The 1072102-nt window shown below is 45.6% G+C and overlaps 1 protein-coding gene across 1 annotated transcript; it reads right to left on the bottom strand.

Annotated features, from left to right (window-relative positions):
- Positions 1–341926: 341926 nt before the first annotated feature.
- Positions 341927–969678, bottom strand: LOC138638117 (probable cation-transporting ATPase 13A4). The gene is made up of 30 exons (XM_069727139.1): positions 969596–969678; positions 884639–884809; positions 884365–884493; positions 766953–767023; positions 766381–766461; positions 765852–765921; positions 734734–734868; positions 734573–734645; positions 655470–655601; positions 654829–654999; positions 632957–633114; positions 629436–629624; positions 607127–607188; positions 606680–606827; positions 606101–606187; positions 580494–580650; positions 579829–579946; positions 554494–554618; positions 497717–497886; positions 496983–497105; positions 478828–478907; positions 477665–477707; positions 466075–466184; positions 463912–464008; positions 429239–429311; positions 428935–429109; positions 412706–412875; positions 366244–366332; positions 355672–355752; positions 341927–343719 (listed from the first exon to the last, which is right to left on the bottom strand). Exons 1-30 carry the CDS (start codon positions 969641–969643, stop codon positions 343474–343476), a joined length of 3582 nt encoding a protein of 1193 aa, XP_069583240.1. The 5' UTR covers positions 969644–969678; the 3' UTR covers positions 341927–343473.
- Between the last annotated feature and the right edge of the window lie 102424 nt (positions 969679–1072102).

Below are 1072102 nucleotides of genomic sequence, written 5' to 3' on the forward strand. Positions count from 1 at the left end.
AAATAAAAAATTATTTTCTCAAAAATGATCTTTTAGCCTGCAATTTTTTATTTTCCCAAGGGTATCAGGAGAAATTTGACCGCAAAATTTGTTGTCCAGTTTCTCCTGAGTACGCTGATACCCCATATGTGTGGGGGTAAACCAATGTTTGGGCACATGCCGGGGCTCGGAAGTGAAGTAGTGACGTTTTGAAATGCAGACTTTGATGGAATGCTCTGTGGGCGTCACGTTGCGTTTGCAGAGCCCCTGATGTGGCTCAACAGTAGAAACCCCCCACAAGTGACCCCATTTTGGAAACTAGACCCCAAAAGGAACTTATCTAGATGTGTGGTGAGCACTTTGAACCCCCAAGTACTTCACAGAAGTTTATAATGCAGAGCCGTGAAAATAATAAATACGTTTTCTTTCCTCAAAAATAATTATTTAGCCCAGAATTTTTTAATTTTCCCAAGGGTAACAGGAGAAATTTGACCCCAATATTTGTTGTCCAGTTTCTCCTGAGTACAGTGATACCCCATATGTGGGGGTAAACTACTGTTTGGGCACATGCCGGGGCTCGGAATTGAAGTAGTGACGTTTTGAAATGCAGACTTTGATGGAATGCTCTGCGGGCGTCACGTTGCGTTTGCAGAGCCCCTGATGTGGCTAAACAGTAGAAACCCCCCACAAGTGACCCCATTTTGGAAACTAGACCCCGAAAGGAACATATCTAGATGTGCGGTGAGCACTTTGAACCCCCAAGTGCTTCATAGAAGTATATAATGCAGAGCCGTGAAAATAATAAATACGTTTTCTTTCCTCAAAAATAATTATTTAGCCCAGAATTTTTTATTTTCCCAAGGGTTACAGGAGAAATTGGACCCCAAAAGTTGTTGTTCAGTTTCTCCTGAGTACGCTGATACCCCATGTGTGGAGGTAAACCACTGTTTGGGCACACGTCGGGGCTCAGAAGGGAAGTAGTGACGTTTGAAATGCAGACTTTGATGGAATGGTCTGCGGGCGTCACGTTGCGTTTGCAGAGCCCCTGGTGTGCCTAAACAGTAGAAACCCCCCACAAGTGACCCCATTTTAGAAACAAGACCCCCCAAGGAACTTATCTAGATATGTGGTGAGCACTTTGAACCACCAAGTGCTTCACAGACGTTTACAACGTAGAGCCGTGAAAATAATAAATCATTTTTCTTTCCTCAAAAATGATGTTTTAGCAAGCATTTTTTTTATTTTCACAAGGGTAACAGGAGAAATTGGACCCCAGTAATTGTTGCGCAGTTTATCCTGAGTATGCTGGTACCCCATATGTGGGGGTAAACCACTGTTTGGGCACACGTCAGGGCTCGGAATTGAGGGAGCACCATTTGACTTTTTGAATACGAGATTGGCTGGAATCAATGGTGGCGCCATGTTGCGTTTGGAGACTCCTGATGTGCCTAAACAGTGGTAACCCCTCAATTCTACCTCCAACACTAACCCCAACACACCCCTAACCCTAATCCCAACTGTAGCCATAACCCTAAACACAACCCTAACCCCAACACACCCCTAACCACAACCCTAACCCCAACACACCCCTAACCCTAACCACAACCCTAATTCCAACCCTAACCCTAACCACAACCCTAATTCCAACTGTAGCCATAACCCTAATCACAGCCCTAACCCCTAACCCTAATCCCAACTGTAGCCATAACCCTAATCACAACCGTAACCCTAACCCCAACATAACCCTAACTGTAGCCATAACCCTAATCACAGCCCTAACCCTAACCCCAACTCACCCCTAACCCTAATCCCAACTGTAGCCATAACCCTAATCACAACCCTAACCACAACACACCCCTAACCACAACCCTAATTCCAACCCTAACCCTAAGGTTATGTGCCCACGTTGCGGATTCGTGTGAGATTTTTCAGCATCATTTTTTAAAAATCCGCAGGTAAAAGGCACTGCGTTTTACCTGCGGATTTTCCGCGGATTGCCAGTGTTTTTTGTGCGGATTTCACCTGCGGATTCCTATTGAGGAACAGGTGTAAAACGCTGCGGAATCCGCACAAAGAATTGACATGCTGCGGAAAATACAACGCAGCGTTTCCGCGCGGTATTTTCCGCACCATGGGCACAGCGGATTTGGTTTTCCATAGGTTTACGTGGTACTGTACACCTGATGGAACACTGCTGCGAATCCGCAGCGGCCAATCCACTGCGGATCCGCAGCCAAATCCGCACCGTGTGCACATGGCCTAATTCTAAAGGTATGTGCACACGCCGCGGAAAACGCTGCGGATCCGCAGCAGTTTCCCATGAGTTTACAGTTCAATGTAAACCTATGGGAAACAAAAATCGCTGTACACACGCTGCGGAAAAACTGCACGGAAACGCAGCGGTTTACATTCCGCAGCATGTCACTTCTTTGTGCGGATTCCGCAGCGGTTTTACAACTGCTCAAATAGAAAATCGCAGTTGTAAAACCGCAGTGAAATGCGCAGAAAAAACGCGGTAAATCCGCCATAAATCCGCAGCGTTTTAGCACTGCGGATTTATGAAATCCGCAGCGGAAAAATCCACAGAGGACCAGAATACGTGTGCACATCCCGAACCCTAAGCCTACCCCTAACCCTACCCCTAGCCCTAACCCTACCCCTACCCCTAACCCTACCCCTAACCCTACCCCTAGCCCTAGCCCTAGCCCTAACCCTACCCCTAAACCTAGCCCTAACCCTACCCCTAACCCTAACCCTAGCCCTAACCCTAACCCTACCCCTAACCCTAACCCTATTCTAACATTAGTGGAAAAAAAAAATTCTTTATTTTTTTATTGTCCCTACTATTATTTTTTTTATTTTGATCACTGAGATAGATTATATCTCAGTGATCAAAATGCACTTTGGAACGAATCTGCTGGCCGGCAGATTCGGCGGGCGCACTGCGCATGCGCCCGCCATTTTGGAAGATGGCGGCGCCCGGGGAGAAGACGGACGGACCCCGGCAGGATCGGTAAGTATGATAGGGTGCGGGGGGAGCACGGGGGGGGGATCGGAGCATGGGGGGGAGAATCGGAGCGCGGGAGGGGTGGAACGGAGCACGGGGGTGGTAGAATGGAGCACGGGGGGGTGGAACGGAGCACGGGGGGGTGGAACGGAGCACGGAGGGGGGTGGATCGGAGTGCAGGGGGGGTGATCGGAGCACGGGGGGTGATTGAAGCACGGGGGAAGCGGACAAGAGCACGGGGGGAACGGAGCACAGGACAGAGGGGAGCCGGAGCAGTGTACCGGACAGATCGGTGGCTTGGGGGGGCGATCGGTGGGGTGGGGTAGTATTTCCAGCCATGGCCGATGATATTGCAGCATCGGCCATGGCTGGATTGTAATATTTCACCCGTTATAATAGGTGAAATATTACAAATCGCTCTGATTGGCAGTTTCACTTTCAACAGCCAATTAGAGCGATCGTAGCCACGAGGGGGTGAAGCCACCCCCCCTGGGCTAAACTACCACTCCCCCTGTCCCTGCAGATCGGATGAAATGGGAGTTAACCCTTTCACCCGATCTGCAGGGACGCGATCTTTCCATGACGCCACATAGGCGTCATGGGTCGGATTGGCACCGACTTTCATGACGCCTACGTGGCGTCAAAGGTCGGGAAGGGGTTAATGAGAGCCTCAAGATAGAAGCTCAGGAAATGCAACCAGGAGAACAGATTGGATTGGCAGACACCGTTTCTAGAACCCAACCAAACTTGTAGGCCTAATGCAATGTTATATTAACAACTACTTATCGAGAGCCTGAAGATTGAAGCTCAGGAAAGGCAACCTGGAGAACACCTTGGAGCTGCAGACACAGTTTGTAGACCCCAACCCAACTTGTGGCCCCAATGCAGTTTTAAAATTCCGACAGGCTGAAAACCTGACAATTGCAGCTCAGCTTTTTTAAGAGAAGGACAGCTGTATTGAGTGGCGCAGACAGACACTGCTAGTAGACCTTAAACCACAAAGTTGGCTCGCTGCAGGTTTAAAAAAGGTTACATGGGTACACGGGCTGCATTGGTGTGGTCAGCGGAGGACAATTGGAAGGATGGACCGTAGACAGACTTAGTAGGCCTAAAATAAAACAATAGGCTCAATGCAGGTTCAATTATGTTGCAGGGATGCACAGGCAGCATTGGTGTGGTCAGAGGAGGACAATTGGAAGGATGGACCGCAGACAGACTTAGTAAGCCTAAAATAAAAAAATAGGCTCAATGCAGGTTCAATTATGTTGCAGGGGTGCACAGGCAGCATTGGTGTGGTCAGCGGAGGACAATTGGAAGTAGTGTCTAACACATTTAGTACTCCAAGATAATAAATAGATGTTAATGTCTCGCAAATTCCCCCCCCAAAAAAGGGTGGCATACTTTGGTTTGGTACAAGGGTGGGCTCCTCTGCTGACTTTCAGACATTGGTATTTGGCGCAAAGTATTTACTGGTGTAAATGTAGGACAGGGCCCCTGAATATTTTAACTAGCATCATACATGTCAACAATTTGGTATTGTCAGTGCCACGCATAGACTAAACAGTGGTGGAGCAGTGAGAGATAATTTTGCAAGTGGTAGAGCACTGTTTGAGCTGGGGGGGACACTCTCTCGTGGCAGGCGGTACTGGCCCAGGGCCCCACATGTTACAACGGTGTGTCTGACGTTGGGTGCATGCCACCACCGCCAGAGACACTTCATTGTACTATGAGGGACCCAGTGCCAGTGCCATCGCCCAAAAGTGGGCACACCCACCTCTTCAGACAAATGGCACTCTCACGGGTGCTTGCGCCAAGTGGCGATCACAGCCCCATGGGGGAAGTCAGCCCATTTAGGGAGGTGTAAACATGTCGTATGCTGGACATACAGCAGCTGCAAATTAAGAGATTGGAACAGTGAGTAAGACCAGTCCAAAAGCAAGACCTTTTTACAGGAAAGCTAGGTGTCAGCCGGGAAAGGTGGGGCAAAATAATTAGAAATCCATGAGTGGTTCATTTTAATGAAGGTTAGATCATCAGCATTTTGGGTAACCAGACGAGTCCTTATTTCAGTCAGTATTGAACCAGCAGCACTGAATACTCTTTCTGATAGCACACTAGCTGCTGGGCAAGCAAGCTCCTGCAATGCATATTCTGCCAATTCAGGCCAGGTGTCTATTTTGGATGCCCAGTAATCAAATGGGAATGACTTGTGAAGTAGAACATTGATAAGGGAGGAAAAATAGTTAGTAACCATACTGGACAAATGTTGTCTCCTGTCACTTTGAATTGATGCTGTAGTACCTGTCCTGTCTGCGGTCACTCCACAACCTGCTCAGAAAACCCCTCTGTCCAACGCCACTTCTGATTTGTGCACCTCTAAGACCTCTGCCCTGTTGCCCCCTCCTGCTCGTGTGAGAACCATCACCGGTGCTGTGTGCTGGGAATGCCTGAATCAAACGGTCTACAAGAGTTGCTTGTTTGGGTGCCAATATTTGTTCAATGTTCTCATGTGGCTTGATATTTTGCAATTTCCCTTTATAGCGTGGATCCAGGAGGCAGGCCCACCAGTAATCATCATCGGTCATCATTTTTATAATGCGTGGGTCCCTTTTGAAGATACGCAAGGTATAATCCGCCATGTGGGCCAATGTTCCAGTTGTCAAATCACTGCTTGTGCTGGGTTGAGGAGCACTTTCGGGCAAATCAACGTCACTGTCTCCCTCAAAAACTCTGAACCTGGCCTTGCAACGCCAGCAGTTTCTATTGCCCCCTGAGAAGCTTCCTCATCCAAAAAATACTCATCCCCATCATCCTCCTCCTTTTCGCCCACCACCTCATCCAGTAGACTTCCCTGACCAGACAATGGCTGACTGTAATCAAGGCTTCCCTCCCTCGTCCTCAGCTGCAGATGCCTGCTCCTTTATGTGCGTCAAACTTTGCATCAGCAGACGCATTAGGGGGATGCTCATGCTTATTATGGCGTTGTCAGCACTAACTAGCCGTGTGCATAACTCAAAACACTGAAGGACTTGACACAGGTCTTGTAGCTTCGAACACTGCACACCTGACAACTCCATGTCTGCCATCCAACTGCCTGAACGTGTATGTGTATCCTCCCACAAATTCATAACAGCACGTCTCTGTTTGCACAGTCTCTGAAGCATGTGCAGTGTGGAGTTCCACCTTGTTGCAACGTTAATGATTAGGCAATGCTGGGGAAGGTTCAAAGATCGCTGATGGTTCTGCATACGGCTGGAGTGTACGGGCGAACGGCGGATGTGCGAGCAAAGTCTGCGCACCTTGAGGAGCAGGTCGGGTAACCCCGGATAACTTTTCAGGAAGCACTGCACCACCAGGCTTAAGGTGTGAGCAAGGCAAGGAATGTGTTTCAGTTGTGAAAGGGCTATGGCGGCCATAAAATTCCTTCCGTTATCACTCACTACTTTGCCTGCCTCAAGATGTACGGTGCCCAGCCATGAGTGAGTTTCTTTCTGCAAGAACTCGGACAGAACTTCCGCGGTGTCTGTTGTCGCCCAAACACTTCATTGCCAATGCAGCCTGCTGATGCTTGCCACTAGTTGTTTCATAATGGGGCACCTCGTGTGCAACAGTGGCAGCTGCGGATGGAATGGTCGTGCGACTGTGGTCTGTGGATGAGCTCTCGCTACTGCTGGAGGACAAGGAGGAGGAGGAGGGGGGGCGAATGCCTACAGCCAACTGTTTTCTAGACCATGGGCTAGGCAGAACTGTCCCAATATTGCTGTCCTCTGTGGACCCTGCATCCACCACATTAAACCAGTGTGCCGTGATGGAGACGTAACACCCCTGGCCATGCCTACTGGTCCATGCTGTTGTCAGGTGCACCTTTCTACTCACAGATTGCCTGAGTGCATGGACAACGCGGTCTTTTACATGATGTTGGAGGGCTGGGATGGCTTTTCTCAAAAAGAAGTGTCGACTGGGTAGCTCGTAGCATGGTGCAGCGTAGTCCATCAGGGCTTGGAAAGCTTCGCTTTCAACTAAGGGTACCGTCACACTATACGATTTACCTACGATCACGACCAGCGATATTACCTGGCCGTGATCGTAGGTAAATCGTAGTGTGGTCGCTGGGGAGCTGTCACACAGACAGCTCTCCAGCGACCAAGGATGCCGAGGTCCCTGGGTAACCAGGGTAAACATCGGGTAACTAAGCGCAGGACCGCGCTTAGTTACCCGATGTTTACCCTGGTTACAAGCGTTAAACTAAAAAAAAGCAAACAGCACATACTTACATCTGGTGTCCGTCACGTCCCTTGCCGTCTGCTTCCCGCACTCAGTGACTGCTGGCCGTAAAGTGAAAGTGAAAGCACAGCCGCTGTGCTCTGCTTTCACTTTACGGCCGGCAGTCACAGTGCGGGAAGCAGAGACGGCAAGGGACCTGACGGACACCAGAATGTAAGTATGTGCTGTTTATTTTTTTTTAGTTTAACGCTTGTAACCAGGGTAAACATCGGGTAACTAAGCGCGGTCCTGCGCTTAGTTACCCGATGTTTACCCTGGTTACAAGCGAACGCATCGCTGGATCGCATCGCTAGATCGCTAGATCGGTGTCACACACCGATCTAGCGATGACAGCGGGAGATCCAGCGATGAAAGAAAGTTCCATACGATCTGCTACGACGTACGATTCTCAGCAGGATCCCTGATCGCTGCTGCGTGTCAGACACAGCGATATCGTAACGATATCGCTGGAACGTCACGAATCGTACCGTCGTAGCGATCGAAATGTTATAGTGTGACGGTACCCTAACCGGTAGGGCATCATCTCTAACGAGATTAGTCTAGCAATGTGGGCATTCAAACCCTGTGTACGTGGATGCGAGGATGAGTACTTCCTTTTCCTAATGAGAGCCTCTTGTAGGGTGAGCTGGACTGGAGAGCTGCATATGGTGGAACTAGCGGGGGTGCCGGTGGACATGGCAGACAGAGAGGGTTGGTGATGCTATTCTTGCTGTTGCCCTACATACAGTGTTTCCTACCACGAACCTGGTGATTCCCTGACTGCTTTGGCCTTGCGACGAAACCTCCACATTTACTGCAGGTGGTGTAATAAACGGTGGGCTTACAGTGAGGGAAGGGATGTAGCGTTGCTGACTAGCTTCATTGTGAGAGGGTGCAACAACAATAAGGGACATTTGGTAGTTAGTCCAGGCTTGCAAGTGCATGGTAGTTAAATGTCTACGCATGCAACTTGTATTTAGATTTTTAACATTCTGACCTCTGCTGAAGGTCCTTGAGCATTTCTTACAGATGACTTTGCACTGATCATTTGGATCTTGGTTAAAAAAAATGCCAGACTGCAATCTTCCTACTATCAGATAACTTTTCAGGCATTGCACACTGAGCTACTTTAACCGGATGGCCACGCTGTCCTACAACTGTTTTTGGTTGTGCCACACGTTTTTGGCCAGATACGGGCTTGCCAGATGGAACCTGTTGCGATGTTGATGCCTGCTGTGGCTCCTCCTCCGCTTCAGAGCTACTGCCGGCTGCACCCTGTTCCCCCAATTGCTGCCAATCGGGGTCAACAACTGGGTCATCTATGACCTCCTCTTCTATGTCCTGTGCACCTTCCTCTGTGTCACCATGTAAGCCGGTGCTAGAGCGTTCGTGACAGGGCTCCATAGTCTCATCAGGGTCAGTTTCTGGATCAGTACACTGCGAGGGCAATGTTGTGATCTGAGTCAAAGGAACAGCATAATAATCTGGCTGTGGCTGTGCATCTGTGCACTCCATGTCCGATTCATCTTGTAATGGGCATGGCCCGTTAACAATTTCCCTTTCTAACCCAGGAACGGTATATGTAAAGAGCTCCATGGAGTAACCCGTTGTGTAGCCTGACGCATCCTTCTCTGTTGTTCTGGGTGAAGAACACAAAGAAGCGACTTGTCCCTGACCGGGACATCCACTGATGAGGCGCTGCTTTTACATTTTGCACTTTCCAAAGAGGAGGCGAAAGAGCTAGAGGCAGAGTCAGCAAGGAAAGCCAAAACTTGTTCCTGCTGCTCCGGCTTTAAAAGCGGTTTTCCTACTCCCAGAAAAGATAGCGTTCGAGGCCACCTGATGCTCCACCACCACTACCATCATGACCAGCTGGCAATGACCGCCCACAGCCACGACCTCTTCCACCAGACTTCCTCATTCTTTGAAAAATGTAACCAAACAAATGGTATTTGGTACTGTAAAACCAGTTAGAAGGTGTGCGCAAAATTGTGGTGAATTTAAATCTCCCTTTATAGGTGTGTGAGACTGCAGGGAAAATCAGGCCCACTGTATAACAGTACACAGCTTCAGTGGCAGACAGTGGCTGACAGATATGCCACTAACAGGACTGATGCAGATGCACACGCTGGCAATAAAAATCTCCCCCTTTTTTATATGGGAGACTAGTGAATAAATCATGCCCACTGTATTACAGTATATTTTCAGTGGCTGAAAATGACAGACATATACCACAGACAGGACTGGCACAGATGCAGATTTGCCAATATTTATCTCCCCTTTTTTATTTTTTCTGGGAGACTAGTGAATAAATCAGGCCGACTGTATTACAGTATATTCTCTGTGGCAGAAAATGACAGACAGATACCTGTTGTGAATTCTGTTGTCGGGCTCCCTCCTGTGGTCATGAATAATACTTCGGCTGGTTCTGTCCATGGACTTCCTCTGGTGGGTGTTTCTGAGTTTCCTTCCACAGGTGACGAGGTTAATTCGTTAGCTGCTGCTCTATTTAACTCCACTTAGATCTTTGCTCCATGCCACCTGTCAATGTTCCAGTATTGGTCTAGTTCACTCTTGGATCGTTCTTGTGACCTGTCTTCCCATCAGAAGCTAAGTTCCAGCTTGTATTTCTTTGGTTTGATATTTTTCTGTCCAGCTTGCTATTTAATTTGTTGTCTTGCTTGCTGGAAGCTCTGGGACGCAGAGGGAGCGCCTCCGCACCGTGAGTCGGTGCGGAGGGTCTTTTTGCGCCCTCTGCGTGGTCTTTTTGTAGGATTTTGTGCTGACCGCAAAGTAACCTTTCCTATCCTCGGTCTGTTCAGTAAGTCGGGCCTCACTTTGCTTAATCTATTTCATCTCTGTGTTTGTATTTTCATCTTTACTCACAGTCATTATATGTGGGGGGTTGCCTTTTCCTTTGGGGAATTTCTCTGAGGCAAGGTAGGCTTTATTTTTCTATCTTCAGGGTTAGCTAGTTTCTTAGGCTGTGCCGAGTTGCATAGGGAGCGTTAGGCGCAATTCACGGCAATTCCTAGTGTGTTTGATAGGATTAAGGATTGCGGTCAGCAGAGTTCCCACGTCCCAGAGCTTGTCCTTTATTATCAGTAACTATCAGGTCATTCCGTGTGTTCTTAACCACCAGGTCCATTATTGTTCTGACCACCAGGTCATAACAGTACAGGTGGCCCAAAGTACTAATGCATCTCAATAGAGGGATAAGAGAAGTTCTGAGACCATTTTTTTTTCTTTGCAGTGTGTTTTGTCTCAATTTTCCCCTTTACCTCTGGGTGGTTCAGGACACTGGTGTAAACATAGACATCCAAGGTCTTTCCTCTTGGATGGATAATCTCACTACAAGGATACAAAACATTCAAGATTTTGTGGTTCAGAATCCGATGTCAGAGCCTAGGATTCCTATTCCTGATTTGTTTTTTGGTGATAGATCTAAGTTCTTGAATTTGAAAAATAATTGTAAATTGTTTCTTGCCTTGAAACCTCGCTCCTCAGGTGACCCTGTTCAACAAGTAAAGATCATTATTTCTTTGTTACGTGGTGACCCTCAAGACTGGGCATTTTCCCTTGCGCCAGGAGATCCGGCATTGCGTGATGTTGATGCGTTTTTCCTGGCGCTTGGATTGCTTTATGACGAACCTAATTCAGTGGATCAGGCAGAGAAAATCTTGCTGGCTCTGTGTCAGGGTCAGGATGAAGCGGAGATATATTGTAAGAAGTTTAGAAAGTGGTCTGTGCTCACTCAGTGGAATGAATGTGCCCTGGCAGCAATCTTCAGAAAGGGTCTCTCTGAAGCCCTTAAGGATGTCATGGTGGGGTTTCCCAGGCCTGCTGGTCTGAATGAGTCTATGTCCTTGGCCATTCAGATCGATCGACGCTTGCATGAGCGTAAAGCTGTGCACCATTTGGCGGTACTATCTGAGCATGGGCCTGAGCCTATGCAATGTGATAGGACTTTGACCAGAGCTGAACGGCAAGAACACAGACGTAGGAATGGGCTATGTTTTTACTGTGGTGATTCCACTCATGCTATCTCCGATTGTCCTAAGCGCACTAAGCGGTTCACTAGGTCTGCCACCATTGGTACGGTACAGTCTAAATTTCTATTGTCTGTTACTCTGATTTGCTCTTTGTCATCCTATTTTTTATGGCATTTGTGGATTCAGGCGCTGCCCTGAATTTGATGGACTTGGAGTATGCTAGGCGCTGTGGTTTTTTCTTGGAGCCCTTGCAGTATCCTATTCCATTGAGAGGAATTGATGCTACGCCTTTGGCCAAGAATAAGCCTCAGTATTGGACCCAATTGACCATGTGCATGGCTCCTGCACATCAGGAGGATATCCGCTTTCTGGTGTTGCATAATCTGCATGATGTGGTCGTTTTGGGGTTGCCATGGCTACAGGTTCATAATCCAGTATTGGACTGGAAATCTATGTCTGTGTCCAGCTGGGGTTGCCAGGGGGTACATGGTGATGTTCCATTTTTGTCTATTTCGTCTTCCACTCCTTCTGAAGTTCCAGAGTTTTTGTCGGATTATCGGGATGTATTTGATGAGCCCAAAGCCAGTGCCCTACCTCCTCATAGGGATTGCGATTGTGCAATTAATTTGATTCCTGGTAGTAAGTTTCCTAAGGGCCGATTGTTCAATTTATCTGTGCCAGAACACGCCGCTATGCGGAGTTATATAAAGGAATCCTTGGAGAAAGGCCATATTCGCCTGTCGTCATCACCGTTAGGAGCAGGGTTCTTTTTTGTGGCCAAGAAGGATGGTTCTTTGAGACCTTGTATTGATTACCGCCTTCTTAATAAAATTACAGTCAAATTTCAGTATCCTTTGCCGTTGCTGTCTGATTTGTTTGCTCGTATTAAAGGGGCTAGTTGGTTCACCAAGATAGATCTTCGAGGGGCGCATAATCTTGTGCGTATTAAACAAGGCGATGAATGGAAACAGCATTTAATACGCCCGAGAGCCATTTTGAGTACCTGGTTATGCCATTCGGGCTTTCCAATGCTCCATCAGTATTTCAGTCCTTTATGCATGACATCTTCCGAGAGTACCTGGATAAATTCCTGATTGTGTATTTGGATGATATTTTGGTCTTTTCGGATGATTGGGAGTCTCATGTGAAGCAGGTGAGAATGGTGTTCCAGGTCCTTCAAGCGAATTCCTTGTTTGTGAAGGGGTCAAAGTGTCTCTTTGGAGTTCAGAAGGTTTCATTTTTGGGGTTCATTTTTTCCCCTTCTACTATCGAGATGGACCCTGTTAAAGTCCAGGCCATTTATGATTGGACTCAGCCGACATCTGTGAAGAGCCTGCAAAAGTTCCTGGGCTTTGCTAATTTTTATCGGCGCTTCATCGCTAATTTTTCTACTGTTGCTAAACCGTTGACTGATTTGACCAAGAAGGGTGCTGATGTGGTCAATTGGTCTTCTGCGGCTGTAGAGGCTTTTCAGGAGTTTTTCTTCTGCCCCTGTGTTGTGCCAGCCAGATGTTTCGCTTCCGTTTCAGGTTGAGGTTGATGCTTCTGAGATTGGAGCAGGGGCTGTTTTGTCGCAAAGAAGTTCTGATGGCTCAGTGATGAAGCCATGTGCTTTCTTTTATAGAAAGTTTTTGCCTGCTGACCGTAACTATGATGTTGGTAATCGTGAATATAGTTGGCCATGAAGTGGGCATTCGAGGAGTGGCGTCATTGGCTGGAAGGAGCCAAGCATCGCATGGTGGTCTTGACAGATCACAAGAATTTGACTTATCTTGAGTCTGCCAAACGGTTGAATCCGAGACAGGCTCGATGGTCATTATTTTTCTCCCGTTTTGATTTTGTGGTTTCGTACCTTCCGGGCTCTAAGAATGTGAAGGCTGATGCCCTGTCAAGGAGTTTTGTGCCTGACTCTCCGGGTGTTCCTGAGCCGGCGGGTATTCTCAAAGAGGGGGTAATTTTGTGTGCCATCTCCCCTGATTTGCGGCGGGTGCTGCAAAACTTTCAGGCTGATAGACCTGACCGTTGCCCAGCGGAGAAACTGTTTGTCCCTGATAGATGGACTAGTAGAGTTATCTCTGAGATTCATTGTTCTGTGTTGGCTGGGCATCCTGGAATCATTGGTACCAGAGATTTGGTGGCTAGATCCTTCTGGTGGCCATCTTTGTCGCGGGATGTGCGTTCTTTTGTGCAGTCCTGTGGGACTTGTGCTCGGGCTAAGCCCTGCTGTTCTTGTGCCAGTGGGTTGCTTTTGCCCTTGCCGGTCCCAAAGAGGCCCTGGACGCATATTTCTATGGATTTTATTTCGGATCTCCCCGTCTCTCAAAAGATGTCGGTCATTTGGGTGGTTTGTGATCGCTTTTCTAAGATGGTCCATTTGGTACCTTTGTCTAAATTGCCTTCCTCCTCTGATTTGGTGCCATTATTTTTCCAGCATGTGGTTCGTTTACATGTTATCCCGGAGAACATCGTTTCTGACAGAGGTTCCCAGTTTGTTTCAAGGTTTTGGCGATCCTTTTGTGCTAGGATGGGCATTGATTTGTCTTTTTCCTTGGCTTTCCATCCTCAGACAAATGGCCAAACCGAACGAACTAATCAAACTTTGGAAACATATCTGAGATGCTTTGTTTCTGCTGATCAGGATGCTTGGGTGTCCTTTTTGCCGTTGGCTGAGTTCGCCCTTAGTGATCGGGCCGGCTCGGCTACTTTGGTTTCGCCGTTTTTCTGCAATTCTGGTTTCCATCCTCGCTTCTCTTCAGGGCAGGTTGAGTCTTCAGACTGTCCTGGTGTAGATACTGTGGTGGATAGGTTGCAGCAGATTTGGACTCATGTGGTGGACAATTTGACATTGTCCCAGGAGAAGGCTCAACGTTTCGCTAACCGCCGGCGCTGTGTGGGTCCCCGACTTCGTGTTGGGGATTTGGTTTGGTTGTCGTCTCGTTATGTTCCTATGAAGGTTTCCTCTCCTAAGTTTAAGCCTCGTTTCATTGGTCCGTATAAGATTTCTGAGGTTATCAATCCTGTGTCATTTCGTTTGGCCCTTTCTGCTTCTTTTGCCATCCATAATGTGTTCCATAGGTCGGTATTGCGGAGATACGTGGCGCCTGTGGTTCCATCCGTTGATCCTCCTGCCCCGGTGTTAGTTGAGGGGGAGTTGGAGTATGTGGTGGAGAAGATTTTGGATTCTCGTGTTTCGAGACGGAAACTCCAGTACCTGGTCAAGTGGAAGGGTTATGGTCAGGAAGATAATTCCTGGGTTTTTGCCTCTGATGTTCATGCTGCCGATCTGGTTCGTGCCTTTCATTTAGCTCATCCTGGTCGGCCTGGGGGCTCTGGTGAGGGTTCGGTGACCCCTCCTCGGGGGGGTACTGTTGTGAATTCTGTTGTCGGGCTCCCTCCTGTGGTCATGAATGGTACTTCGGCTGGTTCTGTCCATGGACTTCCTCTGGTGGGTGTTTCTGAGTTTCCTTCCACAGGTGACGAGGTTAATTCGTTAGCTGCTGCTCTATTTAACTCCACTTAGATCTTTGCTCCATGCCACCTGTCAATGTTCCAGTATTGGTCTAGTTCACTCCTGGATCGTTCTTGTGACCTGTCTTCCCATAAGAAGCTAAGCTCCAGCTTGTATTTTTTTGGTTTGCTATTTTTCTGTCCAGCTTGCTATTTAATTTGTTGTCTTGCTTGCTGGAAGCTCTGGGATGCAGAGGGAGCGCCTCCGCACCGTGAGTCGGTGCGGAGGGTCTTTTGGCACCCTCTGCGTGGTCTTTTTGTAGGTTTTTGTGCTGACCGCAAAGTAACCTTTCCTATCCTCGGTCTGTTCAGTAAGTCGGGCTTCACTTTGCTTAATCTATTTCATCTCTGTGTTTGTATTTTCATCTTTACTCACAGTCATTATATGTGGGGGGCTGCCTTTTCCTTTGGGGAATTTCTCTGAGGCAAGGTAGGCTTTATTTTTCTATCTTCAGGGCTAGCTAGTTTCTTAGGCTGTGCTGAGTTGCATAGGGAGCGTTAGGCGCAATCCACGGCTATTTCTAGTGTGTTTGATAGGTTTAGGGATTGCGGTCAGCAGAGTTCCCACGTCCCAGAGCTCGTCCTTTATTATCAGTAACTATCAGGTCATTCCGTGTGCTCTTAACCACCAGGTCCATTATTGTCATGACCACCAGGTCATAACAGATACCACAGAGAGGACTGGCACAGATGCAGATTTGCCAATATTAATCTCCCCCTCTTTTTTTATATGGGAGACCAGTGAATAAATCAGGCCCACTGTATTACAGTATAGTTTGTGGCAGAAAGAGGCTTGAAGATATATATATATATATATATATATATATATATATATATATATATATATATATATATATAGGGACTGTACTACAACAATTAGTATCTCCCTACAGTAATCTCAGAAAAGTATGGCAGGCAGCAATAAAAAGGACTGCTGCACACAAAAGTGTGGACAAACAAACAAGATAGCTGTGCAGAAAGGAAGGAGCAACAGCATTTGTGCTTTGAAAAAAGCAGTTGGATTGCACAGCGGCGTACAAACAGCAATGCAGCTATCAGGGAGCCTTCTAGGGCAGCCCTATAAGCTACAGAGCTGATGAAGAAAAATCTAGCCTCCACTGCCCCTGCAAAGAAAAGGTGGTGTTGGATAGTGGAAATCGCTACAGCACAAGCGGTTTGGGGGTGAATGTACCCTGCCTAACGCTATCCCTGCTTCTGACGAAGCGGCACCAACCTCTCCCTATGCTCAGATCGGCAGCAGTAAGATGGCGGTCGGCGTGCACGCCCCTTTATAGCCCCTGTGATGCCGCAGAAAGCAAGCCTATCACTGCCATACCCTTCTCTAAGATGGTGGGGACCAGAACCTATATCATCATGCTGCCCACTCTCTGCGTCCACCCTCATTGGCTGAGAAATGGCGCTGAACGCGTTATATGAAATGCAACTTTGACGCGAAGGTCGCCGACCGTGTGGCCGACCCCACACAGGGATCGGGTCGGGTTTCATGAAACCCGACTTTGCCAAAAGTCGGCGACTTATGAAAATGACCGATCTGTTTAGCTCAACCCTATTCCAGAGTTATAACCTCATAAAAAGACACTGGTCAGAATTGTAAAAATCGGCCTGGTCATTAAGCTGTAAATTGGCTCTGTCACTCTGGCTCTGTTTAACCCCTTAGTTAAACATCATTTTGGGGGTTAGAAAGTTAGAAAATGTCAAAGTTAATCAACAATTTTTAATTTTTCCAACAGGATTCACAAAACCAATTTTCTTAAGGACCACATCCCATTTCAAGTGACTCGGAAGGACCTATGTAACAGAAAATACCCCAAAGTAACAACATTTTAAAAACTACATCACTCAACATGCTGAAAACCACATTCAAGAGTTTATAAACACTTTAGGTGCTTTGCAGGAATTAAAGCAATGTGGAAGGAAAAAATTATAATTGTATTTTTTCAAACAAAAATGTTGCTTAAGCTTCAAATTTGCATTTTCAAAAGGTTATCAGTAGTGTTAAGCGATACCTTCCGATATCCATAAGTATCGGCATCGGATTGTATCGGCCGATATTCAAAAAATATCGGATGTCGCTGATACCAATACCCGATACCAATGCAAGTCAATGGGACAAAAATATCGGAATTAAAATAAACCCTCTCTTTCCTTGTAGGTTAATTCTACATGAAGGAAAACAACTAAGAATAATGTAGGATGTATTGGGGGAGGTGGAGGAGACATTAAAGGCATAGAGGTTTAGCCCAATCAAATGGAATAGCAGGAATTAATTTTTTTTAGTCGTTCGTAGTTACAAAAATATTGACTGTTAAGATTTTTTATATTTTGTCAGATATTTATGTTTCACTACTTACATGCTGTTCGCCTTCTTTTTAGCTTCTCCCACACTTTCTTCTTCATCATCCTCCTGTAGTTGTTATCTATAAAAGTTTGAAGATTACACCTTCTGTTCGGCCTGTCACAAAAGATTTACAACAGGAGTTGTCCGCGTTCAGTTTGGCCTGCAGCAGGTTTTTTCTAGGGGCACCACGAGGAGGAATGGACTCACCCCCATACACTGCTTAGTCTTCTTCTGCTCATAATTTAGATAATATCTTTTGCTCTGATTTTTAGTCTTATTCTTAATGTTCTTCTGCTTTTTGTTCTGCAGCTTCTTGTTCTTATGCTTCTCGGTCTTCAGGGTCGTCATCTTTAGGGTCTTGAACTTGGAAATGTAGCAGAAGGTACAAGAGCAAAAGACCCTGCCGAGAACCAGATGACCGTACTGGAACCCAGATGGCTAGCCGAAGGTACAAGAGCCAATGGAACAACCGATGACCAGCTGAGGTTACTGGAAGCCGGTTACTAAGCAGGAGGTACCCGTGCCAGAAAGCACTACCAAATACCACCTGACGTTATTGGAACTCGGATACCCAGAAGGAGGCACCTAAGCCAAAGGCTCTGCCCGGAACCAGCTGACAGTACTGGAACCAGGGGGACCTATTCAAGCTTGTGTTCCTAAGAACCAGCTAATGATGCCTGAACTCAGATAGGCAGCAGAAGGTCCACAGGAAAAAAAATTGCTAGGCCACGAGCCACCATAGTTACCGAAAACCCACAATCCAACAGGGGGAGCTTGTCCTATTGGCACAACGGAACCAGCCTTCATTGCCAGTTCCCACAGCCCACATAGAAAGCACCTAAACTGCAGGCACCATAGAGTCGGCTAACCTGACCACACGACAGGATAATGTATTGGAGGCAAAGTGACCTTGACACTACCCGAAAACAGCTGGTGTGCTGGAACCGGGATGGGCAGAAGGGAGTACCCATGCCAAAGACACTTTTGAGCAGCAACTGGTGGTGTTGGAGCCCAGGGACAGCAGGAGGAGCAGAGTGTAGGCCGGAGCCTGCACTCGAGGCAGTTTAAAATCTGTTGTTGTGTCAGCGTGGCAGTCACAGGACACATTGCGGGATACACAGCTGGCGATCAGCTGACATTACTGAAACCGAATAACACGGCACCTAGTGTTGACTGTGCAGACAGCACTTCTGAGCAGCAACTGGCTGTGTTGGAGCCCAGGGACAGCAGGAGGAGCAGAGTGTAGGCCGAAGCCTGCACTCGAGGCAGTTTAATATCTGTTGTTGTTACATAGTTACATAGTTATTAAGGTTGAAGGAAGACTTTAAGTCCATCTAGTTCAACCCATAGCCCAACCTAACATGCCCTAACATATTAATCCAGAGGAAGGCAAAAAAAAACCATGTGGCAATGAGTAAGCTCCACATTGGGGAAAAAAAATTCCTTCCCGACTCCACATACAGCAATCAGACTAATTCCCTGGATCAACGCTCTATCAAGGAATCTATGTATATATCCTGTAACATTATACTTTTCCAGAAAGGTATCCAGTCCCCTTTTAAATTTAAGTAACGAATCACTCATTACAACATCATACGGCAGAGAGTTCCATAGTCTCACTGCTCTTACAGTAAAGAATCCGCATCTGTTATTATGCTTAAACCTTCATTCCTCCAGACGTAGAGGATGCTGTTGTGAATTCTGTTGTCAGGCTCCCTCCTGTGGTCATGAATGGTACTTCGGCTGGTTCTGTCCATGGACTTCCTCTGGTGGGTGTTTCTGAGTTTCCTTCCACAGGTGACGAGGTTAATTCGTTAGTGGGCTGCTCTATTTCACTCCACTTAGATCAATGCTCCTGGCCACCTGTCAATGTTCCAGTATTGGTCAAGTTCACTCCTGGATCGTTCTTGTGACCTGTCTTCCCTGCAGAAGCTAAGTTCCAGCTTGTATTTCTTTGATTTGCTATTTTTCTGTCCAGCTTGCTATTTTTTGTTGTCTTGCTTGCTGGAAGCTCTGGGGCGCAGAGGGAGCGCCTCCGCACCGTGAGTCGGTGCGGAGGGTCTTTTTTGCGCCCTCTGCGTAGTCTTTTTGAAGGTTTTTGTGCTGACCGCAAAGTAACCTTTCCTATCCTTGGTCTGTTCAGTTAGTCGGGCCTCACTTTGCTAAATCTATTTCATCTCTGTGTTTGTATTTTCATCTTACTCACAGTCATTATATGTGGGGGGGCTGCCTTTTCCTTTGGGAATTTCTCTGAGGCAAGGTAGGCTTTATTTTCCTATCTTCAGGGCTAGCTAGTTCCTTAGGCTGTGCCGAGTTGCATAGGGAGCGTTAGGCGCAATCCACGGCTATTTCTAGTGTGTTTGATAGGATTAAGGATTGCGGTTAGCAGAGTTCCCGCGTCCCAGAGCTCGTCCTTAATTATCAGTAACTATCAGGTCATTCCGTGTGCTCTTAACCACCAGGTCCATTATTGTCCTGACCACCAGTTCATAACAGGATGCCCCCTTGTCCCTGTCTCAGATCTATGATTAAAAAGATCATCAGAAAGGTCTTTGTACTGTCCCCTCATATATTTATTCATTGAAATAAGATCACCCCTTAGTCTTCGTTTTTCCAAACTAAATAGCCCCAAGTGTAATAACCTATCTTGGTATTGCAGACCCCCCAGTCCTCTAATAACCTTGGTCGCTCTTCTCTGCACCCGCTCTAGTTCAGCTATGTCTTTCTTATACACCGGAGACCAGAACTGTGCACAGTATTCTAAGTGTGGTCGAACTAGTGACTTGTATAGAGGTAAAATTATGTTCTCCTCATGAGCATCTATGCTTCTTTTAATGCATCCCATTATTTTATTTGCCTTTGTAGCAGCTGCCTGACACTGGCCACTGAATATGAGTTTGTCATCCACCCATACACCCAGGTCTTTTTCATTGATGGTTTTGCCCATAGTTTTAGAATTAAGCACATAATTATACATCTTATTACTTCTACCCAAGTGCATGACCTTACATGTATCCCCATTAAAGCTCATTTGCCATTTATCAGCCCAAGCTTCTAGTTTACATAAACCATCTTGTAATATAAAATTGTCCCCCCCTGTATTGATTACCCTGCAGAGTTTAGTGTCATCTGCAAATATTGAAATTCTACTCTGAATGCCCCCTACAAGGTCATTAATAAATATGTTAAAAAGAAGAGGGCCCAATACTGACTCCTGTGGTACCCCACTGCTAACCGCGACCCAGTCCGAGTGTGTTCCATTAATAACCACCCTTTGTTTCCTATCCCTGAGCCAGCTTTCAACCCACTCACACATATTTTCCCCTATCCCCATTATTCTCATTTTATGTATCAACCTTTTGTGTGGCACCGTATCAAAAGCTTTTGAAAAGTCCATATACACTACATCTACTGGGTTCCCTTTGTCCAGTCTGGAACTTACCTCTTCATAGAAGCTGATCAAATTAGTCTGACATAAACGGTCCCTAGTAAACCCATGCTGATACTGGGTCATGAGGTTATTCCTCTTCAGATACTCCAGTATAGCTTCCCTTAGAATGCCCTCCAGGATTTTACCCACAGTAGAGGTTAAGCTTACTGGCCTATAATTACCGAGTTCAGTTTTTGTCCCCTTTTTGAATATTGGCACCACATTTGCTATACGCCAGTTCTGTGGTACAGACCCTGTTATTAAGGACTCTTTAAAGATTAAAATAAAAATAATGGTCTATCAATGACTGTACTTAATTCCTGCAGTACTCGGGGGTATATCCCATCCGGGCCCGGAGATTTGTCAATTTTAGTGATTTTTAAACGCCGCCGTACTTCCTGCTGGGTTAAGCAGGTGACACTTAATGTGGAATTTTTTTTAATCACTGATCATATTGTCTGCCATGGTATTTTCTTTTGTAAATTCTGATAAAAAAAAGTCATTTAGCATATTGGCTTTTTTCTCATCCTCATCCACCATTTCACCCAGACTATTGTTAAGGGGGCCAACACTATCATTTTTTAGTTTCTTACTATTAATGTAGTTAAAGAATATTTGGGGATTATTTTTACTCTCTCTGGCAATGAGTCTCTCTGTCTCAATCTTAGCTGCATTGATTTGCTTTTTACAGAATTTATTTAATTTTCTGTATTTATTTAATGTCTCATCACTACCTACTACCTTTAATTCTCTAAATGCTTTCTTTTTGTCACTTATTGTGCACCTTACAGCTCTATTTAGCCATATTGGTTTCCTCCTATTTCTGGTATGTTTATTCCCATATGGTATATACTGTGCAAAGGTCCTATCCAGGATGCTAACAAACGTCTCCCATTTTCTTTGTGTATTTTTATGTCTCAGGATATCGTCCCAGTTAATTGCACCAAGATCATCTCTCATCCATTGGAAATTTGCCCTCCTGAAGTTTAGTGTCCGTGTAACCCCTCTACGACACATCTTATTAAAGGATACATGAAAACTTATTATTTTGTGATCACTATTCCCCAAGTTACCCCCAACCCTTATATTTGATATGCGGTCTGGCCTGTTGGTTAATATTAGGTCTAGCAGTGCCCCCCTTCTTGTTGGGTCCTGAACCATTTGTAAAAGGTAATTGTCTCTCATAGTTGTCAAACTGATTACCTTTGCTGGAACTGCAGGTTTCTTTTCCCCAATCTATTTCAGGGTAGTTGAAGTCCCCCATAATAATGACTTCTCCTTGAGTCGCAGCTTCATCTATTTGCTTTACGAGGATATTCTCCATTGCTTCCATTATTTTTGGAGATTTATAACAAACCCCTATCAGTAATTTATTATTTTTTCCCCCTCCCCTTAACTCCACCCACAGGCACTCTACATTTTCATTAAATTCACCTATATTATCACGCCGGATGGGTTTTAAGGACGATTTTACATACAGACACACCCATCCCCCTCGCTTATCTGTATGGTCATTTCTGAACAGAAAATAACCCTGCAAGTTAACAGCCCAGTCATGGCTCTCATCCAGCCATGTTTCTGATATCCCAACCATGTAATAATTATGCGCCAATAACATTAATTCTAATTTGTCCATTTTGTTGGCGAGGCTTCAAGCATTAGTATACATGCACTTGATGTTCCTCTCTGTACCTCTATTCTTTCTTAAATTATTAACTGTTCTAACCCCACCCCCCATGCCACCGCCAACTTCCTTATTTGTGCCCAGGTCTCTATCTGCACTATATTCCCTTCCTATAAATTGAATATCCTCCCCCCATCCCTAGTTTAAACACTCCTCCAACCTTCTAGCCATTTTCTCCCCCAGCACAGCTGCACCTTACCCATTGAGATGCAGCCTGTCCCTAGCGTAGAGCCTGTAGCCAACGCTGTTGTGTCAGCGTGGCGGTCGTAGGACACATTGTCGGATACACAGCTGGGGATCAACTGATGTTACTGAAACCCAATAACAAGGCAGCTAGTGTTGACTGTGCAGACAGCACTTGCAGGCAGCAACTGGTGGTGTTGGAGCCCAGGGACAGCAGGAGGAGCAGAGTGTAGGCCGAATCCGGCACTCAAGGCAGTTTAATATCTGTTGTAGTGTCAGCATGGCGGTCGCAGGACACATTGCCGGATACACAGCTGGGGATCAGCTGACGTTACGGAAACCCAATAACACGGCTGCTAGTGTTGACTGTGCAGACAGCACTTCCAGGCACCAACTGGCGGTGTTGGAGCCCAGGGACAGCAGGAGGAGCAGAGTGTAGGCCAAAGCCTGCACTAGAGGCAGTTTAATATCTGTTATGTCAGCGTGGCGGTGGCAGGACACGTTGCCGGATACACAGCAGGGGAACAGCTGACATTACTGAACCCCACTATCACATGAGCGAGTGGTTTTCTCTGTGCAGACAGCACTTCCGAGCACCAACTAGCAGTGTTGGAGCCCAGGATCAATCAGGGTGTACGTCGAGGCCAAATTGGAGCCAGTTTATCATCTGTTGTAGAGTCAGCATGGCGGTCGCAGGACACATTGCCGGATACACAGCAGGGAAGCAGCTGGTGTTACTGAACCCCACTGACACATGAGCAAGTGATTTTCTCTGTGCAGCCAGCACTTCCGGGCACCAACTGGCGGAATTGGAGCCCAGGGAATCCTGTAGGAGCAGAGTGTAGGCCAAGGCCTGCACTGGAGGCAGTTTAATGTCTGTTGTGCCAGCGTGGCGGTCGCAGGACACGTTGCAGGATACACAGCAGGGGAGCAGCTGACGTTACTGAACCCCAATAACACATGAGCGAGTGTTTTTCTCTGTGCAGCCAGCACTTCCAGGCACCAACTGGTGGTGTTGAAGCCCAGGGAATCAAAGAGGAGCAGAGTGTAGGCCGAGGCCTGCACTGGAGGCAGTTTAAGGTCTCTTGTTTTGTCAGCGTGGCGGTCGCAGGACACTTTGCCACACACACAGCAGGGGAACAGCTGACATTACTGAAACCCAAAAACAGAGGAGCAACTGTTGACTGTGCAGACAGCAGTTCTGGGCAACAACTGGCGGTGTTGAAGCCCAGGGAAAGCAAGAGGAGCAGACTTTAGTTATTGCCGCACACACAGCAGGGGAACAGCTGACGTTACTGAAACCCAATAACACTGGGTCATGTATTGACTGTGCAGATGGCACTTCTGAGCAGCAACTGGCGGTGTTGGAGCCCAGGGATTACAGTTCAGGTGGTAGAAGCATAAACACAACAGGAGACCTGGATACTGTTGCCAACCAATTATTTAATCTGGGAGAGGAGTGGCAAATTCCTGCGAGATCCAGGCCTTGTTCATTTTCAGAAAAGTAAGCCAGTCAACGTTATTGGAGGATAGTCGCATGCGACGGTCTGTTAGTACACCACCTGTGGCACTTAAGACATGTTCCGATAATACACTAGCAGCCGGGCAAGCCAGCACCTCCAATGCATACTGGCTAAGCTCTGGCCATGTATCCAGCTTAGAGACCCAAAACTTGAAGGGGGAAGAGCCGTCTGGGAGTACACTGAGAGGGCAAGCCATGTAGTCTGTCACCATCTGACGGAAACGCTGCCTCCTGCTGACTTGAGCGGTCTGTGATGGTGTAAACATTTGTGGTGGGCACACAAAACTTTGCCACTGTTAGGCCATACTGGTCTTGCCTTGTGTTGAGGCACTGCTTCTGCTCCCTCTTTGTGCAGAGCTTCCTCCACTTCCTCGACGCACAGAGCTGCTTTGTAAAGCACTAGCAGCACTGCTCTCTTGGACTGGAGAAGATGATGGACTGCATCAGTGTGTCTTGGTACTCCCACATTTTACGCTCCCAATTCAACGGTGTTATGAGGCTTTTAAAGTTGTCCCGGTAGCGAGGATCTAGGAGGGTGTACACCCAATAATCAGCTGTGTTGAGAATGTGGGCGATGCGGCGGTCGGTTCTCAGGCACTGCAGCATGAAATCATCCATGTGCTGCAGACTACCAACTGGCCAAGAAACGCTTTCCCCTGGTTGAGGCGTGACCTCTGCCTGCTCAGCATCACCCCACCCTTGCTCTGCAAACTGACTACTGGAGAATTGTGTAACTCCCTCCTCTGGTGAGATGTCTTCCTCCTCAAAAGACTCCTCCTCATCCTCCTTACAATGTGTCCCCTGCTTAGGCCTTTGTGAGGAACCACGTTGCGCCGACTGTTCAGAAGCAGATGGCATTTGTGACTCCTCATCCTCCACCTCTTCCACAACATCATTCCTTAGCGCTTGCAGTGTTCTTTCAAGCAGGCAGATAAGGGGGACAGTCATGCTGACTAGTGCATCATCTGCACTCGCCATCCGCGTGGAATCATCAAAGGCACGCAAAACCTGGCAGATGTCCTTCATAGTGGCCCACTCAGTGGTTGTGAAGTCTGAATAGTGCGCAGTGCGACTTCTTTGCGCCTGATGCAGCTGGTACTCCATTACTGCTGGCTGCTGCTCACACAATCGCTCCAATATATGTAATGTTGAATTCCACCTAGTGGGTTGGTCACATATGATGCGATGTTCCGGAAGGTGGAATCGGCGCTGCAGAGCTGCAATGCGCGATCTTGCCATGCTGGAACGCTGCAAGTGAGCACACTCTAGGCGGACCTTGTGCAGCAGTGCATCAAGATCCGGATAGTCCCTCAAAAAACTCTGCATGACCAAGTTGAGCACATGTGCCAAACAAGGGATGTGAGTGAGGTTGCCTAGGCCCAGAGCTGCCACCAGATTTCAGCCATTGTCACACACTACCATGCCTGGCTGGAGAATTTGCTGGCACAAACGACACGTCGCTCTCCTGCTTGATGGCATTCCAGAGCCCCTGCGCTGTGTGGCTTCGATTCCCCAAAGAAATTAATTTCAGTACGGCCTGTTGACGTTTGGCCACGACTGTTCTCATAACGGTCGTAACAGGTAAGTGTTCACGGGTCAAGGTGGAGGTAGACCGTGACGGCTCCTGCAGCGATGATTCTGAGGAATTGGAGTATGAGGAGGCAATGTGTACAGACTGGATTCCTGCTATCCTTGGAGTTGGCAGAACACGTACATCGCCACTCGCAAGATCTGTACCTGGCTCTACAACATTGACCCAATGGGCAGTGAGGGAAAGGTATCGTCCCTGTCCGTGGTGAGGTGGACCTTGCTACTGACAGCGTTTAGTAGCGCATGTTTAAGGTTTCCCTCCACATGCTTTTGCAGGGGAGGGACGGCTTGCCTGCTGAAATAAAAGCGGCTGGGCCCGTTGTATTGTGGGACTGCCAATGCCATCAAGTTACAGAAGGTGTCAGTCTCCACCAGCCTGAATGACAGCATTTCAAGGGACAGTAGTTTTGCAATGCCAGCATTCAGAGCCTGTGCTCGGGGGTGGTTTGTGAGAATGGCCACCTTTTCTCCCATGCCTGTGCTACCGATGGCTGTAGACTGGGCTGGGAGTGTGAGGATGGCTGGGAACATGGTGCTGTGGGTGGAATTTCCTTGGGTCTCTGGACAACAGTGCCAGATGTTCTTCCATGGCGATCCTGTGAGGAAGCCGAACTAGCTGTGTGTGAGCTGGAGGAAGAGACAACAACATGAGCTGAAGAGGTGGTAGGTGCCGCTGTAGGTTGGCCTAGGTCTTCAGTGTGTTTTTGTAACTCCACCGCGTGCTTGGTCTGCACATGTTTCCACATATTTGTGGTATTGAGGTTGCTGACACTTTTCCCTCTTTTGACTTTCTGATGACACCTTGCATTTGACTAAGCAAATGTCATCTGCAACTGTGTCAAAAAATGACCAGGCACTGCAATTCTTGGGAGTGCCCGTTTTGGCTTTGGAAGAGGCATGCTCCTAATGGGTGCCGAAATGGAGGCTACAGGCACCACAGTCTTCCCCCTCCCTCTCCCTCTTTGGGCCGTTTGGTGAACCTCTTCCCTCAGAGCTGCTCCCACCACCTTCCTGTACCTCACGCCATGATGGGTCAAGGACCACATCATCTACACTACCCTCTTCCACCAACTGCTTCTCCTGGGTAGTCTCGGGAGCACAGTACGCACCTGAGTCTCATCATCAGATGCGTACTGTGGTGTGCTGACCAGAGGCACTGGCCCACCCGCCTCTTCAGAATCAGAGAGACAAAGCTGTTGGGCATCACTGCATACTGCCTCTTCTTCCATTTCTCCAATGCTGCTTGTCTGGCCCCTCTTTCCAAGTCAAGAGATTCCGAGAACAGAAGTAGAGATGGCTCCTGTCTTGGGCTCTCTGACTGCCTGGGCAATTTGGCAGGTGGTGAAGAGACAGATGGGTGCTCTCCAGTGCTCTGTGCCTGAGAGGATGTGGCACTAATTGAAGTCGATGCATTAGCTGCAATCCATCCGACAACGGCTTCAATTTGTTCTTCCCGCAGCAGCGGGGTACGGCGATCTCCTCCAAAGGTGCGCATGAAGGACTGTTCCCTGCTGAAACTGGGTGATGATGATGAGTCACCGGTGCCCGCAGCAGGCACAGAATCCCCACGTCCTCTCCCTGCTCCACGCCCATGCCCACGCCCACGTGCCTTACTCCCTGCCTTCTTCATCTTGGTAGACTGATAAACATAGGTAGAAAAGTACTAAGGGCTTAGTGTGCTTATTCCTGAACAGCTCCTAACAGGTATAAGAAACACTCATTTTCAAAAGTGTGAACTAGACTTTTATATGAGCTAATGTGGCCTACACAACTGTAAAGTGGTGTGTTTGGTGAACTGTATTAATTTTATTTTTTTTGCAGAACAGACTACTGAGTGAGCTGCACTCACACACAGACCGTGCAAACAGCCGTGAACGGCGCTGGAAGGCCAAAAAAAGCTCCTCTATGTACTCCTATATAGTGTTTTTCCACAATCTAGCAGAATACGGATGGAAAGCCACTAATAGGATAAATTTGAACAAATGTGCAGCAGGCTGCACTAACTGAGAAGCGGACAATGGAACGGTATGAGGCAGTGACGCACCCTGAGCTGACTACAACTGGCTGTGGCGGTGGAACAGACTACAGAGTGAGCTGCACTCACACAGAGACCGTGCTGACCGCCGTGAATGGCACTGCAAGGCCAAAAAAAGCTCCTCTATGCAATCCTCTAGTGTTTTCCCACAATCTAGCTGTATACGGATGGGAAGCCACTAATAGGATAAATTTGAACAAATGTGCAGCTGGCTGCACCAATTGAAAATGGACAATGGAACGGCATGAGGCACTGATGCACCCTGAGTTGACTACAACCAGCGGTGCTGCAGACCAGGCTACAGAGTGAGCTGCTTTTACACAGACACCTTGCAGCCACCTGTGAACAGCGCTGCAAGGCAAAAACAAGGTTCTCACACAGCGGTTGATAAATTAGCCTGGGTAAAGCACAATGAAGCAAATCGCTATCTCTAAACTGGCCCTCAGTCAGAACACAGCGCCCTGTCCCTAACTGAATTCACAGCAGAGTGAACCCAAAATGGCGCGAGCGACTTTTATAGTGCATCATGACATCATTTCAGCAGCCAATCACAGCCATGCCAGTAGTTACATGCCTACTATGCAGAACAGGATGTGCCCACACTAATCATTCCTCATTGGCTGAATTCTGGCTGTTTGAATTATGGGAACTTCCGATTCTGGTATCTGATATACTGAAAGTATCGGAACTCGGTATCGGAATTCCGATACCGCAAATATCAGCCGATACCAGATACTTGCGGTATCGGAATGCTCAACACTAGTTATCAGCAGAAAACGGACAAAAACAATTTGTTGTACAATTTCTCTTGAGTGCACTGATACTCCATATACAGTATGGTGTAAAACAACTGTTTGGGTGCATGGCAGGGCTCAAGAACGGAAGGTGCACCATTTGAGTTTTGGAGCTCAAAATTAGTTACAATGGATAAATCACATTTGCAGAGCCACTAATGAACAGTGGAAACCCCCACAGATGCTCCATAGAATTTTAGAACGTTGTGTCGTGAAAGTAAAAACATATCTTTTTCCACAAGTGACGCAAGTCAGATGAATTCCCCGAGGGAAGCATTCCCTATGAAGAAGCAGAATAGGTACTCTGGACTTTGGTCTATGTTCAGCGGTGTCCTTCTATTCAGAAGAATTCGGGGAACTACTCATTTGTTATGGCCCAGGTATTGACCCCACTATACAAGATATGATATTACATAAGATTTCATAGCTGCATGGCAATAAATGGAATCTAGCACTGCCACACAAATACATTATCCTGCTCTTTGATGTTCAATACTGTAGTGTGGGAAATGGTGCCAGGCAAGTTTTTTTTCTTTTCTTTGTGAATCGCAAATCAAATTTGAACATGTTTATTATTCGAGTGAAACCGTAAAATTCAAGGAATTCTACATGAATTTTGTTATCCAAGGATCAATCTGCTCATCTCTACTTGGGATTTGTCTTCTTTTCCTTGTTTTCCTTTTCCTTTACCTGCCTTTCATTTTTTACAATAATCATAGGTCCATAAAAAAAATTTTTTTTTAATCATCGCAGGTGACTTTGTACTTTTCTGAATCATCTTTTTGTCCGGATTTAAAAAAATGTATATAGTTTTTCTGTAGCAAGTATAGTTTCCATGGAGCAGGATCATTATTATAAGGTATCGGAAATATACTGGTGACATTAAGAAAACAGTAATCTACATATCAGAGAAAAATGCTTCACCTTACAAAACAGTATTTATTGAACCAAAATAATATCACATGCAAAATAGAAACCAAAATATGAGCAGAAATTAAAAGTGCTTGACATTCTACTGAGGTTGATATGATTTTTTAGGGTTGTCCTTATATAACATCCAACAGTAATCTGCCATCATTGAGTCAATCCAAAAACCTGATTAGCGGTTTTCCATTACTTTAATGTTCTGGTGAAACCACTCGCTTTGTTCATCGCTTACATCCCCAAGATTTTGAGGGCAGAAATCTAAATGTGGATGCAAAAAGTGCATTTTCAGAGACATACGACATCCAAGACACTGGTATGCATTTAGCTGTTCCTCAACACCTTCAACATATTCTGGAGATTTTTTTAACTAAGAAGTTTTCCCAGATCTACTTGAAGCTTTTCCAAGATCTCCATTCCTTATCATTCAGAGTTCCTTCAAACACATCATCTCTCATTAGCTCTCTGATCTGAGGACCAACAAATACCTCTTCCTTCAGTTTTGCTGGTAAAATTGTGGAGAATTTCTGTGAAATGTACTATGCAAATTGCCTCTTCTGAGAAAAAGAGGACTTAAACTCTATAGCGCCACCTGTTGGAAGTAGCGATCCTACAAGTCACAATCAACTCTTTAACGAGTCGTGCAATATGACTTAGGAATTTGGCTTTTGTCCTAAGTCATATTGCATGACTCGTTAAAGAGTTGATTGTGACTTGTAGGATCGCTACTTCCAACAGGTGGCGCTGTAGAGTTTAAGTCCTCTTTTTCTCAGAAGAGGCAATTTGCATATTATATTTCCCAGTGGAGCATTGCACTCCTTACCTTGACAAGCCAGACATGGTATGTCACTCTCCACAAGGAGAAACGATATCCCTGTGAAATGTACTGGAACCCATGTGAATTTGTCTTTGCCATGGCTTTCAAAGTTTTTAATCAATCCCAACTTTATATGTAGTTGAGGAAGAAAGATTTTTTGTTGGGGCAACTAAAAGATTATACTGGACATTGTCTCTACCTGGAGCATAGATGTTTCTTTGTCCACAATCATGATGAACATAATGCTCTACTGTATTTCTACTGTCTCACAAGCACAAGAAGCAACAATATTTTGTGAAACCTCCTTACAATCCCATTAGCAGACCAATCACTTTCAGATATAAACAGATATCCATTGATGATGCTAATATTTATAGCATCCAAAACAACTGACAGATTTTCATAACTTTCCTTTAGATGACTTTAGATGATTGATTAATAGGGATTGATGGTTTCTTATTTCCATTGTGAAGCAACACTGCTTTCAAACTTCTCTGTGATGATTCAATAAACAATCGCCAATCTGCAACAAAATACTCTTGATTCAGATCTTCAAAGAAGCCATTCACATTGTTACAGTACCCAGTTGTTCTATTTACTGTGAAAAATTGCGTTAAAGTGTTACTTCTTTTTCAGTAATAACACACTTTGACATCATCATGAAGAAGATTCTTCTGTTTCAACCTAGATACAAGAAGTTCAGCTTTATCTTTTGACAATGAAATTCCTCTCATGAGATCATTTAATTCATGTTGAGTAAAGCTTTCTGGCTGCTCGGCTGCTCCATCAGGTACATACTCATCTTGACTTGAGGTCTTCATGTCTATGCCAGTAGCTTCAGCTCCATAGTCTTCATATTCTACTTCATTTTCGTCCAATCCAGACAACGGTGGTACAGGAAATGGCAAGGTAACATCATGTCGAACTGGCCTATTCACAGATTCAAGTTCAGGGTAATTAATTTTCTGTTTGTTCTTTGTAGAAAAGCCCTTCAGTTTGATTTTTGGGTTTTCTCCAAATTATGGGAACAGCAGATGTCATAGCCACTTTCCTCATATTCAACCAGTCATGAAGACCATTTAAACAACTTGAGCACATCACATGAGGGGCCCAGCTTTTGTCTTGATCATCAAGTGTACTCTTAAAGTACATCTGATACATCTTTTTAACATCATGAGTGATTGTACGTACTTGGACTTTTGGTGTAAAAGAACCACACACATAGCAGAATCTATTAGGATGATTGATATACTGGCATTTTTCTCCTTTACATCAGATCAAACAGTAGAGTAAGTTCAGGTCAATGGTGGTGACAAACTAAAAAAAAAATGTGATGAGCGGACCAACTATATGAAGATATTTCCCTAGAGATGACAGAGGCAGCTTGTATTTACAACTGATTTTACTGGAGGTAATCTGGTACATAACTTTGTACAGTTGTGAGGTAAATGGGTCAGCCTACTCCTTACAGGAGAACATTTGCAGACAGACAGTTTCTCAGTGTGATATTGGCTGCTCTCAGGTTCTCTCTCTGTGGAGACCCTCACTCAGTTACACCTCAGTGGCTGAGCTGTTTTCATCCCTATGAGGTGACTTGGCCTCCCAGAAATGCAATGAAAATTCTCTCACAATGGTGGCTGTCCACTGCCTTCCTTTCTATCTTCCTGTGGCGGGGCTCTGATCCCTGTAGAGGCCTGTCTCCTGTCAGAGTCTTACACACCAGTCCTTGCTGCCAACACCATCCTTTTTGGACTGACTCAAATCTTACCGCCTCATAACAGTTAGCTCTTCCCCATAACATGTGACTTTCTGAGAAGCAGTCATTGGTTGACTGCACTGTCAATACTCCTTCCCATAAAACTCACTAAAACCTTTACTGATGTTGTGCCTGTAAGAAAATTCGCAATTAATACAAGCAAAGAAATTGGAATAACATAGCAAAAACCCCCATGTTAGGGGTCGAGTTCCCACCTCTGCACAGGGGGAATCTCGGGCCATCTCCGCTGCGGTCTCCCATTCTTCTTCTGCCACAGTGGAGCCTGCTCAGCAGAGACATCGGTCTCAGCGTCTTGCTCAGTCTCACTGTGTGCAAAGGGTTACTGCTGCTTTTCCAGCTTCTGCCATTGAAGCCAGTGCTGGGCAGCGGTGAGCAGATGCTTTTGGGACTAAGTCCTGCTTTTCCCCTTCTGAGCATGCCCAGGGCAAGATCTCGTTTGAGATCTAGGGTCACATGCTCAGATACTGCAGCAATTCCCATTGGTCCTCCAGGAAGGTCCTGAAGGTGCTCAACTTCTGTGGCAGTTTCCCATTGGTCCGTGTTTGGAAGGTCTTGTAGTTGCTGCAGCTATATAAGGTGCACATGACCGCACGGCCACTTGTAAACGTGTGTGTGTTGATGTGCGAAAGTCGTTCATTAATTATCCCCTCCCTTGTGTATGACTGCTCGCGTAAGGTGGATGATTGCTGTCTAGCGTCCGACTTAGCCATCAGCACGTGACACACAATACAGCATCAGATTGCTGTCACCGCCAGTGCGGCGCCGTGCGTTTTCACAGCGCTTTCCTTACCCAAGCCTGGATGGTTAATGGCATCCGCCAGATCGGCACCGCATGCACTCCCGTGTAGGGTTGAGCGAAACGGATCGGACAATTTCAAAAGTCGCCGACTTTTGGCAAAGTCAGGTTTCATGAAACCTGACACGATGCTAGTGTGGGATCGGCCATGCGGTCGGCGATCTTCGCACCAAAGTCGGGTTTCGTATGACGCGATATATATATATATATATATAAATATATATATATATATATATACATACACATATACATACACACTTGAGCGCGATATAGCAGTAAAGCCGGTAATTCAATTGCCGCTTTTCATTTCACCTTCCTAAACCCGACATGATATGAGACATGGTTTACATACAGTAAACCATGTCATATTCCCATTTCTTTTGCATATTACACACTACTATTAGTAGTGTGTACGTGCAAAATTTGGGCGCTGTAGCTATTAAATTAATTGGTTAATGGCATCCGCCAGATCGGCACCGCATGCACTCCCGTGTAGGGTTGAGCGAAACGGATCGGACAATTTCAAAAGTCGCCGACTTTTGGCAAAGTCAGGTTTCATGAAACCTGACACGATGCTAGTGTGGGATCGGCCATGCGGTCGGCGATCTTCGCACCAAAGTCGGGTTTCGTATGACGCGATATATATATATATATATAAATATATATATATATATATATACATACACATATACATACACACTTGAGCGCGATATAGCAGTAAAGCCGGTAATTCAATTGCCGCTTTTCATTTCACCTTCCTAAACCCGACATGATATGAGACATGGTTTACATACAGTAAACCATGTCATATTCCCATTTCTTTTGCATATTACACACTACTATTAGTAGTGTGTATGTGCAAAATTTGGGCGCTGTAGCTATTAAATTTAAGGGTTAAATCACAGAAAAAATTGGCGTGGGCTCCCGCGTAATTTTCTCCGCCAGAATGGTAAAGCCAGTGACTGAGGGCAGATATTAATAGCCTAGAGAGGGTCCACGGTTATTGGCCCCCCCCTGGCTAAAAACATCTGCCCCCAGCCACCCCAGAAAAGGCACATCTGGAAGATGCGCCTATTCTGGCACTTGGCCACTCTCTTCCCACTCCCGTGTAGCAGTGAGATATGGGGGAATGAATGTCACCTTGCTATTGTAAGGTGAGATTAAGCCAGATTAATAATGAAGAAGCGTCAATTATGACACCTATCTATTATTAATCCAATAGTATGAAATGGTTAAAAAAACACACACACACAATATTGCAAAGTATTTTAATGAAATAAACACACAGGTTGTTGTAATATTTTATTCCACTCTCAATCCACCTGAAGACCCTCGATCTGTAACAAAGTAAAAACAATAAACCAACAATATCTCATACCTTCTGTAGATCTGTCCCACGATGTAAATCCATCTGAAGGGGTTAAAATATTTTACAGGCAGGAGCTCTGCCATAATGCAGCTGTGCTCGTGCCTGTAAAACCCCGGGGAATGAAGGTAATGTAGGACAATGACCTGTAGTTACCTTCAGTCGCGGTGATGCGCCCTCTGCTGGATGTCCTCACATGACCTCGAGGCTGGGAAAATATTCAGAAACGTTCCCACGCTCGAGGTCATATGAGGACATCCAGCAGAGGGCGCATCACCACGACTGAAGATAACTACAGGTCATTGACCTACTTTCCATTCATTCGCTGGGGTTTTACAGCCACGAGCACAGCTGCATTAGCAGAGCTCCTGGGTGTAAAATTATTTAACCCCTTCAGATGGATTTAGAGCGTGGGACGTGACAGATCATCGGAAGGTATGGGATATTGTTGTTTTTCTATTTTTCCTTTGTTACAGAGCGAGGGTCTTCAGGTGGATTAAGAGTCTAATAAAATATTACAACAACCTGTGTCTTTATTTCATTAAAAGACTTTGTAATAATGTGTGTGTGTGTGTGTGTGTGTGTGTGTGTGTGTGTGTGTGTGTGTGTGTGTGTGTTTTTTAACCATTTCATACAATTGGATTAATAATGGATAGGTGTCATAATTGACGCCTCTCCATTATTAATCTGGCTTAATGTCACCTTACAATAGCAAGGTGACATTAACCCTTCAGTACCCCATATCCCACCACTACACGGGAATGGGAAGAGATTGGCCAAGTGCCAGAATAGGCACATCTTCCAGATGTGCCTTTTCTGGGGTGGCTGGGGGCAGATGTTTTTAGCCAGGGGGGCCAATAACTGGCTTTACCACTCTGGCAGAGAAAATTGCGTGAGAGCCCACGCCAATTTTTTCCGCGATTTAACCCTTAAATTTAATAGCTACGGCGCCCAAATTGTGCACATACACACTACTAACATTAGTAGTGTGTAATATGCAAAAAAATGGGAATATGACATGGTTTACTGTATGTAAACCATGTCTCATATCATGTTGGGTTTAGGAAGAGGAAATGAAAATCCGGCAATTGAATTACCGGCTTTTCTGCTATATCGCGCTAAAGTAAATATAAATATATGGAGAGAGAGATTTCCCATTGAATTGCATTGGGTTTCGTGTTTCGGTCGATCCCCGACCCTTTGCGATAATCGGCCGATTTCACTCGACACGACTTGAGAAAGTTGGGTTTCGAAACCCAACTCGACCTTAAAAAAGTAAAAGTCGCTCAACCCTACTCCCGTGCATTTAAATTATTATTTTGGTTACGCTGATACCCCAGTTGCGATGTCTAGCGCAAGAGGTCTAGTTGTACTCTAATCCCGAGTCTAGGGGTAGAGGTCTGTGACTCCTTGCTTGCGCTCTTTGTGCAGTACCGCGACCCTGTGATGCAACAGGGTTCACTTTCTTCATACTGGGTGAAGTTAACCCGTGTGTGAATCCATATTGTACCGCCATATAGTCCATCATTACTTAGCAGCAGGTTCCATCTCTGCACAGTGGACCCCGGGCTGCGAACGCACCTTACTCTATCTTTCTAATTATTTGGTGCGTTCCGCTAGCCCTAACACCCCATTCACTGAAAATGCAGAAATAACGTAATAACCAAAATACTTATATCTCAGAAACTTTATGTGATACAGGAAAACTAAGCATATTTTTGGAATCAACACATCAAACTCCATAAATCAGACATATTACCTTTGCTGATTTTTTTTTTATGTTGACCAGTGTTGATATGAATTCTTTCTTATAGAATCTATACAGCTATACAGGTCCTTCTCAAAAAATTAGCATATAGTGTTAAATTTCATTATTTACCATAATGTAATGATTACAATTAAACTTTCATATATTATAGATTCATTATCCACCAACTGAAATTTGTCAGGTCTTTTATTGTTTTAATACTGATGATTTTGGCATACAACTCCTGATAACCCAAAAAACCTGTCTCAATAAATTAGCATATCAAGAAAAGGTTCTCTAAACGACCTATTACCCTAATCTTCTGAATCAACTAATTAACTCTAAACACATGCAAAAGATACCTGAGGCTTATATAAACTCCCTGCCTGGTTCATTACTCAAAACCCCCATCATGGGTAAGACTAGCGACCTGACAGATGTCAAGAAGGCCATCATTGACACCCTCAAGCAAGAGGGTAAGACCCAGAAAGAAATTTCTCAACAAATAGGCTGTTCCCAGAGTGCTGTATCAAGGCACCTCAATGGTAAGTCTGTTGGAAGGAAACAATGTGGCAGAAAACGCTGTACAACGAGAAGAGGAGACCGGACCCTGAGGATGATTGTGGAGAAGGACCGATTCCAGACCTTGGGGAACCTGAGGAAGCAGTGGACTGGGTCTGGTGTGGAAACATCCAGAGCCACCGTGCACAGGCGTGTGCAGGAAATGGGCTACAGGTGCCGCATTCCCCAGGTAAAGCCACTTTTGAACCATAAACAGCGGCAGAAGCGCCTGACCTGGGCTACAGAGAAGCAGCACTGGACTGTTGCTAAGTGGTCCCAAGTACTTTTTTCTGATGAAAGCAAATTTTGCATGTCATTCGGAAATCAAGGTGCCAGAGTCTGGAGGAAGACTGGGGAGAAGGAAATGCCAAAATGCCTGAAGTCCAGTGTCAAGTACCCACAGTCAGTGATGGTGTGGGGTGCCATGTCAGCTGCTGGTGTTGGTCCACTGTGTTTCATCAAGGACAGGGTCAATGCTTTATGGAGATGAAGATTTCATTTTTCAGCACGACCTGGCACCTGCTCACAGTGCCAAAACCACTGGTAAATGGTTTACTGACCATGGTATTACTGTGCTCAATTGGCCTGCCAACTCTCCTGACCTGAACCCCATAGAGAATCTGTGGGATATTGTGAAGAGAAAGTTGAGAGACGCAAGACCCAACACTCTGGATGAGCTTAAGGCCGCTATTGAAGCATCCTGGGCCTCCATAACATCTCAGCAGTGTCACAGGCTCATTGCCTCCATGCCACGCCGCATTGAAGCAGTCATTTCTGCCAAAGGATTCCCGACCAAGTATTGAGTGCATAACTGAACATTATTATTTGATGGTTTTTTGTTTGTTATTAAAAAACACTTTTATTTGATTGGATGGGTGAAATATGCTAATTTATTGAGACAGGTTTTTTGGGTTATCAGGAGTTGTATGCCAAAATCATCAGTATTAAAACAATAAAAGACCTGACAAATTTCAGTTGGTGGATAATGAATCTATAATATATGAAAGTTTAATTGTAATCATTACATTATGGTAAATAATGAAATTTAACACTATATGCTAATTTTTTGAGAAGAACCTGTATATATAAAGCTGAGTGTATGTATGTGTGTATGTATGTATCAAGCCACGCCCACTTCACATAGCCACGTCCATGTTAGAGCACACGGGCATAGACACATTTGCCTCAAAAGCAATCCTGCAAAACTCACTGGCTGCGACGTCCCAGCCACTGCGAGCTACAATCAGAGCTGCTGCCTTCAGAATATCAATGCACAGCAGGCACAGGTCACATCTAGCTCTGTCGTGTGTAGAATTGAGTTGCTCCTGTGAGACATGACATCAAGGGAAAGGGAGGAACCTCATGCATTACACCGCTGTGCTCATAACAGGAAGTTGCTGTGCACATGTGAGGTGAAAATGAGAGAAGTAAGGTGAAAATGAGAGGTGTGAGGTGAAAATAGTGGAGTGATCTGAAAATGACAGGTGTGAGGTCAAAATGACAGGTGTGAGGGGGAAAATGAGAGGTGTGAGTGGAAAAATGAGAAATGTGAGTGAGAAAATGAGAGGTGTGAGTGAGGAAATGAGAGGTGTGAGGTGAAAATGATAGGTGTGAGGGGAAAAGAGTAAAGGTACCGTTACACTAAGCGACTTACCAACGATCACGACCAGCGATACGACCTGGCCGTGATCGTTGGTAAGTCGTTGTGTGGTCACTGGGGAGCTGTCACACAGACAACTCTCTCCAGCGACCAACGATCAGGGGAACCACTTTGGCATCGTTGAAACTGTCTTCAACGATGCCGAAGTCCCCCTGCAGCAATCGGGTAACCAGGGTAAAAGTAAAAAAAAAAAAACACTACATACTACATACTCACATTCTAATGTCTGTCACGTCCCCCGCCGTCAGCTTCCCTGCACTTTGTGTCGGTGACGTCACTGCTGTGCTCTGCTTTATGGCCGGCGCTGACACAGTCAGTGCAGGGAAGCTGACGGCGGGGGACGTGACAGACATCAGAATGTGAGTATGTAGTTTTTTTTTTTTTAACTTTTACAATGGTAACCAGGGTAAATATTGGGTTACTAATCGCGGCCCTGCACTTAGTAACCCGATATTTACCCTGGTTACAAGTGAACACAATGCTGGATCGACATCACACATGCCGATCCAGCGATGACAGCGGGTGATCAGCAACCAAAAAAGGTCCTGATCATTCCCCAACGACCAACGATCTCCCAGCAGGGGCGCTGTCACATATAACGAGATCGTTAGTGGGATCGTTGCTACGTCACAAAAAGCTTGACGTTACAACGATATTATTAACGATATCGTTATGTGTGAAGGTACCTTAAAGTGATCGGAAAATGATAGGTGTGAGGGGGAAAATGAGAGGTGTGAGTGGGAAAATGAGAGGTGTGAGGTGAAAATGAGAGGTGGAGGAGAAAATGGTGTGAGTGGAAAATGAGAGCATTGAGTGGAAAATAGTGGAGTGATCGGAAAATGACAGGTGTGAGGTCAAAATGACAGGTGTGAGGGGGGGGAAATGAGAGGTGTGAGTGGGAAAATGAGAGTAGTGAGGGGAAAATGAGAGATGTGAGGAGGAAAATGAGAGAAGCGAGGTGCTGCTGCAGTGTGAGGCTGTGTAGAGAGAAGAGTGAAGCACTGCAGGTGGAGGCTGTTGTAGTGCTGCAGTATCCTCGCAGTGCAGTGACAAGGCAGTGACCCGACAATTGTTCAAAATAAAGTCTTGTTTAATGTACAGCGTACTCACAAACAGAAAGTAAAACGGATCTTCTGGATCACAGCTGGGAAAACAAAGACAGTCCACGACCAATTCCCGTGGGCGACTGCAACACCGTGTACGCTGGGGTGCCAGGCTTTTGGCTCGACTGGGCCCCATGTTTCCTCACACAGGAAATGGTCTGCAAAGCCTCCTGCTCGGTCTGTTTCCAAGACCAACACTGACACACCCAAACCCTTCCTGCAAGACTTTATCTCCAAGACTTTATCTCCTCTGGAATCTTTGGCCATGGGCCAGTTATAAGATCTGGTCTGGAGAAAAGATACCGGCACCACTACCTTCCTGCTGTCCATTTAAAAAATAAAAGCCTATACCGGCTTTTCCTGAACAATTCCTTGGCCACATAACCTGCACATGTTAATGCTTACTTTTATTCTGCCTTATGACTAATAGGTGTCCTGCTGTGACCACAAAGTACTCCAGCAGATCTAATGCATCCTGGAGGACACATAGCGATCATCACAATAACAAAAGTTGCTGCCTCACATACCCTCCACTGTTCAAACTTGTGGGGTTGAACATTTGTCACCTTACAGGGGGCCCATGACAGGGTATTAGCATTTCCCTGTGACTTCCCCGCCCAATGTTCCATGGTAAAATTTAAATTTTGCAAAGACAGGAACCAACGGGTGACAAGCGCATTTCTCTCCTTGGGATTCCTCATCAAGACCATGGGTGAATGATCTGTTACCAAGCAAAACAATCTATCGCGCAAATAACGTAGGGACTCCAAAGCCCACTTAATAGCCAGGCACTCCTTCTCCACTACGATATAGTTCTTCTTGGCCTGGGTGAGCTTCCTATTTAGGTAGGTGACCGGATGCTCCTCAACGTCTACCTCCTGAGACAGGACCGCTCCTAGGACCACATTTAGAAGCATCTGTCTGTACAATGAAATGTCTGTGAAAGTTGGGGCTAATGAGGACGGGCTGTCCACACAACACTGACTTCAAGGACCGGAATGATTCCTCCGCTTTAGAATTCCACTGGATCATAACTGACTTCTTACCCTTTAATAGGTCAGAGGTGCCTATTTCCCCGCAAAATTGGTTATAAACCGACGGTAGTTCCCAATGATGCCGAGAAATACCCTCACCTGTTTGGTACTCAAAATCTTGGGGCAGTTTTGGATAGCCTCGATCTTGTTTACTTGGGGTTTGATAAACCCGTAGCCAATCACTAAACCTAAGTACCGAGCTTCTGTGAGTCCTATCGTGCATTTGTTTTGGTTTGTTGTTAACCCTGCAATACTGAGAGACTCCAGCACTGCTTGTACCTGGGACAGTTGGGTCTCCCAGTTGGTACTGTAGATGACTATGTCATCCAAATACACCAACGTGTGTTTCCGATGAGGTTCTAACAGAATGTCAATCAGCCTCTGGAATGTGACCAGAGACCCATGTATCCCAAAAGGCAAGACAACAAACTTCACTTACATACTTCGCATACGCATCGATGCAGAGTGGGCTCCTGTTCCAATGTCTCCTTAGCTACATTGAGCAGTCCCCTCGGATGCCTGCCATATAACAGCTCAAACAAGGAAAAACCAGTGGACACCTGTGGTACCACACGGATGGCGAACATCAGATAGGGCAATAACATGCCCCAATCCCTCCCATCCTTGGCGACAACCTTTTTGAGCGTGGCTTTGAGGGTCTTATTAAACCTTTCCACCAACCCATTGGTTTGTGGGTGGTACATTCATGTACGTAGCTGTTTAATCTGGAGAAGCTTACATTGCTCCCTGGTCACCTTGGACATAAAAGAAGTCCCATGATCTGTAAGGATCTCCTTTGGTAGCCCAAGGTTTGGCCGAGGTGTAGCGGAGAGGTATCACCTCTGGGTACCGGATGACCAGAATATGTTGATGGTCATTGGCGGATTTGGCTATGGGGCCTACCAGATCCATGGCTATCCACTCAATTGGTACCTCTGTGATGGGCAGAGGCACCAATGAACTCCAAAAGTTCATGGTGGGTGAGGATAGTTGGCACTCTGGACACGTGCTACAGTACCTCTGTATCTCCTCGTAAACTCCAGGCTCAAAAAATGCCACAGAATGATCTTTTTGGCCCCCAAGTGCCCTCCTAGAATGTGGGTGTGAGTCATGTCAAGCACCGCCTGACAGTAAGATTGGGATACCACCAGCTGTTCCACCACCTTATCATAGACTTAATCCACCTGGTATAACCACTCCCGATGGATAGCCATGTGGGGAAAACTTGCACCTGTCTGCTGAGCTACCCCATTAATTTAAATCACCTTTTGCGTGCCTGGGCCAAGGTAAGATCCTGGAGCTGAGCTGTCTTGAACTTACCAGTGGACAATGCCAGTTCGGGGATCAGTGAGGTCTCCTCGACCTCTCCTGCCAATACCTCTAGGGGAAACCTATTGGTGTTTCACTCTGTCCCTATGTTGGTGAATCCTACGGCAGGTATCTCTGACTCAGGATCTTCAGGTTCTGCACCTGGAATAGCATTTAAATTGGGAAGGTTAGCCTGGGCCTCCCATAGGGACCAGAAAAGGGGAAGGCTCTTCCCAACTCGGCCCCATATGGGAGAGTTTTTACCATTCCCACTACATGTTTACCATCCCCACATGGTGTGGAAAAATTCACCTCCACGGTCAGGTGCTCTTGGAGCTCCCCATGTATGCACACCATCCCCACTTAAGTCCATTGCGATTTTCCCCAGCAGCAAGGGAACTATGATCCAGAATCACTAAGCTCCCCGTGTCCAAGAGAGACTCCGTCTGGTACCCGTTGACGAGTACCTTGCACAGTTGCGGCTCACTGCTGGCGGTACTGGTAGCGGCAGTGCAGACTGGTTGGGCGAATATACCCGCAGTCCATGGATTCAGCTGTCAGGGGGTAGTTGACAACCATATGTCTGGGCCCTTGGCACTGCCAACACAATAGCTGCACAACGAGGGAACCTTGGTGCCTATTTAGGGGATACGGGTCTACTGTCAATCTCCTTTTGGGTTAACCTCTCAGTACGAGTGATAGAAAAACGTGTGCACAGCAACCTAGCGGTGCCCGGGTAGGTTCCCTAACTGTAGTGATAAATAGAGCAAGACCCAGCACTCAACTTAGTGGTGGAAATTTTTTTTAGTAGATTTATTGATCCCAATATACAACAAAGACGTTTCGGTCCCGGTCTGGGACCTTCATCAGTAACGTATAAGGGAATGTGCTGTGATGAAGAATGGCTGTATAAGCCGGAAAGGAGAGTGAATGTTAAATGGAAAAGAAATTTTCCAATTGTGGGTGGGACATCATTGCGGTGGACGCCGCAGCAATTCTCTGGGACACAGGCTACGTCCCACCCACAATTGGAAAATTTATTTTCCATATAACATTCGCTCTCCTTTCCGGCTTACACAGCCATTCTTCACCACAGCACATTCCCTTATACGTTACTGATGAAGGTCCAGGACCGGGACAGAAAAGTCTTTGTTGTATATTGGGATCAATAAATCTACTAAAAAAAATTTCCACCGCTAAGTTGAGTGCCGGGTCTTGCTCTATTTAACCTCTCAGTACGGGCTTGGTCTGGTTTGCCCCAGTGGAGGGTTGTGGACTTTTCTCAGGCTCCTGAGCTGGCTGAGCCTTACTTAACAGCCAGAGCGGAGCAGTGTCCCGTATAAAGTCCTGAGTGGCAGTATACTGCTCTACCAGTCCTACCACCTTGTCCAGGGTGCCCAGGTCCCCTTGTCCCACTCAATGCTCTATGGCTACTGACAGAGCCCTCACCAGCCAGTTGACCACTGCCCTCTCTGCTATCTGAAGTTGGGTTAAAGTCTTAGGTTGGAGCCATTTTTTTACCAATAGCAATATGTCATATGCTTGCGACCTAGCGGGACGAGCCTCCGAAAAGGGCCACTGGTACACCCGCTGAGCCCGTACATAAGTATTAACCCACAGTCTGGCAAAGATTTCATCTCTCAGCTTCTCGTAATCCAGAGCATCACCCCAACTGAGGTCCAAGTATGCCTTTTGGGCATCTCCCATCAGAAAGGGAGCCACCACATCAGCCTACTGGGTCACCTGCAAGATCTCCCACTCTGCAATGCATTTGAAAATGGCGAGGCAGGCCTCCATGCCATCCTCAGGCACCATCTTCCTCAGTGCTAACCAAACTCTATACCGGGCCTCCGACCAGAACGTGGACGCTGGGATGGGTGCTTCTCATAGAGCCGCAATGTGCTGCATTAACAGGTTTTGTCTGCTGCAATTGGTTCTGTTCCTGCTGCAGTTGTTGCAGCTCCTGCTGCTTTAGTTGCGGCTCCTGCTGCAGTTGTTGCTGCTTTTGCTGCATTTGCTCTTGCTGCTGTCACTGCAACTGCAGCTGCTGCTGCTGCATGAGAGCCAACTGTTCAAGTATTTCCTCCATTTTGTCACCCGGCTTGAGCTATAGCATTGCAGGCTTGATTACTGACATGCAGCACGCTTTGGGGTATGCCTCAGTTCACACTGCTCCGCATTCTCCAACCATATGTAGTGCTGCTACATAAAAATAAAGTCTCGCTTAATTTACAGCATACTCACAAACAGAGTAAAATGGATCCTCCGGATCGCAGCCAGGAAAACAGACAGTCCATGACCAGTTGGAGTGGATGACTGCACCACCGTGTATGCTAGGGTGCCAGGCTTTTGGCTCCACTGGGCCTTGTGTTGCCTCTCACTGAAAGAGCTCTACAAAGCCTCCTGCTCGGTCTGCTTCCAAGACCAACACTGACACACCCAAACCATTCCTGCAAGGTTTTTTTTTATGTCCTCTGGATTCTGTTGCCATGGGCCAGTTATAAGATCTGGCCTGGAGGAAACAGAATGGCCCCACTACCTTCTTGCAGTCCATTTCAAAAATTAAAGCCCATATCATGTCTTCTTGAACAATTCCTTGGCCACATAACCTGACCAGGTTCATGCTTTCTTTTATTCTGCCTTATGACTCATAGGCGTCCTGCTGTGACCACAGCGGATCTAATACGCTTCTGAGCACATCCTGGGGGACACACAGCAACCCTCGCAAATAACACCAGTTGCTGACACACATTGTGTATAAGGCCACATTCACACTTTCAGTATTTGGTCAGTATTTTACCTCAGTATTTTTAAGCCAAAACCATGAGTGGGAAAAAAATACAGAAGTGGTGACGTGTTTCTAATATACTTTTCCTTTAAATGTTTTACGCCAAGTTTTAGAATGCAAATACTGAGGTAAAACTCCAAACTAAATAACGTGTGAACGAGATCTAAAGGAGAAAAGTATGATGCTGCAGAAGAAGAAGGCTGTGTGTACGATACGCTTTATTGCAATTATTGCATTTTCTCACTGGATCAAAGCTGTGCTGCAGAAAAATGCTGTGTATAATGGAGGAGCATGAGGTGCAGGAGGAACAAGGCCCCTTAACTGCTGCCGTTAAGAGTCGTATCGGCGGTCATTAAAGGGTTAATATTGTGTTAAAAGATTGCTTTAAGAAAATGCACAGGTTGTGTTCCATGTGCGTTGCTATGTTCAACAGCGACAATTTATTTTTCTTGTGCATGTTTCCTTGCTTGTCCTCGGAACATAGTGGGCTGTGTATATGTAGATTGAGACCATTGCTTGCCATTAGATGCTATTGTGCATGCGCCAGCATCATTTTGTTGAAGCAAAATTTTTCTTTTTTTGAAAAGGACAATATTAAAGGGACTCTGTCACCTGAATTTGGAGGGAACAATTTTCAGCCGTAGAGGCGGGGTTTTCGAGTGTTTGATTCACCCTTTCCTTACCCGCTGGCTGCATGCTGGCTGCAATATTGGATTGAAGTTCATTCTCTGTCCTCCATAGTACACGCCTGCACAAGGCAACAGAACCGGCCCGATACTGAGTACCCCACAGTCCTAGCGGGTGCTCCACAACACTTGCAGACATGAGAAAAAAAGTTGCTTCTTCAAGGGCCACTGAAACATCTCAACAGAGAGAAGCAAGACTTGCAGACAAAAGAACAAGAGCTGCTTCATCAAGGTCCACTAAAATGTCTCAGCAGAGAGAAGCAAGATTTGCAGACATGAGAACAAAAGCTGTTTCCTGAAGGGCCACTGAAAAATCTCAGCAGAGAGAAGCAAAACTTACAGACATGAGAATCGCAACTGCTTCCACCTGGACAGAGGAAAACGTTGGAAATTTGAAATACTTTGCCTTTTGTTACCACTCAGACATCAACTATCAGGATAATCCAATAGTTAACATAGGAAAAATGGATGTGGTCTGCATGTACTGCAATGCCCTGAAGTGGAAAGATGAACTACCAGGATTATGCTGTGCAAATGGCAAGGTAAAACTGCTTCCTCTCCTCTCACCACCAGATCCGCTGAAGTCTCTGATGACAGGCACCACTGCAATATCAAACCATTTCTTGGACAACATCAGGAAGTACAACTTCTGCATCCAAATGACATTTGGTGCAAAAAGAGAAGTTTTTTCAACTGGATTTATACCCACGTTCAAAGTTCAAGGACAGATTTACCACTCAATTGGCTCACTGCTTCCATTACAAGAAAAAGAACCTCAATTTCTTCAACTCTACTTTATGGGAAATGTAGAAGCAGAGGCTCAGCGGAGATGCTCTTTAATTCCAAACACTCGCCTTGATATTGTCACTAACTTGCAGCAGTTCCTTCACTTAAACAATCCATATGTTCAACTTTTCAAGACTGCACTTGAAAGCATGCCAAATGACGATTACAAGATTGTAATCAGAGCTAACAAAACACCACAAGGTGAACATCAGCGGCATTTTAATGCCCCCATATTTGATGTGGTAGTTATTGTGATGGTGGGTAATGAGCTTTACAGCTGTGACATTGTGCTTCAGAAAAAGAGCAATATTTTGCAATTTGTGACAGAAACTCATAGTAATTAGTGATGAGCAAGTGTATTAGTTGCTCGGGTTTTCCCAAGCATGCTCGGGTGATCTCCAAGCATTTGTTAGTGCTCAGAGATTTAGTTTTTGTCAAAGCAGCTGCATGGTTTATGGCTGCTAACCAGCCTGAGTACTGGTGGGTAGGGTTGAGCGACTTTTCTTTTTATAGGATCGGGTCGGGTTTCATGAAACCCGACTTTTTCAAAAGTCGGGTCGAGTGAAATCGGCCGATCCTATAGAAAAGTCGGGGTCAGTGTCGGACGAAACATGAAACCCAATGCAGTGCATTGGGTTTCCAATGGTTCCCAGAGTCTGAAGGAGAGGAAACTCTCCTTCAGGCCCTGGGATCCATATTTAAGTGTAAAATAAATAATCAAAATAAAAAATATTGATATACTTACCCTCGGACGCGCCCTGGTTCTCACCGGCAGCCTTCCTTCCTAACAATGAGCGCCTGAAGGACCTTCGATGACGTCGCGGCTTGTGATTGGTCGCGTGAGCGGTCACATGGGCGTCACGCGACCAATCACAAGCCGCGACATCATCTAAGGTCCTTCAGGCGCTGATTCTTAGGAAGGAAGGCTGCGGGTTAGAACCAGGGCGCATCCGTGGGTGAGTATATACCTATTAGGAATATACTCACCCTCGGACGTGCCCTCGGACGCTTCCTTCCTAAGAATTAGCTCCTGAAGGACCTTAGATGACGTTGCGGCTTGTGATTGGTCGCGTGACCGCCCATGTGACCACTCACGCGACCAATCACAAGCCGCGACGTCATCGAAAGCCCTTCAGGTGCTCATTTTTAGGAACGCAGGCTGCCGGTTAGAACCAGGGCGCGTCCGAGGGTAAGTATATCAATATTTTTTATTTTTATTCTTTACTTTACACTTAAATAAGGATTCCGATACCGATTCCCGATATCGCAAACATATCGGAACTCGGTATCGGAATTCCGATACCAGATCAGAAGATCGCCGACCTCATGGCCGACCCCACACAGGGGTCGGGTCGGGTTTCATGAAACCCGACTTTGCCAAAAGTCAGCGACTTCTGAATCTGGCCGACCCGTTTCGCTCAACCCTACTGGTGGGGGTTGCCTGGTTGCTAGGGAATCCCCACATGTATTCATGCTGTCTAGCAGCCGTAAATCATGCAGCTGCATTGACAAAAACTAAATCTCCGAGCACTAACAAATACTTGGAGATCACCCGAGCATGCTTGGGAAAACCCGAGCAATGAGTACACTCTCTCATTAAAAATTACTATGAGTTTCTGTCACTCATAGTAATCATTTAGTTAATTTGTGTTGAATATATGATATGAAATGTTTTCATGTGCATTATAATCATTCTAATTTGTTATAGCTAACCATAGTTATTTACTATGCCTGGGCAAAAGCTGGCCTCTTCAGCTAGTCTCTTTATAGCTTTTAAAAGCTAGAGCTGACCCATCAGAATTTTATTGTTTCTAAATGCCCTATTTTAGGTGTGCCCCATGTGCAGTATACTTTTTGTTGTATACAGTATACCATACTTGTTACCAATGTATTTTGCATTCTGACTATAAACTTAAGGTACCGTTACACTAAACGATTTACCAACGATCACGACCAGCGATACGACTTGGCCGTGATCGTTGGTAAGTCGTTATGTGGTCGCTGGGAAGCTGTCACACAGACAGCTCTCTCCAGCGACCAACGATCAGGGGGACAACTTCGGCATCGTTGAAACTGTCTTCAACGATGCCGAAGTCCCTGGGTAACCAGGGTAAATATCGGGTTACTAAGTGCAAGGCCGCGCTTAGTAACCCGATATTTACCCTGGTTACCATTATAAATGTAAAAAAAAAAAAAAACTACATACTCACATTCCGATGTCTGTCACATCCCCCACCGTCAGCTTCCCTGCACTGTGTAAGTGCCGGCCGTAAAGCAGAGCGGTGACATCACCGCTGTGCTCTGCTTTACGGCCGGCTCTGACACAGTGCAGGGAAGCTGACGCCAGGGGACGTGACAGACATCGGAATGTGAGTATGCAGTTTTTTGTTTTTTTACTTTTACAATGGTAACCAGGGTAAATATTGGGTTACTAAGCGCGGCCCTGCACTTAGTAACCCGATGTTTACCCTTGTTACAGGTGAACACATCGCTAGATCGGCAGCGGGGTGATCAGCGACCAAAAAAAGGTCCTGATCATTCCCCACGACCAACGATCTCCCAGCAGGGGCCTGATCGTTGGTCGCTGTCACACATAAAGATATTGTTAGCGGGATCGTTGCTACGTCACAAAAAGCGTGACGTTGCAACGATATCCTTAACGATATCGTTATGTGTGAAGGTACCTTAAAAGTACTGCAATTTGTCCCTGCTATCACTGTGACTATCTGACAGTAGCTGTCCCCAATGAATGTCCTGAAATGCAGCCTGGGAAAATTGGTCTATTTAAAATTAAGGGTTAATGCCAGTATGTTTTTTATAGTATAAAGCAAAATTAAATTACATTTTTTCACCAGCGCCAAGATTATTGTGAACGATGACATTTCTTACAAATCCTGAATTTTGTTTAAGTAACAAATATAATATATTTTCAAAGAGATTATTGTGTGATTTTCCTTATACAGCATGTTGGACTCATACAGTATATAGCAAATCTATACTTTGAACTGTCTTGGCAATCAGTAGTACACAAAGTATGACCGATAGCCATCTTTCTCTCCAATTCATTTTTCAAAAGCTCCGTGTTTAAATATTTTTTTTACAACAGCAACTCTTTATATTTCCATGCAAAATGTGTTACACCATTACTCTGGCATACAAATACAATGTGACACTGTTGGTATTGAGAAATTTGCATATAAAAATTGATAATGTGTCAGTGTTTATCAGTCCAGAAAATAATGTTAACCACTTGAACATTTATACTAATCAGTGAGTTAGGAATGCAAAATTTCCAGTTGAAAGAATTTAATGACAACAGCGATACAAAGTTTTAAAACACATTTGTTGCTATAAAGGGTCCATGTCAGAATGGCTGCGTAGGAATATGTGAACGTTTTCTTGCTTGACATTGATGTAATAACTTTTATGACCAAAAATTACAAAACTTTTGTAGGATGATAACTTTATTGGCTATCCTGAAAAATTATGTTTACAAAATTTTTGAACACAGAAAAAGAAAATGACATTAACCCCTTTCTGACATCGGACGTACTATCCCGTCCATGTGGGGTGGGCCCCTATGACCATGGACGGGATAGTACGTCCAGCGCGATCGGCGGCGCTCACGGGGGGAGCGCCGCCGATCGCGGCCGGGTGTCAGCTGTTTATCGCAGCTGACATCCGGCACTATGTGCCAGGAGCGGTCACGGACCGCCCCCGGCACATTAACCCCTGGCACACCGCGATCAAAGATGATCGCGATGTGCCAGCGGTGCAGGGAAGCATCGCGCAGGGAGGGGGCTCCCTGCGGGCTTCCCTGAGCCCCCCCCAGCAACGCGATGTGATCGCGTTGCTGCGAGGGTCTTACCTCCCTCCCTCCCTGCTCGAGCCCCGGATCCAAGATGGCCGCGGATCCGGGTCCTGCAGGGAGGGAGGTGGCTTCACAGAGCCTGCTCAGAGCAGGCACTGTGAAGGCTGCAGCGCTGCATGTCAGATCAGTGATCTGACAGAGTGCTGTGCAAACTGTCAGATCACTGATCTGTGATGTCCCCCCCTGGGACAAAGTAAAAAAGTAAAAAAAAAAATTTTCAAACGTGTAAAAAAAAATAAAAAAAAATATTCCAAAATAATGAAAAAAAATATATATATATTATTCCCATAAATACATTTCTTTATCTAAATAAAAAAAACAAAACAATAAAAGTACACATATTTAGTATCGCCGCGTCTGTAACGGCCCGACCTATAAAACTGGCCCACTAGTTAACCCCTTCAGTAAACACCGTAAGAAAAAAAAAAAAAAAAATGAGGCAAAAAACAACGCTTTATTATCATACCGCCGAACAAAAAGTGGAATAACACGCGATCAAAAAGACAAATATAAATAACCATGGTACCGCTGAAAACGTCATCTTGTCCCGCAAAAAACGAGCCCCCATAAAGCATCATCAGCAAAAAAATAAAAAAGTTATAGTCCTGAGAATAAAGCGATGCCAAAATAATTATTTTTTCTATAAAATAGTTTTTATCGTATAAAAGCGCCAAAACATAAAAAAATGATATAAATGAGGTGTTGCTGTAATCGTACTGACCCGAAGAATAAAACTGCTTTATCAATTTTACCAAACGCGGAACGGTATAAACGCCTCCCCCAAAAGAAATTCATGAATAGCTGGTTTTTGGTCATTCTGCCTCACAAAAATCGGAATAAAAAGCGATCAAAAAATGTCACGTGCCCGAAAATGTTACCAATAAAAACGTCAACTCGTCCCGCAAAAAACAAGACCTCACATGACTCTGTGGACCAAAATATAGAAAAATTATAGCTCTCAAAATGTGGTAATGCAAAAAATATTTTTTGCAATAAAAAGCGTCTTTCAGTGTGTGACGGCTGCCAATCATAAAAATCCGCTAAAAAACCCGCTATAAAAGTAAATCAAACCCCCCTTCATCACCCCCTTAGTTAGGGAAAAATTAAAAAAATGTATTTATTTCCATTTTCCCATTAGGGCTAGGGTTAGGGCTAGGGTTAGGGCTAGGGTTAGGGTTAGGGCTAGGGTTAGGGTTAGGGCTAGGGTTAGGGCTAGGGCTAGGGTTAGGGCTAGGGTTAGGATTAGGGTTAGGGCTAGGGTTAGGGCTAGGTTTAGGGCTAGGGTTAGGATTAGGGTTAGGGTTAGGGCTAGGGCTACAGTTTGGGTTGGGGCTAAAGTTACAGTTAGGGTTTAGATTACATTTACAGTTGGGAATAGGTTTGGGATTAGGGTAAGGGGTGTGTCTGGGTTAGAGGTGTGGTTAGGGTTACTGTTGGGATTAGGGTTAGGGGTGTGTTTGGATTAGGGTTTCAGTTATAATTGGGGGGTTTCCACTGTTTAGGCACATCAGGGGCTCTCCAAACGCGATATGGCGTCCGATCTCAATTCCAGCCAATTCTGCGTTGAAAAAGTAAAACAGTGCTTCTTCCCTTCCGAGCTCTCCCGTGTGCCCAAACAGGGGTTTACCCCAACATATGGGGTATCAGCGTACTCAGGACAAATAGGACAACAACTTTTGGGGTCCAATTTCTCCTGTTACCCTTGGGAAAATACAAAACTCGGGGCTAAAACATATTTTTTGTGGGAAAAAAAAAGATTTTTTATTTTCACGGCTCTGCGTTATAAACTGTAGTGAAACACTTGGGGGTTCAAAGTTCTCACAACACATCTAGATTAGTTCCCTGGGGGGTCTAGTTTCCAATATGGGGTCACTTGTGGGGGGTTTCTACTGTTTAGGTACATTAGGGGTTCTGCAAACGCAATGTGACGTCTGCAGACCATTCCATCTGTCTGCATTCCAAATGGCGCTCCTTTCCTTCCGAGCTCTGCCATGCGCTCAAACGGTGGTTTCCCCCAACATACGGGGTATCAGCGTACTCAGGACAAATTGGACAACAACTTTTGGGGTCGAATTTCTCCTCTTACCCTCGGGAAAATACAAAACTGGGGGCTAAAAAATAATTTTGGGGGGAAAGATTTTTTTTTTTAATTTTCACGGCTCTGCGTTACAAACTGTAGTGAAACACTTGGGGGTTCAAAGCTATCACAACACATCTAGATGAGTTCCTTAGGGGGTCTAGTTTCCAAAATGGTGTCACTTGTGGGAGGTTTCTACTGTTTAGGTACATTAGGGGCTCTGCAAATGCAATGTGACACCTGCAGACCATTCCATCTAAGTCCTCATTCCAAATGGAGCTCCTTCCCTTCCGAGCCCTCCCATGCGCCCAAACAGTGGTTCCCCCCCACATTTGGGGTATCAGCGCACTCAGGACAAATTGGACAACAAATTGTGGGGTCGAATTTCTCCTGTTACCCTCGGGAAAATACAAAACTGGGGGCTAAAAAATAATTTTTGTGGGAAAAAATTTTTGTTTTATTTTTACGGCTCTCCATTATAAACTTCTGTGAAGCCCTTGGTGGGTCAAAGCGCTCAGCACACATCTAGATAAGTTCCTAAGGGGGTCTACTTTCCAAAATGGTGTCATTTGTGGGGGGTTTCAATGTTTAGGCACATCAGTGGCTCTTCAAACGCAACATGGCGTCCCATCTCAATTCCTGTCAATTTTGCTTTGAAAAGTCAAACGGCGCTCCTTCCCTTCCGAGCTCTCCCATCCGCCCAAACAGTGGTTTACCCCCACATATGGGGTATCAGCGTACTCAGGACAAATTGTACAACAAATTTTGGGGTCCAATTTCTTCTCTTACCCTTGACAAAATAAAAAATTGGGGGCGAAAAGATAATTTTTGTGAAAAAATATGATTTTTTATTTTTACGGTTCTACATTATAAACTTCTGTGAAGCACTTGGTGGGTCAAAGTGCTCACCACACCTCTAGATAAGTTCCTTAGGGGGTCTACTTTCCAAAATGGTGTCACTTGTGGGGGGTTTCAATGTTTAGGCACATCAGTGGCTCTTCAAACGCAACATGGCGTCCCATCTCAATTCCAGTCAATTTTGCATTGAAAAGTCAAATGGCACTCCTTCGCTTCCGAGCTCTGCCATGCGCCCAAACAGTGGTTTACCCCCACATGTAGGGTATTGGCATACTCAGGACAAATTGTACAACAATGTTTGGGGTCCATTTTCTCCTGTTACCCTTGGTAAAATAAAACAAATTGGAGCTGAATTAAATTTTTTGTGAAAAAAAGTTAAATGTTCATTTTTATTTAAACATTCAAAAAATTCCTGTGAAGCACCAGAAGGGATAATAAACTTCTTGAATATGGTTTTGAGCACCTTGAGGGGTGTAGTTTTTAGAATGGTGTCACACTTGGGTATTTTCTATCATATAGACCCCTCAAGATGACTTCAAATGAGATGTGGTCCCTAAAATAAAATGGTGTTGTAGAAATGAGAAATTGCTGGTCAACTTTTAACCCTTATAACTCCCTAACAAAAAAAAATTTTGGTTCCAAAATTGTGTTGATGTAAAGTAGACATGTGGGAAATGTTACTTATTAAGTATTTTGTGTGACATATCTCTGTGATTTAATTGCATAAAAATTCAAAGTTGGAAAATTGCGAAATTTTCATAATTTTCGCCAAATTTCCGTTTTTTTCACAAATAAACGCAGGTACTATCAAAGATTTTTTACCATTGTCATGAAGTACAATATGTCACGAGAAAACAATGTCAGAATCACCAGGATCCATTGAAGCGTTCCAGAGTTATAACCTCATAAAGGGACAGTGGTCAGAATTGTAAAAATTGGCCCGTCATTAACGTGCAAACCACCCTTGGGGGTAAAGGGGTTAAAGCGAGAATTTTTGAGGTTTAGCTGGACTCCTAAAAATGCTTATTTTACTATCAGCGTGTCTAGGGGAAACATGGGTATTACATACCTGGTAATGTGTTTTTTCATGAGACATGACAGCACCACGAGAGAGGGGATCCGTCCATTAAGGACAGGAAACCTTCAAGATAAAAGGGGTGGCTCCTCTCTCCACATCAGTTTTACAGAGTACGAGAGGAACTCCGCTGGTTAGTGTACACATAAATAATACATCCTATACGGTTCTATTCACCGATACCCCAGGGAGTGTATAATACAAATAATGCACCCAACTAATGACGTGATCAAAAGGGTGGGAATATAATGGTGCCGTCAAGTCTCATGAAAAAACACATTACCAGGTATGTAATACCCGTGTTTTTCCATCATACATGATGGCACCACGAGAGAGTTACAGAGATTTGTATTCTCTTTTAGGGAGGGATCACTGCTTGTAACACTATTCTCCCAAATGTGAGATCAGAGGTAGCAGATAGGTCTAGCCTATAATGTTTAAAAAATGTAAACAGAGAGGAACAAGTGGCTGCCTTACACAGATTTGGTCGATGGTAGCATCTGCTCTGTCCGCCCATGATGTCGCCATGGCCCTCGTGGAGTGGGCTTTCAGACCATGTGGAACAACCCTGCCTGCACTACTATACGCTAGAATAATGGCCTCTCTCACCCATCTAGCTATAGTCTGTTTTGAGGCTTTAAGGCCCTTCCTTGACCCCTGGAACGAAACAAATAAAGCCCTCTGTTTCCTCCCGGATTTTGTACTCTCTAGATACTGTAGGATACATCTCCTAACGTCTAGGCAATGAAGTCTCTCCTCTTTCTTGTTACTAGGATTGGGACAGAAAGAGGGTAGGGTTATATCCTGAGCTCTATGGAATCTCGATACCACTTTGGGGAGATATGCCGGATCTAATTTTAATACAACCCTATCGTCCATAATTTGTGTGTAAGGGGGGTCAGCTGACAACGCGTGTAAATCCCCCACCCTATGGGCTGATGTAAGTGCCACTAACAAAGCTTTTTTTTAATGTTAGTACTTTATCTGAAGTTGTATTTAACGGCTCAAAGGGGCTTTCTGTCAAAGCTGTCAACACAAGATTTAGATCCCATGGTGGAGGAGTAGGGGATGGAACAGAGTCAGCTCTACTACAGGCTCGGATAAACCTCACCACCCACCTATTGCTTGCCAGGTCACAATTGAATTAAGGTACCGTCACACTAGACGAAATCGCTAGCGATCCGTGGCGTTGCAGCGTCCTCGCTAGCGATATCGTCCAGTGTGACAGGCAGCAGCGATCAGGCCCCTGCTGTGCTGTCGCTGGTCGGGGAAGAAAGTCCAGAACTTTGTTTCGTCGCTGGACTCCCCGTAGACATAGCTGAATCAGCGTGTGTGACACCGATTCAGCGATGTCTTCGCTGGTAACCAGGGTAAACATCGGGTTACTAAGCGCAGGGCCGCGCTTAATAACCCGATGTTTACCCTGGTTACCATCGTTAAAGTAAAAAGAAACAACAGCTACATACTTACCTACCGCTGTCTGTCCTCGGCGCTCTGCTTCTCTGGTCTGGCTGTGAGCACAGCGGCCGGAAAGCAGAGCGGTGACATCACCGCTCTGCTATCCGGCTGCCCGACGCTCACAGCCAGACCAGAGAAGCAGAGCGCCGAGGACAGACAGCGGTAGGTAAGTATGTAGCGGTTGTTTTTTTTACTTTAACGATGGTAACCAGGGTAAACATCGGGTTACTAAGCGCGGCCCTGCGCTTAGTAACCCGATGTTTACCCTGGTTACCGGGGACCTCGGGATCGTTGGTCGCTGGAGAGCTGTCTGTGTGACAGCTCTCCAGCGACCAAACAGCGACGCTGCAGCGATCCGGATCGTTGTCGGTATCGCTGCAGCGTCGCTTAGTGTGACGGTACCTTAAGGCTGCTAAGGCTGAAATGTACACCTCGAGGGTACTAACAGCTAAATCCAGATCAAAGCCCTTTTGCAGGAACTCCAGTATTGCCACTATCGGGACCTCCCCTTCCCATATTGGCCCTGAGCTGGACATGAATTTCTTCCATATTCTCCCATAGATCTTGGTCGTTACTGGTTTTCTGCTACTGAGCAAGGTGGATATTAAACCAGCTGAGAACCCTTCTTTCTCTAGTAACGACCGTTCAAATGCCAGGCTGTCAAATGTAGCCCGGAATTCTGAGGATGATTGAAGGGACCCTGCATTAGAAGGTCCTGGTCTTCCAGGAGAACCCATGGGTGCGTCACTGACATCACTCTCAGCCAGTAAAACCATGGTCTTTTCGGCCTGAAGGGGGCTATTACAACTACCCTGGCCTTGTCCTCCCTGATCTTCTTCAGAACTGCTGGGATTAGACATATCGGTGGGAAGGCGTACAGGAGACCTGACGTCCATTCTATGCTGAAGGCGTCTACTGCCAACGGCCTGTCTGCTGGGTTCAGGGAGCAGAAATTTTGAACTTTTTTGCTGGCCTTCGAGGCAAAGAGGTCTACACTGGGTCTTCCCCACATGTGTACTATCCGTTGAAAAATGGACTCTTTTAGGGACCATTCCCCTTGCCTCAAGTGGTTCCTGCTTAAAAAGTCTGCCTTTATGTTGTCCACACCTCGAATATGCAGGGCTGATAATGAAAGGAGATGTCTTTCGGCTAGAGCCATGAGTCTCTTGGTTATATGCATCAGTGACCGAGATCGGGTGCCTCCCTGTTGGTTCACGTATGCGACCGCTGTTCGGTTGTCCGATAGAACTCTCACATGATGCCCTGCCAAGTGTGGAAGTAACCTTTCTATCGCCTTTTCTATTGCTAGGAGCTCCCACTCGTTTGAGGATAGATTTCTCTCCTCCTGAGCCCAGGGGTCTTGGACCCATAGTGTGTCTGAGTGAGCTCCACATCCCCATGGACTGGCGTCCGTTGTGATCACTTTGGAGGCTGTATATGTCCAGAGAACTCCTCATTTGTTTGATTTTTTTTCTCTTTTTCTTCTGGGAGGCGACACTCCTGTGCCACGGAGTCAACTGTTATCCCCAGGAAATTCTGGATCATTGCTGGCTCTAGTTTTGATTTCTTGAGGTTTAGTTGCCATCCCAGTGTCTGTAGAGTGTCCATCACTATCCTGACCTGCTCCTGAGAGTGAGAAAAGTTCTTCCTCACTATCAGGAAGTCGTCCAAGTAGGGTATTATCAGAGGGTCTTTTTCTCTGAGATGTGCTGTGACCTCTGCAATCAGCTTTGTAAATACCCATGGGGCTGTTGCTATCCCAAAGGGCAGAGCCCTGTACTGATAGTGACGCAACTGGGACCCCATCTGAACGGCCACTCTGAGAAACTGACGATCTTGTTGTCTGATTGGGATGTGATAGTAAGCGTCCTTGAGGTCGAGGACGGACATGTAACACTGGAGATATAGAAGTTTCACCGCTGTTTTTATGGTTTCCATCTTGAATGATGGTATTACAAGAAATTTGTTGAGGCCTTTTAAATTTATTATTGTCCTCCAAGAATTGTCTGGTTTTTTTATGAGAAAAAGAGGGGAATAAAATCCTTCCCTCCTTTCCTCTATAGGAACTTCTTCCAAGACGTGCTTGTCTAGGAGTGATGTTACTTCCCCCTCCAGACTGACATGTTTCTCTTGAGAGGACTGTACCGGGGTCTGCATATATCTTCTTGGAGGCCAGTGGTGGAACTTTAGTTTTAGGCCTGATCCTACGATCTGTCAGATCCATACGCTGGATGAGATCCTCTCTCAGGCTGGAAGGAAGTGAGAGAGCCTCCCTCCCACCTGAGAAGGATCGTCACTGGGAGGGTTTTTCGGTGTCTCTTGGGGACTTGCCAAAATAGAAGCCCTTTCCTCCCCTGAGTCGCTTGTCCAGGTTGCTACTGTCTCGGTCTCTATACTGCTGCCTTCGGAATTTTTAGCCGCGACGAAAGGGCTGAAATGGCTGTTTTGGAAAGTTTTTCTTTTTAACACCGGCTTTCTCCAATACCTCGTCTAATGCCTGTCCGAAAAGGAAGTTCCCCTCACAAGGCAAAGAGCAAAGCTTCATCTTTGCCTGAGTATCTCCTGGCAAGCATTTAAGCCATACGGCACGACGTCCTGTGTTGGCTAAAGCTGCTGATTTTGCTGCCAGCCTAGCCGAGTCTGCTGATGCTTCAGCTAGAAACATAGCTTCTGCTCTCATGGTTGGTATTGCCTCCAGGATAGCGTCTCTGGGAACTTTCTGCCTTACCTGTTCCTCCAGATTGTCTATCCAGATTTTAAGGGATCTGGCTACACAAGTGGCCGCGATAGCTGGCCTTAGCGCTCCTGCTGAGGCTTCCCAAGCTGTCTTCAGGGAACTGTCCACCTTCCTATCCAGAGGTTCTTTTAGAGAACCTAGATCCTCGAATGGCAGGAAGGATTTCCTGGCAACTTTGAGACTGCCACCTCAATCTTTGGGGCTCTATCCCAAGATGAGGACGCCTCTTCCTCAAATGGATACCTTCTCTTTAGGGAAGTGGTTATTTGGGACCTTTTTTCTGGTTTTTGCCATTCCCTTTTAATCAGTTCTTGTATTTGTTCATTAATAGGGAATGACCTCCGTTTCCTCTTTTGCAGGCCACTGAACATAAGTTCTTGTGCTGTCTTCTTTGCCTTCTCCTCTACCAGCCCCATGGTAGAGCGAACAGCTTTAATAAGCTTATCCGTAGCCTCCGCTGGAAATACATCTTCCTCCTCTGAGCTACTATCTGAGCAGCGAGCTGTATCTGAGTCCCCCTCTGACTCCGAGGAATCTCTTTGGGATGCTACTGAGGGGCTGGATCTGTCCCTAGACCTGGCATCTGTGTCGGCTGTCTGTAATGCTTTTAAAGACCTAGAGAACTCTGATTGGATCAGTGATCTAAGACTCTCTGTAAAAGAGGGTGTTTCCTCTGCTACAGTCTTGTTAATGCAATCCTTACACAGAGTCTTATTCCAGGATGGTTTTAATGCTTTTTTTACATAAGGGACATTCCTTGTTTTTAACCTTTGATTTGCACTTCTTGGGGACCTCCTATACTCCACCCCCCCCAATGTATGTAAGAAAAAGAGGGGAGAGATGGAGATAAGAGAAAAGAACAGACATTAGCGTGCTGGACTTTCTCGAAGTTCACTCACCACTCGGACGCTTTCAAAGTACAGGTAGCGGATCCGGAGGCTGGCTGATTCTCTCTGTGTCTCCCAATGAGACTAGGGACCCCTCCTTGGCATGGCGATCCGACCATACACTGTTTGAGCGGCTTCTGCTGCTGCCATGGCGGCTCTGGCTCTTTTTGCTTGAGCAAGACCGCCTTTCCTGCATCCCTTGCTGTGGCATCATATGTTCTGGTGAAAGGCTCTCCATCATACACACCACCACGTAACAAGAGTAGTCACCTTCAACCTGGCCTGGTTTAGTGACACAGGGCAGCACTTCTGGTTTGTTTAAATAGATTCACTTCTCTTCCCCCCCCCATCATGGATGACCTGGTTGATCCTGCTATTATTGGTCGCTTCATTAATCAGGTGCATGTGCGCACCTGTCATGATTGATTACCTGGCTGATCGTGCCTGCACCACTTCCGGTGCATGTAAAGCAATCAATTACTTGGTTGATCCTGCGTCTGTCAGCTGTCAGCGCGACACCTGCGCTATTCACATAAGCCTAAGCGCGCACCCGGCAACCACTTCCAGTGCGCGCTTTTTAATCCACCATTCACCTGGTTGATCCTGCCTCTGCCAGAGTACTGCGCGCGCACCAGGCCCTACTTCCGGTGCGCGCTGCTGTATTGTGCTTCAGGCGCGCATCCGGCTACCACTTCGGGTGCGCACCGCCTTTTCCAGTCCCCCTACCCCTTGGCTCCTGCACAAGGGTTCCGTGTGCTGCCGCCGGCTTCCGCGCCTATGCGCGGTTTACCTCCAGGTGCGCACCCGGCCTTTGCTTGCGGTGCGCACCGAACAATCTGAACCCCCCCGCCCCTCTGCCCGCATTAAATGTTCCGCATGCCGTACCTCTCTTCCCGGATACCTGGTGCCGGCTGGAGGGAGGCTTCCGGGAGTGTCCACGTCACAGCGTCAGGCAGCGCAGTTACCTCTTCACTCACCACTCTCCGGACACTGCTTCAAACCGCTATGCCTTAGGTACCGTCAGGGAGGAGGGAGGAGGGGGAAGGGGGGAGACCTGCATTTAAGGCTCAACAGGGAGGACCCCAACCTCCGAGGAGCTTACCTAGCCCGTGTGCCTCACGGGCTGCATGGCCACCATTAGTCAACAGGGGGCACCATAAAAGTGACCCCCGTGGACAGCAGGATTTTTAAATCGACAGGGGGAGAGCGCCACCTGCGGTCCCCGTGGATAATTTTCACCCGGGCGTTCGCCTCGCGGGCTGTGGCCATGCTTCGCTCAGGGTGGCATGGTATACATGGCCCCCGAGGCGACTACGGGTACCTGGTGACGGGTGCAGCAGACCAGCGCCTGCCCAAATCCACCCGACCCAGGCCCCGGCATCCTCTGTCTTCATCAGAAGTCTTCCATCTTGAGGGTTTCCCGTCAAGAACAGGATGTGGAGAGAGGAGACGCCCCTTTTATCTTGAAGGCTTCCTGTTCTTGATGGGCGGATCCCCTCTCTCGTGGTGCCGTCATGTATGATGGAAAAAAAAATGTTCTCTTTATGGAGAGTGCCAAGCCAGCATAAAGAGCCTTCTAAGGCCGGCGTCACACTTGGCGTAAGACAATACGGTCCGTATATTACGGCCGTAATACACTGAAAAGTCCCCAAAAAAGTGGTCCGTAGCTCCTCCGTAGGCAGGGTGTGTCAGCGTATTTTGCGCATGGCATCCTCCGTATGTAATCCGTATGGCATCCGTACTGCGCGTTTTTCTTGCAGGCTTGCAAAACCAACACACGGCTGTACAAGGGATCCATGTTTGCATTAGCAAATCTCGTGGCTGCAAAATATTTTAACCCCTTCAGATGGATTTACATCGTTGGACATTACAGATCTTCGGAAGGTAAGGATATTGTTGGTTTATTATTTTGACTTTGTTACAGATCGAGGGTCTTCAGTGAGTGGATTGAGCGTAGAATAAATTATTACAACAACCTTTGTGATTTTTTCATTAAAATAATTTTTAATAATGTGTGTGTGTTTTTTTTTAACCCTTTACTACTATTGGATTAATAATGGATAGGTGTCATAATTGACGCCTCTCCATTATTAATTAGGCTTAATGTCACCTTACAATAGCAAGGTGGCATTAACCCTTCATTACCCCATATCCCACCGCTACACGGGAATGGGAAGAGAGTGGCCAAGTGCCAGAATAGGCGCATCTTCCAGATGTGCTTTTTCTGGGGTGGCTGGGGGCAGATGTTTTTAGCTAGGGAGGGGGCAAATAACCATGGACCCTCCCCAGGCTATTAATATCTGCCCTCAGTCACTGGCTTTGCTACTCTGGCGGAGAAAATTGTGCGGGAGCCCACGCCAATTTTTTCCGCCATTTAACCCTTTAATTTAATAGCTAGAACGGCCAAATTTTGCATATACACACTACTAACATTAGTAGTGTGGAATATGGAAAAAAAGGTGATATGAGATGGTTTACTATATGTAAACCAGGACTCATATCATGTCGGGTTTAGGAAGGAGATAGAAAAAGCCGGTAATTGAATTACTGGCTTTAAAGCTATCTAGCGCTGTATGAAGTAATAATATATATACATATGTGTCTCACTGACATATATATATATATATACCTATTCTATGTGTACACATTCATTCTACCTATTCTAATGTAAGCTGTCAGTGTGATTTTACTGTACACCGCACTGAATTACGGGCTTTTCTCTCTAACACCGCTGCATATTTCTCGCAAGTCACATTGCTGGTCCGTGTGTTATCCGTATTTTCGGGACTTCCATATACTTTCATTGGCGTTTTTTTTTGCGCAATACGCTGACAAACGCAGCATGCTGCAATTTTGTGCGCCCGTAGAACACCGTATATTACGGATCCGTAATATACGGCTGCTAGGACTAGACCCATTGAGAATCATTGTGCTGTATGTTATGCGAGTTTTACGGACGTAGTTTCTGCGCTCTTACGTCCGTAAAACTCGCAAGTGTGACGGCGGCCTAAGCCTCAGGGTATGTGCACACGTCAGGATTTCTTGCAGAAATTTTCCTGACAAAAAACGGACATTTCTGCCAGCAATCAGCATGCGTTTTTTTTTCGCGTTTTTGACGCGTTGTGCGTTTTTCCCAAATGCATAGAATAGCGGGAAAAACGCAGAAAATCCACAAAATTAATGAACATGCTGCTTTTTTTTTACCGCGATGCACAAAACATGCAGAATGCATTCTAAATGATAGGATGCATAATGTATGCATTTTTAATGAGTTTTGATAGCATTTTTATCACGAAAAAACATGAAAAAAACCTGAACGTGTGCACATAGCCTTAGGGCTGAGCCAGACTGCTGTATTTCTCCGGGGAGAATGGCATTGCACTGCACATACTGGCCCAGTACCTCTCCTGACCTGAGCAAGACAGCATGACAGATTACTAGGCAGTTGTCAAGCTCAGGTCAGGAGAGTCGACAGCCTGTACTTATTTTACAATGGGATTCTCACAGGAGGAATAAGACAGTGTCTCTGCCCTTAAAATGCTTCTCTGAGAATGCTGCCAGAGGGGCATTACATAGCCCACAAGTCTCCTCCTGATTGATACTCTCAATAAGGAAAAATGTTCCCTCTTGGCCCGATGTCAAAAAACTTTCACTTAGCCAGATCAGACCTTCTGTCTTGCACTGATGAAAAGCAAACACCATAAGCACATCTGCAAATAAAGTGTCTGGTTCAACTCTTTATCTTAATTCATTTGGCAAGGCTCCTCAAAGGGTCAATATTAAATTTTAGAATTTATACATGTAACAGATGGCATGAGAATTCAAGTCATGTTCTCTGAAGAGGCTCGTAGCACATTTTAGTATCAGGCAAAAGAACTATCAAAAAGGATTCTACAGCCATTTTAATAGATGATAATATAAGTACATCAAGTCATACTGTGAAATCTGCTGACAGATCAACTTTAAAAAGGAAAAGTTCTTTAGTTTCCCTATATTAAAAAAAAAAAAACCCAAAGAAAGTACTGATAGGATTATACAGAAAACCAAATATTAAATTTAATCTTGAGGGCATTACACAATAAAATTATCTTTGTTATACAACAGGCAGATTATTGTGGTGGCAGACATATCTCATATGTCACATTTATTTATCTGCTGCCAAAGAACAGTATGTCCTGTGTCTACATGTATTTTTCCATTGACACTGTGACACCATGTAGGAAGCGGAGGTTTTTAAGATTGCATAATGCAATTCATGCTTATTTATTATAAGGATTCATTACACGTGGGGTGCATAGATTTTGAACAAATACTTTTTAGAACAACAATAATAACTCTGATAATTTTCATTTCTATAGTGCCAACATATTCCACAGCACTTTACAATTCAGAGGGGACAGGTCCTTTAAACAAAAGTCAGTTGATCAGAGATAGGGGTCATCCGGACTGTTTTTTTTTTTGTATGTAAAAAATGATCCAAGTTTCATCTGTATTGTTACCAGATTTTCAACAGAGTTTGGTCAGTGCATCCATTTTTTAGCCAACAGAGTTTAGTCAGGGCATCATCAGTTTTTCTTGGATGCCAAAAAATGATGATTTCTTAACCTTCTCATATCAAACAGTCTGAAAAAACTGAACAACACACAAATGGCATCAAAGTGCAGTCTGATTTTTTTTCACAGACCCATAAACTTACATTGATGAGATTGATCAGAGGATTGGATCAAAATTAGACATATCTCCTTGATTTTGTGCTGACCACTTGGTCCCCGAAAATACACAGACATGTCAACAGCCCTATAGACTAAACTGGATATCAGTTCTAACCCTGAAAGCCATTGATAAGACTCATAAAAAAATATGACATCTAACTGAGTTCTGGGTAACTGAGTAAGTTATCAACGTAAATAAAAAAAGAAAAAAAAAACTTTAGTAATGTAAATGCACTATGCAACAATTTTTTTCCAAAGGTACTCATAAACGATTCTTGTTCAGCATACATGTAATGAAATTCAGTTTGACAGATCATTTTATGTAACAGTATTATTTTTTATATAGAATTGTGATGTCCTCATACACATGAAATGATCAGTCAGTTCTGTTGAAAAGAGTCTGTTTGTCCAACATTAGTTTCACACAATGTTTGAGCTTCCCTTGAGTTCTTCATGGAGGGCTTCTGCCGAAAACAAAGTAAAAATCAAAACAATAAAGACAGTTTTCATGTGGAATCCCAATTACACTGCATATAATGAGGCAAACAAAGCCTAAAGCCTGCAATTTTTGACAAGATAGCACAGCCTGTTTTCTGCCTTATTGTGTCCAGCAATTAAAATCATTGGAGAAAACTCTACTTGTCTCTTCCTATCAACCAAATGTACCATTCAGGTTATCCCCCAAGTACCCTCATTTATCTTCTCTTTGTTTGAGGCCCAATGCTATCAGACTCTACATCTCCTTCTCCATGCGAGTGACTGTTGTGTATTGTCCTCTGGGCCCCTTCCGTCAGTTCCTAAATCACATTGCCACCTGGCTTCAACATTTTCTCTCCTGTGACAGTTCCACCCTCATCATGGGAGACTTTAACATCCCCATTGCTTTCCCCCTCTCCCTATCTTACACTCACCTTTTATCTCTAACCTCCTCCTTCGGCCTTTCGCAGCTTACTAACTCTCCTACACATGAAGATGGAAACTCCCTGGACCAGGTCTTCTCCAGGCTTCACAGTGCATGATTTTACCAACTCCTTTCTCCCACTCTGACCACAACCTTCTTTCTTTCTCTGTCAAGAACTGTCTTTCCGCTCAGGACACCCCCACTTTCCACACTTATAGAAATATATGGGCCATTAACACCCAGCAACTTATGATGAATTTGCAGTCATCATTGACACAAAACCCACTCCCTCTCATGACCTGACTCTCCACTGAAACATTATAATGAAACACTGCCAAGTGCCCTGGATGAAGCTGCACCTCCTATACATAGAATAACTTGGCACAGATGACGACAACCCTGGCACTCTGCAAACACGTTTCCTACAGCGGTGTTCCTGGTGCTCCTAACATCTGTGGAGAAAATCCAATCTGCCTGAAGGTTTTATTCATTATAAATATAAATAATGGTATATCCGCGCTAGGAATAATCCCCTTTTGTTTATATAAGACAATAAGCCGAGATGCAGCCTTTCTTATTTTGATTGCCAATTAGTCCCACTTATATCTATGGTTTTACCTTATTAGACACAGTGGAGACCTTCGGTATTTTCTAGTTTATTTACCCTGTACCCACTAGGCTCCTTTCAGTGTGGATTTCGTCCAAATTTGGATACTATAAAATGGAAGTATAAAATATTCTTTAGTATTATGAAGGCGCACAGATCCTCCCAGAGAGATATATAAGATCTATATATAAAAAGAACGCATAAAACTGCATAAAAGAACCAGTATACTTTTACTGAAGGTACTATCCGAGACGGGATTACCTCCTATGATCCGGTTTTTTGCTCCTCTTTTTCGTCGCTTGGGAAAGTCCTCCTAATGTAGCCTGACATTCAAGTAGACTTACCAACTCCGGCGGGTGGTGAGCGCTGCTCCGGCTGGTAGCAGCGCTCCAACACAGCCTCTGTTTCTGCTTAGTAGCGTGGGGTGGCTGCGCGCTGTAAAAGTTAGCCGCTCAGTCTCCTGGCAATGCAGGACCTAGCGTGACATCACAGTCACGTGTTCGCACACGTGACTGGCTACGGATAGCGCGATGGACCAAAAACCGACGCGTTTCGGAATAAACGTATTCCTTCTTCTTCTCCCACGCTGCTAAGCAGAAACAGCGGCTGTGTTGGAGTGCTGCTACCGGCCGGAGCAGCGTTCACCACCCGCCGGAGTTGGTGAGTCTACCTGAATGTCAGGCTACATTAGGAGGACTTTCCCAAGCGACGAAAAAGAGGAGCAAAAAAACGGATCATAGGAGGTAATCCCGTCTCGGATAGTACCTTCAGTAAAAGTATACTGGTTTTTTTATGCAGTTTTATGCGTTCTTTTTATATATAGATCTTATATATCTCTCTGGGAGGATCTGTGCGCCTTCATAATACTAAAGAATATTTTATACTTCCATTTTATAGTATCCAAATTTGGACGAAATCCACACTGAAAGGAGCCTAGTGGGTACAGGGTAAATAAACTAGAAAATACCAAAGGTCTCCACTGTGTCTAATAAGGTAAAACCATAGATATAAGTGGGACTAATTGGCAATCAAAATAAGAAAGGCTGCATCTCGGCTTATTGTCTTATATAAACAAAAGGGGATTATTCCTAGCACGGATATACCATTATTTATATTACCTTTAGTATACGACACAGATAAGTGGTACTGTGACAATATCTGCTGCAAGGAAGTAGTTTAGCAAGCACCACTGATATTTTAAATACGAAACTTTATTCATTATAAGTTTATGCTTAAAACGTACAACAATTCTGCCCTTCACCTCTCCAAACAAGCCTAATTCAACACCCTCATCACCTAACTATCCAATAATCCTAAATGTCTCTGACACTTCATTCCCTACTCAACCTAAAGGTACCTTCACACTAAACAATATCGCTAGCAATCCGTGACGTTGCAGCGTCCTCGCTAGCGATATCGTTTAGTTTGACACGCAGCAGCGATCAGAATCCTGCTGTGATGTCGTTGGTTGGGGCTAGAGGGCCAGACCTTTCTTTGGTCGCTGGACTCCCGCTGACATCGCTGAATCGGCGTGTGTGACACCAATTCAGCGATGTCTTCGCTGGTAACCAGGGTAAACATTGAGTTACTAAGCGCAGGGCCGCGCTTAATAACCCGATGTTTACCCTGGTTACCATCCTAAAAGTAAAAAAAACAAACGCTACATACTTACCTACCGCTGTCTGTCCCCGGCGCTGTGCTTCTCTGCTCTGGCTGTGAGCACAGCGGCCGGAAAGCAGAGCGGTGACGTCACCGCTCTGCTTTCCGGCTGCCCGGCGCTCACAGCCAGAGCAGAGAAGCAAAGCGCCGGGGACAGACAGCGGTAGGTAAGTATGTAGCGTTTGTTTTTTTTACTTTTAGGATGGTAACCAGGGTAAACATCGGGTTACTAAGCGCGGCCCTGCGCTTAGTAACCCGATGTTTACCCTGGTTACCGGCATCGTTGGTCACTGGAGAGCGGTCTGTGTGACAGCTCTCCGGCGACCAAACAGCGACGCTGCAGCGATCCGGATCGTTGTCTGGATCGCTGCAGCGTCGTTTAGTGTGAAGGTACCTTAAGAGTGCAGGTACCAATCACGCATCTCTGCCCTGATGAACTGGACAATTATTTCAAAGAAAAAATTGACCATATCCAGCAGGAAATTTTCTCTCAATCCCCTCATACCATGCACTGTCCTCCCTCCCCCAGTGCATGTAGCGCACTCTCTGACTTTGAACCAGTCACAGAAGTGATCAGTAGGGTTGAGCGAAATGGATCGGTCATTTTCATAAGTCGCCGACTTTTGGCAAAGTCGGGTATCATGAAACCCGACCCGATCTCTGTGTGGGGTCGGCCATGCGGTACGCGACCTTCTCACCAAAGTCGCGTTTCATATGACGCGTTCAGCGCCATTTCTCAGCCAATGAAGGAGGACGCAGAGTGTGGGCAGCGTGATGACATGGTTCTCGGTCCCCACCATCTTAGAGAAGGGCATGGGAGTGAATGGCTTGCTTTCTGCGGCGTCACAGGGGCTATAAAGGGGCGTGCACGCCGACCGCCATCTTACTGCTGCTGATCTGAGCATAGGGAGAGGTTGCTGCCACTTCGTCAGAAGCAGGGATAGCGTTAGGCAGGGTACATTAACCCCTAAACCGCTTGTGCTGTTGCGATTTCCACTGTCCAACACCACCTTTTCTTTGCAGGGACAGTGGAGTTTTTTTTTTTTTTGGTGCATCAGCTCTGTAGCTTAGGCTGCCTTATAAGGCTCCCTGATAGCTATATTGCTGTGTGTACGCCGCTGTGCAAACCAACTGCTTTTTTCAAAGCACAAATCCAGTTGTTCCTTCCTTTCTGCACAGCTATCTTGCTTGTTTGTCCACACTTTTGTGTGCAGCAGTCCTTTTTATTGCTGCCTGCCATACTTTTCTGAGATTACTGTAGGGAGATAGTAATTGTAGTACAGTCCCTTTTTTTTTTTTGTTCTATCTCTTCAAGCCACTTTCTGCCCCTGAAACTGTGTAGTGTGAAACAGTGGGGCTGTATTTTTCAGCACTGTCCCACGCCTAAAAAGGGAGATTTATATTGCCAATCAGTGCATCTGTGCCAGTCCAGTCTGTTGTATCTGACAGTCATTTTCTGCCACAGAAACAATACTGTAAAACAGTGGGCCAGATTTATTCACTAGTCTTCCATATGAAAACAAAAAGGGGAGATTAATATTGGCAAATCTGTGCCAGTCCAGTCTGTGGTATCGGTCTGTCATTCTGTCTGCCACTGAAACACTACTGTAAAACTGTGGGCCAGATTGATTCATCAGTCTCCCATCCCCTCCAAAAAAGAAGGGGAGATTAATATTGGCAAATCTGTGCATCTGCGTCAGTCCTGTTAGTGGTATATCTGTCAGCCACTGTCTGCCACTGAAACTGCGTACTGTAAGACAGTGGGCCTGATTTTCCCTGCACTCTCACACACCTATAAAGGAAGATTTAAATTCACAACAATTTTGTGTCCACCTTGTAACAGGTTTTACAATACCAAATAACGTTTGTAAGTTTGGTTACATATTTCCAAAAATGAGGAAGTCTGGTGGAAGAGGTCGTGGCCGTGGGCGGTCATTGCCAGCTGGTAATAATGGTAGTGGAGCATCAGGTGGTCATGGGAAAAGCAGTATAGCACCTAAGTCTCGAGTTGTTCAGCCACCGTCATCGTCTGCCAACACAAGGCCTCAAACGCTCCCTTTTCTGGAAGTAGGAAAACCGCTTTTAAAGCCGGAGCAGCAGGAACAAGTTTTGGTTTTCCTTGCTGACTCTGCCTCTAGCTCTTTCGCCTCCTCTTCGGAAAGTGCAAAATGTAAAAGCAGTGCGTCGTCAGTGGATGTTCCCGGTCAGGGACAAGTCGCTTCCTTGCGTTCTTCACACAGAACAACAGAGAAGGATGCGTGAGGCGACACAAAGGGTTACTCCATGGAGCTCTTTACACATACCGTTCCTGGGTTAGAAAGGGAAATTGTTAACAGGTCATGCCTAGGGTTGAGCGACCTTGACCTTTTTAGAGTCGAGTCGTGTTTCACGAAACTCGACTATCTTAGAAGTCGAGTCGAGTGGAATCGGCAGATTATCGCGAAAAGTCGGGTATCGCCCGAAACACGAAACCCAATGCAAGTCAATGGGGGAGCATAGTCGGCAGTGAGTGGAGGCCAGGAAAACACCTACACTGCCCATTTTAATGGCAAAAACATCCATTCTTTTTACTGAAGCTTGTCAATCGTAATTTAGCTTATAATAATTGGAAGGCATTTGAAATTGGGGGTCATTTGGCTAAAGTTGTGGGGGGTAGGGCTGGTTCAAGTAATTAGTGGGCCCAGGAAATCTGGAACGCGTCACGGCAGTGGAGCAGGGAGAGGAAAGTATTTCAACTTTGCAAGTGCTGTGATCCTGAGCAAGCAGGGGGGGCCCACTCGTTGGCACTGGCACTGGCACAGGGCCCCTCAAAGTACAGCGGTGTGTTTGCACGGCGGGGGCGCCTCCCACCGGCAGCAACACTTTTGCGTACTATGAGAGGCCCTGTGCCAGTGACATCGCCAACTAGTATTCCTCCCCCCACCTGATGAAGGAACCTGCACTTTCATCTGCACCTTCCTCTTTGTCCCCGTGTAAGGTGGTATGGTATGCGGGAAGAGGAACCTGACTTTCAGCAGGGTCACAATCTTGCTGTGTAGCGTGCACGGGGAATTTAGCGTTATGGGTCAATGTACCAGCAGACTCATCTATCACTGGCTGGGCAATGGGCAGGATGAGGAGGAAACACAGATATAGGCCCAAAGAATAAAGTGGGCTAAATGCAGTTCAAAATTGGTAACACAGGACTAACCAGGGGGCATTGCAGTGGAGGACAACTGGAATGAGAGGCTGACACAGAGAGTAGGCCCAAATCAGTAAGTAGTCGAAATGCAGTTCAAAATTGGCAACCGTAGTAAACAGGCGGCACAGCTTTGTTCAGTGGAGGAGAACAGCAAGGAGTGGCAGACACCGATAGTAGGCCCCAACCTAACTAGTACGCCAAATGCAGTTGTTCCATTTAACCACAATTTAATGAGAGCCTGAACATAGAAGCTCAGGAAAGGCAACCTGGAGAACACCTTGTAGTGTAACACAACATCTCTCTACACCCCATACCCAATTTGTAGGCCTAATGCAGTGTAGTTTCCAACAACTACTAAACGAGAGCAGGAAGATCGAAGCAATGGCGAGGAAACCTGGGGAACACCTTGGAGTGGAACACACCATCTCTCTACACCCCATACCCAATTTGTAGGCCTAATGCACTGTAGTTTCCAACAACTACTAAACGAGAGCAGGAAGATCGAAGCAATGGAGAGGAAACCTGGGGAACACCTTGGAGTGTAACACACCATCTCTCTACACCCCATACCCAATTTTTAGGCCAAAATGCAGCGTAGTTTCCAACAACTACTAAACGAGAGCATTAAGATCGAAGCAATGGCGAGGAAACCTGGGGAACACCTTGGAGTGTAACACACCATCTCTCTACACCCCATACCCAATTTGTAGGCCTAATGCAGTGTAGTTTCCAACAACTACTAAACGAGAGCAGGAAGATCGCAGCAATGGCGAGGAAACCTGGGGAACACCTTGGAGTGGAACACACCGTCTCTCTACACCCCATACCCAATTTGTAGGCCTAATGCAGTGTAGTTTCCAACAACTACTAAACGAGAGTCGGAAGACCGAAGCAATGTGGATGAAGCCTGGGGAACACCTTGGAGTGTAACACACCATCTCTCTACACCCCATACCCAATTTGTAGGCCTAATGCACTGTAGTTTCCAACAACTACTAAACGAGAGCAGGAAGATCGAAGCAATGGAGAGGAAACCTGGGGAACACCTTGGAGTGTAACACACCATCTCTCTACACCCCATACCCAATTTGTAGGCCTAATGCAGTGTAGTTTCCAACAACTACTAAACGAGAGCAGGAAGATCGAAGCAATGGCGAGGAAACCTGGGGAACACCTTGGAGTGGAACACACCATCTCTCTACACCCCATACCCAATTTGTAGGCCTAATGCACTGTAGTTTCCAACAACTACTAAACGAGAGCATTAAGATCGAAGCAATGGCGAGGAAACCTGGGGAACACCTTGGAGTGGAACACACCATCTCTCTACACCCCATACCCAATTTGTAGGCCTAATGCAGTGTAGTTTCCAACAACTACTAAACGAGAGCAGGAAGATCGAAGCAATGGCGAGGAAACCTGGGGAACACCTTGGAGTGGAACACACCGTCTCTACACCCCATACCCAATTTGTAGGCCTAATGCACTGTAGTTTCCAACAACTACTAAACGAGAGCATTAAGATCGCAGCAATGGCGAGGAAACCTTGGGAACACCTTGGAGTGGAACACACCATCTCTACACCCCAGACCCAACTTGTAGGCCGAATGCAGTGTTGTTTTCAACAACTACTTAAGAAGAGCCTGAAGATCAAAGCTCAGAAAAGGCAACCCGGGGAGCACCTTGGAGCGGCAGACACTGGTAGTAGGCTGTAAACCCCAAATTTTGGTCAATGGAGTTTATGAAATGTTCCAGGGGTACACAGGCAGCATTGGTGTGGTAAGCGGAGGACAATTTATATTTGGGACTGCAGACAGACTTTGTAGGCTGTCCCCTGTGGACCATGCATCCACAACATTAACCCAGTGCGCCGTAATGGACATCTAACCTATCGTGGACATGCCTACTGGTCCAAGCATCTGTTGTCAGGTGCACCTTTCTACTATTAGATAGCCAGAGAGCATGGACAATGCAGATTTTTACATGATGCTGTAGTGCTGGGATGGCTTTTCTCGCAAAAGAAGTGACGACTGGGTAGCTCTTACCGTGGTACAGCGTAGTCCATCTGGGCTTTATAATTGTAAAATAGAGAATAAAAATGGGCTGTATGCACTTTAAAATAGGTTACAGGGGTACACGGGCGGCAGTGGTCTGGTCAGTGTAGTAGTAGTAGAAAGAAGGGACTGCAGACAGGCTTCGAAGGCCTAACATAACAAAATTGGGCTGTTGGCAATTTAAAATTGGTTCCAGGGGTACACGGGCAGCAGTACAATGGTCAGTGGAGGCCTAGTGGAAGGAGGGACCGCAGACAGGCTTCGAAGGCCTAACATAACAAAAATAGGGGTGCAGGCAATTTAACATTGGTTCCAGGGGTACACGGGCAGCAGTGGTCTTGTCAGTGTAGTAGTAGTAGAAAGAAGGGACTGCAGACAGGCTTCGAAGGGCTAACATAACAAAATTGGGCTGTTGGCAATTTAAAATTGGTTCCAGGGGTACACGGGCAGCAGTACAATGGTCAGTGGAGGCCTAGTGGAAGGAGGGACCGCAGACAGGCTTCGAAGGCCTAACATAACAAAAATGTCAATACAATGGTATTGTCAGTGCCAGGCATTGAAGGATGTCAGCGCATAGACTAAACATTGGTGGAGCTGTGAGAGATAATTTTGCAAGTGGTAGAGCACTGTTTGAGCTGGGGGGGGAAACTGTCTTGTGGCCGGCGGTACAGGCCCAGGGCCCCTCATATTACAATGGTGTGTCTGACGTTGGGTGCGCACCACCACCGCCAGAGACACTTTATTGTACTATGAGGGACCCAGTGGCAGTGCCGTCGACCAAAAGCGGGCACACCCACCTCTTCAGAAAAAAAACAGCACTCTAACGGGTGCTTGCGCCAAGTGGCGATACCACGGCCCCGTGTGGGGAGTTTGGCCATTTAGGGAGGTGTAAACATGCCGTATGCTGGACAATCAGGTGCAGCAAATTACGATATTGGAAAAGTCATTAATAATAGTCCACAGGCAAGACCTTTTCATAGGAAAGCTAGGTGTCAGCCAGGCAAAGTGGGGCAAAAGATTTCGAAATCCAGTTGTGGTTCATTTTAATGAAGGTTAGATCATCTACATTTTGGGTAGCCAGACGAGTCCTTTTTTCTGTTAGTATTGAACCTGCAGCACTGAATACTCTTTCTGATAGGACACTAGCTGCCAGGCAAGCAAGCTCCTGCAATGCATATTCTGCCAATTCTGGCCAGGTGTCTAATTTGGATGCCCAGTAATCAAATGGGAATGACGGTTGAGGGAGAACGTCGATAAGGGATGAAAAATAGTTTGTAACCATACTGGACAAATGTTGTCTCCTGTCACTTTGAATTGATGCTGCAGTACCTGTCCTGTCTGCGGTCATAGCAAAATCACTCCACAACCTGGTCAGAAAACCCCTCTGGCCAACGCCACTTCTGATTTCTGCCCCTCTAACTCCTCTGGTCTGCTGGCCCCTGCAGCTCGTGTGAGAACGATCACGGGCGCTGTGTGCAGGGAATGTCAGAAGCAAACGGTCAACAAGAGTTGATTGTTTGGTTGCTAATATTAGTTCCAAGTTCTCATGTGGCATTATATTTTGCAATTTGCCTTTATAGCGAGGATCAAGGAGGCAGGCCAACCAGTAATCGTCATCGTTCATCATTTTAGTAATGCGTGTGTCCCTTTTGAGGATACGTAAGGCATAATCCGCCATGTGGGCCAAAGTTCCAGTTCTCAAATCTGCGGTTGTGCTTGGTTGAGGGGCAGTTTCAGGCAAATCCACGTCACTTGTGTCCCTCAAAAAAACAGAACCCGGCCTTGCCGCGCCAACAATTTCCAGTGGCCCCGGAAAAGCTTCCTCATTAAAAATATAATCATCCCCATCATCCTCCTCGTCCTCCTCCTCCTCTTCGCCCGCTACCTCGTCCTGTACACTGCCCTGGCCAGACAATGGCTGACTGTCATCAAGGCTTTCCTCTTCCTCAGCTGCAGACGCCTGATCCTTTATGTGCGTCAAACTTTGCATCAGCAGACGCATTAGGGGGATGCTCATGCTTATTATGGCGTTGTCTGCACTAACCAGCCGTGTGCATTCCTCAAAACACTGAAGGACTTGACACATGTCTTGAATCTTCGACCACTGCACACCTGACAACTCCATGTCTGCCATCCTACTGCCTGCCCGTGTATGTGTATCCTCCCACAAAAACATAACAGCCCGCCTCTGTTCGCACAGTCTCTGAAGCATGTGCAGTTTTGAGTTCCACCTTGTTGCAACGTCTATGATTAGGCGATGCTGGGGAAGGTTCAAAGAACGCTGATAGGTCTGCATACGGCTGGAATGTACGGGCGAACGGCGGATATGTGAGCAAAGTCCACGCACTTTGAGGAGCAGGTCGGATAACCCCGGATAACTTTTCAGGAAGCACTGCACCACCAGGTTTAAGGTGTGAGCCAGGCAAGGAATGTGTTTCAGTTGGGAAAGGGAGATGGCAGCCATGAAATTCCTTCCGTTATCACTCACTACCTTGCCTGCCTCAAGATCTACAGTGCCCAGCCACGACTGCGTTTCTTTCTGCAAGAACTCGGACAGAACTTCCGCGGTGTGTCTGTTGTCGCCCAAACACTTCATAGCCAATACAGCCTGCTGACGTTTGCCAGTAGCTGCCCCATAATGGGAGACCTGGTGTGAAACAGTGGCAGCTGCGGATGGAGTGGTTGCGCGACTGCGGTCTGTGGACGAACTCTCGCTTCTGCAGGAGGACGAGGAGGAGGAGGGGGTGCGAACGGCTACAGCCAACTGTTTCCTAGACCGTTGGCTAGGCAGAACTGTCCCAAAATTGCTGTCCCCTGTGGACCCTGCATCCACAACATTCACCCAGTGTGCCGTGATAGACACGTAACGTCCCTGGCCATGCCTACTGGTCCATGCATCTGTTGTCAGGTGCACCTTTGTGCTCACAGATTGCCTGAGTACATGGACGATGCGCTCTTTAACATGCTGGTGGAGGGCTGGGATGGCTTTTCTGGAAAAAAATTGTCGACTGGGTAGCTCGTAGCGTGGTACAGCGTAGTCCATCAGGGCTTTGAAAGCTTCGCTTTCAACTAACCGGTAGGGCATCATCTCTAACGAGATTAGTCTAGCTATATGGGCGTTCAAACCCTGTGTACGCGGATGCGAGGCTAAGTACTTCCTTTTTCTAACCATAGTCTCATGTAGGGTGAGCTGGACTGGAGAGCTGGAGATCGTGGAACTAGCGGGGGTGCCGGTGGACATGGCAGACTGAGAGACGGTGGGAGATGGTATTGTTGCCGCTGGTGCCCTAGATGCAGTGTTTCCTACTACGAAACTGGTGATTCCCTGACCCTGACTGCTTTGGCCTGGCAAAGAAACCTGCACAGATACTTCAGGTGGTACGGAAAATGGTGGCCCTACACTGCCGGAAGGGATGTTGCGTTGATGACTAGCTTCATTGGCCGAGGGTGCTACAACCTTAAGGGACGTTTGGTAGTTAGTCCAAGCTTGCAAATGCATGGTGGTTAAATGTCTATGCATGCAACTTGTATTGAGACTTTTCAGATTCTGCCCTCTGCTTAAGGTAGTTGAACATTTTTGACAGATGACTTTGCGCTGATCAATTGGATGTTGTTTAAAAAAATGCCAGACTGCACTCTTTCTGGCATCGGATACCTTTTCAGGCATTGCAGACTGAGCTTTAACCGGATGGCCACGCTGTCCTCCAACAGGTTTTGGCTTTGCCACGCGTTTTGGGCAAGATACGGGCCCGGCAGATGGAACCTGTTGCGATGTTGATGCCTGCTGCGGCCCCTCCTCCTCCGCTTCAGAACTGCTGCCGCCTGCACCCTGTTCCCCCAATGGCTGCCAATCGGGGTCAAGAACTGGGTCATCTATTACCTCTTCTTGTAGCTCGTGTGCAACTTCGTCTGTGTCACCGTGTTGGTTGGTGGTATAGCGTTCGTGATGGGGCAACATAGTCTCATCAGGGTCTGATTCTTGATCATTACCCTGCGAGGGCAATGTTGTGGTCTGAGTCAAAGGACCAGCAAAGTAGTCTGGCTGTGGCTGTGCATCAGTGCACTCCATGTCAGATTCAACTTGTAATGGGCATGGACTGTTAACTGCTTCACTTTCTAAGCCAGGGACGGTATGTGTAAAGAGCTCCATGGAGTAACCCGTTGTGTCGCCTGCTGCATTCTTCTCTGTTGTTGTTTTTGCTGAAGAGGACAAAGAAGCGACTTGTCCCTGACCGTGAACATCCACTAACGACGCGCTGCTTTTACATTTACCAGTTTCACGAGAGGAGGCAAAAGAGCTAGAGGCTGAGTCAGCAAGATAAGCCAAAACTTGCTCTTGCTGCTCCGGCTTTAAAAGCGGTTTTCCTACTGCCAGAAAAGGGAGCGTTCGAGGCCTTGTGTAGCCAGACGACGAACCTGACTCCACAGCTCCAGACTTAGGTGCAATATTTTTTTTCCCACAACCACCTGATGCTCCACCACTACCACTACCCTCATTACCAGCTGACAATGAACGCCCCCGGCCACGACCTCTTCCACCAGACTTCCTCATTGTTTTAAAAACGTAACCAAACTAACGGTATTTGTTGCTGTCACACAACTTACACGGTGAGCTATAACATCAGTATGATTTAGCTACCCCTTTACAGGTGGGTGAGACCACAACGAAAATCAGGCACAATGTTACACACTCTGTTTTTGGTGGCATCAAATGAGAGAGATGCCACACACGCAGGACTGTCACTGAAGCACAAATGTAAATATTAATCTCCCACGGTTTTTTTTTTTTTTTTTTCAGGGAGACTTTAGAAACAAAATAAAATAAAATGATTTTTTCAGGAAGAATTTAGAAACCAAATAAAATAAAATGATTTCTTCAGGGAGAATTTAGAAAACAAATAAAACAAAAAATAGGCATTCTATGGCCCACTGAGTGAGAGATGACGCGCACAGGAGTCAGGAGTGGCACACAAGCCCAGAGGCCAATATTTTTCTCCCAATGATTGATGTAGTGATTTTTTCAGGTTGATTTTGGAACCCAAATCAAGCTACAAAAATAATAGGCTTTCTATGGACCACAATTGGAGAGAGAGAGAGAGAGAGATGGCACACCCAGGAGTAGTGTTGAGCATTCCGATACCGCAAGTATCGGGTATCGGCCGATATTTGCGGTATCGGAATTCCGATACCGAATTCCGATACTTCCCGCGTATCGGATACCGGAATCGGAAGTTCCCAGAATTCAAACTGAACGCAGCAGCCAATGAGGAATGATTGGAAGTGTGGGCACATCCTGTTTAGCATGGTGGGCATGTAAGTACTGGCAAGGCTGTGATTGGCTGCTGAAATGATGTCACTCTGCACTATAAAAAACGCTGCCGCCATTTTGCGCTCACTCTGCTGTGATTTCAGTTAGGGACAGGACGCTGTGTTCTAACTGAGGGCCAGTTGAGATAGCTAATTGCTTTATTTTCCTTTCCAAAGGCTAATTTAGCAAAACGCTGTGTGTTCTTCACTGTTCACCTTGCTCTTGCCTTGCAGCGCTGTTTTAACAGCGTTCTGCAAGGTCTCTGTGTGTGTGTGTGTGTGTGTGCAGCTCACTCTGTAGTCTGTGTGCAGCCATATACCCGGTTGTATTCAGCTCAGGGGGGGTTTACACTGCCTCACACAGTTGTTCTTTTTTGCTCTTAGTGCAGCCTGCTGCACATTTTTTCTCAAATTTCCTATTAGTGTTTTTCCACCCGTCTCCAGCTAAATTGTGGAAAAACACTACATAGGATAACCTAGAGTGTGTTTATTGGGCCTTGCAGCGCCGTTTACGGCTGTCTGCACGGTCTCTGTGTGAGCGCAGCTCGCCCTGTAGTCTGTGTGCAGCCATAGCCGGTTGGATTCAGCTCAGGGTGCGTTACTGCCTCATACCTTGAAAAAAAATTTCCTTTTTTTCAAATAGTGCAGCCTGTTTAAAATTTAAAAAAAAATTCCCTATTAGTGTCTTTCCACCCGTCTCCAGCTAAATAGTGGAAAAACACTAAATAGGATAACCTAGAGGAGGTTTTTTGGGCCTTGCAGCGCCGTTTACGGCTGTCTGCACGGTCTCCGTGTGATTTAAACTAGCTCTGTAGCCCGATCTGCAAAAAAAAAAAAAGTAAAGTTCACCAAACACAACTTAACACTTGTGTAGGCCACATTTGAAAAATAATAACGTTTAGTCCACACTTTACAACATTAGTGTTTCTTACACCTGTTAGGAGGAGCATTTCAGGAATAAGCACACTAAGGCCTTAGTACTTTTCTGCTTATCTTTATCTGTCAACCAAGATGAAGAGGGCAGGGAGTAAGGCACGTGGGCGTGGGCGCGGAGCAGGGAGAGGACGTGGTGATTCTGTGCCTGCTGCGGGCGCCGGTGACTTATCGTCACTCAGTTTCAGCAGGGAACAGTCCTTCATGCGCAGCTTTGTCGGAGAGCGCCGTGCACCGCTGCTGCGTGAAGACCAAATTGAAGCCGTTGTCGGGTGGATGGCAGCTAACGCCTCGGTATCGACTTCAGTTAGTGCCACATCCTCTCAGGCACAGACCACTGGAGAGCAGCCATCTGTCTCTTCATCACCTGCCAAATTGGCCAGGCAGTCAGAGAGCCCAGGACAGGAGCCGTCTCTACTTCTGTTCTCTGAATCTCTTGGCTTGGAAACAGGGGGCCAGCCAAGCAGCATTGGAGAAATGGAAGAAGAGGCAGTGATGCCCAACAGCTTTGTCTCTCTGACTCTGATGAGGCGGGTGGGCCAGTGCCTCCGGTGACCACAGCGCAGTACGCATCTGATGATGAAACTCAGGTGCCGCTTTCTGGTGCGTACTGTGCTGCCGAGACTACCCAGGAGGAGCAGTTGGTGGCAGAGGGTAGTGGAGATGATGAGGTCGTTGACCCATCGTGGCGTGAGGAACAGGAAGGTGGTGGGAGCAGCTCTGAGGAAGAGATTCCCCTTACGGGCCAAAGAGGGAGAGGGAGGGGGAAGACTGCGGAGCCTGTAGCCTCCACTTTGGCACCCGTTAGGAGCCTGTCTCTTTCCAAAGCCAAAAAGGGCGCTCCCAAGACTTGCAGTGCCTGGTCCTTTTTTGACACAGTTGCAGATGACATTTGTTTTGTCAAATGCAAGCTGTGTCATCATAAAGTAAAAAGAGGGAAAAATGTCAGCAACCTCAATACCACAAATATGTGGAAACATGTGCGGACCAGGCACGCGGTGGAGTTACAGAAACAGACTGAAGATGTAGGCCAACCAACAGCGGCAGCTACCACCTCTTCAGCTCGTGTTGCCTCTTCCTCCAGCTCACGCACAGCTGGTTTGGCTTCCTCCCAGGATCGCCATGGAAGAACCTCTGGCATTGTTGTCCAGAGACCTTGTGTAATTCCACCCACAGCACCACCTTCCCAGTCATCCTCACACTCCCAGTCTACTCTACAGCCATCGGTAGTACAGGCATGGGAGAAAAGGCGGGCATTCTCGGCCAACCACCCCCGAGCACAGGCTCTGAATGCAGGCATTGCCAAACTGTTGTCCCTGGAAATGCTCTCGTTCAGGCTGGTGGAGACTGACAGCTTCCGTGACTTGATGGCATTGGCAGTCCCACAGTACAAGGTGCCCAGCCGCTTTTACTTCAGCAGGCAAGCTGTCCCTGCCCTGCACAGGCATGTTGAGGGAAACATAAAACATGCGCTACTGAACGCCGTCAGTAGCAAGGTCCACCTCACCACCGATGCGTGGACCAGTCAGCATGGACAGGGGCGATACGTTTCCCTCACTGCCCATTGGGTTAATGTTGTTGAGCCAGGTACAGATCGTGCGAGTGGCGCAGGACGTGTCCTGCCCACTCCAAGGATTGCAGGAATCCAGTCTGTAAGCATTGACTCCTCCTCTTACACAAGTTCCTCAGAATCAACTCTGCAGGAGCCGTCACAGTCCACCTCCACATGGACCCGTGAACGTTTACCTATGACCGACATGAGCACAGCCGTGGCCAAACGTCAGCAGGCCGTCTTGAAACTTGTTTCATTGGGGAATCGAAGCCACACAGCGCAGGAGCTCTGGAATGCCATCAAGCAGGAGAGCGATGTGTGGTTACTGCCAGCGAATCTCCAGCCAGGCATGGTAGTGTGTGACAATGGCCGAAATCTGGTGGCAGCTTTGGCCCTTGGCAACCTCACTCACATCCCATGTCTGGCACATGTGCTCAATTTGGTTGTGCAGAGTTTTCTGAGGGACTATCCGGATCTTGATGCCCTGCTGCACAAGGTCCGCCTAGAGTGTGCTCACTTGCGGCGTTCCAGCTTGGCCAGATCCCGCATTGCTGCTCTGCAGCGCCGATTCCGCCTTCCGGAACACCGCATCATATGTGACCTCCCTACCCGGTGGAATTCCACGTTACATATGTTGGAACGGTTGTGTGAGCAGCAGCAAGCAGTTATGGAGTACCAGCTGCATCAGGCGCAAAGAAGTCGCAGTCAGCGCCGATCAGACTTCACAACCACAGAGTGGGCCACTATGAAAGACGTCTGCCAGGTTTTGCGTCCTTTTGATTATTCCACGCGGATGGCAAGTGCAGATGATGCACTAGTCACCATGACTGTCCCCCTTATCTGCCTGCTTCAGCAAACTTTGCAAGGGTTAAGGGATGATGTTGTGGAAGAGGTGGAGGATGAGGAGTCACCTTTTCCATCAGCTTCTGGAGAGTCAGCGCCACGTGGTTCCTCACAAAGGGGTGCACAGGGGCCAATTTGTGAGGAGGATGAGGAGGAGTCAATGGAGGAGGAAGAGCTCCGTCCAGAGGAGGGAGCGACACAATTGTCCAGTGGTCAGTGTGTACAGCGAGGGTGGGGTGATGACGAGCGGGCAGAGATCATGTCTCAAGCAGGGGACAGCGTTTCTGGGCCAGTTGGCACTCTGCAGCACATGGTGGATTTCATGCTGCAGTGCCTGAGAAACGACCGCCGCATCGACCACGTTCTCAACATGCCTGATTATTGGGTGTTCACCCTCCTTGATCCTCGCTACCGGGACAATGTCCAAAACCTCATCCCAGCATTGACCCGGGAGCGTAAATTGCGGGAGTACCACGACACACTGGTGAATTCCATCATCTTCTCCTGTCCAACTGAGAGGAGTGCTGCTAGTGCTTTACAAAGCAGCTCAGTGCGTCGAGGCAGTGGGGGAGGCTCTGCCCAAAGAGGGAGCAGAAGCAGTGCCTCTGCCCAAGGCAAGCCCAGTATGGCACAACTCTGGCACACTTTTGTGTGCCCGCCCCAAATGTCTACACCATCACCGGCGGCTCCAGTCAGCAGGAGGCAACGGTTCCGTCAGATGGTGACAGACTACATGGCTTGCCCTCTTACTGTACTCCCAGACGGCTCTTCCCCGTTCAAGTTTTGGGTCTCTAAGCTGGATACATGGCCAGAGCTAAGCCAGTATGCATTGGAGGTGCTGGCTTGCCCTGCGGCTAGTGTCTTATCGGAACGTGTCTTTAGTGCCGCAGGTGGTGTACTAACAGACCGTCGCATGCGACTGTCCTCCGATAACGTTGACCGGCTTACTTTCCTGAAAATGAACCAGGCCTGGATCTCGCAGGAATTTGCCACTCCTCTGCCTGATTAAGTAATTGGGTGTCATCCAGGTCTCCTGCTGTGTTCATCTTTCTACCACCTGAACTGCTATTCCTGGGCTCCAACACCGCCAGTTGCGGCTCAGAAGTGCAGGCTGCACAGTAAAAACATACGACCCAGTGTTATTGGGTTTCAGTAACGTCAGCTGATCCCCAGCTGTGTAGCTGGCAATGTGTCCTGCGACCGCCACGCTGGCACAACAACCTAAATGTAAGGGAACCTGTCCCCCCCCCCGTCGTTTGTTACTGAAAGAGCCATCTTGTGCAGCAGTAATGCTGCACAAGGAAAAGGTAGCTCTTTTGGTTTAGCTCCTTGCACACGCAGAACTTAACACTTATAAAATGTGTTCACTGATACCGTTATACCGTCCCGGAGCTGGGACTTTCCTTCGTAATGTGATGCAGCACAGCCGTCATTCCTACCCCCTTGGTGCCATGCGCTGCCTCCTCAGCGTTGTTTTAAGCTGTCACAGAGCCTGCGCTGTTCTGTTATCCCTTGGGCATGCCCTATTTGCGCTGCCTGTCTTCTGACATAATTTGGTGTCAGGCTGGCTGCGCCTGTGCGGCCGCGCTGCCCGAGATCCCGCCAAGGGGATAGGAATGACAGCTGTGCTGTGTCCCATTACGAAGGAAATTCGCACCTCCGGGATGGTTGAACGGTATAAGGGGACACATTTTTAGTGTTTAGTTCAGTGTTTGCAAGGAGCATAATTAAAAGAGCAACCTTTTCCTTTTGCATCCTTAGTGCTGCACAAGATGGCTCTTTCAGCTACAAACGTCTTGGGGGGGGGGGTTAAAGGTTCCCTTTCAACTTGCTCCAATCAGGCTTCGGCCTACACTCTGTTCCTCTGCTCCTCCTGCTGACCCTGGGCTCTAACACCGCCAGTTGGTGCCTGGAAGTGCTGTGTGCACAGTTAACAGTCGCTCCTCTGTTATTGGGGTTCAGTAACGTCAGCTGATCCCCAGCTGTGTGTGCGGCAATACCTCCAATCTGCTCCTCCTGCTGTCCCTGGGCTCTAACACCGCCAGTTGGTGCCTGGAAGTGCTGTCTGCACAGTCAACAGTCGCTCCTCTGTTATTGGGGTTCAGTAACGTCAGCTGATCCCCAGCTGTGTATCCGGCAACGTGTCATGCGACCGCCACGCTGGCACAACTAAAATGTAAGGGGACCTGTCCCCCCCCCAAGCGTTTGTTACTGAAAGAGCCACCATGTGCAGCACTAATACTGCACAAGGGAAAGGTCGCTCTTGAAATTATGCTCCTTGCAAACGCTGAACTACACACTCATGTAATGTGTCCCCTCACACCGTCCAACCGTCCCGGAGGTGGGACTTTCCTTTGTAATGTGACGCAGCACAGCCGTCATTGCTACCCCCTTGCCACCGTGCGCTGGCTCCTTAGCGTTGTTTGATTCCGTCATGGACCCTGCGCTGTTATGTTATCCCTTGGCCATGCACAGTTTGCGCTGCCCGTCCTCTGACATCATTTGTTGTCGTCCTGGCTGCGCCTGTGCGTCCACGCTTCTCGAAATCCCACCTCGCAGTGTCGTCTAATGTGATCCCACAGTGGGCCTGGTATCCATGGCCATGCGCAGTGCATATACTAGCCTCTCACTCCCCTTCTTCACGCTTCTTCAGACTAGGCGGCGTCAGCTGATCCCTAATAGCATGCCACGGCCGTGACGCCGCACAGTCTGAAGAAGCAGGAAGGAGGTGAGTGAGAGGCGATGATATGCACTGCGCATGCCCATGGATCCCTGGCCCGCAGTGGGACTACATTAGATGACACTGCAAGGTTGGATCTCGGGCAGCTTGGACGCACAGGCACTGCCAGCCTGACACCTACATGATGTCAGAAGACGGGCACCGCTAACTGTGCATGGCCAAGGGATAACATTACAGCGCGGGCTCCGTGACAGAACCAAACAACGTTGAGGAGGTGGCGCACGGCACCAAGGGGGTTGGAATGACGGCTTTGCTGTGTCACATTACAAAGGAAAGTCCCACTTCCGGGACGGTTTGACAGTGTGAGGGGACACATTATATGAGTGTGTACTTCAGCGTTTGCAAGGAGCATAATTTTCGGAGCCACCATTTTCCATGTGCAGTATTACTGCTGTACAAGATGGCTCTTTCAGCAACAAATATCTGGGGGGGGGGGGGGTTAAAGGTTCCCTTTCAACTTGCTCCACTGCAGGCTTCGGCCTACACTCTGCTCCTCTTTGATTCACTGGGTTTCAACACTGTCAGTTGCCACCTGGAAGTGTTGTCTACACAGAAAAAACACTAGGTGATGTGTCAGTGGGGTTCAGCACCGCCAGCTGTTCCCCTGCTGTGTAGTCGGCAACGTGTCCAGCACAAGCCACGCTGGCACAACAGAACAAAAGCTGCCACCAGTGCAGGCTTCGGCCTACACTCTGCTCCTCTCCTCCTCCTGCTGACCCTGGGCTTAAACACCGCTAGTTTTTGCCCGGAAGTGCTAGCTGCACAGAGAAAAACACCAGCCAATGTGTTAGTGGGGTTCAGCAACGCCAGCTGTTCCCCTGCTGTGTAGCCGGCAACGTGACCTGCAAACGCCACACAGGCACATGAACTGAAATTAAAGGGAACCTGGCCCCACCCCCCCAGGTGTTTCTATGTATAACAGCCACCTAGTACAGCAGTACTGCTGAATTTGTACAAGGTGGCTGATTTTTTTATCCTTGCCCACGTCGAATTAAACACGTAAAATATGTGTCTCATTACAGACCATTACAATGTCCCTGAGGTGTGACTTTCCTTTTTAATGACACGCACCACCCCCCTTGGTAGCGCTGCTCGTCTTCTGACATCATTGGTTGGCTGCCTGTGCCTGTGCGTCCGCCCTGCCCGACACAACCCCCCTCGTTTCATATATTTTGGCTGTGAGGGTGTGATTGATGGGCATGTGCAGTGCATATGTTCGCCTGTGTTCACTCATCTCCTTCCGCCTTCTTCAGACTGGGTGGCCTCATGACCGCGGCATGCGATAAGGGAACAGATGAGGCCGCCCAGTCTGAAGCAGGTGTAAGGACATGTGTGAGCGGCAAACATATTTACTGCACAAGGCCACGAATCCCAGCCACGCAGTGTGATTTTTTCCAAACACACTGTGGGTCTGGGATTCATGTCCACCGCTAACCGCATCGGCCAACATGAAATGAGGTCAGAAGACAGGAAGCGCTCACAGCGCATGGCCAAGAGATAACAAGAGCGCAGACTCCTGTACAGCAAATAACAACGCTCAGGAAGCTGCGCCCATGCACCAAGGTGTTATTTTCGACACCTGGGCTGCTTTTCTTTAAAAAGACAAGTCACGCCTCCACTACTGTTTTACAGTAGAATGGGCTAAATAGTGTACGTGTTTTATTCAGCGTGTGCAAGGAGAAAAATTAAGAGAGCAACCTTTTACTTGTGCAGCATTAATGCTGCACGAGGTGTGGCTCTTGTACCTTGCAACACCTGAGGGGGGTTAAAGGTTACCTTTGAAATTGGTTCAACTAGGCTTCGGCCTACACTCTGCTCCTCTCCTCCTCCTGCTGACCCTGGGCTCTAACACCGCCAGTTTTTGCCCGGACATGCGAGCTGCACAGAGAAAAACACCAGTCAATGTGTCAGTGGGGTTCAGCAACGCCAGCTGTTCCCCTGCTGTGTAGCCGGCAACGTGACCTGCAAACGCCACGCAGGCACATGAACTGAAATTAATGGGACCCTGCCACCCACCCCAAGGTGTTTCTATGTATAACAGCCACCTTGTACAGCAGTACTGCTGCATTTGTACAAGGTGGCTGACTTTGTCTACTTGCCCACAGTTAATTAAACACGTAAAAAATGTGTCTCGTTACAGACCATTACAATGTCCCTGAGGTGTGACTTTCCTTTTTAATGACACGCAGCACCCCCCTTGTTAGCGCTGCCCGTCTTCTGACATCTTTGGTTGGCTGGCTGCGGCTGTGCGTCCGCCCTGCCTGAAACCACGCTCCTCGTTGTCTTACTTATTTTGACTGCGAGGGTGTGATTGATGGGCACGAGCAGTGGATATCTTCGCCTGTCTTTACTCATCTCCTTCCGCCTTCTTCAGAATGTGCGGCCTCATGGCCGCGGCATGCGAGAAGGGATCAGATGAGGCCGCCCAGTCTGATGCAGGTGTAAGGACATGAGGGACAGGCGACAAAATTTACTGCGCAAGGTCACGAATCCCAGCTCTGCAGTGTGACTTTATTAAAAGACACTGCGGGTCTGGGTTTCATGGCCATCGCTAACCGCACCGGCCAACATCAAATGAGCTGAGAAGACAGGCATCGCTCACAGCGCATGGCCAAGGGATTACAAGAGCGCAGACTCCTGTACAGCAAATAACAACGCTCAGGAATCTGCGCCCAGCACCTAGGTGTAAATTTTGACACCTGTGCTGCATCTCCTTAAACAGACAAGTCACGCCTCCACTACTGTTTGACAGTATAATGGGCTAAATAGTGTACATGTTTTATTCAGCGTGTACAAGGAGCAAACTAAATAGAGCAACCTTTTACTTGTGCAGCATTAATGCTGCACAAGGTGTGGCTCTTGTACCTTGCAACACCTGTGGGGGGGTTAAAGGTTACCTTTGAAATTGGTTCAACTAGGCTTCGACCTACACTCTGCTCCTCTCCTCCTCCTGCTGACCCTGGGCTATAACACCGCCAGTTGTTGCCTGGAAGTGCTAGGTGCACAGAGAAAAACACCCGCCAATGTGTTAGTGGGGTTCAGCACCGCCAGCTGTTCCCCTGCTGTGTAGCCGGCAACGTGACCTGCAAACGCCACGCAGGCACAACAGAACAAAAGCTGCCACCAGTGCAGACTTCGGCCTACACTCTGCTCCTCTCCTCCTCCTGCTGACCCTGGGCTCGTAACACCGCCAGTTTTAGCCTGGAAGTGCTAGCTGCACAGAGAAAAACACCAGCCAATGTGTCAGTGAGGTTCAGCACCGCCAGCTGTTCCCCAGCTGTGTAGCCTGCAACGTGACCTGCAAACGCCATGCAGGCACATGAACTGAAATTGAAGGGAGCCTGCCCCCCACCCCCATGTGTTTCTATGTATAACAGCCACCTTGTTCAGCAGTACTGCTGCATTTGTACAAGGTGGCTGACTTTTTCTCCTTGCCCACGTGGAACTCAACACGTACAAAATGTGTCTCATTGAGACCATTCCACTGTCCCTGAGGTGTGACTTTCCTTTCTAATGATACGCAGCACCCCCCTTGGTAGCGCTTCCCGTCTTTTGACATCATGGTTAGCTGGCTGCGCCTGTGCATCCGCCCTGCGTGAAACAACGCCCCTCGTTGTCTTATTTATTTTGTCAGCGAGGGTGTGGTCTATGGGCACGAGCAGTGCATATGTTCGCCTGTCGTCACTCATCTCCTTCCGCCTTCTTCAGACTGTGCGGCCTCATGGCCGCGGCATGCGAAAAGGGATCAGCAGAGGCCGCCCAGTCTGAAGCAGGTGTAAGGACGTGTGTGAGCGGCCAAAATATTTACTGCTCAAGGCCACGAATCCCAGCACCGCAGTGTGACTTTATGAAAACGCACTGTGGGTCTGGGATTTATGGCCATCGTTAACCGCAGCGGCCAACATGAAATGAGGTCATAAGACGGGCAGCGCTAACAGGGCGTTGCCAAGGGATAACACAAGAGCGCAGACTCCTGCACAGCAAAAAACAACGCTCAGGAAGCTTCGCCAAGCAAAAAGGCGTTATTTGGGACACCTATGCTGCGTCTCCTTAAAAATACAAGTCACGCCTCAACTACAGTTTGACTGTAGAATTGGCTAAATTGTGTACGTGTTGCATTCAGCGTGTGCAAGTAGAAAAATTATAGAGCAACCTTTTACTTGTGCAGCATTAATGCTGCACAAGGTGTGCCTCTTGTACTTTGTAACACCTGAGGGGGGGTTAAAATTGGTTCAACTTTGAAATTGGTTCAACTAGGCTTCGGCCTACACTCTGCTCCTCTCCTCCTCCTGCTGCCCCTGGGCTATAACACCGCTAGTTTTTGCCCGGAAGTGCTAGCTGCACAGAGAAAAACACCAGCCAATGTGTTAGTGGGGTTCAGCACCGCCTGCTGTTCCCCCACTGTGTAGCCGGCAAAGTGTCCTGCAAACACAACGCAGACACAAAGCTGACTCCAGTGCAGGCTTCGGCCTACACTCTGCTTCCCCTGCTTACCCTTTGCTCCAACACCGCTAGTTGGGGCTGTAGGAAGACAATCTTTGATAGGCAACGCATCCGGGTTCCAGCACCGCCAGCTGGTTCTCGGCAGTGTTTTTGTCACAGGTACTCCCTCGTGCCAAACCTGGTTTCAGCACCGTCAGCTGTTTCCGGGTTGTGTCAAGCTCACTGAGACGCCTATGCTTGCCCCGTCGTGGTGCGGTCGGGTTAGCCAACTCCAGGGTGCCTCCAGTTTAGGAGCTTCCTATGTGGGCTGCGTGAACTGGTAGTCAAGGCTGGTTCTGTAGTGCCAGTAGGCCCAGCTCCCCCTGTAGGACTGTTGGGGTTCGGTAACTGCGGCTGCCTCGCAGCCTAGCTGTTCTCTCCTCTCCTGTGGGCCTTGGGGTCCACCACCTGGTTCCAGCACCGTCAGCTGGTTCCGGGCCGAGCCTTTGGCTTAGGTGTCTACTCCTGGGTATCCGAGTTCCGCCAACGTCAGGCGGTCCTTGGTAGTGCTTTTAAGCGCGGGCACCTACAGCTTAGTAACCGGGTTCCAGCACCGTCAGCTGGTCCTCGGTCATGCCATTGGCTCTTGCACACTGGGGCAACGCATCTGGGTTCCAGCACCGCCAGCTGGTTCTCGGCAGTGTTTTTGTCACAGGTACTCCCTCGTGCCAAACCTGGTTCCAGCACCGTCAGCTGTTTCCGGGTAGTGTCAAGCTCACTGAGACGCCTATGCTTGCCCCGTCGTGGTGCGGTCGGGTTAGCCAACTCCAGGGTGCCTCCAGTTTAGGAGCTTCCTATGTGGGCTGCGTGAACTGGTAGTCAAGGCTGGTTCTGTAGTGCCAGTAGGCCCAGCTCCCCCTGTAGGACTGTTGGGGTTCGGTAACTGCGGCTGCCTCACGGCCTAGCTGTTCTCTCCTCTCCTGTGGGCCTTGGGGTCCACCACCTGGTTCCAGCACCGTCAGCTGGTTCCGGGCCGAGCCTTTGGCTTAGGTGCCTCCTCCTGGGTATCCGAGTTCCGCCAACGTCAGGCGGTCCTTGGTAGTGCTTTTAAGCGCGGGCACCTACAGCTTAGTAACCGGGTTCCAGCACCGTCAGCTGGTCCTCGGTCGTGCCATTGGCTCTTGCACACTTGGGCAACGCATCTGGGTTCCAGCACCGCCAGCTGGTTCTCGGCAGTGTTTTTGTCACAGGTACTCCCTCGTGCCAAACCTGGTTCCAGCACCGTCAGCTGTTTCCGGGTAGTGTCAAGCTCACTGAGTCGCCTATGCTTGCCCTGTCGTGGTGCGGTCCGGTTAGCCAACTCCAGGGTGCCTCCAGTTTAGGAGCTTCCTATGTGGGCTGCGTGAACTGCTAGTCAAGGCTGGTTCTGCAGTGCCAGTAGGCCCAGCTCCCCCTGTAGGACTGTTGGGGTTCGGTAACTGCGGCTGCCTCGCTGCCTAGCTGTTCTCTCCTCTCCTGTGGGCCTTGGGGTCCACCACCTGGTTCCAGCACCGTCAGCTGGTTCCGGGCCGAGCCTTTGGCTTAGGTGCCTCCTCCTGGGTATCCGAGTTCCGCCAACGTCAGGCGGTCCTTGGTAGTGCTTTTAAGCGCGGGCACCTACAGCTTAGTAACCGGGTTCCAGCACCGTCAGCTGGTCCTCGGTCGTGCCATTCGCTCTTGCACACTGGGGCAACGCATCTGGGTTCCAGCACCGCCAGCTGGTTCTCGGCAGTGTTTTTGTCACAGGTACTCCCTCGTGCCAAACCTGGTTCCAGCACCGTCAGCTGTTTCCTGGTAGTGTCAAGCTCACTGAGACGCCTATGCTTGCCCCGTCGTGGTGCGGTCGGGTTAGCCAACTCCAGGGTGCCTCCAGTTTAGGAGCTTCCTATGTGGGCTGCGTGAACTGGTAGTCAAGGCTGGTTCTGTAGTGCCAGTAGGCCCAGCTCCCCCTGTAGGACTGTTGGGGTTCGGTAACTGCGGCTGCCTCGCGGCCTAGCTGTTCTCTCCTCTCCTTTGGGCCTTGGGGTCCACCACCTGGTTCCAGCACCGTCAGCTGGTTCCGGGCCGAGCCTTTGGCTTAGGTGGCTCCTCCTGGGTATCCGAGTTCCGCCAACGTCAGGCGGTCCTTGGTAGTGCTTTTAAGCGCGGGCACCTACAGCTTAGTAACCGGGTTCCAGCACCGTCAGCTGGTCCTCGGTCGTGCCATTGGCTCTTGCACACTGGGGCAACGCATCTGGGTTCCAGCACCGCCAGCTGGTTCTCGGCAGTGTTTTTGTCACAGGTACTCCCTCGTGCCAAACCTGGATCCAACACCGTCAGCTGTTTCCGGGTTGTGTCAAGCTCACTGAGACGCCTATGCTTGCCCCGTCGTGGTGCGGTCGGGTTAGCCAACTCCAGGGTGCCTCCAGTTTAGGAGCTTCCTATGTGGGCTGCGTGAACTGGTAGTCAAGGCTGGTTCTGTAGTGCCAGTAGGCCCAGCTCCCCCTGTAGGACTGTTGGGGTTTGGTAACTGCGGCTGCCTCGCAGCCTAGCTGTTCTCTCCTCTCCTGTGGGCCTTGGGGTCCACCACCTGGTTCCAGCACCGTCAGCTGGTTCCGGGCCGAGCCTTTGGCTTAGGTGCCTCCTCCTGGGTATCCGAGTTCCGCCAACGTCAGGCGGTCTTTGGTAGTGCTTTTAAGCGCGGGCACCTACAGCTTAGTAACCGGGTTCCAGCACCGTCAGCTGGTCCTCGGTCGTGCCATTGGCTCTTGCACACTGGGGCAACGCATCTGGGTTCCAGCACCGCCAGCTGGTTCTCGGCAGTGTTTTTGTCACAGGTACTCCCTCGTGCCAAACCTGGTTCCAGCACCGTCAGCTGTTTCCGGGTTGTGTCAAGCTCACTGAGACGCCTATGCTTGCCCCGTCGTGGTGCGGTCGGGTTAGCCAACTCCAGGGTGCCTCCAGTTTAGGAGCTTCCTATGTGGGCTTGCGTGAACTGGTAGTCAAGGCTGGTTCTGTAGTGCCAGTAGGCCCAGCTCCCCCTGTAGGACTGTTGGGGTTCGGTAACTGCGGCTGCCTCGCGGCCTAGCTGTTCTCTCCTCTCCTGTGGGCCTTGGGGTCCACCACCTGGTTCCAGCACTGTCAGCTGGTTCCGGGCCGAGCCTTTGGCTTAGGTGCCTCCTCCTGGGTATCCGAGTTCCGCCAACGTCAGGTGGTCCTTGGTAGTGCATTTAAGCGCGGGCACCTACAGCTTAGTAACCGGGTTCCAGCACCGTCAGCTGGTCCTCGGTCGTGCCATTGGCTCTTGCACACTGGGGCAACGCATCTGGGTTCCAGCACCGCCAGCTGGTTCTCGGCAGTGTTTTTGTCACAGGTACTCCCTCGTGCCAAACCTGGTTCCAGCACCGTCAGCTGTTTCCGGGTTGTGTCAAGCTCACTGAGACGCCTATGCTTGCCCCGTCGTGGTGCGGTCGGGTTAGCCAACTCCAGGGTGCCTCCAGTTTAGGAGCTTCCTATGTGGGCTGCGTGAACTGGTAGTCAAGGCTGGTTCTGTATTGCCAGTAGGCCCAGCTCCCCCTGTAGGACTGTTGGGGTTCGGTAACTGCGGCTGCCTCACGGCCTAGCTGTTCTCTCCTCTCCTGTGGGCCTTGGGGTCCACCACCTGGTTCCAGCACCGTCAGCTGGTTCCGGGCCGAGCCTTTGGCTTAGGTGCCTCCTCCTGGGTATCCGAGTTCCGCCAACGTCAGGCGGTCCTTGGTAGTGCTTTTAAGCGCGGGCACCTACAGCTTAGTAACCGGGTTCCAGCACCGTCAGCTGGTCCTCGGTCGTGCCATTGGCTCTTGCACACTTGGGCAACGCATCTGGGTTCCAGCACCGCCAGCTGGTTCTCGGCAGTGTTTTTGTCACAGGTACTCCCTCGTGCCAAACCTGGTTCCAGCACCGTCAGCTGTTTCCGGGTAGTGTCAAGCTCACTGAGTCGCCTATGCTTGCCCTGTCGTGGTGCGGTCCGGTTAGCCAACTCCAGGGTGCCTCCAGTTTAGGAGCTTCCTATGTGGGCTGCGTGAACTGCTAGTCAAGGCTGGTTCTGCAGTGCCAGTAGGCCCAGCTCCCCCTGTAGGACTGTTGGGGTTCGGTAACTGCGGCTGCCTCGCTGCCTAGCTGTTCTCTCCTCTCCTGTGGGCCTTGGGGTCCACCACCTGGTTCCAGCACCGTCAGCTGGTTCCGGGCCGAGCCTTTGGCTTAGGTGCCTCCTCCTGGGTATCCGAGTTCCGCCAACGTCAGGCGGTCCTTGGTAGTGCTTTTAAGCGCGGGCACCTACAGCTTAGTAACCGGGTTCCAGCACCGTCAGCTGGTCCTCGGTCGTGCCATTCGCTCTTGCACACTGGGGCAACGCATCTGGGTTCCAGCACCGCCAGCTGGTTCTCGGCAGTGTTTTTGTCACAGGTACTCCCTCGTGCCAAACCTGGTTCCAGCACCGTCAGCTGTTTCCTGGTAGTGTCAAGCTCACTGAGACGCCTATGCTTGCCCCGTCGTGGTGCGGTCGGGTTAGCCAACTCCAGGGTGCCTCCAGTTTAGGAGCTTCCTATGTGGGCTGCGTGAACTGGTAGTCAAGGCTGGTTCTGTAGTGCCAGTAGGCCCAGCTCCCCCTGTAGGACTGTTGGGGTTCGGTAACTGCGGCTGCCTCGCGGCCTAGCTGTTCTCTCCTCTCCTTTGGGCCTTGGGGTCCACCACCTGGTTCCAGCACCGTCAGCTGGTTCCGGGCCGAGCCTTTGGCTTAGGTGGCTCCTCCTGGGTATCCGAGTTCCGCCAACGTCAGGCGGTCCTTGGTAGAGCTTTTAAGCGCGGGCACCTACAGCTTAGTAACCGGGTTCCAGCACCGTCAGCTGGTCCTCGGTCGTGCCATTGGCTCTTGCACACTGGGGCAACGCATCTGGGTTCCAGCACCGCCAGCTGGTTCTCGGCAGTGTTTTTGTCACAGGTACTCCCTCGTGCCAAACCTGGTTCCAGCACCGTCAGCTGTTTCCGGGTTGTGTCAAGCTCACTGAGACGCCTATGCTTGCCCCGTCGTGGTGCGGTCGGGTTAGCCAACTCCAGGGTGCCTCCAGTTTAGGAGCTTCCTATGTAGGCTGCGTGAACTGCTAGTCAAGGCTGGTTCTGTAGTGCCAGTAGGCCCAGCTCCCCCTGTAGGACTGTTGGGGTTCGGTAACTGCGGCTGCCTCGCGGCCTAGCTGTTCTCTCCTCTCCTGTGGGCCTTGGGGTCCACCACCTGGTTCCAGCACCGTCAGCTGGTTCCGGGCCGAGCCTTTGGCTTAGGTGCCTCCTCCTGGGTATCCGAGTTCCGCCAACGTCAGGCGGTCCTTGGTAGTGCTTTTAAGCGCGGGCACCTACAGCTTAGTAACCGGGTTCCAGCACCGTCAGCTGGTCCTCGGTCGTGCCATTGGCTCTTGCACACTGGGGCAACGCATCTGGGTTCCAGCACCGCCAGCTGGTTCTCGGCAGTGTTTTTGTCACAGGTACTCCCTCGTGCCAAACCTGGTTCCAGCACCGTCAGCTGTTTCCGGGTTGTGTCAAGCTCACTGAGACGCCTATGCTTGCCCCGTCGTGGTGCGGTCGGGTTAGCCAACTCCAGGGTGCCTCCAGTTTAGGAGCTTCCTATGTGGGCTTGCGTGAACTGGTAGTCAAGGCTGGTTCTGTAGTGCCAGTAGGCCCAGCTCCCCCTGTAGGACTGTTGGGGTTCGGTAACTGCGGCTGCCTCGCGGCCTAGCTGTTCTCTCCTCTCCTGTGGGCCTTGGGGTCCACCACCTGGTTCCAGCACTGTCAGCTGGTTCCGGGCCGAGCCTTTGGCTTAGGTGCCTCCTCCTGGGTATCCGAGTTCCGCCAACGTCAGGTGGTCCTTGGTAGTGCATTTAAGCGCGGGCACCTACAGCTTAGTAACCGGGTTCCAGCACCGTCAGCTGGTCCTCGGTCGTGCCATTGGCTCTTGCACACTGGGGCAACGCATCTGGGTTCCAGCACCGCCAGCTGGTTCTCGGCAGTGTTTTTGTCACAGGTACTCCCTCGTGCCAAACCTGGTTCCAGCACCGACAGCTGTTTCCAGGTAGTGTCAAGCTCACTGAGACGCCTATGCTTGCCCCGTCGTGGTGCGGTCGGGTTAGCCAAGTCCAGGGTGCCTCCAGTTTAGGAGCTTCCTATGTGGGCTGCGTGAACTGGTAGTCAAGGCTGGTTCTGTAGTGCCTGTAGGCCCAGCTCCCCCTGTAGGACTGTTGGGGTTCGGTAACTGCGGCTGCCTCGCGGCCTTGCTGTTCTCTCCTCTCCTGTGGGCCTTGGGGTCCACCACCTGGTTCCAGCACCGTCAGCTGGTTCCGGGCCGAGCCTTTGGCTTAGGTGCCTCCTCCTGGGTATCCGAGTTCCGCCAACGTCAGGCGGTCCTTGGTAGTGCTTTTAAGCGCGGGCACCTGCAGCTTAGTAACCGGGTTCCAGCACCGTCAGCTGGTCCTCGGTCGTGCCATTGGCTCTTGCACACTGGGGCAACGCATCTGGGTTCCAGCACCGCCAGCTGGTTCTCGGCAGTGTTTTTGTCACAGGTACTCCCTCGTGCCAAACCTGGTTCCAGCACCGTCAGCTGTTTCCAGGTAGTGTCAAGCTCACTGAGACGCCTATGCTTGCCCCGTCGTGGTGCGGTCGGGTTAGCCAAGTCCAGGGTGCCTCCAGTTTAGGAGCTTCCTATGTGGGCTGTGTGAACTGCTAGTCAAGGCTGGTTCTGTAGTGCCTGTAGGCCCAGCTCCCCCTGTAGGACTGTTGGGGTTTGGTAACTGCGGCTGCCTCGCGGCCTAGCTGTTCTCTCCTCTCCTGTGGGCCTTGGGGTCCACCACCTGGTTCCAGCACCGTCAGCTGGTTCCGGGCCGAGCCTTTGGCTTAGGTGCCTCCTCCTGGGTATCCGAGTTCCGCCAACGTCAGGCAGTCCTTGGTAGTGCTTTTAAGCGCGGGCACCTACAGCTTAGTAACCGGGTTCCAGCACCGTCAGCTGGTCCTCGGTCGTGCCATTGGCTCTTGCACACTGGGGCAACGCATCTGGGTTCCAGCACCGCCAGCTGGTTCTCGGCAGTGTTTTTGTCACAGGTACTCCCTCGTGCCAAACCTGGTTCCAGCACCGTCAGCTGTTTCCGGGTTGTGTCAAGCTCACTGAGACGCCTATGCTTGCCCCGTCGTGGTGCGGTCGGGTTAGCCAAGTCCAGGGTGCCTCCAGTTTAGGAGCTTCCTATGTGGGCTGCGTGAACTGGTAGTCAAGGCTGGTTCTGTAGTGCCAGTAGGCCCAGCTCCCCCTGTAGGACTGTTGGGGTTCGGCAACTGCGGCTGCCTCGCGGCCTAGCTGTTCTCTCCTCTCCTGTGGGCCTTGGGGTCCACCACCTGGTTCCAGCACCGTCAGCTGGTTCCGGGCCGAGCCTTTGGCTTAGGTGCCTCCTCCTGGGTATCCGAGTTCCGCCAACGTCAGGCGGTCCTTGGTAGTGCTTTTAAGCGTGGGCACCTACAGCTTAGTAACCGGGTTCCAGCACCGTCAGCTGGTCCTCGGTCGTGCCATTGGCTCTTGCACACTGGGGCAACGCATCTGGGTTCCAGCACCGCCAGCTGGTTCTCGGCAGTGTTTTTGTCACAGGTACTCCCTCATGCCAAACCTGGTTTCAGCACCGTCAGCTGTTTCCGGGTTGTGTCAAGCTCACTGAGACGCCTATTCTTGCCCCGTCGTGGTGCGGTCGGGTTAGCCAACTCCAGGGTGCCTCCAGTTTAGGAGCTTCCTATGTGGGCTGCGTGAACTGGTAGTCAAGGCTGGTTCTGTAGTGCCAGTAGGCCCAGCTCCCCCTGTAGGACTGTTGGGGTTCGGTAACTGCGGCTACCTCGCGGCCTAGCTGTTCTCTCCTCTCCTGTGGGCCTTGGGGTCCACCACCTGGTTCCAGCACCGTCAGCTGGTTCCGGGCCGAGCCTTTGGCTTAGGTGCCTCCTCCTGGGTATCCGAGTTCCGCCAACGTCAGGCAGTCCTTGGTAGTGCTTTTAAGCGCGGGCACCTACAGCTTAGTAACCGGGTTCCAGCACCGTCAGCTGGTCCTCGGTCGTGCCATTGGCTCTTGCACACTGGGGCAACGCATCTGGGTTCCAGCACCGCCAGCTGGTTCTCGGAAGTGTTTTTGTCACAGGTACTCCCTCGTGCCAAACCTGGTTCCAGCACCGTCAGCTGTTTCCGGGTTGTGTCAAGCTCACTGAGACGCCTATGCTTGCCCCGTCGTGGTGCGGTCGGGTTAGCCAACTCCAGGGTGCCTCCAGTTTAGGAGCTTCCTATGTGGGCTGCGTGAACTGGTAGTCAAGGCTGGTTCTGTAGTGCCAGTAGGCCCAACTCCCCCTGTAGGACTGTTGGGGTTCGGTAACTGCGGCTGCCTCGCGGCCTAGCTGTTCTCTCCTCTCCTGTGGGCCTTGGGGTCCACCACCTGGTTCCAGCACCGTCAGCTGGTTCCGGGCCGAGCCTTTGGCTTAGGTGCCTCCTCCTGGGTATCCGAGTTCCGCCAACGTCAGGCGGTCCTTGGTAGTGCTTTTAAGCGCGGGCACCTACAGCTTAGTAACCGGGTTCCAGCACCGTCAGCTGGTCCTCAGTCGTGCCATTGGCTCTTGCACACTGGGGCAACGCATCTGGGTTCCAGCACCGTCAGCTGGTTCTCGGCAGTGTTTTTGTCACAGGTACTCCCTCGTGCCAAACCTGGTTCCAGCACCGTCAGCTGTTTCCGGGTAGTGTCAAGCTCACTGAGACGCCTATGCTTGCCCCGTCGTGGTGCGGTCGGGTTAGCCAACTCCAGGGTGCCTCCAGTTTAGGAGCTTCCTATGTGGGCTGCGTGAACTGCTAGTCAAGGCTGGTTCTGCAGTGCCAGTAGGCCCAGCTCCCCCTGTAGGACTGTTGGGGTTCGGTAACTGCGGCTGCCTCGCTGCCTAGCTGTTCTCTCCTCTCCTGTGGGCCTTGGGGTCCACCACCTGGTTCCAGCACCGTCAGCTGGTTCCGGGCAGACCCTTTGGCTTAGGTGCCTCCTTCTGGGTATCCAAGTTCCACCAACGCCAGGTGGTCCTTGGTAGTGCTTTCAGGCACGGGTACCTCCTGCTTAGTAACCGGGTTCCAGTAACGTCAGCTGGTCCTCGGTAGTTCCATTGGCTCTTGGATTTTCGGCTACCCATCCGGGTTCCAGTACCGTCAGCTGGTTCTCGGCAGTGTCTTTTGCTCTTGTACCTTCTGCTCCCCATCCTGGTTCCAGTACCGTCAGCTGGTTCCGGGCAGAGCCTTTGGCTTAGGTGCCTACTTCTGGGTATCCGAGTTCCGCCAACGTCAGGCGGTCCTTGGTAGTGCTTTTTAGCACGGGTACCTCCTGCTTAGTAACCAGGTTCCAGTAACGTCAGCTGGTCCTCGGTAGTTCCATAGGCTCTTGAACCTTCGGGTAGCCATCCGAGTTCCAGTTCCATCATCAGGTTCTTGGCATTTTCTCAGCCTTCTTGTACCTTCTGCTACATTTCCAAGTTGAAGACCCTAAAGTCGACGACCCGGAAGACCACCCCGATGACGACGATGACAACCCGGAAGACCACCCCGATGACGACGACGACGACGGCGGAGACGACGACGGCGGAGACGACGACGGCGGAGACGACGACACTGGAGATGACGACATGGAAGACCGAGAAGCAGAAGAACAAGAGGCTGCAGAACAAAGAGCAGAAGAACATTAAGCATAACACTTAATATCAGAGCAAAAGATATTATCTCAATTATATGCAGAAGAAGACTAAGCAGTGTATGGGGGTGAGTCCGTTCCTCCTCGTGGTGCCCCTGGATAAAGCCTGATGCTGCAGGCCAAACTGAACGCGGACAAATGTAACTTTTGTGACTGGCAGAACGGAAGGTGTAATCTTCCAACTTTTATAGATAACAACTACGGGAATGCCTGTCACAAATGAGAATATGATGAAGAAGTAGAATAGGAAGAATAATACAGTTGAATAAAATGAATATGTAGAATAGGAAGAATAATAATAGTTGAATAAAATGAATATGAAGAATGTAATAAAAAAAAAAAAAAAAAAAGGTAAAGGATGAAGAAGAAGATGAATAAGGTGAAGAAGAAGTTGATGTCAAAGATGCTGATGATGATGAAGATGAAAGTGTGGGAAAAGTAAAAAAAAAAGGGGAAGGTCGTGGAATAGTGAAACATCAATATCTGACAAAATAAAAAAAATATTTGCATAGTCAATATCTTTGTCACTCCGAACGTCTTTAAAAAAAAAAAAAAAAAAAACATGCTATTCTATTTGATTGGGCTAAACCTCTATGACTTTAATGTCTCCGCCACCTCCCCAAATACATCCTGCATTATTCTTAGTTGTTTTCCTTCATGTAGAATGAACCTACAAGGAAAGAAAGGGTTTATTTTAATTCCGATATTTTGGTCCCATTGACTTGCATTGGGATCGGGTATCGGTATCGGCGATATCCGATATTTTTTGAATATCGGCCGATCCTATCCGATACCGATACTTTTCGATATCGGAAGGTATCGCTCAACACTACCCAGGAGTCAAGACTGGCACACAAGCAGAAAGGGCAATATTAATCTCCCACTGATTTTTTATTTTTTTTTTCAGGGAGACTTTAGAAAAAAAAAATAATAGAATAAAATGATTTTTTCAGGAAGAATTTAGAAACCAAATAAAATAAAATGATTTTTTCAGGGAGAATTTAGAAAACAAATAAAACAAAAAATAGGCTTTCTATGGCCCACTGAGTGAGAGATGTCGCACACAGGAGTCAGGAGTGGCACACAAGCCCAGAGGCCAATATTTTTCTCCCAATGATTGATGTAGTGATTTTTTCAGGTAGATTTTGGAACCCAAATCAAGCAAAAAAAATAATAGGCTTTCTATGGCCCACAATTGGAGAGAGAGAGAGAGATGGCACACCCAGGAGTCAAGACTGGCACACAAGCAGAAAGGGCAATATTAATCTCCCACTGATTGATTTATTGATTTTTTCAGGTAGAATTTAGAACCCAAATAAAGCAAAAAAAAAAAAATAGGCTTTCTATGGCCCACTGAGTGAGTGATGATGCACAAAGGAGTCAGGAGTAGCACACAAGCCCTGAGGCCAATATTTTTCTCCCACTGATTGATGTAGTGATTTTTTCAGGTAGATTTTGGAACCCAAATCAAGCAAAAAAATAAATAGGCTTTCTATGGCCCACTGACTGAGAGATGGCACACACAGGAGTCAGGAGTGGCACACAAGCCCAGAGGCCAATATTTTTCTCCCACTGATTGATGTAGTGATTTTTTCAGGTAGATTTTAGAACCCAAATCAAGCAAAAAAAGAAATAGGCTTTCTATGGCCCACTGAGTGAGAGATGGCACAGACAGGGATGGCACTCTAGCAGAAATGCCAATCTTAATCTCCCACAAAAAAAAAAAAAAAAAAAGGAACTGTCCTTCAATTACTATCTCCCTGCAGTAATCTCAGCCAGGTATGGCAGGCAGCAATAAGGAGTGGACTGATGCACAAATTAAATAAAAAGTGTGGACAAACAAACAAGATAGCTGTGCAGAAAGGAAGGAACAAGAGGATTTGTGCTTTGAAAAAAGCAGTTGGTTTGCACAGCGGCGTACACACAGCAATGCAGCTATCAGGGAGCCTTCTAGGGCAGCCCAATGAGCTACAGCGCTGAGAAAAAAAAAAATGTAGCTTCCATTATCCCTGCACACCGAAGGTGGTGTTGGACAGTGCAAATCGCTACAGCACAAGCGGTTTGGTGGTTAATGGACCCTGCCTAACGCTATCCCTGCTTCTGACGAAGCGGCAGCAACCTCACCCTAAGCTCAGATCAGCAGCAGTAAGATGGCGGTCGGCGGGAACGCCCCTTTATAGCCCCTGTGACGCCGCAGACAGCAAGCCAATCACTGCAATGCTCTTCTCTAAGATGGTGGGGACCAGGACCTATGTCATCACGCTGCCCACACTCTGCGTTTACCTTCATTGGCTGAGAAATGGCGCTTTTCGCGTCATTGAAATGCGACTTTGGCGCGAAAGTCGCGTACCGCATGGCCGACCCCGCACAGGGGTCGGATCGGGTTTCATGAAACCCGACTTTGCTAAAAGTCGGCGACTTTTGAAAATCAACGACCCGTTTCGCTCAACCCTAGTCATGCTCATTACAAGATGAACTGGATATGGAGGAGTGAACAGATGCACAGCCACAGCCAGATTCTTATGCTGTTCCTTTGACTCAGATCACAACATTGCCCTCGCAGTGTACTGATCCAGAATCTGACCCAGATGAGACTATGGAGCCCCGTCACGAACGCTATAGCACCGGCTTACACAGTGCCACAGAGGAAGGTGCACAGGACATAGAATAGGAGGTCATAGATGACCCAGTTGTTGACCCCGATTGGCAGCCATTTGGGGAACAGGGTGCAGCCGGTAGTAGCTCTGAAGCTGAGGAGGAGGAGCCACAGCAGGCATCAACATCACAACAGGTTACATCTGGCAGGCCCATATCTGGCCAAAAACGTGTGGCTAAACCAAAACCAGTTGTAGGACAGCGTGGCCATCCAGTTAAAGCAGCTCAGTGTGCAATGCCTAAAAAGGTATCCAATAGTAGGAAGAGTGCAGTCTGGCATTTTTTTTAACCAACATCCAAATGATCAGTGCAAAGTCATCTGTAAGAAATGCTCAAGGACCTTCAGCAGAGGTCAGAATGTTAAAAGTCTACATACAAATTGCATGCATAGACATTTAAACACCATGCACTTGCAAGCCTGGACTACCAAACGTCCCTTAACATTGTTGCACCCTCTCACAATAAAGCTAGTCAGCAACGCTACATCCCTTCCCTCACTGTCAGCCCAACGTTTGCCACACCACCTGCAGCAAATGTGCAGGTTTTGTCACAAGGCCAAAGCAGTCAGGGAATCACCAGGTTCGTGGTAGGAAACACTGTATGTAGGGCACCAGCAAGAATACCATCTCCAACCCTCTCTCAGTCTGCCATGTCCACCGGCACCCCCGCTAGTTCCACCATCTGCAGCTCTCCAGTCCAGCTCACCCTACAAGAGACTCTTGTTAGGAAAAGGAAGTACTCATCCTCTCATCCGCGTACACAGGGTTTGAATGCACACATTGCTAAACTAATCTCGTTAGAGATGATGCCCTACCGGTTAGTTGAAAGCAAAGCTTTCAAAGCCCTGTTGGACTATGCTGTACCACGCTACGAGCTACCCAATCGACACTTCTTTTTGAGAAAAGCCATCCCAGCCCTCCACCAGTACGTAAAAGACCGCATTGTCCATGCTCTCAGGCAATCTGTGAGTAGAAAGGTGCACCTGACAACAGATGCATGGACCAGTAGGCATGGCCAGGGGCGTTACGTGTCCATCACTGCACACTGGGTTATTGTGGTGGATGCCGGGTCCACCGGTGACAGCAATATTGGGACAGTTCTGCCTAGCCCACGGTCTAGAAAACAGTTGGCTGTAGGCGTTGGCCCCCCTTCTCCTCGTCCTCCAGCAGAAGCGACGGCTCGCCAACAGACCGCAGTCGCACGACCACTCCATCCGCAGCTGCCACTGTTGCACACGAGGTGTCTCATTATGGAACAGCTAGTGGCAAGCGTCAGCAGGCTGTAAGGGCAATGAAGTGTTTGGGCGACAACAGACACACCGCGGAAGTTCTGTCCGAGTTCTTGCAGCAAGAAACTCCGTCATCTTTGCATCAGCAGACGCATTAGGGGGATGCTCATGCTTATTATGGCGTTGTCTGCACTAACCAGCCGTGTGCATTCCTCAAAACACTGAAGGACTTGACACATGTCTTGTATCTTCGACCACTGCACACCTGACAACTCCATGTCTGCCATCATACTGCCTGCCCGTGTATGTGTATCTTCCCACAAATACATAACAGCACGCCTCTGTTCGCACAGTCTCTGAAGCATGTGCAGTGTTGAGTTCCACCTTGTTTCAACGTCGATGATTAGGCGATGCTGGGGAAGGTTCAAAGACCGCTGATAGGTCTGCATACGGCTGGAGTGTACGGTCGAATGGCGGATATGCGAGCAAAGTCCGCGCACTTTGAGGAGCAGGTCGGATAACCCCGGATAACTTTTCAGGAAGCACTGCACCACCAGGTTTAAGGTGTGAGCCAGGCAAGGAATGTGTTTCAGTTGGGAAAGGGAGATGGCAGCCATGAAATTCCTTCTGTTATCACTCACTACCTTGCCTGCCTCAAGATCTACAGTCCCCAGCCACGACTGCGTTTCTTTTTGCAAGAACTCGGACAGAACTTCTGCGGTGTGTCTGTTGTCGCCCATACACTTCATAGCCAATACAGCCTGCTGACGCTTGGCAGTAGCTGCCCCATAATGGGACACCTGGTGTGCAACAGTGGCAGCTGCGGATGGAGTGGTTGTGCGACTGCGGTCTGTGGACGAGCTCTCGCTTCTGCAGGAGAGCGAGGAGGAGGAGGAGGGGGTGCGAACGGCTACAGCCAACTGTTTCCTAGACCGTGGGGTAGGCAGAACTGTCCCAAAATTGCTGTCCCCTGTGGACCCTGCATTCACCACATTCACCCAGTGTGCCGTGATGGACACATAACATCCCTGGCCATGCCTACTGGTCCATGCATCTGTTGTCAGGTGCACCTTTGTACTCACAGACTGCCTGAGTGCATGGCCGATGCGCTCTTTAACATGCTGGTGGAGGGCTGGGATGGCTTTTCTCGAAAAGAAGTGTTGACTGGGTAGCTCGTAGCGTGGTACAGCGTAGTCCATCAGGGTTTTGAAAGCTTCGCTTTCAACTAACCGGTAGGGCATCATCTCTAACGAGATTAGTCTAGCTATGTGGGCGTTCAAACCCTGTGTACGCGGATGCGAGGCTAAGTACTTCCTTTTTCTAACCAGAGTCTCATGTAGGGTGAGCTGGACTGGAGAGCTGGAGATCGTGGCACTAGCGGGGGTGCCGGTGGACATGGCAGACTGAGAGACGGTATTGTTGCCGCCGGTGCCCTAGATGCAGTGTTTCCTACTACGAAACTGGTGATTCCCTGACCCTGACTGCTTTGGCCTGGCAACGAAACCTGCACAGATACTGCAGGTGGTACGGAAAATGGTGGCCTTACAGTGACGGAAGGGATGTTGCGTTGCTGACTAGCTTCATTGGCTGAGGGTGCTACAACCTTAAGGGACATTTGGTAGTTAGTCCAGGCTTGCAAATGCATGGTGGTTAAATGTCTATGCATGCAACTTGTATTTAGACTTTTCAGATTCTGACCTGTGCTTAAGGTAGTTGAACATTTTTGACAGATGACTTTGCGCTGATCAATTGGATGTTGCTTCAAAAAATGCCATACTGCACTCTTTCTAGCATCGGATACCTTTTCAGGCATTGCAGACTGAGCTTTAACCGGATGGCCACGCTGTCCTCCAACAGGTTTTGGCTTTGCCACGCGTTTTGGGCCAGATACGGGCCCGGCAGATGGAACCTGTTGCGATGTTGATGCCTGCTGCGGCCCCTCCTCCGCTTCAGAACTACTGCCGCCTGCACCCTGTTCCCCCAATGGGTGCCAATCGGGGTCAACAACTGGGTCATCTATGACCTCCTCCTCTATCTCGTGTGCAACTTCGTCTGTGTCGCCGTGTAAATCGGTGGTATAGCGTTCGTGACGGGGCACCATAGTCTCATCAGGGTCTGATTCTGGATCAGTACACTGCGAAGGCAATGTTGTGGTCTGAGTCAAAGGAACAGCATAGTAATCTGGCTGTGGCTGTGCATCAGTGCACTCCATGTCCGATTCAACTTGTAATGGGCATGGCCTGTTAACTGTTTCACTTTCTAACCCAGGGACGGTATGTGTAAAGAGCTCCATGGAGTAACCCGTTGTGTCGCCTGACGCATCCTTCTCTGTTGTTGTTTTTGCTGAAGAGGACAAGGAAGCGACTTGTCCCTGTCCCTGACCGTGAACATCCACTAACGACGCGCTGCTTTTACATTTACCAGTTTCAGAAGAGGAGGCAAAAGAGCTAGAGGCTGAGTCAGCAAGGTAAGCCAAAACTTGCTCTTGCTGGTCCGGCTTTAAAAGCGGTTTTCCTACTCCCAGAAAAGGGAGCATTCGAGGCCTTGTGTAGCCAGACGACGAACCTGGCTCCACAGCTCGAGACTTCGGTACTATATTGTTTTTCCCACGACCACCTGATGCTCCACCACCACTACCATCATTACCAGCTGGCAATGAACGCCCACGGCCATGACCTCTTCCACCAGACTTCCTCATTGTTTTAAAAACGTAACCAAAGTAACGGTATTTGTTACTGTAAAACAACTTACAAGGTGAACTCTAACTTCTGTAGGATTTAGATATCCCTTTATAGGTGGGTGAGACTGCAAGGAAAATCAGGCACAATGTTACACACTCGGTTTTCTGTGGCACCAAATGAGAGAGATGCCACACACGCAGGACTGTCACTCAAGCACAAAGGCCAATATTAATCTCCCACTGTTTATTTTTTTTTTTCAGGGAGAATTTAAAAACCAAAAACAGACACTAGACTTTCTGTGGCCCACTATTTGAGAGAGATGGCACACAGGACTGGCACACAAGCACAAAGGCCAATATTAATCTCCCACTGCTTTTTTTGGTTAGGGAGAATTGCCAAGAAATCAGGGCCAGTATTACACACTAGGCTTTCTGTGCCCCAAAATTGGAGAGACATGGCACACACGACTGGCACTCAAGCACAAATGCCAAGATTAATCTCCCACTATTGATTTTTTTTCAGGGAGAATTAAAAAAAAAAAAAAAACAGGGACTGTCCTACAATTACTATATCCCTGCAGTAAACTCAGCCAGGTATGGCAGGCAGCAATAACAAGGAGTGGACTGCTGCACAAATTAAATCAAAAGTGTGGACAAACAAAAAAGATAGCTGTGCAGAAAGGAAGGAACAACAGGATTTGTGCTTTGAAAAAAGCAGTTGGTTTGCACAGCGGCGTACACACAGCAATGCAGCTATCAGTGAGCCTTCTAGGGCAGCCCAATGAGCTACAGCGCTGAGGAAAAAAAATGTAGCTTCCACTGTCCCTGCAAACAAAAGGTGGTGTTGGACAGTGGAAATCGCTAGAGCACAGGCGGTTTGGGGGTTAATGTACCCTGCCTAACGCTATCCCTGCTTCTGACGAAGCAGCAGTAACCTCTCCCTATGCTCAGATCAGCAGCAGTAAGATGGTGGTCGGCGGGAACGCCTCTTTATAGCCCCTGTGATGCCGCAGACAGCAAGCCAATCACTGCAATGCCCTTCTGTAAGATGGTGGGGACCAGGACCTATGTCATCACGCTGCCCACACTCTGCGTCCACCTTCATTGGCTGAGAAATAGCGCTTTTCGTGTCATTGAAACGCGACTTTGGCGCGAAAGTCGCGTACCGCATGGCCGACCCCACACAGGGATCGGGTCGGGTTTCATGAAACCCGACTGTGCCAAAAGTCGGCGACTTTTGAAAATGACCGATCCGTTTCGCTCAACCCTAGTCTCTACTCCATACTAATTCTCCTGGATCTCTCTGCAGCATTTGACACTGTGGATCATCAGCTCTTCCTCACGATGCTCTGCTCCATTGGCTTCAAGGACAATGTTCTCACACTGGGTTAACATAGTGGAAGCAGGGACCCAGTCGGACCTTGGGATGGAACACGTCCTCCTGACGCCAAGGATTGCAAGCCCTACATCAATCAGGGTTGCCCCCACAGTCTACATCTCCTGCACTTCCTCTTCTGCAGCCTTCATCTCTGAAATGAGCACATCAGTCACAAACTGGAAGCACTGCAGCACTGCCTCAGCCAAGCGCCAACAGGCTGCGCTGAAGCTAATCTGCTAAGGTGACAAACCGCACAATGCTGAAGAGTTGTGTACAGCTCTGAAAGAGCAGTCAAATTTGTGGTTGACACTACTGAACCTACAGCCAGGCATGGTTGTGTGTTACAATGGCCAGAACCTGGTGGTGGCTCTGAGGCAAGGTGAGCTCACACACGTACCATGCCTGGCTCATGTGCTTAACCTAGTCATTCAGTGGCTTCTCAAAAGCTACCTGGAGCTGCCGAATCTGCTTGTGAAAGTACACCGCCTGTGTGCTCATTTTAGAAAGTCAGCTACAGCTTCAGCTGCCCTTGCCATGCTTCAGCAGCGTTTGCAGCTTCCAGCTCACCAACTGGTGTGTCATGTCACCACACGTTGGAACTCTACACTACATATGTTGGAAAAAATTTGTGAGCAAAAGAGCGCAGTTGTTGACTACCAGCATCAGCAAGGCCGTTGTTATTCAGTTCAGACTCCACACATAAGACCTCAAGAGTGGACATGGATGTTAGACATTTGTACCATCCTACAAAACTTTGAGAACTCCATCAAGATGGTGAACGGCAATGATGCCATAATTAGCATCCCTATTCCACTTCTGTGCATTCTGAAAAGCTCTCTGCTCACAACGACAGTGGATGCATTGCAGGCAGAGCACGAGGACATGGAGCAAAGAACCGTACAGGGTGATTACACACAGCCCAGCCTCATGTCATCTCGATGTGGAATGGTAGATGAAGAAGGAATGAGAAGGAGGAGGAGGAGGAAGAACAGGAGCTACTTTCATGCGCTATAGTGGGTACTACAAGCACAACTGTCATATGATATGTTCAGCGTGGATGGCCTGAGGACAGGGAGGATAAGGACAGCATGGTAAGTCATCCTTTTGGTGAAGACACAAAAGTCTTGCCTGTTAGCAGTGTGGCACGCATGGCTGACTTTATGTTGCGCTGCCTTTCCCGTAACTCTCACATTATCAAAATTTTCAGTGACACTCATTACTGATTGGTGACACTTCGAGACTCATGCTACAAGGAGAACTTACAATCTCTTCTTCCAGAGGCAGACAGGTCTGCTAAAACGGTGCAGTACAAGAGGGCTCTTGTAATGGAATTAATAAAAAAATTCCCATCTGAGAATGCTGGAGGCAGACGTCACAGTTTGTTGGACAACCAAGGAGTACAGGCAAGAGAGACAACTCCAATCCAGCAGAGGCAGGGGAACACTGGCAAAGTTTTGTGAGAATTTTCTAAGACCCTCCCATCGCCCTGGCACAGAGGCAAGGGGTACTGTCACAAGGAGTGCAATGTTTTGGAAGATGCTGAGGGAGTTCCTTGCTGACCGTACCAACATCCTCTGTGATTCCTTTGTGCCTTTTAATTATTGGGTTTCCAAGCAAGAAATGTGGCATGAACTGGCTCTCTATGCCTTGGATGTCCTGGCCTGCCCTGCCACTAGTGTTTTATCAGAGTAGGTTTTTAGTGCCGCTGGTGGAATTATAACTGTTAAGCGCATTAGCTTGTCAACTGAAAATGCTGACAGGCTGACTCTTATAAAAATGAACAAGGACTGGATTGGGCCAGGCTTCTCTACACCACCGAATGATAAAAGTGAAACATAACGAATACAGTGACTTTTTTTGGGAAGTGTATTCCTATGTACCTCTTCACACCTACACATGGATATTCCCTTCCTGATTTTGTATACTTGATGCTATCCTCCTCGTCCTCATTCTCATCATCCACCACCACTAGAACATGAGGGTGAACTTATTCCGTGATGCAACAGTCACTCTATTTTTTGGCAAGCGTGTTTATGATGCCCGTAAATAATAGAAAAAAAATGTGTACCCCCCACTGGGAAATGTTCATTTGCTCATACTCTTAGTGTATGTGCATTCCAAATATAGAAGACCTGCTCCTTTAAATTGGGAATAGATTCTTAAGAGGACATCCTCCATGTCTCTTCAGACACCACCACTTGAACACCAGGGTGAACATATTGGCAGGCCTTGCATTCACTGCATAGGCAAATACTTTGGGAAGCCCACTTCCTAATATTGGGAATATTGTTTTCAGGAGGCCCACCTCTATGTCTTTTCCAAGAATTATTCGGGTGTCTCCTAATTTTTGGCAGGCCTTGCATTCACTGCATAGGTAAACCGTGTGGGAGCAACACATTAACCTTTGTCAGGCTGCATAATTTTACAACGTTAACAGGCTGCAGAGGTACAATTGTACCTTCATATACATTTTATTGAAATTTGGCCAATATATTCTGGACCAAAACTGCAGAGAGGTCACGACATTTCAAAAAAAAAGTTATTGCAATTTTGAAACAGAATAGTTACAATTGTACCTACTCAGCCGGACGAAGGTTAATAATGTGAAAAAGTTTTTTTGTGGCCATCCAGTACCATGGTTATAGGGGTTCATGTAACTTTGGGGCAGGCCATGGCTGGCATTCAATTCATAAGCAAACAGTATGGGAGACACACTTTCTTCTAATGGGAACAATTTTGTCATGTGGCCCTCAAGTACATCTTCCGAAAGGGCTATTGGGGTGTATGTAAATTTGGTGCATGGCAGGCCTTGCATTCAATGCATGAGGCTGGTTTCACATTTGCAGATGGAGGTGCTGCGGAGGGCTGCGCACGTCCTCTGTGAAGCTCCACCACCGCATCTCCTCTGGTCAGCTCCACCTACATCGGCATGCATACCATATCTTTACCATTAGGTATGTAGGCCATGCCAATGTATGCGGATGCCTCCGCATGCGTCGTGTTGATGGTGCAGCCACCTGTGCCGCGCTTTATTGGGGTGCATGTATCTGTGGTGCAGAACAGGCCTTGCATTCAATGCAACATTTTTTAAGGAGGCCTTCCTGCACGTCTCCTGAAAGGGGTATTGGAGTGCATCCTAATTTTTGGCAGCTCACTCACTGCATAGGCATTAACAGTATAGGAGACCCATTGTTTAATAATGGCCCTTTAAGAATATTAATGCCACCTGATGCCACTATAAAAATAGGCTCTGTGACTTTAACAGTCCCTCCTTCATAAATGAAACAAGATGTATCTAATGATGTGTCGCACACCACATGGTCAGCTAAGGTTATTAACCCCTTCCTGACCTTTGACGCCACGTAAGCGTCATGAAAGTCGGTGCCAATCCGACCTGTGACGCCTATGTGGCGTCATGGAAAGATCGCGTCCCTGCAGATCAGGTGAAAGGGTTAACTCCAATTTCACCCGATCTGCAGGGACAGGGGGAGAGGTACTTTAGCCCAGGGGGGTGGCTTCACCCCCCTGTGGATACGATCGCTCTGATTGGCTGTTGAAAGTGAAACTGCCAATCAGAGCGATTTGTAATATTTCACCTAAAAAACTGGTGAAATATTACAATGCAGCCATGGCCGATGCTGCAATATCATTGGCCATGGCTGGAAACACTGATGTGCCCCCCCCACCACAACCGATCTCCCCCCAGTCCCCCGTTCTGTGGTCCGCTCCCCTCAGTCACCCTGTTTGCTCCCCCGTCCTCCTGTCCACTCCCCCGTGCTCCTATGCCACCCCCTGTGCTCTGATGCCCCCCCCCCGTGCCCCGATCTCCCCCCCCTCATACTTACCGAGGCTCCCGGTGTCCGTCCGTCTTCTTCATGGCTGCCAACTTCCAAAATGGTGGGCGCATGCGCAGTGCGCCCGCCGAATCTTCCGGCAGATTTGTTCCATGTACATTTTGATCACTGTGATAAACCCATCACAGTGATCAAAAAAAAAAAAAAAAAAGTAAATGAACCCCCCCTTTATCACCCCTAAAGGAAGGAACAATAATAAAATAAAGAAAATATATATATTTTTTTTCCACTACAGTTAGAATTAGGGTTAGGGTTAGGGAATGTGCACACGTATTCTGGTCCTCTGCGGATTTTTACGCAGCGGTTTTTATAAATCCGCAGTGCAAAACCGCTGCGGAGTTATCGTGGATTTACCACGTTTTTTCTGCGGATTTCAGTGCGGTTTTCTATTGGAGCAGTTGTGAAACCGCTGCGGAATCCGCAGAAATAAGTGAAATGTGCGGAATGTAAACCGCTGCGTTTCCGCGCAGTTTTTTCCGCAGCACGTGTGCAGCGTTTTTTGTAAACTCATGGGAAACTGCTGTGGACCCGCAGTGGCAGAAACGCTGTGGATCTGCAGCGTTTTCCGCATCGTGTGCACATACCCTTGGAATTAGGCTATGTGCACACGGTGCGGATTTGGCTGCGGATCCGCAGCGCATTGGCCATTGCAGATTCGTAGTAGTTTTCCATCAGCTTTAGAGTTCCATGTAAAACTATGGAAAACCAAATCCGCTGTGCCCATGGTGTGGAAAATACCGAGCGGGAACGCTGTGTTGTATTTTCCGCAGCATGGCAATTCTTTGTGCGGATTCCGTAGCGTTTTACACCTGTTCCTCAATAGGAATCCGCAGGTGAAATCTGCACAAAAAACACTGGAAATCCATGGTAAATCCGCAGGTAAAACGCAGTGCCTTTTACCTGCGGATCTTTCAAAAATCGTGCGGAAAAATCTCACACGAATCCGCAACGTGGGCACATAGCCTTAGGGTTAGGGTTGGAATTAGGGCTAGGGTTGGAAATAGGGTTAAGATTAGGCTTGTGGTTAGGGTTATGGTTAGGGGTAGGGGTGTGTTGGGGTTAGGGTTGTGTTGGGGTTAGTGTTGGAGTTAGAATTGAGGGGTTACCACTGTTTAGGCACATCAGGGGTCTCCAAATGCAACATGGCACCACCATTGATTCCAGCCAATCTTGCGTTCAAAAAGTTAAATGGTGCTCCCTCCCTTCCGAGCCCCGACATGCACCCAAACAGTGGTTTACCCCCACATATGGGGTACCAGCATACTCGGGAAAAACTGGTCAACAACTATTGGGGTCCAATTTCTACTGCTACCCTTGTGAAAATAAAAAAAACTGCTTGCTAAAACATCATTTTTGAGGAAAGAAAAATAATTTTTTTAAGTTTCACGGCTCTGTGTTATAAACTGTGAAGCACTTGGGGGTTCAAAGTGCTCACCACATATCTAGATTAGTTCATTGGGTGGTCTAGTTTTAAAAACTGGGTCACTTGTGGGGGGTTTCTACTGTTTAGGCACATCAGTGGCTCTGCAAAAGTAACATGATGCCCACAGACCATTCCATCAAAGTCTGCATTCCAAAACATCACTACTTCCCTTCTGAGCCCGACGTGTTCCCAAACAGTGGTTCCCCCCCAACATATGGGGTATCATCGTACTCAGGACAAACTGGACAACAACTTTTGCGGTCCATTTTCTCCTGTTACTCTTGTGAAATAACTAATTTTTGAGGAAAAAAAAAAGATTTTTTTATTTTCATGGCTCTGCGTTATAAACTTCTGTGAAGCACTTGGGGGTTTAAAGTGGTCACCGCACATCTAGGTTAGTTCCATGGGAGGTCTAGTTTCCAAAATGGGGTCACATGTGGGGGAGCTCAAATGTTTTGGCATACAGGGGCTCTCCAAACGCGACATGGTGTCGGCTAACGATTGGTGCTAATTTTTCATTCAAAAGTCAAATGGCGCTCCTTCCATTCCGAGCCCTGCCGTGTGCACAAACAGTGGTTTGTGACCACATATGAGGTATCGGTGTACTCAGGAGAAATTGCCCAACACATTTTCGGATCCATCTTATCCTGTTGCCTATGTGGAAATGAACAAATTGAGGCTAAAAGAAATTTTTTGTGAAAAAAAAGTACTTTTTAATTTTTACAGATCAATTTGTGAAGCACCTGGGGGTTCAAAGTCCTCACTATGCATCTAGATAAGTTCCTTGGGGAGTCTAGTTTCCAAAATGGGGTCACTTGTGGGGGAGCTCCAATGTATAGGCACACAGGGGCTCTCCAAACACGACATGGTGTCCGCTAAAGATTGGAGCCAATTTTTCATTGAAAAAGTCAAATGGCGCTCCTTCCCTTCCGAGCCCTGTCGTGCGCCCAAACAGTAGTTCCCCCCCACATATGGGGTATCCGCGTACTCAGGACAAATTGTACAATAACTTTTGGGGTCCAGTTTCTCCTTTTACCATAGGGAAAATAAAAAAAATTGTTGCTAAAAGATCATTTTTGTGACTAAAAAGTTAAAGGGACTCTGTCACCTGAATTTGGCGGGACTGGTTTTGGGTCATATGGGCGGAGTTTTCAGGTGTTTGATTCACCCTTTCCTTACCCGCTGGCTGCATGCTGGCTGCAATATTGGATTGAAGTTCATTCTCTGTCCTCCATAGTACACGCCTGCGCAAAGCAATCTTGCCTTGTGCAGGCGTGTACTATGGAGGACAGAGAATGAACTTCAATCCAATATTGCGGCCAGCATGCAGCCAGCGGGTAAGGAAAGGGTGAATCAAACACCCGAAAACTCCGCCCATATGACCCAAAACCAGTCCCGCCAAATTCAGGTGACAGGTTCCCTTTAAATGTTCATTTTTTCCTTCCATGTTGCTTCTGCTGCTGTGAAGCACCTGAAGGGTTAATAGACTTCTTGAATGTGGTTTTGAGCACCTTGAGGGATGCAGTTTTTAGAATGGTGTCACTTTTGGGTATTTTCAGCCATATAGACCCCTCAAACTGACTTCAATCGTGAGGTGGTCCCTAAAAAAAATGGTTTTGTAAATTTTGCTGTAAAAATGAGAAATCGCTGGTCAAATTTTAACCCTTATAACTTCCTAGCAAAAAAAAAAAATTTTTCCAAAATTGCGCTGATGTAAAGTAGACATGTGGGTAATGTTATTTATTAACCATTTTGTGTCACAGAACTCTCTTGTTTAACAGAATAAAAATTCTAAATTTGAAAATTGCGAATTTTTCAAAGTTTTAGCCAAATTTCTTTTTTTTCACAAATAAACGCAAAAATGATCGACCTAAATTTACCACTAACTTGAAGCCCAATATGTCACGAAAAAAAACATTCTCAGAACCGCTAGAATTCATTGAAGCATTCCTGAGTTATTATCTCATAAAGCAGGGGTCCCCAACTCCAGGCCTCGAGGGCCGCCAACAGTGCAGGTTTTCAGGATTTCTTTAGTATTGCATCGGTGATAATTAGTGTTGAGCGATACCGTCCGATACTTGAAAGTATCGGTATCGGATAGTATCGGCCGATACCCGAAAAATATCGGATATCGCCGATACCGATATCCGATACCAATACAAGTCAATGGGACATCAAGTATCGGAAGGTATTCTCATGGTTCCCAGGGTCTGAAGGAGAGGAAACTCTCCTTCAGGCCCTGGGATCCATAGGGATGTGTAAAATAAAGAATTAAAATAAAAAATATTGATATGCTCACCTCTCCGGCGGCCCCTGGACTTCACACTGCTAACCGGGAGGCTTCTTTGTTTAAAAAGCGCGCCTTTCGGACCTGTGAATGACGTCCCGGCTTCTGATTGGTCGCGTGCCGCCCATGTGACCGGCACGCGACCAATCAGAGGCCGCGACGTCATTCGCAGGTCCTCAATTCCTAGAATTAGCAGTTTTGTGAATGAGAATGACGTCGCGGCTTCTGATTGGCCGCGTGCCGGTCACATGGGCGGCACGCGGCCAATCAGAAGCCGCGACGTCATTCTCATTCACAAAACTGCTAATTCTAGGAATTGAGGACCTGCGAATGACGTCGCGGCCTCTGATTGGTCGCGTGCCGGTCACATGGGCGGCACGCGACCAATCAGAAGCCGGGACGTCATTCACCGGTCCGAAAGGCGCGCTTTTTAAACAAAGAAGCCTCCCGGATAGCAGTGTGAAGTCCAGGGGCCGCCGGAGAGGTGAGCATATCAATATTTTTTATTTTAATTCTTTATTTTACACATCCCTATTGATTCGATACCCGATATCACAAAAATATCGGATCTCGGTATCGGAATTCCGATACCGCAAATATCGGCCGATACCCGATACTTGCGGTATCGGAATGCTCAACACTAGTGATAATGTGATCATCTGCACAGGTGATGATTCCAACCTCTGTGCAATACTAAGGAAATCCTGAAAACATGCACTGTTGGCGGCCCTCGAGGCCTGGAGTTGGGGACCACTGTCATAAAGGGACACTGGTCAGAATTGCAAAAAACGGCCAGGTCATTAAGGTCAAAATAGGCTGGGTCATGAAGGGGTTAAATGTTACAATGACATTTCCCAGTGAATGCATTTGAATTGGTTGAAAGCAATACTAAAGTTGAAAAACGCATAAAAAATGCTGCATGTGAACATAGCCCAAGTGGTGGAGGAACTTTTTTGTTTGAGTTTAATTATTTTACCCTGGAAAGGATGTACCTTAACATATTTCCCAGCAAAATCCATTTTGGTTTCGGGTTTTTATGTTTTTTGGTGCACCTGTAAAACTGGCGTGAAACTGAGAACATTGTTTACAGCTGTGACTTAGGAGTCAGAAATGCTTCCAGGGGCATTTGCCAGGATGTTCCCATGTCATTTGAGCAGTGTTTCCATAATTTTCTGATGTTTTTAGACCTTAAAGGACCCCCAGGGGAGATCGTGGTAAAAATGCCCGGGTTTCCCATAGACTTACATTGGCCTCGTTGTTCTGTCCGAGTACCCAAGTATTACAAATTGATCGACCCGAGCAACAAGCACCCTAGCATTTTAATGCACGCTCATCACTACTGACAACAACTTTGACCTTCACACCCTTTTGTTTAATTTCAGTTTCTTTATCAACAGTAAGCCTTCCTCTAGTTGCATCTGCACTAACATAAAACTGGTTTCTTTTCTTTTCCTTAACCTTTCCAAGCTTTTTTTTAAACCTTTACAAAAATACTAAGAACTTTTTTACACCAAATGTTATGTTCAACTAGTTTCCATGCGCTGATGTGGTATGTTTGTGTTATTTTATTGTTCCTGGACATGTTAACCCCTTAGTGACAGAGCCAATTTGGTACTTAATGACCAGGCCAATTTTTGCAATTCTGACCACTGTCACTTTATGAGGTTATAACTCTGGAACGCTTCAACGGATCCCGCTGATTCTGAGAATGTTTTTTCGTGACATATTGTACTTCATGTTAGTGGTAACATTTCTTCGATATTACTTGCGATTATTTATGAAAAAAACGGAAATATGGCGAAAATTTTTAAAACTTTGTATTTTTATGCCCTTAAATCAGAGAGATATGTCACGAAAAATAGTTAATAAATAACATTTGCCACATGTCTACTTTACATCAGCACAATTTTGGAAACAAAATTTTTTTTTGTTAGGGAGTTATAAGGGTTAAAAGTTGACCAGCAATTTCTCATTTTTACAACACCATTTTTTTTAGGGACCACATCACATTTGAAGTCATTTTGAGGGGTCTATATGATAGAAAATAACGAAGTGTGACACCATTCTAAAAACTACACCCCTCAAGGTTCTCAAAACCACATTCAAGAAGTTTATTAACCCTTTACGTGCTTCACAGGAACTGAAACAATGTGGAAGGAAAAAATGAACATTTAACTTCTTTTTGCAAACATCTTAATTCAGAACCATTTCTTTTATTTTCACAAGTGTAAAAACAGAAATGTAACCATAAATTTTGTTATGCAATTTCTCCTGAATACGCCAATACCCCATATGTGGGGGTAAACCACTGTTAGGGCGCACCGCAGAACTTAGAAGTGAAGGAGCGCCGTTTGACTTTTTCAATGCAGAATTTGCCTGGAATTGAGATCGGACGCCATGTCACGTTTAGAGAGCCCCTGATGTGCCTAAACAGTGGAAACTCCCCACAAGTGACACCATTTTGGAAACTAGACCCCTTAAGGAACTTATATAGATGTGTGGTGAGCACTTTGAACCCCCAAGTGCTTCACAGAAGTTTATAACGTAGAGCCGTGAAAATAAAAAATCGCTTTTGTTTACACAAAAATGATATTTTCGCCCACAAATTTTTATTTTCACAAGGGTAACAGGAGAAATTAGACAACTAAAGTTGTTGTGCAATTTCTCCTGAGTACGTCGATACCCAATATGTGGGGGTAAACCACTCTTTGGGCGCACCGCAGAGCTTGGAAGAGAAAGAGTGCCGTTTTACTTTTTCAATGTAGAATTGGCTGGAATTGAGATCGGACGCCATGTCGCATTTGGAGAGCCCCTGATGTGCCTAAACAGTAGAAATCCCCCACACGTGACCCCATTTTGGAAACTAGACCCCCCATGGAACTTATCTAGATGTGTGGTGAGAACCTTGAATGCCCAAGTGCTTCACAGAAGTTTATAATGCAGAGCCGTGAAAATAAAAAATATTTTTTTTTCCACAAAAAAGATTTTTTAGCCCCCAAGTTTTTATTTTCACAAGGATAACAAGAGAAATTGGACCCCAAAAGTTGTTGTCCAATTTGTCCTGAGTATGCTGGTACCCCATATGTGGGGGTAAACCACTGTTTGGGCTCACGGCAGAGCTCGGAAGGAAGGAGCGCCGTTTTGGAATGCAGACTTTGATAGAATGGTCTGCGGGTATTATGTTGCATTTGCAGAGCCCCTGATGTACCTAACCAGTAGAAACCCTCCACAAGTGACCCCATTTTGGAAACTAGACCCCCCAAGGAACTTATCTAGATGTGTGGTGAGAACTTTGAATGCCCAAGTGCTTCACAGAAGTTTAGAATGCAGAGTCGTGAAAATAAAAAATATTTTTTTTTCCACAAAAAAGATATTGTAGCCCCCAAGTTTTTATTTTCACAAGGGTAACAAGAGAAATTGGACCCTAGAAGTTGTTGTCCAATTTATCCCGAGTACGCTGATGCCCCATATGTGGGGGTAACCCACTGTTTAGGCGCACGGCAGAGCTCAGAAGGGAGGGAGCACCATTTGACTTTTTGAGCGCAAAATTGGCTGTCGTGTTTGGAGACCCCCTGATGTACCTAAACAGTGGAAACACCCCAATTCTAGCTCCAACCCTAACCCCAACACACCCCTAATCCTAATCCCAACCTGATCCATAATCCTAATCATTAACCCTAACCATAATCACAACCCTTACCCCAAAACAACCCTAATGTCAACCCTAACCATAACCCTAATCAAAACCCTAAATCCAACACACCCCTAATCCTAATCTCAACCCTAACCTCAAACCTAACCCTAATCCCAATACACCCCTAATCACAACCCTAACCTTAACCCTAATCCCAAGCGTAAACCTAATGCCAACCCTAACCCTAATACCAACCCTAATCCAAACCCTAACCCTAATCCCAGCTCTAACCCTAACTTTAGCCCCAACCCTAGCCCTAACTTTAGCCCCAACCCTAACCCTAGCCCTAAGGCTACTTTCACACTTGCGTCGTTTGGCATTCCGTCGCAATCCGTCGTTTTGGACAAGAAACGGATCCTGCAAATGTGCCCGCAGGATGCGTTTTTTGCCCATAGACTTATATTGCCGACGGATCGTGACGGATGGCCACACGTCGCGTCCGTCGTACACTGGATCAGTTGTGTTTTGGCGGAGAGTCGGCACAAAAAAACGTTCAATGAAACGTTTTTTTGTACGTCGCATCCGCCATTTCTGACCGCGCATGCGTGGCCGTAACTCCGCCCCCTCCTCCCCAGGACATAGATTGGGCAGCGGATGCGTTGAAAAACTACAGCTGCTGCCCACGTTGTGCACAATTTTCACAACGTGCGTCGGTATGTCGGGCCGACGCATTGCGACGGCCCCGTACCGACGTAAGTGTGAAAGAAGCCTAACCCTAAATTTAGCCCCAACCCTAACCCTAAATTTAGCCCCAACCCTAACCCTAAATTTAGCCCCAACCCTAGCCCTACCCCTAGCCCTACCCCTAACCCTACCCCTACCCCTAACCCTAACCCTACCCCTACCACTAACCCTACCCCTAACCCTAATTTTAGCCCCAACTGCTGTTCTCCTGCCGGCCGGCAGATGGAGACAGATGGCGGGCGCACTGGGCATGCGCTCGCCATTTTCTTCTGCCGGCGGCCAGGAGGAGCAGCAAGAGGATCCAGGGACCTAGGTGAGTATGCTAGGGTCCCCGAATCCCCCTATTTCTCTGTCCTCTGATGTGCGATCACATCAGAGGACAGAGAATTACACTTTACTTTTTTTTTTTTTTTTTTTTTTGCGGTCGCCGGTAAACAGTTAATTACCGGCGATCGCAAAACAGGGGTCGGTAATACCGACCCCGATCATGCTCTTTGGGGTCTCGGCTACCCCCGGCAGCCGAGACCCCAAAGATTCTCTCGGTGGCGGCCGGCGGGCGCACTGCGCATGCGCCCGCCATTTTGAAGATGGCGGCACCCACCGGGAGACACGAGGAGCATCGGGGGAGCTAGGTGAGTATTGGGGGGCCACCTGGGACCCCTTTTCTCTGTCCTCCGATGTGCGATCACATCGGAGGACAGAGAAATTAAAAAGAGATCGCGTTTTTTTCTTTTTTTTTTTTTTGCGATCGCCGGTAAACGGTTAATTACCGGCGATCGCAAATGCGGGGTGGGTTAAAAACCCCCCGAATCATGTTCTCTGGGGTCTCGGCTACCCCCGGCAGCCGAGACCCCGGAGAAAATCGGCCTCTGGGGGGCGCTATTGACTTTTTCCACAGCGCTGTTAATTAACGGCGCTGTGGTTTAAGTACCCTTAGCGGCCGCCGTTAAAAGGCGTATCGGCGGTCGCTAAGGGGTTAAAGTTATTTTGTTTTATTTTCTGTTCCTGAAATGAGAGCTAAATGTTTGCTAGAGCTAAAGAACTCTATATCCTAATCATATGACAATTAACCTATGAATTGTATTAGCTGTAGAGTGTGTATTTTTAGTTTTCTCACTTTAGCATATAACTAAGATTATGTAATGTTTATTTGCTTTATAGAGGCGTGATGTAAGTTTAAATGAGTAATAGATATTCTGTTTGTGTAGCTTTCTCATGCATATAGAACATGAAACAGTCAGAAAAAAAACATGATATATACAGACTCTTGATTTAAATAATATAATTTGTATTTATTTTTTTAGCAGCACTAATTTCACAGCCCTTTACCCTTTAGGGCAGTTCCACACGTCCAGATAATTCCGGTACTGGAAGAAAAAAAAAAAAAATTGGTACCGGAATTATCCGTGTCCATGTGCTCCGTGTAATATGTGCGCTCCCACGAACACTGACATGTCTCCGTGTTTGGCACACGGAGACATGGTCCGCAAAAAATCAATGACATCTGCACAGATGTATTGATTTTTATGTGTCTACGTGTGTCAGTGGCTCCGGTACGTGTGGAAACTGTCACCTCATGTACCGGAGCCACTGACGTGTGAAACCGGCCTTATACACATTACTATCACTGTCCCCATTGTGCCTCGCAATATAAAATTCACATCAGTATGTTTTTAGAATGTATGAGAAAATCAGAGCACTAGGAGGAAACCCACAAAAACACCTTGAGAACATAAAAACTCCTTGAAGATGTCCTTGGTGAAGCCGACACCACAACACTTAAGGCTACAGTGCTAGCCACTGAGCAACCATAAATGTTAAAATAAGAAAGAGAAAAATAATAAAAAAGGGTCTGCTGGATGAATCTCATTTTTTTTTCAGTCCTTTACATCTGTCATTCATCTCTTTAATGATTTAATAAAAGCAAAATGGATCCCATGTATATAATATAAAATGTGCCTTATGCTGTTTCCATTAAAATGAGTGTGCTGCCTGTGTAATGTACTGATATTTTGTGTTTTCTCAAACAGTTCTGCCTAGGATTTACTTACAAATCAGTATTTTTTATCAGTATTTGAGGGGAAGAGGTAGTGGGAGCTAGAAGATTATACACACACATTATTCTGCTAGTTCTCTTGAAGTAATAGGACAAAGTTCAGTGTGCACACTGTCAGGCTGGTTTCACACGTCAGTGCCTCCGGTACGTGTAGTGACAGTTTTCTCACGTACCGGAGACACTGACACATGTAGACACATTCAAATGAATGGGTCTATGCAGAGGTCAACATGTTTTGACAGACCAAAACATGCAGACATGTCCGTTTTTACCTGGACACATGGCTCGCCAAACGTCCAAAACATGTGCACATGGTGAAGAGCGTGCATTGTCCTCCGTGCGCACAGACGGCTGCCGGGAAGCAGCGCTACTGTAAGCCGCTGTTCCCCTGCATGTGGTGCTGAACCCAGCTTTCATCCATTCTCCCCAGCTGTGCCGGTGAGCATCGTGAGCAGGAGACAATGAATGAAAGAAAAAGAAAAAAAAATAATGATGTGGGGTCCGCCCTATATTTTACAACCAACCCGGCAAAACTCACAGCCCCACCAGCCTAAAAAGAGCAGCCCGCATCTGCCCAGAAAAGGCGCATCTGTTAGATGCGCAAATTCTGGAAGTTTGCCTGGTTCTTCCCACTTGCCCTCTAGCAGTGGCAAGTGGGGTAATGAGGGGTTAATGTCATCTTCCTATTGTTCATAAGACACCTATCCATCACTAATCTTAATTAAATGGTTAATAACACATCACACGTTAAGAAAAAATTATTTAATGAAATAAAACAATCTACACATATTTTCCATCTTTATTATTCTGCCATTCCAAGCGAAGCCCTCGGTCTCCTGGAAAAAATGTCAAAATAATAAACCAACAATATACCATACCAGTTCGGTGTACAGTCAGTCCCACACTATAATCTATATCTTGGGGAATTTATGATTTACAATCGGAAGTGCTGCTATTGCGACCGCTCCTGGCTGTAAATTACTGGTGAATTAACCCCTTCATGACCTTGGGATTTTTCATTTTTCCATGTTCGTTTTTCACTCCCCTCCTTCCCAGAGCCATAACTTTTTTATTTTTCCGTCAATTTGGCCACGTGAGGGCTTATTTTTTGTGGGACGAGTTGTACTTTTGAACGACATCATTGGTTTTAGCATGTCGTGTACTAGAAAACTGGTAAAAAAATTCCAAGTGCGGTGAAATTGCAAAAAAATTGCAGTCCCACACTTGTTTTTTGTTTGGCTTTTTTGCTAGGTTCATTAAATGCTAAAACTAACCTGACATTATGATTCTCCAGGTCAGAACAAGTTCATAGACACCTAACATAACTAGGTAATTTTTTACCAAAATGGTGAATAAAAATTCCAAACTTTGCTAAAAAAAAAATTTCGCCATTCTCCGATACTCGTAGCGTCTCCATTTTTTATGATCTGGGGTCGGTTGAGGACATATTTTTTGCGTGCCGAGATGACATTTTTAATGATAGCATTTTGGTGCAGATACGTTCTTTTGCATTTTAATGCAATGTCGCAGTGACCAAAAAAATCATAATTCTGGCATTTCGAATTTTTTTCTCGCTACGCCGTATAGCGATCAGGTTAATGCTTTTTTTAATTGATAGATCTGGCGATTCTGAACGCGGTGATACCAAATATGTGTAGATTTGATTTTTTTTTATTGATTTATTTTGATTGGGGCGAAAGGGGGGTGATTTAAACTTTTATATTTTTTTTATTTTTTTCACATTTTTTTTTACTTTTTTTTTTTAACTTTTGCCATGCTTCAATAGCCTCCATGGGATGCTAGAAGCAGGCACAGCAGGCACAGCATGATCGGCTCTGCTACATAGCAGCGATCTGCTGTTCGCTGCTATGTAGCAGAAAACCAGGTGTGCTGTGAGCGCCGACCACAGGGTGGCGCTCACAGCTACCGGCGATCAGTAACCATAGAGGTCTCAAGGACCTCTATGGTTACAATGTACAAGCATCGCCGACCTCCGATCATGTGACGGGGGTCGGCGATGCCGTCATTTCCAGCCGCCCGGCCGGATGCGGTAGTTAAATGCTGCTGTCTGCGTTTGACAGCGGCATTTAACTAGTTAATAAGTGCGGGCAATCGCGATTCTGCCCGCGCCTATTACGGGCACATGTCAGCTGTTCAAAACAGCTGAAATGTCCTGGCTTTGATGCGGGCTCACCGCCAGAGCCGCATCAAAGCAGGGCTTCTGACCTCGGACGTACTATCCCGTCCGAGGTCAGAAAGGGGTTAATGAAACGCTGGGAATGGAGCTTCAGTGACTAGCGATGCAGTTACCGAAGCTGCGCTCCCTAGCAGCCTGAACTAAAATGAACTCTTCAGTGTGGGAAAATGGCAGCTGATTTTACCATGCTGAAGAGTTCATTTTAGTTCAGGCTGCCAGGGAGCACAGCTTCGGTAACGGCACCACTAGTCACTGAATCTCCGCTCCCAGCGTTTCATTCATTCACCAGTAGTTTACAGCCAGGAGCAGTCATATTAGCAGTGCCCCCAATTGTAAACTGTAAATTCCCCTAGATATGGATTACTGCGTGGGACTGGCTGTATGCCTGACAAGTATGGTTTATTCTTGGTTTATTATTTTGACATTTTTTCCTAGGAGATCAAGGGCTTTGCTTGGAATGGCAGACTAATAAAGAGGGAAAAAAATTGTATATTGTTTTATTTCATTAAAATACTTTTTTCTTAAAGTGTGGTGTGTTTGATTAACCCTTTAACAACTATAGGATTAGTAATGAATAGGTGTCTTATTGACACCTCTCAATTACTAAGCCGGCTCAATGTCACCTTACAATAGGAAGGTGACATTAACCCCTCAGTACCCCACTTGCCACCAATAGAGGGCAAGTGGGAAGAACTAGACAAAGCTCCAGAATTGGCGCATCTGATAGATGCGCCTTTTCTGGGCAGCTGCAGGCTGGTTTTTTTTTTAGGCTGTGGGGCCCATATCCATGGCTCCTTACTAGAGTTGAGCGACCTTGACCTTTTTAGAGTCGAGCCGGGTTTCGCGAAACCCGACTATCTCAACAGTCGGGTCGAGTGAAATCGGCCGATTATGACGTAAAGTCGGGATCGACCGAAACACGAAACCCAATGCAGGTCAATGGGGCAGCATAGTCGGCAGTGAGTGGGGGCCAGGAAAATACCTAGAGTGCCCATTTTAATGTCAAAACCATCCATTCTTCTTAATGAAGCTTGTCAAGCGTAATTTACCTTATAATAATTGGAAGGCATTTGAAATTGGGGTTCATTTGGCTAAAGTTGTGGTGCGTAGGGCTGGTTCAAGTAATTAGTGGGCCCAGGAAATCTGGACCACGTCACGGCAGTGGAGCAGGGAGAGGTAAGTATTTCAACTTTGCAAGTGCTGTGAACCTGAGCAAGCAGGGGGGGCCCACTCGTTGGCATTGGCACTGGCACAGGGCCCCTCAAAGTACAGCGGTGTGTTAGCACGGCGGGGGCGCCTCCCACCGGCAGCAACACTTTTGCGTACTATGAGAGGCCCTGTGCCAGTGACGTCGCCAACTAGTATTCCTCCCCCCACCTGATGAAGGAACCTGCACTTTCATCTGCACCTTCCTCTTTGTCCCCGTGTAAGGTGGTATGGTATGCGGGAAGAGCAACCTGACTTTCAGCAGGGTCACAATGTTGTTGTGTAGCGTGCACGGGGAATGTTGCGTTATGGGTCAATGTACCAGCAGACTCATCTATCACTGGCTGGGCAATGGGCAGGATGAGGAGGAAACACAGATATAGGCCCAAAGAATAAAGTTGGCTAAATGCAGTTCAAAATTGGTAACACAGGAATAACCAGGGGGCATTGCAGTGGAGGACAACTGGAATGAGAGGCTGACACAGAGAGTAGGCCCAAATCAGTAAGTAGTCGAAATGCAGTTCAAAATTGGCAACCGTAGTAAACAGGCGGCACAGCTTTGTTCAGTGGAGGAGAACAGCAAGGAGTGGCAGACACCGATAGTAGGCCCCAACCCAACTAGTAGGCCAAATGCAGTCTAACATTAACAACTACTTAACGAGCGCCTGAAAACGGAATTTCAGGACAGGAAACCAGGAGAACAGCAAGGAGTGGCAGACACCAATAGTAGGCCCCAAACCAACTAGTACGCCAAATGCAGTTGTTCCGTTTAACCACAATTTAATGAGAGCCTGAAGATAGAAGTTCAGGAAAGGCAACCTGGAGAACACCTTGGAGTGGAACATACCATTTCTCTACACCCCATACCCAATTTGTAGGCCTAATGCAGCGTAGTTTCCAACAACTACTAAACGAGAGCCGGAAGATCGAAGCTCAGAAAAGGCAACCTGGAGAACACCTTGGAGTGGAACACACCATCTCTCTACACCCCATACCCAATTTGTAGGCCTAATGCAGCGTAGTTTCCAACAACTACTAAACGAGAGCCGGAAGATCGAAGCTCAGGAAAGGCAACCTGGGGAACACCTTGGAGTGGAACACACCATCTCTCTACAGTGGAACACACCATCTCTCTACACCCCATACCCAATTTGTAGGCCTAATGCAGCGTAGTTTCCAACAACTACTAAACGAGAGCCGGAAGATCGAAGCTCAGGAAAGGCAACCTGGGGAACACCTTGGAGTGGAACACACCATCTCTCTACACCCCATACCCAATTTTTAGGCCCAATGCAGCGTAGTTTCCAACAACTACTAAACGAGAGCATGATGATCGAAGCATTGGCGAGGAAACCTGGGGAACACCTTGGAGTGGAACGCACCATCTCTCTACACCCCATACCCAATTTGTAGGCCTAATGCAGCGTAGTTTCCAACAACTACTAAACGAGAGCCGGAAGATCGAAGCTCAGGAAAGGCAACCTGGAGAACACCTTGGAGTGGAACACACCATCTCTCTACACCCCATACCCAATTTGTAGGCCTAATGCAGCGTAGTTTCCAACAACTACTAAACGAGAGCCGGAAGATCGAAGCTCAGGAAAGGCAACCTGGAGAACACCTTGGAGTGGAACACACCATCTCTCTACACCCCATACCCAATTTGTAGGCCTAATGCAGCGTAGTTTCCAACAACTACTAAACGAGAGCATGATGATCGAAGCATTGGCGAGGAAACCTAGGGAACACCTTGGAATGGAACACACCATCTCTCTACAGTGGAACACACCATCTCTCTACACCCCATACCCAATTTGAAGGCCTAATGCAGCGTAGTTTCCAACAACTACTAAACGAGAGCCGGAAGATCGAAGCTCAGGAAAGGCAACCTGGAGAACACCTTGGAGTGGAACACACCATCTATCTACACCCCATACCCAATTTGTAGGCCCAATGCAGCGTAGTTTCCAACAACTACTAAACGAGAGCATGATGATCGAAGCATTGGCGAGGAAACCTGGGGAACACCTTGGAGTGGAACACACCATCTCTCTACACCCCATACCCAATTTGTAGGCCTAATGCAGCGTAGTTTCCAACAACTACTAAACGAGAGCCGGAAGATCGAAACTCAGGAAAGGCAACCTGGGGAACACCTTGGAGTGGAACACACCATCTCTCTACACCCCATACCCAATTTGTAGGCCCAATGCAGCGTAGTTTCCAACAACTACTAAACGAGAGCATGAAGATCAAAGCTCAGGAAAGGCAACCTGGGGAACACCTTGGAGTGTAACAAACCCTCTCTCTACACCACGGAAGGGCTGATTCTTAGGAAGGAAGGCTGTCGGAAAGAAGCAGGGCGCGTCCGAGGGTGATTATATTCTTATTAGGTATATACTCACCCTCGGACGCGCCCTGCTTCTTTATTTGTAATGAATGTTTATTTGCAATGTGGTTTTGACTTACTCTATTTTTTTGGTAAATAATGATTTTATTATTTTCATTGTTTTGCATCTTCTTGGCAATAATATAAAGAAGACGCGACAGGACAACACTCGGTGGATGCCATATCTGTGTTTAAAATTGAAAAAACCTTTCAGTTAACTACTTGCAGGAGAAAGTTATTGTAGCTGGTGGCCATTTTTAGTACTGTACCAGATTTTTGTTGTATGTGTTTGTTTTTAATGTTAAAATGTCTGCATTTGATATCTCTCCAGTATTTTCTTTTTTATAAGCAAAATACTTATTTTTATATTTTCTGATGTTGGTTCCAGGGGTACACGGGCAGCAGTGGTGTGGTCAGTGGAGGCCTAGTGGAAGGAGTGACCGCAGACAGGCATCGAAGGCCTAAAATAATAACACATGGCTGTAGGCAATTTTAAATTGGTTCCAGGGGTACACGGGCAGCAGTGGTGTGGTCAGTGGAGGCCTAGTGGAAGGAGTGACCGCAGACAGGCATCGAAGGTCTAAAATAATAACACACGGCTGTAGGCAATTTTAAATTGGTTACAGGGGTACACGGGCAGCAGTGGTGTGGTCAGTGGAGGCCTAGTGGAAGGAGTGACCGCAGACAGGCATCGAAGGCCTAAAATAATAACACACGGCTGTAGGCAATTTTAAATTGGTTCCAGGGGTACACGGGCAGCAGTGGTGTGGTCAGTGGAGGCCTAGTGGAAGGAGTGACCGCAGACAGGCATCGAAGGCCTAAAATAATAACACATGGCTGTAGGCAATTTTAAATTGGTTCCAGGGGTACACGGGCAGCAGTGGTGTGGTCAGTGGAGGCCTAGTGGAAGGAGTGACCGCAGACAGGCATCGAAGGCCTAAAATAATAACACATGGCTGTAGGCAATTTTAAATTGGTTCCAGGGGTACACGGGCAGCAGTGGTGTGGTCAGTGGAGGCCTAGTGGAAGGAGTGACCGCAGACAGGCATCGAAGGCCTAAAATAATAACACATGGCTGTAGGCAATTTTAAATTGGTTCCAGGGGTACACGGGCAGCAGTGGTGTGGTCAGTGGAGGCCTAGTGGAAGGAGTGACCGCAGACAGGCATCGAAGGCCTAAAATAATAACACATGGCTGTAGGCAATTTTAAATTGGTTCCAGGGGTACACGGGCAGCAGTGGTGTGGTCAGTGGAGGCCTAGTGGAAGGAGTGACCGCAGACAGGCATCGAAGGCCTAAAATAATAACACATGGCTGTAGGCAATTTTAAATTGGTTCCAGGGGTACACGGGCAGCAGTGGTGTGGTCAGTAGAGGCCTAGTGGAAGGAGTGACCGCAGACAGGCATCGAAGGCCTAAAATAATAACACATGGCTGTAGGCAATTTTAAATTGGTTACAGGGGTACACGGGCAGCAGTGGTGTGGTCAGTGGAGGCCTAGTGGAAGGAGTGACCGCAGACAGGCATCGAAGGCCTAAAATAATAACACATGGCTGTAGGCAATTTTAAATTGGTTCCAGGGGTACACGGGCAGCAGTGGTGTGGTCAGTGGAGGCCTAGTGGAAGGAGTGACCGCAGACAGGCATCGAAGGCCTAAAATAATAACACATGGCTGTAGGCAATTTTAAATTGGTTCCAGGGGTACACGGGCAGCAGTGGTGTGGTCAGTGGAGGCCTAGTGGAAGGAGTGACCGCAGACAGGCATCGAAGGCCTAAAATAATAACACATGGCTGTAGGCAATTTTAAATTGGTTCCAGGGGTACACGGGCAGCAGTGGTGTGGTCAGTGGAGGCCTAGTGGAAGGAGTGACCGCAGACAGGCATCGAAGGCCTAAAATAATAACACATGGCTGTAGGCAATTTTAAATTGGTTACAGGGGTACACGGGCAGCAGTGGTGTGGTCAGCGGAGGCCTAGTGGAAGGAGTGACCGCAGACAGGCATCGATGGCCTAAAATAATAACACATGGCTGTAGGCAATTTTAAATTGGTTACAGGGGTACACGGGCAGCAGTGGTGTGGTCAGTGGAGGCCTAGTGGAAGGAGTGACCGCAGACAGGCATTGAAGGCCTAAAATAATAACACATGGCTGTAGGCAATTTTAAATTGGTTCCAGGGGTACACGGGCAGCAGTGGTGTGGTCAGTGGAGGCCTAGTGGAAGGAGTGACCGCAGACAGGCATCGAAGGCCTAAAATAATAACACATGGCTGTAGGCAATTTTAAATTGGTTCCAGGGGTACACGGGCAGCAGTGGTGTGGTCAGTGGAGGCCTAGTGGAAGGAGTGACCGCAGGCAGGCATCGAAGGCCTAAAATAATAACACATGGCTGTAGGCAATTTTAAATTGGTTACAGGGGTACACGGGCAGCAGTGGTGTGGTCAGTGGAGGCCTAGTGGAAGGAGTGACCGCAGACAGGCATCGAAGGCCTAAAATAATAACACATGGCTGTAGGCAATTTTAAATTGGTTACAGGGGTACACGGGCAGCAGTGGTGTGGTCAGTGGAGGCCTAGTGGAAGGAGTGACCACAGACAGGCATCGAAGGCCTAACATAACAAAAATGTCAATACAATGGTATTGTCAGTGGCAGGCATTGAAGGATGTCAGCGCATAGACTAAACATTGGTGGAGCTGTGAGATAATTTTGCAAGTGGTAGAGCACTGTTTGAGCTGGGGGGGGAACTGTCTTGTGGCCGGCGGTACAGGCCCAGGGCCCCTCATATTACAACGGTGTGTCTGACGTTGGGTGCGCACCACCACCGCCAGAGACACTTTATTGTACTATGAGGGACCCAGTGGCAGTGCCGTCGACCAAAAGCGGGCACACCCACCTCTTCAGACAAACTGCACTCTCACGGGTGCTGTCGCCAAGTGTCGATACCACGGCCCCGTGTGGGGAGTTTGGCCATTTAGTGAGGTGTAAACATGTCGTATGCTGGACAATCAGGTGCAGAAATTTACGAGATTGGAAAAGGCATTCAGAATAGTCCACAGGCAAGACCTTGTCATAGGAAAGCTAGGTGTCAGCCGGGCAAGGTGGGGCAAAAGATTTCGAAATCCAGTTGTGGTTCATTTTAATGAAGGTTAGATCATCTACATTTTGGGTAGCCAGACGAGTCCTTTTTTCTGTTAGTATTGAACCTGCAGCACTGAATATTCTTTCTGATAGGACACTAGCTGCCGGGCAAGCAAGCTCCTGCAATGCATATTCTGCCAATTCTGGCCAGGTGTCTAATTTTGATGATCAGTAATCAAATGGGAATGACGGTTGAGGGAGAACATCGATAAGGGATGAAAAATAGTTTGTAACCATACTGGACAAATGTTGTCTCCTGTCACTTTGAATTGATGCTGCAGTACCTGTCCTGTCTGCGGTCATAGCAAAATCACTCCACAACCTGGTCAGAAAACCCCTCTGGCCAACGCCACTTCTGATTTCTGCCCCACTAACTCCTCTGGTCTGCTGGCCCTTGCAGCTCGTGTGAGAACGATCACGGGCGCTGTGTGCAGGGAATGCCAGAAGCAAACGGTCAACAAGAGTTGATTGTTTGGTTGCTAATATTAGTTCCAAGTTCTCATGTGGCATTATATTTTGCAATTTGCCTTTATAGCGAGGATCAAGGAGGCAGGCCAACCAGTAATCCTCATCATTCATCATTTTAGTTATGTGTGTGTCCCTTTTGAGGATACGTAAGGCATAATCCGCCATGTGGGCCAAAGTTCCAGTTCTCAAATCTGCGGTTGTGCTTGGTTGAGGGGCAGTTTCAGGCAAATCCACGTCACTTGTGTCCCTCCAAAAACCAGAACCCGGCCTTGCCGCGCCACCAATTTCCAGTGGCCCCGGAAAAGCTTCCTCATTAAAAATATAATCATCCCCATCATCCTCCTCGTCCTCCTCCTCCTCTTCGCCCGCTAACTCGTCCTGTACACTGCCCTGGCCAGACAATGGCTGACTGTCATCAAGGCTTTCCTCTTCCTCAGCTGCAGACGCCTGATCCTTTATGTGCGTCAAACTTTGCATCAGCAGACGCATTAGGGGGATGCTCATGCTTATTATGGCGTTGTCTGCACTAACCAGCCGTGTGCATTCCTCAAAACACTGAAGGACTTGACACATGTCTTGAATCTTCGACCACTGCACACCTGACAACTCCATGTCTGCCATCCTACTGCCTGCCCGTGTATGTGTATCCTCCCACAAAAACATAACAGCCCGCCTCTGTTCGCACAGTCTCTGAAGCATGTGCAGTGTTGAGTTCCACCTTGTTGCAACGTCTATGATTAGGCGATGCTGGGGGAAGGTTCAAAAAACGCTGATAGGTCTGCATACGGCTGGAGTGTACGGGCGAACGGCGGATATGTGAGCAAAGTCCACGCACTTTGAGGAGCAGGTCGGATAACCCCGGATAACTTTTCAGGAAGCACTGTACCACCAGGTTTAAGGTGTGAGCCAGGCAAGGAATGTGTTTCAGTTGGGAAAGGGAGATGGCAGCCATGAAATTCCTTCCGTTATCACTCACTACCTTGCCTGCCTCAAGATCTACAGTGCCCAGCCACGACTGCGTTTCTTTCTGCAAGAACTCGGACAGAACTTCCGCGGTGTGACTGTTGTCGCCCAAACACTTCATAGCCAATACAGCCTGCTGACGTTTGCCAGTAGCTGCCCCATAATGGGAGACCTGGTGTGCAACAGTGGCAGCTGCGGATGGAGTGGTTGTGCGACTGCGGTCTGTGGACGAGCTCTCGCTTCTGCAGGAGGACGAAGAGGAGGAGGAGGGGGTGCGAACGGCTACAGCCAATTGTTTCCTAGACCGTGGGCTAGGCAGAACTGTCCCAAACTTGCTGTCCCCTGTGGACCCTGCATCCACCACATTTACCCAGTGTGCCGTGATGGACACGTAACGTCCCTGGCCATGCCTACTGGTCCATGCATCTGTTGTCAGGTGCACCTTTGTGCTCACAGATTGCCTGAGTGCATGGACGATGCGCTCTTTAACATGCTGGTGGAGGGCTGGGATGGCTTTTCTGGAAAAAAAGTGTCGACTGGGTAGCTCGTAGCGTGGTACAGCGTAGTCCATCAGGGCTTTGAAAGCTTCGCTTTCAACTAACCGGTAGGGCATCATCTCTAACGAGATTAGTCTAGCTATGCGTGCGTTCAAACCCTGTGTACGCGGATGCGAGGCTAAGTACTTCCTTTTTCTAACCATAGTCTCATGTAGGGTGAGCTGGACTGGAGAGCTGGAGATCGTGGAACTAGCGGGGGTGCCGGTGGACATGGCAGACTGAGAGACGGTGGGAGATGGTATTGTTGCCGCCGGTGCCCTAGATGCAGTGTTTCCTACTACGAAACTGGTGATTCCCTGACCCTGACTGCTTTGGCCTGGCAAAGAAACCTGCACAGATACTGCAGGTGGTGCGGAAAATGGTGGCCACACACTGCCGGAAGGGATGTTGCGTTGCTGACTAGCTTCATTGGCCGAGGGTGCTACAACCTTAAGGGACGTTTGGTAGTTAGTCCAGGCTTGCAAATGCATGGTGGTTAAATGTCTATGCATGCAACTTGTATTGAGGCTTTTCAGATTCTGACCTCTGCTTAAGGTAGTTGAACATTTTTGACAGATGACTTTGCGCTGATCAATTGGATGTTGTTTAAAAAAATGCCAGACTGCACTCTTTCTAGCATCGGATACCTTTTCAGGCATTGCAGACTGAGCTTTAACCGGATGGCCACGCTGTCCTCCAACAGGTTTTGGCTTTGCCACGCGTTTTGGGCCAGATACGGGCCCGGCAGATGGAACCTGTTGCGATGTTGATGCCTGCTGCGGCCCCTCCTCCTCCGCTTCAGAACTGCTGCCGCCTGCACCCTGTTCCCCCAATGGCTGCCAATCGGGGTCAAGAACTGGGTCATCTATTACCTATTCTTGTAGCTCGTGTGCAACTTCGTCTGTGTCACCGTGTCGGTCGGTGGTATAGCGTTCGTGATGGGGCAACATAGTCTCATCAGGGTCTGATTCTTGATCATTACCCTGCGAGGGCAATGTTGTGGTCTGAGTCAAAGGACCAGCATAGTAGTCTGGCTGTGGCTGTGCATCAGTGCACTCCATGTCAGATTCAACTTGTAATGGGCATGGACTGTTAACTGCTTCACTTTCTAAGCCAGGGACGGTATGTGTAAAGAGCTCCATGGAGTAACCCGTTGTGTCGCCTGCTGCATTCTTCTCTGTTGTTGTTTTTGCTGAAGAGGACAAGGAAGCGACTTGTCCCTGACCGTGAACATCCACTAACGACGCGCTGCTTTGACATTTACCAGTTTCACGAGAGGAGGCAAAAGAGCTAGAGGCTGAGTCAGCAAGATAAGCCAAAACTTGCTCTTGCTGCTCCGGCTTTAAAAGCGGTTTTCCTACTCCCAGAAAAGGGAGCGTTCGAGGCCTTGTGTAGCCTGACGACGAACCTGGCTCCACAGCTCCAGACTTAGGTGCAATATTTTTTTTCCCACGACCAGCTGATGCTCCACCACTACCACTACCCTCATTACCAGCTGACAATGAACGCCCCCGGCCACGACCTCTTCCACCATACTTCCTCATTGTTTTAAAAACGTAAACAAACTAACGGTATTTGTTGCTGTCACACAAATTACACGGTGAGCTATAACTTCAGTATGATTTAGCTACCCCTTTACAGGTGAGTGAGACCACAACGAAAATCAGGCACAATGTTACACACTCTGTTGTTGGTGGCAACAAATGAGAGAGATGCCACACACGCAGGACTGTCACTGAAGCACAAATGTAAATATTAATCTCCCACTGATTTGTTTTTTTTGTTTTTTTCAGGGAGACTTTAGGGAAAAAAAATAATAGAATAAAATGATTTTTTCAGGAAGAATTTAGAAAACAAATAAAATAAAATGATTTTTTCAGGGAGAATTTAGAAAACAAATAAAACAAAAAAAGGCTTTCTATGGCCCACTGAGTGAGAGATGACGTACACAGGAGTCAGGAGTGGCACACAAGCCCAGAGGCCAATATTTATCTCCCACTGATTGATGTAGTGATTTTTTCAGGTAGACTTTGGAACCCAAATCAAGCTAAAAAAATAATAGGCTTTCTATGGCCCACAATTGGAGAGAGAGAGAGAGAGAGATGGCACACCCAGGAGTCAAGACTGGCACACAAGCAGAGAGGGCAATATTAATCTCCCACTGATTGATGTAGTGATTTTTTCAGGTAGATTTTGGAACCCAAATCAAGCTAAAAAAATAATAGGCTTTCTATGGCCCACAATTGGAGAGAGAGAGAGAGATGGCACACTCAGGAGTCAAGACTGGCACACAAGCAGAAAGGGCAATATTAATCTCCCACTGATTTGTTTTTTTTTTTTTTTTTCAGGGAGACTTTAGGAAAAAAAAAATAGAATAAAATGATTTTTTCAGGGAGAATTTAGAAAACAAATAAAACAAAAAAAGGCTTTCTATGGCCCACTGAGTGAGTGATGATGCACACAGGATTCAGGAGTGGCACACAAGCCCTGAGGCCAATATTTTTCTCCCACTGATTGATGTAGTGATTTTTTCAGGTACATTTTAGAACCCAAATCAAGCAAAAAAATCAATAGGCTTTCTATGGCCCACTATTTGTGAGAGAGATGGCACGCTCAGGACTGGCACACAAGCCCAGAGGCAAATATTAATCTCCCACTTTTTTTTTTTTTGTTCCAGGGAAAATTTATAAACCCAATAAAAAAAATAAATAAATAGGCTTTCTATGGCCCACTATCTGAGAGAGAGAGATGGCACGCTTAGGACTGGCACACAAGCCCAAAGGCCAATATTAATCTCCCACTGATTGATTTATTGATTTTTTCAGGTAGAATTTAGAACCCAAATAAAGCAAAAAAAAAAAAAAAATGGGCTTTCTATGGCCCACTGAGTGAGTGATGATGCACACAGGAGTCAGGAGTGGCACACAAGCCCTGAGGCCAATATTTTTCTCCCACTGATTGATGTAGTGATTTTTTCAGGTAGATTTTAGAACCAAAATCAAGCAAAAAAATAAATAGGCTTTCTATGGCCCACTGACTGAGAGATGGCACACACAGGAGTCAAGAGTGGCACACAAGCCCTGAGGCCAATATTTTTCTCCCACTGATTGATGTAGTGATTTTTTCAGGTAGATTTTATAAGCCAAATCAAGCAAAAAAATAAATAGGCTTTCTATGGCCCACTGAGTGAGAGATGACACAGACAGGGATGGCACTCTAGCAGAAATGTCAATCTTAATCTCCCACAAAAAAAAAAAAAAAAAAACAGGGAGTGTCCTTCAATTACTATCTCCCTGCAGTAATCTCAGCCAGGTATGGCAGGCAGCAATAAGGAGTGGACTGATGCACAAATTAAATAAAAAGTGTGTACAAACAAAAAAGATAGCTGTGCAGAAAGGAAGGAACAAGAGGATTTGTGCTTTGAAAAAAGCAGTTGGTTTGCACAGCGGCGTACACACAGCAATGCAGCTATCAGGGAGCCTTCTAGGGCAGCCCAATGAGCTACAGCGCTGAGGGGGAAAAAAAAAAAAAATGTAGCTTCCACTGTCCCTGCACACCGAAGGTGGTGTTGGGCAGTGGAAATCGCTACAGCACAAGCGGTTTGGTGGTTAATGGACCCTGCCTAACGCTATCCCTGCTTCTGACGAAGCGGCAGCAACCTCTCCCTAAGCTCAGATCAGCAGCAGTAACATGGCGGTCGGCGGGAACTCCCTTTTATAGCCCCTGTGACGCCGCAGACAGCAAGCCAATCACTGCAATGCCCTTCTCTAAGATGGTGGGGACCAGGACCTATGTCATCACGCTGCCCACACTCTGCGTTTACCTTCATTGGCTGAGAAATGTCGCTTTTCGCGTCATTGAAACGCGACTTTGGCGCGAAAGTCGCGTACCGCATGGCCGACCCCGCACAGGGGTCGGATCAGGTTTCATGAAACCCGACTTTGCCAAAAGTCGGCGACTTTTGAAAATGAACGACCCGTTTCGCTCAACCCTACTCCTTACCAGTCTGAGAATAGCAGCCTGCACCTGTGAGCTTTGCCGGGTTGGTTGTAAAATATAGGGGGTCCCTACATCATTTTTTTCTTTCATTCATTCTTCCCTGCTTGCCGGCCGAGCAGGGGAGAAGGGTTGACAGCCGGCTTCAGCACCACATGCAGGGGAACAGTGCTCACTGTAGCGCTGCTTCCCGGAGGCCATCTGTGCAGTCCTAAAGCAGCACATGGTTGCCACACAGATGAATCACAAGGACATGGATATCTCCGGTACCGTGTTTACCGGTACCAGAAATATCAGGACTAGTGTTGAGCGATACCTTCCAATATCCTGAAATATCGGATCAGATTGGATCAGACCAATACCCAAAAAATATCGGATATCGCCGATTCTGATACCGGAAACCAATGCAAGTCAATGGGACACAAATCTCAAAATGAAAATAAACCCTTTCTTTCCTTGCACATCCAGTTTGGGAGGGGGGGAAGAGTGTGGGCGGTGCATGGGCGGAGACTGTGTGTGTGTGTGTGTGTGCGGGCAGGGTCTGTACGGGACTCTCGGGGGTCTGTGTAGGCCTGCCAGGGGTCTGTGCGGGCCTCTCGGGGGTCTGTGCAGGCCCGCCAGGGGTCTGTATTGGCCTCTCGGGGGTCTGTGTGGGCCTGCCAGGGTCTGTACGGGCCTCTCGGGGGTCTTTGTGTCTGTGTGCAGACATTGTCCGATGGGACTACAAGTCCCTTCGGGCTATGCCTGCTACAATGAGAGTGATTGACACATTAGCCAATGATGGGACAGTAGTAGTCCCACCATCTGACTAATGTGTTGAAAGTAAAAAAAAACAAAACACAAACATACATACAACATACACACTACATACAGCATATATACTACAGACATACAACATACATACCACATACATACAACATACTACATACAATACATACAGTACATAATCACCATCACTTGTCACTTTGTTCCCCGAAGCCAGTGCCATCTATAAAAAAACTATTAAAACAAACAAACAATATACTTCCTGATCCGCAGAAGTCTACGAGTGTCCCACTACGATCTCCCACGGAGAACAGCAGCATCAGCTGATGCGACCGCTCTCTAGGGGCTCCAGGAATACAATGATGGGAGGAAGGTATCCTTCTGCACTGTATTCCTCCACCACAGTAAAAAAATAGTCCCTAGTTTCACTTTTTGCATTGCTGTGTGAGAAAGTTCCCACGCAGCTTTTGCCATAAAGTGAGACCAGTGAACTAAGGTAACCTCTCAGTGATACACTGCAAGAGCCATTGTCTCCTCTCAGTGTGTCACTGAAGGTCCTATAGAGCAGTGACATCACCACATCATCATATCACTGTTCTATAGGGATGATCGTTGTGGGACACTCATTATTAATTGGATTACAGCAGACAGGTAGTATACGGTTTATTATTTTACGTTTTTGCAGGCGCTGAAGTATGATAAGTATGGTTAAATTAAGAATATTAAAATACTTTTTTCTGGCTGTCTTTATTTTTTTTTTTAACTCTTTCACTACTGTATTATTAATAATGGATAGGCGTCTTTTTGACGCCTCTCCATTATTAACCCAGCTTAATGTCACATTACAATAGCAAGGTGACATTAACCCCTTATTACCCCATATCTCAATACTACACGGGAGTGGGAAGAGAGGGGCTAAGTGCCGAAATTGGCGCATCTTACAGATGCACCATTTCTGGGCTGGCTGTGGACTGGTATTTGTAGCCAGGGGGGCCAATATCCATGGCCCCCCTCTAGGCTATGAATATCAGCCCGCAGCTGTCTGCATAGCCTTTCTGGCTATAAAATATAGGGGGACCCCACGCCATTTTTTGGGGGGGTCCCCCTTTTTTAATAGGCAGTAAAGGCTACGCAGACAGCTGCGGGCTGATATTCATAGCCTTGGAGGGGCAATGGGTATTACCCCCTTTCCAGGCTACAAATATTGGCTCCCGGCCGTCGGCTTTCCCCCTCTGGCGCAGAAAATTGCGTCGTTTTTTTTTTTTCAGTTTTTGTCTTTATGTTCATTTATCAACATCGGCCTATCTATGGATATATCTATCTATAGATATAAATGTTTCTATCCATATATCTCTCTGGCTAATTTCACACATCAGGTTTTTGCCATCAGGCACAATCGGGTGAGTTTTGAAAAAAAAAAAACGATACGTTTTTTTTTTCTGCTATATCCGTTTTTTCTCATAGATTTGTATTAGTGCTGGATTGCGCCTGATGGCCACACGTTTCATCCGTTTTTTTTGCCGGATTCATCGCTGTGCATTTTTTTTGCCCGACAAAAAACGTTCCTCTGTAGGTGTTTTCCGTCCGGCGGAAACAGCTTTTTTGATGGATCCGGCAAAAAACGGATGAAGCGTGTGGCCATCAGGCGAAATCCAGCGCTAATACAACTCTATGAGAAAAAACGGATCCAGCAGAGAAAAGGCGGATCTTTTTTAAAACTCGCCGGATTGTGCCTGACTGCAAAAACCTGGTGTGTAAAATTAGCCAGATAGATATATCCATAGATAGGCCGATGTTGATAAATGAGCATAAAGAAAAAAAACTGGAAAAATATGACATGGGCTCCCGCTCAATTTTCTGTGCCAGAGGGGGAAAACTGACGGTCGGAGGCCAATATTTGTAGCCTGGGAAGGGGGTAATACCCAGGGCCCCTCCTAGGCTATGAATATCAGCCCGCAGCTCTATGCGTAGCCTTTGCTGGCAATTAAAAGAGGGGGACCCCCCCAAAAAAAAAATGACGTATGGTCCCCCTATATTTTATAGCCAGAAAGGCTACGCAGACAGCTGCGGAGCTGCAGGCTGATATTCATAGCCTAGAGAGGGGCCATGGATATTGTCCCCCCCGGCTACAAATACCAGTCCGCAGCCGCCCCAGAAATGGCGCATCTGTAAGATGAGCCAATTCCAGCACTTAGCCCTTCTCTTCCCACTCCCGTGTAGTGGTGGGATATGGGGTAATAAGGGGTTAATGTCACCTTGCTATTGTAAGGTGACATTAAGCCGGGTTAATAATGGAGAGGTGTCAATAAGACGCCTATCCATTTTTAATCCTACAGTAGCGAAAGGAAAAAAAAAAAAAAAAAAAAAGGACAGCCAGAAAAAAGTATTTTAATATTCTTAATGTAACTATACTTCAGCGCCTGCAAAAACGTAAAGTTAACCGTATGCTACCTGTCTGCCGTAGTCCAATTAATAATGAGTGTCCCACGACGATCTCCCCTATAGAACAGTGACATTGGGTGATGTCACTGCTCTATAGGACCTTCAGTGATATACTGACAGGAGACAATGGCTCCTGCAGTGCATCACTGAGAGGTTACCTTAATTCACTGGTCTCACTTTATGACAAAAGCTGCGTGGGAACTTTCTCACACAGCAATGCCAAAAGTGAGACTAGGACTATTTTTTTTACAGTGGCGGAGAAATACAGTGCGGAAAGATACCTTCCTCCCGTCATTGTTTTCCTGGAGCCTCTAGATAGCGGTCACATCAGCTTATGCTGCTGTTCTCCACAGGAGATAGTCGTGGGACACTCGTGGATTTCTGTGGATCAGGGAGTATATTGTTTGTTTGCTATTTTAATATTTTTTACAGATGACATTGGTTTCGGGGAACAAAGTGACAAGTGATAGTGAGTATGTACTCTAAGTTTAATGTACTGTTTGTCTATATGTATGTATGTATGTATGTATGTATGTATGTATGTATGCATTCAATATGTATGCAGTATGTATGTGTGTTGTATGTATATTGTATGTACAGTACAGACCAAAAGTTTGGACACACCTTCTCATTTAAAGATTTTTCTGTATTTTCATGACTATGAAAATTATAAATTCCCACTGAAGGCATCAAGACTATGAATTTACACATGCGGAATTATATACTTAACAAAAAAGTGTGAAACAACTGAAAATATGTCTTATATTCTAGGTTCTTCAAAGTAGCCACCATTTGCTTTGATGACTACTTTGCACACTCTTGGCATTCTCTTGATGAGTTTCAAGAGGTAGTCACCAGAAATGGTTTTCATTTCACAGGTGTGCCAAATCAGGTTTAATAAGTGGGATTTCTTGCCTTATAAATGGGGTTGGGACCATCAGTTGTGTTGTGCAGAAGTCTGGTGGATACACAGCTGATAAATTTATCCGAGTCACCAGCCTCAGAAATCGCAGATTAACAGCAGCTCAGATTAGAGACTAGGTCAATGCTACACAGAGTTCTAGCAGCAGACACATCTCTATAACAACTGTTAGAGGAGACTTTGTGCAGCAGGCCCTTATGATAAAATAGCTGATAGGAAACCACTGCTAAGGAAAGGCAACAAGCAGAAGAGACTTGTTTGGGCTAAAGAACACAAGGAATGGACATTAGACCAGTGGAAATCTGTGCTTTGGTCTGAGGAGTCCAAAGCTGAGAACTTTGGTTCCAACCACCGTGTTTTTGTGCGATGCAGAAAAGGTGAACGGATGGACTCTACATGCCTGGTTCCCATCGTGAAGCATGGAGGAGGTGTGATGGTGGGGGTGCATTGCTGGTGGTGACACTGTTGGGGATTTATTCAAAACTGAAGGCATACTGAACCAGCATGGCTACCACAGCATCTTGCAGCGGCATGCTATTGCATCCGGTTTGCTTTAGTTGGACCATCATTTATTTTTCAACAGGACAATGACCCCAAACACACCTCCAGCCTTTGTAAGGGCTATTAGTCCAAAAAGGAGAGTGATGGGTTGCTACGCCTGATGACCTGGCCTCTCAGTTACCAGACCTGAACCCAATCGAAATGGTTTGGGGTGAGCTGGACCGCAGAATGAAGGCAAAAGGGCCAACAAGTGCTAAGCATCTCTAGGAACTCCTTCAAGATTGTTGGAAAACTATTTCCAGTGACTACCTCTTGAAGCTCATCAAGAGAATGCCAAGAGTGTGCAAAGCAGTCATCAAAGCAAAAGGTGGCTACTTTGAAGAACCTAGAATATAAGACATATTTTCAGTTGTTTCACACTTTTTTGTTAAGTATATAATTCCACATGTGTTAATTCATAGTTTTGATGCCTTCAGTGTGAATTTACAATTTTCATAGTCATGAAAATGCAGAAAATTTTTTAAATGAGAAGGCGTGTCCAAACTTTTGGTCTGTACTGCATGTAGTATGAAACAACAATTTGGAAGCTCAGTTGAATTAACCCCTGAGTCCAATGAAGAGGACCATAGGATACCGATAAAAGCACTAGGATACCGTGCCGCACAAGAGGTTGGTACACAAAATGAGAATGCTTGGTCTGGGGGAAAATGTGTGTAAATGGGTTAGTAACTGGCTTAGTGATAGAAAGCAGAGGGTGGTTATAAATGGTATAGTCTCTAACTGGGTCACTGTGACCAGTGGGGTACCGCAGGGGTCGGTATTGGGACCTGTTCTCTTCAACATATTCATTAATGATCTGGTAGAAGGTTTACACAGTAAAATATCGATATTTGCAGATGATACAAAACTATGTAAAGCAGTTAATACAAGAGAAGATAGTATTCTGCTACAAATGGATCTGGATAAGTTGGAAACTTGGGCTGAAAGGTGGCAGATGAGGTTTAACAATGATCAATGTAAGGTTATACACATGGGAAGAAGGAATCAATATCACCATTACACACTGAACGGGAAACCACCCTAAGAAAGTATATATGTTGCCACAATACAGCAAATGTAGAGATCTACAACAGTTTTGATTAAGTAAATAATGTAAGGTTTGATGTATAGCCAGATCTGCCTAATGCACGCCATTGTACATATATTAATCTACTGTGCCCCTATGGGGAATGCATAGTATGATATTTATGCGTGCAAATGCAGGGATTACAAAGTACAAAGTACAAAGTACAAGTTCTCACCACCGTGACTCGTGGGTAGGTGAAAGCTACAACTCCTTTGGTATCGGGTGATTCGGCATTCCCTTGTCGCCCAGACGTGCGTTTCGCCCTTAGCTTCTTCCGGGGGGCATGAATTCATAGTTTTGATGCCTTCAGTGTGAATGTACAATTTTCTTAGTCATGAAAATGCAGAAAAATCTTTAAATGAGAAGGTGCGCCCAAATTTTTTGTCTGTACTGTATGTAGTATGTATGTTGCATGTATGTATGTAGTATATTGTATGTAAGTAGTATGTATGTGGTATGTATGTGGTATGTTGTATGTATGTATGATGTATGTATTATAAAGTATGTTGTATGTATGTACTATGTTTTATGTATGTATGTATGTATGTAGGTAATGTGTATGTAGTATGGTGTGTGTATGTGTGTATGTGTTTTTTTTTTTTACATTCAACACATTAGCCGGATGATGGGACTACTACTGTCCCATCATTGGCTAATGTGTCAATCACTGTCATTGTAGCAGGCATAGCCCAATGGGACTTGTAGTCCCATCGGATGATGTCCGCACACAAACACAAAGACCCCTGGCAGGCCCTTACAGACCCCCGGCAGGCCCGCACAGACCCCCCGTGAGGCCCGTACAGACCCCCGAGAGACCCATACAGACCCTGCCCGCACACACAGACATGCAGTCTCTGCCCACGCACTGCCCATACTCCATTATAGTGCTGCAGCGCCCCTGGGTCCAGGTCATTGCAATAATGTCATTCTTCCACTAGGGGGAGTGATGTTACGTCTGAAGGCAATAAAGAAGATCACTTAACTGGTGGTCTGGATAGGAGGTTAGGCAGAATGCAGAAGCGAGCTGGGTTTCACCCAGTTAGCTGCTATCTGAGTTCCACTCAGGTAGTGGGTCCCTGACAGGGGTGGGATCCTGTCAGAGGCCTTGGCAGAAGGCCACGGAGCTGTGTCGGCCTGACGTGCGGCAGCATCCTAAGAAAGAGACATTGAAAGAGAACTGTGTTGCAGAGAGTGAGAAAAAAAAGTTGTAGAAAAGGGAGAGGAGGCCAGGAGGAGTTTTGACCTGTAAAAGGCTGCCTCCTTTCTGAGGCGCGGGATCCGGTGGCCGGAAAATCGAGGGAGTCAACATCTTCAGGCCTTGCTCCGGGGACCGGCAAGACAGCTGATTCCATATTAGTTGCCCGACCTTTACCCAGGAGGCACGGTGGCAACTATGGGGGAACCGGGGCGTGCTAGAGTCCCTGTAGAAGGCCTCAAGCCACCAGTCATTCGGGTTGTTCCTATCCATCTGGGGGACAGAGAGAGAAAGACATAACATCTAGAACACCAACATCAGTTGTGAGGATCTTATGAGAAGCTCAGCAGTAAGGTACTACAACATCCAGGCGCTAGAGGAAGGCTACTGATTTCCACCTGAATAAGGGGACTCTGGATTTGCCTTCAGACCAGCCGGACTCTGCCTGCCCTGTGGGCTGGTGCTCTGGACTATGGATGCTGAAGCCTTCAGTAAAGGTAAAGAGACTGCAACCTTGTGTCCTCGTTCTTCAATGCACCTTACACCATCCGCCATCCACACTCTGGGAAGCCCTGAGGACATACTTCACCTGTGGGAAGGTATACCATCTAGCTGCCATAACATCACCCCAGTAGACCCCTAAGCAGCGTTGTTCACCCTGACCGAATACCACAGGTGGCGTCACGGATAGGGTTGAGCGACTTTTCCTTTTTTGGGGTCGAGTCGGGTTTTGCAAAACCCGACTATCTCAAAAGTCGAGTCGAGTGAAATTGCCTGATTTTCTCGAAAGTCGGGGATCGACCAAAACACGAAACCCAATGCAAGTCAATGGGGAAGCATAGTCGGCAGTGAGTGGGGGCCAGGAAAACAACTACAGTGCCCATTTTAATGGCAAAAACATCCATTCTTGTTACTGAAGCTTGCCAATCTTAATCTACCTTATAATAATAGTTAGGCATTGGAAATTGGGGGTCATTTGGCTAAAGTTGTGGGGGGTAGGGATGGTTCAAGTATTTAGTGGGCCCAGGAAATCTGGACCACGTCACGGCAGTGGAGCAGGGAGAGGTAAGTATTTCAACTTTGCAAGTGCTGTGATCCTGAGCAAGCAGGGGGGGCCCATTCATTGGCATTGGCACTGCCACAGGGCCCCTCAAAGTACAGCGGTGTGTTTGCACGGCGGGGGCGCCTCCCACCGGCAACGACACTTTTGCGTACAATGAGGGGCCCTGTGCCAGTGACATCGCCAATGAGTATCCCCCCCCCCACCTGATGAAGGAACCTGCACTTTCATCTGCACCTTCTTCTTTGTCCCCGTGCAAGGTGGTATGGTATGCGGGAAGGGGAACCTGACTTTCAGCAGGGTCACATTCTGGCTGTGTAGCGTGCACGGGGAATGTAGCATTCTGGGTCAATGTACCAGCAGACTCATCTATCACTAGCTGGGCAATTAGCAGGATGAGGAGGAAACACAGATATAGGCCCAAATAATAAAGTGGGTTAAATGCATTTCAAAATTGGTAACAGGACTAACTAGGGGGAATTGCTTTGTTCAGTGGAGTACAACTGTAATGAGAGGCTGACACAGTGAGTAGGTCCAAATCAGTAAGTAGGCTAAATGCAGTTCAAAATTGGTAACAGAAGTAAACAGGCGGCACTGCTTTGTTCAGTGGAGAACAGCAAGGAGCGGCAGACACTGTTAGTAGGGCCAACAAAAAAAGTAGGCCAAATGCAGTGTTATATTAAAAACAATTTAACGAGAGCCTGAAGATAGAAGCTAGGGAAAGGCAACCTGGAGAACACCTTGGAGCGGAAGACACCATTTGTAGAACCCAGACCCAACTTGTAGGCCTAATGCAGTGTTGTATCAACAACTACTTAACGAGAGCTTGAAGATAGAAGCTAGGGAGAGGCAACCTTGAGAATACCTTGGAGCGGCAGACACAGTCTCTAGAACCCAGACCCAACTTGTACTGTAGGACTAATGCAGTGTTGTTTCAACAACTACTTAACAAGAGCTTCAAGATAGAAGCTAGGGAAAGGCAACCTGGAGAACACCTTGGAGCGGAAGACACAGTATGTAGACCCCAACGAAACTTGTGGCCCCCAATGCAGTTTTAAAATTCCGACAGGCTGAAAACCAGACAATTGCAGCTTTTTTTTTTCAGAGGAGGACAGCTGCATTGAGTGACGCAGACAGACACTGCTAGTAGGCCTTACACCACAAAGTTGTCTTGCTGCAGGTTTTAAAAAGGTTACATGGGTACACGGGCAGCATTGGTGTGGTCAGCGGAGGACAATTGGTAGGAGGGACCACAGACAAAGTTAGTAGGCCTAAAATAATTAAATTAGGCTCAATGCAGCTTTGATTATGTGGTAGTGGTACACAGGCAGCATTGGTGTGGTCAGCGGAGGACAATTGGAAGGAGGGACCGCAGACAGACTTAGTAGACCTAAAATAAAAAAAATAGGCTCAATGCAGCTTCGATTATGTGGTAGGGGTACACAGGCAGCATTGGTGTGGTCAGCGGAGGACAATTGGAAGGAGTGTCTGACACAGTTAGTACTCCCAAAAAATAAATAGATGTTAATGTCTCGCAAAACAACAAAACAAAAAAAAAGGGTGGCATACTTAGGTACAGGGGTGGGCTCCTCTGCTGACTTTCAGATATAGTAATTTGGCGCAAAGTATTTACTGGTGTAAATATAGGACACGGCCCCTGACTATTTTAACTAGCATCATACATGTCAACAAATTGGTATTGTCAGTGCCAGGCATTGAAGGATTTCAGCGCATAAACTAAACATTGGTGGAGCTGTGAGAGATAATTTTGCAAGTGGTAGAGCACTGTTTGAGCTGAGGGGGGGAACCCTCTTGTGGCCGGTGGTACAGGCCCAGGGCCCCTCATGTTACAACGGTGTGTCTGACGTTGGGTGCGCGCCACCACCGCCAGAGACACTTCATTGTACTATGAGGGACCCAGTGGCAGTGCCGTCGACCAAAAGTGGGCACACCCACCTCTTCAGACAAACAGCACTCTCACGGGTGCTTGCACCAAGTGGCAAGACCACGGTCCCATGGGGGGAGTTAGCCCATTTAGGGAGGTGTAAACATGTTGTATGCTTGACAAATGGCAGCTGCAGATTAAGAGATTGGAACAGTCAGTAAGACCAGTCCACCAGCCGGGAAAGGTGGGGCAAAATAATTATAAATCTATGAGTGGTTCATTTTAATGAAGGTTAGATCATCAACATTTTGGATAGCCAGACGAGTCCTTTTTTCGGTCAATATTGAACCAGCAGCACTGAATACTCTTTCTGATAGCACACTAGCTGCTGGGCAAGCAAGCTCCTGCAATGCATATTCTGCCAATTCAGGCCAGGTGTCTATTTTGGATGCCCAGTAATCAAATGGGAATAACGGTTGAGGGAGAACATCGATAAGGGATGAAAAATAGTTAGTAACCATACTGGACAAATGTTGTCTCCTGTCACTTTGAATTGATGCTGCAGTACCTGTCCTGTCTGCGGTCATTGCAAAATCACTCCACAACCTGGTCAGAAAACCCCTCTCTCCAACGCCACTTCTGATTTGTACACCTCTAACACCTCTGCCCTGTTGTCCCCTGCAACTCGTGTGAGAACCATCACCGGCGCTGTGTGCTGGGAATGCCTGAATCAAACGGTCTACAAGAGATGCTTGTTTGGTTGCCAATATGGTTCTCATGTGGCATGATATTTTGCAATTTGCCTTTATAGCGAGGATCAAGGAGGCAGGCCAACCAGTAATCGTCATCGGTCATCATTTTTATAATGCGTGGGTCCCTTTTGAGGATACGCAAGGCATAATCCGCCATGTGGGCCAATGTTCCAGTTGTCAAATCTGCTCTTGTGGTGGGTTGAGGGGCAGTTTCTGGCAAATCAACGTCACTTGTCTCCCTCAAAAACCCTGAACCCGGCCTGCAACGCCACCAGTTTCTATTGCCTCCTGAGAAGCTTCCTTATCCAAAAAATACTCATCCCCATCATGCTCCTCCTCCTCTTCGCCCGCCACCTCGTACTGTAGACTTCCCTGACCAGACAATGGCTGACTCATCAAGGCTTCCCTCATCCTCGGCTGCAGACACCTGCTTCTTTATGTGCGTCAAACTTTGCATCAGCAGACGCATTAAGGGGATGCTCATGCTTATTATGGCGTTGTCTGCACTAACCAGCTGTGTGTATTCCTCAAAACACTGAAGGACTTGACACAGGTCTTATAGCTTCGACCACTGCACACCTGACAACACCATGTCTGCCATCCAACTGCCTGCCCGTTTATGTGTATCCTCCCACAAATACATAACAGCATGCCTCTGTTCGCACAGTCTCTGAAGCATGTGCAGTGTGGAGTTCCACCTTGTTGCAACGTCGGTGATTAGGCAATGCTGGGGAAGGTTCAAAGACCGCTGATGGTTCTGCGTACGGCTGGAGTGTACGGGTGAACGGTGGATATGCGAGCAAAGTCTGCACACCTTCAGGAGCAGGTCGGGTAACCCCAGATAACTTTTCAGGAAGCACTGCACCACCAGTTTTAAGGTGTGAGCCAGGCAAGGAATGTGTTTCAGTTGTGAAAGGGCTATGGCAGCCATAAAATTCCTTCCATTATCACTCACTACCTTGCCTGCCTCAAGATGTACAGTGCCCAGCCATGATGGAGTTTTTTTCTGCAAGAACTCGGACAGAACTTTCGCGGTGTGTCTGTTGTTGCCCAAACACTTCATTGCCAATACAGCCTGCTGACGATTGCCACTAGCTGTTCCATGATGGGACACCTCGTGTGCAACAGTGGCAGCTGCGGATGGAGTGGTCGTGCAACTGCGGTCTGTGGACGAGCTCTTGCTTCTGCAGGAGGATGAGGAGGAGGGGGGCGAACACCTATAGCCAACTGTTTCCTAGACCGTGGGCTAGGCAGAACTGTCCCAATATTGCTGTCCCCTGTGGACCCGGCATCCACCACATTAACCCAGTGTGCCGTGATGGAGACGTAACGTCCCTGGCCATGACTACTTGTCCATGCATCTGTTGTCAGGTGCACCTTTGTACTCACAGATTGCCTGAGAGCATGGACGATGCGGTCTGTTACATGCTGGTGGAGGGCTGGGATGGCTTTTCTTGAAAAGAAGTGTTGACTGGGTAGCTCGTAGCGTGGTACAGCGTAGTCCATCAGGACTTTGAAAGCTTCACTTTCAACTAACTGGTAGGGCATCATCTCTAACGAGATTAGTCTAGCAATGTGGGCATTCAAACCCTGTGTACGTGGATGCGAGGATGAGTACTTCCTTTTCCTAACGAGAGTCTCATGTAGGGTGAGCTGGACTGGAGAGCTGCAGATGGTGGAACTAGCGAGGGTGCCGGTGGACATAGCAGACTGAGAGAGGGTTGGAGATGGTATTCTTGCTGGTGCCCTACATAAAGTGTTTCCTACCATGATCCTGGTGATTCCCTGACTGCTTTGGCCTTGCGATGAAACCTCCACATTTACTGCAGGTGGTGCGGTAAACGGTGGGCTTACAGTGAGGGAAGGGATGTAGCGTTGCTGACTAGCTTCATTGTGAGAGGGTGCAACAACGTTAAGGGACTTTTGGTAGTTAGTCCAGGCTTGCAAGTGCATGGTCGTTAAATGTCTACGCATGCAACTTGTATTTAGATTTTTAACATTCTGACCTGTGCTGAAGGTCCTTGAACATTTTTTACAGATGACTTTGCGCTGATCATTTGGATCTTGTTTAAAAAAATGCCAGTCTGCACTCTTCCTACTCTCGGATACCTTTTCAGGCATTGTACACTGAGTTTCTTTAACCGGATGGCAACGCTGTCCCACAACTGGTTTTGGTTTTGCCACACGTTTTTGGCCAGATACAGGCCTGCTAGATGGAACCTGTTGCGATGTTGATGCCAGCTGTGGCTCCTCCTCCGCTTCAGAGCTACTGCCACCTGCACCCTGTTCCCCCAATGGCTGCCAATCGGGGTCAACAACTGGGTCATCTATGACCTCCTCTTCTATATCGTGTGCAACTTCCTCTGTGTCACCGTGTAAGCCGGTGCTATAGCGTTCGTGACGGGGCTCCATAGTCTCATCAGGGTCAGATTCTGGATCAGTACACTGCGAGGGCAATGTTGTGATCTGAGTCAAAGGAACAGCATAAGAATCTGGCTGTGGCAGTGCATCTGTGCACTCCATGTCCGATTCATCTTGTAATGGGCATGACCTGTTAACAATTTCCCTTTCTAACCCAGGAACGGTATGTTTAAAGAGCTCCATGGAGTAACCCGTTGTGTCGCCTGACGCATCCTTCTCTGTTGTTCTTGGTGAAGAAGACAAGGAAGCGACTTGTCCCTGACCGTGAACATCCACTGACGACGCGCTGCTTTTACATTTAGCAGTTTCCGAAGAGGAGGCGAAAGAGCTAGAGGCAGAGTCAGCAAGGAAAGCCAAATTTGTTCCTGCTGCTCTGGCTTTAAAAGCGGTTTTCCTACTCCCAGAAAAGGGTGCGTTCGAGGCCTTGTGTAGCCAGACGATGACGCTGGCTCAACAACTCAAAACTTAGGTGCTAAATTGATTTTCCCACGACCACCTGATGCTCCACCACCACTACCATCATTACCAGCTGGCAATGACCGCCCACGGCCACGACCTCTTCCACCAGACTTCCTCATTGTTTGAAAAACATAACCAAACAAACAAACGGTATTTGTTACTGTAAAACCAGTTACAAGGTGTACTCAAACTTGTAGTGAATTTATATCTCCCTTTATAGGTGGGTGAGACTGCAGGGAAAATCAGGCCCACTGTATAACAGTACACAGCTTAAGTGGCAGACAGATATGCCACTAACAGGACTGACGCAGATGCACACACTACCAATAAAAATCTCCCCCTTTTTATTTTTTCTGGGAGAATATTGAAGAAATCAGGCCCACTGTAATACAGTATATTTTCTGTGGCAGAAAATGAAAGACAGATGCCACACACAGGACTGGCACTAATGCAAACTTGCCAATTTTAATCTGCCCCTTTTTTTTTTCAGGGAGACTAGTGAATAAATCTGAGCCACTATATTAGAGTATAAATAAAAAAGTAGGAAAAGCGCAATAGCACTCACCAATCAGTGGCAATTCAAACGTCCTTTATTGGAACATATAGCAAATAATCTTCGCGGTTCAAGGGAGGGAGTGAGAGAGGGAGTGCGGCAGGCAAGACGACGACGGCCGTTTCGCGCTAATACCAAGCGCTTCCACGGGTCTGTGTCCAGGAGGAAGTGACGCCTAGATAAGCAGGTAAGAAACAACCGGCTCCTCCCGCGCCACCTCCCCCCGAAACACCCAAAGTGCACAGTACGTGTTAAATTGACAATACAAAACAATTAAAAACAACCACAGTTAGAGCACCTTATTACACACGGCAATATAGAATAAGAATGGTAACCAATTATACATGTCCAATCTATCCAAAATACTAATAGTGTCCTCTATTCAAAGATAAACTAAAGAATCCACACCTGAAATTATCTCACTCATCAGGAGAAAGAAGACAGAGAAAAAAATATAAGTGGCTAGCAAATACTTACTGACTTGACTTGTACAGCACATGAGAGAACAAGAAAGGGATCGATCTGGGATGACAATCAATACAAAGCAACAACTGTAATAATAGCAACGTTAGTATTTTATAAAAAACAGACATATCACCACGATCATTGAGCCCTGCTGCACCAGTGGCTCTTGTCCGTATGATCCATTTAGTTACTTGCCTCAGTAGGATTTTGTGTAGATCACCGCCCTGCGTTGGTAGGTTAACTCTTTCAAGGCCTGCCAACCTTAATACCTCTGGGTTACCCTGATGTTCTTCCCTTATGTGCTCAATTAATCTCGGGACACCTTTCCCTGTTGCAATAGATTTAAAGTGTTCACGGAAGCGTACATATAGGCAGCGAATCGTCTTACCAATGTAGTACCTCCTGCAAGGACAGAAGACTACATACACCACGTATTGCGTCTTACATGAAATGAAGTGCCGTACCTGATGCATAATGGGGCCAATGTGTACCGTAGGACCCTGCAGATGAAACAGACAAAACCGACAGTGACCGCAGAGGTAATTTCCCACTGGTGTGGTACGTTCCAACCATGTAGATCTCTCTTTCGTAATCCGATTATATACTAGCGAATCTCTGATACGTGCGTTACGTCTGTTAGAAACTAAAGAGCCCCCGATGGTCCTCCACATAAGATCTCGATCTCTCTCCAATACATGCCAGTGCCTGCGAATAGACGCTCTTATTTCTCTATCCAAAGGGCCGTATTGAAAACAAAAGGTAAATCGTTGTCCGGAGGCACCGGATCGCCTCTCCCCACTCACCGGTGGTGACATTTCAACCCGTTTTACGGCGGACCTCAATAGTTCCTCTGGGTAACCTCTATTCCGGAACCTCTCACAAAGCTCCTTGGATTGACGATCATAGCCTTCTTGTTTCTTGTGTGTTATTTACTCGCCGTATTCTCAGCAGTTGGCTATATGGCAGAGAACCCTTAGTGTGGTATGGGTGAAAACTATTGAAATAAAGGATAGAATTCACTGCAGTAGGCTTACGGAATAGGGAAGTATGTATGTTACCATCTCTCACCTCTACCATAACGTCTAGAAAGTCAAGCTGGAGACCCCCAAATCTGTGGGTGAAGGACATCCACATATTGTTATTACCATTAAGATAACTAACGAAAGAGTCAAATTCCGCTTCAGTGCCGTCCCATACCAAGAACAAATCATTGACATATCTTAAAAGAAGTTTGATATGTTTCAAAAAAATATTGTTAATAGTATAGATGAAATTTTCTTCAAAAACGGCCATGTACAGATTAGCAAAAGTACATGCAGCCGGGGTCCCCATGGCAGTCCCCGTGGTCTGTCTGTACCATGTGTCTAGGAAAGTGAAAGCGTTGTGGGTAAGGATAAAATCCAAACCTCCACACACAAAGTTGATATAAGCCTGGCTCTTATCTGTAGATTTCAAAATTCGTTCAATGGTATCAACACCCATTTTTTGGGGGATCTGAGTGTACAGGCTGACCACGTCAATAGACGCCAGGGAGAACCCCGGCTGCCATACAAAGTTCTGCACATGCCTGAGAAAAGAATTTGTGTCCTTGATATAGGACGGCACTGTAGAGAGTAGAGGGCGTAACAACCAGTCAATATATTGGGATAGGGGCTCAGTAAGAGACCCCACCCCCGACACAATAGGTCTGCCAGGAGGAGCAGTGGAGGATTTATGAACCTTAGGAAGGTAATACCAGTGAGGTTTTACTGGAAAGCTAGGAAGCAACCTTTCAGCCTTCCTTTGAGAAATAACACCAACCTCCACTGCCCTCCTGAGGAAAGTACACAACTCCCCCTTAAATTTCTGAGTGGGATCACTGTCACGAACAGGTAATTCAGAACCACAATGGACCTTGATGTTCAGAGCACACAAGGTGACCTGACATTTACCAAAAACATAGGACGAGCTCTGAGACGTGGAAACTCTGCTGACCGCAATCCCTAATCCTAACACACCACACTAGAGGTAGCCGTGGATTGCGCCTAATGCTCCCTATGCAACTCGGCACAGCCTGAGAAACTAACTAGCCCTGAAAATAGAAAAATAAGCCTACCTTGCCTCAAAGAAATTCCCCAAAGGAAAAGGCAGCCCCCCACATATAATGACTGTGAGAAAAGATGAAATACAAACACAGAGATGAAATAGATTTAGCAAAGTGAGGCCCGACTTACTGAATAGACCGAGGATAGGAAAGATAGCTTTGCGGTCAACACAAAAACCTACAAACAACCACGCAGAGGGGCAAAAAGACCCTCCGCACCGACTAACGGTACGGAGGTGCTCCCTCTGCGTCTCAGAGCTTCCAGCAAGCAAGAAAAACCAATATAGCAAGCTGGACAGAAAATATAGCAAACAAAAATAACACAAGCAGAACTTAGCTTATGCAGGATAGAGAGGCCACAGGAACGATCCAGGAGGAAGCAAGACCAATACTAGAACATTGACTGGAGGCCAGGATCAAAGCACCAGGTGGAGTTAAATAGAGCAGCACCTAACGACTTAACCTCATCACCTGAGGAAGGAAACTCAGAAGCCGCAGTACCACTCTCATCCACCAAAGGAAGCTTATAGACAGAACCAGCCGCAGTACCACTCACGACCACAGGAGGGAGCTTGGCCACAGAATTCACAACAGTACCCCCCCCTTGAGGAGGGGTCACCGAACCCTCACCAGAGCCCCCAGGCCGACCAGGATGAGCCACATGAAAGGCACGAACCAGATCGGCAGCATGGACATCAGAGGCAAAGACCCAGGAATTATCTTCCTGACCATAACCTTTCCACTTAACCAGATACTGGAGTTTCCGTCTCGAAACACGAGAATCCAAAATCTTCTCCACTATATACTCCAATTCCCCTTCAACCAAAACCGGAGCAGGAGGATCAATAGATGGAACCACAGGTGCCACGTATCTCCGCAACAATGACCTATGGAACACGTTATGGATGGAAAAAGAAGCCGGAAGAGTCAAACGAAAAGACACAGGATTAAGAACCTCAGAAATCCTATATGGACCAATGAAACGAGGCTTAAATTTAGGAGAGGAAACCTTCATAGGAATATAACGAGATGATAACCAAACCAAATCCCCAACACGAAGTCGGGGACCCACACAGCGCCTGCGGTTAGCGAAACGTTGAGCCTTCTCCTGGGACAAAGTCAGATTGTCCACTACATGAGTCCAAATCTGCTGCAACCTATCCACCACAGTATCCACACCAGGACAGTCCAAAGACTCAACCTGCCCTGAAGAGAAACGAGAGTGGAACCCAGAATTGCAGAAAAACGGCGAAACCAAAGTAGCCGAGCTGGCCCGATTATTAAGGGCGAACTCAGCCAAAGGCAAAAAGGACACCCAATCATCCTGATCAGCAGAAACAAAACATCTCAGATAGGTTTCCAAGGTCTGATTGGTTCGTTCAGTCTGGCCATTTGTCTGAGGATGGAAAGCCGAGGAAAAAGACAAATCAATGCCCATCCTAGCACAAAAGGCTCGCCAAAACCTCGAAACAAACTGGGAACCTCTGTCAGAAACGATGTTCTCTGGAATGCCATGTAAACGAACCACATGCTGAAAAAACAACGGCACCAAATCAGAGGAGGAAGGCAATTTAGACAAGGGCACAAATGGACCATCTTAGAGAAGCGATCACAAACCACCCAAATGACCGACATTCTTTGAGAGACGGGGAGATCCGAAATAAAATCCATAGAGATGTGTCCAAGGCCTCTTCGGGACCGGCAAGGGCAAAAGCAACCCACTGGCACGAGAACAGCAGGGCTTAGCCCGAGCACAAATCCCACAGGACTGCACAAAAGAATGCACATCCCGCGACAGAGACGGCCACCAAAAGTATCTAGCCACCAAATCTCTGGTACCAAAGATTCCAGGATGACCAGCCAACACCGAACAATGAACCTCAGAGATAACTTTATTCGTCCACCTATCAGGGACAAACAGTTTCTCCGCTGGGCAACGCTCAGGTCTATTAGCCTGAAATTTTTGCAGCACCCGCCGCAAATCAGGGGAGATGGCAGACAAAATTACCCCCTCTTTGAGAATACCCGCTGGCTCAGACAAACCCGGAGAATCGGGCACAAAAGTCCTAGACAGGGCATCCGCCTTCACATTTTTAGAGCCCGGAAGGTACGAAACCACAAAGTCAAAACGGGAGAAAAACAGCGACCAACGAGCCTGTCTAGGATTCAACCGTTTGGCAGACTCGAGATAAGTCAAGTTTTTGTGATCAGTCAAGACCACCACGCGATGCTTAGCTCCTTCAAGCCAATGACGCCACTCCTCGAATGTCCACTTCATGGCTAGCAACTCTCGATTGCCAACATCATAATTTCGCTCAGCAGGCGAAAATTTCCTGGAAAAGAAGGCGCATGGTTTCATCACCGAGCAATCAGAACTTCTCTGCGAAAAAACAGCCCCTGCTCCAATTTCGGAAGCATCAACCTCGACCTGGAACGGAAGCGAAACATCTGGTTGGCACAACGCAGGGGCAGAAGAAAAACGACGCTTCAACTCCTGAAAAGCTTCCACAGCAGCAGAAGACCAATTGACCACATCAGCACCCTTCTTGGTCAAATCGGTCAATGGTTTAGCAATGCTAGAAAAATTAGCGATGAAGCGACGATAAAAATTAGCAAAGCCCAGGAACTTCTGCAGACTCTTCAGAGATGTTGGCTGAGCCCAATCATAAATGGCCTGAACTTTAACAGGGTCCATCTCGATAGTAGAAGGAGAAAAAATGAACCCCAAAAATGAAATCTTCTGAACACCAAAGAGACACTTTGACCCCTTCACAAACAAAGAATTAGCACGCAGGACCTGGAACACCATTCTGACCTGCTTCACATGAGACTCCCAATCATCCGAGAAGACCAAAATATCATCCAAGTATACAATCAGGAATTTATCCAGGTACTCTCGGAAGATGTCATGCATAAAGGACTGAAACACTGATGGAGCATTAGAAAGTCCGAATGGCATAACCAGGTACTCAAAATGGCCTTCGGGCGTATTAAATGCTGTTTTCCATTCATCGCCCCGTTTGATACGCACAAGATTATAAGCACCACGAAGATCTATCTTGTTGAACCAACTAGCCCCCTTAATCCGAGCAAACAAATCAGACAATAGCGGCAAGGGGTAATGAAATTTGACCGTAATTTTATTTAGAAGGCGGTAATCAATACAAGGTCTCAGCGAACCATCCTTCTTGGCCACAAAAAAGAAACCCGCTCCCAATGGCAACGATGACGGGCGAATATGACCCTTCTCCAAAGACTCCTTCACGTAACTCCGTATAGCGGCATTCTCAGGTACAGATAAATTAAACAGTCGACCCTTAGGAAACTTACTACCAGGAATCAAATCGATAGCACAATCACAATCCCTATGCGGAGGTAGGGCATTGGACTTGGGCTCATCGAATACATCCCGGTAATCAGACAAGAACTCTGGGACCTCAGAAGGGGTGGATGATGAGATAGACAGAAATGGAACATCACCATGTACCCCCTGACAACCCCAGCTGGACACGGACATTGATTTCCCATCTAATACTGGGTTATGGACTTGTAGCCATGGCAACCCCAACACGACCACATCATGCAGATTATGCAACACCAGAAATTGAATATCCTCCTGGTGCGCAGGAGCCATGCACATGGTCAGCTGGGTCCAATACTGAGGCTTATTCTTGGCCAAAGGCGTAGCATCAATTCCTCTCAATGGAATAGGACACTGCAAGGGCTCCAAGACAAACCCACAGCGCCTAGCAAACTCCAAGTCCATCAAATTCAGGGCAGCGCCTGAATCCACAAATGCCATGACAGAATAGGAAGACAAAGAGCAGATCAAAGTAACGGACAAAAGAAATTTCGACTGCACCGTACCAATGGTGGCAGACCTTGCGAACCGCTTAGTGCGCTTAGGACAATCAGAGATAGCATGAGTGGAATCACCACAGTAGAAACACAGCCCATTCTGACGTCTGTGTTCTTGCCTTTCAGCTCTGGTCAAAGTCCTATCGCACTGCATAGGCTCAGGTTTATGCTCAGATAATACCGCCAAATGGTGCACAGATTTACGCTCGCGCAAGCGTCAACCGATCTGAATGGCCAAAGACATAGACTCATTCAGACCAGCAGGCATATGAAATCCCACCATGACATCCTTAAGGGCTTCAGAGAGACCCTTTCTGAAAATAGCTGCCAGCGCACATTCATTCCATTGAGTGAGCACGGACCACTTTCTAAACTTCTGACAATAAATCTCTTTCTCATCCTGACCCTGACACAGAGCCAGCAAATTTTTCTCTGCCTGATCCACTGAATTAGGTTCGTCGTACAGCAATCCGAGCGCCAGAAAAAACGCATCAATATTACACAATGCAGGATCTCCTGGCGCAAGGGAAAATGCCCAGTCTTGAGGGTCGCCACGTAATAAAGAAATAATGATTTTAACTTGTTGAACTGGGTCACCAGAGGAGCGGGGTTTCAAAGCCAGAAACAGTTTACAATTATTTTTAAAATTCAAAAACTTAGCTCTATCTCCAGAAAATAACTCAGGAATAGGAATTTTAGGTTCTAACATAAGATTCTAAACCACTAAATCTTGAATGTTCTGTACACTTATAGTGAGATTATCCATCAAAGAGGACAGACCCTGAATGTCCATGTCCACACCTGTGTTCTGAACCACCCTGATGTAAAGGGGAAAAGAAAGACAGAACACAGTGCAAAGAAAAAAAAATGGTCTCAGAACTTCTCTTTTCCCTCTATTGAGAAGCATTAGTACTTTGGGCCTCCAGTACTGTTATGAACAGGTAATTCAGAACCACAATGGACCTTGATGTTCAGAGCACACAAGGTGACCTGACATTTAACCAAAAACATAGGACGAGCTCTGAGACGTGGAAACTCTGCTGACCGCAATCCCTAATCCTAACACACCACACTAGAGGTAGCCGTGGATTGCGCCTAACGCTCCCTATGCAACTCGGCACAGCCTGAGAAACTAACTAGCCCTGAAGATAGAAAAATAAGCCTACCTTGCCTCAGAGAAATTCCCCAAAGGAAAAGGCAGCCCCCCACATATAATGACTGTGAGTAAAGATGAAATACAAACACAGAGATGAAATAGATTTAGCAAAGTGAGGCCCGACTTACTGAATAGACCGAGGATAGGAAAGATAGCTTTGCGGTCAACACAAAAACCTACAAACAACCACGCAGATGGGCAAAAAGACCCTCCGCACCGACTAACGGTACGGAGGTGCTCCCTCTGCGTCTCAGAGCTTCCAGCAAGCAAGAAAAACCAATATAGCAAGCTGGACAGAAAATATAGCAAACAAAAATAACACAAGCAGAACTTAGCTTATGCAGGATAGAGAGGCCACAGGAACGATCCAGGAGGAAGCAAGACCAATACTAGAACATTGACTGGAGGCCAGGATCAAAGCACCAGGTGGAGTTAAATAGAGCAGCACCTAACGACTTAACCTCATCACCTGAGGAAGGAAACTCAGAAGCCGCAGTACCACTCTCATCCACCAAAGGAAGCTTATAGACAGAACCAGCCGCAGTACCACTCACGACCACAGGAGGGAGCTTGGCCACAGAATTCACAACAGATCACCACTTAACCGAAGATAGGTTGTGGTGTCGGACAGTTGACGATGCGCTTCTGTCAGATAGGATTCCCTAGGCAACAAGACCGTCTTACCCCCCTTGTCAGCGGGGCGTATAATCACGTCAGTCCAAAGTCTTTCAAAGCTAGATTTTCGCTCTGTGTGAGATTAGGAATGGCCTGCTTATATACTAGCGCTTCTATGTCTTTTAAGACTAATGTTTCGAAGAGATCGATCATGTTGCCAGGGGAAACCGGGGGCATGAATGAGGAAGGGATACCGCCCATAAACGGAGGAATGGTACTGGGCTCAGAAATATCTACCTCATGTTCTACATTGGCCAGACTAAGCAAGCATGCAGCCTCATCATGTACAACTGCCAACGTGTCCTCTTGAGCACTAGCCATGAAACCTAATGGTCCAACCGCACATGGACATTCACCCTCTAACCTTGTACGTTCCACAGAATTAGATAGGAAATGCTTATAAAGATGTATTTTACGTGTGGCCCTAAATAAATCAATCTGAAAAGAAACAAAGTCAAAACCCTCAGGTATACAGTAGTTAAGTCCTTTGGACAAAACGGAAAGTTTAGTTGAGTCCAAGTCACGAGATGACAACCTATGTTCGGTTAAGTGGTGATCCCACTCAGAAATTTAAGGGGGAGTTGTGTACTTTCCTCAGGAGGGCAGTGGAGGTTGGTGTTATTTCTCAAAGGAAGGCTGAAAGGTTGCTTCCTAGCTTTCCAGTAAAACCTCACTGGTATTACCTTCCTAAGGTTCATAAATCCTCCACTGCTCCTCCTGGCAGACCTATTGTGTCGGGGGTGGGGTCTCTTACTGAGCCCCTATCCCAATATATTGACTGGTTGTTACGCCCTCTACTCTCTACAGTGCCGTCCTATATCAAGGACACAAATTCTTTTCTCAGGCATGTGCAGAACTTTGTATGGCAGCCGGGGTTCTCCCTGGCGTCTATTGACGTGGTCAGCCTGTACACTCAGATCCCCCAAAAAATGGGTGTTGATAACATTGAACGTATTTTGAAATCTACAGATAAGAGCCAGGCTTATATCAACTTTGTGTGTGGAGGTTTGGATTTTATCCTTACCCACAACGCTTTCACTTTCCTAGACAGACAGACAGACCACGGGGACTGCCATGGGGACCCCGGCTGCATGTACTTTTGCTAATCTGTACATGGCCGTTTTTGAAGAAAATTTCATCTATTCTATTAACAATATTTTTTTGAAACATATCAAACTTCTTTTAAGATATGTCGATGATTTGTTCTTGGTATGGGACGGCACTGAAGCGGAATTTGACTCTTTCGTTAGTTATCTTAATGGTAATAACAATATGGGGTTGTCCTTCACCCACAGATTTGGGGTCTCCAGCTTGACTTTCTAGACGTTATGGTAGAGGTGAGAGATGGAAACATACATACTTCCCTATTCCGTAAGCCTACTGCAGTGAATTCTATCCTTTATTTCCTCCTGTGGTTGTGAGTGGTACTGCGGCTGGTTCTGTCTATAAGCTTCCTTTGGTGGATGAGAGTGGTACTGCGGCTTCTGAGTTTCCTTCCTCAGGTGATGAGGTTAAGTCGTTAGGTGCTGCTCTATTTAACTCCACCTGGTGCTTTGATCCTGGCCTCCAGTCAATGTTCTAGTATTGGTCTTGCTTCCTCCTGGATCGTTCCTGTGGCCTCTCTATCCTGCATAAGCTAAGTTCTGCTTGTGTTATTTTTGTTTGCTATATTTTCTGTCCAGCTTGCTATATTGGTTTTTTCTTGCTTGCTGGAAGCTCTGAGACGCAGAGGGAGCACCTCCGTACCGTTAGTCGGTGCGGAGGGTCTTTTTGCCCCTCTGCGTGGTTGTTTGTAGGTTTTTGTGTTGACCGCAAAGCTATCTTTCCTATCCTCGGTCTATTCAGTAAGTCGGGCCTCACTTTGCTAAATCTATTTCATCTCTGTGTTTGTATTTCATCTTTACTCACAGTCATTATATGTGGGGGGCTGCCTTTTCCTTTGGGGAATTTCTCTGAGGCAAGGTAGGCTTATTTTTCTATCTTCAGGGCTAGTTAGTTTCTCAGGCTGTGCCGAGTTGCATAGGGAGCGTTAGGCGCAATCCACGGCTACCTCTAGTGTGGTGTGTTAGGATTAGGGATTGCGGTCAGCAGAGTTTCCACGTCTCAGAGCTTGTCCTATGTTTTTGGTAAATGTCAGGTCACCTTGTGTGCTCTGAACTTCAAGGTCCATTGTGGTTCTGAATTACCTGTTCATAACAAGAGGCGATCCGGTGCCTCCGGACAACGATTTACCTTTTGTTTTCAATACGGCCCTTTGGATAGAGAAAACGGTAATTAATCTTACCGATAATTGTATTTCCAGGAATCCATCCTGACAGCACCATGGAGGACGTCCTTCTTATCCGCAGTGGGACATGAAACACGAGAGTTTAAAAGGACCCTCCCCCTTCCACCCTTCAGTGATTTTCCAAAGTAACACATCTGGATGGATGCAAACAGAAAATTTATTTTGAACATAACAAGTTTAACACAAATGTTACTTCATATAAGTATAACACGTATTTGCATTAGGGAGGGAACTATCCGTGCTGTCAGGATGGATTCCTGGAAATACAATTATCGGTAAGAATAATTACCTTTTTCCAGGTCACCACCTGACAGCACCATGGAGAAGTACCAAAGGAGACTTCCTAGTTTTAGGGTGGGACTACCGCTTGAAGCACCTTCCTGCCAAAAGCTAACTGAGAAGAGACTACGTCTAATTTGTAGTGTTTCGAAAAGGTGCTAATATTAGACCATGATGCCGCTTTGCAAATCTGATCTACTGAGGCCCCCCCTTTTTCTGCCCAAGACGCAGCCATAGCCCTGGATGAATGAGCTTTAAGGCTATCTGGAGGATCTTTTCCCTGCGCCTGATAGGCCATGGTAATAGTGGATCTAATCCACCTGGCAATAGTGGATTTTGATGCTTTCTTTCCCCTATTAGGACCCCCGTACAGGACAAAGAGATTACTATCCTGTCTCCAGGCCCTAGACATGTCCAAGTATTTCAGCACCGTCTCCCTGACATCTAAGTTATGGAAGAAGGCTTCTTTTTGATTTCTAGGAAACTGGCAAAAAGACAGAAGAACAACCTCTTGGTTAATATTTGACACTGAAGCTACCTTGGGAAGAAAGCCTGGGTCAAGCCTCAAAACCAACCTATCATCAAATATCTGTAGATAAGGGTTCTGGATGGATAGGGCCTGAAGTTCCCCCAATCTTTTGGCTGATGTAATGGCCACTAAAAAAACTGCTTTTAGGGAAAGATTAGCAATATTCATCTCCTTCTCTATATCAAAGGGCTCTTTGCATAATACATTAAGGACTAAATTAAGGTCCCAGGGAGGGACAGTCTTCCTGATTAGGGGTTTCAGCCTCGAGACCGCTCTAGAAAACCGAGCGATCCAAGGGTGGGCAGCAAGGGAAGAGTCATAAAATACGCTGAGGGCTGCAATTCGAACCCTCAAAGTACTCGGTCTGAGCCCCTTCTTGAACCCCTGTTGTAGGAAATCAAGAATCCTGGGTATGTTAGGGTGATCAACATCGATTGTTGTGTCTCCACAAAAACTGAAGAATTTCTTCCAGGTTCTGAGGTATATTGCTGAAGTCACCGGCTTCCTACTTGCTTGTAGAATGGAAATCACTCCATCTGAAAGGCCTCTTGCCCTTAGGATCTGCCGTTCAGGATCCAAGCTGCTAACCGCAGCTTCTCTGGGTTCTGATGAAGGATCGGACCTTGAGAAAGTAAGTCCCTCCTGACTGGAAGATGGTAAGGACTGTCCACTGCCAGCTTCTTTAGAAGGGGGAACCAGCTCCTTCCGGCCCAGAAAGGGACCACCAGGATCACCCGAGCTCTGTCCTCGCAAATTTTTCTGAGTACCCTTGGTATTAATGCCAGAGGAGGAAAGGCGTATAGCAGACCCGAGCTCCACGACTGAGAGAGGGCATCTACCCCTGCTGGATTCTCCTGAGGATTTAGTGAGAAAAAGGTTCTTATCTTTGCATTCCTTCTGGTTGTGAATAGATCCACGGTCGGGGTTCCCCAGCGCCGACACAGGGTATCGAAAATTCTGCTGTTCAGTTCCCACTCTATGGGCGATAGTCTTTCTCTGCTCAGAAAATCCGCAACCTGGTTCTTTGAGCCTTCTAAGTGAACTGCTGAAATCGAAAGTACCGATCTTTCTGCCCATGGGAAGATCTGATCCACCAGGTGTTGTAGCTTCGGATGCCTCGGGCCCCCCTGATGGCGAAGGAAAGCTACCGCCGTCGTGTTGTCCGATAAGATCTTTAGATGTCTGTTCTTTAATAGGGTCCGGGCTGAACACAAAACCTTCCAAACCGCCTGTAGCTCTCTGTGGTTTGAGGAATTGTTGCTCTCTTCCGAATTCCATTGTCCCTGGTAGTATCTTCCGAGTACCTGGCCGCCCCAACCTTGTTGACTTGCGTCCATGGTTATCGTGACTGCTGGGGTCTGGATCCATAGGACCCTCACCTGAAGGTTCTCTGACACCATCCACCATCGTAGGGATTTCCTGACTCGATAGGATAGGGCAAACTGTCTGTCCAACGAAGACTGTCTTCTGTCCCATGTTTTTAGAACCGCCCTCTGTAATGGATGGGAATGGAATTGGCTCCAGCTGACGCATGGGATACAGGCTGTCATTAGGCCTAGGATTTTCATTGCATCTCTTATCGTTACCCGAGTTCTTGCAAACTGTCGCACCTTCTTTATCAGGTCTGACTGCCTTTTGTCCGGAAGAAAAGACTTCCTGATCTTCGAGTCTAGTATTACACCTAGAAACTGTCTCCTTGATCTTGGGGTTAAGTGTGATTTCTCCCAGTTCAACACCCAACCTAGTTTCTGCAGTGTGGAGATCACCAATCGAGAATCGATCTTGAGCTGCCTTACTGAGTCTGCCACTAACAGGAAATCGTCTAGATATGGTATTATAATGATATCTCGCTTCCTTAGGTATGATACGATCTCTATGATGAGTTTTGTAAAAACCCTTGGAGCCGATGCCAGACCGAATGGAAGGCAACGGAATTGATAGTGGAAGACTGAACCTTCCTTTTCTATTGCGAATCTTAGGTACTTTTGATGGTCTGAAAAAATTGGAACATGATAATACGCACGTTTTAGGTCCAAAGTGCACATTACCACGTCCTTCCCTAATAGGGAAATTGTGGAGCGAATGGACTCCATCTTGAATTTCTTGTACGACAGCCATCTGTTTAGCGGCTTGAGGTTTATAATGGTTCGGGATTCTCCTGACGGTTTTATTATAGAAAAGAGACCCGAGTAGTGACCTGTTCCCATTTGATGAGGAGGTACGGGAGATATTGCCTCCATCCGGAGGAGATCCTGAATGTCTGACCACATTGGTGAGACTGAAGAGAGACGGGCGTTGGAAATGAAATATCTTTCTGGGGGACGAGATCCGAACTCTATCCTGTACCCCTGAGATATAACCTGAAGGACCCACGGATTTGAAGTAATTTTCCTCCACTCCCCCAGGTAATCCAACAACCGACCCCCTATCCTGGTGGCGTCATTTCCTTCGGAACTCAGACCTAGGATTTGAGGGACCCGGGTCCCTATTCCGGTTCCTACTTTCTCCCCCTTTTTGATAACTCCATCTCCCCTGTTTACCTTTTCCCCTATAATCTGATCTCTGACTGTAATAGGGTCTACGAAAGGGCTGGAATTTTCTCTTTTTCTCTTCTGGAAACCCCTTCTTTTCATCAGAAGCCTTTTCCAGAATGTCATCTAATACGGGCCCAAACACTCGGCCCCCTGAAAAGGGAATGGAACATAATTTGTTCTTAGACGGGACATCTCCCGACCAGCTTTTTAACCATATGGTCCTACGGGCTGCATTAAATAGAGATTGCCCTCTAGCTGTGAACCTGACAGATTCCGCCGTTGCATCTGCAAGAAACCCCGTGGCTAGTTTAAGTAAAGGGATAGCATTGATGATAGTCTCCCTAGAAGTTTTGGCTGACAATTGGATCCTTTAAATCGTCAACCCATAGATGCATAGCTCTCGCCACAGATGTCGCCGCTATATTTGTGCGGATCACTGCGGCCAAACTTTCCCAAGCTTTCTTAAGGAGACCATCTGCCTTTCTGTCCATGGGCTCCTTTAAATTCGAGGAGTCCTCGAATGGTATGGCAGTTTTCTTAGACACCTTCGCTAGAGGGATATCAATTTTTGGTGCATCTTCCCAGTCTTTGACCTCCTCATGGTCAAAAGGAAGACGGAGCCTAAAGTCTATCGGGATCGATATCCTCTTCTCTGCCTCCTCCCACTCTTCCAAAATCATTGAGCTGCGGGAAGAGGTGAAGAAGGGGTCAGTAGCTGAAATCTCTGAGCAAAGCCGAGACTGAACTCGGACTCACCGAATGTGGGCATTAACCGGAAAGACCTTTGAAGTCTGCGAACGCAGCCCCCCGAACATCTCATCTTGGACGGAGAGAGAGGTCGAAGGCTCTTCAACCTGCATAGTTTGCCTGACTGCACCCCGCAGCTCATCGATATCGTTGGAAAACAATAGATACTTCTTCCCCTTATGAGGAGGGTCTCTACATACTTCCTCCTCTTCCTCCATATCAGATTCGGATGGACTGTCTTCAGATGACGAATCTGACTCTCTGTCTTTTCCTAGACCTGGGAGGATCCTGGATCTCAGACTGGATCGGCTGGGAGGCAGATAGGTTAGATATAGAAGCCTGCATTTCTTCCCTAACCATAGCTCTCATGCTTGTTATTAGAGAGGCCTGTTCCTCTCCTACAATACGAGTGGTGCAGGACTCTCAAAGAGGCTTCTGCCATGAGGCATTAAGCTTTGTGGCACATATTAGACATCTCTTAGTCCTGCCCGTCTTCTTATCCCCAGATGAAGGATGCCCCTGGAATAGACAAAGGGACCACTACTAGTACCTTTGATAGGGCTATAGGGAGCGCACATTTCAGTGGGGACTCACATGCGTCAGGGAATCCTGCTTCTCCGGGACCTACACGCTGACAGCAGGTATAGCACTTGGATCCATTACAGCTGCTGCGGTGCCTAGTGCACGCTATCTAGCCACACTTACCTTAAATCCTTTTTGCTTGTGTCCCAGCACTCCCACAGGAGTGACGAGGATGACCGCCCCCTTGCTGCCGCAGTGACCCGGAAGTGACGCGGCAGCGGTGAACCGGAAGTTCATTGCTCATTTACCACCGAGGAACACTTGGAGTGCAGCGTTCTCTATAGCGTTCTGCCTGTACCTGCCTCCCGCACCGGAACGTCTGCGAAGGGATCACCCTTGCAGAGACCACCTGCAGGTACGCTGGGGAAGTCATCTGAGGTCGAGAGCCCCCACCAGGGGGAAGCGACCTCCTCACCAGGAGCAGCGCTGCACTGGTGTAGCTGAGGGACCCGATTACTTGGGTGTCGGCGATACTGAGGTTATCCCGTGGGAAGGAAGAGGCTGAGCCCCCCCGATCCACACACTCTGTAGGGACAGCGATCTCTCGTCATTCCTATCCCCAGTGGGACAGGAAAAACACTGAAGGGTGGAAGGGGGAGGGTCCTTTTAAACTCTCGTGTTTCCTGTCCCACTGCAGATAAGAAGGACGTCCTCCATGGTGCTGTCAGGTGGTGACCTGGAAATAAGAGCGTCTATTCGCAGGCACTGGCATGTATTGGAGAGAGATCGAGATCTTATGTGGAGGACCATCGGGGGCTTTTTAGTTTCTAACAGACGTAGCGCACGTATCAGAGATTCGCTAGTACATAATCGGATTACGAAAGAGAGATCTACATGGTTGGAACGTACCACACCAGTGGGAAATTACCGCTGCGGTCACTGTCGGTTTTGTCAGTTTCATGTGCAGGGTCCTACGGTACACATTGGCCCCATTATGCATCAGGTACGGCACTTCATATCATGTAAGACGCAATACGTGGTGTATGTAGTCTTCTGTCCTTGCAGGAGGTACTACATTGGTAAGACGATTCGCTGCCTATATGTACGCTTCCGTGAACACTTTAAATCTATTGCAACAGGGAAAGGTGTCCCGAGATTAATCGAGCACATAAGGGAAGAACATCAGGGTAACCCAGAGGTATTAAGGTTTGCAGGCCTTGAAAGAGTTAACCTACCAACGCAGGGCGGTGATCTGCACAAAATCCTACTGAGGCCAGAAACTAAATGGATCATACGGACAAGAGCCAGGGGCGGACATACCATTGGTGCAACCTGTGTGGCTGCACAGGGGCCCAAGAGGTAAGGGGGCCCATTTCTCGCTCCAAAGCAAGTGCAATTTTGCATTTTTAGGAGTTCTCGGGCTGCAAAGGGCCCATATATTGTTCTTGCACAGGGGCCCTTTTCGGACTGTGTCCGCCAGTGACAAGAGCCACTGGTGCAGCAGGGCTCAATGATCGTGGTGATATGTCTGTTTTTTTATAAAATACTAACGTTGTTATTATTACAGTTGTTGCTTTGTATTGATTGTCATCCTAGATCGATCCCTTTCTTGTTCTCTCATGTGCTGTACAAGTCAAGTCAGTAAGTATTTGCTAGCCGCTTACATTTTTTTCTCTGTCTTCTTTCTCCTGATGAGTGAGATAATTTCAGGTGTGGATTCTTTAGTTTATCTTTGAATAGAGGACACTATTAGTATTCTGGATAGATTGGACATGTATAATTGGTTACCATTCTTATTCTATATTGCCGTGTGTAATAAGGTGCTCTAACTGGTTGTTTTTAATTGTTTTGTATTGTGTCAATTTAATACGCACTGCGCACTTTGGGTGTTTCGGGGGGGGGGGGTGGCGCGGGAGGAGCCGGTTGTTTCTTACCTGCTTATCTAGGCGTCACTTCCTCCTGGACACAGACCCATGGAAGCGCTTGGTATTAGTGCGAAACGGCCATCGTCGTCTTGCCTGCCGCACTCCCTCTCTCACTCCCTCCCTTGAACCGCGAAGATTATTTGCTATATGTTCCAATAAAGGACGTTTGAATTGCCACTGATTGGTGAGTGCTATTGCGTTTTTTCTACTTTTTTATTTATATGGACACTTTGTTTCACGCAAGCACCGCCTTTCATCTATTGTTGGGATACTCTCCACATCGAGTTATTTATCTCTGGAAAGTCGAGCTGTGCCGCTTACTTTTTTTCTTTTTTTTGGTCTGGACTATATTAGAGTATATTTTCTGTGGCAGAAAGTGACTTGAAGAGATATAACAAAACAAAAAAAAAAAAAAAGGGACTGTACTACAATTAGTATCTCCCTGCAGTAATCTCAGAAAAGTATGGCAGGCAGCAATAAAAAGGACTGCTGCACACAAAAGTGTGGACAAACAAACAAGATAGCTGTGTAGAAAGGAAGGAGCAACAGGATTTGTGCTTTGAAAAAAGCAGTTGGTTTGCACAGCAGCGTACAAACAGCAATGCAGATATCAGGGAGCCTTCTAGGGCAGCCCAATGAGCTACAGAGCTGAGGAACAAAAATCTAGCCTCCACTGTCCCTCCAAACAAAAGGTGGTGTTGGACAGTGGAAATAGCTACAGCACAAGCGGTTTGGGGGTTAATGTACCCTGCCTAACGCTATCCCTGCTTCTGACGAAGCGGCAGCAACCTCTCCCTATGCTCAGCTCGGCAGCAGTAAGATGGCGGTCGGCGTGCACGCCACTTTATAGCCCCTGTAACGCTGCAAAAAGCAAGCCAATCACTGCCATGCCCTTCTCTAAGATGGTGGGGACCAGGAACTATGTCATCACGCTGCCCACACTCTGCGTCCAAATTCATTGGCTGAGAAATGGTGCTGAACATGTCATAGAAACGCAACTTTATTGTGAAGGTCACCGACCGCGTGGCCGACCCCACACAGGGATCGGATTGGGTTTCATGAAACCCGACTTTGCCAAAAGTCGGCGACTTATGAAAATGACCGATCCGTTTCGCTCACCCCTAGTCACGAACATTATCCCTTTAAAGACCTTTCCCCTATTTACAACAGACATCCCTAGGGCCATGGACTGGGGTCAGCCACCGTGACATCCCCTTTGAGAACTGAAGGGCCTGGCGCCGAGTACCCCACTGCCATACAGGGCGCCCCAATGCATCATGACATCATTTGAGCAGCCAATCACAGCCATGCCATTAGTTAATATGGCTAACATGCCTAACAGGATGTGCCCACACTTCTTAGTATCCTCATTGGCTGAAGAGAATAAAACTGGCTCATTGAATTATGGGAACTTCTGATTCCGGTATTTCATATTGTAAAAGTATCAGAAATCCGTATCGGAACTCCAATACAGCGAATATCGTCCGATTCCCGATATTGCAGCATCGGAATGCTCAACACTAATCAGGACGTGTGAAACCGGCCTCAGGAAGTGAGGTGCTGGTGGAAAGGGCTCTTAAGCCTCTGGCACTAGAAGATCAAAATTCACCGCACACTCCTGAGTTCATGGTGAAAAAGTTCTTTTATTTTAATTCGTAAACAAAAGCAATATTCTAGGGAGCAGGTCAAATGGTGATACAAAAAGTGACTAATGCTTTATTGCAACGTTTTGACCTGTCACAAGTCTTAATCATTAAGTAGCTGTATTCTAAAGGTAGAGAAGCAAGATATCATAGTAATGAGAGAGGAGAATGATTTCCATGAAAGATCCACAAAGAGGATGCTGAATGGTGGATTTAGTAATGAATTCTGGTAAACCTGCTGGTCTGTTGGCCCTGAACAGCGGCACTCCTGCGCCTTGCTGCAGTGCTGGTGCCAGTACGGTCGTTGAATGTATTTGAACCTCATTGATTTCAATGGGATGCAAAACACTTTTTTTTTGTGAGGGGGGGGGGGGGGGGCAAAATGCTGCCTAAAAAATTCATATTAGGGGCATTCAAGTGGCATCAATTGACCCACAGTACAAATTTGATAATGGCACAGCAACAGTCAGCCATGGGCCAAGCATGAGGTATCAGCATCTGTACCAGCATTTACAGTTTTGAATTAAAGTTTAAATTAACCCCTTAATATCCAATGACGGACACAGTCCATTATTGGATGCCTCCCCCTGTTTAGTTCGGGTTCCGGCAATGAGCCCACACCTTTTCCAGCACATGATATGTGCCCGCAACAGTCGCGGGTGGAATCGTGATTCACCCGCAGCAGTTAACATGGTAAATGCCGCTGTCAAATGCTGACAGTGGCGTTTAACATGCATGCGCAGGAAGAACGTAATTATCTAATCCCATCGGAGCTCATGTCACATGACCGCGGGTTTCCGATGGGTTGGCATGACAACCTTGGGTCAGCAGTAGACCCCAGTTGTTGTGGTTGCTGGATCGCTATGAGCACCGCCTGGTGGTGAGCGCTTACTTCAAGTGCACATATCTGCTGCATAGAGCATGACTGCAGTCCTGCTCTATGTAGCAGAGGCGATCGGACAAATGCAGCTTCTAGTCTCCCATTGAGACTATTGAAGCAAGTAAAAAAAAATGTTTTTCAAAATATTAATATTAATTCAATCGGTGAACAGCGTAGTGAGAAAAAAAATCAAAACGCCAAAATTACTTTTTTTGGCTGCTGTAACATTGCAATAAAATGAACAAACAGGCGATAAAAAGATTGTATACACACCAAAATGGTATCATTAAAAAAATAATATTGGTGAGCAAAAAATAAGCCCTCATACAGCCCCAGATCCTGAAAAATGAAGACGCTACAGGTCTCGTAAAATGGCAATTTCTTTTTATAAACGTTGGAAATTTTTTTCCATCACTTAGATAAAAAAAACCTTTGACAGCCGCACAGTATTATTATTATTATTGTTTTATCATTTTTCATGTAAAAATAAATGCACAATAGAATCTAAAAACAAGAACAATAATCTTAACCCCTTAGCGACCGCCGATATGCCTTTTAACGACGGCCGCTAAGGGTACTTAAACCACAGCGCCGTTAATTAACGCAACGTGTGAAAGTAGCCTTAGGGCTAGGGTTAGGGTTGGGGCTAAAGTTAGGGTTAGAGTTGGGATTAGGGTTAGGGTTTGTATTAGGGTTGGTATTAGGGTTAGGGTTGGCATTAGGGTTACATTTGGGATTAGGGTTAGGTTTGGGATTAGGGTTAAGGTTAGGGTTGTGATTAGGGGTGTACTGGGATTAGGGTTAGGTTTGAGGTTAGGGTTGAGATTAGGATTAGGGGTGTGTTGGATTTAGGGTTTTGATTAGGGTTATGGTTAGGGTTGACATTAGGGTTGTTTTGGGGTAAGGGTTGTGATTATGGTTAGTTATTAGGATTATGGATTAGGTTGGGATTGGGGTTAGGGGTGTGTAGGGGTTAGGGTTGGAGCTAGAATTGGGGGGTTTCCACTGGATAAATTGGACAACAACTTCTGGGGTCCAATTTCTCTTGTTACCCTTGTGAAAATAAAAACTTGGGGGCTACAAAATCTTTTTTGTGGAAAAAAATATATATATTTTTTTTATGACTCTGCATTATAAACTTCTGTGAAGCACTTGGGCATTCAAAGTTCTCACCACACATCTATATAAGTTCCTTGGGGGGTCTAGTTTCCAAAACGGGGTCACTTGTGGGGGGTTACTACTGTTTAGGTACATCAGGGGCTCTGCAAACGCAACATAACGCCCACAGACCATTCTATCGAAGTCTGCATTCCAAAACGGCGCTCCTTCCCTTCCGAGCTCTGCGGTGCGCCCAAACAGTGGTTTACCCCCACATATGGCGAATCAGCATACTCGGGATAAATTGGACAACAACTTCTGGGGTCCAATTTCTCCTGTTGCCCTTGTGAAAATAAAAACTTGGGGGCTAAAAAAATCTTTTTTGTGGAAAAAAAAATATTTTTTATTTTCACGACTCTGCATTATAAACTTCTGTGAAGCAGTTGGGCATTCAAAGTTCTCACCACACATCTAGATAAGTTCCTTGGGGGGTCTAGTTTCCAAAATGGGGTCACTTGTGGGGGATTTCTACTGTTTAGGCACATCAGGGGCTCTCCAAACGCGAATTGGCGTCCGATCTCAGTTCCAGCCAATTCTACATTGAAAAAGTAAAACGGCACTCTTTCTCTTCCAAGCTCTGCGGTGCGCCCAAACAGTGGTTTACCCCCACATATTGGGTATCAACGTACTCAGGAGAAATTGCACAACAACTGTCGTGGTGTAATTTCTCCTGTTACCCTTGTGAAAATAAGAATTCGTGGGCGAAAAATCATTTTTGTGTAAACAAAAGCGATTTTTTATTTTCACGGCTCTACGTTATAAACTTCTGTGAAGTACTTGGGGGTTCAAAGTGCTCACCACATATCTAGATAAGTTCCTTAAGGGGTCTAGTTTCCAAAATGGTGTCACTTGTGGGGAGTTTCCACTGTTTAGGCACATCAGGGGCTCTCCAAACGTGACATGGCGTCCGATCTCAATTCCAGCCAATTCTGCATTGAAAAAGTCAAACGGCGCTCCTTCTCTTCTAAGTTCTGCGGTGCGCCCAAAAAGTGGTTTACCCCCACATATGGGGTATTGGCATATTCAGGAGAAATTGCATAACAAAATTTATGGTTACATTTCTGTTTTTACACTTGTGAAAATAAAAAAATGGTTCTGAATTAAGATGTTTGCAAAAAAAAGTTAAATGTTCATTTTTTCCTTCCACATTGTTTCAGTTCCTGTGAAGCACATAAAGGGTTAATAAACTTCTTGAATGTGGTTTTGAGAATATTGAGGGGTGTAGTTTTTAGAATGGTGTCACACTTCATTATTTTCTATCATATAGACCCCTCAAAATGACTTCAAATGTGATGTGGTCCCTAAAAAAAAATGGTGTTGTAAAAATGAGAAATTGCTGGTCAACTTTTAACCCTTATAACTCCCTAACAAAAAAAAAATTTGTTTCCAAAATTGTGCTGATGTAAAGTATACATGTGGGAAATGTTAGCCTTCCCACTGCCCCTGACGCGCGTTTCGTGTTCGTCGCTTTTTTAAAGGGAGAGTGATTACTCTCCCTTTGAAAAAACGACGAACGCGAAACGCGCATCAGGGGCAGTGGGAAGGCCACATCGATACAGACTGATGATGGGTGAGTATACAGCATGTTGTTAACATTGTGTACCTAGGATTATATCATTTCATATTACCTTATGGTACCTATTTTACTTTGGAGGGATTATCCCTCATGATAGGTACTCTAATATCCATGATCACTTGAAGTAATTTCTCTGATACTTACCCGAGTCTTATTCTTTATCGGTGTGGTTTACCATTAGTGTACTGGTTGGTTTTCCTCCTCCTTGCATGGTGGAATCATTACAGCCCATCATGCCGTTTTATATGTTTGTCATTGTTATTGCATTCATGTATTAATAAAATATTGGTATTTTTTTTCTATTTTTGTGTCGATACTCCTTCTTTTCGCTGGTGTGGTACATGTGGGAAATGTTATTTATTAACTATTTTTCGTGACATATCTCTCTGATTTAAGGGCATAAAAATACAAAGTTTGAAAATTGCAAAATTTTAAAAATTTTCGCCATATTTCCATTTTTTTCATAAATAATTGCAAGTAATATCGAAGAAATGTTACCACTATCATGAAGTACAATATGTCACGAAAAAACAATCTCAGAATCAGTGGGATCCGTTGAAGCGTTCCAGAGTTATAACCTCATAAAGTGAAAGTGGTCAGAATTGCAAAAATTGGCTCGGTCATTAAGTACCAAATTGGGTTAAACAATACAGGTCACTGACTGCTGCTGGAGTAGAGAGGACACTGCCCGTGAGGGCTCAGTTTACTAAAGATGGGTGAGGATAAAATAGCGCTATGGTAGAGTGGTATGGTGGAGCGATGGTTAGTGTAGGTTGCAGGCTTCTCGGAAGAGGCATTTCTTCAGATTTCTTTTGAAGGTTCCCAGGGAAGACAAGAATAAGATATGTTGAGTAGTGATGAGCGAATTTCTTCGAAAAACATTTGCCAAACATAAATTCGGCACGAATATAGCACATTCGGACTTATGATCTGAAACACGAGCATAATATTATAAAATTGGAAAAAATAAGAAACATTTAGTAAAAAGTGTGGGAAAATATTTGTGTTGCCACTAAAGTATTTTAAGTACTTTGGCTACTATAATGGGGGTATATGAGGAGGATGGGGCATGTGTTTGTCAGGGGGTTTGCAAAGCTCAGTGGAGCAGCTTGCTTGTAAACAGTATTTTTTTTTCCTTCTAACTTTGGCTAGCTGCAATGTGCACACAATCAGGGCAGCAGTATGATTATACCGTATATAGGGGGATATTAGTAGTGTGATTACACCGTATATAGGGGGATATTAGTAGTGTGATTACACCGTATATAGGGGGATATTAGTAGTGTGATAAGCCCTCATACAGCCCCAGATCCTGAAAAATGAAGACGCTACAGGTCTCGTAAAATGGCAATGTTTTTTTTTTTTTTTTTTTTATATAAACGTTGGAATTTTTCTTCATCACTTAGATAAAAAAAACTAGACATGTTTGGTGTCTATGAACTCGTAATGACCTGGAGAATCATAGTTTTAGCATTTAGTGAACCCAGTAAAACAGCTAGACAAAAAACCACTGTGGGATTGCACTTTTTTTGCAATTTCTCCGCACTTAGAATTTTTTTTCCCCATTTTGTATTACACTACATGGTAAAACCAATGGTGTAATTCAAAAGTACAACTCGTCCCACAAAAAACAAGTCCTGAAATGGCCATTTTGACCCAAAGATATGGCTCTGGGAAGAAGGGGAGCAAGAAATAAAAATGCAAAACCAAAAATACCCCTATCTGCTAAGGTGTTAAGACAAGGTGGGTGAGGGACCGGTGTAAGGGTACCGTAACACAGTGGCATTTTGATCGCTACGACGGCACGATCCGTGACGCTCCAGCATCGTAACAATATCGCTCAAGCGTCGTAGACTGCTGTCACACTTTGCAATGTACGACGCTGGAGCGATAATTTCATGACGTATGTGCGATGTAGAAGCCGTTGGTTACTATGCGCACATCGTATACAATATCGTGCACACCTTTGTTACACCATGCGATCATGCCGCCACAGCGGGACACTAGACGACGAAAGAAAGTTTCAAACGATCTGCTATGACGTACGATTCTCAGCGGGGTCCCTGATCGCAGGAGCGTGTCAGACACAGCGAGATCGCTGGAACGTCACGGATATATCGCTGGAACGTCACAAATCGTGCCGTTGTAGCGATCAAAATGCCACTGTGACGGTACCCTAAGTCTGCTGTGCTGGGAGCCCAGATACGTAAGGTAAAATGTTAATTTTCATCAGGCACACTCAGGTGGCACAAAAATCAGCTTGGTATACCACAAATGTTATAATAATTTATGGATAGTAACATAGGTAGTTGACTGAAAGTAATTGCAGGCCAGTTGGACTGGGAGTCCTACTGCTATAGGCAATACACATGAAGGTCACAACTCTGAGTACATATTGCAAAACAATGGGGAGACAAAGCACGCAATAGGGTCTTATCCACGTTACACAGAGGAGAATATACACCAAATTTGCTCACCTGGTTAGGATGAGATTAGAGCATATAGATAGCTGCTGCTGCAGATCCACAGGTCTTCACCGACAGGAGAAAATAATGTCTTCAAAGGGAGATTTGTAGTTAAAGTTCTGCGCTGCCGCTAAGATGAATTTCAGGAGAGTAAGGTTGATTCACAATGGTTTTATTCTACGCATTTCAGGTGTCTCATGCCCCCTTCATCAGGAAATACCACACAGAATATACAGGCATCACAGGTATAAATAGTTTTGCTAGGTTACAAAAAAAAAATGGGCGCCAACAGGTCAGATGACTCAGTGTCTAAGTTCAATGAATCACACAATTAACAATTCAAATGATTAGAGAGGTATATATAATGAAAAAATATATACAATGACTTCTTTTATATTGCTAGACAATAGTTCCAAATTTGCAGCATTTAGGAGGGAAAAAAAAAAGATCTCTACTTAAATGGACAAGAACCTGCAAGAAAAGGAGTTACTCCAGTTCAGAAGCAAATGCCTTACAGATGAACTACCGTGTGGAATCAACAAGCTGCTTTTTCTTATCAAAAATCCATTGGAATCTTTATATAGAATGTGGAATAAAATCATGGGAGAACTACACAGCCCCTACACCTCAGACTGAATTCCCATCGTCAAAATATAAAAAAAGGCTTACTCACTCATGGTCTGTCCAGACATTATGCCCTGGTTCATAATAAGGACTTTAAACTATTAAAAATCAGCCCTATTGATCATATACCTAAGCATGTACCTAATAGATCCATGAAATTAAATAGGAAAGAAGTATATTGGATCTACAAATTAGGTAGCCTAAAACCACCAGGCGTAAATGAAATAATTGAGGTTTTCATCTGAATAGTGCATTTTTTTCCCTCTCTATTTTTTATATATATATATATATATATATATATATATATATATATATATATATATATATATATATATATATATATATATATATATATATATATATATATATATATATATATATATTTAATGAAACTACCAAGGTTTTATCTGAATGCGCAGCCCTCCTCCCTATTTATGAATTTGATATTGATATCTCTATATTTATATTTTTATTTGGATAGTTATGATTGATTTTTTTAATCCTTTGTGCTTTGAGCCATTTAAGATTTATATATACATTTACATTTAGGATTATCTTGGACAATGGTGTATTTACTCTTGGGATTAAATCCTGGGAGATAGTGCTGACTGTGGTGGCTTCACAGGGTGTAATGACCCCTCCCAACAGGAGCACATAACTTGATCCTCCTTCACTCTGCTGCCAGGTGTCCCTTCTCATGGGGCTGTTCTTTGTGATCACTGAGTGCTCTGTATTCATTTATTCCCCTCCCTTGGCAATGCTATATTGTCTCTTGTTACAAATGATATCTATCATTGGTCCTTGGACAGGTGAATTGTTACTTTCACTTTGATTCTGCGCTAGCTTCGAGCGCTGGTTCGCTGCTTAAATTGTTACTCTTATGTATGTGACGCGCAATTTTAAACTCACTAATTATAATTTTCATAATTTTAGATTACTACAAACCACCACAAATTTAATCTTCATATATATATATTTATATTTTTTAATGTAAAATAATAAAACATGATTTTATTCCACATTCTATATAAAGATTCCAATGGATTTTTGATAGGAAAAAGCAGCTTGTTGATTCCACACGGTAGTTCATCTGTAAGGCCGGCCTCACACTAGCGAGTTTTACGGACGTAAGAGCGCAGAAACTACGTCCGTAAAACTCGCATAAAATACGGCACAATTATTCTCTATGCCCCTGCTCCTATCTGCCGTATTTTCCTGATCAGTATTATACGGCTTTCTACGGCCGTAGAAAATCGCAGCATGCTGCGTTTGTCACCGAATTGCGCAAATAAAATGTCAATGAAAGTCTATGGAAGCCAGAAAAATACGGATTACACACGGACCAGCAGTGTGACTTGCGAGGAATATGCAGCGGTGTTAGAGAGAAAAGCCGGTATTTCAGTGCGGTGTACAGTAAAATCACACTGACCGCTTACAGTAGAATAGGTAGAATAAATGTGTACACATAGAATAGGTATATATATATATATATATGTCATTGAGACACATATATATATTATTATTTCATCCAGCGCGATATAGCAGAAAGCCGGTAATTCAATTGCCGGCTTTTGCTTTCTCCTTCCTAAACCCGACACGATATGAGACCTGGTTTACATACAGTAAACCATCTCATATCCCCATTTTTTTGCATATTCCACACTACTAATGTCAGTAGTGTGTCTATGCAAAATTTGGCTGTTCTAGCTCGTAAATTAAATGGTTAAATGGCGGAAAAAATTGGCGTGGGCTCCCGCACAATTTTCTCCGCCAGAGTAGTAAAGCCAGTGACTGAGGGCAGATATTAATAGCCTGGAGAGGGTCCATGGTTATTGGCCCCCCCCTGGCTAAAAACATCTGCCCCCAGCCAGCCCAGAAAAGGCACATCTGGAAGATGCGCCTATTCTGGCACTTGGCCACTCTCTTCCCATTCCCGTGTAGCAGTGGGATATGGGGTAATGAAGGGTTAATGCCACCTTGCTATTGTAAAGTGACATTAAGCCAAATTAATAATGGAGAGGCGTCAATTCTGACACCTATCCATTATTAATCCAATACTAGTAAAGGGTTAAAAAAAAACACACACACATTATTAAAAATTAATTTAATGAAAAAATCACAAAGGTTGTTGTATTAATTTATTCTACTCTCAATCCACTCACTGAAGACCCTCGATCTGTAAATAAAAAAAAATAATAAACCAACAATATACATACCTTCCGAGGATCTGTCACGTCCAACGATGTAAATCCATCTGAAGGGGTTAAAATATTTTGCAGCCACGAGCTTTGCTAATGCAACGTTGCTCATGTCTGCAAAACCCCGGAGAATGTAGGTAAAGTAGGTCAATGACCTATATTTACCTGCATTTGCGTTGAGGCGCCCTCTGCTGGCTGTTCCTAGATCGTGGGAACTTTCCTAGAAAGCTCCCAGGCTCGAGTTCATAAGAGGCGCCCTCTGCTGGTTGTCCTCATATGAACTCGAGCCAGGGAGCTTTCATTAATTTGGCTTAATGTCACCTTACAATAGCAAGGTGGCATTAACCCTTCATTACCCCACATCCCACCGCTACACGGGAATGGGAAGAGAGTGGCCAAGTGCCAGTATAGGCGCATCTTCCAGATGTGCCTTTTATGGGGTGGCTGGGGGCAGATGTTTTTAGCCAGGGGGGGCCAATAACCATGGACCCTCTCCAGGCTATTAATATCTGCCCTCAGTCACTGGCTTTACTACTCTGGCGGAGAAAATTGTGCGGGAGCCCACACCAATTTTTTCCGCCATTTAACCCTTTAATTTACTAGCTAGAACAGCCAAATTTTGCATAGATACACTACTAACATTAGTAGTGTGGAATATGCAAAAAAAAAATGGGGATATGAGATGGTTTACTGTATGTAAACCAGGTCTGATATCAAGTCGGGTTCAGGAAGGAGAAAGCAAAAGCCAGTAATTGAATTACCGGCTTTCTGCTATATCGCGCTGGAGGAAATATTAATATATATACATATATGTGTCTACTGACATATATATATATATATATATATATATATATATATATATATATAGACAGTATATATGTTTTTTGTTTTTTTTTAACACATGGATCCCTTATATAGCCGTATGTCGGTTTTGCAAGCCTGCGATAAAAAACGCAGTACGGATAACATACGGATGACATATGGAGGATGCCATGCACAAAAAACGCTGAAACACCCTGCCTACGGAGGAGCTACGGACCACTATTTTGGGGACTTTTCAGCGTATTACGGCCGTAAAAAACGGACCGTATTTTCATACGCTGAGTGTGAAGCCGGCCTAAGGCATTCACTTCTGAACTGGAGTAACTCCTTGTCTTGCAGGTTCTTGTCCATTTAAGTAGAGATCGTTTTTTTCCCCTCCTAATTGCTGCAAATTTGGAACTATTGTCTAGCAATATAAAAGAAGTCATTGTATAAATTTTTTCATTATATATACCTCTCTAATCATTTGAATTGTTAATTGTGTGATTCATTGAACTTAGACACTGAGTCATCTGACCTGTTGGCGCCCATTTTTTTTTGTAACCTAGCAAAACTATTTATACTTGTGATTCCTGTATATTCTGTGTGGTATTTCCTGATGAAGTGGGCATGAGACCCCTGAAACGCGTTGAATAAAACCACTGTGAATCAACTATACTCTCCTGAAATTCATCTTAGCGGCAGCGCAGAACTTTAACTACAAATCTCCCTTTGAAGACATTATTTTCTCCTGTCGGTGAAGACCTGTGGATCTGCAGCAGCAGCTATCTATATGCTCTAATCTCATCCTAACCAGGTGAGCAAATTTGGTGTATATTCTCCTCTGTGTAACGTGGATAAGACCCTATTGCGTGCTTTGTCTCCCCATTGTTTTGCAATATGTACTCAGAGTTGTGACCTTCATGTGTATTGCCTATAGCAGTAGGGCTCCCAGTCCGACTGGCCTGCAATTACTTTCAGTCAACTACCTATGTTACTATCCATAAATTATTATAACATTTGTGGTATACCAAGCTGATATTTGTGCCACCTGAGTGTGCCTGATGAAAAATAACATTTTGCATGACGTATCTGGGCTCCCAGCACAGCAGACTTACACCGGTCCCTCACCCAACTTGTCTTAACACCTTAGCAGATAGGGGTATTTTTGGTTTTGCATTTTTATTTCTTGCTCCCCTTCTTCCCAAAATTATTGACATACAACACTAAAGTGACATCAATTTCCCAAAGTTGAAATATTATAATTGTGCAGTTTTCTCAAAACTTCAGTAACTAGACAATCTACTCGACTAACTTTCTTTGGCAGTGGCACAGTATTATCATTAATATTGTTTTATGATTTTTCATGTGAAAATAAATAAATACACAATAAAATCTAAAAACAGGAACAATAATCTTGAACAATACAGGTCACCGACTGCTGCTGGAGGAGAGAGGACACTGACCGTGAGGGCTCACAGTTTACTAAAGATGGGTGAGGATAAAATAGCACTATGGTAGAGTTGTATGGTGGAGCGATGGTTAGTGTAGGTTGCAGGCTTGTCGGAAGAGGCATTTCTTCAGATTTCTTTTGAAGGTTCCCAGGGAAGACAAGAATAAGATTTGTTGAGTAGTAATGAGCGAATTTGTTCGAAAAACATTTGCCAAACATAAATTCGGCACGAATATAGCACATTCGGACTTATGATCTGAAACACGAGCATAATTTTATAAAATTGGAAAAAATAAGAAACATTTAGTAAAAAGTGTGGGAAAATATTTGTGTTGCCACTAAAGTATTTTAAGTACTTTGGCTACTATAATGGGGGTATTTGATGAGGGTGGGGCATGTGTTTGATAAGGGTAGAGGGTTTGCAAAGCTCAGTGGAGCATTGCAGCTAGCCAATCAGGGCAGGAAACATCCACAATATCCTTACACAATGACTTGTGTCATTGGCTGCTGAAATCACATGTCCCTCTCCTTATAAAGAGTGGACATCTTGCTTTAGCGCCATTTTGACACTGTAACAGCACAGTAAGGCTACTCCTGATGCTGGCACTGTTAGCATCAAGATTTTAGTTAGCTAGGTAGGTGGTTGTTTATTAGTCAGATAATTTAACTAGCTAGTGTCCTGTGTGGCTGTGAAATCGACCTTCCACCATTTTTTTGTGACATTACTGAGGTGCACAGACAAAGACTGCAAGGCATATTTCATACAAGTGTGTTGTGCACTGTTGTGCTCCATGCACTAGTAGACCATTTTAAATCTTATTTTTTCACTTGCTAAATGTGAAATAGCATGGCATATCCCACGTTGTCATTTAGTGATGTGGTGACATTGTTCTGTGATTTGAGATGTTGTGCATTAAAAACATTTTTTTACCCTTCGCCACGACAGCACCCACAATGAGAGAGGGTCCCGCCCATAGGAATAGGAAACCTACAGAGATAAAAGGGCAGTCCCCCTCTCCTCCTCAGTTGGTTTCCTGCTCCTATCAGAAATCCCTGGATAACCTACATGTCGGAGGTGGTTGGAGCGCCTCCATAGTGCCTGACCCATGCACCCGCCTATGTGGTCTCCTTGTGAACAGCAGGGGCTGCGGCGTCAGTAGCAGTGTTGGGGGAGCCACTGTATCCAGCCTCCCCCTCGTCTGGTCATGTTCCCGGCAGGTTCCGGGTGCTATGCCCAGCCTATGGTGAGGAGGACGCAGGTGCGGCGCTTCTAGGGGCCGGCGGCAACAACGTCTCCCGGGTATGTGTGCTCTGTGTGGGTGAACTGGAAGTAGTGAGAGCACTTCCGATTCGTGGCCCGGCGCGCAGCAAACCACCGCCCTTTCAAATATGGAGCCGGGACACAGAGAGGATGTGCTCAGAATGTTGTCCCCGACGTGTGAAGAGCATCCACCAGCGGTGGAGCAGGTGAGCGCTGACAAGGACAGCAGTGCTAAAGCCTCAAAGTCCACAGCGAAAACTGCAAAGAGTGGTCGCTCTGCTAATGAGTCTGACACTCATGTTAGAAGAAGTAGAGAGTCAGATCTGTTATGATCCGGTGACCTTGGAGCAGCATGAAAACTTTCACTGGAGTAAGTGGTAACTATACTGACTGCAAATCCTGATCTTAACACCGCACTAGAAGTAGCCGTGGGGTGTACCTAACAAACCCTAGACACCTCGTCACAGCCGGAGTACTAAATACCCCTATAGATGGAAATAGGAATACTACCTTGCCTCAGAGCAGAACCCCAAAGGATAGGCAGCCCCCCACAAATATTGGCTGTGAGTAGGAGAGGGAAGACAAACACAGGCAGAAAAGAGGATTTAGCAAAAGAGGCCACTCTAGCTAAAATAGGAAAGGATAGGACAGCTAGGACAGCTTTTGAAAAAGCAACTGAGCGAAACGCGCGTCAGGGGTCGTGGGAAGGTCACACTAAATATCCCGACTCACTATGGGTAAGTCTACACTATTGTAGGTATGTGTCATATATGGGACAAATGTTTATCACTTTAGTATGGGGCCTCAATATCTGAGGGACAACTCCTAATTATAGGACTACGTATGTCCCAGATATCCCTACTTTCTGACACTTACCCAGGTCGGATTAAGGATGTGTACCTACCTCTAGTGTACTGGTTGGTTTTCCTCCCCTCCACATGGTGGAATTTAATTGGTTCTGTCATGTATGTTAAATGTTTGTCTGTTATTGTTTAAAATTTATGTTTAATAAAGTATTTATACATATTGGTTCAAATAATCATGCTATTCGGCCTGTCTATGGCTCCTCGGGTTTCCACAAAAGTTATGCTCGAGGTGATGGCTTATTTGCGTCATCAGGAGACTCTAATTGTGCCTTATCTAGATGACTTTTTAATAATTGGAAATTCAGCCTCTCAATGTAAAGAATGATTGACTAATACTATTTCATCGTTACAGGCTTTGGGTTGGATTGTGAATTTCAAAAAGTCCAGACTACATCCGGAAACCCGTCAGTCCTTCCTAGGACTAATTTTGGGCTCTGTAAGTCAAAAATGTCTCTTACCAGAATCCAAAAAATTAACCATAATTTCAAAAGTCACTATGGCAAGGGAAAATCCTCAAATGTCCCTTAGAGATGCCATGTCTCTTTTGGGCTCACTTTCCTCCTGCATTCCTGTGGTCCAATGGGCCCAATATCATACTAGAGCCTTACAACACCAGACACTTCATGCACAATCTCGTGCCATGGTCGTTTAAATAAGAAAGTTACCCTGTCTAAAGATGTACTTAATTCTCTTCGCTGGTGGTTAGATAAAGCTCATTTGTCCAGGGGAGTCTCATGGACAATAACACCCTCTAAATTAGTCACTACCGATGCAGGGCCAGAAGGGCGGGGGCCCATCTGGATAAATATATAGCTCAAGGTCGCTGGAGTTCGTCAGAGATCCAGCAGTCCTCCAACTGGAAAGAATTGATTGCGGTTTATTATGCCTTGAATTTTTTGCTTCCCCAGCTCCGAGGATCTCATATCAGAATCTTGTCAGACAACACAACAGTCGTCGCATATTTAAATCATCAAGGCGGAACGCGATGAGAATGTCTGATGTCTTCAGCAGCAAATATCTTCAACTTAGCAGAACTCAATTTTCTATCACTCACAGCTCTCCATATCAGAGGTGTAGAAAACTCAAAGGCCGACTTCCTAAGTCGCCACACGCTACGCCAGGGAGAATGGACCCTCAATCCTCAAATATTCAGGAGCATAGTGGACATGTGGGGTCTTCCGCAAATAGATTTGTTTGCAACCAGGAACAACAAACAGGTACAGGCATTCGCTTCCTTGAATGTAGCAGACCATCCAGACATAATAGACTCGCTCCAGTATCCGTGGGACTACGATCTGGCATATGCTTTCCCACCAATGATGCTAATCCCATTGGTCATCAAAAAGATAAGGGAGGAAAAAGCAAGAGTAATATTGATAGCACCATTTTGGCCAAAGAGGCCTTGGTTCTCCTGTCTTCGAGCGATGTCAGTTTGCGATCCCTGGATTCTGCCAATGACACCAGACCTACTGTCTCAGGGTCCATTCTACCATCCACAAGTAAAGGGCCTTCACCTTACGGCGTGGAACTTGAGAGGCAAGTACTAACATTAAGAGGGTTTTCTTAAGAGCTAATTGATACTTTACTGCTAAGTAGAAAAAAGTCTACAACTTTAATATACAGTCGAGTATGGAGAAAATTCCTTAATTTCTACATAAAACCCTTCTCTAATAAGGTGCCTATTAAAGCTATCCTAGAATTTCTACAAATAGGCCATGTGCTGGTCTTATCAGTCAATACCCCAAGAGTTCAGGTGTCTGCCTTAGGAGCCCTTTATAGTCCTAACATAGCTGGTGACAGGTAAATAGCAAGATTTATTAGAGCATGTGAAAGATGTACACTAGTGCATATTCCACGTTTACCACCCTGGGACTTGAATCTGGTTCTTGATGTGTTGACTGAACCTCCCTTTGAGCCCTTAAATTCTATTTCTCTAAAAAATATTACATATAAGGTAGCCTTATTGATAGCCTTGACCTCTGCCAGAAGAGTGGGGGATATCCAGGCTCTCTCTATAGACCCTCCTTTCTTAACCCCTTTCTGACCTCGGACGGGATAGTACGTCCGAGGTCAGATCCCCTGTTTTGATGCGGGCTCCGGCGGTGAGCCCACATCAAAGCCGGGACATGTCAGCTGTTTTGAACAGCTGACATGTGCCCGTAATAGGCACGAGCAGAATCGCGATCTGCCCGCGCCTATTAACTAGTTAAATGCCGCTGTCAAACGCAGACAGCGGCATTTAACTACCGCTTCCGGCCGGGCGGCCAGAAATGACGTCATCGCCGACCCCCGTCACATGCTCGGGGGTCGGCGATGCTTCAGAATTGTAACCATAGAGGTCCTTGAGACCTCTATGGTTACTGATCGCCAGCAGCTGTGAGCGCCACCCTGTGGTCGGCGCTCACAGCACACCTGATTTTCAGCTACATAGCAGCGAACAGCAGATCGCTGCTATGTAGCAGGGGCGATCGTGCTGTGCCTGCTTCTAGCCTCCCATGGAAGCTATTGAAGCATGGCAAAAGTAAAAAAAAAAAAAAATGTGAAAAAAATAAAAAAATATAAAAGTTTAAATCACCCCCCTTTCGCCCCAATTAAAATAAATAAAAAAAAATATCAAATCTACGCATATTTGGTATCGCGCGCTCAGAATCGCCCGATCTATCAACTAAAAAAAAACATTAACCTGATCGCTAAACAGCGTAGCGAGAAAAAAATTCTTAACGCCAGAATTACGTTTTTTTGGTCGCCGCGACATTGCATTAAAATGCAATAACGGGCGATCAAAAAAACGTATCTGCACCAAAATGCTATCATTAAAAACGTCATCTCGGCACGCAAAAAATAAGCCCTCAACTGACCCCAGACCATGAAAAATGGAGACGCTACGGGTATCGGAAAATGGCGCAAATTTTTTTTTTAGCAAAGATTGGAATTTTTTTTCACCGCTTAGGTAAAAAATAACCTAGTCATGTTATGTGTCTATGAACTCGTACTGACCTGGAGAATCACAATGGCAGGTCAGTTTTAGCATTTAGTGAACCTAGAAAAAAAGCCAAACAAAAAACAAGTGTGGGTATTGCACTTTTTTTGCAATTTCACCGCACTTGGAATTTTTTTCCCGTTTTCTAGTACACGACATGCTAAAACCAATGATGTCGTTCAAAAGTACAACTCATCTCGCAAAAAATAAGCCCTCACATGGCCAAATTGACGGGAAAATAAAAAAGTTATGGCTCTGGGAAGGAGAGGAGTGAAAAACGAACACTGAAAAATGAAAAATCCCAAGGTCTTGAAGGGGTTAATGACGTACCAGGACAGGGTAGTTCTCAAACCAGATCCATCATATCTCCCCAAAGTAGCAACAAACTACCATAGATCTCAGGAGATTTTTCTGCCTTCCTTTTATGACAATCCGTCAAATCCAGAGGAAGAGAAACTACATATTTTGGATGTGAAAAGAGCAATCTTAAATTATATAGAGAGAACCCAGTCCTGCAGACAGAATAGGGCTCTGTTTGTATCTTTCAGGGTCACCGAAAAGGCCACGGGGTCACAAAGGCTACTTTATCCCGTTGGATCAGAGACGCCATCCATCTTGCATACTTATCAAAAGGCAAAAATCCTCCAGAAGGAGTAAAAGCACATTCAGCTCGGGCTGTATCATCCTCTTGGGCGGAGAATAAAGACATCTCCATCAAGCTCATATGTAAGGCCGCAACCTGGTCGTCACCCTTGACTTTTTATAAACATTATAGGCTTGACCTATCTTCTTCATCTGACTTGGCATTCGGGAGAGCTGTCCTCAGCATGGTGATCCCACCCAGGTGAAGGTTCTCTGTAAATCTCTCATTGTGGGTGCTGTCGTGGCGAAGGGTAAAAAGTCAGATTACTTACCGGTAATGCCCTTTTAATGAGCCACGACAGCACCCTGTCACTTCCCACCCTAGTTAATCATGTATAGTTATATATACAGGCTATTTTCATGGGTGAATATAGATAACATACAAATGTACAAACAAATTGCAGATATATATACTAATTTAACAACGGCGGTTCCTCAACCTGTCACTTCCCACCCTAGTAGATATGTATAGTTATTAATACAAAATATTCTCATGGGTGAATATACATATGATAAAATGTACTAACAATTAAGGATATATACTAATTTAACAACAGCGGTTCCTCTTGTACTCTGAAAAACAACTGAGGAGGAGAGGGGACCGCCCTTTTATCTCTGTAGGTTTCCTGTTCCTATGGGCGGGTCAGTTGCTACCGTGATTCACCATGCCATATCTCATGTTATTTAGTGGTGGTGAAATTCCACTGTCTTCATAGCTCATGCACATTAAAAAAGATTTTTTGGCTTGAGAAAGGTCCAGACTTTCAGGACCGAAATGTTGCCAGATGGGCAATTAAATTGAATGTCAATTGACTCCACTATGGTGTGCTGCTTTCATTTTTTGGACATTAAAAAAGATATGTATATTTTTTTCTGTTTCCAAACATGATAACGTTCGCCATATCCCACGTTGTAACTTTGTGGTGGTGATATGAAGCTGTCTACAGACCCCATGCACACTAAAAAATTTATTTTTCTATTGATCAACGTGATACAGCCCGCCATGTCCCACGTTGTAATTTTGTGGCAGTGAAATAGACTTGTCTGCAGACCTCAAGCATGTTAAAAAATATATTTTTTACCCTTCGCCACGACAGCACCCACTTTGAGAGAGGGACCCGCCCATAGAAGACCTTACATATATTTATATGTTTTTTTGCACGTATATTTTTTGCAGGGTGCAGCTGGGCCCGAATTGTTCTGTACACTGTGGCCTCTGTTCGCACAGGATGCTTTTTAGCACTGGGCAGCCCGCCATAGGGCGTTATTAATAGGCTGTAGCCAGATGCTTTGTATTCCTTGTGTGAACACGCCACATACAGAGTATTTTATCTTAGTGCATTGGTGTATCACAGGGCCAAACCCTTATTGAAGGCTGGCTGTTTCATTAGGTATTGCACCTGTGCATTTGCTATTTTGTTTGGGTCCGCTGCACCCTGCTTGTGCATTTGTATTGAGGCCTGTTTAGACAGGTAAGCATCTTTGCCTGTTTTTGGTGTTTTTTTTTTATTAAAAAAGATATGTATATTTTTTTCTGTTTCAAAACATGATAACGTTCGCCATATCCCACGTTGTAACTTTGTGGTGGTGATATGAAGCTGTCTACAGATCCCATGCACACTAAAAAAAATTTTTTTCTATTGATCAACGTGATACAGCCCGCCATGTCCCACGTTGTAATTTTGTGGCAGTGAAATAGACTTGTCTGCAGACCTCAAGCATGTTAAAAAATATATTTTTTACCCTTCGCCACGACAGCACCCACTTTGAGAGAGGGACCCGCCCATAGGAACAGGAAACCTACAGAGACAAAAAGGCGGCCCCCTTCTCCTCCTCAGTGGTTTCCTGTTCCTATCGGAAATCCCTGGACTACCTACAGATGGAGGTGGTTGGAGCACCTCCGCTTTTTTTTTACCTGAGCCTATGCACCCGCCTGCGTGGTTCTCTCAGTGACAGCAGGGGCTGCGGCATCAGAAGCAGCGGCGGGGGAGCCACTGCATGCAGCCTCCCCCCTCATCTGGGCGCTGTCCGGCAGGTTCTGGGTGTTGAAGTCCGGCCTATGGAGGGAGCGTGTGTGTGTGGCGCCGGTTCCAGGTATGCTAGGAGCGGCGCCGGCCCTGAAGCACGGGTAAGTCTCCGCTGCTTCATTGAACCGGAAGTGGTTGGAGCACTTCCGGTTCGCGGTGGGCGGCACGCTGCTTGGGACCGCACGATTCAAATGGCTGGCCTGGACACAGAGCTGGTTGCTCAGTATGTCGTCCCCGGCCGATAGTGAGCTTCCACCAGCAGTGGAACGTGATAGCGCTGACAAAAGCAGCGCTAAGGGCTCAAAGTTATCAGCTAAACGGAGTGGTCATTCCATGGATGGATCTGACACTCACAGAAGCAAATCAAGGAGTACAGATTCAGTTCTACTCAGACCCCCCACAGCGTCTCCACCTCCTAAACTGGTATGATAATGATAATGATTAGTGTTGAGCGATACCGTCCGATACTTGAAAGTATCGGTATCGGATAGTATCGGCCGATACCCGAAAAATATCGGATATCGCCGATACTGATATCCGATACCAATACAAGTCAATGGGACATCAAGTATCGGAAGGTATCCTGATGGTTCCCAGGTTCTGAAGGAGAGGAAACTCTTCTTCAGGCCATGGGATCCATAGTGAGGTGTAAAATAAAGAATTAAAATAAAAAATATTGATATTCTCACCTCTCCGGCGGCCCCTGGACATCACGCTGGTAACCGGCCGGCTTCTTTGTTTAAAATGAGCGCCTTTAGGACCTGCGAATGACGTTGCGGCTTCTGATTGGTCGCGTGCCGCTCATGTGACCGCCACACGACCAATCAGAAGCCGCGACGTCATTCTCATTCACAAAACTGCTAATTCTAGGAATTGAGGACCTGCGAATGACGTCGCGGCTTCTGATTGGTCGCGTGCCGGTCACATGGGCGGCACGCGACCAATCAGAGGCCGCGACGTCATTCGCAGGTCCTTAATTCCTAGAATTAGGAGTTTAGTGAATGAGAATGACGTCGCGGCTTCTGATTGGTCGTGTGGCGGTCACATGGGCGGCACGCGACCAATCAGAAGCCGCGACGTCGTTCTCAGGTCCTAAAGGCGCTCATTTTAAACAAAGAAGCCGGCCGGTTACCAGCGTGATGTCCAGGGGCCGCCGGAGACGTGAATATATCAATATTTTTTATTTTAATTCTTTATTTTACACATCCCTATGGATCCGATACCGATACCCGATACCACAAAAGTATCGGATCTCGGTATCGGAATTCCGATACCGCAAGTATCAGCCGATACCCGATACTTGCGGTATCGGAATGCTCAACACTAATAATGATAGCTTCACTGGGTGAGTGTTATGCTCCTCTACCTATAAGCTGATCCCTTCCTTCTCTGACCTCTCCCTAGGCTAAGAAGACCAATAAATCCAAACATAAAGAGTGTGCTTTGTGTACGTAGCCCTTGCCTGACACATATCCTAAAAGGCTGTGTCAATCCTGTATAAGCCAGACCTTACAGGATGAGGCGGCTGTTATGGCCACAAATATTAGGGCCATAATACGGCAAGAAATACAGTCTCTGGGATCAGAGTCCTTAAAAAAGCATGGTAGTAAACACCTTTCTCTCGTCTCCAGCTCAGAATCTGGAGAGGGCCTAATTCGATCCTCCAACACCTCAGGATCATCTCCTAGTTCCTCTGAGGATGAAGATGGAGCATGTTTTCCGGTTGAAAGCATTGGCAACCTTATAAAATCCGTTAGGAACACTATTGGGTGCCCAGACACTAAAGGGGTCAAATCTGCACAAGATATTATGTTTGCTGGCCTGGGTCATAAAAAGAGGCGAGCTTTTCCAGTAGTTTCTGACATCAAGGAACTTGTAAAGAAAGAATGGGACAAACAGGGGAAGGGGTTTCTCCCATCCTCTTTTAAGAGACGTTACCCCTTCAGTGATGAGGACTTAGCAGTATGGTCCAAAGTCCCGAAAGTAGATGCAGCGGTGGCATCCACCTCGAAACAGTCATCTCTCCCTGTGGAAGATGCAGGGATCCTACTAGATCCCTTAAACCGCAAAACGGAAGCTCTTCTGAAAAGATCCTGGGAGACGAATACAGGAGCTTTTAAACCGGCCATATCAGGCACGTGCACAGCCAGGTCCCTATTAGTCTGGGTAGACCAGCTGGAGCAACAAGTGAAAGGCAGGATCACGAGAGATAAAATTCTCCAGACTTTACCACTGATTAAAAGTGCCGCAGCATTTTTAGCTGACGCTTCAACAGACTCTCTCCATTTGGCAGCGAGGTCAGCAGGTCTGGTCAATGCAGCTCGTCATGCCCTTTGGCTCAAAGGATGGAAGGGGGATGCACAATCAAAATCCAGATTATGTTCAATCCCATGCCAGGGTGAGTTCTTGTTTGGGAAGGTTCTTGATGATCTACTTAACAGAGCAGGAGAAAGAAGGAAGGGCTTTCCTAAACAGTTTCTTCCTTCTTATAGGAGAGCGTTTAGAAGATGGCCATTTAACAGGAGTAGGCCGTATGAGCCACAAAAAGACCACTGGGAAACAAAAGAAACCAAACCGAAAGGTGCCTTATATAATAACCCCAAAACATCTAGGCGGGGGAGATACCGTCAGTAGGGTTGAGCGAAACGGATCATTCATTTTTAAAAGTCGCCGACTTTTGGCAAAGTCGGGTTTCATGAAACCCGACCCGACCCCTGTGTGGGGTCGGCCATGCGGTACGCGACTTTCACGCCAAAGTCGCGTTTCAATGACGCGAAAAGCGCCATTTCTCAGCCAATGAAGGTGGACGCAGAGTGTGGGCAGCGTGATGACATAGGCCCTGGTCCCCACCATCTTAGAGAAGGGCATTGCAGTGATTGGCTTGCTGCCTGCGGCGTCACAGGGGCTATAAAGAGGCGTTCCCGCCGACCGCCATCTTACTGCTGCTGATCTGAGCCTAGGGAGAGGATGCTGCCGCTTCGTCAGAAGCAGGGATAGCGTTAGGCAGGGTCCACTAACCACTAGTGTTGAGCGATACCTTCCGATATCGGAAAGTATCGGTATCGGATAGGATCGGCCGATATTCAAAAAATATCGGATATCGCCAATACCGATACCCGATCCCAATGCAAGTCAATGGGACCAAAATATCGGAATTAAAATAAACCCTTTCTTGCCTTGTAGGTTCATTCTACATGAAGGAAAACAACTAAGAATAATGTAGGATGTATTGTGGGAGGTGGCAGAGACATTAAAGGCAATGAGGTTTAGCCCAATCAAATAGAATAGCATGTTTTTTTTGTTTTTTTAAGACGTTCGGAGTGAAAAAGATATTGAGTATGTAAATTTTTTTTTATTTTGTCAGATATTGATGTTTCACTATTCCACGCCCTTCCCCTTCTTTTTTTTTCTTTTTTTTTTTTACTTTTCCCACACTTTCATCTTCATCATCATCAGCATCTTTGACATCAACTTCTTCTTCACCTTATTCATCTTCTTCTTCATCTTCTACCTATTTTTTTTTTTTATTACATTCTTCATATTCATTTTATTCAACTATTATTATTCTTCCTATTCTACATATTCTTTTTATTCCACTGTTATTATTCTTCCTATTCTACTTCTTCATCATATTCTCATTTGTGACAGGCATTCCCGTAGTTGTTATCTATAAAAGTTGGAAGATTACACCTTCCGTTCTGCCAGTCACAAAAGTTACATTTGTCCGCGTTCAGTTTGGCCTGCAGCATCAGGCTTTATCCAGGGGCACCACGAGGAGGAACGGACTCACCCCCATACACTGCTTAGTCTTCTTCTGCATATAATTTAGATAATATCTTTTGCTCTGATATTAAGTCTTATGCTTAATGTTCTTCTGCTCTTTGTTCTGCAGCCTCTTGTTCTTCTGCTTCTCGGTCTTCCATGTCGTCGTCTCCAGGGTCGTCGTCTCCAGTGTCGTCATCTCCGCCGTCGTCGTCTCAGCCGTCGTCGTCTCCGCCGTCGTCGTCGTCGTCATCGGGGTGGTCTTCCGGGTCGTCGTCATCGGGGTGGTCTTCCGGGTCGTCGACTTTAGGGTCTTCAACTTGGAAATGTAGCAGAAGGTACAAGAAGGCTGAGAAAATGCCAAGAACCAGCTGATGGAACTGGAACTCGGATGGCTACCCGAAGGTTCAAGAGCCTATGGAACTACCGAGGACCAGCTGACGTTACTGGAACCCGGTTACTAAGCAGGAGGTACCCGTGCTAAAAAGCACTACCAAGGACCGCCTGACGTTGGCGGAACTCGGATACCCAGAAGGAGGCACCTAAGCCAAAGGCTCTGCCCGGAACCAGCTGACGGTACTGGAACCAGGATGGGGAGCAGAAGGTACAAGAGAAAAAGACACTGCCGAGAACCAGCTGACGGTACTGGAACCCGGATGGGTAGCCGAAGGTCCAAGAGCCAATGGAACTACCGAGGACCAGCTGACGTTACTGGAACCCGGTTACTAAGCAGGAGGTACCCGTGCCCGAAAGCACTACCAAGGACCACCTGACGTTGGTGGAACTTGGACACCCAGAAGGAGGCACCTAAGCCAAAGGCTCTGCCCGGAACCAGCTGACGGTACTGGAACCAGGATGGGGAGCAGAAGGTACAAGAGCAAAAGACACTGCCGAGAACCAGCTGACGGTGCTGGAACCAGGTGGTGGACCTGAAGGTCCACAGGAGAGGAGAGAACAGCTAGGCCGCGAGGCAGCCGCAGTTACCGAACCCCAACAGTCCTACAGGGGGAGCTGGGCCTACTGGCACTACAGAACCAGCCTTGACTACCAGTTCACGCAGCCCACATAGGAAGCTCCTAAACTGGAGGCACCCTGGAGTTGGCTAACCCGACCGCACCACGACGGGGCAAGCATAGGCGTCTCAGTGAGCTTGACACAACCCGGAAACAGCTGGCGGTGCTGAAACCAGGCTTGGCACGAGGGAGTACCTGTGTCAAGAACACTGCCGAGAACCAGCTGGCGGTGCTGGAACCCAGATGCGTTTCCCAAGTGTGCAAGAGCCAATGGCACGACCGAGGACCAGCTGACGGTGCTGGAACACGGTTACTAAGCTGTAGGTGCCCGCGCTTAAAAGCACTACCAAGGACCGCCTGATGTTGGCGGAACTCGGATACCCAGGAGGAGGCACCTAAGCCAAAGGCTCGGCCCGGAACCAGCTGACGGTGCTGGAACCAGGTGGTGGACCCGAAGGCCCACAGGAGAGGAGAGAACAGCTAGGCCGCGAGGCAGCCGCAGTTACCGAACCCCAACAGTCCTACAGGGGGAGCTGGGCCTACTGGCACTACAGAACCAGCCTTGACTACCAGTTCACGCAGCCCACATAGGAAGCTCCTAAACTGGAGGCACCCTGGAGTTGGCTAACCCGACTGCAACACGACGGGGCAAACATAGGCGTCTCAGCGAGTTTGACACACCCCGGAAACAGCTGACGGTGCTGAAACCAGGTTTGGCACGAGGGAGTACCTGTGACAAAAACACTGCCGAGAACCAGCTGGCGGTGCTGGAACCCAGATGCGTTGCCCCAGTGTGCAAGAGCCAATGGCACGACCGAGGACCAGCTGACGGTGCTGGAACCCGGTTACTAAGCTGTAGGTGCCCGCGCTTAAAAGCACTACCAAGGACCGCCTGACGTTGGCGGAACTCGGATACCCAGGAGGAGGCACCTAAGCCAAAGGCTCGGCTTGGAACCAGCTGACGGTGCTGGAACCAGGTGGTGGACCCCAAGGCCCACAGGAGAGGAGAGAACAGCTAGGCCGCGAGGCAGCCGCAGTTACCGAACCCCAACAGTCCTACAGGGGGAGCTGGGCCTACTGGCACTACAGAACCAGCCTTGACTACCAGTTCACGCAGCCCACATAGGAAGCTCCTAAACTGGAGGCACCCTGGAGTTGGCTAACCCGACCGCACCACGACGGGGCAAGCATAGGCGTCTCAGTGAGCTTGACACAACCCGGAAACAGCTGACGGTGCTGAAACCAGGCTTGGCACGAGGGAGTACCTGTGACAAGAACACTGCCGAGAACCAGCTGGCGGTGCTGGAACCCAGATGCGTTGCCCCAGTGTGCAAGAGCCAATGGCACGACCGAGGACCAGCTGGCGGTGCTGGAACCCGGTTACTAAGCTGTAGGTGCCCGCGCTTAAAAGCACTACCAAGGACCGCCTGACGTTGGCGGAACTCGGATACCCAGGAGGAGGCACCTAAGCCAAAGGCTCGGCCCGGAACCAGCTGACGGTGCTGGAACCAGGTGGTGGACCCCAAGGCCCACAGGAGAGGAGAGAACAGCTAGGCCGCGAGGCAGCCGCAGTTACCGAACCCCAACAGTCCTACAGGGGGAGCTGGGCCTACTGGCACTACAGAACCAGCCTTGACTACCAGTTCACGCAGCCCACATAGGAAGCTCCTAAACTGGAGGCACCCTGGAGTTGGCTAACCCGACCGCACCACGACGGGGCAAGCATAGGCGTCTCAGTGAGCTTGATACAACCCGGAAACAGCTGACGGTGCTGAAACCAGGCTTGGCACGAGGGAGTACCTGTGACAAGAACACTGCCGAGAACCAGCTGGCGGTGCTGGAACCCAGATGCGTTGCCTATTAAAGATTGTCTTCCTAGAGCCCCAACTAGCGGTGTTGGAGCTAAGGGTAAGCAGGGGGAGCAGAGTGTAGGCCGAAGCCTGCACTGGAGGCAGCTTTGTGTCTGCGTTGCGTTTGCAGGACACTTTGCCGGCTACACAGTGGGGGAACAGCTGGCGTTGCTGAACCCCACTAACACAATGGCGTGTGTTTTTCTCTGTGCAGCTAGCACTTGCGGTCAAAAACTAGCGATGTTAGAGCCCGTGTTGAAGCAGGAGGAGGAGTAGAGGAGCAGAGTGTAGGCCGAAGCCTATTTGAACCAATTTCAAAGGAAACCTTTAACCCCCCCCTCAGGTGTTACAAAGTACAAGAGACACACCTTGTGCAGTATTAATGCTGCACAAGTGAAAGGTTGCTCTATTAATTTGTCTACTTGCACACGCTGAATGAAAGACGTACACAATTTAGCCCATTCTACAGTCAAACTGTAGTGGATGCGTGACTTGGCTTTTTAAGGAGACGCAGCACAGGTGTCCCAAATAACGCCTTGGTGCTTGGCGCAGCTTTCTGAGCGTTGTTATTTGCTGTACAGGAGTCTGCGCTCTTGTGTTATCCCTTGGCAATGCCCTGTTAGAGCTGCCCGTCTTATGACCTCATTTCATGTTGGCCGGTGCGGTTAACGATGGCCATAAATCCCAGACCCACAGTGCCTTTTCATAAAGTCACACTGCGGTGCTGTGATTCGTGGCCTTGAGCAGTAAATATTTTGGCCGCTCACACACGTCCTTACACCTGCTTCAGACTGGCGGCCTCTGCTGATCCCTTCTCGCATGCCGCGGCCATGAGGCTGCACAGTCTGAAGAAGGCGGAAGGAGATGAGTTAAGACAGGTTTAGATATGCACTGCTCGTGCCCATCAATCACACCCTCGCAGTCAAAATAAGACAACGAGGAGCATTGTTTCAGGCAGGGCGGACGCACAGGCGCAACAAGCCAACCAATGATGTCAGAAGACGGGAAGCGCTACCAAGGGGGGTGCTGCGTATCATTAGAAAGGAAAGTCACACCTCAGGGACAGTGGAATGGTCTCAATGAGACACATTTTGTACGTTTTGAGTTCCACGTGTGCAAGGAGAAAAAGTCAGCCACCTTGTACAAATGCAGCAGTACTGCTGTACAAGGTGGCTGTTATACATAGAAACACCTGGGGGGGTGGGGGGCAGGCTCCCTTCAATTTCAGTTCATGTGCCTGCGTGGCGTTTGCAGGACACGTTGCCAGCTACACAGCAGGGGAACAGCTGGCGGTGCTGAACCCCACTAACACATTGGCTGGTGTTTTTCTCTGTGCAGCTAGCATGTCCGGGCAGAAACTGGCGTTGTTTGAGCCCAGGGTCAGCAGGAGGAGGAGAGGAGCAAAGTGTAGGCCGAAGCCTGCACTGGTGGCAGCTTTTGTTCTGTTGTGCCAGCGTGGCTTGTGCTGGACACGTTGCCGACTACACAGCAGGGGAACAGCTGGCGTTGCTGAACCCCACTAACACATTGACTGGTGTTTTTCTCTGTGCAGCTAGCAGTTCCGGGCAAAAACTAGCGGTGTTTGAGCCCAGGGTCAGCAGGAGGAGTAGAGGAGCAGAGTGTAGGCCGAAGCCTAGTTGAACCAATTTCAAAGGTTACCTTTAACCCCCCCCCTCAGGTGTTGCAAGGTACAAGAGCCACACCTTGAACAGCATTAATGATGCACAAGTCAAAGGTTGCTCTATTTAATTTTGCTCCTTGAACACGCTGAATAAAACACGTACACTATTTAGCCCATTATACTGTCAAACAGTAGTGGAGGCGTGACTACTAGTCTTTTTAAGGAGATGCAGCACAGGTGTCAAAATTTACACCTAGCTGCTGTGCGCAGATTCCTGAGTGTTGTTATTTGCTGTACAGGAGTCTGCGCTATTGGGATCCCTTGGCCATGCGCTGTGAGCGCTTCCTGTCTTCTGACCTCATTTAATGTCGGCCATTACGGTTAGCGATGGACATGAATCCCAGACCCACAGTGTGTTTTCAAAAAATCACACTGCGTGGCTGGGATTCGTGGCCTTGTTCAGTAAATATGTTCGCCGCTCACACATGTCCTTACACCTGCTTCAGACTGGGCGGCCTCAGCTGATCCCTTATCGCATGCCGCGGCCATGAGGCCGCACAGTCAGAAGAAGGCGGAAGGAGGGGAGTGAAGACAGGGGAACATATGCACTGCTCGTGCCCATCAATCACACCCTCGCAGTCAAAATATATGAGACAACGGGGGGCGTTGTGTCGGGCAGGGGGGACGCACAGGCACAGCCAGCCAACCAATGATGTCAGGAGACGGGCAGCGCTAACAATGGGGGTGCTGCGTGTCATTAAAAAGGAAAGTCACACCTCAGGGACATTGTAATGGTCTGTAATGAAACACATTTTGTACTTGTTGAGTTCCACGTGTGCAAGGAGAAAAAGTCAGCCACCTTGTACAAATGCAGCAGTACTGCTGTACAAGGTGGCTGTTATACATAGAAACACCTGGGGGGGTGGGGGGCAGGCTCCCTTCAATTTCAGTTCATGTGCCTGCGTGGCGTTTGCAGGACACGTTGCCAGCTACACAGCAGGGGAACAGCTGGTGGTGCTGAACCCCACTAACACATTGGCTGGTGTTTTTCTCTGTGCAGCTAGCATGTCCGGGCAGAAACTGGCGTTGTTTGAGCCCAGGGTCAGCAGGAGGAGGAGAGGAGCAAAGTGTAGGCCGAAGCCTGCACTGGTGTCAGCTTTTGTTCAGTTGTGCCAGCGTGGCTTGTGCTGGACACGATGCCGACTACACAGCAGGGGAACAGCTGGCGGTGCTGAACCCCACTAACACATTGACTGGTGTTTTTCTCTGTGCAGCTAGCATGTCCGGGTAGAAACTGGCGGTGTTTGAGCCCGGGGTCAGCAGGAGGAGGAGAGGAGCAGAGTGTAGGCCGAAGCCTGCACTGGTGGCAGCTTTTGGTCGGTTGTGCCAGCGTGGCTTGTGCTGGACACGATGCCAACTACACAGCAGCTGGCGGTGCTGAACTCCACGAACACATTGACTGGTGTTTTTCTCTGTGCAGCTAGCAGTTCCGGGCAGAAACTAGCGGTGTTTGAGCCCAGGGTCAGCAGGAGGAATAGAGGAGCAGAGTGTAGGCCGAAGCCTAGTTGAACCAATTTCAAAGGTTACCTTTAACCCCCCCCTCAGGTGTTGCAAGGTACAAGAGCCACACCTTGAACAGCATTAATGATGCACAAGTCAAAGGTTGCTCTATTTAATTTTGCTCCTTGCACACGCTGAATAAAACACGTACACTATTTAGCCCATTATACTGTCAAACAGTAGTGGAGGCGTGACTACTAGTCTTTTTAAGGAGATGCAGCACAGGTGTCAAAATTTACACCTAGCTGCTGTGCGCAGATTCCTGAGCGTTGTTATTTGCTGTACAGGAGTCTGCGCTATTGGGATCCCTTGGCCATGCGCTGTGAGCGCTTCCTGTCTTCTGACCTCATTTAATGTCGGCCGTTACGGTTAGCGATGGACATGAATCCCAGACCCACAGTATGTTTTCAAAAAATCACACTGCGTGGATGGGATTCGTGGCCTTGTTCAGTAAATATGTTTGACGCTCACACATGTCCTTACACCTGCTTCAGACTGGGCGGCCTCATCTGATCCCTTATCGCCTGCCGCGGCCATGAGGACACCCAGTCTGAAGAAGGCGGAAGGAGATGAGTGAACACAGGCAAACATATGCACTGCACATGCCCATCAATCACACCCTCGCTGTTCAAAAAAATAAGACACCGAGGGGCGTTGTTTCGAGCAGGGCAGTCGCACAGGCGCAGCCAGCTAACCAATGATGTCAAAAGACGGGCAGCGCTAACAAGGGTGGTGCTACGTATCATTAGAAAGGAAAGTCACACCTCAGGGACAGTGGAATGGTCTCAATGAGACACATTTTGTACGTGTTGAGTTCCACGTGGGCAAGGAGAAAAAGTCAGCCACCTTGTACAAATGCAGCAGTACTGCTGTACAAGGTGGCTGTTTTACATAGAAACACCTGGGGGTGGGGGGCAGGCTCCCTTCAATTTCAGTTCATGTGCCTGCGTGGCGTTTGCAGGTCACGTTGCAAGCTACACAGCAGGGGAACAGCTGGCGGTGCTGAACCCCACTGACACATTGACTGGTGTTTTTCTCTGTGCAGCTCGCATGTCCGGGCAAAAACTGGCGGTGTTAGAGCCCAGGGTCAGCAGGAGGAGGAGAGGAGCAATGTGTAGGCCGAAGCCTGCACTGGTGGCAGCTTTTGGTCAGTTGTGCCAGCGTGGCTTGTGCTGGACACGATGCCGGCTACACAGCGGGGGAACAGCTGGCGGTGCTGAACCCCACTAACACATTGGCTGGTGTTTTTCTCTGTGCAGCTAGCACTTCCGGGCAGAAACTGGCGGTGTTTGAGCCCAGGGTCAGCAGGAGGAGGAGAGGAGCAGAGTGTAGGCCGAAGCCTGCACTGGTGGCAGCTTTTGGTCAGTTGTGCCAGCGTGGCTTGTGCTGGACACGATGCCGACTACACAGCAGGGGAACAGCTGGCGGTGCTGAACCTCACTAACACATTGACTGGTGTTTTTCTCTGTGCAGCTAGCAGTTCCGGGCAAAAACTAGCGGTGTTTGAGCCCAGGGTCAGCAGGAGAGGAGCAGAGTGTAGGCCGAAGCCTAGTTGAACCAATTTCAAAGGTTACCTTTAACCCCCCTTAGGTGTTGCAAGGTACAAGAGCCACACCTTGTGCAGCATTAATGCTGCACAAGTAAAAGGTTGCTCTATTTGTTTTGCTCCTTGCACACGCTGACTAAAACACGTACACTATTTAGCCCATTATACTGTCAAACAGTTGTGGAGGCGTGACTTGTCTTTTTAAGGAGACGCAGCACAGGTGTCAAAATTTGCACCTAGGTACTGGGCGCAGATTCCTGAGCGTTGTTATTTGCTGTACAGGAGTCTGCGCTATTGTGATCCCTTGGCCATGCGCTGTGAGCGCTTCCTGTCTTCTGACCTCATTTCATTTCGGCCGTTGCGGTTAGCGATGGACATGAATCCCAGACCCACAGTGTGTTTTCAAAAAATCACACTGCGTGGCTGTGATTCGTGGCCTTGTGCAGTAAATAGGTTTGCCGCTTACACATGTCCTTACACCTGCTCCAGACTGGGCGGCCTCAGCTGATCCCTTATCGCCTACCACGGCCAGGGGGCCGCACAGTCTGAAGAAGGCGGAAGGAGATGAGTTAAGACAGGCGAACATATGCACTGCTCGTGCCCATAAACCACACCCTCGCTGACAAAATAAATATGACAACGAGGGGCGTTGTTTCTAGCAGGGCGGATGCACAGGCGCAGCCAGCTAACCATGATGACAAAAGACGGGAAACGCTACCAAGGGGGGTGCTGCGTATCATTAGAAAGGAAAGTCACACCTCAGGGACAGTGGAATGGTCTCAATGAGACACATTTTGTACGTGTTGAGTTCCACGTGGGCAAGGAGAAAAAGTCAGCCACCTTGTACAAATGCAGCAGTACTGCTATACTAGGTGGCTGTTATACATAGAAACACCTGGGGGGGTGGGGCCAGGTTCCCTTTAATTTCAGTTCATGTGCCTGCGTGGCGTTTGCAGGTCACGTTGCCGGCTACACAGCAGGGGAACAGCTGGCGTTGCTGAACCCCACTAACACATTGGCTGGTGTTTTTCTCTGTGCAGCTAGCACTTCCGGGCAAAAACTAGCGGTGTTTGAGCCCAGGGTCAGCAGGAGGAGGAGAGGAGCAGAGTGTAGGCCGAAGCCTGCACTGGTGGCAGCTTTTGTTCTGTTGTGCCAGCGTGGCTTGTGCTGGACACGTTGCCGACTACACAGCAGGGGAACAGCTGGCGGTGCTGAACCCCACTGACACATCACCTAGTGTTTTTTCTGTGTAGACAACACTTCCAGGTGGCAACTGACAGTGTTGAAACCCAGGGAAACAAAGAGGAGCAGAGTGTAGGCCGAAGCCTGCAGTGGAGCAAGTTGAAAGGGAACCTTTAACCCCCCCCCCCAGGCATTTGTTGCTGAAAGAGCCATCTTGTACAGCAGTAATACTGCACATGGAAAATGGTGGCTCCGAAAATTATGCTCCTTGCAAACGCTGAAGTACACACTCATATAATGTGTCCCCTCACACCGTCAAACCATCCCGGAAGTGGGACTTTCCTTTGTAATGTGACACAGCACAGCCGTCATTCCAACCCCCTTGGTGCCGGGCGCCACCTCCTCAACGTTGTTTGGTTCTGTCACGGAGCCCGCGCTGTAATGTTATCCCTTGGCCATGCACAGTTAGCGGTGCCCGTCTTCTGACATCATGTAGGTGTCAGGCTGGCAGTGCCTGTGCGTCCAAGCTGCCCGAGATCCAACCTTGCAGTGTCATCTAATGTAGTCCCACTGCGGGCCAGGGATCCATGGGCATGCGCAGTGCATATCATCGCCTCTCACTCACCTCCTTCCTGCTTCTTCAGACTGTGCGGCGTCACGGCCGTGGCATGCTATTAGGGATCAGCTGACGCCGCCTAGTCTGAAGAAGCGTGAAGAAGGGGAGTGAGAGGCTAGTATATGCACTGCGCATGGCCATGGATACCAGGCCCACTGTGGGATCACATTAGACGACACTGCGAGGTGTGATTTCGGGCAGCGTGGACGCACAGGCGCAGCCAGGACGACAACAAATGATGTCAGAGGACGGGCAGCGCAAACTGTGCATGGCCAAGGGATAACATAACAGCACAGGGTCCATGACGGAATCAAACAACGCTAAGGAGGCAGCGCACGGTGCCAAGGGGGTAGCAATGACGGCTGTGCTGCGTCACATTACAAAGGAAAGTCCCACCTCCGGGACGGTTGGACGGTGTGAGGGGACACATTACATGAGTGTGTAGTTCAGCGTTTGCAAGGAGCATAATTTCAAGAGCGACCTTTCCCTTGTGCAGTATTAGTGCTGCACATGGTGACTCTTTCAGTAACAAACGCCTAGGGGGGGGGGGGGACAGGTCCCCTTACATTTTAGTTGTGCCAGCGTGGCGGTCGCATGACACGTTGCCGGATACACAGCTGGGGATCAGCTGACGTTACTGAACCCCAATAACAGAGGAGCGACTGTTGACTGTGCACACAGCACTTCCAGGCACCAACTGGCGGTGTTAGAGCCCAGGGACAGCAGGAGGAGCAGATTGGAGGTATTGCCGCACACACAGCTGGGGATCAGCTGACGTTACTGAACCCCAATAACAGAGGAGCGACTGTTGACTGTGCACACAGCACTTCCAGGCACCAACTGGTGGTGTTAGAGCCCAGGGACAGCAGGAGGAGCAGATTGGAGGTATTGCCGCACACACAGCTGGGGATCAGCTGACGTTACTGAACCCCAATAACAGAGGAGCGACTGTTGACTGTGCACACAGCACTTCCAGGCACCAACTGGCGGTGTTAGAGCCCAGGGACAGCAGGAGAAGCAGAGGAACAGAGTGTAGGACGAAGCCTGATTGGAGCAAGTTGAAAGGAAACCTTTAACCCCCCCCCAAGACGTTTGTAGCTGAAAGAGCCATCTTGTGCAGCACTAAGGATGCAAAAGGAAAAGGTTGCTCTTTTAATTATGCTCCTTGCAAACACCGAAGTAAACACTAAAAATGTGTCCCTTTATACCGTTAAACCGTTCCGGAGGTGCGAATTTCCTTCGTAATGGGACACAGCACAGCTGTCATTCCTATCCCCTTGATGCCGTGCGCTGCCTCCTCAGCGTTGTTTTAAGCTGTCACGGAGCCTGCGCTGTTCTGTTAGCCCTTGGCCATGCCCAATTAGCGCTGCCTGTCTTCTGACATAATTTGGTGTCAGGCTGTCAGTGCCTGTGCGTCCACGCTGCTCCAGATCCCACCTCGCAGTCTCGTCTAACGTAATCCCACTGCGGGCCTTGGAACCATGGGCATGCACAGTGCATAACCTCGACTCTCACTCCCCTCCTTCCCTCTTCTTCAGACTGTGCGGTGTCACGGCCGTGGCATGCTAGGGATCAGCTGACGGCGCACAGTCTAAAGAAGGCAGAGGGAAATGAGCGAGAGCCCGAGGGGAAGATATGCACTGCGCATGCCCATGGATCCCAGGCCCGCAGTGTGACTCAATCAGAAGACACTGCGAGGCGGGATCTCGGGCAGCGCGGCCGCACAGGCGCAGCCAGCCTGACACCAAATTATGTCAGAAGACAGGCAGCGCAAATAGGGCATGCCCAAGGGATAACAGAACAGCGCAGGCTCCGTGACAGCTTAAAACAACGCTGAGGAGGCAGCGCATGGCACCAAGGGGGTAGGAATGACGGCTGTGCTGCGTCACATTACGAAGGAAAGTCCCAGCTCCGGGACGGTATAACGGTATCAGTGAACACATTTTATAAGTGTTAAGTTCTGCGTGTGCAAAGAGCTAAAAAAAAAGAGCTACCTTTTCCTTGTGCAGCATTACTGCTGCACAAGATGGCTCTTTCAGTAACAAACGACGGGGGGGGGGGGGGGGACAGGTTCCCTTACATTTAGGTTGTTGTGCCAGCGTGGCGGTCGCAGGACACATTGCCGGCTACACAGCTGGGGATCAGCTGACGTTACTGAAACCCAATAACACTGGGTCGTATGTTTTTACTGTGCAGCCTGCACTTCTGAGCCGCAACTGGCGGTGTTGGAGCCCAGGAATAGCAGTTCAGGTGGTAGGAAGATGAACACAGCAGGAGACCTGGATGACACCCAATTACTTAATCAGGCAGAGGAGTGGCAAATTCCTGCGAGATCCAGGCCTGGTTCATTTTCAGGAAAGTAAGCCGGTCAGCGTTATCGGAGGATAGTCGCATGCGACGGTCTGTTAGTACACCACCTGCGGCACTAAAGACACGTTCCGATAAGACACTAGCCGCAGGGCAAGCCAGCACCTCCAATGCATACTGGCTTAGCTCTGGCCATGTATCCAGCTTAGAGACCCAAAACTTGAACGGGGAAGAGCCGTCTGGGAGTACAGTAAGAGGGCAAGCCATGTAGTCGGTCACCATCTGACGGAACCGTTGCCTCCTGCTGACTGGAGCCGCCGGTGATGGTGTAGACATTTGGGGCGGGCACACAAAAGTGTGCCAGAGTTGTGCCATACTGGGCTTGCCTTGGGCAGAGGCACTGCTTCTGCTCCCTCTTTGGGCAGAGCCTCCCCCACTGCCTCGACGCACTGAGCTGCTTTGTAAAGCACTAGCAGCACTCCTCTCAGTTGGACAGGAGAAGATGATGGAATTCACCAGTGTGTCGTGGTACTCCCGCAATTTACGCTCCCGGGTCAACGCAGGGATGAGGTTTTGGACGTTGTCCCGGTAGCGAGGATCGAGGAGGGTGAACACCCAATAATCAGGCATGTTGAGAATGTGGTCGATGCGGCGGTCGTTTCTCAGGCACTGCAGCATGAAATCCACCATGTGCTGCAGAGTGCCAACTGGCCCAGAAACGCTGTCCCCTGCTTGAGACATGATCTCTGCCCGCTCGTCATCACCCCACCCTCGCTGTACACACTGACCACTGGACAATTGTGTCGCTCCCTCCTCTGGACGGAGCTCTTCCTCCTCCATTGACTCCTCCTCATCCTCCTCACAAATTGGCCCCTGCGTACCCCTTTGTGAGGAACCACGTGGCGCTGACTCTCCAGAAGCTGATGGAAAAGGTGACTCCTCATCCTCCACCTCTTCCACCACATCATCCCTTAACCCTTGCAAAGTTTGCTGAAGCAGGCAGATAAGGGGGACAGTCATGCTGACTAGTGCATCATCTGCACTTGCCATCCGCGTGGAATAATCAAAAGGACGCAAAACCTGGCAGACGTCCTTCATAGTGGCCCACTCTGTGGTTGTGAAGTCTGATCGGCGCTGACTGCGACTTCTTTGCGCCTGATGCAGCTGGTACTCCATAACTGCTTGCTGCTGCTCACACAACCGCTCCAACATATGTAACGTGGAATTCCACCGGGTAGGTAGGTCACATATGATGCGGTGTTCCGGAAGGCGGAATCGGCGCTGCAGAGCAGCAATGCGGGATCTGGCCAAGCTGGAACGCCGCAAGTGAGCACACTCTAGGCGGACCTTGTGCAGCAGGGCATCAAGATCCGGATAGTCCCTCAGAAAACTCTGCACAACCAAATTGAGCACATGTGCCAGACATGGGATGTGAGTGAGGTTGCCAAGGGCCAAAGCTGCCACCAGATTTCGGCCATTGACACACACTACCATGCCTGGCTGGAGATTCGCTGGCAGTAACCACACATCGCTCTCCTGCTTGATGGCATTCCAGAGCTCCTGCGCTGTGTGGCTTCGATGCCCCAATGAAACTAGTTTCAAGACGGCCTGCTGACGTTTGGCCACGGCTGTGCTCATGTCGGTCATAGGTAAACGTTCACGGGTCCATGTGGAGGTGGACTGTGACGGATCCTGCAGTGAGGAATCAGAGGAACTGGTGTAAGAGGAGGAGTCGATGCGTACAGACTGGATTCCTGCAATCCTTGGAGTGGGCAGGACACGTCCTGCGCCACTCGCACGATCTGTACCTGGCTCAACAACATTAACCCAATGGGCAGTGAGGGAAACATATCGCCCCTGTCCATGCTGACTGGTCCACGCATCGGTGGTGAGGTGGACCTTGCTACTGACGGCGTTCAGTAGCGCATGTTTTATGTTTGCCTCAACATGCCTGTGCAGGGCAGGGACAGCCTGCCTGCTGAAGTAAAAGCGGCTGGGCACCTTGTACTGTGGGACTGCCAATGCCATCAAGTCACGGAAGCTGTCAGTCTCCACCAGCCTGAACGAGAGCATTTCCAGGGACAACAGTTTGGCAATGCCTGCATTCAGAGCCTGTGCTCGGGGGTGGTTGGCCGAGAATGCCCGCCTTTTCTCCCATGCCTGGACTACCGATGGCTGTAGAGTAGACTGGGAGTGTGAGGATGACTGGGAAGGTGGTGCTGTGGGTGGAATTACACTAGGTCTCTGGACAACAGTGGAGGAAGAGGCAACACGAGATGAAGAGGTGGTAGCTGCCGCTGTTGGTTGGCCTACGTCTTCACTGTGTTTCTGTAACTCCACCGCGTGCCTGTTCCGCACATGTTTCCACATATTTGTGGTATTGAGGTTGCTGACACTTTTACCTCTTTTTACTTTCTGATGACACAGCTTGCATTTGACAAAACAAATGTCATCTGCAACTGTGTCAAAAAAGGACCAGGCACTGCAAGTCTTGGGAGCGCCCTTTTTGGCTTTGGAAAGAGACAGGCTCCTAACGGGTGCCAAAGTGGAGGCTACAGGCTCCGCAGTCTTCCCCCTCCTTCTCCCTCTTTGGCCCGTAAGGGGAAGCTCTTCCTCAGAGCTGCTCCCACCACCTTCCTGTTCCTCACGCCACGATGGGTCAAGGACCTCATCATCTCCACTACCCTCTGCCACCAACTGCTCCTCCTGGGTAGTCTCGGCAGCACAGTACACATCAGAAGGCGGCACCTGAGTTTCATCATCAGATGCGTACTGCGCTGTGGTCACCGGAGGCACTGGCCCACCTGCCTCTTCAGAGTCAGAGAGATAAAGCTTTTGGGCATCACTGCACACTGCCTCTTCTTCCATTTCTCCAATGCTGCTTGGCTGGCCCCCTGTTTCCAAGCCAAGAGATTCAGAGAACAGAAGTAGAGACGGCTCCTGTCCTGGGCTCTCTGACTGCCTGGCCAATTTGGCAGGTGGTGAAGAGACAGATGGCTGCTCTCCAGTGCTCTGTGCCTGAGAGGATGTGGCACTAACTGAAGTCGATGCCGAGGCGTTAGCTGCCATCCACCCGACAACGGCTTCAATTTGGTCTTCACGTAGCAGCGGTGCACGGCGCTCTCCGACAAAGCTGCGCATGAAGGACTGTTCCCTGCTGAAACTGAGTGACGACGAGTCACCGGCGCCCGCAGCAGGCACAGAATCACCACGTCCTCTCCCTGCTCCTCTCCCTGCTCCGCGCCCACGCCCACGTGCCTTACTCCCTGCCCTCTTCATCTTGGTTGACAGATAAAGATAAGCAGAAAAGTACTAAGGCCTTAGTGTGCTTATTCCTGAAATGCTCCTCCTAACAGGTGTAAGAAACACTAATGTTGTAAATTGTGGACTAAACTTTATTATTTTTCAAATGTGGCCTACACAAGTGTTAAGTTGTGTTTGGTGAACTTTACTTTTTTTTTGGTGCAGATCGGGCTACAGAGCTAGTTTAAATCACACGGAGACCGTGTAGACAGCCGTAAACGGCGCTGCAAGGCCAAAAAACCCTCCTCTCGGTTATCCTATATAGTGTTTTTCCACTATTTAGCTGGATACGAGTGGAAAGACACTAATAGGAATTTTTTTTTTCAAATTTTAAACTGGCTGCACTATTTGAAAAAAAGGAAATTGTTTTTCAAGGTATGAGGCAGTAACGCACCCTGAGCTGAATCCAACCGGCTATGGCTGCACACAGACTACAGGGCGAGCTGCGCTCACACGGAGACCGTGCAGACAGCCGTAAACGGCGCTGCAAGGCCAAAAAAACCTCCTCTAGGTTATCCTATATAGTGTTTTTCCACTATTTAGCTGGATACGAGTGGAAAGACACTAATAGGAATTTTTTTTTTCAAATTTTAAACAGGCTGCACTATTTGAAAAAAAGTAAAATTTTTCTCAAGGTATGAGCCAGTAACGAACCCTGAGCTGAATCCAACCGGCTATGGCTGCACACAGACTACAGGGCGAGCTGGGCTCACACGGAGACCGTGCAGACAGCCGTAAACGGCGCTGCAAGGCCCAAAAACCCCCCTCTAGGTTATCCTATGTAGTGTTTTTCCACAATAGAGCTGGAGACTGGTGGAAAAACACTAATAGGAAATTTGAGAAAAAATGTGCAGCAGGCTGCACTAAGAGCAAAAAAGGACAACTGTGTGAGGCAGTGTGAACCCCCCCTGAGCTGAATACAACCGGGTATATGGCTGCACACAGACTACAGAGTGAGCTGCACACACACACACACAGAGACCTTGCAGAACGCTGTTAAAACAGCGCTGCAAGGCAAGAGCAAGGTGAACAGTGAAGAACACACAGCGTTTTGCTAAATTAGCCTTTGGAAAGGAAAATAAAGCAATTAGCTAGCTCGACTGGCCCTCAGTTAGAACACAGCGTCCTGTCCCTAACTGAAATCACAGCAGAGTGAGCGCAAAATGGCGGCAGCGTTTTTTATAGTGCAGAGTGACATCATTTCAGCAGCCAATCCAAGCCTTGCCAGTACTTACATGCCCACCATGCTAAACAGGATGTGCCCACACTTCCAATCATTCCTCATTGGCTGCTGCGTTCAGTTTGAATTCTGGGAACTTCCGATTCCGGTATCCGATACGCGGGAAGTATCGGAATTCGGTATCGGAATTCCGATACCGCAAATATCGGCCGATACCCGATACTTGCGGTATCGGAATGCTCAACACTACTAACCACCAAACCGCTTGTGCTGTAGCGATTTCCACTGTCCAACACCACCTTTTGTTTGCAGGGACAGTGGAAGCTACATTTTTTTTTCCTCAGCGCTGTAGCTCATTGGGCTGCCCTAGAAGGCTCCCTGATAGCTGCATTGCTGTGTGTACGCCGCTGTGCAAACCAACTGCTTTTTTCAAAGCACAAATCCTGTTGTTCCTTCCTTTCTGCACAGCTATCTTGTTTGTTTGTCCACACTTTTTATTTAATTTGTGCATCAGTCCACTCCTTATTGCTGCCTGCCATACCTGGCAGAGATTACTGCAGGGAGATAGTAATTGTAGGACAGTCCCTGTTTTTTATTTTTATTTATTTATTTTCTCCCTAAAAAAATAAGTTGTGGGAGATTAAGATTGGCATTTCTGCTAGAGTGCCATCCCTGTGTGTGCCATCTCTCTCACATGGTGGGCCATAGAAAGCCTTTTTATTTTTCTGTTTTTTTTTGTGGGGTTTATAAACTCTCCCTGAAAAAAAAAAAACAGTGGGAGATTAATATTGGCCTTTGGGTTTGTGTGCCAGTCCTGAGTGTGCCTTCTCTCTCTCAAATAGTGGGCCATAAAAAGCCTATTAATTTTTTTTTTGTTTGTTTCTAAATTCTCCCTGAAAAAATAAAAAAAAATCAGTGGGAGATTAATATTGCCCTTTCTGCTTGTGTGCCACTCCTGACTCCTGGGTGTGCCATCTCTCTCTCTCAAATAGTGGGCCATAGAAAGCCTATTTTTTTTTTTTTATTGGGTTTCTAAATTCTCCCTGAAAAAATAAAAAAAAATCAGTGGGAGATTAATATTGCCCTTTCTGCTTGTGTGCCACTCCTGACTCCTGGGTGTGCCATCTCTCTCTCTCTCAAATAGTGGGCCATAGAAAGCCTATTTTTTTTTTATTATTTGGTTTCTAAATTCTCCCTGAAAAATCATTTTTTTTTATTTGGTTTCTAAATTCTTCCTGAAAAAATCATTTTTTTTAATTTTGTTTCTAAAGTCTCCCTGAAAAAATAAAAAAAAAAATCAGTGGGAGATTAATATTGCCCTTTCTGCTTGTGTGCCAGTCTTGACTCCTGGGTGTGCCATCTCTCTCTCTCAAATAGTGGGCCATAGAAAGCCTATTAATTTTTTTTTCTTTTTAGGTTTCTAAATTCTCCCTGAAAAAATAAAAAAAAAAACAGTGGGAGATTAAAATTGCCCTTTCTGCTTGTGTGCCACTCCTGACTCCTGGGTGTGCCATCTCTCTCTCTCAAATAGTGGGCCATAGAAAGCCTATTTTTTTGTTTTTTATTTGGTTTCTAAATTCTCCCTGAAAAAATCATTTTTTTTATTTGGTTTCTAAATTCTTCCTGAAAAAATCATTTTTTTTAATTTTGTTTCTAAAGTCTCCCTGAAAAAATAAAAAAAAAATCAGTGGGAGATTAATATTGCCCTTTCTGCTTGTGTGCCAGTCTTGACTCCTGGGTGTGCCATCTCTCTCTCTCAAATAGTGGGCCATAGAAAGCCTATTTTTTTTTTATTTGGTTTCTAAATTCTCCCTGAAAAAATCATTTTTTTTTATTTTGTTTCTAAATTCTCCCTGAAAAAATAAAAAAAAAAAGTGGGAGATCAATATTGACATTTCTGCTTGAGTGACAGTCCTGCGTGTGTGGCATCTCTCTCATTTGGTGCCACCGAAAACAGAGTGTGTAACATTGTGCCTGATTTTCCTTGCGGTCTCACCCACCTGTAAAGGGATATCTAAATCATACTGAAGTTATAGCTCACCGTGTAAGTTGTTTGACAGCAACAAATACCGTTAGTTTGGTTACGTTTTTAAAACAATGAGGAAGTCTGGTGGAAGAGGTCGTGGCCGTGGGCGTTCATTGTCAGCTGGTAATGATGGTAGTGGTAGTGGAGCATCAGGTGGTCGTGGGAAAAAAATATTGCACCTAAGTCTGGAGCTGTGGAGCCAGGTTCGTCGTCTGGCTACAGAAGGCCTCGAACGCTCCCTTTTCTGGGAGTAGGAAAACCGCTTTCAAACCCGGAGCAGCAAGAGCAAGTTTTGGCTTACCTTGCTGACTCAGCCTCTAGCTCTTTTTCCTCCTCTTTTGAAACTGGTAAATGTAAAAGCAGCGCGTCGTTAGTGGATGTTCACGGTCAGGGACAAGTCGCTTCCTTGTCCTCTTCAGCAAAAACAGCAACAGAGAAGGATGCAGCAGGCGACACAATGGGTTACTCCATGGAGCTCTTTACACATACCGTCCCTGGCTTAGAAAGTCAAGCAGTTAACAGGCCATGCCCATTACAAGTTGAATCTGACATGGAGTGCACTGATGCACAGCCACAGCCAGATTACTACGCTGTTCCTTTGACTCAGACCACAACATTGCCTTCGCAGTGTACTGATCCAGAATCAGACCCTGATGAGACTATGTTGCCCCGTCACGAACGCTCTACCACCGACTTACACGGTGACACAGACGAAGTTGCGCACGAGATAGAAGAGGAGGTCATAGATGACCCAGTTGTTGACCCCGATTGGCACCCATACAGGGGAACAGGGTGCAGGCGGCAGTAGTTCTGAAGCGGAGGAGGAGGGGCCGCAGCAGGCATCAACATCGCAACAGGTTCCATCTGCCGGGCCCGTATCTGGCCCAAAACGCGTGGCAAAGCCAAAACCTGTTGGAGGACAGCGTGGCCATCCGGTTAAAGCTCAGTCTGCAATGCCTGAAAAGGAATCCGAGGCTCGAAAGAGTGCAGTCTGGCACTTTTTTAAACAACATCCAATTGATCCGCACAAAGTTATCTGTCAAAAATGTTCAACTACCTTAAGCAGAGGTCAGAATCTGAAAAGTCTCAATACAAGTTGCATGCATAGACATTTAACCACCATGCATTTGCAAGCCTGGACTAACTACCAAATGTCCCTTAAGGTTGTAGCACCCTCGGCCAATGAAGCTAGTCACCAACGCTACATCCCTGCCGTCACTGTAAGGCCACCATTTTCCGCACCACCTGCAGTATCTGTGCAGGTTTCTTTGCCAGGCCAAAGCAGTCAGGGTCAGGGAATCACCCAGTTTCATAGTAGGAAACACTGCATCTAGGGCACAGGCGGAAACAATACCGTCTCCAAACGTCTCTCAGTCTGCCATGTCCACCGGCACAACCGCTAGTTCCACGATCTCCAGCTCTCCAGTCCAGCTCACCCTACATGAGACTCTGGTTAGAAAAAGGAAGTACTTATCCTCGCATCCGCGTACACAGGGTTTGAACGCCCACATAGCTAGACTAATCTCGTTAGAGATGATGCCCTACCGGTTAGTTGAAAGTGAAGCTTTCAAAGCTCTGATGGACTACGCTGTACCACGCTACGAGCTACCCAGTCGACAGTTCTTTTCGAGAAAAGCCATCCCAGCCCTCCACCAGCATGTTAAAGAGCGCATCGTCCATGCACTCAGGCAATCTGTGAGTACAAAGGTGCACCTGACAACAGATGCATGGACCAGTAGGCATGGCCAGGGACGTTACGTGTCCATCACGGCACACTGGGTGAATGTGGTGGATGCAGGGTCCACAGGGGACAGCAATTTCGGGAGACAGTTCTGCCTAGCCCACGGTCTAGGAAACAGTTGGCTGTAGGTGTTCGCACCCCCTCCTCCTCCTCTTCATCCTTCTGCAGAAGCGAGAGCTCGTCCACAGACTGCAGTCGCCAAACCACTCCATCCGCAGCTGGCACTGTTGCACACCAGTTGTCCCATTATAGGGCAGCTACTGGCAAGCGTCAGCAGGCTGTATTGGCTATGAAGTGTTTGGGCGACAACAGACACACCGCGGAAGTTCTGTTCGAGTTCTTGCAGAGAGAAACGCAGTCGTGGCTGGGCACAGTAGATCTTGAGGCAGGCAAGGTAGTGATTGATAACGGAAGGAATTTCATGGCTGCCATCTTCCTTTCCCAACTGAAACACATTCCTTGCCTGGCTCACACCTTAAACCTGGTGGTGCAGTGCTTCCTGAAAAGTTATCCGGGGTTATCCGGCCTGCTCCTCAAAGTGCGCGGACTTTGCTCACATATTCGCCGTTCGCCCGTACACTCCAGCCGTATGCAGACCTATCAGCGGTCTTTGAACCTTCCCCAGCATCGCCTAATCATAGACGTTGCAACAAGGTGGAACTCAACACTGCACATGCTTCAGAGACTGTGCGAACAGAGGCGGGCTGTTATGTTTTTGTGGGAGGATACACATACACGGGCAGGCAGTAGGATGGCAGACATGGAGTTGTCAGGTGTGCAGTGGTCGAAGATACAAGACATGTGTCAAGTCCTTCAGTGTTTTGAGGAATGCACACGGCTGGTTAGTGCAGACAACGCCATAATAAGCATGAGCATCCCCCTAATTCGTCTGCTGATGCAAAGTTTGACGCACATAAAGGATCAGGCATCTGCAGCCGAGGAAGAGGAAAGCCTTGAGACAGTCAGCCATTGTCTGGTCAGGGCAGTGTACAGGACGAGGTAGCGGGCGAACAGGAGGAGGAGAACGAGGAGGATGATGGGGATGAGTATTTTTTTAATGAGGACGCTTCTCCGGGGCCACTGGAAATTGGTGGCGTGGCAAGGCCGGGTTCTGGGTTTCTGAGGGACACAAGTGACGTAGATTTGCCTGAAACTGCTCCTCAACCAAGCACAACCGCAGATTTGACAACTGGAACTTTGGCACACATGGCGGATTATGCCTTACGTATCCTCAAAAGGGACACACGCATTACGAAAATGATGAACAATGTCGATTACTGGTTGGCCTGCCTCCTTGATCCTCGCTATAAAGGCAAATTGCAAAATATTATGCCACATGACAACTTGGACCAAATATTAGCAACCAAACAATCAACTCTTGTTGACCGTTTGCTTCAGGCATTCCCAGCACACAGCGCCCGTGATCGTTCTCACACGAGCAGCAGGGGGCAGCAGACTAGAAGTGTTAGAGGTGCAGAAATCCGAAGTGGCGTTGGACAGATGGGTTTTCTGACCAGGTTGTGGAGTGATTTTGCTATGACCGCAGACAGGACAGGTACTGCTGCATCAATTCAAAGTGACAGGAGACAACATTTGTCCAGTATGGTTACTAACTATTTTTCATCCCTTATCGATGTTCTACCTCAGCCGTCATTCCCATTTGATTACTGGGCATCCAAATTAGACACCTGGCCAGAATTGGCAGAATATGCATTGCAGGAGCTTGCTTGCCCGGCAGCTAGTGTCCTATCAGAAAGAGTATTCAGTGCTGCAGGTTCAATATTAACCGAAAAAAGGACTCGTCTGGCCACCCAAAATGTTGATGATCTAACCTTCATTAAATTGAACCACAACTGGATTTTCAAATTCTTTTGCCCCACCTTGCCCACCGACACCTAGCTTTCCTATGAAAAGGTATTGCCTGTGGACTACTCTGAATGACTTTACCAATCTCGTAATTTGCAGCAGCTGATTGTCCAGCATACGACATGTTTACACCTCCCTAAATGGCCAAACTCCCCACACGGGGCCGTAGTATCGCCACTTGGCGCAAGCACCCGTGAGAGTGCTGTTTGTCTGAAGAGGTGGGTGTGCCCGCTTTTGGTCTACGGCACTGCCACTGGGTCCCTCATAGTACAATAAAGTGTCTCTGGTGGTGTTGGTGCGCACCCAACGTCAGACACACTGTTGTAACATGAGGGGCCCTGGGCATGTACCGCCGGACACAAGAGAGTTCCCCCACCCCCAGCTCAAACATTGCTCTACCACTTGCACAATTATCTCCCACAGTTCCACCTATGTTTAGTCTATGCGCTGACATCCGTAAATTCCTGCCACTGACAATACCATTGTGTTGACATGTATGATGGTACTTAACATAGTCAGGGGCAGGGTCCTATATTTACCCAAGTAAATACTTTGTGCCAAATTACTAGGTCTGAAACTACGCAGAGGAGCCCACCCCTGTACCTAATGATTGCACCCTTTTGGTTTTTCTTTTTGTTGTAATGCGAGACATTAACATGTATTTATTTTTTGGGACTACTATCTGGCAGACACTCATTACAATCGGCCGCCGCTGACAACACCAATGGTGCCCAACACCAATGGTGCCCACTGCCTGTGTACCCCTGCAAGAGAATTAAAAGTGCCTACAGCCCAATTTGATTATGTTAGGCCTTCGAAGCCTGTCTGCGGTCCCTCCTTCCACTAGGCCTCCACTGACCTGTCTACTGCTGCCCGTGTTCCCCTGGAACCAATGTTAAAATGCCTACAGCCCAAATTTATTATGTTAGGCCTTCGAAGCCTGTCTGCGGTGACTCCTTCCACTAGGCCTCCACTGACCTGTCTACTGCTGCCTGTGTACCCCTGGAACCAATTCTAAAGTGCCTACAGCCATATTTTATTATGTTAGGCCTTCGAAGCCTGTCTGCGGTCCCTCCTTCCAATAGTTCTCCACTGACCAGACCAATGCTGGCCGTGTACCCCTGGAACCCAGCTGAAAGTGCATGGAGCCTCCTTTTTTTCTTTGTTTTATATTTAGAAAGCCCAGATGAACTACGCTGTACCACGGTTCAAGCTACCCAGTCGACATTTCTTTTGCGAGAAAAGCCATCCCAGCCCTCCACCGGCATGAAAAAGTCTGCATTGTCATAGCACTCAGGCAATCAAACAGTAGAAAGGTGCACCTGACAAGAGACGCATGGACCAGTAGGCATGTCCACAAAAAGTTACGTGTCCAATACGGCGCACTGGGTTAATGTGTTGGATGCATGGTCCACAGGGGACAGCCTACAAAGTCTGTCTGTAGTCCCTAATTCAAATTGTCCTCCGCTGACCACACCACTGCTGCACGTGTACCCCTGGAACCAATTTTAAAGTGCCTACAACCAAATTTTGTTATGTTAGGCCTACTACGCCTGTCTGCGGTCCCTCCTTCTAATACTCGTCCACTGACCACACCACTGCTGCCCGTGGACCCCTGGAACCTATTTTTAATTGCATAGAGCATCCTATTTTTAATAGTAGGTATACAAAGTCTGTCTGCGATCCACTATTGAAATTGTCCTCCACTGACCAGAGCAATGCTGCCTGTGTACCCCTGTAACCTTTTTTAAACTGCAGTGAGCCACATTTTTGGTTCAAGGCCTACTACCTGTGTCTGTCTGCACCACTCAATACAGCTGTCCTCCTTTGAAAAAAAGCAGAGCGTCAATAGTCTTGTTTTCAGCCTCTAGGAATTTGAAAACTGCATTGGGGCTACTACTTTGGTAGGGCCTACTAACGGTGTCTGCCTCTCCAAGGTGTGCCCCAGGTTTCCTCTCCATTGCTTCGATCTTCCGACTCTTGTTTAGTAGTTGTTGAAAACTACACTGCATTAGGCCTACAAATTGGGTATGGGGTGTAAAGAGACAGTGTGTTACACTCCAAGGTGTTCCCCAGGTTTCGTCCACATTGCTTCGATCTTCCGACTCTCGTTTAGTAGTTGTTGAAAACTACACTGCATTAGGCCTACAAATTGGGTATGGGGTGTAGAGACGGTGTGTTCCACTCCAAGGTGTTCCCCAGGTTTCCTCTCCATTGCTTCGATCTTCCGACTCTCGCTTAGTAGTTGTTGAAAACTACACTGCATTAGGCCTACAAATTGGGTATGGGGTGTAGAGAGACGGTGTGTTACACTCCAAGGTGTTCCCCAGGTTTCGTCCACATTGCTTCGATCTTCCGACTCTCGTTTAGTAGTTGTTGAAAACTACACTGCATTAGGCCTACAAATTGGGTATGGGGTGTAGAGAGACGGTGTGTTACACTCCACGGTGTTCCCCAGGTTTCGTCCACATTGCTTCGATCTTCCGACTCTCGTTTAGTAGTTGTTGAAAACTACACTGCATTAGGCCTACAAATTGGGTATGGGGTGTAGAGACGGTGTGTTCCACTCCAAGGTGTTCCCCAGGTTTCCTCTCCATTGCTTCGATCTTCCGACTCTCGTTTAGTAGTTGTTGAAAACTACACTGCATTAGGCCTACAAATTGGGTATGGGGTGTAGAGACGGTGTGTTACACTCCAAGGTGTTCCCCAGGTTTCCTCTCCATTGCTTCGATCTTCCGACTCTCGTTTAGTAGTTGTTGAAAACTACACTGCATTAGGCCTACAAATTGGGTATGGGGTGTAGAGAGACGGTGTGTTACACTCCAAGGTGTTCCCCAGGTTTCCTCTCCATTGCTTCGATCTTCCGACTCTCGTTTAGTAGTTGTTGAAAACTACACTGCATTAGGCCTACAAATTGGGTATGGGGTGTAGAGAGACGGTGTGTTACACTCCAAGGTGTTCCCCAGGTTTCCTCTCCATTGCTTCGATCTTCCGACTCTCGTTTAGTAGTTGTTGAAAACTACACTGCATTAGGCCTACAAATTGGGTATGGGGTGTAGAGACGGTGTGTTCCACTCCAAGGTGTTCCCCAGGTTTCTTCTCCATTGCTTCGATCTTCCGACTCTCGTTTAGTAGTTGTTGAAAACTACACTGCATTAGGCCTACAAATTGGGTATGGGGTGTAGAGACGGTGTCTTCCGCTCCAAGGTGTTCTCCAGGTTTCCTCTCCATTGCTTCAATCTTAAAGCTCTTGTTCAGTAGTTGTTGAAAACAACACTGCATTCGGCCTACAAGTTGGGTCTGGGTTGTAGAGACGGTGTCTTCCACTCCAAGGTGTTCTCCAGGTTTCCTCTCCATTGCTTCAATCTTCATGCTCGTCTTAAGTAGTTGTTGAAACAACACTACATTAGGCCTACAAGTTGGGTCTGGGTCGTAGAGACGGTGTCTGCCACTCCAAGGTGTTCTCCAGGTTGCCACATAATCGAAGCTGCATAGAGCCTATTTTGTAATTTTACGCCTACAAAGTCTTTCTGCCGTCCCTCCTTCCAATTGTCCTCCACTGAGCACAACAATGCAGAACGTGTACCCATGTAACCTTTTTTAAACCAGCGTCGAGCCAACTTTGTGGTTTAAGGCCTACTTGTAGTGTCTGGCTGTGCCACTCAATGCAGCTGTCCTCTTTACAAAAAATGACCTACAATTATCTGGTTTTCAGCCTATCGGAATTTTAAAACTGCAGTGGGCCTACTAGTTGGGTTGATCTGTGTCTGCCGCTACTTGCTGTTCTCCTACAGTGAACAAAGCTGTGCCGCCTGTTTACTACTCTTGCCAATTTTGAACTGCATTTAGACTACTTACAGATTTGGGCCTACTCTCTGTGTCAGCCTCTCATTCCAGTTGTCCTCCACTGAACAAAACAATGCCCCCTGGTTAGTCCTGTTACCAATTTTGAACTGCATTTAGCCAACTTTATTCTTTGGGCCTATATCTGTGTTTCCTCCTCATCCTGCCCATTGCCCAGCCAGTGATAGATGAGTCTGCTGGTACATTGACCCATAACGCAACATTCCCCGTGCACGCTACACTGCAAGATTGTGACCCTGCTGAAAGTCAGGTCCCCCTTCCCGCATACCATACCACCTTACACGGGGACAAAGAGGATGGTGCAGATGAAGGTGCAGGTTCCTTCATCAGGAGGGGGGAGGAATACTCGTTGCTGGCGACGTCACTGGCACAGGGCCCCTCATAGTACGCAAAAGTGTTGCTGCCGGTGGGAGGCGCCCCCGCCGTGCAAACACACCGCTGTACTTTGAGGGGCCCTGTGCCAGTGCCAATGCCAACGAGTGGGCCCCCCATGCTTCCTCAGGATCACAGCACTTGCAAAGTTGAAATACTTACCTCTCCCTGCTCCACTGCCATGACGTGGTCCAGATTTACTGGGCCCACTAATTACTTGAACCAGCCCTACCCCCCACAACTTTTAGCCAAATGACCCCCAATTTCAAATGCCTTCCAATTATTATAAGCTAAATTACGATTGACAAGCTTCTGTAACAAGAATGGATGTTTTTGCCATTAAAATGGGCAGTGTAGGTGTTTTCCTGGCCTCCACTCACTGCCGACTATGCTCCCCCATTGACTTGCATTGGGTTTCGTGTTTCGGTCGATCCCCGACTTTTCGCGATAATCGGCCGATTCCACTCGACTCGACTTTTAAGATAGTCGGGTTTCGCGAAACACGGCTCGACTCTAAAAAGGTCAAGGTCGCTCAACCCTAACCGTCAGTAATGAGATCCCAGTTGGTGGCAGACTGAAATTTTTTTATCATCAATGGAAAAATATAACCTCAAATCAATGGATCCCCCATCTAATAAAATCTGGACTAAGATTAGATTTCTTTAAATTACCACAAAATAACTTTGTAATAACATCACTGAAAGCGCCGGAACAACAAGAAGCGCTTCAGTTAGAAATTCTGAGCCTTTTGGCTAAGAATGTTCTCATCGAAGTACCAAGAAATCAGGAAGAGAGAGGATTTTATTCCCCTTTATTTCTGGTTTCGAAACCAGATGGTACTTTTTGTACTATAACACTGGTCAACAGCATTTTTGGTGCCAAAGATATTTCATCGAATTTAGGGTAACTTTGGGGTGCTGATTCTGAATATGCTATCAGTTTTGCCAGATTGGCTCAAGTTTTTGAGATTTTTGGTATCTTACTTATAGCACTTGTTGGTAAATGCGACGCATCATCTCATTAATTTCTTTGGATTAGTACTTGAACTGAGCAGTTCTCAATATAGTTTTGTGTTAGTGTTCTAAAAGTTTGTTCATAGCTTGATTTTTGCACTAACTTTATGTTGTTGTCTGTTTTCCAGTGAAAAGCATGAACTCATCAAGAAGAAGTTGTCTTAACGATCCAGACTCATTCTGTTACATTTGTGGTGAATACACACTGCCAAAACATAGAAGAAACATAACAGACTTCGTAAAAAAAGTGTATTTTGCCTATTTTGGGGTTATGCTTGGGGACCAAGACAAGTTTTGGGCACCACACATAGTGTGCAAAGCATGTATCGAATTATTACGAAAATGGAGCAAAGGACAAAGAAAAAGCTTCAAATTTGGTGTTCCAATGGTGTGGAGAGAGCAAAAAAATCATCATGATGACTGTTATTTCTGTGCAGTGCAAGTGCAAGGATTCAATAAGCATAAGAAACGAAAATGGGAGTATCCTAACATGGAATCTGCAAGAAGGCCTGTCCCTCATTGTGAAGATGTGCCTGTACCTGTGTTTACCATGTTACCTGACCTTCCCCCACCTGATGATGATGAAGTGTGTATTGGCAGTGTGTATTCACCACAAATGTAACAGAATGAGTCTGGATCGTTAAGACAACTTCTTCTTGATGAGTTCATGCTTTTCACTGGATAACAGACAACAACATAAAGTTAGTGCAAAAATCAAGCTATGAACAAACTTTTAGAACACTAATTAACACAAAACTATATTGAGAACTGCTCAGTTCAAGTACTAATCCAAAGAAATTAACCCCTTCCCGACCTTTGACGCATACGCTGCGTCATGAAAGTCGGTGCCATTCCGACCCATGACGCAGCATATGCGTCATGGAAAGATCGCGTCCCTGCAGGCCGGGTGAAAGGGTTAACTCCCATTTCACCCGATCTGCAGGGACAGGGGGAGTGGTAGTTTAGCCCAGGGGGGGTGGCTTCACCCCCTCGTGGCTACGATCGCTCTGATTGGCTGTTGAAAGTGAAACTGCCAATCAGAGCGATTTGTAATATTTCACCTAAAAAACTGGTGAAATATTACAATCCAGCCATGGCCGATGCTGCAATATCATCGGCCATGGCTGGAAACACTTATGTGCACCCACCCCACCCCTCCGATCGCCCCCCCAGCCCCCCGATCTGTGGTCCGCTCCCCTCTGTCCTGTGCTCCGCTCCCCCGTCCTCCTGTCCGCTTCCCCGTGCACCAATCACACCCCCTGTGCTGCAATCAAACCCCCCCGCACTCCGATCCCCCCCCGCACACAGCGACCCCCCCCCCCGTGCTCCGATCCACCCCCCCCGCACAGCGATCCCTCACCCCGTGCTCCAATCCTTCCCCGTGCTCCAATCCTCCCTCCCGTGTTCCGATCCACCCCCCCATGCTCCGATCCACCCCCCCCGTGCTCCGACGCCCCCCCCGTGCCCTGATCTCCCCCCCCTTATACTTACCTGGCCGCCCGAGGTCCGTCCGTCTTCTTTCCTGGGCGCCGCCATCTTCCAAAATGGCGGGCGCATGTGCAGTGCGCCCGCCGAATCTGCCGGCCGGCAGATTCGTTCCAGAGTGAATTTTGATCACTGAGATATATCCTATCTCAGTGATCAAAATAAAAAAAATAGTAAATGACCCCCCCCTTTGTCACCCCCATAGATAGGGACAATAAAAAAAATAAAGAATTTTTTTTTTTTTCACTAAGGTTGGGGTAAGAACTAGGGTTAGGGTTAGGGGTAGGGTTAGGGGTAGGGTTAGGGTTAGGGGTAGGGTTAGGGGTAGGGGTAGGGGTAGGGTTAGGGCTAGGGTTAGGGTTAGGGGTAGGGTTAGGGCTAGGGTTAGGGTTTCGGTATGTGCACACGTATTCTGGTCCTATGCGGATTTTTCCGCAGCAGATTTCAAAAATCCACAGTGCTAAACCGCTGCCGATTTATCGTGGATTTACCGCGGTTTTTCTGCGCATTTCACTGCGGTTTTACAACTGCGATTTTCTATTGGAGCAGTTCTAAAACCGCTGCGGAATCCGCAGAAAGAAGTGACATGCTGCGGAATGTAAACCGCTGCGTTTCCGTGCAGTTTTTCCGCAGCATGTGTACAGCGATTTTTGGTTCCCATAGGTTCACATTGAACTGTACACTCATGGGAAACTGCTGCGGATCCGCAGCGTTTTCCGCAGCGTGTGCACATACCTTTAGAATTAGGCTATGTGCACACGGTGCGGATTGGCCGCTGCGGATTCGCAGCAGTGTTCCATCGGGTTTACAGTACCATGTAAACATATGGAAAACCAAATCCGCTGTGCCCATGGTGCGGAAAATACCGCGCGGGAACGCTGCGTTGTATTTTCCGCAGCATGCCAATTCTTTGTGCGGATTCCGCAGCGTTTTACACCTGTTCCTCAATAGGAATCCGCAGGTGAAATCCGCACAAAAAACACTGGAAATCCACGGTAAATCCACAGGTAAAACGCAGTGCCTTTTACCCGCGGATTTTTCAAAAATGATGCTGAAAAATCTCATACGAATCCGCAACGTTGGCACATAGCCTTAGAGTTGGGTTGGAATTAGGGTTGTGGTTAGGGTTAGGGGTGTGTTGGGGTTAGGGTTGTGGTTAGGGGTGTGTTGGGGTTAGGGTTGTGATTAGGGTTACGGCTACAGTTGGGATAAGGGTTAGGGGTGTGTTGGAGGTAGAATTGAGGGGTTTCCACTGTTTAGGCACTTCAGGGGGTCTCCAAACGCAACATGGCGCCACCATTGATTCCAGCCAATCTTGTATTCAAAAATTCAAATGGTGCTCCCTCACTTCCGAGCCCTGACGTGTGCCCAAACAGTGGTTTACCCCCACATATGGGGTACCAGCATACTCAGGACAAACTGCGCAACAATTACTGGGGTCCAATTTCTCCTGTTACCCTTGAGAAAATAAAAAATTGCTTGCTAAAACATCATTTTTGAGGAAAGAAAAATGATTTTTTATTTTCACGGCTCTGCGTTGTAAACGTCTGTGAAGCACTTGGGGGTTCAAAGTGCTCACCACATATCTAGATAAGTTCCTTGGGGGGTCTAGTTTCCAAAATGGGGTCACTTGTGGGGGGTTTCTACTGTTTAGGCACACCAGGGGCTCTGCAAACGCAACGTGACGCCCGCAGACCATTCCATCAAAGTCTGCATTTCAAAAGTCACTACTTCCCTTCTGAGCCCCCACGTGTGCCCAAACAGTGGTTTACCCCCACACATGGGGCATCAGCGTACTCAGGAGAAACTGGACAACAACTTTTGTGGTCCAATTTCTCCTGTAACCCTTGGGAAAATAAAAAATTCTGGGCTAAAAAATTATTTTTGAGGAAAGAAAACGTATTTATTATTTTCACGGCTCTGCGTTATAAACTTCTGTAAAGCACTTGGGGGTTGAAAGTGCTCACCACACATCTAGATAAGTTCCTTTGGGGGTCTAGTTTCCAAAATGGGGTCACTTGTGGGGGGTTTCTACTGTTTAGGCACACCAGGGGCTCTGCAAACGCAATGTGACGCCCGCAGACCATTCCATCAAAGTCTGCATTTCAAAAGTCACTACTTCCCTTCTGAGCCCCCACGTGTGCCCAAACAGTGGTTTACCCCCACACATGGGGTATCAGCGTACTCAGGAGAAACTGGACAACAACTTTTGTGGTCCAATTTCTCCTGTAACCCTTGGGAAAATAAAAAATTCTGGGCTAAAAAATTATTTTTGAGGAAAGAAAACGTATTTATTATTTTCACTGCTCTGTGTTATGAACTTCTGTGAAGCACTTGGGGGTTCAAAGTGCTCACCTCACATCTAGATAAGTTCCTTTCGGGGTCTAGTTTCCAAAATGGGGTCACTTGTGGGGGGTTTCTACTGTTTAGCCACATCAGGGGCTCTGCAAACGCAACGTGACGCCCGCAGAGCATTCCATCAAAGTCTGCATTTCAAAAGTCACTACTTCCCTTCTGAGCCCCCACGTGTGCCCAAACAGTGGTTTACCCCCACACATGGGGTATCAGCGTACTCAGGAGAAACTGGACAACAACTTTTGGGGTCAAATTTCTCCTGTTACCCTTGGGAAAATAAAAAATTGCGGGCTAAAATTCATTTTTGAGAAAATAATTTTTTTTTTTTATTTTCATGGCTCTGCGTTATAAACTTCTGTGAAGCACTTGAGGGTTCAAAGTGCTCACTACACATCTAGATTAGTTCCTTTGGGGGTCTAGTTTCCAAAATGGGGTAATTTGTGGGGGATCTCCAATGTTTAGGCACACAGGGGCTCTCCAAACGCGACATGGTGTCCGCTAATGATTGGAGATAATTTTCCATTTAAAAAGCCAAATGGCGTGCCTTCCCTTCTGAGCCCTGCCGTGCGCCCAAACAGTGGTTTACCCCCACATATGGGGTATCTGCATACTCAGGACAAACTGGACAACAACATTTGTGGTCCAATTTCTCCTATTACCATTGGCAAAATAGGAAATTCCAGGCTAAAAAATCATTTTTGAGAAAAGAAAAATTATTTTTTATTTTCATGGCTCTGCATTATAAACTTCTGTGAAGCACCTGGGGGTTTAAAGTGCTCAGTATGCATCTAGATAAGTTCCTTGGGGGGTCTAGTTTCCAAAATGGGGTCACTTGTGGGGGAGCTCCATTGCATAGGCACACAGGGGCTCTCCAAATGCGACATGGTGTCCGCTAACAATTGGAGCTAATTTTCCATTCAAAAAGTTAAAAGGCGCGCCTTCCCTTCCGAGCCCTGCCGTGTGCCCAAACAGTGGTTTACCCCCACATATGAGGTATCGGCGTACTCGGGAGAAATTGCTCAACAAATTTTAGGATCCATTTTATCCTATTGCCCATGTGAAAATGAAAAAATTGAGGCGAAAATAAATTTTTTGTGAAAAAAAAGTACTTTTTCATTTTTACGGATCAATTTGTGAAGCACCTGAGGGTTTAAAGTGCTCACTAGGCATCTAGATAAGTTCCTTGGGGGGTCCAGTTTCCAAAATGGGGTCACTTGTGGGGGAGCTCCAATGTTTAAGCACACAGGGTCTCTCCAAACGCGACATGGTGTCCGCTATCGATGGAGATAATTTTTCATTCAAAAAGTCAAATGGCGCTCCTTCCCTTCCGAGCCTTACCATGTGCCCAAACAGTGGTTTACCCCCACATGTGAAGTATCGGTGTACTCAGGAGAAATTGCCAAACAAATTTTAGGATCCATTTTATCCTGTTGTCCACGTGAAAATGAAAAAATTGAGGCTAAAAGAATTTTTTTGTGAAAAAAAAGTACTTTTTCATTTTTACGGATCAATTTGTGAAGCACCTGGGGGTTTAAAGGGCTCACTATGCATCTAGATAAGTTCCTTGGGGCGTCTAGTTTCCAAAATGGGGTCACTTGTGGGGGAGCTCCAATTTTTAGGCACACGGGGGCTCTCCAAATGTGACATGGTGTCCGCTAAAGAGTGCAGCCAATTTTTCATTCAAAAAGTCAAATGGCGCTCCTTCCCTTCCAAGCCCTGCCGTGCGCCCAAACAGTGGTTTACCCCCACATATGAGGTATCAGCGTACTCAGGACAAATTGGACAACAACGTACGTGGTTCAGTTTCTCCTTTTACCATTGGGAAAATAAAAAAATTGTTGCTGAAAAATCATTTTTGTGACTAAAAAGTTAAATGTTCATTTTTTCCTTCCATGTTGCTTCTGCTGCTGTGAAGCACCTGAAGGGTTAATAAACTTCTTGAATGTGGTTTTGTGCACCTTGAGGGGTGCAGTTTTTAGAATGGTGTCACTTTTGGGTATTTTCAGCCATATAGACCCCTCAAACTGACTTCAAATGTGAGGTGGTCCCTAAAAAAAATGGTTTTGTAAATTTCGTTGTAAAAATGAGAAATCGCTGGTCAAATTTTAACCCTTATAACTTCCTAGCAAAAAAAAATTTTGTTTCCAAAATTGTGCTGATGTAAAGTAGACGTGTGGGAAATGTTATTTATTAACTATTTTGTGTCACATAACTCTCTGGTTTAACAGAATAAAAATTCAAAATGTGAAAATTGCGAAATTTTCAAAATTTTCGCCAAATTTCCGTTTTTATCACAAATAAACACAGAATTTATTGACCTAAATTTACCACTAACATGAAGCCCAATATGTCACGAAAAAACAACCTCAGAACCGCTAGGATCCATTGAAGCGTTCCTGAGTTATTACCTCATGAAGGGACACTGGTCAGAATTGCAAAAAACGGCAAGGTCTTTAAGGTCAAAATAGGCTGGGTCATGAAGGGGTTAATGAGATGATGCGTCGCATTTACCAACAAGTGCTATAAATAAGATACCAAAAATCTCAAAAACTTGAGCCAATCTGGCAAAACTGATAGCATATTCAGAATCAGCACCCCAAAAATACCCCAAATTCATTAAAATATTTTGGACACCAGAAAAATTTTTTTTTTTTGTTGACCTGTGTAATTAATCTAAAGAAACTAAATTCCTTTTTGTATGAGCACACCTTTAAGATGGAATCAATAAGGTCAACCATAAAACTTTTGTTTCCTAGGTGCTTTATGGCAGGTCTGGATTTGAAGGATGCGTACTATCATCTTCCAATTCATACAGAGCACCAACAATATCTCAGAGTGGCAGTAGACCTACAAGGCCGGATCCGTCACTTCCAATTTACGGCCATGCCATTCGGCCTTTCTATGGCTCCTCGCATTTTCACGAAAGTCATGCTAGAGGTGATGGCTTATCTACGTCATCAGGACACACTAATTGTGCCGTATTTAGATGATTTCCTAATAATTGGTACCGTATATACTTGAGTATAAGCCGACCCGAGTATAAGCCGACCCCCCTAATTTTGCCACAAAAAACTGGGAAAACTTATTGACTCGAGTATAAGCCTAGGGTGGAAAATGGAGCAGCTACCAGTTAATGTCAAAAATGAAAATAGATACCAATAAAAGTAAAATTAATTGAGACATCAGTAGGTTAAGTGTTTTTGAATATCCATATTGAATCAGGAGCCCCATATAATGCTCCATACAGTTCAATATTACCCCATAAATGCTCCATATAAAGCTGTGCCCCATAGCTGTGCCATATAGTGCTGTGCACCGTTCATTATTGCCCCATAGCTGTGCCATATAGTGCTCTGCACCGTTCATTATTGTCCCATAGCTGTGCCATATACTGCTCTGCACCGTTCATTATTGCCCCATAGCTGTGCCATATAGTGCTCTGCACCGTTCATTCTTGCCCCATAGCTGTGCCATATAGTGCTCTGCACCGTTCATTCTTGCCCCATAGCTGTGCCATATAGTGCTCTGCACCGTTCATTCTTGCCCCATAGCTGTGCCATATAGTGCTCTGCACCGTTCATTCTTGCCCCATAGCTGTGCCATATAGTGCTCTGCACCGTTCATTCTTGCCCCATAGCTGTGCCATATAGTGCTCTGCACCGTTCATTCTTGCCCCATAGCTGTGCCATATAGTGCTTGCACCATTCATTTTTGTCCCATAGCTGTGCCATATATTGCTCTGCATAGTTTATTATTGCCCCATAGCTGTGCCATATAGTGCTCTGCACTGTTCATTATTGCCCCATAGCTGTGCCATATAGTGTTCTGCACCGTTCATTCTTGCCCCATAGCTGTGCCATATAGTGCCCTGCACCGTTCATTATTGCCCCATAATTGTGCCATATAGTGCTCTGCACCGTTCTATTTTGCCCCATAGCTGTGCCATATAGTGCTCTGCACCGTTCATTATTGCCCCATAGCTGTGCCATATAGTGCTCTGCACCGTTCATTATTGCCCCATAGCTGTGCCATATAGTGCTCTGCACCGTTCATTATTGCCCCATTGATGTACCATGTAGTGCTCTGCACCGTTCATTATTACCCATTGATGTACCTTAGAAAGCTCTGCCATTGCTGCTGCTGCTGTTGCAATAAAAAAAAATGCCATACTCACCTCTCTTGCTTGCAGCTCCCGGCGTCTCGTCCCGACGTCTCTCCGCTCTGACTGATCAGGCAGAGTGCGCCGCGCACACTATATGCATCATCGTGCACTCTGACCTGCAGTCAGAGCGAAGAGACATCGGGAAGATGGAGCGACACCCGGCGTGTGGAACGGGGATAGGTGAATATGCGATACTTACCTGCCCCCGGTGTCCCGCTCCTTCTCCCGGCTGGTCTTCGGTGCTGCAGCCTCTTCCTCTGTCAGCGGTCACCATTACCACTGATTAGAGAAATTAATATGCGGCTCCACCCCTATGGGAGTGGAGTCCATATTCATTTTTCTAATGAGCGGTCCCACGTGACCGCTGAAGAGGGGAAGAGCTGCAGCACCCAAAGACCATGGGACGGCAGGGGGAGCGCCAGGAGCCCCGGAAGCAGGTAATTATGCCTCAGCACCCTCTCCCCCTCACCCGCCGACCCCACTGCCGACCGTGACTCGAGTATAAGCCGTGAGGGGCACTTTCAGCCCAAAAATTTGGGCTGAAAATCTCGGCTTATACTCGAGTATATACGGTAATTCAGCATCTCAATGTGAAAAACGCTTGTCTAATGCCATTTCATCATTACAGGCTTTAGGTTGGATTGTAAACTTCAAAAAATCCAGGCTACTTCCAGAAACTCTTCAGTCCTTCCTAGGACTAGTCTTGGACTCTGTAAGTCAAAGATGTCTCTTACCAGAATCCAAAAAGTTAACCATAATTTCAAAAGTTACTACGGCAAGATCTAGTCCTCATATGTCCCTCAGAGATGCCATGTCTCTCTTGGGTTCACTCTCCTCCTGCTTTCCTGCGCTTCAATGGGCCCAATACCATACTAAAGCCTTACAACACCAGATACTCCATGCTCAATCACATTGTCAGGGTCATCTAAATACAAAAATCACTTTATCCGAAGACGTGCTTCAATCACTTCTTTGGTGGTTAAATAAAGACCATTTGCCCAGAGGAGTCTCATGGACATTTAGGTCCTCTAAATTACTCACTACTGACGCAGGCCCAGACGGGTGGGGAGCCCATCTGGATCAAAGTATAGCCCAAGGTCGCTGGAATTCTTTAGAGATTCAGCAGTCTTCCAACTGGAAGGAACTAAATGCTGTATATTATGCTTTGAATTTTTTCCTTCCCCAGCTTCGAGGTTCTCTTGTCACGATCCAGTCGGACAACACAACTGTCGTCGCATATTTAACCCCTTCATGACCCAGCCTATTTTGACCTTAAAGACCTTGTCATTTTTTGCAATTCTGACCAGTGTCCCTTTATGAGGTAATAACTCGGGAACGCTTCAACGGATCCTAGCGATTCTGAGACTGTTTTCTCGTGACATATTGGGCTTCATGTTAGTGGTAAATTTAGGTCAATAAATTCTGTGTTTATTTGTGATAAAAACGGAAATTTGGCAAAAATTTTGAAAATTTTGCAATTTTCACATTTTGAATTTTTATTCTGTTAAACCAGAGAGTTATGTGACACAAAATAGTTAATAAATAACATTTCCCACACGTCTAATTTACATCAGCACAATTTTGGAAACAATTTTTTTTTTTGCTAGGAAGTTATAAGGGTTAAAATTTGACCAGCGATTTCTCATTTTTACAACGAAATTTACAAAACCATTTTTTTTAGGGACCACCTCACATTTGAAGTCAGCTTGAGGGGTCTATATGGCTGAAAATACCCAAAAGTGACACCATTCTAAAAACTGCACCCCTCAAGGTGCACAAAACCACATTCCAGAAGTTTATTAACCCTTCAGGTGCTTCACAGCAGCAGAAGCAACATGGAAGGAAAAAATGAACATTTAACTTTTTAGTCACAAAAATGATTTTTGAGCAACAATTTTTTTATTTTCCCAATTGTAAAAGGAGAAACTGAACCACGAAAGTTGTTGTCCAATTTGTCCTGAGTACGCTGATACCTCATATGTGGGGGTAAACCACTGTTTAGGTGCACGGCAGGGCTTGGAAGGGAAGGAGCGCCATTTGACTTTTTGAATGAAAAATTGGCTGCACTCTTTAGCGGACACCATGTCACATTTAGAGAGCCCCCGTGTGCCTAAAAATTGGAGCTCCCCCACAAGTGACCCCATTTTGGAAACTAGACGCCCCAAGGAACTTATCTAGATGCATAGTGAGCACTTTATACCCCCAGGTGCTTCACAAATTGATCCGTAAAAATGAAAAAGTACTTTTTTTTCACAAAAAAATTCTTTTAGCCTCAATTTTTTCATTTTCACATGGTCAACAGGAAAAAATGGATCCTAAAATTTGTTGGGCAATTTCTCCTGAGTACACCGATACCTCACATGTGGGAGTAAACCACTGTTTGGGCACATGGTAAGGCTCGGGAGGGAAGGAGCGCCATTTGACTTTTTGAATGAAACATTATCTCCATCGTTAGCGGACACCATGTCGCGTTTGGAGAGACCCTGTGTGCCTAAACATTGGAGCTCCCCCACATATGACCCCATTTTGGAAACTGGACCCCCCAAGGAACTTATCTAGATACATACTGAGCCCTTTAAACCCCCAGGTGCTTCACAGAAGTTTATAACGCAGAGCCATGAAAATAAAAAATAATTTTTCTTTCCTCAAAAATGATTTTTTAGCCTGGAATTTCCTATTTTGCTAACGGTAATAGGAGAAATTTGCACCACAAATTTTGTTGTCCAGTTTGTTCTGAGTACGCAGATACCCCATATGTGGGGGTAAACCACTGTTTGGGCGCACGGCAGGGCTCAGAAGGGAAGGCACGCCATTTGGCTTTTTAAATGGAAAATTAGTTCCAATCATTAGCGGACACCATGTCGCGTTTGGAGAGCCCCTGTGTGCCTAAACATTGGAGATCCCCCACAAATGACCCCATTTTGGAAACTAGACCGCCAAAGGAACTAATCTAGACGTGTGGTGAGCACTTTGAACCCTCAAGTGCTTCACAGAAGTTTATAACGCAGAGCCATGAAAATAAAAAAAAAGTTCTTTTCTCAAAAATGATTTTTTAGCCCAGAATTTTTACATTTTCCCAAGGGTAACAGGAGAAATTTGACCCCAATATTTGTTGTCCAGTTTCTCCTGAGTACGGTGATACCCCATATGTTGGGGTAAACTACTGTTTGGGCACATGCCGGGGCTCGGAAGTGAAGTAGTGATGTTTTGAAATTCAGACTTTGATGGAATGGTCTGCGGACATCACGTTGCGTTTGCAGAGCCCCTGATGTGGCTAAACAGTAGAAACCCCCACAAGTGACCCTATTTTGGAAACTAGAACCCGAAAGGAACTTATCTAGATATGTGGTGAGCACTTTCAACCCCCAAGTGCTTCACAGAAGTTTATAACGCAGAGCCGTGAAAATAATAAATACGTTTTCTTTCCTCAAAAATAATTTTTTAGCCCAGAATTTTTTATTTCCCCAAGGGTTACGGGAGAAATTGGACCCCAAAAGTTGTTGTCCAGTTTCTCCTGAGTACACTGATACCTGATGTGTGGGGATAAACCACTGTTTGGGCACACGTCGGGGCTCAGAAGGGAAGTAGGGCCTTTTGAAATGCAGACTTTGATGGAATGGTCTGCGGACATCACGTTGCGTTTGCAGAGCCCCTGGTGTGCCTAAACAGTAGAAACCCCCCACAAGTGACCCCATTTTGTAAACTAGACCCCCCCATGAACTTATCTAGATATGTGTTGAGCACTTTGAACCCCCAAATGCTTCACAGACGTTTACAACGCAGAGCCGTGAAAATAAAAAATCATTTTTCTTTCCTCAAAAATGATGTTTTAGCAAGCAATTTTTTATTTTCTCAAGGGTAACAGGAGAAATTGGACCCCAGTAATTGTTGCACAGTTTGTCCTGAGTATACCGGTACCCCATATGTGGGGGTAAACCACTGTTTGGGCACACATCGGGGCTCGAAGTGAGGGAGCACCATTTGACTTTTTGAATACAAGATTGGCTGGAATCAATGGTGGCGCCATGTTGCGTTTGGAGACCCCCTGATGTGCCTAAACAGTGGAAACCCCTCAATTCTAACTCCAACACACCCCTAACCCTTATCCCAACTGTAGCCGTAACCCTAATCACAACCCTAACCCCAACACACCCCTAACCACAACCCTAACCCCAACACACCCCTAACCCTAACCACAACCCTAATTCCAACCCTAACCCTAAGACAATGTGCCCACGTTGCGGATTCGTGTGAGATTTTTCAGCATCATTTTTGAAAAATCCGCGGGTATAAGGCACTGCGTTTTACCTGGGGATTTACCGCGGATTGCTAGTGTTTTTTGTGCGGATTTCACCTGCGGATTCCTATTGAGGAACAGGTGTAAAACGCTGCGGAATCCGCACAAAGAATTGACATGCTGCGGAAAATACAACGCAGCGTTTCCGCGTGGTATTTTCCGCACCATGGGCACAGCGGATTTGGTTTTCCATATGTTTACATGGTACTGTAAACCTGATGGAACACTGCTGCGGATCCGCAGCCAAATCCGCACCGTGTGCACATGGCCTAATTCTAAAGGTATGTGCACACGCTGCGGAAAACGCTGCGGATCCGCAGCAGTTTCCCATGAGTTTACAGTTCAATGTAAACCTATGGGAAACAAAAATCGCTGTACACATGTTGCAGAAAAACTGCACGGAAACGCAGGGGTTTACATTCCGCAGCATGTCACTTCTTTCTGCGGATTCCGCAGCGGTTTTACAACTGCTCCAATAGAAAATCGCAGTTGTAAAACCGCAGTGAAATGCTCAGAAAAACCGCGGTAAATCTGCGATAAATCCACAGCGGTTTAGCACTGCGGATTTATGAAATCCGCTGCGGAAAAATCCGCAGAGGACCAGAATATGTGTGCACATTCCTAACCCTAACCCTACCCCTAACCCTAACCCTAACCCTAGTTCTAACTCCAACCTTAGTGGGGAAAAAAAAAATCTTTATTTTATTATTGCCCCTACCTATGGGGGTGACAAAGGGGGGGGTCATTTACTGTTTTTTTTTTATTTTGATCACTGTGAGGTTTTATCACAGTGCTCAAAATTCACTCTGGAACGAATCTGCCGGCCGGCAGATTCGGCGGGCGCACTGCGCATGCGCCCGCCATTTTGGAAGATGGCGGCGCCCAGGAAAGAAGACGGACGGACCCCGGGAGGCTAGGTAAGTATAAGGGGGGGAGATCAGGGCATGGGGGGGGCGTCGGAGCACGGGGGGGTGGATCGGTGTGCGGGCGGGTGGATCGGTGTGCGGGGGGGTGGATCGGTGTGCGGGGGGGTGGATCGCAGTTCGGGGGGGTGGATCGGAGTGCAGGGGGGTGGGATTGGAGCACGGGGGGTGGGATTGGAGCACGGGGGGAGCGGACAGGAGGACGGGGGAGCGGAGCACAGGACGGAGGGGAGCGGACCACAGATCGGAGGGCTGGGGGGCGATCGGTGGGGTGGGGGCACATTAGTGTTTCCAGCCATGGCCGATGATATTGCAGCATCAGCCATGGCTGGATTGTAATATTTCACCAGTTTTTTAGGTGAAATATTACAAATCGCTCTGATTGGCAGTTTCACTTTCAACAGCCAATCAGAGTGATCGTAGCCACGGGGCTAAAGTACAACTCCTCCTGTCCCTGCACGCCGGGTGAAATTACAGTTAACCCTTTCACCCGGCCTGCAGGAACGCGATTCCGCCATGACGCATACGCTGCGTCATGGGTCGGAATGGCACCGACTTTCATGACGCAGCGTATGCGTCAAAGGTCGGGAAGGGGTTAAATCGGCAAGGCGGAACGCGATCGGGCAGTCTGATGTGTTCAGCGGCAGAAAAACTCAAAGGCTGACTTCCTAAGTCGCCATACGCTCCGCTAGGGATAATAGACTCTCAATCCTTGCATATTCAAATGCATAGTGAACATATGGGGTCTTCCACACATAGATTTGTTTGCAACCAGGAGCAACAGGCAGGTACCAATGTTTGCATCCCTGAATGTGGTAGATCGTCCAGATATAATAGACTCGCTCCAGTATCCATGGAATTACGATCTAGCCTATGCCTTCCCACCAATGATGCTAATTCCATTGGTGGTCAAGAAGATAAGAGAAGTAAAATCAAAGGTGATTCTGATAGCTCCATTTTGGCCAAAAAGGCCCTGGTTCTCCTGTCTTCGAGCGATGTCAGTTTGCGATCCATGGATTCTGCCAATGACACCAAACCTACTCTCTCAAGGTCCATTCTACCATCCACAAGTAAAGTGCCTCCATCTCACGGCGTGGAACTTGAGAGGCAGATACTGATTTTAAGAGGGTTCTCTCAAGAGCTAATCAACACATTACTGTTGAACAGGAAAAAATCTACAACTATAATATATAGCAGAGTATGGAGAAAATTCCTCGACTTTTATACAAAACCCTTTTCTAGCAAGGTTCCTATTAAAGCCATCCTTGAATTTTTACAAAGAGGCCATGAGTTGGGTTTATCAGTTAATACCTTGAGAGTTCAGGTGTCCACCTTGGGAGCCCTTTATAGTGCTAACATAGCTGGTAATAGATGGATAATAAGATTTGTTAGAGCATGTGAAAGGTGTACACCAGTACATGTCCCATGTTTACCGCCCTGGGTTTACCGCCCTTTTGAGCCCTTACATTCTATCCCTCTAAAAAATATCACATACAAGGTAGCTTTATTGATAGCCTTGACTTCTGCCAGAAGAGTGGGAGACATCCAAGCTCTTTCCATAGATCCTCCGTTCTTAATGACATATTAGGACAGGGTAGTTCTCAAACCCGATCCATCATATCTCCCTAAAGTAGCTACAAAATACCATAGATCCCAATAAATTTTTCTACCTTCCTTTTATGATAATCCAGCAAATTCAGAGGAAAAGAAGCTACATATGTTGGATGTAAAAAGAGCAGTCCTGAGCTACAGTCCTGCAGACAGAGTAGGGCTCTGTTTGTGTCTTTTCAGGGTCACTGAAAAGGCCATGGGGTCACAAAAGCTACCTTGTCCCGGTGGATCAGAGAGGCTATCTATCTGGCATACTTGTCAAAAGGCAAAGATCCTCCAGAGGGAGTAAAGGCGCATTCAGCTCAAGCCGTATCATCCTCGTGGGCGGAGAATAAAGACATCTCCATCAAGCTCATATGTAAGGCCGCAACCTGGTTGTCACCCTCAACTTTCTATAGACATTATAGACTTGATCTATCTTCTGCATCTGACTTGGCATTCGGGAGAGCCGTCCTTCGTACGGTGATCCCACCCAGGTGAAGGGACTCTGCAAATCTCTCAAAGTGGGTGCTGTTGTGGCGAAGGGTAAAAAGCCGGATTACTTACCGGTAATGCCCTTTTAATGAGTCACGACAGCACCCTGTCACTTCCCACCCTAGTAGATATGTATAGTTATTAATACAAAATATTCTCATGGGTGAATATACATATGATAAAATGTACTAACAATTAAGGATATATACTAATTTAACAACGGCGGTTCCTCTTGTACTCTGAAAAACAACTGAGGAGGAGAGGGGGGCCGGCCTTTTGTCTCTGTAGGTTTCCTGTTCCTATGGGTGGGTCCCTCTCTCAAAGTGGGTGCTGTTGTGGCTCATTAAAAGGGCATTACCGGTAAGTAATCCGGCTTATTCTGTTGGTAAACATGATACAGCCCACCGTAACCCACATTGTAATTTTGTGGCGGTGATATGAAGCTGTCCCATCTTGTCATTTAGCGTTGTTGAAATTGTTCTTTGTGCAGGCTTGTTGCACATTAAATATTTTATTTGATTTGCAAAAGTGATAGAGCAGCCGAGATCCGAGTTTGAAATTGTTTGAAACCTATCTTCTAGATTATACAGGCCTCATCTACACTAAAGACAATTTTTTTATCTGTTACTAATGTAATATAGTATTAGGTAATACAGGAATTAGGCTTGGTGTTCAAGGTGTGTGAGGGGAAGGTAGTAATGTTTGTGAAAGCACTAGTGAACCAACAACTTCATGTCCTATCCAAAGACAAGTAACAACTTCTATTACTGAATGTTGTAACTTTTTAGAGTGCTGCATTGTTCTCATGTAATTGTAGTCTGTGATATCTTTAGTGGGGCTTCAGTGCTTGCTGTTGCTGCAGATGTTGATGCTAATTTGTGGAAATGTGAACAGTCCTGCTTCGGTGTCCATCTGCTGGGTTGGCTGTAGTGAAAGACGTTTCAGTCCTTTTTATACTATTACTGCTGTGATGAAATTGATATCACTTTTGTGGTGTGTGCCACTAAAGGGGAACATATGAGTTATCTAGGTAGGAGATTGAATAGAGCCAGACAAAGACCAGATCAGGGGTGTCACCTTCTTTGTGTGTCTCAGAGGTTAAAAGTTGTGAGAGCCAAAGACAGATGGGTAGAGATAGAAGCTGGGATTCAGTTGGATAGGTTAGTTTATTGAGAACAGCCTGCGGCCTCCTCGGTTGATCGTTGCCCAATTGTGTAATTGTCTGGACAACAGGGGCCAGCTAAGAGCTCTTTGCTTCAAAGATCACAGTGGGCAGTTCTGCATGACCCCTGGCCTGTGATCTCTGTGATAATGGGATTAAATCCTTGACAAATTGGTTGGCCAATCCAATGTGTTGGCCACAAAAATGCAATCTTTCTGCCTAGTGGATACAGACTGTTTCTGAAAACTGATGGCCATCACAGTCCACCAGTACCAGATATCCAGTTACCATTACTTCTCTAAGAAAAATGTGCCTACACTACACCAGCTTGTAGACGACAAAATTGTGTGTTCCTTGAAATAATCAGTCTGACAGGGTGCATTTCAATACTGACACCAGGACGAGCAAGCATGGACAGGGGTATTACATCTTTCTGACTGGGCACTGAGTGACTCTGGTGGATGTAAGGGAAGGCGGGGAAGGGGCTATTGCAAAAGTCTTGGAATCTCCAAGGCTTGCAGGACACTTGAGGATGGAGAACTAAACTACTATACATTATAAGAAGGAGAACTAAATTATTAGACAACAGGGGTTGGAGAACAAAACTACTAAACCCCCACAGTTGGATAACTAAACCAGTACACACCAGAAGATGAAGAACTGAACTATTATACAACAGGGATTGGAGAAATAAAGTACTAAACACCTAAAGTTGGATAACTAAACCACTGTACTCCCGAAGATGTAGAACTAAACTACTAGACAACAGGGCTAGGAGAAATAAAGAAATAAACACCTAAAATTGAATAACAAAACCACTACATACCAGAAGAAGGAGAACTAAAGTACGAGACACCAGGGGTTGGAGAACTAAACTATTAAACACCTGGGTTTGGAGAACTAAACCACTACACTAAAGGATGGTGAACTAAAACACTAGACATGAAGGTGTCAATAGACAGCAAATCTTGGAATCCCCAAGGTTTACAGGACAAACTTCTGTATCTAACACTTCCTCCATTACTTTGGCTTCCTCGACCTTCTGTAGGGCCTCCACCTGTGCCATCAACGGCTCCCTTAATGAGGCATGCTTTCCAACAGTGCAGAGACAATCCCTTACCTTCGTACTGCATAGCCAGGGAAAACCGAAATCAGGTAATGTTTAAATTTATATGCCTTGGAGAACACAGTCGCACAGCTAAAGCATTGTGGACATCTAGACTGGCAAAGTTTGAGCACTGGTTGTCTACACTGAACCTGGAGTCAGTGAAGGCCGTGTGCAATAACAGTGCAATAACATAGTGGCAGACCTATGCTGATGCAACATCACATACGTGCCTTGAATGGCTCACGTCCTCAGCCTGGTAGTACAACAATTTCAATAAGACTACCCCAGCCTGAATGAGCTGTTGCAGAAAGCACAGCTGCTGTATGCTCATGTCCAGTATCTACACTACTCGTGTCATCGACTTACAGATGTGCTCAAAAGTTTACATGCCTCGGTTGAATTTTTGCTTTTTTGGCCTTTTTTCAGAGAACATGAATGATAACACGAAAACTTTTTCTCCACTCATGGTTAGTGGTTGGGTGAAGCCATTTATTGTCAAGCTGATGTGTTTTCTCTTTTTAAATCATAATGACAACCCAAAACATCCAAATGACTATGATCAAAAGTTTACATACCATAGTGATTTTGACCTTATAACATGCACAGAAGTTGACATAAATGGGTTTGACTGACTTCTAAAGGTAACATCTATACCTGTGACCTGTTTGCTTGTTACCAGTGTGTGTGCAAAAAAACTGAGTGAGTTTCTGGGATCCAGACAGACTCTTGCATCTTTCATCCAGCCACTGACGTTTCTGGATTATGAGTCATGAAGAAAGCAAAAGTATTGTCAACGGATCTACGGAAAAGGTAATTGAACTATATAAAACAGGAAAGGGATACAAAAAGATATCCAAGGAATTGAGAATGCAGCATTTGGGAAGCCAGCAGAGTTTTGATAGATCATCTGCCTTTTAATCGGTGGATCAGAGACCTCACGGCATGACACAGGGTCCGGGTCATTGCTATGGTAACCTGATGTCATCATGATGACATCCAGGTCACCAGAGCTAGGAAAGTTGCTGATCCTGTGCAGTGCATGATCAGCAACTTTCCCTGTCAGTGCAGAGCTGACAGTTTGCACATCATAGGGATGCTGCTGCATGCCCATGCTGTCCAAGAGATCAGCCTGAAAAAAGTGTTAGTGCCAAAGTGGGAAAAAGTAAAAAGTATTGCCGTGTCTGCAATGACCTGAGCTATAAAACTATCCAGCTAGTTAACCAATTTAGTAAACACCAAAAAATAAATAATAAACAAGGCTCAAAACAATGCTCTAGTACCGCTGAACAAAAAGTGTAATAAATCATGATCAAAAAGACGCATGCACAGTTGTGCTCCAAAGACTTTTGCATCTTTCATCCACACACTGACATTTCTGGATTGTGAGTCATGAGGAAGCAAAATAATTGACAACAGATCTATGAGAAAAGGTAGTTGAACTGTATAAAACAGGAAAGTGATACAAAAAGATATCCAAGGAATTAATCATGTCAGCCAGCAGCATTCAAACTGTGTTTAACAGATGGAAAAGCAGGGGCTCTGTAGCAACAAAACCATGGTCAGATAGACCAACACAATTTTTATCCATTACTGCCAGGAAAATTGTTTGGATGCAAAGAAAAACCCACAAATAACATCAGCTGAAATACAGGACTCCCTGAAAACTAGCAGTCTGGCTGTTTCAAGATGCACAATAAGGAGGCACTTGAAGAAAAATGGGCTACATGGTTGAGTCACCAGAGGAAAGCCATTGCTGTGCAAATGCCACAAAGTATCTCACCTACAATATGCAATACAGCACAGAGACAAGCCTCAAAACTTCTGGAACAAGGTAATTTTGAGTGATGAGGCCAAAATCTAACTTTTTGGCCACAACCATACATTTTACATTTGAAGAGAGGTCAACAAGGCCTATGATGAAAGAAACACCATTCCTACTGTAAGGTGGATCACTGATGTTTTGGGGATGTATGAGCTACAAAGACACAGGAAACTTGGTCAAAGTTGAAGGAAAGATGAATGCAGCACGATATCAGCAAATACTGAAGACAAATTTACAAGCATCAGCCAAGAAGCTACGCATGGGATCTACTTGGACGTTCCAACATGACAATGATCCAAAACACAAGGCCAAGTCGACCTGTCATTGGCTATAGCAGAATAAAGTGAAGGTTCTGGAGTGGCCATCTCAGACTCCTAACCTCAATATCATTGAGCAACTCTGGGAAGATCTCAAGCGCACAGTTCATACTAGACAGAATAGGAATTTACAGGAACTGGAGGCTTTCTGCCAAAAGAGTAAGCAGCTTTACCATTTGAGAAAATAAAGAATCTCATCCACAACTACCACAAAAGACTTCAAGCTGTCATTGATGTTAGAGGGGGCAATACATGGTATTAAGAAATGGGGTATGTAAAGTTTTGATGTGGGTCATTTGGATGTTTTGGGTTTTCATTGTGACTTAAAAAGAGAAAACACAGTAGTATAACAATAAATGGCTTCACCCAACCACTAACCATGAGTGGAGAAAAAGTTTTGGTGTTACCATGCATATTCTCTGAAAAAAGGCCAAGAAAGCAAAAATTTTGCCTAGGTATGTAAACTTTTGAGCACAACCAGTGTTCAGCGAAACGGATCGGACATTTCCAAAAGTCGCCAACTTTCGGCAAAGTCGGGTTTCGTGAAACCTGACCCGATCCTAGTGTGGGATTGGCCATGAGGTCGGCGATCTTCACGCCAAAGTCGCGTTTCGTATGACGCTTTCAGCGCCATTTCTCATCCAATGAAGGAGGACGCAGAGTGTGGGCATAGGTCTCGGTCCCCACCATCTTAGAGAAGAGCATTACCGTGATTGGCTTGCTTTCTGCGGCATCACAGGGACTAAAAAGGGGCGTGCACGCCGACCGCCATCTTACTTCTGCCGATCTTAGCATAGGGAGAGGTTACTGCAGCTTTATCAGAAGAAGGGATACAGTTAGGGAGGGAAGATTAACCCCGAAACTGCTTGTGCTGTAGCGATTTCCACTGTCCAACACCACCTTTTCTTTGCAGGGACAGTGGAGTTTTTTTTTGTGCATCAGCTCTGTAGCTTATTAGGCTTCCCTATAAGGCTTCCTGATAGCATTGCTGTTTGTACGCCGCTGTGCAAACCAACTGCTTTTTTAAAAGCAAAAATCCTGTTGCTCCTTTCTGCACAGTTCTCTTGTTTATTTGTCCACACTTTTGTGTTCAGCAGTCCTTTTTATTGCTGCCATACATGTCCTTTGATCATTGTAGGGAGATTGAAATCGTAGTAAAGCCCTTGTATTTTTTGATAAATCTGCCAGCCATATTCTGCCACTTACATGGTGTAGTGTAATACCTAGGCCCTATTTTTTGCTGCAGTCTCCCCCCCCAAAAAGGAGATTTGAATTGCCAACAAGTTTCTATATGTCAGTTCTGTTTGACGTGTATCTGCCAGCCACGTACTGCCACTTACATTGTGTAGTGTAATACACGGGGCCTGTTTTTTGCTGCAGTCTTCCCCCCAAACAAGGAGATTTAAATTGCCAACAAGTTTCTATACGTCAGTTCTGTTTGACGTATATCTGCCAGCCACATTCTGTGTTGTGAATTCCGCTCTTGGGCTCCCTCTGGTGGTTGTAAGTGGCACTTTTGTGAGTTCTGCTCTTGGGCTCCCTCTTGTGGTTTCTAGTGGTATGGCTGCTCCTTGGATTTAGCTGTCATCAGCTGCCTCCACTTATCGTCTCTTCTGTTCGGCTATTTAGGTCTGGCTCTTTCTTCAGCCAGTGCCACTTTTAAATGGTTCCTGGTTGGATTCACATCTCTTTGGAGTTCCCTGTTATCCTGACCAGTTCAGCAAAGCTAAGTTTTTGCTTGCTCTTTTCTGTCCATAGATTGTGGACTTATCCATTCTGTGCTTTCTTTGTTTGTCCAGCTTATCAGTGTGAATTAATTCTGTCTTGCTGGAAGCTCTGGGAGGCAGTTTTGCCCTCCACACCTTTATTCAGGTGTGGAGATTTTTTTTGTAAACTCTGCGTGGATTTTTGTAGTGTTTTATACTGACCGCACAGTATTCCATCCTGTCCTATCTATTTAGCTAGACTGGCCTCCTGTGCTCATCCTGGTTTCATTCTGTGTATGTCTTTTCCCTCTCCACTCACAGTCATTATTTGTGGGGGGCTAATCTATCCTTTGGGGATTTCTCTGAGGCAAGATAGCTTTCCTGCTTCTTTCTTTAGGGGTAGTTAGCTCTTAGGCTGTGACGAGATGCCTAGGGAGAGTTAGGAGCATTCCACGGCTACTTCTAGTGTTGTGTTGAGCTTAGGGACTGCGGTCAGTACAGTTACCACTTCCTTCAGAGCTCGTTCCATGTTGCTCCTAGACCACCGTATCATAACAGTACAAGTGGCCAAAAATGAATTAAATGCATCTCAAAAGAAGGAAAAGAAAGTTCTGAACCATTTTTTTTTCTGTGCTCTGGTTTGTCTTTTTTTTCCTCTTGATATCTGGGTGGATCAGGATATATGCTTTGGCATGGATGTTCAGGGTTTGTTTTCTCGTGTGGATCAACTTGCTGCAAGATGACAGAGTATGCAGGACTATGTTGTCCAGACTCCGGCTTTAGAGCCTAGAATTCCTACTCCTGAATTGTTTTTTGGGGACAGATCCAAGTTTTTGAACTTTAAAAATAACTGCAAATTGTTTTTTGCTTTGAAACTCTGTTCTTCTGGTGATCCCATTCAGCAAGTAAAAATCATCATATCCTTGCTGCGTGGTGACCCTCAAGACTGGGCTTTTTCTCTTGAAACAGGGGATCCGGCATTATTGAATGTAGATGCATTTTTTCAAGCGCTCGGATTATTGTATGACGAACCTAATTCTGTGGATCATGCAGAAAAAACCCTGTTGGCCTTGTGTCAAGGTCAGGAAGCGGCAGAGTTTTACTGCCAGAAATTTAGAAAATGGTCTGTGCTCACTAAATGGAATGAAGAGGCTCTGGCTGCTATTTTCAGAAAAGGTCTTTCTGAAACCTTTAAAAATGTTATGGTGGGCTTTCCTACGCCTGCCGGTTTGAGCGAATCTATGTCTCTAGCCATTCAGACTGATCGGCGTCTGCGCGAGCGCAAAGCTGTGCACCATATGGCAGTATCCTCTGAGCAAAGTCCTGAACCTATGCAATGTGATAGGATTTTGACTAGAATAGAACGGCAGGAATTCAGACGTCAGAATTAGCTGTGTTTTTACTGTGGTGATTCAGCTCATGTTATCTCTGATTGCCCTAAGCGTACTAAGAGAGTCGCTAGGTCTGTTACCATTAGTACTATACAGCCTAAATTTCTCTTATCTGTGACCCTGATTTGCTCATTGTCGTCCTTTTCTGTCATGGAATTTGTGGATTCAGGCGCTGCCCTGAACTTAATGGACTTAGAATTCACCAGGCGCTGTGGTTTTTCCTTGCAGCCTTTGCAGAGCCCTATTCCTTTGAGGGGTATTGATGCTACACCCTTGGCCAAGGATAAACCTCAGTACTGGACACAGATGACTATGTACATGGCTCCTGCACATCAGGAAGATTGCCGTTTTCTGGTGTTGCATAACCTGCATGATGTTGTTGTACTGGGATTTCCATGGTTACATGAACATAATCCGGTGCTGGATTGGAAAACTATGTTGGTGACTAGTTGGGGTTGTCGAGGAGTACAATTTCCTCTTCCCCCTCTTCTGAGGTCCCTGAGTTTTCGTCGGATTTCCAGGATGTATTTGATGAGCCCAAGTCCAGTTCCTTTCCTCCGCACAGGGACTGTGATTGTGCTATTAACTTAATTCCTGGTTGCAAGTTCCCTAAGGGACGACTTTTCAATCTGTCTGTGCCAGATCATGCCGCCATGCGGAGTTATGTTAAGGAGTCTTTGGAGAATGGGCATATTCGGCCCTCTTCGTCACCATTGGGAGCGGGTTTCTTTTTTGTTGCTAAGAAGGATGGCTCCTTGAGACCCTGTATTGATTATCGTCTTCTTAATAAGATCACGGTCAAATTCCAATACCCCTTGCCTTTGCTTACTGATTTGTTTGCTCAGATTAAGGGGGCTAGTTGGTTTACTAAAGGTACCGTCACACTTAGCGACGCTGCAGCGATACCGACAACGATCCGGATCGCTGCAGCGTCGCTGTTTGGTTGCTGGAGAGCTGTCACACAGACAGCTCTCCAGCGACCAACGATGCCGGTAACCAGGGTAAACATCGGGTAACTAAGCGCAGGGCCGCGCTTAATAACCTGATGTTTACCCTGGTTACCATCCTAAAAGTAAAAAAAAAAAACAGTACATACTTACCTACAGCCGTCTGTCCTCCAGCGCTGTGCTCTGCACTCCTCCTGTACTGTCTGTGTGAGCTCAGCGGCCGGAAAGCAGAGCGGTGACGTCACCGCTCTGCTTTCCGGCTGACCGACGCTCACAGCCAGTACAGGAGGAGTGCAGAGCACAGCGCTGGAGGACAGACGGCTGTAGGTAAGTATGTACTGTTTGTTTTTTTTTACTTTTAGGATGGTAACCAGGGTAAACATCGGGTTACTAAGTGCGGCCCTGCGCTTAGTTACCCGATGTTTACCCTGGTTACCAGCGAAGACATCGCTGAATCGGTGTCACACACGCCGATTCAGCGATGTCTGCGGGGAGTCCAGCGACCAAATAAAGTTCTGGACTTTCTTCCCCGACCAGCGACAGCACAGCAGGGGCCTGATCGCTGCTGCCTGTCACACTGGACGATATCGCTAGCGAGGACGCTGCAACGTCACGGATCGCTAGCGATATCATCTAGTGTGACGGTACCTTAAGATTGACCTCCGAGGGGCATATAATCTTGTTCGTATTAAACAGGGTGACGAATGGAAAACTGCATTTAATACGCCCGAAGGCCATTTTGAATACCTTGTGATGCCATTTGGGCTCTCTAATGCTCCATCTGTGTTCCAGTCTTTCATGCATGATATTTTCCGCAATTATCTTGATAAATTCATGGTCGTATATTTGGATGATATTTTGATTTTTTCCGATGATTGGGAGTCTCATGTGAAGCAGGTCAGGATGGTGTTCCAGATCCTTCGTGATAATGCTTTGTTTGTGAAGGGGTCTAAGTGCCTATTCGGAGTTCAGAAGGTCTCTTTTTTGGGTTTTATTTTTTCTCCCTCGTCTATAGATATGGATCCTGTTAAGGTCCAAGCTATTCATGACTGGACCCAACCCACATCTGTGAAGACTAGAGTCTTCAAAAATTTTTGGGCTTTGCTAATTTCTATCGCCGTTTCATTGCCAACTTTTCCAGTGTGGTTAAGCCCCTTACTGATTTGACGAAGAAAGGCGCTGATGTGACGAATTGGTCCTCTGAGGCTGTTGAGGCTTTTCAGGAGCTTAAACGCCGATTTACTTCTGCCCGTGTTGCGTCAGCTGGATGTTTCTCTTCCTTTTCAGGTTGAGGTCGACGCTTCTGAGATTGGGGCAGGGGCGTTTTTGTCTCAGAGGGAGTCTGATGGTTCTTTGATGAAACCGTGTGCTTTTTTTTCCAGAAAGTTTTCGCCTGCGGAATGCAATTATGATGTCGGCAATCGGGAGTTGTTGGCTATGAAGTGGGCGTTTGAGGAGTGGCGACATTGGCTTGATGGAGCTAAACACCGTGTTGTGGTCCTGACCGATCATAAGAATCTGATTTACCTAGAGTCGGCCAAGCGGCTGAATCCTAGACAGGCTCGATGGTCCCTGTTTTTCTCCCGTTTTGATTTTGTGGTCTCGTATCTTCCGGGATCTAAGAATGTTTAGGCTGATGCCCTCTCTAAGAGTTTTTCGCCTGATTCTCCTGGAGTCCCTGATCCGGTTGGCATTCTTAAGGAGGGGGTGATTCTTTCTGCTATCTCCCCTGATTTGCGGCGGGTGCTTCAGGAATTTCAGGCTGATAGGCCTGACCGCTGTCCAGTGGGAAAGCTGTTTGTTCCTGATAGATGGACAAGTAAGGTAATTTCTGAGGTTCATTGTTCAGTGTTGGCTGTTCATCCTGGGATTTTTGGTACCAGAGATTTGGTTGCTAGGTCCTTTTGGTGGCCTTCCTTGTCGCGCGATGTGCATGCTTTTGTGCAGTCCTGTGGGACTTGCGCCCGGGCCAAGCCTTGCTGTTCCCGCGCTAGTGGATTGCTTTTGCCTTTGCCGGTCCCTGAGAGGCCCTGGACGCATATTTCCATGGATTTTATTTCGGATCTTCCTGTTTCCCAGAAGATGTCTGTTATCTGGGTTGTTTGTGACCGATTCTCTAAAATGGTCCATCTGGTACCTTTGCCTAAGTTGCCTTCCTCCTCAGATCTGGTTCCATTATTTTTTCAGCATGTGGTTCATTTACATGGCATTCCGGAGAATATTGTGTCTGACAGAGGTTCTCAGTTTGTCTCTAGATTTTGGCGGGCCTTTTGTGCTAGGATGGGCATTGATTTATCTTTTTCTTCGGCGTTTCATCCTCAGACTAATGGCCAAACTGAGCGAACTGATTAGACCTTGGAGACCTATTTGAGATGCTTTGTGTCTGCTGATCAGGATGATTGGGTGTCTTTCTTGCTGTTGGCCGAGTTTGCCCTTAATAATCGGGCTAGTTCGGCTACTTTGGTTTCACCTTTTTTTTGTAATTTTGGTTTTCATCCTCGTTTTTCTTCTGGGCAGGTTGAGCCTTCTGATTGTCCTGGTGTTGATTCTGTGGTGGACAGGCTGCAGCAGATTTGGACTCATGTGGTGGACAATTTGACGTTGTCTCAGTAAAGGGGTCAACGTTTTGCTAACCGCCGTCGGTGTGTTGGTCCCCGGCTTCGTGTGGGAGAGTTGGTTTGGTTGTCTTCTCCTCATGTTCCTATGAAAGTTTCTTCTCCTAACTTTAAGGCTCGGTTTATTGGTCCTTATAAAATTTCTGAAATTATTAATCCGGTGTCTTTTCGTTTGGCTCTTCCAGTCTCTTTTGCCATTCATAATATTTTCCATAGATCTTTGTTGCGGAGATATGTGGTGCCCGTTGTTCCCTCGGTTGACCCTCCTGCCCCGATGTTGGTTGAGGGAGAGTTTGAATATGAGGTTGAGAAGATTTTGGATTCTCGTTTTTCGAGGCGGAGGCTTCAGTATCTTGTCAAGTGGAAGGGTTATGGCCAGGAGGATAATTCTTGGGTTGTTGCCTCCGATGTCCATGCCACCGATTTGGTTTGTGCTTTTCACTTGGCTCGTCCTGATCAGCCTGGGGGCTCTGGTGGGGGCTCTGGTTGTAAGTGGCACTTTTGTGAGTTCTGCTCTTGGGCTCCCTCTTGTGGTTTCTAGTGGTATGGCTGCTCCTTGGAGTTAGCTGTCATCAGCTGCCTCCACTTATCGTCTCTTCTGCTCGGCTATTTAGGTCTGGCTCTTTCTTCAGCCAGTGCCACTTTTAAATGGTTCCTGGTTGGATTCACATCTCTTTGGAGTTCCCTGTTATCCTGACCAGTTCAGCAAAGCTAAGTTTTTGCTTGCTCTTTTCTGTCCATAGATTGTGGACTTATCCATTCTGCGCTTTCTTTGTTTGTCCAGCTTATCAGTGTGAATTAATTCTGCCTTGCTGGAAGCTCTGGGAGGCAGTTTTGCCCTCCATACCTTTAGTCAGGTGTGGAGATTTTTTTTGTAAACTCTGCGTGGATTTTTGTAGTGTTTTATACTGACCGCACAGTATTCCATCCTGTCCTATCTATTTAGCTAGACTGGCCTCCTGTGCTCATCCTGGTTTCATTCTGTGTATGTCTTTTCCATCTCCACTCACAGTCATTATTTGTGGGGGGCTAATCTATCCTTTGGGGATTTCTCTGAGGCAAGATAGCTTTCCTGCTTCTTTCTTTAGGGGTAGTTAGTGTTATGACCTAGTGGTCAGGACAATAATGGACCTGGTGGATAAGAGCACACGGAATGACCTGATAGTTACTGATAATATAGGACGAGCTCTGGGACGTGGGAACTCTGCTGACCGCAATCCCTAATCCTATCAACCACACTAGAAATAGCCGTGTATTGCGCCTAACGCTCCCTATGCAACTCGGCACAGCCTAAGAAACTAGCTAGCCCTGAAGATAGAAAAATAAAGCCTACCTTGCCTCAGAGAAATTCCCCAAAGGAAAAGGCAGCCCCCCACATATAATGACTGTGAGTAAAGATGAAAATACAAACACAGAGATGAAATAGATTTAGCAAAGTGAGGCCCGACTTACTGAACAGACCGAGGATAGGAAAGGTTACTTTGCGGTCAGCACAAAAACCTACAAAAAGACCACGCAGAGGGCGCAAAAAGACCCTCCGCACCGACTCACGGTGAGGAGGCGCTCCCTCTGCGTCCCAGAGCTTCCAGCAAGCAAGAACAATTGAAATAGCAAGCTGGACAGAAAAATAGCAAACCAGAGAAAAACAAGCAGTCACTTAGCTTCTGCTGGGAAGACTGGCCACAAGAATGATCCAGGAGTCAACTAGACCAATACTGGAACATTGACAGGTGGCCTGGAGCAAAGATCTAAGTGGAGTTAAATAGAGCAGCCAGCTAACGAATTAACCTCGTCACCTGAGGAAGGAAACTCAGAAACACCCACAGCCACCAGAGAAAGTCCATGGACAGAACCAGCCGAAGTACCATTCATGACCACAGGAGGGAGCCCGACAACAGAACTCACAACAAGTTAACTCTTAGGCTGTGACGAGATGCCTAGGGAGAGTTAGGAGCATTCCACGGCTACTTCTAGTGTTGTGTTGAGCTTAGGGACTGCGGTCAGTACAGTTACCACTTCCTTCAGAGCTCGTTCCATGTTGCTCCTAGAGCACCGTATCATAACAGTTCTGCCACTTACATTGTGTAGTGTAATACACGGGGCCTGTTTTTTGCTGCAGTCTCCCCCCAAACAAGAAAATTTAAATTGCCACCAAGTTTCTATATGTCAGTTCTGTTTGTCGTACATCTGCCAGCCACGTTCTACCACTTACATTGTGTAGTGTAATACACTGGGCCTGAGATTTGTTGCAGTCTCCCCACAAAAAAGGGAGATTTAAATTGGCACTAAGTGGATCTACATCACAGTTCTGTTAGTTTGTCATACATCTTCAAGCCACATTCTACCACTTACATTGTGTAGTGTAATACACTACGCCTGAGTTTTGTTGCAGTCTCCCCCCCAAAAAAAGGGAGATTAAAATTCTCCACAAGTTTATCTACACCTTCTACCTTGTTTCACAGAACGATATAACGGTTGTTATTTTGGTTAGAGTTTTCCAAAAATGAGGAAGTCTGGTGGAAGAGGCCGTGGGTGCCACTTACATTGTGCAATACTAATAATAATTTTTATTTATATAGCGCCAACAAATTCCGCAGCACTTTACAATTAAGCGGGGACATGTACAGACAATAAAATTGTCTAGCTAGTGTAGTGTAATACACTACGCCTGAGTTTTGTTGCAGTCTCCCACCCAAAAAAGGGAGATTAAAATTCTCCACTAGTTTATATACACCTTCTACCTTGTTTCACAGAACCATCTCACGGTTGTTATTTTGGTTAGAGTTTTCCAAAAATGAGGAAGTCTGGTGGAAGAGGCCGTGGGTGGGCGCTGCCAGCTGGTACTGATGGTGGTGTTGGTGGTGGTGGAGCATCTGGTGGTAGTGGGAAAAGCAAAATAGCACCAAAAGCTCGAGGTGTTGAGCCAGCGTCATCATCTGGCTACACAAGGCCTCAAAGGCTCCCTTATCTGGGAGTAGGAAAAAAGCTTTTAATGCCGGAGCAGGAGGAAAAACTTTTGTCTTTCCTTGCTGACTCAGCCTCTAGCTCTTTCTCCTCCTCTTCAGAAGGTTCGAAATCGAAAAGCAGCGAGTCATCAGTGGATGCTCCCGGTCAGGAACAAGTCGCTTCCTTGTGTCCTTCACCCAAACCAAAAGTGAAGGTTGCAGCAGGCGAAACTACAGTTTACTCCATGGAGCTCTTTACACATACCATGCCTGGGTTAGAGAGGGAAATTGTTAAAAGCCCATTACAAGATGAATCGGACATGGAGTGCACAGATGCACAGCCACAGCTAGATTATTATGCTGTTCCATTGACTCACATCACTACATTGCCCTCGCAGTGTACTGAGCCAGAATCTGACCCTGATGAGACTATGGTGCCCCGTCACGAACGCTAGAGCACCTTACACGGTGACACAGAGGAAGGTGCACATTAAGTTGAAGAGGAGGTGATAGATGATCCAGTTGTTGACCCAGATTGGCAGCCATTGGAGAAGAGGGTGCCGCTGCCAGTAGCTCAGAAGCGGAGGAGGATGATCCGCAGCAGCCACCTACATCGCAACAGCTTTCATCTGGCAGGCCCGTATCTGGCTAAAAATGTTTGTCAAATCCAAAAACAGTTTTAGGACACCGTGGCCATCCGGTGAAAGTAGCACAGCGTGCAATGCCTTAAAAGGTAATCCATAGTAGGAAGAGTGCAGTGTGGGCATTTTTTAACCAAGATCCGAATGATCAGTGCAAAGTTATCTGTAAGAAGTGCTCAAAGACCTTTAGCAGAGGGAAGAATCTCCTAAATTTAAATACAACGTGCATGCGTAGACATTTAACCAACATGCACTTGCAAGCCTGGACTAACTACCTAACGTCCAGTACCGTTGGTGCACCTGCTCAGAATAAAGGTAGTCAGCAACGCTACATTGCTTCCCTCACAGTAAGCCCACCGGTTAGGACACCACCAGCAGCAAATGTGGAGGTATCGTCGCAAGGCGAAAGCAGTCAGGGAATCACAAGGTTCTTGGTAGGAAACACTGTAGGTAGGCCAACATCAAGAATACCATCACCAACCCTCTCTCAATCTGCCATGTCCACCACTCCCAGATCTAGTTCCACCATATGCAGCTCTCCAGTCCAGCTCACCCTACAAGTGACTCTCGCTAGGAAATGAAAGTACTCATCCTGTCATCCGCGTACACAGGGTTTGAACACCCACATTGCTAGTCTAATCTCGTTAGAGATGATGCCCTACCGTTTGGTTGAAAGCAAAGCTTTCAAAGTCCTGATGGCCTATGCAGTACCACGCTATGACCTACCCAGTTGACACTTTTTTGCGAGAAAAGACATCCTAGCCCTCCACCAGCATATCAAAGACCGCATTGTCCATGCACTGAGGCAATCAGTCAGTAGACAGGTGCACCTCACAACAGATGCATGGACCAGTAGGCATGGCCAGGAATGTTACGTGTCCATCACGGCACACTGGGTTAATGTGGTGGATGCAGGGTCTACAGGGGACAGCCATAGTGGGACAGTTCTGCCTAGCCCACGATCTAGGAAACAGTTGACTGTAGGCGTTCGACACCTCTCCTCCTCCTCCTCTAGAAGGGAAAGCTCGTCCACAGAGCGCAGTCGCACGACCACTCCATCTTCAGCTGCCAGTGTTGCATACGAGATGTCCCATTATGGAACAGCTAGTAGTAAGCGTCAGCAGGCTTTGCTACAAATGAAGTGTTGGGCGACAAGAGACACACCGCGGAAGTACTGGCCGAGTACTTGCAGCAAGTAACTCAGTCATGGCTGGGCAGTGTACATCTTGAGGCAGGCAAGGTAGTCAGTGATAACGGAAGGAATTTTATTGCTGCCATAGACCTTTCAGAACTGAAACACATTCCTTGCCTGGCTCACACCTTGAACCTGGTGGTGCAGTGCTTCCTGAAAAATTATCCGGAATTACCATCCCTGCTCCTGAAGGTGCGAAGCCTTTGCTCACACATCCGCCGGTCGCCCGTACACTCCAGCCGTATGCAGAACCATCAGCGATCGGTGAATCTTCCCCAGCACCGCATAATAATCGACGTTGCAACAAGGTAGAACTCCACACTACACATGCTTCAGAGGCTGTGCGAACAGAGGTGTGCTGTCATTTATTTGTGGGAGGATATACATACATGGGCAGGCAGTTGGATGGCAGACATGGAGTTGTCTGGTGTGCAGTGGTCGAAGCTCCAAGACCTCTGTCAAGTCCTTCAGTGTTTTGAGGAATGCACATGGCTGGTGAGTGCAGACGACGCCATCATAAGCATGAGCATCCCACTAATGCGTCTGCTGATGCAAAGTTTGATGCACATCAAGGAGCAGGCGTCTGCAGCCGAGCAGGGGGGAAGCCTTAATGACAGTCAGCCATTGTCTGGTCAGGGAACTGTTATGAACAGGTGATTCAGAACCACAATGGACCTAGTGGTTAAGAGCACACAAAGTGACCTGATAGATACCAACATAGGACGAGCTCTGAGACGTGGGAACTCTGCTGACCGCAATCCCTAATCCTATCATACCACACTAGAGGTAGCCGTGGATTGCGCCTAACGCTCCCTATGCAACTCGGCACAGCCTGAGAAACTAGCTAGCTGTGAAGATAGAAAAATAAGCCTACCTTGCCTCAGAGAAATTTCCCAAAGGAAAAGGCAGCCCCCCACATATAATGACTGTGAGTTAAGATGAAAATACAAACACAGAGATGAAATAGATTTTAGCAAAGTGAGGCCCGACTTACTGAATAGACTGAGGATAGGAAAGATAGCTTTGCGGTCAGCACAAAAACCTACAAACAACCACGCAGAGGGGGCAAAAAGACCCTCCGCACCGACTAACGGTACGGAGGTGCTCCCTCTGCGTCTCAGAGCTTCCAGCAAGCAAGAAAAACCAATATAGCAAGCTGGACAGAAAATATAGCAAACAAAAGTAACACAAGCAAAACTTAGATTATGCAGGGCAGACAGGCCACAAGAACGATCCAGGAGAGAGCAAGACCAATACTGGAACATTGATTGAGACGCAGAATTCACAACAGGGAACTCTCCTGGACGAGGTGGCGGATGAAGAGGAGGAGGATAATGGGAATGAATATTTATGGGAGGAGGATGCTTGTCAGGGGGCAATAGAATCTGGTGGCATTACAAGGTCAGGTACAGGGTTTTTGCGGGCCACAAGTGAAGTTGATTTGCAAGAAAGTGCTCCTCAATCCAGCACAAGCAGTGAATTGACACCTGGAACATTGGCTCACATGGCAGAGTATGCCTTGCGTATCCTAAAAAGGGACCCCCGCATTATCAAAATGATGACCGATGACGATTACTGGTTGGCCTGCCTCCTGGATCCACGATACAAAGGAAAATTACAAAATATTATGCCACATGAGAACCTGGAGCAAATATTGGCTACCAAACAAGCAACTCTCGTAGACCGTTTGCTTCAGGCAATCCCAGCACACAGAGGCGGTGATGGTTCTCACACGAGCCGTAGGGAGCAATACGGCAGAGGCATTGGACAGAGGAGTTTTATGACCAGGTTGTGGAGTGATTTCGCAATGACCGCAGACACGACAGGTACTGCTGCATCGATTCAAAGTGACAGGAGACAGCATTTGTCCAGTATGGTTACCAACTATTTTTCCTCCCTTATCGATATTCTCCCTCACAGTTCATTCCCCTTTGATTACTGGGCATCTAAAATAAACACCTGGCCTGAATTGGCAGAATATGCATTATAGGAGCTCGCTTGCCCAGCTGCTAGTGTGCTATCAGAAAGAGTCTTCAGTAGTGTTGAGCGATACCGTCCGATACTTGAAAGTATCGGTATCGGATAGTATCGGCCGATACCCGAAAAATATCGGATATCGCCGATACCAATATCCGATACCAATACAAGTCAATGGGACATCAATTATCGGAATGTATCCTGATGGTTCCCAGGGTCTGAAGGAGAGGAAACTCTCCTTCAGGCCCTGGGATCCATAGTGAGGTGTAAAATAAAGAATTAAAATAAAAAATATTGATATGCTCACCTCTCCGGCGGCCCCTGGACATCACACTGGTAAGCGGCCGGCTTCTTTGTTTAAAATGAGCGCCTTTAGGACCTGCGAATGACGTCGCGGCTTCTGATTGGTCGCGTGCCGCTCATGTGACCGCCACACGACCAATCAGAAGCCGCGACGTCATTCGCAGGTCCTTAATTCCTAGAATTAGGAGTTTAGTGAATGAGAATGACGTCGTGGCTTCTGATTGGTCGCGTGGTGGTCACATGGGCGGCACGCGACAAATCAGAAGCCGCAACGTCATTTTCAGGTCATAAAGGCGCTCATTTTAAAGAAAGAAGCCGGCCGGTTACCAGCGTGATGTCCAGGGGCCGCCGGAGAGGTGAATATATAAATATTTTTTATTTTAATTCTTTATTTTACACATCCCTATGGATCCGATACCGATACCTGATACCACAAAAGTATCGGATCTCGGTATCGGAATTCCGATACCGCAAGTATCGGCCGATACCCGATACTTGCGGTATCGGACTGCTCAACACTAGTCTTCAGTAGGGTTGAGCGACTTTTACTTTTAAAGGATCGGGTCGGGTTTCACGAAACCCGACTTTTTCAAAAGTCGGGTCGAGTGAAATCGGCCGATCCTATAAAAAAGTTGGGGTCGGGGTCGGCCGAAACTCGAAACCCAATGCAGTGCATTGGGTTTCCAATGGTTCCCAGGGTCTGAATGAGAGGAAACTCTCCTTCAGGCCCTGCGATCCATATTTAAGTGTATAATAAAGAATTCAAATAAAAAATATCGCTATACTCACCCTCGGACGCGCCCTGGTACTAACCGGGAACCTTCCTTCCTTCGAATCAGCGCTTGCAGGACCTTGCGGTGACGTCGCAGCTTGTTATTGGTCGCGCGACCGCCCATGTAACCGCTCGCGTGACCAATCACAAGCCGCGACGTCACCGCAAGGTCCTGCAAGCGCTGATTCGAAGGAAGGAAGGCTGCCGGAAAGAAGCAGGGCATGTCCGAGGGTGAGTATATTCCTATTAGGTATATACTCACCCTCGGACGCGCCCTGGTACGAACCGGGAACCTTCCTTCCTTCGAATCAGCGCTTGCAGGACCTTGCGGTGACGTCGCAGCTTGTGATTGGTCGCGCGACCGCCCATGTGACCGCTCACGCGACCAATCACAAGCCGCGACGTCACCGCAAGGTCCTGCAAGAGCTGATTCTTAGGAAGGAAGGCTGCCGGAAAGAAGCAGGGCGTGTCCGAGGGTGAGTATATTCCTATTAGGTATATACTCACCCTCGGACGCGCCCTGCTTCTTTCCGGCAGCCTTCCTTCCAAGAATCAGCGCTTGCAGGACCTTGCGGTGACGTCGCGGCTTGTGATTGGTCGCGCGAGCGGTCACATGGGGCGGTCGCGCGACCAATCACAAGCCGCAACGTCACCGCAAGGTCCTGCAAGCGCTGATTCGAAGGAAGGAAGGTTCCCGGTTCGTACCAGGGCGCGTCCGAGGGTGAGTATAGCGATATTTTTTATTTTAATTCTTTATTTTACACTTAAATATGGATTCCGATACCGATTTCCGATATTGCAAACATATCGGAACTCGGGATCGGAATTCCGATACCAGATTCAGAAGATCGCCGACTTCATGGCCGACCCCACACAGGGGTCGGGTCGGGTTTCATGAAACCCGACTTTGCCAAAACTCGGCGACTTCTGAAAATGGCCGACCCGTTTCGCTCAACCCTAGTCTTCAGTGCTGCTGGCTCAATACTGACCGAAAAAAGGACATGTCTGGCAATCCAAAATGTTGATGATCTAACCTTCATTAAAATGAACCAATCATGAATTTCTAATTATTTTGCCCCACCTTCCCCTGCTGACACGTAGCTTGCCTGAAAAATGTCTTGCTTTTGGCCTCCTCTTACTGACTGTTCCAATTCCTCCATTTTCGGCTGCTGAATGTCCACCATAGGCCATTTTTATACCTCCCTAAATGGGCTGACTCCCCCCACAGGGCCCTGGTCACCATTTTTCGCAAGCACAAGTGCGAGTGCCGTTTGCCTGGACAGGTGGGTGTGCCCACTCTTGGGCGACGGCACTGGCACAGGGTCCCTCATAGTACAATGAAGTGTCTCTGATGGTGTTGGTGCACAACCAACGTCAGACACACCGTCATAATATGAGGGGCCCTGTGCCAGTACCGCCGCCCACGAGAGAGTGTTCTCCCCAGCTCGAAAAGTGTTCTACCACTTGCAAAACTTACCTCTCCCTGCTCCACCACTGTGTAGTCTGTGCTGTTAAATCCTTCAATGGCACTGCCAATACAAATTTGTTGAAATGATAGATGATAGTAAAAATATACAGGGGCCCTGGCCTTCATTTAGACCAGTTAATACTTTGCGCCAACTACCACTGTCTGCTACTCAGCAGAGGAGCCCACCCTTGTACCTAGCTATGCCACCAGTTTATTTATGAACATTTTTTTGGCTGACATTTAGCCCACTTTATTATTTTGGCCTACTAACTGTGTCAGCCTTTTATTACAGTTGTCCTCCACTGAACAAAGCAATGCTGCCTGTGTACTCCTGTTACCAATTGTCAACTGCATTTAGCCTACTTTTTTATTTTAGGCCTACTCAGTCTGTCTGAGCCACTTATTACAGTTGTCCTCCACTGAGCAAAGCAATGCTGCCTGTGTACTCCTGTTACCAAGTGTGAACTGCATTTAGCCTACTTATTTATTTTAGGCCTACTCAGTCTGTCTGAGCCACTTATTACAGTTGTCCTCCACTGAACAAAGCAATGCTGCCTGTGTACTCCTGTTACTAATTTTGAACTGCATTTATCCTACTTACTTATTTGGGCCTAGTAACTGTGTCAGCCTCTCATTACAGTTGTCCTCTGCTGAACAAAGCTGTGCCGCCTGTGTACTCCTGTTACCAATTTTGAACTGCATTTAGCCTACTTACTTATTTGGGCCTAGTAACTGTGTCAGCCTCTCATTACAGTTGTCCTCCACTGAACAAAGCTATGCCGCCTATGAACTCCTGTTACCAATTTTGAACTGCATTTAGCCTACTTTTTTATTTTAGGCCTACTAAGTCTGTCTGCACCACTCATTACAGCTGTCCTCCACTGAACAAAGCAATGCCGCCTGTGTACTCCTGTTACCAATTTTGAACTGCATTTAGCCTACTTACTTATTTGGGCCTAGTAACTGTGTCAGCCTCTCATTACAGTTCTCCTCCACTGAACAAAGCTATGCCGCCTGTGTACTCCTTTTACCAATTTTGAACTGCATTTAGCCTACTTTTTTATTTTAGGCCTACTAAGTCTGTCTGCGTCACTCATTACAGCTGTCCTCCTTTGAACAAAGCTATGCCGCCTGTGTACTCCAGTTACCAATTTTAAACTGCATTTAGCCTACTTACTTATTTGGGCCTACTAACTGTGTCTGCCTCCCATTACAGTTGTCCTCCACTGAACAAAGCTGAGCCGCCAGTTTACTCCTGTTTCAAATATTAAACTGCATTTGGCCTACTTGTTTGGTTGGGCCTACTAACGGTGTCTGCCGCTCCTTGCTTCTCTCCTCCACTGAATAAAGCTGAGCCTCTATTTTCATCCTGTTTCAGATAATAAACTCATTTGGCCTACTTGTTTGGTTGGGCCTACTAACGGTGTCTGCTGCTCCTTGCTTTTCTCCTCCACTGAACAAAGCTGAGCCTCAATTTTTATCCTGTTTCGGATAATAAACTCATTTGGCCTACTTGTTTGGTTGGGCCCACTAACGGTGTCTGCTGCTCCTTGCGTTTCTCCTCCACTGAACAAAGCTGAGCCTCAATTTTCATCCTGTTTCAGATATTAAACTGCATTTGGCCTACTTGTTTGGTTGGGCCTACTAACGGTGTCTGCCGCTCCTTGCTTTTCTCCTCCACTGAACAAAGCTGAGCCTCAATTTTCATCCTGTTTCGGATATTAAACTGCATTTAGCCTACTTGTTTGGTTGGGCCTACTAACAATGTCTGCCGCTGCTTGTTGTTCTCCTCCACTGAACAACGCAGTGCCGCCTGTTTACTCCTGTTACCAATTTTGAACTGAATTTGGCCCACTATATTACTTGGACCTACTAACTGTGTCTGCCACTCATTACAGTTGTCCTCCACTGAACAAAGCAATGCCGCCTGTTTAGTCCTGTTACCACTTTTGAACTGCATTTTGCCTACTTTATTATTTGGGCCTACTAACTGTGTTTCCTTCTCATCCTGCCCATTGCCCAGCCACTGCTAGATGAGTCTGTTGGTATATTGACCCAGACCACTACATTCCCCTTGCACACTACACAGCCAGAATCTGACCCTGCTGAAAGTCAGGTTTCCCTTCCCGCAAACTATACCACCTTACACAGGGACAAAGAGGAAGGTGCAGATGAAAGTGCAGGTTCCTTCATCAGGTAGGGGGCATACTCATTGGCGACGTCACTGGCACAGGGCCCCTCATAGTACGCAAAAGTGTCTCTGCCGGTGCGAGGCGCCCCCGCCATCAAACATACCGCCGTACTTTGAGGGGCCCTGTGCCAGTGCCAATGCGAACAAGTGGGCCCCCCTGCTTGCTCAGGATCACAGCACTTGCAAAGTTTAAATACTTACCTCTCCCTGCTCCACCGCCATGACGTAGTCCGCGTTTCCTGGGCCCACAAATAAATTGAACCAGCCATACCCCCCCATAACTTTAGCCAAAAGACCCCCAATTTTCAATGACTAACTATTATTATAAGGTAAAGTAAGATTGACAAGCTTAAGTAACAAGAATTGATGTTTTTGGCATTAAAATGGGCACTGTAAGTGTTTTCCTGTCCTACACTCACTGCCGACTTTGATTCCCCTTTGACTTGCATTGGGTTTCGTGTTTCGGCCGATCCCCGACTTTTCACAATAATCAGCCGATTTCACCCTACCCGACTTTTGACTCGATCCTGAAAAAGTAAAAGTCGCTCAACTCTAAGCACAACTATACATCGCTACCGAGGTCTTTTGAGCTACCAGTTAACCGGTTAATATGTACTATGCTGACACGGTGGAATTCCACTACGCACATGTTGCAGTGACTGTTACAGCAGCAATGAACCCTAGGAAAGTATGCAAAGTCTAGCACAATGCAGTACGAATGTGTAACAAATTACACTTCTGGAGTGGGCACAGGTGAAGGACCTCTGCACCCTTTTGCACAGTTTCATAATGGCTACTAAGATGGCTCTTGCTGATGTTGCCCTTATCAGCATCACTATTCCGGTCATCTCCATGCTGTAGCATACTTTAAATAGTCTGCATGGAAGTGGCTGACACATGATCACCTTCTTGCTGCACTATCTGCGACATGATTGTTGTCCGTGTTGTTATCATTAGAAATAGTGCTGATTACTGGGCTGCCACTCTGTTAGTTCCATGATACAAGAACAAATTTTGCCAGATGCTTCACCCCCTTGAAAGAGATGTGCGCATGCTGAAGTATAGAAACACGCTTGTTGACAATCTTAAGAGGAATTTTTCCCAAGACATGTGAGGCACACAGTGTGCACCGCAGCTATAGACTTCCAACCCCTTTAATGTCAAGTCATCAATGCAAAAAACATTAGCAGCAGCAGCGTAAGTGGCAAAGGCAGCATGGTGTCTTAATGGTTAGCACTGTAGCCTTGCAGCACTGGGGTCTTGGGTTAAAACCCCACCAAGAACATCTGCAAGGAGTTTGTATGTTCTCTCTGTGTTTGTGTGGGTTCCCTCTGAGTACTCTGGATTTCTCCCATACTCCAAAGATATACTGATAGGAAACTTAGATTATGAGTCCCAATGGAGACAGTGACAAAAAATGTCTGTGACGCGCCGTTTAAATAATCGCACTACATAAGCGAGTAAAATAACTAAAAATTTAAATAAGCAATTTCTGTGAGTCTTTCACACATTTTTTTAGACCAGCCCATGCACCTGTAGAACAGAGTACAAGTCTGACATGGAATGAATGACTGGACAAGATGGTGTAGGACTATCTCGAGCGCAATGTCAACACCATCAGGGGGGAGTTGGACCCTTTGAATTTTGGTCTTCAAAAATGAAATAGTGGCATGAGCTTGCCTCTCTCGCTTTGGATATCTTACTATGGGTAAGTACCTTGCCTTAAAATGCATTTGCTATTAGTCAGCTGTTGTGACATTCACTGTGTGACTTTCATGCTGATTGTGGCATTTATTTAGTCTCATTTTAACTTACCATTATCAACTGCTGACATAGCAATCAATAGCTGCTTTCTTCTGTGGCAGTCATTTTGTTAAAATAATGTGCACTTTTTTATTGCCTTTAAGCTTTGTGCCCACTCTGTGTTCCATCCCATAGTATGAAATATAACTATGCATCTGTGCTATTGCACTTTGCTCATTATATCATATCACTGGTCACCTGAGAATTTTTGGTGCTTTGTCATCCTTACATATTCCTACATATTTTAAATATTCATCTATGTATATAATATTTGCATTTAATAAATAATTAATTTTTTGCCATAAAACTCTTTCTTCTTTACTGCATATAATTGATCTCATGCTATTGCAGTTTGGGACACCTTTGTCATGGCTTCTGTGCCTGCTGTTACTATTGCTGCTCATATTGCAAAACAATTTTATGTAACGTGGAGACTCCACTAGAGCCCCATTACACTATTTCTACTCTGAGGAAATTGATAATATCTGTAAAGCGCTGTGGAATTAATGGCCCTATATAAGTGAGTAAAATAAATAAATAAAATAAATTCATGCCACTTTAGTGGTGTCTGCCCCTAATTATTTAAAATATTTGGGCTCCAAGTTGTGTCTCCTTTATGTGTCTTGCCTGAATTTGGCAGACCTCTCAGACTACCAGGCCCACACCAGTCACTCATCCACCTGTTATAGGTCAATGTTTAATCTAGAAATGTGGCCTGCTGGCTCAACCACACAATTAGCACAAAGGATTTATATACCGAAATGTAGCCTGCTTTATAGACCACGCTATTGATTTTCTGGAAGGTCATTTTCACAGCCACACAGGATCCGTCCGGTTTCACACCTCAGTGGCTCCGGTACGTGAGGTGACAGTTTCCTCACATACCGGAGACACTGACTCATGTAGACACACTGAAAGCAATGTGTCACTGCACATGTCAGCGTGTTTTCACAGACCGTGTGTCCGTGTGCAAAACACGGAGACATGTCAGTGTTCGTGGGAGCGCACGGATTACACGGACCCATTAAAGTCAATGGGTCTGTGTAAAACACGTACTGCACATGGACGCTGTCTGTGTGCAGTCCGTGTGCTGTGCAGGAGACAGCGCTACTGTAAGCGCTGTCCCTCCCACGTGGTGCTGAAGCGGCCATTCATATCTTCTTTCCAGCAGCGTTCGCTGGAAAGAAGATATGAAAAATCCTTTTTTTTTGTCCTCGTGTTTAAAATAAAGATCCCTGTCGCCACCCACATCCCAACCCCTGTGCGCCCCCCGCTGTTACTAAAATACTCACCCAGCTCCCTCGCAGCGTCCTGTCCTTGCCGCACCTTCTCCTGTATGAGCGGTCACGTGGGGCCGCCGATTACAGTCATGAATATGCGGCTCCACCTCCCATAGGGGTGGAGCCGCATATTCATTACTGTAATAAGCGGACAGGGATCTTTATTTTAAACATGAGGACAAAAAAAAGGAATTTTTATATCTTCTTTCCAGCGAACGCTGCTGGAAAGAAGATATGAATGGCCGCTTCAGCACCAGATGCAGGGGACAGCGCTGTGGAGAAACGGGGTCAGTGGGTGCTCTCGTCCGCTGGCCCGGTTGTCTTTAGCAAGACTGCATGGACCACGGACGAGAGCACCCACTGACCCCGTTTCTCCACAACTGGTGGCAGACAGCGGGATGTGATATCCCTTCTACAGGAGAAAAGGAATGAATGGAAGACAACTACCAGAAGTTAAAGAGGACTACATTAAAAGATCTGGTGGAAGTCCGAGGGTTAATCGCCAGCAACAAAACAAAAGCGGATTTGATAGCAGCCATCATGGAACACGACAGTGCAGCGCTCCCCAATGTGAACGTGGAGGAGACTGAATTCCAGAGGGAGGTAAAGAACAGACTGGTGTTCTATGGCCCAAACCCTGCAGTAGAGATCATACGAGAGGTGATGGCTGATGTGCGTACTGATCTGAAGGAAGAGATGGCCGAGCGGACCAGGATAGAGCTAACCAAGATGGAGATGGCAGAGCGGACCAAAGTGGAGCTGGCCAAGATGGAGATGGCAGAGCGGAAAGAGGAGAGTCAGCGAGCAAGGGGAGCTCTGGCCTCCGCCAAGGTACCTTCAACAGTAATCCACAAAAAGATCCAGTATAATGCCTTCCGACAGTTGGGGGAGGAAGAGGAAGATATTGATGGCTTTCTGCAGGACTTTGAGCGGCAGTGTGCCCTTCATCAAGTGAAGCCGGAGGAACGGGTTCAGATTCTGGCCAGCAAGCTGACAGGCCAGGCAGCGGACGCCTATCGCACGGTACCTGATGAGGACTGTATGGACTATGAGCGGATCAAAGAAGTGATCTTGGCCCGGTATGCGTTGACACCAGAGGCATACCGCCAAAAGTTCAGTGGACTTATAAAACGAGTAACCGATATCCACGCTGAATGGGCCTGTAAATTATGGCGGTCACTGCTACAGTGGGTACAAGGGAGCCAAGCAACCACTAAGGAGGACGTCCTCCAGCTCTTCTTGTTAGAACGATTCTTTAATGGACTAAACCCCGAGACGCAAGAATGGCTTCGGGACAGGCGGCCAATGACTCTTGAGGAAGCCGCTCATCTGGCCGATGAACATCATGACGCCAGGAGGCCTCAGTTGTCCGGATCAAAGATGGTCACTAGGGGTCCGCCCATGGACCTGGAGGGCCCCAAACCACAGACGATTGTAGGGGGACCAGCTAGAAACCCGGTCTACCACAGTTCCCCTGGGGCGCGATGCCACACCTGCCGTCAGCTGGGCCACCTGCAAAGACAATGTCCCAACGGACTCAGCATACCCAGTGGCCAAAGGCGGGAACAGCTACCTTCTGCCGGGCCGCTGTACACTGCTACCAAGGCGAAGTTGACCCGGCATTGGGGGCTACAACTAACCAAGGGGTGGAAGACATGGAGGAAGTGCTGCATGAAGTAGACCCCGTGCAGGCAGCCCAGGCAGATAAGCGACAACAAATAATAAATATAGAAAATTAGGGAACATTATAAACTGTGTCATATGTAGTCCCTTACTTATTAAGGGACTACATGTGACACAGTTTATAATTTTCCCTGATTTTCTATATTTATTATTTGACATCCAGATAATCGTCAACAGCATCGACAGGTCGTGTGAGTTAATGGGAAACACATGCAGGAACTAAGAGATTCCGGAGCAACTTTGACCCTTGTGAAGCCTCATCTCGTCCGGGACCAAGAGAAGACGGACCGGACAGTGGCAGTCCATGTAGCAGGGGGAGCCATACATCAACTGCCCACTGCCAGGATTCACCTGAACTGGGGAGTTGGGGATGGCCTTGTTGAGGTCGGCTTGAAGGAGGATTTGCCTGCAGACGATTTGCTGGGAAATGACTTGGGGCCCATGTTGTCTGCCTTCTCGGTTGCCCCTCTGGCTGAGACATATCCTGTGACCACCCAGAGACAAGCTCGAGCTGCGGAGGCGGAATCACACTCAGAGGAGGCCCAGGTAAGACATCCCAGCCCTACACGTATTCTCATAGCCAGACACATTTCTTGGGCCACCCCAGATGAATTTAAGAGGGAGTTACCTGAGGATCCTTCATTGGAGGGATATCGTGGGAAGGCACAGGAGGGGAGAGGGGTACTAGAAGGGGAACATTTTATATGGAAGCAGGGACTCCTCTACCGGATCACAGAGCAGCACCACACAGGGACGAGCCCCACTATAAAACGACAGCTGGTAGTTCCCAAGAAGTATAGGCAGGAGTTACAATCTCTCATGACATACCCTTGGCCGGGCACTTCGGCGTCAGTCACACCAGGCATCGTCTGACACAAAACTTCTTTTGGCCGGGGGTAACCTATGACGTTCGTCAATACTGCCAGACCTGTGACAGTTGCCAGCGCATTGGCAAGAGGGGAGATCAATGCAAGGCCAAATTACACCCCCTCCCCATTGTGGAGGAACCATTTAGCCGAGTAGCAGTCGATCTGATAGGGCCGTTAGCCAAACCCAGTCCGTCAGTGAAAAGGTATATATTGACAGTGGTAGATTATGCCACACGGTATCCAGAGGCGGTTGCGTTACCTAACATACTGGCAGAGACGGTGGCGACTGCCTTGATCCAGGTTTTCTCACGGGTTGGATTTCCCCGGGAGATTATCTCAGACCAGGGTATCCAGTTTACAGTAGAGGTGACCAACCAACTGTGAAAGCTGTGCGGCGTAAAGTCCATTAGAAGTGCCCCGTACCACCCGCAAACCAATGGGTTGTGTGAACGCTTTAACGGGTTGTTAAAACAACACTTTGGGACTTTTATCAGGACCTACAGGGACTGGGAGAAATTCTTGCCTCACCTCCTGTTTGCCTATCGAGAGGTGCCCCAAGAATCCAAGGGGGTTCTCCCCATTCGAACTGGTGTACGGGAGACGGGTAAGGGGACCCCTAGACTTAGTGCTAGAACACTGGGAAAGGGAGGGCACCATAGAAGGGGTACCTATTGTACCCTATGTGCTGGAATTCCGGGTCCACCTACAGGAGCTGACCCAGGCTGTACGTGGAAACATGCAGGTGGCAAGGCGGCACCAGCGCATATGGTACGATCAGAGGGCCAGAGAGTGCACCTTGGAAATAGGGCAGAAGGTCCTGGTGTTAGAGCCCGCTAGGCAGAACAAGTTCCAAGCTGCATGGCAGGGGCCCTACCGGGTAGTGGGGAAAATAGCTGACACCACCTATAATGTCGCCAATTGTGACGACCTCAGGGTTATCCGCATGTTCCACGTGAATATGCTGAAGCCCTATCGGGAGCGCCCTGAAGAGGTAGTGGCCATCTGTGCACCTGAAGCAGAGGATTTAGCCGGACTTCCCTTGCCTGATGTCTTAGGGGAGAGGACTCAGTCTAAAACATGGGACCAGGTACACTGGGGTGAAGACTTAGGTCCCCGGGAGAGACAGCAGGCGGAGGAGTTGTTGAGGCAGCGACAGAGGATGTACACTCACCTGGCACAACACAAGGTTGAGACTCAAGATCAGACCCCCCTGAGACAACCCCCCTTCCACGTCCCTGAGTCTGTATGAAAAGGGATGCGACAAGAGATACAAGAGATGTTGCGTTTAGGGGTCATTGAAGAGTCAGATAGTCCCTGGGCATCCCCCGTAGTGTTAGTGCCCAAGAAGGATGGGACTACATGGTTTTGTGTAGACTATCGTAAGCTCAATGAGAAAACAGTGACGGATGCGTATCCCATGCCGCGTGTGGATAACTTGTTAGACCGGCTGGCAGAGACAAAGTATTTGACCACCATCGATCTATGCAAAGGCTACTGGCAGATTCCCCTTAGTCCTGATGCTATTCCTAAGTCGGCATTTGTCACCAATTTTGGCTTATTCCAGTTTTGAGTTATGCCATTCGGGATGAAGACTGCCCCGGCGACCTTCCAGAGGCTGGCTGACCGGCTTCTGGATGGTCTCCAGGACTATGCGTGTGCCTACCTGGATGACATCGCCATCTACAGCGCGACATGGGAAGAGCATCTAAATCACCTAGAGACAGTATTAGACAGGATCCACAAGGCCGGAATCACCCTGAACCCAAACAAGTGTCACATGGGCAAAGCAGAGGTTCAGTATTTAGGGCATTGGGTGGGAAGTGGGAAACAGAGACCAGAACCAGCCAAGATTGAGGCCATAGCCAAATGGCCCACCCCACGCACTAAAACCCAGGTCATGGCGTTTCTAGGGACAACGGGGTATTACAGGAAATTCGTTCCCAATTACAGCAGCGTAGCCAGGCCCCTCACTGATCTGACCTGTAAGAACCAACCCCGCCTGGTAACCTGGACCCCAGAGTGTGAGGAAGCCTTCCGCCAGCTAAAGGACGCCCTCACCAATACCCCTGTATTGGCCGCACCCGATCCAACTAAACGTTTCCTTGTCCACACAGACGCTTCTATGTTTGGATTGGGGGCAGTACTAAGCCAAGTCGGACCGGACGGCCAAGAACACCCGGTAGCTTACCCAAGTCGGAAACTACTGCCCCGTAAAGTGAGCTATGCGGCTATCGAGAAGGAGTGCCTGGCAATAGTATGGGCACTCAAAAAGTTACAACCATATTTGTATGGACAACAGTTTTCCCTCCTAATGGACCATAATCCCCTAGTCTGGCTTAATCGGGTCTCCGGAGACAACGCCAGATTACTGCGGGGGAGTTAGCCCTAAAACATCTGGACTTCACCATCCACTACAGACCCGGCAAACAAAATGGTAAGGCCGATTGACTAAGTTGACAAACGGAACTTGTACCAACCCCATAAACTTCGGTCATCCCCAAACCGATCCGTTAAGGATCAGACTGTGTATGCCGATCGCGTCGCTGAAAAGGGGAGCCGTGTTACCGAACCCCCAACACCAAGAATGTTATGCAATATATGTATGTATAATAGTTTCCATGTGAAATGCATCAGTCCACAGGCAGCGCACCTGGACAAGATATTCTCTTTCGGACCTTCCCCCACCTTTGTAATTCCCACAGTAAATATCGGCAGGCTCCGGCCCCCTGCGGCTATTGTAATGTATGTCTGGCCTGCTGTTTTCCTATTGGCCTGTCCTGTTTATCTGTGTTATATATTCTGTGTGCTGTAAATAAAGGGTGTTCTTAGACTGGAAATATGTGGAGAAGCAGTCAGCTTTTATATGCTCTCATGTAATCAAGAAATTCCTGCCAGCGTCCTTCATTCAGAATCTAGCAAAAGCAGAGTGGACCTCCTGAAACACGGGGTGGTACTGAAAGAGGTACCCCGTGTTTCAGGAGGTCCACTCTGCTTTTGCTAGATTCTGAATGAAGGACGCTGACAGGAATTTCTTGATTACATGAGAGCATATAAAAGCTGACTGCTTCTCCACTAGGGTTCAGCGAAATGGATCGTTCATTTTTATAGGTCGCCGACTTTTGGCAAAGTCGGGTTTCATGAAACCTGACCCGATCCCTGTGTGGGGTCGACCATGCGGTACGCGACTTTTGCGCCAAAGTCGCGTTTCAATGACGCGAAAAGCGCCATTTCTCAGCCAATGAAGGTGGACGCAGACTGTGGGCAGCTTGATGACATAGGTCTCAGTCCCCACCATCTTAGATAAGGGCATTGCAGTGATTGGCTTGCTGTCTGCGGCGTCACAGGGGCTATAAAGGGGCGCTCCCGCTGCCATCTTACTGCTGCTGATCTGAGCATAGGGAGAGGTTGCTGCCGCTTCGTCAGAAGCAGGGATAGCGTTAGGCAGGTTACATTAACCCCGAAACCGCTTGTGCTGTAGCGATTTCCACTGTCCAACACCACCTTTTGTTTGCAGGGACAGTGGAAGCAACATTTTTTTTTCCTCAACACTGTAGCTCATTGGGCTGCCCTAGAATGCTCCCTGATAGCTGCATTGCTGTGTGTACGCCGCTGTGCAAACCAACTGCTTTTTTCAAAGCACAAATCCTGTTTTTCCTTCCTTTCTGCACAGCTATCTTGTTTGTTTGTCCACACTGTTGATTTAATTTGTGCATCAGTCCACTCCTTGTTATTGCTGCCTGCCATACATTGCTGAGATTACTGCAGGGAGATAGTAATTGTAGGACAGTCCCTTTTTTTTTTTCGTTACATCTCTTCAAGCCACTTTCTGCCACAGAAAATATACTCTAATACAGTGGCCCACATTTATTCACTAGTCTCCCTGAATAAAAAAAAAGGGTGCAGATTAAAATTGGCAAATCTGCATCAGTGGCAGTCCTGTGTGTGGCATCTGTGTCTCATTTTCTAGCACAGAAAACATACAGTCTAACAGTGGGCCTGATTTCTTGCCAATTCTCCCAGAAATAAAAATAAAATAGTGGGAGAATAAGATTGGCATTTCTGCTTGAGTGCCAGTCCTGTGTGTGCCATCTCTCTCAAATTTTGGTGCACAGAAAGCCTAGTGTCTAATACTGTTTTTTTTTTTTTTTTTTTAATTCTCCCAGAAAAAAAAAAATAGTGGGAGATTAATATTGGCATTTGTGCTTGAATGCCAGTCGTGTGTGCCATCTCTCTCAAATTGTGGGGCACAGAAAGCATAGTGTCTATAATACTGTTTTTTTTTGTTTTTTAATTCTCCCTTAAAAAAAAAATAGTGGGAGATTAATATTGGCATTTGTGCTTGAGTGCCAGTCGTGTGTGCCATCTCTCTCAAATTTTGGGGCACAGAAAGCCTAGTGTCTATAATACTGATTTTTTTTTTTTTAATTCTCCCTTAAAAAAAAATAAATAGTGGGAGATTAATATTGGCATTTGTGCTTGAGTGCCAGTCGTGTGTGCCATCACTCTCAAATTTTGGGGCACAGAAAGCCTAGTGTCTAATACTGTTTTATTTATTTATTTTTTAAATTCTCCCTGAAAAAAAAATAAATAGTGGGAGATTAATATTGGTATTTGTGCTTGAGTGCCAGTTGTGTGTGCCATCTCTCTCAAATTTTGGGGCACAGAAAGCCTAGTGTCTAATACTGTTTTATTTATTTTTTTTTTTAATTCTCCCTGAAAAAAAAAATAGAGGGAGATTAATATTGGCATTTGTGCTTGAGTGACAGTCCTGTGTGTGTGGCATCTCTCTCATTTTGTGCCACAGAAAACCTAGTGTGTAACATTGTGCCTGATTTTCCTTGCAGTCTCACCCACCTATAAAGGGATATCTAAATCCTACAGAAGTTAGAGTTCACCTTGTAAGTTGTTTTACAGTAACAAATACCGTAACTTTGGTTACGTTTTGCAAACAATGAGGAAGTCTGGTGGAAGAGGTCATGGTCGTGGGCAGTCATTGCCAGCTGGTAATGATGGTAGTGGTGGTGGAGCATCAGGTGGTCGTGGGAAAAGCAATATAGCACCTAAGTCTCGAGTTGTGGAGCCAGGTTCGTCGTCTGGCTACACAAGGCCTCGAACGCTCCCTTTTCTGGGAGTAGGAAAACCGCTATTAAAGCCGGAGCAGCAAGAGCAAGTTTTGGCTTTCCTTGCTGACTCAGCCTCTAGCTCTTTTGCCTCCTCTTCTGAAACTGGTAAATGTAAAAGCAGCGCGTCGTTAGTGGATGTTCACGGTCAGGGACAAGTCGCTTCCTTGTCCTCTTCAGCAAAAACAACAACAGAGAAGGATGCGTCAGGCGACACAACGGGTTACTCCATGAAGCTCTTTACACATACCGTTCCTGGGTTAGAAAGTGAAACAGTTAACAGGCCATGCCCATTACAAGTTGAATCGGACATGGAGTGCACAGATGCACAGCCACGGCCAGATTACTATGCTGTTACCTTGACTCAGGCCACAACATTGCCCTCACAGTGTACTGATCCAGAATCAGTCCCTGATGAGACTATGGTGCCCCGTCACGAACGCTATACCACCGGCTTACACGGGGACACAGACGAAGTTGCACACGAGATAGAAGAGGAGGTCATAGATGACCCAGTTGTTGACCAGTTGTTGGCAGCCATTGGGGGAACAGGGTGCAGGCGGCAGTAGTTCTGAAGCGCAGGAGGAGGGGCCGCAGCAGGCATCAACATCGCAACAGGTTCCATCTGCCGGGCCCGTATCTAGCCCAAAACGCGTGGCAAAGCCAAAACCAGTTGGAGGACAGCGTGGCCATCCGGTTAAAGAAGCTCAGTGTGCAATGCCTGAAAAGGTATACGATGGTAGAAAGAGTGCAGTCTGGCATTTTTTTAAACAACATCCAAATGATCAGTCATCTGTCAAAAATGTTCAACTACCTTAAGCAGAGGTCAGAATCTGAAAAGTCTAAATACAAGTTGCATGCATAGACATTTAACCACCATGCATTTGCAAACCTGGACTAACTACCAAACGTCCCTTAAGGTTGTAGCACCCTCGGCCAATGAAGCTAGTCAGCAACGCTACATCATTCCGTCACTGTAAGGCCACCATTTCCCGCACCACCTGCAGTATCTGTGCAGGTTTCGTTGCCAGGCCAAAGCAGTCAGGGTCAGGGAATCACCAGTTTCGTAGTAGGAAACACTGCATGTAGGGCACCGGCAAGAATACCGTCTCCAAACGTCTCTCAGTCTGCCATGTCCACCAGCACCCCCGCTAGTTCCACGATCTCCAGCTCTCCAGTCCAGCTCACCCTACATGAGACACTCGTTAGAAAAAGGAAGTACTCATCCTCGCATCCGCGTACACAGGGTTTGAACACCCACATTGCTAGACTAATCTCGTTAGAGATGATGCCCTACAGGTTAGTTGAAAGCAAAGCTTTCAAAGCCCTGATGGACTACGCTGTACCACGCTACGAGCTACCCAGTCGACACTTATTTTCGAGAAAAGCCATCCCAGCCCTCCACCAGCATGTTAAAGAGCGCATCGTCCATGCACTCAGGCAATCTGTGAGTACAAAGGTGCATCTGACAACAGATGCATGGACCAGTAGGCATGGCCAGGGACATTACGTGTCCATCACTGCACACTGGGTGAATGTGGTGAATGCAGGGTCCACAGGGGACAGCAATATTGGGATAGTTCTGCCTAACCCACGGTCTAGGAAACAGTTGGCTGTAGCCTTTCGCCCCCCTCCTCCTCATCCTCCTGCAGAAGCGAGAGCTCGTCCACAGACCGCAGTCGCACAACCACTCCATCCGCAGCTGCCACTGTTGCACACCAGGTGTCCCATTATGGGGCAGCTACTGGCAAGCGTCAGCAGGCTGTATTGGCAATGAAGTGTTTGGGCGACAACAGACACATCGCGGAAGTTCTGTCCGAGTTCTTGCAGAAAGAAACACAGTCATGGCTGGGCACTGTACATCTTGAGGCAGGCAAGGTAGTGAGTGATAACGGAAGGAATTTCATGGCTGCCATAGGCCTTTCCCAACTGAAACACATTCCTTGCCTGGCTCACACCTTAAACGTGGTGGTGCAGTGCTTCCTGAAAAGTTATCCAGGGTTTTCCGACCTGCTCCTCAAAGTTCGCAGACTTTGCTCGCATATCCGCCGTTCGCCCGTACACTCCAGCCGTATGCAGAACCATCAGCGGTCTTTGAACCTTCCCCAGCATCGCCTAATCATCGACGTTGCAACAAGGTGGAACTCCACACTGCACATGCTTCAGAGACTGTGCGAACAGAGGCGTGCTGTTATGTATTTGTGGGAGGATACACATACACGGGCAGGCAGTTGGATGGCAGACGTGGAGTTGTCAGGTGTGCAGTGGTCGAAGGTACAAGACATGTGTCAAGTCCTTCTGTGATTTGAGGAATGCACACGGCTGGTTAGTGCAGACAACGCCATGATAAGCATGAGCATCCCCTTAATGCGTCTGCTGATGCAAAGTTTGACGCACATAAAGGAGCAGGCGTCTGCAGCAGAGGAAGAGGAAAGCCTTGATGATAGTCAGCCATTGTCTGGTCAGGGCAGTGTACAGGACGAGGTAACGGGCGAACAGGAGAAGGAGGATGATGGGGATGAGTATTTTTTTAATGAGGAAGCTTCTCAATGGAAATTGGTGGCGTGGCAAGGCCGGGTTCTGGTTTTTTGAGGGACACAAGTGACGTAGATTTGCCTGTAACTGCCCCTCAACCCAGCACAACCGCAGATTTGACAACTGGAACTTTGGCACACATGGCGGATTATGCCTTACGTATCCTCAAAAGGGACACACGCATTATTAAAATGATGACCGATGACGATTACTGGTTGGCCTGCCTCCTTGATCCTCGTTATAAAGGCAAATTGCAATATATTATACCACATGAGAACCTGGAACAAATATTAGCAACCAAACAATCAACTCTTGTTGACCGTTTGATTCAGGCATTCCCAGCACACAGCGCCGGTGATGGTTCTCACACGAGCTGCAGCGGGCAGCAGACCAGAAGTGTTAGAGGTGCACAAATCAGAAGTGGCGTTGGACAGAGGGGTTTTCTGACCAGGTTGTGGAGTGATTTTGCTATGACCGCAGACAGGACAGGTACTGCAGCATCAATTCAAAGTGACAGGAGACAACATTTGTCCAGTATGGTTACTAACTATTTTTCATCCCTTATCGATGTTCTCCCTCAACCGTCATTCCCATTTGATTACTGGGCATCCAAATTAGACACCTGGCCAGAATTGGCAGAATATGCATTGCAGGAGCTTGCTTGCCCAGCAGCTAGTGTGCTATCAGAAAGAGTATTCAGTGCTGCTGGTTCAATATTAACCGAAAAAAGGACTCGTCTGGCTACCCAAAATGTTGATGATCTAACCTTCATTAAAATGAACCACTCCTGGATTTTGAATTATTTTGCCCCACCTTTCCCGGCTGACACCTAGCTTTCCTATGAAAAGGTCTTGCTTGTGGACTGGTCTGACTGAGTTTTCCAATCTCGTAATTTGCAGCAGCTGTTTTTCCAGCATACGACATGTTTACACCTCCCTAAATGGGCAAACTCCCCCCGTGAGAGTGCCGTTTGTCTGAAGAGGTGGGTGTGCACGCTTTTGGTCGACGGCACTGCCACTGGGTCCCTCATAGTACAATAAAGTGTCTCTGGCGGAGGTGGCGCGCAACCAACGTCAGACACACCGATGTAACATGAGGGGCCCTGGGCCTGTACCGCCGGCCACAAGACAGTTCCCCCCCAGCTCAAACAGTGCTCTACGATTTGCAAAATTATCTCTCACAGTTCCACCAATGTTTAGTCTATGCGCTGATATCCTTCAATGCCTGGCACTGACAATACCAATGTGTTGACATGTATGATGCTACTTAAAATAGTCAGGGGCAGTGTCCTATATTTACACCAGTAAATACTTAGCACCAAATTACTAGGTCTGAAACTCAGCAGAGGAGCTCACCCCTGTACCTAAGTATGCCACCCTTTTGTTTTTTGGTTTTGTTGTATTGCGAGACATTAACATCTATTTATTTTTTGGGAGTACTAACTGTCAGATACTCCTTACAATCAGCCTCCGCTGACAACACCAATGCTGCCTGTGTACCCCTGCAAGATAATTCCAGGTGCATAGAGCCTACTTTTGTTATTTTAGGCCTACTAAGTCTGTCTGCGGTCCATAATAGAAATTGTCCTTCACTGACCACACCACTGCTGCCCGTGTACCCCTGGAACCTATTTTAAAGTGCCTACAGCCTACTTTTCTTATGTTAGGCCTACTAAGCCTATCTGCGGTCCCTCCTTCCAATAGTCCTCCACTGACCAGACCAATGCTGGCCGTGTACCCCTGGAACCTATTTTAAATTGCATAGAGCATCCTTTTTTTAATTGTAGCCGTACTAAGTCTGTCTGCGGTCCATAATAGAAATTGTCCTTCACTGACCACACCACTGCTGCCCGTGTACCCCTGGAACCTATTTTAAAGTGCCTACAGCCTACTTTTCTTATGTTAGGCCTACTAAGCCTGTCTGCGGTCCCTCCTTCCAATAGTCCTCCACTGACCAGACCAATGCTGGCCGTGTACCCCTGGAACCTATTTTAAATTGCATAGAGCATCCTTTTTTTAATTGTAGGCGTACTAAGTCTGTCTGCGGTCCGTAATAGAAATTGTCCTTCACTGACCACACCACTGCTGCCCGTGTACCCCTGGAACCTATTTTAAAGTGCCTACAGCCTACTTTTCTTATGTTAGGCCTACTAAGCCTGTCCGCGGTCCCTCCTTCCAATAGTCCTCCACTGACCAGACCAATGCTGGCCGTGTACCCCTGGAACCTATTTTAAATTGCATAGAGCATCCTTTTTTTAATTGTAGGCGTACTAAGTCTGTCTCTGCGGTCCATAATAGAAATTGTCCTTCACTGACCACACCACTGCTGCCCGTGTAACCCTGGAACCTATTTTAAAGTGCCTACAGCCTACTTTTCTTATGTTAGGCCTACTAAGCCTGTCTGCGTTCCCTTCTTCCAATAGTCCTCCACTGACCAGACCAATGCTGGCCGTGTACCCCTGGAACCTATTTTAAATTGAATAGAGCATCCTTTTTTTAATTGTAGGCATACTAAGTATGTCTGCGGTCCATAATAGAAATTGTCCTTCTCTGACCACACCACTGCTGCCCGTGTACCCCTGGAACCTATTTTAAAGTGCCTACAGCCTACTTTTCTTATGTTAGGCCTACTAAGCCTGTCTGCGGTCCCTCCTTCCAATAGTCCTCCACTGACCAGACCAATGCTGGCCGTGTACCCCTGGAACCTATTTTAAATTGCATAGAGCATCCTTTTTTTAATTGTAGGTGTACTAAGTCTGTCTGCGGTCCATAATTGAAATTATCCTCCACTGACCAGACCAATGCTGGCCGTGTACCCCTGGAACCTAGTTGAAAGTGCATAGAGCCTACTTTTTTTCTTTATTTTATATTTATAAAGCCCAGATGAACTACGCTGTACCACGGTACGAGCTACCCAGTTGACACTTCTTTTGCGAGAAAAGATCAGCCCTCCACCAGCATGTAAAAGTCCGCATTGTCCATGCACTCAGGCAATCTAAGAGTAGAAAGGTGCACCTGACAACAGATGCATGGACCAGTAGGCATGTTCACGGAAGGTTACGCGTCCATTACGGCGCACTGGGTTAATGTGGTGGATGCATGGTCCACAGGGGACAGCCTACTAAGTCTGTCTGCAGTCCCTAATTCAAATTGTCCTCCGCTGACCACACCAATGCTGCCTGTGTACCCCTGTAACCTTTTTTAAAGTGCATTGAGCTAAATTTTTTGTTTAAGGCCTACTACCTGTGTCTGTCTGCGCCACTCAATACAGCTGTCCTCCTCTGAAAAAAGCTGAGCGTCAATTGTCTGGTTTTCAGCCTATAGGAATTTGAAAACTGCATTGGGGCTACTACTTCGGTAGGGCCTACTAACGGTGTCTGCCACTCCAAGGTGTTCTCCTGGCAGCATTTCCTGAGCTTCAATTTTCAGGCTCTCGTTGAAGAGTTTTTTAATTTAAAAACTGCAGTGGGCCTACTTGTTTGGTTGGGTTCTAGAAACGGTGTCTACCGCTCCAAGGTGTTCTCCAGGTTGCCTTTCCTTAGCTTAGCTCTCGTTAAATTTTGTAATATAACAATGCATTTGGCCTACTTGTTTTGTTGGCCCTACTAACGGTGTCTGCCGCTCCTTGCTGTTCTCCACTGAACAAACCAGTGCCGGCTGTTTACTTCTGTTTCCAATTTTGAACTGCATTTAGCCTACTTACTGATTTGGGCCTACTCACTGTGTCAGCCTCTCATTACAGTTGTCCTCCACTGAACAAAGCAATGCCACCTGGTTAGTCCTGTTACCAATTTTGAACTGCATTTAGCCCACTTTATTCTTTGGGCCTTGTAAGATTACGCTACCTGAGTGTGTTGGGGAACACTCGCTTGGAAGCAGGATAAACACTTCAGGCATGATATCTCACACATGTCAGTCTTATTTGGTTTATTACACATCATAAACCACATAACGTAGAGTCCATTGTGTTACACAGTTTATAGAACATCACAAGCACCAACAGTCTGTATAGTACCTGATGGGAGCTCCTGCTCCACCTGCTGACTCCTTGTCAGTCCACTCCTCCGGGAAAGCTGCCTCACAGGGATCACCAACTTGCCTGACCGGCACACATTAGTCAGTCCAGACCCACTGAAGGACTGTAGCTTCCCCACACAGTAGCTGTCACTGGCTCTGCAGATCCCGGCCCTCACCTCGTGCTATTCAGGGATCCGGTCCTACTCCCAGGACCTCCCAACACCCAGGTTACACAGGATCACACAGGTGGCCAGTCCGGGTACTATTCAGGACGTCCATCCCCAGCTGGGACCGTCCAATACCCAGGCCACCAGTAGCAAAGTCCCACCATGTGCTATTCAGGATTCCTCCTCCCAGGAAATCCAACACATACTTTAGGACCTTCAGACCACACGTGACCCACACCCTGGTCACATTATATACCCTGAAACCACACCCCTGGGTGGGAGTGTGAATGTGTGGCTAGTTTGTCCCGCCCATCTCACACAACTAGCCTAGTAAGTCACCCTTGCCTATTATACAACACTACACCAACTGTTGAGGGACTACAGGTCCCAGAATAGCCACATTACATCAGACCTACCATGCAAACTCCCTCTGCGACACATACCGTCCACCAATCACATGACCAGTCGTTTCAACACAATTATGTTTCCAAGAGCATCTTGAAGTGCAGATACAGCGCCCCCTGGCTGGAACATTAGTCACTGCACCACAGGCCTATATCTGTGTTTCCTCCTCATCCTGCCCATTGCCCAGCCAGTGATACATGAGTCTGTTGGTACATTGCCCCAGACCACTACATTCCCTATGCATGCTACACAGCCAGAATCTGACCCTGCTGAAATTCAGGTTCCCCTTCCCACATACTATACCACCTTACAAGGGGACAAAGAGGAAGGTGAAGATGAAAGTGCAAGTTCCATCATCAGGTGGGGGGCATACTCGTTGGCAACGTCACTGGCACAGGGCCCCTCATAGTACGCTAAAGTGTCGCTGCCGGTGGGAGGCGCCCCCGCAGTGCAAACACACCGCCGTACTTTGAGAGGCCCTGTGCCAGTGCCAATGCCAACGAATGGGCCCCCCTGCTTGCTCAGGATCACAGCACTTGCAAAGTTTAAATACTTACCTCGCCCTGCCCCACTGCCGTGACGTGGTCCAGATTTCCTGGGCCCACAAAATACTTGAACCAGCCCTACCCCCAACAACTTTAGCCAAATGACCCCCAATTTCCAATGCCTAACTATTATTGTAAGGGAAATTAAGATTGACAAGCTTCATTAAGAAGAATGGATGTTTTTGCCATTAAAATGGGCACTCTAGGTGTTTTCCTGGCCCCCACTCACTGCTAACTATGCTGCCTGTTGTGAATTCTGTTTTCGAACTCCCTCCTGTGGTCATGAATGGTGCTTTGGCGAGTTCTGTCCATGGACTCCCCCTGGTGGCTGTGAGTGGAGCTGCTGCTTCTGAGGTTCCTTCCACAGGTGACGTAGTTTATTCGTTGGCTGGCTGTTCTATTTAACTCCACTCAGATCGTTACTCCATGCCAGCTGTCAATGTTCTTGTACTGGTTCAGTTCGTTCCTGGATCTTTCTGGTGACCTGTCTACTCCAGCAGAAGCTAAGTCCCTGCTAGTTATTTATTTGTTCATTTTTTCCTTGTCCAGTTGGCTATCATGATTTTGTCTTGCTAGCTGGAAGCTCTGGGATGCAGAGTGGCACCTCCGCACCGTGAGTCGGTGCGGAGGTCTTTTTGCACACTCTGCGTGGTCTTTTGTAGTTTTTTGTGCTGACCGCAAAGATACTAAACAGACTGAGGATAGGAAAGGTAAGTCTGGCCACTGGCCTCCATTTGCTGAAACCTGTTTCATCTCTGTGTTTGTGACTTTCATCTTAACTCACAGTCAATATATGTGGGGGGCTGCCTTTTCCTTTGGGGAATTTCTCTGAGGCAAAGTAGGCTTTATTTTCTATCTTTAGGGCTAGTTATCTCTTAGGCTGTGAAGAGGCGTCTAGGTCATGTTAGGTACGCTCCACGGCTATTTCTAGTTGTGTGATAGGATTAGGGGTTGAGGTCAGCAGAGCTCCCACTTCCAAGAGCTTGTCCTGTGTGAGTTTAACCATCAGGTCGTTCCGGGTGCTCCTAACCACCAGGTCGGTAACAGTACAGCTGGCCCAAAGTATTAATGCATCTCAATAGAGGGATAAGAGAAGTTCTGAGACCATTTTTTTTCTCTGCAGTGTTTTTTTGTCTTTCTTTTCCCCTTAACCTCTGGGTGGTTCAGGACACAGGTATAGATATGAACATTCAGGGTCTGTCCTCTTGTGTGGATCATCTCACGGCAAGGGTACAAAACATTCAAGATTTTGTGGTTCAGAATCCGATGTTAGAGCCTAGAATTCCAATTCCTGATTTGTTTTCTGGGGATAGATCTAAATTCCTGAATTTCAAAAATAATTGTAAACTGTTTCTAGCTTTGAAACCCCGCTCCTCTGGTGACCCCGTTCAACAAGTAAAAATCATTATTAATTTGTTGCGTGGTGACCCTCAAGACTGGGCATTTTCCCTTGCGCCAGGAGATCCTGCATTGCGTGATATTAATGTGTTTTTTCTGGCGCTTGCATTGCTTTATGATGAACCAAATTCAGTGGATCAGGCAGAGAAAATCTTGCTGGCTTTGTGTCAGGGTCAGGATGAAGCGGAGGTGTACTGTCAGAAGTTTAGAAAGTGGTCTGTGCTTACTCAGTGGAATGAGTGTGCCCTGGCGGCAATTTTCAGAAAGGGTCTTTCTGAAGCCCTTAAGGATGTCATGGTGGGATTTCCCACGCCTGCTGGTCTGAATGAAAGTATCAAATATTAATAGTAAAGCTGCACCCTATAATGGCAATGTCTCTATGGACAGCAGAGTGCACGTCCTCACCAGGGGATCCATCCCAGTAGGTAAAACAGCCCTCTATTGAAATGCTGAAAAAAAGATGGGAGGCTGAAAGGAAGAAAATCATCTCGTTAGAGTTGCACGCTGGAACGTTGGTAGAGTACTTTAAGGCCAAGAGAATCCCTAGGGGATTAAGGCCTAATTTGAGACCTACCCTGATGCCAGGCAATGTGCAATTCTGCACTAAATTTGAAGCGATTGGCAATAAATATGCCTTTGACATCATGCTATTGAATATAGAGTTCCTGAGGAAAGAGATTGAGACTTTAAAAACCAAGCAGGATGAGACAAAAAATGCTATCCTGTCGATCACCTCAGCTGATGACTTGGGTCACATTAACTCCAAGATGGAAGAAAATCTGTCCAAATTTAAAACAGGACTGGAGGATGTTAAAAGATCCAAATGGTTTAGAGATATGGACGATTATAGCAATGGCAGAATTTACGGCTGGCAATTCAGGAACCCTGCGCCGAATAGATCTACAACAGGACCTGGACGCCCTAGAAGTGCTCCAAAAAGAACGAGGAGGCCTCGGAGAGGGGCAAATGCGCAAGCGGCTTTTGGCTTTACAGGTGGTGAGTCTGACTCTACGGACGAAGGCGGTGTAACTATTTTGGATACAACTCGTTTTTTAGCCAAGGAGACGGTGACATCCCAAGAAGGCGGAGGGTCCACGGGGTGGCAGGAAACACAGGAAGAGGGGACCAAGGCTCGGTAACGAGGTCCAAAATGAGGAAGAAATAAGTGAGATTCCCTCTTTAGTGGTAAATATCTCTTCATTAACTCTCACAGACTTACAAATTAAGGTGCTCTCTAGAGGGCTTTCTTTTTGCCCTACGAGTAGAGCTAATTGGTTCAACATTGATAATGACTTGTATATGTTTTTCAGACGTTTAAAGTTGGCTATATTTTTTGCAGATAAAGAAAGGACTGTACCCTTGAATCCCCAGACACATCTCTCCCTTGATATGTTTGGTCTCCACAATAAAAGTGATTTTGTGCCTCCAACACAGGATCCTGTTGTGGAGACCTTTTGTAAACTAGTAAAGGCTGATTTGGCTAAATTGAAACAAAAGGGGAAGAGATCGAGTCGCTCGAATTTAACATATGCAGAGCGTAAGGAGATTGGGATTCTAAAAAGTAATAAATCCATCACCATCAAGGCAGCCGATAAAGGCGGAGCCTTGGTGGTGATGGACACGGCTCAGTATTTGGATGAGATAAGGTCGCAGCTTTCAGACACAGAGGTCTATGAGAGGCTACAGGTGAACCCAACCCAGAGGTTTAAATCAGAATTGGATACAATAATTGAGGAGGCATTGAATAGTGGCCTAATTGATGCTAAGTTGGCCAAATATCTTACAGTTGAACACCCAGTGGTTCCCGTCCAGTACACCCTCCCAAAAATTCATAAGGATCTTCAGAGGCCCCCTGGCCGCCCGATTGTGTCGGGCAGGGGGTCTCTGTGTAATAAAGTGGCGATCTTTTTGGATCATTTACTGAGAAAATTTGCGGTTACTACACCTTCCTATGTGAAGGATACTAGTGATTTCATTAGGTCCTTGGAGGGTGTGCAGGTCGGGGATACCACATGGTTGGTGTCATTTGATGTTACATCTTTACACACTTCCATCGAGCATGCCAGGGGGTTGTCTGCTGTCGGTGTGAGAAACCAAAAAACACCAAGCGCACAACTAATAAATTGTATAAAATAGGTGTCAGCCGGGGTGCAAAAAGTGGCCAATGTACAACCAGAAAAAAAAAAAAGAGAAAAAGGAGCCTCTATATATATATGCACACCACGGACATATGAAACAACAATAACTCATATAAAGTAACAAGAATTTTATTGGCAAACCACACAGAGAAAATTTAAAACATAATTAAAAACAATGCATATAAACAACTAGGTCCCTCCGTTATTATAAACATATAGTGTTATAGTATACAATCATATGCCTGCAAAACAATGTAAAGGGAAAACCTATCCCCTGGCTCATGAGGTCAAAATGGGGACATACCCAAAACCTGGACACAAATACTGACTGCCCTGAGCCACCAAACTGATGGAAAGGTGCATGCAAAAGAGCGGAAAACAGTAGCTAACTGCACAATAACATAGTGACCTACAAGCGATCACTCATAACGGACGCATGGGGGAAAAACCCCAAACAAGAAATAGGCAGTAAGACAGTGCCCAGTACGATTAGCGGGTTAAATAACTCATAATAGAGCCAAGAGGTGCAGTATTACCCAGAGGAGGTTCCGGTGTGCCTGCACATGGGGATTTTGTCCTCTGTTACTCCTCTGGGTAATACTGCACCTCTTGGCTCTATTATGAGTTATTTAACCCGCTAATCGTACTGGGCACTGTCTTACTGCCTATTTCTTGTTTGGGGTTTTTCCCCCATGCGTCCGTTATGAGTGATCGCTTGTAGGTCACTATGTTATTGTGCAGTTAGCTACTGTTTTCCGCTCTTTTGCATGCACCTTTCCATCAGTTTGGTGGCTCAGGGCAGTCAGTATTTGTGTCCAGGTTTTGGGTATGTCCCCATTTTGACCTCATGAGCCAGGGGATAGGTTTTCCCTTTACATTGTTTTGCAGGCATATGATTGTATACTATAACACTATATGTTTATAATAACGGAGGGACCTAGTTGTTTATATGCATTGTTTTTAATTATGTTTTAAATTTTCTCTGTGTGGTTTGCCAATAAAATTCTTGTTACTTTATATGAGTTATTGTTGTTTCATATGTCCGTGGTCTGCTGTCGGTGTGGCGCTGGCCGGCTCCGACATGGCCCCGGACTGTGCACGGTTCGCCCTGGCGCTGCTGGAGTTCATTCCCGAGAGGAACTTTTTTCTCTTTGGGGATGATTTCTTCCTGCAGCGCCGCGGGACAGCCATGGGGTCCAATGTGGCCCCTACGTATGCTAACATCTATATGGCTGTCCTGGAGGGCGAACACGTGTACAAGTCGCAGTTTTGGGGCCGTGTTAGGGGCTGGCGGCGCTACATCGACGACATCTTCCTGGTTTGGGATGGTGACTATGATGAGCTCGTACAATTCCACCTTTTTTTGAATAATATCTACCCTGGGTTGGGTTTCACGATGGAGTGCTCTCAGACCAGGATGCAATTTCTGGATACATGCGTCTATAAGAGTGAAGGGTTTTTATATACTGACCTATTTGTCAAAAAGACAGACAGGAATAATGTTTTACATTTTTCCAGTGAACATCCACGGAGAATGGTGGAGTCCCTCCCATGGAGCCAACTCCTAAGAGTCAGGAGGATTGTCTCGAGTGACTCTCTTATAGATTTGAGGCTTAATGAGATGTGCCAAAAATTTCAGGCGAGAGGATATCCTAAGGAGGACCTGGATACATTCAAAATTAAAGCATTGTCTAAAGGAAGAAATGAGCTCCTTACTCCCAAGGTTACTATAGAATCTAATAAGAGAATACCATTTGTGACAGCATTTAATGGTTTGAGTGGCCAGATCTCGGATGTGATTCGAAGGCACTGGTCACTTCTGGGGAGGGGACATGACAATGTGAGTGAGTTTCAGTCGCCCCCACTATTCTCATATAGGAGAAATGGAAATCTGAAGGACGAGCTGGTGGTGTCTGATGTGGGCAGCTCAAGGAGGGATCCGCAGACTACTTTAAGCCGTCCGAGCCTGGGTAATTTTCCCTGTCTCGGATGTGCAAGCTGCAATAATTTAATTAAAGGGGCATGTTTTTATCATCCCCACACTGGAAAAAAGTATATGATACGGAAACGGTATACATGCAGAAGTAGTTTTGTGGTCTACATCCTTAGCTGCCCGTGTGGTCTCTACTATGTAGGGGAGACCACAATGGAGGTCAAAGCGAGAATTTCAAAGCATAAAAGTACTATTAGAACAAATTTGATTGACCTTCCAGTACCTAGGCACTTCCATGAGTTCGGGCACTCGGTTAATCAGCTAAGATACCGAGTCATAGATGATGTACCTATGCCAAGACGGGGTGGCGATCGGGTTTCCCTTCTGAAGAGAAAAGAATTGAAATGGATCTATGAGCTTGATACTCTTTCTCCAAAAGGTTTAAATATTGATTATCAACAAAGTTGTCTCCTGTAAGGTCCTTTTGGGCCTTTGTGGTACCTTATCGGTGTATTATTGTTTTTAATTCTATCATATACTGTTTATTTTTGTTAGGGGTGGTCTCATTAACAGTTGCCTTTTAGATCTGTCCTATATATACAAATGTAGCCTCTTGATCAATTTGATCTGAATAGAATGTGGCTGTTCGCCTGATATCTACCTTAATCCGTTTTTTATAAATTGTGATTTTTTTTCCCCTTCTTTTCCCCTTTTTATGCTTGGATGTATTTTTTCCAGGATAAAAAAATATATAAGTCTATGGAGTTATTGTGCCTGCTCTCGTCAGATCGCAAATGCTAAGCAGCTTGAGGCTGGGCAAGTACCAGCATGGGAGACTAGCTGGGAATCCCTGGTACCAAAGGTGTTTGTGATCTATGTATGTCCTTGCAAGGAGTTTGATACGGACTGAGTTTAGGTTATCATGATGGTTGTTTTTTTCTGTATATGTCATCTCTCATTACAGGCCCATATGAAAAGATGTAAATATTTAAAATGACGGATCACATAATATAGGAATTAGTCGATATTGGGGATAAATATATAAGGCGTCCAGTGGAGAAATGTCATATTGTATACCGTTGTATACTATGGACCTGGAGTGGAAAAAATACTATACCTAGCTATGAGCCTGGATGTACTTTTGCGCGCTGATTGAAGCGCTATGTGACCGCTCACTGGAGCCATCTGTCATGAAGAGATCTATGGAGAATTCCTCTGTCATGCGCAGTTGCCGACTATATGGACTTTGTGCTGGAGCCCGGGACTGCGACATGCGCATATGAGCTACGGACAGGGATAATGTCACGGACATGCGCAGTACAATGTGCACCATTGGACAAGAGTGGGCGGTGTTTGTTTACTACTGACATGTGGACCAGCAGCCTATGAACTAGCGCGGTGAGGAGCGCTGCATGCTGGGCATATGTCGATCACATGATCTAAGATTTAGGAGCTGATTGGACTGCTCCTGTTCTGAACACGCCCACAAAGCCATGACGATCGTGGATGCAGTACCCGGATTGGTGCGAGTGATATTTGTTTACATTGTGGACTTTGGGGACTTATTGGGGATTTATGAGTGTGATACAATAGCGGCGAGCGATCAGAGGTAGTTGGACTATGTTAGCGGCTAGTATATATAGGGGGCTGGCAATGTGGGACTGTTTTTATATGTGTATATGTATGTTGCACTATGATGTATTTTTTCCAGGAGTATGGAGCCACACCATTGGTTGTTTGTTAATTAATGGGTTTGGCCTAAGGGTATATAATGGTGGTTGTATTGTCTTTTCACTATGCTTGAAAAAGGTCCACGGACCGAAACGTTGCAGATGGCAGAATAAATACGGGAGCTGTTTTTTCACAATTGCTGTGGTGCTGTCCTTCTCTTCATGCGCTGCTGGTCTGAATGAGTCTATGTCCTTGGCCATTCAGATCGATCGGCGCTTGCGTGAGCGCAAAGCTGTGCACTATTTGGCGGTATTCTCTGAGCATAGGCCTGAGCCTATGCAATGTGATAGGACTTTGACCAGAGCAGAACGGCAAGAACACAGACGTCGGAATGGGCTGTGTTTTTACTGTGGCGATTCCACTCATGCTATCTCCGATTGTCCTAAGCGCACTAAGCGGTTCGCTAGGTCTGCCACCATTGGTACGGTACAGTCGAAATTTCTTTTGTCCGTTACTCTGATTTGCTCTCTGTCGTCCTATTCTGTTATGGCATTTGTGGATTCAGGCGCTGCCCTGAATTTGATGGACTTGGAGTTTGCCAGGCGCTGTGGTTTTTTCTTGGAGCCCTTGCAGTATCCTATTCCATTGAGAGGAATTGATGCTACGCCTTTGGCCAAGAATAAGCCTCAATACTGGACTCAATTGACCATGTGCATGGCTCCTGCATATCAGGAGTATATTCACTTTTTGGTGTTGCATAATCTGCATGATGTGGTCGTTTTGGGGTTGCCATGGCTACAGGTCCATAATCCAGTATTGGATTGGAAATCGATGTCTGTGTCCGGCTGGGGTTGTCAGGGGGTACATGGTGATGGTCCATTGCTGTCAATTTCGCCTTCCACTCCTTCTGAAGTTCCAGAGTTTTTGTCGGATTATCGGATGTATTTGATGAGCCCAAAGCCAGTGCCCTACCTCCTCATAGGGATTGCGATTGTGCTATTAATTTGATTCCTGATAGTAAGTTTCCTAAGGGCCGACTGTTTAATTTATCTGTGCCAGAGCACGCCGCTATGCGGAGTTATATAAAGGAATCCTTGGAGAAAGGTCATATTCGCCCGTCGTCATCACCGTTGGGAGCAGGGTTCTTTTTTGTGGCTAAGAAGGATGGCTCTTTGAGACCTTGTATTGATTACCGCCTTCTTAATAAGATCACAGTCAAATTTCAGTACCCTTTGCCGCTGCTGTCTGATTTGTTTGCTCGGATTAAGTGGGCTAGTTGGTTCACCAAGATAGATCTTCGAGTGGCGTATAATCTTGTGCGAATTAAACAGGGAGATGAATGGAAAACAGCATTTAATACGCCCGAGGGCCATTTTGAGTACCTGGTTATGCCATTCGGGCTTTCTAATGCTCCATCTGTGTTTCAGTCCTTTATGCATGACATCTTCCGAGAGTACCTGGATAGATTCATGATTGTATATTTGGATGATATTTTGGTCTTTTCGGATGATTGGGAGTCTCATGTGAAGCAGGTCAGAATGGTGTTCCAGGTCCTTCGTGCAAATTCCTTGTTTGTGAAGGGGTCGAAATGTCTCTTTGGGGTTCAGAAGGTTTCATTTTTGGGTTTCATTTTTTCCCCTTCTACTATCGAGATGGACCCTGTTAAAGTTCAGGCCATTTATGATTGGACTCAGCCGACATCTGTGAAGAGCCTGCAGAAGTTCCTGGGCTTTGCTAATTTTTACCGTCGCTTCATCGCTAATTTTTCTAGTGTTGCTAAACCATTGACTGATTTGACCAAGAAAGGTGCTGATGTGGTCAATTGGTCCTCGGCGACTGTAGAGGCTTTTCAGGAGTTGAAGCGTCGATTTTCTTCTGCCCCTGTGTTGTGCCAGCCAGATGTTTCGCTCCCGTTTCAGGTCGAGGTTGATGCTTCTGAGATTGGAGCAGGGGCTGTTTTGTCACAAAGAAGTTCTGATGGCTCGGTGATGAAACCATGTGCCTTCTTTTCTAGAAAATTCTCGCCTGCTGAGCGCAATTATGATGTTGGCAATCGAGAGTTGTTGGCCATGAAGTGGGCATTCGAGGAGTGGCGACATTGGCTTGAAGGAGCCAAGCATCGCGTGGTGGTCTTGACGGATCACAAGAATTTGACTTATCTCGAGTCTGCCAAACGGTTGAATCCTAGACAGGCTCGATGGTCGCTGTTTTTCTCCCGTTTTGATTTTGTGGTTTCGTACCTTCCGGGCACTAAGAATGTGAAGGCTGATGCCCTGTCAAGGAGTTTTGTGCCTGACTCTCTGGGTGTTCCTGAGCCGGCGAGTATTCTCAAAGAGGGGGTAATTTTGTCTGCCATCTCCCCTGATTTGCGGCGCGTGTTGCAGAAGTTTCAGGCTGATAGACCTGACCGTTGTCCAGCGGAGAAACTGTTTGTCCCTGATAGATGGACTAGTAGAGTTATCTCTGAGGTTCATTGTTCGGTGTTGGCGGGTCATCCTGGAATCTTTGGTACCAGAGATTTGGTGGCTAGATCCTTTTGGTGGCCTTCTTTGTCACGGGATGTGCGTTCTTTTGTGCAGTCCTGTGGGACTTGTGCTCGGGCTAAGCCCTGCTGTTCTCGTACCAGTGGGTTGCTTTTGCCCTTGCCGGTCCCGAAGAGGCCCTGGACGCATATTTCCATGGATTTTATTTCAGATCTCCCTGTCTCTCAAAGGATGTTGGTCATTTGGGTGGTTTGTGATCGCTTCTCTAAGATGGTCCATTTGGTACCCTTGTCTAAATTGCCTTCCTCCTCTGATTTGGTGCCATTGTTTTTCCAGCATGTGGTTCGTTTGCATGGCATTCCGGAGAACATTGTCTCAGACAGAGGTTCTCAGTTTGTTTCGAGGTTTTGGCGGTCCTTTTGTGCTAAGATGGGCATTGATTTGTCTTTTTCTTTGGCTTTCTATCCTCAGACAAATGGCCAAACCGAACGAACTAATCAGACTTTGGAGACATATCTGAGATGCTTTGTTTCTGCTGATCAGGATGATTGGGAGTCCTTCTTGCCTTTGGCTGAGTTCGCCCTTAATAATCGGGCCAGCTCTGCTACTTTGGTTTCGCCTTTTTTCTGTAATTCTGGTTTCCATCCTCGTTTCTCTTCAGAGCAAGTTGAGCCTTCGGACTGTCCTGGTGTGGATACGGTGGTGGACAGGTTGCAGCATATTTGGACTCATGTGGTGGACAATTTGACATTGTCCCAGGAGAAGGCTCAACGTTTCGCTAACCGCCGGCGCTGTGTTGGTCCCCGACTTCGTGTTGGGGATTTGGTTTGGTTGTCATCTCGTCATGTTCCTATGAAGGATTCCTCTCCTAAGTTTAAGCCTCGTTTCATTGGTCCATGTAAGATTTCTGAAGTTCTTAATCCTGTGTCATTTCGTTTGGACCTTCCAGCTTCTTTTGCCATCCATAATGTGTTCCATAGGAGATACGTGGCGCCTATGGTTCCCTCCGTTGATCCTCCTGCCCCGGTGTTGGTCGTGGGGGAGTTGGAGTATGTGGTGGAGAAGATTTTGGATTCTCGTATTTCGAGACGGAAACTCCAGTACCTGGTCAAGTGGAAGGATTATGGTCAGGAAGATAGTTCCTGGGTTTTTGCCTCTGATGTTCATGCTGCCGATCTAGTTCGTGCCTTTCATTTGGCTTGTCCTGATCGGCCTGGGGGCTCTGCTGAGGGTTCGGTGACCCCTCCTCAAGGGGAGGGGGTACTGTTGTGAATTCTGTTTTTGAACTCCCTCCTGTGGTCATGAATGGTACTTTGGCGAGTTCTGTCCACGGACTCCCCCTGGTGGCTGTGAGTGGAGCTGCTGCTTCTGAGGTTCCTTCCACAGGTGACGTAGTTTATTCGTTGGCTGGCTGTTCTATTTAACTCCACTCAGATCGTTACTCCATGCCAGCTGTCAATGTTCTTGTACTGGTTCAGTTCGCTCCTGGATCTTTCTAGTGACCTGTCTACTCCAGCAGAAGCTAAGTCCCTGCTAGTTATTTATTTGTTCATTGTTTCCTTGTCCAGTTGGCTATCATGATTTTGTCTTGCTAGCTGGAAGCTCTGGGATGCAGAGTGGCATCTCCGCACCGTGAGTCGGTGCGGAGGTCTTTTTGCACACTCTGCGTGGTCTTTTGTAGTTTTTTGTGCTGACCGCAAAGATACCTTTCCTATCCTCTGTCTGTTTAGTAAGTCTGGCCTCCCTTTGCTGAAACCTGTTTCATTTCTGTGTTTGTGACTTTCATCTTAACTCACAGTCAATATATGTGGGGAGCTGCCTTTTCCTTTGGGGAATTTCTCTGAGGCAAGGTAGACTTTATTTTCTATCTTTAGGGCTAGTTATCGCTTAGGCTGTGAAGAGGCGTCTAGGTCATGTTAGGTACGCTCCACGGCTATTTCTAGTTGTGTGATAGGATTAGGGGTTGCGGTCAGCAGAGCTCCCACTTCCAAGAGCTTGTCCTGTGTGAGTTTAACCATCAGGTCGTTCCGGGTGCTCCTAACCACCAGGTCGGTAACAGTACAGCTGGCCCAAAGTATTAATGCATCTCAATAGAGGGATAAGAGAAGTTCTGAGACCATTTTTTTTTCTCTGCAGTGTTTTTTGTCTTTCTTTTCCTCTTAACCTCTGGGTGGTTCAGGACACAGGTGTAGATATGGACATTCAGGGTCTGTCCTCTTGTGTGGATCATCTCACGGCAAGGGTACAAAACATTCAAGATTTTGTGGTTCAGAATCCGATGTTAGAGCCTAGAATTCCAATTCCTGATTTGTTTTCTGGGGATAGATCTAAATTCCTGAATTTCAAAAATAATTGTAAACTGTTTCTAGCTTTGAAACGCCGCTCCTCTGGTGACCCCGTTCAACAAGTAAAAATCATTATTTCTTTGTTGCGTGGTGACGCTCAAGACTGGGCATTTTCCCTTGCGCCAGGAGATCCTGCATTGCGTGATGTTAATGCATTTTTTCTGGCGCTTGGATTGTTTTATGATGAACCAAATTCAGTGGATCAGGCAGAGAAAATCTTGCTGGCTTTGTGTCAGGGTCAGGATGAAGCGGAGGTGTACTGTCAGAAGTTTAGAAAGTGGTCTGTGCTTGCTCAGTGGAATGAGTGTGCCCTTGCGGCAATTTTCAGAAAGGGTCTTTCTGAAGCCCTTAAGGATGTCATGTTGGGATTTCCCACGCCTGCTGGTCTGAATGAGTCTATGTCCTTGGCCATTCAGATCGATCGGCGCTTGCGTGAGCGCAAAGCTGTGCACCATTTGGCGGTATTCTCTGAGCATAGGCCTGAGCCTATGCAATGTGATAGGACTTTGACCAGAGCGGAACGGCAAGAACACAGACATCGGAATGGGCTGTGTTTTTACTGTGGTGATTCCACTCATGCTATCTCCGATTGTCCTAAGCGCACTAAGCGGTTCGCTAGGTCTGCCACCATTGGTACGGCACAGTCTAAATTTCTTTTGTCCGTTACTCTGATTTGCTCTCTGTCGTCCTATTCTGTTATGGCATTTGTGGATTCAAGCGCTGCCCTGAATTTGATGGACTTGGAGTTTGCCAGGCGCTGTGGTTTTTTCTTGGAGCCCTTGCAGTATCCTATTCCATTGAGAGGAATTGATGCTACGCCTTTAGCCAAGAATAAGCCTCAATACTGGACTCAATTGACCATGTGCATGGCTCCTGCACATCAGGGTTGCGGTCAGCAGAGCTCCCACTTCCCAGAGCTTGTCCTGTGTGAGTTTAACCATCAGGTCGTTCCGGGTGCTCCTAACCACCAGGTCCATAACAGCTGCCCCATTGACTTGCATTGGCTTTCGTGTTTCGGTCGATCCCGACTTTACGACATAATCGGCCGATTTCACTCGAGCCGACTTTTGAGATAGTCGGGTTTTGCGAAACCCGACTTGACTCTAAAAAAGTCAAGGTCGCTCAACCCTTTACTCCACGTATTTCCAGTCTAAGAACACCCTTTATTTACAGCACACAGAATATATAACACAGATACACAGGACAGGCCAATAGGAAAACAGCAGGCCAGACATACATTACAATAGCCGCAGGGGGCCGGAGCCTGCCGATATTTACTGTGGGAATTACAAAAGTGGGGGAAGGTCAGAAAGAGAATATCTTGTCCAGGGGCGCAGCCTGTGGACTGATGCATTTCGCATGGAAACTATTATACATACATTTACTGCATAAGATTCTTGGTGTTGGGGGTTCTGTAACAAGCGCTTATCTCTATCACTGTCTCTTGCACGCTCCGTGTGGTACCCAGTCAGCACACAGCGGGACACGTGTGCTGCTCGTGTGCCACACTGATGTACCGTGGGAGCTCACGGAGACACGGATACGGATAATTCCGGTACCGATTTTTCCGGTACCGGAATTATCTGGATGTGTGAGACTGGCCTCCTATGTATCTGAACTAGCAGACTATCAACCGCTTAGATAACTTTCTGACTATCCTGTAACAGAAGTATATGAGGCTTCTCTGCGCTGATGGTGACAAAATGGCGCTAAAACATGTTGTGCTCTTTATATGGAGAGATGAATAAAATATAACAAAGGAAGTGCGTTAAAATTGATATCTAATATAATTACAATAAACAAACAAGTGAAATTAATGTCCCTGCGACCAAAAAGCAGGACCAAAGTGATGGTATGTGGACAGTCGAAAATTACGGGAGAACTAAGAATGCAGAAGAAAGCCGGCCATATAGTCCAATGTATTATGATTAAAATGTACAATTTATTATATTAACCCCTTCATGACCCAGCCTATTTTGACCTTAATGACCTGGCCATTTTTTGCAATTCTGACCAGTGTCCCTTTATGAGGTAATAACTCAGGAACGCTTCAACGGATCCTAGCGATTCTGAGATTGTTTTTTCATGACATTTTGGGCTTCATATTAGTGGTAAATTTAGGTTGATAATTTCTGCATTTATTTGTGAAAAAAACGGAAATTTGGTGAAAATTTTGAAAATTTCGCAATTTTCACATTTTGAATTTTTATTCTGTTAAACCAGAAAGTTATGTGACACAAAATAGTTAATAAATAACATTTCCCACATGTCTACTTTACATCAGCACAATTTTAGAAACAAAGTTATAAGGGTTAAAATTTGACCAGTGATTTCTCATTTTTACAACAAAATTTACAAAACCATTTTTTTAGGGACCACCTCATATTTGAAGTCAGTTTGAGGGTTCTATATTGCTGAAAATACCAAAAAGTGACACCATTCTAAAAACTGCACCCCTCATGGTGCTCAAAACCACATTCAAGAAGTTTATTAATCCTTCAGGTGTTTCACAGCAGCAGAAGCAACATGGAAGGAAAAAAATGAGCATTTAACTTTTTAGTCACAAAAATGATCTTTTAGTAACAATTTTTTTTATTTTCCCAAGGGTAAAAGGAGAAACTTGACCACGAAACTTGTTGGCCAATTTGTCCTGAGTACGCTGATACCTCATATGTGGGGGTAAACCACTGTTTGGGCGCATGGCAGGGCTCGGAAAGGAAGGAGCGCCATTTGACTTTTTTAATGAAAAATTGGCTCCAATCTTTAGCGGACACCATGTCGCGTTTGGAGAGCCCCTGTGTGCCAAAACATTGGAGCTCCACCACAAGTAATCCCATTTTGGAAACTAGATGCCCCAAGGAACTTATCTAGATGCATAGTGAGCACTTTAAACCCCCAGGGGCTTCACAAATTGATCCGTAATAATGAAAAAGTATTTTTTTTTCACAAAAAAATTATTTTAGCCTCAATTTTTTCATTTTCACATAGGCAACAGGATAAAATGGATCATAAAATTTGTTGGGCAATTTCTCCCGAGTACACCGATACCTCACATGTGGGGGTAGACCACTGTTTGGGCACATGTTAAGGCTCGGAAGGGAAGGAGCGCCATTTGACTTTTTGAATTAAAAATTATGTCCATCGTTAGCGGACACCATGTCGCGTTTGGAGAGCCCCTGTGTGCCTAAACATTGGAGCTCCCCCACATGTGACCCCATTTTGGAAACTAGACCCTCCCCACGGAACTTATCTAGATGCATAGTGAGCACTTTAAACCCTCAGGTGCTTCATAAATTGATCCGTAAAAATGAAAAAGTCCTTTTTTTCACAAAAAAATTCTTTTAGCCTCAATTTTTTTATTTTCACATTGGTAACAGGATAAAATGGATCCTAAAATTTGTTGGGCAATTTCTCCTGAGTACGCCGATACCTCATATGTGGGGGTAAACCACTGTTTGGTCACATGGCAAGGCTTGGAAGGGAAGGCACGCCATTTGACTTTTTGAATGGAAAATTAGCTCAAATCATTAGCGGACATCATGTCGCGTTTGGAGAGCCCCTGTGTGCCTATACATTAAGCTCCCCCACAAGTGACCCCATTTTGGAAACTAGACCCCCCAAGGAACTAATATAGATGTGTGGTGAGCACTTTAAACCCCCAGGTGCTTCACAGAAGTTTATAGCACAGAGCCGTGAAAATAAAAAATAATTTTTCTTTCCTCAAAAATGATTTTTTAGCCCGGAATTTTTTATTTTTCCAAGGGCGACAGGAAAAATTGGACCCCAAATGTTGTTGTCCAGTTTGTCCTGAGTACGCTGATACCCCATATGTTGGGGTAAACCCCTGTTTGGGCACACGGGAGAGCTCGGAAGGGAAGAAGCACTGTTTTACTTTTTCACATATGGGGGTAAACCACTGTTTGGGTGCACAGCAGGGCTCGGCATGCCATTTGGCTTTTTGAATGGAAAATTGGCTCCAATCATTAGAGGACACCATGTCACGTTTGGAGAGCCCCTGTGTGCCTAAACATTGGAGCTCCCCCACAAGTGACCCCATTTTGGAAACTAAACCTCCCAAGGAACTAATCTAGATGTGTGGTGACTCTGAGCACTTTGAACCCCCAAGTGCTTCACAGAAGTTTATAACGCAGAGGCATGAAAATAAAAAATAATTTTTCTTTTCTCAAAAATGATTTTTTAGCCCGCAATTTTTTATTTTCTCAAGGGTAACAGGAGAAATTTGACCCCAAGAGTTGTTCAGTTTCTCCTGAGTACACTGATACCCCATATGTGGGGGTAAACCACTGTTTGGGCACATGCCGGGGCTCAGAAGTGAAGTAGTGACGTTTTGAAATGCAGACTTTGATGGAATGCTCTGCGGGCGTCACATTGCGTTTGCAGAGCCCCTGATGTGCCTAAACAGTAGAAACCCCCCACAAGTGACCCCATTTTGGCAACTAGACCCCCAAAAGAACTTATCTAGATGTGTGGGGAGCACTTTGAACCCCCAAGTGCTTCACAGAAGTTTATAACGCAGAGCCGTGAAAATAATAAATAAGTTTTCTTTCCTCAAAAATAATATTTTAGACTTGAATTTTTTATTTTCTCAAGGGTAACAGGAGAAATTTGACCCCAAAAATTGTTGTCCAGTTTCTCCTGGGTATGCTGATACCTGATATGTGGGGGTAAACCACTGTTTGGGCACATGCCAGGACTCGGAAGTGAAGTCGTGACGTTTTGAAAGGCAGACTTTAATGGAATGCTCTGTGGGTGTCACGTTGCGTTTGCAGAGCCCCTGATGTGCCTAAACAGTAGAAACCCCCCACAAGTGACCCCATTTTGGAAACTAGACCCCCAAAGGAACTTATTTAGATGTGTGGTGAGCACTTTGAAACCCTAAGTGCTTCACAGAAGTTTATAATTCAGAGCCGTGAAAAAAAAAAAATTCTTTCCTCAAAAATAATTTTTTAGCCTGCAATTTTTTATTTTTCTAAGGGTAACAGGAGAAATTGGACCCCAAAAGTTGTTGTACAGTTTCTCCTGAGTACGCTGATACCCCATATGTGGGAGTAAACCGCTGTTTGGGCACATGCCGGGGCGTGGAAGTGAAGTAGTGACGTTTTGAAATGCAGACTTTGATGGAATGCTCAGCGGGCATCACGTTGTGTTTGCAAAGCCCCTGATGTGCCTAAACAGTAGAAAACCCCCTCACGTGACCTCATTTTGGAAACTAGACCCCCAACGGAACTTATCTAGATGTGTGGTGAGCACTTTGAACCCCCAAGTGGTTCACAGAAGTTTATAACGCAGAGCCGTGAAAATAAAAATCATTTTTCTTTCCTCAAAAATAATTTTTAGCCCACATTTTTTTATTTTCCCAAGGGTAACAGGAGAAATTGGACCCCAAAAGTTGTTGTCCAGTTTCTCCTGAGTACGCTGATACCCCATATGTTGAGGTAAACCACTGTTTGGGCACACGTTGGGGCTCGGAAGGGAGAGAGCACCATTTGACTTTTTCAACGCAAGATTGGCTGGAATCAATGGTGGCGCCATGTCGCGTTTGGAGACCCTCTGATGTGCCCAAACAGTGGAATCCCCTCAATTCTAACTCCAACACTAGCCCCAACACACCCCTAACCCTAATCCCAACCCTAACCACAACCCTAACCCCAACACACCCCTAACCCTAGTCTTAACCCTAATTCCAACCCTAACTCTAATTCCAGCCCTAACCCTAAGGCTCTGTGCCCACGTTGCAGATTTGTGTGTGGATTTTTCGGCACCATCTTTGAAATATCTGCAGGTAAAATGCACTGCACTTTACCTGCAGATTTCCAGTGTTTTTTGTGTGGATTTCACCTGCAGATTCCTATTATGGAGCAGGTGTAAAACACTGCGGAATCCACATAAAGAATTGACATGCTGCGGAAAATACAACGCAGCGTTTCCGCGCTGTATTTTCTGCACCATGGGCACAGCGGATTTGGTTTTCCATAGTTTTACGTGGTACTGTAAATGTGATGGAAAACTGCTATGAATCCTCAGTGACCAATCCGCTGCAGATCCGCAGCCAAATCCGCACCATGTGCAAATAGCCTAATTCTAACCCTAATTTCCACCCTAGCCCTAATTCTAACCCTAACCCTAATTGCAAACCTAACCCTAATTCTAACCCTGTTATGAACAGGTGATTCAGAACCACAATGGACCTGGTGGTTACGAGCACAGAAAATGACCTGATAGTTGCTAATCACATAGGACGAGCTCTGAGACGTGGGAACTCTGCTGACCACAATTCCTAATCCTATCATACCACACTAAAGGTAGCCGTGGAGCGTTCCTGACCAGACCTAGATGCCTCGGCACAGCCTGAGAAACTAGCTAGCCCTGAAGATAGAAAAATAAGTCTACCTTGCCTCAGAGAAATTCCCCAAAGGAAAAGGCAGCCCCCCACATATAATGACTGTGAGTAAGATGAAAATACAAACACAGGGATGAAATAGATTTTAGCAAAGTGAGGCCCGACTTACTGAATAGACCGAGGATAGGAAAGATAGCTTTGCAGTCAACACAAAAACCTACAAACAACCACGCAGAGGGGGCAAAAAGACCCTCCGCACCGACTAACGGCACGGAGGTGCTCCCTCTGCGTCTCAGAGCTTCCAGCAAGCAAGAAAAACCAATATAGCAAGCTGGACAGAAAAAATAGCAAACGAAAGAAACACAAGCAGAACTTAGCTTATGCAGGGCAGACAGGCCACAAGAACGATCCAGGAGAAAGCAAGACCAATACTGGAACATAGACTGGAGGCCAGGAACAAAGAACTAGGTGGAGTTAAATAGAGCAGCACCTGACGACTTAACCTCGTCACCTGAGGAAGGAAACTCAGAAGCCGCAGCCCCACTCACATCCACCAGAAGAAGCTCATAGACAGAACCAGCCGAAGTACCACTCATGACCACAGGAGGGAGCTTGACCACAGAATTCACAACAGTACCCCCCCCTTGAGGAGGGGTCACCGAACCCTCACCAGAGCCCCCAGGCCGACCAGGATGAGCCATATGAAAGGCACGAACAAGATCGGCAGCATGGACATCAGAGGCAAAGACCCAGGAATTATCTTCCTGACCATAACCCTTCCACATAACCAAGTACTGGAGTTTCCGTCTCGAAATACGAGAATCCAAAATCTTCTCCACTATATACTCCAACTCCCCCTCAACCAAAACCGGGGCAGGAGGATCAACGGATGGAACCACAGGTGCCACGTATCTCTGCAACAATGACCTATGGAATACGTTATGGATGGAAAAAGAAGCTGGGAGGGTCAAACGAAAAGACACAGGATTAAGAACCTCAGAAATCCTGTACGGACCAATGAAACGAGGCTTAAACTTAGGAGAGGAAACTTTCATAGGAATATAACGAGATGACAACCAAACCAAATCCCCAACACAAAGTCGGGGACCCACACAGCGCCTGCGGTTAGCGAAACGTTGAGCTTTCTCCTGAGACAATGTCAAATTGTCCACCACATGAGTCCAAATCTGCTGCAACCTATCCACCACAGTATCCACACCAGGACAGTCAGAAGACTCAACCTGCCCTGAAGAGAAACGAGGATGGAAACCAGAATTGCAGAAAAACAGCGAAACCAAAGTAGCCGAGCTGGCCCGATTATTAAGGGCGAACTCAGCCAAAGGCAAAAAGGACACCCAATCATCCTGATCGGCAGAAACAAAACATCTCAGATATGTTTCCAAGGTCTGATTGGTTCGTTCAGTCTGGCCATTTGTCTGAGGATGGAAAGCCGAGGAAAAAGACAAATCAATGCCCATCCTAGCACAAAAGGCTCGCCAAAACCTCGAAACAAACTGGGAACCTCTGTCAGAAACGATGTTCTCCGGAATGCCATGTAAACGAACCACATGCTGGAAGAACAATGGCACCAAATCAGAGGAGGAAGGCAAGTTAGACAAGGGTACCAAATGGACCATCTTAGAGAAGTGATCACAAACAAACCAAATGACCGACATTTTTTGAGAGACGGGGAGATCCGAAATAAAATCCATATAGATATGTGTCCATGGCCTCTTCGGGACTGGCAAGGGCAAAAGCAACCCACTGGCACGAGAACAGCAGGGCTTAGCCCGAGCACAAATCCCACAGGACTGCACAAACGAACGCACATCCCGTGACAGACACGGCCACCAAAAGGATCTAGCCACCAAATCTCTGGTACCAAAGATTCCAGGATGACCAGCCAACACCGAACAATGAACCTCAGAGATAACCCTACTCGTCCATTTATCAGGGACAAACAGTTTCTCCTTTGGGCAACGGTCAGGTCTATTAGCCTGAAATTTTTGCAGCACCCGCCGCAAATCAGGGGAGATGGCAGACAAAATTTCCCCCTCTTTGAGAATACCCGCCGGCTCAGACAAACCCGGAGAGTCGGGCACAAAACTCCTAGACAGGGCATCCGCCTTCACATTTTTAGAGCCCGGAAGGTACGAAACCACAAAGTCAAAACGGGAGAAAAACAGCGACCAACGAGCCTGTCTAGGATTCAACCGTTTGGCAGACTCAAGATAAGTCAAGTTCTTGTGATCAGTCAAGACCACCACGCGATGCTTAGCTCCTTCAAGCCAATGACGCCACTCCTCGAATGCCCACTTCATGGCCAGCAACTCTCGATTGCCAACATCATAATTACGCTCAGCAGGCGAAAACTTCCTGGAAAAGAAGGCGCATGGTTTCATCACCGAGCCATCAGAACTTCTTTGCGACAAAACAGCCCCTGCTCCAATCTCAGAAGCATCAACCTCGACCTGGAACGGGAGCGAAACATCTGGTTGGCACAACACAGGGGCAGAAGAAAAACGATGCTTCAACTCTTGAAAAGCTTCCACAGCAGCAGAAGACCAATTGAGCACATCAGCACCCTTCTTGGTTAAATCAGTCAATGGTTTAGCAATACTAGAAAAATTATTGATGAAGCGACGATAAAAATTAGCAAAGCCCAGGAACTTTTGCAGACTCTTCAGAGATGTCGGCTGAGTCCAATCATAAATGGCCTGAACTTTAACAGGGTCCATCTCGATAGTAGAAGGGGAAAAAATGAAACCCCAAAACGAAACCTTCTGAACACCAAAGAGACACTTTGACCCCTTCACAAACAAAGAATTCGCACGCAGGACCTGGAACACCATTCTGACCTGCTTCACGTGAGACTCCCAATCATCCGAGAAGACCAAAATATCATCCAAGTATACAATCAGGAATTTATCCAGGTACTCTCGGAAGATGTCATGCATAAAGGACTGAAACACCGATGGAGCATTAGAAAGCCCGAATGGCATAACCAGGTACTCAAAATGGCCCTCGGGCGTATTAAATGCTGTTTTCCATTCATCGCCCTGTTTAATACGCACAAGATTATATGCACCACGAAGATCTATCTTGGTGAACCAACTAGCCCCCTTAATCCGAGCAAACAAATCAGACAGCAGCGGCAAGAGGTACTGAAATTTGACAGTGATTTTATTTAGAAGGCGGTAATCAATACAAGGTCTCAGCGAACCATCCTTCTTGGCCACAAAAAAGAACCCTGCTCCCAATGGCAATGACGACGGGCAAATATGACCCTTCTCCAAGGATTCTTTTACGTAACTCCGCATAGCGGCGTGCTCAGGCACAGACAAATTAAACAGTCGACCTTTAGGAAACTTACTACCAGGAATCAAATCGATAGCACAATCACAATCCCTATGCGGAGGTAGGGCACTGGACTTGGGCTCATCAAATACATCCCAGTAATCCGACAAGAACTCTGGGACCTCAGAAGGGGTGGATGATGAAATAGACAGAAATGGAACATCACCATGTACCCCCTGACAACCCCAGCTAGACACAGACATAGATTTCCAATCCAATACTGGGTTATGGACCTGTAGCCATGGCAACCCCAACACGACCACATCATGCAGATTATGCAACACCAAAAAGCGAATATCCTCCTGATGTGCAGGAGCCATGCACATGGTCAGCTGGGTCCAGTACTGAGGCTTATTCTTGGCCAAAGGCGTAGCATCAATTCCTCTCAATGGAATAGGATACTGCAAGGGCTCCAAGAAAAAACCACAGCGCCTAGCATACTCCAAGTCCATCAAATTCAGGGCAGCGCCTGAATCCACAAATGCCATGACAGAATAGGACGACAAAGAGCAGATCAAAGTAACGGACAAAAGAAATTTCGACTGTACCGTACCAATGGTGGCAGACCTAGCGAACCGCTTAGTGCGCTTAGGACAATCCGAGATAGCATGAGTGGAATCACCACAGTAAAAACACAGCCCATTCTGACGTTTGTGTTCTTGCCGTTCAGCTCTGGTCAAAGTCCTATCGCACTGCATAGGCTTAGGTTTAATCTCAGGTAATACCGCCAAATGGTGCACAGTTTTACGCTCACGCAAGCGTCGATCGATCTGAATGGCCAAAGACAAGGACTCATTCAGACCAGCAGGCATAGGAAATCCCACCATGACATCCTTAAGGGCTTCAGAGAGACCCTTTCTGAAAATTGCTGCCAGAGCACATTCATTCCATTGAGTGAGCACAGACCACTTCCTAAATTTCTGACAATATATCACTACCTCATCCTGACCCTGACACAGAGCCAACACATTTTTCTCTGCCTGATCCACTGAATTAGGTTCATCATACAGCAATCCGAGCGCCAGAAAAAACGCATCAATATTACATTATGCAGGATCTCCTGGCGCAAGGGAAAATGCCCAGTCTTGAGGGTCGCCACGTAATAAAGAAATAATGATCTTAACTTGTTGTACTGGGTCACCAGAGGAGCGGGGTTTCAAAGCCAGAAACAGTTTGCAATTATTTTTGAAATTCAGGAACTTAGCTCTATCTCCAGAAAATAACTCAGGAATAGGAATTCTAGGTTCTAACATAGATTTTTGAACCATAATGTCTTGAATTTTATGTACTCTTGCAGTGAGATTATCCACACAAGAAGACAGACCTTTAATGTCCATCACTACACCTGTGTCCTGAACCACCCAAATGTCTAGGGGAAGAGAAAGACAAAACACAGTGCAAAGAAAAAAAAATTGTCTCAGAACTTCTCTTTTCCCTCTATTGAGAAGCATTAGTACTTTGGGCCTCCAGTACTGTTATGAACAGGTGATTCAGAACCACAATGGTCCTGGTGGTTACGAGCACAGAAAATGACCTGCTAGTTGCTAATCACATAGGACGAGCTCTGAGACGTGGGAACTCTGCTGACCACAATTCCTAATCCTATCATACCACACTAAAGGTAGCCGTGGAGCATTCCTGACCAGACCTAGACGCCTCGGCACAGCCTAAGAAACTAGCTAGCCCTGAAGATAGAAAAATAAGCCTACCTTGCCTCAGAGAAATTCCCCAAAGGAAAAGGCAGCCCCCCACATATAATGACTGTGAGTAAGATGAAAATACAAACACAGGGATGAAATAGATTTTAGCAAAGTGAGGCCCGACTTACTGAATAGACCGAGGATAGGAAAGATAGCTTTGCAGTCAACACAAAAACCTACAAACAACCACGCAGAGGGGGCAAAAAGACCCTCCGCACCGACTAACGGTACGGAGGTGCTCCCTCTGCGTCTCAGAGCTTCCAGCAAGCAAGAAAAACCAATATAGCAAGCTGGACAGAAAAAATAGCAAACTAAAGAAACAAGCAGAACTTAGCTTATGCAGGGCAGACAGGCCACAAGAACGATCCAGGAGAAAGCAAGACCAATACTGGAACATAGACTGGAGGCCAGGAACAAAGAACTAGGTGGAGTTAAATAGAGCAGCACCTGACGACTTAACCTCGTCACCTGAGGAAGGAACCTCAGAAGCCGCAGCCCCACTCACATCCACCAGAGGAAGCTCATAGACAGAACCAGCCGAAGTACCACTCATGACCACAGGAGGGAGCTTGAACACAGAATTCACAACAAACCCTAAGTGCAACCCTAGCCCTAAGTGCAACCCTAGCCCTAAGTGCAACCCTAGCCCTACGTGCAACCCTATCTCTAAGTGCAACACTCTCCCTAAGTGCAACACTAACCCTAAGTGCAACCCTAAGTGCAACGATATCTCTAAGTGCAACCCTAGCCCTAAGTGCAACCCTAGCCCTAAGTGCAACACTAACCCTAAGTGCAACCCCAACCCTAAGTGCAACCCTAGCCCTAAGTGCAACACTAACCATAAGTGCAACCCTAAGTGCAGCGATATCCCTAAGTGCAACCCTAGCCCTAAGTGCAACCCCAACCCTAAGTGTAACCCTAAGTGCAACGATATCCCTAAGTGCAACGATATCCCTAAGTGCAACCCTAACCCTAAGTGCAACCCTAAGTGCAACCCTAAGTGCAACCCTAGCCCTAAGTGCAACATTAAGTGCAACCCTAACCCTAAGTGCAACTCTAACCCTAAGTGCAACCCTACCCCTACCCCTAACCCTAATCCTAACGGAAAAACAAAAATATATATTTTCTGTATTTTATTATTTTCCCTACCTATAGGGGGGATAAAGTGGGGGGTTATTTACTATTTTTTTTAAATTTTGATCGCTGTGATAGAACCTATCACAGCGATCAAAATGTACAGGGAACGAATCTGCCAGCCGGCAGATCCGGCGGGCGCACTGCGCATGCGCCCGCCATTTTCCAAGATGGCGGCGCCCATGCGAGAAGACCGAGGACACCAGGAGGGACACCGGGACTAGGTAAGTATGGGGAGTGAGATCGGACAGCGGGGGGTGGAGGGGAGGACGGGGGAGGGTCGGAGGAGAGAGGAAGGCGCTTAGGACAGGACGGTGAGGTAGGGAACACTGACGGTGGCTGCAGATCGCCACGGTGGGGGGGCCAGATCGGGGTCTCCAGCCATGGCCGATGCTATTGCAGCATTGGCCATGGCTGGATTGTAATATTTCACCAATTTTCATAGGTGAAATATTACAGATTGCTCTGATTGACTGTTTCACTTTCAACAGCCAATCAGAGCGATCGTAGCCACCCCCCTGGGCTGTACTACCACTCCCCCTGTCCCTGCAGATCGGGTGAAATTGGAGTTAACCCTTTCACCCGATCTGCAGGGATGTGATTTTTCCATGACGCCACATAAGCGTCACAGGTCGGATTGGCACCGACTTTCATGACGCCAACGTGGCGTCAAAGGTCGGGAAGGGGTTAAACAGGTACAATAATAGAAGAAATATCAATGATAATAATGAAATAAAATTACATACCAACAAGCACATGCACCCAGGAGAGTAGAAGCCAGTAAGAATGGGTAAGAGAAATGCCAGGGTAATATGCACTACACGACTAATGGTAATAAAGAGTAAGAAACAATTCTTAGCTTAGTCTTGGGATTTACTTATTCATTATCATTATTTTTGTGTGCATCTACACACTTTTCATCTTTAATCAAACTAAATACATAGTTTATATGCATTATTATTACAGTTAATGTTTGGATATCTAATGATACACATTTATGCATTAACCATGTACCAATGTTAACAAACACTTTATTTATTTACCGTATATTCTCACGTATAAGCTGACCAGAGTATAAGCCGAGACCCCTAATTTTGCCACAAAAAACTGGGAAAACTTATTGACTCAAGTATAAGCCTAGGGTGTGAAATGCAGCAGTTACTGGTAAAAAATAAAAATAGATACCAATAAAAGTAAAATTAATTGAGACATCAGTAGGTTAAATGTTTTTGAATATCCATGTAGAATCAGGAGCCCAATATAATGCTCCATAAAGTTCATGAAGGGCCCCATAAGATGCTCCATATTAAAATATGCCCCATAAAATGCTGCATAAAAAGTTAATGATGGCCCCATAAGATGCTCCATAGAATATTATGCCCAAATATAATGCTGCACAAAGGTTCATGGCCCCATAAGATGCTCCATAGAATAATATGCCCCGTATGCTGCTGCTGCTGCGATTTCAAGAATGACATACTCACCTCTCATCGCTGGGGGTCTGGTGCGGTGTCCTGAACAGGTGGGGACACTAGATTGCTATGGGGCCAGGTGCTGGAGTCACCGCTGGCTCAGGCCCCTGGCACTTGCAATTTTCACCTGTCCCCTTTCCACCACCACTCGCCACTGTGTCTTTCGGGTCTCTGCAGTGACTATTCAGGCAGAGGGCGTGCACTAACCACATAATCGCGCTCTCTGACCTGTATGTCACAGACAGAGAACGCGGAAGACACAGAGCGGCGGTGGAATGGGAACAGGTGAATATTGCATCTTTCACCCTCCCCCGCCATACTCACCCCATCCTGGAAGTCTTTCTGTATGTCCCTGCTTCTCTGATGGTCTCCGGTGCATGCTGGCAGCTTGTACCTGTGTTCTGCAGTCACGTGGTACCGCTCATTAAAGTAATGAATATGCGCTCCAACCCTATGGGCATGACCACGTGACCACTGAACACAGGAAGAGCTGCGGGTGCCGGAGACCATCGAAGCAGGGAAGTGCAGATACCGTGCCGGGAGCAGATGAGTATGATGTGACAGCCGCCACTCCTGCCACTCCTCCTCCCCCGCCGACCCCCTGGGACAATGACTTGAGTAGAAGCCAAGAGGGGCACTTTTAGCCTAAAAAAAGGGCTGAAAATTTCAGCTTATACTCGAGTATATATGGTATTTATATTATGCAGAATATTTTCATACTCTTTTATACCATTGGTCTTTTTGTGCATATTACCCTGGCACTTCTCTTACCCAGTTTCCTGGTTATTACTCTCCTGGGTGCGTGTTCTTGTTCATATCTAATTTTATTTCATTATAATCATCATCATAATCTGTTATTGTACCGAATTAATAAAGAAAATTGTATATCTTAATCATAATACATTGGACTATATGGTTGGCTTTCTTCTGCATTCATAGTTCTCTTTGTATGGAGCGAGACATGTGACTTCAGCAGCCAATGACACAAGCCCTGGACGTTGTTAATGGTTTTTGCGCCCTGATTGGCTCCAAAATCAAGACACAAAGTTAAGGGAAAAAAATTGAGAGCACAACCTCTTCATATGCTCCTCTAACCTCTCCACCACCCCTCCCCTCATCAAACATGTACCCGTCACGCCTGCTCATCATAGAGCACCACCATCCAAGCCAAAGTAATAATAAAAAGCATTAGTTGAAGCGCGATGATTTACCTAACTGTGACCAAATTTTGCCGACTTTGAGTAAAAATGCTCATGAAAACGAACACGAATGCCAATGTGTTACGTTCATGCCGAATTTGAAATTGGCAAATGTTTTCCAAACACGTTCACTCATCTCTACTGCTGAGTCACTGTTTCTACCTTCTTTGACTAGTTTTGATAGGTTCTTGCTACTTCACTACTGAATACTAGAGTTGAGCAACTTTTACTCTGTCAGGAACAATGGATCTGACAGGCGCAGCTCTTCTACTTTCATTTCTCCCTTCTCACCAGATTTTCAGGAAGCCCCCTCCCTCTACATAGTCTCCTTGCTCTAGCTGCTGTGTGAAACCTGATACCACAGTTGGTCTGCAGAGCTTCAGGAAGGAAGATATAGCTGTGCTGGCTTCTCAGGCTCATTGGTCCCGAACACATCACACTTTATAAGGTTGGTATTTAATGTTTTTAGTCATTACTATTGTTTCTTTAGCTTGTTTTATGAATGGATAGAGAAAGGTTTGTGGATATCATATTTCATATAAATAAGGCAGATTTTCTTACAAATGAAAGTGTGCTTCTCATGCACATTGTTCCCTAATGAATGCATATTCTCTTTCTTGCTTCAGATTACTTTTATGTTGAGTAAATGGGTTTGTTTTGCACCTGATAATGTGTAGTCTCTTTTATTACATCCCCATGAAGGTCTCTGATCACTTTTAGATCACTGAAATTGAGAAAATTAGATATTCTAGGCTGCGCCTGACAGGCACATTGTTCCATTACGAGTTAGTGCGAATATTGTTCCTGACGGAGGGTTAGGATCGAGTCGGGTTTTGCGAAACCTGACTTTCTCAATAGTCGGTTCAGGTGAAATCGGCCGATCATTGCGAAAAGTCGGGGGTCGGCCGAAACACGAAACCCAATGCAAGTCAATGGGGAATCAGAGTCGGCAGTGAGTGGAGGACAAGAAAACACCTACAGTGCCCATTTTAATGCCAAAAACATCAATTCGTATTACTGAAGATTGTCAATCTTAATTTACTTTATAATAATAGTTAGGCATTGAAAACAGGGGGTCATTTGGCTAAAGTTGGGTGGGGGTAGGGCTGGCTCAAGATTTTCATGGGCCCTGGAAACGCGGAATACGTCATGGCGGTGGAGCAGGCAGAGATAAGAATTTCAACTTTGCAAGTGCTGTGATCCTGAGCAAGCGGGGGGCACACTAGTTGACACTGGCACAGGGCCCCTCATAGTACGGCAGTGTGTTTGATGGCAGGTGACGCCTCCCACTGCATGCCAGTGCCAACGAGTATGCCCCCCCACCTGATGAAGGAACCTGCACTTTCATCTGCACCTTCCTCTTTGTCACCATGTAAGGTGGTATAGTATGCGGGAAGGGGAACCTGACTTTCAGCAGGGTCAGACTCATCTAGCAGTAACTGGCCAATGGGCAGGATGAGAAGGAAACAGATATAGGCCCAAATTAGAAAGTAGGCTAAATGCAGTTCAAAATTGTTAACAGGACTAAACTGGCAGCATTGCTTTGTTCAGTGGAGGACAACTGTAATGATTGGCAGACACAGTTAGTAGGCCCAAATAAGAAAGTAGGCTAAATGCAGTTCAAAATTGGTAACAGGAATAAACTGGCGGCATTGCTTTGTTCAGTGGAGGACAACTGTAATGAGAGGCTGACACAGTTAGTAGGCCCCAAAAAGTAAGTAGGCTAAATTCAGTTCAAAATTGATAACAGGACTAAACTGGTGGCATTGCTTTGTTCAGCGGAGGACAACTGTAATGAGGGGCAGACACAGTTAGTAGGCCCAAATAAGAAAGTAGACTAAATGCAGTTCAAAATTGGTAACAGGACTAAACTGGCGGCATTGCTTTGTTCAGCGGATGACAACTGTAAGGAGGGGCTGACACAGTTACTAGGCCTAAAAAAAAAAAGTAGGCTCAATGCAATTCAAAATCGGTAACAGGAGTACACAGGCGGCATAGCTTTGTTCAGCGGAGGAGGACAACTGTTATGAAAGGCTCACACAGACTTAGTAAAACAAAAAGTAGGCTAAATGAACTTCAAAATTGGTAACAGGAGTACACAGGCGGCATAGCTTTGTTCAGCGGAGGAGGACAACTGTTATGAGAGGTTCACACAGACTTAGTAGGCCTAAAATTAAAAAAAGTAGGCTAAATGCAGTTTAAAATTGGTAACAGGAGTACACAAGCGGCATAGCTTTGTTCAGCGGAGGTCAACTGTAATGAGAAGCTGACACAGTCATACCTCGCAACTTATGAAGATGGGAAAGAGGGACAAAGTTTGCGGCGTGCAACGCGGCAAATTTTAGGCCACGCCCCTGACCACACCCATTCATAATTATATACAATTCATATACAATAATTATAAACAAAAAAAATGGCCACGCAGTGCTCCATACTGTATAATGGCCCCACATAATTCTCCATACTGTATAATGACCGCATATGATTCCATACTGTATAATGGCTCCACATGATGCTCCATACTGTATAATGACCGCACATGATGCTCCATACTGTATAATGGCCCCACATGATGCTCCATACTGTATAATGACCGCACATGATGCTCCATACTGTATATTGGCCGCACATGATGCTCCATACTGTATATTGGCCACACATGATGCTCAATACTGTATAATGACTGCACATGATGCTCCATACTGTATAATGGCCCCACATGATGCTCAGTACTGTATAATGGCCCCACATAATTCTTCATACTGTATAATGACCGCATATTATTCCATATTGTATAATGGCCACACATGATGCTCCATACTGTATGATGGCCACATATGATGCTCCATACTGTATAATGGCCGCACATGATGCTCCATACTGTATATTGGCCGCACATGATGCTCCATACTGTATAATGGCCGCACATGATGCTCAATACTGTATAATGACCGCACATGATGCTCAATACTGTATAATGACCGCACATGATGCTCAATACTGTATAATGACCGCACATGATGCTCCATACTGTATAATGGCTCCACATGATGCTCCATACTGTATAACGGCGACACATGATGCTCCATACTGTATAATGACCGCACATGATGCTCCATACTGTATAATGACCGCACATGATGCTCCATACTGTATATTGGCCGCACATGATGCTCCATTCTGTATAATGACCGCACATGATGCTCCATACTGTATAATGGCCCCACATGATGCTCAATACTGTATAATGGCCCCACATAATTCTCCATACTGTATAATGACCGCATATGATTCCATACTGTATAATGTCTCCACATGATGATCCATACTGTATAATGACCGCACATGATGCTCCATACTGTATAATGGCCCCACATGATGCTCCATACTGTATAATGACTGCACATGATGCTCCATACTGTATATTGGCCGCACATGATGCTCCATACTGTATATTGGCCACATATGATGCTCAATACTGTATAATGACCCCACATGATGCTCAATACTGTATAATGACCGCACATGATGCTCCATACTGTATAATGGCCCCACATGATGCTCAATACTGTATAATGGCCCCACATAATTCTCCATGCTGTATAATGACCGCATATGATTCCATACTGTATAATGGCTCCACATGATGCTCCATACTGTATAATGACAGCACATGATGCTCCATACTGTATAATGGCCCCACATGATGCTCCTTACTGTATAATGACCGCACATGATGCTCCATACTGTATAATGACCGCACATGATGCTCCATACTGTATATTGGCCGCACATGATGCTCCATACTGTATATTCGCCGCACATGATGCTCCATACTGTATATTGGCCACACATGATGCTCAATACTGTATAATGACCCCACATGATGCTCAATACTGTATAATGACCGCACATGATGCTCCATACTGTATAATGGCTCCACATGATGCTCAATACTGTATAATGGCCCCACATAATTCTCCATACTGTATAATGACCGCATATGATTCCATACTGTATAATGGCGACACATGATGCTCCATACTGTATAATGACCGCAGATGATGCTCCAGACTGTATATTGGCCGCACATGATGCTACATACTGTATATTGGCCGCACGTGATGCTCCATACTGTATAATGACCCCACATGATGCTCAATACTGTATAATGATCGCACATGATGCTCCATACTATATAATGACCGCACATGATGCTCCATACTATATAATGGCCCCACATGATGCTCAATACTGTATAATGGCCCCACATAATTCTCCATACTGTATAATGACCGCATATGATTCCATACTGTATAATGGCTCCACATGATGCTCCATACTGTATAATGACCGCAAATGATGCTCCATACTGTATAATGGCCCCACATGATGCTCCATACTGTATAATGACCGCACATGATGCTCCATACTGTATATTGGCCGCACATGATGCTCCATTCTGTATAATGACCGCACATGATGCTCCATACTATATAATGGCCCCACATGATGCTCAATACTGTATATTGGCCGCACATGATGCTCCATACTGTATATTGGCCGCACATGATGCTCCATTCTGTATAATGGCCCCACATGATGCTCCATACTGTATAATGACCGCACATGATGCTCCATACTGTATATTGGCCGCACATGATGCTCCATTCTGTATAATGACCGCACATGATGCTCCATACTATATAATGGCCCCACATGATGCTCAATACTGTATATTGGCTGCACATGATGCTCCATACTGTATATTGGCCGCACATGATGCTCCATTCTGTATAATGGCTCCACATGATGCTCCATACTGTATAATGACCGCACATGATGCTCCATACTGTATATTGGCCGCACATGATGCTCCATACTGTATATTGGCCACACATGATGCTCCATACTGTATAATGACCCCACATGATGCTCAATACTGTATAATGACCGCACATGATGCTCCATACTGTATAATGGCCCCACATGATGCTCAATACTGTATAATGGCCCCACATAATTCTCCATACTGTATAATGACCGCATATGATTCCATACTGTATAATGGCTCCACATGATGCTCCATACTGTATAATGACCGCACATGATGCTCCATACTGTATAATGGCACCACATGATGCTCCATCCTGTATAATGACCGCACATGATGCTCCATACTGTATAATGGCCCCACATGATGCTCAATACTGTATAATGACCGCACATGATGCTCCATACTGTATATTGGCCCCACATGGTGCTCAATACTGTATAATGACTGCACATGATGATCCATACTGTATAATGGCCCAACATGATGCTCAGTACTGTATAATGGCCCCACATAATTCTTCATACTGTATAATGACCGCATATTATTCCATACTGTATAATGGCCACACATGATGCTCCATACTGTATGATGGCCACATATGATGCTCCATACTGTATATTGGCCGCACATGATGCTCCATACTGTGTAATGGCCGCACATGATGCTCAATACTGTATAATGACCGCACATGATGCTCAATACTGTATAATGACCGCACATGATGCTCAATACTGTATAATGACCGCACATGATGCTCCATACTGTATAATGGCTCCACATGATGCTCAATACTGTATAACGGCGACACATGATGCTCCATACTGTATAATGACCGCACATGATGCTCCATACTGTATATTGGCCGCACATGATGCTCCATTCTGTATAATGACCGCACATGATGCTCCATACTATATAATGGCCCCACATGATGCTCAATACTGTATAATGGCCCCACATAATTCTCCATACTGTATAATGACCGCATATGATTCCATACTGTATAATGGCTCCACATGATGCTCCATACTGTATAATGACCGCACATGATGCTCCATACTGTATAATGGCCCCACATGATGCTCCATACTGTATAATGACCGCACATGATGCTCCATACTGTATACTGGCCGCACATGATGCTCCATACTGTATATTGGACACACATGATGCTCAATACTGTATAATGACCCCACATGATGCTCAATACTGTATAATGACCGCACATGATGCTCCATACTGTATAATGGCCCCACATGATGCTCAATACTGTATAATGGCCCCACATAATTCTCCATGCTGTATAATGACCGCATATGATTCCATTCTGTATAATGGCTCCACATGATGCTCCATACTGTATAATGACAGCACATGATGCTCCATACTGTATAATGGCCCCACATGATGCTTCATACTGTATAATGACCGCACATGATGCTCCATACTGTATAATGACCGCACATGATGCTCCATACTGTATATTGGCCGCACATGATGCTCCATACTGTATATTCGCCGCACATGATGCTCCATACTGTATAATGACCCCACATGATGCTGAATATTGTATAATGGCCTCACATAATTCTCCATACTGTATAATGACCGCAAATGATGCTCCATACTGTATAATGGCCCCACATGATGCTCCATACTGTATAATGACCGCACATGATGCTCCATACTGTATATTGGCCGCACATGATGCTCCATACTGTATATTGGCCACACATGATGCTCCATACTGTATAATGACCCCACATGATGCTCAATACTGTATAATGACCGCACATGATGCTCCATACTGTATAATGGCCCCACATGATGCTCAATACTGTATAATGGCCCCACATAATTCTCCATACTGTATAATGACCGCATATGATTCCATACTGTATAATGGCTCCACATGATGCTCCATACTGTATAATGACCGCACATGATGATCCATACTGTATAATGGCACCACATGATGCTCCATCCTGTATAATGACCGCACATGATGCTCCATACTGTATAATGGCCCCACATGATGCTCAATACTGTTTAATGGCCCCACATGATTCTCCATACTGTATAATGACCGCACATGATGCTCCATACTGTATATTGGCCCCACATGGTGCTCAATACTGTATAATGACTGCACATGATGATCCATACTGTATAATGGCCCCACATGATGCTCAGTACTGTATAATGGCGCCACATAATTCTTCATACTGTATAATGACCGCATATTATTCCATACTGTATAATGGCCACACATGATGCTCCATACTGTATGATGGCCACATATGATGCTCCATACTGTATAATGGCCGCACATGATGCTCCATACTGTATATTGGCCGCACATGATGCTCCATACTGTGTAATGGCCGCACATGATGCTCAATACTGTATAATGACCGCACATGATGCTCAATACTGTATAATGACCGCACATGATGCTCAATACTGTATAATGACCGCACATGATGCTCCATACTGTATAATGGCTCCACATGATGCTCAATACTGTATAACGGCGACACATGATGCTCCATACTGTATAATGACCGCACATGATGCTCCATACTGTATATTAGCCGCACATGATGCTCCATTCTGTATAATGACCGCACATGATGCTCCATACTATATAATGGCCCCACATGATGCTCAATACTGTATAATGGCCCCACATAATTCTCCATACTGTATAATGACCGCATATGATTCCATACTGTATAATGGCTCCACATGATGCTCCATACTGTATAATGACCGCACATGATGCTCCATACTGTATAATGGCCCCACATGATGCTCCATACTGTATAATGACCGCATATGATGCTCCATACTGTATACTGGCCGCACATGATGCTCCATACTGTATATTGGACACACATGATGCTCAATACTGTATAATGACCCCACATGATGCTCAATACTGTATAATGACCGCACATGATGCTCCATACTGTATAATGGCCCCACATGATGCTCAATACTGTATAATGGCCCCACATAATTCTCCATGCTGTATAATAACCGCATATGATTCCATACTGTATAATGGCTCCACATGATGCTCCATACTGTATAATGACAGCACATGATGCTCCATACTGTATAATGGCCCCACATGATGCTCCATACTGTATAATGACCGCACATGATGCTCCATACTGTATAATGACCGCACATGATGCTCCATACTGTATATTGGCCGCACATGATGCTCTATACTGTATATTCGCCGCACATGATGCTCCATACTGTATAATGACCCCACATGATGCTGAATACTGTATAATGGCCTCACATAATTCTCCATACTGTATAATGACCGCACATGATGCTCCATACTGTATATTGGCCCCACATTATGCTCAATACTGTATAATGACTGCACATGATGCTCCATACTGTATAATGGCCCCACATGATGCTCAATACTGTATAATGGCCCCACATAATTCTTCATACTGTATAATGACCGCATATGATTCAATACTGTATAATGGCTCCACATGATGCTCCATACTGTATAATGACCGCACATGATGCTCCATACTGTATATTCGCCGCACATGATGCTCCATACTGTATAATGACCCCACATGATGCTGAATACTGTATAATGGCCTCACATAATTCTCCATACTGTATAATGACCGCACATGATGCTCCATACTGTATATTGGCCCCACATGATGCTCAATACTGTATAATGACTGCACATGATGCTCCATACTGTATAATGGCCCCACATGATGCTCAATACTGTATAATGGCCCCACATAATTCTTCATACTGTATAATGACCGCATATGATTCAATACTGTATAATGGCTCCACATGATGCTCCATACTGTATAATGACCGCACATGATGCTCCATACTGTATATTCGCCGCACATGATGCTCCATACTGTATAATGACCCCACATGATGCTGAATACTGTATAATGGCCTCACATAATTCTCCATACTGTATAATGACCGCACATGATGCTCCATACTGTATATTGGCCCCACATGATGCTCAATACTGTATAATGACTGCACATGATGCTCCATACTGTATAATGGCCCCACATGATGCTCAATACTGTATAATGGCCCCACATAATTCTCCATACTGTATAATGACCGCACATGATACTCCATGCTGTATATTGGCCCCACATGATGCTCAATACTGTATAATGACTGCACATGATGCTCCATACTGTATAATGGCCCCACATGATGCTCAATACTGTATAATGGCCCCACATAATTCTTCATACTGTATAATGACCGCATATGATTCAATACTGTATAATGGCTCCACATGATGCTCCATACTGTATAATGACCGCACATGATGCTCCATACTGTATAATGGCCCCACATGATGCTCCATACTGTATAATGACCGCACATGATGCTCCATACTGTATAATGACCGCACATGATGCTCCATACTGTAGCACTTCGTACCATATAATGGCGACACATAGCACTTCGTACCATATAATGGCGACACATAGCACTTCGTACCATATGATGGCGACACATAGCACTTCGTACTATATAATGGCGACACATAGCACTTCTTACCATATAATGGCGACACATAGCACTTCGTACCATATAATGGTGACACATAGCACTTCGTACTATATAATGGCGACACATAGCACTTTGTACCATATAATGGCGACACATAGCACTTCGTACTATATAATGGCGACACATAGCACTTCGTACCATATAATGGCGACACATAGCACTTCGTACCATATAATGGCGACACATAGCACTTCGTACTATATAATGGCGACACATAGCACTTCGTACCATATAATGGCGACACATAGCACTTCGTACTATATAATGGCGACACATAGCACTTCGTACTATATAATGGCGACACATAGCACCTCGCACGCACACGGCTACGCTCCGTACACCTCGCACGCACACGGCTCCGCTCCGTACGCCTCGCACGCACACGGCTCCGCTCCGTACACCTCGCACGCACACGGCTCCGCTCCATACACCTCGCACACACGGCTCCGCTCCGTACACCTCGCACACACACGGCTCCGCTCCGTACACCTCTCACACACATGGCTCCGCACCGTACACCTCTCACACACACACACGGCTCCGCACACCTCGCACACACACGGCTCCTCTCCGTACACCTCTCACACACACACGGCTCCGCTCCGTACACCTCGCACACACACGGCTCCGCTTCGTACACCTCGCATACACACGGCTCCGCTCCGTACACCTCACACTGTACACCTCCTGACCCCACACAAGGCAGCATACTTACCTCATCCTGCGTCTGCAGCACCATGTGGCAGCAAGTTGGCAATCAGCACAGGCAGCGAGTCCTGCAATCAACGGAGGTCCCGATCATGTGACCCCCTGACTCCTCCCCTCCTGTGACCTCATCACAGGTCCTGTGCACAGAAAGCAGGCAGCCATACGGAAGGGTAAGGGCCCGGGGCATGGCTTAACATAAGGGGGCGTGTCGGTCCTGCTGTCTGTGGGTGCGGGATCAGAGCATTCCTTGCAGGACAGCAGGGCAAAGGTTCAAATCCGGGACCATCCCGCACAATGAGGGACGGTTGGGAGCTATGGACACAGTTACTAGGCCCAAGTAAGTAAGTACGCTAAATGCAGTTCAAAATTAGTAAGAGTAGTACACAGGTGGCATTGCTTTATTCAGCGGAGGACGACATCTGTAATGAGAGGCTGACACAGTTACTAGGCCCAAATAAGTAAGTAGGCTAAATGCAGTTCAAAATTGGTAACAGGATTACACAGGTGGCATTGCTTTGTTCATTGGAGGACAACTGTAATAAGTGGCTGACACAGTTAGTAGGCCAAAATAATAAAGTGGGCTAAATGTCAGCCAATAAAATGTTAATAAATAAACTGGTGGCATAGCTAGGTACAGGGGTGGGCTCCTCTGCTGAGTAGCAGACAGTGGTAGTTGGTGCAAAGTATTAACTGGTCTAAATGGAGGCCAGGGCCCCTGTATATTTTTACTTTCATCTATCATTTCAACAAATTTGTATTGGCAGTGCCATTGAAGGATTTAACAGCACAGACTACACAGTGGTGGAGCAGGGAGAGGTAAGTTTTGCAAGTGGTAGAGCACTGTTCGAGCTGGGGGGAACACTCTCTCATGGGCGGCGGTACTGGCACAAGGCCCCTCATATTACGACGGTGTGTCTGACGTTGGTTGTGCACCAACACCATCAGAGACACTTCATTGTACTATGAGGGACCCTGTGCTAGTGCTGTCACCCAAGAGTGGGCACACCCACCTGTTCAGGCAAACGGCACTCGCATGGGTGCTTGCACCAAGTGGTGACAACGGCCCTGTGGGGGGAGTCAGCCCATTTAGGGAGGTATAAAAATGGCCTTTGATGGACATTCAGCAGCTGCAAATGGAGGAATTGGAGCAGTCAGTAAGAGGAGGCCAAAAGCAAGACAATTTTAAGGCAAGCTTCGTGTCAGCAGGGGAACGTGGGGCAAAATCATTTGAAATCCATGATTGGTTCATTTTAATGAAGGTTAGATCATCAACATTTCGGGTAGCAAGACGTGTCCTTTTTTCGGTCAGTATTGAACCAGCAGCACTGAAGAATCTTTCTGATAGCACACTAGCAGCTGGGCAAGCGAGCTCCTGTAATGCATATTCTGCCAATTCAGGCCAGGTGACTATTTTAGATGCCCAGTAATCAAAGGGGAGTGACCTGTGAGGAAGGACATCGATAACAGAGGAAAAATAGTTGGTAACCATACTGGACAAATGCTGTCTCCTGTCACTTTGAATTGATGCAACAGTACCTGTCGTGTCTGTGGTCATTGCGAAATCACTCCACAACATGGTCATAAAACCCCTCTGTCCAATGCCACTTCGGATTTGTGAACCACTAACACCTCTGCCATGTTGCCCTCTACAGCTCATGTGAGAACCATCAACGCCTCTGTGTGTTGGGAATGCCTGAACCAAACAGAGAGTTGCTTTTTTGGTAGCCAATATTTGTTCCAGGTTCTCATGTGGCATGATATTTTGTAATTTTCCTTTGTATCGTGGCTCCAGGAGACAGGCTAACCAGTAATCGTCATCGGTCATCATTTTGATAATGCGGGGGTCCCTTTTTAGGATACACAAGGCATACTCTGCCATGTGGGCCAATGTTTCAGGTGTCAATTCACTGCTTGTGCTGGGTTGAGGAGCACTTTCTTGCAAATCAACATCACTTCTCTCCCGCAAAAACCCTGTACCTGACCTTGCAACGCCACCAGTTTCTATTGCCCCCTGAGAAGCATCCTCCTCCCATAAATATTCATCCCCATCATCCTCCTCCTCCTGTTCGTCCACCACCTCGTCCAGGAGTGTTCCCTGACCAGACAATGGCCGACTGTCATCAAGGCTTCCCTCCTCCTCGGCTGCAGACGCCTGCTCCTTGATGTGCGTCAAACTTTGCATCAGCAGATGCATTAGTGGGATGCTCATGCTTATGATGGCGTCGTCTGCACTTACCAGCCGTGTGCATTCCTCAAACACTGAAGGACTTGACAGAGGTCTTGGAGCTTCGACCACTGCACACCAGACAACTCCATGTCTGCCATCCAACTGCCTGCCTGTGTATGTGTATCCTCCCACAAATAAATGACAGCACGCCTCTGTTCGCACAGCCTCTGAAGCATGTGCAGTGTGGAGTTCCACCTTGTTGCAACGTCGATTATTATGCGGTGCTGGAGAACATTCAGCGAGCGCTGATGGTTCTGCATACGGCTGGAGTGTCTGGGCGACCGGCGGATGTGCGAACAAAGTCTTTGCACCTTCAGGTGCAGGGCTGGTAACTCCGCATAATTTTTTAAGAAGCACTGCACCACCAGGTTCAAGGTGTGAGCCAGCCAAGGAATGTGTTTCAGTTCTGAAAGGGCTATGGCAGCCATAAAATTCCTTCTGTTATCACTGAATACTTTGCCTGCCTCAAGATGTACACTGCCCAGCCATGACTGAGTTTCTTGCTGCAAGTACTCGGCCAGTACTTCCGCGGTGTGTCTGTTGTCGCCCAAACACTTCATTTGTAGCACAGCCTGCTGATGCTTACCACTAGCTGTTCCATAATGAGACACCTCGTGTGCAACACTGGCAGCTGCGGATGGAGTGGTCGTGCGACTGCGCTCTGTGGACGAGCTATCACTTCTAAAGGAGGAGGAGGGGGGTGGCGAACGCCTTCAGCAAACTGTTTCCTAGACCGTGGGCTAGGCAGAACTGTCCCACTATGGCTGTCTCCTGTGGACCCTGCATCCACCACATTAACCCAGTGTGCCATGATGGACACGTAACGTCCCTGGCCATGCCTACTGGTCCATGCATCTGTTGTGAGGTGCACCTTTCTACTGACTGATTGCCTCAGTGCATGGACAATGCGGTCTTTGACTTGTGGATGGAGGGCTGGGATGGCTTTTCTCGCATAGAAGTGTCGACTGGGTAGGTCATAGCTTGGTACTACATAGGCCATCAGGGCTTTGAAAGCTTTGCTTTCAACCAACCAGTAGGGCATCATCTCTAACAAGATTAGTCTTGCAATGTGGGCGTTCAAACCCTGTGTACGCAGATGACAGGATGAGTACTTTCTTTTCCTAATGAGAGTCTCTTGTAGGGTGAGTTGGACTGGAGAGATGCATATGGTAGAACTAGCGGGGGTGATGGTGGACATGACAAATTGAGAGAGGGTTGGTGATGGTATTCTTGATGTTGGCCTTCCTACTGTGTTTCCTACCAAGAACCTTGTGATTCCCTGACTGCTTTGGCCATGCGACGATACCTCCACATTTGCTGCTGGTGGTGTCCTAACCGGTGGGCTTACTGTGAGCGAAGCAATGTAGCGTTGCTGACTACCTTTATTCTGAGTAGGTTCACCAATGGTACTGGACGTTTGGTAGTAAGTCCAGGCTTGCAAGTGCATGTTGGTTAAATGTCTACGCATGCACGTTATATTTAAATTTAGGAGATTCTTCTCTCTGCTAAAGGTCTTTGAGCACTGCTTACAGAAAACTTTGCACTGATCATTCGGATCTTGGTCAAAAAATTCCCACACTGCACTGTTCCTACTATGGATTACCTTTTCAGGCATTGCACGCTGTGCTACTTTCACCGGATGGCCATGCTGTCCTAAAACTGTTTTTGGTTTTGACAAACATTTTTGGCCAGATACGGGACTGCCATATGAAAGCTGTTGCGATGTAGATGGCTGCTGCGGATCACCCTCCTCCACTTCTGAGCTACTGGCAGCGGCACCCTCTTCCGCCAATGGCTGCCAATCTGGGTCAACAACTGGGTCATCTATCACCTCCTCTTCAATGTCAAGTGCACCTTCCTCTGTGTCACAGTGTAAGGTGCTATAGCGTTCGTGACGGGGCACCATAGTCTCATCAGGGTCAGATTCTGGCTCAGAACACTGCGAGGGCAATGTAGTGATCTGAGTCAATGGCACAGCATAATAATCTAGCTGTGGCTGTGCATCTGTGCACTCAATGTCCGATTCATCTTGTAATGGGCTTTTAACAATTTCCCTCTCTAACCCAGGCACGGTATGTGTAAAGAGCTCCATGGAGTAAACTGTAGTTTCGCCTATCGCATCCTTCACTTTTGGTTTGGGTGAAGGACACAAGGATGCGACTTCTTCCTGACTGGGACATCCACTGACGACTCGCTGCCTTTAGATTTCGAACCTTCTGAAGAGGAGGCGAAAGAGCTATAGGCTGAGTCAGCAAGGAAAGCCAAAACTTTTTCCTCCTGCTCCGGCTTTTAAACCTGTTTTCCTACTCCCAGATAAGGGAGCCTTTGAGGCCTTGTGTAGCCAGACGATGACGCTGGCTCAACACCTCGAGCCTTTGGTGCTATTTTGCTTTTCCCACTACCACCAGATGCTCCACCACCACCACCACCACCATCAGTACCAGCTTTTTTGGGGGGGGAGACTGCAACAAAACTCAGGCGTACTGTATTACACTACACAATGTAAGTGGCAGAACATGGCTGGAAGATGTTCGACAAACTAACAGAACTGTGACGTAGATCCACTTAGTGCCAATTTAAATCTCCCTTTTTTTGTGGGAAGACTGCACCAAAACCCAGGCCCAATGTATTACACTACACAATGTAAGTGGCAGAATGTGGCTGGAAGATGTATGACAAACTAACAGAACGGTGATGTAGATCCACTTAGTGCCAATTTAAATCTCCCTTTTTTGGGGGGGAGACTGCAACAAAACTCAGGCCCAGTGTATTACACTACACATTGTAAGTGGCAGAACGTGGCTGGCTGATATACGACAAACTAACAGAACTGACATAGATCAACTTAGTGCCAATTTAAATCTCCCTTTTTTTGTTGGGGAGACTGCAACCAAACTCAGGCACAGTGTATTACACTACACAATGTAAGTGGCAGAACGTGGCTGGAAGATATATAAAAAAATACAAGGACTGTACTACAATTTCAATCTCCCTACAATGATCTCAGGACAAGTATGGCAGCAATAAAAAGGACTGCTGCACACAAAAGTGTGGACAAATTAACAAGAGAACTGTGCAGAAAGGAGCAACAGGATTTTTGCTTTTAAAAAAGCAGTTGGTTTGCACAGCGGCGTACAAACAGCAATGCAGCTATCAGGGAGCCTTATAGGGCAGCCTAATAAGCTACAGAGCTGATGCACAAAAATATAAACTCTGCTGTCCCTGCAAAGAAAAGGTGGTGTTGGACAGTGGAAATCGCTACAGCATAAGCAGTTTCGAGGTTAATCTTCACTTCCAAACTATATCCCTTCCTCTGATGAAGCTGCAGCAACCTCTACCTATGCTAAGATCAGCAGAAGTAAGATGACAGTCGGCATGCATGCCCCTTTATAGCCCCTGTGATGCTGCAGAAAGCAAGCCAATCACTGTAATGCCCTTCTCTAAGATGGTGGGCACCGAGACCTATGTCATCACGCTGTCCACTCTCTGCGTCCTCCTTCATTAGATGAGAAATGGCGCTGAAAACATCATATGAAACGCGACTTTGGCACGAAGATCGCCGACCTCATGGCCGATCCCACACTAGGATCGGGTCCGGTTTCACGAAACCCGACTTTGCCGAAAGTCGGCAACTTTTGAATTTGTCCGATCCGTTTCGGTCAACCCTACTGAATTCGAGTAATATCCCACAAGACTTGCCAATTTAGAGTTGATTTGATCCAGTTGTTTAGACATTACAACTTGATAATTACTCAGACTGTTCATTTGCCATCTAGTAAGTCTCCCTTAAAGGTGCCATTGTCACATGGCAATCAGTGCTTTTCACTTAAACTGCCAGCTGTGTTAATTGTCCGTCTGCTCAGTGTATGTGCTTTTGAAATATTTTTCTTTATTATTTTTTAATTATTTATTTCATTATTTATTATTATAGAGCCATTTATTCCATGGCGCTTTACATGTGAGGAGGGGTATACATAATAAAAACAAGTACAATAATCTTGAACAATACAAGTCACAAATGGTACAGGAGGAGAGAGGACCCTGCCCGCGAGGGCTGACAATCTACAAGGGATGGGTGAGGATACAGTAGGTGATGGTAGAGCTGGTCGTGCATCGGTTTGGTCGATCGGTGTTTATTGCAGGTTGTAGGCTTGTCGGAAGAGGTGGGTCTTGAGGATCTTTTTCAAGGTTTCGATGGTAGGCGAGAGTCTGATGTGTTGTGGTACAGAGTTCCAGAGTAGGGGTGATGTGCAAGAGAAACCTTGTATTCAATTGTGGGAAGAGGAGATAAGAGGGGAGTAGAGAAGGAGATCTTGTGAGGATCGGAGGTTGCGTGTGGGTAAGTACCGGGAGACGAGGTCACAGATGTATGGAGAAGACAGGCTGTGGATGGCTATGTATGTCATGGTTAGGCTTTTCTACTGGAGTCTCTGGGTAATGGGGAGCCAGTGAAGGGATTGACAGGGGGAGGGGCCAGGGAATAACCGGGGGACAGGAGGATTAGTCGGGCAGCAGAGTTTTGAATAGATTGGAGAGGTGCAAGAGTGTTAGAGGGGAGGCCACAGAGCAGGAGGTTACAGTAGTCGAGGCGGGAGATGAACTCAAGCGTGAGAAAAGATTCTGAAAAATTCCCACGCACGAGTTCATATGAGTTTATACCAGCAGGGGGCGCAGCACCGCAAGTCTAGGTAGCTACGTTCCCCTGCTTCCCATTCATTCCCCAGATTTTACAGGCAGGGGTGGATGCGTTAGCAGGCTCCTGCTTGTAAAATTATTTAACCCCTTCTGATGGATTTACAGCGTGGGACATGACTGAATGACGGAAGGTATGGGATATTGTTGTTTTTTTATTTTAACTTTGTTTCAGGTGACAAGGGTCTTCAATTCGATTGAGCATTTAATAAACTATTACAACACCCTGTGTCTTTATTTCATTAAAATACTTTTGTCCTAATGTGTGTGTGTATTATTAACCCTTTATTACTATAGGATTAATAATGGATAGGTGTCTTATTGACGCCTCTCCATTATTAACCTGGCTTAATGTCACCTTACGATAGCAAGGTGACATTAACCCTTAATTACCCCATATCCCTCCTCTACACGGGAGTGGGAAGAGAGTGGCTAAGTGCCAGAATAGGCGCATCTTCCAGATGTGCCTTTTCTGGGGTGGCTGGGGGCAGATGTTTTTAGCCAGGGGGGGCCAAAAACCATGTTTTGGCACGATAGAGTGCAACGTTTTTTTGTATATTATATATGGAGGAAGCTGCTCCTGGTATGCACCTATTCACACTAGTTTGGATGTGCCAGTCGTTTTTCTGTCATTTCTAAGTTAGCTTACTGACTGAGCACTCCTCCCTTCATCTGGTTTTTAATTACATCTAATCACACTTGGTTCTGGCCAACCCATATGTAGGCTTTGCTGAGAGAGGTGTCCATATTCATCCAAGCACACAGACATTAGCCTTCGGTAAGTGTTCACATTTTGACAGGGAGGTCAGCTACCCATCAGTTTAATGAGACCACCTTGACGATGGTTGTTGGGCTCATACTATTTGGCAAAATTCTGTGCTAAGCGTCTCAAAAATGTTTTCCTAATGTTTAAAAGCCATTGTGCTATTCATATTTTATGTATTTCATATTTGACGTGTTTTGGCACGATAGAGTGCAACCTTTTTTTGTATATTATATATGGAGGTAGCTGCTCCTGGTATGCACCTATTCACAATAGTTTGGATGTGCCAGTCGTTTTTCTGCCATTTCTATGTTAGCTTACTGACTGAGCACTCCTCCCTTCACCATCTGGTTTTTAATTACATCTAATCACACTTGGTTCCGGCCAACCCATATGTAGGCTTTGCTGAGAGAGGTGTCCATATTCACCCAAGCATACAGACATTAGCCTTCGGTAAGTGTTCACATTTGGACAGGACGTTCAGGTACCCATCAGTGTAATGAGACCACATTGACGATGGTTGATGGGCTCACACTATTTGGTAAAATTCTGTGCTAAGCGTCTCAAATTTTTTTTTCTAATGTTCAAAAGCCATTTTGCTATTCATATTTCATGTATTTCATATTTGACGTGTTTTAACACAATAGAGTGCAACCTTTTTTTGTATATTATATATTGAGGTAGCTGCTCCTGGTATGCACCTATTCACACTAGTTTGGATGTTCCAATCGTTTTTCTGTCATTTCTATGTTAGCTTACTGACTGAGCACTCCTCCCTTCACCATCTGATTTTTAATAACATTTAATCACACTTGGTTCCGGCCAACCCATATGTAGGCTTTGCTGAGAGAGGTGTCCATATTCACCCTAGCATACAGACATTAGTCTTCGGTAAGTGTTCACATTTGGACAGGGAGTTCAGTTACCCATCAGTTTAATGAGACCACCTTGATGATGGTTGATGGGCTCACACTATTTGGCCAAATTCTGTGCTAACCATCTCAAAAAATTTTTCCTAATGTTCAAAAGCCAATTTGCTATTCATATTTCATGTTTTTCATATTAGACATGCTTTGGCACGATAAATTTCTTTTCTTTTCAATGTTTTTTTTTATTGGTTTCAACAAGAAGACAAAGATATTAGCAAAATACATGATGCAATCGATAGAGAACAATGGACGATTGTTATATAAAGGTGTGTGAAACGATTGATAAAACTCTTTGACGATACTCGAAAAACATACAGACGAGAGTTAACGTTTCAGATTGATAACGATAATAATAAAAAAAAACTGTTCTGCATGAAGTCCAGCATCGAATTAAGTAATGCTAATATGATCATATAATCAAATGAAATAGCAAAATAGTCTGTAGTTATAAGTCACCATAGGGGTGACGGAAAGAATAGTAGAGATTTTAGAAAGGGGGTTGAGGGGTGGGACGGGGGGGAGAAACACCTTGTCTGCAACAGGGTTTTATTTAAGGTATCTCTTCAAGTGTCAGATGTTTATTAGACCTGTATGGAATCCATGGGCTCCATGTTTCTTTAAAAGATGAGACTTTGTGATGAACTGAGGCTACTAATTCAGCCATTCTGTATAGTTGGTCAATTTTGCACAATAGTTGGGAGTGCGTGGGAATTATTGCTGATTTCCAATGTGTGAGAACTAGGAGTTTGGCAGCCGCTATGATGTTGTAAGTCAGGGTAGAGGAACGATGATGGAGGTCTGGCCAGATTGGCAAGTTTAAGAGGACATTTTCTGGTGTCAATTTCGTTTTTTTCCCTGTGATATCTAAGATGGTCGACTCCACTGAAGACCACCTGTAAAGCTGCAGCAGCTTCGTACGCAGTGAAGAAGCAGTGACCCACAAATTCAAACACAAAAGTCTCTTTTAATGTGTTTGTTCACAGCATTAAAGTCCACTTCACATAAATGCATATAACTTCAGTGATCAATTTACACCAGTTCAAAGTAATGCATATCACATGGCTTTAGATTTGCGGTCCCGAAACAGGCCAGACTTCCCTTGTCCAGTTTCCCTGGGCGACCGCACGCCATCTCACAGTCTCTATATGTCTCCGTACACACAGCCTCATATGTTGCAGACACTACACACGCCAGCCCTCCTCTGACTAGTTCTCGTGGGTGTACTGCATCGCTGTATCACAGTCTCTTACAGATTCGTTACTCACACAGTCGTACACAGTTTAGGATATCCTGCAGATAGCAGCCGTGCACCATATCCACCTGTTTGCAATCGTTACAGAAGCTAGTCCTCTTTCGGGTACAGGACATCCACCTCTGGGCACAGGACTATCCACATCTGACTCCTACAGGCACAGGATATCCACCTCCGGGCACAGGACTATCCACATCCGACTCCTACAGGCACAGGATATCCACCTCTGGGCACAGGACTATCCACATCCGACACCTACGGGCACAGGATATCCACCTTCGGGCACAGGACTGTCCACTTCCGAGACCAGTACCATGGACAACTTGCATCTCTGTGTACGCTGCGGGTGCCAGGCTATTCAGCTGCCCTGGCTGCTGGCTCTGCTGGCCTCCAAGCACTCTGCAGACCAGCACACACCAGACTGACACTGATGTGCACCTTGCACACCTGGCCTCTCCTGGCCAGGCACCTGACACACCCATACCCCTTACTGCAGGGTTTTTAAACACATACAAGCCTGTGGCCTTCAGCCACATGGAAAACCCGGACTGGAAATCCGTGACTCTCATGCACACCTATGGACTTCATCCGTCTGCATGCACATTCTGGGGAGAACAAACAGCGCCCCCTAGCTGTATCAGAGGCCACAGCCTCACATATCCTCCCCCCTGTTCATACCTGTGGGGTTGAACACTTGTTACCCCGTATGGGCACGAGATAATAAGGCATCGGTATGACCCTGTGACATCTCCACCCAAAACAACGTTTTCAGTTTCTCCTGCCAATACCTCTAGGGGGAAGCCTATCGGGATTACACTCTGACCCTAATTTGGCGACCCCTATGGCAGGTATCTCAATATTTTCACGTTTTATGCCCAAAACAGTACATATACACATTCTCTGCTGCAACTGCAGCGCCTCTAGCTGCTGCTGCCAGAACTGCAGCTCCTGCTGCGCAGAATTCGTGGACCCGCCGATCCACAGCAAATCTTCGTAACCCCACCGAGTTACTGCCAGAAGCCTTCAATCTTCATGGCCCCGCCGAGCCACAGCAAGCTGTCTTGAGAAGAAAAAAAAAGAAAAAATTCCAGCCGACTTTGCACAATGCTATGCAGCACGCTTTGGGGTATGCCTCAGTTCACACTGCCCCTCGCATTCTCCACCATAAGTAAAGCTGCAGCAGCTTCGTACGCAGTGAAGAAGCAGTGACCCACAAATTCAAACACAAAAGTCTCTTTTAATGTGTTTCTTCACAGCATTAAAGTCCACTTCACATAAATGCATATAACTTCAGTGATCAATTTACACCAGTTCAAAGTAATGCATATCACATGGCTTTAGATTTGCGGTCCTTAAACAGGCCAGACTTCCTTTGTCCAGTTTCCCTGGGCGACCGCACGCCATATCCACCTGTTTGCAATCGTTACACATGCTAGTCCTCTTTCGGGTACAGGACATCCACCTCCGGGCACAGGACTATCCACATCCGACTCCTACGGGCACAGGATATCCACCTCCAGGCACAGGACTATCCACATCCGACTCCTACGGGCACAGGATATCAATGTCCGGGCACAGGACTATCCACATCCGACACCTACGGGCACAGGATATTCACCTCCAGGCACAGGACTGTCCACATCTGAGACCAGTACCATGGACGTCTTGCATCTCTGTGTACGCTGCGGGTGCCAGGCTATTCAGCTGCCCTGGCTGCTGGCTCTGCTGGCCTCCATGCACTCTGCAGACCAGCACACACCAGACTGACACTGATGTGCACCTCGCACACCTGGCCTCTCCTGGCCAGGCACCTGACACACCCATACCCCTTACTGCAGGGTTTTTAAACACACACAAACCTGTGGCCTTCAGCCACATGGAAAACCCGGACTGGAAATCCGTGACTCTCATGCACACCTATGGACTTCATCCGTCTGCATGCACATTCTGGGGAGAACAAACAGCGCCCCCTAGCTGTATCAGAGGCCACAGCCTCACACACCATAGTTGCATATAGTCTCTGATTTCTTTTTCACATCTCCAACACAAGGCTGAAGTATCTGGGTTCCAGAACCGTATCTGGGTTTGTGAAGTGTACCACCTAGATACTATTTTAAAGGAGTTTTCTTGCGTTTTAACACAGCTTGTAGGACCGTGGGAGTTTTTATAGATATATAGTACCTGGGATTTGTTAAATGTGTAACCTAAATCTTTCTCTCAATTTGTAACATATGCTCTTTTTAAGCAATGGCCGTGAGATATAAGAGTTTGGTATAGAGTAGACAATGTTTTCCGTGGTTTAGATGTTCTGGTGCACTGTGTTTCGAAAAGCGTCAGGTTTCGGGTGGTCCTCAGGTTATATTTCATTGATTTCAATGATTCTTTGAGAGCAGAGTATTGTATGAAGTAAAGATTTAATAGGCCTGTTAGTTTTTTGATTTTGGAGAGTGACAGAAGAACTCCATCTTCAAACTACTGGTCTATGGGTGTATTAGGTCCCTGTTGGCTGTTGTTTACTTTGTTTATTGATTTGATTGTGTGGGTCAGAACATCTGAGAGTTTAAGCAGTGGGGACGAGGGTGGTAATAGTATACTATATGTCTTCGCCCAGATCTTGATAAGCGTTTGTGTAAGTGGATTAGTTTGCATAGGGGGGGGGTCGTTTCTTGGTATAGGTCAGTAGAAGTGATCTAATAGGGATAGATGAAAGTTCATTCTTTACCCCAAGCCATTTACTTTGTGTGTCTCGAATTAGATCCACTGACCATGCTAGTATTGCGGCATAGTAATATTTCCTCATATCAGGTGCACTCATACCACCGCTAGATTTAGGGAGCGCTAGTGTGCGATGATTAATTCGTGATTTGGTATTCTTCCAGATATATCTGGGGAATAATGAATTTATCTTGGCTAAGTAAAGGAACCTTCACACTCAGCAACTTTGCAACGAGAACGACAACGATCCGTGACGTTGCAGTGTCCTGGATAGTGATCTCATTGTGTTTGACACGCAGCAGTGATCTGGATCCTGCTGTGCCATCGCTGGTCGGAGCTAGAAATCCAGAACTTTATTTCGTTGTCAGGTCGGCGTGTATCATCATGTTTGACATAAAAAAACAATGATGCCTGCAACGTTTTACATGGAGCTAACAACCAGCGAGAACGATAAGTGAGTCGCCGTTACGTCACTGGATCTCTCCTGCATCGTTCTGGAGTTGCTGTGTTTGACGTCTCTACAGCGACCTAAACAGCAACGCTCCAGTGATCGGCTCGTTGTCTATATCGCTGCAGCGTCGCTGAGTGTGACGGTACCCTAAGAGTCTGGTACATGTATAGGTAGCATTTGAAACAGATAAATAAACTTGGAGAGTATTAGACTTTTTAATATGTTTTTCCTCCTTGTCCATGATGGGGATTGATCCCTCCAGGATTTTATGGTAGATTTAACTTGATCAAGTAATGGGCTATAGTTGAGTATAAAAAGGTCTTTATGATTTCTAGGTGTTTTAATTCCTAAATATGTGATATAGCGTTTGGGCTATGTGTAGGAGCATAATTTCTTTAATTTATCAAGGGTGTGCATGGGAATGTTGAGGTCCAATGCCTCCGATTTGGAGAGGTTCACTTTAAAGTTTGCCAGGGAGCTATATTCCTCTAGAATTGACATTAAGGCCGGGAAATTTCTGAGTGGTCTTGTCATCATTATTAGTAAATCGTCGGCAAAAGCTGCCGTTTTGTACTGGGTTTTCCCTATTTTGATGCCCTCAATTTCGGTATTCTGCTGTATAGCATTTAATAAGGGTTCCATTGCCAATACAAAGAGCAACGGCGAAAGGGGGCAGCCCTGGCGTGTGCCGTTTGTAATTGTAAACGTATATGTCAGGGAGCCATTTATTCTGATACGGGCTCTGGGATCCCTATACATCTTCATTATTGAGGAGTAGGGTTGAGCGACTTTTACTTTTATAGGATCGGGTCGGGTTTCACGAAACCCGACTTTTTCAAAAGTCGGGTCGAGTGAAATCAGCCGATCCTATAAAAAAGTCGGGGTCGGGGTCGGCCGAAACACGAAACCCAATGCAGTGCATTGGGTTTCCAATGGTTCCCAGGGTCTGAAGGAGAGGAAACTCTCCTTCAGGCCCTGGGATCCATATTTAAGTGTAAAATAAAGAATTAAAATAAAAAATATTGCTATACTTACCCTCTGACGCGCCCTGGTACTAACCGGCAGCCTTCCTTCCTTAGAATCAGCGCGTGAAGGACCTTAAATGACGTCGCGGCTTGTGATTGGTCGCGCGACCGCCCATGTGACCGCTCACGCGACCAATCACAAGCCGCGACGTCACCGAAGGTCCTTCAAGCGCTGATTCTTAGGAAGGAAGGCTGCCGGAAAGAAGCAGGGCGCGTCCGAGGGTGAGTATATTCCTATTAGGTATATAATCACCCTCGTAAATCTTCTGATTGGTTGCGTGGTGGTCACATGGGCGGCACGCGACCAATCAGAAGCCGCGACGTCATTCTCAGGCACTAAACTCCTCATTCTAGGAATTTAGGACCTGAAGAATGACGTCGCGGCTTCTGATTGGTCGCATGGCGGTCACATGGGCGGCACGCGACCAATCAGAAGCCGCGACGTCATTCCTCAGGTCCTAAACGCGCTCATTTTAAACAAAGAAGCCTGCCGGTTACCCGCGGTGATGTCCAGGGGCCGCCGGAGAGGTGAATATATCCATATTTTTTATTTTAATTCTTTATTTTACACATTAATATGGATCCCAGGGCCTGAAGGAGAGTTTCCTCTCCTTCAGACCCTGGGAACCATCAGAATACCTTCCGATACTTGGTGTCCCATTGACTTGTATTGGTATCGGATATCGGTATCGGCGATATCCGATACTTTTCGGGTATCGGCCGATACTATCCGATACCGATACTTTCAAGTATCGGATGGTATCGCTCAACACTAGTTGCTAGTTTTAAAAATTTAGGAGTAATTTTTCATTTGTTTCAAGGAAATGTACAAAACTTATTTTTTTAGGGACATATTCAGTTTTGAAGTGACTTCGAGGGACCTATATGTTGGAAACTCCCAATGTCATACATTTTAAAAACAGCACCAGTCAACATATTCAAAACTGCTGTCAGATAGTTTATTAACCCCTTAGCGACCGCCGATACGCCTTTTAACGGCGGCCGCTAAGGGTACTTAAACCACAGCGCCGTTAATTAAAGGCGCTGTGGAAAAAGTAAATAGCGCCCCCCAGAGTCGGATTTTCTCCGGGGTCTCGGCTGCCGGGGGTAGCCTTGACCCCAGAGAACATGATTCTGGGGGGGTTTTTAACCCACCCCGCATTTGCGATCGCCGGTAATTAACCGTTTACCGGCGATCGCAAAAAAACCCCAAAACGCGATCTCTTTTTAATTTCTCTGTCCTCCGATGTGATCGCACATCGGAGGACAGAGAAAAGGGGTCCCAGGTAGCCCCCCAATACTCACCTATCTCCCCCGATGCTCCTCGTGGCTCCCGGTGGGCGCCGCCATCTTCAAAATGGCGGGCGCATGCGCAGTGCACCCGCCGGCCGGCCCCGCGAAAGTCTTTGGGGTCTAGGCTGCCGGGGGTAGCCGAGACCCCAAAGAGCATGATCGGGGTCGGTAATGAACTGTTTACCAGCGACCGCAAAAAAAAAAAAAAAAAAGTCAAAGTGTATTTCTCTGTCCTCTGATGTGATCGCACATCAGAGGACAGAGAAATAGGGGGATTCGGGGACCCTGCCATACTCACCTGTGTCCCTGGGTCCTCCTGCTGCTCCTCCTGGCCGCCGGCAAAAGAAAATGGCGGGCGCATGCGCAGTGCGCCCGCCATCTGTCTCCATCTGCCGGCCGGCAGGAGATGAGCAGTTGGGGCTAAAATTAGGGTTAGGGGTAGGGTTAGGGTTAGGGGTAGGGTTAGGGCTAGGGTTAGGGTTAGGGGTAGGTTTAGGGTTAGGGGTAGGGTTAGGGGTACGGGTAGGGTTAGGGGTAGGGTTAGGGGTAGGGGTAGGGTTAGGGGTAGGGTTAGGGCTAGGGTTAGGGGTAGCTTTAGGGGTAGGGCTAGGGCTAGGGTTAGGGCTAGGGTTAGGGCTAGGGTTAGGGTTAGGGCTAGGGCTCGGGGTAGGGTTAGGGGTAGGGTTAGGGCTAGGATTAGGGTTAGGGTTAGGGCTAAATTTAGGGTTAGGGTTGGGGCTAAATTTAGGGTTAGGGTTGGGGCTAAATTTAGAGTTGGGGTTGGCGCTAAATTTAGGGTTAGGCTTCTTTCACACTTACGTCGGTACGGGGCCGTCGCAATGCATCGGCCCGACATACCGACGCACGTTGTGAAAATTGTGCACAACGTGGGCAGCGGATGTAGTTTTTCAACGCATCCGCTGCCCAATCTATGTCCTGGGGAGGAGGGGGCGGAGTTACGGCCACGCATGCGCGGTCAGAAATGGCGGATGCGACGTACAAAAAAACGTTACATTGAACTTTTTTTGTGCTGACGGTCCGCCAAAACACTGATCCAGTGCACGACGGATGCGACGTGTGGCCATCCGTCACGATCCGTCGGCAATACAAGTCTATGGGCAAAAAACGCATCCTGCGGGCACATTTGCAGGATCCGTTTCTTGTCCAAAACGACGGATTGCGACGGATGCCAAACAACGCAAGTGTGAAAGTAGCCTTAGGGCTAGGGTTAGGGTTGGGGCTAAAGTTAGGGCTAGGGTTGGGGCTAAAGTTAGGGTTAGAGTTGGGATTAGGGTTAGGGTTTGGATTAGAGATATTAGGGTTAGGGTTGGCATTAGGGTTACGCTTGGGATTAGGGTTAGGTTTGGGATTAGGGTTAAGGTTAGGGTTGTGATTAGGGGTGTATTGGGATTAGGGTTAGGTTTGAGGTTAGGGTTGAGATTAGGATTAGGGGTGTGTTGGATTTAGGGTTTTGATTAGGGTTATGGTTAGGGTTGACATTAGGGTTGTTTTGGGGTAAAGGTTGTGATTATGGTTAGGGTTAGTGATTAGGATTATGGATCAGGTTGGGATTAGGGTTAGGGGTGTGTTGGGGTTAGGGTTGGAGCTAAAATTGAGGGGTTTCCACTGTTTAGGTATGTTAAGTCCTTCTCAGTCCCTGGCTTACTAGAGGTAGGGATCCAGAGTAAATGACACGCAAACAAGGTATTGTGTGATCATATACAGGGGAAGCCCAGGAGCACATCTCTCTCTCTGGGCTTTGCCCTCCCTTTATATAGAAAAGAATTATACTTTTACAGACATGCGCACAAGCGCTCATATTTCACTATCTCTTACATAAACAATCTATACCAGTCTTTATCAGTAGAAAGTTACATCATCTGGAAGGTGAATAAAGGCTGCTATTGAAAGAAGGAATGCACACATGATTACTTCCATAAAAGGAAATGTCAAGTCAGCAGAAATGTATCTTGTTGTAAGCGAGATTTCTCAGGAAGAAGACAAGATGGATTGTTTTAGTTCAGTCTGATCTCCACAATTCCCCCCTTTGACATTTTCTTTTATTTATTTTATTACCACAGGGCCAAAGACAAAGCCTTTATTTGGTATTACACATGTACATGCTTGTATTCAATAAGAGAATCAAATCTAGTATTAATTCTTCCGTTTAACTCTCGCAACCTTTTCTTTGTTTTGCAATAAGTACAGATATTACAAAGGGATAGCAAAATAAGCGCAATAATCAGTATTAGCAAAGGATAACATAAGAGAAGAAGGAAAAAAAACTTTATACTCTTGCATCTATTACACAAAGTTTATCTGTGCATACTGAGATACTCTTGAGCACAATCTGGAATAGTACGTATATGACTACAATAATCATAACTATATGTATTATGCTCTGCATAATCCCAGCAACCCACCCACCGATTCCTCTGAACCAGTTGGCTGGGTTAAGAAAAGAAAAGGTATCTGACCACCAGCTATCCTTATTCTGGTCATTGTCTTTGTCATACTGATCCCTGAGTCGTTGTACGTCCTTTAATTTAAATGTCATACTCATAGTACTATTCGGGTCTATATAATGACAGCAGGTGGGTCCGATGATTTGACACATACCCCCTTGTGAGGCAGTTAGGTAATCCAATACCAGGGTATGTTGGTTAGTGACTATTATAAGCTGATTCTGTACAGCTATACTAGTGTTTAGTATATCCAATATATCCCAGATCTGATCATCTAGATAATCCGTGGCTCTAACTAATTTATCCCACATCTGTGTTAACATAGGATAAATAAAAATGGTACTAGCAATTTTGTTAGGAATTCCCATTTGTACTATATGTGGCCTCCCCGAGGGACGTGGTGAGTTATCTGCAGCTCTTTTATACAGTGTGTGCTTGGGCACGGCTTGCATATTCACTTGTTTATTTGAAATTATGAATGTAGCCGGGGTTAGGCGTCCTAATGTACAAGTACCCTTTATACCTACGGGAAGCCATTTATATGCTCCTTCTCCGCATATCCAAAATGTACCTTCAGGCAGATCCCATAGAGCTGAGTGCTGCAATACCAATCTGTGAGCCAAGTCCACAAATCTAGATACATTCTGAAGCATACACCAAGAGGGTTTTTGTCCCAAGGGGCTACAGTACCCGGCTGCGGGATTCCCACATACAGGCATTCCTTTGATATACTCATTGGATTCATTACAAACCAGGTTCCCCAGCTTACTTGTACAACTGTTTGCATCACCTTGGGGGAACAATTTAGAATGTTTCCATTTTCTATTATGTATGTATCTTTCCAATACTACAGGTTTGAAAGCATCAGAGGGGGGGACGGTTGTACTGAAACTAAGCTGTAGATTTTCTGTGGGGACCTGTCCTAAATTAGTTAATCCAGTCTTATTTCTAGGTACCCATTTTCCTCCCCTAAATGCTAAATATTGTAGATGTGTGTTACTCCCTGAGAGATTACCCTGCCACCAAGGAAATTCTACCCATCCCACAATTGGTATGGCGATTGTAGTATTCCACAGCCTAGCATTACCAATTTGGTTGTTGGCCAGGTTGTCTGAACAATTAGGCCAAGCGAATATTTCTTCTGCTAATACGGGAACTGCTAGAAAAGGTATACTTGTGGCTGATACCGGCGAATGGGTACAGATCCAACAATCTGTCAGGGTTTGTGTATTGTTTAACAAGTCATGCACTAATTTTCTATGATGTTGTACGAATCTATTGTTCAAAGGGGCTAGAGAATTCAGTCTATCCCACGCCTCCGTTGAGGTTATCATTATTAACATCAATATCATGAGTTTATACTGCTTTTCTTGCAATGGCTTGCATGTATCCATGATGCCTTTCCTTCAAGCTTGACTGATGTAGGTGTTGTCAACAGGACTTGGAAGGGTCCGTCAAACCTTGGTTCTAGAGCCTTTCTGGTGTGTCTTTTTACATAGACTTGATCACCTGGTTCCAACTTGTGACTTCCTTCTGTGTTGTCAGGATCTGGAAGGGAAGCAAAAACTTGTGCATGCACCTTAGTTAATTGTTTCTGAAGATTTTGCACATAAGAAGTCAATGACTCAATATTTAACACAAGTTGCTGTGGAAAATAACATCCTAAATTGGCAGTCCTGCCAAACAAAATTTCATATGGAGACAGTTTAGTCTTACCCCTTGGGGTATTGCGTATTGAGTAAAGGGCCAGTGAAAGGCATTCTGTCCAAGGCTTTCCTGTTTCAGCCATGGCTTTCTGTATTTTTAATTTTAAAGTTCCATTCATGCGTTCTACCTTACCAGAACTTTGAGGATGATACGGAGTGTGTAACTGACTTTCAACACCCAACATTTTCAGTACATTTTGAAATATTTCTCCAGTAAAATGAGTACCCCTATCTGACTCGATCACTTCAGGGAGACCGTAACGGGGTATCAGTTCGGCAACTAGCTTTACAGCAGTGTTTTTAGCTGAAGCCTTCCGAACTGGATAGGCCTCTGGCCACCCCGAGAACATGTCCACACATACCAACACATACTCATACCCATTACTTTTTGGCAGCTGGATAAAGTCTATTTGTAATCGCTGAAACGGGTAGAGAGGTCGGACGTGGTGCTTCATAGGGGTCTTTGCTGTCTGTCCGGGATTATGTGTCAGGCATATAGCGCATGCAGCACAATAGTCTCTTGCATAGTTGCCAAAACCTGGAGCCAACCAGACTTGCTTTGCCAGTAGTGTCATTGCATTTGCAGACACATGCGTAGGGTGATGTAATCCACCAACTATAATCGGATACCAGGCTCTAGGTAGACATATTAGTCCATCTTTCTTCCAAATTCCCGCTTGTTCTTCTGCCCCTTCCTTTTTCCACCTGTCCCTCTCCTCTTCTCCTGCATCTTCCTGTGCTTGTCTCAGTCTATCTTCAGTATTTTCTGTGGGGTTTACAGTATGAACCTGTTGTAAGGGTTTGACAGCTGCTGCTTTGGCTGCTTTATCAGCCCTATCATTTCCCCTAGATTCCCTAGTGTCGAGTCTCACATGTGCAGCTACCTTGATTACTGCTACTTCTTTTGTTTCTTGTGCAGCCTCTAAGATCTGTTTGATCAGAGAAGCATGTTTTACAGGTTGTCCTGACGCTGTCATGTAACCTCTAGCTCTCCAGATTACTCCAAAATCAAACACAATACCATGTGCATACCTAGAATCAGTGTATATATTAGCTGTCTGGTTCTCAGCTATTTTAAGAGCTTCAATCAATGCTGTTAGTTCTGCTTCTTGTGCAGACTGTTTCGGTGGAAGTGGTTCTGCTTTGAGAGTTTCAGATTCTGACACAACTGCATACCCTGTATGGAAGTTACCTGTGTCATCTGCAAACCTACTACCATCTATAAACAGCTCTAAATCTGGATTTTGAAGTGGTGTTTCGGATACATTGGGTAAGCCTACCGTTTCTTGTAAAATGAGCTCTGTACAATCATGTGTGTCTGTAGGGAAAAAATTTGTGTGTGTATCAGTGTCCTTATTCCCCCCTTCAGACTCGAGAGGTAGCAGTGTAGCTAAATTGAGAGTCTGAAGCCTAGCAAATGTGATAGTAGAGGGGAGCAGCAAAGAACACTGAAGCCGCAAATGTCTGGCCATGGAAATGTGTTTTGGTTGGACCTGGTTTAATATCCCATAAACATCATGTGTAGTTTGAACTGTGAGTGGATGCTCTAGGACAATTTCTGATGCTTTGTCCAACAATAGTGAGACAGCAACAACTACACGTACACAGGTTGGCGCTGCTCTAGCTACGGGATCTAACCTTGCTGAAAGATATGCAATTGGTCTTTGTTTCCCTGCATGCTTCTGGGTAAGAACTCCTGTAGCATGGGAATCAACTTCTGCAGCCATAAGCTGAAACGGTTTGGTGTAGTCTGGTAGCCCTAACGCTGGAGCTGAAACAAGGGCATCTTTTAATTGTTGGAACGAAATCTGACCTTCTTTTGTCAACAAATAAGGTTCACTTTTTACACAGTCATACAGTGGTTGCATTAGTTGACTTGCATGTATAATCCATTGTCTACAATGAGACACTATTCCTAAAAATGCTCGTAGCTGTTTATGATTTCTAGGCTCATTCATCTGTCTTATTGCTTCAGTTCTTTGTGGTGTAAGATGCTTTTTACCTTGAGAAATGCAATGACCTAGAAAGACCACTTTGGTCTGACAAACTTGTAGCTTTTGTCTATTCACTTTACACCCTTCTTTTTCTAAAAAACATAGTAAACTCACAGTGGACCTTTCTGCAGTTTCTAGATCTGGGCAGCAAAGTAGTAGGTCATCCACATACTGCAAAATTACTACCTGTGGTTCGGGTTCAAACCTCTGAAGGACTGTTTGTAGGGCATTTGAATAAAGAGTAGGGGAGTGTATCATTCCCTGTGGAAGGCGTGTCCACGCCAACTGTTTGCCCTTAAATGTAAATGCAAACAAATGCCAACTGTCTTGGTGTAAAGGAACCGAGAAAAATGCATTTGAAAGATCTATTACAGTAAATACTTGAGAACTGGCTGGTATCTGTGATAGTAACGTATGAGGATTGGGTACAACTGGGGTGATTGGATCTAGAACTTTGTTTATTTCTCTTAAATCATGTACCATACGATATTTGGGCATAGAACTCTTATCAAGAGTTCTCTTTTTGACTGGATACAGAGGAGTGTTAGCAGGTGATTGTATCTCTACCAAAACCCCTTTCTCTCTATATCCCTCTATCTGTTTTGTAATCGCTAGTTCCTGCTGGGCACTCACAGGGTATTGTCTGAGCTGTGGGAGAACAGTTCCTGGTTGCACAGATAGTTTTACAGGAGAGATATGCAATAGTCCCACATCGGTGTCACCCTGTGCCCACAGTGTTTCTGGGACCATTGAGAGGTCTAGATCTGTGGTGTACTCTTTTTCTTCAGCATAATCCTCAAAAGCCTGAATTCTAACATATTGTTCTAATGTTTCTGCATCATCAGGGATAGTCAGTATAACTGTGCCATCTTCCCTAAAACTGATGTTAGCTTCTAATTTCTTTAGGACATCAGTTCCTAACAAACATGTTGGGGCACCTCTGGCATACAAAAATCTGGATGCAAAACATTTAGGTCCTAATGAGACCTCTAGGGGCACAGTATATGGTAGTGTTTGAATTACCCCATCATAACCCTCAGCAAAAGTTGTTTGTTCTGAAATATCTTCCGGATTCGGAAGAAAATCTTGATTCAAAATTGAGGAAGTTGCACCTGTATCTATCAAAAATGGAATCTCTCTCCCCCCCACATTCACCTGTATCATAGGTCTTCTAGCTGGTAGGGAAGTTTGTAACACATCGAGTCAATCTGAATCTGGTATGGGACCATCTATGATGGTAGATTTCTGCTGGTTGTCCGTTTGGGGAGGGTTATTTCTGGGAACAAATTTGCCTGACTTTATATCTGCCAACTTCTTCCTGCACTCTCTTTGGAAATGACCTGGCTTTTTACAGTAGTGGCAAGGAAAGTTGTGTTTCACTCTTCCTCCTGTATTAGCTTGTGCTATTCTAACAGGCTTACGATTCTCTCTCATATCCATGACTATTCCTAAACATCGTTGTTTCACAATATTTGGTTGTTCAATTGTTCTCCAATCTGGAGTAGAGGATTTAAATTTTTCTCTGATTTTCGGATCTAGCCCCTCTATTAATTGTTTTGTAAAAAGTCTCCTTACTGAAGCATCAGTCAAATCCAATCCTTCATCCCTAAAGCTATTTTCTAATTCTTGACTATATTCTTCAATACTTTGCCCAAATTTCTGCATAATCACACCCGTAGATCCCCTTTCCCTCTGTTTTTCTCTCATGAAAATTATTAATGCCTCTGTGAACTGGGTACCTGATGCTTCTGTCTGTAAGGCACCCCCTTCTGCCACTGGTCTATTGGGCTGTAGGTGTGTCAATAATTCCTGAAAAAGTCCGGGGGACATTTTCATTCTACATAATTCTTCCCCGTCCGCCCAGACCCCAGCATGAGTCTGCATGATTTGTTGTATGTATTGTGCAAATCGGATGGGATATTGAGTGGGATCAGGCGCATTATGCAGGAGGGACATACCTTCAGCAGGGGACCAAGGAAAATACTGTCGGGTCTGGTGATATCTAGTTCCCATTACCCCGTCAGCACCAGGTTCCCTAAAGGGTCTTGGTACTACCCTAACAGGGGCAAGTACAGCGCCATGTCTAGGTGTACCACAGACTAGGCAATCATTTCTCCAATCTGGATTTTGTTGTCCACAGTGTGAACATACCCATCCTCCTACCCCACCAAGATTGGGATACAAGGCTGGAAATTGTTTTCCTCCTTCTGCTCCTCCAGATGGTACAAATGATTGGGCTTTTGGATCTAGGTAAGGTGGTGGGATTATGTCACAACTTTTTCCCTTCCCCATAATCCATTTGGAAGTGTCTGGATCATACTTCCAATTCTCCTCTTTAGCTGTTTTTGAGACCTCTATCATACAGTGTATGATTTCTTCCCACCCATTGTCTTTGATAATTCCACCTCGTTCTTTACTCAGTCTTTCCCATTCAGTGCTAAACATAAGTGCTTCTGAAATTCCCAATTTTTCTCTTACCCTTCTAATCTGACTTCTGACTGTCTTCCCACATCTTTCCTGTATGATATCTGCTGCTTCCACTTGTCCTAAGACGGTTTTTGTCTGTTTATTTCCCATTTTTCTTTTTTTTTTCAATATTAGCTATTTCTACCCCAGGTGACGTTTGGACAATCACTTATCCTAGGTGATGTCTCGTTGCCTTCTCTCCTAGGGAGCTAAAATATTGAAGGGCTGATCTGCTCCATTCTTTCTAATGTGCAGAATGTACTTAAGTGCTATTATGCACGCAAACAGACCCAGCAACACCATACAGATCACAAAACTTTCTGTGTCAGTTAGCATACTTGTCCCAGGCTCATGGACCCGCGTCCTGGGCTCATTCTATCAAACCTTATCCAGAAATGAAGGAGGTTAAGCACTTAAATGAGAGTCAAGCATGGGCGGAGGTCTCCCCGAAAGGACGCAACCACATGACCCAGTTAGGCTGACTTCCGTGTATAAGGCTTATACCCCAACTATTTCGGCTTATTTTTCTACGCACTTTTGCTCTTCTTTCACAACATACCACAACCTTCACTCTGTTCACACACTGCCAGGGACAGGACTCATAAATCTATACAATATAGTAACCCGAGTTTTATAGGTATCTACTCACTACTAGACTAACCCAGCGTGACACGGCTCATAGAGATCTTTCGGATAATACAAGGCAGATAAAAGAGAACTAATAATGTCTCTTACCTGGCCAGGTTTTTCAGTTCATTTGCCGTCCATTATCCCAGATCTCCATTGTCCGTATCCGCAGGTGAATCTCGAGCAAATACTCTCATCTCGGGTCCCCGTTCGGTGCGCCAAAGAAATGTTAAGTCCTTCTCAGTCCCTGGCTTACTAGAGGTAGGGATCCAGAGTAAATGACACGCAAACAAGGTATTGTGTGATCATATACAGGGGAAGCCCAGGAGCACATCTCTCTCTCTGGGCTTTGCCCTCCCTTTATATAGAAAAGAATTATACTTTTACAGACATGCGCACAAGCGCTCATATTTCACTATCTCTTACATAAACAATCTATACCAGTCTTTATCAGTAGAAAGTTACATCATCTGGAAGGTGAATGAAAGGCTGCTATTGAAAGAAGGAATGCACACATGATTACTTCCATAAAAGGAAATGTCAAGTCAGCAGAAATGTATCTTGTTGTAAGCCAGATTTCTCAGGAAGAAGACAAGATGGATTGTTTTAGTTCAGTCTGATCTCCACAGGTACATCAGGGGGTCTCCAAACACGATAGCCAATTTTGCGCTCAAAAAGTCAAATGGTACTCCCTCCCTTCTGAGCTCTGCCGTGCGCCCAAACAGTGGGTTACCCCCACATATGGGGCATCAGCATACTCGGGATAAATTGGACAACAACTTCTGGGGTCCAATTTCTCATGTTACCCTTGTGAAAATAAAAACTTGGGGGCTACAAAATCCTTTTTGTGGAAAAATATATATATATTTTTTTTATGACTCTGCATTCTAAACTTCTGTGAAGCACTTGGGCATTCAAAGTTCTCACCACACATCTAGATAAGTTCCTTGGGGGGTCTAGTTTTAAAAATGGGGTCACTTGCGGAGGGTTTCTACTGGTTAGGTACATCAGGGGCTCTGCAAACGCAACATAATGCCCACAGACCATTCTATCAAAGTCTGCATTCCAAAACGGCGCTCCTTCCTTCCGAGCTCTGCCGTGCGCCCAAACAGTGGTTTACCCCCACATATGGGGTACCAGCATACTCAGGACAAATTGGACAACATCTTCTGTGGTCCAATTTCTCTTGTTACCCTTGGGAAAATAAAAACTTGGGGGCTAAAAATCTTTTTTGTGGAAAAAAAATATTTTTTATTTTCACGACTCTGCATTATAAACTTCTGTGAAGCACTTGGGCATTCAAAGTTCTCACCACACATCTAGATAAGTTCCTTGGGGGGTCTAGTTTCCAAAATGGGGTCACTTGTGGAGGGTTTCTACTGGTTAGGTACATCAGGGGCTCTGCAAACGCAACATAATGCCCGCAGACCATTCTATCAAAGTCTGCATTCCAAAACGGCGCTCCTTCCTTCCGAGCTCTGCCGTGCGCCCAAACAGTGGTTTACCCCCACATGTGGGGTACCAGCATACTCAGAACAAATTGGACAACAACTCTTGGGGTCCAATTTCTCTTGTTACCCTTGTGAAAATAAAAACTTGGGGGCTAAAAAATCTTTTTTGTGGAATAAAAAAATATTTTTTATTTTCACGACTCTGCATTATAAACTTCTGTGAAGCACTTGGGCATTCAAAGTTCTCACCACACATCTAGATAAGTTCCATGGGGGGTCTAGTTTCCAAAATGGGGTCACTTGTGGGGGATTTCTACTGTTTAGGCACATCAGGGGCTCTCCAAACGCGACATGGCTTCCGATCTCTATTCCAGCCAATTCTACATTGAAAAAGTAAAACGGCACTCTTTCTCTTCCAAGCTCTGCGGTGCGCCCAAACAGTGGTTTACCCCCACATATTGGGTATCAGCGTACTCAGGAGAAATCGCACAACAACTTTTGTGGTCTAATTTCTTCTGTTACCCTTGTGAAAATAAGAATTTGTGGGCGAAAAGATCATTTTTGTGTAAACAAAAGCGATTTTTTTATTTTCACGGCTCTACGTTATAAACTTCTGTGAAGCACTTGGGGGTTCAAAGTGCTCACCACACATCTAGATAACTTCCTTAAGGGGTCTAGTTTCCAAAATGGTGTCACCTGTGGGGAGTTTCCACTGTTTAGGCACATCAGGGGCTCTCTAAACGTGACATGGCGTCCGATCTCAATTCCAGACAATTCTGCATTGAAAAAGTCAAACGGCGCTCCTTCACTTCTAAGTTCTGTGGTGCGCCCAAAAAGTGGTTTACCCCCACATATGGGGTATTGTCATATTCAGGAGAAATTGCATAACAAAATATATGGTTACATTTCTGTTTTTACACTTGTGAAAATAAAAAAAATGGTTCTGAATTAAGATGTTTGCAAAAAAAAAAGTTAAATGTTCATTTTTTCCTTCCACATTGTTTCAGTTCCTGTGAAGCACGTAAAGGGTTAATAAACTTCTTGAATGTGGTTTTGAGAACCTTGAGGGGTGTAGTTTTTAGAATGGTGTCACACTTCATTATTTTCTATCATATAGACCCCTCAAAATGACTTCAAATGTGATGTGGTCCCTAAAAAAAATGGTGTTGTAAAAATGAGAAATTGCTGGTCAAATTTTAACCCTTATAACTCCCTAACAAAAAAAAATTTTGTTTCCAAAATTGTGCTGATGTAAAGTAGACATGTGGGAAATGTTATTTATTAACTATTTTTTGTGACATATCTCTCTGATTTAAGGGCATAAAAATACAAAGTTTGAAAATTGAAAAATTTTAAAAGTTTTCGCCATATTTCCGTTTTTTTCATAAATAATCGCAAGTAATATCGAAGAAATGTCACCACTAGCATGAAGTGCAATATGTCACGAAAAAACAGTCTCAGAATCAGCGGGATCCGTTGAAGCGTTCCAGAGTTATAACCTCATAAAATGACAGTGGTCTGAATTGCAAAAATTGGCTCGGTCATTAAGTACCAAATTGGCTCTGTCACTAAGGGGTTAACCATTCAGGTGTTTTTCAGGAATTAAGGCCGCCGTCACACATGCGAGTTTTACGGACGTAAGAGCGCAGAATCTACGTCCGTAAAACTCGCAAAAAATACGGCACAATTATTCTCTATGCCCCTGCTCCTATTTGCCGTATTTTACTGATCAGTATTATACGGCTTTCTACGGCCGTACAAAATCGCAGCATGCTGCGTTTGTCACCGTACTGCGCAAGAAATACGCCAATGAAAGTCTATGGAAGCGTGAAAAATACGGATTACACACGGACAAGCAGTGTGACTTGCGAGAAATACGCAGCGCTGTTAGAGAGAAAAGCCGGTAATTCAGTGCGGTGTACAGTAAAATCACACTGACAGCTTACAGTAGAATAGGTAGAATAAATGTGTACATATAGAATAGGTATATATATATATATATATATATATATATATATGTCAGTGAGACACATATATGTATATATATTAATATTTATTCCAGCGCTAGACAGCTTGAAAGCCGGTAATTCAATTACCGGCTTTTTCCTTCTCCTTCCTAAAACCCGACATGATTTGAGACATGGTTTACATACAGTAAACCATGTCTTCTCTCCATTTTTTTTGCAGATTCCACACTACTAATGTCAGTTTCTCTCTAATATATGTGTCTACTGACACATATATATATATATGACAGTATATATATATTTTCTTTTCTTTTTGGGACACATGGATCACTTCTATAGCGGTATGTTGGTTTTGCTAGCCTGCGAGAAAACCACGCAGTACGGATGCCATACGGATTACATACGGAGGATGCCGTGCGCAAAAAACGCTGACACACCCTGCCTACGGAGGAGCTACGGACCACTTTTTTCGGGACTTTTCAGCGTATTACGGCCGTAATATACGGACCGTATTGTTTTACGCTGTGTGTGACGCCGGCCTAATGCAGAGTGCAATTACAGAAATGAAAAATGTTATTTTTACAAATAAAATGTTGCTACATTTAAACAGGCCCCTATAGTTGGAAACCCTAGGGCCATTACTAGGATCTATGAACATTTATTTTTTAGATCAAGAAAGCATTATAGCTTCATAACAAGAAAGGAATGTACACATAATGAGAATATTAAGTAAATATTTATGCCTCTTCTCCTTTCCAAGAAAATACAGTTTTAATCTATATAGTGATTGGGATTGTTGTTGGAGTGTTTGTCATCTGCATAGTGTTTATGATTATTGCATATTCTATCTCAAATCCAAGTAAGTGATCAGAATGAAAGAATAGTAGCTTTTCTTAAAAATATTCTATTAAGGTACCGTCACACTTAGCGACGCTGCAGCGATACCGACAACGATCCGGATCGCTGCAGCGTCGCTGTTTGGTCGCTGGAGAGCTGTCACACAGACCGCTCTCCAGCGACCAACGATGCCGGTAACCAGGGTAAACATCGGGTAACTAAGCGCAGGGCCGCGCTTAGTAACCCGATGTTTACCCTGGTTACCATCCTAAAAGTAAAAAAAAACAAACACTACATACTTACCTACAGCCGTCTGTCCTCCAGCGCTGGGCTCTGCACTCCTCCTGTACTGGCTGTGTGAGCACAGTGGCCGGAAAGCAGAGCTCTGCTTTCCGGCTGACCGACGCTCACAGCCAGTACAGGAGGAGTGCAGAGCACAGCGCTGGAGGACAGACGGCTGTAGGTAAGTATGTAGTGTTTGTTTTTTTTTACTTTTAGGATGGTAACCAGGGTAAACATCGGGTTACTAAGCGCGGCCCTGCGCTTAGTTACCCGATGTTTACCCTGGTTACCAGGGAAGACATCGCTGAATCGGTGTCACACACGCCGATTCAGCGATGTCTACGGGGAGTCCAGCGACCAAATAAAGTTCTGGACTTTCTTCCCTGACCAGCGACAGCACAGCAGGGGCCTGATCGCTGCTGCCTGTCACACTGGACAATATCGCTAGCGAGGACGCTGCAACGTCACGGATCGCTAGCGATATCGTCTAGTGTGACGGTACCTTAACTCTGCCCAAGCCCTACTTATCCTTGACAGCACCAACATTTATGGATCAGGCGATCAGCAAAGATGTGCATCAGACGTCCTGCTGTCAGCATCTGCATAATCCTGGATAGCGTTTAATGCTTTTAAGTGAAAACTCATCTTGGTGATCTTCTAACCTTGCCCATTTTTGCACAAAGACTTATAAAACTATCAAGTGATCATTTTGAAAAACTATGTGACACAGTCCAATTTTGGTTAAATTAAAATTGCAGTACAACCAATGCATGAGACTTTTGGACATATGGAGAGGTAGTGTTAGGTATTCAATGGAAACAGCAACATATTTTTTTATTTGGAATCATTTCTAATGTGACATTTATTACCAAAAGATGGACAGGTCACAGATTCGGAACTATATGATGTAGTACACCGAAATGACCAAAGGCAATAAAAAGTGTCAAGATAGATCTAATTAAACATTTAACTACAGACAAAACACTAAAACACTGTTTTTTTGTATTCTGTATACATGAATTTATGTTAATATACCTCTGTGTACCTTTGGTCTCTGATCACTTGCAAAGTTTATGCCTAATACATGTATGTACATGTTACATATATGCATTTGTACTTTTTCCAATGATAATTTATAATATATTAATGTATTTGTGATTATAATGTACTGTATGTAAAAGTGTAACATTGTGGACATTTGAAAAGCCAATATAAAAGCAAAGCACATTTATGTCTCAAAAAGATGACACATACCAGTCAGGAAATTACATCAAAACTGTTGCCGTATAGTTGAGCCCAATTACTTTTGAAAAATAAGACTATGGATAAAAAATAAGCAACAATCCAATGTTTACATGTACTCATGATGTAAAGAATTTTTTTCTTAAGGGGTTATATCACAGACAACTTCTTCAAGGCCTCATTCAGACGTTTGTGTTTGTTCACGTATGCAAAAAGTTGGTACAAGTGTCACGAGTGATTTCGATCCGAGATTCATCAGTGTTTGGGCAGTTTTTACCATCAATGTTACATCAGTGACTTTCACATATGGAAAAATAAGCACATAAATGAAAAAAACTTTTCTTATTCTTTAAGCCACGTTCACACATTCAGTATTGGGCCAGTATTTTACATCAGTGTTTGTAAGCAAAAATCAGTAGTAGAACAGTCAGAGGAAAAGGTTAATAGAGACACGTCACCACTTCTGCATTTATCACCCACTCCTAGTTTTTGGTTTACAAATACTGATGTAAAATACTGTCCAAATACTGAACTTGTGAACGTGACCTTAGATTGTTAATCACAGACAGCACATGGACAGCACACAGACAGAAGTGATGGCATCTGTGTGCTGTAATTGATTTTCATCCATGAAAATAGTAAAAAAAAAAAAAGATGTCTCTGATTTTTGATACTGACACACAGTCAGCAAAAAAAATGCAGACATATGAACAGCCGCATAGAATATACCGAAATTTTCAGACTATAAGATGCACTTTTTTTCTAAAAAAATGTGGAGAAAACTGGGGGATGCGTCTTATAGTCTGGATGTACTGTCCAGCTCTGGCTGTGGAAGGTAGGTGGGGAAGCTGCATCGGCGGAGCAGCGGGTCACAGGAGGCTGGCGGCTGTAACTAACTCCTTTGCCCGCTGCTAAAGAGACATGAATTTCCACTGCATTCCACGCCCATGGGTGTGGAGAGCAATGAATATGAATTTCTCTTTAATAGCATCTTGGTATAATTGACCCCCAACCCCAGTCTTGGCATGCATGGCCCCATCCTTATGATTGGCATCCACACCCATCTTGGTATACATGGCCCATTCAGAAAACATAAAAAATACCCATTGCACTTACCTTCCCTCGCAGCACCCTGCTCTGATGCCAGCAGCTGCTTTATGCTTGTAAGCAGTGCATGGCAGGGACATCATGATCTGCTTGCAAGCCAGAGAGCAGCTGCTGGAATACTCACTGCATGCACACCGGGACTGTGCGCAGAGAGCATTCATTAATCTTCAGTAGCACGCACAGTGTCGGCTTCCTGTGGTCACGTGTGCTGCTACTTAAGAGGAATGAATATTCATCTCTCTCCACTTGTATATTCATTTCTCTTAAATAGTGGCACACGTGACTGCCAGCAGCTGCAGGAAGGCTCCGGGTGACACTGTGCGCGTTACTGAAGAGCAATAAATACTCACTGCTTTCTGTGTGCACAGTCCCAGTGTGCAGAGCAGTGAGTATACCGGCAGCTGTGCTCTAGTGGCATGCACTGCTTACAAGGATAAAGCAGCTGCTAGCAACAGAGCAGGATGCTGCGAGGGAGCAACGGGAAGCTAAGTGTGCTGTTTTTTTTTCAAAAGTTTTCTGATGGAGCCATGCATACCAGGAAGGGGGTGGAGCAATCAATTATAAGGATGGGGCATGCATACCAGGGTATGGGTGGGGGCCAATTATAAGGATGGTGCCATGCATTCCAGGACCGGGATGGGGGCCAATCATATCAGAATAGGGCAGTGCATACTAGGACGAGATGGGGCCCTGCATACCAGGATAAAGATGGGGGCCATGCATACTAGGATAAGGATGAGGATGACCAGTCCTACCAGTATAGGGATGAGGGGGCAATGCACGCCAGGATAGGGGAAAGGGGGCATGCATACCAGGTTAGGGATTAGGGGGGCCATGCGTACCAGGATAGGGATGAGGGATCCGTGCATACCAACATAGGGATGAGTGGACCATGCATACCAGGGTGGGGATGAGGGGGGCAAGTGCATCAGGATGGCGATGAGGGGACCATATATACCACGATAGGGGATATTAAGTACAGAATTGACCACATTTTTTGCTTCAATTTTTTTCCCTAATTCTTCCTCTAAAACCTAAGTGCGTCTCATAGTCTGAAAAATACAGTAATATGTTTTTTTGTTCTATAACTAAAAAACACCAATATAACACATGTGAAAAACTGAATTCATGAATGAGGCCTAAATGTGGGTATATCATTCTTTAATGGGTATGTAGCATCTCATTTAACTCACGTTTTAGCAAAATTGTATATAGATTGTTGCTGATGTATGCATAAAAAGTTAACGTATAGTGTTAAAATGTCTTTAGCCCTCTAACTACAACTAATTACATAAGGATATTCTGATTAGCTCAGCTACAAGTATTATTATAGGGGTTGCCCCAGACTGACATAATCATGGTGCAGGCCATCAATAAGAGATCGGGGGACAATGGGTAAAATCTTCAGCGACTAGATATAAGCGATTTACGGCGACAAACCTCAGCAGCACCATGCATTGCTTAGCAGCCGCTGCCGAGTACTAAATTTCATCTCTTATTAATTGCAGTACTCAGCATCATGGAGTGTCGGTTGTTGGACCCTAACTGATCTCAAATGTATGACCTATCCTATTTATTAGGTTCAGTGCCTTTTCACGAGCAAAATAAGTATTTCTTATCACATTTGCTGCTTTTACATTACAGCTACAATTGTTTTTTCAGAATCATTTGGTGCAATTCTACAATGGGCTTTATTGTAAGTTAAAATGCTGCAATCCTCTGCAGCAACATTTCCGATGGCATAGTCTGTTTTGTTCATTGGAGGCCACTCTGGATCTTTCTGTATTTTTCTTTGCAACTTTCTGTATTGGCTCTTTGATTTGTAGTGAAAGAGTCGCTTTATCCTGAGCCAGAGTTTTCTATTGTCAATAAACCACATCTAGGAAAAATAAAGATAAAAAAAATTAGTTGGTCCCAAATGGCAGTATAAGGAGCTTGCACTATTATGTATATAGGATTTATACCAAATGGTTAACGTTTGTGGTGCTCTTTTCTTATCAGCAAAAGCAGTCCCAAGTAAATAAAATGGTTTATAAAATATAGGAGGACTAGAGTTGTGGAAGCGAGACCCATTCTCGCGAAACGCGCGTCGGGGAGAGTGGTCGTGTCCTGGACGGCACTACGCATACTATGGGTAATTAACCCCTTTTCATGTAATCTTTTGTTTTTCGGCAGCAATTGCTCTTTATAATATATGGGATACTTATGCACGGCTGAATCTATTTGACAATTTACAAGGAAGGAAATCACCTTCCCTGCCAGTACATGTGCAGTGCAAGTCTATTTGATTCCATATTACCTACTGCTTTGTTACATGGTCTATTGCTGCCTTGCTTAGCCCAGGATCACGACCCCTTTGCGTTTTTTACACCACAGGGATCACACTGTCCTTTATATTTCCATGCTTATATAGTATATGTTATATGTAGAAAGTTTTTTGTGTTTTCATATTTTTTATATTTTGTATTTAATAAATGGTATTTTTAATACGAATAACTCTAGTCCTCCTATACTTTATATAGTATAATTGAGTTAGTATTCATGTTACAAACTCCACATGCTGGTTTTTTTCTATTTGTTATGCTAAATAAAATGGTTATTGCGAGAATACATTCCCACTGTCAATAGAGACGAAGTCACGCTCAAGGTACAGTATCTTATCATCGAACCTTGAGGAGTTATAAGGGTCTGTTGGTTTCTGACATATGCAAAGTGAAACTCTTTTAGCTTATACAGCTGGTGAAATTAAACAAGCCATCAATTTTCTAAGTAAATATTTTTCTAAAGGTGCTATTGACATAAAATTCTCATCAGACATCAACAACAAACCATTCAATCCAAACGGGCAAAGAAATCAAGCCATAGATGTTCATAAATTGAGATATGTGTGATAATGAGAAATGGCACAGGGAAATGCATTCAACATGCTTACTGATATTTATTTTTTACTTCATACAAAAGCCTTTGTTGGTGATGACAGCTTCCAGGCGCCTCCTCTATGGAGAAACTAGTGGCATGCATTGCTCTAGTGTGATTTTCAATCTTCAACACAAACACTCTTCAAAACCTAAAGGTTCTCTGGGCTCCATCTATGAACTCTGAGCTTTAGTTCCTTTCATAAATGTTATATTGGATTCAGGTCAAGTGATTGGCTGGGCCATTCTAGCAGCTATATTTTCTTTCTCTTAAACCAATTGACAGTTTCCTTGGCTGTGCGGTGGGGATCATTGTCTTGCTGAAACGGCCACCCATATTTCATCTTAATCACCCTGGTAGATGGCAGCAGATTTTTATTAAGAATGTATCTGTACGGGGGTGTGGTTTGCACGGGAACAGGAGCAGACCTATCTAATAGGAGCTCCTGCAATTTCCCCGATTCAAGTTGCTAAAGCTTGCAAAAAGTGGAAATTTTGGACTCAAAGCATTTAAAAGCATGCCTGGTACCAGTTACCAGAAGAGGGGTCCCAATTACGTGGAGAGGAATCCTTCTGTAGGACATGAAAGCAGACGCGGCTCTGGAGGAACTTTTCCCTCGCCTGGAGATAAACATGGCGGACCTGCAGCCTGGAAGCAGACCCCCTGCCGGGCCCCGGCTAAGCCGAGGACTTCTAATATACAGCAGACCCACGGGACACCATCCGGGCTGAAAACTCCTCTCTCAGCACACCTAACACTGACAAGCGGCAGCAGAAGGAAGAAGCAAAGTGTCGCGGTAGACCCGGAGGAAGCACGCAGCAGCTAAGGATGACTCAGCAACTCCTCCACAGCAGGCACCCGGCAAGATGCAGCCGGCCAGCCAAAGCCGGAGGAGCAGCCTGAATCACAAGGCACAGGAGTTTGTGCCAAAGAACTGGGCAGCCGCAGTATCCCGGACGGTGACCGCAGCACTGAGGACACAGAAGGGAGCGCCACCGCCTGCAGAGGAAGTGGTCTCAGGAACGTGCCGGGGGAGCTCCAGCGTGAAAGAAAACACCATGCTAGGTGCAACAGCTAGGAGACCGTGTTCTGGACAGGAGACAGGAGGGGGCCAGTGGTCATCAGCGCTGGTAAGTGGACTGCAGCATATTTCCACACAATTTACACAAGCATCCTCATATAAATATATTTTGGGGGATTTAAGGGGGAAGACCTGCGCTGATGGGAAGCATGATCTTCCTAATTCACAGTCAGACGGCCATGAACTTAGTGATATAAGCTCTTCCTACCATATCACCAAAGGCACACCGAGTGAGAGGCTTAAAGGACACTACCAAGAGAGGTCTCTGAGAGTTCTGAGATTTTGATGAACACTCCTAGGATTAATTCAGAGTTCTATAGGGCTCTGGGCACATCCTTTGAAAGATTTGATGCCTCCCTAAGGGCTCATGGGAATGGCGGTGATGAGGACATATTGATAGATCCATCTGACAGCCTTTCCGGATCCTTGGAAAACCTGGAGGGATCACACTCAAAGGAGCTTTTTGAGAATATTGACACTTCTGACATTTCTGACTATGATTCAAGTGACCCCTCTGAAAGCTCCTCATTGAATGAGGTTCCATGTGAGAAATTTAAACCTGTTTTAAACCATAATTCTAAAAGTCTTTCCCCTAATTTACTACTACTGGAAGAGATTCCTGCATCTGATGATCACCCGACAGAGGGCTTCATGGTGTCTCTTCTTAAAACATTTCTAATCACAACGAATCCTTGCGGTAAAAGAGTCAATTTGGAATCTAAACAAATTAACAATTCAAAAGCATCCGAAGCTTTCATAAAAAAACTTTTTAAAGAGATATTAGTTTCGGTAACTACTGACATTGAGTTAAATCCTTCTACCATATCTGTTGGCTCTTCGCTTGTTCCAGAATCATCTGCATCTAACAACAAAAACGAAAAGAACAAGCATAGCATTTCTCAAACCATACCAAAGACCTCAAAATCACTGGAAGAGATTCAAAAAAATATGGATCTCTTCAAAACCAACTTAGCCAATTTTGAGGATTTTAGAAGGAAGAATAACATTAAGATCAGGGGTATACCAGAGACGATCCAGTCTTCCCAGTTGGAAGATTACGTTTCTTCAATGATCTCCTACTTGTTTCCTAATGCTAACGAAAGTCTTCTTATCGAAAAAGCCATTAGAATACGTAGACCGCCCTGGCTTCCAAAGGATCTGTCATGTGACGTTATTGTTTCGTTTTATCCAAATTGGGTGAGGAACACACTTCTTGGTATGTCGAAGGATCCGAGATTTCTTTCATCCCCCTACAAACACTTGGCCTTTTATAAGGATCTGTCAAAAGTCACTCTCCAAAATAGAAAAGCCTTCTCGCATATCACACGTGAACTACTACGAGCCGGGCTTTCTTACATCTGGACTAGATCGTCAACTCTCCAGGTGAAAATCTCGTCAGGATTATTTCATGTTTCTTCTCTGGACGAGGGCATAGAATTTTTTCAAATGTGCTGTAATTAAGTCCTCTGGGGCCGCCTTTGGTCCACCCTCCACAGCGAAGATGGGTATTTGCCCTGGATGACCAATCTACAACGTGGCTAATCTATGATTAGTTATTTGAGTAACTGAAATAACTCTGTTCCACTTCAAAAGCTTATTTTTTTGGGGGGGGATCAAACCGAACTCTCCCTCCACCTAGTCTTAGGGTTGCCATGGGGCACTCCCAGACATGGCAGCCTTTATACCACGCATTATTATTATTTACTCTACCTTTGCCTCACAGATTTTTAGGCTCATTACCTGAGCATATTAATATTACTTCTACGCTTAGTTTTTTTAAGCAACGTTGAACTCTGTTAACATTTCATACTGATTTACTACTTTGAAAGGTTGCTTTACTTTTAGGCGCCAATACGAAGCGACGGCTATTTTGGGTAAATTTATGCTACTGTATGTTGGTTTGTACATATGCCTGTCTTTCTTCTTCCCTCTTTCCCCATAATACTTGCGGGCAATCGCTGCCGGGTGTCAGCTGATTTTGACAGATGACACTCGGCACTAAGTACCAGGAGCAGACACACACCACCCCTGGCACTTTAACCCCCTAAATGCTGTGATAAAATGTGATCACAGCATTTGGGGAGCCGGCAGAGGGATGACAGCCCTTCTATCTTTGGATATGTGAATCAGAGACCTCGCAGCTTGAAACAGGGTCCAGATCGCTGCCATGGTGACCCGATGTCCTCATAATGACATCCAGGTTACCAGAGCTAGGATAGTTGCTGATCATGTGCAGTGCATGATCAGCAACTTTTCCTGTCAGTGCAGAGCTTGCACAGCATCGGGATGCTGCTGCATCCCCATTCTGTACAAGTGATCAGCCTGCAAAAAATGCTAATGTTATAGTAGGACTAAGTAAAAAAGTTTAAAAAAAAATTAATAATTGTAAAAATATTAAAAAAGTCAAAAATAATAATAAAAGAATCAAAAGATATTATATTCATAAATAAATATTTGTATGAAAAAAATGAATGAATATATTGAATAAAAGTGCAGTAGATTTAGTATTGCCACGTTTGCAACAACACAACCTATAAAACGTCCTTCCTACGTCCTTCCTATAGGACGTAGGAAGGACGTAGATCTGGGGATTTATTATGATGGAATATAGGCTGAACTGGATGGACAAATGTCTTTTTTCGGCCTTACTAACTATGTTACTATGTTAAAACTATTCAACTAGTTAACCCTTTTAGTAAACACCATAAAAATGAAAAAACAAGGCAAAAAAACAATGCTCTATCATCATTCCGCCGAAAAAAGTGGAATAAAAAGCAATCAAAAATACGTATATAAATAAACATGGTACCACTGAAAACGTCATCTTGTCACGCAAAAAATAAGCTGTACTACAGCTCCATCAGTGGAAAAATAAAAAAGTTATAGCTCTCAGAATAAAGCAATGCAAAAATAATTATTTTTACTATAAGATAGTTTTTATTGTGTAAAAGCACCAAAACATTAAAAAATATATAAATGAGGTATCGCTGTAGTTGTACTGACCCCAAGAATAAACTTGCCTTACCAATTTTACCATACACGGAACGGCATAACCCCCGAAAAATCATCCTGATTTGCTAGTTTTTGTTCATTCTGCCTCCCAAATATCGGAATAGAAAGCGATCAAAAAATGTCCTGTGCCCGACATTGGTTCCAATAAAAAGGCCAACACGTCCCACAAAAAACAAGACTCATATGATGGGCCTAAATATGGAAAAATTATAGTTCTCAAAATATGGTGATGCAAAAACTATTTTTTGCAGTAAAAGCATCTTTTATTGTGTGACAGGATCTAAACATAAAAACCCGATATAAATCTGGTATCTCTGTAATCGCAAAGACCCAAAGAATAAAGTTGCCTAATCACTTATACCACACGAGGAATGGTGTAAAACAATAAATAAAACCAATTCATCACCTGTTGTTTATTTTTTCATTCTGCCTCCCAAAGATCGCAGTAAGCCTCTGCGCACATTTATCCTGCACTTTGCGGTGAATGCTTGGACCATGTTTTCCATGTAAATCTTTGAAATATGTGATTCAGACCGAACCTCTGGCCAAAGATTCCTTATAATGAGTCAGATGGAGACACTGTGGATGCCGTCCGACCTTTGATGCGGTGGTGTCCATCTTTTTAGGATTGAATAAAAGTGCCGGAAGCCAAAGTTTTTTGCACTTCTGAAAAGGAGGACACTGCTGAGCAGAGGCCAGATGGAGTCCAGAGTAACTCTGCTGCCTCATTAGAGTGAATGGATCCCTCGGGGGTTTTATCTGAATCACATCACTCAGAGATTTAAATGGGAACACAAATGTAAGTGCTCAGCGTAGTGCGCCAGATAAATGTTATCACAATCTTTATGTAAAGCTTTAACTCAATCCACAAAAAAGCAAGCCCTTACTCAGGTCTGTCATCTGTTAATGCAGTGTTCCCCAACTCCGGTCCTCAAGAGCCACCAATAGTTCATGTTTTCAGGATTTCCTTAGTATTGTCCAGGTGATGCAATTATCACCTCTTCAATACTAAGGAAAACATGACCTGTTGGTGGCTCTTGAGGACTGGAGTTGGGGAACACTGTGTTAATGAAAATATAGGGGGCTTCCACGTCACTGGTAATACAAAAGCTCTGGAAAAGCTCTCATATCCAAATTCCCCTTCCCTTCTGAGCCCCACAGTGTACCTAAATCACATATTGCGTTCACGTTTGGCATTTCTAAAGTGATGAGAACCCACCAAACTCATGGATGCATGTCTCCAGATGCACAGGCTAGGCATAACATACTAGTGACTGCAACGTACTGGTCACTACAACGGCAGTTTGTAATTTTCACTTGGCAACATTAATTGCTGCTCATTTCTGGAAAATACCCATTGAGTCAAAATTGTGATTACAACTGTAGATAAATTACCCAAGGGGTATAGCTTCCAAAATGCAGTTACTTGAGGGAAGATTCTGCTCTTCTAGCAATTATGGGCTCTGTATATGGAGATTGAAAACTGTCCTAAGAACATCTGTGCTCCAGGATGCAAATAGCACTCCGTTCTTCCCTTCATGGGCTCCCCGAGGTGTCATTGCACCTTCAAACCATAACAGTAAAATCTGGCGCTCCTTGCATTCTGAGATTTGCACTGTGCCTGAAAAATATTTCCTGATTACATATAGGGCATTGGCACACTCAGGAGAAAATGACCTCAGTTTGTTGTAAAAAAAAATGTCCTATTAGCCCTTTGAAAAATTAAAAACTCGGGGCTAAAACAACATTTTAGTGGTAAAAATGTAATTTATTCTTTCTTTATTCTTTCTTCACCGCTCAATGGTATAAAATTCTGTGAGACACATGTAGTGTCAATATGATCCATGCACCCCTAGATGAATTCATTGGGGAGCGTAATTTGTAAAATGAGTCCACATATTGGGGGATTCTGTTGTTCTGGCACCTCAGGGGCTCTGCCAATGTGACATGGCACCCTCAAACCATTCCAGCAAAATCTGAACTCCAGTACGGCACCTCTTCCCTCCTGAGCTTTGCAGTGTGCCTCAAAAGTAGTATTCCCCAACATATGGGGCATCAGCGTAGTGAGGAAAAATTGCACAACAAATTGTATGGTACAGTTTCTACTATTACCTTTATGAAAATGAAAAATTTGGGGCCAAAATAACATTTTTGTGGGGTAAATGTGATTTTATTATTTTCACAGCTCAATGTTATAAACTTCTGTGAAGCACCTGGGGGTTCAAGGTGCTCCTCACTCATCAAAATACTTTTCTTAAGGAATCTAGTTTCCAAAGTGGGGTCACTTGTTGGGAATGTCCACTGTTTAGACACATCAGGGGATCTCCAAATGGGACATGACGTCTAATGATCAAAGGACATTTTACATTCAAAAAGTCAAATGACGCTCCTTCCCTTCTGAGCTATTCATTATGCCCAACTAGTGGTTTGCTCCCTCATATGGGGTATCTGCATGCTCATGAGAAATTACAAAACAAATTTTGTGGTCCATTTTTTCTTTTTACCCTAAAAAAAATTTGGATCTGAAGTAAATTTTTGGTGAAAAAAAGTTAAATGTTTTTTTCCACATTGCATAAAATCATGTGAAGTACCTAAACAGTTAATAAACTTCATTAAAGTGGTTTTGAGCACCTTGAGGGGTATGGTTTTTAGAATGGTGTCACTTTTGGGTATCTTCCATCATATAGAACCATAGACCCCTCAAACTGACTTCAAATTTGTTGTGGTTCCTAAAAAAATGGTTTTGTAAATTTTGTTGGAAAAATTAAAAATTGCTAGTCAACTTTTAGCCATTATAACTTCCTAACAAAAAAAATTTGGTTCCAAAATTGTGCTGATGTAAAGAAGACATGTGGTAAACGTTACCTATTTTGTGTGACGTATCTCTGTGATTTAAAGGCATGGACATCCAAATTTGCAAAATTGTGAAATTTTAAGAAATGTTGCCAAATTTCCAAGATTCTGGCAGCCAAGAGTGCTCACTGAGACCTTGACTAGTATAGAAATTCTTCTGTAACAAATTCTATCACTATATTTTAACCCCTTCATGACTGGAGCTTTTTTCAGTTTTGTGTTTTTGTTTTTCGCTCACCTCCTTCCCAGAGTCATAACTTTTTCTTTTTCTGTCAATATGGCCATTTGAGGGCTTATTTTTTGTGGGACGAGTCGTACTTTTGAATGACACCATTGATTTTACCATGTCGAGTACTAGAAAACGGGAGAAAAATTCCAAGTGTGGTGAAATTGCAAAAAAAAAAATGTAATCCCACACTTGTTTTTTGTTTGGCTTTTTTGTTAGATTCACTAAATGCTAAAACTGACCTACTATTATGATTTTCAAGGTCATTACGAGTTCATAGACACCAAACATATCTAGATTCTTTTTTATCTAAATGGTGAAAAAAAATCCAAATATTGCTAAAAAAAGTGCCATTTTCCAATAACCGTAACGTCTCCATTTTTCGTGATCTTGGGTTAGGTAAAGGTTTATTTTTTGCGTGCCGAGCTGACATTTTTAATGATTTCATTTTGGTGCAGATATCATCTTTTGATTGCCCGTTATTGCATTTTAATGCAATGTCGCGTCAACCAAAAAAACGTAATTTTGACATTTTGACTTTTTTTCATGCTACGCCGTTTAGTGATTAGGTTAACCCATTTTAATATTGATAGATCGACCGATTCAGAATGAGGCAATATTAAACATGTGGAGGTTTAATTTTATTTATATTGTTTTATTTTGAATGGGGCGAAAGGGGAGTGATTTGATCTTTTATAATTTTTTATTTTTTTATATTTTTAAACACTTTTTTTTGCTTTTGCCATGCTTCCATAGTCTTTATAGGAAACCAGAAGCTTGCACAACTCGATTGGTTCTGCTACATAGAGGTGATGGTCAGATCACCTTTATGTAGCAGAATTGCTGACTTGCTTTGAGCGCCGACCCAAGGGCTGTGCTCAAAGCAATTCGGCAGTGATAACCATAGAGCTCTCCATGAGACCTCAGTTTGTCCTACCGACACAATGGTGACACACGATCATGTGACACAGGTCACCTGTGTGCGCATTTCAGGCCAGATGGCTGTAAGCGCCATTTAAATGAAGGTGTCAGCGTTTGACAGCGGCATTTAGCTAGTTAATAGCCTCGGGTGGATCGTGATTCCACCCATGGCTATTGCGGGCACAAAACAGCTGACATGGCTCACCACCGGAGCCCACATCAAATGGAGGAATACTGACATCGGCATACTATTATGCCCGATGACGGTAAGGTGTTAAGTTTGCAAAGGTCTTGAGACATCTCATTGGTTTCATTCATCATAAGATGTTGTTTATGTTGTACCTTGGTAGCCATCTGTTAAACAAGCTGCTATTATTTTCATTACAGGGCAAGATTGCTTTCTAATTACTGATAGATTTCAGCTGGTGTCAAGACTTTCCATGGATGTTAGTGCAGCGCCCCAGGGTTCTGGTTGTTGCAGTAATGTCATTTCCTGCAGTGATGTTATGTTTGAAGGCAATGAAGGAGATCTCTTTAACAGGTATCACAAACATACAACACATTTCATACTCCAGTCCACCAGGGGGAGCTATGCTCCTATTTATTAGGGCACTCTTCACACTTAGGTAAAACTTGTGGCCTGGAGAGGAAGTTAGGCAGTTGCTGGCTGAGTTTTGCTCAGGTAGTTGGTCCCTGACAGGGGTGGGAGCCTGTCAGAGGCTGAGACAGAAGGTCACGGAGCTGCACCTGCCCTGAGTGCAGCAGTTCCTAAGAAAGGACACGACAAGAGAACTGTATTGTAGAGAGCGTGGAGAAGTCATAGCGAAGGAGTGGATACCAGAAGGAGTTCTGCCCTACACAGGCTGCCTCCTTCTGAGGCGCAGGATCCCGGTAGCTGGATCACCGAGGGAGCAACAGTCCTTTATGCCTTGCTTCAGAGACCGGCCGGACAGCTAATTGCAATTGCAAGTCCCTGTAAAAAGCCTCAAGCCACCGGTCATACGGGTTTGTCCTATCCATCTGGGGGACAGAGAATGAGAGAAAACATCGATAACATCTGCAACATCTGTGAGGACCTTCTGAGAGGCTTAGCAGTAAGGTACTATAACACCAAGGCGCTAGAGGAAGGCCACTAATTTCTACCTGGATAAGGGGACTCTTTATCTGCCTCCAAACCGTCCGGACTCTGCCTGCCCTGTGATCTGGTACTCTGGGCCGTGGATGCTGAAGCCTTCCGTAAAAGGTAAAGAGACTACAACCCTGTGTCCTCGCTCTTCACTGCGCCTCACACCATCCACCATCCACACTCTGGGAAGCCCTGGGGCCATACTTCACCTGTGGGAAGGTATACCATCTAGCTGCCATAACATCACCGCAGTGGACCCCTTAAAGCAGCGTCGGTCACCCTGACTGAATACCACAGGTGGTGTCACAAACATATCCCTTTAAAGACCTTTCCCTTTTTACACGGATATCCAACGGGCCACGGACCGGGTTAGCCACCATGACATCCCCCTGAGAACCGAAGGACCCGGTACCGAGTACCCCACTGCCCGCGGGGGCGCTCCATTAGCATCTCTCTTTCTTTATGTGTTCAATAATTGTTTCCTGTGTAATTTCTCATTGTTACACATAACTTAATTTCTGGACATCTGTGGTTTGATTTCTTTTGGCCTGCTTGAATAGGTTCTTACTGACATCTGGTGAGAATATAATGTAAATAGCAATTTAGAAATATATGAACTTAAAATATTGGTGACTTGTTCATTATGTATTTCACCAGCTGTATCCAGTCATATCTTGTGCACAGAGCTGGTGGAAGAGTGTCTTGGAGATCTACATATACAACAGTACACAATTGTTTTCAGGTCAAGACTCACAAGTGTCTATAACATCTTCAATGAATGTTATGTGGTGATAGACACTAAAAAAGAAACCTGTGAGGAGGAAACTGAGCTTAGCAAGTTAGAAGTCAGGAGACTTACAAGATCTACCTTTCAACAACTCATGGTTCCTCAGTATATCGCAGTCTACTATTTGGTTACCATTGATCTAACATAATGAAGGAGTAGAGACCCTGATTACATTGATTTGTCACTTACTGGGCTGTGTTTTGCTTTTTCAATATAATCTGTGTTTTATCTGCAGGAGATTCTAACTACAGCACAACTGTCATTGTGCATCCTAGTCCAACTATACTCCCAGCACTGATTAGCAGCTCTCTGTCACTATAAAATGTACACCAAGTTTTGCTGTGGATGGGGTTATACAATGCTCAACAACTGTTCTTTGCTAGAACTGAGGCACATAAAAACTGTGATTCTACCATTGCTGCTGCACCCAGAAAACTAAGGTGGCTGTGATCAAGGCAGCTCCTACCTCATAGTGCTGTCAGATTACATAGAAAAACTGCTGACAGATTTCATTTTACATAGAGAACAGTTTTAACATAATAATACTAATCTTTATTTTTATATAGCGCTAACAGATTCTGCAGGGCTTTACAGACATTATCATCGCTGTCCCTAGTGGGGCTCACAATCTAAATTCCCTATCAGTATGTCTTTGGAATGTGGGAGGAAACCCACGCAAACACGGAGAGAACATACAAACTCCTTGCAGATGTTGTCCTGGGTGGGATTAGAACCCAGCGCTGCAAGGCTGCAGTGCTAACCACTGAGCCACCGTGCTGGCCCATAAACATTTCAATGCATGTTTTCCTCTCTGCATGTTTTGAAAATTTGGCAAAAGCTGCAATATTTTGTTTGCTAAAATATTTTATAGTAAATAGTTGATGAATAAAATGCTCCAGAAACATTTACCTCCGTAACGTATGACACCACGAAGAGAACAAGCACCATGGTCAAGATGTACGCTCTCCAGTAATATGGAGTACACGCAATCTGAATAATGAATAAAAAGACTCGAGTAAGCAATGATTTATACAAATAATAATACTTAAAAAATGCATAAGGAATCATAAGGTTTTCATTCGTAATAATTGCGATAAGTTTCAAATCAGAAAATGTACATAATTTTGACAAATATTATAATTAACCTTACTGACACAGATTCTAACAAAAAAAGACAATGCATCATATTTGAATTTGCTTTAGTTCAACAGATGGCCTGTGTGGATATCTATATATATAATTGTCTAAGGGTTTTTCCGTCTGTCTGTCTTTCTGTCTGTCTGTCTTTCTGTCTGTCTGTCTTTCTGTCTGTCTTTCCGTCTGTCTGTCTGTCCTGGAAATCCCGCCTCTCTGATTGGTCGAGGCCTGGCGGCCTCGACCAATCAGCGACGAGCACAGCGACAATGATGTCATAAAGGACGTAGATATCCCGCGTCTCTGATTGGTCGAGGCCGCCAGGCCTCGACCAATCAGCAACGGGCACAGCGACGATGATGTCATAAAGGACGTAGAAATCCCACGTTTCGGATTCAGCGATGGGCACAGTATCGATGTAGATGTCATAATGGTTGCCATGGCGACGATGATATCATAAAGGTTGCCTCGACCAATCAGCGACGGGCACAGTCTGCCGCGAATTCTGGAATCATCATTGTCGATATACTACGGAGACATGCATATTCTAGAATACCCGATACGTTAGAATCGGGCCACAATCTAGTCTACTATATAATTGTCTAAAGGTCACTTCCGTCTTTCTGTCTGTCTGTCCTTCTGTCTGTCACGGTTATTAATTCGCTGATTGGTCTCGCCAGCTGTCTGTCATGGCTGCCGCGACCAATCAGCGACGGGCACAGTCCGGAAGAAAATGGCCGCTCCTTACTCCCCGCAGTCAGTGGCCGGCGCCCGCATACTCCCCTCCGGTCAACGCTAACACAGGGTTAATGCCGGCGGTAATGGACTGCGTTATGCTGCGGGTAACGCACTCCGTTACCGCCTCTATTAACCCTGTGTGTCCCCAAATGTTTACTATTGATGCTGCGTATGCAGCATCAATAGTAAAAAATGTAATGTTAAAAATATTAAAAAAAAAAAAAAAACTGCTATACTCACCCTCCGTAGTCGCTCGCCCCTACCGTCATCTTCCGTTGCAGGTTCCGGTGGAAAAGTTGGTATGGGAGAAGGACCTGCCATGACTTCACGGTCATGTGACCGCAACGTCATCACAGGCCCTGCGCGCATACCAACCCTGGGACCGGAAGCTGCCGTGGACTACAAGGGGTCGTCGGAAAGGTGAGTATATGTTTATTTTTTAAACTGTGACAAACTTGGCTGGGCAATATACTACGTAGCTGGGCAATATAGTACGTGACTGGATAATATACTACGTGGCTCTGTGCTGTATACTACTTCGCTGTGCAATATACTACGTGGCTGTGTGCTGTATACTACATCACTGGGCAATATACTACGTAACTGGGCAATATACTACGTGACTGGCCAATATACTACGTAGCTGGGCAATATACTACGTAGCTGGGCAATATACTACGTGACTCTGTGCTGTATACTACGTGACTGGGCAATATACTATGTAACTGGGCAATATACTACATGACTGGCCAATATACTACGTGGCTCTGTGCTGTATACTACGTCGCTGTGCAATATACTACGTGGCTCTGTGCTGTATACTACGTCACTGTGCAATATACTACATGGCTCTGTGCTGTATACTACATCACTGGGCAATATACTACGTAACTGGGCAATATACTACGTGGCTCTGTGCTGTATACTATGTCACTGGGCAATATACTATGTCACTGGGCAATATACTACGTGGCTGCGCAATATACTACATCACTAGGCAATATACTATGTAACTGGGCAATATACTACGTGGCTGTGCAATATACTACGTCACTAGGCAATATACTACGTAACTGGGTAATATACTACGTGGCTCGGCAAAATACTACGTCACTGGGCAATATACTACGTGGCTGGGCAATATACTACGTGACTAGGCAATATACTACGTGGCTGGGCAATATACTACGTGGTTGGGCAATATACTACATTGCTGGGTAATATACTACGTTGCTGGGCAATATACTATTTGGCTGGGCAATATACTACGTGACTGTGCAATATACTACGTGGCTGGGCAATATACTACGTGGCTGGGCAATATACTTCGTGGCTGGGAAATATACTATGTAGGCTGTGCAATATACTACGTGGCTGGGAAATATACTACGTGGCTGGGCAATATACTGCGTGGCTGGGCAATATACTATGTGGACATGCATATTCTAGAATACCCTATGCGTTAGAATCGGGCCACCATCTAGTGAAATATATGTGCATGCAATGGTGCATTAAAAGTGAGCCTTTAATCAGATTTATGGTTCCCAATCTGTAGGTAGCATAAAATAGTGCCTGAAACTCTGATTCCACTTTCACTGTTCTATCTGTTGCAGATCTGCTAGTTATCCCAACAAAGTGCTTTTTATAATCCTGCCTGCACTATTAACTGACAAATTTCTCTGTACACTGTGCATAGGAAGAAAGATGCGATCAATGGTGAGGGGTAGAGATAGCAAGAGATCATGAACATCAGGGACCACACAGCATAGTTCATAACGAAGAAACAGCATGAAAATGGTGTTTTATCAAAACTACAGTAAGAAGCCCAACAACTGGCACACCACTGAAATAAAGATCTCTGCCTCTACTTTTTGCTGTAAAAACGTAGTGGCAGAGTCTTTTAATGAATAATAATAATATTTATTTTTATATAGCGCTAACATATTCCGCAGCGATTTACAGGTTGCACACATTATCATCGCTGTCCCCATTGGGGCTCACAATCTAAGTTCCCTATCAGTATGTCTTTGGAATGTGGGAGGAAACCTGCGCAAACATGGAGAGAACATACAAACTCTTTCAGATGTTGTCCTTGGTGGGGTTTGAACCCAGGACCCCAGCGCTGCAAGGCTGCTGTGCTAACCACTGCACCAACATGCTGCCAAGGATTTCCTGACAGTCACTGTTTTTTCCAATAGCAAATTTAAAGCCATCACATTTGTCTTGTTTAGTCTGAGTTCACTTTTGAAAACTCTGTTACCATTTTCTTTGACTACCGATGAGTGGATCAGGAAAATTTTTCATTCTCCGGTCCACACAGATTTTCTCATGAAATTCGATTTACAGAGAAGTTATTAGTTGTGAATAGAGATGAGCAAATATTTCAATGTTCGTTTCAGATTTCAATTGCCGAATTTGCAATATTCATCATTTATTCGTTGAATATTCACCGAACAAAACCAAATGCCATTCAAGTCAATGGGAGGCAAAAACAAATGCATGCACCACACCTTCAAACAGCCCCAAAACCTCCCAAAACGCATCAAATTAGGAGCAGACACCGGGAGAGTGGTCTCAATTCACCCACAGCACAAATTATAGCATGGCACAGCAGCAATCAGCCATGTATGAGGTATTGGGGTCTGGGCCAGCATTTACAGCTTTCAGTTGAATGTTAAACTAAGATGAGATGTCACGGATATGTCAGAAGCTGCAGGCAGTCACACTGCATCTAGCTGAAGAAGGTCTATGCATGTGGCTTTGCAGACACCTTCTTAAAATTTCTGACTCTTTGACCCAATGGCAACCTTTCTCCAGCTCTAATTGACACACCTGGAGCAGAGTGTTTATAGACTCCCAGACTGGTGGTGGGAGTCGCCGGTGATGTTTCCATTTTCTCCTGTTGAGGATTGGAGCTATAGCAGTTGGTTATCTTCCTCTTTGGTGTTCCTGGAGGGCGTCTGTGTTACATCTCTGAGTCTACTAGAGATAAGTGTTCCCCTTGGTTGTCTATCCCAGCTGTCTTTAGTGGTAGTGGTGATTGACTAATGTGCATCCCGTTCTTCCTTAAGCAGGGATTATTGCCAGGGTCAGACTGGGATTAGGTTCCTGCTCAGCAATAGGTGCAGAACCTACTTAGGAATATTTAGGGTAGACAGGGTAACTTCATATCTCCCTAGGGGTCGACACTCCCTCCTATCTTAGTGTTTGTCTCCCTTCCCTCATCCCTTCGCGTTGCACTCAGTCTGTCCTACACTGTACGTGATAGCTAGTTTGCAAAGAAGAATGAGCAAAAATTTGGTTTTGGTTTGGTTTTGCCTCCCATTAAATGTAATGGGGTTCGGGTACGTTCATCAAACCGTTCAGCAAATGATGGTCCATTTGGCGAATCGAAACCCTGAAAGGTTCGCTCATCTCTACTCATATCACTGGCCGCTACATTCACAGGGATTGCTATGGTTCGCACAAGATCATGTAAGGTCACGATGTCATGATATGCACCGTGATCTTCCCGGACTCCATCAGAGCCAGAATTACCCACCTTGTAGCCCCGAGGATTAAGAGATTGTGGCATTGATAAGAAGATGCGATGGAATTACTGAGGAGCAGAGGGAGAGAAAGAGGAGCGGTATGGTGAGCAGTAGTTTTTTTTTTAACTTTTGATGTTCCTTTATTCCCCATGAAGCAATAATCTCAGTCAACCAAAATGATAGACATCAAGATGTCACAAAACTGACCTTCATAGTCAATGGATCAGTGGGCAGTAGATCTATCTCTCCTATATCTGATCCTAGACTACTCTACGGTTTCTGTTACAGCTAACAACAATGATGAAGGTATAAATCAAACTTTTTCTGCACAATATTTATTTACTATATTTATATCTCTTTTCATATTTTAATTAAAAATAATGAAGTTAACAATCTTATATATATATATATATATATATATATATATATATATATATTGTAGCGTGGCTAAAGGATGTCTAATCGATGGGAGATATGTGTCTTATAGATGGCTTGCTGCTGTGATGTAACCATAGCTACCTATATGTGTTTCAGGACCTGTGGTGATGTCACAACCACATGTCTGGTCATGTGATGGGTTCTGGGTGTGGTTAGACATATAAAAGAAAGCCTAATGCTTAACACAGGTAGATATGTGTGGAGGTGAAACCCTCCTGAGTGTGTTACGGCTTCAGGACTGAGCCGGATGAACTGGACACTTGTTTTTCTTTGCCTGAACCAAAGGCTATTTGCTTTCTGTTGTTTTGTCATATGGTTTATGGAGCAATAAACCCAGTGAACTTTAAAGGAACCTGCCTCCTGAGTGTCAGCCGTCGCAGCTGAGTGAGTGGAACCCCTACAATTGGTGGTAGACATGCGAGCAGCGTTCCCAGCGGAGACATGAGTTTATTTTTGAATGTCCTGGGTCAAGGCTGTTGCAAGCCAGCAAGCATTGCCGGAGAAAATGGAGGACTTGTTGAAACACTTGGTCCAGCAGGAGCAAAGGCAGCAAGAGACCAACAGGCTGTTGATGCAGCAGATACAACAGAGCCAGCAGGAGCAACGGCAGCAGATGCAGCAGAGCCAGCAGGAGCATCAGCAGCAGATGCAGCTTCTGGCAACCGCCATCCAGGGCAAGGCGAGCGCCCCAACCCCAGGTTTGGCTGATGATACCCACGTCCGGAAGACGGTAAGATGCGCATTGCAGAAAATGACTCCCGGGGATGATGTTGAGGCCTTCCTGACGGTGTTTGAGAGGGTCGCTGAGAGGGAAAAACTTCCGCCAGAGCAGTGGGCAGAGGTACTTGCGCCATACCTGACATGAGAACCCCAGAAGGCGTACTATGATTTGACCTTGCAGGATGCCAAAGAGTATCACAAATTGAAAGCCGAGATTCTCGCACGTTTGGGGGTGACACTGACTGTCAGGGCACAGCGAGTTCACTCCTGGGGCTATCACCGGGACAAACCACCTCGTTCCCAAATGTTTGATCTGTTGCACCTGGTCCAGAAATGGCTGCAGCCAGAGTCATCTACGCCTGCTCAAATGGTAGAACGGGTGATGATGGATCGGTTTGTCCATTCCCTCCCGAGGCCTATACAGACTTGGGTTGCCCAGGGTGATCCCCAGAATGCCGACGAGCTGATCGGACTGGTTGAGAGATACCAAGGGTTGGAAGGCTCCTTCAGGAGGCAGCCCATGTCATACTGGGGGTCCCAGAAGGGAGCTGAGCCCCAAAAAGGGGTGGCGTGTCCAAGGTCACCAAGGGCGGGGGAGGTGGTGCCCAAGGTCCCTACGGGTGATATTATTTGTTGGAGGTGCCACAAGCCAGGACATATAGCTGCCCGTTGTTCCCAGACCACTGAGCAGATGGACTGCAGCATGGGACGCCGTTGTTCATACTATGCGTATCCAGCCTGCAGTGTGAACTCTCCGCCCAACGAGGGACCTCAAGCGTGTCCCGTAAAGGTGAACGGTCGAGCAGTAACGGCACTGTTAGACTCGGGGAGCCTAGTGATCCTGGTGAGGGCCACTTTTCTTCTCCACCTGCTCCCGGGAAAGAAGGTCGGAGTGCGGTGCATACATGGTGATGCAAAGGACTACCCTGTGGCCAGTGTGAACATTGAAACGACATGTGGCACGGAGTCCCACATAGTCGGCGTCGTTCAGGACTTGTTGCACCCTATAATTATTGGCCGGGATTTCTGTTTGTTTTGGGATTTGTGGGGGAAAAGTTCTGAGCTCCCTAGCAAGAGTAGGGAACCAGTGAACCCTGGAAGGGTGGTGCCACACCCAGAGTCAGACAGGTTTCCTTTTTGTGTCCTGGCTGGAGATGAGGAGGAAGTGTCCCCTGCATCTGACATTCTGGAGTTAGAGGTATCCGGTGAAAATTTTGGGACTGCCCAACATAGGGACCCCACTCTGAGGGAAGCCTTTAATAATGTCACAGTTATTGACGGGGTGGTACAGGAGCCGGGGGCAGACACAAGATTTCCCCATTTTCTAATGAGCAGGGAGTTGTTGTACCGGGTCACGAAAATAAGGGAGGAGTTGGTAGAGCAGTTGGTAGTGCCGGGTCCATATAGACGGAAGGTGTTGGACATGGCCCATTCACACATCTTGGGTGGACACCTAGGGGTGGAAAAAACGCAGGAACGGGTTGTGCAGAGGTTCTATTGGCCTGGGTGCCACCGGGAAATAGTGAACTATTGCAGGTCCTGCCCTACATGTCAGCTAACTGCTCCCACTCCTCATTTCCGAAACCCCCTTGTGTCACTGCCCATTATTGAGGTGCCATTCGAGAGAATTGCCATGGACTTGGTCGGTCCCTTAGTTAAATCAGCCCGGGGCCATCAGTATATATTAGTCATCCTGGACTATGCCACACGCTATCCTGAGGCAATTCCCTTGAGAAATTCTTCTTCAAAGAGTATAGCTCGCGAGTTGGTCCATGTCTTTTCCCGGACAGGTCTGCCGAAGGAGATCCTGACTGACCAGGGGACACCTTTCATGAGCAACGTGATGAGGGAACTATGCAAAGCCCTGAAAATCTCCCAGTTGAGGACCTCGGTGTACCATCCCCAGTCAGATGGCCTTGTTGAGAGATTTAACAAGACACTGAAGAGCATGCTGAGAAAAGCTATAGAGAAAGACGGTAGAGACTGGGATTGTCTCTTACCCTATTTGATGTTTTCCATTCGTGAAGTTCCACAGGCCTCCACAGGTTTCTCACCGTTTGAGCTTCTGTATGGCCGACATCCACGAGGACTCCTGGATATAGCCAAGGAAACCTGGGAAGCCGAAGTCACGCCCCACAGAAGCGTCATTGAGCATGTGGCCCTGATGCAGCAGAGGATTGCAAAGGTGATGCCTATCGTGAAAGAACACCTTCTCCAAGCACAAGAAGCTCAGGCCAGGGTCTACAACTGGTCTGCAAGAGTGAGGCAATTCAATCCGGGAGACCGAGTTCTTGTGTTAGTTCCGACAGTGGAAAGCAAGTTCTTGGCCAAATGGCAAGGGCCATATGAGGTTGTCGAGAAACTTGGTGAAGTAAACTATAAAATTCACCAACCAGGAAGACGGAAACCATTCCAAGTATACCATGTCAACCTTATCAAGCCGTGGCAAGATAGAGAGCCGACAGTAACTCCATCGTTGTTAAGCAACCCAGAAGATGAGGTTGGAGCGGTTACTATAGCGGAGACGCTATCGGAGTCCCAGAAACAGCAATGCCGGGAGTTACTCCAGAAAAACAGGGACCTGTTTTCCGAGTTGCCTGGGTACACGAAGGTCATAGAGCATGAGGTCCTGACAGAGCCCCATGTGCGCGTGAACGTGAAGCCCTATAGAATTCCTGAGGCCCGTCGAGAAATAGTCTCCAAGGAAGTGGAGCGTATGTTGAAGCTTGGAGTCATTGAGGAATCCAAGAGCGGTTGGTCGAGCCCAATTGTCCTGGTCCCAAAACCTGATGGGGAGTGGAGATTTTGCAACGACTATAGGAAGTTGAATGAGGTCTCCAAGTTCGACGCATATCCCATGCTCCGCGTTGATGAGCTCATCGAAAGGCTTGGGCCCGCCAGGTACATAACCACCTTGGATTTGACAAAGGGGTATTGGCAGATCCCCATGGCACAGGAAGCCAAGGAGAAGACGGCGTTTTCTACACCAGATGGGTGCTTCCAGTATGTCCGGATGCCATTTAGCCTACAGGGAGCTCCGGCCACCTTCCAAAGGGCTATGGATAGAGTCCTTGCACCCCACAAGGCATACGCTGCTGCATACCTAGATGATATCGTCATCTTTAGCCCGGACTGGGAGAGTCATCTGGAGAAAGTCCAAGCGGTGTTTGATGCTATAAGAGAGGCCGGATTTACAATAAACCCGAAGAAGTGTGCATTGGGTAAAGAAGAAGCTAAGTACCTTGGATACATAGTGGGTCATGGAGAAATAAAACCCCAAATCAGTAAAGTGGAGGCAATTCAAACATGGCCAAAACCAGTTTCCAAGAAGCAAGTTAAAGCCTTCCTGGGAATCGTGGGATATTACAGGAGGTTCATCCCAAACTTCGCCACAATGGCGGCGCGTCTGACTGACCTGCTAAAAGGGACAAAATCAGTAATGGTTAAGTGGTCCGAAGAAACAGATTCAGCCTTCCAAGAAATGAAAGAGGCTTTATGTAAGCAACCCGTTCTGATGGCCCCAAACTTCAAGAAAGAGTTTATTCTTCAAACAGATGCCTCAGATGTTGGGGTGGGAGCAGTCCTTTCCCAAGAACTACATGGAGAGGAGCATCCTGTTCTCTATCTGAGTAGGAAGCTGTCCTCGTCTGAAAAGAACTACTCAGTCATTGAAAAGGAGTGCTTGGCCATAAAATGGGCAGTCGACACATTACGGTACTATTTGCTGGGACGTAAATTTAGACTGATATCCGACCATGCCCCACTTAGGTGGATGAGGGAAACGAAGGGTAGAAATGCTAGGGTCACCCGTTGGTTCTTAGCCCTGCAGGACTTCTGTTTCCATGTGGAACATAGGGCCGGAAAGCTGCACGGTAATGCTGATGCCCTGTCAAGAATCCCTTGTCTAGTGGGAGAAAGTGCCAAGCCCCACGGCTTTAGGCAGAGGGGGGAGGTATGTAGCGTGGCTAAAGGATGTCTAATCGATGGGAGATATGTGTCTTATAGATGGCTTGCTGCTGTGATGTAACCATAGCTACCTATATGTGTTTCAGGATCTGTGGTGATGTCACAACCACATGTCTGGTCATGTGATGGGTTCTGGGTGTGGTTAGACATATAAAAGAAAGCCTAATGCTTAACACAGGTAGATATGTGTGGAGGTGAAACCCTCCTGAGTGTGTTACGGCTTCAGGACTGAGCCGGATGAACTGCATAGTAGATGCTTGAATTGGTTGGCTGTGTAAATTTAGAAACTAATCCGCAGCATTGCACGCTTGGCGGTTCCAAGCGCTGTGGATTAGACCGGGGTGGAAAGAGATGATTTGCATAGCTCCGCCTACTGCAAAGGATTCTGGGTAAACCTGCTATTCTTTGTATTATGCTGCTTGCAAATACTTTCCGTTTCAGGAAAGCATCCACTATGTATTTCCTTTAAGTAGAGGGCTTTTCGGTCTCTTTCGTCCCGCTACATTTAGCCCAACTTGGGTCTCTCCCTAAGGTGGCTGCATATATGTGCCGGATGAACTGGACACTTGTTTTTCTTTGCCTGAACCAAAGGCTATTTGCTTTCTGTTGTTTTGTCATATGGTTTATGGAGCAATAAACCCAGTGAACTTTAAAGGAACCTGCCTCCTGAGTGTCAGCCGTCGCAGCTGAGTGAGTGGAACCCCTACAATAATATATATATATATAATTAGTTGCTTAGCTAGTAATCTTTATAAAGTAAAATCGATGCTCAGACATTACTTTGTAGTTGTCTGTCTTCATAGTTAATAAGAGCAGTAATATTGAGTTGTAACATTTGATGAAACAGACACTAGAAAATTAAAGTATTATGTGAAGTCTTGTACAAAGAAAATAGACATTTACAAAAAAAATAAGATTTGAGCTTTGAACATATATACAATCTAAAATACTTTACCTGCATAGAAATGTATACTGACTCGATATCAGAAAAGAGGAGAAACATATAAGCAGCAATTTGCAATATGATCATAATTGACATCGCATCTGAAAAAAAAAATAGGGCTATCAATATGTGTATATAAAAAATTGTGGAAAGTGTGTCTTGCAGGTAATACCTCATAAATATTAACATAAACCTTGGGCTTGTCTTTCCTCTATGTACAACAAATAATTATAGTTCCACGTTTGAAAGTTTAACAAACAGTCTATATGGGCCTGATGTTCCTCCGCAGGGTGGATGGTAAACATGGATAAATTAAAAGACATAAGCCACAATTCATCAAGACTTTCATGTTGTTCTTGATGAGTGCTTCATAAATAAGTAAACAACAGCCGCACTCGAATTTTTGTTTTTTTCATATGCAATAAAGAAATTTATTTTGTTCACGACAGTAGTATTGCAAAGCCGGGGTCACCACAATCATATATAGATATTGAGGTAACGTTTCGGCCCTGTTGTGGGCCTTTGTCAAACCTCACTAGAAAATAATGGAGATTACAAAATATTACTGATATGAACATTGAAATAAAACGGAAAAACAGAAAAATGAAGAAACAAAAAAATGGTGCTATACATGTACAACAACTGTTAGTTTGTAAGGCTATGTACAGTGATATCTACCCAATACAGACACTTTATATACATAAAGTATACAAAAAATATATATACAAAAATTATATACAAAAAACATACAACTCATGCCAATAGCTGAAATAGTGAACAATACATTCATAGAGCTAACATGAAGATTGGCGTGGTGTCGACGAATGGCATCCAGAGGTAAGGTTCTAAGCACAACAATGCGAGTAATAGTGGTAAGGAAAAGGGCGACTAACCTTGTTGTAGAAAGAGAAAAGTGGAGGGTACCCCGAAGATGCGGGACAGGTAATAACATAAGGCAGGATCCAGAGAAAAACTGTAGAAAGGGAATGGTATAAGATTAAGTGGAATGAAGATATGTAAAAGGGGAAGAAGGGGATAGAAGGTACAAAACATACCGTTAGGCGAAGATGCAGAGAAAGGTAAATCAGGGAAGGGGAAAAAAATTCCCAGTATGCGTTGTAAGGAAATGCAAAGAACAGGGATCAGCTGTGGTGTAGGCGGGAGGAACCTACACCACAGCTGATCCCTGTTCTTTGCATTTTCTTACAGCGCATACTGGGAATTTTTTCCCCTTCCCTGATTTACCTTTCTCTGCATCTTCGCCTAACGGTATGTTTTGTACCTTCTATCCCCTTCTTCCCCTTTTACATATCTTCATTCCACTTAATCTTATACCATTCCCTTTCTACAGTTTTTCTCTGGATCCTGCCTTATGTTATTACCTGTCCCGCATCTTCGGGGTACCCTCCACTTTTCTCTTTCTACAACAAGGTTAGTCGCCCTTTTCCTTACCACTATTACTCGCATTGTTGTGCTTAGAACCTTATCTCTGGATGCCATTCGTCGACACCACGCCAATCTTCATGTTAGCTCTATGAATGTATTGTTCACTATTTCAGCTATTGGCATGAGTTGTATATTTTTTGTATATAATTTTTGTATATATATTTTTTGTATACTTTATGTATATAAAGTGTCTGTATTGGGTAGATATCACTGTACATAGCCTTACAAACTAACAGTTGTTGTACATGTATAGCACCGTTTTTTTGTTTCTTCATTTTTCTGTTTTTCCGTTTTATTTCAATGTTCATATCAGTAATATTTTGTAATCTCCATTATTTTCTAGTGAGGTTTGACAAAGGCCCACAACAGGGCCGAAACGTTACCTCAATATCTATATATGATTGTGGTGACCCCGGCTTCGCAATACTACTGTGGTGAACAAAATAAATTTCTTTATTGCATATGAAAAAAACAAAAATTCGAGTGCGGCTGTTGTTTACTTATTTATGAAGTTACCTTGGTTCAGCCTGCACCTTTCTACATTGACCAGAGTGCACGCCTTTGCTATTCCTAGTTCTTGATGAGTGAGCAGGGTGGAGTGTGAGGCTCCTGATTCATTAAGAGTTACAAGCCTCTTAATGAACCAGGTGAGATGAGCACTTCACCACAAATCTTACTCCAGTGCCAGCTAGAGTAAGATTTGTTGTGCAATGAACAAGGCCGCTCTTCATGTCTTTGACAAGCAAGGTTCGCCACACCCCGTCATGCCTCAGTTCAGCCCACTTTGTTAGAGCCTAGCAAAAATAGGGTGAAAACTTCAAAAGTTGTACAATTTTTGTACAGCATCACATATCGCTAAACTGTACTAACTTTTTATACCAGAATTCTAAGGGTATGTGCACACATTGCAGATTTGCCTGTGGATTTTTTTGTGCAGATTCTTCCACTCTTGCCAGAAAACACAGGTGTGGATTTGATGCATTTTTGATGCTTTTTTATGCGTTTTTTTTTCATACAGATTTTTATGCGTTTTTGAAGGTAAATAAAGATCCATTATTGAACAAAAAAAAGAATTGTGAGGTCATTTCTTGTCTAAACTCTTCATTTTCATACTCCATTGAAGAATAATGTTTACATAAACAGACAGATAGATAGATATATCTATTTATCTATCTATAGATCTATCCATCTATCTATAGATCTATCTATATATCTATCTATAGATCTATCTATAGATCTATCTATAGATATATCTATCCATCTATCTATCTATCTATCTATCTATCTATCTATCTATCTATCTATCTATCTATCTATCTATCTATCATTATTATTATTATTATGTATTTATTTATATAGCACCATTAATTTCATGGTGCTGTACATTAGAAAAGGGGTTACATACAGGGTTATAGATATCATTAACAGTAAACAAATTTACATTGACAGACTGGTACAGAGGGGAGAGGACCCTGTCCTTGCGGACTTACATTCTACAGGATAATGGGGAAGAGACAGGAGGTCAGGGTGCTGCAGCACTGGTGGTGGTGAGGCGGCAGCTCTGGTGGTGGTGAGGTGGCAGGTCGGGTGGTTAGTGAGGCGGCAGCTCTGGCGGTGGCGACGCGGCAGCTCGGGCGGTTGGTGAGGCGGCTGCTCGGGTGGTTGGTGAGGCAGCAGAATGGTTATTGCAGGCTGTAGGCTTTCCTGAACAGATGGGTTTTCAGGTTCCATCTGGAGGATCTGAGGGTGGTAGATGATCGGATGTGTTGAGCCGTGGCATTCCAGAGGATGGGGGATATTCGGGAGAAATCTTGGAGGCGGTTGTGTGAGGAATGAATAAGTGTTGAGGAGAGTAGGAGGTCTTGGGAAGATCGAAGATTACGTGAGGGAAGATAGTGGGAGATTAGTTCAGAGATATAGGGAGGGGACAGGTGGTGGATGGCTGTGTAGTTCAGTGTTGCTAGTTTGAACTGGATTAGTTGGGGAATTGGGAGCCAGTGGAGGGATTTGCTGAGGGGAGAAGCAGGGGAGTAGAGCCGAGCAGCAAAGTTGAGGACAGACTGGAGTGGTGCAAGGGAGTTAGCGGGGAGGCTACAGAGGAGGGTGTTGCAGTAATCGAGGCGGGAGATGATGAGGGCATGCACAAGAGTTTCAGTAAATTATGGGCTGAGGAAGGGAAGGATTCTGGCAATATTTTTGAGTTGGAGGTGACAGGAAGTGACAAGAGTTTGGACATGCAGTTTGAAGGACAGGGTAGAGTCGAGAGTTACCCTGAGGCAGCAGATTTCAGGTGCGGAAGAGAGCGTGATGCCATTTACCATAATAGATAGATCAGGTAGGGGGGAAATGCAAGATGAGGGAAAGATGATGAGTTCGGTTTTGTCTACACTAAGTTTTAGGAAGCGAGAGTTGAAGAAAAAGGATATGGATGACAGAAACTCTGGGATTCTGGACAGCAGAGAGGCGACATCTGAGCAAGAGAGGTAGATCTGGGTGTCATCCGCATATAGGTGGTACTGGAAGCCTTGGGACTTTATGAGTTGTCCTAGGCCAAGGGTATAGATGGAAAAAAGTAGGGGCCCTAGGACAGAGCCTTGACGGACTCCAACAGAGACAGGGCGGTGTGAGGAGGTAGTGTGGGAGTGGGAAACGCTAAATGTGCGGTCAGAAAGGTATGAGGCAATCCAGGTCAGGGCAAGTCCTTTGATGCCAAGGGAAGAAAGAGATCTGTAGCAGTAGGCAGTGGTCGACTGTGTCGAAAGCAGAGGAAAGGTCGAGAAGGAGGAGGATGGAGAACTGACTGTTAGTTTTGGCTGTGAGAAGTCATTAGTAATTTTGGTCAGAGCAGTTTCTGTGGAGTGGTGGGGCGGATGCCAGATTGGAGGTTGTCATGGAGAGAGTTAGATGAGAGGTGGGAGGAAAGTTGACCTTGGACATGCTGCTCAAGGAGTTTGGAAGCAAATGGGAGCAGTGATATAGGGCGATAGCTGGGCATGGCAGTTAGGTCAAGGTTAGCTTTTCTGAGGATGGGTGTGATGGTGGCATGTTTGAAGGCAGAGGGGAAGGTACCAAAAGATAGCAATAGGTTGAAGAGATGGGTTAGGGCTGGAATGAGCATGTTAGTGAGGTTGGGGAGCAGGTGGGAAGGGATGGTATCAAGTGCACAGGTGGTGAGGTGTGATTTGGAAAGGAGGCAAGTAAGTTCTCCTTCAGTGATGTTGGAGAGGGAAGTTATTAGGGAAGGGCAGAGGTCTGGTATATGTAGTGGTTGGGGTGGTGGAACAGTGAAGGTTTGCCTTGTTTGGTCGATCTTGTTTTTGAAGTAAGTGGCAAAGTCCTCAGAAGAGATGAGGGGAGTTGGAGGTGGCATCCATCCATCTATCTTTAGATCTACCTATCTATCTATCTTTCGATATATCTATCCATCTATCTATAAATCTGTCTATCTATTTATCTATAGATTTATCTATCTATAGATATATCTATCCATCTATTAATAGATAGATATAACCATAGATAAATAGATATATATATATATATATATATCTATTTATCTATAAATATATCTATCTATAGATGCATCTATCCATCTATCTTTAGATATATCTATCGATATATCTATCAATAGATATATCTATAGATAGATAGTTAATACTAAGCCCGATGTTTAGTAATGAACATAATAAAATGGTACATGAAGAGTTAAATAGACACACACACACAAAATCTGCGTTGGCCGGGGTCACACTTGCGAGAAACTCGCACAAGTCTCGCACCTCAATACCCAGTACTGCCGCCGGCACTGGGACCAGTGTGTCCAGCTGCATAGAAATACATTCAGCCGCACACTCCAGTCCCAAGTGCTTGCAACAGTGTCGGATATTGAGGTGCGAGACTTGTGCGAGTTTCTTGCAAGTGTGACCCCGGCCTTAAACGCAATATCTGTTTAATTGAAAAAAAGTTGCGTGGCCTCCTGCACAATTTTCAAGTCCAGAGTGGGAAAGCCAGCAACTGGGGGCCATGTTTATAGCCTGGAAAGGGGATATTACCCCTGGAGCTTCCCAGGCTATGAATATCAGCCCGTAGCTGTATATTTAGCCTTTACTGGCTTTTAAAATAGGGAGACCCCTCAATAGCAATGACGTGGCATGTTCTACACTGGGGATCGTCATGGGACACTCGTTATTAATTGGACTATGGCAGAAAGGTAAGTATAGATTGCTTTATTATGTTATTTTTATTACAGGAGAATCGAGGGCTTCCGGGGACTAGGTGATTGGTAAGTATGTACTCTATGTTATGTGTTGTATGTACTGTATGTTATATGTTGTATGTTCTGTATGGTTTTTTTTACTACTGAACACAGCCATTGTCTGATGGGACTACTTTCCCATCATCAGCAATGCTCTCCCTTTTGAGCATTCATTGCCGGATGGGAGCAGTAGTCCTATCAGACAATGGCCGCCTACACAGACATGCACACTCACAGAGACACTCAGAGGGATACACACACACACACACACACACACACACACACAGACCGTGCACACCCGCACACAAACACAGATTCATGCAGACACCGGCACACACACATACACGCCCATAGCTCCACCCTCACACTCCCTCCTCCTGATCTGCAGCATTTTATCTACAGAAAAACCACAGATCTTTTTTACATCTGCAGGTTTGCTGAGGATGTGCCTGACACAATGGAAGTCAATGGGTGCAGAAACGCTGCAGATCCCCCAGAATTGACATACTGTGAAAAAAAAGGCCGCAATTCCGCATGTTTTTTTTCCACAGCATGTGGGCGACAAATGTCAATTTAACATAGACTAACTTTGGCTGTGCATTATACTGCAGATTTGAGTCCGTGAGGCCAAAAACACAGCGGAAATGCATCCAAATCCGCAACGTGTGCACATAGCCTAAAGAATTGGTTTTGGTAAATCAGGCTCAAAGTTTTTCTTTAGATGGTACTAATTAATTTTAGAGATTCACACCTTAAAAATGTAAAGCAGGAGACGGATTGCAATGCACAGGAAGCTCGAGCTAGGAACAGTCAATGAACAGTTTAGTCTTCAAATACAGCGGGATTAGGAGATGGTTAATGATATGAAAAAGTGCAAACAGCAATAAACAATACAACTATACAATTGCAACAGCGGGAAAAGTCTCTCAAGAATTATACTAATGTTCTTCATGCAAGGGTGGTACACCCATTTCTGCGAGCTATCACATTAGCTATTTCTGAAACAATGGCCCTAGCGGGGATCACCGGGTTTTCCAGCTAGGCTGCAAGTCTCCTGACAAAGTCTATCAGGGAGCATTGAGCCTCCTTGGCACTGACTACCCCTGCGGTTTGGTGCAGGAGTATTTTTATATTTTTATTTCAAGGAACTCTATCATGCAAGCCACCTGACCAGGTCCCGCAAAAAAAACTAGCTCCCTCTGCAATTCGTTTGGTGCCTGTTGGTTCCACCTATTTCATCCAGCCAGCAGATGGCAAGCTATCCTCACAAATGTCACATCATGCAGTGGCTCTTAAGGGGAGCCATCACTTCCTCTTACATGATTACGTGATGTTTGGATCACTTGGCCCCATGGCACACAGTTTCCTCATTGGAATTATTCTTCTAAAGGGCACCTCACCAAAAATCTTACTCCATTGCCAGCTGGAATAAGATTTGTTGTGCAGTGAACACGGATGCTCACCATGAATTTGACTAGCAAGGTTTGACACACCCCATCACTAGGGTTGAGCGAAACGGGTCGAAATTGTTCAAAAGTCGCCGACTTTTGGCAAGGTCGGGTTTCATGAAACCCGACCCCAGTGGGGGGTCGGCCATGAAGTCGGCGATCTTTTGAATCTGGAATCGGAATTCCGATCCCGATTCCCGATATGTTTAAGATATCGGGAATTGGTATCGGAATTCAGATTAAAGTGTAAAATATAGAATTAAAATAAAAAATATTGCAATACTTACCCTCTGACGCGCCCTGGTACTAACCGGCAGCCTTCCTCCTTCGAATCCGCGCTTCTAGGACCTTGCCGTGACGTCGCGGTGACGTCGCGGCTTGTGATTGGCCGCGCGGCCGCCCATGTGACCGCTCGCGCGGCCAATCACAAGCCGCGACGTCACCCGCGACGTCACCGAAGGTCCTGGAAGGGCTGATTCTTAGGAAGGAAGGCTGTCGGAAGGAAGCAGGGCGCTTCCGAGGGTGAGTATATACCTAATAGGAATATACTCACCCTCGGAAGCGCCCTGTTTCCTTCCGACAGCCTTCCTTCCTAAGAATCAGCCCTTCCAGGACCTTCGGTGACGTCGCGGCTTGTGATTGGCCGCGCGAGCGGTCACATGGGCGGCCGCGCGGCCAATCACAAGCCGCGACGTCACCGCGACGTCACGGCAAGGTCCTAGAAGCACGGATTCGAAGGAGGAAGGCTGCCGGTTAGTACCAGGGCGCGTCAGAGGGTAAGTATTGCAATATTTTTTATTTTAATTCTATATTTTACACTTAAATATGGATCCCAGGGCCTGAAGGAGAGTTTCCGCTCCTTCAGACCCTGGGAACCATGGAAACCCAATGCACTGCATTGGGTTTCGAGTTTCGGCCGACCCCGACCCCGACTTTTTTATAGGATCGGCCGATTTCACTCGACCCGACTTTTCCAAAAGTCGGGTTTCGTGAAACCCGACCCGATCCTATAAAAGTGAAGGTCGCTCAACCCTACCCATCACATCTAAGCTCAGCCCACATTTTCAGAGCTAGGCAAAAATTGTGTGAAAACTTCAAAAGTTGCAATGTTTTTTGTTTAACATCATGTTGCACTGAAATGTTATAACAGAATTCTGAATAACAAGTTTTGTGCATCAGGCCCATGTGGTTATCTCCAAGATACACCTAGTGGACACACCTGATAATATTCATGTCATCAGAAAGAAATAGGAGTAATACGTCCAAATACAGTATATAAAAAGGTACAAATTTATTAATACACATAAATTCCATAGAATTAATATAACATTACAGACTAGGATCAGGTAATGATGGCTATCGATGTCCTAATACTAAAAGTTGTAATTAGATGCAGGTAAGGTGCTTAGTGCCAAAAGGAACATGAATGGGGAGTATGTTAAGGCCGGTACCTTCCAAAAATTCATGTAAGTAAGCACTAAATCAAAGTAGCCTGTTCCACCCCAGTGTTACAAGAGCTTACCCATAGTGCAAAGAGTCAGGACACGTGCCACGCCAACACCAACGCATGTTTCACTTCACTTTATCAGCACCTTGATAAATTGAAGCAAAATGGCACATTCCCCTGTAACAATAAAAAATGCAAAATGTGTACCCACATATTACCAACAAATATAGTCAGTGTACCAAACACAAATCAGGACTATAAGGTCATGGGTTCCTTTTCTTGTACATCCTCCAATGTGGTGTACATGATACAATGTACGAGGTGTCCTGGAAGTATTTATATTGGGGAAACCATGCAAAAACTACAAACTAGGATGAATCTACACAGACACACAATCAGGAATGAAATGGACACACCGGTGGGAAAACATTTCTCTGGACCTGGACACAGTATGACAGATTTAAAAGTCTTAGTACTCAAAGGTCATTTTAAGGACCACAGGGAAAGAAAAATTTGGGAATTCAAACTAATGAAGAAGTTCAATTTGTTGACACTAGGACTCAATTTAACACCTGGATTTATGAGTCACTACATGGATACAATTCACACCTCCACCAGATGGACTCAGGATAACTAAGAACATTATTCCCACTGCCTCTCCATTTGTAAGAAAAAGCTTAATTTGATTACCTTGGCTTATCTTTAGGCGACATCACACTTTCCCACCCCCCTGAACAAATGTCCTGCTGCAGTATTCTCTAAAGGTACCTTCACACATAACGATATTGTTAACGATATCGTTGCTTTTTGTGACGTAGCAACGATATCGTTAATGTAATCGTTATGTGTGACAGCGACCAACTTTATTTCGTCACTGGACTCCTGCTGACATCGCTGGATCGGCGTGTGTGACACCGATCCAGCGATGTCTTCACTGGTAACCAGAGTAAACATCGGGTAACTAAGCGCAGGGCCGCGCTTAGTAACCCGATGTTTACCCTGGTTACCATCCTAAAAGTAAAAAAAAACAAACACTACATACTTACCTACCGCTGTCTGTCCTCCAGCGCTGTGCTCTGCTCTCCTCCTGTACTGGCTGTGAGCGTCGGTCAGCCGGAAAGCAGAGCGGTGACGTCACCGCTCTGCTTTCCGGCCGCTGTGCTCACAGACAGTACAGGAGGAGTGCAGAGCACAGCGCTGGAGGACAGACAGCGGTAGGTAAGTATGTAGTGTTTGTTTTTTTTTTACTTTTAGGATGGTAACCAGGGTAAACATCGGGTTACTAAGCGCGGCCCTGCGCTTAGTTACCCGATGTTTACCCTGGTTACCGGCATCGTTGGTCGCTGGAGAGCGGTTTGTGTGACAGCTCTCCAGCGACCAAACAGCGACGCTGCAGCGATCCGGATCGTTGTCTGTATCGCTGCAGCGTCGCTTAATGTGAAGGGGCCTTAAATGTTGTGCTTGTTTCTGATTAATCTATTTGTAATCTTGCCAGAAGAAGGAGCCACTGTGTTCTGAAAGCTTGAAAACATATTATTTTCTGGTTAGCCAATAAAGGTATCAATCCTAGAATACTTCTGTCATCATTGGACAGAAAAGTATTCACATCGATTTTTCTGGCTAACACGGAAGCACAATACAATTTGTTATTGTACATCAAGAATTTACTAATGTTCTTCACACAAGGGTGGTACACTCGTTCCTAGGAGCTACCACACTATTTCGCTCTTTCTGCAATATTGGCCATAGGCAGCAAGTCCTTCTGACAAAGTCTATCAGGGAGAATTGAGCCTGCTCTGCACCAACCAGCCCACATCCTACCAGTTGTCATAACCCAGGCCAACCCTTGTACAGTACACTATGGCTGGAAGTGACGGCTCTTCTCACTCATGTCATCCTTCTGTAACTGCAGGCATCTTCCTCTGGTTGACGTCTCCATGCAGGTTCTCAATGCTTGATTGTCGGTTGGCGTCTCCTAGGCCTGGAGCACAGGGGACTGGGTTTCGGACTGGACTAGCATCGTCAGGGTTCGGTATCTTAACCGCCGTAGATAAGGTTCTTGGGTCAAGACATAGTCAGGGCTCTGGATCTTATCTGATGTCGTCTGGATCCTGTTGGTAAACAGCCAGCACTCTGCAGGAACACTCTTTCTGCTGCAGCCTGTCACTCCAGCTTCAGAATCTTTTTCTGTGCACATCTGCACATCTCCTCTCCCTGAAAACAAATCCCCCTGCGGTTCGTGTGCAGGACTTTTATATCCAGGAACTCTGTGATGCAAGCCACCTGACCAGGTCTTGCATAAAAACTAGCTCCCCCTGCAATTTTTATGGTACCATTTGTTTTACGGAGGCACTGATGTGACAGAATTAACCACTTAGTTTTCACCTTCAAATGGTGATGTCCAGGGTTGAGCTAAATAGCTCGGACAAATTAAAAAAATCGCCGACTTTCGGCAAAGTCGGGTTTCATGAAACCCGACCCGATCCTAATGTGGGATCGGCCACGAGGTCGGCGATCAGCGTGCCAAAGTCGCATTTCATATGACGTTTTCAGCACCATTTCTCAGCCAATGAAGGAGGACGCAGAGTGTGGGCAGCATGATGACATAGGTCTAGGTCCCCACCATCTTAGAGAAGGGCATGACAGTGATTGGCTTGCTTTCTGCGGCGTCATAGGGGCTATAAAGGGGCGTGCACGCTGACCGCCATCTTACTTCTGCCGATCGTAACATAGGGAGAGGTTGCTGCAGCTTCATCAGAAGAAGGGATATAGATAGGGAGGGAAGATTAAGCGACGAAGCTCCTTGTGCTGTTGCGATTTGCACTGTCCAACACCACCTTTTCTTTGCAGGGACAGTGGAGTTTATATTTTTGTGCATCAGCTCTGTAGCTTATAAGGCTCCCTGATAGCTGCATTGCTGTTTGTACGCTGCTGGGCAAACCAACTGCTTATTTAAAAGCAAAAATCCTGTTGCTCCTTTCTGCACAGTTATCTTGTTTATTTGTCCACACTTTTGTGTGCAGCAGTCCTTTTTATTGCTGGCTGCCATACTTGTCCTGAGATCATTGTTGGGAGATTGAAATTGTAGTACAGTCCTTGTATTTTTTTTATACATCTTCCAGCCACGTTCTGCCACTTACATTGTGTAGTGTTAAGGCCCCGTCACACATAGCAAGATCGCTAGCGAGATCGCTGCTGAGTCACAAGTTTTGTGACGCAACAGCGATCTCAGTAGCGATCTCGCTATGTGTGACACGTACCAGCGATCAGGCCCCTGCTGTGAGATCGCTGGTCGTGTCGGAATGGCCTGGGCCATTTTTTGATCGTTGAGGTCCCGCTGACATCGCTGGATCGGCGTGTGTGACGCCGATCCAGCGATGTCTTCACTGGTAACCAGGGTAAACATCGGGTTACTAAGCGCAGGGCCGCACTTAGTAACTCGATGTTTACCCTGGTTACCATCCTAAAAGTAAAAAAAACAAACGCTACATACTTACCTACCGCTGTCTGTCCCCCGGCGCTGTGCTCTGCACTCCTCCTGTACTGGCTGTGAGCGTCGGTCAGCCGGAAAGCAGAGCGGTGACGTCACCGCTCTGCTTTCCGGCCGCTGTGCTCACACAGACAGTACAGGAGGAGAGCAGAGCAGAGTGCCGGGGACAGACAGCGGTAGGTAAGTATGTACTGTTTGTTTTTTTTACTTTTAGGATGGTAACCAGGGTAAACATCGGGTTACTAAGCGCGGCCCTGCGCTTAGTTACCCGATGTTTACCCTGGTTACCGGCATCGTTGGTCGCTGGAGAGCGGTCTGTGTGACAGCTCTCCAGCGACCAAACAGCGATGCTGCAGCGATCCGGATCGTTGTCGGTATCGCTGCAGCGTCGCTATGTATGACGGGGCCTTAATACACTGGGCCTGAGTTTAGGTGCAGTCTCCCCCCCAAAAAAAAGGGAGATATAAATTGGCACTAAGTGGATCTACGTCAGTTCTGTTTGTCGTATATCTTCCAGCCACGTTCTGCCACTTACATTGTGTAGTGTAATACACTGGGCCTGAGTTTGGGTGCAGTCCCCCCAAAAAAAAGGGAGATTTAAATTGGCAATAAGCGGACCTAAGTCACTTCTGTTTGTCATATGTCTTCCAGCCATGTTCTGCCACTTACATTGTGTAGTGTAATACACTGGGCCTGAGTTTGGGTGCTGTTTTCCCCCAAAAAAGGGGAGATTAAAATTGGCACTAAGTGAATCTACGTCAGTTCTGATTGTCGTATATCTTCCAGCCACATTCTGCCACTTACATTTTGTAGTTTAATACACTGGGCCTGAGTTTGGGTGCAGTCCCCCCCCAAAAAAAGGGAGATTTAAATTGGCACTAAGTGGATCTACGTCAGTTCTGTTTGTCGTATATCTTCCAGCCATGTTCTGCCACTTACATTTTGTAGTGTAATACACTGGGCCTGAGTTTGGGTGCAGTCCCCCCCCAAAAAAAGGGAGATTCAAATTGGCACTAAGTGAATCTATGTCAGTTCTGTTTGTCTTATATCTTCCAGCCATGTTCTGCCATTTACCTTGTGTAGTGTAATACACTGGGCCTGAGTTTAAGAGTAGTCTCCCCCCCAGAGATTTAAATTCTCAACAAGTTTATATACACCTTCTACCTTGTTTTACAGTACCATATAACGGTTGTTATTTTGGTTAGATTTCCCAAAAATGAGGAAGTCTGGTGGAAGAGGCCGTGGGCAGTTGTTGCCAGCTGGTACTGATGGTGGTGGTGGAGCATCTGGTGGTAGTGGGAAAAGCAAAATAGCACCTAAGGCTCAAGGTGTTGAGCCAGCGTCATCGTCTGGCTACACAAGGCCTCGAAAGCTCCCTTATCTGAGAGTAGGAAACCCGCTTTTAAAGCCGGAGCAGCAGGAAAGAGTTTTGGCTTTCCTTGCTGACTCAGCCTCTAGCTCTTTCGCCTCCTCTTCAGAAAGTTCCAAATATAAAAGCAGCGAGTCGTCAGTGGATGCTCCCGGTCAGGAACAAGTCGCTTCCTTGTGTCCTACACCCAAAGCAAAAGTGAAGGATGCGTCAGGCGACACTACAGTTTACTCCATGGAGCTCTTTACACATACTGTGCCTGGGTTAGAAAGGGAAATTGTTAACAGCCCATTACAAGATGAATCGGACATGGAGTGCACAGATGCACAGCCACAGCTAGATTATTATGCTGTTCCATTGACTCAAATCATTACATTGCCCTTGCAGTGTACTGAGCCAGAATCTGACCCTGATGAGACTATGGTGCCCCGTCACGAACGCTATAGCACCTTACACGGTGACACAGAGGAAGGTGCACATGATATTGAAGAGGAGGTGATAGATGACCCAGTTGTTGACCCAGATTGGCAGCCATTGGGGGAAGAGGGTGCCGCTGCCTGTAGCTCAGAAGCGGAGGAGGATGATCTGCAGCAGCCATCTACATCGCAAAAGCTGTCATCTGGCAGGCCCGTATCAGGTCAAAAACGTGTGTCGAAAACCACAACAGGTGTAGGACAGCATGGCCATCTGATGACAAAAGCACAGCGTGCAAAGCCTGAAAAGGTATTCCATAGTAGGACGAGATTTCAGTGTGGCAATTTTTTAACCAAGACCCGAATAATCAGTCCAAAGTTATATGTAAGAAATGCTCCAAGACCTTTAGCAGAGGGAAGAATGTTCAAAATTTAAATACAACGTGCATGCGTAGACATTTAACCAGCAGGCACTTGGAAGCATGGACTAACTACCAAATGTCCCGTACCATTGGTGCACCTGCTCATATTGAAGCTAGTCAGCAATGCAACATTGCTTCCCTCACTGGAAGCCCACCGGTTATGACACCACCAGTAGCTAATGTGGAGGTATTGTCGCAAGGCCAAAGCAGTCTGGGAATCACAAGGTTCTTGGTTGGAAACACTGTAGGTAGGCCCACATCAAGAATACCATCACCAAGCCTCTCTCAATCTGCCATGTCCACCACCACCCCCGGTAGTTCCACCATATGCAGCTCTCCAGTCCAGCTCAGCCTACAAGAGACTCTCAATAGGAAAAGAAAGTACTCTTCCTCTCATCCGCGTACACAGGGTTTGAACAGCTACATTGCTCGACTAATCTCGTTAGAGATGATGCCCTACTGTTTGGTTGAAAGCGAAGCTTTCAAAGCCCTGATGGCAAACGCAGTACCACGCTATGACCTACCCAGTCGACACTTCTTTGCAAGAAAAGCCATCCCAGCACTCCATTAACATGTCCATGCACTGAGGCAATCGGTCAGTAGAAAGGTGCACCTCACAACAGATGCATTGACCAGTAGGCATGGCCAGGGACATTACGTGTCTATCACGGCACAGTGGGTTAATGTGGTGGATGCAGGGTCCACAGGGGACAGCCATAGTGGCACAGTTCTGCCTAGCCCATGGTCTAGGAAACAGTTGGCTGTAGGTGTTTGCCACCCCTCCTCCTCCTCCAGAAGCGAAAGCTCGTCCACAGAGCGCAGTCGCATGACCACTCCATCCGCAGCTGCCAGTGTTGCACCCGAGGTGTCCCATTATCGAACAGCTTGTGGTAAGCGTCAGTAGGCTGTTCTGCAAATGAAGTGTTTGGGCGACAACATACACACCGCGGAAGTACTGGCCGAGTACTTGCAGCAAGAAACTCAGTCATGGCTGGGCAGTGTACATCTTGAGGCAGGCAAGGTAGTCAGTGATAACGGAAGGAATTTTATGGCTGCCATAGCCCTTTCAAAACTGAAACACATACCTTGCCTGGCTCACACCTTGAACCTGGTGGTGCAGTGCTTACTTAAAAATTACCCTGATTTACCAGCCCTGCTCCTGAAGGTGCGCAGACTTTGCTCGCACATCCGCCGGTCGCCCGTACACTCCAGCCGTATGCTGAACCATCAGCGATCGGTGAATCTTCACCAGCACCGCCTAATAATCGACATTGCAACAAGGTGGAACTCCACACTGCACATGCTTCAGAGGCTGTGCGAACAGAGGCATGCTGTCATGTATTTGTGGGAGGATACACATACACGGGCAGGCAATTGGATGGCAGAAATGAAGTTGTCTGTTGTGCAGTGGTCGAAGCTCCAAGATCTCTGTCAAGTCCTTCAGTGTTTTGAGGAATGCACACGGCTGGTCAGTGCAGACGACGCCATCATAAGCATGAGCATCCCACTAATGTGTCTGCTGATGCAAAGTTTGATGCACAGCAAGGAGCAGGCGTCTGCGGCCGAGGAGGAGGGAAGCCTTGATGACAGACAGTCATTGTCTGCTCAGGGAAGTCTCTGGGACGAGGTGGCGGATGAAGAGGAGGAGGAGGATGATGGGGATGAATATTTATGGGAGGAGGATGCTTCTTAGGGGCAATAGAAACTGGTGGCATTGCAAGGTCAGGTACAGGGTTTTTGCGGGCCACAAGTGATTTAGATTTTCAAGAAAGTGCTCCTCTACCCAGCACAAGCAGTGAATTGACACCTGGAACTTTGGCCCACATGGCAGAGTATGCCTTGCGTATCCTAAAACGGGACCCCCGCATTATCAAAATGATGACCGATGACGATTACTGGTTGGCCTGCCTCCTGGATCCACGATACAAAGGAAAATTACAAATTATCATGCCACATGAGAACCTTGAGCAAATATTGGCTACCAAACAAGCAACTCTTGTAGACCGTTTGGTTCAGGCATTCCTAGCACACAGCGGTGGTGATGGTTCTCACACGAGCTATAGGGTGCAACATGGTAGAGGTGTTAGAGGTTCACAAAGCCAAAATGGCATTGGACAGAGGGGATTTATGACCAGGTTGTGGATTGATTTCGCAATGACCACAGACACGACAGGTACTGCTGCATCGATTCAAAGTGACAGACAGCATTTGTCCAGTATGGTTACCAACTATTTTTCCGCCATTATCAATGTTCTCCCTCACAGGTCATTCCCCTTTGATTACTGGGCATCTAAACTAGACACCTGGCCCGAATTGGCAGAATATGCATTATAGGAGCTCGCTTGCCCAGCTGCTAGTGTGCTCTCAGAAAGAGTCTTCAGTGCTGCTGGTTCAATACTGACCGAAAAAAGGACACGTCTGGCTCCCCGAAATGTTGATGATCTAACCTTCATTAAAATGAACCAATCATGGATTTCAAATTATTTTGCCCCACCTTTCCCTGCTGACACTTAGCTTGCCTGAAAAATGTCTTGATTTTAGCCTCCTCTTACTGACTTCTCCAATTCCTCCATTTGCAGCAGCTGAATGTCTACCATAGGCCATTTTTATACCTCCCTAAATGGGCTGACTCCCCCCACAGGGCCGTGGTCACCATCTGGTGCAAGCACCCGTGCGAGTGCCATTTGCCTGGACAGGTGGGTGTGCCCACTCTTGGGCTATGGCACTGGCACAGGGTCCCACATAGTACAATGAAGTCTCTCTGTTGGTGGTGGTGCACAACCAATGTCAGACACACCGTCGTATAATGAGGGGCCCTGTGCCAGTACCGCCGCCCACGAGAGAGTGTTCCCCCCAGCTCAAACTGTGCTTTACCACTTGCAAAACTTACCTCTCCCTGCCCCACCACTGTTTAGTCTGTGCTGTTAAATCCTTCAATGGCACTGCCATTAAAAAGTTGTTGCAATGATAGATGATAGTAAAATATACAGGGGCCCTGGCCTCCATTTAGACCCCTTAACCCCTATCTGACCTTGGACGGGATAGTACGTCCAAGGTCAGATCCCCTGCTTTGATGCAGGGCTCCGCGGTGAGCCCGCACCAAAGCCGGGACATGTCAGCTGTTTAGCAAAGTTTGGAATTTTTTTTCACCACTTAGTTAAAAAATAACCTAGTGATATTAGGTGTCTATGAACTCGTACTGACCTGGAAAATTATAATGGCAGGTCAGTTTTAGCATTTAGTGAACCTAGCAAAAAAGCCAAACAAAAACCAAGTGTGGGATTGCACTTTTTTTTCAATTTCACCGCACTTGGAATTTTTTTCCCGTTTTCTAGTACACGACATGCTAAAACCAATGATGTTGTTCAAAAGTACAACTCGTCCCGCAAAAAATAAGCCCTCACATGGCCAAATTGACGGAAAAATTAAAAAGTTATGGCTCTGGGAAGGAGGGGAGTGAAAAACGAACACGGAAAAATGAAAAATCCCATGGTCATGAAGGGGTTAATACTTTGCGCCAACTACCACTGTCTGCAACTCTGCAGAGGAGCCCACCCCTGTACCTCGCTATGCCACAAGTTTATTTATGACCAATTCCTTGGCTGACATTTAGCCCACTTTAGTATTTTGGCCTACTAACGGTGTCAGCCACTTATAACAGTTGTCCTCCGCTGAACAAAGCTATGCCACCTGTGTACTCCTGTAACCAATTATGAGCTGCATATAGCCTATTTACTTTTTTGTGCCTAGTAACTGTGTCAGCCACTTATAACAGTTTTCCCCCCATGCTGAACCAAGGTAGGCCGCCTGGTTAGTCCTGCTAGCTGTTTTGAACTGCATTTAGCCACCTTTTTTAAGTTAGGCCTCTGTCTGTCTGTATGTCTGTCTGTCTGTGCCACACATTGCAACTGTCCCCCCCTGAAACAAGCCAGGCCGCCTGGTTAGTCCTACTAGCAGTTTTGAACTGCATGAAGCCACCTTTTTTATTTTAGGCCTCTGTCTGTCTGTATGTCTGTCGGTCTGTGCCACACATTACAACTGTCCCCCCTGTTGTGAATTCTGTTGTCGAGCTCCCTCCTGTGGTCGTGAATGGTACTTCGGCGAGTTCTGTCTATGGGCTCCCTCTGGTGGCTATGAGTGAAGCTGCTGCTTCTGAGGTTCCTTACATAGGTGACGTGGTTTATCCTTTGGTTGGCTGCTCTATTTAACTCCTCTCAGATCGTTACTCCATGCCAGCTGTCAATGTTTTTTGCATTGCTTCAGTTCGCTCCTGGATCTCTCTGGTGACCTGCCTTCTCCTGCAGTAGCTAAGTTCCTGATAGTCTTTATTTGTTCACTGTTTTCTTGTCCAGCTGGTTATCATGATTTTGTCTTGCTAGCTGGAAGCTCTGGGATGCAGAGTGGCCCCTCCGTACCGTGAGTCGGTGCGGAGGTCCTTTTTGCACACTCTGCGTGGTCTTTTGTAGGTTTTTGTGCTGATCGCAAAGTTACCTTTCCTATCCTCTGTCTATTTAGTAAGTCTGGCCTCCCTTTGCTGAAACTTGTTTCATTTCTGCGTTTGTGACTTTCATCTTACTCACAGTCAATATATGTGGGGGGCTTCCTTTACCTTTGGGGAATTTCTCTGAGGCAAGGTAGGCTTTATTTTCTATCTCTAGGGCTAGATAGTTCTTAGGCTGTGACGAGGCGCCTAGTTCTGGTCAGGAGCGCTCCACGGCTATTTCTAGTGTGTGTGATAGGATTAGGGCTTGCGGTCAGCAGAGCTCCCACACCCTAGAACTCGTCCTGTATGAGGTTTAACTATCAGGTCATTCCGGGTGCTCCTAACCACCAGGTCATAACAGTACAGCTGGCCCAAAGTATTAATGCATCTCAATAGAGGGATAAGAGAACTTCTGAGACCATTTTTTTTTCTTTGCACTGTGTTTTGTCTTTCTTTTCCCCTAGACCTTTGGGTGGTTCAGGACACAGGTGTAGATATAGACATTCAAGCTCTGTCCTCTAGTGTGGATCATCTCACTGAAAGGGTACAAAACATTCAAGATTTTGTGGTTCAGAATCCTATGTTAGAGCCTAGAATTCCTATTCCTGACTTATTTTCTGGGGATAGATCTAGGTTCATGAATTTCAAAAATAATTGTAAACTGTTTCTAGCTTTGAAACCCCGCTCCTCTGGTGACCCCGTTCAACAGGTAAAAATCATTATTTCTTTGTTGCGTGGTGATTCTCAAGACTGGGCATTTTCCCTTGTGCCAGGAGATCCTGCATTGCGTGATGTTGATGCGTTTTTTCTGGCGCTTGGATTGCTTTATGATGAACTAAATTCAGTGGATCAGGCAGAGAAAATCTTGTTGGCTTTGTGTCAGGGTCAGGATGAAGCCGAGGTGTTCTGTCAGAAGTTTAGAAAGTGGTCTGTGCTTACTCAGTGGAATGAATGTGCACTGGCGGCAATTTTCAGAAAGGGTCTTTCTGAAGCCCTTAAGGATGTCATGGTGGGATTTCCCACGCCTGCTGGTCTGAATGAGTCTATGTCTTTGACCATTCAGATCGATCGGCGCATGCGTGAGCGCAAAGCTGTGCACCATCTGGCGGTATTCTCTGAGCATAGGCCTGAGCCTATGCAGTGTTATAGGACTTTGACCAGAGCTGAACGGCAAGAACACAGACGTCGGAACGGGCTGTGTTTTTACTGTGGTGAATCCACTCATGCTATCTCCGATTGTCCTAAGCGCACTAAGCGGTTCGCTAGGTCTGCCATCATTGGTACGGTACAGTCTAAATTTCTTTTGTCCGTTACTCTGATTTGCTCTCTGTTGTCCTATTCTGTAATGGCATTTGTGGATTCAGGCGCTGCCCTGAATCTGATGGACTTGGAGTTTGCCAGGCGCTGTAGTTTTTTCTTGGAGCCCTTGTAGTATCCTATTCCATTGAGAGGAATTGATGCTACGCCGTTGGCCAAGAATAAGCCTCAGTACTGGACTCAATTGACCATGTGCATGGCTCCTGCACATCAGGAGGATATTCGCTTTTTGGTGTTGCATAATCTGCATGATGTGGTCATTTTGGGGTTGCCATGGCTACAGGTCCATAATCCTGTGTTGGATTGGAAATCTATGTCTGTGTCCAGCTGGGGTTGTCAGGGGGTACATGGTGATGTTCCATTGCTGTCAATTTCGCCTTCCACTCCTTCTGAAGTCCCTGAGTTCTTATCAGATTACCGGGATGTATTTGAAGAGCCCAAATCTGGTGCCCTACCTCCTCATAGGGATTGCGACTGTGCTATTAATTTGATTCCTGGTAGTAAGTTTCCTAAGGGCCGTCTGTTTAATTTATCTGTGCCAGAGCACGCCGCTATGCGGAGTTATATAAAGGAATCCTTGGAGAAGGGTCATATTCGTCCGTCGTCGTCACCATTGGGAGCAGGGTTCTTTTTTTGTGGCCAAGAAGGATGGTTCTTTGAGACCTTGTATTGATTACCGCCTTCTTAATAAGATCACAGTCAAATTTCAGTACCCTTTGCCGCTGCTGTCTGATCTATTTGCTCGGATTAAGGGGGCTAGTTGGTTCACCAAGATAGATCTTCGTGGTGCGTATAATCTTGTGCGAATTAAACAGGGTGATGAATGGAAAACTGCATTTAATACGCCCGAGGGCCATTTTGAGTACCTGGTTATGCCATTCGGGCTTTCTAATGCTCCATCTGTGTTTCAGTCCTTTATGCATGACATCTTCCGAGAGTACCTGGATAGATTCATGATTGTATATTTGGATGACATTTTGGTCTTTTCGGATGATTGGGAGTCTCATGTGAAGCAGGTCAGAATGGTGTTCCAGGTCCTTCGTGCGAATTCCTTGTTTGTGAAGGGGTCAAAGTGTCTCTTTGGGGTTCAGAAGGTTTCATTTTTGGGTTTCATTTTTTCCCCTTCTACTATCGAGATGGACCCTGTTAAAGTTCAGGCCATTTACGATTGGACTCAGCCGACATCTGTGAAGAGCTTACAGAAATTCCTGGGCTTTGCTAATTTTTATCGTCGCTTCATCGCAAATTTTTCCAGTATTGCTAAACCGTTGACTGATTTGACCAAGCAAGGTGCTGATGTGGTCAATTGGTCCTCTGCAGCTGTAGAAGCTTTTCAGGAGTTGAAGCGTCGTTTTGCTTTTGCCCCTGTGTTGTGCCAGCCAGATGTTCGCTCCCTTTTCAGGTTGAGGTTGATGCTTCTGAGATTGGAGCAGGGGCTGTTTTGTCGCAAAGAAGTTCTGATGGCTCGGTGATGAAACCCTGTGCCTTCTTTTCTAGAAAATTCTCGCCTGCTGAGCGCAATTATGATGTGGGCAATCGGGAGTTGTTGGCCATGAAGTGGGCATTTGAGGAGTGGCGACATTGGCTTGAAGGAGCTAAACATCGCGTGGTGGTCTTGACGGATCACAAGAATTTGACTTATCTCGAGTCTGCCAAACGGTTGAATCCTAGACAGGCTCGATGGTCGCTCTTTTTCTCCCGTTTTGATTTTGTGGTTTCATACCTTCCGGGATCTAAGAATGTGAAGGCTGACGCCCTGTCGAGGAGTTTTGTGCCTGTCTCTCCGGGTGTTCCGGAGCCGCCGGGTATTCTTAAAGAAGGGGTAATTTTGTCTGCCATTTCCCCTGATTTGCGGCGTGTGCTGCAAAAGTTTCAGGCTGATAGACCTGACCGTTGTCCTATGGAGAAACTGTTTGTCCCTGATAGATGGACTAGTAGAGTTATCTCTGAGATTCATTGTTCAGTGTTGGCTGGTCATCCTGGAATCTTTGGTACCAGAGATTTGGTGGCTAGATCCTTTTGGTGGCCTTCTTTGTCACGGGATGTGCGTTCTTTTGTGCAGTCCTGTGGGACTTGTGCTCGGGCTAAGCCCTGCTGTTCTCGTGCCAGTGGGTTGCTTTTGCCCTTGCCGATCCCGAAGAGGCCCTGGACGCATATTTCCATGGATTTTATTTCTGATCTCCCTGTCTCTCAAAGGATGTCGGTCATTTGGGTGGTTTGTGATCGCTTCTCTAAGATGGTCCATTTGGTACCCTTATCTAAATTGCCTTCCTCCTCTGATTTGGTGCCTTTGTTTTTCCAGCATGTGGTTCGTTTGCATGGCATTCCAGAGAACATCGTCTCGGACAGTGGTTCCCAGTCTGTTTCGAGGCTTTGGCGATCCTTTTGCGCTAAGATGGGCATTGATTTGTCTTTTTCTTCGGCTTTCCATCCTCAGACTAATGGCCAAACCGAACGAACTAATCAGACTTTGGAGACATATCTGAGATGCTTTGTTTCTGCTGATCAGGATGATTGGGTGTCCTTCTTGCCTTTGGCTGAGTTCGCCCTTAATAATCGGGCCAGCTCGGCTACTTTAGTTTCTCCATTTTTCTGTAATTCTGGTTTCCATCCTCGTTTTTCTTCAGGGCAGGTTGAGCCTTCGGACTGTCCTGGTGTGGATGCGGTGGTGGACAGGTTGCAGCAGATTTGGACTCATGTGGTGGATAATTTGACATTGTCCCAGGAGAAGGCTCAACGTTTCGCTAACCGCCGGCGTTGTGTTGGTCCCCGACTTAGTGTTGGGGATTTGGTTTGGTGGTCATCTCGTCACGTTCCTATAAAGGTTTCCTCTCCTAAGTTTAAGCCTTGTTTCATTGGGCCATATAAGATTTCTGAAGTTCTTAATCCTGTGTCATTTCGTTTGGACCTTCCAGCTTCTTTTGCCATCCATAATGTGTTCCATAGATCGTTGTTGCGGAGATACGTGGCGCCTATGGTTCCCTCCGTTGATCCTCCTGCCCCGGTGTTGGTCGAGGGGGAGTTGGAGTATGTGGTGGAGAAGATTTTGGATTCTCGTGTTTCGAGACGGAAACTCCAGTACCTGGTCAAGTGGAAGGGTTATGGTCAGGAAGATTATTCCTGGGTTTTTGCCTCTGATGTTCATGCTGCCGATCTTGTTCGTGCCTTTCATTTGGCTCATCCTGATCGGCCTGGGGGCTCTGGTGAGGGTTCGGTGACCCCTCCTCAAGGGGGGGGTACTGTTGTGAATTCTGTTGTCGAGCTCCCTCCTGTGGTCGTGAATGGTACTTCAGCGAGTTCTGTCTATGGGCTCCCTCTGGTGGCTATGAGTGAAGCTGCTGCTTCTGAGGTTCCTTACACAGGTGACGTGGTTTATCCTTTGGTTGGCTGCTCTATTTAACTCCTCTCAGATCGTTACTCCATGCCAGCTGTCAATGTTTTTTGCATTGCTTCAGTTCGCTCCTGGATCTCTCTGGTGACCTGCCTTCTCCTGCAGTAGCTAAGTTCCTGATAGTCTTTATTTGTTCACTGTTTTCTTGTCCAGCTGGTTATCATGATTTTGTCTTGCTAGCTGGAAGCTCTGGGATGCAGAGTGGCCCCTCCGTACCGTGAGTCGGTGCGGAGGTCCTTTTTGCACACTCTGCGTGGTCTTTTGTAGGTTTTTGTGCTGATCGCAAAGTTACCTTTCCTATCCTCTGTCTATTTAGTAAGTCTGGCCTCCCTTTGCTGAAACTTGTTTCATTTCTGCGTTTGTGACTTTCATCTTACTCACAGTCAATATATGTGGGGGGCTTCCTTTACCTTTGGGGAATTTCTCTGAGGCAAGGTAGGCTTTATGTTCTATCTCTAGGGCTAGATAGTTCTTAGGCTGTGACGAGGCGCCTAGTTCTGGTCAGGAGCGCTCCACGGCTATTTCTAGTGTGTGTGATAGGATTAGGGCTTGCGGTCAGCAGAGCTCCCACACCCCAGAACTCGTCCTGTATGAGGTTTAACTATCAGGTCATTCCGGGTGCTCCTAACCACCAGGTCATAACACCCCCCCCCCCCCCTGAAACAAGCTAGGCCGCCTGGTTAGTCCAGCTACCAGTTTTGAACTGCATGAAGCCACCTATTTTTATTTTAGGCCTCTGTCTGTCTGTCTGCGCCACACATTACAAATGCCCCCCCCCCCCCCGAAACAAGCTAGGCCACCTGGTTAGTCCTGCTAGCAGTTTTGAACTGCATTTAGCCGCTGCCTTTTTTAAGTTAGGCCTCTGTCTGTCTGTCTGTCTGTGCCACACATTACAACTGCCCCCCCTAAAACAAGCTAGGCCACCTGGTTAGTCCTGCTAGCAGTTTTGAACTGCATGAAGCCACCTTTTTATTTTAGGCCTCTGTCTGTCTGTCTGTGCGACACATTACAACTGCCCCCCCTAAAACAAGCTAGGCCACCTGGTTAGTCCTGCTAGCAGTTTTGAACTGCATGAAGCCACCTTTTTTATTTTAGGCCTCTGTCTGTCTGCGCCACACATTACAACTGTCCCCCGCTGACACAAAGCTAGGCTGCCTGGTTATTCCTGCTAGCAGTTTTGAACTGCATTTTGCCACCTTTTTTATTTTAGGCCTCTGTCTGTCTGTATGTCTGTCTGTCTGCGCCACACATTACAACTGTCCCCCGCTGACAAAAAGCTAGGCCGCCTAGTTATTCCTGCTTGCAGTTTTGAACTGCATTTTGCCACCTTTTTTAATTTTAGGCCTCTGTCTGTCTGTCTGTCTGTCTGTGCCACACATTACAACTGTCTCCCCCTGAAACAAGCTAGTCCGCCTGGTTAGTCCTGCTAGCAGTTTTGAACTGCATGAAGCCACTTTTTTTAATTTTAGGCCTCTGTCTGTCTGTCTGTCAGTCTGTCTGTCTGCGCCACATTACAATTTTCCCTAGCTGACAAAAAGCTAGGCCACCGGGTTATTCCTGCTAGCAGTTTTGAACTGCATTTTGCCACCTTTTTTTATTTTGGGCCTCTGTCTGTACGTCTGTCTGTCTGTGCCACACATTACAACTGTCCTCCGCTGAACAAAGCTATGCCGCCTGTGTTCTCTTCTTACCAATTTTGAAATGCAATTAGCCACCTTTTTTAATTGTGGGCCTACTCTGTCTGTCTGAGCCACTTATTACAGTTGTCCTCCGCTGAACAAAGCTTTGCCGTCCGTGTACTCCACTTACCAATTTTGAACTGCATTTTGCCTACTTACTTATTTAGGCCTACTAACTGTGTCTGCCTCCCATTACAGTTGTTCTCCACTGAACAAAGCTGAGCCTCAATTTTCATCCTGTGTCAGATATTAAACTGCATTTGGCCTACTTCGTTGGTTGGGCCTACAAATGGTGTGTGCCGCAGCTTGGTGTTCTCCACTGAATAAAGCTGAGCTTCAATTTTCAGGCTTTCAGCTTATATAAAGTAACATAGTAACATAGTTAGTAAGGCCGAAAAAAGACATTTGTCCATCCAGTTCAGCCTATATTCCATCATAATAAATCCCCAGATCTACGTCCTTCTACAGAACCTAATAATTGTATGATACAATATTGTTCTGCTCCAGGAAGACATCCAGGCCTCTCTTGAACCCCTCGACTGAGTTCGCCATCACCACCTCCTCAGGCAAGCAATTCCAGATTCTCACTGCCCTAACAGTAAAGAATCCTCTTCTATGTTGGTGGAAAAACCTTCTCTCCTCCAGACCCAAAGAATGCCCCCTTGTGCCCGTCACCTTCCTTGCTATAAACAGATCCTCAGCGTGATATTTGTATTGTCCCCTTATATACTTATACATGGTTATTAGATCGCCCCTCAGTCGTCTTTTTTCTAGACTAAATAATCCTAATTTCGCTAATCTATCTGGGTATTGTAGTTCTCCCATCCCCTTTATTAATTTTGTTGCCCTCCTTTGTACTCTCTCTAGTTCCATTATATCCTTCCTGAGCACCGGTGCCCAAAACTGGACACAGTACTCCATGTGCGGTCTAACTAGGGATTTGTACAGAGGCAGTATAATGCTCTCATCATGTGTATCCAGACCTCTTTTAATGCACCCCATGATCCTGTTTGCCTTGGCAGCTGCTGCCTGGCACTGGCTGCTCCAGGTAAGTTTATCATTAACTAGGATCCCCAAGTCCTTCTCCCTGTCAGATTTACCCAGTGGTTTCCCATTCAGTGTGTAAAGGTGATATTGATTCCTTCTTCCCATGTGTATAACCTTACATTTATCATTGTTAAACCTCATCTGCCACCTTTCAGCCCAAGTTTCCAACTTATTCAGATCCATCTGTAGCAGAATACTATCTTCTCTTGTATTAACTGCTTTACATAGTTTTGTATCATCTGCAAATATCGATATTTTACTGTGTAAACCTTCTACCAGATCATTAATGAATATGTTGAAGAGAACAGGTCCCAATACTGACCCCTGCGGTACCCCACTGGTCACAGCGACCCAGTTAGATACTATACCATTTATAACCACCCTCTGCTTTCTATCACTTAGCCAGTTACTAACCCATTTACACACATTTTCCCCCAGACCAAGCATTCTCATTTTGTGTACCAACCTCTTGTGCGGCACGGTATCAAACGCTTTGGAAAAATCGAGATATACCACGTCCAATGACTCACCGTGGTCCAGCCTATAGCTTACCTCTTCATAAAAACTGATTAGATTGGTTTGACAGGAGCGATTTCTCATAAACCCATGCTGATATGGAGTTAAACAGTTATTCTCATTGAGATAATCCAGAATAACATCCCTCAGAAACCCTTCAAATATTTTACCAACAATAGAGGTTAGACTTACTGGCCTATAATTTCCAGGTTCACTTTTGGAGCCCTTTTTGAATATTGGCACCACATTTGCTATGCGCCAGTCCTGCGGAACAGACCCTGTCGCTATAGAGTCCCTAAAAATAAGAAATAATGGTTTATCTATTACATTACTTAGTTCTCTTAGTACTCGTGGGTGTATGCCATCCGGACCCGGAGATTTATCTATTTTAATCTTATTTAGCTGGTTTCGCACCTCTTCTTGGGTTAGATTGGTGACCCTTAATATAGGGTTTTCATTGTTTCTTGGGATTTCACCTAGCATTTCATTTTCCACCGTGAATACCGTGGAGAAGAAGGTGTTTAATATGTTAGCTTTTTCCTCGTCATCTACAACCATTCTTTCCTCACTATTTTTTAAGGGGCCTACATTTTCAGTTTTTATTCTTTTACTATTGATATAGTTGAAGAACAGTTTGGGATTAGTTTTACTCTCCTTAGTAATGTGCTTCTCTGTTTCCTTTTTGGCAGCTTTAATTAGTTTTTTAGATAAAGTATTTTTCTCCCTATAGTTTTTTAGAGCTTCAGCGGTGCCATCCTGCTTTAGTAGTGCAAATGCTTTCTTTTTACAGTTAATTGCCTGTCTTACTTCTTTGTTTAGCCACATTGGGTTTTTCCTATTTCTAGTCCTTTTATTCCCACAAGGTATAAACCGCTTACACTGCCTATTTAGGATGTTCTTAAACATTTCCCATTTATTATCTGTATTCTTATTTCTGAGGATATTGTCCCAGTCTACCAGATTAAGGGCATCTCTAAGCTGGTCAAACTTTGCCTTCCTAAAGTTCAGTGTTTTTGTGACTCCCTGACAAGTCCCCCTAGTGAAAGACAGGTGAAACTGCACAATATTGTGGTCGCTATTTCCTAGATGCCCAACCACCTGCAGATTTGTTATTCTGTCAGGTCTATTAGATAGTATTAGGTCTAAAAGTGCTCCTCCTCTGGTTGGATTCTGCACCAATTGTGAAAGATATTTTTTCTTGGTTATTAGCAGAAACCTGTTGCCTTTATGGGTTTCACAGGTTTCTGTTTCCCAGTTAATATCCGGGTAGTTAAAGTCCCCCATAACCAGGACCTCATTATGGGTTGCAGCTTCATCTATCTGCTTTAGAAGTAGACTGTCCATGGTTTCTGTTATATTTGGGGGTTTGTAACAGACCCCAATGAGAATTTTGTTACCATTTTTCCCTCCATGAATTTCGACCCATATGGACTCGACATCCTCATTTCCTTCGCTAATATCCTCCCTTAAAGTGGACTTTAGACAAGACTTTACATAGAGACAAACCCCTCCTCCTCTCCGATTTTTACGATCCTTTCTAAACAGACTGTAACCCTGTAAGTTAACTGCCCAGTCATAGCTTTCATCTAACCATGTCTCGGTTATTCCCACTATGTCAAAGTTACCTGTAGATATTTCTGCTTCTAGTTCTTCCATCTTGTTTGTCAGGCTTCTGGCGTTTGCGAGCATGCAGTTTAGAGGATTTTGTTTTGTTCCAATCTCCTCGCTGTGGATTGTTTTAGAAATGTTCTTACCTCCCTTCTGAGTATGTTTTCCTGGGTATTCTTTGTTCAAGTCTAATGTTTTTCTTCCCGTCCCCTCTTCTTCTAGTTTAACGCCCTCCTGATCAGTGTAGCGAGTCTTCTGGCGAATGTGTGTTTCCCAGGTTTGTTGAGGTGTAGTCCGTCTCTGGCGAGGAGTCCATCGTACAAGTAATTCACACCGTGGTCCAGGAATCCGAATCCTTGTTGTCTGCACCATCGTCTTAGCCAGTTGTTTGCATCAAGGATCCTGTTCCATCTCCTGGTGCCATGCCCGTCTACTGGAAGGATAGAAGAAAAAACTACCTGTGCATCCAGTTCCTTTACTTTCTTCCCCAACTCTTCAAAGTCCTTGAGAATTGTCGGTAGGTCCTTCCTTGCCGTGTCATTGGTGCCAACATGTATCAGAAGAAATGGGTGGACGTATTAAACTGCATTTGGCCTATTTGTTTGGTTGGGCCTACTAACGGTGTCTGCTGCTGCTTGTTGTTCTCCTCCACTGAACAAAGCTGAGCTTCAATTTTCAGGCTTTCAGCCTATATCAAATATTAAAAAATATTAAACTGCATTTGGCCTACTTGTTTGGTTGGGCCTACAAATGGTGTGTGCCGCAGCTTGTTGTTCTCCTCCACTGAACAAAGCTGAGCTTCAATTTTCAGGCTTTCAGCCTATATCAAATATTAAAAAATATTAAACTGCATTTGGCCTACTTGTTTGGTTGGGCCTACAAATGGTGTGTGCCGCAGCTTGGTGTTCTCCACTGAATAAAGCTGAGCTTCAATTTTCAGGCTTTCAGTCTATATAAAGTATTAAACTGCATTTGGCCTACTTGTTTGGTTGGACCTACTAACGGTGTCTGTCGCTGCTTTTTGTTCTCCTCCACTGAACAAAGCTGAGCTTCAATTTTCAGGTTTTCAGCCTATATCAAATATTAAACTGCATTTAGCCTACTTGTTTGGTTGGGCCTACTAACAGTGTCTGCCGCTGCTAGTTGTTCTCCTCCACTGAACAAAGCTGAGCTTCAATTTTCAGGCTTTCAGCCTATATCAAATATTAAAAAATATTAAACTGCATTTGGCCTACTTGTTTGGTTGGGCCTACAAATGGTGTGTGCCGCAGCTTGTTGTTCTCCTCCACTGAACAAAGCTGAGCTTCAATTTTCAGGCTTTCAGCCTATATCAAATATTAAAAAATATTAAACTGCATTTGGCCTACTTGTTTGGTTGGGCCTACAAATGGTGTGTGCCGCAGCTTGGTGTTCTCCACTGAATAAAGCTGAGCTTCAATTTTCAGGCTTTCAGTCTATATAAAGTATTAAACTGCATTTGGCCTACTTGTTTGGTTGGACCTACTAACGGTGTCTGTCGCTGCTTTTTGTTCTCCTCCACTGAACAAAGCTGAGCTTCAATTTTCAGGTTTTCAGCCTATATCAAATATTAAACTGCATTTAGCCTACTTGTTTGGTTGGGCCTACTAACAGTGTCTGCCGCTGCTAGTTGTTCTCCTCCACTGAACAAAGCTGAGCTTCAATTTTCAGGCTTTCAGCCTATATCAAATATTAAACTGCATTTGGCCTACTTGTTTGGTTGGGCCTACTAACGGTGTCTGCCACTGCTTCTTGTTCTCCTCTACTGAACAAAGCAGTGCCGTCTGTTTACTTCTGTTACCAATTTTGAACTTCATTTGGCCCACTTTATTACTTAGGCCTACTAACTGTGTCTGCCACTCATTACAGTTTTCCTCCACTGAGCAAAGCAATGCCGCCTGTTTAGTCCTGTTACCAATTTTGAAATAAATTTAGCCTATTTTATTCTTGGGGCCTATATCTGTGTTTCCTCCTCATCTTTCCCATTGCCCAGCCACTGCTAGATGAGTCTGCTGATACATTGACCCAGACCACTACATTCCCCTTGCACTCTACACAGCCAGTTTCTGACCATGCTGAAAGTCTGGTTCCCCTTCCCGCATACTATACCACCTTACATGGGGACAAAGAGGAAGGTGCAGATGAAAGTGCTGGTTCCTTCATCAGGTGGGGGGCATACTCGTTGGCGATGTCACTAGCACAGGGCCCCTGATAGTACACAAAAGTGTCTATGCCGGTGGGAGGCACCCCCGCCGTCCAACACACCGCCGTACTTTGAGGGGTCCTGTGCCAGTGACAATGCGAATGAGTGAGCCCCCCTGCTTGCTCAGGATCACAGCACTTGCAAAGTTAAAATACTTACCTCTCCCTGCTCCAACGACGTGATGTAGTCCGCGTTTCCTGGGCACATGAAAAACTTGAGCCAGCCCTACCCCCCACAACTTTAGCCAAATGACCACCAAATTTCAATGCCTAACTATTATAAAGTAAATTAAGATTGACAAGCTTCAGTAAAACAAATTAATGTTTTTGACATTAAAATGGGCACTGTAGGTGTTTTTCTGTCCTCCACTCACTGCCGACTTTGATTCCCCATAGACTTGCATTGGGTTTCATGTTTCGGTCGATCCATGACTTTTCGCAATAATCGGCCGATTTCACCGACCCACAAAGTTGGGTTTCGCGAAACCCGACTCGATCCTAAAAAAGTTAAAGTCGCTAACTTTACTTCTGTCTTTTCCACCTCCTCTAGGGCCTCCACCTGCACCCTCAACCCCTGCCTTAATAAAACACATGTTGCGACACTGCAGAGGGAATCACCCTCCACCTCCGTACTGCGCAGCCAGTGCTTACCGCAATAAACCAGTGTTTACATGAATATGCCTTGGAGAACACTGTCATAGAGATCAACAGTTGTAGAAAGCTATCCATGCTGAGTTTGATCAATAGCTGGCTACACTCAACCTAGTGCCAGGAAAAAGCGTAAGCAATAACGGTACAAACCTGGTGGCATCCACGTGCCTTGCATAGCTTGCATCCTCATCCTGAAGGTACAGCAATTCCTCTTCCACTGTCCCATCCTGGATGAGCTGCTGCAGAAACCACTATCTTTGTGTTTACCGGATGATATTGTTGTATGACCACACCGTGAACTAAATTCTGCACATGTTGCAGCAACTCTGGCATCAGAGCTGAGATCTGGTGTAGTATAACTTTTGTCATAGCCTTGCACAACACAGTACAGATGTGGTGCAATTTACACTTGCGTAGTGGACACATATTAAGGACCTCTGCACCCTTCTGCCTATTTTCTTAATGGCTACTACAATGGCTAGTAATGATGATGCCGTCATCACTATTACTGTCATCTACATGCTAGAACACCCTTTAAATAGTCTGGATGAGGAGGTGGTGGTCCTGGGGGATAAGATGAAGCAGAGAAGGATTCCTTTATGGTTAGCAATATCTATAAGTTCAGGTCTGTCATCTCACGGGTGGTCGCCATGGGGGGAACAGATGGAGAAGCACCATGAAAATGATGAAAAGCGAGAGGTGATGGACGTACAACAGTTATGAAATGAAGACGATAATGATTCCCTATATGTTATCAATGGTGGTCAGGAGGGGATGGAGGAAGAAAGCTTTACTGTTATCCTGCCACACTGTGGAGTTGGACTTCTTAAAAGACACCCACCCATGAGCGCCTTCTCGCATCACTATCTGCTACATGATTGTTACCCGTATAGTTATGATTTGAAATAGAGCTGACTACTGGGTTAGCAGTGTGTTCTATCCACAATACAAAAGTAAATTTTGCCATTTGTTCCCCCCCAGTAATGGATGCGCCCATGCTGCAGTACTAAAACATGCTGGAAGGCAATCTTGACAGTGGTTTTTCCCAAGACAGCAGTGAGGCACAGAGTTTGCACTGCAATGATAGCCTTCCAACCACAGAAAAATTCAGTCATCAATGCATAAACATTAGCAACCTTGCAGCGCTGGACTCCAGTGTTCCAACTCCACCAAGGATAGCATTTGCAAAGAGTTTGTATGTTTTACACGTGTCTGCGAGGGTTTACTCCCAGTAATTATTTTTCTACCATACTACAAAGACTGTTATGTGGCTAAGGGTCGTATAGTCGATGGGAGGTATGTGTCACAGAGATGGCTTGTCTCTGTGATGTAACCCGGAGTATTTTCTTTAATGGACATAAGCACTAAGGGATAGTTTAATACACTTGGGTCTGGGTAATGGGTAGCTGTGAGAGATGGGAGGGTCTGGCTACCCATATACCTCACCCCTAGGTACGGGCATCACCATGCCTCTATGTGTGTTTGAGGACCTGCGTTGATGTCGTGAATAATCATGTGATTGGTTCCTGGGTGTGGTTATAGCTATATAATGTAGGCTAGTGCTTAAAGGGACACTGTCACCTGAATTTGGAGGGAACAATCTTCAGCCATGGTGGCGGGGTTTTTGGGTGTTTGATTCACCCTTTCCTTACCCACTGGCTGCATGCTGGCTGCAGTATTGGATTGAAGTTCATTCTCTGTCCTCCGTAGTACATGCCTGCACAAGGCAATCTTGTGGATGAGAATGCTCGGCGGCATCTCTCACACTGTGGAGTGTGCGGCACACTTGCCTCTGCTCTTGCTCCCGGCGTGACACTGAGACTTCTTTCCCATGCTTCCTGTACACTGCCCGGCTTAGCCACGCCCTCTGTCCCTGGGTCATGGGACTTGTTCAGTCCCCCATTCTTTCAACTGGTATCACTGGACGCAGCCTTGACATTTCCAGACCCAGCATGACGCAGGTACCCGGCAGCCCGGTCTTCCTCCTTACACTCCCGCCCTCCTTTAACTCACCATTCCATGGGCGAGAGTTCCTTCATCAGACGTTCACACTTTTCCATTTCTTGAATAATTTGTTGCCCAATAAACTGGTCTTGTCCATAACGAGCGGGAAGTATTCCATCTGTCGTCCGCTCTGTATGGCATACTTCAGGTTGAGTGGTAGAAGATGGGAGCATACTGTATCTTGATCTGACGAATCGTCCGTCTCTGGAGTTTCAGGCCTATGCATTTCACTGGGACTGCCGGTTGGCAGACTATCCGAGTCTGAGAACAAGGCGAGTGTCTCTTCCTCATCACAGTCGAGAACCGTTGGTGTGAGCATTTCGGTGGTGTTCAGCACTCTTCCTCCTTCTTCAGGACTCTGTGACAAGCAAGGACACAACATGCTGCAGTGGACTATTTGGGTAGGCGCTCCTTCTTCTCGTTGGACTTCATATACACTGGCCATCGGACCCAACTCGGCGTTTCACTCAATACTGGATTTTCCTATCGATACTCCAACTTGCCCCAGGGCCGCTTGTCTCTGACCAACACTCGATCTCCAGCCTTGAGAGCTGTCCCTCGAATAGGCACCATTTCATGGTGTTGGAGTTCTTGAAACTTAGTCTGCACCAGCTGGTGAAGAGTCTGCAGGTGATGTCGATGTTCTAGGACCCAGGAAGACACTGCCATCCATGGGCAGTCTTCTTCCGGATCCAACTCCAGCTCTGTAATTTCCGGTCCCTTTCACCCGAACAGCAGGGTATATGGAGTGTATCCTGTTGTGCTGTGCACTTGATTGTTGTACACCCAGACCAATTCAGCCACGTACTCAGGCCACCGTATTTTCCAATCTTCCTCCAATGTTCTGAGCATCTAAATCCGGTACAGACTATGTAACTCCTCCGTCACTCGAACTTGAAAACAAGTGCCTTGGTTAGAATGGATTCTCTTTAGGCTACCATACACCTGGATGAAGTCTCGGTAAATGGCCCATGCAGCTGACTCAGCAGTCTGATCCCGAATTGGAGTCACCATAGCCAACTTGGTAAAGTGGTCTGTCATCACCAGACAATGTTCTGTAATCGATCATCAATAATTCTAAGGGGGCAGAAGTCACGATGGTCTGCGTCGGGGTTCTCTGCTCTGGAGGTTTGACGAGTTCACAGCTCTGACATCATTGACAGGCCTCATCTACTGCAGTCTTCATTTGGAGGTGATATACCAACTTTTGTAACCACTGGAATGTCTCCTGACCAAAGTGAGCCCCTCTCTCATGGGCCTCGTAGCCACTACACGAATCAACTTCTCTGGGAGCACCACTTGCCAGGTGACCCCCAAATCCTGCACCAACAGCACTTTTCTATACAGCAAGCTGTCCTCCAACTGGAGTCACTCCCACTGCCTTAGAATCTGCAAAGTCCTGGGGGACAGAGCATCTCTTTCACGCCAGCTGGGAAGTCGCTTCAGAGCCACCCACTGTCTCAACTGGGAAAGTTCCTTATCTTCTTGCTAGAGTTGCACCCAGTCATCCTGGGGTCGTCCCAGCACCTGTTCTCCAGATGCCTCTCCAATCTGTCCCTGCGTCGCCACCAACAACCTAGCGAGGTCCTGAAAAACAGGAGTCTCTCATGGGTCACTCTCGACAGAGCATCAGCATGCGTGTTCTTGGCTCCGGCCAGATACACAATCTTGTACCAGTACTTTGCCAAGTGGGCCACCCATCGTTGTTCCAAGGCCCTTAAGTTAGCATTTTCCAGGTGGGCTAGGGGATTGTTAACAATGCACACCGACTTCAGACCCCGACAAGTATTCGGCTAACTTTTTGGTCATCACCCACACTAACGCCAGCAATTCCAACTTAAAGGAGCTGTAATTGTCTGGGTTCTGTTCCAAGTCGCGGAGAGACCGGCTTGCATGGGCAATCACTCATTCCCTCCCTTCCTGCATTTGCGATAGCATGGGCCCCACACCAAGTAGACTTCCATTGATGTGAAGAATGAAAGGCTGTGAGTAGTCCGCATAGGTGAGTATTGTGGCCTCAGTCAAAATTATCTTCAAGGCTCAGAAGGATTCTTCCTGGTTACCTCTCCATTGGATAGTCCAATTCTATGAACCAGACAGCACTCCCTTTAGTAGTTACAGCAGTGGATTAGCAATTTAAGTGAAATTCTTCAAGAACCTTTGGTAGTACCCAGTAAGCCCCAGAAAGGACCAAACGCCTTTCACTGTCTTCAGGGTGGGCCAGTCCTGTACCACTGCTACCTTCTCATGTACAAGTCTCCCTCCGTCAGCGGATACGATGTGCCCCAGGTACTTGATTTGCTTACAGAAAAGGTGACATATTTTGGACTTCACTTTCAGGTCATGCTTCTGTAGTCTACTCAACACTTGCACCAGTCACCGGAGGTGTTCTTCAAAGATGCCTGCAATGATATCGTCCAGATACATGAGTGTTGCCTTGAAATTCAGATCCCCCAAGCATATTTCCATCAATCGCTGAAACGTACTGTTAGGGCTAGCGGAACGCACCAAATAATTAGAGAAAAGGAATAAGGTGCGTTCACAGCCCGGGGTCCACCGTGCAGAGATGGTACCTGCTGCTAAGCAGTGACGAACTATATGGCGGTACAATGAGGATACACATGGTTTAGCTTCACCCTGTGTGAACGAAGTGAACCCTGTTGCATCACAGGGCCGCAGTACCGCACGTAACAAAACTAATAATTAAATAGCATGAGAGTGCAAACTGTGACGTACTGGCGGACACCACTAACCACCCAGACTTGGGCTAAAGAAGCACTCAATTGGCGCGTGGCTCCGTACTGGCGGTCACAGCAGTAGATGCTGTTTTGTGTGTTTAACGCTGTGAGTTCAGCCGGGCGCTAGATTGCAGCCATACACCTTACGCGAAGTCATACACAAGGGATGGGTTTTTTAAGGAACGACTTGCACTCATCAACACACACACGATTACAATTGTATACTAGCGCATGGCTGTGCGGCCATGCAAACCCTTTATAGCTGCAGTATGTAACTTCCTACCACTGAGAGGCTGCCACAGAAGTTGAGCACCTTCAGGACCTTCCTGGAGGACCAATGGGAACTGCTGCAGTATCTGAGCATGTGACCCTCGATCTCCAATGGGAGATCTTGCCCTGGGCATCCTCAGAAGGGGAAACGCAGGACTTAGTCCCAAAAGCATCTGCTCGCCGCTGTCCAGCACTGGCTTCAATGGCAGAAGCAGGAAAAGCAGCAGTAACCCTCTGTACAGAGTGAGAATGAGCAAGACGCTGGGACCGACGTCGCTACTGAGCAGGCTGCACTGCGGCTGATGCAGAATGAGAGACCGCAGCAGACATGGTTCGAGATTCCCCCTGTGCAGCGGCGGGAACTCAACTCCTAACACATACCAGGGGCGTTAGGCCATAGGGCATCCAGTTAAATTCAAGCAATCCCATGGGCAGTATGAATGCTATCTTCAGCTGATCGTGTTCAGCCATGGGTACCTGCCAGTATCCACTGGCCAGATCCAGGGTTGAGAAATACTTTGCCTTTCCCAAGGCAGATAAGGACTCCTTAAGGCATTCAGTCATCGGTAATCGACACAAAAGCACAGGGTTCTGTCCATTATTCAGACTAAAACAATGGAAGCCGCCCACAGGCTCTGACCCGTATGACTCCACTCTGCAGCTTGTGAACCAGCATCTCCTTTACATCTTGGTTCATCTGAGGCAGTGTTTACTGATATCTCTCATGGACTGGGGCAGCACTTCCTGTAGGGATTTTGTGGGCTTTAGCCATGGTGCACCCAAAGTCATCTTCATGATGAGCAAAGATCTCCTGTTAGAGCTCCAGTACAGCTTCCACCTGTTGCATCTGTTGCGGGGAGAGTCAAATCAATTTGACCTGCATCTGTTCCACAATTCGACGGCCCCCCTTCAGATCTCCAGGCAGATGTTCCGGTGTCATTGTGGCAGCTAGGGTCCAGGAGTCCCCTTGCAAGGCTACCAATTGTAAAGGCTTCTGGTTGTATCAGCTCTGATGACATTCCAACACCTGAGCCACTACACTCTCAGGTGAGAGGGTGAGATCTTCTTCCCGAGATTGATGCACCGCACTACCTCATTACCATCATGGACTGTGGCTAAAGTCTGAGTGACGAGGAGCCCCCAGGGTATCTGATCCATAATGGTTGGCTCCATCTGTACTTCCACCCCTTTGAGAGGCATACGTGCTCATACTGGTAACGTGAGCATGGTCTGACCAGGCGGTAGAACGAGTTTAGCAGCAGGGGCCTAGAACCTTCTCTTTGTTTGACATTTCCTGGGCTGGGCAACCCGTATTAATTGTGGAAACACCTTCCTCTGGGGGTGCGTGGGATTCTGTTCTGATCTGGAGGTTTAGGAACAACATGAGACAAGCTCTGAAGGAGGTGGTATCTGTACTGACCGCAAACCCTGAACCTAGCAGCGCAACTAAAAATAGCCGTGGGGGGTACCTGATGCTCCCTAGACCCCTCGGCACAGCCTAAGATCTAACTTCCCCTAAAGATGGAAACAGGAAACCTATCTTGCCTCAGAGAAAATCCCCAAAGGAAAGATAGCCCCCCACAAATATTGACGAGAGGAGGGGAAAATAACATACGCAAGGCCCGGGCATTAAAAGTAATTGAGGTAATGGATAATATGTGCCCCCTTAGAAACGTCCATGACAACCCATTCGAGGAAGCAACTAAATGCCTCAAATAGTGAACAGGATATGGAGCACCCCATGGGCAAACAGGGATCTTTGTAGTATGCTCCTTCACAGAAGCAGCCCAATAGGCGGACACTATTCGGAGGCACAGGTAGTAACCGGAACGCCCCCTCAATGTCTGTTTTGGACATTAGGGTGTCCCTTCCCAACTTCTTGACCTGCCTGATTGCCTCGTCAAAGGAGATACAGTATAGTACTATACTTGGTTCCGCGTCGATGTTGCCGTTTACTGACCTGTCCCTTGGATATAACAAATGGTGGATTAGTCTGAATGTATTGGGTTCCTTTTTTGGCATGACTCGCAACGGGTATACCACTACATCTTCTAAGGAATATGTTCTGAATGGACTCGCCATTCTGCCTAAAGATATTTCTTTTTAGAAAAATTTTTTTTGACGTCTGGGTGTTGGTTGGCTGATTTTAGATTTTTACTCCAGCCTTTCTTGATTTTAGAAGGGCATGACATGCCTATATCTGTGTCTCATCCTCCTTTTACTCCTCCACCTCTTTTCTTTTCGCATGACTATATGTACTTGTGACTTTTCCATGTGATTGTTGTTTCTTCTGAGCAGTTTCTCAGCTTTTAGACACCTTTTAAGGTGGTTTCTATGTGTTTTCTATGTGTTTTCCTGCCATTGGTTTCAATGGAGTTCGACTGTAATCGTCGAACGTTTGACGAACATTCATCGAACATGCCCCAATTCGACGAACCGAACTCGAACACTAGGTGGGTGGCTCAACACTATTTAGAACCCTTTTAAAATTTTCACTCTTTGTTTCATTGCAGTCATTCGGTAAATTCAAAAAAGTTATTTTTTTTTTCTCATTAATGTACATTCAGCACCCCATCTTGACGGAAAAAAGCAGAAAGGTAAAAATTTTTGCAAATTTACTAGAAAAGAAAAGTATATTATAAGTATTCAGACCCTTTGCTCAGACACTCATATTTAAGTCACATGCTGTCCATTTCCTTGTGATCCTCCTTGAGATGGTTCTACTCCTTCATTGATGTCCAGCTGTGTTTAATTAAACTGATAGGACTTGATTTCTAAAGTCACACACCTGTCTATATAAGACCTCACAGCTCACAGTGAATGTCAGACCAAATGAGAATCATGAGGTCAAAGGAACTGACCAAGGAGCTCAGAGACAGAATTGAGGCAAAGCAAAGCTGCAGAGACAGGAAGACTGGTTGCTATTGGAGGAAATATGAATGTGACCAATTAAAGAGATATTCTGGATGAAAACCTCTTCCAGAGTACTCTGGACCTCAGACTTGGCTGAAGGTTCACCTTCCAACAAGACAATTGCCCTGCCCACACAGCTAAAATAATAAAGAAGTGACTTCAGAACAACTCTGTGACCATTCTTGACTGGCCCAGCCAGAGCCCTGACCTAAACCCAATTGAGGATCTGTGGAGAGACCTGAAAAAGGCTGTTCATCAATGTTCACCATCCAAATTGATGGAACTGGAGAGGATCTGCAAGGAAGAAAGGCAGAGGATCCCCAAATCCAGGTGTGAAAAACTTCTTGCATCATTCCCAAGAAGACTCATGGCTGTAGTAGCTCAAAGGGGTGCTTCTACTCAATACTGAGCAAAGGGTCTGAAAACTTATGACCATGTGATATTTCTGTTTTTATTTTTTTTTTAATTTGCAAATATTTCTTCATTTCTTTTTTTTTCAGTCAAGATGGGGTGCATAGTTTACTAAATGGTTGCAATGAAACAAAGAGTGAAACAATTAAAGGGGTCTGAATACCCTCCATCCCCACTGTATACACATATAAAGGTGCTTTTCACAAATATCATAGAATCATAGAATGGTAGAGTTGGAAGGGACCTCCAGGGTCATCATGTCCAACCCCCTGCTCAATACAGGATTCACTAAACCATCTCAGAGAGATGTCTGTCCAGCCTCTGTTTGAAGACTTCCATTGAAGGAAAACTCACCACCTCTTGCGACAGCCTGTCCCACTCAATGATCATCCTCACTGTCAGAAATTTTTCTCTAATATCTAATCTGTATCTTCTCCCTTTCAATTTCATTCCATTGCTTCTCGTGTTTCCATGTGCAAATGCGAATAAGGATGATCCCTTTACACTGTGACATCCTTTCAGATATTTGTAGACATCTACAAAGTCTCCTCTTATCCTTCTTTTTGCAAGCTAAACATTCCCAGATTCCTTAACTGCTCCTCGTATCACATACTTTACAGTCCTTTCACCATCCTGGTAGCTCTTCTCTGAACTTGCTCCAGTCTTTCAATGTCTGTTTTTAAATGTTGTGCCCAGAACTGGACACAGAATTCTAGATGAGGCCCAACCAAGGAGGAGTAGAGGGTGATAATTACTTTATCTAGACTCTATGCTTAGTACAGCTTAGAACTCTGCTGCATCACTGTTGACTCATGTGCAGTCTGTGATCTATTAATATAACCAAGTCTTTTTAACGCAAGCAGTTGCTTAGTTTTATCCTCCCATTCTGTAGATGTAATTTTTGATTTTCATGCTCAGATGTAGAATCTTGCATTTCTCCATGTTAATTGCCATCCTATTTGTCACTGCCCATTATTTCACCTTATCAAAATCATTATCCTTTCTCTGTCTTCTCTAGTGTTCGCAATTCCTCCTAGCTTTGCATTGCCTGCAAATTTTATTAGCTTACCTTCTGTTCAGTTCATTTACCTTCACTGGGGCCAGGACAGAGCCTTGAGGTACTCCAATTGAAACACTCTTCCAATTGGATGTGCAAACATTCATCACCAATGTTTGAGTATAATCACTGAGCCAGTTATGAATCCACCTAACCGTAGCCTTGTCAATCCCATACCTGGTCATTTTCTCAATGAGATACGTTATCAAATGCTTTGCTGAAGTCGAGATATACTTTTTCTACCACATTTACCTGATCCACCCAGTCAGTGATTCCATCATAGAAGGAAATTAGATTAGTCTGGAATGACTTGTTTGCTAAAAAACAATGCTGGGTCGGGTTAATTAATCTAGTCTTCTCTAAATGCTTACATACATGTTGTTTAATAATTTGCTTAAGGATCTTTCCTGGTATAGACATAAGGCTCACTGGCCTCTAATTTCATGGCTCCATCTTCTTTAATTTTTTGAACATAGAGACAACATTTGACCTTCTCCAAACATCTGGGACTCAGGCTAGTGGTTCTGAAATTCCCTCTGCTATTTCTTTCAGTACCTTAGGATGCAATTTATCTGGACCAGAAAATTTAAATTCATTTAAATTAGCTAAGTGTTTCCTTACCAGTCACAATTTCTCTGTTTATAGTTAATGTGGATTCGTTTATTTATTTGATAGCATTGTGAAGATCAATTGATGTTACAATTGCTTTGTAAGAGTACACATATGCAAAATAGGAATTTAAAAGTTTGGGCTTCTCAACTTCATTTTTGACCGTTTATCCCTTTCCATACTGTAAATATCCTATTGCATCTTTGACTTTTCTTTTGCATTTGACATACTCCTAAAACTTTTCTTATTGCTGTCTCCCTCTCTCCTCCTCTCTGTATATATACAGAGAGAGAGAGAGAAATCTCTGCATTTTTATGGTGATAGCTTCCCGTTAAAGATATATATATATATATATATATATATATATATATATATATATATATATATATATATATATATATATATCTACTATATAAAGCTGAATGTGTGTGTGTGTATGTCCGGGATTGGCATCTGCACCGTCGCAGCTACAGCCACAAAATTTTGCACACTCACACGTCTGGACCCCGAGAGCGTCATAGGCTATGTTGTGAGGCGAAATTTTAACCCCGCGCGTTCCAATTCACCAAACAATTTTGCCCCTATCTACATAATGGGGAAAAAAGTGAAAGGAAAAGTGTTGGAAGCGTCGCAGCTACACCAACAAAATTTTGCACAGTCACACGTCTGGACCCTGAGAGCGTCATAGGCTACATTGTGAGGTGAAATTTTAACCCTGCGCTTTCCAATTCACCAAACAATTTTGCCCCTATCTACATAATGGGGAAAAAGTGAAATGAAAAGTGTTGGAGGCGTCGCAGCTACAGCCACAAAATTTTGCACAGTCACACGTCTGGACCCTGAGAGCATCATATGCTATGTTGTGAGGTGAAATTTTAACTCCGCGCTTTCCAATTCACCAAACTATTTTTCCCCTATCTACATAATGGGGAAAAGTGAAAGGAAAAGTGTTGGAGGCAAATTGACAGCTGCCAGATGTGAACAAGGGGGACTTAAAGAGTGAGAGCGATGGCGCCAAAGAGTATATACCGTACAGTTGCTAAGGTGGGACCCCGACATGGGATACTCACCACACACGGGGATATGAACACACACACAAAATGCGCCACACACTACCACGTGCTTGAACACATATACGACCCTCAGCACACATTTCACCACACATACACCAACCTCGCCACATAAAAGTCGAAACACAAAAGTCGCCGCTCAAAACTCACCACGTGCAAAACTCGCCACATGCAAAAAATAGGCTCACGCAAAACTCGCCACAAGTGCAAAACTCACCTCATGGAAAACTCGCCACACGCAAAACTTGCACACGTGGAAAAATTGCCACATGCACAAAATTTGCAACACATGCAAAAGTTGCCTCACACAAAACTTGCACATACTCAAAAGGCACCAGATATAAAACTCACCACGCGCAAAACTCGCCATGCGCAAAACTTGCTGCACACAACTTGCTACACTAACCTGTCACATGCAACTCGACACACAAAAAGTTGCTACACACGTTGCCACACAAAACTCATCTCACAAAAGTCGCTACATGCATGTCGCCACACACAACTCAACACACACAACTTGACAAACGAAACTCGCCCTAAAACACACACAAGTCTGGTATTCGCCTTCAAAAATAAAAATCTGATTAATAAGCAGACAAACTACAAGAGCAACAAATGTACCATATAGGAAATACGGCAGCTGTCAGTCACATGACCTGTCTATTATGTGTATGTGTGAGCTAATATATACTGCTAGGGGGAGGGCTTCCTGTTGGCTGGGGATTTATCAGGCTGCCAATTTATCTTACAAATACTGAGGTAAAAATACTGAGCAAATAACGTGTTAACGAGGTCTAATACAGGAGATCACACAGGTATATACTATATACAGGGGAGATGACATACAGGTACATACTATATACAGGAGGAGATGACATACAGGTATATACTATATACAGGAGGAGATGACACACAGGTATATACTATATACAGGAGCAGATTACCTACAGGTATATACTATATACAGGAGGAGATGACATACAGGTATATGCTATATATAGAAGATGACATACAGGTATATACTATATACAGGAGGAGATGACACACAGATATATACTATATACAGGGGAGATGACACACAGGTATATACTTTATACAGGAGGAGATGACATACAGGTATATACTATATATAGGAGGAGATTACATACAGGTATATACTATATATAGGAGGAGATGACATACAGGTATATACTAAATACAGGGGAGATGACACACAGTAGGTTTATACTATATACAGGGGAGATGACATACAGGTATATACTATATACAGGAGATGACATACAGGTGTATACTATATATAAGGGAGATGACAAACATGTATATACTGAGGTGAAAATAAGAGGTGTGAGGTGAAAATGAAAAAGTGTGAGTGCAAAATGAGAGGAGTGAGGGAAAATAGTGTAGTGATCGGAAAATGACAGATGTGAGGTCGAACTGACAAGTGTTAGGCGGGAATGAGAGGAGTGAGGGAGAAAATGAGAGGTGTGAGGGAGAAAATGAGAGATGTGAGGGGGAAAATTAAAGATGTGATTGGGAAAATGAGAGGCGTGATGGGAAAATAAGAGAAGTGACGTGCTATAACTAACCACAGATATTTACTATGCCCAGGCAATGCCGGGCTCTTCAGCTAGTCTACTATATAAAGCTGAATGTGTGTATGTGTGTGTGTGTATGTTTGTGTGTGTGTATGTCCGGGATTGGCATCTGCACCGTCGCAGCTACAGCCACAAAATTTTGCACACTCACACGTCTGGACCCCGAGAGCGTCATAGGCTATATTGTGAGGCGAAATTTTAACCCCACGCGTTCCAATTCACCAAACAATTTTGCCCCTATCTACATAATGGGGAAAAAGTAAAATGAAAAGTGTTGGAGGCGTCGCAGCTACAGCCACAAAATTTTGCACAGTCACACGTCTGGACCCTGAGAGCGTCATAGACTATGTTGTGAGGTGAAATTTTAACTCCACACTTTCCAATTCACCAAACTATTTTTCCCCTATCTACATAATGGGGAAAAGTGAAAGGAAAAGTGTTGGAGGCAAATTGACAGCTGCCAGATGTGAACAAGGGGGACTTAAAGAATGAGAGCGATGGCGCAAAAGAGTATATACCGTACAGTTGCTAAGGTGGAGCCCCGACATGGGATACTCACCACACATGGGGATATGAACACACACACAAAATGCGCCACACACTACCACGTGCTTGAACACATATACCACCCTCAGCACACATTTCACCACACATACACCAACCTCGCCACATAAAAGTCGAAACACAAAAGTCGCCGCGCAAAACTCGCCACATGCAAAAACTAGGCTCACGCAAAACTCGCCACAAGTGGAAAACTCGCCACACGCAAAACTTGCACACGCGGAAAAATTGCCACATGCACAAAATTTGCAACACATGCAAAAGTTGCCTCACACAAAACTTGCACATACTCAAAAGGCACCAGACATAAAACTCACCACGTGCAAAACTCGCCATGCGCAAAACTTGCTGCACACAACTTGCTACACTAACCTGTTACATGCAACTCGACACACAAAAAGTTGCTACACGCATGTTGCCACACACAACTCAACACACACAACTTGACAAACGAAACTCACCCTAAAACACACACAAGCCTGGTATTAGCCTTCAAAAATAAAAATCTGATTAATAAGCAGACAAACTACAAGAGCAACAAATGTACCATATAGGAAATACAGCAGCTGTCAGTCACATGACCTGTCTATTATGTGTATGTGTGAGCTAATATATACTGCCAGGGGGAGGGCTTTCTGTTGGCTGGGGATTTATCAAGCTGCCAATTTATCTTACAAATACTGAGGTAAAAATACTGAGCAAATAACGTGTTAACGAGGTCTAATACAGGAGATCACACAGGTATATACTATATACAGGGGAGATGACACACAGATATATACTATATACAGGAGAGATAACACACAGGTATATACTATATAGAGGAGGAGATGACATACAGGTACATACTATATACAGGAGGAGATGACATACAGGTATATACTAAATACAGGAGGAGATGACACACAGGTATATACTATATACAGGAGCAGATTACCTACAGGTATATACTATATACAGGAGGAGATGACATACAGGTATATGCTATATATATAGAAGATGACATACAGGTATCTATATATATAATTGTCTAAGGGTTTTTCCGTCTGTCTGTCTGTCTTTCTGTCTGTCTGTCTGTCTGTCCTGGAAATCCCGGCTCTCTGATTGGTCGAGGCCGCCAGGCCTCGACCAATCAGAGACCGGCACAGCATCGACGTACAAATCCCGCGTCTCTGAATCAGCAACGGGCACAGTGACGATGATGTCATAAAGGACGTAGAAATCACGCATCTGATTGGTCGAGGCCGCTAGGCCTCGACCAATCAGCAACGGGCACAACGACGATGATGTCATAAAGGAATGTAGACATCTCACGTTTCTGATTCAGCGACGGGCACAGTATCGACGTAGATGTCATAATGGTTGCCATGGCGGCGATGATGTCATAAAGGTTGCCTCGACCAATCAGCGACGGGCACAGTGTGCCGCGAATTCTGGAATCATCATTGTCCATATACTACGGGGACATGCATATTCTAGAATACCCGATGCGTTAGAATCAGGCCACAATCTAGTATACTATATACAGGAGGAGATGACATACAGGTATATACTATATATAGAAGGAGATGACATACAGGTATATATTATATACAGGGGAGATGACACACAGCAGGTATATACTATATACAGGGGAGATGACATACAGGTATATACTATATACAGGAGATGACATACACGTCTATACTATATATAAGGGAGATGACAAACATGTATATACTGAGGTGAAAATGAGAGGTATGAGGTGAAAATGAAAAGGTGTGAGTGCAAAATGAGAGGAGTGAGGGAAAATAGTGTAGTGATCGGAAAATGACAGATGTGAGGTCGAAATGACAAGTGTTAGGGGGGAATGAGAGGAGTGAGGGAGAAAATGAGAGGTGTGAGGGAGAAAATGAGAGATGTGAGGGGGTAAATGAGAGGCGTGATGGGAAAATAAGAGAAGTGACGTGCTATAACTAACCACAGATATTTACTATGCCCAGGCAACGCCGGGCTCTTCAGCTAGTATATATATATATATATTTGTTTGATATATTTTTCAACTTACAGTTAGTATATAGAGGCTGCCGGAATGGCTTTCCTTTGGCATACACAATTTCTCCAATAATTAGATTAAGACCAAGCACAGGGAACATTGTTGATGCTATGAAGTTCTCTGAGAAACCAGGTTCTCTCATTGTAACATTCGCTATGCTATGGTTTGCTGGAAGACATGCACTGTGGATGAGAAAAGTAGTGATTATTATACTTTTGTGTTGTCACGTGACTTTATTAATCTTATTTAAGTCTAAGTCTGTTTTATACTTAGACAACCCCCTTCTCATTCCTGTTGTTTGGTCCATTTAAAATGAAAACACTCAGTCACATCCAGTGCCAACACCATTCTGGCAGAGTTGGTACTTGCATTCCTACCGCTCATGTAAGGTTGTTGCCTCACATGAGTCCTGTGCATGATCAACGCTAGCATCACTGATGCTGCATTCGGAGAAATCTAACATCAAGGAGAAAAATAAGAAAAAAATAGGAGCGCACTTACCCTAGTGTGGTATGCATCATTTTATTTAGACATAAAAAGTGGACAGCAGGGAGGGGCAGGATCTGCCATGGACAACGGCCGTTTCGTGCGTGCTGGCACTTCAACGGGTCCTAATGGTGAATGAACTGAAGGAGTGTTATATGGACCGGATCTAGTCCTAAACTCCACCCCTCTATTGCTCAAACAACAAATAATAATGTGAGAATTAAAAACAACATGCTATTAAAAACAATGAACTTAGAACACATTCTAGGGAACCAGATATCGATTGAAGATGAATACATTAACAGTTTACAAAAACACGGTCATGTCGACCTTTTCATTGAAACCAGATGGTCCTGCCGCATTAGTGCGTATGATCCACCTGGCTTCTCTACGTAGCAAAAGCCGGCACAAATCCCCTCCGCCCTCCGGCAGTGAGACGCGCTCCAAACCCGCAAACCTCAAAGATTGAACATCTCCCGCATGGTGAGTCCGTACATGATCTATCAATCTAGGGGCACCCTTTCCTGTTTTTATAGAGTTAAAATGTTCTCTGATACGGACAAACAGGGGGCGAATAGTTTTGCCGATGTAAAAACCTCGGCATGAACAAAACAGAATATATACAACATGGGAAGTTCTACACGATATAAAATCTCGTACTCTGTGCTGCATATGTCCAGCTCTCACTGGATCTCCTGTATAGTGATATTTACAAAAATTACAACTTCCACATTTGAAATTACCTGTGGGTACACTATCAGTGAGCCAATTATTTCTATCAGTTGTAAAACGGTTCCTGACTACTAGATCTCTGATATTTTTGCTCCGACGACTGGCAAAAAGGGGACCTCTTTTCACAACTTCTTTAAGGTCACTATCCTGACTTAGGATCTGCCAATTTTTGCGTATAACTGATCTAATATGATTATCAAGCGGTCCGAACTTGAAACTGAAGATAAACTTTTTTTCATGTTTTTTCTTATGGGACATAACAACATTAGTAGCTTTTGCTTTATCATACGCATTATTAAGAACTGATAGAGGATATCCTCGTTTTTTAAAACGATTAATTAAATCCGCTGACTGCCGCTCAAATCCTTCAGGGTCATTGTTAATTCTTTTAACCCTTAAGATTTGGCTAAAGGGAAGAGAACGTTTCACATAAGGGGGATGGGCACTGTTGAAGTGTAATAGTGAGTTGGACGCTGATGGTTTTCGATACACCTCTGTGATCAAACCTTTACTGTTTATATGCAATTTGACGTCTAAAAAGACTAAATTAGTACCTCCAAATTGCGAGGTGAACCGCATATTCATGGTGTTGGATGTCCCCAAGTGCTCAACGAAATCGTTGAAAGCATCTTGGTGTCCATCCCACACCATGAATATGTCATCCACATATCTAGCATAAAGCTTGATATGTTGGAGGAAGGGATTACTTGAGGAATAAATATACTCCTCTTCAAACCTGGCAAGAAAGAGGTTTGCCAGGGTACATGCGACGGGGGTACCCATCGCGGTACCGACCGTCTGCATGTACCACTGGCCATCAAATTGAAAAGCATTATGCTTTAGAATGAATGAAAGTCCCTCACAAACAAAGTCAACAGTGTCCTGCCCAGTAGGCGTATTTTGCAAAATACATTTGATTGTCTCCACTCCCAATGTTTGTGGTATACGAGTATACAGGCTTTCGATGTCGATAGATGTCAAAGAATACGAATCATGCCATTCAAAATCCTTCAGAATTTGTAAAAAAGCCCCTGTATCTTTTATGTAGGAAGGAACATCCAACAAGAGAGGGCGTAATAGCCAGTCAATGTATGAAGAGAGCGGCTCAGTCAGAGAGCCCACCCCTGACACGATAGGACGGCCAGGGGGGGCTACTGCTGACTTGTGCAGTTTAGGTATGTGATACCAATGGGGACGCCTTGGAAATTTAGGATAAAGTTTTTCAGCTTGCTTAGATGAAAATACCCTTTTTTCTACAAATTTTCTCAAAAGAGAATGTAACGAATTTTTAAATTTTATAGTAGGGTCTCCTTTAAGTTTTACGTACGTATCCTCATCAGACAACTGTCTTAGAGCTTCTATTTTATAGTAGTCCCTCGATAGTAACACCACGTTACCTCCCTTATCTGCATTACGGACAATTACGTCTGACCAGCTTTGTATTTCAGTTAGAGCCTGTTTCTCTTTTGTTAGAAGATTATCTGAGGGTCGCTCGTATATTAAGGCCTCTATATCTCTCAATACCTGCATCTGAAAAATATCCACAACGTTTCCTGGGGATATGGGGGGCATATACGTGGACTTGTTACCCCCAATAAAAGGTTGAACTACCATATCCTCCTCAATTCTTGACCGTGGAACGGTATACAACGAATCAATGAGGTCTCGTGTCTCCTCCCGTACTTCGTCAAAAGGGTCCTAAGTGACAAAAAAGCCAAGGGGGCCCACGTGACAGGGTGACTCTCCCGGGAAAATTTCCCGGGGGACTAAATTGTATTTAGCTGTGGAAAAAGATTTATGTAAATGAATTTTGCGTGTCGCCTTAAATAAATCGATCTTAAAGTCTACTATATCAAACCGTTCTGGAATACAAAAATTGAGTCCCTTAGTGAGAACAGATATATGCATGTCATTCAGTATTCGAGGAGTAAGGTTGACCACTGCTATTTCATCGGTTTCCACGAAACTTGTCGTCTTTTTCTGGCGTTTCCTTCTGCCATTTCTCCTACTCCCTCGGCGCGTCCTGCGTCTAAAGGGGACACACCTGAGGTAGTTGCTTGTTGTGGAGGCGTTATACTTGTGGATGCGGCAGAATCTTCCGCTGCACTCGAATCAGAGTCTGTGGTGAGATAATCTCTTTTATTTTTATTTCTTTTGAACTGGGATTTATTCCATCCTTGTCCTTTGTTTTGATTCCACTCGGAGCAAAAATATCAGAGATCTAGTAGTCAGGAACCGTTTTACAACTGATAGAAATAATTGGCTCACTGATAGTGTACCCACAGGTAATTTCAAATGTGGAAGTTGTAATTTTTGTAAATATCACTATACAGGAGATCCAGTGAGAGTTGGACATATGCAGCACAGAGTACGAGATTTTATATCGTGTAGAACTTCCCATGTTGTATATATTCTGTTTTGTTCATGCCGAGGTTTTTACATCGGCAAAACTATTCGCCCCCTGTTTGTCCGTATCAGAGAACATTTTAACTCTATAAAAACAGGAAAGGGTGCCCCTAGATTGATAGATCATGTACGGACTCACCATGCGGGAGATGTTCAATCTTTGAGGTTTGCGGGTTTGGAGCGCGTCTCACTGCCGGAGGGCGGAGGGGATTTGTGCCGGCTTTTGCTACGTAGAGAAGCCAGGTGGATCATACGCACTAATGCGGCAGGACCATCTGGTTTCAATGAAAAGGTCGACATGTCCGTGTTTTTGTAAACTGTTAATGTATTCATCTTCAATCGATATCTGGTTCCCTAGAATGTGTTCTAAGTTCATTGTTTTTAATAGCATGTTGTTTTTAATTCTCACATTATTATTTGTTGTTTGAGCAATAGAGGGGTGGAGTTTAGGACTAGATCCGGTCCATATAACACTCCTTCAGTTCATTCACCATTAGGACCCGTTGAAGTGCCAGCACGCACGAAACGGCCGTTGTCCATGGCAGATCCTGCCCCTCCCTGCTGTCCACTTTTTATGTCTAAATAAAATGATGCATACCACACTAGGGTAAGTGCGCTCCTATTTTTTTCTTATTTTTCTATTTTGGACTTTGCATTTGTTTCTGGAAGCTGCACCCCTGTTGTTGTGGATAATACATATAGCCCTTAATTCCTGTCGGGTGATAAACTTTGTGGATTACTATATCAGCTGTGCGGCTTTATATGTGCGTTCTGTGTTTCTTGGATTTAACATCAAGGAGAAGGCAGAAAGCAGCCGCAGCCCTAACTAACTGTTAATGTAAAATACGTCTGATAGCTTGGACAGAGATGTGAGCGCTGATTGAGAACTCACATGATGTATCAATCTTACAGTGGTCCCAGGAACATGAGTACCAACACCATTGGAATAACACCGCCTCAGGAAGTGAGTATAGGTGTTACTTATTATAATTATGCCAAATATGAGGAATGAGAATGGGTTCTAGGTAGTGGACAACCCTTTTAATATATAGCATCAGCTGAAACCCAGTATAAAAATATATATGCATTAAAATCTCAAGTATTTATTGATCATAACAGTTTATCAGCAATTTCCAGTTGAGAAATCAAGTGTGCTCAAAGGAACATTTTTAAGGCCTTTAAAATATACACCTGATGACAGCAAAAGATAGATGGCAAACATTTTCATTATAGTCTATGGCAGTTACAGTCGGGAAAAAAGTATTTAGTCAGCCACCAATTGTGCAAGTTCTCTTAAAACTTAAAAAGAGGAGAGAGGCCTGTAGTTGACATCATAGGTAGACCACAACTATGAGAGTCAAAAAGAGAAAATCATCTTGTCGGATTTGGCAAGATTTATTTTGCAAATTATGATGGGAAATAAGTATTTGGTCATTGTTCTGTCCATCCTAATGAAGGACAGGGTTTCGTATCATGCATTAAAGTTTGGTACCATAGTGTTGGTTTGTTGTGTTATAGCACCACCCAGTGGTGGTTAAAATTATTACCTGTGTTTTTTAGGAATAATTAGAATGTTGCATTGTGGGATTGCACCAAGGCATTTTGGGATGAGGAACCTCCATTTTCTCTCTCTGTTCTTCCTGGACACACGTGTTCTTCTGTTGTGTTGGAACTACCTCACTTACTTGCCATCCCGCTTAAGTGTTGTACAGAATGTGATTAACTGTATAGCAGTCTGTACACAGGAAATGTGATTACCAAGGACTTAGTGTATGTAGTTATTTGTAGAAGTTGCATCATCCTGTATACTTTTCTATTCATTGTAAAGTGTCAGCTGTGCTGTTATTTGGCTCAATACTTATACATACCATTTGTATTCTTATAGTTTTACCGCATTTCAATACCTGTTACCAATAAACAAGTTAGACTACAGAAAAACAGTCTGCTTATTTGGAAGACAGAAGTGGTTTATGCTGTATGTTGGATCACACACCGTATCAACGTGTATGAAGACAGAACAGTCATTAACAAAAGTTCATCTCAATATTTTGTTATATATCCTTTCTTGGCTATTACAGTGGTTAAACGTTTTCTATAAGTCTTCACAAGGTTGGTACACACACTGTTGGTAGTATGTTGGCTCATTCTTCCATGCAGATCTCCTTTAGAGCAGTGATGTATTGGGCCTGTTGCTGGGTAACACAGACTTTCAACTCCCTCCAAAGATTTTCTATGGGGTTGAGATCTGGAGACTGGTTAGGACACTCCAGGACTTTCATATGCTTTTTATGAAGCCACTCATTTGTTGCCCTGGAGGTGTGCATGGGAATATTATCATTCTGGAAGACCCATCCACGTTTCATCTTCAATGCCCTTGCTGATGGAAGGAGGTTTGCACTCAAAATCTCAAGACCATGGCTCCGTTCATTCTTTCATATACACGGATCAGTCATCCTGATCCCTTTGCAGAAAAACAGCCCCAAAGCATGATGTTGCCACCCCGATGTTTCACAGTAGGTATGCTGTTCTCTGGATGCAATTCAGCATTCTGTGAACTCCCAACACGACGAGTTTTGTTTCTACCAAACAGTTCTACTTTGGTTTCATCAGACCATATGACATTCTCCCAATACTCTTATGGATAATCCAAATGCTCTCTAGAAAACTTCAAACGGGCCTGGACATGTACCGGCTTAAGCAGGGGGACACGTCTGGCACTTCAGGATCTGAGTCCCTGGCGGCGTAGTGTGTTACTGATGGTAGACTTTGTAACGGTGATCCCAGCTCTATGCACATCATTCACTAGGTCCCAGCGTGTGGTTCTGGGATTTTTGCTCACCGTTCTTGTAATCATTTTGACCCCATGGGGTGAGATCTTGCGTGGAGCCCCAGGTCGAGTGAGATTATCAGCGGTCTTGTAAGTCTTCCATTTTCTTATTGTTTCCATAGTTGATTTCATCACACTAAGCAACAACAATGGTGTTTGTAAAATGAGAAATTGCTGGTCAAATTTTAACCCTTATAACTCCCTAACAAAAAAAAATTTGGTTCCAAAATTATGCTGATGTAAGGTAAGGCTGGTTTCACATTTTTTTTTGTTTTTTTGCGTTTTTGCGGTAAAAAACGCAAAAAAAGCATGCTTTTTTCCCTATATTTAACATTAAAAATGCATGCGTTTTTGCATGCGTTTTGACGCATTTTTGCAACGCATGCGTTTTTTCTCTGCATGCGTTGTGTTACAGAAATGCAACATGTAGTAATTTTTGCAGCGTTTTTTTTGCCGCAAAAAAACACATGCGTTTTTTTGCGGCAAAAAAACATATTGATGTCTATGTAAATGTATGCGTTTTTAAGCACATGCGTTTGTATGCGTTTTTATAGAAAAACACAAGAAAACACCCTAACACAAACCCTAACACAAACCCTAACACAAACCCCAAGGGTTAGGGTTAGGATCCCTAGGGTTAGGGTTAGGGTTAGGATCCCTAGGGTTAGGGTTAGGGTTCGGGCTAGGGTTAGGGTTAGAGTTTGGGTTAGAGTTTGTGTTAGGGTTAGGGTTAGAGTTTGGGTTAGGGTTAGGGTTTGTGTTAGAGTTTGGGTTAGGGTTAGGGTTAGAGTTTGGGTTCGGGTTAGGGTTAGAGTTTGTGTTTTAGGGTTAGGGTTAGAGTTTGGGTTTTAGGGTTAGGGTTAGAGTTTGTGTTAGGGTTAGAGTTTGGGTTCGGGTTAGGGTTAGGGTTAGAGTTTGTGTTTTAGGGTTAGGGTTAGAGTTTGGGTTTTAGGGTTAGGGTTAGGGTTAGAGTTTGTGTTTTAGGGTTAGGGTTAGTGTTAGAGTTTGTGTTTTAGGGTTAGGATCCCTAGGGTTACTAGGGATCCTAACCCTAACCCTAGGTATTTCTGTTTATAGTGGGTTTTCTAGTTGATTTTGATGATTGGCAGCAGTCACACACTTCTCATCATGCGTTTCAAAAACGCAAACGCAGGAAAAAACGCGTCAAAATGCCGCGTTTGCGTTAAAACATGCAAAAACGCATGCACCTAAAAAACGTTTAAACGCGTTTTTGCACCAAATGCATTTAAATGCGTTTGCGTTAAAAACGCTGCAGATCAAAATGCAAGTGTGAAACCAGCCTTAAGTAGACATGTGGGAAATGCTACTTATTAAGCATTTTGTGTGACATATCTCTGTGATTTAAGGGCATAAAAAGTCAAAGTTTGAAAATTGTGAAATTTTCAAAATTTTCACCAAATTTCTGTTTTTTTCACAAATATTCGCATGTAATATTAAATTAATTTTACCACTATCATGAAGTACAATATGTCTCAGGAAAACATTCTCAGAATTATCAGGATCCATTGAAGCATTCCAGAGTTATAACCTCATAAAGGGACAGTGGTCAGAATTGTAAAAATTGGCCCGGTCATTAACGTGCAAACCACCCTTGGGGGTTAAGGGGTTAAAGAAGAACTTACAGGTCTGTGAGAGCCAGAAATCTTTGGTGTTTTTAGGTGACCAAATACTTATTTTACATCATAATTTGCAAAATAAATCTTGCCAAATCAGACAAGGTGATTTTCTGGATTTGTATTCTCATTTTGACTCTTATAGTTGTCGTCTACCTATGATGTCAATTACAGGCCTCTCTCATCTTTTTAAGTGGGAGAACTTGCACAATTGGTGGCTGACTAAATACTATTTTCCCCACTGTACATACAGTGGCTTGGGAAAGTATTCACCCCCTTGGCATTTTTCATGTTTTGCGACCTCACAACCTGGAATTTCACTGTTTTTTTGGTGGATTTGAATCAGTTCTTCTAAACAACATGCCTACAAATGTGAACATATGCTTTTCTATTTATTGTAAAGCAAACAATGAATAGAACAAAATAACTGAAAATTTCAATGTGCATAACTATTTATCCCCCTAAAGTCAGTACTTTGTAGAGCCTCCTTTTGCAGCAATTACAGCACAAGTTGCTATGGATAAGTCTCTATGAGCTTTCCACATCTTGACACTGGAATTTTTGTCCATTCCTCAATGCAAAACTGTTGCAACTTCTTTAAGTTAAATGGTTTCCTATGGTGAACAGCAATCTTCAAGTCTGACTACAAATACTCATTTGTACTAAGATCTTGGCATTCACTAAGCCACTACAACACATTTACACATTTGCCTTTAAAACACTTGAATGTTGCTATAGCGATATGCTTTGGGTCATTGTCTTGTTGAAAGGTGAACCTCCATTCCCAGTCTCAAATCACTTACAGATTGAAGCAGGATTTGCTCAAGAATATCACTCTATTTTGCAGAATCCATATTCTGCTCAACTGGGACCATTTTTACTTTTTCTTCTGCCAAAAAAACATCCCCACAGCATGATGCTGCCATCACCATATTTCACTGTGGGGATGGTGTTCAATTTTGTTATTATCTGACCACAGCACCTTTCTCCATACATTTGAGAAGTCTCCTATATGTTGTTTGGCAAACTTAAAACGAGCCTAAACATTTTTGTGTGTAAGTGGTGCCTATTGCTTAATAACGTTGACCGTGTGACTCTTAGATTGCACACAGGTGGACTTGTTTTCACTAAGCATTTGACTTATGAAGATAATTGCACCAGAAATATTTAGAGGCTTCATCGCATGCGTATGCGCGTGTCTATTTTTAGCTATTTGATGCCATAAATTATATTTATGCCAATTTTTTTCTCACTTGAATTCAACAGCATAGAATATTTAGTGCTGATGCATCACATAAAAATCGGATTGCAAAGATATTTAAACACAGGTTGTAATGTAGCAAAATAGCTAAAAAAAAGCTAAGGGGGTGAATAATTTTGAAAGCCACTGTAAATAGCCAATCCTGCAGAACTAGGCTATTTTCATGACTGTCATAAGCTTTTAACATCAGGAAGTGTTACTATTAGGGTATGTTTCCATGTGCAGGAAACGCTGTGTGTTTTACGCTGCATAGAGCCGCAGCGTCAGACACGCAGCGTCCAAATGTTACAGCATAGTGGAGGGGATTGAATGAAATTCCATCTCCACTATGCATGGTAAAACGCACGCTGCGGCGATGCAAGGTATAGCACAGGGCCCTATGGTGGGGTGCGATGATCCCGGATGTGTGCTATGAACACATCCGGCATCATAGCATCCTAGAAAGGGGGCGGAGCTTACCGCAGAGCTGGTTTGCCACTCCGACGATACCGCCGGCCATCCTGACCATGGACACATACCCTTAGTAAAGAGCGAGTGTGCGCAGATAAGGTGTTATCCAAGCACACTCATGTGCTAATAGAGTATCTTCAGTGTGCTCGAAAACTATGTTCGAGATGTCATGGCTGCACATCTCACGGCAACAACACAAACAGGCAATCCCTGATTGTGTTGCGGCAGTCAAATAGTTGGGAGACATACAGCCACAGTGACTTGAACATACTTTTCGAGCACACCAAAGATACTCTATTAGTCCATGAGGGGGCTCAGATAACACCTTATCTGAGCATGCTCACTCAATCCTAATTGTTAAATCTCCAAAGAATAGGAAAAGTGGCTGCACAGAATCAAGAGACCTAGTGTGTGTATCCTAAGGGTATGTTTCCACGTTCAGGAAACGTTGCGTGTTTGACGCTGCATAGAGACACAGAGTCAAACACGCAGCGTCCAGATGTTACAGAATAGTGGAGGGGATTTTATGATATCCCGTCTCCACTACATGCATCCGGCGGCCCTGCGATTCCGGACATGCGGCGCGTCTTTTTAGATCGCAGCATGTCAGTTTACCTTGTGGTGACGCCGCAAGGTAAAACACAGGGCCCTATGTGTGGGGTGCGATGATTCCGGATGTGAGCAATGCACACATCCGGCATCATCTAAATAATTAGATCAGAGACACATATACGTCCTCTTAAGGACAGACAAAACTCCCACTAGTACATATACAATTAGAAAAAGGAGTCAGAAGCTGCCAATTAGGTCAATAAAATTGTTTCCAACATTTATTAAATATCAACATAATATACAAACTAAAATAAACAACTAGTACAGAATATATAGTCCATATAGGGTTACTGTGTGAAGGGTACAGGTAACAGATTCACGTACCACACCAAAATGTCATAGGACTTAAGGTCCCAGGTTCAGAGCACAAGTATACCATAGTAGAGATAGGACACTTGTGAATCTCACTGTTTTACTCAGAATGTGCACTCAACTCCGATTGTGCAGATCCATAAAAAGGTATGTAGAGCTTGAAAATAAAGGACCAATGCAGTAATAAGGTAATCTAAAAACACATATACTACCTTAAAAAAAATATTTTAATGACAAAAGTGTGTAAACATAACCGGCAAATTATTTAAAGGGAACCTGTCACAAGGTTTGTCCCATATGAGATAAGATCAGTATCTTTCAGCCAGATATACAGCATTCTAATATGCTGTATGTATGCCCCCAATCCAGTCTGCAAGACAAGAAATAGGCCTTTTATAACACTAGAGGGCATTCAGATCCAATGGGCATAGATGGTCATGGTCCTGTGCTTCACTTCTTGTGTTTCCATCCTTCGACTCTGCTTCGTGTGAATGACGTGTGCTACTTCATCCACACAGTGTCCCCTGACATCGCTCTCCTTTGCAGGCATACTTCTCTGCCCTGTTGAGGGCAGAACCAAGTACAGCAGTGCACATGCACTAGGAAAGGTAAAAACCACAGCGCATGTGCACTACCCTACTTTACTCTGCAGAGAATTACACCTGTGCAGTACCGATATGCCGAAGATACAATGTGGATGACATACAGTGGGTACGGAAAGTATTCAGACTGTCATGATCCAGGTCGGAGTTTACTTTGTTTCTCCTGCTCTGGCTTGGTCATGGTGGGGTTAACTATTTCTGCCTCTCTTTGATTTGGGTGTGGCTATTTGCTATTTCTTGGTGCTCTTGCTGGCAGCTTGTGTCAGTGATAGTTTTGGGCTTGCTGGGACTGCTACCTGTGAAACCCCTGTGCTCCTTTTGCCTCTGACCTCCCTTACCTGTACCTGATCTGTCTCCTGTACCTGACCTAGATTGACTCTGGTGTGTATCCCTTCCATTTGTGACTTGGCTAAAACTCTGACTTCGTCTCCTGTTTTCCGTCTTTTTTACCATACATCAGTTTGGCTTTTTGACCTTTTGGCTTACTCTGACTCCATTCTCTGTCTCACGTCTCTGATACCTTGGCTCCTGGCTGGTTCGGACCCTCGGCTTGTATTTTTGACCACGAGTTCTGTTTTCCCCTTTAAACTATACGCTTACCGACTGTTACTGACTTGGCTCATTTTGACCACTCTTTATCGCCACCTTGTGGTGCAGTGCAGCGTGCACTGGGCTGCGGTGCGGCAAGTGTGACCTCTTTTTTCTGTCACCCACTCTCCCTCGTGGAGTCTGCACATACCTGCATTGATGCAGCGTGACACAGACCACTTTACCTTTTTCACTCTTTGCAGCCATTTGGCAATTTCAAAAAAGTTCATTTTTTTTCTCATTAATGTACACTCTGCACCCCATCTTGACTGAAAAAGAAACAGAAATGTAGAAACTTTTGCAAATTTATAAAAAAAATTAAAACTGAAATATCAAATGGTCATAAGTATTCAGACCCTTTGCTCAGTATTGAGTAGAAGCATCCTTTTGAGCTAGTACAGCCATGTGTCTTCCTGGGAATGATGCAACAAGTTTTGTATACCTGGATTAGGGAATACTCTGCCATTATTCCTTGCAGGTCCTCGTTAGTTCTTTCAGGTTGGATGGTGAAAGTTGGTGGACTGTCATCTTCACGTCTCTCCGGTGATGCTCAATTGGATTTAGGTCAAGGCTCTGGCTGGGCCAGTCAAGAATGGTCACAGAGTTGTTCTCAAGCCACTCCTTTGTTATTTTAGCTGTGTGCTTTGGGTCATTGTCTTGTTTGAAGGTGAACCTTTGACCAAGTCTGAGGTCCAGAACATTCTGGAAGAGGTTTTCATCCTGGATATCTCTGTACTTGTACGCATTCATATTTCCTTCAATGACAACCAGTCGTCCTGTCCCTGCAGCTGAAGCATGATGCTGCCGCCACCATGTTTCACTGTTGGAATTGTACTGGGCAGGTGATGAGCAGTGCCTGATTTTCTCCACACATGCTCCTTAGAATTATCACCAAAAAGGTCTATCTTCATTTCATCAGACCAGAGATTTTATTTCTCATAATTTGGGAGTCCTTCATGTGTGTTTAGCAAACTCTATGCAGGCTTTCATACATCTTGAACTGAGGAGAGGCTTCTGTCGGCCCACTCTGCCATACAGGCCCAACTGGTGGAGGGCTGCAGTGACAGTTGACTTTGCGTAACTTTCTCCCATCTCCATACTGCATCCCTGGAGCTCAGCCACAGTGATTTTGGCCTTCTTCTTTCATCTCTCACCAAGGTTATTCTACCACTATTGTTCAGTTTGGCAGGTCTGGGAAGACTTCTGGTGGTCCCAAACTTCTTCCATTTAAGGATTATGGAGGCCACTGTGCTATTAGGAACCTTCAGTACTGCTGAAATTCTGACATGCACTGTGTGTTGTGAGGTCTTATATAGATAGGTGTGTCTTTCCAAATCAAGTCCTATCAGTTAAATTAAACACAGCTGGACTCCAATGGAGGTGTAGAATCATCTCAAGGAGGATCACAGGAAATGGACAGCATGTGACTTAAATATGAGTGTCTGAGCAAAGGGTCTAAATACTTGTGACCATGTGATATTTAAGTTTTTACTTTTTATTAGATTTTCAAAAATTTCTATATTTCTGTTTTTTTCCATCAAGATGGGGTGCAGAGTGTACATTAATGTGAAAAAATTAACTTTTTTGAATTTACCAAATGGCTGCAATGAAACAAAAAGTGAAAAATTTAAAGGGGTCTGTTAAGCGACAGGATTCTCAGCCTTATCTGTTTCTGAGATCCCCCATTCAGGTTCTGCTGAGCATAGACGTCGGTACCTGCATCTTGCTCAGGATCGTGGTGTTCGTTTGGTTACTGCTGGCTCTCCAGCCAAGTCTATGGTAACCAGCAATAGGCAGCGGGGACCTGACGCTCTGGAGTCTAAGTCCAGAAATCACCTTACTGAGCATGTCCGTGATGTGGCATTTTCCTATTGGTGGTCGGACGTCTCCGGCTCTGGTGATGTGGCAGCTCCGGATTGGTCCGAGGTCGATGTCTTGGTCAACTGGGCGTGAGTGTTTGGGGTGGAGCTTTCTGTATAAAAGACTCCCAATGGTGCCCACATTCACATTAGTATCATTTGTGTGTCGCTATGTGAGTGAAGACATACCACTCTGTCTGCAAGCGTCGTATATATGTCTAGCTTTGAGACAGTACACATAGGCAGGCAGCTAGCGTCAGAGGGTGCAATTAGCCATTTAGCTTAGCATCGGTTACCTACATGTGTGCAGTTAGCACAGTAGAGTTCCAGAGCAAGCTCAACCCTAGTCAGGGTATTAAGGTCAGCATCTGTTTCATTTCTGTGTGCGATTGACACAGCTCAGTTGCAGTGATAGTTCAGTTCACGTTCTTGTCTTGCGATGTTTAACAGGACAGAATACTTAGTCCTCATTTGTACTGTTCCTTCCTGTGGAGAAACAGAGCTTGGAACTCAGCGTCCTGTTCACACTGAGTGGCGTTAACCCAGTGTGTACAAGTAATCGCTCGCCATGTGTTCTGTCATTGTTCACTGGCAGCAGTTTCCCATCTCTGCATGGTGGACGAGTTGCGATTGCACTTTATTATTTATTTCATTTGGTACATTCTGCCAACCCTAACAGGGTCTGAATACTTTCCATACCGAATGTAGGATGAGTCACCAAGACGAAGCAAGAAGAAGGACGGAATCGCAAGTAGTGATGCACTAGACCAAAACAGCGATACCCATTAGACCCAACCACCCTGTAAGTGGGCATTATAAAATGTGCTTTTCTTGTATTGCAAGTTGGATTGGGAGCACATACTGAATACGGCATATATGCTGTAAATCAGGGCTGAAAAGTCTTATCTCATGAGATAAACCTGGTGACAGGTTCCCTTCAACTCTTCATTCACTAGGTCATGAATTAACTTCTTAAGGCCCCTTTCACAAGTCCATTTTATGTATTACACATGTCAGGTTTATCATTCTTTTATTTAAGAACAATTGCAGCCAGCGGCTGTAGAATACCTCGATCATCCGCACCTACTGTCATTGTTATTGGCGGCAGCAGGTGTCGAATGATTGGGTAGCAGTCCCAAAAGCCCCCATCTGTTGTCATTCAGACTTTAATATAACGCTCATCATTGACCTCTGCTCGCCGGCAGAGCAGGGGAGAATGATGACAGCCGGCTTACTGTAGCGCTTCTTCCCCGATGCTGATGTGTGTCACACGAAGGAAAGCAATGTGTGTTCTCCATGTGCACGTGTGTGGGACATTTTGCCGTCCACGCTAATGGCATGTCAGCATGTTTTGCCCACGTGGAAACTCACTGACGTGCACAGACCCATTCATTTGAATTGGTCTACGTGTGTATGTGTCTCCATTACGTGTGAAAACTGTCACCACATGTACTGGAGACACTGACATGTGAAAGGTGCCTAAGTGAGAGTCTACATTTGTGGAATGGCTCAGAAGCCGCGCTTTCTCCACACATGGCTGATGCCAGCTCTATTATATTGCTAGGATCAGTCTCTAAGGGTATGTTTCCACGATCAGAAAATGCTGTGGGTTGGATGCTGCATTCATCCGCAGCATCCAACCCTCAGTAGTCAGATATTACAGCATAGTGGATGAGATTTCAAGAAATCCAATCACTACTATGTGTACACAGATACCTCCGGCTTCCCTGCTTAGACGGACATGCGGCGCGTCTTTCCAGACCACAGCATGTCTATTTATCTTGCGGAGATGCTCAGTCTCTGCAAGAAAAATATCACGAGTCCAATGTATTGGGCGAGGTGATTCCGCACAATTCAATGAACACATGCAGAATCACCTGCGTTCAAAAGCTGACAGCACTTTCGATAGAGCGGACATTAACTGTGTCCAAAGCGCTGCCGATTACTGACCATGGGAACATACCCTAACAACGGCGGCTGGAGCTGAGTTCCAATTATGGCAGTTAACCATTTAAGCATTGCTGTCAATCTCAGTAGTAAATAAATTTGCACATGCCAGTGTTCACACACACTGGGTCCCGTTGGCCCCCAGTAACATAATTACGGGAGAATCGATGGTTTACTATAGCAATCGATGGTCTTCTGAACTCCCTCATTGTTGTAATTTAACAATACACAAAATTGACACACCTAAATTTCTTAACTCACTGTGCAAAAAAAAACCTCAAAAGTCTATGTTGATGGAAAATTAATTAAGTTATGGCTCTTGGAAGATGGTGAGTAAAAAACAATAGCTGAAAAATGTCCTTGTTCGTAAAGGGTTAATAGTGCTATGATGATATAACAGTCATCTCTTTTACATATGTGATATCACTCAATTTCACACATAAAAAACATGTAAAAATATGAACTGAACTAATCATTGAACATTGCTGGCCAAGTGTCTGTTCTGGCTCCAATGAACAAATTTACCTGAAGACATCGGTTTCACTGTACCATGGCTGCTGCTGTACCAAAAGGAAAGCTGTGGTTTGGACAATCAATGAAAAGATAAATTGCATGAAAATGGACAGTAATAAAGGAGGGGAGAGAAGCTGTCCCGGGGGTCTGTAAGGAGCCAACTTTGGGGCTGGATGGTTTAAACTCACTAGAAAAAAAAAGAGAAAATATGTTTTATAAACTCACAAAAAACTGACATAAATATGCTACCAATGTGGGTCCAAAATAGCAGCAACATTGGTGAGAACAATTTGATAAAATGTAAAAATATACTTACTAGTCAGGGTAATTGTGATGTTGATAGCCACATCTATCATGAGATACTGAAAATTTGAAAGAAATGTAAATTTCTGAAAAAAAAAAAAAAGATTCATACATTATTTCCTAACATTTGGATATTTTGATTAAGTTATAGATCTCCTTTGTATTTATTAATAACCCCAGAATCCAATAGGATTTGGTGGCTTCTTAATATTAAAGGGTGTGTCAGGCTCTCAGGTACAAGTCTGCATTTACTCTAAGTTACAGCAGACTTGTGAATCCTTACAGGGTTCAGTATGTGTGCTGTCAGGATTCTCCGATGCTGGGAGCGGACAGGCGCATGATCACAAGTATGCGATTTGAATACATGCGATCATGTGCAGACTAAACGTACGCTGGCCTTACTCAAAACAAGTGAATTGAGCAAGGCTGAAAACATCAAGCTAGAATGTAGCCAGAGTATGCAAATCACATTCCTGTGATTACTAATGATGAGCGAGCACTAAATTCTTGGGTGCATGTTGCTCGGGCAGAACACTTTGTAATACTCGGGTACTCAGACAGAACCAGAGCCCAATGTAAGTCTATGGGAGACCCAAGCATTTTTACCGCGATCCCCCCCACTGGGGGTTCTTTTAAGGTCTAAAAGCATCTGAAAATTATGGAAACACTGCTAAAATGACACGGGAACATAATGGCAAATTTCTCTAGAACCATTTCTGAGTCCTAGGTCACAGCTGTAAACAAAGTTGTCAGAGTTTCACGCCATTTTTACAGGCGCACCAAAAAACATACAAAAACGAAACAAAAATGGATTTTGCTGGGAAATATGTTAAGGAACATCCTTTCCAGGGTAATGACTTGTATATAAGGCAAAGTAATTAACTCCAAACAAAAATGTTCCTCCATCACTTGGGTTATGTTCACACGCAGCGTTTTTGATGGGTTTTTCAACATTAGCATTGCTTTCAACCAATACGAATGCATTCACTGGGTAAAGGAAAAATGTCATCCTCAGTGAAGCCATGGGCAGAGTGCCCCATGACTGGGTTTGTAGGGTAAAAAGGGGATAAAATTAATATAGATTGAAGCGCGGGCTCAGAGGGGTCAAAAGTTTAGAGGGGGGTGTTTACAGTTGAGCAGGGTTTATCTGTCTGAGAAGGGGTAGGGGCTATCAATCGGCAAAGGTCCTGTGCCCCCTCACCTTTATCTCCTGCTCCCTGAAGATATGGTAGTGATTGTAGATATTCTAGAGCAGCTAAAAGCTACTGCTGGCAGCCCAGAAGGAGCAAATGTCAGGGATCAGATCGGGGAGATACTGGAAGATCAGGCTGCTGGAGTTGATGAAGATCTTCCTACAGCCCAACATGCACGCAATGTGAGACCAGTGGAAATATTGTCCCCTGATGCAGCTCCTAGGTCTCAGCGGCACCATAGGAGCCCCTCCAGGGACCTTCCTTGTCAGGATCTGGCTGCCCCTGGTCCTGCTCCCAATTGCAGGTCTTGACAAGGTAGGAATCCATACAGGTGGCCGGGACCTTCGGTGGGCGGGGCTTTGCAGGGTCATGTGACCAGGCCTACTACCTCTACTGTCTAAGGCTAGAACAAGATGGTGGCGGCCATTCTCGGCGATGCTCCCGTCAGGGGGGTCTGCTTGGACAGTGAGAGATCCTCCTTCTGCCTCAGCATCTGCAGCGCCCCCAGGCCCTGGGGCTCAAAAATCTTCAATCACGATACCTCATGGTTCCAGACTGCGGGATGTCGGTGAGCCTGCGATTTGCTCCCTGGTCTGAGCAGGGCAGCTTTCCAGGCGGTCCCTGTCAGAGATGCTGAGGAAGATCAGGCCCCCATTCACCCTGCGAGCGATCGTCTGGATTCTGGTTTTCCGGATGGTGGGTCCCAGGCACCGACGCAGCCTGGTGAGAATGTGTCTATGCTATATGCGTCCTCACATAATTCAGTTTCTCCTTGGGCAGTTTTTAGCCAGGCTCAGGATGCTTTGGAGTCAGAAAGGGGTAGTATTGGCAGTTTGTTAGGGAGCATGCGGGAGTTATTAGAGAAATTGGATTGGGCAAAAATTGGCTTACCAGCCTCCCCGATTCCTGTTTGGGTGCCAGGGTCAGATTTTTCGGGTCTTGCTGTTAATCAGGCAGCGAGCGAAGGTTTGCATAGCAGTGGGGTTTCAGTGTCTATTCAAACAGAAAAAGAGGGAGACAGGATAGCGCTGGATGATAGGGCAAACCGGGAAGTGTACATATGTTTTGAGGGTCCTCTCGGAGCCCATCTTAAAAAGGAAGTAAAAGAGAAATATGGAAGGACAAATATGTGGAAATAGTTTCCCTCCTTCCATTAGAAAAATGTAATTTAGATAGGGGAAAGAAGGATGATAGTAAAAAGGAAGAGGACGAGAAGCAGAGGTGGCGGCTTATTCTCCAGACTTTTGTAAATTGGCTTCAAGCCTTTGCCATTTTAGCTAGTGTGATAGGGGAGAAGGCACCCGAGAATTGCTCCGAGGCTTTTCTGCTACATGGATGTATCGGCAAGGCTCATTGCACCTTTGGGGGGCAAACCTGGTTAAAGTATGATGAGCAGTTTCGGCAGAGAAAAGCTGTCAGGCCTACAATAAGGTGGGACCAGAAGGATATAGGTCTATGGCTAAAGGTAACATAGTAACATAGTAACATAGTTAGTAAGGCCGAAAAAAGACATTTGTCCATCCAGTTCAGCCTATATTCCATCATAATAAATCCCCAGATCTACGTCCTTCTACAGAACCTAATTGTATGATACAATATTGTTCTGCTCCAGGAAGACATCCAGGCCTCTCTTGAACCCCTCGACTGAGTTCGCCATCACCACCTCCTCAGGCAAGCAATTCCAGATTCTCACTGCCCTAACAGTAAAGAATCCTCTTCTATGTTGGTGGAAAAACCTTCTCTCCTCCAGACGCAAAGAATGCCCCCTTGTGCCCGTCACCTTCCTTGGTATAAACAGATCCTCAGCGAGATATTTGTATTGTCCCCTTATATACTTATACATGGTTATTAGATCGCCCCTCAGTCGTCTTTTTTCTAGACTAAATAATCCTAATTTCGCTAATCTATCTGGGTATTGTAGTTCTCCCATCCCCTTTATTAATTTTGTTGCCCTCCTTTGTACTCTCTCTAGTTCCATTATATCCTTCCTGAGCACCGGTGCCCAAAACTGGACACAGTACTCCATGTGCGGTCTAACTAGGGATTTGTACAGAGGCAGTATAATGCTCTCATCATGTGTATCCAGACCTCTTTTAATGCACCCCATGATCCTGTTTGCCTTGGCAGCTGCTGCCTGGCACTGGCTGCTCCAGGTAAGTTTATCATTAACTAGGATCCCCAAGTCCTTCTCCCTGTCAGATTTACCCAGTGGTTTCCCATTCAGTGTGTAATGGTGACATTGATTCCTTCTTCCCATGTGTATAACCTTACATTTATCATTGTTAAACCTCATCTGCCACCTTTCAGCCCAAGTTTCCAACTTATCCAGATCCATCTGTAGCAGAATACTATCTTCTCTTGTATTAACTGCTTTACATAGTTTTGTATCATCTGCAAATATCGATATTTTACTGTGTAAACCTTCTACCAGATCATTAATGAATATGTTGAAGAGAACAGGTCCCAATACTGACCCCTGCGGTACCCCACTGGTCCCAGCGACCCAGTTAGAGACTATACCATTTATAACCACCCTCTGCTTTCTATCACTAAGCCAGTTACTAACCCATTTACACACAATTTCCCCCAGACCAAGCATTCTCATTTTGTGTACCAACCTCTTGTTTGGGATTAGTTTTACTCTCCTTAGCAATGTGCTTCTCTGTTTCCTTTTTGGCAGCTTTAATTAGTTTTTTAGATAAAGTATTTTTCTCCCTATAGTTTTTTAGAGCTTCAATGGTGCCATCCTGCTTTAGTAGTGCAAATGCTTTCTTTTTACTGTTAATTGCCTGTCTTACTTCTTTGTTTAGCCACATTGGGTTTTTCCTATTTCTAGTCCTTTTATTCCCACAAGGTATAAACCGCTTACACTGCCTATTTAGGATGTTCTTAAACATTTCCCATTTATTATCTGTATTATTAGTTCTGAGGATATTGTCCCAGTCTACCAGATTAAGGGCATCTCTAAGCTGGTCAAACTTTGCCTTCCTAAAGTTCAGTGTTTTTGTGACTCCCTGACAAGTCCCCCTAGTGAAAGACAGGTGAAACTGTACAATATTGTGGTCGCTATTTCCTAGATGCCCGACCACCTGCAGATTTGTTATTCTGTCAGGTCTATTAGATAGTATTAGGTCTAAAAGTGCTGCTCCTCTGGTTGGATTCTGCACCAATTGTGAAAGATAATTTTTCTTGGTTATTAGCAGAAACCTGTTGCCTTTATGGGTTTCACAGGTTTCTGTTTCCCAGTTAATATCCGGGTAGTTAAAGTCCCCCATAACCAGGACCTCATTATGGGTTGCAGCTTGGTGATGGCACCTGCCCATTATGGTCAGTCCTTTTCTGGGGAGCTGGGGAACACAGCCAGCATATAGTGGGGGGCACGACCAAACGGAACCTGCAGGAGCAAGGCAGGGAGCATGTCAGCAGTTCAATGAGGGCCAGTGCAAGTTCGAAGGGAGCTGTAAATTTAAGCAGCAGTGTTAAGGATGTGGAGGCTCTTCACATGGGTTGTCGCATTGTTTCAAGAAAGGGAAATTTAGATTTAGGCGGATTCTGCAAAAGGGAGCGAGTCCAGTGAATAGTCACACTATGGTCTCCTATCTAAATAGGGAACCAAAAGGGGTTACGGTGGTTTTGTTGGAGGAAGGTTTTGGTTTTAAGATTCCCTCCCCACCATATGCAGTGCCTTTTAAGTTGAAGGATTTGTTGTTGGCTCATCAGCATCCCGAGGTTGTTAATAAAAAGATTATGCATGAAGTATCATGTGGAAGGATGGCAGGTCCTTTTAAAGAGCCCTCCTTGGATAATTTGGTGGTTTCTCCCTTGGGGGGGAGTACCAAAGAAAGAGCAAAATAAATTCTGGCTTATTCAGCATTTATCATTTCCTAAAGGTTTATCGGTTAACGAAGGCATAGACCCGGAGCTTTGCTCTGTGGTTTATACATCCTTTGATGCAGCAATTGTTTTGGTTAAGGAGTATGATCAGGGGGCATTGTTACCCAAAACCGATATAGAGTCTGCTTTCCGTTTGTTGCCAGTGCATCCAGATAGATTATATTTGTTGGGTTGATTTTGAGAGGGTGTTTATTTTGTGGATAGGTGTCTGCCCATTGGTTGCTCCATTTTTTTGTTCCTATTGTTAAGCATTTAGTTCATTTTTGGAGTGGGTGGTTTGCAACATAGCCAGGATAACATCAGTTATTAACTACCTCAATGATTTTTTATTTATCAGGCTGCCCGGTTCACGATTTGCCAGTTATTGTTACGGTCTATGGAGTGGGTAGCTGGGCACTTTGGAGTTTCACAGGCACAAGAAAAGACAAAAGGGCCATGTACACGTATTAGTTTTTTGGGCATCACTATCGACACCAAGAAGATGGAGTGTAGGTTGTTCTGATGAAAAAATCATGGCTTTGCACACCAAAGTGCGCAGGGTGGGCCGACTCAAAAAAATCCAGTTGATGGACCTAAAGTCATTACTGGGAAAACTTAATTTTGCATGCCGGATTATGCCCATGGGACTGGTTTTTTCACGTCGCTTGGCACATCATCTCCTAGGCATTATATCTGTTTAAGGAAGGAACTTAGGGAGGATTTGTCAGTTTGGGAAGGTTTCCTTGAAAAGTATAATGACCGGTCACTAATGATCACTGAGTTGGTGGAGGATTTTGACTGCGAACTGTTTACCGACACGGCAGGTAGTACAGATGTCTGTGCTTATTGCAAGGGTCACTGGTGCGTAGGAGAATGGCCGAAGACCTGGGTGGAAGCAGGATTTACAAAGTATCACAAAGTATTTACAAAGAATTGGGGTTGGAAGAGGACCTCGTGGGTGTTTTACTTTGTTGGTTAAGTTCGATGGCGGCAGAAAGGTGGTCTATTTCAAGAGTTAATTGTGTTATGGCAGGAATAGCATTTGGTTTCAAGTTTAGGGGTTTGGTGGATATTACTAAGCATTTTCTTGTAGGTCAGGCACTGAAAGGGTTTAGAAAGGGTCTCACTAGGATGGACAGTCGGAGGCCAGTATCATTCAAGCTTCTGGATGAATTAGGGGGCATTTTGGCACGAGTATGCAGTTCTCAGTTTGAAGAGACTTTGTTTTGACTGGCGCTTACGTGGGCATTTTTTTGGCCATGAGAATAGGAGAGTTGGTTTCCCCATCTTAGGCTAAGGGGGTTGGATATTAAGTCAGGATGCAGCTTTTATTAGCTGATTCAGTAGAGTTTTTGGTGTGGTGGTCAAAAATAGATCAAGCTGAAAGAGGGAAGAGGGTTGTTTGGGGGGCATTGAGGGGATCAAAAATGTATCCAGTAGAGTGTTTTAAAAGTTATTTGGGTTTAGGAGTGGATCATTCAGGCCCATTGATAGATACCAATAAATGTAAAATACTAATATAATCAAATAGATCAGAGACAGTGTGACATAGGAGAAAAAAGACAAACATAGTTCTTGTATGTACTAAGAGAAGCATAGAGTCTAGATAACGTGAAGCAATTATCCTCCTCTACTTTTCCTTGGTAGACTTCACCTGGAATACTGTGAGAATACTGTTAAAAAAAGACATTGAGTGGAGCAAGTTCAGAGATGAGCTACCAAAATGGTGAGCGGACTGCAAACTATGTCCTACACGGAATGGTTAAAGGATCTGGGAATGTTTAGCGTGCAAAAAAAAGGATAAGCGGAGATGTATAGTGGCATGTAAAAGTTGGTCAAAATTACTGTTATTGTGAACAGTTAAGCAAGTTGAAGATGAGATAATCTCCAAAAGGTCTAAAGATAAAGATGACAGATTTGCTTTGAATTTTAGACAAAAAAAAATATTTTGTAATTTTTTACATTTTAAAAATTACAAAAAGGAAAACTGGGCCTATGCAAAAGTTTTTTTGCACCCTTCGGGATTTGTGTGCTCAGATAACTTTGACAGAGGATTCTTTACAGTTACAGCAGTCAGAATTACTACCACAAGAGGTACTGTAGTAATGGCAGACACTAACAGCTTTTAAAAAGGGGCTAGTTGATTTCCTCAATGCATATAACATTGTGGGTTATAGTTAAGTTAGTTAGAAAAATGCACAGTTGGTGGAGGAAGGTTAAACTTGTTGTACTTTTTTCCACCTATGTAACCAAGTAAGGTTTCAGACCTTATTTAGCCTGTAATGGTTATGGCTAGGGTTGAGCAAAACAGATCGGCACTTTTCAAAAGTCGCCGACTTTTAGCAAAGTCGGGTTTCGTGAAACCCGACCCGATCCCACTCTGGGATCGGGTCGGCGGACGGCGATCTCTAATTAAAAGTCAGGTTTCATTATATATATATATATATCATTCAGACACATATATATATATATATATATATATATATATAAATATATATATATTTATATTAACTTCAGCGCGATATAGCAGGAAAGCCGGTAATTCAATTACCGGCTTTTCATTTCTCCTGCCAAAACCCAACATAATTTGAGACATGGTTTACATACAGTAAACCATGTCATATCCCCCTTTTTTCTGCATATTTCACACTACTAATGTTAGTAGTGTGTATGTGCAAAATTTCAGCGCTCTAGCTCTTAAATTCAAAGGTTAAATCGCGGAAAAAATTGGCGTGGGCTCCCGCGCAATTTTCTCCGCCAGAGTAGTAAAGCCAGTGACTGAGGGCAGATATTAATAGCCTGGAGAGGGTCCACGGTTATTGGCCCCCCCTGGCTAAAAACACCTGCCCCCAGCCACCCCAGAAAAGGCACATCTGTAAGATGCGCCTATTCTGGTACTTGGCCACTCACTTCTCATTCCCGTGTAGCGGTGGGATATGGGGTAATGAAGGGTTAATGCCACCTTTCTATTGTAAGGTGACATTAAGCCAGATTAATGATGGAGAGGCGTCAATTCTGACACCTATCCATTATTAAACCATTTGCATTAAATGGTTAAAAATAAATACACACATTATTAAAAAGTATTTTAATGAAATAAAAACACAGGTTGTTTTAATATTTAATTGTACGCTCAATCCACTCGCTGAAGACCCTAGCTCTGTAACAAATAAAAAATAATAAACCAACAATATCCATACCTTCCGTAGATCTGTAACGTCCCACGTTGTAAATCCATCTGAAGGGGTTAAAATATTTTACAGCCACAAGCTCTGCTAATGCAGCTGTGCTTGTGGCTGTATACCCCAGCGAATGAACGTAATGTAGGTCAATGACCTATAGTTACCTTCATTCGCGGTGATGCGCCCCCTGCTGGATGTCCTCATATGACCTAGAGCCTGGGTTTATTATTTTTTATTTGTTACAGAGCGAGGGTCTTCAGCGAGTGGATTGAGCGTACAATAACTTATTACAACAAACGGTGTGTTTATTTCATTAAAATACTTTTTAATATTGTGTGTGTGTTTATTTTTAACTCTTTGATACAATTGGATTAATAATGGATAGGTGTCATAATTGACGCCTCTCCATTATTAATCTGGCTTAATGTCACCTTACAATAGCAAGGTGGCATTAACCCTTCATTACCCCATATCCCACCGCTACACGGGAATGGGAAGAGAGTGGCCAAGTGCCAGAATAGGCGCAACTTCCAGATGTGCCTTTTCTGGGGTGGCTGTGGGCAGATGTTTTTAGCCAGGGGGGAACCAAAAACCGTGGACCCTCTCCAGGCTGTTAATATCTGCCCTCAGTCACTGGCTTTACTACTCTGGCGGAGAAAATTGCGCGGGAGCCCACGCCAATTTTTCCGCGATTTAACCCTTAAATTTAAGAGCTAGAGCGCCGAAATTTTTCATATACACACTACTAACGTTAGTAGTGTGGAATATGCAAAAAAAGGGGGATATGACATGGTTTACTGTATGTAAACCATGTCTCATATCATGTCGGGTTTTGGCAGGAGAAATGAAAAGCCGGTAATTGAATTACCAGCTTTTCTGCTATATCGCCCTGAAGGAAATGTAAAAAAAAAAAAAAACCATAGACTTACATTGGGTTTCGAGTTTCGGCCGATCCCCGACCACGACTTTTCAATAGGATCGGCCGATTTCATTCGACCCGACTTTTGAGAAAGTCGGGTTTCGTGAAACCCGACTCGACCCTGAAATACTAAAAGTCGCTCAACACTAGTTATGGCTTCTTCACTATCATCATTAGGAAAGGCAAGGTGATGCAAATCTTCATAAAAACCCAGCCTCCTCTATGCTTGTATAAAAAACAGCAGCCATGGATTTTTCTAAACAGCTACCTAGCAACTCAGAGAATGCAAATGTTTGTCTTTGCCCAGCACCAGGTAATATTTATTATATACTCTTGTGCTCTGCTATTCTTATGGAACAAAGGAAAAGAAAAAGAATCATGCATAATTGGTGCGCACACCTAATATATGTGGTATAAATACAAGTTTATTAGCACCTGCTGACAAACCATTAAAAACAAGTAAAAAAACAACCATAGTTGCATAACAACCCTGGATATTGTATCAAATCCACACCAGATATGCAATAGTACAATATATATTTGAGATTTGTCAATTCAAACAGAAGTAAACACAAATAACTTGGGCTGTTATATTGTATAGGATTATAAACCATACCAAAAACAAGCATAATAGTGGTCAGAGTGATAAGGCTGAAAATAGATGTATGGATGGACGTTCCCAAGATCCTAAACAAAGAAAACCATATGACTGAAACAGAAAATGTGTATATGGAGATACTCAGTACTGGATCCGGTCGTTATTAAAGGGGTGGTCACGGTGGCGGCAACCTGGGCGCCCAAGTAAAAGGGATAGTCTTTAAAGGGATTTGTAAAGTGGTAAAAGTTTGTGATGCCACCTGTAGTAGTCTGTCAGGAGCGACTGATGCTGCTTAAAGGGGTCCTCTGGGGGTGATGGTAGTGCAGCAAAGATAGTATCGCTTCCCACAGGTGAAGCTGGGTCCTCAGGGCTCCCGGTGTTTGGCTTGGATGGTGTGGTGCCAGAATAAACAGAGTACACAGGGTTGCAGTCTCTTTACCTAGTTTACTGAAAGCAGACAGTCTCAATCCAGTGTACTGGCAACAGGTGATGGTTTGGTCCGGTCAGCCTTGAAGCAATGGTGGACCCCTCTCCCCAGGTGAGGTTTGTAAGCCTTTCTTCTTGCGCTCTTATGCGAGGTCCTTGCTGCCTGTGGCTCCTTTACAAAGTCCTCTGTCTACTGTCCTGGGACAGTACTCCATATTGTGGGAAATGTGAGCCTTTTTACAGGGCCTCTATCATGACCCGGGCTATATGTATTGCTGCACCTTCGGGTGTAGGTGCGGACAAACGACTTACAATCTTCTGTCCTTCCAGTTCTGCTGTGAGATGTGAAGTACGACACAGCCTCGGGCTCCAGGTGCCTGGTTCCTGTGCTTCAGCTCAGAGGGTGCCCAGTCACATTTCCCCTCCAGCTCCATTATTCTCCTTTTCTTCTCCCCTCTTACATTTGCTGTCACTGCAACCCATCTGCTTCTCTTTTGTCCTGGAGCTGCAGCACCATACGTGGCTGCACCGACCACTCTCTGCTCTCGCTCATCTCTCTTCCACTATCTGCTACCAACTCCCTAACTCCTCCAGACCAGAATATACAGTGCATTACAAAAGTATTCGGCCCCCTGGAACTTTTCAACCTTTTCCCACATATCATACTTCAAACATAAAGATACTAAATGTAAATTTTTGGTGAGGAATCAAAAACAAGTGGAACACAATTGTAAAGTTGAATGAAATTTATTGATTATTTTAAATTTTTGTGTAAATTCAAAAACTGAAAAGTGGGGCGTGCAATATTATTAGGCCCCTTTACTTTCAGTGCAGCAAACTCACTCCAGAAGTTCATTGTGGATCTCTGAATGATCCAATGTTGTCGAAAATGCCTAATGATGATAAATATAATCCACCTGTGTGCAATCAAGTCTCCGTATAAATGCACCTGCTCTGTGATAGTCTCAGGGTTCTGTTTGAAGCACAGAGAGCATCACGAAGACCAAGTAACACAACAGGCAGGTCCATGATACTGTTGTGGAGAAATTTAAAGCCGGATTTGGATACAAAATGATTTCCAAAACTTTAAAGGGAACCTGTCACACCCCCCCAGGCTTTTTTAACTAAAAGAGCCACCTTGTGCGGCGCCTGCACTCTTTTCTCCTGCCTTGGGCAGGCGCAGTGAGCGCTGCCCGTCTGTCCTCATATGCAGTCTAGCTGACTGTGCCTGTACGGACGCCCTGCCTGTGAAACCCAGCCCCATAGTATGAATAAATAAGAAGACACTGCGGGGCTGGGATTCACAGGCAGGGCGTCCGCACAGGCGCAGTCAGCTGGACTGCATATGAGGACAGACGGGCAGCGCTCACTGAGCCTGCCCAAGGCAGGAGAAAAGAGCACAGGCGCCGGCTCATTTCAAAACAGCGATGAGGAGGCGGCGCCCGGCGCCAACAAGATTTGGGTGATGGCTGTGTGGCGTCTGCAGCAGGGGGGAAAGACCTGCCACTGCATAAATCTGGCCTTTATGGAAGAGTGGCAAGAAGAAAGCCATTTCTCAAAGATATCCATAAAATGTGTTGTTTAAAGTTTGCAACAAGCCACCTGGGAGACACACCAAACATGTGAAAGAAGGTGCTCTGGTCAGATGAAACCAAAATCAAGCTTTTTTGCAACAATGCCAAATGATAAGCTTGGCGTAAAGGCAACACAGCTCATCACTTTGAACACACCATCACCACTGTCAAATATGGTGGTGGCAGCATCGTGGTTTAGGCCTGCTTTTCTTCAGCAAGGACAGGGAAGATGTTTAAAATTGATGGGAAGATGGATGGAGCCAAATGCAGGACCATCCTTGAAGAAAACCTGTTGGAGTCTGCAAAAGACCTGAGACTGGGACGAAGATTTGTCTTCCAACAAAACAATGATCCCAAACATAAAGCAAAATCTACAATGGAATGGTTCACAAATAAACATATTCAGGCGTTAGAAGGGCCAAGTCAAAGTCCAGACCTCAATCTAATCGAGAAACTGTGGAAAGAGCCGGAAACTGCTGTTCACAAATGATCTCCATCAAACCTCACTGAGATCGAGCTGTTTGCCAAGGAAGAATGGGCAAGAATTTCAGTCTCTCGATGTTCAAAACTGATAGAGACATACCCCAAGTGACTTGCAGCTGTAATCGCAGCAAAAAGTGGCACTACAAAGTATTAAGTTAAGAGAGCCGAATAATATTGCACGCCCCACATTTCAGTTTTTGAATTTCCACAAAAATTTTAAATGACCAATAAATTTCGTTCAGCTTCACAATTGTGTTCCACTTGTTGTTGATTCGTCACCAAAAAGTTACATGTGGTATCTTTACGTTTGAAGCATGATATGTGGGAAAAGGTTGAAAATTCCAGGGGGCCGAATACTTTCGCAAGGCACTGTATATGTCTAGGGAAGCTCCTTTGAACCCCAGTTCAGAGCTCTCCTTTCTGGCCTGGATTCAAAATGTGTTGAATGTAGGTGTGCTTCCTGTTAACAGGAATCCTCCTTGCCTCCAGACATGACATCACCCTCCCCGAAGGGAAGGCAACATCACTGTAACAACCGGTTACCTGGGGTGTTACATAGACAGTATAGAGTGTGTAGGATAGACAAACCTCCTGAACAGTATGTCTGTGTGGGGGGTAATGTACCATGCACAGACCATAAGATGGGGCAGAGATAAAGCACCTAGACATGAATCACATATGAGCAGAAATATAGCAAGAAAATAGGACTTAATGCAAGACAACTAGTGTGAAGTACCTGACTGCAGTGGAAAATAAGGCTCCAATAAAAAAGAATCCATGTAGTGCAAGGCACTGGTAAAAAGTATCTGCCTCCAGCAATGAATATTGCTCTTGTAATTAGGAGTCCATCCAGTGCAGGGATGGGGAATCTTTTTTCTGCCAAGGCCCATTTGGATATTTATACCATCCTTTGGGGGCCGTTCCAACTCCGCCCACAAAGTACATCCTGACTCTGGCACTGGTTTCAGGATGTAACCCTTCATTGAATGCCCTTCAGTGTTCAGTAGTGAACACTGCATGTGTGTGCTAACAGAGCAAGAAGAAATTAATGAGCTGGTGGCAATCAAAATACAGCTCCCTGTACAAGAACACGGTCCCTGAGAATCTGCTCAGGGGCCTGATAAAAGGTCATCGAGGGCCGTAATTGGCCCTGGGGCCTGAGGTTCCCCACCTCTGATCTAGTGCAAGAAGCTTTAAAAAGGCGCTTGCCCAACGTAGTATTGCATCTAAGATTGCTAATAACGTTGTTTTTTATACCACATATATTAGGTGTGTGTATCAATTATGCATGATTCTTTTTCTTGTCCTTTGTTTCAATTGCACATTTCATGCTTGATGCAGCACCCTTTTGTGTAGCCTATTTGCCTACTAGTGGTGCACCCTTATTTATATGTTTATACTGCTATTCTTATGGGCCTGCTTATGCTAGTTATGATTGATGAGGCTGAACTGATCTCACTATATTGTGTCTACAATACCTACTTCCATTTCTGCAATGTCTCCACTTGGCTATGAAATATGTTTGTACTGCTAGCAACAATATCTATGATCAAATATAGGTCTTACCTCTGTCCCCATATGAGTTAGCACTTATACCTTTAGGTGTCATATTGTTATGATGGGCCATTACTTTTCATGCTACTAATTTGTATTCCTGTGACAGGAACTATGTTTTATTCCTGGTGCTGTGCTCACTCATTGATACTTCTCCCTGTTTTTTATGATAATTTTAATCTGTCTATTATTGTACTAATAAAGTTTTCATTATTTTTTATAAGCTTTTTTCACCTATTGCTTCCCTTCATTGTTTTGATATATTGATATTGGAGGTGCGTATTACTGCTGACCATGTCTATTAAATCCTAACCATGCAGGGTGCTCAAACTTTTGATTGGGCCAATTTTCCTTTTGTTAATTTTGAAAATGTAAAAGATGAAAGGAAGGAAGCGTGACATCTTTTCAACTTTAGCCTTTTCAAGGTCATTTTATCTAGGACTTGCTTAAGTGTTCACTATATCAGTAATTTTGACCAGGGTTTCCCAAACCTTTATGTGCCACTGTAATAGCTGTGTACAAATATGTAAAGGGATGTCACAGTGTAAAGGGATCATCCTTCTTATCATTTGCACATGGAAACATGAGTAGCAATGGAATGAAACCGAAAGGCAGAAGGTACAAATTAGATATTGAAAAAAACTTTTTGATGGTGAGGGTGATCAATGAATGGAACAGGCTGCCACAGGCTGGATCCTAACCCTAACCCTACCCCTAACCCTACCCCTAACCCTAACCCTAACTATTTCTGTTTATAGTGGGTTTTTTACTTTATTTTGACGATTGGCAGCTGTCACACATTTCTCAGCATGCGTTTAAAAAACGCAAACGCATGAAAAAACGCATGTAAACGCGTCAAAACGCCGCGTTTTTTTCACCACATGCAAAAACGCATGCATCAAAAAAACGCAGTGTTTGCACGCGTTTACTTGCGTTTTTTCACCGTGCTTTTTTTTGCGTTTTTTACCGCAAAAACGCACCCAAAAAAATGCAAATGTGAAACCAGCCTAAGATAGTCATGCTGTAGAAAATAATTAATAACTAAAATTTTCCATATGTCTACTTTACATCAGCATCAAACATCATTTTCTTCCTTTAGGATTTTCAAAGGGTTAAAAGTTGAGCAAGAATTTCTCTTTTATACTCTCTGTTTCTTCAGAGAGCCATTCAGATTTAAATGGACTTTGTTTGACCTATATATTGGAAAATCCCCAAAATAAATACCATCTTAAAAAACACCCCCCAAATACTTCAAAACTGTTGTCAAAAATTGTTTTGAACCTTTCAGATGTTACATAGAAATTAATGCAAAGCGGAATGAAAAATTGATTGTAATTTTTACTCAAAAATGTTTCTGTAATTTTTTCACTTTTACAAGGAATCACACGATAAAATGGACCCCACAATTTGTTACCCAGTTTCCTCTGAGTGCGCTGATACATCACATGTAGTCAGAAACCTCTATTTGAAGAAACGGTAGGGCTCGGAAAGGTAGATGCACCATTTAATTTTGCAAAACAAGTTGTTAGGGCTAGCGGAACGCACCAAGTAAATATAGATGTTTTATAGTTATAGATGCGTTCGCAGCCCGGGGTCCACAGTGCAGGAGAACCTGCTGCTAGCAAATGGCAGCACTATATGGTGGTACGAACTAGCTCTGTTATTTCACAGAGTAGCCATGAAAGCAAAGCACTGTGCCCTGTTAGACTTCACAGAGGCACAGGCTAACTACCTAACTGAGAGCAGTCAGTGGTCATGCATGCACACAAAACTCCTCGCCGGAGGTGCCAGCATTCTAGGGGCTTATTTCAGCCAGGTCCCTGAATACATACAAACACAATCTCCTCACCTTAGGTGCCAGAATTCTAGGGGCTTATTTCAGCCGGGTACCTGAACACAATCTTACATGACCACACTGGCGCAAAGCACATAACTTAGAAAGATACTAGCGCATGGCCGTGCGGCCATGCAAGCCTTAAATAGTTGCAGCAAATACAGGACCTTCCTAGAAGGACCAATGAGAGGCTGCCACAGAGCCTGAGCACCTACAGGACCTTCCCGAAAGGACCAATGGATATAGCTGCAGTATCTGAACATGTGACCCTCGATCTCCACTGAGAGATATTACTCTGGGCATGCTCAGAATGAGACTTAGTCCTAGAAGCGTCTGCTCGCCGCTGCCCAGTACTGGCTTCAATGGCAGAAGCAGGAAAAGCAGCAGTAACTCTTTGTACAGAGTCAGACTGAGTTAGATGCTGGGACTGACGTCTCCACTGAGCAGGCTCCACTGCGGCAGGAGAAGAATGGGAGACCGCAGCGGAGATGGCCCGAGATTTCCCCTGTGCAGAGGCAGGAACCCGACCCCTAACATTACCCCCCTCCTAGGGCCCCCCTCCTTGGGCCTCGCTACGCTCGAAGGCAGCAATGAGCTGCGGAGCCTGAATGTGCTCAGCAGGCTCCCAGGACCTATCCTCAGGACCGTAACCCTTCCAGTCCACCAAACAAAATTTTTTGCCACGTACCACCTTGCACCCCAAAATAGCGTTCACCTCGTAATCATCCGTAGATGAACCCGATGTCCCGGCAGATGACTCAGAAAAACGGGACATGTATACGGGCTTAAGGAGGGACACATGAAAGGTGCCGCTGATACCTAGGCGTGGAGGAAGGGCTAGATGGTAGACCACAGGATTAACCTGTTCGAGGACCTTGAAGGGACCCAAGTAGCTAGGTGCAAACTTAGTGGACTCAACACGCAGCCTGATGTTACGGGCGGAGAGCCACACTAAGTCGCCAGGAGCAAAGGTCGGGGCAGGGCTCCGATGTGCATCGGCGGAGGACCTCATTCTCTCCATGGAGGCCCGGATGGCTTCCTGAGTGCGGTCCCAAATGTCCCGTGCCTCCACTGCCCAGTCTGCCACCCTGGAGGCAGCAAAGGACACGGGCATGGGCACAGGTACCCGCGGATGCTGGCCGTATTTAAGGAGGAAAGGAGTCTGACCGGTTGAGTCGGCTACATCATTGTTAAGGGCAAACTCTGCCCATGGTAACAAGGATGCCCAGTCATCCTGCCTGGCAGACACAAAATGTCGTAAATATGTGACCAGAGTCTGATTGGCCCTCTAAACCAACCCATTAGTCTCGGGATGATAAGCCGAGGAGAGATTCAACTCAATACTGAGTAGACGACAAAGCTCTCTCCAGAATTGAGACACAAACTGGGGATCCCGGTCACTGACAATCTTGTCCGGCATACAGTGTAGGCGAAAGATATGCTTGATGAACAACGTTGCCAGAGCCGTGCAGAAGGTAGCCGTGGAAGAGGCACCAATTGCACCATTTTGGAAAAATGGTCGGTTGTCACCCAGATAATGGTGCATCTACGAATCTTGGGTAAGCCCACCACAAAGTCCATCCTGACTATCTCCCAGGGCCTGTCCGCCACTAGCAGGGGGTAAAGCAACCCAGCTGGCCATTTGCTGAGGAGACTTGCTCTTGGCGCAAGAGTCACATGTCCGAACATAGTCTGCGACATCACGAGCCATATGCGGCCACCAGTATGTCCTCGCCAGTAACTCAGATGTCCTTTTGGAACCAAAATGTTCACCCACCCTGGATGAGTGAGCCCAAGAGATAACCTCCGGTCACAAACTGGATGGTACAAAAGTCTTGCCCGGAGGCACAGACTCTAGCGAAACCGGGGCCACAGTTCTCAGGCTCTCGTGGGGACAATAAGCCGAGGCTCCTCTTCCTCCTCCACAGATGATACAATGGAGCGACAGAGCGTCGGCACGAATGTTCTTCTCCCCAGAAAGAAAATGGAGGGTAAAATGAAAGCGGGAGAAGAACAAGGATCATCTGGCTTGGCGAGAATTTAACCGCTGAGCTGTCTGCAGGTATACCAAATTCTTGTGATCTGTGAAGACTTGGAAGGGAAAACAAGCTCCCTCCAAGAGATGTCTCCACTCCGAGAAAGCCAACTTCATGGCTAGCAACTCCCTGTCCCCGATGGAATAATTCCTCTCTGCTGGTGAGAAGGTCTTAGAGAAGAAGCAAGGATGCTTCCGAGCTTGAGCATCCTTTTGGAAAAGGACTGCTCAGCACCAACAGATGAGGCATCCACCTCCATAATAAATGGCTTATCTACATCGGGGCGATGTAGGATGGGAGCGCTAGCGAAATGTGACTTAATGGAGTTAAAGGCCTTGGAGACCTCCTTAGACCACAATTTGGGATTTGCTCCCTTCTTGGTGAGGGCAACCAAGGGAGCTACCAAAGTTGAGAAGTGTGGAATGAACTGGCGATAGTAGTTAATGAACCCCATAAAGCGCTGCACCGCTTTAAGAGAATGGGGTTCCTGCCAGTCCATCACAGCCTGTAGTTTGGCAGGATCCATAGCCAATCCCTGGGTGGAGATGATATAGCCCAGGAAAGGTAAGGACTCCTGCTCGAACACACACTTCTCCAACTTGGCATAGAGGGCCCGTAGGAGGTCGAAGACTTTGCAAACATCTCCCCGGTGGGAGTCATTATCTGGAGAGTAGATGAGAATATCATCCAGAGAGACAATGTTCGAGGTGGAGAGCATATCCCAGAAGATGTCGTTCACAAAGTCTTGGAAAACGGCTGGGGCATTACAGAGCCCGAAGGGCATCACCAGATATTCATAGTGCCCATCCCTGTTGTTAAAAGCCGTCTTCCATTCGTCCCCCTCACGGATGCGAATCAAGGTGTAAGCACCCCGCAGATCTAATTGAGTAAATACCCTTGCTCCCCGGAGCCTATCAAAAAGCTCAGATATCAGGGGCAAAGGATACTTATTCTTAACGGTGATGGCGTTAAGACCCCTATAATCTATGAGTTCCCCATTCTTCTTCTGCACGAAAAAGAACCCTGTCCCAGCAGGTGACACTGACTTCCTGATGAACCCTCTTGCCAGATTCTCTTGAATGTACTGCGACATTGCCTCCATCTCTGGGAGAGATAACGGATAGACTCGACCCCGGGGAGGCTCAGCACCAGGCAAAAGGTCAATAGGACAGTCATAGGGGCAATGGGGCGGAAGGGTCTCCGCCGCCTTTTTGGAGAACATGTCCGCATAGGACCAATATTGCTTAGGAAGAGAGGATAGATCTGCGAGTACCTCTGAAGTAGCAACCTGAGCGCACTCCCTCTGACACCTACCCCCACAAGATTCACCCCATTCCAGAATTCTGCCTGAGGACCACTCGATATGAGGAGAGTGGTACTGTAGCCAAGGTATCCCCAACAGTGCCTCATCAATTCCCCCAGGAATGATGAGCAGAGATATAATCTCCTGATGGGATGGCGACATGGACAGAGTAAAAGGGATGGTATGGTGTGTTATCTGTGAGGGCAGAGTCGACCCATTCACCACTCGTACCGTTACTGGTTGAGCTAGCATTTCCAGGGGTATTGCGTGACGTTGGGCGAAGGCAGAAGACATAAAATTGCCCTCCACCCCAGAATCCATGCAGAGCTCTACCGAGTGGGAGGATGAGCCTATAGTAATTGTCCCCTTAAAGGACAATTTGGAGGCAAATGTCGCCATGTCTAGTGTACCTCCACCTACTACCACTAGACGCTGACGTTTCCACGACCGCTGGGGACATCTGGTGGCAAGATGTCCTGACTGCTGGCAAACATGACAGACCTTGAGTGCACAAGCGGTCCGGGACTTAGATCCCGCTCGTGACACTTTCATGGTCTCATGTGACTCAGGGACCAGGACCGGAGATTCCAGAGGTTTGGCAAAGGTGGGAGCCAGCCGAAACCTCTGCCTACACTGGGCTCGCTCTAACCTCTGCTCGTTAAAATGGAGGTCAATACGAGTGGAGACAGCTATTAACTCCTCCAGTGTGGCAGGAATCTCCCTAGTGGCCAGAGCGTCCTTCACGTGATCAGCCAGCCCCCTCCAAAATATGGGGATAAGGGCTTTATCCGACCACTAAAGCTCAGATGCTAGGGTACGGAAGTGGAGGGCAAAATGGCTGACCAAGGACAAACCCTGAGTCAATGCCAAAAGTTGGAGCACCGTGTCATGGGTGACTCGAGGTCCTAAAAAGACCTGTTTCAGAGTGCTGAGGAACAGCGGAGCACTCTGCACCACATGTTTGCCACGCTCCCACAGCGGCGTAGCCCATTCCAGCACCCTGTCCGACAAGAAAGACACAAAAAATCCCACCTTTGCCCGCTCTGTGGGAAAACGTGCAGCCAGGAGCTCGAGGTAAATAGAGCACTGACTCATGAATCCCCTACAAGATTTACTATCTCCAGAAAAATGTTCTGGCAGCGGGAGGCGAGATAATGTTGCAACAGGGGTGGCAGTGGACAAGGTTGCTGCAGCCACGCTAGCAGCCTGTACAGCAACTGCGGTAACATCCACAGCTGAGGTTGTGCTCTCGAGAGCCGCAAACCTACCCTCCAGCTGCAGGATATACCACAAGGATTGCTGAATGTCTGCCATTTACTAGCCAGACCCTGGTGCTAGTATTCTGTTAGGGCTAGCAGAATTCACTGAGTAAATATAGATGTTTTTTGTTATAGATGCGTTCGCAGCCTGGGGTCCACCGTGCAGGAGATCCTGCTGCTAGCAAACGGTGGCACTATATGGCGGTATGAACTAGCTCTGTTATTTCACAGAGTAGCCATGAAAGCAAAGCACTGCGCCCTGTTAGACTTCACAGAGGCACAGGCTAACTACCCAACTGAGAACAGTCAGTGGTCATGCATGCACACAAAACTTCTCGCCAGAGGTGCCAGCATTCTAGGGGCTTATTTCAGCCAGGTCCCTGAATACATACAAACACAATCTCCTCGCCAGAGGTGCCAGCATTCTAGGGGCTTATTTCAGCCGGGTCCCTGAACACAATCTTACATGACCACACTGGCGCAAAGCACATAACTTAGAAAGAAACTAGCGCATGGCCGTGCGGCCATGTGAGCCTTAAATAGTTGCAGCAAGTACAAGTGTGTTTTGGGTCATTGACCTGCTGGAAGACCCATGACCTCTGAGGGAGACCCAGCTTTCTCACACTGGGCCCTACATTATGCTGCAAAATATGTGGGTAGTCTTCATAATGCCATGCACACGGTTAAGCAGTCCAGTGCCAGAGGCAGCAAAGCAACCCAAAAACATTAGGGAACCTCCACCATGTTTGACTGTAGGGACCTTGCTCTTTTCTTTGAATGCCTCTTTTTTTCTCCTGTAAACTCTATGTTGATGCCTTTGCCCAAAAAGCTCTACTTTTGTCTCATCTGACCAGAGAACTTTCTTCCAAAACGTTTTAGGCTTTTTCAGGTAAGTATTGGCAAACTCCAGCCTGGCTTTTTTATGTCTCGGGGTAAGAAGTGGGGTCTTCTTGGGTCTCCTACCATACAGTCTCTTTTCATTCAGACGCCGATGGATAGTACGGGTTGACACTTTGTACCCTCGGACTGCAGGGCAGCTTGAACTTGTTTGGATGTTAGTCGAGGTTCTTTATCCAACATCCGCACAATCTTGCGTTGAAATCTCTTGACAATTTTTCTTTTCCGTCCACATCTAGGGAGGTTAGCCACAGTGCCATGTTCTTTAAACTTCTTGATGACACTGCACACGGTAGACACAGGAACATTCCGTTCTTTGGAGATGGACTTGTAGCCTTGAGATTGCTCATGCTTCCTCACAATTTCGTTTCTCAAGTCCTCAGACAGTTCTTTGGTCTTCTTTCTTTTCTCCATGCTCAATGTGGTACACACAAGGACACAGGACAGAGGTTGAGTCAACTTTAATCCATGTCAACTGGTTGCAAGTGTGATTTAGTTATTGCCAACACCTGTTAGGTGCCACAGGTAAATTACAGGTGCGGTTAATTACACAAATTAGAGAAGCATCACATGATTTTTCGAACAGTGCCAATACTTTTGTCCCTTTTTTATGTTTGGTGTGGAATTATATCCAATTTGGCTTTAGGGCAATTCTTTTTGTGTTTTTTTAATTTAAGATAAATTAAATGAAGATAATAATACCAAATAATTTGTGTTTGCAATCATTTTCAGGAAGAAAATGAGTATTATCTGACAGAATTGCAGGGATGTCAATACTTTTGGCCATGACTGTGTATATATATATATATATATATATATATATATATATATATATATATATATATATATATATATATATATATATATAAACTTTTTAATCATTTTAATACTGTCTTTATTGGATGGTGTCGCTGTCGGAGGTAGCATCTGCCTTCTGTAATTGAGATGTGTGACATGAGTGTCCTACATTCAATAATGCTCTCTGCTTCATCCCTAATACAATTGGCAAAATCAGTGGAGGCCAATTGTGACCTTCACTATTACAAATAAATGCTAGGTAGGTACAAGTCTAAAAAGCCAGCACCTGCAATAGAGTGCTGTATTAATGTGGCATGTACAGATAAAAAATTGTTTATGAAATTCACTTTGTGAGGTGGACAGTAACAGTTAAATGTCTAAATTTTGGACAATTTTCTTTTGTATCAACAATTATTCCACTCTTCACAAAAAAGATTGCACAAGATAAGCAAAAACTCAGTAAAGATGCTTATGTGGGTCACACGGGCCAAGTTACTTTTGCGACCCTAAATAGCAGTGAAATGGATTCACCGTGGGGTACATTTTTAACCTCTGCAGATGTTTCTCTCTATCACAGCATACTGTGAGATGACACAATAACCCCAAATGTGACGCATAGATAAAGAAAGTTTCAGTTCATGTCATAAAGTTAAACGTCATTTCACTGATGAACTTGATGGAGCTTGTATACACTGATCAAAAAAATAAAAGGAACAATAAAAACCCACATCCTAGATATCACTGAATGAAATATTCCAGTTGTAAATATTTGTTCATTACATAGTGGAATGTGTTGAGAACAATAAAACCTAAAAATGATCAACGTAAGTCACAACTAATAACCCACGGAGGTCTGGAGTTGGAATGATGCTCAAAATCAAAGTGGAAAATGAAGACAAGGAACTGATGCTCAGTAGTGTGTGGCCTCCACGTGCCTGTATAACCTCTCTACAATGCTTGGGTATACTCCTGATGACGTGGCGGATGGTCTCCTGAGGGATCTCCTCCCAGACCTAGACTAAAGCATCCGCCAACTCCTGGACAGTCTGTGGTGCAACGTGACATTGGTGGATGGTGCGATACATGATGTCCCAGATGTGTTCAATCGGATTCAGGTCTGGGGAAAGGGTGGGCCAATCCATAGATTCAATGCCTTCATCTTGCAGGAACTGCTGACACACTCCAGCCCCATGAGGTTGCCATTGTCCTGCATTAGGAGGAACCCAGGGCCAACCGCACCAGCATACGGACTCACAAGAGGTCTGAGGATCTCATCTCGGTTTCTAATGGCAGTCAGGCTACCTCAGGCGAGCACATGGAGGGCTGTACGGTCCTCCAACGAAATGCCAGCCCGCACCATTACTGACCCACTGCCAAACCAGTCATGCTGAAGGATATTGCAGGCAGCAGATCACTCTCCATGGCATCTCCAGACTGTCACATCTGTCACATATGCTCAGTGTGAACCTGCTTTCATCACAAGGCGCCAGTGGCGAATTTGCCAATCCTGGTGTTCTGGGCAAATGCCAAGCATCCTGCATGGTTTAGGCTGTGAGCACAACCTTCATCTGTTGACATCGGGCACTCAGACCATCCTCAAGGAGTCGGTTTCTAACCATTTGTGCAGACACATGCACATTTGTGGCCTGCTGGAGGTCATTTTGCAGGGCTCTGGCAGTGCTCCTCCTGTTCCTCCTTGCACAAAGGCTGAGGTAGCAGTCCTGCTGCTGGGTTGTTGCCCTCCTACGGAACTCTCCACGTCTGCTGTTGTACTGGCCTGTCTCCTGGTAGTGCCTACAGCCTCTGGACACTATGCTGACAGACACAGCAAACTTTCTTGCAACAGCTCACGTTGATGTGCCATCCTGAATGAGCTGCACTACCTGAGCCACTTTTGTAAGTTGTAGAGTCCGTCTCATGCTACCACGAGTGTGAAAGCACAACCAACATTCAGAAGTGACCAAAATATCAGGCAGAAAGCATTGGTACTGAGACGTGGTCTGTGGTCCCCTCCTGCAAAACCACTCCTTTATTGAGTGTGTCTAGATAATTGCCAAATATTTCCATCTGTTGTCTATTCCATTTGCACAACAACATGTGAAATGGATTGCCCAACAATGTTGCTTCCTAAGTGGACAGTTTGATTTCACAGAAGTTTGATTTACTTGGAGCAAGGGTATTTGAAGAAAACCGGAAATTTTCTGCAAGAAATCTGCATTTTTTTTTTTTTGCGTTTTTCTCCCGTTTTTTTCGCTTTTTTTTTAGCATTTTGCAAGCGAAATTAGCTTGCAGAATGCTAAAGTTTTCCAAACGATCTGTAGCATCGCTTGGAAAACTAACTGACAGGTTGGTCACACTTGTCAAACATAGTGTTTGACAAGTGTGACCAACTTTTTACTATAGATGCTGCCTATGCAGCATCAATAGTAAAAGATTGAATGTTTAAAAATAATGAAACAATTTAAAAAATGGTTATACTCACCTGCAGACAGCCGATCTCCTCAGCGGCGTCCTTTCCTATAGATGGTGTTATGACCTGGTGGTCAGGACAATAATGGACCTGGTGGTTAAGAGCACACGGAATGACCTGATAGTTACTGATAATAAAGGACGAGCTCTGGGACGTGGGAACTCTGCTGACCGCAATCCCTAATCCTATCAAACACACTAGAAATAGCCGTGGATTGCGCCTAACGCTCCCTATGCAACTCGGCACAGCCTAAGGAACTAGCTAGCCCTGAAGAAAGAAAAATAAAGCCTACCTTGCCTCAGAAATTCCCCAAAGGAAAAGGCAGCCCCCCACATATAATGACTGTGAGTAAAGATGAAAATACAAACACAGAGATGAAATAGATTTAGCAAAGTGAGGCCCGACTTACTGAACAGACCGAGGATAGGAAAGGTTACTTTGCGGTCAGCACAAAAACCTACAAAAAGACCACGCAGAGGGCGCAAAAAGACCCTCCGCACCGACTCACGGTGCGGAGGCGCTCCCTCTGCGTCCCAGAGTTTCCAGCAAGCAATACAACAATAAAAATAGCAAGTTGGACAGAAAAATAGCAAACCAAAGAAATACAAGCTGGAACTTAGCTTCTGCTGGGAAGACAGGTCACAAGAACGATCCAGGAGTGAACTAGACCAATACTGGAACATTGACAGGTGGCATGGAGCAAAGATCTAAGTGGAGTTAAATAGAGCAGCCTGCTAACGAATTAACCTCGTCGCCTGTGGAAGGAAACTCAGAAACACCCACCAGAGGAAGTCCATGGACAGAACCAGCCGAAGTACCATTCATGACCACAGGAGGGAGCCCGACAACAGAATTCACAACAGTACTCCCCCCTTGAGGAGGGGTCACCGAACCCTCACCAGAGCCCCAAGGCCGACCAGGATGAGCCAAATGAAAGGCACGAACAAGATCGGCAGCATGAACATCAGAGGCAAAAACCCAGGAATTATCTTCCTGACCATAACCCTTCCACTTGACCAGGTACTGGAGTTTCCGTCTCAAAACACGAGAATCCAAAATCTTCTCCACCACATACTCCAACTCCCCCTCAACCAACAGCGGGGCAGGAGGATCAACGGATGGAACCACAGGCGCCACGTATCTCCGCAATAACGACCTATGGAACACATTATGGATGGCAAAATAAGCAGGAAGGGCCAAACGAAATGACACAGGATTGATAACCTCAGAAATCTTATACCGACCAATGAAACGAGGCTTAAACTTAGGAGAGGAAACCTTCATAGGAACATAACGAGACGACAACCAAACCAAATCCCCAACACAAAGTCGGGGACCCACACAGCGCCGGCGGTTAGCGAAACGTTGAGCCTTCTCCTGGGACAATGTCAAATTGTCCACCACATGAGTCCAAATCTGCTGCAACCTATTCACCACAGTATCTACACCAGGACAGTCCGAAGACTCAACCTGCCCTGAAGAGAAACGAGGATGGAAACCAGAATTGCAGAAAAACGGCGAAACCAAAGTAGCCGAGCTGGCCCGATTATTAAGGGCGAACTCAACCAACGGCAAAAAGGACACCCAATCATCCTGATCAGCAGAAACAATGCATTTCAGATGTTTCCAAAGTTTGATTAGTTCGTTCGGTTTGGCCATTTATCTGAGGATGGAAAGCCGAGGAAAAAGACAAATCAATGCCCATCCTTGCACAAAAGGATCGCCAAAACCTCGAAACAAACTGGGAACCTCTGTCAGAAACGATGTTCTCCGGGATACCGTGTAAACGAACCACATGCTGGAAAAATAATGGCACCAAATCAGAGGAGGAAGGCAATTTAGACAAAGGTACCAAATGGACCATCTTAGAAAAGCGATCACAAACCACCCAAATGACCGACATCTTTTGAGAGACGGGGAGATCCGAAATAAAATCCATAGAAATATGCGTCCAGGGCCTCTTCGGGACCGGCAAGGGCAAAAGCAACCCACTGGCACGAGAACAGCAGGGCTTAGCCCGAGCACAAGTCCCACAGGACTGCACAAAAGAACGCACATCCCGTGACAAAGACGGCCACCAAAAGGATCTAGCCACCAAATCTCTGGTACCAAAGATTCCAGGATGCCCAGCCAACACTGAACAATGAATCTCAGAGATAACTCTACTAGTCCATCTATCAGGGACAAACAGTTTCTCCGCTGGGCAACGGTCAGGTCTATCAGCCTGAAATTTTTGCAGCACCCGCCGCAAATCAGGGGAGATGGCAGACAAAATTACCCCCTCTTTGAGAATACCCGCCGGCTCAGGAACACCCGGAGAGTCAGGCACAAAACTCCTTGACAGGGCATCAGCCTTCACATTCCTAGAGCCCGGAAGGTACGAAACCACAAAATCAAAACGGGAGAAAAATAATGACCATCGAGCCTGTCTCGGATTCAACCGTTTGGCAGACTCAAGGTAAGTCAAATTCTTGCGATCTGTCAAGACCACCACGCGATGCTTGGCTCCTTCAAGCCAATGACGCCACTCCTCGAATGCCCACTTCATGGCCAACAACTCACGATTACCAACATCATAATTACGCTCAGCAGGCGAAAACTTTCTACAAAAGAAAGCACATGGCTTCATCACCGAGCCATCAGAACTTCTTTGCGACAAAACAGCCCCTGCTCCAATCTTAGAAGCATCAACCTCAACCTGAAACGGGAGCGAAACATCTGGCTGGCACAACACAGGGGCAGAAGAAAAGCGACGCTTCAAATCCTGAAAAGCCTCTACAGCTGCAGAAGACCAATTGACCACATCAGCACCCTTCTTGGTCAAATCAGTCAACGGTTTAGCAACAGTAGAAAAATTAGCGATAAAGCGCCGATAAAAATTAGCAAAGCCCAGGAACTTTTGCAGGCTCTTCACAGATGTCGGCTGAGTCCAATCGTAAATGGCCTGGACTTTAACAGGGTCCATCTCGATAGTATAAGGGGAAAAAATGAACCCCAAAAATGAAACCTTCTGAACTCCAAAGAGACACTTTGACCCCTTCACAAACAAGGAATTCGCACGAAGGACCTGGAACACCATTCTGACCTGCTTCACATGAGACTCCCAATCATCCGAAAAGACCAAAATATCATCCAAATACACAATCAGGAATTTATCCAGGTACTCTCGGAAGATGTCATGCATAAAGGACTGAAATACTGACGGAGCATTGGAAAGCCCGAATGGCATAACCAAGTACTCAAAATGGCCCTCGGGCGTATTAAATGCTGTTTTCCATTCATCGCCTTGTTTAATAGGCACAAGATTATACGCCCCTCGAAGATCTATCTTGGTGAACCAACTAGCCCCTTTAATACGAGCAAACAAATCAGACAGCAACGGCAAAGGATACTGAAATTTGACTGTAATTTTATTAAGAAGGCGGTAATCAATACAAGGTCTCAAAGAACCATCCTTCTTGGCCACAAAAAAGAACCCTGCTCCTAACGATGATGACGACGGGCGAATATGACCCTTCTCCAAGGATTCCTTTATATAACTCCGCATAGCGGCGTGTTCTGGCACAGATAAATTGAACAATCGGCCCTTAGGAAACTTACTACCAGGAATCAAATTAATTGCACAATCGCAATACCTATGAGGAGGTAGGGCACTGGCTTTGGGCTCATCAAATACATCCCGATAATCCGACAAAAACTCTGGAACTTCAGAAGGAGTGGAAGACGAAATAGACAAAAATGGAACATCACCATGTACCCCCTGGCAACCCCAGCTGGACACAGACATAGATTTCCAGTCCAATACTGGATTATGAACCTGTAGCCATGGCAACCCCAAAACGACCACATCATGCAGATTATGCAACACCAGAAAGCGGATATCCTCCTGATGTGCAGGAGCCATGCACATGGTCAATTGGGTCCAGTACTGAGGCTTATTCTTGGCCAAAGGCGTAGCATCAATTCCTCTCAATGGAATAGGATACTGCAAGGGCTCCAAGAAAAAACCACAGCGCCTAGCATACTCCAAGTCCATCAAATTCAGGGCAGCGCCTGAATCCACAAATGCCATAACAGAATAGGATGACAAAGAGCAAATCAGAGTAACGGACAATAGAAATTTAGACTGTACCATACCAATGGTGGCAGACCTAGCGTACCGCTTAGTGCGCTTAGGACAATCGGAGATAACATGAGTGGAATCACCACAGTAAAAACATAGCCCATTCCGACGTCTGTGTTCTTGCCGTTCAGCTCTGGTCAAAGTCCTATCACATTGCATAGACTCAGGCCCATGCTCAGATAGTACCGCGAAATGGTGCACAGCTTTACGCTAACGCAAGCGTCAATCGATCTGAATGGCCAAGGACATAGACTCATTCAGACCAGCTGGCATGGGAAATACCACCATGACATCCTTAAGGGCTTCAGAGAGACCCTTTCTGAAGATTGCTGCCAGGGCACATTCATTCCACTGAGTGAGCACAGACCACTTTCTAAACTTTGACAATATATCTCCGCTTCATCCTGACCCTGACACAGAGCCAGCAAGATTTTCTCTGCCTGATCCACTGAATTAGGTTCATCATAAAGCAATCCAAGCGTCAGAAAAAACGCATCAACATCACGCAATGCCGGATCTCCTGGCGCAAGGGAAAATGCCCAGTCTTGAGGGTCACCACGTAACAAGGAAATAATGATCTTTACTTGTTGAACAGGGTCACCTGAGGAGGCAAGAAACAATTTACAATTATTTTTGAAATTCAAGAACTTAGATCTATCACCAAAAAACAAATCAGGAATTGGAATCCTAGGCTCTGACATCGGATTCTGAACCACTAAATCTTTTTTTTTTTTTTTACCCTTGTAGTGAGATTATCCATCCAAGAGGACAGACCTTGAATGTCCATGTTTACACCTGTATCCTGAACCACCCAGAGGTAAAGGGGAAAAGAGAGACAAAACACAGTGCAAAGAAAAAAAATGGTCTCAGAACTTCTCTTATCCCTCTATTGAGATGCATTAGTACTTTGGGCCACCTGTACTGTTATGACCTGGTGGTCAGGACAATAATGGACCTGGTGGTTAAGAGCACACGGAATGACCTGATAGTTACTGATAATAAAGGACGAGCTCTGGGACGTGGGAACTCTGCTGACCGCAATCCCTAATCCTATCAAACACACTAGAAATAGCCGTGGATTGCGCCTAACGCTCCCTATGCAACTCGGCACAGCCTAAGGAACTAGCTAGCCCTGAAGAAAGAAAAATAAAGCCTACCTTGCCTCAGAGAAATTCCCCAAAGGAAAAGGCAGCCCCCCACATATAATGACTGTGAGTAAAGATGAAAATACAAACACAGAGATGAAATAGATTTAGCAAAGTGAGGCCCGACTTACTGAACAGACCGAGGATAGGAAAGGTTACTTTGCGGTCAGCACAAAAACCTACAAAAAGACCACGCAGAGGGCGCAAAAAGACCCTCCGGACCGACTCACAGTGCGGAGGCGCTCCCTCTGCGTCCCAGAGTTTCCAGCAAGCAAGACAACAATAAAAATAGCAAGCTGGACAGAAAAATAGCAAACCAAAGAAATACAAGCTGGAACTTAGCTTCTGCTGGGAAGACAGGTCACAAGAACGATCCAGGAGTGAACTAGACCAATACTGGAACATTGACAGGTGGCATGGAGCTAAGATCTAAGTGGAGTTAAATAGAGCAGCCTGCTAATGAATTAACCTAGTCGCCTGTGAAAGGAAACTCAGAAACACCCAACAGAGGAAGTCCATGGACAGAACCAGCCGAAGTACCATTCATGACCACAGGAGGGAGCCCGACAACAGAATTCACAACAAGATGGTGTGTGTGTGTGCAGGACCTTCGATGACTTCGCGGTCACGTGAGCAGTCACATGAGCGGTCACGCGACCAATCACAAGACGGCGACGTCATCGCAGGTCCTTCACACACCATCTATAGGAACGGAAGCGGCAGCATGCACCGCTGAGAGGCGGGAAGACTCCGGGGCCATCAGACGGTAAGTATATCACTATTTTTTATTTTAATTCTTTTTTTTTTTTTTTACCAATTATATGGTGCCCAGTCTGTGGAGGAGAGTCTCCTCTCCTCCACCCTGGGTACAAACCGCACATAATCTGCTTACTTCCTGCATGGTGTGCACAGCCCCATGCGGAAAGTAAGCAGATCAATGCATTCCTAGGTGTGCGGAATCCCCGCAAATCCGCAAATTTAATGAACATGTTGCTTTTTTTTCCACGATGCGATTTTTTCACGGAAAAAATGCAACATTTGCACAAGAAATGCAGAATACACTGTAAATAATAGGAGGCATATGTAGGCAATTTTTCGCATTTTTTTCATGTTTTTATCAAGTTTTTATAGCGAAAAAACGCAAAAAAACACGAAAAATACTGAACGTGTGCACATGGCCTTATAGTCTGTTGTTTAAGTGTTCCCTTTATTTTTTTAAGCAGTGTATATAATTGCAGGTACAAGACTTGTTAATTGACAGCACAAATGTTGAAAGAAGCATTTCAGTTATTTACATAGATGATTTGTGTCATTTTTGCTATCTTTCCTCTGCCCCAGCACTATTTTTTCATTACCCATACCCTGTCCTGGCAATTCCAGTATTCATTTGTTAGCACTTCCAGGTCTGTCCTACACATTGCCTCAGCCTCCAAACTTCACTTTTGCTGACTAAGGATTCAAACAAACCCACAGCTTTACCTTTCTGGGCTGTCAACCGTAGTCTGTGCAATTAAGCTCTCTTTTCTGTTTGTTCTATTTTCCAGTGCAAGGATATTTTGGCCATGTCTAGCATCCAAACTTGTCAATGCAGTTGAAAACTTGCTAACTATGTCTCTCTCTCTCTCTTTCTACACATACCCAATCTGCTGCTTATACTTTCAGCTCTCCACTTCTCTTTTTAACCCTAAATCCTCAATTGAATTAAACTGATTGTCTTCTTCCACAACAGTAGTGTAGCATCATAATGATTCGTCAAACTCAATCTGACAGTTGCCCTGCCCCTATCAAAGTGTATCAAAGTGTGTAACTCCGCCCCGCCCCCTGTCAGCCAGCTGTCCCTGTGTCTGGCTGATTTCCCCTTTTGATATAGTTTGATATTGTTAATTTGATCCATCGATTATTATCCCTGTATTTGTTTGCCTGATTTTCCCTTTTGATATAGTTTGATAATGTTAATTTGATCCAACGATTATTATCCCAGTATTTGTTTGACTGATTTTCCCTTTTATCCTGGTATATTATGTATGTCTCTATCAAAATGTTAAATGTCACTATCAAAATGCGACTACTTGGTCTTTATATGTTGTATTAAGTTTACTCTTATTTGATAACCCGATGACAGGAAAAATGAGCCTGTGTTTCTGCACCATTATTTGATACTGCTATTCTCATTTTATGTGTTTTATAACACAGTTTCTCATTTTCAACATCACGCCTACATTACATGCAATGCTTAATAGTGTGATAATTCTCAATATTATGAAAAATGACAGTCATTGTATGAGTTTAAAAGACTTTATTAAAGTGTGTATCAGACACAATACATTGTATGTGGATTATAAATTTTCCAGCGTGTCCAGGGGGCTGTGTTAGTTGTGATATCCAGGTACGTGCCCAGTGTGGTTAACAGATAAAACTTTGCAACGCTAGCTAAACCTCAATATGGTACAGAAATCTTTAAAAAAAAATCGAGTGTTTTTTATAATCACTAGTATTCATATTAATAGTTACTTTTAACTATCCTTTTAGAGTGTCTAGTAGTTTTATATTCTTTGTCTGATATATTTCTACACAAACCTTCAAAACTATTTTGTAATTTATAATGTATCACAGTAGTTTCATATGAAGTTACATCTTGGGCACTGTTCAGACTATTGTAATATCTGTAGCTTAAAATAGAGCCAAATAGCTACTTTCAAATCCGGACATACATCATTGATTTTAATGGGGTCTAAGGGGGGTCTATCAAGGCGTCCCACATAATAGTTATGGAAAAAATAATGCTACAGAATTGTCCGTTCCAGGTATAAAACAAAAATTATGAAAATTATCCTTGATGATAATGTGAAAAAAGCTTATGCAATGGGTTTATGGATCTCTACAATAAACACCATGTGAAGAAATTTGGTTCTAGAACTTGTTGGATTAGTGAATATAATAACGTTTGTCATATTTTATAACATACAGCTAATGATTCTTGCTTTTAACTTGTATGTAACTGGTTAATGTTAAAATCACACACAATAATATTGTTTTGGACTCTATCAAATGACAATGCCAAATTCTGAAAATAGCTATTTTATATTGAATTACTAATGTTTTTCTATAGGCATACTTTACTATGAAATTTTGCATAAAAATCTTCTTGGTTATCCCAAGACACATAAGAAACAAATGCATGACTTTTAGCTCTGCCACATCCACATATATTATTCCATCTTTCTTTAATTCTACATTATTTTATCACATATTAATTTCACAGCTGTCTGTGCCGTCTATTTGCACACAACCATTTTGAATCCATGTTTTGTTGACCTTAAACATTTTGTATAACAGATGTGTTTCTCCTGATTTTTTCTCCCGCAGCTCGCTGAGCGTTACCACTGTACTCATTTCTCTTTGCTGCTTCTGAATGTACACTATTCTCACCCATGGACAGTTTTCCTTTAAAAATATGAATATTATTGAATATAATGTTTTACATATGTTACAGTATTTTATTTTCCTGGTGTTACATTTGTTCATGTATTACTGGCTTTTTCTTCAGTTGTGATTCTTACCTTTTCTATAAAATATGGGTAAATGAATTCTCCAGCATTATCGAGAATCCGTGGGTTAAGATAACGTAAGTTTATATGCAAAAAATCACACACAATAATATTGTTTTGGCCTCTATCAAATGACAATGCCAAATTCTGAAAATAGCCATTTTATATTGAATTACTAATGTTTTTCTTTAAGCATAGTTTACTATGAAATTTTGCATAAAAATCTTCTTGGCCATCCCAAGACACATAAGAAACAAATGTATAACTTTTAGCGCTGCCACATCCACATATATTATTCCATCTTTCTTTAATTCTACATTATTTTATCACATATTAATTTCACAGCTGTCTGTGCTGTCTATTTGCACACAACCTTCTCGAATTCAATGTTTTGTAGATTTTTCTGTCATGCAAAAAAAAAAAAACCTTGTACAAAGTTAAAACATAATTAAAATAAAGAATAATGACCTAACTGGCGGTTTGGGTGATATTGTAAAATCATTTATTGTTTCTACTACTTGGCAATTGTTACATTAAGTTATTTTTATTTTTTCCTTGCATTTTGCTAGTCATTACAATTATTTTGCAGTGGCAGCATAATTTTTCACCGTGTCCATTTGTTGTGTTAGGTGTGATAACCAACTACGTGCCCTGTGTGGCTAACAGATAAAATAGCCACACCTGGTGTGGTTAACAGATAAACTAGCCACAAGCACAGAGGCCGCATCCTGTACAGATAATGTCCAAGAAAACTTTGATCACAGTCATGCCTATTTAGCTTTATGAGTAAGAGATATCCTACAAATAGAATTGTTTTCCCATTTCATTTGAACTGCGATATTCCACATTTTTTTCAGTGTGCATGAGAAAGATTTTAACAAGTAGAACTTTTTCTTAACTATATATTAAATGTACAGTATATTCAGCTATAGAGCTCCTTGTCATGTACTGGTGTGATTTATTGAGGTAAGCTCAAAATTCCTCTGCTGTAGCAAATATACCATTGCTACTTAGATCAAAGAAATGGGAAGATAAGTATAACAAAATAAGCATGTAACAGCACCTGCTAGCTCCATCGGTAGAGAATATTCACATATCCTCCCTCCATCCTTTTGTGAGATCAGTGCAAACAACATGAGTCAAACAGTAGCTTAAATGGGTTTTCCCATGAGCAAAAGTTCATGTTTATAGATCTAGGAATAATAATAATTTCCATAATAAGTGTTAAAATAAATATTGAGTTTAGAAGTTGATGCTGGACCATTTGTTTACTATTCTGAAACTCATCTTTCTACATCATGTCTGTGCATGAAAGTAAAATTAGGTAATTCAAATGCATCAGTGATTTGTATATTACAACATTATAAACATGAATGAAAATACTGGAAATTTTAGTTCTGGAGCAAAGAAAGAACATAGCTTTTCAAGACATCCATTTTGGACAAAAGTAAAAACAAAAGGAAAGTCATACCCAAAAAAGAAAATATAGGCTAAGTAATCCAATGGACTGAAACAAGGTCAAGAATTTGAAGAGAGAGAATGTTGTAGCAAGAGTATTCCGACCTTCCCTGCAGAGAAACACAATATTTTCATTATTTGTAAAATGTAATCATTCACCTAAGTTACTATAACACAATAATATTTGTAGTAGAAAATGTATTTCATAGTCAGCAAACAGTTATTAACTTATACAAAAATAACACTGGAGAAATTTATTTAAAGAGATTGTGTATATGGGGCTGAACCACAATATCAATATCAAACATATCCTGTGAACAAAACTTATGGTGGTCTATACCAATCACATAATGATCTACTGCAATATCATTAGGAAACATACAGTTATATGAAAAAGTTTGGGCACCCCTATTAATCTTAAGCTTAATGTTTTATAAAAATAGTTTTTTTTTGCAAGAGCTATTTCCGTTTCATATATCTAATAACTGTTGGACACAGTAATGTTTCTGCCTTGAAATGAGGTTTATTGTACTAACAGAAAATGTGCAATCTGCATTCAAACAAAATTTGACATAAGTATGGGCACCCTTATCATTTTCTTGTTTTAAATACTCATACCTACTTTTTACTCATTTACTGAAGCACTTTTTTTTGGCTTTCTAACCTCATTGAGCTTTGAACTTCATAGCCAGGTGTATGCAATTATGAGAAAAGCTACTTAAAGTGGCCACTTGCAAGTTGTTCTCCTGTTTGAATCTCCTCTGAAGAGTGGCATCATGGGCTCGTCAAAACAACTGTCTAATGATCTGAAAACAAAGCTTATTCAACATAGTTGTTCAGGGGAAGGATACAAAAAGCTGTCTCAGAGATTTAACTTGTCAATTTCCACTGTGAGGAACATAGTAAGGAAATGGAAGTACACAGGTACAGTTTTTGTTAAGGCCAGAAGTGGCAGGCCAAGAAAAACATCAGAAAGGCAGAGAAGAAGAATGGTGAGATCAGTCAAGGACAATCCTCAGACCACCTCCAGAGAGCTGCAGCATCAACTTGCTGCAGATGGTGTCACTGTGCATTGGTCAACTATACAACGCACTTTGCACAAGGAGAAGCTGTATGGGAGAGTGATGCGAAATAAGCCATTTCTGCAAGCACTCCACAAACAGAGTCGGCTGAGGTATGCAAAAGCATATTTGGAGAAGCCAATTTCTTTTTGGAAGAAGGTCCTGTGGACTGATGAAACCAAGATTGAGTTGTTTGGTCATACAAAAAGGCGTTATGCATGGCGGCCAAAAAACACAGCATTCCAAGAAAAACACTTCCTACCCACAGTAAAATTTGGTGGAGGTTCCATGATGCTTGGGGCTGTGTGGCCAATGCCGGCACCGGGAATCTTGTTAAAGTTGTGGACGCATGGATTCCTCTCAGTATCAGCAGATTCTTGACAACAATGTTCATGAATCAGTGACAAAGTTGAAGTTACGCAGGGGATGAATCTTTCAGCAAGACAATGATCCAAAACACCGCTCCAAATCTACTCAGGCATTCATGCAGAGGAACAATTACACTGTTCTGGAATGGCCATCCCAGTCCCCAGACCTGAATATCATTGAACATCTGTGGGATCATTTGAAGAGGGCTGTCCATGCTTGGCGACCATCAAACTTAACTGAACTGGAATTGTTTTGTAAAGAGAAATGGTCAAAAATACCTTCATCCAGGATCCAGGAACTCATTAAAAGCTACAGGAAGCAACTAGAGGCTGTTATTTTTGCAAAAGGAGGATCTACTAAATATTAATTTCACTTTTCTGGTGGGGTGCCCATACTTATGCACCTGTCAAATTTTGTTTGAATGCAGATTGCACATTTTCTGTTAGTACAATAAACCATATTTCAAGGCAGAAACATTACTGTGTCCAACAGTTATTAGATATATGAAACTGAAATAGCTGTTGCAAAAAAACTAATTTTTATAAAACATTAAGCTTAAGATGAATAGGGGTGCCCAAACTTTTTCATATAACTGTATCACATTGATTAAATCAGTGGTGGCCCGCACTGATGCAAATTCCAGATAAAATATCACAATTGTTTAAGCCAATGTAATCTGTTTAAAGCAATCAAGTATGATGCAGCTTCAATTGTATATGTATGTTCCAGATTATTGCAAAACTTACTTGATGAGCAAAGGAACACATTCAATATTTGGAATTTTGGAAGTAAATGGAGATGCAACAGATGCTTCTAATTCAGAGAGTGAAATTCCAGCATGAGCCATTTTAAGTGCCTGGAAGTAGTGAGAAATGTATAAAATATTTTGTTTCATAATTAACGATAATCTCTGTTATATCCTACACTTTTACCTAACTTTATTTTCAGAATTAAAATCAGCAATACATCTACAGTTCATCTAAATTAAACAACTGGCCATAATAATTTCTATGTGTCAAGGAAGGCTTATAAGTCTCTGAGATTGACTTAAAGGAATTGTCTACCCCTGAGGAAATTTTTGTGTAATGCATGCATTTCTAGAATTCTCTTGTGAAAACGGTCATCATGTGTCCGCAAGTATGTGATTTGCAAAAATACGGACAATAGTCTCAGGCACTTCATTTAAAAAGTTTTAGTGATAAACTCTTTAGACTCTAATCAATACATGACGACAGCTCTGCAAATCACATACATTTTGGTCTTTTGACGACCTCTGGAATGGGCAAGCAGGGCTGAATCATAACAATGTGTACATTAGATACTGTTAGGATTCATCAAGCTGCAAGGCTTTTAAAAAATTTCTTTAGGAGTGGACATCACTTTTAATAAAACCCTATTAACATGCTGAGCCTAAAATATAATCACATACAATCATTGTTAGTATTGTTAAGCACAGATATACAGTACAATCCAATGTCTTACATAACTAGTTACATAGCTAACTACTTCCTACGTTTAATATGCACAGACTATATTGCATGTCAATATAAAAAAGATTGATACATTATTGTTAAAAATGAGAACAAAATACCGTAAATATAACCTTGCTGTGGTGCAACAGCAAGGCAGTTGCAAACAATCTCCCCCAGGGGGTGCAGGTAAGGGGGACAAGGTTGCACTCACCGTGTAGCACCACAGTGCAAGGTGCGGAGTGCCACTAGAAGGCAGCAGAGTAGTCAGATAGGTCAGTCCGCAACAAGAAGGAGATGAAGTACCAGAAGTAACAGCAGAGCATGTAGTCAGAGACAAGCCACAAGTCAGAGCCAAACGGCAGCGTGGTATCCAAAACATGAGACGTAAGACGAAGTCGGGGAATAAGCCAGAGAGTCAAAAGTCGGTCAAGGAATGTGGTACAGAGACAGAAAACAAGAGGCGGGGTCAGAGATCCTGTCGAGTCATACACTGTAGGGAACGGGTCTAACACAAATAAGGGAAGTCAGAGGCCGAAGGAATACCACGGTATACGGTTCAGCTGCTCTAGCCAGGAGGCATGAACTATCACTAACTCCGGCCAGCAGACTACAGAGGACTTAAAAAGCCCAGCCAGCTCCAAGACGAGGCTGAGGGTATTAACTCCCACATGACCAGTCCAGAGAGGGAACAGTAGAAAACAAACTCCGAACTGGATTATGACAGAACTCCCCTCTCAATGGGGTCCACATGACCCCCAGGCTTCCCTGGACAATGAGCGTGAAAGGCCCGAACCAACTGATCCGCAGGAACTGAAAGCATCGGCACCCATGCCCGGTCCTCAGGACCAAAACCTTTCCAATGGATCAAGTACTGATGTGAATGATGGAGCATATAAGAATCCATTATCTGTTCCACCTCAAACTCGGTCTGGTCATCCACCACAGCAGGTGGCGGGTGTGAGGGAGAATTCCCTGAGGAAGGCACTGATGGCTTCAAAAGTGCCTTATGGAACACATTGGGGATCCACAACGACAGAGGCAAGCGCAGATGAAAGGCCACAGGATTAACCACCTCTAAAATTTCATAAGGGCCAATAAACCTGGGGCCCAACTTAGCAGAGGGAATCCTCAATCTTATATTCTTGGTGGATAACCATACCTTACCCCCACATGGTATGCCAGCCCCACAGAACGTTGTTTATCTGCAAAAAAATTATATTTCCCCTGAGCATTCCAATGTTTCTCTGAACCTCCCTCCAAACCTCCCCAACCATAGAAAGGCTTAATCAGCCCCTGGACACCTGGAATCCAGCTGGGAAAACTCACCAAAGTGAGGATGAAACCCATAGTTTCAGAAAAACGGGGAAGTTTCAGTGGACTGATTGACATGATTATAGAAAGTAAATTCCGCCATGGGTACCTCAGAGCGCCAATCATCATGTCTAGACGTAGCAAGACACCACAATATCTGCTCTAAAGACTGATTGGTCCTTTCAGTCTGATTGTTGGTCTCAGGATAGTAAGCCGATGAAAAGATCTGACTGATACCCAGCCATTTACAAAAAACCCTCCAGAATTTTGCCACAAATTGCACCCCTCTATCAGACACCACACTGACAGGCACACCATACAATCAGACCACATGCTCAATGAATAGTTTTAATAGAGTCTCAGCATTAGGAAGACCCACCAATGGTATAAAATATGCCTGTTTACTGAACCTATCAACAACTACTCAGATCATGGTTTTGCCATTAGAGAGGGAAGATCGGTGATAAAATTCATGGACAGATGAGTCCACGGTCTATCTGGAATTGGCAGTGGCACCAATTACCCAGCTCGCCAGTTACCCCTCCGTCACATACAATATTCGGACTAACAAGTTCACATACAATGTGCCTGTCAGGCGCCTGCTGGAAAAATACCTATAATATCTAATGTTTGCAATTTCAGTGCTCTAAAAGTGATCAGTGACCTTCATAGGGATGTAATAAAAGAGACTACACATAATCAGTTGCAAAAAAAAACATTTACTTAACATAAAACTAATAACTATGAAATACAAACTTTTCAAAACTCCCGCCAAATAGTCCCCAGTTCGACTCTCTCAAAAAAATGTACAAAGAAAATTTTTGAACACAAACTTAATTTTAAGGTACCTTAAGTACTATTAACCCCTTAGTGACAGAGCCAATTTGGTACTTAATGACCAAGCCAATTTTTGCAATTCTGACCACTGTCACTTTATGAGGTTATAACTCTGGAACGCTTCAACGGATCCCGCTGATTCTGAGATTGTTTTTTCGTGACATATTGTACTTCATGTTAGTGGTAACATTTCTTTGATATTACTTGCGATTATTTATGAAAAAAACGGAAATATGGCGAAAATTTTTAAAATTTTGCAATTTTCAAACTTTGTATTTTTATGCCCTTAAATCAGAGAGATATGTCACGAAAAATAGTTAATAAATAACATTTCCCACATGTCTACTTTACATCAGCACAATTTTGGAAACAAAATTTTTTTTTGTTAGGGAGTTATAAGGGTTAAAAGTTGACCAGCAATTTCTCATTTTTACAACACCATTTTTTTTTAGGGACCACATCACATTTGAAGTCATTTTGAGGGGTCTATATGATAGAAAATAATGAAGTGTGACACCATTCTAAAAACTACACCCCTCAAGGTTCTCAAAACCACATTCAAGAAGTTTATTAACCCTTTACGTGCTTCACAGGAACTGAAACAATGTGGAAGGAAAAAATGAACATTTAACTTTTTTTTGCAAACATCTTAATTCAGAACCATTTTTTTTATTTTCACAAGTGTAAAAACAGAAATGTAACCATAAATTTTGTTATGCAATTTCTCCTGAATACTCCAATACCCCATATGTGGGGGTAAACCACTGTTAGGGCGCACCGCAGAACTTAGAAGTGAAGGAGCGCCGTTTTACTTTTTCAATGTTGAATTGGCTGGAATTGAGATTGGATGCCATGTCGCGTTTGGAGAGCCCCTGATGTGCCTAAACAGTGGAAACCCCCCACAAGTGACACCATTTTGGAAACTAGACCCCTTAAGGAACTTATCTAGATGTGTGGTGAGCACTTTGAACCCCCAAGTGCTTCACAGAAGCTTATAACGTAGAGCCGTGAAAATAAAAAAATCGCTTTTGTTTACACAAAAATGATCTTTTTGCCCACAAATTCTTATTTTCACAAGGGTAACAGGAGAAATTAGACCACAAAAGTTGTTGTGCGATTTCTCCTGAATACGTCGATACCCCATATGTGAGGGTAAACCACTGTTTGGGCGCACCGCAGAGCTTGGAAGTGAAGGAGCGCCGTTTTACTTTTTCAATGTAGAATTGGCTGGAATTGAGATTGGACGCCATGTCGCGTTTGGAGAGCCCCTGATGTGCCTAAACAGTGGAAACCCCCCACAAGTGACACCATTTTGGAAACTAGACCCCTTAAGGAACTTATCTAGATGTGTGGCGAGCACTTTGAACCCCCATGTGCTTCACAGAAGTTTATAACGTAGAGCCGTGAAAAAAAAAATCGCATTTTTTCTACAAAAATGATCTTTTTGCCCACAAATTTTTATTTTCACAAGGGTAACAGGAGAAATTAGACCACAAAAGTTGTTGTGCAATTTCTCCTGAGTACGCTGATACCCAATATGTGGGGGTAAACCACTGTTAGGGCGCACCGCAGAGCTTGGAAGAGAAGGAGTGCCGTTTTACTTTTTCAATGTAGAATTGGCTGGAATTGAGATCGGACGCCATGTCGCGTTTGGAGAGCCCCTGATGTGCCTAAACAGTAGAAATCCCCCACAAGTGACCCCATTTTGGAAACTAGACCCCCCACGGAACTTATCTAGATGTGTGGTGAGAACCTTGAATGCCCAAGTGCTTCACAGAAGTTTATAATGCAGAGCCGTGAAAATAAAAAATATTTTTTTTTTCCACAAAAAAGATATTGTAGCCCCCAAGTTTTTATTTTTACAAGGGTAACAAGAGAAATTGGACCCCAAAAGTTGTTGTCCAATTTGTCTTGAGTATGCTGGTACCCCATATGTGGGGGTAAACCACTGTTTGGGCGCACGGCAGAGCTCGGAAGGAAGGAGCGCCGTTTTGGAATGCAGACTTTGATAGAATGGTCTGCGGGTATTATGTTGCATTTGCAGAGCCCCTGATGTACCTAACCAGTAGAAACCCTCCACAAGTGACCCCATTTTGGAAACTAGACCCCCAAGGAACTTATTTAGATGTGTGGTGAGAACTTTGAATGCCCAAGTGCTTCACAGAAGTTTAGAATGCAGAGTCGTGAAAATAAAAAATATTTTTTTTTTCACAAAAAAGATTTTGTAGCCCCCAAGTTTTTATTTTCACAAGGGTAACAGGAGAAATTGGACTGCAATAGTTGTTGTCCAATTTATCCCGAGTACGCTGATGTGCCATATGTGGGGGTAAACCACTGTTTGGGCGCACGGCAGAGCTCGGAAGGGAAGGAGCGCCTTTTTGGAATGCAGACTTTGATAGAATGGTCTGTGGGCATTATGTTGCGATTGCAGAGCCCCTGATATACCTAAACTGTAGTAACCCCCCACAAGTGACCCCATTTTGGAAACTAGACCCCCCAAGGAACTTATCTAGATGTGTGGTGAGAACTTTGAATGCCCAAGTGCTTCACAGAAGTTTAGAATGCAGAGTCGTGAAAATAAAAAATATATTTTTTTTCACAAAAAAGATTTTGTAGCCCCCAAGTTTTTATTTTCACAAGGGTAACAAGAGAAATTGGACCACAGAAGTTGTTGTCCAATTTATCCCGAGTACGCTGATGCCCCATATGTGGGGGTAACCCACTGTTTGGGCGCACGGCAGAGCTCAGAAGGGAGGGAGCACCATTTGACTTTTTGAGCGCAAAATTGGCTGTCGTGTTTGGAGACCCCCTGATGTACCTAAACAGTGGAAACCCCCCAATTCTAGCTCCAACCCCTAACCCTAATCCCAACCTGATCCATAATCCTAATCACTAACCCTAACCATAATCACAACCCTTACCCCAAAACAACCCTAATGTCAACCCTAACCATAACCCTAATCAAAACCCTAAATCCAACACACCCCTAATCCTAATCTCAACCCTAACCTCAAACCTAACCCTAATCCCAATACACCCCTAATCACAACCCTAACCTTAACCCTAATCCCAAACCTAACCCTAATCCCAAGCGTAACCCTAATGCCAACCCTAACCCTAATACCAACCCTAATCCAAACCCTAAACCTAATCCCAGCTCTAACCCTAACTTTAGCCCCAACCCTAGCCCTAACTTTAGCCCCAACCCTAACCCTAGCCCTAAGGCTACTTTCACACTTGCGTTGTTTGGCATTCCGTCGCAATCCGTCGTTTTGGACAAGAAACGGATCCTGCAAATGTGCCCGCAAGATGCGTTTTTTGCCCATAGTATTGCCGACGGATCGTGACGGATGGCCACACGTCGCGTCCGTCGTGCACTGGATCAGTTGTGTTTTGGCGGAGCGTCGGCACAAAAAAAGTTCAATGAAACGTTTTTTTGTACGTCGCATCCGCCATTTCTGACCGCGCATGCGTGGCCGTAACTCCGCCCCCTCCTCCCCAGGACATAGATTGGGCAGCGGATGCGTTGAAAAACTACAGCTGCTGCCCACGTTGTGCACAATTTTCACAACGTGCGTCGGTATGTCGGGCCGACGCATTGCGACGGCCCCGTACCGACGTAAGTGTGAAAGAAGCCTAACCCTAAATTTAGCCCCAACCCTAACCCTAAATTTAGCCCCAACCCTAACCCTAAATTTAGCCCCAACCCTAGCCCTAACCCTAGCCCTAACCCTACCCCTAACCCTAGCCCTACCCCTAACCCTAACCTAACCCTACCCCTAACCTAACCCTACCCCTAACCCTAACCCTACCCCTAACCCTAACCTAACCCTACCCCTAACCCTAACCTAACCCTACCCCTAACCTAACCCTAGCCGTAACCCTACCACTAACCCTAACCTAACCCTACCCCTAACCTAACCCTAGCCGTAACCCTACCCCTAACCTAACCCAAGCCCTACCCCTACCCCTACCCTAACCCTAACCCTACCCCTAACCCTACCCCTACCCCTAACCCTACCCCTAACCCTACCCCTAACCTAACCCTAACCCTTACCCTACCCCTAACCCTACCCCTAACCCTACCCCTAACCCTAACCCTACCCCTAACCCTACCCCTAACCCTACCCCTAACCCTACCCCTAACCCTAGCCCTACCCCTAACCCTAACCTAACCCTACCCCTAACCTAACCCTACCCCTAACCCTAACCCTACCCCTAACCCTAACCTAACCCTACCCCTAACCCTAACCTAACCCTACCCCTAACCTAACCCTAGCCGTAACCCTACCACTAACCCTAACCTAACCCTACCCCTAACCTAACCCTAGCCGTAACCCTACCCCTAACCTAACCCTAGCCCTACCCCTACCCCTACCCTAACCCTAACCCTACCCCTAACCCTACCCCTACCCCTAACCCTACCCCTAACCCTACCCCTAACCTAACCCTAACCCTTACCCTACCCCTAACCCTACCCCTAACCCTACCCCTAACCCTAACCCTACCCCTAACCCTACCCCTAACCCTACCCCTAACCCTACCCCTAACCCTAATTTTAGCCCTAACCGCTGTTCTCCTGCCGGCCGGCAGATGGAGACAGATGGCGGGCGCACTGGGCATGCGTCCGCCATGTTCTGCTGCCGGCGGCCAGGAGGAGCAGCAAGAGGATCCAGGGACCTAGGTGAGTATGCTAGGGTCCCCGAATCCCCCTATTTCTCTGTCCTCTGATGTGCGATCACATCAGAGGACAGAGAATTACACTTTACTTTTTTTTTTTTTTTTTTTTTTTGCGGTCGCCGGTAAACAGTTAATTACCGGCGATCGCAAAACAGGGGTCGCTAAAACCGACCCCCGATCATGCTCTTTGGGGTCTCGGCTACCCCAGGCAGCCGAGACCCCAAAGATTCTCCCGGTGCCGGCCGGCGGGCGCACTGCGCATGCGCCCGCCATTTTGAAGATGGCGGCGCCCACCGGGAGACACGAGGAGCATCGGGGGAGCTAGGTGAGTATTGGGGGGCCACCTGGGACCCCTTTTCTCTGTCCTCCGATGTGCGATCACATCGGAGGACAGAGAAATTAAAAAGAGATCGCTTTTTTTTTTTTTTTGCGATCGCCGGTAAACGGTTAATTACCGGCGATCGCAAATGCGGGGAGGGTTAAACCCCCCCCGAATCATGTTCTCTGGGGTCTCGGCTACCCTCGGCAGCCGAGACCCCGGAGAAAATCGGCCTGTGGGGGGCGCTATACACTTTTTCCATAGCGCCGTTAATTAACGGCGCTGTGGTTTAAGTACCCTTAGCGGCCGCCGTTAAAAGGCGTATCGGCGGTCGCTAAGGGGTTAAAAACATATTCAATCAGAAGTAGATGCTGAGGTTTCCCCAGAAAACTCACACTTGCTGAACAAATAGCAAGAATTACACACCATTTTTGCATGTGTCAGGCAAATTGCTTTATGACATTTGAGACATTCATAATTTGAAAGCCTTCTGGTTCCGCTTTCCGTTTGGCAGGTGGTGCATCTCCTTCTTTTGTGAGGTGGTGCAGATGGTGACTTTTCACCATCATCTTCTGGGCGGAAACTTTTGAGCTGAACTTGAAGGCGAGAGGGGATACCGATTGTTTTCACGCTTCTCCTGCGTAGCTCTCCAAGTACTAGTTCATGGGCCAATTTTTTCAGATACAATCGTCTACGGAGTGGTTCAAGCTTGTTTTCAAGATAAATTACTTGTGAATTTATACCACCCAAATTCAACATAGCAAAAAATATGACCATTGGCCAGCGTTTGATGTTTCTGCTGACGTTGAAAGTAGAGCACATCTGATCTGCTGTATCCACACCCCCTTTGGTGGCATTGTAAAATGTAATTATCTCCGGTTTTTTTTCTGCCCCAGTCCCAGGATCGATGGCAGCATCATCATGAAGTGTTGATAGAAGAAGTACGATTTTTTTGGCATGTGGTACATAGGAAACTAAAACCTTTCCATTATGGAATGCAAACATACTGCTGTACTGTTGTCTCTCTTTCACACTTACAAACTGTGGCGGCAATTCCCTTTTGTTTTTTCTTACAGTTCCCACATATGACAGCTTCTGAATTTTCAGATAGTCAATCAGATCACAACTTGTAAACCAATTGTCAGCTGTAATATTGCGACCCGATCCAAATAAGGGTTCAGCCAGTCTTTTTACAACATCAATGGGTTTGTTGCTCACACAGTAAGGACCTTCTGGTTGTTTTCCTGCATAAACTTCCAGGTTGTAAGTGTAGGTCTTACTGGCATCAACAAGGGCATAAATTTTTATTCCATATTTGTTTGGCTTTGATGGAATATATTGACGAAAGGCACATCTACCACGAAAACCAGGGAGCATTTCGTCAATAGTGAGATTCTCTCCAGGGTAATAACTTTGTTTACAGTTTACAACAAATCTTTGAAATATATCACGAATTGGAGCAAGTCGGTCATGTGTTTTGCGTTCGGTTCGGTTAGTTCTGTCGTCAAACCGAAGGCAACGAATTAGAATCCTGAATCTGTTTATGGACATAACAAGGCTAAATTTTTCAACTCCATCCCCATCTTTACCCCAAAGTTCCTCCAAACTTTGTCTATTTGCCCTATAAGCTCCTGCAAGGTACAGTAATCCAAAAAAAAAAAGCACGCAGTTCTATTTCATCTGTGGGCTTGATGGTTCTGTTGCAGATGTACTTGTCCTTTATAATGTCTATATATTGGTTGGTATATGTGACAATAGAGTCCAGAATGTCATCTGTAAATATACTGTTCCAGCATTCAACTGCAGTTTTTGCATTACGTGCAGTTCCTATTACTGCAGGAAGGTGAGTAATAATGTTTAAAGGTTCCCTACATTGTTTCTGGAATGGCTTCTTGTTCCGTTTAGTATTTTTATCTTTTCCAATATAATATGATCCAACTTCTTCATCCTCACCACTGTCACCATCTTGCTCTGTTTCAGAATCCAGGACACATTCTTCCACCTCATCATGAGAATCAATCTCACTTTCCTCTCCTAAATCCTCATTCAGTGTGAGGTCTCTATCATCTAACAGCATGTTTGTTACTTCCTCAACATCAAGTTGTTTGGATAAATTGTACATTTTCCTCTCCATTTCAGCAGATAATCTGAAGCAAGAGAAGGAATATGTTAGGGAACTACTGTATATGCCTGAGCAGCACACTTTCTTTTATAAAATCTCCCTTATTTCTATGAAATATCCTCACATTTTGTGCTATACATTCATAAAACAAGCTAAATAAACTATTGTGATGAATAAAAACATAAAATACCAACCTTACTGAATGTGACGTATTCACATACAATGAGCCTGAGAGATCTGTGCAGCTATATCCTCTCCCCTGAAGCTCTGAAATCCAACTGTGATATCAGGTTTCACAGACCTTCAAGAATCAGGAGACTACCTGGAGGGAGGTGGTTTCCTCACAATCTGGTGAGGAAGGAGAAATGAAAGTAAAAGAGAAGCGCCTGTCAGATCAGTTGTATGTGACGGAGGGTTAAAGGGGTTTTTGCACAAGTTTCAGAAGAGGACACAAACCCAGTGACGTCAGAAACCAATGAGGGCCACCAAAACAGCCTAGTGATGGCTTTATGTGTGGCTGAGATTCCAGGATGCCTACTCAGAGCCGAGTCATGGAACTCTAGAAGCACCCTTAACCGATACTGAACAGGCACAAAGGTGCTTATTATCAGGTGTGGACAAAGGAGCAAGAGATTGGGCCTCACAAATCTCTTGTTCAAATGCCGAGGACACCACAGCTGCCACCACTCCGCCCTGAAAAATGGAGGAAGGAGGTTCAGGAAGTGATATTAGATCTAGGCTATGAGACAAAGCATCAACCTTCACATTCTTTTACCCCAGTCTGAAAGTAATAGAGAATTGAAATCGGGAAAAAAAAGTGACCACCTTGCCTGTCTCGGAGTTAAACGCTTGGTGGACTCAATGTAAGACAGGTTCTTGTGATGCGTAATGACAGTGATGCAATGGACAGCCCCCACCAAAAAATGCCTCCATTCTTCAAGCGCCAATTTAATGGCCAATAGCTTCCGGTTACCGACATCATAATTCCTCTCAGCAGAGGAAAATTTTCACGAAAAGAAGGCACAGGGTCTTAAGTTAGTTAACGTGGTGGGCCCCTGAGACAACACAGCCCCCACTCCCACCTCTGAGGCATCCACCTCTACGATAAATGTTTTAGAAAAATCAGGTTGAACTAATACAAGGGCAGTCATAAAACTGTTCTTCAAGGAAATAAATGCCGCAGCAGCTGGAGCTGGCCAATTCTTGAGATCAGCCCCCTTACGAGTTAAATCAGTGAGGTGTTTGACCACCTGAGAAAACCCCTTAATGAATTATCTATAATAATTAGTGAAACCCAGAAAACGCCCTTGAGATCTCTGGGTTGCACTCAATCCGCAATAGCCTGTACCTTCCTATTGCCCATGTGAAACCCCTCAGCAGACAAAATGACCCCAGGGAAAGACAATTCTTGAGCAAAAAATGAACACTTCTCCGGTTTAGCAAATAGTGATTTCTCCCTAAGCCTCTGAAGAACCACCCAGAAGTGGCTCATGTGACTCTGTTTGTCAGAAGAATATATGAAGATGTTATCCAAATAAACCACCATGATATATAGAACAATAAATTTGAGTTTTATCAGTCTAACATTTCCTTACCCCACAATCATTGGCTCCATCTCCACACATCCCAACAAAATAGCTGCAACAAAAAATGAGGTCCGTTAGATGTTTATAATAATACATAATATAGCTATACTCCTCAATATTGAAATTGCAGAACCAAGAAAGACATTATACAAATTATATGATAGCTACACATGTTAAAGGGGTTGTCCATGGCGTTTTTTCCTTTTACTACAGGTCTAAAAAGTAACATGGCAGGTATTTGCTAACAGAGGCAACAACCTGCAAAATTCTACCCAGTGATTCTGCTGCTCCACGACAACAAAGAAGTCATGCTGATTGACAGCCACTCACCTCCGAGTTGACTGAGATCGGTTGGTTACAACAGATTGGTAGTTAGTAACTGCCTGCCTGTTAGTTTTTAGGTCCATAGTAAAGAAAATTAAACTGTTATGGATAATCCTTTTAAAGAAATGCAAATTATGAAAAAATTTAAACATTTTTAAAACATCTTAATGTATTTAATATTGAGCATGAGTGCCCCTGAGCAGAAATACATGCACTCACACTATCATTGAAGTCATTGGTTATTTGAGGAATGTTCTTCCATTCTGAATTCACTAAGGCACTCAAATCACTAAGATCAGATTAAGATTTCTCCTAATTATCACAGGGTTGTTTTTCAACATAACAATGTCAGCCTTCCATGAAGCACCTCTTAGATAGCAATAAGCGTCAATAGCAAAAGGAGTTGCCAGAAGCAGATCTTAATAATGTTTGTGTCCGGGTGCATTTAACATGTCAGAACGCTCCTCAGACAAACACTACTAATCTCAATGATACCTGCCAAGTTGTGCAAGTGCACATACTTCTGTGAGTGCTGCTCATACTCAATATTAAATGAATTGAGGTGTTTTGAAAATTGTTTTTCCATTTTTCACTATTTGCATATTATTAGCATGTCTATTGATCCTGTGGTTTCTATAATTCTATGACTTTTCTTTCTTGGTGTTGCAATTTCAATGTTGAAGTCTCAGAGTATATATTAATAATGCATCATTTGTCAGTCTAAAAAAGTCATCCAGTTCAGCCGTTTTCCCTGCAATTTTAATCCATAGGATGGGAAAAACCGTAATTTCCTCAATGTATATTTTAAATTGGGCACAGTTTTATTAAAAGGAATATTTCAAACTTACTCTAATTTTTGAAGCTCTTCAACAAGACTTGACTTTTGCCTTGGAGTCATTCTTGCAAATATGGTTCCATTTAATAGTACCTTAAAACAAAAATATTAAATCATAAGCTCTGTAAAACCCCATCCTTTACATATATGCAGTATAGTTGAAAATAATCCTCCAAAGTGTCCACTTATCTGAACATACGACAGCAGAGGTGTCTAGGTTTATACAAGACCAACGTCCTCTACTCTCTGTGTAATGTATGAGACACCGTCTTTCCAATGGTTTTAGGGATTTTCTTCAATAGTGAAAACCATTTTACTGAAAAATATACTAAAGTGCACAAAAGTGATTGAAGAAGCTGAATTTCTAGTTTTAGGAATAAATAATCAATTGGTTTTGTCAATACAAAGTTTTGCATTAAGGGTGTGTTCACACAACCGATTTTTCCACATCCTAGAAAAACAGTATGATTATTTTGTTCAGACTTTGATCAGAGTTTGATCATAGACATATCAGTTTTTCTTGGTCGTGTAGAGAAAAAAAATCTCCATTATGTCAGGTCCTATTTTTTTCACGGATCCAAAGACTTGAATTGCAGATATGTGTACAACCCCATAGAATATCATGAAACCCACGGATAGTACTCATACTAGAAAATTGGTGGTGTACATGAGCCCTAATGTAGTAGGAATAATGTTTATTAGAGCAGATATATTAGGGAATCAGACTTGTCTCCTTAAATTTCCTATAAAAGTGATATGGTATTAGGAAACAAATCTATAATATACCGCTGGGCACGTCCATCTGTCAGATGCTGGTATAGACTGCACCTGAGCAGTGTGGCTGGAGTCAGAAGGGCACATCCAGCGTCAATATACCAGGCTGGGGGACCATATACTTGGATGGAGGAGAATATACCAGGCTAGGGGAGAATAAACCAAGCTGGGGGAGCATAGACCATGACTAGCTATTGAATCCGTTCTACGTCTAGGTGGTGGGCATTTTTATTGGTACACTTTTGTGCTATATGAAAGGGAACCTGTCACCAGAAATAACACTTAACCTGCAGATATGCTCTTAATGTGCATGTTAACAGCATTATTATGCTGCCTGGCGCCTGCTTGCTGCAAAATGCAGCTGGGAGAAAATGAACTTTATTTTTCTCCCATAATTCAGCTTCACTCATGTGGTGCAGGGAACCAGGGGTTAGGTCTGTAATGGGGACCAGGGTGGTATTTGTGCCAAGGGGCTTCTGTACTTTCATTGCACCCTGGTGCCCCGCTGCATTAATAAAGTATCCATTTTGTGGTGTGCTGTGTGTGTCAGGTATTTTCACCCATCTGTGGGTCAGAATCCTTCACAGCATGCAGGGCTCCAATCCGTCGCAGACATACACAAATGTTCTCAAAGTCCAAGTTCACTTTCAATAAACCTTTACTTACCTTGTGCTTCTTCAGAACAGCCTTAATCTAGCAATCTTAAAAAGACATAAGAACTTCTCCTCCAGAGTTCCTCATGATCTCTCCTGTCAGCATAACCTCTGGCAATATGCTTGTCAGTATTCCGGGTTTTCCAAGTCACCTTGTGAATGATCTTGCCCTTTGTTAAGATGGAGTTTGTTCTTTTTGTCTGCCCTACTTCCTGTTCATTTGTTTAAAACCCGACTCAGGTGTCAGCCTCCTTGCTGGAGTATTCTGCTTCCGTTTCTCCTTCAGCTCAGCTGCTTGTTCTACTGTGCTTCTACCCATGGCTCTGGACATTCTCTGCCTATGTAAGCTACACTCTCAGTTATCTTTAGTCTATTGATCTTGGAACTTAACACTTGGTTCACTCCTCCTGGTAAGAACTCTGTTTTTGATCTGTGTTTTGGAACTATGTAGCTGGACTGTGCTTTTGCTACTTAATCCTTCATTTACTCCCCCTGGTGGGAGCTACTAAAATCTACACCAGTATAATACTTTAATGTGAAAAAGAAAGAAAAGAGCATGAACCGCACATCCCAAAATCATACGTTGATCTAAAGCCGCTAGGCAAAAATTAATATAACTGGATATGAGGTTTTCAGTTTAACATTCTGATCAGACTGTATGAAGCCCACTGCCCCTTCACGGCAAACCTCGTAGTGGGTCCTATCGCCCTAACGGAGCGGAGCCGTGCGGCGCCCATCGCCACAGCGGCCATGCACCAGCAGGGCGGGCGGCCTGTTGCCCCACAGCACCCATGCTGCAAGACTGAGTCCCCAAGACTCCAGACCGCGCCGCCCCACCAGCACAAAGCCACAGCAACAATGGCCGCCACACAGCACCAACACCAAAATGAAAGGAGCACTTAAACTCACCTTCCTCCAGCTCTTCAGTGAGAGCCAAAATTGGATAGACCCCTTACTTTGCAGTCTCCTGCTAATTAAAATCACCTGAGCCAAATGGGAGGAGTGCTGGTGCAAGAAGAAGACTAGAACATGCTTTGCAAAAAAGAAAAAAAAAGAGCATGAACCGCACATCCCAAAATCATACGTTGATCTAAAGCCGCTAGGCAAAAATTAATATAACTGAATATGAGGTTTTCAGTTTAACATTCTGATCAGACTGTATGAAGCCCACTCCCCTTTAGATCAACGTATGATTTTGGGATGTGCGGTTCATGCTCTTTTTTTTCTTTTTTGCAAAGCATGTTCTAGTCTTCTTCTTGGACCAGCACTCCTCCCATTTGGCTCAGGTGATTTTAATTAGCAGGAGACTGCAAAGTAAGGGATCTAGCCCATTTTGGGTCTCACTGAAGAGCTGTAGGAAGGTGAGTTTAAGTGCTCCTTTCATTTTGGTGTTGGTGGTGTGTGGCGGCCATTGTTGCTGTGGCTTTGTGCTGGTGGGGCGGCGCGGTCTGGAGTCTTGGGGACTCAGTCTTGCAGCATGGGTGCTGTGGGGCAACAGGCCGTCCGCCCTGCTGTGCATGGCCGCTGTGGCGGTGGGCGCCGCACGGCTCCGCTCCGTTAGGGCGATAGGACCCACTACGAGGTTTGCCGTGAAGGGGCAGTGGGCTTCATACAGTCTGATCAGAATGTTAAACTGAAAACCTCATATTCAGTTATATTAATTTTTGCCTAGCGGCTTTAGATCAATGTATGATTTTGGGATGTGCGGTTCATGCTCTTTTTTTTCTTTTTTGCAAAGCATCTTCGAGTCTTCTTCTTGGACCAGCACTCCTCCCATTTGGCTCAGGTGATTTTAATTAGCAGGAGACTGCAAAGTAAGGGATCTAGCCCATTTTGGCTCTCACTGAAGAGCTGTAGGAAGGTGAGTTTAAGTGCTCCTTTCATTTTGGTGTTGGTGGTGTGTGGCGGCCATTGTTGCTGTGGCTTTGTGCTGGTGGGGCGGCGCGGTCTGGAGTCTTGGGGACTCAGTCTTGCAGCATGGGTGCTGTGGGGCAACAGGCCGTCCGCCCTGCTGTGCATGGCCGCTGTGGCGGTGGGCGCCGCACGGCTCCGCTCCGTTAGGGCGATAGGACCCACTACGAGGTTTGCCGTGAAGGGGCAGTGGGCTTCATACAGTCTGATCAGAATGTTAAACTGAAAACCTCATATTCAGTTATATTAATTTTTGCCTAGCGGCTTTAGATCAACGTATGATTTTGGGATGTGCGGTTCATGCTCTTTTTTTTCTTTTTTGCAAAGCAAATACTTTAATGTGAACTTGTTTCTGGACTTACCCGTGTTCATGCCACACCTGGGATTAACCTGAGGACTTGTTGTGGACTTCCTTGTGTTCACTACATACCTGGATTTGACTCTTTCTGCACCGACAGTGTTTTGGATCTGCACCACATCACCTGTCACACTCACCTTGCCGAGGACTCTGCCCTAAGAACTTGCTGTATATGGTTAAGGGACTTGTTTCATTGCGGGTTATCAGTATATTGTTTTGGGTGTTATTGAGGTGGTACAAATACACTATTTGCATTAAAGAAACCCATCTCTGTCTGTTCATTGTTCCACGCTACCAGAGTCCTCGAGTTCCTACAATAGTATTACAATGGCATCCAGTCCCGCAGTTCCCTGGGTAATCAAGCTAGCTGATTCTAGGTGCTCCCCATCCAATTTCCCCATCTTGAGCGGAAATTCAAGTTGCCACTGTAAATCCTGGTCAGACTGTAAGTCCCCGACGTCACAGAAGTTACCCCACAGTCTAGCCACTGATCCTTTCAGGCTGATTAGGTCCACTTGTGCCCTGCAATCTTTCATTCTCCAGAACTCTCCTTTCCAGTTCTTCTTGTCTCTTTATCTCTCTCTGGACAACAACAACAACAACTACTGACTTCTTTCTAGAACAATTCTCCTCACAGACTCGTTCCTCTCACAACCTAACAGCTCTGCTCAACTCTACTAACTGAAATTACCTCAGGGAGACACAATAACCATCACTACACTGGCCCCGCCCCCTTTCTCAACTGTCACTTCTCCAGCTGAAACCAGTTCTTAACACAATCTAATATCTAACTCTATAGTACCCTCCAATGTGTCTAACCTGCAACTACACTGTCATAACCCTTACCAATGCTGACCTACCACTGCCTCTGACTGTCCCTATTTGTGTCCCTAACACACATATCAGAACAGTGTCAGCCATTATTATATTATACAGTGTCAGCTATCATATATTACACAGGGCACACTGTAAACACAAAACGTACTCGGTTTCATTAGGTAGGCATGTACAGAATTGCAGGGCCCAAACCAGCCGACTGCATACCCCTTACAAGTCCTTGGTTTGAGAATACAGAACCGTGCCTCCTGCCCTGACTGACAGCGAGCCTCAATGTAGCGGAAGTCAGTGTCAGGGGCGTGGTTACAGCTGCCGCTCTCTATACTCAGAGCGGTGACTGAACATGCAGCGCCCCAACCTCCATGATGGAAATTGAATGATGGTGGGAAGAATAAAGTTTGTTTTATCCCAGCTGCATCCGGCTGCTTGCATTCATCAGGTAGCATAATAATGCTGCTAACCTTCAGATTAACCACAAATCTGCAGGTTAACAGTATTATTTCTAGTGACAGGTTCCCTTTAATTTTGTAATACAATACTTCAATAAATTGGTGCCGGAGTTAGCGTGTGCGTATACCACAATATCCAATGCCAATTTATTGAAGACTTCGACACAATGTCTTAAAAAAAAATGGTGCCAGATATGTACCAATAAAAATGCAGAACAGGTTCAATACCTAGTTACATATACTGTATATTGATGCAATGTCAGACTATGGGCAGGTGCACACCACCGTAGATTCTCTCATTCAACAGAAAAGGGTCGATCATTCACATGACATTCAGATCAAACTCTCATCAGAATTTGATCCGATTGTCAGCATAGTGTAATCTGATATTCAGGGATGAGAGAATTGGAGCACACAGAGGGGAATGGATGGAAAACAAATTTTCTCCATCTTCTCCATTGTGTCAGTGCAAGGACTGCACTCAGATGTCATTCCAGTGTAGTTCATTGATTTCACACTCATTGACTTGCATGGCTAAGTGTGATACAATAATCAGATAAAACTCAAAAATGCTATGATTTTGTCCTAGTACAGACTTGGTCCAAGGAAAAAAAACGGACATGTGCTCGGCTCCATAGAATAACATTGGTCCGAGTGCAATGTAATGTTTTGTCGGACCACACTTGGAAGGAAAATACAGTGGTGTAAGCAAACACTTAAGATGTCTAATTCCAATGAAATCAGAATACTGCTCATTAAAAGGAATATGTCAGTAGAATCAACCTTCGTAAACAATCTATATGAGCATACACGTCATAGGAAATTGTATACCTTGATTTCTGCCATCTGATGTCTTATTCCAGAGAAATTCTCACTTTTCTCATATATAAATTACCTCTTCCAGGCTATGGGGATGATGTTACCTGGAAGATAACTCTGCCTCCAGAGCTTGCTTTATTAAAAGAGGTAAGTACTAGGGTTGAGCGACTTTTACTTTTTTAAAAGTTGAGTCGAGTGAAATCGGCCGATTATCGCGTAAAGTCGGGGTCGGGATCGACCGAAACACGAAACCCAATGCAAGTCAATGGGGGAGCATAGTCGGCAGTGAGTGGAGGCCAGGAAAACACCTACAGTGCCCATTTTATTGGTAAAAACATCCATTCTTGGTACTGAAGTTGACAATCTTATTTTACCTTATAATAATAGTTAGGCATTGGAAATTGGGGGTCATTTGGCTAAAGTTGTTGGGGGTATGGCTGGCTCAAGTATTTAGTGGGCCCAGGAAACGTGGACCACGTCATGGCAGTGGAGCAGGGAGAGGTAAGTATTTCAACTTTGCAAGTGCTGTGATCCTGAGCAAGCAGGGAGGCCCACTCGTTTGCATTGGCACTGGCATAGGGCCCCTCAAAGTACGGCGGTGTGTTTGCATGGCGGGGGCGCCTCCCACCAGCAGCGACACTTTTGCGTACTATGAGGGGCCCTGTGCCAGTGACGTCGCCAACGAGTATCCCCCCCACCTGATGAAGGAACCTGCACTTTCATCTGCACCTTCATCTTTGTCCCTGTGTAAGGTGGTATAGTATGCGGGAAGGGGAACCTCACTTTCAGCAGGGTCAGAATCTGGCTGTGTAGCATGCAAGGGGAATGTAGCGGTCTGGGTCAATGTACCAGCAGAGTCATCTAGCACTGGCTGGGCAATGAGCAGGATGAGGAAACACAGATATAGGCCCAAATAATAAAGTGGGCTAAATGAATTTCAAAATTGGTAACAGGACTAACCAGGTGACATTGCTTTGTTCAGTGGAGGACAACTGTAATGAGAGGCTGACACAGTGAGTAGGGCCAAATCAGTAAGTAGTCTAAATGCAGTTCAAAATTGGTAACAGTAGTAAACAGGGGGCACTGCTTTGTTCAGTGGAGGAGAACAGCAAGGAGCGGCAGACACCATTAGTAGGCCCCAACCCAACTAGTATGCCAAATGCAGTGTAATATTAACAACTACTTAACGAGAGCCTGAAAATGGAAGTTCAGGACAGGAAACCAGGAGAACAGCAAGGAGCGGCAGTCACCGTTAGTAGGCCCCAACCAAACTAGTAGCCACACTGCAGTTGTTCCATTTAACAACTATATAACAAGAGCCTGAAGATAGAAGCTCAGGAAAGGCAACCAGGAGAACACCTTGGAGCGGCAGACACTGTTAGTAGGCCCCAACCAAGCTAGTAGCCCCACTGCAGTTTTAAAATTCCGATAGGCTGAAAACCTGATAATTGCAGGTCCTTTTTTTTAAGGGAACAGCTGTATTGAGTGGCGCAGCCAGACACTGCTAGCAGGCCTTACACCACAAAATTGGCTCGATGCAGGTTTAAAAAAGGTTACATGGGTACACGGTCAGCATTGGTGTGGTCAGTGGAGGACAATTGGAAGGAGGGACCGCAGACAGACTTAGTAGGCCTAACATAAAAAAGGTGTCTCTATGCACTTTTAAATAGCATCCAGTGGTACACAGGCAGCATTGGTGTGGTCAGTGGAGGACTATTGGAAGGAGGGACCGCAGACAGACTTAGTAGGCCTAACATAAAAAAGGTGGCTCAATGCAGTTTCAACTATCTTGCAGGGGTACACAGGCAGCATTGGTGTGGTCAGTGGAGGACTATTGGTAGGAGGGACTGCAGATAGACTTAGTAAGCCTAAAATAATAAAAGTTGGCTCTATGCACTTTTAAATAGGATCCAGGGGTACACAGGCAGCATTGGTGTGGTCAGTGGAGGACTATTGGAAGGAGGGACCAAAGACAGACTTAGTAGGCCTAACATAAAAAAGGTGGCTCTATGCACTTTTAAATAGGATCCAGGGGTACACAGGCAGCATTGGTGTGGTGAGTGGAGGACAATTGGAAGGAGGGACCGCAGACAGACTTAGTAGGCCTATAATAACAAAAAAGGTGGGTCTATGCACTTTTAAATAGCATCCAGGGGTACACAGGCAGCATTTGGTTTCCAGTACCATCTCTATGCTGACGACACCCAATTATACACTTCTGCTCCCGATATCACACCGACCTTTTTAGAAAACACCAGTGATTGTCTTACCGCTGTCTCTAACATCATGTCCTCCCTCTATCTGAAACTAAACCTGTCAAAAACTGAACTCCTCGTGTTCTCTCCCTCTACTAACCTACCTTTGCCTGACATTGCCATCTCCGTGTGCGGTTCCACCATTACTCCAAAGCAACATGCCCGCTGCCTTGGGGTCATCCTTGATTCTGACCTTTCATTCACCCCCTACATCCGATCACTGGCTCGCTCTTCTTACCTGCATCTCAAAAACATTTCTAGAATTCGCCCTTTTCTTACTTTCGACTCTGCAAAAACTCTGACTGTTTCACTTATTCATTCTCGTCTGGACTATTGTAACTCTCTACTAATCGGTCTCCCTCTTGCAAAACTCTCCCCGCTCCAATCTGTCCTGAATGCTGCAGCCAGGATCATATTCCTCACCAACCGTTACACCGATGCCTCTACCCTGTGCCAGTCATTACACTGGCTACCCATCCACTCCAGAATCCAGTACAAAACTACTACCCTCATCCACAAAGCACTCCAAGGCTCAGCACCACCCTACATCTCCTCCCTGGTATCAGTCTACCACCCTACCCGTGCCCTCCGCTCCGCTAATGACCTCAGGTTAGCATCCTCAATAATCAGAACCTCCCACTCCCGTCTCCAAGACTTTACACGTGCTGCGCCGATTCTTTGGAATGCACTACCTAGGTTAATACGATTAATCCCCAATCCCCACAGTTTTAAGCGTGCCCTAAAAACTCATTTGTTCAGACTGGCCTACCGCCTCAATGCATTAACCTAACGATCCCTGTGTGTCCTATTTATATTAAAAAAAAAAAAAAAAAAAAAAGGTTCCTCGCATCATGTTCTCATACACTTTATGCAGTATTAGCCCTCTGTGTCTGTACTGCTACATACTTAGGCAGGTAACTGGTTCATGCAGCTTTACATGAACACCTGAGCCTTACACTATAGCTGGTCCGAATAACTAAAGCAATTGTTACCATCCACCTCTCGTGTCTCCCCTTTTCCCCATAGTTTGTAAGCTTGCGAGCAGGGCCCTCACTCCTCCTGGTATCTGTTTTGAACTGTATTTCTGTTATGCTGTAATGTCTATTGTCTGTACAAGTCCCCTCTATAATTTGTAAAGCGCTGCGGAATATGTTGGCGCTATATAAATAAAATTATTATTATTATTATTATTATTATTATTGGTGTGGTCAGAGGAGGACTATTGGAAGGAGTGTCTGACAGTTAGTACTCCAAAAGAATACATAGATGTTAATGTCTCGCAAAAAAACAAAACCCCCCAAAAAAGGGTGGCATACTTAGGTACAGGGGTGGGCTCCTCTGCTGACTTTCAGACATTGTTATTTGGTGCAAAGTATTTACCGTATATACTCGAGTATAAGCCGACCCGAGTATAAGCCGACCCCCCTAATTTTGCCACAAAAAACTGGGAAAACTTATTGACTCGAGTATAAGCCTAGGGTGGAAATGCAGCATTTACCGGTGAATTTCAAAAATAAAAATAGATCATTATTTCCCCATAGCTGTGCCATATAGTGCTCTGCACCGTTCATTATTTCCCCATAGCTGTGCCCCATATAGTGCTCTGCACCGTTCATTGTGCCCCATTGCTGTGCCCATATACGGTGCTCTGCACCGTTCATTGTGCCCCATTGCTGTGCCATATACGGTGCTCTGCACCGTTCATTGTGCCCCATTGCTGTGCCATATACGGTGCTCTGCACCGTTCATTGTGCCCCATTGCTGTGCCATATACGGTGCTCTGCACCGTTCATTGTGCCCCATTGCTGTGCCATATACGGTGCCATATGCTCCCTGCATGTCCCACATATATACACAGCTCTGCCGCCTGCATGTCTCACATATATACACAGCTCTGCCGCCTGCATGTCCCTCATATATACACAGCTCTGCTCCCTGCATGTCCCACATATATACACAGCTCTGCCGCCTGCATGTCCCACATATATACACAGCTCTGCTCCCTGCATGTCCCACATATATACACAGCTCTGCTCCCTGCATGTCCCACATATATACACAGCTCTGCTCCCTGCATGTCCCACATTTATACACAGCTCTGCTCCCTGCATGTCCCACATATATACACAGCTCTGCTCCCTGCACCGTTCATTGTGCCCCATAGAAATCTCTGCCGCCGCCGCTGCTGCAATAAAAAAAAAAAAACACATACTCACCTCCCTTGATTGCAGCTCCCGGCGTCTCGTTCCGGCGCCTCCATCTTCCCGGCGTCTCTGCTCTGACTGATCAGGCAGAGGGCGCCAAGCACACTATATGCGTCATCGCGCCCTCTGCCTGAACAGTCAGAGCGCAGACGTCGGGAAGATGGAGGCGCCGGAAGGGAAGATGGAGCGACGCCCGGCGGCTGGAACGAGGACAGGTGAATATGACATACTCACCTAGTCCTGGCGATCCTCGCGCTGTCCCTCTGCCTGGTCTTCGGTGCCGCAGCTCTTCCTGTCAGCGGTCACCGGCACCGCCGATTAGAGGAATGAATAGGCGGCTCCGCCCCTATGGGAGGTGGAGCCGCTTATTCATATCTCTAATGAGCGGTCCCACGTGACCGCTGAAGAGAGGAAGAAGCTGCAGCACAGAAGACGGGGAGGAAGGCAGGGACAGCGCGAGGATCGCTGGGACTAGGTAAGTATACCTCAGCGCCCTCACCCCCTCATCCGCCGACCCTGCCACCCACATTGACTCGAGTATAAGCCGAGAGGGGCACTTTCAGCCCAAAAATTTGGGCTGAAAATCTCGGCTTATACTCGAGTATATACGGTACTGGTGTAAATGTAGGACAGGGCCACTGAATATTTTAAGTAGCATCATACATGTCAACAAATTGGTATTGTAAGTGCCAGGCATTGAAGGATTTCACCGCATAGACTAAACAGCGGTGGAGCAGCAACAGATAATTTTGCAAGTGGTAGAGCACAGTTTGAGCTGGGGGGTGGGGGGCACTCTCTCGTGCCCAGCGGTACTGGCCAAAGGCCCCTCATGTTACAACGGTTTGACGTTGGGTGCGCACTACCACCGCCAGAGAAACTTCATTGTACTATGAGGGACCCGGTGCCAGTGCCGTCGACCAAAAGTGGGCACACGCACCTCTTCAGAAAAAAAAGGCACTCTCACGGGTGCTTTCGCCAAGTGGTGAGACCACGGCCCCGTGGGGGGGTCAGCCCATTTAGGGAGGTGTAAACGTGTCGTATGCTGGACATACAGCAGCTGCAAATGGAGAAATTGACCTTTTTAAAGGAAAGCTACGTGTAAGCCGGGAAAGGTGGGGCAAAATAATTAGAAATCCATGAGTGGTTCATTTTAATGAAGGTTAGATCATCAACATTTTGGGTAGCCAGACGAGTCCTTTTTTTGGTCAGTATTGAACCAGCAGCACTGAATACTCTTTCTGATAGCACACTAGCTGCTGGGCAAGCGAGCTACTGCAATGCATATTTGGACAACTCAGGCCAGGTGTCTATTTTGGATGCCCAGTAATCAAATGGGAATGACGGGTGAGGGAGAACATCGATAGGGTAGGAAAAATAGTTATTAACCATACTGGACAAATGTTGTCTCCTGTCACTTTGAATTGATGCTGCAGTACCTGTCCTTTCTGCGGTCATTGCGAAATCACTCCACAACCTGGTCAGAAAACCCCTCTGTCCAACACCACTTCTGATTTGTGCTCCTCTAACACCTCAGCCCTGTTGCCCCCTGCAACTCGTGTGAGAACCATCACCAGCGCTGTGTGCTGGGAATGCCTGAATCAAACGGTCAACGAGAGTTGCTTGTTTGGTTGCCAATATTTGTTCAAGGTGGCATGATGTTTTGCAGTTTCCCCTTATAGCGTGGATCTAGGAGGCAGGCCAACCAGTAATTGTCATCGGTCATCATTTTTATAATGCGGGGGTCCCTTTTTAGGATACGCAAGGCATAATCCGCCATGTGGGCCAATGTTCCAGTTGTCAATTCACTGCTTGTGCTGGGTTGAGGAGCACTTTCGGGCAAATCAACGTCACTTGCCTCCCTCAAAAACCCTGAACCTGGCCTTGCAATGCCACCAGTTTCTATTGCCCCCTGAGAAGCTTCCTCATCCAAAAAATACTCATCCCCATCTTCCTCCTCATCCTCCTCCTCTTCGCCCACCACCTCGTCCAGTAGACTTAACTGACCAGACAATGGCTGACTGTCATCATGGCTTCCCTCGTCCTCGGCTGCAGACGCCTGCTCCTTTATTTGCATCAAACTTTGCCTCAGCAGACGCATTAGGGGGATGCTCATGCTTATTATGGTGTTGTCTGCACTAACCAGCCATGTGCATTCCTCAAAACACTGAAGGACTTGACAGAGGTCTTGTAGCTTCGACCACTGCACACCTGACAACTCCATGTCTGCCATCCAACTGCCTGCCCATGTATGTGTATCCTCCCACAAATACAATACAGCATGCCTCTGTTCGCACAGTCTCTGAAGCATGTGCAGTGCGGAGTTCCACCTTGTTGCAACGCCGATGATTAGGCGATGCTGGGGAAGGTTCAAAGATCGCTGATGGTTCTGCATACGGCTGGAGTGTACGGGCGAACGGCGGATGTGCAAGCAAAGTCTGCGCACCTTCAGGAGCAGGTCGGGTAACCCCGGATAACTTTTCAGGAAGCACTGCACCACCAGGTTTAAGGTGTGAGCCAGGCAAGGAATGTGTTTCAGTTCTGAAAGGGCTATGGCAGCCATAAAATTCCTTCCGTTATCACTCACTACCTTGCCTGCCTCAAGATGTACACTGCCCAGCCATGACTGAGTTTCTTGCTGCAAGAACTCGGACAGAACTTCCGCGGTGTGTCTGTTGTTGCCCAAACACTTCATTGCCAATACAGCCTGCTGACGCTTGCCACTAGCTGTTCCATAACAGGACACCTCGTGTGCAACAGTGGCAGCTGCGGATGGAGTGGTCATGCGAATGCGGTCTGTGGACAAACTGTCGCTTCTGCTGGAGGACGAGGAGGAGAAGGAGGGGGCCCAACGCCTACAGCCAACTGTTTCCTAGACCGTGGGTTAGGCAGAACTGTCCCAATATTGCTGTCCCCTGTGGACACGGCATCCACCACATTAACCCTGTGTGCAGTGATGGACACGTAACGTCCCTGGCCATGCCTACTGGATCATGCATCTGTTGTCAGTTGCACCTTTCTACTCAGATTGCCTGAGTGCATGGACAATGCGGTCTTTTACGTGCTGGTGGAGGTCTGGGATGGCTTTTCTTGAAAAGAAGTGTCGACTGGGTAGCTCGTAGCCTGGTACAGCATAGTCCATCAGGGCTTTGAAAGCTTCGCTTTCAACTAACTGGTAGGACATCATCTCTAATGAGATTAGTCTAGCAATGTGGGCGTTCAAACCCTGTGTACGCGGATGAGTACTTCCTTTTCCTAACGAGAGTCTCTTGTAGGGTGAGCTGGACTGGAGAGCTGCATATGGTGGTACTAGCGGGGGTGCTGATGGACATGGCAGACAGAGAGGGTTGGTGATGGTATTCTTGCTGTTGGCCTACATACAGTGTTTCCTACCAAGAACCTGGTGATTCCCTGACTGCTTTGGCCTTGCGACAAAAACTGCACATTTGCGGCAGGTGGTGTGGTAAACGTTGGGCATACAGTGAGGGAAGGGATGTAGCGTTGCTGAATAGCTTCATTGTGAGAGGGTGCAACAACGTTAAGGGACGTTTGGTAGTTGGTCCAGGCTTGCAAGTGCATGGTGTTTAAATGTCTATGCATGCAACTTGTATTTAGACTTTTAACATTCTGACCTCTGCTGAAGGTCCTTGAGCATTTCTTACAGATGACTTTGAACTGATCATTTGGATGTTGGCTAAAAAAATACCAGACTGCACTCTTCCTACTATTGGATACCTTTTCAGGCATTGCACACTGAGCTACTTTAACTGGATGGCCACGCAGTCCTATAACTGGTTTTGGTTTAGCCACATGTTTTTGGCCAGATACGGGCCTGCCAGATGGAACCTGTTGCGATGTTGATGCCTGCTGTGGCTCCTCCTCCTCCGCTTCTGAGCTACTGCCGGCTGCACCCTGTTCCCCCAATGGCTGCCAATCAGGGTCAAGAACTGGGTCATCTATGACCTCTTCTATGTCCTGTGCACCTTCCTCTGTGTCACCGTGTAAGCCGGTGCTATAGCGTTCGTGACGGGGCTCCATAGTCTCATCTGGGTCAGATTCTGGATAAGTACACTGCGAGGGTAATGTTGTGATATGAGTCAAAGGAACAGCATAAGAATCTGGCTGTGGCTGTGCATCTGTGCACTCCATGTCCGATTCATCTTGTAATGGGCATGACCTGTTAACAATTTCTCTTTCTAACCCAGGAACGGTATGTGTAAAGAGCTCCATGGAGTAACCCGTTGTGTCGCCTGACACATCCTTCTCTGTTGTTCTGGGTGAAGAATGCAAGGAAGCGACTTGTCCCTGACTGGGAACATCCACTGACGACACGCTGCTTTTACATTTTGCAGTTTCCGAAGAGGAGGCAAAAGAGCTAGAGGCACAGTCAGCAAGGAAAGCCAAAACTTGTTCCTGCTGCTCCGGCTTTAAAAGCAGTTTTCCTACTCCCAGAAAAGGGAGGGTTCGAGGCCTTGTGTTGCCAGACGATGACGGTGGCTGAGACTTAGGTGCTATATTGCTTTTCCCATGGCCACCTGATGCTGCACCACCACCACCATCATTACCAGCTGGCAATGACCGCCCATGGCCACGACCTCTTCCACCAGACTTCCTCATTCTTGGAAATATGTAACCAAACTTACAAACATTATTTGGTATTGTAAAACCTGTTACAAGGTGGACGGAAAATTGTTGTGAATTTAAATTTCCCTTTATAGGTGTGTGAGAGTGCAGGGAAAATCAGGCCCACTGTATTACAGTACGCAGTTTCAGTGGCAGACAGTGGCTGACAGATATGCCACTAACCTGACTGACGCAGATGCACAGATTTGCCAATATTAATCTCCCCTTCTTTTTTGGGGGGATGGGAGACTAGTGAATCAATCTGGCCCACAGTATTACAGTCATGTTTCAGTGGCAGACAGTGGCTGACAGATATGCCACTAACAGGACTGACGCAGATGCACAGATTTGCCAATATTAATCTCCCCTTCTTTTTTTGGGGGGATGGGAGACTAGTGAATCAATCTGGCCCACAGTTTTACAGTAGTGTTACAGTGGCTGACAGATATGCCAATAACAGGACTGAAGCAGATGCACAGATTTGCCAATATTAATCTCCCCTTCTTTTTTTGGGGGGATGGGAGACTAGTGAATCAATCTGGCCCACAGTTTTACAGTAGTGTTTCAGTGGCAGACAGTGGCTGACAGATATGCCACTAACAGGACTGATGCAGATGCACAGATTTGCCAATATTAATCTCCCCTTCTTTTTGGGGGGGATGGGAGAATAGTGAATCAATCTGGCCCACAGTTTTACAGTAGTGTTTCAGTGGCAGACAGTGGCTGACAGATATGCCACTAACAGGACTGATGCAGATGCACAGATTTTCCAATATTAATCTCCCATTCTTTTTTGGGGGATGGGAGACTAATTAATCAATCTGGCCCACAGTTTTACAGTAGTGTTTCAGTGGCAGACAGTGGCTGACAGATATGCTACTAACAGGACTGATGCAGATGCACAGATTTGCCAATATTAATCTCCCCTTCTTTTTTGTGGGGGATGGGAGACTAGTGAATCAATATGGCCCAGTTTTACAGTAGTGTTTCAGTGGCAGACAGTGGCTGACAGATATGCCACTAACAGGACTGACGCAGATGCACAGATTTGCCAATATTAATCTCCCCTTCTTTTTGGGGGGGATGGGAGACTAGTGAATCAATGTGGCCCACAGTTTTACAGTAGTGTTTCAGTGGCAGACAGTGGCTGACAGATATGCCACTAACAGGACTGACGCAGATGCACAGATTTGCCAATATTAATCTCCCCTTCTTTTTTTGGGGGATGGGAGACTAGTGAATCAATCTGGCCCACAGTTTTACAGTAGTGTTTCAGTGGCAGACAGTGGCTGACAGATATGCCACTAACAGGACTGACGCAGATGCACAGATTTGCCAATATTAATCTCCCCTTCTTTTTTGGGGGGATGGGAGACTAGTGAATCAATCTGGCCCACAGTTTTACAGTAGTGTTTCAGTGGCAGACAGTGGCTGACAGATATGCCACTAACAGGACTGACGCAGATGCACAGATTTGCCAATATTAATCTCCCCTTCTTTTTTGGGGGGATGGGAGACTAGTGAATCAATCTGGCCCACAATTTTACAGTAGTGTTTCAGTGGCACAAAATAACTGACAGATATGCCACTAACAGGACTGACGCAGATGCACAGATTTGCCAATATTAATCTCCCCTTCTTTTTTGGAGGGGATGGGAGACTAGTGAATCAATCTGGCCCACAGTTTTACAGTAGTGTTTCAGTGGCAGACAGAATGACAGACCGATACCACAGACTGGACTGGCACAGATTTGCCAATATTAATCTCCCTTTTTTCTTTTTATATGGAAGACTAGTGAATAAATCTCGCCCACTGTTTTACAGTATTGTTTCTGTGGCACAAAATGACTGACAGATACAACAGACTGGACTGGCACAGATGCACTGATTGGCAATATAAATCTCCCTTTTTAGGTGTGGGACAGTGCTGAAAAATACAGGCCCACTGTTTCACACTACACAGTTTCAGGGGCAGAAAGTGGCTTGAAGATATATATATATAAAAGGACTGTACTACAATTACTATCTCCCTACAGTAATCTCAGAACAGTATGGCAGGCAGCAATAAAAAGGACTGCTTCACACAAAAGTGTGGACAAACAAACAAGATAGCTGTGCAGAAAGGAAGGAACAACAGGATTTGTGCTTTGAAAAAAGCAGTTGGTTTGCACAGCGGCGAACACACAGCAATGCAGCTATCAGGGAGCGTTATAAGGCAGCCTAAGCTACAGAGCTGATGCAGCAAAAAAAAAAAAAACTCCACTGTCCCTGCAAAGAAAAGGTGGTGTTGGATAGTGGAAATCGCTACAGCACAAGCGGTTTGGGGGTTAATGTACCATGCCTAACGCTATCCCTGCTTCGGACGAAGCGGCAGCAACCTCTCCCTGTGCTCAGATGAGCAGCAGTAAGATGGCGGTCGGCGTGCACGCCCCTTTATAGCCCCTGTGACGCCACAGAAAGCAAGCCAATCACTGCCGTGACCTTCTCTAAGATGGTGGGGACCGAGAACCATGTCATCACGCTGCCCACACTCTGTGTCCTCCTTCATTGGCTGAGAAATGGCGCTGAATGCGTCATATGAAACGCGACTTTGGCGCGAAGGTCGCATACCGCATGGCCGACCCCACACAGGGATCGGGTCAGATTTCATGAAACCCGACTTTGCTAAAAGTTGGTAACTTATGAAAATGACCGATCCGTTTCGCTTAACCCTAGTAGTTACCAGTGTGAGACAAGTAACGCACACAGAACAGGAGAAATTAACTGTGTTCTTGGAAACACATTATTTGCAGCTCTCTCAGCTTTGCTGTATTGCAATAATATTGCAATCCTGTCTGCCTGTGAGATGAAAGCTGAACTGAGAGGAACCTACAGATGTGTCAGGTACAATCACGCACAGCTCTGCAGTGAGATCAGGAGAGCAGAGAGCGGCCATTACACATCACACTGGTATCTCCCCCCTTCATGTGAAATAATCTCTGGAGGTGGAGAGATCTTCCAGGCAACATCTTCCCCATAGCCTTGAAGAGGTAGTTTACATAAAGTGATAAAAGATTATTTCTCAAAAACAAGACTTCCAATGAAGCATACAGGTAGGACTTTTCCTGTATTCCTATATTAAAAGATTAAATACCGAAGGTTAAATGTGATAGCCGATTCCCTCTAAAAAGAGAATAGAACCACTCCGATGACTGAAGATCTGAGCCTCCTGAAGGTGAACTTTTCATTAATTAACACATTGTGCAAAATATAAGTAAATGTAAATTCAAAGCCATTTTCCCCACTTACCTTTGGCAGCAAATTGGAGAAATATTGTGTTAAAACCTGATAGGACTTCCCATTCATTGCAAAGTGAAAGTTTCCAAGGATAGTGGGAATATTAATCCATCCTTCATTTACATTAATTTGTGACTCCAAAAAAAAGAAAAATCAGATTATGAATAACTAAAAATCTATAATTTTTTAAAAACTTTTAAATAACTGTTTTTTTGTGACCATATTCAAAAAGCCTTAACTTTTTATGCTGATGGAAATGTATGTGGACATGTGTTTTGTAGTGTGAGCTTTGTGTTGTTCTATTTGTACTATTTGAGGGGACTTTTACATTTATTTTCTAAATGAGATAAAATGATGCGATCAGTTCTAACTCTGGTTGCCTCAGGGTATGAGCTGACTTCAAACCACCCTCATAAATGATGAATCTGGGCCCTAAATTATGCAAATTAAAACTCTGGAATTCATGGCAATTAATATTTGGTTATAATTTCACCTGACTTGTATTTATATTGTTGTTGGCAAGAGATATGAAATAAAGTTTTAGAGAGTCAATACTTATTTTTTCTGTTTCAAATTGTATGGGCATCCATTTTTGGCCAATCTATGTAGTAGCTCAATCTTCATACTGGAGCATAAATGCTATTTTGCATATTAGATTATGGAACTGTACATACCCTACTCTGTTTTAATAGTCAGTTCTATTATTAAAATACTTTTTTTTAAAAAAATTCTATAATAAAACATACCTTAGCCGTTAAATGGATTTCATGTGTTTGAGTTTCAGTCAAACATTTCCAAGTAAGTGAAGCAGGTAAGTCTTTCTCAGGTTCACAGGCCTCCAACATAATTATGTTGCTGTTGGAGGGAATCATTCCTGATTTTTTACCAACAGTCACAGCCGTCTGAAGGTTATCACCTATAAAACATAAAACTATAGACAGTCCAAGGAAAAGGACAATGATGTTTCAAGATGGGGCAGCAGTCCCTCTATCTCTCCATTTACACCACTTTCTTCTTTATGACATTAGCACTGTGATACTAGATACATGTGTTGCATTTGGACTTTAGATACAGTCATATCTAATTTATTTCTTATAGGTGCATGAAGATCAGATTGTTTGCTGAATGGACGGGGGATGCAATTGCAATCTGAGTTAATCGGACAGTAGATGCAATGACCACAGCTGTGGATGTAGTTCTACTGCCTCTGGAACGTGGCAGACAATAACAACTTCCTGATTAAGAACTGTGATTTAACCCCTTAACGACCGCCAATACGCCTTTTAACGGCGGTCATTAAGGGTACTTAAACCACAGCGCCGTTAATTAACGGCATTGTGGAAAAAGTGAATAGCGCCCCCCCAGTGTCCGATTTTCTCTGGGGTCTCAGCTGCCAGGGGTAGCCGAGACCCCAGAGAACATGATTCGGGTCGGTTTTTACCAACCCCACTTTTGCGATCGCCGGTAATTAACCGTTTACCAGCGATCGCAAAAAAAAAAAAAGATGGTTTTGCATTTATTTTCTCTCCCCTTTGATGTGATCGCACATTAGGGGGGAGAGAAATAGGGTCCCCTGAGCCCCCCACGGTACCTTATGTACCGAAAAAGCTGTCCCCGGCCCTCCTCCGTCTCCTCCGGCATTAACAAAATGGCGGGCGCATGTGCGGATGCGCCCACCAAAATCAAGCTTCCCCCGGAATTGGCAGTAATTGGGGTCGGTTTTTACTGACCCCAGGAGCGATCGCAATCCTGGGGGTCTTTACAGACTCCCGTGGATGCGATCGCCCTACTTAGTATATATATATATATATATATATATATATATATATATATAAAGTTTGCTTTGCATTTTCTCTCTCCTCTGATGTGATCGCACATCAGAGGGGAGAGTAATAGAGCCCCCCCACGGTACCTATTAGTCCCCGCAGCTGATGTCCAACAGTCCCCGGTCCCCAGCACCCGGCCCACAGCTCCCAGCACCCCTTCTTCTCGGCTGGAAGAAAATGGCGGGCGCCAAGATCTGCCAGTGGACACCCGGCAACCAGTGAGAATTTTCTCATTGGCTGCAGGGTTTTGATTACTGTGATATTTCCTATCACAGTGATCAAAACCCCTAATATTTGATAAATATGGCAGCACTTGGGCTGTAGTCTTGTCTAAAGTCCACTTTAAGGGAGGATATTAGCGAAGGAAATGAGGATGTCGAGTCCATATGGGTCGAAATTCATGGAGGGAAAAATGGTAACAAAATTCTCATTGGGGTCTGTTACAAACCCCCAAATATAACAGAAACCATGGAAAGTCTACTTCTAAAGCAGATAGATGAAGCTGCAACCCATAATGAGGTCCTGGTTATGGGGGACTTTAACTACCCGGATATTAACTGGGAAACAGAAACCTGTGAAACCCATAAAGGCAACAGGTTTCTGCTAATAACCAAGAAAAATTATCTTTCACAATTGGTGCAGAATCCAACCAGAGGAGCAGCACTTTTAGACCTAATACTATCTAATAGACCTGACAGAATAACAAATCTGCAGGTGGTCGGGCATCTAGGAAATAGCGACCACAATATTGTACAGTTTCACCTGTCTTTCACTAGGGGGACTTGTCAGGGAGTCACAAAAACACTGAACTTTAGGAAGGCAAAGTTTGACCAGCTTAGAGATGCCCTTAATCTGGTAGGCTGGGACAATATCCTCAGAAATAAGAATACAGATAATAAATGGGAAATGTTTAAGAACATCCTAAATAGGCAGTGTAAGCGGTTTATACCTTGTGGGAATAAAAGGACTAGAAATAGGAAAAACCCAATGTGGCTAAACAAAGAAGTAAGACAGGCAATTAACAGTAAAAAGAAAGCATTTGCACTACTAAAGCAGGATGGCACCATTGAAGCTCTAAAAAACTATAGGGAGAAAAATACTTTATCTAAAAAACTAATTAAAGCTGCCAAAAAGGAAACAGAGAAGCACATTGCTAAGGAGAGTAAAACTAATCCCAAACTGTTCTTCAACTATATCAATAGTAAAAGAATAAAAACTGAAAATGTAGGCCCCTTAAAAAATAGTGAGGAAAGAATGGTTGTAGATGACGAGGAAAAAGCTAACATATTAAACACCTTCTTCTCCACGGTATTCACGGTGGAAAATGAAATGCTAGGTGAAATCCCAAGAAACAATGAAAACCCTATATTAAGGGTCACCAATCTAACCCAAGAAGAGGTGCGAAACCGGCTAAATAAGATTAAAATAGATAAATCTCCGGGTCCGGATGGCATACACCCACGAGTACTAAGAGAACTAAGTAATGTAATAGATAAACCATTATTTCTTATTTTTAGGGACTCTATAGCGACAGGGTCTGTTCCGCAGGATTGGCGCATAGCAAATGTGGTGCCAATATTCAAAAAGGGCTCTAAAAGTGAACCTGGAAATTATAGGCCAGTAAGTCTAACCTCTATTGTTGGTAAAATATTTGAAGGGTTTCTGAGGGATGTTATTCTGGATTATCTCAATGAGAATAACTGTTTAACTCCATATCAGCATGGGTTTATGAGAAATCGCTCCTGTCAAACCAATCTAATCAGTTTTTATGAAGAGGTAAGCTATAGGCTGGACAACGGTGAGTCATTGGACGTGGTATATCTCGATTTTTCCAAAGCGTTTGATACCGTGCCGCACAAGAGGTTGGTACATAAAATGAGAATGCTTGGTCTGGGGGAAAATGTGTGTAAATGGGTTAGTAACTGGCTTAGTGATAGAAAGCAGAGGGTGGTTATAAATGGTATAGTCTCTAACTGGGTCGCTGTGACCAGTGGGGTACCGCAGGGGTCGGTATTGGGACCTGTTCTCTTCAACATATTCATTAATGATCTGGTAGAAGGTTTACACAGTAAAATATCGATATTTGCAGATGATACAAAACTATGTAAAGCAGTTAATACAAGAGAAGATAGTATTCTGCTACAGATGGATCTGGATAAGTTGGAAACTTGGGCTGAAAGGTGGCAGATGAGGTTTAACAATGATAAATGTAAGGTTATACACATGGGAAGAAGGAATCAATGTCACCATTACACACTGAATGGGAAACCACTGGGTAAATCTGACAGGGAGAAGGACTTGGGGATCCTAGTTAATGATAAACTTACCTGGAGCAGCCAGTGCCAGGCAGCAGCTGCCAAGGCAAACAGGATCATGGGGTGCATTAAAAGAGGTCTGGATACACATGATGAGAGCATTATACTGCCTCTGTACAAATCCCTAGTTAGACCGCACATGGAGTACTGTGTCCAGTTTTGGGCACCGGTGCTCAGGAAGGATATAATGGAACTAGAGAGAGTACAAAGGAGGGCAACAAAATTAATAAAGGGGATGGGAGAACTACAATACCCAGATAGATTAGCGAAATTAGGATTATTTAGTCTAGAAAAAAGACGACTGAGGGGCGATCTAATAACCATGTATAAGTATATAAGGGGACAATACAAATATCTCGCTGAGGATCTGTTTATACCAAGGAAGGTGACGGGCACAAGGGGGCATTCTTTGCGTCTGGAGGAGAGAAGGTTTTTCCACCAACATAGAAGAGGATTCTTTACTGTTATGGCAGTGAGAATCTGGAATTGCTTGCCTGAGGAGGTGGTGATGGCGAACTCAGTCGAGGGGTTCAAGAGAGGCCTGGATGTCTTCCTGGAGCAGAACAATATTGTATCATACAATTATTAGGTTCTGTAGAAGGACGTAGATCTGGGGATTTATTATGATGGAATATAGGCTGAACTGGATGGACAAATGTCTTTTTTTGGCCTTACTAACTATGTTACTATGTTACTATGTTACCTCTCTCTTCTCTCCTTGTAGTTGTTCTGGGAGAGAAGAGAGAGAGACTACAGTTCAAGTGCTGCCCTGTCAGTGATAAAAACATAATTTCTGCATCCGCCATCATCCCATTTACCTACCCCCGTTCTCCGTAATCCCTGCATCATCAGCAGTGGATTATAAAACAAAAAAAAATTATAATTTTTTTTCTAATAATTTTTTTTTAAATTTTCTATTGTTAGGGTTAGGGTTACACATATTAGGGTTAGGGTTACGCATATTAGGGTTACGCATCTTAGGGTAACGCATATTAAGTTTATGGTTCCGCATATTAGGGTTAGGGTTACGCATATTATGGTTACGCATATTAGGGTTAGGGTTACACATCTTAGGGTTACGCATATTAGGGTTAGAGTTACACATATTAGGGTTAGCAGCAGAAATAAATAAAAAGGCCCGCAGAACTTTCAGCGCGGAGCAAGCTTACAGCCTGCTTTGCTCCGGCAGCTCCAGCAGTGAAACAGAATCTGCCTCTGAAGCTGAGCAGCTTTCAGACAGTGATGACGACTCTTCCTCCACAGGATCCCCCAGCCCGGTGGTATTGGAGTCGGTTGTCACTGCTGAAGCTTCAGAGGCAGGACCAAGTACCGCAGTCCCCCTACCGCTGTGGTATAATGACAGCTCGTTTTCCCCTCAAATTTCCCCTTTTTCTGCAGTCCCTGGAATAAGAGTAGATGTCGCCAATTTTACCCCAATTGATTTTTTCAAATTTTAGTTAGCCCCGAAGTCCTGCAAATAATCGTCCACCAAACAAACCTATATGCCCGGCAATATATTTCCCAAAAACCCACTGCCTTTCATTCCCGTTCCTGGATCCCCACAAATGTCCCCGAAATAAAAAAATTCTTAGGCCTCACCCTGAATATGGGTTTAGTAAAAAAAAAAAAACACACTCCACTCTTACTGGGCAACAAAAGCTGTCAACTGCACTCCTGTATTTGCATCCGTCATGTCCCGAGTCCATTACGAAGCCCTGATGAGATTCCTCCACTTCAGTGACAATTCCCAAGCCCTCCCAAGAACAGACCCCAACTACGATCGGCTAAATAAATTGAGACCCCCTAATTTCCCGCCTAAAAACTTCATTTCTAAATTTCTATACCCCAGAGCAAAATGTGGCAGTCGATGAGTCCTTGATGAGCTACAAGGGACGTCTGTCATTCTGCCAATTTATTCCCAAATACGGCATAAAATTATACAAAACTTGCGAGAGCTCATCAGGGTACATGTCCACCTTCCTAATTTATGAAGGTAGGGACCGCCAAATAAACCCCCCAAACTGCCCCCAGACAATTGGTATCCCAGGCAAAATTGTCTGGGAGCTAATGACGCCCTTTCTCCATCAAGGGTACCATGTGTATACTGACAACTACTACACGAGCATCCCCCTATACAAATCCCTCCATGCTGCAAATACAGGGGCCTGTGGGACAGTCAGGAAAAACAGAGTGGGGTTTCCGTCACAGTTGGTGTCCAGACGTTTTTGGAGAGGGGGGCGTCATTCTCACTCACAAGTGACCAACTTCTTGCAGTGAAGTGGAAAGACAGGAAGGACGTCTATATGCTTTCCACACTGCATGCGGACACCACTGTGATGGTCAGAGAGAGGGGTGCCATCAGGGACAGGGAAAAACCAGTCTGCGTCACAGACTATAACAAATATATGGGTAGCGTAGACTTGTTAGACCAGGTTCTGCAACCATACCTGGTCAAGAGGAAGACCAGGGCCTGGTACAAAAAGGTGGGAATCTACTTTATTCAAACCGCCACATATAACAGCTTTGTCCTGTATAAAAAATCCCAAGGACCACTTACGTTCCTGCACGTTCAGGAAAAAGTTGTAGAGAGCCTCATATTTGAGTCATTGGCACCCAGGGAAGCCTTTGACTTAGATTCCCGGAGACTTGCAGAACATCATTTTCCTCACCCTGTCCCTGTCACTCCCACCCAAAGGTATCCTCAAAAAAGATGCCGAGTTTGCAGAAAGCATGGCAGACGGAGTGATTCCCGATTCTATTGCCCCACATGCCCATCCCAACCAGGCCTTTGTATCTCCCCCTGTTTTGAGACCTACCACACCACCTACAATTATTAGTTTGTTTGTTTTTTCAATAATTTTTATTATCTGCTTAGTGGTCCCAGTCGAACAATTTGGAACAATTGATAAAGAATATGTTAATTAGTAGATCCCATTTTATCCCATTTCACAATTAATTCCAGAACTTGATCAATCCCATACCAAACTACTATTCCAACAAATTCTCATCCACGTAACCACATCTGTACGCTCTAGAGTGTGGACCCCAAAAATGTTCTTGCAAAGTCAGGTCATCTGAAAATTCTAGGACTCAATCAATCTCATACCAAACTACTATTCCAACAAATTCTCGTCAACGTACACACGTCAATAAGTGTTAGAATGTGGACCCCAGATATGATCTTGAAAAGTGAGATCATCTGAAAATGAATTCTAGGACTTGATTACTCACAAACATTTTTGATCATTTATCTAACTTTGACTATTTTTACAACTGTCTTGCTACACAAAACTTTGGCTTCCATTTATATTACTTATATTTATGTTGATGATACGGGCATGATCATTTTAGTGTAGGATTTCAAAAAAATTAGGAAGTTCCGTACTTATACATTATGGGCTTTACTTTATGGTTCTTGCCGAACCTCTGGTACCAGACAATACTTTCTATAGAGAATTGGTTGTTTTGTGCATATAGCGGTTCTGACCTTGGCGGGTGGGAGCTTGCTATGGTGTACCACGTCTATTGGCACATTCGTCTCTCATATAGTGATTGATGGAGCTAAACGGATGTTGTACGACCAGTCTCTGAAAGTGTCTGCCATTCTAGCCCTGATGGTGTTCTTTTATCTTTGGAATAAACTCCGCTTTGCCACTTAGTTGGCTGCATTTTCCTACACATTTTGCCCTTCATTCCAGTACAGTTTATTCTTCCTGCTACAATATATGCAAATGCGGGACAACTGTTTTGTTAGCAAGACCAATTTTATAATCAGCCAATGTGTTTTAGGAGCATGCCTCCCTCTGTGAGTAATAATTACTGGAAGGATTTTATTGTTTGCTCAATGTCTCTAGAAGCTTTGAATGGGTCCTAGATCTTCAATTTCACCCTAAAGACCAAATGGTGTGCCATCTATTATAGACACTGCTTGGTCACCAGTACTCACATTGGTGCCATATTGGATATATTTCTGAACACTTAAAAACTAGTGAAATAAAATTTGAGGTTTGTTCCTCAGAACTTACAAAAAAGAATCGTAAAAGAGACAGTGAAAAAAATGCAAATTGTAAATTTTCAAGCTTGCGTTGCATCAACTGCATAAAAAATGGTGGCATCAAACTACTCATTACCTCCCTAGATAAATAGATTAGAGGGTACAATTTATAAAAAAAAGACAAATATGGGGGGTTTCTGTTGCTCTTGAACCATACAGGCTCTGCCAGTATAACAATCTATTTCCAATAAAGCCAAATTTGTCACATTGTGCCCCTTTCTGTCCAAGCCCTGCCATTTGTCCAAACAGAACTTTTTGACTACATATTGGATATCGCTGCGCTCATAATAAAGTGGGTAACGAATTGTGGGGTCCACTTTTTGATGTTTTTCTGAAAAAAGTGAGAAATTCTAGTCTAAAACAAGATTTTCGTGGAAAAAAATGAATTTTTTCAATATGACGACCTAATGTTATCAAACTCTGTCGTACATGTGGGTTAAAAATGCTCAATATACCCCTGATTAAAATCTTTGAGGGGTGTAGATTCCAAAATGGGGTCAGTTGGGGGGGGGGTTCTGCTGTTAGGCACATCTACAAACCCAAAATGGTGCCCGCTCTCAAAATTAAGAGATCAAAAAAGTCAAACGGCGCTCCTTCCCTTCTGAGCTCCGCAGTGCGCCCAAACAGAGGTTTACCCCCACACATGGGGTATCGACATAATCAGCACAAATTGCACAACAACTTTTGGGGTCCAATTTTTCTTGCTACCCCTGAGAAAATAAAAAATGGGGGGTGAAAAAAATCATTTTTGTGAAAAAAATATGATTTTTAATTTTTTCGGCTTTACGTTATAAACTTGTGTGAAGCACTTGGGGGTTCAAAGTGTTGACCACACACCTAGATAAGATCCTTAGGGGGTCTAGTTTCCAAAATGGGGTCACTTCTTTAGGCACATCGGTGGCTCTCCAAACACGACATGGTGTCCGATCTCAATTCCAGGGAATTCTGTGTTGACAAAGTCAAATGGCACTCCTCTTCTGAGCTCTACTATGCACCCCCCCCCCACATATGGGGTATCGGCATTTTCCAGACAAATTGCTCAACAAATTTTGTGGTTCATTTTCTCTTTTTTCGCTTGTGAACATAATAAAATTGGTTCTGAAGTAAAATGTTTGTGAAAAAAAGGTAAATGTTCATTTTTTCCTTCCACATTGCTTCAGTTCCTGTATAGCAACTGAAGAGTTAATAAAGTTTTTGAATGTGGTTTTGCACACCTTGAGGGGTGCAGTTTTTAGAAAGGTGTCACTTTTGGGCATTTTCTGCCATAAAGACAGCTAAAAATGACTTAAAATGTGAGGTGGTCCCGAAAAAAATGGTTTTGTAAATTTTGTTGTAAAAATAAGAAATTGTTGGTCAAATTTTAACCCTTATAACTCCCTAATAAAAAAATATTGTTTCCAAAATTGTGCTGATGTACATTAGACATATGGGAAATGTTATTTATTGACCATTTTGTGTGACATATCTCTCTGATATTTGGGCATAAAAATTCAAAGTTTGAAAATTGCAAAATTGTCAAAATTTTCGCCATATTTCCATTTTTAAATAAATAAATGCAATATCGAAGAAATGTTACCACTAATATGAAGTACAATATGTCATGAAAAAACAGCCTCAGAATCAGTGGGATCCGTTGAAGCGTTCCCGAGTTATAACGTCAAAAAGGGACAGTGGTCAGAATTGTAAAAATTGGCCTGGTCATTAAGTACAAAATTGGCTCCGTCACTAAGGGGTTAAAGGGACTCTGTCACCTGAATTTGGCGGGACTGGTTTTGGGTCATATGGGCGGAGTTTTTGGGTGTTTGATTCACCCTTTCCTTACCCGCTGGCTGCATGCTGGCTGCAATATTGGATTGAAGTTCATTCTCTGTCCTCCATAGTACACGCCTGCGCAAAGCAATCTTGCCTTGCGCAGGCGTGTATTATGGAGGACAGAGAATGAACTTCAATCCAATATTGCAGCCAGCATGCAGCCAGCGGGTAAGGAAAGGGTGAATCAAACACCCAAAAACTCTGCCCATATGACCCAAAACCAGTCCCGCCAAATTCAGGTGACAGGTTCCCTTTAAGGAATGGTCAGATGGCCATAGCTTTGGGTGGATTGGGCTAATGACACTCTGATCAAACGCATCAGATTTTGATATGAATGTCAACATAATGTGATCCAATTTTCTAGGATGAGAAAATCGGAGCACACTGCGAGTATAAGGCCTCTTTCCCACTTCCGTCATTGGCATCTGTCGCAATCCGTTGTTTTGGGCAAAAAACAGATCCTGCAAATGTGCTTGCAGGATGCATTTTTTTGCCCATAGACTTGCATTAGCAACGGATCGCGACGGATGGCCACACGTCGCGTCCGTCATGCGACAGATCCTTCGTGTTTTGGCAGACCGTCATCACAAAAAAAGTTCAAGTGAATTTTTTTGTCCTTCGCGTCTGCCTTTTTCAACCGCATATGTGCAGCTGAAACTCCGCCCCCTCCTCCCCGAACTGCAGAATGGGCAGCGGATGCATAAAAAAACTGCATCCGCTGCCCACGTCATGCAAAAAATTTACAACCTGCGTCAGTACGTCGGCCCTACGCATTGCGAGGGACCCCGACCGGCGCAAGTGTCAAAATCGCCTTAGATGGAGAAAAAAATGTATCCGTCTTCTCCATTCTATTACTCTATGGAAATCAGATTGCACTCGGATATCATCCAAGTGCAGTCTGATGTTTTCCTTGCCCCCATAGACTTGAATGGGTCACTGGCATCTGATTTCAGAGTGAAATTGTAACATGACAGATTTGTCAGTGAAAATATTCATGCAGCAGCATTGCTCCATTAAATAATATTGGTCTAAGTGTTTATCCGATAAAAATTCCGCTAGCACATGTCTGATGTTTGCGCTAGTGTGAGCTATCCCTTAGAAGAATTGTGTTCTGACCATAGGCAGCGCTGGCTTCTCCCCTTTCTAGCCCTTAGAAGTCTGAAGCACAAATGGCTGAACTTGAAAAAGGAAAATATTTACCACTGGTTCATAAAATTCTAAAAGCACAGCAAGAAGTGAATTGTCATTTAACCAATTCATCCCGAGCCTGTTTTCTCCTTCCTGACCAGGCCAAATTTTACAATTCTGACCACTGTCACTTAATGTGGAAACTACTCTGGATCTGGAATGCTTCAACAGATCCCAATGATTCTGACACTGCTTTCCCTTGACATATTCTACTTCATGATTGTGGTAGATTTAGATTGATATTTTTTGCATTTATTTGTGAAAATATCGGAATTTTGGCAAATGTGTAATTTTTATGCCTTTGAACCAGATAGTTGAATCACATAAAATAGTTAATAAATATCAATTAACACATGTATACCTTAGATCATCATCATTTTTTGAAAATATTTTTTTAGGAAGATAGAAGGATAAACATTTTTCATAAATTTTTCATTTTTCAAACAAAATTTACAAAACCAATTTTTGTAAGGACCGACATAACATTTGAAGTGACTTTGAGGGGCCTATATCACAGAAAATATCAAAAAATGACATAATTCTAAAAACTGTACCCCTTAACATGCTTAAAACCTCATATCATAAGTTTATTAACCCTTCAGGTGTTTGACAGGAATAAAGGCAATATGGAAGGAAAAAAATAAAAATATTACATTTTGCCATAAAAATGTTGCTTTAGCCCAAAATTTTGGATTTTCACAATAGTAACAGGAGAAAATGGAACATACTGTCTTTTCTGCAATTTCTCCTGAGGATACTGTTACCCCATATGTGATCAAAACTACTTTTGAGACACAGTGCGAAGTTCAGAAGGAAAAATGTCCAATATTGAAGCTTAGATTTTGCTGTAATGGTTTGAGGGTGTCATGTCACATTAGCAGAAGTGTTGAGCGATACCTTCTGATATTAGGAAATATCGGTATCGGATTGGATCGGCCGATATCCAAAAATTATCGGATATCGCCGATACCGATACTCGATACCAATGCAAGTCAATGGTAAACAAATATCGGAATTAAAATAAGCCCTTTCTGTCCTTGTACATCCTGTTCCAGAGGGGAAAGAGTGTGGGCGGTGCGTGGGCAGAGACTGCGTGACTGTGTGGGACCGTGGGGGGTCTGTACGGGCCACTCGGGGGTCTGTGTGGGCTGCCGGGAGTCTGTGCGGACCTGCTGGGGGTCTGTACAGGCCTCTCGGGGGTCTGTGCAGCCCGCCGGGGGTCTGTGAGGCCTGCCGGGGGTCTGTTTGGGCTTCTCGGGGGTCTGTGCGGCCTGCTGGGGGTCTGTGCGGACCTCTCGGGGGATATGTGTGGCCTGCTGGGGGTCTGTGCGGCCTACCAGGGTCTGTGCAGCCTGCCGGAGGTCTGTTCGGGCCTCTCTGGGGTCTGTACGGCCTGCTGTGGGTCTGTATGGGCCTCTCTGGGATCTGTGCGGCCTGCCGGGGGTCGGTGCGGGTGTGCAGGCATCGTGCGATGAGACTTCAAGTCCCATCGGGCTATGTGTGCTACAATGGCAGTGATTGACACATTAGCCAATGATGGGACAGTAGTAGTACCATCATCCGGCTAATGTGTTGAATGTAAAAAAAAACATACATACTACATGCATGCTACATGCATACAACATACTACATACATGCATACAACATGCCACATACATGCTACATACATACAACATACTACATACATACATACAACAACAGCAGTAGTCCCATCATCCGGCTAATATGTTGATTGTAAAAAAAACATACATATTACATACATACTACATACATACAGTACATACTACATACATACAACATACTTACAACATACATACATGCTACATACATACATACTACATACATACAACATACATACATACAACATACATACAACATACATACTACATAAATACATACTACATACATACTACATGCATACTACATACATACATACTACATACATACTACATACATACTATATACATACATACTACATACATGCTACATGCTGTACATACAACATACATACTACATACAATACATTCATACATTACATACAATACATACATAAATACGCACAGTACATATAACATAGATTACATGCTCACCATCACTTGTCATTTTGATCCCCGAAGCCAGTGTCATCTGTAAAAAAGATTAAAATAACAAAGAAACAATATACTCCCTGATCCGCAGAAATCCTCGAGTGTCCCACGACGATCTCCTGTGGAGAACGGCAGCATCAGCTGATGCGACTGCTCTCTAGGGGCTCCAGGAACACAATGATGGGAGGAAGGTATCCTTCCGCACTGTATTCTTCCGCCGCTGTAAAAAAAAAATAGTCCCTATTGTCACTTTTGGCATTGCTGTGTGCGAAAGTTTCCCACGCAGCAATTGCCATAAAGTGAGACTTTGAACTATAGTAACCTCTCAGTGATGCACTGCAGGATCCATTGTGTCCTGTCAGTGTGTCATTGAAGGTCGTATAGAGCAGTGACATCACCCGATGTCACTGTTCTATAGGGGAGATCATCGTGGGACACTCGTTATTAATTGGACTACGGCGGACAGGTAGTATACGGTTTATTATTTTACGTTTTTTGCAGGTGCTGAAGTTTGGTAAGTATGGTTAAATGAAGAATATTAATGTACTTTTTTCCTAATGTGTGTGTTTTATTAACCCTTTACTAGTATTGGATTAATAATGGATATGCGTCTTATTGATGCCTCTCTGTTATAACCCGGCTTAATATCACCTTACAATAGCAAGGTGACATTAACCCCTTAATACCCCATATCCCACCGCTACATGGGAGTGGGAAGAGACGGGCTAACTGCTGGAATTGGCTCATCTTACAGATGCGCCATTTCTGGGGCTGTTGGGGGCTGGTATTTGTAGCCGGGGGGGGGGCAATATCCATGGCCCCTCTCTAGGCTATGAATATCAGCCCGCTGCTGTCTGCATAGCCATTCTGGCTATAAAATATAGGGGGACCCCACGTCATTTTTTTGGGGTCCCCCTATTTTAATAGCCAGTAAAGGCTATGCAGACAGTTGCGGGCTGATAGTCATAGCAGGCTACAAATATTGGCCCCAGCCGTCGGCTTTCCCCCTCTAGCGCAGAAAATTGCGTGGGAGCTAGTGTTGAGCATTCCGATACCGCAAGTATCGGGTATCGGCCGATATTTGCGGTATCGGAATTCCGATACCGAATTCCGATACTTCCCGCGTATCGGATACCGGAATCGGAAGTTCCCAGAATTCAAACTGAACGCAGCAGCCAATGAGGAATGATTGGAAGTGTTGGCACATCCTGTTTAGCATGGTGGGCATGTAAGTACTGGCAAGGCTTGGATTGGCTGCTGAAATGATGTCACTCTGCACTATAAAAAACGCTGCTGCCATTTTGCGCTCACTCTGCTGTGATTTCAGTTAGGGACAGGACGCTGTGTTCTAACTGAGGGCCAGTCGAGCTAGCTAATTGCTTTATTTTCCTTTCCAAAGGCTAATTTAGCAAAACGCTGTGTGTTCTTCACTGTTCACCTTGCTCTTGCCTTGCAGCGCTGTTTTAACAGCGTTCTGCAAGGTCTCTGTGTGTGTGTGTGTGCAGCTCACTCTGTAGTCTGTGTGCAGCCATATACCCGGTTGTATTCAGCTCAGGGGGGGTTCACACTGCCTCACACAGTTGTCCTTTTTTGCTCTTAGTGCAGCCTGCTGCACATTTTTTCTCAAATTTCCTATTAGTGTTTTTCCACCAGTCTCCAGCTCTATTGTGGAAAAACACTACATAGGATAACCTAGAGGGGGGTTTTTGGGCCTTGCAGCGCCGTTTACGGCTGTCTGCACGGTCTCCGTGTGAGCCCAGCTCGCCCTGTAGTCTGTGTGCAGCCATAGCCGGTTGGATTCAGCTCAGGGTTCGTTACTGGCTCATACCTTGAGAAAAATTTTACTTTTTTTCAAATAGTGCAGCCTGTTTAAAATTTGAAAAACAAAAATTCCTATTAGTGTCTTTCCACTCGTATCCAGCTAAATAGTGGAAAAACACTATATAGGATAACCTAGAGGAGGGTTTTTTGGCCTTGCAGCGCCGTTTACGGCTGTCTGCACGGTCTCCGTGTGAGCCCAGCTCGCCCTGTAGTCTGTGTGCAGCCATAGCTGGTTGGATTCAGCTCAGGGTTCGTTACTGGCTCATACCTAGAGAAAAATTTTACTTTTTTTCAAATAGTGCAGCCTGTTTAAAATTTGAAAAACAAAAATTCCTATTAGTGTCTTTCCACTCGTATCCAGCTAAATAGTGGAAAAACACTATATAGGATAACCTAGAGGAGGGTTTTTTGGCCTTGCAGCGCCGTTTACGGCTGTCTGCACGGTCTCTGTGTGAGCGCAGCTCGCCCTGTAGTCTGTGTGCAGCCATAGCCGGTTGGATTCAGCTCAGGGTGCGTTACTGCCTTATACCTTGAAAAACAATTTCCTTTTTTTCAAATAGTGCAGCCAGTTTAAAATTTGAAAAAAAAAATTCCTATTAGTGTCTTTCCACTCGTATCCAGCTAAATAGTGGAAAAACACTATATAGGATAACCTAGAGGAGGTTTTTTTGGCCTTGCAGCGCCGTTTACGGCTGTCTGCACGGTCTCCGTGTGAGCCCAGCTCGCCCTGTAGTCTGTGTGCAGCCATAGCCGGTTGGATTCAGCTCAGGGTTCGTTACTGCCTCATACCTTGAGAAAAATTTTACTTTTTTTCAAATAGTGCAGCCTGTTTAAAATTTGAAAAAAAAAATTCCTATTAGTGTCTTTCCACTCGTATCCAGCTAAATAGTGGAAAAACACTATATAGGATAACCTAGAGGAGGGTTTGTTGGCCTTGCAGCGCCGTTTACGGCTGTCTGCACGGTCTCTGTGTGAGCGCAGCTCACCCTGTAGTCTGTGTGCAGCCATAGCCGGTTGGATTCAGCTCAGGGTGCGTTACTGCCTCATACCTTGAAAAACAATTTCCTTTTTTTCAAATAGTGCAGCCAGTTTAAAATTTGAAAAAAAAAAATTCCTATTAGTGTCTTTCCACTCGTATCCAGCTAAATAGTGGAAAAACACTATATAGGATAACCGAGAGGAGGGTTTTTTGGCCTTGCAGCGCCGTTTACGGCTGTCTACACGGTCTCCGTGTGATTTAAACTAGCTCTGTAGCCCGATCTGCACCAAAAAAAAAGTTAAGTTCACCAAACACAACTTAACACTTGTGTAGGCCACATTTGAAAAATAATAAAGTTTAGTCCACAATTTACAACATTAGTGTTTCTTACACCTGTTAGGAGGAGCATTTCAGGAATAAGCACACTAAGGCCTTAGTACTTTTCTGCTTATCTTTATCTGTCAACCAAGATGAAGAGGGCAGGGAGTAAGGCACGTGGGCGTGGGCGCGGAGCAGGGAGAGGAGCAGGGAGAGGACGTGGTGATTCTGTGCCTGCTGCGGGCGCCGGTGACTCGTCGTCACTCAGTTTCAGCAGGGAACAGTCCTTCATGCGCAGCTTTGTCGGAGAGCGCCGTGCACCGCTGCTACGTGAAGACCAAATTGAAGCCGTTGTCGGGTGGATGGCAGCTAACGCCTCGGCATCGACTTCAGTTAGTGCCACATCCTCTCAGGCACAGAGCACTGGAGAGCAGCCATCTGTCTCTTCACCACCTGCCAAATTGGCCAGGCAGTCAGAGAGCCCAGGACAGGAGCCGTCTCTACTTCTGTTCTCTGAATCTCTTGGCTTGGAAACAGGGGGCCAGCCAAGCAGCATTGGAGAAATGGAAGAAGAGGCAGTGTGCAGTGATGCCCAAAAGCTTTATCTCTCTGACTCTGAAGAGGCAGGTGGGCCAGTGCCTCCGGTGACCACAGCGCAGTACGCATCTGATGATGAAACTCAGGTGCCGCTTTCTGATGCGTACTGTGCTGCCGAGATTACCCAGGAGGAGCAGTTGGTGGCAGAGGGTAGTGGAGATGATGAGGTCCTTGACCCATCGTGGCGTGAGGAACAGGAAGGTGGTGGGAGCAGCTCTGAGGAAGAGCTTCCCTTTACGGGCCAAAGAGGGAGAGGGAGGGGGAAGACTGCGGAGCCTGTAGCCTCCACTTTGGCACCCGTTAGGAGCCTGTCTCTTTCCAAAGCCAAAAAGGGCGCTCCCAAGACTTGCAGTGTCTAGTCCTTTTTTGACACAGTTGCAGATGACATTTGTTTTGTCAAATGCAAGCTGTGTCATCAGAAAGTAAAAAGAGGTAAAAGTGTCAGCAACCTCAATACCACAAATATGTGGAAACATGTGCGGAACAGGCACGCGGTGGAGTTACAGAAACACAGTGAAGACGTAGGCCAACCAACAGCGGCAGCTACCACCTCTTCATCTCGTGTTGCCTCTTCCTCCACTGTTGTCCAGAGACCTAGTGTAATTCCACCCACAGCACCACCTTCCCAGTCATCCTCACACTCCCAGTCTACTCTACAGCCATCGGTAGTCCAGGCATGGGAGAAAAGGCGGGCATTCTCGGCCAACCACCCCCGAGCACAGGCTCTGAATGCAGGCATTGCCAAACTGTTGTCCCTGGAAATGCTCTCGTTCAGGCGGGTGGAGACTGACAGCTTCCGTGACTTGATGGCATTGGCAGTCCCACAGTACAAGGTGCCCAGCCGCTTTTACTTCAGCAGGCAGGCTGTCCCTGCCCTGCACAGGCATGTTGAGGCAAACATAAAACATGCGCTACTGAACGCCGTCAGTAGCAAGGTCCACCTCACCACCGATGCGTGGACCAGTCAGCATGGACAGGGGCGATATGTTTCCCTCACTGCCCATTGGGTTAATGTTGTTGAGCCAGGTACAGATCGTGCGAGTGGCGCAGGACGTGTCCTGCCCACTCCAAGGATTGCAGGAATCCAGTCTGTACGCATCGACTCCTCCTCTTACACCAGTTCCTCTGATTCCTCTCTGCAGGATCCGTCACAGTCCACCTCCACATGGACCCGTGAACGTTTACCTATGACCGACATGAGCACAGCCGTGGCCAAACGTCAGCAGGCCGTCTTGAAACTAGTTTCATTGGGGCATCGAAGCCACACAGCGCAGGAGCTCTGGAATGTCATCAAGCAGGAGAGCGATGTGTGGTTACTGCCAGCGAATCTCCAGCCAGGCATGGTAGTGTGTGACAATGGCCGAAATCTGGTGGCAGCTTTGGCCCTTGGCAACCTCACTCACATCCCATGTCTGGCACATGTGCTCAATTTGGTTGTGCAGAGTTTTCTGAGGGACTATCCGGATCTTGATGCCCTGCTGCACAAGGTCCGCCTAGAGTGTGCTCACTTGCGGCGTTCCAGCTTGGCCAGATCCCGCATTGCTGCTCTGCAGCGCCGATTCCGCCTTCCGGAACACCGCATCATATGTGACCTACCTACCCGGTGGAATTCCACGTTACATATGTTGGAGCGGTTGTGTGAGCAGCAGCAAGCAGTTATGGAGTACCAGCTGCATCAGGCGCAAAGAAGTCGCAGTCAGCGCCGATCAGACTTCACAACCACAGAGTGGGCCACTATGAAGGACGTCTGCCAGGTTTTGCGTCCTTTTGATTATTCCACGCGGATGGCAAGTGCAGATGATGCACTAGTCAGCATGACTGTCCCCCTTATCTGCCTGCTTCAGCAAACTTTGCAAGGGTTAAGGGATGATGTGGTGGAAGAGGTGGAGGATGAGGAGTCACCTTTTCCATCAGCTTCTGGAGAGTCAGCGCCACGTGGTTCCTCACAAAGGGGTACGCAGGGGCCAATTTGTGAGGAGGATGAGGAGGAGTCAATGGAGGAGGAAGAGCTCCGTCCAGAGGAGGGAGCGACACAATTGTCCAGTGGTCAGTGTGTACAGCGAGGGTGGGGTGATGACGAACGGGCAGAGATCATGTCTCAAGCAGGGGACAGCGTTTCTGGGCCAGTTGGCACTCTGCAGCACATGGTGGATTTCATGCTGCAGTGCCTGAGAAACGACCGCCGCATCGACCACATTCTCAACATGCCTGATTATTGGGTGTTCACCCTCCTCGATCCTCGCTACCGGGACAACGTCCAAAACCTCATCCCTGCGTTGACCCGGGAGCGTAAATTGCGGGAGTACTGGTGAATTCCATCATCTTCTCCTGTCCAACTGAGAGGAGTGCTGCTAGTGCTTTACAAAGCAGCTCAGTGCGTCGAGGCAGTGGGGGAGGCTCTGCCCAACGAGGGAGCAGAAGCAGTGCCTCTGCCCAAGGCAAGCCCAGTATGGCACAACTCTGGCACACTTTTGTGTGCCCGCCCCAAATGTCTACACCATCACCGGCGGCTCCAGTCAGCAGGAGGCAACGGTTCCGTCAGATGGTGACAGACTACATGGCTTGCCCTCTTACTGTACTCCCAGACGGCTCTTCCCCGTTCAAGTTTTGGGTCTCTAAGCTGGATACATGGCCAGAGCTAAGCCAGTATGCATTGGAGGTGCTGGCTTGCCCTGCGGCTAGTGTCTTATCGGAACGTGTCTTTAGTGCCGCAGGTGGTGTACTAACAGACCGTCGCATGCGACTATCCTCCGATAACGTTGACCGGCTTACTTTCCTGAAAATGAACCAGGCCTGGATCTCGCAGGAATTTGCCACTCCTCTGCCTGATTAAGTAATTGGGTGTCATCCAGGTCTCCTGCTGTGTTCATCTTTCTACCACCTGAACTGCTATTCCTGGGCTCCAACACCGCCAGTTGCGGCTCAGAAGTGCAGGCTGCACAGTAAAAACATACGACCCAGTGTTATTGGGTTTCAGTAACGTCAGCTGATCCACAGCTGTGTAGCCGGCAATGTGTCCTGCGACCGCCACGCTGGCACAACAACCTAAATGTAAGGGAACCTTTCCCCCCCCCCCGTCGTTTGTTACTGAAAGAGCCATCTTGTGCAGCAGTAATGCTGCACAAGGAAAAGGTAGCTCTTTTTTTTTAGCTCTTTGCACACGCAGAACTTAACACTTATAAAATGTGTTCACTGATACCGTTATACCGTCCCGGAGCTGGGACTTTCCTTCGTAATGTGATGCAGCACAGCCGTCATTCCTACCCCCTTGGTGCCATGCGCTGCCTCCTCAGCATTGTTTTAAGCTGTCACGGAGCCTGCGCTGTTCTGTTATCCCTTGGGCATGCCCTATTTGCGCTGCCTGTCTTCTGACATAATTTGGTGTCAGGCTGGCTGCGCCTGTGCGGCCGCGCTGCCCGAGATCCCGCCTCGCAGTGTCTTCTGATTGAGTCACACTGCGGGCCTGGGATCCATGGGCATGCGCAGTGCATATCTTCCCCTCGGGCTCTCGCTCATTTCCCTCCGCCTTCTTTAGACTGTGCGCCGTCAGCTGATCCCTAGCATGCCACGGCCGTGACACCGCACAGTCTGAAGAAGAGGGAAGGAGGGGAGTGAGAGTCGAGGTTATGCACTGTGCATGCCCATGGTTCCAAGGCCCGCAGTGGGATTACGTTAGACGAGACTGCGAGGTGGGATCTGGAGCAGCGTGGACGCACAGGCACTGACAGCCTGACACCAAATTATGTCAGAAGACAGGCAGCGCTAATTGGGCATGGCCAAGGGCTAACAGAACAGCGCAGGCTCTGTGACAGCTTAAAACAACGCTGAGGAGGCAGCGCACGGCATCAAGGGGATAGGAATGACAGCTGTGCTGTGTCCCATTACGAAGGAAATTCGCACCTCCGGAACGGTTTAACGGTATAAAGGGACACATTTTTAGTGTTTACTTCGGTGTTTGCAAGGAGCATAATTAAAAGAGCAACCTTTTCCTTTTGCATCCTTAGTGCTGCACAAGATGGCTCTTTCAGCTACAAACGTCTTGGGGGGGGGGGTTAAAGGTTTCCTTTCAACTTGCTCCAATCAGGCTTCGGCCTACACTCTGTTCCTCTGCTCCTCCTGCTGCCCCTGGGCTCTAACACCGCCAGTTGGTGCCTGGAAGTGCTGTGTGCACAGTCAACAGTCGCTCCTCTGTTATTGGGGTTCAGTAACGTCAGCTGATCCCCAGCTGTGTGTGCGGCAATACCTCCAATCTGCTCCTCCTGCTGTCCCTGGGCTCTAACACCGCCAGTTGGTGCCTGGAAGTGCTGTGTGCACAGTCAACAGTCGCTCCTCTGTTATTGGGGTTCAGTAACGTCAGCTGATCCCCAGCTGTGTATCCGGCAACGTGTCATGCGACCGCCACGCTGGCACAACTAAAATGTAAGGGGACCTGTCCCCCCCCCCCCCCCCCTAGGCGTTTGTTACTGAAAGAGCCACCATGTGCAGCACTAATACTGCACAAGGGAAAGGTCGCTCTTGAAATTATGCTCCTTGCAAACGCTGAACTACACACTCATGTAATGTGTCCCCTCACACCGTCCAACCGTCCCGGAGGTGGGACTTTCCTTTGTAATGTGACGCAGCACAGCCGTCATTGCTACCCCCTTGGCACCGTGCGCTGCCTCCTTAGCATTGTTTGATTCCGTCATGGACCCTGCGCTGTTATGTTATCCCTTGGCCATGCACAGTTTGCGCTGCCCGTCCTCTGACATCATTTGTTGTCGTCCTGGCTGCGCCTGTGCGTCCACGCTGCCCGAAATCACACCTCGCAGTGTCGTCTAATGTGATCCCACAGTGGGCCTGGTATCCATGGCCATGCGCAGTGCATATACTAGCCTCTCACTCCCCTTCTTCACGCTTCTTCAGACTAGGCGGCGTCAGCTGATCCCTAATAGCATGCCACGGCCGTGACGCCGCACAGTCTGAAGAAGCAGGAAGGAGGTGAGTGAGAGGCGATGATATGCACTGCGCATGCCCATGGATCCCTGGCCCACAGTGGGACTACATTAGATGACACTGCAAGGTTGGATCTCGGGCAGCTTGGACGCACAGGCACTGCCAGCCTGACACCTACATGATGTCAGAAGACGGGCACCGCTAACTGTGCATGGCCAAGGGATAACATTACAGCGCGGGCTCCGTGACAGAACCAAACAACGTTGAGGAGGTGGCGCCCGGCACCAAGGGGGTTGGAATGACGGCTGTGCTGTGTCACATTACAAAGGAAAGTCCCACTTCCGGGATGGTTTGACGGTGTGAGGGGACACATTATATGAGTGTGTACTTCAGCGTTTGCAAGGAGCATAATTTTCGGAGCCACCATTTTCCATGTGCAGTATTACTGCTGTACAAGATGGCTCTTTCAGCAACAAATGCCTGGGGGGGGGGTTAAAGGTTCCCTTTCAACTTGCTCCACTGCAGGCTTCAGCCTACACTCTGCTCCTCTTTGATTCCCTGGGTTTCAACACTGTCAGTTGCCACCTGGAAGTGTTGTCTACACAGAAAAAACACTAGGTGATGTGTCAGTGGGGTTCAGCACCGCCAGCTGTTCCCCTGCTGTGTAGTCGGCAACGTGTCCAGCACAAGCCACGCTGGCACAACAGAACAAAAGCTGCCACCAGTGCAGGCTTCGGCCTACACTCTGCTCCTCTCCTCCTCCTGCTGACCCTGGGCTCAAACACCGCTAGTTTTTGCCCGGAAGTGCTAGCTGCACAGAGAAAAACACCAGCCAATGTGTTAGTGGGGTTCAGCAACGCCAGCTGTTACCCTGCTGTGTAGCCGGCAACGTGACCTGCAATCGCCACGCAGGCACATGAACTGAAATTAAAGGGAACCTGGCCCCACCCCCCCAGGTGTTTCTATGTATAACAGCCACCTAGTACAGCAGTACTGCTGCATTTGTACAAGGTGGCTGACTTTTTCTCCTTGCCCACGTGGAACTCAACACGTACAAAATGTGTCTCATTGAGACCATTCCACTGTCCCAGGTGTGACTTTCCTTTCTAATGATACGCAGCACCCCCCTTGGTAGCGTTTCCCGTCTTTTGTCATCATGGTTAGCTGGCTGCGCCTGTGCATCCGCCCTGCTAGAAACAACGCCCCTCGTTGTCATATTTATTTTGTCAGCGAGGGTGTGGTTTATGGGCACGAGCAGTGCATATGTTCGCCTGTCTTAACTCATCTCCTTCCGCCTTCTTCATACTGTGCGGCCTCCTGGCCGTGGTAGGCGATAAGGGATCAGCTGAGGCCGCCCAGTCTGGAGCAGGTGTAAGGACATGTGTAAGCGGCAAACCTATTTACTGCACAAGGCCACGAATCCCAGCCACGCAGTGTGATTTTTTGAAAACACACTGTGGGTCTGGGATTCATGTCCATCGCTAACCGCAATGGCCGAAATGAAATGAGGTCAGAAGACAGGAAGCGCTCACAGCGCATGGCCAAGGGATCACAATAGCGCAGACTCCTGTACAGCAAATAACAACGCTCAGGAATCTGCGCCCAGTACCTAGGTGCAAATTTTGACACCTGTGCTGCGTCTCCTTAAAAAGACAAGTCACGCCTCCACAACTGTTTGACAGTATAATGGGCTAAATAGTGTACGTGTTTTAGTCAGCGTGTGCAAGGAGCAAAACAAGTAGAGCAACCTTTTACTTGTGCAGCATTAATGCTGCACAAGGTGTGGCTCTTGTACCTTGCAACACCTGAGGGGGGTTAAAGGTAACCTTTGAAATTGGTTCAACTAGGCTTCGGCCTACACTCTGCTCCTCTCCTGCTGACCCTGGGCTCAAACACCGCTAGTTTTTGCCCGGAACTGCTAGCTGCACAGAGAAAAACACCAGTCAATGTGTTAGTGAGGTTCAGCACCACCAGCTGTTCCCCTGCTGTGTAGTCGGCATCGTGTCCAGCACAAGCCACGCTGGCACAACTGACCAAAAGCTGCCACCAGTGCAGGCTTCGGCCTACACCCTGCTCCTCTCCTCCTCCTGCTGACCCTGGGCTCAAACACCGCCAGTTTCTGCCCGGAAGTGCTAGCTGCACAGAGAAAAACACCAGCCAATGTGTTAGTGGGGTTCAGCACCGCCAGCTGTTCCCCCGCTGTGTAGCCGGCATCGTGTCCAGCACAAGCCACGCTGGCACAACTGACCAAAAGCTGCCACCAGTGCAGGCTTCGGCCTACACATTGCTCCTCTCCTCCTCCTGCTGACCCTGGGCTCTAACACCGCCAGTTTTTGCCCGGACATGCGAGCTGCACAGAGAAAAACACCAGTCAATGTGTCAGTGGGGTTCAGCACCGCCAGCTGTTCCCCTGCTGTGTAGCTTGCAACGTGACCTGCAAACGCCACGCAGGCACATGAACTGAAATTGAAGGGAGCCTGCCCCCCACCCCCAGGTGTTTCTATGTAAAACAGACACCTTGTACAGCAGTACTGCTGCATTTGTACAAGGTGGCTGACTTTTTCTCCTTGCCCACGTGGAACTCAACACGTACAAAATGTGTCTCATTGAGACCATTCCACTGTCCCTGAGGTGTGACTTTCCTTTCTAATGATACGCAGCACCACCCTTGTTAGCGCTGCCCGTCTTTTGACATCATTGGTTAGCTGGCTGCGCCTGTGCGTCTGCCCTGCTCGAAACAACGCCCCTCGGTGTCTTATTTTTTTGAACAGCGAGGGTGTGATTGATGGGCATGTGCAGTGCATATGTTTGCCTGTGTTCACTCCCCTCCTTCCGCCTTCTTCAGACTGGGTGTCCTCATGGCCGCGGCAGGCGATAAGGGATCAGATGAGGCCGCCCAGTCTGAAGCAGGTGTAAGGACATGTGTGAGCGTCAAACATATTTACTGAACAAGGCCACGAATCCCAGCCACGCAGTGTGATTTTTTGAAAACACACTGTGGGTCTGGGATTCATGTCCATCGCTAACCGTAACGGCCGACATTAAATGAGGTCAGAAGACAGGAAGCGCTCACAGCGCATGGCCAAGGGATCCCAATAGCGCAGACTCCTGTACAGCAAATAACAATGCTCAGGAATCTGCGCACAGCAGCTAGGTGTAAATTTTGACACCTGTGCTGCATCTCCTTAAAAAGACTAGTAGTCACGCCTCCACTACTGTTTGACAGTATAATGGGCTAAATAGTGTACGTGTTTTATTCAGCGTGTGCAAGGAGCAAAATTAAATAGAGCAACCTTTGACTTGTGCATCATTAATGCTGTTCAAGGTGTGGCTCTTGTACCTTGCAACACCTGAGGGGGGGGTTAAAGGTAACCTTTGAAATTGGTTCAACTAGGCTTCGGCCTACACTCTGCTCCTCTACTCCTCCTGCTGACCCTGGGCTCAAACAACGCCAGTTTCTGCCTGGACATGCTAGCTGCACAGAGAAAAACACCAGCCAATGTGTTAGTGGGGTTCAGCACCGCCAGCTGTTCCCCTGCTGTGTAGTCGGCATCGTGTCCAGCACAAGCCACGCTGGCACAACTGACCAAAAGCTGCCACCAGTGCAGGCTTCGGCCTACACTTTGCTCCTCTCCTCCTCCTGCTGACCCTGGGCTCAAACACCGCCAGTTTCTGCCCGGACATGCTAGCTGCACAGAGAAAAACACCAGCCAATGTGTTAGTGGGGTTCAGCACCGCCAGCTGTTCCCCTGCTGTGTAGTCGGCATCGTGTCCAGCACAAGCCACGCTGGCACAACTGACCAAAAGCTGCCACCAGTGCAGGCTTCGGCCTACACTTTGCTCCTCTCCTCCTCCTGCTGACCCTGGGCTCAAACAACGCCAGTTTCTGCCCGGACATGCTAGCTGCACAGAGAAAAACACCAGCCAATGTGTTAGTGGGGTTCAGCACCGCCAGCTGTTCCCCTGCTGTGTAGCTGGCAACGTGTCCTGCAAACGCCACGCAGGCACATGAACTGAAATTGAAGGGAGCCTGCCCCCCACCCCCCCAGGTGTTTCTATGTATAACAGCCACCTTGTACAGCAGTACTGCTGCATTTGTACAAGGTGGCTGACTTTTTGTCCTTGCCCACGTGGAACTCAAAACGTACAAAATGTGTCTCATTGAGACCATTCCACTGTCCCTGAGGTGTGACTTTCCTTTTTAATGATACGCAGCACCCCCCTTGGTAGCGCTTCCCGTCTTCTGACATCATTGGTTGGCTTGTTGCGCCTGTGCGTCCGCCCTGCCTGAAACAATGCTCCTCGTTGTCTTATTTTGACTGCGAGGGTGTGATTGATGGGCACGAGCAGTGCATATCTTCACCTGTCTTAACTCATCTCCTTCCGCCTTCTTCAGACTGTGCAGCCTCATGGCCGCGGCATGCGAGAAGGGATCAGCAGAGGCCGCCCAGTCTGAAGCAGGTGTAAGGACGTGTGTGAGCGGCCAAAATATTTACTGCTCAAGGCCACGAATCACAGCACCGCAGTGTGACTTTATGAAAAGGCACTGTGGGTCTGGGATTTATGGCCATCGTTAACCGCACCGGCCAACATGAAATGAGGTCATAAGACGGGCAGCTCTAACAGGGCATTGCCAAGGGATAACACAAGAGCGCAGACTCCTGTACAGCAAATAACAACGCTCAGGAAGCTGCGCCAAGCACCAAGGCGTTATTTGGGACACCTGTGCTGCGTCTCCTTAAAAAGCCAAGTCACGCATCCACTACAGTTTGACTGTAGAATGGGCTAAATTGTGTACGTCTTTCATTCAGCGTGTGCAAGTAGACAAATTAATAGAGCAACCTTTCACTTGTGCAGCATTAATACTGCACAAGGTGTGTCTCTTGTACTTTGTAACACCTGAGGGGGGTTAAAGGTTTCCTTTGAAATTGGTTCAAATAGGCTTCGGCCTACACTCTGCTCCTCTCCTCCTCCTCCTGCTTCAACACGGGCTCTAACATCGCTAGTTTTTGACCGCAAGTGCTAGCTGCACAGAGAAAAACACACGCCATTGTGTTAGTGGGGTTCAGCAACGCCAGCTGTTCCCCCACTGTGTAGCCGGCAAAGTGTCCTGCAAACGCAACGCAGACACAAAGCTGCCTCCAGTGCAGGCTTCGGCCTACACTCTGCTCCCCCTGCTTACCCTTAGCTCCAACACCGCTAGTTGGGGCTCTAGGAAGACAATCTTTAATAGGCAACGCATCTGGGTTCCAGCACCGCCAGCTGGTTCTCGGCAGTGTTCTTGTCACAGGTACTCCCTCGTGCCAAGCCTGGTTTCAGCACCGTCAGCTGTTTCCGGGTTGTGTCAAGCTCACTGAGACGCCTATGCTTGCCCCGTCGTGGTGCGGTCGGGTTAGCCAACTCCAGGGTGCCTCCAGTTTAGGAGCTTCCTATGTGGGCTGCGTGAACTGGTAGTCAAGGCTGGTTCTGTAGTGCCAGTAGGCCCAGCTCCCCCTGTAGGACTGTTGGGGTTCGGTAACTGCGGCTGCCTCGCGGCCTAGCTGTTCTCTCCTCTCCTGTGGGCCTTGGGGTCCACCACCTGGTTCCAGCACCATCAGCTGGTTCCAGGCCGAGCCTTTGGCTTAGGTGCCTCCTCCTGGGTATCCGAGTTCCGCCAACGTCAGGCGGTCCTTGGTAGTGCTTTTAAGCGCGGGCACCTACAGCTTAGTAACCGGGTTCCAGCACCGCCAGCTGGTCCTCGGTCGTGCCATTGGCTCTTGCACACTGGGGCAACGCATCTGGGTTCCAGCACCGCCAGCTGGTTCTCGGCAGTGGTTTTGTCACAGGTACTCCCTCGTGCCAAACCTGGTTTCAGCACCGTCAGCTGTTTCTGGGTCGTGTCAAGCTCACTGAGACGCCTATGCTTGCCCCGTCGTGGTGCGGTCGGGTTAGCCAACTCCAGGGTGCCTCCAGTTTAGGAGCTTCCTATGTGGGCTGCGTGAACTGGTAGTCAAGGCTGGTTCTGTAGTGCCAGTAGGCCCAGCTCCCCCTGTAGGACTGTTGGGGTTCGGTAACTGCGGCTGCCTCGCGGCCTAGCTGTTCTCTCCTCTCCTGTGGGCCTTCGGGTCCACCACCTGGTTCCAGCACCGTCAGCTGGTTCCGGGCCGAGCCTTTGGCTTAGGTGCCTCCTCCTGGGTATCCGAGTTCCGCCAACGTCAGGCGGTCCTTGGTAGTGCTTTTAAGCGCGGGCACCTACAGCTTAGTAACCGTGTTCCAGCACCGTCAGCTGGTCCTCGGTCGTGCCATTGGCTCTTGCACAATGGGGCAACGCATCAGGGTTCCAGCACCACCAGCTGGTTCTCGGCAGTGTTCTTGACACAGGTACTCCCTCGTGCCAAGCCTGTTTTCAGCACCGCCAGCTGTTTCCGGGTTGTGTCAAGCTCACTGAGACGCCTATGCTTGCCCCATCGTGGTGCGGTCGGGTTAGCCAACTCCAGGGTGCCTCCAGTTTAGGAGCTTCCTATGTGGGCTGCGTGAACTGGCAGTCAAGGCTGGTTCTGTAGTGCCAGTAGGCCCAGCTCCCCCTGTAGGACTGTTGGGGTTCGGTAACTGCGGCTGCCTCGCGGCCTAGCTGTTCTCTCCTCTCCTGTGGGCCTTCGGGTCCACCACCTGGTTCCAGCACCGTCAGCTGTTTCCGGGCCGAGCCTTTGGCTTAGGTGCCTCCTCCTGGGTATCCGAGTTCCGCCAACGTCAGGCGGTCCTTGGTAGTGCTTTTAAGCGCGGGCACCTACAGCTTAGTAACCGGGTTCCAGCACCGCCAGCTGGTCCTCGGTCGTGCCATTGGCTCTTGCACACTGGGGCAACGCATCTGGGTTCCAGCACCGCCAGCTGGTTCTCGGCAGTGTTCTTGACACAGGTACTCCCTCGTGCCAAGCCTGGTTTCAGCACCGCCAGCTGTTTCCGGGTTGTGTCAAGCTCACTGAGACGCCTATGCTTGCCCCGTCGTGGTGCGGTCGGGTTAGCGAACTCCAGGGTGCCTCCAGTTTAGGAGCTTCCTATGTGGGCTGCGTGAACTGGCAGTCAAGGCTGGTTCTGTAGTGCCAGTAGGCCCAGCTCCCCCTGTAGGACTGTTGGGGTTCGGTAACTGCGGCTGCCTCGCGGCCTAGCTGTTCTCTCCTCTCCTGTGGACCTTCAGGTCCACCACCTGGTTCCAGCACCGTCAGCTGGTTCCAGGCCGAGCCTTTGGCTTAGGTGCCTCCTCCTGGGTATCCGAGTTCCGCCAACGTCAGGCGGTCCTTGGTAGTGCTTTTAAGCGCGGGCACCTACAGCTTAGTAACCGGGTTCCAGCACCGCCAGCTGGTCCTCGGTCGTGCCATTGGCTCTTGCACACTGGGGCAACGCATCTGGGTTCCAGCACCGCCAGCTGGTTCTCGGCAGTGTTCTTGACACAGGTACTCCCTCGTGCCAAGCCTGGTTTCAGCACCGCCAGCTGTTTCCGGGTTGTGTCAAGCTCACTGAGACGCCTATGCTTGCCCCGTCGTGGTGCGGTCGGGTTAGCCAACTCCAGGGTGCCTCCAGTTTAGGAGCTTCCTATGTGGGCTGCGTGAACTGGTAGTCAAGGCTGGTTCTGTAGTGCCAGTAGGCCCAGCTCCCCCTGTAGGACTGTTGGGGTTCGGTAACTGCGGCTGCCTCGCGGCCTAGCTGTTCTCTCATCTCCTGTGGACCTTCAGGTCCACCACCTGGTTCCAGCACCGTCAGCTGTTTCTCGGCAGTATCTTTTGCTCTTGTACCTTTTGCTCCCCATCCTGGTTCCAGTACCGTCAGCTGGTTCCGGGCAGAGCCTTTGGCTTAGGTGCCTCCTTCTGGGTATCCAAGTTCCACCAACGTCAGGTGGTCCTTGGTAGTGCTTTCGGGCACGGGTACCTCCTGCTTAGTAACCGGCTTCCAGTAACGTCAGCTGGTCCTCGGTAGTTCCATTGGCTCTTGGACCTTCGGCTACCCATCTGGGTTCCAGTACCGTCAGCTGGTTCTCGGCAGTGTCTTTTGCTCTTGTACCTTCTGCTCCCCATCCTGGTTCCAGTACCGTCAGCTGGTTCCGGGCAGAGCCTTTGGCTTAGGTGCCTCCTTCTGGGTATCCGAGTTCCGCCAACGTCAGGCGGTCCTTGGTAGTGCTTTTTAGCACGGGTACCTCCTGCTTAGTAACCGGGTTCCAGTAACGTCAGCTGGTCCTCGGTAGTTCCATAGGCTCTTGAACCTTCGGGTAGCCATCCGAGTTCCAGTTCCATCAGCTGGTTCTTGGCATTTTCTCAGCCTTCTTGTACCTTCTGCTACATTTCCAAGTTGAAGACCCTAAAGTCGACGACCCGGAAGACCACCCCGATGACGACGACGACGACCCGGAAGACCACCCCGATGACGACGACGACGACGGCGGAGACGACGACGGCTGAGACGACGACAGTGGAGATGACGACACTGGAGATGACGACCCTGGAGACGACGACATGGAAGACCGAGAAGCAGAAGAACAAGAGGCTGCAGAACAAAGAGCAGAAGAACATTAAGCATAAGACTTAATATCAGAGCAAAAGATATTATCTAAATTATATGCAGAAGAAGACTAAGCAGTGTATGGGGGTGAGTCCGTTCCTCCTCGTGGTGCCCCTGGATAAAGCCTGATGCTGCAGGCCAAACTGAACGCGGACAAATGTAACTTTTGTGACTGGCAGAACGGAAGGTGTAATCTTCCAACTTTTATAGATAACAACTACGGGAATGCCTGTCACAAATGAGAATATGATGAAGAAGTAGAATAGGAAGAATAATAACAGTGGAATAAAAAGAATATGTAGAATAGGAAGAATAATAATAGTTGAATAAAATGAATATGAAGAATGTAATAAAAAAAAAAAAATAGGTAGAAGATGAAGAAGAAGATGAATAAGGTGAAGAAGAAGTTGATGTCAAAGATGCTGATGATGATGAAGATGAAAGTGTGGGAAAAGTAAAAAAAAAAAGAAAAAAAAAGAAGGGGAAGGGCGTGGAATAGTGAAACATCAATATCTGACAAAATAAAAAAAAATTTACATACTCAATATCTTTTTCACTCCGAACGTCTTAAAAAAAAAAAAAAACATGCTATTCTATTTGATTGGGCTAAACCTCATTGCCTTTAATGTCTCCGCCACCTCCCACAATACATCCTACATTATTCTTAGTTGTTTTCCTTGATGTAGAATGAACCTACAAGGAAAGAAAGGGTTTATTTTAATTCCGATATTTTGGTCCCATTGACTTGCATTGGGATCGGATATCGGTATCGGCGATATCCGATATTTTTTGAATATCGGCCGATTCCAACCGATACCGATACTTTCCGATATCGGAAGGTATCGCTCAACACTAGTGGGAGCTCATGCCGTTTTTTTCCATTTTTTTTTTAAATTAAATGCTCATTAAGGCCTCTTTCATACTTGCGTCGGTACGGGTCCGTCGCTATGCGTCGGGCCGACGTACCAATGCACGTTGTAAAGTTGTGCATGATGTGGGCAGCAGATGCAGTTTTTCAATGCATCCGCTGCCCACTCTGAAGTCAGGGGAGGAAGGGGTGGAGTTTCGGCCGCGCATGTGCAGTAGAAAATGGCGGACGCAACGGACAAAAAAATGTTCACTTGAAGGTTTTTTCGTGCCGACGGTCCGCCAAAATATGACAGATCTGTTGCACGACGGACTTGACATGTGGCCATCCGTCGCGATCCATCACTAATACAAGTCTATGGGTATAAAATGCATCCTGCAAGCACATTTGCAGGATCCGTTTTTTACACCAAAATTTTGTTTGGCATTTTCACACATGAAAATGGATAAAAATGCAATATCCCATATGTGTCTGTGCAATACTGCTTAGCCACATGGCAATACTCGAGAATAGAGTTGAGCGACCTTGACCTTTTTAGAGTCGAGCCGGGTTTTGCGAAACCCGACTATGTCCAAAGTCGGGTCGAGTGAAATCGGCCGATTATGACGTAAAGTCGGGATCGACCGAAACACGAAACCCAATGCAAGTCAATGGGGCAGCATAGTCGGCAGTGAGTGGGGGCCAGGAAAACACCTAGAGTGCCCATTTTAATGTCAAAACCATCCATTCTTCTTAATGAAGCTTGTCAAGCGTAATTTACCTTATAATAATTGGAAGGCATTTGAAATTGGGGGTCATTTGGCTAAAGTTGTGGGGGGTAGGGCTGGTTCAAGTAATTAGTGGGCCCAGGAAATCTGGACCACGTCACGGCAGTGGAGCAGGGAGAGGTAAGTATTTCAACTTTGCAAGTGCTGTGAACCTGAGCAAGCAGGGGGGGCCCACTCGTTGGCATTGGCACTGGCACAGGGCCCCTCAAAGTACAGCGGTGTGTTTGCACGGCGGGGGCGCCTCCCACCGGCAGCAACACTTTTGCGTACTATGAGAGGCCCTGTGCCAGTGACGTCGCCAACTAGTATTCCTCCCCCCACCTGATGAAGGAACCTGCACTTTCATCTGCACCTTCCTCTTTGTCCCCGTGTAAGGTGGTATGGTATGCGGGAAGAGCAACCTGACTTTCAGCAGGGTCACAATGTTGTTGTGTAGCGTGCACGGGGAATGTTGCGTTATGGGTCAATGTACCAGCAGACTCATCTATCACTGGCTGGGCAATGGGCACGATGAAGTGGAAACACAGATATAGGCCCAAAGAAGAAAGTGGGCTAAATGCAGTTCAAAATTGGTAACACAGGAATAACCAGGGGGCATTGCAGTGGAGGACAACTGGAATGAGAGGCTGACACAGAGAGTAGGGCCAAATCAGTAAGTAGTCGAAATGCAGTTCAAAATTGGCAACCGTAGTAAACAGGCGGCACAGCTTTGTTCAGTGGAGGAGAACAGCAAGGAGTGGCAGACACCGATAGTAGGCCCCAACCCAACTAGTAGGCCAAATGCAGTCTAACATTAACAACTACTTAACGAGAGGCTGAAAATGGTATTTCAGGACAGGAAACCAGGAGAACAGCAAGGAGTGGCAGACACCGATAGTAGGCCCCAAACCAACTAGTACGCCAAATGCAGTTGTTCCATTTAACCACAATTTAATGAGAGCCTGAAGATAGAAGCTCAGGAAAGGCAACCTGGGGAACACCTTGGAGTGTAACACACCATCTCTCTCCACCCCATACCCCTTTTTGTAGGCCTAATGCTGTGTACTTTTCTACAACTACTAAACGAGAGTCGGAAGACCGAAGCAATGGCAAGGAAACCTGGGGAACACCTTGGAGTGTAACACACCATCTCTCTCCACCCCATACCCAATTTGTAGGCCTAATGCAGCCTACTTTCCGACACCTACTAAACGAGAGCATGAAGATCGAAGCTCAGGAAAGGCAACCTGGGGAACACCTTGGAGTGTAACACACCATCTCTCTCCACCCCATACCCATTTTGTAGGCCTAATGCTGTGTACTTTTCTACAACTACTAAACGAGAGTCGGAAGACCGAAGCAATGGCAAGGAAACCTGGGGAACACCTTGGAGTGTAACACACCATCTCTCTCCACCCCATACCCAATTTGTAGGCCTAATGCAGCCTACTTTCCGACACCTACTAAACGAGAGCATGAAGATCGAAGCTCAGGAAAGGCAACCTGGTGAAAACCTTGGAGTGTAACACAACCTGTCTCTACACCCCATACCAAATTTGTAGGCCTAATGCAGCGTAGTTTCCACCAACTACTAAACGAGAGCCGGAAGATCGAAGCTCATGAAAGGCAACCCGGGGAACACCTTGGAGTGTAACACAACCTCTCTCTACACCACGAAAGGGCTGATTCTTAGGAAGGAAGGCTGTTGTAAATAAGCATTGCGCGTCCGAGGGTGATTATATTCTTATTCGGTATCTACTCACCCTCGGACGCGCCATGCTTCTTGATTTGTAATTAATGTTTATTTGCAATGTGCTTTTGACTTACTCAATTATTTTTTTAATTATTGATTTTATTAAATTAATAGTTTAACATCTTATTGGAAATAATTTAAAGGAGACGCGACAGGACAACACTCGGTGGATGCCATATCTGTGTTAACAACTCCAAAAAACTTTCAGTTAACTTCTTGCAGGAGAAAGAAATTGTAGCTGTTGGACCTTTGTAGTACAGTTCCAGATATTTGTTGTGTGTTTGTTTTGATTGTTAAAATGTCTGCATTTGAGATCTCAACACGATCTTATTTTTTATAATCAAATTAATTTTTTAAATATTTTATTAGGTTGGTTCAAGGGGTACACGGGCCGCAGTAGACAGGTCAGTGGAGGCCTAGTGGAAGGAGGGACCGCAGATGCGCCACTGTTTCACCCATACACAATTAGTAGGCCTAATGCAGCGTAGTTTCCAACAGCTACTAAACGAAAGCCGGAAGATCGAAGCTCAGGAAAGGCAACCTGGGGAACACCTTGGAGTGTAACACAACCTCTCTCTACACCACGGAAGGGCTGATTCTTAGGAAGGAAGGCTGTTGTAAATAAGCATTGCGCGTCCGAGGGTGATTATATTCTTATTCGGTATCTACTCACCCTCGGACGCGCCATGCTTCTTGATTTGTAATTAATGTTTATTTGCAATGTGCTTTTGACTTACTCAATTATTTTTTTAATTATTGATTTTATTAAATTAATAGTTTAACATCTTATTGGAAATAATTTAAAGGAGACGCGACAGGACAACACTCGGTGGATGCCATATCTGTGTTAACAACTCCAAAAAACTTTCAGTTAACTTCTTGCAGGAGAAAGAAATTGTAGCTGTTGGACCTTTGTAGTACAGTTCCAGATATTTGTTGTGTGTTTGTTTTGATTGTTAAAATGTCTGCATTTGAGATCTCAACACGATCTTATTTTTTATAATCAAATTAATTTTTTTTATATTTAATGATGTTGGTTCATGGGGTACACGGGCAGCAATAGACAGGTCAGTGGAGGCCTAGTGGAAGGAGTGACGGCAGACAGGCATCAAAGGCCTAACATTGGGCTGGCTGTAGGCAAGTTAAAATTGGTTCCAGGGGAACACGGCCATCAGTGGCCTGGTCAGTGTAGTTGTAGTTGAAAGAACGGGACGCAGACAGGCTTCGAAGGCCTAACATAATAACATAGGGCTGGCTGTAGGCAAGTTAAAATTGGTTCCAAGGGAACACGGCCATCAGTGGCCTGGTCAGTGTAGTTGTAGTTGAAAGAACGGGACGCAGACAGGCTTCGAAGGCCTAACATAACAAACTTGGGCTGGCTGTAGGCACTTTTAAATTTGTTCCAGGGGTACATGGGCAGCAGTGTATGGTCAGTGGAAGTCTAGTGGAAGGAGTGACCGCAGACAGGCTTCCAAGGCCTAACATAACAAACTTGGGCTGGCTGTAGGCACTTTTAAATTGGTTCCAGGGGTACACGGGCAGCAGTGGTCTGGTCAGTGGAAGTCTAGTGGAAGGAGTGACCGCAGACAGGCTTCCAAGGCCTAACATAACAAACTTGGGCTGGCTGTAGGCACTTTTAAATTGGTTCCAGGGGTACACGGGCAGCAGTGGTCTGGTCAGTGGAAGTCTAGTGGAAGGAGTGACCGCAGACAGGCTTCCAAGGCCTAACATAACAAACTTGGGCTGGCTGTAGGCACTTTTAAATTGGTTCAAGGGGTACACGGGCAGCAATAGACAGGTCAGTGGAGGCCTAGTGGAAGGAGTGACGGCAGACAGGCATCAAAGGCCTAACATTGGGCTGGCTGTAGGCAAGTTAAAATTGGTTCCAGGGGAACACGGCCATCAGTGGCCTGGTCAGTGTAGTTGTAGTTGAAAGAACGGGACGCAGACAGGCTTCGAAGGCCTAACATAATAACATAGGGCTGGCTGTAGGCAAGTTAAAATTGGTTCCAAGGGAACACGGCCATCAGTGGCCTGGTCAGTGTAGTTGTAGTTGAAAGAACGGGACGCAGACAGGCTTCGAAGGCCTAACATAACAAACTTGGGCTGGCTGTAGGCACTTTTAAATTTGTTCCAGGGGTACATGGGCAGCAGTGTATGGTCAGTGGAAGTCTAGTGGAAGGAGTGACCGCAGACAGGCTTCCAAGGCCTAACATAACAAACTTGGGCTGGCTGTAGGCACTTTTAAATTGGTTCCAGGGGTACACGGGCAGCAGTGGTCTGGTCAGTGGAAGTCTAGTGGAAGGAGTGACCGCAGACAGGCTTCCAAGGCCTAACATAACAAACTTGGGCTGGCTGTAGGCACTTTTAAATTGGTTCCAGGGGTACACGGGCAGCAGTGGTCTGGTCAGTGGAAGTCTAGTGGAAGGAGTGACCGCAGACAGGCTTCCAAGGCCTAACATAACAAACTTGGGCTGGCTGTAGGCACTTTTAAATTGGTTCCAGGGGTACACGGGCAGCAGTGGTCTGGTCTGTGGAAGTCTAGTGGAAGGAGTGACCGCAGACAGGCTTCGAAGGCCTAACATAACAAACTTGGGCTGGCTGTAGGCACTTTTAAATTGGTTCCAGGGGTACACGGGCAGCAGTGGTCTGGTCAGTGGAAGTCTAGTGGAAGGAGTGACCGCAGACAGGCTTCCAAGGCCTAACATAACAAACTTGGGCTGGCTGTAGGCACTTTTAAATTGGTTCCAGGGGTACACGGGCAGCAGTGGTCTGGTCAGTGGAAGTCTAGTGGAAGGAGTGACCGCAGACAGGCTTCCAAGGCCTAACATAACAAACTTGGGCTGGCTGTAGGCACTTTTAAATTGGTTCCAGGGGTACACGGGCAGCAGTGGTCTGGTCTGTGGAAGTCTAGTGGAAGGAGTGACCGCAGACAGGCTTCGAAGGCCTAACATAACAAACTTGGGCTGGCTGTAGGCACTTTTAAATTGGTTCCAGGGGTACACGGGCAGCAGTGGTCTGGTCAGTGGAAGTCTAGTGGAAGGAGTGACCGCAGACAGGCTTCCAAGGCCTAACATAACAAACTTGGGCTGGCTGTAGGCACTTTTAAATTGGTTCCAGGGGTACACGGGCAGCAGTGGTCTGGTCAGTGGAAGTCTAGTGGAAGGAGTGACCGCAGACAGGCTTCCAAGGCCTAACATAACAAACTTGGGCTGGCTGTAGGCACTTTTAAATTGGTTCCAGGGGTACACGGGCAGCAGTGGTCTGGTCTGTGGAAGTCTAGTGGAAGGAGTGACCGCAGACAGGCTTCGAAGGCCTAACATAACAAACTTGGGCTGGCTGTAGGCACTTTTAAATTGGTTCCAGGGGTACACGGGCAGCAGTGGTCTGGTCAGTGGAAGTCTAGTGGAAGGAGTGACCGCAGACAGGCTTCCAAGGCCTAACATAACAAACTTGGGCTGGCTGTAGGCACTTTTAAATTGGTTCCAGGGGTACACGGGCAGCAGTGGTCTGGTCTGTGGAAGTCTAGTGGAAGGAGTGACCGCAGACAGGCTTCGAAGGCCTAACATAACAAACTTGGGCTGGCTGTAGGCACTTTTAAATTGGTTCCAGGGGTACACGGGCAGCAGTGGTCTGGTCAGTGGAAGTCTAGTGGAAGGAGTGACCGCAGACAGGCTTCCAAGGCCTAACATAACAAACTTGGGCTGGCTGTAGGCACTTTTAAATTGGTTCCAGGGGTACACGGGCAGCAGTGGTCTGGTCTGTGGAAGTCTAGTGGAAGGAGTGACCGCAGACAGGCTTCGAAGGCCTAACATAACAAACTTGGGCTGGCTGTAGGCACTTTTAAATTGGTTCCAGGGGTACACGGGCAGCAGTGGTCTGGTCAGTGGAAGTCTAGTGGAAGGAGTGACCGCAGACAGGCTTCCAAGGCCTAACATAACAAACTTGGGCTGGCTGTAGGCACTTTTAAATTGGTTCCAGGGGTACACGGGCAGCAGTGGTCTGGTCAGTGGAAGTCTAGTGGAAGGAGTGACCGCAGACAGGCTTCCAAGGCCTAACATAACAAACTTGGGCTGGCTGTAGGCACTTTTAAATTGGTTCCAGGGGTACACGGGCAGCAGTGGTCTGGTCTGTGGAAGTCTAGTGGAAGGAGTGACCGCAGACAGGCTTCGAAGGCCTAACATAACAAACTTGGGCTGGCTGTAGGCACTTTTAAATTGGTTCCAGGGGTACACGGGCAGCAGTGGTCTGGTCAGTGGAAGTCTAGTGGAAGGAGTGACCGCAGACAGGCTTCCAAGGCCTAACATAACAAACTTGGGCTGGCTGTAGGCACTTTTAAATTGGTTCCAGGGGTATACGGGCAGCAGTGGTCTGGTCAGTGGAAGTCTAGTGGAAGGAGTGACCGCAGACAGGCTTCCAAGGCCTAACATAACAAACTTGGGCTGGCTGTAGGCACTTTTAAATTGGTTCCAGGGGTACACGGGCAGCAGTGGTCTGGTCTGTGGAAGTCTAGTGGAAGGAGTGACCGCAGACAGGCTTCGAAGGCCTAACATAACAAACTTGGGCTGGCTGTAGGCACTTTTAAATTGGTTCCAGGGGTACACGGGCAGCAGTGGTCTGGTCAGTGGAAGTCTAGTGGAAGGAGTGACCGCAGACAGGCTTCCAAGGCCTAACATAACAAACTTGGGCTGGCTGTAGGCACTTTTAAATTGGTTCCAGGGGTACACGGGCAGCAGTGGTCTGGTCAGTGGAAGTCTAGTGGAAGGAGTGACCGCAGACAGGCTTCGAAGGCCTAACATAACAAACTTGGGCTGGCTGTAGGCACTTTTAAATTGGTTGCAGGGGTACACGGGCAGCAGTGGTCTGGTCAGTGGAAGTCTAGTGGAAGGAGTGACCGCAGACAGGCTTCGAAGGCCTAACATAACAAAATTGGGCTGGCTGTAGGCACTTTAAATTGGTTCCAGGGGTACATGGGCAGCAGTGTATGGTCAGTGGAAGTCTAGTGGAAGGAGTGACGGCAGACAGTCTTCGAAGGCCTAACATAACAAAATTGGGCTGACTGTAGGCACTTTTAAATTGGTTCCAGGGTAACACGGCCAGCAGTGGCCTGGTCAGTGTAGTAGTTGTAGAAAGAAGGGACCGCAGACAGGCTTCGAAGGCCTAACATAACAAAAATGTCAAAACAATGGTATTGTCAGTGCCAGGCATTGAAGGATGTCAGCGCCTAGACTACACATTGGTGAAGCTGTGAGAGATAATTTTGCTAGTGGTAGAGCACTGTTTGAGCTGGGGGGGGGAACTGTCTTGTGGCCGGCGGTACAGGCACAGGGCCCCTCATATTACAACGGTGTGTCTGACGTTGGGTGCGCACCACCACCGCCAGAGACACTTTATTGTACTATGAGGGACCCAGTGGCAGTGCCGTCGACCAAAAGCGGCCACACCCACCTCTTCAGACAAACAGCACTCTCAAGGGTCCAAGCGCAAAGTGGCGATAGCACGGCCCCGTGTGGGGAGTTTGGCCATTTCGTGAGGTGGAAACATGTCGTATGCTGGACAATCAGGTGAAGAAAATTACGAGATTGGAAAAGTCATTCAGAATAGTCCACAGGCAAGACCTTTTCATAGGAAAGCTAGGTGTCAGCCGGGCAGGGTGGGGCAAAAGATTTTGAAATCCAGTTGTGGTTCATTTTAATGAAGGTTAGATCATCTACATTTTGGGTAGCCAGACGAGTCCTTTTTTCTGTTAGTATTGAACCTGCAGCACTGAATACTCTTTCTGATAGGACACTAGCTGCCGGGCAAGCAAGCTCCTGCAATGCATATTCTGCCAATTCTGGCCAGGTGTCTAATTTGGATGCCCAGTAATCAAATGGGAATGACGGTTGAGGGAGAACGTCGATAAGGGATGAAAAATAGTTTGTAACCATACTGGACAAATGTTGTCTCCTGTCACTTTGAATTGATGCTGCAGTACCTGTCCTGTCTGCGGTCATAGAAAAATCACTCCACAACCTGGTCAGAAAACCCCTCTGGCCAACGCCACTTCTGATTTCTGCCCCTCTAACACCTCTGGTCTGCTGGCCCCTGGAGCTCGTGTGAGAACGATCACGGGCGCTGTGTGCAGGGAATGCCAGAAGCAAACGGTCAACAAGAGTTGATTGTTTTGTTGCTAATATTAGTTCCAAGTTCTCATGTGGCATAATATTTTGCAATTTGCCTTTATAGCGAGGATCAAGGAGGCAGGCCAACCAGTAATCGTCATCGTTCATCATTTTTGTAATGCGTGTGTCCCTTTTGAGGATACGCAAGGCATAATCCGCCATGTGGGCCAAAGTTCCCGTTGTCAAATCTGCGGTTGTGCTTGGTTGAGGGGCAGTTGCAGGCAAATCTACGTCACTTGTGTCCCTCAAAAAACCAGAACCCGGCCTTGCCACGCCACCAATTTCCCGTGCCCCCGGGAAAGCTTCCTCATTAAAAATATACTCATCCCCATCATCCTCCTCATCCTCCACCTCCTCTTCGCCCGGTACCTCGTCATGTACACTGCCCTGACCAGACAATCGCTGACTGTCATCAAGGCTTTCCTCTTCCTCTGGTGCAGACGCCTGATCCTTTATGTGCGTCAAACTTTGCATCAGCAGACGCATTAGGGGGATGCTCATGCTTATTATGGCGTTGTCTGCACTAACCAGCCGTGTGCATTCCTCAAAACACTGAAGGACTTGACACATGTCTTGAATCTTCGACCACTGCACACCTGACAACTCCATGTCTGCCATCCTACTGCCTGCCCGTGTATGTGTATCCTCCCACAAAAACATAACAGCCCGCCTCTGTTCGCACAGTCTCTGAAGCATGTGCAGTGTTGAGTTCCACCTTGTTGCAACGTCTATGATTAGGCGATGCTGGGGAAGGTTCAAAGAACGCTGATAGGTCTGCATACGGCTGGAGTGTACAGGCGAACGGCGGATATGTGCGCAAAGTCCACGCACTTTGAGGAGCAGGTCGGATAACCCCGGATAACTTTTCAGGAAGCACTGCACCACCAGGTTTAAGGTGTGAGCCAGGCAAGGAATGTGTTTCAGTTGGGAAAGGGAGATGGCAGCCATGAAATTCCTTCCGTTATCACTCACTACCTTGCCTGCCTCAAGATCTACAGTGCCCAGCCACGACTGCGTTTCTTGCTGCAAGAACTCGGACAGAACTTCCGCGGTGTGTCTATTGTCGCCCAAACACTTCATAGCCAATACAGCCTGCTGACGTATGCCAGTAGCTGCCCCATAATGGGAGACCTGGTGTGCAACAGTGGCAGGTGCGGATGGAGTGTTTGTGCGACTGCGGTCTGTGGACGAGCTCTTGCTTCTGCAGGAGGACGAGGAGGAGGAGGAGGAGGAGGGGGTGCGAACGGCTACAGACAACTGTTTACTAGACCGTGGGCTAGGCAGAACTGTCCCAAACTTGCTGTCCCCTGTGGACCCTGAATCCACCACATTTACCCAGTGTGCCGTGATGGACACGTAACGTCCCTGGCCATGCCTACTGGTCCATGCATCTGTTGTCAGGTGCACCTTTGTGCTCACAGATTGCCTGAGTGCATGGACGATGCGCTCTTTAACATGCTGGTGGAGGGCTGGGATGGCTTTTCTGGAAAAAAAAGTGTCGACTGGGTAGCTCGTAGCGTGGTACAGCGTAGTCCATCAGGTCTTTGAAAGCTTCGCTTTCAACTAACCGGTAGGGCATCATCTCTAACGAGATTAGTCTAGCTATGTGGGCGTTCAAACCCTGTGTACGCGGATGCGAGGCTAAGTATTTCCTTTTTCTAACCATAGTCTCATGTAGGGTGAGCTGGACTGGAGAGCTGGAGATCGTGGAACTAGCGGGGGTGCCGGTGGACATGGCAGACTGAGAGACGGTGGGAGATGGTATTGTTGCCGCCGGTGCCCTAGATGCAGTGTTTCCTACTACGAAACTGGTGATTCCCTGACCCTGACTGCTTTGGCCTGGCAAAGATACCTGCACAGATACAGCAGGTGGTGCGCTAAATGGTGGTCCTACACTGCCGGAAGGGATGTTGCGTTGATGACTAGCTTCATTGGCCGAGGGTGCAACAACCTTAAGGGACGTTTGGTAGTTAGTCCAAGCTTTCAAATGCATGGTGGTTAAATGTCTATGCATGCAACTAGTATTGAGACTTTTCAGATTCTGACCTCTGCTTAAGGAAGTAGAACATTTTTGACAGATGACTTTGCGCTGATCAATTGGATGTTGTTTAAAAAAATGCCAGACTGCACTCTTTCTAGCATCGGATACCTTTTCAGGCATTGCAGACTGAGCTTTAACCGGATGGCCACGCTGTCCTCCACCAGGTTTTGGCTTTGCCACGCGTTTTGGGCAAGATACGGGCCCGGCAGATGGAACCTGTGGCGATGTTGATGCCTGCTGCGGCCCCTCCTCCTCCTCTGCTTCAGAACTGCTGCCGCCTGCACCCTGTTCCCCCAATGGCTGCCAATCGGGGTCAAGAACTGGGTCATCTAATAACTCTTCTTGTACCTCCTGCGCAACTTCGTCTGTGTCACCGTGTCGTTCGGTGGTATAGCGTTCGTGATGGGGCAACATAGTCTCATCAGGGTCTGATTCTTGATCAGCACCCTGCGAGGGCAATGTTGTGGTCTGAGTCAAAGGACCAGCATAGTAGTCTGGCTGTGGCTGTGCGTCAGTGCACTCCATGTCAGATTCAATTTGTAATGGGCATGGACTGTTAACTGCTTCACTTTCTAAGCCAGGGACGGTATGTGTAAAGAGCTCCATGGAGTAACCCGTTGTGTCGCCTGCTGCATTCTTCTCTGTTGTTGTTTTTGCTGAAGAGGACAAGGAAGTGACTTGTCCCTGACCGTGAACATCCACTAACGACGCGCTGCTTTTACTTTTACCAGTTTCACGAGAGGAGGCAAAAGAGCTAGAGGCTGAGTCAGCAAGATAAGCCAAAACTTGCTCTTGCTGCTCCGGCTTTAAAAGCGGTTTTCCTAATCCCAGAAAAGGGAGCGTTCGAGGCCTTGTGTAGCCGGACGACGAACCTGGCTCCACAGCTCCAGACTTAGGTGCAATATTTTTTTCCCCACGACCACCTGATGCTCCACCACTACCACTACCCTCATTACCAGCTGACAATGAACGCCCCCGGCCACGACCTCTTCCACTAGACTTCCTCATTGTTTTAGAAACGTAACCAAACTAACGTTATTTGTTGCAGTCACACAACTTACACGGTGAGCTATAACTTCAGTATGATTTAGCTACCCCTTTACAGGTTGGTGAGACCACAGCGAAAATCAGGCCCAATGTTACACACTCTTTTTTTGGTGGCTGCAAATTAGAGAGATGCCCCACACGCAGGACTGTCACTGAAGCACGAATGTTAATATTAATGTCACACTATTATTTTTTTTTTATTTTTATTTTTTTCAGGAACACTTTAGAAACCCCCCAAAAAAAAAAAAATAGATTTTTGCAGGGAGAATTTAGAAAACAAATGTAACAAACTATATGCTTTCTATGGGCCACTGAGTGAGAGATGACGCACACAGGAATCAGGAGTGGCACACAAGCCCAGAGGCCAATATTTTTCTACCAATGATTGATGGAGTTATTTTCTCTGGTAGATTTTGGAACCCAAATCAAGGAAAAAAAATATAGGCTTTCTATGGACCACAATTGGAGAGAGAGAGAGAGAGAGAGAGAGAGAGATGGCACACCCAGGAGTCAAGACTGGCACACAAGCAGAAAGGCCAATATTAATCTCCCATTTTTTGGGGGGGTTTGTTTTTTTTTTTTTTTTTGTTTTTTTTTTCAGGGAGACTTTAGAAAAAAAAATAATAAAAAAAATATGATTTTATCAAGAAGAATTTAGAAACCAAATAAAATAAAATTATTTTTTCAGGGAGAATTTATAAAACAAATAAAAACAAAAATAGGCGTTCTATGGCCCACTGACTGAGAGATGACGCACACAGGAGTCAGGAGTGGCACACAAGCCCAGAGGCCAATATTTTTCTACCAATGATTGATGTAGTTATTTTCTCTGGTAGATTTTGGAACCCAAATCAAGGAAAAAAAATATAGGCTTTCTATGGACCACAATTGGAGAGAGAGAGAGAGAGAGAGAGAGAGGGCACACCCAGGAGTCAAGACTGGCACACAAGCAGAAAGGCCAATATTAATCTCCCACTGTTTTTTTTGTTTGTTTTTTTTTTTTTTTTTTCAGGGAGACTTTAGAAAAAAAAATAATAAAAAAAATATGATTTTATCAGGAAGAATTTAGAAACCAAATAAAATAAAATGATTTTTTCAGGGAGAATTTATAAAACAAATAAAAACAAAAATAGGCGTTCTATGGCCCACTGACTGAGAGATGACGCACACAGGAGTCAGGAGTGGCACACAAGCCCAGAGGCCAATATTTTTCTACCAATGATTGATGTAGTTATTTTCTCTGGTAGATTTTGGAACCCAAATCAAGGAAAAAAAATATAGGCTTTCTATGGACCACAATTGGAGAGAGAGAGAGAGAGAGAGAGAGAGATGGCACACCCAGGAGTCAAGACTGGCACACAAGCAGAAAGGCCAATATTAATCTCCCACTGTTTTTTTTGTTTGTTTTTTTTTTTTTTTTTTCAGGGAGACTTTAGAAAAAAAAATAATAAAAAAAATATGATTTTATCAGGAAGAATTTAGAAACCAAATAAAATAAAATGATTTTTTCAGGGAGAATTTATAAAAAAAATAAAAACAAAAATAGGCGTTCTATGGCCCACTGACTGAGAGATGACGCACACAGGAGTCAGGAGTGGCACACAAGCCCAGAGGCCAATATTTTTCTACCAATGATTGATGTAGTTATTTTCTCTGGTAGATTTTGGAACCCAAATCAAGGAAAAAAAATATAGGCTTTCTATGGACCACAATTGGAGAGAGAGAGAGAGAGAGAGAGAGAGAGATGGCACACCCAGGAGTCAAGACTGGCACACAAGCAGAAAGGCCAATATTAATCTCCCACTGTTTTTTTTGTTTGTTTTTTTTTTTTTTTTTTCAGGGAGACTTTAGAAAAAAAAATAATAAAAAAAATATGATTTTATCAGGAAGAATTTAGAAACCAAATAAAATAAAATGATTTTTTCAGGGAGAATTTATAAAACAAATAAAAACAAAAATAGGCGTTCTATGGCCCACTGACTGAGAGATGACGCACACAGGAGTCAGGAGTGGCACACAAGCCCAGAGGCCAATATTTTTCTACCAATGATTGATGTAGTTATTTTCTCTGGTAGATTTTAGAACCCAAATCAAGGAAAAAAAATATAGGCTTTCTATGGACCACAATTGGAGAGAGAGAGAGAGAGAGAGAGAGATGGCACACCCAGGAGTCAAGACTGGCACACAAGCAGAAAGGCCAATATTAATCTCCCACTGTTTTTTTTGGTTGTTTTTTTTTTTTTTTTTCAGGGAGACTTTAGAAAAAAAAATAATAAAAAAAATATGATTTTATCAGGAAGAATTTAGAAACCAAATAAAATAAAATGATTTTTTCAGGGAGAATTTATAAAACAAATAAAAACAAAAATAGGCGTTCTATGGCCCACTGACTGAGAGATGACGCACACAGGAGTCAGGAGTGGCACACAAGCCCAGAGGCCAATATTTTTCTACCAATGATTGATGTAGTTATTTTCTCTGGTAGATTTTGGAACCCAAATCAAGGAAAAAAAATATAGGCTTTCTATGGACCACAATTGGAGAGAGAGAGAGAGAGAGAGAGAGATGGCACACCCAGGAGTCAAGACTGGCACACAAGCAGAAAGGCCAATATTAATCTCCCACTGTTTTTTTTGGTTGTTTTTTTTTTTTTTTCAGGGAGACTTTAGAAAAAAAAATAATAAAAAAAATATGATTTTATCAGGAAGAATTTAGAAACCAAATAAAATAAAATGATTTTTTCAGGGAGAATTTATAAAACAAATAAAACCAAAAATAGGCGTTCTATGGCCCACTGACTGAGAGATGACGCACCCAGGAGTCAAGACTGGCACACAAGCAGAAAGGCCAATATTAATCTCCCACTGTTTTTTTTTTTTTTTTTTTTTTTTCAGGGAGACTTTAGAAAAAAAAATAATAAAAAAAATATGATTTTATCAGGAAGAATTTAGAAACCAAATAAAATAAAATGATTTTTTCAGGGAGAATTTAGAAAACAAATAAAACCAAAAATAGGCGTTCTATGGCCCACTGACTGAGAGAGAGAGAGAGATGGAACGCTTAGTACTGGCACACAAGCCCAAAGGGCAATATTAATCTCCCTTTTTTTTTCCAGGGAGAATTTCTAAAACCCAAAAAAAAAAAAAAATAGGCTTTCTATGGCCCACTATTTGTGAGAGAGATGGGACGCTCAGGACTGGCACAGATGGCACGCTCAGGACTGGCACAGAAGCCCAGAGGCCAATATTAATCTCCCTTTTTTTCTGGGAGAATTTATAAAACCAAAAAAATATTTAAATAGGCTTTCTATGGCCCACTATTTGTGAGAGAGATGGCACGCTCAGGACTGGCACAGATGGCACGCTCACAACTGGCACACAAGCCCAGAGGCCAATATTAATCTCCCTTTTTTCAGGGAAAATTTATAAAACCAAAAAAAAAATTAAATAGGCTTTCTATGGCCCACTATTTGTGAGAGAGATGGCACGCTCAGGACTGGCACAGATGGCACGCTCACAACTGGCACACAAGCCCAGAGGCCAATATTAATCTCCCTTTTTTCAGGGAAAATTTATAAAACAAAAAAAAAAATTAAATAGGCTTTCTATGGCCCACTATTTGTGAGAGATGGCACGCTCAGGACTGGCACAGATGGCACGCTCACAACTGGCACACAAGCCCAGAGGCCAATATTAATCTCCCTTTTTTTCAGGGAGAATTTATAAAACCAAAAAAAAAATTAAATAGGCTTTCTATGGCCCACTATTTGTGAGAGAGATGGCACACTCAGGACTGGCACACAAGCCCAGAGGCCAATATTAATCTCCCTTTTTTTCAGGGAGAATTTATAAAACCCAAAAAAAAATAAAATAGGCTTTCTATGGCCCACTATTTGTGAGAGAGATGGCACACTCAGGACTGGCACACAAGCCCAAAGGCCAATATTAATCTCCCACTGTATTTTTATCAGGGAGAATTTATACACCCCACAAAAAAAAATACAGAAAAATGAAAAGGCTTTCTATGGCCCACTATGTGAGAGAGATGGCACACACAGGGATGGCACTCTAGCAGAAATGCCAAATTGCCAATCTTAATCTCCCACCAAAAAAAAAAAAAAAAAAAAAACAGGGAATGTCCTACAATTACTATCTCCCTGCCTGCAGTAATCTCAGCCAGGTATGGCAGGCAGCTACTATCTCCCTGCCTGCAGTAATCTCAGCCAGGTATGGCAGGCAGCAATAAGGAGTGGACTGATGCACAAATGAAATAAAAAGTGTGGACAAACAAAAAAGATAGCTGTGCAGAAAGGAAGGAACAAGAGGATTTGTGCTTTGAAAAAAGCAGTTGGTTTGCACAGCGGCGTACACACAGCAATGCAGCTATCAGGGAGCCTTCTAGGGCAGCCCAATGAGCTACAGCGCTGAGGGGAAAAAAAAAAAAAAAAAACTTCCACTGTCCCTGCACACCGAGGGTGGTGTTGGACAGTGCAAATCGCTGCAGCACAAGCGGTTTTGTGGTTAATGGACCCTGCCTAACGCTATCCCTGCTTCTGACAAAGCGGCAGCAACCTCTCCCTAAGCTCAGATCAGCAGCAGTAAGATGGCGGTCGGCGGGAACGCCTCTTTATAGCCCCTGTGACGTCGCAGACAGCAAGCCAATCACTGCAATGCCCTTCTCTAAGATGGTGGGGACCAGGACCTATGTCATCACGCTGCCCACACTCTGCGTTTACCTTCATTGGCTGAGAAATGGCGCTTTTCGCGTCATTGAAACGCGACTTTGGCGCGAAAGTCGCGTACCGCATGGCCGACCCCGCACAGGGGTCGGATCGGGTTTCATGAAACCCCGACTTAGCCAAAAGTCGGCGACTTTTGAAAATGTTCGACCCGTTTCGCTCAACCCTACTCGAGAAGGAAAGAGCTCAATTTGACTTTTGGAGAAAAATGATCGTATGATAGTTTGCGAACTCTATATACAGAGACTTGAAGTTTTAGAAGAGCAGAATCCCCCCTCAAGTGACCTCACTTTGGAAATTATCCCACACTGAAAAATTATCTACAGGTGTAGTGACAATTTTGACTCAATGGGTACTTTCCAGAAATAAGCAACAATGGATGTTGCATAGTGAAATTTGCAAATGAGCCTTTGTGGTGCCTGTACATTATGCCCAGATGGTGCTTCTGGATATATGCACTATAAATTAAGCGGGCTCTCATCACTACAGAATTGTCAAACATGTGGACACTAAATTTGGTTTAGGCACACTGTGGGCCTTTGAAGGCAGGGGTGGATTTGGATTTAGGAGTGCAGAATTTACTGGATTTCTTTTTGGGTAGCAAAGTCACAGCGTTTTTCCAGCATCTTTGTGCTTTCAGTGGTGTGGAAGCCACCTATATTTCCATTGACAGATGATGGACCTGAGTGTGGATTGAGTTGAAGTGTTTATTGCGTACATTATACATAACATTTCGGAGTACATTTATTTTGTGCTCTATGCTGAGCAATTACATTGGGGTTTCCATGTAAATCTTTGAATGGCATGATTCAGATGAAACCTCATTATATTCACGATAATGAAGCAGCAGGGTTAGAGCTCGCTGACACTGTCGAGTAGTATTCGATGATATTTGTATGGGAAGGAATAGGATGTTATAAGCAAATGATCACCTGCTTAAACTGACCCCGCTGCCTCCTCACCACTACCGGAGCTACCGCCTCACCAACACCATCGGAGCTCCTGTAACCCTCGACCTAATTCCCCACCATCCTGTAAAGAGACCATCGGTCTCATTCCCCACCATCCTGTAAAATGTAAGCTCAAAAGGGCAGGGTCCTTCCCCCTCTGTATCATTCTGTAATTGTTAGTTTGCTTACTGTAAGTGATATCTGTAACCCTGTATGTAACCCCTTCTCATGTACAGCACCATGGAATCAATGGTGCTATATAAATAAATAAATAATAATAATAATAAACTCTGCTAAGAGCATGAGTCGAGTGTCATTTTAGTGTGATACAATTCTCTCTCATGCAAGAATCTGATCACAAGTGCTGAAATATGGAGAACTTTATTTCTATATCTTCTCAATTCTGTGAATCGACATAAATCAGACTGCGCACAAAGACATCTAATTGCAGTCCGATGTTTTCCAGGCACCCATAGACTTGTATGAGAGCGCGCCATCCAATTTATACTCTCAGTCGCAGCATACAGTGTTTTTTTTCACGTGCCGACTCACCATGAGAAAATAAACGCTAGTCAGCACTGCTCCATAGTATAACATTGGATCAAGTGGTAACTGATTAACCATCAGGTAACACATGTCTGATTTATAGACTGGCTACTCGCCAGTGTGAGTGAACTCTAACACTGGTTTCAATCTGGCCTGTATTCAATGGTGTCCTTCTTTTCAGAGGTGCACAACACTGTGGCCAACCACATTGTTATACATGCTTTAGAAGAGGGACACTGTTGGATCGTAGGCCATACATAGACCACAGTGCCTCTATCTGCCTCATTATAGGTCAGGGGTGTCAAACTGCATTCCTCGAGGGCTGAAAACAGGTCATGTTTTCAGGATTTCCTTGTACTGCACAGGTGATAATTTAATCACCAACTCATTATTTGTGTAGGTGATTAAATTATCACCTGTGCAGTACAAGGAAATCCTGAAAACATTACCTGATTGCAGCCCTCGAGGAATGCAGTTTGACACCCCTGTTATAGGTAATCTTTCACCAGAAGTTCCGTCTGAATCACGTATTTCAGAGATTTACACAGAACCTCCAATGTAGGCGTTCAAAGTGGAGTGCATGACAAATGTGAGCCAAGCCTTACTGCAATCTTAGGGAGGCAGAATGAACAAAACAGCAGGTGAAGAATTGGTTTTCTTTATTTTTCACACCGCACCTTGTGTTCTATAAGTGATTAGATGACTTTATTCTTTGTCTGTGCAATTACAGCGATATCAGATTTTTACCTTTTTTTATGTTTGGCTGCTATTACACACATTGAAAGACCCTTTCTTTTTCCATAAACAGGTTTATGCATTGCCATATTTTGACAGCCATAAGTTTTCTATATTTCTGCTGGCAGAGTCATCTGAGGACTTTTTTTTTTGCAGAATGAGTTGACGTTGTTATTGGCACAATTTCGGGGGCATAACTCGATTGCTTTTTATTATGATAATGAACAAAATTCCACAGTTCAGGGGATCCTTAAGGTTCCTTCACACTGAGCGACTTTAGAACGATAACGATAGCGATCCGTGACGTTGCAGCGTCCTGGATAGCGATATCGTTGTGTTTGACATGCAGCAGCGATCAGGATCCTGCTGTGAGATCGCTGGTCGGAGCCAGAAGGCCAGAACTTTATTTCGACGCTGGATCACCCGCTGACATCGCTGAATCGGCGTGTGTGACGCCGATTCAGCGATGTCTTTACTTGTAACCAGGGTAAACATCGGGTTACTAAGCGCAGGGCCACGCTTAGTAACCCGATATTTACCCTGGTTGCCTAAAAAAAAAAACACTACATACTTACATTCCGGTGTCTGTCATGTCCCTCGCAGTCAGCTTCCCGCACTGACTGTGAGCGCCGGCCGTAAAGCACAGCGGTGACGTCACCGCTATGCTCTGCTTTACGGCCGTCCGGCGCTCACAGTCAGTGCGGGAAGCTGACTGCAAGGGACATGACAGACACCGGAATGTAAATATGTAGTGTTTGTTTTTTTAGGTAACCAGGGTAAATATCGGGTTACTAAGCGCTGCCCTGCGCTTAGTATCCCAATGTTTACCCTGGTTACCTGGGGACCTCGGCATCGTTGGTCGCTGGAGAGCTGTCTTTGTGACAGCTCTCCAGTGACCACACAGCGACGCTGCAGCGATCGGCATCGTTGTCTATATCGCTGAGGCGCCGCTTAATGTGACGGTACCTTTATTTATGTACTTTTGAAATGCTGTTTACTATGTGGTAAAATTGATAAGGCAGCATTATTTTTCATATCAGCGCAATTACAGTGATACATCATTCATATAATTTTTTTATCTTTCGCTTCTTTTACTCAAAAACTGGTTAATGTAAAAAAGAACTGTTTTTGCATCTCTGTATTCTATCATCTATAGCTTTTTATATATCCACAGAAGGAGTCACATGGTAACATGCGCGGCAATATGATGTTGTCAGCTATAAAATTTTTACTTGCATTTGTCTTTTTGATTGCGTTTTTTTGGTGGTATGATGGAAAAGCAATGTTCACTGAAGTGGTTAACTAATGTAAAAGATTTATAGATCAGGTTGTTTTTTGCGTACTGTTTTAGTATTTTTGTTTTTACATAAACCTTTTTTTTCCACAATTATGTAAAATTCCCACTCCTACAGTGGGAGAAATAAGTATTTGATCACTTGTTGATTTTGTAAGTTTACCCACTGACTAAGACATGCATAGTCTAAAAATCTAAGGGTAGGTTAATTTTAATATTAAAAGATAGAATATCTACTATATAAAGCTGAATGTGTGTGTGTGTGTGTGTGTGTGTATGTGTGTGTGTATGTCCGGGATTGGCATCTGCACCGTCGCAACTACAGCCACAAAATTTTGCACAGTCACACGTCTGGACCCCGAGAGCGTCATAGGCTATGTTGTGAGGCGAAATTTTAACCCCGCGCGTTCCAATTCACCAAACAATTTTGCCCCTATCTACATAATGGGGAAAACGTGAAATGAAAAGTGTTGGAAGCGTCGCAGCTAAAGAAACAAAATTTTGCACAGTCACACGTCTGGACCCTGAGAGCATCATAGGCTACGTTGTGAGGTGAAATTTTAACCCCGCGCTTTCCAATTCACCAAACAATTTTGCCCCTATCTACATAATGGGGAAAACGTGAAATGAAATGTGTTGGAGGCGTCGCAGCTACAGCCACAAAATTTTGCACAGTCACACGTCTGGACCCTGAGAGCGTCATAGACTATGTTGTGAGGTGAAATTTTAACTCCGCGCTTTCCAATTCACCAAACTATTTTTCCCCTATCTACATAATGGGGAAAAGTGAAAGGAAAAGTGTTGGAGGCAAATTGACAGCTGCCAGATGTGAACAAGGGGGACTTAAAGAATGAGAGCGATGGCGCAAAAGAGTATATACCGATCAGTTGCTAAGGTGGGGCCCCGACATGAGATACTCACCACACATGGGGATATGAACACACACACAAAATGCGCCACACACTACCACGTGCTTGAACACATAGACCACCCTCAGCACACATTTCACCACACATACACCAACCTTGCCACATAAAAGTCGAAACACAAAAGTCGCCGCTCAAAACTCGCCACGCGCAAAACTCGCCACATGCAAAAACTAGGCTCACGCAAAACTCGCCACAAGTGCAAAACTCACCTCATGGAAAACTCGCCACACGCAAAACTTGCACACGCGGAAAAATTGCCACATGCACAAAATTTGCAACACATGCAAAATTTGCCTCACACAAAACTTGCACATACTCAAAAGGCACCAGACATAAAACTCACCACGCGCAAAACTCGCCATGCGCAAAACTTGCTGCACACAACTTGCTACACTAACCTGTTACATGCAACTCGACACACAAAAAGTTGCTACACGCATGTTGCCACACAAAACTCAACACACACAACTTGACAAACGAAACTCGCCCTAAAACACACACAAGTCTGGTATTAGCCTTCAAAAATAAAAATCTGATTAATAAGCAGACAAACTACAAGAGCAACAAATGTACCATATAGGAAATACAGCAGCTGTCAGTCACATGACCTGTCTATTATGTGTATGTGTGAGCTAATATATACTGCCAGGGGGAGGGCTTCCTGTTGGCTGGGGATTTATCAGGCTGCCAATTTAGCTTACAAATACTGAGGTAAAAATACTGAGCAAATAACGTGTTAACGAGGTCTAATACAGGAGATCACACAGGTATATACTATATACAGGGGAGATGACACACAGATATATACTATATACAGGAGAGATAACACAGGTATATACTATATAGAGGAGGAGATGACATACACGCACATACTATATACAGGAGGAGATGACATACAGGTATATACTAAATACAGGAGGAGATGACACACAGGTATATACTATATACAGGAGCAGATTACCTACAGGTATATACTATATACAGGAGGAGATGACATATAGGTATATGCTATATATAGAAGATGACATACAGGTATATACTATATACAGGAGGAGATGACACACATATATACTATATACAGGGGAGATGATACACAGGTATATACTATATACAGGAGGAGATGACATACAGGTATATACTATATATAGAAGGAGATGACATACAGGTATATACTATATATAGGAGGAGATGACATACAGGTATATACTATATATAGGAGGAGATGACATACAGGTATATACTATATATAGGAGGAGATGACATACAGGTATATACTATATACAGGGGAGATGACACACAGCAGGTATATACTATATACAGGGGAGATGACATACAGGTATACACTATATACAGGAGATGACATACAGGTGTATACTATATATAAGGGAGATGACAAACATGTATATACTGAGGTGAAAATGAGAGGTGTGAGGTGAAAATGAAAAGGTGTGAGTGCAAAATGAGAGGAGTGATGGAAAATAGTGTAGTGATCGGAAAATGACAGATGTGAGGTCGAAATGACAAGTGTTAGGGGAGAATGAGAGGAGTGAGGGAGAAAATGAGAGGTGTGAGGGAGAAAATGAGAGATGTGAGGGGGAAAATGAGAGGCGTGATGGGAAAATAAGAGAAGTGACGTGCTATAACTAACCACAGATATTTACTATGCCCAGGCAACGCCGGGCTCTTCAGCTAGTCAGAAATAAAATCCAGAAAATCATATTATATAAATTATATTAATGTATTTGCATTTTACAGTGAGAAATAACTTTTTGATCCCTCTGGCAAATAAGAATAAATACTTGGTGGCAAAACCCTTGTTGGCAAGCACAGCAGTCAGATATTTTTTATAGTTGATGATGAGGTTTGCGCAGATGTCAGGAGGAATCTTGGTCCACACCTCTTTGCAGATCAGCTCTAAATCATTAAGACTTTGAGGCTGTCGCTTGGCAACTCGGAGCTTCATCTCCCTCCATAAGTTTTCTATGGGATTAAGGACTGGAGATTGGCTACGCCACTCCATGACCTTAATGTGCTTCTTTTTGAGCCACTCTTTTGTTGCCTTGGCTGTATATATTGGGTCATTGTCTTGCTAGAAGACCCAGCCATGACCCATTTTAAACCCCTCCATGACATGCGTCATACTGGTAGAGCACATGTTGTGTCTCCCCCTTTGATGTGATCTCTGGTGCTGAGCCCCAAATTCTTCAGCAAATGTCAATTGTTTTGAACAGCTAACATGTGCCCAGAACAGCAGCGGGTGGAATCGGAATCCACCCACTGCTGTTAACCCATTAAAAGATGCTGTCAAACTGACATTGGCATTTAACGTGCGCTTCCGGCAATGGCGCCGTAAATACGCCTATTAGTGTCCCCCTTCACATGATCAAGGGTAACCAATGGGTCGGCATGACAACCAGAGGTCTCCTGCAGACCTCTATAGTTGACAATGCTGGATTGCCAAGAACACCGCTTGGTGGTCGATGCTCATAGCAAGTCAGCAATTCTGCTACATACAGGTGATCTGATCATCGCCCGTATGTATCAGAGCCTATCAGGTTATGGCAGCTTCTTGTCTCCCAAAGAGACTATTGAAGCATGCTAAAAGTAAAAAAAAAATGTTTTTAAAAATATAAAAAGAATTAAAAAAATATAAAAGTTCAAATCGCCTCCCTTTCACCCCATTCAAAATAAAACAATAAAAGAAAATCAAACATACACATATTTTGTATCACCGCCTTCAGAATCATCCGATTTATCAATATGAAAAAGGACTTAACCTGATCACAAAACGGCTTAAAAAAAAAAATTTTAAATGCCAGAATTATGTTTTTATGGTTGATGCAACATTACATTAAAATGCAAAAATGGGCGATTAAAAGATCGTACCTGCACCAAAATGGTATCATTAAAAACGTCAGCATGCAAAAAATAAGCCCTCACTCAACCCAAGATGACATTGATGCAATTATATTCTTATTTTAACAAACTTTGGATTTTTCTTCACCACTTAAATAAAAAAAACCTAGATATGTTTGGGGTCTATGAATTCATAATGACCTGGAGAATCATAGTAACAGATCAGTTTGCATTTGGTGAGCATGGTAAAAAAAAAAACAAAAAAAAAAACAACAGTTGTAGAATTGCACGTTTTGCTATTTCACCGCAGTTGGAATTTTTTTTCCCATTTTTTGGGTACAACATATGGTAAAACCAATGATGTTGTTAAAAATTACAACTCATCCTGCAAAAAACAAACCCTTACATGGGCATATTGACCAAAAATCCAAAAGTTATGGCCCTGGGAAGAAGGGGAGCGAAAATCAGAAATGCAAAAATGAAAAAGGGCTGCATCGCGATAGGGTTAATGTCCAAGCAGAGGGAAGGAAGTTGTCACTCAGGATTTTACAGTACATGGCTCCATCCATTCTCCCATTGATGCAGTGAAGTTGTCCTGTGCGCTCAGTAGAGAAACACCCCCAAAACATAATGTTTCCACCTCCATGCTTAACAGTGCGGATGGTGTTCTTTGGCTCTTAGGAAGCATTTCTCCTCTTCCAAACATGGCATGTTGAGCTAATGCCAAAGACCTCAATTTTTGTGTCATCTGAGAAAAATAATTTCTCCCAATCACTCACAGAATCTTCCAGGTGTTCATTGGCAAACTTTAGATGGGCCTCCACATGTGCCTTCTTGAGCAGGGGAACCTTGCGGGCACAGCAGGATTTTAAACCTTTATGGCTTAATGTGTTAGCAATGGTTTTCTTGGTGACTGCAGTCCCAACTGCTTTAAGATTATTAACAAGTTTCCCCGTGAAGTTTTAGGCTGATCTCTCACCTTTCTCGGGATCAAGGATATCCCATGATGGGAGATTTTGCATGGTGCCCCAGATCTATGTCGATTGACAGTCATTTTGCATTTCTTCCATTTTCTTACTATTGCACCAACAGTTGTCTCCTTCTCACCTAGCATCTTATTTATGGTTTTGTAGCCCATTCCAGCTTTGTGCAGGTCCCTGACATCCTTATACAGCTATTTGGTCTTGCCCATATTGTAGAGGTTAGAGTCTGACTGATTAATTGAGCCTGTGGACAAAAGTCTTTTATAAAGGTGACTATGTAAGTCAGCTGTCTTTAATGTAGGTAGCGAGTTGATTAGGAGCGTCTAACTGGTCTGTAGGAGCCAGGAATCATAATGGTTGGTAGGGGATCAAATACTTATTTCTCACTGCAAAATGCAAATAAATGTATATAATTTAATTCTATCTCTCAATGTTAAAATTAATCTACCATTAAAATAATAGATTGTTCATGTCTTTGTCATTGGGCAAACTTACAAAATCAGCAGGGGATCAAATACTTATTTTCCCCACTGTAAATATTTTAAAAGCATTTTAAAGGACAATCAGTGTCTTAAATGTGTCTAAAATAGAGGGTATTGCTTTTAGAAGCCTCAGGAAGCTAAAACATTTGGACTGTGTAACCCCTGTAACATTTCCTCTAACACCAATAACAGTCCAATTATGCTTTTGTAAAAAAAAAAAATGAAATAATGACAAACATCTAATATTACAACATGGGATGTTAACTACATCTGATCAAAAAATATATAATTATTGTCCGGTTCACATAGTTTGTAGCTTTTCTTACTCTGTACAGGATTCTAGGTTTATTTTTGGTAACACCAATAACATCCAGTTTAAACATTTTTTTCACTACTATTTAAAGGTAACCTGTTACCTGAATTTGGCGGGACCGGTTTTCGGTCATATGAGCGGAGTTTTCGGGTGTCTGATTCACCCTTTCCTTACCCGCTGGCTGCATGCTGGCCGCAATATTGGATTGAAGTTCATTCTATGTCCTCCGTAGTACACGCCTGCGCAAGGCAATCTTGCCTTGCGCAGGCATGTACTACGGAGGACATAGAATGAACTTCAATCCAATATTGCGGCCGACATGCAGCCAGCGGGTAAGGAAAGGGTGAATCAAATCAAACACCCGAAAACTCTGCCCATATGACCGAAAACCGGTCCCGCCAAATTCAGGTGACAGGTTCCCTTTAAATAGAAACTACAATTTTACCACATACGTTTAAAATATATATTAAGACATATCTGTTTTTGCCATAAAAACAAATGTAGCATATTTCCTTATTTATACAATTTAATATTTGTGAATGTAACACCCATAACTATGAATTTACCCAAAAGCAAGTTCCAGGAATATAATAATAAATAAATGAGCAAAAAGATACCTGTGACCATGACAGTCCTAATATTGGCTTCAATGAGTTCCTGCAGTGCTGAACTGGTCTCTGGTTTAAGTTGATTTTCAAAGATCAGTAGGCCAAGAAATGTAAGGTCACGCTCCACTACTTCCCTTTTAAGATAAAATGTTTTCATTAAAACAGCTGTAAAGTTGTCTCCTTCATTCATGTCATTATCTTTGAGTAGTACTTGTCCAGCATTTAGCTTCCTCTGTCACTTATTCTCCCTTTGTTGAGTAGTACTCAACGGGCAATTACTTTCTTGCAATTAAAGGAAATCTAAAAGCTGGTCCATGTGGCCGATCCATGCGCACTAAGATACTGGCTGTATGATTTCAGCATATAGCAGAAAAAAGAAAAAATATATACCAGCTCACCTGTCGGCATGTGTTGTGGGGAAGCACAGATAACGTGTAGTCATCACGTGAGCAAGCAATCCAAAAAAAGAGAAAAAAATCCAGCTTCCAAAAACTTACAAATTTATTCAGGATAAAAGGCAAAGTCCAGTCCAATCCAATAAATTACATAGTGAAGAGTAGCAAGCAACGCGTTTCGAACAATGGTATGTTCTTTCTCAAAGCCCTTTGTGCTTTGAGAAAGAACATACCATTGTTCGAAACGCATTGCTTGCTACTCTTCACTATGTAATTTATTGGATTGGAATGGACTTTGCCTTTTATCCTGAATAAATTTGTAAGTTTTTGGAAGCTGGATTTTTTTCTCTTTTTTTGGATTGTATGATTTCAGCCAGGTATGTTTGAGTCTGATATGCTGCAACATTTCAGAGAAAAACATACTTTAAAAGTCACCGGGGATCAAGTGACACAGGAGACTAGTCAATTAATAGTGGACCCTTGTCAGCTTAAGACCCACCAACTACCTTTGGAGAAACAGGTCTCTTTGTAGAAACCCAGGCAGAGACAAACCTGTCACTCAAGGGGAGTGGGTAAGGTGAAGCCACCAGGAACCTCCCTGTCTGGCTAGTCTCTTTGGCAGCTTATGAAGTTTGTTTCTCTCAGAAATGCTGCAGTGTATTAGCTGTCAGGTTCCCTTTAACCCCTTTCCAGCCTTAGAAATATAGGTACGTCTAAGGTCGCCTCCCCTTGTTTGCTACTTTTTCGGCACATGTCAGCTGATTTGATCAGCTTACATGTGACCATAACATCCATGGGTGGAATCGCGATCTGAAAGCTGCATTTAACATGATTGCACCAGAAAAGCGTCACAAACTCTGCCCATCGGCACCCGAGTCACATGACTGTGGGCTGCTGATGGGTTAGTATGAAAACTATGGTCTGCAGGAGAACTTTGTGGTTGTTATTGCCAGATTGCTATGAGCAGCGCCCAGTGGCCGACACTGATAGCACGTGATAATTCTAGCTACACACAGCAGAGCTGAAACTCCACTATGTGTAGCACAGGCAATCGGATGATCTCAGCTTCTGGCCTCCCACAGAGACTATTAAAGCAATTGGAAAGTAAAAAAAAATGATTAACCTCTTAACCCCCTAAGCTTTTATTGATTTTATGTTTTCGTTTTTCGCTCCCTTCCTTCCCAGAGCAATAACTTTTTATTTTTCTGCCAATATGGCCATGTGAGGGCTTTTTTATGGGACAAGTTGTACTTTTGAATAACACCAATGATTTTACCATGAAGTTTTCTAGAAAACAGGAAAGAAAATTCCAAGTGCGGTGACATTGCAAAAAAAGTGCATTCCCACACTTGTTTTTGTTTGGCTTCTTTGATAGGTTCACTAAATGCTAAAACTGACATGCCATTATGATTTTCCAGTTCATTACGAGTTCAAAGACACTAAACATGTCTAGGTTCTTTTTAAACTAAGTGGTAAAAAAAAATTCCAAAATTTGCTTTAAAAAATTGCACATTTTTCCGAGACCCATAGCATCTTCATTTTTTGGGATCTCGGGTCGGGTCAGAGCATATTTTTTGCACACCGAGCTGAAGTTTTTAATGATACCATTTCAGTGAAGATACGTTCTTTTGATCACTTGTTATTACATTTTAATGCAATGTCATGCTGACCAAAAACATGTAATTCTGCCATTTTGAATTTTTTTCTCGATACGCCGTTTAGGGATCAGGTTAATTTTTTTTTTATTGATAGATCAGATGACTTTGAATACGGCAATACCAAATATGTATAGGTTTTATTTTTTTATTTTTTTATTTTGAATGGGGCAAAAAGGGGGTGATTTAACCCCTTTACCCACAGAGTGATTTGCATGCAAGACCGGGCCAATTTTTACAATTCTGACCACTGTCCCTTTATGAGGTTATAACTATGGAACGCTTCAAAGGATCCCGGTGATTCTGACACTGCTAGCAATTGGTGGCACCATATGGCGGTATAAGCGAACTCTGTTTCTTCACAGAGTCACCTAGAAAGGAAAATGCTATGCCCTGTTAACCTCACAGAGGATCACAGCTACCTAACAGAGCAGAAAGCAATTAGTGGTCATGCAGTCAGCTTAACACACAAACAACTCTCCGATGGAGCCAGAATTCTAGTGGTTTTACGCTTGCCCTGAATTCAAACACACAAAACTCATCACCGGAGGTGCCAGTATTCTAGGGGCTTATTTCAGTCAAACCTAACCACAAGCAGACATGACCACCAAATAGCAAAGCTCATAACATAAGCTGATACGAGCGCATCGCCGTGAGGCCATGTGAACCTTTTATAGCTGCAGCAGACAAGGACCTTCCTAGAGGACCAATGGGAGTGGCTACAGGACCTGAGCATGTGACCCCCGAACTCCAATGAGAAGTCTTCCTTTGGGCATGCTCAGAAGGGGAAAAGCAGGACTTAGTCCCAGAGGCGTCTGCTCACCACTGACCAGTACTGGCTACAACAGCTGAGCCTGGAAGAGTAGCAGCAACCAAGCGCAGAGTATCTGACTGAGCCAGATGCTGGGACCGACGTCTCTGCTGAGCAGACTCCAATGCAGTTGGAGAAGAAAGGGAGACCACAGCAGAGGTGGTTTGAGATTCCCCCTGTGCAGCGGGGGAAACTCGACACCTAACAATGATAATAGTAAAATTTCCTTGAGTTTATTTGTGAAAATTTCGCAATTTTCCAACTTTGAATTTTCATGCCCTTAAATCACACAAAATACTTAATATGTAGCATTTTCCACAAGTCTAATTTACATCAGGACAATTTTAGAACCAAAATGTTTTTTTTGTAAGGGAGTTATAAATGTTAAAAGTTGACCAGCAATTTCTCATTTTTACAACACCATTTTTTTAGGGACCACATCACAGTTGAAGTCACTTTGAGGGATCTATATGATAGAAAATACCCAAGTGTAACAGCATTTTAAAAACTGCACACCTCAAGGTGCTCAAAACCACAATCAATACGTTTATTAAACCTTCAGGTGTTTCACAGGAATTTTTGGAATGTTTAAAAAAAAATGAACATTTAACTTTTTTTCACAAAAAATGTACTTCCGATCCAATTTGTTTTATTTTACCAAAGGTAACAGGAGAAATTGGACCTCAAAAGTTGTTGTACAATTTGTCCTGAGTATGCCGATACCTCATATGTGGGGTAAACCACTGTATGGGCACATGGCAGAGCTCGGAAAGGAAGGAGCGCCATTTGACTTTTCAATGCAAAATTAGCTGGAATTGAGATAGGACGCCATGTCACTTTGGAGAGCCCCTGATGTGCCTAAACAGTGAAAAAACCCCAAAATGACACCATTTTGGAAAGTAGATTTCCTAAGGAACTTATGTAGATGTGGGGTGAGCACTTTGAACCCCCAAATGCTTCACAGAAGTTTATAATGTAGAGCCGTAAAAATAAAAAATCTTATTTTTTTCACAAAAATGATTTTTCGCTCCCAATTTTTTATTTTTCCAAGGGTAACAGGAGAAACTGGACTACAAAAGTTCTGGCACAATTTGTTCTGAGTACGCGGATACCCCATATGTGGGGGTAAACCACTGTTTGGGCGCAAGGCAGAGCTCAGAAGAGAAGAAGCGCCATTTGACTTTTCTATGCCAAATTGGCTGGAATTGAGATGGGATGCCATGTCTCATTTGGAGAGCCACTGATGTGCCTAAATTGTGGAAACCCCCCAAGTGTGACCCCATTTTGGAAAGTAGACACCCTAATGAACTTATCTAGATGTGTGGTGAGTAGTGTTGAGCATTCCGATACCGCAAGTATCGGGTATCGGCCGATATTTGCGGTTAGGGTTGAGCGAAACGATTCGAAAATATTCAAAAGTTTCCGACTTTTGGCAAAGTCGGGTTTCGTGAAACCCGACCCGACCCCTGTGTGGGGTCGGCCATGAAGTCAGCGATCTTTTGAATCTAGAATCGGAATTCCGATACCGATTCCCGATATGTTTATATCGGGAATTGGTATCGGAATTCAGATTTAAGTGTAAAATAAAGAATTAAAATAAAAAATATCGCAATACTTACCCTCTGACGCGCCCTGGTACCAACCGGGAACCTTCCTTCCTTAGAAACAGCCTTCCAGGACCTTGTGGTGACGTACGCGGTGACGTCGCGGCTTGTGATTGGCCGCGCGGCCGCCCATGTGACCGCTCGCGCGGCCAATCACAAGCCGCGACGTCACCGCGACGTCACCGAAGGTCCTGGAAGGGCTGATTCTTAGGAAGGAAGGCTGCCGGAAAGAAGCAGGGCGCGTCCGAGAGTGAGTATATACCTAATAGGAATATACTCACCCTCGGACGCGCCCTACTTCTTTCCGGCAGCCTTCCTTCCTAAGAATCAGCCCTTCCAGGACCTTCAGTGACGTCGCGGTGACGTCACGGCTTCTGATTGGCCGCGCGAGCGGTCACATGGGCGGCCGCGCGGCCAATCACAAGCCGCGACGTCACTGCGAACGTCACCGCAAGGTCCTGGAAGGCTGTTTCTAAGGAAGGAAGGTTCCCGGTTGGTACCAGGGCGCGTCAGACGGTAAGTATTGCGATATTTTTTATTTTAACTCTTTATTTTACACTAAAATATGGATCGCAGGGCCTGAAGGAGAGTTTCCGCTCCTTCAGACCCTGGGAACCATGGAAACCCAATGCACTGCATTGGGTTTCGGGTTTCGTCTGACCCCGACCCCGACTTTTTTATAGGATCGGCCGATTTCACTCGACCCGACTTTTGAAAAAGTCGGGTTTCGTGAAACCCGACCCGATCCTATAAAAGTAAAGGTCGCTCAACCCTATTTGCGGTATTAGAATTCCGATTCCGAGTTCCGATACTTTCAGTATATTGGAAACCGGAATCAGAAATTCCCATCATGCAAACTCCCGGTTTTATTTAAATCAGCCAATGAGGAATGATTTTAAGTGTGGGCACATCCTGTTTTGCATGGTGGGCATGTAACTACTGGCATGGCTGTGATTGGCTGCTGAAATTATGTCACGACGCCCTATAAAAGTCACCGCCACCATTTTGGGCTCACTCTGCTGTGAATTCAGTTAGAGACAGGACGCTGTGTTCTGACTGAGGGCCAGTTTAGAGATAGCGATTTGCTTCATTGTGCTTAACCCAGGCTAATTTAGCACCTGCTGTGTGAGAACCTTGCTTTTGCCTGTTCACAGCTGTCTGCAAGGTCTGTGTGTGTGAGTGCAGCTCGCTCTGTTGTCTGTCCACAGCCACAGCCGGTCCTGGTTAGCTCAGGGTGCTTCACTGCCTCATACTGCTCAATCCATTGTCTTTTTTTGCAATTACTGCAGCCTGCTGCACATTTTTTCAAATATATCCTACATTAGTGGCTTTGCATCTGTATCCTGCTAGATTGTGGAAAAACACTCTATATATTAGATAGAGGAGCTTTTCTTGGCCTTGCAGTGCCGTTCTCGGCTGTCTGCATGGTCTGTGTGTGAGTGCAGCTCGCTTTGTAGTCTGGCCGCAGCCACAGCCGGTTGTGTTCAGCTCAGGGTGCGTCACTGCCTCATACTGCTGAATCCATTGTCTTAAACTGCAATTAGTGCAGCCAGCTGCACATTTTTTCAATAATATCCTATTAGTGTCTTTCCATCCGTATCCCACTAGATTATGGAAAAACACTATATAGGATTAGATAGAGGAGCTTTTCTTGGCCTTGCAGTGCCGTTCACGGCTGTCTGCACGGTCTGTGTGTGAGTACAGCGCTCACTCTGTATTGTCTGTTCTGCGAAACAAACCCAAAGTTTACCAAACACTCCACTTTACTGTTGTGTAGGCCACTTCATAAAATAAGTGTTTCTTATACCTGTTAGCAGCTGTTCAGGAATAAGCACACTAAGCCGTTAGTACTTTTCTGCCTATCTTTATCAGTCTATCACAATGAAGAAGGCACTGAGTAAGGCACGTGGGCGTGGAGCAGGAAGAGGACGTGGTGATTCTGTGCCTGCTGCGAGCACCTGTAACTCATCATCCCCCAGTTTTAGCAGGGAGCAGACCTTCATACGCAGCTTTGTAGGAGCTCGCCGTACCCCGCTGCTGTGGGATGAACAAATTGAAGCTGTTGTCGGATGGATGGCAGCTAACACATCGATTTCAATTAGTGCCACATCCTCTCAGGCACAGAGCACTGAAGAGCAACCATCTGTCTCTTCACCACCTGCCAAATTGCCCAGGCAGTCTGAGAGTCCAGGACAGGAGCCATCTCTACTTCTGTTCTCTGAATTTCTTGGCTTGGAAACAGGGGGCCAGCCAAGCAGCATTCGAGAATCAGAAGAAGAGGCTGTATGCAGTGATGCCCAACAGCTTTGTCTCTCTGAATCAGAAGAGGTGGGTGGGACAGTGCCTCCGGTTACCACTTCTCAGTACACATCTGATGATGAGACTCAGGTGCCAGTTTCTGGTGCGTACTATGCTGCCGAGACTACCCAGGAGAAGCAGTTGGTGGAAGAGGGTAGCGTAGATGATGAGGTCCTCGACCCATCATGGCGTGAGGAACAGGAAGGTGGTGGGAGCAGCTCTGAGGAAGAGATTCCCCAAACGGCCAGGAGAGGGAGGGGGAAGACTGCGGTGCCTGTAGCCTAGACTTCAGCACCCATTAGGAGCATGCCTCTTCCAAAAGCCAAAGCGGACGCTCTCAAGACTTGCAGTGCCTGGTCCTTTTTTTTTTACACAGTTGCAAATGACATTTGCTTTGTCAAATGCAAGCTGTGTCGTCAGAAAATCAAATGAGGTAGAAATGTCAGCAACCTCAATACCTCAAATATGTGGAAACATGTGCGGACCAAGCACGCGGTGGAGTTACAAAAACACACTGAAGACCTAGGCCAACCTACAGCGTCACCTACCACCTCTTCAGCTCATGTTGTTGCCTCTTCCTCCAGCTCACACACTGCTGGTTCGGCTTCCTCACAGGATTGCCATGGAAGAACCTCTGGCACTGTTGTCTAGAGACCCAGTGTAATTCCACCCACAGCACCACGTTCCCAGTCATCCTCACACTCCCAGCCCAGTCTACAGCCATCAGTAGCACAGGTATGGGAGAAAAGGCAGCCATTCTCGGCAAACCACCCACGAGCACAGGCTCTGAATGCAGGCATTGCAAAACTTCTGTCCCTTGAAATGCTCTCACTCAGGCTGGTGGAGACTGACAGCTTCCATAACTTGATGGCATTGGCAGTCCCACAATACAATGTACCCAGCCACTTTTATTTCAGCAGGCAAGCCATCCCTGCCCTGCAAAAGCATGTGGAGGGAAACATCAAACATGCGCTACTAAACGCCATTAGTGGCAAGGTCCACCTCACCACCGATGCGTGGACCAGTCACCATGGACAGGGACGATGTTGTGGAGCTGGGTACAGATCTGGCGAGTGGCGCTGTACGTGTACTGCCAATGCCAAGAATTGCAGGAATCCAGTCTGTACACATTGACTTCTCCTCATACTTCAGTTCCTCAGAATCAACGCTGCAGGAGCCGTCACGGTCTACCTCCACTTTGACCCGTGAATGCTTACCTGTTACGACCGATATGAGCACAGCTGTGGCCAAACGTCAACAGGCTGTACTTAAATTAATTTCTTTGGGGAATCGAAGCCACACAGCGCAGGAGCTCTGGAATGCCATCAATCAGGAGATTGACATATGGTTTATGCCCGCGAATCTCCAGCCAGGCATGGTAGTGTGTGACAATGGCCGAAATCTGGTGGCAGCTCTGGGCCTTGGCAACGTCACTCACATCCCATGTCTGGCACATGTGCTCAACTTGGTTGTGCAGAGTTTTCTGAAGGACTATCCAGATCTTGATGCACTGCTGCACAAGGACCGCCTTGAGTGTGCTCACTTGCGGCGTTCCAGCATGGCCAGATCGCGCATTGCAACTCTGCAGCGCCGATTCCGTCTTCCGGAACATCGCATCATATGTGACCTCCCCACCAGGTGGAATTCAATGTTACATGAATCCCAGGCCCACAGTGTGACAAAATCAGAAGACACTGCGGGCCGTGATCTCTAGCAGCGCGCCCGCACAGGCGCAGTCAGCTTGACACCAAATGATGTCAGAAGACGAGCAGCGCTAACAGCGCATGGCCAAGGTTTACCATAACAGTGCGGGCTCCGTGACAGATTCAAACAACGCTGAAGAGGCTTTACCCGGCGCCAATGGGGCCAGGATGCCGGCTGTGCTGCGTCTCATTACGAAGGAAAGTTCCACCTCCGGTATGGTTTCTTGGTATCAGGGAACACATTTTATAAGTGTTTAGTTCTGCGTGTGCAAGGAGCATAACTAAAAGAGCCACCTTTTCCTTGTGCAGTGTTAGGGCTGTACAAGGTGGCCTTTTAAGTTGCTAATGTCTGGGGGCGGGTTAAAGGTTCCCTTTCAACTTGCTCCAATTAGGCCTCAGCCTACACTCTGTCATGTAATGCCTGGGCTGCAACACCACCTGTTGCAGCTCAGAAGTGTCTTTGGCACGGGTACTGCCTCCGGCCCAGCCTGGTTCCAGCACGCCAGCTGTTTCTGGGTAGTGTCAAGGTCACTTAGACTCCAAAACGTTGTCCTGTCGTGATGCGGTCGGGTTAACCGACTCCATGGTGCCTGCCATTTAGGTGCTTCCTATGTGGGCTGCGGGAAGTGGCAATCAAGGCTGGTTCTGTAGTGCCAATAGGACAAGCTCCCCCTGTAGGACTGTTGGTTTTCGGTAACTGCGGCCGGCTCGCAGCCTACCTATTTTTTCTTTTACTGTGGACCTTCTGCTGCCTGAGTTCCAGCACCGTTAGCTGGTTCTTGGCAACACAATCTTGACTAGGTCCCCCTGGTTCCAGCACCGTCAGCTGGTTCCGGGCAGAGCCTTTGGCTTAGGTGCCTTCTTCTGGGTATCAGAGTTCCACCAACGCCAGGCGGTCCTTGGTAGTGCTTTGTAGCACGGATACCTCCTGCTTAGTAACCGGGTTCCAGTACCGACAGCTGGTCCTCGGTCGTGCCATTGGCTCTTCTACCTTCGGGTAGCCATCCGGGTTCCAGTACCGTCAGCTGGTTCTCGGCAGTGTCTTTTGCTATTTTACCTTCTGATCCCCATCCTGGTTCCAGCACCGTCAGCTGGTTCCGGGCAGAGCCTTTGGCTTAGATGCCTCCTTCTGGGTATCCGAGTTCCACCAACGTCAGGCGGTCCTTGGTAGTGCTTTGTAGCACGGGTACCTCCTGCTTAGTAACCGGGATCCAGTACCGACAGCTGGTCCTCGGTCGTGCCATTGGCTCTTGCTCCTTGGGCAATGCATCCGGGTCCCAGTACCGTCAGCTGGTTCTCGGCAGTGTCTTTGGCACCGGTACTCCCTCCTGCCCAGCCTGGTTCCAGCATGCCAGCTGTTTCCGGGTAGTGTCAAGGTCACTTAGCCTACAAAAACTTTGTCCTGTCGTGTTGCGGTCGGGTTAGCCGACTCCATGGTGCCTGCTGTTTAGGTGCTTCCTATGTGGGCTGCGGGAAGTGGTAATCAAGGCTGGTTCTGTAGTGCCAATAGGACAAGCTCCCCCTGTAGGACTGTTGGTTTTCGGTAAATGCGGCCAGCTCGCGGCGTACCTATTTTTGCTTTTACTGTGGACCTTCTGCTTCCTGAGTTCCAGCACCGTTAGCTGGTTCTTGGCAACACAATCTTGACTAGGTCCCCCTGGTTCCAGCACCGTCAGCTGGTTCTGGGCAGAGCCTTTGGCTTAGGTGCCTCCTTCTGGGTATCCGAGTTCCACCAACATCAGGTGGTCCTTGGTAGTGCTTTGTGGCAAGGGTACCTCCTGCATAGTAACCGAGTTCCAGTACCATCAGCTGGTCCTAGGTCATGCCATTGGCTCTTCTACCTTCGGGTAGCCATCCGGGTTCCAGTACCGTCAGCTGCTTCTCGGCAGTGTCTTTTGCTCTTTTAGCTTCTGCTCCCCATCCTGATTCCAGCACCGTCAGCTGGTTCTGGGCAGAACCTTAGGCTTAGGTGCCTCCTTCTGGGTATCCGAGTTCCACCAATGTCAGGTGGTCCTTCGTAGTGCTTTGTGGCACGGGTACCTCCTGCTTAGTAACCGGGTTCCAGTTCCATCAGCTGGTCCTCGGTCATGCCATTGGCTCTTGCACCTTCAGGTAGCCATCCATATTCCAGTACCGTTAGCTGGTTCTCAGCAGTTCCTCAGCCTTCTTGTTCCTCCTGCTACAATTCCAAGTTCAAGACCCTAAGCATGACTACCCTGAAGACCAAGAAGCAAAAGAACAAGAAGCTGCAGAACAAAAAGCAGAAGAACATTAAGTATGAGACTAAAAATCAGAGCAAAAAGATATTATCTAAATTATAAGCAGAAGAAGACTAAGCTGTTTATGGGGGTGAGTCCGTTCCTCCTCGTGGTCCCCCTGGAAAAAACCTGCTGCTGCAGGCCAAACTGAACGCGGACAAATCCTGTTTTAAATCTTTTGTGACAGGCAGAACAGAAGGTGTAATCTTCAAACTTTGATAGATAACAACTACAGTAATGCCTGTCACACATAAGATTTTGATGAAGAGGAATATGAAGGAGATGATGAAGTTGAATATGAAGAAGAAGAAGAGTTGAATGAGAAGAATATGAAGAATTTTTAAAAAAGCATAATAGGAAGAAGGTGAAGAAGAAGATGAATAAGGTGAAGAAGAAGTTGATGAAAAAGATGCTGCTGCTGAGGATGATGAAGTGTGGTAGAAGTAAAAAAAAGGTGCAGAGCATGGAAGTTGAGAAACATAAATATCTGACAAAATCTACAAAATCTAAACATAGTCAAAATCTTTGTAACTCCGAACATCTTAAAAAATGTATAATTCCTGCTATTCCATTTCAATGGGCTAAACCTCTATGCCTTTAATGTCTCCTCCACCTCCTCCAATACATTCTACGTTATTCTTAGTTGTTTTCCTTCATGTGGAATTAACCTACAAGGAAAGAAAGGGTTTATTTTAATTCCGATATTTTGGTCCCATTGACTTGCATTGGTATCGGGTATCGGTATCGGCGAGATCCAATATTTTTCCGATATTAGCCGATCCAATCTGATACTTTCGAATATCAGAAGGTATCGCTCAACACTAGTGGTGAGCACTTTGAACCCCCAAGTGCTTCACAGAAGTTTATAATGTAGAGCTGTGAAAATTAAAATATATTTTTTTCCCACAAAAAATAGTTTTAGCCCCTAATTTTGTATTTTCCCAAGGGTATCTGGAGAAATTGGACCCCAAATGTTATTGTGCAATAAGTCCTGAGTTCGCTGATACCCCATATGTGGGGAAAGTACTTTTTAGGTGCATGGCAGAGCTCGGAAGGGAAGAAGTGGCGTTTTAGAATGCAGACTTTGATGGAATGGTCTTCGGGCATCATGTTGCATTTGCAGAGTCGCTGATGTACCTAAAAAGTAGAAACCCCCCACAAGTGACCCCATTTTGGAAACTAGACCCCCCAAGGAACTTATGCAGATGTATGGTGAGCATTTTGGTGACCCTCGTTGCTCCGAGGGTCTCAGGGAAGCACTCAGGGAGCCCCCTCCCTGCGCGATGCTTCCCTATGCCATCGGAACACTGCGATCATGTTTGGTTGCAGTGTTCTGGGGTTAATGTGCCAGGAGCAGTCCGTGACCACTCCTGGAACATAGTTCCGGATGTCTGCTGTGATAGTCAGCTGACACCTGGCCACGATCGGCCGCTCTCCCCCCCGTGTGCACGGCTGATCACGTTAGACATACTATCCCATCGGTGGCATATGGGCCTTTACCACCTCAACGGGATAGTAAGTCTAATGTCAGAAAGGGGTTAAAATTTTATATTTTTTTTATGTTTTCCTATTTTTTAAAACTTTTTTTACTTTTGATATGCTTCAATAGCCTCCATGGGAAGCTAGAGGGACAATTTGGACTTCCTGGAGAACAAGGTGTTGTAGCGTTTCACCCGCTACGGGTCTTGGGGATACTCGCTTGGCAGCAGGATAAACACTTCAGGCACGATATCTCACACATATCAGTCCATATGGTTTATTTAAACTCCGCATAAACCAGACAGGGTACAGTCCATTTCATTACAGCCATGAAACATTGGTCAGTTCCTGTAGCAGATAGGCTTCTCTGCTGTATATTATAATCCCGTTGTCCGGGGTTACCTCTCAGAAGTTCCACTCCTTATTACACTGACTTCAGGTCAGTCCCAGGTCCTCAACACAGACCGTCCAGGTCTACGGTCTCCAGGTGCTTCCAGGACAACTCCACTCACAGGAGTCTCCACCACCAACTGTCCGTCCTATGTCCAGCACACAGGCTCTCCAGCCTGGAATGGTCTCTGTGTGCTTCCAGGACGTCACCACTTGGAACCGTCCAACACACAGGCCATTCTGCAGTGTCCTGCCAGGACACACGGAAGTGTGTCCACCCTGACAGACACTCACTCAATCTCTCTTACCATGTGCTACACACACCTCCTTTACATAGGTGTAACCACACCCAAGTACCTGTCACATGGCTAGTCAGGTGAGCGTGACATCACCACAGGTCCTTACACACAAAACCATCTTACGTGTTCAGACACGCCTCTTTGGCTGGGTTTGTAGGTGACTGAACCCACCCATCTCTCCAATCACCTGGAAGCCTTTCCAATGTAAACAAACCCCTAAGCAGTAGATCTGCTTGAGCAAAACATACCCAGGCTTCCATCACAGGGCCATCCACCTCTGCGATACATACCATCCATCATTCACATGACCAGTCGCTATGCTACAGTGTATAAATGGAGGAACAGAAGGAGCAGATCATGTGCTCACCTACCATCAAGTTCTGGGTCTGTTTCCTCCCTTACATCAGTGAATGAACAGAGTGTCATGTCTGACAGGGGGCGAGACAGTCAGGAATGTACAACCCGTAAGAGTTACGAGAGGACTATGTGCCAATAAGAGGAAACCTACCTTTCCATCTGTATACGATCAGAGTTAAAATCTCAAGCTTGGAGGTAATCAATTTATCTTCCTATACTCTCTCTGAGACACATTCTGAACTTCTTAAGTTGGGTTTGAATTTTGTACCAAGTAATTGTTTTGATTTTTTTACAGTCCTGAAGGATGTATATCTTTTCTGCCATAAACTAATTCTAAGGAAATTACATAACCAAGCCAATTCAAATTTGGGCTTGGAAAGCCACACGGAGCAAAAAGCCTTGGCAACATTGGAGGAATTAATATTATTATTTATTATTATAGCGCTATTTATTCCATGGTGCTTAACATGTGAGGAGGGGTATACATAATAAAAACAAGTACAATAATCTTAAAAAATACAAGTCACAACTGTTAAAGGAGGAGAGAGGACCCTGCCCGCGAGGGTTCACAATCTACAAGGGCTGGGTGAGGATACAATAGGCGAGGGTAGTGCTGGTCTTACAGTGGCTTGGTTGAGCAGTGGTTACTGCAGGTTGTAGGCTGGTGGGAAAAGGTAGGTCTTCAGGTTCTTTTTGAAGGTTTCGATGGTAGGTGAGAATCTAATATATTGTGGTAGAGCATTCCAGAGTAGGGGTGATGAGCGGGATAAATCTTTTATTCAATTGTGGAAAGAGGAGATAAGAGGGGAGTAAAGAAGGAGATATTGTGAGGATCAGAGGTTGCATGAAGGTAAGTACCAGCACACGAGATCTAGTACGGGGTTGCCAAAACAGATAGTTATGGACCAAGAGACCTTGTTTAAGTCAAAGGTGATGAAGGAGTTGTGCAAGGTTTTGTCCGCCACGAGTCGCATATCAGTGCACTCAAAATTGTGCCATTTCAGGGCTCCATTTAATTTTTTTGCTATATCTTAGCTTAGTTATTGACACCCATTTGCTGAAAAAAATACAGGCCAGATAGTTGAAAGTGGGGTATATCCGTCACAGGCCTCATATATCAATGCACTCAAAATTGTGCCATTTCAGGGCTCCATTGCATTTTTTGGCTGTGTCTTAGCCTAGTTATTGACACCAGTTTGCTGGAAAAAATACAGGCCATATATTTGAAAGTTGGTATCTCTGTCACAGGCCTCACATATCAGTGCGCTCAAAATTGTGCCATTTCAGGGATCCTTTGCTTTTTTTTCGCTGTGTCTTAGCCTAGTACATCTCGCTGATGGCACTCTGGATTAACATAGTGGAAGCCAGTACCCAGTCGGACCTTGGGATGGAAGACATCCTCCCAATGCCAAGGATTTCAGGTTATTACTAAGGAGCATATTTGGCCCTGAAACACATAAACCGGTGTCTGGAACCCCTGCTATTTATGTCATTTTTTGGTTGTCCATGCTTTTAAGTGAAGATTTTCGAATAAAGCCTATTGGAGTGCAACCTCTTGGTGCTGGATTTTTTACTACTTGTTGGATATTCCTAGGATGGCAGCCATGCACAGTTGACAGGTGAACTGAAAAATACTTTTTTATTTACTCAATGCCAAGGATTATGGGCCCTAAGTCAATCAGGGTTGCCCCCACAGTCTACAGCTCCTGCACCTCAACCTCTTCAGACTCCATCTCCGAAATGACAACATCAGTCACAAGCTGGAAGCACTGCAGGTGACAAACCGCACAATGCTGAAGAGTTGTGGACAGCTCTGAAAGAGGCGAGCTCACACATGTACCATACTTGGCCAATATGCTTATCTTCGTTGTTCAACTGCTTCTCAAAAGCTAACCGAAGATGCCGAATCTGCTTGTGAAAGTACGCCGCCTGTCTGCCCATTTTAGAAAGTCAGCTACAGCTTCCGCGTTTGCAGCTTCCGACTCACCGACTGTTTGATGTCCCCACGTGTTGGAACTCTGCACTACATATGTTGTAAAGGATTTGAGAGCAAAAGAGGGCAGTAGTTGACTACAGCATCAACAAGGCTGTCGGTATTCTGTTCAGACTCCACACATAAGACCTCAGGAATGGACGTGGATGGACCTCCAAAACCTTGAAGACTCCACCAAGATGGTGAGTGGCGATGACTCCATAATTAGCGTCACCATCCCACTTTTCTGTGTTCTGAAATGCTCTCTGCTCAGAATCAAAAAGGATATGAAATTCAAAATTCACCGCACACTCTGTCCATATGATGATGCAAAAAATTATATTTGTTACACTTGATGACAATAAAATAATCATAGAGCAGAGAAAAGAAAAAAAGAGAAATATTTTGAGCGACTATATTCAATTTTGACATTTCGACCTATCCTAGGTTTTATTCAATACGTCGCCAGTTTGCTGTCATTCCTGCGTGCGGTAAATTTTGAATTTCCTGGACTTGGGATCTTAGGGCTCATTCCACCAGCACCTCGCCTTGTGACAGAGTGCAGGCCAATTCATTCAATTTACACAATCAATCAATCAATCAATCAATCAGACGGAGCACCATACAGGTTGATTACACACAGCCCAGCTTCATCCCAATGTGGATTGTGTGGCATGAGGAAGAGGAGGAGGAAGAACATGAGCTAGTTTCAAGCACTATAGACAGTACTACAAGCACAACTGTCATACCGTCTGTTCAGCATGGATGGCCTGAGGACATGGAGGAGGAGAGCATGGTCAGTCATCCTCTTGGTGAGGACATGGAAGACTTGCCTTTTAGCAGTCTGGCACACATGCCTGAGTTTATGCTACGCTGCCTTTCCCATGACATTCTCGTTCTCAAAAATTTGGGGGACATTCATTACTGGTTGGTGACACTGCTAGACCCACGCTACAAGGAGAACTTTCTATATTTAATTCAAGAGGTAGATAGGTGTAATAAAATGGTGCAGGACCAGAGGGCCCTTGTTGCGGAATTATTACAAAAAATCCCATCTGAAAATGCTGGCGGCAGAGGTCACACTTCGATGGAAAACAAAGGAGCACAGGTGAAAGAGACACAATTCCAATCCAGCAGAGGCAGGGGAATGCTGGCAAAGTGCTGGGACATTTTTCTCAGACCCTTCCATTGCACTGGCCCTGAGGCGCGGGGTACTTTCACAAGGAGTGCAAAGTTTTTGAAGATGCTGAGGGAGTACCTTGCTGACAGTACCACTGTCTTCTGTGATTCCTCTGTGCCTTATAATTATTGGGTACCCAAGGTGGACTCAAGGCATGAACTGGCTCTCTATGCCTTGGAGTGCCCTGCCGCTAGCGTTTTGTCAAAGCGGGTTTTTAGTCCTGTTGGTGGAAGTACAACTGATAAGCGCATCCGCCTGTCAACTTAAAATGCTGACAGGCTGTCTCTTATAAAAATGAACAAGGGCTGGATTGGGCCAGAGTTCCCTATGCCACCAAATGATATCAGCATATTGTAAACTCAAATCCATTGTCTTTTTTTGGGAGGTCTGTTACCATGCACCTCTTCACCCCCACAAATGGGTATACGCTTCCTGATTTTGTCTATTTGCTGTTATCCTTCTCCTTCTCCTCATCCTCATCATCTAAACCACCACTAGATCACCATGGTGACCATGCTCCATGATGCAACACTCACATTAGTGTTGTAAAGTGTGTTTATGATGCCCAGAAACAAATTTTTAACACAGTATGTTAATGTATACCCCCATGGGGAAATGTTTGTCAGCCCATACACTTAAGGTACCGTCACACTAAGCGACGCTACAGCGATACCGACAACGATGTCGATCGCTGCAGCATCGCTGTTTGGTCGCTGGAGAGCTGTCACACAGACAGCTCTCCAGCGAGCAACAATGCCGAGTGTTATGACCTGGTGGTGAGGACAATAATGGACCTGATGGTTAAGAGCACACGGAATGACCTGATAGTTACTAATAATACAGGACAAGCTCTGAGACGTGGGAACTCTGCTGACCGCAATCCCTAATCCTATCACACACACTAGAAATAGCCGTGGAGCGCTCCTGACGCTCCCTAGGCGCCTCGTCACAGCCTAAGGAACTAGCTAGCCCTAAAGATAGAAAAATAAAGCCTACCTTGCCTCAGAGAAATTTCCCAAAGGAACAAGCAGCCCCCCACATATAATGACTGTGAGTTAAGATGAAAATTACAAACACAGAGATGAAATAGATTTAGCAAAGTGAGGCCCGACTTACTGAACAGACAGAGGATAGGAAAGGTAACTTTGCGGTCAGCACAAAAAACTACAAAAAGACCACGCAGAGGGCGCAAAAAGACCCTCCGCAGTGACTCACGGTGCGGAGGCGCTCCCTCTGCGTCCCAGAGCTTCCAGCAAGCAAGACAAAAATCAAAATAGCAAGCTGGACAGAAAAAATAGCAAACAGAGAAAAACAAGCAGGAACTTAGCTTCTGCTGGGAAGACAGGTCACAGGAACGATCCAGGAGCGAACTAGACCAATACTGGAACATTGACAGGTGGCATGGAGCAATGATCTAGGTGGAGTTAAATAGAGCAGCCAGCTAACGAATTAACCTCGTCACCTGTGGAAGGAACCTCAGAAGCCGCAGCCCCACTCACAACCACCAGAGGAAGTCCATGGACAGAACCAGCCGAAGTACCATTCATGACCACAGGAGGGAGCTTAACAACAGAATTCACAACAGCCTAGGTCCCCGGGTAACCAGGGAAAACATTGGGTTACTAAGCGCAGGGCCGAGGTTAGTAACCCGATGTTTACCCTGGTTACCGTTGTAAATGTAAAAAAAAAAAAACACTACATACTTACATTCCCGGTGTCTGATCATGTCCCTCGCCTTCAGCTTCCCGCACTGACTGAGCGCCGACCGTAAAGTACAGCGGTGACATCACCGCTGGACAGCGTGCTTTACGGCCGGCCGGCGCTCACAGTCAGTGCGGGAAGCTGACGGCGGGGGACATGACCAGACACCGGGAATGTAAGTATGTAGTGTTTGTTTTTTTACATTTACAACGGTAACCAGGGTAAACATCGGGTTACTAAGCGCGGCCCTGCGCTTAGTAACCCGATGTTTACCCTGGTTACCTGTGAAGACATCGCTGGATCAGCGTCACACACGCCGATTCAGCGATGTCAGCTGGAGATCCAGCGACAAAATAAAGTGCTGGACTTTCCCCAGCGACCAACAATCTCCCAGCAGGGGCCTGATCGTTGGTCGCTGTCACACATAACAATTTTGTTAACGATATTGTTGCTACATCACAAAAAGCAACGATATCGTTAACGATATCGTTCAGTGTGACGGTACCTTTAGTGCATGGGCATTACACTTATAGGAGACCAGCTCCTTTGAATGGGAACAGATTTTTAGGAGGCCCTCCTCCATGTCTCTTCTAAGGGGTATTGGGGTGCATCCAAATTTGGGGCAGGCCTTGCATTCACTGCATAGGCAAAAAGTATGGGAGACTCACTTCCTAATAATGGGAACTGTAGGGTTGGTCATCTTCAACAATGCAATTCTCCACTGCCGGGTGTTCAGCCTCAACACTGCAATGCTCCACTGTCATTTCTTCAGCCTCAGCAATGCAATTGTCTACTGCAAGTTCTTCAGGCTCACCACTGCAATTAACCAATGCATGTTCTTCAGCCTCAACACAGCAATTCTCCATTGCAGTTTCTTCAGCTTCAACACTGAAATTCTTCACTGCAGGTTTTTCAGCCTTAATAATCCAATTCTCCATTGCCGGGTCTTCATCCTCAACACTGCAATTCTCCAATGCAGGTTCTTCAGGTTCAACACTAAAATGCTCCACTGCTGGGTGTTCAGCCTCAACACTGCAATGCTCCACTGCTGGGTGTTAAGCCTCAATACTGCAATGCTCCACTGTAGTGTCTTCAGCCTCCACACTTTAATTGTCCACTACAGGTTCTTCAAGCTCACCACTGCAATTCACCAATGCAGGTTCTTCAGTCTCAACACTGAAATTCTCCACTGCAGTTTCTTCATCCTCAACACGGAAATTCTCCACTGCTGGTTTTTCAGCTTCAGCACTGACATTCTCCACTCTGGGTCTTCATCGTCAACACTGCAATTCTCCAATGCAGGTTCTTCAGGCTCAACACTGAAATGCTGCACTGCCGAGTGTTCAGCCTCAACACTGCAATGCTTCACTGCCCTGTCTTCAGCCTCAACATTGCAATGCTCCACTTCCATGTCTTCAGCCTCAACACTGCAATTGTCCACTGCAGGTTCTTCAAGCTCTCCACTGCAATTCACTGCATAGGCAAACAGTATGAGAGTACCAAATGAGTAATAATGGGAACTTTGATTTCATGTGGCCATCCTGGACGTCTGTTCAAAGGGTTATTGGATTGCATGTAACTTTGGGGCAGGGCAGGCTTTGCATTCAATGCACAGACTAACAGTATGGGAGTACCAAATGAGTAATAATGGGAACTTTGGTTTCAGGTGGCCATCCTGTGCATCTGTTCAAAATGTTATTGGAGTGTGTAACTTTGGGGCAGGGCAGGCCTTGCGTTCAATGCATAGGCAAACAGTATGGGACTACCAAATGAGTAATTATGAGAACTTTGGTTTCAGGTGGCCATCCAGGACATCTGTTCATTGGGTTATTGTGGTGTGTTCAAATTTGGAGCAGACCTTGCCTTGACCTCATGGTCAAACAGTATTGGAGTACCAAATGAGTAATAATGGGAACTTTGGTTTCATGTGGCCATCCAGGACGTCTGTTCAATGGGTTATTGGGGTGCTTGTAACTTTGGGGCAGGGCAGGCCTTGCATTCAATGCTTAGGCAAACAGTATGGGAGTAGCAAATGAGTAATAATGGGAACTTTGGTTTCATGTGGCCATCCAGGACGTCTTTTTAACACAGTATGTTAATGTATTCCCCCCATGGGGAAATGTTTGTCAGCCCATACACTTAGTGCATGGGCATCACAGGTATAGGAGACCAGCTCCTTTGTAATGGGAACAGATTTTAAGGAGGCCCTCCTCCATGTCTCTTCTAAGGGTTATTGGGGTGCATCCAAATTTGGGGCAGGCCTTGCATTCAATGCATATGCAATAACAGTATAGGAGACCCACTGTTTAATAATGGGAATAACAAAGCATAGCCGGCTGATGACTCTCTAAGAATAGTGAGTGAGGACTGACTGCTGGACCTTTAAGAATAGTATGGCCACCTGATGGCCCTATAAAAATAGGCTTTGTGACTTTCAGAGTCCCACCTTCATAAATTAAACAGGATGTGTCAGATGATGTGTCACACACCACATGGCCAGGTAATTATAACATGTTAAAATTACATTTCCCAGTGAATTCATTTGTCTTGGTTGAAAGCAATGGTAAAATGGAAAAACGCATAAAAAACGGAGGAGCATTTTTGTTTTGGGTTATTTATTTTTGCCTTATATACAAATCATCATCCTGGAAAGGAAGTTCCTTAACATATTTCCCAGGAAAATCCATTTTGGTTTTGCTTTTGTATATTTTATTGTGCGCCTGTAAAAGTGGTGTAAGACTCTGACAACATTATTTACAGCAGTGGTCTGGGAATCAGAAATGCTTCGAGGGGTCTTCCCCATGATGTTCCCATGTCATTTGAACATTTTTCCCATCCCATCGATTTCTGACATTTTTAGAACCAATAAAGACCCCCGGGGGAAAGTGGCTAAAATGCTCGAGTTTCCCATAGACTTACATTGGGCTCCTTGCTCGGGTCGAGCACCCGAGTATTCCAATTTGCTCGACCTGCGCAACAAGAACCCGAGCAAATTTTAGTGCTCACCCATCACTACTGCCTTTTCAAAGCCAGATGGAAGCTTCCATTACATAAGGCTGTCGTTTGGGTTACAAGGTGCTCCAGCTACATTCCAGAGAGCCATAGACTGTATCATGGCACCCACAAAAGGTACATGGTGGCCTACCTGAACGACATTGTAATCCTCAGCCAGGATTGTTGGAGTCATCTGTGCAAAGTGCAGGTGGTGCTGGATGCTCTACGGATAGCGGTGTTTTCTATAAACCCCCCAAAATGTGCCTTGAGAATGGAGGAAATGAGATACTTGGGCTATGTTGTAGGCAGGAGAGAAATAAAGCCCTAGATAACTAAAGTTGAGGCAATCCAGGGCTGTCCACAACCTCTCTCATAGAAGCAGGTCAGGGCGTTCCTGGGCATTGTGGGCTATTACAGCCATAGTAGCTGCCTCTCTGAAAGACATCCTTCATGGGACGAAGTCGACTATTGCTAAGTGGTCTCCAGGAACTGAAGCTGGCCCCGTGCAAACAGCCGGTGTTGGTTGCACCCTATTTCTCTGAGGAGTTTGTGATCCAGACAGACGTCAGGCTGGGCGCTGTCTTATCTCAAGAGGTGAACGGGGAAGAGCACCCCATCATGTCTATTAGCCAGAAGTTGTCATCCTGCGAGAAAAACTATTCCATAGTGGAGAAGGAATGTTTAGCCATCAAGTGGGAGTTGGACTATCTAAAGTACTAACGATCAGGCAGAAAGTTCAGACTGGTGTCAGTTCATGCCCCACTGATGTGTATGAGGGAGAAAAAGTGAACAATGCCCGAGTGACCAGGTGGTTCCTAGCATTTCAGGATTTTAACTTCCATGTGGAACATAGGTCAGGGAAACTGCATGGCAATGCTGATGCTCTGTCTAGAGTCCACTGTTTATTGGCAGAAGGTGCCAAGCCCCGGGCTTTAGGCAGATGAGAAGGGTAGGTAATAGGGCCACCGGACAGGTTCTTGAGGGGAGATATATGTCAGCTCGGCTGTTATTCAGGATGATATGAGTTTGGAAGTTTGCTCCAGCACCTATAGTGCTAAGAGAGTTATTTGAGCCATTCCAGGGACGGGTTTTACGAGCGGTCATAAGAGATGGGTAGGAATGACTGCTCACATAACCCAACCCCAGGGTCATGGTTTGGCAGATAAAATGGAGGCCTGGTATCTCATTCAGTGTCTGTGACTGAAGGTGAGGAGACCTCCAGTGTGTGTTGTTAACCCCTTCCCGACATGCGCCATACTAGTACTGCTCTGTGGGAACTGAGTTCCCGCAAACCACAGTACTAATCCGGTGGCACGATCGCGCGGCTTCACAGTTAGCGCCATGGTGATCGTGTGTGGGTGTCAGCTGTATATGACAGCTGACACCCCGCAGCAATGCCCACGATCAGCGCTAGCAACAGCGACATAGGGGGGCATCGCGCAGGGATGGGGGCTCCCTGTGCTCTCCCACCAGAATAACACGATGTGATCGCGTTGTTACAGTGTTCCGGAAGGAGTCCCCGGATCCAAGATGGCCACGGGTCATGAAGTGTGGTGGCTAGCCAGCGCCTGCTCAGAGCAGGCGCCGGAAAGCCTCCTGCACTGCTTGTCAGATCGCTGATCTGACACTGTGTCAGATCAGCGATCTGATCTAATATAGTGATGTTCCCCCCTGGGACAATGTGAGAAAGTCACACAAAAAAAATAGAATGTACAAAAAAAAATCCTCAAATAAAGAAAAAAAAATATATATATATATTTCCCTATAAATCCATTTATTTATGGAAATAAAAAAACAATAAAAGTACATATATTTGGTATCTTCGCTTCCGTAACGACCCGCTCTATAAAACGATCCCTCTAGTTAACCATCTAAGTCTGCAGTACAAACGGCACTCCTTCCCTTCCGAGCTCTGCCGTGCGCCCAAACAGTGGTTCCCTCCCACATATGGGGTATCAGCGTACTCAGGAGAAATTGGACAACAACTTTAGTGTTCAATTTTTCCTGTTACCCTTGGGGAAAAAAATTGTGGGCTAAAAGATCATTTTGTGGAAAGGAAAAATTATTTTTTAATTTTCACGGCTTTACATTATAAACTTTAGTGAAACAATTGTGGGTTAAAAGTGCTCACCACACATCTAGAAAAGTTCCTTAGGGGGTCTTCTTTCCAAAATGGGGTCAATTGTGGGGGGTTTCCACTGTTTAGGTACATCAGGGGCTCTCCAAACGCGACATGGGTTCCGATCTCAATTCCAGCCAATTTCGCATTGAAAAGTCAAACGGCACTCCTTCCCTTCCAAGCTCTGCCATGCGCCCAAACAGTGGTTTACCCCCACACACGGGGTATCAGCGTACTCAGGACAAATTGCGCAACAACTTTTGGGGTCCAATTTGTCCTGTTACCCTTGGGAAAATAAAAATTTGTGGCAAAAATATTATTTTTTGTGAAAGAAAATCAGATTTTTTTTACGACTCTACATTATAAACTTCTGTGAAGTACTTGGGGGTTCAAAGTGCTCACCACACATCTAGATTAGTTCCCTAGGGGGTCTAGTTTCCAAAATGGTGTCACGTGTGTGGGGTTTCCACTGTTTGGGCACATCAGGGGCTCTCCAAACTTGACATGGCGTCCAATCTCAATTCCAGCCAATTTTGCATTGAAAAGTCAAACGGCGCTCCCTCCCTTCCGAGCTCTGCCATGCGCCCAAACAGTGGTTTATCCCCACACAAAGGGTATCTGCGTATTCAGAACAAATTGCACAGCAACTTTTGTGGTCCAATTTGTCTTGTTACCCTTGGGAAAATAAAAATTTGGGGCGAAAATATCATTATTTGTGAAAGAAAATCTGATTTTTTTATGGCTCTACATTATAAACTACTGTGAAGCTATTGGAGGTTCAAAGTGCTCACCACACATCTAAATTAGTTTCCTAGGGGGTCTAGTTTCCATAATGGTGTCACGTGTGGGGGGTTTCTACTGTTTAGGCCCATCAGGGGCTCTCCAAACGTGACATGGCGTCCGATCTCAATTCCAGCCAATTTTGCATTGAAAAGTCAAACGGTGCTCCCTCCCTTCCGAGTTCTGCCATGTGCCCAAACAATGGTTTACCCAAACATATGGGGTATCAGCGTACTCAGGGTAAATTGTACATCGATTTTTGTGGTCCAATTTGTCATGCTACCCTTGGTAAAATAAAACAAATTGGATCTGAAGTAAAAATTTTGTGAAAAAAAGTAAAATGTTACATTTTTTTAAAACATTCCAAAAATTCCTGTGAAGCACCTGAAGGGTTAATACACTTTTTGAATGTGGTTTTGAGTACCTTAAGGGGTGCAATTTTTAGAATGGTGTCACTTTTGGGCATTTTCTGTCATATAGACCCCTCAAAGTCACTTCAAGTGTGAGGTTGTCCCTAAAAAATATGGTTTTGCAAATTTTGTTGTAAAAATGAGAAATAGCTTGTCAATTTTTAACCCTTATAACTTCCTAACAAAAAAAATTATGTTATTGTGCTAATGTAAAGCAGACATGTGGGTAATGTTATTTATTAACTATTTTGTATGATATGACTCTCTAATTTAAGGGCATAAAAACGAAAAGTTTAAAAATTGCAAAATTTTCAAAATTTTCACCAAATTTCCAGTTTTTTCACAAATAAATTCAAGTCAAATCGAAGAAATTTTACCACTATCATAAAATACCATATGTCACGAGAAAACAATCTCAGAAACACCAGGATCTGTCGAAGCGTTTCAGAGTTATGATCTCATAAAGTGACAGTGGTCAGAATTGAAAAAAATGGCCTGGTCAGGAAGTTGAAAACAGGCTTCGGGGTGAAGGGGTTAAAGACAATGACCTGAGCAGGCACACCAGGACTATATGGTCTATTTACCTGTAGTTTGTGTTTGCCTTCAGTGTCTAAAAGCACTGACCTGAGTGGGTGGTCCCGCAATACCACATGGACTATTTGTTTTCAGTTTTATTTTCACTTTGTGCTAGAAAAGGCTCTGTTTTGCTTTGCCTTCCGGAGCGGTTTATGAAGTGAAATGGACGTGCCTGGATTATTGCATGAGAACTGCCTCCTGTGCCTACCTCAAGAGCAGCTGAGTGAGTACAGATCCCTACAACCTGTTAATGAATTCAGTATGTCTTATTTCTGCACATCCCTAATTAAATCTGGCATACAAAACTCCAGTCTTAACAAATCAGGGTCTTAATACTTAAGTATATGTAAAAGTTATTCTTACCTGTCTGTGTTAAAAGACTTTGGCAGATCTTCTTTTTGCAGTGACCGACAAGCTAGCCCAATTACTCGGAAGCCTTGTACTGTGCAATCATCAAGTTTCTCAGAGAAGTTGTCTGGAACTATTATGAAATGAGAAACAAAACTCAAAATCAAAATTATATATAGAAATATAGACTGTAGCAAAATACTCTATGTGTTGATTACAGTTCCATGAATTTAGGAAGGAATATACATATTTGATATTTCTGGAAATCATAGCAGACAAACTTCATACTTTCCTTTGTATTAGAAGTGAATATTTAATATTGCACATATGCCAAATTGTGCCAAAGTTATGAGCAAAATAATGCTGCAAATTAAACCAGTAAAGTTAGATAAATGTTGAAAGATGCCCTGAAGTTAAAGTTTTTATTGCCCTATTTGCTGTTCTCAAAGAAATATCACAAGAGGGGCAATATAAATATCTAAATTACCATAATTTGCACAGCTATATGTTCATAACCAATTCATTTTTACTCATTGTGCAAACTTCATCATTTTGAAGAAGATTTTTGTATTTTATTATCAATGTACAAATGTAAACTATTATATCAACAAAATAATTAGTCAATAATGACCCAACACATCACAGTAATTCTAACTTTTCTACACATGCTTTATAGTTACCTGTTTCTGGTTTGCAAAAGCACACAACCATTTCAGGAGCCCCTTTCATGAACATTGTCATATTACTCTCTCCAATAATCTGGGTAATGACAGACATGCGCTGTAAAGTGGAGGAGAATGGGAACTGGTGTAGAATAAGAATTCCTTCCACTGGAGTCTACTTGATGCAGATGTAAGAATTTAAGAAACTGTTATTAATGAACAAGAATTAAACTATCGTGTACTGCTTTTAGCTAATTCAATATAAAATGCTGTTTATAAACAATAATGGTCCATTAACACATTACATTAGATTAAAATGATGCACACATTTGCCCAGGTGGGGTATAACTTTCTGCAGCAGAATGATCATGTACAATATCAGAAGGCGAACGTACATGAGTTGTGCCTATGCTAAACGCAGCAGGAGCCAGCTGTAATGTACAGATGAGTTTCCTCTACATTTGCTGGGAATGAAGAAACTCTGATTCTAGCGGCATAAATGATCATATGCAGAGGTCAGGAGTAGAGATGTGCGAATTTGATCGGAAAATGATCGCCAAGCATAAATTCTGCACGGATATAGCACATTCGGATTCATGATCAGAAACCAGAGCAAAATTTTGTAAAATCGGTAAAAATCAGTAACATTCAGTAAAAGTGTGGGAAAATATTTGTGTTGCCACAAAAACGTTTTCAGCACTTTAGCAGCAATAATGGTGGTGTATCATGAGCGTATGGCACATGATTGATGAGAGGAGAGGGTTTGCAGAGCTCAGAGGCACAGAGTTTTTGGAAGCACAGCACAGCAGTCTTTTTTTTCCCCTAACTTTATATGTGTACACATTGTGGCTAGCCAATCAGGATGCAGGAAACATCCACAATGTCCTGACACCACAGCTTGTGTCGTTGGCTGCTGAAATCACATGTTCCTCTCCATATAAATAACTGATGTGGTTTTAGCACCATTTTGACTCTGATACAGCACAGAGAGGCTGCTCCTGAAGCTGCCACTGATTACATCAAGATTTCAGCTAGTTAGTTAGGCGGTTGTACATCAGTCAGATAGTGTAGCTAGATACTGTCCAGTGTGGCTATAAAATTTACATTACAGATTTTTTTTTTTTTGGGGGGGTGCATTACTGTGATTCTCGGACAAACAGGCAGGGCACATGTCCTACAAGTGTGTTGTGCACTGCTTTTATAGTGCTCTATGCACAAGTATAGCATTCTAAATAAAATTATATCAGTAGCTAAATGTGAAAAAGCCTGCTGTATCCCACATTGGAGCTAGTTAGATAGGCGGTTGAATACCAGTCAGATACTGTAGATAGCTACTGTCCACTGTGGCTGTAAAATTTACCTTCCAGCACTTTTTTTCTTTTTTGGTCATACTGAGGTGCACAAACAAATCCAGCAGGGCATGTGTTGTGCACTGCTTCTATTGTGATCGATGCATGAGTATAGCATTCTAATTCACATGTAGCTAATGAAAAAATATTAAACAGCCTGCTGTATCCCACCTTGTAATTTAGTGCTGTATTGTAATAAAACTGTCTGCAGACCTAAAGCACAGTAAAAAAATATATATATATTTTTTCTGTTGTTAAATGTGAAACAGCCTACTGTATCCCACGTAGTCATATTGTGGCAGTGATATGAACCTGTCTGCAGACCTAAGGCACATTAAAAAAAATTTATAATTTTTCAGTTGCAAAAAGTTAGACAACCCGCTGAATCACACTTTGTCATTTGTTTGGGTTTAAATTAAGCTGTAGAGGCCTGATCCATAGGTCACAAACAAATTCTTCAGTTATTAACGTCATACAGTAAAGGACCTGATTTGAAAAATAGTTTAATACCAATATGTCCAAAATAAATAATTTGCTAGACACTTTAGTTTACTATATCAACAAATGTCTGTAAGTGGCCTAATTGCCACCAGACAAGAAGAAAATCCAACAGAATATAATCATTAAAAAATCAATTTTATTAACACATGATTAAAAATGAATGATTAAAACAGACGGGGCTGAAAATCTCCAAAGTGGTGGTGAAAGCACGGAAAAAATACAGAAGTGCTAAGATAGAAATATGCAGGGCAATAAAAGCCCTGAGACGATCAATGTACCCTATAAGCCAGGTAAATAACAAAAATTGCTACTAATATTGAAAGTAGATATAACCTTTAAAAATAGTTTGTAGCATCTAGGGTGTTACAGAGGCCTGATACATAGGCCTCAAAAAATTCTTCTGTTATTAACATCATACAGTAAGGTACCTACTTTTAAAAAGAGTTTGTAGCATCTAGTGTGGTAATCAGGCCTGATACATAGGCCACAAAAAATTAATCTGCTATTAACATCATATAGTAAGGGACCTGACTTGGAAAATAGTTTGTAGCATCTAGTGTGTTATAGACGCCTGATCCTTGGTTCAAAAAAAAATAAAAAATTCTGTGACTAACATGATACAGCATGCTATATTTCAACTTTGAATTTACTGTCACTAAAATTCAACTTTTTGCAGAGGTGGTGCAGAGTTTAAAATCTAATTTTTAGTTGTTAATACAGAGCTCCTACCACACTATCTGAGCAACATGACTGGGAAAAAGCGATGTCGTGATGGAAGGGGAATTAGGCTTAGTGTTCAAGGTGTAAGTGGGGTAGGTGGTAATGTTGGTGAAAGTACTAGTGAAGCAAAGTCACGTCTTATGGAAAGACAACTGACAACCTATTTAACTGCACAGGCTACACCACTACATTACTTTGGCAGCCGCACAACGTTACACCTTGTTGATGATGCCCAGAAAGAGCATGTACTCGTGTGGATGGCAACTGCAGCTTCAAGTGGCCTCTCCTACTCTTCCTCCACCTCAACATCACACCCAGTATAGTCCACATATGTGGCACCCAAATTCCCCTTGCTTCCCTACGTGTTCCAACTACCCAAGCATTCAACTGATTGCACAGAACCACAGGTGGGTCAAGAGCTATTCACACATTCAATGCTCAAAGTTGTGGCAAGGGTTGCCTAGCCTAGACTTTTTTTGACACTAGATCACGAAAGATGGGGACCGACACACAGAGTACCAAGAACCGGGGGGGGGGGAAATTTTTTATATGAATATAGTTAATCCAAGTATACAAGTAGCGAGACATCCCCTTAGATTTGGACTACTGCAAAAAATGGACCTTAATAGAACTGGAAAAACACAATAGAAACACAAGAACAAAAGCCGAATTAAAGTCCAAAGTACAGAAAAAATAAATGTATTTTTTATTAGTATACCAGGTTAAAAATAATGTTGAATCAAGTAGATTAAATAAAATAGTATATACAATACATATCTGTATGCTACAAAAGAAAGTGGCACACTTCACCAGAATATATAAAATTGATGTGGAAATATCTCAGAGTGCAAATAAGCAAAAATATCAAAAAAATCAAAATATTTAAAAAAAAATAAAAAAGGGGAAAAACCAAAATGTAGTGCAAAATTGCAAATTGTATGTGTTGTGCAACTACAAAAACTAAAATGTTATACATAGTGCGTATGATGAACATACATAAAAGATTTTGCATATAGAATAATAAAGTGCAAAAGTGCAAAAATACACAATAGAGTGTCAATGTGTCCACCACAATACTCTAGATAAAAATTGTAATAAAGTGCCAATACAAGAGTTGTACCACCAGGTGTCAGTATATCCACATCAAATATTAAGTGACCTGGAATAAACATCAAGGATCAATGAATAAAGTACTTTAGTAGTTGTATCAGGTAACTTACAAAGTAATGCGGTATATTACATAGTTACATAGTTACATAGTTATTAAGGTTGAAGGAAGACTATATGTCCATCTAGTTCAACCCATAGCCTAACCTAACATGCCCTAACATGTTGATCCAGAGGAAGGCAAAAAAAACCCATGTGGCAAAGAGTAAGCTCCACATTGGGGAAAAAAATTCCTTCCCGACTCCACATACGGCAATCAGACTAGTTCCCTGGATCAACGCCCTATCAAGGAATCTAGTGTATATACCCTGTAACATTATACTTTTCCAGAAAGGTATCCAGTCCCCTCTTAAATTTAAGTAATGAATCACTCATTACAACATCATACGGCAGAGAGTTCCATAGTCTCACTGCTCTTACAGTAAAGAATCCGCGTCTGTTATTATGCTTAAACCTTTTTTCCTCCAACCTCAGAGGATGCCCCCTTGTCCCTGTTTCAGGTCTATGATTAAAAAGATCATCAGAAAGGTCTTTGTACTGTCCCCTCATATATTTATACATTAAAATAAGATCACCCCTTAGTCTTCGTTTTTCCAAACTAAATAGCCCCAAGTGTAATAACCTATCTTGGTATTGCAGACCCCCCAGTCCTCTAATAACCTTGGTCGCTCTTCTCTGCACCCGCTCTAGTTCAGCTATGTCTTTCTTATACACGGGAGACCAGAACTGTGCACAGTATTCTAAGTGTGGTCGAACTAGTGACTTGTATAGAGGTAAAATTATGTTCTCCTCATGTGCATCTATGCCTCTTTTAATGCATCCCATTATTTTATTTGCCTTTGTAGCAGCTGCCTGACACTGGCCACTGAATATGAGTTTGTCATCCACCCATACACCCAGGTCTTTTTCATTGACGGTTTTGCCCAGAGTTTTAGAATTAAGCACATAATTATACATCTTATTACTTCTACCCAAGTGCATGACCTTACATTTATCCCCATTAAAGCTCATTTGCCATTTATCAGCCCAAGCTTCTAGTTTACATAAATCATCCTGTAATATAAAATTGTCCTCCTCTGTATTGATTACCCTGCAGAGTTTAGTGTCATCTGCAAATATTGAAATTCTACTCTGAATGCCCCCTACAAGGTCATTAATAAATATGTTAAAAAGAAGAGGGCCCAATACTGACCCCTGTGGTACCCCACTGCTAACCGCTACCCAGTCCGAGTGTGCTCCATTAATAACCACCCTTTGTTTCCTATCCCTGAGCCAGCTCTCAACCCACTTGCACATATTTTCCCCTATCCCCATTATTCTCATTTTATGTATCAACCTTTTGTGTGGCACCGTATCAAAAGCTTTTGAAAAGTCCATATACACTACATCCACTGGGTTCCCTTGGTCCAATCCGGAACTTACCTCTTCATAGAAACTGATCAAATTAGTCTGACATGAACGGTCCCTAGTAAACCCGTGCTGATACTGGGTCATGAGGTTATTCCTCTTCAGATACTCCAGTATAGCGTCCCTTAGAATGCCCTCCAGGATTTTACCCACAGTAGAGGTTAAGCTTACTGGCCTATAATTTCCGAGTTCAGTTTTTGTTCCCTTTTTGAATATTGGCACCACATTTGCTATACGCCAGTCCTGCGGCACAGACCCTGTTATTATGGAGTCTTTAAAGATTAAAAATAATGGTCTATCAATGACTGTACTTAATTCCTGCAGTACTCGAGGGTGTATCCCATCCGGGCCCGGAGATTTGTCAATTTTAGTGATTTTTAGATGCCGCCGCACTTCCTGCTGGGTTAAGCAGGTGACATTTAATTGGGAATTTTTATCACTAGACATTTTGTCTGCCATGGGATTTTCTTGTGTAAATACTGATGAAAAAAAGTCATTTAGCATATTGGCTTTTTCCTCATCCTCATCCACCATCTCACCCAGACTATTTTTAAGGGGGCCAACACTATCATTTTTTAGTTTCTTACTATTTATGTAGTTAAAGAATATTTTAGGATTATTTTTACTCTCTCTGGCAATTAGTCTCTCTGTCTCAATCTTTGCTGCCTTGATTTGCTTTTTACAGAATTTATTTAATTTTCTGTATTTATTTAATGCCTCCTCACTACCTACTTCCTTTAATTCTCTAAATGCTTTCTTTTTGTCACTTATTGCGCCCCTTACAACTCTATTTAGCCATATTGGTTTCCTCCTATTTCTAGTATGTTTATTCCCATACGGTATATACTGTGCACAGGTCCTATCCAGGATGCTAATAAACGTCTCCCATTTTCTTTGTGTATTTTTGTGTCTCAGGATATCGTCCCAGTTAATTGCACCAAGATCCTCTCTCATCCGTTGGAAATTTGCCCTCCTGAAGTTTAGTGTCCTTGTAACCCCTCTACTACACATCTTTTTAAAGGATACATGAAAACTTATTATTTTGTGATCGCTATTTCCCAAGTGACCCCCAACCCTTATATTTGATATGCGGTCTGGCCTGTTGGTTAATATTAGGTCTAGCAGTGCCCCCCTTCTTGTTGGGTCCTGAACCAGTTGTGAAAGGTAATTGTCTCTCATAATTGTCAAAAAACGATTACCTTTGCTGGAACTGCAGGTTTCTGTTCCCCAATCTATTTCAGGGTAGTTGAAGTCCCCCATAATAATAACTTCTCCTTGAGTCGCAGCTTCATCTATTTGCTTTACGAGGATATTCTCCATTGCTTCCATTATTTTTGGAGATTTATAACAAACCCCTATCAGTAATTTATTATTTTTTCCCCCTCCCCTTATCTCCACCCACAGGGATTCTACATTTTCATTAAATTCACCTATATTATCGCGCAGGATGGGTTTTAAGGATGATTTTACATATAGACACACCCCTCCCCCTCGCTTATCTGTACGGTCATTTCTGAACAGGCTATAGCCCTGCAAGTTAACAGCCCAGTCATGGCTCTCATCCAGCCACGTTTCAGATATCCCCACCATGTCATAATTATGCTCCAACAACATTAGTTCTAATTCGTCCATTTTGTTGGCGAGGCTTCTGGCATTAGTATACATGCACTTTATGTTCCTCTCTGTACTTCTATTTCTTAAATTATTAACTGTTCTGACCCCACCCCCCATGCCACCGCCACCCCCAACTTCCTTATTTGTGCCCAGGTCTCTGTCTGCACTATCTTCCCCTCCTATAAAATGAATACCCTCCCCCCCAATTCCTAGTTTAAACACTCCTCCAACCTTCTAGCCATTCTCTCCCCCAGCACAGCTGCACCCTCCCCATTGAGGTGCAGCCCGTCCCTAGCGTAGAGCCTGTAGCCAACTGAGAAGTCAGCCCAGTTCTGCAGGAACCCAAACCCCTCTTTCCTACACCAATTCTTGAGCCACTTATTAACCTCCCTAATCTCCCGTTGCCTCTCTGGCGTGGCACGTGGTACCGGCAGTATTTCGGAAAATACCACGTTGGAGGTCCTTGCTTTCAGCTTGCAGCCTAATTCCCTGAAATCATCTTTAAGGACCTTCCACCTACCTCTAACTTTGTCATTAGTGCCAATGTGCACCATGACCGCTGGGTCCTCACCAGCCCCTCCCAATAATCTGTCTGCGCATTTCGACAAAGGCAGCATGCTGAAATGCGCATTGGCGGAGGGTGCCCATCAAGGAGACTAGGAATATACCGCATTACGTCATCGGACATCAACCACCATCAGTCTCCCCATCAATCACAACTGCTATTTCTTCCTCCTCCTCTGTTACTGTGCCAACTATTGAGATGCATGTCTTTGACCGTAGAACCTCGGGTTCTTTACCCAATTGAGTTACTGTGACTTTGAGGCCGCATCAGCTGTTATGGAAGCGGACATGCCTGCTGTTTTTGACTGATCTCAGAGAGCGATCACACCACAAGTTTCTCAATCCACAGTAACATCTTTGCCTGCACCTCTCTCATGGTCCAGCTGTTTGTCCGGTTCACCATATTCTGCCCTCTCACTGCACTGCAGCCAGCCCCCGGTACCACAGTTGTGGTCACGGAAAATATTGTTTCCTCCTACGCATAACAAACGCTAAGAGGTTGAACTCCACCATCTACAATTTGTTGTCTACGAAAATGCTTCCTTTTTGCCTGGTGAATAACGATGGTTTCTGAAAGCTGATGGCCATTGCAGGTCCCCAGTACCAATTACCCAGTCATCATTATTTTTTGAAGAAAGCTGTGCCTGCGCTACACCAGCATGTAGCAGACAACATCATCCATTCCTTGACAAAATATCTGTCTGCCAGGGTGCATTTCACCACAGACACTTGGATGAGTAAGCATGGCAAAGGCCATTACATCTTGCTGACTGGGCATTTGGTGACTCTGGTGGCTGTGGGGACAAGCACTGCTCTACAAGTCTTGGAATCCAAGAGGCATGCGGGCCAAACCTCTATATTTAACACTTTCTCCACTGCTTCTGCCTCCTCTTTCTCTTCAAGGGCCTCCACCTTCGCCCTCAACCTCTGCCTCACACATTCCAACAGTGCATAGCGAACCCCCAGCACCTCCATACTGCGCAGCCAGGGCTCAACGCAATCAGGCAGTCTTAAAATTGATATGCCTTGGAGATCGCAGTCACACATCTGAAGAGTTGTGGAAAGATCTCAAGGCTGAATTTGATCAATGGCTGTCTCTGCTGATCCTGCATCCAGGGAAGGCCATGTCCGGTAACAGTGCAAACCTTGTGGGGTCCCTGTGGTGAGGCAACCTCACACACGTGCCATGCATGGCTCACGTCCTTTACCTGGTGGTGCAGTGTTTTCTCAGCCACTATTCTGGCCTGGATGAGCTGCTCGAGAAAGCATGAAAGCTGTGTGCTCGCAACCCTCTGCTCATCGACTTGCATCAATACAGAGGTCTTCGTTCCTGCCAGTTAACAGGTTGATATGCGATGTGCCGACACAGTGGAATTCCACTCTGCACATGTTGCAGCGAATGTGGCAGCAACGAGCCCTGATGCAGTATGTCATACCGCATATTACAGAGTGCACAATGATTAAGGACATCTGCACCCTTCTGCATAGTTTTGAAATGGCTACTGAAATGATTAGCGCTGACGACGCCATCATCTGCATCACTATTCATTTATATGCTGGAGCAGACTTTGAATAGCCTGCAGGAGGAGATTATGGTCCCAGAAGAAGAGGTGGAAGCAGAGGAGGCTGCGGAAGGGATAACATTGTCTCGAAGTTCAAGACTGTCGTCACGCAGGTGGGTGCAAAGGGAGGGTGGAGGGGGCTGTTGATAACAGACAAACTGTTATTATAGGTGCAAGATCCAAGGAACAAATGGGGGAGATAGATGTTATGGGCGAGCAACTGTCAGATGAAGAGGATAATCCTCCCCTCTCTGTTGTTCAGGGTTGGCAGGAGGGGACCGAGGAACCAAGCTTCATTGTTACCCTGCCACCATCACAGCATGGGCTCTGACCTCATGGAAGGGCCCGAGATACGAGTGTCTTCTTGCTGCACTATCTGCAACATTATCCCGTGTAGTAATGATTAGGAATAATGCTGACTGCTGTGTTGCCACTTTATTAGATCCACATTATAAAACCAAATTTTGCCAGATGATTCCCACCCTAGAAAGGGACCCATAAATGCTGGAGTATCAAAACATGCTTTTATACAACCTTGAGTGAGCATTTCCTCAAGACAGCATTGAAGCACACAGTTCGCATCCCAGCTGTAGAATTCCAACCTCTGGCCCGTCAAGTCATCAATGCCAAAACAATAGTAGCAGCAGTGTAGAAGTGGAAAAAGCAATTCCTGTGAGTCCTTGGACACTTTTTTTAGCCCAACTTGTGCACCAGCATGACAGAGTCCAAGTCTTACTTGTGGTGAAAAAATAGAGAGGATGGTGCAGGACAATCTAGAACTAAACCTTAATACCATCAGGAAGGGTTTAGACCCTTTCACATTTTGGGCTTCCAAAATGGAGGAGTGGTCTTAGCTTGCCTCACATGCCTTGGAGGTTTTATCATGCCTGGCTGCCAGCGTTCTTTCAGAACATGTCTTTTGTGCTGCTGGTGGTGTCCTGATGGATAAGCGAAACTTTCATTAAGATGAACAAGTCATGGATCTTCAAGGACTTTAGCACCCCAATCGCAGACTGTACAGACTAGGTGATATTGCAATTTTTAGTGTGATGCACTATTGTCACGTAACTGCACTCTGTGATATCTTTAGTGTCGCTTCTGGAACTGCTGCTGCTAAAGTTAACACAAATTTGTAGAAATGTGAAAAGTCATGGTTTGTCTACATCTGCTGAGTTAGCTGTAGTGGAAGACATTATCGATCCGCCACTGGACCTTCATTAGAATTTTATCTAGAATGATATTGAATGCTGTGTGCAGATAACTTGTTAAAGCAGCATGTCTGTTGCTTGCGAGCACTGTCGTTATGGATATGGGCTGTGTCAGAGGATCTGTATGTCTGCGTTACATACTGCTGTTGTGGAAGGCTGCAAAAATAAATGGAACATTCTTTTTTCACTAATTGAGTGCCAAGTTTATTACTAACATTTAATGGGCTGGATACCCTACTTGAGCACCAATCACAAACTTGTTTATGAGTGCCGTATTTTTTCATATTATTGTAGTGGAAGACGTGTCAGTCTCAGTTATACTATTTCTATTCTCGTGAAAGTAGTCCACTTTGATGGTGTCATGCCCTCATTTTTTAATATGTGAACACTCCAAGTTGGGTGTCCATCTGCTGAATTAGGAGTAGTTAAAGACTTGTCGGTCCCTATTACACTATTTCTACTGTGTTGAAATTGATGCCACTTTTGCAGTATCCGCCAATAATTTTTTGAAATGTGAACACTCATGGTTGAGTGTCCATCTGCTGAAATACGTGTAGTGAAAGACCTATTGGTCCATATTAGACTATTTCTACTGTGGTGAAATTGATGCCACTTCTGTGGTGTAAGTGCAGCGCCCCAGAGAACTGGTCGTTGCAGTATGGCCCCAAGGCGAGTAGCGGTACGTCCGATGGCACTAAAGAGTTCTCCTAACCAGGTATCACCAGAACACATTACACTTCACACTCTGGCCACTAGGGGGAGAAAAAGGCTTTATTTATTGGGCCACTCCTCACACTGGTAAAACTAGGGGCTGGGGAGGAAGTTAGTCAGAAGCTGACTGGGTTGGAACCAGGCAACATCCCGTGGCAGGGGGTGTTGCGGGGAGAAGACACAGGGGGGCCCCTGTCAGGCGTGGGAACCTGGCAGGTGCCTAGCGACAGAACAGAACGTTATGGAACTGCGCCTGCACACCTTGCGGCGGTATCTTAAGGAAGAGACAAGAGGGGAAGAATATTGTGGAACAGTGTAAACGAGATCAGCACAAAGGAGAGCCAGTAAGAGTCGTGCAGAGAGAGGAAGGCAACATGTTACTGAGGCGCGTAGTCGGTGGCCGGATCACCGTAGGAGTAACTGACTTCAGGCCTTACTTCAAATTCCGCTGGACAGTTGATTATAGGTTGGCTGTCTACCTTTTACACCTACGAAGACATAGGGGCAACATTGAGAGAGGGGCGTCTCTAGGGTCCCGGAAGACCTCCAAGCCTTCCCGTCAAACGGGTGGCGTCCTAGCCATACTTTATCTGGGGGACGTTAGAAACTAGCAACATCTTGAACCAAAGAACGAGAGAGAGAGAGAGAAAGAGAGAGCTGTAGAGAACGAACGAAAGAGAACAGCAGTTGTGAGGACTATTCCGAATGCTCAGCAGGGTAGGACTACAACTCACAGGCGCTATTGGTAGGCAACGATTTCCATCTGCGAGGGAAACTCTCTGGATGTGCCCATCGGACCGGCCGGTCTCTGATAGCCCGGTTGAACGTGCTCTGGACTGAGTGTACTGAAGCCTTCAGTAAAAGGTAAAGAGACTGCAACCCTGTGTCATCGTTATTGCCTGCACCTCACACCATCACCATCTACCTTACTGGGAAGCCCTGGGGATTCACTTCACCTGTGGGAAGGTATACCATCCAGCTGCTATTCCATCAGCCCAGCGGACCCCACAGCAGCGTCGGTCACCCTGACCGAACACCACAGGTGGCGTCACGAACCCCTGACAGACTGTATTACCATTTCCATTGGACGCCCCTTAGCAGGGTCACGACCGGGTCCAGCCACCATGACAACCGCAGAACAGAAGGAGAAGGGACCGGTACCGAGTGACTTGTAGCCCTGTGTCTGGGGGCGCTCCAACTTGGCGTCATGAACAGGATCATACTTAAGCCTGAAGAATTGGGTCATGTGTGCCTTGGAACTGTGATTGAAACATGTTGGACTGTGATTTATTGCAAAGACTGTGAATTGCTATTTACGCAAGATTCCCGCCAAAACTGCCGCCATTGCCGCGCCACGAGTAGCACAGGAGAAGAAGGAGGGCGTGCCATGGGAGGAGACTATCAAAGTGGCGCCAGAAGTGCTGACCGCCCCCTCCGATTGCTGTTGCGGGAGGACGATCTACCCCGAAGCAGAGGAGAACCGCCCCCTGATTTGCAACGGCGGGAACCAAGACAAGAAGGTGCTCGACCCCCAGGAAATGGAGGAGCCGCGGGGGAGTGCCATTGCCGATCCCAGAGAGGGGATGACGAACAAAGAGTACCTGAGCGGCGAAGAAGTGATCCGTGCTTGTCCCCGCCAACCGGAGGAGGACTCAGACTTTTCGGGCTCGTGGGCGGAGGAGCCGAGTCAGCCTATCCCGAGTATGGAGCCAGCCGATGCGAAGCTATGGAGATCGGAGCCGCCACCGAGGGCTGCGTCGGGAGAACCGCAGTGCGAGCCGCAGCCGATTCCAGCGGCCTTGTCAACGGAACTGATCGGCATCGGTGGAACCATATCAGATGGAGGTATGGAAAACGCCCCTGCCCTCATGACCGATCCGGTTCCCGCGACAACTCCCCGTCCTGACAGCAACCGACTCCCTGCCCCCGAACTGGTGGCTATAACCCCCGGCACCATGGAGAAGCTGGTGCCTCCGCTCCCAACAACTATGGGGACACCATTGTGCGTGAGCTCCGAGGGGGTGATCTTCCAATGGGATAACCCGAGGGTAGAGCCAGACGGGACCAGACAGGAGGGTACTAGCATTGCTGTGCTCACCTGGGAACAGTATAAACAATGCCTGATTTTAAACTGGAAAGACCGACAAGAGACAGAACAAAGTGACCCACCGAAAGTACCAGAACCAAAGACCAGACGCAATAAAGGAAGTCCGGTAAAGCGGGGAACTGTGGTAGCCTTTTACCCGAAGCGGGGTTGGGGCTATATACAGGAACCGGGGCTACCGATGGAAGTCTTCTTTACTAGCTACAACGTGAAGACCCCATGCCGTAATAGATGGGATGACCAGCTACTGTATCACGGGGATCAGGTGACGTACACCCGCTATCGGAGTGCGCAAGGGTGGTGCGCCCGGAATGTTTACCGATGCGAACCGGTGGTGGCGCCACCTGTAGTCCTGAATACGACTAACTCGGATTTGACGAATTCCACCCATGTCACCACAGTGTGCATTATTGCCGCTACTGAACTTGCAACCCAAGCCAACATTCGGATTCATACACCGGGTGACCTGGTCGCACCTGTTGTGAATTCTGTGATCAAGCTCCCTCCTGTGGTCACGAGTGGTACTGCGGCTTCTGAGTTTCCTTCCTCAGGTGATGAGGTTAAGTCGTTAGGTGCTGCTCTGTTTAACTCCACCTAGTGCTTTGATCCTGGCCTCCAGTCAATGTTCTAGTATTGGTCTTGCTTCCTCCTGGATCGTTCCTGTGGCCTGTTTGCTCAGCATAAGTCTAAGTTCTGCTTGTGTTACTTTTGTTGCTATATTTTCTGTTCAGCTTGCTTTTTTGGTTTTGCTTGCTTGCTGGAAGCTCTGAGACGCAGAGGGAGCACCTCCGTACCGTTAGTCGGTGCGGACGGACTTTTTGCCCCTCTGCGTGGTTGTTTGTAGGTTTTTGTGTTGACCACAAAGCTATCTTTCCTATCCTCGGTCTATTCAGTAAGTCGGGCCTCACTTTGCTAAATCTATTTCATCTCTGTGTTTGTATTTTCATCTTAACTCACAGTCATTATATGTGGGGGGCTGCCTTTTCCTTTGGGGAATTTCTCTGAGGCAAGGTAGGCTTATTTTTCTGTCTTCAGGACTAGCTAGTTTCTCAGGGAGCATTAGGCACAATCCATGGCTACCTCTAGTGTGGTTTGATAGGTTTAGGGATTGCGGTCAGCAGAGTTTCCACGTCTCAGAGCTCGTCCTATGTTTTGTGGTTTTTGTCAGGTCACTTGTGTGCTCTGAACTTCAAGGTCCATTGTGGTTCTGAATTACCTATTCATAACAGTACTGGAGGCCCAAAGTACTATGCTTCTCAATAGAGGGAAAAAAGAAGTTCTGAGACCATTTTTTTTTCTTTGCACTGTGTTTTGCCTTTTTTTCCCCTAGACATTTGGGTGGTTCAGGACACAGGTGTGGTGATGGACATTAAAGGTCTGTCTTCATGTGTGGATCTTCTCACTGCAAGAGTACAAAATATTCAAGACTTTGTGGCTCAGAATTCTATGTTAGAACCAAGAATTCCTATTCCTGATTTGTTTTCTGGAGATAGAGCTAAATTTCTGAGTTTCAAAAATAATTGCAAACTGTTTCTGGCGTTGAAACCTCGCTCCTCTGGTGACCCAGTTCAACAAGTTAAGATTATTATTTCTTTATTACGTGGCGACCCTCAAGACTGGGCATTTTCCCTTGCGCCAGGAGATCCTGCATTATGTAATATTGATGCGTTTTTTCTGGCGCTCGGATTACTGTACGATGAACCTAATTCAGTGGATCAGGCAGAGAAAAATTTGCTGGCACTGTGTCAGGGTCAGGATGAGATAGAGATTTATTGTCAGAAGTTTAGAAAGTGGTCTGTGCTCACTCAATGGAATGAATGTGCTTTGGCAGCAATCTTCAGAAAGGGTCTCTCTGAAGCCCTTAAGGATGTCATGGTGGGATTTCCTATGCCTGCTGGTCTGAATGAGTCTATGTCTTTGGCCATTCAGATCGGTCGACGCTTGCGTGAGCGTAAATCTGTGCACCATTTGGCGGTATTATCTGAGCATAAACCTGAGCCTTTGCAGTGCGATAGGACTTTGACCAGAGCTGAAAGGCAGGAACACAGATGTCAGAATGGGCTGTGTTTCTACTGTGGTGATTCCACTCATGCTATCTCCGATTGTCCTAAGCGCACTAAGCGGTTCACTATGTCTGCCACCATTGGTACGGTACAGTCGAAATTTCTTTTGTCCGTTACTTTGATCTGCTCTTTGTCTTCCTATTCTGTCATGGCATTTGTGGATTCAGGCGCTGCCCTGAATTTGATGGACTTGGAGTTTGCTAGGCGCTGTGGGTTTGTCTTGGAGCCCTTGCAGTGTCTTATTCCATTGAGAGGAATTTATGCTATGCCTTTGGCCAAGAATAAGCCTCAGTATTGGACCCAGCTGACCATGTGCATGGCTCCTGCGCACCAGGAGGATATTCGCTTTCTGGTGTTGCAAAATCTGCATGATGTGGTCGTGTTGGGGTTGCCATGGCTACAAGTCCATAACCCAGTATTAGATTGGAAATCAATGTCTGTGTCCAGCTGGGGTAGTCAGGGGGTACATGGTGATGTTCCATTTCTGTCTATCTCATCATCCACCCCTTCTGAGGTCCCAGAGTTCTTGTCTCATTACCGGGATGTATTCGATGAGCCCAAGTCCAATGCCCTACCTCCGCATAGGGATTGTGATTGTGCTATCGAGTTGATTCCTGGTAGTAAGTTTCCTAAGGGTCGACTGTTTAATTTATCTGTACCTGAGCACGCCGCTATGCGGAGTTACGTAAAAGAATCCTTGGAGAAGGGTCATATTCGGCCGTCGTCATCGCCATTGGGAGCAGGGTTCTTTTTTGTGGCAAAGAAGGATGGTTCGCTGAGACCTTGTATTGATTACCACCTTCTAAATAAAATCACGGTCAAATTTCAGTACCCCTTGCCGCTGCTATCTGATTTGTTTGCTCGGATTAAGGGGGCTAGTTGGTTCACCAAGATAGATCTTCGTGGTGCATATAATCTTGTGCGTATTAAACGGGGCGATGAATGGAAAACTGCATTTAATATGCCCGAGGGCCATTTTGAGTACCTAGTTATGCCATTCGGACTTGCCAATGCTCCATCAGTATTTCAGTCCTTTATGCATGACATCTTCCGAGAGTAACTGGATAAATTCCTGATTGTATACTTGGATGATATTTTGGTCTTCTCGGATGATTGGGAGTCTCATGTGAAGCAGGTCAGAATGGTGTTCCAGGTCCTGCGTGCTAATTCTTTGTTTGTGAAGGGATCAAAGTGTCTCTTTGGTGTCCAGAAGGTTTCATTTTTGGGGTTCATCTTTTCCCCTTCTACCATCGAGATGGACCCTGTTAAGGTCCAGGCCATTTATGATTGGACTCAGCCGACATCTCTGAAGAGTCTGCAAAAGTTCCTTGGCTTTGCTAATTTTTATCGTCGCTTCATCTGTAATTTTTCTAGTATTGCTAAACCATTGACCGATTTGACCAAGATGGGTGCTGATGTGGTCAATTGGTCTTCTGCTGCTGTGGAAGCTTTTCAAGAGTTAAAGCGTCGTCTTTCTTCTGCCCCTGTGTTGTGTCAACCAGATGTTTCGCTTCCGTTCCAGGTTGAGGTTGATGCTTCTGAAATTGGAGCGGGGGCTGTTTTGTCGCAAAGAGGTGCTGATTGCTCGGTGATGAAGCCATGCGCCTTCTTTTCCAGGAAGTTTTCGCCTGCTGAGCGAAATTATGATGTTGGCAATCGAGAGTTGCTGGCCATGAAGTGGGCATTCGAGGAGTGGCGTCAATGGCTTGAAGGAGCTAAGCATCGCGTGGTGGTCTTGACTGATCACAAGAACTTGACTTATCTCGAGTCTGCCAAACGGTTGAATCCTAGACAGGCTCGTTGGTCGCTGTTTTTCTCCCGTTTTGACTTTGTGGTTTCGTACCTTCCGGGCTCTAAAAATGTGAAGGCGGATGCCCTGTCTAGGAATTTTGTGCCCGACTCTCTGGGTTTGCCTGAGCCGGCGGGTATTCTCAAAGAGGGAGTAATTGTGTCTGCCATCTCCCCTGATTTGCAGCGGGTGCTGCAAAAATTTCAGGCTAATAAACCTGATCGTTGCCCAGCAGAGAAACTGTTTGTCCCTGATAGGTGGACGAATAAAGTTATCTCTGAGGTTCATTGTTCGGTGTTGGCTGGTCATCCTGGAATCTTTGGTACCAGAGATTTGGTGGCTAGATCCTTTTGGTGGCCGTCTCTGTCGCGGGATGTGCGTTCTTTTGTGCAGTCCTGTGGGATTTGTGCTCGGGCTAAGCCCTGCTGTTCTCGTGCCAGTGGGTTGCTTTTGCTCTTGCCGATCCCGAAGAGGCCTTGGACACATATCTCTATGGATTTTATTTCGGATCTCCCCGTCTCTCAAAAAATGTCGGTCATTTGGGTAGTTTGTGATCGCTTCTCTAAGATGATCCATTTGGTACCCTTGTCTAAATTACCTTCCTCCTCTGATTTGGTGCCATTGTTCTTCCAGCATGTGGTTCGTTTACATGGCATTCCAGAGAACATCGTTTCTGACAGAGGTTCCCAGTTTGTTTCGAGGTTTTGGCGAGCCTTTTGTGCTAGGATGGACATTGATTTGTCTTTTTCCTCGGCTTTCCATCCTCAGACAAATGGCCAGACTGAACGAACCAATCAGACCTTGGAAGCATCTGAGATGTTTTGTTTCTGCTGATCAGGATGATTGGGTGTCCTTTTTGCCATTGGCTGAGTTCGCTCTTAATAATCGGGCCAGCTCGGCTACCTTGGTTTCACCATTTTTCTGCAATTCTGGGTTCCATCCTCGTTTCTCTTCAGGGCAGTTTGAGTCTTCGGACTGTCCTGGTGTGGATACTGTGGTGGACAGGTTGCAGCGGATTTGGACTCATGTAGTGGACAATTTGACCTTGTCCCAGGAGAAGGCTCAACGTTTCGCTAATCGCAGACGCTGTGTGGGTCCCCGACTTTGTGTTGGGGATTTGGTTTGGTTGTCATCTCGTTATATTCCTATGAAGGTTTCCTCTCCTAAGTTTAAGCCTCATTTCATTGGCCCGTATAGGATTTCTGAGGTTCTTAATCCTGTGTCTTTTCGTTTGACCCTTCCAGATTCTTTTTCCATCCATAACGTATTCCATAGGTCATTGTTGCGGAGATACGTGGCGCCTGTGGTTCCATCTGTTGATCCTCCTGCCCCGGTTTTGGTGGAGGGGGAGTTGGAGTATATAGTGGAGAAGATTTTGGATTCTCGTGTTTCGAGACGGAAACTCCAGTATCTGGTTAAGTGGAAGGGTTATGGTCAGGAAGCTAATTCCTGGGTCTTTGCCTCTGATGTCCATGCTGCCGATCTTGTTCGTGCATTTCATATGGCTCATCCTGGTTGGCCTGGGGGCTCTGGTGAGGGTTCGGTGACCCCTCCTCAAGGGGGGGTACTGTTGTGAATTCTGTGATCAAGCTCCCTCCTGTGGTCTCGAGTGGTACTGCGGCTTCTGAGTTTCCTTCCTCAGGTCATGAGGTTAAGTCGTTAGGTGCTGCTCTATTTAACTCCACCTAGTGTTTTGATCCTGGCCTCCAGTCAATGTTCTAGTATTGGTCTTGCTTCCTCCTGGATCGTTCCTGTGGCATGTCTGCTCAGCATAAGCTAAGTTCTGCTTGTGTTACTTTTGTTGCTATATTTTCTGTCCAGCTTGCTTTTTTGGTTTTGCTTGCTTGCTGGAAGCTCTGAGACGCAGAGGGAGCACCTCCGTACCATTAGTCGGTGCGGAGGGTCTTTTTGCCCCTCTGCGTGGTTGTTTGTAGGTTTTTGTGTTGACCGCAAAGCTATCTTTCCTATCCTCGGTCTATTCAGTAAGTCGGGCCTCACTTTGCTAAATCTATTTCATCTCTGTGTTTGTATTTTCATCTTAACTCACAGTCATTATATGTGGGGGGCTGCCTTTTCCTTTGGGGAATTTCTCTGAGGCAAGGTAGGCTTATTTTTCTGTCTTCTAGCTAGTTTCTCAGGCTGTGCCGAGTTGCATAGGGAGCGTTAGGCGCAATCCACGGCTACCTCTAGTGTGGTTTGATAGGTTTAGGGATTGCGGTCAGCAGAGTTTCCACGTCTCAGAGCTCGTCCTATGTTTTGTGGTTTTTGTCAGGTCACTTGTGTGCTCTGAACTTCAAGGTCCATTGTGGTTCTGAATTACCTATTCATAACACGCACCCGAGCGACAAAACCACGACAATGACACTGCAACAGGCGAGAACACGGAGGCGGGACTACCGCGGCCGGGAAGAGTCCCCTACCGATGGATGCCTTGCAACCTATTATAGAAATAAACCTCGGAGACCCGATATGTAAATAGTTAACTGTTACCTACTGCTACTTCAGACCCGTCCAGGGTTAACTCCTAGGGATCCCTTTGTTGACCCGGGATCCCTATTGTTTTCTATTGTTTGTTTTTCTACTGTTCATCATTGTTTTAAAGACTGCCAAATCATGGACGGTGAATGATTCACAAACTGGCTTTGTAAATAGTTGCACCTTCTTAAAGGTGCCCCCTACTGGTTTTATAAGTCGAGGAAGACTTTGTGTAGACTTTGTGAAGACTCGCTGCCAAAAGACTTGATTGCTGTGAACTTGCTGAAAGAGAGTCTGCACCAGAGACTTGGGTCCCTCTTAAAGGGAATGTTTGATGATAACTTTTATAAAGGTTGAACCGTTAATAATGTTGAAGAACTTAGATAGTTTAATAATGTTAACAAAGATTGAGGACAGGAAAGTTTGAAGTGAACCCGTAGGGGTTAAAGAGAGAGTCCTCCTGAGAAACGTAGAAAGATGGTCGGCACAATGGCAGTAGGCTCAGCCAAGGAGCTAGGCGGTCCTGCATTGGTGAAGTGAGAACGGAAAAGAAGGTTGAGTTGTTGTAGTAATTGATAGTAGGCCTTTAGTGGGTTCAGCTTATACGCCCTTAAAGGAAGAGTTAGTTTAATGTTCGAAAATTTTGCACTTAGTAGAATACCCGGCTGGGTACAGAGAGTTATTTATAGTCATAATGTTATTTAAAAGTATTTAACTGTTATTTTTGTTTGTAACGTTCAAGTGTCCTTACCTCCCATAAAGGGAAGCACCTTTTCTATTTATTTGTTCTTAGCATCCAAAAATTTTGTATGTCTTTCACTGCATTATATTGTTGTTCTTCTTCCCAGTCCAGGAGTACTGGATTTAACCGGGGGGGAGTGCAGCGCCCCAGAGACCTGGTCGTTGCAGTATGGCCCAAAGGCGAGTAGCGGTACGTCCGATGGCACTAAAGAGTTCTGCTGACCAGGTATCACCAGAACACATTACACTTCACACTCCAGCCACTAGAGGGAGAGAAAGGCTTTATTTATTGGGCCACTCCTCACACTGGTAAAACTAGGGGCTGGGGAGGAAGTTAGTCAGAAGCTGACTGGGTTGGAACCAGGCAACATCCCGTGGCAGGGGGTGTTGTGGGGAGAAGACACGGGGGGCCCCTGTCAGGCGTGGGAACCTGGCAGGTGCCTAGCGACAGAACAGAATGTTACGGAACCGCGCCTGCACACCTTGCGGTGGTATCCTAAGGAAGAGACAAGAGGGGAAGAATATTGTGGAACAGTGTAAACGAGATCAGCACAAAGGAGAGCCAGTAAGAGTCGTGCCGAGAGAGGAAGGCAACATCTTACTGAGGTGCGTAGTCGGTGGCCGGATCACCGTAGGAGTAACTGACTTCAGGCCTTACTTCAAATTCCGCTGGACAGTTGATTATAGGTTGGCTGTCTACCTTTTACACCTACGAAGACATAGGGGGCAACAGTGGGAGAGGGGTGTCTCTAGGGTCCCGGAAGACCTCCAAGCCTTCCCGTCAAACGGGTGGCGTCCTAGCCATACTTTATCTGGGGGACGTTAGAAACTAGCAACATCTGGAACCAAAGAACGAGAGCGAGAAAGAGAGCTGTAGAGAACGAACGAAAGAGAACAGCAGTTGTGAGGACTATTCCGAATGCTCAGCAGGGTAGGACTACAACTCACAGGCGCTATTGGTAGGCAACGATTTCCATCTGCGAGGGAAACTCTCTGGATGAGCCAATCGGACCAGCCGGTCTCTGATAGCCCGGTTGAACGTGCTCTGGACTGAGTGTACTGAAGCCTTCAGTAAAAGGTAAAGAGACTGCAACCCTGTGTCCTCGTTATTGCCTGCACCTCACACCATCACCATCCACCTTACTGGGAAGCCCTGGGGATTCACTTCACCTGTGGGAAGGTATACCATCCAGCTGCTATTCCATCACCCCAGCAGACCCCACAGCAGCGTCGGTCACCCTGACCGAACACCACAGGTGGCATCACGAACCCCTGACAGACTGTACTACCATTTCCATTGGACGCCCCTTAGCAGGGTCACGACCGGGTCCAGCCACCGTGACAACCGCAGAACTGAAGGAGAAGGGACCGGTACCGAGTGACTTGTGGCCCTGTGTCTGGGGGCGCTCCATAAAGCCCTCATTTCTTTTAATGTGAACACACCTTGTAGGCTGTTCATCTATTGGACTGGGTGTAGAGTAAGACCTGTTATTCCCTATTCTACTATTTTACTGTGGTGAAATTGATGCCATTTTATTGGTGTATGCCAATAATTTTTGGACATGTGAACACTCCTTGTTGAGTGTCCATCTGCTGGATTGGGTGTAGAGAAAGACACGTCGGTCCCTATTCTACTATTTCTACTGTGGTGAAATTGATGCCACTACTGTGGTGTCTGCCAATAATTTTTGGAAATGTGAACAATCATGGTTAGATCTCCTTCATGCATGTTGCCTGTAGCAGTAGGCCTCCGAGACCGTCAGGACTCCACTGCCTTGCACTCAACTACCCATTTTACTATCATTACATTTTTCTGACAATGGAGACTAGAAAACTGATATTTGTGCCACCTATGTGGGGCTCAGCATGACAGCAGGTAGAGGTGTTGCATGTGTTATCAGGGCTCCCAGCAAAGGGGCCCTTCACCGATTCCTCACCCACCTCGTCTTACTGTGATGTTTATTTGAAGGCTGTAAATGCTGTTGCATATCCCGATAACTCATGCCTGCCTGATTGCTGCAGTTCCATGTTGCAATTTGTGCTGTGGGTGAATTAAGGCCACTTTCCTTGATCTGTCCCTCATGTGATGTGTTTCGGCAGCATTTGGGGTCGTTCTAAGGTGTTGTGAATGCGTTTGTTTTTGCCTCCATTGACTATAATGGTGTTCAATTATGTTCGGTGAATATTCGACAAATTAATCGGCGAATATTGCAAATTCAGCAAATGTAATCCGAATCAAACATTGAAATATTTGCGCATCTCTAGTCAGGAGTAAATGTGTCACCTAAAGCGTTTGACAGAGGTAAACCTCTAAATCTATCAGCCCCTCTGCCTAGCTCGGTCTAAGGCCAGTTTCACATGCCAGTACATCCAGGACCGTGTAGAGATAGTTTTGTCACGTACCCGAGATACTGACACAAGTAGATGCATTCAAATGAATGGGTCTATGCAGATGTCAGCGTGTTTTGACAGACCGTGTGTCAGAGTGCAAAACAAGCAAACATGTCCATTTTTTTCCAGACACACGGCCCGCCAAATGTCCTGCACACGGAGAACAATGTACACTGTCCTCCGTGCACACGGACGGCCACAACGGGAAGCAGAGCTACGGTAAGCTGCTGTTCCACTGCATTTGGTGCTGAAGCTGGCTCTCATCCATTTTCCACTGCTCTGCCAGTGAGCAGGGAACAATGAATGAAAGAAAAAAACGACGTGGGGTCCCCCCTATATTTTACAACCAATCTGGCAAAACTCACAGGTGTGGTCTGCTATTCTCAGGATGGTAATGGTCATGGATATGGGCCCCCTAGGCTAAAAAAGCAGCCCGCAGCTACCTAGAAAAGGTGCATCTATTAGATGCGCCAATTCTGGATCTTTGCCTGGTTCTTCCCACTGCCCTGTAGCAGTGGCAAGTGGGGTAAGTTATTGTAAGGTGACATTAAGCTGCATTAGTAATAGAGAGGCGTCAATAAGGCACCTCTCCATTACTAATCCTATAGTTGTTAAAGGGTAAATCAAACACCACACAGTAAGAAAAAAGTATTTTAATTAGATAAAACAATATACACATTTTTTTCCATCTTTATTAGTCTGCCATTCCAAGCAAAGCCCTCGATCTCCTGTAAAAAAGTCAAAATTATAAACCAACAATATACCATACCTGTCCAGCGTACAGTCAGTCCCACACCGTAATCCATATCTGGGGGAATATACAGAAATGCACAAAACTGTTGCATTTTTATGCAATCCTAAAAAGACGAACACCGCCGGATGACAAGTTAGACTGCGTCTACAGTGCCTCCATCTGCCTCATTATAGCGAATCTTCCACAAGAGGTTCCATCTGAATCACGTATTTTAGAGATTTACATGGAAACCCTGGTGTAAGAGTTTAACGAAGAGAGCAGGATAAATGTGCGCCGAACATTACTGTAATCTTTAAGAGGCTGAAAAAATGAGGCTAAGTAGGCTAAGAATTGGTTTTCCTTGTGCGGTATAAATGATTAGGCAACTTTATTCTTCGGGTCGGAGCAAATACAGGGATACCAGATTTATATTGGGGTTTTATGTTTGGCTGTGATCACTCACCTAAAGATTCTTTATTGCAAAAAATAGTTTTTGCATCACCACATTTTGACTGCTATAATTTTTCCATATTTTGGCCAAAAGAGTCATGTTATGGCTTGTTTTTTGCGGAACAAGTTGGTTTTTATTGGTAGCGTTTTCAGGCACATTACATTTTTTGATCACTTTCTATTCCAATTTCTGGGAGGCAGAATGAAAAAAAATAGCAATTTAGGAATTTTTTTGGGGGGGAGGTTCATGCTGTTCCGGCTGCCGTCACACTAGCAGTATTTGGTCAGTATTTTACATCAGTATTTGTAAGCCAAAACCAGGAGTGGGTGATAAATGCAGAAGTGGTGCATATGTTTCTATTATACTTTTCCTCTAATTGTTCCTCTCCTGGTTTTGACTTACAAATACTGATGTAAAATACTGACCAAATACTGCTAGTGTGACGGCAGCCTCCATGTGTGGTAAAATTGATAAGGGAGCTTTATTGTTCTGGTCATTAGGATTACAGCGATACTTCATTTATATTGTTTTCTTATGTTTTGCGCTTTTACACAATAAAAACTATTTTATAGAAAAAATAATTATTTTTAGATACCCTTATTGTGATTGCTATAACTTTTTTATTTTTTCGGAACTGTATTTAGCTTTTTTTTTGAGGGAATAGATGACATTTTCAGCAGTACCATGTTTATTTATATCCGTCTTTTTTAGCTCGTTTTATTCCCCTTTTTGTTCAGCAATATGATGATAAAGCATTGTTTTTTGCCTTGTTTTTTGTTTTTTTTATGGTGTTCACTCAAGGGGTTAACTAGTTGGATGGTTTTATTGGTCTAGTCATTGCGGACGCGGCGATACCAAATATATATACTTTTTGTAATGTGCTGCTGCAGTGCAGTATAGAGCAACCTCCACCAGGGGGTGCTGGTTAAGAGAAAGAGGTTGTACACACAGCACAGCAACACTGAATAACAACACAGGTGTCACAGGTAATGAAAGAGACGTGAAACAAGCCAAGGTCATACACAGAGACAGCAGCGCGGTACAGAAGGGGCGAGCAGAGAATTGTCGGGGACAAGCAAGATGTCAGAACCTACCGGGAACGTGGTAACCAAAACATGAGACATAAGACGGAGTCGGGGTACAGGCCAGAGGTCAGAACAAGTCATAAACGGGTGCAGGCAGTCAGAGGCAAACAGGAACACTATTACAGGGATAAGGTCAGGAGCTCAAACAGTGCAGCATGAACTATAGCTGACACTGGCCCACAAGCTGCAGAGGACTTAAATAGCTCAGCAGGTTTCAAAGTGAGGCAGAGAGGATTAACTCCCACATGACCAGTCTAGAGACAAGACAGCTGAACACACCCTCAGAATTGGAACATGACACTTTTATTATTAATATTTTTTCATTCAAATATTTATTTATAGATACATTATCTTTATTATTGTATTATTATTATTTTTGATTTGTTTGCAATTATTTAAAATTATTATTTTTTTTTACATTTTTAAAACTTTTTTACTTTGTCGGTCATCATGGCAATGATTGGGAGCCCGCGTCACTTTGAAGAGTCTCCGATCAAAGGGCAGAGGGGCTGTCAGCCCTCTGCCAGCACCCGGAATACTGCAATCATGTTCGATCACAGCATTTTGGGGGTTAAAGTGCTGGGAGCGGTCTGTGATTTACTGCCCGGGCTGACATCCGGCGGCGATTGCCTGCGCACCACCCACGTGCGAACGATCGTGAAGATGTAATAATCCGTCCATGGTCAAATGGGCCCAGGGCACATCGACAGATTATTACATCTGATGTCAGAAAGGGGTTAAAACAATGTACTGATCCAAAGAGGGAAATCTGGGCACTGGTAGATGAGGAGCAGTTTGTATCTGCTATTTTTTTAATTATCTTATTATATTTCCAGCTGGGCAGCTTTTGTAGTTACTTTTAAAGGTTGAACCATTCCTTTAATACTCATGAGATTAAAGATTAAAAACATAATCAGTAACACATACTATGTTAAACTTTTTCAGAAACTTATACTGAAAAATAAAATTATGAAAATAAAATTAACTTGCCTTTGCAGCAGAAGGTCCAGGTTTCACCATTGTGCAGCCTTTATATGGGTCATTTTCTCTGATTTTTACCTTGTAATCTACAAGTTCCTGTTCAATATATTAAATTCAGATTTATTAATGAAGGGTTATTCCCATCACAGCTATTCATGCGTCAGTCAGTCTGTATCTTCTACACTCAGTTTTCAGAGATTGGTGAACCTCTGACCACCTCTGCCTCTCCAACAAACTTTTTTTCTACACAGTCGTGTAATTTTCAAGTCAATTGACCCTCCAGCTGTTTTTCATTAGTACCACTTAACTTTTTTTAGATGTATTGTTGCCATCGATTTCTAAATGTGTTAACTTTTTTCAAATGAAAAGGAAAAATGTCTAACTTTCAACTTTAGATTTTTTCTGTTCTTTTGTAAATAAAATATGGTAATAAGAAATTTTGAATCATTGCATTCTTGTTTTCTTTACATCTTACACAGCGTCCCAAATTTTTTGGAATTTGAGTTGTAGATGGATGTATAATAATAGAGGTGAATGGTATATTCTTATAAAATGTTAACATATAAACTTTTTTAACATGTAACTTACCCAACCTGTTCCCTCAAACATCTTCAAGTCCAATGGATCTCCTAGTAATTTTCCATCCATTGTGATAAGCGAGTGGCAACTTGTCATTGCTTGAAGTATTGGACACCAGCATAGATTATCAGAAGTGAAAAATGTCGTATCCTGAAAACTAAAAATGCATGTTGACACACATAGCATTGCTAAACTAATATTAATTTTAAGTTTAAAATTTTTGAGAAAAAAAGGAGTGGATTAAAAAAGAGTAAACAAAGCAGACACCATGGGAAGGGCAAGAGTTATATGGAATAGGGGGTCCCTTGGGGATTGCTTAAAGAAGGAGAGCACAATTTATTGATATAGAACAATTAGCTTTGCTATTGAATGATTGACTATTTGCACTGGCCACTGATTGAGCTTTCACTCCTGGCAGGCAAACACTTTACAGTTGTTATGCTGACTAAAACTTACCATCTTTTATCACAAGGAAGAACACCATACAAATCCAAGATGTCTTCTGTCAAAGTTCCAGTCTATATAGAAATGAATGAATTGAAAATCTTATGCAAATGTTGTAAATATCCTGACTCCGAGTACAATTTCAGACAAGTAAATACAGGAACAATCTAGCATCCTTATTTCGGACACAGCATCTGAAACTATAGATTCTACCGAGCTACTGTTAGTTCACCATAAAATCCTATAGTAAAATGGCCAAGATCTACCATAGGTCTTATATCACTATAACTATTGAGCAATCATAAAGGAAAAAAAATCACCATCAGCTCACCAAATCTAGCAAAATGTCCATGGATTCAGAAATTGTCCAATGCAGAAATCCAAGAGGTCGGCATCCCCAAGTAAGCAGACAGGGTAAAAATAAGGGAGATCCAGCACCGGAATTATAAAAATTCAATAGTTTATTGGATCAACATTACAAAACAATACAAGAAGAGATATATATCTTGGTACCATGTAGGCCAGTAGATAGAAAAATATTTAGAATTGAAAGTCCTCAGTGGTTGATACCTTTAGCCATTAAAAGGTATCAACCACTGAGGACTCTCAATTCTAAAAACAATAAAACAAACCATGGAGGGACATGAAACACCTGACTCATTTCGGGCAGAGATGTTCTTAGTCATAGAAATATCTATGACTAAGGACATCACTGTCCGAAATGCATCAGGTGTTTCATGTCCCCCCTTGGCATGTTTTATTGTTTTTTAATGTTGATCCAATAAAGTATTGAATGTTAATAGTTCCGATGCTGGATCTCAACTACCTTTAGCATAACTAATAAGGATAATAAACTAACTTTTATAAGGTAAACCAGCAACCAAATATGTTTTCACCTAGAAAATATATACATCTTAGATCATTAAAAACCTGACATGGGATGCATGTTGTCTCTAGTTTATGCAGCATGAATCAAACAGGCTACATTATTGCAGTTATGTATTTTTTCTCTGAAACACTGTGGTACTTCAAAGAGAACATACTTTGAATAGTCAGCAAAGGACTATGTGTTTCAAATGACTAGTCTTGAATGACAAGTCAAGTCCCATGGAACTTCTCCCATCCCGATCCTGTAAGGGGAGCAAAGGAGTGGGATGGGTGTAGACACAGAATGGGAACGAGGGGTCAGAATGGGTGCATACACAGTATAGGGAATGAAGGAGGAAATTTGAGGACATAGCATGGAGAGCAAGGGGGATGGGTGCGGATAGAGTATGTAGAGCAAGGAGGGTTGGGCATGAACACAGCATGGAAATTGAGAGGGGAAAATTTGAGCACAATATGGGGAGAGAGGAAGTGGGACTGGTAAGGTCATGGTATTGGGAGCAAAGGGGGATGGGTACTGACAATAAGGGGAGTAAGGGGGGATGAATGTGGAAACAATATGGGGAGGGGGATGTGATAAGAGAGTTTTGAGGGAAATAGTATGAGGAGACAGTATGGAATGAGAAAAATGTGAGTTGACATAGAATAGAGACTGGGTATTGCAAGGGGGTGGTATGTAGAAGGGGCAGCATGGGAGTATAGTCTTAGACCACAGGAAGGAGGAGACAGTTTGCCGAGGATAGGGTGTGTGTTGAAAAAGTATAAGGCAGTAATGGGCAGTATATGGGGCCATCGTGAGAGTACAGTGTGAATATGGGGCACAATATGGAAAAGAACGTGCAATGTGGAGCGTATGTATCATAAGAGGGACAGAGTGTGTGGATCATATTTTGTGCAAGGAGCACTATGATGAGCCATTATTTATCAAGGGGCACAGAGTAGGGTAGATATTTTTATTCAGGTGTATTACAACTAGTTATGAGCGAATTTCTGCAAAAAATGATCGCCAAAAATAAATTCGGCACAAATACAACATATTCAGATTCGTGATTGGAAACATGAGCAAAATTTTATAAAATCAGAAAAAAATTGGAAACATTTGGTAGAAAGTGCAGGAAAACATTTGCGTTGACACTAAAGTATTTTCAGCACTTTGTATGATGAGCGTGGGGCACATGTTTGATGATGGCAAGGGGTGGAGAGAGCTTAGAGGAGCGGCGTGCTTGTAAACAGTAACTATTTTTCTTCTTATAACTTTATGTGTGCACATTTGCAGCGAGTCAATCAGAGCACAGGAATCATCTGTGAACATATATTCCCTTTAAAACAAACTTTAATGTTTCAATCTTAAAAAACACCAACCCAGTGAAATAATTGGAAATATACCAGAGATATCAAAAAAGACCATACAGCTGCCTGTCAAGAAACTACAATAGGCCTATTATCACCCCGCCTGGCTGTGGAGGTTTGCACCCTAAGAGATGATATTTTGGCCCACCACTCACCGTAGACTATCCCTTACTCCCCTATATCAACCCTACAAAAAAAGGTGAGAAAACAATATATTAAAGGGCAGAGATGAAAAAAAGGTAAATACTATTAGAAATTCCCTATAGGGATCCTGAAGTACAAGCATAAATATTAACAAATTTCATCCAACATGCATAGAGTATTCAACAATGCATGACATGTTTTTCCTGCTCAAATTCTGCTTGGCAGCAAAAACCTGAATATCCGATATACATAGGCAAAACATGTCATGCATTGTTGTACAGGCAAAACATGTCATGTATTGTTGAAGACTCTATGCATGTTGTTGGTCTCTTAGGGTGCCAACCTCCACAGCCAGGCAGGGGTGACAATAGGAAAATTGTAGGGTCTTGACAGGCAGCTGCATGGTCTTTTTTGATATATCTGGTATATTACCAATTATTTCACAGGGTTGGTGGCTTTTAAGATTGAAACATTAAAGTTTGTTTTTAAAGGTAATATATGCTCACATATGATTTAGGATTTCCTTGATCTACTTGTTTGGATACTAATTTACACAGGAAACATCCACAAAGTCTTGACACAATGGCTAGTGTAATTGGCTGCTGAAATCACGTCCCTCTCCATAAAATGAGTGAACATCTTGTTTTAGAACCATTTTGATGCTGTTGTAGCACAAATTTTGGGGGCAGTTGCTACTGTGATTCCCCATGCCAAATCTCATTTTGTTATTAAGTGATGGTGAAATTCCACTGTCTGCATAGCTTATGCAGATGAAAAAAAAAATTCTGTTGTTTAACGTGATAAAGCCCGCCATATTCCACATTGTAATATTAAGGGAGTTGAATTTAAGCTGTCTGCAGACCTCACGCACATCCAAAAAATATTTTTTTCTGTTGCTAAATGTGATACAGCCCTCCATATCCCACATTGTAATTTTCTGATGGTGAAATTAAGCTGTCTGCAGACCTCATGCACATTACAAAAAATATTTCTGTTGCTAAATGTTATACAGCCCAACATATCCCACGTTGTAATATTTCAGGGTTGAAATTAAGCTGTCTGCAGAGCTCACGCACATAAAAAATTTTTATGCTGCTAGCTGTGATACAGCCCTCCATATCCCCCGTTGTAATTTTCTGGCAAGGAAATTAAGCTCAACGATAGCGGACTTATATCAAAAGCTGCCGCATGAAGAGATCCATATTCGTATGTTAAAACCAAGATTTACTTTATTAACACAAAATATTATAAAAATATAAACACAGGCAAGTAAGACATACATCAACAAAAAAGTGTCAAAAGGAGTGGAATAAGTAGAGCTCAACCCAATATATCTATATATCAATTGCTATTAATTATCGTATGTCACTGTAACAGCCTATTCAGGGACGACATGCGGTGGACTTGCTATTTATAGTCCTACTGGCGATAAGTCACCTATTCAGAATTAACAATGCCTATCCACCATGCATATTAATCCACTAATACCGGGAAACCATGAATGTGTAAATGACCCATATATCTAGAGCAGAGGTCCCCAACGTTTCTGACCTTGAGAGCCACATTCAGCTCTGAGAGTGGGTCGCAAGCCACATCAAGCATTGAGATAGGGTCGCGAGCCACATTAAGCTCCCACCCACTCACAATAGTGGAAACCAAAGCCCCCATTACAGGCATAATGATAACCAAAGATTTTCCACAAAAATCAATCACCCCAAAGCAGTATGCAAAGATCCAGGAGTTCCTACAATACCCCCATTCAGTAGCCCCCTATAAAGCACTCCCAAGACACTTCCTCTGATGGGTGGTGTCATCCTGTCTCCAGCATACCATACTTAAATAATCTCAAAACCCCTAAGACCAGAATATGTGCATCCAGATCTGCTCTTCTGTGCAGGGATGCTCACAAAATTCACCATTTTCAGATGTGACCTTCATACCGGTTTGCAAGAACTGGAGCTAATGACCAAGCTGACAGACAGCCGCGAGCCACAATTCATGGGACCGCGAGCCACATGTGGCTCCCGAGCTACAGGTTGGGGATCCCTGATCTAGAGTGTTTCCAGACTAACAGTCCTGTACTCACACCGCTATTAAAATACAGCATTATATCATAAGGCACTTACTTACATACAAAAGTATTCCCAGGGAGACTGTGACCAAGAGATATGAGCCCACCGAACGCTCCAGGTGCGCCCCGACGCCCCCGGTAGAAGCTTACGGGCGAAACTAGTGTCGGGGCGCACCTGGAGGGTTCGGTGGGCTCATATCTCTTGGTCACAGTCACAGTAGGAGAGATCTCACTTTGAAATTGTTTGTAGGATCTAGTCTGTTATACAGGCCTTATTCACAGGTCAAAATATATTTATTCTGTTACGGACGTCATACAGTATAGGACATCTCACTTTCAAATTGTTTGTAGCATCTATTTAATGTTATACAGGCCTCATCCAATGGCTCCAAAAATCTCTTTGGTTATTAACGTCATACAGTAGGGGACATCTTACTTGGAAATTGTTTGTAGCATCTAGTCTATGTTATACAGGCCTCATCAACAGGCCAAAAAATATTCAGTTACTAAAATCATACAGTAGAGGAGATCTCATTTAGAAATTGTTTGTAGCATCCAGTCTATTTTATACAGTCCTCATCCAATGACAACAAAAACATTTGTTCTGTTACTAACATCAAACAGTAGGGTAGATCTCACTTTGAAATTGTTTATAGCATTTATTCTGTTATACGGCCTCATACACAGGCCAACAAAAATTCTTCTGTTGCTAACCCATACAGTAGGGAACATCTTACATTGAAATTGCTTGTATCATCTAGTCTATGTGAAAAAGGCCTCATCCACAGGCAAAAAATGTCTTCTGTTACTAATATCATACAGTAGGGAAGATATCACTTTGAAATTATTGTAGCATCTAGTCTAGGTTTCCAGTTCTCATCCAAAAAAAAATCATTTCTTCTGTTACTAACTTTCAACAGTAGTGGAGATCTCATTTTGAAATTGCTTGTAGTTTCTGGTCTATGCTATACAGGCCTCATCCACACGGCAAAAAATATTTATTCTGCTACTAACATCATATTACTAACATCAGGGGACATCTCACTTTCAAATTGTTTGTAGCGTCTGGTCAATGTTATACAAGTCTCATCCTCAGGCACAAAAAATGTTGTTGGTTACTAACGTCATACAGTAGGGGAGATCTAATTTTAAAATTGTTTGGAGCATATTTTCTTTGTCATACTGGCCTCATCCACTCAAACAATTCTTTCTTCTATGGCTAATGCGATTCAGCATGCCATATTTCACGTTGTCATTTACTGCCGCTGAAATTTAGCTCAGCTCTTTGCTGGGCTGGCACAGAGTTAAAAAATATTTTTTGTTTATTAATACTGTGCTTTTACCACAGTATTTGAGCAACATGACTGGGAAAAAGTGAGGTCATGGTAGAAGAGGACTTAGGCTTGGTGATCAAGGTGTACGTGGGGTAGGTGGTAATGTCAGTGAAAGCACTAGTGAATCAACAATGTCATGTCCTATGCAAAGACAACTGACAACTTCTGTTACTGGACGGGCTACTCCACTACCTTTCTTTGGCAGATGCACAGCCGTATGGCTTGTTGATGAGGCCCAGAAAGAGCATATGCTCGAATGGATGGCAAGCACAGCTTCAAGTGGACTATCCTCATCCTCCACCTCAAAATCACACCCAGTAGAGTCCACAGAAGTGGGACCCAAGTTACCCTTGCTTCCCCCCCTGTCATAACTCTCCAACTGTGCAACTGACTGTAGGAAAGCACAGATGGGTAAGTCTGAAGAGCTGTTCACACATTCTTTGCCATGGGCATAGGAAGTGTACTGAAAAGTTTTACAGAGTCAAGAGGAGGAAATCTACACCGATGCCAATTTTTTTTAACGTAGGTCTGGGGCAGGATAAAGTAGGGTCCAAGCAGCATCCTGACATTAACCTCCATGGGGGAGGTGATCCTGATGAGACTCAGATAGCTGAGGCTTACACGGACTGTACTGTGCTGTCACAGCAGGAAGAGGATGAGGGTGACTCTAAGGGCGAGGAATGTGATAACACAGAGGATGATGGTGATGAGGTGGTAGATGCCAGTTGGCATCAACACAGAGGTAAACAACTGAGTAGGTATTCATCTGAGGAGGAGTAAGACAAGTAGATCACATTTTGCCATATGTCACAGACATGTAGTGATGCAGCCACAGTGAGTAATGCATCGTCAGCCACAACTGTGGCTTTGTCGAACAGCGTTCATGGGTCTGCAGCTCACAGAGGTGGAAAGGGTTGCCTAGCCTGGGCATTTTTTGACTCCTCAAAGGATGAGCTCACGTCATCTGCCAACTTTACAAAAAAAAGAGTAGAGGGAAAAAGTGCAATAATTTAACTACTACATGTTTGAACCTTCAAATGCTCAATCAACATGCATTACTCTGGGAATCTACTGCCCTAAAATGCAGACCAATGGACCTCACAACCATCAGCCACCTTATCTATCGCATCTGCTGCTTTTCCTCTTCCTATTTTACTGTACCAAGTATTGTGATGCAGGTCTTCGACCACAGAACCTCAGATTCTTTATCCACTCCAGTCATGCTGACTGAGATTCCGCCACCAGCTCTAACAGAAGCTATCATGCCTGCTGTTTTTAAACAATATCAGAGAACAAGCACACCAAACTTTCTCAATCCATCATAACATCTCCACCTGTTCACCGTACTTCGCCATCTCTCAGCACTACAAGGCAGCCCACAGTCCCGCAGTTGTGGTCACATAAAAGAATGATTCCTCCTACACATGACAAAACTAAGAGGTTGAACTTCACCAGCTCCAATCTGTTGACCAGGGAAATGCTGCATTTCTGCCTGCTACGAGGGGTGTTCATTAAAGATTTCCCCTGAACCACTACTATTTAGCACAGGACGCTGAAACTACACATGTGTAATGATGTCGTCTTTATAGATTACGTGTCAATTTGCAACTCAGAACTGATAATGGTCTTGATTTTAAAGCTGCTGAATTGGTATGAGGTTTGATAATGGAGTTCCTTTACTTGAAAGGCCACACACCAAAGAAGACGTTTGTTGAGATGAAAGAGGTTTATGTTAATGATTCCCCATCATATGGTGTAGTCAAGAACTGGCATCATAAATTCAAATGTGGTCGGACTTCGGTGCAAACAGCTCCAATTCCAGGGCAACCCCATTCTATTACTGATGAATACACCATCCAGCAAGTTAAGGTCGCCATTTTGGAAAATCGCCGTGTAACCATTCGCCACCTAGCCCATCACTATAATCCTGAACCTAAAGTCCAGTTGATGCAATGGAAGCATCATGACTCGCAGCCTCCAAAAAAGGCATGTGCCAAACCTCCGGCAGGCAAGGTCATGCTCACAGTATTTTGGGACCAGCATGGAGTAGTATTGATGGATTTCCTAGCAAAGGGTACCATGATCCCTGAGCATACTATGCTTCACTGCTGTGGATATTACATGAGGACATCAAAACCAAAAGACTTGGCATGCTCACCAAAGTTCCGTCCTCTGCAAAATAATGTACCAGTTCACAACTCACATGTTGCCGAAGTGTTGCTCCTGTTTCTTTAAAATTCTACCGCATCCTCCTTATTGACCCGACCTCACACCATCAGACTTCCACCTCTTTCTAGCAATTAAATTATTTTTGAAGCACAATCATTTTCCAGATGATGAGACTCTGATTTCTAAAGTCACAATGTGGCTTTTGGAGCAACCTTTCGACTTCTACAGGTGAGGTGTTTACAGTGGCTTAAAGAGATGGGACAAGTATGTGTCCAAAGATGGCACCTATGTAGAGAAGGACTAATGACTGTTCCAAGTTTCATTATTCTCAGTCCACAGGAAGTGGGTCAGGGACAATCTTTAATTAATGCCCCTTTTAGATACTGATGGTTTACGAAAGCTGATGGCCGTTGCAGTCCCCCAGTACCAGTTGCCCAGTCGCCATTACTTTTCTAAGAAAGCTGTGCCTGCGCTATATCAACATGTCACAGACAACATCACCTGTTCATTGACTAAATCTATGTCTGTCAGGGTGCATTTCACCACACATTCAACTTGGAGGTACAGCGTTTTCTCCGACACGATCCTGACCCAGGTAAGCTGCTGCAGAAAACTTGAAAGCTGTGTGCTCAATTTCAACATTCACATCTCTCAGGTCATCGACTTTCATCAATACAGAGGTCTTTGTCCATGACAGTTAACAGGTTGATATGCGATGTGCTGACACGGTGGAATTCCACACTGCACATGTTGCAGCGACTGTGGCAGCAACAAAGAGCCCTCACGCAGTATGATGTATGTTGTACAGCCTGGGCCAATGCAGTACAGATGTAGTGAATATCACATTAAGTAAGTGGGCACAGATTAAGGACCTCCTCACCCTTATGCACAGTTTCAAAATGGCTACTAAGATGGTTAGCATTGACAATGCCATCATCCACATTACTATTCCAGTCATCTATATGCTGGAGCAGACTTTGAATAGCTTGTGGGAGGAGGCTGTGGTCCCAGAAAGGAGGATGCGGAAAGGATAATATTGTCTCAAAGTTCCAGACTGTCCTCACACAGGCGGATGCCAAGGGAGAGTGGATTACTGTGATCGAGAGGGGCTAGAGATAACAGACAAACTGTTAGTGAAGGTTCAAGATCCAAAGAACAAATGGAGGAGTAAGAGGAGATGGACAAACAACTGTCTGAAGATGAATATGATAATAATTCCCTCTGTGTTGTTCGTGGTTGGCATGAGGGGATAGAGTAAACAAGTATCAGTGTTACCCAGCCACCAACACAGCATGGGCTTGGACCTCATGGAAGAGCCCAACATATGAGTGCCCTCCTTCTGCAATATCTGCAATGTGATCCCTGTATAGTTATCGTTATTATTTTATTATTATTATTTATTTATATAGCACCATTAATTCCATGGTGCTGTACATGAGAAATGGGTTACATACAGGGTTATAGATATCATTTATAGTACACAAATTTATGATGACAGACTGGTACAGAGGGGAGAGGACCCTGTCCTTGCGGACTTACATTCTAGTTATGATTCGAAATAGTGCTGACTACTGGGTTGCCACTCTGTTAGATCCACGTTATAAGACCGAATGTTGCCAGATGCTTCCCGTCCTGGAAATGGACCCACGAATGGTGGAGTATCAAAAAACAGTTTTACACAGCCTTAAGAGAGGTTTTCCGCAAGACAGCAGTAAGGCACACAGTGTTCATCACAGCTATAAACTTCCTACATCTGGCACATCAATTCATCAATGCCAAAGCATTAGCAGTAGCAGCAGTAGTGTGAGTGAAAGAAACAATTTCTGTGAGTATTCCTTTTACACAGCTCGTGCACCAGCACAACAGAGTCCAAGTCAGACACGTGGTGAACGAAAATAGAGGATGGTGCAGGACTATCTAGAACTGAATATCAACACAATCAGTGAGGGTTTGGACCCTTTCACAATTTGGTCTTCAAAATTTGATGAGTGGCTTAAGGTCACCACTCATGCCTTGGAGGTTTCATATTGCCCGGCAGCCAGTGTTCACTCAGAATGTGCCTTCACCGCTGCTGGTGGTATTGTGATGGATAAGCACAGCTGGCTGTCCCCTGAAGTGCAGACCAAGACCACTTAACTTTCATCAAGATAAACAAGTCATGGATCTCCAAGAACTTTTGTACTCCAATCACAGACTGTACAGACTAGGCAAAGTTGAATTTTGTTAGTGTGCCGCATTAATCTCACATTATTGCACTCTCTAATATCTTTAGTGTGGATTCTGCAACTGTTGTTGCTGCTGCTGCAGATGTTAACAAAAATTTGTGGAAATGAAAACAGGTATGATTGGTCTCCATCTGCTGATTTGGCTGTAGTGGAAGACTTGTCAGTTCCTATTATACTATTTCTACTCTAGTGACATTTATGGCACTTTGGTGTTGTCAGGCCCTCATTTTCCTGGTTGGGTGTCCATGTGATAGGTTGGCTGTGGTGGAAGAGATGTTGATTCCTATTACACTATTTCTACTGTTATGAAATTGATGCCACTTTGGTGGTGTCTGCCAATAATTTTTGGAAATGTGGACAGTAGGGTTGAGCGACTTTTACTTTTATAGGATCGGGTCGGGTTTCACGAAACCCGACTTTTTCAAAAGTCAGGTCGAGTGAAATCGGCCGATCCTATAAAAAAGTCGGGGTCGGCTGAAACTCGAAACCCAATGCAGTGCATTGGGTTTCCAATGGTTCCCAGTGTCTGAAGGAGAGGAAACTCTCCTTCAGGCCCTGCGATCCATATTTAAGTGTAAAATAAAGAATTAAAATAAAAAATATCGCTATACTCACCCTCTGACGCGCCCTGGTACTAACCGGGAACCTTCCTTCCTTCGAATCAGCGCGTGAAGGGCCTTAGATGACGTCGCGGCTTGTGATTGGTCGCACGACCGCCCATGTGACCGCTCGCGCGACCAATCACAAGCCGCGACGTCACCGCAAGGTCCTTCAAGCGCTGATTCTTAGGAAGGAAGGCTGCTGGAAAGAAGCAGGGCGCGTCCGAGGACCAATCACAAGCCGCGACGTCATTGAATGTCCTTAACGCGCTCATTCTTAGGAAGGGAATCATGGCGGTTGCAGCGGTTACAACCAGGGCGCGTCCGAGGGTAAGTGTATCAATATTTTTTATTTTTATTCTTTATTTTACACATGAATATGGATCCCAGGGCCTGACGAAGCGTTTCCTCTCCTTCAGACCCTGGGAACCATAGAGGACACCTTCCGATATTTGTGTCCCATTGACTTGTATTGGTATCGGATATCGGTATCGGCGATATCCGATATTTTTCGGATATCGGCCGATACCATCCGATACCGATACTTTCAAATATCGGACGGTATCGCTCAACACTACTGATAACAACAACTTCCAGTATTTCCTTACCATTGTTAAGGACACACTGAAAGTTGTAGTTTCATTTACTACAAATTTATATGGGTCTGGTCTGTGATTACAATTAATGTAGCATGTGCTGATGGTGATTCTAGTGTTGAATTCATGTATTGATGGTGGTCCTAGTGATGCATTCATGCACTGATGGTGTTTCTTGTGTTGAATTTCTGTACTAATAAAGGTTTTCATGATGCATTTCTGAGCTGATGGGGGTTATATGGATGCATTTCTTTACCGACGTTGGTTCTGATTATTAATTTTTCTACTGCGGTTGGTTCTGTTGATGTATTTCTGTACTGATGAGGGTTGTGCTGCTGTGCTTTTATACTGATGGAGGTTCTAGTGATGTATTTATGTACTGCTGGTGGTTCTGGTGATTAATTATTGTGTTGTTATTGGTTCTGATACTGTACACATGTAATAATCCATAACTTTTAATATTACTTGATACATGGCTATGTTAATAAAGTGTTGTGCCATCTGACAAGTTATGGAATAGTATACTTTTATTTATGTGAGAAGCATTAAAGGGGTTGTCCATTTTGGAATGAGTCGACAGAACAGTCATTCTACGTGACTACAGATTTCAGAATTCTCACAGCGTGTAGTCCATGCTGTCAGGATTCTCTGGTGTTGGTGGTGAGAGAGTGAAATCATGAAATACAAGTATGTAATATGCATACACTGTTATGACCTGGTGGTTAGGAGCACCCGACCTGATAGTTAAACTCATACAGGACGAGCTCTGGGATGTGGGAGCTCTGCTGACCGCAAGCCCTAATCCTATCACACACACTAAAAATAGCCGTGGAGCACTCCTGACGCTCCCTAGGCGCCTCGTCACAGCCTCAGAGCTAGCTAGCCCTAGAGATAGAAAATAAAGCCTACCTTGCCTCAGAGAAATTTCACAAAGGAATAGGCAGCCCCCCACATATAATGACTGTGAGAAAAGATGAAAGTCACAAACGCAGAAATGAAATAGGTTTCAGCAAAGAGAGGCCAGACTTACTAAATAGACAGAGGATAGGAAAGGAATCTTTGCGGTCAGCACCAAACCCTACAAAAGACCACGCAGAGTGTGCAAAAAAGACCTCCGCACCGACTCACGGTGCGGGGGGGGGCACTCTGCATCCCAGAGCTTCCAGCTAGCAAGACAAAATCAGGATAACCAGCTGGACAAAGAAACAATGAGCAAAAATAACAATAAGGAACTTAGCTTCTGCAGGAGAAGACAGGTCACCAGGCAGATCCAGGAGCGAACTGAACCAATGCTAAAACATTGACAGCTGGCATGGAGTAACGATCTGAGTGGAGTTAAATAGAGAAGCCAACCAAAGGATAAACCACGTCACCTGTGTAAGGAGCCTCAGAAGCAGCAGCTTCACTCATAGCCACCAGAGGGAGCCCATAGACAGAAGTACCATTCACGACCACAGGAGGGAGTTCGACAACAGAATTCACAACAGTACCCCCCCTTCAGGAGGGGTCACAGAACCCTCACCAGAGCCCCCTGGCCGATCAGGATGAGCCAAATGAAAGGCACGAACAAAATCTGCAGCATGAACATCAGAGGCAAAAACCCAGGAATTATCTTCTTGACCATAAAGGTACTGTCACACTAGACGATATCGCTAGCGATCCGTGACGTTGCAGCGTCCTCGCTAGCGATATCATCCAGTGTGACAGGCAGCAGCGATCAGGCCCCTGCTGTGCTGTCGCTGGTCGGGGAAGAAAGTCCAGAACTTTATTTCGTCGCTGGACTCCCCGCAGACATCGCTGAATCGGCGTGTGTGACACCGATTCAGCGATGTCTTCACTGGTAACCAGGGTAAACATCGGGTAACTAAGCGCAGGGCCGCGCTTAGTAACCCGATGTTTACCCTGGTTACCATCGTAAAAAAACAAACAGTACATACTTACATTCAGCTGTCTGTCCCTTGCCGTCTATTTCCTGCACTGACTGCTGGCCGCAAAGTGAAAGTGAAAGCACAGCACAGCGGTGAGTCACACAGCGGTGACTCACCGCTGTGGCTGTGCTCTGCTTTCACTTTGCGGCCAGCAGTCAGTGCAGCAAACAGACGGCAAGGGACAGACAGCTGAATGTAAGTATGTACTGTTTGTTTTTTTACGATGGTAACCAGGGTAAACATCGGGTTACTAAGCGCGGCCCTGCGCTTAGTTACCCGATGTTTACCCTGGTTACCGAGGACCTCGGGATCGTTGGTCGCTGGAGGGCTGTCTGTGTGACAGCTCTCCAGCGACCAAACAGCGATGCTGCAGCGATCCGGATCGTTGTCGGTATCGCTGCAGCGTCGCTAAGTGTGACGGTACCTTAACCCTTCCACTTCACCAGGTACTGGAGTTTCCGTCTTGAAACACGAGAATCCAAAATCTTCTCCACCACACACTCCAACTCCCCCTCGACCAACACCGGGGCAGGAGGATCAACGGAGGGAACCATAGGCGCCACATATCTCCGCAACAACGACCTATGGAACACATTATGGATGGCAAAAGAAGCTGGAAGGTCCAAACGAAATGACACAGGATTAAGAACCTCAGAAATCTTATATGGTCCAATGAAACGAGGCTTAAACTTAGGAGAGGAAACCTTCATAGAAACGTGACGAGATGACAACCAAACCAAATCCCCAACACGAAGTCGGGGACCAACACAACGCCGGCAGTTAGCAAAACGTTGAGCCTTCTCCTGGGACAATGTCAAATTGTCCACCACATGAGTCCAAATCTGCTGCAACCTCTCCACCACCACATCCACACAAGGACAGTCCGAAGGCTCAACCTGCCCTGAAGAGAAACGAGGATGGAAACCAGAAATGCAGAAAAAAGGAGAAACTAAAGTAGCCGAGCTGGCCCGATTATTAAGGGCGAACTCAGCCAAAGGCAAGAAGGACACCCAATCATCCTGATCAGCAGAAACAAAGCATCTCAGATATGTCTCCAAAGTCTGATTAGTTCGTTCGGTTTGGCCATTAGTCTGAGGATGGGAAGCCGAAGAAAAAGACAAATCAATGCCCATCTTAGCGCAAAAGGACCACCAAAACCTCGAAACAAACTGGGAACCTCTGTTCGAGTTGATGTTCTCCGGAATGCCATGCAAATGAACCACATGCTGGAAAAACAATGGCACCAATCAGAGGAGGAAGGCAGTTTAGATAAGGGTACCAAATGGACCATCTTAGAGAAGCGATCACAAACCACCCAAATGACCGACATCTTTTGATAAACAGGGAGATCAGAAATAAAATCCATGGAAATATGCGTCCAGGGCCTCTTCGGAATCGGCAAGGGCAAAAGCAACCCACTGGCACGAGAACAGCAGGGCTTAGCCCGAGCACAAATCCCACAGGACTGTACAAAAGAACGCACATCCCGTGACAAAGAAGGCCACCAAAAAGATCTAGCCACCAAATCTCTGGTACCAAAGATTCCAGGATGACCAGCCAATACTGAACAATGAATCTCCGAGATAACTCTACCAGTCCATCTATCAGGGACAAACAGTTTCTCCGTAGGACAACGGTCAGGCCTATCAGTCTGAAACTTTTGCAGCACACGCTGCATATCAGGGGAAATGGCAGACAAAATTACCCCTTCTTTAAGAATACCCGCCGGCTCCGGAACACCTGGAGAGTCAGGCACAAAACTCCTTGACAGGGCGTCAGCCTTCACATTCTTAGATCCCGGAAGGTATGAAACCACAAAATCAAAACGGGAGAAAAAGAGCGACCATCGAGCCTGTCTAGGATTCAACCGTTTGGCAGACACGAGATAAGTTAAATTCTTGTGATCCGTCAAGACCACCACGCGATGTTTAGCTCCTTCAAGCCAATGTCGCCACTCCTCGAATGCCCACTTCATGGCCAACAACTCCCGATTGCCCACATCATAATTGCGCTCAGCAGGCGAGAATTTTCTAGAAAAGAAGGCACAGGGTTTCATCACCGAGCCATCAGAACTTCTTTGCGACAAAACAGCCCCTGCTCCAATTTCAGAAGCATCAACCTCCACCTGAAAAGGGAGCGAAACATCTGGTTGGCACAACACAGGGGCAGAAGCAAAACGACGCTTCAACTCCTGAAAAGCCTCTACAGCCGCAGAGGACCAATTGACCACATCAGCACCTTTCTTGGTCAAATCAGTCAACGGTTTAGCAATACTGGAAAAGTTAGCGATGAAGCAACGATAAAAATTAGCAAAGCCCAGGAACTTCTGCAAGCTCTTCACAGATGTCGGCTGAGTCCAATCGTAAATGGCCTGAACTTTAACAGGGTCCATCTCGATAGTAGAAGGGGAAAAAATGAAACCCAAAAATGAAACCTTCTGAACTCCAAAGAGACACTTTGACCCCTTCACAAACAAGGAATTCGCACGAAGGACCTGGAACACCATTCTGACCTGTTTCACATGAGACTCCCAATCATCCGAAAAGACCAAAATGTCATCCAAATATACAATCATAAATCTATCCAGGTACTCTCGGAAGATGTCATGCATAAAGGACTGAAACACAGATGGAGCATTAGAAAGCCCGATTGGCATAACCAGGTACTCAAAATGGCCCTCGGGCGTATTAAATGCTGTTTTCCATTCATCACCCTGTTTAATTCGCACAAGATTATACGCCCCTCGAAGATCTATCTTGGTGAACCAACTAGCCCCCTTAATCCGAGCAAATAAATCAGACAGCAGCGGCAAAGGATACTGAAATTTGACTGTGATCTTATTAAGAAGGCGGTAATCAATACAAGGTCTCAAAGAACCATCCTTCTTGGCCACAAAAACGAACCCTGCTCCCAATGGTGACGACGACGGACGAATATGACCCTTCTCCAAGGATTCCTTTATATAACTCCGCATAGCGGCGTGCTCTGGCACAGATAAATTAAACAGACGGCCCTTAGGAAACTTACTACCAGGAATCAAATTAATAGCACAGTCTCAATCCCTATGAGGAGGTAGGGCACCAGATTTGGGCTCTTCAAATACATCCCGTTAATCTGATAAAAAACTCAGGGACTTCAGAAGGAGTGGAAGGCGAAATTGAACGGAACATCACCATGTACCCCCTGACAACCCCAGCTGGACACAGACATAGATTTCCAATCCAATACTGGATTATGGACCTGTAGCCATGGCAACCCCAAAACGACCACATCATGCAGATTATGCAACACCAAAAAGCGAATATCCTCCTGATGTGCAGGAGCCATGCACATGGTCAATTGAGTCCAGTACTGAGGCTTATTCTTGGCCAAAGGCGTAGCATCAATTCCTCTCAATGGAATAGGATACTGCAAGGGCTCCAAGAAAAAACCACAGCGCCTGGCAAACTCCAAGTCCATCAAATTCAGGGCAGCGCCTGAATCCACAAATGCCATTACAGAATAGGACGACAGAGAGCAAATCAGAGTAACGGACAAAAGAAATTTAGACTGTACCGTACCAATGGTGGCAGACCTAGCGAACCGCTTAGTGCGCTTAGGACAATCGGAGATAGCATGAGTGGATTCACCACAGTAAAAACACAGCCCATTCCGACGTCTGTGTTCTTGCCGTTCAGCTCTAGTCAAAGTCCTATCACATTGCATAGGCTCAGGCCTATGCTCAGAGAATACCGCCAGATGGTGCACAGCTTTGCGCTCACGCATGCACTGATCGATCTGAATGGCCAAGGACATAGACTCATTCAGACCAGCAGGCGTGGGGAATCCCACCATGACATCCTTAAGGGCTTCAGAAAGACCCTTTCTGAAAATTGCCGCCAGGGCACATTCATTCCACTGAGTAAGCACAGACCACTTTCTAAACTTCTGACAGTACACCTCCGCTTCATCTTGACCCTGACACAAAGCCAGCAAGATTTTCTCTGCCTGATCCACTGAATTTGGTTCATCATAAAGCAATCCAAGCGCCAGAAAAAACGCATCTACATCTCGCAATGCAGGATCTCCTGGCGCAAGGGAAAATGCCCAGTCTTGAGGGTCACTACGCAACAAAGAAATTATGATTTTTACTTGTTGAACGGGGTCACCAGAGGAGCAGGGTTTCAAAGCTAGAAACAGTTTACAATTATTTTTGAAATTCAAGAATCTAGATCTATCCCCGGAAAATAAATCAGGAATAGGAATTCTAGGCTCTAACATAGGATTCTGAACCACAAAATCTTGAATGTTTTGTACCCTTGCAGTGAGATGATCCACACAAGAGGATAGACCCTGAATGTCCATCTCTACACCTGTGTCCTGAACCACCCAAAGGTCTAGGGGAAAAGAAAGACAAAACACAGTGCAAAGAAAAAAAATGGTCTCAGAAGTCCTCTTATCCCTCTACTGAGATGCATTAATACTTTGGGCCAGCTGTACTGTTATGACCTGGTGGTTAGGAGCACCCGACCTGATAGCTAAACTCATACAGGACGAGCTCTGGGATGTGGGAGCTCTGCTGACCGCAAGCCCTAGTCCTATCACACACACTAAAAATAGCTGTGGAGCGCTTCTGACGCTCCCTAGGCACCTCGTCACAGCCTCAGAGCTAGCTAGCCCTAGAGATAGAAAATAAAGCCTACCTTGCCTCAGAGAAATTCCCCAAAGGAATAGGCAGCCCCCCACATATAATGACTGTGAGAAAAGATGAAAGTCACAAACGCAGAAATGAAATAGGTTTCAGCAAAGAGAGGCCAGACTTACTAAATAGACAGAGGATAGGAAAGGAATCTTTGCGGTCAGCACCAAACCCTACAAAAGACCACGCAGAGTGTGCAAAAAAGACCTCCGCACCGACTCACGGTGCGGGGGGGGGGCACTCTGCATCCCAGAGCTTCCAGCTAGCAAGACAAAATCAGGATAACCAGCTGGACAAAGAAACAATGAGCAAAAATAACAATAAGGAACTTAGCTTCTGCAGGAGAAGACAGGTCACCAGGCAGATCCAGGAGCGAACTGAACCAATGCTAAAACATTGACAGCTGGCATGGAGTAACGATCTGAGTGGAGTTAAATAGAGAAGCCAACCAAAGGATAAACCACGTCACCTGTGTAAGGAACCTCAGAAGCAGCAGCTTCACTCATAGCCACCAGAGGGAGCCCATAGACAGAACTCGCCGAAGTACCATTCATGACCACAGGAGGGAGTTCGACAACAGAATTCACAACAATACACTACCGTTCAAAAGTTTAGGGTCACTTAGAAATTTCCATATTTTTGAAAGAAAGCACATTTTTTTCTAATAAAGCTAACAATAAATGATTCAGAAATACACTCTATACATTGTTAACATGGTAAATGACTATATTAGCTGCAAACGTCTGGTTTGTAATGCAATATCTTCATAGGTGTATAAAGGCCCATTTCCAACAACCATCATTTCAGTGTTATTATGGTACTTTGTGGTTGCTAACTGTGTAAGAAGGCTAATGGATGGTTAGAATACCCTTGAAAACCCTTGTGCAAGTATGTTAACACAGCTGAAAACAGTTTGGCTGATTAGAGATCCTATAAACCTGACCTTCCTTTGAGCTAGTTGAGAATCTGGAGCATTACATTTGTTGGTTCCATTAATCTCTCAAAATGGCCAGAAAAAAAAGAATTTTCATGTAAAACTATTCTTGTCGTTAAAAATGAAGGCTATTTCATGCAAGAAATTGCCAAGAAACTGAAGATTTCCTACAACAGGGTGTACTACTCCCTTCATAAGAACAGGTCCTCACAGGTCCTCAACTGGCTGCTTCATTAAATAGTACACACAAAACGCCAGTGTCAACGTCTACAGTAAAGAGGCGACTCCGGGATGCTGGCCTTCAGGGAAGAGTGGCAAAGAAAAAGCCATATCTGAGACTGACTAATAAAAGGAAAAGATCAATATGGGCAAAAGAACACAGACATAGGACAGAAGAAGATTGTAAAAAATCATTATGGACAGACAAATCCTATTCTGAGGTGTTTGGATCATACAGAAGAACATTTGGGATAAGCAGAACAACTAAAAAGATGCTGGAAGAGTACCTGACGCCATCTGTCAAGCATGGTGGAGGTAATGTGATGGTCTGGGGTTGCTTTGGTGCTGGTAAAGTGGGAGTTTTGTACAAGGTAAAAGAGATTTTGAATAAGGAAGGCTATCACTCCATTTAACAACGCCATGCCATACTCTGTGGACAGCGCTTGATTGGAGCCAATTTAATCCTACAACAGGACAATGACCCAAAGCACACTTCCAAAATATGCAAGAACTATTTAGAGAGAAAGCAGGCAGCTGGTATTTTATCTGTAATGGAGTGGCCAGCGTAGTCACCAGATCTCAACCCCATTGAGCTGTTGTAGGAGAAGCTTGACCGTATGGTACGCAAAAAGTGCCCATCAAGCCAAATTAACTTGTGGGAGGGGCTTCTGGAAGCATGGGGTGAAATTTCTCCAGATTACCTCAGCAAATTAACTGCTAGAATGCCAAAGATCTGCAATGCTGTAATTGCTGCAGTGGGAGCATTCTTTGATGAAAGCAAAGTTTGAAGGAGAAAATTATTATTTCACATAAAAATCTTTTTTTTCCAAACCTTGTCTTTGTCTAGACTAGACTTTCAATTCATTTTGGCCACTTTTTTGATTAATAAAATTATGAGTTTTCATGGAAAACACAAAATTAAACTTGAACGGTAGTGTACATACAGTCACATGCCAACTTGACATGTATGGCCTCGCTCAATGAAAATTAATTGAGCGAGGATGGACAGGTCTAGTCAGAATGTAGCTATACAACTTGCGTTAGGTGCCGGGATTCTTCCTCTGCATAGGATGGATCCCAAGCCATGTCTTCCCGTGTGGTCCCCCATTCAGTGTCGACCACAGTGAATGCTGCTGAGCAAAGACATTGGTCTCACAGTCTTGCTCAGATCAGGACTGTACATTTGGTTATTGCTGCCTCTCGAGGTTCAGCTATAGTAACTGACAATACTCAGCAGTGTGCAGTCACTCCTGAGACTAAGTCCAGGTTTAGTTCTACTGAGCATGGACTCAGCTGTGTATACTCAGGGCAAGCTCAGTGCCTTTAGAATCCAGCTTCTCCGGAGAGGAGTTTGTGTGGTTGAATTCAGGGCAGGCGCTACTGCCTTTAGAATTCTGGCCCCTCCGGAGAGGAGTTCTTTGAGTGCTTGGAGTCTACTACCAGTTCCCATGCCCCAGTGTGGCTTGTGTTCTCCTGTGATGCTAACAGGGTATGCGTTAAGTGTCATATTCACTCTGCGGCCGTGTGCTGATAAACACGGTCTCATAACAGAGTTTCTTTTCCTTCACTGTATGCGATTGGCACAGTAACGTTAACTCAGTGCGAGCCTGTTTCACTCGCTGCAAGTCTCGTCATTGTCCTTTTAACTGCAGTGTACCATTTCTGCACGGTGGACCCCGGGTGGCGAGCACACTTCACTATTAGAATTTCTTTAGTGCGTTCCGCCCACCGTAACACTTGTGCTCTCATGACAAATGACAATCCACTCTTGCCACCGGCAAGGTAGAATTCAAAAAGTGTTCAGTGCCTGCGCTGTGAGAATTCAGAAACCTGCAGTAACCTACAGTGACTGCAGACTTTTATCTCAAACCTGGACAAGGCCTTCAATAATAAAATGAAGCACATGCAAATCCCAACAGCATGCAATATACTTACTATCAAGATTCAGCTCTGCTTGCTAGTTCCAGTAGCTATCAAATGGTTACTTCAATCATATGCGATTTTCATACTCACTGTCATGTGGCAATTAACTTTTTTCCCTACATCTTTCAGTTTTCTACTGAGCATTGAAAGAATTAGTAAGAGCAGTTAGTAGACACGTGACTTTTAGTGTGTAAATAACATTTGAATGATTGGTCATGGTCACATAACAACTACTCAAACTGCTTTGTGGAGGGCAAACTGAATTCTTGCCCTAGATTCTGGAACATCTAGATACACCTCTGGGTAGAGACTTGTCAGTGTAGAGGAGCAGGGCAAAGACAAAACCTTAGGAAAAGGTCTTGGACTAGTCAACTGAGACACATAGCTTTTGAACGTATATTTTCTCTGAAACATTACAGTGTATTAGCTTAAAACATACACGGCTGCAATAAAGCAGACTGTGTCTGATTCATGCAGCATGTATCTCATATCAGGTTCATAATAAGGGTTTTCCAAGCCGAAAACCCATTTCCAATCATTAAGACTAATATGCAGTGTGCTACGGCAGTAAGAAGAGGATTGGACAGTGGTTGACAGGATGACTGGAGCCGTTGGTCAAGAGATTGAGTATTAGGTTTTTTGTTATTTTTTGGCTGGCTCTGTTCCAATTTAAATACAAATATCTAGTTTGCAGCTTGAGGAATGCCTGTATATGTCCATTCAAGACATTTTTTATGTTTTAAATAGTATTGCATTTTCTAAAGAAATAATTTTTGTGTATTTTACATATTTTTTCAGTGGAAGCAGGGCCAGTTATTTGGATAAATGGAGTTTTTTATTAGTTTTATTTTGCTTATTTATTTTCTTGTTTTTTTTGTGATCTGATTGTACACAGTGCCACAAATAAGGTCACAAAGATCGTTGTTTTGCATTTGAACATATTATTAGAATATTTTCATTGCTGATTTTCCCTATAACCGTAGCTGGTATATTAGTGATCAGATGATTACTGGGTGCATAATAAATCATGTCTGCCTTCTCTGTGGAGATTTTGTTTAAGTCAGCCAGACACCTCCCCAATCCCCAGCTATACAATATTCTGCAAGCTCTTTATTATGCAGTGATATTTTAAATTTATATAAACATGATCATAAATTCTTGTTTATTTTTTTACCCTTTGTAATATCACAATTGCGCTCAGTAGAGAATAATGCATACAGCTAGCATCAAGGAGTCACTAAAGTAGATAAACCACGTGGAACTTACTTTATCAAAACACATAAGATTCAACTGCCCAGATAAATTGATCCGTTGAGGACTAATACAGAAGATGCCATGTTTTTTCAGCCTTGTTTGACCCCACAGTTGACTAATTGTAATTGAAGCAGGGAGGGCTGCATTTACCACAGTAGTTAGCATCACAAATGACATTAGCACAACGAAACCATCATCGGCCTAGGAAAGCAATACAAGTATTTTTTTAGTTACATCATTTTATGCATGTTGGTACATTGTTACAAAAATAATCCCACTGAAATTATAGAAGTATGTCTCTAAAAAGGATTTGGTCACAAACATTGCATAGAAATAAATTAAAAAACAGGCGCAGATGCACCTTAAGGCCTGTCCCACACGTCCAGATAATTCCGGTACCGGAAAAATCGGTACCGGAATTATCCGTGTCCGTGTGTCCGTGTGCTTACGTAGCACATCAGTGTGGCACACGTGCGGCAGCCGTGTGCCGCCCGTGTGCCGACTGAGGACCACACGGACCGTGCAGAAGACAGCGCTACAGTTAAGCGCTGTCCCCTGCGTGCGGTGCTGAAGCCGGTATTCATCCCTTCTTCCCATCAGCGTTCACTGGAAAGAAGGAATGAATAATCTTTTTTTCTTCTCCCTTAAAAATAAAGTTTGTGCATCCCCTCCCACCTCCCATCCCCTGTGAGCCCCCCCCCCCCCGCTTGCATGGAAATTCTAACCGACACCCAGCTCCAGCGATGTCTACTCTCAGCGCCTGCAGCAGGCCCTGTGTGAGCGGTCACTTGGTCCCGCTCATTACAGTGAGGAATATGCGCATATACGTGACCAGCAGCCGCTGAGTGGAGACATCGCTGGAGCTGGGTGTCGGTGAGTATTTCCTGGCAAGCGGGGGGGGCGCACAGGGGATGGGAGGCGGGAGGGGATGCACAAACTTTATTTTTAAGGGAAAAGAAAAAAAAGATTATTCATTCCTTCTTTCCAGCGAACGCTGCTGGGAAGAAGGGATGAATTCCGGCTTCAGCACCACACGCGGGGGGGGGACAGCGCTTACAGTAGCGCTGTCTCCTGCACGGTACAAGGACTGCACACGGACAACATCCATGCGCGGTATGTGTTTTACATGGACCCATTGACTTTAATGGGTCCGTGTAATCCGTGCGCTCCTACGGACACTGACATGTCTCCGTGTTTTCCAAACGGACACACGGTCCGTGAAAACACGCTGACATGTGCAGAGACACATTGATTTTAATGTGTCTACGTGAGTCAGTGTCTCCGGTACGTGAGGAAACTGTCACCTCACATACCGGAGCCACTGACGTGTGAAACTGGCCTAAAACAATTATCCACCTCCTATGACATCCACATTGGGGATTGAAAGACACTGCTGATATGGAAACTGATATGGAAACATTCACATCCTTAACAGATAATGTGCACACCTGGAAGGTATTGTCCATTTCTATTCTCATATTTTAATTAAGACAACAAGTTCATGACAGGTATGCATACTGGGCTCAATATCAGCTATGTCTCTCAGCACCTTGTGTACAATTGAGAGGTTGAGGACAACCCTTTTCATTATATTCTCATATCTGGCAGATTTGTTGCAGAGATTTCAGCAAAAGTCTCATTCATCTATACTGGTATTGCATAAATCCATGAACTGGCCAAATAAATAATCTGCCAAATGTAGCAATACTCTAATAACATAACCCTCCATGAACAGATTCTACCTCTTGACTGCATTTAGTGATGATGAGTAGAAATGAGCAGAACTACACTTCACCAAATTTTTCCAAAATATGATTTGTTGTGAATTATTTAATTAATTTTGCTTAATTAAATGCCTCTAATACGGTATGTGTATAACACTCTTAATTCTTCTTGGAGTCTACCAATATTATATTGAGCTCTGTAATGCACACAAATATTTTTAATATCACAAAGACATCATCCTATCTGGCTAGGGGAAATGGATGGTAAGCAGTGGAAACTAGGGTTGAGCGACTTTTCTTTTTTTAGGATCGGGTCGGGTTTCACGAAACCCGACTTTCTCAAAAGTCGGGTTGAGTGAAATCGGCCGATCCTACAGAAAAGTCGGGTCGAGGTTGGCCGAAACACGAAACCCAGTGCAGTGCAATGGGATACTAATGGTTCCCAGGGTCTGAAGGAGAGGAAACTCTCCTTCAGGCCCTGGGATCCATATTAATGTGTAAAATAAAGAATAAAAATAAAAAATATTGATATACTCACCCTCGGACGCACCCTGGTTCTAACCGGCAGCCCTCCTTCCTAAGAATGAGCACGTGAAGGACCTTCAATGATGTCGCGGCTTGTGATCGGTCACGTGAGCGGTCACATATAGGAATATACTCACCCTCGGACACGCCCTGGTTCTAACCGACAGCCTTCCTTCCTAAGAATGAGCCCTAATAGGAATATACTCACCCTCGGACGCGCCCTGGTTCTAACCGACAGCCTTCCTTCCTAAGAATGAGCCCTAATAGGAATATACTCACCCTCGGACGCGCCCTGGTTCTAACCGACAGCCTTCCTTCCTAAGAATGAGCGCGTGAAGGACCTTAGATGACGCCGCGGCTTGTGATTGGTCGCGTGACCGCCCATGTGACCGCTCAGGCGACCAATCACAAGCCGTGACGTCATCGAAGGTCCTTCACGCGCTCATTCTTAGGAAGGAAGGCTGCCGGTTAGAACCAGGGCGCGTCCGAGGGTGAGTATATCAATATTTTTTATTTTTATTCTTTATTTTACACTTTAATATGGATTCCGATACCGATTCCCGATATCGCAAACATATCGGAACTCGGTATCGGAATTCCGATACCAGATCAGAAGATCACCGACCTCATGGCCGACCCCACACAGGGGTCGGGTCGGGTTTCATGAAAACCCGACTTTGCCAAAAGTCGGCGACTTCTGAAAATGGCCGACCTGTTTCGCTCAACCCTAGTGGTAACTACTAGCAGCCTATTTAAACACACAGAGACTTTGCAGACTTTGTAAGATAAAACTTATGTTATACAAATGGTCTAAAAATTATCCCTTTTCAGAGTCAGATGCATGACTTGGTGTTGTTTATACAGACGCAGTGCACACAGAAGAAAATGTGGCTTTATCACAAAGTTGGGTGCAAAAATGATCCCTGTCTTGGGAGTATCGATAGCTTAGCACTTTGCTAAGCATAGAAGCAATATCCTATATCCTATAACAGTGTCTCGGGAACTGTCTTTTATACTGCTATATTATCTATGATAGCCTCCCGATCACTCCCCTGATTGGACGAGCTTAGCATTGTGATTTGATTGCAGCAGGGCATTATGGGGAAGCCCACATCTGTGCCTGACACCCTTAACATTCTGACTGAGGCTTCATCTTTTGTTCATGCGCTCTCACAAGTGGGTTAGAATGACTAATCAACTATAAAAATAGACTTGAATAAATTTAAACAGCACCAATAAGGACTAAATACTGTCATACTGTACTTATGATACATAGTAACTTACCCCATTCGTCTTGAACACAACAGCAGTGTAGATAACTCCAAATAAAGCAAAAACCACAAGTACGATGAGAAATCTCATGGCCTCTCTGTGCAGTTTAATACTCACTGGTTTGTTATATAGCATAGCTCTTACTAGTTCTCCCTTTGTGGTATTGAATCCTAAACAATACAAAAACATTATAAAAACATTTACATATCAAAGTCCAATTAACCTTTTCTATTCTTTATATCTAGAAATGAGCAAGCATGATTGCCACTACTCGGTGCTCGCCCGAGAATCTCACTGCTTGAGATGGTCGGAGCTCACCGAGTATTTCCCGGTTCCCCACCCTGCATGTTTTGCACTCTTTAGAGAGCCAATGAACATGCAGAGATTGTCTGCCACACACTGTAGTGCTGCAGCCATGTTGGTTGTGGCATTACAGTGATTGGCTGGCCCCTCAGCGTTATCAGGTCTATATCAGACCTGGCACCGCCATACTCGGCCCAGTCTGCTCCGGAATCAGGCAGAGTAGAGAGAGTTGTTGCTGAGCTAAGGAGAGGTTTGTTTGCTTTGTACTTAGTGTGGGTATACTATATATAATATACATATACATCTCAACTAACAGTCCTTCTGAGTAGAGTTGAGCGACCTTGACCTTTTTAGAGTCGAGCCGGGTTTCGCGAAACCCGACTATCTCAAAAGTCGGGTCGAGTGAAATCGGCCGATTATGACGTAAAGTCAGGATCGACCGAAACACGAAACCCAATGCAAGTCAATGGGGCAGCATAGTCGGCAGTGAGTGGGGGCCAGGAAAACACCTAGAGTGCCCATTTTAATGTCAAAACCATCCATTCTTCTTAATGAAGCTTGTCAAGCGTAATTTACCTTATAATAATTGGAAGGCATTTGAAATTGGGGGTCATTTGGCTAAAGTTGTGGGGGGTAGGGCTGGTTCAAGTAATTAGTGGGCCCAGGAAATCTGGACCACGTCACGGCAGTGGAGCAGGGAGAGGTAAGTATTTCAACTTTGCAAGTGCTGTGAACCTGAGCAAGCAGGGGGGGCCCACTCGTTGGCATTGGCACTGGCACAGGGCCCCTCAAAGTACAGCGGTGTGTTTGCACGGCGGGGGCGCCTCCCACCGGCAGCAACACTTTTGCATACTATGAGAGGCCCTGTGCCAGTGACGTCGCCAACTAGTATTCCTCCCCCCACCTGATGAAGGAACCTGCACTTTCATCTGCACCTTCCTCTTTGTCCCCGTGTAAGGTGGTATGGTATGCGGGAAGAGCAACCTGACTTTCAGCAGGGTCACAATGTTGTTGTGCAGCGTGCACGGGGAATGTTGCGTTATGGGTCAATGTACCAGCAGACTCATCTATCACTGGCTGGGCAATGGGCAGGATGAGGAGGAAACACAGATATAGGCCCAAATAATAAAGTGGGCTAAATGCAGTTCAAAATTGGTAACACAGGAATAACCAGGGGGCATTGCAGTGGAGGACAACTGGAATGAGAGGCTGACACAGAGAGTAGGCCCAAATCAGTAAGTAGTCGAAATGCAGTTCAAAATTGGCAACCGTAGTAAACAGGCGGCACAGCTTTGTTCAGTGGAGGAGAACAGCAAGGAGTGGCAGACACCGATAGTAGGCCCCAACCCAACTAGTAGGCCAAATGCAGTCTAACATTAACAACTACTTAACGAGCGCCTGAAAACGGAATTTCAGGACAGGAAACCAGGAGAACAGCAAGGAGCGGCAGACACTGTTAGTAGGCCCCAAACCAACTAGTACGCCAAATGCAGTTGTTCCATTTAACCACAATTTAACGAGAGCCTGAAGATAGAAGCTCAGGAAAGGCAACCTGGAGAACACCTTGGAGTGGAACACACCATCTCTCTCCACCCCATACCCATTTTGTAGGCCTAATGCTGTGTAGTTTTCTACAACTACTAAACGAGAGTCGGAAGACCGAAGCAATGGCAAGGCAACCTGGGGAACACCTTGGAGTGTAACACACCATCTCTCTCCACCCAATACCCATTTTGTAGGCCTAATGCAGTGTAGTTTTCTACAACTACTAAACGAGAGTCGGAAGACCGAAGCAATGGCAAGGCAACCTGGGGAACACCTTGGAGTGTAACACACCATCTCTCTCCACCCGATACCCATTTTGTAGGCCTAATGCAGTGTAGTTTTCTACAACTACTAAACGAGAGTCGGAAGATCGAAGCAATGGCGAGGAAACCTGGAGAACACCTTGGAGTGTAACACACCATCTCTCTTCACCCCATACCCATTTTGTAGGCCTAATGCTGTGTAGTTTTCTACAACTACTAAACGAGAGTCGGAAGACCGAAGCAATGGCAAGGCAACCTGGGGAACACCTTGGAGTGTAACACACCATCTCTCTCCACCCTATACCCATTTTGTAGGCCTAATGCAGTGTAGTTTTCTACAACTACTAAACGAGAGTCGGAAAACCGAAGCAATGGCAAGGCAACCTGGGGAACACCTTGGAGTGTAACACACCATCTCTCTCCACCCCATACCCATTTTGTAGGCCTAATGCAGTGTAGTTTTCTACAACTACTAAACGAGAGTCGGAAGATCGAAGCAATGGCGAGGAAACCTGGAGAACACCTTGGAGTGTAACACACCATCTCTCTCCACCCCATACCCATTTTGTAGGCCTAATGCTGTGTAGTTTTCTACAACTACTAAACGAGAGTCGGAAGACCGAAGCAATGGCAAGGCAACCTGGGGAACACCTTGGAGTGTAACACACCATCTCTCTCCACCCAATACCCATTTTGTAGGCCTAATGCAGTGTAGTTTTCTACAACTACTAAACGAGATTCGGAAGACCGAAGCAATGGCAAGGCAACCTGGGGAACACCTTGGAGTGTAACACACCATCTCTCTCCACCCGATACCCATTCTGTAGGCCTAATGCAGTGTAGTTTTCTACAACTACTAAACGAGAGTCGGAAGTTCGAAGCAATGGCGAGGAAACCTGGAGAACACCTTGGAGTGTAACACACCATCTCTCTCCACCCCATACCCATTTTGTAGGCCTAATGCTGTGTAGTTTTCTACAACTACTAAACGAGAGTCGGAAGACCGAAGCAATGGCAAGGCAACCTGGGGAACACCTTGGAGTGTAACACACCATCTCTCTCCACCCGATACCCATTTTGTAGGCCTAATGCAGTGTAGTTTTCTACAACTACTAAACGAGAGTCGGAAGACCGAAGCAATGGCAAGGCAACCTGGGGAACACCTTGGAGTGTAACACACCATCTCTCTCCACCCGATACCCATTTTGTAGGCCTAATGCAGTGTAGTTTTCTACAACTACTAAACGAGAGTCGGAAGATCGAAGCAATGGCGAGGAAACCTGGAGAACACCTTGGAGTGTAACACACCATCTCTCTCCACCCCATACCCATTTTGTAGGCCTAATGCAGTGTAGTTTTCTACAACTACTAAACGAGAGTCGGAAGACCGAAGCAATGGCAAGGCAACCTGGGGAACACCTTGGAGTGTAACACACCATCTCTCTCCACCCGATACCCATTTTGTAGGCCTAATGCAGTGTAGTTTTCTACAACTACTAAACGAGAGTCGGAAGATCGAAGCAATGGCGAGGAAACCTGGAGAACACCTTGGAGTGTAACACACCATCTCTCTCCACCCCATACCCATTTTGTAGGCCTAATGCAGCCTACTTTCCGACAACTACTAAACGAGAGCATGAAGATCGAAGCTCAGGAAAGGCAACCTGGGGAACACCTTGGAGTGTAACACACCCTCTCTCTACACCACGGAAGGGCTGATTCTTAGGAAGGAAGGCTGTCGGAAAGAAGCAGGGCGCGTCCGAGGGTGATTATATTCTTATTAGGTATATACTCACCCTCGGACGCGCCCTGCTTCTTTATTTGTAATGAATGTTTATTTGCAATGTGGTTTTGACTTACTCTATTTTTTTGGTAAATAATGATTTTATTATTTTCATTGTTTTGCATCTTCTTGGCATTAATATAAAGAAGACGCGACAGGACAACACTCGGTGGATGCCATATCTGTGTTTTAAATTGAAAAAAACTTTCAGTTAACTACTTGCAGGAGAAAGTTATTGTAGCTGGTGGCCATTTTTAGTACTGTACCAGATTTTTGTTGTATGTGTTTGTTTTTAATGTTAAAATGTCTGCATTTGATATCTCTCCAGTATTTTCTTTTGTATAAGCAAAATACTTATTTTTATATTTTCTGATGTTGGTTCAAGGGGTACACGGGCAGCAGTAGACAGGTCAGTGGAGGCCTAGTGGAAGGAGGGACCGCAGACAGGCTTCGAAGCCCTAACATAATAAATTGGGCTGGCTGTAGGCAATTTAAAATTGGTTCCAGGGGAACCCGGACAGCAGTAGACAGGTCAGTGGAGGCCTAGTGGAAGGAGGGACCGCAGACAGGCTTCGAAGCCCTAACATAATAAATTGGGCTGGCTGTAGGCAATTTAAAATTGGTTCCAGGGGAACCCGGGCAGCAGTAGACAGGTCAGTGGAGGCCTAGTGGAAGGAGGGACCGCAGACAGGCTTCGAAGCCCTAACATAATAAATTGGCCTGGCTGTAGGCAATTTACAATTGGTTCCAGGGGAACACGGGCGGCAGTAGACTGGTCAGTGGAGGCCTACTGGAAGGAGGGACCGCAGACAGGCTTCGAAGCCCTAACATAATAAATTGGGCTGGCTGTAGGCAATTTAAAATTGGTTCCAGGGGAACACGGGCAGCAGTAGACAGGTCAGTGGAGGCCTAGTGGAAGGAGGGACCGCAGACAGGCTTCGAAGCCCTAACATAATAAATTGGGCTGGCTGTAGGCAATTTAAAATTGGTTCCAGGGGAACCCGGGCAGCAGTAGACAGGTCAGTGGAGGCCTAGTGGAAGGAGGGACCGCAGACAGGCTTCGAAGCCCTAACATAATAAATTGGGCTGGCTGTAGGCAATTTAAAATTGGTTCCAGGGGAACCCGGGCAGCAGTAGACAGGTCAGTGGAGGCCTAGTGGAAGGAGTGACCGCAGACAGGCTTCGAAGGCCTAACATAAGAAAAATGTCAATACAATGGTATTGACAGTGCCAGGCATTGAAGGATGTCAGCGCATAGACTAAACATTGGTGGAGCTGTGAGAGAAAATTTTGCAAGTGGTAGAGCACTGTTTGACCTGGGGGGGGGGACTGTCTTGTGGCCGGCGGTACAGGCCCAGGGCCCCTCATATTACAACGGTGTGTCTGACGTTGGGTGCGCACCACCACCGCCAGACACTTTATTGTACTATGAGGGACCTAGTGGCAGTGCCGTCGACCAAAAGCGGGCACACCCACCTCTTCAGACAAACAGTACTCTCACGGGTGCTGGCGCCAAGTGGCGATACCACGGCCCCGTGTGGGGACTTAGGCCATTTAGGGAGGTGTTAACATGTCGGATGCTGGACAATCAGGTGCTGCAAATTACGAGATTGGAAAAGTCGTTCAGAATAGTCCACAGGCAAGACCTTTACATAGGAAAGCGAGGTGTCAGCCGGGCAAGGTGGGGCAAAAGATTTCGAAATCCAGTTGTGGTTCATTTTAATGAAGGTTAGATCATCTACATTTTGGGTAGCCAGACGAGTCCTTTTTTCTGTTAGTATTGAACCTGCAGCACTGAATACTCTTTCTGATAGGACACTAGCTGCCAGGCAAGCAAGCTCCTGCAATGCATATTCTGCCAATTCTGGCCAGGTGTCTAATTTTGATGCCCAGTAATCAAATGGGAATGACGGTTGAGGGAGAACGTCGATAAGGGATGAAAAATAGTTAGTAACCATACTGGACAAATGTTGTCTCCTGTCACTTTGAATTGATGCTGCAGTACCTGTCCTGTCTGCGGTCATAGCAAAATCACTCCACAACCTGGTCAGAAAACCCCTCTGGCCAACGACACTTCTGATTTCTGCCCCTCTAACACCTCTGGTCTGCTGGCCCCTGCAGCTCGTGTTAGAACGATCACGGGCGCTGTGTGCAGGGAATGCCAGAAGCAAACGGTCAACAAGAGTTGATTGTTTGGTTGCTAATATTAGTTCCAAGTTCTCATGTGGCATTATATTTTGCAATTTGCCTTTATAGCGAGGATCAAGGAGGCAGGCCAACCAGTAATCGTCATCGTTCATCATTTTTGTTATGCATGTGTCTCTTTTGAGGATACGTAAGGCATAATCCGCCATGTGGGCCAAAGTTCCAGTTCTCAAATCTGTGGTTTTGCTTGGTTGAGGGGCAGTTTCAGGCAAATCCACGTCACTTGTGTCCCTCCAAAAACCAGAACCCGGCCTTGCCACGCCAACAATTTCCACTGGCCCCGGAAAAGCTTCCTCATTAAAAATATAATCATCCCCATCATCCTCCTCGTCCTCCTCCTCCTCTTCGCCCGCTACCTCGTCCTGTACACTGCCCTGGCCAGACAATGGCTGACTGTCATCAAGGCTTTCCTCTTCCTCAGCTGCAGACGCCTGATCCTTTATGTGCGTCAAACTTTGCATTAGCAGAGCATTAGGGGGATGCTCATGCTTATTATGGCGTTGTCTGCACTAACCAGCCGTGTGCATTCCTCAAAGCACTGAAGGACTTGACACATGTGTTGAATCTTCGACCACTGCACACCTGACAACTCCATGTCTGCCATCCTACTGCCTGCCCGTGTATGTGTATCCTCCTACAAAAACATAACAGCCCGCCTCTGTTCACACAGTCTCTGAAGCATGTGCAGTGTTGAGTTCCACCTTGTTGCAACGTCTATGATTAGGCGATGCTGGGGAAGGTTCAAAGAACGCTGATAGGTCTGCATATGGCTGGAGTGTACGGGCGAACGGCGGATATGTGAGCAAAGTCCACGCACTTTGAGGAGCAGGTCGGATAACCCCAGATAACTTTTCAGGAAGCACTGCACCACCAGGTTTAAGGTGTGAGCCAGGCAAGGAATGTGTTTCGTTTCAGTTGGGAAATTGAGATGGCAGCCATGAAATTCCTTCCGTTATCACTCACTACCTTGCCTGCCTCAAGATCTACAGTGCCCAGCCACGACTGCGTTTCTTTCTGCAAGAACTCGGACAGAACTTCAGCGGTGTGTCTGTTGTCGCCCAAACACTTCATAGCCAATACAGCCTGCTGACGTTTGCCAGTAGCTGCCCCATAATGGGAGACCTGGTGTGCAACAGTGGCAGCTGCGGATGGAGTGGTTGTGCGACTGCGGTCTGTGGACGAGGTCTCGCTTCTGCAGGAGGACGAGGAGGAGGAGGAGGGGGTGCGAATGGCTACAGCCAACTGTTTCCTAGACCGTGGGCTAGGCAGAACTGTCCCAAACTTGCTGTCCCCTGTGGACCCTGCATCCACCACATTTACCCAGTGTGCCGTGATGGACACGTAACGTCCCTGGCCATGCCTACTGGTCCATGCATCTGTTGTCAGGTGCACCTTTGTGCTCACAGATTGCCTGAGTGCATGGACGATGCGCTCTTTAACATGCTGGTGGAGGGCTGGGATGGCTTTTCTGGAAAAAAAGTGTCGACTGGGTAGCTCGTAGCGTGGTACAGCGTAGTCCATCAGGGCTTTGAAAGCTTAGCTTTCAACTAACCGGTAGGGCATCATCTCTAACGAGATTAGTCTAGCTATGTGGGCGTTCAAACCCTGTGTACGCGGATGCTAGGCTAAGTACTTCCTTTTTCTTAACCATAGTCTCATGTAGGGTGAGCTGGACTGGAGAGCTGGAGATCGTGGAACTAGCGGGGGTGCCGGTGGACATGGCAGACTGAGAGACGGTGGGAGATGGTATTGTTGCCACCGGTGCCCTAGATGCAGTGTTTCCTACTACGAAACTGGTGATTCCCTGACCCTGACTGCTTTGGCCTGGCAAAGAAACCTGCACAGATACTGCAGGTGGTGCGGAAAATGGTGGCCCTACACTGCCGGAAGGGATGTTGCGTTGCTGACTAGCTTCATTGGCCGAGGGTGCTACAACCTTAAGGGACGTTTGGTAGTTAGTCCAGGCTTGCAAATGCATGGTGGTTAAATGTCTATGCATGCAACTTGTATTGAGACTTTTCAGATTCTGCCCTCTGCTTAAGGTAGTTGAACATTTTTGACAGATGACTTTGCGCTGATCAATTGGATGTTGTTTAAAAAAATGCCAGACTGCACTCTTTCTAGCATCGGATACCTTTTCAGGCATTGCAGACTGAGCTTTAACCGGATGGCCACGCTGTCCTCCAACAGGTTTTGACTTTGCCACGCGTTTTGGGCAAGATACGGGCCCGGCAGATGGAACCTGTTGCGATTAGTGTTGAGCGATACCGTCCGATACTTGAAAGTATCGGTATCGGATAGTATCGGCCGATACCCGAAAAATATCAGATATCGCCGATACCGATATCCGATACCAAGTCAATGGGACATCAAGTATCGGAAGGTATTCTCATGGTTCCCAGGGTCTGAAGGAGAGGAGACTCTCCTTCAGACCCTGGGAACCATAGGGATGTGTAAAATAAAGAATTAAAATAAAAAAATATTGATATGCTCACCTCTCCGGCGGCCCCTGGACTTCACGCTGACCGGCACGCGGCCAATCAGAAGCCGCGACGTCATTCTCATTCACAAAACTGCTAATGCTAGGAATTGAGGACCTGCGAATGACGTCGCGGCCTCTGATTGGTCGCGTGCCGGTCACATGGGCGGCACGTGACCAATCAGAAGCCGGGACGTCATTCACAGGTCCGAAAGGCGCGCTTTTTAAACAAAGAAGCCTCCCGGTTAGCAGCGTGAAGTCCAGGGGCAGCCGGAGAGGTGAGCATATCAATATTTTTTATTTTAATTCTTTATTTTACACATCCCTATTAATTCGATACCGATACCCGATATCACAAAAATATCGGATCTCGGTATCGGAATTCCGATACCGCAAGTATCGGCCGATACCCGATACTTGCGGTATCGGAATGCTCAACACTAGTTGCGATGTTGATGCCTGCTGCGGCCCCTCCTCCTCCGTTTCAGAACTGCTGCCGCCTGCACCCTGTTCCCCCAATGGCTGACAATCGGGGTCAAGAACTGGGTCATCTATTACCTCTTCTTGTAGCTCGTGTGCAACTTCGTCTGTGTCACCTTGTCGGTCGGTGGTATAGCGTTCGTGATGGGGCAACATAGTCTCATCAGGGTCTGATTCTTGATCAGCACCCTGCGAGGGCAATGTTGTGGTCTGAGTCAAAGGACCAGCATAGTAGTCTGGCTGTGGCTGTGCATCAGTGCACTCCATGTCAGATTCAACTTGTAATGGGCATGGACTGTTAACTGCTTCACTTTCTAAGCCAGGGACGGTATGTGTAAAGAGCTCCATGGAGTAACCCGTTGTGTCGCCTGCTGCATTCTTCTCTGTTGTTGTTTTTGCTGAAGAGGACAAGGAAGCGACTTGTCCCTGACCGTGAACATCCACTAACGACGCGCTGCTTTTACTTTTACCAGTTTCACGAGAGGAGGCAAAAGAGCTAGAGGCTGAGTCAGCAAGATAAGCCAAAACTTGCTCTTGCTGCTCCGGCTTTAAAAGCTGTTTTCCTACTCCCAGAAAAGGGAGCGTTTGAGGCCTTGTGTAGCCAGACGACGAACCTGGCTCCACAGCTCCAGACTTAGGTGCAATATTTTTTTTCCCACGACCACCTGATGCTCCACCACTACCCTCATTACCAGCTGACAATGAACGCCCCCGGCCACGACCTCTTCCACCAGACTTCATCATTGTTTTAAAAACGTTACCAAACTAACGGTATTTGTTGCAGACACACAACTTACACGGTGAGCTATAACTTCAGTATGATTTAGCTACCCCTTTACAGGTGGGTGAGACCACAATGAAAATCAGGCACAATGTTACACACTCTGTTGTTGGTGGCAACAAATGAGAGAGATGCCACACACGCAGGACTGTCACTGAAGCGCAAATGTAAATATTAATCTCCCACTGATTTGTGTTTTTTTTTTTAAAAAGGAGACTTTAGAAAAAAAAAAAAATGATTTTTTAAGGAAGAATTTATAAACCAAATAAAATGAAATGATTTTTTCAGGGAGAATTTAGAAAACAAATAAAACATAAAATCGCCTTTCTAGGGCCCAGTGAGTGAGAGAGGACGCACACAGGAGTCAGGAGTGGCACACAAGCCCAGAGGCCAACATTTATCTCCCACTGATTGATTTAGTGATTTTTTCAGGTAGATTTTGGAACCCAAATCAAGCAAAAAAATTAATAGGCTTTCTATGGCCCACAATTGGAGAGAGAGAGATGGCACACCCAGGAGTCAAGACTGGCACACAAGCAGAAAGGGCAATATTAATCTCCCACTGATTTGATTTTTTTTTTTTTTTCAGGGAGACTTTAGAAAAAAAGAATACAAAAAAAATTATTTTTTTCAGGAATAATTTAGAAACCAAATAAAATAAAATGATTTTTTCAGGGAGAATTTAGAAAACAAATAAAACAAAAAATAGGCTTTCTAGGGCCCACTGAGTGAGAGAGGACGCACACAGGAGTCAGGAGTGGCACACAAGCCCAGAGGCCAATATTTATCTCCCACTGATTGATTAAGTGATTTTTTCAGGTAGATTTTGGAACCCAAATCAAGCAAAAAAATTAATAGGCTTTCTATGGCCCACAATTGGAGAGAGAGAGATGGCACACCCAGGAGTCAAGACTGGCACACAAGCAGAAAGGGCAATATTAATCTCCCACTGATTTGTTTTTTTTTTTTTTTTTCAGGGAGACTTTAGAAAAAAAAAATGCAAAAAAAATGATGTTTTTCAGGAATAATTTAGAAACCAAATAAAATAAAATGATTTTTTCAGGGAGAATTTAGAAAACAAATAAAACAAAAAATAGGCTTTCTAGGGCCCACTGAGTGAGAGAGGATGCACACAGGAGTCAGGAGTGGCACACAAGCCCAGAGGCCAATATTTATCTCCCACTGATTGATTTATTGATTTTTTCAGGTAGAATTTAGAACCCAAATCAACCAAAAAAATATATAGGCTTTCTATGGCCCACTATTTGTGAGAGAGATGGCACGCTCAGGACTGGCACACAAGCCCAGAGGCCAATATTAATCTCCCACTTTTTTTTTTTTCCAGGGAAAATTTATAAACCCAATAAAAAAAATAATAAATAGGCTTTCTATGGCCCACTATCTGAGAAAGAGAGATGGCACGCTTAGGACTGGCACACAAGCCCAAAGGCCAATATTAATCTCCCACTGATTGATTTATTGATTTTTTCAGGTAGATTTTGGAACCCAAATCAAGCAAAAAAATAAATAGGCTTTCTATGGCCCACTGAGAGATGGCACACACAGGAGTAAGGAGTGGCACACAAGCCCTGAGGCCAATATTTTTCTCCCACTGATTGATGTAGTGATTTTTTCAGGTAGATTTTAGAACCCAAATCAAGCAAAAAAATACATAGGCTTTCTATGGCCCACTGAGTGAGAGATGACACAGACAGGGATGGCACTCTAGCAGAAATGCCAATCTTAATCTACCACAAAAAAAAAAAAAAAAAAAGGAACTGTCCTTCAATTACTATCTCCCTGCAGTAATCTCAGCCAGGTATGGCAGGCAGCAATAAGGAGTGGACTGATGCACAAATTAAATAAAAAGTGTGGACAAACAAACAAGATAGCTGTGCAGAAAGGAAGGAACAAGAGGATTTGTGCTTTGAAAAAAGCAGTTGGTTTGCACAGCGGCGTACACACAGCAATGCAGCTATCAGGGAGCCTTCTAGGGCAGCCCAATGAGCTACAGCACTGAGGGGGAAAAAAAAAAAAATGTAGCTTCCACTGTCCCTGCACACCGAAGGTGGTGTTGGGCAGTGGAAATCGCTACAGCACAAGCGGTTTGGGGGTTAATGGACCCTGCCTAACGCTATCCCTGCTTCTGACGAAGCAGCAGCAACCTCTCCCTAGGCTCAGATCAGCAGCAGTAACATGGCGGTCGGCGGGAACGCCCCTTTATAGCCCCTGTGACGCCGCGGACAGCAAGCCAATCACTGCAATGCCCTTCTCTAAGATGGTGGGGACCAGGACCTATGTCATCACGCTGCCCACACTCTGCGTTTACCTTCATTGGCTGAGAAATGGCGCTTTTCGCGTCATTGAAACGCGACTTTGGTGCGAAAGTCGCGTACCGCATGGCCGACCCCGCACAGGGGTCGGATCGACTTTGTCAAAAGTCGGCGACTTTTGAAAATGTTCGACCCGTTTCGCTCAACCCTACTTCTGAGGACTAATAATTAGCTGCATAGATATCAGTGCTAAGCAGGCAGTGTATGTGGCAGACTGCAGTGTATAAAGCAAGAGGGTCCATTCCAGTTCTGTCTGCTGCTGCTGCTACTATTAAATATGTTTCTAGACATAGCCCCAGGTATCAGGGGCCAGGAATAATTTTTTTTACAGGCCAGCTATTTAAAAACAGTTATTTTTCTGTCACACAGATAAGAGATAAAAATTGCACTCAAAATTCTGCCATTTCTGGCATTTTTGGTGCAGTGTGTTAGCAAAGTTATTAATACCAGTTTGTTGCTAAAAAGTTACCGTATATAATAATATATGGTGCCATCTGTTAGGTGTCGAGTTCCCACCTCTGCACAGGAGGAATCTCGAACCATCTCTGCTGCGGTCTCCCATTCTTCTCCAGCCGCAGTGGAGTCTGCTTAGCAGAGACATTGGTCCCAGCGTCTTGCTCAGTCTCACTCTGTGCATAGGGTTACTGCTGCTTTTCCTGCTTCTGCCATTGAAGCCAGTGCTGGGCAGCGGCGAGCAGATGCTTTTGGGACTAAGTCCTGCTTTTCCCCTTCTGAGCATGCCCAGGGCAAGATCTCCCATTGGAGATCGAGGGTCACATGCTCAGATACTGCAACAGATCCCATTGGTCCTCCAGGAAGGTCCTGAAGGTACTCAACTTCTGTGGCAGCCTCCCACTGGTCCTTCTGGGAAGGTCCTGTACATGCTGCAGCTATATAAGGTTCGCATGACCGCACAGCCGTGCGCTAGTGTACAATTGTAATCGTGTGTGTGTTGATGAGTGCAAGTCGTTCCTTAAAAAACCCATCCCTTGTGTATGACTGTTCGCGGAAGGTGTATGGCTGCAATCTAGCGCCCGGCTGAACTCACAGCTTAACACACAAAACAGCGCCTACTGCTGTGACCACCAGTACGGTGCCACGCGCCATTAGAGCGCTTCTTTAACCCAAGTCTGGGTGGCTAGTGGCGTCCGCCAGTACGGCACAGTTCGCACTCTCGTGCTAATTAATTCTTAGTTTTGTTACGTGCGGTACTGCGGCCCTGTGACGCAACAGGGTTCGCTTCCTTCACACAGGGTGAAGTTAACCCGTATGCGTATTCATATTGTACCGCCATATAGTCCATCATTACTTGGCAGCAGGTTCCATCTCTGCACGGTGGACCTCGGGCTGCGAACGCACCTTATTCTATCTTATTGTTTGGTGCGTTCCGCTAGCCCTAACACCATCAACCTTTATACAGCATTGTATGGGGCATAATCTATGAATCATCTTATGGGGCCATTAACCTTTATGCCGAATTGTATGGGGCATAATCTATGGAGCATTTTATGGGGCCATCAACCTTTATACAGAATTGTATGGGGCATAATCTATGGAGCATTTTATGGGGCCATCAACCTTTATGCCGAATTCTATTGGGCATAATCTATGGAGTATCATATGGGGCCATCAACCTTTATACAGCATTGTATGTTGCATAATCTATGGAGCAACTTATGGGGCCATAAACAACCTTTATACAGCATTGTATGGGGCAAATGTTTCTATGGAGCATCTTATGGGGCCATTATTAACCTTTGTGCAGCATTATATGGGGCATATTTTAATGTGGAGCATCTTATGGGGCCCATCATGAACTGTATGGAGCATTATATGGGGCTCCTGATTCAATATGGATATTCAAAAACACTTAACCTACTGATGTCTCAATTAATTTAATTTTATTGGTATATTTTTTATTTTTGAAATATACCAGTAGCTGCTGCATTTCCCACCCTAGGCTTATAATCGAGTCATTAAGTTTTCCCAGTTTTTTGTGGCAAAATTAGGGGTCTGGTCGGCTTAAACTAGAGTATATATGGTACCTACCAGCCAGCTATTTCTAACTGTGGTTTGTCCATCACACGGATCACATATAACTGGGCTCAAAATTCTGCCATTTCTGGCCAAACTTAAAATTTTGTTGCAGTGTGTTAGCAAAGTTATTGACACCAGTTTGCTGGTAGAAATAGTTACCTACAGGCCAGCTATTTCCAACAGTGGTTTGTCCGTCACACAGATCAGAGATAAAAATTGTGCTCAAAATTCTGCTATTTCTTGCCTACCTTGAAATTTTATTTAAATCACCAATAAACAACAATACCACATATTTGGGAGGGGAACAGAGAATTATTAAGTAGAGTATGTAATAATTAATCACACCACCCCATGTGGAAACCTTATATCAAGGACACATCCATATACATAGAACCTAATTCCCATAGGGAAAAACGATGTACCAGTCCGTTAATAAAATATACAAAATCTTTATTAAAGACATTAAAATACATAAAGAGACATTATCCAGGTGTATGACAGTTTACAACCTGAAAACAATACATCACCAAGGGCCCCACCCCCACCAGTAACACTGTGCCCCCTGATGAAGGACGGACCGAAACGCGCGTTGGGGTGGGCACTCACCCCACCTGGTTCCCCACATCTGCTGCTCACTTTGCATTCAGTAATTATAGAGACGACTTTTCCTTATATGAGGCCTGCTAGGAGGACGCTTAGTCACATGTGTGACAGGACCCAAAGTGGGGGATATTTCCCTGGGACCCTAGTGTGACCAATAGCTGGCACCGGTACAAACAGATAGGTGTATTTCCCCTTGGTACTCATATGCAATTGCATGTTATGTGGCGGTGCAGGGAGGTATATACTCAGCTCCCATATAGGGTCTCATAGAGGGATATTTTGCAGCAGGTAAATATTAGCTATAGGTGCATTTGCACCTTGTTCTAGATTGTTTTTCTACTAGGGTATACTATAGCTGAGTTTTTCACTAATTGTGGGGTTACTGGTGGGGGTGGGGCCCTTGGTGATGTATTGTTTTCAGGTTGTAAACTGTCATACACCTGGTTAATGTCTCTTTATGTATTTTAATGTCTTTATTCTATTAACGGACTGGTATGGGAATTAGGTTCTTGAAATTTTATTGCAGTGTATTAGCAAAGTTATTGACACCAGTTTGCTGGTAAAAGTAGTTACCTACAGACCAGCTATTTACAACAGTGGCTTGTCCGTCACACAGATCAGAAATAAAAATTGCACTCAAAATTTTGCCATTTCTGGCATCCACTTAATTTTAGTTGCAGTGTGTTAGCGAAATTATTCACACCAGTTTGCTGGAAAAAGAGTTACCTACAGGCCAGCTATTTCTAACTGTGGTTTGTCCATCACACGGATCACATATAACTGTGCTCAAAATTCTGCCATGTCTGCCCTCCATTTAATTTTTGTTGCTGTGTGTTAGTGAAGTTATTGACACTTGTTTGCTCGTAAAAATAGTAACCTACAGACCAGCTATTTCAAACTGTGGTTTGTCTGTCATATAAATCACATATAAGTTCACTCCAAATTCAGCCATTTGTAATGAACGTGAAAAATAGTGTCTTCTATTTAAAATTGGCAAGGCGCGTGGCAAGGGACAGTGAACTGGAGAGATGAGTAAAATTATTTTTTTAACAATAATCAGTTCAGATTATGATTGCCAATTTTGCAATATTGGCCCATTTATTTGTTGAACGTTCGCACAACATAGCCGAACTTCATTGGAGTAAATGGGAGTCAAAAACAAGTGCATACACAACACTTTCAAATGGACCCAACAGCTGCCAAAATACATCAAATTAGGGGCAAACACCAGGAGAGTGGCCTTAAATGACCCACAGTACAAATTTTAGAATGGCACCGCAACAATCTGCCATGCATGTCATTTCAGGGTCTGGGCCAGCATTTACAGCTTTCAATTGAATCTCAAAGTTAGACGATGTGGGTGCGGGATTGGTGTAGGCCTGCTGGGAGCACTGATATTACATGCAACAGCTCAACCTGCTTTTATTCTCAGCCACACACAAGTCTCCCAAATATCAATTTCATAGGCTACGATCATCAGAAAAACGTATGGATAGTAACATGGGTAGGTGACTCAAAAATGGTAGAGACCTGCTGCAGTGGCGTAGGAAGGGGAGTGCGGGGGGGGCGGGCCGCCCCAGGCGGCACAATGCAGGGGGCGGCACAATGCGGGGGGTGGGCCGGCGCTGGCTGAAGAAGAAGATGAGAGAGCGCTATCTGCGCTATACCATTTGCTGGTGGGGCGGCGGCGGCCATCTTACGGAGGCCGCGCGTGCGCAGATGATGGTAGTGCTTCCCGGGGCTTCAGGAAAATGGCCGCGGGATGCAGCTGGAGATCGCGGCGGCCATTTTCTTGAAGCCGTGTGCCCGTGTGTTCGCATCTTATTATTACCCGCTGGCCCTAACTTTCACTTTAACTTTCACTTTCACATCTCCTGAGGCGGCTGCCACTGCAGCGATTCCAGGAAGGCTAACGCTGGGGATCTCTGACTTGCTGCACAGCAGCAGCAGCTACAGTAACAGATCACATCACATCACATCGGATTCGAATCGGATCAGAAGATTCATTCAGTCAGATCATCAGAGGCAGACTCGCTGCGCTGGGGTCCTGGGGATCTCTGCATGCACAGCAGCAGCAGGCAGCTACAGATCACATCGGATTCGGATCAGATTCATTCAGAGCAGCAGACTCTCAGGCATGCTGCGCAGCTGCAGTCCCGAACAGGTATTTTTAAGCACAGTTTTTATGTGGAATTTAATATTGGTTTGTGACTTTAGAGAGGGCCAGGCATCTAGGGTTTATGTACCACTTCCTTATGGTACTGTCTAAATGTATATTGTATGTTGTGACCAGTGCAACACTAAGGCTACTTTCACACTAGCGTCGGATTCGGCCCGTCGCATTGCACCGGGCCGAGATTCCGACGCTAGCGTTTGATGCGCCGCACAACGGGTGCAGCGGATGCATTTCTCCGACGCATCCGCTGCCCCATTGTGAGGTGCGGGGAGGTGGGGGCGGGGAGTTCTGGCCACGCATGAACAGTCTGAAAAAGCCGTCCGTCGGCAGCAAAAAACGTTGCATTTAACGTTTTTTGCTCGCGGCGGTCCGCCACAACACGGCACAACCGTCGCACGACGGTTGCGACGTGTGTCAATACCGTACGTCGCAATGCGTCGCTAATGTTACTCTATGGGGCAAAACCGCATCCTGCAAACAACTTTGCAGGATGCGTTTTTTCCCCTAAACGACGCATTGCGACTAGTGTTGAGCGATACCGTCCGATACTTGAAAGTATCGGTATCGGATAGTATCGGCCGATACCCGAAAAATATCGGATATCGCCGATACCGATATCCGATACCAATACATGTCAATGGGACATCAAGTATCGGAAGGTATTCTCATGGTTCCCAGGGTCTGAAGGAGAGGAAACTCTCCTTCAGGCCCTGGGATCCATAGGGATGTGTAAAATAAAGAATTAAAATAAAAAATATTGATATATTTACCTCTCCGGCGGCCCCTGAACTCAGCGCGGGTAACCGGCATGCTTCTTTGTTCCAAATCAGCGCTTTTAGGACCTGAGAATCACGTCCCGGCTTCTGATTGGTCGCGGGCCGCCCATGTGACCGCCACGCGACCAATCACAAGCCGTGACGTCATTCGCAGGTCCTTAACGCGCTCATTTTTTAAAAATGAGCGCGGTAATGACTTTCAAAGACGTAGCGGCTTGTGATTGGTCGCGTGGCCGCGACCAATCACAAGCCGCTACGTCTTTGAAAGCCATTAACGCGCTCATTTTAAAAAATGAGCGCGTTAATAGCTTGCGGTGACGTCGCGGCTTGTGATTGGTCGCGTGGCCGCGACCAATCACAAGCCGCTACGTCTTTGAAAGTCATTAACGCGCTCATTTTTAAAAATGAGCGCGTTAATAGCTTGCGGTGACGTCGCGGCTTGTGATTGGTCGCGGCCATGCGACCAATCACAAGCCGCTACGTCTTTGAAAGTCATTAACGCGCTCATTTTTAAAAATGAGCGCGTTAATAGCTTGCGGTGACGTCGCGGCTTGTGATTGGTCGCGTGGCGGTCACATGGGCGGCCCGCGACCAATCAGAAGCCGGGACGTGATTCTCAGGTCCTAAAAGCGCTGATTTTGAACAACGAAGCCTGCCGGTTACCCGCGCTGAGTCCAGGGGCCGCCGGAGAGGTAAATATATCAATATTTTTTATTTTAATTCTTTATTTTACACATCTCTATGTATCCGATACCGATACCCGATACCACAAAAGTATCGGATCTCGGTATCGGAATTCCGATACCGCAAGTATCGGCCGATACCCGATACTTGCGGTATCGGAATGCTCAACACTAATTGCGATGTATTAAAAAAAACGCCAGTGTGAAAGTAGCCTTAGGCTGGCTACTTTCACACTGGCGTCGGAATCTCCCCGTCGCAATGCGTCGGGGAGAGATTCCGACGCTAGCGTTTAATGCTTTGCACAACGGATGCAGCGGATGCATGTCTCCGGCGCATCTGCTGCCCCATTGTAAGGTGCGGGGAGGTGGGGGCGGAGTTCCGTCCGCGCATGTGGGGGGGGGTGCCAAACTCGGGAACAGCCCCGGGCGGCAAAAGCTCTAGCTACGCCACTGACCTGCTGGTCTCGGAGGTCTACTGATACAGGAAACACACATGAAAGAGACCAAACCAGGGGTCTACATATTTATAAAAAATTAGCAGCAGACACTAGGGTTGAGCGACTTTTACTTTTATAGGATCGGGTCGGGTTTCACGAAACCCGACTTTTTCAAAAGTCGGGTCGAGTGAAATCGGCCGATCCTATAAAAAAGTCGGTGTCGGCCGAAACACGAAACCCAATGCAGTGCATTGGGTTTCCAATGGTTCCCAGGGTCTGAAGGAGAGGAAACTCTCCTTCAGGCCCTGGGATCCATATTTAAGTGTAAAATAAAGAATTAAAATAAAAAATATTGCTATACTCACCCTCTGATGCGCCCTGGTACTAACCGGCAGCCTTCCTTCCTTAGAATCAGCGCGTGAAAGGCCTTAGATGACATCGCGGCTTGTGATTGGTTGCGCGACCGTCCATGTGACCGCTTGCGCGACCAATCACCAGCCGCGATGTCACCGAAGGTCCTTCAAGCGCTGATTCTTAGGAAGGAAGGCTGCCGGAAAGAAGCAGGGCGTGTCCGAGGGTGAGTAAATTCCTATTAGGTAAGGAGTGGACTGCTGAGGACTGGGGCAAAGTCATTTTCTCTGATGAATCCCCTTTTTGATTGTTTGGGACATCTGGAAAACAGCTTATTCGGAGAAGAAGAGGTGAGCGCTACCACCAGTCTTGTCTCATGCCAACTGTAAAGCATCCTGAAACCATTCATGGGTGGGGTTGCTTCTCAGCCAAGGGAATCGGCTCACTCAAAGTCTTGCCTAAAAACACAGCCATGAATAAAGAATGGTACCAGAATGTCCTCCAAGAGCAACTTCTCCCAACCGTCCAAGAGCAGTTTGGCGCCCAACAATGCCTTTTCCAGCATGATGGAGCGCCTTGCCGTAAAGCAAAGGTGATAACTAGGGTTGAGCGACTTTTCTTTTTATAGGATCGGGTCGGGTTTCACGAAACCCGACTTTTTCAAAAGTCGGGTCGAGTGAAATCGGCCGATCCTATAGAAAATTCGGGGTCGGCCGAAACACGAAACCCAATGCAGTGCATTGGGTTTCTAATGGTTCCCAGGGTCTGAAGGAGAGGAAACTCTCCTTCAGGCCCTGGGATCCATATTTAAGTGTAAAATAAACAATCAAAATAAAAAATATTGATATACTTACCCTCGGACGCGCCCTGGTTCTCACCGGCAGCCTTCCTTCCTAAGAATGAGCGCCTGAAGGACCTTCGATGACGTCGCGGCTTGTGATTGGTCGCGTGAGCGGTCACATGGGCGTCACGCGACCAATTACAAGCCGCGACGTCATCGAAGGCCCTTCAGATGCTCATTCTTAGGAAGGAAGGCTGCCGGTGAGAACCAGGGTGCATCCGAGGGTGAGTATATACCTATTAGGAATATACTCACCCTCGGACGCGCCCTGGGACGCTTCCTTCCTAAGAATGAGTGCCTGAAGGACCTTCGATGACGTCGCGGCTTGTGATTGGTCGCGTGAGCGGTCACATGGGCATCACGCGACCAATCACAAGCCGCGACGTCATCGAAGGCCCTTCAGGTGCTCATTCTTAGGAAAGAAGGCTGCCGGTGAGAACCAGGGCGCGTCTGAGGGTGAGTATATCAATATTTTTTTTTTTTATTCTTTATTTTATACTTAAATATGAATTCTGATACCGATTCCCGATATCTTAAACATATCGCAACTCGGTATCGGAATTCCGATTCCAGATCAGAAGATCGCCGACCTCATGGCCGACCCCACACAGGGGTCGGGTTTTATGAAACCCGACTTTGCCAAAAGTCGGCGACTTCTGAAACTGGCCGACCCGTTTCGCTCAACCCTAGTGATAACTAAATGGCTCATGGAACAAAACATAGAGATTTTGGGTCCATGGCCTGGAAACTCCCCAGATCTTAATCCCATTGAGAATTTGTGGTCAATCATCAAGAGACGGGTGGACAAACAAAAACCAACAAATTGTGGCAAAATGCAAGCATTGATTATGCAAGTCAGGATTTGGTCCAGAAGTTGATTGAGAGCATGCCAGGGAGAATTGCAGAGGTCTTGAAGAAGAAGGGTCAACACTGCAAATATTGACTTGCTGCATTAACTCATTATAACTGTCAATATAACCTATTAGTACTCATAATATGATTGCAATTATATTTCTGTATGTGATATAAACATCAGACAAACACTAATAAAAACCAGAGGGCAGCAGATCATGTGAAAATATAATTTTGGTGTCATTCTCAAAAATTTTGGCCATGACTGTAGGTTCAGACATGGCTTTAAAGAAGGCTAATACTTGCAATGCAACGCAATTTTATACTTTTGTATATGTTAACATACAAAGGTTAAGTACATAAAAGGATTAAATACATATAATGATTAAGTATATAGAAAGATTAACTACATACAGTATACTTACATCATCACCAAGAGGCTTATAAACATCCGTCTGGGAGATTACCTACACTGCATGGGCATCTTCAATTATGCAGGTTTGAGAACACTGTACATGTACAGGTACCCCAGGTTTTGCATCTGTTTTAGTCATGTTTCTCAGGTCTTATATAGTAATTTACACTATGTAGTAACTCTAGTTTCACCCAGCCCTTTAAGTGGCCAGCTTTCAAGGTCGGATGAAAATTAGATATCATGGAGTCATCAGACGAGGGGCCACAATAATATAATATAAATATATTATATATAAAAGCCACAAGGATTTAGATAAAACTACCTCAGGCAGAGGTTCCTCCCTGTATTACTCCTTCCATTTTCCGTGTGATTGGGTTGCAGATGAATCGAACATCTGCTGCCAAATTATATCATTTATTACAGATGACTACTAGGGGTCTAACACCACCCTATTAATCTATTTGATTGTTAAAAAAAATACTGTGTGTAACCTCTTGGCAGCTGCAAAACTATATACATATGTGAAAACCAAAATACCCACCAGTCTGTAGGACCACAGCTTTTACAAGATCTTGACTGTTTCTTTTAGATTGGATGACCTCAGTTCCACAAAAAAGAACATGTTTTTTGTAGTCATCACCACAGTGTTCCATCCAAGGAATGGAATTGTTAGTATTTGGCAGTGGTGTCTTCGTCACAGGGACACTTTCACCTTGAAATTAAATTTAAAGGTATGTTTTTAAGTTATCTGTAAATTAATTTTCTGGGTCTTGTGTATGGATATCCAACAGTTTCACATACTTGCAGATTAGAGACAAATATAAAGTAAATAAAAGCAAATCAATGCAAAACACAATTGCTCCATTATTTTCAACAAATATCATTGGGTCACATGTAAAAAATAAAGTGGGGTAACTAACAAATGAAGTCTGAGTTTTTCTTCTCTCAAATTTATTTTATTGAAGTAATAGCAGTGGGTCAACACACGATATGGTGAACCATAAAAAGCCCTAAGAAATGTAAACTATAAAGTGCACAAAGATATCTTAAGCCCTAAACACTCTAGGCTCAAGTGGCCGGCAATATACCTTTGCAGTAACTTAAAGGAATTACTGTATAAAATCTCAACAATCAAAAATCAGATAATTTCAAAGAATGGAGACAATAATGAAATATCCATACCAGTTAACATTGCTTCATTGACAGTACACCCTCCATTGATTAAAATAGCATCACATGGTAAGTAAAGTTTGTTTCCTTCCAAAACAATGACATCACCTGGAACCAAGGACTGAGATTGTACTTCTCTAAGTTCTGGTAAAAATAAACACAACAATAAATAAATTAAAAAATATTTAGAGGAAAAAAAGGTCAAGCAATATTTAAGTGTTGTTTCTGTGATTTTATACATTTTGTAAGAGCAACATAATATAACATAATATAACCATTGACTGTGTTTTCCTATTTGAACCTTTTCCCATGCCACAGCATGGTGGCCACTGACACTGCAGTCTGTTTTATATCATGAATATAGAGATTGAAGGAAGTCGTCGTGAATCAACTCAGTTGAATTTTCTGAAATTTGCAGGTCACATTTCAATTTGATTCACTTGAAAAAAGTCAGGTGCCATTTCACACATTGCTGATGATTGCATCACCCAGATAATCAAGATTGATAAATACTGACATAAGACTCTTCATGAATCAGGAATGTCAGACATCTCTGAGAGCGACTCACCAGAAATCCTACTCCAGAACTAGTGGAGTATGATTTGTAGCAAAGCAAACTCTGCAGCTCATCATGAATTTGATGAGCAGTAGTCACCACATCCTTGTCCACCTCTGCTCTACACATTTTGATGGAGCTGGAAGTAGTTGGCATGAAGTTGTCAAAGTCGCCAAATTTAAGCACAGCTTCCGAACTTCTAATTTTTACAACTGTGATGTAGCAGGCCCATTGTGTACACATACACTAAAAAATGTTAATTCAGTCGCCAAATTTTGGCTTTGACAGGGTAGGGATAAAAGGTCAGAAAAAGACTACATGAAAGTGTGCTGTACTACTAGGATATGTAGAAATTGTGAATATGAGTCTCTGGAATTTGTTGCTACACTGTCCTCTTTGACATGGGGGATTACATTTGCTTATCAACAACTCTGAAAACAAATTATTACACAAAAGGTACCTTCACACATAACGATTTCGTTAATGATATCGTTGCTATTTGTGACGTAGCAACGATATTGTTAACGAAATCGTTATGCGTGACAGCGACCAACGATCAGGCCCCTGCTGGAAGATCGTTGGTCGCTGGGGAATGATCAGGACTTTATTTTTGTCGCTGATCTTCCGCTGACATTGCTGAATCGGCGTGTGTGACGCCGATCCAGCGATGTCTTCACTGGTAACCAGGGTAAATATCGGGTTACTAAGCGCAGGACTGCGCTTAGTAACCCAATGTTTACCCTGGTTACCATTGTAAATGTAAAAAAAAAAACACTACATACTTACATTCCGGTGTCTGGTCACGTCCCTCGCCTTCAGCTTCCCGCACTGACTGTGAGCACCGGCCGGCCGTGAAGCAGAGCACAGCGGTGACGTCACCGCTCTGCTTTACGGCCGGCGCTCACAGTCAGTGCGGGAAGCTGAAGGCGAGGGACGTGACCAGACACCGGAATGTAAGTATAAAATCGCCTCCTGATGAAGCCATTCAGGTGAAACGCGCGTCGAGGTTCCCCTCTCTGCCTGCAGCACCCTGCTATCTACCGCTACTATGTCTCAAGGTAACAGCATCTCACTCACAGTCTATTCATTGCATTTGTAATTATGCTGTTGCTATCTTGATTTATATCCCCTGTTTACAACTACATTTTAGGGGACCGACATAGGGGTTTGCCCACTGTTTACATCATGTGCACATCTAGGAGCATTACCCCAGAGCACTTCTTTTTATCTATCTGTATTTTTTCTTGCTATCTTTAGCATTGTGTAATTGCCATCTTTCACATGCCATTTTTTTAGCTGCTTCTCTTCAATACCCGTTTTTGTCTTTATTATATTATTTTCTATTATTATCTTTTATTGTATATTTGATACTTTAATAAACTGATATTTGTATACTTTTGGAGTACCTCTATTTTGTATGCACAGACCCTGGTCTATGACCTTTTCCCTTTTGATCCCGTGGATCTAGGCTCTATCTGTGGGTCTGGTGCTTGGTTTTTTTTAGGTTCATATATACCGGAATGTAAGTATGTAGTGTTTTTTTTTTTTTTACATTTACAATGGTAACCAGGGTAAGCATCGGGTTACTAAGCGCGGCCCTGCGCTTAGTAACCCGATGTTTACCCTGGTTACCCGGGGACTTCGGCATCGTTGGTTGCTGGAGAGCTGTCTGTGTGACAGCTCTCCAGCGACCAAACAGTGACGCTGCAACGATCGACATCGTTGTCTATATCGCTGCAGCGTCGCTTAATGTGACGGTACCTTAAATCTAGACATCACACGGTGCAAATCTGTTTTGACAGCTATTTAAAGTTGCCAATTTGAGACGAGTAGACACCAGACACACCTTTATACGGATGTTCTGTTGTTGTGTTAACCTTTTTGGCTGTCATGTGTACCTTACCTAGCATTTCTGACTGATTGGATATTTTGTGCAGAGCTTTCTAACTTTTTTGTAAAATTTATAATTGTGTCCAATGTTACAAGAAAAATAGGTCATGGTAAAGGACATGGCAGTATAAGAGTGAATAAAAACATATTAACCCCTTTCTGACCTCGGACGGGATAGTACGTCCGAGGTCAGATCCCCTGCTTTGATGCAGGGCTCCGCGGTGAGCCCGCATCAAAGCCGGGACATGTCAGCTGTTTTGAACAGCTGACATGTGCCCGTAATAGGCGCGGGCAGAATCGCGATCTGCCCGCACCTATTAACTAGTTAAATGCCGCTGTCAAACGCAGACAGCGGCATTTAACTACTGCTTCCGGCCAGGCGGCCGGAAATGACGTAATCGCCGACCCCCGTCACATGATCGGCGATAGCAGAGGCGATCGTGCTGTGCCTGCTTCTAGCCTCCCATGGAGGCTATTGAAGCATGGCAAAAGTTAAAAAAAAAGTTAAAAAAAATGTGAAAAAAATAAAAAATATATAAAAGTTTTAATCACCCCCCTTTCGCCCCAATCAAAATAAATCAATAAAAAAAATCTAATCTACACATATTTGGTATCGCCGCGCTCAGAATCGCCCGATCTAGCAATTAAAAAAAAGCATTAACCTGATCGCTAAACGGCGTAACGAGAAAAAAATTCTAGACGCCAGAATTACGTTTTTTAGGTCGCCTCGACATTGCATTAAAATGCAATAACGGGTGATCAAAAGAACGTATCTGTACCAAAATGCTATCGTTAAAAACATCATCTGGGCACGCAAAAAATAAGCCCTCAACCGACCCCAGATCACGAAAAATGGAGACGCTACGAGTATCGGAAAATGGCGCAATTTTTTTTTTTTTTTTTTTAGCAAAGTTTGGAATTTTTTTTCACCACTTAGATAAAAAATAACCTAGTCATGTTAGGTGTCTATGAACTCGTACTGACCTGGAGAATCATAATGTCAGGTTTTAGCATTTAGTGAACCTAGCAAAAAAGCCAAACAAAAAACAAGTGTGGGATTGCACTTTTTTTGCAATTTCCCCGCACTTGGAATTTTTTTCCCGTTTTCTAGTACACGACATGCTAAAACCAATGATGTCATTCAAAAGTACAACTCGTCCCGCAAAAAAATAAGCCCTCACATGGCCAAATTGACAGAAAAATAAAAAAGTTATGGCTCTGGGAATGAAAGGAGTGAAAAACAAACACGGAAAAACGAAAAATCCCAAGGTCATGAAGGGGTTAAAGTTAAAAACATCAGAACTGCTACCAACAGCAGCAACAGTGGTACTGATACATAAGTTACATAATACATCTAAGTCACAACAGGATAGTTTGTGATGGGTGTGTGACAAAGCACACAGGGGCATCAAGTCGATGAACAACCCAACAACTTTTATCAAGATGGGGAAAATTTAAACCCAAACATGGATTCCATTAAGTCTGTAAGGTGGCCACATAAAAGGGACAAATCCTTGGGCGCCACCAGGTAATCCGTCATCAAGGAATATGCAACAACAGTCTTTACATTCAGTCTTCAAATCCAGCAGGGTGGTTAAACATCACAATCCCATGTGGCAAATTAGCTTCAATCTCCATACATGGCACAGGACCAGGCCACAATAGCAGATCCTCGCCGTTCCCAAGATACAGCATCAACTAACTCAACAGTAGAATATTGTCTTACCTCTCTTGCGATCAGCCCCCTTGTTGGGCAGAGATACTAACACCCACCCCCTTAAAAAAAGGTCAAAGGATAAAGAATGTTACAGAAGCCCAGACTCAGCCTGTCTGCAGGTTTGTGTATTCCGGGATGCACCATGCAGGGAGGAACAAAGGGAAACTTGCACCGACTAGATGCAGGACGAGGATTGATAATGTAGGCCCGATTACAGTATGGTCCATGCAAACAGATTGGGGGTGACTCTCTGTTACAATGATGTTACCTCTAACAGCAACACTGTTAGTTTGAGTCAGTGTTCTGAACAGTCCACCTCCTCCACCCCAGAACACCTAATGTTTTTCAAAGTAGAAATAAAATTGCATTGATTTGAAATCTATTCATTCATCCCATTAAGGTATATAATCCACAAGCAGAACTTATTTCTGTCGATTTGAAAGAAATGGAGAATACAATTCTAATACCAAGCTGTGTTGGTGGCTTTGTGAGCTTTGGCAGTAGGGGCATTGCAAGTGTTATGAACATTCCTAGCCAGGCCACATCTCAACAAGCTCTGGGTATTTTCCATTTAGAAACAACTGTTGTCCAGTCATGGAAAATGCTGCTGATAACTGGGAAGGAAAATGGGATACAGAGCCGATGTCTAGCAAGAGAGGATCCTCTGCGAGGATATCTGCTTTTTCTGCTATCAGCCTGGGAGTAAATGATGTTGCGACTGATGACGGTGTAGGAGGGTAAATAGTGTCTGACAGCTCTATTGGTGGTTGTGGTGATGGTAATTTCTATGTGTTGGCTTCTCAGGTGTAGGTGTGTAAATTATTTTCTTCATTGCCGGAGAACTAACCTTTTGCAATATGCAGGCTGTGTTGTAAAATATATATATATATATATATACTGTACCTCTTAAATCCTAGTATACATCGACTATAAATAACATCTCTCCATCAGAATATGAAATGTCATTACTAGTGTTAAGCGATTCCTTCCGCTTTTCGGCGTATCGGTATCGAATTGGATCGGCTGATATCGACAAAATATCGGATATCGCCGATATCCGATACCAATGCAAGTCAATGGGACAAAAATATCAGAATTAAAATAAACCCTTTCTTTCCTTGTGGTTAACTCCACATGAAGGAAAACAACAAAGAATAACGTAGAATGTGTCGGGGGAGGTGGAGGAGACATTAAAGGCATAGCGGTTTAGACCAAATCAAATGGAAGGGCAGGAATTCATTTTTTTTAAGACGTTCGGAGTTACAAAGATATTGACTATGTTTAGATTTTTTATATTTTGTCAGATATTTATGTTTCACTACTTCCATTCTCTGCACCTTTTTTTTTTTACTTCTCCCACACTTTCCTCTTCATCATCCTCAGCAGCAGCATCTTTTTCATCAATATCCTTTTCACCTTATTTATCTTCCTCTTCACCTTCTTCCTATTATTCTTTTTGCAAAAATTCTCCATATTCTTCTTATTCAACTCAGCTTCTTCATATTCCACTTCTTCATCTTCTTCATATTCTTCTTATTCTTCTTCTTCATAATATTCTTATTTGTGACAGGCATTCCTGTAGTTGTTGTCTATAAAAGTTTGAAGATTACACCTTCTGCTCTGCCTGTCACAAAAGATTTACAACAGTATTTGTCCGTGTTCAGTTGTGCCTGCCGCAGTAGGTATTTTCCAGGGGCACCATGAGGAGGAACGGACTCACCCCCATACACTGCTTAGTCTTCTTCTGCTTATAATGTAGATATCTTTTGCTCTGATTTTAGTCTTATGCTTAATGTTCTTCTGCTTTTTGTTCTGCAGCTTCCTGTTCTTCTGCTTCTCGGTCTTCAGGGTCGTCATCTTTAGGGTCTTGAACTGGGAAATGTAGTAGAAGGCACAAGAGCAAAAGACCCTGCCGAGAACCAGCTGACGGTACTGGAACCCAGATGGCTAGCGGAAGGTATAAGAGCCACTGGAACAACCGAGGACCACCTGACGTTACTGGAACCCGGTTACTAAGCAGGAGGTACCCGTGCCTGAAAGCACTACCAAGGACCACCTGACGTTGGTGGAACTCGGATACCCAGAAGGAGGCACATAAGCCAAAGGCTCTGCCCGGAACCAGCTGACGGTGCTGGAACCAGGATGGGGAGCAGAAGGCAGAAGAGCAAAAGACACTGCCGAGAACCAGCTGATGGTACTGGAACCCAGATGGCGACCCGAAGGTAGAAGAGCACGACCAAGGTAGAAGAGCACGACCGAGGACCAGCTGACGGTACTGGAACCCGGTTACTAGATGGACAAATGTCCGGCTGAACTGGATGGACAAATGTCTTTTTTCGGCCTTACTAACTATGTTACTATGTTACTATGTTACTAAGCAGGAGGTACCCGTGCCTAAAAGCACTACAAAGGACCACCTGACGTTGGCGGAACTCGGACACCCAGAATAAGGCACCTAAGCCAAAGGCTCTGCCTGGAACCAGCTGACAGTGCTGGAACCAGGGGGACCTAGTCAAGATTGTCTTCCCAAGAACCAGCTAACAGTGCTGGATCTCAGATAGGCAGCAGAAGGTCCACAGGAAAAGAAACAATAGCTAGGCCGTGAGCCGGATGCAGTTACCGAAAAACCAAAGTCCTACAGGGGGAGCTTGTCCTATTGGCACTACAGAACCAGCCTTGATTGCCACTTCCCGCAGCCCACATAGGAAGCACCTAAACTGCAGGCACCATGGAGTCGGCTAACCTGACCGCAACACCACAGGACAACGGTTTGGAGCGTAAGTGACCATGACACTACCTAGAAACAGCAGGCGTGCTGTAACCAGGCTGGACAGGAGGGAGTACCCATGCCAAAGACACTTCTGAGCCACAACTGGCGGTGTTGAAACCCAGGGAAAGCAGGAGGAGCATACTTTAGTTTTTGCCGCACACACAGCAGGGGAACAGCTGGCGTTACTGAACCCCAATAACAGAGGAGCAACTGTTGACTGTGCAGACAGCACTTCCGGGCAACAACTGACGGTGTTGAAACCCAAGGGAAGCAGGAGGAGCAGACTTTAGTTTTTGCCGCACAAACAGCAGGGGAACAGCTGGCATTACTGAACCCCAATAACAGAGGAGCAACTGTTGACTGTGCAGACAGAACTTCCGGGAAACAACTGGTGATATTGGAGCCCAGGGAATCTAGGAGGAGCAAAGTGTAGGCCGAAGCCTGCACTGCAGGGAGTTGATGTTGTGCCAGCGTGGCGGTCGCATGACACATTGCCGCACACACAGCTGAGGATCAGCTGACGTTACTGAACCCCAATAACAGAGGAGCAGCTGTTAACTGTGCAGACAGTACTTCCGAGCACGAACTGGTGGTGTAAGTGCCCAGGGTCAGCAGGATTAGCAGAGTGTAGGCTGAAGCCTGCACTGGAGGCAGTTTAATATCTGATGTTGTGCCAGCGTGGCGGTCGCTGGACACATTGCCGGATACACAGCAGGGAAACAGCTGGCGTTACTGAACCCCACTGACACATGAGCGAGTGTTTTTCTCTGTGCAGCCAGCACTTCCGGGCACCAGCTGGCAGTATTGAAGCCCAGGGAACCTAGGAGGAGCAGAGTGTAGGCCGAGACCTGCACTGGAGGCAGTTAAATGTCTGTTGCGTTCGTGTGGCGGTCGCAGGACACGTTGCTGGCTACACAACAGGGGAACAGCTGACGTTACCGAACCCCACTGACACATGAGCAAGTGTTTTTCTCTGTGCAGCCAGCACTTCCGGGCAACAACTGACAGTGTTGATGCCCAGGGAATCCAGGAGGAGCAGAGTGTAGGCCGAAGCCTGCATTGGAGGCAGATTAATGTCTTATTGTGCCAGCATGGCGGTCGCTGGACACATTGCCGGATACACAGCAGGGGTACAGCTGGCGTTACTGAACCCCACGGACACATGAGCGATTGTTTGTCTCTGTGCAGCCAGCACTTCCAGGCACCAACTGGCGATATTGGAGCCCGAGGAATCATGGAGGAGCAGAATGGAGGCAGGTTAATGTCTGTTGTTGTGCCAGCGTGGTGGTCGCTGAACACATTGCCGGATACACAGCAGGGGAACAGCTGGCATTACTGAATCCCACTGACCCATGAGCGAGTATTTTTCTCTGTGCAGCCAGCACTTCTGGGCACCAGCTGGCAGTATTGGAGCCCAGGAAATCTAAGAGGAGCAGAGTGTAGGCTGAGGCCTGCACTGGAGGCAGTTAAATGTCTGTTGTGTCTGCGTGGCGGTCGCAGGACACGTTGCTGGCTACACAGCAGGGGAACAGCTGGCATTACTGAACCTCACTGACACATGAACGAGTGTTTGTCTCTGTGCAGCCAGCACTTCCGGGCAATAACTGGCAGTATTGGAGCCCGGGGAATCATGGAGGAGCAGAATGGAGGCAGGTTAATGTCTGTTGTTGTGCCAGCGTGGCGGTCGCTGGACACGTTGCCGGATACACAGCAGGGGAACAGCAGGCGTCACTGAACCCCACTGACACATGAGCGAGTGTTTTTCTCTGTGCAGCCAGCCCTTCCGGGCACCAACTAGCGGTATTGGAGCCCGGGAAATCATGGAGGAGCAGAATGGAGGCAGGTTAATGTCTGTTGTTGTGCCAGCGTGGCAGTCGCTGGACACATTGCTGGATACACAGCAGGGGAACATCTGGCGTTACTGAACCCCACTGACACATGAGCGAGTGTTTTTCTCTGTGCAGCCAGCACTTCCGGGCAACAACTGACAGTGTTGAAGCCCAGGGAATCCAGGAGGAACAAAGTGTAGGCCGAAGCCTGCACTGGAGGCACGTTAATGTCTGTTATTGTGCCAGCGTGGAGGTCGCTGGACACATTGCTGGATACACAGCAGGGGAACAGCTGGCGTTACTGAACCCCACTGACACATGAGCGAGTGTTTTTCTCTGTGCAGCCAGCACTTCTGGGCACCAACTGGTGGTATTGGAGCCCGTGGAGTCATGGAGGAGTAAAATGGAGGCAGGTTAATATCTGTTGTTGTGCCAGCATGGCGGTCGCTGGACACGTTGCCGGATACACAGCAGGGGAGCAGCTGGCATTACTGAACCCCAATAACTCTGGGTCATGTGTTGACTGTGCGGCCGGCACTTCTGAGCAGCAACTGGCGGTGTTGGAACCCAGGGATTAAAGTTCAGGTGGTAGAAACATGAACACAACAGGAGACCTGGATACTGTAGCCAATCAAGTATTTAATCTGGAGGAGGAGTGCCAAATTCCTGCGAGATCCAGGCCTTGTTCATTTTCAGAAAAGTAAGCCGGTCGATGTTATCGGAGGATAGTCGCATGCGACGGTCTGTTAGTACACCACCTGTGGCACTAAAGACACGTTCCGATAATACACTAGCAGCAGGGCAAGCCAGCACCTCCAATGCATACTGGCTAAGCTCTGGCCATGCATCCAGCTTAGAGACCCAAAACTTGAAGGGGAAGAGCCATCTGGGAGTACGCTGAGAGGGCAAGACATGTAGTCTGTCACCATCTGATGAAAACGTGGCCTCCTGCTGAGTGGACCCGTCTGTGGTGGTGTAGACATTTGTGGCAGGCACACAAAACTTTGCCACTGTTGGGCCTGACTGGTCATGCCTTGTGCTGAGGCACTGCTTCTGCTCCCTTTTTGCACAGAGCTTCCTCCACTGCCTCGACGCACTGAGCTGCTTTGTAAAGCAGTAGCAGCACTTCTCTCGATTGGACTGGCGAAGATGATGGACTGCACCAGTTTGTCTCGGTGCTCCCGCAGTTTACACTCCCACTGCAACGGTGTTATGAGGGTTTGTAAGTTGTCATGGTAGCATGGATCTAGGAGCATGTACACCCAATAATCATCTGTGGTAAGAATGTGGGCGATGTGGCGGTCATTTCTCAGGCACTGCAGCATGAAATCAACCATGTGCTGCAGACTGCCAACTGGCCAAGAAACGCAGCCCCTTGCTTGAGGCATGATCTCTGCCTGCTCTGCATCACCCCACCCTCGCTCTACATACTGACTACTGGAGATTTGTGTAACTCCCTACTCTGGACTGATCTCTTCCTCCTCCATTGACTCCTCCTCATCCTCCTCACAAAGTGTCCCCTGCCTAGGCCTTTGTGAGGAACCACGTGGCGCAGACTGTCCAGAAGCAGATGGCATTTCTATCTCCTCATCCTCCACCTCTTCCACCACCTCATCCCTTAGCGCTTGCAGTGGTCTTTCAAGCAGGCAGATAAGGGGGACAGTCAAGCTTACTAGTGCATCATCTGCACTCGCCATCCGCGTGGAATCATCGAAGGTAAGCAAAACTGGCAGACAACCTTCATAGTGGCCCACTCAGTGGTTGTGAAGTCTGAACGGCGCGCACTGCGACTTCTTTGCGCCTGATGCAGCTGGTACTCCATTATTGCTGGCTGTTGCTCACACAACCACTCCAACATATGTAACATTGATTTCCACCTGGTGGGTAGGTCACATATGATGCGATGTCTCGGAAGGCGGAATCGGCACTGCAGAGTTGCAATGCGCAATCTTGCCATGCTGGAACGCCGCAAGTGAACACACTCTAGGCGGACCTTGTGCAGCAGTGCATCAAGATCCGGATAGTCCCTCAAAAAACTCTGTATGACCAAGTTGAGCACATGTGCCAGACATGGGATGTGAGTGAGGTTGCCTAGGCCCAAAGCTGCCACCAGATTTTGGCTATTGTCAGACACTACCATGCCTGGCTGGAGATTCGCTTGCACAAACCACACATCGCTCTCCTGCTTGATAGCATTCCAGAGCTCCTGCGCTGTGTGGCTTCAATTCCCAAATAAATTAATGGCCTGTTGATGTTTGGCCATGGCTGTGCTAATATCGGTCAGATCAGGTAAGCATTCACGGGTCCATGTGGAGGTGGACCGTGACGGCTCCTGCACCGATGATTCTAAGGAACTGGAGTATGAGGAGGAGTCAATGTGCACAGACTGGATTCCTGCAATCCTTGGAGTTGGCAGAACACATAGAGCGCCATTCTCACGATCTGTACCTGGCTCCACAACATTAACCCAAAGGGCAGTGAGGGAAAGGTATCGTCCCTGTCCATGGTGACTGGTCCACGCATCGGTGGTGAGGTTGACCTTGCTACTGACGGCGTTTAGTAGCGCATGTTTAATGTTTCCCTCCACATGCTTTTGCAGGGCAGGGACGGCTTGCCTGCTGAAATAAAAGCGCCTGGCACATTGTATTGTGGGACTGCTAATGCCATCAAGTTACGGAAGGTGTCAGTCTCCACCAGCCTGAATGACAGCATTTCAAGGGACAGTAGTTTTGCAATGCCAGCATTCAGAGCCTGAGCTCGTGGGTGGTTTGCCTAGAATGGCTGCCTTTTCCCCCATGTCTGTGCTACCAATGGCTATAGACTGGGCTGAGAGAGTGTGAGGATGACTGCGAACGTGGTCCTGTGGGTGGAATTACAGTGGGTCTCTGGACAACAGTGCCAGAGGTCCTTGCATGGCGATCCTGTGAGGAAGCCGAACCAGCCAGTGTGTGAGCTGGAGGAAGAGGCTCCAACATGAGCTGAAGAGGTCGTAGGTGCCACTGTATGTTGGCCGAGGTCTTCAGTGTGTTTTTGTAACTCCACCGCATGCTTGGTCCGCACATGTTTCCACATATTTGTGGTATTGAGGTTGCTGACATTTTTCCCTCGTTTGATTTTCTGATGACACAGCTTGCATTTGACAAAGCAAATGTCATCTGCAACTGTGTCAAAAAAGGACCAGGCACTGCACGTCTTGGGAATGCCTGCTTTGGCTTTTGGAAGAGGCATGCTCCTAATGGGTGCCGAAGTGGTGGCTACAGGCACCGCTGTCTTCCCCCTCCCTCTCCTGGCCATTTGGGGAATCTCTTCCTCAGAGCTGCTCCCACCACCTTCCTGTACCTCACGCCATGATGGGTCAAGGACCTCATCATCTACGCTACCCTCTTCCACCAACTGCTTCTCCTGGGTTGTCTCGGCAGCACAGTACGCATCAGAAAGTGGCACCTGAGTCTCATCATCAGATGCGTACTGAGGTGTGCTAAACGGAGGCACTGTCCCACCCACCTCTTCAGATTCAGAGAGAACAAGCTGTTGGGCATCACTGCATACTGCCTCTTCTTCTGATTCTAGAATACTGCTTGGCTGACCCCCTCTTTCCAAGCCAAGAGATTCAGAGAACAGAAGTAGAGATGGCTCCTGTCCTGGGCTCTCTGACTGCCTGGGCAATTTGGCAGGTGGTGAAGAGACAGATGGTTGCTCTTCAGTGCTCTTTGCCTGAAAGGATGTGGCACTAATTGAAGTCGATGTGTTAGCTGCCATCCATCCGACAACGGCTACAATTTGTTCGTCCCGCAGCAGTGGGGTACGGCGAGCTCCTACAAAGCTGCGCATGTAAGTCTGTTCCCTGCTAAAACTGGGGGATGATGAGTCACTGATGCCCGCAGCAGGCACAGAATCCCCACGTCCTCTCCAGGCCCACGACCACGTGCCTTACTCCCTGCCTTCTTCATCTTGGTAGACTGATAAAGATAGGCAGAAAAGTACTAAGGGCTTAGTGTGCTTCTTCCTGAACAGCTGCTAACAGGTATAAGAAACACTAATTTTATAAAGTGTGGACTACACTTTAAAGGGACACTGTCACCTGAATTTGGAGGGAAGAATCTTCAGCCATGGAGGCGGGGTTTTCGGGTGTTTGATACACCCTTTCCTTACCCGCTGGCTGCATGTTGGCTGCAATATTGGATTGAAGTTCATTTTCTGTGCTCCGTAGTACATGCCTGCGCAAGGCAAGATTGCCTTGTGCAGGCATGCACTACGGAGGACAGAGAATAAACTTCAATCCAATATTGCAGCCAGCATGCAGCCAGCGGGTAAGGAAAGGGTGAATCAAACACCCGAAAACCCCGCCTCCATGCTGAAGATTGTTCCCTCCAAATTCAGGTGACAGAGTCCCTTTAATATGAGCTAATGTGGCCAACACACTGTGTGTTTGGTGAACTTTACTTATTTATTTTTTGCAGAACAAACACTACAGAGTGAGTTGCACTCACAGACAGACCGTGCAGACAGCCGTGAACGGTGCTGCAAGACCAAAACAAGCTCCTCTGTGTAATCCTATATAGTGTTTTTCCACAATCTAGCTGGGTACGGAGGGAAAGCCACTAATAGAATAAATTTGAAAAAATGTGCAGCAGGCTGCACTAATTGACAAATGGACAATGGAACGGTATGAGGCAGTGACGCACCCTGAGCTGACTACAACCGGCTGTGGTGGTAGAACAGACTACAGAGTGAGCTGCACTCACAGACAAACCGTGCAGACCGCCGTGAATGGTGCTGCAAGGCCAAAACAAGCTCCTCTATGTAATCCTACATAGTGTTTCTCCACAATCTAGCTGGATATGGGGGAAAAGCTACTAATAGGATACATTTGAATTTGAAAAAATGTGCAGCAGGCTGCACTAATTGACAAACGGACAATGGAACGGTATGAGGCAGTGACGCACCCTGAGCTGACTACAACCGGCTGTGGTGGTAGAACAGACTACAGAGCGAGCTGCACTCACAGACAGACCATGCAGACAGCCATGAATGGCGCTGCAAGGAAAAAACAAGCTCTTCTATGTAATCATATACAGTGTTTTTCCACAATCTAGCAGGATACGGAGGGAAAGCCACTAATAGGATAAATTTGAAAAAATGTGCAGCAGGCTGCACTAATTGCAAAAAAGGACAATGGATTGAGCAGTATAAGGCAGTGACACACCCTGAGCTGACCACGACAGGCTGTGGCTGTGGACAGACTACAGAGTGAACTGCACGCACACACACAGAGACCTTGCAGACAGCTGTGAACAGCACTGCAAGGCAAAAACAAGGTTCTCACACAGCGGTTGCTAAATTAGCCTGGGTAAAGCACAATGAAGCAAACTGCTATCTCTGAACTGGCCCTCAGTCAGAACAAAGCGTCCTGTCCCTAACTGAATTCACAACAGAGTGAACCCAAAATGGCGGCGGTGACTTTTATAGGGCATCATGACATCATTTCAGCAGCCAATCACAGCCATGCCAGTAGTTACATGGCCACCATGCAGAACAGGATGTGCCCACACTTGTAATCATTCCTCATTGCCTGAATTAAATGAAACCGGGACTTTGCCTTATGGGAACTTCTGATTCCGGTATCCGATATACTGAAAGTTTTGGAACTCGGTATCAGAATTCCGATACCGCGAATATCGGCCGATACCCGATACTTGCGATATCGGAATGCTCAACACTAGTCATTACCTACTTAAATGGGGAAAGCAAACTGACCAGAAAAATAAGAAAAGCTCAAGCTCTCCTCCATATTCACCTCATGTTCATAACCATCATCATCACCATCTTCATTAACTGCTCTCGATACTCTTTCTCCTCTCTATCCATTACATTGTCAGTTTTCTGAGCCTAAGAAATATGAATTCTGCTGTCTGTTTGGGTAGAAATCAAACTCGAACATGATTTTACTATCTATTGCGAATAATTGCACACACTAATTTATTGAATAATTGGAATTGACATTGTCTTAAAGGGAAGATGCCACAATTTTTTTGCATTCAAAATGATTGTTTATATAAACAATTTTTTTTTTTAAATTAAATTTTTTAACTTTAACTTTTTAGTATTATTAACCCATTACTTGCCAAATTATTTTCATTTTACGGATTTTTCAGAAAAGGGCGTCCCACTATTCAATTAAAAATTACAATGACATGATTTCCTATTTTCAAAACTTTCATTTTACAAACACAACACAAAAAATTGGACCTAATTATAAAAATTATAAAATCTTAGTTGCTAGAAGCAAAAGATTAGGCATCCCAAAAAAAGGACATTGGTAGATAATGGGTTAATTATTTTTTCAGCCACTGGAGGCTGCCTTTTTGTTTTGCAGGAGTGTAAGGGACACTGCACGACACTTATACTCTGCAAATATGGCTGCCTTGGGCAATGGGCACAGGAGACAGCGGTTACCCACCGACCCTATATCTTGCATTGAGCAGCTCTCTGCTGTGATCTGGGTATGCCCACTGGGCTGTCCAGATCAAAACAGAGGGAGGAGATCGGCGCCATTTTTCTGGAGCCCACAGTTTATTCTGTGAGCTCCATTTTCCCCCTATATTTGCACAAGCCGTGCAGATATAGGAGGAAAGATGTGACCGCAGACGGGTGGTGGTGGGGAGAGAGGAACAGCTTGGGCAGCGGAGCGGTGAGGTAAGTATCGGCGGGAAGCAGCGACCAGCGATTCTAAGTCACCGCCAGCCTACAGTGGATTTACCGAGAGAGCAATAACTGCAGCTGAGCTCCGTGTGGCAGCGGCATGACGACGTTGAGTCAGGCTGCTTCCGGTTCATGGCAGGGGGCCTGTAATGTACAGTCATGGCCAAAAGTATTGACACCCCTGCAATTCTGTCAGATAATACTCATTTTCTTCCTGAAAATGATTGCAAAAACAAATTATTTGGTATTATTATCTTCATTTAATTTCTCTTAAATGAAAAAACACAAAAAGAATTGTCCTAAAGCCAAATTGGATATAATTCCACACCAAACATGAAAAAGGGGGTGGACAAAAGTATTGGCACTGTTCGAAAAATCATGTGATGCTTCTCTAATTTGTGTAATTAACAGCACCTGTAACTTACCTGTGGCACCTAACAGGTGTTGGCAGTAACTAAATCACACTTGCAGCCAGTTGACATGGATTAAAGTTGACTCAACCGCTGTCCTGTGACATTGAGCATGGAGAAAAGAAAGAAGACCAAAGAACTGTCTAAGGACTTGAGAAACCAAATTGTGAGGAAGCATGAGCAATCTCAAGGCTACAAGTCCATCTCCAAAGACCTGAATGTTCCTGTGTCTATCGTGCACAGTGTCATCAAGAAGTTTAAAGCCCATGGCACTGTGGCTAACCTCCCTAGATGTGGACAGAAAAGAAAAATTGACAAGAGATTTCAACGCAAGATTGTGCGGATGTTGGATAAAGAACCTCGACTAACATCCAAACAAGTTCAAGCTGCCCTGCAGTCCAAGGCTTCTACAGTGACAACCCGTACTATCCGTCGGCGTCTGAATGAAAAGGGACTGTATGGTAGGAGACCCAGGAAGACCCCACTTCTTACCCCGAGACATAAAAAAGCCAGGCTGGAGTTTGCCGAAACTTACCTGAAAAAGCCTAAAACGTTTTGGAAGAATGTTGTCTGGTCAGATGAGACAAAAGTAGAGCTTTTGGGGCAAAGGCATCAACATAGAGTTTACAGGAGAAAAAAAGAGGCATTCAAAGAAAAGAACACGGTCCCTACAGTCAAACATGGCCGAGGTTCCCTGATGTTTTGGGGTTGCTTTCCTGCCTCTGGCACTGGACTGCTTGACCGTGTGCATGGCATTATGAAGTCTGAAGACTACCAACAAATTTTGCAGCATAATGTAGGGCCCAGTGTGAGAAAGCTGGGTCTCCCTCAGAGGTCATGGGTCCTCCAGCAGGACAATGACCCAAAACCCGCTTCAAAAAGCACTAGAAAATGGTTTGAGAGAAAGCACTGGAGACTTCTAAGGTGGCCAGCAATGAGTCCAGACCTGAATCCCATAGAACACCTGTGGAGAGATCTAAAAATGGCAGTTTGGAGAAAGCGCCCTTCAAATATCAGGGACCTGGAGCAGTTTGCCAAAGAAGAATGGTCTAAAATTCCAGCAGAGCATTGTAAGAAACTCATTGATGGTTACCGGAAGCGGTTGGTTGCAGTTATTTTGGCTAAAGATTGTGCAACCAAGTATTAGGCTGAGGGTGCCAATACTTTTGTCTGGCCCATTTTTGGAGTTTTGTGTGAAATTATCAATGTTTTGCTTTTTGCTTCATTTTCTTTTGTGTTTTTTCATTTGAGACAAATTAAATGAAGATAATAATACCAAATAATTTGTGTTTGCAATCATTTTCAGGAAGAAAATGAGTATTATCTGACAGAATTGCAGGGGTGTCAATACTTTTGGCCATGACTGTTAGATGTCACGTCACTGACAGCCGATGCTAGTGGGACCTGTAGCGACACTGCACAAGGAACTCTCCCCACAATGCCCCGGGCTGCCCCTGATAGTATGTGGTTGGTAAAACCTGCAGGACAGGTGGACTTGCACCTATGTGCAGTGCTTGGGGAAGGGTCACCCTTGTGCTGCTGCATTGTGGCACCGAACCGGCCAAGCCCTATGAACAGGGGCATTACCAACTCTGACCTAAGGGGTGTTTGGGGTTGAACTGTGACTGCCTGCAATTTACACACTTTTAGGATCCCACCTTATTCCCTATGGTGGGCGGTCCCGTGTATATGATTTGCATACTTGTGTAGTCACGTGCCCATAAGACAAGTCTGGCTGGCTTCTCCATAGAATAAGAGACAACTTGGCAGGTGCCCACCAGCATCCAGCTCTCATGTCAGGTCACATGACTGCACACCACACAAGAATTGTGATAGTGTGAGGATTTACACACTGTACACCGCCAAATCGTTAATCACATAGACATCTTTTCAGCCCAGAAAACCCCTTTAAATTTCATCTGTCAGTATTATCAACCCTCCTGATCCATCTACAACCCCTGGCCAAAATTATGGAATCACCGGCCTTGGAGGATATTTATTCAGTTGTTTAATATTGTAGAAAAAAAGCAGATCACAGACATGGAACAAAACTAAAGTCATTTCAAATGGCAACTCTCTTGCTCTAAGAAACACTAAAAGAAATCAAGAACAAAAAATGTGGTAGTCAGTAATGGTTACTTTTTTAACCAAGCATAGGAAAAAAAATATATCCTATTGCGTGCCTACTTGCTCCGTGGGTATTTACTGCTGCAAATAGATGCATATATGTATTTAAAAAATTAATCTTTATTTATAAATAAATTAAAAATAATAATAAAAACTGTGTAATTAAAAACCAATGTAAATATGGCCTAAAAGGGGGTAATAATCGCCCTGAACAGTGGGCGATCCCCCAAAAAAGAAGAAAATGTGGGAAATATATATCCCTAAAATATTAATATTCCATTAAGTAATTAAAACTATTCCAATAAACAATTAGGATCTCTTTGCACCATGTTGCACCATGTTGCCAATATATTAAAAAATTTGTTACAAAGTGATACAAATGGTTAAACCAGAATAACAGTAGGAAAGCAAAAGAAGCAGAAAAAGCCAACTCCTGTTATGGTGAATATACCTCCGGATGTATTAATTAATGCTGTGAGAAAACTGCAGTGCAGGGGACAGGTATATATCACAGGGGAACAGATGGAGAGGAAGAAAAGGAAAGATGGGATTGTTCACCAGAGAAACAAAAATAGTGGTCCCCCACAGGATGGCTATCACTTTCACACAATTATAATGCCTGATTGATACATGGGCGAGCCGTACTAATATGAGAAAATGGATATGCCACAACGATTCATGACAGGGAAAACAGTCCTTGGTGTAGGGACAGATGGGGCAGTCCATCCCTTGCATGAAACAGAACCCAAGAATGTGTGAATAGCACGTACCACAGACTTGTGTGACCAATTGCTAGTCTCAGATAAATGTCCTAAGCTTGATAGGTGCTGATATCCTGAGTGCAATGAATGCAGTTATTAATTGTTTGGAAGAAAAGTATTACTGTTACAGGCCCATTGTCTGGAGCAACCCTCTCCACTATGATGTTGCTAATTTAGCTACATGATGAAAAACTGCAAATTGACAAAGATGAGGACTAGGGTTGAGCAAAACGGGTCGGCCATTTTCAGAAGTCGCCGACTTTTGGCAAAGTCGGGTTTCATGAAACCCGACCCGACCCCTGTGTGGGGTTGGCCATGAGGTCGGCGATCTTCTGAATCTGGTGTCGGAATTCCGATACCGAGTTCCGATATGTTTGCAATATCGGAAATCGGTATCGGAATCCATATTTAAGTGTAAAATAAAGAATTAAAATAAAAAATATTGCTATACTTACCCTCTGACGCGCCCTGGTAGTAACCGGCAGCCTTCCTTCCTTAGAATCAGCGCGTGAAGGACCTTAGATGACGTCGCGGCTTGTAATTGGTCGCGCGACCACCCATGTGACCGCTCAAGCGACCAATCACAAGCCGCAACATCACTGAAGGTCATTCAAGTGCTGATTCTTAGGAAGGAAGGCTGCCGGAAAGAAGCAGGGCGCGTCCGAGGGTGAGTATATACCTAATAGGAATATACTCACCCTCGGACGCGCCCTGCTTCTTTCCGGCAGCCTTCCTTCCTAAGAATCAGCGCTTGAATGACCTTCGGTGACGTCGCGGCTTGTGATTGGTTGCGTGAGCAGTCACATGGGCGGTCGCGCGACCAATCACAAGCTGCGACGTCATCTAAGGTCCTTCACACGCTGATTGTAAAGAAGGAAGGCTGCCGGTTAGTACCAGGGTGCGTCAGAGGGTGAGTATAGCAATATTTTTTATTTTAATTCTTTATTTTACACTTAAATATGGATCCCAGGGCCTGAAGGAGAGTTTCCTCTCCTTCAGACCCTGGGAACCATTAGAAACCCAATGCACTGCATTGGGTTTTGTGTTTCGGCTGACCCCGACTTTTCTATAGGATCGGCCGATTTTACTCGACCCGACTTTTGAGAAAGTCGGGTTTCGTGAAACCCAACCCGATCCTATAAAAGTAAAAGTCGCTCAACCCTAATGAGGACATTCAGCAAATGATCAAGCAAACAGCTGCAGCATGGGTAAAGGATAAGAGAGATGTTGGTTTGTTGTAGGATAACACAAGTATCCATTAAATTCAAGCCAGGTACTGTACCGGTGTGTATTAGACAATATCCCCTGAGCAGAGAGCAACCAGGTATGTCTAATTGAAAATAGATTCTTTGCTAATCGTTTTGTACCATGAAGGATGTAAGGTTTCAAGAGATAAACAGCGAAATAAATTAAAAAAAAATAAAAAAGAGGAAAAAGTTGTTTTCTTAGGTCGCTGAATTTCACCTCAGCTGAAACACATAACACCAGAAAGGGTAAAAGGCCTTAAGCTAAGCAATTGTGCCCACTTCTTTAAGTATACTGGAACATTCCTAGGGCTGATCAGTTACTGTAGAGAATGGATTCCCTCTGCATCACAAATCATGCACCCTCTATTTGATGTGTTGTTAATGTGAAACAAGGGTCAGCCATACCAACTGACCACAGAAGCAAAAGAGGGGTTTAAGGACCCAAAGGAAGCCATTCTCTCAGCCCCAGCACTAGGAATCCCAAGTTATGACCTCCCTTTCCCTTTGTACTGTCGTAAATTTGGGGGGACATGTTATGGGTGTACTGACATGTTATGGGTGTAGTTTTAAAACAAATACTTGCCAATATGCAAGAGCCACCAATCCTTAATGTAAATCTAGAGCTTTATGTAAATGGATCACAGTTTTTTTTCAAAGATATAGCACCTCATAGAGGTTGTGCAATAGTTGATCAACATGAGGTGGTAAAAAGTGAAGCTTTACCTTCTAGGATGTCTGCTCTGGAAGCTGAGTTGAAAGCACTCGCTGAGGCATGTATAATGGCAGAGCATTTACTGATAGTGCCATGCATTCGGCATTTTCCATGATTGCGGTCCCATGTGGAAGAGCAGAAAGTTTATTGGTTCTTTTGGTAAACCAGTTAAAAAAGCAGAGTTGGTAGCTCAGCTTCTGAGAGCACTGGAACTGCCCAAGAGAGTTGCAATAATTAAAGTGCAGGCTCATACTAAGGAGCGCACTAGAGAAGCTGAAGGCAATAATAGAGCTGGCATTGCGGCAAAGGCTGCTGTGCTGCTACCTCTCCCCGCAGAGATATACACTGTGCAGGTGTTCGGGGGGGATGGACCTACAAACTACTCCAGAGCCTGTAGATCAGGCCTCTGCAGCGGAAAAAGAAGGATGGCAAGGCACTCAGGTGCGAAGGAAGAAGATGGACTGAGGAGAGCGGACAGTAAGTACTGCCTTTCTAGGGCACTTTTTCCCCATGATGTGCGCTCTCTCTCATGGACTATCCCATCAGTCCAAAGACGCAATGGTAAGTTAGGTAAAAGCTAATTGGGTAACCCCAGATTTCCATTGTGCTGCTGCTAGATTCGCATAAGGATGCGTTGTCTGTGTATGCCTAAATGTGGGAAAAGTGCACCGCCTGACCATTGTACCTGCTCCAGCTACCTCAAATTAATTTCATACAGCTTCTAGAGGTAGGCATCTATGAATATGTGTTGGTATGTATCGACTAGGTGACATTTTTGATAGCTTAACTGATTATTTATTTCATTCTCTAAATGTTAAATCAGCCTACATGAAACAGCTTATAGTTATTAATCATCATTCTATAGTACATAATTTTCTCACAGCCTCTCAAGGAGGCTTCTATCAGGTGGTCGGACCTGCCTGTTGCCTCTATATAGATCCTTCCGGACTAATGAGAGTTGCTCCTGATATAGAATAACTTGAAATGATAAAGGGAAGGGGTGAGAAAAGCTAATTCACTGGATGATTTACCCTTCCCTGAATGGCTCTTATGGTTAAACCCAGTGAACCTGTTCAAAGAAATAGGTGGATGGATATCAGGTGTAATTCATGTCCTAATTCAAGCAGCTTTAGTGATACTAATTATTGCAGTGATGATAAAGTTATTTGTTATGCAATAAAGAAAATTCTTAGTTTTAATTGCAAATGTTTTTCAGGTAAGCGTAAAGCTAAAATTGATACTGACTCTGAGATAAGGCAACCTCAAGTGATCAATACCTTGATAATAAAGCAAACCCAAGTGATGACTACCTCAATAACTGCACTCCAACCTGAATAATTATTCTGCAACAAGCAAACTTCAATAGACTTGGGGATTGTATTTCAGTAGACCAAAGGTCTGATAAAAGACAAAGAGCTCACAGAGAACTTACAAAGACTCATTGACAATATGGACTCTATGAATTATACTAACAGACAAAAACTATGTTAGGGTTGGCGGAACGCACCAAATATATTGTTTATTAAAAGGAATTGGTGCGTTCGCAACCCGGGATCCACCGTGCAGGAAAGTACCTGCTGCTAAATAATGGCGGCTCTATATGGCGGTATATACTAACTCTGTTAGCTTCACAGAGTAACCGCGAGAGGTGAGCTCTGTGCCCTGTTAGACTTTCACAGAGGCACAGGCCAACTACCCAGATGTGAGCAGTGAGTGGTCATGCATGCATACTCAATCTCCTCGCCGGAGGAGCCAGCATTCTAGGGGCTTATTTCAGCCGGTCCCTGAACACAAACAAACACATGACCACATTGGCGCAAAGCATATAGCAAAAGAAGATACTAGCGCATGGCCATGCGGTCATGCGCAGTTTATATAGTTGCAGCACAGGAAGCTGCTACTGAAGTTTTTGCCCTTTCAGGACCTTCCAGAAGGACCAATGGAAAGTGCTGCAGTACCTGAGCATGTTTTTCCCTTTCAGGACCTTCCAGAAGGACCAATGGAATGTACTGCAGCACCTGAGCATGTGACCGAACATGTGGCCCTCGACCTCCAATGGGAGACCCTGCCCTGGGCATGCTCAGTGTGAGTAAACAAGGACTTAGTCCCAGAGAGGCTCGCTCGCCGCAGATCAGTGCAGGGTACCAGGGGAAAGCCAGAAAAGGCAGTAGTGACCCTATGCACCGAATCAGCCCCAGCGAGACGCTGGGAGCGACGTCTCCGCTGAGCAGAGCCCACTGCGGCCGATACCGAATGGGAGACCGCAGCAGACACGGATCGAGATTCCCCCTGTGCAGCAGAGGAAACTCGACTCCTAACATTACCCCCCCTCCTAGGGCCCCCCCCTCCTTGATCCTCACTACGCTCAAAAGCTGCGATAAGCAGCGGAGCCCGAATGTGCTCCACAGGCTCCCAGGTTCTATCCTCTGGGCCGTGACCCTTCCAGTCCACCAGATAAAATTTCTTGCCACGTACCACCTTGCACCCCACAATAGCATTCACCTCAAACTCATCCGTGGATGAACCCAATGTCCCAGCAGATGACTCGGAAAACCGGGACAAATGAACGGGCTTTAAGAGGGAAACGTGGAAAGTATCGGTGATACCAAGGCGTGGAGGAATAGCCAAACGGTAGACCACAGGGTTGACCTGTTCCAGAACCTTAAACGGACCAATGTAGTGAGGAGCAAACTTAGTGGACTCAACTCGCAGCCTGATGTTACGGGCGGAGAGCCACACTAAGTCGCCAGGAGCAAAGACCGGAGCGGGGCGCCGGTGTGTATCAGCCGAAACCCTCATTCTCTCCTTGGAGGCCCGGATGGCATCCTGTGTGCGGTCCCAGATGTCACGTGCCTCCACCGCCCAGTCTGCTACCCTAGAATCGGTGGATGACACGGGCATGGGCACAGGGACACGCGGATGCTGGCCGTAATTAAGGAGAAAAGGAGTTTGACCAGTGGAATCGGCTACGGCGTTGTTCAGGGCAGATTCCGCCCAAGGTAGCAAAGATGCCCAGTCATTCTGCCTAGCAGAGACGAAATGTCGCAAATATGTCACCAGAGTCTGGTTGGTTCTCTCCACCAACCCATTCGTCTCGGGATGGTATGCAGAGGAGAGGTTTAACTCTATGCTGAGTAAACGGCAGAGCTCTCTCCAAAACCGAGATGCGAATTTGGGACCCCGATCGCTGACAATCTTATCAGGCATACCATGCAAATGGAAAACGTGTTTAATGAACAACACCGCCAAGGCCCGTGCTGAGGGTAACCGAGGAAGCGGCACCAAATGCACCATCTTGGAGAAGTGGTCGGTGACAACCCAAATAATGGAGCAGCCACGCGACTTGGGTAGACCCACCACAAAGTCCATCCCGACCATCTCCCAGGGCCTGTCTGCCACCGGTAGAGGGTAAAGCAACCCAGCAGGCCGTTGCCAAGGAGACCGATTCTGGGTGCAAGAAACGCACGCCTGAATATAGTCCTTGACATCTCGGGCCATATGCGGCCACCAGTATGTTCTCGCCAGAAGCTCAGATGTCCTCTTGGTCCCAAAATGCCCACCCACTCTGGAGGAGTGAGCCCAAGAGAGAACCTCCGGTCGCAAGTTAGCTGGTACGAAAGTCTTGCCCGGGGGCACAGACTCTAGCGAAACCGGAGCTACAGTTATCAGGCTCTCAGAAGGGACAATAAGCCGAGGCTCCTCCTCCTCCGATGACACCACGGAGCGGGAGAGAGCGTCAGCACGAACGTTCTTCTCCCCGGAGAGGAAATGGAGAGTAAAATGGAACCGGGAGAAGAACAGGGACCATCTAGCCTGGCGAGAATTCAGCCGCTGGGCCGTTTGCAGATACACCAAGTTCTTGTGGTCAGTGAAGACTTGGAAGGGAAAGCTAGCTCCCTCCAAGAGATGTCTCCACTCCAAAAAAGCCAACTTCATGGCCAGCAACTCCCTGTCCCCGATGGAATAATTCCTCTCCGCTGGTGTGAAGGTCTTGGAGAAGAAGAAGCAAGATGCTTCCAACCTTGAGCATCCTTTTGGAAAAGGACTGCTCCAGCACCAACGGATGAGGCATCCACCTCCAAGATAAATGGCTTATCAACATCGGGGCGATGTAGGATGGGAGCGCTAGCGAAGTGTGACTTGATCGAGAGAAAGGCTTTGGAGACCTCCTCTGACCACAACTTGGGATTTGCTCCCTTCTTGGTGAGGGCAACCAAGGGAGCTACCAAAGTTGAGAAGTGTGGAATGAACTGGCGATAGTAATTAATAAACCCCATAAAGCGCTGCACCGCTTTAAGAGAATGGGGTTCTTGTCAGTCCAGTACAGCCTGTAGCTTGGCAGGATCCATAGCCAAACCCTGGGCAGAGATGATATAACCAAGGAAAGGCAAGGACTCCTGCTCAAACACACACTTCTCCAACTTGGCGTAGAGGGAGTTTGCCCGTAAGAGGTCGAAGACTTTGCGAACATCTCTCTGATGGGAGTCAATATCTGGAGAGAAGATGAGAATATCATCCAGATAGACTACGACCGAGGTGGTGAGCATATCCCGGAAGATGTCGTTCACAAAGTCTTTGAAAACGGCTGGGGCATTACAGAGCCCGAAGGGCATCACCAGATATTCATAGTGCCCATCCCTGGTGTTAAAAGCCGTCTTCCATTCATCCCCCTCACGGATGCGAATCAGGTTGTAAGCACCCCGCAGATCTAACTTTGTAAATACCCTCGCTCCCCGTAGCCTATCAAAAAACTCAGATATCAGGGGTAGTGGGTACTTGTTCTTGTTCAGCCGAAACCCTCATTCTCTCCTTGGAGGCCCGGATGGCATCCTGTGTGCGGTCCCAGATGTCACGTGCCTCCACCGCCCAGTCTGCCACCCTAGAATCGGTGGATGACACGGGCATGGGCACAGGGACACGCGGATGCTGGCCGTAATTAAGGAGAAAAGGAGTTTGACCAGTGGAATCGGCTACGGCGTTGTTCAGGTTGTAAGCACCCCGCAGATCTAACTTTGTAAATACCCTCGCTCCCCGTAGCCTATCAAAAAACTCAGATATCAGGGGTAGTGGGTACTTGTTCTTGTTCAGCCGAAACCCTCATTCTCTCCTTGGAGGCCCAGATGGCATCCTGTGTGCGGTCCCAGATGTCACGTGCCTCCACCGCCCAGTCTGCCACCCTAGAATCGGTGGATGACACGGGCATGGGCACAGGGACACGCGGATGCTGGCCGTAATTAAGGAGAAAAGGAGTTTGACCAGTGGAATCGGCTACGGCGTTGTTCAGGGCAAATTCCGCCCAAGGTAGCAAAGATGCCCAGTCATCCTGCCTAGCAGAGACGAAATGTCGCAAATATGTCACCAGAGTCTGGTTGGTTCTCTCCACCAACCCATTCGTCTTGGGATGGTATGTAGAGGAGAGGTTTAACTCTATGCTGAGTAAATGGCAGAGCTCTCTCCAAAACCGAGATGCGAACTGGGGACCCCGATCGCTGACAATCTTATCAGGCATACCATGCAAATGGAAAACGTGTTTAATGAACAACACCGCCAAGGCCCGTGCTGAGGGTAACCGAGGAAGCGGCACCAAATGCACCATCTTGGAGAAGTGGTCGGTGACAACCCAAATAATGGAGCAGCCACGCGACTTGGGTAGACCCACCACAAAGTCCATCCCGACCATCTCCCAGGGCCTGTCTGCCACCAGTAGAGGGTAAAGCAACCCAGCAGGCCGTTGCCGAGGAGACCGATTCTGGGCACAAGAAACGCATGCCTGAATATAGTCCTTGACATCTCGGGCCATATGCCGCCACCAGTATGTTCTCGCCAGAAGCTCAGATGTCCTCTTGGTCCCAAAATGCCCACCCACTCTGGAGGAGTGAGCCCAAGAGAGAACCTCCGGTCGCAAGTTAGCTGGTACGAAAGTCTTGCCCGGGGGCACAGACTCTAGCGAAACCGGAGCTACAGTTATCAGGCTCTCAGAAGGGACAATAAGCCGAGGCTCCTCCTCCTCCTCCTCCGATGACACCACGGAGCAGGAGAGAGTGTCAGCACGAACGTTCTTCTCCCCAGAGAGGAAATGGAGAGTAAAATGGAACCGGGAGAAGAACAGGGACCATCTAGCCTGGCGAGAATTCAGCCGCTGGGCCGTTTGCAGATACACCAAGTTCTTGTGGTCAGTGAAGACTTGGAAGGGAAAGCGAGCTCCCTCCAAGAGATGTCTCCACTCCGAAAAAGCCAACTTCATGGCCAGCAACTCCCTGTCCCCAATGGAATAATTCCTCTCCGCTGGTGTGAAGGTCTTGGAGAAGAAGAAGCAAGGATGCTTCCGACCTTGAGCATCCTTTTGGAAAAGGACTGCTCCAGCACCAACGGATGAGGCATCCACCTCCAAGATAAATGGCTTATCAACATCGGGGCGATGTAGGATGGGAGCGCTAGCGAAGTGTGACTTGATCGAGAGAAAGGCTTTGGAGACCTCCTCTGACCACAACTTGGGATTTGCTCCCTTCTTGGTGAGGGCAACCAAGGGAGCTACCAAAGTTGAGAAGTGTGGAATGAACTGGCGATAGTAATTAATGAACCCCATAAAGCGCTGCACCGCTTTAAGAGAATGGGGTTCTTGCCAGTCCATTACAGCCTGTAGCTTGGCAGGATCCATAGCCAAACCCTGGGCAGAGATGATATAACCAAGGAAAGGCAAGGACTCCTGCTCAAACACACACTTCTCCAACTTGGCGTAGAGGGAGTTTGCCCGTAAGAGGTCGAAGACTTTGCAAACATCTCTCCGATGGGAGTCAATATCTGGAGAGAAGATGAGAATATCATCCAGATAGACTACGACTGAGGTGGTGAGCATATCCCGGAAGATGTCGTTCACAAAGTCTTGGAAAACGGCTGGGGCATTACAGAGCCCGAAGGGCATCACCAGATATTCATAGTGCCCATCCCTGGTGTTAAAATCCGTCTTCCATTCATCCCCCTCACGGATGCGAATCAGGTTGTAAGCACCCCGCAGATCTAACTTTGTAAATACCCTCGCTCCCCGTAGCCTATCAAACAGCTCAGATATCAGGGTTAGTGCGTACTTGTTCTTAACGGTGATGGCGTTAAGACCCCTGTAGTCTATGCATGGACGTAAGTCTCCAGTCTTCTTCTGTACAAAGAAGAACCCTGCCCCTGCCGGTGACACTGACTTCCTAATGAATCCTCTTGCCAAGATTCTCCTGGATGTACTGGGACATTGCCTCCGTCTCCGGGAGAGATAACGGATAGACTCGACCCCGGGGAGGCTCAGCACCAGGCAAGAGGTCAATAGGACAGTCATAGGGGCGGTGAGGCGGAAGGGTCTCCGCAGCTCTTTTGGAGAACACGTCTGCATAGGGCGTTCTGCTTTGTACAGTGTGTGTAGTTTAACACACAGGGCCTGTTTTTACCTGCAGTCTCAAAAAAAGGGAGCTTTAAATTGCCACTAAGTGGATCTATGTGAGTTCTGTTTGGCGTATTTGCGAGCCACATTCTGCCTTGTCCATTGTGTGGCGTAATACACAGGGCCTGTTTTTTCCTGCTGTCTTCCCGCCAAAAAAAGGGAGATATAAATTCTCCAATAGTTAATATGCACCTTCTACCTTGTTTAACAGTAGCATATAACGGTTGTTATTTTGGTAACATTTCAGCAAAAATTAGGAAGTCTGGTGGAAGAGGCCGTGGGCGGTCGTTGCCAACTGATAATGATGGTGGGGGTGGTAGTGGAGCACCTGGTGGTACTGGGAAAAGCAAGATAGCACCAAAGGCTCGAGGTGTAGAGGCAGCGTCATCGTCTGGCTACACAAGGCCTCCAAGGCTCCCTGAGGCTACGTTCAGATTAGCGTTGCGCGCCGCTGCGTCGGCGACGCAACGCACGCAAAAACGCTGCGTTTTGCGACGCGTGCGTCGTTTTTTGACGAAAATCGGACGCAAGAAAAATGCAACTTGTTGCGTTTTCTTGCGTCCGACGCTAGCGTAAAAAACGACGCACGTGTCGGAAAACGCAACAAGAAAAACGCATGCGTCCCCCATGTTAAACATAGGGGCGCATGACGCGTGCGTCGCCGCTGCGTTTCCCGACGCAGCGTCGGGAAACGCTAATCTGAACGTAGCCTTATCTGGGAGTAGGAAAACAGCTTTTAAAGCCGGAGCAGCATGAACAAGTTTTGGCTTTCCTTGCTGACTCAGCCTCCAGCTCTTTCACCTCCTCTTCAGAAGGTTCGAAATCTAAAACCAGCGAGTCATCAGTGGATGCTCCATGTCCGGAAAAAGTTGCTTCCTTGTGTCATTCACCCAAAACAAAAGTGAAGGATGCAGCAGGCAACACTACACTTTACTCCATGGAGCTCTTTACACATACCATGCCTGGGTTACAGAGGGAAATAGTAAAAAGCCCATTACAGGAAGAATCGGACATGGAGTGCACAGATGCACAGCCACAGCTTGATTATTATGCTGTTCCATTGACTCAGATCACAACTTTGCCCTCGCAGTGTACTGAGCCCAAATCTGACCCTGATGAGACTATGGTGCCCAGTCCCGAACGCTATAGCACCTTACACGGTAACACAGAGGACGGTGCACATGACATTGAAGAGGAGGTGATAGATGACCCAGTTGTTGACCCTGATTGGCAGCCATTGGGGAAGAGGGTGCCGCAGCCTCAGAAGCGGAGGAGGATGATCTGCAGCAGCCATCTACATCGCAAAAGTTGTCATCTGGCAGGTCCGCATCAGGCCCAAAACGTGTGTCAAAAACCACAACAGGTGTAGGCCAGCGTTGCAATCCAGTGGCAGTAGCACGGCGTGCAAAGCTTGAAAAGGTATTCCATAGTAAGACGAGTGCAGTGTGCCAATTTTTTAACCAAGATCCGAATGATCAGTGCAAAGATATATGTAAGAAATGCTCCAAGACCTTTAGCAGAGGGAAGAATGTTCTAAATTTAAATACAATGTGCATGTGTAGACATTTAACCAGCAGGCACTTGGAAGCATGGACTAACTACCAAACGTCCCGTACCGTTGGTGCACCTGCTCATATTGAAGCTAGTCAGCAACGCAACATTGCTTCCCTAACTGGAAGCCCACTGGTTATGACACCACCAGTAGCAAATGCGGAGGTATTGTCGCAAGGCCAAAGCAGTCAGGGAATCTCAAGGTTCTCGGCTGGAAACACTGTAGGTAGGCCCACATCAAGAATACCATCGCCAAGCCTCTCTTAATCTGCCATGTCCACCACCACCCCAGCTAGTTCCACCATATGCAGCTCTCCAGTCCAGCTCAGCCTAAAAGAGACTCTCGATAGGAAAAGAAAGTACTCTTCCTCTCATCCACGTACACAGGGTTTGAATGGCTACATTGCTCGACTAATCTCGTTAGAGATGATGCCCTACCGTTTGGTTGAAAGTAAAGCTTTCAAAGCCCTGATGGCCTACGCAGTACCACGCTATGACCTACCCAGTCGACACTTCTTTGTGAGAAAAGCCATCCCAGCACTCCACCAACATGTCAAAGAACGCATTGTCCATGCACTCAGGCAATCGATCAGTAGAAAGGCGCACCTCACAACTGATGCATGGACCAGTAGGCATGGCTAGGGACGTTACGTGTCCATTACAACACACTGGGTTAATGTGGTGGATGCAGCGTCCACAAGGGACAACAATACTGGCACAGTTCTGCCTAGCCCATGGTCTAGGAAACAGTTGGCTGTAGACATTTGCTCCTCCTCCTCCAGAAGTGAACGCTCATCCACAGAGCGCAGTCGCATGACCACTCCATCCGCAGCTGTGAGTGTTGCACCCATGGTGTTCCATTTTGGAACAGCTAGTGGGAAGCGTCAACAGGCTGTGCTGCAAATTAAGTGTTTGGGCGACAACAGACACACCGCGGAAGTACTGGCCGAGTACTTGCAGCAAGAAACTGAATCATGGCTGGGCAGTGGACATCTTGAGGCAGGCAAGGTAGTCAGTGATAACGGAAGGAATTTTATGGCTGCCATAGCCCTTTCAGAACTGAAACACATACCTTGCCTGGCTCACACATTGAACCTGGTGGTGCAGTGCTTCCTCAAGAAATACCCAGATTTACCAGCCCTGCTCCTGAAGGTGCGCAGACTTGCTCCCACATCCGCCGGTCGCCCGTACACTCCAGCCGTATGCTTAACCATCAGCGATCGCTGAATCTTCCCCAGCACAGCCTAATAATCGACGTGGCAACAAGGTGGAACTCCACACTGCACATGCTTCAGAGGCTGTGCTAACAGAGGCGTGCTGTCATGTATTTGTGGGAAAATACACATACACGGGCAGGCAGTTGGATGGCAGACATGGAGTTGTCTGGTGTGCAGTGGTCGAAGCTCCAAGACCTCTGTCAAGTCCTTCAGTGTTTTGAAGAATGCTCACGGCTGGTCAGTGCGGACGGCGCCATCATAAGCATGATCATCCCACTAATGCGTCTGCTGATGCAAAGTTTGACGCACATCAAGGAGCAGGCGTCTGCGGCCGAGGAGGAGGGAAGCCTTGATGACAGTCAGCCATTGTTTGCTCAGGGAACTTTCCTGGACAAGGTGGCGGACGAAGAGGAGGAGGAGGATGATGGGGCTGAATATTTATGGGAGGAGGATGCTTCTCAGGGGGCAATAGAAACTGGTGGCATTGCAAGGTCAGGTACAGGGTTTTTGCGGGCCACAAGTGATGTAGATTTTCAAGAAAGTGCTCCTCAACCCAGCACAAGCAGTGAATTGACACCTGGAACTTTGGCCCACAAGGCAGAGTATGCCTTGCGTATCTTAAAACGGGACCCCCGCATTATCAAAATGATGACCGATGACAATTACTGGTTAGCATGCCTCCTGGATCCACGATACAAAGGCTAATTACAAAGTATCATGCCACATGAGAACATTGAGTAAATATTGGCTACCAAACAAGCAACTCTTGTAGACCGTTTGGTTCTGGCATTCCCAGCACACAGCAGCACTCATGGTTCTCACACGAGCTGTAGGGTGCAACATGGTAGAGGTGTTAGAGGTTCACAAAGCCAAAGTCGCGTTGGACAGAGGGGATTTATGACCAAGTTGTGGAGTGATTTCGCAATGACTGTAGACACGACAGGTACTGCTGCATCGATGCAAAGTGAGAGGAGACAGCATTTGTCCAGTATGGTTACCAACTATTTTTCCGCCATTATCGATGTTCTCCCTCACAGGTCATTCCCCTTTGATTACTGGGCATCTAAACTAGACACCTGGCCCGAATTGGCAGAATATGCATTACAGGAGCTCGCTTGCCCAGCTGCTAGTGTGCTCTCTGAAAGAGTCTTCAGTGCTGCTGGTTCGATACTGACCGAAAAAAGGACACGTCTGGCTCCCTGAAATGTTGATGATCTAACCTTCATTAAAATGAACCAATCATGGATTTCAAATTATTTTGCCCCACCTTCACCTGCAGACACGTAGCTTGCCTGAAAAATTGCTTGTATTTGGCCTCCTCTTACTGACTGCTCCAATTCCGCCATTTGCAGGTGCCGTATGTCCACCATAGGCCCTTTTTATACCTCCCTAAATGGGCTGACTCCCCCCACAGGTCCGTGGTCACAACTTGGCGCAAGCACCCATGTGAGTGCCGTTTACCTGGACAGGTGTGTGTGCCCACTCTTGGGCGACGGTACTGGCACAGGGTCCCACATAGTACAATGAAGTGTCTCTGATGGTGGTGGTGCACAACCAACGTCAGACACACCGTCGTAATATGAGGGGCCCTGTGCCAGTACCGCCGCACACGAGAGAGTGTTCCCCCCCAGCTCGAACTGTGCTTTACCACTTGCAAAACTTACCTACCCCCCCCACTGTGTAGTCGGTGTTGTTAAATCCTTAAATGGCACTGCCATTACAAGTTTGTTGCAATGATAGATGATAGTTAAATTATACAGGGGCCCTGCCCTCCATTTAGACCCCTTAATGCTTTGCGCCAACTACCACTGTCTGCAACTTTGCATAGGAGCCCACCCCTGAACCTCGCAATGCCACCAGTTTATTTATTATGACCAATTCATTGGCTGGCATTTAGCCATCTATAGAATTTAGGCCTACTAACCAGGTCAGCCACTTATAACAGTTGTCCTCCGCTGAACAAAGCTATGCCACCTGAGTAATCCTGTTACCAATTGTGAACTGCATTTTGCCACCTTTTTTATTTTAGGCCTCTGTCTGTCTGTCTGTCTGTCTGCGCCACACATTACAACTCTCCCCACCTGAAACAAGCTAGGCCGCCGGGTTAGTCATGGTAGCAGTTTTGAACTACATTTTGCCACCTTTTTTTATTTTAGGCCTCTGTCTGTCTGTCTGTCTGCGCCACACATTACAACTCTCCCCCCCTGAAACAAGCTAGGCCGCCGGGTTAGTCCTGGTAGCAGTTTTGAACTGCATTTTGCCACCTTTTTTTAGTTTAGGCCTCTGGCTGCCTGTCTGTCCGTGCCACACATTACAACTGTCCTCTGCTTTACAAAGCTATGCCGCCTATGTACTACTCAAACAAATTTTGCACTGACATTAGCCTACTTTTTTATTTTGGGTCTCTGTCTGCCTGTCTGTCCATGCCACACATTACAACTGTCCTCCGCTTTACAAAGCTATGCCGCCTGTGTGCTACTCAATCAAATATTGAACTGACATTAGCCTACTGTTTTTATTTTAGGCCTCTGTCTGCCTGTCTGTCCGCCTGTCTGTCCGTGCCACACATTACAACTGTCCTCTGCTTTACGAAGCTATGCCGCCTGTGTACTCCACTTACCTATTTTGAACTGCATTTTGCCTACTTACTTATTAAGGCCTACTAACTGTGTCTGCCTCCTATTACTGTTGTCCTCCACTGAACAAAGCTGAGCCTCAATTTTCATCCGGTGTCAGATATTTAACTGCATTTGGCCTACTTCTTTGGTTGGGCCTACAAATGGTGTGAGCCGCAGCTTGGTGTTCTCCACAGAATAAAGGTTATCTTACATTTACAGGTTTTCAGCCTATATCAAATATTAAACTGCATTTGGCCTACTTGTTTGGTTGGGCCTACTAGCGGTGTCTGTGGCTGCTTGGTGTTCTCCTCCACTTTACAAAGCTGAACTTCAATCTTCAGGCTTTCGGCCTACATCACATATTACACTGAATTTGGGCTACTGGTTTGGTTGGGCGTACTAACGGTGTCTGCCGCTGCTTGTTGTTCTCCTCCACTGAACAAAGCTGTGCCGCCTGTTTACTCCTGTTACCAATTTTGAACTTCATTTGGCCCACTTTATTACTTGGGCCTACTAACTGTGTCTGCCACTCATTACAGTTTTTCGCCACTGAACAAAGCTATGCTGCCTGTTTAGTCCTGTTACCAATTTTTAACTGCATTTAGCTTACTTTATTCTTTGGGACTATATCTGTGTTTCCTCCTCATCCTGCCCGTTGGCCAGCCACTGCTACATGAGTCTGCTGGTACATTGACCCAGACCACTACATTCCCCTTGCACTCTACACAGCCAGAATCTGACCCAGCTGAAAGTCAGATTCCCCTTCCCGCATACTATACCACCTTACACGGGGGAAAAGAGGAAGGTGCAGATGAAAGTGCAGGTTCCTTCATCAGGTGGGGGGGGCATACTCATTGGCAACGTCACTGGCACAGGACCCCTCATAGTATGCAAAAGTGTCTCTGCCGGTGGGAGGCGCCCGCGCCGTCAAACACACCGCTCTACTTTGACGGGCCCTGTGCCAGAGCCAATGCGAACGAGTAGGCCCCCCCTGCTTGTTCGAGATCACAGCACTTGCAAAGGTTCAATACTTACCTCTCCCTGCTCCACCGCCGTGACGTAGTCCGTGTTTCCTTGGCCCACTAAAATCTTGAGCCAGCCCTACCTCCCACAACTTTAGCCAAATGACCCCCTGTTTTCAATGCCTAACTATTATTATAAAGTAAATTAAGATTGACAAGCTTAAGAAATATGAATTCATGTTTTTTGGATAAAAATGGGTACTGTAGGTGTTTTCCTGTCCTCCACTCACTGCCGACTTTGATTCCCCATTGACTTGCATTGGGTTTCGTGTTTCGTTCGATCCCCGAATTTCGCAATAATTGGCCGATTTCACCTGACCCAACTTTTGACAAAGTCGGGTTTCGCAAAACCTGACTCGATCCTAAAAGAGTAAAAGTTGCTCAACTCTAATCCTGGCCACTACTTAGTCTGCGGTATACCTATGTGATGCCCATATAATGCTCTATAATTTGCATCTCAGGGCATTTACTTGTGTGCCCCACCAATTTACTTTGGCACAATGATTTGTTGAGCTATGCTATGGTAATCCGAATGATGTATTGGCTTGTTGCTATGCTAAGTACGTACCAGTCCATTTTAATATGGTAACATCTATCCATGTGCAGACGCGCCACACGTGTGAGCTGCCCTCCCCCTGTGGTGCGGTGGATCAGATTCGCTGCCATGGTGATGTGAGGAGATGACGCGAGTAGGGTTGAGCGAAACGGGTCGGCCAGATTCAGAAGTCGCCGACTTTTGGCAAAGTCGGGTTTCATGAAACCCGACCCGACCCCTGTGTGGGGTCAGCCATGAGGTCGGCGATCTTCTGATCTGGAATCGGAATTGCGATACCGAGTTCCGATATGTTTAGGATATCGGGAATAGGTATCGGAATTCATATTTAAGTGTAAAATAAAGAATAAAAATAAAAAAATACTGATATACTCACCCTCGGACGCGGTTCTCACCGGCAGCCTTCCTTCCTAAGAATGAGCGCCTGAAGGGACTTCGATGACGTCGCAGCTTGTGATTGGTTGCGTGAGCGGTCACATGGGCGGTCACGCGACCAATCACAAGCTGCGACGTCATCTAAGGTCCTTCAGGCGCTAATTCTTAGGAAGGAAGCGTCCGAGGGCGCGTCCGAGGGTGAGTATATTCCTAATAGGTATATACTCACCCTCGGACGCGCCCTGGTTCTGACCCGCAGCCTTCCTTCCTAAGAATCAGCGCCTGAAGGACCTTAGATGACGTCGCGGATTGTGATTGGTCGCATGACGCCCATGTGACCGCTCACGTGACCAATCACAAGCCGCGATGTCATCGAAGGTCCTTCAGGCGCTCATTCTTAGAAAGGAAGGCTGCCGGTGAGAACCAGGGCACGTCCGAGGGTAAGAATATCAGTATTTTTTATTTTGATTCTTTATTTTACACTTAAATATGGATCCCAGGGCCTGAAGGAGAGTTTCCTCTCCTTTAGACCCTGGGAACCATTAGAAACCCAATGCACTGCATTGGGTTTCGTGTTTCGGCCGACCCCGACTTTTCTATAGGATCGGCCGATTTCACTCGACCCGACTTTTGAAAAAGTCGGGTTTCGTGAAACCCGACCCGATCCTATAAAAAGAAAAGTCGCTCAACCCTAGACGCGAGTCCTCCTTCCCATCGTGCATGTTGCGCACTGACCTGCCTCTCCTGGGAGTGGGGCATCACACGAGGAAGCGCGCCGATTTGCTGATGGATCCTCGCTGGGTGCAGACACGCCTTTTGTGTGAGCCGCTCTCCCCCTGTGGTGCGGTGCGTTTGGACGCATTGCCATAGTGATGCGAAGTGACGACATGCGTCCTCCTTCCCATCGTGCAAGTTGCGCGCCGGCCTGCCTCCACGGGGTCGGGGAATCACACGAGAATGCGAGTCGATTCTTTGACACACCTCCACTATTCTATACATATACCCCTGACCTTAATCTTTCAGCTACGCCTCCTGACGAAGCCGTGGGTGGTGAAACGCGCATCGAGGCTCTTGCGTTTCTCACGGATGCTATAGCACAGGGTGTTCATCATGTCTCAAGGTAAATCTATATACACCTAAACTTTGGACTCTCGTTTTGGCACTGTGGACTGACTTATTAATTACAACTGTTATATTGGGTCATTATGGGGAGCAACAGGGAGCCATATAACGTAGATTATGGTTATATATATTATATAGAGCTTCTAACTGCTTTAGTGTGTGACTATTTTAGGCACAGCTGACACATTAATCCCTGAACCTGACCCATTAATCAGTGCTGTATGACATATATGATATACTAGATTCAGTTTTTTGTTCACCACCCAATTGAACAGTGCATAATGGTGCCCATTGAAACACCTTTATCTCTCTATTTCTGGCATTATACTTTCCAACTTTTACGGTACCAGTGAATTTTAGCTGCTTCTTAAATATGAATGCCATGTTTGTCTATTTGCTATGTTTCATATGTATAATAAAATTATATTTTCGCACTGAAAAATCCCCTTATTTTTATTGAGATCTCTAAGCTATACGCTGATTTAACTATGGGTTTATAACACAGCTAGACCTTTTCACTACAGAGATTAGAGCTTTTGTTGTAGGTATAATGTATTCGGCCTAAGGGGTAGAATTCCGTCTTGGCCACGGGAATTATGTTGTAGGTTATATATACTTGTTGGCCCTTTTGCCTTCACTCTGCGGTCCACCTTACCCCAAACCATCTCGATTGGGTTCAGGTCTGGTGACTGTGGAGGCCAAGTCATCTGGCGTAGCACCCCATCACTCGCCTTCTTGGTCAAATAGCCCATACACAGCCTGGAGGTGTTTTTGGGGTCATTGTCCTGTTGAAAAATAAATGATGGTCCAACTAAACGCAAACTGGGTGGAATAGCATGCTGCTGCTGCAAGATGCTGTGGTAGCCATGCTGGTTCAATATGCCTTCAATTTTGAATAAATCCCAGAATGTCAGCAGCAAAGCACACACCATCACACCTCCTCCTTCATGCTTCACGGTGGGAACCAGGCATGTAGAGTCCATCGGTTCACCTTTTCTGCGCCGCACAAAGACACGGTGGTTGGAACCAAAGATTTCAAATTTGGACTCATCAGACCAAAGCACAGATTTCCACTGTTCTAATGTCCATTCCTTGTGTTCTTTAGCCCAAACAAGTCTCTTCTGTTTGTTGCCTGTCCTTAGCAGTGTTTTCTTAGCAGCTATTTTACCATGAAGGCCTGCTGCACAAAGTCTCCTCTTAACAGTTGTTGTAGAGATGTGTCTGCTGCTAGAACTCTGTGTGGCATTGACCTCAGCTGCTCTTAACTTGTGATTTTTTGAGGCTGGTGACTCGGATAAACTTATGCTCAGAAGCAGAGGTGACTCTTGGTCTTCCTTTCCTGGGGCGGTCCTCATGTGAGCCAGTCTCTTTGTAGCGCTTGATGGTTTTTGCACCTGCACTTGGGGACACTTTCAAAGTTTGCCCAATTTTTTGGACTGACTGACCTTCATTTCTTAAAGTAATGATGGCCACTCGTTTTTCTTCACTTAGCTGCTTTTTTCCTGCCATAATACAAATTCTAACATTCTATTCAGTAGGACTATCAGATGTGTATCCACCAGACTTCTGCACAACACAATTGATGGTCCCAACCCCATTTATAAGGCAAGAAATCCCACTTATTAAACCTGACAGGGAACACCTGTGAAGTGAAAACCATTTCCGGTGACTACCTCTTGAAGCTCATCAAGAGAATGCCAAGAGTGTGCAAAGCAGTCATCAAAGCAAAAGGTTGCTACTTTGAAGAACCTAGAATATAAGACATATTTTCAGTTGTTTCACACTTTTTTGTTAAGTATATAATTCCACATGTGTTAATTCACAATTTTGATGCCATCAGTGTGAATTTACAATTTTCACAGTCATGAAAATACAGAAATATCTTTAAATGAGAAGGTGTACAGTCATGGCCAAAATTTTTGAGAATGACACCAAAATTATATTTTCACATGATCTGCTGCCCTCTGGTTTTTATTAGTGTTTGTCTGATGTTTATATCACACACAGAAATATAATTGCAATCATATTATGAGTACCAATAGGTTATATTGACAGTTAGAATGAGTTAATGCAGCAAGTCAATATTTGCAGTGTTGACCCTTCTTCTTCAAGACCTCTGCAATTCTCCCTGGCATGCTCTCAATCAACTTCTGGACCAAATCCTGACTGATAGCAGTCCATTCTTGCATAATCAATGCTTGCATTTTGCCAGAATGTGTTGGTTTTGGTTTGTCAACCCGTCTCTTGATGATTGACCACAAGTTCTCAATGGGATTAAGATCTGGGGAGTTTCCAGGCCATGGACCCAAAATCTCTATGTTTTGTTCCATGAGCCATTTAGTTATCACCTTTGCTTTATGGCAAGGTGCACCATCATGCTGGAAAAGGCATTGTTGGGCGCCAAACTGCTCTTGGACGGTTGGGAGAAGTTGCTCTTGGAGGACATTCTGGTACCATTCTTTATTCATGGCTGTGTTTTTAGGCAAGACAGTGAGTGAGCCGATTCCCTTGGCTGAGAAGCAACCCCACACATGAATGGTTTCAGGATGCTTTACAGTTGGCATGAGACAAGACTGGTGGTAGCGCTCACCTCTTCTTCTCCGAATAAGCTGTTTTCCAGATGTCCCAAACAATCGAAAAGGGGATTCATCAGAGAAAATGACTTTGCCCCAGTCCTCAGCAGTCCACTCCCTGTACCTTTTGCAGAATATCAGTCGGTCCCTGATGTTTTTCTGGAGAGAAGTGGCTTCTTTGCTGCCCTCCTTGAAACCAGGCCTTGCTCAAAGAGTCTCTTCCTCACAGTGCGTGCAGAAGCACTCACACCAGCCTGCTGCCATTCCTGAGCAAGCTCGGCACTGCTGGTAGTCTGATCCCGCAGCTGAAACAGTTTTAAGATACGGTCCTGGCGCTTGCTGGTGTTTCTTGGGCGCCCTGGAGCCTTTTTGACAACAATGGAAGCTCTCTCCTTGAAGTTCTTGATGATGCGATAGATTGTTGACTGAGGTGCAATCTTTGTAGCTGCGATACTCCTCCCTGTTAGACCATTTTTGTGCAATGATGGCTGCACGTGTTTCTTTAGAGATAACCATGCTTAACTGAAGAGAAACAATGATACCAAGCACCAGCCTCCTTTTAAAGTGTCCAGTGATGTCATTCTTACTTAATCATGACTGATTGATCGCCAGCCCTGTCCTCATCAACACCCACACCTGTGTTAATGGATCAATCACTAAAACGATGTTAGCTGCTCCTTTTAAGGCAGGACTGCAATGATGTTCAAATGTGTTTTGGGGTTAAAGTTCATTTTCTGGGCAAATATTGACTTTGCAAGTACAGTAATTGCTGTTAAGCTGATCACTCTGACATTCAGGAGTATATGCAAATTGCCATTAGTAAAAATGAAGCAGTAGACTTTGGAAAAATTAATATTTGTCTCATTCTCAAAATTTTTGTCCATGACTGTATATATATATATATATATATATATATATATATATATATATATATATATATATATATATACATATATACTAGCTGAAGAGCCCGACGTTGCCTGGGCATAGTAAATATCTGTGGTTAGTTATAGCACCTCACTTCTCTTATTTTCCCATCACACCTCTCATTTTCCCAATCACATCTTTCATTTTCCCCCTCACATCTCTCACTTTCTCCCTCACACCTCTCATTTTCTCCCTCACTCCTCTCATTCCCCCCTAACACTTGTCATTTCGACCTCACATCTGTCATTTTCTGATCACTCCACTATTTTCCCTCGCTCCTCTCATTTTGCACTCACACCTTTTTATTTTCACCTCACAGCCCTCATTTTCACCTCAGTATATACATGTTTGCATCTCCCTTATATATAGTATACACCTGTATGTCATCTCCCCTGTATATAGTATATACCTGCTGTGTCATCTCCCCTGTATATAGTATATACCTGTATGTCATCTTCTATATATAGTATATACCTGTATGTCATCTCCTTCTATATATAGTATATACCTGTATGTCATCTCCTCCTGTATATAGTATATACCTGTATGTCATCTTCTATATATAGAATATACCTGTATGTCATCTCCACCTGTATATAGTACATACTTGTAGGTCATCTGCTCCTGTATATAGTATATACCTGTGTGTCATCTCCTCCTGTATATAGTTTATACCTGTATATCATCTCCTCCTGTATATAGTATGTACCTGTATGTCATCTCCTCCTCTATATATATATACCTGTGTGTCATCTCCTCCTGTATACAGTATATACCTGTGTGTCATCTCCTCCTGTATTAGACCTCGTTCACACGTTATTTGCTCAGTATTTTTACCTCAGTATTTGTAAGCTAAATTGGCAGCCTGATAAATCCCCAGCCAACAGGAAACCCTCCCCCTGGCAGTATATATTAGCTCACACATACACATAATAGACAGGTCATGTGACTGACAGCTGCCGTCTTTCCTGTATGGTACATTTGTTGCTCTTGTAGTTTGTCTGCTTATTAATCAGATTTTTATTTTTGAAGGATAATACCAGACTTGTGTGTGTTTTAGGGCGAGTTTCATGTGTCAAGTTGTGTGTGTTGAGTTGCGTGTGGCGACATGCATGTAGCGACTTTTGTGAGATGAGTTTTGTGTGGTAACATGCGTGTAGCAACTTTTTGTGTGTCGAGTTGCATGTGACAGGTTAGTGTAGCAAGTTGTGTGCAGCAAGTTTTGTACATGGCGAGTTTTGCGCATGGCGAGTTTTATGTGTGGTGCCTTTTGAGTATGTGCAAGTTTTGTGTGAGGCAACTTTTGCATGTGTTGCAACTTTTGTGCATGTGGCAATTTTTCCGCGTGTGCAAGTTTTGCGTGTGGCGAGTTTTCCATGAGGTGAGTTTTGCACTTGTGGCGAGTTTTGCGTGAGCCTAGTTTTTGCATGTGGCGAGTTTTGCGCGTGGCGAGTTTTGAGTGGCGACTTTTGTGTTTCAACTTTTATGTGGTGAGGTTGGTGTATGTGTGGTGAAATGTGTGCAGAGGGTGGTATATGTGTTCAAGCACGTGGTTGTGTGTGGCCCATTTTGTGTGTGTGTTCATATCCCCGTGTGTGGTGAGTATCCCATGTCGGGGCCCCACCTTAGCAACTGTACGGTATATACTCTTTGGCGCCATCGCTCTTGTTCACATCTGGCAGCTGTCAATTTGCCTCCAACACTTTTCCTTTCACTTTTCCCCATTATGTAGATAGGAGCAAAATAGTTTGGTGAATTGGAAAGCGCGGGGTTAAAATTTCACCTCACAACATAGCTTATGATGCTCTCAGGGTCCAGACGTGTGACTGTGCAAAATTTTGTGGCTGTAGCTGCGATGCCTCCAACACTTTTCCTTTCACTTTTTTCCCCATTATGTAGCTAGGGGCAAAATTGTTTGGTGAATTGGAACGCGCGGGGTTAAAATTTCGCCTCACAACATAGCCTATGACGCTCTCTGGGTCCAGACGTGTGACTGTGCAAAATTTTGTGGCTGTAGCTGCGACGGTGCAGATGTCAATCCCGGACATACACACACACACACACATTCAGCTTTCTATATTAGACTAGCTGAAGAGCCCGGCGTTGCCTGGGCATAGTAAATATCTGTGGTTAGTTATAGCACGTCACTTCTCTTATTTTCCCATCACGCCTCTCATTTTCCCAATCACATCTTTAATTTTCCCCCTCACATCTCTCATTTTCTCCCTCACACCTCTCATTTTCTCCCTCACTCCTCTCATTCCCGCCTAACACTTGTCATTTCGACCTCACATCTGTCATTTTCCGATCACTACACTATATTCCCTCACTCCTCTCATTTTGCACTCACACCTTTTCATTTTCACCTCACACCTCTCATTTTCACCTCAGTATATACATGTTTGTCATCTCCCTTATATATAATATACACCTGTATGTCATCTCCTGTATATAGTATATACCTGTATGTCATCTCCCCTGTATATAGTATATAAATGCTGTGTGTCATCTCCCCTGTATATAGTATATACCTGTATGTCATCTCCTCCTATATATAGTATATACCTGTATGTCATCTCCTCCTATATATAGTATATACCTGTATGTCATCTCCTATATATAGTATATACCTGTATGTCATCTCCTTCTATATATATATATACCTGTATGTCATCTCCTCCTGTGTATAGTATATACCTGTGTGTCATCTCCCCTGTATATAGTATATATCTGTGTGTCATCTCCTCCTGTATATAGTATATACCTGTATGTCATCTTCTATATATAGCATATACCTGTATGGCATCTCCTCCTGTATATAGTATATACCTGTAGGTAATCTGCTCCTGTATATAGTATATACCTGTGTGTCATCTCCTCCTGTATATAGTATATACCTGTGTGTCATCTCCTCATGTATATAGTATGTACCTGTATGTCATCTCCTCCTTTATATAGTATATACCTGTGTGTCATCTCTCCTGTATATAGTATATATCTGTGTGTCATCTCCCCTGTATATAGTATATACCTGTGTGATCTCCTGTATTAGACCTCGTTAACACGTTATTTGCTCAGTATTTTTACCTCAGTATTTATAAGATAAATTGGCAGCCTGATAAATCCCCAGCCAACAGGAAGCCCTCACCCTGGCAGTATATATTAGCTCACACATACACATAATAGACAGGTCATGTGACTGACAGCTGCCGTATTTCCTATATGGTACATTTGTTGCTCTTGTAGTTTGTCTGCTTATTAATCAGATTTTTATTTTTGAAGGCTAATACCAGACTTGTGTGTGTTTTAGGGCGAGTTTCGTTTGTCAAGTTGTGTGTGTTGAGTTTTGTGTGGCGACATGCATGTAGCGACTTTTGTGAGATGAGTTTTGTGTGGCAACATGCGTGTAGAAACTTTTTGTGTCGAGTTGCATGTGACAGGTTAGTGTAGCAAGTTGTGTGCAGCAAGTTTTGCGCGTGGTGAGTTTTATGTCTGGTGCCTTTTGAGTATGTGCAAGTTTTGTGTGAGGCAACTTTTGCATGTGTTGCAAATTTTGTGCATGTGGCAATTTTTCCGCATGTGCAAGTTTTACGTGTGGCGAGTTTTCCATGAGGTGAGTTTTGCACTTGTGGCGAGTTTTGCGTGAGCCTATTTTTTGCATGTGGCAAGTTTTGCGCGTGGTGAGTTTTGAGCGGCGACTTTTGTGTTTCGACTTTTATGTGGCGAGGTTGGTGTATGTGTGGTGAAATGTGTGCTGAGGGTGGTATATGTGTTCAAGCACGTGGTAGTGTGTGGGGCATTTTGTGTGTGTGTTCATATCCCCATGTGTGGTGAGTATCCCATGTCGGGGTCCCACCTTAGCAACTGTATGGTATATACTCTTTGGCGCCATCGCTCTCACTCTTTAAGTCCCCCTTGTTCACATCTGGCAGCTGTCAATTTGCCTCCAACACTTTTCCTTTCACTTTTCCCCATTATGTAGATAGGGGAAAAATAGTTTGGTGAATTGGAAAGCGCGGAGTTAAAATTTCACCTCACAACATAGCCTATGACACTCTCAGGGTCCAGACGTGTGACTGTGCAAAATTTTGTGGCTGTAGCTGCGATGCCTCCAACACTTTTCATTTCACTTTTTCCCCATTATGTAGATAGGGGCAAAATTGTTTGGTGAATTGGAAAGCGCGGGGTTAAAATTTCACCTCACAACGTAGTCTATGACGCTCTCAGGGTCCAGACGTGTGACTGTGCAAAATTTTGTTTCTGTAGCTGCGACGCCTCCAACACTTTTCCTTTCACTTTTTTCCCCATTATGTAGATAGGGGCAAAATTGTTTGGTGAATTGGAACGCGCGGGGTTAAAATTTCGCCTCACAATATAGCTTATGACGCTCTGGGGTCCAGTCATGTGACTGTGCAAAATTTTGTGGCTGTAGCTGCGACGGTGCAGATGCCAATCCCGGACATAAACACACACATACACACACATTCAGCTTTATATAGTAGATATATACAGTGGGGCAAAAAAGTATTTAGTCAGTCAGCAATAGTGCAAGTTCCACCACTTAAAAATATGAGAGGCGTCTGTAATTTACATCATAGGTAGACCTCAACTATGGGAGACAAACGGAGAAAAAAAAATCCAGAAAATCACATTGTCTGTTTTTTTAACATTTTATTTGCATATTATGGTGGAAAATAAGTATTTGGTCAGAAACAAACAATCAAGATTTCTGGCTCTCACAGACCTGTAACTTCTTCTTTAAGAGTCTCCTCTTTCCTCCACTCATTACCTGTAGTAATGGCACCTGTTTAAACTTGTTATCAGTATAAAAAGACACCTGTGCACACCCTCAAACAGTCTGACTCCAAACTCCACTACGGTGAAGACCAAAGAGCTGTCAAAGGACACCAGAAACAAAATTGTAGCCCTGCACCAGGCTGGGAAGACTGAATCTGCAATAGCCAACCAGCTTGGAGTGAAGAAATCAACAGTGGGAGCAATAATTAGAAAATGGAAGACATACAAGACTACTGATAATCTCCCTCGATCTGGGGCTCCACGTAAAATCCCACCCCGTGGGGTCAGAATGATTACAAGAACGGTGAGCAAAAATCCCAGAACCACGCGGGGGGACCTAGTGAATGAACTGCAGAGAGCTGGGACCAATGTAACAAGGCCTACCATAAGTAACACACTACGCCACCATGGACTCAGATCCTGCAGTGCCAGACATGTCCCACTGCTTAAGCCAGTACATGTCCGGGCCCGTCTGAAGTTTGCTAGAGAGCATTTGGATGATCCAGACGAGTTTTGGGAGAATGTCCTATGGTCTGATGAAACCAAACTGGAACTGTTTGGTAGAAACACAACTTGTCGTGTTTGGAGGAAAAAGAATACTGAGTTGCATCCATCAAACACCATACCTACTGTAAAGCATGGTGGTGGAAACATCATGCTTTGGGGCTGTTTCTCTGCAAAGGGGCCAGGACGACTGAACCGGGTACATGAAAGAATGAATGGGGCCATGTATCGTGAGATTTTGAGTGCAAACCTCCTTCCATCAGCAAGGGCATTGACGATGAAACGTGGCTGGGTCTTTCAACATGACAATGATCCAAAGCACACCGCCAGGGCAACGAACGAGTGGCTTCGTAAGAAGCATTTCAAGGTCCTGGAGTGGCCTAGCCAGTCTCCAGATCTCAACCCTATAGAAAACCTTTGGAGGGAGTTGAAAGTCCGTGTTGCAAGCGAAAAGCCAAAAACATCACTGCTCTAGAGGAGATCTGCATGGAGGAATGGGCCAACATACCAACAACAGTGTGTGGCAACCTTGTGAAGACTTACAGAAAACGTTTGACCTCTGTCATTGCCAACAAAGGATATATTACAAAGTATTGAGATGAAATTTTGTTTCTGACCAAATACTTATTTTCCACCATAATATGCAAATAAAATGTTAAAAAAACAGACAATGTGATTTTCTGGATTTTTTTTTCTCAGTTTGTCTCCCATACTTGAGGTCTACCTATGATGTAAATTACAGACGCCTCTCATCTTTTTAAGTGGTGGAACTTGCACTATTGCTGACTGACTAAATACTTTTTTGCCCCACTGTATATATATATATAACTGCAAAATGTTCACTTTGTCTGATTTTTCTCTCTATAGGCATTTTTTGAGTAAAATGTAAATTGTTCCTTAAGTCTATAAACTTCAGAGTTTCCAAGCAATAATTTTTTAAGCTTTTTTCTGACAAAGAAAAATGGTCTAAATTAAAAAAAAACAAGACTTTCAGACCTCAAATAATCAAAGAAAACAAGTTCATAATCATTTAGAAGCAACAATACTAATGTTTTAACTCATTAAGAGTTCAGAAATAAATATTTTGTGGAACAGCCATGATTTTCAATCGCAGCTTTCATGATTCTTGGCATGCCTTGCACTAGTCTTTCACACTGCTTCTGCTACAAAAATGTAAGCAGTTCTTCTTTGTTTGTGACTATCCATCATCCTCTTGATTACATTCCAGAGGTTTTCAATGGGGTTCAGGCCTGGAGAAGGCCATGACAGGGATTTGATGTGGTGGTCCTTCAGCCACACCTTGATTGACCTAGCTGTGTGGCATGGCACCTTGTCCTGCAGGAAAAACCAGTCCTCAGAGTGGGGGACCATTGCCTGAGCAGAAGGAATCCACTGTTTTTCCAGGATAACATTGTATGCGACTTGATTTATTCATCCTTCACAAAGAACAACCTGCCCAATTCCAGCCTTGCTGAAGCATAGCCCCAAAATCCTACTATATCAGGGAAATGCTGTAAATGTAGTATATCTTGATTTCAGCAAAGCATTTGACAAAGTATCTCATACCATCCTTATTGAAAAAAATGACTAAGCATGGAATGGACAAGGCAACTGCTAGGTGGATTCATAACTGGCTTAGTGATCGGACCCAAAGAGTGGTTGTAAATGGCTGCACATCCAGTTGGAAGAATGTCTCAAGTACCACAGGGTACCACAGGGTTCTGTCCTGGGCCCTGTATTGTTAAACATCTTTATCAATGATTTAGAATAGATGAAGGAATTGAGGGTATACTGATTAAATTTTCTGATGACACAAAGCTAGGAGGGATAGCTAATACTAGAGAAGAGAGAGAGAGAGAGAGAGGATTCAAAAAGATAAAAATAAACGAGCAGTGGGCAGCAAATAACAGAATGTTTTTTTTTACAGGGAAAAATGCAAAGTAGTACATCTGGGCAATAAAAATGAAGAAAGCATATACAGAATGGGAGGAATAGGGCTAAGCAACAGCACATGTGAAAAAGACTAGGGTGTACTAATAGATCACAGACTGAACATGAGTCAACAGTGTGATGCAGCAGCAAAAAAAGGCAAATGCAATTCTGGGATCTAGTAACAGAAGCATGCAGTCTAAATCACGTAAAGTCATTATTACCCTCTACTACTCTTTAGTCAGATCTCATTTGGAATACTGTGTCCAATTTTGGGCACCACATTTCAAAAAAGGCATCAACAAACTCGAGCAAGTTCAGAGAAGAGCGATCAGAATGGTCACCGGTCTGCAAACCATGTACTATGAGGAACTAGAGTTGAGCGACCTTGACCTTTTTAGAGTCGAGCCGGGTTTCGCGAAACCCGACTATCTCAAAAGTCGGGTCGAGTGAAATCGGCCGATTATGACGTAAAGTCGGGATCGACCGAAACACGAAACCCAATGCAAGTCAATGGGGCAGCATAGTCGGCAGTGAGTGGGGGCCAGGAAAACACCTAGAGTGCCCATTTTAATGTCAAAACCATCCATTCTTCTTAATGAAGCTTGTCAAGCGTAATTTACCTTATAGTAATTGGAAGGCATTTGAAATTGGGGGTCATTTGGCTAAAGTTGTGGTGGGTAGGGCTGGTTCAAGTAATTAGTGGGCCCAGGAAATCTGGACCACGTCACGGCAGTGGAGCAGGGAGAGGTAAGTATTTCAACTTTGCAAGTGCTGTGAACCTGAGCAAGCAGGGGGGGCCCACTCGTTGGCACTGGCACTGGCACAGGGCCCCTCAAAGTACAGCGGTGTGTTTGCACGGCGGGGGCGCCTCCCACCGGCAGCAACACTTTTGCGTACCATGAGAGGCCCTGTGCCAGTGACGTCGCCAACTAGTATTCCTCCCCCCACCTGATGAAGGAACCTGCACTTTCATCTGCACCTTCCTGTTTGTCCCCGTGTAAGGTGGTATGGTATGCGGAAAGGGGGACCTGACTTTCAGCAGGGTCACAATCTTGCAGTGTAGCGTGCACGGGAAATGTTGCGTTATGGGTCAATGTACCAGCAGACTCATCTATCACTGGCTGGGCAATGGGCAGGATGAGGAGGAAACACAGATATAGGCCCAAAGAATAAAGTGGGCTAAATGCAGTTCAAAATTGGTAACACAGGACTAATCAGGGGGCATTGCAGTGGAGGACAACTGGAATGAGAGGCTGACACAGAGAGTAGGCCCAAATCAGTAAGTAGTCGAAATGCAGTTCAAAATTGGCAACAGTAGTAAACAGGCGGCACAGCTTTGTTCAGTGGAGGAGAACAGCAAGGAGTGGCAGACACCGATAGTAGGCCCCAACCCAACTAGTAGGCCAAATGCAGTCTAACATTAACAACTACTTAACGAGCGCCTGAAAATGGAATTTCAGGACAGGAAACCAGGAGAACAGCAAGGAGTGGCAGACACCGATAGTAGGCCCCAAACCAACTAGTACGCCAAATGCAGTTGTTCCGTTTAACCACAATTTAATGAGAGCCTGAAGATAGAAGTTCAGGAAAGGCAACCTGGAGAACACCTTGGAGTGGAACACACCATCTCTCTACACCCCATACCCAATTTGTAGGTCTAATGCAGCGTAGTTTCCAACAACTACTAAACGAGAGCATGGTGATCGAAGCATTGGCGAGGAAACCTGGGAAACACCTTGGAGTGGAACAAACCATCGCTCTACACCCCATACCCAATTTGTAGGCCTAATGCAGCGTAGTTTCCAACAACTACTAAACGAGAGCATGATGATCGAAGCATTGGCGAGGAAACCTGGGGAACACCTTGGAGTGGAACACACCATCTCTCTACAGTGGAACACACCATCTCTCTACACCCCATACCCAATTTGTAGGCCTAATGCAGCGTAGTTTCCAACAACTACTAAACGAGAGCCGGAAGATCGAAGCTCAGGAAAGGCAACCTGGAGAACACCTTGGAGTGGAACACACCATCTCTCTACACCCCATACCCAATTTGTAGGCCCAATGCAGCGTAGTTTCCAACAACTACTAAACGAGAGCCGGAAGATCGAAGCAATGGAGAGGAAACCTGGGGAACACCTTGGAGTGTAACACACCATCTCTCTACACCCCATACCCAATTTGTAGGCCTAATGCAGCGTAGTTTCCAACAACTACTAAACGTGAGCCGGAAGATCGAAGCAATGGAGAGGAAACCTGGGGAACACCTTGGAGTGTAACACACCATCTCTCTACACCCCATACCCAATTTGTAGGCCTAATGCAGCGTAGTTTCCAACAACTACTAAACGAGAGCCGGAAGATCGAAGCAATGGAGAGGAAACCTGGGGAACACCTTGGAGTGTAACACACCATCTCTCTACACCCCATACCCAATTTGTAGGCCTAATGCAGCGTAGTTTCCAACAACTACTAAACGAGAGCATGAAGATCGAAGCAATGGAGAGGAAACCTGGGGAACACCTTGGAGTGGAACACACCATCTCTCTACACCCCATACCCAATTTGTAGGCCTAATGCAGCGTAGTTTCCAACAACTACTAAACGAGAGCATGATGATCGAAGCATTGGCGAGGAAACCTGGGGAACACCTTGGAGTGGAACACACCATCTCTCTACAGTGGAACACACCATCTCTCTACACCCCATACCAAATTTGTAGGCCTAATGCAGCGTAGTTTCCAACAACTACTAAACGAGAGCCGGAAGATCGAAGCTCAGGAAAGGCAACCTGGGGAACACCTTGGAGTGGAACACACCATCTCTCTACACCCCATACCCAATTTGTAGGCCTAATGCAGCGTAGTTTCCAACAACTACTAAACGAGAGCCGGAAGATCGAAGCAATGGAGAGGAAACCTGGGGAACACCTTGGAGTGTAACACACCATCTCTCTACACCCCATACCCAATTTGTAGGCCTAATGCAGCGTAGTTTCCAACAACTACTAAACGAGAGCCGGAAGATCGAAGCAATGGAGAGGAAACCTGGGGAACACCTTGGAGTGTAACACACCATCTCTCTACACCCCATACCCAATTTGTAGGCCTAATGCAGCGTAGTTTCCAACAACTACTAAACGAGAGCATGAAGATCGAAGCAATGGAGAGGAAACCTGGGGAACACCTTGGAGTGGAACACACCATCTCTCTACACCCCATACCCAATATGTAGGCCTAATGCAGCGTAGTTTCCAACAACTACTAAACGAGAGCATGATGATCGAAGCATTGGCGAGGAAACCTGGGGAACACCTTGGAGTGGAACACACCATCTCTCTACAGTGGAACACACCATCTCTCTACACCCCATACCCAATTTGTAGGCCTAATGCAGCGTAGTTTCCAACAACTACTAAACGAGAGCCGGAAGATCGAAGCTCAGGAAAGCAACCTGGGGAACACCTTGGAGTGGAACACACCATCTCTCTACACCCCATACCCAATTTGTAGGCCCAATGCAGCGTAGTTTCCAACAACTACTAAACGAGAGCCGGAAGATCGAAGCTCAGGAAAGGCAACCTGGGGAACACCTTGGAGTGTAACAAACCCTCTCTCTACACCACGGAAGGGCTGATTCTTAGGAAGGAAGGCTGTCGGAAAGAAGCAGGGCGCGTCCGAGGGTGATTATATTCTTATTAGGTATATACTCACCCTCGGACGCGCCCTGCTTCTTTATTTGTAATGAATGTTTATTTGCAATGTGGTTTTGACTTACTCTATTTTTTTGGTAAATAATGATTTTATTATTTTCATTGTTTTGCATCTTCTTGGCAATAATATAAAGAAGACGCGACAGGACAACACTCGGTGGATGCCATATCTGTGTTTAAAATTGAAAAAACCTTTCAGTTAACTACTTGCAGGAGAAAGTTATTGTAGCTGGTGGCCATTTTTAGTACTGTACCAGATTTTTGTTGTATGTGTTTGTTTTTAATGTTAAAATGTCTGCATTTGATATCTCTCCAGTATTTTCTTTTTTATAAGCAAAATACTTATTTTTATATTTTCTGATGTTGGTTCCAGGGGTACACGGGCAGCAGTGGTGTGGTCAGTGGAGGCCTAGTGGAAGGAGTGACCGCAGACAGGCATCGAAGGCCTAAAATAATAACACATGGCTGTAGGCAATTTTAAATTGGTTCCAGGGGTACACGGGCAGCAGTGGTGTGGTCAGTGGAGGCCTAGTGGAAGGAGTGACCGCAGACAGGCATCGAAGGCCTAAAATAATAACACATGGCTGTAGGCAATTTTAAATTGGTTACAGGGGTACACAGGCAGCAGTGGTGTGGTCAGTGGAGGCCTAGTGGAAGGAGTGACCGCAGACAGGCATCGAAGGCCTAAAATAATAACACATGGCTATAGGCAATTTTAAATTGGTTCCAGGGGTACACGGGCAGCAGTGGTGTGGTCAGTGGAGGCCTAGTGGAAGGAGTCACCGCAGACAGGCATCGAAGGCCTAAAATAATAACACATGGCTGTAGGCAATTTTAAATTGGTTCCAGGGGTACACGGGCAGCAGTGGTGTGGTCAGTGGAGGCCTAGTGGAAGGAGTGACCGCAGACAGGCATCGAAGGCCTAAAATAATAACACATGGCTGTAGGCAATTTTAAATTGGTTCCAGGGGTACACGGGCAGCAGTGGTGTGGTCAGTGGAGGCCTAGTGGAAGGAGTGACCGCAGACAGGCATCGAAGGCCTAAAATAATAACACATGGCTGTAGGCAATTTTAAATTGGTTCCAGGGGTACACGGGCAGCAGTGGTGTGGTCAGTGGAGGCCTAGTGGAAGGAGTGACCGCAGACAGGCATCGAAGGCCTAAAATAATAACACATGGCTGTAGGCAATTTTAAATTGGTTCCAGGGGTACACGAGCAGCAGTGGTGTGGTCAGTGGAGGCCTAGTGGAAGGAGTGACCGCAGACAGGCATCGAAGGCCTAAAATAATAACACATGGCTGTAGGCAATTTTAAATTGGTTCCAGGGGTACACGGGCAGCAGTGGTGTGGTCAGTGGAGGCCTAGTGGAAGGAGTGACCGCAGACAGGCATCGAAGGCCTAAAATAATAACACATGGCTGTAGGCAATTTTAAATTGGTTCCAGGGGTACACCGGCAGCAGTGGTGTGGTCAGTGGAGGCCTAGTGGAAGGAGTGACCGCAGACAGGCATCGAAGGCCTAAAATAATAACACATGGCTGTAGGCAATTTTAAATTGGTTCCAGGGGTATACGGCCAGCAGTGGTGTGGTCAGTGGAGGCCTAGTGGAAGGAGTGACCGCAGACAGGCATCGAAGGCCTAAAATAATAACACATAGCTGTAGGCAATTTTAAATTGGTTCCAGGGGTACACGGGCAGCAGTGGTGTGGTCAGTGGAGGCCTAGTGGAAGGAGTGACCGCAGACAGGCATCGAAGGCCTAAAATAATAACACATGGCTGTAGGCAATTTTAAATTGGTTCCAGGGGTACACGGGCAGCAGTGGTGTGGTCAGTGGAGGCCTAGTGGAAGGAGTGACCGCAGACAGGCATCGAAGGCCTAAAATAATAACACATGGCTGTAGGCAATTTTAAATTGGTTCCAGGGGTACACGGGCAGCAGTGGTGTGGTCAGTGGAGGCCTAGTGGAAGGAGTCACCGCAGACAGGCATCGAAGGCCTAAAATAATAACACATGGCTGTAGGCAATTTTAAATTGGTTACAGGGGTACACAGGCAGCAGTGGTGTGGTCAGTGGAGGCCTAGTGGAAGGAGTGACCACAGACAGGCATCGAAGGCCTAACATAACAAAAATGTCAATACAATGGTATTGTCAGTGGCAGGCATTGAAGGATGTCAGCGCATAGACTAAACATTGGTGGAGCTGTGAGATAATTTTGCAAGTGGTAGAGCACTGTTTGAGCTGGGGTGGGGGGAAACTGTCTTGTGGCCGGCGGTACAGGCCCAGGGCCCCTCATATTACAACGGTGTGTCTGACGTTGGGTGCGCACCACCACCGCCAGAGACACTTTATTGTACTAGGAGGGACCCAGTGGCAGTGCCGTCGACCAAAAGCGGGCTCACCCACCTCTTCAGACAAACTGCACTCTCACGGGTGCTGTCGCCAAGTGTCGATACCACGGCCCCGTGTGGGGAGTTTGGCCATTTAGTGAGGTGTAAACATGTCGTATGCTGGACTATCAGGTGCAGAAAATTACGAGATTGGAAAAGGCATTCAGAATAGTCCACAGGCAAGACCTTTTCATAGGAAAGCTAGGTGTCAGCCGGGCAAGGTGGGGCAAAAGATTTTGAAATCCAGTTGTGGTTCATTTTAATGAAGGTTAGATCATCTACATTTTGGGTAGCCAGACGAGTCCTTTTTTCTGTTAGTATTGAACCTGCAGCACTGAATACTCTTTCTGATAGGACACTAGCTGCCGGGCAAGCAAGCTCCTGCAATGCATATTCTGCCAATTCTGGCCAGGTGTCTAATTTTGATGCCCAGTAATCAAATGGGAATGACGGTTGAGGGAGAACATCGATAAGGGATGAAAAATAGTTTGTAACCATACTGGACAAATGTTGTCTCCTGTCACTTTGAATTGATGCTGCAGTACCTGTCCTGTCTGCGGTCATAGCAAAATCACTCCACAACCTGGTCAGAAAACCCCTCTGGCCAACGCCACTTCTGATTTCTGCCCCTCTAACTCCTCTGGTCTGCTGGCCCCTGCAGCTCGTGTGAGATCGATCACGGGCGCTGTGTGCAGGGAATGCCAGAAGCAAACGGTCAACAAGAGTTGATTGTTTGGTTGCTAATATTAGTTCCAAGTTCTCATGTGGCATTATATTTTGCAATTTGCCTTTATAGCGAGGATCAAGGAGGCAGGCCAACCAGTAATCGTCATCATTCATCATTTTAGTTATGCGTGTGTCCCTTTTGAGGATACGTAAGGCATAATCCGCCATGTGGGCCAAAGTTCCAGTTCTCAAATCTGCGGTTGTGCTTGGTTGAGGGGCAGTTTCAGGCAAATCCACGTCACTTGTGTCCCTCAAAAAACCAGAACCCGGCCTTGCCGCGCCACCAATTTCCAGTGGCCCCGGAAAAGCTTCCCCATTAAAAATATAATCATCCCCATCATCCTCCTCGTCCTCCTCCTCCTCTTCGCCCGCTACCTCGTCCTGTACACTGCCCTGGCCAGACAATGGCTGACTGTCATCAAGGCTTTCCTCTTCCTCAGCTGTAGACGCCTGATCCTTTATGTGCGTCAAACTTTGCATCAGCAGACGCATTAGGGGGATGCTCATGCTTATTATGGCGTTGTCTGCACTAACCAGCCGTGTGCATTCCTCAAAACACTGAAGGACTTGACACATGTCTTGAATCTTCGACCACTGCACACCTGACAACTCTATGTCTGCCATCCTACTGCCTGCCCGTGTATGTGTATCCTCCCACAAAAACATAACAGCCCGCCTCTGTTCACACAGTCTCTGAAGCATGTACAGTGTTGAGTTCCACCTTGTTGCAACGTCTATGATTAGGCGATGCTGGGGAAGGTTCAAAGAACGCTGATAGGTCTGCATACGGCTGGAGTGTACGGGCGAACGGCGGATATGTGAGCAAAGTCCACGCACTTTGAGGAGCAGGTCGGATAACCCCGGATAACTTTTCAGGAAGCACTGCACCACCAGGTTTAAGGTGTGAGCCAGGCAAGGAATGTGTTTCAGTTGGGAAAGGGAGATGGCAGCCATGAAATTCCTTCCGTTATCACTCACTACCTTGCCTGCCTCAAGATCTACAGTGCCCAGCCACGACTGCATTTCTTTCTGCAAGAACTCGGACAGAACCTCCGCGGTGTGTCTGTTGTCGCCCAAACACTTCATAGCCAATACAGCCTGCTGACGTTTGCCAGTAGCTGCCCCATAATGGAAGACCTGGTGTGCAACAGTGGCAGCTGCGGATGGAGTGGTTGTGCGACTGCGGTTTGTGGACGAGGTCTCGCTTCTGCAGGAGGACGAGGAGGAGGAGGAGGGGGTGCGAACGGCTACAGCCAACTGTTTCCTAGACCGTGGGCTAGGCAGAACTGTCCCAATCTTGCTGTCCCCTGTGGACCCTGCATCCACCACATTTACCCAGTGTGCCGTGATGGACACGTAACGTCCCTGGCCATGCCTACTGGTCCATGCATCTGTTGTCAGGTGCACCTTTGTGCTCACATGCTCACAGATTGCCTGAGTGCATGGACGATGCGCTCTTTAACATGCTGGTGGAGGGCTCGGATGGCTTTTCTGGAAAAAAAGTGTCGACTGGGTAGCTCGTAGCGTGGTACAGCGTAGTCCATCAGGGCTTTGAAAGCTTCGCTTTCAACTAACCGGTAGGGCATCATCTCTAACGAGATTAGTCTAGCTATGTGGGCGTTCAAACCCTGTGTACGCGGATGCGAGGCTAAGTACTTCCTTTTTCTAAGCATAGTCTCATGTAGGGTGAGCTGGACTGGAGAGCTGGAGATCGTGGAACTAGCGGGGGTGCCGGTGGACATGGCAGACTGAGAGACGGTGGGAGATGGTATTGTTGCCGCCGGTGCCCTAGATGCAGTGTTTCCTACTACGAAACTGGTGATTCCCTGACCCTGACTGCTTTGGCCTGGCAAAGAAACCTGCACAGATACTGCAGGTGGTGCAGAAAATGGTGGCCCTACACTGCCGGAAGGGATGTTGCTTTGAGGACTAGCTTCATTGGCCGAGGGTGCTACAACCTTAAGGGACGTTTGGTAGTTAGTCCAAGCTTGCAAATGCATGGTGGTTAAATGTCTATGCATGCAACTTGTATTGAGACTTTTCAGATTCTGCCCTCTGCTTAAGGTAGTTGAACATTTTTGACAGATGACTTTGCGCTGATCAATTGGATGTTGTTTAAAAAAATGCCAGACTGTACTCTTTCTAGCATCGGATACCTTTTCAGGCATTGCAGACTGAGCTTTAACCGGATGGCCACGCTGTCCTCCAACAGGTTTTGACTTTGCCACGCGTTTTGGGCAAGATACGGGCCCGGCAGATGGAACCTGTTGCGATGTTGATGCCTGCTGCGGCCCCTCCTCCTCCGCTTCAGAACTGCTGCCGCCTGCACCCTGTTCCCCCAATGGCTGCCAATCGGGGTCAAGAACTGGGTCATCTATTACCTCTTCTTGTAGCTCGTGTGCAACTTCGTCTGTGTCACCGTGTCGGTCGGTGGTATAGCGTTCGTGATGGGGCAACATAGTCTCATCAGGGTCTGATTCTTGATCTGCACCCTGCGAGGGCAATGTTGTGGTCTGAGTCAAAGGACCAGCATAGTAGTCTGGCTGTGGCTGTGCATCAGTGCACTCCATGTCAGATTCAACTTGTAATGGGCATGGACTGTTAACTGCTTCACTTTCTAAGCCAGGGACGGTATGTGTAAAGAGCTCCATGGAGTAACCCGTTGTGTCGCCTGCTGCATTCTTCTCTGTTGTTGTTTTTTCTGAAGAGGACAAGGAAGCGACTTGTCCCTGACCGTGAACATCCACTAACGACGCGCTGCTTTTACTTTTACCAGTTTCACGAGAGGAGGCAAAAGAGCTAGAGGCTGAGTCAGCAAGATAAGCCAAAACTTGCTCTTGCTGCTCCGGCTTTAAAAGCGGTTTTCCTACTCCCAGAAAAGGGAGCGTTCGAGGCCTTGTGTAGCCAGACGACGAACCTGGCTCCACAGCTCCAGACTTAGGTGCAATATTTTTTTTCCCACGACCACCTGATGCTCCACCACTACCACTACCCTCATTACCAGCTGACAATGAACGCCCCCGGCCACGACCTCTTCCACCAGACTTCCTCATTGTTTTAAAAACGTTACCAAACTAACGGTATTTGTTGCTGTCACACTCCTTACACGGTGAGCTATAACTTCAGTATGATTTAGCTACCCCTTTACAGGTGGGTGAGACCACAACGAAAATCAGCCACAATGTTACACACTCTGTTGTTGTTGGCAACAAATGAGAGAGATGCCACACACGCAGGACTGTCACTGAAGCGCAAATGTAAATATTAATCTCCCACTGATTTGTGTTTGTTTTTTTAAAAGGGAGACTTTAGAAAAAAAAAATAATAAAAAAAAATGATTTTTTAAGGAAGAATTTATAAACCAAATAAAATGAAATGATTGTTTCAGGGAGAATTTAGAAAACAAATTAAAAAAAAATAGGCTTTGTAGGGCCCACTGAGTGATAGATGACGCACACAGGAGTCAGGAGTGGCACACAAGCCCAGAGGCCAATATTTATCTCCCACTGATTTAGTGATTTTTTCAGGTAGATTTTGAAACCCAAATCAAGCAAAAAAAATAAATAGGCTTTCTATGGCCCACAATTGGAGAGAGAGAGAGCGAGATGGCACACCCAGGAGTCAAGACTGGCACACAAGCAGAAAGGGCAATATTAATCTCCCACTGATTTGATTTTTTTTTTTTTTTTTCAGGGAGACTTTAGAAAAAAAAATACAAAAAATTGAATTTTTCAGGAATAATTTAGAAACAAAATAAAATAAAATGATTGTTTCAGGGAGAATTTAGAAAACAAATAAAACAAAAAATAGGCTTTCTAGGGCCCACTGAGTGATAGATGACGCACACAGGAGTCAGGAGTGGCACACAAGCCCAGAGGCCAATATTTATCTCCCACTGATTTAGTGATTTTTTCTGGTAGATTTTGGAACCCAAATCAAGCAAAAAAATTAATAGGCTTTCTATGGCCCACAATTGGAGAGAGAGAGAGAGATGGCACACCCAGGAGTCAAGACTGGCACACAAGCAGAAAGGGCAATATTAATCTCCCACTGATTGATTTAGTGATTTTTTCAGGTAGATTTTGGAACCCAAATCAAGCAAAAAAATTAATAGGCTTTCTATGGCCCACAATTGGAGAGAGAGATGGCACACCCAGGAGTCAAGACTGGCACACAAGCAGAAAGGGCAATATTAATCTCCCACTGATTTGTGTTTTTTTTTTTTAAAGGGAGACTTTTGAAAAAAAAAAATAATAAAAAAAAATGATTTTTTAAGGAAGAATTTATAAACCAAATAAAATAAAATGATTGTTTCAGGGAGAATTTAGAAAACAAATAAAAAAAAAATTGGCTTTGTAGGGCCCACTGAGTGAGAGAGGACGCACACAGGAGTCAGGAATGGCACACAAGCCCAGAGGCCAATATTTATCTCCCACTGATTGATTTATTGATTTTTTCAGGTAGAATTTAGAACCCAAATCAACCAAAAAAATAAATAGGCTTTCTATGGCCCACTATTTGTGAGAGAGATGGCACGCTCAGGACTGGCACACAAGCCCAGAGGCCAATATTAATCTCCCACTTTTTTTTTTTTTCCAGGGAAAATTTATAAACCCAATAAAAAAAATAATAAATAGGCTTTCTATGGCCCACTATCTGAGAGAGAGAGATGGCACGCTTAGGACTGGCACACAAGCCCAAAGGCCAATATTAATCTCCCACTGATTGATTTATTGATTTTTTCAGGTAGAATTTAGAACCCAAATCAACCAAAAAAATAAATAGGCTTTCTATGGCTCACAATTTGTGAGAGAGATGGCACGCTCAGGACTGGCACACAAGCCCAGAGGCCAATATTAATCTCCCACTTTTTTTTTTTTTTTCCAGGGAAAATTTATAAACCCAATAAAAAAAATAATAAATAGGCTTTCTATGGCCCACTATCTGAGAGAGAGAGAGATGGCACGCTTAGGACTGGCACACAAGCCCAAAGGCCAATATTAATCTCCCACTGATTGATTTATTGATTTTTTCAGGTAGAATTTAGAACCCAAATCAACCAAAAAAATAAATAGGCTTTCTATGGCCCACTATTTGTGAGAGAGATGGCACGCTCAGGACTGGCACACAAGCCCAGAGGCCAATATTAATCTCCCACTTTTTTTTTTTTTTTCCAGGGAAAATGTATAAACCCAATAAAAAAAATAATAAATAGGCTTTCTATGGCCCACTATCTGAGAGAGAGAGATGGCACGCTTAGGACTGGCACACAAGCCCAAAGGCCAATATTAATCTCCCACTGATTGATTTATTGATTTTTTCAGGTAGAATTTAGAACCCAAATCAAGCAAAAAAATTAATAGGCTTTCTATGGCCCACTGAGTGAGAGATGGCACACACAGGAGTCAGGAGTGGCACACAAGCCCTGAGGCCAATATTTTTCTCCCACTGATTGATGTTGTGATTTTTTCAGGTAGATTTTGGAACCCAAATCAAGCAAAAAAATAAATAGGCTTTCTATGGCCCACTGAGTGAGAGATGGCACACACAGGAGTAAGGAGTGGCACACAAGCCCTGAGGCCAATATTTTTCTCCCACTGATTGATGTAGTGATTTTTTCAGGTAGATTTTAGAACCCAAATCAAGCAAAAAAATAAATAGGCTTTCTATGGCCCACTGAGTGAGAGATGACACAGACAGGGATGGCACTCTAGCAGAAATGCCAATCTTAATCTCCCACACAAAAAAAAAAAAAAAAAAAAAGGAACTGTCCTTCAATTACTATCTCCCTGCAGTAATCTCAGCCAGGTATGGCAGGCAGCAATAAGGAGTGGACTGATGCACAAATTAAATAAAAAGTGTGGACAAACAAACAAGATAGCTGTGCAGAAAGGAAGGAACAAGAGGATTTGTGCTTTGAAAAAAGCAGTTGGTTTGCACAGCGGCGTACACACAGCAATGCAGCTATCAGGGAGCCTTCTAGGGCAGCCCAATGAGCTACAGCGCTGAGGGGAAAAAAAAAAAAAATGTAGCTTCCACTGTCCCTGCACACCGAAGGTGGTGTTGGGCAGTGGAAATCGCTACAGCACAAGCGGTTTGGTGGTTAATGGACCCTGCCTAACGCTATCCCTGCTTCTGACGAAGCGGCAGCAACCTCTCCCTAAGCTCAGATCAGCAGCAGTAACATGGCGGTCGGCGGGAACGCCCCTTTATAGCCCCTGTGACGCCGAGGACAGCAAGCCAATCACTGCAATGCCCTTCTCTAAGATGGTGGGGACCAGGACCTATGTCATCACACTGCCCACACTCTGCGTTTACCTTCATTGGCTGAGAAATGGCGCTTTTCGCGTCATTGAAACGCGACTTTGGCGCGAAAGTCGCGTACCGCATGGCCGACCCCGCACAGGGGTCGGATCGGGTTTCATGAAACCCGACTTTGTCAAAAGTCGGCGACTTTTGAAAATGTTCGACCCGTTTCGCTCAACCCTACTTCAGACTACTAAACTATTAAGTGAGACATTTAATAACCAGTATATTCAGCTTTTTTATTCAGAGATGTAGAGGTAGAAAAACAGTGAGCACTGCAATTTTTGTTTATTGAGAAGTTGTTAAGACTAGGGTTGAGCGACTTTTACTTTTTTAGTCGAGTCGAGCGAATTCGGCCGATTCTCGCGAAAAGTCGGGGATCGACCGAAACACGAAACCCAATGCAAGTCAATGGGTAACCATAGTTGGCAGTGAGTGGAGGCCAGGAAAACACCTACAGTGCCCATTTTAATGGCAAAACATCCATTCTTGTTACTGAAGCTTGTCAATCTTAATTTACCTTATAATAATAGTTAGGCATTGGAAATTGGAGGTCATTTGGCTAAAGTTGTGGGGGGTATGGCTGGTTCAAGTATTTAGTGGGCCCAGGAAACGTGGACCGCGTCACGGCAGTGGAGCAGGGAGAGGTAAGTATTTCAACTTTGCAAGTGCTGTGATCCTGAGCAAGCAGGAGGGGCCCACTCGTTCATATTGGCACTGGCACAGGGCCCCTCAAAGTACGGCAGTGTGTTTGCACAGCGGGGGCACCTCCCACTGGCAGCGACACTTTTGCGTACTATGAGGGGCCCTGTGCCAGTGACGTTACCAACGAGTATCCCTCCCCCACCTGATGAAGGAACCTGCACTTTCATCTGCACCTTCCTCTTTGTCCCCGTGTAAGGTGGTATAGTATGCGGGAAGGGGAACCTGACTTTCAGCAGGGTCAGCTTCTGGCTGCGTAGTGTGCAAGGGGAATGTAGTGGTCTAGGTCAATGTACCAGCAGACTCATGTAGCACTGGCTGGGCAATGGGCAGGATGAGGAGGAAACACAGATATAGGCTCAAATAATAAAGTGGGCTAAATGCATTTCAAAATTGGTAACAGGACTAACCAGGCGGCATTGCTGCAATGAGAGGCTGACACAGTAAGTAGGCCCAAATCAGTAAGTAGATTAAATGCAGTTCAAAATTGGTAACAGTAGTAAAGAGGCGGAACTGCTTTGTTCAGTGGAGGAGAAAAGCAAGGAGCGGCAGACACCGTTAGTAGGCCCCAACAAAACTAGTAGGGCAAATGCAGTGTAATATTAAAACTACTTAATAAAAGCCTGAAGATTGAAGCTAAGGCAAGTAAACCAGGAGAACACATTGGAGCGGCAGACACCGGTATTAGGCCCCAACCAAACTAGTAGGCCAAATGCAGTGTAATATTAAATCTACTTAATGAAAGCCTGAAGATAGAAGCTCAGTAAAGGAAACCAGGAGAAAACCTTGGAGCGGCAGACACCGTTAGTAGGCCCCAACAAAACTAGTAGGGCAAATGCATTGTAATATTAAAACTACTTAATGAAAGCCTGAAGATTGAAGCTAAGGCAAGTAAACTAGGAGAACACCTTGGAGCGGTGAAAACCATTCGTAGGCCCCAACCAAACTAGTAGGCCACATGCTTTATATTATTAAAACTACTTAATGAAAGCCTGAAGATAGAAGCTCTGGAAAGGAAACCAGGAGAAAACCTTGGAGCGGCAGACACCGTTAGTAGGCCCCAACCAAACTAGTAGGCCACATGCTTTACATTATTAAAACTACTAAATGAAAGCCTGAAGATTGAAGCTATGGCAAGTAAACTAGGAGAACACCTTGGAGCGGCAGACACCGTTAGTAGGCCCCAACCAAACTAGTAGGCCACATGCTTTATATTATTAAAACTACTTAATGAAAGCCTGAAGATAGAAGCTCTGGAAAGGAAACCAGGAGAAAACCTTGGAGCGGCAGACACCGTTAGTAGGCCCCAACCAAACTAGTAGGCCACATGCTTTATATTATTAAAACTACTAAATGAAAGCCTGAAGATAGAAGCTCAGTAAAGGAAACCAGGAGAACACCTAGGAGCGGCAGACACCGTTAGTAGGCCCCAACCAAACTAGTAGGCCAATGCAGTTTAGTATTTTAAAAAACATAGGACGAAAGCCAGAAAGATTAAGGCTAATGAAAAAAACCCAGGAAAACACCAAGGAGCGGCAGACACCGTTTGTAGGCCCCAACAAATCTAGTAGTCCCAATGCAGTTTTCAAATTCCGATAGGCTGAAAACCTGACAATTGAAGCTCAGCTTTTTTCAGAGGAGGACAGCTGTATTAAGTGGCGTAGATAGACACAGGTAGTAGGCCTTAAACCAAAAAGTTGGCTCAAAGCAGTTTAAAAAAGGTTACAGGGCTATACGGGCAGCATTGGTGTGGTCAGCGGAGGACAATTGGAAGGAGGGACCGTAGACAGACTTACTAGACCTAAAATAAAAAAAGTAGGCTCTATGCACTTTTAAATAGGTTCCAGGTGTACACAGGCAGTATTGGTGTGGTCAGTGGAGGACAATTAGAAGGAGGGACCACAGTCAGACTTATTAGGCCTAAAATAAAAAAAAAGTTGGCTCTATGCAGATTTACATAGGTTCCATGGGTACACAGGCAGCATTGGTGTGGTCAGTGGAGGACAATTGGAAGGAGGGACCGCAGACAGACTTACTAGGCCTAAAATAAAAAAGTAGGCTCTATGCACTTTTAAATAGGTTCCAAGGGTACACAGGCAGCATTGGTGTGGTCAGTGGAGGACAATTGGAAGGATGGACCGCAGACAGACTTACTAGGCCTAAAATAGAAAAGTAGGCTCTATGCACTTTTAAATAGGTTTTAGGGGTACACAGGCAGCATTGGTGTGGTCAGTGGAGGACTATTGGAAGGAGAGACCGCAGACATACTTAGTAGGCCTAAAATAAAAAAAGTAGGCTCTATGCACTTTTAAATAGGTTCCAGGGGTACACAGGCAGCATTGGTGTGGTCAGTGGAGGACAATTGGAAGGAGGGACCGCAGACAGACTTACTAGGCCTAAAATAAAAAAAGGAGGCTCTATGAACTTTTAAATAGGTTCCAGGGGTACTCAAGCAGCATTGATGTGGTCAGTGGAGGACAATTGGAAGGAGGGACCGAGGACAGACTTACTAGGCCTAAAATAAAAAAAGTAGGCTCTTTGCACTTTTAAATAGGTTCCTGGGGTACACAAGCAGCATTGGTGTGGTCAGTGGAGGACAATTGGAAGGAGAGACCACAGACAGACTTACTAGGCCTAAAATAAAAAAGTTGGCTCTATGCAGATTTACATAGGTTCCATGGGTACACAGGCAGCATTGGTGTGGTCAGTGGAGGACAATTGGAAGGAGGGACCGCAGACAGACTTACTAGGCCTAAAATAAAAAAAGGAGGCTCTATTCACTTTTAAATAGGTTCCAGGGGTACACAAGCAGCATTGGTGTTTTCAGTGGAGGACAATTGGAAGGAGGTACCACAGACAGACTTACTAGGCCTAAAATAAAAAAAGTAGGCTCTATGCACTTTTAAATAGGTTCTACAGGTACACAGGCAGCATTGGTGTGGTCAGCGGAGGACAATTGGAAGGAGTGTTTGACACAGTTAGAAGGCCAAAATAATAAATTGAGGTTAATGTCTGGCAAAAAAAAATTAACAAATAAACAGGTGGCATACCTAGGTACAGGGGTGGGCTCCTCTGCTGACTTGTAGACAGTGGTATTTGGCGCAAAGTATTAGCTGGTGTAAATGTAGGACAGGGCCCCAGAATATTTTTACTAGCATCATATATGTCAACAAATTGGTATTGGCAGTGCCATTGAAGGATTTAACCGCATAGACTAAACAGTGGTGGAGCAGTGAGAGATAATTTTGCAAGTGGTAGAGCACTGTTTGAGCTTGGGGGGAACACTCTCTAGTGGCCGGCGGTACTTGCCCAGGGCCCCTCATGTTACAACGGTGTGTCTGATGTTGGGTGCGCACCACCGCCGCCAGAGACACTTCATTGTACAATGAGGGACCCTGTGCCAGTGCCGTCGCCCAAAAGTGGGCACACCCACCTCTCACGGCACTCTCACGGGTGCTTGCGCCAAGTGGTGACCACGGCCCCGTGGGGGGAGTCAGCCAATTTAGAGAGGTGTAAAAATGTCGTATGCTGGACATACAGCAGCTGCAAATCGAGAAATTGGAACAGTCAGTAAGACCAGTCCAAAAGCAAGACCTTTTTACAGGAAAGCTAGGTGTCAGCCGGGAAAGGTGGGGCAAAATAATTAGAAATCCATGATTGGTTCATTTTAATGAATGTTAGATCATCAACATTTTGGGTAGCCAGACGACTCCTTTTTTCGGTCAGTATTGAACCAGCAGCACTGAATACTCTTTCTGATAGCACACTAGCTGCTGGGCAAGCAAGCTCCTGCAATGCATATTCTGCCAATTCAGGCCAAGTGTCTATTTTGGATGCCAAGTAATCAAATGGGAATGACGGATGAAGGAGAACATCGATAAGGGAGGAAAAATAGTTAGTAACCTGTTGTGAATTCTGTTGCTAAGCTCCCTCCTGTGGTCATGAATGGTACTTCGGCTGGTTCTGGCCATGGGCTTCCTCTGGTGGTTGAGAGTGGGGCTGCGGCTTCTGAGGTTCCTTCCACAGGTGACGAGGTTAATTCGTTAGCTGGCTGCTCTATTTAACTCCACCTAGATCATTGCTCCATGCCACCTGTCAATGTTCTAGTATTGGTCTAGTTCGCTCCTGGATCGTTCTTGTGACCTGTCTTCCCAGCAGAAGCTAAGTTCCTGCTTGTTTTTCTCTGTTTGCTATTTTTTCTGTCCAGCTTGCTATTTTGATTTTTGTCTTGCTTGCTGGACGCTCTGGGACGCAGAGGGAGCGCCTCCGCACCGTGAGTCGGTGCGGAGGGTCTTTTTGTGCCCTCTGCGTGGTCTTTTTGTAGTTTTTTGTGCTGACCGCAAAGTTACCTTTCCTATCCTCTGTCTGTTCAGTAAGTCGGGCCTCACTTTGCTAAATCTATTTCATCTCTGTGTTTGTAATTTTCATCTTTACTCACAGTCATTATATGTGGGGGGCTGCCTGTTCCTTTGGGGAATTTCTCTGAGGCAAGGTAGGCTTTATTTTTCTATCTTTAGGGCTAGCTAGTTCCTTAGGCTGTGACGAGGCGCCTAGGGAGCGTCAGGAGCGCACAACGGCTATTTCTAGTGTGTGTGATAGGATTAGGGATTGCGGTCAGCAGAGTTCCCACGTCTCAGAGCTTGTCCTGTATTATTAGTAACTATCAGGTCATTCCGTGTGCTCTTTACCACCAGGTCCATTATTGTCCTCACCACCAGGTCATAACAGTACAGGTGGCCCAAAGTATTAATGCATCTCAATAGAGGGATAAGAGAAGTTCTGAGATCATTTTTTTTTCTTTGCAGTATGTTTTGTCTCTCTTTTCCCCTTTACCTCTGGGTGGTTCAGGATACAGGTGTAGATATGGACATTCAAGGTCTGTCCTTTGTATGGATAGTAACATAGTAACATAGTTAGTAAGGCCGAAAAAAGACATTTGTCCATCCAGTTCAGCCTATATTCCATTATAATAAATACCCAGATCTACGTCCTTCTACAGAACCTAATAATTGTATGATACAATATTGTTCTGCTCCAGGAAGACATCCAGGCCTCTCTTGAACCCCTCGACTGAGTTCGCCATCACCACCTCCTCAGGCAAGCAATTCCAGATTCTCACTGCCCTAACAGTAAAGAATCCTCTTCTATGTTGGTGGAAAAACCTTCTCTCCTCCAGACGCAAAGAATGTCCCCTTGTGCCCGTCACCTTCCTTGGTATAAACAGATCCTCAGCGAGATATTTGTATTGTCCCCTTATATACTTATACATGGTTATTAGATCGCCCCTCAGTCGTCTTTTTTCTAGACTAAATAATCCTAATTTCGCTAATCTATCTGGGTATTGTAGTTCTCCCATCCCCTTTATTAATTTTGTTGCCCTCCTTTGTACTCTCTCTAGTTCCATTATATCCTTCCTGAGCACCGGTGCCCAAAACTGGACACAGTACTCCATGTGCGGTCTAACTAGGGATTTGTACAGAGGCAGTATAATGCTCTCATCATGTGTATCCAGACCTCTTTTAATGCACCCCATGATCCTGTTTGCCTTGGCAGCTGCTGCCTGGCACTGGCTGCTCCAGGTAAGTTTATCATTAACTAGGATCCCCAAGTCCTTCTCCCTGTCAGATTTACCCAGTGGTTTCCCGTTCAGTGTGTAATGGTGATATTGATTCCCTCTTCCCATGTGTATAACCTTACATTTATCATTGTTAAACCTCATCTGCCACCTTTCAGCCCAAGTTTCCAACTTATCCAGATCCATCTGTAGCAGAATACTATCTTCTCTTGTATTAACTGCTTTACATAGTTTTGTATCATCTGCAAATATCGATATTTTACTGTGTAAACCTTCTACCAGATCATTAATGAATATGTTGAAGAGAACAGGTCCCAATACTGACCCCTGCGGTACCCCACTGGTCACAGCGACCCAGTTAGAGACTATACCATTTATAACCACCCTCTGCTTTCTATCACTAAGCCAGTTACTAACCCATTTACACACATTTTCCCCCAGACCAAGCATTCTCATTTTGTGTACCAACCTCTTGTGCGGCACGGTATCAAACGCTTTGGAAAAATCGAGATATACCACGTCCAATGACTCCCCGTGGTCCAGCCTATAGCTTACCTCTTCATAAAAACTGATTAGATTGGTTTGACAGGAGCGATTTCTCATAAACCCATGCTGATATGGAGTTAAACAGTTATTCTCATTGAGATAATCCAGAATAACATCCCTCAGAAACCCTTCAAATATTTTACCAACAATAGAGGTTAGACTTACTGGCCTATAATTTCCAGGTTCACTTTTAGAGCCCTTTTTGAATATTGGCACCACATTTGCTATGCGCCAGTCCTGCGGAACAGACCCTGTCGCTATAGAGTCACTAAAAATAAGAAATAATGGTTTATCTATTACATTACTTAGTTCTCTTAGTACTCGTGGGTGTATGCCATCCGGACCCGGAGATTTATCTATTTTAATCTTATTTAGCCGGTTTCGCACCTCTTCTTGGGTTAGATTGGTGACCCTTAATATAGGGTTTTCATTGTTTCTTGGGATTTCACCTAGCATTTCATTTTCCACCGTGAATACCGTGGAGAAGAAGGTGTTTAATATGTTAGCTTTTTCCTCGTCATCTACAACCATTCTTTCCTCACTATTTTTTAAGGGGCCTACATTTTCAGTTTTTATTCTTTTACTATTGATATAGTTGAAGAACAGTTTGGGATTAGTTTTACTCTCCTTAGCAATGTGCTTCTCTGTTTCCTTTTTGGCAGCTTTAATTAGTTTTTTAGATAAAGTATTTTTCTCCCTATAGTTTTTTAGAGCTTCAATGGTGCCATCCTGCTTTAGTAGTGCAAATGCTTTCTTTTTACTGTTAATTGCCTGTCTTACTTCTTTGTTTAGCCACATTGGGTTTTTCCTATTTCTAGTCCTTTTATTCCCACAAGGTATAAACCGCTTACACTGCCTATTTAGGATGTTCTTAAACATTTCCCATTTATTATCTGTATTCTCATTTCTGAGGATATTGTCCCAGTCTACCAGATTAAGGGCATCTCTAAGCTGTTCAAACTTTGCCTTCCTAAAGTTCAATGTTTTTGTGACTCCCTGACAAGTCCCCCTAGTGAAAGACAGGTGAAACTGCACAATATTGTGGTCGCTATTTCCTAAATGCCCAACCACCTGCAGATTTGTTATTCTGTCAGGTCTATTAGATAGTATTAGGTCTAAAAGTGCTGCTCCTCTGGTTGGATTCTGCACCAATTGTGAAAGATAATTTTTCTTGGTTATTAGCAGAAACCTGTTGCCTTTATGGGTTTCACAGGTTTCTGTTTCCCAGTTAATATCCGGGTAGTTAAAGTCCCCCATAACCAGGACCTCATTATGGGTTGCAGCTTCATCTATCTGCTTTAGAAGTAGACTTTCCATGCTTTCTGTTATATTTGGGGGTTTGTAACAGACCCCAATGAGAATTTTGTTACCATTTTTCCCTCCATGAATTTCAACCCATATGGACTCGACATCCTCATTTCCTTCGCTAATATCCTCCCTTAAAGTGGACTTTAGACAAGACTTTACATAGAGACAAACCCCTCCTCCTCTCCGATTTTTACGATCCTTTCTAAACAGACTGTAACCCTGTAAGTTAACTGCCCAGTCATAGCTTTCATCTAACCATGTCTCGGTTATTCCCACTATGTCAAAGTTACCTGTAGATATTTCTGCTTCTAGTTCTTCCATCTTGTTTGTCAGGCTTCTGGCGTTTGCGAGCATGCAGTTCAGAGGATTTTGTTTTGTTCCAATCTCCTCACTGTGGATTGTTTTAGAAATGTTCTTACCTCCCTTCTGAGTATGTTTTCCTGGGTCGTCTTTGTTCGAGTCTAATGTTTTTCTTCCCGTCCCCTCTTCTTCTAGTTTAACGCCCTCCTGATAATCTCACTGCAAGGGTACAAAACATTCAAGATTTTGTGGTTCAGAATCCGATGTTAGAGCCTAGGATTCCAATTCCTGATTTGTTTTTTGGGGATAGATCTAAGTTTCTGAATTTCAAAAATAATTGTAAATTGTTTCTTGCTTTGAAACCTCGCTCCTCAAGTGACCCTGTTTAACAAGTGAAAATCATTATTTCTTTGTTACGTGGCGACCCTCAAGACTGGGCATTTTCCCTTGCGCCAGGAAATCCGGCATTGCGTGATATTGATGCGTTTTTTCTGGCGCTTGGATTGCTTTATGTTGAACCAAATTCAGTGGATCAGGCAGAGAAAATCTTGCTGGCTCTGTGTCAGGGTCAGTATGAGGTAGAGATATATTGTCAGAAGTTTAGGAAGTGGTCTGTACTCACTCAGTGGAATGAATGTGCGCTGGCAGCAATTTTCAGAAAGGGTCTCTCTGAAGCCCTTAAGGATGTCATGGTGGGATTTCCCATGCCTGCTGGTCTGAATCAGTCTATGTCTTTGGCCATTCAGATCGATCGACGCTTGCGTGAGCGTAAAGTTGTGCACCATTTGGCGGTATTATCTGAGCATAGACCTGAGCCTATGCAATGTGATAGGACTTTGACCAGAGCTGAACGGCAAGAACACAGACGTCGGAATGGGCTGTGTTTTTACTGTGGTGATTCCACTCATGCTATCTCCGATTGTCCTAAGCGCACTAAGCGTTTCGCTAGGTCTGCCACCATTGGTACGTTACAGTCGAAATTTCTTTTGTCCGTTACTCTGATTTGCTCTTTGTCATCCTATTCTGTTATGGCATTTGTGGATTCAGGCGCTGCCCTGAATTTGATGGACTTGGAGTTTGCTAGGCGCTGTGGTTTTTTCTTGGAGCCCTTGCAGTATCCTATTCCATTGAGAGGAATTGATGCTACGCCTTTGGCCAAGAATAAGCCCCAGTACTGAACCCAATTGACCATGTGCATGGCTCCTGCACATCAGGAGGATATTCGCTTTTTGGTGTTGCATAATCTGCATGATGTGGTCGTTTTGGGGTTGCCATGGCTACAGGTCCATAATCCAGTATTGGATTGGAAATCTATGTCTGTGTCCAGCTGGGGTTGTCAGGGGGTACATGATGATGTTCCATTTTTGTCTATTTCGTCATCCACCCCTTCTGGAGTCCCGGAGTTTTTGTCGGATTACCGGGATGTATTTGATGAGCCCAAATCCAGTGCCCTACCTCCTCATAGGGATTGCAATTGTGCTATCAATTTGATTCCTGGTAGTAAGTTTCCTAAGGGCCGACTGTTCAATTTATCTGTGCCAGAACACGCCGCTATGCGGAGTTATATAAAGGAATCCTTGGAGAGGGGTCATATTCGCCCGTTGTCGTCACCAATGGGAGCAGGGTTCTTTTTTGTGGCCAAGAAGGATGGTTCTTTGAGACCTTGTATTGATTACCGCCTTCTTAATAAGATCACAGTCAAATTTCAGTACCCTTTGCCGCTGCTGTCTGATTTATTTGCTCGGATTAAGGGGGCTAGTTGGTTCACCAAGATAGATCTTCGTGGTGCGTATACTCTTGTGCGTATTAAACAGGGCGATGAATGGAAAACAGCATTTAATACGCCCGAGGGCCATTTTGAGTACCTGGTTATGCCATTTGGGCTTTCCAATGCTCCATCAGTATTTCAGTCCTTTATGCATGACATCTTCCGAGAGTACCTGGATAACTTCCTGATTGTATATTTGGATCATATTTTGGTCTTCTCGGATGATTGGGAGTCTCACGTGAAGCAGGTCAGAATGGTGTTCCAGGTCCTTCGTGCTAATTCTTTGTTTGTGAAGGGGTCTAAGTGTCTCTTTGGAGTTCAGAAGGTTTCATTTTTGGGTTTCATTTTTTCCCCTTCTACTATCAAGATGGACCCTGTTAAAGTCCAGGCCATTTATGATTGGACTCAGCCGACATCTCTGAAGAGTCTGCAAAAGTTCCTGGGCTTTGCTAATTTTTATCGTCGCTTCATCAGTAATTTTTCTAGTGTTGCTAAACCGTTGACTGATTTGACCAAGAAGGGTGCTGATGTGGTCAATTGGTCTTCTGCGGCTGTGGAAGCTTTTCAGGAGTTGAAGCATCGTTTTTCTTCTGCCCCTGTGTTGTGCCAGCCAGATGTTTCGCTCCCGTTTCAGGTCGAGGTTGATGCTTCTGAGATTGAAGCAGGAGCTGTTTTGTCGCAAAGAAGTTCTGATGGCTCGGTGATGAAGCCATGTGCCTTCTTTTCTAGAAAGTTTTCGCCTGCTGAGCGCAATTATGATGTTGGCAATCGAGAGTTGTTGGCCATGAAGTGGGCATTCGAGGAGTGGCGTCATTGGCTTGAAGGAGCCAAGCATCGCGTGGTGGTCTTGACGAATCACAAGAATTTGACTTATCTCGAGTCTGCCAGACGGTTGAATCCTAGACAGGCTCGTTGGTCGCTATTTTTCTCCCGTTTTGATTTTGTGGTTTCGTACCTTCCGGGCTCTAAGAATGTGAAGGCTGATGCCCTGTCAAGGAGTTTTGTGCCCGACTCTCCGGGTGTTCCTGAGCCGGCGGGTATTCTCAAAGAGGGGGTAATTTTGTCTGCCATCTCCCCTGATTTGCGGCGGGTGCTGAAAAAATTTCAGGCTGATAGACCTGACCGTTGCCCAGCAGAGAAACTGTTTGTCCCTGATAAATGGACTAGTAGAGTTATCTCTGAGGTTCATTGTTCGGTGTTGGCTGGTCATCCTGGAATCTTTGGTACCAGAGATTTGGTGGCTAGATCCTTTTGATGGCCGTCTTTGTCGCGGGAAGTGCGTTCTTTTGTGCAGTCCTTTGGGACTTGTGCTCGGGCTAAGCCCTGCTGTTCTCGTGCCAGTGGGTTGCTTTTGCCCTTGCCGGTCCCGAAGAGGCCCTGGACGCATATTTCTATGGATTTTATTTTGGATCTCCCTGTCTCTCAAAAGATGTCGGTCATTTGGGTGGTTTGTGATCGCTTCTCTAAGATGGTCCATTTGGTACCCTTGTCTAAATTGCCTTCCTCCTCTGATTTGGTGCCGTTGTTTTTCCAGCATGTGGTTCGTTTACATGGCATTCCGGAGAACATCGTTTCGGACAGAGGTTCCCAGTTTGTTTCGAGGTTTTGGCGATCCTTTTGTGCAAGGATGGGCATTGATTTGTCTTTTTCCTCGGCTTTCCATCCTCAGACAAATGGACAAACCGAACGTAATAATCCGACTTTGGAAACATATCTGGGATGCTTTGTTTCTGCTGATCAGGATGATTGGGTGTCCTTTTTGCCTCTGGCTGAGTTCGCCCTTAATAATCGGGCCAGCTCGGCTACATTGGTTTCGCCGTTTTTCTGCAATTCTGGTTTCCATCCTCGTTTCTCTTCAGGGCAGGTTGAGTCTTCAGACTGTCCTGGTGTAGATACTGTGGTGGATAGGTTGCAGCAGATTTGGACTCATGTGGTGGACAATTTGACATTGTCCCAGGAGAAGGCTCAACGTTTCGCTAACCGCCGGCGCTGTGTGGGTCCCCGACTTCGTGTTGGGGATTTGGTTTGGTTGTCGTCTCGTTATGTTCCTATGAAGGTTTCCTCTCCTAAGTTTAAGCCTCTTTTCATTGGTCCGTATAAGATTTCTGAGGTTCTCAATCCTGTGTCATTTCGTTTGACCCTTCCAGCTTCTTTTGCCATCCATAATGTATTCCATAGGTCGTTGTTGCGGAGATACGTGGCGCCTGTGGTTCCATCCGTTGATCCTCCTGCCCCGGTGTTGGTTGAGGGGGAGTTGGAGCATGTGGTGGAGAAGATTTTGGATTCTCGTATTTCGAGATGGAAACTCCAGTACCTGGTCAAGTGGAAGGGTTATGGTCAGGAAGATAATTCCTGGGTCTTTGCCTCTGATGTTCATGCTGCCGATATGGTTTGTGCCTTTCATTTGGCTCGTCCTGGTCGGCCTGGGGGCTCTGGTGAGGGTTCGGTGACCCCTCCTCAAGGGGGGGTACTGTTGTGAATTCTGTTGTTAAGCTCCCTCCTGTGGTCATGAATGGTACTTCGGCTGGTTCTGTCCATGGGCTTCCGCTGGTGGTTGTGAGTGGGGCTGCGGCTTCTGAGGTTCCTTCCACAGTTGACGAGGTTAATTCGTTAGCTGGCTGCTCTATTTAACTCCACCTAGATCATTGCTCCATGCCAACTGTCAATGTTCCAGTATTGGTCTAGTTCGCTCCTGGATCATTCTTGTGACCTGTCTTCCCAGCAGAAGCTAAGTTCCTGCTTGTTTTTCTCTGTTTGCTATTTTTTCTGTCCAGCTTGCTATTTCGATTTTTGTCTTGCTTGCTGGAAGCTCTGGGACGCAGAGGGAGCGCCTCCGCACCGTGAGTCGGTGCGGAGGGTCTTTTTGCGCGCTCTGCATGGTCTTTTTGTAGTTTTTCGTGCTGACCGCAAAGTTACCTTTCCTATCCTCTGTCTGTTCAGTAAGTCGGGCCTCACTTTGCTAAATCTATTTCATCTCTGTGTTTGTAATTTTCATCTAAACTCACAGTCATTATATGTGGGGGGCTGCCTGTTCCTTTGGGGAATTTCTCTGAGGCAAGGTAGGCTTTATTTTTCTATCTTTAGGGCTAGCTAGTTCCTTAGGCTGTGACGAGGCGCCTAGGGAGCGTCAGTAGTGCTCCACGGCTATTTCTAGTGTGTGTGATAGGATTAAGGATTGCGGTCAGCAGAGTTCCCACATCTCAGAGCTTGTCCTGTATTATTAGTAACTATCAGGTCATTCCGTGTGCTCTTTACCGCCAGGTCCATTATTGTCCTCACCACCAGGTCATAACAGTAACCATACTGGACAAATGTTGTCTCCTGTCACTTTGAATTGATGCTGCAGTACCTGTCCTGTCTGCGGTCATTGCTAAATCACTCCACAACCTGGTCAGAAAACCCCTCTGTCCAATGCCACTTCTGATTTGTGCACCTCTAACAACACTGCCATATTGCCCCCTGCAGCTCGTGTGAGAACCATCACCGCCGCTGTGTGCAGGGAATGCCTGAATCAAACGGTCTAGAAGAGTTGCTTGTTTGGTTGCCAATATTTGCTCAAGGTTCTCATGTGGCATTATATTTTGCAATTTCCCTTTATAGCGTGGATCCAGGAGGCAGGCCAACCAGTATTCATCATCGGTCATCATTTTTATAATGCGGGGGTCCCTTTTTAGGATATGCAAGGCATAATCTGCCATGTGGGCCAATGTTCCAGGTGTCAATTCACTGCTTGTGCTTGGTTGAGGAGCACTTTCTGGCAAATCAACGTCACTTGTCTCCCTCAAAAACCCTGAACCTGACCTTGCAACGCAAGAAGTTTCTATTGCCCCCTGAGAAGCTTCCTCATCCAAAAAATAGTCATCCCTATCATCCTCCTCCTCTTCGCCCACCACCTCTTCCAGTAGACTTCCTTGACCAGACAATGGCTGACTGTCATCAAGGCTTCCCTCGTCCTCGGCTGCAGATGCCTACTCCTTTATGTGCGTCAAACTTTGCATCAGCAGATAACCACCGATCGACCAAACCACTGCACGGCCAGCTCTACCCTACCTATTGTATCCTCACCCATCCCTTGTAGATTGTGAGCCCTCGCGGGCAGGGTCCTCCCTCCTCCTGTACCAGTTGTGACTTGTATTGTTCAAGATTATTGTACTTGTTTTATTATGTATACCCCTCCTCACATGTAAAGCGCCATGAAATAAATGGCGCTATAATAATAAATAATAATAATAATAATAATTAGGGGGATGCTCATGCTTATGATGGCGTCATCTGCACTAACCAGGCATGTGCATTCCTCAAAACACTGAAGGACTTGACACAGGTCTTGTAGCTTCGACCACTGCACACCTGACAACTCCATGTCTGCCATCCAACTGCCTGCCCGTGTATGTGTATCCTCCCACAAATACATAACAGCATGCCTCTGTTTGCACAGCCTCTGAAGCATGTGCAGTGTGGAGTTCCACCTTGTTGCAACGTCGATTATTAGGTGGTGCTGGGGAAGCTTCAAAGATACGGCTGGAGCGTACGGGCGAACGGCGGATGTGCGAGCAATGTCTGCGCACCTTCAGGAGCAGGTCGGGTAACCCGGATAACTTTTCAGGAAGCACTGCACCACCAGGTTCAAGGTGTGAGCCATGCAATGAATGTGATTCAGTTGTGAAAGGGCTTTGGCAGCCATAAAATTCCTTCCGTTATCACTGACTACCTTGCCTGCCTCAAGATGTACACTGCCCTGCCATGACTGAGTTTCTTTCTGCAAGAACTCAGACAGAACTTCCATGGTGTGTCTGTTGTCACCCAAACACTTCAGTTCCAACACAGCCTGCTGACGCTTGCCACTAGCTGTTCCATAATGGGACACATCGTGTGCAACAGTGGCAGCTGTGGAAGGAGTGGTCGTGCGACTGCGGTCTGTGGACGAGCTCTCGCTTCTGCTAGAGGACGAGGAGGAGGAGGGGGGATGAACACCTACAGCCAACTGTTTCCTAGACCATGGGCTAGGCAGAACTGTCCCAATATGGCTGTCCCCTGTGGACCCTGCATCCACCACATTAACCCAGTGTGCCGTGATGGACACGTAACGACCCTGGCTATGCCTACTGGTTCATGCATCTGTTGTGAGGTGCACCTTTCTACTGACAGATTGCCTGAGTGCATGGACAATGCGGTCTTGTACATGCTAGTGGAGGGCTGGGATGGCTTTTCTTGCAAAGAAGTTTTGACTGGGTACGTCGTAGCGTGGTACTGCGTAGTCCATCAGGGCTTTGAAAGCTTCACTTTCAACTAACCGGTAGGGCATCATCTCTAACAAGATTAGTCTAGCAATGTGGGCGTTCAAACCCTGTGTATAGGGATGAGAGGATCAGTACTTCCTTTTCCAAATGAGAGTCTCTTGTAGGGTGAGCTGGACTGGAGAGCTGCATATGGTGGAACTAGCGGGGGTGATGGTGGACATGGCAGACAGAGAGGGTTGTTGATGGTATTCTTGCAGTTGGCCTACATACAGTGTTTCCTACCATGAACCTGGTGATTCCCTGACTGCTTTGGCCTGGCGACAAGACCTCCACATTTGCTGCAGGTGGTGTGGTAAACGGTGGGCTTACAGTGAGGGAAGGAATGTAGCGTTGCTGACTAGCTTCATTGTGAGAGGGTGCAACAACGTTACGGGACGTTTGGTAGTTAGCCCAGGCTTGCAAGTGCATGGTGGTTAAATGTCTGCACATGCAACTTGTATTTAGATTTTTCACATTCTGACCTCTGCTGAAGGTCCTTGAGCATTTCTTACAGATGACTTTGCACTGATCATTCAGATCTTGGTTAAAAAATTGCCAGACTGCACTCTTCCTACTATCGGATACCTTTTCAGGCATTGCACACTGAGCTACTTTAACCGAATGGCCACGCTGTCCTACAACTGTTTTTGGTTTTGACACACGTTTTTGGACAGATACGGGCCTGCCAGATGAAAGCTGTTACGATGTTGATGCCTGCTGCGGCTCCTCCTCCTCCGCTTCGGAGCTACTGCCGGCGACACCCTGTTCCCCTAATAGCTGTCAATTGGGGTCAACAACTGGGTCATCTATCACCTCCTCTTCTATGTCCTGTGCATGTTCCTCTGTGTCACCATTTAAGCCGGTGCTATAGCGTTCGGGACGGGGCACCATAGTCTCATCAGGGTCAGATTCTGGCTCAGTACACTGCGAGGGCAATGTTGTGATCTGAGTCAATGGAACAGCATAATAATCTAGCTGTGACTGTGCATCTGTGCATTCCATGTCCGATTCATCTTGTAATGGGCATGGCCTGTTAACAATTTCCCTTTCTAACCCAGGCACGGTATGTGTAAAGAGCTCTATGGAGTAACCTGTTGTGTCGCCTGACGCATCCTTCTTTGTTGTTCTGGGTGAAGGACACAAGGAATCGACTTGTTCCTGACCGGGAGCATCCACTAACGACGCGCTGCTTTTAAATTTTGCACTTTCTGAAGAGGAGGCGAAAGAGCTAGAGGCAGAGTCAGCAAGGAAAGCCAAAACTTGTTCCTGCTGCTCCGGCTTTAAAAGCGGTTTTCCTACTCCCAGAAAAGGGAGCGTTCGAGGCCTTGTGTAGCCAGACGATGATGCTGGCTCAACAACTCGAGACTTAAGTGCTATATTGCTTTTCCCACGACCACGTGATGCTCCACCACCACTACCATCATTACCAGCTGGCAATGACCGCCCACGGCCACGACCTCTTCCACCAGACTTCCTCATTCTTGGAAAAATGTAACCAAACTAACAAACGTTATACGGTACTGTAAAACCAGATAGAAGTTGGACGTAAACTTGTTGTGAGTTTAAATCTCCCTTTTTTTATGTGTGGGAGAATGCAGGAAAAAATCAGGCCCACTTTATTACACTACACAGTTTGATTGGCAGAAAGTGGATGACAGATATGCCACAAACAGGACCGAAACAGATGCACTCAGTGGCAATACAAATCTCCCTTTTTTATGTGTAGGAGAATGCAGGAAAAAATCAGGGCCACTGTATTACACTACACAGTTTGAGTGGCAGAATGTGGATGACAGATGCCACAAAAGGACTGACGCAGATGCACTCAGTGGCAATATAAATCTCCCTTTTTTCATGTGTGGGAGACAGCACGAAAAAATCAGGCCAACTGTATTACACTACACAGTTTGAGTGGCAGAAAGTGGATTTCAGATGCCACAAACAGGACTGACGCAGATGCCCTCAGTGGCACTATAAATCTCCCTTTTTTATGTGTGGGAGAATGCAGGAAAAAATCAGGCCCACTGTATTACACTACACAGTTTGAGTGGCAGAAAGTGGATGACAGATGCCACAAACAGGACTGACGCAGATGCACTCAGTGGCAATATAAATCTCCCTTGCTTATGTGTGGGAGAATGCAGGAAAAAATCAGGACCACTGTATTACACTACACAGTTTGAGTGGCAGAAAGTGGTTGGCAAATATATCAAAAAATACAAGGGCTGTAGTAGAATTTCAATCTCCCTACAATGATCAAAGGACAAGTATGGCAGCAATAAAAAGGACTGCTGCACACAAAAGTGTGGACAAAGAAACAAGAGAACTGTGCAGAAAAGAAGGAGCAACAGGATTTTTGCTTTGAAAAAGTTGGTTTGCGTAGCGGCGTACAAGCAGCAATGCAGCTATCAGGGAGCCTTATAAGCTACAGAGCTGATGCACAGAAATCTAGCCTGCACTGTCCCTGCAAAGAAAAGGTGGTGTTGGACAGTGGAAATCGCTACAGCACAAGCGGTTTGGGGGTTAATATTCCCTTCCTAACGATATCCCTGCTTCAGACGAAGCTACAGCAACCTCTCCCTATGCTCAGATCGGCAGAAGTAAGATGGCGGTCAGCATGCACGCCCCTTTATAGCCCCTGTGACGCCGCAGAAAGCAAGCCAATCACTGTAATGCCTTTCTCTAAGATGGTGGGGACTGAGACCTATGTCATCACGCTGCCCACACTTTGCGTCCACCTTCATTGGCCGAGAAATGGTGCTGAACACGTCCAATGAAACGCGACTTTGGCGAGAAGATCGCCGACCGCGTGGCCGATCCCACACTGGGATCGGCTTGGGTTTCACGAAACCCGACTTTGCCGAAAGTCCGCGACTTATGAAATTGACCGATCCGTTTCGCTCAACCCTAGTTAAAACTTTTATTGTGAAATCATTGCCTATTTTTAAGACAAATTTACACAATACCTAGATTAATGTGTATAAGATACTTATGTCTTTCTGTTTTTTGTACCAGATTGTACTACTTTTACATAATTATACTTTAACATATTTGTTTCAACGTACATTTGTAAATTTATAAATTAAAAAGAGAGAACACTACTGACACACAATACTACACAGCTATATGTTACTAATCAGTAAATTAATATTCTCTGTAACTGTTACCTCCATTTTTTTGAAGCACTGAAACCAAAATGCTGTTGAAGGATGCTGACATTCTGTGCAGTTTGACTGATTGCTAAAATGAAAAAAGATGTGTATTTATTTATTTTTTGTAAAGGAAAACGGAATAGAACACTGTTTTCTTTAAACACAAGTTCACATACCTTTCTTAAATTGTACACTGTTGCTAAAATGCACAAGATGGTCATAGCTAAAACAGAGCAGCTATATTCATAGTATCCTGTAGATATCCACAAACTTACTGAATAGGTTTGAAACACATAAAATGGGTTTAAAATCTGAAAAGCAGAAGAAAATAATTATTTCACATATGCACAGTTCCAACAATTGTAACAGAATCATTTCCTCTTGTGTTCCAAGAACCCCAATCTAGCATTGAATTTGAAGAAACGTGAATAAAACCTGATGTTGTCTACACTACTGAGAAAACTGTGAAATGCAATTAATTTGATTGTATTGTGTGTGATTATTATTCATAGTTGTTCATGCTTTTTTTTATATGCAATCATGTGTTAGTTTAAAATGGACCCTTTAGATGTTTTTCATTACTTTCACATCCTTTTTCAGGCTTTTGTTAACCCTGTCCCAACTTTTTTTTAGGTGTTTTTCTGCCATCAATTTCTAATTTTATTTTAAATAAAGATTTGAGTCTGCATTTTTGTGCTAGAATTCTCAGACTATCTATATCCAATGACCTTGCCTCTCTCTGCCTCCACCTTGACATGTCTGGTGGTGGCAGGTAGCTATGACGTTAGACACTGACCCCACGACTTCCGATATCTGAGCGGCTGATGCTAGTGCCACTCATAACCTCTCCTCTCTTATTTGTGAGTCAAAATGTAAAAAGCCAGTGTCTCTATCCTAAACTTACCCCTCTGAAAGAAGCTAAAAGCGAAACGTGTGTTAAAATGCTATTTCCTCAGATTTTGCCCTCCTATTAATAGCTTTACTATTGCCTTGGATATGTTTACTTCTGTCATTTAGAACTTACTATAGGATACCTTTACTTATTTTACCAGCATTCTCAGTCTGTCAGTCTGAACTTGTGGCTAGACATTTGGCACTTGCCCGACATATTGTCTCATGCTGTGTGCCACTTGGTATCTTTGTAGCATGTTGTCTGAAATCTGATCTCACTTGTAGGATCAGCCACTTGGCCTCTATAGCAATGTACTGTTATTGATAAATATTTTCTTAGAAGAAAAAATGACTGTTCAAGCTCCTAAAAATAATTAAACACATAGTGTTCGGCAAAAGTCCTCAAATTGTGTGGATGTACACTTAGGGCGCTAAGAGTCCAGCTACGCGTTTCGATCTATAGGTAGATCGTTATTACAGCTAAACTTCATCTGTCAGCATGTAGGTCTTATAGTATGTATGGACCAATCACATAATTTGCCCTCGTTAGGTGACTAAATAGCACGGTCCTAAAAAAAATCTATAGTACCAAGCTGATAAATTGTGCCAACATAAGGTGAAAATCATAAATTAGAACAAATATCAAACATCACTAAAATTAAAATCACATAATATATCATTAGTAGTGGAACAGAATTTCATTCCTTCTATTAAGACCAGTAGGGTGTCTAGTTTACAAACTATAGATCTAGGATGCCTCTCGCGTGAGAAGGCATCTATTAATATCACCTCCACGTTTAAGATTTTTTACTTGCTCGATTCCTGTGACTATCAGACAAGAAGTATTACTATTATGATATGAACATGAACATATTATTACCCTGCCTTTGGATATTCATTCTTATTATTCTAGTTAGTTTGCTCTACATAATATTGTATGACTAGCTGAAGAGCCCGGCGTTGCCTGGGCATAGTAAATATCTGTGGTTAGTTATAGCACGTCACTTCTCTTATTTTCCCATCACGCCTCTCATTTTCCCCCTCACATCTCTCATTTTCTCCCTCACACCTCTCATTTTCTCCCTCACTCCTCTCATTCCCCCCAACACTTGTCATTTCGACCTCACATCTGTCATTTTCCAATCACTACACTATTTTCCCTCACTCCTCTCATTTTGCACTCACACCTTTTCATTTTCACCTCACACCTCTCATTTTCACCTCAGTATATACATGTTTGTCATCTCCCTTATATATAGTATACACCTGTATGTCATCTCCTGTATATAGTATATACCTGTATGTCATCTCCCCTGTATATAGTATATACCTGCTGTGTGTCATCTCCCCTGTATATAGTATATACCTGTATGTCATCTCCTCCTATATATAGTATATACCTGTATGTCATCTCCTCTTATATATAGTATATACCTGTGTGTCATCTCCTCCTATATATAGTATATACCTGTATGTCATCTCCTCCTGTATATAGTATATACCTGTGTGTCATCTCCCCTGTATATAGTATATATCTGTGTGTCATCTCCTGTATATAGTATATACCTATATGTCATTTTCTATATATAGCATATACCTGTATGTCATCTCCTCCTGTATATAGTTTATACCTGTAGGTAATCTGCTCCTGTATATAGTATATACCTGTGTGTCATCTCCTCCTGTATTTAGTATAAACCTGTATGTCATCTCCTCCTGTATATAGTATGTACCTGTATGTCATCTCCTCCTCTACATAGTATATACCTGTGTGCTATCTCTCCTGTATATAGTATATATCTGTATGTCATCTCCCTTGTATATAGTATATACCTGTGTGATCTCCTGTATTAGACCTCGTTAACACGTTATTTGCTCAGTATTTTTACCTCAGTATTTGTAAGATAAATTGGCAGCCTGATAAATCCCCAGCTAACAGGAAGCCCTCCCCCTGGCAGTATATATTAGCTCACACATACACATAATAGACAGGTCATGTGACTGACAGCTGCTGTATTTCCTATATGGTACATTTGTTGCTCTTGTAGTTTGTCTGCTTATTAATCAGATTTTTATTTTTGAAGGCTAATACCAGACTTGTGTGTGTTTTAGGGCGAGTTTCGTTTGTCAAGTTGTGTGTGTTGAGTTGTGTGTGGCGACATGCATGTAGCGACTTTTGTGAGATGAGTTTTGTGTGGCAACATGCGTGTAGCAACTTTTTGTGTGTCGAGTTGCATGTAACAGGTTAGTGTAGCAAGTTGTGTGCAGCAAGTTTTGCGCATGGCGAGTTTTGCGCGTGGTGAGTTTTATGTCTGGTGCCTTTTGAGTATGTGCAAGTTTTGTGTGAGGCAACTTTTGCATGTGTTGCAAATTTTGTGCATGTGGCAATTTTTCCGCGTGTGCAAGTTTTGCGTGTGGCGAGGTTTCCATGAGGTGAGTTTTGCACTTGTGGCGAGTTTTGCGTGAGCCTAGTTTTTGCATGTGGCGAGTTTTGCGCGTGGCGAGTTTTGAGCGGCGACTTTTGTGTTTCGACTTTTATGTGGCGAGGTTGGTGTATGTGTGGTGAAATGTGTGCTGAGGGTGGTATATGTGTTCAAGCACGTGGTAGTGTGTGGCGCATTTTGTGTGTGTGTTCATATCCCCATGTGTGGTGAGTATCTCATGTCGGGGCCCCACCTTAGCAACTGATCGGTATATACTCTTTTGCGCCATCGCTCTCATTCTTTAAGTCCCCCTTGTTCACATCTGGCAGCTGTCAATTTGCCTCCAACACTTTTCCTTTCACTTTTCCCCATTATGTAGATAGGGGAAAATTAGTTTGGTGAATTGGAAAGCGCGGGGTTAAAATTTCTCCTCACAACATAGCCTATGACGCTCTCAGGGTCCAGTAGTGTGACTGTGCAAAATTTTGTGGCTGTAGCTGCGACGCCTCCAACACTTTTCCTTTCACTTTTTTCCCCATTATGTAGATAGGGGCAAAATTGTTTGGTGAATTGGAACGCGCGGGGTTAAAATTTCACCTCACAACATAGCCTATGACGCTCTCAGGGTCCAGACGTGTGACTGTGCAAAATTTTGTGGCTTTAGCTGCGACGGTGCAGATGCCAATCCCGGACATACACACATACACACACACATACACATTCAGCTTTATATAGTAGATTTTCACTAATCTTATGCAATAGTTATCTGTGTCTACACTCTCATTTTATCTGCTTTTTTGTGTTATTTAATTAATAAAGATTTACTTTTATTACTTGTTGTTAGTGTTGAGCATTCCGATACCGCAAGTATCGGGTATCGGCCGATATTTGCGGTATCGGAATTCCGATACCGAGTTCTGATATTTTTGCGATATCGGGAATCGGTATCGGAATGAATATTCATGTGTAAAATAAAGAATAAAAATAAAAAATATTGATATACTCACCCTCGGACGTGCACTGGTTGTAACCGCTGCAACCGGCAGCCTCCCTTCCTAAGAATGAGTGAGTGAAGGACCTGTGATGACTTTGCGGCTTGTGATTGGTCGCGTGAGCGGTCACATGAGTGGTCACGCAACCAATCACAAGCCGCGACGTCATCGAAGGTCCTTCACCCTGCATTCTTATGAACGGAGGCTGCCGGTTATACCGCTAAGGTCCAGGGTCCGCCGGAGGGGTGAGTATAGCCATATTTTTTATTTTTATTCTTTATTTTTTACATGAATATGGATCCCAGTGCCTGAAAGAGAGTTTCCTCACCTTCAGACCCTGGGAACCATTCTAGGATACATTCCGATATTTGTGTCCCATTGACTTGTATTGGTATCGGTATCGGCGATATCCGATATTTTTCGGATATCGGCCGATACAATCCGATACCGATACTTTCAAATATCGGAAGGTATCGCTCAACACTACTTGTTGTCCATTGTCAGTTAAGTCAGCAGTGCCAGATTTCCTTGACTGCTTCCTTAAATCTTAGAGTAGAGCATTCATAAGCTCTGTGCTCCTATCTCTCAACTAAGTAGTTACATTGTTCTCTCGATTTGTATAATTAATGATGAGCAGGAGGAATTAAGCTGAGCGTGCTAGCAGGTTTAGTTAAAGAATATGGATGGGCGAACACGAGCAATAAATTTCGAGGTCCATATCATGCACAGACCCCGAACATGGACTTCACCCAAAAATCGGGGTTACTGTTCTGGGATCAGATTGCGTCCCACAAATCTACCATAAGATGCAAGAAAACGTGGCTTCCTCTCCCCTATCACTTTGCGTCCGCCAACCACTCCATTTCACAATTACGATTTCAAGTACTTGAGCAGGTGGACAGACCACGTAGGGGCGGTAACCACGTCAAACTGCTGAGGGAGCGTAAAGCGCATTGGATATACACCCTCCAGACCCTCACACCAAAGGGCCTCAACCGTGAACTTGATCTGGCTTGCTGATGGTATACTGTTGATCCTCCGGTCCTCTGCTATAGCGTCATAGTCTTCATTATACTATACTTGAGTGTTTTTATTCCACTGTATTTTCATGCTATTTGTCTTGACTCTAGTAGTAAGGGCCGACTTACTGTTGTTGTTACTTTTCCACGTACTAACCTTTTCTTAATACTTTCAGGCCATCTGACCCTCACTATTTGTCATATCATTCTGGGGTAAGTACCTATTACCCATTTTGGTCATCATATTATTTATTTTTATTTTTTATATATATTTTTTTATTTTTATTTTTATTTTTATTTTTTCAAATAAACTTTTCATTTGTTGCTTTCCGACTTATGCTTTGGTTCTACATTTTCTATTTTTATTTTTATTTTTCCTTTTTTCTGTTTTTTTCCCTCAATTTTTATTTTTATTGTCATTTTTATTTATTTTTTTTCTTTATTATTTTTATTTTCTATTTTTATGTTAATTCCTTTATTCAGTTACTTATATTATTTTCTCATCTTTTTCTTATTGTTTTCGCATTTTTATTTTCTCTAGTATCATTATTTTTCACCATTTCCATTTCATTTTTTATTAATATTATTAATTATTAGGGTTGAGCGAAACGGATCGTTCATTTTCAAAAGTCGCCGACTTTTGGCAAAGTCGGGTTTCATGAAACCCGACCCGATCCCTGTGTGGGGTCGGCCATGCGGTACGCGACTTTCGCGCCAAAGTCGCGTTTCGTATGACGCGCTTGGCGCCATTTTTTCAGCCAATGAAGGGGCGTGGGCAGAGTGATGACATAGGTCTTAGGGGCGTGGACGCCTATCGCAATGTTGTCGCTTGTGCGTTGTAGCGATTTGCACTGTGTAACACCAGCTTTTCAGTTCAGGGACGGACGGAGGGGAGAGAGAGAGAGAGAGAGAGAGAGGAGAGAGAGAGAGAGAGAGAGAGAGAGGGAGAGAGAGAGAGAGAAAAAAAAAAAAATCCCATTGCCTTTGCATTGGGTTTCGTGTTTCGGTCGATCCTCGACTTTTCGCCATAATCGGCCGATTTCACTCGACTCGACTTTTGAGATAGTCGGGTTTCGCGAAACCCGGCTCGACCCTAAAAAAGTCAAGGTCGCTCAACCCTATTAATTATTATTTATTTATTATTTTTTATTTTTTATTTATTTTTATTCCTATTTTTTTTCTCTCTTCCTACATAACATTTATCTTATTTTTTTCCATTGCCCCATTCTTATTTTATTTTTATTTTTATTCCTCTCTATTGTCTATTCTTTATGTTTATTGATCATTTTTATTTTTTCTTAATTTTTTTATATTTTTTTCATCTCTTCATCTCCACCCCCACTGCGTCCTCCTTTTACCATATTTACCATTTCTGCCATACCCCCTAGGGCTCCTATCACTCTCCTCTCTGCCTCCATCTATAGTCCAGCATGTTACACTTTTTTCCCTCTCCCAGGCTCTCCCTGTGCACACTCTGCTTCTATCCCCACATTATACCGGCGCCCGCCCACTCATAGCCTCCCAGCGGTCTCCCTCTGACTGCGCTGGTGTTCTTTCTCTCCCATCTCGGGTTCCCGCACTGTGCATGCTCCCCTGTACTGTCCTGCCTCCTTTTGTGCAGGTGCCATGATTGGCTCTGCGCTACTACCCCCGACCCTCTCAGTGCGCAGGCGCCACCTACGGACGTTTTTTCTCGCACTGCGCATGCTCCCATGCTCCCCTGTCCTGTCTCCTTTTGTGCAGGTGCCATGATTGGCTCTGCGCTACAACGCCCGACCCGCTCAGTGCGCAGGCGCCACCTACGAACGTTTTCTCCAGCATGCCCTATTCTTCCTGCGCTAGCTTTGCGCTCCAGCCCTCGGTCCTGCACCCCCACTAGTGCGCAGTCGCATTTCCCGCGCCGGCTTTACGCTCCAGCCCTCGGCCCTGTACCCCAGAGTGCGCAGTCGCACTTCCCTCACTGGCTCTGTGCTCCAGCCCTCGGTCCTGTATCCCTGCTGTGCACAGACACTTCCTGTGCCGCCCCTTTATTAATCCCACTGACTTCCCACGGCTCCACACATCACCGCAGGTACGCCAGCACACCGGATCCGCAGGTATTCTATGTTCCCTTCCTACCCCCCAGGGTTTGTACCTCCCATCTACACCACAGCTGATCCCTGCTCTTTGTATTCATTACAGCACATACTGGGATTTTTCCCCTTCCCTGACTTACTTTTTCTCTGCATTTTCGCCAAACGGTATGTACCTACAATCCCCAATTCCCCCTTTTACATACTCCACTTTTCTCTTTCTACAACAAGGTTAGTCGCCCTTTCTCTTACTACTATTACCCACATTATTATTTTTCCAGAACTTTACCTCTGGATGTCATTCGTAGATATTACGCCAACTTTCATGCCGGCTCTATGAATGTACATTTCACTAATCCAACTATTGGCATGAGATGTATATTTTATGTATATATATATATAAAGTGTCTGTATTAGATAGACATCACTGTATATAGCCTTACAAACCAACAGTTGTTGCACATGTATAGCACCTTTTTGTTCTGTTTTTTGTTTTTTGTATTTCTATGTTCATATTAGTAATATTTTACAATTCTCATTGTTTTCTATTGAGGTTTGACAAAGGCCCACAACAGGGCCGAAACGTTACCTCAGTACCTCTATATGATTGTGGTGACCCCAGCTTCGCAATAACACTGTGGTGAACATAATAAATTACTTTCCTGCATATGAAAAAACCAAAAACTCGAGTGTGGCTGTTTTTTACTTATTTGTGACTGTTCGGGTACAGACATCTGAACAAAGTTTGATGAAAGGCTGCTGCGCAGCCCATCAAGCTTTGACTATATTGGCACTTCTGGCCCCCATGTCAAGTATTGTAATGGCTGTTATTGGCTGGCGGCACACTGTTAATTATAAATAATAAAAAAAAACTTGTATCCTCTATTCTTGATAATCAGCTCAGGTGAAGCTGACAGTTGTGGGTTGCAGCCCTCAGGTGTCAGCTTTATCTTGCATGGTTATCAAAAACAGAGGATTCCCCCAAGCTGTTTATTAATTTTTGATCATCAGCCAAGCTAAAGCAGACAGCTGTGAGATAGTATTCTCAGTCTGAGAAGGGGCCATGAATATTGGCCCTCCCCAGCCTAAAAATAGCAGCCCACAGCCACCCCAAAAAAGCACATCTTTTAGAGGCACTTTGGCAGGCCTTTGGCAGGTAAAAGAGGGTCAGGAGTTTTTTTTAAAATAAAGGACTTTTTTCTGTGTCAGTCTTTATTACAATCTGACTATGAGGTTAGTAATAGGGACATCTTGTAGACAATTCTCCAGTACTATCCCCTGGGCTTGATGTCAGCGGCCAAAGAACAGCTGACATCAACCCCAAACATATTACCCAACTTGCCACCGCACTAAGGTAAGTGGAAAGAACAAAGACTAAGATCCAGAATTGGCACATCTTATGGATGTTCTAGGGTGGCTGTCTAGGAAGGGGCCAACATCCTTGGCTCCTCTCTATGCTATTAATATCAGCCCATGGCTGTCTGATTATCCTTTGTTGGTTGTTGAATATTTGGGAACCCCACATCAATTTTTGGGGGGTCTGCCCTGTAATAACCAGTAAAGGCTAAACACACAGCTATGAGCTGATATTAATAGCTTTGGAACCTTTAGGGCTAATGTCTACTTTCCAGAATATTAGCATCAGCCCACATCTGTCAGCTTTCCTTTTCCTAGTAATGAAAATTACAGGAGACCACACACAGTTTTTTAAATTGATTTTAGTCAAAAAAGCAAGTTTATACTAACATTTAAACCATTATTCCATTTGTCCCATGATGAGGTTCAGCTCTGCTACATCTGGATGCATTGCTGAGTGATGGCATAATGTGATAGCTCAGCCCGGAATCAAGGAAACACTTGCACAGACTTATCATCTGAGTGTGTACCTCTTTATTAGTGATGAGCGATTTTGTTCAGAAAATGATCGCCAAACATAAATTTGGCACGAATATGGCCCATTCGGATTCGTGATTGGAATCTCGAGCAAAATTTTATAAAATCGGTAAAAATCAGTAACATTAGGTAAAAGTGCAGGAAAATAATTGCGTTGCCATAAAAATATTTTCAGCACTTTAGCAACGATAATGGTGGTGTATCATGAATGTTTGGCACGGGTTTGATGAGGTCAGGGGGTTTGCAGAGGCGTGGAGTTCTTGTAAGCACAGCACAGTAGTCATTTTTTTTCCTAACTTTAAATGTGTTTGCATTGCGGCTAGCCAATAAGGGCACAGGAAACACCCGCAATGTCATGACATTACTGCTTGTGTCATTGGCTGCTGAAATCACATGTCTCTCTCCATATAAATAGCGGATATCTTGTTAAAAGCGCCATGTTTACACTTTAACAGTGCAGAACGGCTGCTCCTGACGCTGCCACTATTGACAGCAAGCTTTTAGCTAGTTAGGTGGATGTATATCAATCAGATAGTGTAGCTAGACAGTGTTCAGTGTGGATGTAAAATTTACCTTCTGGATTTTTTTTTTTGGGGGGGGGCATTACTGAGGTTCACAAACAAAGTCAGCAAGGCACATGTCCTACAAGTGAGTTGTACCCTGCTTCTTTTGTGCTCCATGCACGAGTATAGCACTCTAAATAATATTTTTTCACTAAGTAAATGTGAAAAAGCTGCTGTATCCACATTTCAGCAACTTAAGTGGTTGTATATCAGTCAGATACTGTAGGTAGCTAGTGTCCAATGTGGCTGTTAAATTTACCTTCCAGCTCTATTTCTCTTTTTTGGTCGTACTGAGGTCCACAAAGAAAGCCAGCAGGGCAAGTGTTGTGCATGGCTTGTAATGTGATCCATGCATGAGTATAGCATTCTAAATCACATGTAGCTATTGAAAAAATATTAAACAGCCTGCTGTATCCCACCTAGTGCTGTGGTGATACAAAACTGTCTGCAGACCTAAGGCACATTAAAAAAAGTTATATTTTTTACTGTTGCTAAATGTGAAACAACCTGCTGCATCCCACGTTGTCATTTTGTGGCAGTGAATTGAATCTGTCTGCAGACCTAAGGCAGATAAAAAAATGTATATATAATTTTTATAGTTTGAAAAAGTTAGACAACCAGCTGAATCACACTTTATCATTTGGTTGGTTTGAATTTAAGCTGTAGAGGCCTGATTCAGAAGCCACAAAAAAATCTTCTGTTATTAATGTCATGCAGTAAGGGACCTGACTTTAAATTAGTTTGTAGCATCTAGTGTGTTATAGAGGCCTGATCCATAGGCCACAAAAAAGTATTTTGTTATTAACATCATACAGTAAGGGACCTGACTTTAAAATAGTTTGTAGCATATAGTGTGTTATGGATGCATGATTCATAGGCCACAAAAAAGGGACCTGACTTTAAAATTGTTTGTAGCATAATGTCTCTGTCATACAGGCCTCATCCACACTCAAACAATTATATTTTCTGTGACTAACAAGATACAGCACTCTATACTTCAATTTGGAATTTACTGTAGCTGAAATTCAGCTGGTTGCAGAGATGATGCAGAATTTTAAATCTATTTTTTTTGCTAATACTGTGCTCCTACCCACACTATCTGAGCAACATGACTTGGAAAAAGCAAGCCCGTGGAGGAAGGGGAATTAGGCTTGGTGTTCAAGGTGTACGTGGGGTAGGTGATAATGTTTGTGAAACCACTAGTGAAGCAACATCACAACTTATGCAAAGACAACTGACAACTTATGTTACTGGACAGGGTACTGTTATGAACAGGTAATTCAGAACCACAATGGACCTTGAAGTTCAGAGCACACAAGGTGACCTGACATTTACCAAAAACATAGGACAAGCTCTGAGACGTGGAAACTCTGCTGACCGCAATCCCTAATCCTAACACACCACACTAGAGGTAGCCGTGGATTGCACCTAACGCTCCCTATGCAACTCGGCACAGCCTGAGAAACAAACTAGCCCTGAAGATAGAAAAAATAAGCCTACCTTGCCTCAGAGAAATTCCCCAAAGGAAAAGGCAGCCCCCCACATATAATGACTGTGAGTAAAGATGAAATACAAACACAGAGATGAAATAGATTTAGCAAAGTGAGGCCCGACTTACTGAATAGACCGAGGATAGGAAAGATAGCTTTGCGGTCAACACAAAAACCTACAAACAACCACGCAGAGGGGCAAAAAGACCCTCCGCACCGACTAACGGTACGGAGGTGCTCCCTCTGCGTCTCAGAGCTTCCAGCAAGCAAGAAAACACCAATATAGCAAGCTGGACAGAAAATATAGCAAACAAAAATAACACAAGCAGAACTTAGCTTATGCAGGATAGAGAGGCCACAGGAACGATCCAGGAGGAAGCAAGACCAATACTAGAACATTGACTGGAGGCCAGGATCAAAGCACCAGGTGGAGTTAAATAGAGCAGCACCTAACGACTTAACCTCATCACCTGAGGAAGGAAACTCAGAAGCCGCAGTACCACTGTCATCCACCAAAGGAAGCTTATAGACAGAACCAGCCGCAGTACCACTCACGACCACAGGAGGGAGCTTGGCCACAGAATTCACAACAGGGTACACCACTACCTTTCTTTTGCAGATGCACAGCAGTATGCCTTATCTATGATGCCCAGAAAGAGCATGTACTCAGGTTAATGATAAGTGCAGCTTCAAGTGTCCTCTCCACCTCTTCCTACACCTCAACATCAAACCCAGTACAGTTCACAGATATGGCACCAAAATTCCCCCTGCTTCCCCCCGCATCCCAACTATCCAACCATTCAGCTGACTGTATGGAACCACAGCTAGTCTGAAGAGTTGTTCACATATTTTATGCCATGTTCATCAGAAGTGTATGCAAAAGCTTTGCAGAGTCAAGTGAAGCAAATCTGCACCGATGCCCAAAATTGTTTTAGCTTGGATCTTGTAGGAAGAAGTATGGTCCCAACAGCATCCTGACCCTCATTATCAGATGTTAACCCCTGGGGTGAGGTGATCCTGATGAGACTCAAATATCTGAGGTTCTATTGGAGTGTACTGTGCTGTTAGAGCAAGAAGAGAAGAAGGGTGACTCCAATGCTGAGGTATGTGATAACACAGAGGATGATGAGGTGTTAGATCGCAGTTGGCATGAGCCTAGAGCCACACAGCTGAGTATGTCATCTGAGGAGGCAGATGAGGATGTTACATTGTGTCATCTGTTGCAGACAATTAGTGATGTAGCCACAACAAGCGATGCATCTTCAGTCACAGCTGTGCATCAGACCAGCAGCGTCCATGGTTCTGCAGCTCGCAGGGGTGGCAAAGGTTGCCTAGCCTGGGCCTTTTTTGACACTGTAAAAGTTCAGCCAACTCACATAATCTGCTAACTTTGCAAAAAATAAACCATCAATGTAAAAATTGCAATAATTTGACTCCTACATGTCTGAACCTTCACATGCGCAATAAACAAGCTTTACTGTGGAAATCTCACTGCGCAAAAATGCGGACCAGTGGAGCTCAACAACAATCAGCCGCCTCATCAATCACATCTAGTTTTCCCTCTTCCTCTGTTTCCATGCCAACTACTGAGATAAAGATCATCCACTGCAGAACCTCGCGTTCTTTACCCACTCCAGTCACGCTTACCGAGAGGCCGCATTCAGCTGTAACGGAAGCTGACATGCCTGCTGTTTTTGACCGATCTCAGAGAATGGTAATACAAATTTCTTAATCCACAGTAACATCTCCAGCTGTACTTCTCTTATGGTCAAGCAGTTTGTCCGGTTCACCGCACTCCACCCTCTAACAGCACTGCAGCCAGCCCACAGTTTCTCAGTTGAGGTCACATAAAAGATTGTTTCCTCCAATACATAACAAAACTAAGAGGTTGAACTCCACAATCTCCAATTTGTTGGCCACGGAAATGCTGTCTTTCCACCTTGTAGATACAAATGGTTTCCAAAAGCTGATGGTGGTCGCAGTCCCCCAGTACCAATTACCCAGTTGCCATTACTTTTCTAAGAAAGCTGTGCCTGTGCTAAACCAGCATGTGGCAGACAACATCACACATTCCTTGACAAAATCTCTGTCTGCCAGGGTGCATTTCACCACAGACACTTGGACGGGTAAGCATGGCTAAGGCCATTACATCTCGCTGACTGGGCACTGGGTGACTCTGGTGGTTGTGGGGACAGGAGTTTGCATCTCGGCTTTGGGAAAATGGCCGCCGCGATCTCTTGTGCGCACGCGCGGCATCCCGCGGCCATTTTCCTGAAGCCCCGTGCAGCAGAGCACTCCATCTGCGCACGCGCGGCCCCAGGAAGATGACCGCCCCCACCGATGACAGGGGGTGATAGCGCAGATCGCGCGCTCCTTGTTCACGTGCCCACAGTGGATTAGTCACCTCAACATGCGCACATCACTACGCCACCAACGTAAAGCTGAGGAAGAAACAGCGCTGTGAACACGCCCACCCGACCTGACCAGCCTGATTGACAGGCGAAAACGGTGACTTTGGTAATGTATTTTGCAGCATAGGTGGGGAATCAGGGTACACTACATACACTATAGTAACGCACAGCGCAGGCCCTATTTAACAGTATTTATATCTCAATCTGAAAAAATGGGGTGACAGGTTCCCTTTAATATGCAATGTGCCGACATGGTGGAATTCCACTCTGCACATGTTGTAGCAACTGTGGCATTAGCACAAAGCTCTGATGCAGTATGTGATATCGTATAGCCCGGGACAACACAGTATCGATGTGGTGCATATCACCTTTACAGAGTGGGCACAGATTAACCCCTTTACCCCAAGGGTGGTTTGCATGTCAATGACCAGGCCAATTTTTACAATTCTGACCACTGTCGTTTATGAGGTTATAACTCTGGAATGCTTCAACGGATCCCAGTGATTCTGACAGCATTTTCTCTTGACATATTGTACTTCATGATAGTACTAACATTTCTTTGATATGACTTGCGTTTATTTGTGAAAAAAATGGAAATTTGTCAAAAATTTTGCAATTTTTCAACTTTGAATTTTCATGCCCTTAACCCCTTCATGACCATGGGGATTTTCATTTTTCCGTGTTTGTTTTTCACTCCCCTCCTTCCCAGAGCCATAACTTTTTATTTTTCCGTCAATTTGGCCATGTGAGGGCTTATTTTTTGCGGGACAAGTTGTACTTTTGAACGACATCATTGGTTTTAGCATGTCGTGTACTAGAAAACGGGAAAAAAATTCCAAGTGCGGTGAAATTGCAAAAAAAGTGCAGTCCCACTTTTTTTTTGTTTGGCTTTTTTGCTTGGTTCGCTAAATGCTAAAACTGACTTGACATTATGATTCTCCAGGTCAGTATGAGTTCATAGACACTTAACATGACTAGGTTATTTTTTATCTGAGTGGTGAAAAAAAATTCTAAAGTTTGCTAAACAAAAAAAAAAAATGCGCCATTTTCTGATACGCATAGCGTCTCCGTTTTTCGTGATCTGGGGTCGGTTGAGGGCTTATTTTTTGTGTGCCGAGATGACGTTTTTAATGATAGCATTTCGGTGCAGATACGTTCTTTTGATCGCCCGTTATTGCATTTTAATGCGGCGACCAAAAAAACGTAATTCTGGTGTTTCGAATTTTTTTCCCGCTACGCTGTTTAGAGATCAGGTTAATGCTTTTTTTTAATTGATAGATCGGGCGATTCTGAGCGCGGCGATACCAAATATGTGTAGATTTGATATTTTTTTATTGATTTATTTTGATTGGGGCGAAAGGGGGGTGATTTAAACTTTTATATATTTTTTATTTTTTTAACATTTTTTTCAACTTTTTTTTTTTACTTTTGCCATGCTTCAATAGCCTCCATGGGAGGCTAGAAGCAGGCACAACGCGATCGCCTCTGCTACATATCAGCGATCTGCTGATCGCTGCTATGTAGCAGAAATGGAGGTGTGCTGTGAGCGCCAACCACAGGGTGGCGCTCACAGCCACCGGCGATCAGTAACCATAGAGGTCTCAAGGACCTCTATGGTTACAATGGAGACGCATCGCCGACCCCCGATCATGTGACGGGGGTCGGCGATGACGTCATTTTCGGCCGCCCGGCTGGAAGCGGTAGTTAAATGCCGCTGTCTGCGTTTGACAGCGGCATTTAACTAGTTAATTGGTGCGGGCAGATCGCGATTCTGCCCGCGCCTATTACGGGCACATGTCAGCTGTTCTAAACAGCTGACATGTCCCGGCTTTGGTGCGGGCTCACCGCGGAGCCCTGCATCAAAGCAGGGGATCTGACCTTGGACGCACTATCCCGTCCAAGGTCAGATAGGGGTTAAATCACACAGAAAGGTCACGCAAAATACTTAATGAGTAACATTTCCCACATGGCTACCTTATGTCATCACGATTTTGGAACCAACAATTTTTTTGTTAGAGAATCATAAGGGTTAAATTTGACCATCAATTTCTCATTTTTATAACACCATTTTTTTAGGGAATACATCACATTTGAAGTCACTTTAAAAGGTCTATATGATAGAAAATACCCAAAAGTGACACAATTCTTAAAGCTTCACCCCTCAAGGTGCGTGAAACCACATTCAAGAAGTTTATTAACCTTTCTGGTGCTTCACAGGAATTTTTGGAATGTTTAAAAAATAAATGAACATTTAACTTTTTTTCACAAAAAAATACTTCAGATCCATTCTTTTTCATTTTCCCAAAGGTAACAGGTGAAATTGGACCCAAAATGTTACTGTGTAATTTTTTCCTGAGTGCGCTGATATACCTTATGTGGGGAAGAACCACTGTTTGGGCACATGGCAGAGCTTGAAAGAGAAGGAGCGCCGTTTGACTTTTTCAACGCAAAATTGGCTGGAATTGAGATCGGATGCCATGTCACGTTTGGAGAGCCCCTGATGTGCCTAAGCAGTGAAAACCCCCATAAGTGACACCATTTTGGAAACTAGACCCTCCCAATGAACTTATCTATTTGTGTAGTGAGAATTTTGAACCCCCAAGTGCTTCACAGAAGTTTATAACGTAGAGCTGTAAAATTAAAAAAAAAACACATTTTTTCCACAAAAATTATCTTTTCACCCCAAATTTTAGCTTTCCCAAGGGTAACAGGACCCAAAAGTTTTTGTGAAATTTGCCCTGAGTACGCTGATACACCATATGTGGGTGTAAACCACTGTTTGGGAGTATGGCAGAGCTCTGAATGGAAGGAGCGCAGTTTGACTTTTTCAACGCAAAATTGGCAGGAATTGGCACACTGCAGCGCTAGAACATACAAATTTGGTCTAGGAAGAGGTTTCACATGTACCCATTCAGATGGAGACGTTTATTCTCAGCGAGGTAAGGCAAGTGTAGGACCTGGTATAAGAGAGATGCTGTAAAGAGGCTACCAGGTACACATAAAATTGGCCATTTTTATGCGCTAAAAGCTCTCATTTTTCATATTTCTAGTGCAGTAATGCAGTTCAAATTTCGTTTTTCAAGTTTGTATGTTCTAGCGCTGCAGTGTGCTGCCTTATTTACTTAACTATATACGAGTTGGCGACTCTAGGTTCAGCACCTGTTCACACTGAGTCTATGTTTGGATGTGCCGGTCAGGTTTTTGAAATGTATTCTCTAGCCTTCTGATCGTGCACTCCGCCTCCTAGCCACAGGTGTTTTAATTACAGCAGGTCCGATACCCCTCCACAGAGAGAGAGAATTTTGGTCTAGGAAGAGGTTTCACATGTACCCATTCAGATGGAGACGTTTATTCTCAGCGAGGTAAGGCAAGTGTAGGACCTGGTATACGAGAGATGCCATAAAGGGGCTACCAGAAATTACTACATGTTGCATTTCTGCAACAAAACGCATGCATAGAAACGACGCATGCGTCGTCAAAACGCGGCAAAACGCATGCAAAAAACGCATGCGTTTTTAAAGTTAAGTATAGGAAAAAAAAGCGCATGTTTTTTTGCGCTAAAATACAGCAGCAAAAAACGCAAATGTGAAACCAGCCTAAGCACTTTTTAATAGGTTCCAGGGGTACACAGGCAGCATTGGTGTGGTCAGTGGAGGACAATTGGAAGGAGGGACCGCAGACAGACTTTCTAGGCCTAAAATAAAAAAAGAAGGCTCTATGCACTTTTTAATAGGTTCCAGGGGTACACAGGCAGCACTGGTGTGGTCAGTGCAGGACAATTGGAAGGAGGGACTACAGACAGACTTACTAGGCCTAAAATAAAAAAAGAAGGCTCTATGCAGTTTTTAATAGGTTCCAGGGGTACACAGGCAGCATTGGTGTGGTCAGTGGAGGACAATTGGAAGGAGGGACCGCAGACAGCTTTACTAGGCCTAAAATAAAAAAGAAGGCTCTTTGCACTTTTTAATAGGTTCCAGGGGTACACAGGCAGCATTGGTGTGGTCAGCGGAGGACAATTGGAAGGAGTGTCTGACACAGTTAGTAGGCTAAAATAATACATTGAGGTTAATGTCTGGCAAAAAAGAAATGTAACAAATAAACAGGTGGCATACCTAGGTACAGGGGTGGGCTCCTCTGCTGACTTGCAGACAGTGGTATTTGGCACAAAGTATTAACTGGTGTAAATGTAGGACAGGGCCCCTGAATATTTTTGCTAGCATCATAAATGTTAACTAATTGGTATTGTCAGTGCCATTGAAGGATTTAACCACATAGACTAAACAGTGGTGGAGCAGAGAGAGATAATTTTGCAAGTGGTGGAGCACTGTTTGATCTTGGGGGGGACACTCTCTCGTGGCTGGCGGTACTGGCCCAGGGCCCCTCATGTTACAACGGTGTGTCTGACGTTGGGTGCGCACCACCACCACCAGTGACACTTCATTGTACTATGAGGGACCCTGTGCCAGTGCCGTCGCCCAAAAGTGGGCACACCCACCTCTTCAGACAAATGGCGCTCTCACGGGTGCTTGCGTCAAGTGGTGACCACGGCCCTGTGGATGGAGTCAGCCCATTTAGGGAGGTGTAAAAATGTTGTATGCTGGACATACAGCACCTGCAAAAGGAGAAATTGGAACACTCAGTAAGACCAGTTCAAAAGCAAAACCTTTTTACAGGAAAGCTAGGTGTCAGAGGGGAAAGGTGGGGCAAAATAATTAGAAATCCATGATTGGTTCATTTTAATGAAGGTTAGATCATCAACATTTTGGGTAGCCAGAAGACTCCTTCTTTCGGTCAGTATTGAACCAGCAGCACTGAATACTCTTTCTGATAGCACACTAGCTGCTGCGCAAGCAAGCTCCTGCCATGCATATTCTGCCAATTCAGGCCAGGGGTCTATTTTGGATGCCCAGTAATCAAATGGGAATGACGGTTGTGGGAGAACATCGATAATGGAGGAAAAATAGTTAGTAACCATACTGGACAAATGTTGTCTCCTGTCACTTTGAATTGATGCTGCAGTACCTGTCCTGTCTGCATTCATTGTGAAATCACTCCACAACCTGGTCAGAAAACCCCTCTGTCCAATGCCACTTCTGATTTGTGCACCTCTAACACCTCTGTCATGCTGCCCCCTGCAGCTCGTGTGAGAACCATCACCGCCGCTGTGTGCTGGGAATGCCTGAACCAAACGTCTACAAGAGTTGCTTATTTGGTAGCCAATATTTGCTCATGGCTCTCATGTGGGATGATATTTTGCAATTTCCCTTTATAGCGTGGATCCAGGAGGCAGGCCAACCAGTAATCGTCATCGGTCATCATTTTTATAATGCGTGGGTCCCTTTTTAGGATGCACAAGGCATAATCCACCATGTGGGCCAATGTTCCAGGTGTCAATTCACTGCTTGTGCTGGGTTGAGGAGCACTTTCTGGCAAATCAACGTCACTTGTCTCCCTCAAAAACCCTGAACCTGACCTTGCAATGCCACCAGTTTCTATTGCCCCCTGAGAAGCTTCCTCATCCAAAAAATATTCATCCCCATCACCCTCCTCGTCCTCCTCCTCTTCGCCCGCCACCTCATCCAGTAGACTTCCCTGACCAGTAGTGTTGAGCTGTACCTTCTGATATTTGAAAGTATCGGTATCGGATTGTATCGGCTGATATCCGAAAAATATCGGATATTGCCGATACCGATACCCGATACCAATACAATTCAATGGGACACAAATATCGGAAGGTATCCTATAATGGTTCCCAGGGTCTGAAGGAGAGGAAACTCTCCTTCAGGCCCTGGGTTCCATATTCATGTAAAAAATAAAGAATAAAAATAAAAAATATGGATATACTCACCCCTCCGGCGGACCCTGGACCTTAACGGTGTAACCGGCAGCCTCTGTTCCTAAGAATGCAGGGTGAAGTACCTTCGATGATGTCGTGGCTTGTGATTGGTCACGTGACCGCTCATGTGACCGCTCACGCGACCAATCACAAGCCGCGACGTCATCGCAGGTCCTTCACTCACTCATTCTTAGGAAGGGAGGCTGCCGGTTGCAGCGGTTACAACCAGGGCGCTTCCGAGGGTGAGTATATCAATATTTTTTATTTTTATTCTTTATTTTAAACATGAATATGGATCCCGATATCGATTCCCGATATCGCAAAAATATCGGAACTCGGTATCGGAATTCCGATACCGCAAATATCGGCAGATACCCGATACTTGCTCAACACTACTGACCAGACAATGGCTGACTGTCATCAAGGCTTCCCTCATCCTCGGCTGCAGACGCCTGCTCCTTTATGTGCGTCAAACTTTGCATCAGCAGACGCATTAGGGGGATGCTCATGCTTATGATGGCATCATCTGCACTAACCAGGCGTGTGCATTCCTCAAAACACTGAAGGACTTGACACAGATCTTGTAGCTTCAACCACTGCACACCTGACAACTCCATGTCTGCCATCCAACTGCCTGCCCGTGTATGTGTATCCTCCCACAAATACATAACAGCACGCCTCTGTTCGCACAGTCTCTGAAGTATGTGCAGTGTGGAGTTCCACCTTGTTGCAACGTCGATTATTAGGCGGTGCTGGGGAAGCTTCAAAGATCGCTGATGGTTCTGCATACGGCTGGAGTGTACGGGCGAACGGCGGATGTGCGAGCAAAGTCTGTGCACCTTCAGGAGCAGGTCGGGTAACCCCGGATAACTTTTCAGGAAGCACTGCACCACCAGGTTCAAGGTGGGTGTGAGCCAGGCAAGGAATGTGTTTCAGTTGTGAAAGGGCTATGGCAGCCATAAAATTCCTTCTGTTATCACTGACTACCTTGCCTGCCTCAAGATGTACACTGCCCAGCCATGACAGAGTTTCTGGCTGCAAGAACTCGGACAGAATTTCTGCGGTGTGTCTGTTGTCGCCCAAACACTTCATTCCCAACACAGCCTGCTGACGCTTGCCACTAGCTGTTCCATAATGGGACACGTCGTGTGCAACAGTGGCAGCTGCGGATGGAGTGGTCGTGCGACTGTGCTCTGCGGACAAGCTATCGCTTCTGCTGGAGGACGAGGAGGAGGGGTGGCGAACGCCTACAGCCAACTGTTTCCTAGACTGTGGGCTAAGCAGAACTGTCCCAATATGGCTTTCCCCTGTGGACCCTGCATCCACCACATTAACCCAGTGTGCCATGATGGAAACGTAACGTCCCTGGCCATGCCTACTGGTCCATGTATCTGTTGTTAGCTGCACCTTTCTACTGACAATGCATGGACAATGCGGTCTTTTACATGCTGGTGGAGGGCTGGGATGGCTTTTCTCGCAAAGAAGTGTTGACTGGGTAGGTCGTAGTGTGGTACTGCGTAGTCCATCAGGGCTTTGAAAGCTTCGCTTTCAACTAACCGGTAGGGCATCATCTCTAACAAGATTAGTCTAGCAATGTGGGCATTCAAACCCTGTGTACGCGGATGAGAGTATGCATACTTCCTTTTCCTAACGAGAGTCTCTTGTACGGTGAGCTGGACTAGAGAGCTGCATATGATGGAACTAACGGGGGTGGTGGTGGACATGGCAGACTGAGAGAGGGTTGGTGATGGTATTCTTGCTGTTGGCCTACATACAGTGTTTCCTACCAAGAACCTGGTGATTCCCTGACTGCTTTGGCCTTGCAACGATACCTCCACATTTGCTGCAGGTGGTGTGGTAAACGGTGTGTTTACAGTGAGGGAAGGAATGTAGCGTTGCTGACTAGCTTCATTGTGAGCGGGTGCAACAACGTTACAGGACTTTGGTAGTTAGTCCAGGCTTGCAAGTGCATGGTGGTTAAATGTCTATGCATGCAAGTTGCATTTAGATTTTTCACATTCTGACCTCTGCTAAAGGTCTTTGAGCATTTCTTACAGATGACTTTGCACTGATCATTCGGATCTTGATTAAAAAATTGCCAGACTGCACTCTTCCTACTATCGAATACATTTTCAGGCATTGCACACGGAGCTACTTTAAACGGATGGCCACGCTGTCCTACAACTGTTTTTGGTTTTGACACACGTTTTTGGCCAGATACGGGCCTGCCAGATGAAAGCTGTTGCGATGTTGATGCCTGCTGTGGCTCCTCCTCCTCTGCTTCAGAGCTACTGCTGGCGGCACCCTGTTCCCCCAATGGCTGTCAATCGGGGTCAACAACTGGGTCATCTATCACCTCATCATCTATGTCCTGTGCATGTTCCTCTGTGTCACCGTGTAAGCCGGTGCTATAGCATTCGGGACGGGGCACCATAGTCTCATCAGGGTCAGATTCTGGCTCAGTACACTGCGAGGGCAATGTTGTGATCTGAGTCAATGGAACAGCATAATAATCTAGCTGTGACTGTGCATCTGTGCACTCAATGTCCGAATCATCTTGTAATGGGCATGGCCTGTTAACAATTTCCCTTTCTAACCCAGGCACGGTATGTGTAAAGAGCTCCATGGAGTAACCCGTTGTCGCCTGACGCATACTTCTCTGTTGTTCTGGGTGAAGAACACAAGGAAGCGACTTGTTCCTGACCGGGAGCATCCACTGACGACGCGCTGCTTTTAAATTTTGCACTTTCCGAAGAGGAGGCGAAAGAGCTAGAGGAAGAGTCAGCAAGGAAGCCAAAACTTGTTTCTGCTGCTCCGGCTTTAAAAGCGGTTTTCCTACTCCCAGAAAAGGGAGCGCTCGAGGCCTTGTGTAGCCAGACGATGACTCTGGCTCAACAACTCGAGAGTTAGGTGCTATATTGCTTTTCCCACGACCACCTGATGCTCCACCACCACTACCATCATTACCAGCTGGCAATGACCGCCCACGGCCACAACCTCTTCCACCAGACTTCCTCATTCTTGGAAAAATGTAACCAAATTAACAAACGTTATATGGTACTGTAAAACCAGTTAGAAGGTGTACGTTAACTTGTTGTGAATTTAAATTTCCCTTTATAGGTGTGTGAGACTGCTGGGAAAATCAGGCCCACTCTATTACACTACACAGTTTCTGTGTCTGGAAGTGGCTGACAGATAAGCCACAAACAGGACTGACACAGATGCACTTAGTTGCAATTGAAATTTCCCTTTATAGATGTGGAAGACTGCTGGGAAAATCAGGCCCACTCTATTACACTACACAGCTTCAGTGGCAGACAGTGGTTGACAGATATGCCACAAACAGGACTGACGCAGATGCACTTAGTGGCAATAGACATTTCCCTTAATAGGTGTGGGAGACTGCTGGGAAAATCAGGCCCACTGTATTACAGTACACAGCTTCAGTGGCAGACAGTGTTTGATAGATATGCCACAAACAGGACTGACGCAGATGCACTTAGTGGCAATAGAAATTTCCCTTTATAGATGTTGAAGACTGCTGGGAAAATCAGGCCCACTGTATTACAGTACACAGCTTCAGTGGCAGACAGTGGTTGACAGATATGCCACAAACAGGACTGACGCAGATGCACTTAGTGGCAACAGAAATTTCCCTTTATTGGTGTGGAAGACTGCTGGGAAAATCAGGCCCACTCTATTACACTACACAGTTTCTGTGTCTGAAAGTGGCTGACAGATATGCCACGAACAGGACTCACGCAGATGCACTTAGTGGCAATAGAAATTTCCCTTTATAGATGTGAAAGACTGCTGGGAAAATCAGGCCCACTGTATTACAGTACACAGCTTCAGTGGCAGACAGTGGCTGACACATATGCCACAACCAGGACTAACGCAGATGCACTTAGTGGCAATAGAAATTTCCCTTAATAGGTGTGGGAGACTGCTGGCAAAATCAGGCCCACTGTATTACACTACACAGCTTCAGTGGCAGACAGTGGCTAGCAGATAGATATATATAAAAAAAAGGGACTGTGTTACAAAAACAATCTCCCTACAATGATCTCAGGACAAGTATGGCAGCAATAAAAAGGACTGCTGCACAAAAAAGTGTGGACAAACAAAGAAACAAGAGACCTAAGCAGAAAAAAGCAACAGGATTTTTGCTTTGAAAAAAGCAGTTGGTCTGCACAGCGGCATACCAACAGCATTGTAGCTATCAGGGAGCTTTATAAGCTACAGAGCTGATGCACAGAAATCTAGCCTCCACTGTCCCTGAAAAGAAAAGGTGGTGTTGGACAGTGGAAATCGCTACAGCACAAGCTGTTTGGGGGTAAATCTTCCCTTCCTAACAATATCCCTGCTTCTGACGAAACTGCAGAAACCTCTCCCTATGCTCAGATCGGCAGAAGTAAGATGGCGGTCGGCGTGCACGCCCCTTTATAGCCCCTGTGACGCCGCTGACCGCTCACGTGACCGCAACGTCATCGAAGGTCCTTCACTCTCTGCAATTCTCAGAAACGGAGGCGGACGCTTGCAGCGGTGACAGCCAGGGTTCGCCGGAGGGGTGAGTATATCCATATTTTTTATTTTTATTCTTTATTTTTTACATGAATATGGATCCCAGGGCCTGAAGGAGAGTTTCCTCTCCTTCAGACCCTGGGAACCATCCAGGATACATTCCGATATTTGTGTCCCATTGACTTGCATTGGTATCGGGTATCGGTATCGGCGATATCCGATATTTTTTGGATATCGGCCGATACCATCCGATACCGATACTTTCAAATATCGGAAGGTATCGCTCAACACTAGCCATCACCGTTAAGAATAAGTATCCTCTGCCCCTGATATCTGAGCTCTTTGATAGGCTTCGGGGTGCAAGGGTATTTACAAAATAAGATCTGTGGGGTGCGTACAACCTGATTCGCATCTGTGAGGGGGACGAATGGAAGACGGCTTTTAACACCAGGGATGGGCACTACGAATATCTAGTGATGCCCTTCGGGCTCTGTAATGCCCCAGCCCTTTTCCAAGACCTTGTAAACGACATCTTCCGGGATATGCTCTCCACCTCGGTCATAGTCTATCTGGATGATATTCTCATCTACTCTCCAGATATTGACTCCCACCGGAGAGATGTTTGCAGAGTCTTCGACCTCTTACGGCAAATTCCCTCTACGCAAAGTTGGAGAAATGTGTGTTTGAGCAGGAGTCCTTACCTTTCCTGGCCTATATCATCTCCGCCCAGGGATTGGCTATGGATCCTGCCAAACTACAAGCTGTGATGGACTGGCAAGAACCCCATTCTCTTAAAGCGGTGCAGTGCATTATGGGTTTCATTAATTACTATCTCCAGTTCATTCCACACTTCTCAACTTTGGTAGCTCCTTTGGTTGCCCTCACCAAGAAGGGAGCAAATCCCAAATTGTGGTCTGAGGAGGTCTCCAAGGCCTTACACTCCATTAAGTCACACTTCGCTAGCGCTCCCATCCTACATTGCCCCGATGTAGATAAGCCATTTATAATGGAGGTGGATGCCTCATCTGTTGGTGCTGTTGCAGTCCTTTTCCAAAAGGATGCTCAAGGTTGGAAGCATCCTTGCTTCTTCTTTTCTAAGACCTTCTCACCAGCAGAGAGGAATTATTCCATCGGGGACAGGGAGTTGCTAGCCATGAAGTTGGCCTTCTCGGAGTGGAGACATCTCTTGGAGGGAGCTCGTTTTCCCTTCAAAGTCTTCACAGATCACAAGAATTTGGTGTACCTGCGGACAGCACAGTGGTAAAATTCTCGCCAGGCCAGATGGTCCTTGTTCTTCTCCCGGTTCCATTTCACCCTCCATTTTCTTTCCAGGGAGAAGAACATTCATGCCGACGCTCTCTCTCGCTCCATTGTATCATCTGAGGAGGAGGAAGAGGAGCCTCGGCTTATTGTCCCCACTGAGAGCCTGAGAACTGTGGCCCCGGTTTCGCTCGAGTCTGTGCCTCCGGGCAAGACTTTTGTACCATCCAATCTGCGTCTGGAGGTTCTCTTTTGGGCTCACTCATCCAGGGTGAGTGGACGTTTTGGGTCCAAAAGGACATCTGAGCTACTGGCGAGGACATATTGGTGGCCGCATATGGCTCGTGACGTCACAGACTATGTTCGGGCGTGTGTCTCTTGCGCCAAGAACCAGTCTCCTCGGCAACGGCCAGCTGGGTTGCTTTACCCCCTGCCGGTGGTTGACAGGCCCTGGGAGATGGTCGGGATGGACTTTGTGGTGGGCTTACCCAAGTCTCGTAGCTGCACCATTATCTGGGTGATTACCGGCCATTTTTCCAAAATGGTGCACTTGGTGCCTCTTCCACGGCTACCTTCTGCATGGGCTCTGGCAGCGTTGTTCATCAAGCATATCTGTCGCCTGCACGGTATGCCAGACAAAATTGTCAGTGACCGTGGTCCCCAGTTTGCGTCTCGATTCTGGAGAGAGCTTTGTTGTCTACTCAGTATTGAGTTGAATCTCTCCTCGGCATATCATCCCGAGACAAATGGGTTGGTTGAGAGGGCCAACCAGACCTTGGCCACATATTTACGACATTTTGTTTCTGCCAGGCAGGATGTCTGGGCATCCTTGCTACCATGGGCTGAGTTTGCACTTAACAACGCTGTAGCCGACTCCACCGGTCAGACTCCATTCCTCCTAAATTATGGCCAGCATCCACGTGTCCCTGTGCCCATGCCCGTGTCTTCCGCTTACTCCAGGGTGGCAGACTGGGCTGTGGAAGCACGGGACATTTGCACTCAGGATGCCATTCGGGCCTCCAAACAGAGAATGAGGACCTCCGCCGATGCTCATCGCACCCCGCTCCGACCTTTGCTCTTTGTTAGAGTTTGTGTTACAGTTTGTGTTAGAGTTTGTGTTACAGTTTGTGTTAGAGTTTGTGTTACAGTTTGTGCTAGAGTTTGTGTTAGAGTTTGTGTTACATTTTGGGTTAGAGTTTGTGTTTTAGGGTTAGGGTTTGTGTTAGGGTTAGGGTTAGGACCCATAGGGTTAGGGTTAGGGTTTATGTTAGAGTTTGTGTTACAGTTTGTGTTACAGTTTGTGTTAGAGTTTGTGTTACAGTTTGTGTTAGAGTTTGTGTTTTAGGGTTAGGGTTAGGGTTTGTGTTAGGGTTAGGGTTAGGATCCCTAGGGTTAGGGTTAGGGTTTGTGTTAGGGTTTGTGTTAGAGTTTGTGTTACAGTTTGTGTTAGAGTTTGTGTTTTAGGGTTAGGGTTAGGGTTAGGGTTTGTGTTAGGGTTAGGGTTAGGATCCCTAGGGTTAGGGTTAGGGTTTGTGTTAGGGTTTGTGTTAGAGTTTGTGTTACAGTTTGTGTTAGAGTTTGTGTTACAGTTTGTGTTAGAGTTTGTGTTACAGTTTGTGTTAGAGTTTGTGTTAGAGTTTGTGTTAGAGTTTGTGTTAGAGTTTGTGTTACAGTTTGTGTTAGAGTTTGTGTTAGAGTTTGTGTTACAGTTTGGGTTAGAGTTTGTGTTTTAGGGTTAGGGTTAGGGTTTGTGTTAGGGTTAGGATCCCTAGGGTTAGGGTTTGTGTTACAGTTTGTGTTACAGTTTGTGTTACAGTTTGTGTTAGAGTTTGTGTTTTAGGGTTAGGGTTGGGGGGTGGCTTATAAGTGTGTATTCTTATGTTTTTCTATAAAAACGCATGCAAACGCATGTGCTTAAAAACGCATGTGTTTACATAGACATCAACACGTTTTTTTGCTGCGAAAAAACGCATGCGTTTTTTCGCTGCAAAAAAAGCCGCTAAAATTACTACATGTTGCATTTCTGCAACAAAACGCATGCAGATAAAAAACGCATGCGTTGCAAAAACGCGTCAAAACGCATGCAAAAAAACGCATGCGTTTTTATTGTTAAGTATAGGGAAAAAAAGGCATGCTTTTTTTGCATTTTTTACCGCAAAAACGCAAAAAAAAACGCAAATATGAAACCACCCTTAGTCTGATTACCGTATGTGGAGTCGGGAAGGAATTTTTTTCCCCAATGTGGAGCTTACTCTTTGCCACATGTTTTTTTTTGCCTTCCTCTGGATCAACATGTTAGGGCATGTTAGGTTAGGCTGTGGGTTAAACTAGATGGACTTAAAGTCTTCCTTCAACCTTAATAACTATGTAACTATGATACTGCAGCAATTCCCATTGGTCCTTTAGGAAGGTCCTGAAGGTATTCTTCTTCTGTGGCTGACTCCCATTGGTCCTTCTGGGAAGGTCCTGTTCTTGCTGCAGCTATAAAAGGTTTGCATGGCCGCACAGCCATGCGCTAGTGTACATTTGGAATCGTGTGTGTGTTGATGAGTGCAAGTCGTTCTTTAAAATTCCTTCCCTTGTGTATGACTATTCACAAAAGGTGGATGATTCCTGTCTAGCGCCTGACTAAGCTGTCAACATAAAGACACACGATACAGTGTCTGTTGCTGTAACCACCAGTGCGGCGCCGTGCGCTTATAGAGCGCTTTCCTATCCCAAGTCTGGGTGGTTAGTGGCATCCGCCAAAGCGGCACAGCACATACTCTTGTGCTTTTAGTTATATTTTCTGTTACTTTGACACCCCAGTTGCGGTGTCGAGCGCAAGTGGTCTGTACGTACTCTTATCCTGTGCCTTGGGATAGAGTCCTGAGACTCCTTGCTTGCGCTCTTGGTGCGGTACTGCGGCCCTGTGATGCAACAGGGTTTGCTTCCTTCACACAGGGTGAAGTTTACCCGTGTGTGTATCCACATTGTACCGCCATATAGTCTGTCATTACTCAGCAACAGGTTCTATCTCTGCACGATGGACCCTGGGCTGTGAACGCACCTTATACATCTCTCTTATAATTTGTTGCGTTCCACTAACCCTAACAGTGTGTTAGCCACCCTGGGTTCACCGTGCAGAGATGGTACACTGCAGCTAAGAAGACAATGGCGAGAATTGCAGCAAGAGTAACAGGCTTGAACTGAGTTATTATCACTCAGTGGAGTAGCACGTGGCAGTGCCAATTGCACACAGTGACGGAAAAGGAACTCTGCTATGAGACCGTGTTTATCAGCACATGGCCGCAGAGTGAAAATTGCACTAAACGCATACCCTGTTAGCGTCACAGGACTATGCAAACCCCTCTGGGACACAGGAATCGGAAGTTGACTCCAAGCACTCCCAGAACTCTTCTCCGGAGGGGCCAGAATTCTAAAGGCACTAGTGCCTGCCCTGAATTCAACCACAAAAACTCCTCTCTGAAGAAGTCAGAATTCTAAAGGCACTGAGCCTGCCCTGAGCACATACAGCTGAGTCCACACTACCGTTAGATTCCTCACTGAGTGCAGAGTAAGAATCCCGGCACCTAACAACATGCACATGTAAATTTTGTGGGCTCTCATCAATACAGAAAATACAAACATGGTCACTAAATGTGGTTTAGGTACACTGTGACTCAGAAGGGAAGGGGCATTTGGATTTGTAAGTGGAGAATTTGCTTAATTTCTTTTGGGGTCGAGGAGCCATTTAGATTTTCCAGAGCTTTTGTGCTACCAGTAACGTGGAAGCCCCTATATTTCCGTTAGCAGGTGATGGACCTAAGTGAGGGCTTGTTTTTTTGTGTATTGAGTTGAAGCTTTTATTGGGAACATTTTACAAAACATTTATGAACACATTTATCTGGTGCTCTACTCTGAGCCATAGAATCATAGAATGGTAGATTTGGAAGGGACCTGAGTCATCAAAGCAGGATTCACTAAATCATCCCACACAGATGTCTGTCCAGCCTCTGTTTGAAAACTTCCATGGAAGTTTCCTCTCATGGCAGCCTGTTACACTCATTAATCACCCTATCTGTCAAAACGTCTAATATCTAATCTCTCCTCCCGTTCAGTTTCATCCCATTGCTTCTAGTCTTTCTTTGTGCAAATGAGAATAAAGATGATCCTTCTATAATGTGACAGCCCTTGAGATATTTGTAGACAGCTATTAAGTCTCCTCTCCGTCTTCTTTTTTGTAAGCTAAACATTCCCAAATCCTGTAACCGTTCCTCGTAGGACATGGTTTGCAGACCGGTCACCATTCTGGTTGCTCTTCTCTCTACTTGCTCCAGTTTGTTGATGTCTTTTTTAAAATGTGGTGCCCAAGACTGGACACAGTATTCCAGATGAGGTCTGACCAAAGAGAAGTAGAAAATAGAGGGCAATAATAACTTTGCGTGACCTAGACTGTATGCTTTTGTTAATAATCCCAGAGTTGCATTTGCCTTTTTTGCTGCTGCATCACACTGTTGACTCATGTTCAGTTTATGATCTATTAGTATACTCGTCTTTTTCACATGTGCTGTTGCTTAGCCCTATTCTCCCATTCTATATATGCTTTTTTTCCTTTTTATTGCCCGGATTAAGTACTTTGCATTTTTCCTTGTTAAAAACCATTCTGCCCTTACATCGGAGTTTCCATCTAAATCTCCAAGTGACGTGACAGATGAAACCCCTGATGGATCCATTCACTATAATGAGGCAGCAGAGTTACTCTGCACTCCATCTGGCCTCTATTCAATGAAGACCTTCTTTTCAGAGGTGCAAAATACTTTTACGCAAAACTAAAAGAACGAACACAGCAGAATCATTGATAAAGCATTTTTTTGCCTCTTTTTTATTTTTGTGGTGTTCATTGAATGGGTTAACTAGTGAGACAGTTTTATAAAGCAGGTCATTATAGACACAGCTATACCAAATATATGTACTTTTATTTTTTTATTTACATACATAAATGTATTGAAGAAAATAGGTTTTTTTCTTTATTTGATGATTTTTTTAAAAAAAATATATTGACACTTTAATATTTATTTTTTTAACTTTTTACTTTTTTTACATTGTTCCATCCTGCGACATCACTGTATTGTGTCAGATCGCTGACACTGCACTGCAGAGTATTACATTAGCATCTGATAGGCAGGGAAGCAGGCATGTCACGCCTTCTTTCAGCAGGTGCTCACAAGCCTCCTCCTCTGCAGGACCATGAAGGACCCCAAGCCGCAAGGTGGAGACCATCAAGACAATGTGATCACATCGCGTTGTTCTGATGGAAGAGTGCAGGGAACTCATTCCCTATGCGATGCTTATCTATGTTGCTGTCACTACTGACAGCGGCATCAGAGGGGTTAAATGCCTGCGATCGGTGCTAGCACTGATCATGGGCATTGCTGCGGGCTGTCAGCTCTCACACATAGCTGCGACGCTCAGCATGAGGCTGCACAGAGCAGTACATGTACGACGCATGTCGGGAAGGGGTTAACTACAGGTTGTAATAACTAGGTAAAAAGCCAAGTAGGTGAATACTTGCACAAGCCACTGAACCTCCTTCCTTCTCCCAGAAACTAGGAAAGTAGGAGAATGTAGAATTATGAGCTGCTTATTTAACAACTTGAGAATAATTAATTAAGTTTGGGAAAGTGTACTGCTTGATCAAATATTTCGACTATGCAGTATTAAAATAGCAACAGAGTAACAAATTGGAGGATAACTACTATTTTGATATACTTTTAACTCAAGCAATATATAGCAATTGATCTTGAATTCTTCCATATATTAATTATTTTTGTGAAACTTTGCAAATGTTGTTGCTGTTATATCATACAATGCTATACATTTAATGTAATATGCAGCAAACAGCCTGCATGTTATATTGTATAAAGATTTATTATCTTACCTCTTTTGACAGTAGTTTCCACACAGGAGTTACTTTCACTGTAATTGAGTTTAGTCCACAGATCCGTAGTCTGCCCAAACATAATACAAGTAATAACTGTACAATAGCCGTATGACATAGATCTATAAAGTTATGTGCCATTTTATTTTTATCTTAGTAAAGCCTTATCACTGTAAACTGCAATGTTATGTAGCTTTACAATATAATTTCTTTAATTTCCAGATTAAAAAAAAAAATTCTTCTCGCTGTCAATTATAAAAACCTTATCAATTATGCAACTGTATGGTTAATTAGAACAAAGCTCTTTTTTTCTAATGAGCCTCCTACCTATATAACCAGATTTTCACCTGCTGGATATCAAAAATGAATCCACTGTGAGCAACCAGAGATATTCATAATTGGCAACAATTAATGCATCAATCTTTTATTTTACAGGTCATCTGCTTTAATTATAAAAAACTGGAAAACCACTATAACATTATTCCAGGAATTAAATTGAGGAAAGGATAGGGGATGGGGGTGTTTATACCTGACTTCCTGTTCTTCTTTGATAAGACCAAAACTATATTTTGAGTGTATATCTGAGCAAGAGAGGTCTTTTTCCAGAACACTGAAATGAAAATATCTTTGATTATGAATTTGTTTGATAAAGTACAGTGTTAGCGGAGTCATCCAGGACTTTTTTCTATGAAGCTAAGTACTTATCAGCAGGTACTTGCTAACTACTTGCCTTTTTTGCTGTGTGACAATCTCTCCCAGCTTAGAGTGGTCATGGACAACTCCTGATGATTCTCCTACTTTCATGTGATGTCATGTCGATTGTGCAGTTCCTTCTCTTCTGTCACTGTCAATGTCATGTTGACTGACAGCTCCCTGATCAGCAGATTGAAAGAGAAGGAAATGTTCTGTTGATGTGATGTCACAGAAAGTAGGAGAAACATTGCCAAAAGTGGTTTGTGACTGGTCTGAGCCAGGAGAGATCATCACAGAGCAGAACAGGCAGGTAGGTAAATGTCCTGTCAATAAGTGCTTAGCCCCATAGAAAAACAATTACGGTAAGTCCCAGATAACACCGTTAAATTTTATTTGTAGTTCACTTACCCAATTTTTATAAACTTGTCCTCAGAGGGAATCCAGACATATCGTATTTTTTGCACTTGTATATATCTTACCTAATCGAGTAAATGAGAGAAATGAGTAAGCAATGCATAATAAAATTACTTTTATGTATCACAATTAAAACAGCATATGTGGTTGCTTCACATTACTCTATTAACCCTTTAGTGACAGAGCCAATTTGGTACTTAATGACCGAGCCAATTTTTACAATTCTGACCACTGTCACTTTATGAGGTTATAACTCTGGAACGCTTTAACGGATCCCGCTGATTCTGAGTTTGTTTTTTTGTGACATATTGTACTTCATGGTAGTGGTAACATTTCGATATTACTTGCGATTATTTATGAAAAAAAAACAGAAATATGGCAAAAAATTTTACAATTTTGCAATTTTCAAATTTTGTATTTTTATGCCCTTAAATCAGAGAGAGATGTAATGAAAAATAGTTAATAAAGAACATTTCCCTCATGTCTACTTTACATCAGCACAATTTTGGAAACAAAATGTTTTTTTGTTAGGGAGTTATAAGGGTTAAAAGTTGACCAGCAATTTCTCATTTTTACAACACCATTTCTTTTTAAGGACCACATCACATTTGAAGTCATTTTGAGGGGTCTATATGATAGAAAATATCCAAGTGTGACACCGTTCTAAAAACTGCACCCCTCAAGGTTCTCAAAACCACATTCAAGAAGTTTATTAACCCTTTACGTGCTTCACAGGAATTGAAACAATGTGGAAGGAAAAAATGAACATTTAACTTTTTTTTGCAAACATTTTACTTCAGAACCATTTTTTTTATTTTCACAAGTGTAAAAACAGAAATTAAACCATATGTTTTGTTGAGCAATTTCTCCTAAATATGACGATACCACATATGTGGGGGTAAACCACTGTTTCGGCGCACCGCAGAGCTTGGAAGTGAAGGAGCGCCATTTGACTTTTTCAATGCAGAATTGGCAGGAATTGAGATTGGATGCCATGTCACATTTAGAGAGCCCCTGATGTGCCTAAACAGTGGAAACCTCCCACAAGTGACACCATTTTGGAAAGTAGACCCCTTCAGGAACTTATCTAGATGTGTGGTGAGCACTTTGATCCCCCAAGTGCTTCACACAAGTTTATAACGTAGAGCCATGAAAATAAAAAATCGCATTTGTTTACACAAAAATGATTTTTTCACCCACAAATTCTTATTTTCACAAGGATAACAGGAGAAATTAGAACACACAAGTTGTTTTGCAATTTCTCCTGAGTACGTCAATACCCCATATGTGGGGGTAAACCACTGTTTGGGCGCACCGCAGAGCTTGGAAGAGAAGGAGTGTCGTTTTACTTTTTTAATGTAGAATTGGCTGGAATTGAGATCGGACGCCATGTCGCGTTTGGAGAGCCCCTGATGTGCCTAAACAGTGGAAACCCTTCACAATTGACACCATTTTGGAAACTAGACCCCTTAAGGAACTTATCTAGATGTGTTGTGAGCACTTTAAACCTCCAGGTGCTTCACAGAAGTCTATAACGTAGAGCCGTGAAAATAAAAAATCACATTTTTTCTACAAAAATGATCTTTTTGCCACAATTTTTTATTTTCACAAGGGTAACAGGAAAACTTAGACCACAAAAGTTGTTGTGCACTTTCTCCTGAGTACGTCAATACCCCATATGTGGGGGTAAACCACTGTTTGGGCGCACCGCAGAGCTTGGAAGTGAAGGAGTGCCGTTTTACTTTTTTGATGTACAATTGGCTGGAATTGAGATCGGACGCCATGTCGCGTTTGGAAAGCCCCTGATGTGCCTAAAGAGTATAAACCCCAACAAGTGACCCCATTTTCGAAACTAGACCCCCCATGGAACTTATCTAGATGTGTGGTGAGAACTTTGAATGCCCAAGTGCTTCACAGAAGTTTAGAATGCAGAGTCGTGAAAATAAAATAAAAAAATTCCACAATAAAGATTTTTAGCCCCCAAGTTTTTATTTTCACAAGGGTAGCAAGAGAAATTGGACCCCAAAAGTTGTTATCCAATTTGTCCTGAGTAAGCTGATGCCCCATATGTGGGGTTAACCACTGTTTGGGCACACGGCAGAGCTCGGAAGGGAAGGAGCGCCGTTTTGGAATGCAGACTATGATAGAATGGTCTGTGGGCTATATGTTGCATTTGCAGAGACCCTGATGTACCTAAACAGTAGTAATTCCCCACAAATGACCCCATTTTGGAAACTAGACCCCCCAAGGAACTTACATAGATGTGTGGTGAGAACTTTGAATGCCCAAGTGCTTCACAGAAGTTTATAATGCAGAGTAGTGAAAATAAAAAATATTTTTTTTCCACAAAAAAGATTTTGTAGCCCCCAAGTTTTTATTTTCACAAGGGTAAAAGGAGAAATTGGACCCCAAAAGTTGTTGTCCAATTTATCCCGAGTACGCTAATGCCCCATATGTCGGGGTAACCCACTGTGTGGGCGCACGGCAGAGCTCAGAAGGGCGGGAGCAACATTTGACTTTTTGAGCGCAAATTGGCTGTCATGTTTGGAGACCCCCTGATGTACCTAAACAGTGGAAACCCCCCAATTCTAACCCCAACACACCCCTAACCCTAATCCCAACCCGATCCATAATCCTAATCACAACCCTAACGATAATCACAACCCTAACCCCAACACAACCCTAATGTCAACCCTAACCATAACCCTAATCAAAACCCTAAATCCAACACACCCCTAATCCTAATCCGACGCATTGCGATGGCCCCGTACCGACGCTAGTGTGAAAGAAGCTTAACTCTAAATTTAGCCCCAACCCTAACCCTAAATTTAGCCCCAACGCTAACCCTAAATTTAGCCCCAACCCTAACCTTAACCCTAAATTTAGCCCCAACCCTAACCCTAACCCTAATTTTAGCCCCAACTGCTTTCTCCTGCCGGCAGATGGCAACAGATGGCAGGCGCACTGTGCATGCGCCTGCCATTTTGTTTCCCGATGAAGACGCCGGTGGGCAGGAGAGGACGCAGGAGGACCCAGGGACACCACTGAGTATAATAGGGTCCCCGAATCCCCCTATTTCTCTGTCCTCTGATGTGCGATCACATCAGAGGATAGAAAATTACACATCGCTTTTTTTTGTGACCGCCGGTAAACAGTTAATTACCGGCGATCGCAAAACAGGGGTCAGTAAAACCGATCCCGACCATGTTCTTTGGGGTCTCGGCTACCCCCGGCAGCTGAAACCCCAAAGATCCTCCAGGTGCCAGATGGCGGGCGCACTGCTCATGCGCCCGCCTTTTTTTTGCCGGAAAAAGATGGCGGCACCCATCGGGAGCGACGAGGAGCACCGGGGAAGACAGGTATCGGGGGGCTATCGGGACTCCATTTCTCTGTCCGATAAATGGTTAATTACCGGCGAGCGCAACTCGGGGGTCGGTAAACCCCCCCCGAATCATGTTCTCTGGGGTTTCGGCTACCCCCGGCAACCGAGACCCCAGAGAAAATCCAACTCTGGGGGGCACTATTTACTTTTTCCACAGCGCCGTTAATTAACGGCGCTGTGGTTTAAGTGCCCTTAACTGCCGCCGTTAAAAGGCGTATCGGCAGTCGTTAAGGGGTTAATGTTGTTTATCCTGTCAACCAGTAAGCTATTCTAAATTCAGACATGAAAGGAGAATAGGAACTGAGCTTGTACCATTTGGGATAGAGAAACCAACATATCCCAACAGAGACTTAATCAGGTTAAACTTTAGGACATACTAACTTTTGGTCACAAGTAATTATTATAACACAACACTATGGCACTGGTAGCTAACTTATTATGTGCTTTACTGTGTTACATCTGGTCCGGTCTTTGTACCTTCGCAAGGTCCCCAATGGAACTCTCGGTCTGTGCCAGCTCCATGCTGTCCTGATACAGCCTCTTCTTCCCTTCTTCCGCTGCTTCCTGGCGCTCAGTCAGCAGGTTCTCGGGCCGAGAGCTTAGGTTGCGCACGCGCTCGCTTCCGGTCTCTTAAAGAGACAGCGCACATTTTAAAAAATGCTTCTGACTAAGCACTATTTCTAGCGCCTCAACCATAGGGAGGGTGCTGGAGCAACAAGTATCCACTGTTGCTTACTTCCAGTTCCTGCTAGCATGTGCTTCTGTTTCTGAAGTTCTCTGCCAGTGCTCCGCTTATACTGTTTGTCTCCATAGACTATCTGCTACCCGTTACCTGGCTTTCCTAGACAACCTCTGATCTGCCTACTCCAGTTCCGTCTCCTCCCGCCATTCAGTCACCCGTACCTCTGGAAAACATCAGTATTGCCGTAACCAGCTTCTACCCGTACCCCCAGTACCCACCGGTTAGCTCTACATCAGCTGCTAACCCTGCTAGTCCGTCTGTCCCGCTGGGTCAGCTACCACGTGTCTGGGGTCTAACTGGAGGTAGCACCCGTGTCCCCCAGGCATCCCATTCTGACCCTGTTCGAGGGGTCTTACCACAGGTGTTTGGGGCTCACGCAGTCACGCCTCCTTTGGAGCCCCCCGGTCCCAAGGTTCCACGTTAAATTACAATAAAAACGAATGTGATCTTCAACATCTGTGCCTCCGTATCCATTTGTTACATACTGCTTTACAGGATATCAGGACTGCAAGCAGCACCTTCTATAGGAATGCAGAACCACAGGTTGTTTTACAGTTCATTTGTAACTACCTTGTTCTTCTTACAACTCAGCTCATATCACAGCTGCCTTATATCTTCTTCCATTGGGGTTACAAGTAGTATGGACATCATGAGTCAGTCGCAGCTGTGGCCTAAACTACCCAGGGATGCACCAATTTCTTCCCATCAGAAAACATACACCTACCATGGTGGCCAATTTTTAACACTAGTACATAAATGTAATGCATACAATAGTCCTTGTGATAATAATACTATATACACATAGAGCTTAACATGTCTTCGTCCCTGCCAAAAACACATTAACTCTAACTATAATCATAATAAAGGGTACAGTGTTAGAAATTCGAATTCATCAACTTCACTAAGTTTCCCCCCCACAAAAATGATTTATAGTGAATAAATTCATGATAATCTCAATAGTAAAAACATTATAAGTGCTTGGAAAATACTTGTTGGGGAGAGGAGAGAGAGAGAAAGATCCCTACTGACCATAAGAGCTTACACTCTACAGTAGAGAAAGAGGATCCCGTTAACCTTAAGAGCTTATACTCTACAGTAGAGAGAGAGGACCCTGCTGACCATACAGTGGCATTTTTTTGTGTTTTGCTACCTCATAACTTACAATTTCACTGGTTTCTTTTGAGGGTTTGCTTCAGTTCATGTAAAGTAAATGCCTACAAGTGTGAACATTTGGTTTTCTTTTCATTGTGAAGACAACAACTTGGACAAAATAACTGAAAACTTCAGTGTGCATAACTATACTCCCACTAAAGTCAGTACTTTAAAGTGCCTCCTTTTACAGAAATTATAACTTTAAGTCACTTTGGAGAAGTCTTTTTCACGTAGAGATGAGCAAATTTGATCAGGTCCCTGCTTATTCAGCAAGCTATAGCACTTACCAAATAAGCTGCAGAGGGAACGGCTTCACTGCTATGTTTTACGGCTGTGTGACAGTCACAACACATGCATGGATAGCCTGTTTGTTGGGCTCTCCATTCATGGATTGTGACTGTTACCTAGCCATGACACATGCAGCTGTGGAGCTGAACTGATCAGGCAGCGCACTCCATGTGTCTGGGTTCCCTCTGCCACTTACTCGGTAAGCGCTATAGCTTACCGAATAAGCAGGGACCTCATCAAATTCTCTCATCTTTATTTATCAGCTTTCTACTTCTCAGTACTGGGATTTTTGTCAATTCCTCAAGGCAAAACTGTGTCAGCTCTTTTAAGCTACATGGTTTTGTCTGGTGAACAGCAATCTTCAAGTCTGACCACAAATTCACAATAGAATTAAGGGCTTTGACTTATCCACTCCAAAACATGTACAAGTTTCCCATTAAACTACTTGGTTATTGCTTTAGCAGTATGCTTTGGGTCATTGTCTTATTGAAAGGTGAACCACCATCCCAGTCTCAAATCATTGACAAACTTAAACAGGTTTTGCTCAAGAATATCCCTGTATTTCATACTGTCCATCTTCCATTCAAATTGGACCATTTTCCTGGTCCCTCCTGCCTAAAAACATCCCCACAGCATGATGCTGCCACCACCACGTATCACTGTAGGGATGATGTTCTTGGGGTGATGAGCTGTGTTGGTTTGTCACCAGACATAGTGTTTACATTTATCACCAAAAAGTTCTATTTTGGTCTCATCTGACCACAGCAACTTCCTCCATACATTTGGGAGTCCGTCACATGTCTTTTGGCAAACTCAAAACAAGCATAATTTTTGTGCAGTTATATGGGCAGATGCTCCAGTCTCTGCTTGGGAACTCTAGAGCTCCTTTAGGGTTATCTTTAGAGTCTTTGCTGACTCTGATTAATGCCCTCCTTACCCAGGCTGAGAGAATTTTGGTGGGCAGCTGTCACTGGTGTGTCAGGTGTGACAGACAGTCATCCTGGACTCAGCTGTAGAAGGTCTTTGTGATTAGCTCAAGCACTGTCTTGATTTTTGATTCTCTAATATGGAGCAATATCCCTCTCCCTTTAGGACCAAATGGTTACCTCCACCTTCTGCTGCTAATTAGACACCTCTGTTGAAGGTTTATATTAATTCTGTATCTGCAGCATGCTGCTGGTGTTAGCTCTTATATGTCTCTGTCTAGTTGTATGTACTAACAGTAGGTAAGTTCCCTCTCAGAGGACGCTTGGAGGATTGCTGGCATGATATCTCAGTTGTCTTTTCAAGCTAAGTGTCCCCTTGTTTGTCTGCCCTCTTTGTTTTTAGTTGTAGTGGGGACTGACTAGTAGAGTTGAGCAACTTTTACTTTTTTAGGATCGAGTCGGGTTTCGCGAAACCTGACTTTGTCAAAAGTCGGGTCGGGTGAAATCGGCTGATTATTGCAAAAAGTCTGGGCCGACCGAAACACGAAACCCAGTGCAAGTCAATGGGGAATCAAAGTCGGCAGTAAGTGGAGGACAGGAAAACACCTACAGTGCCCATTTTAATGACAAAAACATCAATTCTTATTTCTTAAGCTTGTCAATCTTAATTTACTTTATAATAATAGTTAGGCATTGAAAACAGGGGGTCATTTGGCTAAAGTTGTGGGGTGATAGGGCTGGCTCAAGATTTTCGTGGGCCCAGGAAATGTGGAACACGTCACGGCGGTGGAGCAGGGAGAGGTAAGTATTTCAACATTGCAAGTGCTGTGATCTAGAGCAAGCAGGGGGGCTCACTCGTTGGCACTGGCACAGGGCCCCTCATAGTACGGCGGTGTGTTTGACAGCGGGTGGCGCCTTCCACTGCCAGAGACACTTTTGCGTACTATGAGGGGCCTTGTGCTAGTGCCAACGAGTATGCCCCCCACCTGATGAAGCAACCTGCACTTTCATCTGCATCTTCCTCTTTGTCCCTGTGTAAGGTGGTATAGTAAGCAGGAAGGGGAACCTGACTTTCAGCAGGGTCAGTTTCTGGCTGTGTAGAGTACAAGAGGAATGTAGTGGTCTGGGTCAATGTACCGGCAGACTCATCTAGCAGTGGCTGGGCAATGGGCAGGATGAGGAGGAAACACAGATATAGGCCCAAAATAAAAAAGTAGGCTAAAAGCAGTTCAAAATTGGTAACAGGACTAAAAAGGCGGCATTGCTTTGTTCAGCGGAGGACAACTGTAATGAGAGGCTGACACAGATAGTGGGCCCAAAAAAGTAAGTAAGCTAAATGCAGTTCAAAATTGCTAACAGGACTAAACTGGCAGCATTGCTTTTTTCAGTGGAGGACAACTGTAATGAGAGGCTGACACAGTTAGTAAGCCCAAAAAAGTAAGTAGGCTAAATGCAGTTCAAAACTGGTAACAGGACTAAACAGGCGGCATTGCTTTATTCAGTGGAGGACAACTGTAATGAGTGGCTGACACAATTAGTAGGCCCAAATAATAAAGTGGGCTAAATGTCTGCCAAAAAATTGTTCATAAATAAACAGGTGGCATAGCTAGGTACAGGGGTGGGCTCCTCTGCTGAGTAGCAGACAGTGGTAGTTGGCGCAAAGTATTGACTGGTCTAAATGGAGGACAGGGCCCCTATATATTTTAACTATCATCTATCATTTCAACAAATTTGTATTGGCAGTGTCATTGAAAGATTTAACAGCACAGACTACACAGTGGTGGAGCAGGGAGAGGTAAGTATTGCAAGTGGTAGAGCACTGTTCGAGCTGGGGAGGAACACTCTCTCGTGGTACTGGCACAGGGCCCCTCATATTACGATGGTGTGTCTGACGTTGGCTGTGCACCACTACCGTCAGAGACACTTCATTGTTCTATGAGGGACCCTGTGCCAGTGCCGTCGCCCAAGAGTGGGCACACCCATCTGTCCAGGCAAATGGCACTCACACGGGTGCTTGCGCCAAGTGGTGACCACGGCCATGTGGGAAGAGTCAGCTCATTTAGGGAGGTATAAAAATGGCCTATGGTGGACATTCAGTAGCTGCAAATGGAGGAATTGGAGCAGTCAGTAAGAGGAGGCCAAAAGCAAGACATTTTTCAGGCAAGCTACGCGTCAGCAGGGGAAGGTGGGGCAAAATAATTTGAAATCCATAATTGGTTAATTTTAATGAAGGTTAGATCATCAACATTTCCAGTAGCCAGACGTGTCCTTTTTTCGGTCAGTATTGAACCAGCAGCACTGAAGACTCTTTCTGATAGCACACTAGCAGCAGGGCAAGCGAGCTCCTGTAATGCATATTCTGCCAATTCAGGCCAGGTGTCTATTTTAGATGCCCAGTAATCAAAGGGGAATGACCTGTGAGGGAGAACATCGATAAGGGAGGAAAAATAGTTCATAACTAGTGTTGAGCATTCCGATACCGCAAGTATCGGGTATCGGCCGATACTTGCGGTATCGGAATTCCGATACCGAGATCCGATATTTTTGTGATATCGGGTATCGGTATCGAAAGTGTAAAATAAAGAATTAAAATAAAAAATATTGTTATATTCACCTCTCCGGCGGCCCCTGGACATCAGCGCGAGGAACCGGCGTCCGGCACGGCTTCTTTGTTCAAAATGAGCGCCTTTAGGACCTGCGGAATGACGTCGAGGCTTCTGATTGGTCGCGTGCCGCCCATGTGACCGCCACGCGACCAATCAGAAGCCGCGACGTCATTCCTCAGATAAATTCCTAGAATGATCGCCTTAAGGACCTGAGGAATGACGTCGCGGCTTCTGATTGGTCGCGTGGCGGTCACATGGGCGGCACGCGACCAATCCGAAGCCGCGACGTCATTCCGCAGGTCCTAAAGGCGCTCATTTTGAACAAAGAAGCCGTGCCGGACGCCGGTTCCTCGCGCTGATGTCCAGGGGCCGCCGGAGAGGTGAATATAACAATATTTTTTATTTTAATTCTTTATTTTACACTTTAATATGGATCCCAGGGCCTGAAGGAGAGTTTCCTCTCCTTCAGACCCTGGGAACCATGAGGATACCTTCCGATACTTGGTGTCCCATTGACTTGTATTGGTATCGGATATCGGTATCGGCGATATCCGATACTTTTCGGGTATCGGCCGATACTATCCGATACCGATACTTTCAAGTATCGGACGGTATCGCTCAACACTATTCATAACCATACTTGACAAATGCTGTCTCCTGTCACTTTGAATCCATGCAGCAGTACCTATCGTGTCTGTGGTCATATTGAAATCACTCCACAACCTGGTCATAAAACCCCTCTGTCCAATGCCACTTCGGGTTTGTGCACCTCTAACACCTCTGCCATGTTGCTCCCTACAGGTCGTGTGAGAACCATCACCGCCTCTGTGTGCTGGGAATGCCTGAACCAAACATTCTACAAGATTTGCTTGTTTGGTAGCCAATATTTGCTCAAGGTTCTCATGTGGCATGATATTTTGTAATTTTTCTTTATATCGTGGATCCAGGAGGCAGGCCAACCAGTAATCGTCATCGGTCATCATTTTGATAATGCGGGGGTCCCTTTTTAGGATACGCAAGGCATACTCACCCATGTGGGCCAATGTTCCAGGTGTCAATTCACTGCTTGTGCTGGTTTGATTAGCACTTAATTGCAAATTAACATCACTTGTGTCCCGCAAAACCCGGTACCTGACCTTGCAACGCCACCAGTTTCTATTGCCCCCTGAGAAGCATCCTCCTCCCATAAATATTCATCCCCATCATCCTCCTCCTCTTCGTCCGCCACCTCGTCCAGGAGAGTTCACTGAGCAGACAATGGCTGACTGTCATCAAGGCTTCCCTCCTCCTCGGCTGCAGATGCCTGCTCCTTAATTTCATCAAACTGCATCAGCAGACGCATTTGTGGGATGCTCATGCTTATGATGGCGTCGTCTGCACTTACCAGCCGTGTGCATTCCTCAAAACACTGAAGGACTTGACAGAGGCCTTGAAGCTTCGACCACTGCACAGCAGACAACTCCATGTTTGCCATCCTACTGCCTGCCCGTGTATGTGTATCCTCCCACAAGTAAATTAAAGCATTCGCACAGCATCTGAAGCATGTGCAGTGTGGAGTTCCACCTTGTTACAATGTCGATTATTAGGCGGTGCTGGGGAAGATTCAGCAATCGCTGATGTTTCAGCATACGGTTGGAGTGTATGGGCGATCGGCGGATGTGCGAGCAAAGTCTTCGCACCTTCAGGAGCAGGGCTGGTAACCCCGGATAATTTTTCAGGAAGCACTGCACCACCAGTTTCAAGGTGTGAGCCAGGCAAGGTATGTGTTTCATTTCTGAAAGGGCTATGTCAGCAAAAAAATTCATTCCGTTATCACTGACTACCTTGCCTGCCTCAAGATGTACACTGCCCAGCCATGACTGAGTTTCTTGCTGCAAGTACTCGGGAAGTACTTCCACGGTGTGTCTGTTGTTACCCAAACACTTCATTTCTAACACAGCTTGCTGACGCTTACCGCTAGCTGTTCGATAATGGGACACCTCATATGCAACACTGGCAGCTGCGGATGGAGTGGTCGTGCGACTGCGTTCTGTGGATGAGCTTTCACTTCTGGAGGAGGAGGAGGAGGGGTGGGGAATGCCTACAGCCAACTGTTTCCTAGACCGTGGGCTAGGCAGAACTGTCCCACTATGGCTGTCCCCTGTGGACCCTGCATCCACCACATTAACCCAGTGTGCCGTGATGTACACGTACCATCCCTGGCCATGCCTACTGGTCCATGCATCTGTTGTGAGGTGCACCTTTCTACTGACTGATTGCCTCAGTGCAATGCAGTCTTTGACATGCTGGTGGAGGGCTGGGATGGCTTTTCTTGCAAAGAAGTGTCGACTGGGTAGGTCATAGCGTGGTAATGCATAGGCCATCAGGGCTTTGAAAGCTTCACTTTCAACCAACCGGTAGGGCATCATCTCTAACGAGAGTAGTCTAGCAATGTGGGCATTCAAACCATGTGTACGCGGATGAGAGGATGAGTACTTTCTTTTCCTAACGAGAGTCTCTTGCAGGGTGAGCTGGACTGGAGAGCTGCATATGGTGGAACTAGCGGGGCTGGTGGTGGACATGGCACATTGAGAGAGGGATTGTGATGGTATTCTTGATGTTGGCCTACATACAGTGTTTCCTACCAAGAACCTTGTGATTCCCTTACTGCTTTGGCCTTGCGACGATACCTCTACATTTGCTGCTGGTGGTGCCCTAACCGGTGGACTTACAGTGAGGGAAGCAAGTGGCGTTGCTGACTACCTTCATTCTGAGCAGGTGCACCAACGGTACGGGACGTTAGGTAGTTAGTCCAGGCTTGCAAGTGCTTGCTGGTTAAATGTCTAAGCATGCTCGTTGTATTTAAATTTTAGAGATTCTTCCCTCTGCTAAAGGTCTTTGAGCATTTCTTACAGATAACTTTGCACTGATCATTCGGGTCTTGGTTAAAAAATTGCCACACTACACTCTTCCTACTACGGAACACCTTTTCAGGCATTGCACGATGTGCTACTTTCACCGGATGGCCGCGCTGTCCTAAAACTGTTTTTGTTTTTAACAAATGTTTTTGGCCAGATACGGGCCTGCCAGATGAAAGCTGTTGCAAGGTAGATGGCTGCTGCGGATCATCCTCCTTCGCTTCTGAGCTACTGGCAGCGGCACCCTCTTCCCCCAATGGCTACCAATCTGGGTCAACAACTGGGTCATCTATCACCTCCTCTTCAATGTCATGTGCACCTTCCTCTGTGTCACCATGTAAGGTGCTATAGCGTTCAGAACGGGGCACCATAGTCTCATCAGGGTCAGATTCTGGCTCAGTACACTGCGAGGGCAATGTAGTGATCTGAGTCAATGGAACAGCATAATAATCTAGCTGTGGCTGTGCATCAGTGCACTCCATGTCCGATTCATCTTGTAATGGGCTGTTAACAATTTCCCTTTCTAACCCATGCACGGTATGTGTAAAGAGCTCCATGGAGTAAACTGTAGTGTCGCCTGCCGCATCCTTCACTTTTGGTTTGGGTGAAGGACACAAGGAAGCGACTTGTTCCTGACCGGGAGCATCCACTGACGACTCGCTGCTTTTATATTTGGAACTTTCTGAAGAGGAGGCGAAAGAGCTAGAGGCTGAGTCAGCAAAGAAAGCTAAAACTTTTTCCAGCTGCTCCAGCTTTAAAAGCTGTTTCCCTACTCCCAGATAAGGGAGCCTTCGAGGCCTTGTGTAGCCAGACGATGACGCTGGCTCAACACCTCGAGCCTTAGGTGCTATTTTGTTTTTCCCACTATCACCAGATGCTCCACCACCACCACCACCATCAGTACCAGCTGGCAAAGACCTCCCACGCCCTCTTCCACCAGACTTCCTCATTTTTGGGAAAATCTAACCAAAATAACAACCGTTATATGGTACTGTAAAACTAGGTAGAAGGTGTATATAAACTTGTTGAGGATTTAAATCTCCCTTTTTTTTTGGTAGACTGCACCAAAATTCAGGCCCAGGGTATAACACTACACAATGTATGTGGCAGAACGTGGCTGGCTGATATATGACAAACTAACAGAACTGACGTAGATCCACTTTGTGAGAATTTAAATCTCCCTTTTTTGGGGGGAGACTGCACCAAAACTCAGGCCCAGTGTATAACACTACTACACACCCTCTGTAGTCCCGTTAGCGGTGTCTGGATCTTGTTTTTTCTATTGTGAAATTTCTCATCATGCGTACCAAAAGCGCAAACGCAGGAAAAAATACATGTAAACGCGTTCAAACGCGGCGTTTTTTTAACCGCATGCGACAACGCATGCATCTAAAAAACGCAGCGTTTGTATGCGGTTACATGCGTTTTTTTCACCACTTGCGGATGCATTTTAAACGCTGTGGATTTAAACGAAAATGTGAAACTAGCCTAACAGAACTGACGTAGATCCACTTTGTGACAATTTAAATCTCCCTTTTTTTGGGGGGAGACTGCATCAAAACTCAGGCCCAGTTTATTACACTACACAATGTCAGTGGCAGAACGTTGCTGGCTGATATACAACAAACTAACAGAACTGACGTAGATCCACTTTGTGACAATTTAAATCTCCCTTTTTTGGGAGGAGACTGCACCAAAACTCAGGCCCAGTGTATAACACTACACAATGTAAGTGGCAGAACGTTGCTGGCTGATATACAACAAACTAACAGAACTGACGTAGATCCACTTTATGACTATTTAAATCTCCCTTTTTTGGGAGGAGACTGCACCAAAACTCAGGCCCAGTGTATAACACTACACAATGTAAGTGGAAGAATGTGGCTGGCTGATATACGACAAACTAACAGAACTGACATAGATCCACTTTGTGACAATTTAAATCTCCCTTTTTTTGGGGGGGAGACTGCACCAAAACTCAGGCCCAGTGTGTAATACTACACAATGTAAGTGGCAGAACGTGGCTGGAAGATATATGACAAACTAACAGAACTGACGTAGATCCACTTTGTGACAATTTGAATCTTCCTTTTTTTGGGGGGGGGACTGCACCAAAACTCAGGCTCAGTGTATTACACTACACAATGTAAGTGGCAGAACGTGGCTGGAAGATATATAAAAAAATACAAGGACTGTAGTACAATTTCAATCTCCCTACAATGATCTCAGGACAAGTATGGCAGCAATAAAAAGGACTGCTGCACACAAAAGTGTGGACAAATAAACAAGATAACTGTGCAGAAAGGAGCAACAGGATTTTTTTCTTTTAAAAAAGCAGTTGGTTTGCACAGCGGCGTACAAACAGCAATGCAGCTATCAGGGAGCCTTATAAGGCAGCCTAATAAGCTACAGAGCTGATGCACAAAAATATAAACTCCACTGTCCCTGCAAAGAAATGGTGGTGTTGGACAGTGGAAATCGCTAGAGCACAAGCAGTTTCGGGGTTAATCTTCCCTCCCTAACTATATCCCTTCTTCTGATGCAGCTGCGGCAACCTCTCCCTATGCTAAGATCGGCAGAAGTAAGATGGCGGTCGGTGTGCACGCCCCTTTATAGCCCCTGTGATGCTGCAGAAAACAAGCCAATCACTGTCATGCCCTTCTCTAAGATGGTGGGGACCGAGACCTATGTCATCACGCTGCCCACATTCTGCATCCTCCTTCATTGGCTGAGAAATGGCGCTGAAAGCGTCATACGAAACGCGACTTTGGTGCGAAGATCGCCGACCTCATGGCCGATCCCACAGTAGGATCGGGTCAGGTTTTAAGAAACCCGACTTTGCCGAAAGTCGGCGATTTTTGAATTCGTCCGATCCGTTTCACTCAACCCTACTGACTAGTGCATACCCCATCCTCTCCCTAACCAGAGCCTATCGCTAGGGCCAGGCAGGGAAATGAAGTCCTGGGCCGCTGGATGCACGCCGCCTCAATCTTCATTACAGCAGTAACGCTGGTTCTCCTATATGCCTGTTGGCTTATGATACACTACACACATTATTAACCCCATACACACTTCCTTGAGAAAGGCAGATGTTGCCGAAACATTGGATATTTGATGTCTGTTGTTCTAGTGCCGACTAATTGTTCTTTTCTTCTTTCAAAGTTCTTTTTATTAACAAAATCAGCATATTACAAACTCTTTCATGAAATAACTGTAACAGGTTATAGTCAACTAAATGAAATCCAGGCATTGTAATCCTCATACAGTTGTGGCCAAAAGTATTGACACCCCTGCAATTCTGTCAGATAATACTCAGTTTCTTCCTGAAAATGACTGCAATCACAAATTCTTTGGTATTATTATCTTCATTTAATTTGTCTTAAATGAAAAAACACAAAAGAGAATGAAGCAAAAAGCAAAACAATGATCATTTCGCACAAAACTCCAAAAATGGGCCAGACTAAAGTATTGGCACCCTCAGCCTGATACTTGGTTGCACAACCTTTAGCCAAAATAACTGCGACCAAATGCCTCCGGTAACCATGAATGAGCTGCTTACAATGCTCTGCTGGAATTTTAGACCATTCTTCTTTGGCAAACTGCTCCAGGTCCCTGATATTTGAAGGGTGCCTTCTCCAAACTGCCATTTTTAGATCTCTCCACAGGTGTTCTATGGGATTCAGGTCTGGACTCATTGCTGGCCACCTTAGAAGTCTCCAGTGCTTTCTCTCAAACCATTTTCTAGTGCTTTTTGAAGTGTGTTTTGGGTCATTGTCCTGCTAGAAGACCCATGACCTCTAAGGGAGACCCAGCTTTCTCACACTGGGCCCTAGAATATGCTGCAAAATTTGTTGGTAGTCTTCAGACTTCATAATGCCATGCACACAGTCAAGCAGTCCAGTGCCAGAGGCAGCAAAGCAACCCCAACACATCAAGGAACCTCCACCAAGTTTGACTGTAGGGACCGTGTTCTTTTCTTTGAATGCCTCTTTTTTTCTCCTGTAAACTTTATGTTGATGCCTTTGCCCAAAAGCTCTACTTTTGTCTCATCTGACCAGAGAATAGTCTTCCAAAACGTTTTAGGCTTTTTCAGGTATGTTTTGGCAAACTCCAGCCTGGCTTTTTTTATGTCTCGGAGTAAGAAGTGGGGTCTTCCTGGGTCTCCTACCATACAGTCCCTTTTCATTCAGACGCCGACGGATAGTACGGGTTGACACTGTTGTACCCTCGGACTGCAGGGCAGCTTGAACTTGTTTGGATGTTAGTCGAGGTTCTTTATCCAACATCCGCATAATCTTCACAGTGCCATGGAGTTTAAACTTCTTGATGACACTGCGCACGGTAGACACAGGAACATTCAGGTCTTTGGAGATGGACTTGTAGCCTTGAGATTACTCATGCTTCCTCACAATTTAGTTTCTCAAGTCCTCAGACAGTTCTTTGGTCTTCTTTCTTTTCTCCATGCTCAATGTGGTACACACAATGACACAGGACAGAGGTTGATTCAACTCTAATCCATGTCAACTGGCTGCAAGTGTGATTTAGTTATTGCCAACACATGTAAGGTGCCACAGGTAAGTTACAGGTGCTGTTAATTACACAAATTAGAGAAGCATCTCATGATTTTTCAAACAGTGCCAATACTTTTGTCCACCCCCTTTTTTATGTTTGGTGTGGAATTATATCCAATTTGGCTTTAGGACAATTCTTTTTGTGTTTTTTCATTTAAGACAAATTAAATGAAGATAATAATAACAAAGAATTTGTGTTTGCAATCATTTTCAGGAAGAAACTGAGTATTATCTGACAGAATTGCAGGGGTGTCAATACTTTTGGCCACAACTGTATATCTGGTATTATTTAACCTAATCCTGCATTATTATGTTTACGGTTATCTTCTTGTTTACAAACATATTTTAACCCCTTAGAGACCGCCGATACGCCTTTTAACGGCGGCCGCTAAGGGTACTTAAACCACAGCGCCGTTAATTAACGGCGCTGTGGAAAAAGTGAATAGCGCCCCCCAGAGTCGGATTTTCTCTGGGGTCTCGGCTGCCGGGGGTAGCCGAGACCCCAGAGAACATGATTCGGGTTTTTTTTTACCCTCCCCGCATTTGCGATCGCCGGTAATTAACCGTTTACCGGCGATCGCAAAAAAAAAAAAAAAGCGATCTCTTTTTAATTTCTCTGTCCTCCGATGTGATCGCACATCGGAGGACAGAGAAAAGGGGTCCCAGGTGGCCCCCCAATACTTACCTATCTCCCCCGGTGCTCCTCGTGGCTCCCGGTGGGCGCCGCCATCTTAAAAATGGCGGGCGCATGCGCAGTGCGCCCGCCGGCCCCGCGAGAATCTTTGGGGTCTCGGCTGCCGGGGGTAGCCGAGACCCCAAAGAGCATGATCGGGGTCGGTTTTACCGACCCCTGGTTTGCGATCGCCGGTAATTAACTGTTTACCGGCGACTGCAAAAAAAAAAAAAAAAGTAAAGTGTAATTCTCTGTCCTCTGATGTGATCGCACATCACAGGACAGAGAAATAGGGGGATTCGGGGACCCTACAATACTCACCTGCGTCCCTGGATCCTCCTGCTGCTCCTCCTGGCCGCCAGCAAAAGAAAATGGTGGGCGCATGCGCAGTGCGCCCGCCATCTGTCTCCATCTGCTGGCCGGCAGGAGAACAGCAGTTGGGGCTAAAATTAGGGTTAGGGTTAGGGGTAGGGTTAGGGGAAGGGTTAGGGCTAGGGTTAGGGTAAGGGGTAGGGTTAGGGTTAAGGGGTAGGGTTAGGGCTAGGGTTAGGGCTAGGGTTAGGGTTAGGGTTAGGGTTAGGGGTAGGGTTAGGGCTAGGGTTAGGGGTAGGGTTAGGGTTAGGGCTAGGGTTAGGGGTAGGGTTAGGGCTAGGGTTAGGGTTAGGGCTAGGGTTAGGGCTAGGGTTAGGGTTAGGGCTAGGGTTAGGGCTAGGGTTAGGGCTAGGGTTAGGGTTGGGGTTAAATTTAGGGTTAGGGTTGGGGCTAAATTTAGGGTTAGGGTTGGGGCTAAATTTAAGGTTAGGCTTCTTTCACACTTACGTCGGTACGGGGCCGTCGCAATGCGTCGGCCCGACATACCGACGCACGTTGTGAAAATTGTGCACAACGTGGGCAGCGGCTGTAGTTTTTCAACGCATCCGCTGCCCAATCTATGTCCTGGGGAGGAGGGGGCGGAGTTACGGCCACGCATGTGCGGTCAGAAATGGCGGATGTGACGTACAAAAAAACGTTTCATTGAACGTTTTTTTGTGCCGACGGTCCGCCAAAACACAAGTGATCCAGTGCACGACGGACGCGACGTGTGGCCATCCGTCACGATCCGTCGGCAATACAAGTCTATGGGCAAAAAACACATCCTGCGGGCACATTTGCAGGATCCATTTCTTGTCCAAAACGACGGATTGCGACGGATGCCAAACGACGCAAGTGTGAAAGTAGCCTTCGGGCTAGGGTTGGGGCTAAAGTTAGGGCTAGGGTTGGGGCTAAAGTTAGGGTTATAGTTGGGATAAGGGTTAGGGTTTGGATTACGGTTGGTATTAGGGTTAAGGTTGGCATTAGGGTTACGCTTGGGATTAGGGTTAGGTTTGGGATTAGGGTTAAGGTTAGGGTTGTGATTAGGGTTAGGGTTAGGGTTGTGATTAGGGGTGTATTGGGATTAGGGTTAGGTTTGAGGTTAGGGTTGAGATTAGGATTAGGGGTATGTTGGATTTAGGGTTTTGATTAGGGTTATGGTTAGGGTTGACATTAGGGTTGTTTTGGGGTAAGGGTTGTGATTATGGTTAGGGTTCGTGATTAGGATTATGGATCAGGTTGGGATTAGGGTTAGGGGTGTGTTGGGGTTATGGTTGGAGCTAGAATTGGGGGGTTTCCACTGTTTAGTTACATCAGGGGGTCTCCAAACACGACAGCCAATTTTGCGCTCAAAAAGTCAAATGGTGCTCCCTCCCTTCTGAGCTCTGCCGTGCGCCCAAACAGTGGGTTACCCCCACATATGGGGCATCAGCGTACTCGGGATAAATTGGACAACAACTTCTGGGGTCCAATTTCTCTTGTTACCCTTGTGAAAATAAAAACTTGGGGGCTACAAAATCTTTTTTGTGGAAAAATATATATATATTTTTTTTTATGACTCTGCATTATAAATTTCTGTGAAGCACTTGGGCATTCAAAGTTCTCACCACACATCTATATAAGTTCCTTGGGGGGTCTAGTTTCCAAAACAGGGTCACTTGTGGGGGGTTACTACTGTTTAGGTACATCAGGAGCTCTGCAAACGCAACATAAAGCCCACAGACCATTCTATCTAAGTCTGCATTCCAAAACGGCACTCCTTCCCTTCCGAGCTCTGCCGTGCGCCCAAACAGTGGTTTACCCCCACATATGGGGCATCAGCATACGCAGGATAAATTGGACAACAACTTTAGTGGTCCAATTTCTCCTGTTACCCTTGTGAAAATAAAAACTTGGGGGCTACAATATCTTTTTTGTGAAAAAAAAATATTTTTTATTTTCACGACTCTGCATTCTAAACTTCTGTGAAGCACTTGGGCATTCAAAGTTCTCTTCACACATCTAGATAAGTTCCTTGGGGGGTCTAGTTTCCAAAATGGGGTCACATGTGGGGGGTTACTACAGTTTAGGTACATCAGGGGCTCTGCAATCGCAACATAATGCCCACAGACCATTCTATCAAAGTCTGCATTCCAAAAAGGCGCTCCTTCCCTTCTGAGCTCTGCCGTGCGCACAAACAGTGGTTTACCCCCACATATGGTGCATCAGCGTACTCGGGATAAATTGGACAACAACTATTGCAGTCCAATTTCTCCTGTTACCCTTGTGAAAATAAAAACTTGGGGGCTACAATATCTTTTTTGTGGAAAACAAAATATTTTTTATTTTCACGACTCTGCATTCTAAACTTCTGTGAAGCAGTTGGGCATTCAAAGTTCTCACCACACATCTAGATAAGTTCCTTTGGGGGGTCTAGTTTCCAAAATGGGGTCACTTGTGGGGGGTTACTACAGTTTAGGTACATCAGGGGCTCTGCAATCGCAACATAATGCCCACAGACCATTCTATCAAAGTCTGCATTCCAAAAAGGCGCTCCTTCCCTTCCGAGCTCTGCCGTGCGCCCAAACAGTGGTTTACCCCCACATATGGCGCATCAGCGTACTCGGGATAAATTGATCAACAACTATTGCAGTCCAATTTCTCCTGTTACCCTTGTGAAAATAAAAACTTGGGGGCTACAATATCTTTTTTGTGAAAAAAAAAATATTTTTTATTTTTACGACTCTGCATTCTAAACTTCTGTGAAGCACTTGGGCATTCAAAGTTCTCACCACACATCTAGATAAGTTCCATGGGGGTCTAGTTTCCAAAATGGGGTCACTTGTGGGGGATTTCTACTGTTTAGGTACATCAGGGGCTCTCCAAACGCGACATGGCGTCCGATCTCAATTCCAGCCAATTCTACATTGAAAAAGTAAAACGGCACTCTTTCTCTTCCAAGCTCTGCGTTGCGCCCAAACAGTGGTTTACCCCCACATATTGGGTATCTACGTACTCAGGAGAAATTGTACAACAACTGTAGTGGTCTAATTCCTCCTGTTACCCTTGTGAAAATAAAAATTTGTGGGCAAAAAGATCATTTTTGTAGAAAAAATGCGATTTTTTTTTTTCACGGCTCTACGTTATAAACTTCTGTGAAGCACTTGGAGGTTCAAAGTGCTCACCACACATCTAGATAAGTTCCTTAAGGGGTCTAGTTTCCAAAATGGTGTCACTTGTGGGGGGTTTTTCACTGTTTAGGCACATCAGGGGCTCTCCAAACGCGACATGGCGTCCAATCTCAATTCCAGCCAATTCTACATTGAAAAAGTAAAACGGCGTTCCTTTACTTCCAAGCTCTGCGGTGCGCCCAAACAGTGGTTTACCCTCACATATGGGGTATCGACGTATTCAGGAGAAATCGCACAACAACTTTTGTGGTCTAATTTCTCCTGTTACCCTTGTGAAAATAAGAATTTGTGGGCGAAAAGATCATTTTTGTGTAAACAAAAGCGATTTTTTATTTTCACGGCTCTACGTTATAAACTTCTGTGAAGCACTTGGGGGTTCAAAGTGCTCACCACACATCTACATAAGTTCCTTAAGGGGTCTAGTTTCCAAAATGGTGTCACTTGTGGGGGGTTTCCGCTGTTTAGGAACATCAGGGGCTCTCTAAACGTGACATGGCGTCCGATCTCAATTCCAGCCAATTCTGCATTGAAAAAGTCAAACGGCACTCCTTCACTTCTAAGTTCTGCGGTGCGCCCAAAAAGTGGTTTACCCCCACATATGGGGTATTGGCGTATTCAGGAGAAATTGCATAACAAAATTTATGGTTACATTTCTGTTTTTACACTTGTGAAAATAAAAAAAATGGTTCTGAATTAAGATGTTTGCAAAAAAAAGTTAAATGTTCATTTTTTCCTTCCACATTGTTTCAGTTCCTGTGAAGCACGTAAAGGGTTAATAAACTTCTTGAATGTGGTTTTGAGAACCTTGAGGGGTGTAGGTTTTAGAATGGTGTCACACTTGGGTATTTTCTATCATATAGACCCCTCAAAATGACTTCAAATGTGATGTGGTCCCTAAAAAAAAATGGTGTTGTAAAAATGAGAAATTGCTGGTCAACTTTTAACCCTTATAACTCCCTAACAAAAAAAAATTTTGTTTCCAAAATTGTGCTGATGTAAAGTAGACATGTGGGAAATGTTACTTATTAACTATTTTTCGTGACATACCTCTCTGATTTAAGGGCATAAAAATACAAAGTTTGAAAATTGCAAAATTTTAAAAATTTTCGCCATATTTCCATTTTTTTCATAAATAATCGCAAGTAATATCGAAGAAATGTTACCACTAACATGAAGTACAATATGTCACGAAAAAACAATCTCAGAATCAGCGGGATCCGTTGAAGCATTCCAGAGTTATAACCTCATAAAGTGACAGTGGTCAGAATTGCAAAAATTGGCTCGGTCATTAAGTACCAAATTGGCTCTGTCACTAAGAGGTTAAAACATTAAGAGATGAGAAGAAGAACAGTAAAAGGCCTCTAGTTAGAGGATATAAGGAGATAGAGAGGGAGGGGGAGGGAAGGAGAGACGAGGGGGGGTTGAGATGACACCTTGGGAAGGGATGTGATTATGTTTAGATTGTCGCAAGATAGGTTGACTGAGATCTGAATTGGGTCCATGGTGCCCAAAGTTAAGGAATGCAGTGATGGTGTGGTTAACCCTTGCCGCTAGCTCCTCTACCTGAAACAATTGATCAATTTTAGAGTACAGTTGCTGGCTCGTGGGTATTGTTGATGAGTTCCAGTTTATCGGGATCAAAGATTTCCCAACCGCAAGAATAAATTTAGCTACTTTAGTGGCCCAATCGTCATTAGGCCAAATTGGCAGATTTAGGAAAACATTTTCTGGTTTCAAAGTGACCCCTTTCCCTAGCAACTTACTTATAACCAAGGCCACCTCTTTCCAGAATGGACATAAACGTGGGCAAGACCACCAGATGTGTTTATAGCCGCCTACACAAGTTCCGCATCTCCAACAATCCGTGTTTGAGTTATGGCGCCAACTTTGAATCTGTTTTGGAGTGATATACCGTCTAGTAATGGCTTTGTAAGAATTTTCCTTAATACGAACACATTTTGAAGGACCATGAGAATTTTTATAGATTTGTTTAATCTGGTGCTCAGAGAGAGGAGTGCCTATGTCTTTTTCCCAACGGGCTAAGTATGCCCTCTTCAAAGGTATATCTATTTTGAGTAGGAGTTGGTAAATTGTTGAGAGAATTTTAGTAGTGGGCTTCAATCTAGCGCATAAGATCTCGTAGGGAGATAGAGTTCTGTCCAAGTCGACTGAATGGGATCGTTGGCAGAGAATGTGGGAAAGTTTCCATGCTGGAGGCCCGACAACCCAGGGATCTTGCGTAATTCCTGTAATGGGAGAAGTGTACCATTTTCAAACAGTTGCTCTATCGGAACGTGGGTGGCTCGGAGAGGAAGAGAATCTAATAAATCGGTGACTTTGGTTAGAGGAGAAAGGGCAGGAACCAGGGCAGAACCCAATTTCTCCCAAATTTTGATCGTGGCTAAAGTGTGATCATTTTTGTATTCGGTCAGGTTCTGTAATATGTCCTAATATAATAGCGCACAGAGGGTAAGGGGACATTGCTCCTTCTATATCAAGCCATTGCTTATTCTCTGAGTTTCTAATCCAGTATATTGTTCTAGCTAAGTAGGCGGCTTGATAATATTTAACTAAACCGGGGGCACCCATTCCACTCATGTCTTCTGGCAAGGTAAGGGATTTAGAGTTGATGCGTGGTTTGCATTTTTGCCATATGTATTTAAAGAAGAGGGAATGGATTTTAGATAGGAAAGAGGTGGGTATTTGTATTGGGAGCATATTGAATACATAGAGAAATTTTGGAAGCATAAGGCTCTTTAATATGTTCTTCCTTCCTATCCAGGATAGAAAAGTATCCTTCCAGGTACGAAGGTTAGCAGATACTGTTTGAAATAACTTTTTAAAATTCAGTTCAAAGAGGTCTTTATGGGAAGCACTTATCTGGATTCCCAGATATGTCAAACTTTTAGGTTGCCAGGGAAAGGGAAAGGCGGTCTTGAGCTTCCTCACTATATCATTAGGCAGGCCTAAATTTAGTATCTCAGATTTGGTTTTGTTGATTTTATAATTGTCTAATTTGCTGTATCTTTCTAGAACTTTTATTATATATTGTATACTACTTATGGGTTTGGTTATTACTAACAAGAGGTCATCTGCAAACGTAGCTGTTTTGCAGCATGTGCCTTGTATTTGCAGACCTTCAATTTCAAGACTTTTTTGAATGGCCTGTAGAAGGGGTTCGAGAGATAAAACAAAGAGTAGCCGGGACAAGGGGCAACCCTGTCTCGTTCCATTAAATATTTGGAACGATTCCGTGAGGGAACCATTTAACCTGATTCTTGCCATTGGAACTGTGTACATGCCCATGATTGCAGACACTGATGATGATGGAAATCCGAATTTTAACCCCTTCATGACCCAGCCTATTTTGACCTTAATGACCTGGCCGTTTTTTGCAATTTTGACCAGTGTCCCTTTATAAGGTAATAACTTGGGAACGCTTCAACGGATCCCAGTGTTTCTGAGACAGTTTTTTCGTGACATATTGGGCTTCATGATAGTGGTAAATTTAGGTCAATAAATTCTGCGTTTACTTGTGATAAAAATGGAAATTTGGCGAAAATTTTGACAATTTTGCAATTTTCACAATTTGAATTTTTATTCTGTTAAACCAGAGAGTTATGTGACACAAAATAGTTAATAAATAACATTTCACACATGTCTACTTTACATCAGCACAATTTTGGAAGCAAAATTTTTTTTTGCTAGGAAGTTATAGGGGTTAAAAATTTGACCAGCGATTTCTCATTTTTACAACAAAATTTACAAAGCCATTTTTTTTAGGGACCACCTCACATTTGAAGTCAGTTTGAGGGGTCTATATGGCTGAAAATACCCAAAAGTGACACAATTCTAAAAACTGCACCCCTCAAGGTGCTCAAAACCACATTCAAGAAGTTTATTAACCCTTCAGGTGCTTCACAGCAGCAGAAGCAACATGGAAGGAAAAAATGAACATTTAACTTTTTAGTCACAAAAATGATCTTTCAGCAACAATTTTTTTATTTTCTCAATGGTAAAAGCAGAAACTGAACCACGAAAGTTGTTTTCCAATTTGTCCTGAGTACTCTGATACCTCATATGTGGGGGTAAACCACTGTTTGGGCGCACGGCAGGACTTGGAAGGGAAGAAGCGCAATTTGACTTTTTGAATGAAAAATTGGCTCCACTCTTTAGCGGACACCATGTCATGTTTGGAGAGCCCCCATGTGCCTAAACATTGGAGCTCCCCCACAAGTGACCCCATTTTGGAAACTAGACGCCCCAAGGAACTTATCTAGATGCATAATGAGCACTTTAAACCCCCAGGTGCTTCACGAATTGATCCGTAAGTATGAAAAAGTACTTTTTTTTCACAAAAAAATTATTTTAGCATCAATTTTTTCATTTTCACATGGGCAACAGGATAAAATGGATCCTAAAATTTGTTGGGCAATTTCTCCTGAGTACACCGATATCTCACATGTGGAGGTAAACAACTTTTTGGGCACATGGTAAGGCTCGGAAGGAAAGGTGCGCCATTTGACTTTTTGAATGGAAAATTAGCTCCAATTGTTAGCGGACACCATGTCGCGTTTGGAGAGCCCCTGTGTGCCTAAACATTGGAGCTCCCCCACAAGTGACCCCATTTTGGAAACTAGACCTCCCAAGGAACTTATCTAGATGTATATTGAGACAGAGAGACTCATTGCCAGAGAGAGTAAAAATAATCCCAAAATATTCTTTGACTACATAAATAGTAAGAAACTAAAAAATGATAGTGTTGGCCCCCTTAAAAATAGTCTGGGTGAAATGGTGGATGAGGATGAGGAAAAAGCCAATATGCTAAATGACTTTTTTTCATCAGTATTTACACAGGAAAATCCCATCGCAGACAAAATGACTAGTGATAAAAATTCCCCATTAAATGTCACCTGCTTAACCCAGCAGGAAGTGCGGCGGCGTCTAAAAATCACTAAAATTGACAAATCTCTGTGCCCGGATGGGATACACCCCCGAGTACAGCAGGAATTCAGTACAGTCATTGATAGACCATTATTTTTAATCTTTAAAGACTCCATAATAACAGGGTCTGTACCACAGGACTGGCGTATAGCAAATGTGGTGCCAATATTCAAAAAGGGAACAAAAACTGAACTCGGAAACTATAGGCCAGTAAGCTTAACCTCTACTGTGGGTAAAATCCTGGAGGGCATTCTAAGAGATGATATACTGGAGTATCTGAAGAGGAATAACCTCATGACCCAGGATCAGCATGGGTTTACTAGGGACCATTCATGTCAGACTAATTTGATCAGTTTCTATGAAGAGGTAAGTTCCGGACTGGACCAAAGGAACCCAGTAGATGTAGTGTATATGGACTTTTCAAAAGCTTTTGATACGGTGCCACACAAAAGGTTGATACATAAAATGAGAATAATGGGGATAGGGGAAAATATGTGTAAGTGGGTTGAGAGCTGGCTCAGGGATAGGAAACAAAGGGTGGTTATTAATGGAGCACACTCGGACTGGGTAGCGGTTAGCAGTGGGGTACCACAGGGGTCAGTATTGGGCCCTCTTCTTTTTAACATATTTATTAATGACCTTGTAGGGGGCATTCAGAGTAGAATTTCAATATTTGCAGATGACACTAAGACAAAGACCTTTCTGATGATCTTTTTAATCATAGACCTGAAACAGGGACAAGGGGGCATCCTCTACGTTTGGAGGAAAAAAGGTTTAAGCATAATAACAGACGCGGATTCTTTACTGTAAGAGCAGTGAGACTATGGAACTCTCTGCCGTATGATGTTGTAATGAGTGATTCATTACTTAAATTTAAGAGGGGACTGGATACATTTCTGGAAAAGTATAATGTTACAGGGTATATACACTAGATTCCTTGATAGGGCGTTGATCCAGGGAACTAGTCTGATTGCCGTATGTGGAGTCGGGAAGGAATTTTTTTCCCCAAGGTGGAGCTTACTCTTTGCCACATGGGTTTTTTTTTGCCTTCCTCTGGATCAACATGTTAGAGCAAGTTAGGTTAGGCTATGGGTTGAACTAGATGGACTTAAAGTCTTCCTTCAACCTTAATAACTATGTAACTATGTAACTATATATTGAGCACTTTAAACCCCCAAGTGCTTCACAGAAGTTTATAACGCAGAGCTGTGAAAATAATAAATATGTTATCTTTCCTCAAAAATAATAATTTATCCCAGAATGTATTAATTTTCCCAAGGGTAACAGGAGAAATTTGACCCTAATATTTGTTGTCCAGTTTCTCCTGAGTATGGTGATACCCCATATGTGGGGGTAAACTACTGTTTGGGCACATGCCGGGGCTCGGAAGTGAAGTAGTGACGTTTTGAAATCCAGACTTTGATGGAATGCTCTGCGGGCGTCACGTTGCGTTTGCAGAGACCCTGATGTGGCTAAAAAGTAGAAACCCCCCACAAGTGACCCTATTTTGGAAACTAGACCCCAAAAGGAACTTATCTAGATATGTGGTGAGCACTTTGAACCCCCAAGTGCTTCACAGAAGTTTATAACGCAGAGCCGTGAAAATAATAAATACGTTTTCTTTCCTCAAAAATAATATTTTAGCCCCAAATTTTTTATTTTCCCAAGGGTTACAGGAGAAATTGGACCCTAAATGTTGTTTTCCAGTTTCTCCTGAGTACGCTGATACCCCATGTGTGGGGGTAAACCACTGTTTGGCACACGTCGGGGCTCAGAAGGGAAGTAGTGACTTTTGAAATGCAGACTTTGATGGAATGCTCTGCGGGCGTCACGTTGCGTTTGCAGAGCACCTGGTGTGCCTAAACAGTAGAAACCCCCCACAAGTGACCCCATTTTGGAAACTAGACCCCCCAAGGAACTTATCTAGATATGTGGTGAGAACTTTGAACCCCCAAGTGCTTCACAGACGTTTACAACGCAGAGCCGTGAAAATAAAAAATCATTTTTCTTTCCTCAAAAATGATGTTTTAGTAAGCAATTTTTTATTTTCACAAGGGTAGCAGGAGAAATTGGACCCCAGTAATTGTTGCACAGTTTGTCCTGAGTACACTGATATCCCATATATGGGGGTAAACCACTGTTTTGGCACACGTCAGGGCTCGGAAGTGAGGGAGCACCATTTGACTTTTTGAATACAAGATTGGCTGGAATCATTGGTGGCGCCATGTTGCATTTGGAGACCCATGATGTGCCTAAACAGTGGAAACCCCTCAATTCTACCTCCAACACTAACCCCAACACACCCCTAACCCTAATCCCAACTGTAGCCATAACCCTAATCACAACCCTAACCACAACCCTAATTCCAACCCTAACCCTAAGGCTATGTGCCCATGTTGCGGATTCGTGTGAGATTTTTCCGCACCATTTTTGAAAAATCTGCGGGTAAAAGGCACTGCGTTTTTCCTGCGGATTTACAGCGGATTTCCAGTGTTTTTTGTGCGGATTTCACCTGCGGATTCCTATTGAGGATCCGGTGTAAAACGCTGCGGAATCCGCACAAAGAATTAACATGCTGCGGAAAATACAACGCAGCGTTTCCGCGCCATGGGCACAGTGGATTTGGTTTTCCATAGGTTTACATGGTACTGTAAACCTGATGGAACACTGCTGCGAATCCGCAGCGGCCAATCCGCTGTGGATCCGCAGCCAAATCCGCACCGTGTGCACATAGCCTAATTCTAAAGGTATGTGCACACGCTGCGGAAAACACTGCGGATCCGAAGCAGTTTCCAATGATTTTACAGTTCAATGTAAACGTATGGGAAACAAAAATCGCTGTACACATGCTGCAGAAAAACTGCACGGAAACGCAGCGGTTTACATTCCGCAGCATGTCACTTCTTTCTGCGGATTCCGCAGCAGTTTTAAAACTGCTCCAATAGAAAACCGCAGTTGTAAAACCACAGTGAAATGCGCAGAAAAACCGCGGTAAATCCGCCATAAATCCGCAGCGGTTTAGCACTGCAGATTTATCAAATCTACAGCGGAAAAATCCGCAGAGGACCAGAATACGTGTGCACATACCCTAACCCTAACCCTAGTTCTAACCCCAACCTTAGTGGAAAAAAAAAATTCTTTATTTTATTATTGTCCCTACTTATGGGGGTGACAAAGGGGGGGGGGTCATTTACTATTTTTTTTTATTTTGATCACTGTGATAGGTTATATGACAGTGATCAAAATGCACTTTGGAACGAATCTGCCGGGGGTGGATCGGAGCATGGGGCGTGGATCGGAGCGCGGGGGTGTGGATCGGGTCACGGGGGGTGGATCGGAGCATGGGGGGGTGGATCGGAGTGCAGGGGGGTTGGATCGGAGCATGGGGGTGGGATTGGAGCATGGGGGGAGCAGACAAGAGCACGGGGGAGCGGAGCACAGGACGGAGGGGAGCGGGGCAGTGTGCAGGACTGATCGGTGGCTTGGGGGGGCGATCGGTGGGGGGGGGTACATCAGTGTTTCCAGCCATGGCCGATGATATTGCAGCATCGGCCATGGCTGGATTGTAATATTTCACCAGTTATAATAGGTGAAATATTACAAATCGCTCTGATTGGCAGTTTCACTTTCAACAGCCAATCAGAGCGATCGTAGCCACGGGGGGGTGAAGCCACCCTCCTGGGCTGTACTACCACTCCCCCTGTCCCTGCAGATCGGGTGAAATTGGAGTTAACTTTTTCACCCGATCTTCCGGGGTGCGATCTTTCCATGACGCCACATAGGCGTCATGGGTCGGATTGGCACCGACTTTCATGATGCCTACGTGGTGACAAAGGTCGGGAAGGGGTTAATAACGTTTCCTGCAGGAAGACCCCTGACGAAGCCTCCTTTGTGGGGCGACACGTGTTGGGTCTCCGCTTCACCTGCGCTTTCGACTGTGTCATACACGTTATTGGTATTGTATTATATGGCTGCACATGGGACTTTGTGCAGGCTTAGTTACCTGCAGTCTTATCTGGTGATATGAGTGAGGCTTTTTGCCTCTGTGTATGCCAAAGCAAGGGACATGTCGACATGAGGGTTAGCATTTATGGCTGTATTTACGGCAGCATATTGTGGTGAAAACCGTGCAAGTGTGATTATATTATAGGATTGTCCTTTATTTTGTCCATCTATACGTACCTATGGGTCTATTCTATTGTATTACAAGTGTATGCACAGTGGTGTCCATATAGGCATTTTTCCTATTGGGTATAGCCTGTTTTTCTTTAGCGCAGGTGTAGGCCTTATTATGGGCTCTGTTTCTAAGGAACAAGTGTGTTGCCTTTTTTAATTGTTTTTAAACTGTCTGTTTTCTGTATTGCTTGTTTCATGTATATTGCAGTGTAATAAAAATTGTTCTATTTTTGCTAAATCCAATGCGTGGTGATCCCCATCTGTATGACCTTCGCTTTTTTTCTTTTGTTTCTGTTTGATATTCTTGGTTGTAGGTCAGGGTGATCCCACTGTATAGCCCGTGGTGCCCCCTTCTTATTTATTTTTTGTTTCCTGCAGGAAGAGCCATTCCACCCTGTCGAATGCTTTTGCAGCGTCCATACTTATTAGAGCCAGCGGAATATTTCTCATTTTTGCATATTGTATGAGATTCATAATCTTATATGTGTTATCCTTCCCCTCTCTCCCCTTCACAAACCCCGTTTGGTTTGAGGAAATTAGTTGAGGAAGCACGTCCGCAACTCTGTTGGCCAGCATTCTTGCATATAATTTTAGATCCGTATTTAGTAAAGATATAGGCCTGTAGCTGCCACATTGCTCTGGATCTCACCCCTCTTTGTAAATCAGTGAGATTCTGGCCTCTAGAAATTGCTGCCGTGCACTCCCACCTTTTTGAAGAGAATTACACATATTGAGGAGGTGGGGGAGTAGGATTCCTGAGTTGAATTTGTAATAGTATGAGGAGAAACCATCTGGACCAGGTGCTTTCCCTTTTGGGCATTTCGACAGGGCTGATTGGAGCTCCGCTAGTGTGAATGGTTTGACAAGTTGTTGCTGCACAGTGTTTAGGGTTGGAAGATTTAGGTCCCTCAAAAAAGATTGGACGTCCTGCTTTCTTCGAGAGATTCCCTCCTCCCCTTTCACCGGGTGTAATTGGTACAAGGATTTATAGAAATTTAAAAATTCATTTTCAATCTGTGAATAGTTCTGGGTCTTGGAGCCGTCTTTGGTTCTAATTGTATGTATAAAGATGCGGGTCTGCCTTTTCTTTATTAAAGACATGGTCAATTTAGATGCTTTGTCTCCATGAACAAATAAACGATTTCTCCACGAGGCAAAAAATTTAGTTGTCCTCTTAGAAGGTTTTTTAATTTTTACCTCTTGGTAGAGAGCTCTAAAAGTGTTTGTGGGAGTAGTGTTCTTTTATGTTGGTTTTCTAAACTAATTATTTCTCCATAGAGAGAGTTGATTTCTTTGTTTTTCATTTTATTTAAATATGATGCGATGGAGATGAGTTCTCCTCTCATCACTGATTTGTGGGCTTCCCAAAGGATTATGGGTGAAGTCTCGGTATTATTATTGAGTTCAAAGTATGTTTGGATGGCCCTTTGGATGCGGGTTTTGGATGAGGGGTTGTCTAGTAGTTAATCGTTTAGTTGCTGCGTTCTACATGGGGGAAATTGTTTAGACAGAATTAGTTCGACTAACACATATGCGTGGTCAGAGAATATAGAGAAAACGATATCAGCTTGTTGTACATTAGATAATAAAGACCTGGGAGCAAAGAGATAATCGATTCCATGATATGAACCATGCAGGTGTGAAAAGAACGTGTAGTCTCATTTCGTTGGATGAAAGTAGCGCCAAAGATCTATCAGATTTAGAGATTGAAGGGCAGTCTTTAACCTTGCTAGATCTCTCAAAGAGATTGCACTTCTTTTTTTTTGGTAGTATCAATGGAAGGTTCAAGAGCTAAAGGTCTCCTCCTAAAAGAAGGATACCTTCTCTGAACTCTCTTATTTTCTTAAATATGGCCAGAAGCCATTTAATTTGTTTTTTATTTGGCACATAAATATTACAGATGGTCACAGCCTCACCAGCCAGGATTCCTTTTATCAAAATAAAGCGACCATTCACATCTATTAGCTGGTCATGGAGGAGCAATGGAATATCTTTAGCTATGGCTATTGACACTCCTCTCGATTTCGCTTGGGGTGATGTGGCATGGGACCATCTTTCATAATAAGCTTTCTCAAATGAGGGAGTTTTTTCTTTAGTAAAGTGTGTTTCCTGTAACAATAGCAAATCTATGCCTTTTTGTCTAAAATCTGAGAGAGTTTGGCCTCTGGGGATCGGAGAGTTGAACCCATTCGTATAAAGGGTTAGAAGTTTGAGTACCTTTGGAGAGACTGTCATCTTGATAAATTGTACGTCAATGGCAGACATCCCAAGGTCCTGAAGGAGGAAAGGGTGAGAGGAGGGAGCAAGGAGGGGGAATGGGGAGAAATATAGAAAGATTGCGGAGATAAATTAGTATGTATTGAAAGTGTTTAAAGTAACTTATAACCAAACGAAACATGTTGTGAATTCAAGAGCTGGGAGATACATAGAACTGCCAGCTATGGGGAAGGCAAAACTATCCTTCATTAAGTATTATAATGCTCGGTTTTAAACCTACAATTGAACCGTAATTAAATTAAACACAAATGGTTAACCAAAAATATGCTGTTGGGAGAGTTTCAGATAAGAATCTGAATCTCACAGAAGACAGAGTCAAATTTTTCCCAGGGGAGGGGGGGATTAGACCCTAAGTAATTATTTCCATCATCTGTAGGTGCATCTTCCTCAGGTATCCGGGTCTTTGGTGGGTGTCAATCCTGAGCCTCTACATCTCAACTTCTGCGACTTGGGAGTGGAAACGTGCTGCCAAGGGGATGGGAGGGGGAGGGGTTGTATAGGGGAAGCAGCGTGGAAAGTCTCAATATCTGGATACTGGTCCAAGGATATGCTAAGATCTTTGCATAGCTTTCGGATTTCAGCTGAGGATCTAGCTTGGAGTCTTTTATCTTCTGTAATAACCTGTATTCCAAATGGATAGAGCCATCAATATTGTAGCTTTCTCTGGAGAAGTGCTTCGGTGAGTGGTTTGAGTAGTTGATGTTTCCTCAGTGTGATCGCTGATAGGTCTTGGAATAACTTGAGGTGTTCCTCCTGGGCCTTGATGCAAGAGAGGATGGCATTGGAATGTTCGGTATAGATGGTGTGTGCATTTTCCAAAGATTCTAGTCTATGACCCTGTTGTGATATTTCTTGTTTAATGTCCGTAAGCTCCTTTCCAATGGGTTCTAAGGCTTTGGTTAATATACTTTTGATGAAGGAGCGTGTCACTGGATGTTCCTTGCTGCTAAAACCAATATCCGAGTCGCTCTCCATATCTGTGTCTGTTTCTCCTTCTGGGGCAGAATTTGATGGATACTTTGTTTTGGCAACACTAGAAATCGTAAGGCTTTCTTTATATATTTGTCTAGGTCTGATTGAGAGGTTAGAGTATTAGCTTTGATTGACTTGGGTGTCTTAGTACCAGATTTTACCATTGTGTGGTATGTTGAAGTATGGATAGAAAAAAAAAGAGAAGCTTCTATTTCCTCCCACTGCTAGCAGGAATGGATTAGTAGGTGTTCCTTTAGTTAGAGTTTTATTCAAGGATATGAAAATGCTTGAAAAATTGTTGATGGCTATGTATTATATGCCCGTATAGAACAAATCTCCTGTGCGACCACTAGATGTCAGTCTAAGACTGTTAAATTTCTTGGATATTCTCAGTTTTCCTAATTTTAGATCAAAGGAGATTTCTAATGTAGGGAAATTATCTCAGGAGAAAGTTTGTGGGTTAGTTGTCAAGTTCATTCAATTTATTGAATATACTCCAGTCAATAATAGTGGAGACAGAGCAGGGGCAGCAAAGGCAGATCTGCCCTGAAGGTGCCGGTAGGGCTAATTCGTCCTCCCTCCAGGTTTGAACAGTTTGCTTTGTTTGTGGTGTGGTGTAGGAGAAGATGGCACCAATTTGGGTGAGAAGTCGCCTTTTCAATGAGTCTGTCACCTAATGTGACCAGCGGGTCAGGCACAGGGCTTGTATAACAAACGGACCACCTGGGCCTCCCTCCCAGTCCGCAGATATCTCCAAAATCCCCCAATACGTCCACAGGAGCACCCCAGGCTCCCAGAGTCAATAGTGGCCGTGTTCAGCTGTGCTGCAGTGGCGCAACGCTAACCTCACCAGGGTTCTCCTGCACAGCGGGGAGTCAGCACCCGCGAGCGGCAGATCAAGGTGGGGGTCAGGGGTTTGCACCTCAGCGCCGGTGCCTTCCAGCTAGCCAGGGACACGATACAAGGAGTAGCCTCAGGGATGGACCCGGGTGTGGAGAGAGCTCAGGGGAAGGAGCACTGGGTGAGTGGCACTAATCCCCCGACGGCCACAGCCGCGCTGTTATAGTGCTGTTGCCGAGTGCTGCTCCCGAGTCTTCTTACCTCCGGCTGCAGCTGCAGGAGATCTCCAGAGAAGCTCTTCGCACCGTTTGGGTCCTGGATGTCACGTCAGTGCCGGCGCTTTCCGGCAGGTCCTCCAGTCTTCCCATCTCTGCCCGCTGGCGACCTCCAGGGAGAGGCTCTTCACCGCTCCAGATTGCGGCTAGTAAGCTCCCCAGCAGTCTCCTGGCATCTCACAGATGGCGGTGTTTTGCAACAGGGTCCTTTGACTCTGAATTCACAGGTCGGTGGGTTCTCGGTGTAGATTAGCTGTAGGCCGCGCTGACATCACTTGGTTCGCAGTGCCTCCAAGCCCGACCTCAGTGCAGCCACATCTCAGTGCAGGATCACCACCCAGGCCGCTCTCAGACCAGTTGTATGAGGGTGGACACCAGTTCAAATAACCACTATAAATAGTGGAGGGATGTAGAAAGACGTGGTCCATATAATGGATGGATGTGTGCCCAGATATAAGGGCGGCAGATTGAGGCCTAGTGGAGGGCCCAGACCATGCAGCCTGTGTAGAGTTGTCCAATGGCAGAGGAAAGTGATTAGTTCAGGCAATCTTGGTCCCAAAAGAATTGCAGTGTTGTGCAGAATCGATATCGTTTGCCAAAATAGAGCAAAAATAAGTTTTTTCTAGTTGATTGCTGTCAATTAGGAGAGTGCCTTCACAGAGCTCACAAGAACCACGTCCTGCTCCCTTGCTGCCCAGGCCATGCCCCCCGCCGGCTGATTGTTAATAAATCTACTGTTCCGAAAGAGAATACTTTGTGGACTTAACAAAACAGTACACCCTCATAACAATTAGTGAGATCCCTTCATACACCAATATAGATAACCCAATAGAGAACTTATGAAGACACTGGATCAGTAGTATAAATATTAAAAACCAAAGGCTTTATTACAAAAAATATATAAAAAATACATATAAAATAATATAACAAACTGGTGAGATATAATATACCGTAAGTACAAGGTCATAGCAGAAGCACAAGACTGGTCGGACTCCCCTACATAATAACCTGTTTGGCGTAACTATCGTATATACGGGTACCATATAGAGTGAACGGCTCCTAGATACTACTGATAATGCAGCTAGCCTGCAGTGTATATATGAACAGGTCCACACCACATGGGCGTGGACCTCAATAACACAATCGTGTAAAGGTAACAAGTAGCGGTTAACAATCATATATACCTGTAGACATGATGGAGCCCAAAGGAGAGGAGTCGTACAGACTAGGCACACCTCGACGCGCGTTTCGCTGCGAAGGCAGCTTCGTCAGGAGGCCTCCTGACGAAGCTGCCTTCGCAGCGAAACGCGCGTCGAGGTGTGCCTAGTCTGTACGACTCCTCTCCTTTGGGCTCCATCATGTCTACAGGTATATATGATTGTTAACCGCTACTTGTTACCTTTACACGATTGTGTTATTGAGGTCCACGCCCATGTGGTGTGGACCTGTTCATATATACACTGCAGGCTAGCTGCATTATCAGTAGTATCTAGGAGCCGTTCACTCTATATGGTACCCGTATATACGATAGTTACGCCAAACAGGTTATTATGTAGGGGAGTCCGACCAGTCTTGTGCTTCTGCTATGACCTTGTACTTACGGTATATTATATCTCACCAGTTTGTTATATTATTTTATATGTATTTTTTATATATTTTTTGTAATAAAGCCTTTGGTTTTTAATATTTATACTACTGATCCAGTGTCTTCATAAGTTCTCTATTGGGTTATCTACTTTGTGGACTTGTTGAGTGCCAAAGGTCATCCTTCTTGATATTTCATTGTTTTTCCTTTGAGCACCACTTAATTTGAGTGCGCCACTTTTGACCTTATTACATTTTATAAGTGGTCATAAACTTGTAAATAACTAATGAAAGAATAAAGTTACGTGAAAACCAAGCACACCAATGTTTTTCTTGTAAAATTCTCAATAAGATTGATGTATCACATGACCCTCTTCCCATTTAGGTGCATCCATGTAAATGGCCCTCCCTGTATTTTAAACTTCATCTTTACTCCTATGAGGATGAAGGACAACATGTGGGAATTGTGATTTCACTGTTGCAAGGGGATCCTCAATCATGGGCTTTTTTACTGCCACAGGATTCTATGTGTCTCCTGTCCATTGAAGGGCTTTTCAGGGCTTTAGCCCTTATCTATGATGATCCTGACCGTAATTACTTGGCTGAATCCAGACCCGACTGTTAGAAGCCAATTTTGTCAAGGTCTTACTGAAAGATTAAAAGATGCTCTGGCAGTGTATGAAACTCCTGAGCCATTGGAGGCTTCCATGTCATAGGTTTTACGGGTGGATAGATGCCTGGGGGATAGATAGGTAAGACCACCTTTTCCTGAGCCCTCTTTCAGGGACAATACAATTGTGTCAGTGGGGACGGTCTGGGGGTGAACCTATACTTGTAGAGTTAGAGGAACCCATGCAGTTAGTAGGTGCTTCTGGGTCATATGTCTCTCCTGACATTAGCAAGGAAAAGGGTGTGTGTTTTTTTGTGGGCCTGTCTTTTGATTCCTAAACAAAAAGAGATGCGATTAACCCTTGAGAGCCTGGAGTTTGATGATCACAGGGTATGTTCCTTTTCAACCTGTAATTCTCGGTTTGTCCTGACAGCAGAGGTGGTGAAGAGAGCAGGACTGAGAACATTTCTGTGTTTGTGGACAGTGGAGCTTAAGTCAGTATGGTTCATGCTGACTTTACTAGACCTCATGGGCTTGCTTACTCTACCTTATCTAAGCCTATTCCAATTTATGCCAACAACTCAGCCCCACTTGCAAAGAGAGCAATGGGGCAGATTGTTCATAGCATAAGACTGAAGTTGGGGTCTTTTATTATAAGGTAATTAGTTGTTATGTCCTGGAGGTTCTCCCCACTCCTATTGTTCTGGGATTACCCTGGTTGGCTCAAGCATAATCAGACAGTGGAATGGCAATCCAGAGAAATTGTAGGGAGATTACTGTCATGATAACTGCCTAAACATTTCCCTTTCTGCAGAATCTACAGAATCTACGGGGACCCTAGCAGCATTTTTGTCTGGCTTTGAGGATGTATTTTCTGGGAGTGGGCAGGGTCGGACTGGGGCACCGGGACACCGGAGAATCCTCCGGTGGGCCCGCCCCCAGCCCCTGCCTCCTTCATTTGTGCCTGCCCTGCATGCTCTAGCCAACATCGGCTGGAAGACTGCACAGGCGATGGGAAGTGCAGGCACAGCTCCTTCACATCACCTGCTGCCGCTGCCATTACTCTGCCAGGAGAGCTGTGTGTGCGTGCCGACCCTCACTTCAGCCAGCACAGTCAGAGGAACAGCTGACTGTGAGGCTGATTCTGAGAGGAGACACACACACAACAGCTGACCGGCCGCAGTCACCTGTTTCCTGTGCTCTGTCCCTCTGCTCCTCTTCAGCAAAGCCCTGGACAGCAGTGTAAACGCTGATTGGCTGCAATTCAGCCAATCAGAGTTAGATTTCTTTGTGTGACCTCACAGCACAGCTCAAGCAAGGAGCTGTGCTGTGATTGGTCAGCAGTCCTGCCCAAGCAGCACACAGCACGGCCAAATATTGTACAGAGCAGCTGAGGGATAGCTGCAGTCAGTGTGATTGTAAGTACAGTACATAACTATATGATGCCTGCACCCTGAGTAGATCTCCGGCCACAGAGGCAGTTAGGGGAGGGGGTCCCATGCAACCTAAAGGTGACACAGGGGAGGGGGCCCACAGTGATATTCTAATTTTCTTGTCGGCCTTCTCCCCTATTGTGTCAACCACCTCTATTTTACTGTGGCTCCCCTTTCCCTCTCTGAGCAGGTCCATAGGAAATTAGAGGTGAAATAGTGGGGGAGGGGGCCCACAGAATATTGGGTGACACAGTAGGGGAGGGGGCCCACAGGAAAATAGAGGTAAAACAGTGGGGGAGGATGCCCACAGGAAAATAGAGGTGAAACAGTGAGGGAGGGGGCCCACAGGAAAATAGAGGTGAAATAGTGGGGGAGGGGGCCTACAGCATATTGGGTGACACAGTAGGGGGGGGGCCCACAGGAAAATAGAGGTGAAACAGTGGGGGAGGGGCCCACAGGAAAATAGAGGTAAAACAGTGGGGGAGGGGGCCCACAGTATATTTTGTGACACAGTGGTGAAGGGGGTCCTCAGGTAATTAACACCTTTAAGACATCAGCCTTAAATGTATGACGCGTGTTAAATGCCACTGTCAATCTCTGACAGCAGCATATAACAAGCTATATGGTGGCCCGATTCTAATGCATCAGGTATTCTAGAATATCTATGTATGCATGTATATAGTAGTCACATAGTATATAGCACAGGCCATGTAGTACAGTATATAGCAGACAAATACTACGTGGCCTGTGCTATATACTATGTGGCTGCTATATACATACATACATACATCAAAAGAGTAGAAGAACGCAACAGCACTCACCAAGTCTGCAGTTTCAAGTGTCCTTTATTGAAACACCATACAGTACATCTTCACGGCACGGGGAAGTAGAAAAAGAGGGGTGGGAGTGCGGCAGGCGAGATCGTTTCGCGCTACAAACGAGCGCTTCTACGGGTCCATGTCCAAAAGGGAAGTGACGCTAGGTTAAGTAAGAAAATTAACACGAGCTCTACCTGCGTCATCATCCGATTAGACAATAGAAAAAGTGCACAGTGTATTAAAAACAATTAAAAACAAATGTATAAGAATATTGCTGACGTGAACAAAGCACATATACAATCCTGCAATCAAAATGTTATATGAAAACATAGTACTGCGATCAAGATATTATACACAGGTGATAGTCTGTGATGCCTATCGGAAGGAAAAAATAGTTACATCACAGAAACACCTACCGCTGTCATATCAAAAGGCATGGATAAATGCGGCAGTATAACAGCACCGAAAACCGCAACAAAAAAACAAACAGTGAGAGACCGCCCTATAAAGCTAAATTACAGAAACACAGACATATCGATTCTGTCATTCAGGCCAGCTAGGCCAGTGGCTTTTGTCCACAAAATCCCCTTCGCCTCCTGTCTCAGAAGTATTTAATGGAGATCGCCGCCCTGTGCCGGCAAGGCTACTCTTTCGATGCCCGCAAAAGTTAAAACCTCCGGGTTACCGCCGTGGCTCTCTCTTACATGGTCGATCAATCTCGGAATGCCTTTCCCAGAGGTGACCGATTTGAAATGTTCTCTGAACCGCACGTATAGCCTGCGGATAGTCTTGCCAATATAAAACCTCCTACAAGGGCAGAACACTGCGTACACTACGAACTCTGTCTTACATGAAATAAATTGCCGAACGTGGTGTGTCACAGGACCGATATGTAATATCTGGCCCAACAAATGAAACCGACAATACTGACAATGACCACACCGGTGATTACCTATCGGAACAGTTCGATCTAACCAAGTAGATCTACAGTATCTTTGGTGACTCGATTACGTATCAATGTATCTCTGATGCGTGTACCCCGTCTGTTGGAGACCAGGGGTCCTCCTGTGGTTCTCCCGACCAGCTCCCTGTCCCTCTCCAATACATGCCAATGCCTGCGGAGGGTAGATCTAATCTCTTTGTCTAAGGGACTATACCGAAAACAAAAAGAAAAACGCTGCGTAGGTATATCGGGCGGTCCCTCTCTCGAACCATGCGGAAAAGCCTCTACACGTTCCAAGGCGGATTCCAACAATCCCTCAGGGTATCCTCTCTCACGAAGCCTACCAAAAATCTCCCCTGACTGTCGTTCAGTCTGCCAGGGCTCCTCCCTGGGCATTCGCCATGAAACCCAGGGGTCCTACGGCACAGGGACGTTCTCCTTCTAGAATCTTGGGGTCTGTGGAATTAGAATGAAAAAACTTATACAAATGCATTTTGCTCGTAGCTTTAAACAAATCCACCTGGAAAGAAACAAAGTCGAAACCATCTGGTACACAATAATTTAAGCCCTTAGCCAGCAAAGATAAATGAGCAGCATTAAGGCTACGATGTGTTAGGTTCACCACACAGTCCTCAGGAGACATTGTTAATAACGTTCCTGTCTCCATGAGACGAACTTCCTTTTGCGCTGCCATTCGGAGCCGGCACTTGCGCTTGCCCCACCGTGTTTTTCTCTTAAAGGGACGGGGCGATAGTTTGAGTCTCTAAGGACATATCTTCTGAGGAACCTGCATTAGTGGTAGGGCCCTCACTCAGGCTGGAATCAGATTGGTAGGCTTCGTGAGAGAGGATACCCTGAGGGATTGTTGGAATCCGCCTTGGAATGTGTAGAGGCTTTTCAGCATGGTTCGAGAGAGGGACCGCTCGATATACCTACGCAGCGTATTTCTTTTTGTTTTCGGTATAGTCCCTTAGACAAAGAGATTAGATCTACCCTCCGCAGGCATTGTCATGTATTGGAGAGGGACAGGGAGCTGGTCGGGAGAACCACAGGAGGACCCCTGGTCTCCAACAGACGGGGTACACGCATCAGAGATACATTGATACGTAATCGAGTCACCAAAGATAGATCTACTTGGTTAGAGTGAACTGTTCCGATAGGTAATCACCGGTGTGGTCATTGTCAGTATTGTCGGTTTCATTTGTTGGGCCAGATATTACATATTGGTCCTGTGACACACCACGTTCGGCAATATATTTCATGTAAGACAGAGTTCGTAGTGTATGCAGTGTTCTGCCCTTGTAGGAGGTTTTATATTGGCAAGACTATCCGCAGGCTATGCGTGCGGTTCAGAGAACATTTCAAATTAGTCACCTCTGGGAAAGGCGTTCCGAGATTGATCAACCATGTAAGAGAGAGCCTCGGCGGTAACCCGGAGGTTTTAACTTTTGCGGGCATCGAAAGAGTAGCCTTGCCGGCACAGGGCGGCGATCTCCATTAAATACTTCTGAGACAGGAGGCGAAGTGGATTTTGCGGACAAAAGCCACTGGCCCAGCTGGCCTGAATGACAGAATCGACATGTCCGTGTTTCTGTAATTTAGCTTTATAGGGCGGTCTCTCACTGTTTGGTTTTTTGTTGCGGTTTTCGGTGCTGTTATACTGCCGCATTTATCCATACCTTTTGATATGACAGCGGTAGGTGTTTCTGTGATGTAACTATTTTTCCTTCCGATAGGCATCACAGACTATCAGCTGTGTATAATATCTTGATCACAGTACTATGTTTTCATATAACATTTTGATTGCAGGATTGTATATGTGCTTTGTTCACGTCAGCAATATTCTTATACATTTGTTTTTAATTGTTTTTAATACACTGTGCACTTTTTCTATTGTCTAATCGGATGATGACGCAGGTAGAGCTCGTGTTAATTTTCTTACTTAACCTAGCGTCACTTCCCTTTTGGACATGGACCCGTAGAAGCGCTCGTTTGTAGCGCGAAATGGCCATCGTCTCTCCTGCCGCACTCCCACCCCTCTTTTTCTACTCCCCCGTGCCGTGAAGATGTACCGTATGGTGTTTCAATAAAGGACACTTGAAACTGCAGACTTGGTGAGTGCTGTTGCGTTCTTCTACTCTTTTGATATTCCTCAGACTTTATTCCACGCAAGCACCTCCATTTTTCCCTCGGACTGCTACATACTGAGTATGTGTCACAGTTGATTTTTTATCTCTGGTCTGTGAGCTGTGATACATACCTACAGTACATATTGTAGAATACCCGATGCGTTAATACAGGCCACGCAGTATATATCTGTGGCCATGCAGTATATAGCACAGCCCAAACAGTATATAACACAGCCCATGCAGTATATAACACAGCCCACATACTATATAACACAGCCCACGCAGTATATAGCAGCCACGCAGTATATAACACAGGCGACGTAGTATATAACACAGGCCAAACAGAATATAACACTTGCTACGTAATATATAGCACAGCCCAAACAGTATATAACACAGCCCACGTAATATATAGCACAGCCCACACAGTATATAACACTGGCCACGTAATATATAGCACAGCCCACACAGTATATAACACTGGTCATGTAGTATATAGCAGCCACGTGGTATATAACACAGCCCTCGTAGTATATAGCAGTGTGGGCACCATATCCCTGTAAAAAAAATATTTAAAATAAAAAATAGTTCTATACTCACCCGCCGGGATGCAGCAAAGCTGTGCCGAGACACGCTCGGCTGCCGCCATCTTCCGTTCCCAGGATGCATTGCGAAATTACCCAGATGACTTCGCTAAGTCTTCAGGGTAATTTCGCAATGCATGTCTGGGAACGGAAGCTGGCGGAGGCGGACTACGGAAAATGAAAATAGCAGGTTTTTTGTTTTTTTTATTATTTTTAACATTACATCTTTTTACTATTGATGCTGCATAGGCAGCATCAATAGTAAAATGTTGGGGACACACAGGGTTAATAGCAGCATTAACGGAGTGCGTTACCCGAGGCATAACGCGGTCCGTAATGCTGGCATTAACCTTGTGTGAGTGCTGACTGGGGGGGGAGTATGCGGGCACCGGGCACTGACTGGACGGAAGTAAGGAGGGAGTAATCGGACTGTCCCCGTCGCTGATTGGTCGCGCAGCCAGGACAGGCAGCTGGCGAGACCAATCAGCGACGCGGGATTTCCATTACAGAAAGACAGACGGAAGTGACCCTTAGACAATTATATGGTAGATGCCAACATGCGTGCGGCGCCCATGATGTGATCGTGCGTCGCCGATGGGTTGTAATGACAGCCAGGGATCTTCTTCCTGTAGCCAGGCTTTAAAGGAGGCCGTGATTTCTGCTATATGCAGTGATGCTGTGGCATCACTGTATATAATAGCACATGCGATCGGATGATTGCATTTTCATGTCCTCTAAGGGGGCTAACTGCACCAGTGAAAGGTAACAAAAAATGTAAAAAAAATCCTAAAAGTTCAAATCACCCCTTTTTATCCCATTGAAAATAAATATATTTAAAAAATAAAAAACAACACATATTTGGTATTGCTGGGTTCATCAAAGTCCGATCTATCAAACAATAAAAACAATTAACCCGATCAGTAAACACTAGTGTTGAGCATTCCGAAGCCGCAAGTATCGGGTATCGGCCAATATTTCCTGTATCGGAATTCCGATACCGAGATCCGATATTTTTGTGATATCGGAAATCGGTATCGGAGTGTGCGGTGCGTATGGTTCCCAGGGTCTGGAGGAGAGGAAACTCTCCTTCAGGCCCTGGTATCCATATTAATGTAAAAAATAAAGAACAAAAAAATATATATATGGCTATACTCACCCCTCCGAAGAACCCTGGCTGTCACCGCTGCGAGCGTCCACCTCCGTTCCTGAGAATGTAGTGAGTGAAGGACCTTCAATGACGTCGCGGTCAGGTGAGCGGTCACGTGGGCGGTCGCGACGTCATCGAAGGTCCTTCACTCACAGCATTCTTAAGGACGGAGGCGGACGCTTGCAGCCGTGACAGCCAGGGTTCTTCAGAGGGGTGAGTATAGCCATATTTTTTATTTTTATTCTTTATTTTTTACATTAATATGGATTCCAGGGCCTGAAGGAGAGTTTCCTCTCCTTCAGACCCTGGGAACCATTGAGGAAAACCTTCCGATATTTGTGTCCCATTGACTTGTATTGGTATCGGGTATCGGTATCGGCGATATCCGATATTTTGCCGGTATCGGCCGATACCATCCGATACTGATACTTTCAAATATCGGAAGGTATCGCTCAACACTAGTAAACACTGTAAACAGAAACAACTCAAGAACGCCAAATGTCCTTTTTTTTTGTTCACCACAATTCCACAAAAAAAGCTATAACAAGTGATGAGAACATCACATCTATCCCAAAATCATACTAATAAAAACAATGTCTCGCCCCAACAAAAAGCTTCCCTGTGTGTAATAAAATACGCAGCAGTCGCCATCTTCTGCCGCTTTGTCGTTGCTTCTGTCTTCTTCATTGCAGTGGAATATGGCCACCGTTAAGTATTTTACTACACACACTGGACATACATTACTGCTCTCCTGTGTGGTGTAGTTTATAGAGGATGTGTCCTCTGTGGTGTAGTATATAGAGGATCTGTCAGCTCTCCTGTGTGGTGTAGTATATAGAGGATCTGTCGGCTCTCCTGTGTGGTGTAGTATATAGAGGATCTGTCAGCTCTCCTGTGTGGTGTAGTATATAGAGGATCTGTCAGCTCTCCTGTGTGGTGTAGTATATAGAGGATCTGTCAGCTCTCCTGTGTGGTGTACTAAATAGAGGATCTGTCAGCTCTCCTGTGTGGTGTAGTATATAGAGGATCTGTCAGCTCTCCTGTGTGGTGTAGTATATAGAGGATCTGTCAGCTCTCCTGTGTGGTGTAGTATATAGAGGATCTGTCAGCTCTCTTGTGTGGTGTAGTATATAGAGGATCTGTCAGCTCTCCTGTGTGGTGTAGTATATAGAGGATCTGTCAGCTCTCCTGTGTGGTGTAGTATATAGAGGATCTGTCAACTCTCCTGTGTGGTGTAGTATATAGAGGATCTGTCAGGTCTACTGTGCGGTGTAGTATATAGAGGATCTGTCAGCTCTCCTGTGTGGTGTAGTATATAGTGGATCTGTCAGCTCTCCTGTGTGGTTAAGTATTTAGAGGATCTGTCAGCTCTCCTGTGTGGTGTAGTATATAGAGGATCTGTCAGCTCTCCTGTGTGGTGTAGTATATAGAGAATCTGTCAGCTCTCCTGTGTGGTGTAGTATATAGAGGATCTGTCAGTTCTCCCGTGTGGTGTAGTATATAGAGGATCTGTCAGCTCTCCCGTGTGGTGTAGTATATAGAGGATCTGTCAGCTCTCCTGTGTGGTGTGGTATATAGAGGATCTAACATAGTAACATAGTTAGTAAGGCCGAAAAAAGACATTTGTCCATCCAGTTCAGCCTATATTCCATCATAATAAATCCCCAGATCTACGTCCTTCTACAGAACCTAATTGTATGATACAATATTGTTCTGCTCCAGGAAGACATCCAGGCCTCTCTTGAACCCCTCGACTGAGTTCGCCATCACCACCTCCTCAGGCAAGCAATTCCAGATTCTCACTGCCCTAACAGTAAAGAATCCTCTTCTATGTTGGTGGAAAAACCTTCTCTCCTCCAGACGCAAAGAATGCCCCCTTGTGCCCGTCACCTTCCTTGGTATAAACAGATCCTCAGCGAGATATTTGTATTGTCCCCTTATATACTTATACATGGTTATTAGATCGCCCCTCAGTCGTCTTTTTTCTAGACTAAATAATCCTAATTTCGCTAATCTATCTGGGTATTGTAGTTCTCCCATCCCCTTTATTAATTTTGTTGCCCTCCTTTGTACTCTCTCTAGTTCCATTATATCCTTCCTGAGCACCGGTGCCCAAAACTGGACACAGTACTCCATGTGCGGTCTAACTAGGGATTTGTACAGAGGCAGTATAATGCTCTCATCATGTGTATCCAGACCTCTTTTAATGCACCCCATGATCCTGTTTGCCTTGGCAGCTGCTGCCTGGCACTGGCTGCTCCAGGTAAGTTTATCATTAACTAGGATCCCCAAGTCCTTCTCCCTGTCAGATTTACCCAGTGGTTTCCCATTCAGTGTGTAATGGTGACATTGATTCCTTCTTCCCATGTGTATAACCTTACATTTATCATTGTTAAACCTCATCTGCCACCTTTCAGCCCAAGTTTCCAACTTATCCAGATCCATCTGTAGCAGAATACTATCTTCTCTTGTATTAACTGCTTTACATAGTTTTGTATCATCTGCAAATATCGATATTTTACTGTGTAAACCTTCTACCAGATCATTAATGAATATGTTGAAGAGAACAGGTCCCAATACTGACCCCTGCGGTACCCCACTGGTCACAGCGACCCAGTTAGAGACTATACCATTTATAACCACCCTCTGCTTTCTATCACTAAGCCAGTTACTAACCCATTTACACACAATTTCCCCCAGACCAAGCATTCTCATTTTGTGTACCAACCTCTTGTGCGGCACGGTATCAAACGCTTTGGAAAAATCGAGATATACCACGTCCAATGACTCACCGTGGTCCAGCCTATAGCTTACCTCTTCATAAAAACTGATTAGATTGGTTTGACAGGAGCGATTTCTCATAAACCCATGCTGATATGGAGTTAAACAGTTATTCTCATTGAGATAATCCAGAATAACATCCCTCAGAAACCCTTCAAATATTTTACCAACAATAGAGGTTAGACTTACTGGCCTATAATTTCCAGGTTCACTTTTAGAGCCCTTTTTGAATATTGGCACCACATTTGCTATGCGCCAATCCTGCGGAACAGACCCTGTCGCTATAGAGTCCCTAAAAATAAGAAATAATGGTTTATCTATTACATTACTTAGTTCTCTTAGTACTCGTGGGTGTATGCCATCCGAACCCGGAGATTTATCTATTTTAATCTTATTTAGCCGGTTTCGCACCTCTTCTTGGGTTAGATTGGTGACCCTTAATATAGGGTTTTCATTGTTTCTTGGGATTTCACCTAGCATTTCATTTTCCACCGTGAATACCGTGGAGAAGAAGGTGTTTAATATGTTAGCTTTTTCCTCGTCATCTACAACCATTCTTTCCTCACTATTTTTTAAGGGGCCTACATTTTCAGTTTTTATTCTTTTACTATTGATATAGTTGAAGAACAGTTTGGGATTAGTTTTACTCTCCTTAGCAATGTGCTTCTCTGTTTCCTTTTTGGCAGCTTTAATTAGTTTTTTAGATCTGTCAGCTCTCCTGTGTGGTGCAGTATATAGTGGATCTGTCAGCTCTCCTGTGTGGTGTAGTATATAGAGGATCTGTCAGGTCTACTGTGTGGTGTAGTATATAGAAGATGTGTCAGCTCTCCTGTGTAGTGTAGTATATAGAGGATCTGTCAGCTCTTCTGTGTGGTGTAGTATATAGAGGATCTGTCATCTCTCCTGTGTGGTGTAGTATATAGAGGATCTGTCAGGTCTACTGTGTGGTGTAGTATATAGAGGATCTGTCATCTCTCCTGTGTGGTGTAGTATATAGAGGATCTGTCAGGTCTACTGTGTGGTGTAGTATATAGAGGATCCGTCAGCTCTCATGTGTGGTGTAGTATATAGAGCATCAGTCAGCTCTCCTGCGTAGTGTAGTATATAGAGGATCTGTCAGCTCTCCTGCGTAGTGTAGTATATAGAGGATCTGTCAGCTCTCCCGTTTAGTGTAGTATATAGAGGATCTGTCAGCTCTCCTGGGTGGTGTAGTATATAGAGCATCAGTCAGCTCTCCTGTGTATTGTAGTATATAGAGGATCTGTCAGCTCTTCCGTTCGGTGTAGTATATAGAGGATCTGTCAGCTCTCTTCTGTGGTGTAGTATATACAGGATCTGTCAGCTCTCCTGTGTGGTGTAGTATATAGAGGATCTGTCAGCTCTCCTGTGTGGTGTAGTATATAGAGGATCTGTCAGCTCTCCTGTGTGGTGTAGTATATAGAGGATCTGTCAGCTCTCCTGTGTGGTGTAGTATATAGAGGATCTGTCAGCTCTCCTGTGTGGTGTAGTATATAGAGGATCTGTCAGCTCTCGTGGGTGGTGTAGTATATAGAGCATCAGTCAGCTCTCCTGTGTATTGCAGTATATAGAGTATCTGTCAGCTCTTCCGTTCGGTGTAGTATATAGAGGATCTGTCAGCTCTCTTCTGTGGTGTAGTATATACAGGATCTGTCGGCTCTCCTGTGTGGTGTAGTATATAGAGGATCTGTCAGCTCTCCCGTGTGGTGTAGTATATATAGGATCAGTCAGCTCTCCTGTGTAGTGTAGTATGTAGAGGATCTGTCAGCTCCCCCGTTTGATGTAATATATAGAGGATCTGTCAGCTCTCCTCTGTGGTGTAGTATATAGAGGAATCGTCAGCTCTCCCGTGTGGTGTAGTATATAGAGTATCTGTCAGCTCTCCTGTGTGGTGTAGTATATAGAGGATCTGTCAGCTCTCCTATGTGGTGTAGTATATAGAGGATCTGTCAGCTCTCCCATGTGGTGCCGTATATAGAGGATCTGTGAGCTCTCTCATGTGGTGTAATATATAGAAGATCTGTCAGCTCTCCTGTGTGGTGTTGTATATTGAGGATCTGTCAGGTCTCCCATGTGGTGTAGTATATAGAGGATCTGTGAGCTCCCCCGTGTGGTATAGTATATAGAGGTTCTGTCAGCTCTCCTGTGTGGTGTAGTATTTATAGGATCTGTCAGCTCTCCTGTGTCATGTAGTATATAGAGGATCTGTCAGCTCTCCTGTGTGGTGTAGTATACAGAGGATCTGTCAGCTCTCGTGTGATGTAGTATATAGAGGATCTGTCAGCTCTCCTGTGTGGTGTAGTATATTGAGGATCTACCAGCTCTCCCGTGTGGTGTAGTATATAGAGGATTGTTGTGAATTCTGCTCTTGGGCTCCCTCCGGTGGGTATAAGTGCTAGCGCTGCTGTCTTTGGATCGCAGCATTCATCAGGTGTGTCCATTTGTTGCAATTTGGACTGGGCTATTTAGTCTTGCTTGACCCTTTAGTCAGTGCCAGTTGTCCATCGTTCCTGGAGGATTCACATTCCTGTCTGGTCTGATCTCTCCTGCTTTGCTGTTCATTTCAACAAAGATAAGTTCTGGCTCTGATTTTTGCAGTCCACATGCTGTGGGCCTTATTGTTCAGTTCTTTTCCATGTTTTGTCTTGTCCAGCTTGGTCTGTATAAGGATTTGTTTAGCCAAGTTAGTACCTCTGGAGATGCAGATATACCCTCCATGCCTTTAGTTAGTTGTGGAGATTTTGTATTTTTTGTGGTGGATATTTTCTAGTGTTTTAATACTGACCGCTTAGTACTCTGTCCTATCCTTTCTATTTAGCTAGAGTGGCCTCCTTTGCTAAATCCTGATTTCAGTCTGCGTATGTTATTTCCCTCTCCTCTCACAGTCAATATTTGTGGGGGGCTGTCTATTCTTTGGGGATTTTCTCTGAGGCAAGATAGTTTTCCCTTTTCTATCTCTAGGGTTATTTAGTCCTCCGGCTGTGTCGAGATGTTTAGGAAGTGTTAGGTACATTCCACGGCTACTTCTAGTTGTGGTGTTAAGTTCAGGGTCTGCGGTCAGTACAGGTACCACCTTCTCCAGGGTACGTCTCATGCTGCTCCTAGGCCACCAGTTCATAACAGAGGATCTGTCAGCTCTCCCGTGTGGTGTAGTATATTGAGGTTCTGTCAGCTCTCGCGTGTGGTGTAGTGTATAGAGAGGATCTGTCAGCTCTCCCGTGTGGTGTAGTATATAGAGGATGTGTCAGTTCTTCTGTATGGTGTAGTATATAAAGGATCTGTCTGCTCTCCTGTGTGGTGTAGTATATAGAGGATCTGTCAGCTCTCTTGTGTAATGTAGTATGTAGAGGATCTGTCAGCTCTCCTGTGTGGTGTAGTATAAAAAGGATCTATCAGCTCTCCTGTGTGGTGTAGTATATAGAGGATCTGCCAGCTCTCCCGTGTGGTGTAGTATATAGAGGATCTGTCAGCTCTCCCGTGTGGTGTAGTATATAGAGGATCTGTCAGCTCTCCTGTGTGGTGTAGTATATAGAAGATCTGTCAGCTCTCCTGTGTGGTGTAGTATAAAGAGGATCTGTCAGCTATCCTGTGCGGTGTAGTATATAGAGGATCTGTCAGCTCTCCCGTGTGGTGTAGTATATTGAGGATCTGTCAGCTCTCCTGTGTGGTGTAGTATATAGAGGATCTGTCAGCTCTCTTGTGTGATGTAGTATATAGAGGATCTGTCAGCTCTCTTGTGTGATGTAATATATACAGGATCTGTCAGGTCTCCCGTGTGGTGTAGTATATAGAGGATCTGTCAGCTCTCCTGTGTGGTGTAGTATAAAGAGGATCTGTCAGCTCTCCTGTGTGGTGTAGTATATAGAGGATCTGTCAGCTCTCCCGTATGGTGTAGGATATTGAGGATCTGTCAGCTCTCCCGTGTGGTGTATTATATAGAGGATCTGTCTGCTCTCCTGTGTGGTGTAGTATATAGAGGATCTGTCAGCTCTCTTGTGTGATGTAGTATATAGAGGATCTGTCAGCTCTCTTGTGTGATGTAATATATAGAGGATCTGTCAGGTCTCCCGTGTGGTGTAGTATATAGAGGATCTGTCAGCTCTCCTGTGTGGTGTAGTATAAAGAGGATCTGTCAGCTCTCCTGTGTGGTGTAGTATATAGAGAATCTGTCAGCTCTCCTGTGTGGTGTAGTATATAGAGAATCTGTCAGCTCTCCTGTGTGGTGTATAGAGGATCTGTCCTCTGTCCACTCCAGAATCCAGTACAAAACTACTACCCTCATCCACAAAGCACTCCATGGCTCAGCACCACCCTACATCTCCTCCCTGGTATCAGTCTACCACCCTACCCGTGCCCTCCGCTCCGCTAATGACCTCAGGTTAGCATCCTCAATAATCAGAACCTCCCACTCCCGTCTCCAAGACTTTACACGTGCTGCGCCGATTCTTTGGAATGCACTACCTAGGTTAATACGATTAATCCCCAATCCCCACAGTTTTAAGCGTGCCCTAAAAACTCATTTGTTCAGACTGGCCTACCGCCTCAATGCATTAACCTAACGATCCCTGTGTGGCCTATTTATAATAAAAAAAAAAAAAAAAAAAAAAAAGGTTCCTCGCATCATGTTCTCATACACTTTATGCAGTATTAGCCCTCTGTGTCTGTACTGCTACATACTTAGGCAGTTAACTGGTTCATGCAGCTTTACATGAACACCTGAGCCTTACACTATAGCTGGTCCGAATAACTAAAGCAATTGTTACCATCCACCTCTCGTGTCTCCCCTTTTCCCCATAGTTTGTAAGCTTGCGAGCAGGGCCCTCACTCCTCCTGGTATCTGTTTTGAACTGTATTTCTGTTATGCTGTAATGTCTATTGTCTGTACAAGTCCCCTCTATAATTTGTAAAGCGCTGCGGAATATGTTGGCGCTATATAAATAAAATTATTATTATTATTATTATTATTATCTGTCAGCTCTCCCATGTGGTGTAGTATATAGAGGATCTGTCAGATCTCCTGTGTGGTATAGTATATAGAGGATCTGTCGCTCTCCTGTGTGGTGTAGTGTTAGGGTTCGAGTTTCTGCCTCTGCACAGGGGAAATCTCGAGCCATCTCCACTGCGGTCTCCCATTCTTCTCCTGCCGCAGTGGAGCCTGCTCAGTGGAGGCGTCAGTCCCAGCGTCATGCTCAGCCTGACACTGTGCAAAGGGTTACTGCTGTCCTCCCAGCTTCTGCCATTGTAGCCAGTACTGGTCAGTAGCGAGCAGATATCTTTAGGACTAAGTCCTACTTTTCCCCTTCTGAGCATGCCCAGGGTAAGATCTCTCATTGAAGATCAAGGGTCACATGCTGAGGTACTGCAGCTATTCCCATTTTTACTCTAGGAAGGTCCTGAAGTTGCTCAAGTTCTGTGACAGTTTCCCATTGTTGCTTTCTTGGAAGGTCCTGTTGTTGCTGCAGCTATATAAGGTGTGCCAGTCCGCAAGGCCATGCGCTAGTATCTTTCTGAGTTATGTGCTTTGCGCCAGTGTGGTCACCTGTTGGAATTGGTTTTAAAATCCAATATACGCAGCTATGAATTGCTGAATACAGAAATATCCAAAGCCCAATTGGAGTTACAAAGCAGATTGACGGATAGCCAATGGGCGGCTTTCAATAAAAAACTGGATTCAAGGCTGATCCTCATACAAGCAGAAACGAAACAACGAAAAAGGGATAAATTCCTGCGTGATAAAAGTGATTATGATTCTGGTAATATTTTCTCCTGGAATAAGACATCGAAAGATAATCATTCTGCACATGCCCAAGGAGGCAAATTTAGACAAAGGAAACGCTATTTTCATAAAAAAAGATCTAACCAGCAGGGCGGAAAAGACTACCTAACGACTGAATCTGATTCCAGCCTGAGTGAGGGCCCTACCACTAATGCAGGTTCCTCAGAAGATATGTCCTTAGAGACTCAAACTATCGCCCCTATCCCTTTAGGAGAAAAACACGGAGGGGCAAGCGCAAGTGCCGGCTCTGAATGGCAGCGCCAAAGGAAGTTCATCTCATGGAGACAGGAACGTTATTAACAATGCTTTTCCGCATGGTTCGAGAGAGGGACCGCCCGATATACCTACGCAGCGTTTTTCTTTTTGTTTTCGGTATAGTCCCTTAGACAAAGAGATTAGATCTACCCTCCGCAGGCATTGTCATGTATTGGAGAGGGACAGGGAGCTGGTCGGGAGAACCACAGGAGGACCCCTGGTCTCCAACAGACGGGGTAGACGCATCAGAGATACATTGATACGTAATCGAGTCACCAAAGATAGATCTACTTGGTTAGAGTGAACTGTTCCGATAGGTAATCACCGGTGTGGTCATTGTCAGTATTGTCGGTTTCATTTGTTGGGCCAGATATTACATATTGGTCCTGTGACACACCACGTTCGGCAATATATTTCATGTAAGACAGAATTCGTAGTGTATGCAGTGTTCTGCCCTTGTAGGAGGTTTTATATTGGCAAGACTATCCGCAGGCTATACGTGCGGTTCAGAGAACATTTCAAATTGGTCACCTCTGGGAAAGGCGTTCCGAGATTGATCAACCATGTAAGAGAGAGCCTCGGCGGTAACCCGGAGGTTTTAACTTTTACGGGCATCGAAAGAGTAGCCTTGCCGGCACAGGGCGGCGATCTCCATTAAATACTTCTGAGACAGGAGGCGAAGTGGATTTTGCGGACAAAAGCCACTGGCCCAGCTGGCCTGAATGACAGAATCGATATGTCCGTGTTTCTGTAATTTAGCTTTATAGGGCGGTCTCTCACTGTTTGGTTTTTTGTTGCGGTTTTCGGTGCTGTTATACTGCCGCATTTATCCATGCCTTTTGATATGACAGCGGTAGGTGTTTCTGTGATGTAACTATTTTTTCCTTCCGATAGGCATCACAGACTATAACTTGTGTATAATATCTTGATCGCAGTACTATGTTTTCATATAACATTTTGATTGCAGGATTGTATATGTGCTTTGTTCACGTCAGCAATATGCTTATACATTTGTTTTTAATTGTTTTTAATACACTGTGCACTTTTTCTATTGTCTAATCGGATGATGACGCAGGTAGAGCTCGTGTTAATTTTCTTACTTAACCTAGCGTCACTTCACTTTTGGACATGGACCCGTAGAAGCGCTCGTTTGTAGCACGAATAGGCCGTCGTCTCGCCTGCCGCACTCCCACCCCTCTTTTTCTACTCCCCCGTGCCGTGAAGATGTACCGTATGGTGTTTCAATAAAGGACACTTGAAACTGCAGACTTGGTGAGTGCTGTTGCGTTCTTCTACTCTTTTGATATTCTTCAGACTTTATTCCACGCAAGCACCTCCATTTATCCCTCGGACTGCTACATACTGAGTATGTGTCACAGTTGATTTTTTATCTTTGGTCTGTGAGCTGTGATACATACATACATATTGTAGAATACTCGATGCGTTAATACAGGCCACGCAGTATATAACTGTGGCCACGCAGTATATAGCACAGCCCAAACAGTACATAACAGAGCCCATGCAGTATATAACACAGCCCACATACTATATAACACAGCCCACGCAGTATATAGCAGGTGACGTAGTGTATAACACAGGCCAAACAGAATATAACACTTGCCACGTAATATATAGCACAGCCCAAACAGTATATAACACAGCCCACGTAATATATAGCACAGCACACACAGTATATAACACTGGCCACGTAATATATAGCACAGCCCACACAGTATATAACACTGGTCATGTAGTATATATCAGCCACGCGGTATATAACACAGCCCTCGTAGTATATAGCAGTGTGGGCACCATATCCCTGTAAAAAAAATATTTAAAATAAAAAATAGTTCTATACTCACCCGCCGGGATGCAGCAAAGCTGTGCTGAGACACGCTCGGCTGCCGCCATCTTCCGTTCCCAGGATGCATTGCGAAAGTACCAAGATGACTTAGCTAAGTCTTCTGGGTAATTTCGCAATGCATGTCTGGGAACGGAAGCTGGCGGAGGCCGCGCGCGTCTTGGCGGACTACGGAAAGTGAGAATAGCAGGTTTTTTGTTTTTTTATTATTTTTAACATTACATCTTTTTACTATTGATGCTGCATAGGCAGTATCAATAGTAAAATGTTGGGGACACACAGGGTTAATAGCAGCATTAATGGAGTGCGTTACCCGAGGCATAACGCGGTCCGTAACGCTGGCATTAACCTTGTGTGAGTGCTGACTGGGGGGAGGGAGTGTGCGGGCACCGGGCACTGACTGGACCGAAGTAAGGAGGGAGTAATCGGACTGTCCCCGTCGCTGATTGGTCGCCAGGACAGGCAGCTGACAAGACCAATCAGCGACGCGGGATTTCCATTACAGACAGACAGACCGAAGTGACCCTTAGACAATTATATGGTAGATGCCAACATGCGTGCGGCGCCCATGATGTGATCGTGCGTCGCCGATGGGTTGTAATGACAGCCAGGGATCTTCTTCCTGTAGTAAGGCTTTAAATGAGGCCGTGATTTCTGCTATATGCAGTGATGCTGTGGCATCACTGTATATAATAGCACATGCGATCGGATGATTGCATTTTCATGTCCTCTAAGGGGGCTAACTGTACCAGTGAAAGGTAACAAAAAATGTAAAAAAAATCCTAAAAGTTCAAATCACCCCTTTTTATCCCATTGAAAATAAATATATTTAAAAAATAAAAAACAACACATATTTGGTATTGCTGGGTTCAGCAAAGTCCGATCTATCAAACGATAAAAACAATTAACCCGTTCAGTAAACACTAGTGTTGAGCATTCCGATACCGCAAGTATCGGGTATCGGCCGATATTTGCTGTATCGGAATTCCGATACCGAGATCCGATATTTTTGTGATATCGGAAATCGGTATCGGAGTGTGCGGTGTGTATGGTTCCCAGGGTCTGGAGGAGAGGAAACTCTCCTTCAGGCCCTGGTATCCATATTAATGTAAAAAATAAAGAACAAAAAAAAAAATATGGCTATACTCACCCCTCCGAAGAACCCTGGCTGTCACCGCTGCGAGCATCCGCCTCCGTTCCTGAGAATGTAGTGAGCGAAGGACCTTCGATGACTTCGCGGTCAGGTGAGCGGTCACATGAGCGGTCGCGACGTCATAGAAGGTCCTTCACTCATAGCATTCTTAAGGACGGAGGCGGACTCTTGCATTTTATTCTTTATTTTTTACATTAATATGGATTCCAGGGCCTGATGGAGAGTTTCATCTCCTTCAGACCCTGGGAACCATTGAGGAATACCTTCCGATATTTGTGTCCCATTGACTTGTATTGGTATCGGGTATCGGTATCGGCGATATCCGATATTTTGCCGGTATCGGCCGATACCATCCGATACTGATACTTTCAAATATCGGAAGGTATCGCTCAACACTAGTAAACACTGTAAACAGAAACAACTCAAGAACGCCAAATGTCCTTTTTTTTTTGTTCACCACAATTCCACATAAAAAGCTATAACAAGTGATGAGAACATCACATCTATCCCAAAATCATACTTATAAAAACAATGTCTCGCCCCAACAAAAAGCTTCCCTGTGTGTAATAAAATACGCAGCAGTCGCCATCTTCTGCCGCTTTGTCGTTGCTTCTGTCTTCTTCATTGCAGTGGAATATGGCCACCGTTAAGTACTTTATTACACACACTGGACATACATTACTGCTCTCCTGTGTGGTGTAGTTTATAGAGGATGTGTCCTCTGTGGTGCAGCATATAGAGGATCTGTCAGCTCTCCTGTGTGGTGTAGTATATAGAGGATCTGTCAGCTCTCCTGTGTGGTGTAGTATATAGAGGATCTGTCAGCTCTCCTGTGTGGTGTAGTATATATAGGATCTGTCAGCTCTCGTGTGTGGTGTAGTATATAGAGGATCTGTCAGTTCTCCCGTGTGGTGTAGTATATAGAGGATCTGTCAGCTCTCCCGTGTGGTGTAGTATATAGAGGATCTGTCAGCTCTCCTGAGTGGTGTAGTATATAGAGGATCTGTCACTTCTCCTGTGTGGAGTAGTATATAGAGGATCTGTCAGCTCTCCCGTGTGGTGTAGTATATAGAGGATCTGTCATCTCTCCTGTGTGGTGTAGAATATAGAGGATCTGTCAGCTCTCCCGTGTGGTGTAGTATATAGAGGATCTGTCAGCTCTCCTGTGTGGTGTAGTATATAGAGGATCTGTCATCTCTCCTGTGTGGTGTAGTATATAGAGGATGTATCAGCTCTCCTGTGTGGTGTAGTTTATAGAGGATGTGTCAGCTCTCCTGTGTGGTGTAGTATATAGAGGATGTGTCAGCTCTCCTGTGTGGTGTAATATATAGAGGATCTGTCAGCTCTCCTGTGTGGTGTAGTATATAGAGGATCTGTCAGCTCTCCTGTGTGGTGTAGTATATATAGGATCTACCAGCTCTCCTGTGTGGTGTAGTATATAGAGGATGTGTCAGCTCTCCTGTGTGGTGTAGTTTATAGAGGATCTGTCAGCTCTCCTGTGTGGTGTAATATATAGAGGATCTGTCAGCTCTCCTGTGTGGTGTAGTATATAGAGGATCTGTCAGCTCTCCTGTGTGGTGTAGTATATAGAGGATGTGTCAGCTCTCCCGTGTGGTGTAGTATATAGAGGATCTGACAGCTCTCCTGTGTGGTGTAGTATATAGAGGATCTGTCAGCTCTCCTGTGTGGTGTAGTATATAGGGGATCTGTCACCTCTCCTGTGTGGTGTAGTATATAGAGGATGTGTCAGCTCTCCTGTGTAGTGTAGTATATAAAGGATCTGTCAGCTCTCCTGTGTGGTGTAGTATATAGAGGATGTGTCAGCTCTCCTGTGTAGTGTAGTATATAGAGGATCTGTCAGCTCTCCTGTGTGGTGTAGTATATAGAGGATCTGTGAGCTCCCCCGTGTGGTGTAGTATATAGAGGATCTGTCAGCTCTCCTGTGTGGTGTAGTATATAGAGGATCTGTCAGGTCTACCGTGTGGTGTAGTATATAGAGGATCTGTCAGCTCTCCTGTGTGGTGTAGTATATAGAGGATCTGTCAGCTCTCCTGTGTGGTGTAGTATATAGAGGATCTGTCAGCTCTACTGTGTGGTGTACTATATAGAGGATCGGTCAGCTCTCCTGTGTGGTGTAGTATATAGAGGATCTGTCAGCTCTCCCGTGTGGTGTAGTATATAGAGGATCTGTCAGCTCTCCCGTGTGGTGTAGTATATAGAGGATGTGTCCTCTGTGTTGTAGTATATAGAGGATCTGTCAGCTCTCCCGTGTGGTGTAGTATATAGAGGATCTGTCACCTCTCCTGTGTGGAGTAGTATATAGAGGATCTGTCAGCTCTCCCGTGTGGTGTAGTATATAGAGGATCTGTCATCTCTCCTGTGTGGTGTAGTATATAGAGGATCTGTCATCTCTCCTGTGTGGTGTAGTATATAGAGGATCTATCAGCTCTCCTGTGTGGTGTAGTATATAGAGGATGTGTCAGCTCTCCTGTGTGGTGTAGTATATAGAGGATGTGTCAGCTCTCCTGTGTAGTGTAGTATATAGAGGATCTGTCAGCTCTCCTGTGTGGTGTAGTATATAGAGGATCTGTCAGCTCTCCTGTGTGGTGTAGTATATATTGGATCTGTCAGCTCTCCTGTGTGGTGTAGTATATAGAGGATCTGTCAGCTCTCCTGTGTGGTGTAGTATAGAGAGGATCTGTCAGCTCTACTGTGTGGTGTACTATATAGAGGATCGGTCAGCTCTCCTGTGTGGTGTAGTATATAGAGGATCTGTCAGCTCTCCCGTGTGGTGTAGTATATAGAGGATCTGTCAGCTCTCCCGTGTGGTGTAGTATATAGAGGATGTGTCCTCTGTGGTGTAGTATATAGAGGATCTGTCAGCTCTCCCGTGTGGTGTAGTATATAGAGGATCTGTCAGCTCTCCCGTGTGGTGTAGTATATAGAGGATGTGTCCTCTGTGGTGTACTATATAGAGGATCGGTCAGCTCTCCTGTGTGGTGTAGTATATAGAGGATCTGTCAGCTCTCCTGTGTGGTGTAGTATATAGAGGATCTGTCAGCTCTACCGTGTGGAGTAGTATATAGAGGATCTGTCAGCTCTCCTGTGTGGTGTAGTATATAGAGGATCTGTCAGCTCTCCTGTGTGGTGTAGTATATAGAGGATCTGTCAGCTCTCCTGTGTGGTGTAGTATATAGAGGATCTGTCGGCTCTCCTTTGTAGTGTAGTATATAGAGGATCTGTCAGCTCTCCTGTGTGGTGTAGTATATAGAGGATCTCTCAGCTCTCTTGTGTGGTGTAGTATATAGAGGATCTGTCAGCTCTCCTGTGTGGTGTAGTATATAGAGGATCTGTCAGGTCTACTGTGTGGTGTAGTATATAAAGGATCTGTCAGCTCTCCTGTGTGGTGTAGTATATAGAGGATCTGTCAGCTCTCCTGTGTGGTGTAGTATATAGAGGATCTGTCAGGTCTACTGTGTGGTGTAGTATATAGAGGATCTGTCAGCTCTCCTGTGTTGTGTAGTATATAGAGGATCTGTCAGCTCTCCTGCGTGGGGTGTAGTATATAGAGGATCTGTCAGCTCTCCAGTGTGTTGTAGTATATAGAGGATCTGTCAGCTCTCCTGTGTGGTGTAGTATATAGAGGATCTGTCAGGTCTACTGTGTGGTGTAGTATATAGAGGATCTGTCAGCTCTCCTGTGTGGTGTAGTATATAGGGGATCTGTCAGGTCTACTGTGTGGTGTAGAATATAGAGGATGTGTCAGCTCTCCTGTGTAGTGTAGTATATAGAGGATCTGTCAGCTCTTCTGTGTGGTGTAGTATATAGAGGATCTGTCTGGTCTACTGTGTGGTGTAGTATATAGAGGATCTGTCATCTCTCCTGTGTGGTGTAGTATATAGAGGATCTGTCAGGTCTACTGTGTGGTGTAGTATATAGAGGATACGTCAGCTCTCCTGCGTGGTGTAGTATATAGAGGATCCGTCAGCTCTCCTGTGTGGTGTAGTATATAGATTATCTGTCAGCTCTCCTGTGTGGTGTAGTATATAGAGGAATCGTCAGCTCTCCTGCGTGGTGTAGTATATAGAGGATCCGTCAGCTCTCCTGTGTGGTGTAGTATATAGAGTATCTGTCAGCTCTCCTGTGTGGTGTAGTATATAGAGGATCTGTCAGCTCCTCCGTTTGATGTAATATATAGAGGATCTGTCAGCTCTCCTCTGTGGCGTAGTATATAGAGGAATCGTCAGCTCTCCCGTGTGGTGTAGTATATAGAGGATCTGTGAGCTCCCCCGTGTGGTATAGTATATAGAGGTTCTGTCAGCTCTCCTGTGTGGTGTAGTATATAGAGGATCAGTCAGCTCTCCCGTGTGATGTAGTATATAGAGGATCTGTCAGCTCTCCCGTGTGGTGTAGTATATAGAGGATCTGTCAGCTCTCCCGTGTGGTGTAGTATAGTGAGGTTCTGTCACCTCTCCCGTGTGGTGTAGTGTATATAGAGGATCTGTCTGTTCTCCTGTGTGGTGTAGTATATAGAGGATCTGTCAGCTCTCTTGTGTAGTGTAGTATATAGAGGATCTGTCAGCTCTCCTGTGTGGTGTAGTATAAAATGGATCTGTCAGTTCTCCTGTGTGGTGTAGTATAAAGAGGATCTGTCAGCTCTCCTGTGTGGTGTAGTATATAGAGGATCTGTCAACTCTCCCGTGTGATGTAGTATATAGAGGATCTGTCAGCTCTCCCGTATGGTGTAGTATATTGAGGATCTGTCAGCTGTCCTGTATGGTGTAGTATATAGAGGTTCTGTCAGCTCTCCCGTGTGGTGTAGTGTATATAGAGGATCTGTCAGCTCTCCCGTGTGGTGTAGTATATAGAGGATCTGTCAGCTCTTCTGTATGGTGTAGTGTATAGAGGATCTGTCTGCTCTCCTGTGTGGTGTAGTATATAGAGGATCTGTCAGCTCTCTTGTGTAATGTAGTATATAGAGGATCTGTCAGCTCTCCCGTGTGGTGTAGTATATTGAGGATCTGTCAGCTCTCCCGTGTGGTGTAGTGTATAAAGAGGATCTGTCAGCTCTCCCGTGTGGTGTAGTATATTGTTATGGACCTGGTGGTTAGGAGCACCCGGAACGACCTGATGATTGAACTCACACAGGACAAGCTCTGGAAGTGGGAGCTCTACTGACCGCAACCTGTTATGACCTGGTGGTTAGGAGCACCCGACATGATAGTTAAACTCATACAGGACGAGCTCTGGGATGTGGAGCTCTGCTGACCGCAAGCCCTAATCCTATCACACACTAAAAATAGCCGTGGAGCGCTCCTGACGCTCCCTAGGCGCCTCGTCACAGCCTCAGAGCTAGCTAGCCCTAGAGATAGAAAATAAAGCCTACCTTGCCTCAGAGAAATTCCCCAAAGGAATAGGCAGCCCCCCACATATAATGACTGTGAGAAAAGATGAAAGTCACAAACGCAGAAATGAAATAGGTTTCAGCAAAGAGAGGCCAGACTTACTAAATAGACAGAGGATAGGAAAGGAATGTTTGCGGTCAGCACAAAAACCTACAAAAGACCACGCAGATTGTGCAAAAAAGACCTCCGCACCGACTCACGGTGCGGGGGGGGGGCACTCTGCATCCCAGAGCTTCCAGCTAGCAAGACAAAATCAGGATAACCAGCTGGACAAAGAAACAATGAGCAAAAATAACAATAAGGAACTTAGCTTCTGCAGGAGAAGACAGGTCACCAGGCAGATCCAGGAGCGAACTGAACCAATGCTAAAACATTGACAGCTGGCATGGAGTAACGATCTGAGTGGAGTTAAATAGAGAAGCCAACCAAAGGATAAACCACGTCACCTGTGTAAGGAACCTCAGAAGCAGCAGCTTCACTCATAGCCACTAGAGGGAGCCCATAGACAGAACTCGCCGAAGTACCATTCACGACCACAGGAGGGAGTTCGACAACAGAATTCACAACAGTACCCCCCCTTGAGGAGGGGTCACCAAACCCTCACCAGAGCCCCCAGGCCGATCAGGATGAGCCAAATGAAAGGCACGAACAAGATTGGAAGCAAGAACATCAGAGGCAAAAACCCAGGAATTATCTTCTTGACCATAACCCTTCCACTTGACCAGGTACTGGAGTTTCCGTCTCGAAACACGAGAATCCAAAATCTTCTCCACCACATACTCCAACTCCCCCTCGACCAACACCGGGGCAGGAGGATCAACGGAGGGAACCATAGGCGCCACGTATCTCCGCAACAACGACCTATGGAACACATTATGTATCAAAAGAAGCTGGAAGGTCCAAACGAAATGACCCTGGATTAAGAACCTCAGAAATCTTATATGGTCCAATGAAACGAGGCTTAAACTTAGGAGAGGAAACCTTCATAGGAACGTGACGAGATGACAACCAAACCAAATCCCCAACACGAAGCGGTTAGCGAAACGTTGAGCCCTCTCCTGGGACAATGTCAAATTGTCCACCACATGAGTCCAAATCTGCTGCAACCTGTCCACCACCGCATCCACACCAGGACAGTCCGAAAGCTCAACCTGTCCTGAAGAGAAATGAGGATGGAAACCAGAATTGCAGAAAAAAGGAGAAAATAAAGTAGCCGAGCTGGCCCGATTATTAAGGGTGAACTCAGCCAAAGGCAAGAAGGACACCCAATCATCCTGATCAGCAGAAACAAAGCATCTCAGATATGTCTCCAAAGTCTGATTAGTTCGTTCGGTTTGGCCATTAGTCTGAGGATGGAAAGTCGAAGAAAAAGACAAATCAATGCCCATCTTAGCACAAAAGGACCGCCAAAACCTTGAAACAAACTGGGAACCTCTGTCCGAGACGATGTTCTCCGGAATGCCAAGCAAACGAACCACATGCTGGAAAAACAATGGCACCAAATCAGAGGAGGAAGGCAGTTTAGATAAGGGTACCAAATGGACCATCTTAGAGAAGTGATCACAAACCACTCAAATGACCGACATCTTTTGAGAAACAGGGAGATCAGAAATAAAATCCATGGAAATATGCGTCCAGGGCCTCTTCGGAATCGCCAAGGCCAAAAGCAACCCACTGGCACGAGAACAGCAGGGCTTAGCCCGAGCACAAATCCCACAGGACTGCACAAAAGAACGCACATCCCGAAACAAAGAAGGCCACCAAAAAGATCTAGCCACAAAATCTCTGGTAGCAAAGATTCCAGGATGACCAGCCAATACTGAACAATGAATCTCCGAGATAACTCTACCAGTCCATCTATCAGGGACAAACAGTTTCTCCGTAGGACAACGGTCAGGTCTATCAGCCTGAAACTTTTGCAGCACACGCCGCAAATCAGGGGAAATGGCAGACAAAATTTCCCCTTCTTTAAGAATACCCGCCGGCTCCGGAACACCCGGAGAGTCAGGCACAAAACTCCTTGACAGGGCATCAGCCTTCACATTCTTAGATCCCGGAACGTATGAAACCACAAAATCAAAACGGGAGAAAAAGAGCGACCATCCAGCCTGTCTAGGATTCAACCGTTTGGCAGACTCGAGATAAGTCAAATTCTTGTGATCCGTCAAGACCACCACGCGATGTTTAGCTCCTTCAAGCCAATGTCCCCACTCCTCGAATGCCCACTTCATGGCCAACAACTCCCGATTGCCCAGATCATAATTGCGCTCAGCAGGTGAGAATTTTCTAGAAAAGAAGGCACAGGGTTTCATCACCGAGCCATCAGAACTTCTTTGCGACAAAACAGCCCCTGCTCCAATTTCAGAAGCATCAACCTCCACCTGAAAGGAAAGGGAGCGAAACATCTGGCTGGCACAACACAGGGGCAGAAGCAAAACGACGCTTCAACTCCTGAAAAGCCGCTACAGCCGCAGAGGACCAATTGACCACATCAGCACCTTTCTTGGTCAAATCAGTCAACGGTTTAGCAATACTGGAAAAGTTAGCGATGAAGCGACGATAAAAATTAGCAAAGCCCAGGAACTTCTGCAAGCTCTTCATAGATGTCGGCTGAGTCCAATCGTAAATGGCCTGAACTTTAACAGGGTCCATCTCGATAGTAGAAGGGGAAAAAATGAAACCCAAAAATGAAACCTTCTGAACTCCAAAGAGACACTTTGACCCCTTCACAAACAAGGAATTTGCGCGAAGGACCTGGAACACCATTCTGACCTGCTTCACATGAGACTCCCAATCATCCGAAAAGACCAAAATGTAATCCAAATATACAATCATAAATCTATCCAGGTACTCTCGGAAGATGTCATGCATAAAGGACTGAAACACAGATGGAGCATTAGAAAGCCCGAATGGCATAACCAGGTACTCAAAATGGCCCTCGGGTGTATTAAATGCTGTTTTCCATTCATCACCCTGTTTAATTCGCACAAGATTATACGCCCCTCGAAGATCTATCTTTGTTAACCAACTAGCCCCCTTAATCCGAGCAAATAAATCAGACAGCAGCGGCAAAGGATACTGAAATTTGACTGTGATCTTATTAAGAAGGTGGTAATCAATACAAGTTCTCAAAGAACCATCCTTCTTGGCCACAAAAAAGAACCCTGCTCCTAATGGTGATGACGACGGACGAATATGACCCTTCTCCAAGGATTCCTTTATTTAACTCCGCATAGCGGCGTGCTCTGGCACAGATAAATTAAACAGACGGCCCTTAGGAAACTTACTACCATGAATCAAATTAATAGCACAGTCGCAATCTGTTATGAAAGGCAATTCAGTACCACAATGGACATAGCGGTCAGAGCACATACAGTGATCTGACAATAACCCAAAATCATAGAACGAGCTCTGAGACGTGGGAACTCTGCAGACCGCAATCCCTAATCCTCTCCAAACAACATTAGAGGCAGCCGTGGATTGCGCCTAACTCTGCCTATGCAACTCGGCACAGCCTGAGAAACTAACTAGCCTGAAGATAGAAAATAAGCCTACCTTGCCTCAGAGAAATACCCCAAAGGAAAAGGCAGCCCCCCACATATAATGACTGTGAGTTAAGATGAACAGACAAACGTAGAGATGAAATAGATTCAGCAAAGTGAGGCCCGACTTTCTTAACAGAGCGAGGATATAAAAGGTAACTTTGCGGTCTACACAAAACCCTAAAGAAAACCACGCAAAGGGGGCAAAAAGACCCTCCGTACCGAACTAACGGCACGGAGGTACACCCCTTGCGTCCCAGAGCTTCCAGCAACAAATTAGACAAGCTGGACAGAAAAAATAGCAAACAAATAGCAAAGAAGAACTTAGCTATGCAGAGCAGCAGGCCACAGGAATGATCCAGGGAAAAGCAAGTCCAACACTGGAACATTGACAGGAAGCCAGGATCAAAGCATTAGGTGGAGTTAAGTAGAGAAGCACCTAACGACCTCACCAGATCACCTGAGGGAGGAAACTCAGAAGCCGCAGTACCACTTCCCTCCACCAACAGAAGCTCACAGAGAGAATCAGCCGAAGTACCACTTGTGACCACAGGAGGGAGCTCTGCCACAGAATTCACAACATTACCCCCCCCTTGAGGAGGGGTCACCGAACCCTCACCAGAGCCCCCTGGCCGACCAGGACGAGCCACACGAAAGGCACGAACAAGATCGGGAGCATGGATATCAGAGGCAAAAACCCAGGAATTATCTTCCTGAGCATAACCCTTCCATTTAACCAGATACTGGAGTTTCCGTCTAGAAACACGAGAATCCAAAATCTTCTCCACAATATACTCCAATTCCCCCTCCACCAAAACCGGGGCAGGAGGATCAACAGATGGAACCATAGGTGCCACGTATCTCCGCAACAATGACCTATGGAATACGTTATGTATGGAAAAAGAATCTGGAAGGGTCAGACGAAAAGACACAGGATTAAGAACCTCAGAAATCTTATACGGACCAATGAAACGAGGTTTAAACTTAGGAGAGGAAACCTTCATAGGAATATGACGAGAAGATAACCAAACCAGATCCCCAACACGAAGTCGGGGACCCACACGGCGTCTGCGATTAGCGAAACGTTGAGCCTTCTCCTGGGACAAGGTCAAATTGTCCACTACATGAGTCCAAATCTGCTGCAACCTGTCCACCACAGTATCCACACCAGGACAGTCCGAAGACTCAACCTGTCCTGAAGAGAAACGAGGATGGAACCCAGAATTGCAGAAAAATGGCGAAACCAAGGTAGCCGAGCTGGCCCGATTATTAAGGGCGAACTCAGCCAAAGGCAAAAAGGACACCCAGTCATCCTGATCGGCAGAAACAAAGCATCTCAGATATGTTTCCAAGGTCTGATTGGTTCGTTCGGTCTGGCCATTAGTCTGAGGATGGAAAGCCGAGGAAAAAGACAAGTCAATGCCCATCCTACCACAAAAGGCTCGCCAAAACCTTGAAACAAACTGGGAACCTCTGTCAGAAACGATATTCTCCGGAATGCCATGTAAACGAACCACATGCTGGAAGAACAATGGCACCAAATCAGAGGAGGAAGGCAATTTAGACAAGGGTACCAGATGGACCATCTTAGAAAAGCGATCACAGACCACCCAAATGACTGACATCTTTTGAGAAACGGGAAGATCAGAAATAAAATCCATAGAGATATGTGTCCAAGGCCTCTTCGGGACCGGCAAGGGCAAAAGCAACCCACTGGCACGAGAACAGCAGGGCTTAGCCCGAGCACAAATCCCACAGGACTGCACAAAAGCACGCACATCCCGCGACAGAGACGGCCACCAAAAGGATCTAGCCACTAACTCTCTGGTACCAAAGATTCCAGGATGACCAGCCAACACCGAACAATGAACCTCAGAGATAACTTTATTGGTCCACCTATCAGGGACAAACAGTCTCTCTGCTGGACAACGATCAGGTTTATTAGCCTGAAATTTTTGCAGCACCCGCCGCAAATCAGGGGAGATGGCAGACACAATTACTCCTTCCTTGAGGATACCCGCCGGCTCAGACAAACCCGGAGAGTCGGGCACAAAACTCCTAGACAGAGCATCCGCCTTCACAATTTTAGAGCCCGGAAGGTACGAAATCACAAAGTCAAAACGGGCAAAAAACAGCGACCAACGAGCCTGTCTAGGATTCAACCGCTTAGCAGACTCAAGATAAGTCAAGTTCTTATGATCAGTCAATACCACCACGCGATGCTTAGCTCCTTCAAGCCAATTGTCGGCAAGGAAGGACCTACCGACAATCTGCAAGGACTTTGAAGAGTTGGGGAAGAAAGTAAAGGAACTGGATGCACAGGTAGTTTTTTCTTCTATCCTTCCAGTAGATGGGCATGGCACCAGGAGATGGAACAGGATCCTTGATGCAAACAACTGGCTAAGACGATGGTGCAGACAACAAGGATTTGGATTCCTGGACCACGGTGTGAATTACTGGTATGATGGACTCCTCGCCAGAGACGGACTACACCTCAACAAACCTGGGAAACACACATTCGCCAGAAGACTCGCTACACTCATCAGGAGGGCGTTAAACTAGAAGAAGAGGGGACGGGAAGAAAAACATTAGACTCGAACAAAGACGACCCAGGAAAACATACTCAGAAGGGAGGTAAGAACATTTCTAAAACAATCCACAGTGAGGAGATTGGAACAAAACAAAATCCTCTAAACTGCATGCTCGCAAACGCCAGAAGCCTGACAAACAAGATGGAAGAACTAGAAGCAGAAATATCTACAGGTAACTTTGACATAGTGGGAATAACCGAGACATGGTTAGATGAAAGCTATGACTGGGCAGTTAACTTACAGGGTTACAGTCTGTTTAGAAAGGATCGTAAAAATCGGAGAGGAGGAGGGGTTTGTCTCTATGTAAAGTCTTGTCTAAAGTCCACTTTAAGGGAGGATATTAGCGAAGGGAATGAGGATGTCGAGTCCATATGGGTTGAAATTCATGGAGGGAAAAATGGTAACAAAATTCTCATTGGGGTCTGTTACAAACCCCCAAATATAACAGAAAGCATGGAAAGTCTACTTCTAAAGCAGATGGATGAAGCTGCAACCCATAATGAGGTCCTGGTTATGGGGGACTTTAACTACCCGGATATTAACTGGGAAACAGAAACCTGTGAAACCCATAAAGGCAACAGGTTTCTGCTAATAACCAAGAAAAATTATCTTTCACAATTGGTGCAGAATCCAACCAGAGGAGCAGCACTTTTAGACCTAATACTATCTAATAGACCTGACAGAATAACAAATCTGCAGGTGGTTGGGCATTTAGGAAATAGCGACCACAATATTGTGCAGTTTCACCTGTCTTTCACTAGGGGGACTTGTCAGGGAGTCACAAAAACATTGAACTTTAGGAAGGCAAAGTTTGAACAGCTTAGAGATGCCCTTAATCTGGTAGACTGGGACAATATCCTCAGAAATGAGAATACAGATAATAAATGGGAAATGTTTAAGAACATCCTAAATAGGCAGTGTAAGCGGTTTATACCTTGTGGGAATAAAAGGACTAGAAATAGGAAAAACCCAATGTGGCTAAACAAAGAAGTAAGACAGGCAATTAACAGTAAAAAGAAAGCATTTGCACTACTAAAGCAGGATGGCACCATTGAAGCTCTAAAAAACTATTGGGAGAAAAATACTTTATCTAAAAAACTAATTAAAGCTGCCAAAAAGGAAACAGAGAAGCACATTGCTAAGGAGAGTAAAACTAATCCCAAACTGTTCTTCAACTATATCAATAGTAAAAGAATAAAAACTGAAAATGTAGGCCCCTTAAAAAATAGTGAGGAAAGAATGGTTGTAGATGACGAGGAAAAAGCTAACATATTAAACACCTTCTTCTCCACGGTATTCACGGTGGAAAATGAAATGCTAGGTGAAATCCCAAGAAACAATGAAAACCCTATATTAAGAGTCACCAATCTAACCCAAGAAGAGGTGCGAAACCGGCTAAATAAGATTAAAATAGATAAATCTCCGGGTCCGGATGGCATACACCCACGAGTACTAAGAGAACTAAGTAATGTAATAGATAAACCATTATTTCTTATTTTTAGTGACTCTATAGTGACAGGGTCTGTTCCGCAGGACTGGCGCATAGCAAATGTGGTGCCAATATTCAAAAAGGGCTCTAAAAGTGAACCTGGAAATTATAGGCCAGTAAGTCTAACCTCTATTGTTGGTAAAATATTTGAAGGGTTTCTGAGGGATGTTATTCTGGATTATCTCAATGAGAATAACTGTTTAACTCCATATCAGCATGGGTTTATGAGAAATCGCTCCTGTCAAACCAATCTAATCAGTTTTTATGAAGAGGTAAGCTATAGAATGGACCACGGTGAGTCATTGGACGTGGTATATCTCGATTTTTCCAAAGCGTTTGATACCGTGCCGCACAAGAGGTTGGTACACAAAATGAGAATGCTTGGTCTGGGGGAAAATGTGTGTAAATGGGTTAGTAACTGGCTTAGTGATAGAAAGCAGAGGGTGGTTATAAATGGTATAGTCTCTAACTGGGTCGCTGTGACCAGTGGGGTACCGCAGGGGTCAGTATTGGGACCTGTTCTCTTCAACATATTCATTAATGATCTGGTAGAAGGTTTACACAGGAAAATATCGATATTTGCAGATGATACAAAACTATGTAAAGCAGTTAATACAAGAGAAGATAGTATTCTGCTACAGATGGATCTGGATAAGTTGGAAACTTGGGCTGAAAGGTGGCAGATGAGGTTTAACAATGATAAATGTAAGGTTATACACATTGGAAGAGGGAATCAATATCACCATTACACACTGAACGGGAAACCACTGGGTAAATCTGACAGGGAGAAGGACTTGGGGATCCTAGTTAATGATAAACTTACCTGGAGCAGCCAGTGCCAGGCAGCAGCTGCCAAGGCAAACAGGATCATGGGGTGCATTAAAAGAGGTCTGGATACACATGATGAGAGCATTATACTGCCTCTGTACAAATCCCTAGTTAGACCGCACATGGAGTACTGTGTCCAGTTTTGGGCACCGGTGCTCAGGAAGGATATAATGGAACTAGAGAGAGTACAAAGGAGGGCAACAAAATTAATAAAGGGGATGGGAGAACTACAATACCCAGATAGATTAGCGAAATTAGGATTATTTAGTCTAGAAAAAAGACGACTGAGGGGCGATCTAATAACCATGTATAAGTATATAAGGGGACAATACAAATATCTCGCTGAGGATCTGTTTATACCAAGGAAGGTGACGGGCACAAGGGGGCATTCTTTGCGTCTGGAGGAGAGAAGGTTTTTCCACCAACATAGAAGAGGATTCTTTACTGTTAGGGCAGTGAGAATCTGGAATTGCTTGCCTGAGGAGGTGGTGATGGCGAACTCAGTCGAGGGGTTCAAGAGAGGCCTGGATGTCTTCCTGGAGCAGAACAATATTGTATCATACAATTATTAGGTTCTGTAGAAGGACGTAGATCTGGGGATTTATTATGATGGAATATAGGCTGAACTGGATGGACAAATGTCTTTTTTCGGCCTTACTAACTATGTTATGTTACTATGTTATGTTACTATGTTAATGACGCCACTCCTCGAATGCCCACTTCATGGCCAGCAACTCTCGGTTGCCCACATCACAATTTCGCTCAGCAGGCGAAAACTTCCTGGAAAAAAAGCGCATGGTTTCATCACTGAGCAATCAGAACCTCTCTGCGACAAAACAGCCCCTGCTCCAATCTCAGAAGCATCAACCTCGACCTGGAACGGAAGAGAAACATCTGGTTGACACAACACAGGGGCAGAAGAAAAACGACGCTTCAACTCCTGAAAAACTTCCACAGCAGCAGAAGACCAATTGACCAAATCAGCACCCTTCTTGGTCAAATCGGTCAATGGTTTGGCAATACTAGAAAAATTGCAGATGAAGCGATGATAAAAATTAGCAAAGCCCAGGAACTTTTGCAGACTTTTCAGAGATGTCGGCTGAGTCCAATCATGGATGGCTTGGACCTTAACAGGATCCATCTCGATAGTAGAAGGGGAAAAGATGAACCCCAAAAATGAAACCTTCTGCACACCAAAGAGACACTTTGATCCCTTCACAAACAAAGAATTAGCACGCAGGACCTGAAAAACTGTTCTGACCTGCTTCACATGAGACTCCCAATCATCCGAGAAGATCAAAATGTCATCCAAGTACACAATCAGGAAGTTATCCAGGTACTCTCGGAAGATGTCATGCATAAAGGACTGAAACACTGATGGAGCATTGGCAAGTCCGAATGGCATCACTAGATACTCAAAATGACCCTCGGGCATATTAAATGCAGTTTTCCATTCATCTCCTCGCCTGATTCGCACCAGATTATACGCACCACGAAGATCTATCTTGGTGAACCAACTAGCCCCCTTAATCCGAGCAAACAAATCAGATAACAATGGCAAGGGGTACTGAAATTTAACCGTGATCTTATTTAGAAGGCGGTAATCTATACAAGGTCTCAGCGAACCATCCTTCTTGGCTACAAAAAAGAACCCTGCTCCTAATGGTGACGATGACGGGCGAATATGCCCCTTCTCCAGGGATTCCTTCACATAACTGCGCATAGCGGCGTGCTCAGGCACGGATAAATTAAACAGTCGACCTTTTGGGAATTTACTACCAGGAATCAAATTGATAGCACAATCACAATCCCTATGCGGAGGTAGGGCATCGGACTTGGGCTCATCAAATACATCCCGGTAATCAGACAAGAACTCTGGAACCTCAGAAGGGGTGGATGACGAAATTGACAGAAATGGAACATCACCATGTACCCACTGACAACCCCAGCTGGACACCGACATGGATTTCCAATCTAATACTGGATTATGGGCTTGTAGCCATGGCAACCCCAACACGACCACATCATGCAGATTATGCAACACCAGAAAGCGAATAACCTCCTGATGTGCAGGAGCCATGCACATGGTCAGCTGGGTCCAGTATTGAGGCACGCAGAGTGTGCAAAAAAGACCTCCGCACTGACTCACGGTGCGGGGGGGCCACTCTGCATCCCAGAGCTTCCAGCTAGCAAGACAAAATCAGGATAACCAGCTGGACAAAGAAACAATGAGCAAAAATAACAATAAGGAACTTAGCTTCTGCAGGAGAAGACAGGTCACCAGGCAGATCCAGGAGCGAACTGAACCAATGCTAAAACATTGACAGCTGGCATGGAGTAGCGATCTGAGTGGAGTTAAATAGAGAAGCCAACCAAAGGATAAACCACGTCACCTGTGTAAGGAACCTCAGAAGCAGCAGCTTCACTCATAGCCACCAGAGGGAGCCCATAAACAGAACTCGCCGAAGTACCATTCACGACCACAGGAGGGAGTTCGACAACAGAATTCACAACAGCAATACCTAATCCTATAGCACAACTAGAAATAGCCGTGGAGCGTACCTAACACGACCTAGATGCCTCTTCACAGCCTAAGAGCTAACTAGCCCTAGAGATTGAAAATAAAGCCTACCTTGCCTCAGATAAATTCCCCAAAGGAAAAGGCAGCCCCCCACATATATTGACTGTGAGTTAAGATGAAAGTCACAAACACAGAAATGAAACAGGTTTCAGCAAAGGGAGGCCAGACTTACTAAACAGACTGAGGATAGGAAAGGTAACTTTGCGGTCAGCACAAAAAAACTACAAAAGACCACGCAGAGTGTGCAAAAAGACCTCCGCACCGACTCACGGTGCGGAGGTGCCACTCTGCATCCCAGAGCTTCCAGCTAGCAAGACAAAATCATGAAAGCAAGCTGGACAAGGAAACAACGAACAAATAATTAACTATCACGCAATGCAGGATCTCTTGGCGCAAGGGAAAATGCCCAGTCTTGAGGGTCACCACGCAACAAAGAAATTATAATTTTTACTTGTTGAACGGGGTCACCAGAGGAGCGGGGTTTCAAAGCTAGAAACAGTTTACAATTATTTTTGAAATTCAAGAATCTAGATCTATCCCCAGAAAACAAATCAGGAATAGGAATTCTAGGCTCTAACATAGGATTCTGAACCACAAAATCTTGAATGTTTTGTACCCTTGCAGTGAGATGATCCACACAAGAGGATAGACCCTGAATGTCCATCTCTACACCTGTGTCCTGAACCACCCAAAGGTCTAGGGGAAAAGAAAGACAAAACACAGTGCAAAGAAAAAAAAAAGGTCTCAGAAGTCCTCTTATCCCTCTATTGAGATGCATTAATACTTTGGGCCAGCTGTACTGTTATGACCTGGTGGTTAGGAGCACCCGACATGATAGTTAAACTAATACAGGACGAGCTCTGGGATGTGGGAGCTCTGCTGACCGCGAGCCCTAATCCTATCACACACACTAAAAATAGCCGTGGAGCGCTCCTGACGCTCCCTAGGCGCCTCGTCACAGCCTCAGAGCTAGCTAGCCCTAGAGATAGAAAATAAAGCCTACCTTGCCTCAGAGAAATTCCCCAAAGGAATAGGCAGCCCCCCACATATAATGACTGTGAGAAAAGATGAAAGTCACAAACGCAGAAATGAAATAGGTTTCAGCAAAGAGAGGCCAGACTTACTAAATAGACAGAGGATAGGAAAGGAATCTTTGCGGTCAGCACAAAAACCTACAAAAGACCACGCAGAGTGTGCAAAAAAGACCTCCGCACTGACTCACGGTGCGGGGGGGCCACTCTGCATCCCAGAGCTTCCAGCTAGCAAGACAAAATCAGGATAACCAGCTGGACAAAGAAACAATGAGCAAAAATAACAATAAGGAACTTAGCTTCTGCAGGAGAAGACAGGTCACCAGGCAGATCCAGGAGCGAACTGAACCAATGCTAAAACATTGACAGCTGGCATGGAGTAACGATCTGAGTGGAGTTAAATAGAGAAGCCAACCAAAGGATAAACCACGTCACCTGTGTAAGGAACCTCAGAAGCAGCAGCTTCACTCATAGCCACCAGAGGGAGCCCATAGACAGAACTCGCCGAAGTACCATTCACGACCACAGGAGGGAGTTCGACAACAGAATTCACAACAGCAATACCTAATCCTATAGCACAACTAGAAATAGCCGTGGAGCGTACCTAACACGACCTAGATGCCTCTTCACAGCCTAAGAGCTAACTAGCCCTAGAGATTGAATATAAAGCCTACCTTGCCTCAGATAAATTCCCCAAAGGAAAAGGCAGCCCCCCACATATATTGACTGTGAGTTAAGATGAAAGTCACAAACACAGAAATGAAACAGGTTTCAGCAAAGGGAGGCCAGACTTACTAAACAGACTGAGGATAGGAAAGGTAACTTTGCGGTCAGCACAAAAAAACTACAAAAGACCACGCAGAGTGTGCAAAAAGACCTCCGCACCGACTCACGGTGCGGAGGTGCCACTCTGCATCCCAGAGCTTCCAGCTAGCAAGACAAAATCATGAAAGCAAGCTGGACAAGGAAACAACGAACAAATAATTAACTAGCAGGGACTTAGCTTCTGCTGGAGTAGACAGGTCACCAGAAAGATCCAAGAGCGAACTGAACCAGTACAAGAACATTGACAGCTGGCATGGAGTAACGATCTGAGTGGAGTTAAATAGAGCAGCCAGCCAAGGAATAAACTACGTCACCTGTGGAAGGAACCTCAGAAGCAGCAGCGCCACTCACAGCCACCAGAGGGAGTCCATGGACAGAACCCACCGAAGTACCATTCATGACCACAGGAGGGAGTTCGATAACAGAATTCACAACAGTATATAGAGGATCTGTCTGCTCTCCTGTGTGGTGTAGTATATAGAGGATCTGTCAGCTCTCTTGTGTGATGTAGTATATAGAGGATCTGTCAGCTCTCCTGTGTGGTGTAGTATATAGAGGATCTGTCAGCTCTCCCGTATGGTGTAGTATATTGAGGATCTGTCAGCTGTCCTGTGTGGTGTAGTATATAGAGAATCTGTCAGCTCTCCTGTGTGGTGTACTATATAGAGGATCTGTCAGCTCTCCTGTGTGGTGTAGTATATAGAGGATCTGTCAGCTCTCCCGTGTAGTATATAGAGGATCTGTCAGCTCTCCCGTGTGGTGTAGTATATAGAGGATCTGTCAGCTCTCCTGTGTGGTATAGTATATAGAGGATCTGTCAGCTCTCCTGTGTGGTGTAGTGTTAGGGTTCAAGTTTCTGCCTCTTCACAGGGGAAATCTCGAGCCATCTCCACTGCGGTCTCCCATTCTTCTCCTGCCACAGTGGAGCCTGCTCAGTGGAGGCGTCAGTCCCAGCATCATGCTCAGCCTGGCACTGTGCAAAGGGTTACTGCTGTCCTCCCAGCTTCTGCCATTGTAGCCAGTACTGGTCACTAGCGAGCAGATATCTTTGGGACTAAGTCCTACTTTTCCCTTTCTGAGCATGCCCAGGGTAAGATTTCTCATTGAAGATCAAGGGTCACATGCTGAGGTACTGCAGCTATTCCCATTTTTACTCTAGGAAGGTCCTGAAGTTGCTCAAGTTCTGTGACAGTTTCCCATTGTTCCTTTTTTGGAAGGACCTGTAGTTGCTGCAGCTATATAAGGTGTGCCAGTCCACACGGCCATGCGCTAGTATCTTTCTGAGTTATGTGCTTTGCGCCAGTGTGGTCATGTGACATTGTATTCAGGGACCTGGCTGAAATAAGCCCTTAGAATGCCGGAACCTCCGGTGAGGAGATTGTGTGCATGCATTACCACTGACTGCTCTCTGTTGGGCAGTTAGCCTGTGCTACTGTGAAGTCTAACAGGGCGCAGTGCTTTCCTTTCACGGCTACTCTGTGAAGTAACAGAGCTAGTCTATACCACCAAATAGTGCCACCATTTACTAGCAGCAGGTTCTCCTGCACGGTGGACCCCGGGCTGCGAACGCATCGATAATAATAAACATCTATATTTACTCGGTGCTTTCCGCTGGCGCTAACAGAATACTAGCGCCAGGGTCTGGCTAGTAAATAGCGGATAAACAGCAGTCCTCGCGGTACATCCAGCAGCTGGAGGGTAGGTTGGCGGCTCTCGAGCACTCAACCTGAGCTGTGGATGTTACCGCAGTTGCTGTTCTGGCTGCTAGCGTGGCTGCAGCTACCTTGTTCACTGCCACCCCTGCCTCCCGCTGCCAGAAAAATTTTCTGGAGATAGTAAATCTTGTAGGGGTTTCGTGAGCCAGTGCTCTATACATCTCGAGCTTCTGGCTGCACGTTTCCCCACAGAGTGGGCAAAGGTGGGATTTATTGTCTCTCCTGTCGGACAGGGCGTTGGAGTGGCCAATGCCGCTGTGGGAGTGTGGCGATCATGTGGTGCAGAGTGCTCCGCTGTTCTTAAGCACTCTGAAGCAGGTCTTTTTAGGGCCTCGAGTCACCCATGCTACGGTGCTCCAACTGTTGACACTGACTCAGGGCTCGTCCTTGGTCAGCCATTTTGCCGTCCACTTCCGCACCTTAGCATCTGAGCTGGAGTTGTCGGATAAAGCCCTTATCCCTATATTTTGGAGGGGGCTGGCTGACCTCATGAAGGATGCTCTGGCCACAAGGGAGGTTCCCTCCATACTGGAGGAGTTGATAGCTGTGTCTACCCGAATTGACCTCCGTTTTCTCGAGCGGAGGTTAGAGCGGGCCCAGTGTAGGCAGAGGTTTCGGCTGGCTCCCACCTTCGCCAAACCTAGTGGAATCTCCGGTCCTGTTCCTGAGTCACTTGAGGCCAAGGAAGTGTCACGAGCGGGATCTAAGTCCCGGACCACTCAGGCACTCAAGGTCTGCCATGTTTGCCAGCAGTCAGGACATCTTGCCACCTGATGTTCACAGTGGTCGAGGAAACGTCAGCATCTAGTGGTAGTAGGTGGAGGTACACTAGACACGGCAACGTTTGCCTCCAAATTGTCCTTTAAGGGGACAATTACAATAGGCTCATTCACTCACTTGGTAGAGCTCTGCGTGGATTCTGGGGTTGAGGGCAATTTTATGTCTTCTGCGTTCGCCCAACATCATGCAATACACCTGATAATGCTAGCTCAACCAGTAACTGTACGAGTGGTGAATAGGTCGACACTGCCCTCACAGATTACACACCAGACCATCCCTTTCATTCTGTCCTTGTCACCATCTCATCAGGAGATTATATCTCTGCTCGTCATTCCTGAAGGAATTGATGAGGTCCTGTTAGGAATGCCTTGGCTACGGTACCACTCTCCTCATATCGAGAGGTCCACAGGCAGAATTTTGGGATGGGGTGAATCTTATGAGGGTAGATGTCAGAGGGAGAGCGTTCAGGTTGCTACAACAGAGGTACCCGCATATCTTTCCTCTCTGCCCAAGCAGTATTGGTCCTATGCTGATGTGTTCTCCAAAAGGGCTGCGGAGACCCTTCCGCCACACCACCCCTATGACTGTCCTATTGACCTTTTGCCTGGTGCTGAGCCTCCCCGGGGTCGAGTCTATCCGTTATCTCTCCCGGAGACAGAGGCAATGTCTCAGTACATCCAGGAAAATCAGGCAAGAGGATTCATTACAAAGTTAGTGTCACCTGCAGGGGCAGGGTTCTTCTTCGTGCAGAAGAAGAGTGGAGAACTACGTCCATGCATAGACTACAGGGGTCTTAATGCTAAGTTGAGAATAAATATCCTCTGCCCCTGATATCTGAGCTTTTTGATAGGCTTCGGGGAGCAAGGGTGTTTACTAAACTAGATCTGCGGGGTGCTTACAACTTGATTCGCATCCGTGAGGGGGATGAATGGAAGACGGCTTTTAACACCAGGGATTGGCACTATTAATATCTAGTGATGCCCTTTGGGCTCTGTAATGCCCCAGCTGTTTTTCAAGACTTTGTAAACGATATCTTCCAGGATATGCTCACCACCTTGGTCGTAGTCTATCTGGATGATATTCTCATCTACTCTCCAGATATTGACTCCCACCGGAGAGATGTTTGCAGAGTCTTCGACCTCTTATGAACTAACTCCCTCTACGCCAAGTTAGAGAAATTTGTGTTTGAGCAGGAGTCTTTACCTTTCCTGGGCTATGTCATCTCCGCCCAAGGATTGGCTATGGATCCTGCCAAACTACAGGCTGTGATGGACTGGCAAGTACCCCACTCCCTTAAAGCGATGCAGCGCTTTATGGGGTTCATTAACTATTATCGCCAGTTCATTCCTCATTTCTCCACTTTGGTAGCTCCCTTTGGTAGCCCTCTCCAAGAAGGGAGCAAATCCCAAATTGTGGTCTGGGAGGTCTCCAAGGCTTTCACTTCTATTAAATCTCATTTTGCTAGCGCTCCCATTCTACATCTCCCCGATGTAGATAAGCCATTTATTATGGAGGTGGATGCCTCTTCCATTGGTGCTGGAGCAGTCCTCTTCCAAAAGGATGCTCAAGGTTGGAAGCATCCTTGCTTCTTCTTTTCCAAAACCTTCACACCAGCGGAGAGGAATTATTCCATCGGGGACAGGGAGTTGCTAGCAATGAAGTTAGCCTTCTCAGAGTGGAGACATCTCTTGGAGGGGGCTCATTTTCCCTTCCAAGTATTCACAGACCACAAGAATTTGGTTTATTTACAGACGGCCCAGCGGCTAAATTCTCGCCAGGCCAGAGGGTCTTTTGTTCTTCTCTCGGTTCCATTTCACCCTCCATTTTCTTTCCGGGGAGAATAACATTCCTGCTAACGCTCTCTCTCACTCCATTGTATCATCTGAGGAGGAGGAAGGGGAGCCTCGGCTTATTGTCCTTTCCGAGAGCCTGAGAACTGTGGACCCGGGTTCGCTAGAGTCTGTGCCTCCGGGCAAGACTTTTGTACCATCCAGTTTGCGTCCGGAGGTTCGCTCTTGGGTTCACTCGTCTAGGGTGGGTGGACATTTTGGGACCAAAAGGACAACTGAGCTACTGGCGAGGATATATTGGTGGCCGCATATGGCCCGTGAAGTCGCAGACTATGTTCGGGCATGTGTCTCCTGCGCCAGGAACAAGTCTCCTCGTCAACGGCCAGCTGGGTTGCTTCATCCCCTGCCGGTGGCAGACAGACTCTGGGAGATGGTCAGGATGGATTTTGTGGTGGGCTTACCCAAGTCTCGTAGCTGCACCATTATTTGGGTTATCACCGACCATTTTTCCAAAATGGTGCACTTTTTGCCTCTTCCACGGGCTCTGGTGGCGTTGTTCATCAAACACATATTTCGCCTACATGGTATGCCGGACAAAATTGTCAGTGACTGAGGTCCCCAGTTTGCGTCTCGATTCTGGAGAGAGCTTTGTTGTCTACTCAGCATTGAGTTGAATCTTTCCTCAGCTTATCATCCCGAGACGAATGGGTTGGTTGAAAGGGCCAATCAGACCTTGGTCACATATCCTCGACATTTTGTCTCAGCCAGGCAGGGCATCCTTGCTACCGTGGGTGGAGTTTGCGTGGAATAACGCCGTAGCCGACTCCTCCGGAGAGACCCCATTCCTCCTAAACTATGGTCAACATCCACGGGTACCTGTGCCTATGCCCGTGTCTTCCGCCGACTCCAGGGTGGCAGACTGGGCTGTGGAGGCACGGGACATTTGGGACCGCACTCAGGATGCCATTCGGGCCTCCAAGGAGAGAATGAGGTCCTCCGCCGATGCACATCGGTGCCCCGCTACGACCTTTGCTCTTGGCGACTTAATGTGGCTCTCCGCCCGTAACATCAGGCTGCGAGTTGAGTCCACTAAGTTTGCTCCTCGCTACTTGGGCCCTTTCAAGGTCCTCGAACAGGTTAATCCAGTGGTCTACCGTCTGGCCCTTCCGCCACGTCTGGGTATCACCGACACCTTTCATGTGTCCCTCTTGAAGCCCATATACATGTCCCGGTTTTCCGAGTCATCTGCCGGGTAATCAGGTTCGTCTACGGACGATTATGAGGGGAATGCTATTTTGGGGTGCAAGGTGGTACATGGCAAAAATTTTATTTGATGGACTGGAAGGGTTATGGTCCTGAGGACAGGTCCTGAAAGCCTACCGAGTATATTCGGGGTCCGCAGCTCATTGCTGCCTTCGAGCGTGGCGAAGTCCAAGGAGGGGAGGGGGGCTAGGAGGGGGGTGATGTTAGGGGTCGAGTTCCTTCCTCTGCACAGGGGGAATCTCTAGCCATCTCCGCTGCGGTCTCCCATTCTTTTCCTGTCACAGTGGAGCCTGCTCAGTGGAGGCGTCGGTCCCAGCGTCATGCTCAGTCTGACACTGTGCGAAGGGTTACTGTTGTCCTCCCAGCTTCTGCCATTGTAGCCAGTACTGGTCAGCAGCGAGCAGACGTCTTTGAGATTAAGTCCTACTTTTCCTCTTCTGAGCATGCCCAGGGTAAGATCTCTCATTGGAGATCAAAGGTCACATGCTCAGGTACTGCAGCTATTCCCATTGGTACTCTAGGAAGGTCCTGAAGTTGCTCAAGTTCTGTGGAAGTTTCCCATTGGTCCTTTTTGGAATGTCCTGTAGTTGCTGCAGCTATATAAGGTGTGCATGTCCGCACGGCCATGCACTAGTGCCTATCTGGGTTATGTGCTTTGTGCCAGTGTGGTCATGTGAGATTGTATTCAGGTACCCGGCTGAAATAAGCCCCTAGAAAACCGGCACCTCCGATGAGGAGATTGTGTGCATGCATGACCACTGACTGTTCTCTGTTGGGCAGTTAGCCTGTGCTCCTGTGAAGTCTAACAGGGTGCAGTGCTTTCCTTTCACAGCTACTCTGTGAAGTAACAGAGCTAGTCTATACCGCCAAATAGTGCCACCATTTACTAGCAGCAGGTTCTCCTGCACGGCGGACCCCGAGCTGCGAACGCATCAAAAATAATAAACATCTACATTTACTTGGTGCGTTCTGCTTGCTCTAACATGTAGTATGTAAACGATCTGTCAGCTCTCCTGTGTGGTGTAATATATAGAGGATCTATCAGCTCTCCTGTGTGGTGTAGTATATAGAGGATCTGTCAGCTCTCCCGTGTAGTATATAGAGGATCTGTCGCCTCTCCCGTGTAGTGTAGTATGTAGAGGATCTGTCAGCTCTCCTGTGTGGTGTATTATATAGAGGATCTGTCAGCTCTCCTGTGTGGTGTAGTACATAGAGGATTTGTCAGCTCTCCTGTGTGGTATAGTATATAGAGGATCTGTCTGCTCTCCTGTGTGATGTAGTATATAGAGGATCTGTCAGCTCTCCTGTGTGGTGTAGTATATAGAGGATCTGTGAGCTCTCCCATGTAGTATATAGAGGATCTGTCAGCTCTCCCGTGTGGTGTAGTATATTGAGTATCTGTCAGCTCTCCTGTGTGGCGTAGTATATAGAGGATCTGTCAGCTTTCCTGTGTGGTGTAGTATATAAAGGATCTGTCAGCTCTATGTGGTATAATATACTCGTATAGAGGATCTGTCAGCCCTCCTGTGTGGTGTAGTATATAGAGGATCTGTTAGCTCTCCCATGTAGTATATAGAGGATCTGTCAGCTCTCCCGTGTAGTGTAGTATATAGAGGATCTGTCACCTCTCCTGTGTGGTGTGGTATACAGAGGATCTGTCAGCTCCCCTGTGTGGTGTTGTATATAGAGGATCTGTCAGGTCTCCTGTGTGGTGTAGTATATAAAGGATCTGTCAGCTCTCCTGTGTGGTGTAGTTTATAGATTATCTGTCAGCTCTCCTGTGTGGGGTGTAGTATATAGAGGATCTGTCAGCTCTCCTGTGTGGTGTAGTATATAGAGGATCTGTCAGCTCTCCTGTGTGGTGTAGTATATTGAGGATCTTTCAGCTCTCCTGTGTGGTCTAGTATATAGAGGATCTGTCAGCTCTCCCGTGTGGTGTAGTATATAGAGGATCTGTTAGCTCTCCTGTGTCGTGTAGTTTATAGGGGATTTGTCAGCTCTCCTGTGTGGTGTAGTATATAGAGGATCTGTCAGCTCTCCTGTGTAGTGTAGTATATAGAGGATCTGTCAGCTCTCCTGTGTAGTGTAGTATATGGAGGATCTGTCAGCTCTCCCATGTGGTGTAGTGTATTGGGGATCTGTTAGCCCTCCTGTGTGGTGTAGTATATAGAGGATCTGTCAGCTCTCCTGTGTGGTGTAGTATATAGAGGATCTGTCCGCTCTCCTGTGTGGTGTAATATATAGAGGATCTGTCCTGTGTGGTGTAGTATATAGAGGATCTGTGACCTCTCCTGTGTGGTGTGGTATATAGGATATATTCTGGGTGGTATTTTTAAACTGCCTGGTGGGCCCTGTGAGGAAAAATGTATAATATAAGTAGTAGTTTCTCTGCCTGTTAGCACCATAGTTGAGGGAGTTCTGCACTTCTTACCATGGTGCAAAAAAACACATGGTAGCTGTAAAACCTGTTGTGAATTCCGCTCTTGGGCTCCCTCCGGTGGTTGTAAGTGGCACTTTTGTGAGTTCTGCTCTTGGACTCCCTCCGGTGGTTTTAAGTGGAATGGCTGCTCCTTGGATTTAGCTGTCAGCAACTGCTTCCACTGATTGTCTTTTCTGCTCGGCTATTTAGCCTGGCTCTTTCCTTCACCTTGTGCCACTTGTCAATGGTTCCTGGTTGGATTCACATCTCTTTGGATTTCCCTGTTATCCTGACCAGTTCAGCAAAGCTAAGTCCTTGCTTGCTCTTTTCTGTCCACAGGTTGTGGACTTATCCGTTCTGTGCTTTCTATGTTTGTCCAGCTTGTCAGTATGAATTAATTCTGTGATGCTGGAAGCTCTGGGAAGCAGATTTACCCTCCACACCTTTAGTCAGGTGTGGAGATTTTTGTAAACTCTGTGTGGATTTTTTGTAGTGTTTTATACTGACCGCACAGTATTCCATCCTGTCCTATCTATCTAGCTAGACTGGCCTCCTATGCTCATCCTAGTTTCATTCTGTGTATGTCTTTTCCCTCTCCACTCACAGTCATTACTTGTGGGGGGCTATCTATCCTTTGGGGATTTTCTCTGAGGCAAGATAGTTTTCCTGTTTCTATCTTTAGGGGTAGTTAGTTCTCAGGCTGTGACGAGGTGCCTAGGGAGTGTTAGGGACTAGCGGTGGATACCGTGTCTGGAGGCAGTGCCCCTCACCCTGAACACCAGCGCTTTCAGCTTGTGGGTGCTACATCCTGATGTGCGGCCATTGCCCCACCATTACAGCACTCTAACTAAGCTCTATTTTACCTCCTTTCTCTATAACGCAAGCTGTGGCGGCGCTTTTTGCACATTCTGTGCATCCCTGCTCTTTCTGAACCCAGCCCTACGGGCTTCTAACAGCACGTGACTGATGAAAGTCCTTATGGACTGAAACGTTTCGAGTGCTACAAATAAATCAAATCTTTCGCCGCTTAAGTTGAGTGCTAGACTTCTTTCTATTTGTATTGAAGGTCTGGGAACCTAGTCTAAGCACCACAGTATAGCTGTGCACACGGTGTTTTCTCTCACTAGGGAGTGTTAGGAGCATCCCACGGCTACTTCTAGTGTTGTGTTGAGCTTAGGGACTGCGGTCAGTACAGATACCACTTCCTTCAGAGCTCGTTCCATGTTGCTCCTAAACCACCAGATCATAACAAAAAAAACCCTCTCTTTCCCCTTCCTGAATACCACCAACCAGCCCTAGGGCAGACACTGGGTAACCCGAAGCTTGTGTGTGAGCATTGTGTGGCTTTAACCTGCAGGTGACCAATCCTGCAAAGCCGCCTGTGGTCCCTCCCTTCTTAGTCAGGAATGTCTTTGTCTGGAGAGTCTCAAAACGTAAATATCTCGGAGACCTCAGTGAATATCATTAGTGATGTCCCAAGGCTGGAGTATATAATCCCCCACACTTAACCTAGCTGGCACTTGGAGTATTGTTGCCTGAGGACTGGATCTCTACTATGCATTGGGACACCTGGGCTTTGCATGCAGCATGGTTTTTTGCCTGAACTGATATGAACTGAGAACATGTGAGTTGTACCTGTTCTTATTTAATCCCTGTTTATTTTATAATTATCTTGTACATATTTCAATTGTCTCATATTGTAACATCCTTTTATAACACTGCCTTAATTTCGGAGTAAAATATAAAAAATTACTAGTTTTCGTTCTTCCTGCTCTAAAACGTTCCCTAAGTCTCCTGAAGGGAATTACGCTACTGTTTTTGGGTTAGCTTCGGACCCGTTGAAATCGAAGCTGGTGGCAGCGTACATTTGTGCAGGCTTTTGGGTGTCGTTGTAGCGACTGCAGCGTTGATAATTATTGTTCCTGCCTGAGTGGGAGTAGTTGATCGCGTTGCTGCAGCGTGCCCAATAGCCAGTACATAGCAGGCAGCCTTTCTGGCGACTAATTACCCCAGGTGCAGTACCTAATCTGACCTGAGAGTAAGGGGGGTGCCAGAGAGCTGCAAGTCTTAAGTAGAACTGTAAGCGGAATATACATAAATCCCTGCAGTTCGTGGTATATTGAAGAGCAGTGGGATACCTAAAATAAGCCCCTGCTGTAAACTAAGAGGTCAATAGTCTTGTGTGTGTTTTTCATCACATTGTGGACCCTGCACATGTGATAGCCGTCTGTTGGCCTAAAGTCACCCCGACCCGTGACGTAGGGGTGACGGTCATGGTGTGAATCGTGACAAATTGGTGGCAGCGGTGGGATATCTTAGAGCATTAGTGATTTGGTTTGAGTGATCATTCCTCTCACTAAAAACTTGCAAAGTTCTTGCGAGGACTCTGCGCAAATAAGTTTGGAGAACGAACTCAGTGTTTATTAGTCTTGAGACAATTGTGTACTGGTAATTATCCCCTCCCTTTCTCTTCGTTTTTCTATCCTATCTTTCATTTGGCAACCATGGCTGCGAAAGGGTAAGCCTGGTTCACCCAGCAGAAGAAGGACTCTCTTGCTGAGATATGCACGTACCATGGCCTGAACCCCCAGGGTAAGACCAAGGCTCAAATGGTCGCTGAACTGGTGCAATTTGAAGCAGACCAAGCCAGGCCACAGAGCCCAGAGGCCGCAGAAGCCAGCACAAGCAACCATGGTGCTGCAGCAGAGGTCCAACCACTGAATACGGGCCCTACTGGCAACCAGGGGGGCGCAGACCTCCTCCTGCAGCTGGCTCTGCAACAATGCTCCGCAGATGACCTAGAGAGACGTCTGCAGCTGATCCAGCAATACCAGGAGTGAGCTGAGCGAGAGGCCCGAGCCGAGCGGCAAGCGGAGCGGGAGTGCCAGCTGCAGATGGCCCAACTGCAAATGCAGGGGTCGTCCCAGTCCAGCCGTGAGCCCATCAGCGCTCAGACACCAAAGCCCTCGCCCGAGTACTTTCCTGTGATGGAAAAGGATGGGGACTTGGACACGTATCTGCGGGCCTTTGAGAAAGCCTGCAGACAGTACCAGCTGCCTACAGTCCAATTGGCACGGTACCTGACACCAGGGCTGAGAGGCAAAGCTCTGGAGGCGTTTGCTGCCCTCCCTCAAGAACAAGACTGGTGACTATGAGGCCATCAAGCAGGCCCTGATAACCAAGTACCAGCTTACACCCGAGGTGTACCGTAGAAAGTTCCGGACCCTCCAACGTGGCCCACACGACAGTTACAGTGATGTGGCACATGGACTAGGGACCCACTTTGACCAGTGGACCCAAGGACTGTCAGTGACCATCTTTGCACAGCTGCGAGACCTGATGATCAAAGACCTGTTCTTACATCTTTGCCCAGCTGAGGTGCGACAGTTCGTGATGGACAGAGAAACCAAAGACGTGACGAAAGCAGCGCAGATTGCCGATGCCTATGAGGCCAACCGTAGATCGGAAGCGCAGAAGCCAGTCACCACCAGCTGGAGAGGGGGTAAGCCTGCATCCAATGCCAGTACCCCTGCCAGCCAACACACCCGAGGTCCTGCCCCCGTGGCCAACAACACCAGACCTACCACCGAACCTCGCCAGTGTTACAACTGCAAGCGGCCGGGTCATATCAGTACCTTATGTTCAGACAAGCATAAGAACCCCCCAGCCAAGGCCCCAGGGCCTAATGCAGCAGTTCTTTTGGTGAGTGGTATGGTTGGGAGGGTGTGTGACAACGTACAGCACGTCAGGGTGGGAGGCCATGTTGCTACAGGCCTCAAGGACACCGGGGCTGAACGAACCCTCATCCGACCTGAACTGGTGGCCCCTGAAGAAATCATTCCAGAGAAAACCCTAACTATCACTGGGATTGGGGGCATCAGCTGTCCCTTACCGATGGCCTGGGTTTATATTGATTGGGGTGCCGGGAGCGGGGTGAAGGAAGTGGGGCTGTCTGATAATTTGCTCACTGATGTTTTGTTTGGGACTGATTTGGGGAGGATGGTTGCATACTACGTTCCTGACACCCCTCCCCAATCTGCTAATAAGGGTAACATTAACCCTGATGATGATGATGATGATGATGATGGGAAATCGCATGTGTTACCTGACCATGCTTTATCTTGTAATGATGCATCTAATAACCATTTTTTTCCTAGGATTCATGGTGAAAATGTTGTACCTGTGCCAACTGAACCTGATAATGATTTTTCTGTAAAGGTTAAGGTGTCCATAGGTGCAGGCGTGCCCAGCTACGTTGCTCTGCGGAGTGAGACGGCTGAGGAACCCCTAACAGGGACAAGTGTCTGTGCTACAGGAAATGGGGAGATGCATGGGAAACGTGAGGAAGGTGATGCCATGAAAGTGACCAGTGCCACCGAGGAAGGTAATTGGCCCATAAGTAGCACTGCCCCTGGAGTGTTGGGGGTGGATGGGGAGGTAGAGCCCATAGCAGCGCCGGCTGATGTGTCTGTAGAAACCCCCAGGGAGACAGCCTACGTAGCTGCTGTCACCCGCAGTCAGAGTGCCCGGAACGCAGATAACTGTCGGCCTTCCAAAACCCTCCTCAGTCATCAGTGTGACTGAACCAGAGGTGGACCCAGAACAGGTCCAAGAGGGTTCCCATGGGGAAGGGACCCTGACATCGCTTCTGGCTTCCCCTAGCCAGGAGTTTCAGGACGCTCTGCGCACAGATACGAGCCTAGAGAGTTTGAGACAACTCGCCAAGACACCCACCTCCGAGACTGATAAGTAGAGGGTGTTCTGGGAACGAGGAAGGTTATACCGGGAGACATTACCCGGAGAATCGCAAAAGGAGTGGTTGAGGGAAAGACAGCTGGTCGTCCCGCAGCAATTCCAGGGTGAGTTGTTACGGATTGCCCATGAGATCCCGCTATCTGGACACTTGGGGATCAGCAAAACTAACGCCCGGCTGTCTCAACACTTCTATTGGCCTAAGATGGGGACAGATGTGTCAAACTACTGCCGCTCCTGTATCACTTGTCAAAGAGTGGGGAAGGTGGGGCCTGCTCTTAAGGCTCCCCTGATCCCTTTGCCAGTGATAGAGGAGCCTTTCCAGAGAATCGCGGTGGACATTGTGGGCCCGCTGGCCGTCCCCAGCAGCTCTGGAAAGCAATACATCCTTACTGTGGTAGACTATGCTACCCGGTACCCAGAGGCAGTAGCTCTGTCGTCAACAAGGGCAGATAAGGTGGTGGATGCCCTGTTGGCCATCTTTTCATGTGTAGGATTTCCCAGGGAAATGCTTACTGATCAAGGGACCCAATTTATGTCTCGCCTAATGGAGGCTCTCTGTAAGAGAATGCAGGTGAAGCGCCTGGTATCGAGTGCGTATCACCCACAGACCAATGGCTTGTGTGAACGCTTCAATTGTACCCTCAAACAGATGCTACGCATGCTGGTAGAGACCCAAGGGCGTGACTGGGAGCGGTATCTCCCACACCTGCTATTTGCTTACCGAGAGGTTCCGCAGGCCTCGACGGGGTTCTCCCCCTTCGAGCTCCTGTACGGCAGGCGTGTCCGGGGACCCCTTGGGTTGGTAAGAGAATCCTTGGAAGAGGAGCTGAACCCTTCTGAAGTGTCCATAGTGGAGTATGTCATGTGCTTCCGTGACAAGATGCATACCTTGACGCAGTTGGTGCATGACAACATGACGCAGGCTCAGGCTGACCAGAAGCTCTGGTACGACCAGAACGCCCGAGAGTGGGCCTACCACGTGGGTCAAAAGGTGTGGGTGCTGGTTCCCGTACCAAAGGATAAGCTTCAGGCAGCCTGGGAGGGCCCGTACGTTGTCCACCAACAGCTCAACCCGGTCACCTACGTGGTCATGCTTGACCACGCTCGGGGTAGGCGAAAGGCCGTTCACGTCAACATGATGAAGGCTCATCACGAACGTGAACCTTTCGTCCTACCGGTCTGCAGCTTACCCGAGGACGGGGAGGAAGACACCCTCCTGGACATGCTGGCCCAAGCCCAGGCCGGTGGGTCCATCGAGGACGTGGAGGTAAGCGCCTCGTTAACTGAACCCCAGCGGTTGCAGTTGCAAACCACACTGGAACCCTTCCGGGTCGTGTTCTCCAACCGACCTGGGAGGACTGAGTTAGCAGTCCACGAGGTGGACACCAGGAATCCCTCCCCACTACGGCGAACACCCTATCAAATCTCTGACCAGGTGCAGCAGATTATGCGCCAAGAGATCAATGAGATGTTACAGCTGGGGGTGATTCGACGGTCCAAGAGCGCGTGGGCTTCACCTGTAGTTCTCGTGAAAAAGAAGGACCGGACCACCCGGTTCTGCGTGGACTACAGGGGGCTCAACGCCATCACAGCCTCTGATGCGCACCCAATGCCGCGCATCGAGGAGCTGCTTGAGAGGTTAGCTGGCGTAAAATACCTGACAATAATGGATCTGAGTTGAGGATACTGGCAGATTCCCCTGAGCCCCGAGGCGCAGGAGAAGTCCACCTTTATCATGCCCTTCGGACTGTACAAGTCCACGGTCATGCCCTTCACCATGAAAAATGCCCCTGCCACTTTCCAGCGGATGGTCAACCTCCTGCTTCAGGGACTGGAGAAGTATGCAGTGGCATACTTGGATGACATTGCCATCTTCAGCCCCTCCTGGGAGGAACACCTGCAGCATCTCGAGGAGGTGCTCAGGCGAATTCACCAAGCAGGACTGACTATCAAGCCGGGAAAGTGTCAGATGGGCATAAGGGAGGTCCACTACCTGGGGCACCGGGTAGGCGGAGGCACCCTAAACCCAGAGCCTGAGAAAGTGGGAGCGATCGTGGACTGGCCCACTCCTAGGACCAAGAAACAGGTGATGTCCTTCCTGGGCACTGCAGGGTACTATAGGCACTTCGTACAGCACTATAGTAGCCTGGCAAAACCTTTGACGGACCTCACCCGGAAGAAGCTACCCCACATTGTCAACTGGACAGATGGCTGTGAGGGGGCATTCCAGGCGTTGAAAACAGCATTGTGCAACGCCCCTGTGTTGAAAGCAGTCGACAGCAGTCAACCGTTCTTTGTACAGACTGACGCCAGCGAGTTTGGTCTCGGTGCTGTGCTCAGCCAGGTTGACTCGGAGGACCAAGAGCACCCCGTGTTATTCCTGAGCCGGAAACTTTTGCCGAGGGAAGTGGCCTACTCCACCATCGAGAAGGAATGCCTGGCCATAGTCTGGGCCCTGCAATGCTTGCAGCCCTACTTGTACGGTCGCACCTTCACCGTGTTGACCGACCACCACCCTCTGCGCTGGCTAAACGCCATGTGTGGAAACAACGGCAGGTTGCTACGCTGGAGCCTTGCCCTTCAGCAGTTTGACTTCAACATTGAACACAAAACGGGCAGGGAGCATGGAAATGCAGATGACTGTCCCGCCAGGGTGAACCTACTGAGGTGCGCATGGAGGCATACCGTGGGGTTCTGCCTCCCTAGCGCTGCCAAAAGGGAGAGGAGTGAGGAAAAATGTATAATATAAATAGTAGTTTCTCTGCCTGTTAGCACCATAGCTGAGGGAGTTCTGCACTTCTAACCATGTTGCGAAAAACACATGGTAGCTGTAAACCCCCCCTCTCTTTCCCCTTCCTGAATACCACCAACCAGCCCTATGGCAGACACTGGGTAACCCGAAGCTTGTGTGTGAGCAGGGTGTGGCTTTAACCTGCAGGTGATCAATCCTGCAAAGCCACCTGTGGTTCTTAGTCAGGAATGTCTTTGTCAGGAGAGTATCAAAACGTAAATATCTCGGAGACCTCAGTGAATATCATTAGTGATGTCCCAAGGCTGGAGTATATAAGCCCTCACACTTAACCTAGCTGGCAGTTGGAGTTTTGTTGCCTGAGGACTGGATCTCTACTATGCATTGGGACATCTGGGCTGTGCATGCAGCATGTTTTTTTGCCTGAACTGATATGAACTGAGAACATGTGAGTTGTACCTTTTCTTATTTAATCCCTGTTTATTTTATAATTATCTTGCACATATTTCAATTGTGTCATATTGTAACATCCTTTTATAACACTGCCTTAATTTCGGAGTAAAATATATAAAATTACTAGTTTTCGTTCTTCCTGTTCTAAAACGTACCCTAAGTCTCCTGAAGGGAATTACGCTATTGTTTTTGGGTTAGCTTCGGACCCGTTTGATCGAAGCTAGTGGCAGCGTACATTTGTGCAGGCTTTTGGGTGTCGTTGTAGCGACTGCGGCGTTGATAATTATTGTTCCTGCCTGAGTGGGAGTAGTTGATCGCGTCGCTGCAGCATGCCTAATAGCTAGTACATAGCAGGCAGCCTTTCTGGTGACTAATTACCCCAGGTGCAGTACCTAATCTGACCTGAGAGTAAGGGGGGTGCCAGAGAGCTGCAAGTCTTAAGTGGAACTGTAAGCGGGCTATACATAAATCCCTGCAGTTCGTGGTATATTGAAGAGCAGTGGAATACCTAAAATAAGCCCCTGCTGTAAACTAAGAGGTCAATAGCCTTGTGTGTGTTTTTCATCACATTGTGAAGTGGAGGGATAACTAAGATAAGCCCCCTGCACATGTGATAGCCGTCTGTTGGCCTAAAGTCACCGGCCCCAAGAATGATTTTTCTCCGGTGAGCCCAAGGTACTCCAGTCCGTCGCTGGGAGTGGGTGTCAGGATTTGTCCCCCCCATCAGGCATATGACTGTCCTACTTATCTATCACTATTTTGTCTGGATGCTGGACTGAGAGGACTCCTGGCTGCAGAGCTCTCGCCAGGCATCTCCATATACCAGCTGATGAGTCCTGCACCGACGCACTGTAACACTCATCAATGGGTCCCAGGAGGGTGAGAACCACTGCTCTTTCTGGAGTGATATCGGCCATCTCGGTGACCACTCTGGATGTCTTCTTCCTGCAGGAACAGAGCGGCACTGTGGTCCGGGCGCCATCTTGCCGGGAAGAGGAGGCAGCTAGAAGACACGAGGAGATCACAGCTCATGGCGCCCTAGATGAAGAAGAGCAGCCATGAGACCTGTCGGACACTGGGTCAACAGGGGTAAGGAGGTTGCAAATAAAGAGAAGTCCCAGGGCAGCGTTGCATTGATGGGGTCCTGCAGACACTGATCTTCCCTGAAAATTACGTTGCACAAAATGACAGATCGCTGCAGACAGCTGATGGAGGCCATCTCTCCCCCACCCCTGAACAGACACAAGTTGCAGAGCCTTTGTTGTTGCCTAGAATATACTGTATAGAATATAGTATAGTGACTAGGGTTGAGCGACTTTTGTTTTCATAGGATCGGGTCGGATTTCACGAAACCCGACTTTTTCAAAAGTCGGGTCGATCCTATAGAAAAGTCGGGGTCGGCCGAAACACGAAACCCAATGCAGTGCATTGGGTTTCTAATGGTTCCCAGGGTCTGAAGGAGAGGAAACTCTCCTTCAGGCCCTGCGATCCATATTAATGTGTAAAATAAAGAATAAAAATAAAAAATATTGCTATACTCACCCTCGGACGCGCCCTGGTTGTAACCGGGAGCCTTCCTTCCTAAGAATCAGCGCTTGTAGGACCTTTCGATGACGTCGCGGCTTGTGATTGGTCACGTGAGCGGTCACATGGGCATCACGCGACCAATCAGAAGCCGTGACGTTATCGAAAGGTCCTTCAAGCGCTGATTCTTAGGAAGGAAGGCTGCGGGTTACAACCAGGGCACGTCCGAGGGTGAGTATATACCTATTAGGAATATACTCACCCTCGGACGCGCCCTGATTGTAACCCGCAGCCTTCCTTCCTAAGAATCAGCGCTTGAATGACCTTTTGATGATGTCACGGCTTCTGATTGGTCGCGTGAGCGGTCACATGGGCATCACGCGACCAATCAGAAGCCATGATGTCATCGAAAGGTCCTACAAGCGCTGATTCTTAGGAAGGAAGGCTCCCGGTTACAACCAGGGCACGTCCGAGGGTGAGTATAGCAATATTTTTTATTTTTATTCTTTATTTTACACTTAAATCTGAATTCCGATACCAATTCCCGATATCTTAAACATATCGGGAATCGGTATCGGAATTCCGATTCCAGATTCAGAAGATCGCCGACTTCATGGCCGACCCCACACAGGGGTTGGGTTTCATGAAACCCGACTTTGCCAAAAGTCGGCGACTTCTGAAAATGGTCAACCCGTTTCGCTCAACCCTAATAGTGACCCCATGGTATGGAGCAGTAATACTGGAAAAGAAGGGGTATTAAGTTCTCAAAAGGGTCCCCCTAGGCTAGCCCCAAGAACCACTCATGAGAATAATGGGAGTGACTATATGGAGGGGTCCTCTGATGAGGAAGGAGACCACCTGGACGAGAACCTTCCCTCACAATGGATGAGTTTTTTTTGTTTTTTTTTTCACGTTTCCCCTCAAAGAAAGACTTTAAAGCAATAATAGCGGAGGTTAAAGAATCATGCAGGTCTGAAATTGCCTGTGTGCTCCAGGATTTGCAGCTTCTGATAGGCAGAATTGAATGTTTGGAGGAGGATCACAACCTTACCAGATCCCATAAGGCTGACCTGCACCAGACATCTATTTTGCAGAAGAAAACGGTTAGAGACCTCCGGGTTCAGCTGGAGTACTTGGATAATAGGGGCAGGAGATGTAACATTAGGGTGATAGGTGTCCCTGAATCTAATGAACAGGAAAATACCAAAATAATTCTGCAGGACATCTTTATCACCATCTTAGGAGACCCAGTCTTAATGCCCATTAAATTTGACTGAGCTCATTGGGCCCTAAAACCTAAGGGATCATCACCATATCCACAAGACATTATCTGTTGCCTTCATGATTTTGAAGGAAAGAATTATGACAAAAGCCAGGTCCCAGAGGGAGATATTGTATCTGGATTCCGCAATTCAAATATATTCGGACTTGTAACATAGTAACATAGTTAGTAAGGCCGAAAAAAGACATTTGTCCATCCAGTTCAGCCTATATTCCATCATAATAAATCCCCAGATCTACGTCCTTCTACAGAACCTAATTGTATGATACAATATTGTTCTGCTCCATTGTCTCGTATTAATTTGCAAAAAGGACGGCTCCTCAGGAATTTGCCTGCCATCCTGATAAACCTTAGAATCCCTTACAGGTGGGTTTTCCCTTAGCTGAAACAGCACAGAGAGAGGGTATCTCGGTGTCTGGAGGACCTTCCAACCTTTTTTGATACATTGGGGCTCCAGGTCCCTAAGATTGCAGACTAGGACATTCCTGCCCCTGCGTGTTCACCTACGCCTCCGGTTTGGACCCAGAAAAAAGAAAAGGAATGTCAGAGTGATAGGGGTGACAAGAGAGGAGCACCTCAAAATGGACTTTGCTGACTTGTTAGACTTAACTTATTCTTATATTTACTTTTTTCTCTTTCCTATAATGCAAGATTCAGATTATAGAAGTTGTTTATATCACTTAAAAGAGTATTAGCCGGTTCAGGCTAATTTTCTAATTTTTCTTAATTTTTTGGAAGTCAAGTTTTTCTGTAGGCAGGTAATTCCGCAAGATATTGGTACTATATGCCCAGGGGAGCCCTGGTTTGCCCTGCAGTAGATGATAGTTTCCTTTTGCCTTATTTCTGGACATTTATCTTTCTCCCTCTGTGCAGGTTAAATGCTGGAAGGGATCATTGTATACTAGAGGCACTAGGAGAGGTGATAGTTTCCTAATTCCTTATACATGTGAGTAACTTAACCATACATGACACACATAATATCACTGAACGTTAGGGCCCTTAACTCCCCTAGAGAAAGGAGGCTCACCCTTCAAGAATTGAAGTCTCAGAGGGCCGACATAGTTTTCCTACAAGAGACTCATTATGATAACTGGGGCACTTTCAAGTTTGTCTCTAACTCATTTCCTGTGTCCTACTCTGCTTTCAACAATAATAAGAGGAGGAGTGGCAATTTTAATATCATCAGGTTACCCTTTGCAAGTGAACAAGACACATATTGACCCTGGGGGTAGATCTGCAATCCTAGAGGCCGTTCTGAGGGGTATGTCCATCATTTTAGCAAACCTATACATTCCAAATACCAGTCATATCAAATATCTGCTAAAAGTTTTTTCCCTGATTTAAAAACTTATGCTGGCAGCCTTATTGGTTGGTGGCAACTTTAGTATCCATTTTTTCAGAGATATATGATAGACATCTTCACCCGCCTCTGTTCCCTTACTAATCTCACTCACTCCTCCCCCTGTCTGACCACAACCTACTGACATTTTCTTCCCTATCCCCTCCTAGTGCGCAACCTCCACTCCACAAACTGACTCACATTTGCAGAAATCTCAAACACCTCAATTTACACTCACTCTCTGAGTCCCTTCTCCCTCTTACAGACATAGCTTCCTTCCATGACACAGAGGCTGCTGCCAATTTTTATAACACCACAATAACAGCTACACTTGATTTGGCTACCCCCCTCAGGCATAGCAAAACTCGGAGAATCAACAGGCAGCCTGGCTAACCAGCCAGACCAAAGAACTGAGACGGGCTTCCCGGGTCGCTGAACGGAGATGGAAGAGATCTCGTTCTGCTGAGCACTTCACTGCATACAAGCAGTCACTCGCCAGCTTCAAGTCCAAGCTCACTGCCGCAAAACAAGCTTACTTCTCATCTCTCATATCCTCCCTTACTCACAACCCTAAACAGCTCTTCAACTCTTTCAATTCTGTACTATGTCCCCCAGCATCTCCTCCCTCCCCTCTCATTTCTGCTGAAGAATTTGCCTCTTTCTTTAAGCAGAAGATCGATAATATCAGACAAAGCTTTGGCCAGCAGCCCCCAATGCCCCTCCTCTTGACTTCTCAGCTCTGTTCCAAAGCGAGCTTCTCCCCTTGACAGACAATCAGCTCTCCATCCTTCTGTCAAGATCACATCTCACCACTTGCACGCTTGACCCACTCCCATCCCACCTCATCCCTAACCTCGCAAAAGTCTTCATCCCAACCCTAACACAACTCTTCAACCTCTCAATTACAAATGGTGTTTTCTCCTCATCCTTCAAACATGCATCAATCACACCTATCCTCAAAAAACCCTCCCTCGACCCATCCTCTGTGTCCAGCTATTGCCTGATAATCCTTCTCCCTTATACCTCAAAACTACTGGAACAGTATGTCCATCTTGAACTGTCCTCCCACCTCTCCTCCTGCTCCCTCTTTGGCCGGTTACAATCTGGCTTTTGACCACATCACTCAACTGAAACTGCCCTAACTAAAGTGACCACTGACCTACTAACCATCAAGAGCAAGCAACACTACTCTGTCCTCCTCCTCCTAGACCTGTCTTATGCCTTCGACACTGTGGACCACTCCCTCCTGTTACAGATTATCTCATCTCTTGGCATCACAGACTTGGCACTATCCTGGATTTCATCATATCTAACATCTAACAGACCAGACATTCAGTGTCTCCCTTTCCCACACCACCTCCTCATCTTGTCCCCTGTCGGTGTTACCCAAGACTCAGTTCTAGGAACCCTACTCTTCTCCATCTACACCATCAGCCTGGGACAGCACATAAAATCCCACGGTTTACAATATCATCTCTATGCTGATGACACGCAGATCTACCTATCTGGACCTGACCTCACTTCCTTACTGACCATAATCCCACAATGTCTGTCTGCTATTTCGCCCTTCTTTTCTGCCTGTTTTCTAAAACTGAACATGGGCAAAACAGAATTCATCATCTTTTCCCCACCTCACTCTACCCCTCCACCCAACCTATCCATCAATGTCTTCTCACTTTCCCCGGTCCCTCACACTCTGTGCCTCGGGTGATCCTTGACTCTACCCTCTCTTTCCAGCCACATATTCAAGCCCTTGCCTCCAGTTGCCGATTCCAACTAAAAAACATTTCCCGGATCTGTGCATTCCTTGCCCATGAAACCACAAAAACACTAGTACATGCCCTTATCATCTCCCGCCTCGACTACTGCAACCTCCTACTCTCTGGCCTCCCCTCTAGCACTCTAGCATCACTCCAATCCATCCTAATCTCTGCTGCTCGACTAATCCACCTGTCTCCCTGTTATTTTCAGCCTCTCCTCTCTGCCAGGCCCTTCACTGGCTTCCTATTGCCCTGAGGCTACAGTTCAAAACACTAACAATGACATACAAAGCTATTCACAACCTTACTCCTCCATACATCTGTGACATAGTCTCCCGGTACCTACCTACACGCAACTTTCGATCATCTCATGATCTTCTTCTCTACTCTTCTCTCATCTCTTCCTCCCACAACCGCATCCAAGACTTCTCCCGTGCCTCCCCTACACTCTGGAACTCTCTACCCCAAAATATCAGGCTCTCGCCTACCACCGAAACCTTCAAAAGGAACCTGAAGACCCACCTCTTCCGACAAGCCTACAACCTGCAGTGCTCCCCAGTCTACTGAACCGCCGCACGACCAGCTGTACCCTCTCCTAGTGTATCCTCACTCATCCTCTGTAGACTGTGAGCCCTCGCGGGCAGAGTCCTCTCTCCTCATGTACTTGTGTGTGCCCTGTTTTACTCATGTTTATTGTACTTGTCTATATTTTCCCCTTTCACATGTAAAGTGCCATGAAATAAATGGCTCTACAAAAATGTATAATAATAATAATAGACACTCTGTCAATAATAAACCCCCACCACAAAATCTAATTAGAATGGCGAGAGAGTTTAGAAAACTATTTAGGACTAATTCCTTATTTGATTTATGGAGAATAGATCCTACTGTGAACAGGAACTTCTCCTTTTACTCTCCCTCCCCATCACAACCATAACAGAATTTATTTTTTTTGCAAATATATTAATTCCTAAGGCTGAGATGGGTAAAATTAGCTGGTCTGACCATGCCTCGGTTTTGTTGGACCTTAAATCCACTCAACTGTTTTCCAGGGCTTGTCACTGGCGATTGAATGAGTTACTAATTAATGACCCAACTATCTGGAATACCTTATTGGACCATCTCTCTGACTTCTTCCATTTGAATGAGGGGTCAATTTCCTCTCCTTCAGTCCTGAGGAAAGCTCAGAAGGCCATCAAGAGGGGTTATTGTATCAAAGAAGGTTCCAGATTGATAACAAATGCTAAATTTGAACTCAATAAATTAACCTCTCAACTAATTAAAGAAGAATGTAGGTTAGCTGTTTCACCCTCCTTGAAGGTTTTGAATAAGGTTGTGGGGATTGCAAACAAATTAAAAGACCTTTCAATGCATGAAGTTGAAAAATGTCTTCTTTATACAAAATAAAAATATTACGAAAAAGGTATTAAAGCACACACACTTTTGGCTAGATTACTGAAGGATAAAACTTTGAACTCTCATCCGTAGGCTCTGAGAAAGGCTGACGGAGCAATCATTATAATCCAACTGAAATTTCGAAACTATTCTATAATTTCTATAGTAAATTGTATAACCTACAAGATACTCTCCCCATAAATAGGGCTGATAGAAATATTATATTGAAATTTTTTTAATCAAATTTAAATCTCCCCATTGTCCAATCTGAGGCCTTAATGTCTCTTAATCAGCTAGAGACTCAGGAAAAAGTTATGGATATTTTGAAAGATCTCCCTTTGGTTAAAACCCCTTGACCAGATGGGCTGATGTACACTGCTCAAAAAAATAAAGGGGACACTAAAATAACGCATCCCAGATATCACTGAATGAAATATTTCAGTTGCAAATCTTTATTCATTACATGATGGAATGTGTGGAGAACAATTAAATATAAACATGATCACTGTAAATCAAAATTATTATTCCATGGAGAACTGGATTTGGAATAGTACTCAAAATCAAAGTGGAAAATCAAATTACAGGCTGATCCAACTTCAGTGGAAATGCCTCAAGACAAGGAAATGATGCTCTGTTGTGTATGTGTGGCCTCCATGTGCCTATATGACCTCCCTACAACGCCTAGGCATGCTCTTGATGAGGCGGTGGATGGTCTCCTGAGGGATCTCCTCCCAGACCTGGACTAAAGCATCAGCCAAGTCCTGGATGGTCTGTGGTGCAACGTGACATTGGTGGATGGTGCAAGACATAATGTCCCAGATGTGTTCAATTGGATTCAGGTCTGGGGAATGGGGTGGTCCAGTCCATAGCTTCAATCCATTCATCTTGCAGGAACTGCTGACACAATCCAGCCACATGAGTTCTGGCATTGTCCTGCATTAGGAAGAATCCAGGGCCAACTGCACCAGCATATGGTCTCACAAGGGGTCTGAGGATCTCAATTCGGTGCCTAATGGCAGTCAAGCTACCTCTGGTGAGCACATGGTGGGCTGTGCGGCCCTCCAAAGAAATGCCACCCCACACCATTACTGACCCACTGCCAAACCGGTCATGCTGAAGGATGTTGCTGTCAGCAGATCACTCTCCATGGCATCTCCAGACTCTGTCACGTCTGTCACATGTGCTCAGTGTGAACCTGCTTTCATATGTGAAGTGCACAGGGAGCAAGTGGCAAATTTGCAAACTTGGTCTTCTGTGGCACATGCCAAGCGTCCTGTATGGTGTTGGGCTGTGAGCACAACCCCATCTGTAGACGTCGGGCACTCAGACCATCCTCATGGAGTCGGTTTCTAAGCGTTTGTGCAGACACATGCACATTTGTGGCCTGCTGGAGGTCATTTTGCAGGGCTCTGTCAGTGCTCCTCCTTGCACAAAGGCTGAAGTAATGGTCCTGCTGCTGGGTTCTTGCCCTCCTACGGCCCCCTCCACATCATCTAGTGTACTAGCCTGTGTCTGGACACTCCGGCGACAGACACAGCAAACCTTCTTGCCAGAGCTTGCATTGATGTGCCATCCTGGATGAGCTGCACTACCTGAGCCACTTGTGTGGGTTGTAGAGTCTGTCTCATGCTACCACGAGTGTGAAAGCACAATCAACATTCAAAAGTGACTAAAACATCAGCCAGAAAGCATTGGTACTGAAATGTGGTCTGCGGACCCCACCTGCAAAACCAGGTGAGTTGAGTGTGTCTTAATAACTGCCAATAATTTCCATCTGTAGTCTCTTCCATTTGCACAACAGCATGTGAAATTTATTGTCAAACAGTGTTGCTTCCTAAGTGGACAGTTTGATTTCACGGAAGTTTGATTTACTTGGAGTTATATTTTGTTTAAGTGTTCCCTTTATTTTTTTGAGCAGTGTATATATATACAGTGGGGCAAAAAAGTATTTAGTCAGTCAGCAATAGTGCAAGTTCCACCACTTAAAAAGATGAGAGGCGTCTGTAATTTACATCATAGGTAGACCTCAACTATGGGAGACAAACTGAGACAAAGAAATCCAGAAAATCACATTGTCTGTTTTTTTAACATTTTATTTGCATATTATGGTGGAAAATAAGTATTTGGTCAGAAACAAAATTTCATCTCAATACTTTGTAATATATCCTTTGTTGGCAATGACAGAGGTCAAACGTTTTCTGTAAGTCTTCACAAGGTTGCCACACACTGTTGTTGGTATGTTGGCCCATTCCTCCATGCAGATCTCCTCTAGAGCAGTGATGTTTTTGGCTTTTCGCTTGGCAACACGGACTTTCAACTCCCTCCAAAGGTTTTCTATAGGGTTGAGATCTGGAGACTGGCTAGGCCACTCCAGGACCTTGAAATGCTTCTTACGAAGCCACTCCTTCGTTACCCTGGCGGTGTGCTTTGGATCATTGTCATGTTGAAAGACCCAGCCACGTTTCATCTTCAATGCCCTTGCTGATGGAAGGAGGTTTGCACTCAAAATCTCACGATACATGGCCCCATTCATTCTTTCATGTACCCGGTTCAGTCATCCTGGCCCCTTTGCAGAGAAACAGCCCCAAAGCATGATGTTTCCACCGCCATGCTTTACAGTAGGTATGGTGTTTGATGGATGCAACTCAGTATTCTTTTTCCTCCAAACACGACAAGTTGTGTTTCTACCAAACAGTTCCAGTTTGGTTTCATCAAACCATAGGACATTCTCCCAAAACTCCTCTGGATCATCCAAATGCTCTCTAGCAAACTTCAGATGGGCCCGGACATGTACTGGCATAAGCAGTGGGACATGTCTAGCACTGCAGGATCTGAGTCCATGGTGGCGTAGTGTGTTACTTATGGTAAGCCTTGTTCCATTGGTCCCAGCTCTCTGCAGTTCATTCACTAGGTCCCCCCGCGTGGTTCTGGGATTTTTGCTCACCGTTCTTGTGATCATTCTGACCCCACGGGGTGGGATTTTGCGTGGAGCCCCAGATCGAGGGAGATTATCAGTGGTCTTGTATGTCTTCCATTTTCTAATTATTGCTCCCACTGTTGATTTCTTCACTCCAAGCTGGTTGGCTATTGCAGATTCAGTCTTCCCAGCCTGGTGCAGGGCTACCATTTTGTTTCTGGTGTCCTTTGACAGCTCTTTGGTCTTCACCATAGTGGAGTTTGGAGTCAGACTGTTTGAGGGTGTGCACAGGTGTCTTTTTATACTGATAACAAGTTTAAACAGGTGCCATTACTACAGGTAATGAGTGGAGGAAAGAGGAGACTCTTAAAGAAGAAGTTACAGGTCTGTGAGAGCCAGAAATCTTGATTGTTTGTTTCTGACCAAATACTTATTTTCCACCATAATATGCAAATAAAATGTTAAAAAAACAGACAATGTGATTTTCTGGATTTTTTTTTCTCAGTTTGTCTCCCATAGTTGAGGTCTACCTATGATGTAAATTACAGACGCCTCTCATCTTTTTAAGTGGTGGAACTTGCACTATTGCTGACTGACTAAATACTTTTTTGCCCCACTGTATATATATATATATATATATATATATATATATATATATATATATACATATTACACAGATAGATGGAAGAAAAGCCAGTAATTCACCTGCTGTGTTCTGTAAAATCACTGCAGGAGCCAACAGGATAGAAGAGATGGATTACATACAGTAAATACAAATAGAATAGTAGGTAGATATATAAATGTCAGTGACAAATACAATTAACACAGTGTGTGTGCAAATTACTGGACATGTATTTAATTAATGAAAGATTAATTTTCAGATCAAAAATGGCATGGGCTCCCCTATCATTTTCATGACCAGCAGAGGGAAAGACGACGGTTGGGGCAGTTGTTTATAGCCTGGGAAAGGGGTGATACCCATGGAGCTCCCCAGGCTATTAATATCAGGTCACAGCTGTATACATAGCCTTTACTGGCTATTAAAATGGGGTACCCTAAAAAAATTACATAAACATCAGTTCTCTGCTGACCCAGAAAAGGCGAATCTCTAAGATGCCCCAATTCTGGCACTTAGCCTCGCTCTTCCCACTTGCCCTGCAGCGGTGGCAAATGGGGTGATAGGTGTGGGGTTGATGTCACCTTTGTATTGTCCGGTAACATCAAGCTCTGAAGTTATTAATGGAGATGCGTCAATAAGAGGCCTTCATTACTAACCCCATATCCACAATGTAAGAAAACACAGACACCTAGGATAAAATCCTTTAATTGAAAAAATGACACAGACTCCTTTAATGATCTCAATTAAACCACACTTACGACCTCGCCTAATCCCACAGAAGCCCTCGATTTCCTGTAATAGAACTAAAATAAAAAAACAACAATATAACATACCTGTCCATCGTTGATTCCACGTCGTAATCCATGTCTGGGGGAGGAATAGTTTTCAATCTGGACAATGCCAAGATGCGACCGTTCAGGCTGAGAACCACTGGTGAAGGAAATGCAGCCTCAGTAACAAGCAGTGATGTCACTGAGGCTCTGTTCCCAGCTGGGCTGAACTCTGGTGACCTCGGTGAGATTCCTGTTAGCACTGTGAGAAAGTCACAAGGTGCAGAAGTGAGTTCACTGGAAGAATTTCACTGCAGAAGATGGCACTGCGCCAAAGTGCTCGTTGGGTCGGGTGGTACAACGGTCCTGTAGGTAATTCTTTAGGCACATCATTACTGTATTTTGTTGGACTATAAGACGCACTGGACCATAAGATGCACCTAGGTTTAGAGGAGGAAATTAGGAAAAAAAACTGAAGCAAAAAATGTGGTCAATGGTCCCCTCATCCCTATCCTGGTATGCATAACCCTCACCCCCATCCTGGTATGCATGGTCCCATTCTTATTCTGATATAATTGATATACATAAAAATTATTATTAAGCCAGACCATATAACAACAGGTAGGGATGTTACAAAGAGACTAAAGATACATATGTGATCTTGGTCTAGCTATATATGTATTACGGTCACCAAGTGCTGTAGTGACAATAGGGAAAATGTATTTGTTGTAGTGTCAAGCATATCCCATACAGCCATCAAGGGATCAAGATGCAGCTTTCATTAAACAATCAATGCAAGATAGCCACATACCGTCCCCACATAATTGTTTGTTGTGACCCACGTGCTGACCAGATCCATAAACCACTTTCTATCTCATACAGAAGTTAATATGCATATCCCTTTTCTACTCAACGCGTTTCTCCCCTTCTAATGAAAAGGGGTTCATCAGGAGTACATCCAGATAACAAAGGGTTACTTAGCTTGCATAAGATAACAGCATATCAGCATGGTAGACAGCTGCACCACCGGGCCGGTCCCCTTATCTTAGTAGCGCCTTATAATTTTTATGTATATATATAAGAAGTAAGGGACACAGACTACCAAGTCAGTTGAGACCCTTAGATCCAGTTAGATATTTTACTGACATATTCATGTCCTCTCAAGCTATCCATATCTAATTATTGTATAAGTGAGATTTTCTCTCCTGACCCTATTAGGGCACTATAGGGATAGCAGGGCTAGCCGACGAGGAGCGGGGGCGCCACGGCGCAGGAAAATAGGGTGCCAACCTCCGCAGGCAGGTAGGGAGCATTGAGAAAGCGTAGGGCTTGGCACCAACCCGGCCTCTCCTGTAGTACGCTTGCATCTATTGGTGATGGTGTTGTCAAGTGCACATTTATGGTTTTAATATATATTAATAAAGGATAATTTTTAGGATATTTTTCTTTTTGGGGGATTTTTCTGTGAGTCTAGTTTAATTTACCCCAAGCATATACTTTTTGACCATCCCCATGCTGGTATGATTGGACCCCATCCAATTCCTGGAATGATGGATTGATTGGCCTCTTCCCCTTACTGGTATGATTGACCCCCATCCAGTTCCTGCTATACATGGCCCCATCAGAAAAGATTTAAAAAAACATTACTCTTACCTTCCTCCGCTCCCTCTCAGTTGCAGCATCCTGCTCCGGTGCCAGCAGCTGTTTAATGCTTTTAAGCAGCACATGGCAGGGACGTCATGCGCTGCTCACAAGCAGATTGAGCACAGCTGGCAGAAAACTCACCGGGACCGTTCATCGTAGGTCGTGGTGAGTATTCATTCCCCTTCAGTAGCGCGCAGTGTCAGCCGCCTGCTTCCTGCTCCTGCCGGCAATCACGTGTGCCGATACATAAGAGAAATTAATATTCTGAATAGGAAGTTGGATGAGTGAGGCTAAGTTCCAGAATTGGCACATCTTAGAGATGTGCCTTTTCTGGGATGGCTGTGAGTTGATATTTTTAGCCTGGGGCAGGGCCGGCTCCAGGTTTTTGAGGGCCCATGCTAAACAGTCTTAGTGGACCCACCTTTAACACATACCACGATTCATGATCGCATAACATAGCCATGTAGTATATAACACAGCCCACATAGTATGTAACACAGCCATGTAGCATATAACCTAGTATAGTAGTATATAACAGTCCACGTAGCATATAACCCCTCCGCGTAGTATATAGTACAGCCCATGTAGCATATAACAGCCCATATAGTATATAGCACAGCGACATATTATATAACACAGCCCATGTAGTATGTAGAAAAGCTATGTAGTATATAGCACAGCCCACGTAGCATATAACAGCCCACATAGTATATATCACGGCCCACATAGTATATAGCACAGCCATGTAGTATATAGAACAGCCATGTAGTATATAGAACAGCCATGTAGTATATAGCACAGACATGTAGTATACAGCACAGCCCCCTCTCCCCAAGAATGGCCCTATAGTCCAGTACTCACTGTTATAGTTACAAAAAAAAACACTCCTCACCTCTCAACGTGTCCGCGCTGCTCCCTGCTCTGGTCTCGGCAGCTGCCGCTGCACTGCCTGACACACAGCGAGTGCGGGATGACGTCATCGCGCACCTGCAGCGGCAGTGTCGGAGGCAGAGTGGGGAATGAAGGGAGAGGGAGCGTCAGGTGATGCTCTCTCCTCCATCATTTGCTTTGAACTTTACTGGCAGACGCCGGTAAAGTTCAAAGCAGTGGCTGGGGAGTTGGCGCTTGTGACAGGCGGGCCCCCTTGCCTCACAGGGGCCCCATAGCAGCTGCATGATGTGCCGCTAGCTGAGGGACCCTGGGGGAGCGGGGGCCCTAGGCACTGGCAGCTGCCTGCCCCTAACGCTGGCCCTGTATGGGCCCCCCTGTCTCGCCAGGGCCCCGGCACTTGCCCGGGTATGCCGGGTGCTGACACCGACCCTGCCTGGGGGGCAGCATCCATGGCTACTTCCTAGGTTATTAATATCAGCCCGCAGATGTCTGCATAGCCTTTGTTAGTTATTAATTGTAGGAGGACCGTATATAATTTTTTTTAGTGTGCCCCATTTTAAAAGCCAGTAAAGGCTAATTATACAGCTGTGAGCTGATGTTAATAGCCTGGGAAGCTCCATGGGCATTATCCCCTTCCCAGGCTATAAACATCTGCCCCCAGCCATCATCTTTCCCTTTGCTGGTTACGAAAATTGCACATGAGCCTGCACCATTTTTTTATGAAAAATAATCTTTTATTAATTAAATACATGTCCAGTAATTTGCACACACACTGTAATAATTGTATTTGTCACTGATATCTATTTATCTACCTATTCTATTTGTATTTACTGTATGTAATCCATCTCTTCTATCCCGTCAGCTCCTGCAATAATTTTACAGAACACGGCAGATGAATTACCAGCTTTTCTTCTATCTGTCTATGCAATACATATACAGTACAGACCGAAAGTTTGGACACACCTTCTCATTTAAAGATTTTTCTGCATTTTCATGACTAAGAAAATTGTACATTCACACTGAAGGCATCAAAACTATGAATTAACACGTGGAATTATATACTTGATAAAAAAGTGTGAAACAACTGAAATTATGTCTTATATTCTAGGTTCTTCAAAGTAGCCACCTTTTGCTTTGATGACTGCTTTGCACACTCTTGGCATTCTCTTGATGAGCTTCAAGAGGTAGTCACCGGGAATGGTTTTCACTTCACAGGTGTTCCCTGTCAGGTTTAATAAGTGGGATTTCTTGCCTTATAAATGGGGTTGGGACCATCAGTTGTGTTGTGCAGAAGTCTGATAGATACACAGCTGATAGTCCTACTGAATAGACTGTTAGAATTTGTATTATGGCAAGAAAAAAGCAGCTAAGTAAAGAAAAACGAGTGGAGATCATTACTTTAAGAAATGAAGGTCAGTCAGTCCGAAAAATTGGGAAAACTTTGAAAGTGTCCCCAAGTGCAGTGGCAAAAACCGTCAATCGCTACAAAGAAACTGGCTCACATAAGGACCGCCCCAGGAAAGGAAGACCAAAAGTCACCTCTGCTTCTGAGGATAAGTGAAGCATGGAAGAGGAGGTGTGATGGTGTGTGGGTGCTTTGCTGGTGACACTGTTGGGAATTTATTCAAAATTGAAGGCATACTGAACCAGCATGGCTACCACAGCATCTTGCAGCGGCATGCTATTCCATCCGGTTTGCATTTAGTTGGACCATCATTTATTTTTCAACAGGACAATGACCCCAAACACACCTCCAGGCTGTGTAAGGGCTATTTGACCAAGAAGGAGAGTGATGGGGTGCTACGCAAGATGACCTGGCCTCCACAGTCACCAGTCCTAAACCCAATCGAGATGGATTGGGGTGAGCTGGACCGCAGAGTGAAGGCAAAAGTGCCAACAAGTGCTAAGCATCTCTGGGAACACCTTCAAGATTGTTGGAAGACCATTTCCGGTGACCACCTCTTGAAGCTCATCAAGAAAATGCCAAGAGTGTGCAACGAAGTCATCAAAAAAAAGGTGGCTACTTTGAAGAACCTAGAATATAAGACATAATTTCAATTGTTTCACACTTTTTTTGTTAAGAATATAATTCCACATGTGTTAATTCATAGTTTTGGTGCCTTCAGTGTGAATGTACAATCTTCATGAAAATACAGAAAAATCTTCAAATGAGAAGGTGTATCCAAACTTTTGGTCTGTACTGTATATATATATATATATATATATATATATATATATATATAATCACTGACATCTACATATCTACTGTATGTGTTCTATGTATATATCTAATCTAACTATTTTATTCTAACCTGTCAGTATGTGTCAGTATTACTGTATGTGCACATGAATTGTGGGCTTTTCTTCAATCACACACATACATATGTGTGTGTGTGTGTGTTTTGACAAATATTTTCTTTGAAAAGGATGTGTAAGTGACAGAGAAAAGCTCATGTTAAAATCGCATTGCAATCAGCAATCACACTGTGCTTGGATGTAAATTGGGTGATAGGTGTGCAAAATCAAATTGTACTCGCATGACACTCACATTACACTCGTATGACTCTCGGCAGGGAGACATGGACCTATTTTCCATATGGTAAGTGTGGCGCCGGCCTCAGACTAGTGATGGACAAGCACTGAAATGCTCAGGTGCTCGTTACTAGAGATTGTCGAAAATGTCATTGTTCAGTTCAGATCACAATCGCCGAATTTGCAATATTCGCCAATTAATTTGTCAAATATTCGCCAAAGATAACCAAACACCATTCCTGTTAATGGGAGGCAAAAATGCATGCACAACACCTTATTACGTCCCCAAATGCTGCCAAAACAGATCAAATGAGGGACAGACACCAGAAAAGTGGCCTCAATTCACCCACAGTACAAATTTTAGCATGGCACTGCAGCAATCAGGCAGGCATGAGGTATCGGGGTCTGGGACAGCATTTACAGCTTTCAATTGAACGTCACAGCAATACAAAGTGGGAGACGGATCAGTGTAGGCCTCCTTTTCTGGGAGTACTGATACCATATGCAACATCATTACCTGCTTTCATGCTGAGCCATACTCAGGTGGCACAAATATCAGTTTTGTAGACTACGATTGTCAGAAAAACTCAAGGATAGTTACATGGGTAGTTGAGTCCAAGGAAGTGGAGGTCTGATGGTCTCAGAGGTCTACTGCTACAGGCAACACACATGAAGGACCCAACCAGGAGTGGCATAAATTTCACGAGAGTAGAAATAGTATAATAGGGACTGACAGGTCTTCCACTACACCCAATCCAGCAGATGGACACCCAACCAGGAGTGTTCACATCTCCCAAAATTATTGGCAGACAATACCAAAGTGGCATCAATTTAATCACAGTAGAAATAATATAATAGGGACCAACAGGTCTTCCACTACGCCCAATCCAGTAGATGGACACCCAACCAGAATTGTTCACTTTTAAACAAATGAGGGCCTTACACCACAGAAGTGGCATCAATTTCACCACAGTAGAAATTGTATAATAGGGAAATACTGTGTCAGGGCTCATTGCTGCTGCAACATGTGCCGAGTGGAATTCCATAAGAAAGAAAGAAGTTTTTTTCAGCTCACGCTTATGGAATAATTTCTCATAGTCCAAGGAAAATCCGAGCATGGAAAGGCATCTCTGCCTGACGCTGAAGCTTTGTAAGTGAAGACAAAAAGGGATCCAGCTCCAGAAATAAGTCTTTACTTTACTTTGTTTGCAAAGCCCTTCATGTGCCTCAACAGTAGAAACTCCCCACAAGTGACCCCATTTTGGAAACTAGATCCCCGCCAAGGATCTTATCTAGATGTGTAGTGAGCACTTTCAACACCCAAGTGCTTCACAGAAGTCTATAACGCAGAAACGTGAAAATAAAAAATATTTTTTTTCCACAAAAATGAGATTTTAGCCCCAAATTTTATATTTCCCCAAGGATAACAAAAGAAACTGGACCCCCAAAGTTGTCAAATTTGTCCTGAGTACGCTGATGCCCCATATGTTGGGGTAAACCACTGTTTGGGCGCACAACAGAGCTCAGAAGGGAGGGAGCACTATTTGACTTTTTGAACGCAAAATTGGCTAGAATCAATGGTGGCGTCATGTCACGTTTGGAGACTCTCTGATGTACCTAAACAGTGGAAACCCCCAAATTCTAACTCCAACCCTAACCCCAAAATGCCCCTAACCTAAATCCCAAATCTAACCATAATCCTAATCACAATCCTAACTCCAACACACCCCAAACTCTATTCCCAATCCTAACCTTGACCCTAATCACAACTCTAACCCCAACACACCCCTAACCCTAATCCCAACCCTAACCCTAATCCCAACCCTAATTCCAACACACCTCTAACCCTAATCCCAACCCTAACCATAACCCTAATCCCAAAACTAACTCTAATCCCAAACCTAACCCTAAACCCAACCCTAACCCTAATCCCAACCATAACCCTAACTTTAGCCCCAACCCTAACACTAACTTTAGCCCCCACCCTATCCCTAACCTTAACCCTAACTTTATCCCAACTCACTTTAGCCCAACTCTAACCATAATTGGAAAATGGAAATAAATACATTTTCTTTATTTCATTATTTTCCCTAACCAAGCGGGTGATAAAGGAGGGGTATTTTTTTTTATTTTTATCACTATAATAGGGTCTATCACAATGATCAAAATGAACCAATAGGAAAAATCTTCCTATTGTTGCCAGGTGCCAGGCTGGTTGATCTCGGCGGGCGCACTACACATGCACCTGCCATTTTCTTACCGGAAGAAGACGCCAGAGGCCGTGGGGGGGAAGCAGGAGGACCCAGGGACACTAGGAAACACTGGTAAGTATTGGGGGGCAATCAGGTACCCTATTCCTCTGTCCTTTGATGTGCGATCACATTAGAGGACAGAAAAATTAAATGGCAAATCCTTTTCTTTTGTATTTGCCGTTTTACAGTTAATAATGGCGATCACAACCCAGGGGTCAGTAAAAACCGACCCAAAACCTGTTTCTCTGGGGTCAGCTACCCCCGGTAGCTAAGACCCCTGAGAAAATCTGACTCTGCGAGGCACTATACACTGTTTTCACAGCGCCGTGGTTTATGTACCCTTAACTACCGCTGTTAAATAGTGTAGTCGTTAAAGGGTTAAAGATCTTTTGCTTGAGAATACTCAAAAGATTTTCAATAGGATTGAGGTCAGGGTAGGATGGTGGCCACAAAATGAGTTTATCTCCTTTTTTTCCATAGCAGTCAATGACACAGAGATATTATTTTCAGCAAGAGATTATGCATTATCATGCATGAAGATTAATTTTCTATGTGTGACACTGTTCTTTTTGTAACATGGAAGGAAGCGGTCAGTCACAAACTCACATACTTTGTTGAGGTAATTTTAACATCTTCAGGGACCCTAAAAGGCACGACCAGTTCTCTGCCACCTTAAAAACAGTTCTCTATTCCACCTCAAAACATGACTTCACCACCTCCTTACTTACGTCATAGTTTTTTTGCAACATGGTGGCCATCTACTACTCCATCCAGGATTGCACAGAACACATCAGTAAACAAGACTGTTTTAGAATTAACCATTTCTGTATGTGAGCACTGTTTAGGGGTTTCTGAATAATTGATTTAAGCACAACTGCAATCCCGTGGAGGATCCTAAACCTTTTGTTACTCTGGAATAGTGTTGAGCCACCACCCTAGTGTTCAAGTTCGGTTCAGTTCATCGAACTGGGGCGTGTTCGACGAATGTTCGTCTAACGTTCGACAAACACGGTCAAACCCCATTGAAACCAATGGCAGGCAAACACAAACACATACAAACACATAGAAAACTCAGAGAAAACACCTTAAAAGGTGTCCAAAAGCTGACAAACTACTCAGAAGACACAACAAACACATGGAAAAGTCACAAGTACATATAGTCATGCAAAAAGAAAAGAGGTGGAGGAGTAAAAGGAGGAGGAGACACAGATATCATCATTTCATGCCCTTCTAAAATCAAGAAAAGCTGGAGTAAAAACCTAAAATCACCCTACCAACACCCAGACGTCGTGACAAAAAAAATTAAAAATGAAATATCTTTAGGTAGAATGGCGGTGGGTCCATTCAGAACACTTTCTTTAGAAGACGTAGTGGTACCCCCAGTTGTGCCAAAAAAGGAACACAATACATTCAGACTAATCCACCATTTGTCATATCCAAGGGTCAGGTCAGTAAATGACAACATCAACGCGGAACCAAGTACAGTACTATGTACTGTACCTCCTTTGACGAGGCAATCAGGTGGGTCAAGAAGTTGGGAAGGGGCACCCTAATGGCCAAAACAGACATTGAGGGGGCGTTCCGGTTACTACCTGTGCCTCCGAATAGTGTTCTCACATTGGGCTGCTTCTGTGAAGGAGCATACTACATAGATCGCTGTTTGCCCATGGGGTGCTCCATATCTTGCTCACTATTTAGGCCGTTTAGTTGCTTCCTCGAATGGGTCGTCAAGGATGATTCTAAGGCAGCACATATTATCCATTACCTTGACGACTTCTTATGCCTGGGCCCAAAAGATTCACCACAGTGTGAATACATGCAGTAGTCCACCTGTGAAAAGGAGAGAGTTGGAGCGAGAGTGGAAACCCCAGAGCTGAGGGGTTAGATTGAGAAAGGAAGAAGGCGGTGTAGCTTGCTTCATGGGTGGGGTACTCTGATGAGTAAAACAAAATTCGACTAGGCCCAAAAGGATTTCCTGGGCTAGATTCCGGTAAAAAATAGTACTTAGGTAAACAGGCGGTGAAGCTTGCTTCAGGGGTGGGGTACTCTGCTGAGTAGCACAAAATGCTACTAGGCCCAAAAGGATTTCCTGGGCTAGATGCAGTTAAAAAATAGTACTTAGATAAACAGGCATGTAGCTTCCTTCATGGATGGGGTACTCTGCTGAGTAGCACAAAATGCTACTAGGCCCAAAAGGATTTCCTGGGTGAGATGCAGTTAAAAATTAGTAATGAGATAAACAGGCAGTGTAGCTTGCTTCATGGGTGGGGTACTCTGCTGAGTAGCACAAAATGCTACTAGGCCCAAAAGGATTTCCTGGGCTAGGTGCAGTTAAAAATTAGAAATTAGATAAACAGACGGTGTAGCTTGCTTCATGGGTGGGGTACGCTGCTGAGTAGCACAAAATGCTACTAGGCCCAAAAGGATTTCCTGGGCTAGATACAGTTAAAAAAAAAATACTTAGGCAAACAGGCGTGTAGCTTCCTTCATGGGTGGGGTACTCTGCTGTGTAGCACAAAATGCTACTAGGCCCAAAAGGATTTCCTGGGCTAGATGCAGTTAAAAAATAGTACTTAGGTAAATAGGCGTGTAGCTTCCTTCATGGATGGGGTACTCTGCTGAGTAGCACAAAATGCTACTAGGCCCAAAAGGATTTCCTGGATGAGATGCAGTTAAAAATTAGTACTAAGATAAACAGGCGGTGTAGCTTGCTTCATGGGTGGGGTACGCTGCTGAGTAGCACAAAATGCTACTAGGCCCAAAAGGATTTCCTGGGCTAGATGCAGTTAAAAATTAGTACTAAGATAAACAGGCGGTGTAGCTTGCTCCATGGGTGGGGTACTCTGCTGATTAGCACAAAATGCTACTAGGCCCAAAAGGATTTCCTTGGCTAGATGCAGTTAAAAATTAGTACTTAGAAAAACAGGCTGTGCGGCTTGCTCCATGGGTGGGGTACGCTGCTGAGTAGCACAAAATGCTACTAGGCCCAAAAGGATTTCCTGGGTGAGAAGCAGTTAAAATTTAGTAATGAGATAAACAGGCAGTGTAGCTTGCTTCATGGATGGGGTACTCTGCTGAGTAGCACAAAATGTGCTGAGTAGCACAAAATGCTACTAGGTCCAAAAGGATTTCCCAGGCTAGATGCAGTTAAAAATTAGAAATTAGATAAATAGATGGCGTAGCTTGTTTCATGGGTGGGGTACGCTGCTGAGTAGCACAAAATGCTACTAGGCCCAAAAGGATTTCCTGGGATAGATGCAGTTAAAAAATAGTACTTAGGTAAACAGGCGTGTAGCTTCCTTCATGGATGGGGTACTCTGCTGAGTAGCACAAAATGCTACTAGGCCCAAAAGGATTTCCTTGGCTAGATGCAGTTAAAAAGTAGTACTTAGATAAACAGGCGGTGTAGCTTGCTCCATGGGTGGGGTACTCTGCTGAGTAGCACAAAATGCTACTAGGCCCAAAAGGATTTCCTGGGCTAGATGCCGTTAAAAATAGTACTTAGGTAAACAGGCGGTGGGTGGCTGGGCTACTCTGCTGACTAGCAGACACTGAAGCTTTTGAGCAGACCTCTGAATCCCAGGCCATAGTATGAGTAAACAACTTTGCAGATGACCCCACCCATTTTTAATTGACGATGGCAATGTCATGTAAAACACAGCAAGGGGACTCAATAAAGAGTTTCCATTTTTTCCAAAAATTCGGCCACAGACACCACTTAAGTGGCATCAATTTTGCCAGAGTTTTTTTAAAACAGTTGGTGAGGTGATTTTCAAAAATCATCAAGCTGACAAAGGGTAGAAGAGTCCTTGCGGATAAAGGATTTGTTCATCTTGATGAACTTTAATCTGTCTACATTGTCACTGGACAGCCGCGTGCGCTTATCTGTCAGCACACCACCAGCAGCGCTGAACACACGTTCAGAGAGAACGCTGATTCGGTGCACGACAAGATCTCCAAGGCGTGAGTGGCGAGCTCAGGCCATTTTTCAAGATTGGAAGCCCAAAATGAGCAAGGGTCCAGTTCCATAGTCATGGCATCGATGTTAACTTAGAGATACTCTTGTACCATCCGCTCTAGGCGTTGGCTTTGCGTCAGACTTCTTTTCTCCTGTAGCATTGCAAAGGATGGTCTAAAAAAAATCTTTAAACGATTGGAAAAAATTGCTGTTACCTCCAGACACGATGTTACTGTTACAGTTTGAGTGATGACTCGATAGTCCCACGGTTGGCAAGTTAGAACTCAGAGATTCACTACGTGCACCACTGGTGTTTTGTGGAAAAGCAGATGTAAGATTCTGTAACAGTCTCTGCTGATACTCCTGCATGCGTGAATCCCTTTCTATGGCCGGAATTGTTTCGCCAAATTTACTTTTGAACCGGGGATCTAAGAGTGTGGCAACCCAGTAGTCGGCATTACTTCGGATTCTGACAATCCGAGGGTCATGTTGCAGGTAGTGCAGCAAGAAGGCACTCATGTGTCTTGCGCATCCAGGAGGATCAAGTCCTTGTTGTCTTGGTGGCGGCGAGTTGAGAATCATGCTTCCTTCCTCTGCCCTCTCCCCCAACCTCGCACAACAGGAATTTGATCAAGGTCTCCTTCATCTGATGAGTCTTCCATGCCCAGCACCAGTTCATCCTCCACTTCTTCCTCACCTCCTGTACCTTCCTCAACAGTTTAGCTGCTACCATGCACCATCGGTAATCCCTCTCCCCCAGCCTCCAATGCCAGCGGCGTTGGTACTGCCGACCGTCTGGACCTTGGAGACATTATCCCTTCTGCATACGACTCCTCTTGTTCCTCCTCCTCCTCCTCTTGTTCTACCACCTGACTCCGAATACTGTTTAAGGTGTGCTCCAGCATGTAAATCACCAGAATAGTCATGCAGATAATGGCATCGTCAGCACTAAACATCTTCGTCGCTATTTAAAAACTGTGCAGAAGGGTGCATAGGTCCCTGATCTAAGACCACTCCTGCAGCGTGATTTGCCCCACCTCTGGATCTTGTTGGCCCAGGCTATACATCATAACATATTGCACCAGGGCTTGTCGGTGCTGCCATAGTCGCTGCAGCATGTGCAGAGTTGAATTCCACCGTGTGGGCACATCGCATTTCAGCCGGTGAACTGGCAGGCCCAACGACTTCTGTAGAGATGTAAGTCGTTGAGCTGTGGGATGCGAACGACGTAAGTGAGCACACAATGACCGTGCCCTCTGCAGAAGCCCATCTAGTCCGGAATAGCGGGATAAAAATTGCTAGACAACCAGGTTCAAAACGTGAGCCATACAAGGCGTGTGTGTGACATTGCCCTGGCGAAGGGCCGCACCCAGGTTTGCAGCATTGTTGCACACTGCCTTTCCTAGTTGCAGGTTGAGTGGAGACAACCATTGATGGAACTCAGTCTCCAGAGCTGACCACAACTCCTCAGCTGTGTGACTCACATTTCCCAGACATTTCAATGTAAACACCGCCTGATGCCATTGAGCCCTGGTGACAGCATAGTAAGGAGGTGTGCAGGATTCCTTCTGTGCAGTTAGAACGCGGGTGGGCTTGCCAGACAGGCTTTGGGTTCAGTTGGAGGACCGAGAGGAGGTTGAGGAGGCAGAAGCAGTGGAGGAACTTCTAGATACAGAGGATCGACAAGCAACTCATGGGGACGGCAAGACTTGGACAGCAGCCCCTTCTCCTGATGTCACCATAGTTACCCAGTGCCCAGTAACCGACATGTAACGTCCCTGTCCATGTCTACTCGTCCAAGTGTCTGTGGTGAAATGCACCCTGTCGCACACAGATATTCCCAAGGAAGCAGTGATGCTGTGTGCGAAATGCTGGTGTAGCGCATGCACAGCTTTCTTTGATAAGTAGTGGCGACTGGGCATCTGGTACTGGGGCACTGTGACGGACAATAGGTCTCGAAAAGCCTCTGTGTCCACCAGGCGGAAAGGCAGCATTTCTGTAGCCAACAGCTTGCAGATGGTGAAATTCAACCTCTTAGCTTTGTCATGGCTAGGAGGAAATGGTCTTTTACTTGTCCCCATCTGAGGGACTGTGGGCTGACTGCCGTGCTTAGACGGAGTTGAGTAGGGTGTCCCCGGCAAACTGCTGGTCTGTGATGAAGGTGCAGGTGGAGATGTTATGTTGCCTTGATCAAAATGTGGTCTTGATGTCAGAGAGCGTTCAACACCAGCAGGTGTTTCCACTTGCAAATGTAATGACGACCTGCAAATCATACTGGCTGTTTTTGGGTAAAGAGGTGGAAGGTCTGCGTCCAAAACCATGTGCGACTGCTGTCCCCACAGTCACAGAAGATGAAGAGGACACGGATGCACTTGATGGGGCAGACGGTGGTTGACCCAGCTCACTAGGCCGCATTGTAGCACAGTGAGCTTCCCACTGCAACTTATGCCTCATATCCATGTGATGGTTCATGCAAGAAGTACTAAAACTAATTACTGGGTTAGATGCAGTAAAAATTTAGATACACAGGCGGTGTAATTAGCTTCACAGGCGTGCTACTCCGCTGACGTGCAGACACTGCTCCTAGGCCCCAAACTAATTGCTGGGTTAGATGCAGTAAAAATTTAGATACACAGGCGGTGTAGCTAGCTTCACAGGCGGGATACTCCGCTGACATGCAGACACTGCTACTAAGCCCAAAATAATTTGCTGGGTCAGATGCAGTAAAAATTTAGACACACAGGCGTGCAGACACTGCTCCTAGGCCCAAAAATTTTACTGGGTTAAATGCAGTAAAAATGTAGATACACAGGCGTGCATACACTGCTCCTAGGCCTATAACTATTTACTGGGGTAGATGCAGTAAAAATTTACATACACAGGCATGCAGACACTGCTCCTAGGCCCAAAAACTATTTACAGGGTTAGATGCAGTAAAAATTTAGATACACAGGCGGTGTAGCTAGATTCACAGGCAGGCTGCTCCGCTGACGTGCAGACACTGCTACTAAGCCCAAAACGATTTCCTGGGTTAGATGCAGTAAAAATTTAGACACACAGGCAGTGTAGTTAGCTTCACAGGCGGGCTACTCCGCTGACATGCAGACGCTGCTCCTAGGCCCAATACTATTTACTGGGTTAGATGCAGTAAAAATTTAGATACACAGGCGGTGTAGCTAGCTTCACAGGCGGGATACTCCGCTGACATGCAGACACTGCTACTAAGCCCAAAATAATTTGCTGGGTCAGATGCAGTAAAAATTTAGACACACAGGCGTGCAGACACTGCTCCTAGGCCCAAAAATTTTACTGGGTTAAATGCAGTAAAAATGTAGATACACAGGCGTGCATACACTGCTCCTAGGCCTATAACTATTTACTGGGGTAGATGCAGTAAAAATTTACATACACAGGCATGCAGACACTGCTCCTAGGCCCAAAAACTATTTACAGGGTTAGATGCAGTAAAAATTTAGATACACAGGCGGTGTAGCTAGATTCACAGGCAGGCTGCTCCGCTGACGTGCAGACACTGCTACTAAGCCCAAAACGATTTCCTGGGTTAGATGCAGTAAAAATTTAGATACACAGGCGGTGTAGTTAGCTTCACAGGCGGGCTACTCAGATGACTACAAGACAATGCTACTAGCCCAAATGGATTGGCTGAGCTAGATTACACCAAATGCTGTGACAAACACTTGCACAGCACTGGCACAGACATGCCTGGCAAAAGTTCTAGGAACTGCTGTAACCTACCCTGAAAAGGGCTCATATTACAACTAGTCCCGACTCCCTAAACTTATCTCTCTGAAAATTCGCTCCCAAAAAACTCTTAGTCTGTATAGCACCCACAGCAGCAGTGATGTCGTCTAACACTAAGCTGCAGCAGTGAGGAAATGGTGGCGATGGGGAAAATGGCTGGTTCTTATAGGGCAAGGACATGTGACATACACAGCCAATGACACATACCCTTGCGTGTGTGCATCAAATGCACATTGCTGTGTGTCTGTGCACTGCTGATAGGCTGAGAGACTGCACCTCCCCACTGTAAATGCGGGAGAGAAAAAAAAATGGAGATCGGCATTATTTCAGCACAGATCTATCCCCGCCACCCCCCCCCCCCCCCCGCCCACTATAAACTGAAACAGTCTATTAACAATGATAAACAGTTTTAATGTGCAAATCAAATTAGGCTTTTGGTGAACGAACAGTTATCGAACAGAAACTCGAACAGCCGAATTTTAAGCAAATTGTTTGAGTTCGACAAACGACTCGAATACCGCCCAAAACAGCTCGAATTTGAAATTGGGGAACCGTTCGACTCGAACACCGCTCATCTCTACTCTGGACTTCAGAGGCACATGGAGCTTCAAATACTTGTTTGCTGTTTTTTTATGTTATTTTAGCAGCTGCTCAATCCTAATCCTATGTCTGGCCAAAACCTTCCTTGCAATTATCTTTACAGACCCATCTGAATTCTGTATCAGCCAAAAATCTCTTCAAAGAACGATGATCATGCATAAGTTTTTGGGAAATATCTAATGCTTTCATACCTTGTTCTAGACATTGCACTATCCTTTTTCTCATATTGCTTGAAACCTGTGGCCTGTCCTTCTTAAGTAATTTTCCCTTAAATGAGCTCAACTGGAAAACTAATGGTGTTTGAGATTGATTTCAGTGACCCAATGAGCCCTGAGACACAATACCACCCATGAGTTTATTTGAGAAAACAAAAATTGCATCTTTATAACACTTAAATCAAATGTGCCTAATAGTTTTGAACACAGTATAAATATCATTTAGATCCAAAACCTGTGCTGAAAAATGTAAAGACTTTAGCTTTTTTTCAGTAACAGAGCTCCACTCCTATTATTTTCTTTTTATGGACATAGTCAAAGTGCACATTCAGTTATAAATAACCCCCCTCCCTCCCAATAAAATCACCAATATTATTTTGACAGGACAAAACTTACTTTGCTTGACTCTGTTATAGATTTGCATATGTATGAATTTTCATCACTAATAACAAAAGACCCAATATTCATTTTTTTGCGAAGATTGACCTTGTTTACTGACTTCTTTATGTAGTTTTTAAATTCTCTCTGCAAAGATATTGTAGAATATATATAGATATAGAGAGAGACAAGATAGTAATGAATTAATTTGCAGTAGCCTTGGGCAGAAATCTACAAAAATCACAAAAAACTACTTATTCTAATTTGATAAATGACAAAATGATGTACTTACACTTTGTATCAAAACTGTATCAGCGTTTGCTAAGTTACAAGGAACACAGTGGCTCCAAACATCCAGCTCTGGCTTCCAATAAAAGACCAATTTTAGCAGCCCTAAAGAAAATATGTAACCAAATATATTCAAAATATTTCTCCACCTCTCTGATTTATATCCGAATATCTCCTGAAAAAGAAGAAAATACAAGAATAGTAGAAGAATAAAATAAAAATGCACTGGTATTAAATTGGTGCTTCATTTTTTATGTTGAAATGGACACATGATGTAATAGTGGGCGCACAGTAAGATAAAAGTTTATTATGCTTAGTGTTTATTTTTTAAATGTTGCTCTTTCTTTGTGGACATATTAGAAATTAAAGTAATTAGCTCCTAATGAGCTAATTTTCATTAAGCTCAAGTTGGTTTTATCAGATAGCTCTCATTAGGAACATGACTCGGCCGAGACTCGCTATTGCAAGCCCATGGGTGAGAGAAAAAAAAAATCACACAGCACTCAGACAATGTGAATGCTGTCTGATTTTTACATACCGGTGTCCTGTAAAAAGCTGGTAATTCATGTGTGTGAACAGTAAAATCACACTGACAGGTTAGAATAAAATAGAATAGATATATACACATAGATTACATAGATATAAAGATGTCAGTAAGACACACAAATATATACAGTACAGACCAAAACTTTGGACACACTGTTAGGGGTCGAGTTCCCGCTTCTGCACTGGGGGAATCTCGAGCCACTTCCGCTGCGGTCTCCCATTCTTGTCCAGCCGCAGTGGAGCCTGCTCAGCAAGGACGTCGGTCCCAGCGTCTTGCTCGTTCTCACTCTGTTCAGAGAGTTAGTGCTGCTTCTCCAGTCTCTGCCATTAAAGTCAGTACTGGTCAGCAGCGAGCGGACTTCTCTGGGACTAAGTCCTTGTCTGCATGTACTGAGCATGCCCAGCGTAAGGTCTCCCGTTGGAGATCGAGGGTCATGTGCTCAGGCTCTGCAGCACATTCCATTGGTCCTCTTGGCAGGTCCTAGAAGGGCAAAAGTGCTGTGGCCACTTCCTGTGCTGCTCCTATATAAACTGCGCATGACCGCACGGCCATGCGCTAGTATTGTCTTGTTATTATGTGTGTGTGTAGATGGATGTATGTCGAAGGATGAAAGCTCCTAAATATCCCTCCCTAGTGTTGTTGACTGTTCGCGGATGATGGTAGCTATCTAGCGCCCGACTTGCCATCTACACGATACACACATCTCAGCGTCCTATAGCTGTGCCTGCCAGTACGGCGCCGTGCGCTTGCCTTGCGCTTTCCATACCCGAGTCTGGGTGGTTAGTGGCGTCCGTTAGTGCGGCATCGCTCGCACTCTTGTGCACATATTTGTCCTAAGGTTCTCTACACACCCAGTTGCGGTGTTACGCCAGCAAGGGTCTAATCGGGCTTCAATCCCTTCTGGGGTTAAGTCCGCTGACCACTTGCTCGCGCTCTAGTGCGGTACTGCGGTCCTGTGAGTTAACAGGATCGCTTTCTTCACGCTGGGTGAGGTTTAACCCACGCGTGTATACTTTAGTGTACCGCCATATTGTCTGCCAATTACTAGCAGCAGGTCTCCACCTGCACGGTGGACCCCGGACTGCGAACGCACCTTTATCATCTGTCTTGGTGCGTTCCGCCAGTCCTAACACACACCTTCTCATTTAAAGATATTTCTGTATTTTCATGACTTTGAAAACTATAAATTCACACTGAAGGCATCAAAACTATGAATTTACACATGTGGAATTATATACGGTACTTAACAAAAAAGTGTGAAACAACTGAAAATATGTCTTATATCCTAGGTTCTTCAAAGTAGCCACCTTTTGCTTTGATGACTGCTTTGCACACTCTTGGCATTCTCTTGATGAGCTTCAAGAGGTAGTAACCGGAAATGGTTTTCACTTCACAGGTGTGCCCTGTCAGGTTTAATAAGTGGGATTTCTTGCCTTTTAAATGGTGTTGGGACCACCAGTTGTGTTGAGCAGAAGTCTGGTGGATACACAGCTGATAGTCCTACTGAATAGACTGTTAGAATTTTGTATTATGGCAAGAAAAAAACAGCTAAGTAAAGAAAAACGAGTGGCCATCATTACTTTAAGAAATGGAGGTCAGTTAGTCCAAAAAATTGGGAAAACTTTGAAAGTGTCCCCAAGTACAGTTGCAAAACCATCAAGCACTACAAAGAAACTGGCTCACATGAGGACCACCCCAAGAAAGGAAGACCAAGAGTCACCTCTGCTTCTGAGGATAATTTTATCCGAGTCACCAGCCTCAGAAATCGCAGGTGAACAGCAGCTCAGATTAGAGACCAGGTCAATGCCACACAGAGTTCTAGCAGCAGACACATCTCTACAACAACTGTTAAGGCTACGTTCACAACGCAAATAAAAACGCACCAAAACACACGCAAAAACGCTGCATTTTGCGACGCATGTGTCCTTTTTTGCCGAAATTTGGACGGAAGAAAAATGCAACTTGTTGCATTTTCTGCGCCCAATGCTTGCGGCAAAAAAAACGCATTTGTCGCACAACGCAGCACAACGCATGTCCATGCTCCCCCCATGTTAAATATAGGGGCGCATGACGCATGCGTTGCCGCAGCGTTTCCCGACGCAGCGTCGGGAAATGCTAATGTGAAATTTACCTAAGAGTAGACTTTGTGCAGCAGACCTTCATGGTAAAATAGCTGCTAGGAAACCACTGCTAAGGACAGGCAACAAGCAGAAGAGACTTGTTTGGGCTACAGAACACAATGAATGGACATTAGACCAGTGGAAATCTGTGCTTTGGTCTGATGAGTCCAAATTTGAGATCTTTGATTCCAACCACTGTGTCTTTGTGCTATGCAGAAAAGGTGAACGGATGGACTCTACATGCCTGGTTCCCACCGTTAAGCATGGAGTAGGAGGTGTGATGTGTGGGGTGCTTTGCTGGTGACACTGTTGGGGATTTATTCAAAATTGAAGGCATGCTCAACCAGCATGGCTACCACAGGATCTTGCAGCGGCTTATTATTCCATCCTATTTGAGTTTAGTTGGACCATCATTTATTTTTCAACAGGACAATGACCCCAGGCATACCTCCAGGCTGTGTAAGGGCTATTTGACCAAGAAGAAGAGTGATGGGGTGCTTCACCAGACCTGAACCCAAACGAGCTGGATCACAGAGTGAAGGCAAAAGGGCCAACCAGTGTTAAGCATCTCTTCAAGATTGTTGGAAGACCATTTCGGGTGACTACTCGAAGCTCATCAAGAGAATACCAAGAGTGTGCAAAGCAGTCATCAAAGCAAAAGGTGGCTACTTTGAAGAAACTAGAATATAAGACATATTTTCAGTTGTTTCACACTTTTTTGTTAGGTTTATAATTCCACATGTGTTAATTCATAGTTTTGATGCCTTCAGTGTGAATTTACAATTTTCATAGTAATAAAAATACAGAAAAATCTTTAAATGAGAAGGTGGTCATTTGTGTATAGTCATTGGGGACTGGATACACCATGGACGATGGATGACGGGATTGAAGTTTCTATTTAGATTATTTAATTCCACTATATTCTATATGATGTGAGAGGGATTTTATATCATGTATGGTCGGGCGTTTTTTTTGTCCCCTATAGCTCTCCAGGGTGTCATTGTCATCTGGCTCCTGATTATAGTGAGGAGATTAGCGTTTGTTGCTCCTGATTGTGCCCTCACTGCGCCTCTGTTATTTGTGGAGGTGCACGCGCTGACCGGCGGGTTGCACTGTCTGGTGGCGGTGCACTGGCTGTGCCAGTTGCGGGTACACTCACTCATGCAGTGGCTGCATGTAGGACTTCTAACTGTGCTGCTTCGGATGAGGCAGCTTAGGAGCATTGTTTGTGTTGATGTCACCTTGGTTACACGTTTTCCTCAGGTCATGTGACTGGAGGTATGGGTGGTCACCTCCGCTGATTGGTTTTCCCTGTTTTCCGCGAGGTGTTCTTGCTGCTTGATGTGCGCATGCACGTTGCTGTGATGACACTGATATCGCCGGCTACGGTGATCGGCTCAGTAAGCTGTGGAGACTAGAGCGGGATATGATGTGAGTGGTGCGGCATGTAACAGGGGGGCCGGTTGGTGGTTAGGTGTACGCTCATGTAGCTTGGACTATCTGATAGGCTATTTGTATATTTAGGCGCCGTTTACAACAGTTAGGTATTGGTGGAGTCTGTTTTATCTATGATTGGTTCACATCTCTATAGCAACGATTGATGCATCTATCTTATTGGTGGATGTAAAGGTAAACAACTTATGTATTGTATATAATATAGATCTTTTCCATGTCTCCTCTATGGTGTTTGTATCTGCGGTGGTGGACTTTTATATGATATGTATCTGATGTGTGTTTTGTTATTTTTATGTGGTATTATGAGGCAGGGGGCTGACCTGATGGTGATTGGTGCAATGTGTGGCATCCACGCTATTTAAGGCCGCTCCCTTGCATGTTAGATACAGTTAGGGCCAGAAATATTTGGACAGTGACACAATTTTCGCGAGTTGGGCTCTGCATGCCACCACATTGGATTTGAAATGAAACCTCTACAACAGAATTCAAGTGCAGATTGTAACATTTAATTTACAGCCGCAGCCTTCAGGTCTTGCTTGTTTGTGGGTCTTTCCGTCTTAAGTCTGGATTTGAGCAAGTGAAATGCATGCTCAATTGGGTTTAGATCTGGAGATTGACTTGGCCATTGCAGAATGTGCCACTTTTTGGCACTCATGAACTCCTGGGTAGCTTTGGCTGTATGCTTGGGGTCATTGTCCATCTGTACTATGAAGCGCCGTCCAATCAACTTTGCAGCATTTGGCTGAATCTGGGCTGAAAGTATATCCCGGTACACTTCAGAATTCATCCGGCTACTCTTGTCTGCTCTTATGTCATCAATAAACACAAGTGACCCAGTGCCATTGAAAGCCATGCATGCCCATGCCATCACGTTGCCTCCACCATGTTTTACAGAGGATGTGGTGTGCCTTGGATCATGTGCCGTTCCCTTTCTTCTCCAAACTTTTTTCTTCCCATCATTCTGGTACAGGTTGATCTTTGTCTCATCTGTCCATAGAATACTTTTCCAAAACTGAGATGGCTTCTTGAGGTGTTTTTCTGCAAATTTAACTCTGGCCTGTCTATTTTTGGTATTGATGAATGGTTTGCATCTAGATGTGAACCCTTTGTATTTACTGTCATGGAGTCTTCTCTTTACTATTGACTTAGAGACAGATACACCTACTTCACTGAGAGTGTTCTGGACTTCAGTTGATGTTGTGAACGGGTTCTTCTTCACCAAATTAAGTATGCGGCGATCATCCACCACTGTTGTCATCCGTGGACGCCCAGGCCTTTTTGAGTTCCCAAGCTCACCAGTCAATTCCTTTTTTCTCAGAATGTACCCAACTGTTGATTTTGCTACTCCAAGCATGTCTGCTATCTCTCTGATGGATTTTTTCTTTTTTTTCAGCCTCAGGATGTTCTGCTTCACCTCAATTGAGAGTTCCTTTGACCGCATGTTGTCTGCTCACAGCAACAGCTTCCAAATGCAAAACCACACACCTGGAATCCACCCCTGACCTTTTAACTACTTCATTGATTACAGGTTAACGAGGGAGACGCCTTCAGAGTTATTTGCAGCCCTTAGAGTCCATTGTCCAATTACTTTTGGTCCCTTGAAAAAGAGGACCCTATGCATTACAGAGCTATGATCCCTAAACCCTTTCTCCGATTTGGATGTGGAAACTATCATATTGCAGCTGGGAGTGTGCACTTTCAGCCCGTATTATATATATAATTGTATTTCTGAACATGTTTTTGTAAACAGCTAAAATAACAAAACTTGTGTCACTGTCCAAATATTTCTGGCCCTAACTGTATGCTTGACAAAGACCTCCGGGTCGAAACGTTGCTGTAACATGGCCCAATAAAGTTTGCACTTTGGAATATTACACCCGGATGGAGCGCTGGTCTTTTGTTTCTCTTTGGACTAAATGAGAAGGTGTATCCAAACTTTTGGTCTGTGCTGTATATGTATATAAATATATATATATATATATATATATATATATATATATATATATATATATATATATATATATATATATCGTATATACTCGAGTATGAGACGACCCGAGTATAAGCCGACCCCCCTAATTTTGCCACAAAAAACTGGGAAAACTTATTGACTCAAGTATAAGCCTAGGGTAAAAAATGCAGCAGCTACCGGTGAATTTCAAAAATAAAAATAGATGCTCCATACCATTCATTATTGCCCCATAAGATGCTCCATATAAAGCTGTGCCACATATAATGCTCCATACTGTTCATTATTGCCCCATAGATGCTCCATATAAAGATGTGCCCCATATATAATGCTCTGCACCGTTCATTATGGCCCCATAGATGCTCCATATAAAGCTGTGCCCCACATATAATGCTCTGCACCGTTCATTATGACCCAATAGATGCCCCATATATAATGCTCTGCACCGTTCATTATGGCCCCATAGATGCTCCATATAAAGCTGTGCCATATATAATGCTGCTGCTGCAATAAAAAAAAAACACATACTCACCTCTCTTCACTCAGGACGCCGGCGCTTTCAATATTTACCTGTTCCTCGTGCGGCTCCGTCTCCAGCACTGACGCTCAGCAGAGGGCGCGCACTGACTACGCACCCTCTAACCTGAGCGTCACAGCCAGAGGACGCTGGAGACAGAGCCGCACTGGAACGAGGAGCATTTAAATATCGCGCTGCGCTCCGTTCCCTGTATACTCACCTACTTCCTGTATTGAGCGGTCACAGTTACCTATCATTACAGTAATGAATATGCGGCTCCACCTCTATGGGAGGTGGAGCCGCATATTCACGACTATAATGAACGGTACCATGTGACCACTCAGCACAGGAAGAATTATATATATATATATATATATATATATATATATAATAGATAGATAGATAGATAGATAGATAGATAGATAGATAGAAGAAAAGCTGGTAATTCATCTGCCGTGTTCTGTAAAATCACTTCAGGAGCCGACAGGATAGAAGAGATGGATTACATACAGTAAATACAAGTAGAATATGTACATATATAGATGTCAGTGACAAATACAATTAGTACAGTGTGTGTGCAAACTACTGGACATGTCTTTAATTAATAAAATATTAATTTTCAGCCAAAAATGTCGTGGGCTCCCCTGTAATTTTTATGCCCAGCAGATGGAAATACGACAGTTGGGGGCAGATGTTTAAAGCCGGGTAAAGGGGTAACACCCATGGAGCTTCCCATGCTATTAATATAAGCTCACAGCTGTATACATAGCCTTTACTGGCTATTAAAATGGGGGACCCTAAAAAAATGACATACGGTCCCCCTATAAGTAATAACCAGCAAAGGCTATGCAGACAGCTGCAGGCTGATATTAATAGCCTAGGAAGGGGCATGGGTACTGGCCCCCTCCAGGCTAAAAACATCAGCTCTCTGCTGTCCCAGAAAAGGTGAATCTCTAAGATGTCCCAATTCTGGCACTTAGCCTCCCTCTTCCCACTTGCCCTGTAGTGGTGGCAAGTGGGGTGACAGTTGGGGGGTTGATGTCACCTTTGTATTATCCGGTGACATCAAGCTCTGAGGTTAGTAATGGAGAGGCCTCAATAAGAGGCCCTCATTATAAACCCCATAGCCACATTGTAAGAAAACAGAGACAAATAGAATAAAGTCCTTTAATTGAAAAAATGACACAGACTCCTTTAATAATCTCAATTAAACCATACTTACAACCTTGCCTAATTCCACAGAAGCCCTGGATCTCTTGTAATAAAACTAAAATAGAAAGCAACAATATACTATACCTGTTCATCGTTGAGTCCCACGCTGTAATCCATGTCTCGGGGAGGAATAGTTTCCAACCTGGACGGTGCCAAGATGCAACCATCCAGGCTGAGAACCACTGTTGAATGAGATGCTGTGAGTGCAGCCTCAGTAACTAGCGGTGATGTCACTGAGGCTCCATTCCCAGCCGGGCTGAACTGTGGTGAGGTGACTGATGAGATCCCTGTTAGCACCATGAGAAAGTCGCACGGTGCAGAGGTGAGTTCGCCAAGAGAATTTCACTGCGGAAGAAAGCACTGTGCCAAAACGCACGTTGGAGCGGGTGGTACAATGGTCCCGCAGGTAATTCCTTAGGCACATCATTGCTTTACGGTCACTGCTCCTTTGCTCTATTTCCTATTGTGGCTATTTGCCCTTATGTATTCCTTATGTGATTTCAATGTACTTTGCATTCTTTGATGTACTTTACATCCATTTTGTTTTTATAATGGTACACTTTGTTGCATAAATGCACAATGCACTTTTGAGCTGACCTGTATGTTTACAGTTTGATCACTTTGCCTTTGGTTTTCTTTCTACTGTGCACATACTGCATCAGGGCTCATTGGTGCTGACACAGATGTTGCAACATGTGCAGAGTGGAATTCCACCATGTCGATACATTTCATATTAACCTGTTAACTTGCATGGACAAAGACCTCTGTATGGATGCTAGTCGATGACCTGAGGGGTGCGAATGGCGGAAATGAGCACACAGTGTATGTGTTTTCTGGAGCAGTTGAGCAGTTTATCTAGGTCAGGGCAGTGGCAGAGAAAACGTTGTACCAAAAGTTTGAGAACGTGAGCCATGCAAGGCATGTGTGCGAGCTTTCCTTGCTGTAGGGCCGCCACCAGGTTCGTACACTTATCGGACACGGCCTTCCCTGGATGCAGGATCAGAGGAGACAATCAATGATCAAGCTCAGCATGGATAGCTGTCCACAGCTCTTCAGCTGTATGACTGCGATCTCCAAGGCATATCAATTTTAATACAGCCTAATTGTGGTGAAACCTGGATGCGCAGTACAAAGATAGTGGGGATTCACTCTGGTCTATTGGAAATCGTGTCTCATTAAGGCAGAGGTTGAGGGCTAAGTTGATGGCTCTGGAGGAGATAGAGGAGGAGGCAGAAGCAGTAGAGGAAGTGTTAAATGTAGAGGTTTGTCCTGCAAGCCTTAGGGGTTCCAAGACTTGTAGAGCATCTCCTGCCCCCACAGCCACCAGGGTCATCCAGTGTCCAGTCAGCGAGTTGTAACACCCTAGGCCATGCTTACTCATGCAAGTGTCTGTGGTGAGATGCACCCTGGCAGACAGAGATTTAGTCAAGGAACAGTTGATATTGTCTCTGACATGCTGGTGTAGAGCAGGCACAGTTTTCTTAGAAAAGTAATGCTGACTGGGTAATTGGTACTGGAGGCCATCAGCTTTCGGAAACCGGCTGTATCTATCAGATGAAAAGGCAGCATTTCCATGCCAATATCATTGGAGATGGTGGAGTTTAACCTCTTAGTTTTATCATGCGTACGAGGAAACAATCTTTTATGTGACCACATCTGCGAAACCTTGGGCTATCTGCAGTGCTGAGAGTGGACAGAATACAGTGAACCAGACAAACTGCTAGACCATGAGAGAGGTGCAGGCGGAGATGGTACTGCGGATTGAGAAACTTGTGGTGTGATCATTCTCTGAGATTTGTCAAAAACTGCAGGCATGTCCGCTTCTGTTACAGCTGACGGCGGGCTCTCAGTCAGCATGACTGGAGCAGGTAAAGAACCAGAGGGTCTGCGGTCAGAGACCTGCGTCTCAGTAGTTGGCACGGTAACAGAGGACAAGGAAGAAGCAGCAGATTCGATTGATGGGGCGCCTGATGGTTGTTGAGGTCTGCAGGTCCGCATTTTTGTGCAGTGGGATTCCCACAGTAACGCATGTTGATTGCGCATGTGAAGGTTCATACATGTAGCAGACAAATTATTGCACTTTTTACTTCAACTCAGTTTTTTTTGCAAAGTTGGCAGATTACGTGAGTTGGCTCATCCTTTGCAGTGTCAAAAAAGGCCCAGGCTAGGCAACCCATGCCACCTCTGCGAGCTGCAGACTCTCGGATGCTTCTGGTCACAGCCAAAGTTGTGGCTGAGGATGCTTGCTTATCGTGGCTGAATCACTACATGTCTGCGACATACGGCACAACACAACCTCATCGTCTTACTTCTCAAATGACCTACTGTGCTGTGTGTCTCTATGTTCACCCAAACTGGGATCTAATACCTATTCATCATCATCTTTTATGATACCACAGTCCTCGCCTTTGGTGTCACCCTCCTCGCCTTTGGTGTCACCCTCCTCCTCTTTCTGCCCTGACTGCACAGTACAGTCTCTTCTGTATGACACTAGAAACAGAAGGATTTTTGTGGCCTCTTGATAAGGTCTCTATAACACACTAGATGCTACAAACTATTTTAACCCCTTCGCGCCGCAGCTTATTTTCAATGCCCTAGCATTAAGATTTCCCAGGTCATTCTGAGTTCAACAAACATATCTTAGTTCTTTTCTATTTAAGTGATGAAAAATAAGTCCAAAGTTTGTTAAAAAAAATAATTTTTGCCATATTCCTAAACTTGTATCGTCTCCATTTTTCGTGATCTCGGGTTGGTTAAGGGCTTATTTTTTGCATGCCGAACTGATGTTTTTATTGATACCACATTGGTGCAGATACGATCTTTTAATCACCCATTATTGCATTTTAATGGAAGTGATGACCAAAGCAGCATAATTCTGACGTTTTGACTTTTTTTCTTGCTACAACATTTATCGAACAGGTTAATCCTTTTTTTTCTTGATAGATCTGGCGATTCTCAACATTGCGATACCAAATATGTGTATGTTTGATTTTTTTATTGTTTTATTGTGAATGGGGTGAAAAGGGGGTGATTTAAACTTTTATATTTTTTTAAAAAAATATAATATTTTTAAAAACATTATTTTTACTTTTGGCATGCTTCAATAGTCTTCATGGGAGACTGGCTATGCTACATATAGATGATGATAAGATCGCCTATATGTAGCAGAATACCTCACTTGAAATGAGCACCGACCACCTGGCGGCGCTCGCAGAAAGATGGCAGTGACAACCATAGTGGTCTCCAGGAGACTTCTGATTGTCATGCCAACCCATCGGTGACCCACGATCATGTAATCGCAATTCCACCTGTGGCTGTTCTGGGCACATGTCAGCTGTTCAAAACAGCTGACATGTGTCGGGAAAGATGTGGGCTCACTGCCGGACCCCACATCAAATGGAGAGACACAACATGTTCTGTACTAGTACGGTGCATGTTGCAAGTCAGGTTCTCTTCTCTATGACACTAGAAACAGAAGGATTTTTGTGGCCCCTGGATCAGGCCTCTAAAATAGTTTGTAGCATCTAGTGTGTAATAGAGGCCTGATCCAGAGACCACCAAAAAATCCTTCTGTTCCTAGTGTCAAACAGTAGAGGAACCAACATTAACCCCTTCATGACCCAGCCTATTTTGACCTTAATGACCTGGCCGTTTTTTGTAATTCTGACCAGTGTCCCTTTATGAGGTAATAACTCAGGAACGCTTCAACGGATCCTAGCGGTTCTGAGACTGTTTTTTCGTGACATATTGGGCTTCATGTTAGTAGTAAATTTAGGTCAATAAATTCTGCGTTTATTTGTGATAAAAACAGAAATTTGGTGAAAATTTTGAAAATTTCGCAATTTTCACATTTTTAATTTTTATTCTGTTAAACCAGAGAGTTATGTGACACAAAATAGTTAATAAATAACATTTCCCACATGTATACTTTACATCAGCACAATATTGGAAACAAATTTTTTTTTGCTAGGAAGTTATAAGGGTTAAAATTTAACAAGCGATTTCTCATTTTTACAACGAAATTTACAAAACCATTTTTTTTAGGGACCACCTCACATTTGAAGTCAGTTTGAGGGGTCTATATGGCCGAAAATACCCAAAAGTGACACCATTCTAAAAACTGCACCCCTCAAGGTGCTCAAAACCACATTCAAGAAGTTTATTAACCCTTCAGGTGATTCACAGCAGCAGAAGCAACATGGAAGGAAAAAATGAACATTTAACTTTTTAGTCACAAAAATGATATTTTAGCAACAATTTTTTTATTTTCCCAATGGTAAAAGGAGAAACTGAATCATGAAAGTTGTTGAACAATTTGTCCTGAGTACGCTGATACCTCAAATGTGGGGGTAAACCACTGTTTGGGCGCACGGCAAGGCTTGGAAGGGAAGGAGCGCCATTTGACTTTTTGAATGAAATATTGGCTCCACTCTTTAGCGGACACCATGTCACGTCTGGAGAGCCCCCGTGTGCCTAAACATTGGAGCTCCCCCACAAGTGACCCCATTTTGGAAACTAGACGCCCCAAGGAACTTATCTAGATGCATAGTGAGCACTTTGAACCCCCAGGTGCTTCACAAATTGATCCGTAAAAATGAAAAAGTACTTTTTTTTCACAAAAAAATTCTTTTAGCCTCAATTTTTTCATTTTCACATGGGCAACAGGATAAAATGGATCCTAAAATTTATTGGCCAATTTCTCCTGAGTACACCGATACCTCACATGTGGGGGTAAACACTATTTGGGCACATGGTAAGGCTCGGAAGGGAAGGAGCGCCATTTGACTTTTTGAATGAAAAATTATCTCCATCGTTAGCGGACACAATGTCGCGTTTGGAGAGCCCCTGTGTGCCTAAACATTGGAGCTCCCCCATAAGTGACCCCATTATTGAAACTAGCCCCCCAAGGAACTTATCTAGATGCCTAGTGAGCACTTTAAACCCTCAGGTGCTTCACAAATTGATCCGTAAAAATTAAAAAGTACTTTTTTTTCACAAAAAATTTCTTTTTGCCTTAATTTTTTCATTTTCACATGGGTAATAGGATAAAATGGATCCTAAAATTTGTTGGGCAATTTCTCCCGAGTACGCTGATACCTCATATGTGGGGATAAACCACTGTTTGGGCACACGGCAGGGCTCGGAAGGGAAGGCGCGCCATTTGACTTTTTGAATGGAAAATTAGCTCCAATTGTTAGCAGACACCATGTCGCGTTTGGAGAGCCCCTGTGTGCCTAAACATTGGAGCTCCCCCACAAGTGACCCCATTTTGGAAACTAGACCCCCCAAGGAACTTATCAAGATGCATATTGAGCCCTTTATACCCCCAGGTGCTTCACAGAAGTTTATAACGCAGAGCCATGAAAATAAAAAATAAAATAAAAAATAATTTTTCTTTCCTCAAAAATGATTTTTTAGCCTGGATTTTCCTATTTTGCCAACGGTAATAGGAGAAATTGGACCACAAATGTTGTTGTTCAGTTTGTCCTGAGTACGCTGATACCCCATATGTGGGGGTAAACCACTGTTTGGGTGCACGACAGGGCTCGGAAGGGAAGGCACGCCATTTGGCTTTTTAAATGGAAAATTAGCTCCAATCATTAGCGGACACCATGTCAGGTTTGGAGAGCCCCTCTGTGCCTAAATATTGGAGCTTCCCCACATGTGACCCAATTTTGGAAACTAGACCCCCCAAGGAACTTATCTAGATATGTGTTGAGAACTTTGAACCCCCAAGTGCTTCACAGACGTTTACAACACAGAGCCGTGAAAATAAAAAATCATTTTTCTTTCCTCAAAAATGATCTTTTAGCAAGCATTTTTTTATTTTCACAAGGGTAACAGGAAAAATTGGACCCCAGTTCTTGTTGCGCAGTTTGTCCTGAGTATGCTGGTACCCAATATGTGGGGATAAACCACTGTTTGGGCACACGTCGGGGCTCGGAAGTGAGGGAGCACCATTTGACTTTTTGAATACAAGATTGGCTGGAATCAATGGTGGCGCCATGTCGCGTTTGGAGACCCCTGATGTGCCTAAACAGTGGAAACCCCTCAATTCTAACTCCAACACTAACCCCAACACACCCCTAACCTAATCCCAACTGTAGCCATAACCCTAATCACAACCCTAACCATAACCCTAATTCCAACTCTAAGGCTATGTGCCCACGTTGCGGATTCGTGTGAGATTTTTCAGCACCATTTTTGAAAAATCCGCGGGTAAAAGGCACTGCATTTTACCTGCGGATTTACCGCGGATTTCCAGTGTTTTTTGTGCGGATTTCACCTGCGGATTCCTATTGAGGAACAGGTGTAAAACACTGCGGAATCCGCACAAAGAATTGACATGCTGCGGAAAATACAACGCAGCGTTCCGCACGGTATTTTCCGCACCATGGGCACAGCGGATTTGGTTTTCCATAGGTTTACATGGTACTGTAAACATGATGGAACACTGCTGCAAATCTGCCAATCCGCTGCAGATCCGCAGCCAAATCCGCACCGTGTGCACATAGCCTAATTCTAAAGGTATGTGCACACGCTGTGGAAAATGCTGCGGATCTGCAGCAGTTTCCCATGAGTTTACAGTTCAATGTAAACCTATGGGAAACAAAAATCGCTGTACACATGCTGCGGAAAAACTGCACGGAAACGCAGCGGTTTACATTCCGCAGCATGTCACTTCTTTCTGCGGATTCCGCAGCGGTTTTACAACTGCTTCAATAGAAAATCGCAGTTGTAAAACCGCAGTGAAATGCGCAGATAAACCGCGGTAAATCTGCCATAAATCCGCAGCCGTTTAGCACTGCAGATTTATCAAATCCGCTGCGGAAAAATCCGCAGAGGACCAAAATACGTGTGCACATACTGAAACCCTAACCCTAACCCTAGTTCTAACCCCAACCTTAGCGGAAAATTTTTTTTATTTTATTATTGTCCCTACCTATGGGGGTGACAAAGGGGGAGGGGTAATTTACTATTTTTTTTATTTTGATCACTGTGATAGGTTTTATCACAGTGATCAAAATGCACACTGGAATGAATCTGCCTGCTGGCAAATTCGGCGGGCGCACTGCGCATACGCCCGCCATTTTGGAAGATGGAGGTGCCCATGTAGAAGACGGACGGACCCCGGGAGGCTCGGTAAGTATGATGGGGTGGGGGGGAGCATGGGGGGGTGGATCAAAGCATGGGGGGGTGGATCGGAGCGCGGGGGGTGGATTGGAGCACGGGGGATGGATTGGAGCACAGGGGGGTGGATCGGAGTGCAGGGGGTTGGATTGGAGCACGGGGGTGGGATTGGAGCACGGGGGAGTGGAGAAGAGCAAGGGGGAGCGGACAGGAGGATGGAGGGGAGCGGAGCAGTGTACAGGACTGATCGGAGGACTGGGGGGATCGGTGGCGGTGGGGGGGCAGACCAGTGTTTCCAGCCATGATCGATGATATTGCAGCATCGGCCATGGCTGGATTGTAATATTTCACCAGTTTTAATAGGTGAAATATTACAAATCGCTCTGAGAGGCAGTTTCACTTTCAACAGCCAATCAGAGCGATCGTAGCCATGGGCTGTACTACCACTCCCCCTGTCCCTGGAGATCGGGTGAAATTGGAGTTAACCGTTTCACCGGATCTGCAGGGATGCGATCTTTCCATGACGCCACATAGGCGTCACAGGTCAGATTGACACCGACTTTCATGACGCCTACGTGGCGTCATGGGTCGTGAATAGTGTTGAGCGATACCGTCCGATACTTGAAAGTATCGGTATCGGATAGTATCGGCCGATACCCGAAAAATATCGGATATCGCCGATATCGATATCCGATACCAATACAAGTCAATGGGACATCAAGTATCGGAATGTATCCTCATGGATCCCAGGGTCTGAAGGAGAGGAAACTCTCCTTCAGGCCCTGGGATCCATATTAAAGTGTAAAATAAAGAATTAAAATAAAAAATATTGTTATATTCACCTCTCCGGCGGCCCCTGGACATCAGCGGGAGGATCCGGCGTCCGGCACGGCTTCTTTCTTCAAAATGCGCGCCTTCAGGACCTGTGGAATGACGTCCCGGCTTCTGATTGGTCGCGTGCCGCCCATGTGACCGCCACGCGACCAATCAGAAGCCGCGACGTCATTCCTCAGGTCCTAGAAGGCGCTCATTCTAGGACTTTAGCTGAGGAATGACGTCGCGGCTTCTGATTGGTCGCGTGGCGGTCACATGGGCGGCACGCGACCAATCAGAAGCCGGGACGTCATTCCACAGGTCCTGAAGGCGCGCATTTTGAAGAAAGAAGCCGTGCCGGACGCCGGATCCTCCCGCTGATGTCCAGGGGCCGCCGGAGAGGTGAATATAACAATATTTTTTATTTTAATTCTTTATTTTACACTTCCGATACCGATACCCGATATCACAAAAATATCGGATCTCGGTATCGGAATTCCGATACCGCAAGTATCGGCCGATACCCGATACTTGCGGTATCGGAATGCTCAACACTAGTCGTGAAGGGGTTAAAATAGTTTATAGTATCTAGTTTATATAGAGGCCTAATCCAAAGTCTGGTCCCCTACTGTTTGTCACTGGGAATAGAATTGTAAGGTTCTCAGTCTCTTTGCCATATCATGTGTTATTTTTTTTTTAATTGAAAACAAGTTTTTCCCATCAGCCATTTTGCTTTCTGTCCTGCTGCAGTTACCTTGCCCTCATTTGGTATAGAGTTTTCAGTTTCCATGTTTCTGCCCTGTTCTCTGCCACTTGCCTTTTTAAGCAGCCCCAGGTGTTCAATCAGTGCTTCTGAATCAGGTTTGCAGTTCGCCTGTGACCGGGCTCCTAGATAACTTAGACATAGTATTCCAGCCATCTCCTACTGTGGATCTTTGGAGCACATGTGGACACAGGAATCCCTCTGTTTGTCATCAACATTTGCAAAGGAAGAGAGACTCTGAACCTATTTCTATAATCTATGCTGGAATTAAGGTTTATTCCGGCCTGCTGTGTCTGCTGCCTCTGTACCTGCAATTGTGTAAAATATTTCCCCTCTGATATGCTGACTTGTATGAAGTAATACAAGCACTTCTTAAACAAGCCTGTGTTTCCTTGCACCAAAGCATAAGACTGTATATAGACTGTATTCAATACATTACAAGATTCAGAAGCCAACGTTACTGTCTGCTGGGTCTGGGAACGCTGAGTCGGCCACAGACCGTGGATTCAAGATATCTATTGATACCGTCTGTCATGACAATAGTTGTGACTTCTCACAACCATTTTCAGGTGAGCGCATTCCCTTCTTTTTCAGTCAGGTGTGTTGCCACATGTAAACACTATTGTGTGCCCTATTTCTCTTCCAGCATTTCTGCCTTAAAGGATCTGGGAAGATGGAGGCTCACCTTAAAGACCTGTGTGGAGTTATAGATAAAATTCTTGCAGATGTACAGGTTGTAAAGACCAGCTTTACAAGTCTGCAGGATCACAATAATCACAACCTAAAAGTTTTTGGACAGAATTTTCAGGAATTATGAACCAGGATTGAGGTTCTGGAGGAACGAGTCCAGGCATCTTACTCACCCCCGGGTTCTTGACTTCCCAAGTTACCACTTTTCCACTTTGGCGGTGAACGGGACAAATTCATGGGATTTATTAATCAATGTCAACTGCTTTTGCTGTTCATGCACCACAATTCCTCACTAAACGATTCAAATTGCTAACTATAATCATGCTGATCTCCAACAAAGCTCTTATGTGGGCGAACCCCCTGATTGAGACTGAGGATGAATGTCTAAATAATCTTGATGCTTTTATTTCAGTTATGGTGGAGGTGTTCGACAACACGAAACGAGTTGCTACAGCTGAATCAGCCATGTTGACTTTGCGTCATTGTAAGTGTTTGGTAGCCAAATATGCCTTGGAGTTCAGGAGATGGGCCCTCGATATCATTTGGGACAGTTCTGCCAAAAAAAACCTATTTTCTGGAAAAGATTGTCTCCCATGATTAAGGACAAACTTGCTCGTACCGACCCTGCCACCGCTTTAGGAGACATTATTAACTACTGCATTTGTATTGATACCCATTTTACTGAATGCAGACAGGAGAGATGATACGAAATTAATTGCACTAACCATTCCCTACCTTCCTCCCCAGCTAAGGAGTTTTTGAGCAGGATCACATGAGATCAGAACCTTAACCTATGCAGGTGGAGTTGGATCGCCCCCAGACGCAGGGCCGCGGGTTACTCGGTACCGGTCCTCTACTGTCTCGGTTCTGGGGATGTCACGGTGGCTGGACCCGGCCCGTGACCCTGCTAAGGGGCGCCCAATGAAAGGAGATAAGAGTCCATCAAAGTTTCGTGACGCCACCTGTGGTATTCGGTCAGGGTGACCGACGCTGCTTGGGGTCCGCTGGGGTGATGTGATGGCAGCTAGATGGTGTGACTTCCCACAGGTGAAGTATGTCCCCAGGGCTTCCCAGTAACGTGGATGGTGATGGTGTGAGGTTCAAGCAATAACGAGGACACAGAGTTGCAGTCTCTTTACCTCTTTACTGAAGACTTCAGGATCCTCAATCCAGAGCACGATTAACCGGGCTGTCAGAGACCGTCCGGTCCGATGGCACATCCAGCGTTCCCCTTGCAGGTGGAAATCATTGCCTACCAATAGCGCCTGTGTGTTGTAGTGCTACCCTGCTGAGCATTCAGTATAGTCCTCACAACTTCTGTACTAGTTCGTTCGTTCGTTCTTTCTAGTTCTTTCTCTTTCTTTCTATTTCGTTCCAGATGTTACTAGTTTCTCGTCCCCAGGTATGTTATGGCTAGGACGCACCCGTATGACGGGAAGGCTCGGAGCTCTTCCGGGACCCTAGAGATGCCCCTCTCCACGCGTTGCCCCCTATGTCTTCATAGGAAATTTAAGGTAGACAGCCAACCTATAATTAACTGTCCTGCGGAGTTTTAAGTAAGGCATAGAGTCAGTTACTTCCTCGGTGTTCCGGCCACTGGCTACGCGCTTCAGTAGGATGTTGCCGTTCTCGGGGCACGACTCCTACTGGATCTCCTTCGTGCTGATCTCATTTCTCACTGTTCCACAATATCCTTCGCTTCGTGTCTCTTTTTTAGGATACCGCCACAAGGAAGTGCAGGTGCAGTTCCGTAACGTTCTGTTCTGTTCGCTAGGTACCTGCCAGGTTCCCACGCCTGACAGGGGCCCCACTGAATCTTCTCCCTGCAGCACCCCGGCAGAGGGATGCTGCCTGAATCCAACCCTGTCAGCTTCTGATCTAACTTCCTATCCAACCCCTAGTTTTACCAGTGTGAGGAGTGGCCCAATAAATAAAGCCTTTTTCTCCCCCTAGTGGCCGGAGTGTGAAGTGTAATGTGTGCTGGTGATACCTGGTTAAAGAACTCCTTTAGTGCCATCAGACGTACCATCAGTCCCCTTAGTGGCAGAGCGACGTTACTGCAACGACCAGATCTCTGGGGCGCTGCAGACTCTTTACAGAGATGGGTTAGTGATGCACGCAAAGAACATCGACTAAAGGAAAATCTATATTTCTGTTGCGGTAGTTCAGAGCACTTCATTACAAACTGCCCCAGCCGTTCTCGTAAGACTACTGCAGCAGTAACACACTGTGAGTGCTGCGAAAGGAGATCTGTCATGTCTGAACCTCAGGCCCCAGAAAGATCTGCAGCTATAGATATTGATTACTGGGATTTGAACTCTGTTACTTTGGAGACTGATGATTGTGTAAATGCTGCAGTTTTTCAAATTTTCTCAGCAGTGTCCCAGCGGAGATGTAAGAGGAACAATTCTCATTGCTTTCTTTTCATCAAGCTCTGGGTTGACTCGGTCTGGGTGTCAGGCTCTGCAATGATTGATTCAGGGGCAAGCGGCAATTTTATGGACATCTCCATTACTCCAAAACATGGGATACGTTTAGTGAAGAAGGCTTCTCCTGTACATATGGAGAGTGTGGATGGTTCCCTGTTAAACTCTGGACCAGTGGATTTGGAGACGAAGCCCTTCTTATGGGTAAAGATCATCAGGGGAGATTGTCTTTTATGCTTATCTCTTCTCCTCACTTCTCCATTATTTTAGGGCTGTCATGGCTGCAGGCTCAGAAACCTACAAATAGCTGCACTTTCTCCAGAAAGAGATAAGTCCAGAAGTTTCAGCTTGTTCTATTCCTAAGAGACCCACGTCAGTCTCTGAACTACCAGCATGAGTATGCAGATGTAGGTGACAAGAAGAACGCTGACCAACTTATCCCTCACCATTCATATGATTGTCCAATTGAACTATTGACCGGAGCAGAAATATCCTTTGGTAAGATCTGCTCTCTGGCAGGGCCGTGCTAAAAGCTTTGAAAGACTATATTGATGAAAATCTAGCCAAATGCTTCATATGCCACTCTTCATCTCCTGCAGGCGCACCCATTTTCTTTGTGAAGAAGAAAGTCGGCTCTCTTAAGGTACCGTCACACATAACGATATCATTAATGATATCGTTGCTTTTTGTGACGTAGCAACGATATCGTTAAGGAAATCGTTATGTGTGATAGCGACCAACGATCAGGCCCCTGCTGGGAGATCGTTGGTCGCTGAGGAAAGTCCAGAACTTTATTTTGTCGCTGGACTTCCCGTTGACATCGCTGGATCGGCGTGTGTGACACCGATCCAGCGATGTCTTCACTGGTAACCAGGGTAAACATCGGGTTATTAAGCGCAGGGCCGTGCTTAGTAACCCGATGTTTACCCTGGTTACCAGCGTAAACGTTAAAAAAAAAACACTACATACTTACCTTCAGCTGTCTGTCCCCGGCGCTCTGCTTCTCTGCACTCCTCCTGCATCCTGTGTCAGCGCCGGCCAGCCGGAAAGCAGAGCGGTGACGTCACCGCTCTGCTTTCCTGCTGACCGGCGCTGACAGTGCAGAGGAAAGCAGAGCGCCGGAGGACAGACACGGAATGTAGGTATGTAGTGTTTGGTTTTTTTAACGTTCACGTTGGTAACCATGGTAAACATCGGGTTACTAAGCGCGGCCCTGCGCTTAGTAACCTGATGTTTACCCTGGTTACCGGGGACCTCGGGATCGTTGGACGCTGGAGAGCTATCTGTGTAACAGCTCTCCAGCGACCAAACAGTGACGCTGCAGCGATCGGCATCGTTGTCGGTATCGCTGCAGCGTCGCTTAGTGTGACGGTACCCTTAGACCCTGCATAGATTATCGGGTGCTCAATAAGGTTACTATTAGAAACTGCTACCCAATGCCATTGATCCCTAAGCTATTGGAGAGAGTACGGCATGCTAAAAAAAAATTTCTAAACTGGATCTCGGTGGGGCCTATAATTTGGTCCATATTAGACTTGGGGACTAATGGAAGACTGAATTCAGGTCATGCTACGGGTATTTTGATTATTTGGTTATGCTATTCGGTCTGTGTAACGCCCCAGCAACTTTCCAACATTTAGTGAGCAATGTTTTCATCTTGATTTATCAAGATGATATTTTGATTTTTTTCTAACTACACAGAGGAACATCACGGACATGTGAGGATGGTCTTAAAACACCTATGACAGAACCGTTTTTACACGTATTAAACTTGAAAAGTGCGCATTCCATCGGCCTGAGATTCAATTTTTGGGGTATGTAATTTCTTCACAAGGAATTAGTACAGAAGAAAGCAAGGCCCAAGCCATCAAGAATTGGCCAGTTCCTAAGAATGTGAAGGAAGTGCAGTGCTTCATTGAGTTTGCCAATTTCTATAAGCGTTTTATTAGGAATTGTTCTGAGGAAGTGGCCCCCATCACACGACATACCTGAAAGGGTCTAGCTTCACCTGGACCCCTCAAGCCCAAGAAGCCTTTTACCGTCTGATGAGTAAATTTACCACAGCACCGATCGCAGTGCATCCCAACCCAGATCTTGCCTTCATAATAGAGGTGGATGCCTCAGACTGTGATGTTGGAGCTATACTCTCCCAGAGAACAGGTGAGAAGAATGTCTTCCATCCCTGTGCTTTCTTTTCCTAGAGGATGTCTTCAGCAGAATGGAACTATGATGTGGGCAATAGAGAATTGTTGGCCATTATTGCTGATTTCAAGGAGTGGCGACAACTTCTTCAGGGTGCTGCACAGCAGATTATCATACTAACCGACCACTGCAACCTTGAATTTATCAGGTCGGCTAAGTGCCTGACTCTTCGCCAGGCTCGTTGGAGTCTTTTCTTAAACCAATTCAGGTTTGTAATCTTTAGGCCAGGATCATGCAATGGAAAGGCTGATGTACTCTCTAGGATCAATTCAACTGAGACCTTTCCACCCACTTCCCCTAAGACTATTCTTCCTGAATCTAGGTTTCTGGAAGTGATTCATAATCGAGACATATTTAATGACGTCAAGGAGGCATACCATTTGGATTCCTTGCTGGCAGAACCTTTTAGTGACATAAGTTTTGTCTATAAGAATGGTTTGTGGATTAAGGGGCAACGCTTGTATATACCTGAAACAGTCAGATTGAGAATACTGCAACTCATCCACGACTCTAAGATAGCTGGGTATCGAAGAGTTCTACTGACACAAGAATTTCTATCTTGTTTCTTTTGGTGGCCCACTTACAGAAGAGACGTTCTAAATTGTGTAACTTCATGCGAAGTTTGTGCAAGATGCAAGACACCACGTTCCTGGCCGACAGGTCTATTACAACCCCCAACCACCCCATCCCGTCTCTGCAGATCTATTTCTATGGACTTCAATGTGGAGTTGCCAAACTCTCAAGGAAGAACACTATTCTAGTGGTGGTGGATTCTTTAACAAAGGGAGCTCATTTTATTCCATGTGTTGCCTTACCCACTGCTAAACAGACATCAGATTTAATGATCCAAGATGTGTTTCGCTTGCACGCAGTACCAGATAAGGTCATTTCTGATCGAGGGATGAAATTCACTTCAAAGTTTTGGCAGAATTTCTGTGCTGCATTAGATATTAAAGTTAACCTTTCTTCTGCTTTTCATCCCCAGACTAATGGACAGAGTGCACAGACCAACCAGACCTTGGTGCAGTATCTCTGTTATGGAACTGCAACACAGAACTAGGATAGAAGGGGGAAAACTGATCCTGCACTAAGGCTAGCCTGATACCCTACGATGGAGTGGGTGATTCATTCGTTGCGAATAGACCCACCGACGATCCTTGTCTTGGGTTAAGAGATCACACAACAATGAACATAAATACAGTGTGGGAAATAAGTATTTGATTCCTTGCTGATTTTGCAAGTTTGCTCACTGAAAAAGATATGAACACTCAATAATTTTAAAGGTAGGTTAATTTTAACATTGAGAGTTAGAATATCAAAATATACATTTATTTGTATTTTGCAGTGAGAAATAAGTATTTGATCCCTCTGGCAAACAAGACTTAATACTTGGTGGCAAAACCCATGTGGGCAAGCAAAGAATTCAGACTTTTTTTTAGTTGATAATGAGGTTTGCGCACATGTCAGGGGGAATTTTGGTCAACTCCTCTTTGCAGATTATCTCTAAATCATTAAGATTTTGAGGCTGTCACTTAGCAACTCGGAGCTTCAACTCCTTCCATATATTTTCTATGGGATTAAGGTCTTTAGACTGGCTTTAGCCCCAACCCTAACCCTAACTTTAGCCTCAACCCTAACCCTAACTTTAGCCCAACCCTAACCCTAACTTTAGCCTCAACCCTAACCGTAAAGTTAGGGTTTGGATTACATTTACGGTTGGAATTAAGGTTGGGATTAGGGTTAGGGGTGTGGTTAGGGTTATGGTTGGGATCAGGGTTAGGGGTGTGTTGGAGTTAGGGGTGGGGTTAAGGTTGGGATTAGGGATAGGGGTGTGTTGGGGTTAGGGTTGTGTTGGGGTTAGGGGTGTGGTTTGGATTAGGGCTAGGGGCATGTTCGGGTTAGGGGTGTGGTTAGGGTTACGGTTAGGGTTGGGATTAGGGTTAGGGGTGTGTGTGGGTTAGGGTTTCAGTTATTTCAGTTAGAATTCAGGGGTTTCCAATGTTTCAACACATTAGGGGGTCTCCAAACGTGACATGGCGTCCGATCTCAATTCCAGCCAATTCTGCGTTGAAAAAGTAAAACAGTGCTCCTTTCCTTCCTAGCAGGGGTTTACCCCAACATATGGGGTATCAGCCTACTCAGGACAAAGTGGACAACAACTTTTGGGGTCTAATTTCTCCTTTTACCCTTGGGAAAATACAAAACCGGGGGCTAAAAAATAATTTTTGTGGAAAAAAAGATTTTTTATTTTCACGGCTCTGCATTATAAACTGTAGTGAAACATTTGGGGGTTCAAACTTCTCACAACACAACTAGATATGTTCCTTGGGGTTTAGTTTCCAATATGGGGTCACTTGTGGAAGGTTTCTACTGTTTAGGTACATCAGGGGCTCTGCACATGCAACGTGACGCCTGCAGACCAATCCATCTAAGTCTGCATTCCAAACGGCGCTCCTTCCCTTCCGAGCTCTGCCATGCGCCCAAACGGTGGTCCCCCCACATATGAGATTCAGCGTACTCAGGACAAATTGGACAACAACTTTTGGGGTCCAATTTCTCCTGTTACCCTTGAGAAAATACAAAACTGGGGGCTAAAAATAATTTTTGTGGAAAAAGAAGATTTTTTATTTTCACGACTCTGCGTTATAAACTGTAGTGAAACACTTGGGGGTTCACAGTTCTCACAGCACATCTAGATAAGTTCCTTAGGGGGTCTACTTTCCAAAATGGTGTCACTTGCGGGGGTTTCAATATTTAGGCACATCAGGGGCTCTCCAAACGTGACATGGCATCCAATCTCAATTCCAGTCAATTTTGCATTGAAAAGTAAAATGGCACTCCTTCCATTCCGAGCTCTGCCATGCACCCAAACAGTGGTTTACCCCCAGATATGGGGTATCGGCATACTCAGGAAAAATTGTACACCAACTTTTGGGGTCCAATGTCGCCTTTTACCCTTGCTAAAATAAAGCAAATTGGAGCTGAAATAAAGTTTTTGTGAAAGAAAAATTAAATGTTCTTTTTTTTTTTTTAAATCATTCCAAAAATTCCTGTGAAACACCTGAAGGGTTAATAAACGTCTTGAATGTGGTTTTGAGCACCTTGAGGGGTGCAGTTTTTAGAATGGTGTCACACTTGGTTAATGAGAAATTGCTCTTTAACTTTTAACCCTTATAACTCCCTAACAAAAAAAAAAATTATTTCCAAAATAGTGCTGATGTAAAGTATACATGTGTGAAATGTTACCTATTAAGTATTCGTGTGACATATCTCTGTGATTTACGGGCATAAAAATTCAAAGTTGGAAAATTGCTAAATTTTCCAAATTTTCATCAAATTTCCATTTTTTTTAACAAATAAACGCAAGTAATATCAAAGAAATTTTACTACTATCATGAAGTACAATATGTCTTGAGAAAACATTGTCAGAATCATCAGGATCCGTTGAAGTGTTCCAGAGTTATAACCTCATAAAGGGACAGTGGTCAGAATTGTAAAAATTGGCCCGGTCATTAACGTGCAAACCACCCTTGGGGGTTAAGGGGTTAATATTATTCCCTCCCTCTCCATTTTTTCCCCCCACCAATTTGGGTCCTCCCCATGTAAATGCAATTTAAGTTCAGCTCCGAACTTTTGCTTTCTCTTATTCTAAGTTTTCCCATTATATGTCTGAACTTCAATCACCCATACCAAACAGTACAGGCGCAATGACACATAGATGTTTTTTTCTCCACATACAGCATCACTGTGGCTCCTAAAGAAATAGTTGCATACAGATAGAGCACGTTTAAATATCATGTGACGCCTCTTTGGCCCCGGGGAGCATCTCTTTACCCATGGCGTATAGAGTCAGGCCGCACATGCCACCTCACCACAGATTGCGTCACTTCCGGTCTGGCGGACACGCCGATATTTAACCATGGTAGAAAACAACAATTTAGCAGATAAACATAGGCGCAGGAGTGCCAAAGGAACCATGAAAATGCAGGCAACTAATGCATGCTGGCTAAAGTGGGAGCTGAAATGCCACCAACTTAGGGTGTGAGCTGCCTTGCCACCAGCTTAATACTTGACTCATACACTGTCATTCCCTTACAGCAGTAACTGCAACCCTTCTGTTTCAAATATACCCCTTCAATTTCATCTACAAAAGTACGCTCTCTTCATATATTTACCATCATGGTTTCATAACCTGATACTGGTTTATATACTTAAATATTGCTATATCTATTTGCTATGTACCGTGTATGCACATGACTGCATTATGACATTGTTTGTCATGTTCCATTTGAACCCTCAGGCTAATTGCCTTATCTTGTGATGTCTCTGACTTTGTTACCTGGCATACTTATTTTTTTACTTTATTTTTAATACATTTGAATTCAGTTTGCATGACTTATTTTTGCTTATATGTATTGCATGTCTGTACAGCACCTTGTTTATACAATTGAATCTTATGTGATATCTAATGCATATTGTTTATTGATCCCCTGTGACTATTATATTATTCAGTTATACTGTCCACTTTTTTTGCAGCGACATTGTGATAAAGACCCCAGTGGGGTCGAAACGGCCTTACTTTGTCACACATTTCAAAGCTACATCTAATATTTGCTTGGACAAAATAAAGAAACTTGTATCACTAGAAGCAGTGTGCAGTGAATCACTTTAGCCATGGTCATGGGGTCACAGGTCCCATTCCACCTGCACCTCGACACTTTGACCGAGTGCACACCAGTCTTCCAGCAACTGTTCAAATAGCAGGGCATGAAAGGGCAGGAGCACCATTGCTTTTTAGAGTGCAAGATTGGAGTAAACTCCAGGTTGCATTTGCAGAGCCCTTATCTCTTTGCGACCTCCGCCATACTAGTGCAGTGGAGGTCGCTTCCCTCCCTTTGATAAGGCCTCCAAGGGTGAGCCCACTTCTTTCCGGATACTTTTCGGCTGTTTTGAACAGCTGACATGTGCCTGGATCAGCCGAGGGTGGAATCGTGATCCATCCGTGACTCGTTAAATGATGCTGTCAAACTCTGACAGTGCGCTTCCGGCCATCAAGCCAGAAATCCACCCACCGGTGACCCCTGTCACATGATCGAGGGTCATCGGTGGGTTGGTATGACAGCCAGAGGTCTCCTGGAGACCTCTATGGTTGTCAGTGCCTGATTGCTATAAGCGCCACCCGGTGGTCGGCGCTCATAGCAAATGAGCAATTCTTTTACATAGAGGCAATCTGATCATCGCCTTCATGTAGCAGAGCCGATCAGGTTGTGGCAGCTTTTAGTCTCTCATGGAGGCTATTGAAGCATGCCAAAAGTAAGACAAAATGTTTTTAAAAATATTAAAAAAATATATATGGAGAATCATAATGGCAGGTCAGTTGTTATCATTTGGTGAACATGGTAAAAAAATATTTCACTGCACTGGAAAGTAGTTTAAAAATAACTCTCAAAGAAATTATATAGATGTGGAGTGAGTATTTTTACTCTATATGTATTTCATGAAATGTTATGACATTGGGCAGCTATAAAGAAAAAAATGCATATTTTTCACTGATATGTTGTTTTGGCCCCACATTTTTTATTTACATAATTGGTAACAAAAGAAAATTGATAGATTTTATTATACAATTTCTACTAAATGTTTTAATACCCCATGTGTGGTTGTAAACTACTGTGTTGGTGAAACTTGGAAGGGAATACACCCTAATCTTTTTAAGAGTAAATTTGTCTGGAATAGCTTGCCGGCACCATTTACAGAGCTCCTGAAGTGCCAGAACAGAGCTGTTGGAGAAGAATCAGCTATAGTATAATGATGACACCCTCTGCTGATGGAAAGAGGCTAAGACCTACTATATTTGGGGTTTTCTTACTTAAATAGGAGAACTCTTTTCCCTTTCAATTACATGTCAGATCCATTGTTAACCTCTGACAGCATGGTAGCCAAATGGCCCCACAATCGCATGACAGTAGTAGGTTAAAGAGAGTTCCCCACTCCCCATGCTTGCCAAGGGCTTACGAAGACAAGATACCTTTAAAGAAACTAGTTGAAAAATTAGATGGTTGTGGTAGATTTAACAATGTGGTCTCCTTTTATTGCCATTACAACTACAGAAAGAGCAAATTTCTTTGTCTTAGTTCCTGTGAAAGACAATTTTGTAATACATATAAAGCAGGTATCGGTAATAAAATTTGTTCCCAGAACATGCTGCAATTGTACCATTAGTATTGGTTTCTGAAAAGATTAGTGACTTGCAAATTTATTATTACTCTCCTGCATGTACAAAATATTCCATTCTTGGATTTATTTAGTACAGAGTTACATATTGCTGCTGAGCATCTACCCATCAGATCCTCCCGTTTATGTTCTGATGACTTCCTCACCCCTATTCTTAATGACTATATTAACGGCCATGCTGTCAGACAATTGGCAGGATACATGAAGTCCTTGGAATTGACGAAATATTTCCTATACCAATTCATGGATGGTTGATAGTAACAGCCTGACAACTGAACAATTATACTGTGTGATGTGATGGCTCATGTCTAGTGTTGAGCGATACCGTCCGATATTTGAAAGTATCGGTATCGGATGGCATCGGCCGATATCCGAAAAATATCGGATATCGCCGATACTGATATCCGATACCAATACAAGTCAATGGGACACAAATATCGGAAGGTATCCTGTAATGGATCCCAGGGTCTGAAGGAGAGGAAAATACTTTTTTCCTAATGTGTGCGTGTTTTATTAACCCTTTATTATTATTGGATTAATAATGGATAGGCGTCTTATTGACGCCTCTCCGTTATTAACCCGGCTTAGTGTCACCTTACAATAGAAAGGTGACATAACCCCTTATTACCCCATATCCCACCGCTACACGGGAGTGGGAATAGAGGGGCTAAGTGCCGGAATTGGCGCATCTCACAGATGCGCCATTTCTGGGGTGGCTGCGGACTGGTATTTGTAGCTGGGGGGGCAATATCCATGGCCCCTCTCAAGGCTATGAATATCAGCCCGCAGCTGTCTGCGTAGCCTTTCTGGCTATAAAATATAGGGGGACCCCAAGTCATTTTTTTTGGGGGGTCCCCCTATTTTAATAGCCAGAAAAGGCTACGCAGACAGCTGTGGGCTGATATTCATAGCAGACTACAAATATTGGCCCCCGGCCATCGGCTTTTCCCCTCTGGCGCAGAAAATTGCGCGGGAGCCCATGCCATTTTTTTCCTTTTTTTTTTTTTAATTCAACGCTCATTAAGGCCTCTTTCACACTTGCGTCGGTACGGGTCCGTCGCTATGCGTCGGGCCGACGTACCGACGCACATTTTGAAATTTGTGCACGAGTTTTTCAACACATCCGCTGCCCATTCTGAAGTCTGGGGAGGAGGGGGCGGAGTTTCTGCGGCGCATGCATGGTAGAAAATGGCGGACGCGACGACCAAAAAATGTTTACTTGAATGTTTTTTCGTGCCGACGGTCCGCCAAAACACGACAGATCCGTTGCACGATGGACGCGACGTGTGGCCATCCATCGCGATCCGTCGCTAATACAAGTTTATGGGTAAAAAACGCATCCTGCGAGCACATTTACAGGATCCGTTTTTTCCCAAAATGACGGATTGCGACGGATTGCTAAAAACACAAGTGTGAAAGTAGCCTTAGAAACATCGGCCTTTCTATTATATATCTATGGATATATCTATCTATAAATATATTTATAGATAGATATATCTATAGATACATAGATGTATCTATCCATATATCTGGCTGCTTTCACACATCAGGTTTTTGCCGTCAGGCACAATCCGGTTAGTTTTAAAAAAAAAACGGATCCTTTTTTTTATGCCGGATCCGTTTTTTTACGCCGGTTCCGGGTTTTTTCCACCAGATCCGTTTTTTTCCGCCGGATCCGTTTATTTTACCGGATCTGCTTTTTTCCACCGGATTTTTAAATGGGACTTGTAGTCCCATCGGACGATGCCTGCACACATGCACAGAGCCCCGGCAGGCCGCACAGAGGCTCGGCAGCCCGCACAGAGCCCCGGCAGGCCGCATAGAGCCCCGGCAGGCCCGTATAGATCCCCGGCAGGCCGGCACAGACCCCGCCCGCACACACAGACATGCACAGTGTCCGCCCACGTACCGCCCACACTCTCCCCCCCCTTCGGAACAGGATGTAGAAGGACAGAAAGGGCTTATTTATATTCCAATATTTGTGTCCCATTGACTTGTATTGGTATCGGGTATTTTTTGGATATCGGCCAATCCAATCCGATACGGATACTTCTGGATATCGGAAGGTATCGCTCAACACTAGGGTTGAGCAAAACGGGTCGTTCATTTTCATAAGTCGCCGACTTTTGGCAAAGTCGGGTTTCATGAAACCCGACCCGATCCCTGTGTGGGGTCAGCCATGCGGTACGCGACTTTCGCGCCAAAGTCGCGTTTCAATGACGCGAAAAGCACCATTTCTCAGCCAATGAAGGTGGATGCAGAGTGTGGGCAGCGTGATGACATAGGTCCTGGTCCCCACCATCTAACAGAAGGGCATTGCAGTGATTGGCTTGCTGTCTGCGGCGTCACAGGGGCTATAAAGGGGCGTTCCCGCCGACCGCCATCTTACTGCTGCTGATCTGAGCATAGGGAGAGGTTGCTGCCGCTTTGTCAGAAGCAGGTATAGCGTTAGGCAGGGTCCATTAACCCCAAAACCGATTGTGCTGTAGCGATTTCCACTGTCCAACAACACCTTTTGTTTGCAGGGACAGTGGAGGCTACATTTTTTTACATTATCCCTGATAGCTGCATTGCTGTTTGTACGCCGCTGTGCAAACCAACTGCTTTTTTCAAAGCACAAATCCTGTTGTTCCTTCCTTTCTGCACAGCTATCTTGTTTGTTTGTCCACACTTTTGATTTAATTTGTGCAGCAGTCCACTCCTTGTTACTGCTGCCTGCCATACCTTGCTGAGCTTACTGCAGGGAGATAGTAATTGTAGGACAGTTCCTTTTTTTTTTTTTTTTTTTTTTAATTCTCCCTGAAAAAAAATAAATAGTGGGAGATTAATATTGGCATTTGTGCTTGAGTGCCAGTCGTGTGTGCCATCTCTCTCAAATTGTGGGGCACAGAAAGCCTAGTGTCTAAAACTGTTTTTTTTTTTTTAAATGCTCCCTGAAAAAAAAAAATAGTGGGAGATTAATATTGGCATTTGTGCTTGAGTGCCAGTCGTGTGTGCCAGCTCTCTCAAATTGTGTGGCACAGAAAGCCTAGTGTCTATAATACTGTTTTGTTTTGTTTTTTAAACTCTCCACAAAAAATAAAATAGTGAGAGATTAAGATTTTCATTTCTGCTTGAGTGCCAGTCCTGTGTGTGCCATCTCTCTCAAATTTTGGGGCACAGAAAGCCTAGTGTGTAATACTGGGCCTGATTTCTTGACAATTCTCCCAGAAACAAAAAAAATAGTGGGAGATTAAGATTGGCATTTCTGCTTGAGTGCCAGTCCTGTGTGTGCCATCTCTCTCAAATTTTGGGGCACAGAAAGCCTAGTGTCTAATACTGTTTTTTTTTTTTTTTTTTTTTTAATTCTCTCTGAAAAAAAAAATAGTGGGAGATTAATATTGGCATTTGTGCTTGAGTGCCAGTCGTGTGTGCCATCTCTCTCAAATTGTGCTGCACAGAAAGCCTAGTGTCTACAATACTGTTGTATTTTTGGGGGGGTTTTAATTCTCCCTTAAAAAAAAGTGGGAGATTAATATTGGCATTTGTGCTTGAGTGCCAGTCGTGTGTGCCATCTCTCTCAAATTTTGGGGCACAGAAAGCCTAGTGTCTATAATACTGTTTTTTTTTTTTTTTAAATTCTCCCTAAAAAAAAATAGTGGGAGATTAATCTTGGCATTTCTGCTTGAGTGCCAGTCCTGGGTGTGCCATCTCTCTCAAATTTTGGGGCACAGAAAGCCTAGTGTGTAATACTGGGCCTGATTTCTTGATAATTCTCCCAGAAACCAAAAAATAGTGGGAGATTAATATTGGCATTTCTGCTTGAGTGCCAGTCCTGTGTGTGCCATCTCTCTCAAATTTTGGGGCACAGAAAGCCTAGTGTGTAATACTGGGCCTGATTTCTTGATATTTCTGCCAGGAACCAAAAAATAGTGGGAGATTAATATTGGCATTTCTGCTTGAGTGCCAGTCCTGTGTGTGCCATCTCTCTCAAATTGTGCGGCACAGAAAGCCTAGTGTCTATAATACTGTTGTACTTTTTGGGGGGGTTTAATTCTCCCTTAAAAAAAAAAAATAGTGGGAGATTAATATTGGTATTTGTGCTTGAGTGCCAGTCGTGTGTGCCATCTCTCTCAAATTGTGGGGCACAGAAAACCTAGTGTCTATAATACTGTTTTATTTATTATTTTTTTTAAATTCTCCCTTAAAAAAAATTAGTGGGAGATTAATATTGCCAATTGTGCTTGAGTGACAGTCCTGCGTGTGTGGCATCTCTCTCATTTTGTGCCACAGAAAACATAGTGTGTAACATTGTGCCTGATTTTCCTTGCAGTCTCACCCACCTATAAAGGGATATATAAATCCAACAGAAGTTTTAGTTCACCTTGTAAGTTGTTTTACAGTAACAAATACCGTTACTTTGGTTACGTTTTGCAAACAATGAGGAAGTCTGGTGGAAGTGGTCGTGGCCGTGGGCGGTCATTGCCAGCTGGTAATGATGGTAGTGGTGGTGGAGCATCAGGTGTTCGTGGGAAAAGCAATATAGCACCTAAGTCTCGAGTTGTGGAGCCAGGTTCGTCGTCTGGCTACACAAGGCCTCGAACGCTCCCTTTTCTGGGAGTAGGAAAACCGCTTTTAAAGCCGGAGCAGCAAGAGCAAGGTTTGGCTTTCTTTGCTGACTCAGCCTCTAGCTCTTTTGCCTCTTCTTCTGAAACTGGTAAATGTAAAAGCAGCGCGTCGTTAGTAGTGTTGAGCGATACCGTCCGATACTTGAAAGTATCGGATAGTATCGGCCGATACCCGAAAAATATCGGATATCGCCGATACCGATATCCGATACCAATACAAGTCAATGGGACATCAAGTATCGGAATGTATCCTCATGGATCCCAGGGTCTGAAGGAGAGAAAACTCTCCTTCAGGCCCTGGGATCCATATTAAAGTGTAAAATAAAGAATTAAAATAAAAAATATTGTTATATTCACCTCTCCGGCGGCCCCTGGACATCAGCGGGAGGATCCGGCGTCCGGCACGGCTTCTTTCTTCAAAATGCGCGCCTTTAGGACCTGTGGAATGACGTCCCGGCTTCTGATTGGTCGCGTGCCGCCCATGTGACCGCCACGCGACCAATCAGAAGCCGCGACGTCATTCCTCAGGTCCTAAAAGGCGCTCATTCTAGGACTTTAGCTGAGGAATGACGTCGCGGCTTCTGATTGGTCGCGTGGCGGTCACATGGGCGGCACGCGACCAATCAGAAGCCGGGACGTCATACCACAGGTCCTAAAGGCGCGCATTTTGAAGAAAGAAGCCGTGCCGGACGCCGGATCCTCCCGCTGATGTCCAGGGGCCGCCGGAGAGGTGAATATAACAATATTTTTTATTTTAATTCTTTATTTTACACTTCCGATACCGATACCCGATATCACAAAAATATCGGATCTCGGTATCGGAATTCCGATACCGCAAGTATCGGCCGATACCCGATACTTGCGGTATCGGAATGCTCAACACTAGTCGTTAGTGGATGTTCACGGTCAGGGACAAGTCGCTTCCTTGTCCTCTTCAGCAAAAACAACAACAGAAAAGGATGCGTCAGGCGACACAACGGGTTACTCCATGGAGCTTTTTACACATACCGTTCCTGTGTTAGAAAGTGAAACAGTTAACAGGCCATGCCCATTAGAAGTTGAATCGGACATGGAGTGCACAGATGCACAGCCACAGCCAGATTACTATGCTGTTCCTTTGACTCAGACCAGAACATTGCCCTCGCAGTGTACTGATCCAGAATCAGACCCTGATGAGACTATGGTGCCCCGTCACGAACGCTATACCACCGGCTTACACAGTGACACAGACGAAGTTGCACACGAGATAGAAGAGGAGGTCATAGATGACCCAGTTGTTGACCCCGATTGGCAGCCATTGGGGGAACAGGGTGCAGGCAGCAGTAGTTCTGAAGCGGAGGAGGAGGGCCGCAGCAGGCATCAACATCGCAACAGGTTCCATCTGCCGGGCCCGTATCTGGCCCAAAACGCGTGGCAAAGCCAAAACCAGTTGGAGGACAGCGTGGCCATCCGGTTAAAGAAGCTCAGTCTGCAATGCCTGAAAAGGTATCCAATGGTAGAAAGAGTGCAGTCTGGCATTTTTTTTAAACAACATCCAAATGATCAGCGCAAAGTTATCTGTCAAATGTTCAACTACCTTAAGCAGAGGTCAGAATCTGAAAATTCTAAATACAAGTTGCATGCATAGACATTTAACCACCATGCATTTGCAAGCCTCGACTAACTACCAAACGTCCTTTAAGGTTGTAGCACCCTCGGCCAATGAAGCTAGTCAGCAACGCTACATCCCTTCCGTCACTGTAAGGCCACCATTTCCCGCACCACCTGCAGTATCTGTGCAGGTTTCGTTGCCAGACCAAAGCAGTCAGGGAATCACCTGTTTCATAGTAGGAAACACTGCATGTAGGGCACCGGCAAGAATACCGTCTCCAACCGTCTCTCAGTCTGCCATGTCCACCGGCACCCCCGCTAGTTCCATGACCTCCAGCTCTCCAGTCCAGCTCACCCTAAATGAGACTCTCGTTAGAAAAAGGAAGTACTCATTCTCGCATCCGCGTACACAGGGTTTGAACACCCACATTGCTAGACTAATCTCGTTAGAGATGATGCCCTACAGGTTAGTTGAAAGTGAAGCTTTCAAAGCCCTGATGGACTACGCTGTACCACGCTACGAGCTACCCAGTCGACACTTCTTTTCGAGAAAAGCCATCCCAGCCCTCCACCAGCATGTTAAAGAGCGCATCGTCCATGCACTCAAGCAATCTGTGAGTACAAAGGTGCACCTGACAACAGATGCATGGACCAGTAGGCATGGCCAGGGACGTTACGTGTCCATCACGGCACACTGGGTGAATGTGGTGGTTGCAGGGTTCACAGGGGACAGCAATATTGGGACAGTTCTGCCTAGCCCACGGTCCAGGAAACAGTTGGCTGTAGCCGTTCGCACCCCCTCCTCCTCCTCCTCATCCTCCTGCAGAAGCGAGAGCTCGTCCACAGACTGCAGTCGCACAACCACTCCATCCGCAGCTGCCACTGTTGCACACCAGGTGTCCCATTATGGGGCAGCTACTGGCAAGCGTCAGCAGGCTGTATTGGCAATGAAGTGTTTGGGCGACAACAGACACACCGCGGAAGTTCTGTCCGAGTTCTTGCAGAACAAAACTCAGTCATGGCTGGGCACTGTACATCTTGAGGCAGGCAAGGTAGTGAGTGATAACGGAAGGAATTTCATGGCTGCCATAGCCCTTTCCCAACTGAAACCCATTCCTTGCCTGGCTCACACCTTAAACCTGGTGGTGCAGTGCTTCCTGAAAAGTTATCCGGGGTTATCCGACCTGCTCCTCAAAGTGCGCAAACTTTGCTCGCATATCCGCCGTTCGCCCGTACACTCCAGCCATATGCAGAATTATCAGCGGTCTTTGAACCTTCCCCAGCATCGCCTAATCATCGACGTTGCAGCAAGGTGGAACTCAACACTGCACATGCTTCAGAGACTGTGCGAACAGAGGCATGCTGTTATGTATTTGTGGGAGGATACACATACAGGGCAGGCAGTTGGATGGCAGACATGGAGTTGTCAGGTGTGCAGTGGTCGAAGGTACAAGACATGTGTCAAGTCCTTCAGTGTTTTGAGGAATGCACACGGCTGGTTAGTGCAGACAATGCCATAATAAGCATGAGCATCCCCCTAATGCGTCTGCTGATGCAAAGTTTGACGCACATAAAGTAGCAGGCGTCTGCAGCAGAGGAAGAGGAAAGCCTTCATGACAGTCAGCCATAGTCTGGTCAGGGCAGTGTACAGGACGAGGTAGCGGGCGAACAGGAGGAGGATGACAAGGAGGATGATGGGGATGAGTATTTTTTTAATGAGGAAGCTTCTCCGGGGCCAATGGAAATTGGTGGCGTGGCAAGGCCGGGTTCTGTTTTTTTGAGGGACACAAGTGACGTAGATTTGCCTGTAACTGCCCCTCAACCCAACACAACCGCAGATTTGACAACTGGAACTTTGGCCCACATGGCGGATTATGCCTTACGTATCCTCAAAAGGGACCCACGCATTATTAAAATAATGACAGATGACGATTACTGGTTGGCCTGCCTCCTTGATCCTTGCTATAAAGGCAAATTGCAAAATATTATGCCACATAAGAACCTGGAACAAATATTAGCTACCAAACAATCAACTCTTGTTGACCGTTTGATTCAGGCATTCCCAGCACACAGTGCCGGTGATGGTTCTCACACGAGCTGCAGGGGGCAGCAGGCCAGAGGTGTTAGAGGTGCACAAATCAGAAGTGGCGTTGGACAGAGGGGTTTTCTGACCAGGTTGTGGAGTAATTTTGCAATGACCGCAGACAGGACAGGTACTGCAGCATCAATTCAAAGTGACAGGAGACAACATTTGTCCAGTATTGTTACTAACTATTTTTCATCCCTTATCGATGTTCTCCCTCAACCGTCATTCCCATTTGATTACTGGGCATCCAAATTAGACACCTGGCCAGAATTTGCAGAATATGCATTGCAGGAGCTTGCTTGCCCAGCAACTAGTCTGCTATCAGAAAGGGTATTCAGTGCGGCTGGTTCAATATTAACCGAAAAAAGGACTCGTCTGGCTACCCAAAATGTTGATGATCTAACCTTTATTAAAATGAACCACTCCTGGATTTCGAATTATTTTGCCCCACCTTTCCCGGCTGACACCTAGCTTTCCTATTAAAAGGTCTTGCTTGTGGACTGGTCTGACTGAGTTTTCTAATCTGGTAATTTGCAGCAGCTGTTTGTCCAGCATACATGTTCACACCTCCCTAAATGGGCAAACTCCCCCCATGGGGCCGTGGTCTCGCCACTTGGCGCAAGCACCCGTGAGAGTGCCGTTTGTCTGAAGAGGTGGGTGTGCACGCTTTTGGTCGACGGCACTGCCACTGGGTCCCTCATAGTACAATAAAGTGTCTCTGGCGGTGGTGGTGCACAACCAACATCAGACACACCATTGTAACATGAGGGGCCCTGGGCCTCTACCGCCAGCCACAAGACAGTTCCCCCCCAGCTCAAACAGTGCTCTATGATTTGCAAAATTATCTCTCACAGCTCCACCAATGTTTAGTCTATGCGCTGACATCCTTCAATGCCTGGCACGGACAATACCAATGTGTTGACATGTATGATGCAACTTAAAATAGTCAGGGGCAGTGTCGTATATTTACACCAGTAAATACTTAGCGCCAAATTACCCTTTTGTTTTTGGGTTTTGTTGTATTGCGAGACATTAACATCTATTTTTTTTTTTTGGGAGTACTAACTGTCAGACACTCCTTACAATCGGCCTCTGCTGACAACACCAATGCTGCCTGTGTACCCCTGCAAGATAATTCCAAGTGCATAGAGCCTAGTTTTGTTATGTTAGGCCTACTAAGTCTGTCTGCGGTCCATAATTGAAATTGTCCTCCACTGACCACACCACTGCTGCCCGTGTACCCCTGGAACCTATTTTAAAGTGCCTACAGCCTACTTTTGTTATGTTAGGCCTACTAAGTCTGTCTGCGGTCCCTCCTTCCAATAGTCCTCCACTGACCAGACCAATGCTGGCTGTGTACCCCTGGAACCTATTTTAAATTGCATAGAGCATCCTTTTTTGAATTGTAGGCGTAGTAAGTCTGTCTGCAGTCCATAATTAAAATTGTCCTCCACTGACCACACCACTGCTGCCCGTGTACCCCTGGAACCTATTTTAAAGTGCCTACAGCCTACTATTGTTATGATAGGCCTACTAAGTCTGTCTGCGGTCCCTCCTTCCAATAGTCCTCCACTGACCAGACTAATGCTGGATGTGTACCCCTGGAACCTATTTTAAATTGCATAGAGCATCCTTTTTTGAATTGTAGGCGTACTAAGTCTGTCTGCGGTCCATAATTGAAATTGTCCTCCACTGACCACACCACTGCTGCCCGTGTACCCCTGGAGCCTATTTTAAAGTGCCTACAGCCTACTTTTGTTATGTTAGGCCTACTAAATCTGTCTGCGGTCCCTCCTTCCAATAGTCCTCCACTGACCAGACCAATGCTGGCTGTGTACCCCTGGAACCTATTTTAAATTGCATAGAGCATCCTTTTTTTAATTGTTGGCGTACTAACTCTGTCTGCGGTCCATAATTGAAATTGTCCTCCACTGACCAGACCAATGCTGGCCGTGTACCCCTCGAACCTAGTTGAAAGTGCATAGAGCCTACCTTTTTCTTTATTTCATATTTATAAACCTGTCAAAAACTGAACTCCTCGTGTTCTCTCCCTCTACTAACCTACCTTTGCCTGACATTGCCATCTCCGTGTGCGGTTCCACCATTACTCCAAAGCAACATGCCCGCTGCCTTGGGGTCATCCTTGATTCTGACCTTTCATTCACCCCCTACATCCGATCACTGGCTCGCTCTTCTTACCTGCATCTCAAAAACATTTCTAGAATTCGCCCTTTTCTTAATTTCGACTCTGCAAAAACTCTGACTGTTTCACTTATTCATTCTCGTCTGGACTATTGTAACTCTCTACTAATCGGTCTCCCTCTTGCAAAACTCTCCCCGCTCCAATCTGTTCTGAATGCTGCAGCCAGGATCATATTCCTCACCAACCGTTACACCAATGCCTCTACCCTGTGCCAGTCATTACACTGGCTACCCATCCACTCCAGAATCCAGTACAAAACTACTACCCTCATCCACAAAGCACTCCATGGCTCAGCACCACCCTACATCTCCTCCCTGGTATCAGTCTACCACCCTACCCGTGCCCTCCGCTCCGCTAATGACCTCAGGTTAGCATCCTCAATAATCAGAACCTCCCACTCCCGTCTCCAAGACTTTACACGTGCTGCGCCGATTCTTTGGAATGCACTACCTAGGTTAATACGATTAATCCCCAATCCCCACAGTTTTAAGCGTGCCCTAAAAACTCATTTGTTCAGACTGGCCTACCGCCTCAATGCATTAACCTAACGATCCCTGTGTGGCCTATTTATAATAAAAAAAAAAAAAAAAAAAAAAAAGGTTCCTCGCATCATGTTCTCATACACTTTATGCAGTATTAGCCCTCTGTGTCTGTACTGCTACATACTTAGGCAGGTAACTGGTTCATGCAGCTTTACATGAACACCTGAGCCTTACACTATAGCTGGTCCGAATAACTAAAGCAATTGTTACCATCCACCTCTCGTGTCTCCCCTTTTCCCCATAGTTTGTAAGCTTGCGAGCAGGGCCCTCACTCCTCCTGGTATCTGTTTTGAACTGTATTTCTGTTATGATGTAATGTTTATTGTCTGTACAAGTCCCCTCTATAATTTGTAAAGCGCTGCGGAATATGTTGGCGCTATATAAATAAAATTATTATTATTATTTATTATTATAAAGCCCAGATGGACTACGCTGTACCACGGTACGAGATACCCAGTCGTCACTTCTTTTGCGAGAAAAGCCATCCCAGCCCTCCACCAGCATGTAAAAGACTGCATTGTCCATGCACTCAGGCAATCTAAGAGTAGAAAGGTGCATCTGACAACAGACGCATGGACCAGTAGGCATGTCCATGGAAGGTTACGTGTCCATTACGGCACACTGGGTTAATGTGGTGGATGCATGATCCACAGGGGACAGCCTACTAAGTCTGTCTGCAGTCCCTAATTCAAATTGTCCTCCGCTGACCACACCAATGCTGCCTGTGTACCCCTGTAACCTTTTTTAAACTGCATTGAGCCCAATTTTTTGTTTAAGGCCTACTACCTGTGTCTGTCTGCGCCACTCAATACAGCTCTCCTCCTCTGAAAAAAGCTGAGCTTCAATTGTCTGGTTTTCAGCATATAGGAATTTGAGAACTGCATTGGGGCTACTATTTCGGTAGGGCCTACTAACGGTGTCTGCCCCTCCAAGGTGTTCTCCTGGTAGCCTTTCCTGAGCTTCGATCTTCAGGCTCTTGTTAAATAGTTTTTTAATCAAACTGCAGTGGGGCTAGTACTAGGGTTGGGGCCTACTACCAGTGTCTGCCACTCCAAGGTGTTCTCCTGGTTGCCTTTCCTGAGCTTCGATCTTCAGGCTCTTGTTAAATAGTTTTTTAATCAAACTGCAGTGGGGCTAGTACTAGGGTTGGGGCCTACTACCAGTGTCTGCCGCTCCAAGGTGTTCTCCTGGTTGCCTTTCCTGAGCTTCGATCTTCAGGCTTTTGTTAAATAGTTTTTTAATCAAACTGCAGTGGGGCTAGTACTTGGGTTGGGGCCTACTACCAGTGTCTGCCGCTCCAAGGTGTTCTCCAGGTTGCCTCTCCCTAAATTCTATCTTCAGGCTCTTGTTAAATTGTTTTTAATATAACACTGCATTTGGCCTACTTGTTTTGTTGGCCCTACTAACGGTGTCTGCCGCTCCTTGATGTTCTCCTCCACTGAACAAACCAGTGCTGCCTGTTTACTTCTGTTACCAATTTTGAACTGCATTTAGCCTACTTACTGATTTGGGCCTACTCACTGTGTCAGCCTCTCATTACAGTTGTACTCCACTGAACAAAGCAATGCCCCCTGGTTAGTCCTGTTACCAATTTTGAACTGCATTTAGCCCACTTTATTATTTGGGCCTATATCTGTGTTTCCTCCTCATCCTGCCCATTGCCCAGCCAGTGATAGATGAGTCTGCTGGTACATTGACCCAGAACGCTACATTCCCCGTGCACTCTACACAGCCAGAATGTGACCCTGCTGAAAGTCAGGTTCCCCTTCCCGCATACCATACCACCTTACACGGGGACAAAGAGGAAGGTGCAGATGAAAGTGCAGGTTCCTTCATCAGGTGTGGGGGGGGAATAGTCTTTGGCGACGTCATTGGCACAGGGTCCCTCATAGTACGCAAAAGTGTCGCTGCCGGTGGGAGGCGCCCCCGCCGTGCAAACACACCGCCATACTTTGAGGGGCCCTGTGCCAGTGCCAATCCCAATGAGTGGGCCCCCCCTGCTTGCTCAGGATCACAGCACTTGCAAAGTTGAAATACTTTCCTCGCCCTGCTCCACTGCTGTGACGTGGTCCAGATTTCCTGGGCCCACAAAATACTTGAACCAGCCCTACCCCCAACAACTTTAGCCAAATGACCCCCAATTTCCAATGCCTAACTATTATTTTAAGGAAATTAAGATTGACAAGCTGCATTAAGAATGGATGTTTTTGCCATTAAAATGGGCACTCTGGGTGTTTTCCTGGCCCCCACTCACTGCCAACTATGCTGCCCCATTGACTTGCATTGGGTTTCGTGTTTCGGTCGATCCCGATTTTACGACATAATTGGCCGATTTCACTCGACCCGACTTTTGAGATAGTCGGGTTTTGCGAAACCTAAAAAAGTCAAGGTCGCTCAACCCTACTCAGCACTAGTCACCACTCACCTAACTAAACTTTTTAACTTTTCTCTTTTCTTTACTAAAGTTTCTAACAATCTACTAACAGTTAAATGTAATGGTCGCTGCTCCCTGCTGATTCTCTGGCATCTCTCTGAAGCGTTCATCACTGTGGATCACCAGCTCCTTGTCACTATACTCTGTTCTATAGCCTCAAGGATACTGATCTCTCTTGGTTCTCATCCTACCTCTGACTACTCTTTCACTGTATCTTTTGCTGGCTCCATCTTCCACTCCTCTTCCCCTTACTGTTGGGGTTCTACAAGGTTTAGTTCTAGGTCTTCTCTTTATGTACTGCCCTTATTGGATAAACCATCAGTAGATCCAGTTTTCAGTATCATCTCTATGCTGCATACACCCAATAATACACATAGTCTGACATCACCCCTGCATAACTACAAAATATCAGTGATTGTCTTTCTTCCATGCCTAACATCATGTCCTCCCTGTATCTAAAACTGACTCTGTCAAAAACTCAACTTCTTGTGTTTCCTCCCTCGATTAACCTTCCCAAATCCAATATTGCCATTTCCATGTCGGTTTTACTATTTTTTCCCCTGAAGCACACCCACTGTCTTGGGGTTGTATTTGAGTCAGATCTTTCCTTCAATACCCACATCCGCTCATACGCTCACTCATGCCACCTACCCTCAAAACATCTCTAGAACTTGACTTTTTCTTACATTTGTTTTAACAAAAACTCTTACTCATTCTAGTCTGCACTATTGCAACAATCTACTCATCGGTCTCCCTCTTACTAACCTCTCCCCTCTTCAATCCATTCTGGATGCAGCAGCCAGGATCATATTTCTCTACAACCGCTACACCGATGCCTCTAACCTGTGCCAGTCATTGCACTGGTTTCCCAATAACTACAGAGTTCAATATAAGCTTATCACTCTCACCCAGAAAGCACTCCGCAGTTCTGCACCACTCTACATCTCCTACTTTTATTTGTCTATCACCTTACCCATTCCCTCCATTCTGCTAATGACCTAAGACTAAAGGTACCGTCACATTTAGTGACGCTGCAGCGCTCTAGACAACGATCCCGATCGCTGCAGCGTCGCTGTGTGGTCGCTGGAGAGCTGTCACACAGACAGGTAAACATCGGGTTACTAAGCGCAGGGCCGCGCTTAGTAACCCGATGTTTACCCTGGTTACCAGCGTAAACGTAAAAAAAAAAAAACACTACATACTTACCTTCCAGTGTCTGTCCCCCGGCGCTGTGCTTCTCTGCACTGACAGTGAGAGCCAGCCGGAAAGCACAGAGGTGACGTCACTGCTGTGCTCTGCTTTCCGGCCGGCACTTACACAGTGCAGAGAAGCACAGCGCTGGGGACAGACACGGAATGTAAGTATGTAGTGTTTTTTTTTTTTTACGTTTACGTTGGTAACCAGGGTAAACATCGGGTTACTAAGCGTGGCCCTGCGCTTAGTAACCCGATGTTTACCCTGGTAACCAGTGAAGATATCGCTGAATCGGCGTCACACACGCCGATTCAGCGATGTCTGCGGGAGTCCAGCGACAAAATAAAGTTCTAGACTTTCTGCGCCGACCAACGATGGCACAGCAGGGGCCTGATCGCTGCTGCCTGTCAAACTCAGGACGCTGCAACGTCACGGATCGCTAGCGATATCGTTCAGTGTGAAGGTACCTTTACATCCTCAATAATCTGAATCTCCCACTCCTGTCTCCAAGACTTTTCATGAGCTGCACCACTTCTTTGGATTGCACTACCCAGGACAATTTAATTTTCAATACCTCACTTACGTATCTATTCCAGTTTTGCCATTTCAAAATATTCTTCTTCATCTGATCACTTGTAGCATCTGTTTACACACCATCCATGCACTAAATAGCACTTGCACCTATACTTATACAGGCACTGGATGGTGACCAGTTCATGCAGCATTATATGAATAACTTAATTATTATATTGATAGCTGGACCTTACAATATAAGAACTTTTTACCATCTATCTTTCATGCCTCAACTATTTCCTCATGGATTGCAAGCTTGCGAGCAGGGCCCTCACTCCTCTTAATATCTGAATAATGTGTTTACTCTGTTATGTCTTTGTTGCTTGCACCCTCCGAAATGTAAAGTGCTGCAAAATATGTTGGCGCGATAGAAAAAAATGTATCTTTATAATAGCTTGTGACAGTACTCCATAATCGTTAGGACTATTAGGAAGATTAGCAGTGGCTTACTAGGAGGAAAGTATGCAATTCTTCGGTCACTCTACTTAATCCTTACTCTGCATGCATTGGGTGCTGTGAAGATTTACCAATGCCGGCGCTGGTAGTGGCGAGCTCACGACTGCAAGTATGTGACTTGCATATGTATGGTCATGCTCTGAATAGATGGGTGCAGCCTTGCTTAATACAAGTATACTGAGCGAAACCAGACACAGACTAGTTAGAATGTGGCAAGAAGTATGTAAATCCCATACTTGTGTTCACATGACCGACAACTCCCTGCGCTAGCGCCAAACTATAATCACAGTCAGTAGTAAAACCACAAATGAACCACAGTGAAATAGTCCAGAGTAAACATATATTACATACATGACCCCTGAGGAAGGAAAATTTCTGAAACGCGCGTCGGGGTGGGAAGGAGACAGGGTTGCATCCTGTGTATCTCCATCTGATATGTTCACTTCATGTTTGTGATTAATATCTATGCACTTTAAATGATATGTTTCCATGTGAACTATATAGGACTGATTTATTTACTTATTATATATTATGTATTTACTTTCAGTTTATAATGATGAATTTCACATGGATTGTTCCTACATGTATTTACTGATGTGGGCTTTATAAATACCAATCAGGATTGCTGCCGTTTTTTTCTGCCCTATATCATGCGACTTGTTGCCAATTTAAGTCCATTTACTTGTCATTGACCTTTATGTGATATCAATAAAATTATGTAATATATGTTTACTCTGGACTATTTCACTGTGGTTCATTTGTGGTTTTGCTTTATTGAGGTGTGCAGTGTGTCCCACACTGTCCTATTGTATAAGCTATGGATTTGTATATGGTCAATCCCTGATATTTTATAATGTTTGGGTTATTCCCTAGTAGCCTTATGTGTTTTCCTTATTTTTACTTTACACTGTGTGCAGAATTATTAGGCAAGATGCATCTTAGAGGATTATTTTTATCATTGATCAACAACTATGTTCTCAATCAACCCAAAAGACTCATAAATATCAAAGCTTAATATTTTTGGAAGTTGGAGTGGGTTTTATTTTTATTTGGCTATCTTAGGAGGATATCTGTTTGTGCAGGTAACTATTTCTGTGCAGAATTATTAGGCAACTTAAAAAAAAACAAATATAATCCCATCTTGTTTATTTTCACCAGGTAAACCAATATAACGGCATAAAATTTAGAAATAAACATTTCTGACAAAAAAAAATTAGTGACCAATATAGCCATATGACACTCAACAGCCTTCCATCCATAGATTCTGTCAATTGCTTGATCTGTTTACGGTTAGTGATGAGCGAGTACGCTTGTCACTACTCGGTACTCGCATGACTATCACTGTACTCGGGCTACTCGGCTAGTACCGAGTAATCTCGCGATAGTCGTGCTTTACTCGTGGTCCTCATCCCTGCATGTTCGATCTCTTTTGAGAGCCAGCCCACATGCAGGGATTGGCTGGCAGACCACTGCAATGCCACAGCCCTGTTAGTTGTGGAATTGCAGTGATTGGCCGGCAGCACAGCGTGACCGAGTCTTTATAAGACCCAGCCGTGCTGTGCTCTGCACACAGCGTTCCAGACAGTCAGTGCAGGGAGAGTGTCTGCTGCTTCAGGGAGAGGTTTGCGGCCCTTCAAAGCTAGTTCCGGAGCAGGGCTGAAAACTGGTGACCAGAACAGTCCTTCTCAGGACTAATCTAGGAGGATATAGGCAGGGAGGGTATAGCCAGGTCGGAGTACAGGCTTCTAGTGACCAGAACAGTCCTTCTCAGGACCAATATCGGAGGATATAGGCAGGCAGGGAGGGTATAGCCAGGTCGGAGTACAGGCTTTGTAGTGACCAGAACAGTCCTTCTCAGGACTATTGTAGCTGTATACAGGCAGGGCAGGCAGGGTATATAGCAATTCCTAGTGACAGTATACCAGCCTTCATCATATCTGGGGCTGGTGTACAGAGTCTAAAACAGTCCTGATAGTGTCAGACTTCTCAGTAATTGTCTCTCCTAAAAAGCTGTTAGGTTGTTAGTGCGTGCATTTAAAACCTCTAGTGTGTGCCCGTCGGTGGCAGCGTACGGGTGCACATTTCTGTGTTTTTTGCACGGCTACAACACACAAAAAAAGAGAATAATACGTGTCAGCACCACCTGACAGTGTCAGACTTCTCAGTAATTGTCTCTCCTAAAAAGCTGTTAGGTTGTTAGTGCGTGCATTTAAAACCTCTAGTGTGTGCCCGTCGGTGGCAGCGTACGGGTGCACATTTCTGTGTTTTTTGCACGGCTACAACACACAAAAAAAAGAGAATAATGCATGTCAGCACAGCATTGCAAAATGCGCAAGGGCGTTGGCAAGGAACAAGGAAGTGGACGTGATGGTGGTGCAGGCAGAGGCCGAGGTCGTGTGCAAGCTCTAATTTCGCCACAACAAAGGACCACATCTACTCGCTCGCACGTCCTGTCCCAAATTCTTGGGGACCGCAGCAGTACACCGCTCTTGAACCAAGACCAGCGGATAATGCTTCCAGTCAGATTGGCACACCACAAACACCTTGTCTTCCACACGGTCAAGTGTCAGTAGCCGTGATACTGCACCGCACATTTCACAACCTGATCCTCCTTCCTACTACCAGGCCGAGTACACATCCACGGACATTACTGATCCCACACTTGGACACTCTGAAGAGCTGTTCACGTATCCATTCGCACATTCTGGCTTCTCGCCAGCTCCTGTTGAAGTGTGTCATGAGGAGATCGTATGTACAGATGCCCAAATATTTGAGCAGCCACGTTCTCACGAAGGGAATGCTGGCAACGTGTCTCAACAAGGGGTGGACGATGATGAGACACAATTGCCAGGAAGTCAGGAGGAGGAGCAGAGTGCGGAAGAGGAAGATGACGTGGTGGATGATCCAGTAACTGACCCAACCTGGCAGGAGGAGATGCAGAGCGAGGACAGCAGTGCAGAGGGGGAGGGAGGCGTAGCATCACAACACGCAGTAAGAAGCAGGGTGGTGGCCCCAGGCAGAAGTCAGGCAACCGTTCCCCGGAACAACAACACGACACAACATGCCTGTACAAATGTTCGGTCTTCCCGAGTCTGGCAGTTTTTTAAGTTATCTCCAGATTATTCTAAAAAGGCCATTTGCAACACCTGCCATGCCAGCATCAGCAGGTGTACCAAAACTAGCAGCCTGACCACCACCAGCATGATCAGGCACATGTCAGCCAAGCACCTGACTTTGTGGGATGTACAACAGAGTCGAGGAGCAGTGCTTGCTGATGTCACTGCTACATCTTCGCGTGCTGTGCGTGCGAGCCAATACCCTGTCCATGCTGCAGGCGAACAAGCCTCCTGCCCTGCACCTGCAGTTGCCCACGCAGAACTAACACCATCATCAAGCACGTCCTTGTCCCAGCGCAGCATTCAGTTATCCATGCAGCAAGCTTTTGAACGCAGGCGCAAATACACTGCCAACACCCCACATGCCACAGTTCTAAATGCTAACATTTCGCGACTGCTTGCGCTGGAAATGTTGCCTTTTAGGCTGGTGGAGACAGAAGCATTCCGTGACCTGATGGCGGCAGATGTCCCACGTTACTCGGTCCCCAGCTGCCACTATTTCTCCCGGTGTGCTGTCCCCGCATTGCATAACCACGTGTCACAAAACATCACACGTGCCCTGAACAACGCTGTTTCAGTCAAAGTCCACCTAACCACAGACACGTGGACAAGTGCTTGTGGGCAAGGCTGCTACATCTCGTTTATGGCACACTGGGTTAATATTGTGGAAGCTGGGACCCATTCTGAGCGAGGGACGGAACACGTCCTTCCCACACCAAGGATTGCAGGCCCTACCTCAGTCAGGGTTTCACCCACACTCTACAGCTCCGGAATGTCATGCTCCTCAGCCTCCTCCTCCTGCGCATCCTCATCCACTTTACCCTCCACACCAGTCCCAAGCTGGAAGCACTGCAGCACTGCCTCGGCGAAGCGGCAACAGGCTGTGCTGAAGCTAATATGCATAGGTGATAAACCCCACAATGCAGAAGAGGTGTGGACAGCTCTGAAACAGCAGACAGATCACTGGCTCACACCTCTGAGCCTAAAGCCAGGAAAGGTCGTGTGTGACAATGGCCGGAACCTGGTGGCGGCTTTGAGGCGAGGCCAGCTGACACATGTTCCATGCGTGGCCCATGTGCTCAACCTTGTGGTTCAGCGGTTTCTAAAATCATACCCAGAGCTGTCTGATCTCCTCGTAAAAGTTCGCCGCCTGTATGCACATTTTCGAAAGTCACCTACTGCTTCAGCCGGCCTTGCCGGCTTTCAGCACCGTTTGCATCTTCCGGCTCACAGACTGGTGTGTAATGTCCCCACGCATTGGAATTCAACTCTGCACATGTTGGTCAGGATTTGTGAGCAGAAGAGGGCAGTTGTTGATTACCTGCATCACCTAAGCAGTCGGGAAATGGGTCTAACTCCACATATAACACCTGAGGAGTGGATATGGATGTCTGACCTATGTACCGTCCTCCAAAACTTTGAGGACTCCACCAAGATGGTGAGCGGCGATGACGCCATTATTAGCGTCTCCATACCGCTTCTCTGCCTTCTAAAACGGTCTCTGCTCAAAAACAAACATGATGCATTGCAAGCGGAGCGCGCTGAGTTGGAGCAAGAAACAGTAGTGGGTGTGGGTGATAACACACAGCCCAGCCTCATTTCTTCACACCATGCAGTGGAGGACTATGAGGAGGAGGAGGAGGATGAAGACATGGAGCAACTCTCCAGCCAAATTGAGGATATGACATGCACACCAGTCATACCCTCGGTTCAGCATGGCTGGCCAGAGGACAGGGGAGATGAGGAGGAGGAGGAGGACAGCATGTTCAGTCATCGTGTTGGTCAGGACACTGAAGTGATGGCTGTTAAGAGTCTGGTGCACATGGCTGACTTTATGGTAAGCTGCCTGGATCGTGACCCTCGCGTTAAGAACATCTTGGCCGACAATCATTACTGGTTGGTAACACTGGTAGACACACGCTACAAGGAGAACTTTATGTCTCTTATTTCTGAGGCGGAGAGGTCAGCCAAAATGCAGCAGTTCCAGAAGGCCATAGTCACGGAAGTAGACAAAGCATTCCCCTCACAAAACGCTAGCGGCATAGGTCAGGAATCGGTGGACAACCAAGGCGTACGGCCGAGAGGGGCACAAGTCCAATCTGCCAGAGGTAGGAAAACAGTCTTTAAGATGTGGGACAGTTTTCTCAGCCCCTCACGTACCACAGAACCTGAGGTGCGGGGTAGTGCCACAAGAAATGCTAAGTTTGCCCAGATGCTGAAGGAGTACCTTGCAGATGGAACAACTGTACTCCGACATTCCTCCGTGCCTTACAATTGTTGGGTATCCAAGCTGGACACGTGGCATGAATTGGCTTTCTATGCCTTGGAAGTCCTGGCCTGCCCTGCCGCTAGTGATTTGTCAGAGCGTGTTTTTAGTGCCGCAGGTGGAATAATTACTGATAAACGCACCCGCCTGTCAACTGAGAATGCTGACAGACTGACTCTGATCAAGATGAACAAGGGTTGGATTGGGCCAGACTTCACTACACTGTTATGAAAGGCAATTCAGTATCACAATGGACATGGAGGTCAGAGCACATACAGTGATCTGACAATAACCCAAAATAATAGAACGAGCTCTGAGACGTGGGAACTCTGCAGACCGCAATCCCTAATCCTCTCCAAACACAACTAGAGGCAGCCATGGATTGCGCCTAACGCTCCCTATGCAACTCGGCACAGCCTGAGAAACTAACTAGCCTGAAGGTAGAAAAAATAAGCCTACCTTGCCTCAGAGAAATACCCCAAAGGAAAAGGCAGCCCCCCACATATAATGACTGTGAGTAAGATGAAAAGACAAACGTAGGGATGAAATAGATTCAGCAAAGTGAGGCCCGATATTCTAGACAGAACGAGGATAGGAAAGATAACTTTGCGGTCTACACAAAACCCTAAAGAAAACCACGCAAAGGGGCAAAAAGACCCTCCGTACCGAACTAACGGCACGGAGGTACACCCTTTGCGTCCCAGAGCTTCCAGCAAAACAAATAGACAAGCTGGACAGAAAAAATAGCAACAAATAGCAAAGAAGCACTTAGCTATGCAGAGCAGCAGGCCACAGGAATGATCCAGAGAAACACAAGTCCAACACTGGAACATTGACAGGAAGCATGAATCAAACGGAAGCTCCCAGAGAGAATCAGCCGAAGTACCACTTGTGACCACAGGAGGGAGCTCTGCCACAGAATTCACAACAGTACCCCCCCCCTTGAGGAGGGGTCACCGAACCCTCACCAGAGCCCCCAGGCCGACCAGGATGAGCCACATGAAAGGCACGAACAAGATTGGGAGCATGGACATCAGAGGCAAAAACCCAGGAATTATCCTCCTGAGCATAACCCTTCCATTTAACCAGATACTGGAGTTTCCGTCTTGAAACACGAGAATCCAAAATCTTCTCCACAATATACTCCAATTCCCCCTCCACCAAAACCGGGGCAGGAGGGTCAACAGATGGAACCATAGGTGCCACGTATCTCCGCAACAATGACCTATGGAAGACGTTATGTATGAAAAAAGAATCTGGGAGGGTCAGACGAAAAGACACAGGATTAATAACCTCAGAAATCCTATAAGGACCAATGAAACGAGGTTTAAACTTCGGAGAGGAAACCTTCATAGGAATATGACGAGAAGATAACCAAACCAGATCCCCAACACGAAGTCGGGGACCCACACGGCGTCTGCGATTAGCGAAACGTTGAGCCTTCTCCTGGGACAAGGTCAAATTGTCCACTACATGAGTCCAAATCTGCTGCAACCTGTCCACCACAGTATCCACACAAGGACAGTCCGAAGACTCAACCTGTCCTGTAGAGAAACGAGGATGGAACCCAGAATTGCAGAAAAATGGCGAAACCAAGGTAGCCGAGCTGGCCCGATTATTAAGGGCGAACTCAGCCAAAGGCAAAAAGGACACCCAGTCATCCTGATCGGCAGAAACAAAGCATCTCAGATAGGTTTCCAAGGTCTGATTGGTTCGTTCGGTCTGGCCATTAGTCTGAGGATGAAAAGCCGAGGAAAAAGACAAGTCAATGCCCATCCTACCACAAAAGGCTCGCCAAAACCTCGAAACAAACTGGGAACCTCTGTCAGAAACGATATTCTCTGGAATGCCATGCAAACGAACCACATGCTGGAAGAACAATGGCACCAAATCAGAGGAGGAAGGCAACGTGGACAAGGGTACCAGATGGACCATCTTAGAAAAGCGATCACAGACCACCCAAAAGACTGACATCTTTTGAGAGACGGGAAGATCTGAAATAAAATCCATAGAGATATGTGTCCAAGGTCTCTTCGGGACCGGCAAGGGCAAAAGCAACCCACTGGCACGAGAACAGCAGGGCTTAGCCCGAGCACAAATCCCACAGGACTGCACAAAAGAACGCACATCCCGCGACAGAGACGGCCACCAAAAGGATCTAGCCACTAACTCTCTGGTACCAAAGATTCCAGGATGACCAGCCAATACCGAACAATGAACCTCAGAGATCACTTTATTTGTCCACCTATCCGGGACAAACAGTTTCTCCGCTGGACAACGATCAGGTTTATTAGCCTGAAATTTTTGCAGCACCCGCCGCAAATCAGGGGAGATGGCAGACACAATTACTCCTTCCTTGAGGATACCCGCCGGCTCAGATAAACCCGGAGAGTCGGGCACAAAACTCCTAGACAGAGCATCCGCCTTCACATTTTTAGAGCCCGGAAGGTACGAAATCACAAAGTCAAAACGGGCAAAAAACAGCGACCAACGAGCCTGTCTAGGATTCAAACGCTTAGCAGACTCGAGATAAGTCAAGTTCTTATGATCAGTCAATACCACCACGCGATGCTTAGCTCCTTCAAGCCAATGACGCCACTCCTCGAATGCCCACTTCATGGCCAGCAACTCTCGGTTGCCCACATCATAATTCCGCTCAGCATGCGAAAACTTCCTGGAAAAAAAAGCGCATGGTTTCACCACTGAACAATCAGAACCTCTCTGCGACAAAACAGCCCCTGCTCCAATCTCAGAAGCATCAACCTCGACCTGGAACGGAAGAGAAACATCAGGTTGACACAACACAGGGGCAGAAGAAAAACGACGCTTCAACTGTTGAAAAGCTTCCACAGCAGCAGAAGACCAATTGACCAAATCAGCACCCTTCTTGGTCAAATCGGTCAATGGTTTGGCAATACTAGAAAAATTGCAGATGAAGCGACGATAAAAATTAGCAAAGCCCAAGAACTTTTGCAGACTTTTCAGAGATGTCGGCTGAGTCCAATCATGGATGGCTTGGACCTTAACAGGATCCATCTCGATAGTAGAAGGGGAAAAGATGAACCCCAAAAATGAAACCTTCTGCACACCAAAGAGACACTTTGATCCCTTCACAAACAAAGAGTTAGCACGCAGGACCTGAAAAACCGTTCTGACCTGTTTCACATGAGACTCCCAATCATCCGAGAAGATCAAAATGTCATCCAAGTACACAATCTGGAATTTATCCAGGTACTCTCGGAAGATGTCATGCATAAAGGACTGAAACACTGATGGAGCATTGGCAAGTCCGAATGGCATCACTAGATACTCAAAATGACCCTCGGGCATATTAAATGCAGTTTTCCATTCATCGCCTCGCCTGATTCGCACCAGATTATACGCACCACGAAGATCAATCTTGGTGAACCAACTAGCCCCCTTAATCCGAGCAAACAAATCAGATAACAAAGGCAAGGGGTACTGAAATTTAACAGTGATCTTATTAAGAAGGCGATAATCTATACAAGGTCTCAGCGAACCATCCTTTTTGGCTACAAAAAAGAACCCTGCTCCTAATGGCGACGATGACGGGCGAATATGCCCCTTCTCCAGGGATTCCTTCACATAACTGCGCATAGCGGTGTGCTCAGGCACGGATAAATTAAACAGTCGACCTTTTGGGAATTTACCACCAGGAATCAAATTGATAGCACAATCACAATCCCTATGCGGAGGTAGGGAATCGGACTTGGGCTCATCAAATACATCCCGGTAATCAGACAAGAACTCTGGAACCTCAGAAGGGGTGGATGACGAAATTGACAAAAATGGAACATCACCATGTACCCCCTGACAACCCCAGCTGGACACCGACATGGATTTCCAATCCAATACTGGATTATGGGCTTGTAGCCATGGCAACCCCAACACGACCACATCATGCAGATTATGCAACACCAGAAAGCGAATATCCTCCTGATGTGCAGGAGCCATGCACATGGTCAGCTGGGTCCAGTATTGAGGCTTATTCTTGGCCAAAGGCGTAGCATCAATACCTCTCAATGGAATAGGACACTGCAAGGGCTCCAAGAAAAAGCCACAACGCTTAGCATATTCCAAGTCCATCAAATTCAGAGCAGCGCCTGAATCCACAAACGCCTTGACAGAATATGATGACAAAGAGCAGATCAAGGTAACGGACAGAAGAAATTTTGACTGTACCGTACCAATGGTGGCAGACCTAGCGAACCGCTTAGTGCGCTTAGGACAATCAGAGATAGCATGAGTGGAATCACCACAGTAGAAACACAGCCCATTCAGACGTCTGTGTTCTTGCCGTTCAACTCTGGTCAAAGTCCTATCGCACTGCATAGGCTCAGGTTTAAGCTCAGGTAATACCTCCAAATGGTGCACAGATTTACGCTCACGCAAGCGTCGACCGATCTGAATAGCCAAAGACATAGACTCATTCAAACCAGCAGGCATAGGAAATCCCACCATGACATCCTTAAGGGCTTCAGAGAGACCCTTTCTGAACATAGCTGCCAGCTCAGATTCATTCCATTGAGTGAGCACTGACCATTTTCTAAATTTCTGGCAATATACCTCTATCTCATCCTGACCCTGACAAAGAGCCAGCAAATTCTTTTCTGCCTGATCCACTGAATTAGGCTCATCGTACAGCAATCCGAGCGCCAGGAAAAATGCATTGATATTACTTAATGCAGGATCTCCTGGCGCAAGAGAAAATGCCCAGTCCTGAGGGTCGCCGCGCAAAAAAGAAATAATAATCAAAACCTGTTGAACTGGATCACCAGAGGAACGAGGTTTCAAGGCCAGAAATAACTTACAATTATTTTTGAAACTCAGAAACTTAGTTCTATCTCCAAAAAACAAATCAGGAATAGGAATTCTTGGTTCTAACATAGATTTCTGATCAATAGTGTCTTGAATCTTTTGTACTCTTGCCGAGAGCTGATCCACAAATGAAGACAGACTTCTAATGTCCATCGCTACACCTGTGTACTGAACCACCCAAATGTCTAGGGGAAAAAAAAGACAAAACACAAAGCCAAGAAAAAAAAATGGTCTCAGAACTTCTTTTTTCCCCTCTATTGAGAATCATTAGTACTTTTGGCTTCCTGTACTGTTATGAAAGGCAATTCAGTATCACAATGGACATGGAGGTCAGAGCACATACAGTGATCTGACAATAACCCAAAATAATAGAACGAGCTCTGAGACGTGGGAACTCTGCAGACCGCAATCCCTAATCCTCTCCAAACACAACTAGAGGCAGCCGTGGATTGTGCCTAACGCTCCCTATGCAACTCGGCACAGCCTGAGAAACTAACTAGCCTGAAGGTAGAAAAAATAAGCCTACCTTGCCTCAGAGAAATACCCCAAAGGAAAAGGCAGCCCCCCACATATAATGACTGTGAGTAAGATGAAAAGACAAACGTAGGGATGAAATAGATTCAGCAAAGTGAGGCCCGATATTCTAGACAGAACGAGGATAGGAAAGATGACTTTGCGGTCTACACAAAACCCTAAAGAAAACCACGCAAAGGGGCAAAAAGACCCTCCGTACCGAACTAACGGCACGGAGGTACACCCTTTGCGTCCCAGAGCTTCCAGCAAAACAAATAGACAAGCTGGACAGAAAAAATAGCAACATATAGCAAAGAAGCACTTAGCTATGCAGAGCAGCAGGCCACAGGAATGATCCAGAGAAACACAAGTCCAACACTGGAACATTGACAGGAAGCATGAATCAAAGCATTAGGTGGGGTTAAGTAGAGAAGCACCTAACGACCTCACCAGATCACCTGAGGGAGGAAACTCAGAAGCAGCAGTACCAGTTTCCTCCACAAACGGAAGCTCCCAGAGAGAATCAGCCGAAGTACCACTTGTGACCACAGGAGGGAGCTCTGCCACAGAATTCACAACACTACACCACCAGCAAATGAGAGCGGAATTTAAATTTTGTAACGGGAATTTGCCATGTACCTCCACTCACCCATGGGTTGACACTTCTGGACTTTGGCTAATCGCTGGACTGCTCCTCCTTCTCCTCATGTGCCACCATGATGACCGTTACAAAACTTAGGCCGTAGTATCTTGTATACCCCCAGTGCTAAATTTTTTCGCCCATTCATTCAGAATGGGCATTACAACAACAGGAGACCCGCTCCTTTGCAATGGGAACAATGTTTTGAGGCCCTCATGCACGTCTCTATCCAGGGACAATGTGGAGCCTCCCAATTGGTTGCCCTGCCAAAGGGCTATACTACAATACACCTACTTTAGGTTTACAGGCCCTCATGCACGTCTGTATCCAGGGGCATTGTTGAACCTCCCAATTTTTGGCTGCCCTGCCAAAGGGCTATACTACAATACACCCACATCAGGTTTACAGGCCCTCATGCACGTCTCTATCCAGGGACAATGTGGAGCCTCCCAATTTTTGGCTGCCCTGGCAAAGGGCTATACTACAATACACCCACTTCCTTACAATGGGCACTTCAGGTTTACAGGCCCTCATGCACGTCTCTATCCAGGGACAATGTGGAGCCTCCCAATTTTTGGCTGCCCTGGCAAAGGGCTATACTACAATACACCCACTTCCTTACAATGGGCACTTCAGGTTTACAGGCCCTCATGCACGTCTCTATCCAGGGACAATGTGGAGCCTCCCAATTTTTGGCTGCCCTGGCAAAGGGCTATACTACAATACACCCACTTCCTTACAATGGGCACTTCAGGTTTACAGGCCCTCATGCACGTCTGTATGCAGGGGCATTGGTGAACCTCACAATTTTGGACTGCCCTGGCAAAGGAAAATACTACAATAGACCCACTTCCTCAAAATGGGCACATTATGTCAAGAGACCTTCATGTACGTCTCTTCTCAGGGACATCGGAGTGCCACACAATGTTTTCACGTAAAATCTTTCATGTAATCACAAAAAGTAACATACACCAGCTTTATCTCACTATTGGGTATGTGCCCATAATATTTCCGCCATGAAAATTCATTTTGGTATCATTTTGGAAGGTTTTCTGGTGAGTCCGTAAAAATGGCGTCAAACTCGGACAAAATTGTTCACAGCTGTGACTTTTGAGTGAGATGCTTACAGGGGTCTTCCCCATGCTGTTGCCATGTCATTTGAGCACTCTTCTGAGACTTTTGTGACATTTTTAGGGTTTCTACATGCTGCCGGGGGTCATTTCATAAAAATACTCGGGTCTCCCATAGGATAACATTGGGCTCCGTACTCGGGCCGAGTACACGAGTATCTTGGGACGCTCGGCTCGAGCATCGAGCACCCGAGCATTTTGGTACTCACTCATCACTATTTACGATCAACATTGCATGCAGCAGCCACCACAGCCTCCCAGACACTGTTCCGAGAGGTGTACTGTTATCCCTCCCTGTAGATCTCATATTTTATGAGGGACCACAGGTTCTCTATGGGGAACAGATCAGGTGAACAAGGGGGCCATGTCATTATTTTTTCTTATTTGAGACCTTTACTGGCCAGCCACGCTGTGGAGTAGTTGGAGGCATGTGATGGAGCATTGTCCTGCATGAAAATCATGTTTTTCTTGAACAATACCATCTTCTTCCTGAACCACTGCTTGAAGAAGTTGTCTTCCAGAAACTGGCAGTAGGTCTTGGAGTTGAGCTTCACTCCATCCTCACCCCAAAAAGGTCCCACAAGTTCATCTTTGATGATACCAGCCCATACAAGTACCCCACCTCCCCCTTGCTGGCGTCTGAGTTGGAGTGGAGCTCTCTGCCCTTTACTGATCGAGCCCCTGGCCCATCCATCTGGTCCATTAAGAGTCACTCTCATTTCATCAGTCCATAAAACCTTTGAAAAGTCAGTCTTAAGATATTTCTTTGCCCAGTCTTGACATTTTATCTTATGTTTCTTGTTCAAAGCAGGTTGCAGCCTTCCTTACCTTGGCCATGTCCCTGAGTATGGCACAACTTGTGCTTTTTGATACTACAGTAACGTTGCAGCTCTGAAATATGGCAACACTGGTGGCAAATGGCATCTTGGCAGCTTCACGAATGATTTTCCTCAATTCATGGGCAGTTATTTTGTACCTTTTTTGCCCAACATGCTTCTTCCGACCCTGTTTACTATTTGCCATGAAACGCTTGATTGTTCGGTCATCACGCTTCAAACATTTGTCAATTTCAACACTGCTGCATCCCTCTGCAAGACATCCACAATTTTGGACTTTTCAGAGCCCATCATATCTCTCTTCTGACCCATTTTGCCAAAGGAGAGGAAGTTGCCTAATAATTAAGCACACCTTATATAGGGTTTTGATCTCATTAGACAACACCCCTCCTCATTACAGAGAAGCACATCACCTGATTTACTTAATTGGTAGTTGGCTCTCAAGCCTGAACAGCTTGGAGTAGGACAACATGTATAAAAAGTATCATGTGATCCAAAAAACAAATTGCCGAATAATTCTGCATGCAGTGTATTTTCACAGTCAGTAGTGTAGATACTGAGGGGGCAGAGAGGGCCATCGCCTTAGGCCCCATGCTCTGAGGGGGCACACCCAGAGCTAGGCTACAGTATCTGTATTGGTGTGAGCAGCACGCCGATAAAGTTACAATCTGCGGCACAGCAGGTAGAATGGATCTCCCTGCGCTGCCACACAGTTACTAAGGGGCCACTGAGCAGGTGGGGGCCCGGTGCCAGCAGTGTGGCTAGATGCCGATATAGCTGACTGCACTGATGAGAGAAGGAGCGTTATGTTCCCTCTCCCATCATCCCCCTGTCAGTGTCTGATGTCGCCGATGCAGACACTAACAGCAGGTGTGATGATGTCCGGAGACGTGAGGGCGGTTGGTGCAGCGGAGGAACCAGGAGGAAGAGGGGTGAGTATTGGATTTATTTATTTTTTCAGGAGGTGCGTTATACTATAGAGGACTAAGGGGGTGCATTATATCAGTTTGCCTATGGGGGGCAGCATTATACTATAAAAAGTCTGCCTATGGGGAGTGGATTATACTATATAGAGGCCTGTGGGGAGTCTATTATATCTTATTGAGGACAATCTGGTGCATTATACTATACATAGGCCTTTTTGGAGGGCATTATACTATAGTGAGGATATCTGGGAGGCCATTATACAGTGTGGAGATTATTGTGAGGGGGCCATCATACAGTGTGGAGATTACAGTGAGGGTGCCATCATACAGTGTGGAGATTACAGTTACGGGGCCATTATACAGTGTGAAGATTAGTGATGGTGCAATTATACAGTGTGGAGATTACAGTGAGGGGCCCATCATACAGTGTTGGAGCTATAAAACAGTTTGGGGGATATCAAAAGGTCAGTATACTGTGTGATTGGTTCTATACAGTGAGGGGGCATTATACTGTGTATAAGAGAGCATAATAATGTGAATAGGGAAGATGTACAGGAGGGGAAACTCGGGACATTATTAAATGTAACGTGGGCACTTATTGTTATAGGGGAACTCAGGTTACTGTGACTATCAAAGGGGCACACTGAGGGCAATATTACTTTCTTGACACTGTGCTCGAGCTGTTTGCCAAGGAAGAATGGGCAAGAATTTCAGTCTCTCGATGTACAAAACTGATCGAGACATACTCCAAGCGACTTGCAGCTGTAATCGCAGCAAAAGGTGGCGCAACAAAGTATTAAGTTAAAGGGGCCGAATAATATTGCATGCCCCACTTTTCAATTTTTGGATTTCCGCAAAAATGTAAAATAAACAATACATTTCATTCAACTTCACAATTGTGTTCCACTTGTTGTTGATTCTGCACCAAAAATTTACATTTGGTATCTTTATGTTTGAAGCATGATATGTGGGAAAAGGTTTAAAATTTCCAGGGAGCCTAATACTTTCGCAAGGCACAGTAGGAGACAAAATATGGGCACTGTGTTCTAGGGTACTTGCACCTGGCATTACTATATTTTAAAGGGTTGCTTTCGAATTTAGAGGGCACAGAACCACACAGCAGGTGCAGTAATAGGGACACATATGGCAGCAGCGGCTCAGTAATGAGGCATCGGCAGGATAAGGAGTATTGTGCAGGTTGGGGATAGATATAACGGTGCTGTACATATGATACATGAAATGTATCTTTGTTGTAATCTCTGCAGCCGAATCCTAGCTGGAAGAAGTTGTCATGTCGCTCTAGGCCAGATGGAAAAGATGGGGAAACGTGAATGATTCCATCAAAAAGCACATCAGCAGTAAGTCACCATCTATAACCATACTGTAATCACTTATATGTTCCATAGGACTGGTATCTACCACTGACCATATGGTGGTAATATCATTGTTGGTCTTTATATAGAGATCATTTTCAGTAATAGCGCTGTCATCCAGTATTAGGGTGCATCACCCAGTTGTAATCAAGGTTACCTGGTTAGGGGCCCACTCAGAAGTTTTGCCCCACTGAGTCAAAACCCTAGCTACGCCTCAGCTCACAGTGCTCGCATTTTGAGAATTCACAAGTCTGCAGTCTCTAAAAGGAACTGCAGATTAGTAGCCTAAGGCAGGACAATTTCTTTAATTATTAAGTTCCCCAGATGCACCATTTCAAATTCATAAATACAGATAATATATGGATTCCTATAAGCTAAGATAATTGCATCCACTGCAGCCATCTAGTCTGGAAAATAATACTGAATTCTGCTTTATAAATTTTTTTTTTTAGTGCATATGAACACTTGTAAATTACAACATGGGTTTCAAGCGCTTTTGCGGCGCCCCAGGGTCCTGGTCGTTGCAGTGGTATTGCTTTCCTCTCTGGAGAGTGATACTACGTTTGGAGGCAAAGAAGGATAACTGCATCCAGGTATCACAAACATGCATCACATTTCACACTCCAGGCAACCAGGGGGAGCTCTTGCTCCTATTTATTAGGTCACTTCCCACATTGGTAAAACTTGTCGCCTGTAGGGGAAGTTAGTCAGTTGCTGTCTGAGCTCCGCTCAGTTAGTTGGTCCCTGGCAGGGGTGCGATCCTGTCAGAGAACGAAGGAGAAGGACACAGAGCTGTGCATGCCCTCAGAGCTGCAGCTCCCAGAAAGAGACATAGAAGGCAGAACTGTATTGCAGCGAGCATGCAAGGAAGTTGTAGCAAAGGATAGGACACCAGGAGGGGACCAGCCCTACACAGGCTGCTTCCTTCTGAGGCGCAGAAGCCCAGTAGCGGGAACACCGAGGGAGTAACAACCTTTATGCCTTGCTCCAGAGTCCGGCAGGACAGCTAATTTCACGTTACCGGTCTGCCCTACACCCAGGAGGCACGGTAGCACCCCTTAGAGGCTGGGGCATGATAGAGTCCCTATAAACTACCTCAAGCCACCAGTCATACGTTTCTGTCCTATCATATATGGGGGACAGAGAGAGAGACATTACATCTGTGAGGACCTTATGTGAAGCCTTAGGCAGTAAGCAACTACAACACTGCAGCGCAAGGGAAGACTACTGATTTCCACCTGGACAAGGGGACTCTGGACTTGCCACCAAACCGGCCGGACTCTGCCTGCCCTGTGATACGGTGCCCTGGACTGTGGATGCTGAGGTCTTCAGTAAAGGTAAAGAGACTGCAACCTTGTGTCCTCGTTCTTCTCTGCGCCTCTCACCATCTGCCATCTACACACCGGGAGGCCCTGGGGATATACTTCACCTGTGGGAAGGTATACAATCTAGCTGCCATAACATCACCCCAGCGGACCTCTTAAAGCAGCGTCGGTCACCCTGACCGAATACCACAAGTGGCATCACAAACATTCCCCTTAAAGATCTTTTCCCTTTACACAGACATCCCAGGGCCACGGACCAGGTCAGCCACCGTGACATCCCCCTGTGAACTGAAGGACCCGGTACCGAGTACCCTGCTGCCCTGATGGGGCGATCCATTTTTGGCATCATGAACGAGATCTACTAAAGCCTGAAAATTGGGTCATGTGCGCCCAAAGACTGTGCCAGAACTGTGCCTAACTGATTTGCGTTAAAAGACTGTGACTGATGAACTGTGATTTGCCGCCAAAAATTCCCGCCATAACTGCCCCCATTACCGCACCACGAGGAGTGCTGGAGAAGAAGGGCGTGCCATCATGGGCGCGAACTGAGAAGCGCGAAAGATTATGGCCACCTAGTCCAAATACCTCTGTACCTTAAGGACATGTCCATCAGCAGCTGAGATCTGCCTCCTGATCCTAATTGGCGGGAGGAGACAAAGAAAAAGGAACTGTTCTCGGAGGAGAGAGCGGGAAAGAGACCAGGAAGGAGCAAGCCACAAGGAGGATGCCATGGCCAGCAGCATGGAACCAGAGCATGGGGTGGAAGTGGAGGACTCCCCCAGCCACCTGGAAAGACACCACGGCCAGGCATCACCCGTTGGTCCTGACTTCCTGCAGGCCGGAGTGGAGGAGCTCATAGACAGCTCCTGCAGATGCAGCTGGGCGCCATGGCCATGTGTCAACCAGCGCCCGCGGAAGACCCACCTTCACTGCTTCCAGCACCGCTTCCTGCGAAACGCGCGTCGGGCAGGTGCGGGCTGCCACGGGGCTCTTTCTACGGTTAGTATCTCACTGCATTTCATCTCTCCTCTTGTCATCATGACACTTTGTCTCCTAAGGATTCATTCTTATTAGTGAGAGACATAGATATATATAGGCATATTAGGGTATCTCACTAACATTATACTTTATTTGTATTTTTTGATATGGTGATACCTCCTATTTTCTGGCTCCTAACTATATTGGGCATAATTATGCATACTATAGCTGTATAAGCTTTTTGGCACTTTATTGCACTATGACACTTTTGGTTTATGGGTCTTATTCTTAAAGGGAAGGTGCCACCAGTTTTCTTGTATTTTGTTTTTTTTTTGTGAAATTAAGCTTAAAATAGTAATTAAAATGTATTAATGCAATGTTTGCACTGTTTGCAAACATTTCTATATAAAAAATGTTATATATTTTTCTACAAGTATACATATTTATCACTAGGGGGAGCATTTTCCGTTTTAGACCTCAAGCAGCTATAGTAAGATTTAGCAGCTCTGCCCCAGGGATATTAGACCACCCAAAAGGGGAGGGAAATGGTGATGTCAGCAGTTACTGCCCCAACAGTAAGAATGAAGAGCAGCATCACAGGGCAGCACCATTTTGTGTGTGACTGCCCTGTGACCTGCTATCACCAGCAGTTACTGCATCAGAGGCACAGCTTGTTTACAGAGGAGCAGAACACAGTGGACTCGGCAGCATTTTTTGTGAATAACATTCTTGCCATCCCCCTTCCTCCCACCTTAATCCCTGTCCTGTCAGCTGCCCTGCTCTCTCTCTCCAGGTGTCACCTCCCTCTCTGCAGGCTGTGAGTGCAGCTTACCTGAGATCACAGGGACTGTGTGTGAGGGGGGAAGCAGAGACACAACAGAAGAAGCACATAGGGCAGCATGTGAGGAGCAGAGGATGTGTGCCTGCTTGGAGTACAGAGTGGGGTACGCAAGTGGTGGTGCACGCTAGCATCCCATAAGCAAAGCGTCACAGAAGATAAGCGTCGTGATACCGCAGTTATTCCATGGCACAGAACTAACATCCATCTTCTCTCTTCACACAGGTATTAACTCGCTCTGCTTGCTGTCTCCTGCTTTGCAATCTAATGGTGCAACTTCCTACCTCTGATAGCTGTCCCATCTGCTGCAATAGACTCTAATGGTATTAACTCCCTCTGCTTGCTGTCTCCTGCTTTGCAATCAAATGGTGCAACTTCCTACCTCTGATAGCTGTCCCATCTGCTGCAATAGACTCTAATGGTATTAACTCCCTCCTCTGCTTGCTGTCTGTCATCTGCTGCTTTACCATCTAGAAACATAATTTAATGTGTTTGCTAATTCATTGGTATAATTCATTTGTTTCATTGCACTTAAAACTTACTGTCCACTTACTATCCATGACTGGGATCAGTGTAGATCTTATCTGGTGGATTATACTATACATAGGCCTTTTTGGAGGGCATTATACTATAGTGAGGATATCTGGGAGGCCATTATACAGTGTAGAGATTATTGTGAGGGGGCCATCATACAGCATGGAGATTACAGTGAGGGTGCCATCATACAGTGTGGAGATTACAGTTACGGGGCCATTATACAGTGTGAAGATTAGTGATGGTGCAATTATACAGTGTGGAGATTACAGTGAGGGGCCCATCATACAGTGTTGGAGCTAAAAAACAGTTTGGGGGATATCAAAAGGTCAGTATACTGTGTGATTGGTTCTATACAGTGAGGGGGCATTATACTGTGTATAAGAGAGCATAATAATGTGAATAGGGAAGATGTACAGGAGGGGAAACTCGGGACATTATTAAATGTAACGTGGGCACTTATTGTTATAGGGGAACTCAGGTTACTGTGACTATCAAAGGGGCACACTGAGGGCAATATTACTTTCTTGACACTGTGCTCGAGCTGTTTGCCAAGGAAGAATGGGCAAGAATTTCAGTCTCTCGATGTACAAAACTGATAGAGACATACCCCAAGCGACTTGCAGCTGTAATCGCAGCAAAAGGTGGCGCAACAAAGTATTAAGTTAAAGGGGCCGAATAATATTGCATGCCCCACTTTTAAATTTTTGGATTTCCGCAAAAATGTAAAATAAACTACACATTTCATTCAACTTCACAATTGTGTTCCACTTGTTGTTGATTCTGCACCAAAAATTTACATTTGGTATCTTTATGTTTGAAGCATGATATGTGGGAAAAGGTTTAAAATTTCCAGGGAGCCTAAAACTTTCGCAAGGCACAGTAGGAGACAAAATATGGGCACTGTGTTCTAGGGTACTTGCACCTGGCATTACTATATTTTAAAGGGTTGCTTTCGAATTTAGAGGGCACAGAACCACACAGCAGGTGCAGTAATAGGGACACATATGGCAGCAGCGGCTCAGTAATGAGGCATCGGCAGGATAAGGAGTATTGTGCAGGTTGGGGATAGATATAACGGTGCTGTACATATGATACATGAAATGTATCTTTGTTGTAATCTCTGCAGCCGAATCCTAGCTGGAAGAAGTTGTCATGTCGCTCTAGGCCAGATGGAAAAGACGGGGAAACGTGAATGATTCCATCAAAAAGCACATCAGCAGTAAGTCACCATCTATAACCATACTGTAATCACTTATATGTTCCATAGGACTGGTATCTACCACTGACCTTATGGTGGTAATATCAATGTTGGTCTTTATATAGAGATCATTTTCAGTAATAGTGCTGTCATCCACTATTAGGGTGCATCACCCAGTTGTAATCAAGGTTACCTGGTTAGGGGCCCACTCAGAAGTTTTGCCCCACTGAGTCAAAACCCTAGCTACGCCTCAGCTCACAGTGCTCGCATTTTGAGAATTCACAAGTCTGCAGTCTCTAAAAGGAACTGCAGATTAGTAGCCTAAGGCAGGACAATTTCTTTAATTATTAAGTTCCCCAGATGCACCATTTCAAATTCATAAATACAGATAATATATGGATTCCTATAAGCTAAGATAATTGCATCCACTGCAGCCATCTAGTCTGGAAAATAATACTGAATTCTGCTTTATAAATTTTTTTTTTTAGTGCATATGAACACTTGTAAATTACAACATGGGTTTCAAGCGCTTTTGCGGCGCCCCAGGGTCCTGGTCGTTGCAGTGGTATTGCTTTCCTCTCTGGAAAGTGATACTACGTTTGGAGGCAAAGAAGGATAACTGCATCCAGGTATCACAAACATGCATCACATTTCACACTCCAGGCAACCAGGGGGAGCTCTTGCTCCTATTTATTAGGTCACTTCCCACATTGGTAAAACTGGTCGCCTGTAGGGGAAGTTAGTCAATTGCTGTCTGAGCTCCGCTCAGTTAGTTGGTCCCTGGCAGGGGTGCGATCCTGTCAGAGAACGAAGGAGAAGGACACGGAGCTGTGCATGCCCTCAGAGCTGCAGCTCCCAGAAATAGACATAGAAGGCAGAACTGTATTGCAGCGAGCATGCAAGGAAGTTGTAGCAAAGGATAGGACACCAGGAGGGGACCAGCCCTATACTGGCTGCTTCCTTCTGAGGCGCAGAAGCCCAGTAGCGGGAACACCGAGGGAGTAACAACCTTTATGCCTTGCTCCAGAGACCGGCAGGACAGCTAATTTCACGTTACCGGTCCGCAATACACCCAGGAGGCACGGTAGCACCCCTTAGAGGCTGGGGCATGATAGAGTCCCTATAAACCACCTCAAGCCACCAGTCATACGTTTCTGTCCTATCATATATGGGGGACAGAGAGAGAGACATTACATCTGTGAGGACCTTATGTGAAGCCTTAGGCAGTAAGCAACTACAACACTGCAGCGCAAGGGAAGACTACTGATTTCCACCTGGACAAGGGGACTCTGGACTTGCCACCAAACCGGCCGGACTCTGCCTGCCCTGTGATCCGGTGCCCTGGACTGTGGATGCTGAGGTCTTCAGTAAAGGTAAAGAGACTGCAACCTTGTGTCCTTGTTCTTCTCTGCGCCTCTCACCATCCGCCATCTACACACCGGGAGGCCCTGGGGATATACTTCACCTGTGGGAAGGTATACAATCTAGCTGCCATAACATCACCCCAGCGGACCTCTTAAAGCAGCGTCGGTCACCCTGACCGAATACCACAAGTGGCATCACAAACATTCCCCTTAAAGATCTTTTCCCTTTACACAGACATCCCAGGGCCACGGACCAGGTCAGCCACCGTGACATCCCCCTGTGAACTGAAGGACCCGGTACCGAGTACCCTGCTGCCCTGATGGGGCGATCCATTTTTGGCATCATGAACAGGATCTACTAAAGCCTGAAAATTGGGTCATGTGCGCCCAAAGACTGTGCCAAAACTGTGCCTAACTGATTTGCGTTAAAAGACTGTGTGACTGATGAACTGTGATTTGCCGCCAAAAATTCCCGCCATAACTGCCGCCATTACCGCACCGCGAGGAGTGCTGGAGAAGAAGGGCGTGCCATCATGGGCGCGAACTGAGAAGCGCGAAAAATTATGGCCACCTAGTCCAAATACCTCTGTACCTTAAGGACATGTCCATCAGCAGCCGAGATCTGCCTCCTGATCCTAATTGGCGGGAGGAGACAAAGAAAAAGGAACTGTTCTCGGAGGAGAGAGCGGGAAAGAGACCAGGAAGGAGCAAGCCACAAGGAGGATGCCATGGCCAGTAGCACAGAACCAGAGCATGGGGTGGAAGTGGAGGACTCCCCCAGCCACCTGGAAAGACACCACGGCCAGGCATCACCCGTTGGTCCTGACTTCCTGCAGGCCGGAGTGGAGGAGCGTATAGACAGCTCCTGCAGATGCATTTGGGCACCAAGGCCACGTGTCAACCAGCGCCCGCGGAAGACCCACCTTCACTGCTTCCAGCACCGCTTCCTGCGAAACGCGCGTCGGGCAGGTGCGGGCTGCCACGGGGCTCTTTCTACGGTTAGTATCCCACTGCATTTCATCTCTCCTCTTGTCATCATGACACTTTGTCTCCTAAGGATTCATTCTTATTAGTGAGAGACATAGATATATATATAGGCATATTAGGGTATCTCACTAACATTATACTTTATTTGTATTTTTTGATATGATGATTAAAGTTGAGCATTCCGATACCGCAAGTATCGGGTATCGGCCGATACTTGCGGTATCGGAATTCCGATACCGAGATCCGATATTTTTGTGATATCGGGTATCGGTATCGAATCAATAGGGATGTGTAAAATAAAGAATTAAAATAAAAAATATTGATATGCTCACCTCTCCGGCGGCCCCTGGACTTCACGCTGCTAACGGGAGGCTTCTTTGTTTAAAAAGCGCGCCTTTCGGACCTGTGAATGACGTCCCGGCTTCTGATTGGCCGCGTGCCGGTCACATGGGTGGCACGCGACCAATCAGAAGCCGCGACGTCATTTGCAGGTCCTCAATTCCTAGAATTAGCAGTTTTGTGAATGAGAATGACGTCGCGGCTTCTGATTGGCCGCGTGCCGGTCACATGGGCGGCACGCGGCCAATCAGAAGCCGCGACGTCATTCTCATTCACAAAACTGCTAATTCTAGGAATTGAGGACCTGCGAATGACGTCGCGGCGTCTGATTGGTCGCGTGCCGGTCACATGGGTGGCACGCGACCAATCAGAAGCCGGGACGTCATTCACAGGTCCGAAAGGCGGGCTTTTTAAACAAAGAAACCTCCCGGTTAGCAGCGTGAAGTCCAGGGGCCGCCGGAGAGGTGAGCATATCAATATTTTTTATTTTAATTCTTTATTTTACACATCCCTATGGATCCCAGGGCCTGAAGGAGAGATTCCTCTCCTTCAGACCCTGGGAACCATGAGAATACCTTCCGATACTTGATGTCCCATTGACTTGTATTGGTATCGGATATCGGTATCGGCGATATCCGATATTTTTCGGGTATCGGCCGATACTATCCGATACCGATACTTTCAAGTATCGGACGGTATCGCTCAACACTAATGGTGATACCTCCTATTTTCTGGCTCCTAACTATATTGGGCATAATTATGCATACTATAGCTGTATAAGCTTTTTGGCACTTTATTGCACTATGACACTTTTGGTTTATGGGTCTTATTCTTAAAGGGAAGGTGCCACCAGTTTTCTTGTATTTTGTTTTTTTTTGTGAAATTAAGCTTAAAATAGTAATTAAAATGTATTAATGCAATGTTTGCACTGTTTGCAAACATTTCTATATAAAAAATGTTATATATTTTTCTACAAGTATACATATTTATCACTAGGGGGAGCATTTTCCGTTTTAGACCTCAAGCAGCTATAGTAAGATTTAGCAGCTCTGCCCCAGGGATATTAGACCACCCAAAAGGGGAGGGAAATGGTGATGTCAGCAGTTACTGCCCCAACAGTAAGAATGAAGAGCAGCATCACAGGGCAGCACCATTTTGTGTGTGACTGCCCTGTGACCTGCTATCACCAGCAGTTACTGCATCAGAGGCACAGCTTGTTTACAGAGGAGCAGAACACAGTGGACTCGGCAGCATTTTTTGTGAATAACATTCTTGCCATCCCCCTTCCTCCCACCTTAATCCCTGTCCTGTCAGCTGCCCTGCTCTCTCTCTCCAGGTGTCACCTCCCTCTCTGCAGGCTGTGAGTGCAGCTTACCTGAGATCACAGGGACTGTGTGTGAGGGGGGAAGCAGAGACACAGCAGAAGAAGCACATAGGGCAGCATGTGAGGAGCAGAGGATGTGTGCCTGCTTGGAGTACAGAGTGGGGTACGCAAGTGGGGGTGCACGCTAGCATCCCATAAGCAAAGCGTCACAGAAGATAAGCGTCGTGATACCGCAGTTATTCCATGGCACAGAACTAACATCCATCTTCTCTCTTCACACAGGTATTAACTCCCTCTGCTTGCTGTCTCCTGCTTTGCAATCTAATGGTGCAACTTCCTACCTCTGATAGCTGTCCCATCTGCTGCAATAGACTCTAATGGTATTAACTCCCTCCTCTGCTTGCTGTCTGTCATCTGCTGCTTTACCATCTAGAAACATAATTTAATGTGTTTGCTAATTCATTGGTATAATTCATTTGTTTCATTGCACTTAAAACTTACTGTCCACTTACTATCCATGACTGGGATCAGTGTAGATCTTATCTGGTGGAAGGTGTGAAAGTAGATTTTACCAGGCTGAGTGTCTTTGATCATCTTTTAAAAGAAAAAAAAAAAAGCCCCTGGTGTGCAAGCCAGCTGCCAAATTATCCTCAACTAGTTCCCACAATCCATCTCTTCTGGGCTATAAATTTAGAACCTTCCTTAGGGGTGCACGCAAGTGGGGGTGCACGCTAGCGTCCCATAAGCAAAGCGTCACAGAAGATAAGCGTCGTGATACCGCAGTTATTCCATGGCAGTTAGTCGGGGCAGGAGTCAGGTAACCCACACTCTGCTCTCCCTTCTATCCATGTGCTTTATTCCTATCCTCCTATGTTCCCTTGCAATCCACATTCACCGCCCAATCCCCCCTCCATCACGACTCATATACATCAGCTCCTCTCTCCTTCCCTCTCCCATGTACAGCTCCCATGCACTTCTCACCTTCCTGAAAAACCTCAGTCCATCTTACCCAAACAGACTGCATAAAAAAACTTCATACAATCCCAAAAGCTACTTGCTTTTTATCTTCCTACTCCTGCTGATATCAGGAGACATCTCCCCAAACCCCGGTCCACCATCCACCAACCTCAACCCCTACCCTACCTCACATCGAAACCTTAATAATCTTACTAATATTAATTGCACTCCTTCATCTCCTCCTTCTTTTAATTGTGCCCTTTGGAATCCACGGTCTGTATGTAACAAGCTTCCTTTCCTACACAATTACTTTCTCAAAAACTCTCTGAATCTGCTGGCCCTCACAGAAACCTGGATTCAGGATTCTGACACTGTCTCTCCTGCTGCCATTACCCATGGTGGCTTACAATTCTCCCATTCCCCGAGACCAACAAACAGACATGGTGGTGGAGTTGGCATACTCCTGTCCCCACAATGCACTTTCCAGGTCATCCCCTCAGTTCCATCACTCTCATTCCCTTCTTTTGAGGTCCACACAATCAGGCTCTTTCGTCCCCTCTCCCTCAGAGTAGCGGTCATATACCGGCCCCCAGGCTCACCCACCCGCTTCCTGCACCATTTCTCTGCCTGGCTGCCGCACTTCATGTCCTCAGAACTACCAACCCTTATCCTGGGAGACTTCAACATCCCCATTAACAGCCCCACTTCCACATCTGCATCCCAGCTTCTGTCACTAACCACTTCTCTCGGCCTCTCACAGCTCTCAACCTCTGAAACACAAAGACGGTAACACCCTGGACCTGGTTTTTGCCCGGCTCTGCTCAATCTCCTACCTAGATAACTCTCCGCTTCCCCTCTCTGACCACAACATTCTCTCCTTCACACTCACATATCCTCGCTCACCCCAGCACCCTCCTACACACCATTCAGTCAGAAATCTACAAGCCATTAACCCTCATACACTTTCAGACTCCCTACACTCATCATTGTCCCCAATCTCTTCTTTTTCCTGTCCTGATCTGGCTGTACATCACTTCAATGACACTCTTAGGAGCACCCTTGACCAAGTAGCTCCCCTCACCCTCAGAACCTCCAAACACAGAATAAAACAGCCCTGGCTTACATCGCAAACCCGATTTCTCCAGCGATGCTCTAGGTGTGCTGAACGCTTATGGAGGAAAACACGCACACCAGAAGACTTCATACACTTCAAATTTATGTTAAGGACCTATAACTTTGCCCTTCACTTCGCTAAACAGACCTACTTTACCACTCTGATCTCCTCACTATCCAACAACCCCAAGAAACTTTTTGACACCTTTCACCCCCTCCTCAGGCCAAAAGCACAAGCCCCTATCACAGATATTTGTGCTGGTGACCTGGCCTCCCACTTTATAGAGAAAATAGACAATATCCATCAGGAAATCCGCTCCCAACAACTAAGTTCAGTGACTCCCATCCCTCCCCTCATTGCCCCTGGCTCACTCTCCACATTCGATCCCATCACAGAAGAAGAAGTCTCCAAGCTCCTCTCCTCTTCTCGTCCGACTACATGCACTACCGACCCCATTCCCTCACATCTCCTCCAGTCTCTCACTCCAGTTGTCACAAGTCACCTAACTACAATCTTTAATCTCTCCCTCTCCTCTGGCATTTTCCCCTCCTCCTTCAAACACTCTATCATTACTCCATTACTAAAGAAACCCACCCTCGACCATCCTGCACAAACAACTACAGACCGGTCTCCAATCTCCCCTTCATCTCTAAACTCTTGGAGCGCCTGATATACTCCCGCCTTACCTGTTACCTCTCCACTCACTCCCTCCTAGACCCTTCACAGTCCGGTTTCCGCCCCCTACATTCAACAGAAACTGCACTCATCAAAGTGACCAATGACCTTCTGACAGCAAAACGTAATGGTGACCACTCTCTGATCATTCTTCTCGACCTTTCTGCAGCTTTTGACACTGTTGACCACCCTCTCCTTCTCTCTAGGCTCCAGTCACTAGGCATTAAGGACACTGCTCTCTCCTGGTTCTCCTCCTACCTTTCTGACCGCTCCTTCAGTGTTCTGTTCTCTGGCTCCACTTCATCTCCTCTTCCTCTCACTGTTGGGGTACCTCAGGGCTCAGTCCTTGGCCCCCTTCTGTTCTCTCTCTACATGGCCCCAATTGGACAGACCATCAGCAGATTTGGCTTTCAGTACCATCTTTATGCCGACGACACACAACTATATACGTCATCCCCTGACCTTACCCCCGCTGTACTACAGAACGCCACTGACTGTCTGTCCGCAGTCTCCAACATCATGTCCGCTCTCTATCTGAAACTCAACCTCTCCAAAACTGAACTTCTTCTGCTCCCACCATCTACTAACCTCCCTAAATCTGACATTTCCCCCTCCGTGGGTGGCACCATAATAACACCCTGGCAGCAGGCGTGCTGTCTGGGTGTTATGTTTGACTCCGATCTCTCCTTCACCTTCCATATACAATCTCTTACCAGCTCTTGCCGCTTACACCTAAAGAACATCTCTAGAATCCGCCCTTTTCTCACCATGGAGACAGCTAAAACCCTCACTGTCGCCCTGATCCACTCCCGCCTGGACTACTGTAACGCTCTATTAATTGGCCTCCCCCTCACTCGACTTTCCCCTCTCCAGTCCATCCTTAATCCAGCAGCCAGGGTCGTCCATCTGGCTAATCGTTACTCGGACGCGTCCGCTCTTCGCCAGTCGTTACACTGGCTACCCATTCATTACAGGATACAATTCAAAGTACTTGTTCTCACCCACAAAGCTCTCCACAGTGCGGCACCCCCTTACATCTCCTCCCTCATTTCTGTCTATCAGCCTAACAGACCACTGCGCTCTGCAAATGACTTTCGATTAACCTCTGCACTAATCCGTACCTCCCACTCCCGACTCCAAGACTTCTCCCGTGCTGCGCCAATCCTCTGGAATGCTCTACCCCAAGATATTAGGACCATCCATAATTTGCATAGTTTTAGGCGCTCGCTCAAAACACATTTGTTCAGAGCGGCCTATCACGTTCACTAATCAAAGTTATGTTATGTTTGTGTGTGTGTAGCCCATTCACTATCCCCATCTATTCCCCAACCCCTGAAGATGGCTGGACCATGATTGTAAATACATCATTGTAAATACACACCTGTACTTTGCATCTCCCCCACCTCATTGTAGATTGTAAGCTCTCACGAGCAGGGTCGTCTTATTTTGCTTTAATTATTGTATTGTTAACGTTATTACTTATGACTTTTGTGTTTGAAACTGTTAAACTGTAAAGCGCTGCGGAATATGTTGGCGCTATATAAATAAAGATTATTATTATTATTACAGAGGAGTAGTGAGGGCTTCTTCTGTCCTGCGATAGAGAGCACAGGGCTATAATAAAATGGCAGCTAGTCACACCTACAGCAGTGAGTTGTGCAGCCCACAGAGGCGTGCCCAGCTCACTGCTAATGCTGTTGCAATGTTACAGATAGGGTCAGCGCCGGTCTATTATCTCCTATGTCCATGGGGTGCCGTAATCTGACACTGATAGTGCCCTGCTACTGCTGCAAAACCAAGATGTCAGCCCACAGTGCCTTCTTTAACCCCTTAGCGACCGCCAATACGCCTTTTAACGGCGGCCGCTAAGGGTACTTAAACCACAGCGCCGTTAATTAACGGCGCTGTGGAAAAAGTGAATAGCGCCCCCGAGAGTCAGATTTTCTCCGGGGTCTCGGCTGCCGGGGGTAGCCGAGACCCCAGAGAACATGATTCGGGGGGTTTTTTACCCACCCCGCATTTGCGATCGCTGGTAATTAACAGTTTACCGGCGTTCGCAAAAAAAAACCGTGATCTCTTTTTAATTTCTCTGTCCTCCGATGTGATCGCACATCGGAGGACAGAGAAAAGGGGTCCCAGGTAGCCCCCCAATACTCACCTATCTCCCCCGGTGCTCCTCGTGGCTCCCGGTGGGCGCCGCCCTCTTCAAAATGGCGGGCGCATGCGCAGTGCGCCCGCCGGCCGGCACCGGGGGAATCATTGGGGTCTCGGCTGCCGGGGGTAGCCGAGACCCCAAAGAACATGATCGGGGTCGGTTTTACCGACCCCTGTTTTGTGATCGCCGGTAATTAACTGTTTACCGGCGACCGCAAAAAAAAAAAAAGTAAAGTGTAATTCTCTGTCCTCTGATGTGATCGCACATCAGAGGACAGAGAAATAGGGGGATTCGGGGACCCTAGCATACTCACCTGTGTCCCTGGGTCCTCCTGCTGCTCCTCCTGGCTGCCGGGGAAAAGAATATGGCGGGCGCATGCGCAGTGCGCCCACCATCTCTCCATCTGCTGGCCGGCAGGAGAACAGCAGTTGGGGCTAAAATTAGGGTTAGGGTTAGGGGTAGGGTTAGGGGTAGGGTTAGGGTTAGGGCTAGGGGTAGGAGTAGGGTTAGAGTTAGGGTTAGGGCTAGGGGTAGGGTTAGGGGTAGGGCTAGGGGTAGGGTTAGGGGTAGGGTTAGGGTTAGGGGTAGGGCTAGGGGTAGGGTTAGGGGTAGGGGTAGGGGTAGGGTTAGGGTTAGGGGTAGGGTTAGGGGTAGGGCTAGGGTTAGGGTTATGGCTAGGGTTAGGGGTAGGGTTAGGGTTAGGGCTAGGGTTAGGGGTAGGTCTAGGGGTAGGGTTAGGGCTAGGGTTAGGGCTAGGGCTAGGGGTAGGGTTAGGGGTAGGGTTAGGGTTAGGGGTAGGGTTAGGGTTAGGGGTAGGGTTCGGGCTAGGGCTAAATTTAGGATTAGGGTTGGGGCTAAATTTAGGGTTAGGCTTCTTTCACACTTACGTCGGTACGGGGCCGTCGCAATGCGTCGGCCCGACATACCGACGCACGTTGTGAAAATTGTGCACAACGTCGGTAGCGGATGTAGTTTTTCAACGCATCCACTGCCCAATCTATGTCCTGGGGAGGAGGGGGCGGAGTTACGGCCACACATGCGCGGTCAGAAATGGCGGATGCGACGTACAAAAAAACGTTTCATTGGACTTTTTTTGTGCCGACGGTCCGCCAAAACACAACTGATCCAGTGCACGACAGACGCAACGTGTGGCCATCTGTCACGATCCGTCGGCAATACAAGTCTATGGGCAAAAAACACATCCTGCGGGCACATTTGCAGGATCCGTTTCTTGTCCAAAACTACGGATTGCGACGGATGCCAAACGACGCAAGTGTGAAAGTAGCCTTAGGGCTAGGGTTAGGGTTGGGGCTAAAGTTAGGGCTAAGGTTGGGGCTAAAATTAGGGTTAGAGTTGGGTTTAGGGTTAGGGTTTGGATTAGGGTTGGTATTAGGGTTAGGGTTGGCATTAGGGTTACGCTTGGGATTAGGGTTAGGTTTGGGATTAGGGTTAAGGTTAGAGTTGTGATTAGGGGTGTATTGGGATTAGGGTTAGGTTCGAGGTTAGGGTTTCGATTAGGATTAGGGGTGTGTTGGATTTAGGGTTTTGATTAGGGTTATGGTTAGGGTTGACATTAGGGTTGTTTTGGGGTAAGGGTTGTGATTATCGTTAGGGTTAGTGATTAGGGTTATGGATCAGGTTGGGATTAGGGTTAGTGGTGTGTTGGAGTTGGGTTGGAGCTAGAATTGGGGGTTTCCACTGTTTAGTTACATCAGGGGGTCTCCAAACACGACAGCCAATTTTGCGCTCAAAAAGTCAAATGGTGCTCCCTCCCTTCTGAGCTCTGCCGTGCACCCAAACAGTGGGTTACCCCCACATATGGGGAATCAGCGTACTCGGGATAAATTGGACAACAACTTCTGGGGTCCAATTTCTCTTGTTACCCTTGTGAAAATAAAAACTTGGGGGCTACAAAATCTTTTTGTGGAAATTTTTTTTTTTTTTTTATGACTCTGCATTATAAACTTCTGTGAAGCACTTGGGCATTCAAAGTTCTCACCATACATCTATAAAAGTTCCTTGGGGCGTTTAGTTTCCAAAACGGGGTCACTTGTGGGGGGTTACTACTGTTTAGGTACATCAGGGGCTCTGCAAACGCAACATAACGCCCACAGACCATTCTATCAAAGTCTGCATTCCAAAACGGTGCTCCTTCCCTTCCGAGCTCTGCCGTGCGCCCAAACAGTGGTTTACCCCCACATATACTGCATCAGTGTACTCGGGATAAATTGGACAACAACTATTGCAGTCCAATTTCTCCTGTTACCTTTGTGAAAATAAAAACTTGGGGGCTACAATATCTTTTTTGTGAAAAAAATTTTTGTTTTATTTTCACGACTCTGCATTCTAAACTTCTGTGAAGCACTTGGGCATTCAAAGTTCTCACCACACATCTAGATAAGTTCCTTGGGGGGTCTAGTTTCCAAAATGGGGTCACTTGTGGAGGGTTTCTACTGGTTAGGTTCATCAGGGGCTCTGCAAACGCAACATAATGCTCGCAGACCATTCTATCAAAGTCTGCATTCCAAAATGGCGCTCCTTCCTTCCGAGCTCTGCCGTGCGCCTAAACAGTGGTTTACCCCCACATATGGGGTACCAGCATACTCAAGACAAATTGGACAACAACTTTTGGTCTCCAATTTTTCTTGTTACCCTTGTGAAAATAAAAACTTGGGGGCTAAAAAATCTTTTTTGTGGAAAAAAAAAATATTTTATATTTTCACGACTCTGCATTATAAAGTTCTGTGAAGCACTTGGGCATTCAAAGTTCTCACCACACATCTAGATAAGTTCCATGGGGGTCTAGTTTCCAAAATGGGGTCACTTGTGGGGGATTTCTACTGTTTAGGCACATCAGGGGCTCTCCAAACGCGACATGGCGTCCGATCTCAATTCCAGCCAATTCTGCATTGAAAAAGTCAAACGGCGCTCCTTCACTTCTAAGTTCTGCAGTGCGTCCAAAAAGTGGTTTACCCCCACATATGGGGTATTGGCATATTCAGGATAAATTGCATAACAAAATTTATGGTTACATTTCTGTTTTTACACATGTGAAAATAAAAAAAATGGTTCTGAATTAAGATGTTTGCAAAAAAAAGTTAAATGTTCATTTTTTCCTTCCACATTGTTTCAGTTCCTGTGAAGCACATAAAGGGTTAATAAACTTCTTGAATGTGGTTTTGAGAACCATGAGGGGTGTAGTTTTTAGAATGGTGTCACACTTCGTTATTTTCTATCATATAGACCCCTCAAAATGACTTCAAATGTGATGTGGTCCCTAAAAAAAATGGTGTTGTAAAAATGAGAAATTGCTGGTCAACTTTTAACCCTTATAACTCCCTAACAAAAAAAATTTTGTTTCCAAAATTGTGCTGATGTAAAGTAGACATGTGGGAAACGTTATCTATTAACTATTTTTCGTGACATATCTCTCTGATTTAAGGGCATAAAAATACAAAGTTTGAAAATTGCAAAATTTTAAAAATTTTCGCCATATTTCCGTTTTTTTCATAAATAATCGCAAGTAATATCGAAGAAATGTTACCACTAACATGAAGTACAATATGTCACGAAAAAACAATCTCAGAATCAGTGGGATCCGTTGAAGCGTTCCAGAGTTATAACCTCATAAAGTGACAGTGGTCAGAATTGCAAAAATTGGCTCGGTCATTAAGTACCAAATTGGCTCTGTCACTAAGGGGTTAAACTCATATAACACATGAAATCTGTTTCACATGAATTTCAAACTTGCTTATAGCAGCATATTATGCTACATTACAGTTATTTATTAATGACCTACAAACGCGGTACCTTCCCTTTAAGATATTTTTTATATATATATTATGATGATAATATTGACCCATATAAACCCATCTCTCACTGCAATATTTGCACATTAGCTCTATAGAGTAATAATTTAATTTTGAGCCACGCTGCCCTTTAGTTACATAAAATCTCGTGTCTACTCTATGTATATATATGAACTTTACATGAACTATACATATTTTTTCAGTATTGACAATTATGATAGATTTTAATATGGACCATTATGAACTATATATATTGTGATTAGTCCCTGTGTCATCTTGTTCTTTTATCCATCTGTTTCCGTTTTCCCTTGTATTAAGGATTATGTTATGTTTTTATGATTAAATAAAATTACGTTTATTATATTTGCTGGAGTCGTGCATTATATTGTAGGTATATATTTTTGGTGAATGTATGTCATTTATCTTTATTGGTTGTAAGATTGCTCTCACAGAGTGTATTGGGGGACACTCGCTTGGCACGGGATTAACGTACACGGGCACGGTTTTTTCAAACAAAACAGTCACTTTGGTTTATTAAAGATTCATAAACCGTATCAGGAACAGTCCATTACACATTCCATCAGGATATCACATTAAGTCTGCGGCAACTAAACATGCTGGTCCTCCTCTGACCAGTTGCCATGGGTTACCACACAGTTCATATAACATATGAAGCAATTAGCACCAACAGACTATGGTACCTTCTGGGAGCTCCTGCTCCACCTGCTGACTCCTTGTCATTCCTCACTCTTCCGGGAAAGCTGCCAAACGGGGATCACCAACTTGCCTGGTCGGCACACATTAGTCAGTCCAGACCCACCGAAGGACTGTAGCTTCCCCACATGAACCGCACATGTGACCTGTCCAGGTGCTATTCAGGACCTCGTCCAACACCCCAGGCCACCCGCAAGTCCAAAGCCCCACTGTGTGCTCTTCAGAACTCCTACTCCCAGGAATCCAACACACCAGGCTCACCAGGTCCAAAGCCCCACCATGTGCTATTCAGAACTCCTACTCCCAGGAAATTCAACACAGGTGGTTCAGTGTGCTATTCAGGGATCCGGTCCTACTCCCAGGGCCTCCCAACACACAGGCTCTCCAGGACCTTCCACTGGAACCACACAGGATCATGTGACCCACACCCTGGTCACATTATATACCTTGAACAACTCCCCTGGGTGGGAGTGTGGGTGTGTGGCTAGTTTGTCCCGCCCATCTCACATAACTAGCCCTGCCAAACCTCCCATAACTATTTTTACAACACTATACTTGTAGGACTACAGGTCCCAGAACATCATATCGCTTCAGGCTGGCAGCGCAGAGTCCCCTCCTCTGTGACACATATATCGGCCATTCACCACAATGCCGGACTTTGTCACATAATCACATCCATGCATGCAATTGCCATGCATTCTCACGGCCTCAACACACCTCTGTGCGCCTACTGGGGAGACTATGCAGTGCCCCCTACCTGTTACAGGGGTCACTGCATCACATGGTATATATGTGTATGCTACTGATGAGGTGGCATATGGTCTCCTAAGGGATCTCCTCCAAGTCCTGGACTAAAGCATCAACCAACTCCTGGACAGTCTGTGGTGTAAGTTGACGTTGTAGGATGAAGCGAGACATGATGTCTCATATGTGCTCTATCGGATTCAGGTCTGTGGAATGGGCGGGCTAGTTCATAGCTTCAATGCCTTCATCTTGCAGGAACTGCTGACACACTCTAGCCACATTAGGTCTGGCATTGACCGGCATTAGGAGGAAGCCAAGGCCAACCGCACCAGCATATGATCTCACAAGGGGTCTGAGGATCTCATCTCGGTACCTAATGGAAGTCAGGCTACCTCTTGCGAGCACATTGAGGGCTGTGTGGCCCTCCAAAGAAATGCCACCTCACACCATTACTGACCCACTGCCAAACTGGTCATGCTGAAGGATGTTGCAGGCAACAGATTGCTCTCCACAGCATCTCCAGACTCTGTCACGTCTGTCACATGTGCTCAGTGTGAACCTGCTTTCATCTGTGAAGAGCACAGAGTGCCAGTTGCTAATTTGCCAATCCTGGTGTTCTGTGGCAAATGCCAAGCATCCTGCATAGTGTTGGGCTGTGAGCACAACCCCCATCTGAGGATGTTGGGCACTCAGACCATCCTCATGGAGTCGGTTTCTAACCATTTGTGCAGACACATGTACATTTGTGGCCTGCTGGAGGTCATTTTGCAGGGCTTTGGCAGTGCTCCTCCTTTTCCTCCTTGCACAAAAGAGGAGATAGTTGTCCTGCTGCTGGGTTATTGCCCTCCTATAGCCCCCTCCACATTTCCTGGTGTACTGGCCTGTCTCCTGGTAGCGCCTCCAGCCTCTGGACACTATGGTGACAGACACAGCAAACCTTCTTGCCACAGCTCGCATTGATGTGCCATGCTGGATGAGCTGTACTACCTGAGCCACTTGTGTGGGTTGTAGAGTCTGTCTTTTGCTACCACGAGTGTGAAAGCACAACCAACATTCAAAAGTGACCAGAACATCAGCCAGAAAGCATTGGTACTGAGATGTGGTCTGTGGTCCCCACATGCAGAACCACTCCTTTATTGAGGGTGTCTTAATAATGGCCAATCATTTCCATCTGTTGATAATTCCATTTTATAACAGCATGTGAAATTGATTGTCAATCAGTGTTGCTTCCTAAGTGGACAGTTTGATATCACAGTAGTTTGATATACTTTGAGTTAGATACTGTTGTTTAAGTGTTCCCTTTATTATTTTGAGCACTGTGTATATATATACATATATATATATATATATATATATATATATATATATATATATATATATATATATATACAGTTAGGGCCAGAAATATTTGGACAGTGACACAAGTTTTGTTATTTTAGCTGTTTACAAAAACATGTTCAGAAATACAATTATATATATAATATGGGCTGAAAGTGCACACTCCCAGCTGCAATATGATAGTTTTCACATCCAAATCGGAGAAAGGGTTTAGGAATCATAGCTCTGTAATGCATAGCGTCCTCTTTTTCAAGGGACCAAAAGTAATTGGACAATGGACTCTAAGGGCTGCAATTAACTCTGAAGGCGTCTCCCTCGTTAACCTGTAATCAATGAAGTAGTTAAAAGGTCAGGGGTGGATTCCAGGTGTGTGGTTTTGCATTTGGAAGCTGTTGCTGTGAGCAGACAACATGCGGTCAAAGGAACTCTCAATTGAGGTGAAGCAGAACATCCTGAGGCTGAAAAAAAAGAAAAAATCCATCAGAGAGATAGCAGACATGCTTGGAGTAGCAAAATCAACAGTTGGGTACATTCTGAGAAAAAAGGAATTGACTGGTGAGCTTGGGAACTCAAAAAGGCCTGGGCGTCCACGGATGACAACAGTGGTGGATGATCGCCGCATACTTAATTTGGTGAAGAAGAACCCGTTCACAACATCAACTGAAGTCCAGAACACTCTCAGTGAAGTAGGTGTATCTGTCTCTAAGTCAACAGTAAAAAGAAGGCTCCATGACAGTAAATACAAAGGGTTCACATCTAGATGCAAACCATTCATCAATACCAAAAATAGACAGGCCAGAGTTAAATTTGCAGAAAAACACCTCAAGAAGCCAGCTCAGTTCTGGAAAAGTATTCTATGGACAGATGAGACAAAGATCAACCTGTACCAGAATGATGGGAAGAAAAAAGTTTGGAGAAGAAAGGGAACGGCACATGATCCAAGGCACACCACATCCTCTGTAAAACATGGTGGAGGCAACGTGATGGCATGGGCATGCATGGCTTTCAATGGCACTGGGTCACTTGTGTTTATTGATGACATAAGAGCAGACAAGAGTAGCCGGATGAATTCTGAAGTGTACCGGGATATACTTTCAGCCCAGATTCAGCCAAATGCTGCAAAGTTGATTGGACGGCGCTTCATAGTACAGATGGACAATGACCCCAAGCATACAGCCAAAGCTACCCAGGAGTTCATGAGTGCCAAAAAGTGGAACATTCTGCAATGGCCAAGTCAATCTCCAGATCTAAACACAATTGAGCATGCATTTCACTTGCTCAAATCCAGACTTAAGACGGAAAGACGCACAAACAAGCAAGACCTGAAGGCTGCGGCTGTAAAGGCCTGGCAAAGCATTAAGAAGGAGGAAACCCAGCTTTTGGTGATGTCCATGGGTTCCAGACTTAAGGCAGTGATTGCCTCCAAAGGATTTGCAACAAAATATTGAAAATAAAAATATTTTGTTTGGGTTATGTTTATTTGTCCAATTACTTTTGACCTCCTAAAATGTGGAGTGTTTGTAAAGAAATGTGTACAATTCCTACATTTTCTATCAGATATTTTTGTTCAACCCTTCAAATTAAACGTTACAATCTGCACTTGAATTCTGTTGTAGAGGTTTCATTTCAAATCCAATGTGGTGCCATGCAGAGCCCAACTCGCGAAAATTGTGTCACTGTCCAAATATTTCTGGCCCTAACTGTATATATATATATATATATATATATATATATATATATATATATATATATATATCTGCTTCTCACAAAATTAGAATATCTTCAAAAAGTTAATGTATTTCAGTTCTTCAATACAAAAAGTGAATCTCATATGTTCTATAGAGTCATTACAAACAGAGTGATCTATTTTAAGTGTTTATTTCTGTCAATGACGATGATTAAGGCTTACAGCCAATGAAAACCCAAAAGTCATTATCTCAGTAAATTAGTATACTTTATAACACCAGATTGAATACTGATTTTAAAATCAGATATGTTGGCCTACTGAAATTTATGTTCTGTAAATGCACTCAATACTTGATTGGGGCTCCTTTTGCATCAATGCGGCATGGCATGGAGGCAATCAGCCTGTGACTAGTGATGGGCGAAACCCGCGATTTTCGGGATCGGCGGGTTCGCCCAAGTTTTTCTATAAAGATCGGAGCCAGAGATGATGCAAACTTGAGTCAGAACCCAGAACTTGGACTTTACAGATATGGGATTGGGTGAGGTTGACTGTCAAAGAAAACATAAAATTAATATTAAAGGGACTCTGTCACCTGAATTTGGCGGGACTGGTTTTGGGTCACATGGGCGGAGTTTTCGGGTGTTTGATTCACCCTTTCCTTACCCGCTGGCTGCATGCTGACTGCAATATTGGATTGAAGTTCATTCTCTGTCCTCCATAGTACACGCCTGCGCAAGGCAAGATTGCCTTGTGCAGGCGTGTACTATGGAGGACAGAGAATGAACTTCAATCCAATATTGCAGCCAGCATGCAGCCAGCGGGTAAGGAAAGGGTGAATCAAACACCCGAAAACTCCGCCCATATTACCCAAAACCAGTCCCGCCAAATTCAGGTGACAGGTTCCCTTTAAACATTAAAATTATACTTACCTATCCAACGACGCGTTCTCCCGTCCTGTTGTCTCCCGGTCACATCCGTGTGACGTCACCGCATGAACACTGCTGGAAAAAGCCAAAGACTGCCAAGTGCAGTGAATACCACCAGAAGGTAATGAGCAGCCCCGAAAGCAGATGTTGCTGGAGTCAGCGGGACGGGAGGACGCTTCGCTGTACAGGTAAGTGTAATATTTATAATGTTTATGATTAATTTTATGCTTTCTTTTACAGTCGCCCTGGACCTGAACTGGACCCTAACTGTAGCACGGGTTTCACATGGAAACCCGTGTTCGGGATCATGTCACGAACTTTACAGTTGGGGTTAGCCCATCCCTGCCCAGGTTGCTTTGATAGCATATTTCAGCTAGTCTGCATTGTTGAGTCTGGTGTCTCTCATCTTAATCTTGACAACACCCCATAGTTTCAATATGGGGTTAAGGTCAGGCAAGTTTGCTGGCCAATCACGTACAGTAATACTGTTGTTTTTAAACCTGGTATTGGTACTTTGGCAGTGTGGACAGGTTACAAGACCTGCTGGAGAATTAAATTTACATCTACAAAATGCTTGTCAGCAGAGGGAAGCATGAAGTGCTCTACAATTTACTTTGGTCTTGATAAAACACAGTGGACCTACACCAGCAGATGACATGGCTCTCCAAACCATCACTGATTGTGGAAGCTTCACACTAAACCTCAAGCAGCTTGGATTGTGTGCCTCTCCCCTCTTCCTCCAGACTCTGGGACCTTGATTTCCTAATGAAATGAAAACTGTACTTTCTTCTGAAAACAACACCTTGGACCACTTCACAACAGTCAAGTTCTTTTTCTCCTTGGCCCAGGTAAGACGCTTCTGACGTTTGTCTATTGGTCATGAGTGGCTTGACACAAGGAATGCGACACTTGTAGCTCATGTCCTGGATATGTCTCTTTGTGTTGGTTCTTAAAGCTAAGACTCCAACAGGAGTCCACTTGTGTATCTCCCCAAAATTTTTGAATGGCATTTTCTTTTCAACTCCTTTGAAATGATTAAAAGTTATTTTTTTTTCATGCAAGTTACTTTTGGGCTATTCCTAGCACTTGTTTTGCCATCCAGCTTGTCCTATTGCAAGAGTATTTTAAAGACCACAGCAGTGTTTTTTATGCTTTCCCTCCTTAAATAAGATTTGGTTCAGGTGATCACCTAATCAGAAGCACATTAAAGGGAACCTGTCACCTGAATTTGGCGGGACTGGTTTTGGGTCATATAGGCGGAGTTTTTGGGTGTTTGATTCACCCTTTCCTTACCTGCTGGCTGCATGCTGGCTGCAATATTGGATTGAAGTTCATTCTCTGTCCTCCATAGTACACGCCTGCGCAAAGCAATCTTGCCTTGCGCAGGCGTGTACTACGGAGGACAGAGAATGAACTTCAATCCAATATTGCAGCCAGCATGCAGCCAGCAGGTAAGGAAAGGGTGAATCTAACACCCGAAAACTCCGCCCATATGACCCAAAACCAGTCCTGCCAAATTCAGGTGACAGAGTCCCTTTAAGTAGAATGAGGTGTACTCCGGTTGGAATTTAGCGGACACTGGAATGGAATGGCTGTTAGACATGTAGAGATAGTGATTTTTAGAAAACTGTGCAGCAGTGGTCTCTTAATTTTTGCCAGATATTATATATATACATATATATATATATATATATATATATATATATATATATATATATATATATATAAAAAGAAAAAAGAAAAGCAGCACAAAAAATAAAGAAAAATGTGGACTTTATTGCCTGAATGGCGTGGCGACGTTTCGGATACAAGATCCTTTTTCAAGACTCAGGCTTGAAAAAGGATCTTATATCCGAAACGTCGCCACGCCATTCAGGCAATAAAGTCCACATTTTTCTTTATTTTTTGTGCTGCTTTTCTTTTTTCTTCATATCGCTTGAAGTCATTCGACTGACTGGGAAAGCTTTGCACTTTATCAGGTATTCTGTAGATGCTGTTCCAATTTTTGCATATATATATATATATATATATATATATATATATATATGTGTGTGTATATATATATATGTGTGTGTATATATATATATATATATATATATATATATATATATATATATATATGTGTATATATATATATATATATATATATATATATATATATAATCTCACTCTACCTCCACTACGGTGCTGTCACTTTATATTCAGAGTTGCAATTTCAAATAGAATAATCACTGTATAAATTATATAGTAGTGCAAATAGATGTGCAGCAAATCAGGTAAAGCAGAAATGACAAATGCTACACATGGGCTAGATATTTATTAGTGCCGTATCCATCAACATACATTGCAGCCAGCTATTAATATAAACCAAAATAAATAAGGATCACTACCTTAAGAACAATAATCAAACAAGCTGTTAACTCTTTTCATGCACTATTACACATATCACACAGTATATGCAGTATATAATGCCTGATTATATACTGATTACATTCATTTGCAGATGACAGACCTTTATCAGTTCTTATATTTGCCCCATCAGCACTCACCATTTCATTCTCCTCTCCCTCATTAAGCACTGCATGATTTGCTGCCATTCCTTTGTGTACCAGTAGGACTCTGATCTGATCTGGAAACTTTTCACTGCAAAACTTTTGTCTCCTGAAAGTACAGCCTCCAGATTTGCCTACAGACTCTTATTGGATCTTTTTATATTGGGCACAAACATTTCTTTCAAATGATTTATTAGGATTTTATGTTACAGTAAAAATGTATTTCTGTTTAACCCCTTCATGACCCAGCCTATTTTCACCTTAATGACCTGGCCGTTTTTTGCAATTCTGACCAGTGTCCCTTTAGGGTATGTGTCCACGTGCAGGAAACGCTGCGTGTCTGGCGCTGCATAGAGCCGCAGCGTCAGACACGCAGCGTCCAGATGTTACAGCATAGTGGAGGGGATTTAATGAAATCCCGTCTCCACTATGCGTGGTAACACGCACGCGGCGGCCCTGCGACTCCGGACATGCTGCGCGTTTTTTCAGATCGCAGCATGTCCGTATATCTTGCGGCGACGCTGCGTCGCCGCAAGATATAGCACAGGGCCCTATGGTGGGGAGCGATGATGCCGGATGTGTGCTGTGAACACATCCGGCATCATCGCGTCCCAGAAAGGGGGCGGGGCTACCGCAGAGCGGCTAAGCCGCTCCGGCGATACCGCCGGCCATCCTGACCGTGGAAACATACCCTTATGAGGTAATAACTCAGGAACGCTTTAATAAATCCTAGCGGTTCTGAGATTGTTTTTTCGTGACATATTGGGCTTCATGTTAGTCGTACATTTAAGTCCATAATTTTTGTGTTTATTTGTGAAAAAAATTGAAATTTGGGTAAAATTTTGAAAATTTCGCAATTTTCAAATTTTGAATTTTTATTCTATTAAATGAGAGAGTTATGTGATACAAAATAGTTAATAAATAACCTTACCCACATATCTACTTTACATCAGCACAATATTGGAAACAAATTTTTTTTTCCTATATATCTACTTTACATCAGCACAATATTGGAAACAATTTTTTTTTTGCTAGGAAGTTATAAGGGATAAAATTTGACCAGCGATTTCTCATTTTTACAGCAAAATTTACAAAATCATTTTTTAGGGACCAGCTCACATTTGAAGTCAGTTTGATGGGTCTATATGGCTGAAAATACCCAAAAGTGACACCATTCTAAAAACTGCACACCTCAAGGTACTCACAACCACATTTAAGAAGTTTATTAACCCTTCAGGTGCTTCACAGCAGCAGAAGCAACATGGAAGGAAAAAATGAACATTTAACTTTTTAGTCCCAAAAATGATTTTTAGGAACAATTTTTTTATTTTCCCAAGGGTAAAAAGAGAAACTGGTCCCCAAAGGTTATTGTACAATTTGTCCTGAGTACACCGATACCCCATATGTGGGGGAGGGCCACTGTTTGGTCGCACAACAGGGCTCGGAAGGGAAGGAGCGCGATTTGACTTTTTCATTGAAAAATTGGCTCCAATCTTTAGCGGACATCATGTCGCGTTTCAAGAGACCCTGTGTGCCTAAACATTGGAGCTCCCCCACAAGTGACCCCATTTTGGAAACTAGACCCCAAGGAACTTATCTAGATGCATAGTAAGTACTTTGAACCCCCAGGTACTTCACAAATTGATTCATAAAAATGAAAAAATACTTTTTTTCACAAAAAATTTCTTTTAGCCTCAGTTTGTTCATTTCCACATGGGCAACAGGATAAAATGGATCATAAAATGTGTTGGGCAATTTCTCCTGAGTACACTGATACCTCATATGTGGTCACAAACCACTGTTAGTGCACACAGCAAGGCTCGGAAGGGAAGGAGCGCCATTTGACTTTTGAATGAAAAATTAGCTCCAATCGTTAGCGGACATCATGTCATGTTTGGAGAGCCCCTGTGTGCCTAAACATTGGAGCTCCCCCACATGTGACCCCATTTTGGAAACTAGACCTCCCATGGAACTAATCTAGATGTGCGGTGACCACTTTAAACCCCCAAGTGCTTCACAGAAGTTTATAACGCAGAGCCGTGAAAATAAAAAATCATTTTTTTTCCTCAAATATGATTTTTAGTAAGCAATTTTTTTATTTTCACCAGGGTAACAGGAGAAATTGGACCCCAATAGTTGTTTCCCAGTTTGTCCCGAGTATGCTGGTACCCCATATGTGGGAGTAAACCACTGTTTGGGCGCACGTCGGGGCTCAGAAGGGAAGTAGTGACGTTTTGAAATGCAGACTTTGATGGAATGGTCTGCGGGCATCACGTTGCATTTGAAGAGCCCCTAAACAGTAAAAAACCCCCACAAGTGACCCCATTTTGGAAAATAGACCCCCTAAAGAACTTATCTAGATATGTGGTGAGCACTTTGAACCCCAAGTGCTTCACAGAATTTTACAACGCAGAGCCGTGAAAATAAAAAATAATTTTTCTTTCCTCAAAAATGATGTTTTAGCAAGCAGTTTTTTATTTTCACAAGGATAGCAGGAAAAATTGGACCCCAATAGTTGTTGCCCAGTTTGTACCGAGTATGCTGGTACCCCATATGTGGGGTTAAACCACTGTTTGGGTGCATGTTGGGGCTCGGAAGGGATGGAGCACCATTTGAGTTTTTGAACGCAAGATTGGCTGGAATTAATGGTGGCGTCATGTTGCGTTTGGAGACCCCTGATGTGCCTAAACAGTGGAAACCCTTCAATTCTAACTCCAACCACTAACCCCAACACACCGCTAACCTAATCCCAACTCTAGCCATATCCCTAATCACATCCCTAACCCCAACACACCCCTAACCCTAATCCCAACCCTAACCCTAATCCTAACCCTAACCACAACCCTAACCCCAACACACCCCTAACCATAACCCTAACCACAAGCCTAATCTTTCTTTCTTTCAATGTTCTTTTTATTAAGAAATTTAAGTTTAACAAACAGCTTTGTAACAGAGATAAGAAATAATATGGTCCTAACAGCATATAAAGAAGTACAAAGAGCTAGAATAAAAACTAGGCTTCAAAATTATGAATATCAATAATAAGAGCGTGACAACTTTTCCTCTCTGAGCAGAGGAATAATATTAAACATTTATCAAACCAATAGAGAAAAAAGAGAAAGTGTAAAAAAATTAGAAAAAGAGAGAGTGAAGGAGGGAGGGGTAGGAGGGGAGGTTAGGGGGGGAGTTTTTTTACACCCTGGAGTGAGTACACTAATTTAATTATTATGTTGTCGAGTAAAAGGTGGGTTGTGATCTGAATCGAGTTCAAGGTTCCCAGATACTTTGGAATTTTGTGGTAGAATGGTTAACTCTCGTAGCTTGTTCCTCTATGCGGCATAATTGATCAACCTTGAGGAAAATTTGTCTAGCTGTGGGTATAGTTTTAGTGTTTCAATTTGAAGGGAGTAAGGATGTCCCTGCCGCCATAATGATTTGTGACAATTTGGAAGCATTCTCGTCCCTTGGCCATAGCGGTATATTTAAAAAGATATTTTCCGGTTTCAAAGTGACATTATTTTCCAGTAATTTTTGGATGGTGGAGGCAATCACCCTCCAAAAGGGAGTTAGGGATGGGCAGGACCACCATATGTGTATGAAGTTACCACCGTCGGCATCACACCTCCAACAATTCGAGTTCGTTGAATGATACCATTTCTGGATAAGGTTGGGGGTTAAATACCATCTGGAAATAATTTTAAAGGAATTTTCTTGGATGCGTACACAGGTAGAAGGGCCATGTGTATTTCTATATATGTTGTTGATCTGAGAATCCGAGAAGGTAGTACCTAAATCCTTTTCCCATCTAGACAGATACGCTCGTTTCAGGGATGTGCCTATTTTGAGCAAAGAATGATATATTGTCGAAAGGCATTTAGTGGGTGTTTTTAAACTGGCACATAATATTTCATAAGGGGTTAATGGTCTACTGAGATCAGCTAATTGTCCATATTGGCGGATGAGATGGGTGAGTTTACCGTATTGCAAGAAAGTTAGGCCGGAAAGTCCAGGGATTTTGAGCAAATCTTGTAGGGGGAGGAGGGCTACATCTTTGATTAGCTGTTCCAGTGTGATATTAGTCGCACAGATGGGAAGTGAATCCAGAACATGAGTGACTTTAGTCAGTGGTGAGAGAGGTGGTGCCAGGGTGAGGCAAACTTTTCTCCATATTTTAAATGTAGTTAAAGTGTGAATGTTTTTTAGTTTAGGTGGGATCAAATCATTGGCATGACCAAGCAACAAAGAGTGCAGAGGTATAGGGGAAATTGCTTCTTCAATGTTTATCCATTGTTTATCTTCGGATTTTCTGATCCAATGAATCGTTCTTGATATATGTGCCGCCTGGTAGTATTTTAAAATGTCTGGAGCGCCCATCCCTCCCATATTTTTGAGGAGAGAAAGTGTTTTGGAGTTAATGCGTGATTTACCTTTTTGCCAAATGTAATGGAATAAAAGAGAGTGTACTTTAGCTAGAAAAGAGCATGGCAGATGAATTGGGAGCATATTAAAAATGTAGATACATTTTGGGAGGATTAAGCTTTTTAAAATATTTTTCCTTCCTATCCAAGATAGGTATGTGTCTTTCCAAGTTCGGAGAAGTGAGGCAGTGCTTCCTAATAGTTGGTTATAATTTAGTGAGAAGAGATCTTTGTCTGAAGCACATAACTGTATGCCTAATTATGATAAACTTTTCGGCTTCCAAGGGAAGGAGAATGTAGATTTAAGGCTGTTAACTACATTATTAGGTAATCCTAGGTTTAGTAGCTCAGATTTAGATTTATTTATTTTTAAAATTAGAAAAATTGTTGTACCTCGCCAATGTGTTCATAATGGCCGGGATACTTCTTAGGGGTTTAGCAATTACTAGTAATAGGTCAACCGCGAACGCCGCAACCTTAAAATAAGTGTCTTGAATATGAAGACCTTCTATGTCAGCGCATTGCTGAATGGCCTGTAGAAGTGGTTCAATAGACAGTACAAAGAGTAGCGGGGACAGCGGATAACCTTGCCTTGTACCACTGAATATCTGAAATGAATCTGTAAGTGACCCATTGATTCTGATCCTTGCTGAGGGAAGTGAGTACATTCCCATAATGGCTGATATAGAAGATGGGGGAAAGCCAAATTTCAACAGCGTTTCTAGTAGGAAAGTCCAGTCAACCCTATCGAAAGCCTTTTCAGCATCTATGCTCACTGGGGCAATCGGTATTTTCTTTAATTTTGCATATTGCATAAGTTGCAAGACTTTGTATGTGTTATCTTTCCCTTCTCTACCTTTCACAAATCCATATTGATTCAGGGAGATTAATTGAGGAAGCATAACTGCAATTCTGTTTGCCAGTAATCTCGCATATATTTTTAGAACCGTCTTCAACAATGAAATCGGCCTATAGCTGCCACATTGTTCAGGATCTTTCCCTTCCTTATAGATCAGTGAGATTCTGGCTTCCAGAAATTGACGTGGAGCCTTTTCACCTCCCTGTAAAGAATTACACATATTGAGTAGATGAGGAAGTAGAATACCAGAATTGGATTTATAGTAATAAGCTGTGAAGCCATCTGGTCCCAGGGCTCTCCCTTTAGGGCACTTCGACAGGGCTGACTGGAGTTCCACAAGAGTAAATGGTTTAGTTAACTGTTCTTGCTGAGTAGTAGATAAGGCCGAGAGACTTAAGGTACCGTCACACTCAGCGATGCTGCAGCGATATAGACAACGAGCCGATCACTGGAGCATCGCTGTTTAGGTCCCTGTAGAGATGTCAAACACAGCAACTCCAGAATGATGCAGGAGCGATCTAGTGACGTAACGGCGACTCACTTATCGTTCTCGCTGGTTGTTAGCTCCATGTAAAACATTGCTGGCATCGTTGCTTTTGATGTCAAACATGACGATACATGCCGACCTGACGACGAAATAAAGTTCTGGACTTCTAGCTCCGACCAGCGATGGCACAGCGGGATCCAGATCACTGCTGCGTGTCAAACACAACGAGATCGCTATCCAGGACGCTGCAACGTCACGGATCGTTGTCGTTCTCGTTGCAAAGTTGCTGAGTGTGACGGTACCTTTAGACTTTTTAAAAAGGATTGAATATCCTGTTTTCTCTGGCACTTTTCTTTCTCTCCTTCCTCGGGACGTAGTTGGTATAAGGATTTGTAATAATTTAGAAACTCTTTCTCTATCTGAGAATAGTTTTGGGTTTTTAGGCCTGTTTTAGTTTTAATAGAGTGGATAAATGGGCGAGCCTGCTTCTTTTTGATAAGTGACATAATTAACTTGGAGGCTTTATCACCATGCACGAATATGCGGTTTTTCCAAGAGGCATACAATTTTGCTGATTGTTCACTGAGGATATCCTTTAGTCTTTGCCTCTTGGCTGAAATTTCTAGAAGAGTTTGTGGTAGAAAAGTCTTCTTATGTTGGGATTCTAAGCATCTAATCTCCTCATGTAGATCATTTAATTCTTTATTTTTAATTTTATTCAAGTAGGATGCCATAGATATAAGCTCTCCCCGAATCACAGATTTGTTTGCCTCCCATAGTATCAAAGGTGACGTCTCAGAATTGTTATTCAACTCAAAGTAATTTTAATGGCTTTGACAATGCGAGGTTTAATGGAGGGATTGTCTAGGAGTGAGTCATTTAATTGCCAGGATCTGCTTGGGGAGAAATGTTTAGAGAGAGCTAATTCTACCGATGCATACGAGTGATCCGAAAACAAGGAGGGGTTTATATCTGCCCGCTGTACATTGGGTAGCAAAGATCTAGGTGTAAATAAATAATCTATTCTGTGATAAGAGCCATGTGGATGAGAGAAAAAGGTGTAGTCCCGTTTAGTCGGATGCATGTAGCGCCAAACGTCTATTAAGTTCAAAGTGGAGGGCCTGTTTCAATCTTACCAAGTCTCTCAGGGAAATAGCGCTTTTTTTCTTTGTTGTATCAATGGAGGGTTCAATGGCTAGATTGTGGTCCCCACCAAGCATAAGTGTGCCTTCCCTGAAGTCTCTAATCTTTTTGAGTATGGCTAGATTCCATTTTAATTGCTTCTTATTTGGAGCATAGATGTTGTAGATGGTGACAGCTACCCCAGCTAGAATACCCTTGATCATTAGATATCGGCCATTTATATCTGCCAACTGATCGTAAAGTAAGAATGCAATATCTTTAGCTATAGCAATTGACACTCCTTTTGATTTAGTCTGAGGTGAAGTAGCGTGGAACCATCTATCGTAGTGTGCTTTCCCAAAAGAGGGGACCTTGTTGTTATTGAAGTGAGTTTCTTGTAGGAGTAGTACATCAATACCTTTCTTCTTGAAGTATGAAAGGGTTTGGCCTCTGGATGACGGGGAGTTGAAACCATGAGTGTTGACGGTGAGTAACTTGATTATCTTCTGGTTATCAGCCATCTGGGAGAAGGTCTAGATAATGAAGTTCATCCCAAGGTGCATGGGGGAAAGGGTAGAAGAGGAGGGAAGGGAAGAGGATTGAGAAGATAGAGAGGAAGGGTGGAGAAATTTTGGAAAAAAGAAACATTATAATAAGAAGGAGCACAAGATGGCACTCAATCGAGTGCAACATATCAAGAAATGGAGCTAAGAGTATTGATTACTGCCAGCTAGGAAATCGGCCTCCAAACAATATCATTTTTTAAACAGTGAACATTGATTCTATGTATCACACTAAACCTTCACAATGGTTTGTAATCAAAGAAAGAGTTAATGTACCGTCACATTAAGCAACTTACCAACGAGAACGACAGCGATCCGTGACGTTGCAGCGTCCTGGATAGTGATCTCGTTGTGTTTGACACGCAGCAGCGATCAGGATCTCGCTGTGACATCGCTGGTCGGAGCTAGAAGTCCGGAACTTTATTTGGTCGTCAGGTCGACGTGCTTCGTCATGTTTGACTGCAAAAGCAACGATGCCTGCAATGGTTTTTCATGGAGCGAACAACCAGCGAGTACGTCACTGGATCGCTCCTGCATCGCTCAGCTGTTGCCGGTGTTTGACGTCTCCTAGCGACTTAAACAGCGACGCTGCAGCGATCGGCTCGTTGTCTATATCGCTGCAGCGTCGCTAAATGTGACGGTACCTTTAGGGTTGGAAATCAGTGGTAAGGAAATCAAGATATCCTCATTCTGTTAGAACTAACAATAAAAGTGGACCAATCCCTTCAGGTATCTGGGTCTTTAGTGGGGGTCATCCTGGCACCTTTACGTCTTGTTTTCTGAGACTTGGGGGTGGAAACCGGCTGCCATGGGGTAGGGATAGGGAGAGGTTGTAACTTTGAAGCTGCGATGAAAATCTCGATGTCAGGGTACTGGTCCAGGGTGATGTTCAGCTCTTTGCAAATTTTTGGGATGTCAGCTAAAGATCTTGCTTGTAGTCTTTTGCCTTCAGTAATGATTTGTATTCCGAATGGGTATAGCCAACGGTCTTGAAGTTTTTTTCTGTAGGACCTTCAGTAAACGGTTTAAGCAGAAAGCGCTTCCTCAGGGTAATTGCTAAGAGATCTTGAAAAAGTTTGAGACGCGAGTCTTCAAATTTGATGTCTTGGGCTTCCCTCGCCCGTTTTAGTAATAAGTCTTTGGTACGGAAGTCCAAGAATCTGCACAGTACATCTCTGGGCGGTTCTCATTGTTTAGGCTTAGGGCGGAGCGCCCTATGTATCCTTACTATTTCAATATCATGGGGGTCCTGATCCAGGAGTAAGGAGCAAAAGGTCTCAGTAGCAGCTTTTATTAGAGCCTCAGAGGCGACGGACTCCGGTAAGCCTTTTATTCGAATGTTATTTCTGCGTTCTCGGTTTTCATAGTCTTCTAACGTGGTGTGGACCATATGTAGCTGTTCTTCTTGATCTTTAATGCAAGCCAGGATAGCGTTGGAATATTCTGTGCCGTTATTTTGTGAGTTTTCCAAGGCCTCTATTCTATGACCCTGTTGTGATATTTCCTGCTTGATATCAATTAATTCTTTTCTGATGGGCTCTAGTGCCTTGGATAAGATGTGTTTTATGAAAGAGCGAGTCACCGGTTGTTCTTTGCCACCAGAGTCCATATCAGAGTCGCTTTCCATGTCGGAATCCGTTTCTCCATCCGTAGCTAAGTTAGAGGGGTAGTTTGTTTTAGCAACACTGGAGGTAGGGAGTCGCTTTTTTAGATATTTATCTAGATCTGATTGTGAGGCTAAAGAGTTTGTTTTAGTTGGTTTAGGTGTTTTAGTGCTAGATTTAACCATTGTGCGGTATGTAGTAATATAGGTGCAGTTTTAATTCCTCTTCCAGCTAGCAGGTAATAGTATTACAGTTCCATTTTACTTGTGTAATCACAATATAGCCAGATAGTCTGTTTAAATGCTGCAGGCGTAGCTATAGAAATGTTAGAGATCCTATCCTTAGTACAGCCACTAGATGTCAGTAGAGGACCGCACAGTTGTAAGCAGATAATGCAAGGTCTCCCAATAATAGAATGTCTTGAGGATCTCTAGCTGCAAGTTATATCGAAAGGTATAGGATTATTCCACAAGGGAATCTCTGTTTTAAATATATTAAAGTATACGGGTGTAACTGTTGTGTGATCTTATGGACACAGTTGTGAGAAGGGTATCTGCAGAGTCGAGTAACTAATAGAGGCAAGATCTAAGAAATTGAGGTTGGGGGCTGATGGAGAATTTTTTTTTATTTTGGTTTTTAAATTCTCCCTGAAAAAAAAAAATAGTGGGAGATTAATATTGGCATTTGTGCTTCTGTGCCAGTCGTGTGTGCCATCTCTCTCAAATTGTGGGCCACAGAAAGCCTAGTTTTTTTTTATTTTGGTTTTTAAATTCTCCCTGAAAAAAAATAAATAGTGGGAGATTAATATTGGCATTTGTGCTTGAGTGCCAGTCGTGTGTGCCATCTCTCTCAAATTGTGGGCCACAGAAAGCCTAGTGTCTGTTTTTTTGTTTTTTTGTTTTTAAATTCTCCCTGAAAAAAAAAATAGTGGGAGATTAATATTGGCATTTGTGCTTCAGTGCCAGACCTGCGTGTGTGGCATCTGTCTCATTTTGTGCCACAGAAAACCGAGTGTGTAACATTGTGCCTGATTTTCCTTGCAGTCTCACCCACCTATAAAGGGATATCTAAATCCTACAGAAGTTTGAGTTCACCTTGTAAGTTGTTTTACAGTAACAAATACCGTTACTTTGGTTACGTTTTTAAAACAATGAAGAAGTCTGGTGGAAGAGGTCGTGGCCGTGGGCGTTCATTGCCAGCTGGTAATGATGGTAATGGTGGTGGAGCATCAGGTGGTCGTGGGAAAAACAATATAGCACCTAAGACTTGAGCTGTGGAGCCAGGTTCGTCGCCTGGCTACACAAGGCCTTGAACGCTCCCTTTTCTGGGAGTAGGAAAACCGCTTTTAAAGCCGGAGCAGCAAGAGCAAGTTTTGGCTTTCCTTGCTGACTCAGCCTCTAGCTCTTTTGCCTCCTCTTCTGAAACTGGTAAATGTAAAAGCAGCACGTCATTAGTGGATGATCACGCTCAGGGACAAGTCGCTCCAGTGTCCTGTTCAGCAAAAACAACAACAGAGAAGGATGCGTCAGGTGACACAACGGGTTACTCCATGGAGCTCTTTACACATACCGTTCATGGGTTAGAAAGTGAAACAGTTAACAGGCCATGCCCATTACAAGTTGAATCGGACATGGAATGCACAGATGCACAGCCACAGCCAGATTACTATGCTGTTCCTTTGACTCAGACCACCACATTGCCCTCGCAGTGTACTGATCCAGAATCAGACCCTGATGAGACTATGGTGCCCCATCACAAACGCTATACCACCGGCTTACACGGTAACACAGAAGAAGTTGCACATGAGATAGAAGAGGAGGTCATAGATGACCTAGTTGTTGACCCCGATTGGCAGCCATTGGGGGAACAGGGTGCAGGCGGCAGTAGTTCTGAAGCGGAGGAGGAGGGGCCGCAGCAGGCATCAACATCGCAACAGGTTCCATCTGCCGGGCCCGTATCTGGCCTAAAACGTGTGGCAAGCCAAAACCAGTTGGAGGACAGCGTGGCCATCCGGTTAAAGAAGCTCAGTCTGCAATGCCTGAAAAGGTATCCGATGGTAGAAAGAGTGCAGTCTGGCAATTTTTTAAACAACATCCAAATGATCAGCGCAAAGTCATCTGTCAAAAATGTTCAACTACCTTAAGCAGAGGTCAGAATCTGAAAAGTCTAAATACAAGTTGCATGCATAGACATTTAAAAACCATGCATTTGCAAGCCTGGACTAACTACCAAACGTCCCTTAAGGTTGTACACCCTCGGGCCAATGAAGCTAGTAAGCAACGCTACATCCCCTCCGTCACTGTAAGGCCACCATTTTCCACACCACCTGCAGTATCTGTGCAGGTTTCGTTGCCAGGCCAAAGCAGTCAGGGTCAGGGAATCGCCTGTTTCGTAGTAGGAAACACTGCATCTAGGGCACCGGCAAGAATACCATCTCCAACCGTCTCTCAGTGTGCCATGTCCACCGGCACCCCCGCTAGTTCCATGATCTCCAGCTGTCCAGTCCAGCTCACCCTACATGAGACTCTCGTTAGAAAAAGGAAGTACTCATCCTCGCATCCGCGTACACAGGGTATGAACGCCCACATAGCTAGACTAATCTCGTTAGAGATGATGCCCTACCGGTTAGTTGAAAGCAAAGCTTTCAAAGCCCCGATGGACTACGCTGAACCACGCTACGAGCTACCCAGTCAACACTTCTTTTCGAGAAAAGCCATCCCAGCCCTCCACCAGCATGTTAAAGAGCGCATCGTCCATGCACTCCGGCAATCTGTGAGTACAAAGGTGCACCTGACAACAGATGCATGGACCAGTAGGCATGGCCAGGGACGTTACGTGTCCATCACGGCACACTGGGTGAATGTGGTGGATGCAGAGTCCACAGGGGACAGCAATATTGGGACAGTTCTGCCTAGCCCACGGTCTAGGAAACAGTTGACTATAGCCGTTCGCACCCCCTCCTCCTCCTCCTCGTCCTCCTGCAGAAGCGAGAGCACATCCACAGACCGCAGTCGCACAACCACTCCATCCGCAGCTGCCACTGTTGCACACCAGGTATCCCATTATGGGGCAGCTACTGGCAAGCGTCAGCAGGCTGTATTGGCTATGGAGTGTTTGGGCGACAACAGACACACCGCGGAAGTTCTGTCCGAGTTCTTGCAGAAAGAAACGCAGTCGTGGCTGGGCACTGTAGATCTTGAGGCAGGCAAGGTAGTGAGTGATAACGGAAGTGATTTCATGGCTGCCATCGCCCTTTCCCAACTGAAACACATTCCTTGCCTGGCTCACACCTTAAACCTGGTGGTGCAGTGCTTCCTGAAAAGTTATCCGGGGTTATCCGACCTGCTCCTCAAAGTGCGCGGACTTTGCTCGCATATCCACCGTTCGCCCGTACACTCCAGCTGTATGCAGCAATCTTAACCCTATTTCCAACCCTAGCCCTAATTCCAACCCTAACTCTAATTCCAACCCTAAGCCTAAGGCTATGTGCCCACGTTGCGGATTCGTGTGAGATTTTCCTGCACCATTTTTGAAAAATCCACAGGTAAAAGGCACTGCGTTTTACCTGCGGATTTACTGCGGATTTTCAGTGTTTTTTTGTGCGGATTTCACCTGCGGATTCCTATTGAGGAACAGGTGTAAAACGCTGCGGAATCTGCACAAAGAATTGACATGCTGCGGAAAATACAACGCAGCGTTTCCACGTGGTATTTTCCGCACCATGGGCACAGCGGATTTGGTTTTCCATAGGTTTACATGGAACTATAAACCTGATGGAAAACTGCTACAAGTCCGCAGCGGCCAATCCGCTGCGTATCCGCAGCCAAATCTGCACCGTGTGCACATAGCCTAATTCTAAGGGTTTGTGCACACGCTGTGGAAAATGCTGCCGATCAATGCAAACCTATGGGAAACAAAAAACACTGTGCACATGCTGTGGAAAAAACTGTGTGGAAACGCAGCGGTTTACATTTTACATAGTAACATAGTAACATAGTTAGTAAGGCCGAAAAAAGACATTTGTCCATCCAGTTCAGCCTATATTCCATCATAATAAATCCCCAGATCTACTTCCTTCTACAGAACCTAATTGTATGATACAATATTGTTCTGCTCCAGGAAGACATCCAGGCCTCTCTTGAACCCCTCGACTGAGTTCGCCATCACCACCTCCTCAGGCAAGCAATTCCAGATTCTCACTGCCCTAACAGTAAAGAATCCTCTTCTATGTTGGTGGAAAAACCTTCTCTCCTCCAGACGCAAAGAATGCCCCCTTGTGCCCGTCACCTTCCTTGGTATAAACAGATCCTCAGCGAGATATTTGTATTGTCCCCTTATATACTTATACATGGTTATTAGATCGCCCCTCAGTCGTCTTTTTTCTAGACTAAATAATCCTAATTTCGCTAATCTATCTGGGTATTGTAGTTCTCCCATCCCCTTTATTAATTTTGTTGCCCTCCTTTGTACTCTCTCTAGTTCCATTATATCCTTCCTGAGCACCGGTGCCCAAAACTGGACACAGTACTCCATGTGAGGTCTAACTAGGGATTTGTACAGAGGCAGTATAATGCTCTCATCATGTGTATCCAGACCTCTTTTAATGCACCCCATGATCCTGTTTGCCTTGGCAGCTGCTGCCTGGCACTGGCTGCTCCAGGTAAGTTTATCATTAACTAGGATCCCCAAGTCCTTCTCCCTGTCAGATTTACCCAGTGGTTTCCCATTCAGTGTGTAATGGTGACATTGATTCCTTCTTCCCATGTGTATAACCTTACATTTATCATTGTTAAACCTCATCTGCCACCTTTCAGCCCAAGTTTCCAACTTATCCAGATCCATCTGTAGCAGAATACTATCTTCTCTTGTATTAACTGCTTTACATAGTTTTGTATCATCTGCAAATATCGATATTTTACTGTGTAAACCTTCTACCAGATCATTAATGAATATGTTGAAGAGAACAGGTCCCAATACTGACCCCTGCGGTACCCCACTGGTCACAGCGACCCAGTTAGAGACTATACCATTTATAACCACCCTCTGCTTTCTATCACTAAGCCAGTTACTAACCCATTTACACACAATTTCCCCCAGACCAAGCATTCTCATTTTGTGTACCAACCTCTTGTGCGGCACGGTATCAAACGCTTTGGAAAAATCGAGATATACCACGTCCAATGACTCACCGTGGTCCAGCCTATAGCTTACCTCTTTGTAAAAACTGATTAGATTGGTTTGACAGGAGCGATTTCTCATAAACCCATGCTGATATGGAGTTAAACAGTTATTCTCATTGAGATAATCCAGAATAACATCCCTCAGAAACCCTTCAAATATTTTACCAACAATAGAGGTTAGACTTACTGGCCTATAATTTCCAGGTTCACTTTTAGAGCCCTTTTTGAATATTGGCACCACATTTGCTATGCACCAATCCTGCGGAACAGACCCTGTCGCTATAGAGTCCCTAAAAATAAGAAATAATGGTTTATCTATTACATTACTTAGTTCTCTTAGTACTCGTGGGTGTATGCCATCCGGACCCGGAGATTTATCTATTTTAATCTTATTTAGCCGGTTTCGCACCTCTTCTTGGATTAGATTGGTGACCCTTAATATAGGGTTTTCATTGTTTCTTGGGATTTCACCTAGCATTTCATTTTCCACCGTGAATACCGTGGAGAAGAAGGTGTTTAATATGTTAGCTTTTTCCTCGTCATCTACAACCATTCTTTCCTCACTATTTTTTAAGGGGCCTACATTTTCAGTTTTTATTCTTTTACTATTGATATAGTTGAAGAACAGTTTGGGATTAGTTTTACTCTCCTTAGCAATGTGCTTCTCTGTTTCCTTTTTGGCAGCTTTAATTAGTTTTTTAGATAAAGTATTTTTCTCCCTATAGTTTTTTAGAGCTTCAATGGTGCCATCCTGCTTTAGTAGTGCAAATGCTTTCTTTTTACTGTTAATTGTCTGTCTTACTTCTTTGTTTAGCCACATTGGGTTTTTCCTATTTCTAGTCCTTTTATTCCCACAAGGTATAAACCGCTTACACTGCCTATTTAGGATGTTCTTAAACATTTCCCATTTATTATCTGTATTCTTATTTCTGAGGATATTGTCCCAGTCTACCAGATTAAGGGCATCTCTAAGCTGGTCAAACTTTGCCTTCCTAAAGTTCAGTGTTTTTGTGACTCCCTGACAAGTCCCCCTAGTGAAAGACAGGTGAAACTGTACAATATTGTGGTCGCTATTTCCTAGATGCCCGACCACCTGCAGATTTGTTATTCTGTCAGGTCTATTAGATAGTATTAGGTCTAAAAGTGCTGCTCCTCTGGTTGGATTCTGCACCAATTGTGAAAGATAATTTTTCTTGGTTATTAGCAGAAACCTGTTGCCTTTATGGGTTTCACAGGTTTCTGTTTCCCAGTTAATATCCGGGTAGTTAAAGTCCCCCATAACCAGGACCTCATTATGGGTTGCAGCTTCATCTATCTGCTTTAGAAGTAGACTTTCCATGGTTTCTGTTATGCAGCATGTCACATGTATTTTGCAGCATGTCACTTCTTTCTGCGGATTCCGCAGCGGTTTTACAACTGCTCCAATAGAAAACCGCAGTTGTAAAACTGCAGTGAAATCCGCAGAACAACCACAGAAAAAATGTGGTAAATCCGCGATAAATCCGCAGTGGTTTTGCATTGCGGATTTATCAAATCCGCTGCAGAAAAATCCGCAGAGGACCAGAATACGTGTGCACATAGCCTTACCCTAGCCCTAACCCTAGCCCTAACCCTAGCCCTAACCCTAGTTCTAACCCTAACCATAGTGGAAAAAAATATATATATATTTTCTTTATTTTATTATTGTCCCTACCTATGGGGGTGATAAAAGGGGGGTTAATTTACTATTTTTTTTATTTTGATCACTGTGATAGGTTTTATCACAGTGATCAAAATGTACCTAGAACGAATCTGCCGGATGGCAGATTTGGCAGGTTCACTGCGCATGAGCCCGCCATTTTGGAAGATGGCAGCGCCCATGAAGAAGACTAGGGTTGAGCGAAACGGATCGTTCATTTTCAAAAGTCGCCGACTTTTGGCACAGTCAGGTTTCATGAAACCCGACCCGATCCCTGTGTGGGGTCGGCCATGCGGTATGCGACTTTCGCGCCAAAGTCGCGTTTCAATTACGCGAAAAGCGCCATTTCTCAGCTAATGAAGGTGGACGCAGAGTGTGGGCAGCGTGATGACATAGGTCCTGGTCCCCACCATCTTACAGAAGGGCATTGCAGTGATTGGCTTGCTGTCTGCGGCGTCACAGGGGCAATAAAGGGGCGGTCCCGCCGACCGCCATGTTACTGCTGCTGATCTGAGCATAGGGAGAGGTTGCTGACGCTTCGTCAGAAGCAGGGATAGCGTTAGGCAGGGTCCATTAACCCCCAAACCGCTTGTGCTGTTGCGATTTCCACTGTCCAACACCACCTTTTGCTTGCAGGGACAGTGGAAGCTACATTTTTTTCCTCAGCGCTGTAGCTCATTGGGCTGACCAAGAAGGCTCCCTGATAGCTGCATTGCTGTGTGTACGCCGCTGTGCAAACCAACTGCTTTTTTCAAAGCACAAATCCTGTTGTTCCTTCCTTTCTGCACAGCTATCTTGTTTGTTTGTCCACACTTTTGATTTAATTTGTGCAGCAGTCCACTCCTTGTTATTGCTGCCTGCCATACCTTGCTGAGATTACTGCTGGGAGATAGTAATTGTAAGACAGTCCCGTTTTTTTTTTTTTTTTTTGTTTTAATTTTCCCTGAAAAAAAATAAATAGTGGGAGATTAATCTTGGCATTTGTGCTTGAGTGCCAGTCGTGTATGCCATCTCTCTCCAATTGTGCGGCACAGAAAGCCTAGTGTCTATAATTCTTTTTTTTTTTTTTTTTTTTTTTTTAATTCTCCCTAAAAAAAAAATAGTGGGAGATTAAGATTGGCATTTCTGCTAGAGTGCCAGTCCTGTGTGTGCCATCTCTCTCCAATTTTGGGGCACAGAAAGCCTAGTGTGTAATACTGGCCCTGATTTCTTGGCAATTCTCCCTAACAAAAAAAGTAGTGGGAGATTAAGATTGGCATTTCTGCTAGAGTGCCAGTCCTGTGTGTGCCATCTCTCTCCAATTTTGGGGCACAGAAAGCCTAGTGTGTAATACTGGGCCTGATTTCTTGACAATTCTCCCAGAAACAAAAAAAAAGGTGGGAGATTAAGATTGGCATTTGTGCTTGAGTGACAGTCCTGCGTGTGTGGCATCTCTCTCAAATTGTGGGCCACAGAAAGCCTAGTGTCTGCAATACTGTTTTTTTTTTTGGTTTTTAATTCTCCCATAAAAAAAAAATATGGGAGATTAATATTGGCATTTTTGCTCGAGTGACAGTCCTGCGTGTGTGGCATCTCTCTCAAATTGTGGGCCACAGAAAGCCTAGTGTCTGCAATACTGTTATTTTTATGGTTTTTAATTCTCCCTTTAAAAAAAAAAAATGGGAGATTAATATTGGCATTTGTGCTTCTGTGCCAGTCGTGTGTGCCATCTCTCTCAAATTGTGGGCCACAGAAAGCCTAGTTTTTTTTTATTTTGGTTTTTAAATTCTCCCTGAAAAAATATAAATAGTGGGAGATTAATATTGGCATTTGTGCTTGAGTGCCAGTCGTCTGTGCCATCTCTCTCAAATTGCGGGCCACAGAAAGCCTAGTGTCTGTTTTTTTGTTTTTTTGTTTTTAAATTCTCCCTGAAAAAAAAATAGTGGGAGATTAATATTGGCATTTGTGCTTCAGTGCCAGTCCTGCGTGTGTGGCATCTTTCTCATTTTGTGCCACAGAAAACCGAGTGTGTAACATTGTGCCTGATTTTCCTTGCAGTCTCACCCACCTATAAAGGGATATCTAAATCCTACAGAAGTTTGAGTTCACCTTGTAAGTTGTTTTACAGTAACAAATACCGTTACTTTGGTTACGTTTTTAAAACAATGAAGAAGTCTGGTGGAAGAGTTCGTGGCCGTGGGCGTTCATTGCCAGCTGGTAATGATGGTAGTGGTGGTGGAGCATCAGGTGGTCGTGGGAAAAACAATATAGCACCTAAGACTCGAGCTGTGGAGCCAGGTTCGTCGCCTGGCTACACAAGGCTTTGAACGCTCCCTTTTCTGGGAGTAGGAAAACCGCTTTTAAAGCCGGAGCAGCAAGAGCAAGTTTTGGCTTTCCTTGCTGACTCAGCCTCTAGCTCTTTTGCCTCCTCTTCTGAAACTGGTAAATGTAAAAGCAGCACGTCATTAGTGGATGATCACGCTCAGGGACAAGTCGCTCCATTGTCCTGTTCAGCAAAAACAACAACAGAGAAGGATGCGTCAGGCGACACAACGGGTTACTCCATGGAGCTCGGTTGTGAATTCTGTTGTCGGGCTCCCTCCTGTGGTCATGAATGGTACTTCGGCTGGTTCTGTACATGGACTTCCTCTGGTGGGTGTTTCTGAGTTTCCTTCCACAGGTGACAAGGTTAATTCGTTAGCTGGCTGCTCTATTTAACTCCACTTAGATCTTTGCTCCATGCCACCTTTCAATGTTCCAGTATTGGTCTAGTTCACTCCTGGATCGTTCTTGTGACCTGTCTTCCCAGCAGAAGCTAAGTTCCAGCTTGTATTTCTTTGGTTTGCTATTTTTCTGTCCAGCTTGCTATTTTTATTGTTGTCTTGCTTGCTGGAAGCTCTGGGACGCAGAGGGAGCGCCTCCGCACCGTGAATCGGTGCGGAGGGTCTTTTTGCGCCCTCTGCGTGGTCTTTTTGTAGGTTTTTGTGCTGACCGTAAAGTAACCTTTCCTATCCTCGGTCTGTTCAGTAAGTCGGGCCTCACTTTGCTAAATCTATTTCATCTCTGTGTTTGTATTTTCATCTTTACTCACAGTCATTATATGTGGGGGGCTGCCTTTTCCTTTGGGGAACTTCTCTGAGGCAAGGTAGGCTTTATTTTTCTATCTTCAGGGCTAGCTAGTTCCTTAGGCTGTGCCGAGTTGCATAGGGAGCGTTAGGCGCAATCCACGGCTATTTCTAGTGTGTTTGATAGGATTAGGGATTGCGGTCTGCAGAGTTCCCACGTCCCAGAGCTCGTCCTTTATTATCAGTAACTATCAGGTCTTTCCGGGTGCTCTTAACCACCAGGTTTATTATTGTCCTGACCACCAGGTCATAACAGAGCTCTTTACACATACCGTTCATGGGTTAGAAAGTGAAACAGTTAACAGGCCATGCCCATTACAAGTTGAATCGGACATGGAATGCACAGATGCACAGCCACAGCCAGATTACTATGCTGTTCCTTTGACTCAGACCACCACATTGCCCTCGCAGTGTACTGATCCAGAATCAGACCCTGGTGAGACTATGGTGCCCCAACACAAACGCTATACCACCGGCTTACACGGTTACACAGACGAAGTTGCACATGAGATAGAAGAGGAGGTCATAGATGACCCAGTTGTTGACCCTGATTGGCAGCCATTGGGGGAACAGGGTGCAGGCGGCAGTAGTTCTGAAGCGGAGGAGGAGGGGCCGCAGCAGGCATCAACATCGAAACAGGTTCCATCTGCCGGGCCCGTATCTGGCCCAAAACGCGTGGCAAAGCCAAAACCAGTTGGAGGACAGCGTGGCCATCCGGTTAAAGAAGCTCAGTCTGCAATGCCTGAAAAGGTATCCGATGGTAGAAAGAGTGCAGTCTGGCATTTTTTTAAACAACATCCAAATGATCAGTGCAAAGTCATCTGTCAAAAATGTTCAACTACCTTAAGCAGAGGTCAGAATCTGAAAAGTCTAAATACAAGTTGCATGCATAGACATTTAAAAACCATGCATTTGCAAGCCTGGACTAAAAACCAAACGTCCCTTAAGGTTGTAGCACCCTCTGGCCAATGAAGCTAGTCAGCAACGCTACATCCCTTCTGTCACTGTAAGGCCACCATTTTCCACACCACTTGCAGTATCTGTGCAGGTTTCGTTGCCAGGCCAAAGCAGTCAGGGTCAGGGAATCACCAGTTTCGTACTAGGAAACACTGCATCTAGGGCACCGGCAAGAATACCGTCTCCAACCGTCTCTCAGTCTGCCATGTCCACCGGCACCCCCGCTAGTTCCACGATCTCCAGCTCTCCAGTCCAGCTCACCCTACATGAGACTCTCGTTAGAAAAAGGAAATACTCATCCTCGCATCCGCGTACACAGGGTTTGAACGCCCATATAGCTAGACTAATCTCGTTAGAGATGATGCCCTACCGGTTAGTTGAAAGCGAAGCTTTCAAAGCCCCGATGGACTAAGCTGAACCACACTACGAGCTACCCAGTCGACACTTCTTTTCGAGAAAAGCCATCCCAGCCCTCCACCAGCATGTTAAAGAGCGCATCGTCCATGCACTCAGGCAATCTGTGAGTACAAAGGTGCACCTGACAACAGATGCATGGACCAGTAGGCATGGCCAGGGACATTACGTTTCCATCACGGCACACTGGGTGAATGTGGTGGATGCAGAGTCCACAGGGGACAGCAATATTGGGACAGTTCTGCCTAGCCCACGGTCTAGGAAACAGTTGGCTGTAGCCGTTCGCACCCCATCCTCCTCCTCCTCGTCCTCCTGCAGAAGCGAGAGCTCATCCACAGACCGCAGTCGCACAACCACTCCATCCGCAGCTGCCACTGTTGCACACCAGGTGTCCCATTATGGGGCAGCTACTGGCAAGCGTCAGCAGGCTGTATTGGCTATGGAGTGTTTGGGCGACAACAGACACACCGCGGAAGTTCTGTCCGAGTTCTTGCAGAAAGAAACGCAGTCGTGGCTGGGCACTGTAGATCTTGAGGCAGGCAAGGTAGTGAGTGATAACGGAAGGAATTTCATGGCTGCCATCGCCCTTTCCCAACTAAAACACATTCCTTGCCTGGCTCACACCTTAAACCTGGTGGTGCAGTGCTTCCTGAAAAGTTATCCGGGGTTATCCGACCTGCTCCTCAAAGTGCGCGGACTTTGCTCGCATATCCGCCGTTCGCCCGTACACTCCACCTGTATGCAGACCTATCAGCGGTCTTTGAACCTTCCCCAGCATCGCCTAATCATCGACGTTGCAACAAGGTGGAACTCAACACTGCACATGCTTCAGAGACTGTGCGAACAGAGGCGGGCTGTTATGTATTTGTGGGAGGATACACATACACGGGCAGGCAGTAGGATGGCAGACATGGAGTTGTCAGGTGTGCAGTGGTCGAAGGTACAAAGCATGTGTCAAGTCCTTCAGTGTTTTGAGGAATGCACACGGCTGGTAAGTGCAGACAACGCCATAATAAGCATGAGCATCCCCCTAATGCGTCTGCTGATGCAAAGTTTGACGCACATAAAGTAGCAGGCGTCTGCAGCAGAGGAAGAGGAAAGCCTTGATGACAGTCAGCCATTGTCTGGCCAGGGCAGTGTACAGGATGAGGTAGCGGATGAACAGGAGGAGGAGGATGAGGAGGATGATGGGGATGAGTATTTTTTTAATGAGGAAGCTGCTCCGGGGTCACTGGAAATTGGTGGCGTGGCAAGGCCGGGTTCTGGTTTTTTGAGGGACACAAGTGACGTAGATTTGCCTGAAACTGCCCCTCAACCCAGCACAACCGCAGATTTGACCACTGGAACTTTGGCCCACATGGCGGATTATGCCTTACATATCCTCAAAAGGGACACACGCATTATTAAAATGATGACCGATGACGATTACTGTTTGGCCTGCCTCCTTGATCCTCGCTATAAAGGCAAATTGCAAAATATTATGCCACATGAGAACTTGGAACAAATATTAGCAACCAAACAATCAACTCTTGTTGACCGTTTGATTCAGGCATTCCCAGCACACAGCGCCGGTGATCGTTCTCACACAAGCTGCAGGGGGCAGCAGACCAGAGGTGTTAGAGGTGCACAAATCAGAAGTGGCGTTGGACAGAGGGGTTTTCTGACCAGGTTGTGGAATGATTTTGCTATGACCGCAGACAGGACAGGTACTGCAGCATCAATTCAAAGTGACAGGAGACAACATTTGTCCAGTATGGTTACTAACTATTTTTCATCCCTTATCGATGTTCTCCCTCAACCGTCATTCCCATTTGATTACTGGGCATCCAAATTAGACACCTGGCCAGAATTGGCAGAATATGCATTGCAGGAGCTTGCTTGCCCAGCAGCTAGTGTGCTATCAGAAAGAGTATTCAGTGCTGCTGGTTCAATATTAACCGAAAAAAGTACTCGTCTGGCTAGTGGCTACCCAAAATGTTGATGATCTAAGCTTCATTAAAATGAACCACTACTGGATTTCGAATTATTTTGCCCCACCTTTCCCGGCTGACACCTAGCTTTCCAATGAAAAGGTCTTGCTTCTGGACTGCTCTGACTGAGTTTTCCAATCTCGTAATTTGCAGCAGCTGTTTGTCCAGCATACGACATGTTTACACCTCCCTAAATGGCCAAACTCCCCCCACGGGGCCGTGGTCTCGCCACTTGGCGCAAGCACCCGTGAGAGTGCCGTTTGTCTGAAGAGGTGGGTGTGCACGCTTTTGGTCGACGGCACTGCCATTGGGTCCCTCATAGTACAATAAAGTGTCTCTGGTGGTGGTGTAACATGAGGGGCCCTGGGCCTGTACCGCCGGCCACAAGACAGTTCCCCACCCCCCCGCAGCTCAAACAGTGCTCTACGATTTGCAAAATTATCTCTCACAGCTCCACCAATGTTTAGTCTATGCGCTGACATCCTTCAATGCCTGGCACTGACAATACCAATGTGTTGACATGTATGATGCTACTTAAAATAGTCTGGGGCAGTGTCCTTTGCGCCAAATTACTAGGTCAGAAACACAGCACAGGAGCCCACCCCTGTACCTAAGTATGCCACCCTTTTGTTTTTTGGTTTTGTTGTATTGCGAGACATTAACATCTATTTATTTTTTGGGAGTACTAACTGTCAGACACTCATTACAATTGGCCTCTGCTGACAACACCAATGCTGCCTGTGTACCCCTGCAAGATAATTCCAAGTGCATAGAGCCTACTTTTGTTATGGTAGGCCTACTAAGCCTGTCTGCGGTCCCTCCTTCCAATAGTCCTCCACTGACCACACCACTGCTGCCCGTGCACCCCTGTAAGCTATTTTAAAGTGCCTACAGCCTACTTTTGTTATGTTAGGCCTACTAAGCCTGTCTGCGGTCCCTCCTTCCAATAGTCCTCCACTGACCAGACCAATGCTGCCTGTGTACCCCTGGAACCTATTTTAAAGTGCCTACAGCCTACTTTTGTTATGTTAGGCCTACTAAGCCTGTCTGCGGTCCCTCCTTCCAATAGTCCTCCACTGACCAGACCAATGCTGTTCGTGTACCCCTGAACCTGAACCTATTTTAAATTGCATAGAGCATCCTTTTTTAATTGTAGGAGTACTAAGTCTGTCTGCGGTCCATAATTGAAATTGTCCTCCACTGACCAGAGCAATGCTGCCTGTGTACCCCTGTAACCTTTTTTAAACTGCATTGAGCCAAATTTTTTGTTTAAGGCCTACTACCTGTGTCTGTCTGCGCCGCTCAATACAGCTATCCTCCTCTGAAAAAAGCTGAGTGTCAATAGTCTGGTTTTCAGCCTATAGGAATTTGAAAACTGCATTGGGGCTACTACTTCGGTAGGGCCTACTAACGGTGTCTGCCGCTCCAAGGTGTTCTCCAGGTTGCCTCTCCATAGCTTCGATCTTCTAGCTCTCGTTAAGTAGTTGTTGAAACAACACTGCATTAGGCCTAAAAGTTGGGTCTGGGTTGTAGAGACGGTGTCTTCCACTCAAAGGTGTTCTCCAGGTTGCCTCTCCATAGCTTCGATCTTCTAGCTCTCGTTAAGTAGTTGTTGAAACAACACTGCATTAGGCCTACAAGTTGGGTCTGGGTTGTAGAGACGGTGTATGCCGCTCCAAGGTGTTCTCCAGGTTGCCTCTCCATAGCTTCGATCTTCTAGCTCTCGTTCAGTAGTTGTTGAAACAACACTGCATTAGGCCTACAAGTTGGGTCTGGGTTGTAGAGACGGTGTCTGCCGCTCCAAGGTGTTCTCCAGGTTGCCTCTCCATAGCTTCGATCTTCTAGCTCTCGTTCAGTAGTTGTTGAAACAACACTGCATTAGGCCTACTACTTGGGTCTGGGTTGTAGAGACGGTGTCTGCCGCTCCAATGTGTTCTCCAGGTTGCCTCTCCATAGCTTCGATCTTCTAGCTCTCTTTCAGTAGTTGTTGAAACAACACTGCATTAGCCCTACAAGTTGGGTCTGGGTTGTAGAGACGGTGTCTTCCGCTCCAAGGTGTTCTCCAGGTTGCCTCTCCATATCTTCGATCTTCTAGCTCTCGTTAAGTAGTTGTTGAAACAACACTGCATTAGGCCTACAAGTTGGGTCTGGGTTGTAGAGACGGTGTCTTCCGCTCCAAGGTGTTCTCCAGGTTGCCTCTCCATAGCTTCGATCTTCTAGCTCTCGTTCAGTAGTTGTTGAAACAACACTGCATTAGGCCTACAAGTTGGGTCTCAGTTGTACAGATGGTGTCTGCCGCTCCAAGGTGTTCTCCAGGTTGCCTCTCCATAGCTTCGATCTTCTAGCTCTCGTTCAGTAGTTGTTGAAACAACACTGCATTAGGCCTACAAATTGGGTCTGGGTTGTAGAGACGGTGTCGTCCGCTCCAAGGTGTTCTCCAGGTTGCCTCTCCATAGCTTCGATCTTCTAGCTCTCGTTAAGTAGTTGTTGAAACAACACTGCATTAGGCCTACAAATTGGGTCTGGGTTGTAGAGATGGTGTCGTCCACTCCAAGGTGTTCTCCAGGTTGCCTCTCCATAGCTTCGATCTTCTAGCTCTCGTTCAGTAGTTGTTGAAACAACACTGCATTAGGCCTACAAGTTGGGTCTCAGTTGTAGAGATGGTGTCTGCCGCTCCAAGGTGTTCTCCAGGTTGCCTCTCCATAGCTTCGATCTTCTAGCTCTCGTTCAGTAGTTGTTGAAACAACACTGCATTAGGCCTACAAATTGGGTCTGGGTTGTAGAGACGGTGTCGTCCGCTCCAAGGTGTTCTCCAGGTTGCCTCTCCATAGCTTCGATCTTCTAGCTCTCGTTAAGTAGTTGTTGAAACAACACTGCATTAGGCCTACAAGTTGGGTCTGGGTTGTAGAGACGGTGTCTGCCGCTCCAAGGTGTTCTCCAGGTTGCCTCTCCATAGCTTCGATCTGCTAACTCTCGTTAATTAGTTGTTGAAACAACACTGCATTAGGCCTACAAGTTGGGTCTGGGTTGTAGAGACGGTGTCTTCCGCTCCAAGGTGTTCTCCAGGTTGCCTTTCCTGAGCTTCTATCTTCAGGCTCTAGTTAAATAGTTGTTAAATGGAACAACTGCATTTGGCCTACTGGTTGGGTTGGGGCCTACTAACAGTGTCTGCCGCTCCTTGCTGTTCTCCTAGTTTCCAGTCCTGAAATTCCATTTTCAGGCTCTCGTTAAGTAGTTGTTAATGTTAGACTGCATTTGGCCTACTAGTTGGGTTGGGGCCTACTATCGGTGTCTGACGCTCCTTGCTGTTCTCCTCCACTGAACAAAGCTGTGCCGCCTGTTTACTACTGTTGCCAATTTTGAACTGCATTTAGACTACTTACTGATTTGGGCCTACTCTCTGTGTCAGCCTCTCATTACAGTTGTCCTCCACTGCAATGCCCCCTGGTTAGTCCTGTTACCAATTTTGAACTGCATTTAGCCCACTTTATTCTTTGGGCCTATATCTGTGTTTCCTCCTCATCCTGCCCATTGCCCAGCCAGTAATAGATGAGTCTGCTGGTACATTGACCCATAACGCAACATTCCCCGTGCACGCTACACAGCAAGATTGTGACCCTGCTGAAAGTCAGGTTCCTCTTCCCGCATACTACAGTCATGGACAAAAATTTTGAGAATGAGACAAATATTAATTTTTCCAAAGTCTACTGCTTCATTGTTTCTAATGGCAATTTGCATATACTCCTGAATGTCAGAGTGATCAGCTTAACAGCAATTACTGTACTTGCAAAGTCAATATTTGCCCATAAAATGAACTTTAACCCCCAAAACACATTTCAACATCATTGCAGTCCTGCATTAAAAGGAGCAGCTAACATCGTTTTAGTGATTGATCCATTAACACAGGTGTGGGTGTTGATGAGGACAGGGCTGGCGATCAATCAGTCATGATTAAGTAAGAGTGACATCACTGGACACTTTAAAAGGAGGCTGGTGCTTGGTATCATTGTTTCTCTTCAGTTAACCATGGTTATCTCTAAAGAAACACGTGCAGCCATCATTGCACTGCACAAAAATGGCCTAACAGGGAAGAGTATCGCAGCTACAAAGATTGCACCTCAGTCAACAATCTATCGCATCATCAAGAACTTCAAGGAGAGAGCTTCCATTGTTGTCAAAAAGGCTCCAGGGCGCCCAAGAAAGACCAGCAAGCGCCAGGACCGTATCTTAAAACTGTTTCAGCTGCGGGATCGGACTACCAGCAGTGCCGAGCTTGCTCAGGAATGGCAGCAGGCTGGTGTGAGTGCTTCTGCACGCACTGTGAGGCAGAGACTCTTTGAGCAAGGCCTGGTTTCATGGAGGGCAGCAAAGAAGCCACTTCTCTCCAGAAAAACCATCAGGGACCGACTGATATTCTGCAAAAGGTACAGGGAGTGGACTGCTGAGGACTGGGGCAAAGTCATTTTCTCTGATGAATCCCCTTTTCGATTGTTTGGGACATCTGTAAAACAGCTTATTCGGAGAAGAAGAGGTAAGCGCTCCCACCAGTCTTGTCTCATGCCAACTGTAAAGCATCCTGAAACCATTCATGTGTGGGTTTGCTTCTCAGCCAAGGGAATCGGCTCACTCACAGTCTTGCCTAAAAACACAGCCATGAATAAAGAATGGTACCAGAATGTCCTCCAAGAGCAACTTCTACCAACCGTCCAAGAGCAGTTTGAGGCCCAACAATGCCTTTTCCAGCATGATGGAGCACCTTGCCATAAAGCAAAGGTGATAACTAAATGGCTCATGGAACAAAACATAGAGATTTTGGGTCCATGGCCTGGAAACTCCCCAGATCTTAATCCCATTGAGAACTTGCGGTCAATCATCAAGAGACGGGTGGACAAACAAAAACCAACAAATTCTGGCAAAATGCAAGCATTGATTATGCAAAAATGGACTGCTATCAGTCAGGATTTGGTCCAGAAGTTGATTGAAAGCATGCCAAGGAGAATTGCAGAGGTCTTGAAGAAGAAGGGTGAGCACTGCAAATATTGACTTGCTGCATTAACTCATTCTAACTTTCAATATAACCTATTGGTACTCATAATATGATTGCAATTATATTTCTGTATGTGATATAAACATCAGACAAACACTAATAAAAACCAGAGGGCAGCAGATCATGTGAAAATATAATTTTGGTGTCATTCTCAAAAATTTTGGCCATGACTGTATACCACCTTACACGGGGACAAAGAGGAAGGTGCAGATGAAAGAGCAGGTTCCTTCATCAGGTGGGGGGAGGAATACTCGTTGGTGACGTCACTGGCACAGGGCCCCTCATAGTACGCAAAAGTGTTGCTGCCGGTGGGAGGTGCCCCCTCCGTGCAAACACACCGCCGTACTTTGAGGGGCCATGTGCCAGTGCCAATGCCAATGAGTGGGCCCCCCTGCTTGCTCAGGATCACAGCACTTACAAAGTTGAAATACTTACCTCTCCCTGCTCCACTGCCGTGACGTGGTCCAGATTTCCTGGGCCCACTAAATACTTGAACCAGCCCTACCCCCCACAACTTTAGCCAAATGACCCCCAATTTCCAATGCCTTACTATTATTATAAGGTAAATTAAGATTGACAAGCTTCAGTAACAAGAATGGATGTTTTTGCCATTAAAATGGGCACTGTACATGTTTTCCTGGCCTCCACTCACTGCCGACTATGCTCCCCCATTGACTTGCATTGGGTTTCGTATTTCGGTCGATCCCCGACTTTTCGCGATAATCGGCCGATTCCACTCAACTCGACTGTTGAGATAGTCGGGTTTCGCGAAACCCGACTTGACCCTAAAAAACTAAAAGTTGCTCAACTCTAGAGAAGACGGACGTACACCGGGATGCTCGGTAAGTATGAGGGGGTGGGGAGGGAGCACGGGGTGGTGGATCAGAGCACGGGGTGGATCGGAGCACGGGGGTGGATCAGAGCATAGGGGGATGGATCGGAGCACGAGGGTGGATCGGAGCATGGGGGGTGGATCGGAGCACGGGGGTTGGATCGGAGCATGGGGGGTGGATCGGAGCATGGGGGGTGGATCGGAGCGCAGGGGGGTAAATCGGAAGACGGAGGGGAGCGGACCACAGAACGGAGGACTGGGGAGGAGATCGGTGGAGGGGGGGAGATCAGTGTTTCCAGCCATGGCCGATGATATTGCAGCATCCGCCATGGCTGGATTGTAATATTTCACCACTTTTCATAGGTGAAATATTACAAATTGCTCTGATTGGCTGTTGCACTTTCAACAGCCAATCAGAGCGATCATAGCCACGTAGGGGCAAAGCCACCCCCCTGGGCTAAAGTACCACTCCCCTTGTCCCTGCAGATCGGGTGAAATTGGAGTTAACCGTTTCACCCGATCTGCAGGGATGTGATCATTCTGTGACACAGCATATGCGTTACAGGTCAGATTGGCAGCGACTAGTGTTGAGCATTCCGATACCGCAAGTATCGGGTATCGGCCGATACTTGCGGTATCGGAATTCCGATACTGAATTCCGATACTTCCCGCGTATCGGATACCGGAATCGGAAGTTCCCAGAATTCAAATTGAACGCAGCAGCCAATGAGGAATGAATGAAAGTGTGGGCACATCCTGTTTAGCATGGTGGGCATGTAAGTACTGGCAAGGCTGGGATTGGCTGCTGAAATGATGTCACTCTGCACTATAAAAAAGCGCTGCCGCCATTTTGCGCTCACTCTGCTGTGATTTCAGTTAGGGACAGGACGCTGTGTTCTAACTAAGGGCCAGTTGAGCTTGCTAATTGCTTTATTTTCCTTTCCAAAGGCTAATTTAGCAAAACGCTGTGTGTTCTTCACTGTTCACCTTGCTCTTGCCTTGCAGCGCTGTTTTAACAGCGTTCTGCAAGGTCTCTGTGTGTGTGTGTGTGTGCAGCTCACTCTGTAGTCTGTGTGCAGCCATATACCCGGTTGTATTCAGCTCAGGGGGGGTTCACACTGCCTCACACAGTTGTTCTTTTTTGCTCTTAGTGCAGCCTGCTGCACATTTTTTCTCAAATTTCCTATTAGTGTTTTTCCACCAGTCTCCAGCTCTATTGTGGAAAAACACTACATAGGATAACCTAGAGGGGGTTTTTTGGGCCTTGCAGCGCCGTTTACGGCTGTCTGCACGGTCTCCGTGTGAGCCCAGCTCGCCCTGTAGTCTGTGTGCAGCCATAGCCGGTTGGATTCAGCTCAGGGTTCGTTACTGGCTCATACCTTGAGAAAAATTTTCCTTTTTTTCAAATAGTGCAGCCTGTTTAAAATTTGAAAAAAAAATTCCTATTAGTGTCTTTCCACTCGTATCCAGCTAAATAGTGGAAAAACACTATATAGGATAACCTAGAGGAGGGTTTTTTGGCCTTGCAGCGCCGTTTACGGCTGTCTGCACGGTCTCCGTGTGAGCCCAGCTCGCCCTGTAGTCTGTGTGCAGCTATAGCCGGTTGGATTCAGCTCAGGGTTCGTTACTGGCTCATACCTTGCGAAAAATTTTCCTTTTTTTTCAAATAGTGCAGCCTGTTTAAAATTTGACAAAAAAAAATCCTATAAGTGTCTTTCCACTCGTATCCAGCTAAATAGTGGAAAAACACTATATAGGATAACCTAGAGGAGGGTTTTTTGGCCTTGCAGCGCCGTTTACGGCTGTCTGCACGGTCTCCGTGTGAGCCCAGCTCTCCCTGTAGTCTGTGTGCAGCCATAGCCGGTTGGATTCAGCTCAGGGTTCGTTACTGGCTCATACCTTGAGAAAAATTTTCCTTTTTTTGAAATAGTGCAGCCTGTTTAAAATTTGAAAAAAAAAAAATTCCTATTAGTGTCTTTCCACCAGTCTCCAGCTCAATTGTGGAAAAACACTACATAGGATAACCTAGAGGGTTTTTTTGGGGCCTTGCAGCGCCGTTTACGGCTGTCTGCACGGTCTCTGTGTGAGCGCAGCTCGCCCTGTAGTCTGTGTGCAGCCATAGCCGGTTGGATTCAGCTCAGGGTGCGTTACTGCCTCATACCTTGAAAAACAATTTCCTTTTTTTCAAATAGTGCAGCCAGTTTAAAATTTGAAAAAAAAAATTCCTATTAGTGTCTTTCCACTTGTATCCAGCTAAATAGTGGAAAAACACTATATAGGATAACCTAGAGGAGGGTTTTTTGGCCTTGCAGCGCCGTTTACGGCTGTCTGCACGGTCTCCGTGTGATTTAAACTAGCTCTGTAGCCCGATCTGCACCAAAAAAAAAGTTAAGTTCACCAAACACAACTTAACACTTGTGTAGGCCACATTTGAAAAATAATAAAGTTTAGTCCACAATTTACAACATTAGTGTTTCTTACACCTGTTAGGAGGAGCATTACAGGAATAAGCACACTAAGGCCTTAGTACTTTTCTGCTTATCTTTATCTGTCAACCAAGATGAAGAGGGCAGGGAGTAAGGCACGTGGGCGTGGGCGCGGAGCAGGGAGAGGAGCAGGGAGAGGACGTGGTGATTCTGTGCCTGCTGCGGGCGCCGGTGACTCGTCGTCACTCAGTTTCAGCAGGGAACAGTCCTTCATGCGCAGCTTTGTCGGAGAGCGCCGTGCACCGCTGCTGCGTGAAGACCAAATTGAAGCCGTTGTCGGGTGGATGGCAGCTAACGCCTCGGCATCGACTTCAGTTAGTGCCACATCCTCTCAGGCACAGAGCACTGGAGAGCAGCCATCTGTCTCTTCACCACCTGCCAAATTGGCCAGGCAGTCAGAGAGCCCAGGACAGGAGCCGTCTCTACTTCTGTTCTCTGAATCTCTTGGCTTGGAAACAGGGGGCCAGCCAAGCAGCATTGGAGAAATGGAAGAAGAGGCAGTGTGCAGTGATGCCCAACACCTTTTTCTCTCTGACTCTGAAGAGGCAGGTGGGCCAGTGCCTCCGGTGACCACAGCGCAGTACGCATCTGATGATGAAACTCAGGTGCCGCTTTCTCGTGCGTACTGTGCTGCTGAGACTACCCAGGAGGAGCAGTTGGTGGCAGAGGGTAGTGGAGATGATGAGGTCCTTGACCCATCGTGGCGTGAGGAACAGGAAGGTGGTGGGAGCAGCTCAGAGGAAGAGCTTCCTCTTACGGGCCAAAGAGGGAGAGGGAGGGGGAAGACTGCGGAGCCTGTAGCCTCCACTTTGGCACCCGTTAGGAGCCTGTCTCTTTCCAAAGCCAAAAAGGGCGCTCCCAAGACTTGCAGTGCCTGGTCCTTTTTTGACACAGTTGCAGATGACATTTGTTTTGTCAAATGCAAGCTGTGTCATCATAAAGTAAAAAGAGGGAAAAATGTCAGCAACCTCAATACCACAAATATGTGGAAACATGTGCGGACCAGGCACGCGGTGGAGTTACAGAAACACACTGAAGATGTAGGCCAACCAACAGCGGCAGCTACCACCTCTTCAGCTCGTGTTGCCTCTTCCTCCAGCTCACGCACAGCTGGTTTGGCTTCCTCCCAGAGACCTTGTGTAATTCCACCCACAGCACCACCTTCCCAGTCATCCTCACACTCCCAGTCTACTCTACAGCCATCGGTAGTACAGGCATGGGAGAAAAGGCGGGCATTCTCGGCCAACCACCCCCGAGCACAGGCTCTGAATGCAGGCATTGCCAAACTGTTGTCCCTGGAAATGCTCTCGTTCAGGCTGGTGGAGACTGACAGCTTCCGTGACTTGATGGCATTGGCAGTCCCACAGTACAAGGTGCCCAGCCGCTTTTACTTCAGCAGGCAGGCTGTCCCTGCCCTGCACAGGCATGTTGAGGCAAACATAAAACATGCGCTACTGAACGCCGTCAGTAGCAAGGTCCACCTCACCACCGATGCGTGGACCAGTCAGCATGGACAGGGGCGATATGTTTCCCTCACTGCCCATTGGGTTAATGTTGTTGAGCCAGGTACAGATCGTGCGAGTGGCGCAGGACGTGTCCTGCCCACTCCAAGGATTGCAGGAATCCAGTCTGTACGCATCGACTCCTCCTCTTACACCAGTTCCTCTGATTCCTCTCTGCAGGATCCGTCACAGTCCACCCCCACATGGACCCGTGAACGTTTACCTATGACCGACATGAGCACAGCCGTGGCCAAACGTCAGCAGGCCGTCTTGAAACTAGTTTCATTGGGGCATCGAAGCCACACAGCGCAGGAGCTCTGGAATGCCATAAAGCAGGAGAGCGATGTGTGGTTACTGCCAGCGAATCTCCAGCCAGGCATGGTAGTGTGTGACAATGGCCGAAATCTGGTGGCAGCTTTGGCCCTTGGCAACCTCACTCACATCCCATGTCTGGCACATGTGCTCAATTTGGTTGTGCAGAGTTTTCTGAGGGACTATCCGGATCTTGATGCCCTGCTGCACAAGGTCCGCCTAGAGTGTGCTCACTTGCGGCGTTCCAGCTTGGCCAGATCCCGCATTGCTGCACTGCAGCGCCGATTCCGCCTTCCGGAACACCGCATCATATGTGACCTACCTACCCGGTGGAATTCCACGTTACATATGTTGGAGCGGTTGTGTGAGCAGCAGCAAGCAGTTATGGAGTACCAGCTGCATCAGGCGCAAAGAAGTCGCAGTCAGCGCCGATCAGACTTCACAACCACAGAGTGGGCCACTATGAAGGACGTCTGCCAGGTTTTGCGTCCTTTTGATTATTCCACGCGGATGGCAAGTGCAGATGATGCACTAGTCAGCATGACTGTCCCCCTTATCTGCCTGCTTCAGCAAACTTTGCAAGGGTTAAGGGATGATGTGGTGGAAGAGGTGGAGGATGAGGAGTCACCTTTTCCATCAGCTTCTGGAGAGTCAGCGCCACGTGGTTCCTCACAAAGGGGTACGCAGGGGCCAATTTGTGAGGAGGATGAGGAGGAGTCAATGGAGGAGGAAGAGCTCCGTCCAGAGGAGGGAGCGACACAATTGTCCAGTGGTCAGTGTGTACAGCGAGGGTGGGGTGATGACGAGCGGGCAGAGATCATGTCTCAAGCAGGGGACAGCGTTTCTGGGCCAGTTGGCACTCTGCAGCACATGGTGGATTTCATGCTGCAGTGCCTGAGAAACGACCGCCGCATCGACCACATTCTCAACATGCCTGATTATTGGGTGTTCACCCTCCTCGATCCTCGCTACCGGGACAACGTCCAAAACCTCATCCCTGCGTTGACCCGGGAGCGTAAATTGCGGGAGTACCACGACACACTGGTGAATTCCATCATCTTCTCCTGTCCAACTGAGAGGAGTGCTGCTAGTGCTTTACAAAGCAGCTCAGTGCGTCGAGGCAGTGGGGGAGGCTCTGCCCAAAGAGGGAGCAGAAGCAGTGCCTCTGCCCAAGGCAAGCCCAGTATGGCACAACTCTGGCACACTTTTGTGTGCCCGCCCCAAATGTCTACACCATCACCGGCGGCTCCAGTCAGCAGGAGGCAACGGTTCCGTCAGATGGTGACAGACTACATGGCTTGCCCTCTTACTGTACTCCCAGACGGCTCTTCCCCGTTCAAGTTTTGGGTCTCTAAGCTGGATACATGGCCAGAGCTAAGCCAGTATGCATTGGAGGTGCTGGCTTGCCCTGCGGCTAGTGTCTTATCGGAACGTGTCTTTAGTGCCGCAGGTGGTGTACTAACAGACCGTCGCATGCGACTATCCTCCGATAACGTTGACCGGCTTACTTTCCTGAAAATGAACCAGGCCTGGATCTCGCAGGAATTTGCCACTCCTCTGCCTGATTAAGTAATTGGGTGTCATCCAGGTCTCCTGCTGTGTTCATCTTTCTACCACCTGAACTGCTATTCCTGGGCTCCAACACCGCCAGTTGCGGCTCAGAAGTGCAGGCTGCACAGTAAAAACATACGACCCAGTGTTATTGGGTTTCAGTAACGTCAGCTGATCCCCAGCTGTGTAGCCGGCAATGTGTCCTGCGACCGCCACGCTGGCACAACAACCTAAATGTAAGGGAACCTGTCCACCCCCCCCGTCGTTTGTTACTGAAAGAGCCATCTTGTGCAGCAGTAATGCTGCACAAGGAAAAGGTAGCTTTTTTTTTTTAGCTCTTTGCACACGCAGAACTTAACACTTATAAAATGTGTTCACTGATACCGTTATACCGTCCCGGAGCTGGGACTTTCCTTCGTAATGTGACGCAGCACAGCCGTCATTCCTACCCCTTTGGTGCCATGCGCTGCCTCCTCAGCGTTGTTTTAAGCTGTCACGGAGCCTGCGCTGTTCTGTTATCCCTTGGGCATGCCCTATTTGCGCTGCCTGTCTTCTGACATAATTTGGTGTCAGGCTGGCTGCGCCTGTGCGGCCGCGGTGCCCGAGATCCCGCCTCGCAGTGTCTTCTGATTGAGTCACACTGCGGGCCTGGGATCCATGGGCATGCGCAGTGCATATCTTCCCCTCGGGCTCTCGCTCATTTCCCTCCGCCTTCTTTAGACTGTGCGCCGTCAGCTGATCCCTAGCATGCCACGGCCGTGACACCGCACAGTCTGAAGAAGAGGGAAGGAGGGGAGTGAGAGTCGAGGTTATGCACTGTGCATGCCCATGGTTCCAAGGCCCGCAGTGGGATTACGTTAGATGAGACTGCGAGGTGGGATCTGGAGCAGCGTGGACGCACAGGCACTGACAGCCTGACACCAAATTATGTCAGAAGACAGGCAGCGCTAATTGGGCATGGCCAAGGGCTAACAGAACAGCGCAGGCTCCGTGACAGCTTAAAACAACGCTGAGGAGGCAGCGCACGGCATCAAGGGGATAGGAATGACAGCTGTGCTGTGTCCCATTACGAAGGAAATTCGCACCTCCGGAACGGTTTAACGGTATAAAGGGACACATTTTTAGTGTTTACTTCGGTGTTTGCAAGGAGCATAATTAAAAGAGCAACCTTTTCCTTTTGCATCCTTAGTGCTGCACAACATGGCTCTTTCAGCTACAAACGTCTTGGGGGGGGGGGTTAAAGGTTTCCTTTCAACTTGCTCCAATCAGGCTTCGGCCTACACTCTGTTCCTCTGCTCCTCCTGCTGTCCCTGGGCTCTAACACCGCCAGTTGGTGCCTGGAAGTGCTGTGTGCACAGTCAACAGTCGCTCCTCTGTTATTGGGGTTCAGTAACGTCAGCTGATCCCCAGCTGTGTGTGCGGCAATACCTCCAATCTGCTCCTCCTGCTGTCCCTGGGCTCTAACACCGCCAGTTGGTGCCTGGAAGTGCTGTGTGCACAGTCAACAGTCGCTCCTCTGTTATTGGGGTTCAGTAACGTCAGCTGATCCCCAGCTGTGTGTGCGGCAATACCTCCAATCTGCTCCTCCTGCTGTCCCTGGGCTCTAACACCGCCAGTTGGTGCCTGGAAGTGCTGTGTGCACAGTCAACAGTCGCTCCTCTGTTATTGGGGTTCAGTAACGTCAGCTGATCCCCAGCTGTGTATCCGGCAACGTGTCATGCGACCGCCACGCTGGCACAACTAAAATGTAAGGGGACCTGTCCCCCCCCCCCCCCCTAGGCGTTTGTTACTGAAAGAGCCACCATGTGCAGCACTAATACTGCACAAGGGAAAGGTCGCTCTTGAAATTATGCTCCTTGCAAACGCTGAACTACACACTCATGTAATGTGTCCCCTCACACCGTCCAACCGTCCCGGAGGTGGGACTTTCCTTTGTAATGTGACGCAGCACAGCCGTCATTGCTACCCCCTTGGCACCGTGCGCTGCCTCCTTAGCGTTGTTTGATTCCGTCATGGACCCTGCGCTGTTATGTTATCCCTTGGCCATGCACAGTTTGCGCTGCCCGTCCTCTGACATCATTTGTTGTCGTCCTGGCTGCGCCTGTGCGTCCACGCTGCCCGAAATCACACCTCGCAGTGTCGTCTAATGTGATCCCACAGTGGGCCTGGTATCCATGGCCATGCGCAGTGCATATACTAGCCTCTCACTCCCCTTCTTCACGCTTCTTCAGACTAGGCGGCGTCAGCTGATCCCTAATAGCATGCCACGGCCGTGACGCCGCACAGTCTGAAGAAGCAGGAAGGAGGTGAGTGAGAGGCGATGATATGCACTGCGCATGCCCATGGATCCCTGGCCCGCAGTGGGACTACATTAGATGACACTGCAAGGTTGGATCTCGGGCAGCTTGGACGCACAGGCACTGCCAGCCTGACACCTACATGATGTCAGAAGACGGGCACCGCTAACTGTGCATGGCCAAGGGATAACATTACAGCGCGGGCTCCGTGACAGAACCAAACAACGTTGAGGAGGTGGCGCCCGGCACCAAGGGGGTTGGAATGACGGCTGTGCTGTGTCACATTACAAAGGAAAGTCCCACTTCCGGGATGGTTTGACGGTGTGAGGGGACACATTATATGAGTGTGTACTTCAGCGTTTGCAAGGAGCATAATTTTCGGAACAACCATTTTCCATGTGCAGTATTACTGCTGTACAAGATGGCTCTTTCAGCAACAAATGCCTGGGGGGGGGGTTAAAGGTTCCCTTTCAACTTGCTCCACTGCAGGCTTCGGCCTACACTCTGCTCCTCTTTGATTCCCTGGGTTTCAACACTGTCAGTTGCCACCTGGAAGTGTTGTCTACACAGAAAAAACACTAGGTGATGTGTCAGTGGGGTTCAGCACCGCCAGCTGTTCCCCTGCTGTGTAGTCGGCAACGTGTCCAGCACAAGCCACGCCGGCACAACAGAACAAAAGCTGCCACCAGTGCAGGCTTCGGCCTACACTCTGCTCCTCTCCTCCTCCTGCTGACCCTGGGCTCAAACACCGCTAGTTTTTGCCCGGAAGTGCTAGCTGCACAGAGAAAAACACCAGCCAATGTGTTAGTGGGGTTCAGCAACGCCAGCTGTTCCCCTGCTGTGTAGCCGGCAACGTGACCTGCAAACGCCATGCAGGCACAGGAACTGAAATTAAAAGGGAACCTGGCCCCACCCCCCAGGTGTTTCTATGTATAACAGCCACCTAGTACAGCAGTACTGCTGCATTTGTACAAGGTGGCTGACTTTTTCTCCTTGCCCACGTGGAACTCAACACGTACAAAATGTGTCTCATTGAGACCATTCCACTGTCCCTGAGGTGTGACTTTCCTTTGTAATGATACGCAGCACCCCCCTTGGTAGCGTTTCCCGTCTTTTGTCATCATGGTTAGCTGGCTGCGCCTGTGCATCCGCCCTGCTAGAAACAACGCCCCTCGTTGTCATATTTATTTAGTCAGCGAGGGTGTGGTTTATGGGCACGAGCAGTGCATATGTTCGCCTGTCTTAACTCATCTCCTTCCGCCTTCTTCAGACTGTGCGGCCTCCTGGCCGTGGTAGGCGATAAGGGATCAGCTGAGGCCGCCCAGTCTGGAGCAGGTGTAAGGACATGTGTAAGCGGCAAACCTATTTACTGCACAAGGCCACGAATCCCAGCCACGCAGTGTGATTTTTTGAAAACACACTGTGGGTCTGGGATTCATGTCCATCGCTAACCGCAACGGCCGACATGAAATGAGGTCAGAAGACAGGAAGCGCTCACAGCGCATGGCCAAGGGATCACAATAGCGCAGACTCCTGTACAGCAAATAACAACGCTCAGGAATCTGCGCCCAGTACCTAGGTGAAAATTTTGACACCTGTGCTGCGTCTCGTTAAAAAGACAAGTCACGCCTCCACAACTGTTTGACAGTATAATGGGCTAAATAGTGTACGTGTTTTAGTCAGCGTGTGCAAGGAGCAAAACAAATAGAGCAACCTTTTACTTGTGCAGCATTAATGCTGCACAAGGTGTGGCTCTTGTACCTTGCAACACCTGAGGGGGGTTAAAGGTAACCTTTGAAATTGGTTCAACTAGGCTTCGGCCTACACTCTGCTCCTCTACTCCTCCTGCTGACCCTGGGCTCAAACACCGCTAGTTTTTGCCCGGAACTGCTAGCTGCACAGAGAAAAACACCAGCCAATGTGTTAGTGGGGTTCAGCACCGCCAGCTGTTCCCCTGCTGTGTAGTCGGCAACGTGTCCAGCACAAGCCACGCTGGCACAACAGAACAAAAGCTGCCATCAGTGCAGGCTTCGGCCTACACTTTGCTCCTCTCCTCCTCCTGCTGACCCTGGGCTCAAACAACGCCAGTTTCTGCCCGGACATGCTAGCTGCACAGAGAAAAACACCAGCCAATGTGTTAGTGGGGTTCAGCACCGCCAGCTGTTCCCCCGCTGTGTAGCCGGCATCGTGTCCAGCACAAGCCACGCTGGCACAACTGACCAAAAGCTGCCACCAGTGCAGGCTTCGGCCTACACTTTGCTCCTCTCCTCCTCCTGCTGACCCTGGGCTCAAACAACGCCAGTTTCTGCCCGGACATGCTAGCTGCACAGAGATAAAAAAAACAGCCAATGTGTTAGTGGGGTTCAGCACCGCCAGCTGTTCCCCTGCTGTGTAGCTGGCAACGTGTCCTGCAAACGCCACGTAGGCACATGAACTGAAATTGAAGGGAGCCTGCCCCCCACCCCCCCAGGTGTTTCTATGTATAACAGCCACCTTGTACAGCAGTACTGCTGCATTTGTACAAGGTGGCTGACTTTTTCTCCTTGCACACGTGGAACTCAACAAGTACAAAATGTGTCTCATTACAGACCATTACAATGTCCCTGAGGTGTGACTTTCCTTTTTAATGACACGCAGCACCCCCATTGTTAGCGCTGCCCGTCTCCTGACATCATTGGTTGGCTGGCTGTGCCTGTGCGTCCCCCCTGCCCGACACAACGCCCCCCGTTGTCTCATATATTTTGACTGCGAGGGTGTGATTGATGGGCACGAGCAGTGCATATGTTCCCCTGTTTTCACTCCCCTCCTTCCGCCTTCTTCTGACTGTGCGGCCTCATGGCCGCGGCATGCGATAAGGGATCAGCTGAGGCCGCCCAGTCTGAAGCAGGTGTAAGGACATGTGTGAGCGGCGAACATATTTACTGCACAAGGCCACGAATCCCAGCACCGCAGTGTGACTTTAGGAAAAGCCACTGTGGGTCTGGGATTTATGGCCATCGTTAACCGCACCGGCCAACATGAAATGAGGTCATGAGACGGCCTGCACTAACAGGGTATTGCCAAGGGATAACACAAGAGCGCAGTTTCCTGTACTGCAAATAACAACGGTAAGGAATCTGCGCACAGCACCTAGGTGTAAATTTGTACACCTGTGCTGCGTCACCTTAAAAAGACTAGTAGTCACGCCTCCACTACTGTTTGACAGTATAATGGGCTAAATAGTGTACGTGTTTAATTCAGCGTGTGCAAGGAGCAAAATTAAATAGAGCAACCTTTGACTTGTGCATCATTAATGCTGTTCAAGGTGTGGCTCTTGTACCTTGCAACACCTGAGGGGGGGGTTAAAGGTAACCTTTGAAATTGGTTCAACTAGGCTTCGGCCTACACTCTGCTCCTCTACTCCTCCTGCTGACCCTGGGCTCAAACACCGCTAGTTTTTGCCCGGAAATGCTAGCTGCACAGAGAAAAACACCAGCCAATGTGTTAGTGGGGTTCAGCACCGCCAGCTGTTCCCCCGCTGTGTAGCCGGCATCGTGTCCAGCACAAGCCACGCTGGCACAACCGACCAAAAGCTGCCACCAGTGCAGGCTTCGGCCTACACTTTGCTCCTCTCCTCCTCCTCCTGCTGACCCTGGGCTCAAACACCGCTAGTTTTTGCCCGGAACTGCTAGCTGCACAGAGAAAAACACCAGCCAATGTGTTAGTGGGGTTCAGCACCGCCAGCTGTTCCCCCGCTGTGTAGCCGGCATCGTGTCCAGCACAAGCCACGCTGGCACAACCGACCAAAAGCTGCCACCAGTGCAGGCTTCGGCCTACACTTTGCTCCTCTCCTCCTCCTCCTGCTGACCCTGGGCTCTAACACCGCTAGTTTTTGCCCGGACATGCAATCTGCACAGAGAAAAACACCAGTCAATGTGTCAGTGGGGTTCAGCAACGCCAGCTGTTCCCCTGCTGTGTAGCTTGCAACGTGACCTGCAAACGCCACGCAGGCACATGAACTGAAATTGAAGGGAGCCTGCCCCCCACCCACAGGTGTTTCTATGTATAACAGCCACCTTGTACAGCAGTACTGCTGCATTTGTACAAGGTGGCTGACTTTTTCTCCTTGCCCACGTGGAACTCAACACGTACAAAATGTGTCTCATTAGAGACCATTACAATGTCCCTGAGGTGTGACTTTCCTTTGTAATGACACGCAGCACCACCCTTGTTAGCGCTGCCCGTATTTTTACATCATTGGTTAGCTGGCTGCGCCTGTGCATCTCCCCTGCTCGAAACAACGCCCCACGGTGTCTTATTTTTTTGGACAGCGAGGGTGTGATTGATGGGCATGTGCAGTGCATATGTTTGCCTGTGTTCACTCATCTCCTTCCGCCTTCTTCAGACTGGGTGTCCTCATGGCCGCGGCAGGCGATAAGGGATCAGATGAGGCCGCCCAGTCTGAAGCAGGTGTAAGGACATGTGTGAGCGGCAAACATATTTAGTGCACCAGGGCACGAATCCCAGCACCGCAGTGTGATTTTTTAAAAACACACTGTGGGTCTGGGATTCATGTCCATCGCTAACCGCAACGGCCAACATGAAATGAGGTCATAAGACAGGAAGCGCTCACAGCGCATGGCCAAAGGATCACAAGAGCGCAGACTCCTGTACAGCAACTAACAACGCTAAGGAAGCTGCGCCCATGCAAAAAGGTGTTGTTTTCGACACCTGTGCTGCTTTTCTTTAAAAAGACAAGTCACGCCTCCACTACTGTTTAACAGTATAATGGGCTAAATAGTCTACGTGTTGCATTCAGCTTGTGCAAGTAGAAAAATTAATAGAGCAACCTTTGACTTGTGCATCATTAATGCTGTTCAAGGTGTGGCTCTTGTACCTTGCAACACCTGAGGGGGGGGTTAAAGGTAACCTTTGAAATTGGTTCAACTAGGCTTCGGCCTACACTCTGCTCCTCTACTCCTCCTGCTGACCCTGGGCTCAAACACCGCTAGTTTTTGCCCGGAAATGCTAGCTGCACAGAGAAAAACACCAGCCAATGTGTTAGTGGGGTTCAGCACCGCCAGCTGTTCCCCCGCTGTGTAGCCGGCATCGTGTCCAGCACAAGCCACGCTGGCACAACCGACCAAAAGCTGCCACCAGTGCAGGCTTCGGCCTACACTTTGCTCCTCTCCTCCTCCTCCTGCTGACCCTGGGCTCTAACACCGCTAGTTTTTGCCCGGACATGCAATCTGCACAGAGAAAAACACCAGTCAATGTGTCAGTGGGGTTCAGCAACGCCAGCTGTTCCCCTGCTGTGTAGCTTGCAACGTGACCTGCAAACGCCACGCAGGCACATGAACTGAAATTGAAGGGAGCCTGCCCCCCACCCACAGGTGTTTCTATGTATAACAGCCACCTTGTACAGCAGTACTGCTGCATTTGTACAAGGTGGCTGACTTTTTCTCCTTGCCCACGTGGAACTCAACACGTACAAAATGTGTCTCATTAGAGACCATTACAATGTCCCTGAGGTGTGACTTTCCTTTCTAATGACATGCAGCACCACCCTTGTTAGCGCTGCCCGTCTTTTGACATCATTGGTTAGCTGGCTGCGCCTGTGCATCTCCCCTGCTTGAAACAACGCCCCACGGTGTCTTATTTTTTTGGACAGCGAGGGTGTGATTGATGGGCATGTGCAGTGGATATGTTTGCCTGTGTTCACTCATCTCCTTCCGCCTTCTTCAGACTGGGTGTCCTCATGGCCGCGGCAGGCGATAAGGGATCAGATGAGGCCGCCCAGTCTGAAGCAGGTGTAAGGACATGTGTGAGCGGCAAACATATTTAGTGCACCAGGGCACGAATCCCAGCACCGCAGTGTGATTTTTTAAAAACACACTGTGGGTCTGGGATTCATGTCCATCGCTAACCGCAACGGCCAACATGAAATGAGGTCATAAGACAGGAAGCGCTCACAGCGCATGGCCAAAGGATCACAAGAGCGCAGACTCCTGTACAGCAACTAACAACGCTAAGGAAGCTGCGCCCATGCAAAAAGGTGTTGTTTTCGACACCTGTGCTGCTTTTCTTTAAAAAGACAAGTCACGCCTCCACTACTGTTTAACAGTATAATGGGCTAAATAGTCTACGTGTTGCATTCAGCTTGTGCAAGTAGAAAAATTAATAGAGCAACCTTTGACTTGTGCATCATTAATGCTGTTCAAGGTGTGGCTCTTGTACCTTGCAACACCTGAGGGGGGGGTTAAAGGTAACCTTTGAAATTGGTTCAACTAGGCTTCGGCCTACACTCTGCTCCTCTACTCCTCCTGCTGACCCTGGGCTCAAACACCGCTAGTTCTTGCCCGGAAATGCTAGCTGCACAGAGAAAAACACCAGCCAATGTGTTAGTGGGGTTCAGCACCGCCAGCTGTTCCCCCGCTGTGTAGCCGGCATCGTGTCCAGCACAAGCCACGCTGGCACAACCGACCAAAAGCTGCCACCAGTGCAGGCTTCGGCCTACACTTTGCTCCTCTCCTCCTCCTCCTGCTGACCCTGGGCTCTAACACCGCTAGTTTTTGCCCGGACATGCAATCTGCACAGAGAAAAACACCAGTCAATGTGTCAGTGGGGTTCAGCAACGCCAGCTGTTCCCCTGCTGTGTAGCTTGCAACGTGACCTGCAAACGCCACGCAGGCACATGAACTGAAATTGAAGGGAGCCTGCCCCCCACCCACAGGTGTTTCTATGTATAACAGCCACCTTGTACAGCAGTACTGCTGCATTTGTACAAGGTGGCTGACTTTTTCTCCTTGCCCACGTGGAACTCAACACGTACAAAATGTGTCTCATTAGAGACCATTACAATGTCCCTGAGGTGTGACTTTCCTTTCTAATGACACGCAGCACCACCCTTGTTAGCGCTGCCCGTCTTTTGACATCATTGGTTAGCTGGCTGCGCCTGTGCATCTCCCCTGCTCGAAACAACGCCCCACGGTGTCTTATTTTTTTGGACAGCGAGGGTGTGATTGATGGGCATGTGCAGTGGATATGTTTGCCTGTGTTCACTCATCTCCTTCCGCCTTCTTCAGACTGGGTGTCCTCATGGCCGCGGCAGGCGATAAGGGATCAGATGAGGCCGCCCAGTCTGAAGCAGGTGTAAGGACATGTGTGAGCGGCAAACATATTTAGTGCACCAGGGCACGAATCCCAGCACCGCAGTGTGATTTTTTAAAAACACACTGTGGGTCTGGGATTCATGTCCATCGCTAACCGCAACGGCCAACATGAAATGAGGTCATAAGACAGGAAGCGCTCACAGCGCATGGCCAAAGGATCACAAGAGCGCAGACTCCTGTACAGCAACTAACAACGCTCAGGAAGCTGCGCCCATGCAAAAAGGTGTTGTTTTCGACAACTGTGCTGCTTTTCTTTAAAAAGACAAGTCACGCCTCCACTACTGATTAACAGTATAATGGGCTAAATAGTCTACGTGTTGCATTCAGCTTGTGCAAGTAGAAAAATTAATAGAGCAACCTTTTACTTGTGCAGCATTAATGCTGCAGAAGGAGTGGCTCTTGTACTTTGTAACACCTGAGGGGGGGTTAAAGGTAACCTTTGAAATTGGTTCAACTAGGCTTCGGCCTACACTCTGCTCCTCTCCTCCTCCTGCTGACCCTGGGCTCTAACAACGCTAGTTTTTGCCCGGAAATGCTAGCTGCACAGAGAAAAACACCAGCCAATGTGTTAGTGGGGTTCAGCACCGCCAGCTGTTCCCCCGCTGTGTAGCCGGCATCGTGTCCAGCACAAGCCACGCTGGCACAACCGACCAAAAGCTGCCACCAGTGCAGGCTTCGGCCTACACTTTGCTCCTCTCCTCCTCCTCCTGCTGACCTTGGGCTCAAACACCGCTAGTTTTTGCCCGGAAATGCTAGCTGCACAGAGAAAAACACCAGCCAATGTGTTAGTGGGGTTCAGCACCGCCAGCTGTTCCCCTGCTGTGCAGCTTGCAACGTGACCTGCAAACGCCACGCAGGCACATGAACTGAAATTGAAGGGAGCCTGGCCCCCACCCCCAGGTGTTTCTATGTATAACAGCCACCTTGTACAGCAGTACTGCTGCATTTGTACAAGGTGGCTGATGTTTTCTCCTTGCCCACGTGGAACTCAACACGTACAAAATGTGTCTCTTTGAGACCATTCCACTGTCCCTGAGGTGTGACTTTCCTTTCTAATGATACGCAGCACCCCCCTTGGTAGCGCTTCCCGTTTTCTGACATCATTGGTTGGCTACTTGCGCCTGTTCGTCCGCCCTGCCTGAATAAAATGCTCCTCGTTGTCTTAATTATTTTGACTGTGAGGGTGTGATTGATGGGCACGAGCAGTGCATATCTTCGCCTGTCTTAACTCATCTCCTTCCGCCTTCTTCAGACTGTGCAGCCTCATGGCCGCGGCATGCGAGAAGGGATCAGCAGAGGCCGCCCAGTCTGAAGCAGGTGTAAGGACGTGTGTGAGCGGCCAAAATATTTACTGCTCAAGGCCACGAATCCCAGCACCGCAGTGTGGCTTTATGAAAAGACACTGGGGGTCTGGGATTTATGGCCATCGTTAACCGCACGGGCCAACATGAAATGATGTCATAAGATGGGCAGCGCTAACAGGGCATTGCCAAGGGATAACACAAGAGCGCAGACTCCTGTACAGCAAATAACAACGCTCAGGAAGCTGCGCCAAGCACCAAGGCGTTATTTTGGACACCTGTGCTGCGTCTCATCAAAAAACCAAGTCACGCATCCACTACAGTTTGACTGTAGAATGGGGTAAATTGTGTATGTCTTTCATTCAGCGTGTGCAAGTAGACAAATTAATAGAGCAACCTTTCACTTGTGCAGCATTAATACTGCACAAGGTGTGTCTCTTGTACTTTGTAACACCTGAGGGGGGGGGTTAAAGGTTTCCTTTGAAATTGGTTCAACTAGGCTTCGGCCTACACTCTGCTCCTCTCCTCCTCCTTCTGCTTCAACACGGGCTCTAAAATCGCTAGTTTTTGCCCGCAAGTGCTAGCTGCACAGAGAAAAACACACGCCATTGTGTTAGTGGGGTTCAGCAACGCCAGCTGTTCCCCCAGTGTGTAGCCGGCAAAGTGTCCTGCAAACGCAACGCAGACACAAAGCTGCCTCCAGTGCAGGCTTCGGCCTACACTCATCTCCCCCTGCTTACCCTTTGCTCCAACACTGCTAGTTGGGGCTCTAGGAAGACAATCTTTAATAGGCAAGGCAACGCATCTGGGTTCCAGCACCGCCAGCTGGTTCTCGGCAGTGTTCTTGTCACAGGTACTCCCTCGTGCCAAGCCTGGTTTCAGCACCGTCAGCTGTTTCCGGGTTGTGTCAACTTCACTGAGACGCCTATGCTTGCCCCGTCGTGGTGCGGTCGAGTTAGCCAACTCCAGGGTGCCTCCAGTTTAGGAGCTTCCTATGTGGGCTGCGTGAACTGGTAGTCAAGGCTGGTTCTGTAGTGCCAGTAGGCCCAGCTCCCCCTGTAGGACTGTTGGGGTTCGGTAACTGCGGCTGCCTCGCGGCCTAGCTGTTCTCTCCTCTCCTGTGGGCCTTGGGGTCCACCACCTGGTTCCAGCACCGTCAGCTGGTTCCGGGCCGAGCCTTTGGCTTAGGTGCCTCCTCCTGGGTATCCGAGTTCCGCCAACGCCAGGCGGTCCTTGGTAGTGCTTTTAAGCGCGGGCACCTACAGCTTAGTAACCGGGTTCCAGCACCGTCAGCTAGTCCTCGGTCGTGCCATTGGCTCTTGCACACTGGGGCAACGCATCCGGGTTCCAGCACCGCCAGCTGGTTCTCGGCAGTGTTTTTGTCACAGGTACTCCCTCGTGCCAAACCTGGTTTCAGCACCGTCAGCTGTTTCCGGGTTGTGTCAAGCTCACTGAGACACCTATGCTTGCCTCGTCGTGGTGCGGTCGGGTTAGCCAACTCCAGGGTGCCTCCAGTTTAGGAGCTTCCTATGTGGGCTGCGTGAACTGGTAGTCAAGGCTGGTTCTGTAGTGCCAGTAGGCCCAGCTCCCCCTGTAGGACTGTTGGGGTTCGGTAACTGCGGCTGCCTCGCGGCCTAGCTGTTCTCTCCTCTCCTGTGGGCCTTGGGGTCCACCACCTGGTTCCAGCACCGTCAGCTGGTTCCGGGCCGAGCCTTTGGCTTAGGTGCCTCCTCCTGGGTATCCGAGTTCCGCCAACGCCAGGCGGTCCTTGGTAGTGCTTTTAAGCGCGGGCACCTACAGCTTAGTAACCGGGTTCCAGCACCGTCAGCTAGTCCTCGGTCGTGCCATTGGCTCTTGCACACTGGGGCAACGCATCCGGGTTCCAGCACCGCCAGCTGGTTCTCGGCAGTGTTTTTGTCACAGGTACTCCCTCGTGCCAAACCTGGTTTCAGCACCGTCAGCTGTTTCCGGGTTGTGTCAAGCTCACTGAGACACCTATGCTTGCCTCGTCGTGGTGCGGTCGGGTTAGCCAACTCCAGGGTGCCTCCAGTTTAGGAGCTTCCTATGTGGGCTGCGTGAACTGGTAGTCAAGGCTGGTTCTGTAGTGCCAGTAGGCCCAGCTCCCCCTGTAGGACTGTTGGGGTTCGGTAACTGCGGCTGCCTCGCGGCCTAGCTGTTCTCTCCTCTCCTGTGGGCCTTGGGGTCCACCACCTGGTTCCAGCACCGTCAGCTGGTTCCGGGCCGAGCCTTTGGCTTAGGTGCCTCCTCCTGGGTATCCGAGTTCCGCCAACGCCAGGCGGTCCTTGGTAGTGCTTTTAAGCGCGGGCACCTACAGCTTAGTAACTGGGTTCCAGCACCGTCAGCTAGTCCTCGGTCGTGCCATTGGCTCTTGCACACTGGGGCAACGCATCCGGGTTCCAGCACCGCCAGCTGGTTCTCGGCAGTGTTTTTGTCACAGGTACTCCCTCGTGCCAAACCTGGTTTCAGCACCGTCAGCTGTTTCCGGGTTGTGTCAAGCTCACTGAGACACCTATGCTTGCCTCGTCGTGGTGCGGTCGGGTTAGCCAACTCCAGGGTGCCTCCAGTTTAGGAGCTTCCTATGTGGGCTGCGTGAACTGGTAGTCAAGGCTGGTTCTGTAGTGCCAGTAGGCCCAGCTCCCCCTGTAGGACTGTTGGGGTTCGGTAACTGCGGCTGCCTCGCGGCCTAGCTGTTCTCTCCTCTCCTGTGGGCCTTGGGGTCCACCACCTGGTTCCAGCACCGTCAGCTGGTTCTGGGCCGAGCCTTTGGCTTAGGTGCCTCCTCCTGGGTATCCGAGTTCCGCCAACGCCAGGCGGTCCTTGGTAGTGCTTTTAAGCGCGGGCACCTACAGCTTAGTAACCGGGTTCCAGCACCGTCAGCTAGTCCTCGGTCGTGCCATTGGCTCTTGCACACTGGGGCAACGCATCCGGGTTCCAGCACCGCCAGCTGGTTCTCGGCAGTGTTCTTGTCACAGGTACTCCCTCGTGCCAAGCCTGGTTTCAGCACCGTCAGCTGTTTCCGGGTTGTGTCAACTTCACTGAGACGCCTATGCTTGCCCCGTCGTGGTGCGGTCGAGTTAGCCAACTCCAGGGTGCCTCCAGTTTAGGAGCTTCCTATGTGGGCTGCGTGAACTGGTAGTCAAGGCTGGTTCTGTAGTGCCAGTAGGCCCAGCTCCCCCTGTAGGACTGTTGGGGTTCGGTAACTGCGGCTGCCTCGCGGCCTAGCTGTTCTCTCCTCTCCTGTGGGCCTTCGGGTCCACCACCTGGTTCCAGCACCGTCAGCTGGTTCTCGGCAGTGTCTTTTGCTCTTGTACCTTCTGCTCCCCATCCTGGTTCCAGTACCGTCAGCTGGTTCCGGGCAGAGCCTTTGGCTTAGGTGCCTCCTTCTGGGTATCCAAGTTCCACCAACGTCAGGTGGTCCTTGGTAGTGCTTTCAGGCACGGGTACCTCCTGCTTAGTAACCGGGTTCCAGTAACGTCAGCTGGTCCTTGGTAGTTCCATTGGCTCTTGGACCTTCGGCTACCCATCCGGGTTCCAGTACCGTCAGCTGGTTCTCGGCAGTGTCTTTTGCTCTTGTACCTTCTGCTCCCCATCCTGGTTCCAGTAACGTCAGCTGGTTCCGGGCAGAGCCTTTGGCTTAGGTGCCTCCTTCTGGGTATCCGAGTTCCGCCAACGTCAGGCGGTCCTTGGTAGTGCTTTTTAGCACGGGTACCTCCTGCTTAGTAACCGGGTTCCAGTAACGTCAGCTGGTCCTCGGTAGTTCCATAGGCTCTTGAACCTTCGGGTAGCCATCCGAGTTCCAGTTCCATCAGCTGGTTCTTGGCATTTTCTCAGCCTTCTTGTACCTTCTGCTACATTTCCAAGTTGAAGACCCTAACGTCGACGACCCGGAAGACCACCCCGATGACGACGACCCGGAAGACCACCCCGATGACGACGACGGCGGAGACGACGACGGCGGAGACGACGACGGCTGAGACGACGACGGCGGAGATGACGACACTGGAGACGACGACCCTGGAGACGACAACATGGAAGACCGAGAAGCAGAAGAACAAGAGGCTGCAGAACAAAGAGCAGAAGAACATTAAGCATAAGACTTAATATCAGAGCAAAAGATATTATCTCAATTATATGCAGAAGAAGACTAAGCAGTGTATGGGGGTGAGTCCGTTCCTCCTCGTGGTGCCCCTGGATAAAGCCTGATGCTGCAGGCCAAACTGAACGCGGACAAATGTAACTTTTGTGACTGGCAGAACGGAAGGTGTAATCTTCCAACTTTTATAGATAACAACTACGGGAATGCCTGTCACAAATGAGAATATGATGAAGAAGTAGAATAGGAAGAATAATAACAGTGGAATAAAAAGAATATGTAGAATAGGAAGAATAATAATAGTTGATGAAAATGAATATGAAGAATGTAATAAAAAAAAAAATATAGGTAGAAGATGAAGAAGATGAATAAGGTGAAGAAGTTGATGTCAAAGATGCTGATGATGATGAAGATGAAAGTGTGGGAAAAGGAAAAAAAAGAAGGGGAAGGTCGTGGAATAGTGAAACATCAATATCTGACAAAATAAAAAAAATTTACATAGTCAATATCTTTTTCAATCCGAACGTCTTTAAAAAAAAAAAAAATCATGCTATTCTATTTGATTGGACTAATCCTCATTGCCTTTAATGTCTCCGCCACCTCCCCCATACATCCTACATTATTCTTAGTTGTTTTCCTTCATGTAGAATGAACCTACAAGGAAAGAAAGGGTTTATTTTAATTCCGATATTTTGGTCCCATTGACTTGCATTGGGATCGGGTATCGGTATCGGCGATATCCGATATTTTTTGAATATCGGCCGATCCAAACCGATACCGATACTTTCCGATATCGGAAGGTATCGCTCAACACTAGCAGCGACGCATATGCTGTGTCATAGGTTGGGAAGGGGTTAAATTCTCTGCTTTCTCATTTCAATATATATCAAGAATTTAGATTGTAGATCCAAGTGACAAGGAGCAATATGAGTATTATCACTTGTATAGAATAGAAAAATAAAGTGGCTGCTGTATAAGCACTGAAAAAGAGTGAGCAAAAACGTATCCAGGTATCATAGAAAATGATATTGGATGTTACTGTAAATCTGTTGATGTCGATGAAATGGTTTTCAAAAGCACTTTTATTGTGAAAGTAATAGGAGATGTGCAGAGCTGGTTTTAGTGGGGCCCTGGCAAAAGTTTAAAGTGGGGCCCCAAATGATAACATATACAGTGGGGCAAAAAAGTATTTAGTCAGTCAGCAATAGTGCAAGTTCCACCACTTAAAAAGATGAGAGGCGTCTGTAATTTACATCATAGGTAGACCTCAACTATGGGAGACAAACTGAGAAAAAAAAATCCAGAAAATCACATTGTCTGTTTTTTTATCATTTTTTTTGCCTGTTATGGTGGAAAATAAGTATTTGGTCAGAAACAAACAATCAAGATTTCTGGCTCTCACAGACCTGTAACTTCTTCTTTAAGAGTCTCCTCTTTCCTCCACTCATTATCTCTAGTAATGGCACCTGTTTAAACTTGTTATCAGTATAAAAAGACACCTGTGCACACCCTCAAACAGTCTGACTCCAAACTCCACTATGGTGAAGACCAAAGAGCTGTCAAAGGACACCAGAAACAAAATTGTAGCCCGGCACCACGCTGGGAAGACTGAATCTGCAATAGCCAACCAGCTTGGAGTGAAGAAATCAACAGTGGGAGCAATAATTTGAAAATGGAAGACATAAAAGACCACTGATAATCTCCCTCGATCTGGGGCTCCACGCAAAATCCCACCCCGTGGGGTCAGAATGATCACAAGAACGGTGAGCAAAAATCCCAGAACCACGCGGGGGGACCTAGTGAATGAACTGCAGAGAGCTGGGACCAATGTAACAAGGCCTACCATAAGTAACACACTACGCCACCATGGACTCAGATCCTGCAGTGCCAGTACGTGTCCCACTGCTTAAGCCAGTACATGTCCGGGCCCGTCTGAAGTTTGCTAGAGAGCATTTGGATGATCCAGAGGAGTTTTGGGAGAATGTCCTATGGTCTGATGAAACCAAACTGGAACTGTTTGGTAGAAACACAACTTGTCGTGTTTGGAGGAAAAAGAATACTGAGTTGCATCCATCAAACCCCATACCTACTGTAAAGCATGGTGGTGGAAACATCATGCTTTGGGGCTGTTTCTCTGCAAAGGGGCCAGGACGACTGATCCGGGTACATGAAAGAATGAATGGGGCCATGTATCGTGAGATTTTGAGTGCAAACCTCCTTCCATCAGCAAGGGCATTGAAGATGAAACGTGGCTGGGTCTTTCAACATGACGATGATCCAAAGCACACCGCCAGGGCAACGAAGGAGTGGCTTCGTAAGAAGCATTTCAAGGTCCTGGAGTGGCCTAGCCAGTCTCCAGATCTCAACCCTATAGAAAACCTTTGGAGGGAGTTGAAAGTCCATGTTGCCAAGCGAAAAGCCAAAAACATCACTGCTCTAGAGGAGATCTGCATGGAGGAATGGGCCAACATACCAACAACAGTGTGTGGCAACCTTGTGAAGACTTACAGAAAACGTTTGACCTCTGTCATTGCCAACATCGGATATATTACAAAGTATTGAGATGAAATTTTGTTTCTGACCAAATACTTATTTTCCACCATAATATGCAAATAAAATGTTAAAAAAACAGACAATGTGATTTTCTGGATTTTTTTTGCTCAGTTTGTCTCCCATAGTTGAGGTCTACCTATGATGTAAATTACAGACGCGTCTCATCTTTTTAAGTGGTGGAACTTGCACTATTGCTGACTGACTAAATACTTTTTTGCCCCACTGTAGCACCATTACACAGAAACATTTCGGTTGTATTTATATGTGCTGAGTTCGGGCCATTAAATGAGTGTGATCGACAATATTAAAGTCGTTCGACGCTTGTTCCCAGGTTTCTTTACACCTGCTGAGGAAGAATTATGAGGATAGATAGTCCTCGATACAGTTTAATGCAGGTCCCATATAGTACATAAAGTATAATGCACTCCCCATGGTCCTTGATAGAGTATACTGCAGCCCCCTCAAGAGATGTAGCTAGGGTTTTGGTTCAGGGGTGGCAAAACTTGGGCCCCTAACCAGGTAACCTTAATTATTACAACTGGGCGACGCACCCTAATAGTGGATGTAGGAGAACCTCAGCAGATGACCTCCCTGTTACTGAAAATAATCTCTATAAGGCTGCTGTCACACTAGCAGTATGTGGGCAGTATTTTAAATCAGCATTTGTAAGCCAAAACCAGGAGTGGGTGATAAATGAAGAAGTAGTGCACATGTTTCTATTATACTTTTCCTCTAATTGTTCCACTCCTGGTTTTGGCTTACAAATACTGATGTAAAATACTGACCAAATACTGCTAGTGTGACAGTAGCCTAAAAAGACCAGCATTAATATTAGCACCATAAGGTCAGTGGTAGATACCAGTCCTATGGAACATATAAGTGATTACAGTATGGTTATAGATGGTGACTTACAGCTGACGTTCTTTCTGATGGAATCGTTCCCTTTTCCCGTCTTTTCCATCTGGCCCAGACTGCATGACAATTTGTTCCATCCAGGACTCGGCTGCAGAGATTACAGTACAACAAAGACACATTTCACGTCACATATTTTCAGAACTGTCACCATCTATTCCCAAAGTGCACAAACTCCTTATCCTGCTGATACCCCAATACTGAGATGCTGCTGTTTTATATGTGGTTCTCTGCACCCTCTAAATTCTAAAGCAACCCTTTAGAATATAGTAATGCTGGGTGCAAGTGCCCTTGAAAACAGTGCCCACATTTTGTCCCCTAGAAAGTACTAATGTCTAGAGATGAGCGGTGTTTGAGTCGAACTGTTCGCCAATTTCAAATTCGAGCTGTTTTGGGCGGTGTTCGAGTCGTTCGACGAACCCGAACCTTTTGCTTAAAATTCGGCTGTTGAAGTTTCTGTTCGACAACTGTTCGTTCACCAAAAGCCTCGCTTGATTTGCACATTACAACTGTTTATCATTGTTAATAGACTGTTTCTGTGAATAGTGGGTGGGGGCGGGGCAGGGGATAGATCTGTGCTGAAATAACGCCGATCTCCATTTTTTTTTCTTCCCCGCATTTACAGTGTGGCAGTGCAGTCTCTGTCTATCAGCAGTGCACACACAGCAATGTGCATGTGATGCACACAAGCAAGTGCATGTGTCATTGGCTGTGTATGTCACATGTCCTTGCCTTATAAGAACCGTCCATTTACCCCGTCGCCACAATTTCCTCACTGCTGCAGCTTTGTTATAGACGGCACCGCTTCTGCTGTGGGGGCTATACAGACTAAGAGTGTGTTTTTGGAGCGAATTGTCAGAGAGATAGGTTTAGGGAGTCAGGAGGAGTTGGGACTAGTTGTAATATTAGCCCTTTTCAGGGTAGGTTACAGCAGTTCATAGCACTGTTTGCCAGGCAGGTCTAAGCCAGTGCTGTGCAACTGTTTGTCACTGCATTTGGTGTAATCTAGCTCAGCCAATCCTTTTGGGCTAGTAGCATTGTCTGATAGCCATCTGAGTAGCCCACCTGGGAAGCTAGCTACACCGCCTGTGTATCTCTATTTTCACTGCATCTAATGAAGTTAATATCTTAGGGTCTAGGAGCAGTGTCTGCATGTCAGCAGAGTGGCCCGCCTGTGAAACTAACTATACCGTCTGTGTATCTCTATTTTCACTGCATCCAATCCAGTTTAAAGTTTTGGGCCTAGGAGCAGTGTCTGCACGTCAGCAGAGTAGCCCGCCTATGAAACTAACTACACAGCCTGTGTATCTCTATTTTCACTGCATTTAATCCAGTTAATAGTTTTGGGCCTAGGAGCAGTGTCTGCACGTCAGCAGAGTAGCCCACCTGTGAAACTAACTATACCGCCTGTGCATCTCTATTTTCCCTGCACCTAATCCAGTTAATAGTTTTGGGCCTAGGAGCAGTGTCTGCACATCAGCAGAGTAGCCTACCTGTGAAACTAACTACACCCCTTGTGTATCTCTATTTTTAATGTATCTAATCCAGTTTATAGTTTCGGGCCTAGGAGCAGTGTCTGCATGTCAGCAGAGTAGCCCGCCTGTGAAACAAAATATACCGCTTGGGTATCTCTACTTTCACTGCATCTAATCCAGTTTATAGTTTTGGGCCTAGGAGCAGTGTCTGCACGTCAGCAGAGTAGCCCGCCTGTGAAACAAACTATACCGCCTGTGTATCTCTATCTTCACTGCATCTAATCCAGTTAATAGTTTGGGGCCTAGGAGCAGTGTCTGCACATCAGCAGAGTAGCCTGCCTGTGAAACTAACTACACCGCCTGTGTATCTCTATTTTCACTGCATTTAATCCAGTTAATAGTTTTGGGCCTAGGAGCAGTGTCTGCACGTCAGCAGAGTAGCCCGCCTGTGAAACTAACAACACTGCCTGTGTATCTCTATTTTCACTGCATCTAATCCATTTTAAAGTTTTGGGCCTAGGAGCAGTGTCTGCACGTCAGCAGAGTAGCCCGCCTGTGAAACAAACTATACCGCCTGTGTATCTCTATTTTCACTGCATCTAATCCAGTTAATAGTTTGGGGCCTAGGAGCAGTGTCTGCACATCAGCAGAGTAGCCTGCCTGTGAAACTAACTACACCGCCTGTGTATCTCTATTTTCACTGCATTTAATCCAGTTAATAGTTTTGGGCCTAGGAGCAGTGTCTGCACGTCAGCAGAGTAGCCCGCCTGTGAAACTAACTATACCACCTGTGTATTTCTATTTTCACTGCATCTAATCCAGTTAATAGTTTTTGGCCTAGCAGCAGTGTCTGCATGTCAGCCGAGTAGCCCACCTGTGAAACAAACTATACCACCTGTGCATCTCTATTTTCTCTGCATCTAATCCAGTTAATAGCTTAGGGACTAGGAGCAGTGTCTGCACGTCAGCAGAGTAGCCTGCCCGTGAAACAAACTATACCACCTGTGTATCTCTATTTTCACTGTATCTAATTCAGTTATTTGTTTTGGGCCTGGGAGCAGTGTCTGCACATCAGCAGAGTAGCCCGCCTGTGAAACTAACTACACCGCCTGTGTATCTCTATTTTCACTGAATCTAATCCAGTTAATAGTTTTGGGCCTAGCAGCAGTGTCTGCATGTCAACAGAGTAGCCCGCCTGTGAAACAAACTATACCACCTGTGTATCTCTATTTTCACTGCGTATAATCCAGTTAATAGCTTAGAGACTAGCAGCAGTGTCTGCTTGTCAGCCGAGTAGCCCGCCTGTGAAACAAACTATACCACCTGTGTATCTCTATTTTCACAGTATCTAATCCAGTTATTTGTTTTGGGCCTGGGAGCAGTGTCTGCACGTCAGCAGAGTAGCCCGCTTGTGAAACTAACTACAACGCCTGTGTATCTCTTTTTTCACTGCATCTAGTCCAGTTAATAGTTTTGGGCCTAGGAGCAGTGTCTGCACGTCAGCAGACTAGACCGCCTGTGAAACTAACTACATCGCCTGTGTATCTCTATTTTCACGGCATCTAATCCAGGTTATAGTTTTGGGCCTAGGAGCAGTGTCTGCACGTCAGCAGAGTAGACCACCTGTGAAATTAACTAAAACGCCTGTGTATCTGTATTTTCACTGCATCTAATCCAGTTTATAGTTTTGGGCCTAGGAGCAGTGTCTGCACGTCAGCAGAGTAGCCCGCCTGTGAAACTAACTACACTGCCTGTGTATCTCTATTTTCACTGCATCTAATCCAGTTTAAAGTTTTGGGCCTAGGAGCTGTGTCTGAGGGTCAGCAGAGTAGCCCGCCTGTGAAACAAACTATACCACCTGTGTATCTCTATTTTCCCTGCATCTAATCCAGTTTATAGTTTCGGGCCTAGGAGCAGTGTCTGCACGTCAGCAGAGTAGCCCGCCTGTGAAACAAACTATACCGCCTGTGTATCTCTATTTTCACTGCATCTAATCCAGTTAATAGTTTGGGGCCTAGGAGCAGTGTCTGCACATCAGCAGAGTAGCCTGCCTGTGAAACTAACTACACCGCCTGTGTATCTCTATTTTCACTGCATTTAATCCAGTTAATAGTTTTGGGCCTAGGAGCAGTGTCTGCACGTCAGCAGAGTAGCCCGCCTGTGAAACTAACTATACCACCTGTGTATTTCTATTTTCACTGCATCTAATCCAGTTAATAGTTTTTGGCCTAGCAGCAGTGTCTGCATGTCAGCCGAGTAGCCCACCTGTGAAACAAACTATACCACCTGTGCATCTCTTCTTTCTCTGCATCTAATCCAGTTAATAGCTTAGGGACTAGGAGCAGTGTCTGCACGTCAGCAGAGTAGCCTGCCCGTGAAACAAACTATACCACCTGTGTATCTCTATTTTCACTGTATCTAATTCAGTTATTTGTTTTGGGCCTTGGAGCAGTGTCTGCACATCAGCAGAGTAGCCCGCCTGTGAAACTAACTACACCGCCTGTGTATCTCTATTTTCACTGCATCTAATCCAGTTAATAGTTTTGGGCCTAGCAGCAGTGTCTGCATGTCAACAGAGTAGCCCGCCTGTGAAACAAACTATACCACCTGTGTATCTCTATTTTCACTGCGTATAATCCAGTTAATAGCTTAGAGACTAGCAGCAGTGTCTGCTTGTCAGCCGAGTAGCCCGCCTGTGAAACAAACTATACCACCTGTGTATCTCTATTTTCACAGTATCTAATCCAGTTATTTGTTTTGGGCCTGGGAGCAGTGTCTGCACGTCAGCAGAGTAGCCCGCTTGTGAAACTAACTACAACGCCTGTGTATCTCTTTTTTCACTGCATCTAATCCAGTTAATAGTTTTGGGCCTAGGAGCAGTGTCTGCACGTCAGCAGACTAGACCGCCTGTGAAACTAACTACATCGCCTGTGTATCTCTATTTTCACGGCATCTAATCCAGGTTATAGTTTTGGGCCTAGGAGCAGTGTCTGCACGTCAGCAGAGTAGACCACCTGTGAAATTAACTAAAACGCCTGTGTATCTGTATTTTCACTGCATCTAATCCAGTTTATAGTTTTGGGCCTAGGAGCAGTGTCTGCACGTCAGCAGAGTAGCCCGCCTGTGAAACTAACTACACTGCCTGTGTATCTCTATTTTCACTGCATCTAATCCAGTTTAAAGTTTTGGGCCTAGGAGCAGTGTCTGAGGGTCAGCAGAGTAGCCCGCCTGTGAAACAAACTATACCACCTGTGTATCTCTATTTTCCCTGCATCTAATCCAGTTTATAGTTTCGGGCCTAGGAGCAGTGTCTGCATGTCAGCAGAGTAGCCCGCCTGTGAAACTAACTACACTGCCTGTGTATCTCTATTTTCACTGCAGCTAATCCAGTTTATAATTTTGGGCCTAGGAGCAGTGTGTGTACGTTAGCAGAGTAGCCCGCCTGTGAAACTAACTACACTGCCTGTGTATCTGTATTTTCACTGCATCTAATCCAGTTTATAGCTTTGGGCCTAGGAGCAGTGTCTGCATGTCAGCAGAGTAACCCGCCTGTGAAACAAACTATACCACCTGTGTATCTCTATTTTTCCTGCATCTAATCCAGTTTATAGTTTCGGGCCTAGGAGCAGTGTCTGCATGTCAGCAGAGTAGCCCGCCTGTGAAACAAAATATACCGCCTGGGTATCTCTATTTTCACTGCATCTAATCCAGTTTATAGTTTTGGGCCTAGGAGCAGTGTCTGCATGTCAGCAGAGTAGCCCGCCTGTGAAACAAACTATACCGCCTGTGTTTGGGGCAAACAGGAAAAGATATCCAGCTTCCAAAAATATCAAGATTTATTGAGGATAAAATCCAAAGTCCAATGACATGGTTCACAGGAGAATGAGTAGCAGCAGGCTACGCGTTTTGAACAATGAGTTCTTTTTCAAAGCTGCTCACTATGCATCACAGTATGGTTAAATAGCAGCTGTGACAAATCACAGTGAGTAAACCTATCACCTGACACATAAGTGAATATACACAATAAAAACATCAAAATAACAGAAAAAGAGGAAAATTAACATACAAGTGCATCAAACATTACATACAAGCTAAACAATGTTGATATCTTAATAGTGGAACATGATTTCTTTGCGTGCATTCAAGCCCGCATGATAGCAAGTGCAGAACATCCAGTAAGCTTCACGCGTCATTAAGCGTCTTTTGAAGTCTCCTCCTCTGGCTGACATCGCAAGCTTCTCAATGCCGACAACCTGGAAAAATGCTGTGCTCCTCTGGTGACAGGTAATAAAATGCTTAGAGGCATAAGACATGGAGCGATTACTATCAGTAGAGACAACAATGTCAGTAATATGCTCAGAAATACGGATCTTAAGCGTACGAGTAGTGCAGCCTATATAACTCAGTTTGCATTTTGTGCATGTTATCATATATACCACATTTCTGCTGTTACAATTAATAAGTTGCTAAATTCTATATTCCTGTCTGTTGTCGCTATCATGAAAAGAATGTGCAACAACAGAGTGAGCACATGTTCGGCATCTAGGGGCACCGCAGCGGTAAAAACCTGTATGATATAACCAGGTGCGAGAGACATTACCAGAATTGAAAAAACTGGGAGAAAGAATGTCAGATAAAGTGGTGGCCTTCTTTGCAACCACTTGAGACCCTGAAGACAAAATCTTGGAAAGAATTTCGTCCTCATATAGAATAGGAATGTTTTTTAGAATAAGAGATTTAATACTATTATATTGAGGACTGTATTTAATAGGGCAAAATATCTTTTGATTTTGATTAGAATTCCTCTCCTTATCTTTTGGCAAGAGCATATCGCTCCGTTTTTTCCTTTTCACTATATTTTTAGCTCTATCAAGCGACCAATTAGTGTAGCCTCTTTTTTCTAGTCTCTTGCAGCACGAATCAATTTCTTGCCTGAGAATACCAGCATCATTGCAGTTTCTAGTTATCCTGGTTAATTCACCTACTGGTATAGACTTAATAGTATGTCCAGGATGGCTACTAGACGCATGCAAGATGCTGTTACCCGACAATGGTTTACAATATGTGGAAGTGGTGATAACATCACCTACAATACCACGCAACGTCAGATCTAAAAAAGAAATTACATGTGAATCAGTGTTACAGGTAAAACGAAGATTGAATTCATTGGAATTAAAATAACTCAAAAGTTCCGGTATGGCAGATACATCGCCACTCCAAATAAGGAGCATATCATCGATGTATCTGCTATACCAGAATATATCCAACAAAAACGGATTACAGTCCGAGTATAGGAACAATGCCTCCCAATATGACATGACCAAATTGGCCACGGATGGTGAATGTTTACCTCCCATAGAGACTCCTTTGCATTGGAGAAAAAACTGTTGGTCAAAAGAAAAATAATTGTGAGTCATCAGAAAATATATAGCTTGCATAATGTAATTGCACAAATCAATAGTATAATTGCTATATTTGTGCAGATGAAATTCAAGCGCTTGAATGACAATATTCTGTGGAATACATGTATAAAGAGAGATGACATCACAGCCTATCCAATGAAAACTGTCACTCCATACAGTATTAGAAAGTTGGTGCAAAACATCCCTTGAGTCTCTCAGAAATCCTGGAACTCTCATGACAAGAGGCTGCAACAAAGAGTCCACCCATTGACTTAAATGTTCCATAAGGGAACCCATCCCAGATATAATAGGACGCATTGGAGGAGGTGTAGTACCCTTATGCACTTTGGGCAAGCCGTACATCGTAGGTATAATAAGGTGACCCACCTTCAAATATTCCACATGCGTTTTAGTTAGTATACCCAAAGCTGCACCATCATCTACTAGACTAAACAATTCATTCTTAAAAGAAAGTGTGGGATCTGAAGGCAATCTCCTATATGTCGTACTATCACTGAGCAGACAATTAATTTGATCTTTGTATGTCGATGTGTCCATCACTACAATTAAACCACCTTTGTCTGCCTTTTTTATAGTGATCTCGTCCATGTTTCTGATTTCTTGAAGAGCTTTACGCTGCTTCGAATTGAAATTACCTTTACATGTTTTCTGCTGAACAGATATATCTAGGGATCTCAAATCCCGTTCAATAACAGCTTGAAATCTGTCCATGCAATCCACTCTCGATTGAATGGGATAGAATAATGGATTTTTTGTGTTAAATTGTTCAGCTTGATTTACATCTCTATTCATGGATACATTGAGATTATTTAGATCGTTCAAATTTCTCAATAGACATTGTTCATTAAATGTGAGATCACAATATTCATTCTGAACAGCAGAAACACCCACAGTTGTAATCGATTCCTGTCCAAAGAAATGTCTTTTAACTGTTAGGTTACGAATGAATCTGTTAACGTCCATTAATGTATGAAACAGGTCAAACCGTTGATCCGGTGCATATTTAAGTCCCAGAGAAAGAACTTGCAATTGTTCCACTGAAAGATTACAACTAGAAATATTTAAAACGTTAGAAAAATCACCTTGAAAAGTAGATGTTATTTCCTGTAGCGGGTAGCCATTCGGAAATTTCCAGCGGTGCTTGCGGCCCCCGCGCCTCTTGCGTTTTTTGAATTGTGTCTTCTTGGTTTGCGATAGTAAGTATTAGTATTGTCCATACTTTGATTGATATTTCCATCAGCACAAACTTCATTAGAACCATTATCCGTAGAATCCACGTCTGAAGAACTGAAAGAGACTCGGCGCTGAGATGCATCAGAGGAATTAGTGCGTTTGAGAATTGGGCAAGGGTTTCTGTTTGATTTCTGCCACCTGCCCCACTCATACACCTGATTCATTTGATAATCTCTCAAATCACGTTGGAATTTACTTTTCTTCCGACTCATAATACCATCTTCTGATTTAGAGAGAGATATCTTGATGTTTTTTAATTCCTCATTATATTTGGCAATATTTTTATTTTCCAAGCCGATTTTAATGTCATTAATTTCTGACTGAATATTTTTAAGCTTGGTGTCCTCATATTTCATAATTAATTGCATCAATTGAATAGAGCAGTTACTCAGGATCAAATTCCATTCCTCCACAAACCCTTGTGAGTATATAGTGGTGGGAATTTTTTTTATACGCAATCCTCTAGGGATCATATCTTTGCGCACATAATTGTCCAATGTAGTGAAATCCCACCATACTTTCATTTCACTTATCATAAGTTTTTCCAATTTATTAATGTCTATGCTGAAAAGGTCAGACTCAGACCCATCAGCTGTTAAGGATTGATCCATTGAAAATAAATGAGCAGCCTTTCGAGCTCTTTCTGGACTTTCGTTCAAATTTTAAAGATATTTCTAAAAAAACCCACAAACAAAAAAATGCCCCAGAGCACAGAGTTTTAGCAAAGTAAAATACTTATTTTCTTTGGCTCTCGGTGTGCACGGTTAAAAAACTGAACTGAACAAGGAAAAATAGTGAAAAACCAGCTCACCTATTAGGCATTTGTTGTGGGGAAGCCCGGATACCGTGGCCTAGGAGCAGTGTCTGCACATCAGCAGAATAGCCTGCCTGTGAAACTAACTACACCGCCTGTGTATCTCTATTTTCACTGTATTTAATCCAGTTAATAGTTTTGGGCCTAGGAGCAGTGTCTGCAAGTCAGCAGAGTGGACCGCCTGTGAAATTAACTACACGTCCTGTGTATCTCTATTTTCACTGCATCTAATCCAGTTTATAGTTTTGGGCCTTGGAGCAGTGTCTGCATGTCAGCAGAGTAGCCCACCTGTGAAACTAACTACACCTCTTGTGTATCTCTGTTTTCACTGCATCTAATCCAGTTGATATTTTTGGGCCTAGGAGCAGTGTCTGCACGTCAGCAGAGTAGCCCGCCTGTGAAACAAACTATACCGCCTGTGTATCTCTATTTTCACTGCATCTAATCCAGTTATTAGTTTGGGGCCTAGGAGCAGTGTCTGCACATCAGCAGAGTAGCCTGCCTGTGAAACTAACTACACCGCCTGTGCATCTCTATTTTCACTGCATTTAATCCAGTTAATAATTTTGGGCCTTGGAGCAGTGTCTGCATGGCAGCAGAGTAGCCCGCCTGTGAAACTAACTACACCGCCTGTGTATCTCTATTTTCACTGCATCGAATCCAGTTAGTAGTTTTGGGCCTAGGAGCAGTGTCTGCACGTCAGTAGACTAGACCATCTGTGAAACTAACTACACGGCTTGTGTATCTCTATTTTCACTGCATCTAATCCCGTTTTTTTAGTTTTGGGCCTAGGAGCAGTGTGTGCACGTCAGCAGAGTAGACCACCTGTGAAATTAACTACACTGCCTGTGTATCTCTATTTTCACTGCATTTACTCCAGTCAATAGTTATTGGCCAAGGAGCAGTTTCTGCACGTCAGCAGAGTAGACCGCCTGTGAAACTAACTATACCACCTGTGTATCTCTATTTACACTGCATTTAATCCAGTTAATAGCTTAAGGCCTAGGAGCAGTGTCTGCACGTCAGCAGAGTAGCCCGCCTGTGAAACGAACTACACCGCCTGTGTATCTCTATTTTCACTGCATCTAATCCAGTTAATAGTTTTGGGCCTAGGAGCAGTGTCTGCACGTCAGCAGAGTAGCCCGCCTGTGAAACTAACAACACCACCTGTGTATCTCTATTTTCACTGCATCTAATCCAGTTAATAGTTTTGGACCTAGTACCACAGTTTGGCCACTCAGTTATTCTCCGTTTTCATCCATCGGTTGTTGTGCCCTCAACTACAGATACAGAGTTGCCAATTAATTAAGCACTAAAATGAGTGGCAAAAGGCCTGCTGATGGGCTGGAAAGGTAAATAGACATAATGGAAAGGGAAAAAAGGTTGTGTCCGTGGGGTAGGTGGTAAAGCAACAGTAACATCTGCAGAAGAAAGACCATCTTCCAGCCAAAGTAAGATGTCTTCTTCTTTTCGCGGACAATCTCATATGTCCCTTTCTTATGACCATCGCTACGAGCATCGCCAAAAATTCCAGTTGAGGCACAAAAACAGCAGGTGCTTGAACAGATATCAAGTACTCGTTCAAGTGGGCTCTCCTCTATGTCAACTTCAACATCACAACTACTCCAGTCCTCAGAGTTGTCACCCCAATCGCACTTGCTTCCTCACAGCTCCCAAGTCTCCAGCATCCAGTCTAAGCATGGGGTAACACAGATTGTTTAGTATGTAGAGCTTTTTACTCATACTATAGCCTGAGAATCAAATGTCGGCTCCAGAGCTTCTGTGAATCCAGACGAGGAAATGTTCTGCACTGATGCCCAGAATCTTTGTGAGTCAGATCCAGGCCCAGATGAAGAAGGTTCTGAGCATAATGTAGACCCTCGTTCCCAAACTGTAACTCCTGTTGGTGGAGACAATGAGGAAGATGATGATGAGACACCTGACACTGAGATACCTGATTGGAACGAAAACTTGACTTTTCGGTCGGGGCAGGAAGAGGTTGGCTCTGAGGGCAACGGGTGTGAGAACAAACAGGATGATGATGACGAGGTTGTAGACCCCACTTACTGTCAAACCCCAGTCTGCCAGTCCATGAGGTCAGCAGAGGAGGTCGAGGAGGATGCTAGTGATGAGTCTGACCACGAGGTAACGGTGCGCCTTCCTGGACAGAGGCGGAGTACTGGAAGCACGTCAACAACTGCCTCCTCAACCCCAACTGTGCCTCAGACCAGAAGTCGTGGTGGCTCTTCAGGTCGCACTGGCTCTAAGCCTTGCATAGCCTGGGCATTTTTTGACATCGCAAAGGATGACCCAACTCATGTTGTCTGTAAGATTTGTCAACAAAATCTGAGTAGAGGCCAAAAAATCACTAGCTTGAGTACTTCATGCATGAACCGTCAAATGGATATGAGGTATAAGTTGCAGTGGGAAGCTCACTGTGCTACATTGCAGCCTAGTGGGCCAGGTCAACCACCATCTGCCCCATCAAATGCATCCATGTCCTCTTCATCCTCTGTGACTGTGAGGACAGCAGTCGCACATGGTTTTGCATGCAGACCTTCCACCTGTTTACCCGAAACAGCCAGTGTGATTGGCAGTTCGTCGGGACATTTCCAAGTGGAAACACCTGCTGGTGTTGAGCGCTCTCTGACATCGACACCAAATTTTGATCAAGGCAACATAACATCTTCGCCTTCACCTTCTTCACAGACCAGCAGTTGGCCGGGGACACCCTACTCTACTCCGTCTAAGCACGGCAGCCAGCCCTCAGTCCCTCAGCTTTGTCATGGCTAGGAGGAAATGGTCTTTTACTAGTGTTGAGCATTCCGATACCGCAAGTATCGGGTATCGGCTGATATTTGCGGTATCGGAATTCCAGGATCAGGATGAATATTCATGTGTAAAATAAAGAATAAAAATAAATATGGATATAGTCACCCTCGGACGCGCCCTGGTTGTAACCGCTGCAACCGGCAGTCTCCGTTCCTAAAAATGAGTGAGTGAAGGACCTGCGATGACCTCGCGGCTTGTGATTGGTCGCGTGAGCGGTCACATGAGCAGTCACGCGACCAATCACAAGCCACGACGTCATCGAAGGTCCTAGGGAGAAAAATACTTTATCTAAAAAACTAATTAAAGCTGCCAAAAAGGAAACAGAGAAGCACATTGCTAAGGAGAGTAAAACTAATCCCAAACTGTTCTTCAACTATATCAATAGTAAAAGAATAAAAACTGAAAATGTAGGCCCCTTAAAAAATAGTGAGGAAAGAATGGTTGTAGATGACGAGGAAAAAGCTAACATATTAAACACCTTCTTCTCCACGGAATTCACGGTGGAAAATGAAATGCTAGGTGAAATCCCAAGAAACAATGAAAACCCTATATTAAGGGTCACCAATCTAACCCAAGAAGATAAAAATGGATAAATCTCCGGGTCCGGATGGCATACACCCACGAGTACAAAGAGAACTAAGTAATGTAATAGATAAACCATTATTTCTTATTTTTAGGGACTCTATAGCGACGGGGTCTGTTCCGCAGGACTGGCTCATAGCAAATGTGGTGCCAATATTCAAAAAGGGCTCTAAAAGTGAACCTGGAAATTATAGGCCAGTAAGTCTAACCTCTATTGTTGGTAAAATATTTGAAGGGTTTCTGAGGGATGTTATTCTGGATTATCTCAATGAGAATAACTGTTTAACTCCATACCAGCATGGGTTTATGAGAAATCGCTCCTGTCAAACCAATCTAATCAGTTTTTATTAAGAGGTAAGCTAGGATTATTTAGTCTAGAAAAAAGACGACTGAGGGGCGATCTAATAACCATGTATAAGTATATAAGGGGACAATACAAATATCTCACTGAGGATCTGTTTATACCAAGTAAGGTGACGGGCACAAGGGGGCATTCTTTGCGTCTGGAAGAGAGAAGGTTTTTCCACCAACATAGAAGAGGATTCTTTACCGTTAGGGCAGTGAGAATCTGGAATTGCTTGCCTGAGGAGGTGGTGATGGTGAACTCAGTAGAGGGGTTCAAGAGAGGCCTGGATGTCTTCCTGGAGCAGAACAATATTGTATCATACAATTATTAGGTTCTTTAGAAGGACGCAGATCTGGGGATTTATTATGATGGAATATTGGCTGAACTGGATGGACAAATGACTTTTTTTGGCCTTACTAACTATGTTACTATGTTACTATGTATGTCCTTCACCCGCTCATTCTTAGGAACGGAGGCTGCCGGTTACACCGCTAAGGTCCAGGGTCCGCCAGAGGGGTGAGTATATCCATATTTTTTATTTTTATTCTTTATTTTTTACATGAATATGGATCCCAGGGCCTGAAGGAGAGTTTCCTCTCCTTCAGACCCTGGGAACCATTCCAGGATACATTCCGATATTTGTGTCCCATTGACTTGTATTGGTATCGGGTATCGGTATCGGCGATATCTGATATTTTTCGGATATCGACCGATACAATCTGATACCGATACTTTCAAATATCGGAAGGTATCGCAGTTAACACTATCTTTTACTTGTCCACATCTAAGAGGTTCAATTTCTCCATCTGCAAGCAGTTGGCTACAGAAATGCTGCCTTTCCGCCTGGTGGACACAGAGGATTTTTGAGACCTTATGTCCGTCGCAATGCCCCAGTACCAAATGCCCAGTCGCCACTACTTCTCAAAGAAAGCTGTGCCTGCGCTACACCAGCATGTCGCACACAACATCACCACTTCCTGTAGAAACTCTGTGTGCGACAGGGTGCATTTAACCACAGACACTTGGACGACTAGACATGGACAGGGGCGTTACATGTCGGTGACTGGGCACTAGGTAACTATGGCGACATCAGGAGAAGGGGCTGCTGTCCAAGTATTACCGTCGCCACGAGTTGCTCATCGATCCTCTGGATCTAGAAGTTCCTCCACTGCTTCTGCCTCCTCAACCTCCTCTTGGTCCTCCACCTGCACCCGAAGCCTGTCTGGTAATGCCACCCGCGTTGTAACTGCGCAGAAGGAATCCTGCACACCTCCTCATTATGCTGTCACCAGGGCTCAACAGCATCAGGCAGTGTTTACATTGAAATGTCTGGGAAATGTGAGTCACACAGCTGAGGAGTTGTGGTCAACTCTGGACACTGAGTTCCATCAATGGTTGTCCATAGGGTTGAGCGAAACGGATCGGACAAATTCAAAAATCGCCGACTTTCGGCAAAGTCGGGTTTCATGAAACCCGACACGATCCTAGTGTGGGATCGGCCATGAGGTCGGCGATCTTTGTGCCAAAGTCGCGTTTCGTATGACGCATTCAGCACCATTTTTCAGCCAATGAAGGAGGACGCAGAGTGTGGGCAGCGTGATGACATAGGTCTCAATCCCCACCATCTTAGAGAAGGGCATGACAGTGATTGGCTAGCTTTCTGCGGCATCACAGGGGCTATAAAGGAGCGTGCACGCCGACCACCATCTTACTTCTGCCGATCGTAGCATAGGGAGAGGTTGCTGCAGCTTCATCAGAAGAAGGGATATAGTTAGGGAGGGAATATTAACCCCCAAAACTGCTTGTGCTGTAGCGATTTCCACTGTCCAACACCACCATTTGTTTGCAGGGACAGTGGAGGCTATTTTTTGGTGCATCAGCTCTGTAGCTTATTAGGCTGCCTTATCAGGCTCCCTGATAGCTGCATTGCTGTTTGCACGCCGTTGTGCAAACCAACTGCTTTTTTAAAAGCAAAAATCCTGTTGCTCCTTTCTGCACAGTTATCTTGTTTATTTGTCCACACTTTTGTGTGCAGCAGTCCTTTTTATTGCTGCCATATTTTTCCTGAGATCATTGTAGGGAGATTTAAATTGTGCTACAGTCCTTGTATTTTTTCATATATCTTCCAGCCACTTTCTGTTACTTACATTGTGTTGCTTTTTACACTGGCCCTGAGTTTTTGTTCAGTTTTCCCCCAAAAAAGTGAGATTCAAATTCTCACAAAGTGGATATTCTTCTGTCCTGTTAGTTTGTGGTATATCAGCCAGCCACTTTCTGCCACTTGGGTAGCGTTGTTATATACACTGGGCCTAAAGGTACCTTCACACAGCGACGCTGCAGCGATACCGACAACGATGTCGATCGCTGCAGCGTCGCTGTTTGGTCGCTGGAGAGCTGTCACAAAGACAGCTCTCCAGCGACCAACGATCCCGAGGTCCCCGGGTAACCAGGGTAAACATCGGGTTACTAAGCGCAGGGCCGTGCTTAGTAACCCGATGTTTACCCTGGTTACCAGCGTAAAAGTAAAAAAAACAAACACTACATACTTACCTACCACTGTCTGTCCCCGGCGCTCTGCTTCTCTGCTCTCCTCCTGCACTGGCTGTGAGCACAGCGGCCGGAAAGCAGAGCGGTGACGTCACCGCTCTGCTTTCCGGCTGACCGACGCTCACAGCCAGTGCAGGAGGAGTGCAGAGAAGCACAGCGCCAGAGACAAACAGCGGTAGGTAAGTATGTAGTGTTTTTTTATTTTACTTTTACGCTGGTAACCAGGGTAAACATCGGGTTACTAAGCGCGGCCCTGCGCTTAGTAACCCGATGTTTACCCTGGTTACCAGTGAAGACATCGCTGGATCGGTGTCACACACGCCGATCCAGCGATGTCTGCAGGGAGTCCAGCGACAAAATAAAGTTCTGGACTTTCCTCAGCGACCAACGATCTCCCAGCAGGGGCCTGATCGTTGGTCGCTGTCACACAGAACGATTTCCTTAACGATATCGTTGCTACGTCTCAAAAAGCAACGATATCGTTAACGATATCGTTATGTGTGAAGGTACCTTTAGTTGTGGTTCAGTCTCCCAAAACAAAAGGGAAATTCAATTTTTGCTTTGTTATATACACTGGGCCAAAGTTGTGGTTCAGTCTCCCCACAAAAAAGGGGAGATTCGAATTGTCACAAAGTGGATATACTTTTGTCCTGTTAGTTTGTCGTACATCAGCCAGCCACTTTCTGCCACTTACATTGTGTTGTTTTTTGCACAGGGCCTGATTTTTTGTTCAATCTCCCATAAAAAAAGGGAGATTTAAAATCTCAAGACGTTTATATACACCTTTTACCTTGTTTTACAGTACCGTATAACGGTTGTTATTTTTGTTTGATTTTCCCAAAAATGAGGAAGTCAGGTGGAAGAGGCCATGGGTGGTGGTTGCGAGCTGGTACTGATGGTGGTGGTGCATCTGGTGGTACTGGCAAAAGCACAATAGCACCTAAGATTGGTGGTGTTGAGACAGCGTCATCGTCTGGCTACACAAAGCCTCGAAGGCTCCCTTATCTAGGAGTAGGAAAATGGCTTTTAAAGCCGGAGCAGCAGGAACAAGTTTTGGCTTTCATTGCTGAATTAGCCTCTAGCTCATTCGCCTCCTCTTCTGAAAGTTCCAAATATAAAAGCAGCGAGTCGTCAGTGGATGCTCCGGGTCAGGAACAAGACGTTTCCTTGTGTCTTTCACCCAAACCAAAAGTGAAGAATGGGTCTGGTGACACTACAGGTTACTCCATGGAGCTCTTCACACATATCGTGCCTGGGTTAGAACGAGAAATTGCAAACAGCCCATTACAAGATGAATCGGACATTTAAAGCACTGATGCACAGCCACAGCTAGATTATAATGCTGTTCCATTTACTCAGATCACTACATTGGCCTCGCAGTGTACTGAGCCAGAATCTGACCCTGATGAGACTATGGTGCCCCGTCCTGAACGCTATAGCACCTTACACGGTGACACAGAGGAAGATGCACATGACTTTGAAGAGGAGGTGATAGATGACCCAGTTGTTGACCCAGATTGGCAGCCATTGGGGAAAGAGGGTGCCTCTGCCAGTAGCTCTGAAACGGAGGCGGATGATCCGCAGCAGCCATCAACATCGCAACAGCTGTCATCTGGCAGGCCCGTATCAGGCCAAAAACGATTGTCAAAAACAAAAACAGTTTTAGGACAGCGTGGCCATCCGGTGAAAGTAGCACAGCGTGCAATGCCTGAAAAGGTATTCCATAGTTGGAAGAGTGCAGTGTGGCAATTTTTTAACCAAGACTCGAATGATTAGTCAAAAGTTATCTGTAAGAAATGCTCAAAGACCTTTAGCAGAGGGAAGAATCATCAAAATGTAAATACAACATGCATGCTTAGACATTTAAAGAGCATGTATTTGCAAGCCTGGACTAACTACTAAATGTCCCGTCCCGTTGGTGCACCTGCTCAGAATGAAGGTAGTCAGCAACGCTACATTGCTTCCCTCACTGTAAGCCCACCGGTTAGGACACCACCAGCAGCAAATGTAGAGGTATCCTCGCAAGGCCAAAGCAGTCAGGGAATCACAAGGTTATTGGTAGGAAACACTGTATGTAGGCCATCATAGAGAATACCATCACCAACCCTCTCTCAATCCGCCATGTCCACCACCACCACCACCGCTAGTTCCACCATATGCACCTCTCCAGTCCAGCTCACCCTACAAGAGACTCTCATTAGGAAAAGAAAGTACTCATCCTCTCATCCGCGTACACATGGTTTGAACGCCCACATTGCTAGACTCATCTCGTTAGAGATGATGCCCTAACAGTTGGTTGAAAGTGAAGCTTTCAAAGCCCTGATGGCCTACGCAGTACCACGCTATGACCTACCTAGTCTACACTTCTTTGCGAGAAAAGGCATCCCAGCCCTCCTCCAGCATGTCAAAGACCGCATTGTGCATGCACTGAGGAAATCAGTCAGTAGAAAGGTGCACCTCACAACAGATGCATGGACCAGTAGGCATGGCCAGGGACGTTACGTATTCATCACGGTGCACTGGGTTAATATGGTGGATGCAGGGTCCACGGGGGACAGCCATAGTGGGACAGTTCTGCCTAGCCCACGGTGTAGGAAACAGTTGGCTGTAGGCGATCGCCACCCCTACTCCTCCTCTTCCAGAAGCGAAAGCTTGTCCACAGAGTGCAGTCATACGGCCACTCCATCCACAGCTGCCAGTGTTGCACACAAGGTGTCCCATTATCGAACAACTAGTGGTAAGCGTCAGCAGGCTGTGTTAAAAATGAAGTGTTTGAGCGACAACAGACACACCGCGGAAATACTGGCCGAGTACTTGCAGCAACAAACTCAGTTATGGCTGGGTAGTGTACATCTTGAGGCAGGCAAGGTAGTCAGTGATAACGGAAGGAATTTTATGGCTGCCATAACCCTTTCAGAACTTAAACACATACCTTGCCTGGCTCACACCTTGAACCTGATGGTGCAGTGCTTCCTGAAAAGTTGCGGAGACTTTGCTCGCTCATCCGCCGGTTGCCCGTACACTCCAGCCGTATGCTTAACCATCAGCGATGGCTAAATCTTCCCCAGCACCACCTAATAATCGACGTTGCAACAAGGTGGAACTCCACACTGCACATGGTTCAGAGGCTGTGCGAACAGAGGCATGCAGTAATTAATTTGTGGGAGGATACACATACATGGACAGGCAGTTGGATGGCAGACATGGAGTTGTCTGGTGTGCAGTGGTCGAAGCTCCAAGACCTCTGTCAAGTCCTTCAGTGTTTTGAGGAATGCACATGGCTGGTAAGTGCAGATGACGCCATCTTAAGCATGAGCATCCAACTAATGCGTCTGCTGATGCAAAGTTTGACGCACATTAAGGAGCTGGCGTCTGCAGCCGAGGAGGAGGGAAGCCTTGATGACAGTCAGCTATTGTCTGCTCAGGGAACTCTCCTGGACGAGGTGGCGGACGAAGAGGAGGAGGAGGAGGATGATGGGGATGAATATTTATGGGAGGAGGATGCTTTTCAGGTGGCAATAGAAACTGGTGGTGTTGCAAGGTCAGGTACAGGGTTTTTGCGGGACACAAGTAATGTTGATTTGCAGGAAAGTGCTCCTCAACCCAGCACAAGCAGTGAATTGACACCTGGAACATTGGTCCACATGGCTGAGTATGCCTTGCGTATCCTAAAAAGGGACCCCCGCATTATCAAAATGATGACCGATGACGATTACTGGTTGGCTTGCCTCCTAGATCCATGATATAAAGGAAAATTACAAAATATCATGCCACATGAGAACCTTGAGCAAATATTGGCTACCAAACAAGCAACTCTTGTAGACCGTTTGGTTCAGGCATTCCCAGCACACAGCGGCGGTGATGGTTCTCACCCGAGCAGTAGGGGGCAACATGGCAAAGGTGTTAGAGGTGCACAAATCTGAAGTGGCATTGGACAGAGGGGTTTTATGACCAGGTTGTGGAGTGATTTCGCAATGACCGCAGACACGACAGGTAGTGCTGCATCGATTCAAAGTGACAGGAGACAGCATTTGTCCAGTATGGTTACAAACTACTTTTCCTCCCTTATAGATGTTCTCCCTCACAGGTCTTTCCCCTTTGACTACTGGGCATCTAAAATAGACACCTGGCCTGAATTGGCAGAATATGCATTACAGGAGCTTGCTTGCCCTGCTTCTAGTGTGCTATCAGAAAGAGTCGTCAGTGCTGCTGGTTCAATACTGACCGAAAAAAGGACACGTCTGGCTACCCAGATTGTTCATTAAAATGAAACAATCATGGATTTCCAATTGTTTTGCCCCACCTTCTCCACCTGACTCGTAACTAGCCTGAAAAATGTCTTGCTTTTGGCCTCCTCTTACTGACTTCTCCAATTCCTCCATTTCAGCTGCTGAATGTCCGCCATAGGCCATTTTTATACCTCCCTTAATGGGCTGACTCCCCTCACAGGGCTGTGGTCACCACCTGGCGCAAGCAGCCATGCAAGTGCCGTTTGCCTGGACAGGTGAGTGCACCCACTCTTGGGCGACGGCACTGGCACAGGGTCCCTCATAGTACAATGAAGTGTCTCTGATGGTGGTGGTGCACAACCAACGTCAGACACACCGTCGTAATATGATGGGCCCTGTGCCAGTACTGCCATCCACGAGAGAGTGTGTCCCCCCCAGCTCGAACAGTGCTCTACCCCTTGCAATACTTACCTCTCCCTGCTACACCGAAAGCATCACCAAACCAGGGATTCAAGCTTCAGGAGGCTAATTTGCATATTCCAGGTGCCTTCTGGGAGAAGCGAAGTCTCCCTAAGCTAGAAGATCGTTGGGTACAGCCGGGACCAGCTGCTTCGAAAGCATCACCAAACCGCGCGCCTTACGGCGCGCGAATTTTTGCCTGTAGGACATTATTGCAAGAGAGCTTGGCTGAGTAGATTACACAAGAAGGAAAACACACAGCAAGTCAGCAGGATCTAGGAGCAACATGGCAGATGTGACAACCTACATGGTGAGCTGCAGCATGTGCTACATGTTCACAGATCGACCAGAAGAAGAATCCAATTTCACCTGTCAGAAGTGTAGACTAGTGGCCCTTTTAGAAGAAAAGGTGCGGGGTCTGGAAGAAAGAATAGCAACTTTGAAACTCATCAAAGAGAATGAAGACTTTCTAGACAGAACAGAAGCATCTCTACTGGTCACAGAAGGTGCAAAAAGTGTCAGAGAACCTCCAAAAGCAGATGAGTGGAAGCATGTGACCAAAAGAAGCAAGAAGACCATGGAGAAATCACCAACCACACAACTGAAGAACCGATATCAAATCTTTGTAGAGGATGAAGATGGCACACCTAAGAATGAAGCAATACCAGCAAGCAAAAAAGAAAAGGGCACACAGCAACAAGTGACAGCAAAAAGTACAGCCAAGAAGCAACGAAGAGTGGTGGTGGTGGGAGACTCACTACTGAGAGGCACCGAAGCAGCCATCTGCAGACCGGACATAACTGCAAGAGAAGTATGCTGCCTTCCAGGTGCGATGATCAAGGATGTGACCGATAGGATACCAAAGCTCTTCAGCTCCAAGGACGTCCACCCATTTCTTCTGATACATGTTGGCACCAATGACACGGCAAGGAAGGACCTACCGACAATCTGCAAGGACTTTGAAGAGTTGGGGAAGAAAGTAAAGGAACTGGATGCACAGGTAGTTTTTTCTTCTATCCTTCCAGTAGACGGGCATGGCACCAGGAGATGGAACAGGATCCTTGATGCAAACAACTGGCTAAGACGATGGTGCAGACAGCAAGGATTTGGATTCCTGGACCACGGTGTGAATTACTGGTATGATGGACTCCTCGCCAGAGACGGACTACACCTCAACAAACCTGGGAAACACACATTCGCCAGAAGACTCGCTACACTCATCAGGAGGGCGTTAAACTAGAAGAAGAGGGGACGGGAAGAAAAACATTAGACTCGAACAAAGACGACCCAGGAAAACATACTCAGAAGGGAGGTAAGAACATTTCTAAAACAATCCACAGTGAGGAGATTGGAACAAAACAAAATCCTCTAAACTGCATGCTCGCAAACGCCAGAAGCCTGACAAACAAGATGGAAGAACTAGAAGCAGAAATATCTACAGGTAACTTTGACATAGTGGGAATAACCGAGACATGGTTAGATGAAAGCTATGACTGGGCAGTTAACTTACAGGGTTACAGTCTGTTTAGAAAGGATCGTAAAAATCGGAGAGGAGGAGGGGTTTGTCTCTATGTAAAGTCTTGTCTAAAGTCCACTTTAAGGGAGGATATTAGCGAAGGGAATGAGGATGTCGAGTCCATATGGGTTGAAATTCATGGAGGGAAAAATGGTAACAAAATTCTCATTGGGGTCTGTTACAAACCCCCAAATATAACAGAAAGCATGGAAAGTCTACTTCTAAAGCAGATAGATGAAGCTGCAACCCATAATGAGGTCCTGGTTATGGGGGACTTTAACTACCCGGATATTAACTGGGAAACAGAAACCTGTGAAACCCATAAAGGCAACAGGTTTCTGCTAATAACCAAGAAAAATTATCTTTCACAATTGGTGCAGAATCCAACCAGAGGAGCAGCACTTTTAGACCTAATACTATCTAATAGACCTGACAGAATAACAAATCTGCAGGTGGTTGGGCATTTAGGAAATAGCGACCACAATATTGTGCAGTTTCACCTGTCTTTCACTAGGGGGACTTGTCAGGGAGTCACAAAAACATTGAACTTTAGGAAGGCAAAGTTTGACCAGCTTAGAGATGCTCTTAATCTGGTAGACTGGGACAATATCCTCAGAAATGAGAATACAGATAATAAATGGGAAATGTTTAAGAACATCCTAAATAGGCAGTGTAAGCGGTTTATACCTTGTGGGAATAAAAGGACTAGAAATAGGAAAAACCCAATGTGGCTAAACAAAGAAGTAAGACAGGCAATTAACAGTAAAAAGAAAGCATTTGCACTACTAAAGCAGGATGGCACCATTGAAGCTCTAAAAAACTATAGGGAGAAAAATACTTTATCTAAAAAACTAATTAAAGCTGCCAAAAAGGAAACAGAGAAGCACATTGCTAAGGAGAGTAAAACTAATCCCAAACTGTTCTTCAACTATATCAATAGTAAAAGAATAAAAACTGAAAATGTAGGCCCCTTAAAAAATAGTGAGGAAAGAATGGTTGTAGATGACGAGGAAAAAGCTAACATATTAAACACCTTCTTCTCCACGGTATTCACGGTGGAAAATGAAATGCTAGGTGAAATCCCAAGAAACAATGAAAACCCTATATTAAGGGTCACCAATCTAACCCAAGAAGAGGTGCGAAACCGGCTAAATAAGATTAAAATAGATAAATCTCCGGGTCCGGATGGCATACACCCACGAGTACTAAGAGAACTAAGTAATGTAATAGATAAACCATTATTTCTTATTTTTAGTGACTCTATAGCGACAGGGTCTGTTCCGCAGGACTGGCGCATAGCAAATGTGGTGCCAATATTCAAAAAGGGCTCTAAAAGTGAACCTGGAAATTATAGGCCAGTAAGTCTAACCTCTATTGTTGGTAAAATATTTGAAGGGTTTCTGAGGGATGTTATTCTGGATTATCTCAATGAGAATAACTGTTTAACTCCATATCAGCATGGGTTTATGAGAAATCGCTCCTGTCAAACCAATCTAATCAGTTTTTATGAAGAGGTAAGCTATAGACTGGACCACGGTGAGTCATTGGACGTGGTATATCTCGATTTTTCCAAAGCGTTTGATACCGTGCCGCACAAGAGGTTGGTACACAAAATGAGAATGCTTGGTCTGGGGGAAAATGTGTGTAAATGGGTTAGTAACTGGCTTAGTGATAGAAAGCAGAGGGTGGTTATAAATGGTATAGTCTCTAACTGGGTCGCTGTGACCAGTGGGGTACCGCAGGGGTCAGTATTGGGACCTGTTCTCTTCAACATATTCATTAATGATCTGGTAGAAGGTTTACACAGTAAAATATCGATATTTGCAGATGATACAAAACTATGTAAAGCAGTTAATACAAGAGAAGATAGTATTCTGCTACAGATGGATCTGGATAAGTTGGAAACTTGGGCTGAAAGGTGGCAGATGAGGTTTAACAATGATAAATGTAAGGTTATACACATGGGAAGAGGGAATCAATATCACCATTACACACTGAACGGGAAACCACTGGGTAAATCTGACAGGGAGAAGGACTTGGGGATCCTAGTTAATGATAAACTTACCTGGAGCAGCCAGTGCCAGGCAGCAGCTGCCAAGGCAAACAGGATCATGGGGTGCATTAAAAGAGGTCTGGATACACATGATGAGAGCATTATACTGCCTCTGTACAAATCCCTAGTTAGACCGCACATGGAGTACTGTGTCCAGTTTTGGGCACCGGTGCTCAGGAAGGATATAATGGAACTAGAGAGAGTACAAAGGAGGGCAACAAAATTAATAAAGGGGATGGGAGAACTACAATACCCAGACAGATTAGCGAAATTAGGATTATTTAGTCTAGAAAAAAGACGACTGAGGGGCGATCTAATAACCATGTATAAGTATATAAGGGGACAATACAAATATCTCGCTGAGGATCTGTTTATACCAAGGAAGGTGACGGGCACAAGGGGGCATTCTTTGCGTCTGGAGGAGAGAAGGTTTTTCCACCAACATAGAAGAGGATTCTTTACTGTTAGGGCAGTGAGAATCTGGAATTGCTTGCCTGAGGAGGTGGTGATGGCGAACTCAGTCGAGGGGTTCAAGAGAGGCCTGGATGTCTTCCTGGAGCAGAACAATATTGTATCATACAATTATTAGGTTCTGTAGAAGGACGTAGATCTGGGTATTTATTATGATGGAATATAGGCTGAACTGGATGGACAAATGTCTTTTTTCGGCCTTACTAACTATGTTACTATGTTACTATGTTACACCACTGTGTAGTCTGTGCTGTTAAATCCTTCGATGGCACTGCCAATACAAATTTGTTGAAATGATAGTTAAAATATACAGGGGCCCTTGCCTCAATTTAGACCAGTCAATACTTTGCGCCTACTACCACTGTCTGCTACTCAGCAGAGGAGCCCACCCCTGTACCTAGCTATGCCACCTGTTTATTTATGAACAATTATTTGGCAGACATTTAGCCCAATGTATTTTTTGGGCCTACTAACTGTGTCTGCGCCACTCATTAGAGTTGTCCTCCACTGAACAAAGCTATGCCGCATGTTTAGTCCTGTTACCAAATTTGGACTGCATTTAGCCTACTTTTACTTTTAAGCCTACAAACTGTGTCTGCGACACTCATACAATTGTCCTCCACTGAACAAAGCTATGCCGCCAGTTTAGTCCTGTTACCAAGTTTGGACTGCATTTCGCCTACTTTTTGATTTTGGGCCGATAAACTGTGTCTGCACCACTCATTAGAGTTGTCCTCCACTGAACAAAGCAATGCTGCCTGTTTAGTCCTGTTACCAAATTTGAACTGCATTTAGCCTACTTTTTAATTTGGGCCTACTAAATGTGTCTGCCCCACTCATTAGAGTTGTCCTCCACTGATCAAAGCTATGCCGCCGCCTGTTTAGTCCTGTTACCAATTTTGAACTGCATTTAGCCTACTTTATCATTTGGGCCTATATCTGTGTTTCCTCCTCATCCTGCCCATTGCCCAGCCACTGCTAGATGAGTCTGCTGGTACATTGACCCAGACCACTACATTCCCCTTGCACTCTGCACAGCCTGAATCTGACCCTGCTGAAAGTCAGGTTCCCCTTCCCGCATACTATACCACCTTACACGGGGACAAAGAGAAAGGTGCAGATGAAAGTGCAGGTTCCTTTATCAGGTGGGGGGCATACTCTTTGGCGACGTCACTGGCACAGGGCCCCTCATAGTACGCAAAAGTGTCTCTGGCAGTGGGAGGCGCCACCCGCCGTCAAACACACCGCCGTACTATGAGGGGCCCTGTGCCAGTGCCAAGTGCCAACAAGTGGGCCCCCCTGCTTGCTCAGGATCACAGCACTTGCAAAGTTGAAATACTTACCTCTCCCTGCTCCACCGCCGTGACGTATTCCGCGGTTCCTGGGCCCACGAAAATCTTGAGCCAGCCCTACCCCCCACAAGTTTAGCCAAATGACCCCCAGTTTTCAATGCCAAACTATTATTATAAAGTAAATTTAGATTGACAAGCTTAAGAAATAAGAATTGATGTTTTTGGCATTAAAATGGGCACTGTAGGTGTTTTCCTGTCCTCCACTCACTGCCGACTTTGATTCCCCATTGACTTGCATTGGGTTTCGTGTTTCGGTCGGCCTCCGACTTTTCAAAATAATCGGTCGATTTCGGCCGACCCGACTTTTTACAAAGTCGGGTTTCGCGAAACCCGACTCGATCCGAAAAGAGTAAAAGTCGCTCAACTCTACTGACATCTGCTACTGGCTGGCCTACATTGCTCTTTCTTTGGCAGCCGCACAGCGGTAAGCCTTACATATGAGGCTCAGAAAGAGCATGTGCTCCAGTGGATGGCAAGCACTGCATCAAGTGGCCTCTCCTCCTCTTTCTCCACCTAATCATCACACATAGTACAATCCTCAAAAGGGCACCCCGATCACCCGTGTTTCCCCCACGTCAAATATTTCCAAACACCCAACTGACTGTGAGGAGCCTCATATAGGCCATTTTGAAGAGCTGTTCACACATCTTATTTTATGGGCATGAGAGGTCTGCTCTGGAGAATCAAAGAATCCAGAGGAGGAAAGCATCTGCACTAATGCCCAAAATGTTTTCATGTTGAATCCAGGTTCAGACGAAGTAGGGTCCAAACGGAATCTAGACCCTCGTCACCAGATGTTAACCATCAAGGGTGGAGGAGATACTGATGAGACTCAGATACCAAAAGTGCATGAGGACTGTACTGTGCTGACAGGCCAGGAAGAGGAGAAGGGTGACTCTGAAGGTGAGGAATGTGAGAACAGAAAGAATGAAGATGAAATTACAGATCTTGCTTGGTGTGAGCCCAGAGGTATGCAGCTGAGTAGCTCAGCAGAGGAGGTGTAAGAGGAGGAAGATGAGGCGATTACATTGCGGCTTGCCACACAGACACAAAGTGATGCAACCATAAAAATTTATGCATCTTCAGCCCCAACTCTGCATGTGGCCAGTTCCAGTCATGAGTGTGCAGTTCACAGGGTCAGCAAGGGTTGCCTAGCCGGGGAGTTTTTAAGATCACAAGTTATGTGTCAAATTTGTAAAATAAAACTCAGTAGAAGAAAAAATTGCAATAATTTGATAACTAAATGCATGAACGCCATCAGCATGAATTTGTGTAAGAATCTCATTGTACTGTGATAGAAATATTTATATCATGTAGATCTCGCTTGCATGTATACTCCTCTATAATCATATATACTCATATAAACGCAAATATATCTATATACACTATAATCAATTGCTTAAAATGGCTGACATAAACTGATATAAGCCAGACAGACAGTTCGGTGTTTTCCACCCAAAAAGCAGAAGAACTCCAGATGTATTAAGTGCTGATCAGATGTCTCAACTTTGTCCCAGATGCAGAGAACTTCATTTTAGTTGCTTAGTCAGCAGTCATATGTGCATTAATCACAATATTCCATATATATTCAGATAACCAATAACAGAGGAGCTAGACAATATGTTAATTAACTAACCACCCCTAACCACTCCTTTCTATATGCAATTATAAAACTATGTATCAGGAAATAAAGTGTCAGTATTGATGGAATGCTATGGACACAATGTTGTGCAGTGTCATTCCTTGCGCTCAAAATACTCAGTCTTATTGGGAATGGCCACAGCACACATGGGATAGATTTATCCAACCCAAATTTCCATATCAAATGGCGCCCAGCGAGGCATGGATGAAACACACGGCGACCCCGCTGACCGGAGAGAAGGAGGTGTTGGCCACGGCCTTGGTTCACGGGACGGAGACTGCGCAGCTCCATAAGTAAGGTAAGAAAATGTTATCATCTTACCTGAAAGTCCCCTGTGCCCAGTCCGGGTCTATACCTCTTGCCGGTCAGGTGTGGTCACCACCGCATTCCCAGGTAGTGTAAAAAGTCCAAAGCCTGTACCCAAAACCCTGGGATCAAGGTGTCTGCTGTGTGCCGTGTATGTGTAGATCCGGGAGAAGCAAGGAACAGTGACTGTTTGTGGTTGCTGGGTAACAGACCGCAGGAGGTCAAATCGCTCGATAAGTTATTGCAGGATTCCCGTGCATAGGAGGAACAGGTAGTCCCGGGGCAGGTGGTCCCAGGCTCCAGGCACGGGTAGTGATAACTTAGAGGGCTACTACAGATTCCCATAGTGTCGGCTATCCAGTTAGGATGACGGACCGGGGTGGTAGATATCCCGCTTGTGTTTCTCACTCAGGTGGCCCGGGCACAGGTGTGCTCAGTGCGATTGGCAGTAGTCTGTTCCCAGCGCAACCTGCACTTGTCACAGAATAATTAAATGGCATCTCTCGGACGTCTGTATCTGTTTGGTTCGAGTCACATGTTGCTGCTTTAAGAGCATATAATTGTATAGAAAAGTTTTTTTTCTCTTCCTCTTTTTTTCCTTTTCCACGCCGCAAGCAGAGATATATCCATTGTAAATCATACAGTCATGTTTTTTTTTTTCCTTTTTCTAAGTTTCCTATTTTTGCGTATATATATGGCTATGGTATAACATTTATTTGAAGAGGTGAAACTAAATGATAGCTATTATTTTTGATGTGACATACGTGATTTTTGGTAAAACAGCAGCTGCTGATAAAAAGGGGAAGTGTGTCTCTGACTGCATTTGAGCGCAGAGTACAGAAAAAAAAAAGAGAGAGAGAAGCAGTTTTAAATTTTTACTTTTCTTAAAATTTTCCTTCTGTCTTTTTCCATTTTAAAGTTTTTTTTAGTTTTTTTTAGTTTCCACAAGTTTACCTTTCTATCTCTTTGTTTTTTTTTTAAAAAAAGAAAGAATCTTTCTGAAGTTTTTTTGCTGTTTTTTTCCTTTTTTTAATTTGTTTTTTATTTTTGCAATGGGGAATAAAGTGGCTGAGCAACAGGATAGTCTTTTACTTCCTGATGAGAAAACGGCCCTTGAGATAGTGGCAGAACATGAAGGTGTTAAGTACGTGAAGAATTTTAGAAGGTATAAAGTATGTGAAATCCATAAGAATGGCAGACTTGAAGCTGCGGAATGGCATGACGTAGAAAGGAAAATAAGGGAAGCTAGCTGATGTTACATTGCTCAATGCTGATACGTGGTATACAGTAGCAGCAGAGCTTACATCGTTTAGGTGGTACAGAGAGATATGTGAGCAAACCAGGAAGTGATTTTTGTGTGTATAAGACGGGAGATATTGGATCTGCGCAGTCTGCTCTCAGCAGATTCCATGGTATAGGGAGTTTTTTGCACAGTATGTGGTGCGCCCCGCCCAACCTTTGTACATGGAGATGGCGCTGTTGCTCTGACCATGCAGTCTCAGGCTGCATCTGCCATCAAAGAAGAAGGAATTTTCTTCTTGTCTTTCTCCTCCATCTTTCTTCTCTCTATCCTCATTTTTTTTTCTCTGTCACTCTTTCTCTCCTCCTTCTCCTCTCTCACTGTCTTTTCCTCTCCCTCTCTCCCTCTCGATCTCCTCTACACAACTACTCCTTCTTCTCCTTCTCCACACCTCTTTCCTTCTTCACTCCCCCACCACACCTATCTCCTCCTCCTCTCTCTCCTCCACACCTCCCATCTTCTCCCTCTGTTCTCCTCCCTCCTTCTACATCACACTCCACACCCTTTGCCTCTCTCTCTCCTCCCTCTGTTCTCCTCCCTCCTTCTACATCACACTCCACACCTCCTCCTTCTCTTTCACCACACCCTTTGCCTCCTTCTCTCTCTCCTCAACACCTCCCATCTTCTCCTCACTCTGTTCCTCACCACTCACCTCCTCCTCCTCCTAAACTCTTTTTCATCAACCCCTCCTCCTTCTTCTTCCTCTTCTTCTTCTGTGTTGCCAGCTGGGCCAACGCCCAATCCAAACAATGTGGTGCTTACAGCACAAGGCACCCCTTCTATGTTTCCAATACAGCCCAGCCTCTGACAGTCATGGTATCGGGGAGGAAGGTGGAGATCCCCCAGTAGAAGACACCCCCCAAGCTACAGACACATCAGGCAGCAGACAGCTCAGCCCTGGGTGCAGAGGGGGGAGGACTGATATCATCATCATCATCATCTGTTGATAATGTGCAACTTCAGCACTGGTCAGAGCTGCCTACATTCACATCAACATAGAGCTATAAGCCTTGTCCACAACAGCTTCAGCAAGGGGGGAGACATCCTCACACAAAAAGGCAACTTCTAAGTGCAAAATCAGCCAGTGTATGACCCCAGCACACGCTATCACAACTATTCCTCTGATGAAGATGAAGAGGGAACATCATACATGCTGTCCAGTACTAGGAAAAGAAACCCACAGGCATCAAGAATGCAGGGGCAGATAGAGGCACCACCATTACACTATGTGCACTTCAAGTCAGGTGATAATCTTCCAGACCCAGGGATGCATCCCATGCCATTTTACCGAAGAATGTAGCAGAACCAGCAAACATATATAGCCACCTGGAATGATCTCTGGGCCATAAATGCAACTGAAAAACAGGTGATGCACTCTGGCCAATCATGAAGGAACAATTCAAACTTCCAGCAGAATTAGATGTACACGCTTAGGAGTCAGGGCCACAGCTAATTGAACAGCTCAGAGTGTGAGCCAAAGGCAGATTGGCAGGACAAGCCCTCAGCTTACATGACATGCGCCAAGACAAGACAGAGTCTGTAAAGAAGTTTCATGGCAAAGTAATGCAAGTATTCCAAGACTTGGGCTTCACCATTCATGACCAGATACACACGCAAATGTTGGCACAGGCCTTTGTGCATGGACTGAGACAGCCAATCAGGAAACCACTGATAGTGGCTAGGCCCGAGAACAGGTCAATAGCAGTGGACTGACCCAGCAAAACGGGTTATGTGCACCTGGGAGACTGTTTATTGCCAATTGTCGCCAAAACTGCTGCCATTATAGTGCCACACAGAGCGCGAAGAAGGAAACGGGTGCCGTGCTGCTGAGAACGCCGGAAGGGGAGCCAGAGATGAAGACTCTGCAAAGTGTCGAGCGACACGCCGGAAGAACCGCTGCAGACTCCGGAGAGGAGACACCGACCTCAATAAGGTTAGCAAAGGGAGAAGCTATGTCAAAGCAGGGGGAAGAAGTGGCAGATGCAGCCGCAGCCCCTGTAATGCCCCAAGACCTCGGGTTGGATTCAGCCACCAGTCTCATGGCATCCCCAGACCTTGCCACGGACGCACCTGCAGGCCTCTTCTTACCACCGCAGCTTCAATCAGCAGGCCGGACCCCGCTGCCGCTACAGTGTCCATCATGCCATTGTCCACAGTAGCCAAAGGGATTGAGTCCCAACCAGGAGTGCAGAAGACAGCCCCTCTCATGGTGACCACTGACCTGGAAGCGCAACCACCCTACAAAGACAGAAGAAGTGTCAAGTGTTGCATCTATGGCAAGTTTGGCCATTTCTGAAACCAGTGCAGAGTACCCATGCAACCCAAGAGTTGGTCCAGAGAAACAGGTCAAGGAAGAAGTGCAGAAGGCAGTGAAGCACCCCGTCCATGGGACAGGGGTAAGCAAGCCAGGTCTGCAAGACACTACGCTCCTGACATGTAAAACCCCATCTGCAGGACCAATAACTCAAATTGCCCTGAAAGGGGATGGCATTGTCAGATCTTTTCTTCTGCACACCGGTGTAGCCAGAAGTGTGATGAGACCTGTGGAACTCCCCGATCCCACCTGCCTATCAGAATCCTCTGTGTCTCGCATGGGCATTGATGGTCAAGTCACACATTCTCAGCTTACAGAGCCTCTGAGCATGTGCACTCAGCCAGGACACTCTATCCTGTCCCAGTTTGTGGTGTCAAGAACCTGCCACTCAACCTGCTGGGAGCGGACCTACTGCAGAAGCTGAAGGCAACCACAGTGTTCCAGGAAGATGGGACCGTGACACTTTCTTCATCCCTGACCTAAGAAGAATCATGCTGGCGGCCCTACAAGAACCTCAAACAACCGATGAGGCCTACCCAAGGAGGTACTGGACGTAGTACCAGAGACTCTATGGTCTAAGGTACCCCAGGACGTGGGAAAACCTCAAGTTGCCCCAGTACGGCTATCACTCAAGCCAGGTACCCCCTACCCTCGTAAGGCCCAGGCCAGGCCTAGAGTCAAGCTGCCTCTGACCAACTGAAGGTCTACTTTGAAGTAGGAATCATTGTTCCATGCACATCGCCTTGCAATACCCCGCTTTTCCCGGTCAAGGAAAAAAGACTGTAAAAGGAGAGTCAGCCAAGTTCAAAATGGTACATGACCTGAGAGACGTGAATGACGCCACAGTGTTTGAAACTCCAATTGTGCCGAATCCCCACACTCTGCTCTCAAAAGGTGCCTTCCACAGCAAAAGTGTTCACAGTGACCGACCTGGTTAATGCTTTCTCCAGTGTTCACTTCATCCAGAAGACCAGTACCTGTTTGCCTTAACGCACCAGGGGGGACAGCACACATGGACAGTTATGCCACAGCGGGCTTTGAACAGCCCTTCACAGTTCAGCAAAGCAATGTCCACAGTCCTTACCAACTGGGTCACAGAACATGCAGAAGTAACCCTGCTACAATATGTGGACAGTCTACTCCTTTGTGCACGTGTAAAGCCCATTCCTTGTCTCTCCTACTCTACCTGGCGGAGCAGCAATGCAAGGTCTCAAAGAACCAAGTCCAGTGGTGTCTGAAGCGAGTTACCTTCCAGAAACACTGTATTGCTCACTAGACGAAACATCTGACAGATAACCGGAAGACCACAGTGGAGAAGATGGTTCCTCCAACAACTCCAAAGGCGCTACAGGCCTTCCTTGGTCTAGTTTCGTATTGCAGAGACTGGATCCCTGATGCTCCAGTCCTAATGCAGCCTCTGTATGACTGTGTCAACATAACCCCGTTCCTCCTGACAGATGCAGCCTTCAGCTCATTCAAGTTAAAAGACTCTGTAGTCTCAGTGCCAGCACTAGGCTTACCTGACTACTGATGCCTAAAAATACAATTATGGCGACGTTTTATTGCCTACCTAAACTACATAAGGGGGTCTCCCCACTGAAAGGGAGACCCATTGTATCAGGTATAGATAATCTTACACCTAATAATCTTACACAAAATTTAGGAATCTACCTAGACCGCGTCTTGAAACCTTTTGTGTCCTCTCTCCAGTCCTTTGTGCAATACACGCCTGATCTTCTTCGTAGGTTGGAGGACCTTAAAGTGGATCCTGAGGTGCAACTCGGAAGTATTGATGTAGAGGCCCTCTATAGTTCAATACCCCATGACAAAGGGTTGGAAGCAATCAAATACTTTCTGAGCACTAGAGGTTGCCAATTTCGTCGGCACAATGAATTTGTGCTAAAACTAATGAGGTTCTGCTTAACAAGAAACTTCTTTTTGTTTGATCAAAGGATATACCACCAGCTCAGGGGCACTGCGATGGGGTGCCCCCACGTACGCAAATTTGTTCCTGGGCTGGTGGGAGGAGACCCGTGTTTTTGGCAGTGAGGTTGAAAGTGTTGGACGGATCGATTGTTGGATAAGATACATAGACGACATCCTGATAATCTGGGGTGACTCGGTGGCAAACTTTACAAGTTTTGTGGATGCTCTAAATAAGAATGATCTGGGGCTTTTCTTTACGTCTATGATCGATCCGTCCTCACTACCTTTCCTCGATATCCTTTTGACTAAAAATGAGGGCATTCAGACTACATGTACATATAGGAAGCCTACCGCAACAAATTCGTTATTAAGGTGGGAAAGTAGTCATCCTACACATCTAAAAAGAGGAATACCCAAGAGTCAGTACCTCAGGATCCGGAGGAATTGTTCCACTGAGGAAGCATTTGAGAAACAGGCGCAGGAGCTATGTAGCAGGTTCCTGGAGAGAGGATACCCCCCAGATGTCCTTAAACGAGCTTACAAGGAAGTGAAATATAAAAAGAGATCAGAATTGCTGAGACAGGCTCCTAAAGCGAAGAATGAGGGACAGATGAGATTAATTACCACGTTTGATAATGGGGCACAGGAAGTCCGTAAAATTCTAACTAAACACTGGTCAATCTTACTAATGGACCCGGATATTGGGAAAGATCTGACAGAGCGGTCACTGATTACGTACAGGAGAGGCCACTCACTGAAAGACAGACTGGTGAAAAGCCATTTTAAGCGACCCGTGACTGGTACGTGGTTAACCAATAACACTAAAGGATGCTTTAAATGTGGACACTGTGTGGCCTGCCGCCATATTGATACAGGTGCTGACTTTACAAGTAACGTGACTGGAAAACAATATACTATCAGAGAATTCATAAACTGACTACGAGAAGCCATTCCGTCTCTACCTGATGAAAAAAGAAAGCCTTGCTACCGGAGTCCTGACGCAGCTTCAGGGGGAAGGCCGAGACCTTTGGGCTAATTTTCAGCTTGCTTGGATCCAGTTGCAAGGGAAGCCCCCTCCTGCATGACATCTCAGCAATCCTCAACCAAACCCAGCCAAAACATCTCTCCACCGCCAAGCATCTTCGCCTCCAGTGCTCTCTACTCCTGCCCGACAATGTCACCATCTCCAGATGCACAGTCCTCAACCCATCCACTCTATTCCCACTCCCAATGGGGGATACAGATACGGACCCAACAGATCAAAATCTGCATGATACCTTCCACAAGGATCTGGATTTGCTCCGACCGGATTATCATGATTGCTTCAGCATCATGCAACAGGAAACAGCAGGACTAACTAAGGTGGCAGAAGAGCCACTGACCAAACCAGAATTGATCCTCTACATGGATCGCTCCAGATTTGCAGCTGATGAAGAAAGATTCAACACGGGATGTGCAGTGACCAGCAATCAAGAAATCCTATGGTCCAGGAGTCTGCCACCTAATCTGTCAGCTCAGGAAGCAGAACTGATAGCGCTGATGAAGGCCTGCCAGATTGCAGAAAGCAAAACTGTGAACATATACACCGATTCAAGGTACTCGCATGGCATAGCACACAACTCTGGACCCGTCTGGACTGCAAGAGACTTCATCACAGCAAGCGGAACAACCGTGAAGCATCATGGAGCCATCAAGGACCTGCTGGATGCACTCCAACTTCCAAAAAATAGTGGCAGTACTAAAAGTCAAAGCACATGGAAAATTGAACGCAGTAGAGGCACGGGGTAATAACATGGTGGATATAGCGGCCAAAGAAGCAGCCAAAGGAAGGTAATATGGAGAAGTGGAAGAAGTCGTAAAGCCGGACGGCTACTACATGATGACTGAAGACAAGAAACCTGACTAGATGACGTCCTGGGATCTGCTCAAAAAAACTGCAAGAGCAAGCCCCAAAAAAGGACAAGAAGGAATGCTGGATGCGGAAGGGAGCAACACATGAAGAAGGAAGGGTATACACAATGGACTGCAAACCCTGTTTATCCCGAAGCATGTATCCTATGGTGGTCCAGTGGGCACATGGGCCCACACACAGATCAAAGACACAGATGAATGATCTGATTGGTGCTTACTGGTTCGCTCCAGGGATCTCCACCCTAACAGCCAAGTTCACTAGCAGCTGTCTGACCTGCGGCAAATGCAACCCTGGAAGAATGAAGAAAGTTCCCACACATCATCTTGCCAGCCTGCTGTACCCCTTCCAGAGGATCCAGATAGACCACATCCAGATGCCGCCAAGTAGAGGTTTTAAATATGCCCTTGTGGTCGTGGACGTGTTCTCAGGATGGCCAGAAGTTTTTCCCAGTGAGGAACCAGTCAGCAAAGACTACTGCAAAGAGACTACCCTCAGAGATGAGATATGCAGATATGGGGTCCCAGAAGTGATAGAGAGTGACCAGGGACCCGCATTCACAGCAAATCTCACATGGGAGATCTGGTCAGCAGTAGGGTCAGATTTAGGCCTACACACTTCTTACAATCCCCAGAGTAGCGAGAAAATGGATAGACTGAATGGGACCCTTAAGAACAGGATGTTGAAAGTTGCCCAAGAGACACGCAAACCATGGCATGAGACCCTCCCAATCACACTACTCAGTGTTAGGCACACTTCCAGAGGCCCAGAAAAGCTGTCACCATATGAAATTTTGTTTGGATCTAGTCCCAGGTTAGAGGTATTCTTTCCCTCAGCAGCTGACTATATAATATGATACTTTGTCTGCTTATGTAATTGAACTCACCAAAAAACTTGCTAACATCCACTCTCGAGTTTTTTCTTCATTGCCAGATCCAGATTCAGTGTCCGGTACGCACTCCTTGAAGCCAGGAGACTGGGTGTTGGTGAAAAAAGTTTGTAAGGAGAACACCACTCGATCCCAGATCTGATGGTCCTGTCCAAGTGCCGCTGATGACACCAACCTCTGTGAAGCTGGAGGGAAGACCCACTTGGATCCACGCATCGCATTGCAAGAAAGCTCCCCGACCAGAAGTTGACACCCAAGCCAGAACAATGTTGTGGATGCCCTGCCTGCCCGAATAGATGACCTACCTGATAAAGAATACACCTCACATGCTATTGACTAAGGGAGCTGTCACACAGACAGCTCTCCAGCGACCAACGATGCCGAGGTCCCCGGGTAACCAGGGTAAACATCGGGATACTAAGCGCAGGACCGCGCTTAGTAACCCGATGTTTACCCTGGTTACAAGCGTAAAACTAAAAAAAACAAACAGCACATACTTACATTCTGGTGTTCGTCAGGTCCCTTGCCGTCTGCTTCCCGCACTCACTGACTGCCGGCCGTAAAGTGAAAGTGAAAGCACAGCCACTGTGCTCTGCTTTCACTTTACGGCCGGCAGTCACAGTGCAGGATGCAGACGGCAAGGGACCTGACGGACACCAGAATGTAAGTATGTAGTGTTTGTTTTTTTTTAGTTTTACGCTTGTAACCAGGGTAAACATCGGGTTACTAAGCGCGGCCCTGCGCTTAGTAACCCGATCTTTACCCTGGTTACAAGCGAACGCATCGCTGGATCGCATCGCTAGATCGGTGTCACACACACCGATCTAGCGATGACAGCGGGAGATCCAGCGATGAAACAAAGTTCCAAACGATCTGCTACGACGTACGATTCTCAGCAGGATCCCTGATCGCTGCTGCGTGTCAGACACAGCGATATCGTAACGATATCGCTGGAACATCACGAATCGTACCGTCGTAGCGATCGAAATGGCAGTGTGTGACGGTACCCTAAGAGACTGATTGCAACTAACCCCCGTTAGGGACAGATCTCCTGATCGCCCATTTGCGAAAAGTCTGTACGGTGTAGGGCGTAGGCACTAGGCTTGCGTCAGTTCGCCGGCAGCACAAAAGAGTTGCAGCGCTTTGGGACAGGAGGCTAGGTTTAGGGCAAGTGATATCTAAGGGGGGCTTGTGATAGAAATATTTATATCATGTAGATCTCACTTGCATGTATACTCCTCTATAATCATATATACTCATATAAACGCAAATATATCTATATACACTATAATCAATTGCTTAAAATGGCTGACATAAACTGATATAAGCCAGACAGACAGTTCGGTGTTTTCCACCCAAAAAGCAGAAGAACTCCAGATGTATTAAGTGCTGATCAGATGTCTCAACTTTGTCCCAGATGCAGAGAACTTCATTTTAGTTGCTTAGTCAGCAGTCATATGTGCATTAATCACAATATTCCATATATATTCAGATAACCAATAACAGAGGAGCTAGACAATATGTTAATTAACTAACCACCCCTAACCACTCCTTTCTATATGCAATTATAAAACTACTAGATTGTGGCCCGATTCTAACGCATCGGGTATTCTAGAATATGCATGTCCCCGTAGTATATGGACAATGATGATTCCAGAATTCGCGGCAGACTGTGCCCGTCGCTGATTGGTCGAGGCAACCTTTATGACATCATTGTCGCCATGGCAACCATTATGACATCTATGTCGATACTGTGCCCGTCGCTGAATCAGAAACGTGGGATTTCTACGTCCTTTATGACATCATCGTCGCTGTGCCCGTTGCTGATTGGTCGAGGCCTGGCGGCCTCGACCAATCAGAGACGCGGGATTTCCAGGACAGACAGACAGAAAGACAGACAGAAAAACCCTTAGACAATTATGTATATAGATGAGCCCACATAGCCTCATATGGACAATGATGATTCCAGAATTCGCAGCAGACTGTGCCCGTCGCTGATTGGTCGAGGCAACATTTATGACATCATCATCGCCATGGCAACCATTTTGACATCTACGTCGATACTGTGCCCGTCGCTGAATCAGAAATGTGAGATGTCTACGTCCTTTATGACATCATCGTCGCTGTGCCCGTTGCTGATCAGAGACGTGGGATTTCCAGGACAGACAGACAGACAGACAGACGGAAAAACCCTTAGGCAATTATATATATAGATGTATCAGGAAATAAAGTGTCAGTATTGATGGAATGCTATGGACACAATGTTGTGCAGTGTCATTTCTTGAGCGCTCAAAATACTCAGTCTTATTGGGAACGGCCACAGCACACACGGGATAGATTTATCCAACCCAAATTTCCATATCAGTACTAAAAGCAGCTTAGTGCAGGGGTGTCAAACTGCATTCCTCGAGGGCTGCAACCAGGTCATGTTTTCAGGATTTCCTTGTACTGCACAGGTGATAATTTAATCACCTACACACATAATGATTGCAGCACCTTGTGCAATGCTAGGGAAATCTTGAAAACACGCATGGTTTGCGGCCCTCGAGGAATGCAGTTTGACACCCCTGGCCTAGTGGGCCTCGCCAACCAGCGTCTGTCCCATCAACCCCATCTGCTGCTTCTTCCTTCTCCATCACTGTTCCAAGTGTTCACACAGAGGTCTCCTGCTGCAGAAAGTTCAATTGTTTACCCTCTACAGTCAGGGTGACTTAGAGCCGGTCAGCTGTTATGGAAGTAGACATGACTGCTCTGCTGCTTTTGTGTCACTTAGCACAACACATCTTTGTCATTCCACCATAACATTTCCGCCTGCACCTCACTCACAGTACAGCAGTTTGTCCCGTTCTCCGTACTCCTCCCTCTCTCAGCACAGCAGTCAGCTCACGGTACAACAGTTGTGGTCACGTAAAAGAATATATCCTCCTGCACACAGCAAAGCTAAGATCTTGAGCTCCGCCATCTCCAATCTGTTGGCCATGAAAATTCTGCCTTTCCGTCTGGTGTATACAGATGGTTTCTGAAATTGATGGCTGTCGCAGTCCCCCATTTACCAATTTCAAGGAAATTCAGCTCCAGGAAATAGAAAAAAATCAATGTTTAAAAGTTCAATACAGCTTTATTCAAAATATCATAGTAAAAAATTGTGAACCCAACTAACAAGTGGCTGAAAAGAGGATCACATATCAGCCCCGACTGAACGCGTTTCGAACACTGTTGTGTTCTTAGTCTTCAGTATAGGAAGGGAAGTTCACCATCTCTTTATAAATAACATGAAACAGGTGGTAAAGCAATTAACACATGTGAACAAATGAAACATGCAAATAAATCCGAGTGAGAATACAAAAATATGGCAAAATACAATGACTCGAGTAGAAGACGAGAGGGGCACTTTTAGCCTTAAAAAATGGGCTGAAAATCTCGGCTTCTACTCGAGTATATACGGTATTTATATTATGCAGCGTTTTTTTATACTGTTTTTTACCATTGGTCTTGTTGTGCATATTACTCTGACACTTCTCTTACCCATAACAAAGAAGAAGACAGCGCCACACCGGTCAGTGAAAAATGACTTACAGATTTAATCTGCCATCTGCTGCGACGTTTCGGTACAATGACCTTTATCAAGCACAGTCTGACACATGTTCCAACCACCATTATATACTACTAGCACCACCCCTCATTACATAATCCACCAATAGGAGTATAGCACCATAAAGGTAAACACATTACATTTAAACTGTAACAGCATTGCACAGATTCACCATCTCCGAGCAGCAGTTGCTTGATCAGCTATACAGGGACAATAACATCCGTATCCTAACAGCACATATATCTCAGATCTAACCAACATATACTGACAAAAATGCAAAATATCTGCATCATAGAAGATAAATTCCGCCAACTTACAATAGACCTCTCCATATATGCTAATTGGTCTCCCTGGTGTGAACCAAGCACAGTGAACTAACAAGTGCATCATGCATGGACACCCCTGTGTTCACATGACTCTTGATCGACTTCCAATTGGACTATGGCCGTGATGACATCATTCGGAGGGTTGGCCTGTATCCTAGCTACGGGGCATGCTACTGATCTATTGGAGGACTGCGGTTTGTTTATATCACCATGTGGGGGATCTGGATTACATTGTAGTGGGCTGGTTCTTTGGATTTTTGGCAATCAGGGCTAGTATGTCTTTGTTAGATGATGCAGCATTGTTTCTATGTGTTTGTAATGTATTTTCTATATATGTAAATGTATTTATGTGTATTCATTTGTGTTTACCTTTATGGTGCTATACTCCTATTGGTGGATTATGTAATGAGGGGTGGTGCTAGTAGTATATAATGGTGGTTGGAACATGTGTCAGACTGTGCTTGATAAAGGTCATTGTACCGAAACGTCGCCGCAGATGGCAGATTAAATCTGTAAGTCATTTTTCACTGACCGGTGTGGCGCTGTCTTCTTCTTTGTTATGGATTGGACTTTGTAGCTGGGCTGACCCCCTGGCAGTGACGTGCGCCACTAAGCCTATTAAGGCCGTATGGGTGTAAGGTGCGGTTTAACGCATTTTTTTTGGTTTTTACGTGTTGTGGGTCCTGTTTTACCTGCACCTTTCCCCGGACTTGTTATGGATACATATGCTAGTACGAGTGGCAGTGAGCTAGCATCTGCCTGTTTTTATTATACTGATGAAGATGCTGCTAGAATCATTTCAGACGCTGGAGCAGACAATTCGTTTTTGAACCAGCCTTCACCTGTGATGCTGAAAAACAGGTGGGAGATTGAGAATAAAAAACTTATCTCATTAGAATTGCATGCCGGGACATTGGTGGAATACTATAAGGCGAAGAGAATCCCTAGGGGATTAAGGCCTAATCTGAGACCCACCCTAATGCCAAATAACACCCAATTTTGTGCCAAGTTTGAGGCCATTGGTAATAAGTATGCATTTGACATCATGCTGCTTAATATAGAGTTTTTAAAGAAGGAAATTGAGTCCCTTAAAACTAAGGTGGAAGAGATTAAGAATAGTCTCGTACCATTAGTTTCTATTACGGACTTTAGCTCAATTAACTCTAAGATCGAAGAGAACCTTTTGAAATATCGGACCGGATTGGAAGATACTAAGAGGTCCAAGTGGTTCAGAGATCTTGAGGACTACAACAATGGCAAAATATATGGCTGGCAATTCAGAAATTCTTTACCTAATAAAATGAAGTCGGGCCCTGGGCGGTCCAAGAATCACCCTAGGAGGTGGGGAAGACCTCAGAAACAATCAGCCCCACAGAACTCATTTGGGTTCACAGGTGGGGAATCGGACTCTACGGATGATGGTGTTGCTGCAAGCATTGGTCCTGTCGGTTTTTTAGCCAAAGAGGCGGGACCTATATCCCAAGGAAGCGCAGTGGCCACAGGGGTGGCAGGAGACACAAGAAAAGGGAGCCAAGGCCTGACAACGAGATCCAAGGGGAGGACGAAGTGAATGCTCCGACATCCTTGGTGGTAAATATATCTTCACTTTCCCTCTCAGATATCCAGATTAAGCTATTATCTAAGGGATTATCGTTTTGTCCTACCAGTCGGTTTGACTGGTTTACTCTGGATAATGACTTGTTCTCTTTCTTTAGACGGTTGAGACTATCTTTGTTTTTCTCAGGTAAGGAGGGTGTTGTGTCCTCGACTCCATTGGAGGGCCTTTCACTCAGCAAATTGGGTCTCAACAACAAGAGTGATTTTGTTCCTCCAGAACATGACCCTGTTGTTGAGACGTTTTCTAAATTTGTTAAGGCTGATATAGCCAAATTGAGGAAAAGTAATTTGAAATTTGGTAAATCTAATTTAACGTTTGCTGAGCGTAAGGAAATAGGAGCACTGAGGAAGAACAAATCCATCACCATCAAGCCAGCCGATAAAGGCGGGGCTTTGGTGGTGATGGATACCTCTCAGTATGTTAGTGAGATAAGGTCACAACTTTCTGATGGTGATATCTATGAGAAGCTACGTGTGAATCCTGTTCAGGAATTTAAACTAGAGTTAGAGGCAATCATTGATGAGGCCTTAAGTATGGGTATTATTGATGTCAAATTGGCAAAGTTTTTGAAGGTTGAGCATCCAGTAGTCCCCATATTATATACATTACCTAAGATCCATAAGGATCTGCGGAGACCTCCTGGCCGACTAATTGTGTCGGGCAGGGGGTCTCTGAGTAATAAGGTGGCTATTTTTCTTGATCGGCTGTTGAGGGATTTTGCTGTGTCTACCTCTTCATATGTAAGGGACACCAGTGATTTCATTAAGTCCCTTGAAGGAATACATGTGGTTGAGTCCACGTGGTTGGTTTCTTTTGATGTGTCTTCCCTTTATACTTCCATCGAACATGCCAGGGGTTTGTATGCCGTCGGTGTGGCGCTCGCCGGCTCTGACATGGCACCGAGCTGTATACGGTTCATCCTGGCGCTGCTGGAGTTCATTCTGGGGAGGAATTTTTTTCTCTTCGGTGATGATTACTGTCTTCTTCTTTGTTATGGATTGGACTTTGTAGCTGGGCTGACCCCCTGGCAGTGACGTGCGCCACTAAGCCTATTAAGGCCGTATGGGTGTAAGGTGCGGTTTAATGCATTTTTTTTTATTTTTACTTCTCTTACCCAGTCTTACTGGATTTTAATCTCCTGGGTGCGTGTCCTTGTTCGTATGTAATTTTATTTCAATATAATCATCATCATAATCTGTTAGTGTACCTGTTTAATATAGAAAATTGTATATTTTAATCTTAATACATTGGACTATAAGGTTGGCTTTCTTCTGCATTCATAGTTCTCTTTGTATGGAGACACACATGTGACTTCAGCAGCCAATGACACAAGCCCTTGCTTCTGGACATTGTTAATGGTTTTGGTGCCCTGATTGGCTCCAGAATCAACACACATAAAGTTAAGGGAGAAAAAAATTGAGAGCGCTCTTTTAACCTCTTCATGTGTTCCTCTAAACTCTGCACAACGCCTCCCCTCATCAAACACGTCCCCGTCACACCCGCTCATCATAGAGCACCACTATCCAAACCAAAGTAATAACAAAAAGCATTAGTTGAAACAGAATGATTTACCAAACTGTGACCAAATTTTGCTGACTTTGAGTAAAAATGCTTGTGAAATCAAACAAGAATCCCAATGTGCTACGTTCATGCCAAATTTGAAATTGGCGAATGTTTTCCAAACACTTTCACTCATCTCTATTGCTGAGTCACTGTTTTTACCTTCTTTGACTAGTTTTGATAGGTTCTTGCTCCTCTACTACTGAATATGAGTAATATCCCACAAGACTTGCCAATTTAGAGTTGATTTGATCCAGTTGTCTAGACATTACAACTTGATAATCACTCAGACTGTTCATTTGCCATCTAGTAAGCCTCCTTTAAAGGTGCCATTGTCACATGGCAATCAGTGCTTTTCACTTAAACTGCCAGCTGTGTTAATTCTCTGTCTGCTCAGTGTATGTGCTTGTGAAATATTTTTTCTTTATTATTAATCTTTGTTACCATACATTGAATTTGATTACTCATTTGCTTCTTACTATCTTACTATTTTTAAAAGGACTGCATATTTAACACATATGCGGAGTTCCAAAGTAAAGAATTGCTCTGAAGTAATCTTGAACAATACATAATTGCCTGTCAGCAAAATGAGACTATAGATGATGGAAAGAGACAAATCACCGCTTGGGGTGAGTAATTGAGCTTTAACCTGTCTGTTACAACTCAAATTGTTTGAAAGTTTTCTTTTCTGTCCTTATAATATATAGAAACAATTAACATGTTAATAATTCAGGATATGCCATGGTATAATCTTTTTTTTTTATTTTGCCAACATCAATGACCTGTGATAGCAATAGTGTCTACTCAGATCGCATGAGTGCCTGCCCAGCAACCTGCAGCAACATGGCATTTGAGTCTGAATGTGAGGTGCCTTCCTGTGAAGGATGTCAGCGTAAAGAAGGCTACATTTGTGATGGAAATGTATACATTTCATATAGATCTCACTTGCATATAAACTCCTATATAATCATATATACATATATACTCATATTTATTCATATGAACGCATATATACTCACTAGGGTTGAGCGAAACGGGTCGAACATTTTCAAAAGTCGCCGACTTTTGGCTAAGTCGGGGTTTCATGAAACCCGATCCGACCCCTGTGCGGGGTCGGCCATGCGGTACGCGACTTTCGCGCCAAAGTCGCGTTTCAATGACGCGAAAAGCGCCATTTCTCAGCCAATGAAGGTAAACGCAGAGTGTGGGCAGCGTGATGACATAGGTCCTGGTCCCCACCATCTTAGAGAAGGGCATTGCAGTGATTGGCTTGCTGTCTGCGACGTCACAGGGGCTATAAAGAGGAGTTCCCGCCGACCGCCATCTTACTGCTGCTGATCTGAGCTTAGGGAGAGGTTGCTGCCGCTTTGTCAGAAGCAGGGATAGCGTTAGGCAGGGTCCATTAACCACAAAACCGCTTGTGCTGCAGCGATTTGCACTGTCCAACACCACCCTCGGTGTGCAGGGACAGTGGAAGTTTTTTTTTTTTTTTTTTTCCCCTCAGCGCTGTAGCTCATTGGGCTGCCCTAGAAGGCTCCCTGATAGCTGCATTGCTGTGTGTACGCCGCTGTGCAAACCAACTGCTTTTTTCAAAGCACAAATCCTCTTGTTCCTTCCTTTCTGCACAGCTATCTTTTTTGTTTGTCCACACTTTTTATTTCATTTGTGCATCAGTCCACTCCTTATTGCTGCCTGCCATACCTGGCTGAGATTACTGCAGGCAGGGAGATAGTAGCTGCCTGCCATACCTGGCTGAGATTACTGCAGGCAGGGAGATAGTAATTGTAGGACATTCCCTGTTTTTTTTTTTTTTTTTTTGGTGGGAGATTAAGATTGGCAATTTGGCATTTCTGCTAGAGTGCCATCCCTGTGTGTGCCATCTCTCTCACATAGTGGGCCATAGAAAGCCTTTTCATTTTTCTGTATTTTTTTTTGTGGGGTGTATAAATTCTCCCTGATAAAAATACAGTGGGAGATTAATATTGGCCTTTGGGCTTGTGTGCCAGTCCTGAGTGTGCCATCTCTCTCACAAATAGTGGGCCATAGAAAGCCTATTTTATTTTTTTTGGGGTTTTATAAATTCTCCCTGAAAAAAGGGAGATTAATATTGGCCTCTGGGCTTGTGTGCCAGTTGTGAGCGTGCCATCTCTCTCACAAATAGTGGGCCATAGAAAGCCTATTTAATTTTTTTTTTGGTTTTATAAATTTTCCCTGAAAAAAGGGAGATTAATATTGGCCTCTGGGCTTGTGTGCCAGTTGTGAGCGTGCCATCTGTGCCAGTCCTGAGCGTGCCATCTCTCTCACAAATAGTGGGCCATAGAAAGCCTATTTAATTTTTTTTTTGGTTTTCATAAATTTTCCCTGAAAAAAGGGAGATTAATATTGGCCTCTGGGCTTGTGTGCCAGTTGTGAGCGTGCCATCTGTGCCAGTCCTGAGCGTGCCATCTCTCTCACAAATAGTGGGCCATAGAAAGCCTATTTAATTTTTTTTTTGGTTTTATAAATTTTCCCTGAAAAAAGGGAGATTAATATTGGCCTCTGGGCTTGTGTGCCAGTTGTGAGCGTGCCATCTGTGCCAGTCCTGAGCGTGCCATCTCTCTCACAAATAGTGGGCCATAGAAAGCCTATTTAAATATTTTTTTGGTTTTATAAATTCTCCCAGAAAAAAAGGGAGATTAATATTGGCCTCTGGGCTTCTGTGCCAGTCCTGAGCGTGCCATCTGTGCCAGTCCTGAGCGTCCCATCTCTCTCACAAATAGTGGGCCATAGAAAGCCTATTTTTTTTTTTTGGGGGGTTTTAGAAATTCTCCCTGAAAAAAAAAGGGAGATTAATATTGCCCTTTGGGCTTGTGTGCCAGTACTAAGCGTTCCATCTCTCTCTCTCTCTCAGTCAGTGGGCCATAGAACGCCTATTTTTGGTTTTATTTGTTTTCTAAATTCTCCCTGAAAAAATCATTTTATTTTATTTGGTTTCTAAATTCTTCCTGATAAAATCATATTTTTTTTTATTATTTTTTTTTCTAAAGTCTCCCTGAAAAAAAAAAAAAAAAAACAACCAAAAAAAACAGTGGGAGATTAATATTGGCCTTTCTGCTTGTGTGCCAGTCTTGACTCCTGGGTGTGCCATCTGTCTCTCTCTCTCTCTCTCTCTCTCTCTCTCTCTCTCGCTCTCTCTCCAATTGTGGTCCATAGAAAGCCTATATTTTTTTTCCTTGATTTGGGTTCAAAAATCTACCAGAGAAAATAACTACATCAATCATTGGTAGAAAAATATTGGCCTCTGGGCTTGTGTGCCACTCCTGACTCCTGTGTGCGTCATCTCTCAGTCAGTGGGCCATAGAACGCCTATTTTTGTTTTTATTTGTTTTATAAATTCTCCCTGAAAAAATCATTTTATTTTATTTGGTTTCTAAATTCTTCCTGATAAAATCATATTTTTTTTATTATTTTTTTTTCTAAAGTCTCCCTGAAAAAAAAAAAAAAAAAACAAACCCCAAAAAAAATTGGGAGATTAATATTGGCCTTTCTGCTTGTGTGCCAGTCTTGACTCCTGGGTGTGCCATCTCTCTCTCTCTCTCTCTCTCTCTCTCTCCAATTGTGGTCCATAGAAAGCCTATATTTTTTTTCCTTGATTTGGGTTCAAAAATCTACCAGAGAAAATAACTCCATCAATCATTGGTAGAAAAATATTGGCCTCTGGGCTTGTGTGCCACTCCTGATTCCTGTGTGCGTCATCTCTCACTCAGTGGCCCATAGAAAGCATATAGTTTGTTACATTTGTTTTCTAAATTCTCCCTGCAAAAATCTATTTTTTTTTTTTTTGCGGTTTCTAAAGTGTTCCTGAAAAAAATAAAAATAAAAAAAAAATAATAGTGTGACATTAATATTAACATTTGTGCTTCAGTGACAGTCCTGCGTGTGGGGCATCTCTCTAATTTGCAGCCACCAAAAAAAGAGTGTGTAACATTGGCCCTGATTTTCGCTGTGGTCTCACCAACCTGTAAAGGGGTAGCTAAATCATACTGAAGTTATAGCTCACCGTGTAAGTTGTGTGACTGCAACAAATAACGTTAGTTTGGTTACGTTTTTAAAACAATGAGGAAGTCTAGTGGAAGAGGTCGTGGCCGGGGGCGTTCATTGTCAGCTGGTAATGAGGGTAGTGGTAGTGGTGGAGCATCAGGTGGTCGTGGGGAAAAAAATATTGCACCTAAGTCTGGAGCTGTGGAGCCAGGTTCGTCGTCCGGCTACACAAGGCCTCGAACGCTCCCTTTTCTGGGATTAGGAAAACCGCTTTTAAAGCCGGAGCAGCAAGAGCAAGTTTTGGCTTATCTTGCTGACTCAGCCTCTAGCTCTTTTGCCTCCTCTCGTGAAACTGGTAAAAGTAAAAGCAGCGCGTCGTTAGTGGATGTTCACGGTCAGGGACAAGTCACTTCCTTGTCCTCTTCAGCAAAAACAACAACAGAGAAGAATGCAGCAGGCGACACAACGGGTTACTCCATGGAGCTCTTTACACATACCGTCCCTGGCTTAGAAAGTGAAGCAGTTAACAGTCCATGCCCATTACAAATTGAATCTGACATGGAGTGCACTGACGCACAGCCACAGCCAGACTACTATGCTGGTCCTTTGACTCAGACCACAACATTGCCCTCGCAGGGTGGTGATCAAGAATCAGACCCTGATGAGACTATGTTGCCCCATCACGAACGCTATACCACCGAACGACACGGTGACACAGACGAAGTTGCGCAGGAGGTACAAGAAGAGTTATTAGATGACCCAGTTCTTGACCCCGATTGGCAGCCATTGGGGGAACAGGGTGCAGGCGGCAGCAGTTCTGAAGCAGAGGAGGAGGAGGGGCCGCAGCAGGCATCAACATCGCCACAGGTTCCATCTGCCGGGCCCGTATCTTGCCCAAAACGCGTGGCAAAGCCAAAACCTGGTGAAGGACAGCGTGGCCATCCGGTTAAAGCTCAGTCTGCAATGCCTGAAAAGGTATCCGATGCTAGAAAGAGTGCAGTCTGGCATTTTTTTAAACAACATCCAATTGATCAGCGCAAAGTCATCTGTCAAAAATGTTCTACTTCCTTAAGCAGAGGTCAGAATCTGAAAAGTCTCAATACTAGTTGCATGCATAGACATTTAACCACCATGCATTTGAAAGCTTGGACTAACTACCAAACGTCCCTTAAGGTTGTTGCACCCTCGGCCAATGAAGCTAGTCATCAACGCAACATCCCTTCCGGCAGTGTAGGACCACCATTTAGCGCACCACCTGCTGTATCTGTGCAGGTATCTTTGCCAGGCGAAAGCATTCAGGGTCAGGGAATCACCAGTTTCGTAGTAGGAAACACTGCATCTAGGGCACTGGCGGCAACAATACCATCTCCCACCGTCTCTCAGTCTGCCATGTCCACCGGCACCCCCGCTAGTTCCACGATCTCCAGCTCTCCAGTCCAGCTCACCCTACATGAGACTATGGTTAGAAAAAGGAAATACTTAGCCTCGCATCCGCGTACACAGGGTTTGAACGCCCACATAGCTAGACTAATCTCGTTAGAGATGATGCCCTACCGGTTAGTTGAAAGCGAAGCTTTCAAAGACCTGATGGACTACGCTGTACCACGCTACGAGCTACCCAGTCGACACTTTTTTTCCAGAAAAGCCATCCCAGCCCTCCACCAGCATGTTAAAGAGCGCATCGTCCATGCACTCAGGCAATCTGTGAGCACAAAGGTGCACCTGACAACAGATGCATGGACCAGTAGGCATGGCCAGGGACGTTACGTGTCCATCACGGCACACTGGGTAAATGTGGTGGATTCAGGGTCCACAGGGGACAGCAAGTTTGGGACAGTTCTGCCTAGCCCACGGTCTAGTAAACAGTTGTCTGTAGCCGTTCGCACCCCCTCCTCCTCCTCCTCCTCCTCGTCCTCCTGCTGAAGCAAGAGCTCGTCCACAGACCGCAGTCGCACAAACACTCCATCCGCACCTGCCACAGTTGCACACCAGGTCTCCCATTATGGGGCAGCTACTGGCATACGTCAGCAGGCTGTATTGGCTATGAAGTGTTTGGGCGACAATAGACACACCGCGGAAGTTCTGTCCGAGTTCTTGCAGCAAGAAACGCAGTCGTGGCTGGGCACTGTAGATCTTGAGGCAGGCAAGGTAGTGAGTGATAACGGAAGGAATTTCATGGCTGCCATCTCCCTTTCCCAACTGAAACACATTCCTTGCCTGGCTCACACCTTAAACCTGGTGGTGCAGTGCTTCCTGAAAAGTTATCCGGGGTTATCCGACCTGCTCCTCAAAGTGCGTGGACTTTGCGCACATATCCGCCGTTCGCCTGTACACTCCAGCCGTATGCAGACCTATCAGCGTTCTTTGAACCTTCCCCAGCATCGCCTAATCATAGACGTTGCAACAAGGTGGAACTCAACACTGCACATGCTTCAGAGACTGTGCGAACAGAGGCGGGCTGTTATGTTTTTGTGGGAGGATACACATACACGGGCAGGCAGTAGGATGGCAGACATGGAGTTGTCAGGTGTGCAGTGGTCGAAGATTCAAGACATGTGTCAAGTCCTTCAGTGTTTTGAGGAATGCACACGGCTGGTTAGTGCAGACAACGCCATAATAAGCATGAGCATCCCCCTAATGCGTCTGCTGATGCAAAGTTTGACGCACATAAAGGATCAGGCGTCTGCACCAGAGGAAGAGGAAAGCCTTGATGACAGTCAGCGATTGTCTGGTCAGGGCAGTGTACATGACGAGGTACCGGGCGAAGAGGAGGTGGAGGATGAGGAGGATGATGGGGATGAGTATATTTTTAATGAGGAAGCTTTCCCGGGGGCACGGGAAATTGGTGGCATGGCAAGGCCGGGTTCTGGTTTTTTGAGGGACACAAGTGACGTAGATTTGCCTGCAACTGCCCCTCAACCAAGCACAACCGCAGATTTGACAACGGGAACTTTGGCCCACATGGCGGATTATGCCTTGCGTATCCTCAAAAGGGACACACGCATTACAAAAATGATGAACGATGACGATTACTGGTTGGCCTGCCTCCTTGATCCTCGCTATAAAGGCAAATTGCAAAATATTATGCCACATGAGAACTTGGAACTAATATTAGCAACAAAACAATCAACTCTTGTTGACCGTTTGCTTCTGGCATTCCCTGCACACAGCGCCCGTGATCGTTCTCACACGAGCTCCAGGGGCCAGCAGACCAGAGGTGTTAGAGGGGCAGAAATCAGAAGTGACGTTGGCCAGAGGGGTTTTCTGACCAGGTTGTGGAGTGATTTTTCTATGACCGCAGACAGGACAGGTACTGCAGCATCAATTCAAAGTGACAGGAGACAACATTTGTCCAG

Source organism: Ranitomeya imitator, chromosome 5 (genome assembly GCF_032444005.1).
Source record: "Ranitomeya imitator isolate aRanImi1 chromosome 5, aRanImi1.pri, whole genome shotgun sequence".
Taxonomy (NCBI): Eukaryota; Metazoa; Chordata; class Amphibia; order Anura; family Dendrobatidae; genus Ranitomeya; species Ranitomeya imitator.

Bases quoted from the DNA above. Each gene is read 5' to 3' on its own strand.
- LOC138638117 (XM_069727139.1), bottom strand. From the start codon at position 969,643: ATGGCAGCAAATCATGCAGTGCTTAATGAGGGAGAGGAGAATGAAATG. The intron at 655,000-655,469 runs GTATGGATATTT...TTTAATTTCAAG, and splicing joins CAATGAAGCAATGTTAACTG to GTGAAAGTGTCCCTGTGACG. The intron at 466,185-477,664 runs GTAAGGAAATGT...CACTACTTCCAG, and splicing joins ATGGAGCCAATGATTGTGGG to GCACTTAAAATGGCTCATGC.